General features: G+C 38.5%; 4 protein-coding genes across 15 annotated transcripts; 2 read left to right on the plus strand and 2 right to left on the minus strand.

Moving 5' to 3' along the window:
- Positions 1 to 352,962: 352,962 nt before the first annotated feature.
- Positions 352,963 to 689,231, minus strand: GRXCR1 (glutaredoxin and cysteine rich domain containing 1). 10 transcript variants are annotated; one of them, XR_009008470.1, is made up of 8 exons: positions 688,906 to 689,231; positions 688,002 to 688,072; positions 651,543 to 651,629; positions 608,178 to 608,416; positions 586,052 to 586,206; positions 527,394 to 527,567; positions 522,573 to 522,666; positions 414,603 to 414,729 (listed from the first exon to the last, which is right to left on the minus strand). XR_009008470.1 is itself a non-coding variant. In XM_057547457.1 (4 exons), the coding sequence occupies exons 1-4, from the start codon at positions 480,819 to 480,821 to the stop codon at positions 353,321 to 353,323; spliced, it is 873 nt and encodes a 290-aa protein (XP_057403440.1). In that variant the 5' UTR covers positions 480,822 to 480,830; the 3' UTR covers positions 352,963 to 353,320. The 10 variants fall into 10 exon arrangements, 1 of the variants encoding a protein (XP_057403440.1); XR_009008468.1 differs by lacking the exon at positions 608,178 to 608,416; XR_009008475.1 differs by lacking the exons at positions 608,178 to 608,416; positions 651,543 to 651,629.
- A 336-nt stretch (positions 689,232 to 689,567) lies between these two features.
- Positions 689,568 to 923,346, plus strand: ATP8A1 (ATPase phospholipid transporting 8A1). 3 transcript variants are annotated; one of them, XM_007178756.3, is made up of 37 exons: positions 689,568 to 689,902; positions 725,533 to 725,647; positions 726,931 to 727,030; positions 728,032 to 728,130; positions 734,085 to 734,130; positions 748,875 to 748,915; positions 755,054 to 755,127; positions 760,985 to 761,054; positions 762,640 to 762,767; positions 766,616 to 766,727; positions 768,075 to 768,240; positions 769,824 to 769,951; positions 772,145 to 772,222; positions 773,171 to 773,259; positions 778,002 to 778,046; positions 786,205 to 786,277; positions 788,445 to 788,550; positions 790,151 to 790,233; positions 794,547 to 794,596; positions 798,572 to 798,641; positions 804,220 to 804,304; positions 809,029 to 809,168; positions 823,738 to 823,876; positions 827,204 to 827,268; positions 845,188 to 845,360; positions 871,854 to 872,037; positions 872,131 to 872,241; positions 878,548 to 878,622; positions 878,727 to 878,849; positions 882,521 to 882,599; positions 887,641 to 887,702; positions 889,905 to 889,961; positions 890,910 to 891,017; positions 912,406 to 912,494; positions 913,550 to 913,642; positions 921,640 to 921,731; positions 923,249 to 923,346. In XM_007178756.3, the coding sequence occupies exons 1-37, from the start codon at positions 689,854 to 689,856 to the stop codon at positions 923,344 to 923,346; spliced, it is 3,495 nt and encodes a 1,164-aa protein (XP_007178818.1). In that variant the 5' UTR covers positions 689,568 to 689,853. The 3 variants fall into 3 exon arrangements, with proteins under 3 accessions (XP_007178818.1, XP_007178817.1, XP_007178819.1); XM_007178755.3 differs by lacking the exon at positions 755,054 to 755,127 and adding an exon at positions 758,353 to 758,426; XM_007178757.3 differs by lacking the exon at positions 778,002 to 778,046.
- An 8,608-nt stretch (positions 923,347 to 931,954) lies between these two features.
- Positions 931,955 to 936,830, minus strand: SHISA3 (shisa family member 3). Its single transcript, XM_057547168.1, has 2 exons — positions 935,977 to 936,830; positions 931,955 to 933,428 (listed from the first exon to the last, which is right to left on the minus strand). Exons 1-2 carry the CDS (start codon positions 936,251 to 936,253, stop codon positions 932,989 to 932,991), a joined length of 717 nt encoding a protein of 238 aa, XP_057403151.1. The 5' UTR covers positions 936,254 to 936,830; the 3' UTR covers positions 931,955 to 932,988.
- A 182,995-nt stretch (positions 936,831 to 1,119,825) lies between these two features.
- BEND4 (BEN domain containing 4) lies at positions 1,119,826 to 1,146,633 on the plus strand. Its single transcript, XM_057547187.1, has 5 exons — positions 1,119,826 to 1,120,309; positions 1,127,509 to 1,128,075; positions 1,137,785 to 1,137,876; positions 1,142,416 to 1,142,656; positions 1,146,416 to 1,146,633. Exons 1-5 carry the CDS (start codon positions 1,119,826 to 1,119,828, stop codon positions 1,146,631 to 1,146,633), a joined length of 1,602 nt encoding a protein of 533 aa, XP_057403170.1.
- Positions 1,146,634 to 1,153,433: the final 6,800 nt, after the last annotated feature.

Consider the following 1,153,433-nt stretch of genomic DNA (forward strand, 5'->3'; position numbering starts at 1 on the left):
ACACGGATGAAGTTTGAGGGCATTATGTTAAGTGAAATAAGTCAAACAGAGAAAGGTAAATTATGATCTCACTTATATGTGGAATTAAAAAAGAAAAAACAGGAAACAGATTGGTGGTTATCAGAGGCTGGAGACGGTGGGTGGGGGAAATGAATGAAGGTGGTCAAACGGTACAACTTCCAGTTATAAAATAAATAAGTTCTGGGGATATAATGTGCAGCATGGTGACTATAGTTAACAATATTGTATTTTGTATTTGAAAGTTGCTGAGAGAAGATCTTAAAAGTTTTCAGCGCAAGAAACAAAAAGTGTGACTATGTGAAATGATGGATGTTAACGAAACGTATTTGCGGTAATCATTTCACAACACATACATACAAAACAAGGGGGTTAGGGGCACCGACCTCCCATGCAGTCAAAAATCTGCAGACTGCTCTGTCTCAAAAACAAAAGAATGGATAAACGACTCACCCAAGGACAGGACGCTGAAGCAGTTTGGTTAGAATTGGGATTCAAACCCTAGTAATTTTCATTCCACATATCATGATCTCTAACCAAACATAAACTTCTCCCCACAGTTAGTTCATTTAAAGATCTGTAAAATGAAAATACAGGTACTATATTTATTGAATAAAATTTGCATATAAGTGGACCCATGCAGTTCAAATCCGTGTTGTTCAAGGGTCAACTGTATATCAAATCACTATGCTGTCTACCTTAAACATATATAATGTTATATGTCAATGATATCGCAATAAAACTGAACAAAGTAAAGAATAATACCCTCTCCAATAATCAAGATTTAGTCTTTGTTCATATACAAGCTTTTGAGTTAGTTCATAGCACCTGTAAACCACATATGGGAGGACATTCTGCTTTACCTTAATTGAAGCTTGTAGCCAAAACGAAAAATATATTCTGATTTTTTCAAAGCTGGCAACAGAGATGTGTATAATAAAATACATTTAAAACCTTTTCACCTACAATGCTTTCTACACTGTTATGTTTATCTTTTTTTTATAGACACTGTTAACAGCTATCCCCCTCTATTTTCTAGCTTAAAATATTTCAGATAGCTTGAGAAATGTGTATTTGTCTAAACTGTTTTTTTTCTAAACAAGAATCTCTCTGCTCTTGTTGGTTTGCAAGTTTCTAAGGGATCATTTTATGTGACAGTGGGAAACACTGTTTACTTATTGAAAAAAAAAAGTTGGCCACATTTTTAATGCACTGTACTTGTAAGCCAAGAGACATTAGAGCTCTTTATGGACAAAATGTGTTAACACATAGAGTGAAACCTACTTACAGGGAAAACAGAAAGGCCTTGATCTCCGTCCAGTTTTTAGTATCTAGTGTTGACATGCCTACATCTACTGTTGGCTGAAATTGCCTCTGGTTGGCAATTACCATGCTTGCTCCGAAAGTATAAAAAGATCAAATTAACAATAAAATGAATTTCTGATCCCAAAAGTTACAGTAATAGCTGAAGTGCTGTATAAGATTTTGCTAGTCTAAATAATGAGAGTTACCATTTTATACTTAAATGTACACTACAATATTTACTTGAGTTGGATTTTTTTTCATATAAAAAGGTGGGTTAACATGTTTTTCTCTATTTAAAAAATAGGAATGATTATCCTCTGGTATCATGCAATAAAGTAGACATTACAGGTTTTGCTGATCTTTTTATACCAGTGATCTTTTCATAGTTACCTAAGATTCCATCTCATTTATAATTTTGTTAACTATTTCCCTTCTGACAGACTATTTTTGCTATCACACACAATGCTACTAATTATATTTTCAACTTACATATTTTTCACATTGAAATTTCAGTAAGGCAGAAATCTAGAAGAGGAATTTTAGGGGGACAAAGGCTATGTATATTTCAAAAGAATCATGGTAAACTCTGCCTTTGTGCTCCAAGAATCTACACAAATTTATACTTCCACTAAAAGTCGACGGGAGTGCATATTTCTCCATTCTCTTGCAGAATACATTAATAATTTATCTATTAGTACCTATGAGTTATATGTATTTGTTATTGTTTCAAATTGTATGTCTTTATTATTTAGGATAAACATTCTTCTATATACTTATTGAACTTCTCTATGATTTTTTCTGAGATTCTCATGGCATGTGCTTTGTCTTTGGCTTCTATTAATATGTTTGCTTTAAAAACATTTCAGAAGCTAATTTTGGTGTTATACTTATTAGTAAATTTTAAAGGATAGAAAATAAGTAATATCTTCACTGTCATGTTTAAATAGAAATTTCTATAATCATTCATTGCAATTCTAATTGTTTTTGCTTACTAAATATTCAAGCTATTTTCTTAGGTTGCCACTACCAAATGTAAAACCGATGGCTAGTGGGAAGCAGCCGCATAGCACAGGGAGATCAGCTCTTGCTTTGTGACCACCTAGAGGGGTGGGATAGGGAGGGTGGGAGGGAGGGAGACGCAAGAGGAAAGAGATATGGGGATATATGTATATGTATAGCTGATTCACTTTGTTATAAAGCAGAAACTAACACACAATTGTAAAGCAATTATACTCCAATAAAGATGTTTAAAAAAAAAAGAATGTTTGACCTTCTTGGTGGAATGTAACTTTTACATTAGCTGTAACTAAATTTTAAAATAGAATACTTACCTCTCACCACTCCTTTTCATTTTACTGGAAGTAATAACTAATGCAATTACATAAGACAGTACAAGACAAGAAAAGAAAAGAAGAGAAGAGAAGAGAAGGGAAGGGAAGAGAAGAGAAAAGAAAAGGTATATAGACTGGAAAGGAAAAAATAAAACTGTCTTTGTTTGTAGATGACATGATTATCTAATGTAGAATATCCAAAAGAATTGACAAATAAACTCCCAGAACTAAGAAGCCATATAGCACAGTTGCAGGATACAAAGTCAACATATAAAAGTCAATCACTTTCTTATATACCAACTATAAATAGGTGGAATTTTAAATTAAAAACACAGTACCATTTACATAGCACCCAAAAGTGATATACATAGGTATAAATCTAACAAAATCTGTGTAAGATCTAAATGAAGAAAACAATAAAACTCTGATGAATGAAATCAAAGAAGTAAATAAATGGAGGGATGGTCCAGGTTAATGGATAGGAAGATTATATTGTCAAGATGTCAGTTCTGTCCAACTATATTGATAGATTCAAAGAAATCACAACTGAAATCCCAGAAAGTTATTTTGTGGGCTAGACAAACTGATTCTAAAATGTATATGAAGAAGAAGACCCAGAATAACAAACACAGTATTGAAAAAGAAGAACACTATTGGAGAACTGAACTATCTGACAACTTTACCATATTGAGCAGTAGTTTGGCTTCAGGAAATCCAAGATACATTCAGTGAGCATCTACTATGCATGTAACTAGCACTTCACTTGGCATCGTGGTGGTTATAATGAGGCTAAAAAATAAAATAGCCAATGTTTTCTGTGCATTTCATTTATGCCTGGAATAGCTCTCAGAATTTTATATGTATCATATAAATTATTCCTCCTGACAACACCACTAAAGGGTAAATATTATTATTATGTATATCTTAGAGATGAGAAAATTAAGACTCAGAAAGTTAAATAACTTGTCTAAACTAACAAAGTGAAAATGGAGCTATATTCAATAGGCTCCTATGGTCTAGGTAGGGTCACACAAATTACAAATGTGAAATATTTCTTAAAAGACTATATTTTGAAGAACTATGAAAACTATAAATCCTATAGCAGTTCAGTGGGCACAAAGTCAGTAGAACTGCAATGATTAAGAGAGATTTTATAAATGTTTTAAATTTAGGCCTGGAAGCATAAGTAAATTTAGCAGGTTATAAGAAAAGATGAGGATTTTCTAGTACAGAGGTATATGAGCAAAGTGATGGAAGTGGCAATAATCATAAAGGGTTTTTGCAACTGGTGTGGACTGGCCTGGAAAGGCAAAGTTCATGTACTGTCCGAGAGTAGGCATTTGCTGGGTTTACTTGACCAGCATCCATTTCCTCTTCTACAGATAGGAGCACCTCAGTTTTCATTCAAGTGTCCACACTTACTTTCCCAGTTCATGTATTTCATAATTTGATTCCACTATGGGAGTTAGGTGTAAGAACTGTGATTCAAGCTTAAATCAGTATTGTCCACATTGCTTTATTAGATGCTGGACATCTGACCTCTTTTGGTCCTATCATAATTCTTTCAAACACAGTCATTCATAGATACATGTAAATAAATAAGTCCAGAAGCCATTATGGGTCCATAAGTAGAGTATTCTCCCAAGAATGGAGTCAACAATGCAGAAGGGAAGCTCTGTAATGGAGAATAAGAAATGAGAGCCTGGACATCCTGAGTGTCAATACCAGTACAGCTTAGAGACTATACTTTTGTTACAAAGAATACATTTCTTTATTTTTTAAATCCAGTTTGATTAGAGTTTTTCATTATAACTGAAAGCATAATGATGAATACAGATAATAACATGTGAAGCAGGTGGCAGGAAAAGCATAAATGAAAAACAAACACATTGTGTGTCAAATTATGGTTCCCCCATTCTCTAGATGAGTGACAGTTTCAAGATCTTTAACTACTCCCTGAGTTTCAGTTGACTCATTGCAAAATAGAAATAACCAAGTTATAGATCATTTAGCACAGGCAGAATTAACAGGGTGGGATTAGATGTTGGTAAGAATGAATGTGCACTTGAGAAACTCAGATTTGATTAAGTCTGTTCCAATGGACTTAAAACTGTTGGTTCAAAAGAATGACTTTGCTAGAGGTTGACGACTGTACAGCTAGTATATTTATTTGAACACTATTTTGCTTAAATAACTTCAGGATAAGAAGCTAGAAGCCCTAATAGTAATTAAGTGTGGAGATTAGGGTCTGTGTTAGGGTGTCGAGCACAGAAACAGGAATTAAAAAACTGGCTTGAGAAATATTTCAAAGACCAGAAGAAAATAATTGATTCTCTACTTCAATAGAATGACAAAATATATCGGCTTAGTTCTACTTGAAACTGACATTCTAAATTTTATAATAACAGCAGTCCAGTTCATTGTTCAGCAAAAAATCACTACCTGAGTTATACTTGGTTTTGGAGTTTTGTAAATCTGTGCCTTTCCACCTGGTTTGTAGTTCACAGTTCAGTAAAGATCCTTCTTAAACATATGATGCTTTGCTGTACACCCGAGAGCTACAGAATAGAATATATTAATGGGAAATATTAGACTTGTATTTGATAGAACTGTACAATAGAAATGCAGGGAAGTTGAGATCAGGCTGAGAGTAAAATAAATTAGCATGCATTTGAAAGAAACACTAACCTAAAAACAGTCATAGGTTTTGTCATATTTATTTGCTGGAAAAAAAAGTAATACATCAGATTGTATACATTTTTCTTCAGCTAGGAACTATATGTACAAAGCTAAAACTAAAGAGCTGGAAAATGATTAATATATATCATAGAGTGAAACCATGAGTTTCGGGGAAAAATGAGTAGAGAAAATGACTGTATTATCTAGAGTGATAATTTCTCTATAATACTGAGTTGGTTATTTTCAGTGGATTCTTGTTCAACTTTCCACTCCTCTAAAAATAGCTCAAATTTGGGGTAGAATGTGGATGGAACATTAAGCGCATCCCTGTTTCAAAGAAATACAAATTTCTGTCCCTGATATTCCTGCCATGATTGCAAACTGCTTGGTTTCCATGTTGCTTTATTCCCTCTACAAACAAGGGAAAAAAAGATAACCTGTGACTTACAGATTTGTTTTTTAGCAGCAACTAATAAAACATAGGTTGTAAAGCATTTGCAAGATATAAAAGTTGGGGCTAATGTATAATCATATGAGCCGAAGATACCACGCTACAAAGGACAACTTGAATGTTCCAGGTATTCAAAACTGAAAAAGGATAATGACACCAGAGCAGCTATAATTCATGAAAAAGACAAAGATCTAAGTTCTGCAAAAGCCAGAGAAGAATGCAGTAAACATTGTAGGATTCTATTCATTATTAAAATATGCAAAATTAAATAGCAAGGGCCTCAAGCTAAGAACACTATGGCACTATAAAATGGATTTCAAATTAGTTATTTAGCCTTTGCTAGACTATCAGAAGAATATAGCTATAATTTACGCTAAAGGATTTTTTCATTTTAATTTTTCACTAGGATCTGTGAGAGTTAAATACGTAAACCAAGAAGAAACAAGATAACTGTCAGTCTAAATGTGTTCTACCATTTCTGGTCCTTCTGTTTTTAGCTTTTTACACTTGCTTTATTGATACAACCCCCTCAATGCCTTGTACTGACCTAGTTCCTGAGCCAATTCTGATTAAGCCAAGAAATACAGCAGTGCAACCATCAGGGAGCCTATAAAATCAAGTCAGTTTCTCACTTCACGGTCTTATGTCATTGTCTTGTTTAATATGTCACACAGTCCCTCCCTTGATGGAGACACCACTTTAGAAAATTTATCTTTACTGAGCACTTATTTCATGTTAAACTCTGTCCTATAACCCTTCTAAACTTCAAATATTTTAAAAAATTGATTTAATCATATGACTTAGTTCACGGTACTTAATAATCACTGGTCACTGTAAGACTCCTTGTTAGTTTATTATATTTTTTGCTTCATCCACCATCTCCTTTCTCTACATCATCCCCAACTATTAAAGGGAAAATGGCTACTACTACACAATGCAAGTAGGGAGGAGTATATGAAATGCAGGAGTCTTGCTGAGGCACCTCTTTGTATTGTGATGACGATCAATGGAAAACTACAACTCAAATAGGCAGGACTTTTAATGGTACAGATCCTGAAGGAATAAAGTTTGGGATCACCATACCAGTCAAGAAACCATAGTCATCTGAGGTGCTTTCTGAGGCCAAAGGAAATATGATTGGTAGTGGAAAATGGAATTTATCAATACAAGCTACAACAACATGATCATTTGCAGTAGGGAGGACTAGTAGTTACAGCTATTTCTTTCTTGTTTATATCTGTGTATATATGTATATGAATGAAAGCATTTATATATATGTGTATATGCCAATTGTTATTCTTTTCATTTTTCCACCCCTATTCCTGTGTCATTAAGGAGAAGTTGTATTGATGTATTAATAGTGGTTAACTGTATATTTCAATATTTAACTTCGAGGATATCAAAAGGAAAGTGTGACTCAGAAGAATGAACATCACCTCAAGATGAATAGAGTAAGACTTTGAGTATCTTAGGGGAGTGGGTTAGCATGTTTGGGGGTTTTATGAGGGACCATTGACTGCATCTTGTTAGACTGAAACTTACTGTGTTTATTTGGAAGTTTAATATAGCTAAAACGATGTGTTTGGATAGCAAATTGACAAAGTGTAGATTGTGGTGGACTCTTTTCTGTGACATGGTTATGCTGAAAACTAAATTTTTAAGAACTCCCTTTCCTGTATGATTCCAAATTCAAAATGGCCAAAAGTGAAACTCATGGAAGGTTTGGCATGCATAATAGCAGCAGCAGCCATAAGCCTTTGAAGATATTTGTCAAATCCAGATGTGATGACTAACAGATTCAGAGATATGTCACTGAATCACTATGCTCTCACCTTCATGCCTACCCTTCTTCCTAAATGCTGGCCCTGCTGATCATGACCCTAGGCTCCCCACCACATACTTGGCTGTGAAGCCACAGAGACAGTGTTACACAGAGGCAAAGATTTCTATGTAATTCTCCATGAAGTCCCCACTTGTGGTCTTGCTTCAGCAGCTAGGTGGGTTGGACTTCTCACATTGACTTGTTGATGACATTCCGCCAAGACTTCTCTCCATGAACTCCATATTCTTTTTTATACCCAACTGCATGCTAGAGACTTTTGCTTGACACCTGCTATACATCACAAGCTCAAAATGGACAATGTTCAATAAATGCTCAATGATTGACTGTATCACGTAATACATGCCCTCCCCAAATCTTCACTCTCTCTCTAAGTGGTAACTTCAGTCCATCTAATGTATTGGTGTGATCCTTCATTCCCTCCTCTCACAGTCCTAAGTTAATTCATCACCACATTTTATTGGTTATCCCCTCAAAATATCTATAGAATTAGACCATATCCACTGAACTCCCTGATTTAAACTAACATCATCTTTCACCTAAATTATTACCAACAACTTCCTAACTAGTCTTTTTACTTCTGCCGTGACACCTAGTGTCTATTTTTAACCCTGTATTAAGAGTAAACATTTTCAAACACTTGTCAGCTTATAAGACTACTTTGCTTAAAATCTAATAGCTCCCTGTTTCAGAATAAAAGATAATATCCTTATTTCCTGCAATACGTTACATTAGTGACTTCCAATGAGAAAGATTCCATACCCTAGACAGCATTAAAAAATATTTAAGAATATTTTGTATTTCACAATGATTCGATGGGCAATTATTGGGAAGGATCCAGTGATACTTGATATCTTGAAATTCACTGGACTGTCTCGTGCCATAAAGTATTCCCCATTATCTGTAAAACTTGAATTCCTATTCAACATTACTCTGGGTTTAAAAATCTGTTTATGATTATCCAAAGCTAGAATCCAATTCAGATGCCATCGCAAAGACTTTTGTGTGACTTTAAATATTCCCGTGTTACAGGAATGAAACCACCATGTTAGTCAACAGAAGAGTATATGCAAGTTTTGCAAAAAATACTTACCTTATTCTGAAAATCACATCATCATTGGCAACAGGGCTTGCAATATTTAAATCATATATGCAGCACAGTTGTGTAATATGCTATTATAACACTCCATGGTGATCCATATCAATTCTATTTATAGATCCAAGCATTTAACTTCATCATTACATCTTCATGCATAATTATGTCCAAGCAATTTAATATCAAAATACACATTGTTTTATTATAAATTGTATTTTGATTCTCCTTTATATTAAAATTAGTCGTTTTATTATTTTTAAAATTGTATAATATATTAAGTTCACTACTATTTAATAAAAGTAGTAGTATAAAATTGTCGTTACAAGGGGGTATTGAGCCTAATAGAGTTTCCTGATGTACATTAACTGGATTCTATGAAATATCCCTGTGTCCATTTAGTAAATTCTACCTCCTCAGTCTATCTCAGCTACATTTTTCTTTTTCCTTAAAGTGTCTTGAATTGGCTTCGGTTACTTGCAACCATAAACCACTAACAAAGGATGTTCATTGCATTTAAAATGCTATTGAATTCAAGAATATCTCAATTTAATTCAAGAGAGTATCTAATGAACAAAACAATGCCATTATTGCCTTCATATTCTCTCTTTGACTGATTTATTCATTTCCACATACTTATTTTTCCTACTGTCCTGTGATTCTGGAACTTTTAACTGACCTTCCCCCTCCTTCTCCCATCTCTCTAACTGATAAGAAGATGAGAGAAATAAAATCTGAAACTCAAACCATGTGGTTTTAGACTTGCTAAAAGTGCCAGTAAATGAGAGACAATTACATTTAATGAGAAAAATGAGGCTTAACAAGGCTTCAAGGTAACCTTTTCCTAAGTCTGTGGGGCAAGTAAAGCGCAACTTATTTCTTAGCAACATAATCAAAGCTACACTACAGACAGAATGCACTGGATTTCACATCAAATGACATATCGCCAACTTCTCTTCAGCAAGGTAATTGGCTCTTTGCTATTCATACCCTTTTATTCTACAATGATTTCTGAGTGCCTGCCTTGTGCAGATTTCTCATCATTGGAGATAGAAAAGTGAACAAAATAGACAAAAGTCCTTGTATTAACAGAGCCTATTTCTCATGAATGAAGACAGACAGAAAGTAAACAAGCAAGTAAAATGTGCTGTATCTGAGAAGGTAACAAACTTAAGAAGTTAAAAAAAGCAAGGAAGGGGCATAGAGTATAGTACGGTTTTGTTTTAAATAAATGCCAGAAAATATCTCACTTGACTGGGTCTTGTTCAATGATGTAAGGTGATAAAGAGATTAACCATCCACATATATTGGTAAAGATCTTTCTAGGATGAGGGATAAGCATGTGTGAAGGTTATGAGGGAAAACAAAAGGATGACAATGTTAAGAAACAGGGAGATTATTGTGGTTGGAATAGAGAAAGTAAGAAGAAAGGAAAATTAGTAAGAGATGAGGTAACAGAGGAGGCAGAAGAGAGAAAACTGGTTAAAGACAAAATTTTTAAATGATGGTAAATCATCCCAATGGATTATCACAAAATTGGGGAGAAAAAAAAAGGGAAGAAAATCACTATATACCACAATGAGTGATCTTGTTTATAATACAGCATTAAGTAAATTAATCAGGTTACAAAAAACTATCTATAGAATCGTGCTTTTGTTTTTAAAAAAAAGAAGTACATACATGTGTGTGTATGCATACAATTATATTTCAGAAAATAAAAAACTGTCATATAAATTTAAAAATTATGAAAGAAGGTTCCTGTTGTGAGAGGAAAAAAGAGACAGAAGACAGAGGTGGAAGTTAGTCTCCTCTGAAAGTACCTTGTTTTGTCAATTTCATCTTAAAGTTACGTAAATATTTTATGAAATTATAAAAGATAATTAAATGAAAATATAAAAAGTAATCCCTAAAAATCAAAAGCAACATGAATGTAATGCATTATCTTTTCTTAGTATTCAGTGTTAAAATTATTTAATACATTTCTTTTATCTCAATTTTATAAATCTTGGGGGAATTAGATGGAATAGAAGACAGAAGAGCATTAGTTTCTTTCATGGAAAAAAAATACCTACATAACTTATGCATGGCAGTCATTATCTGGGGATAATGAGATAGACAGTGCCTTTTTGTCAAAAAACCTGCATTTCAATGGCAAAAATGGACACAAACACTACAACATGACATACAAAGTAAAACAGAAAGAAATGATAAATAGTATTTGCCACCTCTCTGCCCCAAAATAGATGTTGCATTTTTCCCTTCTTCCATTAATTTTCTGTGCTTAATTTATTTCTTTTTATCACCGTTCTAATAATTCCCTAGGTGGTTTCCCATCATCTGTATTCTCTACTATATTTTCCAATATCTACTCTGAGGAGGCTAAGGTGAGTAGGGTGGAATAAACTACCTATTTCTGTGCAGAATTTTGGGGTATTTTTGCAAAAGAATCCTTAACATATGCAATCAGAATGTGCTTCAAATGTATTCATCAGAGAAAAGAATGATTCCAACACTAGAAACTTCTATTTAGGTAGGAAAAAGCTCTATTCCAGTCATCTGTTACTCTGTAATAAATCTAAACATCAGCAAGCGCTCTCCTCTGCTGTACAGAACACCAGTTTTAACTCAAACCAGGCAAGAGGATCCATTTCCAAAATGGTTTACCCAGTGGCTGGCAAATTGCTAGAACTCTCCATGGGACTGCTTAAGCTTCTTCATCGCAGAGTGGCTGAATTTCAAGACTGAGTATTCCAAGAGACACAAAGTGAAAGCTGTTAGTTCCTTAAGGACCTGGCCTGGAAACTGACACATCACTTTCACTATATCTTATTGGTCACGCAGACACAGATCTGACCAAATTCAAAGGGAAGGAACAGAAACTTCACCTCTCTATGGAAGAAATATCAAAGTATTTGCAGTTATTTTTAACCACCACAAAATTACCCAGACGTGTGGGAAGATCTTTTACTTGTAAAAATACATAAATAAACAAATACACACACACACACACACAAACACACACACACACCAAAAAAACAGAAACAAATCTCAGTGTATTAGCGCACTAAAGTTTATTTCTTGCACATGTCACAGTACAATGCCATTAGTGAGAGTCAGGGGAAGGGCTTTTCTCCAGAATATCAAACATAAACACAGGTTCCTTCTACCATGTAATTATGACATATTCTTGGGCTTTATCCTCTTCTGCCATCATCCAGTACATGGGGAAAGAGAGAGACTAAGCATGCAGGATAGTGAGAGAAGTTTTAAAATATTCCAGTCTAAAAGTTGACATAAATAACATCTCATTGGCTAAAACTCATGGCTAACTAAAAGGGAGAGTAGGGAGTCTGAACTACCTATATGCTCAAGAAGAAATAAAAATAGGTTCAGTGAGCATCTAGCCAATCCCTGACATACCTTTCAAATTACAATTGCATAATAGATGCCTATATAAACCTGTGAATCTCATGAACCACAAACTCTTTCCTATTAAATAAATACAACAGGAGAGGCAACTTTAAATTCTGCTACTGCAATGGTCTGATTTCTAATTAAGATGTTTCATGAAAAGCCTATGGTTCTAGCCAAATTAAGTGTCTAACTCAATTTCTAAACTGGGCTGACACTCTCTGAGAGTTCTGAACCCCTGTTTTGTTCAACATCCCAAATCCTGGAAAATTTTGCCTTACCTCATATTTAGTCCTGTTCCTTTAGCTGTTCCTTATCTCCTGGCTTCTGAACTTATTGTCTCTCTCTCATCACACACTGAATATAGTGCTGATGCCCCTGTGCTAATATTAGCTCATGCGGAGTTGACCGTCTCTCTTTAACTAGACTTGCAGATCTACAAGTGTGGTCCCCAGATAGGCAGCAACAGCATCACCTGGGAATTTGTTAGAAAGGCAACTGCAGGTATCCCATCCCAGACCTACTAAATGAGAAACTCTGGGGATGGAGCCCAGCAACCTGAACTGTAACAAACCCTCCAGGTGACTGATACCATTAGGTTTTAGAACCACTGAATGAGAGTATGACATCTCCTCTCCTTCTGTGTTCATAACCAGCCCATCTACCTAGTTCCTAACCTCCTGTGTTCCTATTAGCCTATGTTCCTGCTGTTTGTCCAGAAAGCAGTCACTGTATAAGTATTAATCTATTTGCTTAATTAACATTAGTTTTTTCAAGAAATAAATTTGGAATTTGCTGCAGCCTATTTAATACCCAAAATAGCTAGAATAAATTCTGAGATTAGCCCTTGCTTACATCCTTAATTATATTGTCATGATGACAAAAGCTGTCTAGTTGTTTTTCACATTTTTCCCTGTGGGCTTTAATATCTTGTTCTTTATTACTTGACTAAATAACTAATTTCTTCTCCTCTTAGAAACTTTTCTTGGATGGTTATGTAGAGATTTTGCACGCTCTTGATTTGCACGTTTCTTCAATTATATGTTGGTGAGCATAATATGATAATCATTTGTTTATAAAGATATTTAACATTGTTTATGTCTAAAATCACAGGTATAAGAGGTGAAAGTACAAATAAAAATGTTTTGTCTAGCACTAGTGTGTTCTCAAATTGCTCTTGTAATTTGAGTTTTTTCACTTAAAATGTATTTCTTAAAGTAAGTAAATATCGGGATACCAGCAAAATATTTGCCATGTAGTGATTAAACACATTGCTCTAACATTTCTCTCACATTTCTTTTTTCTATATAAATAAATAAATAAATAAATTTATTTATTTATTTTTGGCTGTGTTGGGTCTTCATTGCTGGGCATGGACTTTCTCTAGTTGTGAACAGGGGCTACTCTTCCTTGCGGTGCAAGGGCTTCTCATTGTGGTAGCTTCTCTTGTTGCAGAGCACGGGCTCTAGGTGCACAGGCTCAGTAGTTGTGGCACACGGGCTCTAGAGTGCAGGCTCAGTAGTTGTGGCACGCAGGCTTAGTTGCTCCGCGGCATGTGGGATCTTCCCGGACCAGGGCTCGAACCCGTGTCCCCTGCATTGGCAGGCAGATTCTTAACCACTGCGACACCAGGGAAGTCCCTCTTACATTTCTTAGAGGGAAATTTAGCAGTGTTATGGAAGATGTATAATGTGCTTTTGCTGCTGCACAATGTGGGATCCATTTTAAGCTTGAGACCAAGCAGAAAATGGCTCATTTCATCAAAGAGATTTAAAACACCTTTCCTATCACCCAGTAGCAGAGGCTGCTGATTACAGTAGGAAATGCATACACACACACACACACACACACACACACACACACACACACTCCCCTCAGGTTAGAGAAAACAAGAAATTCAGTATCACACAGCCACTTTCTTTCAAATGTAAAACAAGTAGCTAGTTTTAAGCAGAAGATATATAAACACAGTACTTACAGGACTCAGACAATGATATAGGATTTGCTTACTTAGTAACGAGTTCCTTGAAACAAGAAGTGTATATCCCCACATAGATATCTTAGAATGGAACAATGGCAACAATGGCAAATGATTTAGAAGCGGATCCTGGCTCTACCTGAAGAGATCCAGTCTAGTTGTTTAGGGGTTCTCATTAGTGCCTAAGAAGAAGTGTATCTTTAACAGTTTTATAACAGAAACCTTGGTACGTTCTTTAATTTGTTATATATTGTATATAAAATCAATATCTACGTAATGTTTTATTATCAGAAAATGCGAGTCACTTTTTAGCACATTATTTCGTGGGCTCCTTAACGATCCAAGGTGTATAACCTCACCAGATGTTTTTATATGAATTGGGTGGGCTCTATTTTGCTATTAATGATTTAAAAATTAGCAAGAAGAAACTCTCAGGAATTCTATTTTAGCAAGAATTTTATTTTCATTCAGAAAATACAAAGTAATTGCCTCCTCCCTCCTAGATCAGCTAGATCAGGAGGTAGTCATGTGAACAGAGAGATATAGTTTTGCCCTTATGTATTTTGCACTCTAGTGGGAGAAACACTCAAAAACACTGTAAGGCATATATGTGTGTGTGTATATATAAATTATAGTAATTAAGGAAAACTATGGGTTTGAGATAGATCATTATAAGGTTGGAGGAAGAAGGGTCTAAATTTAAAGGCTAATGTTGGAAAGAATTTTTGTAAAGAAAAAATTGACCTAAAATCTATAATAACTTAAGGATTCAGTTATGTGGAGGTAGAGGAAAGAATTTTTTTTAAAAATAAGATTCTTTTTATAGAGTCATATATTAAGAAATATTATGTTTTAGATGTGAGAAGATTGGAATGATTCTGTAGGAAGACCAGTGTGTCTGATATGTAAGTGAAGATAAAGTGAAAGAGATGACCTTGAGTAGAGAGGTGACCTTGAGTAGAGATGAATTCGATCCTACAGGCCCTTTTGGGTGGGGTAAGAGTTTGGCTTTTAAGTGGAATAAGAACCCAATAAGGAGTTTTAGACAGGGAAGTTACATGACTCTATTTACATTTCAGCAGATAATTTGGATGATATGTTGTTTTGAAAAAGGATGAAACTGGATTATGAATACTGTACCAGTTACAAAGGGTTGGGGCAACAATTCAGACAAGAATAGCTTAAACATCAAGTTGTACACCTTAAATATACAAAATTTTTATATATAAAATTTTTATATATCAAAGATATCTCAATTTCAAAAAAAAAGTCCAAGCATGAACAGTGACAGTGGAAATGAAACTAAGTAGACATTTGAGATTGAACTAACAAGATTTGTTGATGAATTGCATCTGAAGAATGTGTGAAAATGAGAAAACAAAGATGGTTCAAAGACGGGTAACAATGTTAATGACTGTAACAGGGAGAGAGGATAGCTCTAAAATAAGATTGAGTAATAATGAAGACTTACCTTTTTATTTAAGTTGTGACATCTGTGAGACATCTGGTTGAAACTCTCTGTTGGGTAGCTGAAAATTTAAATCTGGTGCAAAGGTGAGAGTCTTTGCTTCTCCCTAATGTGGGCAAAGAGTCCACATTAGGAGGTCACTGCTGTATATTACTTAAAGACAGGCAATAGGTAAATTTGCCTAGTAAGAGAAATGAAGTGGATCCAAAGTGGAATCCTGATGGATATACACCCTCAGTAAGAGATTGAACATGGAAGAGTGTGGAGTAAAGAGGATTAGAAAAGAGTAATTATTAAGGTAGGATAACAATCAGAAGAGAATGGCATCATGAAAACCAACAAAAGAGAAAATGTCATGAAGAGTGATTATTCAACAATATCACCTTCTATAGAGAATTTTAGTAAGATAAGTAAAGCTGCTATACACATCTATGTGCAGGTTTTTGTGTGGATATGTTTTCAACTCCTTTGGGTAAATACCAAGGAATGCCTGGATCAAATGATGAGCATATTTAGTTTTACAAGAAAGTGATAAACTGTCTTCCAAAGTGGTGGAGCCATTTTACATTTCCACGAGCAATGAATGAGAGTTCCTGTTGCTCAACATCCTACCAGCATTTTGTTATTATCAGTGTTCCAGATTTTGGCCAGTCTAATAGGTATTTAGTGGTTTCATTTTTGATTCCAGCTTTAAAATGTCAGAGGGCACAGTAGAAGGGTTTGTGGGGAAGGAGAAAAGTGAATTTTAGAGTAGTTTGGAGATATCCACCTATCCCAGATATCGTGCTACCGTACACATTTTCCCACAATATCTCATGGGTCAGGTTTGTCCCTAAATAGAACCTATTTGATGACAAGTTTAGTAAATTGTTTATGTTATAATCAATACACTAATTAAAATATACATTCTGAAATATGAGGTTCTTATTACTATAAGGAGAGAGGAAGAATGAATTTTGGGGGGGATGAGGGTAGCAACTGGCGATACTTGCTTTAAAGAACATTTACCTGCAAAATCTAGGAAATCAAAATAAAGTCAGCATGTTCATTTTAAAGGGTTTTTGCCTTGTTTGTTTCTAGCTGAGGAAAGTACTTGACCATTCTATCACAGATACAGGAAATAATATTCTTCACACATTCTCATGTAACACATGCCTGTGACAGGTAATAGAACTGTTCTTAATCATTATCACATTGATTTTATACAACAATCTTGTAATGTCCTTCAATAAAAACGAACGGAATAATCCAGTAAAAAAACAATTACTCTGTTAAAAGAATGAAGGGGATAAGGTTTTTAAGTGTTTTCAATGAATGAGTAAATGCAGCATCCCCCCTAATACAAAGGCAGAATTGTCCCTGAGCACACAATAGTGATTATGCTGTTCAGTAATGGCCATGGAAGTTTGCAAGAAATAATCTACATTCTATTAAATCACCTTGAAGTTTAATGGGACAGTAGCTTCCCCTCACTGAGAATTTCTTTAATCTCTTTAAGTTTGTAAGACATGTATGCATTTATTCCTATTATAGTTTTATTATGCTGTATAACTGCTATATATGATTCTTAGAATATTTTCAGTTAATGATAATTACTAAACAGTTAATATTTATTATATCATTTCTTGATAAATAGTAATCTATTTAACAATCATTTTAATGCATATGCTTCTGCTCATCCTCTGACAAACCATCTCTAGTTTAATTTAGGATATAAATTGTCTCATTTATATTTCAATAGCTGGCATATTACATGTGCTCAATAGCTGTTTGTTGATTTTGTAAGCAATTATACAGCACTGTGGTAAAAACTTATGTTATTTGTATTAATTTAGATAATGCTAGTTGGTATAAAAAATATACACCAACTTTCCAGTGGTTTACCAAACTAGAAATGTATTTTTTTTTTAATGTAAGCATCTAACACAGATGTCCTGGGTTGGTTATGAGCATCTTTCATCTATGTGGTGATTCAAGGGCCCACATCATTTCCATGTGTGTCTTCACACCTTTCAGCCTTTCACAACAGGAAAGAGGATTCTCCAGACAACTAAGCCCTAATGTCTTAAAGCATCCATTTTATACAATAAATTGACTTCTCTCCTACCCATCTAACATGGAAATAGTTATGTGACTCCTTGGGAGATCTTTGTTTACTCAATCAAATAAGGAAGCACATATGTGTGTGTGTGTGTGTGTGTGTGTGTGTGTGTTGTGTGTGAGTGTGCAATTATAAAAAATGGAGTAAACCCATGCATATTATTATGGAACTTGCTTATCTCACAAAACAGCATATATTAAACTTTACCATGTCATGACATATATAATTCTATAATACAGGTATATAAAAGTAAATGTAATAATTGTATTATTAATGGGCATTAAGTAGTTTCTATTTTTCTGTTATGGCAGTGTATGAATTTGTATCCAACAATATATTCTTAAATGTTTCCATGCTCTGCATATAATTCTGTATTATGCATATAAGAAAGTTTATGAAATAATTCCCCACTGATGGATAATTAGGTTGTCTCTATTTTTCTATAATGACAATGCTGTAATGAGTATACTTGTAAATATATTTGTGAAATGCACGTGCATTTGTGTTTGATTGGATTTTACAAGTGGATTTTCTGAGTCAAGGTACAAGCACAACTTAAACCTGTAGATTTGGTCACATTACCGTCTGAAAATTACCATATCAATCTCTTTCCACCAACACTTATTCCAGCTCCATGGAATGGAGAGATGCCTCTACTCTGGATATTTTTGATCTTAATTTTAACTAATCTAGTTGGGAAAAAATTATATATTTTTTTAAATTTAAATTTGCATTCATTACATTACTTGTGAGGTTAAATACATATGCATTGGTTATTTAAAATCTATTTTGAAAATTGACTTCATACATTTTGACATTTTTCCATTGGATTGCAGCATACTTATTTTCAGTGTTTGTATAAGTGAATAAATAAATAGTTGCCATTTTCAATATGTTGTTAATATTTTTTGTTATCCACACATTCCTTCACTTACTTTATTTTATAAAATTTAATTTTTATGTGTTCGTATCTGTCAGTATTTTCTTCTCATGTGTTCTGGGTTCTGTTAAGCTTAGGAAAGCTTTCCACGCTTCAAGATTATAAAAAGTGGTGTTCCATATGTCTTCTATTTCATTTTTTGTTTTAATTCTTGTAACTAGTTCTTAATTTATCTAAAAATTAATTTCTGTATAAGATATAATTTCTGCATAGATATATAAAAGATATATCTTTATTTTTATTCAAATGGGCTTTGCTTATCCTAAGTCTATCCCGTCCCTCCTCATTTGAAATGCCATATTCTTAATTATATTTTGTTCATGTATCTATTTGTCTATATCTCTGTCAGGACCATGCTGATATAAAAGGTCTTACATTATGTTGTCATTAGGCAAGATGTATCCAAGATGTAGTATTATTGGCATTCTTTTTTAAAAAATGACTTAGACATATTCATGCATATATTCATCAAGTACATTTTACAATCAATTTGTGAAATTGTAAAGTGGGGTTTTGCTTGTCATTTTTAGACTATCTTGATGAGAAGTATCATGTGACTAACATGATATACATCTTTTATTCAGGCTTATTCAAGTTTTCTTTTGTAGCCTGTAGAAAAGTTACAAAGTTTTATTCATATATGTTTCAAACTTTTCTTATTAAGTAAACATGTTACAATTTTGTACTATATTTCTCATAGAATAATAATGGTACATAAGAAAATAATAAACTTTGGACCATTGATCACATATGTACTTTGTGAATATATGAATTTACATTTACTGAGCTCCTGTTATCTGTCTTATACCATGTCATGTGCTTTGCTTGCATTCTCTTATTTCATTCTTAAAAAGAAACCTGTAACATTATTATTCCTATTTTAGAGAATGGCAAACTGAAGCTGAAGTGATTATTGTCTGACAATGAATAGTGAAGGAAGATACAAATCAAACTCAAGTTTCCATAGTCTTAACTCTTAACACTAGGCTGTTGTCTAAATTCTAGTAATTTTTCATCCGAGGTTCATAATTTGTAAGTAGACAATTATTTCTTTCGCAAATATTCGTGATTTTGATTTATATTTCTAACACTTCTATTTTTTCTCTTTTCTTTCTGCGTAGGCTGGTATTTGTGGGTTTATTTTCTACTAGAAGTTTCAATCAACTTTTTCCAATATTCCAATAGTTCAGAAAGGGTGTATTTGTTTGTGAACACTCTCTGAGTTTGTTACAAATAGGGAAGTACTTAGAAATCATCTCAAAATTTCAAGTGTTATGAGAAAAAAATAAAGTTTATTAATAGCATCAGATTTCAAAGTTTGCAATTTGATTTTGAAACTTTATCTCAAAGAACAAATACACAATCCCCATTAGAATCTTATTTTTTTTGGCTGACTCCACAAACTTTGACCTAATCCACAAAGGAATAACTATCCTCTTAGGAATAATTAAGGTAACAAAGAAAGATTTACCTGCCCTTTAAACTCCCCATTTTTCTTTTTTTTTGGGGGGCCAAAGTCCAATTTGGTATCTTTTAGGCTACTCTTAAAGATCTGTCTTTTTCAGCTTTGCCTACACTGAGAAACCTTTGCTAGGAAGAAACTGGTATTTTTAATGAGTACTCTGTATCAGGAATATTGATATGCACTTTATTTTACCTCAGTTACTCTCATTTAACCCTCACAAAAAGCTGATGAGGTTGGCATTAGGTATTAGTCAATTATCTTTACATTCCTTGGTAATTTAATTCTTCCCTTTTAAACATTAGAGCTGCTACCTGTTTACTTCTTTCTTTGTTTTCAGGCAGCAAATGTGATTTCATGTATAGAAACACAGATTTATTTGTTTGCAAGTATATTCATATAACGTTGCTGAGTGAGCTTAGGTTGCAGGTTAGCCAAATCTTGTTTCACATACTGACGCTAATGCTTACTAAATACATTAGTGTAAATTGCCTAACTTCGCTGTGCCAGTCTCTTCAATGGTAAAAAAGGAAATAATAATATTTATATCATAGCAGTGTTGGAATGATTACATAAGAGAAGCTGTGATAAGTGCCAGGTTACAATATCTGGAAGAGTACATGTAACTAAGATAATATGTTTTCAATACATCTAGTCAAAAAATGAATAGAAATATTTACTGGTGTGTTAGATCTTTTTTTTTTTTTTTGGAAGTATGTCTCTATTTAAAAGCTGAAAACATTTTGAGGAAAACAATATTTTGCTATGACTATTATTTTACCAGTTCCAACTTAAAGCAATAGCCAAAATTATAAAACAAGAAGAAAGAGAATTAAAAATCAAGAGTATTCCAAAATCAGAGTTGTGGAATAAAGCAATGACAAATTATGGGACTTGTGGGGATTTCTCATCAACAATATATTGAAGTTTAATTTTTTACTACCAAGATGTCTAATGCATTTACTATTGCTTAGAAATATCCCAAACCCCAAAACTCTAGCAAATGAAATACACAAGCCATCCTTTTTCTTTCAATGCTTAATGGCTCAGTGTTATTGAATACATATATAGTCCAAATTTCATTTAGTTTTAAATATTTGTCTCAAAAAACCCTCTCTGTCACACCTATTCATTCATTTGTGCATTCTCTCTACACATATTTCGTGTCATCTAACTAGAAAATTGAGATACATTTTTAGTAAGTTATTCAGATATAAATTGCTGTTGCATTTGAAGCATAAAAATATGATTGATCAGATGCTGACAGAATGTTACATGGGGTATAAAAATTAAATAAATAGAATTTGTAATTGGTGAATCTCATAAAAATTAATTGTCTAGGTAAATTAAATATATTAGATTCTAAAACATTACCATCCGAAATCAATGTAATTAAATAATTTATTGTCTTATATGTTTGTCAAACCCACAAAATATTCTAGTCAATATTTTATAAGTGGATTGTATTAAAAAAATCCCTTGATATCTTTTTTTAAAGCTTCAAGATTAATATTTATCAAACTTTCCAATATATGCACTGCATTCTGACATTTGTGTTGGAATAAAGTAGCCATGGAAACATAAATCAGAAAAAAAAAAGTAGAAATGTGAAAGACACAGATATGAGCCACTTGATTCCCTTCAAAAACGAAGACTCGCTGTCTAGCTGCAAAGAATGTGGGTCAGCTGGAAACCTGCAGCTGTCAGTTCTTCAGAGTCCACCTCAGCTTTCAAGGTCACGCTGTTCTTGAGGCAATCCGCAAAGATTGAACATGGTAGTGGTTGAAGAGTCTCGTGGTATCCACACAAGGTGGGGGCTTTTCTACTGAGCAGTCTTTGCTCTATAACTTTGTTGTGCTGAGATCCACTTGCCAGGTTACATCTTGGTCTGATGGCTCCCTCTGCCCAACCGTATCTTTTCTCCTTTTCCATGACAGCGCTGCCCTGTAGATCTTCTGCACTGCTAACTAATTCTTTTTTTTTTTTAATTTTATTTATTTATTTTATTTATGGCTGTGTTGGGTCTTCTTTTCTGTGCGAGGGCTTTCTCTAGTTGCGGCAAGCGGGGGCTACTCTTCATTGCGTTGCGCAGGCCTCTCACTATCGTGGCCTCTCTTTGTTGTGGAGCACAGGCTCCAGACGCGCAGGCTCAGCAATTGTGGCTCACGGGCCCAGTTGCTCCGCGGCATGTGGGATCTTCCCAGACCAGGGCTCGAACCCGTGTCCCCTGCATTGGCAGGCAGATTCTCAACCACTGTGCCACCAGGGAAGCCCCATGCTAACTAATTCTTAGCTTCTACCTCCCAGAGAATGCAATCAGCTTAGGAATTGAACCCAAATGTTTTGCCAGCTACACTATCATATTTGATAAGTGAAGTAATATTTCCTAAAACAATATGCTTACCATAGCACCTAAGCTAAAAACTACTTGAGTACCACTTCAATTTTGTCCCCTCAACACCAGTGGAACTACACCAGCTTTGGTCATTTGCATGCTTAATTTACATCTCCATGTATTATTGATCACCAATCATTTCCCACTACTGATCCTGCATTACTTACAGGCTGAACACAGTAATACAGGGGTCTCCAGAATACACATCTGATCCAACTTGAACAATCAGAGTGACCTGTCAAATTTTCATATTAACATTCCTGTGCAGTGAAAGTCATGGCTTGTTCCTCAGCTGTTCATCACTCTTCTCAACATTCTTTGTGTTTTCTGTTTCTTCAGTTCCCTCAGTAGGGTGTACACTGGAGGAAAGAGAGCCAGTTCCTTTTACTTGATGGCTTTTGGTTCTCCCAGTTTGGAGCGCATCCTCATTCTACAGGTAGCCACCTCCTTTCTTTCTTTGCAAGGGAAGCTTGGTATTTGCACAGGAAAAGCTTGATATTTGCATTCAGAGTAGTTGGAATATAAATCTTGGTAACAGTCACAAAAACAGAAAGGTTTCAGGAACAGAATGTGGTGGTCAGGAGGACATGCATTTCATTGCATATCCCTTGAGATGGAGGGAACCTCTGGCTACCATTTGAGTTAAAGTAAAACTAAATACTCCAGACTAGGTCTGGTTCAGTAATGGTTCCATAATGGTGACATGGTCCTGACAAGGACCTGGGTGGCGTTGGAAATGAAATTGATAAAAACCTGAAAGCATGTCTTCTTTTACTTTTCCTGAATATAGGCATGCATTTATCTATATATAAAGTATTTCTGGATGCTTATTATATGGAGTAGTTATGGTTGACCCCGAACCCTTCTAGAAGGTTTTAAAAATACAACTCAGTGTAAATCAAGTTGGAGTTAGGCAAACGGCCGTACAGTAGTAAAATAAACACAGTTTAAACACAGTTCCTTCCTTCACGGTATGGTGGAGATTTCAAGCAAGTAAAAGGATAAGTACCTATAGTGAGGTCAGTGCTGTTGAACAGAAAGCACAGGATGCTGGGGGAACATATACAACATGTGCCCTAATGCAGCTTGGGGGAATCTGAGCCATGGATGGTTTGTTATAGGAAATAACCATCCAACTGAGAACTGAAGGATATGAATGCAGGAAGGCATAGGTGTATTGTGTAGGGAAAGGAGTAAACCACTCCAAGCAGAGGAAGAGCATATGTGAAAGCCTATTGGTCAGAAAGAATTTGTTCCTCTCCCCTCTCTTTCCTGTATTGGAGATTTCTCTAAAAGTCTTGTGGGATAAAAGGAAAGAAAAGTTATGCACAGTTAGATAGTAAACAATCCATCCCTTTGCTGAACTGGCCCTTATTGTGCGTTGCTCTGTAGAATGATCACGTAGTCTTCTGCATCTCCTTTGCGGGAAAATGCCTCCTCAGCCTTGAAGCTGTGACTCCCGTCACCTCCTCTATGAAGACTTTCCTGAAGTCCCCCCTCGAGTTTAATCATTTCCTCCACTGTATTTGGAAGGATAACATTGTAGCATGAAATGACTAAACAGTTACATCCATGACCTCTTGCTAGAGTGCAGTTCTTAATGCTGATGCATCGCGTTACACAAAGGGTAGATCCAGTGTCATCTCAGGCTCTCAGAAGAAAGTGATTCTTTCATCAAAGGGGGCTTAAAACCAACACTGGAGTGAGTGAAAGACCACTGGTCCCTCAGAACCAGACACACAATGCTCAAGCTGGAGAGGCAGAAGCTGCAGCAGCAGCTAAATGCAATTTACATGAGCCAAATAAAGCAGCTGGCAACATCAAGCAGCACTTACTGAAGGAAAATACATCCATTCTTAAAAGTTATTACGTGAAGATTATTGTTTGCATAAACAAGAACAAAATTTTTCTGTGATTTGTCAAATTGGTTCCAGAAACAGAAGGTAGTATCAATGCATGCATTTTGATATCCATAAACAAAAGCATGCAAAACCTTGGTAATACAAACGAAACATATTTTGGGTGAGGACATTTTTTATCCACACTTGTTAAGGATTCATAACTGTTCAACAAGTGGGCAACTAGTGATTTCCTAGCATGTTATTTATTATTTGTTCTATGTAAAATTGTAAAATAATTTATATATACATATTTTTTTTCTAATTAGAGAGTTTGCATCTAGCACAAGTATTCAGAGCAAATGTTCTCCTTTTCTCTTTCCTCAAAAGTCCTTAGCCAGAGAATACAAATTAGCATTGTTCATGTCATTCTATAGTATCCTTTCAGATCCAAAATTCTGTTCCTTAATTTGGGTAAAATCTAATAAATAGTCCCTGTATAAAATTCTAAGTTAAGTAGGCCTAATTCTGTCTCAGTTTCCTCAGTATATATACATAATATTGTTCTTTGTTCATAGCTTCATCCCAGCATTTTTTGTTATGTGTCTATATACATACACCTATATACACATAAACATTCACACATACATATGTGTATATATGTGTGTGTATATATTGTGTACATACACAGTGAAAATACTATATATATATGTATCTTTTATCCCTCATTGGACTGTGAGATTGTGAGATTCTCAATACAAGGGACTTCATTTTACATGATTTCATAGATCTAGTATAGTGTCTCTTATACTATACTTGTAGGTGAATGAAAAATTGAATGGACGGACTCATGGCCAGAAATTATATAACATAGTAATGCAGTTGGGCTTTAATATACAGTCTTAAAATAGTATCATGAAATTGTATTTGGAGATATTTAAGTTGAATTAAAGGAAGCTAAATTTTCAGAGGTAATCAGTGAGAAATCAAGTTTTGCAGATGAACCCAGGGGAATCTCTGACAGTTATGCAGAATGGCAGCTGACAGAGTGTATCATGTCAGTAGCCCTCTCACATGAGAGTGTATAAAAGGCTGCTTTGCCTTGCCATAATTATACCTGAGGTGTGTGATAGGGTGTTTTTTCGGCAGTAAAAACAGGAAGCAGAGACTAAAGCAGTCCTATAAAGAAGACTTTAGTAAAGGTCCCAGAGTAATTCAAAAATACATTCTTTATCCAATAACTATATCTCTGAAATATCTGTAAATATGTTTTTCAATGGAATATTTTCATAATTGGATAATTTAATAAACTTATTAAGGAACTTGCAAGATGATTAACTTCCTTTTGTGAATTCCTTGGAAAGTGAATAATCAACTCAATTTACTACATGTGTATTGAGTTTTCTTAAGAGAAGAAAATCATGTACATTCAAATGTCTTCCATGGCACATATTACACATATTTACAAAGAGAAAATATATACCAAAATTAAAATATTGGGTGAAAGCCAGTCTCAGATTGTTTGACAGTGAGGAAATAATTCTGCTTGTATTAAAAAAAAATCTTATAAAAGCATGTTAAATGGAGTGGTTATATGCATAAACAACATAAAATGTAGAACAACAAAAATGCAATAATGTGTATAACTTTCCTCTAAAGAGATCAAACTGCTCTCTAGTGCATTATCTCATTTAACCTTAACTTCCTCCCTACTCAGAAAGCAACTGAATTTATTGGCCATAAAATATTATGAATTCCCAGTTCCCTCTATACATCCTGACATAGAAAAGCTTAAATTAGACAAAAACTTTACAAGCTTGCTTAAAAGCTGAATTTAGGCTACAGACGTTATTATCATCACAAGGTCTAAAATCACTTATTTTAAGACAAAAACTCCTACAACCTAAGTGTAGTCTAGTTAGGATTACACACAGTTGAAGGAGACCATGAATATGTTAATTAAGACAGCACAGCTTTTAACCAGGCTACAAGACAGAAGTTAAAACCACTGGTGGTGATTCAACAGGCTACACATTAATGGAGGTTTAAAAGATAATGGATTTTTCGTCACTAATCTCTTAGTGCAACACATTAGTCTTATTCTCCTGAATTATTGCCCTTCCCTCCTAGTGGTCCACCAATTTCTGTTTTGATTTCCACAGCCTCCACCCAGCAGCCAGTCATCCAGGTCCACCAGGGATTGCATTTTGATATTTGTTTTTCCAAATTGCTCCATAAATATTTTTTTCAGTCTTCGACATTCTACTTATTTATATTCCATTAAGGCCTTTTAAAATTTTATCCATACAGAACATCATCATATATGCCAAATAAATGTCTTCCAAAAATATTACGTCTGCTCTGCAATACTTAATTAAATGAGTCGTTTGACAAATACATGATGCTACATTATTTTGCTCAGCTTGTTTGTTGGAGCACATTTATATGCATGTCTTCTAATTTTAAAAAATCTTTATCTACATAAGATTTTAAAAATTTTTCAGATATTGTATTTGCATTTCTAAAATTTGTTTGTGTATTAACCTATTTATTTATTATTTTGTATTTGCATCCATTATTCTTCACTAAGCCTAAAGAAAAGGAGACTTTTCCTGTCCATGTTTTTCTGGTTGTTAGCACACTAGCAAAGGCCTTTCATATACTTCTGTATCTCAGCTAGAAGTGTTAGTGTGCAACTAATTATGCCTGAGAAATCATAATGAGGGCTAACTGCTTTCAGAAAATTCCAAATAAATAAATGAACTAAATAAATTAAATTCAGTAATTTTCTTAATGGTACAGTAAATAGTAAAATAACTGAACTTGAACAAAATCCATATTTTGAAGTAGTTTTCTAAATTTTAGCCTAAGTGTATATAAAGCTTTTCTGACTAGATTTTAAAAACCTCATGAGCAACTTCTTAAATGATTATACATACATATATACTTGATAAATGGTTATTATTTCACTGACCTTCTAATGTCAATTCCATTATTATTCAGAAATATTATCTCAGTGCTTGCCAACATTAAAATTAAACTAGTTTCCATAAAATTTTAAATATATATATTAAGCACATTATTTTAAAATAATGATAAACAAATATAAATGATGTACTTCAAATGACCCTTGTCATTCATAGTACACTCAGTGCTTTTGACCGGGAAACATCGTGTAGTCTCTAACTTGGATCCTGTAGAAAGAAAACCTCCTCTTAGCTGATATGCTAGTATCTGGCTTACAGGGCCCACAGTCCTGTGTTGACCATTCTTCTTATTATAAAAAGTCCTACTCCCCTGGTCACACAAGTGGTAAACGTTCCAAACTAGGCCAGTCAGCTTCCCTTTCACCTCTGATTAATGGGTTGGAGGTATTTGAGCAGAAGGCATTGAGACAGCCCGTTTGTATTAGTAGAGAATGAAGCCAACACAGAGAGAAACAGAAACACACGCAATCCTAATAACATTTAGTTTCTTTTTTTCTTAGTCTTCCCTAAAACCAGCAGCTATATATCTGTCCTGACCAAGATCTGTAAATACGAGCAATAAATGCCCCATTTGATTATACCAGGATAGAGAACTTAAGCTTCTCTGAATAACACAAGAATGAAGTCCAACAGCACCTCCTATTATGACTCTCCAGCCCATTCCTAAGATTGCTCCCCAATTCCCTGACCCCCCCATCTCAGCTCTTTCCTCCTAGTGGACAGAATAACGATTTCAAATCCCTATTGATTCTAAATCAGGTCTCTTTTAGTGATGATTTATAACCATTCACCCATCTCTCTCCTTCAATGACAAATTCCTTTAGGTGCAAGAGATATATAGAAATGTATTTATAGAATTTTGTGTAGTTCAAAAAACCCCAACTTTTTCTTATATTCTCATAAAAAATAAAATCCCTGCAAGGTAAATTTTTGGATATGTGCCAGTGTTAGTCTTCGGTCATTAACAGATAGAACAAGGATCTCTCAGGTTATTCATTTCTTCTTGTTCTTACCTAAAACTTGTCAGACAACAATTTGGATCATTTTTGTTAAGTCGCATAAATCAATAAACACTTTATATCTCTTTGCTAGAGGAAGAGGTCAAAAATTACCACCCTAATTTTTATTAACTGAAAAAGAAAGACCCAACAGAACAACAACAAAAGAGGTCCCTCATAAGAAAGAGTGGAGAAAGAAAGTACTTTTCTGTGCTTTTAAAAGAATGGTTTACTATGCATTAACCTTTTAAGTAAATGGGGTTTTACAAATGATTTGTTTTCATTCACGATCTTAATTTTTGCGTATTCTTAAAGATAATGCTCCTAATAATATATAGGGATAGTTTCTGCCTTTAAAATTGACAAACTATTCAAAACAGCTCACGTGTCCCTCTCTTCCATGGCAGGATTAAAGCCATGAAGCTTTCTCCATAGTGGCATCAAAACCCACTGGTATATTAAGATTAGTTAAAACTAGTTTGTTATACATCAAAACATAAACATTTCACCATAATTAATTTATTTTGAATGAGTTAGAGGAATTTGATATTATCCCCATAATGACTATCTGTCATTTGCATTGCTATTTCTTTATTCCTGTGTGAGTGAAAAGGACGTGGAACAATGGACAGTGTCCTTGGAACTGAACACACTCTGTATCTGTTCAGCCTCAGCCCACACAGAGGAACTCTTTTCAGGACTTGATGGTTGTGCTGAATATAAATTACGGAGGAGCTTTACTTCCTTAAAAAATAATTTTGGTTTCATCAAAATATAAAAGCTTCCAGAGTACTGTCATGCATACAAATGTTATCCATTATGGGTGACTTTTCCTTAAGGAAAAAGGAGGTGGAGAATCAACTGACTAGAATGTCACTTTTGTTTACTCAATAAATCTTTACTGGGTTCCTGATAGGTGAAACTCACTAAAAATCTGTTAACTCTATTTCTGATTTCTTCTAATTAGTAGAAGAAATATTAATCATAAATGATACATTTATTACCAACATCAGAATAGGAATTATTGTTGAGTTTATTTCCTAGTACTTAGATCTATCTCATTACTAGACAAATAGTTTTAAAAGACTGCCAGATCGCTTGCCTCCGAAGATAGGTGTCCAAGCACTTGCATTAAGGAGGAAAATATGATCTTAACAAAAATAGTAATATATGTAAAGCAACTATACTCCAATAAAAATTTTTTAAAAAGAAAAACAAATAGTAATATAATGACTTTTTGAGAGGCGCCACATGATTTGGGAGTATACCATCAATTTGAGCCTGTTAGATTAAACAAGGTTTATTTTAGCTTCATTTATTTAGGCTCCTTAAGCCAGTCAGTTGTAAAATTCAGTCTGATTAATGTTAAGCCCACATATGCCCAAAAGCAAAGAGAAGTGACTGTGGAGCTTCTATTAGGGATTTTTAAAGTACAGTGGCTCAGAAATAATTATATCCCTAATTTCAAAGTCTGTAATATTATTTTGCTTTTAATTACTATACATATATGTATACATGTGCATGTATACATATATGTATATATTCTTTAATATATATATTAATGATATAGATATTATATATATTCTTTAAGAGCAAATTTGCATTTTCTTTATCTCTTCATATGAATTCATTTCAAAGGCAATCTTATAAGAATTTCTGGTTAAAAAATATCAATAGGTTAAAATGATTGTCAGTTTGTTTATCTCATAGGCAAAATCTTTTTGAAAATACATCTCTGATTTTTCATGGTAAAATTTCCCATCTGGGGATGTAGAACAATCTTAAATATCTTTCTTTAAATGAGTTTTTAATATTTTAATGAAAATCTATCCTAATTATTAAAGAGGCCTTCTCAACTACCAAAACTGAATATAGATATTCTTATATACTGGTAAAACAATATACAAATATTGCTAGCATATGAAACGATACAGTAATTTAAAAAGAGACTCTTTTTTCAGAATAAAATAAAACTGTTTGTTTCCCTAGGAACAGAACGACTACAGGAAAGTCAAAAATGTCAAACAGCTACAATTTGTATAATCAACGAAATTCAAAAAGTCATTATATTCTAACACAGGAAGAATCTAAGGTCTCAAATATTGCTTTCAAATGGAAAACTTAGTTGCCAAAATGTGTACTTCAATTAATACAACAAAAAAGTTTAGATACAGCAAAAATTGATCAATCATCTTTTAAAACACCTTGCTACTTTCCCTGATCTAGGACAAAAAAATATTGCTTAACAGAAAAGAAAAGAGGTAGAAAAAAGAAAAAATCTAGAAGTTGGAAATTTTTCTCGATTTTTATGGATAAGTTAAAGCTCTGGAGTGTGTGTGTGGGTGTGGGTGTGTGTGTGTGTGTGTGTGTGTGTATGAAGACTATATACAGAGGTTTATGTAGAAAAATAAAATCAAATTTTCATTAAACATTTCTGAACCACAAAATGTAAGAGAATAATGAAATATGTGTCCTGAATTCCAAACACAAATACTATGGACCTCAAATTTTATGGCAAAATAAGATTTGTTATGAATTAGAAAAAATTAAAAAACAAATTCTCTGATGTTCAATAACTCAGAAAGTATATACAATTCTCAAAAATAGGATGCTCAGAGAATTATTTCAAAATACCAGGCAAGATTACTTGTTTCATTAGTTATTACTAGTTTCACTATTCCAATAAAAGAAAAAAAAATTTTTATTTCCTCAAATTTTTCCTATCATGGTAGAACCTCTTTTCCCTGGAGAAATATCTCAAATGATAAAAAAAGGGAGGGGAAGGGAAGATAATTAAACACACATACACTGCTATAGAAAGCTATTCTACCTAATAGTGCCTGTACAACCTGCCTGTTGCTTTTCTGAACCCAGCAACAAATGAATGGTCCTCTCAAGTGGGGCTCTACCAATGGGAAGAAAAGCAGTCTTTCGAATCCCAGGTCACTAAGGAAAGCCCTCACCCCCGCACCCCACACCTGCCGCAGCACGTCCCAAATCAAGATTCACTCCCTAACATTTCAGTTTGAGGCCTTGGACATGCTTAGTAATGTTACTCACCCCAGCCCTGATTTTTCCCATATTGCTTTTTGCCTCAGAAGGCCTGGCACGACCATGACAGGAATTGTTGAAGACTCCAAAGTGTGAAGCAAGATTTTACCCTTGGAGTAAAAGGAAAGAACAATCTAAAATATATCTTTGAGTATCAAAGGAATTGGAGAAATTAACCATCTTTGTCCCCACTGCCAATGCGCCCATACGGAGCTGGTCAGGCTGCCTAGATCACAGCTAGGGTAGTTGCCTTGGTCCAAAATCTACTGGGGATAATAGAAAACAGAGAGGAAATAGCACCTTGGGGCAAAAAAACACTGGTATTCTTACCATCCAGCTGCATGAGTTCAAAGAGAAGGAGAAAAGGTTAACAGACATGTCCTATATCTTCTTACCACACAACTGCAAGAAGCTCAAAAGAGGGCATGGCATCCCAACTTTAGCATAAAGGACCTTCACCTTGTGTGGCCTACTTAATCCTGGTATGACTCCCTGAATGTCAGGGCCCCAATTGATCCAGATGCCTCAAGTTAAATTTTGTAAGACAATTTTGAAACTAAAACATACTCTCTTCTAAATAAATTTTAATTGAAAAGGAAATAAGAATTTCCTTCACAGACTATTTAAAGAATAAGTGTAAGTAATAAGAACTTTACATTTTTAAAGGGACATAACCAATTTATAGGAAAATTAAAGGGACTGCTTACATTAAACAAAAAAAGAATAAAGTAAATGTGCTATGTCTACAAGATATTTAGCACTGCAGAGACCAACTTTCCAATAAATAATGGTCATTAACATTATTTTAAAGCAGTCATAATGACTTTTAAATAGTAATAATGAGCCTAGGAGAAAGAAATCAGGAAAAAGGAATGTATAAAGACAGGAATAAAAAACAAGAAAAATGTAAAAAAGATATAACATATCAAAGATTTGTTTTCTTTGAAAACCCCGAGAAAATAAATAAAGCTCAGGAAAATCTAACCGAGAAAAAAGGGAAGAAAGCCAAAGCAAATATAAAACTAAAAAAATTTAATGTAACCAGAGATATGAGACTGAGTAAATATTATAAGATGTTGTAAAGTACAACTCTCTACACTATAGCAAAAGATTAATGAAATATAGAGTCTTTAATTGAAATACATCATTGGATATTTTCATTGTGGGTTTCTGCAGCACTCCATAGAGCAAACCAGGATCTATTCTCAGTCTTCCCCCCAGCTCTCCTGTAACAGCTCAGGTACCAGAAGATGAAATTGACCCCAGTGGGTGCACGTGCAATAGCTGGTCCAACCTCCAATTCCCGCTTCACCCTCACATGTACCTCAATACCTGAGCTTCACTTCCTTTCATGTCCTGAATGGTTAGAAGATGACTTTCAATAAATTGAGAAGAAATCAGAATCCTTTTTTTTTTAATGTTACAGACTTTTTTGTTAAAATTATTAGAAAATAATCTGATTCTTCAATTTTATTTTGTATGTATTTTTTTAAGTGAAAATTGCTGTAGTTTAGAATTTTATCACGTTAAGAATTAATCAAACAAAATGTACAGATATTGATATAGTTATATAATATTTACATAGTAATCTATATTCTTCAAACTGTTTTCAAAAGTGTTATCCTTGTGGTAATTGATGGAGGTGTGTTAACTACTGTCACTATTTACATAGCGCTGTGGACACTGAGCTGCCCAAGTTATCCCTTTAAGGAAGGACTTGTTGCTCCAGCTACTAGGTGTGCTGTTGGCAGATGCCTACTAGAGCTCAGCCCCTTCGGGAGTTGCCTCAACTGCAGAGAGCCACTCTCACCAAGGGCAAGCAAGATCTTTTCTCGTTTAGCCCACAGCTAGTTTTGGCCCAATGCCAGACAACTCTGACCGGCCATTTTAGCTCCAAAGCTCTCTGTAGGGTTGGCTAAGACTTGTCAGGCCTGCATCACAGTTCAAGATCTACCTCTGCCCTATCCTGCTTCTTTCCTCTGCTTTCCACAGATGTTGACCTCATAACCTGCTTGTGGAAGAATCTCACCGACAACATCCAGTAAAAGAGAGTAGGATTTAGAGAGATTAAATAAATTTGTCAACATTGCAACACAAGTTCACGTTTGAGCCAGACGTCAAATGAGGTCTTTTGACTAGTTCTCATAGAATGATGTCTGAATAATCTCAGAAAAAAAGAATAAAAAACTTGAGAACTGACTGTGATACAACTCAAAGCTAAATGTAATTTCTCAAGAAAATTAATCCATTTCTAGGAACCGAGTAGCTTGTAGTGAATACTTAAACATTTTAGATTAATAAAAATGAGAAGCAGTGTATTTATGTATGAGACTTTCATTTAAAAAGAGAAAAACAATGACTTTATTTATAAACATGATTTCACTTTTGGTTAATTTGAAATCACTTTATAAAACTTCCAGTTGATCTTAATACATCTGTGTCTTCAGTCCCTGCTACAAGATACAAAGATGCAAGAATCTGCATCCTGTACATCACCATTCCGTAACTACAAAACACACACACACACACACACACACACACACACACACACACAAAATGCAACTTTCAAGAGGAGTTGAGTGACTTTTAAAAAATCTAGTCAGCTAAGGACAAATGCTAAAAGAGAGGAATTATATGATGTTGAAAAAAAACAACAGGATAAGAAGTTTGTTAAGGAAAAGAAAGAACTAGTGACAATTCCATGTCGGAATGGACTAATTATTTTGATTATGTTGCTATTTTAAGTTATATGGCTCTGCGGCTAGATATCAGTTTTAACTCACAAACATTATCCACTCTAGCCAATTTGAGCATAAAATAACTTCCCAGTGGATCACATAGTTAAGCTTGTACATAAAATAGCCAAAACAAAGCCCAATCCTTACCTTCAGGTTGCTCTAGTGAGACCTAACTCCTCTGCCTGGGCACAGACGCTGCAGCTTCCAACACTGAGGCAGGACACATGCCAGAGCCTCACTTCTTCTTCTCCAGAAAGGCAGACACTTCTGTGAGAAAATAGACACCATGTAGTTCTTGCATTTTCAGTTTGGTAGTTGAAGGCTAAATCACATGACGAGGAAGGACTGGGATAGTGAGTTTCTGGCTTCTAAGTTGAGAAGGCAAAGTTCACACTATAGGAAATTCCATGGGCATTGCATGTTTATTCCAAAATTGGCCATCATGGCAAATATCCATACTGACTACCCCAATTTTTCCTTCCGGTTGATGTCTGGGGGAAAAAAAAAAAAAGCCTGCTTAAATAAGATTAAACTATTTGCTTAAACCTACTAGGTCCTTAACATGTACTTAATCATACTGTGTGAAGCGTGTGGGAGGATTGGCTTTTCACACCAGAGGTGGTGTGCTGGGGTTTTGGGACGGTCAGCCATGCTTCACTAAGGAGGTGCAATATGGACTAAGTTGGAAAATAGGTAGGTTTGGGGCAAACTGGAAAAGTAGCATGGTGTGTGTGTGTTCTTATACGTATGACATGAGGTTGTTGAGAAATGGGAACAAAGAGCAGAAAAACAATGTTTGAGAGTAAAAAGTAGTGCTTGGTAATGGGAAGTTAGCGTGTGTGAAAACAGGAAATATGATCCAATCAGATGGAGAAAGCCTGAGCTTCTGATCAAAAGTTAAAGCAGTTATTGTAACGGATTGTTTCTCCAGGGTGTAACTCTTTCCATCTGAGGTTTTCAGGATTAATGAAAATTATACTGACCTTTACACTAACTTGATATACCATAGTAAAAGCTTTGATTTTCCTTTACAGAAAGTCATGACTGACTACTTAGCTTTATAATCACTTTGCCACTTAGCTATGCCCCAATGTCATTTACTCCCAAAGATGGTTATACAGGAGTCTCAGGAAGAGTCTAAAGGCAGCAGAGAATGCCAACTGGTAAGGACGATTCCTCTCTGTTGAGGTAAGTGGTAAGGGAGGGGGGCATGGAAACTTTGAAGAATGAAAAGATTGTGACTGAGAGAGAGCAGTAAATAAGAAACTGTTGTTTGAAGAGAAGGACTAGATAGAAACATTGAGGAAGAGAATGAGGCACAATCATTGGTGAGCAATTTAGACTCTAAATTGAGTGAAACTACTAGGTTAATAACTTCTGCATGCTCTGGATATTTACAGTTAGTTTCAGAGACTTTCAGGAAAATGGATTTCTTTTTCTCCCAGAGTTGGAATAAAAGTCCTTACTTCCGAGAACTAAGACATTGTCCTAAGATTAGACACAAGTTAGTGACCAAAACCATCAAATTCTAGGAGAAATAGTGACAATGGAAAAAATAGTTTAACCTTTAAGAAGAAATGGACCCCTTTGGAAGTGAATATAAAGATACCTTGTAAGAAAGAAGAGCCAGATTAGATATTTGAGGGTCCCACATACAAAATGGGAAAACAGGATAAAATCAGCAGCAAGAAAAAGCAGGGCATAATGAAAGTTATTTCTGTCCAAGTTAAACAGAGCACTCAAGATGACAATATTATAGGAATAGTGCTAATAATATTAAAAAATTAAATATACAAGAAACACTTGAGATTTGAAGATAATAGACCAAGACTCCAAATTCTGTTTATAAGCTTCCAAATGCAAATATACTTCATTCTTGTTATCTAGTATTTAGAATAGAAAGTACTATTATTGAAATTGCACTATAATTTTAGGATCTTTGCCACTTTTTGGCCTTATAGAACCACGTTCTAAAGTGTGTAGTCAGAATGATAATTTTATCTGATCTACATATAACTGTCAATGGTAAAAACCTTAAAAGAAGTTCCAGGACAAACTCTCCTTATATGGAATTTTATATGATGATGAGTCTCAATACTTAACAATATAACTTGTTCTGGGATTTAATCAGTCCCAAACTGTCCTAAGGTGATTATTTTAAGTTTCTATGAGAATAAGTTTAACTTCCTTATTGCCAGATGTTTATATTTTAATTTGAACTAATAATGAAACATCTATTATTTGGTACAATAGTAATTTATAGGGCAGGATAAGGTAGTCTGTGTCATTATCATCTTGTTTACTGATTTATTATTGCCCCAAAGACTTCTGAGTCCACTCCTTAGAGCTACCGTTAGAGCAGCAATCTCACCTTATAGCCCTGCAGGTTCTAACGTTACTCCCCAATGCATAAAGTGACCTGAATATCCTAGGACTCTTCTGCAAAACACGATCTTAATTTATTCATTCTTTCCTTCACTTAGCTATTCAACAGCACCTAGTAAACAGCAGACTGTGAGTTCAACACTAAGGTTAAAGCTGAATGTGGAAGACAGAAAGAAAAACTCTGTTCCCACTTTCCTGAATAGCTGCTAACTTCCCATTAACTCCTTTTTTAGTGTGTAGCTTTACTTACCAAAGGCTATTTTGCTACAGGATGGTCACTCTATCCAAATCAGTTTTCCGCGGTGCTATGACCTCTAAATCAATTATAAGAACTGAGGGCAGCTGCGGGCGCGAGGCGGTCCTCAGGCTGAAGGTGTGGTGTACCTGAGCTTGGTTAACCCGTGGAAGAGAAGCTGGAAGAGACGCTTCTCCCCGACAGCACTGCTCTGGCAACTCGCCCAGTAACACCTACTGACGCAGAAGGACGCTCTGGTAACCCGCGCCTTTTGGGCCTCCCGCCTTTCTCCTCAGGTGACGTCAGACACCCCACCACGCGGCCATTGGCTGAAAGGGCCGCCCGGCTGGCGGCGCTACTTCCGGTTCCGCTCCCAGCCCGCTCTGCCTACCGCCTTTTATCCGCGGCGCTACTTTAGCGCCCCCGTGACTCACCCCTGAGCGCGGCGGCCTCTTCTCTCCCTGTCTCGGCTCCCATTTGCCTGCTTACCGGGCTGCTGGCATTATGTGAGGTGCCCTGACCCAGGTGATACCCTGCTGGAACCCAGGCCTGGGACCAGGTTGGGCTCAGTAAATTTTGAAAACAAACAAATAAATGTACCTAGGCCCTGAAATAAAGTCAATTATAAGAGGTTCCTATAATTAAAAATAAATGTTAAAATGCCAAGTGGTTTTTAGTACTTAATGGAGTAATCACAACCTTTTATTGAAAGCTTACTCTGTCCCAGTTACTTTTTTTCCCTAAAATCTTCATGTATGTTACCTCATTAAAGCTTTATGGTAACTTTGTGAAGTAGATTGTCATCTCTGTTTTATAGATAAAGTTTAGGGAAGTTCATTAATTTGCCCAAGCTTACACAGATGCTAAGTAGCAAAGTTTGATTGAAACTCGTCTGACTCTAAAGCCCAGGGTTGTGATCTGCCTCTCATGGCCTCAATAATATATATGAGTCAAATTCACTTTACCATAATAATTGATTCATGCATCATCTTATATTCTTAATACCCTCATCTAGACTTTCTAATTTTCCCTCACAATAAATCTCTAAAGTATAATAAACAAGATATTCCTTTACAGAAAAAAATTCAGACTCTGGGATTTAGATGAGATGGTGCCAAGTCTTCTAGTTAGCAAGGGGCAGAGCCAAGACACAAGCTTCTGACCCTGAATCTCATTCAAGAATTAAGAGCCTGTAGATGTAAGGCTGTAAGCAGTGGTAAAACATAGTCTACCAGAAATGAGAAGTTGTGTAAGGGTAGTTTTTTGTTTGTTTGTTTTTGTTTTAAAGTAAGCTCCCTAACAGGGGCAGAAATTGAGGCTAAAACATCTACTCTTGGGAAAAAGTAAAAAGCTCAGGTCTAGTACAGAATGAGTCCACCCAGAGCACAAAAGAAAATTATCATCTAAGCTTATGATCAGTCAAATGAGAAGAGAGTTAGCTTTCATCTTCCAGGTTATAAGAGAAACATGCTTAGGTTACCTCAGTCAATCAACGTTTAATGTAATAATCTAGAGAAGAAGAAAAATGTAAGTCTGATTCCTGGTTTTATATCTGTCAAGGATTCCAATAAAGACCAGAATCCTTAATGTAGTTTAGAAACCTTCCAATATATAAGCTATGACTTTATAACCTCATTTCTAGCCATTCCTGCTGTGCATCTAAACTTATTTCAGCTCTTTAAAGGGGCCATGATCTCTTGTCTCTAAGCCCTTAAAACATGTTGCATGTTTTGAATTCAAAGAGAAAGTGGGAGGATCTGATGGTCTAGCTGTCAGCAGCCAGTACTGTGCAGAAGCTCTGCTCATAGACAATAAGAAAGCAGGTGGTCTTTCATCCAGGTGCCCTTCTTTTCACTGTGACCCCAGGTGATCTGGGTTTACAGAAGTACCTGCAGTCAGTCACTTCCTTCAAAATGAGTTCATGGGAGTGGAATGCCCAGCCCAAGATGAAAAATCACAGCAGAAGATCTGGCCAGAATGCAGAATAGACAAGCAAAATCATTAGTTAGTACCTCAAGGATACAGTCACTCTTCATCACGTAATGCCTTAAGACTGGGTCAATGAATTGCTAATTATTTCATATAGGTTAGTAGGTATGAAGATGCTAAACAATGAACTTGGCTTAATGCCCTAAACAAGCAAAGCCATTAGCAAAGTCATTAATTAGGGTTATAATCAACTCTGATTATTTGTTTGAACTAAGATGCTGTCATCACCAGGCAACATGGCAGGCAGTTAAGGACAATATGCTTACATCTCTCAAGTATGGATTGCAGAATTTTGCCAAGCTGAGCTCTAGTCTGACCTACTATTGTAATAACAAGGTTGCTAAGAAAAGGTTTTTTCTTTACAGCAGAGGTGGGAACCTCATTAGCGACTTTGCTAATTAGTCTGGCTTTAATAGATAAACACACTGAAGTAGGAAGACAGACTAATCAGTTTTGCTAAAGGAGCCTGGTTACTTTCCATTTCAAAAACCCTTGGGCTTTTAATGAGATATATTATTTTTAGTGAATAATCTTTGGAAAATGAATAATAATATTACTGCTACATTTTAAATTTTCACATCACTGTAACCACGTTAAAACCTGACCACTGGATTGATGATCACAACAGATATTACTATAGTCTCTTTCAAAATAATCATTAAGTATATTGAAAGTTACATTTGCATATAGTACTATTTTAATTGTCCTAAATACAACTGACAACTATCACTAAACCAGTTTGTGTTATGGCTTGGGACACTCCAAATAGACCATAAAATATTTCACAGTTTGGTGTGAACAAATCAGACTTGTCAATTCAGCAACTAATTAAAATAGTTGTATCCACTTTTAAATTTTTTTACATTGCATAAATTGATATATTTAATAGATTTTACCACTTGTACTATTGTATTATTTTGCTTTCTCATTTCATAAATGCATAAGCCAAGGTACCATCAGGAAACACAAATATTTCAATGAGCAGATGTATAAAGAACTCCACTTACAGAGGAATGAGCAAGGTAAGGAACTAAATAAGGAATGGTGAGACACCAATAGCATCAGTGCAAAGCCATTATCATTCCTAGGGCTGAAAAGACAAGAAGTGCATTATCAGAGCTCACTGAGAAGTAGGGCTTTGGAGGAGTGGTTGGATGGCGTACAGGTACTGCCAGAAACCCCATAAAGAAGAAAGAAAGGAGCATGGAAGAAACACTGTGGTCTTTTACTTCATTCCAGTACAATCTGACAGTGACTCCTGTTGGCTTGACCCAACCAGAAGACAGTCATCAAAGGAAATTTAAAGATGTAGTCCGCAAGGCTTGGTCTCCTAGGGCAGAATATGGCAGAGAAGGGCAGAAAGTGGATTGGAGTGAGGCAAACACAAAACTTACACAATTAGTAATATAAAAGTATATAAATGGCACTGTGTGAAAATAAGTTTTTCTAAGAAGGCTTTTTATTATAAAAATTTTATTTTGTATTATAAAATAATTCAAGTACACATAATAATTCAAGTCTAGAGAATGTTCTACTAAGTACCACTGTGTAACAACCTGGTTTTTTCTAATCTTAAAAATTGGCCGTGGGGCTTCCCTGGTGGCGCAGTGGTTGGGAGTCTGCCTGCTGGTGCAGGGGACACGGGTTCGAGCCCTGGTCTGGGAAGATCCCACATGCCGCGGAGCAACTGGGCCCGTGAGCCACAACTACTGAGCCTGCGCGTCTGGAGCCTGTGCCCCGCAACAAGAGAGGCCGCGATAGTGAGAGGCCCGCGCACCGCGATGAAGAGCGGTCCCCGCACCGCGATGAAGAGTGGCCCCCGCTTGCCGCAACTGGAGAAAGCCCTCGCACGAACCGAAGACCCAACACAGCCAAAAATAAATAAATAAATAAATAAGAAAATCCTTTAAAAAAAAAAAAAAAAAAAAAAAGAAGTGAAAGGGAGATCAGGCATCTAGATAGTTCAAGAGCTAAGGAGGAACTGGTAGGATGTAGGGTTCAAGGATAATTTAAAAAAAAAAAAAAAAAAAAAAAAAAAAATTGGCCGTATTTGCTTCATTTATTAAAATGTGTGTATATATATATATATATATATATATACAAATATATATTATATATATATAATATGTATATAGTTGAAGCCCTCTATATAATTCTAAACCTATTCTCCTGTGTTTATTTCTAGGGAATTTTATAATTGATAATTCTGCAAGTGTATTTTGAATTTTACTTCATGTATATAAATAATATATAAATATATATAATTATATAAAATGTATACATATATAATAAATGTGTACAGTGTTGTTTAATATGCCTTAGTCTTCAAATAAGTTGTGTTAAACAGTATATATTTTTACAGACTCACTTTTCTCATAACTTTTTAATTTAAAGTGTTCAGGTAGATACAAAAAATTCTAGTTCATGCATTTAAGCTTTATCGTATTCCATTGTCTTCAATATGAAAATCTCCTTATATAAGAAGTTGTCGATTTTTAGCAATTGGAAACTATGCCACAATTGACATAATTGTGACACTCTCTTTGTGGCTTCAGGATCTACTCAGCATGGCCAAGTATGTACAATTTCACTTGATGAAAGTGTGCTGCTAGCCTCCTTGACCTATGACTCAGTGGCTCAGGTCACATCATCACCTAGTTTTCCATAATCCAGCATTCAGATTCTATCAGGGTGCTGGCAGTGTGAGAACTATTTCTTAAGAGAAGTATTTTTATTTTCTAAAGAGCATGTGATCTAGAAACAAAATCCAGTCACTCAGTTCTGGCTATTGATAATGGCTGACTAAAAACGAGGAGAATAACAGGAGAGAATATAATGTATATTTATTAGAAGGCATCAGAAAATTGCCAAAGTAGTAAAGAATTATAAGAGAAAGATTTAGAAGAAAATTAAGAGAGGTGAGGCTAGTGTCTATAGTTGCTTTTCATCTTTTGAATTCATCAGAATTCTGGAGAAGACTCAGAGGCTGGGTAACTGGGCAGTGCTTTTCACAGACAGATGGGAAAGACAAAGACTGGAGTTTAAACTCACAAGTAGAGGACGCCTGGCAAATACCCTGAGAATCTTCGAGAGGTCTGAGGCCCAGATTACCATGATCTCAATCCTTTATTTGATTAAATTAATCCAGGTTGGCTAGTGATTTTCGCTAGCCATCAGCCAGTAGCAAATGCACATCTTCTCTGAAGGAATAAAATAGAATAGAAAGCTAGCACTTCAGTTTATCTCTATAGATCTTATGTGCACTGTTTGGTACTCAATCAAAAATAACCAGGCATGCTAGTTGGTAAAAACAGAAGTGATCACAAACCCAAAATAATTAAACAATAAGAAAGCCAGATCATGCAGTGCTTTACTTTATCCATCAAATATTCTTATAGCACTTCATATGTGCTAACCCATACCCTGAAGTGCTAAAAATAATACAAAAAACAAAAAACTAAACTCATTTAATCCTTATATCAACCCTAGGAAGTAAGTATCATTACACCCTCATCTTGCAGACAAGGGGCTGTAGTAGACATAATGCCCCAGAAGATGTTTACATTTTAACACCTGAAATCTGTAATTATATTGCCTCATATGGCAAAAGGGACTTTACAGTTCTGATTAAGTTAAGGATCTTGAGATGGGGAGATTATCCTGGATGATGCAGGTGTGACTGACCACAAGGGTCCTTGAAAGAGGAAGGCAGGAGGGTAAAAGACTCAGAAAAAGAGATGTGATGAACAAAGCAGAGCCTGGAGCGATAAGAAGGGGTTGTATGCAAGAAATGCAGGAGGCTTCTGAAAGCTGGAAACAAGCAAGGAAATGGATTACACCTTAGCCTCCAGAAGGGACACAGCCCTGTCAACACAGTGATTTTAGGACTTCTGACCTCCAGAACTGTACAACAATATATGTGTGCTGTTTTATGCCACTTCATTTGTGATGATTTGTTGCAGCCCCTCTCCCTCCTCTCTCTCTCTCTCTCCAAAGACCCAAATGGTGAAAAACTGAAGCCCCCTGCCGAAAGAATGGTGAATGAGCTTACTGCACAGTCAGTTCTTCAGAGACTGCAGTCCCGGCCAACAGGCCAACAATTTGCAGACTTGTAAGGGGCCCTGAGGGAGACAAACAAGCTAATAATTGTTGCTTTAAGTTGCAATATTTGGAGATAATTTGTGATGTAGTATGTATGATCAGGCCACCCAAGATGGCTATTCTCTTGCACTCTGCACACGCCCTGCTGGACCAGTGCCTGCTTCACCTGCACCCTACCCATCTGACTGACCTTCCTACATAGTTGCCTCCACCGCAGCTAGTGATTGTTCTTATCGAAGGGGTGGTGAGGGGTGTGCCCCTCTGCTGGGTTCCCTCGTAGCCAATGAGCCAACCTGACGTCAATTCCCCCTATAACTGCTAACCTCCCCCTATCTCCAGGAGCAAAGACTGCCGCCATGTCCTGCCCACCATCTGGCACACACGATGGGGTGTCATTCCAAGACTTTGCTTCAGATGTGTAAGCTTCCCCTGTCCATTAAACCATTGATGTCTCTGTTGCTGACTTTGGGCTCTTTCTTGGGTCTTGAAGCTGGGCAAGTACAGGCCTTGTAGGCCTGCAGGGTTCAGCCTAACACAGTAATAAATATCTAATGCAATCTTCTATTGGAATAATGATTTTAGACGTGTGTTATATTTTTTTCAATGTACCCTACATGTCACTTTTCATTTTTTGTATTTTTCATCTCCTCATCTGTTTGGTTAATTTCTTCAGATTTGTTTTCCTGTTTACACTTCAACTTTGTCTACCCACCCATTAAGTCTTTTTTTTATTTCAAAAAGGATGTATTTTTAAATATTAATATTTGATATATTTTCTAATTATTTTTGTCTTTTAAAAATAATTGTATTATCTAAATTTCAGATTTTTTTCATGTCATATACATATATACATACATATTTAATTAATGCCTTGTATTTGATTTTAAAATACATGAAATAAGTGGGCATTGTATCTAGTGGTTATTACTGTTGTCTCTCATACATGTCTATTTATTTCCTTGTGTGTTAGGGATCTTTGTCTGTCATCTCATATTTTCTTTACCATAGTCTCAGGAATTTTAAAGGCCTGAGTTGAGGATTTTTTACTCCAGGAAATATTTTTGCTTGTGATGGAAATCAATGTTAGTGCCTATCTGGGATCAATTTAGCCTCCTTTGAAAACTGTAGACCTAATGCAAGATTTACTTCTGCCAAGTGGCAGATGGTCCTGCTGCCTTTCGAGATGCTGCCATATAGTTTATGTTTAGGTGTGAATGAGGATGGGTGGTTTTTATAGATTTCCCTTACTTCTTGGAAGTCCATAAATCAATGAAAAGGAATGGTTCATTGAAAATCTAGTTGTTTTATAGTGGAAGGACTTCACAGTATACAGCCCACCAAATTGCTGAAAGCAGATGTTTTCGTGTGTACCTATTTCATATTATTCCATCATGTAATTTTGCTTATTTAATTTATAGAACAACACCCCATAGCTCAACACAAGTTGTTTCTTTTCTTTTTCGCTTGTATGTTAACACTGTGATACACATTTTTCTTTTTTGCATAACTTAAAATTGATCTATGATTATTTCTTTGGGATAGAGCTCTACAAAATGTAATTACTGGATCAAAATTTACATAATATTTAAAGGTTTGAAAATATATTGCCAGATATATCTATTCCAGAAAGTAGCTACCAATTTGTACCATCACCAGCGGTGTATAACAGTTCGTGTATTTAATTTCAGTGTGATTAATTTATCCAAATTATTTTCTTTTGGCATGTGAGCACTACTACACATATTAATTAATTAATTACATTGGTGAATATGGCAGAGAGAAGTTAGGAGGTTGTCCTGAACTACTTTATGCTCTTCAAGGATGCCCTTTGATTGACAGCTGGAGAGGATTGTGGAGGACCTGACAAAAAGTTTATAAAAGAATTTGAGGAAATAGGAACCATACCTATTTTGAAGATTTGCTGAGAACTCATCCAGTTTATAGGATAAGAAGTCTTAATAAATTTGGGGCTTCCCTGGTGGCACAGTGGTTGAGAATCTGCCAGCCAATGCAGGGGACACAGGTTCGAGCCCTGGTCTGGGAAGATCCCACATGCCGCGGAGCAACTAGGCCCGTGAGCCACAACTACTGAGCTTGTGCGTCTGGAGCCTGTGCTCCACAACAAGAGAGGCCGCGATAGTGAGAGGTCCGCGCACCGCGATGAAGAGTGGCCCCTGCTTGCCGCAACTAGGGAAAGCCCTCGCACAGAAACGAAGACCCAACACAGCCAAAAATAAATTAATTAGTTAATTAATAAAGTTCCTCTTTAAAAAAAAACAAACAAACAAACAAAAAAAAAGAAGTCTTAATAAATTAAACATCCTCTAGATCACACACACGTTTTTTAAGAAAGTAATTTCCCCAAGGGGGAAAAAAAACCCCTCTGGACAGGAGTTTATTTCTATTAACTAAGGTAAAAGGGAGAAAAAACAGATGTATTAAGAAAACCACTTTTACTTGCATTACTGCTGACAAGGCCAAAATCAGCAAAACAAATATGCTAGATTTCAGCTGGCTAAATGATTAACCTGGCAAAAATAGAAGCTGCTGACACACTAATAAGAAAAGATTTATTTGCAAAAGATCTGTCATTGCCTCTGCAGAAGATTATGTAACTGCATGCTATATTTTTTTTTTCTAAAAAATATCTGTTAACTCTGAAATATCTCCAGAAGATTGGAAACTCTTAAAAAAACTGAGGGTTCTGCAAGGCAAATATGTAAGACAATATTTTTATCTTCTTTCCAATTGCTTTTCTATAAAATACTAAAATGAGATGGTATTCACTTGAAAATGTTTATGAATGTAAAAATGGTGTGCTCTTCATTTCAAATTGGTTTTGACCCATGGGTAGGTGTAAAATGTAGCCTAAACAAATACTCAGTATTCTAGAGTGTGTTTCTTATTCCCCTAACTTGTTCATGTGATGAGAGCCTTCCATATTTTTATGCTTTTACAATCTTTGAATTTCAAAGAACTATACTATCACGAAACAAGTCATAAAGTCATGGGTGCCTAGTCTAGAATTCTGAAGTTTGCTTTATCCTCTTTCTTTACGATTGTATCCTAGGATTAAGTGCCTCTGGAAGCAAAGTAAGGTAGATAAAAGGTTGATCCATACTTGTGACAATGTCACATATTCCTGCTTTGAAGAAGAATTTTGTGTCCTAGAGACTCATATATCCCTAACTGCTTCAGCCACTAAAATTGGTCCTCCTCAATTGGTATTTGAACACATGGCCAAGACACATTTTAATTTTCTCTCCTTTGTAGCATTTATAAAGTACTTTAAAAATATTTTATTATTTTGAAATAGTGAAACTAAGAAAGTTGAGGGATCTTAAGCAACAAAAACAATTCTTATGTTATGAATTACGTGAACTATATATGACATTATATTAAAAATATGAATCTTGGGCTTCCCTGGTGGCGCAGTGGTTGAGAATCTGCCTGCCAATGCAGGGGACACGGGTTCGAGCCCTGGTCTGGGAAGATCCCACATGCCGGGCTTCCCTGGTGGCGCAGTGGTTGAGAATCTGCCTGCCAATGCAGGGGACACGGGTTCGAGCCCTGGTCTGGGAAGATCCCACATGCCGCGGAGCGGCTGGGCCCGTGAGCCACAATTACTGAGCCTGCGCGTCTGGAGCCTGTGCTCCGCAACAAGAGAGGCTGCGATGGTGAGAGGCCCGCGCACCGCGATGAAGAGTGGCCCCCGCTTGCCACAACTGGAGAACGCCCTCGCACAGAAACGAAGACCCAACAAAGCCATAAATAAAATAAATAAATAAATAATTAAAAAAAAAAAATGAATCTTTGTTAATCTGGGATATTAAAGGTGACTAAAGGCATTCTACATTAAAAGAAGAAGAAAAAACACAGTAAAATATAGTTGTAAACCTATGTGCTGACAAATAAAGCACTTGTTCACAATGTTCCTACTACTTATTTATTTTAAAATATGGAAAACTTATTGATTTCCTCTAAAGATTATCCTTTGTCACTAACTGGAGTTTTAAATTAAATCACAGTGTGTTGAAATTAGTTTTAAATTGAAAGCTAGAGTACAAGCCATAATGGAAGGAATCTTATATATATTTTAAACATACAGTGGCTTGAAAGATTTTATTAGTACTGTTTAAAAATATTTGTCCCTCAAATGAAGAAAAGGATCTTTAAAGATAAATTAATTTTGATATTTTAAATAATACACTCATTTTAGAATGGTCTAACCAACAGTTCCTTTAGTTGTATAATTGACTACCAGTGTATGGAAAAATGAGTTTTTATTGTATCTCAGCATGGGATAGATAAAACAACAGAAGCATTTGTGATTAAAACATCACAGAAGTAGTAGTATCTCTTCATTATGTCTCTTGGATATATTCCCAGTCTCTCTTCAGGCTTGAAAATGTAGCTTCATATCTCTACCATGGGTCTTAATTAAAATGCCTCATTTTGTTGTGTTTATTAACCAAGAATCATAAAGAACTGTTTTCCATGAGATTCCATCGTTGACATCATGTCCTAACTTGTGCACTTTTTTTTTCAGTGGATCATCTTGTCCAACTACATTAGAACAAATATCCTGAGAATTTACCCCAACAATGATGGTATATTGCACAGTTTTTAAAAAAATACTTAAACCCTAACAAAGATTTTTTTTAGCTTAAGCACTACTGTATAAATAAATATACAGGGTCTATCAGGGATATGAGTCATTGTTCAATTATTAGATATATGGAAAGAAGAGAAACATTTGGGTTTTTTCTTCACAATTGCTATATTTTCTACCAAGGTCCATCAATTATTGGGAAATAATATAGCTATTGATACACTATAACATTAAATTAGATGTAATTAGTCTAACTTTAGCAGGGGAAAATGTTCATATTTACCATATAGAAAAGAAATTTCTCTTTGAAGTTCTTTAAGTAAGTGTTATTATGTGATTAAAATTTTTCAAGCTTCAAGGAATATCCATTATATCTATTGGATTTGATCTTACAAACAAGTCTACTCTCCACCTTCTATCCTTAATAACAATGTAGATTCTAATCATTTTCTTTCTCTTTACCTTCGAAGATTGATAGGTATCAATCCTTTATATTATGCTCATAATGCAGCCTTCCTGTTTCCAGATTACTTTGATTACTTTAGTTACCCCTATCCATGGTTTCTCAAGCTCCTCAAATCATCCTTTGAATTATGTAAAATTTTCCATTTGTAAACATACAATGATCTTGTGCAAAAATCACTGATGATTACTTTTTTCCCCTGAACTGCACTTTTCTTTTGATAACCCAAATTATTCTTTCTACACAGAAGCACAAAGCATTAACAGCCTAAGAGAGTGGTCAAAAATTCTCTTCCATGTATTTCTTTGAATATTAATCATGTAGATTCCATCATCCTCTAAGTGTATTTTGGATTATTTTCTCCTGAGTATTAATTTTCACTTTTACATATTGAAGCCTTCTGCTGTCTCATGCTCATAAACAAAATGATATATTTCTTACTTTTGTTCATGGTGGCTCACAGACCTAGCCTACCTCTCCTGATACAAGGCACCCCCCCATACACATTCCTAGGTAATTATTGTATTACATGGGGAAAGACAATAAAAATTGTGAAGTTGACCAAGAAAGACTGGAGGACAGGATTTTGCAACATTTCTTTAAGAGCAGCTTTACATGTCACTTTGCATATTTTCCCCATGGTACTTTGACTTCAGAAGATGCAAGTTCCACATTACCAAAAGTCTGACTGTATTAGTCAACTAGAGCTGCCATAGCAAAATATCACAGATTGGGTGGTGTAAACAATGGAAATTTATATTCTCACAGTTCTGGAGGCTGGAAGTCCAAAATCAGGGTGTGGGCAGGTTTGGTTACTCTTGAGGCCTTTCTCTTTGCCTTGAAAATGGCCACCTTCTTGCTGTGTCCTCACATGGCCTCTTCTCTATGTTCATGCATCCAAGTTCTATTAGATTGGTAATATTAGATTATTAATATTAGATTATCTATTAGGTAATCTATTAATTACCTCCTTAAAGGCCTTATCTCCAAATACAGTTGCATTAGGGGTTAGGGCCTCAATGTGTGACTCTGGGAGGTACACTATTCAGTCGATAACAATAGGCTTTATCTTCATTTTGAAAAAGAAAAAGAAAAGAATCCCAAAGGTCACGGTTCTGAAAAATTTTTGACATCAGCAACAAGGGTGAGACTGCCTTATGCTCCGAAGGTATATCATTATGTATACAACAGATTTATTTCTGTTAAATCCTTTTAGAGGACAATTTCCTCATTTTAAATACACCAGAAATTAATGTAGAAAAGAAGGAAACACTTGGTATTAGTCTTCTGGAACAACTTATTTTTGTCTTTACTATTGAATCCTTTATTAGAGCTAGACTGCAGAAGAGGTGTCTGCACATTTACCAGGGCATGCACTACACAATTGCTTTGCTAAGTCACCCATGTTAATGGATACCAAAAAACAGAAACAAACAAACAAAAAGACAATATTATATCCATAAACCCAGGGTTAATGTTTCTCTTTAAATACCTTATATGTTTCCTTCTTAAGAGTCACTCGATATACAGTTTCCATCAGTATCCATGGGGATGGATTCCAGGACCCCCACAGATACCAGAATCTGCTGACGTTCAAGTCCCTTAAATAAAATGGCATAGTGTTTGCACATAACATATACACACCTTTACGTATACTTTAAACCATCTCTGGGTTACTTACAACACCTAATACAGTGTAACTGCTATGTAAATAGTTGTCAGCATGGCAAATTCAAGTTTTGCTTTCTAGAACTTTATGGAATTTAAAAAAAAAAACCAAATATCCACATTTGGTTGACTCTGCAGACGTGGAACCCACAGACTCAGAGGGCTGACTGTGTAAGGAAAAGAAACCCATCCTAAAAGTTATTGCAATTGATATTGGCCTATCTAAGAAAAAGGTCCCAGAATCTCAATTTAAAATACATTTTTAAAAATATTTATATCTGGCTTTGGTGTAGTAAGGCCCTATATCTTCAGGAACAGGCAAAGCAGATGAATCACAGCATAGCTTTATAACATGATTTTCTCAGGTACTTGGCCTCCTATAGCATTTCATATTTCATACACAGTATAACAATCTGCAAAGCTTAACAGGGAAATGCAAGTATATGCAGAAGAAATGTGTCATTCCAAGTTTACTATGTTATCAGGGATATAAAGAGAACAGGCAGATTTTGTGTGTGTATTGTTGACTTATACTGGTTTCAGGTTTTGTTAGTTAATAAACGATTTGGGGAGGAATAAACAAGCCTCTTCTTGTAATATAAACTCATTTTTCCAATCATTCATTGTTTCAGAGCAGCAAAAGCTCTCTTCCAGCCTACCAAATTGTTATCTTCTCATCCTCCTTCTCCTCTTCCTCTTCTCTCTCCTCTTTCATCTGGTCTTGTTTTTATATGTGTGTATATTAGCTGTTAGCAACATAACTAAAATGCTCAGTTGGAGACAAAACAAAGTGAACAAATTTTCACCACGGAAAAGAAGTTTGCTGTGTCAGCAAAGCATAAGGGACATGTCTGCACTATGTGAATTAGAAAAGAGTGAACAGTTCATCTTCAAAATGAAAAAGGAAATAAGAAATGTGGGCTTCCAAATGATTTTCTTAAAGGAAGTTAATTCAAGACCCTAACATATGAGCTTTTAATAATAAGGGGATAAAAATTCTTCTTAATAAAAGTGTTCTCTGTTAGACTATAAATAATCAAGTAATCAATATTTGCTGTGCAGTGGCAAATAATATAGTTGAATCAGGGATAAAAGAAAAAGTATTATGTTCAAAACATATTTTAAATACTTCAAGAGAAAGTTCAAATTCCTTTCAGACATACCTTCAGTAAGGAAGATTTAAAGCTGATGATGAAAGCAAGCAGGGAAAGAAGTGAAACAGGGCTCTGTAACCTCCTTTTAATAGTGACACATTAGTTTTTTTCCTTAGAGTGAAGATGGTCCTTCTGCTGAGTCATGGGAAGAAAACAAAGCAAGAAGCCATTCACCCTTGAGAAAGATGAGATAGAAATAAAGCATCTACATGCCATCACAGAAGCTAAAAGGATTCATGTTTCACTAAGTCTGGGTTCTTGACAGGTATTTAAAATGGGAATAGCTTAGTTAACTCTGTGAAAGGGAAGTGACTAGGAAGAATCCACTGGCTCACTTTGAAAAGACAAGCAACCTCTTGGTTGTCTCAGGGTTTTCTAAGGATTAATGGTTTTCCTGAGTGGATGATAAAAAAAAAGTAGAAGTAAGTTAAAAGAGATGAATTCCAGTCAGTATGAACAAAATATCGCACAGTTTCTGGTGCTGAATTGACTTTAGATCATGCATATAATGGCACATTTATGCCTGTAATTTTCTCATGAAGTAAAAGTAATCCACGTTACATTTTGTTAATTGTCTAATTTTTAAGTACTTATTAAATGGTTGATCACAACCAAAAATATCTGGGAGGAAAACACTCTTTTCATAATTCACCCGATCAAAAATGCTAATGCCTCGGTTGTATATACAGTATGAAGTCATTCTCCATAACATGGCATTCCAGTATTTCTATCACATATCCTTAATCTTGTTCTTAAAATATTATTTCCTGGGATTATATTCTCAGTCCCCGAGTGTTATGGGTTCAATTGTGTCCCCCAAATTGATATGCTGAAGTCTTTAAAGAGGTGATTAAGTTAAAATGGAGTCATTAAGGTGCATCCTAATCCAATATGATTAGTGTCCTTAAAAGAGGAGGAAATTAGGACACAGACAACGTAGACAAAAGGAAGACCATGTGAGGACACAGTGGGAAGTCTGCCATCTGCAAGCAAAGGAGAGAAGCCTCAGAAGAAACCATCCCTGCAGACACCTTGATCTTGGAACTCTAGCCTCCAGAATTGTGAAAAAAAAAAAAAAATTCTGTTGTTTAAGCCACCCGGTCTATGACATTTTTTTAATGGAAGCCCTAGCAAGTAATATACCCAATTTTAGTTAAAGTTGATTAAAAATTTCCCCCCAAAATCTATTCTTTATTGAATATTTATAGAACATTTCCTAAGTGTCAAACATATGTATTATTTTACTTAGAAAAAACCCTGAAAGTGTTTTATATACACACATAAAAACAAAACCAGATAAAAGAGGAGAGAGAGGAGGAAGGGGAGAAGGAGGATGAGAAGGTAACAATTTGTAGCCTGGAAGAGAGATTTTCCTGCTCTGAAACAATGAATGATGGGAAAAATGAATTTATATTAAAGGAAGAAGCTCATTATTAAAGAAGAGGCTCTTTTCTAATATCTCATTTTAAAGATATTATGACTTTGCCCCAAATTATGTTGTTTGTTAACACTAGTTGCACCGTTTGAATTTTGCTCTTACACATCATAATATTCTGTCTTCCCAGTATGAATTCTTTATAACCCTACCCACTTCAGCTTAACTTCTTTTCTTTTCTGGAGCCCTCATTGTTGGACTTCTGATTCAGGATTTTGTTCACTATACCAATAGTCTATATCTGTCATCCCCAATGTTAAAATTGCATTAAATTTAACAGCAAGTTTACTATAGTGGAAAGAGAACAGACTTGGATATGAATCTTGAAACTAACAGTCAATCCTTGTATGATGTGAACCTCCCTAACCTCTGTGGACCTTATACCTTCATCTGAGGAATGGAGTTACATCTAATATAAGGGCTCTTCTGTGGTTTGATGTAAAGTCTGTACACAGTGCCTCGTTTACAACAGATCTTTATACATTAATCATAAATAGCCTTTAACATAAAATTTGTAGCTCTTAGACGTCATATTTGTGTGCTTCTGTCTAACTAGAGCTTCAAGGCTCTTTAAAAAAAAATCTAATATTGTTAAACCTTGACAATTAAAAATTTGTTATTTGCATAATAACATCAACTACAGCAAAACAAATATTCTTTGGATCAGTATTCTCAGCTAAGCATTGCTTTTTCATTAGGTGCTGCTAAACAGATAATCAACTGTGAAATTATTGACAGCAAGAGTAGTTGCTAACTTGAGTTGGCAAGCAACATAAGCCAAACTAAAGAATTATTAAGAAAAAAAATCTACTCTTCATTATTACTTCACTTGTTGATTCATTCACTCAATAAGTAGCTAATGAATGACTAATGCTTGCAAAGCACTGAAATGATACAGAATTTACAAGGATAAATCAAGAAAGACAGTGTTAATAAAAATACATAAATATGATGAATACAGGATAAAATGTGAAAATTTTCATACTATCAATAGAATTGCATAGAAAAATCTCAATAGAGTCTCTAGGTTCAAGAGATTTTTTTGTAAACTGACTTGATTAAGGCCGACAATATAGAAGGCATACTATTTAAACTGTATTGTGAAAGATGAGCAATATTTAGTCCTTAAAAAAACAGGAGTGTGGATGGAGCAAAATATGTTTTTAATGGAGGTGAGGAAGTGCTACACATATATACAATAACTCAGTAGTTCCATTTAGCTATAATGTAGATTTTCTGCTAGAAAATAGTCGAAAATAAGCTTAGAAATCATGAGTGTCTTGAATGCCAAAATTAAGGAGTTTGATTTATTCTGGATAAAATAGAGATTAATTACAGATTTTTGAGCAAGGGGGCATTACTCAATTAAAGCAGTGACATTTCTTTAAGTACCCCTCCCTCTCCAGTCCAGGCCAACGAGGCGCAGGACTAGCCTCATATCTGAGTTACAAATCATATCTCTGATCTTGTACCCAATTTTGGTAAAAGTAGACCCTTTAAAATTCCTCTGGATCAGGAGCTTTAATCTTTTATCTATGAATGGTCATTAGGAATTCCCTGAACAGGGCATAGCCCAGAAAATACATCACATACAATCACACACGCGCACACACACACACACACACACACACCAATTTCTTTGATTTATCTTTCTGTCATGTTGAGAAATGAAGAAAATGTTACATCAATGTTTTTATGTCCTTGCTTTAAATGGCCTAAAATGCCACTGTGTATACATATGTGAGTATAGTCATTACTCACACCATATTTCATTTAGAATAGTTTCTGGTTGATATAAATTAATTAAAACACATCTTTTTGCCATTGTTTATATTGGGTATAACTTAAGTTGGAAACCATCAAAGTAAAGAAGGTTAAATAAAATTGAAATTACTTTTGATTTTCATCTCACTAAAGGACGTGATTGGCCATAAAACCATAGTATTTATAGAGGGACAAACTTTTTTGCCAATGGTCACCTAAAGTGCTTAAGGCTGCAAAAGCTGCTCAGCTGTGTAGAACCTGAGGAAATGTCACAGTATTTGTATTTCTCATGAGAAGATGGCTTCGTTTAAAGAGCCTGGGAATTCAAGCTATCCTAAATCAAAACCTTCCTGCAAAGCATTTTACAATATCGCATACTCTATTTCCAATTGTCAAACAGAGCTGCTCACAGTTGGAGAGAACTTGATACAACCATATTTCCTGGCAATGAGTAAGCTGGTTTGTACCTTATTCAGGAAAAAAAGTGAAGCAGTATCTGTAATAAATGATATCACCCACTCTAGAAACATTTGTTTTCTAATGTTAGAGAAGGTCATGAAGCATTAGGGATGCTGTCTTTTCTCATCAGCATGCAGCTATATGAAACTACTAACATCTCTTTGTGCAGTCAACTCCTAGATTTCAGCTAATATGTACTTGGATGACATCAAAAAAGAATTCCTATTTGGAGAGCTCCATTTAGAATCTTCAAAATCCCCCGAATTTTCTCTGCTATTAAAATCTTTAACTGAAAATAAACGCTTGATCCTCTGTTCAGAAATGGAATATCTGCAATGGTTGGTAATACTGTTTTTGCTGTTTGGGCAAAGAAAAATATGTAAACAAATCATGATTCATAAAAGTCATCAAATTGCAGCCAAAGATTCTGGAAGAAAGCTTGGATTTTTACTGTGAGACATTAACTTCAATGGAGCCACTGATCTCCACTCTTTTAAATGCTTTGGACAAGAATTGAAAGCAGAAGATCGAGATTGAATTTTTTTTTTTTAACATCTTTATTGGAGTATAATTGCTTTACAATGGTGTGTTAGTTTCTGCTTTATAACAAAGTGAATCAGTTATACATATACATATGTTCCCATATCTCTTCCCTCTTGCATCTCCCTCCCTCCCACCCTCCCCATCCCACCCCTCTAGATGGTCACAAAGCACCAAGCTGATCTTCCTGTGCTATGTGGCTGCTTCCCACTAGTTATCTATTTTATGTTTGGTAGTGTATATATGTCCATGCCACTCTCTCTTTGTCACAGCTTACCCTTCCCCCTCCCCATATCCTCAAGTCCATTCTCTAGTAGGTCTGTGCCTTTATTCCCGCCTTGCCCCTAGGTTCTTCATGACCATTTTTTTTTGCTTAGATTCCATATATGTGTGTTAGCATATGGTAATTGTTTTCCTCTTTCTGACTTACTTCACTCTGTATGACAGACTCTAGGTCCATCCACCTCACTACAAATAACTCAATTTCGTTTCTTTTTATGGCTGAGTAATATTCCATTGTATATATGTGCCACATCTTCTTTATCCATTCATCTGTTGATGGACACTTAGGTTGCTTCCATGTCCTGGCTATTGTAAATAGAGCTGCAATGAACATTTTGGTACATGACCCTTTTTGAATTTTGGTATTCTCAGGGTATATGCCCAGTACTGGGATTGCTGGGTCATGTGGTAGTTCTATTTATAGTTTTTAAGGACCCTCCATACTGTTCTCCATAGTGGCTGTATCAATTTACATTCCCACCAACAGTGCAAGAGGGTTCCCTTTTCTCCACACCCTCTCCAGCATTTATTATTTCTAGATTTTTTTGATGATGGCCATTCTGACCGGTGTGAGATGATACCTCATTGTAGTTTTGGTTTTCATTTCTCTAATGATTAGTGACGTTGAGCATCCTTTCATGTGTTCGTTGGCAATCTGTATATCTTCTTTGGCGAAATGTCTATTTAGGTCTTCTGCCCATTTTTGGATTGGGTTGTTTGTTTTTTTGATATTGAGCTGCATGAGCTGCTTGTAAATTTTGGAGATTAATCCTTTATCAGTTGCTTCATTTGCAAATATTTTCTCCCATTCTGAGGGTTGTCTTTTGGTCTTGTTTATGGTTTCCTTTGCTGTGCAAAAGCTTTTAAGTTTCATTAGGTCCCATTTGTTTATTTGTGTTTTTATTTCCATTTCTCCAGGAAGTGGGTCAAAAAGGATCTTGCTGTGATTTATGTCATACAGTGTTCTGCCTATGTTTTCCTCTAAGAGTTTGATAGTGTCTGGCCTTACATTTAGGTCTTTAATCCATTTTGAGTTTATTTTTGTATGGTGTTATGGAGTGTTCTAATTTCATACTTTTACATGTACCTGTCTAGTTTCCCCAGCACCACTTATTGAAGAGGCTGTCTTTTCTCCACTGTATATTCTTGTCTCCTTTATCAAAGATAAGGTGACCATATGTGCGTGGGTTTATCTCTGAGCTTTCTAGCCTGTTCCATTGATCTATATTTCTGCTTTTGTGCCAGTACCATACTGTCTTGATTACTGTAGCTTTGTAGTATACTCTGAAGTCCAGGAGCCTGATTCCTCCAGCTGTTTTTCTTTCTCAAGATTGCTTTGGCTATTCGGGGTCTTTTGTGTTTCCATACAAATTGTGAGATTTTTTGTTCTAGTTCTGTGAAAAATGCCACTGGTAGTTTGATAGGGATTGCATTGAATCTGTAGATTGCTTTGGGTAGTATAGTCATTTTCACAATGTTGACTCATCCAATCCAAGAACATGGTACATCTCTCCATCTATTTGTATCAGCTTTAATTTCTTTCATCAGTGTCTTATAATTTTCTGCATACAGGTCTTTTGTCTCCCTAGGTAGGTTTATTCCTAGATATTTTATTATTTTTGTTGCAATGGTAAATGGGAGTGTTTTCTTAATTTCACTTTCAGATTTGTCATCATTAGTGTATAGGAATGCCAGAGATTTCTGTGCATTAATTTTGTATCCTGCTACTTTACCAAATTGATTGATTAGCTCTAGTAGTTTTCTGGTAGCATCTTTAGGATTCTCTATGTATAGTATCATGTCATCTGCAAACAGTGACAGCTTTACTTCTTCTTTTCCAATTTGGATTCCTTTTATTTCTTTTTCTTCTCTGACTGCTGTGGCTAAAATTTCCAAAACTATGTTGAATAATAGTGGTGAGAGTGGGCAACCTTGTCTTTTTCCTGATCTTAGTGGAAATGGTTTCAGTTTTTCACCATTGAGGACGATGTTGGCTGTGGGTTAGTAATATATGGCCTTTATTATGTTTAGGGAAGTTCCCTCTATGCCTACTTTCTGCAGGGTTTTTATCATAAACGGGTGTTGAATTCTGTCAAAAGCTTTCTCTGCATCGACTGAGATGATCATATGGTTTTTCTCCTTCAATTTGTTAATATGGTGTATCACATTGATTGATTTGCGTATATTGAAGAATCCTTGCATTCCTGGAATAAACCCCACTTGATCATGGTGTATGATGCTTTTAATGTGCTGTTGAATTCTGTTTGTCAGTATTTTGTTCAGAATTTTTTGCATCTTTGTTCATCAGTGATATTGGCCTGTAGTTTTCTTTCTTTGTGACATCTTTGTCTGGTTTTGGTATTAGGGTGATGGTGGCCTCGTAGAATGAGTTTGGGAGTGTTCCTCCCTCTGCTATATTTTGGAAGAGTTTGAGAAGGATAGGTGTTAGCTCTTCTCTAAATGTTTGATAGAATTCGCCTGTGAAGCCATCTGATCCAGGGCTTTTGTTTGTTGGAAGATTTTTAATCACAGTTTCAATGTCAGTGCTTGTGATTGGTCTGTTCATATTTTCTATTTCTTCCTGGTTCAGTCTCGGCAGGTTGTGCATTTCTAAGAATCTGTCCATTTCTTCCAGGTTGTCCATTTAATTGGCATAATTGCTTGTAGTAATCTCTCATGATCCTTTGTATTTCTGCAGTGTCAGTTGTTACGTCTCTTTTTTCATTTCTAATTCTATTGATTGGAGTCTTCTCCCTTTTTTTCTTGATGAGTCTGGCTAATGGTTTATCAATTTTGTTTATCTTCTCAAAGAACCAACTTTTAGTTTTATTGATCTTTGCTATCGTTTCCTTCATTTCTTTTTCATTTATTTCTGATCTGATCTCTATGATTTCTTTCCTTCTGCTAACTTTGGGGTTTTTGTTCTTCTTTCTCTAATTGCTTTAGGTGTAACGTTAGATTGTTTATTTGAGGTGTTTCTTGTTTCTTAAGGTAGGATTGTATTGCTATAAACTTCCCTCTTAGAACTGCTTTGCTGCATCCCACAGGTTTTGGGTCGTCGTGTTTTCATTGTCATTTGTTTCTAGGTATTTTTTGATTTCCCCTTTGATTTCTTCAGTGATCACTTCGTTATTAAGTAGTGTATTGTGTAGCCTCCATGTGTGTGTATTTTTTACAGATCTTTTCCTGTAATTGATGTCTAGTCTCATAGCGTTGTGGTCAGAAAAGATACTTGATACGATTTCAATTTTCTTAAATTTACCAAGGCTTGATTTGTGACCCAAGATATGATCTATCCTGGAGAATGTTCCATGAGCACTTGAGAAGAAAGTGTGTTCTGTTGTTTTTGGATGGAATGTCCTATAAATATCAATTAAGTCCATCTTGTTCAATGTATCATTTGAATCTTGTGTTTCCTTATTTATTTTCACTTTGGGTGATCTGTCCATTGGTGAAAGTGGGGTGTTAAAGTCCCGTACTAGGATTGTGGGGACGATTTCCCCTTTTATGGCTGTTAGTATTTGCCTTATGTATTGAGGTGCTCCTATGTTGGGTGCATAAATATTTACCATTGTTATATCTTCTTCTTGGATTGATCCCTTGATCATTATGTAGTGTCCTTCTTTGTCTCTTGTAATAGTCCTTATTTTAACGTCTATTTTGTCTGATATGAGAATTGCTACCCCAGCTTTCTTTTGATTTCCATTTGCATGGAATATCTTTTTCCATCTCCTCACTTTCAGTCTGTATGTGCCTCTAGGTCTGAAGTGGGTCTCTTGTAGACAGCATATATACATGTCTTGTTTGTGTATCCATTCAGCCAGTCTGTGTGTTTTGGTTAGAGCATTTAATCCATTGACATTTAAGGTAATTATCGATATGTATGTTCCTATTCCCATTTTCTTAATTGTTTTGGGTTTGTTATTGTAGGTCTTTTCCTTCTCTTGTGTTTCCTGCCTAGAGAAGTTCCTTTAGCATTTGTTGTAAAGCTGGTTTGGTGGTGCTGAACTCGCTCAGCTTTTGCTTGTCTGTAAAGGTTTTAATTTCTCCATTAAATCTGAATGAGATCCTTGCTGGTTAGAGTAATCTTGGTTGTAGATTTTTCTTCTTCATCACTTTAAATATGTCCTGCCACTCCCTTCTGGCTTGCAGAGTTTCTGCTGAGAGATCAGCTGTTAACCCTATGGGGATTCCCTTGTATGTTATTTGTTGTTTTTCCCTTGCTGCTTTTAATATGTTTCTTTGTATTTAATTTTTGATAGTTTGATTAATATGTGTCTTGGCGTGTTTCTCCTTGGATTTTTCCTGTATGGGACTCTCTGTTCTTCCTGGACTTGATTAACTATTTCCTTTCCCATATTAGGGAAGTTTTCAACTATAATCTCTTCAAATACTTTCTCAGTTCCTTTCTTTTTCTCTTCTTCTTCTGGGACCCCTATAATTTGAATGTTGGTGCATTTAACGTTGTCCCAGAGGTCTCTGAGACTGTCCTCAGTTCTTTTCATTCTTTTTTCTTTATTCTGCTCTGCAGTAGTTATTTCCACTATTGTATTTTCCAGGTCACTTATCCGTTCTTCTGCCTCACTTATTCTGCTATTGATCCTTTTTAGAGAATTTTTAATTTCATTTATTGTGTTGTTCCTCATTGTTTGTTTGCTCTTTAGTTCTTCTAGGTCCTTGTTAAACGTTTCTTGTATTTTCTCCATTCTATTTCCAAGATTTTGGATCATCTTTACTATCATTATTCTGAATTCTTTTTCAGGTAGCCTGCCTATTTCCTCTTCATTTGTTAGGTCTGGTGTGTTTTTACCTTGCTGCTTCATCTGCTGTGTGTTTTTCTGTCTTCTCATTTTGCTTAACTTACTGTGTTTGGGGTCTCCTTTTCGCAGGCTGCAGGTTCGTAGTTCCCATTGTTTTTGGTGTCTGTCCCCAGGGGCTAAGGTTGGTTCAGTGGGTTGTGTAGGCTTCCTGGTGGAGGGGACTAGTGCCTGTATTCTGGTGGATGAGGCTGGATCTTGTCTTTCTGGTGGGCACGTCCACATCTGGTGGTGTGTTTTGGGGTGTCTGTGGCCTTATTATGATTTTAGGCAGCCTCTCTGCTAATGGATGGGGCTGTGTTCCTGTCTTGCTAGTTGTTTGGCATAGGGTGTCCAGCACTGTAGCTTGCTGGTCGTTGTGTGAAGCTGGGTCTTGGCATTGAGATGGAGATCTCTGGGAGATTTTTGCCATTCAATATTACTTGGAGCTGGGAGGTCTCTTGTGGACCAGTGTCCTGAAGTTGGCTCTCCCACCTCAGAGAGACAGCACTGACTCCTGGCTGGAGCACCAAGAGCCTTTCATCCACATGGCTCAGAATAAAAGGGAGAACAAATAGAAAGAAAGAAAGAAAGAAAGAAAGAGGATAAAATAAAATAAAGTAAAATAAAATATTTAAAGTTATTAAAATAAAAAATAATTATTATGAAAAAAATTTTAAAAAGTAAAAAAAACAAAAAACAGACGGACAGAACCCTAGGACAAATGTTGAAAGCAAAGCTATACAGACAAAATCACACACAGAAGCATACACATACACACTCACAAAAAGAGAAAAAGGGGAAAAAATAATATATCTTTGCTCCCAAAGTCCACCTCCTCAATTTGGGAAGATTCGTCGTCTATTCAGGTATTCCAGAGATGCGGGGTACATCAAGTTGATTGTGGAGATTTAATCCGCTGCTCCTGATGCTGCTGGGAGAAATTTCCCTTTCTCTTCTTTGTTCGCACAGCTCCTGGGATTCAGCTTTGGATTTGGACCCGCCTCTGCATGTAGGTTGCCTGAGGGCGTCTGTTTCCCGCCCAGACAGGACGGGGTTAAAGGAACAGCTGCTTCGGGGGCTCTGGCTCGCTCAGGCCGGGGGGGAGGGAGGGGTACGGAGGAGGCAGGGCGAGCCTGCGGCGTCAGAGGCCGGCGTGACGTTGCAGCAGCCTGAGGCGCACCGTGTGTTCTCCCGGGGAAGTTGTCCCTGGATCACGGGACCCTGGCAGTGGCGGGCTGCACAGGCTCCCTGGAGGGGCGGTGTGGAGAGTGACCTGTGCTCGCACACAGGCTTCTTGGTGGCGGCAGCAGCAGCCTTAGCGTCTCATGCCCGTCGCTGGGGTCCGCGCTGAGAGCCGCAGCTCGCACCCGTCTCTGGAGCTCATTTAGGCAGCGCTCTTAATCCCCTCTCCTCGCGCACCAGGAAAAAAGAGGCAAGTAAAAGTCTCTTGCCTCTTCGGCAGCTCCAGTCTTTTTCCTGGACTCCCTCCCGGCTAGCCGTGGCACACTAGCCCCCTTCAGGCTGTGTTCACACCGCCAACCCCAGTCCTCTCCCTGCGATCCGACCGAAGCCCGAGCCTCAGCTCCCAGCCCCGCCCGCCCCGGCGGCTGAGCAGACAAGCCTCTCCAGCTGGTGAGTGCTGCTCGGTGCCGAGCCTCTGTGTGGGAGTCTCTCCACTTTGCCCTCCGCACCCCTGTGGCTGCGCTCTCCTCCATGGCTCCGAAGCTTCCCCCCTCTGCCACCCGCAGTCTCCGCCTGCGAAGGGGCTTCCTAGTGTGTGGAAACCTTTCCTCCTTCACAGCTCCTTCCCACTGGTGCAGCTCCCGTCCCTATTCTTTTGTCTCTGTTTTTTCTTTTTTCTTTTGCCCTACCCAGGTACGTGGGGAGTTTCTTGCCTTTTGCGAGGTCTGAGGTCTTCTGCCAGCGTTCAGTAGGTGTTCTGCAGGAGCTGTTCCACATGTAGATGTATTTCTGATGTATTTGTGGGGAGGAAGGTGATCTCCGCGGCTTACTCTTCCGCCATCTTGAAGCTCCTCCGAGGTTGCATTCTTGTGGCAGAGAATTTTTCACCTTCCAATAAATAATTCCTAAATGTTTGAATGAACTTCAGGAAGATGTTTAACTATTTTTTGAATGAACAAGAAAATAATTAGACAGGAAGCTAGTTCAAGGATTCCTTTATTTGTTGAACGTTTTTAATATCCAATCTGCTTTATCTGATATGGATATCATATATCCATTCTGCTTTATCTTTATTTGACTGCTTTATCTCAATGTTTGTGAGAGAAGTATGTTAAAATTTCCAGTTACAATTCCTGATTTACATTTACCCTGTGGTTCTGTCAAAAGTTATTAATATATACTTGAAGTAGTTTATACTTCATGTTTTTGATGAATATAACTTCTTCATCTATTGTACCTTTTATAAGATCTCTTTTCTTTGACCCATTTTCTTTTTCACCTTAAATTCTATTTGACAATTATTAAGGTTATTACCTGCATTTTTATGATGATTCCTATTTGCCTGGTACCTTTTTTAACACTTTTATTTTTAATCTTTAGTATACTTTTAAGAAAAAGATCTTGAAAAACATTGCTGGGCCTTTTTTTTAATTCAATCTAAAAGTGTCTTTCTAATTCATAAATTAAGCCAATAGACACTTCTTTGAAAGTACTGTTGTGTTAGAACTCATGTGTGTTTTTCATTAATTATACTTTCTGCTCATTTTCTTCTCCATTTATGAGTCCATTCGGTAGATTGACTTGTCTTCTGGTTGTTTCAAAGTTATGCATGTGTCCCACACTTTTCAGAAACACTGTTTATTGTCCTTCATTCTTTTTTCTTTCTGTTCTTTAGATTAATCTATTCATCTCTTTACCACCTTTGTTGATTTTCCTTTTGAGAGCAGCTAAAATTTACTGTTGAGTGCCTCTAGTGAATCTTTAATTATCAGTTGTTCTTTTCAACTCCAGAATTTCTATTTTTAATGATCTCTGTCCCTTTACTGATATTATTTATTTGATGACACAGTTTCATCATATCTTCCTTAGATTCTTTAAGCTTGATTTCCCAGCCCTAGACTGGGATCTAGTGGGACAAGCAGCCCAGTATTCTTGACTGCACTTGCCCAGAGAAGAGCACTGGGTTAAAGTTTCCATAACAGGGAGCTGTAGGAGAGGATGTAAGGGAACAATTCACAGTTTGAATGTCAAAGACTCATGTTCTTACCAAGATTTAGCAGATGTTCTTGAATTTATGTTTTTCTGTTTCCTGTGTTTCCTATATCTTGTATTTCCATATCATATATCCATTCCGGCCATTAGGACAATTTCCAGAGGCTTTAAATAATTTATTTTTGTAATTTTCACCAGTTAAATTGTTATTTTGCTAGGAAAATGTTCCATCAAGCTTCTTACTCTGCCATTCTGCTTTTGAATGAATATTTGAATTTGCATAGCATGCTCAGGAGACAGGATAATGTTGAGCATTATGCTGTGGCTTGTATGTAGGCGGCACTAGGAGATGAAGCTAAAAGATATGTTAGTGCTACATGGTAGAATCCATACCAGGGATTTGGACTTGGTCTCATGAATAAGAGAAAGTCATCCAAAAAGTTGAAATAAAATAGTGACCTAATCAAATGTGTGTGATGTTGGGGAAATACAATTAAAAACAAAATCCCCAGCCAACCCAAAACCTCTCCAAAAAAGAAAGAAAATATTTTTATTATTGAATAAGCATTAAACCAAAATGTGATGGGTTTCGCAGGCAATCTGCCAAAGGGATTCCAACGACCGAAAAAACAATAACCTCACCCTTTTATATAGCCAAGCAGATACAGCCCGCTAGATTCATATTCTCGAGATAAACAATAACTAGTCTTCAATAAAAGGACTTGACGGCACCGTTTGTCCAAACAGTTCATCCTAACACCTGGTAATTGGGGTGGCCTTCTACGTTAGCTAATTGACTTTATCCAAAGGAAAAATAAATTTCTCATACTTTTTTGACAAGGGGTTTGTATCATGTAGCCAAGCACTAGCTAAATTTAAGCTCCTACCTCCCCACAGAAACTGGGAAATAGGGGGCTACGAGGCTATCTTCCTTGATGATTATATTTCAGAGATGACTCCCAGATCTTTGAGAAAGGTTTTAAAACTGGCAAAAAGTCTTATTTAGCTTTTAAAAATATTTACATACATCTCAAAGAGAAATAAATGACAAGTTTTCTAACGAAAAATGCTCTAAGAAAAGGGAGGGGAAATAAAGATCTCTTTCCCTATTTATACCGTGGGAAATTCTCTTTAAAAATCTTTTCCGTGTGTATTTGCTTTCAGAGTTACAACATCATTTAGTTCAAAATGTAAAGGTTTGTGACATTTGCTTATGATTCATTGATCTTGGAAAAATCAACTATACAAATCTTTCTGCATAAAGAATAACTGAAATAAAATGATACTGCACTTGTCTAACAGCTTGTCGTATTTGCGTTATTGCTGACCTAATCTTACCAAAGGCTCAGCAGGACATATGGGAGAATTGAATATGTGAAGCAAATCTGTTTCTTCCGTATTTTATGGAAGAACAGTCACTATCTCCCACAAAACTGTGTCTTTTATTCATATTGAAGGGGAGCAGAATTTTCCCCCCCAAATATGCCTCTTTGGCATAAGGATTATTTTAAGCTGGTTATTTTTAAGACATTGTAGACACAGGAGAAGCTCTGAAAACCTAGAAAAAGTTACCCTTCTGTAAGAAACATTTACATTTTTAAGGGGGAAATTTGTAAGGGTGCCTTCCTCTCTATACCAGGAAGTGGAGGATGAGAAAAAATCTCTAGAAACTTATCAATGGTGAAGGCAACAATTTAAATCTATATAATTACCATAACTTTGTATACTGTGCTTTTTCCTGGTAACCTTTATACTGACCTTTCCTACCCAACTTTTTTTTTTTTCTTTAGGTGGAGATGGTATTTAAGGTGGTGCCTTGAGCCATTTTGGGGAGTTATTCACTTTTTCTGGGTCTCTTCCTTGTATACAGAAAGAATACATATATTTAAAATTCTGTTTCTTTTTCTCCTAATTAATCTGTCCTTTAATACGAGGTGGAGTGAGGGTCTCAGTCAAGAACTTAAAATGATGATTTAAGAACTCTCATTTATTTTTTTTCTCCATGAGCCAAGATTAACACTTTGTTTTCTCTCTTTTCTTTAGAGCATGCTACCTCACTGAATCTATGGTAGTTATCACTTAACCAAGAATGAAGACATCTCTTCTCTCAACCTGAAGTCACAAGCCTAAGCAATGAGTCTGAACTTGAAAGGTATTTAGAAGACTTAAAAAGTCCCACATGCCCCAAAAGTTTACTCACACAAGGGTGTCATGTCCCTCCTCCCCATTCCTATGTTAATGGAACACTCCCATCCAACCCATATACACACCACCACTTCTCTAAGAGAATGGCTCCTAAATTCAGTGACAGCAGATATTTTTAAAACTTCAATGTTCCCCAGCCATTTTGAACCAATTGTCATTTTGACATTATCACTTTAACCCCACTTTTGGTCTTTGTCCCATCAAAGTTGACTAGAATTAAATAGATTGTGTCAACAATGTAAATAATCACAGAAAAGACCATTCTGAACTGATAAAAAATAGCTTACAGATTAGATAACAAAATAAATCAAAGTCTCTTATCCAGTTACTAATGAATTAATAAACTCAAATTTGAGTGGTCCAGTTTTTCACATGTAGTAGGTATTCAGTAAATCTTAGTTACTTTTCTTCTTAGTGAAGGTCCCACTTAAATTGCTAATGTCAACATTATAAAATTAGGACTTTATTAAAAGAAATAGGCATTCCTGTCAAGGTTGTAAGAGTATCAGACACAGGGTAGAGAAAATCAAAAATTCTCTCCAAAGAGGTAATGGACGATTGAGGAATTGCCCAATAAGACAAGTAAGAAGAAGTTAGATACCAGAGTAAGTCAATTATAGACCAGAGGCTACAAGTAGAAAACATTTAGATCCTAATAAAATATTTTCTCTTATTTATTGCGAAGGTTTTCTTCAATTTTTATATTACAATTTGTGTGGAAACTTAAGAAGAAAATAGAGCCCAAAATTATATTGGAGGCTCCATTCTATCACCTAAATTTATTTAACAAACAAAGAAACTCCATTAGAAAAACTATCATGGAGAGAAAAATTCCACTGGGAGCAAACTTGTTTCAATGAGTTATTATCCTTATCCAAATAAGATTCATCTGAAAGTTAGGGAATCAAGAATGCTGATGAGTTGATGATGAATATATGATATAGAATATCAATAAGATGATAATATGATAGAATCCACCTAATTGACACACCCTGGTAGAAACAAAAATATGCCAGTTTAACAAGCATTCCTATCTTCAGAGGCTCTTAGGAATACCTTGTGCTGCAAAATATGCCCTTTTAATTAATATTGTTTGCAAAAATATCTGGAGATATAATTTTTAAAATGCAAAAGTTAAGATTTCCCAAGCATGTACAGCACATATTATAAAGAAATTGTCTTCTAAGTAACTGATATAAATTCTTTCTAGGAGTATGCCTCAATAACTTTCTTGCAAAGAACATATTTATAAAAATAAATTCATGAGTAAAAACATGTCCTGCAATTTAATGTTGACTGGTGTGTGCAGCTGATACAAGCCAAACTATTCAAAAACCAATCAAAAACCAATCAGTTCATATCAGGATAGTGTATTAATACAACTAGACACTGATTACCTTAAATTCAGCCTGAATTGCACATTATATCACCACCCAACTAACAGGTTAACTACTAAAGAATATGTGACATGGAGTTTTACTCTCTTATCTATCCTATTTCTGTGCCATTTTTGTTGCCAAAATAATTCGATTCAGTGTCCAGCTCTCTCTATCCACTCTGCAATTAGGGTTTCTCAGATGCTGATTAAAATATGATTGAAGACAACTCAAGTAGACACCTCTCAAAGCAGTTGATTGATTCTACAGTATAATTTTCATTCTTTTACATGTATATTCTATAAGATACAGACAGGACTTGATGAAGAACAGATATAAACTTATTTCAGGGCTTAAATAATGCCAGCTTGGGGGAGGAAAATACTTAGTGAATATAGTAAATAGAAAATCTTGTGAATACCAATGATTGGGCTTACCAGTCAATGGATGGTTTTAATAGAGCCATTTAATATCTCAATGGATGAGCTATGTCAGTATACTGTGGAATCTGACTACACCCAACCACATGGTCTTGTATAAAGTTATTAACAGCTCTAAGTTTGAATTTTCTTATCCATAAAATAGAGATAATAATATTTTTAATCTCATATGACAAGTGGGAATTAACAATGAAATCATCTATGTAAAGTGCTTGGCAGGAGTATTATTCAATAATGTTAGTAATTCCTGGCTTTTGATTTATATATATTCTTTTACAAATAATGTGAAGAATGGATATGGTAAGAAGTATGAAGGGATTATTTCCTTCTTCAGCTCCTTTCAGGAGTCAGCTTTGTTTTCTGTCTTGTTACCTCAATTAGAGCAATTGTTATTCTCCCAACACAGTTTACAATTAATGAATACTGGAAAGGAAGACATTCGACCTACTTAACCCAAAATCTTAGTTTAACAAAGGACTTCCAGTGGTAAAAACAGCATCCATAAAATATTTTTCATAAAAAATTTATTTTATTGAGATAGAACTGACATATGACATGGTGTAACTTTCAGGTGTACAATGTATTGATTTAATATATTTATGTAGGCAATAGGATTGCCACCATAGCATTAGGTAACAACTCTATCACATCACATAATTATCATTTCTTTTTTGTGAAGAAATTTCATTTCTTAAGCAGTTTTGAAGTTATAATACTGTGTTGTCTGTAATTACTACGCTGTGCATTAGATCTCCAGAACTTATTTATCTACTAGTTGCAAGTTTGTACCCTTAAACAACATCTTCACAGTTCCCCCCACACCCCAGCCTCTGGTAACCATCATTCTACTCTGTTTTTATGAGTTTGGCTTTTTAAGATCCACATATAAATGATAGCATACAGTGCTTGTCTTTCTCTGTCTGATTTATCTTACTTAGCATAATGCCCTCAAAGTTCATCCATGTTGTCTCGAATTTCCTTCTTTCTCATATATATAATATATGAGAAATAATATATATACCACATCTTCTTTATCCAGTCGTTCATTGACAGACACTTAGGTTAGTTCCATATCTTGGCTATTGTGAATAATGTTGCAGTAAACATGGGAGTGCAGCTATCTTTTCAAGATCCTGTTTTCATATCCTTTGGGTATACATCCAGAAGTGGAATTTCTGGATCATATGGTAGCTCTATTTTTAATTTTTTGAGGAACTTCTATGCTGTTTTCCATAGTGGCTGAACCAATTTATATTCCTAGGAACAGTGTACAAGAGTTCCTTTTTCTCCACGTCAATGTTTCAGTGGAAATATTTTTGTTCCCCAAGGATTTTTTAGAATATTGCCAGGCTTAACAAGAGTTTCCTGGTTATTTCTGGAAGAGTACATTGTAAAATATGAAATAAAATGAGGCACAGAACCACCGACACTTAACATTGAAAGGCACATCCAGAATCCTTTGTCAATGTTTCTAATTCAAATACTAACAGTGGGCAGGCAGGTTATGCAATTGAGTACATCGGGTAACAGGGAAGATGAAAACTAAGGCAAATGAGAAAAATCACAACCATTCTAAAAGAAGCAGCTTTTATCAGCTTCATCCAATTATTGCCATGTGATAAATTAGACCCAGTGTTGTCATAAATTCATATTTTTTCAAGATAAATAGCATGCTTATATATGTATGTATAGTCTCTCATATTTTTAATAATGTCAACTCATATAGAAATTTTTGGAGTATGTCTTTGACTAGTAATATACCACAGACAGCTAGTGTGTGAATTCTGAGCTATGCAGCTAGCCATTCTCTTCACAGATGAGAAAGCTGATACTAAGAATAGTCACTGCATAATAAATTTCAATATGTATACCCAAAAATGTACGTGTAGAGATAAGTTTAATTTAATAGTTGAGAGAGAGGTAAATTTTTTATTCTGTATTAAAATAAGAACATGATTTTCTTATACTCTTCATCTACAAAAATCAACCTTATGTCAAACCTACCTTTGCCAGCCTTCTTTATCCACCTTATCAGACATTGTGATCTACAATGCCCTTTCTCATACTATTCCCTTTCCTTCACCTGGAATCTGCTACTAGTATCTCTGCATTTTACAATACTAGCTGTTCTTCATGGTCACACACAATGTAAGTTTTCTGAGGGCAAAGACCAAAGATCTCTTATTCACCTCTTTAGCCTTGCACTTTTCACAGTGCCTGAGGCATTAAATGTGTTCAATAAATATTTACGGAATGAATGAGTATATGAGTAAATGAATGAATGAGTGAATGATCACCCCAGTAAGAACAGATGGTTCCATTCTCTACGATCCCATAGAATTTCCTACATTTGTAATGGCACTTGTCATAACCCGCCTGGTTACACTCCCTTTTAGTACATTCTGGAAAAGATGCCATGGTTCCAAATGCTGTCAGCTTTAAAGAAAGCAAGTCTCTTTTAAATGTAGGGTACTTAGGGCCACTCTCCTTAGAAGTTTGGGCCTCAGGAGTGAATTGTGCGGCATCAGGAAAAGTCTCATTCCAATATATATATGTGTTTCTTCCTTTGCAAGTGGCCACTATGTTTTACCTTGTCTTCTCAGTCTCACATGTAAGCCAATGACTTCCACATAGTAATCCCTGCATAAAGTGAAGTGAATCAAACTTGAATAAGAAATGTTTTACTTTAAATTCACATTTCCCATGATTTTTCAGTGACATTGTTAATTTTCATCCCATTCTTCATCTATATCCAAAAAATCAAGAGGAAGTAGAGTATGCCTTGCAAAATTTAAAATGTCTAATTTTTAGTTCAATTAAATTTAGATCTGAGTTGTTGTCTGACCTGGCTGCTGAGGGTACAAAGACAAACAAATACATACAAATAAACAAAAGGAAGCACTGCTCAGCAATGCACTCAATAGCAGGAGGATGTTCCAGGGGCAGTGGGAAGGAAGAAAAGTGATTCATCTATCTGACATGATGCAGGAAGTGCTATTTTACTAAAGAGGTTTGCTGTTATGTATCCCTTACACTAAAAATAAAATAATATAATATACAATAAAATAATAAAATATAATACAATAAAATTAAATTAAATTAAAAAGCTAAGTAAAATAATATATAAATTAAAATAAAATCTCTCTTGACCTGTTGAGCATCTTCATTGTCTCCTTACCTGGGACACAGATATAAATAGAGATATGTATGACAAACCTTTTTTTTTTTTTAGAATCTTTATTGGAGTATAATTGCTTTACATTGCTGTGTTAGTTTCTGCTGTATAACAAAGTGAATCAGCTATACATACACATATATCCCCATATCCCCTCCCTCTTGCATTTCCCTCCCACCCTCCCTATCCCAAGCCTCTAGGTGGTCACAAAGCACTAAGGTGATCTCCTTGTGCTATGTGGCTGCTTCCCACTAGCTTTCTACTTTACATTTGGTAGTTTATATATGTCCATGCCACTGTCTCACTTCGTCCCAGCTTACCCTTACCCCTCCCCATGTCTTCAAGTCCATTCTCTATGTCTGCGTCTTTATTCCTGTCCTACCCCTAGCCCTACCCATAGGTTCCTCAGAACCATTTTTTTTTTTTAGATTCCACATATATGTGTTAACATATGGCATTTGTTTTTCTTTTTCTGACTTACTTCACTCTGTATGACAGACTCTAGGTCCAAACCTCACTACAACTAACTCAATTTCGTTTCTTTCTATGGCTGACTAATATTCCATTGTATATATGTGACACATCTTCTTTATCCATTCATCTGTCAATGGACACTTAGGTTGCCTCCATGTCCTGGCTATTGTAAATAGAGCTGCTATGAACATTTTGGTACATGGCTATTTTTGAATTATGGTTTTCTCAGGGTATATGCCCAGTACTGGGATTGCTGGGTCATATGGTAGTTCTAGTTTTAGTTTTTTAAGGAACCTTCATACTGTTCTCCATAGTGGCTGTATCAGTTTACATTCCCACCAACAGTGCAAGAGGGTTCCCTTTTCTCCACACCCTCTCCAGCATTTATTGTTTGTAGATATTTTGATGATGGCCACTCTGACCAGTGTGAGGTGATACCTCATTGTGGTTTTGATTTGTATTTCTCTAATGATTAGTGATGTTGAGCATCCTTTCATGTGTTTGTTGGCAATCTGTATATCTTCTTTGGAGAAATGTCTATTTAGGTCTTCTGCCCATTTTTGGATTGGGTTGTTTGTTTCATTGATATTGAGGTGCATGAGCTGCTTGTAAATTTTGGAGGTTAATCCTTTGTCAGTGGCTTCATTTGCAAATATTTTCTCCCATTCTGAGGGTTGTCTTTTCGTCTTGATTGTGGTTTCCTTTGTTGTGCAAAAAAAAAGCTTTGAAGTTTCATTAGGTCCCATTTGTTTATTTTTGTTTTTATTTCCATTTCTCTAGGAGGTGGGTCAAAAAGGATCTTGCTGTGATTTATGTCATAGAGCGTTCTGCCTATGTTTTCCTCTAAGAGTTTTATAGTGTCTGGCCTTACATTTAGGTCTTTAATCCATTTTGAGTTTATTTTTGTGTATGGTGTTAAGGAGTGTTCTAATTTCATTCTTTAACATGTACCTGTCCAGTTTTCCCAGCACCACTTATTGAAGAGGCTGTCTTTTCTCCATTGTATATTCTTGCCTCCTTTATCAAAAATAAGGTGACCATATATGCGTGGGTTTATCTCTGGCCTCCACCAACTTCATATGAAGACAATTAATTAATGCCATATTGCCATATACAATAACAGCAAACACAATCTTCTCTTAGGGATTAGTATTCAGTGACTTCTATCCTCCCCCCTCCAGAAAACCTCTGCAATAAATGAACAGGTATCTGGTAAACCATCTATAATTCCTACTTTAGTAAACCAGAGTCCTGACTGTGGACAAGGTATATTTGTCACTCTCTCACTTGTATGGACCTGCTTGACTTTATTCATAACAGAAACTCACATTCAGATGGTTCTCTGGAGAGAAAGGAAAGCATGTGACATCCAACTCTTAGTATTCGCATTGTTCTAGAAAAGTTATGATTTGGCTGACCTTGAGCAATGGAGAATCTAAAACAAGAATTCTATTTGAATATGAGTTTAAAAAGTAAGTTTTGATACTTACATCCCACTACGTTATAAAATGCCTCATATTTCTTCCTCTTTTTCTGTGACCTCTCACCCTTTTTTGAAGAGTAAATTCCTTCTTTATGCCTGTCAAATGAGTCAGTTAGTTATGAAAGTAAATTTATTTGAGGAGGTGTGTGTCATGAAAGTAATTTTACATAAAACATAAATTTGGGAAATAAGAAATTAGTGTTTCAAATAAAATAAAAATACCTGAACCCAGATTTCCTGAAAGGATTTGCTTCCCCCCTCTTTTTTGCATATGTCACAAATATATGGACCATATTTTGTCCTGTTTTACATTGATACAGAAAGTTTATTTAAGTTGTACTTAGTGGTTTCCTTATCTGATATCCAGATATATTGTAATTTTTAATGTTACTAAACATACAGTGAATGAATTGCACAAGTAATATGTCCTTGAGAAATATATTCTTGCACCCTCGAATATTTGGAGTATATTCACTTTGTTATAAAGAAGAATGAGAATCAGACAAATTCTTCTAATGATGAAAGGTGTGTGGGTGTGTGGGTGTGTCTGTGACAATATTGGAGAACTGAGGGAATATTCCTGTCAGTAGGCATATCACAAATTCTCCTTATTTATTTATACCACACCCTTAAGAAAATGAAGTTTCCTGAGATAGTAGTATTGCTGGGAAACTAGACATTCAGGTGCTTGTTCCCAGGAGGATCACCCACATGGCATCTGTTAGTAGCTGTATCTGTCCTTAACGAGATCACTGCAACTGGGACTATCACTCCTTGAAACTACAGGAGGCAATTTGGTGATTGGGTAATTGCCACTCTTTCTTTCTTTGTTGATAACATATTTTTAAGCACCTGATATTAAAAAGAAAACCTCAATTTTATCAGTCTACTTGGTTAAGTTAGGGAAGATCGGAGTAAATCATTCCATCCTGTCCTTCATTCTTCTTGTTCTGTGAGCAGACATGCAGAACAATCCCTGTCTAGACAGAGCTGATGCTTTTTACTATCATTCAAGGGTAATCTTTGAGTCATAGCTTCCTGGAGGTGAAAGAGATAAACAAATGTTTTGCTTGAGATCAAAGATGCCTCTTTATTGGTTACCTCAGTGTCACACTTAACAGGGTTAGTTATGCTTCAGATCCGTTTCTGCATAAGAAAAATACATTTGTATTTATTCAATGCTCATAATTAAGTATCAGGCCTCATGATAAAATGGAGAGTAAACAAACAAACTAAAAGATATGGCCTACCAGGTAGCTTAAGTCCAACTGAAGAAAAAGGCACAACAAAATAAACATGGAATAGTATAATTGTGATAAGTCCTGTGATAAATACAGAGCTCTGTGGAAGCATATGGCGGATTCTGACCTTGTCTGGAGGGTCAGGAACAGTTTTGTTTGTTCATTTGTTTTTTTTAATTTAGAAACTCACTTTTGAGCTTAGTAAAGGGCCTAACTTTTTAGTTAAGAGGAAAGCTGATGAGAAAGGGATATGATGAAAGATAGCTAGTAATAGAGGGATTATGTCATAGTCATAAAATGAAAAAGAAATAAAAAGTAAGTGTATAGAGAATGGACTTGAGGATATGGGGAGGGGGAAGGGTAAGCTGTGACAAAGTGAGAGAGTGGCATGGACATATATACACTACCGAATGTAAAATAGATAGCTAGTGGGAAGCAGCTGCATAGCACAGGGAGATCAGCTCGGTGCTTTGTGACCACCTAGAGGGGTGGGATAGGGAGGGTGGAAGGGAGGGAGACACAAGAGGGAAGAGATATGGGAACATATGTATATGTATAACTGATTCACTTTGTTATAAAGCAGAAACTAACACACCATTGTAAAGCAATTATACTCCAATAAAGATGTTAAAAAAAAAAGTGTAGATGAAGCACAGAGAGAGAGGGAGAGGGTAGCATAAGGTGAGAATGGAGATGTGGTTACACACCACATAATTCAGTTCCCTATGAATATAGTGATCATAAAACTATTACAGTTCTGAGATTAAAATGTGGTGCTATTATTTTTCCAGGACACCAGGCACAAATCAGGACTTTCCAAGGCAAATAAAATGTAATATTTCTGCATGTAGGCCATGTTAAGGATTTTGGTCTTTATCATAAGAGCAATGGGAACTAATTGGAAAGTAATAAGCACAGAAGAGACGTCATCATATTGGTTCTTTAGAAAAATCTCTCCCAAGTTGACATAAAAATGGAGGATGAGAGGACTGTTAAAGGGCTATAGAGTTGTTTAAGTAAGAGATACTATTAAATTAGGCAAAGATAGTTGCAGTGAAAATAAAATGATTCAGTCATAGATTAGAAATAAAAGAATTGGGTTGAAGGTAAATTATATAGACTTCTAACATGCTCAAACTAAATAAAAGGCAGTAGCTCAGGTCTGGGGTTGATCATGCTGAGGGCATTTTTTGTTATCATCTATACCTTGTAGCCGTAGATCACCAAGAGCACACCTGTAGTTGAATAAAGTTGGGTTCGTTGACTTATTGCAATGAGGGGGAGAATACGTACCATGGAGAACTATACTCCATCTCAGTAAGAGCATGTGAGAAAGGACCTATTAAAAAATCTGGGCTTGTATTAAGCATTTTGGGGAAGATGAAAGGAAGCAGAGATTGGCTCTGAGTTGGGCGCTGTTCATCAGAAGGAGCAGTTCTATGACGAAAACTGAGGCATTGGGAGGCTGAGAAACATTCCCAAGGTCACAAAGTGACAAAGCTGATGTTTTCACAAAAGCAGCTTGACTCCAGATTTACTCTTAATTGCAACTCCATGGTATGACTTTTATATGTGACATAAATTACATACTTATGATATATATATATGACATTGGTCATTAAAAAAAAGAGCTTCAAGATAAAAAAGAAGTGAGTCCTGTCTCTTACACTTACCAATTACATAAACCTGAAGATATCACCTAACTTATGTGGATTTCATTTATTTCCCCTACAACATAGGACAACATAACTTAAAAGACTGTGGGTATTAAAATGCCGACTGTATGGAAGCATTGTCAATCTAGCATTGTCTAATATCTAATAGTTACACTGTATATGGTAATTAAAGTTAGATTAAAATTTTTTGGCACGTTTTGGTGCAAAATTTGTCCTAAAGCTAAAATTACATCAATTTTTTAAGTTAAAAATGGAATACACAAGGCTAAAACAAATATGCCTGAAAAGAGTTCCATTTTCAATGTCTTATAAAGGCTACATAATCTGTTTGAGACAAAAATGTCAAGGGCTTGAGAACAATACAGGTAAGGAAATATTGGGTCATTATAAAACAATAATCATAGCTATGAAAAGTTAGTAGAACTAACATTTAATCCATCTTCTAAAATAACTCTGAAAAAAGCAAAGACAAATGGGATACTGATATGTACTTATATGACCACAATTTCTACACATCTTCTGAGTTTGTTGGATGAATAAAGTTATCTTTTCAAAATACTGTGAACTGCCAAAACATACAATTCATGTGGTTGTTATGGCATTTTTTTCTTTTGCCTTTTATGGCGAGTACACTTTAAAACGTGATTAAGTTCCCATGTTTCAGGAGATTCATGGTGGCTTGTGATTTGGCATTTATAAAACAAATATCTGCCTGAGCACTTAATAAAATAACATGTTGGGGAGAAATATGTGGGTAGAATAAGATATTTGTTGGATCTTATTTTCTATTTGGAATCTGCTATCAGTCAAGGTAGTGGCTTCAGTGATGTCTTCAGCTAACTGACAGAGAAATAGACAACTTTCAAGAGCTGATAAATGTGTCTTTCATTGGTTGTCAGGACCATTCCCACAAGTATCACCAGCTAAATTGCTTAGAAGGGATTGTCCAGAACCTATCATGCTAATGTTTCAGCAAACTCACTCAACACTCAGAAAATATTATACCTTGAACTATTAAAATATTTAAATCATTGAATTATCAAGATGAAATTGAAAAAGGTAAGGCTGTTTTGTAAAAGACCATATCTTTTATTTAACCCAGACTTGTTTGAAAAACTCAAGGCAATGTCCTATAACCCTACTTGATGTGTGATGGAGTGTGTATCAATTCTTTGCATTCAAGTCATTTTTGATGTCACCTTTTCATTAATATGGAGAAAGCCAAGCACATCTCTGCTCATCTCCAGGAACCATAATGTTGTCAGCCATTTTTCTGAGGTTATTCTTCCTTATGAAAAAAATAAAGAAGCAAAGGATATATCTAAAAGTTGTATAGGAAGATACCAAGTTGACCTAGTTGTTTATATACAAACCACATTATCTCTAATGTTCTAGAAATTACGTTTAAATGTAAAAATCATTATGAAGATAGTTGTTAGAAATTTCCTGTTGGGTTTGAGGTAAATAAGTTCAGATTGCTTGGACAAATTAGCCTGTGATTAACCATGTAGCATTTATAATATCTGATTTATAATATCTCTTGTAATTTTATGTTTTGCAACTTATCCTCAATGTATACTCTAAGTTTTCTGAGCACAAAAAATTGTTCTATACTTGAAAATTTTCCACAGAGGTCCAGAATAGGTTTTTGCAGTATGCTATGTAGGAAAGAATAGAAACACAGTGATAAAAACAGTCCTAGTTTGTAATCCCAGTTTTGCTACTATATGGTCTCGGGTAGGTTGGGTTGGGTTGGGTATGTAGCTCATTTAAACTAACCGAACTTAGTTTTCTCACTTGCAAAGTAGATATCTGCCTTTCAGGGCTGCTGTGAGAATCACCATGGGTACTCAAAAAAGTATAACCACTTCCACAATTTGCTTCATATGTATCAGTTGCTCTTATTGGACACTGGCTTAGAATATAATACCTCTCTAAAGCACCCAGATTTTAGAAAGAGCTTTCTAAGGCAGAAACAGACTCTAACTTTTTTTTTAATGATTGCTTTGATTTTCTGCTTGAATTCCAAGGCTCAGAATATATATCATTCTCATATAGCATTTTTAAAGAAGACTCCACAATTCTAATCTCTTTGTAATGATATTTTTTCTTTTTTTTATATTTTGGGGTAAACAAAAGTCCAACATCAGTATTCAGAAATTGAGTCCTCACTGACAGTAGTAAATGAAAATTCTTCCAAAATACAGGCGAATCCCCTCCTGCCCCCCAAGGATCTGCTGACTCACTTGTGTTTTGTAAAAGGGGAGAATTCAACATGTTTTTACCTGTGTTGGTGAATCAAGTACCGTGACGGATTGTTCCCTGACTTCTGGGTAAAAGCAGCTACTGTGTAAAGCATGCAGCTGGATAAAGTCTTCCAATCAGTGGAAGGTACCATTCAGGTGCCAAGACTGTATCGTTCTCTCATGTAGAGAAACTTTCAAGATGAGCAAACCCACTCTCCAGTGTCACATTCAGTGAAGAGGCCTCTTTTTCAAATTGGCTGAGGTGGAGATATCTTGAAGCTAGTGAAACTTATGCTTTTGTGCTTTGCTTGGAATAAGTCTATTCAAAGACCATGGGAGAGCTCCCAGACATGCATTCACATGGGCAGGTGCTTTATTAATATGCAAAGTAAGACATTTTAACTACAAGCAGTTTAGACTGCTGTCTCTTTCCTCTGCTGTCCCATGAGCTGCATTTCCCCTCATGTCATGTGGCATTGGAATGAATTATCATTTCAGCTGGGGATTCTGGTGAGGAGAAGTTGAATTAGGAGTACAATTGGCTGGATTATATTTATGTGGTTTGCTGTTAGTTTTGAGTATAGTTAAGTTGGTGTTAGCTTCCAGGAGTATCCCTCCTAACTACATGTTACCATGACATGAAGATGCAAAGCCAGAAGTTCTTGAATATAAGAATATGCCCTAGAGGGTCTAGCAAGGAAAGTAGATGAAGAAAAGAAACAGGTTCTGGAGACCAAAGCTGGTCTGCAGAAAACTTGTCCAATCATCATATATAAAATTTTAAGCAGATGATTTGGTTCTTATCAATGCCTAGTCAAAATGGAAATTTTTTCCAATCATAAATATACCTAATAAAACAGCATGTGTAATCATAAATGTGCCATAATTTTTTCCCTTTTTGATGAAATCATGCTAAATGGAATTTATAGGGAACAAATTTGGAGCCAGGGCTACACATACTAATCACTCCTAAGTCACATGTTTAATTCATTCCGGCATATAGGGTCATTTTAGCACATCTAATGTAGCTGGTCCTAATGAAGTGGGACAAATGCAGAGGAAACTATATGCAGCTCACAATAAAAGCAGTAAGGGGATGAGAGGACTATTAAACCTAAGTAATAAATAGTCTCCTAGATTATTTGATAATCCAGTTAATGAAGATGACTGTATCATATGAACACTTGCGGAAAATATCAAAATGGTTGCTGACTTGACAAGAAACACTACAATCAATAAAGAAAATAAAATTAATATGTTCCTATGGCAGGCACAATAAAGGCCCCCAAAGATGTCTACATCCTAATCCCCAGAACCTGTTGATATGTTACCTTACTTGACAAAAAGAACTTTGCAGATGCTATTAAGTTAAAGACCTAGAGATGGTGAGGCTATTCTAGATTATCCTGTATTTTCCCAATTTAATTCCATGTTTCCATAAAAGCAGATAAATTTTCCCAGTCCTCGTCAGAGAGAGATGTGACTAAGGAAGAAGGGTCAGAGAGATGCAACACTGCTGCCTTTGAAGATGGAAGGAAGGAGTCATGAGCCATGGTATGTGGGTGGCTTCTAGAAGCTAATAAAGATGAGGAATTAGATTCTTCTCTAGAGCTTCCAAAAAGGAATGCAGCCTTGCTGACACTCCTTATTTTAGCTCAGTGAGATCTGTGTCAGGCTTGTGACATACAGAACTGCAAGATAATAAATTTGTGGTTTTTGCCACCAACTTTGTGGTAATTTGCTATAGCGGCAATAGAAACTAATGCAGTGCCACTACAATCATATTAATGAGTACGGTGAATTAGAAGAATATTTGATTAGCTAGAAAATTTAGGTCCATAAATTCTAGAAGTCAGATACCAAAGTAATTTAATGTGGCCATATGTCAAAGCTGTTCAAGCTATTCCTGTCTACACCTGTCGTTTCGATTTAATTAGCAGTAATACTCTTTTTATTCTCAAAGGTTTGGTTAATAAACTATATTGTCAGGTTTTCCAAATTTAACAGTTTTCAAATTTACATGAATATTACAAATAAGGAGTTCTGAAGCTAAAAGAAAATTTTCTAAACCAGGAGTCAGCCAACTATATCCATGGATCAAATCTGGCCCACCGCCTTTGTCTGTATTATTGCCCATGAGCTAAGACTGTGTTTTACGTTTTACACAGGTACATTTTAAATGGTTATACAAGCAACTACACAATATTGTCAATTTTTCCTATTGGCACACAAAGGCTAAAATCTCTACTACTTGGCCTTTCAAGAGAAAGTTTGCCTACCACTGTTCTAAACTATCAATAATAAAAACAAATTTTGAGTAGTCATCTTAGAGGAAGAATGGAATTCTTTATTCTCTCTATAGAAAATGATTATACAAGAATTTTGTCCTGTGTGGAGATGATTAAAGAATATACAGCCACCCCCATGATACTAGCAGCATTATTTACAATAGCCAAGACATGGAAACAACCCAAGTGTCCACGGATGGATGAATGGATAAAGAAGTTGTAGTATATATATATATATATATATATATATACACACACACATATACAATGGAATATTATTCAGCCATAAAAAAAAGTGCAAAGAAATCCTACCACTTGTGATAACATGGATGGACCTTACAGGCATTATGTTAAGTGAAATAAGTCAGAGAAAGACAAACACCATGATCTCATTTATATGTGGAATCTAAAAAACCAAAAGCCCAAACCCAAAAAACACTAAACTAATTGAAAAAGAGATCAGATTTGTGGTTATCAGAGGAGGAGGTTAGGGGATGGAGACTAAAGAAAGAAAAAAAGAAAAAGAAAAAATATATACAACCAGAAAATGTAGGGGGAAAGTATTACAAATGTGTAAAGAAATCACTTCATTTTTAAAAAATGCTATTTGTTTCAAATGTCATGATGTTCATGTATCTGTAAGCATTCATAATTCATTGTGTTTTATTTTCTCACTTGAAATAAACATTCACTTTCAAACTTAACTTCAAATCTGTAATTATCTATTCCTTTTCTTATGGAAGACCCTCTTAACGTAGATATGCCTCTGCAAATTCATCAAGATGCTCAAAGCCAATGTCTCTGACATGGTCCTGAGGCACCCCAGGTAGTCAGGTCAGTGTAGGTTCTTATGTGCACTGCCTTCATAGGCAGGGAAACTTCTGGCCTCGGAGAAAACGCCCTCTGGGACTAAACTACTGCATGTGTGCAGCACAGCTCAGGGACCCAGATGCTGCTGAGCTACCCCTGGTGGTAAGCTGAGCCTACAAGGAGGAGCCGACAGCCTGCGAGACCAAGCTGCTCAGAGGTGATATCAGGGAGACTAAGCTGTCTTTGAAGGCAAAGATGCCTTTTTCTGCAGTTCCCCAACTGACCCCAGAGAACCTCTTCCAAATGCATTTATATTGAAAGAGGGAAAACACTCCGGCTTCTGTGGAGCTGAAAGAAGCCAAGCAGGTTGGAGACCCACATCTGCAGGTTCTAGTTCCCAAGCGCAGCACTTCTCAGGGCTGAGATCTTTCAGGAGGGTCGGGTCTGAATCAGAAGTTTATGTGCTCTGAAAGCAACCCCACACTCACCCACTTCTGAACACCGTGTCCCAACAAGCTCAATGCCCTGTTTCACTGTACTCCCACGTAGTATTACTTCAGGGACCCTCACAAAGACCCCTTCGCAGCAAGATGTTCTGCTGTTCTCCCAGCATGCCATGCACTCCCTGCTGCTCTTCCAACATGTCATGTGCTCCCTGCTGCTCTCCCAGCATGGCATGAGCTCCCTGCTCCACATGATACTTGCTTTCTCTCCTTCTCTCCTCCTGAGGCTCCCTTTGCCTTGCCCAAGTGCCACCTCCTCAGAGAGGCTTTTCCTGACAACCCCGTCTAAAAGAGTAGCCACCATCACTCTTTACAACCTTAATCCAGTGCATTATTCTTCACGGCACTTCACACAACCTGGTATTTTCATCAAACATCTAGATGATTTTTTTCTCTTTCTCCCTTGTAAATTATACCATTGTAAGGACTTTGTCTACTGTGACCCCTGTTGTATTCCCAATGCCTGAAACAGTGTCTGGCACATGGAATGGCTCAAAAATTACTTATTAAATGAATGATTGAATGATCTATCCTTTTTTCTGCTGGTTAGGGAGCCAGCATCTAACACATTTATATAATTTGAGATACCCTCCTAAAAATTGCTTCAAGGTGATCTTGAGCCTGTACAAGAGAGCATTTGACAGTTTCTTTCACTGGAGAAGAAAACATCAATAATACAACTGACTTTGACAGGCTACTCAACCAAATTTTATCTTGAATAGAGTTTTTCACTTTATGTGTTTTCCTAAAGAAAGCAGAATATTGGAAGATGTATATTTGGGTATTATATTTGTATGACAACATTAATGATGCTTATTAAAATGAAGAGAAAAATTACTCTATCTTTTGCCTAAAATTGGAATGATAATACCAAAGTAAAAAAAATAAGGTGGCTTTTAGTTTGTTTTCTTGCTTGCTTCTTTTGTGCTTTATTGTGTAGTCCAATGATTAAATTCTCAAGCAATAATGTATTCATGGAAATAAGCAGGGAAAGTACAAAGTTTTGATGGACATGGAAATTTTATGAATACTGCAAAAGAAATGCAGCCCATGATTTATTTTTTCCGTCATTTTTCAGGAGTCTCCAATCTTTTGGCAACTAAAATTGGATAGTGGAATAGAAGTGATGATAAGAGATGGAATTATTTGTCATTTTGACTGTTTCTATGAAGGTACAAAAAGCTGTTACTTTACAGAAACTCAGCTGAGTAACATCTACAACAGAGGCCAGTGGGTCAATATGGTACTTGATAGCACCAGCATTCTTGACAAAATGTAGTAACATTTAACTACCCCTCATCACAAATGCCGTGTGACATCAGGTAAAGGGCAGCTAGATTCACATTCCAGGAAGATACAGGAGTTACCAGTCAAATGCATCGGAAGCTCTACATAGACTCTGAGTTTCTAGGTAAATAAAGTAGACCTAAGAGATCTGGGTACAGCTTCACTATTTTCACTGTTCATAACCTCTCATGTGACCCTCATATACCCTGTTTTGAGAAGCCCTGAGATGTACATTAAAGACAAATGAATCAATCAACAAATATTCTTCAGTACTTATTATTTATAAAGAGTCTGCTGGGCACAATAGGGAAGATGAAGGAGTCTGAGAGAGAGTTCCTACATCTTCATCCCCAAGAAGCTGAAAATTGACTTAGAAGACACAGACAAAAAACATATACACAGCGTGATTTAAGTGACGAATGCATGGTGCTGAAGATTAAAGATATAGATCCCCCGCTATAAGTCAGGGCAATCAGGAAAGATTGGCTTTGAGGAATAGTGAGTCTTTTGATAAAGAGGAAAGAGGAAGAGGAGGTGTTGCTGGCAGGACTAAAGATCACGCACTGAAGAGGAACTCAACCAGTTTGGCAGAAGCAGAGGATGCATGTTGAGAAGTTGTAGAGTGTAAGACAGAAAAGGAAATTTTGGAGGACCTGAGAAGACAAGTAAAATAATTTGTCTCCATTTATTTGAGCAGATTCTCACCAGTGTTAGATACAGAACTCTATTTTTATGGTAAATATTTTGTGATGACAAATTTATTAATATCCTGAAATAAATTAGAAACATTTAAAAAATATAAACACAATGTCTTAACTGTAATATAAAGGAAAATATATATGGAAAGTAATTTATAATGAAATAATATGTATTTTTGGTCTGCAGATGCTTTGACATGACTGCAATAGAACACATAACAAATTTCAATGGCATCTATATTCAGAGTCACCATGAATGAATGTTTTAAGAGAGTAACAAAGTTAGTGTTGATTATTTGTGTCTGAAAAGCCACAAATACAATGGGTGTTAGTGACATAATTTTCAGAAATAATAAGTAACTTTTAATCAAGTTATAAAAATGTCTTCTTTCAATACAAATGATAGTGGCATCTTGGAAAATTCATTTTATATTAAAATGTACAAAATATTTTATATTTTTATAAAAATAGGGTTAGTTTCTAGATTCATTTAATTTTAAGTAGATTTTTGACCACATGATAGAAATCATGCAAGATGCCAGGGAACTTTTTTTGTATGAGGTTACCCCACATTTGCAATCTAGCAAGCCTGGGTCCAGCACCCTCAATTATGCTGTAGGATCCCCTCAGTTACGGTGAAAAAACCAATCCTTGCCTATGAAATTCCAAAACTCTCCCTAGGGTTCAGTATCACCCCCAGTGAAAAACATTGGCATAGAAAATAAAGAATTGTGAAAATGTTAGAAAAGGAAAGAAGCTACTAAACCTGGTGGTGCTGAATTAAAAGCACGTGTTCCTGGTAGTAGGAAAAGAAGCTATCAGTTTATTGCAATAGTCATGTTGAAATAGAGCATAGACTTGAACTATGAAAATGACAGTAGGAACATGAAAGAGAAGACAAAAGTACAAGAAAACATAAAGGGAGAATTAACAGAAATTGATGGTTGATTGGATGTGAAGAATGAAGAAGAGAGAAAGAGAAGTTTTATATATTTTTGTTTCATTTTGTCTCTCTTTTTTATTTTTATTTTTTGGAAGTAGCAAATCACCATTGCCTTATTTTGATGGCTGCCAATTTTAGAGTAACAACTACATTTTTAGGTATTTTTTTCATTTATTATTGGGTTTCTCACCTTTAAATATTGGGCCTTTAATTAAAGTAATGGAGTGAACATAGGAGATGGAGGGGATTAGCTAATGTCATGTTGGGTGATACTTAATAAAAGCTAATGGATACTGACTCCCCACACTCCTGCCACTCTAATAGTCAAACCATGCCATTTTAGTGATGGACAGCCATTGCAGACCATCTGCTACACCTGAGATACCACAGCATGGTATATGAATAAATGTGTCCTAAAGGCATCCCGTGGACCAGAGCAATTTACTGCTTAAGCATGACCACAACCAATTCCTTTCCTTTATGATTAGCATTCAGCATTTGCAGTGGGTATCATGCTGAAGAGTAAGTAATCAAAACACAGCAAAAAATGTCATGTAACTTTTAGGAAATAATCAAATTATTGATTGAAACAGAAAAGTTATAGTAGGATGGGTAACTGGTATTGGGTGTTAAAGGGAGTGATTGATATCATAAATGTTGGTTTTAAGGTGATGATTTATTTTAAAGCAACTTTATGAATAAAAGCATAAACTCTTCTTTCAAAATTTGTGTCTCAGGGAACTGATGAAACCCTATGTACGTAGAAGGGATTTTTTGTTATGTTAACTGAAAAAAATTTTTCTATATTTAGTAAATACATTAGTTTGCGGTATTTCTATAGAAAGGCATGCTGCCCCTGGGAGGGGGGAGCCATATCATATGATACTTTTGTAATTCAATGTAATATATGTAGTTAGTAACTTGGATGGAGTCTGTAGTTATCACTAATACTCTTTGTCCATTATTTTTGGTTCTTATCTCTTCCGAGCATCTAGTAGAATTACATTAGGCTGCCGTCTAATTGACTCAGGACACGTAAACTAGTTCTAGCCAATAAACGGTAAATGAAAGTGGCAGATAGCTCTTCTAGACTGAACCTAAATTGTCAGTGTGAAACATCCCAAAGCTCATATTTCATGACTCACATATCAATCCAGAAATATTTGATATCAAGGCAGCTCCTTCAGCTTGAAATCCTAAATGAAGATAATAAGCAAAACCTCTTTCCAATGCATTGTGGACAAATTGAGTGGATAGGAATACGAGTTGGTTGTTTTAGGTCAATGCAACTAGATGGTGGTTTATTACTACAGTATAATCTGGCCTGGCTTGCCTCATGTAAAGTTGATGGGTGGACATTCAGGAAGTTCTTGGTATTATATGTAAAAATTGTACATGAAATGGTATACCCATCATCTTCAAAGGCTTTGGACATAAGCTATTTTTATTTGTATCCTAACCTCAAAACTTAATAGCTGCATGACCTCAGACAATTCATATAAGATCTCTGTGTTTTCTTTTTCTGTATAATATCTACAAAATAATAGACCCTTTATGTAGTATCATTAATGCTGGTGCTCTCTTCTTCCTGGCAGGTTCGGATTCCACCTCCCACTTGAAGTGGGGAGAGCCCATGTGACATGATCTGGCTGAAGAAAGGTGAGTAGAAGCAACATGTATCATTCTTGGGCAGAAGTTACAAGTGCCACTGCTTGCTTCACCTCTTTCTTTCTATCTACCATGATAATGAGTAATTTTAAATAATTGTCTGCTCCCTTATCCCAGATCTTGGATTGAAAATGAAGTAGTACAGAACCCCCAGTTAACTCTGAATGGACATGTAGTAAAATATTATGCCTGGAGTGCTTACGTCAGCATAGCTAATCATCAGGGTGGGTTCTTTCTGGAGGGTCTGAGGGAGTATCTCTTCCATGCCTGTCCCCCAGCCTTTGGTGGTTGCCAGAAATTCTTGGTATTCTTGCAATTGTATCCGCATCACTTCAATCTCTGTTTCCATCTTCACATGTGCTTCCCCACTGTGTGTGTCTCTGTGTGTTCTCTCCTTTCATAAGGACATCAGTCATTGGACTTAGGGCTCATTCTAATTTCCATATTATCTCATCTTTACTTGATTACATCTGAAAAGACCCTAATTCCAAATAAAGTCACATTCACAGGTACTGGAGGTTAGAACTCAATCATATCTTTTGGGGAAACAAAATCCAACCCACTATATTTCATGTAACGCTAATACTGTTTGATGAAAATTATATGAATGGAAATTAGAACAAAATGATTATCTCAATCATCTAAAAAAGATTTGATTACATTTATTTTTCTTCATTTAAAAATAAGAGAAAAGCAGATTACTGCCTTTAGCACTGCATATCAAAACAGCTAGGTTCTAGTTCCAGTATTGGCTTACTAGGTGAGTTTCAGTAAGTAATTAGGATACTGCAGAAGTAGAAATTATAGAGAATACATATCTCAGACAATATGCAATAGTAACTGAAAATATTTTTAAAATGAGTTTGTGATAAAGCTTACCTTCAGAGGAAAGTAGTCTGGGTATTAGAAATGGAAAATGCAGAACCTCAGTCTCCACTCCAGAGCTGTTGATTCAGAATATGCATTATAATAAGATCTCTAGGTGGCTTGTATGCCATACACCCCTTAAAGCTGAAAAGCACTGATTCAAAATAAAACATCATTATTTAGGGCAATACAGTACCCTGACTGTACTGCAAAAACAGAAGGAAAGCCAGCAGAGCTTTCTATAGGCCTCTCCACATTGATTTAGTAAGATTTTATGCCATCTAAAATTGTAATGTTAATGATTGACTGGTTGATTATAATGTAATAGTTCAGTTATGATTGTATAAGCTTTAATATAAGAAATTGCATTACTCCATTTTAACACTATATTGAGTACCAATTCCTAAAAATCCATCCCTTTGTGGACTTTTCCCTTTGAAATAAAATTTGAAATTAACATCACTGGGTAAGTTTAACTCTCCCTTTAGAAATTTCATATTCCTGTAATTAAATATTAGAAAATAGATTCTTTAAAGCTGAGAAACAGAGTTAGTGAGTTAACCCGTGAAACATTTGGTGAATGAGGATCTAGTCTAGTGTATCATACAATATTTAATTTGTACAAGCTTAGTCTAAGAAGTTTGTTAGAGCAGTGCGTTAATTCTCCTGACTCAGCCCTACAAGATTCTGCAATTTTAAAAAATGAAAAATGACTCCTGATAAAAATAGTTTGAGAACTGTATCAGTTATGTTCTGCTGGGTAACAAACAATATCAAAATCTCAGTGGCTTACAACAAACATATTCTCATGCTCCCAGGCATGCAGTGTGGCTGCAGGGCCATTGATCTAAGCTGGGATTGCTGGGTCAGGCAAGACTTCAGGCTTCTTCTCGGGGCCAGGTCTCCTCTGTCTATCTTCATTCTGGAACCCAGGCTGAAAACAGCTATTGCTGAACGCTCTTCTATTCATGGATCGCAGGAGCACAGGAGTTTATATGGAAGCTCGGGATACTTCCTTCTTAAGACTTCTGAGGGCAATTTACACGCTATCTCCATCCACATCCCATTGACCAAAGCAAGTCATTTCACCCATCCCAAAATCAAAGGAGCAGGAATATATGCCCCACCCATAGTAAAAGGCACTGTGAAGTTACATGGCAAAGAGTGTGGATGCCTAATTCTAACACACAGAAGAAGAGTATTAGCCAATCAATAGTAGAACAATTAGTTTCAAACTTTTATTATTTTTGATATGGCTTATGTGTCCTATGTCTACTCTAAACTTTTGAAATCAAGATCATCGTAAGCATTCAGTTCCAACCTTCTCTAACCCTCTCAAAAAGTAGGGATTAAACCTGTTTTCTTGAATGCATCTGAGAAACAAATTTAAAAGAAAAATAAATGTATTGGTGAATTCTTAAAACAACTAAGAATGGAACATTAGGTTAAAGCTTCCAAGTTTAATCTTCAGGCTAAGTAATTACCTACTGAACAAAGTGGTCCCAGTTTTTTGTTTTTTGTTTTTCGTTTTCTCATTTCAGTGTTCTCCAATAACCTTTTCTGTGCCTGTAAAGTGTTTTTTCCTTAATTATATTGGTTATTATTTTGAGAATGTGTATCAGTTTACCCACTTATATAAAATGGGCAAATTGCAACTACAACCTCTTTACATCCCATAGAGATGCTGGTAGAATTAAACAAGATTATGTAAGTAAAGAATTTGGTAGAGTGCCAGTACATAAGGAGCGCTCAAAAACTGGCAATCTCCCCGCCTTTTCCAAAGTTTACATTTTGTTTTTATTTAACAATAGTTTCCATTTGAACTTAATGTTTTCCAATTGAATTTAACAACATTTTCCACTGGAAACAATATTGCCAATATTTGTTCACTAGAATTCTGGTACCATTGTACCATTTCTGCCTACTTTGTATATTGCCTTTATATTTTCAAACTGGAGGAGACCTACCTAATTTAAATATGTCATTTTACAGATGAAGAAATTTATACCAGAAAATGGCAGGGTATTGTTTAAAATCATTCAGAAGATAAACAGCAGCATTTGAACCAAAACTTCAGCACTCTAACTGCCAGTTCAGTGTTTGCTTGTTTGTTTTACTAGGCTGTGTGGGCAGTAGATACATGTTGCCACCACCTCTCCCCAAGCTCATACCCAAACTGACAAAGGAATGCACCTAATTATCTATTGTTTTCATTTCCTATCCCCCAAATATATACCCAATACAAACATAACCACTTAAGACCCTATAGTTTGGGGGTCCACTCTTTATAGCTCTACTCTAGATTTCTTAGAGGGCAGTGAATGAATCTGAATTTTTACTAAGGTCTGGATGTGCGCTAATGGCCACTTCTTATCAATCCACAAGTACAGGCTAATGAGAGGAATTGTAGAACTGAGCTGTTTCCTCTGTGAATGTGATGTGTCAGGCCCCGGCAGAACACAGACGTACTGGACAGTACAGCGCCTAGCTTATCCTATTTTGCTTAATCATTGAGACAAACTGTGGAAAATTTTACTTGGCAGCACTACAAGGAATTGGAATTTTTTGGTAAATCCCCCTTTATCTTTGTTTAAATAAGTGGAAATAAATAGACTTTAGTACCATCTAGTACATCTGTTTGGCATATCTTCTTGAAGCCATTTCTCTTAAGTATTAATTCAACTTAAGCATTCATTTGTCCCCAAGGGTTTTATAAGTATAAAATATCCATTTATAACTTAATACTTTAAAATTACAGGCACCACCTAATTTTCCTGATGTTCATTTAATTTCTTCTTTTAGCTCATCCATACTACTGAACACTTGTTCATTTCCAAAGAATGACTATTTAGAAATGGAACATTGCATACATGACGGTGATTTAACTCAAAGAAATCTCAGGGTAAAATCCGTTTAATCTTATATTGGTGTTGGTTAATGAAAATAGATTTTTAAATACTTAAAATTTTAAATCCTTAGGAGATTGCCTGTAGTTATTTGCAGGAATCAGTGCATTGAGGCAAATTCAATAACAGAATGCTGTCTTTATATAGAGTTTATAAAATCACAACCTTTTGTACAGCATAAGTTGCAACAATGTGTTTTTTAACATGACAGAAACATTCAAAAGCTCCCCTAACAGACGGTCTAAACTGAAGATGTTCTGTGCTTCACCATCTCACTGCTTTGGCAATGATTGTAATAAAGCAGTTGGTACAGAAAAGTTAGGAAATCTGAGTTTTGCAGTATATATTTTTACTTAATTTTATGAATTATATAGTTTAGGAAGAAGCCTTGCTTTCACCTCTTCTCTGTAAGCTATAGTTAATGCTTAATCAAATCTATTATAAAAGTGGCCCATTGTTTTCTTGTACAGAGATTTTATGGAGCAAGATGATACATTTATCAGCTCTATCTTGATTTTAATTTTAACTTCCTACCTGAGATGAAATGTGACATTCACCACTACTTTGGACTTGCCACATACAAAGAGAATCACTCACTACTGTGTCACCAAGGGCAATGCACTGTACTATTGATGGGACTCAAAGTGGTAGCCCTGCATGCATGTATAACATATCGCCTTGCTATCAAAGAGGGAGTATGCAAAGAGACGGATTAACTAAAGCAGAGAGCAAGATATGAGTGTGTGAGCGTGTGTGCATGTAAGTGTCTGTGCATGTGTGCGTGGGTGTGTGCGTGGTGTGGTGGACAAGAAAATTTTTTTTAACTACCAAAAGAAAAAAGGATAAAAAGCAACAGAGTTATGTAAATGATCTTGCTGGCTAAATTCTTTCTGTGGGAACGAGAAGAAATCAAGAATGAAGAAACAGCTTGATATGCTTGCCTGTACTGACTTAGGCCATCAGAATAAAGCTAAACTTCCTTAACAAGACTCAAAAATACACTTAATTCTCTGGTCCTAACCAGCTCTAATTTCCATGACCCATGGTGCCTCTGACTTCCCTTTTTGGATGTTAGCACATTTTATCTCTGCAGGTAAACTGAATGTTGGGTGTGATAACAACGTAAGTCTGTTTTTGTGGGATTAATCTTTTAATACCATGCAGGCTGCCTTGATTCTGCCCCCAATGCGTCCTGGATCTCAATATACCACCCATTCTCTTTGTCCCACAATAGACCAAATCACACTCAGAAGTTTTGCAAGATTAGCTACAGTGTACACACACACACACACACACACACACACACACACACACACACACACAGGGATTGCATTCCCACACAGCCCTCCACCTATTTTTTGGGCTCCATCTCACATGACCGCTAGTTTCTCTGGCTCAGTGCTATAAGCTCTGTTTTCTCCTAAGCCGTGCACTAGTCACAGGAAAACCTCCGTATTCCTTGGAAAGTCACCTAGTCACCTTTCCAGTTTGCCTTCCCCAGCTAACTTAGAATTTTATGCATAACGTTCTTTTTCTCATATTACACCTTCTCCCAGCATAAAGTTCTGCCCTTCTTTACCCAAGAATCCCATCAGATGTGTGACTTATGAGCCCTAAGCAAGTTGTGTTCTCTCACTTTCCTTTGTTCCAGTCATTTCTTTTGAAGGAAGAAAAGAAGAAATCTCTGGCCTCTCACCTCAAGACACAGACACACACACACAGACACAGACACACACACACACACACAGACACACACACACACACCTGCTGTTCTCCATCAGGCAAAATCCTATTCAAACTACAAAACATGGTACAAATTTTGCCTTCTAATTGAATCATCCACTCCTGTGCTACCCCTGAACATCCCATGAGAATTTTCCTTCTTTCCCTATGTTTTTCCAGTGTTATGTCCCAGCTATTAATATGGTACTTATTAAATACTTATCTATCTCTGTATTTCTAGATACTTTATTATAAATAAAGAATTTGATAAACACTGTTAAAATGATTGATTTGCCTCCTCCATAACCTGTAGTTCAGCAAATTTTGGACTTCATCCCCTATTTCTACATGTAAATAGTTTCTACATTTGTAATGTAGGGCTTTAGACCAAATTTTAAAGTTAAGAAAGCCTGAATTGTGATTCTATAGTCTCATTAATATTAGCTCCTATTACTCTGAGTCTTTCTCTTCTTTAGAACTTCAAAGAAAAAAGTACATGGACTCTTATCTACTTGTTTTCTAATAGTTTTGAAATCCTATCAGCCGTATATGTCTCTCCAGAGTTCCAGGTAAAGTCCTAACGGTAATGACTTACCTTCCCTTACCTAAGTGGCATAACGACTATTTCACTCTTTTTCTCTCTCTTAGCTATCAACAAAAATACTGGGGCAATTGAGGGAAGAGAAAGATAAATAATTTTTAAATTTTCTTTTATGAATTATTATATTTTTAACCCTGGATTTTCCATTATGTGTTGTCATTTTTTTGTCTGCTTGTTTTATTCTGAATTAATCCAGTATGAGCCAGCCCTTTCCTGCAGGAATTTTTGCTCAACTTTTACCACCTTAGATCTAAAACTTTACACTTCAATTATTCTTGATATTCTTTTCTATCCATTGTGCATTCTCCAATTTGGGGACTCATTTTGCTGTTTTGAAATGCATATATGTCCTTACCTATCTATCTGTCTATCATCTATCTATCTATTATACCAGTTACCTGTTTGATATCTTGATATTAATTAACCCTTTTACCATAGTTCAATGTATTCTAAATTGCCTAAGTCTGCTTTGGCTCCATGGGGTATCTTCCTTTGACAGTATTCTTCCATGAGCAATATTCTTATCCAATTCCTAATCTGCCAGTTCATCAGAATAAGTTGCTTCTCTAAGATTTCTTCTGCATGAACAAAACAAAAAATAATAATAAGCAAATTATGCTATAGTGCTACACTCATCAAAGAGTTTTGAACGTCTCCTTTCTCCATTTTCCTTTCATGACACAAATCAAAAGGGGATCACTTTCCAACTGACTCTAATTTTTACCTCACTTTCCTAACTTGAAGCTACTTATCTCCAATTATAAATCCATGAACCCCTGATCTAGAGCACATTACTTCTGCTTTTGCATAAAATATTTATCTTTCAAAATTTTTGTGACCAACAGAAGATATAAATTGGACAGAGCCCTTACAAAGAACTAACTTTGGGACAAAATTCAGCTCAAAATTTAGCGGGTTTTAGCAGAAGGTCACAGATTTTTTAAAATTCCATGTATCTATAACTCCAAACTCTGACTTCTATGTGAAAACATCAACACATTCTGAATGAATTTCAATTGATTTAGGAAGCTATTATGAAGGGCAGTTGTAAAATGAATATAAAGACTTCCTTGGTGGCGCAGTGGTTAAGAATCCGCCTACCAATGCAGGCGACACGGGTTCGAGCCCTGATCCGGGAAGATCCCACATGCCGCGGAGCAACTGAGCCTGTGCGCCACAACTACTGAGCCTACGCTCTAGAGCCCGTGAGCCACAACTACTGAAGCCCGTGTGCCACAACTACTGAAGCCCATGTGCCTAGAGCCCATGCTCCACAACAAGAGAAGCCACCGCAATGAGAAGCCTGCGCACCGCAACGAGGGGTGGCCCCTGCTCGCTGCAACTAGAGGAAGCCCAAGTGCAGCAACGAAGACCCAACATGGCAAAAAATTAAATTAATTAATTAATTAATTAATTTAAAAAATGAATATACAAATCACATCTAAGAAATCCTCTTCTAACAGGAAAGATGACACCAAGCTGACATCATTCCCTGGGGTGCTCTTAGGATGTCAATTACAGCACAGTGGGCCAGGTGTCTGCTGAGATTCTTTTGCCATCCAGTGAAGTACTGCCTCTATGCCACTCCCATGCACAGCTTCCCCAGGGTGCTGTATCTATCAGAAAATGCTTTTCTCTTTTCTTACATGAATTCCTCCTCTGACACTCAAACTCAAACATAATGCAATGTTGCTGCAATGTTGTCTCAGTAACATGAGCATGTTCTGAACTTGACAAGTTTGTTCCTCTGAGATCTGTGACCATTGTGACATTGCAATGTGGCCTGAACGTACTGGTCTAGTTTCCCTGAAGTCTTAGAAATGACATACAACAACAGGAACAATGGGTGGTGAACTAATCTTGTAGGTTTTTTTCTGACACTGGTCCAGATTTTTCCTCTGCCTCATTTACCAGACACACATATTTCTGAGCCTGCAGTTATTAGGGCACCTTGCCGTTTGGAGGACATTTAGTTTCTGTGTTTTAATACCTGAGCAAATGTTCAACGTGAACCAACACTTTTATTTCCCTTAGGGAAGTTCTATCCTTTAAAGTGTTTCCAGTTTCCATTTTAGAATATTAAAACAATTTTCATTATATGATTCTGCTTGAAAATGAACAAGATAATGTATGTATGGTAAAGTTTAAACCTAGATTTATCCTTGAAGTTCCATAAAAGCAATAAATTACATTTCTACTATGACAAAGAAGGAAATAATAATTTCCTTTCACCAGTATAGAGGGAAACTACATACTTATCTTCTGCTGTGTTAGTGTAAAGTGATGTTTTTAGAAATATACCTGTTCTTCTTGGACAAAATTATTCTAGGTCAATTCTGGGAAGAGTATTCTAGAGCCAAGTTTACAATTTATATAAAACCTAACAAAAATTAAAATGGTTCAGATCCACATTAACTTTTATAATTTTGCTTATCTAACCAATGTTAAATACACATTCCAAGAACACAACAGAACACAATTTTGGAAGCAAATAGATAACAGGTTTGATATTTACTCAAATTTGAATTAAGTCAAAGTTCTTTAATGAATTTGTAGAGAAGTTCTCCATTTTTGTTTTATTTAGCTTGCAGACAGATTCAATGAATAATTCTTTTCTTAGAGTCAGTCTGTGATAAGCCAACTTCTTTTCACACTAAAATCTCACCTTGCTAACAAAATGATTTATTAAAGAGGCTTGCATAAGAATACATGGTTTACTATCCTTATTCTAAAATGCACTTCACATATCCTACTTAATTTTGCCTCAGAACAGAGCTTGAGGTTAAAGATAATTTTTTTTGTGTATTGGTAGTATACAATCAATCTATCACCATATTCTAGCCCATCTCATTCAAAAGAGATAAAGAAGCATCATGTGAGTTCTTTTAGAATTAAAGTGTATGAAATAACACACAGTTAAGCTTTTTCATCACTGTTATATGGAGACATAGATCACAAGAGACAAAATGGTGTAATTTTTAAAAACATATGTGAGAGAGTAACGTGGACTTATATATACTACCAAATGTAAAATATATAGCTAGTGGGAAGCAGCCGCATAGCACAGGGAGATCAGCTCTGTGCTTTGTGACCACCTAGAGGGGTGGGATAGGGAGGGTGGGAGGGACAGAGACGCAAGAGGGAGGAGATATGGGGATAAATGTATATGTATAGCTGATTCACTTTGTTATAAAGCAGAAACTAACACACCATTGTAAAGCAATTATACTCCAATAAAGATGTTAAAATTTTTTTAAATAAATTAAAAAAATAAAAATAAAAACATATGTGCATTGGAGCCAGAGTCTCTGAACTATAATAATCCCAGCTCCATAGTTGATAGCTTTGTAATCTTAGCTAAATCACTTAACCATTCTGTATCACCGTTTTCTTATCTGTAAAATGGGAATGTTAATAAGGCTACCTGGCACATAGTAAGTACTCAACAATGTTGCTATCCTTTATTATCATCAGTATCATAATTCAAGCAATTTTTTCACAACCAAAGTAGAAAAAATGCTTTATGAGTCAGAAGAAAAGATGCAAATGTAATTTGAAATGTTTATTGAGGATAAAGCTATGTGAAAAATGTAATTACATGGAAAGTTTGAGAGTATAATTTGGGCAAAATAGGTTATTGTAAAAAATAAAATGATTTATCACCCAGAGAATGTCCTTGAGCTCTCTTAGTAAAATATAATAACTCAAAAGGTAAATAAAGATTAATTAAAGTCTAAGGTAGATTCTATTCTATTGTATTTCATTGAACTGGGACTGGTGGATATTGCCAATCATGTAAGCATCTTCATAAGACAGAGAATACAGATATTTCAATTTTTCAGAGAAAAACTCAGGGCTCTTAGTATGTTTAGTATATCAAATATTACAGTTTTGGGGGGGAAGGTAGGAGACTCTAAGGTGTTTATAAGTCAAGCCAATATGTTTTCTTTATATTACTTTTTAACTAATCACTGAAGCAAAATACTTGGCTTTTAGTACATATTCCCACTACCATTAGCAATGAAATGCTTCAAAATTTGATTGAAATTATGCTAGGAGAGCAGCATTTGGAAAGAATGTTAATTACAAACGATATATGCACTAAGGCACATGCAATGACTGGTTTACAGATATTTAATTTCAGACTGACCTATGGTAACAGTAACCAACATGTTTACTGAAGTTTATTGAATGCACTGTAACTGAATTACTTGATTTAATACCAATACAGTCCTACAGGGTGGATGCTGGGATCTCTGAAAAGGCCCAATAACTTACATCCAGTTTCCCACATTCTGAACATACTGAGACATAAAAAGAAGGAATGAAAGTTGAAAAACTAAAATGTCACCTTGAAAAGAAATCAGCTTGGACTATGTGGATTGAGGCCTGATAAGCAAGTGTGCTTATGGAACATTGACATCAACTGGAAATATCCTCATAGCTCCAAGCAGGGCTGAACTTGGGCAGGACCTTCTCCACATCAGGACCAGTGTTTCCAAGAGGAAGAAGGGAAGAGTGATGTTCACCATGACATTTTATTTTCCCCAACACTTATGAATCTAATAATTCACTTTTGTTCTCACTGGAGACAATGACTATAGGAAAGAAAGCCCATGTGTTTTGCAATAATGAGTTCAAACCACAGAAAGGGAATCTTAAAGGTAAGGAGTAAGCATTCCCCCCAAAAGTAAACAATATATTATTATCCCCATCTAAAAGTGAAGAGATCCTGTCTTAAAGATATTTAGCAGTATGTTTGGGTCATGAAATGGAGAGATAAGACTCAAATCAAGGTTTTTGTTTGTTTGCTTGTTTTTTGTTTTCTGATCCAAGTCAAAACATTGTTAAGTGCTATGCTACATTGCCCTCCTAGACACAATTTTTAAAGGCCATCTATTAGCAATAAAATTTGCTGGATAATGTAAATGCTGTAAGATGCCTCAATTATGGATTTTTGATCCAAAAACTTGCAGCCACATAAAGATTGAAGGACTAGAAAAAGTACATTGGGTTTTTGCAGCTATGAATTTGTAAAGAATAATAGTTAGCTGGTAGAATTGCCTATGCTCCAAACCTCCATTAGATTTCTAACCCTCAGCTTCCTAACTAGGAATCCCAACCTTAGTGTTAACTTCTTTTTGACTCGAATAAGGCTCAGATAATAGGTGTTGGTTTCTGTTTTGTTCTGTTATTTTGTAGAGACATTTTTCATGGTCCTTTAGTTCATTTTGGTATAGTTGGAATAGTGATACATAGCGGGTGGTTTATTCCTGAAATAAGAACAGCGTATATATATTTGATTCAAACACAAAAACAATAACAAAAACAAAAAATGAAAAAAAATATTTTATGAGTATCCACCTGTGCAGGAGTGCTCATCAACTTGGCATTATCACCACCTGTCTCTTCTAAGATCAGGAACTTTGTTTCCCGGCATCTCCTTCTTTGTTTATGTTTGAGGTAGAGTTTGTCACTGCAGAGAACTTTCATGAGAATAGGAAGCTCAGCAAAGCAGAAGCCATTACCATCAAGCTCAGCAAAGCAGGGGCCAAGGTGAACAGACTCAGCAAGCTTCCAGATGCCTCACTAGCTCCCACTCTGCAGCCAAAGTGGTTCACAGAGTTTTACAGCATCATGATGGTACAGGCATTTCTTACAGTCCTCAGCTTTCCCATTCTGCTTCAGAGCGGCTTATGGGCGAGTGTCAGGGGGACTCTTTCTCCAATTGTAGAGGCAGATTTTCAGATATTAACTCCTGTAGCTCTTCCCTTTGGTAAAAATATAGCACTGAAATTCCTATATTAAGCATTATATTCATTGACGACTTGGAGACACCCTATTTTCCTGACCAGAGACTATATACAATCCAAATAAATTAACTGTGGAATGAACAAAATAAATCTTGAGACAAAAAGAAAAAGTCACTAAGACTGCAGCATGGTACTCATCCAATATACCAATTGATAGCATATATTTCAATGTATTTATTTTGTAAGTCTATATGGCTTAATCAGTGTATGTAAATTAATGTGTATTTCATATATTCTCAGCAATAAATTAAATTCACTGTTTTCAACAGTGGAAATGATACATGCGTGATAATAACTTCTTTTGTTAGTATCCATTTTTACATGTATAAATAATTCCCTTTTTATGTAACCATATGAGCAACTTCAATTTAGACACACTAGTAACACTCCTTAAATGATATAGATGTTTTCCAAAGGAAAACAACCATTTACTTCAAGTAAATGCTAACTTAATATGTAAAAAAGCCTATCAATGAAGCAATCAATTTTCTCCCGAATTGATCATGATTTTAAAGCACAAGACTTAGTTTTAAGACACCATTCTTTGCCTGTGGATGTACCCAGTATGCATTAAGTGACTGCACTTTCATGAACAGAGATTATTATACTTTTATTCATGAGTTTATAAAATTAATTATTTTTATTTTCTTTTACAGTTTCATCATACCCTTTCAAACATGAGTACAAATATCCTTTAGACTACTCTACAATATTCATGGTCCAACTCAAAACTCTATCCAACACCTAAACTTCCTCCGGTACAATTAATATACAGTTTCAGTTCTTGCTTAAATCCCAATGTTTACAAGTTATTATTAGGCATCACAACTACATATTTAATGTTTATTTGGAAGCCAAAAGGTACTTACTGATTTTTATGACCACTTATTCTATCATAAATTACTCATAAATGCCACCTGTTAGTAAGTACGTGAACGTTTAAAGTAATCCTGTAACATACCTGCACTTTTAGGAACACAGGTGTTAACAGGTGGGTAATCTGTCTCACTTTATTCTGAAGATCTAAATTGCTAATAAGTCTCTTTACTTTGTTTTACTTAACATTAACGAACAGACGGCGTATCTAACAGTTGATAGGCTTTTTTCTCAAGTGCTCTTTTGGAAGTGATAATTTGAGTAACTGTGATAGAACCCAGCATGCAGAGGTGCACATAAAACAATGAACTAATGGCTTTAATTTATGAAGTTGATGCCTGTTTTGCTTCAGATCAAATGAAGTATCTAAGCAAAAGTATCTTTTGCTTAGATACTTCATTTGATTATCTTTAGCGGTGCCGCCAAAACCATACTGATACATCAAGAAATGTACTCAGAAGCAAACTTTGTTCAGTGAGTCCAAGAAAGCCAAGCCAAAAATCCCTCAAATACATAACTGGCTGTCCACACACTGTCATTTTCGATCAAATTCTATTTAGCATGAAAGCAATTTCAAGCACATCCCGGCAAAGCTCACTTATTAAAATATACCATTTTAAACAACGTCCAGCTTGATCGATTTTTCTTTCTATTACTTCCAATAAAGCTTTGCTCCTCTTTTTCACCCCGATTTGTTTATACTGTGACATGATAAACAGATTGATTCTGACCAAAAAGTCAGGACAGGAAATTGTATTCAGTAGTCTCTCTGAGTTTTCTTAGGACTGACAGCTGTAATTTGAGTAGAGGAGACAGAAAGACGTTTAAATTACATTTATAAATATTATTGAAAATTAAATTGAAGGTTTTCTTTAGAGGCCTAAATAAATATTATATTTCTTAGTTTTCATTTCATTAAAGGTATTTACAAAAATAGTACATTATATAATAACGTGGAATAGGTGTACCTAGCTTTCATCTACTTTCATCTGTAAGCCAATGGACTTAATAGCTCTGAACTTTGATGTGTATAGAACTGTATTTTAAAGCTGTGACTAGAGAAAAAGGTCAGTCTCTCCATTAGGTCTTTCTATTTAATGGGAAGGAGTTAGTAGACATCTTATATACAGTGGGGAAAGATTTTGAAATCAGAATTTAAGCAAATTTATAGTATAAAAAGACAAATTATCACTTTTTGAACAAGACTTTTGATATCATATTCTAAAAATCCTATGTATTTTTGTAGTTTACAAAATGCTTTAACATATTTTGCCTCATGTCAACCTCATAACAACTCTATAACAAAAGTAACAGAGCACTGTTAAGCCACATTCTGTGGATAAGAAAAATGTCTATGAAATTAGCAAGTCACTCAAGATCACTCCTGTCAGTTTGGAAACTGAGTTACCATATTGTTCTGCAAAAGTACAGACAAATCCACATGTACTGATGTATTCTGCTATGCACCTAATTATATAAATTGCAAGGAACAGCAAAAACCTTTTTATAAATAAAGAAATCTTTTTAATTGCACACAAGGAAGTCATTACATGAGTTTAAAGTAAATTTCAATTAGAGCTTTATTATAAAGTGAGAATTTTCATTTGCTTCTTCTCTTGCATATGTAATTACTGGTGTATGGAAATCATGATTTACAATATAAAATGAACTTCTCATCTTGCCTCTATTACCATGAAGCTTTTCTTAAACTGAAGCCTCCACTGGTTCTAAAAAGAGCTCCAAATCTAAAAAAAAGTTACAGATGTACTTATATACAAAACAGAAATAGACCCACCGACATAGAAAACAAATTTATGGTGACCAAAGTGAAAAGGAGGGGTGGGAGGGATAAATTAGGAATTTGGGATTAACATATACACACTACTGTATATAAAATAGATAACCAACAAGGACTTTCTGTATAGCACAGCAAACTATACTCAATATTTTGTAATAACCTATAAGGGAAAAGAATCTGAAAAAGAATGAATATATGTATATGTATAACTGAATGACTTTGCTGTACACTTGAAACTAACACAACATTGTAAATCAACTATACTTCAATAAAAATTTTTTTTACTATAATAGAAAAGAGCGCCAAGTTTGAGGGTTTAAATCAACTTCAGAAGCTTCAGAAATACATGGAGTTCTGGTTCTTCAGATTTAAAAATCCAATACAGAGTTGTTTTAATTCATTTGATTTGGATTTGAATACTCAGGTAATGATCTTTTTTTCTTTTCTTTCTTTTTTTTTTTTTTTTTTTTAACATCACAGCGGTAACAACTAAGATCTACCGGCATTTGTTTTCTCCTGGAATCTGAGTGAGTAAATGTGTTGGACATATGTATATATAAAATGTTTACCAAAAATAAGTTAACTAGCTCAAGAAGTTTATAAATCACCCTAAGTGTGCTTGTACAAACATCAACTAATGCTTTATGTCCAGTCAGTGTCTGCTTTCATAAACAGGAGAGAAACATAAAAAAAAAAACCTCTTCTCTCTTCTTCACCTTGAAAAGCACACAAAAGAAAATGTCAGGATGATGCTTTTTCTGTCAGCATTGACTAATTCAACATGGAAACACAAATTGCAATTCTAACTAACTTTCTAATAAAATCCTCAGACAGAACCTAATTAGCTACATTTTTAAAATGCAAAGGAAACCAGCATTGAGTGAAGAATGTTATTAGTCTATCTGTACATAAAATTACCATGTTAAAACTAGTTGCTCCAATTGGTCCTGGAGGCTTACCAAAGCTGTGATTTTGTTATGTTATCTTCTGCACAATCCCCTTCTTCTGAACTCAAGAAATAAATATATATGCACACATGTGTGCACTTGCACACACACATCATAAATATTTTAGCACATCCTAGAATCTCTTCACCACATAAAGAGCTAAGTTATGTCAGCTTTCTTTTCCTGAGGTCTCTCCAGGTGTCTCTAACAAAGCCATAGCAACCATTATTCATAGCAACCATTACTCGTTACTCATTGGTAATGCTTAGTTATTACCAAAAGCTAAACAAATGACAACAATCCTTTGTTAAGGTGACAACAGATAATCCTGTATCTTCCATGGGAGTATCCTTCCATATGTACCTTCTCAGAGAATGTCTGTGTCCACTTGAACTTTACCTGTGTGGCTTACCTGTCAATTGATCTAGATCATACATGTTGCCTGCATTAGTTCAACTCCTATTACATGTCATACAAAGGGCTTCACAGATTATCTCCAAGTGATTCTACCAGCTTCATCTTCATCTCTGGCTACCAACCAAATATGTTCTTTACATCCATGGAGAACACCTCCTATTTTCCAAACACACCAGACTCTTCTCTTGTCTGTGTTTTTACAGAGTCTGGTCCTTTATTCACAATGCTGAATCTGGGTATTTCTACATCCCACCTCCTGTATAAAACATATTCCAACTCTGAAAGCCTCTGTGCTTGTTTGCTATGCTGCTCCCATAAAGCCTGGAACAAATCTCTGTTATAGGATGAATCACATTGAATTGGAATAAACTGCTAGTTTGTCTCTTTCATTGGACCAAAGGATTTTGAGAGTAAAGACCACTTGTGTTTATATGCCTAGTGTCCAGCATACTGCTTGGCACATAGTAGGCCTTCATTAATGCCTGTAGAACCAAGAAATAAATGGAATGAGAAGGAAACGCCATGTGTTTGTAATTGAAATCTGGAAAGCTTCCTCAACTTCACTGTGCTGACTTGGTTAATGCTAAAATCCTACCTGTTGGTTTCTGGGTGTCTGCCCTGTGCCAGCCAGTACTGTGCACAAGGCCAAGCCAACCTCCATATAAACTTCCCTTTAACTCAAAAGGCATGAATCACACCCTTCCTTCACTGCAGTCAGAAAGTTTGGTTGGAGTTAAAATAGCTTCATCCATTCATTCATGTATTCATTTATTCAACACACACTTCACTTCCTACTAAGCTCATTTAAGACAGGAGCAGCTGTCTCAGTGACACTTTCTATTCCAGTTGCACTTTGTTGCTCCACACACATAGCTTTAGAGAGCCACTGATTGGGCAATTCCAGACAAGCCAGTTTGGCTCTTGATCATTTTTTTCAACAGTTGTTTCTTTGCACATTTAGTAGTGTAGTGTAACAACAACCTAAAAAGAGATTGCATTTTCTCCTATGCACTACATTTACTCAACTATCCCAAGTTCATCACTTAGATCTATTTCTGATAACATCAGAGGAACAAATTACTAAACGGTAGAGTGTTAACTAAATAGGTAACAGCTTGCAAGGTTACGATAAACAAGAGTAAATATTTGCTAATTCTTATTTTAAGATAAAATCATTTAATCAAGTTCCCTTGAGGATTCTGATGGAATTACAGGACTTTCTATTCCAGGGAGCACATCTCCATGCATTTTTAAGTAACCAGGTATGTTGCAGATATGGTGTTTTTCTTTCTAATATGTCACTGGAACTGAATAGAGAAAAATCCAGGTTATAATTCCCTCATTCCAGGGAACTGCAAAAGTTCAAAGGAAATAGTAGAACAAGCCAGACAGGATTCATAACATGAAGAAATTAACAGCCAGAGCCAATTTTCTGGCAGAAACTAGAATTAAAGAAAAAATCAGTGGACATATGGCACGTTGTTCTGACTAGACAACCTAGATAAGGGGAAGAATAATTGTTTCAAGTCTCAGGTGTCAGGACAGCGTCCCTCTAATTTCAATGAAATATACACATATGGGACTAAGAGAACTAAATTATTTACCTTTTTAACTGCTTATGGTGAAAATAATTTTGCATGACAGATTTTGATCAGTCTTTCCTCAAACTCTACTCTTTTCAGAATTTTATACTGAACCTAGCAAACAAAAGAGTAATCTGGACTTCTTCCTTGAGTAACAGACTACAAGCCACCTACTTCTTTGAGGCCCAGGTTCAAGGTCTTCTGATAAGCAGGGGAGATCCATCTTTACAGGTTATTAATCGTTCTGCCTTACCATCTAAAATTATCCAAAAATAATACATTTTGTCAGGTGTAAGGTAGCAATTTTTCCTTTTGATAAGAAATCTCAGAGTATATTCAGACTTGAGTCTAGCTTAGAAATGAATTTCATCACATTCTCATTGTAGAAACTGCTTCCCAAAGATCCACATGTAATAAATAAGGTAAACCAAGCTATCTTCACCATGGGAGCAGGAATTATCACCAAACAAAAATAGTTCTGATCCTCTAATCAGACTCTCCAAACTGTTAGGACTCTTTGTCTTTTTGTATCCAGAAATAATTCAGCCTGATAGAATCACTGAGAAGAAACTCATAATGAGCTTGTTGAGCATAGAAATTTTATCCCAGTCAACCCCTAAAGGAATTGAAATAGAATTTTCTCTCATTGTCGCTCTCCCAAAAAATCACATTGGATACACCCTTGATTTTCTGCCTTCCCTCCTCCAGAATGTCTTCTTCTCACCAACGTCCACCTGGACTTCAAAGCATAAGAATAGTTCCATCCTTGCAGTGAAACTATAACCTTTCTGAGAGATGGTTCTATTTCCAAACACTTAGGGACACTTATTCTCCCTTAAATTATTCGTGGTTTTTACAGACCTCTTCTTTCCCTAAATATATATTAAACTCAATCTTATTCTACTTTATATGCACAGTACTCAGAACAGAGTCCTACACACAGTAGATGATTATGAACAATATTTTTTCAACAATTCCACTTTGAGACAGTGTTGGATGATGGTTAACAGCAGAGCTCTGAAATTCTATTGCTTAATTTTGAAATCTGGCACCACTATTCACTCACTGTATGACTTTGGATAAATTACTTAATTGCCATGCACCTAGATTTCCTCATCTATAAAAGGGATATGATAATCACAGAGTCCTCTGAAGGTTGTTATGGGAATACAATGAGTTGATATATACATGGTGTCTAGCACAAAGTAATGTTATATAAGTGTTAGAAATTACTAAACAAAGTAACAGTTTCTATATGAAGTTCTGATATGTGCCAGACACTGTACTAAGTGTTTTACAAGTGTTACTTGATATAATTTCCAGCAAAGTATGATGACATATAATTACAAATATTCTAAAGATAAAGAAGTTGATAATCAGAAGACACACAAAATAAGGGAGTATGTAGTAGAATTAGGATTGAGTCCAGATGTTTGATCACAAAACAGATCCCTTTGTTTATATACACTGATACCTATGAATGTATATTGGGAACTCAGAACCTTTTACATATATTATTTCATGTGATTTATAATGATCCTTTTGTAGTCAGAGGTATTATTATTCTTGTTTTACTGATGAGAAAATTAATGCTTATAAATACTAGTTTATCTAAGTTCAAAAGTCAAATAACATATATTAGAGACAAAACTGTGAACCACGTCTCTCAACTCCCAAGCCAGTGCTCTTTCTGCCACATGAAGCGTGATGAGGGCTCTTCTGTTTGTACATTATCCATGAATGCTACTCTACTGCTTATTTAGTGAGAGTGGGTGCCTTACATTCCCTTGAGAACCTGAACATATCTTATCTGAAGAGTGCAGTGTTCCCAGTGATGACTGATTTTCTCCCCTTAGATCACATGGAGCCAAACAATCACCACTGCGTTTTGTTTTGCATGTTTCAGAGTTCCTTACTTAACTCCCCTGGCAGGCATACTGTGACTGGCCTCAGCAGTCACCAGTTGAAAATCTTGTCACAGGCTTTCCTGAATCACAGAAGACCTGAAACATTCGTGCAAGAATGATCATCTATTAGTTTGTACTTGCTCACACTGCTGGGTTTGTGTCCAGACCGCCCTGTCAGAAGCTAACTGTATCAAGCATGCTTCTGCCTTATTTATACGAGTTTTAGATAAGAAACAAGCAGAATTAAATCTTAAAAATCTGTAAGCTATAAACAAAAGGCATATGAAGAAATTCTTGTATTATTTAGAAATTTTTAACAGCAGAAAAAGAAAAAAATTTCTATTGATAACTGAAAATTCTTTTAAGTAATAATTAATAATGGTTGTTAGGAATAAAGTAATTTAGAGAAATAATCCTATAATATGACATTCATGCATTTTTCTTCTGACAAAAATGACTCTGAGAAAGTACTATTTGTTTAGCTTATTAACAATATCTCTCTTGTTCTTATTATCTTGACTACTAATAATCTTCATTATACAGGTAGTTATTCATATTTCTACCATATTTTATATGGTAATTCACCCAAACTCATTTTAATCCGCTGACCAGTGGTCAGTAACTCATAGAAATGATTCCAAATATTACCTTATTACCCATAGAGATATCACACAAATATACATATATATATACTTAATATATATAATATAAAAATAATTGCTTGGGTAATGCAAAAAAAAACTATAATTTTCTCTTATTACTATTATAATAGTTATATTTGGTGGCATGGAAAAGAATAACATAAACTGGAAACATGCTATGAATGTTGATCAAGATGTTAATGACTGAATTTTTTTCACTTAAATAACTCTTCATTTTGAAGTCCTTTCAGAAATATTTACCAGCCAGTGTAACAATTCCATTAGCATTTGTTGCATCTATTTCTTTAATTTTTGTGTACTCCCTGTTTATGATTTTTCATTGCTTCTTTTTATACATGTACCCAAACCAAAATAATATATAGTGAACTAACTCAAGTAGGTCTCCAGATACAGTAATAATTCTTCACATTTATATGCAGCTATAACGCCCTTCAAAAATATCCCCATGATACTGCCGGTATTATTTATTAAGAGGTCTTGAACTTTCTAATATTTCTCATCCCAGACCATTGTCACTCAATTTACTTTCTCATCACTCATGAAAGTATGAATACTTTTGAGTTAAAATAATGAAAGAGAATAAATACCAAACTCTGCTTATACAATGTATGTGGCATTTCAAATTGGGCTAAAAACACTTTCTGTAGTCTATACCAGTAGAGTTCGCTAATCAAACACCAAATATTTAAAAATCTATCCACTTGAGACTTGGCCAGGATTCCAGTATCTCTAGTTCTCCTCTTTCACAGCTGGGATCATGGAAACCACACGACTTGCTTGGCACTGCTTTTATGCCTGGGATTATTCTGAACCAAAGGCAGAAAATCTGAAGTAGCTCTAGCCCCATGAGTCTGTTCATTTGGGATCTGTCAATTGTAACTACTGTCAAAGAAAACCAGAACTGGACAGTAATTAAACTGGTAAAAACAGGTTTTATTGAGGAATGATTGCAGTAAAGGAAAAGAGGCCTCAGTATAGAACTGAGCTGAATTCCAAATTGTCCAAAGACAAGTGGGGATTTATAGCCAAGGCTCAAGCTGAGGGGTTGGGAGATGGAAATGTCAGGGGTTGGGGAGATTCTGACTAAATGAACTTAACAAGATTCTTATTGACGGCAGTCCAGGGTGATCAGATTTTGAGGGTAGAGGGTTCTTGCTAAAGTGACTTAGCTGGATTCCCACTTAAACTAGGCCATGTAAAGACAAGCACAGAAGCCCAAAGTTGGAGTTCAGTCAGAGTTCAAAGGAAACTGACTGAAGTTTGTTCAAGGAGAGAGTCTTTGTCGCCACTCCATAAACCCCACAGGGCCTGTTCCTAGTATAAAGTATGGGCCTTATATTAGAGATAAGACAACTTTGCTTTGGTATTTTTAGTTCCCCTTTGAGGGAGTGCTATCCTATCATGAAACCTCAGGGATCATGTTACTTATTAACAAAAATTTGTTACAAATGTCTCCATAGATTGGTTCCCCCAGAGGTAGACCTCAAGATAAGATGTGAGTAAAAGTGGTTTATTGAGCCTGTGATCCTGGAAACACCAGTAGGGCAGTGGGGATGTGAGGGAAGGGAAGAAAGAGAGTGAAGAGTGCTTTATCAAACAGGATGCCACGTGGGTACTGGAGCTCAGTCCTAACGGGGGGACAAGGAGGTTTACCCACTAACTCTGATAAGTCATTGGTTGAGGACTGTTCTAGTGGAATGGTTAGTTCTTCTATGTCCGTGGATATAATGGGCTGCAGTAGTCAAAGAAAACCTTGAGACTAAGACTCACTTCTGCTCTGAGTAGGAAGCCATCAGTTTTAGGAAAATATTGAGTGCCCAGGGTTATATGATGGGGCACTGACAGAGTCTATACTTGTGAAACTTTGCTTTCCTGTTATATACTTCGCCCTGAGATCCACTTGTTTATAGTGGGAACTCAGTATTTCCTCGTGGGCATTTAATGGCAACTGTCAGCCTTGTCTTTAATAGCTTATTTTGGCTTTATATTTGTATTAAGATAAGTTTATCAAGATATATTTTATACACAGAAAAATTCACTTTTATTTTAATACATGCAATTACTACAAATTTTGGCAACCCTAAACAATCATGTAACCACTATGAAATTAGGATTAGAATATTTCCATCATTCCAAAATGCATGATTCTTTATACTCTATTTCCTACTCTCACATCTAGGCCCTAGAAATCATTGATCTGATTTCTGTTTTTTCCAGAATTTAATATAAAAGGGATCATACAGTATGCAGTCTTTTGAGTCTTTCTCCTTGCACATAACATAATGCTTTCAAGATTCACTTGTGTTTTTGCAAGTACCACTAGTCTGATTCTTTTTATTGCTGAAAATTATTCCGTCATTTGATGTACTACAATGTGTTTAGCCATTCAGCAGTTGATGGATATATGGGGTTGTTTACATTTTATAGGAGACTACTATTGCTTCTAATTAATGGAGTATGGAAAGGGAAGAATATTAACTTTAAAGATGCCACTTTAAATGAGTGATCAAAGTTAACATCTTTAATAATGTTATAGTGTTATCACCCCCCCCCCCAATACTATGTGATGGAAAGGGTACTTCACATCTGTGGTCTTCTTCACAAAAGTTCATACCCCTAGGCTAATCATGAGAAAATACCAGGCAAACCCAAATTTAGGGACATTCTACAAAATATCTGACCATTACCCTTCAAAACTTTCAAAGTCATGAAACATAAGGAAAGATTCAAAAGTTGTTACAGACTGAGAAGATTAAGCAAACATGATGACTAAATGTTACGTATTAGATCCTGAAGTAGAAAAAGGACACATTGGGAAAATTGGTGAAATGAAGTTTGTATTTTAGTTAATTGAATTGTACTAATGTTAATTTCTTAGTTTGATTAATGTAGCATGATTATGTAAAATATTAGCATTAAGGCAAGTTGGAAAGGATAGATCAGAGCTCTCTGTACTTTCTTTGCAACACTTTTGTAAATCTAAAATTCTTTTAAAATAAAATGTTTTTGTAATAAAAATAAAATCATATCCTTAATTGTTTTTACTTTTAAAGAAGTCTCTCAAAAAAATTAAAAATAAAAGAGCAATAATTAAAACTAAGACAATCAGAAGAAAGAAGTGAATAAAACAAAAAGCAGAAATGGATGAATTAGGGCTTCCCTGGTGGTGCAGTGGTTGAGAGTCTGCCTGCTAATGCAAGGGACACGGGTTCGAGCCCTGGTCTGGGAGGATCCCACATGCCGCGGAGCAACTGGGCCCGTGGGCCACAACTGCTGAGCCTGCGCGTCTGGAGCCTGTGCTCCGCAAGAAGAGAGGCCACGCTAGTGAGAGGCCCGCGCACCACGATGAAGATTGGCCCCCGCTTGCTGCAACTAGAGAAAGCCCTAGCACAGAAACGAAGACCCAACATAACAATCAATCAATCAATAAATCTTTAAAAAAAAAAAAAAGAAATGAATGAATTAGAAGAGAATGGCATAACTTATCAAGCTAGCTTTATCCCTTTGGAAAAAAATAAAACAAATACACCTCTGGAATATTTAATCCTCTATAAACAGAAACTATTGGTTCTGTTTCTCTGGAGAACCCTTATTAGTACAGATTTTGGTAGTGAGAGTGGTTATAGAGGGACAGAATTTTATATATGTAAAGAGATTTATTATGAGAACTTGGCTTATGTGATTATGGAGGCTGAGAAGTCCCATGATCTGCCATCTGCAAAATGGAGATCTAGAAAAGCCAGTGGTGTAATTCACTTCAAGACTGAAGGCCTGAGAACCAGGAGAATTGACGGTGTAAATCCGAACCCAAGGTCCACAAAAGATAAGATGAAATGTCCCAGTTCAACTATGAGGCAGGAAAAAGGGGACAAGTTCCTCCTTCTGCTTTTTGCTGTCTTCAAGCCCTCAAAGGATTGGATGTCCACCCACATTGGGAAGGGCAATCTACTTTACTGAGTCCATCATTTCAAATGCTAATCTCATCCAGAAACACCCTCACAGACATACTCAGAAATAATGTTTAATCTGGGCACATTGTGATCTGTCAATTTGACACATGGGATTAACCATCACACATCCAAAGATCCCAAATGCATAGAGATCTCCAGAAATTCTCAAGAAAAAAAACTTTGATAAAAACATGTGTAATCTAGGGATTTCACTGCCCCTTCAGAGCAACTTTAAATTGATCCAACCCCTGTTATTTGCCACACAGAAGAAAAAAAATCATCTATCAAAATTTCCCTAACTTCACAGGGAGCCAGAATTTATGATCTTTGATTTATCTTTGTAATGTCTTTGATCCTACCAGATATGGAATTAGTTCCCATTTTTAAAAATTAATTTATATTAGATCAGCCACTTTTAAATTCCATATGTGTATGTGGAAGACTTTGGTATTAAAAGTGATGAAAAGTTGTAGGAATTTACATTGCAATAACTCAGGCAATTACAAATCCTGTGGCAGTGATTCCAGTTACTAAAAGCCCGTATGACATCCTCAATTCAATTCCCTGTGTCAATGAAAAATCAATCAGTTGATCTAAGAAAGAAATGGAAAATTTTATTTGAGCAGAATTTGACGATTTTAATCAAGGAACAGCATTTCAGAAAACTCTGAGAACTCTCCTGCCCATCAAGAAGACAAAGCACGGTTTTATAAGTTTTTTGAGACAGAAGGCTGTACATCAAATGATGTATTATTGACAGTTTACACAATCCAGAATGACCATGTGCCATTTGCCATGTGACCCCTTATGAGGTCAAGAAATAATGTTAGCTTTTAAGGAGTTGTCTTGCTGATGCTAGGAGAATGTTGCTCTTTATGGTGGAGCAGGTATTTCTGCCAATGGGGGAGGTTTAGTGGGTGCATAATGCAGATACACAATGCACAGTAGGGGGAGAGAGGCGGCCAAAGGGCAGAGAAGAATTTTTATGTTTAAATTTTTCTTGTCTTATCATAAGATATGAATTTTATTTCACCCCTGCCTCCTGTCTTGTCTGACAATAGACCATCCTTCTCCTCTCTACCATCCTCTCATTTCTGTTTCCCTCACCCCTACTGGCACCCCAGATTTCCATTCATTCCTGAGGGATGAGCTTAGCCACTTCTCTCATTTTCCCAGGTCCCTGATGACTCCGTGATCCCATGACCTTATCTTCCTTCCCATAGTGGCTACCTTCCTCTTGGCAGATGATCAAAGACAGGTCCCTTGCTAAGGGAAATGATTAATGTCAATAAATACTTTTATTGATAGATGTCAATAAATACTTTCTTCCCCACTAACAATGAGTCTGGAAGCCAAATATCAGTTAATTTTAAAAACGGCATGCATTTTGGAGCATTAAAGACATCAGGAATAAAAGTTGGTGAGGGGTTGGAAGATAAACTGAAATGAACAAAAAAAGTAGGAAAGATTCAATATCAAGTGAAATGGCTAAATTGTTGGTTTTGGTTTGATTGTAAAAGTACAGGAAATTTTAAGCAGAAAGAAAGAAAAAGAAAGAAAGGAAGAAAGAAAGAAGGAAAGAGGGGGAGAGGGAGGGAGGGAGGAAGGAAGGAAGAAAGAAGAGGAGAGAATGTATGGTAAGAATTCATTGTGAGAACAATATTGTTATAAAGAAATAAGGGTACAGCAGACACATAACGTGTGTGTCCATGCTGGGACCCAAGGTCCAGAGATTTCTTAGCTTTCTGTTTGTTACAGAAGCCTAATCTGTTTTACCTTTGTCTTAGAACAACTTGCCTTATGGACAGTCCTTCAGATAGGAACGTCTCAAGTTCCTGGGGCTGGACTAGACTTGCTCCAGTGATTGATGTCGTCTGCACCTGTAACTCACACTGTGTTGTTATGATAGTCACTCCAACTAGTTAAACAGCACCTTAACCAAGAAAAACTACATTGAAATTATTGACATGTAACCTTTGATCACCAAAATAAAAATTTAACACTCTGTCCAATATTCACTGAAGTAACAGGAATTGTAACTCATGATAAAAATTCATTTGAATTAATTTGGATGTCTTTCTTAAACCAGCTTGAAAGTGACATTTTGTTTCACTTGTCTCTGTGAGAATTCTTTTCAGAACTAATAGAAAAAGAAATATTTTGAAATCGCATTTTTTTGTCTTCTAAAAAGTTAAAATATTATGTTAACTTGCAATGTCTATTCCATCTTAAGCCTTCTGTCAACAGCATACACAAGTCTGTCTCATGAAATAACATGTTAAATATTTATTAGATTTTTCCTTGAAGCATGAGATTTACATTTATCTCCAAGAATTTTTTAAATTACTTGGCTCGTTTTGATGAAAAAGTTTCATTCTGTTTCCCCCCGACCCTTTTTTGTTACAATACACCATACACTTGAATTTTCAACACATGCATTTTAGAAAAGTCAATTTATTTCATCTCAGTCAGTTGGACACAACATGTCATCGGTTCTCCTAGAGTGGGATTTTTTTTTGTCACCAGGTTAATCCTTTGAGACCTGAAGTGCCAGGCTGAACATGAGGCTCTCATCTCAACACTATATTCAACCAAAACAGTAAAAGCAAAAGGTTTCAATAGGCAGATATTGAAACTCACCACATCCATAAATGTCCATCTAAAATACAATTTATTGCTGAATGCATAGTCTCCCACCCACTATTTCTTATTCAACACATAGTCTCATTCATGTGCAATCTCAAAAGTCATGTCTTAATATAGATAAAGAAGTGTGCTTATCTATAACATTCCTACTTGTAAACTCATATATATTTTAGCTATCAAGTCATTTGGATGGATTTATAATATCTTTAGAAATCATTCATTATGAATTAAAGTGCCACTCATATTTTAAAGTACATAGTAGGCACACTTTTTGAACATATGAAACATACTTTCATGGTAACACTGCTCATCTTAAAAGACTTTCAACTAAACTGAATGACTTGAGATTGGGTTCAAATTCCTTATTTAACTTTCAACACTTTTTACACTCTGTCTCCAACATAACGTTTCAGGCTTATTTCCTGTAATTCTCATTAATTTACAATTAATTCTATGTAAACTGCTTATGTTCCCCAGAAACACCTTGCAGTTGCCCATCACTTGCTTTTATCCAAGCTCTCCTTCCATCTGAGTAATTTACTTTCCTCCTTTCTGTTTTACACATATTTCAAGACCTAAGTCTATTTCCACATTTTTGGGTTGTCCTTTTTTTATTATCCAGAGTGAGGTTATCTCAACTTTTTCTGAAACCATCTAAATATTATATAAATAAATAAAACATTGTATTTGTTTGTTACTATGTTATTCAAAATAAAATGGAAAGATTGTCACCAAATTTAGGTGTTTTGTCTTTGATGGGCTGCTTGTAATAAGGCTACATATCCTACATAAAGTTTAGAACTTCATGGAAACCTTCCCGAAGAAATAGGCTGTCATCCTCCAGAGCAGCTGAAACTGGAGTATTGATTTGCACCAGTACTGGAGAGTATGTGAAATTTGGTCTAATTTCCAGGCTATGCGATATATGCAAGTTAACTATGGGGAAAAGAAAAAGGTAGGGGTGAAACGGAGCAGCATTCTATGGGTCCTTCCCCCCCATTTCCTCTGCCTGCCTCTTGTCTGTAGAAAAACTTTAGCCAAAGTATAAGTTTAATAAGAGAAGCAAGAAAATGCAGAAACAAAGAAAAGCGCTCAAACAGGACAAAATAATAAGAGTTTGGTCATTAAGCAAAGTCAAGGACCTTTAGTTCCTCCTCAAGGGCTATAGATAATATTCTGAGCCGTATCCTGTGAGCTGGCCTGTAGATACTGAAACTCCCACCAGGTGGAAGAAGTTAACTGCATGATGACCAGACGGTAGCCATGACATAAGCTGCCACAATTCTGAGAACTGGCCTCAAAGAAATGGGAACAAACTGACCCTGGAACTGAAGGTTAATTGTACTTAAAACAATCAAGAAGATGCTGATCAGACCACCGCATGACCAATTTCAAGGTGACTGTCAGAGCTGACTGTGCTGTCTCTGCCTGTAGCCCCTCCCTCTGCCTATAAAAGCTCTTGCCCACGGGCTGTCAGGGGGGAGAGTCAGCCTTTGGATGTGAGCCCCACCACCACTCCCCACCCTGCTCCCCGCCAGTTGCCGGCCTCTGAAATAAAGCAAACTTTTCTTTCCACCAACCTTGCCTCTTTATTGGCTTTAGAGCAGTGAACAGCCAGACCCCACTTTTGGTAACAGGGGTACTTTAAAGATCTATGCAGATATGCAGTCACTCCCCTGGACAGTTGGAATGGAAGTATAAAAAGTTCTTATCTATAGGGATGTCATTGCTGTTAAGATACCGTGAACAGAGAAAATCTATAATGGTTGCAAAAATGGTTGAAAATTTTCAGATCATAAGTCACAAATATAGATGTTCTGAATTACAGGAAGAGAGTAGTAATTGAGCTGTTTCTCACATAGAAAGCACTATCTAGCACTCTCCAGTGTGAAAAACAGAGGGAATTATTTACTTGATTTTGGTTGAAACTGAGGAGGTCAATAGCAATTTATATATTTTCCAATTACACAGGTACTATAGTAAAATATTGCTTCTATTTTATTGAATAACTAATGTATACTCATTGAATTTCTGATGGCTCTCTATTTTGCTTTTCAAATATATTGTACTTTATTGAGGAGTTAAATCTGGTATACCCTCAGAAAGCAGTGATATGAACAAAACAGGTGTGTAGAATCACTGACTAGTTAAAATGTTTCCATTAGGAAAAAACCTAGTTCAAGAAAGAATTAAATATGTATTGGTTTGGGAAGAAAACATTAAAAAATCCATTTATTTATTTATTTATTCATTCATTCCACAAACACATTAAAGGCTTATCATATGCCAGGCACTATTAAGAACTGAGATAAAAATTAGTGTTTAACGGTATATCCCAACTCGGTCTCCTCATTTATAAAATGCAGATGGTTTTTACCTCTCCATTAGTTTTCTATTGTGGCCTTAACAAATTACCACAAATTTAACAGCTTAAAAAACACAAATTTATCTTATAGTTCCACAGGTCAGAAGTTTAACATGGGTCTCTCCACAGACTACAACCAAGGTGTCAGCTAGAATGTATTCCTTTCTGGAGGCTCTGGGGAGAATCTGCTTCCTTGTTCTCTCAGGTTTCCTGGAAGAATTCAGTTCCTTGCAATATAGGACTGAGGTCTCAATTTCCTAGCTGGCTGCCAGCTAAGGGTTATTCCCAGCTTCTAAAAGTAGCTGCATTCCTTGGCTCATGGCCTTCTTCCTCCATCTTCAAAGTCAGCAATGCAGGTTGAGTCTCTCCTGCTTCTTCTCCTATAGTCACATCTCTGTGACCCACTCTTCCACTTCTAAAACCCATCCAGATAATCCAGGCTAATCTGCCTATTATAAGATCCTTATCCCTACCAACATCTGCAAAGTCCCTTCTACCATTTAGTGTGATACTTCACTGGTTGCAGTGATTAAGGGTTGTAGACACCTTTGGGAATCCATTATTTAGCCTTCTTCATCCTCCTATGTTTATCATGAGTGTGATGTGTGATTATTCATATCAAGCACCAAGAGCGCTGTGTGGCAGACATGGAGAGTGCAACAACTCTTAGCTCTCTACTGCAGTTGTTGCTACCATTACTATGGTAACTTCCTCAAGGAGTTCAAATACGGGCATGAAAAAATATATAATGACATAGCAAAAGGAATCAACATCTATGAAAAATAATCCAACTATGTATTTCAGGGCTAGATGTATTTTAAACTAATCTATTCTACAATTACCCACTTAAGATATCCAGCCAAATGTTTTATTAGTGTTTAACCATAATATGTGAACTGGTTTTTCTCTCTGCTCCCCCTTGCTCCCTCCCTGCCAGTCTTAAGGAGGAAACATACCACCAGCAGGAACTGAGAATGGGTATTTCCTGATAAAAATTTATAATCTTACTATTCTTATTAGATTGTTAATGTGAGCAAAAAAAGTAACAGATCAGCAAGCATGATAAAATCCCTCATATAGCCCCTAGACATTCTCAATATCAGACTCTGAATACAAACAAGGAACAAGAATCTGACTTAAGGTTGATAATCACTCTTAGTGTAAAGATGACATGGCTTTCCCAGAAACCAAACGCTATCCATAAAAATGCAGTGGAAGATAAATAAAAATATTTTACCCTTAGTTTTGTGGAAAATATAGGGTCACTCATAAAGTTATAAATTTTAATACACAGATTAGCTTTTATGGAACTTGGGGTATGGTCACAACTACTTTTAGCCCCGTTTTACAGAAAAAAAAACAAATGAATAAAACACTAGAAGTTTCTAAGATTAACACTAAGTCAAGGCTACCACAAAGAATGAGTGGAACAATAGATATTTCTATCTCTTATCAGCTGCCTAACTTGGACAATCTCATCCACTCATCCACTCAGCAAGAGGCCATTAGCCTCTGCCCAAACTTGCCCATATTTATAGATTGACTGAAAAGACAAGGTGGCTATTCAGTCAATAACCTTTGACACAAATTCAGACAAACCGTGTGCTGACAAATTACTCTAGAAAATTAACTGTCGAAAGTGCAGCAATATGATGAAGATGGATTATTTTATTCTTGCAAGTCTGCTTTGAGTTAGAGTAACAGCCTCGTTTGGACACAGATGATACCTACAGGGAAGGACAGAGTGAGTTTCCACCTCAGGTGAAAAGAAGAAGATGAATTTTCACAGCATACAAGGGTGATGATTCTTTTTCCCAGAGGAGGAGCTTACGTTTTGTGAGTGCCTCTTTAAAATTATCTTTTACAGTCTCGGCCAAGAGGAAGATCATATTTTTAAACATTCTGCCACCACTTATGAATAGCTACCTAAAGGCCATTTTAGCCCCTTGCTACAACTTTTCTAAAAAGTGGAGTTTGAGAAACTTTCCTTACACTTTTATATCTCTTACTGATGCAATAATTATATTTTAAAATTACACATAGCATATTCATAAAAGACATAAAAAGGTATATGTTAGATTTTAGATTTTTTCCTTCAGAGATTATAAATAATAGCCTATAGGCCAAATTCTATGAGGAACTTAAATCTCTCCTTGAAATTCAGGTAGGTATATTGGAAGGGGTATTAACCATTTCAAGCAAAGAGATCTGTAAAATTGCTCTTTTAGAGTTTTCACAGTCTATTATTTATTTGATTTCACATCAGTACCTCCCACTGCCAAGTACCTTATAATAAGATATTCTTTTATGGAGGAAATATTTAAAATTATATTGCATCTTCCCAAAAAGTAACTGGAAGCACAATAAAGCATCACAAAATAAAGCAGGTTTAAAGTTTTTCCTCTAAGGGAATAGTTCCCAAAGTGTATTTGCCCCATTATAAGTATATTTGCCCCATTATAAGACCTACAGAAAATAGGAGAATAGGAAAAAAATGGACCCATATTTTCACAGAGATGAGAAGTCTAAAAAAAAGTCTTGTATAATGGGGGGTTGGCTGTGAGGAAGATCTGAAGTTGGGGAAAGGGCAGGGGGACATGGGGAACATGGGTAAACAACAGCTCCAGCATATACCTGCAAGAACAGTGCAGAACCGGATATGATGGGGAAGAGCTGTCAAGAATGTGAGGCAGGATGTGTGCCCCAATTAACAAGAAGCAAACTCTTCAAATAAATAGAACACTGTTTCCCTGTGCATCTTAACTAATTAATCAAAGGAGTCAAGTCTCCTCAATTTCAATCTTCCAAAGAGAAGAAGAAATGAGGCAGTGATCATCAGGATGTATGATCATGTAGTTAAAGTATCTGGATGCCTGACTACCTTTGACGGAGCTGTTTTGGTGAAATGTGGTATTAGCAGATGCTACGGATATTACAGCGTGCAGCTGTCAGAGAACTAATATGATGCCCTTGACTGAAGGATGCATTCTTACCTAAAGTTATATCTGTTTTCCCACAACAGCCTGCATCCAATGACAGGCCAGTGGGGGAGGGTATAAATGCTAAGCCATTTATCCTCAGTCTGCAATAACTCTGAAGAGCCATCTCAGCTCCAGAGCTCCCTTTTGGATCTTCTGAAAACTATGTTGTGTCTTGTAGTTCAACTTTAATTCTGCCCAACTCTCTCACTCCTTCACAAGTGTTCTTGAGATCATCCCTGAATAAATGTCTTGAATACAAATTTCCTTCTTGAGACTATTTCCTGAGGAACCCAACTAAAACAATTCTTATCAGAAGTGGTTGAGGAAGCAGAGTCTAAAAATGAGAGTTTGGAGTTAGATCATCACCAGCTGGCTGGCAATAAGAAGGGCATCATGGGTGGTAATTGGAGTGATGATAGCAACTGGCATATTATAGCAGTGAAATTTTTAAAATGTACGTTGATTGTGAAGTGGGATGGGAGACAATTAAAGAAAATGTAACAGCAGGTGCACTATCTCAGGCACTTGATAGGTTCTGAAGAGGTTGTTATTATAAGGACAATGGGATAGGATAGAAGTTGCTCATGCTATTGATGCATTGATGAAAGAAAATGAGGTTTACATCTGCTGATGCCAGAAGCCAAAAAAGCCAAAATATCAGATCTAGGACTTAATTATAAGCAAAGTAGAGTTCCAAAGAAGGTCGATTTGTCAACTCTAGCAATTGTGCTATGCAAAAATCAGGGCTCAGATGAGGAAGGGGTGGGACCACAAAACTGCTGGAGACACCTGGATGAAGCAGTCAAGAACCTTGAGAGCTGAGTTTACCCAAATCTCTAGGCCTTCAAAAGTGGCCCACTCCTCCCCATTAAAGGCCAGAACACTCCCATTTTTTAAGATGATGCAGAGGCCTTTGCCCTTTAGGACAACACACATGACTCAGAATCTACAATACTGATCCTCCTAGTAAACAGACAAAAAATTAGGGCCGAATCACAATATAATCCAGAGATATGCTGACCCATTAAAAAAGGAAAAGTACTTGAAAAAATTAGCTGTAGAATAGAGCCAACGTATATTAGTAAGACCCACAATAATATGTATGGTTGTAGAATCTGAAGAGCTGGATCAAGGTGGATTAAGTATAACATGGATACAGAGAACTTACTGATATAGGGACACTCTCCTCCTTATGAAAAACTGTGTTAGGAGGAGAAAGGCCAAGCTTGGTTTATAAATGGGTCAGTTCATTACACGTATACAAGCTGAACTATATATTGCTGATACAGAACAGTCCCACTTAGGATGGCCCTGAAAACTGCAGTGAGGGAAATCATTCTAGCGGGAAAAGCTTTTGGCACTGCATCTGCTGTTCCATGTCATTTAGAAAGAGACGTTGTCCAAGGCAAAATATACATGAATTCATGGTACCAATTACTTGATTTCTTGTTCAGAGGCCTGAAAAGAAAAAGATTGGTAGATAAGAGACAAAGTTCTAGGAGAAGCATGTGAGTGGACCTATCTGAGTGGTTGTGAAGTGTAAGGGTCTTTGCATCACATGCCAATGGCTATCAGAGATAACCCACTATGGGAGAGGCACTAAACAACCAAGTAGACAGAATACCTTAGCCAGTTGACGTAAGCCAGCCTCTGTCTTTGGACATTCCTATCTTGTAACAATGGATTCTTGACCAAAGTACTCATGATGGCAGCACTGAAGACTATTCATGAGCCTAATAGCACAAGGTCTCACCCGCCAACACTGATTTACTTACTGCTGAAACAAAGACCAATTCTGAGTCACAGTATGGAAACATCTCTTCAACCATATACTCAGTGGCAAGTTGATTCTTAGGACCTTCCACTCTGAAAGGGGCAGCTATTCATCTCGACTGGAATCAACACATATTCTAGATAAGCATATGCTTTTCTTTCTTTTGGAGCATCAGCCAGCCTCCAGGGAACCTGAACTAGGACACTCATGAAGTTGTTAGATGTGTTCCACAAAACCAAAAATTAAACCAAGAAAGAGAAATTGATAGGGTTGAGTGATCACAGGTTCCAACAAAAGAGATAAAAGAAGTGAATCTCTAGAACTGATAGTTAAGAAAGATCCAAAATGACCATTGTGCAACCATCCTAAAGAGATATCATTCCAGAATCCTCCAGAAGAGACTTCTTACTAAAACATTATGGGAAAAATCTGTTGTGTGTGCGGGGGCGGGGTATGTGTGTGTTACATATACTATAAAAATGAATGGGACCACATCTATTAGGAAAATCTTGGTAAGAAATATATCAAAACAATTCTCTACGTGTTTTTTTCTAATTATTTTGTGAATTTATGCCTTGTATTGTTCTTAAGAGAATTTGGTAAACTCAACTCACTATAAAATCTTTTATATATAATTTCCAATTTTTACTCCAACTCAGCAAGATAGGAATTAATTTTATTTTTGCTTGTTTCAGAGTATAATCAGTATCTCTGGGAGGTTAAATAACTTGTTCAAAGTAACACAAGAGGATAAGCCATACTCCAAACCAGAAAAGTAGTTTGATTTTTTTCTACCTCTATTTTACAAAGTTTCTGAACTATGGTTATGCTGATGTTATAGTGAAAATAAATTTGTAAATAAGAAAAAAATGAACTCAGTAGATGTTCGATACATTTTCACTGAGTTTTCAAGTGAAACGGCAATACAGAACAATTGTCATTCAAGATCCTCTGTTTCCACTTTAAAGAGACTTGGTTAAATTTCATGCCAGGAAATTGTGTTCTCTGCCTAAATTGTCCATACAATTTCAAGCAAGTATGTCACTTTCACTCCTTAATCTAATAACTCTGAATCATTGTGTTTAACAACTTAGCTATCCACATTTTAGAGCTGACTGAAGAGATTTTTATTTAAATAGTATTATAGATTTTATGTAACAGAGTTTTCTATAATAGTTGAAAACAATCTTTTCAAGTAAAACAGGGAGATACTGTCATAATAAAAAATGTCATATTTATCAGTTCCATTGCTAACTTTTGAGTCTTCTCTTTTCACTTTGTATAATGTGCTCTAAGTGTACTTTATATACAAAAAAGGAAGATAAAATGGGTGGTTTTGCAGTCTCTGGATAGAGGGCCTCCTTCATAAAAATAACTCATTATGTTCACTGAGGAGATGAAAAAATACAAGAACTAGGATGAATTTAGAGAATATACTGAGCTGTAAGCCTGAGTAATACTCTGCCTGTCATCGTCTCCCCTTCAAAATTATACATGGATTTTACAAAAAAGAGGTATTTTTCTAAAGAATCTACTATGATCACAATCGGACTACCTTGAGAAGTTAAACTGTACCTGCTTGAAGTTTAATGAAATAACTTTCCTCATTTTAGCCACTCTGGATAAGGACAACAGCTATATACTCAACAATCTAAATTAAACTTGTTTTTGTCACCATAAATTATTTGGGAAATCATTATTTTAGAGAGTGAGTAGGTCAAATATCTCTTAGATAACTTCATGTACAAAGAAGTGTGTTGGGGTGTAAGTGGACCTCATAATTATTACCCTTTTTCTCCAAGTCAAGTTCAGAACTAAGAGAGAGGTGTGGGCTATGCATATGAAAGGGGAAATATAACTTTTATTACTGATAATACCAATACTGGAAAATATGAGTCAGAGTAAGTGCTAATGAAACAAATTAGTGCTTTCTCCATAATTAGAGGAGTGAGTAAGGGGGAAGAGAAAAACTATGTGTTGCTCAAATGGAAGATTGAGTCACATGGAAACATGAAGAAAGGCAAAAATGGTCCCTTTCAAACATATTGTCCTGGGCCCTTATGCATGATCAAAAACCTATAAGATTTAACCACTCTATGAGATCTAGGTAGTGATTCAAGTGAAGAAGATCAAATCATACTCCATTAATTGACTAAAATGCTTGTTTCCTCCCCACACTGAAAATTCTTTCATGGCAGAGATTGACATATACATCCTCAAATTCTAAGCATATTTTAGAAAATAATGAGTAAAATAAAATGAGAAGGCAAGGACAACAAGTGGTTTGGAGAAGTTAGAGGTCACTGCTTGGTGGATGTTAAGGGCCAGTGTCCCAGAGGATGGAGGGCTTAGTCAGAGTTTGAAAAAAGAGTGGTATGTGAAGAGTGAAGAAAGAAGGGTTAAGGTTTTTCATGTAGGGAAAATGGTATGAGTAAAACCACAGGGTGTATTAATAATAATCAGTGTGTTTTCAGAAAATGTGTAGACCTTACAGGCTGGAGGGAAAAGGTCTCATTGGGATGAAAATGTAATAGACCAAATGAAAGTCTAGAACTTGACTATTGAAGAAATTAATGGTTTGGGGTTGGGGGGAGGAGTTAATTTGCTTTATATCATTGTACAGACAGAGAGAGCTATTGAAAGTTTTTAAGGAAAGTTGTAATATAAAAATAGTATTTTAGAAGAAAAAATAAACTGGCAGCAAACTACCAAATGAATCAGAAGAATATCAAACTTGGGATAGAGAGAGAGGAAAGAACAATGGTTCTCTTAGTCTTTCTTCTCTTGTTTTTCCCAGTCTTAGACATCTAGACCCACCATGATAATCAGAGTAAAGGTACATATGTGTGTGTGTGTGTGTGTATACTGCAGTTAAACTATTTTCAGTTTTAAAACTTTACATCAAAAATTATTTTCCTTTATGATGTAAGCTTGTTTTAGTTGACATAGTTATGGTCAGCCTTTAAAATTAACTCTTAAAAAGTACTTACTAGAGAAAGGCCAAAGAAATTCAGATGAAAAGGCCCTTCTTTGACTACTTTGCTTTTTCATTTTGCTTCTCTTCTCATTCAATTTATTTTTTAAAGTTTTTGAAAACTCATTTGTTGGAAAATGTGTAGAAAATTGGATTTCATGTGTGTGACTTGGCCTTGTTCTCTACCATATTGAGAGAGTCCATCTTCTTCCATATTCCCTCATCCACTTAATCAACATCTTTCCCTTCTTATATTCTACACATTTACCTTATGTGTTGTGATCACCCTACAGAAGCGGGCTGGACCCCTACTGCTTGGTTCAGATGTCAAAACTAGTGACTCCACACATATACCAAGAGGGCATGAAAAGTATTATTACTTACGTAATAAAGTTTTCTGGGGATTTAAGGACAGGTTTTTCAAGAAAATGGCTTGAGACAGAAAGGAAAGAAGACTGGTTGGGGTTTTCTATTGCTGTTAGGATCTAAGGTCAGGATGAGGATTCCAGTGTGTGGTCAGGGGCTCGTATGGTATGCATTAGCCACCGGAGCTAAAAAAGACAGTACCAGACTTTCTTATCAGCCTTCCCAAACAGGAGGCATTAGGGAGAAGCAAGGTTTAAAAGCTGTCATCAATCAAACACAAAAACTGGAGTCAAACTCCTTATTCCATTATGAAATACAATCATCATCTCTCATTTACACTGTTGACATAGCCTTCCAAATAGACCCCCTTCCTCTAATCTACACCATCTGCCAATCCATCTTTCACCATCATGCCAACTTTGTACACTTGCAAATCTGGTGATGCCATGATGCTATTCAAAATTCCTTGATGGTTCTGCATCCCTAAGCAGTAATTCTTAAATGTTTTCATTAAGAATTAGGGGATGGAATCCTGGGGACAGAAGAATATTCAAAGTGGTTCACTAGAAGACAAATATTTTTGAAGGCTACTGTTTTATTTTAAATATCATATAGATTTTGTCTTCTACTACAAATAATCAGGTGAGTTTCAATACATAAAAATAATCTCCCACATACCACTTTAAAATAGACTAGAAATTTATAGTACCCTTACAACTTCCTGGAGGAGTCACCATATTGATCCTACACCTTTTAGAGCTAAACCAAGCATACCCTTAGGGCATGTATACTTGAGTTTGAGAAGCATAACCTTACACAGCAGAATATAAAGGCTTCTATTTAATGTAAGAGACCCTTCAGTATCTTGAATCAAATCCACCCTCAGGTCCTGTCATCTCGGTCTGCCTCTCCAAACCATACACAACGATCACTCCATGCTTTTGTGACACATGACCCCTATGTTTCACTCCTCTATGGCTTTGCATGGTGTCTCTGTCTGAAGTGCCCTGCTCCCACCCCTCCCTAGATACAACTGCTCTTGTTGGCCTCGGTATACTTGTTTCTTCAAATTAAGAAGTTTTAAGTCCCTAGTCCCCTAGGTTTTCTCTGAACATTATACATTACAGCAAGGATCATTTTGTTTTGTAATTTTGGCATATCTAACTTCCCCAAATTTTTGTGGACAGGGACAGCATCTTTTCAACTACATGGGCTGGCATGAACCTGCTGCACAGTGGGTACTCAATACACCTTCGCTGAGTGAGTGAAGAAATAGTTTTAAAGTGACATTTATGATAATAACTGTTGCAGCCCTTCCATTTAAATACTGTGAAAGAAACATCTCTAGTAATAATATGGTTGAAATTCTTAATTTACCTCATATGAAGGGTGATTTAAATATAGTTAAAATTATGTTACCTTCATTTTAAAGAGTATTATAAGAATGACCTAAAGAGAAAAAAAGAAAGAAAAAAGGACCAACAACAGCACAGCCAAAAAAGAAGTAAAATAAAGAAGCCCAGAGAAAAAGAAAAGTGTGAGCCTGAAAATAAATAAATAAATAAGTAAATAAGTAAATAAGATAAAACTTCTCTGTGAAAGCTCTCAAGAGTGAAGAGCAAGGGCAAGGAAATTCACACAATCTCTCAAGGCTGAGTGGTGTGAGAGGCAAAAGAGAATGTACACAGATCATGAGGGAATGCACTGGGGCAGGAGAGAGGCAAAAAAATGTAAATGTGAAGCAAGCCCATGAAAATATATTTATATTTGCTGATAAGGGGACAGTGGGCTTCAGGTGGGCAGTGAGATAAGCTGAATGCATTATTACGTGTGTGTGTGATGGGAATATGTAAGTGAAAGATGAACTTTTTACCACTGGTTATAAGTTAGGAGTAGCTAAATTTTTATCCAAGTTGATTTGTGCAATGTGCTTCTATCCTCAGACCATTGGAATTGTGGATCTTGGGATATTTTTTTTCTATAAGTCCTTTCACTCACAGAGTGACAGTAACAAGAACAAAGATAATGAAAATAAAATGCTAATCACAATAATAACATAACACATGTTATAGTCCTCAAACTCATTTGTGTTAAAAATATTTTTTTCTCTGACATAAGGTAATTCCTGTTTTGAGCCCCATAACACTCAGCTGGAAGAAAATAATCTTAGTCCTCTTTAGATCTCCTTTCCAATCCAACTCCCCAGGATCAAGGATCTAATTGGAGTAAAAAGAGAGAAAGAGAAAGATCTAGACCTCAGTAATCAGTTCCCAAGTTGGCTTTGAGATATCTACCACCTTGCACTTAAGGCAGTTCTCCATCTGGCAGCTCTTAGGAACTTCTGCTCTTAGACATACATCTCTTTGCTCTTATCTTTCCTTCCTAGAGCTCACAGTAATTTACTTCTAGATTCAGAGGAAATCCCTCTCACTTCAAATTATAGGTCAAGATATATTGCCTCTACTCCAAATCCTCCCTTCACTCTGGGAAGAAAACAAACAAGAAGCCAAGAGAATTGATGACTTCTGTCAGCCCTTAAGTAAAGAGCATTGTGTTAGATGGGGAGGGATCAATAAACCATAAGGAAGAGAAGATTATCTTCTCATAAACATTATCCTGCCTTGGAGGTTACTATTTATTGCATGCTTACTATATGCCAGGCATTGAGATAATCACCTCATGCTGGTTAGTGTGTTGGGTGGCATTGCTCATAAAAGGAATCTCTTGTATTGAAGAAAAGAAAATTCTCAAAAGTAGTTACTAGAGATAATGAGTTAAATTCATTGAATTCAGAAGCAAGGACACAGAGGTCGGTGACACACTGGGGAGAGACAGAGAGAGCAAGAAAAAAGAGGCAGAAAGTCTGCAGGAGTGTAGTAAGTTAAGGGCATCGATGGAGTTTTACCAAGTAGAGCTGAGGGCTCAGCAAAGATTGAACTAAGAATGAATCGTACTCAGTCAGTAGTCCTTGGCAACAGAGCTCTCTCCTTACACAAATGATGTTATAGTGGGAAAAGTCATGTGTTAATTAAATCAAGAGTAACTAGCAAGAGAGTATGTATTTCACAAAAAGATGCTGTTCAGATAGTTTTAATGTGGGAGAGTGTCTGGGAAGAATTTTTTAAAGAATTTTGTGAATCCATCAAAGAATGATATAAGGAAGGAAAGAATCTGAGTTATATGCAAAGAAATTAAATTGGATCTGTGTACGGGGGGACATCTTCCATTCCAGAGACCTATTTTGCCTGCTGATGGCCCTTTTCATAGGTCACGTAAATAAACTAGATATATCCTAGTTCCATATCTCTTCAGTTGTCCTTTATGATATTATTACTGCATAGAAGAAAGCCCTTAAGGGCAAAGGGAATTAGCTTAACACTTGAAAGGTAGCAGAATATGCCACCCCTAAATATGTCACTTTGGCACAAGGATTATTTTGAACTAAAGTTACTTGAAAAACTGCAGGTGCCGAAATAATCTCTCTGACCATTCCATTTTCTTGCTGAATACACAGATAAAATCCCCATATGGAAGATGCTCTCTCTATACCAGAAGGAAGGTTGCATTCATATCATCAGAGACAGGGAATCTCACACCTGTTAGAATGACTATCATTAAAAAATACGAGATAACAAATGATGGTGAATATATGAAGAAAAAGGAGCCCTTGAACATTGTTGGTATGGAATTCAAATTGGTGTAGCCACCATAGAAAATAATATGGAGATCCCTCAAAAAATTAAAAATAGAAGTACCATATGATCCAGCTATCCCACTGATGGGTATATATCCAAATGAAATGAAAACAGAATCTTGAAAAGATATTTGCACCCTCATGCTCATTTTAACATAATTCATAATAGCCAAAATATGGAAAAAACCTAAGTGTCCATCAATGGATGAATAAAGAAAGAAAACGTGGCATAAATATACAAGGGAATATTATTCAGCCAGTAGAGAGAAGGAAATTCTGCCATTTGCAACAACATGGATGAATCTTGAGGGCATTACATTAAGTGAAATAAGCCAGACAAAGAAGGACAAATACTGTGTGATCTCACTTATATGTGGAATCTTTTTTAAAAAAAAGTAAATCTCATAGAGTTAGAGAGCAGAGTGGTGTTTACCACAGGCTGGGAAGTAAGGGAAATGGAGAGATATTGGTCAAAGTGTATAAAATTCCAGCTGAGTTGTATGATGAATAAGTTCTGGGACACTAATGTACAACATGGTGATTATAATAAATAATACTGTATTTTATACTTGAAAGTTGTTAAGAAAGCAGATCTTAAATGTTCTTATCATGAAAAAAGAAATGGTATATATGTGATAGGGTGGAGGTTTTAACTACTACTATGGTGGTAATCATTTCACAATAAGTATATGAAATCAACCTGTTGTACACCTTAAATTGCACAATGTTATATGTCAATTATATCTAAATAAAGCTGGGGGTAAAAGGAAGCAGAGAAGAAAAAAGCATGGAAGGAAAAAAAAGAAGATTAAGTTAGTTCATAAATGAAAACAAACATGTCAATCAAAATGTGAAGGATATTTTGATAGAAATATCAAAAGGATAGAAAGGATAGAAAAAAAGGATAGAAAACAACTAATAAAAATGTGTTTCTAAAAGAGCATAGTCTATAAGAAAATAGAGTTTTCGAAGTAAGAAAACAAAACAATGAAAAAATAATGTAAACACCAGTGTTGTTTCAATTCGAAAATTTTATATTAGTTACCATAAACATTGTTTCAGAGGGAACCCATATATTTTAGAAGGTCATAGAATGATGGCAATTATTTTTTGAATCCACACATGAAATGTGTAAAGCACGTAAAGTAGAAGTCAATATTGAAGAGCTGCTGTGAAATTTTAAAATCAGATATTTAAAGTTTTAAGATCAGATGTTTACTATATATATATATATAATTTGTATATTATAACATTTTGGCAAAAATCCATTTTATTGAAGTAGTAAATAGTAGTTTGCATTACAGATGCAATAGTTAATCTTAAAATTCTTTATATTTTTAAATAAAAGTTCAGATGAAACACAAAGAACCAGCAGCTAAAAATCTTTATTCGATTTTGTTCTCTCTATCTCCTGACTGGTAGTGGTGAGTGAGGGGTATGAACTGTGTTTGTGGTGAAATGACATTTTAAGATACCAGAAAAGAGTAAACTGCAGGATGCAAAGTGAAAATGAAGCTGAAAAATGTCAAAAAGGCAAAGATACTAAACCTCATTTGCTTCAGCTTGTCAAACTCAATTTCATCCACTACATGTAAAAAATCTTTTGGAAAATAATTAAGTTCAGGAGACTGCAAGGTCTAAAATGATTCCTGAGGTTACTAGAATTCTCAATAAAAATTTCAAGGACTGTAGATGTATCTGGATGTGTCACAAAGCTCATGTTTTATATGTGGATTAAGAAAGAACTCCAGACATAGCCAGAGGGGCCTCTAATAACATCCACTAACAGCACCAAAGGGCTATCAAAACTCTGAATGTTTTTGGGACGGGGAGAGGGCAAGGATTGGTCAGAAGTAAGATTTAAAGCCAACATTTCTCTACTTGTAATTTTACTAAGAAATCAATTCTAAGAAACATGTCTTTCAAGAAAGAAGACTACTTTGTTTTCTTTTTTTTGTTTTAATTTCAGCTTTATTCAGGTATAATTGACATATAAAATAGTAAGATATTTAAAGTGTACATCATAGTGATTTGATATACATATGCATTGTGGAAGATTCCCCTCATTTAGGTAATCAACACATCAATCACCTCAAACATTTATCTTTTCTTTTCTTTCTTTTTTTGGTGTTTTGGTGAGAACATTCAAGTTCTACCCTCTTAGCAAATTTCAATTACACAATACAGTGTTCTTAACTGTAGTCACCATGTTTTACATTTGATCCTCTGAACTTATTCATGTTATAGCTGAAGTTTGTACACTTTCACCAATCTCTCCCTATTTCTCCCACTCCTTAACCCCCAGAAAACATTTATCTACTCTCTGTTTCTATGTTTTTTCATAATCTGCAAAACAACCCAAGTTGATGGTGATTTTGATGAAGTTTTTAGGAACCATTTTTAGAAAACAAAGTTTCTGCCACAAAACACATGGTGATAAAGGAAAAGATTACAGAAAGAAAAAGTCGCTTACATCATCAAAATATCTATGAACAATAAATGCTGAAGAGGGCGTGGAGAAAAGGGAACCCTCTTGCACTGTTGGGGGGAATATAAATTGATACAGCTGCTATGGAGAACAGTATGGAGGTTCCTTAAAAACTAAAAATAGAACTACCATATGACCCAGAAGTCCCACTACTGGGCATATACCTGAGAAAACCATAATTCAAAAAGTCACATGTACCCCATGTTCATTGTAGCACTATTCACAATAGCCAGGACATGGAAACAACCTAAATGTCCATCAACAGATGAATGGATAAAGAAGATGTGGTACATATATATAATGGAATATTACTCAGCCATAAAAAGGGACGAAATTGGGTCATTTGTAAAGATGTGGATGAACCTAGAGTCTGTCATACAGAGTGAAGTAAGTCAGGAAGAAAAAAACAAATATAGTATATTAACGCAGGTATGTGGAATCTAGAAAAATGGTACAGATGAACCTATTTGCAGGGGCAGGAATAGAGATACAGATGTAGAGAATGGACATGTGGACACAGAGGGGGAAGGGGAGGGTGGGATGAACTGGGAAATTAGGTTTGACCTAAATAACACTATCATGTGTCAAATAGCTAGTGGGAACCTGCTGTATAACACAGGGAGCTCAGCTCAGTGCTCTGTGATGACCTAGATGGGTGGGATGGGGGGGAGGTCCAAAAGGGAGGCGATATATGTATACATATAGCTGATCCACTTAATTGTACAGCAGAAACTAACACAATATTGTAAAGAAATTATACTCTAATTAAAAAAAAATAAAAAATTTAAATTAAAAAAAAAGGGAACCTGTAAGGAATGATGAAGTACACTAGGACTGGAAGGAACAAGGAACTCCTACCACACCTAAACCCAGGAGGGTAAATGAGGGAACAGTGTTACCAAAAGCAAGGAAAATCCAGAGCCAACCATCAAACTCAGACTGTGGCTGGCACAGAGGAATCAGGAGAATAAATACCTACAACTGAATTTTCCCAGCTCCTCAATCTTCAATCAGTTCTAAACACAAATGGAAGCCAAAAGGCAAAAAGACAGGTGGTACAGTCCATGGGGGTCATTTTTCAGGGCCCCAGATTTGGGCAGAAAAGAGCAGAGAATGAATTTGTAGGGGAAAACAGAGCAGTGTGCTTATTATTTATTTGTCTATTTGCCCTCGGACCCATTACTTGTCCTTTCCTTGACCTGACATTGGCACAGGGAACTGCATTTCCCAGACTTTCTTACCATCTTGTTTCTACCATATCTGGTCATTGGAAGGTGGTGGGAAGGGATTGGAGGAATGAAAGAAATCAAAAGTCACACTATCTTTCCCCATCTCTCTCTACCTTAGACATTATCTCCAAAGTGTTTGTGTATCCTTTATGGTCCAGCTACCATTGGAGAGCCATTGTCACCATGGTCCCAACTCTTACAGGGTAAGACAAGTCCAGGCTTTTGGACTGAGGTAATACTACCTCCTATGTCCTTTCAGCCTGGGGATGGTTGCCTCTTTGTGTTGCTTCTACTGTTTCATGTTTCTCTGTATAAATTCTCAGGTCTTCCATCACCCATATATATCCAATTACCAGTTTTAAATTTCCTCTATGTGCAATACAAAGAGTCATTTCTGTTTCTGACAGAACTCAGATAAAATCCTGGGTTAATTTGTAATTGAAAGACATTTTCACAGACTTAGACTTTTACTTCCAAAGTTACTTAATAAATTGAAAGTGTGATTTGACATCACAAAAAAGAATATGGCAAATAACAGTACTGTATTACTTTATCTCAAGCTAATGAGGAAAGAATAGAAACAGAATTTAATAAATGAATCAAACATTTATGTCACATACAAATGAAGTCATAGCATATTATATGAAGAAAACTTTAACAGGCTTGTATAGATAAAATGGTGGGGAAATTGAGTCATTCCTTGGCATGAATGATAGTCGAAGAATAAAGTACAGTAAAAGAATCTGTGATTTAGCAGTCAGTTTCATATTCATATTTGAACAGATATATTATTTAGAGCTCACTATTGTCATACAAGATGTCCATTTTTTATTAAAAGTAAGGATAGTGATAAAAAGATCAGTGATGGAAAACTGGGCAGCAAAGAGAACTGATGACCCATTACTAGGTTAATAATGCAGTTTTATTGTCCTTCAGTTTCTCATACTGGTATTTTTAAAAACAAATTTCAATATTGAATTTTACTGATCTCTAAAATGCAGAGAAACTGGAATGGGAGTTAGAAATCTAGATAGAAAGATAAATGGATAGATAGATAGATAGACAGATTGATACTATCCAATATCTATTCATGAAAAGGTCCATTATATTTTAGGGTAGAACTATGCCTATCAAAAATAAATCTACATTCCCAAATACACTTGAAGACAAGGGTGCCTGCTAATATATAAACAGAAATCATTGGATGGGACTTCCAATAAAGCTTTTATGGGGCTTACTCACTTGGCCTTCCCCTCTCCTTCTCATTCCTTCCTGAATTGTCGCGTGACGCTGGCTTTGTAGATAACGATGGCTACGTTTGCAGCCACAATTTTTCAACCATGAGGCAATCTTAAGAGGGAAGGTGCTTCCTAAGACTAGCAATGCAAATGGAAAGTAGAAGCCTGGAACATTGATTATGCCATAAAGCCCAATGGTAGTGCTGGACAACCAAAACCCAGACTTATTTACAAGCAATAAAACAAACCTCTATCTTATTTAAACTAATGATATTCAGGCTCTTTTTACATGTCAAACAAATATAATTACTAACTGATAATAGCCACTTTTATCTGAAGATATTCATCAGAAAAATATGATTTGAAACTATTATGTTTGATATGAAAATTATGTCTGAAACTATTCAGAAAGGCAGAAAATAATTAAATAAATAAGAAAATATGCTATTTTTCTTAATGAAAGTGAACTGATGACTGTAAAACTTTCCATTATTCCCCCAAATAATTTATAAATGTAGCAAAATCTCAGTCAACATAGAAAATATCTTTAACTTGAGAAATTATTTCTAAACTTAATCTAAAACGTTAGTAAAATGAAATAGCTAAAAAAAATTAAGAAGGAAATTTTCCTTCCAGTTTTATTGAGATATGATTTACATACAGAACTGTGTAAGTTTAAGGTGCACAGCATATGACTTGACTTTCATTTATCATGAAATAATTACCACAATAAGTTTAGTGAACATCCATCACCTCATATGGATACAAAATAAAAAAGTTATTTTTTCTTTGTGATGAGAACTCTTAGGATTTAGTCTCTTACCAACTTTCATATATGACATACAGCAGTGTTCATTATCTTTATCATGTTGTACGTTACATCCCTAGTACTTATTTATCTTATAACCGGAAGTTTGTACGTTTTAATTACCTTCATCCAGTTCCCTGTCCCTCTCACCCCCTGCCTCTGGTAACGACAAATCTGATCTCTTTTTCTATGAGTTTGCTTGTTTGTTTTTGTTTTCACAAACATTTTATTTTTTCAAGTTAAAAAAAATTAAAGTCTAGAAGAGTCAAACTCTTGTTGGTATCCACACTGAGAACTCAGAAATCTAAAAAAGAGTGGATATATGTAAATGTATAACTGATTCACTTTGCTATACAGCAGAAACTAACACAACATTTGAAAGCAACCAAAATCAATTAATAATAAATAAATTAAAATATTTGAAAAAATAATAATAACAGGAAAGTGAGACTAGATCAGCCCTAACTCATTGTCTTCATCAGAAAATGTTCTAAAACTCCCACCCAAGTGGGTTGAGTCAAGAGTATTGCATTAGGAGAACACATAATGGACACTAAGTTGATATTGTCTTCAGCATGCCTTGTTTCTCAGGTCTTGGGAAAGAAAAATATTGGCCAGTAAGAGACAGCGTTTTATTTAACAGTATCTTGCTTTTATCATCAGACCCACGGCCTTCAGGGGTAGAACACAGGCTCAAAATCTGAGGTAAATTTAGGTTAAAGTCATAAAATCTCAGTAAGTTCATGTTTGTTTGTTTGTGAGGTATTAATTGACCTACATCACTATGTTAGTTTCCGGCACACAACATAGTGATTCTTTATTTCTATACATTTCAAAATGCTCACCATGATAATTCTAGTTATCATTTGTTACCATATAAATATATGACATTATTATTGGCTACACTGTACATTTCATACCCCTGACTCATTTATTTTGTAACTGAAAGTTTTTAGCTCTTAATCTCCCTCACCTATTTCTCTCATCTCCCCACCCCCCTCCCCTCTGGCAACCACCTGTTCTCTGTATCTATGACTTTGTTTCTGCTTTGTTATGTTTGTTCATTTGTTTTGTTTTTTAGATTCCACATATAAGCGAATTCACAGTATTTGTCTTTCTTTGTCTGACTTATTCACTTAGCATCATATCTGGTAGATCCAACTATGTTGTCACAAATGGCAAGATTTCATTCTTTTTATGGCTGAATAATATTCCAGTGTGTGTGTGTGTGTGTGTGTGCATACGTGCGTGTGTGTGTGTATACACCACATCTTATTTATTGATGGGCACTTAAGTTGCTTCCATATCTTGGCTATTGTAAATAATGCTGCAATGAACATAGGAGTACATCTATCTTTTCGAATTAATGTTTTCGTTTTATTTGGATAAATACCCAGGAGTGGAAGTGCTGGATCATATGGTAGTTCTATTTTTAGCTTTTTGAGGAACCTTCATACTGTTTTGGTTCTTATCCTATTTTAAACTATATAGTAACTGACATGTAATACACAATAATAATAATTCAAACAGGGTAATACTGGTAAATAGACATATCATTGGAAAGGATAGTCTTAAAACAGACTCAAGGATATTGACTTTAATTGATCAAAAGCATCTTGTCCATGGAAATAGAGTAAAAATAAAAATTTTTAAATCTCCTCTTATGACCTTAAAATTTTCCATAACTATTTTCCTGAGTTTGTTTCCCCAAGAGAGACCATTTAAAAGGAAATAGGGATGGTTTGGCTTGGTTGGTCTTGCCAGCACTCATTCTACTCATTCCAAGCAAAATGCCAGTAATCTAGCCTTGGTGCTTCCATATTTTTTAATTAAAAGCATTGACAGAGAAGTTGAAACCAAGTCACAGTCCTAGAGAATAAAGTCTGTCCCTGATGACTTCCTATGGATATGGAACATCTCTTTGAACAAGTACTCCTAGGAAAACTCTTTACTCAGAACTGGGTCAAGGAGACCTGCTTTCATTAGAGGCTGTTTGGAATATCACTCTCCAAGGAGACATAATTTGTTTTTTTGGCCACACCACATGGCATGCGGGATCTTGGTTTCCCAACCAGGGATCGAACCCGAGCCCCTTGCAGTGGAAGGGCGGAGTCTTAACCCCTGGACCACCAGGGAAGTCCCAAGGAGACATAATTTGAAACATCAACCATATTAGGTACTAAACTGCCATGACACAAATCCATTACAAAATCTACAACTTTGAGGCCAATCCATCAGCTGTGGGTTAAGAATGCACTGCATGCACCCAGAAAAGTTCAATGTTAAGGGTCATCCCTTGCCTGAGTAAATTCTCACGATTATCAACAAGAATGAACGTATCAGCCTTGACTTACAGCAGAGTGCTACACTTTGTGAATGAAAAACTTCAGTTAAACTAATTTTGCAGAACCTATAAAGTCCAAATATCAGGGGAAATGTTCAAAACTGCAATCTCACTGTGAAAAAAAGAACAAGGACTGTGAATAGAATTAAACAGAGGCAATTACTGATGATATTATTTGTACAGATTCAAATGCTTCACAAAGGGACACAAAAGACCTCCTAATTGTTTCTCCTCTGCAAAACAAGCATATATAAGCAAAGGTAATTTATTTTATACAATTAATTTTCAGAAATTAGTAATGATCTTTAAAAGTGAATTATTTAGAATTTATACTGCCTTAAAAGAAAAGTCTTGCCTTTATCTCTAGAGCAATTTTTACAAGCTAAAATGCCTGTTACAGGCACACAGATGAGTATCTAAATACCTGAGTGTCGACACTTAATGGATGTCTTTAGAAAACTCCATCGGTCTAGAACTCTCATTATTCTACTATTTTGTCACTATAAGTTTATAGCTATTGGTGCTGATTTGTGGAAACTTTCCTCTTGAGATTTTTGTGGTTATAAACTGAGGAAAATGAATTATACTAGCATGAAATGCACAGGAAGGAAAAGAACACCATTTAAATGTTTACATACAAACTGTATTAGTTTATTAGTACCATAATCAAGTACCATAATAATAAATACCCAAATAATAAAAAACCCAAAACTGGGTGGCTTAAAAAATAGAAATTTATTGTCCCACAGTCTGGAAGCTAGTAGTGAGAAATCAGGTTATCATCAGGGCCATGGTCTCTGATGGCTCTAGAGGAGAATCCCTCATTGACTCTTGCAGTGTCTGGTGTTTGCTGGCAATCTTTGGAATTTGTTGGCTTGTAGGAACATCACTCCAGTCACATGGCCATCTTCTCCCTGTGTTTTCATTTTCCCCTGTGCATGTCTGTCTCTGTGTTCAAATTTTCCCTTTTTATAAAGACACCAGTCAGTTTGGACAACGGTCTTCTCTAATGACCTCATTTTAATTGAATTATCTCTGTAAAGACCCTATTTTCAAGCAAGATAGCATTCTGAGATACTGGGAGTTAGGACTTCAATGTATCTTTTTTGGAGGGACAAAATTCAACACAACACAAATTGCCTACAAAGAGCATGTTTATTTTTAACTGAAAGCAAAAGATAATAAAAGAATGATAAATACTCTGTACACTTGAATGTGCCAAATGGAAATGCTTGATTCTTTTAGCAAATTAATAGGTATGTCTTCAGTGTTAGTATATAGGGTGTTTACCTCACCTCTGTGAGCATTATTCCGAAATTAGCACTTTAAATCTTGGAAAATGAGTTAAAATCAACAAAGTGAATTTAACAGAATTAAGTGAAAATTACACATGCACATTACACATGCATAAAGCAAAAATTAACTACAGAAAGGTGTGAGCTGAGTCACACAACTCAGTAGTAGTTCATTTGAAAAGAACTAAGAATTTAAGAAATAAGTTCAATGTAAGACAAAAAGTCTGCTAAATATAATGTATTTAACTAACCTAATTAATTACCATTGGGGTATTAATGCTGGAGTTGAGTGTTGAGATCTACGTATTACATTTAAAAAATGAGTATCACCTCTATGGCAAAATCTTTGCTATATACTACAGAGAATGCTAAGCAAGGAAAAACTTATATTCCCTCGAAGAAATAATAATCATTGTGGTGGGGTATAGGGAAGTTGAGTGAAGTGTCAAGTACACTAATAGTAAAAATATGAAGTAGATTTAGAAGTGAGAAAAAACAAAATGCCATATTCATTCAAAGGAAAGTGTAGATAAGCCAACTTGATATATATCAACAAATTATATGTAGGAAATATGATACATAGAGAGTCTCTGCTTAGAACTCACTTCTTGTTTGAATAGATAGCAGAAGGAAGGCTAGATAGCAAAACAATATTAGAAAAAGGAAAACAAAAGGGAATGGATAGATTGGAAGAAAACAAATAAAATTACTGAATATTTTGACTCCTGGAATATTAGGAAAACAGAAGGGTCCAATGAGATTTTCCAAAAGAAAAATATATCGGTAGATAAAGTTAAGGGAGGGAATTACACACGCATGCACACGCACACACACACGCACACAATACAGCCAAGGGCATACTCTTAGGTAATGACCACATATAAGGGAAGAAGGAATAGAATAAAAGGAACTCACAGAGGAGAATTTATAGAGATGGGAAGGGAACCAACATAATTGAATTTATAGAGATGGGAAGGGAACCAACATAATTCAGTATTACAAAAGGAGAGCACAAGAAGGTGTTTTTTTTAGGGGTGGAGTTAACTGTGGAAGTTATTTGGGCTTTTCACAAATGTTTGGTTCTCTCCTGGTCACATAAGATTGTTCTTCTTGCCATGCCTCACCCGTCCCCACTTAATTCAGGGATGGCCATGTGACTTACTTGGCCAATAAAATATGAACAGAAGTAAGCTGTGTCACTTCCAGGTGGAACCTTTAAATGACAGAGCACCTATAGTCACCAGCAACATTCCAGAAAGTTCTGCTCTACCACTCAGGGCTCCAGGAGTGAAGATAACACAGATCAGATCTTCTAGCTGACCCTCACTGGACATGTAGTGTGACAATCATCTCTTTGTTTTTGTAAGCAAGTGAGAATTTGTGTTGTTTATTATGCAACATAAGCTAACCTATCCTAGGTGTAAAAAAATGAAAAATGCAAGCAAGGGATCAAGGAGGATAGGAGCAAGAAAAAAGAACCCTAGAATTTGAAATCTATGCCAACATTTTTTAATGGCTTCCCATTAGTTATCAAAATCAGGACAAACTTCTATATCAAGGTCCATATGGTTCTTACCTTTCTTTGGAATTTATAGCCTTCATTGCATTATATTACTTCTTTAAGGTTGTGTAGGCTCAGATTAGATTGTAAACTCCTTAACATATTGTTGTTGCTGCAGTTTATCGTAGATGAAAATGAAATATGTGAAGACACAAGAAAGAACTTTCTCAATTTGTAAACTGCCCTATAAATGGAAGTATATTACAAGAGAATGAGTAGCTCAGTGCTAAATCTGTTCAAGCTGAAGTTTGATGGCCTTTTATGAGGAGAAATACTATCATTTATTGAACACCAATTATGTGCTAGGTAATGTACTGGGTGTTTTATTGGTGCCATTTTATTGATGTTCACTGCAATTTTCATGAGTAGATACAATTAATTCCACTGCTATGAAAGGTTATATAAATTGTCCAATCTCAAATAACTAGTAAGGGGCTAAGCCTGGATTCAAGTCCAATATGGATGACATCAAAACATGTGCTCTCATTTCAGAAAGAGGAAGTTTGGGTTGAATGTCTATTTTAGTCATTAACATCAATATGATTCCCTGTTTCTTTGACCACATTCATGTTACTGTACAAGACCATTCCTTGTTCTTATGGTTAGGTATCCTATATTGCATCTAAAACAAAAGACCAAGACCCCAAATTTCCTACACAAATAAGATTTATTTTGTGTGGTTTGTATTTTAAAGACTTTTCTTAGGGAAAAAAAAAAAGGAAATTAACAAGACTTTTTATATTTGTACAAGGTACAATAATAATTTTCTTTTATAACCTGAATGAAAAACAGGTAACAAAAATTCCACTGCTCCCTGTGAATCTGAGTGATTTGAAATTTCATCACCAGTGTCTCTAGAATGAGATTGACTACTTGCAGATAATAATGAAGGCACTGTTGAAATCATTTAAATGATTGAATGAAGTATATGAGAGAGGAAGTCATTGTGAGGCATATGATTTTCTTTTTCTCTCCTATGGTGCATGGATTTAATTCTTTAAATATATGGAGAGAAACAAGTGTAATTCCTTGAAATATCCCATGTGAAATCTAGTGCCGTTGCAGTGACAAAGTCACTTAGCCTGCGGCAAATATTTTCCTTACATAACATCCTTCTTGTCATGTTATTTTTGTTGAAAAATGGTTTATTAGAAAGTCTCCACATTTGATTATTATAGGTCCTAATATCCAACCTGAATAAATCATGTTGGCTGGATATTAAGGACCTATAATAATCAAATGTAGAGGTAAATTTATTAACGTTTCAGTCTGTGTGAGTCATCATCTGAACTTCAGCTGAACTCACTGGTTCTGCACTAACATCAGCAGCAATTGGGAATTTGCTAGAAAGGCAAAAATCTTGGGCACCCATCCACACCAGCAGAAACTCTTGGGAATAGGGCCCTACAATCTGTGTTTTAACAAGACCTCCAGCAAATGCTGACACTACTCAAGTTTGACAAACACTGGCCTAATCCATGCTTAGTGTTAAATAAATATATATTTTATCCCCAGCCCTTATCTTTAACAGTGGCTCTTAATCTGGCTGAATATTAGAATAATCTGCCAGTCCTTTTAAAGAATACTGATGCTCAGACCTGTGCCAGACATAGTGAGGCAACATCTCCCAGGTGGATCTGATAACCAGTGAGAATTGAGAACCACTCATTAACAGCAGCATAATTTGTGGTGGGAAGAATTTTGAGTAGAATGTCGGCAAATCTGGATGAGAGTCCTGATCTGAATTTTTATTCATGGTATAAAGGCAAATCATAAAAGTTGCAGATTACTCTATCACAAAATTTTACAAGTATCCAATGAGTTGAATTATTATGGTAATGCACTGTAAATTCTAAAGTCTTGCCACACACGAGTCGTCCAAGACAGGCAGCACCGTGTCTTGTTTAGAACTATAAAGGCATCTGCATTTTAATAAAGTGAGCTGTCATTCATATACACATTCATGTTTGAGAAACACTGTTCTAAACCATGAGGCTAACATCAAGCATCATCCTAATGCGTGAAAAAGAAAACGCATTTGTGTACATTTTTTATGTAGAATTTCCCACAACTCAAATTATGCTTAGCTTTAAATGAGTGTGGGGTGAAAAGGGGGAGGAGAAATTGAGAATAAGCATTTCAGCTTCACATTTTCACTGTGAGCTTGTACTTTGAAACTGAAAATGAAGACGTTATGAGTCCGTTTGTCCAGCAAGATATAAATGAATACAGGTCCCCTCAGGGCTTGCTGGGTTACTAAGAATTTAGGAGAAACTGAAGTTTGAACAATAATTCTCTTTTGTGGTTGTTGTTCAAAGGTTGGCAAAGAGCAGGGTAATGTAAGGATAAGCTGATGAGCAACTGGGAATAACAAAAGTCTGCAGGAAAATACTTGTCAATAAATACACATTATTATTATTACTATGGAGTGTCATAAAAAAAAACAAGTTTAAATAACACGTTATAGGAAAATGTCGTCATAATAACATATCAAGAAAAAGTTAAGAGAAAGTACCGGGAAACAGTGCCTCACAGGGTGGTTGAACATATTGAATTTGATTTCGTTCAGCAGGTACACCTTGCTGTTTACACAAGTACAGTTATTAAGAAGCCAGACATGATTTTCCTTGTAATAAAGTTTCTATATTCCTCTGCTCTTTGGAGAAAGTAATAAACTGCTGGGTGAACAGCAAGTCCAATAAATACCCCCATACACTTCAGCTCATCACTTGTGTAAATTTTATCGACTTACCAGGATCATGTTATCTGGATTTATTGTCTGTAAGGATGAAACACTGTAATAAAGGTGGATAAATGGATCCCACTGGCCCATAAATAACCGTTCCACCAGAAGAGCTGTGGAAGAGCAACTTTGTTTTCCACCATCTGGTGCATCAGAGAATATTATCAAAGCAGCAGTAGGTGGTGGTGGGAAAACATCCGTTTCATTTCCATCCTTGAGAAAACAGTAGCATTTGGAAAACACATGCAGCCTCTTTCCTGGGCCAACTACCTAAATACCATCCAGTATAAAAGGATATACGTTTCTAATATTTTTCCGCTTTAGCGAGTCCCATCATGTTACAGATGGAAGAAGTGTTAGAATGTGAGAACTGACACCTAAAATGTCCTATTTTCCTGCATAACAGAAAGAACACCATCATGAATAATGCAGAACTCTAAAGCTAGGGAAAACTGGTAGAAAGTTTCTGAGTAAAACATGAGTAGGAGCCATCAAATTCTCAAAGGATAGAGAGAGGTCACCCCTCAAAGCTTAAACTACATTACCCTCCACATTAGTTAAAACATCTTACATGAAGTCCTAAATATTAAGCATTAATCCACTCTTTTTTTCTTTTATAATCTAGTCACCCCAAACATTTAAATTTAGCACTTCTAAGCCTCAGGCATTTTGAAATCTCATCTTATTTATGATAATTTTTTTCCTTGCCAAATAAATCTGTCTCCTTCATCAGATTCTGTTCTCTACAAGCATTGTCCCTTGTATTTTCACAGGCATATAGAATCAGGTATGCAAAAGGTTGCAATTTAATTTTTTAAGTAGTTCTACTTTATGTACATTTAGACTCCATTCTAATGGGGGTAAAAACTTAATAAAGTCATTTTTAGATCAAAGCCTAAATGGAGGGTCAAGATGGAGAAGAAAAGAATATACTAGTTCATATTCACATTAATATCTTGCCACACTTATATTTAGAAAGTGTCACATTTAATTCTTCCAAATCCTTCTTACATTCCTCTATCAATGCTTATGGTTACCAGCATCTTAGATAACAGAGATTTATTTGAATGAAAAATTGGTCTAAAGACAGAGGTTCTAGTACAAGATCTGGTGTTAACTATGTAATCTTGGGTAAAATTTGTCACTTTGCTAAGTTTCAGTTTCCAACTATACAAAATATTTGATTAGATCTGATAAAACATATATCCTTTTCAAGCTCTAAAGCTCTATGATTATATAATTTCCAAATCTTCTAAAAGTTCATTTGCATGTTCATTAATTAAAATTACCTCTAGGAAAGAGAAGAAAAACATACTGCTGAAACTCTTATATGTGGTTATACTACTAACAACTTACATTAATTGAGAATTTACTAGGAGTCAGGCACTGTTCTGAGCACTTTTTATGTTTTACTTTGCTTTATAATCATAAAACTCTACCTTTATTTTACATATGGGAAAATTGAGGCTCAAAGAAGTTAATTAACTTGTCTATTGTCTCACAGTTGATGAAAGGCGATGCCGGGTTTGAACCCATACAATACAGCTTGCACTATTAATAACATTTTATTATGTTATTAATATGTCATCTAAAAGTTTTTTTACTTCCACATATTTAAGTCTGTGTTACAATATTTTTGATGTATATTTCCATCATTTTTGTTGTGTAATCTAGAGAGCAATGTAAGGGCCTACAAAAAGTATGATTGTTCCAATAGGCTAGTTTATAAAGGAACATTTCAAATACTAGCTAACCTAGAGTCCAACAGTATGTGATATTTTCAGAGAGTAGATTTTCATTTTAGAGAATAATCCATATGATCAGTTAACACAAGTATAGTGATTCAAAATGTAGTCTCCTTGAGGCCCACAATTTATTTTGTGTCCTACATCAGAGCACATTTCAATTCTGTTTGATAAGTGTATAGCTAAGAAATATATACTGGTATGTATTATTTATGTATTATATCTCTTTATGGATATCTACTCTCACTGTTCTGTGGTAATCATCTATTGTCTGAGAAGGGGAGTCAACCAGTTTCCAGTGAAGAATGTGGGATCAATGGCAATCCTCATACATCATTTACTGACAGAATCCAAGCGAGCCTAGAGTACCTCATTTGAAGACTAGAATAAAGTAAAGAGAATATTTTAAAGATGCAAAGGAACAGCAAACTGAAATTTAGTTATTATCCTCATAGGAAAATGACCCTGCAGCAAAAATAACAAAAAGTGCTCTGAGGAGTTCAGTTCCTAAAAAAGAATTGAATAACCTATACTAGAAGAAGCAAAATTAAGTGAACAGATAAATCAAGAAATTAGAGCAAGTATAATGAATAGCTTCAAAGGAGTAAGAGAAACTATTTTTGATATGAAGAAATAAACAGGTTTTTTTTTATAACTTTCAAGTATGATTTTTTTTTATTGAAGTATAGTTTATTAGTTTCAGGTGTACAGCACAGTGATTTGTGTACACTCTTTTTTCAGATTCTTTTCCCTTATAAGTTATTACAAAATACTGAATATCCTTCCCTGTGCTATACAGTAGGTCCTTGTTGGTTATCTATTTTATACATAGTAGTGTGTATATGTTAATCCCAACCTCCTAATTATTCCTTCCCCCCAGCCTTTTCCCCTTTGGTAACCATAAGAGAATAAACAGTTTGAAAGAAGAACTAGGTAGAAATATTAAATGTGCTAAAATATTGTTGTTGAATTAAGAATTCAATGTGTGTGATAAACAGCCAAATAGATTCAGAGAACAAATTAGTGAGCTGAAGATCTCTCCAGAAGGAATCAGAAATGAATATAGAGAGGAAAAACACAGAATAAAGATAAAAGAAGGTGAAGGTCTGAAATAGAAATGTCATCATCCATATATTTGAAATCCAGCTAAAGAGAATATTACAAAGCTGGAAAAGACATTTGGAATTATCAGAGAGAAAAGACATATTACCTTAAAAGGAATAAAATTTAGCCTGACAATGATTTCTCAGTAATAATAATGAAAGCCAGAATTCAATAGAATAATATTATCTAAATAATTAACGAAAACAACTGCTATTTTGGAATTTTATATATGACTGGATTATCATTCAAAAACTAGGTTGAAGCAGATGTGTATGTTAACAAAAGCAATAAAAACTAAGAGAATTTACTACCAACAGACCTCACCAGTAAGATTTTTAAAGGATGAACTTCAGAATGAAAGCAGGAGATCAGGTGTTCTAATGCATATATGCCTCAAAAAATTTTTTTTAATTTAAAATTTAAATTTAAAAACCTTTTTCTATCCATTGATCCTCCCAAGAACTTTACACTTGTCATACTGACACACTACGAAATGCTATTTCATATGTACCAATTTTGCAAATTCCATCTTTTCTCCCTGTTCTCATATATCACATACCTGGTAAACTCCTAGCATATGTTACAGCCTCAGTCAAAGTTTTTCCCCTATTGGCTGAGCTTCCAAACAATCCTGAGAATAAACCTTGTGCGTACCTCTGTTACAGCCTGTGTTGCATCCATTGTTTATTTAATAAATAATTACTAAGCAACTATTATGTTTCTGGCATTCTTTTAGGCACTAAGAATACAATCACAAACATATGGAGTCTCTGCTCTCATTAAGTTTTTGTTAGTAAACAATCATAAATTGTGTTGTTGCAATGGATAGTTACAGAATCTTTTCTATTAGTTGTGTGATCAAAAGATTTGAAAGGTGGGCTAGGGCCAAAGATGAGTAGAGCATGGGGGTGACTGGTTTAAGGTTAGTGACATGACAAAGGGCCTCCTGCAGAGAGCTCTTTTCTGCCAAAAGCCGCTTACAAATCCCCACTTGTCAGAACGTCATTTTGTTTCTATGGGATCACGGGCAAAAGTCCATCTTCTTCATGCTGACATTGGACACTGTATTCGTAGAGTGGAAGATGTCGGCACGGGTCTGTAGCCTCTCTGCTGACAGTTGTAGTTGCCCATTTACATATACAAGCAGAACAAGCTACAATTATTTTGATGCCCACAAAGATATAGATTATTATGGACAATAGTGTTAATCCCATTCTCCTAAGGCCAGATCTTGGAATTGTGCTGGCCACAGATTCAGTACTGCTCAAGATAGAGCAGTTATGTCATGGCTGCAGTCTCGTCTTCACGCAGTCAGACTTTTCCCTCTGGTGGCAGTTACAGCATCTGTAAAACAACTCAGGAATGCGCATCAGACAGTCTGTGACTCTATTGTCCTAATCTTTAGCTGCTTGAGCCTGCTCTTTTGTGACTCAGGGAGACCTGGGAGACTGCAGCTTTTCTACACACAGGAGGCAGGAGACATGGATGAGCCTTTGTTCTTGAGATGGGGGAGGGGGAGGGGTGCAGGGTTCTGCTCAGTTCCATCATGTTTTCCAATTGATACTCAGTCCACCACAATCTGCTACATTCAGATGGACACATGTGGAGTCTGAAGTGCCTAGGAAGAGCCACTTAATTATGTTTATTGGTAGAATAAATTGTGGTCATTATTAGACAAGAATCACTATCTTATATCTAAGGGCAGTAGCTCACCATTTATTTATTTGAGGTATAGCCATTTCTGAGCTACAGCCCACACTTACATTATATGAGTAGAAGAATCGTTCACTAGGTATCTGCTTCCAAGTATCGTATTCTATTTTCAACATGCAAATAAAAGCACTGCATACTAAGACTTTAAGGCAAAAAGAAAAAGTTTGTATTGCTCAGAATTTGTTTATTATTTAGTATTATTTAAGGTTAAGGAAAAATACTGTGTTGTCTGCCATGTGTGTGCTTTGGGGGAATTCACTTAGACTTTGTTCTCATAATTTGTAAAAACTGTTACCAATAATTCCTGCTCAATTATCCTTTATGGAAATTTAAATAGGTGGAAAGAAACAGAGTGGGAAAGCTTTTCAAATCTCAAAAGGACAATGCAAACAAGAGATTCTACTGAAAAGTATGCTCCAAAAAGGCAAAGATTGTTATCTGTTTTGCTCATTTCTAAGTCTACAGTATCAGACCAGACTTGGCACCGAATAAATATTTATGGAATACCTTAATCATATATTACTGGTGTCAATATACCTATGACAGAGGTAAAGTTAAAAAAAAATTAAAACCCAATAATTTCTTCTTCCCAATTGCAGATCTCCAAACTAAATTAACCCTAAAATGTGTGAAGTTTGAAGACTTTCTTAATTTGAAATCTGTAAGAGATTTATTTTGCCAGAATAATCAATGAGTAATTGTACTAGTACATCTATAAAGTCAAAATGAAAGTTTCCCTCTATAATGTTGAAAATAGGTTGCAGTAGAGATTAATTAAGAAAAAAAAGGCAGTGTTTTGATGGTGTCTAATGATTGTGTGGGGGAGGTGGAGAGCTTTGGAGAACATCCCTGTATCTGTTTAATTTAGTAGCTCAAAGTAGGTTCTCTTAAATGTCATCTTAATGCAGTCTATTATATCTAATACAATTATCAGATATTCAAAACAGTGCAGTGCAATCTAGGTCACTACATTCCTTTGGCCTCTGTTCTGTTTCTACAAGTACTCATTTAGTCTACTCCCTCCAAAATGTGTCAGGTCACCCTGTAAGCCTATGCCCTCATTCTAGTGATAGAATCACCTCCCTCTCTGATTTCCTAAAACGACTGTTATCATAAGAAAATCCTGAACTACCATGTCAGTTCTCACTGTGGGTTTCCAGATATTTCTGCCACTATTAAAAATTTTTCATGATATAATGTATTAAGCAAGAAATTCATAATGGAATACTTCTTAAATGACTTAACTGTGGCTATCTATCTAAACTGGGGGAAAAAATAATCTTTACAGAAATAGTCAGCCTGGTTGTGTTGATCCAAGTGTATTAAGAGCAACAATTATTAAGATTTCAGTGAATGGAGTAGTGTCAGTTTCTCATAGAAAAACCCTGAATAATACGATACATCATATGAATTATTTATCATTCACAAGATAATATATGTTAGCATCTATTGCCAAGAATAAGTGGTCAGGTAGAAAATGTTACTCTAGAAATAGCACACTTATTCCTTCAACAACCGTAGCCCGGGAAGTGTCCTTATTACAAGTCAATTATTGAACCAAGGGGGGAGGCTGGAAGCTTGGGTCCCAAAAGTTGAGTATTTTATATTCTAATTTGTTCTCTTCATCTGTCCAGAGAAAGTATTGCTGCTCCCACTGGAACAGACCATGGTCTGAAGTCTGTAAGGATCTGACCATGTAGAATGGATTTGAGGGAATAGCCTGTCTTACTAGTTTAAATAACAACATTCATCGCCCCTACTGCCACCTTCTGGCTGCTAATAGCTTCAGCCAATAACTAAGAAGTACCTTTCCTGGGGATTTGCCTTTACTGAAACTAACTTGTTAGTTATGGTATGCTGGGATACCCTCTACTAGACTGCCTTTAAATACTCATTAACTCTTTGTTTTTTTGTAAACATCTTTATTGGAGTATAATTGCTTTACAATGTTGTGTTAGTTTCTGCCATATAACAAAGTGAATCAGCTATATGTATACATATATCCCCATATCCCCTCCCTCTTGCATCTCCCTCCCACCCTCCCTATCCCACCCCTCTAGGTGGTCACAAAGCAGAGAGCTGATCTCCCTGTACTATGCAGCTGCTTCCAACTAGCTATCTATTTTACATTTGGTAGTGTATATATGTCAATGCTACTCTCTCACTCCATCCCACCTTACCCTTCCCCCTCCCCGTGTCCTCAAGTCCATTCTCTACGTCTGCCATCATCAGAAAATCTTGTTAACTCTTTGTGACCCTTACCAATAAAACCCTCAAACATTCACTGACTTGGTGTATAGATAAGCATCCTTACCTAAGTGAAGAGATTCCCTACAGAAGTCCAATAGTAGTTCATGAAATAAATAACTAGACTTATATAATGAAAACAGGGCAGAAGAAAATAGAACTGGAATTTAACTCTGATATAGTCACTAAGGTACTTGATTTTGGGTAAAGTCACTTCTTTGTGTTTATTTCCTACTTTAGGGAATAAAAAAAGACTGAATAAATAGACAGTTTTGAAAAAAAAAAACTAAAGATCCAACAGCTTGGAGTTATTTGTGGAAGGTATAAGCAACTTCTATACTTTGTTTGCCTCTTAAGCCCTCAGACAGTGCTTAACACCATGTGCACTGGGTGATGTGGGTAAAGATGACCCTGAATAGGTCAGATATGACTAAGTTATATTCAGGATGTACTCAGTGAGAAGTAATGCCTTTAAGAAACAGATCTCCTTAAAATGATTTTCTTTTGTTTGTGTTAATCTGATCCCCTATAGAGTAGATTTCACTTCTCTGCAAAATGCCCTGTTATGGAATTCCTCATGTCCTGATATTCTTGAGGCTGAGAGTTCTTCCAGAGTAGAGCCTGGGACTTAGGCTTCTTTGTATCTCATAGCACCCAGCAAGTTACTGGTAAGCAAAAGATGGGTAGTGTTTGCATGCATGGATTAAAAACCTGGGCTTATAATTAATTGTTATAATTAATCAACTATTATTAGATAACATTATATAAATTATATATAAGTATATATTATATAAAAGTAAATACATTGTATACAAATTTATATCATCCATAATATATAAATACATTATTACAATTATATTATATTATATTATTATTTTTTTTTTTTTAATTACTACTTTATTTATTTTTTTTTTTTTTTTTAATTTTTTTTTGGCTGTGTTGGGTCTTCGGTTCATGCGAGGGCTTTCTCCAGTTGCGGCAAGTGGGGGCCACTCCTCATCGCGGTGCGGGGACCGCTCTTCATCGCGGTGCGCGGGCCTCTCACTATCGCGGCCCCTCCCGTTGCGGGGCACAGGCTTCAGACGCGCAGGCTCAGTAGTTGTGGCTCACGGGCCCAGCCGCTCCGCGGCATGTGGGATCTTCCCAGACCAGGGCCCGAACCCGTGTCCCCTGCATTAGCAGGCAGATTCTCAACCACTGCGCCACCAGGGAAGCCCTATATTATATTATTAATTCTTGGAATGCAAAGTTATGTTATTCTGGACCAATGGAGGGGTGGGGAAAATGACTTCTGTTTTTAGTTTGAACTCACATGGTATAAAGTCTGTATAAGGACAAAGAATTCTATACTACTATCAGGGTAAATGGTCATTAAATGAACCTGCTGCTTTAAAATTAATGTGCTAATGGGTCCAAAACGTAAACTTTTCTATAAATTGTTTAACTGAATAGAAGTAAGCATGGATTAGAAGACATTTGTATAAAATGATTAAATAATAATAATAATAAAGTACAAATATTAATCTGTATTCTTTCTTCAAAGATCTCAACAGACTTTCTTTTTTTCTTGTGAAATTATTTTTTTTCTTTTCTCCCCCATTTCACTATTATCTGTGAATTCAGGGACTGTTTTGCTTTCCTCATCAATAAATCTCAGTGCCTAGCAGGGTAAGTGGATGTTATTTTCTTATGTTTCATTTGTAACCAAAATAAGGAAATAATGATGATATCCTGATAAGAAATACTAAACCTCTAAGTTCTAAGCAATTGCTTTGAATTCCAATAATATTCAGACTTGCACAGTGAAAACACAACATAAAAGAAAAGACAGAATGAGAATTCTTTTCCTAGCTTTGTCACTACCTAGCTTTACGATTTTGGCAAGATGGTCAATGTCTCAGTGCTGATTTCTTCATTCGTAAAATAAGTAAATACTGCCTGACAACATCCATAATGGGGAAAGAAGTAGCAGAATTCAGATGACAGAATCTGGGAAAGACATCCAACCTCTCTAGTTTAAAGCTTTGTCTGTGAGACTAATTATGTTCTTTTAGCTCCCAGCCCTTTAATGAAACTGCTTTCTCAAGGATGCTTGTATAATATTTCCAGAGGAACTAAAACCGTATCAACCTTGCTTTTTGCTGTATCTACAGATGTCCGTCACAAGGTCTGAAACAAAACAGATGCTCAAAAATATTTGTTAATGCATTAGGATAAATAATTGCTGAGTTCAGTGTGCCCTTATTCATCTTCCCCATTCTCTTTGATGTCCTTGTAACCTTGCTGCTTCTCCTGATTCATCCTTCTTGAAGTGTTCCTCGTTAATAGCATCTGTGATACTACACCACATTTGTTTTATTCTCACCTCTTCATCCTTTCCTTCTTGGTGTCCTCTTTTTTCTATGTCCTCACATGTAGGTATTACCCAAGTTCAGCTCATGATTTCCTCCTCTGTATTCTCCAAAGGCTCTTTTAGGCAACTGACACCAATGGTTTCCATTATATGCATTATTCATATAACTTCTGGATGTATGTTTCTGGTGCTGATTTCTCTACCTTCCAATGCCCAGTCTCACATTTCCAATAGATTTCTAGATATTTTCAAATTGAGACCTTCAAGTTCCTTCAAGTCAAATGGCCAGAAGTGAGCTCATCATTTTCCTTTGCTACCAAACCAGTCTTCCTGCTTTCTCTGCATCCTTAACATCATTATTGTTCCCACTACCTTTTCCCTAAACCATCACAGGGAATCCACTATAAAATTCTGTCAAGAGGACTTCCTTAGCAGTCCAAGGGTTAAGACTTCCTGATCCCAATGCAGGAGGGATGAGTTCGATCCCTGGTCGGGGAACTAAGATCCCACATACCACAAGGCGCAGCCAAAAATAAAATAAAATAAAATAAAAAGATGAAAAAAAAAATCCTGTCAAGTCAATTCTGTTTTATCTTTCTTACCTATTGCTTTTCCTGTCTCCATTGTCACATCCTAGTTCAGCCTTAATATTTGTCACTTGATCTACTGTGGTAGCGTCTTCATTGGTGTTCATCTGGAGGTTCTCATTCTGGGTACTATTACCATGGAGGGAAGGGAAAAGGAAACTAGCATAATGTGTATTAGCAATTGTAATAGTTGATGAGAATAGAAATATGAATGTCTGTCTTTAAGAATTTTAGTCTTTAGTAGGAAACACACATATGCAAAAGAATGCAATAAAATGTGGTGAGTCTAAGACCAAATGTGCAAAATGTGCTATGAGGGAATCACCTACAATAAAGACAGACTCCTTTCTCTACATGGATCCAGGCTGTTTTCTCCCCAACTCATACTTTCTGCTACCAGGTAGACAGAAGAGCACTGGGGTGGGTCAGACCAAGGAAATAATTCAGCCACAGTGCTTTTGGCCAGAACAGTCATAAGGAGGGCATTGGTGACCTTTGCTAGAGCTGTTTGGTGGAGTGAGGATTAGGAAAGTCAGAGAGCCGTGGGGTGATTTCTGAACTAGAATGAGAGTAGTGGAGACAGTGATGGTGGTGCATGCCATGATACGAATCCCATCAGAAATAACATCAGAGGTATTGTTCCCCCCAGGTGCTAGGATTCCTGCCAGGAGATGTGGCTTAGCTGTCAGCCCTCTTTCAGCATTGCCTCAGCTGAAGAAAATTATTTTTCCCAAGGTTTTGTTTCCTTCCTGGGGCTGTGCTTATTTAATGATTGATCAATGCAGGGGTAAAAAGGCCTAGTTCCATCACCCCAACATGGGCCTTCACAGCTTGAGAGCTCGGGAGTTTCCCATAAGGTCACCGGAAGCCTCTGTTGGGGATACATCACAACTCAACTTCTCTTTCTGTCTAGTCTTGCTTTCCACCTTTTAGCCCCCAGCTCAGAGAATGCCCCCAAGAACCTAACCTGTGACAGCTGGTAGCAGGGGTGGTCCAAGAAATAAAATGGGATTTGGGAGCTGAGTACCCTATAAATGGTGGTAGATAGAGCATAAAATGCCCTTGGAGCGTGGTAGCAGGACAATTGTTAAAACTTTCTTTGGTGATGAACTGAGAGGATACAACAGTGGAAGATAATACGTTAACTGATACAGTGTATCAGGTAGGTATTTGAGGACTGTTGGGGGAAATAGTAACTCTAAAGAAAATGGAATCCAGGGGCTATCACTACGCTAGATTCATGCTCTGGGGAGAAGATAATTAAAAAGCTGATAGTTATTACTGGGCTATTAATCTAAAGTGTGAGAGTCAACAAGATTCTTATCTCCTGCAGAGGGTTGTCAGAGAATGTTGATGAAATGCAGAAATTAATGGTGAGAGTAGGTAGGCATGCAGTAGAGAAAACTGAAATTCCAACCAAGGCAGGTCTGTTATGTCAAAGTCAAGGTGATAACTGGGAAAGAATGGAACCCTGACACATGGGATAGGGACATCTGGGTTTTTTCAGCGAAAAATGTTGAAACTTTAGATTCCTATGAACCCCCTACGAGCTTACGAAAGCAGCCCACTCCTCTTTATTAAGGGCTACCACATTCCTTCCCTCGCTCTCTCTCTCCCTCCATTGACTGAAGACAATTCAAGACCTCTTCCCTACAAGACAATATGTACCACCCCCCTACTCAGGATCTGCTCCCCTCCACCTCTGCTCTTGGCCACTAAACCAGTCATTTATGTTAAGTCAAAAGATAACCCAGCTGGAGAAGCTGGGCCTGCAAATAAAGGAAAGAGACTACATCCAGAGGGAACTATAGGATTTATCCAACATGTTTCATAAAAGATACAAAAATACACATGGACTGGATTCTCAGGGTGCTGGATCAAGGAATATTGGGAATAAAAGTACACTGATTTGGGAGCACTGTCTCATGATATAAATTAAATACCCTGTAAAGTCTTTTGGAGATGATATAGGCATGCTGAAAGATGGCTCTTGCAAGTGTGGAAAAAGCCCAGGGCCACACCAAGTGAACTAGTCATCTAAATTGTCACTGCTAATAGTGGAATAAAGAAATAAAAGGCTCAGAAATGTGGGATGTTCAAGTGGGTAAGCATCTAAGACCAGAGGACAATACTTAATGGTAGGGCCCAGAGGATATATAATTTGCAAAAGCAGTAAGTGATGTGCTGGTGAGAGGGTCACCGTCTCTAAGTTCAGTGATATCACCCCTGTAGGCTAGGTCTCATGGTAAATGATGCCATTACTCAACCAGACTACTAGGAACAATGGATATAAAAGGACCCCCAAGCAGTACAGGGCAGGTAGCAGTGCTTACTTGTCAGAAGTAAGATGAGCTCAATTATCCAAATGAGTAGCAAGATGGTAAAAATCATCAAGGGGGCTTGACCCACTGAGAATTATGGAGATAGTTCATAGAGCAAAGTTTTCATCAGAGTGAAGTAAATAGGGAGCCATTATTGGAACTGCTGAATCTATGAAAATTATAAGCAATCAAGGAGGGAATATTAGGAGTCAGGGAGCAGTTGCCCCCAAAGAATGTCATAATATTTTCTCTGGTTCCAGACCTGAGCCAGATTTTGGTCCTAATACACAAGTACTGAACTCACCAGGCCCCAGGGAGGAAGGACATTGCAACCACACAGCAAAAGAATATTGTAATAATTTCCCTAGTCTTTTCTTAAAAGATTTGTAACAGTAATTACACATTTGGAAAAGCAGAATAATACCCAGATAATTCAAGGACTTATTGGACATGGGGTCTGAATTGACATCGATACCCATGCAAGTTGTACTACTCTGATGCGTGATCTTAGCTCCAGACATCCAGTGAAATTAGCTGAGACCTTGGTTGTGACATCATTGAGTTCTTCTCTTTCTCCTGCTCAATCTTATTTCCCACTAATCTCACAGATATTGGTCCCAAGAGCCTCCCCAATATACTTCCTGCCTGCATATATCTATCTCGAATCTTTTTCCAAGAGATCCTTATGCATTGCTAACGACTGTCACCCTTCAATTTGGGCTCCAGAACAGACACAAATGGAGTGGAGCTGAATGCAGCCAGCAACCAAAGCAGAGTTGCTCCATGAAGCCCACGCTGGATCAGATGATACACAGTCCATCTACATATTGTGAGCATGAGAACAAATACTTATGATTGTAAGCTACCAGGTTTGGGGTGGTTTGTTACTTAGCATTATTGTGGCAAGGGGTGACTAATACAAGGCATTTTATTCTACATTTTACAGATGAGGAAACCAAGACTGACCCAAAAACACTGAGTAATTAGATCAGTATTGTACAACTGTTAAGTGTTAGAGAAAGGCTTCAAACCAATTCTGATCAGGTTAAACTACAACTTCTCGTCAACTTTCTGTGGTTTTGCATTGCCTACTGAAAAAGACTTAAAATTCTTATGATGGCATCAAAGACCCCTGGAATATGATCTCAACTTATCTATCCAGAATAGTTTTGTAATATACTTTTTCACAGTAGGAACACTTTGGTCAGATTGTACTCAGAGCTTCTTAAATATGTTCTCTGCTTTCAAACCCCTGATAATTGACTCATGCCATCCCCTCTCATGGAGTGTCATTTGCCCAATAGCTTGCAGTCAGAAAAAAAAAAGCCATCTCTTCCATGAAAACCACTGATGATTTAAGAACAAAGAGTGATTATTTGAATCACCTTTAAATTATTGTATCACTTATACCTCTCCTATGACATATTGCCATACTTCCAAGAGTATCAATACCATATGGTAAGCTCCAAGGAACAGAAGGTCTTTTTCTATCCTCTGCACATAGTATAGAGGCTACCAGTAGTAAATTCCAAAAAAAAAAAGTTTTAAATAAATGACTGGTGGGTAATACAGAATTGTGGGAAAATATAAAAAGTATATATCAATGTAAATATTATTTCCTATGTTTTAAATTCTAAAGATTTTATTAAATAAATAAAATGATGAACTCTCAACTGAGACAGACTTGAATTTAAACAATGTTTTATTAGTTTGGCAAGATTTTTAATCCCTCGGAACAATAATTCTGTCATTTATTAATTGAGAAAAATATCTACGATATAGAGTTATCATGAGTCCTGAATAAAATGCACATATAAAACTATTGGTCCAGAAGTTGCTGAAATAAATGCTAAGTGCCTTATTGTATTCTTCCTCTATTTCAATCCTTTAACTTCTTTTTCCCCATAAGAACCATTATAATTGGAAATATTTGTTTGATGATTTTTTATGAATAAAAAAGAAAACTCATACATCACAATCTGGTATACTGACTGGTATACATTTATACACACAAATGATCATGATTAATCCATAACTTTGCTCAAATCATCTAATTTCTTTAACATCTCTTTTTAAGTCTGTGTGGTGAAAAGTCTACACTAGATAATATCTAAGGTCCCTTAATAAATTCTATAATTCAATCACAAAACCAAGGTGGGTAGGATATGTATGTGTGTGTGTGTGTTTGGTTATATGTGGGATTGCAGATCATCACCTATATTTCTGGTATTAACATTTGCATATTGATTCATGAAGAGTCATATCAAAGATATAAGTAGAAATGCACAGAAATGCAAAAAAGAAAAAACATCATATTATCAGCTAAAATAGAATATCTCTAGGCCAGAAATGAGCAAATAACCATAATAATGGCATCAACTTATCCATTTCCCTTTGAACTTATCTGTTCGAGATGAAAACTCCAAATAATCACACTATAAGTGTTCTGCTCTAGCATGCCATGGAGTTCTACACAGCCAATGTTCATATTGCTACCAGACAGGACAAGAAGAAAACAAATTCACTATTCCAGGAGCCAGAGACTCTATCCTTAGAATGTTTCATCTTCCACTGTTATTCCTCCCTTCCTCCCTCCCTCCCTTCCTTCCTTCCTTTTTTTTTCTCTCTCATTCCTCATTAATAACCAACATGATTTCTTTTAAGTGCCTTCATATTTCATTGCTTGGGAATGAACAGCTGAAAAAACTGATGTTATATCTCTCATTAGATAGTTATCACTTTGAGAACCTCTGGATTTGAAGAATGACTACTCGAAGATGAAGTGGCAGAATTAGATACCAGTCCTTAGTGAAATTAATATCAAAAGGCAATAATAAGAAAAAGAAAAATAGTGAATATCCTCCTATCTTAATGGATTGATTAGGCCAGATCCAATAAACATTTAAGAATAGGCATTATAAATGGATCTCCTAAAATAAGAGGAACAAAGACTCTGTCTAGTCATTTGAAATAATTCATTACCTGAACAAAAAGTCACCTTTAAAAATACAATGAGAAATTACACTCTGACGTTTTATGCTTATCCATTAATACTCTAATCTGTGAAAATATGAAAGAGGCAAAACAGGTTTTACCAGAAATGAGGGCTTAATAAAATCAAATATGAATTTTATTTTAAAACTTTTCAGTTCATAAAAACTAAACAGCAGGAAGGAACAAATGCTGAACGAGCAAACTTTAAACTAACGATTCTTCTTGGCAGTGAGTGACAGCCAAACCGGGGAGGAGAAATGGAAAAGTCGAAATTATACATGAAAACGCCATAGAACATTAACAATTTATGTGAAAGCACAACTCTTTCTAAGGAAAATGAACTATTTTGATTCATGTTAGTTCTCCTTAGTACTGTCTTTGAAACTGGGGTTTAAATGGTTTCGTCATGTTTGATAGTTAGGGGAATATAAAGACTATGATGAGTAGTGCCCTGAACGCTTCCCTTCCATCTCATGCCCATTCCCTGCTCCCTCATAAACTGTGGCACAAATTGTAAAATAGTCAGAATGTGGAAAGTGAGCTGGTCATGTGCTCAGACGAGATTAAGGTCTCCATCTGCAAAAGTGAATAAAGGCAGCAAGATTCCCAAAGGCTCTGGTTATACAAAATGCTAGAATACAGTGAAAACACGGCATGGTGTTTCCTTTTTTGGACCTTGGACTCAAGACGAAAAATGGGCAGCAGTTTGTAGTTCAAAATTAACTTTTGGCAAATTGGATCTAATTGTTGCCCTATTTCCAATTCCAATGTTACCATAAAGTTCTCAGTGAATTTATAATGCAGCTAACAAAACAAATACAAATAATACTCACATGAACATAAACATAAAAATGTATATTCTTCAAAATTTACCATTTTGTGTGAGCCTACAACAAAAGTTCAAAGGATTAAACAAGTTAATGTATGAAATATGCATCATGGAGAGAGAGACACATATGAAGTTCACAAATGTTAATCATTCCAAAATATATGGGCCAAACTCATAAAAATAAAAGTGTTTAACCTATCTGGTAATTTAAAAATTAGAATTAAAATAAGTATAGGTCTTATTTCTCAAACTTACAATAGCCAAAAATTAAACCATAATAGTTTTTGAGGAGCGCTTAAAGGCAGGCCCCTTGGAGGGGGGCAGTGGTCAGTAGAAGTAGCTCTAGTGACAGGGAAAAAGCAGGATAAAGGAGCTTGTGCACAAGAGAAGCAAAGATGGCTGCACTCAGAAAACTGCACCAGATGCCAAAAGTGAGATCAAATTGCCAAATAAATGGAAGAGAGAAGAGGCCTTTCAGATGCAGTCCTTTAAAAAATATCAAGTATCCTAACAACTTTTCCTAAATCAATTTGAGATTTTAATCTATAAATCTGTAACAAAATTGAAATCTATAAGGAAGGGAGTGTACTGGAGAAATATGCCATTGCTGAAGACATTCTATGTGACCCAACAGTTTTGTGAGGCACTTCCTTGTGGGGAAGACAGTCGGCTATCATCCGGAACCATTAGAGGCAATAACTATGAAAGAAGGGGGGCGCTTTTGACTCTGAGCAGGCAGCCTGAGGAACATCACACTTTAAACAACATTCTACCTCAATTGCCTCTCCCTGAGAAGGAATAATATGACCTATACCTCTTCTTAGAAGAAAACAAAAACAAAAAACAAAAATAAAAACTGTTGATTTCTAGTGGAAAATACTTAAAATTGAAAGTCTAATATTTAGTCTTGACAAATCACATTACACTTCAGTAACATTCGTGAGAACATGATATGAATCATGGTATTTTCTTGTTACATATGAACTTATGTGTTATATCAATCAGTAACTGAAAGTATATATTATTTAAACATAAATCTTCAAATCTACTTTCTTTGGGAATCCCAAAAGGCTAATCCATATTTTAAGTAACTGAAAATCAGGAATCTTTGGTAATAACATTGACTTTATCATAGTTTGATATTTTCTTTAATACATGTGTTCGCTCATTCATTAGAGATCATCTGTTGAGTGGATTAGTTATCAAGCCATTGTTAAAAGCCAGGGCCATCACTGATGTTCAGTCCATACATATATTTTGAGTAATTCTTATGATGTCATTAGCAACTGTGACTAATTTGGAAATATCCCAGGCTCTGTGGGAGAGATTTGGAATCTTTAAATCTAGTCTTCAATAATCTTCCATTTCCACAGGTAAACACAAAGAGAGAGGGGTCACCATCGATCTCAAACTCTGAGATGATGTCTTTGAAGAGGATCAGGAGCTCTTGGAACTCACGAAGAATAAGAACACTTTGCCTGCCTTTAGCTAAAAGGAAACAGAGTTTAGGGGGTGAGTAAAAAATGTGTCTTAGTGTCACACCAATCATCCTCCCCAGGAATTTGTGAGAATCTAGACACATTTGACAGAGACAGCTGTAGAACTTTATAGCTCACAATTAAGGAGTGCTGAGGCACACTGGTGTGAAACTACAGCATTTAGGATCTGAAGCTGCAAAAGCAGCTGTCCCAATCCCCCAGCTCAGCACTTTCCCTCCCAGCCACTTCCAAGCCATGAGCGTGAGCCCAGGGCAGGAGCTGGCAAGGGTGGGGCAGCGGATCTGGCTTTCGTTCAAAAGACAAAGGCCACCGAAAAATGGCATCAACTCCTTTGGAGAAAGTCTTTGCACATACATGGGGAGACCAGTGACCGTGTTTTCTCAATAGATTATGCATTATTATGTATGAGGACAATAAAAAAACTATCCTTCCAAGTGAGTACTGAAGTTAAAAGAATTTCGAATCACTTAACTTGAATTAAAATTCTGGTCCAGCCACATACTAACTGCATCAGTGTGGGCCACTGACTTTGCCTCTTTCAGAATGTCAGTCATGTAGCATAGGAGTCAGTAAACTTTTTCTCTCAAGAGCTAGTAGTAAATGTTTTAGGGTTTGTGGGCCAAGAGGAAAACCTGAGGATATTATGTAAACAATTATTGTAAAAAAGAGAGAGAGAGAAAAATCACAAGTATTTTATTCATAAAACTCAAACTAATTATGGATACCGAAATCTAAATATTAGTCACAAAATATTATTCTTCTTTAGATTTTTTTTCAGCAATTTGAAAACCATTCTTATCTCATGGGATGTACAAACACAGCTGGCGGGCTGGATTTGGCACCTGTGCTATAGTTGGCCAACTTTTCACTTAGAACATATCCTGACTCATGTAAAATTACCAGCAAATGTTACTAATTATTGTTATTTAATAATTTATTATTTTAACCTGGTTAATAAAAGATTATTATTACACTTGGATATTCTCCTGATCTGTCAAGTCATGGGGAGCAGCACACATATTCATTTGGACACTATCACCAAAAGTCTGAACCAAACATACAAAATGTGTAAGGAATGATGCATTTTAGTATAAGCATTTAAAACAATTTGACACTTATTTCTTCTACAGTCACTCATTAAATCCAAGTATGCGTCAAGCATCATATACTGGGGATAACATTAATAAGTTCATGTTTTTGGTCTTGGAATTGATTACAGACCAGGAGTGGAGTTGATATATAAAGACACAGGATAACTAGATGTGACACTGACAACTGCCCAACTGGAGGTTTAAAAAGGAGCATTGTGGACACGTAAGCCACAAAGAATTTCTTCTCCTAGACAAATATATGAATTTTCAGATCAAAACCTGAAATTAGGACCAATCAAACTCCATTACTAGGATTTTAGGGAATTCCCTGGAGGTTTAGTGGTTAGGACTCTACGCTTTCACTGCCGAGGGCCCAGGTTCAATCCTTGGTCAGAGAACTAAGATCCCACAAGCTGTGCAGCCAAAAAAAAAAAAATAGAATTTTAGATTTGAGACAGATATTTGAAAAGCAGGATTTAAAAAACATTTCTTCTAATTCTCAAACCACATTAGAGCAATAAGAGAGTCCAGGCCGAGGATTAGCCATGGAGATGAGGATGGACAATCTTCCTCACTCACAAAAAAGAAAGAGAGAAGATAGGTAAAGAAAGAGAACACTTTTAAGGCTGCAAATTGGGAAGTCAAGGTTATTGTGGTTGGACCATTCTCAGGAGAGAGAAATAGGTGAGACAAAAATGGTTAGGTTAGACCCCTGTGGTGTATATGCTAGCCAAGAAAGAAACATCTCATCACTGACAGCAATGCATTAGCTAAAGATACACGATTCATTGAAACAATGTTTAGAATTGAGTAACTTTATCCATAGAAGATGATAGAGATGGGGTACTGGGAAGTGAGAAGAGCACCAGAGAACATCAAAGAAAGATGGGGCTCAAGGTCTGAAGGACTGTTGATATCAACATGGCTAATAAGGTTCTCCTATCTGTGTAGGGAGGCAAGTGAAAGCAAGACACACCAATGAACTGGAACAGGGATAAAGACTTGAATGCCTTCTGGGTCGGAGAGATGAAATAAATGAGCAATTAGGAATGAATATGAAACAGAAGCAGACAGGGCCAATGGCAACTAGAGGGAGTAGGCTCTGGCTAAATGAGGAAGGAAAGAAAGAAAGGAGGAAAGAAATAAAGAAAGGAGAGAGGGAGGGAAGGATGGAGGGAGGAAGGAAGGAAGGAAGGGAGGAAGGAAAGGAGGAAGGGGGGAGGAAAGAAATAAAGAAGGGAGAGAGGGAGGGAAGGATGGAGGGAGGAAGGAAGGAAGGAAGGGAGGAAGGAAAGGAGGAAGGGGGGAGGAAAGAAGGGGGGAGGGGGAAGGAATTAAAATAGAGCTTGTCTACTAAACAAAACACCTAGATTTGGTCTGACTTAGAGTTTTTGATCTATGGACTGGAAAAACAGGCAGACATTGAGGGATTGGAAGTTATCCAGAAAGTAAGCAGTATGTTTATTAAAAAGATGTAGACTGAAAGCTTGGAAGGACAAGGTATATTCAGAAAAGTAAATAAACAAACAAATAAATACATATATACATATATTTTATATATACACACATATTTTGTTGTTTATCTGAAATGCAGATTTCACTGGGTGTTCTGTATTTTATCTGGCAACTCTAGTTATATAGCAAAGCTAAAAGGAATTTGCAAATATAATTAAGGTTTCTAATCAGCTGACTTTGAGTTAATCAAAGGGAGATTACCCTGAGTGATCCTCACTTAATCAGGCAGGACCTATAAAGCAGGTGCAGTAGGAGATTCTCCAGGGAGAAGCAAACACCCGTGCTGTCAACTTCGTATGGTAGGGCCAGCCTCTAGTACCTGAGGAGTTCAGTCATACTTTGTCAAGGAACGGATTTCTACCAACAACCACATGAACTTGAAAGAGAACTTAAGCTTCACATGAGACTGTAGGCCTGAATGACATCTTGATTTTAGCCTTGTGAGACCTGAAGCAGAGGAATCAGCTAAGTGGTACCCAGACTCTTACCCCTTGGAAATTGTGAGATATTAAATATATATTGTTTTAAGCCACTAAGCTGGAGTGATTTGTTCTGTGACAATAGAAAACTAACAGAGTGTTAGCTCAGATTTCTTAGTGAATTTAGAAATCAAGAACTTGGGTTTTGAATCTGAGATTGACTCTGCCATTTTCTAGGTTAATAGGGTTAAAAGGACACTCTTATTCTACAGGATTGGGATAGGTCTAACCTCAGTCCAAGTTCTTCTGTTTCTTGAGGATGAGGACCTCGTGCCACAAATCCTAAAGATAGTGTAGAATAAAGCAAATACCACCATTCTTTAGCTGCTCTGATGACTGACTGCACCGGAAATTCCTCCTTGCCCCTGTACCTTCCCGGTTTCCTTTAGAGAAGGAAGATTATCGCTGTCAACAAAACTTGACTACGCAAGAAATAAGAAGCTTACTAAATTCTCAGCAAGTCCTCAGAACAACTCTGCAAGGCTGGGATTATCATCCACATTTTACTAATTAGAAAACAGGACTCGGAGGGATTAAATGATTTGCTTAAGGTCACAAGACAGTAAATCATAGAGTTGGGATGAGAAGCTAGTATGGTCTCTCAACAAAATCTATGTTCTCACTATTGGGAAACAAGCCTTCTCCTTAAAACATAGTCCTCTGCATCTCAAGCCCCCATCTGTGATCCACCCACACACCATTCAGTGATTTATAACTGGACCCAGTATTAACATCAATCCTGTAATCTAGGCTACCAATGAATTTTACCCATGAAATAGATTTTTTGCAAGTAGCCTGTGTATCCACCACAGGTACTTGATACAATAAACATGTGGAAGGCCAGAGAGTGGCAAATTTCTCTACCTAAAAATAGGTTTCTGCTGAGTATCTCAGTGCTCACCTAATTCCATGAAGCTTTAACTTTCCAGATATAAAAAGAAATTGTATGGGCTTTGCAAAAAAAAATTACAAATGGCTTCTGCAGCCAAGGATAACTGCTAACACATGCCCAGGGCTTAATTACCCTCAGCATATAATGATTGTATTCATAATTCTAAAAAAAAGATTCTTTTTTAATATCCTATATTTTCTATTTCTAGATTTATAATTCTCTGGGAATAATGAACAGTGTTTCGCAACATTTGCTCTGGTAGGCAAAGAGCTTACAACAATTTATGAGAAAACAGGATTTGAATGTGTAAATCTTTGAGAAAGATTGCATTACATTTTATCAGATGCCAGAAGCAGGGATGGTATTGATTTTTTCAGCCTTTCACTAAATACATCACAGCTCTTAAATAAATATTAACTAGCAACAGAAACATGTTTAATAGGGTGTAAATATTCTGATAATACTTTTTATTCTACAGGGTGCTTTTTATTATAAAATGTTTTCAAGGGTTTATATAATGATTAAAAGGCTACTGTAGCCTTAAAATAAATAATAAGTATATAGACATACATATATGATAATTAATGTACACACATCTTTACATATACACATTTGTGTGTGTTATGTGCGTATGTGTGTGTGTGGGTGTGTGTGCTGTTAAATTCCCATGATTTCCCCAAATACTGACTGGTGTGACTGTCAAGTGCTCTTTTGCTCATCTAAAGGGCATTTGATGATGGGTAAAAATTTGCCTTGTCTTATTCTCCATCTTGTTCCGATTTAAGACAAAGCAAAAGAATGCAAGCTCCATTGGAAAAAGATTTTTGTCTATTTTATCTAATCAGAAGTGTTGGAGTAATGCCTGGGACACAGTAAACATATGCAGAATAAATGTAATAAATAAATGGCCTAAACTTTGACTGTTTCTCCATATATGCAAACTGAGAATAGGAAGAAAATATGTTAGGTGTTAGCAACACATCTTGCTTTGAAATGAAAAAGCATTTAAATTTGTGAGCTTTTTCCTCCTTCTAGATAAAGGTTTAACCCGCTTATTTTATTTCATCTGGAAAGATTATAAGGTAGGTTGATAGCAGAGTGCATCTTTCTTAATGGTGAAATGGAGTCATTTTCAGTATCATTAGAATCATTTTAATAACAGCAGCTTGAGGATGGATGAGTAATTGACATCCTTCTTCATTTTTCTCATTATGCTTTAAATTTTGTTTTAAAAATCAAGGCTGCCATTCCATATGAGTTTTTCTGCATATAATATATACTTACAGCATCATATAATAAAATCTTACATTTTTAAAATGAGGACAATTACATCCTTGTAAGCGTGTGCAACACTGGTTTCTATCTTAAAGTGGAAACCACATTAGTATAATTAAGCAAGCATAGCAATTAACTAAAAAAGATTGAAAAAATAAGAAGATATTCATCTTCCCTTAAGGGGCACACTTTCTTCTCTCTAACTCCAGAAAAATATTGACAACAATTCCATTATGAATCTTTTATTAATGTATCAAATGTGGTGCTAAAACTTAGCTCATATGTGCTACTGCAGAAACAATAGCATTTAATTATACCTTTAAACTTAAAATCAGAAGTATCACACCAAAAGTTTCCATAATGCCTTACTATTCAGTGTTGCAAATTATTTTGTAGAATTCTTCTCAAATATGTTTGTGGTGAATTCATTAAAGCAGAGTAGTTCATTGGTGAGATCACAAGAGACTCATTTCAAAAATCAGAAATTTCATCTAGCACTAATTGGAAAGTTAACCCCATAAAATTGTTTCAGTGGTCAGTATCCTGCTATTCTGCCTAACTTACCCAAAGGGAACAGTGTGGGGCTGATGAGTCAGAGGAATGAGTCAGACCTGTGAGGCTGTATGTGACAATAGAATCCTGCAAACAATTATTTCATTTCTAGACACCACTTAGATAAATAATGCATAACATTATAACCCAGCATGAGACTCAATATTTTGACTGAGCTTTGTTCTTTCTCGCAGGACAATTAATATCTGGTTAGATGCCACTGTGAATGATGAATTGCTTCTTAAAATGTTGTATGATTTCTTTTCACCTCTTCACTTTTGTGCTTTGTTGCACAGAATTTTTTTATGAGCCCTTGAGTGCCTGGATAACCGTACGAGTGCATTCAAGCATCGTGGAAATGGCCTTGAGACATAAGCTTAAGATCAGACTTTTTCTGCATCACAGAATCAAATCAGATCTCTTGCAAAAAAAAAAAAAAAGGAGAAATCAAAAGAGCCAGCTTTCCGGTTAACACTAAGATTCACAGGAAGGTATTTTATTGAGGACATTCCTTGAATATGGGAAAGTTTTCTTCACCCAGTTTCTACTGACTTTCCTGTAGTTTGTGTGGCGCTTTTACATATGCCCTTACTGTTGCTGAGGCTTCAAATTCATGTGTCTACAGACCCATATGAAAAATGTATTATCTGCCAATGCATGAGCTGGGGGGAAAATGTGCCAGCAGAACTATCTTATGCTATAAAAAGAAACACAGTGGCTTGAGCTCCTGGGCAGTTCCCCGTAAATCATAGACACTTAGCTCAGACCTCCACAAACTTCTTTCTACTGATAAGGCAGGTTGAACTCTCACTCTCTATTGTCACTCCCCAGTTGCTCAGATGAAGACCATACAAACTCCAAGAAGTGGCATTTGCCTTGAGCAGTTCAAAATAAAGGGCCAGCAAAATCCACAGGTCTGACAATCCCAGGATCAGCAGTAAATATCCACAGAATTGGTTAATTAAAGGGAAGAAATTCTAGATTTTTATAAAGAACTCTTTACCAATGGGCTGCTTAAACACATAAATAAACAAAAAGTTATTCAGTATTTAGGCTTCTGAATAACTTGCTGTAAATAACATACATCTCAAATAAACACAAAATCTGATTTCTACTGTTTGGCTTTTTCCAAAAGTGTTAGTTCAGTTATGAACAGTAAAACAAGATAGTTTGATCTCTTTGGGTAACTTCCTTAGCATTGGCCCCAGTGTTGAAATCCTGAAACCAAAATGCAATTCAGGAAAATAAGAAATAAGCTATTTACGGTTGACTGAAAGTGAATCGAAAAGGCATCATGGATCACAGGGCAATGCCACACACTTCACAAGGCAAAGCCTTGGGTGTGGGATTGGGTGCAGCAGTAAAAGGAATCACTTTTTCTTATATTTTCCTTCATTTCCTTTTGTCTTTGTTTGTTCAGGCTGCTATAACGGAATACCATAGACTGGGTGGCTTATAAATAACATTTATTTCTCACACTTTTAGTCTGGGGAAGTCCAAGATCAAAGAGCCAGCAAATTCAATATCTTCTGAGGACCTTTCTTCATGGTTATTGTTGTGTCCTCATAAGGCAGAAGACACAGGGGAGCTCTGTGGGGCCTCTTTCATAAAGGGCACTAATTCCATTCATGAGGACTCCACCTTTATGACCTAATAACCTCTGAGAGCCCCCACCTCCAAATAATATTACATTAAGAGTTAGAATTTCAACATATGAATTGGGGGGAGGGGGGCAGTATTCACATTTAATCCAGTGCACCATTGAAAAACAGAGAGCAACTAGAGACCAAAGGAAGAAAAACCTTAAAAACCTTATCTAAGGAGAAATCAAGAGAAAGAATCCAAGTAGAGTTGTCAGGAAACCGTAAGTTCTTGACTTTTAGTCCATGATTTTTTTCACTGTTTTATTTCAGGTCTAAATATTGTATCAGGAACAAACTACTGTTCAGTCATTCATATGCTCACTTACTCTTCCTCTCTCTCTTTATATTGAATTTGAAGGTCTTTTAAAGATTTGAAAATAATTCTTCAAAATGATTTTATATAAACATGTGTTTTTCCAGAGAGATAAGTAAATGGATAAATACAAAGCACACACACATATATTGCTTATTTTCCTGAAGAAGAACTGGTCTTGTAGTTTCCTGCCCCCAAACAGACAGATATCAATACATACATCTATCCGTTTACTAAAGCACTGGCAGGCACATTAATTCCAGAAAGAATCCTTACTGAAAATGGATGTGCTACTGGAAAGAAAGGGAAGCCATAGCCTATTCCAGAAACACTCTTACTTGAGAAATAATTTATTCTGAAAGTTGCTGAATCTTTCCTGCTGGCATAACTTATTACTGCACTTAATGGCTTTCCTGCAGTTGCTGTTTTATCCTATATGTGAACCTGTAATGAAAAGGTTAATCAGAACTCACCAGGGTCTATTATAGTTGGAGGCTATTATTGGTTTGAATGGAGTACAGGTACTTCAAACCCTCCAGCATAATGAGGAAACCAGTTTTTAAATGGGGTCATGCCCTACATCCTAAGGAGTGCATGACGATTTCCACTCCAAGCAAATCTGGATTTAAAAGAACATGGGAAAGTTAAAGGGCTCTTCTAACACCTCCTTACTGCTCGCTGCATGTATGATCCTGGGCCAATTATTTCACCTCAACATACCTCAGTTCGGTTTCTTTATCCATGAAATGAGGATAATCAAAGTTCTTAATCTTTAGGGTTGTTGTGAGCCTGAACTACGGGAGTCCATGGAAAGGGTTAAGCATGGTGCCTACCATACAGTAAACATTCAGAGAGTGTCAACAATTATTATTATGTTAATATTATCATTATTTCTGTTACTCTCCCAGTAGGATGAAAATACAAGGGAATAACTTAAAAGGAATCTGAAACCAAACAGAACTTTTTAAAAATAATGCCACATGTACAAAACTCCATTTATGAATTTTCTCAGTACTGAAATACACCAAACATCCTCATTCATCTCAAGAATTCTAAAGAAAATGTGCTGCCCCTTGTCTATAAATTTTACACTGCTGGTTCAACTGTCCTCCAGTCTGAATAAGCTTTCTGTCATGCTTATGGTCATTCACTGAGATGTGTACAACCTTTATCATGGTAACTAATGGTGTGCATTTTTCCAAATAGTGACCGTGTACATGATAGGTCGTAATAGTTGAATGGCAAACATAATAGTAAAATGCTCAACAAAACCATGATACTGTAGCTTCCTTATAGTATATGTTTTTGCATGTTTTTATTAGAAAGGAGCCAGTACATTTTGCATGCTAATATCATCATAAAATATTAACTATCATTAGCAAGGCACTTTCAAAGCAAGAGTATTTAACTTTTTGTGGTCTGAATTTTTGTCTTTTCAATTATTCATGAGTACAGTCTTACTGCAAAACTAGACCATACATGTTGTGTAATTTTCTTCAATGCTAGGGAATCCTGTCATTTAATGGTGCTCTCTCCTGTGCTGCTTAGGCCAGCAGCTTAAGATACCAGATGAGGGCATTTGCCACCAGAGAACTGATAGCACCAATTGTCCATAAATAGGCCAATGATAGTTCTTGTCTGGGACATAATATTTGTTTTTCCTCAGTGCAGGTCACTGAGTGAAAACCCCAAATTTATTTTATATGCTTGTGATGGGAACTGCTGTAAACTTTTACTTTACTTATTTGCAGGGGGTGTATTAAACATAGTCAATCCACTAACACTCTTGTAGACAGCACTTTCTAGGGCCACACCTTGATGAACAGATTCCCCCTTCCCTTCTCTCATTTGCAGATTGAAAGCTTATCATCCCCTCCCCTAACCCATCTCAAAACAGTGCTCTCTAAAAGTAAGTCTAGGTGAACATGAATGGTAGACCATTCTACCTGAGGCACAGAAGGAAATGTGAGGCAGTTCCTTGCAGGGACGTGCAGAGGGAAAGGTGATGAGGGAAAGAAGAGGAGACTGCAAAGGGCTAGGGAATTGCTGAAGTGGAGTGGAAAGATGAAAAGCTAGAAGGTGGGACAGACCTGAAGAAAGTTTCAATATGGGGTAGTCTGGGCTGGAATGAACACCTCCCAACCAAGGACGAGCTGAATAGAGAGAGGACAATCCACTAAAATATTATCACTTTCACTCTATCCAATGTATAATTAGGACTCAATCCAAAGTAAAAGATCATTTTGTACATTTTTTGTGTCCCTCCAAAATTTAAATGTTGAAGCCCTAGCCTCCAGTACCTCCAAATGTAACTGTATTTGAAGATAAGTCTTTAAAGGGGTAATTAAGTTAAATGAGGTCTTTAGGGTGGGCCCTAATTCAATGACTGGAGATTTGGACACAGACATGTGCACACAGAGGAAAGGCCATATGAAGACAGAAGGAGAGTATGGAGAGCCATCTACAAGCCAAGGGGAGAGCCTTCAGAAGAAAACTACTCTGCCGACACCTTGATCTTGGACTTCTTGCCTCCAGAACTCTGAGAAAACAAATTTGTTTAAGCCATCCAGATGCTGGTACTTTGTTACGGCCAACCTAGGAAACAAATATATTTGGTCTCTGTGTGTTTTTGTCTAAGTTAATATCATTTATTGACACATGTTACCACCCCATTGTTCAGCTTTTAATTCCTGAGCCTGGAATTTAACAAATATAAAGCAATTCAAAGTTTCAGGCATTGTGACATGTGCAAAGTTTGCAAGGATGAAGGTGACGTTGCCTGTGCTCTCATGCTGTCTACATTCTCACTGGAGAGACATAGATGTAAAACATAAATTTACGTGGAAACTGGTCAGGGCTTTATGAACAGAGTGTGTGGGAGAACCAAAGAGGGATGACTGCCCAGGCTTTGTAGCTGGGAAAAACCATATGACACAGCTTGATAGAGAAACTCTATGGTTAAAGTGTCCTCAAAAGGTAGATTGAAAAGCAGGGATTAAAACATCATTTTTCAGGTGTCATATGTAAAGATTTTATATATAATAAAATTGTTAAAGCCTAGGGATTTTAAAGCTCTAATATTACTCAAGCTGGCTACCCCTTAATGAAGGAATTCTTTAATTTTTAGAATATCAATAACATGCTATTTGCACATCTCTTATGGCAATTATTAACTCTTGTGTATTAAGAAAGATTCTTGTTAGCAAACAGAAGACACACAACTCACACTTTTTTAAGAAATATGAGAACATATTGACTCATGCAGGTTAAAAATCCCAGACACATGCTTACTGCAAACACGGCTGCATCCAGGAACACAACTGATTTCATGAGGACTCTCTCTCTCTCTCATTCTCTTTTCCGTACCTTGGCACTATTTTCTTCTGGTTTACTTCCTTCTCTTTTAAACTCTGTCTCTATCATCGTTCCTGGCACCTCTAGATTTACATCATAATTAAAAGTAGGGATACCTACAGACTTAGAGCTTCTCCAGTAAAATAGATCAGCAACATTTTTAGTGTTTTATCTCATTAGAAATACATTATTTCACATGTTCCTCCTGAATGAAATGCAATGGCTAGTGGAATAGAATATACTTACCAGTCATAACTGGAGAAGTGCTCACCTTCAGAACTGAGGGCATAGATTGGGCAAAAGACTAAACCCTACTTGGGCCACGTGGACTGTGTTAAAATTGAGGTGGTGTTTAGATAAAGGATGATTGGTGAAGCACAGATGCAGAACAGTAGTTATATACATCCTACTTAATACAGAATTATTTCTATTTCACATTTGTACATGTGTTAACTCTCCTACTTTGACTGTTAAATAAACATTTCTTCAATTTGTTCTATATTAAAAAGAGCAAAGATGCATATAGTACATAATGTGTGTCAAGCACTGTTCTTTGCACATATTAACTCATTTAATAAATAAACTAAATGTATAAGGTACCTTTATTATCCCCATTTTACAGCTAAGGAACCTAAGCCATCCAGGGGTTAAGTGACTTTCGCAAGGCCACATAGCAATAAGGGCAGAGCCAGAACTCAAACACAGCTGGGCTCCAGAGTTCAACGTCTTTTCTACTGTGTTATTGCTTTCAGTAGGTGCTGTTCAGTTAGCGTGTACTGAATGATTAAATTTCTACAGGTATGATAGATACAGCTTCAGCATCAGAGCAAGGAACTGAATCCAGAATTCTTGATTACCACTATAAGATTTATTCATAAGATTGTATTGTCTTTGGAGTTATTCACTTTGGTGTTCTTCTGACTTAATTTTTAAAATTTTCTGAATTAGAGTATCTTTTCATTGCTATGTATTCCACCCTTACTTCTGAACAAGAAGAGATTTTCTTTTAACCAGTGTTCTACTTACTTATTTCATCTCATTTAGCTCAAGATACTCTCCAAGAGCATAGGGAGTTGTAAATCAGGATGCTAATCTGTAAGATTCATTTTATCAAATGTTAGCAGTCCTGTCAAAATATTAAAGATGTGATTTAATACCCTGTTAGAAACATGTTTACAAATGGGAAATTTTCACAATACTAAGGTTTCTGTCTACAAGAAAACGGTAAATGTGGGCATGTGTACATTCCGCTTTCTATATAAATATAGTCATGTTTTCTACACTAGTTCAAAAGGACAATTTTCCATTTTGAATCAGCTATGGTTTTATCTACAGAATAATTTATTATAGACTGAAACTGATTAATTTTAGTCTTAGAACTATGCATTAATGGATGTTGATTCTGTAGACACACACACACACACACACACACACACCCTTAACTTCTACCCTATAGCCACCCCCACTGGTGCTGTTGTCACATACCAACTCCTTGCTTAATCGGCTCAGAGGAATCAAAGCTCAGAAGAGATGGCACTTAAAGGTCTTGTGAGTTAAGAACAAAGTCTGGTCCAAAGGCATCAGTCTAGATACTGGATAGAAGTTTGGTTTAAATAGAAGCAATTCAGTCTCCCTTTCAACCAAGAGATTCTCCATGTAGTAAGACCAAGCTTAGAGCTCCCTAAAGCCATGTTTCTGCTCTCCAGAAGCCAAGTGACAGACAGGTTGGTCTTTCCCAATCCACAACAGGATGACAGATGCCCAAGCTCTGTTCAATAATTTAAGCACATGATCAGAGAATTCTTGGCTATGGATTTCTTTATTTCTATTTTTAACAAATTTACTAATTCACCAGAAAACAGCCAATGCATAACTAAAAGATGAATGATAATGGATGCATTTAACAAGTTATCCTGAGTTTTATTTTGTAAGGAAAAGTGGTAAATTTAATTTTAATTTTAATTTAAAAATTTTTTTAATTTGCCTAAAGTCTTTAGGATAGACCCAAACTCAATAAATCTTACTAAATTGCAATAATCATAATAACATCACTATAAATATGGAAAAGAAAACACTGTGATTCTATTTGAAATCACAGAAGAAATATAATCTGTAGGGGGAGCATATACCAAGAATAAAGAAGAAAAACATAAATATAGACTAGTAAAATTTAAAATATAGTCAGACTTTAGTAATATTAAAAATGTTATAGATGTTCAAGTTCAATTAAGCTTTTGAATTAACTTTAAATAAACTTTATATACAAAAAACATATACACAGATACATATTTAATATAAAATATATTATACATAAACTTTATATGTACATATAATATATATGTATCTATAAATGTATTAAATATATATGTATTTTTATATTTCAAAATCATAAGAGCCAGGGCTACCTAAGATTCAAGTCTGGAGGTAAATCATAGAAAATTAACCCCATAGTACAGTGAAAACAGCTCAACAATCTCACAAATTTCAATGTCTGCTTTTTACTTTTAAAAAACCATCAATAAAAGTTTTGTTTGTTTTTTTTTACTTCATATGAATATTCTGCCATAAATATTCTCTTAATGATTCCTGTCAGTTCTGAGCCCATTATACTCCTTTTTCTTTTATAGCCACAAGTTAAGAAGCTATTTATATAGCTTTCTCAGTTGTTAATAGTTGCCTCAGTTGACATCAATGTGTCGAGATGAACATTTAGAATCCAGTGATTAGCTTTCTCATCATTTAGATTGTCAGTTTCATTCACCTTCCCATGAGCAAGTCAGTATGAAATAACACAGATCTATCAAAGAAAAATGAACTTGTGGGGCCCTCTCACTGTTTTCAATTCCATTCAGTGTAATTTTTAGTTCATTTGTGCACAGACTTTTGGTATTCAGAATTTGGAAAAAATTAGGTATGATCATTACCAAGAAAAATATCAACTTTTCAGAGCATATTATCATTTGGAAAATTTGATAGATATCAGTGAGTATTAAGAAATGGTGATAAATTCTAATTTTAGAAGTGGAAAAAATGGGCATTTGCTATCTTCTTTGGGCTCTTGATTGGTTGTATTTGAAAAGACAAAATAAGATTAATATGCATCTTAACATGGTTGGCAAAGTCCCATCAGAAGACACTGAAGAGTCAACACTAGGCAGTCATTGGCATTGAAAATCCTTAACAAAGGCCCCAAATAAAGGACTGAAATAAATTACTACAATGAGTATACTGAAACACAGATAATGAAGTCATGTAATGCACAGTCTTTTTAAATTACATGGTCATCTGTACACTGGCTGAGGGGAAAACAAACATATACAACCTTTGAAAGACAAATAAGGAAAGAAACATGAAGTGCTGTCAATACTAAACTAAAATCCCTGATTAAAATGAACAGGTTTCCAGCTAACTTGCAGTGCAAACTGAAAACATGATTTGTCTTCCCTGGAAGCCGTGGTCGGCATGAGGCCAGGAGTCTGGTCAGGTCACACAAGGCCCATGACATCTAGTGAAAAACAGAAGAGTCAAGCAAAAGCCCCTAAGGAATGTAAATACATCGAGAAAACAGCAACACGGATCAGAAATATCTAGAATCAGGTGCTGCTTGGAATACTATCAAACCACGAATAAATGGCAGAAAAGGTCCAGAGAAAGATATATGAAATCCCAGAAGAAAATCAATAAATTCTTGAAAGAAAAACATTTTTGAGCAGTTTTGATGTGTCAGTTATTGTGCTAAGTGCTTTCACTTGTTATATAATTTTGTCCTAGAAATAATTTATGTGATGCGTTCGGTACAATTTCTGATACATGGTAGGTCTCTACGAGGCAGCAGCAGCCATTACTATTATCTTTATTAGTCATGCTCATTGTTATTAACTTTTCTTTGAGAAGCAATGGTATTAAGTGAAGTGGAAAGGTGTGTGTCTGGGGTGGGACATATTTATTAAGTGCTCACAATGCGTCAGATTTTTCATGATTTGGTATATATCAAAGTAAAATAATTCTGGGAAATTATTCTCCTCAGTTTATAGATGAAAATGCTGAAATTTTCTCTTTCCTCTTAAACTCTTTTTTTTTTTCTTTCTATACTCTCTTCCTTACCTTTGCTCTTTCCTTCCTTCCTTCTTTTCTTCCTCTTTTTATATATTTATCTGCTTTCTCTCAGGGAGCCAGAGAGTAGTTGGTTAGTTTAGTTACAGAAATAGGTATAATTCAAAATAAAATAAATGTGTGTATATATATATATACATAATACATATCTGTGTGTATGCCTTAATGAAGGGAAACTTAATGAAGGAAAATTGATAGTGGAACATACTGAAAGTTAGATTTAGATTAACAGACCAATGCAGGACACATATTCAGCTCCAGGAGAATTGCAAACTGGTCTCTGAGCTTCCTTACACTCAGAAAAGATACAGAAGCAATCCTATAGTGGTCACTGTGCATGGAGAATTAAAAATAATAATAATAATAATAATACTCTTATTTTGTTCTGATACTTAACCAGAGAGAGGACAGAGTAAAACCATTCTGCTCCCTTCCCCTCTCCAAAGCCACCGCACCAAAGAAGAATAAAAGAAATGTAAAATCCGTCTTCAATGAAGCAAGAAGACATGTGTAACCCTAAAACACCATATAACAGAGGAAGAGTAAATGACTTAGGAGAGATAAGGTCAAAGTTAAGCAAAAGGGAGAATTCCACTTTCCTGGCCAAACTCCAGAAAGGCAGAAATTAAAGGCACAAGTTACATTTAAAGGCAAAAATTGGTGAGAGGCTGAAACAGGAGAATTGTTCAAAAATCTGTTTCACAGCGATCAGATCTTCACTCCCACTCACGGAGTCCGGTGACTAGTCTTCCCTGTGCTTGAAAGAGTAGGAACTATAACCTATGAGAAACTGAGACAGAGAGACCCTTGTCTTGAGAACAGAAGAAATGGCTGTGGGAGAAGGAGGAGAAAAGCGTGTCTTCTTGAGTACAGGGGTCTAAGGCAGACTCTCCCTTGCCTGAATTGGCTCGGGACGCCGAAAACTGGACATGTGTTCATTAGGCAGAAGACTGAAGGGTCCCTTTCTGGAAAACTGAACCACTCCAGAAAAGAGCTCCATAGATACTGACAGGGGAAAAAATCCAGTTCAGGACATCACAGTGAAATCACTGATCTACAAGCTACCTCCATGCAATTGAGTTTTTAGTGTCTCACTCATAAATATGATGACTAAACTTCTGAGTATGAAAGATAAAGAATGACAAATACAGACTAAAACATTTAACTCAGAACAGAGACAATATAGGTTAAAATAGGAACATTAACCTTATTTATGTATTTATATAATTTACATATAATATATAACACACATAATATTTGAAAGAGATTTAAAAAGGATATTGCATACTTTTTTTTTTAAAAAGGGCAAAATCACATTAAAGGAAAGAATATTCAAAGAAAAAATAGAGATAAACATGATATCAAAAATAGAAATTTCAATAGAATGGACAAAGGAGGTTGGGAAAAGCTAACAATTTATTTTTTTGATATTTATATATAAGATAGAAGAGAAGAGATAATTCGAGGAGCAATCCATGGGGTTCACCAGCCCAGTTTCAGAAAGAAAAAACAGAAAATATTTGTGGAGAAGAAATAAAGACCATTTCTCCAATCTAGATAGATATGACTCTCCAGAATGCAACCCACCGAATCAAAAAGTTTCATACTGAGGCACATCATTATGAAATCTTAAAACATCAAGGACAAAGAAAACATTACATAAAATTCCAGAGTAGGGCTTCCCTGGTGGCGCAGTGGTTGAGAGTCTGCCTGCCAACGCAGGAGACACGGGTTCGAGCCCTGGTCTGGGAAGATCCCACATGCCGCGGAGCAACTGGGTCCGTGAGCCACAACTACTGAGCATGCGCGTCTGGAGCCTGTGCTCCGCAACAAGAGAGGCCGCGATAGTGAGAGGCCCGCGCACCGCGATGAAGAGTGGCCCCCGCTCGCCGGAACTGGAGAAAGCCCTCGCACAGAAACGAAGACCCAACACAGCCATAAATAAATAAATAAACAAATACTTTAAAAAAAAAAAAAAATTTCAGAGTAAATAAACAGGTCACATACAAGAATGGGATATCAGCACTGGAATAGACTTCTTAAAGGCAACTCTTGAAGCAAGAAAACAAAAAAGAAATTCTTTCAGGAAATAATCTTCCTTCTAAAGTTTTATACAAACATACATCATTAATCAAAGTTCTGGGTAGAATTATGGCATCTTCAAATTTTCAAAGTCTCTTAAAAATGTACTTCCCATATATGTTTTCTTTAGCAGTTGCCAAAGGATATTTTCCAGCCAAAATGAGGTAAGTAAACTAAAATAGGAAAGACTCTTCAAAGCAAAGTGTTAGAGGGAATCCCCTAGCAAAGTATTCTATAGAGTAAAACACTTCAGAATGAATAGGAAGTTGGAGGGTTCCCAGAAAGGTATTTTTTCAGAAATAAGCATAAATTATGTGACATATGTGACCATATGGGAAATTGTAAGGACTGATGTTTTATAGACTCAGTAGGGATCATGGTAAGTCTTAGATGCAAACATCCCAACATTAATCAATCCTAACCTAAACAGTTAATTGACATATTAGTAATTGTCAGTTGCATATTGAAAATCAAGTTCTTCCTCTTCTTTCTTAAATAGGCTCATCAGCATAGAATGTGAGGTGGAAAACATCACTTCTCCCCATTAATTATCATTATGAAAGACAGCTTCTTTCTATGGAAAGCAAAATTTATGAAGTTGTACAATGGGATGAGTGAAAAAGTTCTATTTAAGTATTTTATATAAAGAAGAAAATTTTTTTCTAACTGAACAGCATGTATTCAGACACTTCTTCATTTCAAACTCACATTTGTCACTTTCCATAAATGCTGGCAGAAACCAAACTGCTTAGGGCTCTTTCAGGAAACAGCTTGTGATTTTTTTCAAAGTGTTTTTTAAACCATTTCCATGAGCCTGGTTATCTGGTGGTAAATTTGTTTTGAGCTCTCAGAAGCCTGTTGCTATCTGGGTCACGGCTCTACTCTGGACACCATACCTCTTGACCATATGCTTTGAGAGTACCTCCCACAAGCTCTGCACAGGAGGAAACACTCTTGAGTTGGCTAGTGCTGTTGCACTGATTGCACAGATCAAGAAAATCATACAGGGGCCCCAAGCAATGCATTTTTATTCAAGTTACCCCCTTTAGCAATTGTACAGGAATCTATTCCCATAAAGATATTGGAATGTGGTCTTCATTACAATCCAAAGAAGTTCAAATTCATCTTAGTAATTGCTTTCCAGTGTCTACTTCTATGTTATAACCTACATCGTCATGTTCCTTTAAATAATTAAATACGTCATTGGGGATTTCTTAAATGAGACTGATTTTAAACATCTGGAAATCAAAGATGTGAATTGAAAAGTGAAGATAAGGTGTCGCTGTCTTAAACACTTTTTTTAAAATAGATTTACTTATTTATTTGTATTTGGCTGCATTTGGGTCTTTGTTGCTGCGTGCAGGCTTTCTCTAGTTGTGACGAGCAGGGGCTACTCTTCGTTGGGGAGCGCAGGCCCTAGGCGCACGGGCTTCAGTAGTTGTGGCATGCGGGCTCCATAGTTGTGGCTCGTGGGCTCTAGAGCGCAGGCTCAGTAGTTGTGGCGCACGGGCTTAGTTGCTCCGCAGCATGTGGGATCTTCCTGGACCAGGGCTCGAACCCGTGTGCCCTGCATTGGCAGGCAGAATCTTAACCACTGCACCACCAGGGAAGTCCCTTAAACGCTTTTTGAAGATACCTCCAAATGGATTATTATACCCCCTCCAAGAAGACCTCTGAGGTCCTCTGACTTAATACCAAATGGTCCTCATGCCTAGGATGGATGACATTATTTAAGCCATATTTAAGTCACTTTGTAGGCTGGGCTGAAATTTGACTTCAAAAATGCAAAATTCTTATGGTTCATATTTGGGTCTCGCAAAAATAGTATAAGAAAAAAGTTGAGATTTTAATTCTACTTTAAGAAATGTGTCAAGAAATCTCTGCAGAAAGAAACCAAAGGAAAATTAGAACATGCTACATTTATGCAACTTGGTATTTGTTGAGCATTTCCTGATATTAGACATTTTTCTCTTATGCATATTCCTAGTTTAGGGAGAAGCAGGCTAAAGACAGTATGTAAGAGGAATCACTAGGCAGCCCAACCAGAGCCAGCAGAATCTAATATAAACTATCTGCCATTGGTGAGATGCCCAAGCTTGTAATAAGTATATTCTGGAGCACACTTTGGAGAATTTAGGAAACTCAACAGGTGCACAACTTACCTCATTCAAGCGAAGTCCTGAAACCAAAGTTAACTTTAGGCAGTGTCAGTTAAATGTCTCCATTTATTTCTAAACATGAATGAAAATCTACAATATTTCCCCTGAAGACAGACAAAAGGCTTAATGGTTGTTAACATTTTTTGAACTTCTTTCAGGTACATTTTTAAAACCTCAAGTCTCTTACAATGAACACTTCCATCTCATGGAATAAATTCTTCCACTTCTTTATAATTTTTCCGCCCTAGGCATAAGCTGACATTTAGCAAGTGCCCCTGAAGAAAAATATGATCTCCTTATTATCTTAAGGATCATTCTTCACATCAAAACATGTACTGCTGGGAGTGGGAGGACAGTAAAGCAATCCCTTCATACAAGAAGGTTTGTCATTTTGTGGAAACTTGGAGTTTCCAGTTATATTTCTCATGGCAGATGGGTGAAGCAATATTGTTGGACCCTCGAAATTTATTTTTGTCTACTTTTTGTTCATGTCCACTAAGAGTTAAGGTAACTTTTGAACCCTGGGATTAACCTTAAAATATTTGTCTATTACAAAGGCTTTTCTGCGGACAGACTGCATTACTCACAAAAGGTCTAGTTTGACATATGGTTCTTTGCATGAGTTCAGCTGCTGGCTGACTCCCAATCTGTGAGCTTACTGCCAGCTAGAATCAATATCATTTTGTAATAGGGGCACAGCCATTATTCTTTTTGTAGAAGCAGGCATTTGTCTCCTGCTTCCGAAGTCATCCATGGTCTGTACAACACATTTAGATACTTAATCAAAAAACAGTATCTTATATTCTGTTGCATGTTTGTATATGTGGTCTTGCAAAGGAATTCACTGTCAGGAACTATCTTTTACATATTTTTGAATGTTTCATAGTTTTACAGCAGTATTAGATACATTGGTAAGTGCTTACTAACTGTTGAATTGAGAACTTTATATAGATACTAACTGCTAAATGTGTTTTACATTTGGTTTCTATAATATAATGGGAAAACCCATTATAGAATATGAATATTTATGGATTGCACAACCTTAACCTTCTTCAGGGTATTAAGTCTGTGGGAAGCCTAAGTAGAAAGTAATAACAGCTTATCCATGTCACAAGTTAAAGTGAGTATATCCCAGAGAAAGGTGGATGTAAGATGTTGTCAGTGCTGCCACAGGATGTGGGAGGTAAGAGATGAAAAATATAGAAACTTCCAGGCCATCTCTCTCTCTCTCTCTCTCTCTCTCTTTTATTTAATAGGAGACATGTAAACTGAGGTCCCCTATAAGGAAATTGAATTCAACAGCTAAGAGAGTAGAATGTAAATAACTCACTGCCCTAATGAAGCAGAGAAAACCATGGCAGAATTGATTACCTAAGATGTAGGCTATGCAGTTCTCAGAGCAGAAAAAATAAATAAGTAAATAAATAAATAAGTAGGGCAAGAGAGAAAAGTTATTCTTGACTAAGAATAAATTATGTTTTCACAGTTGTATGCAGTTATGTTTAACTATATTGTAAATAGAAGAGTTCTCATGTAGAAACATAAAATTTGTAATTTTTTGGAGAATTTTTGTAAAATTCCAATGAAAAATTATCCTCTAGATATTTGTCGATAGATCACAGGACTAAGTAGACACTTTTGACCATTGCAGTCAAGGTTCTGTTGCCAGGGTGGGAAAAAGATGGGCCATGCATCGAGAGTGACCACCGGGAATTCTGTTCACCACCAGCCTGGGAATTCCTTTCGTCTCTCCCCTAATCCTATCCCCATCTTAGTTTCCTCCTCTGTTTTACTGGAGACTACACTCTTGTTGCTTCCTGAGAAAAGAAAACATTTCAATGTATTTTTTTCTTTGGGGGAGCTTTTAGAATTTCCTCCTTATCCAATACTCTCTGAAATTTCACAATAATCTTCCTTTTTGTGTGTGTTTGGTCCCCATGGCGCTCAGCAATCAGTGGGTCTTTTCAACCTGAATTTTCATAGCTCCTTTCAACCCTGAGGAATTTTCTTGAATTATTTCTTTGATAGTTTTCTCCCTTTCAGTTTAACTCTTCCTTCTTTCTGGAACTTCTCTTACTTTGCTCTGGGAACTCCTTTCTCTCTTCTTTTCCTTTTCTTTTTTATTTTCCTTCCGGGTGATTTTCTCAACTTAATTTTTGCAGCCCTCTATTAAATTCTCATTTCTGAAATCATAAGGACTTTTAAGCTTCCAAAATCTTTTTCTTGCTTTCTGAGTCTTTATTACAACCTCCTTTTCTGGTTTCACTTCTGTAATATCTTATTTTATTTTTCTAAGGGTATTAATTATGTTTTTTTCCTTCTTCCTTTAGTTTTCTCTGTCTTTCCCCTGCATTGTCTCTACTTCCTCTTATTCACTCTGGTCTTTGTCTTTCATGACAGAGATTTTCTTGGATGATCTGTGAATTTCTGTTCCTATTTGAGAGTAAACCAGGAAATTGCTCACTGGACGTTTTGAGCACATAAAGAGGGGAAATCGGAGAGCTAAATGCTGGGCTTTGTTAAAAATCATACCTCAGTGCTATTATCTGTATGCCAGTCTTTTCTCTTGGCCTGCCCATTTTTCCAGAGGGAAATCTCACAATCTCATCCCAGGACTGATGCCAGAATTCTCTGAACCAAATAGGTAAAGGGGCAGAGCTCTTCCCATTCAGTATTCAGACTTTCACATAATCCTGCTGTCTTCACTATGGCAACTCACCCCTGCTTTCAACTCTTCTCAGTACCTGGAACCCAGAGATGACCAGGATTTACTCTTTAGAGACTAACATTCCCCTCTCCTTCAGGGTGAGGAGGAGAACTCTCTGGGACAGACATGTGGACGTCTCACGGCTCTTGTACAATTGATGTTACACAAGCAAAACCCATGACAGAATCAAAACATTTTGCATTTACTGGTTTCTCTGTTTAGTTACTTCCCTTTTTACTTATTTACTTAGTTATTTGATCTCTCCTGCCACTTTAAATTTTATTCAGTGTTACTTCCCCTGCCCTGAGATGATAATTTCTAGTTGACCTGAATACACACTGGGGTTACTTTCTAGCTTACAGTCCCCTTTTACTCATAAACACAGACTCAGATTGTAATTAGTATGCTTGATCCTAAGCAGTCTTCAAGCCCCATACTTAATTTAGCAGAAAATCTTCTCCTCTCCCCCAACCTGGGATCTTCAGCAAACAGAAACGTCTAGTCCAGGAATAGGTATGCAGTCAGTTTTCCTTTTATCCATGCCTACCTTTTCATTCTCTCTCCAGCTTGCTTAGGTAAGTTTCTATCCTCTCATGTTAAAGATTGAGGAAAAGGCACATTTTCATAAAGGATGTCTTTACTGTCTGAATTGGGGTGCTCTAGATTACAGATGTTTAAGACTCACCCTCTCCGGGACACCTCTGTGGGATTCTGGGAAATTCTCACGTGTTGGGAACTTCCAGCGCAGCTCCTTAATGTGGGAAATGCGTGTTTTCCTTTAAATGGCCTAGGCACTAGCCCTCAAACTCTGGTTTCCCAGAGTTTCTACCCCACAGGGGCATTACTCTTGAGATCCACTTGCCCTTAAGAAGAAGACCCCTTGGGGTAGAATTAAACAGCACCCAGCTAGCTCTCTCACTTTGCCCTTACAAATCCACAAAGTGCCCAGTAATCTATATTCTGCTGCCTTGAGTCATTTTATCTTCCTCAAGCAAGAATCAGACATCAGCCATTTTTGTTCCCCAGATACAGGGAACACACTTGAGTATCTTTAAGTGGTCCAGAAGCCCTCTTCACTAAGCTTGAAGGAAGGAAGAACAATAACGGCATGCAAAAACTCTCTCCAAAGAAACTAGTTGAAAAAACTTTTATTCCCCACTCTCCAAACAATTGTGCGTGCTACAAATAAGTGAGGAGATCAAGGGACAAAGTCCTCCCCATTGCTTTTATAAATAATGTCCTTTGTGATCTTGGACCTAACTATGAAATTTCACATTTACCATATCATTGTGTCTTATTAGAAACTTAGATGTAAAAACTTTGATACACAAACTCTTCACACCCCATCAGCAGAGGTGCTTGACACCTCTACTTCTACTTATCACCTTCTTCTGTTGAGTCTTCTCTTAGTCTGGTGGACAGTTAGACAAAGACTGGAAAAAATTAATAAGTGGATGGATGAAAGGATGGTTGAATGGATTAGAATGGATAATATATGATAAAAGTCACTACTGGAAATCTGTTGACACCTTAAAAATCTAGTCCCTTCACCTAGTCCCCTCATATCACATGAATTGAGCTGGATCTACCCTTTCAGCACCCTAATAAATCCTAGGGACAATCTTCCCTTCTCCACTCAAACTTTATATTTCTCAGCCCTCAACTGGTCAAATAACAGAACAAAATCCCCAGTAATACGCTTACTGATACAATATTTTTAAGGCCATTAAAAACAAAATATTGAATGCTGAAAATTTCAGGCACTGGATCAAATATGGGAAAAGAAAGATATTTGGCCAGAGGCTTTGGGGCACTCCAAGGTCCTCCCCTTTCTTCTTTCTTTCTGGTTCCACTAGAGCCAAGATTAATGAGGAGACCTGATATCTGAGCACTCAAGTTACCTGAGTTTTCCAAGTATCATTCTCAGTTCTGGAAAAAGTATATTTTATAGATCATCTTGAAGGATCATTTATTAAATATTTATCATGTGAGAGACATTGACCTAAACTCTCAGGATACAAAGATGAGAGATACAAAGAAAACATAGGAAATGCCTTAATAATGGCATGGAAAGAGTGAGGTAGGACCACCAGAAACAAACAAACAAATAAATAACTCTCTCTCTCTCCCTAAAAGAAATAGGGCAAAATACGGCAGACTTCATAGAGGAAGTGACATTTTATGTAAAATTTAGAACAGGAATTCGAACAGGGGTTTGGAGAAAGCAAAAAGAAAAAAAAGGAAGAAGAGCATTACAGGCAAGAAAATGACATGAGCACAACCATGGACATGTGAAATAAAAGCTGGGAACTTTTGAAAAATGATACAGCTAAAGAAGAAAGTATATTGGGGATAGCCGTGCTAAATTAGGTTATAAGGTAGTTTGGGGTAAGACTGTGAAAGTTCTTTTATGTTGTTTTAAGGCACTTGCATGTCGTCTGTAAGTGGTCCAGAGACAATAGAAGTTTAAAGGCAGAAAGCAATAAGATCAAAAATGTTATTCTGAAAATTAACTCTGAAAACAATGGGAAGAGTGTACCGAAGATCAGGAGTAACGATGCCTAGAACAATTTATTCAATCATAAAATGCTTATTCGTAAAATGTATTCATAAAATAGTTATTGAGTACCATTACGAGCCAGGCCCCGGGCTAGGTGTTAGAGATAAAGGGAGAAAGGAGACCTCATGAATGCTCCGTGGGGGATAAACAGGGTGATGTAATAAAGATAACTCCAGCAGAGGTGGGTAGAAGGAAGTGCTCCTTTAGATTAGGTAACCAAGGAAGGTGTTTCTCAGGATATGATCCCTGAACCACCGGCGTCAGAATCACCTGGGAACCTCGTTACAATGCAGATTGCTGGACTCCAGGCCCATGCTCAATGAATCAGAATTTCTGGAAATGGAATCTAGGATCCTGCATATTTCAGCAAGTACCTCAAGATTAGTCTTAACTATGCTAAAGTTTGAAAGCACTAGACTCCAGATTAGGAGCCTAGTTAGAGAAATATTGCAGAGGAGAAAGAACATAGGAGCAAAAAGTATGGAAAGATTTAGAGAGATTTTAAAGATACTTAGGGTGTAGGTTCTAGAAGAGGGCAAAATGGTCCAGCTATTGACCCTATGATACATAGTCGATTGCCAAATAATTTAATGTACATAGTGAACTAATTCACACCCAGGTTTTTACAATTTATAGGTCCTTGATATATCACTCTCCTTCATTTGAAAAAAAAAATTACATTCTAACTGAAGATTCCTGAGGAATAAATCTGCAAATGTAAAAGTTTAGGATCCCTGACAGGTGGAGAAAAAGATATTTTAGGTTGGCACAAATGATTGTGATGAGAGTGAAGCATAATGCAGAAGCACCCAGATGACAGAGCAGGCAGACAATTTAATTCTAGGGGAAAAAGATTGCAACTGCCATACTCCAGTCTGAATGCTGCTCTAACAGCATGGGTAATTTTTTATACCAAAAATTTGAGTTCTTCTGGGAATTAATGTAATTGCAAACGTTGAAGAAAAATTTATGACCAACACAGGCCCCTAGCAGAGTCTTCATTAATCCCAACATTCAGTTTTTAAATTCTAAACCGCAGAGGGTCTGAATCTATAGCCTTATGTTGATCGTACACATATTTTTTGCTAGGGTTATGAAAGATGTCTTTGGAAAGACAACCCTGGAAGTGTTTGTTGTTTATGTACCCAGAAAGTGGTACATCAGGATCTGCTAACAAAAATCAGAGTCTTCTCTCTGCCTGGGCAGCTTATGTGCTCAGTCCTCAAGACTATATATGTTGAGATGATGCTTATGTAAAGTAGAGTGTGATGATACTGCATTCTTTTATAACACTTTAAGGTTTATAGAGCTATTTCATACACATGATCTTAATGAATTTTCATAAGTCCATTGAGAGGTTTATTATGCCATGTTACGCATAAGAAGACTGAGGCTCAGAAAGTTTAATAACTAACCCAAGAACACACACCAAGGTAGTAACAGGGCCCAAATACCAAACCACTCATTTTGACAAAATGTATAGTGATCTTTCTTTGAGAAGTCCCTTATTTTAGGTTACCTTAAAGAGATGAGCTTTGCCTTGGGATCCCTTTCCCCTTTGTGTTAACTTATTCTCTCACCTCTCCTGTCCCTCTATCCTCTCCCTCTCTCCCTCCATCTCCTTCCTGGGAAGTACACCTTCCCAGGTGCCCAGTAGGCCAATGCGGCAGGTTATCCTGAATGCTCTCAGTGAGAAACTGTTCAGATTTCCCTTCTTTGGTGATATTCTGGACTCTGAACCTCTTTCTTGGCTTTCAAAGTTTAATTGTTCTGTTGATTCATTCCTGGAAGTCTCAGTTCTCAGCAGGCTGAAGTAGCGCTGGTCAGAGACCTGAACGATTCACCCACCAAGATGCCATTGTCTGATGTTAGCTCAGATTTTTCTAAACTTTAATTTCAGATAAGCCTTCAGAGAGACTCAGCCTTGGCCATGAATTGACCATGAATGTAGCACCCTGCCTGGCATCTTCTCTTGCCCCTACCTTTTCCCTCTCCACTCACTCTCATCTTAATCAGAGATTCCTAATAGGACATCAAGGATGAAATTCTGCATCAGCCTCCACTCCTCCTCCTCCTCCTCCTCCTCCTCCTCCTCCTCCTCCTCCCCTCCTCCCCTCCGTCCCCTCCTCCCTTCCCCTCCCCCTCCCCCTCCCCCTCCCCCTCCTCCTCCTAAGGTGGACCAGATCCATCTTAGTCATTGTTGCATTACAGTGCCTTGCCCATCGCCAAGCATATGATATGTATTAAACAAATATTTGTTGAATTAAGGAGAGAAGGAAGAAATAATGGGGAGGGGAAGCCAAATAATTACTGGTTTCCAGAATGTCTATGAACCAGCCAACATCTTCGAGCTTTTCGCTTTCTATTTCCTACCACTCTGCACATTTAATTTCCTACTCCTTCCCCTCCTCCTGCTTCTCTTCTTCCTCTACCGCCTTCTCTTCCTCGTCCACCTTCTCCTTTTTCTTCTCCTCCTCCTCCTCGACCTCCTCTCCTTGGGGCCATGTGGTCTGCAGTTTGCCATTACTCTCACCCTCCCCATCAACTTGCATTAGGCCAGCTTCATTTATCTATTGACCTTTCGGGCTTCTGAAGGCATTTGAGTTTGCGATTCTGGATCTAGCTCATTAGTATTCACTTCACTTCCTGTAATCATCCCTCTTCCCTTCTTTACCTCACACTGACATTTGTTCTCCCCAGTGCCAGAAACTCCACCTTCCAACCTAATTTGCTCAACCATAACTCTTTGATCGTTAGCTTGTTGTACTTCCTTAGATATAAATCTCTTAGCCAACTTCAACTTTGTGACATATAATTATTTTCATTTTAAAAAGATGTCAAATATGACAACTTATTGATGATTATCAATTCTGGGTAGTGGTAGGTGACATTTATTTTAATATTTTATGTATTTTCTATATCTTGAAACATTTCTGAAATAAACAAAAATTTTAGTAATTCTGACTTCACCAAATCCAATACAGTTTAACCCTTGAATGTAGCCATTCATTGGGAGCACTCTGAGCTATCCTTTCTTCTCTAACCTGTGAATGTGCAGTTTTAGATATAATTTTCTCTTTCCGGTGTGGTAAATTATAGTCTAAGATATTTCTGTCTGAAGACAGTATATTTGAATACTGTTTCAGGGAACAGTGCCTTGATCCAAAGGACTAAAGTTTAGGGGTGGAATTTCAGACACCTACCCTCTAGTTCAGAGTTTCAAAGCAGGTCATGCACAGAAAATCTATATCTGGGTGACCACATCTTTTCAAGATCAAGAATAAGAAGCACAGGTTGTTCTTTGCACTTCTATGGCTATAATTTGCTTTCCCTCCCCTGGATTGTGACATCTGAGAGCTGCCTTTCTGAGCCTCTTGCATGCCCAGAATGTTTCACTCCTTACCTGCTACTCACTTATCTCCTGCTCAGTCATCATGAGTCTGCTTAAAAATCACTTTCTCAGGGCTTCCCTGGTGGCGCAGTGGTTGAGAATCTGCCTGCTAATGCAGGGGACACGGGTTCGAGCCCTGGTCTGGGAAGATCCCACATGCCACGGAGCAGCTGGGCCCGTGAGCCACAACTACTGAGCCTGCGCGTCTGGAGCCTGTGCCCCGCAACGGGAGGGGCCGCGATAGTGAAAGGCCCGCGCACCGCCGATGAAGAGCGGTCCCCGCACCGCGATGAAGAGTGGCCCCCACTTGCCGCAACTAGAGAAAGCCCTCGCACAGAAACGAAGACCCAACACAGCCATAAATAAATAAATAAATAAAGTAGCTATAAAATTTAAAAAAAAAAATTAGTTGTTGACCTCCTACAGTATGGAAAACCCTGAGTAGAAAGCAGAATAAGATACCATTTAAAAAAAAAAAAATCACTTTCTCAGACAGACCTGATGTGAAATCCCAGATCAGGTTGGATTCCTTCAGTTATATGCTCCTTTTGTAACTGTAATTACTTGTTAAGTGTCTGTCTTCCCCAGGAAGAATGCTACATGGAGACAAGGATTAGGCCCACCTTAGTCACTGTTGCATCACATGCCTTGCCCATCGCCAAGCATATGATATGTATGTATTAAACAAGTATTTGTTGAATGAAGGAGGGAAGGAAGCAATAATGGGGTGGGGAAGCAAAATAATTACTATTTTCCAGAGTGTCTATGAACCAGCCAACATCTCTGAGCTTTTGGCTTCCTATTTCCTACCACTCTGCCCATTTAATTTCCTCACCTTTTGCCTGTGTTGAGATTCTAAATGAAAGTGTCAGGGGAAATATTCACAAAGGGATGACTGTGACCTTTGTAATTATTAATAACTGAGGGTTTTTGTGACATAAGTCTCAGTGCCCCTCCTGCAGCTGAAGCCTGAAAAGAAAACACTTAATTCTCAGTAACGTCTGTCTAATAAATCAGGCTTCAACAAAGTTAATTAACTGGAAAGCACATGACTTGGAAAACCCCATTAAACCTCTCCTAGATTAAATGCTGATGAGAGGCCGGACCAATACCCATGTTAACTCTCTGATTTTGCTGTCAGTCTCGTGGAATGGGAAAAATTGGCCACTGGTGGAACAAACTGGTTACAGTGATAAAAAATATGTTAAAGCAACTTCTCAGACAAATGGGTTATGAACACACATCAGAGTTTTATTCCAAACATGCCTTAAGGGAAAAGGCTCTTAGAAAGACTGTCTCAGTGGTTTCTCTTTAGTAGAAATATTTTATAGTAGAGTGGATATAGAAAAGGCTGGAGGAGGTATCTGATTAAAAATAATTAGGAAAGAGATGAAAGTTTGTCTTAGTCAGTTTGGACTGCTATAACAAAGTACTGTTGATGAAAAATTAATTAGTTGGTCTAAAAGAGAAATGGAAAATTTTATTCGAGCCAAATTTGAGGATTATAACCCAGGAAGAGCATATCAGAAAGCTCTGAGAGGGCTTCCCTGGTGGCGCAGTGGTTGAGAATCTGCCTGCCAATGCAGGGGACACGGGTTCGAGCCCTGGTCTGGGAAGATCCCACATGCCGCGGAGCAATTGGGCCCGTGAGCCACAATTGCTGAGCCTGTGCGTCTGGAGCCTGTGCTCCGCAACGAGAGGCCGCGATGGTGAGGGACCCGCACACGGCGATGAAGAGTGGTCCCCGCTTGCCACAACTAGAGAAAGCCCTCGCACAGAAATGAAGACCCAACACAGCCATAAATAAATAAAATAAAACAAATAATAATAATAATAAAAAATTAAAAAAAAAAAAAAGAAAGCTCTGAGAACTGTTCTGCCAGTTAGAAATCAAGGCACAATTACAAAAGTTTTTTTGAGACAGAGGGCTTTACATCAAATGACAGTTTACACAATCCAGATCTAAGCGTCATTCTGGTGGGTCATGTGACCCCTTAGAAGATCAAGAAGGAATACTACCTTTGAAGGAGTTGTCTTTTTGCTGCTAGGAGAATGTTGCTCTTTATGGTTGAGCAGGTATTCCTGCCGATGGGGGAGGTTTGGTGGATGCATAATGCAGATACACCACGCACAGTGTGGGCGAGAGAGGAGGCCAAAGGGCAGAGAAGAATTTTTATGTTTAAATTTTTGTCTTGCCATAAAATACGAATTTTATTTCATAGTACCATAAGACCGGGTAACTTATAAGCAACAGAAATTTATTTCTCACTGTCTGGAGGTTGAGAAGTTGAAGATCAAGTCACCAGCACATTTAATATTTAGTAAAGGCCTGCTTCTGGGTTCAGAAATGTCATCTTCTCCCTGTGCCCTCACACAGATGAGAGAGAAGAGAGAGGAGAGAGAGAGAGAGAGAAAGTTTTCATATCTCTTACTAATTCCATTCATGAGGGCTACACACTCATGACCTAATTACCTCCTGAAGGCCTCACCCTCTAATACTACCATCTTGAGGGTTAAGATGTCAACATATGAATTGAGGAAGACACAAATATTCAGTCTATAATGTTCCACCCCTGGCCCCCCCCAAATCCATGCCTTTATCACTGATAAAACATATCCATTCTATCACAACAACTCCAAAAGCCTTTACTCATTCCATCATCAACTTTAAAGTCTAAAATCCAAAGTCCCATCAAAATATCACCTAAATCAGACACCCTGAGACTTGAGAGACAATTCACCCTGAGGTAAAATTCATCTCCAGCTGTGAACCAGTGAAACCAAACAATTGTATTTTTTCAAAATACAATGGTGTGACAAGCGTAAGATACATATTCTCATTCCAAAAGGAAGAAATAAGAAGGAATGATGGTAGCCCCAAGCAAGTCCAAAATCTAATAAAGCAAACTGTGCGACCTTAAAGATCAAGAATAATTTTTGACCTCATGATCTTCCCTCCAGGCTCACTGAGTCCAGTAGTCCTACCTTCTTCCCCACTGGGGCAGCAGTCCTGCCCCACAGCTCTGCCTGGCAGGGCTCATGCCCCCAGGGCTCTGGGAAGCCTTGATAACTCATCTATGGATAGAGACAATCTGAACTGTTGAAAGCAGTGTGAGGGCCTCCCCACCTTCTGAAACCCCAATAATCCCTGAATCACCTTTAGAGTCATTCTTCCATGCCTTGAAGAATAGCTCCTGGCTTCTGTTGAGATGGCTGATTAAATCTGTGGCTCATATCCATACTAATCTCCTTATCAAATGGTAGCTTGGACATACCCTTTGTGTTCTCTTCCAAACTACACAATTTCTCTCTCTCTCTCTTTCCTTTTTTTTTTTTTTTTTGCAATATGGATAGGCTGAAATTTTTCCAAATCTTTAAGTTCTGATTCCTTGTTGTTTAACAATTCCTTCTTCAATTCATTTCTCTCTTCTCACATTTTGCTATCAGCAGTCAGGAGGAACCGAGCCACTTCTTCAACACTTTGCTTAGAAATCTCCTCAGCTAAGTGTCCATTTCATAGCTTACGAGTTCTACCTTCCGCAGAACACTAGAACATGAACACAATTCAGCCACATTATTTGCCACCTTATAACAAGGATCACCTTCCCTCCAGTTTCCAAATACATGTTTCTTACTTCCATCTGAGACCTCAACATAAAGGCCTTTACTGTCCCTATGTATTTCTATCGACATTGTGTTCATGATTAGGCATACTCTCTAAGAACACAGAGGCTTTCTCTACAGCTCCCCTCTTTCCTTTCTGAATTCTCACCAGAATTGCTTTTAAAAGTTCCTTCACATCAATCTTGGTTTCTAGCGTACACCTCAAAACTCTTCTAGCCTTTACCCATTACCCAGTTCCAAAGCTGCTTCACATTTTTAGGTATTTGTAATAGCAGCACCTCATTTCTCAGCACCAATTTCTAACTTAGTTTGGGTTGCTATAACAAAAGTACATTTTCCTATCTTCTACCCATCTTCCCCCCGCCAGAGAACAGCAGCAATTATTGCCGGGAAAAACCAAGAGGGGCACAGCGTCCTGGATATTTATTGTCCTGTCTCCCTGAGCCTCTCAATGCCTTTCTTTCCTTTCAAGTATGCAAGTATTTTGTAAGATAGATTCTATGGGAAATACAGAGAAACGTGGCACAGACAGATTTAAAATTTTGCCCAGATTTAAAACTTCACCCCTAAATACAAGGCCATTTAAGGGTAAATCCAATTTTGGACCCCAGGTGTTCATTCTTTTCCCACACACTGCAATTTTATTAAACAGGAAAACTATGACAGATGATCCAGGGCATAGAGAATGCAGAGTGCAGGAGAGAATTGGAACAGGAAACAATCAATTTTCTGAAAAGCACAGATGTGTTAATCAATTTCACTGTCACAGTCACTTTATAGAATAAGACCAAAGCTGTATCAAGTATTTAATAGGTGCCAGGCACTGTGCTAAATGCTTCACCTGGATTATTTCTTTCAATTCTCTAACTCCACTGAGAGATAGAAATTATAAATTCCTCCGTTGTATGCATGATGAACAGAAGCTAAACTTGGCTGCACGTTGGAATCACCTGGGGGAAAACGGGTTAAAAATACTGACCTCTGAGTCTTACCCACAGGACTATTTTTTTATTTAACTGATATGGGGTGGGGCTTAGGCAGCAGGAATTTTTTAACCTTCCCAGGTGATTCTAATATTCAACACAGTTTGAGAGCCACTAGGTTCAATTACTAGCCCAAGGCCAATCATGTAGCACCAAATAGGTCAAATACATGAACCCAGGCAGCATGACTAGGGTGTCCACATCTTAACGTTCTACTATTCTGCTTCTACTTGTGTGTATATTATGGCATTTTATACTTACAAAGACCAGTAAAGTAGGCAGATTTATCCCTATTTTACAGATGAAGCACCTGAGGTAGAAAGTTGACTAACTTATCAAGAGACATTGCAAATCAGGAGCAGAGGTTGGATTTGCACCCAAGACTTTCTGGTGTCAAAGCCATGGGCAGTTGTCCTTTGTCACTTATCTGTGAACACCTAGAGTATAATGTCCCCAGACTAGCATCTTCACTGTGCACAGCAGAGAGGTAGAAACAACAGAGAATAACTAACTTGCTCATGCTGAGAAGCTGCTACTTTTATCTCTCTCTATTGCGATACAGGAAGAAATAAGTTCCTGTTGTTGCAATGTATTTTCTCAGACACACATGCAGAGGAGTGAGTAATATTGATATAGAGTTAAAAGAATACTCTCCTTATAAAACTTCAGGAACATAACACTTAATTTAATTTCTGCAGACTGGCCTGATGATCTGGGTATCATTTACAACATTATTTCTCTGGGAAAAGAACAAACCCACAAATGAACTTCTGGGTGACAGCTGCAAAGTTGGGGTTTGTCTGTACTATATAAACACCAGATGTTAATACTATAACTGCTAATTTATGTGTGGAGAGAGAGAGATGTAAAATGTAAATATAAACTGAATTCATCTATTTAGAAATATCAGATGACTCTGTCCATTTTTTATCTCCAGAGGCCGACAGAATGACTTTTAAATCTGCACTATAGCATTAAAAATTGTTTCTTTGAGTTATGTTTCCCTACTGCAAGCAGCTAGCATCTGTCTTGGGAGCCACATAACGTGGCTTGGTTAGTGAAGTGCTAAAGAATTATAGCAGGAAGCAACCACCTGAATCAATTAGTCATCAATCATTTAAAATGCACCAGGTTTTGTTTTGACTGCTAGGGCCTCTGCACTAACTAGATAAACAGCAGATGTTCCCTGTTTAGGCTCACAAAATAAAAATCACCCTTGATCTTTTCTCTCAACTGCATACTCTCTCCCCTTCTTGCAAGACTGCCCAGTCACCTCAGTTTACTCACATCTTCCAGAAGCCATTTTTTTCCTTTTGTGCCTGTAAAGGCCTCCTGCCCTATCCCATATCCTATACGTATCTTTCCTTTCTTTGAGTGGAGGACCAGCTTAAACATCAGGTCTTCCCAGAAGCCTTCCCAAAGGCTGCCATGAGATATTTCACATTCAAGTCCCCCGCGTCCCTTTAACACAGCAGACTATGGCTCTGTCATCCTGCTTACCAGAGGCCACCTTGCAGTCCTTCCATAAATGCAGGAATGCCAGCTCTCTGCTAAGATCTCAGCAGGCACGAGGCATATAGAGGGGTAACCCTAGATGCTCCTGGTCGGGCAAGTGATACAAATACATAAAGAAATTTATTATAATAGAGTTGAATCAGAATTTTTTAAATATTTTATGTATTTAAAAATAGATCATATATTTATATGTTGCAAAAGTTACAAAAATGTAAGACAGTGAAAATTCTGCCTTCTACCTTTCTTCCTAGTTATTCAGCTCCCCTCTCCAGAGGTAAACAATGCTAACAGTTGTTATATACCCTCCCAGGGATATTCCATGAGTATTTAAACAAGTATATATGCATATACATATATATATATATATATATATATAATTTTTAAAATTGTAAAAATAAAACAAGATATTGCAGCTTGTTTTTTCACTTAATTCTGACACTTTGTATATCACTTCATCATAATGAACTTTCTCATTTGCTTTTAAATTTGGATATGTACTATTCTATCATACAGATATATCATAATTTATATATATAAAGCTCAGTTGAAGCATACTTTGGTGGTTCTCAATCATTTGCCATTATAAACAATGTTACAGCAAATAATAACCTTACACATACATCGTGTGTGTGTAATTGTTCTTATCAGAACTGTCTTGGAAAGTATGAGAATGTCTATTTCCTCACACCCTTTCCAACTTGTTACTGAACTTTTGATCTTTTCCAATCTTATATGTGAAAAAATATCCTAGTATCTCAGTTTAATTTGCATTTCTCTGATTATGAGTGAGATGAAGTCTTTTTCATGTTTAACAAACATTTCAATTTTTTTCCCTGAATTTCCTGTATATATTTGTTCCAAATTTTTCTATCAGGTTGTTGTTTCTTATTGATTTGAAGGAAGGAGCGCTATAAGTCAAGGACATTAACCTTACGTGAAGTGAGTTGCATATGTTTTTACCCTCAGTAAATAACTTCTCTTTCGACTTTGTCTTGTAGAAATTGGGGGGGCTTTTAAAACTAAATTTATCAATTTCAGAATGGGTGAGAACTTTCAGATTGTGACACAAAACACAGAAGCCTTAATTAAACTTCTGAAAGTATACCTGGCTTTCCAGTTAGAGGAGAGAAGAGAAATTAAGACTTGTTTTTTGTTTGTTTCATTTCTATAGTCACATGACATATAACACAGGGATATATGCTGAGAGTAATTAGGCTACTTTAAGAAGCAACCAGCTAAGACTTGTTGTTCCAGTTACTAAGGCTGCAAAACAAGTTATCCCAAAACTCAATGCACAAAACAACCATTTATTATGCTCTTGGCTTCCTGAGTCAGGAATTCAGACAGGACATAGCAGGAAGGGATTATCTCTGCTCTAGGATATCTGAGGCCTGCTGCAGTCTCAAAGCTGGATGCTGAAATCGTATTACAAAAGCTCAGTCAAACACATTAGCTGGGGTTGTTGCCTGAGAATCTCTTTATACTGTACACTCATGTTGCTTGGGCTTCTTCACAATGTGAGGTCTGGGTCCCAAGAGTAAGTGTCACAGAAAAGGAGAGCCAGACTAAAGCTGTATCATAAGACATGAAGCGTCACTTCTGTCGTACTCTGTTGGTCAGAGCAGTCATATGCCTGCCCAGGTTCAAAGGGAGAGAAAATAGACTCAACCTCTTGATAGGGTGCAACAAGGTTCTGGAAGAGCATGTGTGACTGAAATATTGCTTTGACCTTTCTGAAAAACACAGTCTGTCATACTTGTTCAGGAATCTGTCCTGCAGATCTTCAGTCCAAAGAAGACATCGGTCTCAGTCTACAGGCTGGACCCACCTGTGGGACCCATTGGATCAGAGGATCGCGTCTGGCTTTCCTGTTGCAACAGCTAAAGAATTATCCCTGCGTGAAGCTCTAGGGCAGGTTCCTACACCACTTCCAGTGAGTGAGTCTGGTTAATGAACTTACCGTCTCCTTCATCAACCACCTCAGGGTAATACTGGTAGAAACAAGAAATGTTCAATTCCTACTTATCTAGGAACATTTCTTTTCTTCCCCCCACCTTCTGCTGGTGAATTTTGTATTTATTATTCTTTTTCTCAAATAATGGGGAAGACAAAATGAAAAAATCCTATCAGCTCACTTGATTATGTACTAGTCATTCTGGCACGGTCGGTGCTCAGTTAAAAAAAAAAAAAAAAAGATGCTTTTTACCAAAGGCAGAGTGTGTGGATTATCTCTGGGTTTCAATTTTAAAAAGAATTTTGTATAAAGACTCAATTATTTCATATGGACTGTGTCCTGCTCAGCTAAGCTAGTTAATAAATGCAACATTTCCTTTGGCTGAAATCTACAGGGATAGTATAATTAGAAAACAAACAAAAACAAAGCTGCTGAGTTACCCCTATGTCTTTTTGCTCAACAGCATTAAGAAGCACATTAAATGTGAAAATAGAAATTGCACATGTCCTAAATTGAGTAGCTATGGTCTATTTGGTATTTGAGTGGACCAAATTGGGATGTGGAGTGAAGACAAAGAACTACCAAGGGCAACTGTCTTGATTCCAAAAAGGGTCATCTAGATAAAGTACCCAAGGGACACCAACAGTCTATTGATTTGTTTTAGAAATTGACAGAACTAGTAAGCTGCTGGGATAGGCAAGCAAGGAATTCAGATCATAGAATTGTGACAGTCATTGTAGATAATATCAGTAATGCAGCAGGCACCAAAATATTAAACCATAAAGTCAAGACCTCACGTCTCAAAGGGTGACCAGCAACATGTCAGCCAGGTGTACATGGGTCTCCGTAAAAAATACTGGGTATATTTTATCATTTAGTAAAGATGGTACATTTGTGTTAGGAGAAGCAACTAGCCTAAAATAGCAAGCACCTAGGAAAAAGTCAGATTCTACTAATTGAGGAAGTGGGCAGTGGAGGTCAGACACTGAATTTATGAAATCCTGGGTCAAACACACAGAGGAGGAGATTCAGGGTAACCCAGTAACCCAGTAACCCAAGAGCAAGTATTGGGCCATAGGCTTCTAGAGCTGAGCATATGATTTAAAGTCCTCATCCATTATTTAGAAAAGATTATTTTTACAGTGATTTACACCTTGCTCCTTTGAAAATTGGCTTAAAAACCTGGAAAGATCTGAATCTGTCCAAATTGGAGAAAGGATTCAAGAGACGCTATGAAAAGACAGATTCCAAGCAAAGGAGGCAGCGGCAGATAGCATGGTTTAAAGAACGTTGTAACACAAAGAATAGTCCTGACATCTAATGCACCCGTTGTCTCTTTCCAATATATCATCACATCAAGTCTTCCCAAAAGATTCAACTCTTCTTGATTTCTTTCAATATTTCAGTGACCACTGGAAGGGTAAGTAAGCTATGACTGACAGGACTGTCACTTTGGACTTTGCAAGCAGCTACCATGTAAAGTTTCACTGCAGTCTCCGAGTAATGGATAAGGATAATTGGATACCATCCTCCGAGCAGCCAGAGCACCATGACATCTGATTTTACATTCTGTGCCCTTTTCATAACAAAAGAGACCATTACAAAATCCCTCATGCTGCCCTGGGCGTGTTTTAAATCTGTTGGAAAACTTAACTTAATTGCAGCTTTTTACACTGATTTTGTGCCCTACATAATCTAAATCAATCCATGTTTCAGTTTTATTTTAAGGTTTATACTTGGCTCTGATCTTCAGAATTATTTCACCTCCCATCTCCAAGTATTTCTTCCCAGTTGCAAAAATATACTGACAATTTCAAATTGTCTTCTTGTATAAATGAACACATAGGGAAAAAATATATATACATTCATATATTATTTGAACAGCATACAGTGCTTTGCTGGGCCCAGTATCGTTCTAGTCTTCATGTTACATTTTATAGAGCTGAGACACATGTAAAATAATAATGATACTGCACAGCTATTGAGGATTTATTACACACCAGTCACTGTTTAAGATTTTTATATGTAATATATTTAAGCATCTCATTTTTATATATATCTCATGTATATGTATAAAATATTACTGATTTATGTGTAATATCGCATTTAAGTCTAATAACAGCCTCACAACACTTAAGTCTCACAGTAAGTACTATTCAAAAAAATCCCCATTTTACAGATGAAGACATGGAGGTTCAAAAAGATAAAGTCACCTGGTCAAGGTCACACAGTTGGCAAATCATGGAGCTTCTCATCCTTACTATTGAGATGAACTACTTACAATGGAGAGAAGGCATGAAGAACTACTCCCCAGGGACAGACTGGACCTGATTGAGGGACTGGTGGTCCGTGCCCGCTGGATCTCAGAATTGCTGTGGATGTGTGTCTGCTGGCCGTGTGTTCCAAGCAGAAGAGTGGAAAGAGCTGCCTCTATTGGGAGGAGTATTTATCACTGACACTGTATCCACACACCTGTGCATGGTGACACTCTGGGATTTAGGCAGTTATATTTTTGTTTTTAAATTCTTACAGACAACCCAATCCCTTATTACCCACACTGGGTAGACGGCCGCATCACCCTACCTGTCTGTGCCCCAGCCCTGCTGCTTCACACCTCTTGCTTCCACCCTCACTCCTACAAGGTGGAGTTTATTGTGCTCATCTGTCCCTCTCCAGTCACTGTATGTCGGGCGAGTGTGAGGAAGATAACTGTCCCATCAATTCCCTAGTGTTCATCTTCAGAAGACCTGGCCTCGAGGAGCCGTGCCTCAGCAAACGTACTCCAGAGGCCTCATCTGTGCTGTGACCTGATTTAGAGACCTGGATATGGGACTTGAAACTGGGTCAGGTGCCATAAATGGATGAGGCCCCTGGGTGGTCTGCAAGGGAGGAGTGTATCTTCAATGAGAGAGAAATGTGGCTTTCTAGTAGCAAAAACATGGCGTATGGTGGTCCACTCCGCTAGTGGCTCTGGTGTTCCCTCTCTTTCTTATTCCTCTCTGCTCACATCTTGGCAGGGCCCTCTCTTCGTTTACTCAAATGTGCTGGAAGCAACACTATGCCAGTTCCATCCCTTTGTTTTAAGAAAGCCAGGAAGATTGTTTTGTGTTCTTGGGATCCCTGAGTTGCCATGTAAGAAATCCAGCTATCATAACAGAGAAGTTAGTTCAGAGGAAGGAGGAAGAGGTCCTAAGATTACAGTGAGTGGGAGAGAGAGAGACAGAGACAGAGAGACAGAGACAGAGAGAAGAGAGAGTCTTTTCAGGAGGGGCCCCATCTCTAGCTGGTCCACCAACTAAGTGCAACACGGGTAAGCCCAGATTACAGATGCGTAAGCAAATAAAATGGTTATTGTTTTAAGACAATAACTTTTGGGTAGTTTTTACACAGCAACTAGATAACCAAAGCGCCAGTAAATATTATATGTTTAATAAATATTGGTTGGTACACCTGACAGAAATGATAATGCCAGGATACTGACCCTCAAGGCACTTCAACTCCAGGATGAGAGACAGACTAATAAACTCACAATTAAACTAGAAGAACAGGAGTGCCACAAAAGAGTTGTTAACACAGCACAACTGAAGTACAAATGGACACCCTAGCCCAAGTCACAGAGTGAGATCAGGAAGACTTCCAGAAGAGATGATAACTGAACAAAATACTGGAAGGGAAGTAGGAGTTTGTCAGAAAAAAAAAAAAAATTAAGAGCCTTTCTCTGTATCCCCGGCACATCTAGACCAGTTCCTTGTTCATAAATGGAGAATGGAGAAATGAATGAATGAAAAAATTGGAAAGTCATCAGCATAAACATAGAATGCAAGTGATTAAGACTGTGAAAAGGAAAGAAGCTAAGAGTACCTCCTCTTTTTTTTTTTTTTTTTTTTATAAATTTATTTATTTATTTATTTATTTTTGGCTGTGTTGGGTCTTCGTTTCTGTGCGAGGGCTTTCTCTAGTTGCGGCGAGCGGGGGCCACTCTTCATCGCGGTGCGCGGGCCTTTCACTGGCGCGGCCTCTCTTGTTGTGGAGCACAAGCTCCAGACGCGCAGGCTCAGTAGTTGTGGCGCACGGGCCTAGTTGCTCCACGGCATGTGGGATCTTCCCAGACCAGGGCTCGAACCCGTGTCCCCTGCATTGGCAGGCAGATTCTCAACCACTGCGCCACCAGGGAAGCCCGGAGTACCTCCTCTTGAACATCTTGGGCTCCAGCCCTCAACTGTATAAGATCTTTAGCCAAATCAATGTTTCCTTTTTTGTAAGCAGAGAAGAATTCCCTCCACTCTAACAGAGTGTAGATTGTAGTCATTCTCTATTCACTAACTGCACTATTGAACACTGCTATGTCCTCTTTTGTGATGTTAGAATCTCTCTAGAAGGAATCATAGACATATCACTGCTGACCTTCAACAGCTTATTATCTGAAAAGATTTTAAAATCAGAATCATGAATCACAGGTACACCCTGGACCTTTGTATTTCATGTTAGTACTGGATCATTAGATAAAATTTTGCCACTCTAAGGCTACATCTGCTCTCATTTTGTATGGCTATTCTTTCACTTGTATATTTTACTTTTATATTTCACCCTAATCCATATCAATATAAATGTACAAATATACTATACTCCACTTAAAAAATGAGAAGAAAAGAGTTAATTGATTTCAAACTATATAAAAAGCACTTGTTGCTTGAACTATGGCAAATTGAATATTATCTGCTATTTTCCAGTTGTATCATGTGTTCATACCTAGAAGTTTGAGGCTTTTTTAAAAAATGTATAGTTAAGGGTGAGATAAAATAAAGAAATCTGTTATCCTGGTAATCAATTCATTCCTTCCTAAGTTTATGGGACAGAATACAGTCATCCTTTGGTATCAGAGGGGGACTGGTTCCAGGGACCCACACCACCACCCCCTAAACCCCGAGGATACCAAAATCCATGGATACGCAAGTCCTTTACATTAAATGGCATAGTATTTGCATATAACCTATGCAAGCACATCCTCTTATATACTTTAAATCAATCATCTCTAGATTACTTATAATACGTAACACAATGTAATGTAATTACACTGTATTAATACAATGTAATGTATTGTAAATACTATGTAAATAGTTTCCTGTGTCCAGCTAATTAAAGTTTTGCTTCTGGGAACTTTCTGGATTTTTCTTAATATTTTTGATCCTTAGTTGGTTGAAGCTGAAAATGTGGAACCATGGATACAGAGAGACAACTTGTACATAGCTTCTGTAAAGTACTGACTATTAGAGGAAGGCCTGTTGAGAAGGTACTCAGTGTTTGTTGAGTGAATAAATGAAACAAGAGAGGTAATTGTATGCAAAGACCAGGAGAGAGAAGGCATTCACTGAGAGGTGGGAATTAGAGAAGATGTGAGTGCTGAGTCAGCCATACTGAGGCCAGGCAGAATGGACAAGGAGATGACTTAAAAGAAGGAAGAAGAAGAGATCAACAGTACGGTCATTGGAATGAGTGGTTGTGAGTGATGGTAGTCTTAACAGCACTAGACCAAAACAGAAAACAAAAACATGAGGGCTTGAGAAGAAGGTAGCAGCAGCCTTCCTGAAGCCTGTTTATAATTTATGGATGATAGAGTCAGAGAAGAAGGAACGCTCCCTGCAAACAACTTGCTCCCAAGAAGAGAAACATATCCCTAACATCTTTAAAAACTCACTGTTGAGGTTAAGTCTTTCCTCCCCTGGGGAGGACTGAATGATGCTTTCCACGTAACCAAAAGTTATTCTAAAGGAGACCTTTTGGGATTTCCCTAGTGGTGCAGTGGTTAAGAATCCACCTGCCCATGCAGGGGACACGAGTTCGAGCCCTGGTCCGGGAAGATCCCACATGCCACAGAGCAACTAAGCCCATGCACCACAACTACTGAGCCTGCGCTCTAGAGCCCACGTGCCACAACTACTGAAGCCCACATGCTTAGAGCCCGTGCTTAGAGCCCGTGCTCCGCAACAAGAGAAGCCACTGCAATGAGAAGCCCACTCACCGCAACTAGAGAAAGCCCATGTGCAGCAACAAAGACCCAATGCAGCCAAAAAGTAAATAAATAAATAATAAAATAAAAATTAAAAAAAAAATAATAGAGACCTTTCCCGTACAGAAGGAAGCAGCAGGCATGGAATAGGTGTTCTCCCGCTAATATTCCCTAGTTTGTTTGCTCCAGCAATGCCTCTGAGTCTTAGATCAAACAGAACATCTACCCTCTTGAGGAAGGAAAACAGTTGTCTATTAGACAGCAGTCTTCTCCCTCACTTTCTAAGGCAGCTCCCCAATACCACGTCTGATCTTTAGAGTCTTCATGTAAGACAGAAGGGATAAAGTCCCCCCAAAAAGTCGAAACTGCGTTAGATCACTGTGAGAATTCAATTCCAAGTTCCTGCTGTACTGGCGGTTTCAAGTTGACTTCCAATTCTAATTACCTTCCCTTTTAGCTTGAGTTCTCCCAGAACAGTGACCAAGCTAAGTATTTGGAAGAAAGTGCTTTACAAAGAGGTTTTCTCCAGAGAAACCAGTCATGAAGTAGGAGAAGCAGGAGAGAAAATGGTGCGATTTCAGGAGTTTAAGCCCCAAAACTGATCCCACAGGGTTGTTCAGCATTTTATGTTCCATAAACATAAAAATGCATGTAAATTTTAACAGTATCAGCTTAAATTTCAACTGGTTGACTAAAGCAGCCTTTCTAAAAGCATAATTATGAATTATGTATGTACTACAGCTAGTACCAAGTACATTTCTGTGCCATGGACTTCTTAAGTAAGAACACTGTTTGTAAAATGATGTTGTACCACACCTTTATATTTATTATATATATTTATTACATATATATTTACACTGCCATTGCAAAGACAAAAAATTTTAATAATTTTTAAACAATTTTAAGCTTACATAGAATTGTAAAACAGTACATTTTTTTCCCTGAATTATTTGAGATTTAGTTGCTAACTTAATGCTCAACACTTCCTAGTACTTTAGTTTGTATTTCTAAAAAAGGATATTCTTCTACATGACCATAACACAATCATCTAAATCAGGACATTAATACTGACACATTCCTACCATCTAGTCCTCAGAGCATTTCAAATATTACCAATTACCCCAATCATGTCCTTTATAGAAAAACACACTTGTTTAGGATCACATGTTACATTTAATTGTCATGTCTCTTTAGTTTCCTTTAGTCTGGGACCACCCTCAGTATTTCCTTGAACTTTATGACTTTGACCCTTTAAACAAGCCTGTTAAATTTTGTAGATAGCCCTCCTTACTGTTTCTTAAACTATGCTCCTCTTCTCCAAATCCATAACCAACAACTTGTTCTTTTTCACCTTACTTACCTGAATACTGCAGAAGTTTTTAACTGGTTTTTGTGGATCCATTCTGACTTTGCCAGTTCTGTAGACCACTGTCTGAACGAATGCTCTAAAATGTCTGTCCTTCCCCAGATTAAAAGCTTTTAATATTCCACCGTCCTCCTAAAAATTCAAGAACAACTTAGAGGAATCAAAAGTTTGAGTTTTGGGCTTCCCTGGTGGCGCAGTGGTTGAGAATCTGCCTGCCAGTGCAGGGGACACGGGTTCGAGCCCTGGTCTGGGAAGATCCCACATGCCACGGAGCAACTGGGCCCGTGAGCCACAATTACTGAGCCTGTGCGTCTGGAGCCTGTGCTCCGCAACAAGAGAGGCCGCGATGGTGAGAGGCCCGCGCACGGCGATGAAGAGTGGTCCCCACTTGCCGCAACTAGAGAAAGCCCTCGCACAGAAACGAAGACTCAACACAGTCATAAATAAATAAATAAATAAAAGAACGTGAATTTCTTTAAAAAAAAAAAAAAAAAAAAAGGCAAACTGGGCTATTCATTTCAGTAACAGTCAAGTGGTCTTAGTTTAAACAAAAAGGTTTGAGTTTTACCAAGTAACCCAAACTTGGAAAATGGTGTGTGACCAGAAATGGATCGAGACACTTTTTTTTTAACATCTGTATTGGAGTATAATTGCTTTACAATGTTGTGTTAGTACCTGCTGTACAACAAAGTGAATCAGCAATACATATACATATATCCCCATTTCTCCTCCCTATTGCGTCTCCCTCCCACACTCCCTATCCCAACCCTCTAGGTGGTCACAAAGCACCGAGCTGATCTCCCTGTGCTATGCAGCTGCTTCCCACTAGCTATCTATTTTACATTTGATAATGTATATATGTCAATGCCACTCTCTCACTTCATCCCAGCTTACACTTCCCCCTCCCTGTGTCCTTAAGTCTATTCTCTACGTCTGCGTCTTTATTCCTGTCCTGCTCCTAGGTTCTTCAGAACCATTTTCTTTTTTTAGATTCCATGTATATGTGTTAGCATACGGTATTTGTTTTTCTCTTTCTGACGTACTTCACTCTGTATGACAGACTCTAGGCCCATCCACTTCACTCCAAATAACTCAATTTCGTTTCTTTTTTTGGCTGAGTAATAGTCCATCGTATACAAGTGACACATTTTCTTTATCCATTCATCTGTCAATGGACACTTAGGTTGCTTCCATGTCCTGTCTAATGTAAATACTACTGCAGTGAACATTGTGGTACATGACTCTTTTTGAATTATGGTTTTCTTGGGTTATATGTCCAGTAGTGGGATTGCTGGGTCATATGGTAGTTCCAATTTTAGTTTTTTAAGGAACCTCCATACTGTTCTCCATAGTGGCTGTATCAATTTATATTCCCACCAACAGTGCAAGAGGGTTCCTTTTCTCCACACCCTCTCCAGCATTTATTGCTTGTATATTTTTTGATGATGGCCATTCTGACCAGTGTGAGGTGATACCTCATTGTAATTTTGATTTGCATTTCTCTAATGATTAGTGATGTTGAGCATCCTTTCCTGTGTTTGTTGGCAATCTGGATATCTTCTTTGGTGAAATGTCTACTTAGGTCTTCCACCCATTTATGGATTGGGTTGTTTGTTTTTTTGATATTGAGCTGCATGAGCTGCTTGTATATTTTGAAGATTAATCCTTTGTCAGTTGCTTCATTTGCAAATATTTTCTTCCATTCTGAGGGTTGTATTTTCATCTTGTTTATGATTTCCTTTGCTGTGCAAAAGCTTTTAAGTTTCATTAGATCACATTTGTTTATTTTTGCTTTTATTTCCATTTCTCTAGGAGGTGGGCCAAAAGATCAATAAAACTAAAAGCTGGTTCTTTGAGAAGATAAACAAAATTTATAAACCATTAGCCAGACTCACCAAGAAAAAAAGGGAGAAGACTCAAATCAACAGAATTAGAAATGAAAAAGGAGAAGTAACAACTGACACTGCAGAAATACAAAGGATCATGAGCGATTACTACAAGCAACTATATGCCAATAAAATGGACAATCTGGAAAACATGGACAAATTCTTAGAAAAGCACAACCTTCCGAGACTGAACCAGGAAGAAATAGAAAATATAAACAGACAAATTACAAGCACTGAAATTGAAACTGTGATTAAAAATCTTCCAACAAACAAAAGCCCAGGATCAGATGGCTTCACAGGCGAATTCTAGCAAACATTTAGAGAAGAGCTAACACCTATCCTTCTCAAACTCTTCCAAAATATAGCAGAGAGAGGAACACTCCCAAACTCATTCTACAAGGCCATCATCACTCTGATACCAAAACCAGACAAAGGTGTCACAAAAAAAGAAAACTACAGGCCAATATCACTGATAAACATAGATGCAAAAATCCTCAACAAAATACCAGGAAACAGAATCCAACAGCACATTAAAAGGATCATACACCATAATCAATTGGGGTTTATCCCAGGAATGCAAGGATTCTTGAATATAGGCAAATCAATCAATGTGATACACCATATTAACAAACTGAAGGATAAAATCCATGTGATAATCTCAATAGATGAAGAAAAAGCTTTGGACAATATTCAACATCCATTTATGATAAAAACCCTCTAGAAAGTAGGCATAGAGGGAACTTCCCTAAACATAATAAAGGCCATATAAGACAAAACCACAGCCAACATCATTCTCAATGGTGAAAAATTGAAACCATTTCTTCTAAGATCAGGAAAAAGACAAGGTTGCCCACTCTTACAACTATTATTCAACATAGTTTTGGAAGTTTTAGCCATGGCAATCAGAGAGGAAAAAGAAATAAAAGAACTCCAAATCGGAAAAGAGGAAGTAAAGCTGTCATTGTTTGCAGATGACATGATACTATACATAGAAAATACTAAAGATGCTACCAGAAAACTACTAAAGCTAATCAATGAATTTGGTAAAGTAGCAGGATACAAAATTAATGCACAGAAATCCCTTGCATTCCTATACACTAATGATTAAAAATCTGAAAGAGAAATTAAGGAAACATTCCCATTTACCAATGCAACAAAAAGAATAAAATACCTAGGAATAAACCTACCTCAGGAGACAAAAGACCTGTATGCAGAAAACTATAAGACACTGATGAAAGAAATTAAAGATGATACAAACAGATGGAGAAATATACCATGTTCTTAGATTGGAAGAATCAACATTGTGAAAATAACTGCACTATCCAAAGCAATCTACAGATTCAATGCAATCCCTATCAAACTACCAGTGACATTTTTCACAGAACTAGAACAAAAAATTTCACAATTTGTGTGGAAACATAAAAGACCCTGAATAGCAAAAGCAATGTTGAGAAAGAAAAACGGAGCTGGAGGAATCAGGCTCCCTGACTTCAGACTATACTACAAAGCTACACTAATCAAGACAGTATGGTACTGGCACAAAAACAGAAATATAGATCAATGGAACAGGATAGAAAGCCCCGAGATAAACCCACGCACATATGGTCACCTTATCTTTGATAAAGGAGGCAAGAATATACAGTGAAGAAAAGACAGCATCTTCAGTAAGTGGTGCTGGGAAAACTGGACAGCTACATGTAAAAGAATGAAATTAGAACACTCCCGAACACCATACACAAAAATAAACTCAAAATGGATTAAAGACCTAAATGTAAGGCCAGACAGTATAAAACTCTTAGAGGAAAACAAAGGCAGAACACTCTATGACATAAATCACAGCAAGATCCTTTTTGATCCAGACACTCTTATACAACAATGTTTAAACATTTTAGGTGAGGATCTCTTACCCTAAACAACTACTATCAGTTCCTTATATTTTTCCAGACCACTCAGTACCTGAACATGAGTATCTCATCCAAAAAAAAAAAAAAAAAAAAAAGACAGTGTAACCTGTATTTAGAATGTTAATCTTATCCATTCTGAGATTCTGGTTTCAAAGCCTGGAATACTATCATAAAACAACACAATAGATCCTAATGTCAGCAATTTTTAACAACCTTCCATTACACAATGTTCACCTGTCACCTAAAAAGAGGAGAATCAATTCTGCCCCAGCCACATGAGTAGAATCAGCAAAACCATCCAAGACGAGTGGCATTATTGATATAAGAAGGTTTTCTGTTGTTTGAAATATACTTTTTGAATGTTTCAACCTGAAATATCTCTTAGGTACAGTTAGTTCTTCTAATGCAGTGGTTTACTGTAGTTACTGTTTGGGTTTGTATTTCTCTTAGTTTTACTAAGAGATTTTAAAGTATCCTGAAAAACCATCCTTCTGTTGATTTTGTTTGGCAAAATTAATGCTTCAATAAAATTGTGCTCTGAGATAAAATAGATATAAGTCTATCCTATGCAGATGAAACTAAAAGTCTAAATACTTATGATTAATTTTAGGAGATTGGCACACCATCATCTATAACTTCATAATGTTTTGAAAGCTAAGTTCAGATGTTCAGTTTTTATTTTACACATCAGAAAATGGAAGTGTCTTGAATCATAATAAGTCATAAATTTTATTCAAAACGTTTTTCAAAATGGTCAAGTATTTAATGGGTCACGTATTTTTGCATACTATAATTTATCATGTAAATTTACTGTATGTCAGTGAATGAAAAAATAAATGATTAAATATAAACTCATTTTTCATTGTGTTTGGCATGAAAGAGCTACAGAACAGAGAGTTTACAATTATGGTATTGTTATAGATTTTAATGATCTATTGATATTTTCTCTTTTTAATAGAATCATCCTGTCTACTTGACTTACTTAATCAGATCATTCTAAAAGTGATCATCATGTAAAAAACCAAATAGGCATATAGACTTACATTTCAAATTTTTTTATAGTTTATGTACTAATTAAATTGAATATAAGAATTATCTCACTCTGATTCATTTCCAATATGGTATTTGCACGTTGAGGGCATATACTTTCTGACAAAATGACTCTTTTTTTGTTTAAAGCCAACCACAAGATGTTTTCTCAAAAATTTTAAGATACCATGAGCCTTACATCAGTTTACAATTCAGGAAAGTTTCCAACAACACTCCATTTTTCAGTTTTTGACATAATGAAATATACAATATATGCAAGCACATCTTTATTCATTCATTCAAGTATTTATTGATGAATTTCTACATGACCGATTAACTATTAGATTTATGCGTCCTTTGTGTTTGTATTTTAAAGGTAAATTATAGAATCAAAATCATTATTCAAAGGTAAAAGAAGGGATGAAATGATTGTGAAATAACAATTTGAAGTGAAAGGATTAGACTAGAAAAATTGATTAAAACAATCCAATAACTCATCTGAGAGTTTTGCTCCACCCATTTAAATACTAATCACAAGTGACCAGAGGGAGACACAGAGAAATGCTGCTCAGTTTCCCCTTTAGTGAAGGAGTCAGTGGACAGTTTCCACCTCTCGGCTCCTTCAAGGTCTACCTCAGCTGCAGAGACCCACCTCGCCGTAAACCATGCCATCCTGGGGCAGCCCCACATTCAGTCACTTCACGAAAGGGGGATCCAAAGCTTGAGCCATTTGGAAAGAGAAAAGGACAACTCTGATGAATACTTCACGTTCCAGATGTTCACAATGAGTTAGCTGAGGCTTCAGACCTCCAGACCTGGGTCACAGTTTGATTTCTTCCTCTTCAATACTGCTTCTTCACCCATTTTCAGAGGCATTGATCTTTACAAAATACCTTGTATCGCAAACACCATCTCAGCATCTGCTTCTAGAGAGCTAGAGCTGTGACATCTCCTTTAATGCATAAGGGGAAAAAAAGCAGGACTTAGTCAAATCTGGTATATCAGAGATGGTATTGTAAAAACATGGCAAAGAGAACACTGGATTGGAAATGGAAATTGAGAAACCTGGGCACAAGAGAGGTCCTTACTGTACTAACTTAGTTTGTGGCCGGCCTCTCACAAATCCTGGGGCACTGGCCTTTTTAATTGTCAAGTTAGCAGGCAGGCTGATAATCTCACTGCCGCTTCCAGAGCCGCCACATATAAGCTAACCCAGTGGTTCCCAAGTGCCTTTCTGTGGGCTCAGGACATCCATTATAGCTTTCAGCAACCTGTGGAAAATGAGAAAGATAGGGTAAAGTAGTGAATTATAAGCTAACCCAGCAGTTCCCAAATGCCTTTCTGTCGGCTCAGGCCATCCATTATAGCTTTCAGTAACGTGTGGAAAAATGAGAAAGATAGGGTAAAGTAGTGAATTTTTCGAAGAGTTAAATGTACTCGATTTGTTTTATTTTTGAATCAGTTCCTTTCTCCTCTTAAATTTTTGGCTTTCAAATATCCTTTTTTTTTTTTTGGAAATCGTGAGTTCATTAGGTAATGGTTCCTTTTTGTTTGTTTTTGTGTTGTTTGTAATGTTTTACAGGCAAATCAAAGTTAGTGGCAGCTACCCAGGCCATCTCTGCACTAGTACTTCAAAATTCCGCTGAATGGCAACACTCATTGTGAACCACTGATCTCAACATTTCACCACAAAATATGCATTTAATTGATACAGATACTGATTGATTTAATTGATACTGATACACAAAAACCAATTAGGAAGAACAGGAGGCATGGATTCATGTTCAATGAGCTATGTTTTATGTAAATCTACATATAGTTCTGGTCAGCTTTTGAATTCAGGAGAAGATGGCACTTCAACATGTATTCCCGTTACTGAATCTCTCCTCTTAGTAACTACCACCATTTTTTTCAAAAGTCTGCATTTATCTACTTTAAGGGAAAAGAAAAAAAAATCTAGCATAAATGGTCCCAAGATTTCCATTTCTCAGCTGTTTGAGTTGACCTCTCCAAAATTACTAAAAGCATGGACAAAGGATCCTTTTTGTAGTCTTCCTTCATTTATCTCAAAAATATCTTGTCAGCAGCAACCGTTCATCTACCCAAATCTAACGCCTTCCTCCTTCTTCATGGGCAATTTAACATAGTGTAACAACAACATCAGTGGATGGGAGTCAAGATTTATGAGAGTGCCAAGTAATATTGTGAATAAGATTGAGAGAAGGCTTTAACAAATCAGCACGTTCATAGTGTAAATCAATCTTCAAATGCTAAGTATTCTCCTACCTCAATGACCAGTATTATCACTACTTCCTTTCCCAGTCAACTGGTGACTTCCTCCTGCCCGTTCTTTTCCTTTTCCATGAAAGCAAGTCTTGCTCCTCGACCGTTCTCTTGGCTTCCTGCAGTTTCCTGAGGTGTGCCTCCTCTGTTCTCCATTTCACAGCTCCCTTCTCTCCTGGGTTCAGCTGTTAGGCTTTGCTCTTCCTCAAGAACAGCATCAGTGCCACTGCTGGTTCTCCACATTCCCCTGCCTTTCAAACTGCCTTCCCCTCAGGTGCGATGTTCCCTGCTTTCACATCCCAAAGTCTTTTAAGTGTATCACTAAATGAATCTTTACTCTCCTTTTCCTGCTGTGTTGCCTCGCCTTGGAAAAGTTTAGCTTGAGGCTTTCACTGATGAACCATTAAGGACCAAACCTATTGTTTCCGGTCCTACGTTCCAACTGCTGCAGAAACTGACAAGATCTTTGGCACTACACTTTCACTCAGGATTTCCCTGAAAAGATGGTAGGCTTTTTTTTCTTTGAAAGCGTCAATGACTTTGTACATCACTGAAAACATCACTCTCTGGAGCTTCAACCTGGTGAATGTTCGTGTAAATTTCTCATCTCCATAAAGACTCTCTCTGGCTATTTTCTTCATCTAAAGCAGATACTGAACAAATAAATTTTTGCATTTATTTAAACAAGGTGCATAAGTAGGTATAGTACTCTGTTTACTTCTGACCTATTTAAGTATGTTTTCTCTACATTGGTGAGATGTCACCATAATGAGACCAATAAATTTACCTCTTACCCCAACCCTATGTCAGAGTTGGGAACCAGAGGCTTATCTAGAGGTTTTGGAGGTTTTGGAACAGTAATACCAAAGCATGCCACGACCCAGCCATTGAGTTCAGGCTTCTTTCCAAACTATATCTTTATAGGTGAGATGACCATATCAATTATAGTCACACATTTTTGTGTGGTGCTATATGTGTTGCAGGAGCTGGGGAGAAAGGCGGGGTATAATATAGTCTTCTTGGCATTTTAGAAGATTCATTTTTCAGTTCCTGAAGAATAATCTAAGACAATACAAAGTGCCCATCTTTTAAACGAAGTACTATATTAGAAGCCTAGATAACCACACAATTGTAAAGACCATAAACGAAGCAAATAAACATATTTTGTAACTTTTAAACACTAAAGACAATAAAAGGTAAAGAAAGGGAAGAGTAGAATTTAATTTGAGTCTAAACTTCAATCTAATAAAAGTGTGCTGCGCTAAAGAGAGTAGTAATTATTCTGGCTTTTTTTTTTTAATTCACAAAATATAAACCAGTAAGATTTCTGATGTCTTCAGTATTTATTAATCACTCATTTTATTAGTGTTTATTTCAAAACTACCTCCAAAAAGATTTAAAGAGCTATTGGTCAAAATGGTGAGAAAAAATTTTTAAATGATTATAAAACCAAAAAAGATTTAAGAGAGTTATTCAATCCTAAAATGAAATCACTACTGTCATGCTTGAAAATTTACTCTGAATATCTTAAAATTTAGGATTGGCATATAAGAGGAAGAGACAGGTGTTGAGGAAATATAAGTGTAAGAAAAACAGTGTTCTGTCTTCCAGGAGCTTAATCCAGTGAGGAAAAAATATACAAAGAAACAGTAAAATTATACCATAAAACTGAGGGCAGAGGTAAGAGCTTGTTTCTGGAAAGGGGCAAGGAGACATCTTTCTGTAAACTCAAGGGAAAGATGATTGGTAAATCTCCAGACACATTTTAAGGGTCAGAGAAGAGAGTGGAGATAGTGCATTTCAGAAGACTTTTACAAATGCTGTAAATAAAGTTATCTGTGGCTTTGGAAGTGGTCTTATTGTTTCAGGGTCCATAGAAAAAGTGTGCAGTTGCCATTGGGGAGAACACAATAGGTAACAGATTTTTCATTATACCTGTCACTAACAGTAGTCTGTCAATAAATAAAAGATACAGACAGCTGATTTTTCTTTCAAACTATCACAGGAACATTCTCCAATGGCCTTCTTTTAGGTCAGAGAATATTTGGTAGACCAAGCAATTTCTATTAGCAATTCTGTATAGACAGTTTTAATTATTAAATATACATTAGAGGAAATGATATTTCTCCCTTTAGAGTCTAGACTTAAAGCACTGTAGACTGATTTCTTTAAATATATGAAAACTAGCTATGTTTATTTTATGACTAAGAAAGTCTTATAACTCTCAAGGCCCGTATCCAATTCATATCTCTAAAATGCTTTTTTTTATAAATTAGAATAAACATATAATCTCTTTTCCGCAAACCATAGGCTATTTATTCAGACCAAACAAAGATAACTGAACATGTTAATTTCAGTGGAGTTTTAAAATACAGGACTGGGCTATGCACATAGAACCTGCCTTGGACACCATACTCCATTTTAACACCTCCAGTTCACTTCCTTTTTTTATATATTTTTGAGGAGTATTATTATGAGCAATCAGACTGAAAATCTATAGATATATCATTTTCCCCTTATAGATCCAAAAGTAAAGAGTCTGGAGGTTATCTGGGGCTTGGAAGGAGGGGCCATGGTTAAAGGACTCAGAACTTCCTTGGATTCGATCTCTGTAGAAAATGAAGTTGTAGTGAACGGAAGAGGTATACACATTCCATGCAGATTACTTTTACTGAGTTATAATTGTTCGGGTAGATCATTTTTCTTAAGTGTACAGAATATTTAATTAAAGACAAAAATTGGAATGAGCCTAAATGTCTGTCATTTTTTTAATAGTTAAATATTATAGAACTGTATATGCATGCAACCAGTAAAAATGTGAAAGGTCTGTATATATTGAAATGGAAATGATCACAAAATATTAAGTTTAAAAAACAAGTTGCAGAACAGGACACAGAATAAAATCTTGTTTTCATAACCCAACAATAGTTGAATATATGCATACATATTTAAAGAGGGGACAAAAATACTTTGGCGTGTACACAGCAAATAAACTCAACAGCGGTTACTTCTGGAAGTAGAATGGGGATATTAAAAAACTCACTTTTTATTAGATAGATATTATATTTATTATATATATTACCATATAAATATTTTATTGCATAGATATCTACATTGTTTGAAGTTTTTGCAGAAATAATTAATTAGATTTGTTATTAAACAAAAGCAATACAAATTTTTAATAAAAAGAAAATTTATTGAATACAAAATAATCTATTTTTATACTTTGGTGATTTCCATATAAAAACAGTAAATATATATTTTGTTATAATTATTGACTAAATTATAATTCTCCTCTCTGTTATTGTCATTTATGTGTCCAATATGCAACATTTATAAGTCCTTGAAGTTGCAACTTCAATGTACTACTTAGAAGGATTTAAGAGTAGACAATCTGGTTGCATCTAGGTCTTGCAGCTAAAGGTTTTGCCCATAAAGAGAAGCAGCAGCAACTGAGAGTTTGATAGAAATGCAAAATCTCATGCCCCACTCCAGATCAACTGAATCAGAATCTGCATTTTAACAAAATTCCCAAAGGATTCACATTCACATTAAAGATTAAAGAGCACTGCTCCAGAGGACTCATCTTTAGCCTATGATTCTGTAACAAGTATTTTATTTTTATTCTGATCATATGTTTATGGAGAGCCTAGAAAGGTGAAGGCAAAGAAGACTTAATAAGGATTAGAAGGGCTTAAACATTTGACTCATCTCTGTATTACCTTTCTAGGGGTCATGGCTTCAATCATTTCCTTTATTTGAAATCACCTCAGAACAGGTAAGATCAAGGGAGATCACAAATCTGAGTATATATCTCTATTCATAGTCAGATAGAAAATAGCATGATACTCTATGGGTTTTGACCCTTGAATTGAAAGTGGCTATTAAAAGATATACCACACATGAAGTATGTCATTTGTATAAACATTTATTTATTCACATTTAAATGAAAGGTCAGGAAGTAAAAGGCAGGGTGAAATGAAATGTGGTCAGAGTGAAATAAGGATTATTGGGCTATGAAATGGAAAAGAAAATCACAACCAAGAGTGCTATTTTCTGAGTGTATTCAAAGTATAGAATACATTGGAATAAAATAAAAAACAAGGTTGCCTTAGCAATAGTGATGGACACTGTCATTTCACTTATTTATTTTTTTCTATTGATTTATGCACCACCATATTTTAAAAATATAAAATAACATTGCCTGTCAAATTGTAGACAGTAAAAGCTTTTGAAATAAATGCAAATGTCTTTTGAGTATGGAAACTTCCATTTCCTGTAATATTACAGATTAGGTATTCTGAAAACCCTTCTCCACAAAGCAAATAGAAATGCTGAGTAAAATATAACATATGTTCTTTTGAATTCAAAGCTGTACTAGCAAATTTTAAATGAAATCCCCAAGATGCTAAAGCAAAGAGGTCATTGAAAACCAGAGTGGTGAGTACAAGAGCTGACACTCAGCAGCCTTGGGGAAATTGTTTGTATTGATAACCTCGAGTGTTGGGTTTTAATGCACCTAGGATAGTGACACCTGTGCAAAATGAAGTTTTGAACTGATATCTCAGCCAAAGTCAGGACATGCAAAAGACTACATTCTCAGTGAAAGGATCAACTTAAAAAATACGCACACCAGCATAAGGAGGAAACGATGAAGTTCATACTTGGGCACCTGGGCTCTGAGTAGAAAAATTAGTCTCCTGTAAGAAGTTACGTCACGTGTTATCAGAGTTCACTTTCAACCACCTATGTTTTCTGAAAGATTAGAAATTAAATACAATGTTCTTAGGATAATGATACCCCTAGAGTTTCTGGCCAAAGCAAACAAATATCCTCTCTCGATAAACTATCCTTCAACACAGGCCATACAAAACTCCCACAAATAAAGCCCTCTGATGACACTAGCGTCAGCAAACACAAAAGCAGAAATACCAGATACAGATGATAAAACAAGTATGTTTAAAATGATGAGAGACAAATAAAAAAGGAAAATATGTCACAATGAAAAAGAATAAGTAGGTAAGAAAAAGAACCAAATAGAGTATCTAAAAATTAAAAATACAGTTTTTGAAATATAAGAGAAGCTTCATTGGATGAGTTTAAATATTAGATTAGTCACAGCCAACGAGAGAATTAATGACCTGGAAGAGAGTATTCAGAATGTACCACCACAATATAAAATGAGAGAAAATAAGAAAGGAATTAAGGAGTCTCACATAAACCTAATAGGTACTTCAAAGGACAAGAACAGAGAGAATGGAGAAAAGACAATATTCTTAGAAATAATGCCTGAAAAATTTCTAGAATTGATGAAAGACATTTTTCTTATTCTAGATTCTCGAAAAGGGAGTAAATAAAAATAAATCCACACCTATACATATTGTAAAATAACTACAGAATTTAAAATTATGGAAAAGATTTTAAAAGCAAGAATTCAGATTATTATAAAAGGGCAATAATAAAACAGCAGATTTTAAAAATGGAACAGTACCTGAAAGAAAAGAGCAACAAACTATTACTCTAAAATATCATCAGGAGTGAGGACAAAATAAATTCACAGGTTCAAACACTGAGTTTACCGCTAACAGCTTCTTGTTTACAAAGGCTGTAAATTTGGGGGAAGATGAAATATTAACCTAGAAGAAGGAAGTAAATTGTGGTACTAAGTTACCAAACAACCAAGCATATAAGATGGAAGATAGTAACCTGTGTTAAGCATTCTAAGGTCTTTGTATCGTTCTACAGCAGAGTAAAGATACTGATCATCTCTAGATTGTTTAAACTGTTTCAATCAAACATGCCCTATTAAAACGTTAGAGTAAATCAGTTAAACAGTATAGGGAGAATTATGCCAGCCAAATCAGCAGAAGGGAAAAATCAGAATAAGGAAAACTTGAGTAATAGAAAAGGCATAAGGAAATAGAGGGGAAAAAATATGCAAACAAAAAGAGAAATTAGAAAAACTCAGCATGATGGGAAAAATAATCCTTAATTCTGGATATATAAGTTGTTTGAGGATATAAATTTTAACAACAATCCACCCCTACCCCCATACACATATCCCAGACAGAATTTGGAGTAGAAGGTGGCACCTTACCTAACATTTCATCCAGTCCTGTCTTAGAGTTGTTTGATTGCAAACAATATTTGCTGCCTCTCAGTAATTTAAAGAAAATCACACTTTATTGGAACAATATGGTGTAACTTACAGATAAAAAATATAAGAGCTAAAATATCTGCTATCAGGAAAGATAGGAACCAGGTTGAGAACAAACAGCCAGTTTCTTTAGGGCCATACAACCAGAATGAATGATTCTCCATCTTCTCTCAGGCTTCAAATGACCAGTCTGATTGTTCAAGGTTGGGGTGGGGTGGGGAGGCAGACCATCTGATGAACAGATGCACTAAGAAAACAAGGAATTGGGCAAAGCAGGAGCAGTGGGTAGGGTTCCCCAAAGGAAAATCAAGGTGCCATGACTAAAGGAAGGAAAAAGAAATCCTAAATTGGAAAAAAAAAAAAAAAAATTGCTAGAGGTAATCTGCTGAATCTTTGTCCAAGTATAGCAACAATTATTATATGATATTTGACTCGAGGTGGTATACATTTCTTGAATAGTTATGAAGTTCTTTCTCTTTCTCCTTAAGCATTCAGGTCAATGATCACAAATCAAAAGACTGCTGGCATCCGACAACTCAAGGAAACTCAAGGAAACAAGTAAAGCAGTAGTGGAATATGGTGATAAATGGCAACTGACTTTTAGTATCAGGATAAAATCAGAAATGGTGAAGGTAAAGGAAAACTGGAGAGCTCCTGACTCAGCTCAAGGAAGCAGTGGTTACTCAGCTCAAGCTGATTGCTGCCATGCAGAAATGCAGGCCAATTGAAGCCAGATCTTCTTCAAGCAAAATCGAGCCAGGAATTTAGGCAAAATAACCAGATTTTTAAATATTGGCAACTGACTCAATTTTTTAAATGCTGTGTGAACCAGCACCAGGCAGATCAATCATACAGAAGCTGAACCAATTCTGCTTATTCGCCATCCATGGATTGTGCCTTGTGGATCGAGACTAGTGGATTGATTGTCCGTGCAAGTTAATGGGAGGGAGTTGGGACAGTCTGTACATCCGCTTCCTTCCTCTCAACTGTTGGGCTGTCATCAGCTATGCATTTTATTTTTATACAGATTAAAAACCTTACATATATTGGACATATATATGCTACTGTGTTTGCTTTAACCAATTACTTAGCTTTTAGAGAACTTAAAAATAAAAAGTATATCTATGTATGTTGATTTTTACTATTTATGGAGCTCCAAATTTCCTTTTATTAACTATATTTTTTAGATCAGTTTTAGGTTCCCAGTAAAATTAAGCAGAAATTATAGAGTTCCCATAAACCCTCCTCCCCACTCAACACACACACCCAGATTTCCCCACTATCAACCTCCTCCACCTGAATGGTACATTTGTTAAAATTGATGAGCCGACATTGACACAACATTATCACCCAAAGTCCATGGTTCACATTAGGGTTTACTCTTGGTGGTACACGTTCTGTGAGTTTGGGCAAACACCTAAAGACACGTACCCACCATTATAGTATCATACAGAATAGTTTCACTACCCTAAAAGTCCTGTGCTCTGCCTGCTCATCTCTCCTTTCCCCCTAACTCCAAGCAACTACTGATATTTTTACTGTCTCCATAGCTTTGCCTTTTCCAGAAAGTCATCTAGTTGAAATCATATAGTATCTAGGCTTTTTAGATTGGCTTCTTTTACTTAGTAATATGTGTCAGTTTTCTCCATGTCTTTTAGCCCATTTCTTTTTAGCTCTGAAAAATATTCCATTTTCTGGATATACCACAGTTTATTTATCCATTCACCTGCTAAAGAACACCTTGGTTGCTTTCAAATTTTGGCAATTATGAATAAAGCTGCTATAAACTTCCACGTACAAGATTTAGTGTAAATAAGACTTTTCAACTCTGGGTAAATACCAAAGAGCAGGGTTGCTGGTTTGAGTTGGTATGAGTATGTTTAGTTTTGTAACAAACTGTCAAACTCTATTCCCAGGTGGCTCTACCATTTTGCATTCCCATCAGCAACGAATAAGAGTTCCTTTTGCAGCACATCTTGAATGTGGTTTGTCCGTGTTTCGGATTTTCGCCATTCTAATAAGAATGTGGTGGTATCTCATTGGTGTTTTAATTTGCAATTCCATAATGACATATGATGTTGAGAATCTTTTCATATGCTTATTTGCCATCTGTATGTCTTCTCTGATAAGATATCTGTTCAGATCTTTTGTCCATTTTTTAATTGGGTTGTTTGTGTTCTTACTGTTGAGTTTTAAGAGTTATTTATTTTGGATAACAGTCCTTTATCAGATATGTATTTTGCAAATATTTTTCTCCCAGTCTGTGGTTTATCTTCTGATTCTCTTGATCTTCACTTCTTTTCGAATATCTATGTTTCTGTCTGTTGATCAATATGGTCAGATATCTAATCATCACCTCAAAATTTGACATTCTGATCTATTTATCAGATATTAAGTAAAGATTGTGGTATTTCCTTATATTGTCAAAATATTTACCACAATTCTTATTACTTAATTGATTACTGTAGAACCATTATAATTTTTTTCAAATAATGATACTAATCTTGGTTATCAGTCTTAGAGATGTTTTAAGCAAATATTAAAATTACTCTTAAAAGTCTTCGAACCATAAGATAAGCAGTTTTCCTGGCCTGAGTTTTAACTTATAATCTACAATGCATGCAAAGCCAATAGCTACCTGAGGAAAATGTATTTAAAAATCAAATAAAATCAAAGGGAAAAAGAGGAAATTAGGGATGTTCCAGCGCCATTATTTTTTTCACTTGACTCAAAAATAAAAACTATGTATGAATAGCATTTAAGTCTAAAAAGAATGAGAACTGATTTTCATACTGTTAAACCAAAAGTTTCAATTGTTGTTTGGAAATTCTGTATAGTGTTTATTCCACTCCAGAGGATCACTGGGAAATTTCAAGCCTCATTATCTTTTGTGAAAGTATAATTATGTGTGTGATGACCCCTGCACTGACCTTGATTTCAGGAATACACTTGATGAAAGTTTGTTTGTTTGTTTTCATCCTTATTATTTTATCTTGTACCATTTATTATGGTTTTGCCTTTCTCACAACATAAACAAAGATTTGCTCACTCCTCTGGGTAGGTTTTTATTCTAGGGCAAGAACCACCCCAAATTTCCTTTTAAATAAGCAGATAGCTGTGGCTCTGACCTAAGCTAAAACTCTACTCAGTACTCTGTAATGACTTATATGGGAAAAGAATCTAAAAAAGAGTGGATGTATGTATATGTATAACTGATTCACTTTGCTGTACACCTGAAACTAACACAACATTGTAAATCAACTACACTCCAATAAGAATTATAAAAAAAAAAGAAAAGAAAAGAAAAAGTGACCCACTGCAGACCTGAGGAAAAGGGAGGTGGATCTGAAAGTCCCAAGGAAAGAAAGGAAGGCAAAGGCAGAGCATGAATTAGCAAGTCCAAAGAAGATGGGCAAAGGGCACTAGGTATGAAGCAAATGAAAATAAACAGCTTGGGATACACAAACAAGAAAAACTCTTTCGGGAGTGATAGACCAGAAAAAGTTATGTTATAGGAATTTGTAGCCTGTTCTTTGGTCAGGGAGAAAGTTACTAGTGAAGAGTTCAGTGAAAGACCTGAAAATACAACCAACAGTCAAGAATTATTTCATCAACTATATGTCTATGTCCTCACTCAAAAGATAGTATTTGAAATTGTTTTTCTCTTCTGCTGACTCTGTAAATTTCTTAAAGGCAAATGGAGGAAGAAAAGAAATACTTAGGACTTAATACAATCCTCACTTAAATTTTTTCACTAGGAAACTGGCCCTAATTATTAACATATCTTGTAGGGAAAAATGTTCTTCAAACATTTAAATAGGTCGTTTTTACAGCTTTCAGCTGTATTTTTATTATTTGTTTCCTCTTGGAAATTGGCCCTCCTTTGGACCTATCTTATTCAGACATGACATAGTGTCATTTTGAAAAATTTTATGCCGTGGTTGAAATTTTAATGAGCCAATGAAATTTCAAGCAAGGGAAAATAATTTAATTCAATTTGTTTGCCTTAAAAGCAAATGGAAATGGAATTACACTTGAAACAAGCAAGAACTATAACACTTACACACAGAAATAGAAACCCATCCTGGAACGGCTGCACAAAAAAATATTAGCATGAGGAGCAACCCAATTTCATACCATGCAATTTAAATGCACTGTAATTAAAATTAATGCAATTGAAACTGTCTCTGCACCACGGTTCAATTAGGTCATTTAAACGCTGCCTTAGAAAAATCTAAAATTATTTTTAAGAAAAACAGAGGAGATAATCACTATATGTCCTCTAATTCAGGTACCATCTAAGATCCTAACAGGGTAAGAGAGAGTCTGTGAGGCACACTGCCCTCTGCTGCAGACTCTTCCTGTTTCAGAACATAGCATAAGCATCACTTCCAGGAGAAGCTTTCCTAACCCCCACCGCATCCCACATGTTTAAGTGCCTTGACACAAGTTTCTTGGGTCGGATGTACATGTGAATAAATGGTTGCAGCTCTTAGCCTTTTTTTGATCAATGAAGCGCTTTGTTATTAATATTTTTCTTTGTATGTAAAGGAGAAACCTTAACTCTATGCAACTGTACAAAAGAAGACTCAGTCAGCATTCCTATAATTTTCACTTTTTTGTCAAAGCAAAAAGTAAATACATTAGGACTATTAAATATATAAGTAAATGGTGAATCAAGTTGAAAAAAATGTGCTTTTAATGTGATCTGTACTGTTCCTTTGTAGTATTTTTATGACCATGAGTAACTATTTGTGTAAGTATTCATGTAATGTTCATCTCACTTATCAGGGCAGGAGTCATTAAGTCATTACTGTCATTTCAGTACCCACTTGGCGTAAGATGAATATTAAGAAAATACTAAAAATAGATTAGTATGGTGACTGGAGTAGGTAGACAGGAGACAAACAAATAGATGGATAGATAGATTCTTCAAATTAAAGAGAAATAAAAGTAATTGTGTTCTTAGCATCAGATTATTATTATAAAATGAAGTGAAATGAAACACAGTTACCAAGCATCTGAGCATATAATGCTTGAAAAGGACCACATACTAGTTTGTGTTCCTGCAGGTGGTCCAAGGAAAAAAAAACATGAGTCCAACAGCATCTGCTGCAGAGTGCTGGCAGGAACATATACAGTGTTGGAAGATCCCTGTAGTTGTAGAAAATGGCAGGGTTAATACTATTTAGTTTCCACAGAAAAGATAGAATAATATGGCTGAACACCAACCTTGACTCATGTGGCTCCTTTGATACCAGAAATTTCAGGCAACTATTTTCCTAAAAGTATTAAAATGTCACTTAAGAGAGGATTCTTTGGAATTAGAGTAGATATTTGCAGGGGCTAATAACATTAATATCTATCTATCTAATTAGAAGATTATAGTGGGAATTCCAACTTGAGCTTCAACTGTGTTTACCCTTGGATTGAGAACTATCTAGAAAAGACTGGAGGGATTGGGTCACCAGGGCTCTATTTGTATAAATAACTCACTCTGCTTCTGGGGCAGCATTCATCCAGGAGAAAGGAGTCAGGATACATAATAATGTTTTGTCCTTAATACAGTCAAACATCTGTCAATCAGATAATCTGCTGGTCCAGCTTTCATAGGTGTTCTTCTGAACCCTAGTCAAAGCAGTGTACAGAAAAGGAGAGGGTAAAACTGAAAAGAACTAATACCCTAAACTCCCAAAAGGACACTGACTGCAGAAAAAGGTAGAAATGTCCAGTTTGGTTCCAGAGGCACTAGTTACTTCAGACAACGGCAACTTTGGCAGTGACAGGAGTCAGCATGGGTGAATTTGCAGTGGATTCACACCTGGATCAGCACACATAACCTTGAGTGTCCATAGCTGCTTTGCTAGAGTCATTAGAAGCATGACCTACCTCACATAAAAATTGCTCCCAGAAATAGGAAAAGCAGAGGAAGACATCAAATCTCACTAGGTAAAATAGAATCATACACAGGCCAAGCCTTTGGAAATTATACAACAGTGTGGAGGTAGATATGAGAACCCTTTTAGTGCGGTTCACGCAATTTGAAGAGAGGGAAAGCAAAATAACTTTTCCTTCAACTGTTCTGTGACCCTCAGTTGGTGTGGCATGGAGAAATCCAGTTTGCGATTAGAATTTACAGGAGACTTTCTGGTATTTGCAGACATTTTAAAGTATGGCAAGATTAGAGTCAGGAATCACTAACCAAGGGTAATCTCACAGGTGCATTGGAAACATAATTCAAATTAATAATTAAAAAAACCAACCAGCCCATAACTTTTTTTAAGAGCCTACCTCAGGTAATGGGAGTTACACATAATGCCATGGGTAATTCTAAGCCACAAACCACACTAGAATCTTTAGAGCCCTTGGAATATAAATTATTTCATGAGCCATACATCTAGAAACAGGTGAGCTTGGTTTTGTTGGCTCTGCTCTCTTCTTTTGTTCCACATTGACTCTGAGCATTTTGTTATACTTTTTATTACTTTTGTATCATTTTGATTATAAATATAATCATGGAAGGAGTTTTGGTGAAGATCTCTATTTAGGATATAATTCCAGCATTCAGAAAGTTTTTAATAAGTAGAATATTCATAATATTAGTCATTAGAAAATACAAAACAAAGTATTCTTGATGGCTATGACAAGGAAAATATCGCTTTGTGTAGTGAAGTTTTCCTTAGAAAATACCAATGTTTTTGGTAGAGGCTATATCAATTCACTTCTTAAGCACAGGAGAGACCATGGAGAGGGTTCAGAGGATCAAAAGATCCTTAAAGAATTGGAAATTAACAACAATTCAGAAAGGCTTAGAAAACTGGAATTTCATTTGGACAAGAGACAAATATAAGGGGAATTACTTTTTCAAAATAAGAAGGGCTGTTAGGAGCAGAATGATTACCAGTTGTTTTCCATCTCCACTTAGAGCAAGATATAAGGAAAAGGCTCAAGGGAGAGCATAGGGAAGTTAGGCTAGCCGTTAGAAAAGATTTACTGTTAACAAGAGATGGTAAGCCTGGAACACATTGCTGACAGACATTGTCCAACATATGCCTGTATGTATTTGATGTAAATAATGGGCAGCAAAATTTAAAATTCAAAAAGTTGTCTAGAGGTTTCTCAAGGTCCTTATGTTTATCTTCCAACAGGGAAAACGAAAATTGGTATTTCTACTTCATCATGCCTTTGGCTAAATAGTATGTCACTATTACCAAGTTGTTATTAACTGGTTCTTTTTCACATGAATTTGTTTTATTGAATTCAACTTTGCCATAATCTTATAGTTTCTCAGTGTGCCTGTTAGATATAGGAAGAAAATGCCTGGTGGATATAGAAAGTGGAAGATAAATAAGGTTAGTGGTTTTTAAAACATTTTGGGCAGCAGGACCTTTGCTTCCAATACAACATTTTGTGATTGGCCAAGATAGATAAGCTCTGGTGACCTGGGAGTGAGAGAAGAGGAAGGCGCAGAGGGTGAGGCAGATTCCTATTGATCCCACCCCCACACCCACCCCGACTGCCTTTCCAACAACCCTCCGGACACCCTGAAGGAACCCCTATGGCTTTTCGAGTATAGTTTAAAAATTACAGATCCAGATAAGAGTGACATATTGCACTTTTGGAGTGCTTTATAGCTCACAAAATGATTTAAAGCATATCATCTGTGCCTTTCCTGCTTCAGCATTCAGTTATATTTAAGAAAATCCTTCAAAAGCATCTAGGAGTGACTTTTTAAGGGTGAGCATAAGTCTAGTTATATTAAATATAACAAGGAAAGAAAAAGTAATTTAGAATAGAATTTTTCTTTACAGAAATTGTGGGAAGCATTTCTAATTCCATCATTCTTAGACAACATGTGAGAGGCAAAGGGTTTATATTGAATAAAAGGACAACAGAAAATACTACTATAATCGAGTTTGATATTGGACTAGGGCTAACTTCTCCACTAGGCAAAAAAGACAGTGGCCAGGCCTCACATTACATTTGGAGGGCCATGAAAATGTTTTATTCTTTTTAAAATCAGAATTTAGAAAATGAACTAGGTCAGAGAAATGGTTTAATATATAATATTAACATGTTGTCTGGATCGTCTTCCTAGTCATCACATCGGTAAGGGAGGGATTCCTGACCTGGGATTACGGCTATGGCCAGATGGAAGGACAGTGTATCAGTCACGTACACTGCAAGCCTAGGTGAGGAGATGCTGCCCTTGCAGGGCCCCTCAGAGGCGGCACTCAGAACAGAGGGAACCCCCAGCAGCTGTGGGAAGCCAATTCCATAGAAATAAAAAGATGAAGTGTCCCCTGGTTCCCACAGGAGGATGTGATTGGCTGGCTTGAATAATTCCACAGACTGGCTGGGAACTGAAATCCACTGTTCGGGGATGAGCAGGAATTGTGCCTGGTCCCTTTGATAAAGAGGATTGTTTGGCTAGCAGACCTTAACTGTGGGAGCAGAGTGGAGAGGAGAACTTATGGTAAGCCATTCAAGGTCCTCTGCGTTCCACAGATGTCAAGGCAACACACAATATTGAACTTCTTAGGTCTTAACAGCATATATATTCACTTTATTATTTCTGAATATTCTCTATAGATTTGCCTGGCATTAGTAGGCACTTAAAAGTTATTAAATAAATGAATGGGTAGGTAAATCAATGAACTTACATATACACCATGCATCCTTGTCTTTACTCACACGGGTTTCCTTATGTAAAATGTCCTCCCCACCTTTCTTCGCTTAGCTAAGTTCTGCCCTTCTATAGAAGACCAACTTTCATTTCATTAAGTGATTTGTTAACAATCTAGTTCTCTTTGATATTTTCTCTGAACTTTTAGAGAATTTATTCTCTAAGGCACTCATTTTGAACTGAACCTACAATACCTTGCTAATTAATTAATCCTTTAGATTATTCCTTAGCTCCCTAGACTGTAGAATGTTAAATGTTACGGGGTAAGTCTTATACTTTATTGTTTTTCAGCCCTGGTATCATTTCCTGCTCACAGTGGGAACTTAGTCAAAGATAAACAGCAGTATTTTCCTTTCCACTCTTGCTTCTCCTGTCTGTTAGTTGATAGCGTTCTCACCCCTCCAGCCATTTAGACTCAAAACTTCAGGATTTCCAAAGATAAATACAAATTCTTGGGGACTCTAGAGTGGGTATCATCTCTATCTGTCTGAAGGTTTGACTGTCAGAGAGTGCAGATTTAGAAGTGGGGAAGGAGAGTACACCTGCCTAGAACTCCAAATCCACCACATCCTCCCTGATGACCCGGGGTTTCACACCCACCTCTGTGTTTCCTCAAACCCTTTCACCCTCCCACACAGTCTCTCAGCCATTTACACTGTTCTGTCTTTGAAATGTTTCCTGTATGTGTCCCACTGGCATATTCTCTTGCACTACTAAATCAGGCTTTCATCAGTTCCCTTCTGAATTATTGAAATAGCCTCCAAATGGGACTCTCTGACTCCGGGTTATATCTCCTTTAATTTATCCTATCTCTTGCTACCTGAATTATCTTCATAAAATAGTTATCTTTTACTCAGAAATATAATCTCTTGATCTAAATATTCAATTGCTTATTCAATATCCAATTGCTGACAGCATGAAGCCCAGGCCCAAATTCTTTTGCCTGGAATTGCAGATCCCCTACAATGTTTCAATAACTATTTTTCCAATCTTAATCATGTATCATATCACATCCCTTAAATATTATGCCAGCTGGATTTACAGCTCTCTGAAAAACAAACAATATTCCCTGTCTCTCTGGCCACATTCAAGCTCTTTTTATTCAAAATGTCTGTCCGTGGATGCCAGTTGTATCTCCATCATTCTAAATCCAGTTCAAATCTCAAATCTGTTAAGTTTTCTTGTAGCCCCTTCCAGGAAGTCTGTATCTCCTGTTCCCTATGCTTTCCAGACTTCTAAACATTTTTCCATTCCTCATTCTTGCATTATCATAATTTATCTTAGAGTAATAAGTGTGTGCGTGTGTGTGTGATTTTCTGCTAGATGGTGAAATTCCGTTTGACAAAAATTAATGTCGGATTCTTTTCCATCCTTAATAGTGCTTAGAACTATGCCTTGCCCAAAGTGAGTAATCAATAAATGCTACTGAATTGAGTGTTTCTTGAACAGAAAGAAGAAAAGTCTTGGGGCTTCCCTGGTGGCGCAGTGGTTGAGAATCTGCCTGCCAATGCAGGGGACGCGGGTTCGGGCCCTGGTCTGGGAAGATCCCACATGCCACGGAGCAACTAGGCCCGTGAGCCACAATTACTGAGCCTGCACGTCTGGAGCCTGTGCTCTGCAACAAGAGAGGCTGCGACAGTGAGAGGCCCGCGCACCGCGATGAAGAGTGGCCCCCGCACCGCGATGAAGAGTGGCCCCCGCTTGCCACAACTAGAGAAAGCCCTCGCACAGAAACGAAGACCCAACAAAGCCATACATACATACATACATACATAAATAAAAAGAATGTAAGCAGACAAGAATAGCATTTTAAAAAAAAAAGCAAAATAATTAAAAAAAAAAAGTCTTTAGGACTTTAGTGTCAGAAAAAAAAAATTCTAATTAGTTATGTCCACCTAAAATGGAACTAAAAGTCAATAAATGTTGTTCTATGCATTACCTCATTAGTCACTTTAATTTCTTCCTTCAAATTTGAGTGTAGACATTGCCTGCCTTCAAACAAGGAATTTTGTGATTATTAGAAGAATCAACAAGTAATAAACTAATTTTTCCTTATAGCAACATTTTTCAAATATATTCTAAGAAGAGATATTTCACAAACAAAGAATTCCATGAATATAGGAGTTTTTGAAATACAAAGTTAAACAAGGCTGAACCAATCTCTTTGCCACAGGATTTCAAAACATTTTTAATGCACTGTGAATATCAAACAGAGAGACACAGTAAATAGAATTCCCTAAGCCTGTTGTTGCACAAAAACCTTTTATCCCAAAGCATATTGCATATTTGATGGTGGTGTTTACTGGAGTATTTTTGGAAACACTATTCATGAGTGTGAATCTATTAACATGAGCATAAATCTACTGTAGAGACTGCATCATTTTCGCAAGAAAAGATAGAAAACTTAATTACTAACAAACCTAAATATGTAAGCCTATCGAAATATCTCTTTGAAACTTAAGGATCCAATCAAAATAGTATTGATATTTACCAATGTAAGCCATGCTAACAATTCTTTATAATATTAATGAAGTTGTATCTATATGGGTCAAAATCATTAAATGTTTGACTAAAATAACACACATACATTTATTCAGTACAAAACAACAACTAAACAATTTTCATAAACTTATGGGTTTTGTGCATGACATTTTGACTTCATGGAACCTAGGGACTTAGGGACTGAGAAAGTTGTTGAACAATGTGAAGTCATTTGATTTTTAAGCATTTAACTTTATCCAGTAAAAATCCTTTGCTTTACATAGACATCAAGTCTATTTTTATACATTTGTGTTGGTGAAGTTTTCATATTTTTATTTTTTATGACTCAGCTATATCCTAAAGTCAGTCACGTGGTAAACATGAGATTCTTGACCAAGGATTAGGGATTAAGAGATGGTTAATCATCACTAATCTAAATATTTATGGGAAAAAACTAATAATTGTTTGATTTGACCATAATAATGATTTAAACATTGTCTTACTATTGTTTTACTACAAACGGATGTGATCTTATGAATATGTAATGCGTAGTGCACACTGGGGAAAAGTTATATTAGTCTGGAATACTTTAAAAAGTTCTGCTAATTGGAGACACTGGAACATTGGCTATGCGTATAATTTACTATTCTCTCAATACTCAAATTAATCTCTAAAAGTATGCACTTATTTGGTTTATTGCTTAGGCATCATAAAGACAACAAAATAATTAATTGAGACTAAAGCCAGCTTATGGAATAAAAATGACATGTAATAAACATTTTTACTGTATCTTCCTAGCCCATGAGCCATCACTAGTAGTATTCAGAGTTGAGTCAAGTTTTTAAGCTGATTCAACCGTAAGATATGCGATCCAAGCTGAGCTAGTCCTATTCTTTTTATATGGGACAGGGACAGAACACTGAAAGATAGCCATTAAGTACCCATTAGTGACTATGTAGCTTGTAAACCCTGGAATCAGCCTGTGTGTATAACTGAAGTGTAACACGTACTCTTAGCAGCTGAAGGAAGCCATACTATTCCAGAGAAAGCTATTCTGCAGGGAAAAGGAAACAGTGAGGTGAGGTAAAATATATACTAAACAAGAAATAGAGAAAAAAAAGAGAGCGAATAAATGTTTCTATGTTTCTGATGACTTTAATACTACGTGAAGTAAGTCAGACAGAGAAAGACAAATATCATATGATATCACTTATGGGTGGAATCTTAAGAAAAAAATGATACAAATGAACTTATTTACAAAACAGACACAGACTCACAGACTTAGAGAAAGAATTTATGGTTACCAAGGGGAAAGGGTGGGAGGAAGGGATAGATTGGGAGTTTGGGATTGACATGTACACACTGCTATACAGGAACCTACTGTATAGCGCAGGGAACGCTGCTCAATATTCTGTAATAACCTAAATGGGAAAAGAATTTCAAAAAAATAGATACATGTATACATAAAACTGAATCACTTTGCTGTACGTCTGAAGCTAACACAACATTGTTAATCAAATATGCTCCAATATAAAATAAATTTTTTTTAAAAAAACTCTCTTTCCAGGTGTTTCTCAAGCCCATCTACATTTCAGTTTTTGTATATTTTGAGCCACTCATGTATTCCAATTTTGAAAAAATTTTTTTCATTTTGTTTAAGCCAGTTCAAGTGAGTTTATGTTACTTGCCATAGCAAAGTTTTAAATGATGACTTTCTAAAATTAGCTTCAACATAATCATCTCTACAGCAAGCTATTGCCAATGCCCTCCAGTCAAAGACTTCTAGGAAGGAATACACCTGTGGTTGAATAAGTTATGTTTAATTGCACAAACAGCAAATGGCAGCAAAGGAGAACACTCACCAGGGAACTATGGGGCAGTAGAGAGTGTTAGAACAGACTCAAGGATTTGGACTTACAATTTGAGGGGAGGCTTTAAGGAAGTTGGGTGGTGCTCTGGATTTGGCTGCTGTCAGAAAGTGTGAGTAATTCCTTGATTGTGTAACATTACACCTTACCTAGAAGGAGAGAAGACTGATTGAGCCTAAAGATGTAATTAATTTGTAGAGAAGCAGCAGTCACTCCTTTCAGCCAGTTTGGGTCACGCCATTGTGGTGTGGACAATGTTCATGTTTTTTACAGGTTCAAACATGGTTATTGAGTGGCCTTGTTTTCACTTTGATCCGTGGTGATCATAGAGTGGCCTCGTCTGATAGTGATATTCTATAACTTATGTTCAACAAGAAAATACCAAGACCCAGCTCATAATGTCAAGTGATGCTTTTCTCTTTCTCATTATAAGAAAAAAAGTGATCTGACCTTATCCTCAATCCCTACTCATTATTGGATTAGTGACACTTTATCTGCTCTAGTTCACCCTGGTTTATCTTGCGTTGTCATCCGGACTCTGTGTGTTTGCAGCTGATGTTCTCTGTAACCCACGCTTACCTTGTCCTACACCATCAGTGCAATGGTGGGCATTTTTCTGTGTCAAAGAATGTAATTCTAGTAACAAAAATGTCAGTCCCTAAACTGTGCTAAAGTTCAAACATCAAGTGCAGCATCTTCTTCCACTATATTTCTAAATCTCTAAAGCTTGTTCTTATTTGCACAGCTCTTTGCAGTGTTGCAATATCCCAGATTTGTTCTACCATAATTGCCAGCTCTAGCCTATCTGTCCACTCATTTCTCTCTCTTTCTCTCTGTGTTCAGTGCAACATCTGACCGAGCTTCTCCATGGTGGGAAAAAATGGGCTTTATATCCCCTAATTTTTTCTAGGAAGAAATGTGCCTTCCAGTTTGAAAACAACTTCCAAGATTCAGAATATACCAGCGATAGCGTCCCTAATGGAATGGCTGTGATTATGATTCCATGATATTTTCTTTGCAACTCTATCAAATATCAACCTTGACTGAAGTAATTTGAGGCTTTCTTGTTTAATCGCTTAAAATTATTTTATTTTATTTTATTTTATTTTACTCTTATGAAGATGCTTTAAGCACAGCTTGAATATCTAAGGGAAAACTAATGAGCAGGGATCACTTATCTGACAGTCAACTAAGCACACCACTCAAGGACCCAAACTAGCACTATTACAGAGAACATATATCTATGGATTCTAGCATCATTGTTACAAACAGGTGTTCTCAAGTTGAGCTAACTGAATTAAAACATCAAGTCTTCCACTTACAAGTTTTGTGACTGGTTGAGCTACTTAATGACTCTCTGCCATAGTTACTTTATCTATAAAATGAAGAGAAGAACAGCATTTTCTCATAGGGTTACTGTAAAGGTTAGAGGAGAAAATGTGCATAAGGAATTTATCAGGGGCATAATAAGAACTCAATAATATGCACACAAAACACAAACACACACACAAACAAAACACACACACACACACACACACACTGTTCTAACATAAAACAAACTGCCTAATAAAGAATTTGATCACTTTTAGTGAAAATATAAAAACTAAAAGAATGAGCTCATCCTATGGAACAAATATGAATAGTCACAAATTTCCCTCAATTTACAAACAGATATTCTCTCATCTGTTCATTTCCTAAACTCGTAATCTGTGTTAGATACTGGAATACAAAGATAAAAGCCCATATCTTTGATATTAGATAGTTATTTTACCAAAGAATAGGTATTCACAGGCTTAGTTTTTCTACGTAGGTTTACACTGCTGCTTAAGCATTTGAAATGGCAGATTCTAAAGAAAAGTAATATCACAGCCAGCCTAGGGTCATTCAAGAAGTAGACATATTTTTTATAAATGCCATATTTTCTGCCCTAGTGTAAAAATGGGTCTTTTGTGATTAAGAATGAATATATACTACTCTAGGTCCCAGGAACAGTGAAAAAGTAGACTTGTCTCAAATAGAGGCTATAATCACTCAATCAGTGTTTTTTCTTCCGAAAGTTGCTTCCACAACATAGGAAAAAACAAGTTGCCAAAATAAATCATCCAGATAAAATATTGAGATACATTAAATTCTAAAAGAGAGCAATAGTAGATATTGCACTTTCCAAAATATATTATCACTTCTATATTTATGTTGGTTTTTTAAAGATTTTTCTTTTATTATTCAAAGTACCATGAGTATTGGTTTGCCTTCAGCAGAAATAATAAACACCAGGCAGATATGTGAAAATAGGGATAAAGATCAAAAAGGAAGGATACTCAATTATGACTATGCATGCGGTTTGAAATAAAAAATTTATAAAAGAAATGCTAGGATTAGTTTGGCTTCTTTTCTTTTAAAAAGTACTCCTCAAAAAGCAAATTATATTACGATGTCTACATGCAAATAGTCAATGGAAAAAAATGCAAAGTCCTGTAGATACTATTACCTAATAGATCAGTTGTTAACATTTTAAATATGGGTACTATTTTTAAAAGTCTCTTTTATCGTTTACATCTGGTGATGCATATTGAAAATGCCTCTTAATTGCATTTAGATGGTAAAATTGAATTATAAGATCTGAATAGTACCCTAATAAATTTTTCAAGAAGCCTCAATATAACTAGTGACGTCTTTTCTGACGAACTTGAGTCTCTTATAGCAAGTATTTATTAAGTACTTGTCATGTGTCAGGTACTGTGCTAAGTGCTTATATACATCATATAATTTTTACTCAAGAAAAAACACTGTGAAATATATGATAGCCACCATTTCACAATTGAGAAAGCAAGTCTCAGAGAGCCAATTGACTCATGCAAGATCACATGACCAGTAGGTGGTAGATCTAATAGCTAAGCTATCTTGCCTCCTGGGCAGCTTTCTGTTGAGTACTCAGCACGTGCTAAGCCCTCCATTATCTTATTTACCTGTACAACTACCATGCAGCGATAGGTATCTACCCATTTTAAAGATGATAAAACAGAGCTCAAGGTCACAATGTTAGTATGTTAAGTGTGTTCATTGCAAAACCAGGATCTAAATTTAGGTTTGTCTAAATCCAGAGCCATGATTGTAATCGGCAGGTCATCCTGTTGAATTGTCATACCTGCCTGAAAAAAAAAAAAATCATTGTTTTATTCTACATATATCCTCATTCAGACTAACATTGCCCTAATAATTGGTAATATATTTTGGAGAGCTGTGGGTATAATTATTACTACCATTGTTATATTTTTTTCCATTCCACCTGAGAAAGAATCTTTTGCAAGTGCTCAGAGAGTTCATTGGAAAAGTGTCAAGGATGTTAAACTATATCTTCAGAAACAGGTTTGAATATTTGAATTCAGACTTAATAAATGCAGTTAGAAAATGAAATGAAATGAATCAAATGAAAATGAAATGGGAAAAGTAAAAGTAGAAGAATTAAGGTTACATATTTCTGACCCCTGTGTGGACACTTTATCACATTCCTAGATCAAGTGAAAAAGTGATGCAGGAAAAATACTACCATCTCTAACAATCTACATTGTCTCTGAATTTAGCTGTTAATAGTGGGAATGCATTAAAAATTCTTTAAAAGAAAAACTGAAAGATTATTAACTTAATGGAATACTAGTATGTTGATTGTTGCTTACACTTTAATTGTGAACTTATAGAATCACAAGCATTCCCACTAAGCTGCCTATGATTTTAGACTTACAGGACAAAAATATCTCTATCCACAAATTGTATTTAACAAGCACAATTTAAGGTAAATTTTGTGACAATAGGAAAACACATGAATTAGGAGAAATGTCACCCCTGCATACCTTTTTCATGTGTCCTTGTCTTACATTCTGTTTTGTTTCCTTGTCCACAGGAGGGGGGAAAAGAAGTATGCAGTTAGATACCAGGAATAGTATGTACCAGCAAGGAAGGGCAAGGTGTTGTGTCCGCCTTATCTCAGGTCAATAAAAATGTAGCATCCAGAATATGAATGATGCTGAAATAAGGAGCATTTAGAAGGAGAGCAACTCTAAAGATATAGACTACTAGGAGGACATAAGAAAGAGGATATGAAAGCCATTTAAGCTCTGAAGCCTTAAGTCTCCAGGGAAGAAAGGTGCAAGGATATTAACTTAATGGAATGCTAACATGTTTATTGTTGCTCTTACTGTATTTGCTTTCCATTTGTATAAATGCTCCCACTAAGCTGTTATTTTAACTTTGCAGAACAAAATACCCCTGCGGAGGATTTAATTTAATAGGCATACTTTATTTGTAAGCTTTTGTCTTTAAATGTTACAAATGTAGCATTGAGGAATAGACTGAATTCTCTCTCCCCCACTCCCAATTCCAGATCACCAAAATGAGACCCTAATTGCCCCAGACTGAAAGTCCAAGTGCTCACCCCTGAACTAATTAGAAGTGGCCATGGGTCTAGGGCGACAGTACAAATTGTCAGCAGCCTTTTCTACACAATTTGAATGGAGAGTTAATTCTCACAGAAAAACATCTCAGAAAATGTAATGGATGTCCTTCACACATGCTCAGAGCAAGGTTTCAAGTCCAACTCTTTTTCCAGGGTACAGTCTGAGAAGTAAGGTGTGTTACACTCCTCTTAAAGGCATCCTCCCAGATTTTATCTTTTCCTCATTTTATGATAGGGAGTAACAAATCTGACTCCATATTAGATCTGCTTCTTTTTATCACTTTAACCTCTGTATTTTATTGCTTTTGCTTCAAGTTAAGAATGTTGCCTATAGCCTGAAATATGCCAGATAGCCCATCCTCAAGACTCTGACCTTTAAGGGTATAACACTTTTCCATTCACATAGAGATAAAAAGTTGCAGAACAGCGTATATCATTTGTCTTGTTGGAGGTTTACAGGAACATCGAGACCTGACCTGGGTGAACAGCTGCAAGATCAAAGGGTTCTGACACAAAGAAGTGTGCAACAACCAATCGTACCCCCTCCCCTTTTAGTGTAAAAGAAGCCTGAATTCTGACCTGGGTAAGATGGTTCTCTAGGACGTTAGTCCGCCAGCTTCTCGGCCTGTGGGCTTTCCCATAAAGTATACATTTATGGAGGGGAAGTTAAGAGTTAGTGAATAAATTCTTGCCCCTTTTACCCTCCCAGTGGACTGTTCTGAGACACCAGTATATGGCTTCTTATTAAATAATCCAACAACACAAACAGGCGCACACAGTGGGAGTCAACTCAATAACACATTCTCAAATTGATTCTCTCTCCAAATCATTTCCACTGCTTACCAATGTCACTTTGGTATGAAGAACTTGACTTTCTAACCACTGGAAAACTACCACAGTTTCCACCATGAAAGACACCTCTATTGCCTTCAGTGACAACAAAAAGAGAATCACCACTCCAAGCCTTGGTGAGCTTATTGAGAATGTGTCAGATTTGTGGGTCTTGGTCATCTATCTGCTTCCTAATGCAAAGGAGCCTGGGAATTTGAGTTATAATGTTTACGTTGGACAGGTGAAACTCATGATGTAGAGATTCCCATAAATGCAGAGAGGCAGCCATAATAGGACAGATGCCATTAGAAGAGTATATGAAGGCTTTGGGGAAGTTATTTCAGCAAGTTACTGCGTAAAGAACTAGAAAAATGTTATACTAGGATCTAGTTAGAGACATAATAGGTCTATGCTAAAGAGATGCTGTATCTGGATCAGAGAGGTTAAAAGTGACACAGGATGATGTTGCCAGCTAGACAGGACCACATCATGCAGGACATCACCACGTGTTGTCCTTTAAACGTCATCACTGTCTAGCTACCCTCTATTCTGACTGTCAGTATGGAGATAATTTGGAGTCTATGTAAACCACAACTTTGAACTTGAAAAGTCATTTTCTCTGCGTTGTAAAGAGTTCAGGGCTTCCCTGGTGGTGCAGTGGTTAAGAATCCATCTGCCAATGCAGGGGTCACAGGTTTGAGCCCAGGTCCTGGAAGATCCCACATACCGTGGAGCAACTAAGCCTGTGCGCCACAACTACTGAGCCTGCGCTCTAGAGCTTGCGAGCCACAACTACTGAAGACCATGTGCCTAGAGCCCATGCTCCGCAACAAGAAGCCACCACAATGAGAAGCACACATGCCGCAATTAGCCCCCACTAGCCGCAACTAGAGAAAGCCCAGGCTCAGCAACGAAGACCAAACACAGCCAAAAATAAATAAATAAAATAAAATTTTAAATAAATAAATAAACTGATAACAAAAAGAAAAAAAGAGTTCAGGCACCCAATAAATACTCATGTGGAATGAATGGATGGTACCAAGGATGAATTTTTATATAAAGGTTTTGGTCTTAAAGTTGAATATTTTAATAAGACACGAACATGTTCATTTGGATGCTAATATTCTGAAAATTGTGAGTATATGACTAATAATCAAGTTTCTCCAGGTATTTATGATATTTTGAAAAACAGAACGACAAAAAATTTTAGTGCATTCTCTTTCTAGGTAAAATGTAATCATATGCATATTTTCCTAAATCACAATATAAATCCACAAATAATTATTTATGGAACTGATAAATCTGTTGCCAAGTTTCTGTATGCATTCATTTTTATATCACTAGGAATTATATTTTAAACACTCCCTTTAGAAACACAACCTTGGGCAATATTTAAGGACAAATAGTATGTCACCTTAACGCTTTGAAGGTATTAATACATATTGTGTGAAAAAGCTTTACTATGTCACGCATAGAGCTATTTCACACAACATGTATTAATACCTCCAGTCTTTTATTCTCTCTGAAATTACACATGGTATAGAAGTATGTAAAGATTTTACATTGGAGAGATCTGTGCTTTTATTTATTTATTTCTGTAACAAAGAATAAACTTAGTTTGAGATATATGGCTACCTACTACACATTTTCTGAGTTTGCAGTCAGAGATTACTTACTATAATAACTAATGGCTACTATTTGCTGAGAAATATCATATACCAGTATGGTCACATGAAGTATCATATTTACTTCTCACCTGAGTAAAGTGGTTATTATTCCCATTTTACAAATAGAGGAATGATGGTTTACTGACCTTCCGAATATTGCCAAACTAATATAACAAAGAATGTCAGACAGCTGCATGGAATACATGAGCTTGGGGATTCCACCCCAGCTCCTTAATCAATGAGTCTGATAGTTTGTTACATATATATGGCTACTTTACATTATAACTAGTCATAGCAATAAGTCTACTCTGAATAGTAGTTTCATCAAATCTAAATGGAGACCTCTTTCACATTTTTCTTCACATCCCATGGGGAAATAGCTACACAGAGGAAAGGAAATGATTCTCACCATGTCCTTTCCTAGGTGAAAAGGACACGATATGCTTTATTATGCTATGAGTTCCAGTATATTTCACAGTGTTTCCTTTCCAGCGTAATGAGAAAAGCACAACCCCAAAAGCATACTCCTCACTACACACAGATTCTTCAAATAGAAGCAAGGAAAATGTTAAAAGACTAGTATTTACTGAGTAATATCATATGCCAGCATGGTCACATGAGACATCACATTTATTCCTCACCTTGGATGATGTGGCAAAGGCTCCTCTTGTGGGGGAAGACACAGGAGGAGAAATGTTCAGAGAAGTTGTGCATAAAGAGAACATCATCATTTGTTGAATGGATATAGTAAGTCCAGCTAACTACAGCTAACAATAATCTGGTTCCAGTGGCTCTCTACATTTCTTTGGAATCTAAACTTCATCTATGTTGGGACTTAGTTCTGGAAGCACCCAGAAGGTATCTCATGTGCATTCACAAATATATTTTTCTGCAGCTGTTAAAATAGCAATGAGTTTTTTTGTAGCTCTTAATGTGCTGAAACCACAAAGGTGTTCTGTGCTAATAAACAGAACTTGAGACAATCTGTTTTTATCATGTAGTAACCTCTTGAGAATTTCTCAAGGATACATTGTAACAATTGAGAAGTAAGCATCTGGATTCACATATGAATTAGGAGGAGCTACATTTTCTCATTGTCTTTTATTTCTAGTTCATTATTGGAACATCCTAGCTTCCTGGTACTTTAAATTTGTATTACCTTTCCTTGAGTGATGTAAAAAAGTACTACCCACACATTTCTTCCAGATGTCACCGAGGGAAGCTATTCCAAGCTGATTCTCTATTTTGCAGATCTGCAAATCTGATTTAGTTAGTTCACTCAGAGGACAGATTCATGCCAACAAAATTTTAGAATACTGATTTCTAAATCAGATGCCAATTTATTAATTTATAGGAAGAATATTTATTAACTAGGAACATAAATATTCATGTTTGTAAGTGGATTATGATTGGAAATTTTCAGTCATTTTGATTTATGATTATGAATTTATCAATATCTCTATTTTCCCAGTAATATGAGTGTCAGAAAAGTTGGCTCTCCCTACTTTATTAGAAAGAAGAGTTATAACACAAAATATGCCTACCAAAGACATTTAAGTCATATATACAATAGATAAGTGCCAATAACTATTTGAAGCTTGGTCTACAGATGCCAACTTTTCAGATGTTTCTATCTCATTGAAATGATGGACAGGGGCTAGAAAAAATTGGGTAGAGTCATAAATAATTTTTCTCAGTTGTGATCTTCTAGCAATTATATTACAGAATCAATTCAGATGCTCAGGCAACTGAACTGCATCTGTCATTCACAAGTCCTCAAATGAGAAGTTGATATAACTTCTACCTAGCTACACAGAGGAAAGGAAATGATTCTCACTCATGTCCTTTACTAGGTGAAAAGGACATGATATGCTTTATTATGCTAAGGGTTCCAGTATATTTCACAGTGTTTCCTTTCCAGAGTAATGAAAAATATAGAAAAATATATTTGTGAGTGCACATGAGATACCTTCTGGGTGCTTCCAGAACTAAGTCCCAACATAGATGAAGTTTAGATTCCAAAGAAATGTATAGAGCTACTGGAACCAGATTATTGTTAGCTGTAGCTAGCTGGACTTACTATATCCATTCAACAATTACAGGAAAAAATCTGTAAAAAATACAAACACGTCGAGACACATAGTAATCAAATTGACAAGAATTAAAGACAAAGAAAAATGACTAAAAGCAACAAGGGGAAAATGACAAATAATATACAAGGGAACTTCCATAAGGTTAACAGCCGATTTCTCAGCAGAAACTCTACAAGCCAGAAGGGAGTGGCACGATATATTTAAAGTGATGAAAAGGAAGAATCTACCACCAAGATTACTCTACCCAGCAAGGATCTCATTCAGATTCAACAGAGAAATCAAAAGCTATACAGACAACAAAAGCTAAGAGAATTCAGCACCACCAAACCAGCTCTACAACAAATGCTAAAGGAACTTCTCTAAATGGGAAACACAAGAGAAGAAAAAGACCTACAAAAACAATCCCAAAACAATTAAGAAAATGGTAATAGGAACATACATATTGATAATTACCTTAAGTGTAAAAAGATTAAATGCTCCAACCAAAAGACATAGATTGGCTAAATGAATACAAAAACAAGAGCCGTATATATGCTGTCTGCAAGAGACCCACTTCAGACTTAGGGACACATACAGACTGAAAGTGAGGGGATGGAAAAAGATATTCCATGCAAATGGATATCAAAAGAAAGCTGGAGTAGCAATTCTCATATCACACAAAATAGACTTTAACACAAAGACTATTACAAGAGACAAAGAAGAACACTACATAATGATCAAGGGATCAGTCCAAGAAAAAGATATAACAATTGTAAATATTTCTGCACCCAACATAGGAGCACCTCAATACATAAGGTAAATACTAACAGCCATAAAAGAGGAAATCGTCCCCACAACCATAGTACGGGACTTTAACACCCCACTTTCACCAATGGACAGATCACCCAAAATGAAAATAAATAAGGAAACACAAGATTCAAATGATACATTGAACAAGATGGACTTAATTGATATTTAGAGGACATTCCACCCAAAAAGAACAGAACACACTTTCTTCTCAAGTGCTCATGGAACATTCTCCAGGATAGATCATATCTTGGGTCACAAATCAAGCCTTGGTAAATTTAAGAAAATTGAAATCATATCAAGTATCTTTTTCTGACCACAACGCTATGAGACTAGATATCAATTACAGGAAAAACTCTGTAAAAAATACAAACACATGGAAGCTAAACAATACACTACTTAATAATCAAGACATCACTGAAGAAATCAAAAAGGAAATCAAAGAATACCTAGAAACAAATGACAATGAAAACACGATGACCCAAACCCTATGGAATGCAGCAAAGCAGTTCAAAGAGGGAAGTTTATAGCAATACAATCCTACCTTAAGAAACAAGAAACATCTCAAATAAACAACCTAACCTTACACCTAAAGCAATTAGAGAAAGAAAAACAAAAAACCCCAAAGTTAGCAGAAGGAAAGAAGTCATAGAGATCAGATAAGAAATAAATGAAAAAGAAATGAAGGAAACGATAGCAAAGATCAATAAAATTAAAAGCTTGTTCTTTGAGAAGATAAACAAAATTAATAAACCATTAGCCAGACTCATCAAGAAAAAAAGGGAGAAGACTCAAATCAACAGAATTAGAAATGAAAAAGGAGAAGTAACAACTGACACTGCAGAAATACAAAGGATCATGAGCGATTACTACAAGCAACTATATACCAATTAAATGGACAACCTGGAAGAAATGGACAAATTCTTAGAAATGCACAACCTTCTGAGACTGAACCAAGAAGAAATAGAAAATATGAACAGACCAATCACAAGCACTCAAATTGAAACTGTGATTAAAAATCTTCCAACAAACAAAAGCCCAGGACCAGATGGCTTCACAGGCGAATTCTATCAAACATTTAGAGAAGAGCTAACACCTATCCTTCTCAAACTCTTCCAAAATGTAGCAGAGGTAGGAACACTCCCAAACTCATTCTACGAGGCCACCATCACCCTGATACCAAAGCCAGACAAAGATGTCACAAAGAAAGAAAACTACAGGACAATATCACTGATGAACATAGATGCAAAAATCCTCAACAAAATACTAGCAAACAGAATCCAAGAGCACATTAAAAGGATCAAACACCATGATCAAGTGGGGTTTATCCCAGGAATGCAAGGATTCTTCAATATATGCAAATCAATCAATGTGATAAACCATATTAACAAATTGAAGGAGAAAAACCATATGATCATCTCAATAGATGTAGAGAAAGCTTTTGAAAAAATTCAACACCCATTTATGATAAAAACCCTCCAGAAAGTAGGCATAGAGGGAACTTCCCTAAACATAATAAAGGCCATATATGACAAACCCACAGCCAACATTTTCCTCAATAGTGAAAAACTGAAACCATTTCTACTAAGATCAGGAAAAAGACAAGATTGCCCACTCTCACCACTATTATTCAACATAGATTTGGAAGTTTTAGCCACAGCAATCAGAGAAGACAAAGAAATAAAAGGAATCCAAATTGGAAAAGAAGAAGTAGAGCTGTCACTGTTTGCAGATGACATAATACTATACATAGAGAATCCTAAATATGCTACCAGAAAACTACTAGAGCTAATCAATGAAATGGGTAAAGTAGCAGGATACAAAATTAAGGCACAGAAATCTCTTGCATTCCTATACACTAATGATGAAAAATCTGAAACTGAAATTAAGAAAACACTCCCATTTACCACTGCAACAAAAAAGAATAAAATACCTAGAAATGAACCTACCTAAGGAGACAAAAGACCTGTAAGCAGAAAATTACAAGACACTGATGAAAGAAATTAAAGATGATACAAACAGATGGAGAGATATACCATGTTCTTGGATTGGGAGAATCAATAATGTGAAAATGACTATACTACCCAAAGCAATCTACAGATTCAATGCAATCCCTATCAAATTATCACTGGCATTTTTCACAGAACTAGAACCAAAAATTTCACAATATGTATGGAAACACAAAAGACCCAGAGTAGCCAAAGCAATCTTGAGAAAGAAAAACGGAGCTGGAAGAATCAGGCTCTCTGACTTCAGACTATATGTTACTGGCAGAAAAACAGAAATATAGACCAGTGGAACAGGATAGAAAGCCCAGAAATAAACCCACACACATATGGTCACCTTATCTTTGATAAAGGAAGCAAGAATATTCAGTGGAGAAAAGACAGCCTCTTCAATAAGTGGTGCTGGGAAAACTGGACAGCTACATGTAAAAGAATGAAATTAGAACACTCCCTAACAAACACCATATGCAAAAATAAACTGAAAATGGATTAAAGACCTAAATGTAAGGCCAGACACTATCAAACTCTTAGAGGAAAGCATAGGCAGAACACTGGATGACATAAATCACAGCAAGATCCTTTTTGACCCACCTCCTAGAAAAATGGAAATAAAAACAAAAATAAACAAATGGAACCTAATGAAACTTAAAAGCTTTTGCACAGCAAAGGAAACCATAAACAAGACGAAAAGACAACCCTCAGAATGGAAGAAAATATTTGCAAATGAAGCAACTGACAAAGGATGAATGTCCAAAATTTACAAGCAGCTCACGCATATCAATATTGAAACAGCTAGCAACCCAATCCAAAAATGGGCAGAAGACCTAAATAGACATTTCTCCAAAGAAGATATACAGTTTGCCAACAAACTCATGAAAGAATGCTCAACATCATTAATCATTAGAGAAATGCAAATCAAAACTACAATGAGATATCATCTCACACCGGTCAGAATGGCCATCATCAAAAAAATCTACACTATGCCAAACAACTAGCTAGACAGGAACACAACCCCATCCATTAGCAGAGAGGCTGCCTAAAATCAAAATAAGGCCACAGACACCCCAAAATACACCACCAGACGTGGACGTGCCCACCAGAAAGACAAGATCTAGCCTCATCCACCAGAACTCAGGCACTAGTCCCCTCCACCAGGAAGCCTACACAACCCACTGAACCAACCTTAGCCGCTGGGGACAGATACCAAAAACAACGGGAACTACGAACCTGCAGCCTGTGAAAAGGAGACCCCAAACACAGTAAGATAGGCAAAATGAGATGACAGAAAAACACACAGCAGATGAAGGAGCAGGCTCAAAACACACTGGACTTAACAAATGAAGAGGAAATAGGTAGTCTACCTGAAAAAGAATTCAGAATAATGATAGTAAGGATGATCCAAAATCTTGGAAATAGAATAGACAAAATGCAAGAAACATTTAACAAGGATGTAGAAGAACTAAAGAGGAACCAAGCAATGATGAAAAACACAATAAATGAAATTAAAAATACTCTAGATGGGATCAATAGTAGAATAACTGAGGCAGAAGAAAGGATAAGTGACCTGGAAGATAAAATGGTGGAAATAACTACTACAGAGCAGGATAAAGAAAAAAGAATGAAAAGAACTGAGGACAGTCTCAGGGACCTCTGGGACAACATTAAACGTGCCAACATTCGAATTATAGGGGTACCAGAAGAAGAAGAGAAAAAGAAAGGGACTGAGAAAATTTTTGAAGAGATTATAGTTGAAAACTTCCCTAATATGGGAAAGGAAATAGTTAATCAAGTCCTGGAAGCACAGAGAGTCCCATACAGGATAAACCCAAGGAGGAACACGCCAAGACACATATTAATCAAACTGTCAAAAATTAAATATAAGGAAAACATATTAAAGGCAGCAAGGGAAAAAAAACAAATAACACACAAGGGAATCCCCATAAGGTTAACATCTGATGTATCAGCAGAAACTCTGCAAGCCAGAAGGGAGTGGCAGGATATACTTAAAGTCATGAAGGAGAAAAACCTACAACCAAGATTACTCTACCCAGCAAGGATCTCATTCAGATTCGATGGAGAAATTAAAACCTTTACAGACAAGCAAAAGCTGAGAGAGTTCAGCACCACCAAACCAGCTTTACAACAAATGCTAAAGGAAATTCTCTAGGCAAGAAACACAAGAGAAGGAAAACACCTACAATAACAAACCCAATACATTTAAGAAAATGGGAATAGGAACATACATATCGATAATTACCTTGAATGTAAATGGATTAAATGCTCCCACCAAAAGACACAGGCTGGCTGAATGGATACAAAAACAAGACCCATACATATGCTGTCTACAAGAGACCCACTTCAGACCTAGAGACACATACAGACTGAAAGTGAGGGGATGGAAAAAGATATTCCATGCAAATGGAAATCAAAAGAAAGCTGGAGTAGCAATTCTCATATCAGACAAAATAGACTTTAAAATAAAGACTATTACAAGAGACAAAGAAGGACACTATATAATGATCAAGGGATCGATCCAAGAGGAAGGTATAACAATTGTAAATATTTATGCACCCAACATAGGAGCACCTCAATACATAAGGCAAATACTAACAGCCATGAAAGGGGAAATTGACAGCAACACAATCATAGTAGGGGACTTTAACACCCCACTTTCACCAATGGACAGATCATCCAAAATGAAAATAAATAAGGAAACACAAGCTTTAAATGATACATTAAACAAGATGGACTTAATTGATATTTATAGGACATTCCACCCAAAAACAACAGAATACACATTTTTCTCAAGTGCTCATGGAACATTCTCCAGGATAGATCATATCTTGGGTCACAAATCAAGCCTTGGTAAATTTAAGAAAATTGAAATCGTATCAAGTATCTTTTCCGACCACAACGCTATGAGACTAGATATCAATTACAGGAAAAGATCTGTAAAAAATACAAACACATGGAGGCTACACAATACATTACTTAATAACGAAGTGATTACTGAAGAAATCAAAGGGGAAATCAAAAAATACCTAGAAACAAATGACAATGGAGACACGACGACCCAAAACCTATGGGACACAGCAAAAGCAGTGCTAAGAGGGAAGTTTATAGCAATACAAGCCTACCTCAAGAAACAGGAAACATCTCGAATAAACAACCTAATCTTGCACCTAAAGCAATTAGAGAAAGAAGAACAAAAAAACCCCAAAGCCAGCAGAAGGAAAGAAATTATAAAGATCAGGTCAGAAATAAATGAAAAAGAAATGAAGGAAACAATAGCAAAAATCAATGAAACTAAAAGCTGGTTCTTTGAGAAGATAAACAAAATTGATAAACCATTAGCCAGACTCATCAAGAGAAAAAGGGAGAAGACTCAGATCAATAGAATTAGAAATGAAAAAGGAGAAGTAACAACTGACACTGCAGAAATACAAAAGATCATGAGAGATTACTACAAGCAACTATATGCCAATAAAATGGACAACCTAGAAGAAATGGACAGATTCTTAGAAATGCACAAACTGCCGAGACTGAACCAGGAAGAAATAGAAAATATGAACAGACCAATCACAAGCACTGAAATTGAAACTGTGATTAAAAACCTTCCAACAAACAAAAGCCCAGGACCAGATGGCTTCACAGGCGAATTCTATCAAACATTTAGAGAAGAGCTAACACCTATCCTTCTCAAACTCTTCCAAAATATTGCAGAGGGAGGAACACTCCCAAACTCATTCTACGAGGCCACCATCACCCTGATACCAAAACCAGACAAAGATGTCACAAAGAAAGAAAACTACAGGCCAATATCACTGATGAACATAGATGCAAAAATCCTCAACAAAATACTAGCAAACAGAATCCAACAGCACATTAAAAGGATCATACACCATGATCAAGTGGGGTTTATCCCAGGAATGCAAGGATTCTTCAATATACGCAAATCAATCAATGTGATACACCATATTAACAAATTGAAGGAGAAAAACCATATGATCATCTCAATAGATGCAGAGAAAGCTTTTGACAAAATTCAACACCCATTTATGATAAAAGCCCTGCAGAAAGTAGGCATAGAGGGAACTTTCCTCAACATAATAAAGGCCATATATGACAAACCCACAGCCAACATTGTCCTCAATGGTGAAAAACTGAAACCATTTCCACTAAGATCAGGAACAAGACAAGGTTGCCCACTCTCACCACTATTATTCAACATAGTTTTGGAAGTGTTAGCCACAGCAATCAGAGAAGACAAAGAAATAAAAGGAATCCAAATCGGAAAAGAAGAAGTAAAGCTGTCACTATTTGCAGATGACATGATACTATACATAGAGAATCCTAAAGATGCTACCAGAAAACTCCTAGAGCTAATCAATGAATTTGGTAAAGTAGCAGGATACAAAATTAATGCACAGAAATCTCTTGCATTTCTATACACTAATGACGAAAAATCTGAAAGTGAAATTAAGAAAACACTCCCATTTACCATTGCAACAAAAAGAATAAAATATCTAGGAATAAACCTACCTAAGGAGACAAAAGACCTGTATGCAGAAAATTATAAGACACTGATGAAAGAAATTAAAGATGATACAAATAGATGGAGAGATATACCATGTTCCTGGATTGGAAGAATCAACATTGTGAAAATGTCTCTACTACCCAAAGCAATCTACAGATTCAATGCAATTCCTATCAAACTACCACTGGCATTTTTCACAGAACTAGAACAAAAAATTTCACAATTTGTATGGAAACACAAAAGACCCCGAATAGCCAAAGCAATCTTGAGAATGAAAAATGGAGCTGGGGGAATCAGGCTCCCTGACTTCAGACTATATTACAAAGCTTCAGTAATCAAGACAGTTTGGTACTGGCACAAAAACAGAAATATAGATCAATGGAACAGGATAGAAAGCCCAGAGATAAACCCACACACATATGGTCAACTTATCTTTGATAAAGGAGGCAAGCATATACAGTGGAGAAAAGACAGCCTCTTCAATAAGTGGTGCTGGGAAAATTGGACAGGAACATGTAAAAGTATGAAATTAGAACACTCCCTGACACCATGCACAAAAATAAACTCAAAATGGATTAAAGACCTAAGTGTAAGGGCAGACACTATCAAACTCTTAGAGGAAAACATAGGCAGAACACTCTATAACATACATCACAGCAAGATTCTTTTTGACCCAGCTCCCAGAGAAATGGAAATAAGAACACAAATAAACAAATGGGACCTAATGAAACTGAAAAGCTTTTGCACAGCAAAGGAAACCATAAACAAGACCAAAAGACAACCCTCAGAATGGGAGAAAATATTTGCAAATGAAGCAACTGACAAAGGATTAATCTCCAAGATTTACAAGCAGCTCATGCAGCTCAATAACAAAAAAACGAACAACCCAATCCAAAAATGGGCAGAAGATCTAAATAGACATTTCTCCAAAGAAGATATACAGATGGCCTACAGACACATGAAAGAATGCTCAACATCATTAATCATTAGAGAAATGCAAATCAAAACTACAATGAGATATCATCTCACACCGGTCAGAATGGCCATCATCAAAAAATCTAGAAACAATAAATGCTGGAGAGGGTGTGGAGGAAAGGGAACACTCTTGCACTGTTGGTGGGAATGTAAATTGATACAGCCACTATGGAGAACAGTATGGAGGTTCCTTAAAAAACTACAAATAGAACTACCATACGACCCAGCAATCCCACTACTGGGCATATACCCTGAGAAAACCATAGGTCAAAAAGAGTCATGTACCAAAATGTTCATTGCAGCTCTATTTACAATAGCCAGGACATGGAAGCAACCTAAATGTCCATCGACAGATGAATGGATAAAGAAGATGTGGCACATATATACAATGGAATATTACTCAGCCATAAAAAGAAATGAAATGGAGGTATTTGTAATGAGGTGGATGGAGTTAGAGTCTGTCATACAGAGTGAAGTAAGTCAGAAAGAGAAAAACAAATACAGTATGCTAACACATATATATGGAATCTAAGGGAAAAAAAAAAAAAGGCCATGAAGAACCTAGTGGCAAGACGGGAATAAAGACACAGACCTACTAGAGAATGGACTTGAGGATATGGGGAGGGGGTGGGGTGAGATGTGACAGGGTAAGAGAGCGTCATGGACATATATACACTACCAAATGTAAAATAGATAGCTAGTGGGAAGCAGCCGCATAGCACAGGGAGATCAGCTCGGTGCTTTGTGACCACCTAGAGGGGTGGGATGGGGAGGGTGGAAGGGAGGGAGATGCAAGAGGGAAGAGAAATGGGAACATATTGTATATGTATAACTGATTCACTTTGTTATAAAGCAGATGCTAACACACTATTGTAAGGCAATTATACTTCAATAAAGATGTTTGAAAAAAAAAAAAAAAGAAGAGTAAAGATGGGCTAGGGACAAGAGAAGGGGACACAATTTAGAAAAAAGCATAAAACTGAGAAGTGAGAAGGAGAATTTTGTAAAAATGAGATAAACATGTGCTTACTTTTCTGAATTCCAAGAAGAGATGGGAGAAAGGAGCATGAAAAAGAATGTCTATGATTTAAAAATGAAAATGTATACTCTAAAAGCGCTAAAGTTATTCCTAGCAATAGGGTAGATTTTCAGAAAATTAAGTACTTGGCCAGAAATAAATTGAAGTGCTCAAAATTTTAATTTCCATTTTATGTTTTCTCTTAACTTTTCTTTAATTCTTGAATTTTTTAAATATTGAGCTCTTTTCTCCAAATAAAATTCTTATGCATGACTATTTTTGGAGGAAAGCAGTCTGAGAATGTATGCAGGAGTTTGATTTCACTGCTTTTTCTCTGTTTTCTTTGATGTGATGTTAAATTTGTTTGATAAATAAATGAAGAAAACAATAAATATTGAGTGCCTACTGTGTGCCAGGAACTATTCCTGGTGGTTTTGTTATCCATTTAACCTCTGCAAGGTAGATAATGTAGAACAGATTTTCCCTCCCTGTTTAATTTTATTTCTGAATATCTCTGCATGAGTCCCTTCATGTAAGCCTCATTGACAGTCTGTTAAACAGCCTTACTTTCTGATACTGTGAGCATGAACCAGAGTGCTCTGTTTTGAAACATTAGCTATTGTTACATTGGTGTACTAATATTTTACAGAAAATGATAGCAAGAATTTTAGACATCTTTATAAAGTTTATTGAGAAATTTTCACTCAGGATATACTGAGTTCTGAATAGTATACATTATATAAATTCTTATTTTGTAATCATAAATCAGGGTTAAGAATAGAATAAAATTCAACAGAGCGTCAGGTAATAAGGCTTCGCTTTTTTGTAGTTGAAAATAATTTTTTCGAATGATCATAACTTCAGTGGAAAATATTGTGTGAATGAGAAAGCACTAAAGCAAAGAGCATTTCTAGTATTTATGGAGAATTATACATACTTTGTAAACAGCTACCATCTGGATGTAGATTACTTTTCCTTCTCAGTTTTTATACACAAACACACACACACATACACACGTGTGTATGTATGTTTATGTACACATACATAAATCAAAGCAATTTCTTAGAGCTCATGTTTATTTTAATCAAAGCTGTAGGTGTGCATGGTTAAAAAATCAAACTGTGTATATAATTAAATATTAGTTCCTGCTTCTGTAGTTAAGTCTCCTTACACAACTTTGTTCAACCCTCTATTTTGGGGGTGTTTCTTCTTTGTTTATATCTACATTTCTAAATAATACCCTTATGATTCTATCTCTTCATTGATTATCTCCTATTATAGTACTTAAACATTTGGCTGCTTTATACCATCACCATCTTTTTTCACCATCTTTTTTATCCTCTCCTAAGTTCCAAAGAGAGTAATAGATCAATATTATAAATTCTAGTTACTTTAATATGCTAATGATATACCAACAACAGGCTGTGATTTTATTGTCCAATTTTTGTCTTTCCATCGTGAATACATTGCATTTTTGTGCTTACTTTTCTGAATCTTTATTTTTTTGCAAAACATTCCACAGATCATGCCAGTCAATAAATCTTCCCAAGTCTTCAGAAAAAAAAAAAAAAAATCTACAAACAATAAATGCTGGACAGGGTATGGAACAAAGGGAACCCTCCTGCGCTGTTGGTGGGAATGTAAATTGATACAATCACTGTGGAGAACAGTATAGAGGTTCCCTAAAAAACTAAAAATAGAACTACCATACATCCCAGCAATCCCACTACTGGGCATATACCCTGAGAAAACCATAATTCAAAGAGTCATGTACCACAGTGTTCACTGCAGCTCTATTTACAATAGCCAGAACATTGAAGCAACCTAAGTGTCCATCAACAGATGAATGGATAAAGAACATGTGGCACATATGTACAATGGAATATTACTCAGCCATAAAATGAAACAAAATTGAGTTATTTGTAGTGAGGTGGATGGACCTGGAGTCTGTCATACAGAGTGAAGTAAGTCAGAAAGAGAAAAACAAATACCATATGCTAACACATATATATGGAATCTAAAAAACAAACAAAAAATGGTCATGAAGAACCTAGGGGGAAGATGGGAATAAAGACACAGACTTACTAGAGACTGGACTTGAGGATACGGGAAGGGGGACGGGTAAGCTGGCACAAAGTGAGAGAGTGGCATGGACATATATACACTACCAAATGTAAAATAGATAGCTAGTGGGAAGCAGCTGCATAGCACAGGGAGATTAACTTGGTGCTTTGTGACCACCTAGAGGGGTGGGATAAGGAGGGTGGGAGGGAGGGATACGCAAGAGGGAAGAGATATGGGGATATATGTGTATGTATAACTGATTCACTTTGTTATAAAGCAGAAACTAACACACCATTGTAAAGCAATTATACTCCAATAAAGATATTTAAAAAACAAAAATCTTCCAGTGAACAGAAGTCCATGACCAGATGGCTTCACATGTGAATTCTATCAAACATTAGAGGAGAGCTAACACCCATCCTTCTCAAACTCTTCCAAAAAATTGCAGAGGAAAGAACACTCCCAAACTCATTCTATGAGTCCACCATCACCCTGATACCAAAACCAGACAGAGATACTACACAAAAAGAAAATTACAGAACAATATCATTGATGAATATAGATGCAAGAATCCTCAACAAAATACTATCAAACAGAATCCAACAACATATTAAAAGGATCATACACCATGATCAAGTGGAATTTATCCCAGGAATGCAAGGATTCTTCAGTATATGCAAATCAATCCCTGTGATACACCATATTAACAAACTGAAGAGTAAAAACTATGTGATAATCTCAGTAGATGCAGAAAAAGCTTTGGACAAAATTCAATACCCATTTATGATAAAATCTCTCCAGAAAGTCGGCATAGAGGGAACCTATCTCAACATAATAAAGGCCATATATGACTAGCCCACAGCAAACATCATTCTCAATGGTGAAAAGTAGAAAGCATTTCTTCTAAGATCAGGATCAAGACAAGGATGTCCACTCTCACCACTATTATTCAACATAATTTAGGAAGTCCTAGCCACGGTAGTCAGAGAAGAAAAAGAAATAAAAGGAATACAAATTGGAAAAGAAGATGTAAAACTGTCACTGTTTGCAGATGAGATGATACTATACATAGAGAATCCTTAAGATGCCACCAGAAAACTACTAAAGCCAATCAATGAATTTGGTGAAGTTGCAGGATACAATATTAATGCACAGAAATCTCTTGCATTCCTAAACACTAACAACAAACAATCAGAAAGAGAAATTAAGGAAACAACACCATTGCAACAAAAAGAATAAATACCTAGGTATAAACCTGCCTAAGGAGGTAAAAAACCTGTACTAAGAAAACTATAAGACACTGATGAAAGAAATCCAAGATGACACAAACAGATGTAGAGATATACCATGTTCTTAGATTGGAAGAATCCACATTGTGAAAATTACTATACTGCCCAAAGCAATCTACAGATTCAGTGCAATCCCTATCAAATTACCAATGGCATTTTTTACAGAACTAGAACAAAAAACCTTAAAATTTGTATGGAGACACAAAAGACCCCAGATAGCCAAAGCAATGTTGAGGGAAAAAAATGGGGCTGGAGGAATCAGACTCCCTGACTTCAGACTATACTACAAAGCTACAGTAATCAAGACAATATGGTACTGGCACAAAAACAGAAATATAGATCAACAGAACAGGATAGAAAGCCCAGAGATAAACCCATGCACCTATGGTCAATTAATCTATGACAAAAGAGGCAAGGATATACAATGGAGAAAAGACAGTCTCTTTAATAAGTGGTGCTGGGAAAACACGACAGCTACAGGTAAAAGAAAGAAATTAGAACACTCCCTAACACCTTACACAAAAATAAACTCAAAATGGATTAAAGACCTAAATGTAAGGCCAGACACTATAATATTCTTAGAGGAAAGCATAGGAAGAACACTCTTTGACATAAATCACAGCAAGAACTTTTTTTGACCCACCTCCTAGGTAATGGAAATAGAAACAAAAATAAACAAATGAGACCTAATGAAACTTAAAAGCTTTTGCACTGCAAAGGCAACTATAAACAAAAAGAAAAGACAACCCTCAGCATGGGAGAAAATATTTATAAATGAATCAATGGACAAAGGATTAATCTCCAAAATATATAAACAGCTCATGCAGCTCAATATTAAAAAACAAATAACCCAATCCAAAAATGGGCAGAAGACCTAAATAGACATTTCTCCAAAGAAGACCTACAGATGGCCAAGAAGCACATGAAAAGCTGCTCAGCATCACTAATTATTAGAGAAATGCAAATCAAAACTACAATGAGGTATCACCTCACACCAGTTAGAATGGGCATCATCAGAAAATCTACAAACTACAAATGCTGGAAAGGGTGTGGAGAAAAGGGAACCCTCTTGCCCTGTCAGAGGGAATGTAAATTGATACAACCACTATGGAGAACAGTATGGAGGTTCCTTAAAAAACTAAAAACAGAACTACCATATGACACAGCAATCCTACTACCAGGCATATACCCAGAGAAAACCATATTTCAAAAAGAGTCATGTACCACAATGTTCATTGCAGCACTATTTACAATAGCCAGGTCATGGAAGCAACTTAAATGCCCACCGACAGACAAATGGATAAGAAGATGTGGTACATATATACAATGGAAGATTACTCAGCCATAAAAAGGAACGAAACTGGGTCATTTGTAGAGATGTGGATGGACTTAGAGACTGTTATACATAATGAGGTAAGTCAGAAAGAGGAAAACAAATATCATATATTAACGCATATATGTGGAATCTAGAAAAATGGTACAGATGAACCAGTTTGCTAGGCAAAAATTGAGACACAGATGTAGAGAACAAACGTATGGACACCAAGGGAGGAAAGCGGGGGGAAGGGGGTTAGCGGTGGTGGTGGGATGAATTGGGAGATTGGGATTGACATGTATACACTAATATGTGTAAAATAGATAACTAATAAGAAGCTGCTGTATAAAAAAATAAATTTAATTTAATTTAAAAATTTTTTTTAAATTAAAGAAAAGAAATATACCTGCTATTGTTGATTTAGTCAAGTGTCTGTAAGATCTGAAGCAGCATATTGAGCACACATAGAATTATAGCTGTGTCTTAAAGTAAGACTGATGTGTCATTAACTGAACAAATTCTGTCATAAATTGCCCCTGAAAACTAAAGGATCAGCTCTTTTGTGTAGGAGACTGGAGACTTCACATTACCAATTTTGCTTAGTCTTCTTAAGTCTCCACACTAGTGTGTCAAGAATAGAAGGTGAGCTTACAGCATCTAAAGAAAACTGATGATAGCTCTGTGCTACCTCACAGCTTTTCTCATTCTTTTATATTCCCTACAAATGAATCACATCTTAAAGCAGGTAAGAAAACCACTTTCTACAGAAAAAAAGAAATCACCAAAATAATCACAAATGCCATCTTTTTATTTTAGAAGATAGCTAGTTGGGGGGCTTCCCTGGTGGCACAGCGGTTGAGAATCTGCCTGCCAATGCAGGGGACACGGGTTCTAGCCCTGGTCTGGGAGGATCCCACATGCCGCAGAGCAGCTGGGCCCGTGAGCCACAATTACTGAGCTTGCGCATCTGGAGCCTGTGCTCCGCAACAGGAGAGGCCGCGATAGTGAGAGGCCCGCGCACCGCGATGAAGAGTGGCCCCCGCTTGCCACAACTAGAGAAAGCCCTCGCACAGAAACGAAGACCCAACACAGCCATAAATAAATAAATAAATAAATAAAAATTAAAAAAAAAAAAAAGAAGATAGCTAGTTGGGTTTAACCATCACTTTCCTTGTTAACTCTCTCCTGACTCACAAGTTTGTTGAAAAATATTTCATATGAACGTTTAGGAATGTTTGTCTATATCTATCTGTATCTGTTATATCCTCAAGCTCCGTGGCCCTGTTTTCCTCCTGCTCTTACAACCACACATTTCAGCAATTTTCTCCAAGTCCACACCTGCCTGAGTGCTTAACTGCATGCCAAGTCCCAGAGAGAAGTTGCAGTGTCACAGGGGTCTTCTACTGCATGCCAAGTCAGATATTGAAATTGTTCAAATGCTGCAAAATCCAGTACAATGCTATGGCCAGCAATCACTCCCTGAACTCCACAACCTTCCACCCTAGCTTCAGAGAGTTGGGTCTTTTATTTTATTTTTTTTGAACTGACTCCTTTCGTTCTCCAACTATGTAATGTTTTGCAACTAATTCCCAGACCTGAAACTCACAGGAGAAGATAGATGCTACAGTCTGAGCAGAGTTTTCCTGGACAGGGTTAATTTATGGGAAAATAGTGTTAAGGAATCTCTCCAGACACTTAGGTATTTGAGTTTGGGGGCTTGAGCTTTAGGAATAAGCTACCCTCACTTGTGTTCTGTCTGGCTCCCCATCTCACCTCTACTGTCTGAATTGAATTGAATTTTAATTAGTCCTTTATCATAGGCACTTATTTTATACATTGGTTGTAAAATTTGTTTGGCCTTCTTAAAAGTTTAGCTTTTCTGTAACTAATCTTGGATGGTCTGCTCATTAAGAATGACTCCTGAGTCTTCCCTGGTGGCGCAGTGGTTGAGAATCTGCCTGCCAATGCAGGGGACACGGGTTCGAGCCCTGGTCTGGGAAGATCCCACGTGCCGCGGGGCAGCTAGGCCTGTGAGTCACACCTGCTGAGCCTGCGCGTCTGGAGCCTGTGCTCCACAACAAGAGAGGCCGCGATAGTGAGAGGCCCGCGCACCGCGATGAAGAGTGGCCCCCGCTTGCCGCAACTAGAGAAAGCCCTCGCACAGAAACGAAGACCCAACACAGCCAAAAATAAATTAATTAATTTTTTTAAAAATGAGTAAAATTGAAAACCCCTTTAAAATAAAAAAATAAAAATAACGCTGCTATGAGCATTCATGTACATGTTAAAAAAAAAAAAAAAAAAGAATGACTCCTTTTCCTCTCCAGCATTTAGCAACCTAAGTGTCCATTGACAGATGAATGGATAAAGAAGATGTGGCACATATACACAATGGAATATTGCTCAGCCATAAAAAGAAATGAAATTGAGTTATTTGTAGTGAGGTGGTTGGAGCTAGAGTCTGTCATACAGAGTGAAGTAAGTCAGAAAGAGAAAGACAAATACCGTAGGCTAACACACATATATGGAATCTAAAAAAAAAAAAGGTTCTGAAGAACCTAGGGGCAGGACAGGAATAAAGACGCAGATGTAGAGAATGGACTTGAGGATGCAAGGAGGGGGAAGGATAAGCTGAGACGAAGTGAGAGAGTGGCATTGACATATATATACTACCAAATGTAAAATAGATAGCTAGGGGGAAGCAGCCGCATAGCACAGGGAGATCAGCTCAGTGCTTTGTGACCACCTAGAGGGGTGAGATAGGGAGGGTGGGAGGGAGATGCAAGAGGGAGGGGACATGGGGATATATGTATACGTATAGCTGATTCACTTTGTTATACAGCAGCAACTAACACAACAATGTAAAGCAATTATACCTCAATAAAGAAGTTAAAAAAAAAAAGAATAACTCCTATGTTTAGGTCAGTATATGACTAGTGTGGGAGTTTAAATTACCTTATAATGAAAGACTCTTCTGAGGATCAATGTATTAGAAATTCTTTGACCCACTGCACAAAACTTGTGACTCTAGGTCAGATAGAGGACATTCTTAAGTCAATTGACCAGATTTGGATAAGATATGCAGACTAGTTAATGGTATTGCATCAGTATTAATTTCCTGGGTTTGATCATTATACTGCCTTTATGTAAGATGAGAACATGTGGAAATCTAGGGGAAGAGTATGTGGGAATTCTCTGGTTTCTTGCAAATCTGAAACTATTTGAAAATGTTAAAAAATGGGAAAATGTTAAAAAAATTATAAAATAAATTTCTGACCCCTAAAATGTTTGTATCTTTCTATTTTTCAGGAGTCCAACCATGAAAGCTGTAGCTTAGGTGACTTCAACTTATGCTAGAATCTCTAGCTACCATTTGCTACCTTTAACTCTTGCTTAGACTACCATAATGGTCTCCTAACAATGGCAATCTCCAGTCCACTCTTTATATTACAGCCAGAATGATCTTTTAAAAACTTAAATATGATCATATCACTTGACTTCAAGTTTCTCTAAGGGTCAAGATGCCAATATGCCCTCGAGTAAGAGCTTCTTCACAAGGAAGCTCCCTTCTACCATGGTGTGTCTCCTCTTCTTTGCCTCATTAATTCTAATTTTTTAAACACCAGCTTAAGCCTTCCCTCATATTCTTGACTTGATCAAACACCTCTATTACAGACATCATAACATATGGTTCTAGCCTTTTTAACATCTGTCAGTTATAATTTTACATGCTTGTGTGGTTATTTGATTAATGTTTGCCATTCCCACTGCACTGTATATTCCATGAGAATTTAATCAACATTGGATCTCCAGCATGTAGCCCAAAGCATAGTATTCAATAAATATCTGTTGGATCAATGAAATAAATAAGCCATATATGAAAGTATCTATAGATGACTCTTCCAAAACACTGAAATATGCTTTTCTAAAATTGATATATAAAATTTTAAAATATCACTCTTAAATATTTCACCAAATAATCATGTAATTTAAAGATATTAACTTCTTTAGCCCTTCTTGCTATAAACACATTTTCTGTATCTGACATAGATTTTTGGAGTTGCCTAAAATAGTTTTTCCTGAAATAATTAAGGCAGACTATTGGCAGTTTAACAGCTTCACTCTCTTCCAAAGGAATTTTTGTAGAATATTTCAAAAATAGATATTCATAAGTAGAAAAATATAAGTAGAAATAGAATGTCAGAAATAAAAGTATAAATGTATCAATAGAAAGATCAACATACTTGCTGTGATTGTGATTCCCTTTTAGTTTAGAGCTTCAAGACAGCAGAGGCAAAGGGGAAAATCCATTCACACAAAGAAGGAATCATACCATTTATTTAGACAGGACTATATTTCCTTATTCCTGGCACTATAGAGTTAGCTTTTATACGAAAAAATGGTAAAGCAACAATGGGTCCAGGTTCTCTTACAAGTCTTCCTCAGCTTGGTGCCCAGCAAAGCTGGATTTTTTTTCATGTTTCTCATTTTTTATGTTTTCAATTTCTATTGGAGTATAGTTGATTTAAAATGTGTTAGTTTCAGGTGTACAGCAAAGTGAATCAGTCATACATATACATATATCCACTCTTTTTTAAGATTCTTTTCCCATATAGGCCATTACAGAGAATTGAGTAGAGTTCCCTGTGCTATACACTAGGTCCTTATTAGTTATCTATTATATATATAGTAGTGTGTATATGTCAATCCCAATCTCTCAATTTATCCCTCCCCCCACCTTGCCCCCTGGTAACCATAAGTTTATTTTCTACATCTGTGACTCTATTTCTGTTTTGTAAATAAGTTCATTTGTACCATATTTTTTAGATTCCAAATATAAGCATTATCATATGGTATTTGACTTTCTCTGTCTGACTTACTTCACTCAGTATGACAATGAGTTCCATCCATGTTGCTGCAGATGGCACTGTTTTGTTCTTTTTTATGGCTAAGTAATATTCCATTGTATATATATACTGCATCTTCTTTATTCATTTCTCTGTCAATGGACATTTAGGTTGCTTCCATGTCCTGGCTATTGTAAATAGTGTTGCAATGAACATTCGGGTACATGTGTCTTTTTGAATTATGGTTTTCTCAAGATATATGCCCAGGAGTGGGATTGCAGGATCATATGGTAGCTCTATTTTTAGTTTTTTAAGAAACCTCCATACCGTTCTCCACAGTGGCTGCAGCAGTTTACATTCCCACAAAGAGAGTAGGAGGGTTCCCTTCTCTCCATACCCTCTCCAGCGTTTATTGTTTATAGATTTTTTGATGATGGCCATTCTGACTGGTATGAGGTGATACCTCACTGTAGTTTTGATTTGCATTTCTCTAATAATTAGTGATGTTTAGCATCTTTTCATGTGCCTTTTGGCTATCTGTATGTCTTCTTTGGAGAAACATCCATTTAGATCTTCTGACCATTTTTTGATTGGGTTGCTTGTTTTTTTTGATATTGAGCTGCATGAGCTGTTTGTATATTTTGGAGATTATCCACCTTCTAGAGTAATGAAAATAAAAACAAAAATAAACAAATGGGACGTAATTAAACATAAAAGCTTTTGCACAGCAAAGGAAACCATAAACAAAACGAAAAGACAACCCACAGAATGGGAGATAATATTTGCAAACGAAGCAAAGCTGGATTTAAATCCTATCTCTGTTAACTTACAAAGTTTATACATTTGAAAAAAAAATCACTTCTGTATGAACCTTAGTTTTCTCAGCTAAGATAGAGTGGCTAAAAGAACTTACTATAGAGGGTTTCGTAAGGATTCAAAGTAATCACATGTGCACACTTAGTACATGGAGGTCCATGTATGTTGTGTATACACCCCACTGCGCCTGTTTCCTTCCCTTAAAAGCTTTATATTTCCAAAAAATCTAATTGAAGAGATATATTTTATGGCAGAGAAAAGTGATTTTTGAAAGTTACTGTGAAAAGTGGAGTTTATATTTAAGATTACCTTCTGCTTCAAGCTTCGCATTCAGGATTTAAACTTCTCTGGCCAGAGGGAGAAGGACCAGGTGATGGCCACACATTCAATTTATTACCCAGTGCTCAGGGCTTCCCTATATTATCAGATAAGATATATTTATTGGGATTCTGACAATTCTGCTTCCTGGGATAGGAAAACTGAAATATGACATATATTAAAAGGTGTAGATGACAGAAAGCTGTGATATCTGGGCCAGGATAAAAGAAGCTCTGGGTCTCCATTCCTAAAGTTTAACCTTTTCTGCTGACAAGAGCAAAGAATATTCAACCTGGGAATTCCCATTGGCCTCAAAGTCTCTACTTAAAAAGAAGATAAAGATAATGAGTTAGAGGGCATAGAAGCCTTACATGAGTGCTGCGGACTAAATAACCACCCCCCCAACCCGCCACCAAATTCATGTGTTGCAGCCTTAACCCTCAATGGGACTATATTTGGAGATAGGGCCTTTAAGAGATAATTAAGGTTAAGTGAGGTTATAAGGGTGGGACCCTGATCCTATGGAACTGGTGTTGTGTTCTTAATAAGAGACACTCTCACTCTCTCACTGCCATGCAAGGACACAGCCAGAAGACGGTGATCTGCAAGCCAAGAAGACCATCCTCACCAGAAACTGACCCTGCCAGACCTTTGTCTAGGACTTCCCACCTCCAGAACTTTGAGAAAATAAGTTTCTGTTGTTTGAGTCATCCGTCTGTGATATTTTGTTATACCAGCCCTAACTAATACGATAGGGAAAGTATTTGACTTGATTTTTATCCAAAAAGTTCAGTGGGAGCAATTGGAGAAAAAAATTCATGAGGGTTAAAACAAATAATAGAGTAATCTATCCTAATGAGATAAGTAACTTAGTGAACACACAGTCTAGAACTCACCAGTCAACAAGTTCATTATCAAAAGGCCTAACCCCTGCACCACTTGTTATGGAATATTCAAAGCACCCTGTTTCTTGGTTTCAGAGAGTCTGCTTTTTCTTTGGCTAGATGTAGGAGAGTGAAAGTAAATTCCCCCTTGTCTAATTAAAGGTATAGTTAACTTATCCCCCTTTTTGCAACACAAATAACAAAGTTCTGATTAATCAGCTCTAGAGCAAAAGTAAACACTCTGCTGAACTTAATTAAAAATTAAATTTCTCTGGAGGGTTGATTACAGCAGGGAGTCAGGTTATGCCTCTACTAAATATGTGTTGCTTTCAGGACAATGTCAGAGACAGACCTTGGGGACTTGTACATCAGTATAAACAAGAATACACTCAGACATTCAATTAGGTATCTCCACATTTTCATTCTCAACAAGGAATGGGTATAAAGAGAGAGGCCAAGGGGACTTTCAAGAATTTTTTTTTTTTGGTGGTGCCTCACGGCATGTGGGATCTTAGTTCCCCTACCAGGGGTCGAACACGAGCCCCCTGCATTGGAAGCATGGAGTCTTAACCACTGGATTGCCAGGGAAGTCCCTCAAGAATTTTAAAATTAAGGCCTAAGTTTCCAGTAAAAGTTATTATCCAGAGAACAACTATTCAGGTAATCCCCACTAAAAGAAAAACCAGCTAAGTTATTATGTACATAAAAATAGCATGGCCATCACGCATATTCCAACTTAAATGATAAGTAAAGGTAGCATCCTGACTTACTAAAAGTATAATAAGCCAGACATTATGACATTATCTTAACATCACTGCATCTCACTACATATAACCATTCCATCAGGAGCAACATTTCATTTTCCAGTCCCATGTCCATGGGACTCTTCACTATTTCTGAAGAAGGGACATGATCTTAGGTTAGGGACCACTGAAGATGTAATCTTGAAGATGGAAATCAAAATCTGTAACTGGGTACAAGGTCCAGGAAGATAATATATAGGAGAAAACAGACTTGATATAAAAAATTGAGGAAGATGGAGACAGATACACAGGAGGACATCAGTCCTCTAGTTGGTGATGGGTGCGGGGATTCGACAGTTTCTCAGTGTTAAGCTATCATCATCACACGTGTGGGAAGGAATGCCTGTCCAGTATAGCCTGACTTTTCAAAGGAAAGTGGCTATCCTCATTTTTAATGTAAAATATTCTGTCTTTTACATGTTTAATGATTGTAAAACTATGTTTAAACAAAGCATTTCTACACATCTTATTCTGCCCGGATATCATCCACTCCCCCCTCTTTGTGATCTCCACTTGAAGGGCTAAAATTGAAAAATTCTTCCCTCCTTTATAAAGGCAGGAAATATATGCTTCCTGATAGATATATTTAGTATATGTATTTAGTATATATCTTATATATATGATATTTTTGACATAGTAGAAGGAACTCTAGAGACCCCAGTTCCTGTGTTGGCACTGCCCCTGATTAGTAAATTACCTGCTAGATCCTAGACATAGGACCATGAATCGTAGGGCCTCTATCTAAACACTTGGTAGATTCAATGACATGTGTTCTAAGCTTCCTTTCAAAAGCTTCAATATTTAAGCAAGATCAGGAAGAAAAGTTAAAAGTCACGTTATTCAACTTCTCACCCAAAATAATTTTTGAAATATGCGCACGGGGCAAGCTTTATGATCATGCAACCTGTGTAGTCACGCAGGGCCCCACTCTGACAAGGCCACCATGCTTGGTTTAATGTTCTGTTGCTATTGATTTGAAATTTGTAATGATTTACCAATAGGCTCCACATATTCACTTTATACTGGGCTCCACATGTTATGTAGTCAGTCCTGATCTCTATTCTATAACATACTCTTTGATCATTATTCTATTCTACTCCTATCTTTATTCTATAAGTGGAGCATTGTTTTACTGGTTCTTTACTTCTATCAACAGTTGTTCTACTTATTCACAGCAAAACATTTACTTTTCCAAACTCTAATATGGATGTAATAATAACATCAAACTAAAAAATTTGTGAGACTCCAATGAGCTATGGAAAATTAAATGCTTAACACATTTCTTGGCACATAGTAGGTATTGAAAAATTTTTCTTCTAGCTCTCTTTCCTTCTCCCAGATTAAGAACTTTTTAATATAACATCAGGAGGCATGATCTTCTGAGTTAAATTATTTGAAATTTGATGGAAATGTTGCTTCTAGTTTTTATTACATTTACCAAAATGGTATAAGTAGCTGAACTTATGAAAAAGTCAAGGAATAAATATCTAACAATTTGAGCTAAGGAGTTTACTTGCTTATATCTAGTTAAGATAAATGAAAGTTTTATATATATATATATATATATATATATATATATATATATTCCCTAAAATAATGAATGAACTTCATGAAAGCATGCATGTAATTGGAACCATAATTTGTCATTTTATTAGAAGTAATTTTTGTCCTGGAAAATTATTAACTATCATGTGTAACATCAAAAGCATCACTGTGTTGCAAGAATATATAAAATCTCTCATTCCTCAGACCCACTATAATGCACTAAAACAGCAATAATCTGAATTCTCATTTATGGAAAATTTACCTTTCAATATTTTTATGCTATGATAGTTTGCTTCCTAACAGAGCATAACCAAGGTCACTGGTTATGAATGAAGCCAATTCCTGTAGATATTATGACATAAGGATTCTTCTTGATAGTCAAAGACATAATGGTCATTCTACTAAACTCTAATACCTTACACTTACAAAGCATTTTTCAGTTTGCAAAGTGATTTCATGAATTAAGTTGGATCCTCAGTACTGTGTTAGGAGATATTTACAGCATTAATTATTATGTTCATAATGCAGATAAAGAAAGATGGGCTCAGAAAGTCTTCGGTACCATCTAGACAGTGCTACTCACTCTCTAGAGAAATCTTCTGCCATGATCAAAATGTTTCATGATCTGAACTATCCAATATGGTAGCCTCTAAGGACATATGGCTGTTGAACATTTGAAATGTGGCTAGAGAGATTGAGGAGCTAATTTTTATATTATTTAATTTTAATTGATTTATATTTAAATTGTCATATGTGATTGGTGGCTCCCCTAGCAGACAGTGAAGATCTAGAAATTATATATTCATTTTTAAATTAATTTTTCTTTTCTTTGTGTATCAGTCTTCTAGCTTTGTCCATACCTTGCTTGAAATACCATCTATATCTCTCCTTTACTTACCATTCTAACTTCTAATAACTGATTCAGATCACTGGACACATGAACACTGCCACAGCCTCCAAGACGATCTCCATCACTCATGTCCATTCCCAACTCATTATAAACTTCTTAAAGAAAGAAATCTTACTCCTAAAATTTAGCTATGGTCACAATAATGCTGCATAAAAATATCATAATATATTCACAGATTTAAAATGTAGGCATTTATCTAGCACACAAGTCTGAAAACCTTCTGAAGATTTGGCTGACCTAAACTGGGTTGAGATGGGTTTTACTGGTCTCAGATGGACTCATGCATGAATTTATGGCCAGCTAGGAGATTGCTGATCTGGGCTTGGCTCAACTGGGGCTGGCTCTGTTCCACTTGTATTTCATCTTCCTCTTGGAACCAGTGAGTTTGCAAAGCATGTTCTTCCAATGGTGATGGCAAAAGTGAAAGAAAACAAATAGAATCGTAAAGATCTTTTGGTGCCTAGGATTAGAACTGGCTCACTATCATGTCCACCTCATTCTATCGGTAAAAAGAAATCACATACCCAAAGACAAAATCAGAAAGCAGAGAAATAAACACGGCCCACAGTGTGAAGGCACTGGGCCAGTCCATAATAAAGGGGGTAGGTTCAAGGTGGCATGAAAAATGAGACTAATAATGCCATCACTACAATAATTTTTATGTCTGTGTTTTCCTTATAGTCCCTATTCTTCATTGTAGAGTTTCAAAATAAAAATAACATCACCTGGAGATATCAAGTCAGTATTCACAGAGTCGTAATAATACCATTTATGTCCATTTTTCATGATTAACATAAGGAGTTATAAAATAAACCTCTAGAGTTCCGAGTTCATTAATCCATCTTCACAGAGCATGGTAACATCTGTGTCATTCTGCCACCTGAAAAACTGGTCCCTTTAGAAAGCTTGCTTTAGTGCAACATAAATCTGTTTTTTAGGAATATGAACTCCCACATTCTTTGAATATAAACAGTGTTCAACTTAATTTTATCCTTGTAGTGAAATTGTTTTTCTCTGTCTCTAAAATATTATTAAACAGCTATATCATATATCATTTAGAGATCAATTTCTTTGGGGGCAATTTTTAAACTCTTGAAAATGTAGATGAGAATAATAAACTATATGAACAGTCAAACAAAGTTAAAATCTGTTTCTATTCCTTTTTCTCTTGGAGTTAGAATTTTCAAGCTGAAGTTCTTCCTTGAATATTTTCTCTGTTCTTATGAGTCTTATTGAACCTTGTGTTATATACTGTCCTTCACATTTTGGCACATTCTCTGAGTGTGAAGGAAAACTTTATGCAACTATATCAACAAGCAGCTCTTAAAATAAATCTGAGGAATGTTTTAAAATTAGTTGCCTACTTAATCATAATTAAACATATTTTGCACATATTAAAAATAATTACCATCCTTAAAAAGGATCTTAAGTTGTATCTTTATGACAGTTTAGTGAAAATTCAAAGGGTACAGAGCTGTCACTACATAGAAATAAGGAAGAAAGATAGATGAGAAAATTCCACAAAGACTTATTCAATAAGAGGCATTTGGAAATGGGGTATTTTATAAAGACCATTTTCTGGTTAATTATGTTTTTAGTAGAAAACTTTGTTTAATCCTTGTTGAAAATGTTGGAAAATGGTATTTGTCTGAGTTCTCTAAATAAGTGTAAAATAATTATTCTCTGGTTTAGTAATCAGGATCCCCTTTGTACATTCATTATTGTTGTAGAATAGAATAAAATAGAAAATAAATTTATGCTGAAACACTACTGACACCAGGACATCTTTGGAAAATGTTTACTTTTAAAATAAACCATTGAAAAAAGACTGCTTTGCTGTCTTCTTCATCAATTTCTCAAAAGGGAAGCAAAAATAATTTATTAACAAACTGGCTTCTTTCCACTGAAATCTTAGGCAGATGTGATTGAACATAAACCAGTTATTTTAACCTGAATGAATAGAAAACAATGACAATATGGGTTTATTTTATAATTTATTTCAGAAGACTCCCATAGAACACAATGATTAGCTTCTAGTTTAAAAGACATGTGAAGTATATCAGAGATTCCAACTTGAGAGTTTATACTGTTTTCCACATGTCATTCAGACAGAATTGAACATATCTGGAAAAACAATGAGAAGGGTATAGCCCAATTCTGTTTTTGTGTATGAGTCTTTAGGGGGAAAAAAATGAAGACTGGATGAAGTGGGTGTAGTAGAACGGATTGAATCATGAATTTTCATGAATTTAACTTGAACTTCCATGGGATTTGGTGCCCATTTGACTTAATAAAAGAGATGTGTTTGCTTTTTTATTCTTTTCTGTTTGATTTTTATAAATGATATTTCTTTTCATTTATATGGTTTAATTAATGAGGAAAGCACAGCAATGTGATAGGAATAAAAAAGCAGAAATTCTTTATTAGCTGTACCAACCCCATCATTATTGTAGAAACATGTTCAGGTTCTTTAAACTTCTTGAAGCTCTGTCTCCTTATCCATAATCTACTTTGAGAGGATTACATGTAACATATTAATTACCTCAGACAATACCTAACTAATAGAAGATGCTAAATAAATACTGATTTCAGTTTTTTATCACATTTTCCAAGCGACAAGTCCATTCTGCATTATTGTTTCTGATATAAGAAATTACTCACATCTTAGCCTCTGAAATGAGGAATCATGGATTTTAACTTCCTGAACATTTAGCCAGGGATATCATTGTATTATATGGCAGAATTGTTGAAGCAGGAAGTGATTCATGATAAAATTGAGCACAAAAGTGTGAGATCTTACACAGTAAGAAGTTGAAAAAGTATCAATAGTATGAAATGATTTAAAATCAGACTAGACAAAACCCTAGGTAGATTTCTACTGTGTCATATAATAAGTAAAGACATTCAAAAATTTATACCCCCTGTATAAAGCCAATATGTGTCTTACAAATGGTACTATGAAATTGACTTTCCTGAGATGCCTTCTTTGAGTGACCATAAATTGCCTTGTTCAAAACTACTATAACAATAAACTCTGTTTAAAACATGCATCCAACCTAGGAGGCAGAGAAAATATACCATATATGACATTTTTAATGAAAGATTTCCAAGTTAAGAATATATATGGTCTAATTATGGAAAATACCCAAAAGAATACTAAAAAATTAAGAGGAAAAAAACAAATATCCAGTCAGGCAAACACAATCACTGAAAAGATTGCAGCTCTTATGAATCTGGTAGACTTTTCTAACCAGTCTCTTATCATATAATTATTAAAATATAATTATTCTATATGTATATTTTCTTTTTTCCTTCTTTTGTTCTTTCCCTTTTGCCTTCCTTACTTCTTTTTCTTCTCCTCCACTTATTCTTCCTTCTCCTCTTTTAATTTCCTTTTCTTCCACTAATTGGCAATAGAGAATTTTTCTAATTAAAATATATTTTTGTACCTATATCTTAAAATCAGAGACCACATCTGTCTCAGACCTGCATGAAATCATGTTATCAAGTCCAAGCTCGTACCATTCTCTGCATACAGGACAATAAATCATGACGAGGCACTGGGGAAAAGAATAGTGACTTTATTAGGAAAGCCAGAAGATCGAGAAAATAGTGGAGTGATGTCCCAGAGAACCATCTTACCCAAGTTAGAATTCAGGCTTCTTTTATACTAAAAGGGGGATGAAGGAGTGGGGTGCGGAGTGGCTGGTTGGTGCAAACATCTTGGTGCCAGCCAGACCCGGGAGGGACCCAGGAGGGATGTGATTACCCTTTGTCCTTGCCGCTGTCCCCATGGGTCTGGTCAGGATGTTACTGCAAACCTCTAGCAAGACAAATGTTATTCTCTGTTCTGCAACTTTTTATCTCTGTGTGAATGAAAACTATTATACCTTTAAAGGTCAGGCCTGGGATGCAGAGCCTTGGGAGTAGGCTGTCATGTATATTTCAGGCTATAGGCAACATTCTTTTACAAAGATGCAGAGCCAGCATGACTAAGCACAGGCAACAGAGCACAAAGTTTAGAGCTAAAGGAACAGAGCCAATGCAGAGTCAAGTTTGTTACAATCACACTTGGAGAAGGTAATTTCAGCCAAATGGTAATCATAAAGGAAATCAAATCTTTCTTTCATGTCTGGAAGAACATTCCAACCAAGTTTCTTGGAAGACCTACCACTCACTAAGTCTGCTCTCTTGGGCCACTCTCACGTTAAACCTACAATTCTGTAAAACTCCAGTCCCCATTGCTTTCTTTTATCCTACAACTTGTCACTTGTCTGTTTCAAATTAGTCACCCCACCTAAATTATCCCTTTTTTCCCTGACTCATATATTATCATATTGTGAAAACTGAATGAAAGAAAGAAAGAAAGAAAGAAAGAAAGAAAGAAAGGAAGGAAGGAAGGAAGGAAGGGAGGAGGGAGGGAGGGAAGGAAGAAAGAAAGAAAGGGGCTTCCCTGGTGGCGCAGTGGTTGAGAGTCTGCCTGCTAATGCAGGGGACACGGGTTCGAGCCCTGGTCTGGGAAGATCCCACATGCCACGGAGCAGCTGGGCCCGTGAGCCACAATTGCTGAGCCTGCGCGTCTGGAGCCTGTGCCCCGCGACGGGAGGGGCCGCGATAGAGAAAGGCCCGCGCACCGTGATGAAGAGCGGTCCCCGCACCGCGATGAAGAGTGGCCCCCGCTTGCCGCAACTGGAGAAAGCCCTCGCACGAACCGAAGACCCAACAAAGCCAAAAATAAAATAAATAAATAAATAAATAAATAAGAAAATCCTTTAAAAAAAAAAAAAAAAAAGAAAGAAAGAAAGAGGAAAAATAAAATCTGAGAACTGGGCTTGCAAACTCTCATCCCAAGAAGGAGTAGTGGAAGGCTAAGGTGGGGTACCCTGTCATGATTATAATATGCATTTTTCTGTTGTATGAAAAATGATTTGTGGGCATATTTTAGTGAACAGGCAATATTAACATAGCATAATTTCCTGAATTTGTTTCTTACTATTGAACATTATGAGTGTTGCCAATGTTTCATTATTATAAATAACAATACAATCATATTTTGGTGCACATCCTCGCCAGCATTTGTAATCTGTAGTCTTTTTGACAATAGCTGTTCTGACAGGTGTGAGGTGATACTTCATTGTGGTTTTTGATTTGCATGGGGGGAGGGGCAAGATAGGAGTAGAGGATTAAGAGGTACAAACTACTATGTGTAAAATAAATAAGATCCAAGGATATATTATACAGTAGAGGGAATATAGACAATATTTTATAATAACATTAAATAAAGTATAACCTACAAAAATATTGAATCACTATGTTGTACATATGAAACATAGGATATTGTAAATCAGCTACACTTTAAGAGAAAAAAGAAAGAAAAATAAAACTATAAGATTCACAATAGCACCAAAACAATAAATACTTAGGAATAAATTTAACCAAGGAAGTGAAAGGTTTGTACAATGAAAACTATAAGACTTTGATCCAAAAAAAGCATGAACTATTTTTACTGTATTAAAGGTAAAACACAAGGGTATTTTAACACTGATTACAGTACATGGCCACTGTCTAATATCTACCTGTGGGTAAAGGAAAGGAAAAAAAAGAAAAGGAAAAAAAAATCAGCATTTGTGTTGTGCCTATCATGTGTCAACATGGAGCTACTTAAAATCTTCGCTCACCTATGCATATTTTGACATATATTTTGCTTACCACCATTAAAATCCATTCTATAAACTGACTTCAAAGCGAATCATTCTAAAACAAAACTGGTCAAGCTACTTCTCTGTTGAAAACAGTCACTGGTTTCCTGTTACCTATAAGATGTACTCCCAACTTAGCAAATAGAAGCATTTATGAGGTAGTATTTGACCATCTCTCTAGTTTCATGACTTCTATATTCCAAGCCCCAAAATACCAATTCTCTTGTGATTACATGTGCCTTTACACTTTCTGCCCATTCTGCTCAAACTTGCATCTGTGTGGGAAACACCCACTAATACAAAATAGATATCACACCTTCTCTGACAGCTGTGCACTTCTATTTAGTACTTCTGTATCAGGTATTATGATATTAACACTCTTTGTGGTCTAGTGATTGTGGTTATTAGTTTATATTTCTGTTCCTTTTACTTACTTCATAAAACAGTAGTACATAGCTCAATGTAGAGCACATAACGATGTTCAAAAAATGTTTTTGAACTGTAGTTCAACAGTGAAATCTCATCAGTTCTTGCAAATATGAAGCAGAAGATGTATATTTATGGTGCTATAAAGTCTGATTGTCCATCAAATCAATGAAAATTGTAATTCAAGTTAATTAAAGGGCATGAAGAATGAAAGCAATCAGTTCATACCGAGTATCTTTAACTATTCAATTGGTTTGTCATGATAAAAACACGATTTCATTTTAGTTGAAAAAAGGTGTGATTTCAGGGGAGAAAATTCACATTCTCTTGATTGTTTGATATTTTCTAGTTATCTTGGTGTAGTTTAAATACCTTGAATGGCGTGGTTTACCCTACTTTCTTTACCATGCAGCAAAGAAACACTGAATAACCGGCATACCTTATCATCTAATGTTTCAAGGTAGTTATTTAAGACCTGTAGCTGTCACTGTAATATTGAACTTCCTCTGTTTACCCAGAAGAAGCACGATGACATTTATCATCATGTTGCAAGGTATTGTTAGCTTGAAATTGTCATGTTTAAACTTTTAAATATGTAAGATTTAATTTACCTTAGTTTGCTTTAGAAACATTTTATACTTAATCCTTTATATTCAACTTAGACAACTAATTGCTTTTGAAAAATTATACTAATCAATTTCACATTGCACTATATGGTAAATGCTGATAAATAACTCTCATTTATCAAAGATATACAGCTATACATGAATTAGTTTTAATACTTTGGGTAACAATTGCCTTTGTTGATGCTCAAAATAGGTATAGAATGTAAAAATGTATAATGAACTAGAGTAAAAGTACAAAAATGGAGAATTCAAAGAGAATAAGAAAATAATATAGCTAACATATCACATAAAATTGCCATTAATCTTTACATGGAAATAAACATTTCACATGTAAATAAAATGAGTGTGACCTTTACTTGAATGGCCAAAATGTACCAGTCCTTTTCTTTAATAGTTACCTAATGATTATATTGATAGTTTACTTCTTTGTAAGCTAATACTCGACTTTCAATGTTTATTATTTTTAAATGCAGTCTAACTCTTTGAACAGATTTTTAACCTGTATGAAAAATGAAAGAGAAATGAGGCTGACCTAAAGAGAACAATTATAAAGAGATTGTTTGGAAGCCTTACCTGATGGTGTGTTAAGTGCAATCTTAAGCCACATACAGCCAGACCACTTTTGTTAAGGCTTAGCTCATCTCATCCCTGGACCATTAATATACACTTCTCTAATTTCTTAACACTAGTCTTCCAAAGCCAGCTCAGAATTGGATATCACTATAGTAGGGATCTAAAAATCAAACTTTATCACATGCTTCTTGTTTAAAAATCCTTGATGACTTTCTATTACCAAGAGAACAAAATTGAAATCCCTTACCATGGATCTAAGGGTCTTCAGATACACCTCCAGTTTACCTTTCAAACCTAACCCCTATTCCATTTTACTCCCTAATAGCTAAGGCTCCTACATATTAAATTTTCTTAGCCTTTTTCAATTATAGTATATTCTTATAAAGGTTATTTATTTAGCCTTCATCTCCTTCTCCTCTTCTTCCCTCAAGACACATCTCAAATAGTGGCTCCTTTGTGAAGCATTTGGTGACATTTCCAGGCAGATCAGTAGCACTTTCCTATGTTCCCACAATTCTTTCGTCAACTATTAGAGCGCTATCTTCTTATGCTTGAATTACTTGTTGTTTTTTTCTTATCTTTAGACTATGTGCTCCTCAAAGGCAGAGATAATACTTCCTTCTGCACTTCTAGCAGCAAACACATGGAAGATACTCAGAAAGCATTTTTTGATTAAATACATGACTGAATGAATGAATGGATGAATGACTGGATTATTCGTATTTGTGTGTGTGTGTGTGTGTGTGTGTGTGTGTGTGTGTGTGTGTGTTTTCCAGGAGGAAATGCAGTTCATGCAAAACACAATAACCCCACAGGAGTTTATTAACAAAGGGACCATTTACCAAGATGCCATTGTGGAACAACCACAGGGCATACTGAAATAATCCTAGACAGCAACCAAGTTCTAACCAACGCTAGACTCAGCAGACAAGGAGTGGGAATAGTTACTGGAAACAAGAAGAACAGAGAGACATGTGGAGTTAAATGCCTTGAGAGGAACAGTGACTTTCAATCAAGGGATATAGACTGTTGGAGACCACATCAAGGAAGTTAATTATGGAATAAAAACCTGGATCTATCCTATTTCTTCCCTCGAATCTCTGTCAGTAGTCTTTATGGGTAGACATCACCTGGAAGCCTAGAGGCCTTGGAGCCTCTTGGCGCAACCACAGATATTAGTGCTCCAATGATGATCCACATGGAGAAGGATGGGGAGTGGGTCTAAGGAGCAAAGGGAGACATCCAACATTACATATGTGTTAACATTATATGTTATGCATAATATTATCTTGAAGGACAGCCCAATAAGTAACTATATGATCCTTCCTCTCTGACCAGGTTATGAGTAAACTGAGAAAGAGAATTTACATTTTAGTAAGAAAATTGGGAAATCAAACTATTGATGTCGAAAGCTTGGCCTCTGTGCACTAGTGCCAAATCGAAATCTCAGAGACAGAGTTTTGGGTGAAGTAGAAAAGAATCGCCTTATTGCTTTGCCAGGCAAAGGGGGGCACAGCAGGCTCCTGCCCTCAAAAACTATGTGTCCCAACCCAGGGGAGTTTGGTGAGGAGTTTTATGACAGCAGTTCAAGGGTGGGGTTGCTGATAAAATTAGGGTGTGTGCAGGGCCTGCAATCCTCTAATCTGGTCTCCTGTAATCTTTTTTTTTTAATAGTAGATTCTTTTTTTTTTTTAATTAATTTGCTTATTTATTTATTTATGGCTGTGTTGGGTCTTCGTTTCTGTGCGAGGGCTTTCTCCAGTTGCAGCGAGTGGGGGCCACTCTTCATCGCGGTGCGCGGGCCTCTCACCGTCGCGGCTTCTCTTGTTGCAGAGCACAGGCTCCAGACGCGCAGGCTCAGTAATTGTGGCTCACGGGCCCAGTTGCTCCGCGGCATGTGGGATCTTCCCAGACCAGGGCTCGAACCCGTGTCCCCTGCATTGGCAGGCAGACTCCCAACCACTGCGCCACCAGGGAAGCCCCGTATAATCTTCTTGATGAGTTTCTCTTGTTCCTTTAATGTAGCCTCAGGTGGTTTCTTGGCTGCTTCTCCCTTGATTAGCAGCTGTTAGAATCTGCCCTTTGGAACTCAGGGAAGGTCACAGAGGCTGGGGTCAGCTCCCTACAAACAAGAAAACGGGGGACAGAAGGGCTTCCATGCCCAGGAGCCCCATAGGGCCCTGCTCGGTTTCACTATCCCTTTTCTTGCTGAGAGAGGCTAGATTGAGGAATGTGACTTTAAGTCTCTGTTCCTAGATGGTTTGCAAATACTGAGTCTTAAAACTGACAGACTTACTCATCTATTCGTGGCAATCTCAACTGGGACAGTCCTGTGTGGTGCACACGCTCCTTCGGGCAAATTGACCTCAAGAGAAAAAAAGACAGCACTGAGCAAGAACGAGTTATTCTTCTCCAATTTACGAATCAGATGTAGTAAGTGTTGCCACCATACACACTCTATAGAAATGTGAATTCATGTGTAACATGTACTGTGATTGTCTTTTCTCCTGATTCCAGACTCCCAATTATCAAGTGGGAATACATAATACTCCTGAACCTCAGAAGGAGAAAGGAGGTCATAGAGGAAGAGGCTTGAGACAAGGCAGTAAAATGGTAGCTAATCCCATCTTAGGAAGCTGGGAGGTGGGTGGTACATCCTCTGCTAACACCATTCATTCTCCTGACCAAATCTGCCTGTGTCAGAGTGCTGAAATCAGCACCAACAAACCAGAAGATTTTTGGAATTGCTGCCTCTGTTTTAATAGTCCCTGCCAATCTTAGGATCCAGAATGATCTTCATCAATATTTAACTTTGATCAATAAAAATCTACAAGGTTGTGTCAAACGTAGTCAAAATTTGGATTAACTTGAAATGTGAAATCAGATCTTCAGAAATCCAGCCAGCCCACCCTGATCGTTCATTAACCTCACAACAACATGACCTCACATTTAACATAACTAAAATTTTAGACCTTGATTCTGGTATTATGGAGATGTAGTAAGTAAAGGAGAAAAGAGAGGCACTTAGAGAAAAGCTCTCTTCATTGAATCAAGAGCAGAAAAAAAATGTATATTGCCTCTAACGATATACTTATCTAGATAATAATAGGGTATTATTTTTTTGTTATATTAAATATTTAGAAGGATATAATCTAATTTATAAACACTGAATAGTTGTATTGCTGATATTTTAAAATTAATTTTTGCTTAACTGTTTTTTGATTCAATTTATGTTGAAAATGTATTATGGGTTTATTTGGGGGATCTGGTTCCAATTCCAATGTGTGGAGAGAGGGGGTTTCCCCAACATCACCAACCAAACAATGCTCCAGACAACAGCAGGGTATCCTACAGTTCAATTCAATTCTGTCACTATCTACCTGGAGATAGCGTCGGATCTCACAGGCTACAGATAAGAAAAGAGTTTATTTGTGGTCTTAAGAATTGCAGTTCTGGAGACACAGATTCGGGTAACCCCGAAAGAGTGTTCTGAGAAAGAGAAAGAGCCCGGGGCTTATAAAGACAAAAAGCCACAAGGTTGTTAAAAGTTGCCTGGTGAGAACTGTGATTGACTCGGATGCAAGTCAGAAAATATTTGTCCTTAAGGACTCACAAGTTGTTTTAGCCTAGTGGTCTGAAAAATAGACTGTCATGAGTTATTTTAGGGTAAGTGTCCTATAAGTATCCTGAGTTACTGGCAGGTGTTCTGGATCACTTCATTGGGTGAAAAGGTCAGATTCCATCCCAGCTGAGATACGCATAAATCATTACTTCCTTAAAGGCCTCCTGGCACCATTCTAGAGAGTTCTCTGAGCAATATCAACTCCATTTTGAGTTTCCTTTCACAAGCCTCAGAATATTACTTTTTCCTGGAAAAACCTTTCCATCGGTCTGTTTAGTTAAACACCAAGCAAAGTCTCTTTCCAGAAATGGAACAACTTGAGACAATTTCATTCCAACACTGTCATGCTCTGTAATGGGTAGCCAGATCTGATTGTCTGTTGATCATTTCCTTTATAGCTTCTTTGTCACATATGGTTTGAGTTCTCTATGCCTGCCTATTAGTGCATGTTCTTGCAGAATTCCATATTGTCTGTTTAAAGTTGCTTGAGGTACATGGAGGCAAGAGATGGGGAAGATGCCATGGGGAAGTGTATATCTTTCCTTCACTTTCACTGCAGGAGAGACTGTGCTGACCATGGACCTGAGCCTGGCACAGCATGACCGTATCTGGACTTCCAATGGCCCTCCCATGCTATATTGAGAGAGAATGCATTACCCAGATGTTAAGAATAATATTATGTTTAGTCTAAAGTTTATGGGAGTGCCAAAGAACAAAACCAGATATCAGCAGATTGAGTGAGGTTTCCCTAGGGAGAAGAGTGTCCTGATGCTTTCTCAGGGTATCAACATACAGTGGTATACGTTGTAAATTTTACATCATTTCTATGATACTGAACGCTTAGTGAGGTCAAGTTAAAAGTTAGTGCTTAGACTTTGCGTTTCTGGGTAGAATTATAATCCATCTCTCCCAGGTTTCTGATTAGTCACCAAAAAGGGAGAGCTGGGTCCCTTTCTTAAGGTTATAATGGTAGTGACAAGAGCAGTCATCAGTGAAGGACCGCTGTGCCCAGAGAGTGGTGATACCACAACAGCCATCATGGGAAGAGCCAGCATCGTGGCAGCATGTCTGGGGGCTGAAGCAGAATAATGTGGAGACTTATTTCTGGGCACCCATGTGACAGCTATCTGTGGAACTCTTCAAAATAGCTAGAGGACATGTTGAGAGATGCTAATTTCTGTCATTCAAGCACATAGGGATGATGCCTTGGAAACTCGTATATTTAGAGTTACTTATGATGATGTGGGATAGTCATAAGTGGTCAAGCCAGAGAACGTTTGGGTTACATAAGCCTCATTTATTATGCAACACAAGCTATATGATCTTTTTTCATTTTTATAACCCAATACAGAGAGATGAAAATTCTATTTTAACAATTTTTTTCCCCCTAAGGGGGTGTCTCTGTTTTGGAAGAGGCTTTTGAAACTGCTATTTAACAAGAAAATCTTTTTTTCTCAAAAAAGTTACTTTGTTCCCTAAATAAATTAGTTTAACATGTATATAGCCAATTCTTGTTTTACAGAGTCTCAGTTGATGGGTGAGTCCGTTCAATAAAGGTAATCAACTCAAGACACAAAATAAAGAAGAAATTTTCAGTCTATTCGGTCAGAAAGTAAATTAATGTTTCTTCTTAAAAATCCATGGGGAATAAGATAGCTGGATTATATCAACAAGGCTACTGCTGATTTTGCAGCAAGAAAATAAGATACCTTGATTCCATGTATTCTGTTATTTCACTGGATGGTGTTGTCACCCAAAGATCACAAAGCTCTTTATTGAGTGGGGGTGAGGGTGGAGTAGGGAGGAGGAATCAGAAGGAAAAGGTAATAAGTTGATGATATATATATTCATCAGAAAGTCTGTGTGATAGAAGGGAAGGTTAAATAAAATCATGGCACTTGCTATAGCAGACACCAAGTCACCAAGATGTCCTGGACGTCATCGTCATGTATGTTTTCCTCTTAGTATTTTTTTCAATAAGCAAAAAAAAAAAAAAAAAAAAAAAAATCAAGGTGGCGTGAATATCCACAATATTCATAAGCTCAAATATGCACCATCTCTTTCTTCAGTATCTGCTCAGAGATGTAGCCTGAGTCAAATTCACCATTAAAAAAAGGAATCAAAGCCACATAGGATTTGAAGCCATGTTCTCGTTTGCCCTGGAGAAAATATGATCATATTTTCAGTAGTGTTAGGAAGAAATAACAAGCCCAAAATGGCAACATTTTCCCCCACAAGAGCAAACCAAGAATTGATTTCAGGTTCAACCCCTCCCAGAAATGTGACCTTTAAAACAGCCAATCCGAAGTTTTCTAATTAACTCCAGTGAGGCAATCTGCATGACAAAGACCCCTCTGTTCTCTTTTCCCAAAAGAAGATAGCCTGGCCTGAATTAATCCTTTCTTTTTTCTTGTTAGTAACTCCCTTGCTCCACCCTCCTTCCTATAAAAACCTTCCATTTTGTACAACTCCTTAGCACCTTTCTAGTTGCTAGATGGGATGCTGCCGAACCATGAATCATTTGATAAAGGCAATTAGATCTTCAGATTGACTTGGTTGAATTTTGTTTTTTAACAGTAGAAAACATTGTTCAACATATGGTTTAAATAGAGATAGAGGAAGGTCTTTAATGTTGTGAAGCACCTCAAAAATGTTCATTAATATACAGTTAGAAATAAATAAAGGAAGAAGGGAGGGAGGGAGGGAAGGAGAGAGGGAGGGAGGGAGGGAGGAGGAAAAGGAGGAAAACAGAGAACAAGGGAGGATGGGAGTTAGAAAATCAAGCTTCACTGGAGCTCCCTTCCCAAGGCTGCACTTACCTCCCCTGTACTGGGGAAGCCTGGGGCCAGATGGTCCCTTGCTTCATATCAACTCAAAACAGCACAGATTTGTTTCAAGGTGAGATTCCAGCTGCTACCCCTGCACACTGACTTAGTTCTACATGGTGCGGAGCTGCACAGCCATTATTATCACCTCATAAATTCCCCCCATTCCCTCCCCAACTGTGTCCTCTGGGATCTCAGCTCCTTTAGAAACTCATGCCCCCCACAGCTTTAGGTCTTTGCAGATACTCCAACCACTTTCTTATCCCCAAAGAAACTTCTTCCTTCCCTAAGACCCCACTTCCTTGAAACTCTCTCCTAAACATGGCGCTTTCTCTCACTCCTTGCAAGACACAGGTTTGGGAGGCACTGTCAGAATGTTCGATTCCCAATTCCACTTCAGAGCCTCAACGTTTCCGACAGAGGAATGGATAAAGAAGATGTGGTACATATACACGATAGAACACTACTCGGCCGTAAAAAAGAAGGAAATAATGCCATTTGCAGCAACATGGGTGGACCTAGAGATTGTCATACTGTGAAGTAAGTCAGACAGAGAAAGACAAACATCATATGATATCACTCATATGTGGAATCTAATTTTTTTTAAATGATACAAAAGAACTTATTTACAAAACAGAAACAGACTCAAAACAGATTTCAAAATAAATTGTGGTTACCAAAGGGAAATGTGGGGGTGGGGCAGATAAACTGGGAGCTTGGGATTGACATTCACACACGACTATATATAAAATAGATAACCAACAAAGACCTACTGTATAGCACAGGGAAGTCTACTCAGTATTCTGTATGTAACCTATATGGGAAAAGAACTGAAAAAGAATGAATATATGTATATGTATAAATGAATCACTCTGCTGTACATCTGAAACTAACACAACATTGTAAATTAACTATACTCCAATAACTTTTTTTTTTAAAAGCCACAACATTTTCATCCTCAGGCAAAATTCCATCTTTTAAGTTTAGATCACTGGCCTCCTCACAGCAAATCCCTTCCATCTTCTACCTTCTCCTCTCCCCTCCAACATTTCTTCACCAATTATCAATGTTTCCTCTCCCACTGGCTCCAGTCTCATACGCTATATACAGGCTCAATCCTCCCCATGCTTGGAAAATTCTCCCTTGACCTTGTTACCCCATTGGCTCTTCTCATTCTCATTTTCTCAACCAAACTTGTCTTAAACAAGTTGAGTATAGTGGCTCTGCTTTTGTTTGCTCCTTATCTACTACTGCCTGATGTCTGCCCCCCACCATGTTGGCAGTGTCTCCACCCACCTACCAGTCGCCAAATGCAAACACCCCCCATAGTGCTTGTGTTACTTAGCTTTTCTGTAGTGTTGGACACTCTTAACTCTGATGCTCTCTACTTCTTGACTTCTGTTACACCTCCTTTCATGCTTTTTCCTCTCTCTCATCACTCCATCTCAGCCTCTTTCACTTGACACTAGGTCTTTATTGTTTTCCAGAGTTAATTATGTATCTCTTTTCCTTTCACCATGCTCAGTCTCTCTAGTCAGGCATATCCACTCTTAAACATTTAAATTTTATCTGTAACTATACCAGAGACATTTTCTTAAGTGTGGAAATCTACCTACTACTTTCATTTATTATGAGGACTAAATAGAAATAGGCACATAAAATGTTTAATACCATGCTTGGCATATAGGAAAGACTCCACAAATTGTGGTCATTATTTCATCTCAGAGAATTTTCAACTCTCTGTATTGGGTTATTTGGTAGTTGCCAAATAAGACTCCATCACAGAACTCCTTGATGAATGTTACCTTAAATATATGACTATGCACTGCATCTCTGTATCTAATGAAGACATCCAAGACATATTCAAAATTAAATTTTCATTCCCTTTCTCACTTTCTTACCTCCTCTTCCCCCCCCACCCCCCCGGCCAAAATGGTCTGTTGCTCTTGCTTGCATATTCCTATTTTTAGTTGAAGGCCACTTGTCTCCCAAATCTGAAACATACGTCATTTGAATTCCTTTCTCTCCCAGATCACACCCACTCTGCACTGGCCCCACTTTTTCCACACCCAACTGCCCACCACACTTGACAGAGTCTACCTACTCAGCATGCACGACCCACTCTCCTCTCTAACTCACCCTATCTAGTTCAGGTTCCCATCATCTAATCCTGAACTGCAACAATAGCCTTCTATTGGCCTTTTAGTCTTCACCGCACGAGTCCAGAGTCTACATTGCCAAAAAAACAAGAAAGTAACATTTAGGCAAAATACAGCATGTCTTTGCCACTACAGGAAATAAATCCTTTATCAGTGTCCAATCACCCTCAGTAAGATGCTTAGCACAGCATATAGGGCTTTTTCATTTCTTGTCCCCTGACTACCTTCACAGACTCACCTTCTGCCAATCAATCTCTTGGACTCAGATGCAGCAAATCCAACCTCCTATTTCAGAAACATGCTATGTCATCTCATGTTCTTGTGAATAGCCTTCTCTTTCTGCTGGATCACACTTACACTTCTTATCCACCTGAAAACCATCTATCTATCTTTTAAATTCCAAACTATTAGTTCTCCCTCCTATGTAGTCTAATTTCCATCATCCCAGAAATATTAACTGCTAGAGTCAGACACTGTGGGAGTCAAACAACATGAAAGGGTAAAATTCAAATCTGGGCTTGGCCTCTTTGTAACTATATGATCTCAAGTAAGTCACTTAGCTTCTCTTTGCCTCATTTTCCCCACCTGTAAAATAGGGACGGTAGTTATATGGCTTAGCAGTTATGACTACCTGAAAAATGATAAATGCTCAATAACCTTTAGTTATATGTACATGTGCAGAATTATGTAGGTCTTATTAAGCAGTAGATTATCATTTTTGTTGTACTAGGCTGTCTTCATTACTGGATTATGAGATCTTTTAGGAAAGCTTTTACACTATGACAAATCTCTGTATCTCCAACACTTAATGCTGTGCCTAACATTTAGTAGCTCTTCAATAAATATTTGTTGAACAAATGTATAAAATGGTGAATATTTGCTATTGTTATAGGGATACTGGTGAGTGGGAAATAATGCGAACTCAGCAGCTCCTTCACAATTGAGAATCCTTTATTAAAGGCCTTTGGATGATTTCCAGTTACAATAACAGCACATTTGTAAGTCAATATTGTTTATTCTTGGATGCCACAAAGTAACTTTCTGAAGATCAGGGAGTGGGAATTAAGGTAGACAAGAATATTTATAAGTCTGCGATCCAATATTCAAAAATAAAGAAGTTTCCAGTTTACACCATCTCCCATTTCTAGTTCTAGTGTTTTTGATTAGACACATCAGCCAGTACTTTTCTCTTTCTTGGTGATTTGGGCACTATCATCTTCCTGTTCCCTGCTTCTATTGCCAATCTAGGACGAGCTACTGCTGAATATATTCTAGTTTCAAGCTTTTACAGATTATTGTTCTCAGTGGCTTCTAATATACACCTGCATTAATGTACTGCTTTTAAGTTTACAGAGCTATTGGCTATTACCTTAGATGAAGAAGAAAATAAGAAATAATAAGAACTAACAAAAATTAGGAACCCATTATGCACCAGTCACTGTGCTGGGCAATTTAGACATTTAATTCTCACAAAACAGGTAATTATTTTATCCCTCATTTACATATGAGGCCACTGATGCCCCTAGAGATTAAATAGCTTGTCACAGAAGTAGTAATTAATAAGATAAATATTAATAAAGGTGATCATTTTGCCTCTTACAGACATTTTCCTTTTTTTAAACTTGAAGTCTAACCATGTACCCAAGGAAGTGTTAAGTTATTATGCATAATTATAATATACATCCTTCAGGTTAGAGTAGAGCTGGGTGATTGGTGAAATTGAACTAATCACTAAGCATAAAGATAGGAAAAATATTTCCCTGTTTCAGTGGAGAGTCCAGTAAAGAATCTAACAGAGCTATATTCAAAGAGTGAGCCCATGAAGTTCTTGTTTTTACATATTTTTATGAAAATACTTGGAGAACACATAAAGGTTTTTTTAGAAGTATATTTTAACCAAGAAGTCATTTGTATCCTTGAGTCGATTTTGCTAAATCCTTCTCCTTATCAGCCCCTCAGCGACCCCTACTCCACCAAGCTTCTCACTTTGACAGTGAGGTGAAAACGAAGACTTGATTCATTCTATGCTAACTTAAAAGAAGAAATGTTTGCCCTTAAACCCGATGACTATCAAGTTTAGAGTTGGCTCCTTGGTAGAATAATTAGAGAGCTGTGTTATTTTACATTATCTACGTGCCTCTAAAATTGAGTAGAATCAAGCTAATGTAATGAGAAACTGCAAATAATACACATTTTTTATGTGCACTGACAAGAGTGGATCATAATTATATTATTATACCCTATAATCATCAATAAATATCCTTTTAGCTCTTGGATTGTTACCTAGTGTGTGAGACATGTACCAGACCCTAAGGACCATTGATTAGACAGAAATGAAACTTATCTTTTTGCTGAGGATAATGAAAATCATCTCTCATTTCTTATAGGGCCCACTGGGTAGATTCTAGAATGTAAATGACCCATGATTACTTACATATGATTGAATCTTTCATATTTCCAGGGAGAAGAATACAAGTCTAGAGTTGTTGTCCTCTGTGGAAATATTTTTGGGAATCATTCTGCTGTTTTTCCTCTAAAACAAAAGTGGTATAAGTAAACCTTGCTATTCTAGGAAACAGAATGTTTGATCCAATTCCAGTGAAACTGCTAATGCAGGAAAATGTTTCTCCACTGATGATAACAGCAACTCTAAAAGGGTGTTCTTCATTGCACAGCCCTTAGAATTGAGTTGATTTTATTACCCACAACCAAGTCAGGAACTAAATTTTTGTATATGTTTAGTAACGTTTTACCATGACATCCTTATATGCTAAATTAAATTATGCAAAAACTAAACAATATTTTTGCATAATTCTACAATCTTTAAGTTAGGGTATGGAATACCCACCAAAATAAGTGGAATTGGACAGCTGGAGGAAAGAGAGATATGAATCTTTTCTTCACAACTTCCCTGCTTTGGCACCACATTTCCTTAAAGTTCCTGCCAAGAGGCCTTCCTCTAAGGTTCCAAGTTTTACAGAGCTCCATGTTACTATTTCTTCCTCTTCTACCTTCATGCATAAAAGCGATAATGGCTTCCTACCATCGCTATCCTCTGAGTGTCTCGACATTCCTTGTTGATTCCATTAACCATGCCCATATCTCTGTAAGGTGCCCCTTTGTTAAAATTTCTTTGCCAGACAAATCTGAGTGGGATTCTGCTTTCTGCTGGGACTCTGACTGCTACAGTGAGGTCATATGCAATACATATTAAGCAAATATGTACTTATTAAATGTTTCCATGTCTAACTCGAAAGTCTAGAAGGGAAAGAAAGAAAGGAAGGAAGGAAGGAAAGAAAGAAAGAAAGAAAGAAAGAAAGAAAGAAAGAAAGAAAGAAAGAAAGAAAGAAGGAAGGAAAGAAAGAAAGAAAGAAAGAAAGAAAGAAAGGAAGGAAGAAAGAAAGAAAAAGAAAGGAAAGAAGGAAGAAAGAAAGAAAGAAGGGGGTGGGGGAGAAAGGAAGATCCATAAAACTTAACCCAGTGATTTCCAACCAGAGAGGTTCCAATTAACAATGAGATACTCAATTTACCATTTTTAAAAACCACTGAAGCTAGTCTTAGATTCAACTCCACAGATTAATCACAACAGCAAGTTTTGTTTTAGTTTAGTTTTGCCTTGGCTAAAGTGATGACAACTCAGTGTGGTCCTACTAGTTATCGAAGGGTAATCAAAAATCTAATTAATGATTTTATGCAAAAATTCACTTTGGTATAGCATTCTTAAATATTGTACTTACTCTTAATGCCTTTTCTTGGGGAGAAGGGCTTCCTTTTCTTGTTTTTAACACACATGTTAAAAACATGTGCTACATATATCTGAGAAAATAGTTACTGAATTTTAAAACCTACTAGGCTATCTGAAAATACAAATTTACAAAAAGACACCAAGTGAAAAAGCCTGGGTCTTGATGGGGGGAGATATAGGTCCAGGTGTGAGACTATCACCTGCCTCAGTGGCCTCAGCCAGTCCTTCCGTCTGTCAGGACCCCGGTTTTCTCATTTGTAAAGCGAGCAGACTGAGTCCTTCTCTGACCACTTTGTCTCCGCCTCCAATTCACCGTCTGTACCAAGAGTCTGCTCCTCCCCTTGACAGCACTGCTCATATTTATAATTTTCCCAACTTGTGATCACTTCATGGAGCAGACGAATACTCCTTCTCAAAGCGGAACTCAACATCCCTGCACAGCATACACCCAGACCTCATAGTCAAGTTCAAAGACTCTTCGTGGTTTTGAAAAAGAGTACTAGATGTTCCGTAATGAGGCCTGGGCTTGAAATCCTTCTCTGCTGCTTATAAACTGTGGGGCTGTGGAAGAAGAACTGAACTAACATTTTAAACCTAATTCCTCATCTGTGGCAATCAGATGACAACATCTATGTACGTGCTTTATAGAACTGCTGTGAGTCTCAAAGAAGATAGCTCCACTAAAGCATATAGCACATATTAAATTCACTAACTGCACTTGAACTTGAACATTTCGATTCACCTTTAGGAGAATTCATCATTAGGAAAATTCAGCTTGTCATGTTCTTTAAGGTCAATGTGAAAAATGCAAAAGATGGTTACTGCTTTTGTAAGAAAAACTACAGAAGTCGTTAGTAATGACCATTATCCAAAATATTAAAAATATTTACAGAATTACCTGAGTGTTAGAGTATTCAATCAGTTAGCATGACTCCATGTTAAGAGAGGATAAAATTCTTGCCAAAGATTAAAACAATACCTACAAGAAAAATATGATTTTTAAAACAAGGCTGAAACAATAAAACTATGTAATAGTTCATTGTTGAAAGTTGAATTCTGGCTATTAATGTGGCCCAGAGTAACAACAACTAAGAATTCAAAAATAAACTAGTATCCATTTCTGCAATCCAGCAATAATAACTGCTAATAACAATAATAGCATTTGCAATAATAGCAGCCAACAGGCACTGATGGCTTACTATGTCAGAACTGTTTCCATGTATCATGTCTCAATGAATTTCCTCTACAATTCTATAAAGCTCGGTTCTGCTAATATTCACATTTTATAGATGAGGAAACTGAGGCTTGGAGAAGTTGAGTAACTTGTCCAAACCCAAGTTACTAACCTTGGGAGCTGGAATAAGACCTTAGGCAATGAGATTCCAAAAATCATCACTAAGAAAAGAGAAAACATTATTTGAATGACTGAACAATTGAAGACAACACTTCTGGATACAATCCTATGGCTGCATCCTGCTTCATTTCACCTGCCAGCCTGAGAAGCCATTTACTGCAACTACTCACTTGCTAAATATCAAGCATTAATTACAAAGGTAACAAATGCCCAATCAAATAAAACTGCTGTTAGTCACGGTCGTACTGCTAAGACACATATGTAGACAAGCAGTATGTGTCAGGGAAATTTTACTCAGGCAAGCAAGGAACCAGGTATCAAACTAGCAGGAAGACTTAAGGAGCAGAGCCTGTGTCGGTCCAGGCTAGCTCCACCTCCCTGACACCATAGGCACCAACTAAGCTGTCTTTACTGATCTCAATATCCCCATTGGGATATTCATGTACTATGATAATCACATAATTAAATGACTAACATGCTTTCTCATTTCTTCTTTGGGCCCCACTTAAAATCATAACTATGTAATGAAATTATTTGGAGCTGTTGTTTCTTCATTCTTTTTTTCAGTGAAGTATTTCACCCAATATTTAGATTTGCTGTCAATGCTTTCATTTTAGATAGCTTTCATTACACTCATTCTGTATTTTAATGATCTCTTTGGGTTAAAAGTCCGTCCAGAAAATGAAAATCGGAATTAAATGAACTTTTCACATTTAGCCATTAAGTTTATCTTCACGTGTCAAGCATTGTCTAATATTTTCAGGTCAGTATGCTCAACTTATTGTCTGAATATATACAAAATATAACTGAATATTTTCTTTAGTAGATGATGCAGGATTTTACAGGATTCTGAGATAGCTGCTATAAACAAACAAACAAACAAACCAGAAGAGATATTACTTTACTTTTCTGTTTGTTTCATCATTAGGGAATCAAAGTAATGAAATGATCTCACCAAGGTCACACATCTAGTTAAGGATTACCAGGGCTAGGCATAGGTCTGATGTGGATGTCTCAATAGCCTTGCTATTCAACGTGTACTGTGAGGACCCCCCCAGCATCAGCAGCACCAGGGAGCTTGCTAGGAATGCAGAATCTCAGGGCCCACCAGATATACTGAATCAAGATCCATATTTTACAAACTTCTTAGGTGGTGTGCATCACATTATAGTTTGAGGAGCTCTGCTCTCCAGCACACTGCCAATTTTCCTACCTACAAAATATTGTGGCCCTTGGCGGATGAATTAGCCTAGAACTTAAAAGAAATTTAGAAAAATTGACATCTGGAAATTTTTTAAAACTTATGTTGAGTAATTTCAAATGCATGTTTTTATTATTAGGCACTTTTTGAAAGAAATAACTCATGATTATGTTTGTAATTACAAATACAAATTGTTATCTGTATATGTATGTGTTTCATATATATATACTAAAGGAGTTATGTATCTCATATTTTTACTGGAATTCACATTTCTTAATCCTTAGACATTCTACACAGGAGAGCAGTACATCTGCCTAGCCCATTAACCCAGCTTTTACACATCAGAGCTTCGCCTATTAGTAGCACACTATCGCCACCTGCTGATACTGCCATAGAAAAGCTAGCAAAGTGTTTAACACTGTTTTCTTCTATCAAGATAATTTCATTATAATTTTACTGTTTAGCATTCATTTTTTTCTTAATCTCTGATTTCTCTCCAACTCTATGATCACTCCAGCCAGCATATTTTCTCTATGAGGCCCTAATAAAGTAGATAACTTCAGCTCACTACAATCACACAAAAAGATTTTAAGTCCAACTTCAGCATATACAGAGAGCAGTTTACCTTACTGTCCTCTTTGCATAGACTCATGATTACCAAGACAAGTGGCCCAATTTATGATTCAAAAAGTAAAATCAGTGTACCAGGTACAGACTAGTGACCAAGCAGAAAGCCTCATACATTAAATGAACAGGTATTTAAGAACCATTAGTTGTGAGAAATTCCTCTCTTCATCCTCCCTTGTTCCTTGTCTGTATATGTTTCTATAAAATGGGTGTTTTCTTTCTCCTATATGTAGTCTAAAGTAAGTTAATATCACCAGACTTGAATATCTTTCTATCTTGTAAAGGTAAATTTTCTTTAACCTCTATTTTATTTCTTTCCTCAGCTTTGATTAATTTATACCCAGAAAAATCTCTGTTCTCCTCCCCACATTATAAACAACCTGACCTTAAAATAAGGTAACTATTTAGACAGTTCTAGAAACATTTTAAAACTAGCTTCAAATGATTAGAAGTAAAACTGTCACTGTTTGCAGGTGACATGATACTATACATAGAGAATCCTAAAGATGCCACCAGAAAACTACTAGAGCTAATTAATGAATATGGTAAAGTTGCAGGATACAAAATTAATGCACAGAAATCTCTTGCATTCCTATGCACTAATGATGCAAAATCTGAAAGAGAAATTAAGGAAACACTCCCATTAACCATTGCAACAAAAAGAATAAAATACCTAGGAATAAACCTACCTAGGGAGACAAAAGACCTGTATGCAGAAAACTATAAGACACTGATGAAAGAAATTAAAGATGATACCAACAGATGGAGAGATATACCATGTTCTTGGATTGGAAGAATCAATATTGTGAAAATGAGTATACTACCCAAAGCAATCTACAGATTCAATGCATTCCCTATCAAATTACCAATGGCATTTTTTACGGAACTAGAACAAAAAATCTTAAAATTTGTATGGAGACACAAAAGACCCTGAATATCCAAAGCAGTCTTGAGGGAAAAAAATGGAGCAGGAGGAATCAGACTCCATGACTTCAGATGATACTACAAAGCTACAGTAATCAAGATAATATGGTACTGGCACAAAAACAGAAACATAGATCAATGGAACAAGATAGAAAGCCCAGAGATAAACCCACGCACCTATGGTCAACTAATCTATGACAAAGGAGGCAAGGATATACAATGGAGAAAAGACAGTCTCTTCAATAAGTGGTGCTGGGAAAACTGGACAGCTACATGTAAAAGAATGAAATTAGAACACTCCATAATACCATACACAAAAATAAACTCAAAATGGATTAGAGACCTAAATGTAAGACCAGACACTATAAAACTCTTAGATGAAAACATAGGAAGAACACTCTTTGACATAAATCACAGCAAGATCTTTTTTGATCCACCTCCTAGAGTAATGTAAATAAAAACAAAAATAAACAAATGGGACCTAATGAAACTTAAAAACTTTTGCACAGCAAAGGAAACCATAAACAAGATGAAAAGACAACCCTCAGAATGGGAGAAAATATTTGCAAATGAATCAACGGACAAAGGATTAATCTCCAAAATATATAAACAGCTCATGCAGCTCAATATTTTTAAAAAAAAAAACCCAATCCAAAAATGGGCAGAAGACCTAAATAGACATTTCTCCAAAGAAGACATACAGATGGCCAAGAGGCACATGAAAAGCTGCTCAACGTGACTAATTATTAGAGAAATGCAAATCAAAACTACAATGAGGTATCACTTCACACCAGTTAGAATGGGCATCATCAGAAAATCTACAAACCACAAATGCTGGAGAGGGTGTTGAGAAAAGGGAACCCTCTTGCACTGTTGGTGGGAATGTAAAATGATACAGCCACTATGGAGAACAATATGGAGGTTCCTTAAAAATCTAAAAATAGAATCACCATATGATCCAGCAATCCCACTACTGGGCAAATACCCAGAGAAAACCATAATTCAAAATGACACATGCACCCCAATGTTCATTGCAGCACTATTTACAATAGCCAGGTCATGGAAGCAACCTAAATGCCCATTGACAGACGAACGGATAAAGAAGATGTGGTACGTATATACAATGGAATATTACTCATCCATAAAAAAGAACGAAATTAGGTCATTTGTTGAGACGTGGATGGATCTAGAGACTGTCATACAGAGTGAAGTAAGTCAGAAAGAGAAAAACAAATATCGTATATGAACGCATATATGTGGAACCTAGAAAAATGGTACAGATGAACTGGTTTGCAGGGCAGAAATTGAGACACAGATGTAGAGAACAAACGTATGGACACCAAGGTGGGAAAGCGGCGGGGTGTGTGGGGTGGGTTGGTGGTGGGATGAATTGGGAGATTGGGATTGACATGTATACAGTGATGTGTATAAATAAAAAAATTTTAAAAAAACAAGAAAAACTAGCTTTAAATGATTAATCAAAATTAATATAATCAGTGGAAAGAACATTGAGAATCTCAAAATTTTCTCCAAGGAACCTCAGAAATTCCACTGGTTAGAGAAGATAATTTTTATCACAGTTGTTTTGTTGTTTTTGATTATGATGATTGATTATGGCATCTTTAAAAGAGATCCCATTAAGGGAACATAATTGCCTACCCCAAATATTTCACCACTGAATAGTGTATGATACTCTATTAAAAGGGAATACAAAATATCCTTTATGTCAGAGTTACATTGAAGAAAATCCCTGCATTTCACTTTTAAACACTTAAGCCTCTATGGCGAGAGAATGTTACTTCATTATTAATAAAATTTGAGGGGATGAATTCAAAGGAGAAGAAAGTTAATTCCTGAAGATGTGTGTACCTTCAAATCTTAAAGTACCAATTCAGTGTGTTAAGAAATGACTAAACATAAAACTCTCAAAAAGAATGAGAGCAAAAGGAAATTGACATTTAGGAGCTTCTCAGATAAGAATTTATATGAAATTACTTCCATTTTCTTCTTTATATTTGGTTTGGTTACAATAATAATAATTTTTAAAAGGTATACAGGCTGGGTTTGGTTTGTTTTGAGAAAACCAGTTCAGATAGTTTGGCATTGTCAAAGAAAGTTTGCATCAGACAGAGTTAAACAAGCAAGGAAGATTTTACCCAAGACTATTGCAATAGGGGAGAGAGATTGAACTCAACTCTACCAGAACACAAGGTTGTAGGGTTTTTAAGTGAGCGGTGAGCTGTGACAAAGTAGTGGAGGACTTCCTGGTGGAGGTTAGTCAGTGGGATCAGGTCATCTGTATTTGCTAATCGGTGCTTATCTAAGTTAGGTTCCTACCCTCCCACAGGGACTGAACGATAGGGGTGCTATCTTTCTTGATAGCTACATTCAAAGGGATGGCTCTCATGTCTTTGAGAAAGACATTCCTGGGTTGTAAAACTGGCAAGAGGCTGAGAAATTTACATGCTAAAAGGCAAAGAAAGAATATACAATTGCAAGTTTTCTAAAGTAAATGTTCTAAGAAAAGGGTGGTCAGGAGCTTATAGTAAGGAAGAAATCTGTCTAAAGTTTAATAAAGCTAAAGGGGTTAAAGTCATCTAGTTCAGCAACCAATTATATCAGAAGTATGCTAATGAGCTTTAAAAAAATAACTGTTTTCTGCATTCAGAAGATGTGAGTATGAGGTAAGTAACCTAGATTTTCTTTACTGATCCATAAACTGGCTCTGAAAGTAATTTGCATAGAGAAATTCTTAACCTATAGCAGAATTATTAAAATTGAATAGTCTAGCAATAAGAAAACTCTGAGGGCCATACTCATTTAAACATGTTAGTTTTTGCAAGTTTGTTTAAAAAGTCTGTTCACCTAATGCTATAGGTAATTCTATCCTTTGTCATTGGGTAATTCTCATTTTTTTATCTTAAATTGCAGAGACTTCATTTTCTTCCTTTATTTAAAAAAATCCTCCTTAAAATTGTGTTAGTTAGCTATTACCCTAAAATCACAGCCATGAAATCATTGCAAACAATGACAATTCAGTGACATACAATAAATATTGATTTCTCATGCTTCTGCAGGTTCAGCTGTTATATGTAGGGCTGGCTGGAGTGATTTAAAGTTTGTCCACATCCTTTTCACAGGATGAGCATGCGAGCCCAGGCATATCCTTCTCGGGAGGATGGTAGAAGCACCAAGCAAGCAGAAACATGCAAGGTCTCTTAAAGACTAGGCATATCATTACTTCTGCTTAACACTGGCCAAAGAAAGTCACATGGGTGAGGCCAGCATCAGAGAGGAAAAGCACTGCCAAGTTACAAGACAAAGGGCACAGACATAGGGACCAGTGAAGAATTAGGGATATTAATGCAATTTATTGGTTTGGCCAAAAAGTTCGTTTGGTTTGCTCGTAACATCTCACAGAAAATCCCGAACGAACTTTTTGGCCAATACAGTACATATGCATGACAGATGTCATCATTAAATATTCATTGAAAACTTGCTGTTTGCACAGAATAATGTTGAAGAAGCCTTCTTTTTTTCTCTCAAAGAAACCTGATAAGATCAAAGGCTAAAAGAAATACAACTAGCATTAAAAACAAACACCATTTAATTGAGTGGAAATGGAGGAAAAGCATTCCCAGAAGAGGAAACATTGTAAACAGAATGCCAGTGAGGAAATACAGAGCATATTCAGAAAAGATCCAGTTGAAAAGAATAATGAGTACATGAAAAGGAATCATTTGAAATGTTGTTGAGAGAAAATGTTGATTCAGTATCCTTCACTAGATCATCACCCCTGTCCCACTCTTCAAATATAAATAGCCCTTAGGAGCTGTCTTTCTTTCTTCCTCTACACTCTCCTTGATTGACCCAATTTCAGCACCTAAATTTAAGCAAATGACTCACAAAGCTGAACTTCCAGTCATCACCATTCTCCTTATATTCAGAGTCTCTATTTCCAACTGTTTTCTAAATATCTGTAACTGAATACCCTAGAAATATTTCAAAGATGATGTTTATAACTGAGTTTCCTCCACTCCAACCCCTTTTGCCTTCTGTATTCCTCATCTCAGTAATCAGCACTAGCCGGTCCCCTTAGCTAAAATCCTAGGTGACTTCCTAACTTCATCCCTCTTCCTAATTTGGCCATGTCTAACCATTCAAGTCACATCAATTCTGCCCCATAAAAATGCCATAAGTCTGGGCTTCCCTGGTGGCGCAGTGGTTGGGAATCCACCTGCCAACGCAGGGGACATGGGTTCGAGCCCTGGTCCAGGGAGATCCCACATGCCACGGAGCAACTAAGCCCATGCACCACAACTACTGAGGCTGCGGTCTAGAGCCCGTGAGCCACAACTACTGAGCCTGCGTGCCACAGCTACTGAAGCCTGCGCACCTAGAGCCCATGCTCCACAACAAGAGAAGCCACCGTAATGAGAAGCCCACGCACTGCAATGAATAGCCCCCACTCACCACAACTAGAGAAAGCCCACGTGCAGCAGCAAAGACCCAACACAGCCAAAAATAAATAAAAATAAAATAAATTTATTTTTTTTAATGCTGTTAATTCTACCTGCTGTTAATTCTACCTGCTTCTTTCCATTTCCGCATTGATGTATCTTACCTGCAATTTTATAGTATTCTCCAAACTTGCCTCACATCTACAATCCTTTCAATGCCAGAATATCCTATCAAAACTGAATTATTTGATTGGAATGATTCCTCTGCTCAAGAAAACACAAAGGCACAGTCCTATAGTCAGGATTCTCTTATCTGATCATTTGTTTATTCCACAAGTAGAGCTGAGGCTGTATTTGGCATCAGGCCCTCTCCAGGCAGTAGAGATACAGCAGTGAACAACACAGGCAAGACCTCTGCTCTCACGGAACTGACATTCTAGTGGGGCAAAAATAATAAAACATGTAGACAAAAAAGGTACATACAAAGTGATATATTTTAAGAGAATGACAGGCACTATGAAGAATGTAATGAAGGATAGTGGGTAATGGACAAAGAGTAACCAGGTGTGAAGTGTCTATTTTGGAGTCCGATTAGGAAAATCATGCTGCTAAGAGATGATGGTGACAGATTTAGGCTGGGAACAGTGAAGAGGTGACGAAAAATGTGTTGAGATCCAAGGTGCATTTTGAAGTTTTGAGGTAGAACTGACAGGTCTGAATTAGGGGTTGGGTGTGAGAGATGAAGGAAAGAAGAATCAGGGATGGCTTCTGTGTGTTTGGACAGAACAACTGGGTGAACACTGGTGTCATTGGCTGAGATGGGGAATCCTGGGGAAATAGCAGTTGACAATGGCAGAGTCATGATTTCTAATTTTACCATGTTTCATTTGAGCTGCTGGTAGTAAACATGAAGTAACTGCTTCATAGTGCAGAAATTAAATGAATGAATTAATTAATGAACTATGAAAATGCAATATACGTTAAATAAATTAAATACATAAATTGTAGTGGAAACTTTAGAAAATATGTATTAATGCGCTTGCCTCTTTTGCATTTCTATACGCATAATCTTCTTGCTATTCAGCAAAAGCACTCCTTCTTAATGATGAGGTAAGATAGTGGTGCAGGTGAGGGGTAAGATGGGGGTCACTGTTAGGATCCATTATTACTGAAATGCCCTTCACCTTTTGACTAATGATGTAGGATTTTTAATTGAAGCACTAGTCTGGAGAACTACTATAATAGTGTTATCTATAATTAAGCGTGAGAATCAGATTCTGCCAAGCACTTCAGCATATAGGTGAAATCATCTTTTCACTGATTCAGTCACTCAACAAATATGTATTCAGTACCTCCTATGGGCCGGCTCTGTTTAGTTTGGTAAAAGCTAGACTATGAGTTTTGCTGCCCAAAGCTCAAAGTAGAAAGGAGGTCACGCAGTGGAAAGAGGAACACTAAGTCCACTTTCTCTATCCCAGAAATTGTGGAAAAGGGGAGATAGAAATGCTTAGACCGCCAGTGCTCTTCTCTTCCCACCCTTCACTCCACATTTCACGCTGTCTCTTGAGGACACCGTTTTAACATCCAGATGTGTATGAGGCTACCAACCAAGAAGATCAGAGCTAGAGCCCTGTTTTCTGGGGTGCAGTGAAAGGAGAAATGTGCAGGCCATTAAAAGAACCCCAGCCTTGGCTCAGTACCGCATCCGATCCGGCATGAGAGTGAATTGGGGAAGTAGCAACAGGAGGCAGATAGAGAAGTGAGTCAGAGCTGGGGGCCAGGCTCTTCACAGCATGCTCTTGGAGTGACTGGCAAGAGAATGCTTGGACCAGGAGAGTCTGGTTTAGAGCAGGGACTGCCTCAACGGAGACTTCAAGCTTGGGGTCAAATGCCAGAATCACAGATTCCAAGCGGTGGGCCCAGTACATCGATGCTCTTCAAACTAAGACTTGTGTAACTTTCCAAGGGTTATGTAGGCATAGATGGTTTTAAGTAAATTATTTTCCAGATCCTCAACTTTCATAATTTCTTTTCTAAAAACTGATCTTACTGGGAATATGTTTGCATTCACAATATCTCTTTTCCAATTCTACAAGAAAAGAACAACCCTTACCCATCACAAATCTTGGTAAGGTATACTGCCCTGCAGGGTAAAATGTCAAACAAATATATAGTTCAAATTATTCATTTTAGAGATCCCTTTTTTTCTTGCTAAATCAAAATGCCGTAAACACAGAGAACTTCTAATTTTTTTCTTATTTATACATATTTCTGTTAAAGTGAGATCACAGTGTTGGTAATGGAGTATTTTGGCTTGAATTGAAAATTTCTGAGTGCAAATACTGTGTATGGGTAGATGAGGTGAGTAATGATATTGTTTTGTTTGACAAACTTGCCTCTTCCATTCCAGACTATTGTCAAAGAAGGCATAGATTTTGAAGCAAAGTCCCATAGAGCAAAGAGAACATTGAAAATAAATATTGAACACTAAAGATGGCTTTTTTCAACAATTTGTTTGATGTATTCTCGATACTCATCTCTAGAATTCATCACTGACTAGTTTAAAACAGATTCTAATGTCTAACAAAATTAATAGAATTACTTTCATTTTATTCTTTAATTCTCATTTCCTTATTTCCAAACCCAAACAACTGAATTAGATATATGTGCATATCTTTTAAAGGAGCCTCATACCTGTTATAAGTTGAATTTTGTCTCCCCCAAAAGATGTTGAAATTCTAACCTCCAGTAACTATGAACATGACCTTAGTTGGAAATAGGGTTTAGCCTATTGATTTAGCCATCAAGTTAAGATGAGGACATTAGGATGGGCCTAATCTGATTATCGTCCTTACAAAAAGGAGGAATTCAGATACAAAGAAACATACAGAGGGAAGATGATATGAAGACACGGTGAGAATGCGTCTACAAGCCACGGGATGCCTGAGGCTACCAGAAGCTAGGAGAGAGACATGGAGTGGATTCTTCCTCAAAGTGCTCAGAAGAATCAACCCCACTGAAACCTTGATTTCAGACCTCTAACCTCCAGAACTGGAGACTTAAATTTCCCCTGTCAAAGCCACCCAGCTTGTGGTACCTTATTATCACCATCCCAGGAAACTAATACAATGCTTTTTATCAAATGACATTTCATAAATAACATAATTTCCAGAATACAGTGCATGGCAGCATTACACATAATAAGATAAAGCATATTGATTGATTTTGAATTACATTATAAAATAGATGAACTAATTATATTTAGGCATTTCAATCTTAATTGGACAGATTTTAATAGTTTACTATGAGTTATATCTAAAAATCTATTTCTCAGGGTTTTTAAATAACTTTCTCTCAAGCACATATTGATAAATTTATTTTAATTGAAAATGAAATCAGACTTCATCTGACAAAACTGTTTTGATACAACTGGTTTGACCCTGAGGATAGCTTTGCCAATTCAGTTTTATGATAAATATTTTTCCATATGTTGGATCAGTTAGTGCTGCAGTTCCAAGAATTTGGTGACACACATTATAAGATAAAAGCATTTTGCCAAAAAATATTGTATTGGAAGATGTGTAATACAGTTAACTATGTATTAATTTTCTCAGCCCTCTCTGACTATATTTGGTCAGAGTTGCCTCTAAGTGAAAGGAGAACAGAGCTAGTTATCATTTTATAATTTGGTAAACATTTTTTATATATTAATCAGAAATTGACAATATGAATGACTAATGACCAAGTAACTAATATTTTTGTAAGTTAGTAAGTTTCTAAATTTATCCTCTTAACTATATTGAAGCGACACTTAATTGAATCAATTATTTTAAATAGTTTTTAAAGAGAGATCACTGTATGGTTTTTGCTCTATTACTCAAAAAGAAGGCAAAGTAATATGTAGTACTGCTATAACAAACTCCTTTCAATCCTGTCATACATTTCAGAACTAAAACAATTTCATTTCTTCCTTGTGCCCGTGCTCCAGCTGTGTAAATCTGAGACTCTCCAATCCTCTGACTCTGGGCTTGGCCATGTGACTTGTTTTGGACAAGGTGGGGTGGGTAGTTAGCAAATGTAACTCCAGCAAACACTTCAAAGTTGCTTGTGCATTGGAGTTTTCTTCCCCACTGCTCTTATAACACCATTGTTAAGTGAATAAGCCCAAACTAGCCTATACTAGAAGATAAAAGACACGTGACCTCCATCACTGTAGCTCATAGTTAGCCAACCACTAGACGTGTTAGTGAGGTCATCTGATACCAGGCAACAGCCAGCTAACCTGACAATTTCTTGGAGATTCATAAGTGAGTCCAGGCCGGTTGATATCAGATAATCCCAGTTCAGAACAGAATGATGGCCCAGCTGAGCCCAGCTCAAATCATTGATCTGAAGAATCATGAGCTATATAACCTTATTTTTCATTTTCATTTTCTTCTGGATGTGGTACATGCATATCCTATTCTTAAAATCAGTTTATACTATCTCTGTACCTGAAATCCTTTCAATGCTAGAATGTAAGTTTCATGTGATCAGAAACACTGCCAGTCTCATTCAGAGCTACATCTAGATCACGTACCCTAGATTCTGGGACATAAATGAGGCTCAATAAATACATTTTGAATGAATAATTCTTTTCCACCTTATTTTAATCTTCTCTCTCCTCGAGTTCCAATGCATACTCCAGCTGTTCCATGAAGACCAGTGCTCTCCCGCCTTTTTTATAGCAGCGATCAGAACTCCTGGCCGGACGGTATAGAATGAGAATTAAGAGCACAGGTTTTGGTGCCAGAACACCTGGGTTCAAGTCCAGCTCTACCACCTACCTGATACAGTCATTTATATTACATGTGACTATGTTTCCTCATATTTAAAAAGGTATAATAATATCCCCTAACTCTAGGCTCGTTTTGAAATTTAAATTCAAATTTATATGTAAAACACAAAAAACATCACCTGGTGTCTTTTAAACACCATGTATGCATTAACAGTTATCTACCAGTAGTGTTATTATCTACAGTACTAATTTGGCATCTATCAATAGATATCTTCATATGCTCCTGGCTCTACTAACTCCTGAGCTCTGCTACCTTTGTGAGAACAAAGACATTTCTTCCCTGTCTCTAAACACCGAAGACCATACTTCACACACTCATATTTCTAAGTTGAAAGTTGTCAGTTTAGGGGCTTCCCTGGTGGTGCAGTGGTTAAGAATCTGCCTACCAATGCAGGGGACACGGGTTCAAGCCCTGGTCCGGGAAGATGTCGCATGCCGCGGAGCAACTAAGCCCATGAGCCACAACTACTGAGCCTGCGCTCTAGAGCCTGTGAGCCACAACTACTGAGCCCGCATGCCACAACTACTGAAGCCTGTGCGCCTAGAGCCCACGCTCCACAATAAGAGAAACCCCCACTCACTGCAACTAGAGAAAGCCCACGCACAACAATGAAGACCCAATGTAGCCATAAATTAATTAATTAATTAATTTTTTAAAAAAGGAAGTTGTCAGTTTATTCAGTAAGACATGTTTAGTATTACATGAAATACTATTATAATTCATTAAATATAATGTATACAATTGATTTTTAACAAGTGAAGTATTTTATTAAATCTGAGCTTAAATTAAGTAATCCTTTCTATAGCAAAATGTCAACAGTGTATTTTTTATATATAATAAAAAATTCAACAATCTATGGCTGTGCAACTGCCACTAATTTTGTAATCCATCTCATTGCTGCAGTAATTCTCCACAAATCCTGTTCAAAATAATTCACTACTAACCTTATTTCATAATAGCCACAGATTTCTGCATCCATCCAACTTCCTTATGCATCCTGGCAAAACTAAAAACTTGCTAAAATATGCAACCAATGAAACATAATTATCAGTGTCTTTCTAGAGGGCTTTCATCCTCACTTGAAAAAAGTTATGGAGACTTTCTTCCACGAGTCATGGTCCAATGATTTATGAATAAATCTGATCACCTGCAATTACAGCATTTCCAGGAAAACTCAATGAGGCATCCTAAGAAATTCTAAGTCATTGACAGCTGCTTCAAGAAACACTAATTCTTCTATGTTGTCTGAGGTTTGGAGGGAAGTGAAGGCAAATAGATTTGTGGTCATGGTTCTTGGGCCAAATGAAGTAAAAGAAGCACTGAGATTCATTGAGATGAAACCAGAATCAAGAGTAGACCATGGAAAAACAAGATTTGAGGGACTCCCACAAATAGCTGACAGAAATATTAATCAGGGACACCAGGAATAAACCTTGCTGCTTTCTCCTCCTGGAAAAGGAGTGGCCTTGCCAGTGCAAACTTTGCTGTAAGAATCTAAAGGGTCTAAAGTTGGCAACTATTTTATTTTTCTAAAAAGCTTTAAATATTAATGTATTTTATATTAATAGTGCATATAGTAGCATAAATAATATAGCATACATAAATAGTATATATAACTGATATATATATCAGTTATTTGGACTGGTTAGGTATGCCTACTGATGGTGTGTTGGTAAATGTTCAACAACCATCTTTCCAACAAAGGAGATGTGTGTGTATGTATGTGTTTGTGTATGTGTGTGTGTACATTTGTCTGTGTATAAATATATATATATTTGTTTTTTATAAATTTTACTGATATAAAAGATATGTAGCACACAATTTACAAAAGATGATAAAATATACATTATTCTTTATTGTAAGTTCTTTATAACCAATAGGCAGTAGATTTTTTTATTAATATTTGTCAAACTCTTATATCTACAGCAAATTTATGGTTGCAACTGATGAACAAGTGCAGTTTTAACATGAATGTTGGTTGATACTTTTGTTTTTGTAGCAAGTAAGATAAAAGTAAACAATGAAGATGAATACTGGAATTTTACTCATCCATCGATAATGTGAGTGACACCTTTCCTAAATCAGACAAAAGTTTTGAATAATGGAAAGATGTCTCCTCAATTTTTTGTGTGTGTATGCCATTCATAATATAAGAGGTAACAGAAATGACACCATTTTAAATTTAATTTACTTTATTGACATTCTCTCCATCACTTCTAAAGACAAGGCAATAATCAAAACAATAAACCAAATCCTGAATTGTGGAGTTTGCCAATTTCTGTGGTATAAAATGTCCCACCATATGTTTTCGTGTTATAATCACAGTAGCACACTATTATATAGTATTTCCACCACACAGATACAATAGATATAATCTTACACATAAAAACTGATGAGTTTTTAGTACAATTTTTCCCTTTCATCTTTTTGAATATATCAAGTGACTCCCTTCTGGCCTGCAAAGTTTCTGCCAAGAAGTCAGCTTATAGTCCAGTGGGAGTTTCCTTGTATGTAACTAGCTGCTTTTCTCTTTCTGCTTTTAAGATTCTCCCTTAATCTTTAATTTTTGCCATTTTAATTATTGTCTTAGTGTAGACCTCTTTGGTTTTATCTTGTCTGGGACTCTCTGTGCTTCCTGGACCTGGATGTCTGTGTCCTTCCCCAGGTTTGAACTTCTTCAAATAAGTTCTCTGCCCCTTTCTCTCTCTTCTTCTTCTGAGACCCCTGTCGTGTGAATGTTAGTACACTTGATGTTGTCCCAGAGGTCTTTTAAACTATCCTCATTTTTTTAAATTCTTTTTTTCTTTTTTCTGTTCAGATTGGGTGATTTTCACCACTCCATCTTCCAGATGTCTGGTCTGTTCCTCTATGTCATCTAATCTGTTGATTCCTTCTAGCATATTTTTATTTCAGTTATTGTATTCTTAAGCTTATTGGTTCTTCTTTATATTTTATAACTCTTTGTTAAATTTCTCACCGGTTTTATTCATTCTTCTCCCAAGTTCAGTAAACATCTTTATGATCATTATCTTGAACTCTTTTGTTTAGTTCTTTTTCTGAGGTTATGTCTTGTCCTTTCATCTGGAACATATTCCTCTGTCTCCTCATTTTGCCCAGTTCTTTGTGTTTATTTCTGTTTGTTAGGTAAGTCAGGTATGTTTCCTGATCTTGGAGAAGTGGCCTTATATAGGAGAGGTTCTAAGGGGTCCAGCAGCACACTTCCCTCTGTTCACCAGAGCTCTGTGCTCTAGGGGTGCCCCTATGGGGGTTGACTGCACCCTTCTGGTATAGTGAAGTTGACTACTGTGGTTGCATTTGTAGGCTAGGCAGACCTCCAGCCCGGTTAGCTGCAAGGCCATGCCTTGTGCAGTGGCTGCTGGTCTGCTGGAGGGCAGGGCCGGTTCCATGCATGGCTGTCTGTGCAGCCCAGGGAGGCTCAGGGCTGGTGCCAGCCCACTGGAGGATGAGACTGGGCCCTGCATGGCTATCTATGTGCCCCTGAAAGTGCTCAGAGTTGGTGCCAACCTGCTGGAGAGCAGGGAACATATGTTTTATTTTATTTTTTTGATACATTGAAATGTCATTTCCAAAAATAAATATACTTACTGTTGAATGCACAAGGAAGCACTGGCTTTCAAAACAGGCATGGTGTATTAGTCTTCTAGGGCTACCATAACAAGATAACACAGACTGGGTGGCTTAAACAACAGAATTTCATTTTCTCAAAGTTCTGGAGCCTAAAAGTCCATGAACAGATGTTGGCAAATTTGATTTCTGTTGAAGGCTCTCTTCCTGGCTTGTAGACAGTCTCCTTCTCACTGTGTCCTCACATGGCCTTTTCTCTGTGCTTGCAAGGATTGAGAGAGAGAAAAAGATCTGATGTCTCTTCCTCTTCTTATAAAGATACCAATCTTATTGGATTAGGGCCCCACCCTTATAACCTCATTTAACCTTAACCTTCCTAAAGGCCCTATCACCAAATACAGTCACAGTGGGAATTACTATTTCAAAATATGAATTTGGGGTGGCACAATTTAGTCCATAGCACGTGACATTTTAAGAACAAAATAAACAACCACAAACACTTAAACAACACATTATATGCCAAAAGCTTACTATTGCAAAAGCTTAATGTTTACCAATATATTTATTCCTCACAACAACTCTTTGGGCTAGATACTATTATTATCACTATTTTACAGATAAATCAGGTAATAGAGCCAGGATTCAAACTTGTACAGCCTCCAGAGACCAGACTGAATGAATCTACTAAAATCACCAGTCATATTAAGGATGGGGCACTGAATTCCCAACAGTCTCTCAGCTTTATGAAGAGAAGGACAATCAGTATAAATCATATCATACTGAGGCTCATTGGCTTTTATGAAGAGGCATATTCATTCACCTGTTTGAACTGTAGGAAGAACATTAAGTCTTTCTGGAGAAAACCATCAGCTACAAGGTGCTTTGCTCATGTACATGCAGTGCAGATATATATGCCCATTTGAACAACTTACAGTTATTCTCACAAGAGAGGCTTCCACCAGCATTTCATGTGCAAGAACTAGTAAGTGGAATAATTGAGAAACTGAGCTATGGAGTACACTGCTTTATTGAGCCAGCTTGGATCTTTGGTGTCTAAATGGCTTGTTAATGAACTCATCTGAATAATTCACTAAATACATTATGACCATTATGCAGAGGCGTTTGAGAAATGTTATAAATGGTCAATATTAATATTTTCCAAACCAGATGACAGTAATTCATGAATGAGGAAAAATTTGCCATTGCACTCATTTATTTTGCAAAACTTGACCTATTCAGAAATTAAACAGATAAGAGTTACTACAGATGACTTCATCAAAAAACTTTATTTTGGAAAGTCATTCCCACCATTTTCTTTGGAAAATTATTTCCAATATTAGATCTTAAAAAGAGAAGACAGTTAAATATTTTCAATTCTTTCCAATTGTCTGTACCATTGGGTTGCAATTTCATCAAAACTAACACGAATCATTTTTTCTTTAAAATTTTATCTTCATCTCAGACTAATCAACCTGAATATCCCTTCATTATAAACCTAACATAAAGAGACCTCACTGAACAATTTTCAAGGGAAAAATTTGGTAAAATTTATCAGACTCAGTATTACTTGTATATCATAGTTACTTTAATTTTTAAAACATTGCTTTTTATTTTATATTTTAACTATATTCTACTTTTTATAACTATAGTTTCCCTCAACAGTAGTGTAATAAAGTTTCTTTTTTAAACAAATATTTTTGAGTAAAAAATAAGTTGATTTTAAAAATTATTATTTAATAAATATTAATAGGGGTACATGCATACAATAGAAACATGGCATTGCTTTTGAATGACTAAGAACTATGAAACAACATGCTACAATAAACTTTAAAAATCTAATATTATTTTTATTATTCAACCAAATCAAAAATTACTTGCAGTATTTGAAAATGAAAACCACACACAGTAAAGCTGAAAACTGTATCAACAGGATTAAAAAGTTAAGCAAGCATACATATTTACCATTTATTGCTATTGGCAGGAAAGGAGATCCAAATCCAGTGTCATATTTTCCATATAATCTTAGACATTTCATTTATCTACCCTTCTTCTGATCACCTGTACAATTTACTGCCTGCACATTAATTTTTATTAATGTGGTTTAATTGTATACTTAATTATCTGTATACTTACTTATCTGTTTTATTGGTTTACTTGTATACTTACTTATCTGTTTCATATCTATTTAACTCTATTAATTGTAAGGTGTTGGAAGCAGGACTTATCTATTGCAGATATTTTGCACCTCGAACTGTGCTATGCATATGGAGTGGTTCAATAGACATTTACCAAATAAATTAGCAGTAGATAATATGGAAAACAACACTCCAGAATGTGAATTTCTTTCAGAGATCCTCAATGCAAGCTAAGGCCATAAATTTTAAATGAAACTCAGAGTACTTCCAGTTTTAAACCTTGTTGCTTCATCCAAGTGCAAGGGAATGATGGGCAAGTGGGAGAGCCTTTTATCTCTTATACCAATTCCATAGACATATTTTCCAGGATTCCTGCAAAGGATATTCACCATTAAGAAGGATCACATTCAGAAAAGCCCAAAATAATGGCATTGCCATCAGGTATTTTAATTTATTTATAATTTCTCCAATTCCAAATGAAATTTACCAATAAAGTGTGTTTATACCATAAGCAATGTTGTCTAGTAACATAGCTGACTTTTCATTTTTATCAGGTTTTCAGAGAAAAAACTAGGAAGTTAACTGAAGTTCAAATTTTCATACAGAAAGAATAAGTGATTTTGTTAACTCTTCACACACAGCCTGTTTATGTTCTAAATTTTTACAATTATCCCTGTCTGCTAAAGAGCAAAGGTCTAAAGATAGTGACTAAAATTGAGGACAGCTCACCTGGGAGTCCATCCCATTTGGTTTGGGAATGGAAAACACTTCTCCTTCTCAGTTAGCAGATTCCACTACTTACACAACTTCTTCTCCATTCCCAGTTGTCCTTCTACCACATTCCTCTTCTTACCCTCACCCCACTTTTCCCCATGGACCCCATTTCATCTACTCTGGACAGGGAACTTCTGATTTTGCAGGCCCACAGCCAAATATTTCTGTCTTACACTCTGAGTCTTAGTTTCTGCTTAAGCGCAGGCCGGATATTCATTTGTTGAACCAACAAGATATCATAGGCTAATGCATACTCCATGCTAGGCACTCTGCAGGGGAGTGGAGAGGCAATAGTGAATAAGACCCACGAAGCCCACGCTGTGAGGGACATATATTCTAGTGTTGTAGACAGATAATAAAAATGCCAAATAAAGAAGCAAGAAAAAATGTCAAATGTGATGATGATACGCAATGAATAAAGACTCGGTGAAATGATGGAGTATCTATATAAGCTAACTAATGCTTCCTTTGTGCATTTTACACCATGGTTCATCCAAGGGTGACAAGGTGCCTGGCCCTTAAACTGTTAAATACCTGTTAAGAATGTGTTCAGTTGCATGTCATAGAAAAATCTGACACACAGTGAACTTAAACAATTTGGACTTTATGTTTTTCACAAATCACAAATTTTAAAATATTTATTTATTTATTTAGCCAAGCTATACAGAACACTGTCCTTATGATTCATTAGGCCTTTCCTCCATGGTCACAAATGCCTTCTATAGCTTCAGGTGTAGCACTTGTAACTTAAGAACAAAGGGGAAGGAGTCACAACATATATTTTTCAAAACTGCCCACGCCTGTCCCCCAAGAGAATTATGCTTGGGTCTTAGTCTCATAAGGGAGTGACATGGCCACCCCAAGCTACAAAGGAAACTGAGAACATTGGGAAAATGATTGTCATTGTTGGTTTACACAAATTGAGACCTGTGACCTAGGGCCTGCTATATTGCTACCTCAAACAAAATCAGAGTACTTTTAGCAAAGTAGTAGGAGATAAACATTTGGTGGGCAACTAACAGTGAGTTCCAGTCATTGATTTTTCATTAGCCGGGACCTACAATCTATAAGAGCAAGAAATATACTGCTTGTTCCTCCATAAATTCTGAGGAAACTATGATCTTGAATATAATTTCAGTCTTTATTCAGAGCCCTCTGCACCAAATACTTGAATAATACTAGACCGCAAGTGGGATAATGTCAGATTTCCCTAATTCATCCACAGGCAAATCAATAAGTATCCACATGCTTTATGTTTGTTTAGAAAAACCTCTGCTCTTCACTTTCTAAAACTAATGATGACATAGGACAGCACTAAAACCCAGTGGTACTGAGAAAAAAACAACAACAATTATTCTGATATAAGACTAGCAGGCCTCAGCATGAGAAGAACACAGTGGAGAAAGATTTAATTTTTCCTCTATGGCCTGAAGGGTATTTCACAATGGAAAAATGATGGGGATATAAAATTGAAATTGGGGAAAAAACCTCAAAAGGATAAGTTGATACATTTCTGGTATTAAAATAAAAATTACCATGGCCTTTTGAAAGTGTGAGATAAGATGGTTAGTCTATTTCCTGATGCACAGGACACTGTTTCATAATTTTGCAGAAAAAATTAAAATGGAAAAGAACTGACAATGAAATTTCACTCCACCAGAAATATCTGGGTGCATCATTAATAGAGAACTGTAGTATACATTTTAGTCCCCCGCCCTACTCCCCTTTTGAGTGTTGGCTGCCGAGTCCATAAATGCACCCTCCCCTAGAGAATTCTCCTCCGCAGGTGGAAGCAACCTGGCTGGAGAGATTGTGCCTCCTTCCTCTCTGCTCCTTCCTGCACCAGTGAAGCAGCCAGCAGCCGATGACACCGGGATGGAAAGGACTGCCCCTTGCTTCAGAGCTGGATCAACTCTGTGATTACACTCCAGAGCTCTCCGTGGGATCAGGCAGGAGCTAGCTTCCTGCTGACACCACATCTTTCCCAGGCCGCGTGTGCTGTCCCTTCCTCGGTCCTTCATTCCTTCCTCAGTAAGATACATACATTTGAATATTGACTCAGTCTCTGTGGCTTGAGAACTCCACGTGCCACAAAAGTGGGGCAACCCTTTTCACCTGTGGAAGTGTTATAACCTTGTAGGCTAGTGAGGACCACAGAGGCCACCTTCTATAGAAAAATGTCCCGTCATGGTTTCCTCATAGTTTCTTGATTGTAGTGCAAGTCGGTAGTAGCAGCTTCTGAGGTCCTAGGTGTGTCCTTTCTCCCTTGGGTCTCACAGGGTCATTGCTATTCCTGTAAACTGTGGACAAGCGAGCATTGTCTCTCCCAACCTCCGCTCCTCAACTACTCTCTGCTTTTAGTCCAAATAGTGCTTCAACTACCCTTAGAGTCTTCTAATGCAGACATTGAGCTCCTTCTGGGAATAACTCTTCAGAGGAGAAGAAGTATGAAGATTTTGAAACTGGGCAGCAAGAAGCATAAGAGGCAGGAAAAACAGTGTTTTTTAACTCACTCCTAGATATTCATCTCTGAGTAAGAGAGTCATGGCACAGATTTCCAAATTGCAACTTGAGCAGCATTTCTTCTCACCTGGTCCTGACACAGGCAACTAAATGTTGGCATAAGCCCTAGATTCTTCTTAATATGGTCCAGCAGCAGCAGTGCAGGTAGCTGGTTTTTCCTCTCAGAGAAGCACACAAACATGTGTGTTTGTGTATGTGTGTGTGTGTATGCATGTGTGGTTTGTATGCATATATACACACACATATAGGTATATATACACACACACACACACACACACACACACACACACATATATATATGCAAATATATATGTTCATTCTATAAGGTTTTTCATATAAATACCAAAGTTCCATTACACTGTTAATTTACTTAAATCCACTCCCAGGTGAAGTAGGATATATTTCTTTTAATTTTATAGGTAGACAACATGTAAAATATAACTTCAATATTTCCTGCATTATTTTAAATGGTTAAAAATAAATAAGAACGAAGCTAGTCCCTTTTATTCTCTTCCTATATCAATAATTTCATTACTTTGTTAACTCTGAAAATCTGCTAGAATTTTATTATTAAATTCAATTCCTTAATGCTACAAAGTAATCCAAGAAAAACACTTTAGGAGAATTACTACAGTTTCTGGTGGTTATAATCACTCAGTTTGTGCTGCCTAGTTCATCCCTAAGGTTTCTTAAGAAGCAAAAATGTTTATTGTGATATAAACAATAGAGCCAAGTTCTATAATGTCTTCCATCACTGCAGAGTCGACTAAAATCTTTCGTTTTCCCACTTGGAGGTTTCAAGGCAATAACTTTGCATAGTAAGGAAAGTTGCTATAATGTCATTCTCAGGAAAGTCAAACACACACACTGATGAAGCTGTTGATAGACATATAAGTGAATTATGGCTTGGCGAAGCATGAAGCCGTTAAAGCAAAAATGTCCTCCAATTCATCCCTAAGGATCAGCAGATTTTATACTTGACAGCTTTTCTTTGCTTAATGGAGTTTCAATGGGAATTATAGTAGCACAGTTTGCATTAGAAGATTCCTTATTTAATGTGTTGAAATATGGCTCCTAGTCAGAGTAAGCTCCAGAGAGAGATGGGGAATAAAGACCATGGAGTCTTGCCTAGAAATGAGAATGAAATATCATTTAAAACCCAACAGTCACGCTTGTCGTAAGCAATATTTTAGGGAGAAATTCTTCCTTAAATGAGTGATAGATTAGATAGTTCAGTGGGTTCCCCCGGTTCTAGGTGTTCTGAGGTTTTTTTTTTTTTTCAACAGTTTTTCAGTAGACTGTGTTAAGTCTATCAACAGAGGTTTAGGGATTCCTAAACCTAATACTGACTTGACTCAATTTGTTGTCATAATTGGGACAAGTTATTTTTTACTTTGTATCCAAGAGACTTACTTGTAGAAACTAGATAATATCACTGGCTTCAAAAGGATGAGAATTTCAAAAGACTAAATTATAAAAGGCAACAAAATAATAACATTTACTGTATACCTTGTTTTGGCCATATGCTATATTAAAGGGTTTATTTCACAATGAATCCTTTCAATAGGTCTAAGTGGCAGCAGGTGTTCTTTCTTCTTGGCACTAGAAACAAACTATCTTTTTAAAAATTAGAATTCCATAAAAGCTGTTATTTTGTGTCCTTGAATGAATATGGTGGGTACTTATTATATTCTTCTAGTTTCATTCAGAAATGCATAATTGAATTTATTTCAACACCTTTCCCTCCAGCAATGTAGTTCAGAAAATCTCTGTCGTCCTGGCTGAATTTATTCAATCAAACAAAGAAGAGAAAATGCTGTTTGGGTAGGACCATTGATTGAGCATACATAAAACTTTTATGTGCGCTGGGTTTAATTATGCATAGTTTCACTTAAGAATGTGCTGATGTGGGGGCTTCCCTGGTGGCGCAGTGGTTGGGAGTCTGCCTGCCAATGCAGGGGACACGGGTTCGAGCCCTGGTCTGGGAGGATCCCGCATGCCACGGAGCAACTAGGCCCGTGAGCCACAATTGCTGAGCCTGCGCATCTGGAGCCTGTGCTCCGCAACAAGAGAGGCCGCGATAGTGCACCGCAATGAAGAGTGGCACCCGCTTGCCACGACTAGAGAAAGCCCTCGCACAGAAACGAAGACCCAACACAGCCATAAATTTTAAAAAAGTAAAAAATAAAAAAAATAAAAAAAATAAAAAAAAAAAACTGACTCAGTAGAGTCTTCGGAAAAAAAAAAAAAAGAATGTGCTGATGTGTTATTTTGGGGTATAAACACCCCATTAAAGGTCAGCTGGTTGATGATTCTGCTATGAGCCCCATGGCCGTTGTGATGCTTTAGGCCCCCAGTGTCATGTACAATATACAGACCAGCTATATAGAGCATCATTGCCTTTCGATAGCTATAAGCTATCAAGGAGTAAACATGGACTCTTGGGTAAAAGATATCAACCAGTTTGGCTAAATTGACATGGATGAAATCCCTACTTGAGATATGAGAAAAAATAAAATCAACATATCTGGAAAATTGAACATTTGAGAGAGTATAGAGAGATTCAATATTGGCATGAAGAGTAAACTGAAATGTGAATTAAGGAATCTGGTTGTTAGAGGATTAGAGTGCCAATTCTGGCTCTCTCACTACCTGGCTTTGTGTCATTGGGCATTCGCTGGATCTCAGTTTTACTTCTAAACTGGGGTTGTTGAAGTAGGTATTTTTTTTATTTAGCATCTTTATTGGAGTATAATTGCTTTACAGTATCGTGTTAGTTTCTGCTGTATAACAAAGTGAATCAGCTATACATATACATATATCCCCAGATCCCCTCCCTCTTGCATCTCCCTCCCACCTTCCCTATCCCACCCCTGTAGGTGGTCACAAAACACCGAGCTGATCTCCCTGTGCGATGTGACTGCTTCCCAGTAGCTATCTATTTTACATTTTGTAGTGCATATATGTCAATGCTTCTCTCACTTCATCCCACCTCACCCACTTCCCCTTCGCCATGTCCTCAAGTCCATCCTCTACGTCTGTGTCTTTATTCCTGTCCTGCCCCTAGGTACATCAGAACTTTTTTTTTTTTTTTAGGTTCCATATACATGTGTTAGCATACGGTATTTGTTTTTCTCTTTCTGACTTACTTCACTCTGTATGACAGACTCTAGGTCCATCTACCTCACTACAAATAATTCAATTTCATTTCTTTTTATGGCTGAGTAATATTCCATTGTATATATGTGCCACATCTTCTTTATCCATTCATCTATCAATGGACATTTACGTTGCTTCCATGTCCTGGCTATTGTAAATAGTGCTTCAGTGAACATTGTGGTACATGACTCTTTTTGAATTATGGTTTTCTCAGGGTATATGCCCAGTAGTGAGATTGCTGTGTCGTATGGTAGTTCTATTTTTAGTTTTTTAAGGAATCTCCATACTGTTCTCCATAGTGGTTGTATCAATTTACATTCCCACCAACATTGCAGTGTAGACTTTTTGATGATGGCCATTCTGACCGGTGTGAGGTGTTACTTCATTGTAGTTTTGATTTGCATTTCTCTAATGATTAGCGATGTTGACCATCCTTTCATGTGTTTGTTGGCAATCTGTATGTCTTCTTTGGAGAAATGTCTGTTTAGGTCTTCTGCTCATTTTTGGATTGGGTTGTTTGTTGTTTTTTTTTTAATATTGAGCTGTATGAGCTGCTTGTATATTTTGGGGATTAATCCTTTGTCAGTTACTTCATTTGCAAATATTTTCTCCCATTCTGAGGGTTGTCTTTTCATCTTGTGTATGGTTTCCTTTGCTGTGCAAAAGCTGTTAAGTTTCATTAGGTCCCATTTGTTTATTTTTGTTTTTATTTCCATTTTTCTAGGAGGTGGGTCAAAAAGGATCTTGCTGTGATTTATGTCAAAGAGTGTTCTTCCTATGGTTTCCTCTGAGAGTTTTATAGTGTCTGGCCTTTCATTTAGGTCTTTAATCCATTTTGAGTTTACTTTTGTGTATGGTGTTAGGAAGTGTTCTAATTTCATTCTTTTACATGTAGCTGTCCAGTTTTCCCAGCACCATTTACTGAAGAGGCTGTCTTTTCTCCATTGTATGTTCTTGCCTCCTTTGTTGTAAATTAGGTGGGCTATATGTGCATGGGTATATCTCTGGGCTTTCTATTCTGTTCCATTGATCTATATTTCTGTTTTTGTGCCAGTACCATATTGTCTTGATTACTGTAGCTTTGTAGTATAGTCTGAAGTCCAGGAGCCTGATTCCTCCAGCTCTGTTTTTCTTTCTCAAGATTGCTTTTGCTTTTCAGGGTCTTTTGTGTTTCCATACAAATTGTGAAATTTTTTGTTCTAGTTCTGTGAAAAATGCCACTGGTAGTTTGATAGGGATTGCATTGAATCTACAGATTGTTTTGGGAAGTATAGTCATTTTCACAATGTTGATTCTTCCAATCCAAGAACATGGTATATCTCTCCATCTGTTTTTATCATCTTTAATTTCTTTCATTGGTGTCTTATAGTTTTCTGCATACAGGTCTTTTGTCTCCTTAGATAGGTTTATTCCTAGGTATTTTATTCTTTTTGTTGCAATTGTATATGGGAGTGTTTCCTTAATTTCTCTTTCAGATTTTTCATCATTAGTGTATAGGAATGCAAGAGATTGAAGTAGCCATTAGGGCCAAGGCCGGACAATCCAGAGGGAAAACTATAATTTATGACATCTCCCTCTTCGGACATGGAATCCAGGAAAGAGACTTTGTTGCATCCTGAAGCCCCAGTGAGGGACAGACTGGGAATGTCTGATTAGCTGGTCTTGGGGCAGCTAGAATCAAGGACACTCATGGCAGTGACGAATTTGGGAACATGAGGGCTTTTTCCTGATGGAAAGGGAAACCATATGCAACTTCCTTTGGATTATATAGGTCCCTTGAGTTCCTAATCATTCCAGAATGGGCACCCCAAGGGTGTGATACTAGGTTTTTGCCAAGCAAACAAGTAAAGACATAGACTTGATTCTAGTTTAATGTGAAAATAAACAGGGCCATAACTAGTACCCTGGCTACTGTGGAATACTGTGTCCCTGTTGATATTAATCAATCTCAATGGCCATTAGTAAGCTTTGTCCAGCTTTCACCAGAACAGTACATTAAAACCTCTTTTCATCTATAATATCACTTGTACTGTCAAATTGCATAGTTATTTGGGAGGGATGGTGAATTTGAATTACCACCCAAGAGACTCTTGCCAAATTACGCTGCTTTCTTCTCTGTGTAAGGTATCTCAGCTCTTCTTCCACTCCATTTATAAAATTCTGCATAACTGTTTCAGGTGTGCGATCAAATTGCCACATCATATTTGTTTTCATTGTGGCTGTACAATTTGCAGTTATGCTTTAATTTGACTCGATTCCTTCCCATCTGATCAGTGTGTGACTGTGTCATCCAGGTGGCCCAGTAGTTCTTCTTGGCGGAACCATAAGAGGTAAAAGCTGAAAGAGTACGTATAAACCATAATTTTTTGTTTTTACTTGTCTGCTGAGTCTTATGTAGATTTTCAGTTTTTAAATTATGTAACCAATGTAGTGAATAAGCAAGATACTTGGAATCCATTCAGAAAACAATGCTACTCTTTATCGCTAATCGTCCATTTAGACTTGGCACGTTCTTCTTCTGAGTCTGGAGGAAATCTCAGTCAGATTCCACTCAATTGTTTTAACAGCTTTATTGAGGAATAGTTGACATACAGTAAACTGAATATATTTAAAATGAACAATTTGATTAGTTGCACTATGGGAAGTGTAAGTATGTTCTTTCAAACCCGTTCTCACAATCAAGTTAGTAAATCACTCCCCAAAGTTTCATCACGTCCCATTTTATTCCTTCCCACTCTCCCTTTCTACCCTTAATTTTCATCTACAAGCAACTACTGATTTGCTTCTGACTTTAAATTAGTTTGAATTTTTTAGGATATTATATAAATGGACTCATACAGCATGTAATCTTTTAAGTCTTGTGTCTTTCACTCAGCATAATTATTTTGAGATTCATCCATGTTGTAACATGTTTCAGTAGTTCATTCTTTTTTATGGCTGAGTAGTATTCCATTGCATGGATAAAATACATTTGCAAATCCAGTCACATGTTGATGAACATTGTTGTTTTTAGTTTTTCACTGTTACACATAAAGCTACTATGAACATACATGTACAAGATTTTTTAATGTACATTTTTTTGTAGTTTTGGGTTAGGCAAAGATTTCTCATATACAAAATTAAACATACAATCCGTAAAAGAATGAATTTTAAACTTTTGCTCTTGAAAATGACTGTTAAGAGAATGTAAAAATACAGCCAAAGATGAAGAGAAAGTATTTGCAAATCATATATATGATGAAGGACTGATATAAAGAATATAATATTTTAAATATCAACACTCAATAATAAGAAAACAAGTAAATTAAAAATTGGGAAAATATTTAGACAGATACTTCACCAAAGATGATATATGGATAGCAAATAAGCACATGAAGAGTTGCTCAACATCATTTGTTGTTAAGGAGGATGGTCTAACCACAAAGAGATGCCACTACACACATACTCAAATGACTAAAATTAAAAAGACTGACCATACCAAGTATTGCAGAGATTGTAGAACAATGGAGACTTTCACACACTGCTGGAAACATTTAACATGGTTATAACAAGTTTGGAAAATTGTTTAGCAGTTTCTTAAAATGTTAAACATATACTTCCCATATAGTACCACAATTCCACTCTTGGTATTCGCTCATGAGCAATGAAAGTATTACCCATAATATCTTTTATCTTTGTAGAATTAACTAGTTGACTCAAATTCAAAAAGAAAATTCATAAGGACCTAAAATAGCTAAAAATAGATTTGAAAAAGAATAGTGTTGGGAAACTAATACTACAGTATTCAAGATATGTAGTATTGGCATAAATACAAACGAATCATTGGAACAGAATAGAGTACAGAAGTATATCTACACATATATGGCCAATTGATATTTAAAAACATGCAAAGGCAATTTAGTGAAGAAAAGGTGGTCTTTTCAACAAGAGATGCTTGAACAATGGTTATCCATATGCAAAAAAAAAAAATTTAACTTTATTTCATAGCTTGAATCATATAAAAATTAACTCAAAATGAATCATAAATGCAAACTTAAAACCTAAAATTATAAAACTTCTAGAAGAAAGTGAAAGAAAATCTTTGGGTCCATGCATCAGGCAAAACTTTCTTAGCTACGAAGCCAAAAGCATAATGTATAAAAGAAACAATAATAAATTGGATTTCATTAAATTCAAAACTTCTGCTCTTTGAAAGACACTGTTAAGATAATAAAATGACAAGTTGAAGAATGGGAGAAAATATTTGCAAATTACATATCTAAAAAAATACTTAAATCCAGAATGTATCAGTATATAGAACTCTAAAAAGTCAATTATAAGAAAACAACCATATTAAAAATTAAACAAATATTTGGTCAGACACTTCACAAATGAAGATATACAGATGCCAAATAAGAACAAGAAAAGATGCTGAACATCATTAGTCTTTAGGAAAATGCAAATTAGAAACACTAGATAACACTATACACCTATTAGATTGGCTAAAACAGACATCTTTTCATTAAAAATTATTTTAAATAACTTTTATTGACTTTACCAAATAATGGCAAAGATGTAGAACAACTGGAACTTTCATACACTATGGGTGCAATGTAAGTGGTGTAATCTCTTTTGAAAACTGGAAGATTCTTAAAAAATTAAATATGCACTTACTCTATGACCCAGCCATTCTACTCCCAGGTGTTTACTCAACAGAACTGAAAGTTTAAGACCACACAAAGAATTGTATATGAGTGTCTATAGCAGTTTTATTTGTAACAGACAGAAACGGAAACAAGCCAAATGCCCATCAAGAAGTAAATGGAACACTGTTGGTGGGAATGTAAATTGGTGCAGCCACTATGGAAAACAGTATGGAAGTTCCTCAAAAAAACAAAAATAGAGTTGCCATATGATCTAGCAAGCCCACTCCTGGGCATATATCCAGACAAAACTGTAATTCAAAAAGATACATGCACCCCTATGTTCATAGAAGCACTATTTACAATAGCCAAGACATGGAAACAACCTAAATGTCCATCAACAGATGAATGGATAAAGATGTGGTCTGTGTATATATATACAATGGAATATTACTCAGCCGTAAAATATAATGAAACAATGCCATTTGCAGCAACATGGATGAACCTAGACGTTATACTAAGCAAAGTAAGTTAGAAAGAGAAAGACAAATACCATATGATATCACTTATATGTGGAATCTAAAATACGACACAAATGAACATATCTATGAAACAGAAACAGACTCACAGACATAGAGAACAGACTTGTGGTTGCCAAGGGGGAGGAGGCCGGGCGGTGGGAGAGGAAAGGACTGGGAATTTGGGATTAGCAGATGCAAACTATTATATACAGGTTGGATAAACAACAAGGTCCTACTGTACAGCACATGGAACTATATTCAATATCCTGTGATAAATCATTATGGAAAAGAATATGAAAAAGAATATATATATGTATAACTGAATCACTTTGCTGTACAGCAGAAATTAACACAACATATAGTTGTGTTAATATACACAAGTACAGTAAATCAACTATACTTTAATAAAATTTTTAAAAAAGAAGTGAATGGATACTGTGATATATCCATACAAAGAATTATAGATACATGCCATAACCTAGATGTATCTCAAAATTATTATGCTGAGTGAAAAAAGGCAAAGGGAAAAATAAGAAGTATATATTATAGGATTTAATTTACAAAAAGTTCTGAAAATTGAAAACTAATCTATAGTGACAGAAAGTGGATCATTGGTTGCCTGGAGGTAGGGGGAGTGGTGTAGGAGGGGAGAATGGAAGAAATTATCAAGGGACAGAAGGACAAAGGGAGTGAAGAACATTTTCCTTATCTTGATTTTGGTGATGGTTTCCTATGTGTCTAAATATGGCAAGAGTTACCAAATTGTATAATTTAAATATTGCAGCTGATTATGTCAATTGTACGTCCATAAAATTGCTAAAAATATTTTTAGGACAAAATTACAGAAAGAATTAAAAACCACCCATTCTAGACTTAGCAACCTGCAGTGTGCATCAGGTGTCAGGGTGGCCCTCTTGACTCGCCATGACTTGATTCAAAGCTCCCAGAGCACGACAAATGCCCTTTTCTGCACTTGCCGCTGAAACCTCCATATACTCCAGTTGTTGATCACAGCAACCTGCCATGAGTAGAAATGTCAGCCAGAGGTGGCTGTTCTGTAGACAGCATGACTTACTTCCCAACCCCTTCTCATCTGGGATGCAGGGTGAGGCAGTGGATCTCTGCTGCTAGACGTGTGTCTGAGTCCTGCTATGACCACTTCCAAAGTGTGTAACGTTGTGCTAAACATGTTTGTTCTCAGAACTTCATCCACCTAATCTGTAGAATGGGGATTATAATACCCCACAAGGATTGTTAGATGAGGAGTCAGTGAGTGAGGTTTGCAGAATCAATTTTTCGTAAAAAGCACTATTCGTCTTTGATTACGGTTGCAGTAAGATGCGACGGTCTGAAGAGGATACCGGTGCTTGTATCGTAATACATCCTTTACATGTCAAAGAGGACAGTCCTGAGAACTAGCGGTGCTCATATCATTTCCATTTCTGACAAAATAATGAAATGAAATACTGTTTAAAGAAAAAAAAGATTAGGTCACTTTTACCTGAGAGTGTACTCTGAGTAGTAAAGCACATTGCAACATGTAAACTTCGGAGCCATTTTAAGTACAACCAGCAAAATGGGAAAGAAAAGAAGGAATGCAGTCACTACACTGCGGGGAAAAAGCGTTCTTGAGCAAAATGTCTACTGCTCTGTCACAGAGATGCAGAGTCTCACTAATTAGAATGAATTAGTATTGGTAGGGCTCCCATGAAATGGATTCAAGACTGGCTGACATGTAATCAACAAAGAGTAATGATAAATGACGGTGTGCTGAGTTGGGCTGATGTGATTAATATAATCTATAGAAGTCCAGGCTGCCTTTTATTTGGCTTAATATTTTACTGAATGGATTCAAGAAGGAGATTTTTTTAAAGCACATCAATTTAAATAAATAGGGAATAGTGGAGGTGACAGATGCTTTAAACCCAAGAGAAGTCAAGGAGAGGATAATATCGCTCCCTTATGCTCTTATAGGGCTCACTGTTTACAAAGGGCTCTCACATTCTTTCATTTAACCCTCTTATTGACATAATGAATTAGGCAAATCTGGCATTAACTCCCATTATAGAGTTGAAGAACCAAAATTCAGAAAGCTTGGGTCATTTGTCCAAGGTCATATAGCTAGTAAATTTCTGAGCTGGGTCTATAGTGAGCATCTGCTGTATTTTCGTCTGCTCAGCGTCTGTTAACTATTCTAAAAATAATACCTTGATTTTGTTTGGGGGAAACCACCACTCTCCCTCTCTCAGATCATGTAGCTTTAAAGTGACTAACACCACTCATATGTGCAGAGTGTGTTTTTTAACTCCTACTAGATTTATCAAGGAAAAGGTGATCTCCTTTTCTTCTGGGTCTGTATAAGATGCTTAGCTGGAAACATAGATCTACCAAAGGTCACCACATGTCATATGGAAAATGTCTGCCTATTAATCCCAATTAAAGGAGAGCAATGCCAAGAAAGAGAGAGAGAGAGAGAGAGAGAAAATAAGAGAGAGAAGAGGAGATATTTGAGATCAGCATTTGAATTCCTGAATGTAGCATCTAACTGTGCCCAAAACCAGACTTACTCTTGAAATTTAAAAGTTTCATAAGCCAGTAAATTCCTTCTTTATTTTGTTTAATCTAGCCTGACTTTTGTATCTGTCACTTTCACATGGCTAATATAGACAAGAATTCAGGTCTTTGGACCCATATTCCAGTGTTCTTCACTACACTAGAATTTCTCCCTTGGTAATAATAAATAACTATAAAATTATGATAGCTCATATTCATTAAGTACCTTGTATATGCCACCACTCTTCCAAGTGCTTGACGTATATTAACTCTTTTAATCCTTATAACAGCCCTGTGAATTGAAATGTGAAATACTCCACATTTTACTGATGAATAATTCAAGATGCAGAGTGATTAAATAACTTCACCTATTATACATAGCTAGTTCATGAAGGGGCTAGGATTTGAACCCACTCAGTCTGTCCACAGAGTCAGTGCTTTTATTGTGAGGTTATAATTTTTTTTTCAACCTGAATTATTCTCTGGGCCATATGAGACCAATGATTGGGTACATGCTAGTTCCTAGTAAGGAGTGAATTAAACACATGGAAGAACAAAGAGCGGCCTCAGTCCACTATCAATCTCTGGGTCAACTTCCATTAGGTCAAAATCGCAGTTTGAATGAAAAGTATGTCATTGTCTGCTTTGCTTTTTCACTGCATATTCTAACTCACCACTGAGAAATGAGACATAGGAGCTTTGAAAAAGCTGGCAATCCAATTGGAGCAGGTACATTATATTGTAAATTTTTAAAACTTCCTGTTTTCTTGATGTCTCAACATCCCCACAAACAGGCTGTGAGCGTCCTGTCTGGGTGGCCAGGTGCACCAGTGTGATAAGGCTGGTCTTTGCCCCCAGTTCCCTTTCATGCGCTCCCTTGACTGTGACTTCGTGCCATTCAAACACACCAATAAAGTTCCCACACGCCTTTTGCTCGCCTACTCTACATGACCCCCAGGGTGCTCGCCCACAGGCCCTCCCTCTCTCTCAGCTCCCCACCTGCTTAGCGAGCCCACCCCCTTGGAGCTTCTCCTGTTATGGTCCCCTACATGGAGTGCTCCCTCTTCTAGGACCTGTGTGTGTAATAAACCTATTCCACTTTCACGTGCCTTGCCATGGTGTTATTCCAAGTCTGCACCAGACTGATCATCAAAAAACCCTTTGCTAAAATAATGTAATTATTCCTTACAACACATGTCTATATCTCAAGGTTTATCTTCTGTGCTCCAACCATTCTTATGTAATCACATCTCCCTCTGACCCTCTTCTTCTACGTCCTTCTTCCAACTATAAGGATCCTCATGATTATGTTGGGTTCAATGGATAAGCCAGGATAATATCTCTATTTTCAGGTCATCTGATCAGCAACTTAATTCCCCTTTTCTGTGTAAGGCAACACATTTACAAGTTCCAAGGATTAGGAAATGGACTTTTCGGGGACCATTATTCTGCCTACAATTATTGTTTTAGGAGAGGTACTGAAATGGAGAGATTGATTTTGGCTGTATATGAATTAAGACTTATAAGGCACTCACCCAAATTACTTTGTGTTCTTGTAAAAGTGGGATGGAAGTGGATGGAGATGGCAGTAAAATGTTAGTATTTGTGAAAGAGAAGGGCTAGAAGAGAGCAGCTGAAATAGCTCTTTTTATGAAAGCCTTTGTAGATCTCCAGGCACAAGGAGTGTTGCTCTGGAACAACTTTGCGGATTTGAAAGACAACTCTCTTTGGGTTCTGGCAATCTCACAGGGCATCAGTAAGGCTCTTTCAGGAAACTTCAAGGGCCAAGTGAGGCAAAATAGGGGGAAAAAAGATGACTGAAGCACTTATGCTCACTACTTTGTCAGCATAAGGGATGTACTTCTTTGGAGAAATAATTGAGGTCAGTATTCTGGGGGATGTTAAATCCATTGTTCAGGTGATAAGAGCTACAGCTAAAATTTGGTCCCAAACAGCTAATTCCACTTAAGAAACTCCTCAGTCAGAAAACTTTAAAGCCTAGATAGATAGATAAATAGATAGATATAGATATATAAAATACAATACTGTTTTAATTCCTGTATGCAACTTAATTTTCTTCTATCACTAATATGATCAAAGCAACTATCAAAGCATTCACTTAACTACTGCTTCTTTTGTTTCCATGTTTCAGGTAGACTTTGGAAGTATTCTTTTGTTCTTGTACATTCTGCTATCTCTTCCTTCATTTAAACCATATTAATTTGTGCTATACGTCTTTGCTTAATGGAGATACTGTAGCAGCACTGAAAGCAAAAGTTACTTGAAAGAATCTCCTTCCTTGCTGCTGTTTCCCAAAACCAAACCCACTAAAGAGATTGAGGTATGTCTCCTAGAGAGAGAGAATAAGTCTGACCTAGAGGAGTCCATCTGTGGAACACATAAAGAGAGGGAAGATAGCCCTCAAAGGCGCCAGACCGCAAGAAGGAGGCAGATCGCAAAAAGCAATTGGTGCACAGCGTGCTTAGGGATTTCAGCCACCACGGGGTCCCCAGCCTCTGCAAAGCCTCTCATGCTTTAGGTATGCTTTAGAAGCGGCAGAACCAGTGGGATTCCTGAATGCCTCAGTAGTGATTGTGCCGCAGTTCACAGATAACAAGGAGGCGTCCTCAGGACCTGGACACAAGTCGTGAAATTCACAGTGCATTGCACTTCTGTGGAGAAAGCAGGACACAGCAATGATGGAGTTGGATCTCCTGCCCCCCAAGAAAAGGCAAAGAGAGCTTGAAAGTAAGCTGATTCAATCCCTCTACTGGGCATATACCCTGAGAAAACCATAACTCAAAAAGAGTCATGTACCACAATGTTCATTGCAGCTCTATTTACAATAGCCAGGACATGGAAGCAACCTAAATGTCCACTGACAGATGAATGGATAAAGAAGATGTGGCACATATATACAATGGAATATTACTCAGCCAGAAAAAGAAAGGAAATTGAGTTATTTGTAGTGAGGTGGATGGACCTAGACACTGTCATACAGAGTGAAGTAAGTCAGAAAGAGAAAAACAAATACCGTATGCTAACACATACATATGGAATCTAAAAAAAAAAAAGGTTCTGAAGAACCTTGGGGCAGGACAGGAATAAAGCCGTAGATGTAGAGAATGGAATTGAGGACACTGGGAGGGGGAAGGGTAAGCTGGGACAAAGTGAGAGAGTGGCACGGACATATATACACTACCAAATGTAAAATAGATAGCTAGTGGGAAGCAGCCCCATAGCACAGGGAGATCAGCTGGGTGCTTTGTGACCACCTAGAGGGGTCGGATAGGGAGGGTGGGAGGGATACGCAAGAGGGAGGAGATATGGGGATATACATATACGTATAGCTGATTCACTTTGTTATAAAGCAGAAACTAACACACCATTGTAAAGCAATTATACTCCAATAAAGATGTTAAAAAATAAATAAATAAAAAGTAAACTGATTCAAACAGGCCAAGAGATGCGCTCTTTCATGTTAGTTTATGAGCACAGAGTCTTACCTGGCTCTAGCCCTTGTCAACTCTTTTTTCCATGACTTCACTGTTAGCAAAATGTTGTCTGCAAACACTCTCTCTTAAGCAGTGTTATATGTACAGCTCTTAACTCTCTACCCACCCTCCATAAAGGAGTAAATTGTAACTTTGTTTTTTTGTATCTAGCTTTCCTGAACCTGCTTTTTTTATAAGATCACTAACGATCTTCCTGGATTGTGGGTTCAACCACAACCTCTACAAGATGATAACTGAGAGCTCTGACAGAAGTAATTCAGAGACTACCTCTCCACCCCCCCGCCTCACCCCCCCGCCCCCCACCAGTGAAAGAATCACAGCGTCTTAGGCACTGAGACCCCAGATTGCAGCAAGGAGGGGTAAAATGAATGAGGAAATGCACTTCTCTCTTATAGGTCTGGAGGTGAGAAGCACTTCCTGCTCCAAGGTGGATGAGTTGTCTATTTATTGTTCTATCATTTATTATTCTATCATTAAAATGTTCATAATGGTAGGATTGGCTGATTTTTAGAAATAATGGCAAGGAAGAGAAAGAAATAGCTAGAGTATTTTTGGACTTGAATTACTCAGATACAAGGGGTCCAGTGATTTTTATTTTGTAATCATTGATGCTGAGCTCTGCTTATGGAGAAGAGAGATTTCAGGTCCCTTATATTTTAGGGTCAATCTTACTTTGTGATTGAGAGTAAACAAAAACTTATTTGCTTTTCAGAGGCTGTTAAGGTTCTTGTAGGTGAATAGGAGGGAAGATTTTGGAAAGAAACATAGAGAGGGTATGTAGCAAAGTAACAATAAAAAAAAATTAATGCTACTATGTGCTAAGTAGTCTTCTAAGTATTTTATACAGATTATCTCATTTAATTTAACAGATAAAATATTAGCGTGAAATTATAAGTTAAAAACAAGAAGATTTTAAACTCATCCTTTCTATTTATAGGTAACATCTGTCTACTGAAAAAAAAAAAAGCACAACTTAAAAGTTAAGAATTATGTTTTATTTGTTGACAAAACAGAGGACTTGAGCCTGGGACACAGCATCTCAGATAACTCTGAAGGACTGCTCCGAAGAGGGAGGAGGGAAGGCAGGATATATAGGAGTTTTTGCAACAAAGACCAGAGAATCAGAATATCAAAAGATTACTGTTAATTAAAGAAAATCAAATATCTCAAGTTAAGGAATTTAGCACTTTACTATGTATGGGAAGATGCAAGAGTCTGGGCTCACTGAAATCATTCCTTTGATATGCTCCTCAGCTATCTGGGGCCAGAATCCTGTGCTTTCTCATCCTGAGTCTCCTTAGGGCTCGCCCTCTGGGGGCGGCTGTAATGTGATGGCTTGATGGCTGCCACATCCTTTGTTTACTGATATGGCAGGCAATGTTTTTCATTCAGACATCAAACTATTGTTATTATGCCAACCTTATTATTTTGTAAATATTTACATTGTAAACCAGTAAATATTTTAATAATACTCCACATCAATGAAATTGGTATGAATTTTATTGCACATAAAGCTGTTAATACCAGAATCTCCTCAAACTTTTATTTAAATATTTAGAAACATTAAATAATATGAACAGAGACATACACAGATAGTGCTCAAAATCCAGAAGAATAAGACCTTTTTTTAAAAAAATTATCCTGGTGGAAAATATTTAAATACAATACTCTTTTCTGGTTAATTATTCTCAGTGACATTTTGAGATCAGAATTAGCATATAATTATTCTTTTTCTAAAACCCCTGAAATTAAATTTAAGCTGACAAAAGAATATTTAAACCCAAGAACTTTTGAAAAATTACCTCTCAGTCAGTAAGAACTAACTTTATTTTATTAAGATTTAAATTTTTTTTAAATCTTGGATTCCTGAAGGTGAATAAGAGGGCTCTGATATTGAAACAAACCTACAAGATAGGACAGAGAAACTCTGTTGCTGAAAAAATGAAAGTAAGGCTTTCTAGAATGTTGAGAATTTTAAAAAACTAAGATCCAGCTCCACTGGCCTTATTCCAGTTCCTTAAACACACAAAGATTTTTGCTATTTGGAGAATTCCCATAAGCTGCTTCCTCTCCCTAGAATGCTTACCCTACCCCAGGTCACCCCCAATTCTTTGCCTAATTCCTACTTATTCTTCAAGTCATTTCCTCAGGAAAGCTTTCCAGACCTCTCAAGCAATCTTATGACTCCCTGGTAAATGCTGATATAATCATACACTTCCACAGTTTATGATTATATCTTTAGTCGTGCAAATTTTTGTTTGTCACCCTTACAAACTTGTAAAATCTATTCCATGAAGGCAAGAGCCGTGTTTCCCTTGTTCCCTGCTGTATTCCCAACACTCACCATGATGTCTGGAATATATTATATATACCATAAGTACTTGATGAAAAAATGATAGCGATAACAGGAACCTTGTGAGAAAAAAATAAAAAAGATTATCATCAATAATGCAATAATGAAAACTATTTTATTTCCCATAATTTTGTATCAATAACTAATATCTAATTCATTCTTTCTGTTACATAACCAAACTTGGTCTGCTCACCCTCACCAAGTAAAGCTAATCTACTGATGCCGAGTTGTGGTGAAAGAAATTGCGGCATTTATTGCAGGGCGTGAAGCAAGGAGTATAGGCAACTAATGTTCAAAAGACCTTAACTCCCCCATGGATTTCAGGGAAGGGTTTTTAAAGACAGGATGAGGGAAAGGGTCGCAGGGTGCCTGATCATCTAGTGGACATTCTTCTGATTGCTTGGTGGTGAGGTAATTAGGAGTCAACATTCTGGTTCCAACTGGTCTGGGGTCTATGTGCCTGCTGTCAGCATGCAGTTAACTTTCAATAACTGGGGTTCAGTATCTGAAAAACAGCTCAAGGATATGGCTCAGAATATCATCTACAGCCCTTGAGGAGGACTTAAGTGTTCTTGACTTTGTTTAGTGGCTAAACTATTATTATTTTGTCTTGCTTGATTGTTTTCCTTTGCTTCTGCATTTTCTCACTTCTCTGATTAAGTTTGTTCTTTGGAAATTAGGGAAAGCCTAGAAGGATAAAGTTTTTCTACAAATAAAAGACAGGCAGAGGATATTGGTGGTGGTGGTGGGGGTGGTTCTGTCCTGGGAAGGCCCCATAAAGTGCTGCTCAGTTATAGTGCCCTATTTTCTTTGATACTCCTCAGTCTTGAGGGGAACAGATGCAGGACAGGAAAGGGAATAAAATTTTGGATAGAGAGATTAATCATAAAGTCAGCAGAGAAACTCAGTTTTGGGGGGCTCTGTTTCAATTCAACAAATATTTATGGAGCACCTGCTCTATGTTAGGGAATGCATTAAATGATGGTGAACCAGACACTATCTCTGCAAGTAAGATAATTGCAAGCCCATGGGAGAAACATACAGTAAGAAACAATTACGAGATGTTATGATAAGCATTATAGTAGGGTAAGGACAGGGTGCTATGGAAGCATGTAGGAGAGGTATTCATCTCAGATATCTATTTCTATGTTACAAATTATCCCAAAACATAGTGGCTAAAACAATTAGTTGTTTTATATCTCATAATTCAAAACATTTTGTTATTTTTATATCTCATAATTCCATGGATCAGCAATTTGAGCAGAGCACAGAGAGGATGGCTCATCCCTACACCATGATGCCTGGGATCTCAGCTAGAATAATTAAAATTGCTGGGGACCGGAACAGCCAGAGGCTACCCAAACACTTCTCTCTGTCTCTGTCTGTCTGTCTCTATCTCTATGTCCACCCTCTGCCTATTGCTAGCTTTGGCTTCCTCACAGCAATAAGACTTCTTATATGGAGGTCCAGTGCTTTAAGAGGGAGTGTTCCAAGACACAAGGAGTGGACACTACCAGTCTCTTAAGACCTACGTCTTGGTCAAAGTAGCACTGAATGAGATGCATATGTTAAATGCCTATCACATATCCTGAAAGGAAGTGGTGTCAAACATTTTGTGGCCATCTACAGTCCAACAGTAGCATCATACTCGGGGGTGCGAGACTATGTGGAGGGCATGAAATCTCTGCTAAAACTTAAAAGAAGTGTGAATTTGGGTGAAGAAGTGGAGGGTTGGAGTAGGGGAGAAATTTCAAATTTCAGAGATCAGTATATGCAAAGTCTCAGGGCGAGACTGCTCACAGTTTGAGCAGTAGGTGGATAGAGAGGGAGTGGGGAGAGAAGGGATAGGGCAGTGGATAGAGAGGGAGTGGGGAGAGAAGGGATAGGGCAGTGGATAGAGATGGATGGGGAGAGAAGGGATAGGGCAGTGGATAGAGATGGAGTGGGGAAAGACAGGATAGGGCAGTGGTACAGACTACAGAAATAGTGATTCATTCCAAAAAGATTCTGTAAGGGATATTTAAAAGTTTGGATTATAACCTGAGAAAAAATAGTAGTCCTTCAAGGAAAGTGATACATTCAGATTTGTAAATGTTTCAGAAAGATCACTCTGGCTACAGAGTGAACACAAGGGAATTTTGCAGAAACCTAAGTAAAGGATGATAGTGGCTGGGACAAAGGTAGGAGTAGTATGTATGGGAAGAGGAGGATGGATTTAGGAGTTCAAGGTCAGAAGGACAAGGTGTCAAATCCAGACGGACACTCTAACTGTACAACCTTGGGCAGTTCCCTTGAACTCCCTGCATCACACTTCCTGCAACTTTAATAAGATGAGTCATTTCTTCTCATAATGGTATATCTCATTAACCATTTTTATAGCTAATATTTATTAAGTATGTGAGGCATTGGTTAAACTCTTTACATGTATCATCGTACCTACCTAAACAGTAGGTAATTTCATCCCATTTTATAGGAGAGGAAATGGGCATAGATAAGAAAATTCTTTTCCTGGGGTTTCCAAAGTTGCAATGGAGCATGAAATCAGGCAGCCTGACCCCAGAAACAATGTCCTTCTTAACCAGTTCTTGATCCTTCCATGAAGATAAAATAAGATGTCCCTTCTAAATGTCTACCTCAGAATCTAGCAACCACTATAGATACTCAGTACATGATAACTATTACCTAGTTCTTAATAGCATGTCTTGAAGATTCTTGGGAACTGTCTAATAGTACAAACCAATCTGTGTTCATAGCAAAACTTATTCCTATGCAAACTCAGAAAGTCACAATCAGCATTGAATGCCAGCTCTGTGCAAGTCTGTTGTCGCTATGATGTGAGATGAATGGATAAAGCAGTTAGAATCTCTGCTCTCAGTTCATTGCAGTATGAATGGGCTATGGCTTCCTCCAGAAGGATGCCCTGAGGCAAGGATTTAAACATAAGCAGTTCATTCGGGAAGCAATCCCAGGAAACACCCACAGGGAGTGGGGAACAAAACAAGGAAGTGAAGGGAGCCAGAAAGTTTCATTATCAAGCAATTTACATTTTGAGAAAGACTTATTCCACTGGCAAGCAGAGAGACAAGAACTTCAGAGGTATTTGTATCAACGGGCAGAGAGGCTAGAGTATCCATTCCTGAACTTCCCGTCCATCATTGGTTGTAGGCTGCTCTGGGGACATTAAGTCTCTAGCACACAGCTCACCTTGCTCTGGAGCCAAAAGCGCTCAGATCAAGAGTCAAAGGTGTTCAGTTAACAACGTGCTGTGTGTGCAAGCCAGATTGGGCTTGAGGGGCTATGGAAGAGGCGCTGGCAGTATCTGCAATGATAGATATGTTAAAAATGAGACTAGTATAAATTAGAAAGTGATATTGCAAGGACAAATAAACACTAAAGATTCCCTGTTGAAAATAAGGGAAAAAATTCCCCTCCCCTTCTTTTTCTTAGAGCATTTATTTTAGAAAACCTGTAACTGTATTTTCCCATCATTACATATTTTCAAGCATTTCATAAGTTTAAATATTTTTATTTGGATTATCTCCTCTGTATCCCTACATGTAATTCTGTACATGGAAAAACTCGACAGCATGTCATATATATACTAAGCCCTGTCTTTTCCATATCCGTGCCACAAGCTTGTGTCATCACATGCCATGGTACATCACAAGCCGCCCTTTGAGACACTGGGAATCTTCAGGGAGCAGGAAAATGTCTGTGGTTTCAGTTAAGGAAAAGTATACTGACAAGCACAACTGTGCTGCATCAGCTCCACGCTGTCAAAGACCTAAACAGACAATTTATAGGTGAAGGATTAAAAGCTGCAAATTTTATTCACACTCAGGAAACTATGAAGGACATTTTACATTGAGAGATATTTTGTGACAAGAAACTACCAAAATCTCAAAAGGACAGCTAGATCAAGTAAGAGAAAATAAGGATGTAAATAGTAAGACAGAAATTATCTTGGTACTGAAATCTCTCAAACATTTTCTATTTTATTGGGAGATAGTAGTGGGAGGGAGGGGGAGTTGGTTTGTAGAAAATATTCTCCAAGTAGAAAATATTCTGGTGCAATCAGCAGTGGAAGCTAATGACTTATTGTTCAACAATTGTTGCTGGTGAGGGATTAAGCACTTCTGATTTGACAGTGATAGGCATAACAGGTTTATGTGTAGGGCTCATAAGCCATGCTAACAGGAAACCAAGTACTTAAATTCAAGTCTCCATAATCTGTTGTCTGTCTTTGGGAAAATCCACCATAAACTTCTGGTTTCAATGACTTCAGCTCTCACATTTGGGTCATTTCTCACCTAGTCCTATTCAAGGGTATCATAATTAATTCAACTTTCATTTGTCTGTGGAACAAATATTTACTGAACTCTTGGTAGGAGCTAAGCCTGACGCTTATCTATGAGGATTCAGTGTTGAAAAGACAGGGATCTACCTTCAGTGAGTCAAATAATCAAAAAGGGTCTTACCGTATAGCACAAGGAACAATATTCAACATCCTGTGATAAACCATAATGGAAAAGAATATAACAAAGAATGTATACATATGTATAACTGGATCACTTTGCTGTACAGCAGGAACTAACACAATATTGTAAATCAACTATACTTCAGTAAAAAAGTTTTTTTAATAAAATAAAATAAGGTACAAGCAAAAAAGAATCATCAAATGAGATATTGTAAAAACAAAGCAAAACATTTTTTACATTGTAAAATATATAAATAAAATCATTCTGGGGGGGGAAGGGTAAGCTGGGACAAAGTGAGAGAGTGGCATGGACATATATACACTATCAAATGTAAAATAGATAGCTAGTGGGAAGCAGCTGCATAGCACAGGGAGATCAGCTCGGTGCTTTGTGACCACTTAGAGGGGTGGGATAGGGAGGGTGGGAGGGAGGGAGACACAAGAAGGAAGAGATATGGGGACATATGTACATGTATAACTGATTCACTTTGTTATAAAGCAGAAACTAACACACCATTGTAAGGCAATTATACTCCAACAAAGATGTTAAAAATAAATAAATAAATAATAAATAAATAAATAAAATCATTATTTCATTTGTTAAAAAAAAAAGTAAACAAGCCATCCCATTGCAGTGCAGTAAGAACGTCAGTGTGGGGTGATCAGCAAACTTTTAGTCAGCACCTTCTTTGTGCCAAGTAATATGTTAGATACTGATAAGGAAACAGAATAAACCAGGTTATAATCTAGTGCCAATACGTGGCCCTGTTCATTCATAATGCGAAGTACGTCCTGGGGTATAGACAGACACCTACAGAGTTAGCTCTTAGATCTGTAGTCACAGGTAACTGCCAACTGCTCTTCAAAAATAAGGGCACCTGGGGCTTCCCTGGTGGCGCAGTGGTTGGGAGTCTGCCTGCCAATGCAGGGGACACGGGTTCGAGCCCTGGTCTGGGAAGATCCCACATGCCACGGAGCAACTGGGCCCGTGAGCCACAATTACTGAGCCTGCGCGTCTGGAGTCTGTGCTCTGCAACAAGAGAGGCCGCGATGGTGAGAGGCCCGCGCACCGCGATGAAGAGTGGTCCCCACTTGCCGCAACTAGAGAAAGCCCTCGCACAGAAACGAAGACCCAACACAGTCATAAATAAATAAATAAATAAATAAAAGAACGCGAATTTCTTAAAAAAAAATAATAATAATAAGGGCACCTAATGAAAGGTGGTGTTTGTGAAGTACATATCGCGAAGTATTTCTCAACAATAATTATTATCAATGCTTTTCTAAGGCTTGTAAAAACTTTCTCACATCATGACTAAACACAAATTCAATTTACTTTACTAACATGGTCATCATTCGAAAGAACTGTTGCCACTTATAGCTTATGACTTTTTACTGACTGAAGGCTGCATAAAGTTTGCTTCCTCTTATTTGTTTGTTTTTTTTCAAAAGAGCCCCCATATTGTTTTACTTCAGAATGTGAAGCGGCAGATAGTCTGACCCCAGCTAGCAAGCTCTATGAAGGAGAAATAAAATACTTTTTCAATGCATTCTCCAAGTAATTCTTCAGGTCGTTTCTTTAGTTCGTCACACCCTCTTAGTTACCTGTGGCATCCATTTCAGGATGTGGAGGTTAAGCAATTTCCCCTAAAAAAAGATTTCTATTATTTTAACTAACTAGCACAACACACGATTCTGAATCCTGATGTGTCTTGGTACATAAAAGTTTATTATTATTAATGGTGATTTGAAGGGATTCACCCTGGGTATTTTCGCATTGAATGGAAACAAATTACCAGTCAAATGGTAAACAAATTACCATCTGCATTGAATGGAAACAAATTATAATCTCTCCTAATGCTTTAAGATCATGTTTTAAGATTTGAAAAAATCAAGTAAATAGCATAAATATGTAATTATATATTCTTCTTCACTTAGAGTAACTTACTGATCTGCTGTTACTATGACCAAAAAGTACCCATGAATTGGTGCTCAGGAACTCCTAGACTAAGATTCTGGCAGCCACATTCTGGGACAGGTGAGCTACAATGACCCATGGGTGACTCCCAACTTCTCAAAGATCCACTACACTTCCAAGATCCAAAAATAAGTCAATGTCTGATCTTCATGTATGGTCAAATTCAGCAAATTTTAACCATTAAAGATGTAACCATTTAAGAAAAAAAAAATGTTTTAATTGAAAGGGAGAATTCGCAAGACTGAATTACACCCAGGAAAGAAGTTATTCAATTAACAGCAATATGCTGGAAACACTGGCTCCAAAACCTGGCATAAGGTGAATTAACAAATAATTCTATTTACTTTTCCTTAACTTATTCTTAATCTAATGTTTTTCTGATGTTAAATATGGAATTTAGAAAGAAATCACACAAATTTACACTTTAAAATTTCTATCTTTCATAATTTTCGTTAGAACAAAATCACCCAGCTTGATAACTATTCAGGAGTTCACAGGACAAAACCTGCTTTGGGACAATGTGTCAAATTTTCACTTAATGAGAAGACAAATATACCTGATTATTCCTAGACAATAAACCATGTACCTACTAAAGTCCCAAAGAGGAGAAACGTGACGTATGAAGTTTAATGTATGAATTTGTCCTTCTCAATGGTCATATTGGAAGAACATGAGAAATTTAGGACTTGACTTTTTTTTCATTTTTGAAATTTCATTCTCTGCTTAGGAAAGGGAAAATTAGAAATATGGTAAGAATCTGGAACTAAGTGACGACAGACACCAAACGGAAGAAGTGAAGAAGTAAGCTGAAAGTACATTCTGGGAATGAAGAAAGATCAGGGTGGGGGGGGGCTGAGAAAAATCTGAAGCCCAGACGCTGGCAGAGGCTTTAGAGAGGCTGGTGAACATGTAGCCTGGTGCTCTGACCCCTTTCTCAATCCCAGGATGCCCATGTTCTTGGTCATGATGTGACCATAAAACCTCAGGCACATTCAAAACTCTCCTGTGTGAGGTACATTGGCCCTTTGTGGCAGTGTAAACGGCAGTTAGCTACAATAGAATCAGAGCTTTACTGGATAATAATTCTTTATGATGACATTTAGTAAAATCCTTTGCTTTTGCCACTAACATCCCTTTAGTTTTCTTCTTATAAAAAATACTCCAAAGTTCCTGTGGAAAGCTACTTTCCACCTACTTTACTGGCATGCCAGGGGATTTGGGAGATTCGGCTTCAGCAGACAGCTCTAATTAGCCACAGTAATTAGTCAAGGGATGGACATATGACATACTGAAAAACAGTGAAACACGATGGAGCTTTTGTTAGGACTCCTGAAGGGAAAGACTCCATCTGTTTCCCCTGCACAGAGCAAGTCTATTGGTGCTATTTTTCCAACAGCATTTTCTCACTTCGTGTCTCTGTGTCACATTTGGTAGTTCTTGCAATATTTCAAACTCTTTCATTATTATTATATATGTTATACTGATCTGTGATCAGTGATCTTTGATGTTACCATTGCAGTTGTTTTGGGGCACCATAAACCGCATTCATATAAGAAAGCAAACTTAATCGATAAATGTTGTGTGTCTTCTGCTTGCTCCATGGACCAGCTATTCCCCATCTCTCCCTCTCCATGGGTCTCCCCAGTCTCTGAGACACAAAGATATTGAAATTAGGCCAATTAGTAATCCTAAAGTGACCTCTAATGTCCAAGTGAAAGGAATAGTCACACATCTCTCACTTTAAATCACAAGCTAGAATAATTAAGCTTAATGAGGAAGGCATGTCAAAAGCCAAGACCGGACAAAAGCTAGGCCTCTTGTACCAAACATCCACATTGTGGATGCAAAGGAAAAGTTCTTGAAGGAAATTAAAAGTACTACTCCAGTGAACACAAAAATGATAAGAAAGCAAAACAGGCTTATTTCTGATATGGAGAAAGTTGTAGTGGTCTGGATAGAAGATCAAACCAGTCATAACATTCCCTTAAGTCAAAGTCTAATCCAGAACAAAGCCCTAACTCTCTTCAATTTTATGAAGGCTGAGAGAGGTAAGGTAGCTGCAGGAAAGAAGTTTAAAGCTAACAGAGGTTGGTTCACTAGGTTTAGGGGAAAAAAGCCATCTTCATAACATAAACTGCAAGGTGAAGCAGCAAGTGCTGATGTGTAGAAGCTTCAGCAAGTTATCCAGAAGATCTAGCTAAGATAATGAATGAAGGTGACTACATTAAACACCAGATTTTCAATGTAGATGAAACAGCTTTACACTGGAAGAAGATGTCATCTAAGACTTTCATAGCTAGAGAGGAGAAATCAAAGCCTGGCTTCAAAGTTTCAAAAGACAGTCTGACTCTCCTGTTAGGGGCTAATGCAGCTGGCAACTTTAAGTTGAAGCCAATGCTCATTTACCATTCTGAAAATATCAGAGCCTTTAAGAATTATGCTAAATCTATGCTACCTGTACTCTATCAATAAAACAACAAAGCTAGGATGACAGCACATCTGTTTACAACATGATTTTCTGATATTTTAAGCTCACTGTTGAGAGCTACTGCTCAAAAAAAAAGAGATTTCTTTCAAAATATTACTGCTCACTGACAATGCCCCTGGTCACCCAAGAGCTCTGATGGAGATGGGCAAGATTACTGCTAACACAACATCCATTCTGCAGCTCATGGATCAAAGCGTAAATTCAACCTTCAAGCTCTATTGTTTAAGAAATACATTTTGTAAGGCTACAGCTGCCATAGATAGTGATTCCTCTGATGAACCTGGGCAAGTAAATTAAAATTTTTCTGGAAAGGATTCACCATTCTAGATGCAATTAAGAAAATTCATGATTCATGAGAAGAGGTCAAAACATCAACATTAACAGGTGTTTGGAAAATTTGATTCCAACCCTCATAGATGACTTTGAGGGATTCAAGACTTCAGTGGAGGCAGTAACTGCAGGTGTGGTAGAAACTGCAAGAAAACTAGAATTTGATGTGGAGCCTGAAGATGTGACTGAATTACTGCAATCCTTGATAAAACTTTAGCGGATGAAGAATTGCTTCTTATGAATGAGCACAGAAAGTGGTTTCGTGAGATGGAACCTACTCCTCATAAAGATGCTGTAAAGATTGTTGAAATGACAACAAGGGATTGAGAATATTACATAAACTTAGTTGTTAAAGCAGCAGCAGAGTTTGAGAGCATTGACTCCAATTTTGAAAGAAGTTCTACTGTAGGCAAAATGCTATCAAACAACATTACAGGTTACAGGGAAATTGTTTATGAAAGGAAGCATCGATCAATACAGCAAACTTCATTGTTGTATTATTTTCAGAAATTGCCACAGTCACCTGAACCTTCAGCAACCACCACTCTTATCAGTCAGCAGCCATCATCAACAATGAGGCAACCACATACGATCCAGCATTCCACTCCTGGGCATATATCCAGACAGAACTATAATTCAAAAAGATAGATGCATCTATACTACAAAGCTACAGTAATCAAGACAGTATGGTACTGGCAGAAAAACAGAAATATAGATCAATGGAACAGGATAGAAAGCCCAGAGATAAACCCACACACATATGGTCACCTTATCTTTGATAAAGGAGGCAAGAATATTCAGTGGAGAAAAGACAGCCTCTTCAAAAAGTGGTGCTGGGAAAACTGGTCAGCTACATGTAAAAGAATGAAATTAGAACACTTCCTAACACCATACACAAAAATAAACTGAAAATGGATTAAAAACCTAAATGTAAGGCCAGACACTATAAAACTCTTAGAGGAAAACATAGGTAGAACACTCTATGACAAAAATCACAGCAAGATCCTTTTTGACCCACCTCTTAGAGTGATGCAAATAAAAACAAAAATAAACAAATGGGACCTAATGACACTTAAGAGATTTTGCACAGCAAAGGAAACCATAAACAAGATGAAAAGACAACCCTCAGAATGGGAGAAAATATTTGCAAACAAAGTGACTGACAAAAGATTAATCCCCAAAATATACAAGCAGCTCATGCAGCTCAATATCAAAATAACAAACAACTCAATCCAAAAATGGGCAGAACACCTAAATAGACATTTCTCCAAAGAAGACATACGGATTGCCAACAAACACATGAAAATATGCTCAACATCACAAATCATTAGAGAAATGCAAATCAAAACCACAATAAGGTATCACCTCACACCAGTCAGAATGGCCATCATCAAGAAGTCTACAAACAATAAATGCTGGAGAGGGTGTGGAGAAAAGGGAACCCTCCTGCACTGTTGGTAGGAATGTAAATTGATACAGCCACTATGGAGAACAGTATGGAGGTTCCTTAAAAAACTGAAAATAGAACTACCATATGACCCAGCATTCCCACTACTGGGCATATACCCTGAGAAAACCATAATTCAAAAAGAGTCATGTACCACAATGTTCATTGCAGCACTATTTACAATAGCCAGGACATGGAAGCAACCTAAGTGTCCATCGACAGATGAATGGATAAAGAAGATGAGGCACATATATACAATGGACTATTACTCAGCCATAAAAAGAAACAAAATTGAGTTATTTGTAGTGAGGTGGGTAGACCTAGAGTCTGTCATACAGAGTGAATTAAGTCAGAAAGAGAAAAACAAATACCATATGCTAGCACATGTATATGAAATCTAAAAAAAAAATAGTTCTGACGAACCTAGGGGCAGGACAGGAATAAAGACACAGATGTAGAGAATGGACTTGAGGCCATGGGGAAGGGGAAGCAGGTGAGCTGGGATGAAGTGAGAGAGTAGCATTGACATATATATACTACAAAATGTAAAATAGCTATAACGGGAAAGGTGAGGTGGGGTGATGCATAAAACAAGGGTTTGAAATTAGCACAGATACCGTTCCATAAACCAAATATGTAATAGACAAGACCTACTCCTTGCTCAGTGAACTGGATTCAACACCCCCTATTCACCGCACAGGAATATATCTGACTAGTAAGAATCTTAAAACCTATGTATTGATATCTCTCTGTAAGTGAATCAAGTGGGTGTAAAGCGGCATAAACACAGCAGTGAAAATCAGCTAAACCCCATTATAAAAATAAATTACAGGAAAAAAAATGTAAAATAGCTAGTGGGAAGCAGCCACATAGCACAGGGAGATTAGCTCAGTGTTTTGTGACCACCTACAGGGGTGGGATAGGGAGGGTGGGAGGGAGATGCAAGGAGGAGATATGGGGATATATGTGTATGTATAGCTGATTCACTTTGTTATACAGCAGAAACTAACACACCATTGTAAAGCAATTATACTTCAATAAAGAAGTTTAAAAAAAAAAAAGAAGATCTGGCACATGTATACAATACTCAGCCATAAAAAGGAACAAAATTGAGTTATTTTTAATGAGGTGGATGGACCTGGAGTCTGTCATACAGGGTGAAGTAAGTTAGAAAGAGAAAAACAAATACCATATGCCAACACACATATATGGAATCTAAAAAAATGGTACTGATGAACCTTGTGGCAGGGCAGGAATAAAGACACAGACGTAGAGAACAGACTTGAGGACACAGAGGGGGAAGGGGAAGCTGGGACAAAGTGAGAGAGTAACACTGACATATATACATTACCAAACGTAAAATAGATAGCTAATGGGAAGCAGCTGCATAGCACAGGGAGATCACTTCGATGCTTTGTGATGACCTAGAGGGGTGGGATAGGGAGGGTGGGAGGGAGACACAAGAGGGAGGTGATATGCGGATATATGTATACATATATCGGTTTCACTTTGTTGTACAGCAGAAACTAACACAACATTGTAAAGCAATTATACTCCAATAAAGATATTAAAAAATAATAATAAAATATGACCCAAATGAATTTATCTATGAAACAGAAACAGACTCAAGGACATAGAGAACATATTTGTGGTTGCCAAGGGGGAGGGGAAGGGAGGGGTGGAGTGGGAGATAGGGATTAGCAGATGCAAGCTATTATATATAGAATGGATAAACAATAAGGTCTTACTGTATAGCACAGGGAACTATATTCAATATCCTATAATAAACCAAAATGGAAAAGAACATGAAAAAGAATATACATGTGTGTATAACTGAATCACTTTGCTGTACAACAGAAATTAACACAACATTGTAAATCAACTATACTTCAATAAAATTAATTTTAATATAATGAGGCAACCAACAGAACGATTACAACCTGCTAAAGGCTCAGAAGATTGTTAGCATTATTTTTAGCAGTATTTTTTCATTAAAGTATGCATACTGTTTTTTTACATAATGCTACTGTATGCTTAACAGACTACAGTATAGTGTAAACATAACTTTTACATGCACTGGGAAAACAAAAATTCGTGTGACTCGCTTTATTGAAATTTTTGCTTTATTGTAGCGGTCTGGAACAGAACCCATAATACCTCTGAATTATGCCTGAATATTAATAAGAAATTACTGTTTTTATTAAGTCCATTTCATTAACGGTAACTGATATGTGGACCTCTGCCCAAAATAAAGAGAGGTTCTCCAGCATAGCAGAAGAGATTTAGAATCATACACATCTGTATTTAAATCCTAATTCTACCACTATGAATGGTTTGACTCTGGGTAAGTGAATTAATCTCTCTGCAATTCAGTTTTTTGAATAATATACAAACAATAAAATACAAATGATCATTAAAAATATCTATGGACAGCTTTTAATACAATATATGCCACATAGTAGGCACTCAGCAAATGGCTGTTATTGCTGGTTTTGCCTATACAATAAAAATAATAAACCACTCTGAAAAGCCCTTACTGGCATTCATGAAAAATTAAACACAAATTTTGGGGGAAAAAAATCAGAGATATGAAAACATTTTTTTCTGTTTTTTTTTTAACTAAACGCAAATGTTCTAATGCCTCCTAATTATAGGACTTTGGGAATGTCATTCCACATTTGTCATCCCATCCCACCTGGTTTGGATGATGAATTCCAATTTTTCTTTTAGTTTTAGTTCTTTTAGTTCTGATACAATAGTTATTAAATTCAATCATTACAAATGAATAATAGGTTAATCAATGTGCTCCTTACATAAAAATTAAAAAGCCACAGTTCATTCTCTCTATCAGGTTAGTTACCCTGAAGTAGCAGATTGGGTAGATAACTCAAAAAATTTTTGTCTGAGATTTTAAACGCTTTAAATATAACTGCTACCTGGTTTCCTTCTTTCCTTTCTTTCTTTCTCCCTGAATAATTCAGCCACTACAAGGAGGCAAGCAAGGTAGGTGTCAGTCCAGGTTGGGAACAGTGATGGCAATTTGGAGTAAGATGAAGAGTGTGGTTGCTCACTGGCAGGTTGTCAACAGAGCCTGAGCAGGGTGGGGACAGCATCTGCATAAAGAGTAAGGGGGTGGTGGCAGAGGCAATGGGAGATTGGAAACATACTGGAAGAATGAATTCACCAAATAGTATATTGAAGATTATGTACTCTGTATTCCTTCAGAGAAGAGAGTTATGCATATGGACAAGGGAAAATGAAAATGAACGCTTTGTTGCTAAACTGGAATTGAAGGTATCAATATGATTAGATAGATAGATAGATAGGTAAATAGATAAACTCCTAACTCTGTCCTCTGAGAAAGTCTGGAGCAGTGACACCCTAATATCGATAAACACACCTAGTGTCCAGATATTGGTTTCTAAATACATATTTCCATTAAAAGGAACTAAGGTTCTTTGATGAAATGGCTAATTTTAAAGATGAGGCAGGGAAAATTTAAAAATTAGCCTGGAAAATCTTGTATTAGAAAGAAGAAAGTGCTCAAAGAATGATGGAGACATGTTAAAAGAACAAAAAACTTAGCTGAAAAAGACTATATGGCCACATTTAGAACAATTTGAATAACAAAATAAATAATGACTGTAGCAGATTAAAAGCCATTTAAAAAATAGGAATCCACGAATCCATACTGATATAAATGAATAAATAAGTGCTGATAAGAGAAAGCATTTTCTTTTGGCATAATTTCAACTAATAAATGTAAAATAAATGATAGAATTAGAAAATCACAATTTGGCATAGTAATATTAATTTACCCAAGAAATATCACTGGGTGCTAACATGAATAGATGAAAGTTTGATGAGCAATGGGAATTTACATAGTCTCAAAGTAATTGTCTACAAAATACTTATTAATCACAAAAGGGCACATGAGTAATTTTACGTGGAGAAACATAGCAGATGCCACCTTAATCAAATGATCAATGTTAACATCACTAATAACCAGATAAATTAAGATTGTGAAACACCTAATCAGACACAATGAAAAGAACACAGCACTCTTTGTCTGATAGTCTTGCCAAAAAAATGCATAACCTGAATCTAATCATGGAAAATCATCAGGTAAAATCCCAACTGAGGAATATTTTACAAGGTAACTGTAAAAAATAATCTTAAAAAATTATTCAGATCAGGAAAGGCAAGGACAGACTGAGGAACTGTTTCTGATTGAAGGGCATTAAAGAGATTGTAACATGCAGTCTTGGTTTAAACTCTTGGGAAAACTGGTGAAATTTAAACAGGGTCTATAGATTCAGTGATGATAATATATCAATGTTAATTTTGATGGTTGCGTTGTGATTATGTAGGAGAATGCCCTTGTTCATAGGAATTATACACCAAAGTATTTGGGGTGATGGAACATCATATCATCAACTACTTCTTAAATGACTAGAGGAAAACTAAATTCTTTGTGTTATTCTAAGTTTGAAATTATTTCAGAATTTAAATTATTTTAAGAAATAATTTAATTTAATGTAATATCACAAAAGCCAAAAGCTAGAGACAACCGAAATGTCCGTCCAAAGATAAATGGATAAACGAGTTGTAATGCATTCATACAACATGATACTGCTAGGTAAGTAAATGCAAAGAATCACTGATGCGTGCAGTAACAGGGATGAATCTCACGGGCACTATGCTAAGTGAAGTAAGGCAGACACACAAAAATAATTACAGTATGATTTTGTGTATAAGATTCTAGAACACACAAAACTGTCCATAATAATAGAATTCAGGTCTGCCTGATTTTGGAGGATGGGATATCAGGAGAGACTGACAGCAAATGGGCACAGAATAACTTTCTGGAAGGATGGAAATGTGCTGTGTTCATTGGGATGGTAGTTAGGCAGGTGTACACTGCTGTCAAAATCTAAATCTGAATTTTATTGTATGCAATTATACCCCATTTTAGTTGATTTTAAAATAAAATAAAATATTGCCAATATAAAAAAATAATAGTGGGCTTTCCTGGTGGCGCAGTGGTTGAGAGTCTGCCTGCCAATGCAGGGGACACGGGTTCAAGCCCCGGTCTGGGAGGATCCCACATGCCGCGGAGCAACTAGGCCAGTGAGCCACAACTACTGAGCCTGCGCGTCTGGAGCCTGTGCTCCGCAACGAGAGAGGCCGCGATAGTGAGAGGCCCGCGCACCGCACCGCGATGAAGAGTGGCCCCCACTCGCTGCAACTAGAGAGAGCCCTCACACAGAAACGAAGACCCAACACAGCCAAAAATAAACAAATAAATTAATTTTAAAAAAAATAGTAACAAAAGAAGAAAAACAATTAAAATATCAATAAAAGCAATAAATTTTAAAAAGCCAGTTGCAACTGTTCTCTTTGGAAACATTTTTAATAAGCAGTCATGAAAAGGTAAATTACCTATTTACTTACATTTAATCAGCTAGCAAATGTAATAAACTTATAAGTATTTAATTTGCTTATCTCTCTTAATTTTAATGTTACATATTTAATAAAATCCCATTATAGAAACAAAATTTCTAAACCATACCACTTCAATATGTAAATTTATTGAAAGTTTTTCTTATCCTAATAACTTAACTTTAATTATGCTTTCTTTTTTTTTTAAAGATTTGATGTTATGCTTTGTTAAAACAATGTTGTCGTGCTTTAACACCAAACAATTCAATTCGCATAACGATGCAAGCAGATAGCTTGATTGGCTTGGTCAGGGAAAGGAACTCTGTGACTTCATTATCCACATCTCCTATAAAGTATTTGAAATGTTTTGTACCAAAACCTTTGTCATGACTCTGGTGTACCTGAACACACCTTATTCTATTCTAAAACTGAAAGTATTTTTAATTGCTACAGGACTAATGTCTTTTAAGAGCAATATACCAAACATTCAAGGGGACTGTGGTCCTTCTTTATAAAAGGAACATATAGTGTGAAATATATAGAAAAGGGAAAATGCTTGTGTAAAGTGAGTCATTCAAGAGAAGCATAGCAAGGCTTTATACTAGCTGGGCCTTAGATTAGGCTATAATCTTCTAGCTCCTTGCAAAACATTCAAAAATGTGCTGATGAGCTGCTGAGAGCTGATATTTTGAAAGTCTATCACAACCCATTCCTTTTAAATATCAAAAATTATGCACCATAATTTTGCCCCTCGATTCATGGGCAGATTATTCAGTGTCTTTAAGTGCCACCCCTAAATTATTTAAAGGAAACTAAGTAATCTAAATTCTTCTGCTGCCTGAATTATTTAGGGCATAAATGTTTCCTGTTGAATGCTTTTGTGGTCACATTTTGTGTCTTGGCCTAAGTGAATAAAATTAGCTTTAATGCAATAATACAAAAGCAATGGTTAGAAATAATACATGAAGTAATTGTCATTGTTTTTTTCTTATGAAAATGATGAAGTAGATACAGGCAATAATATATATTTCTTACTTTTTTTTTCAATAAAGCCTTGTGCCAAAAAGAAATGCTCCCCCCTCCCTTCCCCCCTCTCTCTTTTACCTTATATGAAAGTCAATTGCAATAAATGTTCCTCTGCCAAATTTTTAACTCATTTCTAAATCTGCCATTGCTGATTCAGGTTTCCTATTACCTATCACAATATTTTATATTAGCAATAATATACTTACCAGCATGGCCAATTACCTTGCTGAAGAGAAGTTGGTGATCTGTCATTTGATGTGAAATCCAGTGCATTCTCTTGGGAGTGTAGCTTTGATTATATTGCTAAGAAATAAAGTTGTGCTTTACTTGCCCCACAGGATTAGGAAGAGGTTACCTTGAAGGCTTGTTAGAGCCTCATTTATGTCATTAAGTTTAATTGTCTCTCATTTACTGGTAATTTTAGCAAGTCTAAAACCACGTGGTTTGAGTTTCAGATTTTATTTCTCTTCTCATCTTCTTATCAGTTAGGGAGATGGGAGAAAGGAGGGGGAGGGTCAGTTAAAAGTTCCAGAATCACAGGACGGTAGGAAAAATAAGAATGTGGAAATGAATAAATGAATCAAAAAGGGAATATGAAGGCAATAGTGGCATTATTTTGTTTATTAGAGACGCTCTTAAATTGAGATATTCCTGAATTGAATAGTATTTTAAATACAATGAACATCCTTTTTAGTGGTTTAGGATCACAAGTAATAGAAGCCAACTCAAGATACATTAAGGAAAAACAAAAATATACCTGAGGGCTTCCCTAGTGGTGCAGTGGTTGAGAATCTGCCTGCCAATGCAGGGGACACGGGTTCGAGCCCTGGTCTGGGAAGATCCCACATGCCGCGGAGCAACTAAGCCCGTGCGCCACAACTACTGAGCCTGCGCGTCTGGAGCCTGTGCTCTGCAACAAGAGAGGCTGCGATAGTGAGGGGCCCGCGCACTGCGATGAAGAGTGGCCCCTGCTCGCCGCAACTAGAGAAAGCCCTCGCACAGAAACAAAGACCCAACACAGCCATAAATAAATCAATAAAATTAAAAAATATATATATATAGCTGAGACAGGCTGAAGGGGTAGAATGTACTAGATAGACACAGGGATATTTTGTAGAATCCAAGGGTGGCAACTCCAGGTCTCCAAACGAGACTGCAAGAAGGAACTGGAAAGTTGTACAGCTCTCGCTTCACCCGTCATCTTGCTGCTCTCTGAACTTTCTCTTTGTTTCTCTCTCCATAGTTCAGCTTCCAGTCCACATGGCCTGCAGACCTTGGCTAACCCAGTGTCCCAAGGTTAGATCTGGTATGCTCAGGAAAAGCCCAGACTCACCTAAGATTCCCTGGAGGAAGAATCTTATCAGCCTTGTTGAGCCAAATGCCTTCCCATGGTCAAAGCAACTTGTGAACAAGGATTTCATTATGTGGCCTTGGGGACTAGGGTTGTCATATGTTTCCTTAGCAAAGGAGAGTTTACTGGTTCATAAGCTGCGCAGATACTTACTATATATTCACCATTGTCCTTTTAGGTCATGTTCTTTAAGAACTGGCATTCTTAAAGTAATTTACCAAACAGTAAGAAGTTAGACTTCTGGAATTCTATATTTTGCCTACACAAGTAGAAGATACTTTATAAGTTGAGTGTTTAATTTTCCCCCTCCAGTGTCTATCTACTTCACTGGTATTTTTCAGGTTTTTATATCTGAAGCACAATTTCCTGTACTTCCCTGAAATTACCTTCAAAAACTAGGCTGGAGAGTTCACTGTCAGTTTATCATGACTTCTATTCTCTTCTGAGGTCAATTCCAAGACTTCAGGTAAGGACCATAAAGGTAGAGACTGTATTCTATAATTCCCACCATCCTTCTCCTTTGCATGGTTCTGGGTTAGGACTTGCCAATGAGAAGCATATGCATGAGATTTGTATGAAGCCATTACTTTCCAGAAGCAATTGCCGTCAGATGTGTGGACAAACATGAGACCTAGAGTCTTCCTAGGGAGCCCAAGAACCACCAGCCTCACTACTGAAACCTTAGCATGTTGTTGGGAGCTTCCTGGAGATGCTTAAGAATTGCAGCAGATTCCAGATAAGGACTTGACAACCATCTATTTGAGGTTTCAGGCTGAGATCTTCAACAGTGGCTCCCTGGGCCCCCCACTCTTCCAACAATTGGGTACCTCTTTCATTTATATATTAAATCTTTTATACCTAGAATACATGAGTGGCCTCTGTGTTCTTGATTGCACAGGTCTGATAAAAATGTTATTGAAATCTGCTATCAGCTGTGTTTTTCATAGGCTATAAAATGTACAATCCTCCAGAGTCTATGTTCTCAGTCACTCTAAAATTAAATTCGAGGTCCTCAGTGGCATTGTGTTCATCTTAAATAATACTTCTGCTTATATGATACAGAGTCTAATCACTTTCACACACGGTGACCAAACTTTTCAAAAGTTCTCAAACGCAGAAGTCCCACAAAACATTGCTTGTATTTCTTTTTAGAAGAGTATAATGTCATTACTTTCAAAAATATCATTTCCCCTGAACATATCTGAAGGCCTGGGGGAACAAAACTTGGCAAGAGTCATAAATTAGTCTTAAAGACTGATGGTTCAGTCATCATCAAAAAGTTGCCTTCAAAACTTCTACCTTTCTCTTTCATGTACTACTTTGGATGTGACTGCCAACCCAATTGTGCTCCCTAAAAGCTTTCAGAGGCCAAGTATCTTTATTTCTGAAACACATTTGGAACTCCTTTGGAACCCTCGTTGCTCCCTACTGATAGGATCCCTAGCTATAACACATGATTCATCTTTCCATACTTTTCTGGTATTTGCTTTTATTAAAACTAGTTTTGGCTGCTGGATTTGCCTTGGAGAAAATTTGTATTAAGTTCGCATCAGAGCACTGGGAGAAATAAGCACAGTATACATAAATCAAATCCAATGAATAAAGCATTAGGTGGGCTGTGCAATGGGACAGAAGTATCTGTATGTTTGCAGGAAATTCAATACAAGATGAATGGTTTGGGAAAACATGTGCACAGCTAGAAAAGGGCTCCAAATGAGCAGGCCAAAGGCAATAAGTCTTTCATTCACACTCCAGTGGCCCATCCAGCTCCAATTTGTATGGTCTTTGAAACCCAGCTGGTGAAACCCACCTTTTCACTTTGAAACAAAAGGCACTGGATTCTACTATAAATTTCACTCATTAAAATAAACATGTCTATGGATAGTTGATTATTCTCCTGGGCTAGAATTTGTGAAGGTGAGGAGATGAAGTTTATAGTTAATTGGAAGGCGTTGGTGAAGATAGATTCATAATTATCAAAGTTTTTCTGAAACTCTTTCAGCAGAATTTGACACCCAGCAGTTGGTTGTATTATACAGTTACAGCCCTAGTTCGAGTTTCAAGTGAAAATTTGTTTTTCATATGGCAGTAATTTCCTTAAATTGTTTCCTTATTTCAGAACAATGTCTACATTAAAACAAAACAGACTTCCAGGATGTGGTATGTCAAGCAGTGAAAAGTGGTAGCACATATTTCACCAGCATCTACAACCCTCTTTCAGACCATGAAAATTGTCACTACATTTCACCTAGATCTGCAATTTTGGCAAGAGTTTGAAAAATGTCTGTAAGACTGAAAAACAAAAACTGACCATTTTATTTCAATTACATTTAATTTTCATGTGTTGATTAACTTCACTATGTAGGAAAACAAAGGTACGAACCTAATTACATATTTTGATTTTTAATCAATTTTTCCTATATCTTGGGCAGATGTACCTCAAATTCTATAGCATGTTCACCTAGTGAAAATCTAGATTTTGACTTTTTAGAGACTTTACTTTTCAAACTACTAGGGAAATATTTAGTATATTTTCTATATATCATTAAGCAGCACATTTTTAGCAAAAATTCTAGTTCATCACTTGGCTTTTCTTAAGACAGCAGTTTGAGGAGGAAGAAAACATGAAAGAAAATAAGAGGTTTCTATTCCCACATGCTGAACTAATCTTCAAAGGAGAGGAAAGAGCAGGAAAAGGAGCAATGGAGGAAGATGGCAGGAGGCTGTAATCTGCTCGGAGAAAGTTAAATAAAACTTCCTTTAAAGAAGAGTTAGAGTGTCTCCCCCTCAAGCTGTATACAAGCTCTAAATATAAGAGGCAGCAAATTTTCACAAGAGAGCACATGCCTACATTAGATCTCAGAGGACATTTTACTAAAAATTTACCATCAGCTTCCTTGTCCAAAACATTGAACCATGTGAGTTTTTTTCAGGTCTCAGAATGTCAGATCTTCCATTCTATGTTTGAGCTCATAATCTATACTGCCACCTATACAAGTACACACAAAAAAATCTAGAAATACTAGTAGCCTTTGTGTTAAGACTGCCTGGGCAAGGAAGAATTGATAGAACTTTTTGGAACAATACTGTGAAAATGCAGTCAGGGAAATTGTATGGAAAGTCATATTTATACAGGTCATGAATTTTTGTTCATATTTGTTCATTGGATCATTATTTAAGCCCATAAACATCACTGAATAATTCAATTTAAAACCTCTTTTAAAGTCGTCAGATGGAACGTCAACACTAATACATTCTGCCAAGTAATACGTAAATCCTGTGTTACTTTTTTAAAATAAATACAACTAGATATTACAAGAAGCACAAAGTAATGGCATTCCAGTTCTTTAAGATTTGTGTCTTCTATGTATTTTAGAGGTAAGACCTCTATTGAGCAGCGCCAAAATTTCCAGCACCTGGAGAGAAAAATGGAGGAGCTGGGATATTAGTGAATACGCTTTAGTATAAAGATAGTAACCCAGAGCATCAGAAACTGCTAAACACATAGGTCACAACTGTTCTTCTGGTGCTACTTAAAACATATACACCAAGGGTTTGGAGGTAGTTTGTTTCTCTTGTTTTGTAATCTAACAGTCTCTAATTCTGTCCTAATTTTTCAATAATATTCCAAGATGAGTATTCCAATGAGTTTCAGCCATTTGCTCCCTTTTAGCATCTTTGTGGCATTTAGGATGCACACTTCATTTTTTCCACACAAGATATCTTGTTTGTTGACAAACAAGAGGGAGAATTAACTCTCTCTGAGGAACAAAAACAAGTTTACAGTAGACTGATGCCCATGCACAGGAAATTCTAACTAGTGTCAGAAAAACTTTAATTTATAAGCTGAAATGTGATTGTCCTACCTCTATGTGGAAAAGTAATAATGTTTGCAACCATGAAGGAAAATTTAGGAGTGAATCACCACTTCTACATATATATATATATATATATATAGAGAGAGAGAGAGAGAGAGAGAGAGAGAGAGAGAGAGAAAGTGATGTCAGCAAGATGGCAGAATAGGAGTTTCAAGTGGTCCTCCACTCACAGAAACATCAATTTGAACAACTATCCATGCACAAAAATACCTTCACAGGAGCGAAGGATTTCAGGTGAGATTACAGCCCCTCAATGGAGCATAAACAGGTGTCCATTGATGGATGAATGGATAAGGAAATGTGGTACATATATATATAATGAAATATTATTTAGCCTTAAAAAAGAAGGGAATCCTGTCACTTGTGACAAGCTGAGTGGACCTAGAGGACATTATGCTCAGTGAAATGTCAGGCACAGAAAGACAAATACTGCATGATCTCATTTATATTTAGAATCTAAAAAGTTTACATTTATATTTATATTTAGAATACATATAAAAGCGGAGAGTAAAATGGTGGTTTGCTAGGAGAGGAGGGGTAGAGAAGATGTCGGCCAGAGGGTACAAAGTTTCAGTTACGTGGAATGATCAAAATCTAGAGATCTAACGTACAGGATGCTGACTATAGTTAATAATATTATATTGTATATTTGAAATTTGCTGGGAGGCTGGATCTTAAATGTTTTTGCCATACACACACACAAAGATAACTATGTGAGGTGATTAAAACCAGTTAATTAGCTTGACTGTGGTAATCATTTCACAATGCATACAAGTATCAAAACATCACATTGTAAAACGTAATTATGTCCAATTTTTATTGTCAGTTATACTTCAATAAAGCTGTAAAAAAAGAGGCTGATTGAAATTTACAAAGGTCATACAAATATAGGTGAAAAGTTCTGAAGGAAACAACATCAAAGTGTGTATTGTGCTAGGTTTTTTCCTTTTTTTCCCCTTTATTTTACAAAAAGCTAGAGCAATCATGTATAAATGTAATATTCAGAAGTAAGTTACTGTAGACATCAAAGATCACTCCTACTACTCAGATATTTGAAGAAAATGTGCTGGCATAAACCTACCGTACATTACTTTGACTTTTCCAAAAATTGCCCAGATCAACCTCTTCCTTACTAGCAGGGAGTTAGTAGGAAGTAAATATCTCTCAGGTGAGAGTTTTCTAAGCCCTTGGATTTTCCAAAATTCTGGGGGGACCCTGCTTTCCTGAGCATTAGCTGATCATTTAAGTCTTTAATTCATTTTGCTTATCTGATTATTCCAATAGTGGCATGATTTTCACAGTCACAGGTCATTGTCAAAGACACATCCAACACAGTTTGACGACTGGTGCTTGTCACTTCTTACTGGGATACACTTACTAGTCCAGATTCCCATCCAGGCCACAGTAAAGGAATCAGATCTATACTTGTTTTTAGTTCACACTCTCATTCCCAGGCACTGTTCTCCAAAGCACAATGATAAACTAGCTTAATGTTAAAAAAACAAAAACAAAAACAAACACTATTCTCATCAGCTACATGATATGCTGGAAAAATATCTCCCCCACCGACAAGAACCTATAAGTCTTTGGTTCTAAGCCAGGTTACCCCTACATATCTGACTGAACTGGAGAAAGAATGAAGCTGACCCAAAGATAGAGACAATGACTGACATGGTTGATGAAGTTTTGATATGAATTTAAAGTTAAATATAGACTCACTTATAAAGTTAATTACCAACTCCATACTCTGAAAAATAGTAGGGGAAGGTAAGGGGGGAGAAAGTACAGAGGTTAAGTGATACACGTAAAGAAACACAATGGGGAGAGATAATGGGGAAAGTTATAATATGTGGATCACAACTCCCATCTGTGGTTCTACAGCTGGTCATAAAATATGGTTTGTATTTACAAAGTTCTTCCTCTTCTTATTTCTTGTTAAGTCTCCTTCAGTGAACACCTCAGTGGATTGGGTTCTTTTCCTAGTAGGGTGATCCAAATCTTCTTCTCCAGGTTACCTCCCCTTATGATTGCCCTGCTTTTATTGTGAGACTATTATCTTCCATTAACCTCCGTCACTGGCTGTGGCAGTACTAGGAGATGTCTGAGAAACTGCCTGGTTCTAGATAGCCTCCTGCCTGCTACTTTCCATTGACAAACAGGATAAATCAGCCGAACTGTAACCTTTTTTTTCTGTAGGTCTGGTGTCATCAGAAGCTAAAAATGACCTTATAAATGTCTCGACTTTCATTTCAATAAACTACTGTTTTGGTTCCTGATGGAAGCATTCCTGCTTTGAATACTAAGATATCAATAGCCTAACATCATGGGAATAAGAAACAAAAATATTTTGAGCCAAAATATGAGTAATATTTAGAGGATTCATTCCTCTTGGTTTCCAGATTCATATATTCTGATTATGCAAAAACCAGCCTTATATATGTCATTTGTGAAGAGTGCATACTGCATTCTAAACGCTTAAGTTTTTACTTCCCGAGTCCCTCTCTTCTTTTTTTCTCTCTGAATCAGACTCTAGGGATGAAAGTATGGAATCTCTTTTTTTAATATTTATTGGGGTATAGTTGATTTACAATGTTGTGTTAGTTTCAGGTGTACAGCAAAGTCAATCAGTTATACATATATATAAATGTACCTCATTTCTTTTAATATATAATTACTTCAGGACTTCCCTGGGGCTCCAGTGGTTAGGACTCAGCACTTCCACTGCAGGGTGCACGGGTTCCATCCCTGGTCGGTAAACTAAGATCCCGCATGCTGCTCAGTGCAGCCAAAAATTATATAGATATATATCATTACTTTCTTTTACCAAAACAATCTTTCATGGAATACATAACTTGACTGAAAAGGCATTCATTGCTTACAGGATCAATACAAAGCCCTGTGCTTTCAAAGCTTTTACAATCTAGTCCCAAACTATCTCTCATCTGGTGTGGCAGGTACTGAAGTATAAAGGTACTTTAGTTATTAATTTAATACTCTCAATAACTCTATAAGTTAGGTATTAGTGTTACTCCCATTTTACAAGAAAATTGAGGCACAGAAAGTATAAGAAACTTGCCTAAAGTCACAGAGCTGGCAAACGGCAGAACTGGGATTCAAAACCAAATAATTCAAATCCAGAGCTTGTGCTCCTAATCACAATGACACATTGGAATCATCATCTCTGGGATCATTTGGAACCTGTAATGGATGTTTGCCATTTGCCAGACGTTGCGCTAAGCACCTTGTTTTCCACCTGCCTGAGTTCAGAGCTGGGCATGACTTTCCATCCATATCTTTGCCTATAGAAATTCAAGATATTATTAAAGGCACTGCTTCAAGCTAAGTCCCCAAAGAAGGCTCCTATGTTCATATATTCTGCCCTTTTGAGCATCTTATATTATTCAGCGCCTTTACCAGACATCTGAGAACCAATAATCTACATGACAGAGCTTGTGTTATATTTAACTATAACCTGTCTTATCTCCCCAGTCATGCTAGGGACAAAGTCACATTATATTCATCTTTGTAGCCCTCACAATACCTGGTACATTTCTTAACTGAGAATCCCATGCTTAGTTTTGATTCCAGAAACTCAGGGAATTACTACACACAATTACTTATCACAATAACATTGTTAACAAACATATATTTTATTCAGAGACTTCTACTTTATAAATAGGCTCAAAGATCTTCCCCAATTCCCACTTCTACAAACATGGAAGGAGAAGAAAATGGGAAGAGAACACATCTAGTGGGGGTAACACACTACTCAGCTGTTCACATATTTATAACAGCAAAGGATTCATAGCAGCTACTGAAAAAAATACAGAGTACAATTTTACCTTAGGGAAGAATGTTCTGAAAAACAGATAAATTTCTCTTTCCTAGGATTAAAGCATGCTATAATATTTCCTAGTCAGAAAATAAAAATGTGACAGAAAATATATCGACAATTCTGTTTCCAGGCAAAATCTACAGCAAAGAGGAAACCACTCAAAACAGACCTCCAAAGGTCAAAGCAAATATGTAAACTTCACAGCAATGAGTGGCATCTGGTCTTCCAGGAAACAGCACCTTAGATTTGGTACCCATGCTTCTCCTGGGGGCTTTTCGGGCTTCACAATGCCTTCATCTGTCAAATGCAAAGCAGTATACAAAAATATACAATATGCAAAACATGGACCAAAGCAACTAGCAATTTATAAGAAAAACATTTAAAAGATCACTATTTTCCATTTGTATTAACATTTTTCTTTTACTGTATAAAATAGGCACCACATCTAGCACCATTTTCTAGATGATGCAAATATTTTGCTTTGTAGCTGATCTATCTACCTCTCTTTTGGGTACTCAGATAACATTTATATTGATATTCTTCTAACAAGGGGAGGGAAAGAAAAGGGTTAAGATCACAGAAAACAGAGAGAAAAAAAGTAACTACTTAAGAGCAGAGATTGCTAAATGAGCCATGTACAATGCAGAGAATCAATATGGATTTTCTAGATATGGATTAATATTAAGAGTCGGCTTCAGTTTTGCTACACATAAGCAAAGCTTTTAGGCTATCTTATATTCTTCTATGAAAGTTATATTCCCTTCAAAGTCACCTTGCTACTGAATCATGCATTTTGAGTTTTCCAGTGTGTTCTATGCTAGGTTCAATGAAAAAGTTCAAAAAGTTCCGAATAGGGACAGAACAGATTTTCCATCAGAATGGGTCTTCTTTCTTTTCTTAGAGGAATTATGCTTTGAAACATGGATACTCCCACATAGTTGAAAAAAATTTTTCTCCCATTAAAGAATTTCCAGTGGTTCTCTAAAGAGTAGTGCTTCCTGATAAGAATCCCTGCAATGGCTTCCAGTAAAGCAAAAAAGTGTCAGTATGCTCAGTGAGACTGTCTATTTTTTTAATTTTTAAATTTTATTTTATTTTTAATATAAATTGTATATATTTGAGAGGTAAAACATGATGATTTATATGTATATACATAGTGAAATGATTACTACAGTCAAGTTAATTTACACATCTCCTCACCATTTCCTTTCCTGTGCATGTGTATGCACTTGTCTATGCAAGCGTGTGTGGTGAGAGCACCAGAAATCTACTCAGTTAGCAAATCTCCAGTATTCAATACAGCATTATTAACTCTAGTCATCATGCTGTACATTAGATTTCTAAAACTTATTGATCCAATAGAACTACAACATTGTACCCATTGACTAATATTTCCCTGTTTGCCTGCTCCGCACCCCTTGTAACCACTATTCTACTCTTTGCTACTATGTATTCAACTTTTTAAATTCCATACAGCTGTGGACATTGTGTGAAGTGAAATAAGCCAGACACAGAGAGAAACTGTCTCTTTCTAAGTGAAGCAGGTGTGGAAGTGTTTCACCCTTGCAGAGAACAACATATCTTCCAAAGTAACTGAGTCTCCAGTCAAACACTGCAAGTCAAACACAGGCTGCATTTTGAAATGCTGGTAGCTAAGCAATACCAGCTGCTGATGAACCTGAAAGGCAGAAGGTGAGGATGAATGACCTTGAGCATATTATTAAATGTCCCTGGTTACTGTTACCGTCACATCAGTTAGCTAAAGCTTTCATAGTCAATTTCCACTTTGCAGACTTTCAAGGTTGGCAGACGCTCCCTGTTCCTTCCGATGTCTCCTGCCTGCTGAATGCTTGCAACCAGGAGAAACACTCCTCTCCGCCTGCATATTTCTGCTACCAGCAAACAGAATCTATCAAGCGTCAGTTTTGTTTCTTCCCGAATCGTTGCCTTAAAATTGGGTTTATAATTATGTGTATAATTATATAAGTAAATAACATTAATTTTTATTGAGTATAATAGTTTATTACAACAAAATATTACACAGACTGGCTAAATTCGAGAACAAAGAGAAATATGTTTTATTCTATGGAAACTAAGTTTAATGCCTTAGAAATAACTTCATGAAGTCAAGTAAAAAAACAAAAAAATTACTGTCAAATTATTATAGGTGAGGAAACTACAAAAGATCAGGAGAAACAATACCCGAAATCTAAAAGGATATTATATGCATATTGCTTGCCAAAAAAGTTTAAATTTTTCACTCTGCTTTGAGGAACTACAGACTAGCTTCTCTGCTATGTGTGAGGTTTGTGCATGAAAGACCAGACAAAACTGTAATCAATATACCAATAATTTATCTTTAAAAAAGACCCTGGGACAACAAGAAGATTAAAAAATGACTATATATTAATATTATTAGGTATGCATCATCTCCTGATTTCCTCTTAATCTTTTTAAAAAAATTATTCGCAGCCTGATTGCATTACTCTGTGTCCTTTGCCAACAGCCAGCATTTCCTGGCTTTTGAAATCAATGAATACTTACAGAGAGGAAGTTATAAGAGCACAGAAGCACAGGACAGACATTTCTCTTCATTTCGACTCTACTGTTTATGTAGATGTTTATCTTTGAGCAACTTTGTTGTTTGCTCTCCACTGATTTCCCATTTTATACCAGAGATAAAGGCAGCTCACATGGACATTTAAGATACAACAAATTAGGATAAATTTCAAGACTTTAGAAAAGGGAATTAACATTCCGAATCGCAGTTTCTTCACAGTATTGTGAAGAATAAGTGAGATTCTTTCTAAAAAGCCAAGCATACAGAAGTGTCCAATGAATGTGAGTTCATTTCCTTATCTGGTCAGTAAAAGGATATATTGAAGATGCATAATTTTCATGGTGATTAGGAAATTATTCTATGCCTCTGTATAATGCTTTGTGTTTTTAAAGTACTCTCCTATATATTCTAATTAATCCCACACAACAACGGTGCAGAATAAATATATCAGGTTTAATTACCTCGCACTTACATTCTATAAGACTGAAGCAGATAGATGTGAAGCATCTAAACCAAGTTCTCTCTGAAAGTTAACACAAATTTATGTTTAAATAAGCCTATTATGAGCTTATTTTCTGAGCCTCTTTCTCTCATTAACTTCTGCAATTCTACAAGATGTTTAAGATTTTCTTTTAAATTTCATTACTCTTTCATAATGCTCTTCTTTAGAGGCTCACAGATAACTAGCAGAGAACATAACACTTTAATCCCATGCCAGTACATGAGAAACAGAATACAGATAGAAAGCAAAACAAATTCCTCATGAACACAATTGAAAGTCAGAGAGTTTTTGTTCTCTGAACCCATAGTCCAAGATGGGGCCTGAAAATTAGAACTTCTTGTACTGTTGTATTTCTCCATCCTGAATGTACCCCCAGACAAGAGGACACTGGGACTATGGTTGGACTATTTGCAGAAACATAGCCAAGGCCTGAGTAGTCAGGAACTTTTGGATAGGCCTTACTACTTAATTCTAGAATCTCAGAACCGTATTGGAATTGTGATGAGAAACTGTTCATTGATGCAAGAAACTCTTCATTTTTCCTGACAGAAAGGAAATCTACTCTCAACTAGACATAACTCTACCACTGTCTTAGTTCTGTTCATATTTAATTTCCTCCTCCTGTCCCCTCCCCACTGTGAGGCAGCCATTCTATAGATTAATTTTGCCTATTCTATAGCTTCATATAAATGGAATCACATAGTACATACCCTTTGTATCTGGCTGAGTTTATTCATAAAATGTCTTTGAGATTCATCCATATTATTGCTAGAATCAATAGCTTGTTCCTTTTTACTACTAGGAAGTGTGACCCTGTATTAATATATTACAGTTTGCTTATCATTTCTCCTGTCAGTGGGTATTTGAAATCTTTCTGCTTTTTGGCTATCATGAATAGAGCTTCCATGAAACTCTTATACAGTATGGACATACGTTTTTATTTCTCTTGAATAAATAACTAGGAGTAAGATTGCTGAGCATACAATTAGTGTATGTTTACCTTTATTAGAAACAATCAAATGGTTTTCCTAAGTGGTTGTACCATTTAACATTCTCATTAGCAATGTATGAGAGTTTCAGTTATGCCATATCCACACCGACACTTTATATTTTCAGTCTTTTTAAATTTTAGCCATTCTAAATATTATGCAGTAATATCCCATTGTGGTTTTAATTTGCATTCCCCTGCTGACTAATGACACATATTTTCCTTTTGTTTTTAGCCATCCATGTGTCTTTTTTGTGATGTGTTTACTAACCACCTCTTTATTAGGCTGTCTTTATATATATATATATATATATACATATATGTGTGTGTGTGTGTGTATATATATATATATATATATATATATATATATATATATATATAATCTCCTAGATACAAGTCCTTTTGCAGGTATTTGTGCCTTGAATATTTTCTCATGGTTGTGGCTTCCCTCTTCATTTTTTTAAAACACTGTCTTAATGAGGAGATTTTAATTTTAAGTCTAATTTATAATTTTTTATACTTAGACATCTTGTAACTGGTTAAAAGCATCTTTGCCTACTCCAAGATTGTGAAGATATTCTCCTGGTTTAGCTTTAACATTTAGGTTAGAGTTTCTCAATTTTGACACTATTGACTGGACTAGATAATCCTTTTTTGAGGGGAGGTGTGGTTCTATGTTTTGTGGGATGTTTAGCAGTACCCTGGCCTCTAGCCCCTAGTTGCAGTAGCATTAGTGGTAGGTAGCAGTGGTAGTAGTAGTAGTTTTCAAGGTCATTTTTTCCATATAGGAATCTAGTAGTTCCAGCACTATTTGTTAAAAAGACTTTCCATTCCCCATTGCCTTGAATTGGCAAAAATCAATTGAAATCAATTTGATGTTAATGTGTGTGTCTATTCCTGTATTCTCTATTGTACCTTATTTATCTATTTGTCTATACTTATTTTTACTCTATTTGTTCAAAATTTCTTGGATACTCTAGATTGTTTGCATTTTTATATAAATTTAGAATTATTGGTCAATTCTACAAAAAGTCTGGTGGGATTTTCATTGAGATTGCATTGAAACTATAGAAATCTTTAAAATGCTGTTTTCCAGTCCGTAAACATGGTATATTTCTCCATGTGTTTGGGTCTATAATTTCTCAGCAAATCTATGTTGTAGTTTTAAATGTAGAATTTGTACACATCTTTTTGTAAAATGTATTCCACATACTTGATGTTTTCTGATACTATTATAAATTGTGTTATTTTAATTTTATAATTAATTTATAATCTAATTGTTTTTTGCTGTGTATTGTATTTCTAATTTGTGTCTAAAGACTTCGAATCCAACAATTTTGCTAACTTTACTTTGATATTTACTAGTTTGTAGGTTCCTTTGGATTTTCTACATCACAATCATGTTGTTTACAAATAATGAGATTTTTTTCCCAAATTTTTATGACTTCTTTTTTCTTGCCTTATTTCACTAGCCAGAACCTCCATAACAATGTTGAATAGAAGTGATAAAAGTGAACATTTATGCACTCTTCCTGATCTTAGGGGGAAAGCATTTAATATTTTACCATTAAGTATGCAGTTAGCCTTAGATTTTCACATTCAAAAAGCTCCTTTCTATTCCTTGTTTGAGTGTTGAGTTTTATTCTAGCAGGCAGTCACGTACTGAAAGATACCACAATACCATGGAAGTTTGGCTTTAGGCCTTCCAAGGGCAAGTCTGTTTTGTTTCTTCCCTTAGCTCTACAACATAACCTTTACTCCTTGGTCTTAAGATGACGCCTTTCTGAGATTTCAAGGAAATATTTATTGTTTACCACTTGAACTCCAGATTCTGACTTTGCAATACAGGCAGCTGCTGAAATCTCTGCTCAACTCTTTCACCTCCCAGATACTTCCTTCCTCTGTGTATGCAGGTTAGGAATCAGCCAAGGATTTGGGTGGAACATATGAGCAGACCTGGGGGCTCCCCTCTCTTTGGTCCTCTCATTTCTTAGAATTTTCCATTCAATTCCAGGTACTCTGCAGCTCCAAATTCCAATTTTATTTTTTCAAGCCAGTAAGTTTGTAGTTTCTTTATGAGCTATATTCTGTGCAAACTGGGAAGTATTCTCAGAAGGTAAGCTGGATAAATGTAGGGTTTATTTTGTTTGTTTGCTTTCTTCCAGTGATTGAATTCCTTCCAGTTCCTTTCTGGTTTTAGTTGCTTTCCAATGTCTTCAATAGCTGTTTATTTTTCCTTATTTTGTTCAAAGTAAATGTGTTAATAGCAGGAGGCTTAGTCTGCCAAAAACTGCCCCACTTTTACCAGACTGGAACTACCCATATTGGAGTTCTTACAGTTCCTCAAACAAACAACTTTTATCTGACCTTAGAATCCCCAAATATGCTATTCCTCTACCTGAAGTATTATCCCCCTTGTTCTGTGACTAATTAGTTGACCAATTACCCATGATGTCTCCATTTAAATGTCAGTTGCTCAACAAAGTCTATTCTTACCGTTTTCTAATTCATCTAGGTTGGTCCTCCTGCTACACATTCCCAGAGCACACTGTACCATTTGTGTAGTATTTATAAGACTCATCTTGCTTATGATTATTTGTTTAATACTTCCTTCTTTCTTAGAGTGTGAGCTCCATGAAAGCAGAAACCATGCCTTCTACTATGCCTCGATGATTAGAAAGTACTCAGTAAATATTTATAGCTTTTTGCAAAACCAAGATGTAAAATGTTTTAATTACCTTATCACAGATATAGTGAAGGTGATTTATTAAAACCATTCATAAGGGAATCCATCAGAGTACAGACACATGTACAGGTAGGCATCAGCTAATAATTATAGCAGAAATTCCTTTTGTCCACTTTGCTGATATTGTCTACTATGTTTTCAAACTATGTAATATTTTGTGTCCAGCTCAAGATAACCATAACAGCATCTTTCTGGAGGGTTTTCAGGGACAATAGCACAAAGCAGATGTTTAAAACAATAAATCCAGATAAGTCTTCTGGCAGCTTTTGTATCATCACTAAGAAATCCATCGGATAACATTAATAATTTATCATTAATATCATCAGCTCCAAGACTATTTTACAGCTTAAAAAATAATTTACTCCTTAAGTATAAGTAAGATCATATTCTTTCCCACTGCCCAGAGCTCTCTTCTTCCCTACAGCTGAGGCTCACATAAAATGTATGCATCTGGAGAGCTGAATTAACTCATCCTAAACAGTAGGGTGGCATTGCAATAGACACCATTGGATATATTGTATATTTTCTTTAGAAAATCGAACACATATAAGGAACCAGACTTTGGATATCTTGGAATTTTATCAGGTCCTCCATTAATTCCAATTAGAAACCAGGGTCTAGCACAGGGCTTGGCACATAGTAGTTGTTGAATAAACATTTATTTAATACATCAATGAAAGTGGTCACAGCAAAAGCTCCAAAGGAAATTATAATAAACAAAGTTTATTGATTAATCCAGAAACATAGCCATTTTTAAAAAAAAAGTATAAACCAAATTATTGCTTTCAGTCAATGAAACCAGGCGCCCCATGGGTGGGAGCTCTGTTTAACCAACACAGCTCTTACAGCGCTGAAGACCATTCTCGTTGCAAGCCGTACACTTCAGGGCCTTGAAAGAGTCCGTAAAGCAGTTTCGAAACACTGACATTTTGCTCCCGTGGCAGACGGAGCACGGAAGAAAGCCAAAGCCTCCACAGGAGGGACACTCGTGTGGATGCTGCACTCTCTGGATAAGTGGCAGGGGGACAAGAGAGGACAGAACGTGTGTTAGCATGACAACTCCATCAGCCCCCCTGTCTTTCTGTACTGTGGATGCTCATACAGCAATATCGGCATAATATGGCTGGGGACCTGAAATCACCTACCATTAATATACAATAGACGCAGGGGAAACACTAACTGAAGTTTCCTTCATTATCTCATTGATGGCCATCAATAGCATAACCTTGGTGTGTAAGGGCTGGTACCTTTCAGGTTAAAGGGCACACACTTCCAGAAATCCATCATATGAAAGCACATATATACAAATCAAACAGTTCGGGAAATGGTCATTTGCATTAGAGGAAAATACTGTAACTTTCCCTTTAGTATCACGTCACAGTTTTATATCTTTGTTTATAGAATAGTAGGACTAATAGTGAGTCTGGAAAATCAGAAAACTAAAAGCTGGAGTGGATGAGCCACTGTCAACTGAAGATCCATCATCATACTGCACATGTAAATAATGCTTTGTTTTTTTTGGGTTTTTTTGTTTTTTTAAAAATTTTTATTTATTTATTTATTTATTTATGGCTGTGTTGGGTCTTCGTTTCTGTGCGAGGGCTTTCTCTAGTTGTGGCAAGTGGGGGCCACTCTTCATCGCGGTGCGCGGGCCTCTCACTATCACGGCCTCTCTTGTTGCAGAGCACAGGCTCCAGACACGCAGGCTCAGTAATTGTGGCTCACAGGCCCAGCTGCTCTGCTGCATGTGGGATCTTCCCAGACCAGGGCTTGAACCCGTGTCCCCTGCATTAGCAGGCAGAATGCTTTGTTTTTTTAAAAGCAATTTCAAATGCATTACTATATAGAATCTTCCCTCATCCCACCCTTCACACACACTGACACCGTCTTCTGTAAAGCAGCTAACTCAAGCAACATTATCCTCATTTTATATTTAAAGAAACAGGCATAGAAATCTTAAGACATTTATCCAAGTCTGCAAAATTACCCACAGTAGCTATCAGCCTTTCTACCTCAAGTAAAAATAAAGTACCCATGAAAGTATAACGAAATTAACTAGCAAAGATGTTAAGTTTATTTTGAAAATTATCCATATGTATTTCTATTTGTTTTTTTGAGCATGTGACCTCTACTGGAGTCTACTAGCAGCATCCATTCGCTGGGGGGAGATTAGGATCGATTACAGAATGAATACAAAGAGAACGTGAGTTAATACCAAGCCTCTGACTTGCAAAATTTGCAGCAATGTTTGAAAGCCCACCTTTGTGACAAGAGTAATTGCTAAAATAAGCTTGGGAAATGTAGACACACACACACACGCACACACACACACACAAGCACACTCAAACATACCTTACATACCTAGACATACATACAGATTTTCCCTGGAAGTTCACAATTGTACTTAATAAAGTCTCCAAAAAATCCAACTGAAAAGGTAACCGATTAACTAGAGTTAATCTACCATGTCCCCAGCAAGAAACCTTTTCCCAGAAAACAACTATAATTTTCTCATAATCAGTACCCTGTGGAATGTACTTTGGGAAACAAACATTAAGGATATGATTGCTTTAAAATTTATGTATTCCCAGACCACTTTTCAGAGATGCATATTCTGTATATAGTAAGATTTGTTTACAGTTACCATTTGACTTTGCTATTATATCAAGATGGCAAAATCCATGTAATATCTTATTTTTAGTAACACAGAATTACTTTGAGGGAAAGTAGTGACTGCCAGTCTGAATGACACAAACAAGGAATGTTGTCAAGTTTGTAGAGATCCAAAGCTCTTCTAAAAAGTTAGATTGTATGTAGTAACTTAGTTTCTTTGTAGCTGCGTTTTTGTCATTTCTTTGTGCAAGAGTTGACCAAAAAATGGTGTACCAGATTTACAATTTTGCATGATATAAAAATGTCTTTAGAAAAAAAAACTTTCAGTAAAAACAAAAACAGTGAAGAAAGAGTGTAGTCTAAAAGCAAAACATAAGAGAATTAGTAAGTAATGCTATTCTTATCAAATTTTAGAAAGAATATGATACAGTAGATAGGCCCTTGACATGCATTAAAGCCATGCCAGAGATTATGTTAAAAATATTTAATGACTTGTACGAAAGAACACCAACTAGTCAGAAAGGACTAATAGGGCCCTGAATCCAGGACTTCACCCATTAGTGCTGGATTGTAAATAGGACTGGATTCCAAGTAGAGTGGGGTCATCAGATTTTGCAATTAAAAAATTTGGGATGCCCAGTTAATTTGAATTTCTGACAGACCACAGATAAATTTTTATATAAGTATGTGCCAAATATTTTATGGGACATGCTTAAACTAAAAAAATTATTCATAATTTACTTCAGGTTTAAATGTAAGTGGACATCCTATATTGTACCTGGCAATCCTCACAGGAGAGTTGCTGACAGGGAAGAGGAGAGCTGCTTGGGAGTCTTGGGGTAGCAGCTATTTACCAACCAGTATAAATTATTTCAATACCTTAACAACCAGTATAAACATGTTTCAATATTTTCAAATTCTTGAATAGCCTATGGTTTTCCCATAAAATATATTTGCAATGGCAAGCAAAGAACAACAAAGCTAGAATACATGTGAGCACTAGGAAGCTTCCTAGGTTCATTCACCAGCTATGTCACTCACTCCAAACACCAGGCTCCAAACACAGAGAACCCAAAATGATAATGCAATGCAACACAATGAAAAATTATTGAAACTGAGCAGGACCCTGCAGAACCTTCCTGGGGACAGACACCTCCCCACCCCATCCTCTGCTGTTTGTTTATAGAAAAGCTTTAGCCTCCCAAGCCTTCCCTGAGTTCCAAAGAGCAAATTTAATCAGAGAAGTGAGAAAATGTGGAAACAAATGAAAACAGTTAAGCAAGACAAAATAATAATAGTTTAGCCATAAAACAAAGTCAAGAACCTTTAGTTCCTCCTCAAGGGCTACAGATAATATCCTGAGCCATATCCTGGAGTTGTTTTGCAGATACTAAGACCGTCCCCCCCGCCCCCCACTGCCAACGAGGTGGAAGAAGTTAACTGCATGCTGACCTCCAGTATGTAGACTCCAGACAGGTTGGAACCAGAAGGTTGATGATGTTAACTCCCAAAATACCACCCTGTTACCTCACCACCAACCAATCAGGAGGATGTCCACGAGCTGATCAGGCACTCTGTGACCCTCTCCCTCACTTTGTCTTTAAAAACCCTTCCCTGAAGGCCACTGGGGAGTTTGGATCTTTTGAGCATGAGCTGCCCATACTCCTTGCTTGGCGCCATGTTGGGCACTTTACGATAAACGTTGTACTTTCCTTTACCACACCCCAGTATCAGGAGATTGGCTTTACTGCATGGGTGAGTGGACCCAAGTTTGGTTTGGTAACATTATCTTATATCATGGGCCTGGAACATGATTTACAAAAATTACTTTCAAAAGGGTCAAAATATCAAATGTTAAATATATGATGAGTCTGCTCTTTCTTAAAGTTTCTCCACAATTCAGAAAAAATAAATTTTCTAAAATGAAGTTAATATATAAATACTAAAAGCCACATTGTTCTTTTCAGAGAGAATCACAAATAGACCAAGGTCATTCTAAAATAATATCATCACTTGTATAAAAAGGATTACAATCCTTATGCAAACTGGTGGTCACAGAGTTTCTCCCCAGGAATCTCCAGCCATGTATTTACCAGCAAAATGAACATACCAGAAATTGTCAAGCTCTGTTGTCTCAAACTCAGTTTAAATTTGGCTGTCAATTTGAAATTTAGAGACAGAACTTTTCATTAGATTACTCAGTGCTGTAGTCCATACTTTAAACAAACTGGATCTAGTATATCTTTACCTTCAAGCTTTCCAAAGGGGAAAAGTCCATGGAAGAGTCATTAACCATTACAGATGGTCACTTCAGTTACAATGGTTATTTCTTTGTATTCTAAAACATCTGTTAATTTTATATTTGTAAGGTGGTAAAATCAGTTGATTCAACTGATCAAGAACAGGAATTAATAAAATAAGAAGAAGAAAAAAATAAATAAATAAAATAAAACAATGTTGTCAGAATCTGTGCAATGCCATGATGAGATATGTCTTTTACTTTAAAGATATGTCTTTTACTTTAAAGATATGTCTTTTATTTTAATTAACTCATTAAATTGTTGAGACAATTTAATGAGTTAATTCATGTAAAGTGAATAGAATATTGCCTGGCATATAGTAGCTACTTAACAAGTCATGATTAGCTATTATTTCATTAATAAATCCTTATTTGAAGAGATTTTTATTAACTGCTGCCTCAAGTTAAATTGCTTGTGGTCACATGACGCAACCATTTTCTACCATTCATAGAGTCATTTTATTTAAACACTTCTATACTTAGTCTTCTGGTCTAAGGTGTTACCACTGTAAGAAAGGGAGAGTAAATGTGTTTCAATTCACATGCAAATTCTGATGTCTTAGAGCACAGTATTGGAAAGATTCTGAGGCCACTTCCACTCAGGAAAAATTAGCTGTTTCAGCCATAAACTTGGGAGAGGAAAGGGATAGCTTACATAGGATGTAGTGTCTATACCCGATTCTCACACCAACCTGATGTAATAGAGACTATCTCATTTCACAAATGATGAAACAAAGTCTCTTAATGAGTTAAAAAAATGTTCAGATCACAGGGGAATTTGAAAATTAGAAATTAGAGAACTCTCCTCAAGAACAATATGCGTGCCCTTTCCTCTTTAAGAGTAGTTTTCAACCTTTACTTACATCCATTTTTTCCCAAATAATATATTACATGGGATTCCCCAAACATAAAACAATTAAAAGGATAAATGCTGCAACTGAAGCAGAAGTGGGGTGGGGGTGGGAGTGGGTCTTGAGGGCACCCACTAAGGCTCCCCCAGTGCTCTACTAGCCTCCAGAAATCCTATTCCTGTTACATCACCCAGTATGAGCTATTCCACTTGTTCTTCTAATAATAGTAAATAATTCAGTCATTCCTAGCCATCTCCTTCAAAGAGCGCTTTTGTTATCTTAGAACTCTGGTTCCAACTTAAAAGAGTTCCAACAATGAGAAAGAGCTGGCTTATACTACATGTTCCTGTGTCCTAAGTCCAATACCTCAGTAGACAGCTTTGCCCTCAGTGCAAGATGGAAAAAGAGCTAAAAAATTCCCCAAATTTGAACAGTGTTCCAGGTTAGAGGAAGGAGGAATAACTGAAGTTAACAATAGTCATTATTAGTAGTAACAAAACAGACTTCCACTTTCAATGAAGAGGTTGACAAGAGACACACTGACCTTCAAGCAATTAAGAAATCTAGGGTAGCTCTTCAGTATCCTGGAGCCCAGCAAAGCTGGAAATCAGGCAGACTTGGTTGAGAATAGCACCCAGTAAGAGTACTAAATCTACAGAGTGCCCCTCTTCTGAATAGTGGTTTGGGTAGAGGCATGTCCCTTAGGGGTGGAATTCAAGAAAAAAGGAGTGCAAAATCATCCTCCGTTTTACCTCTTTCTGTTCATATATTCTTGGCAAGGGAATTTTAAAAAATAAAACTCAGTGGTCTCATTCTACAAATAAGTCCACATGTGCAAGGCGTAGGGGATCTAGCAGTGAACCAGAGACCTCCCTGTTCTCTTAGTAGTAGCTCTCAGCTGCAAATAAGGATTTATTAGTGAAATAATGATTAATAATGACTAATCTTATTGAGTGGCTACTATGTACCAGGCAATGTTCTATTCACTTTACATGATTCACTCATTAAATCTTCTCAACAACCCTTTGAGTAAAAGGCAGATCTCATCATAGTGCTGCAGAGATTCTGACGACATTATTTGAGGATGGCCTTGGTCTATTTGTGATTCCATTTAAAAATGACGCTGTGGCTTTTTGTATTTACATATTAATTTTATTTTAGGAAATTTATTTGTGGTCTTCGAATACGTCCACTCCACACTGCAGTCATCTGAATTGAAGCCCCCAAGCATTCCTTAGTCTCTAACAAAGGACCAAGGGGACAAGGGGGGAGTTCATGAATGATTGTCAGATGGGTTTCCTTTGTAGCACAAACTCAAATTTCATAAATATAAAGAGTTTTTGCTGTTATATAACATAGAAACAGGATGCTAAGCTCAAGGGTCTTCAGTGTTTTCTTCAAGATCAGGAAATGTATGCACTTCTTATTTTTGAACTCAGATCATCTAATCTTATTTTAGGAGAGCTAGAAAGTCTCTTAAGTATTTTACCAAAGAGGAAGCAACTTATCTGAGTCTCCGTGACCATAAACCCCATCATCCAGGTTGTCTATGAAGCAGACTCATTCCATGTAACAGATTATCAAATAGTGAACACTTGGCATATAATCATCTCTGGATGACTCACCTTTTTCTATGTATTTTGTTTTAAACTATATTCAATAATTTAATTCAGCAAATTCTTGTTAAGTGCCTAATAAACGACTGTCTGACCTAGCTCTTAATAAACAGAATCGTTCCTGATAATTAGGGTGTCTAGCATTCTCAATTTGCAGAGCTGGGAAAGAAGCCCCTGAACAAAATGCTGACACAGAGGAAATTTGTTGCTTATATTCCTGAATGCATAAGCCAGATGTATGAGTCTGATTCTTGACCCAATGGGATGTACTGCCACAACCCTACTTAAAAAGATGTTCCAATTTCAGAGAGAGGCAGCCAGAGCACTTGGCCTGATTTCCCAGGTGAGTAGGTGGTACTCTGCTGCTGTAGTCTCTGAACATGCTGTGGCCACCGACCCCACGGAGAAGCAACATCACCCAGAATGGTGCTTCTCCAGGGAGGGTCAGGCCAGCCTTTGATAGCTCCAGCGCCTTGTACAGACAGCCTGTGCCATTTCCAGCATCCTCAGTGTATAGCTGGGAATCTTACCTCTGTTCTTCATAAATAACAAATCAGGCTTTACAAGGAAAAATGTACGAAAGTGGACACTATGTTGGCAATCTCACCAGCAATGACAACAAAATGTTTGCTCATATCTTTAGAAAAGCAGCAAGGCAGAAGCTTACTTAGAGCTTCTCTACCATCTGAGATCTTTAATCCAGGACCTGCCATAACAAGGTGATTGCTAATCATCTCAGGGAGGCCCTGACTTCCTCTGTGTGGGCACCATCAGGAGCAGCTATCCATCTTGGTTATCGTTTGGGGGAAATCCTTAGACATCTCTTTGCTTTGGATCTTTAGCCTGTTTATTAATGTAAGTAAATACATAAATATATAAATAAATTTTACCCCCCAAATGGTGTTTTTATTCATCTTTTTCACCCAAGCGTTCTCTTACATAAAATCATTCTTTTCCTCTTCTTTTTCATCGATTAACTGCTTTGCCTTCTCAAAAACAAACAAACAAACCAAAAAACCAAAAACAAAACAGACAAAAAACCCTTGGATGAAAGAGGATTCATTCATCTATTCACTCAACAAATAATTATTGAGTGCCCATTATTTTCCAATTCCTGTTCTAGGCGCTAGAGGTAAAGAACAGAACAAAATAGACAAGAATCTGTGTCCACGTGGAGTTCATATCTTACTGGGAAGATCCCCCGCAAACTGTCCCAGGAGCAGTACCCACAAGGTGCAGGTAGCCTTATTAAATCCAAGTCTCATACCAGCTATTGCCATATTTCACTTGCTTCTGCTGCCTTTGGCCAGCTCCTCATGTTTGAGGCCACTGACAAGTCTTCATCAGCGAATCAGGCCCCCTCAGGTTTCCCAAGCAATTTTCACTTAGATGGAACATATGCTAGAATTCTTGGGCCAGAAAACTTGAAATTTGATTTGCTGACACCGTTTCTGATGACCCAGCTGCAGATGCTAAGCCTCTTTCCTCTTCATAACTGGGGTAACTGCTGAAAACTGGGGCCTGAATTACAAAGACCAGGGTGATTAATTATGCAGCACCCAAGTAACAGCAAATTAGAACTTAGTAGGAGCTGTCTGGTTTCTCTCCGAAGTTATTGCCAATTTTCCCATCTTCCACAATGCCACACTAGCATAAGATCCAAGTGTTAAAATTCAGTCTGTTTCCTGGACCTTGTACTCTGCCTACCTCCCAGTAAACTTCTCATCTGGGCCTTGGATCCTGCCACATTTGATCAGGTTTCCCAGATACCTACATGCCACTTAATTTGAGAGTGATGGCCGCATAGATTCATGGTTAAGATTACGGAGTCAGGCTCATTAAAATCATGAATCAAACACTATCTGTAAGGTCTGGAGCAAGTGATTTAATCCTCTGTGCCTCCATTCTCTTGTAAAATGGGATAATAATATCTGTAAAACAGGGATAATAATAGAACCCACCTTGCAGAGTTATTGTAAGGTTTCAATAACTTAATACATATAATACCAAGAATATTACTTGCTACTTAGTAAGGACTCCAATGTTTCCTACCTCAGGAATATTAAACTCCTGTTTCATTGCCAAAAGCAATGAATGAAGGTTTGGATCTGAATCTTGTCTTTTATCCACTTTTCCTGGTTCTTCCAACTGCTTCTCCAAGGCCAGCCTCTTTGCCTGGGTGAGTTTGCCTTAAACCCCAGGCCCCTCACAGGCAGAGTTCAGGGCTTTCTGGATGGCTGCAAATTCTCTACCAGTTTTGTTATATGGACAAAGCAGCCCGACAGAGTTATAACACCTTACAAATCCTATGAACGGTGGAAGCCAGTACCGTACTATTGCATATATTTCAACATTAAGAATAGCTTTAAATGTTTCTGGCTTATTTATGTCGTCTGTAGAATTGAGACAGACTTAATGAAGAGCATAAAATCCTCTTTCAAAATTCTTTGAGCTGAGAAAAAGAGAGAAGTTATGTTAATATATAGCATGGCAGTGTTAATCAAATTGCAGAATTAAGAAATTATAGACTCAAAAGAATAAAGTCCATGAATAGCTAAGTCAATCGTCAACCTTTAAAAAGAAGAGTAATGAGGGACATTCACTTTATAAGACTCTAAAAGATGCTTTTAAATCACAGAAATAACAACAGTAAGATACTGATACAACAGGAACAAATAGAGCAATGGAACGGATTAGAAAGCTCAGACAAAGACCCAGGTACATATGGGGATTTACTATAATAAAAAATTGGCACAATAAAGCAATAAAAAAATAATAGAATATTTAATAGATGACGTTGGAAAGCTAACTCACCAAAATGGAAATGATTCTACATGAATGAAAGAACTAGATGTGAAAAATTATAAAGTTAATAGAAGAAAATGTTAATAGATGAAAATGTAGTTAATAGAAGAAAATGTAGGATAATATCTTTGTGACCTTAAGACGGGAGGATACTTCATAAGTAAAAGTTCAAAAGCACAAAAATAAGGAAAAATAGCGGGTTTGATTATATCAAAAGATTTCTGTTGGATGAAGGACACCAAGAAAGAAGCTAAAAAGAGGGAAGGAAATATTGACAATGGCTAAAACCAACAAAAAGCTAATATCTAGAATATAGAGGGATCTTCTGAGAATCAACAACAACAACAAAAAAGACAATTCCAAGACTTTTCATGGGCAAGGATAAGAATACACAACTTACAGAAGAAGAAATTTAAAAATTTAACAAGCATACAAGGAAATGCCCAAACTCAATGGTTACCAGAAAAACATTAATTAAAATGATAAGGCAATATCTCTCTATACCTACTACCCTGGCAAAAATTAGAGAACCGAAAATTGGAGAACAATGTAAAACATTGCCAGGAATGTGGGAACATACGAAACCTCTTTCTCCACAGGAGGGAGTGTTGGGTGCTGCAAGCATCATGGAGAGCCACCTGGCACTACCTGCAAAACTGGGGCTATGCATAAGCTATTACCCAGCGATTCCTACTCTCAGAGAAATCCACAAGCAAACATGGTCAAGGTTGCTCCTTGCAGCGCTGTTTGTTTGAGGGAGAAGTTAGAGGACATCGGTGGAAAAAATGAGTAGATAAAAAATACTGGGTGGGCTCCATGCAGCTGCATTGTCCAAAATAGGAGCCATCAGTCAGATATGGTTAATTATTTTATTTATTTTAAAATTTGTATTTAATTTCACTTGATTTGAATTTAAACTTAAATCAAGTAAAGTTAAATAAAATTAAAAATTCAGTTCTTCAGTCACACTGGCTACATTTTAAGCGCTCAATAGCCACATGCAGCCAGTGGCTACTATTTTGGATAGTACAGATATAAAACAGTTCCATCATCAAAGAAAGTTCCATTCAACAGTGCTGTTGTGGGAAAGTACACAGCAGTTAGAAGAAATGGATTAAAGGTTCGCATAGCAATATAGATGGTTCTTAAAAGCACAGTGCCTAAGAAAATCATTTGAAACACAATTAGGTACATTACATGACGTCATTTGTAAGAGTAAAAATGTGCAGAGAAAATAATAATACATATTAACCAAGTTAAATCACTTAAATAAAAGATACATATTAACCCAAATTGATGGTTTCATAGAGTTGGCGTAGAGTACAGGGACAAAAGGAAAGAAATGAACCCACCCATACAGATTTTAGAGCTGAGAGGAATTTTAGATTATGAAGTACACACCCTCATTGTGTTTGTCTTTCTCGGTAAAATTACTATATGAATAAAACATGATTCCTAACACCCAGTAGTATATAGTTCATTTGGGACATGAATTAAATGCCCAAAGACAAGTAATACAAAAATTAAAAGACTTTGATAAGCACCTAAGAAGAAGAGGGATACAGGAATGCAAAGGTGTGAGAGATCAGGAATGATGTGGGGAAGAGGTGATACTGCAGATGGGCCTTGAAGATGGTGGAGGGGAATGAGGAAATGGAACAATAGCAGGCTGGCATGAAGGAATGGTAGTAAAAAACCACGAAGTGGAAGGAATGGTAGAGAATCAGAAATGAGGTCAGCAAAGGAGACTGGACCAAAAAGAGCTGGCGTGGCACAATAGATACCATGTAACCATATTGCATAGTTCACCTGGGGAAGTCTGGGTTCAGGTTCACTGCCCCAGAATAATTACTAACGCACCCTTTTCACTCTCAAGGTGAAAAGTATAGTCCCAGTTTAGACTATAAAATATATGTATATATATATTTTATCCTACATATAGAGAGAAGTAGGCTGATAAAATAGTGGAGCAGAGAGGTACTAAGGGCTTCCTGGTTGCATATTGATTTGATACATTATATATTTGAATAAGTATTTCTCAGATGTTGTCATTATAAATACAGGAACAAAATTAAAAGGTGCACTTTTGGAGAAATACCTTTTTCTGTAATCTTTAGAAATGATGAGCTGGTCTGTAGGAAAAATAAAATAATTTAAATAAAAAGTTTTATATGTGCTTCAGGATAATGGCCTGACATAAAACATCTCTATAACAGAGAATGAGGCTCTAATAAAGCCGACTGGAATTTTCACCTAATACTACAAGGTTGTTAAACACTAACACTAAAGTCACTCTAGCTGGAGCAAACCTCACGGGTAGGTGGTAGCAAATTAAAACCGCCACAGGTATCCTGTTACATATTTGTAAGAACACAGGGGAAAATTCAATTAGGAAAACTCAATTACAATCAGAGTGTGTTGAATGTTTTGATTACTAAAAATAAGTTGCTAAAAGCACAATTACCTCAATTTTGGTTAAGAGGTCTTGCAGTTCTCCTGATTCATTCATTGACAAAATTTTCTCAGCACCCTATTAACAAGAGAGGGTAGGGGAGAAAGAAAATCCATTTTGTTAGTATTTGAGAAAACAAAGTTCTAGCCAGGAAAGTTTAACCCACAAAATACTGAACAGGATTTTTGCCTTCAGATCTAAGTAAACTCAGAACCAGGAGGCCAAAGAGGAGGGGCAATTTCTCTTTCCTTTCACATACTCTCCCATCTAGTAAGGCTAGTTGTGGGCAAAAGGAGGACTGCCAGCAGGTTAGCGCTGGGAAGTCCATGCCTGTCAGATGAAGTCCAGAGATGGAAGGTTCCAGCACACCCTCCAGAGCTGTTCAGGGAGCCTAAGCCAGCCACCTGGGAAAGGAAGTCTCTGAGCAAATCCCCAGCCTGGGCTGCCTCTGGCCTATTCCAGGCAGTCCTGGACATGCGCTCCTCAGAATCCTTAGAATCCAAGTCCTTAAGGACATGCCCTCCTTAATGCTATTAAGATAACAGCAGCTAATAATAACGATAATAATAATAAAATTAATAACCACCCACAGTAGTTAAGCACATATTAGGAGCTAGGCATCCAACATCATCTAATTTGATGTGCTAGGCTCACTTAAGGGTAGAAATTGAGCCGCAGTGAGATTAAGTAACAACTGCAAGGTCACCCAGAGAGAAAGCAGAGAGGGAATTTCAACACAGACAGGGGAATTACTCCAGAGTCAATGGAGTAAAACTCTACTTAAAAATGAGAACTTTACCTAAAAACGCAAGAGGGAGGAGATATGGGGATATATGTATATGTATAGCTGATTCACTTTGTTATACAGCAGAAACTAACACACCATTCTAATGCAATTATACTCCAATAAAGATGTTTAAAAAAAACAAAACAAACTTTACTGTGAAAATGAGGACTGGGATGATGTACGCACTTTACAACAAACTAATCATGTTTCTTTGAACTACCCCATTTTCCTTTCCTTTCCAGCCTCTTCTTACCTTCTCCCACTCTACTTCTCAACTTGCAGCCATAGAGGCCATAGAAGGAAGAAGTTATTCTTTCTTTCTTTTTTTTTTTTTAAAGAAAACAGACATTTATTGTTCACAGTTCTAGAGGCCAGAAGTCCAAGATTAGGGTGCCAGCATGGTCTGGTTCTTCTTTTTTTCTTTAACATCTTTATTGAGGTATAATTGCTTTACAGTGGTATGTAAGTTTCTACCGTATAACAAAGTGAATCAGCTATACATATACATACGTCCCCATATCTCCTCCCTCTTGCGTCTCCCTCCCACCCTCCCAATCTCACCCCCCTAGGTGGTCACAAAGCACCGAGCTGATCTCTCTGTGTTATGCGGCTGCTTCCCACTAGCTACATATTTTTCATTTGGTAGTGTATAGATGTCCATGCCACTCTCTCACTTCATCTCACGTTGCCCTTCCCCCTCCCCATGTGCTCAAGTCAGTTCTCTATGTCTGCATCTTTATTCCTGTCCTGCCCCTAGGTTCTTCAGTAACTTTCTTTTTTTCTTTAGATGCCATAGATATGTGTTAGCATACTGTATTTGTTTTTCTCTTTCTGACTTAATTCACTGTGTATGACAGACTCTAGGTCCATCCACCTCACTACAAATAAATCAATTCCATTTCTTTTTATGGCTGAGTAATATTCCATTGTATATATGTGCCACATCTTCTTTATCCATTCTTCTCTCGATGGACACTTAGGCTGCTTCCATGCTCTGGCTATTGTAAATAGAGCTGCAATGAACATTGTGGTACATGACTCTTTTTGAATTATGGTTTTCTCAGGGTATATGCTCAGTAGTGGGAATGCTGGGTTGTATGGTAGTTCTATTTTCAGTTTTTTAAGGAACCTCCATACTGTTCTCCATAGTGGCTGTATCAATTTACATTCCCACCAAAAGTGCAAGACGGTTCCCTTTTCTCCACACCCTCTCCAGCATTTATTGTTTTGTAGATTTTTTGATGATGGCCATTCTGACTGGTGTGAGGTGATACCTCATTGTAGTTTTGATTTGCATTTCTCTAATTATTAGTGATGTTGAGCATCCTTTCATGTGATTGTTGGCAATCTGTGTATCTTCTTTGGAGAAATGTCTATTTAGGTCTTCTGCCCATTTTTGGATTGGGGTGTTTGTTTCTTTGATATTGAGCTGAATGAGCTGTTTATATATTTTGGAGATTAATCCTTTGTCCGTTGATTCATTTGCAAATATTTTCTCCCATTCTGAGGGTTGTCTTTTTGTCTTGTTTGTGGTTTCCTTTGCTGTGCAAAAGCTTTTAAGTTTCATTAGGTCCCATTTGTTTATTTTTGTTTTTATTTCCATTTCTCTAGGAGGTGGGTCAAAAAGGATCTTGCTGTGATTTATGTCATAGAGTGTTCTTCCTAAGTTTTCCTCTAAGAGTTTTATAGTGTCTGGCCTTACATTTAGGTCTTCAATCCATTTTGAGTTTACTTTTGTGCATGGTGTTAGGGAGTGTTCTAATTTCATTCTTTTACATGTAGCTGTCCAGTTTTCCCAGCACCACTTATTGAAGAGGCTGTCTTTTCTCCATTGTACGTCCTTGCCTCCTTTGTTGTAAATTAGGTGGATTATAGGTGCATGGGTTTATCTCTGGGCTTTCTATCCTGTTCCATTGATCTATATTTCTGTTTTTCTGCCAGTACCATACTGTCTTGATTACTGTAGCTTTGTAGTATAGTCTGAAGTCCAGGAGCCTGATTCCTCCAGCTCTGTTTTTCTTTCTCAAGAATTGCTTTGGCTATTCAGGGTCTTTTATGTTTCCATACAAATTGTGAAATTTTTTGTTCTAGTTCTCTGAAAAATGCCACTGGTAGTTTGATAGGGATTGCATTGAATCTGTAGATTGCTTTGGGTAGTATAGTCATTTTCACAATGTTGATTCTTCCAATCCAAGAACATGGTACATCTCTCCAACTGTTTGTATCATCTTTAATTTCTTTCATCAGTGCCTTATAATTTTCTGCGTACAGGACTTTTGTCTCCTTAGGTAGGTTTATTCCTTGGTATTTTATTCTTTTTGTTGCAATGGTACATGGGAGTGTTTCCTTAACTTCTCTTTCATATTTTTCATCATTAGTGTATAGGAATGCAAGAGATTTCTCTGTATTAATTTTGTATCCTGCTACTTTACCAAATTCAGTGATTAGCTCTAGTAGTTTTCTGGTAGCATCTTTAGGATACTCTATGTATAGTATCATGTCATCTGCAAACAGTGACAGTTTTACTTCTTTTCTGATATGGATTCCCTCTATTTCTTTTTCTTCTCTGATTGCTGTGGCTAAAAGTTCCAAAACTACGTTGAATAATAGTGGTGAGAGTGGACAACCTTGTCTTTTTCCTGATCTTAGTGGAAATGGTTTCAGTTTTTCACCATTGAGAACAATGTTGGCTGTGGGTTTGTCATATATGGCCTTTATTACGTTGAGGTAAGTTCCCTCTATGCCTACTTTCTGGAGGGTTTTTATCATAAATGGGTGTTGAATTTTGTCGAAAGCTTTTTCTGCATCTATTGAGATGATCATATGGTTTTTCTCCTTCAATTTGTTAAGATGATGTATCACATTGATTGATTTGCATATATTGAAGAATCCTTGCATTCCTGGGGTAAACCCCACTTAATCATGGTGTATGATCCTTTTAATGTGCTGTTGGAATCTGTTTGCTAGTATTCTGTTGAGGATTTTTGCATCTATGTTCATCAGTGACATTGGGCTATAGTATTCTTTCTTTCTGACATCTTTGTCTGGTTTTGGTATCAGGGTGATGGTGGCCTCATAGAATGAATTTGGGAGTGTTCCTCCCTCTACTATATTTTGGAAGAGTTTGAGAAGGATAGGTGTTAGATCTTCTTTAAATGTTTGATAGAATTTGCCTGTGAAGCCATCTGGTCCTGGGTTTTTGTTTGTTGGAAGATTTTAAATCACAGTTTCAATTTCAGTGCTTGTGATTGGTCTGTTTATATCTTCTATTTCTTCCTGGTTCAGCCTTGGAAGGTTGTGCTTGTCTAAGAATTTGTCCATTTCTTCCAGATTGTCCATTTTATTAGCATATAGTTGCTTGTACTAATCTCTCATGATCCTTTGTATTTCTGCAGTGTCACTTGGTACTTCTCCTTTTTCATTTCTAATTCTATTGATTTGAGTCTTCTCTTTTATTTTCTTGATGAGTCTGGCTAATGGTTTATCAATTTTTTTTGTCTTCTCAAAGAACCAGGTTTTAGTTTTATGGATCTTTGCTATAGTTTCCTTCATTTCTTTTTCATTTATTTCTGATCTGATCTTTATGATTTCTTTCCTTCTGCTAACTTAGGGTTTTTTAAATTCTTCTTTCTCTAATTGCTTTAGGTTTAAGGTTAGGTGACTTTTTTGAGATTTTTCTTGTTTCTTGATGTAGGATTGTATTGCTATGAACTTCCCTCTTAGAACTGTTTTTGCTGCATCCCATAGGTTTTGGGTCATCGTGTTTTCATTGTCATTTGTTTCCAGGTATTTTTTGATTTCCTCTTTGATTTCTTCAGTGATCTCTTTGTTCTTTAGTAGTGTATTGTTTAGCCTCCATCTGTTTGTATTCTTTACAGATATTTTTCCTGTAATTGATATGTAGTCTTATACTATTGTGGACAGAAAAGATACTTGATACGATTTCAATTTTCTTAAATATACCAAGTCTTGATTTGTGACCCAAGATATGATCTATCCTGGAGAATGTTCCATGAGCACTTGAGAAGAAAGTGTATTCTGTTGTTTTTGGATGGAATGTCCTATAAATATCAATTAAGTTCATCTTGTTTAATGTGCCATTTAAAGCTTGTGTTTCCTTATTTATTTTCATTTTGGATGATTTGTCCATTGGTGAAAGTGGGATGTTAAAGTCCCCTATTATTACTGTGTTACTGTCGATTTCCCCTTTTATGGCTGTTAGCATTTCCCTTATGTATTGAGGTGCTCCTATGTTGGGTGCATAAATATTTACAATTGTTATATCTTCTTCTTGGATTGATCCCTTGATCATTATGTAGTGTCCTTCTTTGTCTCTTGTAATAGTCTTTATTTTAAAGTCCATTTTGTCTGATATGAGAATTGCTACTCCAGCTTACTTTTGAATTCCATTTGCATGGAATATCTTTTTTCATTCCCTTACTTTCAGTCTGTATGTGTCCCTAGGTCTGATGTGGGTCTCTTGTAGACAACATATATACGGGCCTTGTTTTTGTATCCATTCAGCCAGTCTATGTCTTTTGGTTGGAGCATTTAATCCATTTACATTTAAGGTAATTATCGATATGTATGTTCCTATTACCATTTTCTTAATTGTTTTGGGTTTGTTACTGTAGGTCTTTTCCTTCTCTTACGTTTCCTGCCTAGAGAAGTTCCTTTAGCATTTGTTGTAAACCTGGTTTGGTGGTGCTGAATTCTCTTAGCTTTCGCTTGTCTGTAAAGGTTTTAAATTCTCCATCGAATCTCAATGAGATCTTTGCTGGGTAGAGTAATCTTGGCTGTAGGTTTTTGCCTTTCATCACTCTAAATATGTCTTGCCACTCCCTTTAGGCTTGCAGAGTTTCTGCTGAAAGATCAGCTGTTAACCTTATGGGGGTTCCCTTGTATGTTATTTGTTGCTTTTCCCTTGCTGCTTTTAATATTTTCTCTTTGTATTTAATTTTTGATAGTTTGATTAATATGTGTCTTGGCATGTTTCTCCTTGGATTTATCCTGTGTGGGACTCTCTGTACTTCCTGGACTTGATTGACTATTTCCTTTCCCATATTAGGGAAGTCTTCAACTATAATCTCTTCAAATATTTTCTCAGTCCCTTTCTTTTTCTATTTTTCTTCTGGGACCCCTGTAATTTGAATGTTGGTGCGTTTAATGTTGTCCCAGAGGTCTCTGAGACTGTCCTCAATTCTTTTCATTCTTTTTTTTTATTCTGCTCTGAGGTAGTTATTTCCACTATTTTATCTTCCAGGTCACTTATCCTTTCTTCTGCCTCAGTTATTCTGCTATTGATTCCTTCTAGAGAAATTTTAATTTCATTTATTGTGTTGTTCATCATTGTTTGTTTGCTCTTTAGTTTTTCTAGGTCCTTGTTAAACGTTTCTTGTATTTTCTCCATTCTATTTCCAAGATTTTGGATCCACTTTACTATCATTATTCTGAATTCTTTTTCTAGTAGACTGCCTATTTCCTCTTCATTTGTTTGGTCTGGTGCGTTTTTACCTTGCTCCTTCATCTGCTGTATATTTCTCTGTCTTCTCATTTTGCTTACCTTACTGTGTTTGGGGTCTCCTTTTCACAGGCTGCAGGTTTGTAGTTCCCATTGTTTTTGGTATCTGCCCCCAGTGGGTAAGGTTGATTCAGTGGGTTGTGTAGGCTTCCTGGTGAGAGGATGAGTGCCTGTCTTCTGGTGGATGAGGCTGGATCTTGTCTTTCTGGTGGGCAGGACCACGTCCAGTGGTGTGTTTTGGGGTGTCTGTGAACTTAATATGATTTTAGGCAGCCTCTCTGCTAATGGGTGGGGTTGTGTTCCTGTCTTACTAGTTGTTTGGCATAGGGTGTCCAGCACTGTAGCTTGCTGGTCGTTGAGTGGAGCTGGGTCTTAGCATTGAGATGGAGATCTTTGGGAGAGCTTTCGCCATTTGATATTGCATGGGGCTGGGAGGTCTCTGGTGGACCAATGTACTAAACCCGGCTCTCCCACCTCAGAGTCTCAGGCCTGACATCCGGCCGAAGCACCAAGACCCTGTCAGCCACACGGCTTAGGCTTATAAAAATGCATCAAGCATCCACTGCATAGAAGTCTGATTTTCTCCTGTTGTAATTCACTTTCCAGTCCTTGCAGATTGGCTGTATTTGGTCACTCTTCTGACGCTCAGCAAGGCTGCTCACCACTCCAGTCAGCAGCTCATTTCCCCAAAGTTATTATTTCTAATCAAAGGCAGAGACCACCTCTGCATTTTTCACATCATATCCCTGGCAAAGAATAGGTGTGGAATCAATTTTTGATTAATCAACAAGACAAATAGAAATATCATCACGTAAAATATACTTCTTGGATTTCTATTTGTGCTGGGTAGGGTGGAAAACACAAAGACTCATTTAAAAAATAAAAAGGCCCTAGTGTTAGATTACAATATGTTTTTATGTAAACACACAGCCAAGTAACCTACAATGTAGAATGGGAAATAACTGCCAAATGTTAATGATGCAGAAGAGATGAACCAGGAGATCACAGCAGGGAGGAAAAAAGATCTGCTTATGGAGAAGACTTTCTGAGGTTGGTAGCATTTGATCTGAACCTTGAAAATTAAGTGAGGTTTCTAAGACAGGGTAGGCAAGTCTGGCAGAGATGTACAGGAGCCTTTAGTTCTGGGTTTCATTTACTTCAGTTTATTTTACATAACTCAGATCATCTTAATCACCATCAGGAATGTCAACTTGATATATTAACAAAGTACAATGAATGAATACACAGGGTTACAGAGAACACATGTAGCCCTATGAGGCAAGTTATATTCTTTCATTTGTCGGTGGTTTTGCCAGGAATACAGACGTGAGAACAAAGTAAGGAAAGCACCAGAACAAAATATTAAAGCCTAAAGCACAATAACTGGTAATATTTTACTTTTGCTACATTCTATTTCTTTTATGAGTTAGCTAAGTTAAAATAGGAGAAGCCTCAGGGAATTTGATACGTGAACTAAGCAGTAAGGAGAATATGTGACTCATTTTTCTTCAAAGAAAATGTACCCCAGTGACTCCAAAGAATATGAATGTACCAGCAGCTATCATACATCTGCCAGACCTTTTCTTACCTTAGCAGGGTGCCTTAGTCCACTGTTTAGAATACCATGCACAGGCCAGGAAAGGACTATCGCACTACCCCTAGATATATGAAATTTGCTCTCCTCAGCCAAATCATTCCAGCACCATCAGTACTATGGGAGCAGATTCCACGTTTCAGGAGAAGCTCAGGCTCTGCTCACATCAAGCAATGTAACTAAAGTCCTGAGAGTCGATGCTCTTGGAGACACCTGGGTGCTGAGTGCACAGGTGGTGGACCAAGTGCTTAAGATGGGAAAAAAACTCTGCTCTGTAACAAAGAACTGGGAGCTGAGTATCTCCATCCCTCTCACTGTGGCTACTCAATGTGGCCTCCACCCACAGGTCCACGTGGCTGGTCCTCAGCTGGTTTCCTTGGGAGGAGCCCTCTGGTCCCTGTGCTACGTACTGAGCAGATACAATAGCCAAAATCCCTTGCTCCTCCATGGGGTTCCACATCCCCACCCTCCACCTGATCTTGTCCTTGCTGAACCCAAGTGTGAGATCCTACAGGGAGGACAAGGAAATCAGATGGTGTCCTCTCTGCTCTTGGGAAGCAGCAACAGGATGGGGATCTCAGCCTCGTCAGCAAGTTTTAGGGAAAACTTAGATTCCTCCTGTCCTGAGACTTGAGACGCTTACCAAGGTAACTCCTAACCTGACCTGTCTGCACTGCATTTACATATTCCAAAGAGCTTATTCCCTGCAGTTTTCTATCAAAACCTTTCCAATTATTACTTGGCCTATAATGAAACTCTGGTGTCCACAAAAGGGAGTATATTTCCTTAAGTATCGACATTCTTAGGAAATAATATTTTCCTGGCTGGTATTTGGCTAAGAATGTCACATATGAGTTTGTTACTTTTAAAATATAACTCCACATCCAATTCCATGCAAGTGGAAATGAATTAATCATTCTATTACTTGGCACAGTTTACCAAGACTGACAAGATATCTATGGAAATATTTCTAGTATATTTTTCAATTAATTTAGAATCATTTTTTTCTGAAAATTAATACCTTCCTGAAAATAATGATAATAGTGATGTGTTAAGTGGTTTACAGACATTGGCTCTTTTAATCATCAGTGAGAATTAAGTATTATAATTACAATTTTTGAAATGAAAAAACTACATTTCTCCAAAGAAGACATACAGATGGTCAACAAACACATGAAAAGATGCTCAACATCACTAATTATTAAAGAAATGCAAATCAAAACTACAACGAGGTATCACCTCAAACCGGTCAGAATGGCCATCATCAAAAAATCTACAAACAATAAATGCTGGAGAGGGTGTGGAGAAAAGGGAACCCTCATGCACTGCTGGTGGGAATGTAAATTGATACAGCCACTATGGAGATTCCTTAAAAAACTAAAAATAAAACTGCCATATGACCCAGAAATCCCACTATTGGGCATATACCCAGAGAAAACCATAAATCAAAAAGACACATGCACCCCAGTGTTCATTGCAGCACTATTTACAATAGCCAGGTCATGGAAGCAACCCTAAATGTCCATCAAGAGAGGAATAGATAAGAAGATGTGGTGTGTATATATATATATATATATATATATATATATATATATATATATATATATATATGATGTGGAATACATATATTCTATATATACAATGGAATATTACTTGGCTATAAAAAGGAACGAAACTGGGTCACTTGTAGAGACATGGATGGACCTAGAGACTGTCAAACAGAGTGAAGTAAGTCAGAAAGAGAAAAACAAATATCGTATATTAATGCATATATGTGGAATCTGAAAAAAATTGGTACAGAAGATCTTGTTCACAAAGCAGAAATAGAGACACAGATGTAGAGAACAAACATATGGATACCAAGGGGGAAGGTGGGGGGTGGGATGAATTGGGAGACTGGGATTGACATATATACTATTGATACTATTTATAAAATAGATAACAAATGAGAACCTACTGTATAGCACAGGGGACTCTACTCAGTGCTCTGTGGTGACCTAAATGAGAAGGAAATCCAAAAAAGAGGGGATATATGTATATGTATAGCTGATTCCCTTTGCTGGCAGTATAAACTAACACAATATTGTAAAGCAACTATATCCAATAAAAATTAAAAAAAAGAAAAGAAAAGAAAAGAAAAAACTAAAATTTGAAGAGAATAAGGAAGGTACCCCAGGCCTTTCAGTTAATCAATACAAGGCCTGGACAGATCTTGAATTCAGGTCACGCTGACTCCAAAACCCACACTCTTTCCATTGTGCCAGCATGCTGCCTGCTCACTGATACAACATAATTGTATTAGTGGGAAAACGATAACTCCTCGTCTGGGGAACATGACAATCTGTGGGTAGAGCTCTCTGCTGACTAGGTGCCCAAGAAGGTCAAGTGAATGAGAGATTTCACAGCAATGACTCCAAACAGAAAGAGAAGCTACAGCACATCCCAGTTCTTTTTTTTTTTATCTCAGCACCACGCATTATTCAGTTATTTCAGTATGCCAAGAAAGGACCTATTTCATTAACCTTCAATACATGAAATTAGCTCTATTCTCAGTCTCTGCTTCCCACCTTAAAATTCTGAGCAGTGAGCTATGACATGTGAACAAGCCACTTTATTTTACATGTGACAAGCTTCTAGAAGATAAGACTGTTTACATAATCTTTCCTCATATATGTATTACCAAAGAAGAGACTCACACCTTTGGAGGAGACCGGTATTGCACAAAAGATCACACAAATAAATGTAAATTTATCTGTCATAAATACTACAAAAGAGACATTGACACAAGATGCTGTGAAAGCATATAATAAGGTGATTTTAACCTACTCAAGAAGGTTAGGGAAAGTTCTCTCCATAAAGTAATGATTAAGTTGTTGTCTTTAATGGTAGTTAACTGAGCACAGAGATAGAATGGAGGAAGGATATTAATTTCCAGGACAATAAGGTTACCAAACATTATACATACATGTCCCTTTGGGGTCACCATTTTCTCCAGTTCAAGATAAGAAAAGCTATATTCAATGAAACTTTCTATGAGATTCTGTACTGTATTTTGATTTGGTGCCCTGGAGGAAATATAGGTAAGGTATCAGGCCACAGCATAAGCCATATATTTTATTAATAAGCTGAAGAAAACAATCGATTGGTATAAACCAGCTTGGATTTAGCACACTCTTCTAGATCTCTGGAAAGAATTGCTAGGTCAAGAGTTTCCAAACACCATTATCAAAAAACCAAAATAAACAAATACAAACATCTAAGTATTTTTCTCTCAAATACAAAATTATGTAAAATTGCACATACAGATATTAGGTATCTCCATGCTGATATCCCAGCTTTAGAATTTTACATGGAAACCAGTATTTGAAATCAGGGCCTTATTTCTGAGGGACCCGGAAGAACAACAACAACAAAAATGTTCTCATTGACCAAAACGAAGCACAAATGTATATATACGTTATATATATGGGGTGTGTGTGTGTATATACATGTATAGTATCTATATTATTATCTTTTATCTTTATTTACATTTAATCATATACCACTTCACCGTACTGAAAAGTCAGTTTGCAATAAAAGATCCAATTTACAATATAATAAATACTGAATAGGAATTCACGACATAGGAAATGTCCTATGTAAATCTCAAAATGATAGCTATGATTGAGACTTAGGCTTGATTCTGAGCCAGCTTCTCCACTGAAACAAAGTCTTTCTTAGCACAGTAGTCTAAATAATGCAATGCCTTACATATGATTTTAGATGAATTGGCTAATATAATAAATAATCCTTGCCTTTTTATTAACTATAAAAATATGGGGATTATGTATATGTATAGCTGATTCATTTTGTTATAAAGCAGAAACTAACACACCATTGTAAAGCAATTATACTCCAATAAAGATGTTAAAAAAAATTTTGTTTTTATATATATATATATAGTCTTCAGGTAAATGCCATCACAGAAATGGTTCTTGAACCAAACAGTACAGGTTTTCATCTCTCCTGCTGGCTTAAACCAGGTTCCTTTTCCCTCTCACTTAAATGCCTCCCTGCATTTATTTATCTCTCTATATTTTATTATATCTTTGAGTGGCTGGGATGAAACCTAAACTCCTTAGCACAGTCTACAAAGGCCTTCCCTATCTTTCTGGACCAACCTTTCCAGCCCTGTCCTGCAATACCATATGCTGATACTCTGAATTTCTCCCTTTCTCCTGGACACACCAGGTCCTTGCATGAGACAATATGCCTTTGCACATGCTCCATCCTTTTGCCCAAAGCTTCTCCTATCCTCCCACCCTCTCCTGGAAAACTTCTATACATCCTTCCAAACCGAACTGAAATGTTACCTTCTCAATGAAATTTCTTTGATTTTCTAAGACAAAAATCAGTCCTTCCCTCTTCTGTGCTCTTAGACCACACTTTGCCCCACTGCACAGCGAGCCCAGTGGTGATTACAGGTACAACTTCTTCAAGGACCAGCACTTTGTGGGGTGCACTATACACACTCAATAAATATTTGCTGTATATATGTCTTCCACCTTTTTGTAGTAAATGCAGTATTAAATTCCAAATGGCTGTTTCTTATAATTGCCACTTAAAAAGGAAAATAAGCAAGGTCATGAATCAAAATGCACCTTGGTGGAGGTAATCGTGCAAGGGACCAAGATAGAATGCCAGATACCTGGAGGAGTGAGAGCGATGAAGACAGTGTAAATGATTTCCCCTAATCATCACTTCTCTCAGCTGATGGAAAGTAAAGAACAAACCACTGGAGGCTGAACTCTGATGCAGACCAGGAGGCTATGACTGTCTAGTGCTGGCTGCTAAAGGATCCTTCTGCTATGTAATCAGGAGAGCAGATGGCAGGGCTGGTGTTTAAGGAGCCCAACCATTACGTAGCAGGATGCCTGCCAAAGGATATGTTCAATAAACGTGTATTGCTGTGGCTGCCATGCGCCCCAGAATGGAAGGTTACATCAACGCTGGAGATGGGCCACCTGAGCCCAGCTGACAAAGGCAGGATTGACTTCAGGAATTAGCTCTGGATCTTCTCCAGCACATGAACAAACTCCACTGAGACCCTGGAATTCTACACCAAACCCTTAGGCCTGGAAACTGTTCAGAGCAACTGTAGCAATAGCCCACCGGTGTCTTAAAAAACACAATAAAGGCTCCCGTGGATAATCTTATTCTAAAAAGCACAGTTTTCCTCTGTCCCTGGCAGGAAGAATTAAGTGTAAAATTAACTAAACTAGCTGATGTGTTTTGTGCAATTATATAATACAGACTTCTGGTGTTAGAAAATGCCTGGCAAAGACAGTGATTTTAGTTCTATGTAATTAAATTTTTCAGTGTAGTTATAAAGAACAACTTCCCATGGAGGCTAATCTTGATTTTTTTTTTAATAATAAAGCCATATCATCAAAATAGATGACCATGACAATATGTATTATTTTCTTTCCTGTGGCAGAAGGCCATCTCTCCTTTTCCTTTAAAATTAATATCATATCATATAAAAATGATATCAAGTCACCAGGCTAAAAAAAAAAAAAGGTAGTATTGAGGGTAGAGCAGAATAAGCCAGAAGACTATGTTATTTAATAGATTTAAGATTGTTGTCTACTGTGTCACAAAATTTTCTCTGCATAAATTGATTTTTAGAATGCAGTGATTAAGCTTACCAAGGTTATTTTTTTAAACTGAGAAATAATTGACATATAACATTTTACTAGTTTCAGGTGTACAGCATTATGATTTGATATTTGTATATATTATGAAATGATCACTACAAGAAGTCTAGTTAACATTCATCACCACACACAGCTACAATTTTTTTCTTGTGATGAGAACTTTTAAGATCTACTCTCTCAGCAACTTTCAAATATGTAATACAGTACTACTAACGACAGTTACCATGCCATACATTATATCCTGTGACTTATTTATTTTATAACTGGAAATTTGTACCTTTTGACCCCCTTCACCCATTTTACTCCCCCACGCACCACCCCTGCACCTTTGGCAATCATCGATATTCTCTGTATCTATGAGTTTGGGGGATTATTTTTGGTTTTGTTTCATGGGTTGTTTTTTTTTTTTTAGATTGTACATATAAGTGAGATCATATTGTATTTGTCTTTCCCTGTCTGACTTTTCACTTAACATAATGCCATAAAGGACCATCCATGGTCCTTTTTTTTCTTTTATATTGTTGAAAATATATATATACACACATATAGGTATAAACATATCACATTTTCTTCAACCATTCACCCATTGATGGACACTTAGGTTGTTCTATATCTTGGCTATTGTAAATATTGCTGAAATGAACATTGGGGGTGCATATATCTTTTTGGGTGAGTGTTTTTGTTTTCTTCAGATAAACACCCAGGAGTGGAACTGCTGGATCATATGGTAGTTCTATTTTTCAGTTTTTGAGGAACCTCCATACTATTTTCCATAGTGGCTGCAACAACTTACATTCCCACCAACAATGCCCAAGGGTTTCCTTATCTTCACATCCTTGCCAACACTTGTTATTTCTTGTCTTTTTGATGACAGCCATTCTAACAGGTGTGAGGTGATATCTCGTGATTTTGATTTACATTTCCCTGATGATTACTAATGTTGAATACCTTTTCATGTACCTATTGGCCATTTCTAAGTCTTCTTTGGAAAAATGTCCATTCAGATCCTCTGCCCATTTTTAATTGGACTATTTGTTTTTTCACTATTGAATCTGTAAGTTCTTTATATTTTGGATATTAACCCCTTATTAGATGTATGATTTGCAAATACTTCCTCCCATTCTGTAGGTTGACTTTTCATTTTTTTGATGGTTTCCTTTGCTGTGCAGAAGCTTTTTAGTCTGATGTAGTCCCACTTGTCTATTTTTGCAACCAAAGGTTTTTTGAATAAGACTCCAGATTAAATCCTAGTGCCTCCACTTACAAATTAATTTAACTTGGACAAAAACTCTTTTAAGACTCAGTTTCCTTATTTGTAAGTTGGGTATAAAAATGTGTACAGTGTTGTTAGAAAGATGACATGAGATGATATGAGTCTAGAACATTGTATGATACATGATAGGAGTTCAATAAATAGTAGTTGTTTATTTATTTATTATTATTATTATTATTATTATTGAACTCCCTGAGAACATTTATAACTTAGAATCAACTTCAAGCACTCAAAATTTGGTCCACAAACATTTTCTATCTAGAGTCAATAAATAATAAAAGGTAAATGCAAATCAACGAGAGTCTTACATTGTTTTGGGGTAATGTCACCATAAAGTGAAAGAGAATGTAATAAAAGCGGGGGGGGGGGGGGCTCATGTAAAACATTGGGATGAAAGACTGAATTGTGTAACTTATTAAAAAGAAAAGGTGATACAACATTTGAGGACTTTCCAGACCATAAAAGTTCTCAGTTAAGTTGTAGAATGGCTAAAGTATTCTTTATTATGGGGGATATAACTAGCTTTCGACTAGGACTCTAAAGAGTCAAAAAGGAAGGAGAGTTAGTGAAAAACACTGCCGAAGAAAATTGAGTTGATTATATTTCTGGAACAACATGGATATTTAATCACTCAGCAGGAAAAATGTTTGAGGAAGATTCATATGGTGAGAGATATTGAGAAACATAATTAGTTGATCAAAATGTCAATTAAAATTTCATAAATAGGAGGGAGCTCCTACTTGAATGGGACTTAATCCCAGATGGGATCCAAGGTTGTTTAGACACAGATAGGTTACTAAAGACTCATCACTGAAGCTTATACATTCAATACAAATTACTTTATTTTGCATATTACTATCTTAGTAAAATTATCAAAAGATTGAGGCACCACCCCTACCTAGTTGCTACCTAGAAAGACTTCTCTGTAGTGAAGTTCATGTTCAGGAAGTAAAGTAGATATCCCATTTTTTTTTTTTTTTTTTTTAAGGATTTTTCTTTTTTTTTAATTAATTAATTTATTTATTTTTGTCTGTATTGGGTCTTCGGTTCGTGTGAGGGCTTTCTCCAGTTGCGGCAAGCGGGGGCCACTCTTCATCGCGGTGCGGGGACCGCTCTTCATCGCGGTGCGCGGGCCTTTCTCCATCGCGGCCCCTCCCGTTGCGGGGCACAGGCTCCAGACGCGCAGGCTCAGCAATTGTGGCTCACGGGCCCAGCTGCTCCGTGGCATGTGGGATCTTCCCAGACCAGGGCTCGAACCCGTGTCCCCTGCATTAGCAGGCAGATTCTCAACCACTGCGCCACCAGGGAAGCCCCCATTTTTATAAAGTTCTACAATGCAAAAGAGTCATGGGGTTGTCTAATAATTTTGTTTGTTTAATTCATAAGAATAACCCAATGCATCTTTCAGGATCCCAGAAGGAAACTGGGGTGTCCAAAGAGTTTAACTGAAGGGCATTTAATGAAGGGCTCAACTACAGAAGCATGGACAGCATTAAGTAAACCAACAGGTTTGATGAAGCACCCAGGTGCTGGCAAAAACAGGAAGCTGTTACTACACTGGGGTCTAATGTTCATGAGGAAGGTGTTGTATTACAGAACCAACAAAAGATGTATCCTTTCCCAAGAGGAACTTAGGGTCTGCTCAAACTGCACCTCAGAATGAAGGGACCAAAGAAAATAAATACCTCTGTATCCTGCCTCACTCAGATATCCTGCTCTAGCCTCCCTCTGACTGATGTCAGAGGACAAAGGCATTTGAGTGGTGCAGTCTGTAACGTTTGCCCAGAGCAGGCTAGAGAAGGGGAGAGAATGAATCTGGAAAAGAAAACAGAAAGTAATGAACCCATCCAGCAATGAATCAGATGATTCTTTTCATTCTACTGGGGTGATCCCTATTAGAGTCCATTTATTATGTGTCTTCAGAACAAGAGAATAAGGATGATGATAATCTTCCTTTAATTCTAAGGGGAAGGAAATCATATGGGTAACAGAGTATGTTGGGAAGGCTGTAGCTTTGGGGTTAAAATAGTGGGCTCAGCCACTGATTAAAATCTATCTCTGCTACTTATTTGGTGTGTGATCTTGGGCAGTTAACCCCTCCAAACCTCAGCTTTCTCAGTTATAAAATGAAGAGAAAAATACCTCTATCATGTAGGTTGTAAGAAATAAATGAGATAATGCCTGTTACGTGCTTAGCATTGTGCCAGGCCTTGGAAATGAGAATATTTGTTTCTTCTTGTTGTTGTTTTCAGCACATTAGTAGAAGAAATGGATTTTCCATTTAGTTTAATTCCAAAGATGTATTTGGAAAGACTCATTGTCAATTGCTTTCTTTTTTGAAATCAACTGCAGTGACCTTCTCATAGGGGGACAATCCTTCTTCTATATTAATAGTGTAGCTAGAATACTAATTACCTCTGCTCCACTATCACCATCAATGCTCCATTCTCCTTTTTAGTTAGAAAATCCTCTGAGATTTCTTTGGGGAGAGCATATAGTGAAATCCTATTTTTCTCAGCCTCTGTGTGGTTAGGTGCAGCCAAATGACTGAGTCCTTGCCAGTAAGATGTGAGCAGAAGTAATGCATTCATCTTCCAAGCCATACTCCTAAAAGCAGGTAGATCATCCTATACTTACTGTCTTTTTTTTACCTTTTAATAAGCTGGAAAAAAATGTGATGGAATTGAGCTTTTCTGAACCATGAAGTGAGGACTCACCCTGAAGGGAGGTGCAATAAGTTAGAAGAATCACTCTTGGAGAAGAGACAATCTGTACCCCCGCACCACCTCCAACTCAGACTTCTTTGAGAGACAAATAAATATCTACCTTGTTTAAACCAATAACTTATGCATGATTCACATAGAGGATAGAAAAATAGATACACAGACTTACACAGATGTATAGGTATGTATGTATAAATATATATATGTATAGGTATATATGTGCATATATATATATAGAGAGAGAGAGAGAGAGAGAGATTTATGTGGAGATGAGACAGAGGTAGAGATGAAGAGATAGGATGAGGATGACATCAGAGAGAGTGAGTTGGAGGCCAACCCAAACTCTTGGGTACTGCCCAAAATTTAAGATTTTTTTTTAGCTACAAGATTTAGGAAAAAAGTAAAACAGAGTGACAATAATAACCTGGTCCAGAGAGATTTCCTTTAGCTATTTTTGGACTCTTTCCTCCATTTCTCCAGGGACTCTCCTTGACAGAACTATCTCCTGTTCCAGAAAAGCAAATCAAGGCACTAATTTTGTAGGCAGATTCAAGAAGGATGAATAAACTCAGGTCTCTAAATCCGGATTGAGAATAAAGCTTGGTACTCCTTTATCATCTCCTTTTGTCCTGGCATCTGTGGCCTCCAAAGAAAGCGAGCTTGGCATTTTCTCAGAGTACAAGGCTTCTGTGATTCATCTCTTGGCTGTTTCAGTGGGTAGGACAATGCCAGGAGGACAGTTCTTAAGGGTTGTGGAGGAAGGAGTGAGAGCAATGACACAGTAGCAGACCCTAGGAGAAGCCTCTTCTCTAAGGAGAAGCTTAATGAGCACCTACCATTAACCACGTGCTCTGCAAGCAGCACTCTTTTTTTTTTTAATTAATTAATTAATTAATTTAATTTTGGCTGTGTTGGGTCTTCGTTTCTGTGTGAGGGCTTTCTCCAGTTGCGGCAAGCGGGGGCCACTCTTCTTCGCGGTGCGCAGGCCTCTCACTATTGTGGCCTCTCTTGTTGCGGAGCACGGGCTCCAGACGCGCAGGCTCAGTAGTTGTGGCTCACAGGCTCTAGAGCACAGGCTCAGTAGTTGTGGCTCACGGGCCCAGTTGCTCCGCAGCATGTGGGATCTTCCCAGACTAGGGCTCGAACCCACGTCCCCTGCATTGGCAGGCAGATTCCCAACCACTGTGCCACCAGGGAAGCCCAAGCATCACTCTTTTACTCTTCACTGCTTCCCTGCAAGTTGTCTTGTAAAATCCTTAGTTTTAAAAATAGGGAAACTAAGACTCAAAGAAATTGTAAAAGTATTATAAGAGTACTTGTTCAAGATCACCCCACAGCTAACAGCTGGCAAGGTCAAGATTGCAATCTAAGTCTACCTGGCTCTAAAGTCTATGCTTTTCTTCACCGAACTTCACTTTTCGTCACTTATAAATATATATATGTTTTTAAAGTAATATCTACTTTTAAGGGACACTATGAGAATATAGCATGATATTAACACACGTTAAGTCACTGTTTAATATAGAACATAGAAAGTGCTTAATAATAGTACCAGTTAATATTAATGATATACTTACTATTACTATATTATTATACTAAAACACTATGATAGTAATGTACATTTTGTCTAATGTTAAGTGATGGTAGATAATAAAGAACACAGATTTTAGACCTTGTCATTTCTTATGCCTCACAGAGTGTTTCGGCATTTCATTTATGCCCTCAGGGTAGGCAAACTTATGCTGTAAAGTTCTGACTTGTGTATCTCTATTTTCCTTCCTGTGAAGAACAAAAGCAAATAGATGGAAATAGAGGTCGTTTGTTAAAGGACATAGGCAGGTCTGTTTCAGGGACTCCAGAGAATAAATATATAGTCTCTTGTTTGAAGGGTGGGCTAATCCATGAAATGACCATCTATCTTCCGTCCACTTAATAAGGCAAAGTACAGTCACAGATAAAAGGTAATATACTAAATACTAAAAAGATTTTAAAAACTAAGAAATGAAAGCATACCTAAAGCCGTAAAAGGTAAAATATAAAAGTAGATTCCAAGAATTAAGTTTAATACAATCAATGAAAGCTAGATAGAACTAAGCAAATAAAAACTAGGGAAAAAATACTAGTGCAATAAAATATTATAACCAAAGTCACAGCAGACTAAGAAAATTAAGATCAAGAGAGCCCAGGAACATTCTAGAAATAAAACAGAAACGATTTGAAAATATAAAATTAACCAGTTAAGGCATTATAAAGTGTGAAAATAAAAGCCAAGGAATTTTATTAGTATGTATAAATATGGCTGCCGCTAAGACCTAAAGTGTAAACCCTCATATGGAAACTCTCCAGGCTTTTAAGGCCAGTTACTTAGATAGATTATTTCCCTGGCTTTATTCCTGCTCACCGCCAATCTCTACTCCATGCAGAGATCAGAATAATCTTTTACAAAGTCAAAATGGTCACCTCATTTGCCATTCCCCTCATTAAAAACACTGAACACTTTTGCCTTCCATTTATACCAGAAGCCAGACCTCTACTATGATCTATAGGATCCTGTGCAGCATGGACCCATCTAACTCTCTAACCTACTTCACAGCCTCACCTCTGTCTCAAGCTCATGATCTCCCCATTGGGCTTTCTTTCCGTTTTCTTACAGCTCCTAGAATATGCCAGCTCTTTCCTGCCTTAGAGCATCAGCACCTGCTTGAACGTACAGAAGCTCTACAGTCAGAATTCACAGCTCCCAGGGTCCCTTTATGGTGGCCTCATTGTAATGTCCCAAGTCTTAGCTTCAAGTCTCAGATCCTAAAACAGACCTTCTCTGATCACCCATATTAATTCATCTCTTTTCCTAATTACTCTAGATCTCAGATCCTGTTAACTTCATAGCAATTTTCAGTCTGTAATTTAGTATCTGTTTATTTACCTGTTCCTCTCCTCCAATAGGAGGAGCTCCATGAGAGCTCCATGTCTCCTGCTCCATGAGAGCAGAGACAACAGCTATTTAATTCAACACTGTATATAATTGGCACCTAGCATGGAGCCAGACTCATCAGTGTCTCACAAATATTTGCTGAATGAAAGACCATGCTGTGGGCTTCTTTTTCAAAGCTTTGGCCCCCCTAATAGACAAAAATCCTCAAGATCAGAACCGAGGAACAGAAAGCAAAATGATTGGTCTCCATGCCCTTCGCCCATGTCCGGCATCTCACGCCCTATGTGTACGCCTCCTGCAGATATTAGTGTTAGGATAACTCAGTACAGAAAGAGGAGATGCTGTACCCTGGCTCCTTGATGCCTATAATTTGCAATCTGGTCACAGTCTCCCTTCCTGCAGTGGCTCTTTGTTCTTGAACAACATAACGTTGAACAACATGGCCTTGCCATCAGTGCCACTTATTATGGTTCAACATAATAAATACACATCGGTCCACAAAAAAAAGGGAGCATAGAATTAAAGCTAAAGAATGTGCTACAAATAATAAAATGTAGCCAACCAGCCTCTCAAAGGCTGCTGCAACACACAGGTATATTTTTAAACTAAAGATTTTAATTAAATTAAGATTAAATTTTAAAATTTAAGTGAATTAAAGAAAAAAACCTCAGAAACTAAACTCTCACTCAATACAGGTCTCGTCTTTATCAGACCATAAGTATCAGTACCTCCTTTTCCTGTGAGACCAAAATAAACTATCATCTCTTTGCTCCCAGTATTTGCAAGCAGGATAAAAGAGGACAGGAGGCAGGGAAAAGGCACAGTGTTGGTTCCTGTAGCCCAGCATTTAGGGACGAAATCAGCTAAAATATAAGGAAGATATCCAACACAAGCCCAAACAATCACAAGCAAACCATTCGGAAGCTTTCAGTGAGGTACATATACTGCTAAGAACCTACATTTTGAAGAGTACAAATAAATAGATTTCTCCTCCAGAAAAGCTCCACATAAATCCAGATACCTTTCCTTACAGTACAGAATAAATAACTGTCACTGATTCCTGACTTCAGTGTTTTAAATTGGATACCTTCCAAGAGTCAAAAGCTCAATTAAGAGAATAAGCTGGACCCTTCACAAAGTCTAGCATCAAGCCCCATGCCAAACTATCACCCACTAAGTCATGATGGGCCTCAGCCCTTGCTCAAGGTGAATTCAAAAACTAAATAAATAAACAAGACAACTGTATTTGGGAAAAACAAAAGAAACAAAGTAGAGGCTCACTGCAAACACAGTTGATTGATGACCAATGAAGGAAAATTTGACGTTGGCACAAAGGCATCCAATGATCTCTGAGAAAGATGTAAGAGTTGAATTGAAGGAGGAAAAAAACTGCCTACCGCTGTATACATTGTCCCTAGTACATGGCTGAAAAAAATATGAATTGGTTTATAGTCCACTTCCCCTGATATGTTTTGGTAATAACGCAATCAGCATAGGCTGACTTATCACAACAGGTAACAAAATGTACATTAAGTAGAAGTTAATCTCCAGCAACCATCTGATATCAAACCATCTTGGGAATTTAGTGGGCTTGTTGTTTACTAACCGATACCTACAAACTAAGGAGCCAACCATATACTTTGGATGAGTTTAAGAGTTTGTCTACTTCTTAGGAGTTAGTGAATTAAAGCTGTTTTCTTAATTCTGTGTATGATGAGTTTTATACAAGTTTTTAAAAATTTGTAACAGTTGCTCCAAGCAAGATACCTTTTAAGGGTTAAAGCTGTTTTGGGGACAAGTCCTGATTTGGGGGTATCTTGAGGGAAAACGTGGGCCTAAGGGTGGGACAGGGGCAGCAGCTCAGAAAGGGCAAAGGAAAATGGCCTCACTGCTCTCTTCACTTTCAAAGAAAGGAAAGAATCTCTTCACTTTCAAAGAAAGGGGAGAGGGCAGAAGAGAGGGCAAGGAGGGGAGGGTGTGCAGTGATAAGTCGGGGTGATCTAAGGCCCTGTGGTGAAGAAACCTGAAGGGGTCGTGCAGCCAAAAGGACTTTGAAGAAGTTCCTGCTTAATCGGAAGCTGCTTTGTCAAAACAAGTTTGTTCAGTGCAAAGCAAGTTCCTCCTCTCTGCTCAGCACTCCTCTGAGTCTCCAGTAAATTCTGCTCCCACGTGCTCTGTAAGTATCATGTACAGAGAAACCAGAAAAGGCCTGAATTTCACATCAAGGCTGGTGCAGGAAAGAACCTACACAGAGAAGAAATACGTAATGTTTAGAACAAATGATTTCCTGTGGGGAAATGCCATAAATGTGGGATTAAGGTTTGCCTGCTCTCATGCAGAACCTGTTGTATTTGCTTCTTTTTAAGAGCATGAACAGATTCTTCTTGTCCTTATAAAGCCTGGCTACTCTGATGACTTTTTATTCAGTCATTTATATGTTTACAATTTATCATTAACTTGTAGTTCTGTAATATTGTCTTCAGAAATTGTGATTTTCATATTTTCCATTTTTTGAGATATGTTGAAATAGTCCTTGTGCTCTACTTAGTCACATGTACGTGGAGCACATTGATTATGTAAATAAAAGTATGGAGCTCTCTATTGATGAGGTTGAAGTTTCAGTATACATTCCTTTCAAGTTTATTTCTATGTTAAGAAAAGAAAGGGGGGGGGGCTTCCCTGGTGGTGCAGTGGTTGAGAATCTGCCTGCTAATGCAGCGGACACGAGTTCAAACCCTGGTCTGGGAAGATCCCACATGCCGCGGAGCAACTGGACCCGTGAGCCACAACTACTGAGCCTGCGCGTCTGGAGCCTGTGCTCCGCAACAAGAGAGGCCGCGGTAGTGAGAGGCCCGCGCACCGCGATGAAGAGTGGCCCCCGCTTGCCGCAACTAGAGAAAGCCCTCGCACAGAAATGAAGACCCAACACAGCAAAAATAAATAAATAAACTAATTAATTAATTAAAAAAAAAAAAAGAAAAAGAAAGGGGGCTTCCCTGGTGGCGCAGTGGTTAAGAATCCGCCTGCCAGTGCAAGGGACACAGGTTCGAGCCCTAGTCCGGGAGGATCCCACATGCCACGGAGCAACTAAGCCCATGCACCACAACTACTGAAACCTGTGTGCCTAGAGCCCGTGCTCTGCAACAAGAGAAGCCACCGCAATGAGAAGCCCACGCACCACAACGAAGAGTAGCCCCTGCTCACTGCAACTAGAGAAAGCCCATGTGCAGCAATGAAGACCCAACGCAGCCAAAAATAAATAAATAAATTTATTTTTTAAAAAAGGAAAAGAAAGGAATCCATGAATCAATAAAAGTATGATAGAAAGGGAGGGGAGGAACTTGGTAATTTTTTAGACAAAGTACAGTCAAGTGGTAGGAAGCATAATCCGAGGTTGGTAGCTGAGAATACAGATTCTGTATTCAGAAAGCCCTGCTCTAGACTTTGCGCTATCACGTCCATGTGGAACTTTGGGTAGGTTTCTTAATCTCTCACAACCTCAGTCCTTTTATTTTTAAAAGGAGGGTAATAATAGCATCTACCTCATAAAGCTGGCAGGATGTAGTGAGATCCTGCACGTAAAGCATTTACCGCTGTGCCTGTCACAAAGGACTCAATAAATGTAAGATTTTTTTAAAGTATTAAACTCTTTCCTATTTTAAAATATAAGTTTTATATTCAGATATGGTGAGACCAACAGATCAGGAGATGACTGCCCTTGAAAAATAGCTGTTAATAGCTGTTAACACTCACAGTTCCCGCAAAGAAGGGGCACAGCACGCCATGCATGGGCCAAACAGGGAACACAGGCTTTGGCCAAAGAATGTGGGCAAGAGACTGTCTTGTGGTTTCCACAGGAAATGGAAGGCAGGATGAGCAAGTTTAGAACTGGCTAATCTGAATAATTTTAGGGGGCTTTGGGGTAAAGGGACTGTCTCTAGTGGCTGGGTACCCAGCCAGTCCTAGGATGACTAGGAAAGAGGGATAGTGGCCCTGAGTGTGATAGAGAAGATAGATGAGGGTGTGGCTCTGGATCAGCTGGTTTGCATATCAAAGAATCACTCCTGGACAAAGTGTTTGCCATCTCTAGGAATTAGTTATCCCTGGGAAGGGCACTCCCTCCAGTGTCAGCTACACACATTTATGATTCTCTTCTGCCACAAATTTTAGTAGGAGTTTGAACATTTGACAGGATATGGCCTGTGTAAATAGACACACAATGTTTCTGCTCATTAAAATTGCAATTTCCAGATCTACTCTGTGATCAATAATAACCATTATCATAAAAGTATCAAGACAGTATGTTGTACCTCTTAAATTTATACAATGTTATACATCAAATATATTTTAATAATTTTAATTAAAAAATAAATAACCCATATAGCTGATTCACCTTGTTATACAGCAGAAACTAACACAACATTGTAAAGCAATTATACTCCAATAAAGATGTTAAAAATAAATAAATAAATAAATAAATAAATAAATAACCACCAAATATGTGAGGTATCATACCTATGGGTAATAATCTCCTACTAATATAGAATACGTCTACATGTGTCAATTAAAATATCCAGAGACATACAGACAAGTTTGTATGTCATTCATTTGCTCAACAAATTGTCAAAATGGCCACAGACTAAGCATGATAAGAGACTGAACTAACGTAGTGGGAATTAAGAAAAAGAAACAGAAGTAAATAATATTCAGGAAGCAAAACCAAGACTACTTGGTGGCCAAGAGACTGTAACCAGGGGTGACCATCCCATTGCGAGGAAAGAGATAAAGAGGGGAATATACATGCATATTGTAAGATATTTATATTTATTAATATGTCTGTTTTATTAATATAAAATATTAATTTATAAAATTTATAGTATTTATTGGAGTTTATTTTTTATACAGTCAGTATGTTATTTTACCATCTTTTATAATTTCAATTTTGAGGATACATTACAGAGTCATCCTCAAAACACTAATAATTAAAGACGACAGCTCTCCATAGTAAATCTAAATATGTAGGATTTATGGTTTTGCTGTCTAAATTCACAACAAAGAGAATACTTGACAATTTTTAAAGAAAAAAAGCTTGGTCACAGGCAAATCTGTCATTTTACTAGGGTTATAAAAATACATTTTCTAAATACATAGATTATTAGTCAATATTTCTTCATTGTGCAAACCAAAAGGCCCACATATCAAAAAGCACAAGTTGGAAAAACTAAGACAATTTATTCTCCAAGTAACTTTACGTCAAAGTTAAAGATGACTTATTAGGGTTATAAAATAGCACTGGATGTAGTAAATTTATGTCTTTGCTTTGTTCCCTGTCATTTTGTAACCAAAGCTCTTTCTACTCTGCCATAATGTGTATTTTTAATCAGACAGTATTAGCCACAGCAGAGCAAACCACAAGTCACAAGGACAGATGACTATAACTCTTATTTATGTTAGAGATAGAGTTCTGTGACATTGCATATAAAGCAGGATTTATAAATCAAATTAAATTTCTACTTCACTTCCATAATAATTTTGCTTCTAGTGAAATTATTTTGACCCTAAATTTCAAATTTAAAAACATTTAAAAAATACATACATTTTTCTGCAGGTTTCTAACTTAATATCAATAGTCTAAAAAAATAACATATACTCTTTATCGATTAAATGCTGCCTATGATAAAGCAGAATGGTGAAGAAATCTGAAAGCTTCAGGATGTTTATATTTGAGGAGTTCTCTGGTAAGATTAAACAGCAGCAGGTAAAGCCTGGTATTGTCTGACATCTGTCCTGAGCAAGTGTACCATAGTTTTGCTTTAAACAACTTCTAAGCTCTCAGACCAAAGAAGACCTTATCCTGAGCTGAGTGGACCCTCCAATTTTTCAAAGATAAAACTGTTTACTCTGCACATCACCTTAGAAGAGAGCCACTAAAAATTTAAAATAGCATTCCCTAATTTACCAATTCATTTTATTGATCTAAAGTGTGGCATGCATATACTTCATGTTCTTTTTTTTTTTTTTAAAGTCTTTATTGAATTTGTTACAATACTGCTTGTGTTTTATGTTTTTTGGTTTTTTGGCCACGAGGCATGTGGGATCTTAGCTCCCCGACCAGGGATCGAACCCGCACCCCCTGCATTGGAAGGCAAAGTCTCAACCACTGGACCGCCAGGGAAGTCCCAAACTTCATGTCCTTTTTAAGGCAGTAAATGTGCTGGCATTTTTGTAAGATTAGCACCATATGTGGCTTTCCTCAATGCCACTCAATTCAGCTGTGTACATAGGATTGTACGTATACTCTTTACAATGAGGATGTGGTAAACTAGTGACTCCTAGTGGTGGTACAAAACTGTGCAAATATATATTTCCAGCAAAGTCAAAAAGAATGGAAAAAATCAAAAATCAAAAATCTTTCCCTTCCAAAAGAAAAAGATTATTGCCATCAGAAATATTTTTAAGTGGATCATTTCTGCACATGCTAACAAAATACATGTATAGATAAACATTTAAAAAATTCCTTATAATAAAAAGCACATGGCAAAGTATGCAAAGAAGGAAAACTAAAATTTATTGATGGATATTGCTAAACTGTAACAATACTCCCATCTCTGGAATTTTGTCTTAAAAATATATTTCAACAGGAACAAAGGTCTATATCCAACATAATCTATAAAGCAAACCCCCAAACTGGAAACCTTAATTTCCAACAAGAGGTAAATGTTTTAACAAATTCAAATGTGTCACCACTATGACTTATAATAAAAATCATTCTCAAGTTTAATTATAAGTACTAGGGGAAAAAATGAAAAATGTTCTTGATAAAATATTATGCTTAACAAATACTGTAAAAATGGTCCATTTATTGTGAATGCCACCATAGAAGTACATATATGCATGTATATACAAACTGGAAGGCAATATAAAAAAATGAACATGATTGTATTAAGGCAGTAATTTTATACGTTTCTTTTATTAAAGGCAATTTTTCTAGAGCAGTTTTAGTTTCACAACAAAATTGAAAGTACAGAGATTTCCCATATACTCCCTACACCTTCACATGCATAGCCTACCCTGTTATCAACATCCTCCACCAGAGTGGTACGTTTGTTACAATTGATGAACTTACACTGATGCATCATTATCACCCGAAGTCCATAGTTTACACGAGGGTTTACTTTTGGTGTTGTATATTCTATGAGTTTAGATAAATGTATGATATGTATCTATCATAGTATCATACAGAGTATTGTCCCTAAAGATCTTCACTGTTATTAGGTATTTTAATGTTTAAAAATCATTCATCTTCCCAATAAAAAATGTTAAAGATAATGTCTATATTACAAATTTATTTCAGAGTAACATGTAAGGATGAGCTATAATGAACTTTTCAAAACTCAAATCTAATCAGGTCTTTCCAACTTCTACTCATCTCCTCCTCCCTAACCCCCTAGACTGGGTAAAGGTATCTTATTAGGTGTTCTCAAAGACCCTATTCCTTTTCCTCAGAACAAAGCTCTCACTTTGTGATTAACACTCATTAGGGTGATGGCTAGTTTGTGTCTTCCACTAGATTATGAGAGAAAGACTGTATATATAGGACGCATGCAAGAAAATTTATGGAACATATTGAATAGCAGCACATAATAAGATATTTAACTTGCACAACTTCCTGTTCCCACTGCAGTAGGAGGTGGACAAGAGCAAGGCATAGCTGTGGTCCTTCATTCATTTTGGCAATTTTCACCAATCCACATAAGAATTTTGATAATCTTAGAATTACCTAGTACTCTGTGGTTCATAAGAATCTCTGTCTTTTCATTTCCTCTTGTTTATCAACCCCTCAGATTATCTTGAATAAGAGACATTGAAGGAATGAGGATTTTGCCCTTGGGCCTCCTTTGTCCTTGTCTCCTGCAGCTGATTCTGCCCATATTCTCTTGCACAGGACTCCAGCCCCTAACTAGTCCTCTCCATCCTTCTTGATACAATCCAAATTGACCAACACTTGTTGCTAATCTACAAGAACAATGCGCCTCTTTAAAGAACAATCCTTGGCTAGTTATTCCTTGGACCTGGTGAACTTCTACTGACCTACTCTTGCTACAGCCCTGTAAAACACTTTGTCCTCCTTTCCCAAGTAAGAGAGCTCCTTCCAAGCCTTCTCGTGGTGAGCGTTACCAAGTAAAGGCTTATGCTCACAGAGTTCTGGTTGATTTCCTCCTGCACTTGCTTCTTTATGAAAGAGATAGACAAGAGACAACATGTCTGTTCTACTCTTCAGAATATACACAGCATTCATCACAATCACTGATACTTACTTGGATCCTAATAATGTTTCTCAGTTGAAGATAAGCCACTGAAAACTAGAACTTATGGTTCAGAAGTTGACGCAATAGGCTAAGGTAAAAGTCTATACCCTCACTATATTTTCCCACTTTTTCAGCTCAAGCAGAGATGCGCCAAGGAATTAATAACCCAGAGTCCAGGAAAAGCAAGAAGGAGACAGTGAGGAAGATAAAGGGAGTGTTTCTGAGACGTTACGGAAGTGAATTGCTCCTATCTGGCCAGGAGCACGTTTTCAGCTGTTCCTTGAATTTCATGTATGTTTTGCCTGTGAAAGGAAAAACACTCTTTAGTTGGAAGGAAGGAAGGAAGGAAGGAAGGAAGGAAGGAAGGAAGGAAGGGAGGGAGGGACGGAGGGACGGAGGGAGGGAAGGAGGGAGGGGAAATCCCACCGTTGATTAAAGCAGCATTTGCCATTTTTGAAGCTGAAATAAAGTGTAGTATGTGTAATGTTTGCTAAGAAAGGAAAGGATTAAAAAAAACAACTTTTAAGAACAAATACATTTTTCTTATTTTTCTCTCCAAATTGGGAGTATAATGAAGAAATGTAAGACATTTTTTAAACAGATAAACAAAAAGAACTACAAAAATCTTAACATCTTTATAAAAATGTTTTAAAATCTTTTTAAGAAACCCACTTTAGGGGCTTCGCTGGTGGCGCAGTGGTTGAGAATCTGCCTGCCAATGCAGGGAACACGGGTTCAAGCCCTAGTCTGGGAAGATCCCACATGCCACGGAGCGACTGGACCCGTGAGCCACAACTACTGAGCCTGCGCGTCTGGAGCCTGTGCTCCGCAACAGGAGAGACCGCGACAGTGAGAGGCCCGCGCACCGCGATGAAGAGTGGCCCCCGCTTGCTGCAACTAGAGAAAGCCCTCGCACAGAAACGAAGACCCAACACAGCCAAAAATAAATAAATTAATTAATCAATTAAAAAAAAAAGAAACCCACTTTAATTATATTTTATTAATTTAAGTACTTACACTAAAACATGTGAATTTTACCCCCACCCACAATCACCTCACTTCAATATTCTGATTGTACTGATAGCTATAAATGATGCAAAGTCATTTTCTCAGCACGTTATTCGCCTGAATCAAGCTATCAAACATTATGAGCTTCTGAGTTCCAATAGAAAAACAAAAACAAGGGCTTTGAGGTTACTGAAGCAATAGCACGATCCACTACGAATGGACTGAATATAATGTAAACAAATCTGATTTTCAACTCTTTTCCACACTAATAGTGGAATCTAAGCAGGGAAATTGTGACAAGCGAAAAAAAAAAATGAAAATTATGAATCTGGATAAGAAAGTGTTGACAAATTTCAAGGTAGAAAAAATAGCAGTCAGCATAATACAGCTTACATTATAACATGTAAAGCACAAAATCACCTTAAGTTAGTCATCTGTGCTGTAATCAATTTGAAGAGTGACTTGTGGTGTGCAGAGAAATTGACATTCCAATAAAATGATTATCCCAGCCTTGACTGATAGCACTCCCCTTTCTCCTGACTATTAATTATCAATCATAATAAATTATTTAGCTCTTTGAAGAAGGACATTTGTTCAGTTTCATTTTAATACCAAGCTTATGGTGGTATTCCAGAATTTTGTTAGGAAAGAGCGAAATGGATTTCTGGGTAAGCTGGTGACATAAGCCCATCCACGAGTCTAACTCCTCTATCCTCCACTACCAAACTCCCCCTGAAAAGAAGAAGGAATGTAAGAGCTGGGGGGAGGCATTTGGTTTAGTGCTGAAAAACTAGAACAAGGTAACATCCACGTGTCAGGTGCTTAAAGGAAATGCTGCAAAAGGGAGGGCAGACAGGACTGAATGTTCCACGGACTCTGCCATAGAGAGGAATCGTCTGCCTGGGGGGAAAGTGGGAAATAACTTCAAACACGTGACCAACGCTTGCCCATTCACAGGTGAGTGGCCGTCAGGGGAACTCCCTGTACCACATGTATTCTCAGTAAGCACAGTATTGTCTCCAAGTGGGTGAAAATTGATTCTTAAGGGTGAGAAAGAGTAACAAAAACTTACTCTTTTTGTATATAAATCACAGATGTACAGATAGTACTCAAGCAGATAGGGGTCAATAACGAAAAATAAAAAGATTGAGAAACACTGTTGTACAGTATCAGCTACACAGCGAAGGGCTTCTGACACAAACACTGAGCAGGGATGGTGGCATGCACACTTGGCTCACATGCTATAAGTGTGAGCTGCCTCACAATTAAGGCTTGTAGCTGCCTCATTAGAAGAGGCAATGTATTGCTGCAAATAGCTCACATGCAATCTCCCTCTTTGTTTTCCTTAGATTGAAAAGAAAGCACAGTACATTTTTAAAAGATGGAGGTTTTTTAAAAAAACAAAACCAGGGGCTTTCCTGGTGGCGCAGTGGTTGAGAGTCTGCCTGCCAATGCAGGGCACATGGGTTCGAGCCCTGGTCTGGGAAGATCCCACATGCCACGGAGCAACTGGGCCCGTGGGCCACAATTACTGAGCCTGCGCGTCTGGAGCCTGTGCTCCGCAGCAAGAGAGGCCGCGATGCTGAGAGGCCCACGCACCGCTATGAAGAGTGGCCCACACTTGCCACAACTGGAGAAAGCCCTCACACAGAAACGAAGACCCAACACAGCCATAAATAAATAAATTAAAAAAAAAAACGATGTTCAGCCTCATTAAGAATCAGAGAAATGCAAATTAAAACAACAATGAGATATCACTCACTCCTGTTAGACTGATAAAAAAAAAAAAATTAAAAAAAATCCGAAGAGGATTTAAAAAAAAAAAAAAAACAAAACCAAAATATACAAAACATCAAATGATAACACTAAGGAAAACCAAATCTAGTAAGCACAATAAATTTAAGTAGGTTAAATTCTCTTACTGAAACATAAAGATTCACAGATTACATCAAATAAATCCAATTATGTTTTTGTTTACAAAAGAGATACCTAAAGCAAAATTACAAGCAAAGAAATATAGGCAAACTAAAAGAAAATACATAAATGAAACATGGGAGATATGGACTGGGTTGTGTAAATAGTAATATAAAACAAAGAAGAATTCAAGCCAAAAAGCATTAATTTGTCAAAGATGATTATTAGAAAAGTCATGAATATATCTCTATATATTTAAATATATGAATCCAAATTAATAAAAACTAAAATATAATAGTTCACCATAAGTATTTGATGATGAAAGGGGATTGTGAGAAATAATAAATTATTGTTTTAAATCACTAAATATTGGGATGACTTGTTACAAAGAATTTGATAACTGAAACACGGTTGATACCCTAGTTACTCTAAGCTACTCAGAGATGGCTATCCCTGCAAGTTTGCACATTCTACTTTTTGTCTTGCTACTGCCTCTGCCCACTTTATAAACTTCTAATCAAGGAAGATTTCCTCTTCTTGCAACCTACCCTGAGTATCTCATTTCCCCTTCTGTGAAACCTAAGCATTTCCTCTTCTGTGAAACCTACCCTGAGTATCTCAGGCACAGTCACTCTTGAGGTCCTCTTATATCATAATATACTGACTTAGTACATACTTCTTTACTGTGCTTTCATCCCGTGAGACACATATTCATTTCCGTGTCTACCTTCACCCTAACTGTGAGTTCCTTGTGGGCAGAAATTGTGACCGTATCATTTTTATATTTCCATTGTTTAAAAGAATACCTAAAAAACAATCCTGTGAAGAAGATACAATTGTTCCTCTGGAAAGAGTGCTAAATCAATAGGCTCAAGTCCACTTTATAGGAAAGCTGAGTTAGATCTATAGAAAGATGGATTACGAAAGAATGGAATTCTATGAGCACAAGAAGTCTTTCCAGATAACTCCACCTTTCATTAATCTTTTCCTCCTCTGATGTCCTGTAGCATTTATAATCTGAAACAAAAAAAAATAACTATGCTTATGCTCTCTCTCTCTATATATATATATACTCTTGTCTTCACAGTCTTACTACAAGTTTCTGGTGTGCACACATTACAGCTTATATTGCTACTAAATCCCCCAAAAGGTCCAGCACAGCACATAACAAGTTCTCACTCATTTATTAATTGGTCACTTCAAATGTATTCAACTAGTCAATGATGGGAAGTTCAGGAAAATGTATCAAGTCTTTTTCTACAAAATAAAAATATAACTGAACATTCACTTATATTTTCAATCCTAATATTATAATAATTTATTATACTATGAATTGTAATGCATTTTAAATATATGCTTTTGAACCTAGGTAAAAAGTGACATTGAAAGTATATTTATTGTGAATAACCTGAGTTCTGCACTACCCGAAGTGAAAGAGTAGACTGTATTAACAGTCTTCAAGAAAAAAACATACTGTTATTTTTATTGTATCATTTGTCTAAGAAAGGACTACGATTTGGTGTCATTCTGCATAAGTGCTCTCAGTCAATGGCAGACTGGAATTGATTTATTTCTCCTTTTTACTTGTAAAAAATCTGAGAATGTAGATCTTATCCTTTTTACCCCAGGGACAAAACACAATAGACAGAGTGGAGCCAGGATTCTCAGCAAACATCCCCATTGCAGAGACAGCACTCTCCTACACCCATGTCCTTCAAACCACCTTCCCACACCCTTGGCTACATGTTTAAACTCTTTTGACTCACTCAAGGGAAAACTAAAAGACTGAAGCTCAGACGAAGGTCTTTCAAGCTCCAGAGCACAGCACACTCCGAAAAATGTGTGACATCTGAGGACCCCAATAAGAAGAACAAGGAAGAACTCTCCTGCCCTCGGTGGACTCCAATGCCTTTGGGGTTTTCTGTCTGACAACCTCAAAGAAAGACAGATCACAAGGAAACTGGATGCAATCAGTATGGAGCTAAGCTATATGTCAGAGAAGGCTCATAACTTTTTCCTCAGGTACTAACATTTTACAGAGATCTAAGTTGATCTGTTATTTCTTCAAGGAAACCTCAGTGAGCCCCTAGAGTTCTTTTGCCCTGCATTTCATCACCTACATCTTTCCCAGAACTCAGTTGAATCACAACTCATTAGAAGGAATCAAAGATGTTCACAAGTTAGGTATAGCACTAGATTTCTCTCTAGAAATCTGTTATGCTAGGCACACATGTGGCATTGAATTAGGAGCACATTGCCGCCACTTCTTATTGAAATCCTACTCACTTTGCAAAGCACAGAGCAAATGCTGCCTCCTTCTTAAAACCTTCCCTTATTGCCCTGATGGAAATGCGTCTCTCTTCTCCTCCTTCTAAATAACTATTGTTTTACCACTAACTTAGCACTTAGCACAACTAGCTTAGAGTGATACGTGTCCATACTCCCCTTCCCCACAACACATGCCCCTTAAATTTTGAGCCTAGAAGGCAGAGACTCTGTATGTAAAATCTCTGAATCCTAAATGTTGCACCATGCTTTGAACCCAGAGGACGCTCAATGTTTGCTTCATGACTGTTCCACTTGTTCCTTCTAGGCTTTTCAAGGTGATGACTTTCACTATAGCCTAGAGGCTGTGCAAAGAGACATATCCAAACCTGCCCCACCTGATTGTAGATCACCACTTCCACCCTGTATCTTAGCAATATGGCCCCAAGTTCCAGAGAAACTGAAATATTATAAAACTACTGAAAAAAACTTGAGACATTTGTTTCTTTGTTTTCCCAAGTCCTTCAGCTGAACTTTTTGTTTATTCAAATCTTTCCAGGGAAACCGTATGTGGAATACAGTAACATGTGTGCATCTGAGCATTTAGTTTAGCGTTTGGAAGAGAGCTTGAAATCCCGCCCACTCACACCACCCATCAGGTGTCCCCTAAGAAAAGGTCAAAGGAACCTCGAGGGAACCACAGAGAACAATTTGATAACCACTAATTCTGGTTCAGCCTCCTCAGTCCCTCAGACAGGCCACATGAGTCTAAGAGAGGTGCCAAAATTCACAACAAATGGATGAGCACCGGCCCCTGTGGCCATTGAACCTTGCTGGTTTCCTGCAAGGCTGACCTTGATTACAATCCAGAGAGGAAGCCTGTGATGAGCCCCTCACTTCAGTATTTCAGGGCTCATTGCTGGACAAGTGGTTTGCTTCATTTGATTCACTCTATTCATTCTTTGAATCTAATCCAGAGAATAAACACCATCAGAACCAAACATATGGTCAGATCTTTAGCTTAATTTTTGTTTTGGGAGATAGAGGCATCTTGGGCTGAGCTCGACCAAACTGGGAGTCCAAGGAGTGATTAAAAACAAAATAAAACCACAACACAGTGTATCATAATCCTACCTGAGCCTAAGGAAGCCTGCCACTTGGCACAGGAGCTATTTACCTTGTCGAATCCCTTGTGAGATGTTTGCTCAGCTGTAATCATATATGCTATCAAGGTAACAAACTAGATGTTTACAGAAAAATAGGCCCTAAGGGCCAGAAACTCTCAGAGAAAATATATGCACATTCCTTTAATTTTTTCCAGTGAAAACATAAATGAACGGTATAAACGTTTGATTCAGGATTTAGGCCCCCAAATAGTAAAATAGTTATTACGTTTGTTTTAAGTTTTAAAATTGTCAAGTTTAAACTGTTCCTCCTAATTTTCTTCTTTTCCTGACAGGAAATCTGGATTAGAAATATTGTATCTAATCCATATATTTAAGATATTTAACTTTAACTGAACACTAAAAAAAAAAAAGGTATATCAAAAATGACTTCTATTTTCATTTATTTTCCTATATATTTAATATATTTTCTTATATCGTGAGAGCCCTCTGGTGGTTGAGAAGATACTAAGTCTCTAAGTGCATAAGAGTAGAAATAGAGTTCATTATCAACCAAAGTTTTCCTTACTGAGATACTGATTTCAAGTTCTATTAGAAGTGGTTACTTATTACAATTTCTATTAACTTTCAGCTACTCATAGAATAGTACATTAATTTATTTTTATGCATTTTCTAGAATTAAAAAAAAAATCTTAAATGTTTATATTATATCTTTAAATCCAAATAAGAAAACACTGATTATGCACAAATATATTTTCTTTTCAGTCAGATTGAGAATAGTTAGCAATTTATATCTAAATTGAGATGTAGGTAAATTGACTCCTGGAGCCCTTTCGTGGCATGTTCTGTGTCCTCTTTTAACTTGTGGCCAAGTTGAAGATAGACACAACTATTTTGTACTTTTATAGTGCCATGGTCCAAAGGACCAAATTTAAGACTCAGGATCTGACATATGCAAATAATTAAATGATGAATCTACCATACACTTTATAAGTATCCTGCCACACAGAGAATTACAGCAGGAAAAACTAGAAGTGGCAAAGTCTTAGACAAATATGACAATGGATTTAAATTTGTAAAATGATAAAGCTGTAACCGAGCAGGATCCTATGGAGCTTTCACAGGACAGATCCTACCATGTCCTCTGCCTGCCTCTCATTTGTAGAAAAACTTCCTCAATTAGGCCTTCCCTGCGTTCCAAAGGGCAAATTTAATCAGAAAAGTAAGAAAATGAATAAACAAAGGCAAACAGTCAAGCAAGACAAATAATAGTTGTTTAGCCATAATACAAAGTCAAGGATCTTTAGTTCCTCTTCCAGGACTATAGATTTATATTCTGAGCCATATCTTTGAATTGTTTTGCAGATACTGAAACCTGCACTAGGCAGGAAGAAGTCAACTGCCTGTTGGCCACAAGCATGTACACCCCAGATCGGCTGGAACCAGAAGATTGGTGATGTTGACTCTCGAAATACCACCTGGTTCCCTCACCACCAACCAAAAGAAGGATGTCCACAAGCTGATCAGGCATCCTATGACTTTCTCCCTCACTTTGTCTTTAAAAACCTTCCCCTGAAAGCCACCAGGGAGGCCAGGTCTTCTGAGAATTAGCTGCCCATACTCCTTGCTTGGCCTTGCAATAAATGCTGCACTTTCCTTCACCACAACCCAGTGTCAATAGATTGGCTTTACTGCACACAGGTGAGTGGACCCAAGTTTGGTTGAGTATCAAAGCCAGGATACATATTAAGAAAAGACTGTATAGATGAAGCTGTTCCTTGGGCCTATAATTTAGGAATACTTAGTGCCAGTATGCCTCAAAAGTTCCCTCTCTTTAATTGATTCTAAGTGTTGGAGTGAAAGTTGAATTGTGCATAAACATATTTCAAGGTACTTACTACTATATGACTTTTCATGTCATTGAATTAATTTCAGCACCCAAAATATGAGATGAAGAAATTATAATCATAGCACTCCTACATTTCTTCTGTGAGAATAAGTGACAGACAAACAAATCAGTGAGGCAAAAGGCAAAGATATGGTCAATGGACCAAGGATATCACAAGATGTTACTGGTGAGGCTACAGGATTACTAAAGGAACAAGATGATCAAAGTGTGTGACTCTGGAAATTTGCAGGGGATTTGGTATGTTGATTTAGTTCCACACAGCTGTGAGTGAATGCCAAACTGCTCTATAAATATTTCGTGGGCACATGGAGTGCTAAAGCATAATTAACTAGCTTTAGGATATCAAAAGTATGCAATACTCCAACATGAATATATCAGTGAGCACACATGACTTAGGCAAAAAAGCCAGGGTTAGATGATGTTGAAGTTCTGCACTTTGGTAGATTGTTGGGGTAACTGCCACCAGTTTGTTTATGCCTCATTCTATGCACACCCTTTACAATGTGATGTGGGTGGTCCTCCCATCAATAGGTGGAGTCTGTTCTCACAGTCTTAAATCTGAACCTGACCTTGTCACCCGCGCTAGTCAAGAGGACAAAAGCAAACATGATTCAAGCCAAGGCTTGAAATGTGCTTGAGCATTAGGGCTTGCCTTCTTTCATTGCTAGAAACCCCACTGCCACCATTTAACATTCCCCAGCTAGTCTTCCAGAAAAGAGGAAATCTGAGAAGCCAGTTTCCAGATATGTAACAGAAGTCATCCTAGACCACCCAGTTCTAGCCAAGCCACCAGCAGACCACAAAAGACAGCCAAGCCCAGCCAACACTGCAGTCTACAAAACAGTTCTTTAAAGCCACTAAGTTTTGGGTTGGTTTGTTACCTAGCAAAAGCTAACTGATACAACTACTTCCATCATAGTGCCCAAACTTTGGCTATGGTTTGTTCCAGTCCCATGGCCATATTTCTCTGGACATGGAAGCTTGAGATATCTGGTAACTTCTTTGCTTCCTGATCTAAGGAATGGTACTAGCACCAGAATGAGTTGCTTACAGAAAGAGAGTGACAGTCATTAAAAATCATAAGCTATTCCTTAAAAAACTAAAAATAGAATTACCATATGACCCAGCAATCCCACTACTGGGCATATACCCGGAGAAAACCCTAATTCAAAAAGACACATGTGCCCTAATGTTCATTGCAGCACTATTTACAATAGCCAGGTCATGGAAGCAACCTAAATGCCCATCAACAGATGAATGGATAAAGAAGATGTGGTACATATATACAATGGAATATTACTCAGCCATAAAAAGGAATGAAATTGGGTCATTTGTAGAGACGTGGATGGACCTAGAGACTGTCATACAGAGTGAAGTAAGTCAGAAAGAGAAAAACATAGACCGTATATTAACGCATATATGTGGAATCTAGAAAAATGGTACAGATGATTCGGTTTGCAAGGCAGAAATAGAGACACAGATGTAGAGGACAAACGTATGGACACCAAGGGGGGAAAGCAGGGGGAGGGGGCGGCAGTGGTGGTGGGATGGATTTGGAGACTGGGATTGACATATATACACTAATATGTATAAAATAGATAACTAATAGGGAACTGTTGTATAAAAAAATAAAATAAAATAATCATAGGCTATGTTTCACAGAAAAAAAATGTTATTTCTTGTGGTATTAATTATTGCCTAGTAACCACACATCCATGGAAAAGAGGTCTTGGGACCTAGTAAAATGCGTCAAAAAACCAAGGGTATTAGGAGTTTACCTGAGAAACAGTTCACATGAAAGTTACATGAGTCTTTTAACTGGCCTCAGACTCAGTATAATTAATTGTATGATATAGATGCTTAAAGTAAATCTAGGCTCCATTAATAGAGGGATAGAGATCCTATTCGGGGAGATAATCATCTAGAAGATTGCTTTTAGTTTTGGGAGCTGCACTTGAAGACTAGAATATGTCTTAAGGAGAATAATTATGATGTTGAAGCTCAGATAATCATGCAACAAGAGTAAGTTTTAAAGAAACCATGGAGAAAACTTGCCAACATTTTTGTACCTGAAGTTTTAGTTAAGAGGATGAAGGAATAGTTTTCATTTGAATTACTCTAGGTAGAAGAACTAAGACTAATGGGTGAAGGAAGTTAGATGCAGGTTTGTTCTCAACGTGAGAAAGAACTTTCTAATATTTACAGGAGTACTACAATATGATAGGTTGGCTTGAACTCTCATGAGGTTGTTGTCTCTGGGTGTGTTCAAAGATTGTTCATCTTTGCCCAGGGATATGGTAGAAAGAACTTTGCACTGAGAGGAACATTAGACAAGATGACATTTAAGGTTCCCTCCAAATCCAAGATTCTATGCTTCTGTATGAAACTTCTGTGTGCATCTATCTACCACATTTGTCTTTACAAAGCCTAATAATTAAGTAGACCTCTTGCAACTTCATCTTAATAGTTGTCCCACCAGTCTCCCAACTTGGTCTTAATCTGAGAGAATATCAGAGGGGAGGTGCTAACAGAAGAACGTAAAGCATTAACTCTTTCACCCCCTCTACTTCTTAGTTGGGCACACATGCTAAATTTATTAGTTTTGTTCTAGAAATAAACAGCAAATTAGATGTCACCTATTCATGTTTTAATATAATGAGATTCACTGTGAGTTGAATAAAGGTAAAATTAGATTTACTATTAAAAAGAGAGGGGGGAAAATCAAAGTTTCATATTGTAAGGAAAAATTGATGACGGTATAGTGTCTTATGATGACAGTATAGTGTCTTACATGTAAGTCTTCTGTTTCATTTTAAGAGGAAATAAGTATGTTGTTAATAATTTTTAAATCTCATATGTTATAAACTATTATTAGTATATTTTAAATAGCATTGTTAATTACCTGGTATTAAAACTGAAAAAATAACACTATTTCAATAATTATGTTTAATATTCATAGAAAACTATCATGAATGGTGATGAAATATCTCTAATAGCCCATGTAACAGCTCACATGAAACTAGTATCTGAAACATGACCTTGATGCTCGTTTCATATTAAAAACATTACCACTATCCAGAAGTTCAAATGCTGTGCAGCATCCTGCCGCCACGAATCAGACTACTTGGACAATTAAAATGTGAGGGTGGACTCAATAAGACTCTGTACCTTTTCTCCTTTCATGACTTATTGATCCAATCCTATCTTAATTCTCTTTATTCTCTCCATCTCTTTCCACCTCTAGACGTTAAATGTAAGCTTTCTTTAAAGCCCTTGCCATAATAATATTAGCAAAGAATTACTTAGTGTGTGTCATGTTCCAGGCACTGTTTTTATGCTTCATCTCATTTAATTCTCAAAATACCCAGTCATCAGTATTTTATTATTTTCATCTTAGAGAGATTAAGTAACTTAACTAACATCCATACCAGTAAGACAAAGAGCTTACTCTTACATCCAGATGTCTGCTTCTACTTTGCTTTGTCACGACTTTCTAGGAGAAGCTCCCAAAATGTGAAAATTGAGATCCCATAGGATACAATGTAAATCTTGGCAAGTGACTAGATATGAGGAAGAGAAAGATGTGGAGTCAAAGAAAACTGAGATGTGGAGTCTGAATGACTGGGAGAATTGTGGGGTCATTTATCAAAACCAGATAATTGGAATAAGAAATTAATAATGAAGTTTTCTGTGTTTTTTTTAACGTTGAAGTAAAATATCTGTTTAAAAAAATTAACATACCCTACAAGATTGTAGCTATAAATAGACTTGAAGACTGGAAAAAGTGAAAGATAATAACGGATGTGAAAAAGAGGGAACAGGAGATGGCAATGAAACTTCTGTTTGGGGGAAATAAGAAAACATTTAAAGCAGTTGGTTATGTGGACCACAACAGAAAGCCAACAAGATATTACCAGGCGTATTAGATAATGGGCCTAGATAATGCTGATGATACAACTTTGTTGTAGACTTCTTCACTATAATTTTGAGATTTTCTCCAATAATGCCCTTGACGTGCTGGAATAAGAGAAGAAAAACAGAGGGAGTTGCATAGGACTAGGAACTGACAAATGTGGACAGTTAAGAAAGCTGGTCTGCCAAGTGGTAACAGACTGGATATTATTATATTCCTGAATACAGAATGGTAGGGAAACAAGTGAAACCAAAAGTGTGCTTATGAGCTCAGAGAAATGGAAATGGAGAAAGTATAAACAATACCAATGATGACAGAGCAAGTTCAATAGAGAGACAAAGGGAAGAGATTGAAGGACAGAAAATTATGGTCAGAGCAAGACATTTCTAAGTTCAAGATCTTGAATGTAGAGTGTTTTTAAATGATGAAGTAATTCAGGATGTAAATACGCTGCTAAAGAGTGGAGTTGAAAGCTATTGGAGATAAGGGTTAAGGAACTTTATGACTCAAATTTAAAGAGTTTGAGCTCTAGAGTTGGACACTCCTAAATTTGAATCCTGGCTTATGATCTGAAGGTATTTAAAGATTTTCTTAATCTCTCTCAGTTTCTTAATTTCTCTAACAAAATTTGGGGTGAGAGAGATGAGAGGGGTGTTAGTGACATTTTTATTTTAATATATTATTCAAAGAAATAATGCATGTAGAAAGCTTAGCAGAGTGTATCATTCAAGGTAGCTTTTACTATCATTGTCTTTGTTGTTGCTATTAAAAACTCTCCTCAGATAGTCAGGAAAAAAGGACAAGAAAGCAGTCACATGACAGAGTAGTACTGCTTCATTTAAATTCCAAGAACCTGACTTAAAGCTTAGATTTCAAACTTCCCCATCCCATACTTTCTGAAGTAGAGTGAACAGGCCAGAAACAAATATTTCATGATCTTGAATAAGGAGGCTTGAAGACTGAATATGTGTTGTGTCTATTACCAAATAAGATCCAAGAAAAAGGGGTAAATTTGAAAGCTCAGGGGATTTTTCTCTCATCCAGATCTCTGTTGAAATTGTTAAAGATCAAGGAAATGACCAAAAAGATGACTTGCAAAGAAAAAGGAAGAGAAGATAAAGATCTAAAATTCACCTATTCCACAATTAAATGCTAAAAAATCAAAATTAGATATGATGGTAATTACTTGTAGTGAAGTGGGTCGCTTACTAGATAAAATACTCAAAGGCAACCAAGAAGTGGGGTACACTTCAGTAGGCACCATCTCCAAAGTACTCCTTTTAATGAAAAGTTAATTATCTAGCGATACATTCTCAGAAAGTCCTGATATTTAAAGAAGATTGTGTCTATGTACACTGAGAAGGTCTATAACTTTCAACAGGTTTTCAAAGAAGCATATGACTCCAACACTTAAAAACCACTTCTCACAAGTACATGATAAATATTTTCAAGAGGTTTAAGACAGAATAGTTTCAAGACCTAACAAAACACTTAACTTTATGTTGATGGTTTATGACAATAGTTATAATTTCATATAACACATTCCCATAAAGAAACACCAAATTTATCAAAGATTCCCTCCCACTAGTCCTCCCACCATCTCTGCAGCCCTCATTAATAGAGTGAATACTACGGAGTTGTCTGGTGCAAGGAAACAATTAGTGTAAAACACACAGCATGAAGGAGCTTATTCTAGTCAACTACTCAAAAAGAGTTTTGTTCAGCATGGCAGACACTAACTTTCTTATTCTAAAAAAAACCTGGGTTTTTTTCAACATATCAATGTGTCCCTCTGGAAGAGCACAATTCCCAGTCTACTTTGCAACAAAATGTGAACAATAAAATGCAAAGTTGGGTAAGATTTCTGGAAGAACTCTTTACAAGGGCACTCCTTTAGCTAGGATGCCCTTCTCTTTTTTCTTTTCTTTCTCATTCCCATCCTGCCTGGAATGCAGGCATGATGTCAATACTTTCAGCAACTATTAGGACCATAAGGTCCATCAGGAGACCTTCAAGGTAGAAGACATGTGCTAAGAACTATAAAATAGAAAGTGGTCCTAGGTGACATCATGGAACTTTATACCTTCCCAGGAGCATCTTTCTGTACATTTTTTATGTGAGAAAAGATAAAACCCTTAATTTTTAAGGCTTCAGGGTTTGTTGTGGTTTGTTTAGGGACTTTTTTTTATTAGAAACAAATCATTGTTGTTCAGAAAAAAATGTAATTCACAAATGCCATACACACCCAGCCTGAAAAATTTCACTTTACTTTGTTATACCGCCTAAAAGTGGACCACTTGATGATTCACTTTGATAAACAGTAATGATTTTTAATGGATAGTCTGCATGATAGTGAACATTAGACAACAAAGAACTGTGACCTCTGAGAGGCAGGAAGTAAATGAGGTGAGTTCTACAGTTTCCCAGGCTTACTATCATGATAGCTTTTCCAAGCTATATACAGGAAAGGGGAATTTAAAGCAGAACCTGGTAGATTCCCTGAGTTAAGGAAATAGACCTGAGAGCCTAGGAAACTAAGATAGCTAGAGTTCACAGGACAGAAAGTAAAGAGCTTTACAGAGAATTCTGGAGATAGACAGAGGGCCCAGCTTGTGTTCAACAGAGTAATGATCATTACATGCATGTGAGGAAACTACTCAAGGCCAGCAAAAGAACCACCTGAAAGGATGAAAAGGGACAGTGTCTGGGGAACGGTTGGGAATACTGCCTGTTCCCATCAGCCAGACTGGAAAACCTTATAATTCATGGGGCACTGAGTAAAGTTATCAAAAGGTCATGTCCCCATTCTGGGGAATATTTAGCTTTGGACTAAACACTATTCTGGCCCTGCCTAAAAAATCTTAATAACAAACCCAAAATAGCAAATGATTTCCAAGTAACTTGACTGCATCTCAGCAAAAAGCCCAAGAATATTTACATGAATACAAAAATATCCCAATAAAAAATACTTTTATCCAACCAGGTATGTGGAATTCAATCAAAAATTACCAGGAAGGCAAAGAAGTGGAAAATAGTACTCAGAATTTCAATTAATTGAAACCAACCCAGAACTGACACAGATAATGAAAGTGTCAGGCAAGGAGATTAAAAGTTATTATATGATCAAAAAGCTAGAAGAAATATTGAACATATTAAGTAGAGACATGGAAAATACACTTTTTAAAGAAATCAAATGTCTAAAGATAAAAATTACAATATCTGAGATTAAAAAATACAGAGATGAGGGGCTTCCCTGGTGGCGCAGTGGTTGAGAATCTGCCTGCCAATGCAGGGGACACGGGTTCGAGCCCTGGTCTGGGAAGATCCCACATGCCGCGGAGCGGCTGGGCCCGTGAGCCATGATTACTGAGCCTGCGCGTCTGGAGCCTGTGCTCCGCAACAAGAGAGGCCGCGACTGTGAGAGGCCCGCGCACCGCGATGAAGAGTGGTCCCCACTTGCCACAACTAGAGAAAGCCCTCGCACAGAAACGAAGACCCAACACAGCCAAAAATAAATAAATTAATTAAAAAAAAAAAAAAATACAGAGATGGGATTAACAGAAGATTAGATATTATATAAGAAAAGATTAGGGGTCCAGGAGACACAGCAATAGAAACTATCCAAAATGAAATAAAGTGAGCTATGGAACTACTTAAAACAGCCTGATATGCATGTAATTAAAGCCTCTGAAAAGAAGAGAAAGAAAGGAAGATAGAAATAATATTTTAAAAGTAATGGCTGAAAGTTTTTTGAATTTGATAAAAAACTATATACCTACTGAACCAAGAATCTCAATGAACCCTTAGCAAAAGAAACATGAAGAAATGTATGCCAAGGCATATCATAATTGAGGTTCTCAAATCTGGTGCTAAAGAGAAAATCTTAAAAGCAGTGGGGTTGGGGGTGACAGAGAAGACATGTCACAAACAGAGAAACAAAGATAAGGGAGGGGGTCATATTTTTTATCAGAAGTAATGTGAATGAGAAGATAGAGGAGGAACATCTCTAAAGTACTGAGAGAAAAAAAAACCAACTTTCAACCTAGAATTCTATACCCAGCAAAAATATCTTTTAAAAATAAAAATGAAAGAAAAACTTTTCAGACGTTAAAATACTGAAAGAATTCATCCACAGCAGACCCACACTACAATAGTAGTATGTAAGAAGTCCTTCACATAAAAGAAAACTGATGTCAAATGGATATGATGTTCTACACCAAGGATTAAACAGAACCAGACCTTAAAACTGCAGAGGGTAGAGTACTTCCAAACTCACTTGATGAGGTCATCACTACCCTAATACCAAAACCAGACAGACATTAGAAGAATAGAAAACTATATTGACAGAAAGATCAATGTTTGCCAGGGGACTGGGGTTGGATGAAGGGGTTAACTGCTAAATGACATGAGGAATATTTGGGGGCTTATGGAAATGCTCTATATTTGGAATGTATTGTATATACACATCTGTCAAAACTCATCAAATTGTATAATTCAAATGTGTACAGTTTATTATATGTAAATTATACCTCAATAAAGCTGGTTAAAATAAATGAAAACAGCATATCTGGCAGATACTGTTGTTTGTATCACTCAGTAACCTATCCAGTCTCTTTCTAGAATATCTTCCTGTGCTATAGAGTGTACAGAAGTGTATAGAGGCTAGAAACCTAAAAAGCATATTTCCCATTTTCCCTCACTGCTTTCACATGTGACTTATTTAGTAACCACAATCAGATACACTCACTCAAGACTTTATTAGGAAGAGAATTTTGTAGAAAGAAGGGCAGAGAACAAGTCATCCATTTTGCTGGTGTGGACCATGGCAAAGAGAGCAAGTTACTGGAGCTGACCACCTCCAGATTGTGGCAGAGGCTTCCTTGGTGGTCCATTTCTGGGAAAATTGGAAGTAATTGGAAGATTGGAGAAATTTTGGAAGTAGTCCCTAGAAACATGCTTAGAGTCTGTATTTCTAGTGTGTCTACTAGCTATGCTCAATAATAATTCCTTCATTCTTAAATTGAATAAAACAGTACTTTAAATAGATATAGAATTATCAAGCAGTCACAACTCAATATCAGCTAATTTAAGAGACCCCTCTAGATCACCAGCCTTTCCATTCCTCTCTCTCTTACCGGAGTCCCCGCTTGGATTCATTCTACACGTTTTATAGCTCAGTTCCAACGTGGATTTTGTGAACTCTTACTGTAGAGTTTTATGGTTGGTCCATAATCAAGACACTATTTCTAACTCATTTCCTAAGATTATTTACGTCCAAACTGTTGGAACACAATCTTTTTGTGTAAAGCTTTTCTGATGCCAAAACAATAGGGCACTTGCCCCAAGTAAGTTCCAAGCTGAACTTGCTCCTACTCCCATCTCTCCCCCTCCACCACTGAGCATCCCAGGGCAGTGTAGATTTGTTTTCTAAAGTAATTTCTTTCCCTTGACTATTCCATTGTTTCCATCTTGAGTTTTTAGTTTGGCTGGGGAAGACAGTCATCAGGCAAAAAGAGCATCCTTGCCAATTCTTCCATTCTTGCCCGTGGAAGGAGCCCTATTAGCTTCCGTTCAATGAAAATAACTGAATTCCTTTGGCACCACCCACCCTGGGTCTGATGGCAGTGATGGCAGTAAAATTAGGGAGCTGTGAAATGTCCTCATCCTCTCTCCATCCCATCTCACTGTCTCCTGCACTCTGCTTCCATATGCCTATGTTTGTGTCTCTGTCTACTTCGTTCTCTGGCTCTGTCTATTTCTTTCTCTCCATCCTTAAAGACAGTTGTATTTGTGCAGATGATTCACACATCTTGATTTTTCTCATTTATTTAAATTTAAACTAAATCAAATGGTTTCATGTAACTGTTTAAAACATCACAGATGTTAAGGAAACTACCAACATCAGTTTCTTTTCCTCCTTCAAAATTATGCTTCACCACATGCCAAAACCCAGCAGAGGGCATCCTTCCATTTCAGATGTGCAAACACTGTAGGGAAAAGGCTCTACAATTCTGGCAATGTACTCCATTTGCAACTGTGCACTGAAATCTAAATAAAGGGGCCACTGTAGTAGGAGGGAAATTTGTTACATAAGTTGTTCTGGAGTGTTTATCTCCATTTTGAATTATAAATTTAGAAGTAATTCCCCTTTCATAAGAAAAAAAAAAGGAAAAAAATCTCTTGTCTCTGGCCTCTCTCCAGATTTGGGGAATTAGCTTCAAATTTCAGAAGCAGCAGGTAGCACCTCTGTGATCCCTCGGCCTCTAGGCAACTGTGCGTGTAAATAAAGTGATCGCAGAGACAAAGCAATCGAGAAAGAACTCTGTACCCTACCTCCTCTGTTGCACTCTCCCTCTATCCCTGAAACGGAAAGACAAATAGCAAGAGAGGCATTTTGCCTGTTACATTGAAAAGTAGGAAGAAGATGAGCCTGGTCAAGAGCAGAGTAGCAGGTGGGGCCCACCTTGGACCTGTGTAAGTAAGCGGTCGCCCACTAAGATGAATTGTGTAGCTTCGCAGAACTTAAAATTCCACAATGAAAAATATCTTACATTGTCAGAAGAATTTTCCCCAGGTTACAATGCAAATACCCACAACCCTTATCCGTGATTTTCTCCGCAGTGTGGATGAGTTTATCAGATTTTCTTTCCTTGTGGAAGAATGTCTTAGGAGAGAATATGAGGCGACAATATAGCATCATTCCTACATCCGTTCAACATATGTTTTTGAGCACTTTATGCCAAACCCTGTTCTAGGTGCTAAGAACCCACCAGGAAACAAACTAGCAAAGATCACTTTCCTTGAGGTGATGCGCCAGGGTGCAAGGGTTTGGGGAATCGGACAGACCTGACTTTGAGTCCTGGTCCTGCCAATTACCCAGCTATGTCTATATATATACACACACACACACATATATATATACACACACACACACTATATATAGTGTATAATCAGTAAAATCCTCAAACTTAGCCTAAGAAAAGTTCCATTCTCATTCTCATTCTCATTTTACAAATGAGGAAATCAGGCACAGAGTGATTTATAAATTTCCCAGAATCAGAAGTAGCAGAGCAGGAATTTGAAACAATGCTGTCTGACTTCTAAGCTGTCTTGCCTCTTAACCAGTGGGCCAGACAGTTGATTTCTAAGGCCTGAGGACTAGACGAGATGACACATATAAGCTGAGAGTATAGTATACTACTTTTTAAAATTTATTCATTCATTCATTCATTCATTCATTGTCATTATTATCACTGCCATTGTTATGGGTTTCTGGGACCTCAGGGTATATGTTGAAATATAAGATAAGAGGCTCAATACTTGAATCAAAATACTTCTAGTTCAGAATCTATCTGTGTCCAGCTCTGGTTAAAAGTAAGATTGCATAACATCATAGCTACTGAATCATGGCTTCTCTGCATTAATCTTCCCATAAGATGACAGGCGGCCTCTAACAGCCATGGCTCTAGACAGGATATCAGGACACAAGCTCCCTGTAGCAAACAGGAGCATTTCCTGCTCTGGCTTTTTCTAACCTTCCCTGGAAGCTGAAGGTTAAGACCAGATTTGAAATGAAACCAAGATGCAAGGATCCATCTGTGGTCGACAGCCGCTTTTTGTTCTCTAATCAGGGATCTTGTAGTCAGTCCCACCCCCCTCAACTGCTGGCGTCCCTTGGCTCTTTGCTCTCTCTCTTTCCAAACTGCACTCTCAAAAGCCCCCTTTCTTGGGCTTCTTACTGATGACACTTGTTCATAGATCAGTGGGGGTTAAATATGCTAACAGTGCTATTCAAAGAGCAATGAAGCAGTCATGTTTTGTTGCTGCTCTGGGAGTTCTCTGCTCGCCCTGTAAGCCTGCATTTGTATCTCATGTTCTCACATTACCAAAATCAAGAATCATTTTAAACAAGCAGATAAAATTCTGGCTCCGGGCCCCATTTCTTATTGATTTCATTTCACGACTGTCATCTTAGTTTCATTAAGTAGGAAACTGAGTGTTTGATGGTGGGGTATAGGAGAATTCACAAATGCATATCTCATATATTCCATTTTTCTTGCCTGCACTAAAAAAAAAAAAGTTTTTATTCCACACGTCAAGCTTCACAATGCAAAACTCAAGTCAACTAAACATTTAAAAAATGTATTTCTATTCAAAAAGACAATTTCATGCTGATTTCATCTCACCATGACTCTGCAGGGGTGAACACTGTAGCAACACATCATTTAGGATAGAAATAAGTGCTTCAAACCCTTTGGATTGAACTCAAAAAAAGAGCTACTATGCTGGTAGCTATGATGCAAGTTGCCTTGTCATATAGCCTTATAGCTTTCTATCAACACTGGTTGGGTTCAATAAAAAAGAAGATTTTCCTTAGCAGATACTCACCCCAAGATAATGGCCATCGATGAACACGACAGGAAGCGAAGGAGCTTCAGAAACCCGTCGGCATCGTTCATCTAATTCTTTTCCATAGTCACCATTCAGAGCTATGTTTTTCTCTTCAAATTTTACCCGATGGTTTTGGAAGATCTTTCTAACCAGTTCACACCTTTCAAAGGTTGTCCGTACCACACGAAGGCAAGTAGTATAAATCACTACGCGGTCAAATTCCACGTCAGTTGATGGTTGCTGAAGGAAAACATTATAGTATAAATATTTTGGCATTTGCTTTCTTACATCTCTTTATTTTAAGACAATTAACATTTCAGCCAACGTCTTACACATTAAAGGCCTGCAATAAAAGTTGAATAAGCACCATATCTGTCAATTCTAAGACATGTCTTTATACTTTAGAACATCTGTAATTGCAATAAGGATGACAATCAACATAATTTAAATGACATAATTTAATTGACAGTATTTTTTCTGTTCTCAGTGGCATATCAGATAATGGCATATCTTATTTTCTTTTTTAACATCTTTATTGGGGTATAACTGCTTTACATTGTTGTGTTAGTTGCTGCTGTATAACAAAGTGAATCGGCTATACGTATACACATATCCCCATATCCCCTCCCTCTTGCGTCTCCCTCCCACCCTCCCTATCCCACCCCTCTAGGTGGTCACAAAGCACCATGCTGATCTCTCTGTGCTATGCGGCTGCTTCCCACTAGCTATCTATTTTACATTTGGTAGTGTATATATGTCCATGCCACTCTCTCACTTTGTCACAGCTTACCCTTCCCCCTCCCCGTGTCCTTAAGTCTATTCTCTACATCTGCATCTTTATTCCTGTACTGCCCCTAGGTTCTTCAGAACCATTTTCTTTTGTTAGAGTCCATATATATGCGTTAGCATATGGTATTTGTTTTTCTCCTTCTGACTTACTTCACTCTGTATGACAGACTCTAGGTCCATCCACCTCACTACAAATAACTCAATTTCATTTCTTTGTATGGCTAAGTAATATTCCATTGTAATTGGCATATCTTAAAATTGATGATGCCTCACATGGCATGCCATGTGGTGAAATAAGGAATGGTTGAATTATTTTTCTCATGTTTTGTAGACATCATTCAACTACAATAGCTGCCTCTTATACCCAAAGCAAAACATGGAACAGAATAGACAAGGTTAGCATTTAACCATTTGAAAATTCTTCTACTCATCAACTTACCAAATTTTACAGCTTTTTTGAGCCAAAATTTACTGGGAATAACAAGATCTATATCATAGGATTGTTCTGAGGTTTAAAAGGCATAAAATGTGTGCATGAGCTCTGCTGAATGACAGGCTCCCATGTGCAGTGAGAAGGTTCTGCCGTGAGGACCAGAAGATATAGTGGCTCAGAGAGAGTGCATAGAAACCAATATCAAGGTGGGCAGCAGGTCAAAGCCAGGCATAAAAAGGAAACAAGGAAACAGTACACTTCAATGGAGTGTAAGCAATTGGAGGCTTACACTCTCAAAATGGAGGCAAGCAACTCTCAAAACCAAGGTGAAGACTCCTAAAGAGAGAATCTTTTTTTGTCTATGTTTCCTGCTGCATCAGAAATTAGTGACTGCATTCAAATCCTGCCAGCACTGCGAGAGCCTTATCAGCTAGGTCCTGACATCACCAGGGTGACATCACCCTCTTCCTCTTTATTATAGCCTTATTTGAAGGAGACTGAACAGAACCCAACTATATACCATGAGATCAAGGGATACGTGAGTCTCCACAGTGCTACAGTTGTTGAAAGACAACCACACAACGTATAAGCTCCTGTGAAATCAAAACTTTGATGTGAAACCCCTCCAGATGGCTAAATACTAGAACCAGAAGGTAGGATACTAAGCTTCACCACTTTGTACTCAAAGAAATCAGACCACTCTGCCAGATGCAAACACAGATAGTCCTAGAAAGATATGAAGTGATAGAAATGGCTATGCAATGGTCTCCACTTCACCGAGAGACCAGACATTTTTTTTTCCTAATGGTAAAATGTATTAAAGACGTAAGAATCTTTTCTTTCATCAATAGAGTTTAGAAGCTAAGTTGAAAACCAGAGGCCTGGAGGGGCCAAGCAGGTGTCATAAATGCTGGAGCAGACCAGGAGTAAATGAGATATTAGTGAGAAGCAGGGAGAGTGTCATTTGAAAGGGAAAAACATAACTCAGCTTCAAGCAAGTTTCAGGATTTCAGGCATGTCACTCAGTGTTGTCAGATATGATTACTATAAATATAAACTTGAAATCTGGATTTTTATAGGAAATTTTCTGCATTCTAAATAGTGGCACCCCATTAAAAAATGTATTGACACCCCTGGACAATATATCTGAAGGCTGAATTTGGCCTATATACTGCTATTTTATAACATTGGAAAGGAGAGAGCCCCAGGGAGGTATATCAGATATACCTGGACTCTGCCTCTGGCCATCTCTGTCTTTGGGAGGCTAATGAGTTTTTTAGCCTCAGTTTTCTCATCTGTAAAATGTGATAATAGTGGTGGCAGCTACCTAATAGGTTTGCTGAGAAGATTAAGAAAACAACTAGTGTAGGGCTTAAAACATAGTACTGTGCTGAGTTATACACTGTAAAGATATTACACTCCACATTGTGGAATTTTTAAGATTAAAACCACAAGCAAAAATAAATCAATGGAAAACATCAATGTAATTAATGACAAGAAAAGACGATTATTACTAGGCTTTAGATTAAGAAGCATTGATCTTCAAAGAGAGTAACCCAATGCCCAAGAGCCTCTGGTTCCTCTTCATATTCACAATTATGAACAAGCTGGGAATCAAGGAACTCACTGTAAATGTTGCAGCTTTTGGAAGAGCACCAAACTTCTCTTTTTCCTGATATTATCTGAGTAATTATGCATTATTCCTCTGGCTGCAAAAACTGCTATAACTGCATTTGTTTCTACCAAAATGTTCCACTTTTTTCAATAGTACACTTACTTTTGAAATATTTTATAAGAAATACATTTCCCCATGTGAAGAAGTGGGAAAATTTAAGATTGGACCATTCTGTTCTCACACAGGATTCTCTCTGCTCGTACAACATATGCTTGGTACCACTTGTCTGTGTATCTCTAAGAGACAGACATTTAAAAAATAGTAATAACATGAACCTTTATCAAGTGGCCATGTGAGATGCTGTCCAGTGCAAAGGGTAACAAAAAATATCCCTTTGCCTACTGTTGAGGATGAGCTTTGCCTGGAATCAGTGATTCTCCAAGAGTATTGGATATTAGAATAAACTAGGGAGCTTTAAGAATCCCCAAAGCCCAGGCCAAGCACATACCAGTTAAATCAGAATCACCAGGGGGATTTTTTTTGAAAGCTCCTCTGGCAATTCCAATGTGCAACCAAGTTCTAGAGCTAGTTAGATACCAGTTGGAAATGCAGAATCATGAGCTTCACCCCAGATCTACTGAATCAGAATCTGCACTTTAACAAGTTCTCTGGGAAATGTGGGTGCACACTATATTTTTGAGGAGCCCCGGTAAAGTCACATAGGCAGCTTGACTTGTCAGAGAAACTGGGTTTATGTCCCTTTAAAATAACTGCTAGTCATTTATAGTCATTAGAATAATTTGCCAAACATATGCTAGGCACTATATATATAATGGTGAGTAAAAAATATAATTCCTAACGACTTGGAGCTCATAGTTTAAAGTAATAAAAAAACTAAAATGTTACATAAATCAATATAGAATTACAAACTGTTAAGTGATGCAAAGGAAATGCACAAGTTGTTAGAAGAGGCTATGGCAGAAGGGCCTTTTCTGTTTTAGAGGTCGAAAAAGCGTTTTCTGATATTTGAGCTCTGATTTAAAGGATAAGAAAGAGTTACAGACATTAACTAGGCAGAGCTTATGGGGAAAATAGTCACAGGTAAGTGTAAAGATGTTGAGATGGAGGAAAATGGCATGTTTGAGACTCTGAAAGAAAGTATTTGCTGAAACACAAAGGAGAATTATAATAATACTGAATGATTCTGGATACGTATGTAGGATCAATATCATGTTGTATTTTATAGCCAGTCTATGGCCTTTAACCTAAGAGCAATGAGAAATTCCTGAAGGCTTTTAAGGAGGATGGGAGGGGTTTACATATTTTAAAAATAAGTGAAGCAGGGCCAGTGCGGATAGTTGCACAGGATGTGCACTGCACAAACCTAGAGACTGTCATTATTAGCATAGAATAAAGGAATGATGCCCCCAGGGTTGTGTGATTCCACAACTTGAGCAATCGTACTCAGTCTCATTCCCAACTCCCTTGGTCTGAAAACTGAGATTCAATCCAGGGTAAATTCAAGGTAGGAAATACAGTTTATCTAGTAGGATAGGCTATTAAGTAAAATTTTCTAAAAATAATCTACTGAACAATTTTTTGATATGATTTGAAAGTGGATCTTTCTAGATGTAGAAGTGGGTTAAATGATTCCTCAAGGTTGTTCCCAGTTTCATAATATCAGTTTTAAATGATATTGTCTTTGGAAAAAGAAATCCTCTTCTACACTTGCCTCATTTTCTTTCCCTCAACAGATTTGTCAGAGCATTTGGCCAGAAATCTAAAAATAGCCCCTCAGTGGTTAGCTGCCCCTCTTCTCCCTTCCTGAGAGTTACCATGGGAATAGCGTAATGAAGGATGGAGGCATCTGAGACAGCGCTAAGAAGCCACTGGGATTTGCAGCCCACTTGTTCTGAGAGAGCCGACCTAGATGTTAATAAAGGCAAGCCGTTTCTTCCTCTCCATTGATTAAAAAAGATGACTCTTTGGGGTGCCCCGAAGCCTCACAACAACCTGCAGCAAACGTAGATGCGTTGGCAAGGGACGGAAATTGCTGTGAACGAGACTAAGGAGGGAAGAGATATGGGGATATATGGATATGTATAGCTGATTCACTTTGTTATAAAGCAGAAACTGACACACCATTGTAAAGCAATTATACTCCAATAAAGATGTTAAAAAAAAAAAAGACTAAGGGGTTACTTTGTAGCCAACGTATGTCCTCAGCTTGCACCTTGTGCGGCAATAGCCACCGTCAAACAGTAAGTACTGTAAGTCACCTAGGCATCCAGGGACACTTCTGGAGGCCTCACATCCACTGGAACTGCCACTGATTCAGGCCAAGGATTAGTCCCTACGGCTCCCCGGCACAGGATCAGCTCTGCACAGACCCAGCTCCCCAGGCTGGAGCAGATCCAGATCCAGTGGGCTATTTCCACTTGACCCCTTCGACTGTACAGCCTGATGCCGGTTTGACAAGGCCTCCTGAAATCTGGGCCTCCAGACAATTCCAGGCATTCGGGTCTTAAACAAAACTTAAAAATATAATAAAAAGTGACATTTTAAAATGGCGATGGCAGACATAATGCTAATAACTTTACATTCACTTAATCCTCCCAATAACTTACATGCTGTAACTGTCTTTATTTATAGATCTAGAAACCTAGGCTCAGACGGGATAAATGTCCTAGACAAGGTGACAGAGTTAAAATTACAGCAAAGTTAGAAAATTGGAGCCCAGATACACACCCTTCAAAGTCTGTGGGTTTCTACTGAGTCAAGCAGAACCCTTGAACCACACTGTTGTTTTGCTACCGCTGCCCCAGGATCAGGTTGTTGCCAAAACAGACTGCTGTAGAACTAATTCAGTGCCCATGAGATAATGTTGGCGATTTAAAGAGGTTTGCCTCTTTACTAAATTATGCGCCCACATTTAACAGGAAGTAACATCACAGGAGGGACACTGTAAATGTTTTTCTGTCTAAAAGGATACCTTTGAAATGGACAAAGTATAGAGAGCTTTTCTCTGCTGTCTGAAGGCAAAGAGGTGAAGTGATTAGCTCAGAGCCATGCAGCGTATCAGAAGGCAAACCGTGACTAGACCCATTTCTTGATTATCAGGCATTGGGCCAACCCACTGGCTCCAGGGACCATCATTTTAAATAGAAGACACATGCCTTTGGAAGCAGGGCCGTGGGGCTTTGTAAAGGACGGGAATTTTTTCTCTCTCTCTCCCTCTCCATGCTACTCTGTAAACTTCTGTAGCCGTATGCATATTCTGGGATGCTTCTTAATATTAAATTTAAATAAATAAATAACCCTCCGCCCACCCACCCTTGCTCTCAAATCGCCTTTTGAATTCTCATTCTTACGCTTAACTACTGTGATGTGAAAACCCACTTTATCCACACCAGGCTCCTCTCTTAGCTTATTTCCTGGATCTGGTTCCATTCTGGCCACACTCCCTATTCAGTTCTGAGGGTACATGGTGATTTTCTAGGCCAGCGGTCCCCAGCCTTTTTGGCACCAAGGACCGGTTTCGTGGAAGACAATTTTTCCACGGACAGTGGCGGAGGGTGGGGGGCGTGGGGGATGGTTCAGGCGGTGATGTGAGCGATGGGGAGCGATGGGGAGCGGCAGGTGAAGCTTCGCTCTCTGGGCTGCCGCTCACCTCCGGCTGTGCGGCCCGGTTCCTAACAGGCCGCAGGCCGGTACCGGTCGGTGGTCCAGGGGTCGGGGACCCCTGTTCTATGCCGTATTTCCTCCCACACATTGACCACAAAACACCACGGGGAACTTCTCCATGCCCCTCTGTAAGACACAGGTTATAAAAATAATTACAATAACTACCATTTGTTGCATGACTCCTGCATATACGTATGTATTTCCGGGGCTGCAAAGGGGAACCTTATGTGTGCAGTGTTCACTTATCATAAGAGATAAGGATTATTATCCAAATTTTATAGATGAGGAAACTAAAGCTTGAAGATAAACTTCAGGTGTCTAAATACCTCAGAGGAAAAAGGAGCAGAACCAGAATTTTAACCTGGGTCTGCCTCCTAAGTCCTTGCTCGTGCCTTAGGAAGATACTACATAACCCTCTTAAATACAACCAACCGATGGGTCATACCATTCCAGACCTGAGTAGTGAATTGTATACCATAGAGGGACTGTCAAAAGGACTGTCCTAGAAATTCCCATTGCTCATCCCTCCAGTTTATTCTAATATCTCTGGTTACATGTCACCCCTCAGACAGACCTTCCCTCATCACCCCATGTAAAACAGACACTCTATCCTCTGACCCAGTTCTTTTCTTTAGGATACCTAGTACTGCTGGACATTATTGTGTATGTTTATTGGTTTACTGTCTATCTCCAAAAATAAAATATAACCTAAGTAAAGCAGGAATTCGTTTTGTACACAAGAACCCAGAATATTACCTGGTACATAGTAGATGCTCAGGAAATACCTCCTGACCTCTTCCCCATACATTTAATTAAAACTTGGTTTGAATCTGCCTCTTAGTAACAGAGTAATCTTGGACCAGTTACTTAATCTCTTTAAGTTGCAGTTTTCTAATTTGTAAAATAGACATCAATGCCTACTTCATGGGAATTTGTGAGGATTAAATGATTCAATGAATAGAAAAACCCTTAACATGAAGCCTGATGCATAATAAACACTCAACAAATGCCATTTCTTTATTATTAATATCATTAGTACAAAATATTTTGGACACACACCAGCAGCAGCATTATCACCACTATGATTATAACCAACAAGTCCAAATTCACACGTCATCAACCTCAGAAGTCTGAATGGCAAAGTTTAACTTCAGAATTGCACGATGATGAAAAAATAAATCTCTTTAATGACTTAACTTACCACTTACATTTGTTTGGATATGCCATCAATTCTGAGAGTGAAAACAATAGAGTAGACCATACATATAAGATGTAATAAAAATCTCTCTTTGTCTAAGTTCAGCTGCCCTCTGGGTGGCATGAAAAAACACATGAGTAATAATCTCTGCATGCAAAGATTTCTGTAGAGAGTATTCTGTTTTCATAATGCTCCAAGATTATGGATTTCATTTTATATTATTCATTATATTTCATTTCCTTTCATGCTTCAGAAATTATCTATTTGTCCAAATCAATTACTGAGTTGGCCTAGACATTAATTGAAATGTCAATGAACCTAATGAATCCTCCAGACCAAAGAAATATATTTTTCCAGAAAGTTAAACTGAAACAATACTGACTTTACAGCACATCAGACTTAATGGAAATGAAGGTGTTCCCCACCTCATGAAGACCTTAGAAAGGGGTCACAGTTCTGTCAATTCAGCGTTATTCAAGCACAGGGAGGTTTCACTTGAACATCTAAAATTTTGTCTTCTCTTTAAAAAGCAGAAAACTTGACAACATTGGTTTTATTGCATTCCTCTGCAAAAATAATACCTGGAGCTTGACAGCAACAACTCCCTTTAGATGACACATGTCTCCTGTTGCCACATTTAACATCATTCCTTTATATCTAGACAACATCCTTCATTACCATTGTCTGCTGCCCCTTTAGATCTGAGTTAGTGATGTCATATCTAGTCCATATGCACACTTTATATGGGAAGAAATTGAGACTCACAGTTTAATTATTTGAATCAAACTTTTTTAGGAAGCAACATGTTGCAGTGGAAAGAAAATCCATCTGGAGCCATTGCTTTGGCACTTAGGAGCTGCATAAATTTGGAAAAATCCGTTTACTTTTCTGGGACTACTTTTTCTCTTCTCTCTTATGAGTGTAGCTATAATCTAGCCCATAAGGGAGTTGTAGGATCACAGGTAAAATGCACCTGAAGACATTGTAAATTATAAAACTTTACAAACACACCAGCCATCATTATCCCCCAAAGTCACACAGCTGGGAGAAGAGGAACTAGGATCTCATGGAAACCACCTTCCTACCAAACAAAAGCATCTCTCTTCCAATATGAATACTTTGGTTTCTATAGAAATTGTCACAAACATGATTTATTGGCATTTGCAATTCTACTCATCTCTGCAGATAACACTAATATTGAGGTGAACAAGAAAATCATCATTTCAGGAGCATCCAATCCCAAAGTGATGCGCTTACCACAGCGAAAAACCAGGCAGCAAATGAGTCAGAAACATCCTACAAATGGAGGCATTGAAAAAAACATATTTTCCCTCTCATCCTATGAAAGATTCAAGTTGCAAAACCAGAAGAAACTGGACTAAAATGTTGAACAATAGCATCAGAATAATAAGTGCTTAGTTCTGCCTTGATCATTTTCCTAACACCTTTCATCTTTTTACTTTATACAAACCCTTGTGCTTTCTTAAAAGGAAAGGTGCCCTTTTTCTTCCACTCTCCCAAATATATACATATGATGAATAAAAATCAAACAATAAAAGATTAAAATCTTTCTGGATTTTCTACATCAAAGAAAATTCCTGAATAATTAGCTAAATGTAGTCAATATCTTTTAGTGGGTTAGGAAGTGATAAGAGTCTACTTTGGATTTTGAAATACCTGCATCTCATCTCAGCTTGATGCTTTCATAAATTCCAGTGTTATGAAGAGAAGTGATCTCAGTCTCTGTGGAACTCCCAGAGTAGACTGAGAGTCTGTTTCAAAGGCAGAGGACACTCAGAAGTTGAGAAAAGTGGACCCAGCCTCAGGCAAATCCCTCATTCCTGCCTCCTCCTCAGGTTTCCAGGTTTAAGCCTTGATGTCCCTCTGACTCTTCTGAATGTCAGTCTCAACCTCCGCTAAATATGCTCTACTCCAGATTCTAAACACGGTATTTAGGGGAAGAAACTGCCAGACAGCACTGATGGGAAGCTTGGAAGTTGGCACATGAAGCTGATACATGTATTTTATGAGCATCAATTCCTTTAATTCTGCACGGAAATAGGTACTATCATTATCTTAGCTTTTCAGATGAGGAAACAGAGAAGTAGATGACAAGCCTATAGAGAGACAGAGAGATACATAGATAGATAGACAAATAGAGATAGATTAGTTTTAAGGTCATGGATCATAGGTTTAGGAGCTAAAGGACTTCAGGTTACACAATCTTAAAACAGACAAGAAACTTGGAGATCATCTAGCCCAACTTGAACAAATGTATGACAGTGTCAAGAGTACACTCAAACCTCTGGTAATTGGACTATTGTGCTTATTGACTTCCTATAAACACAAAATGAGGGTAAGGCAGGCATGAAACACATTGTTCTTTCAAGACCTTGGTACAGTCACTTGTGAGCAGGACTCTTCTCCAAGTTGCTGCTGAAGAAATGGAAAGAGTATAAAAAGAAGTAAGTGCATTAAAGAAAGATTTGCCTGATCTTTAATCAATCTAGTGTGTCTCATCTCTCTTTTCTACTCTTTCCTACCTCTTACCTTGCAATATGCCTTGCCTCCAAATGTCAAACAAGCCTAAGAAATTGCTCTGAAAACCAGACACTAAGCATGATCAAATGAGGGAAGTATTTTGTGTTACATGAAAAGGAAAACAGAAATGAAAATGTTTGAAATTTCTGCATAAAGCCAGAGGTTGAATTTGTCTGTGTGCTCCACAAAGGAATCTAGCTAAGTCTTTCAGTTCAACTTCAAAGTGCACAAACGAATAACCGTAAGATTTCAAAAGCAAGAAAACGTTGCCTTCCCATCTCTTCTCAGATTTCCCCAGATTAGATTGCTTTAATAAAAGGAACTAAATTGTGAGGCACATGAAACCTACGGAAGCAGATGTGAAGAATAATACTCAAAACCTTAAAAAACATATTTTTTCAAGTACATATTGTACTGTTTGGGATGATCAATGTAATTTTGTAAAGGAAGTTTAACACTTGATATTGATTGCATATTCAAATACGAAATAAATGCAGGTGTTTTTAAACAAGATTGATCACAGTATTATCAGAAGGAAGAAAACAAAAATATTTCTGGAAATGTTCTTCACCAGACACTGCTGGCTTTGACACCAGAACTCCTTACTGGAGCTGTTTACTAGATTTTGGAGATTCAGTCATTAGGAAAGAGATCTGCTTAAATTACTGAAGGAAATAATAAGTCTCATTAGGTGGAAGATTTTATTATCAACAATTTTATTCATAATTCAATCAACATTGGAAGCAGAAAAAATATTCATTGATGATTTTCATGCTACAGGCTTTATAGCAGATGAATGGATTTATTACCACTATCATCCTCACAATATGCAATGCAATAGATATTATTATTCCATTTTCATTGACAAAGTAAATGAGTCACAGGGAGATTGCAAACTTGTTCAAAGCACAAAATCACAAAAATCTTTTCCCATTGGCATATGTAACATCCTTCTCTCCTAGACTTCCTCTTATATGTCTGGTTATCCTTCCTCCATGTTCAGCTAGGGTCTCTCTTTCCCTAAGAATTCTGGTTCTCATGGGCTCTCAGCTTGGTCTACCTCCTTCTCTCTGGATGAGCTCATCCAAAATTTCAATAGTTAATTGAAGGCTGTGAACTCCCAAGGGTATATCCTCAGCTCAGATTGCACTCCAGCCTTCCAGATTGAAGGTCCGGTTATCAATGTAACATCTCCACCCAGAGAAACACACCCTCTATACCTTGCATTGAGGATGCCTGAAGCTAACTTCATCATTGCCACTAAACCTATTCAACCAGCTGCTGAAAATCTGGGGAGGTCCTGATTTCTCCAGCGCTTTCCCTCACCACCCCCTGTGTTCTATAAATCAAGTATCAATTCTTTCTTTTTATGTTTCAAGCCTGTCTCCTTCCCTCTGTCCCCACTCCTACAGTTTTAACTCAGGACGCCACTATTCTTTCCCGGATTACAACAGCCTCTTAACTTGTCTCCATGCCTCTAAAGTAGGCCTTTTCTATCCATTTTCCAGAATGCAGAGAAGAATCTGATCATGTCATTTCTTGACATAAAATAATAATAAACGACTACTTCCCATAGCTTTCAGGATAAGGTCAAAATACTCACCTATACAGCCCTCTGTGGTGTGGCTCTTAGCTTCCCCCTAGCCTTCCTTCCCATGGCACTCCTTGCCCTGTACTGACTATCTGACTAATATTTATAAGTTTCAACTATGTGCCAAATTCTCCAACACACCAAAACACGCCATGTTCTTTAGTACCCCTGACGTTCATTCTCTTATGTAGTCCTTGTGCCTGGAGCACTTTCCTCCATTGTTCCCCCTTCCTTCTCAACCAACACAAGTCAGGTCAAGCTGCATTTCTCTAGGGAGCCTCTCCCACCCCTCCCTCCAACGGGCTGGGTGCTGCCCAACTTCTGCATCCCATCATGCACTCTGCACCACCCCTTCCTCCTTTACCATGAGACTATGAACTTGCTGGGATCAGTGTTTGTGTTATTTTGCATCCTTTACATGTAAAAGAGTGTCAATTAAGAGGTACTAAGCACATGTTTGTTGGATGAAGAACAAACCAAAATTTGAACTTAAGGCTGTCAGATCCTAAAGCTTATGCACTTCCTACTATAATAACACAATACAGCATAATACAGGGGAAAATTAAGGAAAAAAAAAATTGGATGCTTTTCATCTAAAATAGGCAAATCAATAAAACCTCACTAGAATATCATCAAACTGATTGTAACTTAGGGGAACACTTACAGTGTATATTTTTTCTATCTCATTAACAAATTTTTGACATAATAATGACTAATTTGTTCTTAGCAAAATGCCCAAAGTGAAAATGCAGGTTGTTGCTGTTGCTTGGCCATTCAGTAGGTGTAGATAAGTCTGGCTAGAATGATTTAATAATGGTTGTCTCTGATTAAACTGAAACTATGTTGCCAGGCCAAGAGCTGCAAGCTGAGAGTTGCACAGCAGCCAACAGGAGGCATTCAAACAAATCACCAAAGGCCTCTTTCACTTGTCCTCATTTTATTGTTTTTACTGACATATGGAAGAGAGAAAGACCAAAAGACTAGCACTTACAATTAAAAGGAAATAATGTAGTTTTATTCAAGTTAATGATGATTCTGTGAAGTGGTACTCCAAAATATATATTTGTGAAGCAAGAGGTAGGATAAAAACCGATAACCATCTTTAAAATAAAATAGAGAGCATCATTATTCTCCAGTGATGTGGTTAAATGCCTGTGCAGATGTTAGCCATGCCTGAGGAAAGCCTAGCCTGTTGGTCTTTCATCAACATCCACCGTCTACCTGGTAGCACCTACTGAAATGGTAATCTAAGAAACAACCACCCTTTGAAGAGACCAATTTACAGTCCCCAACCTGCATTCCACTGTCACATCCTCAGCCAGACCTGGGAGAGAGAAAGCATCTTTCTCTCTGGTTCCCAAGCTCTAAGAATCTAAGTATAGAAGGTGACAAACATGGTTCCCATCGCCCCCAAATGTAGAGAAGAAAGGAAGAAAGAAGCAGAGATGAAAGAAAGATTCTTGACAGTATTTCCACTTTTCTTTCCATCTCCGTCCCTGAAAAGGCCATGGTTTATTACATGAGTCAATAAATAAATTCCTCTTTCTGAGTTTTTTGTTTGAGTTGGTCATGTTTCTGTTGTGATCAAAGATGCTGTTATAGTACCCCAGATTTCAGCAGATTCCATAAACTTTAGTGATTACATTCTTGCTCTCCAGAAATAAAAGCCTTTCCAGAAACAATCTTTTGTAGAGAAAATCAGTCTTTTTAGCAGTTTCCACACGCGTGGGACATAGCCCATTTCTACACTCATATATCACCTAGGCTTGAACAGAATGAGGGACTGAAGACCTCAGGAATGCTTGGCCGATCTCCTTCCTCTCGACTTCATGGTTTCAAGAATTCCGAATTTGGAGATATAACACCTAAGTTGTGACTCCCATCTGTGCTAGTCTGTAGTAAAATGACCTATAACAGATTGAGTCCCACATTTGTAAAACAGGTAAAACCCTCTTGCATCTATATCACCCAGCTCTTGTGAGGATCAAATAAAATGCACAGCATTACTATACTTTTTACAACTATACATAAGTAACTGCTCTTAATTACTGATATTTCCCAAGGCTAAGTCTTGAACCTTTGATATGTTTTCTATAAACTCCTTCCCTTGAAGGACTAACCTATTTGACTGCCTTCACTACCACCTTCCTGCTCCTGGCTCCCAAGTCAATATTTTTTTTTCCTTTCTTCTCATCTGAGCTAGACTAATGAACATTTCCTTTTTAAAATCCTGACATAACCTCAAGCTCAGTCTAAAATCAGACTTTTCCCCAAATCCATGCTCTCTCTGATCTTCCCTCTCTGGTTTTTGTCTGTCCATCTTCTAATGGGTCCTGAAGTCTCCATCCTTCCTTTCTATTGATCAGACCCAAACATAAACCAGTTTCTGTTGGGGCAGTGTCCTCATAAATCTCCTCTCATATCTGTATTGCTCTCTTCTCACTGCCCTGTGCAACACCAAACCCTCACCACCTTTTGCCTAGGTTGCTATAGCCTAACCAACCTAATTCTATTTTCTACCCCCAACAATATCTCTTCTCTACCAATGTCAGAATAATCTTCTTCTAAACTTCCTCCCTCCTAGTAAATTACTGATTAAATATATATATTTAATATATAGCTATATATTATGCAATATAAATATATATCTATCTATGTATATATATATAATATATATATGGAATGTTTTTCCTTTTTAGAAAGATGTAGAAGCGGAGACTCAGAGATACAAAATGTCTTGCCCTAGATTATACAGTTGTGATGTGGAAAAATCACAACTGTATTGTGACTGAATTGACCCCTAGTAACTCTACCTCCCAAAATGATAATGCAATGTTTTCCACTAATCGGTCACATCTCAGCCCTTCCATCGTGGGCTCTGTGGCTTCCTCTTGCACTCAAGTATCTTCCTATTTGTCCCTTATGCTCCAATCTATGCTTTCTTATGTAATTTATTAGTGGCATTATATCTATCAAGTGGGTCATGAATACCTTGGAGGGAAAGTTCAGATCTTCAAGTCTTCCATTATTGTCTGCTACTAAAATAGTGTTGAGCATACAGAGAGAGTAAAAAAGGAGAGAGAGAGAGAGAGAGAAGGATGAAAGGAGAGAAAAGGGGAGAAAGAAAGGTAGGGAGGAAAGGAAGTAAGGAGAGAACAAGATGAACTCTTTTAAAATTATTATAGGAGACAAGATGCATTATCATCATTTCTCAAAGTATGGTCCATAAATAACTTGCATCAAATCTCCTGGGATGCAGTCCCAGCCCCTCAGCCCCCCCCCCACAGATCCTAGTGCAGTAGCCCTGTCCCTGAAGTAAGAACCCCAGACGATTCTTATGCAGACTACAGATTGCAAATGACTGAAACCTAAAGTCTCTTGATGTACTTGCCATAAGACAGAATTTCTAAACAGCATATTCTATTTGTCCCCATGGAGAGCAAACAAACATTCTATAGGAAATCTGCCTAATTCTTATGACTGTCAACTGATAAGACTTGTCACCTTTTTCGCATTTTCTCATTCTTACTGAAAGAAGAGTTCCTAATTAAAACCTCCCACTGAACTGACAGGGAGTCAGGCTCAGGTAACTACACTGTCTTATTTCCTTTCTTGATTTTGTGATGGAAATGTGACAAAAGATAGAGTGAAATCTTATACAAAAATCCAATTTATTGTCAAAGCACTCATCTCATTTTAAATAAACCTCAACTTCCCTAACTTTTCTATTTGTATATGCTGCACATTGCATCCAACTTACCAGATTTAGAGTGTTCAAAATTAATGATATCATTTTCCTCCTCTTATATTTTGTAGAAGTGATTTCATTGTTGTTACCGTGCTCACGACCAGAAGAGTTTCCTATTATGATGCTCTAGTCCCACACAAATAATTTTAGCTTTACTCCCTCTTTTACAGACAGCATAAGAACAAACTGTGAATTGAAAACCTCATGAGCAGATTTTGAAATGATGTGCTCAAGCTGCTGTTTTAGTTTAGGAGTTATGCCTAGTTAATAGGGGGAAAAAAAGTCTCCTGGTGGTTTCCAAACTTGACCCATCTGTATCATTTTAAAAAGGGAAGAGGGATATTGCCACATACCTTAAGTCTGTTTTGTTTTGTTTTGTTTTTTGTTTTTCAATTGTGAGGGTAACTTTATCCTCAAGAATTTACACATTCTCCCCACGGACATGTATTATAAGATGATAACTCAATTTTAGGCCCTTCAGTGTATTGTCATTCAAGAGAGACCTGATCTAAGTGATTCCAACTAAAGCACACAGCGTGGTGTAATGGGGATAACGTTGGTTTAGGAATCAGAAGTCTTGGATCTTATTTCCAGTTTGGTCGCAACTTGGAGGCCTTTATATATCCTTCTGGAACTCATTTGCTTCTCTATTAAATGAGAGGAATGGACTAGGTCAAGGGCTACATATTCAAATGATTTAGGAGCCAAGCAGGTAAACCAAATGTGGAATGCAAAATGATAATGTACGACAACAGGGAGTAGTAGGGATTATGAAAAACTGGATTTTTATGCTCTCTCAAAAAGTATTTAAATTAAAAATAATTTTAAAACACTGTGTTAACCAAACCTCTGAAAGTTAAATCCAGCCCACAGGCTACTTAAGATCCCTGAACTAGATAGTTTTCTAAGTACCTTCCAGCTCTAATTATATGTGATTCTAAAATAGCAAGTAATGGTAATTGAAACCACCCTATAACCAAGATAATAATAATTGTTAACATTTATCTGGTGCTTACTATATGTGAATCTCTTAGCCAAAGACTTTAGAGTAACTCATTTTAATCCTCATAACTCCACAATGAGGTAGGTATATTATAATCCCTCTTTTCCAGAGGGAAAAATTGAGGCATAGGGAGTTTAAATAACTTGTCCAAGCTAATCCACTAACAGTTCTGTATATAAAAGAATTATAATAGCACCAAACAATACAGCAAACCAGGTTTAATCAATTTCATAATTAATTAAATATTTAAGTTATAAACCTTAATCAAGAGACTCAATGAAGGATAAAAGTAATATTTAAAAGTTAGGAAATATTTCATATGCAACATTATTTAATGTTCTACCCATTAAAAATAATAAAAAATAAAGTTATTTTTAATGTCTTTATATTCATGAAATAGCATTGTATGCTTAGAGGACTGTTATTGATAGCTAGAGAGTAAGAATAGGCATAATTTTTTATAAAAAGTCATTTCTCTAAAATGTTGATAATTTTTAAAATTAAAGAAAAAGTGGTTTGTCAATGTCACTTGAAAGTTAATATAGTCATCAACTCAGAATAATAAAACTAGAAAAGGTTTATAGGAACCAATGATTACTATTCCTTGACCCAATTACTAGACTATATTATAGTTGCAATATGATCATAGGAATTAACAATTAATTTTCATCCAAAATGCCAAATAAGATTGATAATCCTTAAAATTTACTAGTTTTAATTTCTGGTTTCAGCTCCAACATGTAAAGAGTTTGGACGTTGTTTCTTATAACCAGAAAAAGTTGGACAAAACTAAAATCAATGACTTGTCTTGGGTCCATCATAGAACTAAGGTCACAGAGCAAACTACCACCCTGAAACCTGGAGACAGATGTATTCAGAGAGACATAGCTGAACTCGGCTCACCTGGAGCCCAGGTCCTTGGACATTTCCATGGTTATTTTGATAAACTGCTGGAGGTGCAGTGTGGACTAGCATGACACAGATGAGGGACTGCTGTTTTAGAGGCACCCCAACACTTTTATGGGTTTTATTTGCAGGAACTCCAACAGATTCTCATGCTGAAGAACCAAGAAAGAGGCCCCAGGCTCTGGCAGGAGGAAGGGAAGAGTAACCCCTGTGAGATGCACTCAGAGCTAATTCCTTACTCCTTAAGTGTGGGTTGCACATAGGGACCTCCTCCTACAGAGTACAGGATGGAGAGTAGGGGAAAAGAGTAACTGTACAGTGGAGAAACCTGACAAGCACCATCTCAGCCGGGTGATCAAGTTTAGCTTCACCCATGATAAGTCAGGTTGATCACCTATACCCTGAATACGATGTGGTGAAAATAGCACTTTACCTCTGTGATCTTCCTCCCCAAAACACATCACTCCAGTCTAGTCATGAGAAAAACATCAAACAAATTCCAGTTGGGGGTATTCTTCAAAATACCTGGGCAATACACCCCCAAACTATCAAGGTCATCAAAACCAAGGAAAGTCTGAGAAACTAAGTGTAATATGCTATCTTACATGGGTTTGTAGAACAGAAAAAGGACATTATGTAAACATGGAGGAAATCTGAATAAACTATGGACTTTAATCATCAAGTCTACAAATAATGAATGTTGGCGAGGATGAGGAGAAAAGGGAACTCTTGTACACTGTTGGTGGGAATGTAAATTGGTGCAGCCACTGGGGAAACCAGTATGGATGTTCCTTAAAAAACTAAAAATAGAACTACCACATGATCTAGCAATTCCACTCCTGGGTATATATCCAGAAAAAACAAAAACACTAATTCACAAAAACACATGTACCCCAATGTTCACAGCAGCACTATTTACAAGAGCTAAGATATGGAAACAACCCAAGCGCCCATCAACAGATGAATGCATAAAGAAGATGTGGTATATATCATACAATGGGATATTACTCAGCTACAAAAAAGAATGAAATCCTGCCATTTGTGGCAACATGGGTGGACCTAGAGAATATTATGCTTAGTGAAATAAGTCAGACAGAGAAAGACAAATATTGTATGATGTCACTTACATGTGGACTCTGAAAAATAATACAAATGAATGTAATGAAAAACAGAAGCAGACTCACAGACATGGAAAACAAACCTGTGGTTACCAAAGGGGAGAGGAAAGGAGGGAGGGACAAATTAGGGGTATGGGATTAAGAAATACAAACTTCTATGTATAAAATAGATAAGCAACAAGGATATATCGTATAGCACAGGGACTTATTGCCATTATCTTGTAATAACTTTTAATGGAGTATAATCTGTAAAAATCCTGGATCGTTATACTGTACACCTGAAATTAATATAATATTGTAAATCAACTATACCTCAATAAAAAAATAATAATGTATTAACATTGGTTTATTAATTGTGACAAATACACCATACTAATTTAAAGCTGTTAATAATAGGGGAAATTGGGTGTGTGATATTTGGGAACTCTGTATTATCCTCACAATTTTTCTGTAAATCAAAAACTATTCTAAAATAAAACATATAATTTTTAAAAAACAAAGGCTGATAAACGTGAAAAAGTCTAACACTAGTAATGAAAAGCTTACAAATTAATGTAAAAATATTACTGGTTGCTATAACTCAGATAATTATTAATGAAAATTAGAGAACTGGATGCTGTTCCCTCATTAAAGACCAATTTTCAGCTTTGTATGTGGTCTTAAATATCAGCAAATTCTGACCTACTGTAATTTTTATTGAAATGATATTAGAAAATAAAATGACAATCCTATTTTCTAATATTTGTATCATTTGACAAAGAAGCACAGTCATGCCAAAGAAGGACACTTGTCACCCTGTTCCTTCCCCTCATCCAAATTAACACAGGCCAGGACTACAAATCCTGAGAGAAGAGCAGGTAAATACCTGGTGGAACATTTTCCAGACTGAATTTCATAAAATGACAAATTTTTCCTCACAGGGAAAACAAAAGTAGGATAGGAGTTCTCACATAAAATATTACATTCTCCTCTGGAAGAACCACAGTATACTTTAACGTAAGAGACTGGGAAGTCTTAAAGAAACATATTATCCCACTTTATATGACCATTGTATAATTTTCACAAAGCACATATTAACATCTGAAGGAACACTAGACTTCCAAATAATACAGTGCATTCAGATTATTCAGGAAGAAGAAATTTCATTTAGATAATTTTAAATGTCCTCCTTTTTTACTGTGACAATATATTATTTTATTAGAAAATATATTTTGATGAATATGACCATTTCATAAAAGTAAGCAAAAGTAAATTCTATTAGTGTGTTCTCTGACAACCATAATGCATCTATTCACCACGTGAATTTAAAATCACTGTTTAGGAGATCAGGATAACAAAATATAAACTCTTTGCCATCCGCAGAATGATAAAATAGACCCTTACTTTCTTCAAATAAGGCTCTTAAGAGTGGTTAATACCTGGCTCGCAATGGAGCAAACAAACTGCCCCCTGAGATTCTTGAATAGAATGACATAAATGACAGGGAAAATAGCATGGAAGAAAATTCTGTAATAGGTCACATTTGGAAAAGCCACATAAAATGGCTTTCTTAATCATGCCAGATGCTTCTGCCTGGCATTCATGCCCCTCTACCAGAGAGTCTATTTATCCTTCACTGCATGTCCAGCTCATATCTCAGACTCCTTCACCATCAACCTCTGCTCTCACAAAGCTCTTCTCTCTTCATGGAGATTAGTTTCATTTCTGAGACTTGCTTAAATCTGTGCCTATCCCACTATCTGAAATGCCTCCTTCCTTCCTTCCTCCCTTCCCTCCTCTCCAAATTCTACCCATCTTCCAAAGGCTGGCTTAAATCACAGTATTGCACAAAGCCCTCCCTGGTCTTCCCTGACCTTGGCCATTCTTTTCTTCTTTCTTCCTCTAGTTGCTACTCTCTGTGATGCTGATTTTGCCGCTTACTGCACAATGTCCAAGTACTTCACTCAGCACTTCTCCAAATGTGTCCCATGGACCACCCAGTGTTTATTCAGTTTTTTTTCCTGACCATCTCTTAGTACTAGAACTCTATCTACCTCCGTGGAGAAAATACAAACTTTGCCATTGTTTGCGTGTCTCTGAATGCATGTGTGTGTCTTTTTCTCCATGTAATTCTTTGACAGTAGAAAACAAGTCTTTCATTTGACGGTGATCTATCAATTGATGGCCATGTTGAACATATGGAGCATAATAAATACTTGTTGCCTTGACATGTTCCTGAGCAGTCAGGGTTACAGGCATTCCAAACTAATCTGCTTCTTCAAGGAACTTGTTTAAGAAGCTTTCTTCCCTCACCAGAAGACAATAGTATGGAGTCCCCACTGCAATCTCCAACCAGAATCACAATCCCACACTCAGATCCTGGGGAGGAAACATTCGTAACAAAATGTATTATATCCCAAAGAAAAGTGCCATTAACCATAAGAGTAATCTTTGTCCAGGCTCCTGAGCTTTCACTGAGCTCATTCATGGGACCTTCTCAACAATCAGCTCTTATGCAAGTCTCTGTACGTGGATCTGTATGAGGCACTAGTTTTAGCTGTTACATATGTGACTCTTATTCTTGCAAAGTTTATTCACATAGCAGATAAGTGAAAATATTTGGTAAAAAAACAAATAGAAGTCAAGTAAAAAACACTCTACTGAGCGATAGAGCAAGTGACTAGGAAAATGTGTGGTATCTGTTAGCTAAGATGGAGAAAGCATTTGTTCCTTTTTGGGCAATCTCAAAACTTTGCTACAGGAGATTAGCATTCTCAAGAAATTATACGAATTTTATGAAAAGAAGTGCTAATCCATGTGTTCAGACATAAAAAACACACTCTGTGGGTGCATGTGTGTGTGTGTGTGTGGTGTGCAGGGGCAAGGTGTTAAATTGAATTACCATTTGTTTCATTATCAAATTGTCCAATGTATCTCTTCTGCACTTTTTCATTGCATGTTTGTCACTCAAATATCACTTAGGATATGCTAAACTCTGTGGGTAATTTTGTATATCTATGATGTTATATGTATGATGTCATATCATAGATATATAACATACATGTGTAACAGGTATAAAACAGCGTGAAACTGTTTTAGTTTTTCAGTTAACTGCCCCTAACTGTGCTTTCTCAAATCCCACTAAGAAGAGAGGCCTCCTTAAGGATTCCATAACTGATCTGCTCCTTTTTGATTTAGAACTGCCTCGCTTGGATATTTAAAATAATACTATTAACTTTTAAACTTCAGTCTCAAACCTGAAGCAGAGCTCTCCTCTCCTCCTCCCTGTTCGGCTACATCTCTCCTTGCTTCTAGCTCACTTGGGAGAAGGAGGTAGAGCCGCCGTGTGGTCTGCTGTTTACTTCCCTTTTTTCCCCCGTCAGAGCACCGGTTCCTCGTTCTTGGAGGTGAGGCAGGGGCAAACATCTCGCCTCGCTGTGTGAGCACGCTGTCCCCCTCCCGGGACGGGCCCTGGCGGTTCCCCTAGCTCCGTGACCGCGGGCCAATGGGCCCGGCGCTGACTCTGACAAGCTGCGCGGCGCCCCTGGACTTTGGCAGGTCCCTTGGAAGATGTGGCCATCCTTCCAGCGGACCCCAGCTCAAGGATTCAGACAGCAGCCCTCTGATTCACGTGCCTCTTGTTCCCCCATAAAGCACTGGTTCCAGAAAAACTGCAGCCTTCAGTATCACCACTATCAGTAGCCAGGCATATGAGGAGGGTCACTCTTCTGTACCTATTTAAACTGAGAGCTAGACATGGGATATGTCCCAGCTTCCTCTCTGCTTTGGAATTTCTCACCATGTCATCTCTCCCTAATTCTCTTTCCTATGTTTTCCTATGCACTTAGGCAGGTTATAAGGCTCTCTCGTGAAGCACGTGTCCAGTGGTTGAGTAAGTTGGCTGTCTCTCCTCCTTTGAGGCTCCCTAGAATCATAGATGATTCTCGCATCACTGACTCTACTGACCTTCCTTAGCTTAGTAAAGAGGGAACACTAGCCCCCTTTATTCTCTGTGCACCTTAAGGGGTAGGATAGTGGTCAGTAGAGAAGTAAGTTCTCCCAGTAAACCTTCTGGGAGGTAGTATGCCCAACTGCTCCAGCTCCCCAAAACTCAGGAGCACGTAACTACATTTATGTTTAGCTTTGCTCTTAGTTGTAATTCCAGGGCAAAAGGAATTGCAATAAATAAACTGCAAACAACTATGAGGACAGAGATGCTTCACATTTCTTTAAGCCCCTGCACATAGTGCAGTGCCCTGTGCAGCCACTCAAAAAAAAAAAAAAATCATGTATTTATTCTAGAGCCACTTGTGTTGATCCTTAACAATGTGACACAGTCCTTGCATCCTGAGGTTGGTCACCTGGTGTGATGCTTTACAATCCAGAAAGAGACTTTAAGCTATATTTAAATTTGTCTTTATCAATTTGGAGATGTCCTTAACCACATCTGAAGCTTCTGTAGGTGATACTGAATCAGGAAGGAATTGGTCACCAGCTCTTTGGTGCTGACCTTCCGAAACAAGAGTGGAGAATTAAAGGAATGAACTAGACTGCTGTCTGAATATCACAACATAACTGTATCTCTACTTCTCGAAGACTGTTGTCTCAGAGCAGGTACTCTGTAAATTTTAGCTGGTAGGCTGATAGAGTAGCTTGAAGAAACTATGCGTTCAATATGGTAACAGACTTAAAAGTTTTCCTGGCCTGCATGGTCAGGTCACCCAAGATGGCTGCTCTCTTGCTCTCTGCACATCCCCTGCTCAACGAGTATCTGCCTCACCTACACCCTACTCACACGACTGACCTTCCTTCTTAATCATAGAGTCTAACCAGTAAATGCTTACCTACTTGCTCCCAGCCCCAACTAGTGATTGTTTTAATCTTTAGATCAGATCCCCACTATGACAGTTTATCAAAGGGGTGGTGAGGGGCGTGCCTCTCTGCTGGTTCTGATGAGCCAACCTGACATCAATTCCTCCTTTAACTGGTAAACTCACCCTCGCCCTGGTACTGAAGCCTACCGCCACGTCCTGCCCGTTGTCTGCTGCACTTGATGGGGTGTCGCTCCAGGACCCTGCTTTAGACATGTAAGATCCCCCATCCAAAAAAAAAAACCCTGAAGAAGTCACAGGAAGTCCAATGAGGGGATGGGGACAGCAAGGTAGGGAAATAGAGAAGCCCTCCCACCTTAATCCCCACTGCAGACCTAGCAGATGGGAGAGACCCCAACTGGAGAAGGGGAGAAATTAACTTTGAATGACGGTCAAAGTTTTGATTATTGGACTAGATCGGACATTCTACTTACTGGAATGCCCTGTAATTGGCCAGATGACCTTTTACTTTCTAAGAAGGGATACAACTATGCAATCTGCCTGAAAATTTTCCGAAGTTTCAGGAAGAAATAGTCCATAAGTTTGAAAGACATCAGCGAAAAGGAGTATAGATGTTTGGGGCTCATATTATAGCAAATGCCACTCTTTCAATGTACTTGTCACACAAATGAGAAAAGATCTAGAAAGAAGAGATCAGACATCATCTTATTTTAACCTTTGATGAGCTACTATCTGCAAGCCTCAGCTTTGCCTAGAAGTTGCAAAGCAGGACCAATTAACAGACCGAGGCCCTCCTGTTGTCCATTCTGCCTCGAGAGTAGCCCAGGTCACTGTGGACATGTAACCTGAACACGGGGTGCAATTTCCAAGCTACCTGAAACATGTCTGCTCATCAACGATAGTGTTAATTACAGTCTTCAAAAGCACACTGAAATCTCTTCCTTAAAACCTATATTTATACCCTTTTGTCACTTGTATTCCAAAGTCTATTTAATTGATTCTGAAACACCCTCAAGAGTTGGCAATGCTGGGGGAAAACCAGGTCATGAAGTTTCCCAACCTAGAAAACCAACCTCATACAGTCTCCTTTGAGTACTATTTCCTGTTTCGAAAAGGGTCAAGTAAGAGCATTGGGATTCAAGTCCCATTTGTAAAACAAAAAAAACAAAAACCACAAAAAACAAAACAAGGTTTTGTCTATCTTTCAGGAAAGTTGAGTTAAACATGCAACATTATCCTCCTATATATTCCATGTCATCACTCAGATATAACACTCATCACTGCTCCTGCTGGCTGTCTGCTTTAGGGTTTACACCTGACATAAATCACAGCTTAGACTCATACGAAAATTTACTAGCTTGATTACCCTCTAATTAATGTTCTAGCAAAAAAAAAAGAAAGGGTAGAATGGAGGGAAGGAATTAACATTACTGAGTGCTTTTCTATGTGCTAGGCTCTTCTGTGTACATTATCTGATTACTATGTCCATTGTAGCCTGAGGAACCTGAGGCTCAGAGAGGTAATAAATCACATGCCTGTGGACAGCAAATAAACAGAGGAACTAAGATTTTAACCCAGACCTCAATGACTCCACAATACTCCAATCTGAGGAAACCACTACTGTAAAAAAAAATGAATCTGTATTTTGGCCACCAGTCTCAATATTTAATTAGTTAGAGACAATATTAGCACTATGATCTGGATGCCAGATGCTAATGAGCTACATAGAGGGATGAAAGGAGAGGAAAGGCAGAACACACAGAACCAAATGAGAAACGCACATATCCGAAACAAACTTCTAGATATGCAAAGACAGGCCCACTGCTTGGTTTAGAAAAGATATCAGAAGCTAATCTGCTAGAAGGAAGAATCTAAAGAAAGAGGAGAAAAGCCCGACTCAGACAGGGAGATGGTGTAGAAAAATTCCCCGTGATAGAGAATGGCTGATGGATTTTTAGCACAGCGGTGTCTAATAATAAGCCTTATATTGCTCTTCACTTGTGCAGGGCTAGCCTGGAATCCGTTTCCCTCAGTCTCCAAGCCTTCAGTAATAATCTCCTACACACAAATGCCTTATGATGCTAATAGCATTTTGAGGAAATGAAGAAATGAACGAGGGTGATGACAGGTGACAAAGCAGGGCAGATAAACAGAAGTGAGATGTAGAATGGATATACAGTGAACGCAGAGAATCCCCTGAGAACCAAAAATCAGGGCATAGAGGTTAAAGCTCTAGATACTGCTTGAGTTCATATCTCAGTCATGCTGTCTACCACTAGTGTAGTTGACTAAGACAAAAATTCGTACTGAGAAGTGAGGTGCTTAAAATGTAGCACCTAAAAGTGTAGAAGTGGCTTTGGAACTGGGTAATGATAGAGACTGGAAGAGTTTGAGGTACACTCTAGAAAAAGTCTAGATTACCAGGAGTGGAATTATAAAGGTGATTCTGATGAGAGCTCAGAAAGAAAAGAGAAGAACTGTAGAGAAAGGAAGAGAAGAGCTGTAGAGCCATCTTCTCAGAGAATTCCTAAGTGGTCATGAACAGAATGTTGGTAGAAATATGAATGGTAAAGGCCATTCTGAGACGTCTCAGATGGGAAGGAGGGAGATGTTATTGGACAATGGAGAAAAGGCAATCCTTGTTATAAAGTGGAAAGGAACTTGGCTAAATTGTACTTGAGTTGTGGTGCTTTTGTGGAAGGTAGAACTTGTGAACAAATGAAACTGGATACTTAACAGAGGACAGTCTAAGCTAAGTGTTGAAGAAGTGGCTTGGTTCCTCTTGACTGTTGATAGTAAAATGCAAGAAGGGAGAAACGAACCAAAAATACAACTTTTAAGCAACAAGGAAGCAGAACTTAATTGGAAGTGTGCCCACTGAAAGTGCTTGCCTACTGGGGTGGATCCTTCTAAGTCCTTGCCATCCAAGACACAAATGGTGGCTCTTCCTCACAGCGTGGGCATCATTTTCATAGTTGCAAAGTACCTGCATATACATGATAGGTGTCTGTTATTATATAACCTATGGACAATATGGTCAGAGGGTGCTGGCGGCACAGGAAGAAATTATATCCAGAACCCAGATATTAAATCTAGGTGAGCAATTTCTGCAACCAGATAAGGTAGTATCTGGAGTTCCAGAGTATAATTTTGTTTGTTTGTTTGTTGTTTTTTTTTTCTATAAATTATGTTTGGGCATCTTAAAAAAAAAACAAAAAACAAAACCTTCTGGCTAGTGAGAGACTACTCCTTCTGGTGTTAGCCAATGTTTAGAGATGGCAAAGGATTCAGCAAGGAGCAGGTTTTTAATATGCAAGCTAACCAATCCAGAGCCCTACTTCCTCTATCTGGTCCCTGCACCTCAAGAAGCAATATTCTTCTGCCTTAACCATCCCAATGCCTGGTACTAGGCAACAAGGAACCACTCCCATAGTTTACAGCCTGCCAAAATTATTCAAACTAGCCAGGCCTAAACTGTTTAACCTGTCCTGCCTTATCTTTCCTGCAAAAACCCTACTAAAGTTTGTGGCCCAACCTCTCCCCTCATTCCTGTCTTCTGTCCATGTCCCTCCTGGTGGCCCTGCATGGCTCACCGTGCCTCCTGTCTGGAGGACCTGTGAGTATAATAAACTTTTTTTTTTTCCTGAGCCTCTGTCTTCTCTTGTGGCCACACCTGACTGACGATCTCATAAAAGAATCTGAAACACAATAGTGCAGTTACTGGTACAGAAGTTGTAGAAAGCCTCTACCCAACAGGATCTCACTCTAGGGAGGCAGAAGAACATTGCCACTAATATAAACATATCTCTTGAAAGAAAATGGAGAGACATAAGAAACCAAGCCTCCTGAATATCCCCAGACCCAATATCTTCCAAGGCCATTTACCAAGTGTGTACCTTTTCCATTTATTGCAGCAAATTCAACTTCTGATAGACTGAAGTATCAGAATGCTTTTAATGCCCAGCCTGAAAGTCTCTTCAGGACTATTTCTGTTTACAAGCTCCAAGAATAGGAGACCCGCCTATATCCCCACAGTGTTCAGGTCCACGGACCCTACAACACCCACCTGTGACTCTCTAAATGCTAGTTTTCTTTTGGCTGGAAGTTCTAAGGCATTTACCATCACCTGGGTGCAGCTCTCAGCCAGTGATTAATGGGAGTTGGAGGATGAATATCCCAGATTCCCTGCCCCTCTGAAGTGTGTTCAGTATTGTAGGATTGAGCTCTAGTTGTCTATAGCAGTAACTCCTCAATATCACCCTGTATTTTCTTCCTGCCATCTCTGTCTCTCCTACTGGGGCTTCCTGAGATCATTTCCCAAATACATTACATACATTCAAATCCTTGCCTGGGGAACCCAATCTAAAACAAATACCTACCCTTGATGGGAAAATTCCCCTCTCCCCAAACGCATTTTTATTCTATTTTCATCTCCTAGATTTCAAAGCAATGTTATCTTAGGTCTCCAAGCTTTCCAAAGATCTTAGTAAAATCGTTCTTTTTCTGTTTACTTGCAGCCCTTTCTACCTTGAATCCAGGCATTTAAACCATCTTTTGCTATTACTATTGTTTCACCTATATTTATCTGTCACTCCCAAGTAACAGGTAAAGAATTTGAGGGAAGGAATTGAATATTAAGCATCTTCTGTTTCCCCCCAAATGCCTATATATACATAGGGATCAGTTTTGCATGCAGAAATGAGAGCTGTGGTGCTTTGTGACCACCTAGAGGGGTGGGATAGGGAGGGTGGGAGGGAGGGAGATGCAAGAGGGAAGAGATATGGGAACATATGTATATGTATAACTGATTCACTTTGTTATAAAGCAGAAACTAACACACCATTGTAAAGCAATTATACTTCAATAAAGATGTTTAAAAAAAAAAAAAGAAATGAGAGCTGTACTGCAAAACATAGTAGATGCTCAATAAGCATGAGTTGAATTACTTAATGAATGGAGAATAAGTAACTCCAGGAGAAATGGAGAGAAGAAAATCATTGAAAACAAATATGTTATTTGGAGATTGGTTTTTCTGATGGAAAATTTAAAATGTACCTCAAAATAATGAAGATCATATATGACAAATCCACAGCTAACACCACATTCAATGATGAAAAGCTTTCAGCTTAAATCAGGAAAAAGACAAGGATGCCCACTCTCACGACTTCTATTCAAGATAGTACTGGAAGTCCTAGCCAGAGCAATTTGGCCTCCCCTCCCATCCCCCCAAAAAGACAAGGCATTTGAATCCAAAAGGAAATAGCAAAATTGTCTCTGTTTGCAGATGACATGATCTTACATATAGAAAGCCCAAAGACTCCATCAGAATTGTTAGAACTGATAAATAAATTCAGTAAAGCTGCAGGATACAAAATAAACATACAAAAATCAGCTGTGTTTCTATACACTAACAACTATCCACAAAAGAAATGAAGAAAAAAAAATCCCATTTATAATAGCATCAAAAAGAATAAAATAAATAACTTTGACCAAGGAGGGGAACGATCTGTACACTAAAAATTATAAAACATAGATGAAAGAAATTTAAAAAGACACAAATAAATATCCCATGTTCATGGTTTGGAAGAATTAATATTGTTAAAATATCCATACTACCCTTATCTTACACAATGCACAAAAATCAACTCAAAATGGATTAAATATTTAATTGTAAGACTGGAAATCATAAAACTTCTAGAAGAAACCATAAGGGAAAAGCTCCTTAACATTGGTCTTGGCAGTCATTTTTTGGATCTGACACCAAAAGTACAGGCAACAAAAGCAAAAATAAATAAGTAGGACTACATCAAACCAAAAAGAATCTGCAGAGCAAAGGAAACAATCAACAAATCAAAAGGCAACCTATAGAATGGGGGAAAGTATTTGTAAACCATATTCTGATAAGGGGTTAATATCCAAAATACTTAAGGAAATCTTATAACTCAATAACAAAAAACAAATAATCCAACTTTAAAATGGGCAGAGAACCTGAATAGATATTTTTCCTAACATTAGCCAACAAGTATATGAAAAGATGCTCAACGTCACTAATCATCAAGAAATACAAATCAAAACCACAATAAGATATCGCCTCACATCTGTTAGGATATCAATGACCAAAGAGATAAGGGATAACAAGTATTGGCATGCATGTAGAGAAAAAGGAACCCTTGTACAACCTTGCACACTGTTGGTGGGAATGTAATTGGTACAGCCACTATGGAAAACAGTATGGAGGTTCCTCCAAAAAAAAAATATAATACTACCATATGATCCAGCAATCCCACTTCTGGCTATAAATCCAAAAGAAGTGAAATCACTATCTCAAAGAGATATATGAAGTTCCATGTTCATTGCAGCATTATTCAAAATAGCTAAGTTATGGAAACAGTCAAGTGTCATTGACAAACAGATGGATAAAGATAATGCGATTATATATATATATATATATCTCATATATATATATGAGATATATATATATCATATATATATATCTCATATATATATATGAGAGATATATATATCTCATATATATATATATAAAATTCACCCAGTGAAAAAGAAGGAAACTATGCCAATTGTGACAATATGGATGAAAATGAAGGGCATTATGCTAAGTGAAAGTCAGACAGAGAAAGACAAATACTGTATGGTATCACTTATACGTGGAATCTAAAAAAAAAGTCAGACTCATAGAAACAGAAAATCGCATGGTGGTTGACAGGGGCTGGGGGGGTGGAGAAAATGGGGAGATATTTATCAAAAGGTACAAACTTCCATTTATAAGATGAATAAGTTCTGAGGCTCTAATGCAGAGCCTGGTGGCTATAGTTAATAATATTGCATTGTATGCTTGAAATTTGCTAAGAGAGTAGGTCTTAAGCATTCTTAACAACAGCAACAACGACAAAGTAACTACGTGAGGTGATGGGTGTGCTAATTAACTTGATTGTGGTAATGATTTCACAATGTATACAAATATCAAATCATCACATTTTACACTTCAAATACATACAACTTCAATTCTTATAGTTCAGTAAAGCTGGAAAAAAATCTTTAACCACAATTTTAGCTATAATCCCAATTAAAGAACAATTGGCTAGAAGTTTCAGCATCAAAAATGATCCTCAACTAACAAAGCATCAGAAATAATACGCAATTTTACAAAACAATACAAATGAACTATGTCTAACATTGATTTTGAATACTAAAATTGCCCAGCACAATATACTGAAGCATTAAGATGTAACAGAAAAATTTATATTATCTCTTAGTCAAGCGACTGTTCCCCAAAAGTTAAACAAAAACAAAAATAAACAAAGCAGAATCACAAAATCTGGGAATGGTGACTTTCAAAAGCATAAATTGGGTGATACCAGCTCAATTTTCCATTTATTTAGAAGTATTTAAAGTGCATCTGCTATATGCCAAGCACTGTTCTGGGAACTGGTGATGCAGTGGTGAATAAAACAGACCAAAAAATAATTTCTGTCCCCATGGAGGTAACATTCTAGTGGACACTTTGAGCATTTTAACCCATATTTACCCAAAGTTGAGCTCAAAAAAATTCAGAATGAGGGGAACATCAAAATAAGTTTAACTCTCTACTAGAACTAATTGCACTTTTTTTGAACTTATGAAAGCCTAGAATAGAGTGCTGCCATGCTGAATTGCTCTTTCCTCAGGAACAGCAGTATGGCAGCTAGAAGAATTAAAAAAATATCAAGAATGTATCTTCAAGAAGATGTGGTACATATATACAATGGAATACTACTCAGCCATAAAAAGGAACAAAATAATGCCATTTGCAGCAACATGGATGCAACTGGAGATTATCATACTAAGTGAAGTAAGTCCGAAAGAGAAAGACAAATTCCACATGATATTACTTATATGTGGAATCTAAAATATGACACAAATGAACCTATCTATGAAGCAGAAACAGACTCACAGACATAGAGAACAGACTTGTGGTTGCCAAGGGGGAGGGGGTTGGGGGAGGGATGGATTGGGAGTTTGGGATTAGCAGATGCAAACTATTATATAGAGAATGAATGAACAACAAGGTCCTATTGTATAGCATGGGGAACTATATTTAATACCCTGTGATAAACCGTAATGGAAAAGAATATGAAAAATTATATATATACATATATATATATGTATAACTGAATCACTTCGCTGTACAGCAGAAATTAACACAACATTGTAAATCAACTATACTTCAATAAAATAAATAAATTAAATGTTAAAAAAATGTATCTTCAGGTGGAAAGAGAGAAAGTTGGAACCCATTTAAAAGAAACCTTTTCTCTCAAGGAGATTTGAAATGTTAGATGAAAGCAGTTTATCCTATGGCAGTATTGAATGAAGAAATTAATGAGTCAGAGTGAGCTGAACTCCCACCCAGAGGTATTCTATATAGAAGTTCTTGCTTGTTTACTTTCAGAAGTGTCTAACTAACTCAGCTTCAGCGTCTGATCTTTGGAGGTGATGAAAATGAGGGTATCAAATGAATCGGCTGTCTCTCAGTACAACCCCTCCTCCTCCACTTTTTGCCTCTATCAAAGCAAGTGCTTTCTCTTCTCTCCATCTTGCCCTTCTTCTCCACCTCATTAAACCCCCTGCAAAGATGGTGGAAGGGCACAAGTCCAGATGATTCCATTTCATTTATAACTGTGAAGAAGGAAATTGACTGTAAATTTTTTACGTGGATGGATTCAGCATATTTTTTTGCAGACAGTTATATCTGAGAGTGCCATCCTGAGAAGGTTATCAAGGAAATTGCTGAAATAAATTACAATGATAAGCAAATTGCTGGAAAAAAATAATAGGGGATTGAAATTGGTAAAATTTGGTTAATTGGTCTGATGAGATTCTTTTTTTCTTTAACATCTTTATTGGAGTATAATTGCTTTACAATGGTGTGTTAGTTTCTGCTTTATAACAAAGTGAATCAACTATACATATACATATATCCCCATATCTTCTCCCTCTTGCGTCTCCCTCCCACCCTCCCCATCCCACCCCTCTAGGTGGTCACAAAGCACTGAGCTGATCTCCCTGTGCAGCTGCTTCCCACCAGCTATCTACTTTACACTTGGTAGTGTATATATGTCCATGCCACTCTCTCACTTAGTCCCAGCTTACCCTTCCCCCTCCCCATGTCCTCAAGTCCATCCTCTACGTCTGCATCTCTATTCCGGTTCTGCCCCTAGGTTCTTCAGAACCTTTTTTTTTTTTTTAGATTCCATATATACGTGTTACCATACGGTATCTGTTTTTCTCTTTCTGACTCACCTCACTCTGTATGACAGACTCTAGTCCATCCACCTCACTACAAATAACTCAATTTCGTTTCTTTTTATGGCTGAGTAATATTCCATTGTATATATGTGCCACATCTTCTTTATCTATTCATCTGTCGATGGACACTTAGGTTGCTTCCATGTCCTGGCTATTGTAAATAGAGCTGCAGTGAACATTGTGGTACATGACTCTTTTTGAATTATGGTTTTCTCAGGGTATATGCCCAGTAGTGGGATTGCTGGGTCATATGGTAGTTCTATTTTTACTTTTTAAGGAACCTCCATACTGTTCTCATAGTAGCTGTATCAACTTACATTCCCACCAACAGTGCAAGAGGGTTCCCTTTTCTCCACACCCTCTCCAGCATTTATTGTTTGTAGATTTTTTGATGATGGCCATTCTGACTGGTGTGAGGTGATATCTCATTGTAGTTTTGATTTGCATTTCTCTAATGATTAGTGATGCTGAGCATCATTTCATGTGTTTGTTGGCAATCTGTATATCTTCTTTGGAGAAATGTTTATTTAGGTCTTTTGCCCATTTTTGGATTGGGTTGTTTGTTTTTTTCATATTGAGCTGCATGAGCTGCTTGTAAATTTTGGAGATTGATCCTTTGTCAGTTGCTTCATTTGCAAATATTTTCTCCCCTTCTGAGGGTTGTCTTTTCATCTTGTTTATGGTTTCCTTTGCTGTGCAAAAGCTTTTACGTTTCATTAGGTCCCATTTGTTTATTTTTGTTTTTATTTCCATTTCTCTAGGAGGTGGGTCAAAAAGGATCTTGCTGTGATTTATGTCATAGTGTTCTGCCTATGTTTTCCTCTAAGAGTTTTATAGTGTCTGGAGATTTATTCTTAAAATGAACCTCTAATTAGGGTGCTGATGCACTTTGTAAAATGACTTACTTTTTATGTACTTCTAGGATTGAATTATTCCAAGGTTTTTACATTCTTTGAGTAAAACAAAAGTGAGGCTTCATTTATGTATCTATAGTTTTCACATTCTGCTTCCATTAGCAATTTGCCCTTACTAACGCCCTCCCAAATTCCTCACTCACCCTTTCACATCCGTCTAATTTTCTTCCTCCTTCCAAAACTTGTAATATTGATCCTAGTTAAAGGGGCACTCAACCTAAATACAGGATCTGTATCTGCTTGCCATATAAAAACTTAGTGTTTTTAAATATACTCAGACATCTTACCTTGCTTTTAGAAAGAGCTCACAAAGTTTTCTCTTTCATTGGGGATATTCAGAGCAAATGCATCCAATACCACATAACAAACCATAAACTACAAACAAGTTGTAGAAAGCACCAAAGGGTTTCTGCTAACAAATACATATTTTTTACAGGGCCACAGTGGAACTTAGATCCTTCAATAAAACAGGCAGTATCTTGTGAAGCATGTCAATTGTTAGAGTTTCCTGACCTCCATACCTGAAAAAGCACCCTGCCCCTGTTCCCACCTGTTACCCCATCCCTCATTCTCAATCTCCTCACCTTCTGGAGATTTCTTTTTATAGCATTTATCACTACCTGAAGGTGCATTGTGTATTTATATAGTTATTTATTTGCTTGATTATAACCTGCCTTTCCAAGTAGATTGTAAGTTCCAGGAAGGCAGGAATTTGTATTGTCCCTGCTGTATACCCAGCTCCTAGAAACATACCTGGCACATATCTGGTGCTCCATTTATTTCTGTTAAGTAAAAGAAAGAAGTAAAAATCAAAAGGACGGAAGGAAATAGTGGTTAGGAACATTGGTCTTGGAGTCAGAAGGTCCTGAATTGCAACACAGCTTCATTGCTTCTTTTGTTGCTGTTTTTGTTGTATTGGTTGTCTTTTTATACCAGCTTTATTAAGGTATAATTGACGAAAAAAAACTGTAAGATATCGAAGGTGTACAGCATGATGATTTGATCTGTGTATACACTGTGAAAGAATGCCCCTCATTGAGTTAATTAACACATTCCATCACCTCACACATTTACCTTTTTTTTAGTGAGAACATTTAAGATTATGTATCCGTTCATCCATGGATGGACACTTAAGATTGTTTCCATACCATGGCTATTAAGAATAATGCTGCATTGAACATGGGAGTACAGATATCTCTTTGAGATACTGATTTTGTTTCCTTTGGATATGTTCTCAGAACTGGAATTGCTGTATCATATGGTAGTTCTATTTTTAAATTCTTGGGGAAAATATGCTGTTCTCCATAGTGCCTGTACCAGTTCATTGATTCTTACATGTATGAACTTGGGCAGATTATGTAAGTTCTCTGAGCATCTGTTTCCTTATATATAAAATGGAATTGACTTTATCTCTCCCACAGAGTTGTTTTAAGGATTAAATGTGATAATATAGGTAAAATCATCAATCCATCAATTATTATTCCTGGTTCATTACATGTGTGTCTGCACACACACACATACACGCACACATGTTTAATATACAACTCTTACCTTCACATAAATATTTCTAAAAGCATGACAACTATGTAGAAGCACGTCAGTATCTAATGAGTGCTTGATGAATCTGAAAGTGAGTTATAGGACCTGGTCCATGTATCTAGGGCCTTCCATAAATTAGGGTACCTCTCAGGAATCAGATCCTCTCTCTTTGTTATAACATCCTGCTCTCTATTGCTTTTTGTATTTTCAATCATGTAGGGAATTGCTTGTCAACTTTAGTATCACAGTCAGTTGTGCAATTTGTGGCAGGTAATTTATTACTGATAATAGCTGTGTTATTTATAAGTGATTTACCTTTTAATATAGAATAGAGTGAGTTCAAGGTTATCCTCATAATAACTTCATGCTCACATACTAGCATTCTGAAATGTTCTCCTTAGTGAGAGGATGTGTGAGTGTATCAGAGGCTGTACATCACCTTCCCTGTTGCACATGGAACAACGCTTGGTAAGTGAGCAATATCTATTATTTATGTCTCAGAAGAAAAAAAAATGTTGGAGCACCTTTGGAGATTTTGACGAATTGGTATTGGTGGGAATACTGTGTATGTGCATTGCCTAGCCTGGTGACAGGTGGAGGCGTAGAAGCGTGGGGAGAAGCTAGAAAGAGAAGGCATTAAATTGGTAATTTGCATGTTGCCCAAACTCATTTTTAAGCCAAATCACAAGTATGCTATTTGTATAGCTGCGAGTAAAAGAAAATTTCTATACACAAAAAGCAAAGATCAAGGTAAATATTTGGCTAAATAGTCCTCTTTCTTTTTAATTGACAAAGTTACCTACTCCAATAGGAGAGATATTTTGTTTGCATATGTATTAGGATATTGAGAGGATTGAGCCAATTCTTATTGCCTCTGGAATGGGCTACTCAGATTGTAAGCTGAGAACATAGAGCATAAATTACTTAATAATGGGGGATCGACAGTTCTTCGTGGGCTTATTAAGAAACAAATAAATGAACTCTGCTATCCTCCAACTACCTCCCCACCCCACTTTCACCCCCCACCTTATATCAGCAGAAGATAAAAGGGAGCAGAGAATCATTGGAGGGGGTAGCTGTTAGCCTGCTCTCTAGAGGACCCCATTCTCGCCCTCCTACAGCCATGCCCATCTCTGCAAGGTGAGGTGCAAAGGGACCTGCCTGTCTGAAGCCTGAACCCTCTTCTAGATCATGCTCCGAGTAATCTAGAATTCTTTCTCCAAATGGTCCTAAGCCTGTTTTCAGATCTTACACAGACTTCTTTCCTGGGCCCGTTCTCCTGAGGAACAAAACCCCTATGCCCAAGAAGTAGCCATGGGGTGGCTGTTTGCAGCAGGTGACAGGAGGTAAAACAGAGCTTGAATTTGTTGACTGCAGTGATTACACACAGGTGTACAAGGCCACTATCAGTGTGAGATCCAGGAAAGATAAGGAGAGCACGCCTTGGGCCATGGGTGGGGAGGAGGGCAAGGACAGTTCATCCCATGCCACCATGTTAACATACAAAATTACAAGGAGTTCAAGGACTCTAAATTCCAACCTGGCCTTGAAGGTCATTATGAAATATATCTATCAAGATAAGTACATGGAGTAGTATATTTATTCAATACTCTGTTAGCTTGATATATAACTTCTTAATATTTAGACATAGGATGTCTTGGCTTTCATCCATACTCATGCCCCAGGCCCCAAAAATATTAGGGGTACCTGGCAACAGAGCACTACCTGGGGCAGCCAACCAGTGTCAACCACGAGATAAACGAGAAACACTTGTCACCTTCAATCACTTTTCTCCTTCTTGCAAAACAGGCATGGGGACCTAGGAAAGGAAGTGGGGTGAAGGAAAGGAAGGCAGGTGGTATGTTCTACAAGCAGACCATACCTCTCATCTCTCCAAGTCTTTCCAGCCCTAAGTCACAACGGCAATGGGGGAAAGAAAATCCTAGAATGGAGTAAGAGAAAGAATGTTTTAAGAATAGAAAAAATTGGAATCATTATGGGATTTGTCTGAGATGTTGATGAAATAAAAAAGAGATTGGATGAAACATGTTTAAGACAGTGATTTGAAAAAAGCAGAACAATTTATTGTTTGAATCTCATCAAATTCAGACTATTCAATGGACTGTTTGGAGATGACTTAGTGTGTATATGTGTGTGCACCTACAGGATTCTCTGGGCACCACACGCCTTGCACCAAATGCTCAGAAGAAATTTACCCACCACCCTCCATCACAGTGTTTCCTGTGTGGGTCTTCAGTAACCAGAAACATGATGCGGTTCTGAATTTCCAAATTAAAAACATCTTTAGAAAAAAATCTAGAAATGGATAAAAGTAGGGATGTGCGTACAAATCAGCTTTGTGTTGAAAGCATTCATTTTCTGGGATAGAGATTTAAAGGGAAATTATTACAACCCCATAGTGAATGATAAGCCCATAGTGAAGTGAACTAGGAATAATTTATTGGCCTCTGCTTACTAAGGAAGACTCAAGGAGAAAAACCAGAGAGAAAAACTATTAAGGGCACCAAAATAAGCATTTCATCAGGATTAGTGTAACAGCTCAGTGTGGGAAGTGAGAGAAGAGTGAAAAGTATTTGATTTTCTGAAAATGTTTTAAAGAAATTTTTTAAGAAATAAAAAAGGAAAAAAAAAAAAAGAAGAAGAAGGAAGGGAGAGAAGGAAGGAGGGAAGAGGGAAGAAAGGGAGTCTTAAACCCTGCAGGATGTATCCAGTTTGACAGAGGGGAACGCCCTCCCACACACTGCACGGAGCTGGGATCTGAAGCAGAACCTCTGTGCCCTATTAATGCGTGCTCTGCACGTACCATGTCGACACATGCTCTAGGTTTCCAGCTCCTCTCAGTGCGTTTCCCACACATTACACTGTTATTTGCTATTTCCACGTGACACCCTGTCCCAACATATATTTCATAATTTCATAATTGGCTTTGAAAGCCATCGTTCCTGATGTGTGCATTAATTGCAGACGGCAGGGGTAGCAAATTAGTTCAGAAACTAATTTGTCATAAGCTATGAAGTAAAAGCCTTCTTGGCCGAATGCACAAGCATATGATTAGACGTGTTAAAGAGTTCTCTTTAGTTTAGATGTTCAGTGCTTTTGCCCCATCCTCCCCCTTCACCTTTCCAATATTGCTGACTCCACAAAACGCAGCTAGTTCTAGAAGTAGTTTGCCAGTGTGTCCATTGTCCTGCGATAAATTCTCTCTGCCAGTGATGCAGAAGGAGCACACTGTGGAAAAGCTCTGCTACTGGATGGTCAGCAATGCAAACTCCCGGCCTGCTCCTCAGACGCGGTCCAGACTTGTTACTTACCTCTCTGAGGTCTGTGCCACAGACACAGACTGCCAGGTCTGGCACATTCCCTTGTGCCACAAAGACCACAGTGCCTTGCACAGAGCAGGCCCTCTGCAGGCAGGCTGGAGATACACATAATTCTACACATTCCCATGTCTTTTATAGCCAACCACATGGTAGGATGCATCAGACTCCTTGACAGATATAGAAGTCAGCTGATAGATTTCCAAATCAATAATATAAATGGAGAGGAACTCTTATAGAAATTTACATCGGCTGAAATTAAAATTTTAAGCTCCAGATAGAAAACAAAGAATGAGTTCTGGAAATTTTTTTTTTTTTTACCCAGTATGTGACACGTTCTTGGAAATGGCCTTATGCCCACTGCTGCAGTGTATTCTAAAGGGTCCAGTGAAAACAACCAGAAAACATGGCTGAGTTTCTTTATCATCCAAATATATTCTTTTCACATTCTGCTGAGCTCTCAATTCTGAAGGCACTGATCTGAGAGGTCCAAATCTTTCTATGTTTGGAGTCACAGATTTATGTTCTATGTTTGGAATCCAGATTTACCCTGAAAAGGTATGAAAATTTTACAGTGCACCTTTATAAAATGGAAAACAAAAGCAAATAGCACACTTTAGAAATACCATGTTTAAGAAAGTAGACTGGCTTCCCTGGTGGCACAGTGGTTGAGAGTCTGCCTGCTAATGCAGGGGACACGGGTTCGAGCCCTGGTCTGGGGGGATCCCACATGCCGCGGAGCGACTGGGCCCGTGGGCCACAGCTGCTGAGCCTGCGCGTCTGGAGCCTGTGCTCCGCAATGGGAGAGGCCGCGATAGTGAGAGGCCCGCGCACCGCGATGAAGAGTGGCCCCACTTGCCGCAACTAGAGAAAGCCCTAACACAGAAACGAAGACCCAACATAGCAATCAATCAATCAATCAAATAAATAAATCTTTAAAAAAAAAAAAAAAAAGAAAGTAGACTAAGAAGCTGGCTCATGGTCCCAAATCCAAATGCCCACAGGAGATAAGCAGGCAATGTAAACATGAGGGACTTGGGCCAGGCCTGAGGAAACAACAGAGTAGATAAGAGGATAAATACCAAGGACCCCTGGACTTGAAGTTAGGGAGATAATAAAAAGGGTTAAAGACAGCAGCATATTGGAAGATGTAACCCTGTCTGACAGTCCAGCCTCTACACAGCTCTAGCTGATATCACAAGAGGAAATGCAGACCCAGGTTTGTCAAGAGATGCCCCTGATACAGATTTATGCAAAATCTCCTGATTTTAAAATATCAGAAGCTCATATAGGTTCTCTTTAACCCAGAGTATTATTAAATCCTTATGCTAGCTATTATTAAAATGATGGCCGGTGGAGCTCCCAGCTTGAACCTAAGATAGATTCACCCTAGGATTTAGTATGTAGACCAAAGGGGAGAGTCCTCTAGCACTTTATTCACGTGAGTAAACTGAGGCACCTATTGGAAAAGAACTCATGTATCAGAAGAGGGATGGTCAAAGCACAGGAACTTGTTACAAAATCAATGCGAGGCAGCAGAGATGGGAAGAAGCAAGCATCCTTTGGGTTGTCACCCACTCCCTCAAAGCACAGAGCGCATCAGCACAGACCCCATGGGCACCTGCAGGGGCAGAGGCAGGGGGTGTTCAGGAGCCTCAACAACAGTGGGAGGCAGAAAATGGAGCTGGAATGTAGAGGAGAATGGAGGGACACCATAAGGTCAAGGGCGAGGTCTAGTCCTCACCAGCATGGCTTCTCAAACTGTAATTTGCAAAGGAATCACCTGGGCATCTTGTTAAGATGCAATTCCGATTCAGTAGGTCTGGGTTGGGCCCCAAATCCTCTGTTTCTAACAAACTTCCAGGGGATGCCGAAGCTGCTGTTTCTTAGATGGCACGTTGAGAAGCAAGGAGGCTTTTGACTCTTTCTGGGAATTTTCGTGCCCCAGGGGAGAAAAAGAAAACTTTGTTAGAAATAGAGCTGCTCAAGAAATATATGATTGTGCTTCTAGGTTCACCCCTTCATGAAAGTGAGGCTGGTGTGGCAAGGGAGACACCCACCAGAGGAGTTTTGAGACATATTTTATGCATATAAAACTGATTTCAAACCACTGCACACTCGGATATAAGTAAGAGCTGGCTGTGCTGGAGTCTTAAAATGCCTATTCACCTGTTAGGTTCCATATTAGATCTCAGAATATTGACAAACTAAAGATTAAGGTGAATATTTCACGGGTTTCCTTTCTTCCTATCATTATGTCTAATTCTCGTTTTGTTTCTGTATTAGAGGACTATGGTTTATGCTTCATAATCCCAGTTGATCCTGTTCTACCCAGAAATACTAAGGTAGCTTTTCTGCCCAGGACAGCGCCTTTCACTGTGAAATTCATTCACCCTAAGAAGCTCTTATCTAAGAAGCCCTCTGTACCTCCTTCAACCTGACTGGCCACCTGTCTCAGAGACTATTCGATTAAAGCAAGTGTCAGTGACTCCATTTGTCACTCCCTATGTAAGTGAGAGAAATCAGAAAGTCATGAGTCGCTGCCAGTGAAGTCCTCCCTGGTGAGTCCCAGCTGAGCTGCAGACACACAGCATTTTCATTGGCAGTTGTTCCAACCCTTCATCTGGGATTAATTACTCTGCAGGAGCAGTCTGCCTAGGACGACAAAACAATTTTCATTCATCAGCTGTGAGCATGAGATTAATGAAAGCCACAAGCTCATTGGAATGAAACACTAAGCTCTCATTTGTGCTATCAATACTGAAGGAAATAGGATACTTTTTTTTTTTAAATACCTTCCCTTAATCCCAAGTACTCCTCTCTCTCCCTCGTTCTTTTTTTTTTTTTTTTAATTTTATTTATTTATTTATTTATGGCTGTGTTGGGTCTTCGTATCTGTGCGAGGGCTTTCTCTAGTTGTGGCAAGTGGGGGCCACTCTTCATCGCGGTGCGCGGGCCTCTCACTATCGCGGCCTCTCCCGTTGCGGAGCACAGGCTCCAGACACGCAGGCTCAGCAATTGTGGCTCACGGGCCTAGTCGCTCCATGGCATGTGGGATCTTCCCAGACCAGGGCTCGAACCCGTGTCCCCTGCATTGGCAGGCAGATTCTCTACCACTGCGCCACCTGGGAAGCCCTCAATAGGATACTTTTTTTCTTCTCCATATATTTCTGCTTTCAGCAATAAAATCAGATTAGACTTTTATAAATGCCAAGGGTTACAATTTGGGCTATACATATATGTATCTATGATATATATAACATGGCTATATATATTATATGTGATATATATAATATGTAAGAAAAATTGGCAAATGTATCAACAGCTTCTGAAGGCAAGGCATAAAAGCATATTACAAAAGCCATCCTCCTATCAGCGTTCATTTTAAGGGAGTATTCTTGGCTTGGTTTCCTCTCAAGCTGCCTTCTTTGACCCTAAAGCAACCACACACTATTAAAGTGAAAAATTGTAGGGAGATAGAGCAGAAATTTCTATTCTCCCAGTTTTCATCAGCACATACATCAGTTCATTGAAAATCTTTAATTTTAATTACCATGGAGACTGAGAGTGCCCTGGATATGCGAAACACCAGAAGATCTTGGATCTCAAAGTTCTTGTCAGCGCTCAGATAATGGTGGTTTCCTGAATCCAAATCACTCTATACATCCTCCCCACCAAAATAAGATCAACAAAAAGCAAAAATAAAACCACACATGTCCCATGTCTTGAGCATTACTAGGAGGGAGAAAATAGCATGAGCTTAAAATAAATGCAAATTACAACATTTCTCCCTCCCTCTACCACTATCATCAGCTTTGTCCACTGAAAGGACCAACATGCCAGCAGCAGTGAGCAAACCCGCCACCCAGATTTTGGTTTCCTAGTATCATTCTGCACCAAAAGGTACCAAAGCTCTTTGGAGAAATGGTTGATTCCTAGGATGTGCAGGAAAACTATATGATGATCCTGGAACACCTTATGCCACAAAGTAAGGAAATGCTCAAAAAATTGATGGAGACATGTCAAAAGACACCAGCACCAGCTGTAAGGGGCTCCCACTGGCCAAAACTGGAATATTTAAAATATTAAAATAAATAAAAACAGTGATGGATTATAACTCAGTGATAAGAATCCATGAGTCTACATACTGATATAAATAGATGGATAAATAAATTCGTAAACAAAGGAGAAACAAAGAATCTTCCTTACAGGAAAATGTTGACTAATTACTATAGGGAAAAAAAATTATCATTTTGCAAACATAATTCTAAAAATTAATGCAGGAAAATATCATCAATGGGTGCTTAATCTTGGGTGTAGAAGTTTGATGAGGAATAAGATAATCACAGCCTCAAGTATCTCCCAACAAATTATTTATTAATTAAAGTGGGGAAAATGACTAAATAGTGGAGAAATTAGAAAACACCATAATAAAGTGATCAAAATTAATATCACTAATAGGGAGCAAATGAATACCAAGTACCTTCAGATATGATACCCCCAGAATGATACATTATCACAGCCAAAGATGCATAATGGCTCTAATCCTGAGGAAACATCAAAGAAACCCAGATTAAGGGGTATTCTATTAAGTAACTGGCCAATATTTTTCAAAATGTCAGTGGCATGAAAGACCAAAAAAGGAACTATCATATCAAAAGTGACAAATTTTTTGCTACATATTTGTATCACGACTATTTTTCAGCTTCTGTGGTTTTCCCTGGCGTTCATAGTTTACTTTCTTTTCTCTGGATTAATATACCTGTGTATCTCAGGTAGCCCTCTTTAAGCAGGAGGACTTTCCTCTTACTATCATTTACTCTGTTAATCCAATCTGGACCAATTGCTTTCCAGGTCTGCTAAAAAGACTTTTATCCTGGAATCTTCCTTTACTGCTCTCCTAAATTGGATCCAGTGTTTCCTAATTCCAAATCTCTTGGTTTGTACCTTTCTTTTTTTTACAAAAGTGCATGCTTAAGCAATTTTATTCTTCTGAAATGATGCAAGCAAGGTAAACTCTCTTGAAACTTTACACATAAGGAAACATTTTTGTTCTACACTTATACTTGATTAGTTCTACACTTAACACTTGATTTGGCTGGGAGTAGAATTATCTGTTCAAAATCATTTTTTTCCAAGAGCTGTCCAGTCAAGATGGCATTGTAACTTTAGGTTTAGATGTGCCCCAACTCAATGTTCCTAGGAGTATGGGGATTAAAACAAAAAAGAGTAGATTTTTAAAAAATCAAAACAAGATATTCATGTCAAGGAACAGAAATAGAACAGAAACAAAGTAGTAGGCAGGGATGAAGTCATAGACCTCCCACAGCAATAGACTGAAGCCAGACTCACTGCTTGAAATGAGGCTAGGCTAGGGCTCCCATCTTATGACAGGTACATGGAAAATAATAATAATAACCTCTTTGCCTGGAAATACAGCTTATAGGAAACATGGCAAGAAACAAACAAGCCTTGCAAACAATACCTGAGCCAAACTATCCCCTTGGTTTTGAAATTGGATCTAAGATATACCCAGTATCTCCAGAGAACAGGTTGTAAGTCACCATTTAAGAGGTGGTTTTAGACTGAGTGACAGCACAAAAAACTATTAAACAGGGAAGAGGAGAAAATAAAAGAAAAAAATATGCTTCCATTCAAGATGATCCTGCACACCCTAATTCCAAATGTGCGAAAAAAATTAACTCTAAGAAGAATAGTACAGGTGAAATGAAATTGCTAATGCAATCTGAAAAAGACTTTGCCTCAGACACCTCCCACATACCACTTCAGATCCTCGTGGCCTCACATCTCTCATACCCCATTCCCTGCTGGGATACCAGCTTTGCATGAATTCCAACCAACTTCAAGAGGGTGCAATCTAACAGCATTCACCAAAGGCCTGCCCCACACCTCTTACCCCTGCCGAGGGAGTGGACTTAGGTCCACTTAACACTAGATTGAGATGCTTTTATGAGCACAACTAATGGTTTCAAATTTTGCTTTATTAAAGTGATGAGATCTATGTTTCATTATCACTAGTATCAGTACTTTTGTTTCCCAATTTCCCAGTTACATTTATTAGATAATAAGGGCAAAATGCAGAAGAACTCACTGCATGAACACTGCTGTATAATGGTGTCATTGCTGTTCAAACTAAACTATTGACTAATGTATGCAACTCCAAATCTAGCATATGAAAATAGTTCAGGGCTGTTATTTCAAAATGAAGTAAAGGACATCCTAAACACATGTACGTATGTAGTTTATTTGCAATGAGTTTTGACTTTCCCCTATTTTTTTTTGTATTTTATTTTTGTTTTTGTTAAAAAGATTTCAGTTTTACATGCTTCTTTGAACATTTCCAAATACACTGAAAGCTAATCGCAGTGGGCCAATATAAAAAGTGAAGAATGAAGTCTACCAGATTATCTCCAGGTCCCTTTCAGTACTGAGCTTTTATAATTTATGGAAACTAATATGATTTTATATAAACACACCATGGGTGGCTAACAACCTATAAACTGCTTTTCTCCAGTGCATTTTACACATTTATGCCAGATAATCTCCAGAAATCCCCATGATCCTTGCCTAAATATCATTTTGGGGTATCTTTAATCCAAACAAGACACTTTTGAGAGTGAAAGGTGCTCTTATAATTATTTCAAGACAATACTTAAACCACAGTTATCCAGGAGAAACCAAAACATACAATCATTTTATCTTTGTTTGTTCTCATTACTGGCTATAGCTGACTTTTTGGGTCCTCAGTAGGAATTCAAAACAGTTTTCCAGTTTTATCTCCCACCATTTCCCACATAAATACTCTGCTACAAGTAAACTAGTACTTTCTCTGGTTCCCAAATGTATCTTATGTTTCTGCTAAGAACTAACCTCCTCATTTTTTTAAGGTAAATATATCATATGTAACAGAAGAGTTATATGCCAAGCACTGTTCTAATCTCTATATGTGTATTAAGTATTCTTTAATCCTACCAATAACCACATTAATTACTGATTTATAGATGAACCAACAAAATTTGCCCACAGTTACACAGGAATAGGTATATGTGACTTAGGAGTTTGAGTCTAAGAGTTCTTTTCCAGAGTCACTGCTATAAACCACTACACATACCGCCTAATTCAAATCTTATCTGCTGCCTAGAAACCCCCTTGTCTTTCTATCCCCAGAAGATGTCAGAATCCTCTGATATCATAGCAAATATATTTTCTACTAGTCATTTACCCCATTCACCCATAATATCTTATAATATTTCATATCTCAGTGTGTTGGTTTCCCCTTTTTTATTATTATTCATTATGTTCATTATGTGTTTATTATTATTCATTATGTGCTCATGTTTTATCTATCTAATTCCTGAGAGCAGGAGCCATATGTCATTATTATTGATATATTGCTTGATTTCCTTACATTTCATTGTTACTGCTTTGTTGATTAAATATGTATATATATATGTGTATGTATATACACACACACAAATATATATATAATCAGAGACCTATTTGGATACCTAGCACACTTCTTTCAAAATATATTCATGTTTCAATTTCTTTGGAATGGGCTTAGATTAGATTTTCTTTTTTGGTAAAAGCAGGCCATTGCAAAATCAAAATGCACTCATTCTTTTCATTCCCAAGTATTTACAGAACATTTTTTATACAGCCAAGTACTATGCTAGGTACTCAGGATATGGAAATCTAAAATATAGCCCCTTATAAACCTATGTGGAAGATTTGTGTGTTAGAAGTAAACAGATTTGTGTGTTAGAACTAGTATGTGTTGTAATAAGGGCTATAATAAGGATGTTTCAAGAGCTATAGGGGCATTTAACACTAACTAGGGGGAACCATGGAAGCTTCCAGGAAAGAGTCACATCTGAGATTAGTGCAAAAGATTGAGTTAACTGAGAGAAAAAAGTGGCAGCATTTCAAGAAGAGAAATGCTCCTTCCCTCTTCCACATTCCTCCCTCTTTTCCTCGTGCCCTGAGATTACCTCCCCAGTAAGCCACCTGCACACAGATCCTTATTTTACACTCTGATTTTGAGAGAAACTCAGGCTTATATAACAGACTAAGAAGTGTGATTTTATATGTAAATGCTACAGAGAACAACTGGCTTGCTTTTAGCAGGGGAGTAACATGATAAGATTTTCAGTTGTATGAGGAAGGGATCAGCCAAAGGCAAGCCTGGAGGCTGGAAAACGAAATAGGAAGAGTTTTTTCATGTCTACCGCAACATAAGCTCACTAAGCAATCCCCAGAAGCAAATGAGTTTTTTAATGAGAAAATAACAGTAATGACCTTAAAAAAATGGCTAACTAGATGGCACTTTCTGATCGCATTTTAGGAAAAGGAAAATGTGCAGGGACTAGCTCTGGCTCCACGACAAAATATTAATTAGTTAGAGTTTGATTTTTTGGGGTCTCTTGCTCTTCACCTTCTCCTGTTTTGTTATTCTTTTCAAAAACTTTTTAGTAGCCATGATCTGCTGGTAAACTACTTTCAGGGGAGAGAAAAAAGCTCTAATTTGTTGTATTTGTTGACCTCCGTGCTAGGAATACTCCCACCATGGCCAATTTCGAACTGCCAAGATTTGACAACTGACTTGCCGATTTTATGAATACTGAACGATCCTCTCCCCATCACACCACTGCCACTTCCCACAGCAAAAGGTCCCTGGACGCTCAGAGCTCTCGCAACAAATCTCCTTTCTGTCAAAACGGGACTGCTTTTCAAGGCAATGCTTTAGTGAGAGATCCCAGTATCCTGAATTTTGATCCCTTCCCCACTCAGCACCATTCCTCCCCTATCTCTCTCCAGATAACATCACTGTATGTTTCCAGGGTGTAGTGGATGCTGTGGTGTGTGTCCCCACCCCTCCCTTCCCTTCACCAGGTTGGTACATTATCTCCGTTGTCATGGGTGATGGCTGCTAACATTCTCAGCTGCCTCTTCATCCAGTGAGTTACTCCCTTCATCCAGGAGACTGGAGGGAGGAAGGGCAATTATGGACATTACCCAGAACCACATAGTGGTCCACCAGTATTAATAACCCATCTTAGTAAGACCTGATGAGCAAGGAATACTAAATGCCTGCAGGTAAGACATATCTGCTCCAGAGTGTGGGAGAAAAACCCCATAAAGACCCAAGAATTTGCAACTCCTGGTGAATTATTTACGAGTCTGGTGGTCTGGGGCATGCTGGAACTTCCCCTCAGAGGGAAAGGACAAGTTATTCTATTTTGCACCTTCTATCTCTAAGTAAAAAGCACAGTGCTGGATGGACCTCTTCAGGTGTTAGAGGACACACATCCATTTATCAAGTGGCACAGAAGGTTGCCAGTCTTAGAGTAGGGCTCACAAAAAGAAGGGCTTTGCAACAGCTGCAGGCCGAGGTACAAGCAGCCCTGAAGTGTGATTCATGCAACCCAGCAGATCCCATGTTACTAGAATTACCTGTAGTGGAGAAGAGCACTATGTTAAATCTCTGGTCAGCCTCAGTAGGAAAGACATAGCAGCAACTCCTAGGGTTCGGGCTCAAGACCATGCTGTATGCAGGAGAAACTACAATATTTGAAAAGCAGCTTCTGGCATGGCCAGGGCCCCGGTAGAGACTGAGTATTTACCCTTCCAGGCCATCAGAACTACTCTGGATGTATACTTTGTAGATATATACTGTCACATCCACAAAGTCATAAGGTCAAGTATATCTAGCAATAATTCATCATAAAATGAAAGTGGTTTACCTAAGATCAGGCTCAAGTGGCTTCAGAGGGCTCAAGGAAGCTACTTGAATAAGAAGGAGCACTGGCCCTGCCATGTCCCACATCATCCAGAACCTGCCACCCGACACAGCTGTAGAGCAGCAGCTTGAAGGCAGAGATGATGGATCAGTCTGGTGACGGCACCTTGTGGGAAAGGGTGTCATTCTTCAGGATGCCGATTATACCTTTACCCAATAGTCATCATACGGTGCTATACTGCCAATATCTAGAATTCATGGGTCCAGGAACCAATGGGGAGATGCAAGAATGATCCCATTCACCATCATTCCCAGTGACCCACCTGGGGAATTGGGTTTTCCATTCCTGCAATTTTAGATATCATTAATCTAATTCCTGTGTTCCCAGAAGGGAATACTTCCTCTAAGCAACACAGGAAGAGGCCCACTAAAATTAAAGCTATAGTTGACATGTGGTCCCCTTGGGTTCATCATGACAGTGATCCAAGTGGCATAAAAAGGAGCTACCACACTGGCAGGGGTAACTAACACTGATTGTCTCAGGGAGGGAAACTTCCACTATATATTAGGGACAGATAAAAATATGTCTGGTACTCAGGTGCCGTTCTTGGTACTCACTTGGTTTTAACTGTAAATGGGCAAGTATAGCAATAACTGCCTGATAAGCGCATAGTGACCAGAGGCTCAGAATCCACAGGGACTGAGAATATGGGTCACCCAACCATGCAAGACACCTCGACAAGCAGAAGGGTTAGCTAGGAGGAGGAGGTCTACAATGGAAAGTAAGAGAGAGAGAAAACAAAAATCACTTTAAGACCAACTGCAGTGTGTGGGCTATAATTTATCCCACTAACTCTCCCACTAACTGGGGCATGACTGTGCCTGGATGGAATAAACTCTATGGGAGAAGCAAGTAAATCTGAACAGTGCAAGAGGTGGACTGTTGTGGCTGTTGCACACTCCCTCCACAATGTTGGTTCACCCACCCCCCCAGCCACTGTGGATATTGGCTGCTAAAAACTCACAGCTTCCCCCTTCTCTGGATAAATGTCTCAGCAGAATGGATGATGCCTTGTTAAACACAGACATAAACACACACACATAGACTGCCAATGGCCAAAGACAGACGTACACAGGCATGACAAATGCCAGCCCCTTCCTGCAAGATGGGAACAAATCCATGGTACAATTTGTATTCCGAGTATCCAGGCTGAAGCTGGTCTCTAGCCAAGGTCACTTCTTTGCTTAGCTTTCTTGCCATCCTATCCTGTTTCCTCCATTCCTTTTCTTCTGAGAGTACTCCCTCAATAAATCACTTGTCACAAGAATCCAATCTCAGGTTCTCCTTCTAGGGAACTTGACTTAAGACAAAAGAGCTCTTTATCCATTCATTTGTCAATGGACATTTGTTTCTCTGTCTTGGCTGATGTGAATTGTGATACTATGAACATAGGGGTCCATGTTTCTTTTTTTGAAAATTTTTATTGGAGTATAGTTGCTTTACAATGTTGTGTTAGTTTCTGCTGTACAGCAAAGTGAATCAGCTATATGTATACATATATCCCCTCTTTTTTGGATTTCCTTCCCATTTAGGTCACCACAGAGCACTGAGTAGAGTTCCCTGTGCTATATAGTAGGTTCTCATTATTATCCATTTTATACATAGTATCAATAGTGTATACATATCAATCCCAATTCATCCCACCCCTCCCTTTCCCGCTTGGTATCCATACATTTGTTCTCTATGTCTGTGTCTCTGTTAGAGGATGTGGTACATATATACAATGGAATACTACTCAACCATAAAAAAGAATGAAATAATGTCATTTGCAGCAACATGGATGGACCTAGAGATTATCATATTAAATGAAGTAAGTCAGAAAGAGAAAGACAAATATCAATACCATATGATATCACTTATATGTGGAATCTAAAATATGACACAAATGAACCTATCTATGAAACAGAAACAGACTCTGGACATAGAGAACAGACTTGTGGTTGCCAAGGGGAAGGGGGTTGGGGGAGTGAGGGAGTGGGAGGCTGGAGTTAGTAGATGTAAGCTATTCTATATGGAATGGATAAACAACAAGGTCCTACTGTATAGCACAGGGAACTATATTCAGTATCCTATGATAAACCATAATGGAAAAGAATATGAAAAAGAAGAATGTATACATATGTATAACTGAATCACTTTGCTGTACAGCAGAAATTAACACAACATTGTAAATTAACTATACTTCAATAGAAAAAAAAAACAATACCCCTTATAATCACTCCAAAGGACATGAAATACTTATAAATCTAACAAAACATATATAGGACTTGTATTTTGAGAACTACAGTTTGCTGATGAGAGAAATTTTAAGAGATCTAAATAAATGCAGAGACAGGATGTTAAAAAAAAAAAGGACAAAGGAGCTCTCTGGAGTAAGAAAAATAATGGAAAAAAATTTCAGATGGCAGATCAAAATGAAGGTCAAAATCTTTGGGGACAAATGTTTTTTCATTGTTCTTTCATTGAATTGGGATGTTGTCAGTTTATATCATACAAAATAAATTAATATCCGCCTTGCAAATTTGCTGTGAGGATCGAAGAAACAGTATTATAAGAAAGGTACCTAAGTTAATTTCTGTCAGTGTAGGCATTCAAAAAGGGTTGCTCTTATTCCTAATACTAATAGTATTCCTTTAAATAATTTTTTAAACCTTGTTTATGACTAGCAGAATCAGGAAAGCTGGAACAGCGTTGCTAAGAGGCTTGCTGAGAGAGGGTCTGCCCTGCTCTGCTCGCAGAGAGCTGCTTTATCATCGTTCTCCTCAAATGGAAAATGAGTTCCACCTCACCGCCTGCGGAGCCCTGAGGGGACAGCTTCCGAGGCAGGCGTGGAGGAAGAAGCTGTGGGAAGGAGCCCTGTGACTCCGTAGTCACTGTGTTTTGTATTTTATTTGGTTTTTGATTTAATGTAGGCAAGCAGGAGGGAAAAAAATAGAGCAATATGCACTGTTTGGGGGAAGCTCTTTTCTGTTTTAGATGGCTCAGACTAGGTCAAGTGTGGCACGCACCTTTTTAAAATTACACAATGAGACCCTACTCTAGATATAATAGAAAACTAATATACTTACACGTTTACTGCTATTAGTTAATAATAAATTGTTTACCATCCCTCATGTCATTTGAGGTTTCTGAAGTTCTAGTGTTAGAATAATGAAAGTCATCCGGTAAAAAGCTCTAGGCCTGAGAAAACAAGGATGGCATCCAGAAATCCAAAGGCATGAATACTGAAAAAAAAAAAAAATTAGGAAGAAGTAAACCTGGAAAGACAGGAAAAAACAAGGACAGGCCAAAAAAAAAAAATGTACACAGATTATACTATAAGATCACTATTGAAATGCTTTTGTATGGTCCAATGTGAGTCAAATTGCATAAAATAAAAATTAAGTCACATCAATGGATGGATAATGGTGTGGCAGGCACAGTGGCTTGCTTACCCAGCAGTTTTTCCAACCCCAGGCTCCAAGCCCTCCTCTGCCATAGAGGCAATGCCATGACCTCACATTCCCAGCCTTCTATTATAGCAAACAGTGGCCATAAGACCCTATTCTGGCCATTAAATGTCAGAGAATGCTTCTGAGAAGTTTCTGGAATTCTCTTTTCTTTTCTGATAGGAGAGGCAAACCTACAAAGAACGTTCCCTTTTGCCACCCCTCCCTTTCTGTTTTTGGCTCTGGCCTGGCAGCCATCTTGGATCCATGAGGGAACTTCATAAATAAGCCAAGGATGATAGAGCAGAACAACGGGAATTGGGTTGTTTATCACCTTATCAACCAACAAACAACCTCAGCAACAGCCTTTTCTAAACTTCCTCTGAACTGAAAATAATACATGTCTATATTTTAAGCCATGTCTAGTAGTCTTACTCTGTGGCTTATAGCAGAGTGCATCCCATAAAAATACAAATAATTCCCTGGATTCGTGTTGAAAGGCATAACAAGTCAATCCAGGCTACTACTAAGGAAGAGACGGAGTCCACCTCTCCCCGGAAGCAGCAGGCCAAGCTTTCAGGATGACAGGTGTTGTAGAGGAATGCTCAGACGCAAGGCATGTGGGTGGCTGGCTGAGCTCACAGGTACGAAGCCAGGCTGGCAACCATGTGGCCTAGCGGCCAAGGGAGGTTAAAACTAGAGAAGCAAAGACAAAAGGCCCAGGTAGGGGCCAGAGCCAGGACAGGATCTGGAACAGAGGAACTGGCCTCAGGAAAACAGGTTTGAGTAGCAGAGGCTAAGCCAAGTTTAAAGGCAGCAGCTGAGATTTTCTGAAGGGAAGTGAGTGCAGCCAATAAAGCCTGCAGTACCACGATGTCTTTTCAGGAGTGGCCCAGGAAGTCCTATGCATCTTTTAAAAGATATTATATGAGGGAAACAGGATCGCTATGAGACTTAGAGAATTGGGTCAGATGCTCTGCCTCTATCCCTTTGTAAGCTCCTGAGTACTCACCATATTTTACAGTAACTGAGTTTGTCTTCCTCATGAGAAGGAATTTAGTTCCTCTGAGGATAGAAATCATGTTTTATTCATATCTGTGCCGTCATTGCCAAGCAGAGTACTTAACAACAATTGACTCACAGTTTGTGGGATGGATAATAAAAATAATAACAGTTTTATTCAACTCTTACAATGTGCCAGGCATTGTATAAAACGCTTTATACACAATAGTTCATTTATTTCACAAGAACTAATCACTATCATTACCCCCACTTAACTGATGAGGAAACTAGGTTTTACAGAAGTTAAGTAAATTTCCCCAGAATACCCGCCTAGGATATTCAGACTTTGCATCAGAAACCAGGCCATCTCCCTCCATTAATGCTCTTACCCATTAATGGAGGGATCAAACCCCACCCCCTGCATTAGAAGGCGAAGTCTTAACCACTGGACCACCAGGGAAGTCTCAGATTTCCTAATACTTTTTTAACTGAAAAATATGCATAACTGTATGCACTAAACCTACAGGTAAAAGCACCAGGCACTCAGAGAGACAAACTCCAGCCTTCGGGCTCCTACTGCTGCATCTGAATTGTGCTTGAAGCTCCATGACTCTAGAAGCCCAGTACTGCTGAGTATTAATTCAATTGATTCAACATGCAGTGTTGTGCCATGACTACAAGCTATCTCCTTCCCGGAGATCATAGTTACTGCCCTCAGATTATAGGAATTAGGATGCGTGACCTCTTCAGGACAAATGACTTCCCTACTGATAAAAAGTGTCTGGCACTACAAGAGTTATGTACAAGGATCATTTTTAAAGAACGTAATAAGAGGAAACCCATGGAGTCCTCTAACGCCGACATAGTCTATGTCACAACCACTTATACATCATTTGTCTCTCTCTTCTTTTCATATTAGATTAAGACTACTAGTTTAATTTTATTGGTTCCTAATACTTACTAAAATACACTTGCCACTTCGCTAAGGATTCTTAATATTCTTTAAATTTATTTCTTCACTCACTTGATATTACTCCATGCTGATAATTTGCCATGCTCAAAACTGTGTTCTGCTGACTCAGTAAGGTACTGAAGTATGGGGGGGTGGTATAACACCAGAGTCCAAAAGGATTTTAACAGCCTGGACTAACACAATAAAATTATATTCTGTTGAATGTAGAGTCTTGTACATATATACAGAAAGGAAACTAACAAAACAGTATTGCATTAAATGAAAAATACATGTTTTATGGGACCGAAAGTTTAAACTTCATGAATCTTTTCATTGAGAAAAGATGACTAAGTGAGTCAAAAAGATAAGGTCTTCTTGGCAGAAATATTATAGAGAAAATTCAGGCATCTGATTAAAGGCTGGACACTAGTTGCTCAGTGGATAAGAGCTCAATCTCCGGAGTCAAACGTTCTGGTAGTTATATCACTTACCATCCTGTGACTTTGACGAAGGTACTCAATATCCGTGAGCTTGGACCAGTTTGCTTCTGCAGCTTAACAGACCACCCCAAACTGAGCGGAATACAACCATAAGCACTTATTGCTTGCTCATGAGTCTGAGTGGGCACTAACAATCTAGGATCTAGGCTAAGCTCTGCAGGGCTTGGCTTCAAGCTGTTGTTGGGTCCAGGTCTGTTCTTTGTGTCTCTCACTCTTCTAGGACCAGCCAAGCTCCTGTAGCATGTCCTTCTTTTGGTGATGGAAGGAGTGCAAGAGGCAAACCCCAAAATGCAAGCATATTTCAAGCCTCTGCACGTGCTATGTCTGTTACCATCCCATTGTCCAATGGGAGTCATGTGGCCAGACTAAAGTCACTCCTGTCTTCAGGTAGCCATGGAAGAAGTGTGTCAGTGTACTACAGGGAAAGGGAAAAAACAGCCAATAATTTAATCTACCACAAAGCCCTAGTTTTCTCATAGACAAAATAAGCTTACCACATCTATGAGGTGTGGTAGGCAGACTAATAGCCACCCCAAAATGGCCATGCCCTTATCCCCACAATCTGTGAATACATTACCTTAAAGGACAAAAGAGATTTTGCAGAGTGACAATGTTAAGGATCTTAAGATAAAAAGATTAGCCTGGATTACTCAGGAGAGCACAATGTAATCATAAATATCTTTATAAGAGAAAAAGGGAGGTGGAAGAGTTAGAAAAGAAGATGTAACAGTGGAAGCAGACATCACATGAGCCAAGGAATGTGAGCCTCCAGAAGCTGGAAAAGGTAAGGAATGGATTCTCCCCTAAAGCCTCCAGAAGGAACATAGCCCAGTTGAAACATTGATTTTAGTTCCCTAAGACTCATTTCAGACTTCTGACCTCTAGCACTGCAAAGTAATAAACTTGTGTTGCTTTAAGCCACTAAGTTTGTGGCAATTTGTTTCAACAGCAACAGGAAACTAATACACTAGGTAATTATCATTGTTCAGTCCTTCCTAAATATGGATACTGCAGGCTTTATTTTTCACATAACCAGCATGACTAATCTGGATGTCAAAAGCCCTGCTTTTCATTTCAGAGGAAGATTATGAGTCCTGTGTCATTGAAAAGGGGAGTATTTACTTGGGACAGTTTGGAAGAAGTACAGTGGAATCTTGGGACATGAGAGGGCATCACTTCTGCCAGATGCTCCATATGCAATGTGCTGATAGCTGTCAAAGGAAGGTGCTCAGGAGAAGCCATGAGGGGACGTGTGAACCTGGCTCTACACCAAAGGCACCATGCAGGTGAGGAGAGCTGCTCTGCCAGCACGGGCTGCTTCTAGGGCCCCTGTAAGCAGGGTTGCCTGCAGCTTCTCCATGCTGACCCAGTTCTAATCCACAGAGCCCCGTCCCCCAACCTCTAGACCCACTGACTTCCTCTAAGGTCATAGCCCATCCACCTCTTCTCCCCTTCCTAAGATGACCCTCATTTAGTCTCCACTGGTTTGGTACTGGGACTTCTCTCTATTCTCTTTCCACTGACCTGTTAGAGCATAATTCCCCAGCGCCTACTCTTCTAACACAGCCTGTCTCTTGAAAATCAATACCTTGGCTTTCATTCCTCTATCCACCTGTGGACAAGTCAAGCTTTCAGAGTTTTAATATAATAAAGATATTTAATTTCCATATCATTAGTTACATAAAAGATACATAAAGGAGCAACTTAATTTTTTCATGGCCTAATTTTATTGTTTAAGAATCAATAAAATAAGGAATACTTCTCTAATTTGGTCTATTAACTATAGGGGAGAGTTACATGGACAAAAATTACATCTATTTCTTCCCTCCTAATGAAAGGTTCTAAGACATAAATAATTTGTCAGAGGGGACCTTCAAGATGGCAGAGGAGTAAGACGTGGAGATCACCTTCCTCCCCACAAATACATCAAAAATACATCTACATGTGGAACAACTCCTACAGAACACCTACTGAACGCTGGCAGAAGAGCTCAGACTTCCCAAAAGGCAAGAAACTCCCCACATACCTGGGTAGGGCAAAAGACAAAAGAAAAAACAGAGACAAAGAATAGGGACGGGACCTGCACCAGTGGGAGGGAGCTGTGAAGGAGGAAAGGTTTCCACACACTATGAAGCCCCTTCGCGGGCAGAGACTGCAGGTGGCAGAGGTGGGGAGCTTCAGAGCCGTGGAGGAGAGCGTAGCAACAGGGGTGCGGAGGGCAAAGCGGAGAGATTCCTGCACAGAGGCTCGGCGCCGAGCAGCACTCACCAGCCCCAGAGGCTTGTCTGCTCACCCGCCGGGGCGGGCAGGGCTGGGAGCTGAGGCTTGGGCTTCGGTCAGATCCCAGGGAGAGGACTGGGGTTTGCTGCGTGAACACAGCCTGAAGGGGCTAGTGCGCCACGGCTAGCCGGGAGGGAGTCTGGGAAAAAGTCTGGAACTGCCTAAGAGGCAAGAGACCATTGTTTTGGGGTGCGCAAGGAGAGGGGATTCAGAGCACTGCCTAACTGAGCTCCACAGACGGGCGCGAGCCGCGGCTATCAGTGCGAACCCAGAGACGGGCATGAGATGCTAAGTCTGCTGCTGCCGCCACCAAGAAGCCTGTGTGCGAGCACAGGTCACTATCCACACCTCCCCTCCCGGGAGCCTGTGCAGCCCGCCACTGCCAGGCTCCCGTGATCCAGGGACAACTTCCCCGGGAGAACGCACAGTGCGCCTCAGGCTGGTGCAGCATCACGCTGGCCTCTGCCGCCGCAAGCTCGCCCCGCATCCGTACCCCTCCCTCCCCCCGGCCTGAGTGAGCCAGAGCCCCCGAAGCAGCTGCTCCTTTAACCCCGTCCTGTCTGAGCGAAGAACAGACACCCTCAGGAGGCCTACACTTAGAGGGGGTGCCAAATCCAAAGCTGAACCCCGGGAGCTGTGCGAACAAAGAAGAGAAAGGGAAATCTCTCCCAGCAGCCTCAGCAGCAGAGGATTAAATCTCCACAATCAACTTGATGTACCTGCATCTGTGGAATACCTGAATAGACAACGAATCATCCCAAATTGAGGAGGTGGACTTTGGCAGCAAGTGTAGATTTAGGGTTTGCTTTCTGCATCTAATTTGTTTCTGGTTTTATGTTTATCTTAGTTTAGTATTTAGAGCTTATTATCATTGGTAGATTTGTTTATTGATTTGGTTGCTCTCTTCCTTTTTAAATTTTTTATATATATATATTATTTTCTTTCCATTTTCTCTTTTTGTGAGTGTGTATGTGTATGCTTCTTTGTGTGATTTTGTCTGTATAGCTTTGATATTATCATTTGTCCTAGGGTTCTGTCTGTCCGTTTTTTTTCTTTGTTTTGGGGGTTTTTTGGGGTTTTTTTTTGTATAGTTCTTAGTGCTTTTTATCATTGGTGGATTTGTTTTTGGTTTGGTTGCTCTCTTCTTGCTTTTTTTATTACTTTTTAATTTTTTATTTTTAATAAATTTTTTTAATTTTTAATTTTAATAACTTTATTTCATTTTTTTCTTACTTTCTTTCTTTCTTTTTCTCCCTTTTCTTCTGAGCCGTGTGGCTGACAAGGTCTTGGTGCTCTGGCCAGGTGTCAGGCCTGAGCCTCTGAGGTGGGAGAGCTGAGTTCAGGACATTGGTCTACCAGAGACCTCCCAGCCCCACATAATATCAAATGGCGAATCCTCTCCCAGAGATCTCCATCTCAATGCTAAGACCCAGCTCCACTCAACGACCAGCAAGCTACAGTGCTGGACACCCTATGCCAAACAACTAGTAAGACAGGAACACAACCCCACCCATTAGCAGAGATGCTGCCTAAAATCATATTAAGTTCACAGACACCCCAAAACACACCACCAGACATGGACCTGCCCACCAGAAAGACAAGATCCAGCCTCATCCACCAAAAGACAGGCACCAGTCCCCTCCACCAGGAAGCCTACACAACCCACTGAACCAACCTTAGCCACTGGGAGCAGACAACAAAAACACTGGGAACTACGAACCTGCAGCCTGCGAAATGGAGACCCCAAACACAGTAAGTTAAGCAAAATGAGAAGACAGAGAAATACACAGCAGATGAAGGAAGAAGGTAAAAACTCACTAGACCAAACAAATGAAGAGGTAATACGCAGTCTACCTAAAAAAGAATTCAGAGTACTGATAGTAACGATGATCCAAAATCTTGGAAATAGAATGGAGAAAATACAAGAAATGTTTTAAAAGGAACCTTCCTGCACTGTTGGTGGGAATGTAAATTGATACAGCCACTATGGAGAACAGTATGGAGGTTCCTTAAAAAACTAAAAATAGAACTACCATACGACCCAGCAATCCCACTACTGGGCATATACCCAGAGAAAACCATAATTCAAAAAGAGCCATCTACCACAATGTTCACTGCAGCACTATTTACAATAGCCAGGACATGGAAGCCACCTAAGTGTCCATCAACAGATGAATGGATAAAGAAGACGTGGCACATATATACAACGGAATATCACTCAGCCATAAAAAGAAGCGAAATTGAGTTATTTGTAATGAGGTGGATGGACCTAGAGACTGTCATACAGAGTGGAGTAAGTCAGAAAGAGAAAAACAAAGACCGTATACTAACCCATATATGTGGAATCTAAAAAAAAAAAAAAAAAAACAGGTTCTGAAGAATCTAGGGTCAGGACAGGAATAATGATGCAGACATAGAGAATGGACTTGAGGACATGGGGAGGGGGAAGGGTAAGCTGGGACGAAGTGAGAGAGTGGCATGGACATATATACACTACCAAATGTAAAATAGATAGCTGGTGGGAAGCAACTGCATAGCACAGGGAGATCAGCTGGGTGCTTTGTGTCCACCTAGAGGGGTGGGATAGGGAGGGTGGGAGGGAGATGCAAGAGGGAGGAGATATAGGGATATATATGTATACATATAGCTGATTCACTTTGTTATACAGCAGCAACTAACACAACATTTTAAAGCAATTATACTCCCATAAAGATGTTAAAAAAAATTTGTCAGCAGTTAGGTGAGATAATGAATTATTAGAAAAATAAAATTAAGCAAAGAGATCCAAATTCTTAGTTGAATGTATTTGTACACATAAATAAAATTTCCTTAACCAAAAATTTTTGTATGGTATTTTATTCTGTGTATCATTTTGAAAATTCCTTCCAGGCAATAATGATTGAGGGATTGATATATTTATAAAATGTGTCAATTTATAGACTATTAAATGTTTATATTGCTTTATACAATATTCAGAATACTGGATTTAGGAGAATGATCAGAAATCTGCAAGCATGAATAGGCCAGCCAGAGGATATTTGTCTAGTCCTACACTTATACTGTTTTTACAAGGTTTGGAAACACTGGGCGCTAATTCCCTAATTATGTGGTAACCATGGTCTGCCAGTAGAGTTCATTAAGTTGTTTCAAGTCATCTTGTGGAATCTGTGGGTTTGCTCGGCATGTTGTTCTAAAGTCAGAATTAAGATAGATTCATGGGATTTATCTTCAAGCAATTAAAACAAAGCTTCCACAAATTTAAATGTCATGATGATACAAGAATTCTGATAAGTTGACGAAAATGAGAGATATTCCAATTTAGATATTTCTTGCACTAAGGAGAGGAAAATTTTAATGAGATTCACAAGACTTGGATAAGTGAGTGCTAATGGTCAGAGTCACCATTCCGGACTTTAGGGGACTTGTAGGTAATCTTGGGAACAGATTACCCTTCAGTTCTTGGGCCTAGATCAGAAGAACATTATAAAGAAAGCAAGAGAGGCTGAAGAAAGGAATCTAATATAATGATGGTCTAACAAGAGAAAGACTAAAACCGAGAAAAATATAAGCATTGGAGAAGTGAAAAGTGGGTGGCAGAGGCTATGATAGGCCAACAAGAAAACAGAGTGGGGGGGAATCCTCTAGAGATGGGAAACAAAGTCAAGTGTGGTATCTGAATTCTTCCAGGAATCACTTTACACAACCATTCATAATACACTACTGAATATTCCATGAAGGCTGGAATTGGGTTTTATTCCTCATCTTATCTAGCATAGTGCCTGCTCCATAATAGATATGCAGTAAATGGTTATTAAATAAATGACTGAATGAATATTAAAGATAACTCACATCAGAAATAATTGATTGGAGCAAGCTACCAATACTTCACCATGCAAACTCTATTCCTATTCAATATAGGAAATCTCCAAAGACAAAGAGATGGAAAAGAAGGAAATACCACTAAGAGAATGTCACTGAATTCATTAACTCAAAGTAAGAATATTTATTGAGGTCCTAATTAGTATCAATGTCAAATGCTGTGATAAAGAGTATCAAAGTGATGGTATGTGGAAGGTGGTCACAGTACTCTATAGTTTACAACAATTCTTTAATTGTACACAAATAATCTAGCAGTAGTATCAGCTTATTTTTTGGTGCTTTTTTTCTGCTTCTTGGATGACGTCACCTAATTTCTTAATGTAGCTTTCTGCATCGTTTGAAATTGTATCAAAAATCCTAGAATTTCTTGCCTACTAAGCTAAGAAGGCAATATTCCATTAGTAGATGCTTGCTTTGATAGACTATTGCATAAGAATTTCCCTGGATAAATGTGATTTTAAATCCTACAACTTAATGTTACATATACAGAAAAGAGCTCAAGTTGTAATTAATTGATTAATAACGATACTACCTTATAGAGTTGCTATGAGGAATAAACAATGCACATAAATAATGAGAACAGTGCCTGGCATTCATGAGGTACTTAATCAGTGTTTACTATTATTCTTGCTGTTGTTTTTCCAGAGTGGTCCACATAAACCACTGGGACTAAAGAGTCAAGAGTATCACTTCCTTTTTTCTGGAATATTATCTTATTACCGAAGCTAGATTCAGTGAACCAGAGATGGATAAGAAGCATGACCTGAAACTTCTGTTAATACAGATTAATGGCTGCATGCTAAGGTCAGTGAGCAAAGCTGAGCAGCTGTCTTCCTTGAGTGAACCTAGCCATCCCCCCGCAGTCTCAACTCCTCCAATCTCATGACAATTCAATCAAATGATGCTATAGAAATGATGTTTTGATAAATTTTAAAAGTATAATTTAAAACTGGATAGAAGCTATTTAACTGCAGAAAAACCTCCCCTAGGTGAAGATTGAACACTCAATAAATGATAGATTTTAAAAGCTGCTAACCAAACGTTGAAGTTTCAAAAGACCAGATGATATCATAACATGATACATTTAGTCTTGTAAATCTTCACACTTGTTATTATTATAATATTTCAAAAGGTAAAGTTGGGAATTTTATAGAGCATAGAGCATTATACTTTTAAAAACTAACAAAGCCAAAACAGCAAAAGGCAGAATTCTAGCTTTGGGCCAAACAATTAATTTCTCCGATATTCAGTTATTTTATTTTTTTTATTAATTTATTTATTTATTTTTGGCTCTGTTGGGTCTTCGTTTCTGTGCGAGGGCTTTCTCCAGTTGCGGCGAGTGGGGGCCACTCTTCATCGCGGTGCGCGGGCCTCTTACTGTCGCGGCCTCTCCCATTGCGGAGCACAAGCTCCAGACGCGCAGGCTCAGTAGTTGTGGCTCACGGGCTTAGTTGCTCCGTGGCATGTGGGATCTTCCCAGACCAGGGCTCGAACCCGTGTCCCCTGCATTGGCAGGCAGATTCTTAACCACTGCGCCACCAGGGAAGCCCAAACAGACATCATCATAATAATAATATCCTGTTTATTTCACAAAATTTTGGGTACAATTAAGTAAAATAATGTCTGTAAAACCCTTTGCATAATGTAAATTGTTCTGCAAGTGCATTATTATTTTTATTTTATTTTATTTGTCTTGAAATGTTAGAATGCTCATAAATATGAGCACGTTGGCCAGAGGCATGCATGTACATACATAGATGGAGGTTAATGTCTAATTCGAGTTCTTAGAAAGGAGCCACCAAATTATTATAATATGTGCTGAAATTACCTTCCTTCTTTGCATCTATTTTTCTCTAATACAGTAATGTTAAATTTGTAGAAAGAGAGGGAACTAAAATTATGGAAATTATAGTACGTGATTCTAACAGAGTATGCTTACAAAGTTTGAGGATAAGGTCAAGAAAAGATTACCATCTGAAATGTAATCTCATAAGAATAAATTAGAAAAAATTAATGACCTTAATTGTCTGTATCATTGACCCACCCTAAGAGACTTTGGAAATAATGTTGCTGCTAAGAGCAAGGTGTATATCAAATTCAATCATGTGAACTGGGTGAAGAGCTATGAGCTATGCGGTTGTTTTGCAATTAGTCTTGCATGAGATAACAAGGAATAATTTTTTAAATAAAAAATAATCTCTCTAAAATTTTCAAATAATGAGTAAAATTATTATCAGATAGAAACATCCTTACAGCACAATTTCTTAAAGAGAACTAAAAAAGAACACCTATATCAGAGAATAATGGTAAAATTTCTGGGCCTGTTTCTAAACAAACTAGTGATGGATAAATTAGGATACCAATAGGAAACATGTCTATCAGTATACCTGTATTTATCTTTGGCTCAGGAAATACCCTCCTGGTGATCTAACCTGATCAGAATAAAAAATCATAGATCAATACATATCTGCTTCATTTTCCTCATTAAACATTGAAGCCATAAAGAACACTAAGGAATATTTTTTATTAAAATTTCCTTTTACATCTAGGTCAATAATTCTCTTTACTGTATATAAGAACAACCTAAACAGTTTCTAATACATGCCTATTTCCAGGCCATGACTAGATTCTAGGTTTTCAGATTTCCAAATTGGCCTCTCTTAAGCATTACATTCTTGTCATCTCTGAGAGAAATGAAAAAGTCAGGCATCTGAAAACCCATAACTTAGACCAGCTCCAGGCTCTTGAGTGATTCACCAATGAACCACAGTCTATAAGGGCCACCTGATCATCCAGGTGACCTTTTCTCTCCTGGCCCATCACTACCCTTAAAAACCTTGATTAATACTGCACATTCTCAATTACCCAGAATTCTATAGGGTAAATTAATTGACAAACAGAATGAAAATTTGTTCTAATGTCCCTTTTACAGACAACTTTCTAAATAAGTGCTGCTAAGAAGTGTAAATGTTTGGAGCAAATAATTTCAATGACTATTCTCTGCACAGTTGAAATTTTTGCAAAGCACATGCCAATGTTTTATGAGACAGCAATAACATAATGGAAAACTAATAGAGAGGAAGCAAAGTGATTTACAGGGTCTTTGAAAGATATTATTTGTATTTAGGGCCCCCTCTCAAGTTTCATGTTGAGTGCTTTAAGATTTTATAACCTAAAAAGGGAAGAAAACCTTGACTGTTTCTTCAATCACAGTTCCTTTCTTCAATCAGATTGTCTGTGCATTGGAACCTTAATCAAATATCCAAGATATGACTCCTGACTCCTCACTTTTCCTCACTGAGAGAAATTGCTACATTACAGTTACATCTAGTTAAGTTTGCTGCTTACTTTCCAAGGAATTCAGAAAATATACAGAGATCCAGGGAAGAGTCACATCTGGCCCCTATATCACACTTAACGGGAGTAATTGAATGGTAACTTCTGCTTTTACCCCCTGGGGCTTCTCTGCTACTGTACTGTGGGATGCCTGTGGGCGTGACCTACTCAGTCATCCTAAGACATATGCCTAAGATATTTGTCATCCGTTATGACATACACATCTCTTAGCAATCAGCAAGTATCCAAGTCAGCTCTCGACATAACGCTGTGTAGATTGCACTGCACAACTCCAAGCTGTGCTGCTCACACAGTGATGTGAATGGAGCCCCTTAGAATAGTGCAGCTGGCAGCCTGATTCAAGGTAGGAGCTCATTTAACATTTTATCCTGGAGAGATCGGAGAATATTCCCACGATGATGATGGCAATGATAATGATGATGAAACTAATGATGATGGCCAAAATTTGTGAATACCTACAATGTGCTGATTACTGTACAATTATTTAAAAAAAAAGAATGACCAAAAGAAACTGATTAAATATCAGACTTTGAGGGACCTCTGCTAGGAACCATTATTGTTTTCTTAAAGCATGGGGTAAATGGAACGAGGTAAAATTATTAGAAAATGACAGATTTTTTTCTCCAAAAAACGGTGGGATGGAATTATGCATAAAAATATAAGTAAATATTGCAACCTAATCTAGTACTAAATTTTGACTTCGGAAGTTCTTCTATTTCCTCTTTGTGAATTTACAGCAGTATCAGGATAAAGCCATAGGGAGGAAAAGCTCTTCTCTCATAGGTTTTGAAGACTTAAGGTATTTACTCATAAATGATAGGTTTCTTGAGAGATCTGAACAACAAATTCAAATCTAAGTACTAAAATCGGTACAGCAGTTTTGTAAATAATCCTCCAAATCATACAGCAATTGAAATCATGACAAGCTAAATTAATCACAAGAATGCAAACATTTTAAAACAATTTTTACAGAGTCTTGGTCTACACTTTAGCAATAACAATTTCTGCATTGGGTGAAACACAGACGCCACTAAGATGAACTCAACCTAATGACTAGAAATCCACACAGGACTGCGTCCAACCTAGTAAAACGTAGTCATCAGTTTCTGATTTTTGGTTCTCAACCCCCTCCCCTAAGCTGTGAAATCCTTCATGGGTAAATTCTATAAATGAAAAAAACCTTTGCTTTTAACTGCTTTTATCCTTTGATTTCTTTTCTAAATCCTCATGATGTGACTTTTCCAAATACTTCTTTTAAATGAAAAATAAGTGTCTTTGGTTAAAATCCCCACCACTCCCGTGTTGTTATATAATGTCAAGGCATTGAATAATTCATCACAAGAGATCATTTTATTTAAATATTGAGAATAAAAAATGGTATTACAATGAAAAATACTGGCTTGCTACCTTAATGGTAGTGATTATGAACTCCATTCCTGAAAATAATGATGCCTGTTTTTAACAGAAAATCATTTCACCAATGCTTCCAGGCAATTTCAAAAACTTAACATAAGATCATTGCCAAAGGCCCAGGACCTGAATAATACATTCCTACATTACTGGGCAGAATCTATCATATCTTAAGGGCTAATTTTTTACTATAAAATCTGATCTCAATCTGTACATTTATAGAATAACTTTTTCAAGTGCTGCCCTAGAGTTCTTAAGCAAATTAATGGAGAAATGCACCTCAGATGAAATCTGCAACCTCCCCAGGAATGGGAGGAAGCCTTTATATCTACATAACATTCCAGCTGAATCCAACTCCACTGAATGCAGTACTCAGCCTTTTCTGGTTTAAATATCTATACAAGTGATGATAAATGCTAAACTGGTGTCTTAAGGATGATTAACCAGAAATTAACTCCTAAGCTTTGCTCAAATGCTTTGAAGACTACAGTCTGTCTTCTTCCCTTCCTTGGCTAAGAAACAGATACATTGTTTTAGTCATTACGCCCTAGAAGAAGACTACTTACATGTTAGGAATTTGGCTTTGAGAAGTCAATCTAGTTTGCTAAGCATATGACCTTATTTTTAATCAATGGCTGTTGAGACAATATCCTAGATCTAGAAGTGACTCATGAAGTATGTAGGAATCATGAATAAGAGAGGTTTGCTTTAAACTGGAGAACAGAGAGGTGTTGAGATGGTGAATTAGAAACAAAGATCAGGAAGGACAAAGTACAGTGACTTACCTGTAATACTTTGGTTAAATTGTTAAATAGAGCTTGTCCAGCACTGACTTTATATTTAACACCTCTGACTGTGCCATTTTTGCTTAAAATGTTGACTCTTCTTGTACCAAACCCCTTCTCGCTGGCAGCCCTTGCTAACACCAGCAAGTTATCCTGGTCATTCTCCTGCTCGTCCCCTTCCGATCCTATGTGGCCGTTCTGCTGTCCATCAGACTCACTGAGCCCATCTATGCCACAGATACTGGCACATTCAGAATCCAGAGAGCCTGCCGGTCGCCCATCTTCATATACCTCCTTCAGAACTCGCCCACTGTGAGATGACGCGATCCGAAACCGGACTTTCCGTGACCTGTCATTTTCTGGCTTCATCTCCCTTTTTAGCATGGTCCCATCCACATAATAAGCTGTTCACATAATTCTGGTTCCCTGGTTACTGCATTAGTCCACTTTCCATATGACAATACCAGAGCTTAATTCTAGTGACAGCAGCACTCATATGAAACTAACATCAAAACGAAAGAAGATTCCCAAGAACTTAGAGTGCATCTCTGCTATTAATAATGAATGTGTGTGTGTCTGCTATGGTTACCTTTAAACTAAAACCTGCAAAGTGATCCCAGCCTTTAAATATTAAATAGCCATGGTGGACGCTTTAACAAGACAAGTGCAAGAAAGTAGTATGCAATGAAACAGAAAATAAGTACGGGGCAAGGAAATGAAAGACTTGAACTTTGAAGCCAGTGGTGAGTGTTGAAAAGGATCTTAGCAGCAGAAATACCTCTAACAGCTCAGAATGGAGACCAGGGATAAAATATGGAATCAAATGTGTAGGATGGGAGGTGGCATAGTCTTCTCACAGTGCTTATTCCTTCTGTCTTTCACGCTCTTTAAAAAGGGCAGTGAACATATTACATGCCTGCATAGAGCTATCAATATTAGCTCTTATTAAATCATCAGTTAGACTTCATCCATATTGTATATGCTGAATTTTCAATCTACACCTTCATCTTCATGCACAAGTAGTTTTGCTAAAGAATAGCTTTTTAACAGGTTATAACAAGAAATATCTTTTCTTTTGTTGCTTTCCCACTTTTGCTAGCAGAAAACACTCCTCTCTTTGACAAAGGGAAAGGTTTTGGAAAGGAAACATGGAACAGCAAGGGAAGAATGGAAAATCCTCCAAGCCAGCCAGATCAGCCAAAGCAATCCAGGTGATCAGCACTGATAAATATCATATCCAAATCACCCATGCATAGAGAAGGGTCCTCCTTACGCTGTGCTCAGCGGATTTTCTGTCACTTTGGCAAGCACCTGAAGAAGCTCCTAAGATACAAGGACATATTGGAACTTATACCATAGTAAGTGCCCCAACCTGTCTGAACCTCCAGAGGGAGGATACTCAGCTGACTCTCATACTGAGCTTCAAGCTTTTTTAATCTTTATAAGTCTTCACCTGATTATAACCTCAATTTATACTTACTTCAGAAAATACTTAACAGCTTAAAGTTGAAAATAAAAGTCACAACTAATGTCACTAGAGATGTTAGTAACTTTGTGAAATGTCTTCCAGTGTGTACGAAGGAGAGATGCTTTGATGCACACATAACTACATTGTTCAGCCTATTGCATTTAAGGGAGAGGAAGCAAATGCTTAGCTTTTGCCAAGGGGATGTGAGCAAAAGTGACGTGTCATTTGTGGGCCAAGGCAGTTGACAGACAGTGTCTTGTCCATGCTGTTTCTCTTCCCATCTGCTAGCTGGATGGCCCCAGCAATCTTGTCATATGCTGAGCTTGTCAGAGTCACAGAGAAACTCACAGCCACGACCACTGCGTTGGACTACAAGTAAAAGGAAGTATATGCTAGTGTAAGAAGATATGTGTCGTGATGTATAACATGCCCTAGATATTTATAATTCACACACCTGTCTTAAGCTAAAATAAAAAATTAAGCTGTTCTTTTCAGTGGATAAATCTTTGTAATTCATTTTTCATTCAGGCAATGAGTATCCCACAATCATCTACTGAGTGCCACCCAAGAGTAAGACATAGCTGGAGACTATAGCAAATATAAAGATATATAAAATTATGTCCCATACCTTCCATTGGTAACATAATGTTTAGACGAAATAGCTATAGTTCAACACAGTGTATTTTAAGCACATACAGAATCCCTCTTTTTTGAAATAACCAAATTTCTAGTCATTGCCAATAAAACACACCAACGCTATTCTCAACACTCTCCACTCTCATTCTGTTTACAGTTTGTTCCCAGCTGCTCAATGTGAACATAGCACTTTCTAACTACTCCATTTGCCACCTTTTCCCAGTATCAGTTTATTATTCCCTACATTATAATTGCTTTGCCAGTCTAGCATCCCCCCTTGAGCAAGAATTTCCTACTTTTCCTTCAGAGGTACTCTTACCATCATTTATTCATTTAACAATATTTATTGGGCACCTACTAAATGTCAAAAAGTTGCTGGATCTATGCAGGTGAATGTAATAGGCACGATCGCTGCCTTGAGAGTTAACATTCAATAAACAAATAAAGATAATAATAAAAACTGTAACAAGCATGACCAAGTGAAAAAAAGTGGATATAATCAGAAATGATATAAGAAGGGAGCCTACTTTAGAAAAGTCACAGTAAGCCTCTCTGAAGAGAAGACATTAAACTAGGGTCTAGCAAAATTAGAAGAGACTGATTGAGGTGGGCAGGAGTAGTTGGAGATAGTTCCTAAACTTCAGTGGCAAGTGAAAAGGACTTGAGGCAGAAAACCATAGGTTCGTTGAAAGAACTAAAAAAAGACAGAGTGGCCAAAGACAAGTATAACTCCCATTCTACAAAGCTCTTCTCAAAAGAGGGCAAGACTAGCAAGACCTTTCCTTCCTAACCTAACCCTTGATTTATGCAACCCCTCAAAACATGAACAAAAACCCCATTAACATGATAAACCATATTACCAATACAGAAATATTTCAAGTTTGTTACCAATGGGCATCTATTTATTTAAAATAGAAAGTTAGGGCTTCCCTGGTGGCGCAGTGGTTAAGAATCTGCCTGCCAATGCAGGGGACACGGGTTCGAGCCCTGGTCTGGGAAGATCCCACATGCCGCGGAGCAACTAAGCCCGTGAGCCACAACTACTGAGCCTGCGCGTCTGGAGCCTGTGCTCCGCAACGGGAGAGGCCACGACAGTGAGAGGCCCGCGCACCGCAATGAAGAGTGGCCCCCGCTTGCCGCAACTGGAGAAAGCCCTCGCACAGAAACGAAGATGCAACACAGCCAAAAATAAATAAATAAATTTATTAAAAAAAAAAATAGAAAGTTAAAAATTCCAGAAGCTATAGAGGGTCAAATGTTTCATTAAGCAAACTAGAACTACTTTGGAAATTACCATTAATGATGTATTCAAAGAAAAAAATACCCCTTGTTCAATTCCCAGTAGAAACAATAACCTAGCAGCTAGACCTAGGCCTGGATATTTCTTGTTGGCATTAGTTTTTTAATCAGAATATCTAATTATTTCCTTATTTGCAGAGAAAGTATGACATAAAAATATAATTATTCATTTACACATCTTGTCTCCAAATATTGCCCCACATACTATTCTGTGTGTGATTATCACTGCATGGTGAGAAGTAATGTTAACCATATTTCTAGCATTTGGAGCATAAGTTTTTAATCCCTTGGATCACAGTAAATATGTGCAAAATGTCTCCATTTGCTGCTACTTTATAGCTATCATATTCACTACTTTATTTTTTGGTCTTGCAGAAATATTGCCAGTCGTTGGCAAGGTAATGGTCTTTTCTCCAGCAACACTTGTCCCTAGAGAAGCAATAAATCATGACTCACTCCCCAAGTGCTGTTCTCAGAACTTCTGTTTGGATGGAAAGAACCTATCAATTTTTATTTTCTAACTACATTGGTGACTAGAGAGGAAAAAAAAGATTTACTAACCATCAGTAAAATAGGGAAAACAAGCTATCCCTGAAACTTTTCAGCTTATAGAATATTGAACTTTTCTTAACAAACATGAATTTGCAAATCAAAATTCACAGCTCAGTTATTCATTTGAAGGGCAGAGAACTTCTAATCAGAAAAGAAACTGAGTGCATTAAAGAAAATATTCTTTGAAAACAGGACTATTATTTTATTATATAACAAGAAAGATGGATGATTTCTCAGCTTATAGATTAGTGGTTAAGAACGGGGGCTGTGGGTGTACACAATGCTGGGTTTAAACCTTGGATATGCCACCCCTAAGTGACCTTGAGCCTCAGTTTCCTCATCTGTCAAATAGTAGTTTTTATTGCATAGAATGTTTGGCAAGATTGACTAGAATGATATATATGAAGTGCTTCGAATGCTGATCAACGGATGGTAGCTATAAATTCCCAACAGTTACTTAAAATAGCTAAACATACATATAGTCATCCCTAGGTATCCTGGGGGATTGGTTCCGGGACCCCCATGGTTACTAAAATCCATGGATGCTCAAGTCCCTTATTAAAATGGAATGGGGGGAGGAGTCAAGATGGTGGTGTGGGAAGATGCAGAGTTCGCACCTCCCCACAACTAGGGTGCCTGCTGGACACTGGTGGGGGACCCCAATGCCCAAGGAGACGAGAAGAACCCCCAAGCGAACCCGTAGGATGTCGGAGGACTGAGGGGGGAGGAGAAGTGGAGGCTGGACAGGACCGACGCCTGAAGGGAGGCTGAGGGGGAGGAGGGGTTCCCACACCTGGAGGGACCCTCAGGGGCTTGGATCAGGGGGGAGCAGGCCCAGCATTTCCCCTGCCCAATCCGCCAGGGAAGTTGGCTGGCTCTCAGGCCAGGTCCTATGCCCTCAGAGGTCCCCTCCGGGCTGGGTTAGTCCTGGGGGCATAGAAAGGAATCCGGGAGAGAACAGGAGAGGCAGGCAGGAGGGGGCCTCCAGGACCAGAGGAGTGGGAGAGGAGTGGAGGGCGTTTGCTCCACCCACTGGGGCCCTAAGCTCCCAGGTCGATCTCCCACTCTCCAAAGCCCACTCCAGGCTGAGTGGGTCCTGGGGGCATAGGAGGGAGGCCTGGGAGAACAGGAGAGGCAGGTAGTTGGGACACTCCAGGATGGAAGGAGCAGGAGAGGAGTGGGGGGCGTTTGCCCCACCCACTCAGGCCCAGGAAGCCTGCTAAGTTCCCAAGCAGATCCCCACCCTCCGAAGCCCACTACAGGCTGAGTGGGTCCTGGGGACATAGGAGGGAGGCCAGGAGGCTTGCAGGAGGGACTCTCCAGGACAGGAGGAGCAGGAGAGGAGTGGAGGGTGTTTGCCCCGCCCACTCGAGCCCAGGAAGCCTTCTGGGCTCCCAGGTGGGGTTGCCCACCCTCTGAGACCAGAGGCCACTTCTGGTCTGCTGAGCCTAAGCCCCACCCCCCCCACCCCCCACCTTTTCCAGCCCTGTGAGTACTAAGCATAGGCGCTGCCCACCACCCAAACCTCACCCATGCATAGGCCACGCCCTCCACAGCCAAGGCCTTTTCCACCTTTTTTTTTTTTTTTTTTTTTTGCCACCCCGTGTGTTTTGCAGGATCTTGGTTCACAAGCCAGGAGTAGGGCTGAAGCTCCTGCAGTGGGAGCTGCAAGTACGAACCACTGGACTAACAGATAACCTCAGACCCCAGAGAATATTCATCAGAGTGAGGTCTCCTGGAGGTCCTCACTTCAGCACCAAGACACAGCTCTACCCATTAGCCTACAAACTGCAGTGTTGGAAGCCTTAGGCCAAACAACCTAAGACAGGAACACAATGCCACTCAAAAAAAAAGAAAAGGGCTTCCCTGGTGGTGCAGTCGTTAAGAATCTGCCTGCCAATGCAGGGGACACAGGTTCGAGCCCTGGTCTGGGAAGATCCCACATGCCACGGAGCAACTAAGCCCGTGAGCCACAACTACTGAGCCTGTGCATCTGGAGCCTGTGCTCTGCAACAGGAGAGGCCGCGACAGTGAGAGGCCCGCGCACCGTGATGAAGAGTGGCCCCCGCTCGCTACAACTGGAGAAAGCCCTTGCGCAGAAACGAAGACCCAACACAGCCAAAAATAAATAAATAAATAAATTTATAAAAAAGAAAAAAGACAAGACATGGCAAAAAAACATGTCACAGATGAAGGAGCAAGGTAAAAACCTAAAAGACCAAATAAATGAAGAGGAAATAGGCAATCTACCTGAAAAAGAATTCAGAGTAAAGATAGTAAAGATGATCCAGAATCTTAGAAATAGAATGGAGGCACGGATTGAGAAAATACCAGAAATGTTTAACAAAGATCTAGAAGAGCTAAAGAACAAACAGAGATGAACAACACAATAACTGAAATGAAAAATACACTAGAAGGAATCAATAAGTGAATAACTGAGGCAGAAGAACGAATAAGTGAGCTGGAAGGCAAAATGGTGGAAATATCTGCCAAGGAGCAGAATAAAGAAAAAAGAATTGAAGACAATCTCAGAGACCTCTGGGACAACACTAAACGCACCAATATTCAAATTATAGGGGTCCCAGAAGAAGAAGAGAAAAAGAAAGGGTCTGAGAAAATATTTGAAGAGATTATAGTGGAAAACTTCCCTAACATGGGAAAGGAAATAGTCACCCACGTCCAGGAAGTGCAGAGAGTCCCATACAGGATAAACCCTAGGAGAAACACACCAAGACACATATTAATCTAACTAACAAAAATTAAATTCAAAGAAAAAATATTAAAAGCAGCAAGGGAAAAACAAAAAATAACATATAAAGGAATCCCCATAAGGTTATCAGCTGATTTTTCAGCAGAAACTCTGCAGGACAGAAGGGAGTGGCAGGATACACATAAAATAAATAAAGAGAAAAACCTACAACCAAGATTACTCTACCTGGCAAGGATCTCTTTCAGATTTGACGGAGAAATCAAAAGCATTTCAGACCAGCAAGAGCTAAGAGAATTCAGCACCAAACCAGATTTACAACAAACGCTAAAGAAACTTCTCTAGGCGGGAAACACAGTAGAAAAAAAAGACCCACAAAAACAAACCCAAAACAATTAAGAAAATGGTAATAGGAACATACATATTGATAATAACCTTGAATGTAAATGGATTAAATGCCCCAACCAAAAGACACAGACTGGCTGAATGGATACAAACACAAGACCCATATATATGCTGTCTACAAGAGACCCACTTCAGACACAGGGACACATACAGACTGAAAGTGAAGGGATGGAAAAAGGTATTTCATGCAAATGGAAATCAAAAGAAAGCTGGAATAGCAATACTTGTATCAGATAAAACAGACTTTGAAATAAAGACTGTTATAACACATAAGGAAGGACACTACAGAATGATCAAGGGATCAATCCAAGAAGAAGACATAACAATTATAAATGTTTATGCACCCAACATAGGAGTACCTCAATACATAAGGCAAATGCTAACAACCATGAAAGGGGAAATTGACAGTAAGACAACAATAGTAGGGGACTTTACCACCCCACTTACACCAATGGACAGAACATCCAAACAGAAAATAAAAAAGGAAACACAAGCTTTAAATGACACAACAGACCAAATAGATTTAATTGATATTTATAGAATATTACACCTGAAAGTGGCAGAATACACTTTCTTCTCAAGTGCACATGGAACATTCTCCAGGATAGATCACATCTTGCGTCACAAATCAAGCCTCAGTAAAGTTAAGAAAATTTAAATTGTATCAAGGACCTTTCCTGACCACAACACTATGAGATTGGAAATCAATTACAGGAAAAAACTGTAAAAACCACAAATACATGGAGGCTCAACAGTGTGCTACTAAATAACCAAGAGATCACTGAAGAAATCAAAGAAGAAATAAAAAAAATACATAGAAACAAATGACAATGAAAACAAAATGACCCAAAAGCTATTGGACACAGCAAAAGCAGTTCTAAGAGGGGAGTTTATATCAATTCAATCTCACCTCAAGAAACAAGAAAAATCTCAAATAAACAATCTAACCCTACATCTAAAGCAACTAGAGAAAGAAGAACAAAGAAAACCCAAAGTCAGTAGAAGGAAAGAAATCATAAAGATCAGAGCAGAAATAAATGAAATAGAAATGAAGAAAAAAATAGCAAAGATCAATAAAACTAAAAGCTGGTTCTTTGAGAAGATAAACAAAATTGATAAACCCTTAGCCAGACTCATAATGAAAAAAAGGGAGAGGATGCAGATCAATAAAATTAGAAATGAAAATGGAGAAATCACAACTGACACCACAGAAATACAAAGGATTATAAGAGACTACTGCAAACAACTATATGCCAATAAAATGGACAACCAGAAGAAATGGACAAATTCTTGGAAAGGTATATTTTCCAAGACTGAACCAGGAAGAATTAGAAAATATAAACAGACCTATCACAAGTGAAATTGAAACTGTAATTTAAAATCTTCCAATAAACAAAAGTCCAAGGCTTCACAGGTGAATTCTATCAAACATTTAAATAATAGCTAACACCGATCCTTCTCAAACTCTTCCAAAAAATTGCAGAGGGAGAAACACTTCCAAATTCATTCTACGAAGGCACCATCACCCTGATACCAAAACCAGAAAAAGATATCACAAGAAAAGAAAATTATAGACCAATATCACTGATGAATATAGATGCAAAAATCCTGAACAAAATGCTAGGAAACAGAATCCAACAACATATTAAAAGGATCAGACACCCTGATCAAGTGGGATTTATCCCAGGGATGCAAGGATTCTACAATATATGCAAATCAATCAATTGTATACACCATATCAACAAATTAAGGAATAAAAGCCATATGATCATCTCAATAGATGCAGAAAAAGCTTTTGACAAAATTCAACACCTATTTATCATAAAAACTCTCCAGAAAATGGGCACAGAGGGAACCTACTTCAACATAATAAAGGCCATATATGACAAACCCACAGAAAACATCATACTCAATGGTGAAAAACTGAAAGCATTTCCACAAGATCAAGAACAAGACAAGGATGTCCACTCTCACCACTGTTATTCAACATAGTTTTGGAAGTCCTAGCCACAGCAATCAGAGAAGGAAAAGAAATAAAAGGAATACAAACTGGAAAAGAAGAAGTAAAACTGTCACTGTTTGCAGATGACATGATACTATACATAGAAAATCCTAAAGATGCCACCAGAAAAATACTAGAACTAATCAATGAATTTGGTAAGGTTGCAGGATACAAAATTAATGCACAGAAATCTCTGGCATTCCTATACACTAACAACAAAAAATCAGAAAGAGAAATTAAGGAAACAATCTCATTGACCATCACAGCAAAAAGAATAAAATACCTAGGAATAAACCTACCTAAGGAGGTGAAAGACTTGTACTCAGAAAACTATAAAACACTGATGAAAGATATCAAAGATGACATAAACAGATGGAGAAATATACCATGTTCTTGGATTGGAAGAATCAATATTGTGAAAATGACTATACTACCCAAAGCAATCTACAGATTCAATGTAATCCCTATCAAACTACCAATGGCATTCTTCACAGAATTAGAACCAAAAATTTTACAATTCGTATGGAAACACAAAAGACCCCAAATAGCCAAAGCAATCTTGAGAAAGAAAAATGGAGCTAGAGGAATCAGGCTCCCTGACTTCAAACTATACTACAAAGCTACAGTAATCAAGATAGTATGGTACTGGCACAAAAACAGAAATATAGATCAATGGTACAGGATAGAAAGCCCAGAGATAAACCCACGCACATATGGTAACCTAATTTATGACAAAGGAGGCAAGAACATACAATGGAGAAAAGACAGCCTCTTCAATAAGTGGTGCTGGGAAAACTGGACAGCTACATGTAAAAGAATGAAATTAGAACACTCCCTAACAGCATACACAAAAATAAACTCAAAATGGATTAAAGACCTAAATGTAAGATAGACATTATAAAACTCTTAAAGAAAAACATAGGAAAAACACTCTGACATAAACCACAGCAAGATCTTTTTTGACCCACCTCCAAGAGTAATGGAAATAAAAACAAAAATAAACAAATAGGACCTAATTAAACTTCAAAGCTTTTGCACAGCAAAGGAAACCATAAACAGGATGAAAAGATAACCCTCAGAATGGGAGAAAATATTTGCAAATGAAACAATGGACAAAGGATTAATCTCCAAAATATACAAACAGCTCATGGAGCTCAATATCAAAAAAACAAACAATTCAATTAAAAAGTGGGCAGAAGACCTAAATAGACATTTCACCAAAGAAGACATACAGATGGCTAAGAGGCACATGAAAAGATGCTCAACATCACTAATTATTAGAGAAATGCAAATCAAAACTACAAGGTATCACCTCACACCAGTCAGAATGGCCATTATCAAAAAATCTAGAAACAATAAATGCTGAAAAGGGTGTGCTGAAAAAGGAACCTTCCTGCACTGTTGGTGGGAACGTATCCTTCAAGACCCAGCTGCACCCACCACTGGGCAGACAGTAACCCTTCCAAACAGGAAGCCTGCACTAGGCTCTAGACCAGCTTCACCCACCAGGGGGCAGACACTAGAAGCAAGAAAACTATGATCCTGCAGCCTTTGGACTAAGCCCACCAACAGCTGAGGCTGAGGCTCACCCTAGGGACATAGACACTGGTGGCAGAAATATTGTAGACCATTCAAACACATGAACGCTGCTGCTGGCAACTGCCATCTTGGCTCATTAGTGCCAACACCCAACAATCTATAGGCACCAGTGCTGGAATGCCTCAGGTTAATAGTATCAATAAAAAGATTTTGAACTACCTTCATTATTACTTCAGGATATTGGTGTACGGACCTGACATCTCTTAATTATTTAATTAATAAAGAGAAAAATGAATGAACAAAATTAAGCATACATTTATCCTACACATGGGACATATACTTTTCAAAATTCTGCATGGAACCATAACAAAAACAAATCCAACTGCCCCAGGATGGAGAAAAGGTCAGATAGGATGAATGAATATTGCACTCAAGAATAAATATTAATGAATAAAGCATCAAAGATATTGAACAGGGGGAGAGTGGCCAAGACGGCAGAGTAGAAAGACCCTGAGCTCACCTCCTCTCATGAGGACACCAAAATCACAATGACCTGCAGAACAACCATCAACAAAAAAGACTGGAACCTATCAGAAAAGCTCTTCAACAACTAAAGACATAAAGAAGGAACCACAACAAGATGCGTAGGAGGGGCAGACTCACAATATAATCAAATCTCATACCCCATGGGTGGGCAACCCATAAACTGAGGAATAATTATATTGCAGAGGTTCTCCTACAGGAGTGAGAGTTCTAAGCCCCAGGTCAGGCTCCAGCCCAGGGGTCTGGCACCAGGAAGATGAGCCCCCAGAGCATTTGGCTTTAAAGGCCAGCTGAGCTTAATGGCAGGAGCCCCACAGGACTTGGGGGAAGAGAGACTTCACTCTTACACACACAAAATTCCATGTGCACCAGGACCAGCAGTAATTTGATATGATCCTGGGCCAGACCTCTCTCCTGGTCTTGGAGAGTCTCATGGAGAGGTGGGGGAAGGCTGAGGCTCACCCTAGGGGCATAGACACTGGTGGCAGAAATACTGTAGACCATTCAAACACATGAACGCTGATGCTGGCAACTGCCATCTTGGCTCATTAGTGCCAACACCCAACAATCTATGGGCACCAGTGCTGGAATGCCTCAGGCCAAAAAACTAACTGTTCAGGGACCCAGCCCCACCCAACAGCAGACAGGCTGCTGAAAGACTTCCTGAGCCCACAGCCACCTCTAGACATGCCCCCAGACATGGCCCTACCTACCAGAAGGCCAAGACCCAGCTGCACCCACCACTGGGCAGACACTGGCCCTTCCCAACAGGAAGCCTGCACTAGGCTCTAGACAAGTTTCACCCACCAGGGGGAAGACACTAGAAGCAAGAAAACTATGATCCTGAAGCCTTTGGACTAAGCCCACCAACAGCAAGCCAGACCCTACCCTGGGACCAGGTGGGCCTCAGTGCTGCCCACTAGCAGACCACAGTGACCTTCAGGACACACTGGGCCCCACATCCAACTGTGTCAGGAAATTCCCCCTTCCATTAATGATCTGAAATGAGCTCTAGGATCCCTGGGTCCTGCAGTCAGACTCCAGGAACCAGATGCGCCTGACAGTAACTGGCACTAACTCCAGGATCTGGCTTCACCTGCCAGTGTGTGGGCAACATCCCTGGAGTATTTGGGACCATGACTCTACCCACCAGTGAGCCAGCACTAGCCCCAGGGCCCCGGGGCCCAGTGGTTCTGCAACCAGCTGCCTCATGACCAGGCCACACTAAATAGCAGCAAGCAACATCCTCATAAGGCAGAGCCTGGCAGCCAACCAGACCAGGGGCCAAGCAAGTCTACCAGACTGCCCATATAGCCTGCCACAACAGAGGGACCCAAGAAACCCATTTAGGGGGAACCACTAGAGCATATAGCTTGGGTGACAAGAGGGGAGTGCACGGCTAGGATGCATAGGACATCTGCTACAGAGGGCCACTTCTTCAAGGTCGAAAAACATAACTAACCTACCACATACATAAAAATACAAACAGCAACTTAGACAAAACGAGGCAGCAGAGAAATATGTTTCAGATGAAGGAACAAGATAAAACGCCAGAAGAACTAAGTGAAGTGGAGATAGGCAACCTACCCAATTAAACAGTTCAGAGTACTGATCATAAAGATGATCAAAGAATTTGGGAGGGGCTTCCCTGGTGGCACAGTGGTTGAGAATCTGCCTGCTAATGCAGGGGACACGGGTTCGAGCCCTGGTCTGGGAAGATGCCACATGCCGCGGAACAACTAGGCCCGTGAGCCACAACTACTGAGCCTGCGCGTCTGGAGCCTGTGCTCTGCAACAAGAGAGGCCGTGATAGTGAGAGGCCCATGCACCGCAATGAAGAGTGGCCCCCACTTGCCACAACTAGAGAAAGCCCTCGCACAGAAACGAAGACCCAACACAGCCAAAAATAAATAAATAAACAAATGTGGGGTTTAAAAAAAAAAAAAAGAATTTGGGAGAATAGATGCACAGAGTGAGAAGTTAGAAGATTTTAACAAAGAGTTAGAAAATATAAAGAACAACCAAAGAGAGAAAGAATACAATAACTAAAATGAAAAATACACTAGAAGAAATCAATAGTAGACTAAATGATACAGAAGAACGGATCAATGGCTGGAAGACAGAGTAGTGGAAATCACTGCCACAGAACAGAAAAAAGAAAAGAAATGAGGACAGTTTAAGAGACCTCTGGGACAACATCAAGGGCACTAATATTTGCATTATAGGGGTCTCAGAATCCCAGAAGGAGAAGATGGAGGAAAAGGGCCTGAGAAAATATTTGAAGAGAAAATAGCTGAAAAATTCCTTAATCTGGAAAGGAAACAGTCACCCAAGTCCAGGAATCGCAGAGAGTTCCATATAGGATTAACCCAAAAAAGGAACACACCAAGACACATTGTAATAAAAATGACAAAAATTAAAGATAAAGAGAGAATATTAAAAGCAACAAGGGAAAAGCAACAAATAACATACAAAGGAACTCCCATAAAGCTATCAGCTGATTTTTCACACAAAGTTATAGGGAGGTTAAAAGACAAAAGTAGTAAAATCATTTGTATAGAGTTAAGGGATACAGAAAACAATTAGATGTAAAATATAATATCAAAAATAGTAATCATGAGGTGAGGAGAGTACAAATGCAGGGTTTTAAAAATGCATTTGAATTTAAGAGACCAGCAACTTAAAACAATCATGAGTTTATATAGACTGCTATACAAAAATCTCAGTGTGACCACAAACCAAAAATCTGTAATAGATATGCACACAAAAAGAAAAAGGAATCCAAACATAACACTAAAGATAGTCATCAAATCACCAAGAGAAGAGAATAAAAGAAGAAAGGGAAGAAAAAGATCTACAAAAATAAATCCAAAATATTTAACAAAATTGCAATGAGAAAAAACATATGGATAATTACCTTAAATGTAAATGGATTAAATGCTCCAAGCAAAAGATATAGAGTAGCTAAATGGATACAAAACAAGGACCTGTATATATGCTGCCTACAAGAGATTCATTTCTTATCTAGAGACACATTCAGGCTTATGTGAAGGGATGGAAAAAGGTTTTCTGTGCAAATAGAAATCTAAAGAAAGCTGGAGTAGGAATACTCATATCAGACAAAATATACTCTGAAATAAAGACTCTTACAAGAGACAATGAAGGACACTACATAATGATCAAGGGATCAATCCAAGAAGAAAATATAACAATTTTAAATATATATGCACCCAACATAGAAGCACCTCAAAATATAAGGCAAATATTAACAGACATAAAAGGAGAAATCAACAGTAACACAATAATAGTAGGGAACTTTAACTCCCCACTTACATCAATGGACAGATCATCCAGACAGAAAGTCAGTAAGGAAACACAGGCCTTAAATAACACATTGGACCAAATGGACTTAATTGACATACATAGAGCATTCAATCTGAAGGCAGCAGAATACATATCCTTTTCAAGTGCACATGGGACATTCTCCAGGATAGATCACATGCTAGGTCACAAACTAAGCCTCAGTAAATTTAAGAAAACTGAAATCATATCGATCATCTTTTCTGATCACAACACTATGAGATTAGAAATCAACTAAAGAAAAAAACTGCAAAAAACACAAACGTGAAGACTAAACAATATGCTACTAAACAACCAGTGGATCACTGAAGAAATCAAAAAATACATAGAGACAAACGAAAATGAAAACATGACAATCCAAAACCTATGGGACGCAGCAAAAGCAGTTCTAAGAGGGAAGTTTATACCAATACAAGCTTTCCTTAAGAAACAAGAAAAATCTCAAATAAACAACTTAACCTTACACCTAAACGAACTAGAGAAAGAAGAACAAACAAAACCCAAAGTTAGTAGAAGGAAAGAAATAAAAATCAGAACAGAAATAAATGAAATAGAGACTAAAAAAAAATTTAAAAGATAAATGAAACTAAAAGTTGGTTCTTTGAAAAGGTAAACAAAATTGATAAACCTTTAGTCAGACTCATCAAGAAAAAAAAGGTAACAGACACAGATAAAATCAGAAATGAAAAAGAAGTTACAACTGACACCACAGAGATACAAAGGATCATAAGAGTCTACTATGAGCAACTATATGCCAATAAAATGGACAACCTAGAAGAAATGGACAAATCCTTAGAAAGGTACAATCCCAAGACTGAACCAGGACGAAATAGAAAGTATGAACGACCAATTACCAGGACTGAAGTTGAATTAGTAATTTAAAAACTCCCAACAAGCAAAAGTCCAGGATCAGATGGCTTCATAGGTGAATTCTACCAAACATTTAGAGAAGACTTAACATTTATCCTTCTGAAACTATTCCAAAAATTGCAGAGGAAGGGACACTTCCAAACTCATTCTATTAGGCCACCATCACCCTGATACCAAAAGCAGACAAAGATACCACAGAAAAAGAAAATTACAGGTCAATATCACTGATGAACATAGATGCAAAAATCCTAAACAAAATACTAGCAAACTGACACTAACAATACATTAAAAGGATCATAACCATAATCAAGTGGGATTCATCCCAAGGATGCAAGGATTTTTCAATGTCCACAAGTCAATCAATGTGATATACCACATTAACAAATTGAAAAATAAAAACCATATGGGATGCAGAAAAAGGTTTTGACAAAATCAACATCCATTTATGATAATCACTCTCCAGAAAGTTGGCATAGAGGGAACTTACCTCAACATAATAAAGGCCATATATAACAAACCTACAGCTAACTTCATATTCAATGCTGAAAAGCTGAAAGCATTCCCTTTAAGATCAGGAACAAGACAAGGTTGCCTACTCTCACCACTTTTATTCCACATTGTTTTGGAAGTCCTAGCCACAGTAATCAGACAAGTAAAAGAAATCCAAATTGGAAAGGAAGAAGCAAAACCATCATTGTTTGCAGATGGCATGATACTATACACAGAAAATTCTAAAGATGCTACCAGAAAACTATTAAAGAGCTCATCAATGAATTTTGTACATTTGCAGAATATAAAATTAATATACAGAAATCTGTTGCATTTCTATACACTAACAATGAAATATCAGAAAGAGAAATTAAGAAAACAATCCCATTTACCATTGCATCTAAAAGAATAAAATACCTAGGAATAAACCTACCTAAGGAGGCAAAAGCCCTGCACTCTGAAAACTATAAGACACTGATGAAAGAAATTGAAGATGACACAAACAAATGGAAAGATATATCATGTTCTTGGACTGGAAGGCTCAGTATTGTTAAAATGACTATACTGCCCAAGGCAATCTGCAGATTTAATGCAATCCCTATCAAGTTACAAATGGCATTTTTCATAGAACTAGAATAAATAATTTAAAAATTTGTATGAAAACTTTAAAAACCCTAAATAGTCAAAAGATCTTGAGAAAGAAGAACAGAGCTGGAGGAATCAGGCCCCCTGACTTCAGACTATACTACAAAGCTCCGGTCATCAAAACATTATGGTACTGGCACAAAAACAGACACATAAATCAAAGGAATAGGATAGAAAGCCCAGAAATAAACCCACATACTTATGGTCAATTAATCTATGACAAAGGAGGCAAGAATATACAATGGAGAAAAGACAGTCTCTTCCATAAGTGGTGCTGAGAAAACTGGACAGCCACTTGTAAAAGAATGAAAGTAGAACCTTCTCTAACACCATATACAAAAATAAACTCAATATGGATTAAAGACCTAAATGTAAGACCAGATACTATTAAAATTCCTAGAGGAAAACATAGGCAGAACACTCTTTGACCTAAATAGCAGCAATATTTTTCTGGTTCTGTCTCCTAGAGTAATGAAAATAAAAGCAAAAATAAACAAATGGGACCTAATTAAACTTAAAAACTTTTGTGCAGCAAAGGAAACCATAAACAAAACGAAAAGATGACCTATAGAATGGGAGAAAATATTTGCAAATGATGCGACTGACAAGGGATTAATTTCCAAAATATACAAACAGCTCACACAGCTCAATATCAAAAAAGCAAACAATCCAAACAAAAAATGCACAGAAGACCTAAACAGACATTTCTCCAAAGAGGACACACAGATGGCCAACAGGCAAGTGAAAAGATGCTCAACATCACTAACTCTTAGAGAAATGCAAATCAAAACTGCAGTGAGGTACCACCTCACACCAGTCAGAATGGTCATCGTCAAAAAGTCTACAAATAATACATGCTAGAGAGGGTGTGGAGAAAAGGGAACCCTCCTACACTGTTGGTGGGAATGTAAATTGGTGCAGCCACAATGGAGAACAGCATGGAGGTTCCTTAAAAAATTGAAGATAGAGTTATCATATGATCCAGCAATCCCACTCCTGGGCATATATCTGAAAAAGATGAAAACTCTAATTCAAAAAGATACATGCACCCCAATGCTCACAGCAGCACTATTTACAATAACCAAGACACGGAAGCAACCTAAATGCCCATGGACAGATGAATGGGTAGAGAAATTGTGGTATATACATACAATGGAATATTACTCAGCTGTAAAAAAGAATGAAATAATGTTATTTGCAGCAACATGGATGGACCTAGAGATTATCATGCTAAGTGAAGTAAATCAGAGAAAGACAAATATATGATATCACTTATATGTAGAATCTTAAAAAATAATACAAATGAACTTATTTACAAAACAGAAATAGACTCACAGACGTAGAAAACAAACTTACGGCTACCAAAGGGGAAAGGAGGGGAGGAAGGGATAAATTAGGAGTTTTGAGAAGTTTGGGATTAACAGATACGTGCTATTACATATAAAATAGATTAACAACAAGGACCTATTCTATAGCACAGGGAACTATATTCAATATTGTGTAATAACCTCTAATGGAAAAGAATCTGAAAAATATATGTTTTGTTCTGAATCACTTTGCTCTCATCTGAAACTAACACAACATTGTAAATCAACTATATGTCAATAAAAAAAAAATACTGAATCAGACCCAGAAATACTCAAGGTATTCATGATATCATAAAGACCAAGGTTTATGCTTGAGATTTTCCAGAATCAGGATAGAAACAGGAGAACAGGGAAGTAGAGTCACAGTATTAGAAACATCAGCAAAAACTACTTTTCCAAATCAGCAGCATATTTCAACAGAATATCAGTGCTGAATGCGGTAGCTTGGTAGTGTAAATCCCCGGAGTGTCAATTTATTTTTCTATAGTGAGAATGTGCTTGTAGGAAGTATAAAGAGCCTGAAGAATTTTCAAATCTATTCAGATAAAATGGCAACTCTCTCAAAGTCTACCCTGCTGATAAATTTTTCTTGGTCATTATTTTTAAATTGATGAAAAAGTAGAATGCCAAAAGAAACATGCAAAGCTGACTGAAAAAAGTATATAAAAGATATCCTTATCCAGACAGACTTCCTGTCTTATTCTTGTGGTTGAATTGTTTTTAAATCACTGAAAGTTCAACATACGTTATCTTTCATCAATACATGGCATGTAGTTAAAATGCATGGACACCGCCACTTTGAAGTACCACAAATTATATTTCATAATTGTGTTGTCTTTTTCTTCCAAGAGCATGACGCTAGAATGAAGCACTGGGACATTCTAATTCTATTATTCTATCATCGTTGCCAAGGTAACAGGTGCCTGTTGATTCTACTGTCTGAGATGAAGGTTAAAACTGGCAAGGAGAGGAAAAACAGGGAGCCAGCAAGACAGAAAAAAAATCTGTGTTCATATAGAGATCTAGAGATGTTTTTGTGTTTCTGGTGAGACTGTAATTTTGAGTCCAAAAGTAAACTAATAGAAAGTTTTTAAGAGCACTCATTGGTGCCCGGGAAAGACCAAGAAAGTTTCCCTGAAAAGAAGGCATGATGGGATATGGATTGTGAGCTCTGTGGTTGAAAAATCACATCACCCCAGAAAGCACAGAGTTCAGTCAACTCTCCCAAAGTACCAATTACGCAGTGAAGAGACGGCATTTGCAGACATATATTTGCAGCATCTTTTGTAAAATGAGTTAATGCAGTTTTCAAAGCTTTTGAGTTTTGCATATATAAACTTGAAACTCTAAGATAATCTAGCTAACTTGGGCTTTGTTCTGCTTGGTTTGCAAATAGAATCTTTTTCCAGTATGAATATATGTCATATTAGAAACTAAAAAAAAATAATCATTTCTATTTACTGCCCACCAGTAGAAGATATTCACAAAGGAAATTTGAGATAATCCTTGTTCTCAAGGAGTTTATCATCTTCTTGAGAGGAACAAACTACGATTAAAATTAAATTCATTACAAAGAAGGGAATATGTGTGCAAACAGAGTAAAACATCATTCCTACTGGGCTAGAACTAGTGTGATAGAATATGGATCATCATACCTCCTCTGTCTCTTCATTTTGCACACGTGTGCAATGCACAATTGCAAATCACTCCTGATTTGTGGCTAAAAGAAGTATGGGTGGGTGATAATTATTTGCTGTATTTTGTCTTGGCAGGGAAGCCAATAGAGAGTATAGGTGAGGGATATGAGGGAATAATGGAAATGATATCTTGGTATCCGTCTCCCTCTTGGAACCTTGGAATGGTTTGAAGCTCTAATATTGCAAGGATGACAACCAGAAGCTGGGAGTCTCTTGGAAGACTCAATGGACTCTAGGGATAAGCCTTGCTCCTCCGGCACCCAGGGGATAAAATGAGACGAGGAGTTAAGGAGAAGACAATTGTCCCCACTATGCACGAAAACGCCTACATCTCTGACATCTTGGAGATAAAAATCACTGGGAGCATTAGAAGACAACATGCTTGGGCACAGACATTGTGGCTTCACAAAGGGCAGGGCAGCAGCTGACATCTGTCAGGCATATTTAGGCAGCTTCAGGTGTGGTGGGTATGGATCAGCACGAGCCAAAGGGAGAAAACATGCCACATAGGGCTGGGCTCACAGACAGCTGTGTAGTTTTTCATGTGAGACTCACTGAACTCCCTTTTCTGAAATAATTCTGGGGGCTGTGGAGTTGGGGACCTCAAGGTCCAGCCATCCATTCGTTGAACTCTAGAGCCACTGTAACTTAGGAAACATTTGCTCCCTCAGGCTGTGGAAGCTGCAACACATATTCGCCAGCACACTAAATGTGAAAGGCTCAATCTCCAGGTAGTTACAGAGGGATCTGAGGGTCCTAGGACATTTGAGTATTTCATTCACTCTAAGACATGCACTTTTCACATGTGTTAACATCTCTGAAATTGTTGGGCATCTGACCATCGGATCACTCCCTGACAGTCATGACATAGCTGTCATTGCCTGCATATTAAACTTTTAAACTTGCTGACTGGTGTCACCAGCCTGGAAGAAAATCCAAGACAATAGCAAAGCACACTTTTAAGAAACACTGCATCATCAATGCTCTTGATTGCAGGAAGGACGAACTGCCCTGTGTGAAAAAGCACACATATCAACGACTCTGAGTGGAAAGGTGATTCATGAGAATTAAACTCTGCATATGAACGCATTTAGGAACACCCTAATCAATTTATTTTGTATTTATTTGCCTTTATATGTATGCTCAAGAGTGATATATATGAGCGATCTATGTGTAAATACATCTTAAAAAGCTTTTTCCATATGTTTAAACTAAAAATTTCAAGTGACAAAATATTGTGCCATTGTTAAATTAGCAGGTCTTCTTTTTTCCTTTCCCAGTGGCTCATAAAATAAAGATGCATCTTCCAGCTGATATCATCTTAGAGTCAATGAAATATGAGCATATGCCACAATATTCATATACATATAACTATTATTTAACATCCAGAGGAACAGGCAACAAAGAACTTCATTATCAGAAAATATGTATTTTTACTAGAGGTCTGTCAGGAACACACTGGGATCCAGAAAATGGGCCATTCATTTATTTGCTATCTCTATAGGGTCACCTTTCTAACCAATAAAGTCAGCCTCAGAGGAGCATCCGAGACTTCTTTCTCCCCATTCCCATCTCCTCCCTACCCTCTTCCTCCTCTGCCTCTCTCCTCTCCTCCCAGGATCCCAGCTCCACTTGATTGTTGTTCTATGTGGTCAAAGCCACTGACTCTGGCCCCTCTTACTCCTCTATGGGGACAGGCTCGGGTCTTTAAGATACTTCAGAATAGAACATCTCTGAAACCACCAAGATTTCTCTTGCCCATACTGATGGCATCTTATGGCATAAATGCAACTTGTTATTGCTGGCGGGGAAGTTCCTGCCAGCAGGGTGAGGATAGGGAGAAATGAACTGGGTTAAATAGACAGAGAACACTGCCTGTTACCTTATTTAATCTCATAACATTGCTGAGAATAGGGGATTATGAAATACCCATTTTATGGATGGGACTAAATAGTAAGTCAGGCACTAACTCTAACATGGGCCAGTAGATTCTGGAGCTAGAGCAGCCCATTAGTGGTGACTGACACTGGGGGAAAATAATCTTATATTTTACTTAGAAGAGTGATAAGCAGAGTGTGTATGTTAAAATGATCCTTCATATATGTTTACAAATGCTTGTTTATGAAGAAATTTTGAATCCTTACTTAGAGGGGCTCTAACTTGATTTTAAACAAAAGACCAATCATCACTTCAACTTATGTCTACCCAATTCTTATAGAGACTAAAAGAAGCCTACAGAAATGCATACAATATAGCAACATAAAATAAATTTAAAACAACTCCGAAAAGGGAAGCATAGGAAAAACAAAGATAGGAGGAAAATATTAACATATCCACTTTCCAGACTGAAGAAAGTGAGGCACAAGATGAAATTATTCCTAGTTCATTGTTTATCCCACAATTGTGTGTCCTATGTAAATGAAACATGTGAATTGAAGTTGAATGCCAGTAACCTTTCAGAAAGTCAATCCCCATCTTTATATTTTCACTTTTTTCCCTTACAAACCCAATTGCTTTATTTCCCAACTCATCACTTTATTCAGCAAATACTTTTTAGCATGTTTCATGTACCCAGCCTTGGCTTTGGCACTGCACATGCATATATGAACAAGGCTAATCCTTACTCATACAGAAAGTGACTTGCTTTACTTCTTCCTCTTCAAGTTGTCATCCAGTTCAAATACCAACACAGAGCAATTTGAATATGAATACTTTAACCTCCAATAGTTCCCAAGGTACCTGCAATTATTTGTGTTTAAAATGGTAGTATTCTCAAAATAGTGTTCTTCATAGAAAATAATTCTCTTTGCTCCAAGTAAGTAGACAAGAAAAAAAGTGAGACATTTCCTAGTATAAAGTCTGCTCTGAGCTCTCTTATTAAGGATATATTTACCCTTCATAAATAAGTAACTTAAATTATGCTGTCCTGATATAAAGCACAGTGCATAGTAAATACTATCCTATCACCAAAAAAGAACATTTTCATGCAAGGTTATTTCATTTTTTTCAGCAGTTTTCCTCACCCCCTACATAAAAGTCTAACTAAATGTCAGACAGATGCAGAATGCTACATTTTAGAAAAGAATCACAATCAGCACTCATCTTTCTTTTTCTTACACTAGGGATTCTGAAATTCCTTTTACATATATCATGTTGTACACTCTATGCCTAAAAATCCTTAGTCGAAAAGGTTGATGACTCTCTTTCAAAGAAGACTTCTTAATCAAAGGCTGTGGATCTACTTAATTTTTTGTGCTGAAATAAATCCCTTCTATTCTCAGATATCTTGCTCGACATATCAATATTGAATTCTCCAAAACCAGTTTATGGCAAATCATTGATGATCTGAAAGTATCATAGTATCATCCTAACATTCAATACACACTTGAAGATTTGTATCAGAGATGGTAGGTGTCGAGGTGGTGAAGGAATAATCAATATGTACATCAAACACCCAAAATATTGCATCACTGAAGAATGCAACATAAATGTTGGCTTAATATTACTCAACTTCATAAGGAAACTTGCAAGGAAGTTTAGCATATGAAAAGTAAGTATATTGTTAAAACTGGGGGATTTTATTATTTTTAATTACATTCTATCCTAAGGTAATTCCCACCAATGAATTTAGGCACTTCATTTGGTATCCCTCTACATAAGGGATATGGTATACCTCATAGTTGCTTTTTTATTTCCATTAACTAACTGCATGCACAGCAACCTGATTGTCAAGGGTGTATGATGGATAGTATTGCTCTGGAAGTCAGGTTTTCATTTCTTTTCAGTTTATCCTTTTACTTATTGAATTACTTCTCTTAATACCTTTGAAATTATATTAGTTTCCTCTAACCAAAATGTTACATTTATCAACACTCCAAGATGGGTAAGAAGTAGGTCCTTACCCATGTCCAAAGATCAGTGATTCAATTTATTAATTTGATAATAATGTTGCCTCAACTGTAGACTTGTTTATGTTCTATCTTAGAAGCATACTTTTCCTGAATATCACGAAATAGGGTATCAGTTAAACAAATGATGACAGTCCAATAATTAAGGCCTACCTTTGAATATAACATTAGAATATTATTTTAAATCTGAAAAAAAAATGTCCACTGTAGAACACTTTTAAAAGTAAATTATATGACAAGAAAATTTCATTTTTAAAAAATATATTCAGAAAGCTAATTAAATACATAAATGCTGGAGGATGTGTGGAAAAAATAACTAAAATAACTAGTGGATGAATACACTGATACAAACATTCTGGACCCCATGATCCAGCAAACCCACTCACAGGTATATAACCTAGAGACGTGACCTCACAGATCCATGAGGGGACGTGTCTAAGGAGGTTTATTTCAATATTGTGTGGGGTTGTGGGACACTGGAAACAATAGCCCTGTAAATGCTCTGTAGAAATTGGGATCAATGAGCTAAATTTACACATAATCTTGATATATTTTTAATACATAAGTATTGAGTAAAATAATTCAGAAATAGAATGGGTTCTACAGACAATAACATATCATGTAAGTAGAATAAAAACAAATGCATGCACAAACAACACTGCATATTTTATAAGGGTGATATAAATCGAAGTATATTCTGTAAGTGCACACAAGATAGAGGAACGAAATGGGAGGAGGGGATGAAGGGGGAAGGAGAGGCTTTGCATGGGCCAGTGGTGATAGAGGCACCCTGAATGGCAGGATATGATTAATTCACCCCACTGTCACCAGAAGATAGATATGTGATCATCTCATGGTTGAAATATTATGGCTAGTGTTTGTGTGTGTGTGTGTGTGTGTTTGCTTTTCTATATTTTCAGATGAGCATGTGTTATCTTCATACTTAATAAATAAAGCATAGTTATTCCTCAGATTTTTTCAAGTTATATTTATACAGGTTTAATTTACATACAATAAATTTCACCCTTTTAATGCTACAGATTGAGGAATTTTGACAAACATGTACAGGGCTCCTTGTATTTTTAAGTAACTTGATTGAATCAGATCTTCTGACCCAAATCCAGTGCTCTTTCCACTACATTAAAATACTTTAAAAAATTACCCCCAAACTTTAACTCATTTCTGTTTGCACTTTATAATACATCATACCATTTTTTTGCCTTGAAAAATTAATTACTATAATAAACGCCTCCATAGAACTGCATGTGGGAGGACATCATCAGACAGGCCCTTTGTTATGTGAAACAATGGAATTGAGAGAAAATAATTTTGGGTAGTGAGAAAGCAGAGACCAGACAGGAAATCAAGACACCATGAACCTGAAATCTGCTTTAGTGAATGTTAATGACTAACCTTTTTTTTCTGGATAACATTTGACCCATCTTAAAAGTATAGGAAGCCAAAACTTCATACATTTAAAATAATGCCACTTTAGGAGTGATAACTTCCAACTCACTCCTGGTTTCCTTCTGTCCACCTGCCACAGATCATTTTGGGGCTCTAAGGGAGCTCTGGGAGAAATGAGAAGCAGAGACAAGCAGCTAGACAGGCACGCACAATAAGAGCAACATTGAAGCGTAAGAAAAACGAGCTGCTGGCGTCCAGGTGACACAGCATGGTGAGTCTGGACCCAGGAAGATGGATATGGTATGAGATCAGCCACCCAGATGACGGATGATATTCCTATAGCTGTGAGGACATTGTCCCCAGCTAGACGGGCAACAGCTTGTAGTCTGGCTTAGAAATCAGATCTCCCTCAACCCAAATAAATTAATTAATACCCACCCCTCTGAATTAAATAGCCCTGTCTGCCTGCCCAGCTTCTGTCAGCGTTCTTTCTTCCTTAATGCTTGTGTCTTCTCTGAGCTTTCCAACTGCCATCAGAGCTGCCAAGCAGGCAGTTCCTGTTCTTCAATTCAGTTTTATCATGTCAAGAGATTGCAATCAAGCCTTAATAACACTCTGCAGCCTGGGAGACATTAGCCGTCCCTAAAGCCCAGCTAACTTTTTGTTACAGGCATCTGCTTAAGATAGATCAAAGTCTGCCCAGGCTCAGCCAGCACTGCACACACACTCCAAAGGAGTATCAATTAGGGGGCACAGAAAATGGACTAGCATTTCTATGTTTATTCCTTCCTCAGGTTTCTTATTCCTATCAGAAATATGCAAAGATCATCAAGTGATGATCTATAATCTAAAAGATGACCAAGGACACCTTGAGAAGCATTTCTACTAAGCTGTCCAGGTGGCACTCAACCCATCAGAAATCTATGAGAATAAGATTTTGCATTCGTTTAGTGCTTTAGTTTCCAATGGCTCTCACATGCTGTGTCTTACACATCAGATCAAAGAAATAGCATCTGAAGAAGCTGATTTTGCAAAATGATCACCCAAATAGCTTCTTAGTGAGAGAAAATTTTAATGTTGGCAGCCAAAGAGGTCAGCTACTCCATCAGTAGTTATTTGCAAACTCAGACATCTATTACCGGAAGCACAGCAAGTTCTATATGCATAGTACAGCAAACTCGAGCTTTAAAAATACACAAGTTTAAAATGGAACGCCTAAAAGGTATATTTGTGTTGCAGGAAAATGTATAAATACATCAGTTTCTCTTTTGTTGTCACTGCTTTGGGAAACTGTAAGCAAAGCCCACCTCTCCATTTTCCAATCACCAAATGAGTCCTCACAATTCTTATATAATTCAAGAGGGGCATACCCCAAAACAATAGTCCAATTGAAGTTTTGTCTACCCAAAACTGGGGGTTCTGAGCAATAGATTTTATGATTTAGAAACTTTCTAGTCAACGTATCATCCTCAAAGCATTAGTATCACATGGCTTGAGAACTTGTTAGAAATGCAGTCCCTCAGACCCCACCCAGAGCTACTGACTCAGAATCTGCCTTTTAACGAGATCCCCAGGGGATTCCAAAGCACGTCCAAGTTTGAGAAGTGCTGCTTTGGAACAAGTAAAACAGAATATTTTTTATATTTATATAGAATATTTCTTACACCCATACCATATGGAATAAATCCACATCTGTCAAATTTGGATGCTTCATGAACCTTAGCTCAAAGAAATACACAATTTTTCAGCTAGTATAGATAAACAGTGTGGATTAACCCAATCACTTTATGAGGAGGAAAAGGAAAACAGGCTTCTTCACCCTTGATAACTACTCTAGAAAGGGAAAGAAGGCATTCATTGGACTTCTAGGGTGGCAAATAGTCCCAGTGTGCCCGGAAGAAAGAGGGGTTCCCTGGGGCCAGGGACTTTCAGCACTAAAACAGGGACAGTCCTAGACTAAAAGGGATGGCTGACTTGACGATATCTCTCCAAATGTTTGTTTTCCTACAAATCTTAAGGGATTATTCTTTAAATTTACATGCCCATACCTTAAAAAAAATTTACAGATTATAACCACTCCTTCTCACATTACCTAAGATCAGAACAGATCTTATACTAGAACCAATACCCCCATGTGTTGGACTTATTTTTCTTCTGGAAATTTTCAAAGGAACTCCAGGGGAGCATGGAAACAGGCCAACACAGCCTCCTATGGCATGGAAGCTTGGGACGAGGGAAGGCAGACTACAATATTGGGGTAAGCTGTGAAGATTCGGGAGTGAGCACAGACACACCAGAAGAGAAAAAAAAAAGCATAAAAACAAACTTCTAGCTAGCTTCTCAATTTGGCTTAATACCAGCTATAACAAGCCTGTCAATTTGCCTATTGTACCAGGTCCCCTCCTTAGAGAGTGTGCATTGAACCTACCCCTGGCCTCAGAGGACCTCTAACCCAAGCCTGATAGATAGGCGTATCTCTCTAGGGAACTTCTAACTAGCAGGCAGCGCTTTTCACTAGTGTTTGTGGCCACTGGAATTTAGGGGCATTCTTGGGGTGGTCATTTTTCACCATATGCATGAAGAAACTGAGACTTCATATGGATAAACTTAACAGTATTATACCTGTCTCACAGTTGAGTAAAGATCTGAGTTTTGGGGGGGGTTTTCTTTTTTGGCTGTGTTGGGTCTTCGTTGCTGCATGCGGGCTTTCTCTAGTTGTGGCGAGCAGGGGCTACTCTTCGTTGCAATGCGCGGACTTATTGCGGTGGCTTCTCTTATTGCAGAGCACGGGCTCTAGGTGCACGGCCTTCAGCAGTTGTGGTGCTTGGGCTCAGTAGTTGTGGCTCACAGGCTCTAGAGCGCAGGCTCAGCAGTTGTGGCGCACGGGCTTAGTTGCTCCGTGGCATGTGGGATCTTCCCGGACCAGGGCTCGAACCCGTGTCCCCTGCATTAGCAGGCGGATTCTTAACCACTGCACCACCAGGGAAGTCCCAAGATTTGAATTTTTAAAACAGTGTTTTTAAGTATCTGGCCTCAATGAGTAACAGCTATTAATCTCAATGTGCTGTCGCTGCTGTTATCCAGCACAGTATCTTTGTTTCCATAGGTACTTTATGATGAGGAGAAGGAGGAGGAGCTAATACAGCATAAGCGGTCCAACCTCCCCAAGCTGCTAGGCTCCCTGGCTTACTAACCCCAGAGTGTAGTTTTTTGACAGAATATGACCTTACTGAGCTGAGCAGGGCGCATGGAGAACAGGTGGCAGTAAGAAGACAGCTGCAGGGTGCTCAAGGAACTGAACTGTGACAGCCCACAGAAGCAGGGTGAGCGCCCAAGCTCTATGAGGACACCTGGAAGCAGAGGCCCCTGTGTGAGGCAAAGGGCGCACCCAGAAAAGAGAGGCAGCGGTTTATCCTACAGCAGCCATCTGGCTTTGGTTGCACCAAGTCTCCGGACAGAAAGGACTTCTCAAAATAGAGCCACAAATTGAGTCCAGCCTTCTACAAAGCAACCTCACCATAACGCCATCTTCCTGAGACCCTAGTGTGGAAAGGGCTCCCGACTCACAAGCAATGCTTCTGCTCCAACACTGACAGTCACCTGTATCAGGGGTCAGGCTCCGACAGGACAGGTCAGCCGGTCCTGACACTGCTGGTCTTTGAGGTGTCATTCCTAGAGTAGGCAATGCCATGGTGCACTCCTCTCCTAGTTTTAAAAATTCTAAAATTATACAGGCCCATGACCCAAGTCTTCGGAATGGTCAAGCATTCCCTCTTCCTGAACCACCCTCCACATACTCAGTGAAGGGCGTGGCCAATGGTATTTAGCAGGCATATTTTCAAATTGTTTGCCGTGGCCATGCCCCTATACAGAGTGTCTGTTCCAGCAGCTCTACCAAGTGGGCAGAAGGTCATACGACCCTGTTCGTTGGCTGGCGCAGTCACATTACCTGGAATTAGAACACAACAGTTCTAGGAGCTTCCAGCAGAGAAGGTGGAGAAAGCAGCCCCCTGGATTCCTGGGGATTTCCAGCTCTTGCCTCCTCAAGAGGCCTGGCATAATGTCCTGCCATGTATACCTTTAGTTAAGCCACCTGTTTACTTTATGTTGCTTATAACCAACAACCCCGAGTCTCTGGGGGAATTCACCAAAATTGTCTCTTCTCATTACTACAAAATACCATCCAGGCCAAAACTCCCAGGTGCTCACTTCCCTGGAACCCAAAATTCCAAAAATCTTTAACTCTCTGGAGCTGATTTGTATATAGTTGGGCTTTAGGAAAATGGAGCATTTGAATGAAAATATATTGATGGTTCAAAGCCACTTGATGACTTTTCTTTATTTCCAAATGCCCACTAGGCATTTTCAATAAAATGTGATTCTGTTACTTAAGTGTAAAATATCTAAAATAGAACTTCATCACTCCTATCCTCCTCTTGCTAATCATCTCCACTTCTGCCGATAGCGCTCCTCTTTTTAAAAGATTTCTACTCTTCTCAACCCTTTCCCCTTCCTTTGTCTCTCTCTACATAGTCTCCAAATCCATAAGTACTGCTTGTGCTCCCTTCGAAACATACCTCAGGTCTGTCCTTTCTCCTCATTCTCAAGAGTCTTCACTTAAGCCCAAGTTCTAGTGTGAAAAGAAAACTGCACTCAGAATCGGCAGGTCTTGGTTTCTTCCAAACTTCTCTACTAACTGCCTTTGGATCCTGTGTTTTTAAATGTAAAAAATATAAGCCAAAGAATTTGAATGGATGAGCCCAAGCACCCACCCCAACTAAAACAATTAGGTGGATGAATGATCATTTCTTATCCAATAAATTCACTCTGTTTAATAAAATTCTATGTGCACTTTACCCCATCAACGTGTTTCCATACAGCTATTTTTTCTTTCCTTTCTACCTTTTTGTTTACTTTCTTTTCATGTACCTCTTTCCCTATTCTCATTTCCTACTTTCCTATTTTTAAAATATCTTGTTTCAGCTTTCTCCACTTTTGATTTTTATGCGCTGGCACCTGGTGAGCACATGAATAAGTTCCAATTTTAGAAGGCACAGCTGTGCTTTTATGGGAAATGAAAAAGGACAAAACCCCTTCTTAACAACCTGGAGAGCGCATCTGGCTTTTTTGACTGTTGCTTTATGTTTCATTTTTCACAGGAGTACATAACATTCTCATATCAACAAAGCACCAGTGGTCCTGAGTGCAATCCCTTGTTGCAAAAGCAGGTAAAGATAAATAACCTGGCTTGCACATTTCAATATTTTATGAATGGACTCTAGCCTCAGGGAACTATTTCAGAACCAAATCTAGGCCATAACTCAGTCAGTGATTCACTGCATATGGTTATTTAGAAGTCTGAGTTTCTTCAGCTCCATCAATGATCCCTAACTGCATCACACCCCAAATCTCCTTTTGCAGCAAATATTTTAATACCCCTTTTACTGTCCTGGAATAAAATACATAGTCACTATAATCCATCTATACAGAAATAATGCATTCATTCTACAGTTTCTTCTCCATAATTCTAAAGACCAACAAGCTCTGAAATCTGAAAACTTTTACCAAATTTTGGCACCTAACCTCATATGCCTGCATCCTCTGACCTGAACTAATGAGAGTAAATTTCTATTTATCCCACCTATTATGAATATTTCCTAGAGCAAAATCAATGTGTTTGGTTACAGGGGCTCTCCCATATCCACCAAGAGTGTTATATGCTATCAGGTGTATGTACTTCATTGGCTTCCTAAAATCTGAAAAAGACTGAAAACACTCCTGGCTAAGAGATTCAGAAAATGACTTCTGGAACTATATGTAACCTACCTTCACACAAAAACTCAATATAACACTCTAACTCTAGCATGAAGAAGAAATAAAAGGATGTTAACTGATAAGAAACCACACATACTTCATTATGTAAGCCCTTAGACCTGACATAGTAGAAGATGTGTTGAAGTGGTCTGGTGCCTGCACCAGGACATGGAAGCATCCATCACTGGTATGACACACACACATGCAAACTGGCAGGGCGTCCTGTCAACCACTCAAATGCACAACCAACACAGTTTCATAATTTTCTGAAACGATGAATAATTTTTGAGAAATTTCCAAACAAAGCAAAATACCCTACTCTTCTCAATTTACACATCAGTTGCATTTCCTGGAAAATAAACTGCATATTAAAACTGCATAAAAAACCCCTGTGTTCACATGTCAGCTGGAGTTCATTTCCAGGCTAAGATAATTTGAAATGTGCACAGGATATGTATACATTTGTTTGGCAGGGCTCTCCCACACATGGTAAGGCAACTAGAATCCCTGGATCCATCTTTATTAAATGACAGTAGAGAGCCATCCCCAAATGTTTAACAACCCCAAAACACTCCCTCACAATTTCCAGAATGCCTCCCAGCGGGGAGTACTTCCTTTCCTAAGAACCACTGAACTAATTTATCTTCAGTTTCTCCCAAACCACACTAGTATTATGGGGATTTGGAAAATAGATGGAATAGGGACTGAATCCTAACCCAGGCCCTTCTAATACTCTAGAATTCTCAGATACCTCCCTTCCCAGCTAGTCCCATCTAAATAGGAATCCTGATCTCATGGATGTTAATTCTGTCTGTGGGCCTGCATATTACCCCACTCCTTCCCCAAGACACTTGTACCGTTAATTTTTCAACTGTTCATTCAACCCATGTGATTGAGCAAATGTCATGTCAAACAGCAGGGATTCAAAGTTTCTTAACTCCTGCCCTCAAAGAATTTCCAGTATAGTCTGACAAGCAGTACAACAGAGATAAATGAAGTACAGAGGAATACGGACAGAAAGGATGCTTGGTCTCCAATGTAGAAGGTCAGAGAGAGGTTCTGCAAAAAAATTAGTAATAGTTACTGCTGTTACAATTCCCAAGAATGTTGAAGAAAAGCCTTTACACAATAAAGTCAAATAGAAATAATTGCTTGCACATTTAAAGAAAAAAAATTTACTCCTAGTTTCATCCTCAGTGGAAATAAAACTAGATAGCAGTCCACTCATTTAAAAACATGGTTTTTAGAACACCTGTAAATACAGGTTTATTGAATAACTATAAAATATCATATAATTCTAAAGTCATTATTTTTATTATTTTTTTCCCAAACTAGGCTTTAGATTAGAAAATCTACCCAAATATTTCCTTTTCAAGAGTTCTTAACAATCCACAGATGCTTCCTGGGTTTTCCTCACTTTCTTTATAAAAAGGATATATATATATATATATATATATATATATATATATATATATATATGTATATATATATATATATATATATATATATGTATAATAGCTACAGTTCAGAGCATGGGTATCCAAAAGCACTACCTGGGTGCTTCCCTGGTGGCACAGTGGTTAAGAATCCTCCTGCCAATGCAGGGGACACGGGTTCAAGCCCTGGTCCGGGAAGATCCCACAGGCCGCGGAGCAACTAAGCCCGTGCGCCACAACTACTAAGCCTGCGCTCTAGAGCCCGCAAGCCACAACTACTGAGCCCGAGTGCCACAACTACTGAGCCCGAGTGCCACAACTACTGAAGCCCACGTGCCTAGAGCCCGTGCTCTGCAATAAGAGAAGCCACTGCAATGAGAAGCCCGTGCACCGCAACGAAGAGTAGTCCCCGCTTGTTGCAACCAGAGAAAAGCCTGCGGGCAGCAACGAAGACCCAACGCAGCCAAAAATAAATAAATAAAATAATATAAATTTATTAAAAAAAATTTTTTCAGAAACACTATTTATCTGAAGGCATGATTTCACCACTTCTTTTGACTGTCTACTCAGTTTTAAAACAAAGTGAGAGGGCAAACAAAAAGCTCAGTGGTGGTAACTTGCTGTTCAAAAAAATAGAATTAATTCTTTAAATAGAAATGTTTCTGCAAATTCTTTTGCTATTTTGCAAATAATATCATAACTGTAACATGAAACTGAGAAGTTGCTTTTCGTACTTGGAAAGTACAAAAGCATATTCCATTGTCACGGTCTATCTAGTTGGTTTAGATTGTTTACTGCCTTGAATGCCAAAATATTCTTGCTTTTTCATCTGTGAACTACATTTTTCTTAATTTCTCAGAAACCAAATTTTGTCATTTTACATTGTGAGGTCTAACTGAAAATAAGAATTCAGATACTTAGAAAGTGTAATTTGAAGTGAGAAACTCATTTTAGCTTATATTGGTGTACTTCCTACTGAATAGTCTCCATTTTGGATGCTTCATAAATAATAGATAACAATGATAAAAGTAACATTTACTAAGTATTTCCTATGTGCCAAAAAATGCTCCATACGTTACCTCTTCTAGTCTTTAAAATAAGCGTATGAAATATGTAACATTGTTCCCATTTTACTGAGAAAACTGAGGTTTGGAGACACTAAATGCCTTACTCATTAAGGCAGAGCTGGGATTCAAATGCAAATCTGGTTGAACCTTGCATTCCATATTATAGACATCACGGTATCAGAACGGAAAGACCAACTCATTGATGTTCCTTTCATTCACTCTTCTGGCTGAAATTGGGTTCCTGCTTCCATGTCCAGAAAATGCAAAAGCCTTCTTATCCTTAAAGTTTCATCATTCTATGACTGTACTCCCCACACGCTCTGCACAGTAGAAAGGTTTCACTCAAATATCTCTTAAGAACCTTTTAGAAGCAACAAGTGGGAGGAAAAAAAAAAAAGGTCCCCAGAGGGTAGTATAAACTCACATAACCAGTGATAGATCTTTCACGAGCTGGATGTCGAAATGTTATAAAACCAAAAATTAAATACTGCACAACAGTGACTCATGTTTTACAATTGATGTAGCTGGTTTCATATGCCATCATCTCCCAACAACTATAATTTTTCTTCTGTTTCTGGGACATGTGTAACTATTTAAAGAACCTGAAAACAGCATTTGGCTGAACCCATAATGTATAGACTCAATTGTGAGAATGGGCCGTGGGCCATGCTCACAGAATGTCAGAACTAAGAAAGAAACTTGGAGATAACGTTTCGTTTCATCAGTTTCACCAGTTCTCAAAGGAGAGAATCAGGGTGGACACATGGATAGCTAGGGATTTCACCCAAACGAAGACTGGCTTCCAGCGGAGACAATGTTCCATTACCACTGTTCCATGCTACCAAGTCTCAATAATGCCTAAGAGATCAGATTCACACTCTTGGGTTGAGTTTTTTTTTTTTTTTTTGGGGGGGGGGGGTTGAGTTTTAAGTTCACTTTCTCTACTGTTATGCTCTGTACATTGTTAAACATACTGCCACCTGAGGCTATAAGTATTGTTTTGGATCCTCTTTCCTATGCGTTTCTCCTGATAAGTGCTGATCACCTGCTTCTCCATTATTTTCCCTGCTATTCCACACCTGTTGGGCTCCAAGCCCCTGGCTTTACAAATTTACTTCAGCATTTATCTTCTTCCCCTCTCAAATTTCAACGCGAAGCCTTTTATGTGCTTTTATTTGGAATGACAAGAATGAAAGTGAAGCCGGATAGAGGCCAGGGGAAAGGTTAAGACCAAAGAACAGTGTCAGAATTCAGGCAGGCTCAAACAAGGGACAAGGAAACAGACCAAGAGGAGTAATCCATAACCAGAAGAGTGTGGCAAACTCATCTTCCATTCAGATGAGTGCCTGAATTCATTGGGTGGTAGGGAAGTTGGGGCATGGCAGCAGCAGAGTCCAGACAGGGGTCACCTTCAGTGCAAAGCTAAGGTGAGGTGGGTGAGGGGACTGGGTCAGGGTTGTGAGTTATCATTCTCTGGGAACAGACGCCATCACCTCCCCAAGTAAACGTGAGACAGTTTTCAGCCATGGATGGTAAAGAGAGAGCTAGCAAAAGAGCTAGGTCAGAACTGGGCAGATTGTCAGAGACCCATCAGAGTATGTAAGGGTTCAGGACTAAGGGCCAGTGCCAGCAGGACCTGATGCAATGAGACAGACAGGTAGAAACCCAGCCATTTGGAGGGGACCAACAATGCAGATACTAAGGAAAGGCTGCAGCTCAGTGCCTCGTGGGGCTAGCATTGGTTTCGTGGCTTTTGGCAGCACAACTTGTCTTCTCTTCTACTGCTTGACAGATTGGAGTCTCCTACTTTAGTCTCTACTGTGTCAGAAAATGAGTGAGACCTCAGTTCCCAAAGCTGAGCTAGAGAAAACTGAAGCTGACCCAGGCCATGTGTAGCATGCAGAATGACGTCAGAGGAGACAAAGAAATTGATGGTAAAGGGAAACATGAGAGCAGAACTAATATTGCAGTAATAACTACGGAAGCAGACTTGCTGTCCGTTAAAAAACATCTTTGAAACTGCGGCAAAGCCTGCTCTGGGAAGTTTCCTTCTCCATGAAACAGGCACCGAAGGCTAGCTTCCTGGACCCTGACCAGCTCAGGACCCACACACTCCAAGGCTGTAAAATGTAACTCCCTGTGATTCACTTTGGAATTACTCCCTGGAGTATCCAGCAGAGCCTGACACCCTGAGAGGAATATTCCCATGAAGTTTTGGAGTTACCGCCTCCATCTACATAAAGCTAAGTCCCTAGTCTTTATTTTTTTTTTTAACATCTTTATTGGAGTATAATTGCTTTACAATGGTGTGTTAGTTTCTGCTTTATAACAAAGTGAATCAGTTATACATATACATATGTTCCCATATCTTTTCCCTCTTGCATCTCCCTCCCTCCCACCGTCCCTATCCCACTCCTCTAGGTGGTCACAAAGCACTGAGCTGATCTCCCTGTGCTATGCAGCTGCTTCCCACTAGCTATCTATTTTACATTTGGTAGTGTATATATGTCCATGCCACTCTCTCACTTTGTCACATCTTACCCTTCCCCCTCCCCGTATCCTCAAGTCCATTCTCTAGTAGGTCTGTGTCTTTATTCCTGTTTTGCCACTAGGTTCTTCATGACCTTTTTTTTTTTTCCCCTTGGATTCCATATATATGCGTTAGCATACTGTATTTGTTTTTCTCTTTCTGACTTACTTCACTCTGTATGACAGACTCTAACTCCATCCACCTCACTACAGATAACTCCATTTCGTTTCTTTTTATGGCTGAGTAATATTCCATTGTATATACGTGCCACATCTTCTTTATCCATTCAGCTGATGATGGACACTTAGGTTGCTTCCATGTCCTGGCTATTGTAAACAGTCCCTAGTCTTAAGCACCCTACAATGCATGACGGCTTGGGGAGCAGCAGGCTTCTTACTACATGTGCTGCAGTTCACAAGCAAAGCCAGCTTTTAAGTAGTGAAACCCATTTTATGCCAGGATCATCTTCACTATACTTCCTCATATTACAAAGAAAGATTATAACTTTCCTAAGGAAAAGACATTATAATAAAAATAAAATTAAAGGTGTGTTTTTAAAGCTCTCTCCCTTTTTGTTGGTAGACACAAAAATAAAAGGCAGTTTGCTGTAGTGAAGGAAAAAGATACCACTAAGAATCACATTTTTTTTTTTAGAACTTTAACAAATTCTGAAATTCTTATCTTGTACTTATTCAAATATAGGGCAGGTTTCTACACATGCTCAAAAGGTTACATTTATAGTTTCTGAGAGAACAGAAACATTTTAGGATGCTGGTTTTACAAACCAGTTGATAATAAACATCGTAAGCCATGTAACTAAAAAAGATCCACATGTGATCTGGATCTTTTTTTTTTTTCAATCATCTTTCCTGGCTGTTTTGTGCAGGCCCTGCCTGGGAGGGATATCAGTAAGGTTCTAGTGAGGAGAACAGAAACAATTCTAGGTTTTTCAAAGAGAGGAAATTTAATTGAGGGGATTGGATACACAGACGGTAGATGAGGTAAGAGAGAAAACCAGGGGTGATGAGGTAACTCAGAAATGAGTAACTGAGTATTCCATTTCTCTGTTTTTGCATATCAAAGTACCTCAAACTTCAGTAGCTCAAAGCAATCATTTTTTTTTTTAATCATTATCTTTCACAGTTCTAGGATCTGGGGGCGGGGGGTCCTCAGTTAGGTGGCTCTCACTTGGATACCTTCATGCAGTTATAGTCAGATGGTGACGGAGCTTAGAGTCATCTTGAAATCTTACTTGCTCACACGTGTGATAGTTGATGCTGGCTGTTGGCTGGGACGTCAGCAAGGGCTGTTGGCTAGAACACCCACACAGAGCTTCTCCATGTGGCCTGGCCTTCCTTAACAACATAACAGTCTCAGACTTCTTATTGATGGCTCAGACTTCAATGGCAAGTAATCCAAGAGAAAGGTTAGAAAATCCATCCCCTTACGACTGACACTCAAACATCACTTAGTGTCACTTCTGCCATATCCTGTTGGTTGATTAGTCAGTAAGTTTGGTCTAGGTATAAGCGAAGAAGACATAGGCCCCATCTCTTAGTGGGAGGAATGTCAGAGAATTTGTGAACATGTTTAAAAACCACCAGACAGCGGAAGGAGTTACCATCCCTCTGTCGGGGAGAACAGAAAGAGTTAATATTACAAGGATCAAGGACTGTGGAGTCAGAGCCATAAAGACCAGTGCTGGAGGTATGTGCTGGAATCACAAAAAGAGATGGAAGGGGAATCTAAGTCTTGCCATTCCAGGCCCAGTGATCCCACAGAAACAGTCCTAATTATTCCATCATACATATTGGTTCTTGTTGCCTGCATCTTATATAACTATGGCTGATTTGACAAAGTACTGACTGGTACACTAGTAAATTGATGAGTAGATTACTGATTTTTGTTATGACAGTATTTTTCCATGAACAGCTCTATGAAAACAGGCTATCTGCTTTGTAGAAAATAAATCTTTAGGAGTTTGATATATGGCAGCCTCTTTGATAAGTCAGGATCATTAGAAAAAGCAATTGTGCCAAATTAAAATAAACTAAGAGACATAATAACCAAATGCAATGTGTGGTCTTGACTTAGATAAATCAATTGTAAAGGACATTTTTTTAGCCAATTGTGGAAATCTGAATATGATCTGGGTATTAGATGAGATAAAAATTTACTGAACAGGAAAGATGAGGATCATTGACTAAGAAAAGCAGCTTATGAAACAGGATGTACAATATTAATATGTACTAAGGTATTAATGGTGATGATCCCTAAGGGAGTGGGAATGTAATGTTTGTTTTTATTTTATTTTGCTCGTTTTGTGTTCTAATTTTCTATAATACATGTGCATTATTTCTGTAACTATAAAAAAGTTATTCTACTAAAAACCTTTAAAAAAATTATGACATACTGGTGGGCTCACAATCACATAGAAACTGTCTCTCAGATTTACAATTTCAGAAATGCAATGTCAGACTGAGAAACAAAATTTATTTTCATGGACCCTGAATCCAGACAGAAGCCAGAGATAGAGATATAACCCCTTATGGGAATCAACATACTTTCTCTTGGATTTAAAAAGATATTAGTGATTCTGAACAAAGCACTAAGGAAAAGGAAATTAAAGAGTCTCCTTCTAAATTAATTTCCTTTCTCTTGTCTCAGCACATGAAAATATCCAAGTCCCTCCATCTTAAACTAAACATGACACTCCCCATGGTTCTATCCTTGATATTCTTCTTTTTATTTTTATTTTATATATTTCTACAAAGCAGACCATCATCTATAGTGATGACTCCCAGATACATATCTTCATTCCTGCTTGCTCCCCTAAGAATAGATAAATGTTTCCATTGGAATTCCCATGGGACCCTAGAATTCAACATATCTAGCATTAAATTTAATCATTTTTCTTCTTGCAAAACATATTATTAATTCTACATTTCTAATCCTTATTAATGATAGTGATATCAAACATGATGGTCATCCCAAATTTCCTCCATAATCCTAGCACCCATACACATGACTAGTCATTCACAGATGCCCTGATAATCTATCTATGCAGAAAATCTATGTAGCTACTAAGACTAATAAGTGAGTTTTCAAGGTTTCAGGATAAAAGATCAATGTTTGAAAATCAGCTGTATTTCTATTAGCAACCATTGGAAATTGCAATTAAAATATATTTTTATAATAGGGTAAAAATATGAACTACTTAAGGATAAATCTGTCAAAATATGGACACTGAAAACTACAAAATATTGAAAAGAGAAATTAAGAAGATCTAACTAGATGGGGAAATACGTCATGTCTGTGGATCAGAAGACTTAATTAAGATGGCATTATTCTAAAATGGATGTATAGATTCAAATAATTGCAATCAAAATCCCAGAAGTTTTTTTGTAGAAGTTGACAATTATAAAATTCACTTGGAAATGCAAAGGAACTAAAATAGCCAAAATAACTTTGAAAAAGAACAAATTTCTTCTGCCTTACTTAAAAATTTAGCATAAAACTATGGTAACCTAGATACAAGTATTGGCTCCAAAACAGGTAGATTGATCTATGGAATAGAATAGATAGTACAGAAATATACCAATACATATACAGTTAATTGATTTTCCACAAAGCTTCAAACACAATTCAGTGGACAGTCTTTTTAACAGATATTCATATATATAATACATATACATATATATATACTTCAATTGAATTTTGCACCATATACAAATATTAACTCAGAAATGGATTACAGATATAAATGTAAAATATAACGCTATAAAATTTATAAAGCAAAGCATAAGAAAAAATTTCTGCGCTTTATGTTAGGTCAAGATTTCTTAGATAAGATATCAAAAGCGCAATCCATAAAATAAAATATTAATAATTTGGGCTTCATCAAAATGAAGAACTTCTGTTCTCCAAAAGACACCATAAAAAGAAAATAAAGACCAAACCACAGACTGGGAGAAAATATTTGAAAATTTCATATCTGATAAAGGACTTTTATCCAAATACAAAGACAACTATTAGAACATAACAGGTAAAAAACAATTAAAAAGAGTAAATGATTTGAACATTTTGTCAAAAAAGGTTTACTAATGGCAGATAAGCACATGAATGATGCTCAGCATTATCCATCATTAAGGAAATGCAAACAAAAACCATAATGTGATCCTACTACACACCCATTAGAATGTCTAAAATAGAAAGACTGGTCATACCAAGTCATACCAAGTACTGGGGGGCTATGAGAATACATGCTGCTGATGGGAATGTAAACTGACACTACTCTGAAAAACCATTTGATAGTTTCTTAAGTTAAACATACACTTACTAGATAACCCAGCCATTCCAATTCTGGGTATTTACCCAAAAGAAATAGAAGTATATATACCCAAAAATACTTATAGATGGATGTTTACAGCAGCTTTATTTGTAATAGCCAAAAACTGGAAATAATCCAAATGTCCATCGCTGGGTCCGTGGATATAAAAACTGTGGTTCATCTATCTAGACAATGGAAGACCACTCAGCAGTAGCAAAAGAATGAACTACCGAGACATCAACAACTTGGAATGAATTTCAAAATGATTATGCTGCCACCTCTTTTTTTTAGTAAACATGTATATAAACCTAATGGAATAAATAACGATTTAATGTTCTTATAATCTGCACACATTTATGCATTGTGATTATCTACTTGTCATCTTGTTGGAGGAGGTCATCAAGAGAACATGACTGTCAGGTGACCCATGAGCTAGACCTAGGCAACTAGAGGCTCCTCACCCCCTCCCCTGCTGGAGTCATTTCAAATGCAGCCTTGAGACAGTAATACGTTGTTGAGACCATCTGGATGGTATACGTGACTGAACCCAGTTAAAACCTCTATATAAATTTTTAAGATTCTGGTGGGTGGGTATGGAGATCTACTCAACTTGGGGCTGCCCAAGATAAGTTTCATATGTAAGTTCCCTTGCTTATTAAAACTGCCACCTGCCTTGGAGAAATGTCTATGTAGGTCTTCTGCCCATTTTTTGATTAGGTTTTTGGGTTTTTTGATATTAAGCTATATGAGCTGCTTGTATATTTTGGAAATTAATCCCTTGTCTGTAGCATTGTTTGCAAATATTTTCTCCCAGTCCGTAGGTTGTCTTTTCACTTTGTTTATGGTTTTCTTTGCTGTGCAGAAGCTTTTAAGTTTAATTAGGTCCCATTTGTTTATTTTTGCTTTTATTTCCGTTGCTCTAGGAAACGTATCCAAAAATATATTGCTGTGATTTATGTCAGAGAATGTTCTGTCTATGTTTTCCTCTAGGAGGTTTATTATAGCTGGTCTTACATTTAGGTCTTTAATCCATTTTGAGTTTATTTTTGTATATGGTGTTAGAGAATGTTCTAATTTCATTCTTTTGCATGTAGCTGTTCAGTTTTCCCAGCACCACTCATTAAAGAGACTGCCTTTCTCCACTGTATATTCTTGCCTCCTTTGTTGTAGATTAATTGCCCGTAGGTATGTAGGCTTACTTCTGGGCTTCCTATTTTGTTCCATTGATCTATGTGTCTGTTTTTGTGCCAGTGCCATATTGGTTTTTTTTTTAAAGCAAAATGATATATCATTTTATTCTCATTAGATTGGCAAAAATTAAGAAGTCCATATTGTTTTGATTACTGTAGCTTTGTAGTATAGTCTGAAGTCAGGGAGCCTGATTCCTCCAGCTCCGCTTTTATTTCTCAAGACTGTTTCGGCTATTCAGGGTCTTTTGTGTTCCCATACAAATTAAAAAAATTTTTTTCTAGGTATGGAAGCATCGACAGATGAATGAATAAAGAAGACGTGGTATATATACACAATGGAATATTGCTCAGCCATTAAAAAAAACCTAAATAATGCCATTAGCAGCAACATGGATGGACCTAGATAGATGGATCATACTAAGTGAAGTAAGTCACACAGAGAAAGACAAATACCATATGATATCACTTATATGTGGAATCCAAAAAAAAATGATACCAATGAACTTATTTACAAAATAGAAATAGACCCATAGACATAGAAAACAAAATTTTTGTTACCAAAGGGGATAGCAAGGGCAGGGAGAGAGATAAATTAGGAGTTTGGGACTAACATATACACACTACTATATATAAAATAGGTAAATAACAAGGACCTACTGTATAGCACAGGGAACTATACTCAATATCTTATAATAACCTATAATGGAAAAGAATCTGAAAAAGAATGTGTGTGTGTGTGTGTGTGTGTGTGTGTGTGTGTAACTGAATCACTTTGTTATACACTTGAAACCAACACAACACTGTAAATTAACTGAACTTCAATTTAAAAAATAAATATATATGTTAATTAAAAACAAAAGCAAAAACTTGCCACCTGCCAGTCTGGAGTAGCCTGCCCCTTTCTTCAGTCTCTCCTTGCCCTTCGGGGCTGGGGGTGGAGGCAGTTTCACATTTCACCAGGGAAGCTCCTGCGGTTTTAAAACAATGCATCTAAATTTAAGTCCTAAATTAAACTGAACTGAGGACCCCACCTGCCCCAATTTCAGTAATAACTAAACTAAACGTTTTTACATTCCAAAGCAGAACACTGCAATTCTCATTGTTTGCCATTATGAATTAATTTTAATAGATAAAACCCTTTTAGGGTTTCTTAATAATAGCATTTATTGGTGAGTTAGGACATTCAAATATGTGAGCACAGCCTGTGAGATGTGTTTTGATGAACAGCAGACTCTAGCCCTGGGTTTGAGCTTCACCCAGCTCAGCAACTTTCAAGTTTCCAAAGTTTTTCACATACAAAATTTTGGTCCTCACAAAAATCCTGTATGTATGATAGGTGAATGAGGCATTAATACAGTGCTTGGCACATGGTAAACATTCCACAAATAATAGCTACTAGTAGCTATTTTCATACAAATATTTAACTTTTCAAAAGATTTTTGAGTCCTAGTTCAAATTTACACCAAGAGTTCTTGGTTTCTTTCTTGGCCTTATAGCAAAATCATCCTCATATTGTCCTGTAGATAATAATTTCCTACTTAGACATAAGCCTTTATTGACTGCGCTGAAGTGGTCATTTTCAGCAGTATGTAAACTCTCCCAAGGGGTTGAGATATAATCTTGACTTTCCTGTGTGATAGGGAAAGTTAAAATGCCTTCTCATTTCTGAAATTGCCAGATTCTTACTAAGTATGAACATGAGTAGAAAAAATACACACAGAAAATATTCAGAAATGTGTGGACTCCAGAAGGACAAAATTTTTAAAAAAACCAAAAAACCTTTTTAGTTATAACTGTTAGAGGTTTACACATTAATAAAAATGCCTATTCCCCTGTATTTAGACTTGCTACAAAACACTATAGACTTTGGGTATAAGACTTGGTTATGGATAGAAAGAGAGAAGACTGAACGTGTGTTCCTCTGGAGGAGGAACTAGTAATGTGGCCTCTTTATACCTTCTCTAGGGCAGACACCACTGAAGTATATGCATCAGTAGATCTATTTACAAGCCTATTTTTTATATCAACTTGGAAGCAGGCCCCATTTCACATGAAAATCTAAATGTCAGAAGTCTAGGTAATTTTCATTCTCGACACTCCTCTAAAGTTTATTATCTTTTTTATTATGATACCACAGAGGATACTTTAGGTCAGAAATGAAGCAATATACCCACATACAGTTTATGAAATGACACTAACCTTCTATTTCTGATTCATCTTCCTTTACTGCCTCATGTTGTTTTAGTAAAGAATGCTTCAAAAGGTTCCATTTCTAATCAAAATTTTTCATATCACTACTAAGAGGCTAAATATCTTTTTTTAATTCATTGATTGATAACAGCATAGAATTTTCTTATAGCTGGTTCAGTCATGCTGAGATTTGTGGCCAAACTTTCCACCATCTGGAAAGGTGTTGATTGGCCCCTGAGTGTACGCAACAGTTTACATAACGTCATTATGTTCATTTTTCTTAATTTTTTACTTTATCAATTCAATATTCTTTATATGTTTTTTAAAATTCTTATAATTTGTATTTGTTTGCTAAACCTGCCATAACAACCAAAGTACTACAACCTGGGTGGCACAAACAACAGATAGTTTTTGTAGGCTTTTTTGTTGTTGTTTTTGGCCAAGCCACGTGGCTTGTGGGATCTTAATTCCCTGACTAGGGATCGAACCCGTGCCCCCTGCAGTGGAAGCACGGAGTCCTAACCACTGGACCACCAGGGAATTCCCATAACAGATAGTTTCTGTCTCATAGTTCTAGAGGCTAGAAGTCTGAGATCAAGGTGTCAGCAGAGTTTACTCTTTCTAGGGGCTGTCAAGGAGCATCTGTTCCATGCCTCTCCTCTAGCTTCTGGTGGTTTGCAGTAATTTTTGGCATTCCTTGACTCGTATAAGCACCACCCCAATCTTTGCCTTCATTGTCACATGATGTTCTCCCTGTGTGGGTATCTGTGCCCATACTTCCCCTTTTTATAAGGATACCAGTCACATTAGATTAGGGCCCACCCTAATGACTTCATCTTATCTAATTACATCTGCAATGACCTATTTCCAAATAAGGTCACATTCTCAGCTACTGGGGTCAGGACATATGAATTTTGGGGAGACACAATTCAACCCCTAGCAGACATATATATATATATATATACCTTGCTACATACGAAAGTTTTTAGCATTTCATTAGTATACTTACATTTGCTTTCTTCATGTCTGTTTTCATAAGATGAAAACAAGTTTCTTAAGACCATCAACAATATGGAGCAATATAATAGTTAGATAGAAATACTAAGGTTAAATCACTTCAACCAATGGTTCAATTGCAGACCCTCTAGTTTATGCTCAGCCACCCTTACCCAGCATCTTTTGGGTTTTGGTTGCTGTTTTCTAACAGTAGACATACATAGATAGACACTGCCTCCTGATAAATTTTATAAATATGAAATAACATGTACGGCCTCTAGCTCTGTGTGCAGCTCACTGGTTTTGGTGATCAAGTTTTAAACAGTAACAGCTCTGTGATATGCAGCAAGTGGGACTACTTAAGCTTGTTTCACAAGTATTGACAAGCAGGGTAGAAAATAGGTTTCATTTCTCTCTTAGTGCCAACTCTAGTCAATTGGTAAATTGAATTACTAACCAGCTTAATTGAAGATTCTAATGCCCAGGAAATAGCAGGTTATGGTAGATTCTTAATGTTTGCTATTAGCTGGGATATAAGAGGTAGTTTAGTCATCACATGACCCATCACCCTGGCTCTAAGTCACCATAAAGCACCCAAGATAATCCAAGTCCCCCAAAGACAATTGTAACCTAGATTGAGGTGTTACGATTATTCTGTCCCTCAGATCCTGCTTCCCCCTGATTTCTTGTTTATGAATTATCTTCCTGCCCCCATACTATCTAATGTCCTACTAATACTAACAATCTCTGTCCCCACTTCGTTGGCTCTTGAAAATCAGCCTTGTGCTTCATTCTTTGGTTTGCCTCTCTCAACTTTTGCACCAACTATCTTCCAGGTGCTATAGTCTGGAAGCAAATTAGGTTCTGTGAGTCAAAGCCCTTTTCATAAGATTCCAAAGGCAGAAATACAGTGAGCTCCATATTCCTGAGACTCTCAGCTGTGGCCGCTGTCAAGAAAGTCGTGGAAATACAAGATCGTTCTTCCTACACCAGCATTCCAGTGTCCATTCTCTGGTTCCATGAATTGAGAGGCAGGTTTGGTGAGAGCAGGGGCTTCTTGCAGCAAGGCTGCATTAGAGGCCTCAGACTCAGTGGCTTGCCTAGTGGAACAGTGATGCAGTCTTCCTAAAGATGTTTCTGGAAACCCAACCTAGCTCGCTTCCTTAAGCCTAATTATATTTAAAGCACCAATTTTGGGGAAGTAAACTTCTTTCTGCCTCAGACACATAAACTATTCATAATTACAGTAGATTTAAATGAATATGAGGGATGGGCAGAGTCATGAAAAGTTTATGGCAATTTCAAACTGAGCATTAGGCATTAGACTTTGGACATATTTATTATTTTCTTTGGATTAATTCCTTGTGGGATTTTTCATTGGATACTTTACACCACATAAAATCCCAGCCACACGCAATCTCACCCCTCCTTTCTAGATTGCTTCTGACTTTCCAAATTCTCCCTAAATGCAGAGAAATTCACTCTCCTCATTTCCCAACCCAAACCTAGTTCTCAGGCTCATTTTGTATATCCAAACCGACCAGCATGCATAGCAACTCAAAATAATTTCCGTAACAGGAACCACTCTCTTATATGGCAGTGGTGCTTATACACAACTTTTTCATTCATTAGATAACAGTAGTTGATATGGAAGCCAATGGAACAAGAGCTGATATGTCACATGAGAAGTTTAAGGTGTGACCATATGGTGTTATCAGAGAATATCAAGGTTCCTCCATCACATGACATGACAACAGCATTATGTTCTTCCCAAAGCGGTACCACTGGGAGCAGAATGAAAAGCCAAGTCAGTATCCAACAGCCTGTTTGCTCTCTCTCCCTCTCATCTCCAACCCTCAGCTATGGAAATCGATCCTGCCTGGGCACTTCCAATATGAATATACAAGTCTGTTTTTCAATCCAATGTTGTTTTTCCCAGTGGTTATTTCAACTGTTATGTTTCTTTCTATCTGTTCCTTTTTCGCCATTTTAGAATCTCTATTCTCCATATTTCAGAACTCCTGATGCTGCCTCCAAATCTGGCAGCTTCTTCCCCATGATTTCATTCTCTTTGTATTTTTGCTGTTTTACAATGTGTCTTCTACTTGACCCTCCAGGATGATCTCTATAGTGACTAATCTCTCCTCAATTCATACACTCAGTTTTTAAATTTAAAAATTATCAGATTTTTAAGTTTCAGTCTTAAGTTTCAGTTTTAAGTCTTATAAAGCTATAATAGAATCTCTTCGAGCTTTCTTTTAAAACATTTTGTTGTGGTTATTCTAATAGTCATCTGTCTCCTCTAACAGTTTTATTACTATACTAGAAGCTTTCCTATTCTTTTTATTCATTGTCTCTCTCTTTCTCTCTCTCTCTCTCTCTCTCTCTCTCTCTCTGTCTCTCTCTCTCCTTGTTCTATCTCAAAAACACTGCTGCTGGGTCCGCTTAGATTGTGATGATTTCCTTAGCATACCCATGAGTTTATTTACATAACAAGCTACTAGGGTACCTGGGAGTGATGGAAACCCACAAGTGGTAGGAAGTACTGCTCTTCACAGACAGGGACATGAAACTGGAAACTCTTCAGTTCTTTCTGCAAACACAGGAAGAAGCTTGATTGCTGATCTCTGACATAAGGAGGATCACAAGGCCCCTCCAAAGATTTGACAATCAGCAGGTCTTCCTAGAACGACAATGAATGGAATGACAGGGCTTTTCCTCCGAGGGATCCACAGAACTCAGAAGTACAAATTTTCTTCAGGAACAAAAGAATTCAGATTTTCCTCCCAGGTCAACTGCCAGGCCCAGAATCAAGAACCATCCTAAACATCCAGCCCCTGAAAAGGTCAGAGTGTTCGCACACACCCTGCAGTCTAAGCACCTGTTTCTCTACAGAGACGGAGTTGATAGTTGGATTAGAGTTGAGAGTGGATGTGTCAGGCCACCATCTCATCAGAATTCTGATCACTTTGAGGCAGATGGAAGAGATGAAAACAAAGGAGACAGGTAAGATAGATGGAAACAGCCAATATTATTTGATTTATGTCTTATCACTTTCCACAAAAGATTTAATATGACTTAATGGCAGAGTATGTGCAGTAAAACAGTAAAATGTAAATAGAGATTAAAAATAAGAACCAAGCAAAACATAACTTAGAAGAGGAGATCTAGACAAGGAAAAACAAAATAAGTAACTTTTACCTTGAGCTGGATTAATGGAAGTTCGTACCTTTTGACTGCTTACACCCAATTCCCCTTCCTCCAACCCCTCACCTCTGGTAAGCACAAATATGATCTCTTTACTACTTTATCTTTTGAATATTTTCCCCCTACCCATATATAATTTTAGTGAGTTAGATGTCAGCAAAGTGAGCTGAGGTTCTAAAAACAACTAAAGCCAGACATAGGTCTGCTTATGAGGGTGAGTAGTTCAGTTTATTAAATTTAAAAACTGTACTTCTAAGAAGTTGTCTCAGAACTCTATAGCATCTACAAGTTAAAAATATTATAACAGAAAAATGAAAAGATAAGAACTAGATAAATAGAAAATAGTTTGACAAATATTTTGGATAGTATTAATGCCTACCTCCTATATTGTGCTTTGAAGATACTGCATTTTTTACAAATTGAAGGTTTGTGGCAACTCTGCACCGTCACAGATGATGGTTAGCATCTTTTAGCGTTAAAGTATTTTTTAATTAAGGTATGTAATTGTTTTTTTTAGTCACAATGCTACTGTACACTTAGGAGGCTACCGTATAGTGTAAACATAACTTTTATATACCTGGAAACAACAAAACTCATCTGACTGGCTTTATTGCAATATTCACTTCATTGCAGTGGTCTGGAACTGAACCTGCAGTATTTCCATGGGATGTCTGTATATGATTCTGTCTGTCATAACTTCTTAGAAAAAAGTTTCTCCTCACCTCTACTGTATAAAAGTTTAAAATATATTTTTAAAATTTCTGTTTGAAAAAGATCAAGTTTTTTACCTGCCTATCAAATTCTACATCTCAGTGTGGCCTTACATGTAGCCCATTCACTAATAAACCTTTTTAAAGCAGTTCTTCTAACCCAGTTTTACCTTTTTCCAGAAAAGAGAATCTTGACTACAATAATAATGTATGATCTACCTCATTCAAGTACCTATCTATAAAAATACCTAGAACTATTTTTAAATTCATATCATTTGAAGGAAAAAATGGCTTAATTGAGAACTACTAATCATATACATGGAAATGAAGAAATTATACTTATCAATATACAGTTAACTTGAACTTTCTAAATAATTCTACAATTTTACCCTGAATTGACATATACAACTTTCTCTAAATAATTCTACAATTTGATCCTGATATTAACCAAAAGTTCCTTCTCAATAAGAAATTAATCTCCCTTCCCCAGCCTGGCCAAGAGAATAGACTCTGTGTTGGTCTCGTCTGGATTTATCATCTTCCAAATTCTCCTAGTAACCTTGTAATTTAAGCCTGTAATACATTTAACATATTAATCTGAGACTCTGCAAAAGCACAAGGTTCACTGAAATGAACAAAACTTTAATAACTGCTTTTGGTGGATGACGACTTTCTCTAATATGCCTTGTATTAAAGGTCATTTCTTTCTGCAAACTTAGCTCTAAGGTCTTTGTTTCTTTTTACCACCAGGATTATCCTTCTATGCTCCTGTTCTCTGCCCTGGGTGGAGCCAAGAGCTCCTATGGTAAAAAGAGACATATCTCTATTGGGGTCCAAGCAGAAAACAACTAACCCAGTGGGCACAGAAAACCTGCAGTGTCACTACTTTTGAAACACATTTGAGAGCTCCATTTGCTGCAATATCTCAAAGCTGTTATTGTTAAATAATTTAATATCCCAAACCACATGGGTTGCATACAAAGCTGCACACCACAAGCACTGTTTCATGTTTATAGAATAATATTTAAAGTCCTTTCTCACAGCCTCCCTCATTTGATGGCTGACACAACCCTGGGAAACAGGTAAATAAGACATAATTATCACCATTTTATAGCTGAGGAATATGAGAGTCTTAAATCTGTAAGTGATGGCAAAAATCATAGCCCCTAAAGTCAGATTCTAATTCCAGTGCATTCACTTGGTGTGAGTTCTTCATCCATTCATCTTAGTTTCCTCCAATCTCTTAAACCAGTTGTGAGGATTAAATGGATCAGGGATGAAAAGCACTGGTATGCTAATCGCATTTTACTACTGGATGTCCAATAAATAGCATGAATCTCCCTTTTTCCCTCCCTCAGATATCTGGGTCTGACCACTCAGCCAATAAATGGCAAAATTCAGAAGCGAATCCAACTTTCTGACTCCTGAGCAAGTAGAAAAATAGCAGCTCAAGGCCCACAAGTCCCTTGGACAATTATGCTTTATGACTTGTCGATAATGTGAAAATTTCTCCCCAGATCCAAGTTTTGTGCAGCCTGACACTTAATTTGGAAGATCTTTAAGAATACAAAACTGAGAATATCAGATTAGGGTATAAAAGTGCTATTTATTTCGAAGGAGAAAAGAAGTCACAACAAATTGTAAGTTTTAAAAAGCCTTAATTTCTCTTTCTGATTTTTGTTGTCAGTGTATAGGAATGCCAGAGATTTCTGTGCATTAATTTTGTATCCTGCAACCTTACCAAATTCATTGATTAGTTCTAGTAGTTTTCTGGTCTTTAGGATGTTCTATGTATAGTATCATGTCATCTGCAAACAGTGACAGTTTTACTTCTTCTTTTCCAATTTTTTATTTCTTTTTCTTCTCTGATTGCCGTGGCTAGGACTTCCAAAACTATGTCGCATACAAGTGGTGAGAAAGGACATCCTTGTCTTGTTACTGATCTTAGTGGAAATGCTTTCAGTTTTCACCACTAAGTATGATGTTTGCTGTGGGTTTGTCATATATGGCCTTTATTATGTTGAGGTAGGTTCCCTCTATGCCCATTTTCTGCATCTGTTGAGATGATCATATGGTTTTTATTCCTTAATTTGTTAATATGGTATATCACATTGATTGATTTGCATATATTGAAGAACCCTTGCATTCCTGGGATAAATCCCCCAATCCCATTTACCATTGCAACAAAAAGAAGAAAATATCTAGGAATAAACCTACCTAAGAAGGCAAAAGACTTGTATTCAGAAAACTATAAAACACTGATAAAAGAAATCAAAGATTACATAAACAGATGGAGAAATATAACATGTTCCTGGATTGGAAGAATCAATATTGTGAAAATGACTATACTACCCAAAGCAATCTACAGATTCAATGTAATCCCTATCAAACTACCAATGGCATTTTTCACAGAATTAGAACCAAAATTTTACAATTCATATGGAAACACAAAAGACCCCAAATAGCCAAAGCAATCTTGAGAAAAAAAAAAAACGGAGCTGGAGGAATCAGGCTCCCCAACTTCAAACTATACTGCAAAGCTACAGTAATCAAGACAGTATGGTACTGGCACAATAGCAGAAATATAGATCAACAGTACAGGATAGAAAGCCCAGAGATAAACCCACACACATATGGTCACCTAATTTACGACAAAGGAGGCAAGAACATACAATGGAGAAAAGACAGCCTCTTCAATAAGTGGTGCTGGGAAAACTGGACAGCTACATGTAAAAGAATGAAATTAGAACACTCCCTAACACCATACACAAAAATAAACTCCAAACGGATTAAAGACCTAAATGTAAGACCAGACACTATCAAACTCTTAGAGGAAAACAGGAAAAACACTCTTTGACATAAACCACAGCAAGATCTTTTTTGACCCACCTCCTAGAGTAATGGAAATAAAAACAAAAATAAACAAATGGGACCTAATTAAACTTCAAAACTTTTGCACAGCAAAGGAAGGAAACCATAAACAAGACGAAAAGACAACCTTCAGAATGGGAGAAAATATTTGCAAATGAAACAATGGACAAAGGATTAATCTCCAAAATATACAAACAGCTCATGGAGCTCAATATCAAAAAAACAAACAATTCAATTAAAAAATGGGCAGAAGACCTAAATAGACATTTCACCAAAGAAGACATACAGATGGCCAAGAGGCACATGAAAAGATGCTCAACATTGCTATTGTTAGAGAAATGCAAATCAAAACTACAGTGAGGTATCACCTCACACTGGTCAGAATGGCCATTATCAAAAAATCTAGAAACAATAAATGCTGGAAAGGGTGTGCTGAAAAAGGAACCCTCCTGTGCTGTTGGTGGGAATGTAAATTGATACAACCAACATGAAGAACAGTATAGAGTTTACTTAAAAAACTAAAAATAGAACTACCATATGACCCAGCAATCCCACTACTGGGCATATACCCTGAGAAAACCATAATTCAAAAAGAGACATGTACCACAATGTTCATTGCAGCACTATTTCCAATAGCCAGGACATGGAACCAACCTAAATGTCCATCGACAGGTGAATGGATAAAGAAGATGTGGCACATATATACAATGGAATATTACTCAGCCATAAAAAGAAACGAAACTGAGTTATTTGTAGTGAAGTGGATGGACCTAGAGTCTGTCATACAGAGTGAAGTAAGTCAGAAAGAGAAAAACAAATACCACATGCTAACACATATATATGGAATCTAAAAAAAAGAAAAAAATGGTACTGATAAACCTAGTGGTAGGGCAGGAATAAAGATATAGACATAGAGAATGGACTTGAGGACACAGCTGGGGAAGGGGAAGCTGGGGCGAAGTGAGAGTAGCATCGACATATATACACTACTGAATGTAGAATAGTTAGCTAGTGGGAAGAAGCAGCATAGCACAGGGAGATCAGCTCGGTGCTTTGTGACCACCTAGAGGGGTGGGATAGGGAGGGTGGGAGGGAGGCTCAAGAGGTAGGGTATATGGGAATATATGTATGCTTATGGCTGATTCACTTTGTTGTACAGCAGAAACTAACAGTATTGTGAAGCAATTATACTCCAATAAAGATCTATTAAAAAAAAAAGCCTACTAAAAATGAAAACATTACAAAACCAAAAAGATAACATATTTATCAACTATCAAAAACACCCCTATAATACCTTTTTCCTCCATTTTTTGCATACTCTTTGACCACTTCTTCATATAATCATTTTGACACATTTTCCAATACAGAGACTAGCAGAATAAGTCATTGTTTTCTTCTAGCACAGTTGATTGCTTCACTTTATTGCGGACAATTTTACCTGCAGTTTGGTCTGAAACTGCCGACTTCATTAAGGCAAGAGATATCAGATATTCTAAGGTGCCATCTGATGTGCTGGAGTACATAAAATATGCAACTTCGCCAGTTGGTCCTACTGCTATAGATTTGTGTCCTATAAACACAGGAGTTCCGATCAATTCTATTTCATGTATATCCCACACACACACACAAAAGATGGAGTGTCACTGACTAGAAAGAACTTCTGCTTTAATTAGGTATCAATACGAACTGAATCCTCCATTTACAATTTTACATGTCTGATCGTTGAGAGAATTTTCCATGGACTAGTTTCTGGCTCCATACATCCCAAGCTTTGTTTCACCCCTTTTCCTACCGACGCACTTCTGGAGCTAGTTTATATCATGATACTGTAGCTTTAGGTGAGGATGCCAGAGGAGCATATAGATAGGGAGCAGAGGAGTGTCCCTATAAACTATGTGAACACTAGAACACCTAGCAATAACAGGTATATACTAAAGTGACTGCAAACTACACAACTTATCTCATAAATCCCTTAGCCAGATCCCCAAAATGCATACACTCCCTCCAAGGCCACATACCATGAGAGAAAGCATGTCAGAGGAAAATTTGGAGTGGAGAAAATAGTCTTAACTGATTGCTATTAAAATATTATATATGTTTTCAAATTTATGAAACATATGACCATTAGAACCCACTGCTAGGGCCCCTCCTTGCAGGGCCTGAGATGGGGCTAGTGCAAGTGAGGGGCCCTGGGGCTTCAGCTTCAAAGGAAATCCAACTCTGCAGAGATCCATCCCCCAAGCAATGCCAGGGAGCCAACTTAATCAGATGCCTCCATTTTTGTTTACAAGAGGCAAAATACTTCTAGGATCCTCAAGCAATTTAAAAAGATAAATTAACTCCTTACAAAGACTACCTTTATGCCCCTTTTAATTTATTTATTCTCTTGGACCAGTCTTGTTGCTTTGAAAAACCTGAGGAACATCTAGGCAAAGAAAAGCAAAGGATTTATAGCCGGAAAATAAACATGTCTGTGTATTGGTTGTTCATCCTATGACATTTTGACACCTGAGAACATTTTAGAACATTTCAGCTCTAAACCTAACTTTGATTTGCCCATGTTGTATTACCAATTCAGATTCACTTTAACCCTGAAAACGCCAAGTTGAAAAGATTCTGTAGCACCTAGCCACAGATTGTTTCTATTCTGACTTGTTTTCATTTCACCATGGATCTCTGAGCAGTCACTGAGCTAATCCAATTTTCAGGCCCATTAATCTGGAATTTCAACTCAAAGGAGAGACGATGCAGCTCCCTGATGGGTTGGCAGGGCAGAAGCAACTGTGAGAGCAACATCTTAAAACTCCTCCTGCTGCCTACAGATCAGTGTGCGTGTCATTTCCCCTGACCTACTTGTGGAGGGCTCCTTAAACGCCCCGGGTGGGGGGAAGGCAGGGGAGGCTACAGCTTGTCTTTTCCCCATTGTTTGTCCTAGCAAGCCTAACCTTCAAGCATTGTGAAATGGACAATGCAGGTTTTTGGAATCCCAAGGTCTTCCACTCCAGTCTCTCCAGTTTGACCATCAATTTCCTTTAGAATCCACAGTTTTCTTTACTGTCCTTCTCCCTTCTAGTAACCTGTTTTTGAGGAAGATATGATTGAAAAGAAAACAAGAACAAAATGCCCACACTCAGGTGCAAACGAGTACATTTTAGTGTTTCACTAATGGTGTTTATGGACACTGGCTGCATATTAAAATTACCAGGGACTTTTAAAAACAATGCCAATACCTGGGCCCTAATCCAGACTAATAAAAGCAGGCACTCTGGGGGTCAGGTCCAAGCGTGGGGAATTGTCTAGTATCTCCCCAGGTGAATCTATTTTGTCGTTTTATTTTCATGGAGAAAGGAAACAGAAGGGAAAATCTGGAGCACCATTTGCAGAATTTCAGGCAACAGAAAGCAAGGGAGATATATTAGGGAGAGATGGCAGAGGGCTTTTTCAGCAGCCTTAAAATCCCTGAAGTAGTCGATTTACTTCTCCCACTCATAGACAGAGCCTGCTCTAAAACTGCTTTCACCTATAGCAACCACATTAGAATTAAACAGACCAATCGAAGTGCCATGATCTTGTAACAATTCAGTACCAGGACATCTGTAAAAAGCTGCTTTCATATTTCGATCATGGATTTCATCCACTGTATTCTGGGCATGTCACAAATAGTGACAGCAGATGTCATTATAGGACAGAAGTTTTTCATTTCTCTGTTAATGTTGTTTATTAACAAGCACTGTGTGAGCACCCATTGTGGCGACCTGTCCTCGGAGCCATTAGGAAATTAGGAAATAATGGCAGAGATAATCCCTCCTTAGCTATAAAATCCTATGATTCTGAGGCAAATCTCTTCTATGAATGCTGAACACTTTAGAAAGACCTCTCAGGAGACGAAATCTTGGAGGCATCAAAGAGCAAATTATCCCGCCAAACTGTTTCCTTTCTGATCTGCCTGAAATTGCTATTTCTTCTAGACGCATCAATGTAAGTTTCACAAACTTAATTTCGAAAAGGTGATGTTACACTGTAGCACCTACTACCCCCTTGGCATATATTGGTCACCAGATCACCTAGAACAAATTCCTCAAGGTTTAGAGCCCTGAGCAGCAAAAGCCTATACGAGAAAAAGGGACCAGAACAGTACAAGCCGCTATGAGGTGGCGTGAACACTGCCGGCCGGGAAAGGACACGGATGCCCAGAAGAAGAGCTTCAAGAGGATGGTCCCAGAAAGGGCAGGAGACAGGGTCAGATGAACATGGATATCACTAACTCTGCCTACTTCCCAAGTGTTGCCTTGGAACGTTCAGGCTTTGTGTTTTCAGGACAACCTGTTGCTGGTTTGAACCTTTTTGGCTCTATGGCCTTCATGTTACTTGACCATTCTCCCCCTGCTGCCTGCTCCTAGTTTCTAACTCTACCTTTCACTAGCTGCCGCCACCACTGCCTGGCCCCAAATATAGGGTAGGATGATGCCCCTTTAAAATAAAGTTGAAGAGTGAACCGTGGGTCATTGGGAAGCAGAAGAGAAGTAAGATATTACGTGGTGGTAATAGTAATGGCAATTGTATTACTAAGACAATGCATGTTTATTAGTGAATAGGTGTGTCAGCAGTGATCAGGGAATGCTCGCATTTCTAGGAATGTGTTCCTCCCTTTCTGCCTTCCTCTCCATGGGGGTATTCTTATACTATTCTCTGTCTAGAAAGAGTGTTCAGAGCACATGTGAAAAACTCACATAAACCCCAGTCTGAATGGAAAGATCTGGGTATGAGTTTCCTGCTAAATAGTGAGTGAGACCTGAGTCTAAATGAACACTATCGTATTTTTATGTGGAAATTCTAAGGTTAACATAACCTGTAGAATTACGGGATATACACATATCTAAGGTATTTTTATGATGTTGCTTTTACATGCTACCTCCATTAAGAAAACTTAGCATTTGTTAGACCAACTGTCTTGATATCTTAAGACATCATTATAATCACACATTAAGAAAACATATTTATGTTCTGAAATATTCTCTACCCCAAAAGCATTAAATCATACTTGCTTTTCATTCACTACATGTAACCTGTATAAAATAAAGTTACTTGGAATGCATTGCAAAGTAGGCCAGGATTAGTGAAACAAGTCAAATTCAGAAGTTCCCAATCAATGGTAAATGATGTTGAGAGAGTTATTTTAAATGAAAAATTGAACAATATGCCCCAGATAGTATGAAGGCTTTGTCAATGAAAAAAACTTAGTCAACAGTCAATCTAAGAAAGAAATAGAGAATTTTATTCAGGCTAACCTGAGGATTATAAAACAGGACACGGTCTTTCAGGAACTACCGAGGACTATTTCCCCATTAGAAGTCAAAGCACAGTTATGTAAGTTTTTGAGACAAAGGGTTACACATCAAAAGGTTATACATCAAAGTAACATAATGACAGTTTGCATAGTCCAACAAGGTGAGTAGTAGGTCATCATGACCCCTTACAGGATTGAGGAGGAATGTTACCTCCTAAGGAGTTACCTTGCTGGCACCAGGAGTTAATTGCTTTTTTTGGTGAGCAGGCATTCCTGTGTTTTCTAAGGGGATCTAGTTAAGGTACAATGCAGATGCACAATGCACACTAAAGAGGAGCAGATAGTGGCTCAAACAGCAGAGAAAATTTTATGTTAAATATTTCTTGTCCTGCCTTAAATATAATTTCATTTTGTCAGCTTAAATAAATATATCTCAAATCAGTCGGACTCAAAGTACTGGCTCTAATGTTCAAATTTAATTAAAATACAAATGATTTTGTGACAATCCAATTGAGAGTATAAGGTTGCTGTAGCTTTAAAAAAAGTTACACTATAAAAAAATCTTAGCTTTGTTTGCAGCAATACCTTGCTAAAATACAACAATAGCAATTAAACTAAAAAGAGTAACCTTTCAAGGGGAAGAATGGTATGAACTTTCTTTTTCAATGGTTATTTGAATTAGCCATGGACGGCATTGAAACAATAAGAATTTATAAGCAGACAGAAAAGATCATTTGAATTGAAAAATAATTCCTAGCATGTCATCCAAGTAAATATAGAACAGCAAAACCAAGTCCTGGATGTTTTAGTGGGTAGTCTACTTACATGGACTTACCCTAAGTACATTTAGATCATTAAGGCCAATAAAGAGTCCCTATTGTGCCCCGTACAATGGGATTTGGCAAAAGAAATTTTTTTAAATAAACAGGATTAAGATGAGTTAGTGAAAGTGGCTTTTAATCAGGCATCAGATTTAGTTAAGAAGCAAGATTTGAAGAAACAGCAACAACAGCGATGGGCCTATTTCATTCATTTATTTATTCAGTGAATGTTTTTTGAGTACTTATTATGGATCCAGCACTATGATAAGTTCTGAGGATTTAGTGGTGTCCAAGATAGCTCTTACAGAGCTTACCCTCTAGAGAGCAGTCTTCGGCCTAGTGTATCATAGCCCTGAGAATGGAGGATCATTTTTCAATGGGTACCTGGGCATGGGTGGTTTTAAGAATATTAATTTCTAAATGTGGTATATACATATGGTATTTGAGAATGTTCTAATTTCATTCTTTTACATGTAGCTGTCTAATTTTCCTATCACCACTTATTGAAGAGACTGTCTTTTTTCCATTGTATATTCTTGTCTCCTCTGTCATAGATTAATTAACCATAAGTGCAGGGGTTTATTATTGGGCTCTCTATTCTGTTCTGTTGATCTATGTGCCTGTTTTTCTACCAGTACCATACTTTTTGATGACTATAGCTGTGTAGTATAGTCTGAAGTCAGGAAGCATAACTCTTCCAGCTTTGTTCCTCCTCAGGATTGTTTTGGCTATTCGAGGTCTTTTAAGTTTCTATACAAATTTTAAAATTATTTGTTCTAGTTCAGTGAAAAATGTCATTGGTATTTTGATAGGGATTGCACTGAATCTGTAGATTGCCTTGGGTAGTATGGTCATTTTAACAATGTTAATTCTTCCAATCCAAGAACATAGTATATCTTTCCATCTGTATGTGTCATCTTCGATTTCTTTCATCAGCATCTTGTAGTTTTTGGAGTACAGGTGTTTTACTTCTTAGGTAGGTTTTTTCCTAGGTACTTTATTCTTTTTGAGGTGATGGTAAATGGGATTGTTTCCATTCTGATATTTTGTTGTTCGTGTATAGAAATGCAACAGAATTCTATACATTCATTTTGTATCCTGCAACTTTACCAAATTCATTGATGAGCTCTAGTAGTTTTTTGGTGGCATCTTTAGGATTTTACATGTATAGTATCATGTCATCTGCAAATAGTGACAGTTTTACCTCTTCCTTTCCAATCTGGATTCCTTTTATTTCTTTTTCTTGTCTGATTGCTGTGGTTAGGACTTCCAAAACTATGTTGAATAAAAGTGGTGAGAGTGAGCATCCTTGTCTTGTTCCTGATCTTAGAGGAAATGCTTTCAGCTTTTCACCACTGCGTATGAAGTTAGCTGTGGGTTTGTCATATACAACCTTTATTATGTTGAGGTAGGGTCCCTCTATGCTCAATTTCTGGAGAGTGTTTACCATAAATGGATGTTGAATTTTGTCAAAAGCTTTTTCTGCATCTTTTAAGATGATCATATGATTTTTATTCCTCAATTTGTTAATGTGATGTATCACACTGTTTGATTTGTGGATATTGAAAAATCCTTGCATCCCTGGGATAAATCCCACTTGATTATGGTGTATAATCTTTTTAATGTATTGTTGGATTCTGTTTGCTAATATTTTGTTGGGGATTTTTGCATCTAGGTTCATCAGTGATATTGACCTGTAATTTTCTTTTTTGGGGATATGTTTGTCTGGTTTTAGTATCAGGGTGATGCTGGCATCATACAACATTCTCTAACACCATACACAAAAAAAGGAAACTCAAAATGGATTAAAGACCTAAATGTAAGACCAGAACCTATAAAACCCTAGAGGAAAACATAGGCAGAACACTCTGACATAAATTATAGCAATATTTTTTTGGATCTGTCTCCTAAAGCAAAGGAAATAAAAGCAAAAAAAAACTAATGGGAACTAATTAAACTTAAAAGCTTTTGCACAGCAAAGGAAACCATTGATAAAACAAAAAGACAGCCTACTGAATGGGATAAAATATTTGCAAATGATCTGACCAAAGGGGTTAATATTCAAAATATATAGACAGCTCATACAACTCAACATCAAAAAACCTAATAGCCCAATTAAAAAATGGGCAGAAGATCTGAATAGATATTTTTCTAGAGAGGAAATGCAGACGGCCAACAGGCAAATGAAAACATACTCAACATCGCTAATCATCAGGGAAATGCAAATCAAAACCACAATGATATATCACCTCACACCTGTCAGAATGGCTATCATCAAAAGGACTGCAAATAACAAATGTTGGCAAGGATGTGAAGAAAAGGGGACCTTTGCACACTGTTGGTAGGAATGTACCTTGGTGCAGCCACTGTGAAAAACAATATGGAGAGTTCTCAAAAAACTAAAAATAGAACTACCTAGGACCAGCAATTCCATTCCTGGGTATATATCCAGAAAAAACAAAAACACTAACTCAAAAAGATACATGCACCCCAATGTTCATAGCAGCATTATTTACAATTGCCAAGATATGGAAGCAACCTAAGTGTCCATCGACAGATAAATGGATAAAAAAAGTGGTATATATATACAATGGAATACTACTTAGCCATAAAAAAGAAGGAAATTTTGCCATTTGCAACAATATGGATAGACTTGGAGGGTATTATGTTAAGTGAATAAGTCAGATAAAGAAAGACAAATACTTATGACATCATTTACGTGTGGAATCTAAAAAATACAACAAACTAGTGAATATAACAAAAAAGAAACAGACTCACAGATATAGAGAACAAACTAGTGGTTACTAGGTGGGTGAGGGAAGGGGGGAGGGGCAAGATGGAGCAGGGGCAAGATGGAGTAGGCGATTAAAAGGTACAAACTATTATGTATAAAATAAGGTAAAAGATATGTTGTACAACACAGAGGATATAGCCAATATTTTATTATAACTATAAATGGAGTATAACCTTTGAAAATTGTGAATTGCTATATTGTACACCTGTAATCATATAATTGTGCATAAATATAACTCAATAAAAAATTATATTAAAAAGTTAAAAATTAATAAATGTGGTATATACATACAATGAAATACTATCCAGCCTTTAAAAAAGAAGAAAATTCTGCAATATGCAACACGTCAAATGATTAAATAAGATAATATAGGTAATACAAACAAATTTTATTTAACACTTCTTGAAGCAGGCAGGCTCCACAATCAAGAGTTCCGAGAACAGCAAAGTAAGGGAAAAGGGCTGCAAGCTTTCGTAGAAAAAGGCAAGCAGGAAACAAGAAGCATTGGGCTTAAGTTGATTGGCTGTAGTTGCACATCTGACCTTGTTTAGAATGATCAAGGAACAAGGAAGTAAGTATAGAACCCAGAGTTGGCTTGGTGTTTGGGGACTGGCTGACAGGATATACTATGCTTCCGGTCAAGTGGAACATTTACAGGTACACAGACATTATCTAAGTTTTGGTTTGCTAACATGGCACCCTGAACAGGAGTGCCTCCATCTTGGGCCTAGAAATTTATTTTAACATTCAACATGGATGAACCTTGAGGACATCATGCTAAGTGAAATAAAGCCAGGCACAGAAATACACACATTATATAATTCCTCTAAGAGGTACCTAAAATAGTCAAATTCATAAAATCTAAGACTAGACTGGTAGTTACCAGTGACTGCAGAGAAGGTGGAAATGTGGAGTTATTAATCATCAGATATAAAGTTTCAGTTAAGTAAGATGAATAAACTCTAGAGATCTGTTGTACAACATTGCACCTACAATCAACAATAATGTATACAAAATTTATTGGGAGGACAGATTTCATGTTGTTTTCTTACCACTATAAAACGTTTAAACAACAATACAAAATATCAATTTCTAGACTCTCCATTTCCATATACATTCTACCAAAATTGTGCTGGGAACATGACTGTGGTCCAGTTATCATGATGGATCTTTTCCCACTTCCTATTTCATAATCATCTTTCCCCCACCATACAAAAAAAGGCATAACTTCCTCCCATCTCAAATTTTACTGTGTGCCTATGTAGGAGGATTGCTGAGAGTATTGTGGGATAAATGTGATTGTGTACAAATTCATTCACATCTTTATTTTTTCCAGGAAACATTTAGGAAGTGCTTCTTATGTTGCAGGCCCAGTGGTGGGTTTTTCTTTTTCATTTAAGTTTTTTTCTTTTGATGCAGACCATTTTTAAAGTCTTTATTGAATTTGTTACAATGTTGCTTCTGCTTTATGTGTTGGTTTTTTTGGCCAAGAGGCCTGCGGGGGGCTTCCCTGATGGCGCAGTGGTTGAGAATCTGCCTGCCAATGCAGGGGACACGGGTTCGAGCCCTGGTCTGGGAAGATCCCACATGCCGTGGAGCAACTAGGCCCGTGAGCCACAATTACAGAGCCTGTGCATCTGGAGCCTGTGCTCTGCAACAAGAGAGGCCGCGATAGTGAGAGGCCTGCGCACTGCAATGAAGAGTGGCCCCCACTTGCCACAACTGGAGAAAACCCTTGCACAGAAACGAAGACCCAACACAGCCAAAAATAAATAAATAAATAAATAATTAAAAAAAAAAAAGAGGCATGTGGGATCTTAACTCCCTGACCAGGGATTGAACCTGCACCCCGTGCACTGGAAGGTGAAGTCTTAACCCCTGGACCGCCAGGGAAGTCCCAAAGGCACTGTGTTAAGGACTAGGAAAATACAAAGAAATAGTCTCTATTCACTCCCCTTGAAGAAAAGGCAATTTGTTAAGAGAGATCGCTGTGTTAAAGTTGTTAAAATAAAATAAATGTAGCAAAAACAAGGGTAGAAATATTACTCAAATTAACTCATAAAAAAAGGTATGGAAATAACTGTTAATTGCTTATTTTATTTTCAGATACTAAATTACAGCAGAAATTGCAATGCTTATGTATCTTTGCTAGTGGATTTCAGGGTTTTTTTCCTGAATATTTATTTTTTATTTTTTAATTTTCTTTTTATTTTTTTAACATCTTTATTGGAGTATGATCGCTTTACAATGTTGTGTTAGTTTCTGCTTTATAAAAAAGTGAATCAGCTACACATATACATATATCCCCATATCTCCTGCCTCTTGCATCTCCCTCCCACCCTCCCTATCCCACCCCTCTAGGTGGTCACAAAGCACCAAGCTGATCACCCTGTGCTATGCGGCTACTTCCCAATAGCTATCTATTTTACATTTGGTAGTGTATATATGTCCATGCCACTCTCTCACTTTGTCCCAGCTTACCTTCCCCCTCCCCATGTCCTCAAGTCCATTCTCTACGTCTGCGTCTTTATTCCTGTCCTGCCCCTAGGTTCCTCAGAACAAATTTTTTTTTTTTTTTAGATTCCATATATATGCATTAGCATACACTATTTGTTTTTCTCTTTCTGACTTAACTTCACCCTGTATGACAGACTCTAGGTCCATCCACATCACTACAAATAATTTCGTTTCGTTTCACGGCTGAGTAATATTCTATTGTATATATGTGACACATCTTCTTTATCCATTCATCTGTCGATGGACACTTAGGTTGCTTCCATGTCCTGGCTATTGTAAATAGAGCTGCAATGAACATTGTGGTACATGACTCTTTTTGAATTATGGTTTTCTCAGGGTATATGCCCAGTAGTGGGAATGCTGGGTCGTATGGTAGTTCTGTTTTTACTTTTTAAGGAACCTGCATACTGTTCTCATAGTAGCTGTATCAATTTACATTTCCACCAACAGTGCAAGAGGGTTCCCTTTTCTCCACACCCTCTCCAGCATTTATTGTTTGTAGATTTTTTGATGATGGCCATTCTGACTGGTGTGAAGTGATGCCTCACTGTAGTTTTGATTTGCATTTCTCTAATGATTAGTGATGTTGAGCATCATTTCATGTGTTTGTTGGCAATCTGCATATCTTCTTTGGAGAAATGTCTATTTAGGTATTCTGCCCATTTTTGGATTGGGTTGTTTCTTTTTTTGGTATTGAGCTGCATGAGCTGCTTGTAAATTTTGGAGATTAATCCTTTGTCAGTTGCTTCATTTGCAAATATTTTCTCCCATTCTGAGGGTTGTCTTTTCGTCTTATTTATGGTTTCTTTTGATGTGCAAAAGCTTTGAAGTTTCATTAGGTCCCATTTGTTTATTTTTGTTTTTATTTCCATCTCTCTAGGAGGTGGGTCAAAAAGGATCTTGCTGTGATTTATCTCATAGAGTGTTCTGCCTATGTTCTCCTCTAAGAGTTTGATAGTGTCTGGCCTTACATTTAGGTCTTTAATCCATTTTGAGTTTATTTTTGTGTATGGTGTTAGGGAGTGTTCTAATTTCATTCTTTTATATGTAGCTGTCCAGTTTTCCCTGCACAACTTATTGAAGAGGCTGTCTTTTCTCCACTGTATATTCTTGCCTCCTTTATCAAAGATAAGGTGACCATATGTGCGTGGGTTTATCTCTGGGCTTTCTATCCTGTTCCATTGATCTATATTCTGTTTCTGTGCCAGTACCATACTGTCTTGAGTACTGTAGCTTTGTAGTATAGTCTGAAGTCAGGGAGCCTGATTCCACCAGCTCCGTTTTTCTTTCTCAAGATTGCTTTGGCTATTTGGGGTCTTTTGTGTTTCCATACAAATTGTGAAAATTTTTTTACTAGTTCTGTGAAAAATGACACTGGTAGTTTGATAGGGATTGCATTGAATCTGTAGATTGCTTTGGGTAGTATAGTCATTTTAACAATGTTGATTCTTCCAATCCAAGAACATGGTATATCTCTCCATCTGTTTGTATAATATTTAATTTCTTTCATCAGTGTTTTACAGTTTTCTGCAAACAGGTCTTTTGTATCCTTAGGTAGGTTTATTCCTAGGTATTTTATTCTTTTTGTTGCAATGGTAAATGGGAGTGTTTCCTTAATATCTCTTTCAGATTTTTCATCATTAGTGTACAGCAATGCAAGAGATTTCTGTGCATTAATTTTGTATCCTGCTACTTTACCAAATTCATTGATTAGCTCTAGTAGTTTTCTAGTAGCATTTTTAGGATTTTCTATGTATAGTATCATGTCATCTGCAAACAGTGACAGCTTTATTTCTTCTTTTCTGATTTGGATTCCTTTTATTTCTTTTTCTTCTCCGATTGCTGTGGCTAAAACTTCCAAAACTATGTTGAATAATAGTGTTTGGAGTGGACAACCTTCTCTTGTTCCTGATCTTGGAGGAAATGGTTTCAGTTTTTCACCATTGAGAACGATGTTGGCTGTGGGTTCGTCATATATGTTCTTTATTATGTTGAGGTAAGTTCCCTCTATGCCTTCTTTCTGGAGGGTTTTTATCATAAATAGGTGTTGAATTTTGTCAAAAGCTTTAACTGCATCTATTGAGATGATCATATGGTTTTTCTCCTTCAATTTGTTAATATGGTTTATCACATTGATTGTGGTTTATCACATTTGCATATAATTGAAGAATCCTTGCACTCCTGGGATAAACCTCAGTTGATCATGGTGTATGATCCTTTTAATGTGCTGCTGAATTCTGTTTGGTAGTATTTTGTTGAGGATTTTTGCATCTATGTTCATCAGTGATATTGTCCTGTAGTTTTCTTTCTTTGTGACATCTTTGTCTGGTTTTGCTATCAGGGTGATGGTGGCCTCATAGAATGAGCTGGGGAGTGTTACTCCCTCTGCTATATTTTGGAAGAGTTTGAGAAGGATAGGTATTAGATCTTCTCTAAATGTTTGATAGAATTTGCCTGTGAAGCCATCTGGTCCTGGGCTTTTGTTTGTTCAAGATTTTTAATCACAGTTTCAATTTCAGTGCCTGTGATTGGTCTGTTCATATTTTCTATTTCTTCCTGGTTCAGTCACAGAAGGATGTGCTTTTCTAAGAATGTGTCCATTTCTTCCAGGTTGTCCATTTTATTGGCATAAAGTTGCTTGTAGTAATCTCTCATGATTCTTTGTATTTCTGCAGTGTCAGTTGTTACTTCTCCTTTTTCATTTCTAATTCTATTGATTTGAGTCTTCTCCCTTTTTTTATTGATGAGTCTGGCTAATGGATAATCAATTTTGTTTATCCTCTCAAAGAACCAGCTTTTAGTTTTATTGATCTTTGCTATCCTTTCCTACCTTTCTTTTTCATTTATTTCTGATTTGATCTCTATGATTTCTTTCCTTCGGCTAACTTTGGGGTTTTTTTGTTCTTCTTTCTCTAATTGCTTTAGGTGTAAGGTTAGTTTGTTTATTTCAGATGCTTCTTGTTTCTTGAGGTACGCTTGTATTGCTATGAACTTCCCTCTTAGAACTGCTTTCGCTGCATCCCGTAGGTTTCACGTTGTCGTGTTTTCATTGGCATTTGTTTCTAGGTATTTTTTGATTTCCTCTTTGATTTCCTCAGTGATCTCTTGGTTATTAAGTAGTGTATTGTTTAGCCTCCATGTTTTGTATTTTTTAAAGATTTTTTTCCTATAATTGATATCTAGTCTTATAGTGTTGTGGTCGGAAAACATACTTGGTATGATTTCAATTTTCTTAAATATACCAAGGCTTGATTTGTGACCCAAGATATGAGCTATCCTGGAGAATGTTCCATGAGCATGTGAGAAGAAAGTGTATTCTGCTGTTTTGGGATGGAATGTCCTATAAATATCAATTAAGTCCATCTTGTTTAATGTATCATTTAAAGCTTGTGTTGCCTTATTTATTTTCATTTTGGATGATCTGTCCATTGGTGAAAGTGGGGTGTTAAAGTCCCCTACTATGATTGTGTTACTGTTGATTTCCCCTTTTATGGCTCTTAGCATTTGCCTTATGTATTGAGGTGCTCCTATGTTGGGTGCATAAATATTTACAACTGTTATATCTTCTTCTTGGAACGATCCCTTGATCATTATGTAGTGTACCTGTTTGTCTCTTGTAATAGTCTTTATTTTAAAGTCTACTTTATCTGATAGGAATATTTCTACTCCAGCTTTCTTTTGATTTCCATTTGCATGGAATATCTTTTTCCATCCCCTCACTTTCAGTCTGTATGTGTCCCTAGGTCTGAAGTGGGTCTCTTGTAGACAGCATATATACAGGTCTTGCTTTTGTATCCATTCAGCCAGTCTATGTCTTTTGGTTGGAGCATTTAATCCATACATTTAAGGTAGTTATAGATATGTATGTTCCTATTAGCATTTTCTTAATTGTTTTGGGTTTGTTACTGTAGGTCTTTTCTTTCTCTTGTGTTTCCTGCCTAGAGAAGTTCTTTTTGCATTTGTTGTAAAGCTGGTTTGGTGATGTTGAATTTTCTTAGCTTTTACTTGTCTGTAAAGGTTTTAAATTCTCCATCGAATCTCAATGAGATCCTTGCTGGGTAGAGTAATCTTGGTTGTAGGTTTTCCCCTTTCATCACTTTAAATGTGTCCTGCCACTCCCTTCTGGCCTGCAGTTTCTGCTGAAAGATCAGCTCTTAACCTTATGGGCATTCCCTTGTATGTTATTTGTTGTTTTTCCCTTGCTGCTTTTAATATTTCTTCTTTGTATTTCATTTTTGTTAGTTTGGTTAATATGTGTCTTGGCGTGTTTCTCCTTGGATTTATCCTGTATGGGACTCTCTGTGCTTCCTGGACTTGATTGACTATTTCCTTTCCCATATTAGGGAAGTTTTCAACTATAATCTCTTCAAATATTTTCTCAGTACCTTTCTTTTTCTCTTCTTCTTCTGGGACCCCTATAATTCAAATGTTGGTGTGTTTAATGTTGTCCCAGAGGTCTCTGAGACTGTCCTCAATTCTTTTCATTCTTTTTTCTTTATTCTGCTCTGCGGTAGTTATTTCCACTATTTTATCTTCCAGGTCACTTATCTGTTCTTCTGCCTCAGTTATTCTGCTATTGATTCCTTCTAGAGAATTTTTTATTTCATTTATTGTGTTGTTCATCATTGTTTGTTTGCTCTTTAGTTCTTCTAGGTCCTTGTTAAATGTTTCTTGTATTTTTTCCAGTCTATTTCCAAGATTTTGGATCATCTTTACTATCATTACTCTGAATTCTTTTTCAGGTAGACTGCCTATTTCCTCTTCATTTGTTTGGTCTGGTGGGTTTTCACCTTGCTCCTTCATCTGCTGTGTGTTTCTCTGTGTTCTCATTTTGCTTAACTTACTGTGTTTGGGGTCTCCTTTTCACAGGCTGCAGGTTCGTAGTTCCCGTTGTTTTTGGTGTCTGCCCCCAGTGGCTAAGGTTGGTTCAGTGGGCTGTGTAGGCTTCCTCGTGGAGGGGACTGGTGCCTGTGTTCTGCTGGATGAGACTGGATATCGTCTTTTTGATGGGCAGGACCGCATCCGGTGGTGTGTTTTGGGGTGTCTGTGACTTTATTATGATTTTAGGCAACGTCTCTGCTAATGGATGGGGTTGTGTTCCTGTCTTGCTAGTTGTTTGGCATAGGGTGTCCAGCACTGTAGCTAGCTGGTCATTGAGTGGAGCTGGGTGTTAGCATTGAGATGGAGATCTCTGGGAGAGCTTTCACTTTTTTTTTTTTTTTAAACATCTTTATTGGAGTATAATTGCTTTACAATGGTTTGTTAGTTTCTGCTTTAAAACAAAGTGAATCAGCTATACATATACATATATCCCCATTTGCCGTTTTATATTAAGTGGAGCCGGGAGGTCTCTGATGGACCAATGTCCTGAACTCGGCTCTCCCACCTCAGAGGCTCAGGCCTGACACCCGGCTGAGCACAAAGACCCTGTCAGGCACACGGCTCAGAAGAAAAGGGAGAAAAAAAGAAAGAAAGAAAAAATGAATAAATAAAATAAAAGTTACTAAAATAAAAATTTTTTTAAATTATTAAAAATAAAAATAATTTTAAAGTAATTTTAGAAAAAAGGAAGGAAGAAAGAAGAGAGCAACCAAACCAAAAAACAAATCCACCAATGATAACAAGTGCTAAAAACTATACCAAAAAAAACAAACCAAAAGAAAATGGACAGTCAGAACCCTAGGACAAATGGTAAAAGCAAAGCTATACAGACAAAATCACACAAAGAAGCATACACATACACACTCACAAAAAGAGAAAAAGGAAAAAAAATATACCTATATTTAAAAAAAAAGGAAGAGAGCAACCAAATCAATAACAAAACTACCAATGATAATAAACTCTAAATACTAAACTAAGATAAACATAAAACCAGAAACAAATTTGATTCAGAAAGCAAACCCCAAGTCTACAGTTGCTCCCAAAGTCCACTGCCTCAATTTTGGGATGATTTGTTGTCTATTCAGGTATTCCAGAGATGCAGGGTACATCAAGTAGACTGTGGAGATTTAATCTGCTGCTCCTGAGGCTGCTGGGAGAGATTTCCCTTTCTCTTCTTTGTTCGCACAGCTCCTGGGATTCAGCTTTGGATTGGCCCCGCCTCTGCGTGTAGGTCGCCTGAGGGCGTCTGTTCTTTGCTCAGACAGGATGGGGTTAAAGGAGGAGCTGATTAGGGGGCTCTGGCTCCCTCAGGTCAGGGGGAGGGAGGGGTACAGAACGCAGGGCAAGACTGCAGCAGCAGAGGTCAGTGTTACGTTGCACCGGCCTGAGGTGCACCGTGCATTCTCCCAGGGAAGTTGTCCCTGGATCACAGTGCCCTGGCAGTGGCAGGCTGCACAGGCTCCCGGGAGGGGCGGTGTGGAGAGTGACCTGTGCTTGCACACAGGCTTCTTGGTGGCTGCAGCAGCAGTGTTAGTGTCTCATGCCTGTCTCTGGTGTCTGCGCTGATGGCTGCGGCTCGCACCCGTTTCTGGAGCTCGTTTAGGCGGTTCTCTGAATCCCCTCTCCTCACGCACCCCGAAACAATGGTCTCTTGCCTGTTAGGCAGCTCCAGACTTTTTCCCAGACTCCCTCCCAGCTAGCTGTGGTGCACTAGCCCCTTCAGGCTGTGTTCACGCAGCAAACCCCAGTCCTCTTCCTGCGATCCGACCGAAGCCCGAGCCTCAGCTCCCAGCCCCCACCCGCCCCAGCGGGTGAGCAGACAAGCCTCTCGGGCTGGTGAGTGCTGGTCGGCACCGAGCCTCTGTGCGGAAGTCTCTCCGCTTTGCCCTCCGCACCCCTGTGGCTGCACTCTCCTCCGCGGCTCCGAAGCTTCCCCTCTGCCACCCTCAGTCTCCATCCGTGAAGGGGCTTCCTAGGGTGTGGGAACTTTTCCTCCTTCACAGCTCCTTCCCACTGGTGCAGGTCCCATCCCTATTCTTTTGTCTCTGTTTTTCTGTTTTCTTTTGCCCTACCCATGTACGTGGGGAGTTTCTTGCCTTTTGGGAAGTCTGAGATCTTCTGCCAGCGTTCAGTAGGTGTTCTGTAGGAGTTGTTCCACAAGTAGATGTATTTCTGATGTATTTGTCGGGAGGTAGGTGATCTCCACGTCTTACTCCTCCGCCACTTTGAAGGTCACTCGGATTTCAGTTTTAAGAAAGTAATCAAGACATTTGGGCAGAGGCATCTTCATTGCTTTCTGTCATTTCACTTACACAATTGGATTCTCTACCTAAGTTGAAGGTATCCTCAAATCAGATAATGTCTATAATGAATGTTTCCTCCTTTTTATATGTCATTTCTTGGATTGACATATAAGAAGACTTCATTCAGTAACTAATAAACATCAGAGCCCTCTTTAGAGTTTCCTGTTGAATGCTGGGTCTACTCAGACTGAATTTGGGAGACACTGTAAACAGAATAAAAGATAAAGAAGAGAAGGGGAGAATGTATCTATTGTCCTTAATACAGCCATCTTTATGGCTGCCTAGATGCCTGAAGTCCTTAAGAGGTGACCCTTTATTCACTCAGTCATTGAACAAATATACATTAAATGCTTACTATGTGTCAGGCACTATTCTTGGCACTGAAGATACAAGATGTAAGAAAAAAACACCAGTCAGCCTGGCTGTGTGCTTTTCTCCAGCAGGATCCAGGTATCCTGGTAAAGACACAGTGGAGGCAGAGTTGGATTTAACCAGGGCTGCAGTTTAGCCAGTGAACACAAGGAAGCTGAAACAAGAGAGACAAGGAACTGGGAGTGGGTACAAGAGAGTGATTTTAATAATTACCTAGAATTAGGCTTGATATGGAGAGACTAAGGACATGAGGTGGGGTGAGAAACAGCGAAAAGTGCTCATGTAGATGGCAAGCTTGACCATGACTCTGCTGCCCTATAGCGACTACAGTGACCATCTCCAAAGCCAGGAACCTTAGGCCCCTGAGCATTTTTAAATTTTATTTTGTTTTGGAATAATTATCCCAGGAAGTTGCAAAAACACCCCTGCGTACACTTTACCTCACTTCTGCCAATGGTGACATCTTTTATAACTGTAATAAAATACTCATGAACATTCTTAGGGTATTGGGTGCCTCGCGATTAGACTAAATTCAGTGAAATAGAGGAGGATGACATAGAAAGAGGCAGCACACACTCAGTGGTATTCATAAACTTGTCCACTCCTTCATTTGCATCCAGTGCACAGACTTTGAGCTCATGAAGGACTTTGGGCCAGACACACTCAGATTCAAAACCAAGCTCCACTTTTCATTGGCTTTGCCATCTTGAGCAGATTATAATGTAGTTTAAGGCCAAAAATGAAGGCTCAGTATCATGTGCTGCTTTTTTATGTATGTATCTGATAAAACCAGGAGGGCCTCCAATGGCCCGACAGCAAGTCTCCCTTTCCAGGCTATTTCTGTGAGTAAGGTTGCCTACCCAGACAATGCGCTTTATCAAAGGGACCAGGCAGAGGATACCTATCCCTGAGTATCGAGTTTCAGTTCCAAGTCCTAAGAAATATTCAAGCCAAGTCACATCCTCTCCTGGAAACCAGGGGTCACTCCACCCTCCTGATTCTATAAAGCCTGCCCCCCACAGCCCCTGGCTGTTCATTCTGTTCCTGAGCACAAACCTGCGTGGCCCTGCATAGCCGCATACAATGTCCTCCTCCCCTCACTGTAAATATATGCAACTATTGAACTGCTATCAATCTCATCTGTCCACTGTCCAGTGACTTGTATTCAGCCATCCCCATCCCCATAACCCTAGTGCAGGAATCCCTCCCTCACCAACAGGGTGAATAGGAGGTGACCAAAACATAGGCATCACCTCTCTTGTCTTTTAATCTATGCAACGTGAATTAAAATCAGATCAATTATCTTGCACAGTCTCTGGAACAAATATTCCCTTACTCTTCCTGAAGATGGGGGCCTCAGATTTCAAGAACCACTTTCTTCACAGTGACTTACCTGTCCTTTCTTTAAACACTTACAGCAATTATAGCATTTATTACTCTAACAATATGTACATTATCTTTTCATGTGTATTCATCCTTACTGCCACTCCCAAAATTGTAAGAGAAAAAAGTATATCTTACACTTCTTTCCTATGCCTCAAAACACTTTATGTGTGTTTGTGACCATAGTAGATGCTCAAGAAATAAAAATAGTATTCACTGAGTGCTTACCAGAGGTCAGGCCCTAAGCTAAGAGTCTTGCTACATCCTTCACAATGAATGAGATAGTGTTTTATTTACCTATTGCTGCATAGCAAACTACCCCAAACATAGTGGGTTAAAGCAACGACAATTTTATTATGTTTCATGATTTTGGGTGTAAGAAATTTAGTCACGACTTGGAGAGGTGAAATTTCTACATCATGTCGATGACAGTTACTTGGTGTTATCTGGCTGCCAGATGGACTGATCTAGAGGACCCAAGATGACCTTGCTTTCATGTCTAGTGCCTCAGTGGAGATGGCTAGAAGGCTGGGCTCATCTGAGACTGTCAGCTGCAGTGCTTGGTGCACTCTGGGTAATAAGACTACGGCATGGAGGCATAAGGTTCCAAGAGCAAGTGTTCCCTGAGCAAGATGGCAGCTGCAGGACCTTTATGACCTAGGCTTGGAAGTCATATGGCATCACCTCAGTGTACTCTGTTGGTCAAGCAGTCACAAGCCCACCCATTTCAAGGAGAGGGGACACAGACCCAACCTGTTGATGGGAGGTATGTCATAGAATTTTGGGCCAGTTTTAAAGCCACTACAGATATTATCCCAACTCTACAAAGAAGTAAACTTAGACTAACAGAGGGATTGAAAACTTGCCATACAGCAAGCAGCAGGGCAACTGTAGTGACACCTGGACAGGGTATCCGTCAATCACAGTCCAAGGTAGGGGCCCTGAAGGCACCTGTATTACTTATTTAATTAAGATACTCTATGTTGAAATCTTTTAATGTCCTTCCAAGAACTTCCAGTATATAAAGAGAGAGCTGCTTCCAAAAGGCCATGTATTCCTTAGACAGATACTCCCACAAGTCAGAGCAGATAGTTTACAGTAGATGGGAGATTTACCACTTTGCCAGAGCTAGGATATGGTTATGACACATTTATAGGAGTGATTGAAATGATTTGGGGTGATGTGTCTAAGCCGTGTCACATTACCAAAGATTATGAAGCATCCTAAAAGAAGACTGATTTAGAGGCAATATGGCAAATGCGGCTGCTGCTGAAACTTGCTTTGAATTTGCACTACGTGTGCCTTGAAAAGCAAAAAGCTACTATAATCTGACTTTTCCAGAAAATGTTTAATTATCATGTTGAATATTAGTTCATTTAATATATGCCCCTATGGCTAAAGTGTGTGTGTGTGTGTGCATGTGCATGCGTGTTTCTCATGGGAGGTGAGACTATTAGAGACAGTATTAGCACATTACTTTGAACACATTACTTTGTACAGAAATGATCCTATCTGTGGGAGATTCTGACAAGGGAAGTGACTTAGAGGGAAAGTGACAAGATGGTAGCGGCAAAAAATGCAAAAGATGGTGGCACAGGGACTTATGTTCCTGATGAGAAATTCGTTGAAGAGTCAAGAGGCATAGTAATGAGGCAGGGTGATGTCGTGAGGAGGTGACAGAACACCCTGCAGGCCAAGGCTGGAATCCCAGACCAGACCCTTCACAGCAGACTGAAATCTGAACCAACTGCCAAATGTATCTGAGCCCCTTTCCTTATATGTAAAGTGGAGGTGATAACACCAAAGTAAAGTACTGCTGCAAAAATGACAGAGACTGCACTTTCTAGGTACTTAATAAATGCTGTTTGATGAGGATGATTAGTAATTCTGTTTCCTCCGATCAACTGTAAGTTCCATGAATGGAAGAAACAGGCATTGATTTCCCTGCTGTATCGAGAGCATCTAGCACAGGGCAGGGTGCATATTAAAAATCTCATTGCTATTTGATATATAATGCATGAATGAACGAAAAATTGGGACAGAAGTAGACAACAGCAAAAACTAATGGGGTTAGGGAAGAGATACTGTGGCAGCATCTCCAGGTGAATAAGGACATGGGCTCTGGAAAGAGACCTGGCTTTGAATATCAGCGATGCGTCTTAACAGCTACAGGCTTTTGTGAGGATCATAATCCCTCCCTAATGGGTTGTGGTGATGAAATGAAGAGCTGTATGCGAAGGGCCCTGCACTGGGCACGCACAGAGCATACACTTCAACACTGACTGTTGCTGTTAATGTCGTTAATAATCTGGGTTAGAGCACCCTTTCCCATTCCTTGGCTTTCCTGCTCACTGTGAGTCCAGTGGACTTGTGCATACACCCAACTAGAACAAGAATTTGGTGAGCCTGCTAGTTTTCATGAGCATTCTGCAGACCTACAGATCTGTGCTTTTTTTTTTTTCTGCTTTAAATGTTCTGGCTCTAGGTTCACGCTAATTCTGTTGATTGCTTTAATGTCACAACTAATGTTACTTAACTTAGTGGCGATGCTTAGCACCGCAGGAGAATGGATATAAAGCCCCACACTACAATTACCAAAGCATGCTATTTTAATCCAAAATACAGTGACTCACACTTTATTCCACCTCCCCCCAGCAGTTGACACGTATGCTTATTTGATTTAATTTTATTTTTTTGTTCTCTGTAATGGCTTGTCTCCATTAATTATACACTAAGCCCATTTCTCCCCAAACTAGCTGCAACATTTCAGTGTTCTCATCACAAAATGTCAAACTCAAAATGTATTCTGTAATTCAAAGATATGAATTATTGCATAGTCCTCTGAGCTCTGTAATGAAATGTGTTTGTTGTGTTTCTTATTACACCGAAACTTGGCTTTTTCCATTATCTTTCTTTTTACTGATAAATTACAAAAGCAATACATGCTCTGGTCTACACATCGATTGCTGAAGCCAAAGAAGGTGTTCTCTCCCAGTACTGTTTTTCTTAAATGCACTCTATAGATTTTAAGAGTTTCATTCAAATGTTAAGGTCTGATTCAATCAATACTCTGTCTCTTTTCCTTCCTTAATAAAGACAAAATACTGCAATACTATCTTAAAGGAATATTGTAGGGAATCTTTTTTCTATGAACTTTCTGAAAATAAGTACATGAATAGGATATTTGCAAAAGAAAAACACAAATGGCCAAGAAACACAAGAAACAACGTTCACCTTTACTGCGGTAGGGGAGGAAGGATTCCTTTTCCTACCAGCCTCCTAGGTTCTCCAGCTGGGGCTCTGTAACTGGCCGGACAAAGACAGATTAATAGGAGAAAAGCATAAAAGTTTATTTAATATAAATTTTACCTGACATGGGAGCCTTCATAAGGAAATGAAAACCCAAAGAAATGGTTAAACCTGAGCGTTTTAATACGAGGTCTGATGAAGGAAGTCATGGAAAGATATGATAGGACCAAGGGTTATGAGCTAAGGTAATAAACTGGGAGAAACTTAGCAAGGTTGTGTGTTCACATATATGGGTATTCGTTTCCTCCAGTATAGGGAGGGCACCACTCACAAGAGGGTTTTATGACCTGCTCAGGGGAGAAGGGGATGGTCAGAGAGTCCTTCCAGGACCTGCAGTTTTCTTACATTCTTTCAGGTTAAAATATTAAGTATGCCATATTTTGGGGCAGTATGTTCTGAACCCCATCACTACCAAATAAATACTAATATAACCAGCATCTATCTATTGCTTCCTGTATACAAGGTCTGTTCTAGGAGCCTTGCATGTATTGATTCTTTTAATTCTCACAACCGTCCTATAAAGAGATACCCCTGGGATTCAAGCACAGATAAACTGGAGCCCATGCTACTATGCACAAAGACATGCAAATAAAGCAACATGAAATATTAAATTTCACCTATCAGATTGACCAAAGATTTTTGCTCATATTTCTCAATGTTGATAAAAACGTAGTAAAACAAGCTTCCCCATAAAGCGATGTGAAAATACAGATCCTTTGTATAAACTAATTATGAGCCTGAATAAGTTCATACCCTTTAGTCCACTCATTATACTTCTAGAAGTCTACCCTTAAGAAAATATTAAGAAATGAGATGAAAATCTCATGGTGATTATGGAGATCTTGGTGTCAGACTGCTTGGACTGGATGTGATCCCTACCAGTTGCCAGTGGGTGGTCTTGGAAACTAGCTTCCCTATGTCTCAGTTTCCTCAACTATAAAATGAATGTCATAATAGTACCCATCTCTAAGGCCTGTTGGGAGGATTCATATCCTTAGTACATATAAAGTGGTTAGAAAGGTACCTGGCACTCAGTTGGTGCTATACAAATGCCAGATTATGAACCAAGGTATACATTGCAGTACTATTTATAACAGAAAAAAAATTGTGAACACCTAAATGCCTTAAAATTTATAAATAGTTAAATACATTGGCTATTTCAAAATATTTCCGAATATCTATTAATAAAATAAGAAAATGTTTATAAAGTAGCATTACATGCAGGGAAAAGAAAACAAAATTTTATGGAGAGTAAATTCCTCAATTACATACATAGATATATTTGTGTGCTTATATGAATAAAATTTTTTTGAAAGAAAATGTACCAAAAATTTTAAGTACTGAAGATTTTGTTGTTGGTGTAACATAGATATATGCCTATTTCTTTTGTCTTCTACAGGTTCAGCAATACTTCTGACACTGTAAAACTAGTGCAGATAATCAAGAGTTCATTTCTCTACCTTCAAGTTGTAAAGTCAACTTACATTAAGTGTTTGAGCTGAACTCTGAGACATTCCCCTACACACAGCATCATACTACTGTCTTTGTAGGATAATGTGCAGGCATTTCCCTTCTTCCCTGAGGGGACGAAGAACGAGGTCATCACCTTTGAGTGAGGCAGGCCAATCAGGCACTTTCGACAGAGCTAACTTTTCAAGCTCTCTGTTAACCATTTCACCCTGAAAATGATTTAGGCCTAAAATCTGGGAGAGGAAGAGAAAGGATAGCACTCTTCCTCATGTGATTCAGAAAGCCACTGTGGTCTGTACTACAAACTGAAAGATGGGGGAAGAAAGCAGTGCAATGACCAAAATTGGCAATGTATTGACAAAGGAAAATAGGCGATGCGTTACTGGAGTTTGAATTTAAGTGTAAAATAATTTATGCGCTTAAGGATTTAACACAACAGAGTAAATCTGAAGGATAGATGACAGTGAAGGACAGTGTCATTCATTAAATATCCACTTTATAACTCAAATTTCAGGACATATCATGAAATTTTAATGTCTTCTTATAACACCATCACTTGAATTTGACAGTATTTCAGTTCTTATCACAAGAACGGTTGTCATTTCCTGGCTGAAATACTTATTAAGTTATAAAATTTTCTCCTCAATCTTTGGCAGAGTTATTTCAATTCTAACCTGGCCACCTGTATTTTACAATATTACTAATGGCATTCTGTAAATATCGCTCAAAGTTTTATATGAAGGTGGCAGAATGCAAATTCTAAAAAGCATATAAACCTGCAAAATATAACTAAGCCGTCAGGAAAAAAAAATGTTGGCAACATATACAGGAAACTCATTTTGCAATCAACCTGGGTCTTATCAAGGTTCTGTTTGGTCTACATATATTGATGAAGGAGGAATCTAAGAGGTGATAGGGGTTATTTACTAAGTAATCACCCACTGTCCTGTGGTTGAGTACGTGGCTTTAGCTAGAGTTAATAGAAAAGGAACCCCAGCGACTCAATAAGTAAGCCTCTTTTATCTACAGATGATGCGAAAAGAAAATACTGCTTTCACTTATCTAAAGTACCAATCAATCCAACACAAAATAAATACTTGGGCAATTGGTTTCTGTTTGTCTTTAGAACATGAAAACTCTGATTATTCAGTCTTGCCCAGAGAGATGGAAAGAAGACATCTGTGGTTTACAGAAAGAAGCCTGAAAGAGTTTGGTGAACAAAAAGAGGACTGATGTCTCCTCCCTTAGTGCTACAGTGAAAGTTAGAATGAAAGACAAAAAGAAAGGGACAACTGCCCAATTGGCCCGGTGGTTGGTAGCAAAGTGGTCCTACATTACCCTGGTAAATCCATCTCTGTCCAGCATCTGGTGACCAGATCTGTAAACTAAAAATCCTGACTTTTTAAAAACAGCACATACAAGTTTTTCTTTTAACAACAGTGATCTATCAAAGAGAATAAAAATTAACTGTAATTCCCAACAGCAAGAAAAACTATTGCTGATCTGATCCACTTCCTCCCAGGCTTTTTCTATGCACAAACCCTTTTAGAGACAACATGCTACCCTGGTGTACTAGGTAGCCTGCACATTTATGCCACAATTTTAGTTAAAATTTAATGTATTCATTGGATTGTTAAGAGCATGGCTTTTGGAATGAGACAAACCTGGATTAAAATCCAGTAGTTTGGAACAACATACGTTAAAACTCTCCACGGTTTACCTTCCTCAATCATAAAAATGCAGAAAATCATATTTTCTTGAAGCTCAAGATTCAGTGAAGATTTGGTGAAACAATGTACTTAGAGCACTGAATATAAGATACATCATATATTAAGCCCTAAATTAATAATAGTTTTTTGAAATTTTATATGTGTTTTAAAATTAGCAATGTAAACAACTCGGCTGTTAATTTTCACCCAGTTACTCTTTGGAAACTTGGATTCTGGTACCTCTAGTCAAGAACATTGTCACCCAATGTATACATAGACCAAAGATTGCCGATACACATTTCCTCAGCATTTCCAGGCCCATTAGTTGACAAAAGGAGAAACTCAGTCTCAAACCAATTGCCACTATTAGAAAATGAATTTAAAAACAACCCATCATTTTAAAAACAGATACCAAATAAATACATCTCTATTTACAGATGCCCTACTTACTTACTGTGACCTACAGAGATACGGCATTCACACGGTAGGTAGGGAACTTAGCTTTGAATCTCCCAGGCCAATCACTTAACTTCATTTGATCTCAATTTACTCATCTGTAAAATATTAAGTAAAGCTTAGACCGTCTGGCACTAGGTAATTTATAAGTAAAATCAGCATCATACAGAGCTTTGTGGGATTCATATCCTGAGAAGCACTGATTTAAAGAGTGTCTCAGTACCCCCACGAGACTGAGCACTAGGTTCACAAAGATGGCCTTCCCTATCTCCACGCTGCCATCCACAGCCTGTCTCTCTCAGTTGCTATGCAGATGGCTGCAACAATTCCAGATATCCCCAACAGACGTAATTCAGTGAAGAAGAGCGGCATTTCTTCCCATGAATATCCTTTTTATTAGCAAAGAACACCTTTTTCGGGCTTCCCTGATGGCGCAGTGGTTGAGAATCTGCCTGCTAATGCAGGGGACATGGGTTCGAGCCATGGTCTGGGAAGATCCCACATGCCGCGGAGCAACTGGGCCCGTGAGCCACAACTACTGAGCCTGCGCGTCTGGAGCCTGTGCTCCGCAACAAGAGAGGCCGCGCTAGTGAGAGGCCCGCGCACCGCGATGAAGAGTGGCCCCCGCTTGCCGCAACTAGAGAAAGCCCTCACACAGAAACGAAGACCCAACACAGCCAAAAATAAATAAATAAATAAATATTAAACAAAACAAAACAAAACAAAACAAAAAAACACCTTTTCCAGAAGCCCTCACCAGACTTCTCTCAGATCCCACTGGCCGGGATTGAGTTGCATTCCTGTGCCGAAACTGGTCACTGACAAGAGGAAAGAGACCACCAAGAGTGACCCAGACTAATAATGGCTCATCCCTAGGCATATGGGAGAGTGGAAAACTTGAACAAACTGAGGTGGGGGGTGTCTGCCAGAAAAATGAAGTAGGGGATGGGAGAAGGAGGCAAGGAGAAAGGCTGCTATAGGCAACCCACAAAATCTGCCACCAAATTATAATTTCTCAGTAATACCTACCATATGTTAAGCACACACTGTGTACCAGACACTTGCTTTGTGTTGATTATAATTCTCCTAACAATCCACGCCAGTCTGGCTTTTGTCCCTATCACTCCAATGCAAGTGCCCTTGTTTTGAGTCACTGTGAACAAACCTAAAGGCCACGTCTCTATCCTCATTTACCTCTTAGCAGCAATAGATACAAATAACCCCTTCCTAGACATATAACATTGTCTTGTGTTTTTCCGTCTGCAAGCTACTCCTTTTCAAACTCTTCAGCTGATTCTTTCTTTTGAATATGACATCTAAATGTTGGAGTGCCCCAGGTCTCCTCATCTCTGTTCATTCTCTCTCCCTGAGTCATCTCTTCTGGGCCTATGGCTTTAAATATCAACAAAGCTAATGATTCCTAAATTTATATCTCCAGCCCAGAGCTTTGCCCTGAGCTCTAGTTTGCATATTGTACTTCTTATTCTTAGATATCTCTTTGATACCCCTACTTGGAGCCTAAAATACAGCTTAAACTTAACATATGCAAAACGGAACTCTCAGTTTCTTTGCCCAAACCAGTTTCTTCCCAAGTCTTACACCATTTGATTGGTTCTTCCCATCAAACCAAAAACCTAAGATTTATCCCAGACTTCTCTCTTAAACCCCTCAAATTCAATCCATCAGCAAGTTTTGACATTTCTTCCTCTACAATACATCCCCAATCCATCATTTCCATTTCCACTGTTACTTCACTAGTCCTGGCCTCCATCATCTCGCACCTAGAATAGCTTCCTAACTGTTCTTCCTGTTACCATTCTTAACATCTATCCCATAGTCCTTTTTTTTTTTTTTTTTTTTGGCTGCGCCGCTTGTGGGATCTTAGTTCCCCAACCAGGGATCGAAACTAGGCCCTCGGCAGTGAAAGCGCCAAGTACTAACCACTGGACCGCCAGGGAATTCCCCCATAGTCCATTTTCTACACAGCAGTCAACTTTTTGAAATACAAATCAAACCATGTCATTACATTTCTTAAAAGTTTCCAATGACTTACAATGCCCTTAGAGACTATCCAAATCCTTACTATGGTTGAAATGTATTACGTCGTGATCCGGCCCCTGCCTTCCTCTAGACCCATCTTCTGTCTGTACTTAAAACACTCCACGTTCTGACCTACTTTAAGTCCTTTGTACTTCTACTCCCTGTCCATAGAATGCACTTGCCCTGACCCCTCACAAGGCTAGTGCCCTTTTGTCATTCAGGTCATCCTCAATCTCACGTCCTCAGAGGCACCTTCCCCGATCACCTGGTGTGATGCTGGGCTGCCCCATCAGCCAAGGCATTCTTACCACATTACCCTGATGTATATCCTACATAACACTTAAGACTATCAGAGCTGTTTAATTACATACTGTTTGTCTTCCCCAGCTAGAAGGCAAGCTTCATGAGGACAGGGACCTTGGGTATCTTATTCAACATTGTATCCCAACATTTAGAATAGTGCCTAGCACAGAGTAGCTGCTCAGCAAATTTCTGGAGTGAATAAATGATGCACTAGAAGGTTAATATTTTTATCCCCAACACACAGATGTTGAAATTGAGAATCAAAGAGGTTTAAAAAAATTTGTCAAAGGTCCTCTAGCTTGTTGCAGGAAAATCCACATTTTAACACTCAATGTCATCAAACTTAGCCAGTGTTCCTTCCACTACTTCACTGAGAATTTAAATAACTTGTTTAGAACCAACATTAACATACTTTTCTGACTACGCTATCATTTTCTTAACGTGATAAAAGTTTGAATGTTGCTAAATTGGTAGTAGCAACAACTGATTATAGGAACTGTTAAGAGTTAGGACCTGGAACACTGAGTTTAATAAACCTGTTGAGACAAGAATTCCAGGACTTCAGTCAAATGTTATCACCGAGCAAATAGACGTCAAATGGAATGGTATTATATGCTGAGGATCATGTGAAATTTTACAAAAACACTATCAAGGCACTATGAAATTTAAGACTTTTTAAACTGGAAGTCCCAACTTGAGCCCAAATTATTGGAATGTTTTTCTTGTTTATAAATCGTATTTTGATTTTATAAAGCATATTCTTTATCTCCTTATGTCTATAAAGCTTCCTTTTATTCCTTCCAAAACAGGGGGGAGGGGAGGGTGGCTGGGTACAAAAGTCTAGTCCATCAAAGCACGTATTTACTGACCACATTTGCCACAGCTGAGGGCCATGACTGCTCTGAGACCAAAAAGCCTGTTGTAACTTATGATCCTTTCAAATCTTAAAAAGAAATATCAGTTGAATTCAGTGCAAATCTGAGAGTCCAGAAGCACATCCATTGTTGCCTTCAAGATCAGAAAGAACTTTGGGGAAAACTAAAATTCACTGCCAATGCTGACATATCAGAAGGAAGCTAATGATGTCGGGATGCCCTGCTAGTCAACAGTCCTCCGGGTTTCCTTAAGTTGTTCCAAAACATATTACTGTCCGTCACTCAGCTGGGCATTAGAGAGCCACATGATCGAACTGGCTCTGCTCCCAGTGACTGATTCAAACGTGGATTTCATGGATAGCAAAATGCTCAGCATGGTGCGAGGCTCTGGTTCCCAATGAAAGGAAGGTCGGCATCGGATTCGCCGCAATGCTTCACTCTTCGCCTCCCTGGGTGTCTCCAAACATTTGATGTGGCAGCGCTGAGTTTTCCAAACATTCAGCTTTATAAACATCGTGCATCTCCTTTTGTGTGTCATCAGGTTTTAATACTAAACGAGAAATGCTTTCTCCTGGGACTCGGAGCCGTCATGCTCTGAATGGCTGGGGTGCAGTATGCAGGGTTGTGGCTGCAGTACTCAGAAACTGCCACGTGGGGGACAAGCGGCTCTGTCACCTGGGCCCTGTGACAGCTTCTGAAAGCAAAGCCCTCTGATCAGATCAATCCCCTTCAGTATTAAAAAACAGATCTGTAAATGGAACTGCAGAGTCTCAGGGGTGTGTGTATCTAGACATATACACATATATACGTATAAATATAAATATGCATTTATACACAGAAGCCTTTTAGCTAACAAGACTTGAGAAACTCCCAATTCCACCTACCCCATAACCTCCAAATACTTCTCTCACTTTGATTGTTCTCTCTTCTGATCTAGTAATTGGAGTTTCTCACAGGGAGCTCAAAACAAAGGAAAGGTCTCACCTCTGCAAGCCCACAGCTGCACAGAGTCTGGGATATCTCAAAAGTTCAGATCCTTCAGGAGATTAGGTCAGAAAAGGTATTAGTGAAAAGTACTTCTGTGTACTTAACATTTGAGCCACACAATTGTTGTTTTTTCATGTTCAAGTTGAAGCAATGTTTTTTTCTTTTTCTTAGTCTTTCTTTTTTGTTGCTGTTAACGTGAAAAGGGAAGTGCCAAGCACGTCCAGATAAATTGCACAGTTCGCTCCCATCTCTCCACTCTCTCTGGGTCCCTGCCTACCTCTTTACTCACCTTGACCTGAGAATCTTTACTCTTGCTGAAAGAGGCAGCTGAGGTAGAAATGCTAATTTATCTGTGCGTCATCACTCTGAAAACTAAAAAAGGAACCAAATTATCCAGAACGTTATAACATAAAAAGGAACCACTATAAATTTACTTGTCCAGATAAAACTTTGCACTACTATTTTTCACTCTTTACCTCTTTTCACCCATCTTCAAAAAATGGCCAAGGGTTACAGTTTGTGATAACAGGTCTTGGACGTCAGGCAGGCACCCTTAAACTATGATCACAACCATATATATTTACACACACACAGGTCATTCATTCAAATCTTAAGAAGAAAACCAGATAAGCAATGAGGATTTATTGTATAACACAGGGAACAATATTCAATATCTCGTAATAACCTATAATGGAAAATAATCTGAATATATATGTATATATATGTATATGTATAAGTGAATCACTTTGCTGTACACCTGAAACTAACACGGTATTGTAAATCAATTATACTTCAATAATAAAAAAGAAGAAGAAAACCAAAAGTCAAGATAAATCAGGCCCTGATTGGTACCATGTTCAAATATCAGTGTCGTGGGCTTGTTAGGACAGAATCATCAAAACAAAAAGAGTGGGGTCAAGCAAGCCAATGGCATTTTCTTCTATACCAACCAATCATAGGGATGCTGTGAACAGTCTCTGTATGGCTGTAAGGAGCGTTCACAGCTGGTCTGGCAAGCACAGCCTAGAGCCCAGAGCAGGAAACACATTTGCTCTTGGTCCAAAAAAGGATGCTTGAAGAAACAAGCCAGTTCAAGAACTTGGTAGCTCTTTCCACTCCAAGGTCAGTCTTTCCTGTCTGAGCCAAGACCAGCGCCCCTATTAGTCTATGAGATTTCCTTTAAAATATATAAATAAATTTAATAAATAAATAAAAATAAAAGACAAGACAAAAACACCGCTTCAGGATAGGGTCAAGTGTAGGGAACCATGGAGTATTTCATTATGAGAGGTAATCTTCATTCAAGTCAAGCTGGGCCTGAAACTTTATGGTAATAGCCAAGATCTCACTGATTTAAATAATTCTTTGGTAGGTTAATTGGTTTGATTCCTTTTTCTGCTTCTGTTAGGGGCTTAGGCTCAGGAGTAAGTGGTTTAACATGAGTTCTAGAGTGAGTTCTCTTACATTCTAAGCTCTACCACTTGAACATATTACTTAACCTGTCTAATCCTGTTTTCTCATCTCTCAAGTGGGAATACTAACAGGATTTACTCCACATATTTGCTGGGAGAATTCATAAAATAATCCATGTGAGAAGTCTGGCACACAACAAGCCCTCGATAAATGTCAGCCATCATCCTTCATCATCATCATCATCATCAATAATATTCTCATTCTCTCTGTTACAATGAGGAAACTAACTTTCTCCCTGGTAAAGGCCAATAGTGGCCTGCATACCAGAGGACTTTGGTGAATCTGTCAGTATCGATACCTTTCTCTCCTTTACCTTCCACCTCTCTCCTTCTTTAATGGATTTTCCAGCAGCATTTAATCATGTTTACTATTATGCCTTCTTTTACAAAGGCCCACCTGATTTCACATCTTCTAGTTAACTGCTTTTCCCTCCGTGCTTGAAAAAAATCGTGAAAGTCATCTGCACGTGTGGTCCAACTTCCAACTTCCATTCTCATTGCAACCCACTCGATTATGGCTTCAGCCCCTACAAGTATCTTCAGTTTTGACAACACCAATGGCCACTTTTCAAACCTCATACAACTAGAACTATTAACCTCACATAATTAGAACTATTCAATATAGTTTACTAACCACTTCTCGAAACATGCTGAGGTTTTTTCCCCTTTCTGTAACACGGTCCCCTATTCTTTGTAAGCATTAGATTTCCTCTCTGTTCAGAACCCAGCCTCTTTGGTTCTCATTTGTATTCTCCCCATCAGTGATTACATCCAACCCCATTGCTCTTCATATCTCCAGCCAAAATCTCCCCTTGATTTCTCTTGAAGTCTTCCAAGCACCTAGATTTACCATGCCTAAAATGAACTGCTGATGTTTATATACACACCCCAAATATTCTCCTCCTCAAGTCATTGCAGTTCCATAAGCTACACATCCATCTACTTGCTTGTTCAAAAGAATGTCATTCATGAACTTCTCATCCCTTATCTAATCCATTATCCTTTCCTATGAATTGTCCCTCTAAAATACTGGTTCTCAAGCAGGGAGATTTTGCCCTCCAAGGGATATTTGGCAAAGGGATACCTGCTTTGTCTGTAGACATTTTTGGTTTTCACAATGGGGGCGGAGGGAGGGTGGGGATCGGAGAGTGCTACTGGCAGATGAATAGGCCAGGGATACTGCTAAATATCCTACAATGAACAAGAAGCTCCAACAAAGAATCACGTAGCTCAAAGTGTCAATAGGGTTAAGGTTTAAAACTCTGCCCTTAATTATGTCATGAATGTGTCCAACTCTCTCAGTCTCTATTGCCAGTACCTTGGTCCAATGCATGACCCTCTCTGGCTTTCTTCCTTCCGTGATCTCCTAAGTAGTTTCTCACCTCCTTCACTCTGGTCCCCTACCCCCTCAATCTTTTCTCGGAAAAGATTACTTTTCAGACTAATCTTTATAAAATATAAATCTGAACCTGTCAGAACCCTACCACCACCATAACACCCTTCAATGGTTTCTCCGCTGCACCTAGAATAACAGCCCAACTTCTAATCAAGTCCTGGGTCCTTGCCCACCTTTCCAACTTCACCAAGCACATCACTCTCCCATCACTCAATCTGCCTAAAGCAAACCATGCTTCTTTCTCTTCCTTAACACACCAGGCCCTCTGCTTCCTCAGGACGTTTGCCTACACTTTTCTTCCTCTCACTCTTTGCCTGTCCAAGCCCTACTCAATGTTCTCATGCTCATATAAACATCACTTCACATTAAGCCTCTCCTCTAAAGCTCCATGATTCTCTGATGGCACTCCTTCTTTCCATTCATGATGCTTGGAACAACTTATATTTTTTTGCATTTTTTTAAAACTTTTTATCTTATATTGGAGTATAGCCGATTAACAATATTATGATAGTTTCAGGTGCACAGCAATGTGACTCAGCCATATACATGTATCCATTCTCCCCCAAACTCCCCTCCTATCCAGGCTGCTATAATTATATTTTTGTGTGTTTATTATTTAGTGTCTGTCTTCCTGTATAGACTATAAGTGCTTTAAGGTCAAGGAACAAAAGAATAAGAGGAACTGTAAAAACTCTGGGATCCTGGGACATGTGGTCTGAGCAGTTTAGACCCAAGGATAGAGGGATTAAAGCAATCTTCATTTTTTTCCTTCACACTTCTGTTTAGGTCTCATGCTATTTTCAGTGAGTTCGTAAGCTTTATCATGGGAGAACAGCACATCTCCCAGTGACTTCTGACAGTGGAGGTTCATATGGAATATATCTAACCTCACCCACATCTTTCCATCTCTAATTGAAGTATCCTCAACTCTTCTCTCCTACCACAGTGATGGGCATCTTTAAAGCAGTAGCGTGATGGCTTGTACAAACACTCAAAAACTATTTCTCCCCCTCCTCATTCTCAGCTTGTCCCATGTTTCATTGAGAATGAAATTCCATTCGTTTTCCAACAAATCTACCTGCTACCTACATCTCTACCTACCCTGCCTTCTCTATTGTTAGTGAACAAACTCTTCCTGCCAATGCCAAGGCCAGCTCTTCTGAATCCCATTCCTGATTGCCTTCTCAAAGACCCTGGTAACCATGACCTCTTTCTGCTCAATCATTCTCAAACATGCTCTGCTATTCCCTTCCTTTAAAAGGAAAACACACGGGCATGCGCGTGCAAGCACACACAAAAAACCCTCACCTAAATGTATGTTCCATTTGCAGCAAACTCATGAGATTTCTCCACAGTTGCTAACACCTCTTTCTCACCTTTCATTCTCTCCTCCACTTACTATTATCAAAGTCAATAACATTCTCCATCTTACCAAACCCAATGGACTTCTGGGTCATCACTTGTATGAATTCTCAGGAGTATTTGGCATAGTTGCCTATTCTCTTATTCTTAAAGCACTTTCCTCTCTTAGGGCCTGGATCATAACATTCTTCTTGTTCTCTTTTACCTCACTGGATGCTCCTTCTCAGTTTATTCTGCAAGATCCTCTTTTTCTACTCAACTTTTAAATATTGGAGTTCCCAAGGGAGGGTTTGGTACCCAGGCTGTCCTCTCCAGCCTATCTGCAGTCTCTCCATAGGTTATATCATTTATTCTGATGGCTTTAAATACCACATATATTCTCTCAACTCAGTGGAGTCCAGACTTATATATCCAACTGCTTTCTTGACAACACCATCAGAATGTTTACTTTATATCTCAGAACAAAACTCTTTTACAGATGTAGAAAATAAACATACAGTTACGGGGGGGGGGGCAGATAAACTGGAAGATTGGGACTGACATATACACACTACTACATATAAAATAGATAACTAATAAGGACCTACTGTATAGCACAAGGAACTCTACTCAATACTCTGTAATGACTTATATGGGAAAAGTATCTGAAAAAGAGTGGATATATGTATATGTATAACTGATTCACTTTGCTGTACACCCAAAACTAACACAACATTGTAAATCAACTACACCCCAATAAAAATTTTTAAAAAACCCCAAAACTCTGGCTCTCTCTACCCCAAAGGTGTTCTTCCTCCAATCTTCCCACCTCAGTAAATGGTTCCACCATTCACCTAACCGCTCATTCCAAAACCTAGAAGCTATCTTTTATTCCTTTCTTTCACTCATGTCCCATATCCAATCCAACAGCAGCCCTGTCAAACTACCCCTTCAAAATATACCCCAAATGTGTCCATTTTTTACCATCTTCATTGCTGCCACCTTAGTCCAAGCCAATATTATCTCCCATCTGGACCATAAAATAATTTCCTCTCCACAATCCATTCTGTACCATTCTGTACACAGCAGAGTTCTGTTTGTTTTTTCACTTGGATTTGATCCTGCCATTTTCCTGATTAAAATAAGTGAAAGTGTTGGTGTAATGGTGAGCAGTGGTCATATTCTGAACACATTTTAAAGGCATAGATGGCAGGACTGCTACTGGATGGGAAGTGCTTCCCATTACCCTTAGAATAATATCCAAGCTCTTGGTCAGGGTTCGAAATCCCTGAATGAACTGGCTTCTATCCACCTCTTCAATCTTATTCCATACTGCTCTCTCCCTCCATCTCCCAGTTCAATCCACACTGACCCTAGTTCTCTTCATGAAAATGCAAGCCTCTGAGCCTCTGTACTTGCTCCTCTTTCTGCCTAGGAAGCTCTGTCTCCAAATCTTTGCGTATCACTCTGGCATTGGCTCAGATGTCATTTTGCATAAGCCTTTCCTTTACCACCCAAGCAGAAGTAGGTCCCCAGTCAGTGACATCTCACACTGTTAGTATGTCTATAGAACTTATTTTTGCTGCATACTTTGTTAATTTTTGTCTCCTTGTTAATAATGGGGGAAGAATTTGACTTAACTTGTTCCCTGCAGTATCTTCCTTGAGTGTAGAAAAGTGCCTGACACCTAGAAGATGCTCAATAAACATGTGTTGTGCTATTAAGTTAGTAAGCTTGAGAGAATATTTTAATGTCACCTTTGTTGAGGATCCAGGTTAGCTGTTCTTCTTGTCATCTGCTGAGGGTATTCACTGGTGAGAATAAGTCATTTAATGACTGAATTTCACATTTAGCAATTGCAGGCAGAAGTGATGTCCATTTGTAGCTGAGACTTTGCTAAACTTAATCTCAACTGCCTCAGATGGACAGATTCCCCTGTGCAGTGATGAACAGAACCATAAAGCACCCAAAATAGGAAATGGAGTCCTTGATGTCAAAAGTAATGGTGATTATATGAGAGATAAAACTCTAATATCTATACCTGAAAGAGATTAGGCCAATGTGAAATGCAACCGCATTATACTACTTGCTTTACACTTCCATACATACCCCAACCAAGGTCTAAGACCCTCTGTGAAATAATGTATTGGCTTCATCTGATAACTGCCAGTGGCTACGATGACCAATATTTTACGTATACCCACCACGTCTAAACCAAATAGAACAGAATGAAAGAAACTCAGAAGGATGTTTTAATTTAATTTAGTGACTGATTAGAGTCTACTTATATAAGTAATATAATTAATGGTAGCTTTGTGGTTACATTTCAGCTGAGTGAAGAATTTAGTAAGCTCTTCTCTAGGATTGGCAATAAATTTAAAATGTCAGCTTTTCTTTGGCTGAAATGCGTTGAGGGAGCCATGAACAATCCAAAGTACTTTGTGTTCTCCGTCAAGTGAAAGGACAAGTATGTACTGCTTCCTGTAGTACAATTTCTCAAATGCCAATGTGAAAAATATCTTTTTAAAAATTTCATTTGAAGTTAGTTAATAACAAGGCTCCCAGTCAAAGTCCAGCAGAGCAATCTCCTGAGACTGTGTCCTTTGTCACAGCGTTGAGAATGTGCCAAAGATGGAAAGTTCTTCTCTGAGTCTAAATGCTCCCAGGGCATGTCAGGACTACTAAGTCAAATCAGCACATTACCAAAGTGAAAGTACAATCATGGTGTCCTAGTCCAGAACAGATGGCAAAGAGCATGGGCTATTGGGTTCCTCTACACAGTCTGACAGCAATATAGAAGTATAGGTTACAGGAACTAAGGCACACACAAAATGCGTAGGCTCATGAAACCCTGGGGACAAAATGCGTTTTCTTACTGGGTGGGTGTGAGAGGTAGAAAACTGCAGCCTGGGGCCAATGAGAGCCAAAACCAGTCGTAAGAGAAGAAACCCTTCCAGGCCAGTTCTCGCATCTCTCCACATTAGTCTGGGATGATCAAAGCCTGGCCTTCCACTATAGAAATCAGCAACATGAGTTCCAGTCGTCCTGGTGAAAGCATTGCAAAATCTCTGCTGGGTGAAGAGTAGATGAAAATATGTGAGCTACCTGGACGAACTGGAAAACCTACTCCTCCAACCCCTCTTCCCTCAAACTCCTAAACTGCTAGCTTCCAACCTAAAAAGATACCATGTTTTTTCAAAGCTAGTTCTTCTCTTTGTTGTTTTTTAATAATTTTTATTGTATTTATTTTATTTTTTTAGATGTAATATTTTTATTGAAATATATTTGACATACAACATTGTGTAAGTTTAAGGTGTACAGCACAATAATTTGAGACATTTATATATTGTAATGTGATTGCCATTGTAGCAATAATTATCTATACTATAACATGACATAATTATTATTTCCTTTTAGTGGCTGGAATAATTAAGATCTAGTCTCTTAGTAAGTTTGATGATTATAATACAACACTGTTGGTTATATTCACTGTACTGTGCATTAGATCTCTAGATTTACTACTCATAGGTCTGTACTCTGTTTAAGGGTTGTTTATGTTGTTTAAACATCTGTCCTATCCCCCCATCCCCATCTCCTGGTAACCACCATTTTACTTATCTCATTTAGCATAATGTCTCTATTAATTTAAAGGTGAAACTCTGAGTTGCTTGGTGAAGTGATAGCAAATAGGAGTGATAACAGCAGTAGTTTTTCATACCTGGAGATCACATCCTCCCCTCTCCTTAAACTCACCAAGATGATCATGGATCAGGGCCTAGTCTTTGACCTTTTCCCATACACACTACAAAACCCAAAGTTAGTAGAAGGAAAGAAATCATAAAGATCAGAGCAGAAATAAATGAAATAGAGACTAAGAAAACAATAGGAAAGATCAATGAAATTAAAGGCTGGTTCTCTGAAAAGATAAAATGGATAAATCTTTAGCTAGACTCATCAAGAAAAAAGGGAGAGGGCCCAAACCAATAAAATCAGAAATGAAAAAGGAGAAGTTACAACTGACACCACAGAAATACAAGGAACATAAGAGACTACTACGAGCAACTATATGTCAATAAAACGGATAACCTAGAAGAAATGGACAAATTCTTAGAAAGGGTCAATCTCCCAAGACTGAACCAGGAAGAAATAGAAAATATGAACATACCAATTACCAGGACTGAAATTGATTCAGTAATTTAAAAACTCTCAACCAGCAAAAGGCCAGGATCAGATGACTTCACAGGTGAATTCTACCAAACATTTAGAGAAGGGTTAACACCTAGCCCTCTGAAACTCTTCCAAAAAATTGCAGAGGAAGGGACACTTCCAAACTCATTCTATGAGGCCACCATCACCCTGATACCAAAACCAGACAAACATATCACACAAAAAAAGAAAATTACAGGCCAATATCACTGATGAACATAGATGCAAAAATCCTCAACAAAATGCTAACAAACTGACTCCAACAATACATTAAAGGATCATACACCATGATCAAGTAGGATTTATCCCAGGGATGCAAGGATTTTTCAATATACGCAAATCAATCAGTGTAATATACCACATTAACAAACTGAAGAATAAAAACCATAATTATCATCTCAATAGATGCAGAAAAAGCTTTTGATAAAATTCAACATCCATTTATGGTAAAAACTCTTCAGAAAGTAGGCACAGAGTAAACACACCTCAACATAATAAAGGCCATATATGACAAACCCACAGCTAACATCATATTCAATAGTTATTATTGTCTTTTTGAAAAAGAGGGGCGAAAAACCCTCTCAAACCAGGATGGTAATTAAGCACTCTATTTAAATATGCTTGCTTTGGATACCAAGGGGGGAAAAGGGGGGTGGGATGAATTGGGAGATCGGGATTAACATATATACACTACTATGTATAAAGCAGATAATTAATGAGAACCTACTGTATAGCACAGGGAACTTTACTCAATGCTCTGTAGTGACCTAAATGGGAAGAAAATCCAAAAAAGAGGGGATATGTGTATATATATAGCTGATTCACTTTGCTATACAGCAGAAACTAACACAACATTGTAAAGCAACTATACTCCCATAAAAATTAATTAAAAAAAAAAAGAAAAAGTCCAAAGGTGCCCAACTCATTTGGGAGTTAGTATCATTTTGCTTTCAAAATCAGATAGGACAGAAGAAAAGAAAATTAGAAGCTCATTTAACTGATCGCAAAAATAATCTATATTATAAGCATTTACATAGGTTTTATTATGTCAGGAACTTGCCTAAGCCCTGAACATATGTAATTCAAAGACAACTCTTTGACTATTATCTCCATGTTACTGATAAGGAATTTAGGCATAGAAGGGTCACATGGCTTCCCCAAGGTCATACCGCCAGCTAACTGAATCCAACAGTTCATTTGAAAAAAAAACCCCCAAAATTGACATCATGCTCAAATGAGGTTAATCCCAGAAGCACAAAATTAGTTACATTCCATGAAGCTCATCAATGCCATTTATCTTATTAGTAGAGCGGAAAAAAATTATATCATTATTTAAATGATGCAAAGAGATTTTAATAAAGTTCAGGACCTATTTATCTTTCTCAAAAATGTTAGCAAACTAAGACTAGAAGAGAACTCCCTCTCACTGGTAAACCTTATATACCAAAATCTTATAGCAAACACTACAGTTAGTGGAAAAACAGATAGCATACCCTCCATACCCATAGATGACATACCCATAGAACCATACCCAATAAATGACAACTGATTGATACAGTACTAGAAGTCCTACCAATACTAAAAGGAAAGAAAAATAATTAAGAAAAAGAGAAAAATGATCACTATTTGCACTAGATGTTACCATCTCCTAATAAAACCACAGAATTATCACCAAATGAAGCAATTAGAAATAAGAAAGTTCAGAAATTTACCTGAATATAACAACTTAAAAAATCAATAGCACTAACTTACCCCAGCAATAACCAACTAGAAAACATAACAATAGCAAAAAAAAGAAAAGGAAAAAAGCTATAAAATATCTAGTAATGAATTTAACCAAGAACACACAACATGAACACATAAGAACACATGGTATGGAGAAAACATAAAAACCCTAATAAAGGGCATACTAGTTGATTTACAGAATTAAATAGACATTTTATTCTCTTAGATAAGATGACTTAACATTACAAAGATATTCACTATTCCTAATTATTCTATAAATTCAATGTAATACCAATCACATTTCCAGTTGGATTTTTAAAGAATTAAACAAATTAATTTTATTATTTAATAGGAAGCCAAACTTTAAAAAGATGAAAAAAAGAAGGGCAAGCTGCCAGATATAAATACATACTTTTAACTCATAATAATATAAAAAAGATATTGTCATAAGAACAATCATATGGACCAAAAAACACAATAGAAAGCTCAGGGATAAACCATGTAGAGGGGACACTTTTATATAAGATAAGGATAGCATCACAAATTCATGGGGAAACAATGAATTATTTAGTAAAATGGTTTGTAAAAAGTGAATCCCAGCTTAACCCTACACACCAAAGGAAACTACGAAGGAGTAAATATGTAAAGGTGAAGAATAAAACTAGAAAGCTGATAGAATAAAATGTGGAATAGCTATAGATCTGAGGCAAAGGAAGGATTGTTTAAACAAAACTGAAAGCACAAACAAACAAAAAAAAGGAGTAATTAAGTTGTCTACATCAAAGTGAAGAATTTCTGGTCAATAAAAGATACTATGGATAAAGTTAATATATAGCTGACAGAATGGAAGAAGATATTTGCAAAGTGTAAAACCAACCAGGGATTAATGTTTACAATATACAAGAAACACCTACAAATGTACAGTGAAAGACAACAACCCAAATAGAAAAATGAGTAGGAAATATGAATATCCAATATAGAAGAAACTCAAGATGCTGACTAACAGATGACAAATCAAAACAACTGGCAAGGGCTTCCCTGATGGCGCAGTGGTTGAGAATCTGCCTGCTAATGCAGGGGACACGGGTTAGAGCCCTGGTCTGGGAAGATCCCACATGCCGTGGAGCAGCTAGGACCGTGAGCCACAACTACTGAGCCTGCACGTCTGGAGTCTGTGCTCCGCAACAGGAGAGGCCACGATGGTGAGAGGCCCGCGCACCGCAATGAAGAGTGGCCCCCGCTTGCTGCAACTAGAGAAAGCCCTAGCACAGAAGTGAAGACCCAACATAGCAATCAATCAATCAATAAATAAATAAATCTAAAAAAACAAAAAAAACAAAAAAAAACCTGGCAATTACAGAAATACAAGTTAAGTTATTGTAGGCTGGCAAAAATTGGAAAGCTGAATAATGCTAACTATTGGCAGAGATGTTGTTAAATATGAACCTTTGTCCACTGCTGGTGAAAATACAGACCAGTGCAAACTTCCTGGAGAGCAACTGGGCACTAGTCAAAATAAATGCATGTCCCATATGACCCAGAAATACTGTACCTGGGTGTATGTCCAAAAGACATTCTCACCAAGTCCCTGAAGACACGGACAGAGTTGTTCATGACAACCCTAGAAATGATGCCAGAGTTTCCCACAGGCCGTGTGACCAACAGAGAAGGCAGCTGGGCTTGAGCTATCTTGGCAGGATCCCACTCAAGAGCTCAGTTCACCTGTGACAGAATCCCACCAATAAGAGGCTAAAAGATGGCTTCTTTTGGCCAGAGTCAAGGGGGAAAGGAAGGAGAAGGGCCAGACTGGAGCTTACAGTGCAGGGAAATGTGCAGTGTCATCCTCCAAAGCCTCCCCCCAAACCTATATGTGTGTCCCATGAGGAGTCAGTGTTTGGTCACCCACCATGGAAAGGGCATTGATTGTAAATTACTGTTAGTCAGAAAAGCAGCAAAAGAAAGACATCACTGCTGACCAATTAAGGTAACTACCTCCTCTCCATCTTCCTCCTCCTCCTCTAATGAAATGGAGAAACTGAACTTTAAGGAGAGTTTGGAGAGGCGGTATCTCAGAGCTACAACATACCCACCATCCTTGAAGCAACCAGAGCCAAGATCAATTCCCCCTTAGGGAGGGGAGAAAATGAGGCAGTTGAAAGAAAGTCTTTATAATGCTTTTCAGCTTTACAGTGTCCTTTCTCTACAGACCCTATGGTCTGAACATTGTTTCTCACCGCCCACCAAAAATTAATATGTTGAAATCCGAACACCACAGGCAATGGTATTAAGAGGTGGGATCTTTGGGAGGTGATTAGGTCATGAGGGCAGAGCCCTCATAAATACGTCAAGAGGGAAGAGCCCTCATAAATAGGTTTAGTGCCTTTAGAAAAGAGTCCTCAGAGAGCTTGCTTGTCCCTTCCATCACGTGAGGTTACAAGAAGTCTGGCCTTCACCCAACCATGTGGGCACCCTGATCCCAGACTTCCAGCCTCCAGAATTATCAGGAAAAAATTTCTGTTGTTTATAAGCTACCAACTAATCTGTAGTGTTTTGTTATAGCAGCCCAAACAGACTAAGACAGACCCCAAAGGAAAAGGGAAGTCAGGGCCAAAATATAGCTGAAGCTGCCTCAACAAGATGCTAGAAATAGAAATTAGTTTAATTTTTCTTTATTTATATCCTACATAATTACAAAAATCATTTAAGCAGAACCGAAACTATTTAATGTTGTTCTGCTGCCCAACATTTCAAATGACACTCCCCATCCTGCAACCAGAAAATCAGCATCATTGTATAGAGGGTACACTCAGGCCAACAACCTGAGTTGGCCCGTCCAATAATGTGTTCAATCATAGTGGCTCCCAAAAGATGGGAATGAAAGCGTTTTATCAGACCACAGCACACAAGTTTGCCTCCTGTCACGGCTGGACCTCGGCTCTCTAAAAGGACTAGGATGAAGAGGAGAATGACAAGCAAGACCGTAAGTTCCTCAAATGTCTTCCACTTGCAGGTCCTAGAGGACACAATTATTGATCTCAGAGCTTCAAATGGAAATGGATGGTTTTTAAATGCTAGAGAAAATAAGGGAGTGAAAATAAGGAAAAAAATCTTATAAAAAGTATAAGCCATTAAATAATGGAAAATGTTCATTTTCATCATCTATACCTGTGTGCTCAAAGACAAGATGAGTTGCAACCAAAAAGAGTCAGTCTTATTTCTTCAGAATAGGCTTCACGTTTCACAAAAGCCATGAGTTACTGTTTTCAAGTCTCAAAAAATCCCTTTGACAGCTAGACTGCAACAAAATTGAGCATGTGTTTTTGAACCCTAATTAGTTCTTGGTTATATATACCCAGCTATGGGTTGTCAAACCGCTTGATTTGCGACCTGATATCAAAATATCACTTCCTATTACCTTGATTGTGCGTCAGATGTTCCAGCTTTAGATGCCCTTGGGAGGTGGTTATTAATGGGGTTGTTATTACTGAATGCAAAAGAATACCCTAATATCTTTAAATATTAAGTTTTGCCCTGAAATAAGATAAGCATATGCAAATATGATGATTTGGGGCTGAGAAATTAAACAAAGTAATAGAGAAGTAAAGGAAAGATGTCCCTGATACAGTTAATTGTTAATGAACCCATGGATGGCATAGTTGCTTCTCCTATGAACAAGTAAGATTTCACAACATAACAATAAATATCACATCAGTTCACTGCTTTTGCTTTCATTAGAATCCCCACATGAAGGAAAATTTTCTTGTTAATGCTAAAGTTCTCAAAAGCAGGACTGGGTATAAAATCTCTTCCACTTCTTAGTATTACTAACGAAGTTGGTTGTCATTTTATTTATTATACTCGCTCAGTTTTATATTAGAAAAGAGAAAATGACATTTAAGAGATTAATTGAGTTCAGGGCAAAAGATATCTTACATCTGATGTTTTTGAAGGTCTAAATAGAAATAAAAATGTCTGTCAAACCATGTTTCTGAATTTTTATAAGACTATAATTATACACATATTTAATAACCCCATTAGGCAGGATGCATCAGAAAACATTGAAGACTTGGATTATTATGATTAGCATAATAATTAGGTCGTTCATCAGGAAAAACTATGAATAATTCATTTTAATTAAGTAACTGATATAACAGCAAATCAACCATCAGTGCCAGAGCCTAGTAAGTCACCAGTAAAAACTAACTTCTGGGTACAAGATAATAAATTAAAAATTTGTTCCATTACTAAAAAAATCACCAAAAATTTTTCTTTGGACTTTGCATGTTTGTCAGTTAGTAGGTATTCCCCAGGTATGTAAAACACTTTGCTGCTGCATAATTTGAAAACTAGAAAGAAGTATTAGATATTAAAGATATGAGAGGAAAACGTGCCTCTCTTCCAGATAATAAATGTTACCATTGTGTTGCTTTCCTTCTGGCTATGCCAGGTGACTAACCTTTGGAATTAAGTGTAGAAATATATATTATACAGGGAAGAAACAGTCCACGGAGAAAACAGGTGGCTGAAACCAACTATTCCAGTCCATAAATGCTGGAATAAATTATTCTGAAAAAGAACAAAAGATTCTGTCTCCACATCCAGTTTATAAAGCCTGTTAAGAACCTGGGATTCAGAACAATCTATTATTAAATATTCTGCTTCTTCTTCTGGTTTACCCAGAAGGAAAACAGCCCAAGAGTTATAATCATTTTTCGGACGAAAGATAAAGATCAATTTAAAGATTTTAATAAATGATCAATATTAAGATGCAGGGATACATAACACATGAAGGCCTATCTAACTTATGAAAGTATTAATTTTAATTTTAGGATGAAATACCCTTTAAATCAAAGTGTGTTTCAATTTTTTTTCTTATAATCTATAAGATTATAGATCGTCAAGTAGACTCTAGAATTTGGAAAGACCAAATAAAGCCTTATTTTAGTGTAAGAGTAACTAAAAGCCTTAGGGAATATGATGAAGTTCATTGGAACATGGGAACTTGGGGACCGTTTTCTGTGCTGAGCAGAGGACAGGTCAGATGAATAAGCATTTTGCTCCAATACAAACTGCCTGACCCATCCCCTAATTAACCCTCTGGCCATAGCCCTGACCTCAGAAATGCCACTGCTGTAATACTGAATGGGGTTTAGAGTGGCAATGACCACTGACAAGTAATCCAGTAGTTTGCACATCAGCCAAGAAACACTGCAGTTGGACATCTGCATCCCACCAATCGTCAAGACCGTCAGGCCACAAACCTGGGAGCCATCTTTGACTCCTTCCTCTCAACTTCCTGTCCAGCTGGCCTGCCTGTACTATGTATTCAATCTACAAACATCTTTCCATGCTCTCCACAGTCACGGCTGTCATCGGCACTACTTTCATTCATGCACTAATCATCTCTTAGTTGTTGTAATAAAATAGTCTCCTGTTGGCTTTTGTGCCCTCCTATGTGCCCCACTCCAACACAAGTCTGATCACAGCAATCTATTACTTAAAGTATTTCAAGTATTCCTAATTTCTTTGCTTACATTTGGTGACTACTAACTTTTCCAGCACCTGCCTATAGTTGACTCAATTCTTGCAGAGCTTAGAACATGTCATGTTCTCATCTCTGAATCTATACGCATATATCCTGGGTTCAGCCAAATTGAATATTTCTCCCCTGTAGCTACTACTTCAAGGCTAGATAGCATTTGATTGTAACTCATACTTAAACAGAAGTCCCAAGATACCATGGTACCAGGGCTGGTCTTGTTTACCCCATCTCCTAATTTCCTGTTATCTACAGTGCTAGCTATTCACAACAATGAATTTTGTTCCTCTGAATAAAGGTAAGGGAGATTCATCCACCCGGATCAGCCAAGAACCCAAGCTAGTATAAGATGAGATGACTTAGCACTAAGAGCAGACCAGATAGGGATTTTCTGAAATCAGCAGCTAGGCCTCCCTAAAAATAACTGGACCATTGTCCTAAAGGAAATGCCCAATACTTCCTATTACTTCACTCAGGAACAAAATTAAGATCCCATAGTGACTTTCATTTCTTACATTTTTATAACTCCTTGGGGCAATTAGGGACAGATTTTTTCCCTAGCCTATTACTCATAAATACCCATAAAAGAGGAAGCTAGCATAATTTTCCCCAAGAAAAGGAATTTTTAACAAATGACCTCAAATACTGAATAACTCACTTTCTGCACTAGAGTGACTTAAGTGATCAATTTCCCAGAAGGAACCCACTGGCCTAGCTTGTGCAAAAGGAAGCATCAATATTAAGAACTCATGTTAATTTGTGTGTGTGTGATAAAAGTATTATATTATTAATCAGAAAGAGTTTTTATGCATTAAAGATAACTACAGTGTTTAAAGATGAAATTATATATGCCTGGGGTTTGCTTTAAAATAATGCAATGCGGGAGGGGGTAAACATAAACAAAATAAGATTGGCCATGAGCTTGATTATTTTTAAGCTAAGTGATTAATACATGACAGTTAATTATACTAGTCTCTCTTCTTCTGCATAAGTTTTAAAAAATTATAACAAAAATCTTTTTAAAAAAAGAATTTTTATAGCCAGTTGATCCTACTCGTTCCTATAAAAGGAGAAAACGATTACAAGAGTGCCAAGAGTGGTTCAGGACTCCTTTGGGAGATTTTTCTGAGGGTTTCCTCTAACATGACTCCACTCTCTCTACTTGAAATCATCACCTCTCCCCCCCTGCCCCACCCACCTTCCCTAACTCCTTTTTATTCCTCAAGGCTTAGTTTAGGCATGGCCCTCTTGGAAAGCCTGATCTTATGTTTTCCTCCTTCCCAAGTCAGGGTAAAGTGTCCCTAATACATGCTTTCATAGCATCCCATGTTTCTTTTATCGGGGCTCTTATTACACTAAATTGTACCTATTTGCTTACTTGTCTGTCTCCTCCACCAGAATCTACAACAGAATCCAAACTTTTTGAAGGTAGGAAACATCTAATTTATCTTAGGAAAGGATCTTAAAACACACACTATTTGCTTTATTTTTGTACTATTTTTCTCCCACTGTTCTCTGGAATTAATCGCTTGCCTGATGATGATCTTTCTTACTTTGAGAATCTCTCATCATGTGGAGAGGCCAGGAATGAAAAATTTTATTTCGAATCCAGCAAGTCCTTAATCTTTTATGTTTCCTCTAAATTATGCTTGAAAAATGAACTGTTTCTTTTTTTAAATCATCTCCCTCTATTTGTATTTTATGAAGGGCAGTGAGATGAAGGAAGTTGGCATTGTCAAAGTTCTGCCTGGAAATCTTAGCTAGCTTATGGGGTTCATCAGTTACATTTGCTATTTTCCATATTACTGCAGGGTACAGTGCTGATAAACTTTCTTCTATTATATGACAAGTGTCTCTTTTCTTACAACTTCCAATAACATTTTCTCTCTCCTCGAATCTCTCACCAACAGGCTATTTGAGGCCCTTTTAGCTACTGCTAACGTGGTCCTCATGGCTCTTAAGATTTTATTAACATCGCCCCAAGTTTACCCACCATCAAGTCCACATGTTTCACTGTTTTTTATGGCAGTGTCCCATTTCCAAATACCCAAATGTGTTCTTATCTATCATTTCGTAACAACTCACCCTAAAACAGTGGACCTTCTTTGATGACAGCTGATGAAAGTTAAATCACATCCTCAGTTCACAGCATATCATCATCATTTGTCCTAGTGAGGCTTTCTCTTATTTATATTATTTACTCATTTATTTACTTATTTATTTTTATCCCCCTCTTAGTACTCTACCTGTGCTCCCAGGCAACTATTACAATGTGCTTATACTAACACAATGAGCTGAATCATCAGTCAGGCTCACAAAACCCATGTCTTAACCAAGCACCAAGCTTTACTAATGTTTAGTCAAGTTTACCCAAAAGGAGCCATATCAGGACATATCTTCCTAAATCCCTTTTTCACGTTAGGAGGCATTTTGGGTTCAGAGCAAGAAGCACAACGGGCAATACGAAATGGCACAAGGAAGCCCTTTACTTCTGTGCTTCTCTCAACCTTTATACGTTCTGGTTATGTGGTAAGAAGGTCTATGTGATTAACTTCCATTATCCAGCCCAGCTATGGCTCATAAAGCCATAAACTGAAGACTAATTTATAATAAATAATCCAGACAGACCAGGTACCTCCTGCTATAAAAATTCCTTAGATAAGAAGTCAGAACATGGCATCTCCCGGAAGATTCTCAGTTACCTTCCAATTAGTAAATTCCATCAACTTGCTAACAAAGGGGTCTGGCTAAGGTCGGAACTGCCTCAGGCAGGGAGAGAGGAACCAAGTTTTAGACCTGTTTATTAATCCTTTACTGGTGTTTACAGTTTACCTCTTATTCTGATGCATTTTTGCAGCATGTGTATTGTTTTGTGAGCGTGTATGTATACACTTTTGTATTCAATATTTATTTGTGTTGCGTATTTACATCAAAATTCTGTTTCTTACTGGTTTCTTTTAGTCCTGTGTCTTAGGATCCATCCACATTGCTATGTGAACACCTAATCCATTGCTTCTAACTGCTGCATACTATTCCATTATTGTTTATCCCCTCTCCTAATGATGGACAGCCAGCTTGTCTCACTTCCTTAGTGGCAGAAATAATGCTGCAGTCAATATTTTTAGATATGAGAACTTCATTAGGATATTTAATCCAGAGCATTACTCTTGGGTCATATGGAACAAATATACTTAGTTTATTAAATGCCACCACCTCCAAAATAAATACACTCAGACTATACTCCCACCAGGGCATGAAGATCCCTATATCCCCACATTCCTGCCAACATATGCCATTATCCAACTGACTGAGGGTAATAATTACAACAGAGATGACGCATTTTGTTTGGGATCCTCTAATTACCAGTTATGATGAGTATTTTGACATACACTGTTACCTTGACCATACTTGTTACCTTCTGGAATTTCCTCTTCTCTAAATTGTGTATTCATACCCTTTATGCATCTTCCGAATTGTAGATAACATGGCACATTCCCAACTCATTTCCTCTCAACTGGATTCAAACTGTCCACGGACACTCGAATACGACACAAAAGGGAAGTGTAATGAAGGGGTAGTCAGAGTGGCAAGAGCTAGTGGTCCTCACTAATTGCAATAAAAATAACTTACTCTTGCAAATTTCACTAAAACATATAGCAATGTGAATATCTTGGGAGGGCCCCTCCCAAAGCAAGTAAGGAGCCATGAAGCCTAAGCTTTGTTTGCTTCACAATAAATCCACCTGGGGTCCCATGTACACATGGGTCCAATCTGAGCCCTCTTTTTGGTTCTACTGATTTACTGGTCTGTTCTTGCACCACACTAGGGCAACACTAGGTTTATAACTATGTCTTTGTTTGCTTGAATTTTATCAATAAGCATGTATTAATTTATTTTATGATTTTTAAAATATCACTGAAAATTTCTTAGAATCTCAGATAACATTTCCATATTTTATTTTTTATTCAAATTTTATCTACCCCCATCACCCACCACCTACCCCCTCACTGCCTAACAGAATCCTCTGACCAACAGGAGTTCCCACCTTTAGAATATGTCACTCATCTCCATGGTCCTAGGGTTATTATTCCCTATAGTTTTCATTATTTTTTATCAGTGGTAGTATCTAGCTAATAAGACACTGCTCAGAAAAACTCAGTCTATCCCCTTTCAGATTAATGAATTAACTCATGCATCCATTTATTCAGTAAATAGTTCTTAAGTGCCTGCAATATGTTTAAATGTTATGAATTCAACAGCAACAAAAAGCATACGTTAACCCTCATGGAGTTTAATTCTTACCATAAATCATTTCCTTTACCAAGAAGAAAATAGAGAGTATATGGGGGATACCTAAGTACTTTCTTCCTTCCTCTTACAATGTATTCAATAAAGTTATTAATAATAATATGCCTCTTTCTGATATCCACGAATGTAAATTTCTAGACACTGCAATGCATTAGCGGTGGTTTCTGCAAAAACAAAGACTTTGTTCCCTTTTCCATAGGTCAGCTCACCACTCTATACCACTACAGCCGTGTATATCAAAGTCATGCAAAATGTTGAGTGTTCTTTTTAATGCCCCCAATAAATGCAGTGCTGACTTAGATACTATCTTATTGGACTACAGTTCTTTCCCGCTGTTCATGCCTGCTTCCCTCACGACACTGGGAAGAGACATAATTTCATAAGCCATTCTCCTACTGAGGAAGATACCCTAAGGAATACCCTAAGGAAAAAGAGCATACTTTCACAATAAGGTTGAAAATGAGTGCATTTTTCTTTTGAACCAGTGGTGGTGGCGGTGGGAGTGGTTGTTTTCCTAATGTAGAATTCATGACATCACTTATTTACAGATAAATTCAAGCATGTCAAGTTTGGCAGATTCTTTCCAGAGACTAGCTTATCTCTCTAGCCTCATTGTCTGCCTCTCCTGCACTGTAATTTGCACTTGGCAAAGTTCCCAAAATAGAACATGCTGTTTCATACATCAGTATTTTTAGTTTCACTGTGACTTCTATCTGGAATGTGTTTCCAGCAATTATTTCTTCACCTGCCTCCACCCCTCACGCAAAACACAGTCCCAGGAGAAGTGTCTCTTCTCCAATCACATAATGCTCCTCTCTCCTGAGACCCGCATACCCTGAGTATCCCAGTATCATAACACTTAAATTAGTCTTTCGAAATGATCTATTTACATGCCTGTCCAGCCTACCAGCCTACAAGTTTCTCGAGAGCACACGACTGTGTCATTCTCCCCTTTATAGACCCAGCTACTACCCCAGTCCTTGCCATACAGCATGCAGTCAACAAATACTGAACAGAGCCCAACTCAACTAAAATATCAATAACTTTTTGGAACAGCTTTTTGAGCTTATGCAAGCATAATTACCCCCAGAATGAATCCTGTGGGTAAACAAAATAGCCAGCTTCCAACATAAGAAACTTGAAGAGCAGGGAAGGCAAATAATCACTGGTGAACTTGGTTAAATTCCCTCCTTATCTTTTAATTAAAAAATTTTAAATGCCAATTAGTATACTGAGCATGGAGCACATTCGTAACTATTAACCCACTCCTTGATAATACAATATTATAATGCATGGCTTAGCAAAGTGGTTTTTAACTTGGCTTTTTGAGTTGGGGTGGGGATCATTTTGTGCTTATTTTTTGGTGCATATTTTAAGTTGTGATTTTTTTTTTCCTCCAAATAAAGCATGAGCATAAAAATCGATAAATGAAACAGATAAAAGTGAGTGAGCTAGCTGAGGATGGATGGAGTGATGAGGGAAACTGAGACAGAGCCTTAGGATCCCTACTGCTCCTTGGAGCTCATGGTGACAACCATGTGTAGGCAGCAAGCAGTCTTTGAGTGAAGCACAAAAGAACTAAGCTTGCTGTGCACTGCCTTTCTTCCTTCATCCCTCCTCACTGCATGATCACTTATTTTAATTCTTTTTTTTTTTTTTTTTTTGAGTTGGGCAAGTAGATTCTGAAACTACCAACTTCATCTGTATTCAGAAGGATCAAGTTTCCATCGCTTCTAGGATTCTGGGGTGACTCGAGAATGTTAAAGAGGTGGAAAGCAAAAAAATGGCAGTGGAGGGTGTTCTATCAGTGATATATAATTACCTGCCTCACATGCTTTATTATGCTTCATTATCTTTATTATTATTTAACATATATTGTACGAAAAGTGCTACAGAGCAGCATTGCTCAATTTTTAATGTGCATAGGAAGCACCTGGGATCTTGTTAAAACAAAGGTTCCGACTCAGTAAGTCAGGAGCAAAATAGGAGAGTCTAACAAGCTCCCAGGCGATGCCAATTCTGCTGGTCCACAGATTGCACTTTGAGAGGCACTAAAGGATGCAAAATATGGATGAGAAATAGTCTCTAATTCTCACGGAGTTCACAGTCTCGTAGGAGGTACAGCCCGTAACTGTAAGAACTCAAATAAGCAGCAGCAAAGGGTGAGTCCTGAAAAGGATGCTGAACACCAGGCAGCCTTGAGGTTTTAGCAGAACACATGCAACATGGGCTGTTCTCAGGATCTCATGTCAAGCGCTTTAAGAAAGTAACGTAAAAGAAATGAGGACCCAGTCGGTAGGTCCCAAAAGAAATTAAATATGTTCTCCCTTTTCTGATCCCTTTCTTGCTAGTTTTCTTAGTGAAGTGGGAGAATGCTGACTTTGTTTACTACCAACATACTTCTGCTTTCTTGTTGCAGAGAGAGCAGTAAAGGAAGATGGACCCCAGACAATGCTAGCTTCCTCATGGTTTCCAAAACACAGCCTCCTAGACTAAGTAAGCATTTATCCCAGCAGAGCTGTCACCTTGCAGAGACAAAAACTGAGCCTGTTATCAAACACACTAGCCCACTCCTAAGTGAAGGTGCCCAGGTGTCAAGCTGAAAGGAAGACAAATGCAGCTTTGCCCCCCACATGCAGCTAAGAACTGCTTTGGAAAATTCTGTGGTGCGTGACACGTTGCTTTTCTGTACTGTCACATTTTAACAGGTTAACAGTATCAAAGCTAAACTTTCAAAACTCAGTTTTACAGGCTTGGGTATCTTTGCAATGAAATCACAAGATCACAGGGTTGAACTGCAATGTGGATCCCATCCTGTGAGTATGTTATCAGGGTTTCACTCTCAGAACATCGACTTCTAGGAAACACACGGTAGCCCGACCAACCTGCAGCCAAGCAGCGAACAAACAATCCTCTTGCTAAGGAGTCTGCTCCGAATTTCATCGAGATCCGACTATTTCTCAGAAAGAACATTCTGTCTCAGTGTTTTCACTCTCGTCTTTTGTCCCAAACCGATGATAGTGTGGTAACGGGATGCGCTCTGTAGAACGAAACACACGCGGTTTGGAAGAACATCAGGCTTTAGGCTTTAGTCAATGTCCCTAAGTTCAGGGTTCTTATCCATAAAACAAGGATTATAAAATCTACTAGTTACCTAACAGCATATTGTGAGAATTTAAGGAAGCAAATGTATGTGAGAGAACTGTAGAAAATACAAAATAATAATGTAATAGCATCATAGCTCATAAGCAATTGTCTTAATAAGTAGTAAAATAGTTGATTTCCATTATAAAAGTTGAAGGCCCAGATCCTTCTTTCCACTAGACTGGAACTGGAAGGGGGATAAAATTTAGCCAAACACTCTTTCCTGGGACTTCTACCCTTGAAGAATCAGTGCAAGGCTTTAAAAAATGGTGAGGTCCCATTAATTTAGAAGCAGTATTCTGATCTGATTGTTCCTGTCTTGAGAAATTTCCTTTAGTTCTTGTTTCCTTGCTCCACCCAAAACCATTGACTTCTTCCTATTTCAAGATGTCGTTCTCCAATCTTTCAGTTTGCCAATAAATTTCCTTTTTTGCCTAAGCTGACCAACGTTTGTTTCTTTGCAATCAAAAAAAACCTTAGCTAACTGATATACCAAGCCAGGATCTCAACCCAGGGCAGCCCAAAATCCAAAGCACACACACTAAACCAATAAATTATACTGTCTCTTAAAGAGTCACATTAAGTATTAAAATGTACAGTGCTTCTCTTATCCAACCTGCAGCTGTATTAATCTATGATCCACCCATTAGTTCATATGGTAATTTCTGCCTTCTAAAAACAAATGTGAAAATTATTTCTTATGTGATAATTCAGAAATTATCTTAAGTGCCATGGATTTAAGGGGAATCATTGAGTCATTTGAGAAATTGAACTGTAGAGCTGATAAGAACCTATGAGATCATTTTCACCTAACTTTGTATAAATAGAAGTATCATAATAATTTAATGAAAACAGCATCTGGCAGACTTAAACATTCTTCTTTCAATTGGTATAGAAGCCAACTACCTCACTGCTTAGATGCAATGTATTACAGACGAGTCTCACCACGTACAAACTGTAAACACAGACTACAAAGACAAAATTTATCTTTCTCAGCTTTGTTTCAAATTTAAGAAATATCCAGGCTCTGCTAAGTAAGCAAGCTTATTATTCCAGTGGCCCCTTGCGTAGCCTAAGCAATCATCCTGGACATCAAACAGCAGGAAGCTTTTGGAAAGAAAAGAGGAAAAAGGTTCAGCCACAGTTTAATTTCCTCTCTAATTCCAAAGGAATATATTCACTGAGCTCCTTGGGAAAGGAACTTTCTTCCACTCTGTCAACACTTTTTTGTTTGTACTAGATGAAAAAGAGACACAACAAATTGACATGGGCCCTTAGATTCACAATTTTCTGAAGAAGGGCTTGCAGGAATGGGTATGTGTTGCATGTCAGAGGAGTGGAGGGAACCAGAGGAGTGGAGGGAACCAGAGCAATGGGTTCCTGCATGTGTCTGGACCTGTTACCACTCACCCCAACGTATGGCCAGTTTTCCATGAAAGAGAAAAAATGCACGTCGACTGAAAAAAATGCACAACCCGCAAGTTGAGAATCATGTTTTATTCGGTGGACTTGCTGAGGACATGAGCCTGGAAAACAGCCTCTCAGCTGCTCTGAGGGACTGCTCCTAAGAAGTATGAGAGGAGCCAGGATATATACAGGAGTTTCTGCAACAAAAACCAGGTAGTCGGAACATCAGAAGATTACTGTTAAAGAAAACCAGACATCTCAAGTTAATGAATTTAGCGCTTTTCTATATATAGGAAGATGCAAGAGTCTGGCCTCACTGAAATCAATCCTTTGATATGATATATCTGGCCTTGATATCAAAGGCAAGTATCCTGTTTTTCTCCATCCTGAATCCCCTCAAGGTGCACAGTCGTGGGTGGCTACAGTGGCTGATGGCTTGATGACTGCAATATCCTTTGTTTACTGATATGGCAGGTGACATTTCCACATGCAAAACAAATAAATCACATTGGATTGTGTATTTAGGATAAATGATATTTTCAAAATTCCATGCAACATGCAAAAAGCACTCACATTAATTAAAAATCATTCTCCCCACTCCAGGGTTGAAAGATTCTTTCATTTGGCAGGTACTTTTTTTTAGCACTTTGAGGAACTATGTTCAGCAGGTATTGAGCTCAAATCAATACCTCACTTACTGTGAAGTTCCAAGCTGGAGGATCATCATATAAAACACAGTAAGGTCCTTCTAGTAATGCTGATAACCCAATCTTGTTGAATGTGCACAAGTGGAAACCACAGAACACTGAATTTCATCAAATGTAAGATGCTATCAGCATGCAGGTTTTATAAATTTAAGTTTTAGCAAAGTAAATAAAGACAAATTGGTCACATAATTAATGTGATGACTATTTTTGTTGAATATGTGACTGTTTGGAATCATATAAATATTATAAATGACATGGTCTAATGTAATAAATTCCATCCAATTAGAAGTTTTAAAAAACCGTATCCTAAAAAATTAGAAGAATGAAAAATACTGGCATAGAATCTCCTCAGAAATCTCAAATGGAATTATCTGATGGATCTGGAACACCATTAGAGAAATTTCTATTCACTTCTTTGAAGATCTTTAGAGAGAAGTTTAGATGTCTTGGTATAATGGAACAGGAGCCTTCTATGAAAACATTGAAAGAAGAAATATCAATAACGACATGGCCCAAGAATATCACCTTTACCCTAAGAGTTGCTACTTTTAATATTTTCATTTACAATTTATTTCAAAAGTTGGTCTAATATTTGTTACTGCATGAACAAACTTTCATCAAAATGGCCTTTCTACAGAATACATTTCTCTTCAGTTTGCAAAGATGATATTCTATTCTTAAGCAAGCAATTCTGGTTTTATATTTGTAGCACCATTAAATAGAACTGGAGAGGTAACTTTTTTTGTACGTTTTTGTTGTAAATTTTGCTACTTCAAACTTTTTTTGTGGCTGCCAAAGGGAAAAAAATAAGAAACAAAATCAATGTTTGTATTCAAACTTGGAAATATGATGAGAAGATACAGTGTGTGTATGTGTGCGTGTGTGTTGTTCTTTTGTTTGGCCTACTTTCTAGAATGTAAGCTTATGATACATATACTTACAGATAGCTCCTTCTCCTCCTATTACAGAGATTAACAATCCCTTTCTCTCAATAAACACAGAAGCTATCATTTATTGAGTAGTTATTATGTGCTCAGTGCCATACTAAGCTCTTTAGACTCATACAAGAACTCTATGGCAAAGTCATATTAAAACGGTGAAAACCTTTACAATATTCATTTAAGAAGTATTTATTGAGCAACTACTGTGAGACATTATTCTGGGCTTTGATGATATGAGAGTAAACAAAAAAACACAAAGCCACTGTTCTCATAAAAATAACAAAAATAGAGAGAAAAAGCATCCACAGATGAAAGAGTATCTTTAAAGTACGACAATTTGATTGAAAACAAATCAGCAGTTACAATGGAAGACAGAAAATTCTGAGAAAATGTATTCAAAAAATACATTCGAAAATCAATCTAGAATTGTATGTCCAACAAAATTATCATCCGATAATGAGGGCAAAACATGTAAATCATTAGATGAAAACAAACTGTTTCTTCTATTTAATAGATTCTAAATAAAAGCACTTAAAATATACTTCTAGAAGAGGACAAATTAGCCATAAAGGGAGGTCAGAAAAGCATACAAGAAGAGTGAACAAAGCAGATTCCACAAAATACCAATAACAATGGTGGTGGCCATATTATTATTTGTGTACAGATATGACCTAACCCACCTTAAAAATAATATCTACAAACATACATCAATATTTTATTATTATTATGTTATATATTATATATATATTATGTATATATTATTATGAGGAAATTTTCCTCTCAAAAATTAACCTGAATGTAGAACCATTTATATGAAGAGAAAATAAAGTCCCATTTTCTTTTAAGCATAATTATGAATAATGGCTTCTTCTAGGCTCTGCTGTTTTAATCAATTGCGATTTTTATTACCTTTTTTTAATGCTCAAATTGTCACAAATTAGCCAGTGAGAACTCTTTTAAAGCTAGCTTCTGAGTCCTGTCAACACCATATCAGAACATTTCAAAGCACACTTGCCTGCTGGCAACAAAAATTTCTAGCCTAATCTTGAAAACTCTCTTCCCCAAGGCATAGAATTAGCTCCTCCTAGAAGCATTGATATTTTTAGTTGAGTTTTACCATTTCTCTATGATATCCCTACTTGAAATTTTAACTCCTCACAAAACTGTAATTAAACCTCCTTACTTTTATAATGTGATGAACTAAATAATCTTTACCATTTTTATTAAAATTTATATAATCACTTGATTTTTTTAAACTCTGTCAATAAAAACTGTCTAAAAGACAGTGCTAACATTTTGAGTGATTTGCAATATTTTTATTCTGCTATGAGTTTATGTACTCAAACGCCATTTCAGCCCAATATTTCTAATTATTTCCAGGAAGTTTCATAATTTTTCTAATTTTTATAGAGCAGTGTATTTCTAAAGCTGTCATTGTCTTTAGTAAGTTGTAATTACTTTTCTTTTAATTATGAGACAAAAATTTTAAATCAACTACTTAACAAATGCCAAGATATATACTTTATCCACCCATACATGAGACAAAAAAACGAAAATCTTTAGTTGTTCATTATTTTAATTAAAATAAGAAAAGCACTATATCTGTAAACAATAAGGCAAATTAAAATTGGAAAAAATTTCAGTTTTCACATGGAGAGAAACAGATTCTGATGCATGCTGAAAGACATAATTCATCATGGAAGTTCAATATCTAAGACCTCACAGAAAAAGCATCTTCAGATCTCTTTGATGATACTTATGTGGGCAAATGGTACCCTCTTGTGCAAGACTGATTGAAACTGACACTTTCAACTTCATGCTCAAATTGGAAAAAGGTCCCGTAAGGATAGAGAAGCAATACTCAATTAAAGATGTCTGATTGTTAGAGAAAATGATACTGATTATCTTGCCTCTGAACCTCAAATTAATTATGCAAGATAATTCTCTACAATTTAAGACTGCCTCTATTATATGATTTATTAGAACTACCTTGAACCTCCTGGCCACTTAACATATGGCTTTTCAAAAGTAATTGAGAATATTCTATTGTATCTAGACGGGTGGGATGGGGGAAGGTGGGAGGGAGGTCCAAGAGGGAGGGGATATAGGTATACATATAGCTGATTCACTTCATTGTACAGCAGAAACCAACACAACATTGTAAAGCAATTTTACTCCAATAAAAAAAAAAAAGGTAATTGAGAAATGTGTTTCTTTTTCTAGCTGGAATTTATTTAAAAGTGTTGGACAATAACTTGAGATATATCATCTAGACACATTAATATTTATAATCTAGGTTTAGCTTTGCCAAAGCAAAGCTGCAATTAGAATCCAAGTTTTCACCAAATCATTCAGATTTTTACAGTTTAAAAACCAAAAGTAATTTTTGCTGAATCTGAAATGATAAATAATTTGTCCCAAACCATTGCCTTAAGGTCCTATAGTAATTACAATGGGAGAGCAAAGCGAAGAGATTGAATCTATATTAAAAGGTAGGCTTTCCTAAGGTTGTTTCTATGCTAGTATCATCAGTCAATACATAATTAAATGTTTTGATAGAGTACAAAATGTGATTTTTTTTTTCCTGAGACAAAACAGAAATACCAAATAGGTTGTGTTGCATGCACCAATTCCAATTATCTGATACTGAGTAACTCCAGGACCGTGTTGAGGATTCTGAGAAAGAATCTGTGGCTCAGAGTCCAATATTAGCCGGGAGTGGAGGACTGGATACATATTTTTGGCCATCTTGACTCCAAAAGAACTGAAAAGAATTCCTTAGGACATTACCTCTACCTTTCAAAATATTAACGAATATTCTTTTCTACTTTGAATTAAGACATCTAACACATTTTGATTTCTATAAATACCTTTGAAACTAAATTTTTATTATATCCAACTACATGTAATTTAATTTAATAGGAAAAAAAATTTCACTGAGTGCCTACCAAAAGCCCTTATGCCTGGAACTGGGAATAAAACAGTGGACAAAATAGACAAAATTTTGCCCTCTCTGGGCTCTCAAATTAGCAGGAAGGTAATAATTTTGATAATAATTGTCTAAATAGGCAAAAATCCTCAACAAAATATTAGCAAACCAAATCCAACAATATATAAAGAGGATCATACACCATGATCAAGTTGGATTCATTCCAGGGTCATAAGGATGATTTAACATACACAAATCAATCAGTGTGATACAACACATCAACACAAGGAAAGATAAAAACCACATAATCATCTCAGTAGATGCAGAAAAAGCATTTGACAAAATTCAACATCCATTCATTCTGTATACAAAACAGAAAAAAGACTCACAGACAGAAAACAAACTTATGATTACCAAAGGTGAAAGGGAAGGCGGAGAGACAAATTAGAGTACAGGATTAACAGATAAAAACTACTATACTTAAAATAGAGAAGCAACAATTCCCTATAGCACAGGGAATTATACCCAATATTTTGTAATTATCTAAAATAGACGATAATCTTCAAAAAACCCCCACGAATCACTGTGCTGTATACCTGAAACTAACACAATATTGTAATGCAACTATACTTCAATAAAAAATAAAAATAAAAAAATAACAATCTAAATGAATGGTTGTATCATGCTTTGCAATGTATTTTTAAACATTAACCTTCCTTGAATTCTTTGGAAAAGCCAATTCATTCATGATGTACTTTTTCAACACATTGTGAGATTTGGTTTGCTAATATTTTGTTCAGGAATTTTGCATCTATTTTCACAAGGAAGAATGACTTTTAATCATCCATTATCAATAAAATCCTTATTTGATTTTGGCATCATGATAATTTAGCCTCATTAAATTATTTGTAAGATGTCACTTGTTTTATTTTGTTCCATTTTCTGGAAGGATTATATGGTTTTGGAATTAATTGTTTCTTGATGATGTGTCATAAGTTGCCTTTTAATTGATCTAGATCTGTTGTTTGTTCAGTTTGGGTTTTCATTTTGGCTTTTTATATAGAAGGGGGATAGATTTTTAAACACTGATCTAGTTTCTTTAGAGGTTACAGGTCTACTATGATTTTCTTTTATTTCTACTTGATTCAGTATTGCTAAGTAATTTTCTGTGTGAAATTGTCCATTACATGTAAATTTTTTACATAAGATTGTACATTGTTCATGTATGTGCAATTTTATTTTGTATGTTAGATGTTTTTCTCTCCCTGTCCTTTTATAAATTTCACCAGGGTATATCAATTAACACTGAATTACCTTTTTTTTTAACAATTAAAATCAATTTGGCCAATTATTTTGGCTTCATACCAAAAGGCATAAAATTGCCAAGAAATGGTAAGCCTTTTCTTGGTAATCCATTCTTTTAATATTAAGCTTCTCAGTTATTAAAGTATATTTGTAATTATTCTATGTTCAGCACCCATGAAAAGCAGCCATTCTTTCATTTTGATGAAATAAATTTTCATCTCTTTTTCATTGCCAATAATAGATGATGTTTCCTTTCTAGAGCCTTTCTTCTTAAATCTTTATTCACAAGTCCTATATTTCTCTTTGATTCATTCCTTTGAACTCTTTCTAGGGTTTCTCTGTATCTTTTAAATTTTGAAACAGAGAACTTAATATTAAACTCTAGAACTACCTGACCAATGGTGTATAAAATTAAAAAATGATCTTAGGAACCCAAACACTCAATATGTTGTCTTCGTTAATACCGCTTTAGAAGCCTTGAATAAGGAGATTATGCAAAGTGGTAGAGCGGAGGCAAAGGCCTCCTGCACAGAGGAAATCTTGACCACAGACACACTTCCTCATCACCTCTTTTCTTAAGACCTCAGAGACTGTGCCCTCTGTTCTCTTGTGTGCTACCACGTACTTCTTCCAAATAGAGTTTTCCATGATCCTAAACAACTCAGAGCTTTCTCACAGTTTTTGCAGATTTCCTAGGGGTTTGCATTGCAAAAACAAGGAAACTGACTAAGATAACCTTAACTAATCATAAGGATTTTATATTTTCAATAAGTCACTGAGCAAAATGACACCAACACCTCTAAGACCTGGGAAGAAAACTATGCCTCTAACCCTTTGGCTCTCTCTCTTCATTCTCTCTTTGGTTCTGGAGAGAACATGAGATAAATATATTTTATCTCAGCAGGCATGAGATAAATATATTTTGTTTCTAGGACTGGTGATCCTGATATGGATGATAAAAGTTAATTATATCTTAATTACCCACTTATCTCTTTGCGGGGGCGGGGGCAATAGAGGAGACCACAGTTCTTTGCACACAGCAGTCTCTCAATAAACATCTGTTGAATGAATGAACTAATGACAAACAAGTTAAAGATGGCATTGGATCCTTGTAATCACAAGGTCCAGGTAAGTTTCCTCTACATTTTAAGAAATAGACTTTTATCCGTTTCTGTTTTTGCTTCTGCTTCATGAAAGTAAATTATAATGATCTTAGTCATCATTCTCAGAAAAGGGATGACAATTTACTTTTCTTTCAAGAATAATTAACTCAAAAAAATTAAAGTTCACAGAGGCAACCTAAGATATTAGGAAAGTAGCTGTTTTTTTTTTTTTTTAAGAAATTTACAAAACCATGGCAATACAAATCCTTTTTGGAATAAGGCAACATTATAAATCTATAAATTTAAATATTTTACTCATCCATTTTTAATTATAATAGGAAACAGAAAAAATATATTCAGTTAATAAAAGTATAATCTTTGTCTAGGTTAGGAGTACAATGAAAGGGTTATAGGTGGAAATAGAGATGAAAGCAACAGAGATCAAGAAGGTGGAGGCAGAGGGAAAATGGAGGAAAAAGAAAGATAGAAACATAGATAGAAAGCAGCAAGAATTGAAAGAGAGAAGTGTTCCCTCTTAAAAGCTTTTTAAACAATTACTGCTATAGGCTGTTAAAGTTGGGCTATGGTGTTCCCCCAATAGGATTAAACAGTGATGTCAAATTTTGAATTTTCCTAAAGAGTCAAAGGACAATAAGCTATGAGCTGGAAGTTTCCCATAATTTAAAGACTGCAATAAAAATTTAATATTCATTTGGGGAGAGAAATACATATTTCCTACTCTATCAGTTATAAACAAGTTTAGCTGCAAGTAAAGAAACCACGATTAAGAGTAGCTTAAACAGTTTCTTTTTTTCCTCACAGAACAAGAAGTTCAGGGCAAGGCAGTAGCTGGTGTTCACTGACTGCTCAATGACGTTATTGAGGATTCAGGAACTTTTTTCTCTTTGTTCCAGGGCCCTGGCCACAATAAAAGACCTTCCTCTCACCATTGTGGCCTCCAGGTCTCTAGATAGCTCCTGAACCAGCAGGCCTGATGTCAAGGAAAGAAGAGTGCGACTGGAGAAAAATAATAAAGAACAAGACCAAAGGGGCCTTCCCGCGTGCCTGTCCCTCCTTATCAGAGAAGCCATGGCAGCTGGGACACCTCGCTCAGCCCGCTTGTGCTTACATCTCATAGGCCAGTACCACGTTCCCTAGGGAGAAGGGCTTGTGTATGGGGATGGCGTGGTAAACCACCATGTTCACCACAGTCACATTTTTAAGAGTTCTATTTATTTTGCCTGGGGTCACACTTTAATGAAGAGGACAACAGCTATTTTTCCCTTGGCAGTCATATTCCAGTGATCTGGCAGCAAGCAGAAGAAAGATTTTCCTATACATGAAATTTTGTTCAGGGGTAAATATATTTAGTCTTGCTATTATACTCATTCATTCAAAGATACATTCCAATTTACATGAGGTGGATATCATAATCGAATGCAGAGCAGGCCCTTGAAATTCCAAAATGCAAGCACAACACATGAAAATTTTCCAATTCTGCCAGGTCCTTACAGTTTAAAATGTAAAACACTAAGCTGTTTGCTGCAAGCAAACTTGACTCTTCATAAATTTAATTTGTCATCTAAGTCTCACAACAGAAATATTTGCCCCTGTGTATACTCAGTGAATACAACTTAAGATGAATATCCTCATTTTCTCTTACGAAGACTCAGGAAAACACAGGTTTGTTAGGCAAATTATGCACTCTTTCCAGGCTCTCTGGACAATAAATATAATTCAAATTTAGAATCCCTGATGATTAGCATATATATACACACACACACATATATATATATATTTTTATATATATAAACTATATATATTAGCATATATATAAACTAGTATACATATGATGATTAGTATATATATTTGTATATATAAACTATATAAATAAGTATATATATACTAATACATATATGATGATTAGTATATATAAACTAGTCTTTATATATATAAACTAATATATTACTATATATAAAAATATATAATATATAATAAATATTAGTTTATATACAGTAAACTATATAAACTGATATATCTGATGATTTATATATATATATAAATAAATGAGTATACTAGTTTATAAGCTACATAAATAAGTATATATAGATATAAACTAGTATATATAAACTAGTATATATATTAGTATATATAGTTATATATATAAACTATCATAGATAAAGGCTTCTGGGAGATAAAGTTTCATAAATTCATAGCACAGTATAAACAGCATTTATCATGTATTTTAATAATTACATATAGAGAGTATATATATATATATATATAGCATTCATGTATTCTCAGGGGGTGTAAAATATTAGACTATAAGGATATCTACCAAATTTACCAAGCTATTAACAGTAGTGCTCTTTTCTGGGTGGTGGAATAAAGGTATTTTGTGTTTGGGGCACGTGCACGCATGCACACTGGCACTTTACTATGGCTATATGATTATTATTAACAAAATTCTTATTACGTTATATTAGAAATGTTTGCATGTCAGTCTCTCCCATTAGCTGTAATCTCTATAAGGATTCAAGGATCTTGTCACTTATTTCTATATCCATACTTTCCAGAATAGTACCTGGAAATTAGTAGGTGCTTGCTGTTCTCAGAATAAATTAATGGAAGAATGAGTTTGATTTGGGACTTTCTCATTCAGGTCAGTGTCCGTCCATTCGTTCAAGTACTCTAACCAGGATTGGATGATCCACGTTCCTGTGCTTGTGCTAATATGTTAGAGGTGCTTCCAACTAAAAACTGTCACTCGCCATCTGGTTCTACAAGCATGAAGTCACTAGCCACTGTAGTCGCTGACCTTCAACATACCCTGAAAGGAGTTCAACGTGAAGATCAGGAATGAGGCTCTCCGTGCTCTGGGAAAAACTGGCAGAACAGGCCATCAGATAGATGTTTTCAGGAGAAGATTTTATGAGCCCAATTTCTTGCATCTTCTCATACCTAGAAAAGCACTAAAATCATTAATGGAGACATCTGGCTCCTCATGACTAGCAGCAACCTTCTGCCAAAATGTGTGCTTGACTGCATGTATCCACCTTCACTAAAATCACGTATATACTGACCTTCCCCCCACCTCTTCGGAGCAGTTCCTCGGAGCTATCTGAATGGCTGTCTCTGGGCTATAGTCCTCATTTGACCCCAAAGAAAACTTAACTCACAACTCTCATGTTGTGCTTTTTTTTTTTTTTAAGTGCTAACATTTTTAAAAGAAAACAAATAATGAATCACTTAATATCCTTCAGATGCCCCTGAGAATAACATGACTTCACATTCCTAACATTGCCTTAGGTCCCATGATCATATAGAAGTTGATACCAAATGCTGACCTATCACTATTGAGAATCCCATCTAAAACTGCCTTCAAGTACTGCTGCCAGATGCCAATATTGACCTGGACCATTCATTATTTTATTTTCTTATTCAGAAAAAAAGCAGCATTTTTATCAACATTTCTTAAAATTACTTGGAAGTAAAAGAACTACTTTAAAACATAAAACGGTCAGGTCTAAGATTTGATTTGATTTACAAACTAATAAATTAGTCCGTTGTTCTTTCCTGGATGCTGGTAGAAGAGACAAAACTCCTGAGTCAGAGAAAACGGGTTTTGTTCCTCATGGCACAGCAAACAGCTGGAGCATCAGTATATTTACAATGGTTCTTCTTGCCCCCAGATCTCACAAGGAGATGGGGAGGGGGCCAGATGGATGCCATACATGCAGAGTATGCGCATCCCACCTGAGAAACGCTGAGATTGGGGAATCCACCACTTTTATAGAAAGGAGTGAACTAGCTTACTCTTTGTGTGGGTGTAGAAGGAGATATCACCTCATTTCTCAAGATTACCAACTGCATAAACAGCCCTGAAAAATGGCCCCAGTAAACAGCAGTTAGGGCCTTACAATCTTAGCACACTCAGCAAGACATAAAGGACAGCAAGTGGCCTACAAAAGACTATCTCTCCCACAAAACTATTATTATATAAGCACAAATAAATCATCGACCAAAATTTGCAAATTTTTATTTATTCTGCAGAGAACACAGAGCAAGCCTATTTCGATGTACTTCAATGCTTGGGTTCTGCTTGGCTTTTATCCCCACCTACTATGACTAGAGCAAAGAGTTGGTGAATGGAATACAAGAAATGAGGCTACAGCAGAAGTCAGGGTCAGAGGATGAAGGGTTTTATATACCATGATAAACACACTGGACTTATCCAAAGAAAACAGGAGCTATTTGAGGGTTCAAAGTGAGAGATTCGATTTGCATTTTATATAAATGGCATGGAACAGGCAAATATAGAGGCAGGAAGGCTAATTTGGAGGCAGTTGAATGATTGCGGCCTGACCCAAAAAGTAGGAGTTAGGATACAGATAAGAATAGACTTGAGAAATGTTTAAAAGGTAGAATTGTCTCAATTTAGAGTTTAATTGTATACAAGAGGTGAGGAAGAAGAATTTAAGAAAATTGTCTGTTTCTGCCTTGAGCAACCATGTCACGGTGGCACTCCTCCCTAATGTAGAAAGCACAGAGCATGCAGCAAATGAGGGAGTGAAAGCATTTTGTTCTTTTGATACTATAGGGAGTCTGAGATGTACTGGGACATCTGAGATGTTCGACAGAAGCTGGATATGCAGATCTGGTGCTTGGGAGATAAAGCTAGGCTTGTGCCATGGAACTAAATGGTAATTGAAGTCATGAAAGAGAACAAGATTATGTCGGAGTATATGAAGAACAAGAAGAAAAACAAAAAAAGGTTCAGCTGAGAACCCTTGAAGCACAACCACTCAAAGACAGTCAAAAGATTTAGAATTACAACCAGAAAGAAGAAAATCAAGAATGCAGGATACCATGGGAGCTAAAAGAATATTTCAAGAAAAGAGACATCATTGTCAAGTGCTATGGTGAACTCGAATAACTTCAGAACTTAAAGTGTTTATTCGACTGAATAAGGAGGTCTTGATTTACATTGATATGAGCAGTTTCATTAGAATCGGAGGAAGAAATCCTGTCAATAGAAAGAGAAGTTGAAGTGAGTTGAAAAAATGACAAATATGTGTGTACATAGGCAACTGTTTCAAGAAGTGTAAAGTATAAATGCAAACAGAGGAAACTTCCAGGGTTTGTTTTGTTTTTTAATGAAAGGAGAGATTTGAATATGCTTTAAATGAACATAGGAAAAAACCAATAGGTAAGGGCAGATTGAAGATGTGGGGATAATACAGGAGAGATAGTCCAAAGAGATGCTAAAGTAGAATTTTCAAAAAGATAAAATCAGGACTCTCATGCAAATATAAAATGAACATGTATCAAAGATGGCCTTCAACTCACTAAACAAAGAGGTAACTCATAAGATATTAAGACCAGCTTAAAGTGATTTGAATAGCTGATTTATTTATAAGTAATTTAATATGGAAATGTAAGGATAAGATTGCTCAGTAAGTGCAAAATGATTAATATCCTGCAAAGCAAAAAACTGAAGCCTTTGGAGTTATCTTTTTACAGAAGAGAAAATGTGGACAGACCTTATTTACATCACTATAGGGCAAAATGCATAAGTTAACTATGCATGTAACTTCACTAAGTCATAATAAATTGTGAGGTGAACAAAGTACATTCCCTTAGATAATCCTTGCATGGATCTGTAAAACAATGACCCCATTGATAATAAAAGGACATTCTGTTCACCTTTTGGTGTTATTTACAAGTTCTGAACAATTTTTCTCAAGAGAGAGTAGTTGCTAAGGAAGTAGGAAAGGAAGTTTATCTTTAAGGTCTTGGCAAGTACCAGAAACACTCAAAAAAAAAAAAAAGTGAGTTAATGAACAATCCATTTATGAAATTATGGACAGAATCAAGAAAGAGAAAGCAAAAATGGTGAAGGGACCCTGGGATCAGCAACAGTAGCTCCACTAGGTCTGATAACGGAGCAAATGGTTACCATGACCCTTTGAGACCTAAAGCTGTAGACACCAACTGTGGACTTTGATGGAGGAACACATCCAGTGGCAATCCCTCAGCCTGAGGAAGATAATAAAGGAAAGAATATCCCTCATCATTTTCCTGCTCTCCGATCTCTGGTGACTTCCATTGGCGAAATCCAACCTGATACCAGAGGGCAAAGGAGCCTTTATGTAGGTCCTATAGCTCACTCTCCTGGGACATAAAGCAATGACTGATTAATTGGTACTATACCAAAAGGATCCTCTTGATAGTTTCTAATATTCATGGATGTAGTGTCTCATCACATTCTGATTACAAATTAATACATTCTTTTATTGCTTCTCAGGAAAGGAAACAGATGGCAAATGGTTATGATTGGAATGAATCCATTTGTAAGCTATGATGTCCAAGATTATTTCAGGTCAATGTGAAATCAATAAACTTTGTATTCATATCTATATAATTTTTTCATAAATTAACCAAATTAGCAAAACTTTCTCAGTGTATCAAATGTTGTCATTAGTTCTGAGAAAAGGAAATATGGTAACTAGCAACATTCCATGACAGTAACATGGTCTGTTAATTAACAAATATTTGAAGAACTCTCATCTATTTATCAACTGAAAGGGGGAAGTAGTATATGCTATTGCTAATTGTTTTACTAGGAATATCAGCTGCATCTATGTTGCATCTATGTTGTATTCTTCAATACCTATGTCATAAATCAATTAGAAACCTAAAATGAAGAGTTCCTCAAATGTGGAAACATAAAGCATAAACTCTTAGTTTTGCTTTACAGATAAGGTCATAGAAAGATTAAGTGGTTTACAAAAGCTTTTATATAAATGCTAATAGCAGCATTATCCACAATAGCTAAAAAGAGGGAAAAGCTCAAATATCTACCAACTGCTAAATGGATGAATAAAATGTGGTATATCCACATAATGGAATATTATTTGGCAATAAAAAGGAATGAAGTACTGATACATGCTCTACCAGGGATGAACCTTGAAAACATTACATTAAGTGAAATTTATATGAAATGTCCAGAATAGGCAAATCTATAGAGACAGAAAGCAGCTTAGTGGTTGCCAGGTTTGGGGGCAGAGTGAATAAACAGTGACTGCTAATGGGTATTAGGTTTCTTTGGGGATAATGAAATGTTCTCAAGTTAGACTGTGACAATTGTATAATTCTGTGAATATACTATAAAGCACTGAATTGTATACTTTAAATGAGTGAATGGTATGAAATGTAAATGATGTTTTAATAAAGCTATTTTTAAAAAGTAAAAATTAAGTGTCTTGTTCAAAATTGCAGGAATAATTAGTGAAGTCAGAACTGTAATCCACACTTTCCCAACCAATACAATTCTTTTTTCTCACCTTGCTGTTGTCTTGTGCGTAACACAGTTACTTTTTACTCCCTTATTTTCTGAAAATCTTCACTGCTTTTTTGCCACTTTTGTATTTTTATTTAGTTCTCTTTCTTTCCTCCCATTTCTTAACTTCCTCAAAGAGCTCTCACACTATCCTTCCCAGCTGTTAAATGACCTACATTTTAATGATCACAACTCAGTTTTATTTCTTATGGCTGCACATCAGGGTGACTTCTGATAATATTAATCTAATTCTTCCACAAAAGAGACATTTGGGACTAAGCATATGAAACTTGATGGGCAAGACTTTCGAGAAGAAGATGACTTTAGCAGGATGTGAGCAGCAGGTGGGAAACCACTGAACAAAAGAATGATTCTGTTGCTGGAATCTTATTACATTCATAGAAATGAGAGACTTGCAAAGGTTGTTTAACTTGATACTATTACCCGGGAGATTGACTTACAGCTGGTGTGTGAGAAATGCCATTTTCCAGATGACTTCCTCTCCTGTTACGAAGTCTGGCTATGGCCCCTGCAAAGTGCTGGATCTGCTCCATGTTTGGGTGTTTGAGACACTTGTCTTTCCCCTCTGTGCTGACTTTTTCCACTCATCTTTTTTTAATTTTAAGTGTTCTACTGTAGGAAGATTAATTCTTCTCCACTGAGTTCCAGGTCTTTTTGAATATATGTGCAGCCATTGTGATAATTCCAACTGGGTCAGAGAGAAGGCATAAGGTAAATGGTAGTACACACTATTAAAGAAAGCCACAAGGTAATATATTGTCTTTCTCTGCAGTACATGACTGGATAGAGTCCTCAAATTTAAGAAATAAAAATGGACATTTCCTCGTCCATTATTGTCAATCTCTAGAAATGTCATTAAATGTGATTAACAGGTGATTTTTTCTTTTTTTCCAAATGAAAATGTCCAGTGTGAATCTTTCACTGGCTTAAATTGTGAATTACATTTTTCCCCCATTTTTAAAAACATTCTCTGGTGGCTTTAAGCAGCTTTTATTCACTTACTGTCCATGGTTATTCATTTTCCATTAATCCCAAATTATTTGGGGGAATCGCTCAACTTTCATGGGAAAAATATGTTAATATTGGTAAGTTCGTGTCTTTTAACCTAACACATAGCAGTAAATATATAGTACAACTTGTTATAAGTTGTGGAGGGAAGAGGAAAGAAAGGAGAAGACAGAAGATTGCTCTGGTTACAGACATAGTAGAAATAACACCCCAAAGTGAAGCCTTTGTGACACTGTCATATTTCACAAAGTTAAAAGGGAAGAAGTAGGAAGCAAACAATGTTAGTTGCCTACCCATCTTCTCCCTTCTTTCTTGCTAACAGAAGCCCACTGTGTTTGGGTTGACAGTGTGCCCAGCCCCAAGGACTGAATCATGGGTTAGTCTTGCCAATAATGACTTTAATGTCTCCTTTTGATTCCTTCTTATTTGGGATAATGGTATGCCATAATGATGCTTAGAACTTCAGCAGCCATCTTGCCACCATGATGCAATAAAGGAGGACAAAAATTAAATGTACTTAATAACAGAAAGGGTCAAAGAAATTGGGTCTTTGATGACATCACTGTACTGATGAACTAGATGTCCTGCCTCCTCCAGACTCTTTGTAATATGAGAAGAAAGATGTCTCAAATGATCGTTGGGTGTTTATTAATTGCAGACCTACGCATCCTAACTGAAACAGTATCAGAGCATTTTCATACCATCAAGAACATATATGATGCTCAAGATTATAAGAAAAGTTAAGCTTTTGATCAGGCTTAAATAATAGAAGCATTTCATCAAGCTCAACTGCCCTCTCCGAGTGGGTGAGGCAGTTTATTTTCTCAGATATGCCCTGCTGTTTGATGAGATGATCTTACTTTATAATCTTTTTTTTAATTTATACTTCTGGTTATCACTACACACAGCATAGAAGACATACCTAAGTACCTAAAAGGAGAGGGCACATTTCATATTTACAAACAAATCCTGGTTGCAGAGCAGAGCTGGAGCCTAGGAATGTGTAGCCATGCTAAATAATATGCATCCTATTCCCTTTGCCCATCTCCCACTCATACCTCATCCACACACTTTAATTCAATAATGAAAATAAATAGTATAAAAAAAGTGCCAACACATTAAACACAGTTTTTATACATCTGTCTTGATTTCCTGAGTAGGGAGTTTATAATAGAAATACAATGACTATGGCCTTCTATCATTTTTCTCTTAACACTTTGATCTGCAGAGTTCTTAGGAACAGAAAGATGGTCTATCAGAATCATTAACTGGATGATGTTAAGCTTATAGTCATGCAGCTAGTAGTTGCTGAGCACCTATAACGTATCAGGGTTTCTATTAAGTACTGAGGTGGAAGGCGTGATTACCACCATCAGTTTCTCACAGATGGGAATAAAACCTAGTTATGTACCCCCCAAATTGCATCCCATTGTGGTAGAGTGCTATAACAAAGATTTGGGGACAGAGAAAAGAGATGCAAGACTCAGATGGGGGTGGTTGGGAAGGCTTAGGATGGTAGAAACTCGCACTGAATCTTGAAGGACTAAGTGGAACTTTCTAGATGAGGAGAGAAGGATATTCACCAGCAGTTGGAACTGGATGTGCAAAGATAGCAAGGCAACAGAGAAGCAAGCAGCTAATTATGGCAGGCTCAGTGAGGGATCCATGTGAGGGAGAAGGAGCAGATGGGAAGGGAGGGAATTTTTGTCTATATGAAAGTTTAACACCAAAGGAGATAGGAAGACCTTGGGGGATTTTAGGCAAGGAAGTAAAAGATCATTCTGGCGGCTTAGGATAGAATGAATTAAAATGAAGACAGTCCGGAGGTAGAAAGAAAATAATTCCAACAAAAAATTACAACAGTGGCATTGGGTATAAATCAAGAAATTTCAAGAGAGAGTCTAAAGGATTTGGTTATCAATTGAATGTAAGGGTAACAGCTCCACGGAGGGTTTGAGGATAACTCACATATTCTGACAACCGACTGGGATGGACAGGTATGACATACTTTATGATATATAATAAAAATGAGTTTTGTGTTTAGGGGAAGAAGGAAGCAACAAATATACTTTTCACAGTGTTGAGTCTGAGGAGCTTATGGTTTATTCAAGTAAAACTGTCCAACAGATCAGAGGTTCCTAAGCTTCCAGATTTCACATACCAGCAAAATGTCCAAATAAACATGAGGGACCAATTTAAGACTGCCAATTTTTCATTTTGCTAAGTCAGGATACGTTTTTTAAAAAATCTATCCACTGACATCAATATTTCATTTTTATAAAAGGATATTTCAACACCAAAAACTGAGTGAATCTTAATATAAAAGGCAATTTATTAAATTACGTAAACTTGACTTCATTTTAAAACTGCGCTGAAAAGTCCTTCTTTTAAATTTATTTATTTGGCTGAGACAGGTCTTAGCTGCAGCACGCGGGATCTTCGTTGTGGCACACGGGCTTCTCTAGTTGCGGTGCACAGGCTTCTCTGGTTGCAGCGCACAGGCTTCTCTCTAGTTGTGGCACACAGGCTCCAGAGTGCGCAGGCTCAGTAGTTGTGGCGCGCGGGCTTAGTTGCCTTGTGGCATGTGGGATCTTAGTTTCCTGACCAGGGATAGAACCGCATCCCCTGCACTGATGGAAGGTGGATTCTTAACCACTGGACCACCAGGGAAGTCCCAAAATGTCCTTATTTTTTTTCAGTTCCTCTTTTACCAACATAATCCTCATCACTGACTTACAAGAGACCACAAATTGGCACTAAAACCACTGAAATAGTTTGTACATATAGAGATTTGGGGTCCAATAGAGCAGCGTTAGTTGAAGATCTAGAATCATAAGCATATTATTTGAAATTGACAAAATAGATAATCATAAGTACTATTTATTCATCATCTTCTATGAGTCAAGCACTAACGTAAGGGCTTTACATAATTTCTCATTTCAAAATCTCAACAATTCTGAAAGGTAAGAGAGGGTAGTTCATTTTTACAGATGAAGAAATTGAGACTGAAGATATTAAGTTGCCCAAGATGACAAAGCAGAAAGTGGCAGAGCTAATAGCCAAGATTTCTCTAACTTGAAGTTCTCTATTTTTAAGTGTGATGTCAAATTGCTACCCTGGAAAGAATATATAGAATGAGACAGGGCATCAAGGATGGAATTCTAAGGAATACTGACACTTAAGATGATGCTCCAAAAGAAAAGAGCCTAGAAAAGGAAAATAAATAGGGTCATGTGAAACAAAGGAGAGGAGAATTTACAAAAGAAATGTGTTGTCAAAAATTCCAAATATCATGGAGAAGGTAAATATAAATTAAATATGCATAAAAATCTATATTTATACAAATTGAAGTGAAAAAATTATACACTGCATTTTCTTTTAATAAAGTCTGTTAGTAATACTCATCAGTCCTGCTGACCCTTTCACGTGCTCAGCAGTCACTCAGTTACTAGAATTAGGAACTTACTCTACAACCATGTATCTAACCCCTTTTGCAAGTCGGAAACCAACCTGGACATCTTTTTGGTACTGGTCCATTGTAAGGGTCTTAATCTGGATTACCTGAGCAGTTGGATTAGCTAACATTTGAACTCCTGACCCTGGTACTTAAATAAATCTTTCAGGATCAAATCAAACCACATTCAAATTTATATAATGTCTCTTATGCAGGATAAGTTCCTCTAACTAGAAAGTTTTTTAAAGTGTAATTTGTAATTTAGGAACTATGGATGTAGAGTAATGTTTGCTACAATCTTATAGCCTGTTCTAAAATTTCGATTATAAAAGCTGCTTCTAACAGGCACAAAGATTTGAAATGCAATTACAATATGCTATCACCAGGAGGCACTGATACATTGGTACCAGGGTTTGAACAATTAAGCCAATACATTGTATAAGTTTAAGACAATCACTTTTATCAGGTCCTAACAGAGATTTCCAATCATGAATCCTTTACCCCTTATATGCCTGTCATAAATTATTGCCTCTCAGGTCCAAATTCTTTCTATTTCCCTGCTCTGTGAAAATGGGCCCTTTAAATATTTTCCACTGTCAAATGTACCATGTCACACTTTGTCAGTAGAGATTGCTGGAGGGACATTACGGGGTAAAGGGTGTTGCCTCCTGCTTCTCATGTGCTCACTTCTGCACAGACTTCTGCAGCACATGCCTAGTGCCCAGGTCCTACAGCTCAGGCAGCTTCCAGCACCAGGTTCCTACGGTATGCCCAGCTTCTCCAGAGCCACGTTCCTGCAGAGTGGTCAGGAGAAGAGTGACACCACCTTTGGGCAGTTTTGTAGCATTGCTTCAGGTGAGATACTTCCTCACGAACAACTTTCCCTGGAGCGCTAGAGAAAGGCAGCTTCCTGAGAGCAGATTTCCAGCAAACTCCCCCAGGGTAGCATCACAGTGACTTTTCTGACATCCAGTGAGGACTGTGCCTTCTGCAGTAGGTTCCAGATCTCAATCCTGGAGTGTGGAGGGGGGGGGGGGGGGGATGAGCGGGAGCTCTTCCTTGGGTGATCTTCTCAGCCCTATGGATAAGGACTGCTCCTTATACCCGTTATACTGTATTCTTTAGAGTTCTCTTTACTTCTCACCAGTGAAAGAAGCATTGCTCCAATCTCTTATTAGAGTTAGTGATTCTTTATATTAAATTTTCCCTGTTCAAGTTACTTCATGATTTTTCTCTCCTGATAAGATGCATACTGATAAAATCCAGTTACACTTACCTTTATTAAAATAACCAAAGAAATTAAAATAATAGTAACTCTATAAATTTCAAAGATGATAATTTAACATCACAACTTTTAAAGAAATAAATAATTCAAATAGTACCTTTCCCATGAAATATTAACTTTGCCAGTTCACCATGTTTCCCAAGAGGAAGTCAAACATCTCTTCTGGTGGGCTTTCCTTAACCTTAAATTTCCTCAATATTAAAGGAGGAAAGAGGAAGACAACTGAAAGAATCTTATTGAGAACCTATCACAGCCTAGAGGTCTATACATCTCATCTGTCTCAATCCCACAATGACCCAAAGAGTAAGTGTTATTATTTCAATTTTAGTCAAGGAACTAAGACCAAGAGAGGTTAAATAACTCACCAAAGATCATGCACCTAGTAAATGGCAGAGAGGATTCAAAGGCAGATGTGGCTGATTCCAAACTCCTTACTCTTCCCCACATATGATTTTTTGTGTAACTGGCTCTCTTCTCTCTGACTCAGATACAGAAGGTGGCTCACTGGGACTGAACTGTTAATTTATGTTTTAATCCTCCTTGCTCTCAGAACAGATGCTTCTTCTCTCTGCATGCTTCATAAGAAAAAGAAAGAAGCAACTACCTAGAAAGCAGGCAGAAAAAAAAAAAAAAAAAAAGAAAAGCTTTCATGTGCATTTTCCCTCAGTCAAAAAGAAATATTTCTAATAATATAACAGGAGTGAAATTATACCCTCCTTTTTCTTATTCCAATCAAAAGAGGCTATTTAGGTGGCAATCATATAATTAAACTTTAGCAACTTTAGCCCTAGAAATATTGGTTTATATTATATTAAATTTAGCATATTTTTCAAGTGCTGAAAGAAAAAAACCTATCAGCCCTAAATTCTATACTTCACAAAAATATCCCTCAGGTATGAAGAGAAAAAAAAAGACGTTCTCAGATGAAGGAAAACTAAGAGAATCTGTTCCCAGTAGACTTACCTTTAAAGAATGCCTTAAAGAAATCCTTCAAACAGAAAGAAAATGACTTCAGAAAGGTAGAAATAACAATGCAGTAGGTTAAAAAAAAAAAAAAAAAGCAGGGAGGGGGTAAATATAATAGACTATCCTTCTTCTCATGGGTTTTTAATCATGTCTGGTGGTTGAAGCAGCAACTATAACACCACCCCAGGGGGTGCTTGATGTGTGTAAAGGAAATAAATTTTTAAATGGGGAGAGTTAAGGGACTTAAATGGAAATAAGGTTCCTATACTCCACTTGAAGTAGTAAAGTATTTTTTCAGGAGATTGTTATTGCAGTTACACATGTTCATTGTAATACCTAAAGCAACCACTAAGAAAACAGTACATCTAAAAAACTGTTCAAGGAAGACAAAGGAAGACCTTTGTATCACGTGTTAATGTCTGCTAGGAGAACAGACTTCAGAAGAGGCAACCAGCACTCAAGTGGACAGCATGACTGTCCACTTATTTATTTATATAAAGAAGCTTATATATTTAGCTTCTCTGGCAATTGAATAGTATAGCTATGAACTAGAATGGCCATGGTGGAAGAAATGGACCTTCACATGGGCCTGGAATCCTTCTCACCAATGCTAGTCTAGCTACTGCCACTGCTGAACGTCTAACTTGCCAGCAGCAGAGAACTACAGTGTGCCCCCAATATGGAACCATCTTTCAGTGAGACAGACCAGACTCTTACACTCTGGAAAGGGCAAATGTTCCATGCTACCCATGCTTGACCCTGTGTTCCAGACAGGGCTTTGCCTGTCCTTTCCTGGCCACACTTCCCATCCAGCATCACCAAGGACTCACTCTGGATAGCCACGTGACTTTCGTTCCCAGTCGTTACTGTAAATGGGAAAGTATAGCAAGCATGACCTGATAAAGACAGAGTGACCAAGAGGCTCACAACTCACAAATTAAGGATGGGGCCTGGGTCACCCCCACCAGGCAAACCACACGTTGGCAGAAATGCTCATCAATGGGCAGAGGAATTTAGAATTGGTAGTGGAGGCAGGAGGTAATGAATATTACACATGGCCTCAGGACAAACTGCAGCAGCAGCAGCAGCTGGATTTTATCCCAGTAACCCTCTTGTAAGGTTTTCCAATCAGAATTCTCAAGAGGCTGTGCCTGAATGTAAGTGTATCTGAGTTTGAAGGGTAAACGGTAAAGGATGTTGTTGGTACCCACCCACGTCATGTAAACAGGGGCGTCCCCCTTTTCCCCAGCTACTGTGAGCATTGGTTGATAAAGCTCACAGCTACTCCCATTTCTAGTGACTTGCCCTCACACAAACAGGAGGAGCCTCACCTGGGAGGCTATGACCCCCACCCCTCCCAAGGGAAGACCACTGCCCTGACTGACTCCCATCAGGACGAAATGACTTGGTTGTACAATTTGTCCTCCACGGTTTCCTGTGGAATCAGATCCATATTCTGGCTCAGTTTTTGTTTTTTGTTTTTCCTGTCCTATCCTATTTTCCTCAATCTCCTTCACCTGAAAGTGCTTTCCTAAAAAAACAAACAAACAAAAGCCACTGCAACAAGAATTCCTATCCCATACTCTCCTTGTAGAAACTCCAGCTAAGACACTTGTGAATCTTATAAAACTGTGCTCTGCTAGACATGCCTTGTAAAACTTGATAGATTCCATCGAATCTGAAACTTGAAACCAAATGATTAAATTTAAATCTGTAGATAACACAAACTCTGTATGCATTTCATATTACTTGAGTTAGGAAACTAGAGTTTATGATAAATATAATAAAATATTGTTAATTCAAAAGAGGCAACAAGCTTTCTATTTCTGCTTTGATGATGTCTTTCCAAAATCTTCATTACTCTAAAGGCAGGAAGCATGCAATCACAGAGAGCCTATCTTTCACATTAGTTGTTTTGTATGGTCCAAGAAAACTGAAACAGAGGCCACCTACAACAAGAAGAAATGACTTTTGAAATAATTTTCACTCTGCCATAAAAAAGAAAACTGAAACAGAGGCCACCTACAACAAGAAGAAATGACTTTTGAAATAGTTTTCACTCTGCCATAAAATTTATTCTGCTTATAATTAATTATCATTCAGGTGATTTTCCACAAAGTCTAATTTAAAAAAACATATTGCAAAACAAAGTCACAAATCAGCATTGTACTGTAGAGGGAAATATTTCTAGAAATAATATACAATATTATGGATTCAAAAAACATTAAATTGAGGAAAAAATAAAATAAAAAACACCACAGAGAATTTAAATCTTAATTGTAATCATAATACTATGAAGCTTGGTGGGTTCAATCCTGCTCTAGAGGACACAAAACAAGTGTATTCTTATAACTCTGGTTCTCCTAGGTCTTCAAGACTAGAAATTTATAACCTAGGTTATAAAATTAAATTATTTTAAAAAGAGCTCCTATCACCATTAAGAAAAGAATATGTCATCAAAATCCATTGTTCAACTTCCACAGATCTAATGTTTTCAAAACTCATCTTCCACCAAAGGGAGCTTCCAATATTTTGACAAACCATGGTGACTAGTACTTAACACTAAATCTTTTTTTTTATATATATAAATTTATTTATTTATTTTTGGCTGCATTGGGTCTTATTTGCTGCACGCGGCTTTCTCTAGTTTTGATGAGCAGGGGCTACTCTTCAATGCGGTGCACGTGCTTCTCATTGTGGTGGCTTCTCTTGTTGTGGAGCATGGGCTCTAGGTACGTGGGCTTCAGTAGTTGTGGCACACAGGCTCAGTAGTTGTGGCTTGTGGGATCTAGAGCACAGGCTCAGTAATTGTGGCGCATGGGCTTAGTGGCTCCGCAACATGAGGGATCTTCCCAGAACAGGGCTCGAACTGGTGTCCCCTGCATTGGCAGGCGGATTCTTAACCACTGCGCCACCAGGGGAGTCCAAATTAGCACTAAATCTTATCACAAATTTTGGTACAGAACATTATGGTGCCCTACATATTGAAATAATGATTTCCTTTAAAGTTCCTTAGCCTATTTTCCAAGGCCCTCCAAGCTTTGACCCTAACCTGCCTTTCTAAGTTTATCTCTGACTATCCCTACATGGCCCTAGAGACCAACAAAACTGGGCAGTTACTCTTCCCTGACAAATCCCTTATTTTTCACATTTATTTCTTTACAGAATAACTTTATCATTAGGCTCTGGAAGAAACTGCTTGGGTTCAAGTTTCTCAGCATTATTTTGAAGCAAACCTCAAACATCAGTATCAATTTATACATAATTACTTCATTGTATACCTTTAAATATAAGGGCCGTTTTTTTTTTTCAAACACAGCCATGGTGTCACTCACTATCACATCTAAAATATGAACCATAATTCCTTAATAATCGTCAAATAAGCAGTCGGTATTCAAATGTCCATGACTGTCTTGTACATTTTAAAGTGTTTAGTTTAAATCAGGACTCAAATAAGAATCACACATTGCATTTGACCATGTTTCTTAAATTCCTTAAGATTTTTCCATGCCCACATTTCTTCCTTTGAAATTTATTTATTTAAAAAAAATAAGATCACTTATCCAATAAACCTTTCCACACTCTGGATTTTAATGACTGCTTCCCCATGGTGACTTATAACATGTTTGTCTGTCCCCTGTAATTCCTGTAAGCTGCTAGTTAAATCTAGAGGCTTGATCTGTTTCAAGGAAAAATTCTGGCAAGAATACTTTAGAGATGGTGGTATATACTTCTATCAAGAAGCATATAATGTTTAGTAGTTTCTTTTTTTGTGGGGGTAACAGCTATAAATGATCATTTCCTAGATCAACTATATCACTGAGGGTTCACAAAAAGGTGATATATGCATCCTATTATTCCTTCTTTGTTTATTGGCTATGATAATTTTATAGAGAGAAACACCCTCATGAACTGTTTGACTGCCCTGAGGTATAGTTCATATAGGAGAAGATGATTAAATGCTTGATTCTTTCAATGGGAAGAAAATTCTTGAAGATGATTTCTCAGGTAACAACTCTGTTAATAAACTGCCCCTAATGGAGAGGTGTGCTGTGCTCATTCTCACCTGAAAGCTAGTTAGAGGACCTTCACGGGTACTACTGAAAGAGCTTAGTATGTATGCAGTATGGGAAACCCAGTAGACTGGAATCTGACTCCCACCTGACAAATATAAAGAGCTAAAGGTAAGATGATTAGCTGTTGATGAATGAACCCAAGGACTGTGGGGTCTACCTCCACTGTACAGCTTATCAAGTCCAAGGGTACACCAAGGATTCCAGTGCATGATACGGGTCATGACAAAAGAGAGACCTTGTGGAGGTTTATATTATGTCCTATCCAACAGAACCCACTTGCATATATGGTCTGCTAGATTGCTAGCAACTGAGGAGAGAGTAAGAGGAGAGTGCATCACTTAGCACAACAGAACTACAAGGAAGAAGCTCCTAAACATGTGATGGGGGGCTCTGAAAACCTCATGAGAGTAAAATTCTTCTTTAAACACCTGCTGAACTCAGAAAGTTCAAAGCCATATTAAGTCATGTTAAGTCTTTGGTTAACAAAACAGACTGGTAGTCCATTAGAGTTATGGATTATTTTTTTCCTCTTCCACGGTATATATACTTGGCCGTAGACCAAAGTGTTAACTGTGATTGTGGCTGAGAAGTCAGACCTTTTTCCTACTGAAATAGTATTATCTTTTCCCCAGAAGTTCCACTATTTTTGTAAGAGCGAAAGTTAAGTTATAGGGATTTACTGTTTAGGGAATGAATGAGTAAACTTGTCCAGGCAACTAATGGTCTATGTCTTGGCTTATAAACATTTTCGTATTGATTTTCCTAGTTCTCATCCCACTCTGCCCTAGGCTATTTGAAAAGCTGCAGCTAAAACTCATCCTCTGCTTTGACTATTTTCTGCCCAGTCATTTTATGCTTCAGCAAAATTCTTGCTGTCCTCCTTAATGGCCTTCTGGGGATGGAAGAGCAACTTCAATAAAAGTACAGTGAATTAAGCGATGGGACCAAGCCATTAACAAAACTCTAAGCTTGTCCTAGATCCTAGAACATATAGTTCTAGTATAGCCCCTCTAGCTTTTAACATATTTCTATGCATATTATTTAATTTATCTAACAAATAGGTGTTCACATTTATCAAATAATTTTTCTGCATCAATTTAAAAAGTCGTATTATTTTCTTTTTCTTTATTGTCTGTTAATATGGTAAATTCTCTGATTGTATTTTCTTATGTTGAGATCTGGGATTACTGGGATAAACCTGATCTGAATAATGAATTATTGTTTAATAACCAAATGTTCAATTGGCTAATATTTAATTTATAATATTGAAACATGCATTAACAAGTGAAATTGGCTTATAATTTTCTTTTATTGCCATTATCTGATATTGGAATCAAGATTGCACTAATCTCATCAAATAAGCTGATAGTGCTTCTTTTCTGGAATACAATTTGTAAGAGTTTTTCCTTGAAAATTTAGTAGAAATTCCCTTGAAACAGACGGGGGCTACAAAGTTTCGGTGGGAGGGAGGTCTTTTGCCACCATTTTAACATCTCTACTGCTTATTGACCTATTCAATTCTTCTAATTTGGACACTTTATATTTTTCCAAATAGTTAATGACTTCTTATAAGTTATCAAGGAAATTCTTATATAGTTGTTCATAACATTGCTTTTGATATAAAATGTTATATCTGTAGTTACTATTCTTTTTCATTGCATGTTTCTGTTTTCACTTTGTTTTTTCGTTTCCTTGCTTAGACTTTTAGTTTTGTTGACATTTTTATTGTTTTTAATTCTTTATTTTATTAATTTCTCTTTTATTGTTATTAATTTCTCCTTCCTTGTTTCTTTCTGTTTATTTTTTTGGATTTTCTGTTACATTTTCAACTTCCTGAATTGAATGTTTAGCTTAATCATTTTCAAACTCTCTGTGTCCTGCTAAATTTACTTGAAACTATACATTTCTGTCAAAGGACTGTGTTAGCCATACCTTAGCAAATATGACATATGAGGCTTTACTGTTGTTTGAGTTGTAAAACTTCATAATTCCCTTCATGATCTCCTTTTTAGCCCCATGATTGTTTATTAATATAAAACCTGACATTTAAGATTATGTAAACTACACTTATTTCCTTTGTTAAAATTTCTAACGTCAATCAATTATGGTCAGTGAATGTAGCCCACATGATATTGATTCCTTGGAATTTACTGACGCTTCCTTTATGGTCTAGTAAATTTTCCATGAGAGAACATTTTGTAAATAATCTGTGTGATCATTTGTATTCTCAGTTGCTTCAGTGTTGAGTTGTGTTTTGCGCTTATGTGTGTCTGTGTATGTGTGTATCTTTTGGGAGACACAATTCAACCCAGTACACATGGCAAAAGGGGTTTTGCAGATGTGATTAACTTAAAAATCTTGACATGGGGATATTGTCCTGGATTATCCAGGTGCCCAGTATAATCACACAGACACACAGAGACACAAACACACACATAAATACATACATACATACATCTACGTATATAAAATAGTTCAAGCTTTTTTATTACATTACTCAGTTCTTCTATGTCTCTAGCTTGTGTTTGTCTGATTTATTTGTCAATTTATGAGGGGAGCATGTTAAAATCTCTTGCAACATATGTTGATATATCTATTTATCCCCACCATTATGCCATTGTTACTTTGTATATTTTGAGGCTATATTGTTAAAGCATCTATATAAATGCTGACTATACCTCCTTGCTGTATTATTTTCTTTAACATGCTCCCCTCATAAATTGACCCTAAGCGGCATCTGATCAGGGAGGGGGCAGCCATTACTGGCGATGGCAGAGGTAGCACATCAGAGGCGGTCTGGGTCTCTAACGGCAGCCAGACCAACACAGTTCACATGCTGACCTTCACCAAACACCCAGCCAGCCCCTCTTGCTCCAGCACTGCTCCCCTCTGTGGCAAGGGTGCTGATGCTGGGAGGGGAAAGAGCACACACTTAAAGGGAACTGAGCCAGCTGAGGCCAACCCTCAGGGCTTCTGCTCCGGCAACATGGGACCTGCCCCTGTCTCTATAGAGTGGTGACAGCCACTAACCAAGGGGAAGACCCACCTCACACCTGGATCCGGCCCTAGCCACTCCTTCTCCAGCCCCACCTCCTACCAAGGTGATAGCTGCCAGCACATCCTGAGGAAAGATGTGACTTGTGTTCACACCAAATCCAGCTCTCCCACCAAAGACCCTGAGCACACACACACACACTGTATAAGGATGTTCCCACCTAAGGACACCCCTTTAAGACCGCCATAGGTAACTGTTCACCTAATTTCATTGAGAGAGAGAAAGTTAAGCAAAATGAGAAGATGGAGGAATTTGCCTCAATTGAAAGAGCAAGAGAAAACCCGTGAAAAAAAACAACTAATGAAACAGAAGTAAACAATTTACCAGGTAAAGAATTCAAATCATTAGTAATAAGAATGCTAACTAAATTAGGGAAAAGAACAGATGAACACAGTGAAAAATTTAACTAAGAACTAGAAAATAAAAAAGAACCAGTCAGAACTGAAGAATACAAAAACTGAAATGAAAAACACACTACAGAAAAATAAACAGTAGACTAGGTGATACAGAAGAGCACATAAGAGATTTGGAAGATAGAGTAATGGAAATCACCCCATCAGAACAGCAAAAAGAAAAACAAATTTAAAAAATGAGAATAGCTTAAGGGATATTTAGGCTAACATCAAGCGAACCAACGTTCACATTATAGGGGTCCCAAGAGGAGAAGAGAGAGAAAAGGAGATTGAAAATGTAATTAATGAAATTAAGCTACATGTAGCACTTGTTACTTAAAAACACCTTTTCTTTTGACTCTCTTGTTTGTATTCTGTGAGTACTACTGTATCCAAATCACTTTAGGGATTCAACCTACCCATAAGGAGGAGTAAAAATGAAAAATTCCTCATAAAAGAAGAGTTCTGAGAGGAAAAGCAATTTGAATTGATGTCTACCAAGCTTTTCTTCAGACAGTTTAACCTAGTGAATGCTTCTTATACAATTAAAGAGGAATTGTAAGGAATCTTTTTTTCTTTAAACAAATTACTTACAGTTTGGTAGAGTATTTATTACTCCAGCTCCACAAAATTTAAAAGCATAATTACACACACACTCATTCAGAAGCCTAAATAATGAGACCCCCAAGAATTACTAAAGAAAGACAATGAGCCAAACGATACATACGCATGAATTAGAACTACTGGAACCACTGGGTCCCGAATATAAAAGAAAAAGAAAAAAAAGAAAAAAAAAAAAAAGAAAAATAATATCCTCAAAGAGATAAAGCAGGAAGTTTGGGATTGACAAAAACAAAAACAAAAACTGTAAATCACTATATTGTACACCTGTAACTTATTATATGATATTCTACATCCACTATACGTCAATAAAAAGAAAGTGAAAAAAGGAGAAAAATATATTTTATATACATATATAAATTATCTAAGATTTCCTTCATGTCCTCCTTCCTTTACTTCTCACCACCAAACATAATTCGTGCTATAAGTATTTGTAGTACACATGCTGGCTCAATATACTTTTTCTTTTCTTTTTTTTTTTTAATAAATTTATTTATTTTTATTTTTTATTTATTTTTGGCTGTGTTGGGTCTTCGTTTCTGTGCGAGGGCTTTCTCTAGTTGCGGCGAGCAGGGGCCACTCTTCATCACGGTGCGCGGGCCTCTCACTGTCACGGCCTCCTCTTGTTGCGGAGCACAGGCTCCAGACGCGCAGGCTCAGTAGTTGTGGCACACGGGCTTAGTTGCTCCGTGGCATGTGGGATCTTCCCAGACCAGGGCTCGAACCCGTGTCCCCTGCATTGGCAGGCAGATTCTCAACCACTGCGCCACCAGGGAAGCCCTCAATATACTTTTTCTAAACCACTTTATTGAAATATTATGGCATATTACAAAAAGCTATATATATTTAATGTATATAATTCTAGGTATTTAGAAATATACGTACATCCATGAAACCATCACCATAATCAATGCCATAAGCATATCCATCACCTCCATAAGTTTCCTCCCACCTTATTCATTTATCTATCTACTATCTATCTATCAAGATCCTAACATAAGATCTACCCTCTTAGAAAAATTTTAAGTATACCATACATCATTTTTTTTACAATAATCAAAATAGTATGGTACTGGCATCAAACAGACATAGACCAAAGGAACAGAATAGAGAGCCCAGAAGTAAACCCATACATATAAAGCAAATCGATCTTTAACAAAAGTGCTAAGAATACTCAATGGGGAAAGGATAGTCTCTTCAGTAAATAGTGCTGAGAAAACTGGATATCCACATGCAACAGAATAAAATTGGACCCTTTTCTTACACTGTACACAAAAAACAACCCAAAATGGATTAAAGACTTAAATGTAAGACCTGAATGCACAAAATTCCTCGGAGAAAACATTGGGAATAAACCTATTGACATTGACTTTGGCAATGATTTCTTGGACCTGACAACAAAAGGACAGGAAACAAAAACAAAAATAGGCAAGTGGGATTACATCAAACTATAAAGCTTCTGCACGGGAAAGGAAACAACAAAGTCAAAAAGGCAACCTGTGGAATGAGAGAAAATATCTGCAAACCATATATCTGATGAAAGGTTAATATCCAAAATACATTTTAAAACTCCTTCCTATAATTCAATACTAGCAAAAACAAACAAACAAACAAAAAACAACAACCTCATTTAAAAATGGGCAAAATACCTTAACAGAAATTTCTCCAAAGAAGACATACAAATGGCCAACATGTATATGAAAAGGTACTCAACATCACTAATTGGGGAAATATAAATCAAAACTACAATGAGAGATCAGCTTAATATTCTTAATAACGCATTTTAGAGCAGAGCCATAGTTTTATTACCTGTGCATATGATAGATAACCAGATCCAATTCTCTCCTGATAGCCAAGCTCATAAAAGAAAAGGATGTTATTCCCTAACAGGAGGGCAGCAGAAAGGAAGGCAGCTAGGGACTCTGGGATCAGCCTGTCTTGTATTCTTTAGGCTTTCTCAAGATACACATTCTATCTTTTTGTGTGCTGAATGATGAACAAAGTTGAGTACACTCTGCACACTCTGAGCATTTTTTAACCATGGAATTATTTCTTCCTTTCCAAATGGAACTTCATGGTCTCTGTGCCTCACGAGTGAGCCAGCTTTGAATGAGCATGGACTAGGAACCAGGAGACCAGGTTCCAAATATTCCAGCTCTGCCACGGAACTTTAGACAAGTGATTTAACTTCTCTGTAAAATGAGGATAGGGATACATCACCACAAACACTTCTCAGGATTATTTTAAGGATCAACTGAGATCACATAAACACTCAAAAAGCCTAAGGTCTATCAAGGAACCTTGTGTAGTTCTAGAAATATAACACTTGGTATAAAATGGAAAGTGTAATATTCCAGCTGTTAAATGATGAAGAAATGTTAGTCATAATTTTTTTCAAACCCCTAAATAATGAGTCTAGGCAATGCTCATCAATGATTACTAAGATCACACACACAAAAAGAGAAACAAACAGACATTATTCATGTATTCCTGAAAAAAAGACCTAAATCAGATCAAACCATCAAGCCAAACTTCTAGATCAAATTGCCTGTATTCAGGATATACAGGCGGCAAAAATACATGTTAAATGACCTCACAAAGAAGCAATCATCAAAATCCAAAATTCAAGAAACTCTACGAGAAACTGCTTTGTTTTTTCAACAATTTGCTAAGGGAAAAAAGATTGGGGGAGTTTATAGATTAAAAGAAACTTAAGAGAAAACTTAAGAGACATGTGAGAACCAAGTGAATGTGTGAAGATTGTTTGGAAATTGATTCAAACAAACCAAGATTAAAAAACCATTTTGGAGACAATCAGGGAAATCTGAACACTGGATATGTGTTGATATTAAGGAATTGTTGTCAGTTCTTTAGATGTGATAATGGTATTGTGGTTATGTTTTTAAGCAATTCGTTATCTTTTAAAGAGACAAACAAATATTCATGGATGAAATGATGTAGTATCTGGGAGTCTCCTCAAATAACCAGAAGGTGCGGGGTATGGGGGCTGCAAATAGAAGTGGGTGGGGACAGACATGAACCTCCTAGTGAACATACCCAGACAACGAATTAAAATAAGGAAATTATAAGTATAGTATATAAGGTATACAGTAAAAATCTGTTTTCAGGAAATCTTGAACATGCCATGTTCCCCGGGGAGTAAATTAATACTCACCTATCACAGTCATAATTTACAATATCACAAGTTCTAACAAGTACTTAGGAGTTGAAAACCATAAAACATGGAAACATTATTATTTTTAACACTAAATTTTGAGGTTTTAAATATGCATCAGTGAGAGGAGTGTCTATCTCCACTGCAGACTAAACAGTTTCAGGGATACCAATTTGTACTTTCTTCCATTTTTTTCAAAATATAATTGGAAAGGTGGGCTTTATCTTTTCAATAGTGAAGGGTGAAGGAAATCTTGGGAGTTCTTGTGAGATTTATGCTCACTAGCCATAACCCTCAAAAAACAAAGTGTTCTCAGGATTTTAGGATATTTTTAAAAAACTGGTTTGTGGTGTTCTATTTGTTCCTCAGGTTCCCAGCCCCTTGACCATGCATGATATGGACATATTTCAGCTGCAAATTATTTGCACTGTTAAACTTTAGAGTCCATAAAAATATTCATGCTGCTAAAAAATTTGAAATGCTAGATTTCCAGGAAGAAAAAATGAAGGCAAATTACCGGCCAATATTTCTATTTTTAGCAGATTAAATAATCATAATATAATTACTAAGACTTCAAAGCATCCAGCCTTTATACACATTTCCTAAAAATATATATATAATACTAGAAATTTTTGGAACAACCTTTTACATGGAAAATAAACACTCAGCTTCTGAAGTCCTCAATAACACATAGTCCTCCTAAGTAAACAAACACCTTTGGCTTCAATTCTTAAAGCCCACAGCAGTTTAAAAGTAATTCTGTAATTAGATGATGTCCCAGACAAAATGATAAGAAAATCCCAGAGTCATTCCATCTCAGCCACATGACTCTAGCCTCCTTTCATTAAAGGATGGGAATCATGTTAGTTTGCTAGAGCTGCAGAAACCAAGTACCATTAACTCAGTGACCTAAACAAAAGAAATGTGTTGTCACACAGTTCTGGAGGCTCAATGCCCAACATCACGGTGTCGACAGGGTTGTTTCTGTCTTTTGGCTGGGAAGAAGAAACTGTCCCATGCCTCACCCCCAGCTTCTGGTGGTTTGCTAGCAATCTATAGCATTCATTGGCTTGTAGAAGCATCACCTTGATCTCTGCTTTCGTCTTCACATGGCATTCTCCTTGTGTACATGGCTGTGTCCAAATTTCCCCTTTTTATAAGGACACCAGTCATACTGGTTCAGGACCCTCCCTACTTCAATATGACCTTCTTTTAACTAATTACATCTGCAACAGCCCTATTCTAAATAAGGTCACATTCCGTGGTGTGAGAGGTTAGGACTTCAGCACATGAATTTTAGGGATAAACAACTCAACGTATAACAGGAATTAAGGTAATTTATTTGCTCAGATGGTATACAAACTCAATTATACAGGACATACAAAAAGCAGAAAAAAAAACATTCAAATTAGAGAGGACCTCTAAATATCAAAGTTGTACAGATCTATTCCTTTTTTTTTTGACTGGTAACGATTTATTTTCCAAAGTCATTCCAGCACCTCTTACCTCTTTCTATAAATGTGTATACCAATAGCACAAGGGCCACTGCAGCTTGGCAAAGAAGATTCACCTTGGTATGCCCAGTGTTCATTATTGAAGCTCAGGCTTCCCTGTATCTTTTCAGGTTTTATGTAAGAAAGGGTCACTACTTCCAAGGGCCTCAAAAGGTCACCAGAAAGGCTAGATATATTAGGTATCAAGGAGAGGTAGCCAAATAAGCGTGAGAGAGTGGGCAGTAAAAATGGATAAATATTCCCACCAACGATCCAGATGTACAAACTCTTCCATCATTTACATCCACAGCCCACCACAGACTATTTATTTATTTATTTATGGCTGCACTGGGTCTTCGTTGCTGCGCATGGGCTTTCTCTAGTTGTGGTGACTGGGGGGCTACTCTTTGTTGCGGTGTGCGGGCTTCTCATGGCCAGATCTATTTCAATAATTCATTTATGCACACATTCAAGAAAACTTGTTGAATAATACCAATGATGTAAAGACACAATCAGGGATAAAGGAGCTCACATGCTATTAGGGAAAACCTGACACAGGTACCCTGCACAGACAAATAATATTTTAAATGTTTATTCAATACTTATTTGGTGGCAGTGGAAAGAAACATATCCTATTAATAAAATTATATATTTTCTTTATTCCAAAATCATTCATTAAAACTATAATTAACATTTGCTTTTGGGACTTCCCTGGTGGTCCAGTGGTAAAGAATCCTCCTTCCAATGCAGGGGACATGGGTTCGATCCCTGATCAGGGAACTAAGATCCCACATGCCGCGGGGCAACTAAGCCTGCGCACTACAGCTATTGAGCTCATGCGCCTCAACTAGAGAGCCCACGTGCCGCAAACTACAGAGCCCATGCACTCTGGAGCCCACACGCCACAACTAGAGAGAAGTCTACACGCCACAACAAAAGATCCCACATACCACAACGAAGATCCCATGTGCTGCAACTAAGACCCAACGCAGCCAAAAAAAAAAAAATTTGCTTTTATTTGGAAAATTCTTCCTGTTCACAGTTTTCCATCATTCATAATTAAATACTGTTAATAAGTCATACTCATTAAGGATCAAGGTAGATTACAAGACTCTAGTTACAGCTAATTGTTCAACAAATATTTATTTGAAAGGTCTTTTTCCTCTGGCTATCATGTTGGCAAAACAGTTCCTCCTTTCTTATAGTTCTTGATCTCTTTTCAGTTTTCTTTTGCAAGTTTCAAATTAGATGAAGTCTTGGGAGGCATACTTAAAGATTCAAACTTTAGATAACACAATAAAGCACTTATTCTCATCAAATAGCACTGCCCAATTCCAGAATTTTAGATGTCTATGTGTGCCAACTTCAGGGAACTCTCACTGGCTGGTTTCAGAGTGGGCGGCACAACCCAATGTTCCTGTGTATCCCAAAGACATTACATGGAGATAAAGAGCACCGGGGAGGAACTTCTTTAAAATTTCCAGTTGTTAGTCCCGTGTAGTTACAGGTAGAGAGCAGGAAGAATATGCATTTTTCTGGTTGTGTAAGAAATTATTTATGGAACTGTTACATGATGAACACCATATTTCCCATTCATTCCGGTGAGATTTTAGTATTTCCTTTTGAATTGGAGCCCCAGGAAGTTTTTGATGTGCACCTTAATTAGTTTTGCAAACTAGTAGAGGACATGACCACATAAATCAGGGAATCTCAAGACTGGACACACCTTGCAGGTAGAGGAAAAATCCAGAACATCCCTGGGGTCTGTCTTTCCCCAGGTTTATGCAGTAGGAAAATCAACTGTCGAGTGGTGCACAGACTCTGGAATCGACGTCTGAGCACAAATCCCAATTCTGGCATTAACTATGTGACCTCGGTCAAATCATTTGACCTTTCTGTATCTCTTTTGCCTCTTGTACAAAATGGTAATAACATCAGTGCCTGCTTTGTGGAGTCTTGTACAGATCAAATATATTAACACCTGTAGACTGTTTAGAACAATGCCTGGCACATACCAAGCACAAATGCTAGCTATTATTAGAAGTTTGTAATTGAACAGTGAACTATTTTGTTGTGATGTTACATGTTGATTTGAACTTCAAACAAGCGTATTTCTTAGCGGGCATGGAGTGGGCAGTGAAGCAGCTGGGCATACATTCTACTCAATAAGCTTCCTAAAAGGGAAACACTGCTCTCTCTCTCCAGGGTAGCTCCACCCACCAGGAAGATGCTCTCTGACCATGCTGATCCTGTCCAACAGGTTTCAAAAAGCACTTTGCTAAACAGAAGAGAACCACCCAGCATCCTAAAGCACACTCAGCTTACTGAGCCAGGCTCTTACTTTTTCTCAGTTATTCTACCAGACATCTATTAGGGATCTTCCCTCTATCCCCTACTGATGGAGGGAAGATAAGGATCAGTTTCATCGTTGTGTTGTTGCTGTTTAACCTGAAAGCATGTGTGTATGGGTTTCTTGACATTAGACACAACCAAAAGTTACAAGAACCTGAGACACATTTGTAACCATGTCTGAAACCTCAGAGCCCTCAGCCACCCTAAGATAGACCTGGTCTGATCACTCAACAAATGCTTATATCAGGAGCTGTAAAACAGGAAAATAACTTTGGAAAACCATAATAAAGAGTCACAAGTTATAAATTCCATAAAATGAACCAAAGTTCATGCGAGGGTAGAAGAGGGAAATTACCATGTAATTACTAGAGGAAGTAAACAAGGGAGAGGAAAGGGACTAAGGTTAGAAAGATTCTACAGAGGAAGCATTTGACCTGGGTCTCGAAGAATGTGTGACAATGATTTGCAGCTTCTTATCTGCCCTAAGAGAGGTGAGGAATAGACCCATTTCCAACATTAAAAATAGCTCACTGTAACAGTGACTACAATAGAACCAGGTTTACTAGGAAGAGAGTGGCATTAATGGCTTGAAAACAAATTCATCCACTTACTCACTCACTAATCCCTACACACTCATCATATACAGAATCACTAATGCAAGGAAAACAGACTATCAAAAAGGCACAGATACACGATTATCTGATTGGACATGAGCACAGAATTACAAGCTGCGTGGTTAGGAATAAAAGATGAAAATTTATATTGTGAAAATATTCAAATGTAGGATAGCCTAAGCTTTCAAAACAAAGTCTTGTTCATTTTTCTCAGGTGCAGGAAATGTCTAGTCCTGTAGAATTCCTGAACTAGGTGGGTCTTGCAGAAAAGGTAGGGGGACGGAGCAGGAAGGAAACCTTTTTTTTCTCTTCTCATTTTCAAGTTCCTTACAGCATATGTCATAGGAACTACTCTCTCAAGACAGGATCCAGCCACACATGTAATGCCATCCCAAGGCAAATGTACACGGCTTTCAGTTTATTTGATATTTGGTATTGTCTGTGTTCCCTTCCATGAGACCAGGGAAGTCTCCCTAAAATGAAACCAAATGAAAGCAAACAAAATTCTCCATATTCTTAGAAGGTATCAACAACTCTTTCTTGACTACAGGAAGAGTCCCAAATTCCTGAGCTTGGCTTTTAAACCCATCCAATAATCTGATCAGACCCTTATCTTTATCTCCTAATTTGTAGAGACAACTCTCCTGACCGTTCCTCAATTGTATTCTCTCCTCTCCATCCGCATATTTATTTTTTTCTTTTTCACCTAAATAATACCCATTCTTTAAGTTCCAACCCATGCCCCTCCTCCTGTGATGAGGTCAGCTATTGTTCTGAATCTTATGTAGAAAGAGAGGGTCCAGCCTAGGGAGGGTTGGTTCCCGGAAGAGTGAAATGCTTCTTTTTTTTTTTTTTTTCACACACACACACACTGTATTTTATTTTTACAAGAGATAAATAGACTGACACCAAGCATTGTACATGGATGACCACAACAAAAGCAACAATGATTGCAATTACCAAACATGAAACACACTCATACTATGTCATAATATTGACATTCAGTCCAGTAATCCTCCACTGTAACAGCTCCTTTACTTTGCAGTGAAAATTGATTTGTATATTCTTTGCCTCTGAGTCCTTGTGGGATTTTTTTTTTTTTAATTCAAACAGAAAGTCACAAAAATTATACTCATCCTCATCAGTTCACTCAGTCCCATGTAATTAATTTTTTTGTTCATCTTGATCTTTTGTTAGCACTTTTATGAGTTCATCAGTGTTTCATTAGAGTTCTGAAAATGCTTATTCATTCAGTTCAACAGTACAGTCAGTTACCAGAAACCTGTACTTGTCAGAGTCTTTTCCATGAATTCCTTGAAGATGAAACCCTTTTATAGGAACATTTTTGCGATAGCATCAGAGTACACCCAGAACTGTCTGTAAATGACAAAAGACTTAAAAATGACCACGGTTAAAGATTTGATTAAAGTTCATAATAATGCAGTTGACAAGAAAATTAGTTATGAAATGCTTCTTGAGAAGAGCTTTCACTTCATGAACAGCAGAGGCCTGGGCCCTCTTCCCATGTCTCACCAGTGTCCCAGGTTATGGCAGGGCCTCTCAGAGGTGGGCGTGCATAGGTACCTTGAACACTGAGCAAAAGGCCTGATGGAATAGAGCAAGAAAAGACTTCGGGACTGTGGGTAATGGATCCCCTGACCTTCAAGGGGCCACAGAGCAGGTCAGCGATGACCATGAAAAACTAAGACCAGAAGTAGTCTTCAGAGTTCCTGCGTTTCTTCAAATAGAGAGGATTCCTTAAAATGACTGAAGATGGTTTTCCCCACAAATTCTGTTGGGTGGGGGCTAAACCTATTAAAGCTGATTTAAAAAATTTAAGAAATATGCGATTTGTCACACCTGAGGGCAACAGACCACATTCATAACTTTGTTCTATTTGGTTTCTCTTATTCTTTTAAAGTAGATTCCCTCTCTTCATCTTGAATACAAAATGTTTCCCATTTCTATGGTACAGTCTGTGATATGTAAATCGCCACACAGCCAAATTAGATAGCAAGGCAAAGATTACTGGGTATGTCATTATGCTGAGGATGCCATTACTCAAAGATAAATGAGGAGCACTGGTAGACTCAGTAGAAGGAAAGTGGCAGAAATGAAACTGGTATGAATCTCTCAGTTCCTTCCTCTGATGTCATCCTGTACATCTTTATGGTTCGTGAGTCCCCCGAATGACTGTCCTCAGTCAATTCTGCTGTACAGAAATGGCCAAGTTCTTTAGCATATATCAGAAGATTTTGATAGTAAGTGGCAGGTGGGAGATACCTTAATTACTACAACTTAATTATAAAGTGGCATGCGACTATGAAAGCAAGACTTAACCCAACTCTCTTGAATGTTTAAACAGTTAGTTAGCAAACACCAAAACACTTTTTGTAACTCCAAGGAGAGTGCCACTCTCTGCCCCCAGCCACACTGACTCACACCTTGCATGAAAACGTCAGTGTACCCCAAACGCATTCTGAAAGCAGAATTGATCAGCCTTGAAGTTAGGTGGACTTACTCCTCCAGGAATGAGGGATGCAGAGTGGGTGAGGGGCCGGAACCTAGCCTCCGCTACTGAAGGTGTTGTATCAGACAGCTGAGTTAGTGCAAGAGTAATGGGGCCTGTGCAAACTTGTAACCAGCTGTGTATGTTGAATGCTGCTCATTCATCAAGGGAAAATTATTTCAACCATCCTTATGCCACTGACAAACTCTCTGCTATAAATATTTTCCCAGATTTATTGAGGAATAACTGACAAATAAAATTGTATATATTAAAAGTATACAACATGGTGATTTGATATACTCTGTGAAACGATTATCACAATCAAGTTATTTAATATAACCACTTCACATGGTTAAGTCGTGTGTGTGTGTGTGTGTGTGTGTGTGTGTGTGTGTGTGTGATGGAAATGCTTAGGATCTAAGCTCAGCAAATTTCAAGTATATACTAGTCACCATGCTGTACATTAGCTCCTCAGAACTTGTAACTGAAAGTTTGTACCCTTTGACCTATATTGCCTCATTTCTCCTACCCCCTAGACCCTGGCAATCACCATTCTACTCTCTGTTTCTGTGAGATTGATGCTTTTTTCTTTATTTTTTTTTTTTAGATTCCACATATACATGATACCATACAGTATTTGTCTTTCTCTAACTGGCTCATTTCCCTTAGCATAATGACCTCCAGGTTCATCTATGTTGTCACAAATGTCAGTATTTCCTTCTTTTTCGGGGCTTCATAATATTCCATTGTGTGTGTGTGTGTGTGTGTGTGTGTGTGTGTGTGTGTGTATACATATATATACACACACACACTAGATTTTCTTTATCCATTCATCTGTCAAAAGACATAGGTTGTTTCCGTATCTTGGCTATTGTGAATAATGCTGCCATGAACATGGAAATGAAGATATCCTGTTTTCATTTCTTTTGGATATATACCCAGAAATGGGATTGCTGGATCATATGGTAGTTCTATTTTTAATTTTTTGAGGAACCATTACACTGTTTTCCATAATGACTGTATCATTCTGAGATTTTGAGAATTATATTTAAGCTAAGTGCTATAGACTAAATGATTGTGTGTCCCTCCCACCCCAAATTATGTGTGGAAGCCTTAATCCCCAATGTGATGGTATTTGGAGGTGGGGGCCTTTGGGAGGTAATTAGGTTTAGATGAGGTTATAGAGTCTCCACGATGGGATTAATGCCCTTATAAAAAGAGGAAGAGACCAGAGCCCTCCTTCCCTTTGCTACGTGACGACACATCAAGAAAGCAAGCCTCTGCAAACAAGGGCTCTCACCAGACAGCAAATCTGCTGGCACCTTGATCTTAAACTTTACAGCCTCCAGAGCTTTGAGAAATAACTGTTTGTTGTTTAAATCACCCAGGCTATGCATTTTACTATAACAGCCCAAAGTGAATAAGATACTAGGTAACTCCCTCTGGATGGCTGTTGATTCTTCCTAGGGTCTTTCAGATGCCATCCCTAAGGTACAGAGGTTACTTATACATGCACTCAGATAACACTGTTTATACTGAAATAATTTTAAATTACAGACTATAAAATATTAGGGTGTTGTTTTCTGTGTATTCTTTGCCAGTAATTGTTCATATACACAAAGTTGATAAGTTATAACTAGGATAAATATCTATTTTAAAGATGAGAAAACTGAAGCACAGAAATCTATTTACTAATTTTGTGACAATTCTAAGCCTTAGATTTTTCATTTGTATAATATGCTCATTGTGATAAATACAAATGATAATAGATGCAAACTTCTTTTCTCAGTGCCAGGCATTCAGGAAGCATTCAATGAATTATAATTTCAACATTCTAAATGAAATATAAATGAATTTTTGAGCCTTCACTTTAATATCTGAGAGTATTGCCTCTAGGCAGTAATAGAATTTTACTCTTATACAAAAGTTTAGAAATAATTTAAGACCAATTCCTCCAAGAAAGAAGCTTAAAGAAGTTTTTTACTTTCCTGAGATAGCATAGAAAATCTTACTATAGCTAAAGCCTGACAAGGGTCTAATATTGGCTGATAAAACAGGACTAGCACATTTATGAATTAAATCCTCTTTATGTTTTATTTAGCATAACTATACTCAATGTATGACATCCCAAGAATGTTCTATCCCCCATACCTGTGTTTCTTAGAAGCCATCCCAAGCATCTTATTAGAGCAGCTTGTTCATTTCTCTCTGGCTATTTTCATTATCCTCCTTTTGGTGTTATGTCAGGAGATACATGACATCATTCTAGAGGGTTGCCTTGTGGCTCTATCTCTGACTTTAGTCCACCACTTTCAGTCCTGGCCCAATGCCAGTTTACTTCTATACTGATTCACCAGCTGGCAGGAAACCAAAGTGTTTCTAGCCCTGGGGACTACAAGAGACAAAATGAAATGGAGATGGCAGTATAGAAACCCGAAGTCAAAGGCTCCCTTCCAACTCTTAGCCCAAGGTTCAATTTAGAAGGAATATGTGTAATCATGCCAGTAGACACTGGGAATCTTACAGAGTATGCTGAGTAATTTCTGGCCTTTCCATAATTTCTGGCATGAACAATGCATTAAAAGAATACTAAATCATCAATGACTTTTTTCCCATTTCTAAAACTGTAAAATCCAAACTATTTTTCCTTAAAGTCTTAGATTTGAAATGGATATTAGAGGTTTTAATACAGTCTCCCAAACAACATCAACTTTTTATAACACTCCCCTCAGGTGGCAGCCAGCTACATTGTTTGACAGACCCAGTTATTAGAAAGTCCTTAGTTTCATTCAATAAAATCTGCCTTTCTGTAACTTTCAGGTGCTGGTCAGAAAACCAATCCTAAGACCACAGCATTTCAAAGTCGGCAAGAGGGAATTACCTGGCAGTCCAGAGGTTAGGGCTCAGCGCTTTCACTGCTGTGGGCCCAGTTTCAATACCTCGTCAGGGAACTAAGATTCTGCAAGCTGCGCAGTGGGGCCAAAATTTCAAAAAAAAAAGAAAAAAAAAACACGTTGGCAAGAATCTCAAGACTGTTCTGCTCTCTAGAATGTCCACAATCAAATTAAATCTCCTTATCACATTACAACCCATATTAGTTAGCTTTTGCTGGATAACCAATCATCTCCAACATCCTAAACAACAAATATTTATTGTCTCTCATCTGAGTAATTCTTCCACTGGCTGGCTCAGATGTGGCTGGATGGTCTAGAGTGGCCTGATTCACATGTCTGGCAGTTGTCAGGCTGTTGGTTCTAGAGGTGACCTCAGCTGGGACAGTTTGTCTTTGCTCCACATGGTATTTCACCCTCGAGTAGCCACTCTGGGCTTCTTCACATCATTATCTCAGGGTTCCAAAGAGCAATACTTTTTCAGCCTGTGATGCACGATGTTTGCTAATATCCTTTTGGCCAAAGCAAATCACATGAGTGCACTGGGCTAGAGAGCTAAGTTCATGTCCTTCCCAGAACCTCATAACGTGAACTTGTTTGGAAACAGGGTTACTGCAGTTGTAATTAAGTTAAAGTGAGGTCATACTGGAGTCGGGTGGGGCTTTGACCAACAGGACTTGTATCTTTATAAGAAGAAAAGAAGAAACATAGAAACACACAGGGAGAATGCTGTGTGATGACCGAAGGGGACCAAGGATTACCATCAACATCAGAAGCTAAGAGAAAGGCATGGAGCAGATTCTCCCCTGGAGCCTTCAGAGAGAGCATGGCCCTGCCAACACCTTGATTTCAGACTTCTAGCCTCCAAAACTATGAGAGAAAAAGTTTCTGTTATTTTGAGCCACCCAGTTTGTGGTAGTTTGTTATGGCAGCCCTAGGAAACCAATACACATGGCCAAGCAGAGATTCAAGGGACAGAGAAAAAACCATCACCACTACTTCTACTAAAAAGAAGAAGAGAAATGCCACTTTGCAAGGTGACGTGCACAGGGATGGGAAGAATCTGCAGCCACATTTTCAATTTACCAGAAAGCCCTTCGAGCATACGACACTTATATCCCCTTCTTTGTCATCCTTTCCAGGATACTTCCACCCAGTTCCTACAACAAGGTCTCAAAACTCCTTCCATGTAGGCTGCTTTCTTGTTGTACTACAAATTTGTCCATATCCCTCTTAAAAGGTAGGGCAGTGATTTTACTGTACACTCTGGATGTTTCCTCTTGAGCAGCACTATTGAGTTCCATATTAGTTAGGCTGTGTCTGGCTGCAAGTCATAGAAAAATCTGACTAACAGGGGCTTGAAATATAATACTCCTTACTGTTTGGCTTAACAAGAAGTCTGGAGACAGCTGGTGCCAAGTTTGGTAAATCCAGAACATCAGGGGTTATGTCAAAATCTCTGAAGTTCTCTTAATCTCCCCTGAATGGCTGCAAGCGGTCCGCCTCAGCTCTGAATATCATATTTCCATGTGGCCATGTCCCAAGTGGGGCAAAGGAGTGGACGGAGGAATGAGAGAGAAGTTTCCTGACTTGCCTTTGTCATGTCGTCAGGAATGAAATTTTTCTCAGAAGTCTCTCAGAAAATTTTCCCAGTCTCTCTGGCTAGAACTGAGCCATATAGCTAGTCCTTGCTCCATGGAGGCTTTGAGAGCAAGTTCCTGCTTTGTCAGCTCTACTGGGGGCACCAGTAAGGGAGAAAGCCATTGGGAATGGCTGTTGGGTATAGTTCTTGGGCAGCCAACCAAAAGTGTCAGACACACCTCCTCAGAAACACATGACATTTTGAAGCAGGCATATGAATGTGGTCACTTTTACGTAAGGGATTTTTAGAGATCACAAAGATTTTCGCCAACTCTTTAAATTAGCAAATAATGTACTCATCATATAGGATAGGGAATAGAGAATAGGAATTAAGCATGAGGGCTCTGAAGTCAGACTATCTGGGCTCAAACCTCAGCTTTTAATTTACCAGATAAGTGACCATGGGTAAATGACTTAACTTCTCTATGTCTTAGGTTCTGCATCTCAAAAAGAAAAATAATAATAGAACCTACTCTTAGGGTTGCAAGGATTAAATGTATTACACTTGTTACAATGTCTGGCACATAGTAAATATTCAACAAATATCAGTCATTACTATTATCCCTATGTCCACTCCAACTGTAGGATAAGGTAAGGACCAGATATGAAACAAGGAACAATGATGTTAGTGTACATATATTTACATTAAAAACCTACAAGAACACAAAAGAAACTACTAAAAGTGATTACCTCTGGTAGGGAGACAGAGACTTTTTAGTGAATACTTTTATATATTCCAATTATGAGAATATATATTATCTACGCAAAAAATATTTCAAGTCCCCATTATGTATTTAAATCAATTAGGTCATGATTTCATGAAATCATAAGACGAAACATTTTCCCAGATGTTAACAGTAGTTACCTTTGGTGATGTGAGTTAAGGATTTTATTTACATATTTTTACCTTTCTGGAACTCTTCTGTAGAAGGCAGCATAATGACCCCTCCCCCACAACTGAAAGATGTCTGAAATGCTGGAATCCATGAATATGTTAGGTTACATGACAAAAAAAGAATTAAGGTTGCAGACGGAATTAAGGTGGCTAGTATTTGACATTAAATAGGGAGATTCTCCTGAATTATCAGTGGACTCAATAACACAAGACTCCTTAAATGTGGAAGGGGGAAGCTGAAGACTCAGAGTCAGTGTGATGCTGATAGAGACAGAGTAAAGGGACCAAGTAGGTGATTAAATAGCTAATCCCACTGAGGGATCATAAGTAAAGAAAAAAGTATGGGAGACCCCTGTAAGTTAATGATCACTCAAGAAAGCAGGCTTGCCTACCAACAAAACCATGCAACAGAAGCATGAAACATGCCCAAAAATAATAAAACAGTGGTGAAATGAGACCCGCATCCTGACCAGTGAGGTCAGTAAGCTAATGATCCCTAGGACATGCTCTTCTGTGCACACTAAAAATAAAAATATAAGGAAAAGGTGACATTACACTGAAACCTGAGATGATTTACCATTTTTAGCGTATGTTACCGCCTTTTTGCTCATTTCCATTGTGCTATGACAGTCCCAGTTTGACCATGTAGGGACAAGAAAACTCCCCTTCCCAACATGGAGGAGGAACTGATGATGGAAGCTTGACATCTGCTCAAGAATAAGGAAGAAGGTGATCTTCTCCCCCTCCCCACTTTTCCTTTGATTATAAAACTGTAGCTCACCAAGTTCACAGGGCAGCACCCTCTTGCCCACCCACCTGTAAATCTCACAAGCATCCTATTCTAATAAATCACTTCTTGTCTATCACTTTGCCTCTCACTGAATTCTTTCTGCACTTAGACATAAAGAACCAGGGCTCCTTGGAGCCCCCTGAGACACATTTCTGTGGTTCCAATGCCATGTGAGAAAGACTCAACTGGCCATTGCTGGTGGGGAAAGAGGCAGGGGACAATGAACAAAGGAGTACAGGCAGCCTACAGAAACCAGGAAAGACAAGAAAAGGGATTCTGCCCAAGAACCTCCAGAAAGGAATGTAGCCCTTCCATTTCCTGGATTTTAGCCCAGTGAGCCCCATTTTGGACCTCAAATCTCCAGAATTTAAGGTAGTAAGTTTGTACTAAGTCACTAAGTTTACGGTAATTTGTTACAGCAGCAATAGGAAACTAGTATATATGTCCCCAGTGTTTAAATGAGAATGTATCATTTTAAAAATCAGAAATAAATAAAATTTAAAGATTTTATATATACATACAAACTGGAAAGGGGACCAGAGTACTAAATAACATTTCCTTAATGTATACATGGGATGACACACACCATTAGCTTGTAATTGCTCAGAGACATGGCCCTAAGGCACCCAGGCAATCCTCAAAAGGCACAAAGAGGCCAAGAGTGTGCTCTCACGTGCCCGGTATTGATAGCTTTCATTCTACCCATTCCCTACTCCTTCATCGACTAATCCACAGCCAGCAGGCATGCTGTATCTACCTAGTCTTCAACAGAAGTGCAGATTTTACAAAAAATAGGAAAATCAAACTGTAAAAAGGAAAGACATGTTGAAAAGACTGCTGATACAACATCATTGTTTGAACAATAGGAAATGTTCTAAGACACCAGATAGAAATCTGTTTTTAATGTGATATACTTAGTTTCCCAGAGAACAGAAAATTGCCCGTTATAAATGCACTGTCATGATGACAATTGGAAAAAGAACAAAACTGCACCAAATTCCTTTGTTTTTCATTGTACCTTTCAAACCTAGAGACCTAAGAAAGCTTTACACTGAAGTAGCTTGATGTTTTCTTTTTTCTTTTTTTTAAATTTATTTTATTGAAGCATAGTTGATTTATAACGTTATGTTAATTTCTGCTGAACAGCAAAGTGATTCAGTTACACGTATCATACATTCCTCTTCATATTCTTTTCCATTATGGTTTATCACAGGATATTGAATGTAGTTCTCTGTGCTATACAGTATGATTTTTTTAAAGGTGAAAAGTAAAAGCAGTTGGAAAATCTTCTTTAAAGAACAGAGTGAAGCAGTTATTATATGAGAAGTGTTAAACTTTTTCTTAAACTGTTTATTTCCTTCCTGATTATGAAAGTAATATATACGTATGGTAGAAAATTTATAGGATACAGAAAAATACATAGGAGAAAATACTAATCATTCATATTCAAAGGAAATCATTGCTAAAATCTTTGTCATATTTTCTCCAATTTTATAGGATTTTTCATAGTAAAGCTATAATAATATATACACAATAGCATACACAATTTTGATTTTGATTTTTTGTTAACATTATAACAATAGACTTTAATACTGAATAAAAATTGTAGTACCACCATGATTTTTATATTGCATAATTTTCATATTTGCAGATGTACCAAAATATATTTACACCTCCCCTAAAGTTGAATAATTAGGTTGATTATAACTGTACATATTGACAAATAATGCTGTAACCAACAGCTTTATATGTAGATTTTTCTACATTAAGAATTGTTTCTTTAGGATCAACAGAAGTGGAATAAAATAGCTTAGGATTGGAATAGCTAAGTTGAAATGTAAGAATATTTTTGAAAATTTAATACGCATTGCTAAAATTCTTCCTGAAGATGTATATGTTGATCTTCAAGCAGTACTTGAGACAGTCTGTATCACCAACTCTCACCAGCTGAGTATTATTACTTTTAAATCTTTGTAAATTTGATAAACAGAAAATAATATTTCCCTATATTTATTTTAATTTATTTTTTAGTTAGGTTAAACACTTTCCTCACTTTTTATTTGTATGTCTTCTTTTGTAAATTTTCTAGTCACATCATTCGTCAATTTGTTTTTTAGGGTTAATGTATTTAGAAGAGTTTACAGCAGTGGGCCAGAGATACAGAGCAAATGACAAAATCAAATAGTTTATTACGGGGTTAGTTTCAGATCAGATACACCCAGGGAGCATCCTCTCTGACAGCAAGAAATGGCAACCACATAAATGCTGTCACGACCCAGCTCTCTGCCTCCAGGGATGCTCTTCCAAACATCACCCCGACACTGGATGTTTGTACTCACAAAAAATGCCTAGTGAATGGCAAGCCATAAATTACCTGTCTGCACTTTCCTAAAAATTCTTACTTTCAGGAGCAAGTTGGTGGTTCCAAGAAGTCCAGACATACCTTATCTAGGAGATCTCTAATAGAAGGAAATGGAGGTAGGCAGAGCAGGGCCAAGAACACCCTATAGGAATGAGAAGGTTCCCCAGTCTATTGCATGGCCACGGGGATGACTCCCTTTAAAAAAGAGGGGGGGGGTCCCCTAAGAGCTACCACCGTGGGATGAAGAGTGAATCAATGAGTTTCATCAGTTGTTTGTTCTCAAGAATATGAATCACAAGTGGATTTGCCCTAATGATATTTTTAGAGTGGCTTCACGTAATTTTCATGAATACTTTGTATATTGACTCTTCACCCTGTTAATAGCTTCGTTTGGTTTAAGAACAATGTAACAAGCACCTGGGTTTGAGGGAGTTTTGGTTTGTTTATTTTGGGGTTTTTTTTTTTGTTTGGTTGTTGTGGCTTTGGTTTTGGTTTTTTTTTTTTTGCTTGGGAATAGCTAAATAAACTAAAATAGATGGTTTCATAAAAATAAAACTCAACATGGAATTACAGCTTCAGGGAGGCAGGGATGGGGGAGGGGTGTGGAGGGTTCTGGGTGGATTTTCAGGTCAAAATCTCATCCACTTGAGAATTAAAAGAAAAAAAAAATGTATATCATGAAAAAAGAGAGAGGGTCCCTTATTGAGCAAGATACCCTATTGGTAGTTTTACATGGTATCTACTCCCTGAGACCTCCACTTGGCAACTTAGAATGATATATGTGCAGCGAAACACTACTTTTTTTTAGAACCCTTTAAAAATGTAAAAATTTGTGTCAGAGACCATGTATATTATTTTAGGTTACTCTGGTTTCATCTAAAACAGAACCCCACTAAAAATGGCTTAAACAATAAGGGTATTCTTATCTCAAATAAAGAGAAGTAGAAAATTAGGTTGGTCCAGGGTGATTAATTCAGTGGGTCAACAATGACTGGACTCCAGTTGGAATTTCTGTGATTTTTGGAGCTGTCTTCTTAGGGTTTTCAGATAACTTCCATGACCCCAAATATCATGTCTTCAAACAAAAATGTCCAATAAGACATTTGACCAGGGAAGGAAATACTTCCCAGAAGCCTGCAGCGGAATTTACCTTAAAATGGATTGGTCAGAATTGGTCACAAACCCCAACCTCAACCATTAGCAAAGGGGAACAGGATTACTAAAGTTGTCTTAAACCAATCATGATTTGCCCCGGACTGGATTTATAATCCCCAACACCTAGACAAAATCTGGGCTCTGTAGGCAAGGAAGTGGTGGCAGGATGGTTCACGTGTTAGCAACCAAGAGTCTGCCACAGCACATCTTATTCAATCTATGTTTCCCCAGAATCTAGTGAAATAACAAAGCAAATATTTGTAGCTAAGTTAATAAATGCAAGTAAATTGGAATACCTTTAGAAAATATCACAAGAACATTACCTGTACCAAGATGATTCAAGAATTATGGAATATCCTGTTTTAGTAGAATACTAAAAGGTAACACTCAACAAAATTAATGTATAGTTATTTCTTTGAATGAAGAAATACCTTAAATTTGACAACATCAGAATCCTTTGAAATTAAAATGAATAAATAAACACTAGTAAATTGTACTGGTTTGACAAATTGGAGGAGATTAAGTTGGAGGAAACCTTTATAAAGAAATACTCAAAACTGTGCCGCACAATCTTTACCGATTACCTTTAAAAGGGCGCCAGTAATGGATGCCGCTTTTCTATTTTCACATAATTAAGCTACCTAAATAGCATCTAGTTAAAGAAGAAAAGATGACTAGGTTCACTAACTATTCAGTTGATTCCCATCTCTATGCTCCCACGATCATAATTGTTTCACATTACACCATAATTTATCCTATAACTCAGCCTCCTTCCCTCCTTTCTGAGGGCAGAAGACAGGTCCTATTCAGTTCTGTACTCCCAGGAGCATGGAGTAGACACTCTGTAAAGTATTTGCCCAAGACCCAGTCACCAATATCTACTAAGATATTGTAAATATAGATTTCACAATATATCTGTCCCAGTTATGAAGTAACTCTCTCTGGGCTCCAAACCTTGCCGTCCTTACACCCTGCTTTGCCACCTGGACTGGGCCCCGCCAGGAGGGAAGCCAGAGGGAGGCAGCAAGGCTGGCGGAGGAAGAAGAGCCTCGCTCTTTCCTACCTGCTTCCTATTCCTGTGAGCATCACCCCCGTGTTTCTCCACCCTGAGGGCAGCTCTTTCTTGAAGTAGCAGCTGAACCCAGGTGGCATTTTTTTCCAACACTTGAAGGGCCAGCTTGATCAAATCCCACCCCGTCCCGAGACTCTCACCCCATCCCTGAGACTCTTCAGCCAGGCAGCACCCCCTCCTCAGGCCCCCCTCCAAGCTCAGAAATATCAGAACCAGCTTAGCAGCAAGGCTTCCTCAGAGGTCTGAGTTTCAGCTCTCCAGGTTGTGTCTTCAAAGACTCTGAATTTTAGTAACTCCAGCCTCTGTCCTTTGTCCCCTCAGCCTTAGCTGCTTCCTGCAATTGTTACCTCCCGAACACCTCAGAACTCTCTTGTGGCCCTTTCTGTCACCTAGTTAACAACTTTTATACCTTGTTAGCAATTCTTTATATGGACCCCGTTCAAAGCCCTTGGTCCTTGACTGATTTACACGTTCCCCCACTGAAATAATCCATGGCGTTACACACATACACCAAATGAGCTAATACATCGGTGCCCCATTCTGGGAAACTATTGTTTGATATTATTTTTTGAGGAATTCTGGAGCTTAGTGGCGCTGGGGGAGGAGAGGAGAAAGACCATCTAGGGGCGCTCTCAGTCTTTTCACCGTTGCTCTAAACTGGTCCAAAGTTGCGTCAGCAAAGTGAAATCCCTGCAGTTACCTGGGCCTCTTCCTGAGAAGGTGACTTAGCAGCTACCTATCATTATGTAAACATGCCCCTTGGGGTTTTCCCACTCTTCTAACTCAAGTGCCTTATTCAGGCACCCCTTCCATTAAAACGCCATAGCCCCACTAAAGGAATTCCAGTCTTCACGTTTCTCTCTCTCTCCCTCTTGCTACAACTACAGTGGATGTTTTACCATCCCTTAGAGTTTGATGCCCTAGGCAGCTGCTCAGTTTCTCTGCTCCCTGATGCAGTTCTGCAGTTAAGCATATGAGCTATATTGTTCTCCAGAAAGTAGGAACTCAACCTTTTATATTTCTGAGAATTTTACCTAAAAACGAACTTCAAAAAACAACAGGCATACTGAATTATAATAACTAACACTGAGCCCTAGGCAGTGAGGCAAGTAATAAGCATGGGTAATCTCATAGAATACAATAATGAGGAAGGTACTGGTTTTAGCCCCACTTTCCACGTAAGAAATCAAGGCATATAGTGGTCCTGTCATTTGCTCATCTTTTTTACATCAGGATCTCATCCCGGGCCTTCTGGCTCTTGATCTCTCTACTATAGACTGATTCCTATACCAGACCTTGACAGTGGACACCTCTGTTCCAGAGTCCTCACAATTCTCTGGAGAGTAAATGCAATCCAAGGCTTCCATGACTTTCATTGTTTCGGTTCAAAATCTTCAGAAATGGTCTATGAGTACTAAATAGTCTGAAAATGAACTGCTTTCAAGAAAACTTTGTTCAGCAACAGCATAATGACGGACTTTTACACTAGATGCACACAATTTGGCTTTAAGCAGCTAGCTCCATGGGGAGTCCATGACAGACTTTTATGACAAGCCAATTCTTAAGGAGAATGACACAGAGGTTAAGACAAATAAACACATAACTGCACAAGGCAAATACGGAAAACAAGTGGAATAGGTTCAGCGACGCCTCTCCATGAGGGCCACAGTGCGTGAAGACTTCATGGAGGCGGCAAGGCTGGACGGTGCCCACTAGCTGACGCAGAGGAGGTGAAGAGGTGGAGCGCGGGCGTTGTTCCACTTGTATCAAGTCGGACTCCGAGTACAGTACAGAATATTATCTGAGCCTATCTTTAAAAGGACCACAAACAATAAAGAATTTAGGCAATGATCTGACATTATTAGGGAGTAGTCTGGAAGTTCATCATCTAGGAATACTGCAGAGGATGTTCACCAGAATTTTGAGAATTTAGGGCCAAATTGCATATTGATTTTCAGCTTTCTTCAATTGACTTCCATAGACAGTGTTTTTAAGTAATATCAAAAAAATCATGTCTTCTGAATGAGCATTTTGATCTACACAGTCCAAAGAGTCTAAAAGCAAAGTAGCACGGAATAGAAGGGGTGTGCGTGTGCGTGTGCGTGTGTGTGTGTGTGTGTCTGTGTGTGTGTGTGTGCGCATGCGTGCACATGCCAGTCCCCGTGTGCCCCCGGATCTATTCCGTCCCTTCCCCTCTCTGCTCTATACAGCAGTGGGGCTCACCGCTGCGGGCTGTGTTTCCCAGGTGCTGGAGACGGATGGGAGGCTGGGGAAGAAGAGACCAGGGTATGTCCCCCACTGTCTCTCCACCTCAGGCAGTACCTCTGTGGCCCCAGCTCCTCCTGGACAGACCCACCAGGGTTCCCGTTTCTTTGGGGGTAACTCCAGCCCCTGGTCTCTGCCAACAGCACCTCCTCCCTTTGGTGAAGGTAGGCAATGTCTTCCTGCTGCTACAAATTCCTGAGTTATCTCATCATCCCCAACTGAGTCTCTCAACCCCTTCGTGGCCTGAATAACCAAATTAAATGTGCTCTATTAAAAACACCAGAAGTATAAAAAATAAAAAATAAAAAAAACACCAGAAGTACTTTCTGTGTTACTGGTTGAACACTGATACAGAGGGGAAGGAGCTCCAGTTATGGAATAATCCTGGCTTCTCTCTGCCATGTGACCACGGAGCCACTGACAAAGGAGTAAAATCATTTGACTGATGAGTGTAGAAGTAGAAGTCAGGCACACAGAGCCCAGTCTTTTCCCTTCCCCTTTCCTCTGGAAGTCAGCATACCCTCAGGCAGTGTGTGCTCTGCTCTGCCCTCAGCCACATGGTGAAAGGGTCTGGCCCCAAAGAGGATGCTTGCAGAGTTCTAGGGCTGCCAATGGCTGGGCAAGTCTGCCTAATTTTAAATTTCTGGATTAGGAAGCCCACTCTTTTACAGATGCAAGTACAGTGTGCTTTATCAGCATTATCAGTAATAAGGGTAATTCCATGGATTCCTCCATGTTTATCACTTTTGTTTCCTATACCTCATTTAGTTCAGAACTCAAACAGGGAAGAGGGTCCTAATTGGGACCCCTCAGAAACCCAGCATACATAATATTCATATATATTACATTCTAATTAATCATATTCCTAAGTCCCTAGACCAATTATAAATAATAGCTAATCCTATAATTTACAGTGTGCCAGGAATTATTCTAAGTGCTTTATGTATAACTCATTTAATTCTCAAACCAATACAATATCTATTATTAAAATTCCTGTTTTAGAGCCAAGAAAACCAAAACACAGAGGTATTGTATAACTTGCCCAAAGTCACACAGATAATAAGCGGTAGAATCTATAATCAAACTCCAAAAGTTAGGCTATAAAATCTGTACTCTGAAGCACCATGCTATGCTGCTTACATTTTAGATTTTAACAAATGATTCTGTACTTCAGCTAATGTGATTTAATTTTCAGTCTTAGATACATTATTTTCAAGTATCTCTTGTAACCCAGAAAGCAGTCTCAGTTTTGCCCCACTTCAACTTTGATATAGAACTCTGTATTATTTCCCTCTCCAAGAAGAATCCATTCCCACGAAAGACATTACTAAGCAATGTAGATTTTACCAAATATTTCATATAAGAAATGGAAAAAGGGATTTGCATCAAATACCCCATGGCAAACTACAGTGTGTTCTGCAATGGACACATTCCTGAAGACTTCAATCATTCTACTCTGGCAACTTAAAAGATAATTATCCCACAGAAATAAATGTAAAACCTTTCCTCTGATCCCCCATAATTCTAGCACCTACCCACGCCATACACAAAAGCTTCCATCCTTCATGACACTCTGCAATTTACTTCTGCTTCTTCCTCCAGACCTGTTTACCTAACCCTCCACCACGAAGTTCAACAAAGATCTCCCAGCCACAGGGGTCTACCCTTCTTAGAAAAAGGAAGACGTGGATAGAAATAGATTAATACAGTATTGTGTTGGAGCCACTTTATACCAGCTTGCAAGAGCCAGTTGCTATATTTTCAGGAATTCTGCAAGCAGTTCTTAAACAGAGCCTTGTGAAAAACTAAATTACATGAACTTACAGTAAACAAATGGCATTTAAAATGAAGATAATCTAACACAACACTGTAAATCAACTATACTCCCATAAAAATTTTAAAAAATAAAACACAAAAAAATGAATAAAATATATTATCAAAATTCGTAAATCTGAAAAAAACAAATATAATAAATACTCAAAACTGACCACTTCCTACTTCTTTTACTATATTTTGCATTTATCTATGCTCTTGAAGTTATTTACATTTATTGTAACTGTATGGTAAAAATGCTATACAAAGGTTTCTGTGTATCACCTCCCAGCTCTGTATTCAACGATGTCATATTGATAGCTTAAAATGAGCCATGGTGGGAGTATTTATGCCATGGAAATGTGCAAATGTTACAAACTAGAGCTTTCTTTTTCCCTGAAGAGTCTATTTACCAGCCTATTTACTCACACACCAGTAGATAGTTAACAGATGATTGATAGATAGATAGATGTATATGTGCATGTATACTTGCTTACATATATATATAGATAATGTAGATAGATCAACACTACTTCCCTCACAAAATACCTCTGTATTTTCTTTAACAAAACTTCTTGTAAATTTCAGCTACAGGTCCACACCCTATGTGTGTTTCCCATTAGAATATAGAGCACATGGTTTCATACAGGGCATGAAAATTAAAACTCAAGCAATTCACTGAACCTCCTTTCACATAAACAGACAACAGTCATAGGGAAAGGGAACTAACAATAGAAACCATGTGGATCTGGTACAAAAGTCTCTTTGAAGAGTTGAGGGGAAAGGCTGAGCCAGCACAAGTCCCTGGGAGCACAGTTATATACTCTAAATTGTAGAAGGTCAGCATAAACATTCTCCAGTAGTAGGGTGCACTTAGAAACCTCTTCTCTAAACAAGAAAAATGATATTTTCAATTGCGATGGAGGGTAACCAATTTCTATACAAGAGAGCAAGACCAAGCAAATTTGCAAAACTTGTCAACTAGAGAACTGTGAACCGCTTTTGTGGGGCAATCTTCTCCAGTGCCAATCTAGGTAGACAAAATAGTTTTTTTTTTAATGTAATGATACTCTATCTCTCGGGGTTTTATATTCATGCTAATGACATTATGCTGCAGTAGTTAACTGAATTTACTACAGTAGTAACTGCAGCTTGAGATCCCAAAGAGCACAGGCAGCACTCCCAGGCAGCCCATATCTTCTACAGGAATATTTACAAATGCAAAATATTTTTGATAAAAAACTTTAAAACGTTACTCGTTTTATGACCGTTGTTATAAACATTAAAATAAACATAGGGCAGAAGCAATTCAATTCAAATATTTACAATGTTCAAATCACGGTTCTCATGAGCAGGGAGATATAAAGATTATTCCACAAGGGCCCCACTTTGCAGATTTGTACAGTGTGGTTGAGGAGACACAACCAAGTGTAACCTGGATAACCTGCCTAACCAGCTTGCAGTGCAAATATGGTCACACTTTTAATAATCCAGTTGCCCCATGCCTGAATTATCTAAGCTCTTTCTCCAGCAGAAATCTGGGGGCAGAGGTGCTTATTCAGTTCAAAGAGGACCATTTGAAATCCACAAGACAAAATTAGAGAGTTTGATCAGGTCACTGTGAGCCTCAGTTTACAATTTTCATCACTTCTGTTGCTACCATCTGGTGTCACTATCGAAGATGGGTCCTTGCCTTTGGCTGCTAAGTCATCCTTGTTGGGTCAGATCTCTGCAGAGGCTGCAGTGATACTTTGTGCTTTGGCTTTCAAAATTTTATCTCCTTTAGTTTGCATTCACAAGCCCATCACGCCAAACTAAGAAAATCTGCTACATATTCCGTGTCTACAAAGACAGATGGCCACTTTGGTCCCCTTAAAATGTACAGAGTCTCACCAGATATACTGCACCTTAAACGATTTAGAAAATAATCTGGGCTATGATAAATGTGTACACAAATTCAATGGGAACACAGAGTACAGGGCAATTAAGTTTGACGGAATAAAGAGAGCTTTCCAGAGCCAATGATATTTGATCTGAGACTCAGAGTGTGGATTGTGAAAACAAAGTGAGAAAGGCAGTTATGGGCAAAACAGCCCAAGGGGAAAGAATGTTGAAATATTTGAAAGTAAAGGTGACAGAAACACAGGGTTCATGGGTGGCCAGGAATGAAGGGAGTTGAAAAAGGAAAGTAAGACGAAGATCCACCTTTTGTTAGGCTTTGAACATCATGTTAATGAGTTTGAAGTCCAGTCTCAAGACAGTGTGAAGCCACTCAAGGATTAAGAGCAGAAGAAGTAATGTGCTTGGATCTGTAACTTAGAGAGATAACTGGTACCTATGCTGAAGGTGGACAGTCTGGAGGCGAGAACCTGAAGCTGTTCTCCATGTCCAGCAGAGATGGCACAGCCCTGAGAGCAGAGGCAGTGATAACCACAGGCAAAGAACTGATTCCAGTAGTATTTCAGGACAGAGTTAGAAAATACTAGGGAATAGCTTATATGTAGGGTGAAATGCAGAGGGAAAAGTCAGAAATGATGCTGAGGTTTGTGGCTAGGGAGACTGGACGAAAGCTATGCCATTAACCGCACTAGGAAACATTAGAAGAGGAGAGTTGTAATGGGGCCACAAATAATGGCATTCTTTTGGACATAGTGAGTTTCATGTGCCCACAGGACATTCATGTGGAAAAGCACTTTCTAAATTCACATGATTAAAAAAAAAAAAAAAAGGAAATGCTTTTATTTGTCTCTAGGCTCAAAATGGTAATAACTGTGCTGTAAGGACATAAAAAAACACTCCCTACAACAAAATTTCTCCTCACATACCAATATTCTGCTACAAAAACGTTTCTGGCACCAATAAGACAGAGTAGACAGGTTGGAAATACATATTATTTTTTGTTGGTGTATTTATAGAATGATACACTACAAATTGACGCAAATGAAAAAGATTACCTAATAAATAGCAGGGATTCACAGTTGGCTATTTGGAAAAAAATATATGGATTAGAGACTTACCTCATATCATAAACCAAGTTAAACTACAGAAAAAATAAAATAGAAGACAGTGAAGGTGCATATTTCTGCAATCTCTGGATCTCAGGAGGAGAAATATCTTGTATACTTAAAAACAATGGAAAAAGTCACATCATTTATACTTAATAAATTTGATTATGTGAGCACTTTATATTTCTCTCCTTCAATGAGAAACATTAGCTAAATTAAAAGGACATAATATATGGAAACTTATAAGTAACAAATGTAACAGAAGAAAAATTAGTATTATTTATATATAAATATCTAATAAGATTCCTTAATAAGAAGAGGAAAAAAGTTACAGATAGACAATAAATATTCACCTCTCTTAGAATGAAGAAACTTTATATATTTTTAAAAACTGTATGAGAAAACCAAACACTAGTAAGTTTGCAATAAACAGACCCTCTCAAATATAGCTGATGAGGGGCTTCCCCGGCGGTCCAGTGGTTAGGACGCCGTGCTCCCACTGCAGGGGGCGCGGGTTCAATCCCTGGTCGGGGAGCTAGGATCCCACATGCCGTGTGGCACGGCCAAAAAAAATTTTTTTTTAATTAAAAAAAAAATATATATATATAGCTGATGAGAGTGTTGTTTTAATTTTTTAAAAAGAAAACTGGCAATATTTATCAAACTTATGCTTGTCCCAATTCTGATACCATTCAAAATGCAGACAATAATTTATATTGTTAAACATTTAAGTAGTTATCTTTAAATACATTTAAAGATTTACATATTTCAAAATGTATATACTGATGTTTATAATCATGAAAAAATAGCAACTAGTGTAAAAGGCTAAGGCACTGATTTAGATATAATCATCTTAGATGTAATCAGTATAAAAGTGTGAGTGTAAGAGATGGCTCAATAAAAAGAAAAAAGATCCACACGCATAATGTGTGCAGGTTCTAGACACTGCCCGGAAAGGGAAGGAGTGTGTCCCTCTCTTCCTCTCCTCCCATTCCTACTTGCTGGAATTTGGGAGTAATGGTGGAAGATGGAAGCCCTATGTTGATGATAGCCAATCCACAGATAGAGCCTGGATCCCCAGCAAAGACCCCCTCATAACGCCCTTGACTCATCTAATGCAGGTATACCTGCCATATACATGCTGTATACATTCAATGTTCTAAGTGACAACACTGTATAACTATATGCACAATCAGCTACAGAAAATAATGTTTTGCTCACTGATCAAAATTGGGCAACACACCTGTGAAGGTTTGGGTACATCTGTGTGTCGGAGCAGATGGATGAGAAATAGCACATAGATCCACGTGCCCCCTGCCATTCTCCTTTACCATTTAGGAGAGATCAGAGTCTCCTTTTCTTATGCTTTAAAATAATGTCATTGAACTACTGAAAAATGCATTGAACTATTCCAGAAAACAGATAAAGTTCTCAAGGAGAATTTGTCAACTGTTAAAAAAGTGGACAAGTTGACAATTGCCCCTGGAAAAGACTGACAAATAAATAAAGCCCAAATTATTACAAGGTTATGGCAGAGATTGCTAATTTGCCCCAGTATGCATCTTCCCCTACTTCTTTAGTAACATAACCACCAATTTTTAGCTCGGAATAGGGTTGCCCAGAATAAAATTTACATTTCACAGTCTCTCTTATAGCTAGACATGGCCATGTGACTAGATTCTGGCCAATAAGATATAAGCAGAAGAGGAGTGTGCAAACTCCAGGGAGCATTCTTCTTTAAAGGGAGGGGTGCATCCTTCCTCTTTCACGCTGGTTGAGAGCAGATATGAGGTTGTTATCTGGAGCACCCATATTGGACCTTCCACTGGAAGCTATGTGTTAGGATAGCAGAGGGACAACATTTCTAACTATAAGAGAAATGCAAATCAAAAGTACAATGAGGTATCACCTAACACCAGTCAGGCCAACATCAAAAAGTTTACAAATAATAAATGCTGGTGAGGGTGTGGAGAAAAAGGAACACTTCTACACTGTTGGTGGAAACTAATGCAACATTGTACATCAACCATATTTCAATAAAAAATTTTTTTAAAATAGGAATACCCGCACACACAAAAAAGAAAAAGATAGCAGAGGGACCTGATAGAAGAAACCTGAGTCCCTCATGACTGTGGAGTCTCCTTATTAGATTGCCTACTACTTTTTCCTGTTTATGAGAAAGAGAAATAGATCCCTACCTTCTTTAAGCCACTCTTACTTTGGGCCTCCTGTCAAGCTTAAATGTTACAAAGATCAAAACCATAACATTGTTCTATGTTCCCAAAAGTATCAGAAGGGAATGACTATGTTCAATGAATCATCACCATCATTTCTCAGATTCCTCCGTAAGTGATATAAAGACAATTAACTTCAGTGCAATATTAGTTAAATTGCTAAACATATCAACAATACTCAAGCAGAACAATAATCGCAATATAAAGTTATATTAAAATTGCTTAATTATTAAGACATTAAAGTCTGAAAGCAAAAGAGACTAGTTTACTGGTGTCTTGCCTTGCTTCCTTCCAAAGGGAACAGTTTTCAAAAACTCTCAGGAAAAAATTATGAAGTAACAGTGAGAATCAGACACATTAAGAAGAGTTAACAATAGAATGAGAAAAAAATAGCAATAAATGCCTCTTTTAAGGTCTATGAAAGAGAAACAGACTCACAAACATAGAGAACAGACTTGTGGTTGCCAAGGGGGAGGAGGGTGGGGGAGGAATGAAGTGGGAGATTGTGGTTAGCATATGCAAACTATTATATACAGAATGGATGAACAACAAGGTCCTACTGTATACCACAGGGAACTATATTCAATATCCTGTGATAAACCAAAACAGAAAAGAATTTTTAAAAAAGAATGTATATATGTACAACTGAATCACTGCTATACAGCAGAAATTAACACACTGTAAATCAACTATACTTCAATAAAAAAAATTCAGTTTAAAAATCCAGAAAGTTCTAAAAAGATAAAAAAATTAAATAAAATAAAACCTGATGGCTCATTATCAGAGAAAATACAAAGAAAAATGAAAATATATGTGTGTATATGTAAAATGAAAATATATGTGTATATATGTAAAATGAAAATATATGTGTGTATATGTAAAATATATAAAAAATAAAATATAAATAAAAATGAAATATATGTGTATACATGTAAAGCATATTAATATAACATGTCATATTCACATGTATATAAAATACTTCTAGAAGACTATTGAACTCACAGAGATGTAAAAATCCACCATAGATCAAGTCTACGACCCAAATTCAAAGCAGATTTCTCTTAAAAGTAGAGTATAATTACAGGAATTTGAAAAAAAAATCAAATCTAAAAGATTCTTTCTGGCCATCCATCCTCCATTCTGCCCAAAATAGATCAAATAAGTCCTAATGAGTAATAAAAACTAGAATAGTAAAGGGCTGAACCCTCCCATTTGATACACAAGTTATCTAATCTTTTTTTCTATTTTTTTCTATCTAGGTATAAGTCCAGTGACGATATAGTTAGCATCATTCATCAAAAATTATGATGGGGGCTTCCCTGGTGGCGCAGTGGTTGAGAGTCTGCCTGCCGGTGCAGGGGACAAGGGTTCGAGCCCGGGTCTGGGAGGATCCCACATGCCGCGGAGCAACTGGGCCCGTGAGCCACAATTGCTGAGCCTGCACGTCTGGAGTCTGTGCTCCGCAACGGGAGAGGCCACGATGGTGAGAGGCCCACGCACCGCGATGAAGAGTGGTCCCCACTTGCCACAGCTAGAGAAAGCCCTCGCACAGAAACGAAGACCCAACACAGCCATAAAAATAAATAAAAAAATAAATTAAAAAAAAAAATTATGATGGGGCTTCCCTGGTGGCGCAGTGGTTGAGAATCTGCCTGCCAATGCAGGGGACACGGGTTCGAGCCCTGGTCTGGGAGGATCCCAAGTGCCGCGGAGCAGTTGGGCCCGTGAGCCACAATTACTGAGCCTGCGCGTCTGGAGCCTGTGCTCCGCAACAGGAGAGGCCGCGACAGTGAGAGGCCTGCGCACCGCGATGAAGAGTGGCCCCCACTTGCCACAACTAGAGAAAGCCCTCGCACAGAAACGAAGACCCAATACAGCCATAAATAAATAAATAAATACTTTTAAAAAATTATGAGGTATTTCTCTTCAAAAGATAATAGATTTATTAACCTGAAACATGAAATTAAATGACATTATTAAGAAAATGTAATCAAAGTAAATAGTGATAACACATACATACATACATACATACGTAATACCTAGTACATAAAAAAATAAGAGAGGAAAAGGGGAAAATGGTGGAGGACGGGGTTCTTCCTTCTAGAAAAATGCCAGAAAATAAATGTAGAAGTAATAGAATTCAAAAAATCACCATTTTGCAACCCCCTGTGTGATATTTGATTCAGACAAGGATCCAAAGGGATGCTAATACCATTCAGAGAAAAGTTGTTAAAAAGCAGGATAATCCATCCTATGATCTCAAAGTATCATCCCACATACCACTTTTGATTTACAAGAGGAAGGGGTACCTCTATGTTGCAGAGCTATAGCAGATATCACCTAACTAAATAACCAAGCTGTTCATCAAGAATGGCACAAACAGACATCATGTGCTACCTAATGGGATGCAACAGGAAGTACACAAGTGGGAAGTGGGATGTTTTTCTAAACAACTAGCCCACACTCCAGAAATGTCAATGGCATGAAAGCAAACAAAAAGACAGAGGGATGGCTCTAGAAAAGCAAGATGAAAAAGACGTGGGATTGGGATTGACATATATACACTAAAATGTATAAAATGGATAACTAATAAGAACCTGCTGTATAAAAAAATAAATAAAATAAAATTCAAAAAATAAATAAATGAATACTTGAATAAAAATATCTCAGATGTTATGCAAACATCTAGATTGATAGTTGCAGGAAGCCCTTAATTTTAATGTAAATTCTTTTGCAATAAAATACAATTTATTTTTTCACTTCAGAAAATAAAGTAAAAATAAATAAATAAATAAAAGACATGACAGCAAAATGCACTGCATGATTTATGTTGCATTTTGAATTTAAAAAAACATATGTGATTTTTCTTTAATAATTGGAGAAATCTGAATATGGACCAAATAGTTGATTATATTACTGAACAAATGTTAAACTTATTTGGTGTCTAGTGGTATTGTAGTTATATAAGAGAAAGTTCCTGTCCTTGGAGATACACGTTAAATTATTTAAAGGTGAACTGTTATAACATCTGCAACTTATTTCTAATAATTCAGGAAAACGTATGTGTGCTTGATACACATGATTATATACACACAGAAAGAGAAAGAGAAAGCATACGTGACGAGATGTTAACTGGTAATTCTAAATAAAGAAGATAGTGTTGCTTATTGGACTATTCTCAACTTTCATAGCATTGAAATTCAAAATAAATTGTGGAAGAAAAAGAGCTAAAGGGAAAAGGAGGGAAAGGTGGTTAATATGGAAGCTCTTCAAGATAATTCCATGTAGAAGGTGGCTCCTATTATACCATTTAAATGTTATGTTAGAGGCAAAATAAATATATAGTATGATATAATATGATGTAAGATTATATATGATATATGGCATGATATATGACATGTCATGATATGACATATGATACACATGATATGGTAATCACCTCTGAAGAAAATATCCAAACACATTAACTAAAAGATTAAATTCAGTTAAGTTAAAAATATCTGGGGCTTCCCTGGTGGCGCAGTGGTTGGGAGTCTGCCTGCCAATGCAGGGGACACGGGTTCGAGCCCTGGTCTGGGAGGATCCCACATGCCGTGGAGCAACTGGGCCCGTGAGCCACAATTGCTGAGCCTGCGCGTCTGGAGCCTGTGCTCCGCAACAAGAGAGGCCGCGATAGTGAGAGGCCCGCGCACCGCGATGAAGAGTGCCCCCTCTTGCCACAACTAGAGAAAGCCCTCGCACAGAAACGAGGACCCAACACAGCCATAAATAAATAAATAAACAAATACTTTGGGAAGATGGAGTTATGAAGTTGCCTGAAAAATGGCAGAAGGTAGTGGAACGAAACAGTGAATACATTGTTCAATAAAGTTCTTGGTGAAAATGAAAAAAAAAAAAAATCTGGAAGCATACATAACTATAGCCATATAACAGTGAAGTTTAATCTCAGTTTTACTATCTACTAGTTGTGTAATCTTGGGCATGATACTTAACATTAACTTGACATTTCTTGGATTTCCCTTCTGCAAAACAAAGATGATAATACACAACTCATATGGTTGCTTTGATAAATAAATGCTGTAATGCTGCAGGTGAGTGGGTCTCAGACTTCAGTTGCATCCCAGTCACCTAGAAGGTTTGTCGCCACCCCCAGAGTGTCTAATTAATTAGGTTTGGGGTGGAGCCTGAGAGTGTGCATTTCCAATAAGTTCCCATGTGATTCTGGTGCTGTTGGTCTGGGGACCACACTTTGAGAATTACCGCTATAGATATTCAAATTGAAAAATGTGCACCCCTTACCAGCAGCAATAGAGAGAGAAATCTGTCCCTCTACCTCCCAGGGTGACATCTATTACCTTGAGTAGGCTCCTTCACCATCCCATGGTCACTTGCATTTTTTTCTTTAGCTGGATATCCTCACCATTCCCATCTGTGTCTTGAGCCTGAACACACATAAGGGTCTCATTAGCCAAGAACTGAGCATAACACGTAAGCTGCACTTAGTTCCACTACAGTTTCTTTTTTTGGAAACAGGTGTCATATGTAAAAAATACACATATTCCTTCTGGAATTAGTCTGCTACATCAATGCCTGTGTGTAGGGTGTTCAGAGTGAACTGTGTCCCCATGGTACCTTCATGAACATCTGGCGTAAATCTCAGAGCTATTCTACCCAGCTGGATGTCTGCCCTGATTCCTAATTTTCATCTATGTTTCCTGCTAGAAAAACAGTACAGCTGTGACCTTCAGCCTGATCATGTTGGATCCTTCTCACACCCCCACTCCCAGCATGACCTCAAGGATAGACAGAGAAATCAAATTTCTAGTACTGGACTGTGTGAACTAGAAAGCTCACTGCCGTAGACCTCATGTGCCCCAGCTCAGACCTCCTTTTCATGCCACTGTCCATATCAAGTTCAAGATTACTCTGCAATCTGACTTGGGTTTTTGAACCTCAACCCCTCACGGATGCTTATAAGAGGAATAGTGTAATAGACTGTAAAGAGCATGGGTTCTGGAGACCCAAAGACTTAAGTTAGAATCCTAGCTGGATTACCAGCTAGGAAGTCCTTGACCAAATTACTTAAGGTCACTTGAGCCTCGGTTTGCTAATTTGTACATGGGAATAACAATTTGATTCATAAGATTAAATGAGATAATGCATATGAAAACACTGAATTCAGTGTCTGACTATAGTGAGTATGAGATACGTTAGATTTTTTTAAAAAATCATAGTGATGATGAAGAGGATGATGACAACTGACAGAGGGAGGACAAGAAAGAAAAACACTCCTATTGGTGAAGTTAAATCTTTGGCTATTTTCTGGCCAGCTTCTGCCCCACATTTATCCCTCCACCTTAAACTCCCACCATGCCTTATATCTCATAGGACTTTAAAAATAAATTTAAAAATCTTTCCAATGGCTGTCCTAAATCCTAAGATCCATGAATGGTCATTCTGTTCTTCCCATGATAAACAGGACTTAAAGAGTTAATAGGGACAATTACTCTGCTTCGTGGAATTTCTTAACGGTGGAGAGGTTCCCAGGAGGCCTCTTTTTTTTTTTTTTAATTATTTATTTATTTATTTATGGCTGTGTTGGGTCTTCGTTTCTGTGCGAGGGCTTTCTCTAGTTGCGGCAAGCGGGGGCCACTCTTCATCGCGGTGCGCGGGCCTCTCACTATCGCGGCCTCTCTTGTTGCGGAGCACAGGCTCCAGACGCGCAGGCTCAGTAATTGTGGCTCACGGGCCTAGTCGCTCCTCGGCATGTGGGATCTTCCCAGACCAGGGCTGGAACCCGTGTCCCCTGCATTGGCAGGCAGGCTCTCAACCACTGCGCCACCAGGGAAGCCCCCAGGAGCCCTCTCTTTATGTAGGGCTATGAGTCTGGAGGTTGGAAACGTTGCCCCTAAGAAAGCCAGACCACACAGTGCTCTATTCTGCAATCTCATGAAATGGGCTCCTTAGTGAGACACATGCAATAGATGAAAAAGCAATGGACTAGAAGTTAGAACAGCTGGATTTCAGTTGCAATCTCTCACCAATAACTAGTTGTATGGCCCTGGACACTGTTTCGGAATATTTCTCTCTTTCCTTGTGTGTAACATATATACTCACTCTGTAGGATCTCTTCTACCTTTCAAAAATTATGGTTATCTCTGTTTCAATTTTGGCCCTGGATTAGTCTTCCAACCTGGAAGAATCATAATTGACATATGGGTTTGTCAATTTCACAGTTCATTTCAGGAAAGTCCTAACAGCCACCCAGTAACTAGCATCAAGAACTACATCATAGGAACTTCCCTGGTGGTCCAGTGGTTACGACTTCGCCTTCCAATGCATGGGGTGTGGGTTCTAAGATCCCACATGCCTCGCGGCCAAAAAACCAAAACATAAAAAACAGAAGCAATATTGTAACAAATTCAATAAAGACTTTAAAAAATGGTCCACATCAAAAAAAAAAAAATCTTTAGAAAAAAAAAAAAGAACTACATCATAATTGTGATGCACCACCTTGAATAAAAAACAGAAGAAAATAACGCTGCATTCAAGTGAGATTTATGGAAAGGTAGTCCAAAATCTCATGGATATACACTTATTGTATCGACATTTCTGTAGCTCCATTTATGCCCTGAAGTACAAAAATAAATGCCTTTAACCTTTAAAAAAGCTATAATCAGGTAATAAAACAGGTTCCACAACATGATTTGATTTTTAAAGTACATACATAGAGTTATGCACACCAAGGTAATGGTGGTGTTTATCACTCAACGATAGTTACAGATTTTGTAAAATTTTTTTTTCTTTGATTATCAGTATTTTCTAATCTTCTACCATGTGCATGTATTTCTTTTTTAATAAAAACCAAAATGCAGGGGCTTCCCTGGTGGCGCAGTGGTTGAGAATCTGCCTGCCAATGCAGGGGACATGGGTTCGAGCCCTGGTCTGGGAAGATCCCACATGCCGCAGAGCAACTAGGGCCGTGAGCCACAACTACTGAGCCTGCGCGTCTGGAGCCTGTGCTCCGCAACAAGAGAGGCTGCGATAGTGAGAGGCCCACGTACCGCGATGAAGAGTGGCCCCCGCTTGCCGCAACTGGAGAAAGCCCTCGCACAGAAAAACGAAGACCCAATACAGCCAAAAATAAATAAATAAATAAATAAATAATTTTTAAAAAAAAAAACAAAAAAAACAAAATGCAATATTCTGAATCCTGCTTCTCTATTTCACAGTGTTTTATAGTTTCTCTGCCTGAAAAGTAATTCAGAGTACTACACTTCTAATCTTTTTATGGATGAAAAGGAGAAAAAACCATTCATAGTTCCCTAGCATGTTTTCCAAGCAGAACATTTTTTTCCATTAAACTCTATCCCATCTTTAAGAACTCTCTTATTGAGGTATTTCCTTAAGCTATTGCCCTTAATTATGACTGTTTCTCATAAAGAAGCAAAAAGTGCTCAGCCTGACACACACACACACACACACACACACACAAAAAGGGTTGCAGGTTTCAGAGCTCAGATTCACCTGCTCTTCCCAAAACCAGTTATAGAGGTTTTCACACTGGGACACCTTAACAAACTGAAGGAGGCACAAAAGCAGAGTTGCCTACCTAGATCTGAATCCTACTCTAGGTTGAGTCATGACTCTGCTATTCTCAAGTTGTGTGACCTTGAGCCCTTTACTTCCCCTCTCACAGCCTCAGTTTTCTCATCGGCAAAATGAGTACAAACGTTGTCAGGACTGCGTGAGATCCTACTTGTAAAAAGGTACAGTCCAGTGCATGGAAAATAGTAATTACTTATTGGAGCATCTAATGGCTCAATAAATTTAACTATAATTAATTCTAAAATAAAACTTAAACCTCCTCCCAAATAACTTCAGAAACTTAGCTTTTTTGGTCCAGTACAAAATCCCACCCCATCCTCATCAGTTTTCTCCTATTTGAGAGGAAAAAATATAAATATACTTAAAGTATATTTTAGGTAATTTTTCTGCTTCGATTTTATTATATCAAAACTCTACCTACACAATTTCTCAATTTTAAAATCTTTTAATGCTCAAATGAGCAATTTCTATTTCTTAATAAAAAGATTATTATTTCTCAGAAGTAGAATTAATATCTAATCAATCTAACTACACAAACAGAATTTTTTGAGGTGGAAGGAAATTCAGAAGTAGCAATATCTTTTCTATTCAGACAGATGCCCATTAATATAAACTTATGTTTATATAAATTTTAAAAATATTTTGAATATTCACATATTCATACTCACTAGCTTTTAAGTTCCTAGCACTAAAACAAAAAGAAACTCTGTTAAATGTTAAATTCAAAAGAGATGGTACAGTGTCTGTTAGTACATTAGCTTAATCTTTCTTAAATTAATTATCAAACTATTTTGGTAGCAACTCAGTGGGGCAGTCTACTATAAAATGAGAGCAGAGGGATGTTGAAAGGACCATCCCCATTACCTTTAATGTTTCACTGATTTACTTATTAATCTGTTGCTCTTGTAAAGGCCTCTAATGGTTAATCTTGCTATTGCAATGTACTAGCTCTGCCATGTGAGTAGGGAAAGTACTTGGCCCATCTTTAAGTGTAGTTTATAATAATATCTACTTCATAGAGACATTGTGAGGATTAGATGAGACAAATGTATAAATCATCAGCAGAATCTGAATATAAGTGCTTATTAAATTTTATGCAATATTATTATCATTATTTTTTATTACTGAGAAAATATGAGCATTGGAGAAGTTAACTTCCCAAGGTTTCTTTAAAGAAGACTATTTGAAAGAGATTAAGTTCCCATGAGAATAGCAATATGTCCTGGTCTATTTTCAAAGTTCATTCCCTGATAAATTAATTCCTCTTGCTACTCCCTTGGGCCAGCTTAGGAGAAAACCTCTTCAATTCTCTACTTCATGGGGTGATTTTACCCCCCATGAAATTGACATTCACCTGGCTGAACTCAGCCCTTCACAACCAGTAATTAGGATTTTTTTTTCCTTAACTATAAAACCATTTAAAAATATGAGTACAAAATACAATGTGACAGATACCTGTGAGTGTAACAATGCTAAAATACCAAGATTAAGCATACACTAATATTTTGCTTTCTTTACTTCAGTTCTCTCACTTTCTTTTCTAAAAAATGAAATGTTACACCTGCATCTCTATCCTCAATCTGCCATCTTTCTCAATCTGCCACCTTCCTCCCCAGCAGTAACCACTATCCTAATGTTGATGTGTATTATATTCATGATGTTCTTCTACTTCATTACATATGTAGCATACATAAATAGTACTATTTTTAAATTCTACATAAATGAATTATACTTAAAGTATAATTTGCAACTTTTTTTTATTCAGCATTGCATTTTTGAAATAAACCATACTTACTCTTATAGATCTGGAACATTCATTACAAATCTTTGCATAGTAATTGTTTGAATAAACAATGGTTTATACATTTATTCACTGTTAAACGGATTATATCCCTTGTTACAAACCTGCTCAAAGACTCATCCTGTGCACAAATGCCTGGTGTTTTCTAGGGTAAAGAAGCAATAAAATAGAAGGATGGACACCAGGTGCAAATTCACCTCTACAACGTACTCACAAATTGCTCTCCAAAGTCAGCAAACCAATTTACACTCCAACCAACATGTATGTGGTTTCATCTTCCCCCACATCCTCATGAATGCTTGGTACTGTTATATGTATTGAATTTTTCTGATTTCTCATTGATATTATTTTCACATCTGCCTGAATTATTTGCCAATCCAATCATTTGCCAGGAATCTTGTAATGTCATTTTCTGAAAAAAGTCTTTGTAATATCAGGAGACAGAGCAAATGGATGCATGAGTCTAACAATTCAATCATTCATGAAGGATCTTTTCTTAAATAAAAAGACAAAATCAGTGAAGGGGATGAGTCAACATCTGAAAATATAAATATGAATCAAAAATCATGTTCTTCTTATAAGGCAGCTGGAGGTAAGCCAACAAAAGAAATCCTAAAGTTCAACTCCTGCTCCGAAGTTTAGGGTCATTTAGATTGTATTCATTCCTTAAGAAACCACAAAAGCTGCAATTTCCTCTTTCTATCTTTCAGAAGCAGGGTAGAAATAAAGTCCTCATACAAATTAATAAATATTGCTGTGAGATCTCATATTCCACTTAGCTGGCAGATCAAGATTGGTTCAATAATTTATGTATCAGTTGAGGATAAACTAATGAGCTCTGTGTAGGAGGTTGTGTTTACGTAAACGGAATTGAATCCAACTCTTTCATGTTACAAATGTGCTTGCTATTGGGTCTTCATAAAAATAAAAACCACAGTGGTCCTATGAACATGCATGCCAATATTTTTATACAAAGTAATATTAAACACAATAATAATCTACTACACATTCCTACCTACCAATATTGTACCCATTTCCAGATAAAATTATGAAGAATAATCCTCGCCTTGATAAATGTAATTTTTAAGATTTAAAAAAAATTTTAGTTGTTGCTTCTGTCATTTTTGTTTGCTTTTGTTATTCTATTCTCATTTATACTGTCTACCATTGAAAAATGATAATACTCAGCTATGTAAACTGTCTTTCATTATGGTCTAATCATTGGGATGTATTCTAGGTAATCTTACATAAAAAAAACATTCAAACACCTAGAAATAATATCTATACAGATCCAAATGAAAATAAAGCTGATGCTTGGTACTGGCACATTACATTCTAAGGCAGCCATAAAGGTGCTTTGATCTGGATCTCAACAAGACTGTAAAATATTTAAAATAATTTCCTAGTGTTAATGTTAATTTCATATTAGATAAAAATATATTGTATGTCCTTTCATTTTCATAACTTATTTCTAAGAGGGAGTAGGAGAAAGACTGCTTTGATTTAAAGACCTTTTGAAATTGACAATGCTTGATCACTGGATATTCAATAGAGGCAATGATTCAACTAAATTTATATTTGTAAGTATAATCATTTACTAAGAAATGATTTTTAACAAGCCAAAATATGCATATTATTAATAAAACAATGCAGCAATTTTAGATATTTTAGATATTCATTTTAAAAACAATTTTGGCTATTGTAAATAGTGCTGCAATGAACACTGGGGTGCATGTATCTTTTGGAATTATGGTTTTCTCCGGCAGAGACATGGATGGACCTAGAGACTGTCATAGAGAGTGAACTAAGTCAGAAAGAGAAAAACAAATATCGTGTATTAACACATATATGTGGAATCTAGAAAAATGGTACAGATGAACCTACTTGCAAAGCAGAAATAGAGACACAGACGTACAGAACAAACGTATGGACACCAAGGAGGGAAAGGGCGGGTAGGATGAACTGGGGGATTGGGATTGACATATATACACTACTATGTATAAAATAGATAACTAGTGAGAACCTACTGTATAGCACAGGGAACTCTACTCAGTGCTCTGTGGTGACCTAGATGTGAAGGAAATCCGGGAGGGAGGGGATATATGTATACGTATAGCTGATTCACTCTGCTGTACAGAAGGAACTGACACAACATTGTAAAGCAACTATATTCCAATAAAAAATAAATAAATAAAAACGATTTTGTAGTTATAGTTTTCTTGAAATGCTATTTATGAAAATACACAAAAACAAAATTGCTATAACTTTGTTGTAAAGGAAATTGTATAACAAGTAAAAGATAATAGAATCAACAGCATAGATTATATTCCTGGGTGTGTGCAGCTCACATAATAACTAAACAGCATGGAGCACTTCATAGCACTATTGAGCATATTCTGTGTTTAAAGAAAGAAAATAAGTAAATACAAAAATTTTCCATAGTTTTATATTTTATTCTATGCTCAAATCTTTTTAAAAAACAAAACCATTCAATGGACTTCTAAATTCCTTCTTGCATCCCTGGGATAAACTCCATTTGGTTGTGGAATGTAATTCTTTTCATATATTGAAGAATTCTATTTATCAATATTTTGTTAATGATTTTGATTTCTGCGTCTATATTCATGAGAAACATTGTCTATGGTTTTCTTTTTTTTTTGTACTGTCTTTGTCTGGTTTTGGTATCAGGGTAAAACGAGCTTCATGAAATAAATTGAGAAGGGTTCCCTCTCTTCTTTTTTCTAGAAGAGATGTTGTAGAATTGGTATTAATTCTTTAAGTGGTTAGTAGGATTCTCTAGTGAAACAATCTGGACTTGGAGACTTCTTTTGAGGGAGTCTATTTTTTTTATTACAAATTCAATTTATTTAGTATTCATGGGGCTATTCAAATTATTTATTTCACATTGGGTGAGATGCAATAGTTTGTGTTTTTTGAGGAATTTGTTCATTTCATTTAAATTGTCAAATTTCTGTGTGTAGAACTGTTTACAGTATTCCCTTATCATCATTTTGATGTCTGCATTGTTTTTAGAGATATCCCCTTTTCTTCCTGATATTGGTGATTCATGCCCTTTCTCTTTTTGCCTCACACAGTCTTCCTAGAGAGTTGTCAATTTTATGGATGTTTTTCATAGTTCCAGCTCTTTGTTTCATTGATTTTCTTTATTCTCTATTTTCAATTTCTTTGATTTCTGCTTTTATCTTTATTATTTTCTTCCTTCTGTTTGGTTTGGGTTTATTTTACTCTTCCTTTTTCTAGGTTCTTGAGGTGAGAGCTTTAGACTATTGATTTGAGAATTTTCCTCTTTTCGAATATATGTGTTTAGTGCTATAAACTTCCTTTTAAGTGCTTTAGTAATGTCCCACAAACTTTAATATGGTACATTTTCATTCAGTTCAATGCATTTTTTTCATTTCCTTTGAGACTTCCTCTATGAATATTTAGAATATTGTGTTTATTTATAGTGTGCTGTTTAGTTTCCAAGTGTTTTGATATTTTCTTGTGCAAATTTCCTCTTCTTTTAAGGATACCAATCATACTGAATTTAGGGCCCATTCTAAAATAGTATAATCTTGTCTTAATTTAATTACATCCACAAAGACCCTATTTCCAAATAAGGTTATATTCGCAGGTTCCAGGGATTAGGACCTGGATACCTTCGGGAGCCATTATTCAACCTACTACACAGACTTTAACTCTGGAACAAAGTTTTGAGCAAAGAATCATCCCCTTTTTTTAATGAATCACAAACTAAGAAAACATATAACGCCTTTTACTCACAATTCTACACAGGATTATGATGTGTGGAACTAGAGATGAGAGGCAATAAATTGGTAACTGGCAAAGAACTGATTCTAACTATTGAATATAAAGTGTTTTCTTCAGTAAATTTGAGGATAAATTCCAGATAACACACAATTATCATTAGTTTTCTTTTATAGCAAGATCAAATTTTGTAGTGATATATTTACCTGAGTAATTTATTTTGAAGTACGTCCTTCTCACTACAGATTAACCTTGAGCGCAGGGATCTTGTCCTGCACTGCTGAATCCTCAGTAGTTAGCTTTGCGCCTAACACAGATTAGATATTCAATAAATATGTGTTCGATAGATTGAATACATGAAAGCATACAATGTGATGACAGTATTTGCATGAATTCTTTTTATAAGACCAATGATGAAATTCTCAGCCAAGAATGACTATGGCAATGCTTTCATCTTGGTCCTAGTCCACGTCTTCTGCTCTTTTTATCTAACTGTCCACTTCTGTGGTGGACGCTCAAATCCATGATGGGCTAGCCTTTTCTGATATAAATGCTGATACGTGCAGGGTACTTCAAATCTTTTTGTATGAAAGACCCCAAGAATTCAGTCCCAAAAATAGGAAAAATTTCTTCATCAATTACAGAGTTGTTATGTTCTGTATTTTTTATTTTCTGTATTTTTCATTTTGAGAAATTTTGAAAACACAAAAATAGAGTGACTGAGATAGCAAATATCGCTGTTCCAGCTATTCATAACTGATTCCAGTCTTGTAAAAAAGAAATAAATCTAGATATAACTGAAGTCTAACTCTCTACCCTACTCTGTGTCCTCATCATCATCATCTTGGGCTGGGTACTTTCAATTCTTTCTAAATATATGTTTACATTTAGACCTTCCATGCATTTTTATTCTTTCTTATACAGTTTGAGTATAGAAGTAGTTTAATTTTTAAATGTGGATAGCCAATTGTCCCTACAGTGTTTATCCTTCACTCATTAATTTGCAACCTTACTTTTTTTAAAATAAAAATTTCCATTTATGTCGGTGTCTCTTGAATTCTCTTTTCTATTCCACCTTCCTTCTAGTTTACCTCTAGTTCATAGCACACTGTTTTAATTACTACAGTTTTATAATGAGAATTGATACCTGGTAAGGCAATTCTCCAATCTTGTTTTTTGTCTTGGTTATTCTTGGATCTTGATTCTTCCATATAAATTTTGGATCGACATCAAATTTCATGGCAAAAAGAAAACTAATTGGTATTTTGCCTGGAAATGAATTTATTTATAATTTGATTTAATATAATTTTATGTACATCATTATGTTACGGGATTCCTTGAATCTATGAACATGGCACCTCTCCACTTTCAGGCCTTATATTTAACATATATAAAATAATTAATATAAAATATTTTTTAATGTTTTATAATTTTCTCCATAAAGATTTTTAACAGACCCCACCCATCTCTTGCAAGGATTGAAAATTGTTTTTATTTTTCTAAATAACAATTGGAATAATATTAGCTAATGCTTATTGCATGCTTATTAGACCAGACACTGTTCTAAATGACTTTACCTATTTTAACTAATTCAATCCTCATAACAACTTTGAGATAAATAATATTATTCGCTCCCGTTTTATAGGTGGGGAAACTGAGGCACAGAGAGACTAAGTATCTTGCCCCAAGTTACAAATTTAGTCATCTAGTAAGTGGCAGACCTGGAATTTGAGCCCAGGATTCATATATAGATTATAGGCATCATAATGTCTGGCATCAGGGTTGCCAGGAAGCATAATGTCTGGTAGAAGGTCTTAAGGAGAACTGAATATTTAGAGTAACTATGGCTCTAGTAGGGGCAAGTAAGAGATCCATTTCCTGTCCAAATACTCTGACAAAACCAAATTTGATCTGTGTTTTCAGTGTTATTGGTTAAAATTTCAAGCTCATATTAAAATTTTTATAAATAAAATTATAAAATATGAAGCAATAAACAGGTAAATACCCCCTTTAAGAGTTGTGTTGGTCTAGAATATAAAATCATTTTGTAGCTACCTGGCCAAATAACAAGAACTGAAGAATAAGAAAATGATTTTTGAAAAGGAGAACCATTCTTAAGTTCCATAGCTATATACTAATGGGAAAGGGTACAACTTACACTAACCATGCCAATGCAGATCTTTAAGGAAATTATACAGGCTGCTACCAAGAACCACTAACAATGGGGGAAAAAAGATATTCTTTTTATGAGTCAAAAATTAATTATTGTTAATTCTACCTTGAGTGATAGCTGGACTCAAAAACATCCATCTTTTCAAGTGGATGTCTCCAAAAAAACACATACAATTTATTATCATCTGTTTTGTAATCTTGCTTAGATAGGCCTACCTGATTTATTCATGATATATTTACCTAGTTCTACTCACTTGTAAATATTTTTTTAAAAATTATCTTCTAATCATAAAACTCAGGCGTCCTTCTTTGTGTTCTTCTGAACCCAGATGTCATGGTTCTGAGGTTGCCAGACTCTTCAGTCATCCCTACAAACCACTAAAGCTCATGAGCTCCTGCTGGGAACAAATCTCAGGTGCTGAGATCAAATTTCTCAGCAAGGCTCTGCAAAACTTAATGAAGAATAACCTCAAGTCTTGGGCTTCCCTGGTGGCGAAGTGGTTGAGAATCTGCCTGCCAATGCAAGGGACATGGGTTCGAGCCCTGGTCTGGGAAGATCCGACATGCTGCGGAGCAACTAGGCCCGTGAGCCACAACTACTAAGCCTGCGTGTCTGGAGCTTGTGCTCCGCAACAAGAGAGGCCGCGACAGTGAGAGGCCCGCACACCACGATTAAGAGTGGCCCCTGCTCGCCGCAACTAGAGAAAGCCCTCGCACAGAAACGAAGACCCAACACAGCCAAATTAATTAATTAATTAATTAATTAATTAATTTAAAAAAAAAAGAATCACCTCAAGTCTTCACCTAAAAAATAAACCACTGCAAGGAAGTCACACCATCTCACTCTCTTCTCATTCCTTGCAGCCTCTCATTTTTCATATATTTGTATTAATGTACCTTCCTTAGAAAAGAATTATTCTCCAAGAAGCTTAAGTTATTCAAAAAGTAAAGTGAAAATAAATCTTCTGTACAGGCAATTTTGTAGCATATCTTTAATAATGACTTCTAAAACAAAATACCTCCTCTAACTGTAGCTTTATCTCTCTTAGATGGGAGTTCATCATCCTGCACTATTCTATAGATTATATGATAACATTTATTTCCCAATTAAATTAACTTGTTCAAACAAAAGCGAGTTTTTGTTCCCTCATGTCAGGTTACCAGAATATTCCATATCTCTCTAAGGAACACTCCTCAGTGGTTCACGAATCCATGAAAATGACTCAGGCCAAAGAGGCCAGCCATATTTTGGTGACGGTCAGTTGCTACCCCAGCAACTGCACTTCTTCCTCCTAACAGAACTTGATTTTATTACATGTCCTCCACGTAGCCACTTTTTAAAAGGGAATACGGAATCCATCGCCCTCCCCAGCATGGGTGTTTTACCCCTCTAGGCAAAGGTTTGGTTTGGTGTGGGCATATGACCCAATTCTATCCAATGAGACATGAGGAGAAGTCTGCTGAGACTTTGGAGAAATATTTTCCTTCTCTTAAAAAGAGACACAATAGCCTCATCCACCAGAGGGCAGACAGCAGAAGCAAGAAGAACTACATTCCTGCAGCCTGTGGAACAAAAACCACATTCACAGAAAGACAGACAAGATGAAAATACAAAGGGCTATGTACCAGATGAAGGAACAAGATAAAACCCCAGAAAAACAACTAAATGAAGTGGAGATAGGCAACCTTCCAGAAAAAGAATTCAGAATAATGATAGTGAAGATGATCCAGGACCTAGTAAAAAGAATGGAGGCAAAGACTGAGAAGATTCAAGACATGTTTAACAAAGACCTACAAGAATTAAAGAACAAACAAACAGAGATGAACAATACAATAACCGAAATGAAAAATACACTAGAAGGAATCAATAGCAGAATAACTGAGGCAGAAGAACAGATCAGTGACTTGGAAGACAGAATAGTGGAACTCACTGCTGCAGAACAGAATAAAGAAAACAGAATGAAAAGAAATGAAGACAGCCTAAGAGACCTCTGGGACAACATTAAACGTAACAACATTCGCATTATAGGGGTCCCAGAAGGAGAAGAGAGAGAGAGAAAGGACCCGAGAAAATATGTGAAGAGATTATAGTAGAAAACTTCCCTGACATGGGAAAGGAAATAGCCACTCAAGTCCAGGAAGCAAGAGAGAGTCCCATACAGGACTAACCCAAGGAGAAACATGCCAAGACACATAGTAATCAAATTGGCAAAAATTAAAGACAAAGAAAAATTATTGAAAGCAGCAAGGGAAAAACAACAAATAACATACAAGGGAACTCCCATAAGGTTAACAGCTGATTTCTCAGCAGAAACTCTACAAGCCAGAAGGGAGTGGCATGACATATTTAAAGTAATGAAAAGGAAGAATCTAAAACCAAGATTACTCTACCCAGCAAGGATCTCATTCAGATTCGATGGAGAAATCAAAAGCTTTACAGACAGACAAAAGCTAACAGAATTCAGCACCACCAAACCAGGTTTACAACAAATGCTAAAGGAACTTCTCTAAGTGGGAAACACAAGAGAAGAAAAAGACCTACAAAAACAAACCCAAAACAATTAAGAAAATGGTAACAGGAACACACACATCAATAATTACCTCAGACGTGAATGGATTAAATGCTCCAACCAAAAGACACAGGCTCGCTGAATGGATACAAAAACAAGACCCATATATATGCTGTCTACAAGAGACCCACTTCAGACCTAGGGACACATACAGACTGAAAGTGAAGGGATGGAAAAAGATATTCCATGCAAATGGAAATCAAAAGAAAGCTGGAGTAGCAAAATACTCATATCAGATAAAATAGACCTTAAAATAAAGGTTACAAGAGACAAGGAAGGACACTACATAATGATCAAGGGATCAATCCAAGAAGAAGATATAACAATTATCAATATATATGCACCCAACATAGGAGCACCTCAATACATAAGGCAACTGCTAACAGCTATAAAAGAGGAAATCGACAGTAACACAATAATAGTGGGGGACTTTAACACCTCATTTACACCAATGGACAGATCATCCAAAACGAAAATAAATAAGAAAACAGAAGCTTTAAATGAAACAATAGACCAGATAGATTTACTTGATATTTATAGGACATTCCATCCAAAAACAGCAGATTACACTTTCTTCTCAAGTGCGCAAGGAACATTCTCCAGGATAGATCACATCTTGGGTCACAAATCAAGCCTCAGTAAATTTAAGAAAATTGAAATCATATCAAGCATCTTTTCTGACCACAATGCTATGAGATTAGAAATGAATTACAGGGGAAAAAACGTAAAAAACACAAACACTTGGAGGCTAAACAATACATTACTAAATAACCAAGAGATCGTTGAAGAAATCAAAGAGGAAATCAAAGGATACCTAGAGACAAATGACAATGAAAACATGACAATCTAAAACCTATGAGATGCAGCAAAAGCATTTCTAAGAGGGAAGTTTACAGCAATAAAATCCTACCTCAAGAAACAACATCTCAAATAAACAACCTAATGTTACACCTAAAAGAACTAGAGAAAGAAGAACGAACAAAACCCATAGTAGAAGGAAAGAAATCATAAAGATCAGAGCAGAAATAAATGAAATAGAAACAAAGAAAACAACAGCAAAGATCAATAAAACTAAAAGATGGTTCTTTGAGAAGATAAACAAATTGATAAACCATTAGCCAGACTCATCAAGAAAAAGAGGGAGAGGACTCAAATCATTAAAGTTAGAAATGAAAAAGGAGAAGTTACAACAGACACAGCAGAAATTCAAAGCATCCTAAGAGGCTACTACAAGCAACTCTATGCCAATAAAATGGACAACCAGGAAGAAATGGAAAACTCTTAGAAAGGTATAACCTTCGAAGCCTGAACCAGGAAGAAATAGAAAATATGAACAGATCAATCACAAGTAATGAAATTGAAACTGTGATTAAAAATCTTCCAAAAAAACAAAAGTCCAGGACCAGATGGCTTCACAGGTGAATTCTATCAAACATTTAGAGAAGAGCTAACACCCATCCTTCTCAAACTCTTCCAAAAAATTGCAGAAGAAGGAACACTCCCAACCTCATTCTATGAGGCCACCATCACCCTGATACCAAAACCAGACAAAGATACTACAAAAAAAAGAAAATTACAGACCAATGTCACTCACGAATATAGATGCAAAAATCCTCAACAAAATACTAGCAAACAGAATCCAACAACACATTAAAAGGATCATACACCATGATCAAGTGAGGTTTATCCCAGGAATGCAAGGATTCTTCAATATATGCAAATCAATCAATGTGATACACCATATTAAAAAATTGAAGAAGAAAAACCATATGATCATCTCAATAGATGCAGAAAAATCTTTTGACAAAATTCAACACCCATTTATGATAAAAACTCTCCAGAAAGTGGGCATAGAGGGAACCTACCTCAACATTATAAAGGTCATATATGACAAACCCACAGCAAACATCATTCTCAATGGTGAAAAACTGAAAGCATTCCTCTAAGATCAGGAACAAGACAAGGATGTCCACTCTCACCACTATTATTCAACATAGTTTTGGAAGTCCTAGCCACGGTAATCAGAGAAGAAAAAGAAATAAAAGGAATACAAATTGGAAAAGAAGAAGTAAAACTGTCACTGTCTGTAGATGACATGATACTATACATAGAGAATCCTAAAGATGCCACCAGAAAACTACTAGAGCTAATCAATGAATTTGGTAAAGCTGCAGGATACAAAATTAATGCACAGAAATCTCTTGCATTCCTACACACCACTAATGATGAAAAATCTGAAAGAGAAATTAAGGAAACACTCCCATTTGCCACTACAACAAAACGAATAAAATACCTAGGAATAAACCTACCTAGGGAAACAAAAGACCTGTATGCAGAAAACTATAAGACACTGATGAAAGAAATTAAAGATGATAACAACAGATGGAGAGATATACCATGTTCCTGGATTGGAAGAATCAATATTGTGAAAATGACTATACTACCCAAAGCAATCTACAGATTCAATGCAATCCCTATCAAATTACCAATGGCATTTTTTACAGAACTAGAACAAAAAATCCTAAAATTTGTATGGAGACACAAAAGACCCCAAATAGCCAAAGCAGTCTTAAGGGAAAAAAATGGAGCTGGAGGAATCAGACTCCCTGACTTCAGGCTATACTACAAAGCTACAGTAATCAAGACAATATGGTACTGGCACAAAAACAGAGATATAGATCAATGGAACAGGATAGAAAGCCCACAGATAAACCCACGCACCTATGGTCAACTAATCTATGACAAAGGAGGCAAGGATATACAATGGAGAAAAGACAGTCTCTTCAATAAGTGGTGCTGGGAAAACCGGGCAGCTACATGTAAAAGAATGAAATTAGAACACCCCCTAACACCATACACAAAAATAAACTCAAAATGGATTAGAGACCTAAATATAAGACCGGACACTATAAAACTCTTAGAGGAAAACATAGGAAGAACACTCTTTTTTTTTTAAATTTTTTTTTTTTAAAGCAGATATTCATTTTTATTTATTTATTTATTTATTTATTTTTTGGCTGTGTTGGGTCTTCGTTTCTGTGCGAGGGCTTTCTCCAGTTGCGGCGAGCGGGGGCCACTCTTCATCGCGGTGCGCGGGCCTCTCACCATTGCGGCCTCTCCCGTTGCGGAGCACAGGCTCCAGACGCGCAGGCTCAGTAGTTGTGGCTCACGGGCCTAGTTGCTCCGCGGCATGTGGGATCCTCCCAGACCAGGGCTGGAACCCGCGTCCCCTTCATCAGCAGGCAGACTCTCAACCACTGCGCCACCAGGGAAGCCCCGGAAGAACACTCTTTGACATAAATCACAGCAAGATCTTTTCTGACCCACCTCCTACAGTAATGGAAATGAAAACAAAAATAAGCAAATGGGACCTAATGAAACTTCGAAGCTTTTACAAAGCAAAGGAAACTACAAACAAGATGAAAAGACAACCCTCAGAATGGGAGAAAATATTTGGAAACGAATCAACGGACAAAGGATTAATCTCCAAAATATATAAACAGCTCATGCAGCTCAATATTAAAGAAACAAACAACCCAATCCAAAAATGGGCAGAAGACATAAATAGACATTTCTCCAAAGAAGACATACAGATGGCCAAGAAGCAGATGAAAAGCTGCTCAACAACACTAATTATTAGAGAAATGCAAATCAAAACTACAATGAGGTATCATCTCACACCAGTTAGAATGGGTATCATCAGAAAATCTATACAAACAACAAATTCTGGAGAGGGTGTGGAGAAAAGGGAACCCTCTTGCACTGTTGGTGGGAATGTAAATTGATACAGCCACGATGGAGAACAATATGGAGGTTCCTTAAAAAACTAAAGCTAGAACTACCATATGACCCAGCAATCCCACTACTGGGCATATACCCAGAGAAAACCGTAATTCAAAAAGACACATGCACCTGAATGTTCATTGCAGCACTATTTACAATAGCCAGGTCATGGAAGCAACCTAAATGCCCATCAACAGACGAATGGATAAAGAAGTTGTGGTACATATATACAATGGAATATTACTCAGCCATAAAAAGGAACGAAATTGAGTCATTTGTAGAGACGTGGATGGATCTAGAGACTGTCATACAGAGTGAAGTAAGTCAGAAAGAGAAAAACAAATATCGTATATTAATGCATGTATGTGGAACCTAGAAAAATGGTACAGATGAGCCGGTTTGCAGGGCAGAAGTTGAGACACAGATGTAGAGAACAAACATATGGACACCAAGGGGGGAAAACTGCAGTGGGGTGGGGATGGTGGTGTGCTGAATTGGGTGACTGGGATTGACATGTATACACTGTTGTGTATAAAATTGATGACTAATAAGAACCTGCAGTATAAAAAAACAAACAAAACAACTAATGCTAAACTTTCATTGGGTTATTTGTATGGAAATATGTTAATATAAATGTTTCAGACATTACATGAAATTTCTAAAAATCTTATATGTTCTGGTATAATGTTATAAGTCATAATCCTAGTTATTACTTTAAAATGTATATCTCAGAAATAACTGATTTTCTTGTCAACTGCATTATTATGAACTTTCATCAAATCTTTAACCATGGTCATTTTTAAGTCTTTTGTCATTTACAGACAGTTCTGGGTGTACTCTGATGCTTTTGCAAATATGTTCCTATAAAAGGGTTTCATCTTCAAGAAATTCATGGAAAAGACTCTGACAAGTACAGGTTTCTGGTAACTGACTGTACTGCTGAACTGAATGAATAAGCATTTTCAGAACTCTAATGAAAAACTGATGAACTCATAAAAGTGCTAACAAAAGATCAAGATGAACAAAAAAATTAATTACATGGGACTGAGTGAACTGATGAGGATGAGTATAATTTTTGTGACTTTCTGTTTGAATTAAAAAACAAAAAAAATCCCAGAAGGACACAGAGGCAAAGAATATAGAAATCAATTTTCACTGCAAAGTAAAGGAGCTGTTACAGTGGAGGATTACTGGAATGAATGTCAATATTATGACATAGTATGAGTGTGTTTCATGTTTGGTAATTGCAATCATTGTTGCTTTTGTTGTGGTCATCCATGTACAATGCTTGGTGTCAGTCTATTTATCTCTTGTAAAAATAAAATACAGTGTGTGTGTGTGTGAAAAAAAAAAAAGAAAGACACAGCATGGAAAAAAAAAATGTGATCTAAGGACCAGCAGCATTGGAATCATGTGGAATCGTGTTAGAAATGAAGACTCTCAGACCCATCCCATACTTATTAAATCCACATCTGCATTTAAAAAAAAAAAAAAGAAAATCTACAAACAACAAATGCTGGAGAGGGTGTGGAGAAAAGGGAACCCTCTTGCACTGTTGGTGGGAATGTAAATTGATACAGCCACGATGGAGAACAATATGGAGGTTCCTTAAAAAACTAAAAATAGAATTACCATATGATCCAGCAATCCCACTACTGGGCATATACCCAGAGAAAACCGTAATTCAAAAAGACACATGCACCTGAATGTTCATTGCAGCACTATTTACAATAGCCAGGTCATGGAAGCAACCTAAATGCCCATCAACAGACGAATGAATAAAGAAGATGTGGTACATATATACAATGGAATATTACTCAGCCATAAAAAGGAACGAAATTGGGTCATTTGTAGAGACATGGATGAATTTAGAGACTGTCATACAGAGTGAAGTAAGTCAGAAAGAGAAAAATAAATATCGTATATTAACGCATATATGTGGCACCTGAAAAATGGTACAGATGAACAGGTTTGCAGGGCAGAAATTGAGACACTGATGCAGAGAACAAACGTATGGACACTATGGGGGGAAAGCGGCAGGGGGTGGTGGTGGTGGTGTGATGAATTGGGAGATTGGGATTGACATGTATACACTGATGTGTATAAAATGGATGACTAATAAGAACCTGCTGTATAAAAAAATAAATAAAATTCAAAAAAAAAAAAAAGAGAGACCCAAGGGACTTCCCTGGTGGCGAAGTGGTTAAGAATCCGCCTGCCAATGCAGGGGACACGGGTTCGAGCCCTGGTCCAGGAAGATCCCACATGCCATGGAGCAACTGAGCCCGCACGCCACAACTACTGAGCTTGCGCTCTAGAGCCCGTCAGCCACAATGACTGAGCCCGTGTGCTGCAACTACTGAAGCCTGCGCACCTAGAGCCCGTGCTCTGCAACAAGAGAAGCCACTGCAATGAGAAGCCCGTGCACTACAATGAAGAGTAGACCCCGCTCGCCACAACTAGAGAAAGCCCACGTACAGCAACGAAGACCCAACACAGCCAAAAAAAAAAAAAAGAGAGAGAGAGAGACCCATGATAGACATTAATATGAGCGTATGTGATGTCTGGCACTGTTGCAGTCATCAAGCAACCATGAGGTAATCTGCTGTAGCGCAGGGAATGGCAAAATAGAAAGAGGGCAAGAATCGCAGTTTCTGATGACTTTGTTGAGCCACTAAAATAACTAATCCTAGAATAGTCCTACCTTACAGAATTCTGATAATATAAGAGGATCAGCTAAGGAATGTATTCAGTTAAAAGTAATAGAAACCCCAATACAGGGGTTTAAACTAATAAATTTTTATTTTTCTCTTTCAACATTAAGTCCAGAGGTAGGTACAGAGTAGGGATTGAAGATGAGTGACATACAGTAATACACAAAAGATGTATGTTTAAAGTATTGAGCAATACAGAAATAAAAGTATGGGTTTATAATAGGAAACCGGGAGGGAATATGAATTAGCCAGACCACAAAGTTTGGTCTAGAATGATGACTTGAGCTATGTTTAAGGTTATGTTTACTTCAATTTACCACGAACTGCCAAAACAGCAATGCAAAAGATAAATATGAGATCAAGGGAACAAGTGAGCCAACACAGCTCCTCATGACCTGGTTTCTCATAGAAGTACGCCCAAAGTTATCTATGCTTTAATAGAGTGAGGAATCACATTGGAGGAAGCCACATTGTGAGCTTTCTGTCTCTTATACTGTTAAGCTATAGAGGAACAGCTCAGGAATCAAGAATCTAGATATTCTGTTATTGTAAGAGGAAAAAAACCACAAACAAACAGTTTTACCAAGAAAAAAATCTTGCTAGACCTAATTCTGTGATGATTCCATGGCTGACACAGGATTTTAGAACTATATTGATAAAAGACGGGACTAGATATGGAGAAATAGATGCAAAACACCAGATCCTTGGAATGAGATTCCTGTGTTAAGGAGTCTAAAAAGCCAAGCCAGGGTGTGTTAGATTTTGCTATGCTCTATTATAGAATAATCTCTGATGCTGTGAAGCCCTTGACATCGAAAAGCAGAGCAAGTGGCATGTGATGGAGATTTTAAATCCATTAAGCTTAGTCACTCAAAACGTTTCCTACATTAAAACATAAAGAAGCAACATGCAAGGAAGTAAGTCAAGCTCCTAGCAGAGTTAAAGAACCAAATGCACCAGGGAACTGAGCAGCAACTGAAAGAAACTTCCAAAGGGCAGCTGCTGCCCCTAAAATCCACAAATTCAATACCATAAGATGTGAGTCACAGAGGGTTTTAAAAAGAGCTGAATGTGTGTGTAACAGAATTTGAAAGCAAAAGAACACACTGATAGCTTCAAGGGGCAACTGATGGTAAAAAGACAGTTTTTTAAAGAATGGTATTGAAAATAGCCTGGCGTCATTCAGTGTAGGCTAGCAGTTCTCAAAGTGCGATTGATCTCTGGACCAGCAGCATCAACGTCACCTAGCAACTTAATACACCAATTCTCAGCCTCTGAGGTGGAAGCCAGCAGTCTAGCCAGTGTCAGGGTGATTCTAACACACACCCAAGTTTAATAAACACTGGTGTGAGGACAAGAAGCCCGAGCCGCCAGTCGGTCTGGTGAGGTGACCAAGAGCACCAGCTCTGGGGTCACACAGCCCTGAGTCTGCATCTCAAATCGTCTGCTTCTAGATGCATGAAGTTCGGCAAGTACTTAAATCCTCCAAACCTATTTACAAATATACCTGTCTTAGAGGTTCATTGTAGGAATTACCAGTAACATTCATGAAACCTGCTCAGTAAACAATATTAACTATTATTTCATCATCAACATCTTCACAGCACTGTCTGAAGGCATGACTATACTACTTCTCTGTGTGCAAACGCACTGAGATACTCGATGTGCAATATATTCTGTAAAACAAACTGTAAGTGAGTACCATTTTGTAGCAATATTTGTATACAAATAGTTGAATTAATAATAATAGTAACAACTCTTCTATGATTTAACTTATTTGGCATTGTTCTAAGGGCTTTACATACATTAACCCGCTTAATCCTGTTTAATCCTCACAAAAACTCTGTAAGATAGAGCTTATTATTACCCCCACTTTACAGATAAGGAAACTGAGGTAAGAGGGGTTAAGTGCAGTGCCCAAAGTTACAAAGCTAGGAAGTGGCAGAGTCAGCATTTAAATACAGACAATCTGTCTCAGAGTCTTAGAGTCTGTGTGCTTAACCACTACGCTATACCACTTCCCTAAGTTAAAAACAAATTTTGATGTTTAGGGCAGAAGTTTCAGATGTCTAGAAAAATACACTTACATGAAATATCTCGTTCTCCAAGGGATCGGAAAAATGAAACTTCCTATTCTTATTTCTGCTACTCTGTAAGCATCTCTTCTGTACGCATTAAATGCACTCAACCGATTCCACAGACAAGCTGATGGCTTAAAAAGTGGGATGGCTGTTCCCTCTAAAATGGTAGGAAGAAATAAGAGGCAGGAAAAGCTAGTGAGAAATGCACTTAGTGGGAAAATTCATTGAGTTCCCCAGCCTCTAATGTTCTCAGTGCAAGGGCATTCCAGGAAAACAGAACAAACTATTACCCTCTGGCAGCAACAGTATCTCCGCTATGTCTGAGTCAGATGCTCAGATGGTTGAATGTACCCCGAGGAAATAAGAGAACAGAGCTCAAGGGGAACAGGCTGCTTTGCTCTGCGTTGCTCTCTGTACGCCTGAGCAAGCTGCCTGGATACCTGTGTGTGTGTGGAAGGAAGCAGTTTCCTTGACCTTGCTTGACAGAGTTTTATGGATATATGTCAGGGCTTTCAAAACTTCTCAGTGTTCTAAACAAGAGAATTCAGACTCCAAAGCTGCAATAAAAGGAGGCAGTCCTTTGGACAGAAAGCTGCAAGACAGGTCAATTTTACCCTTAACTCGTTCAATCTCTGGCTTTTGAATGCCTGCCAAATTCTTTAGGCTTCTTCAAGGTGACCAATCCAAATAATTCACTCACTGTTTCAACATTTTCAGTTGTCAGTTGTTCCGAGTCTTACTGCACTGTGATAAGAAAAAAACAGAAACAAAAGCAAAACTCCCTATTTCGTTCCCACTGCCAGAAAACAAACTGCAATGAAATCGAGAGAATGTGAGATGAGCTTTTCCCCTTAATATTTAGGGTGAAACATGCATTGGACCAGGTTTTTGGCAGAATGGAAATTTCAGTAAGTGTGCTACTCCTCCTGTTCTCTCTTGCTGAAAGTGGTATCTTATTGCCAACACACACATTCCCTAAACGTGTTATGGAAACAGACATTGAAAAAGAAATACCTATGGTTTACTCTATAAATTTTTCCACTATCTAATCTACAAAGAAATACTAAAAGCAACAAGATTTCTTATATGTTGAGTAAAATGTTTCCTTCCACTATGACTGTTCATTTGTTCTACCAGCGAGAGTTTTTCTATAATGAGAATATCTCCCCTAATCTTCCATTCAACTTATCTGCAAAGAATTGCTAAAAGTTAAAGAACTTTCAGCTTTTGCTAGATGTGTAATAATATTAAGAAATTAATATTAATTTATAGGTGTGATAATAGTATTTTTTTAAGTTTAGTGACTTTGATCTCCTTCAGGAACTAAGCTTCCCACATAACAGTAGGGAAGGACTCTGTAAGGTCTATGGAACAAACTGCCTCAATGTCTTTCGTAAGAAAGGCATTAGGTCAATTACTTAGCATAAAAGTCTTTCCTAAGTGCCATAAATTTAAATAAACATCCTCTTATTTTCCATTTTATATAATCCCTTTCAGTAACCCCAAAACTCTCAACAAAGTACTTTTCACGTAGTTTTGACAGCTGTGTTCTGGGGATTGAAGAGATGGGGGAGTAATGGGATTGAGGGCTCCACCTTATCTCTGGGGTCTTTATTCAGTGTTTCCTTTTCTAAGAATCCATCACCAACCCTAACATCTACTCTCTATGCTCCCTTCAGGACAACTCTCCATTCTCCATTTGTTTGTTTCTATTCAATTCACCATCATCATTCAGGGTACCTAGACCTTAAAACTAAAAGTAACCAATTAGAAAAAGCCTTGGAAAATAAACAAAATCCAATCCAATGTCATTAAAAGAACTGTACACATTAATGTTAACAGATAGGAAAAAATATGAAGAGAATGTAAAATAGAATAACACAGTAATGGATTAGTTGAAATGAATCAAATGGACCAAATATGGACTTCTGTACATGGAAAGAAGTATTAGGTAACGGATTACTTGAATCTAGAGGATGAGTCCTGTTGACAGACATAGATGCTAGAAAAATTTCAAGGGTATCTGTAGTTCTAGAGCTCAGATGTCCTAAATGACATCTCTGGTTAATATTCAACCTCAGCCAATTGAGAGTGTAATCTCCAAAAGTGCTTGGAACGCTAACCCTAAAATTGTGTGGATGACATAATTGTTTTCAAGAGAATTATTAGCTTTAAACCTGGAGAATGACGTAGTCATATGGTTAAGTAAATCAAACTTATAGTACTAATATTTTTTAGTAAAGTTTAGAAATAATCAATGTATTTAAGAGAATTTTACCTATTACAAAAATATTTCATCCTTGTGATTCCAAACTAAATTGACAGGACTGAATAATTGAAAGAAATTATGTTGAGATCCACCAGTATTAGAAAATTTAAGAAAGCCTAAGACTTATTTTTATAAGTTAAATTTATCCTATTTTAATGGTTACATAAGTACTTGGAAGGCTCTTTCAGGTGAGTAAAGGACTTAAAAAGAAAACAAAATGTACCGACTTAATAAGTGTAGTTTAAAATATTTAAAGGAGTTTTTGTTTATGAAAAGAATCAAACATTAACACCTCCTTAAAGTAATTCTTAAAATTTGCTACATTTTTAAGTAGAAAAAAATGATTAAGTTGAATTTCAAAGCTTAAGAAAGAACTATGTTTTTAATACATAAATTTAATACATTTAATATTAAATTTAAAAAATAAAGTTTGCTTTGGATAACCTTTTCGGGATCCAAAAGCCGTCCTCAAGAACACGGAAAACTAACATCGACAAGATGGCCAGGGCAGCTTCATAATATGGTATGCCACTCTTCCCTCACAGTGCAGTCTGTACACAACTCAAAGACTGATGCTTCCATAATGCTATTAAGTACCATCTCTCTTCAGAGACCTCTAATTCTTTAATTTTTCCCCTTTCTGATTTTAAACAGACAAAATTGAAATAGAAGACCTTTCTATGTGTTTATTTCATCCATTGCTTTTGTGAGTCTTGTTTTCACTCCTAAGATTCTGTTTTTCTTTTTTAATTTTTATTAAATTTGTTTAAATTAAAAAAAAAAGTTTACCCATTTTTCCCACCCAACAACCCTTGTCTCTTGCAGCCACCAATCTGATCTCTGTATCTATAAGCTTGTGTTTTCATTTTTTGTTCATTGTTTATTTTTAGATTCCACATATAAGAGAGATCATATGATATTTGTCTTTCTCTGACTTATTTCACTTAGCATAATGCCCTGGAAGTCCATTTGTGTTGTCACACATGGCAAGATTTCATTATTTTTATGGCTAAATAATATTCCATTATGTCTATATAGATAGATAGATAGATATATGTATATGCAATTTCTTTATGCATTCATCCATTGATGGACACTTAGATTGTTTCCATATCTTAGCTATTGCTAATAATGTTACAATGACCATTGAGTGCATATATATCTTCAAATTAGTGTTTTTATTTTCTTCAGATAAATACCCAGAAGCAGAATTGCTGGATCACATGGCAGTTCTATTTTTAATTTTTTGAGGAACCTCCATATTGTTTCCCATAGTGGTTGCACCAATTTACATTCTCACCAACAATGTACGAGGGTTCCCCTTTCTCCACATCCTCACAAAACTTATTTCTTGTCTTTTTTATAATAGCCATTCTAACAGCTGTGAGGTCGTTATCTCATTGTGGTTTTTGACTTGCATTTCCCTGATGATTAATGATGTTGAGCATCTTTTCATGTACCTGTTGTATTTTTTTGGAAAAAAGTCTATTCAGATCCTCTGCCCATTTTTAACTGGGTGGTTTGTTTTCTTGCTATTGAGTTGTATAATTCTTTTATATTTTGGATATCAGCCCCTTATCAAGTACATGATTTGCAATTATTTTCTCCCATTCAATAGGTTGCCTTTTCATTTTGTTGATGGTTTCCTTTGCTGTGCAGAAGTTTTTTAGTTTGATATAGTCTTACTTGTTTATTTTTGCTTTTATTTCTTTTGCTTTTGGTGTCAGATTCAAAAAATCAGCACCAAGACCTATGTCAAGGAGCTTACTGCCTATGTTTTCTTCTACGAGTTTTATGGTTTCAGGTCTTATGCTCAAATCTTTAATTCATCTTGAGTTAATTTTTGTGTATGATGTAAGATAGATAGTGATTTGGTTTCATTCTTTCTCAAGTGGCTATCCAATTTTCCCAACATCATTTATTGAAGACACTGTCCTTTCCCCATTGTATATTCTTGGCTCATTTGTCATAAAGTAATTGACCATATATGTGTGGGTTTATTTCTGGATTCTCTATCCTGTTCTATTGATCTACGTGTCTGTTTTTATGCCAGTACCATACTGTTTTAATTACTATAGTTTAGTTTGAAATCAGGGAATGTGATGCCTCCAGCTTTGCTCTTCTCTCTCAAGATTGCTTTGGCTATGAAGGCTCTTTTGCGGTCCCATACAATTGTTAGGATCATTTGTTCTATTTCTGTGAAAAATGCAATTGGAATTTTGATAGAGACTGCATTGAATCCGTATTTTACTTTGGGTAGTATGGACAATTTAACAATATTAATTCTTCCAATCCATGAGCATGCAATGTTTTTCCATTTATTTGTGTCTTCTTCAATTTCTTTCATTAACATCCTGTAGTTTTCAATACACAGGTCATTCACCTCCTTGGTGAAATTTATTCCTAGGTATTTTATTCTCTTTGGTGCAATTGTAAATGGAATTATTTTCTTAATTTCTCTTCCTAATACATTATTATTAGTGTAAAGAAATGCAATCGGTTTTTGTGTATTTATTTTGTATCCCACAGCTTTATTGAATTCATTTATTAGTTCTAACATTTTTTGATGGAGTCTTCATGGTTTTCTATATATAATAACATGTCACCTGCAAATGTTACTTCAGTTTTACTTCTTCCTTTCAATTTGGATGCCTTTTATTTCTTTTTCTTGTCTAATTGTTCTGGCTAAGACTTCTCATACTATCTTGAATAAAAGTGGTAAGAATGGACAGCATTGTCTTGTTCCAGATCTTAGGGGAAAAGGTTTCAGTTTTTCACTGTTGAGTATGATGTTAGCTGTGGGACTGTCATATATGGTCTTTATTATGTTGAGGTATGTTCCCTCTATACCCAGTTTGTTGAAAGTTTTTATCATAAATGGATGTTAAATTCTGTCAAATGTTTTTTCTGCACCTATGAGATGATCATATGATTTTTATCCTTCATTTTGTTAATATGGTGTATCACATTGATTGATTTGCAGATGCTGAACCATTTAAATGAATGGAATAAATCCCATTTGATCATGATGTATGATCCTTTTAATGTATCGTTGAATTCCGTGTGCTAATATTTTGTTGAGGATTTCTGCATCTATGTTCATCAAGGATATTGGCTTATTATTTTCTTTTTTGTGGCATCCTTGTCTGGTTTTGGTATCAGGGTAAATTTGGCCTCATAAAATGTGTGTGGAAGAGTTCCCCATCTTCTATTTTTTGGAAGAGTTTGAGAAGAATTAGTAACAATTCTTCATTGAATGTTCGGTAGAACTTACCATGAAGCTGTTTGGTCCTGGACTTTTGTTGGTTGAGAGGTTTTTGATTACTGATTCAATCTCCTTGCTAGTAATCTGTCTGTTCAGATTTTCTATTTCATCATGATTCAGTCTTAGTAAGTTGTATGTTTCTAGGAATTTATCCATTTCTTCTAGGTTGTCCAATTTGTTGGTGTATAAATGTTTAAATTTTATTTGTCTTTAAAACAGGAAGTCACCTTAATAACTAATAACTTATCAACAATTTATCCCTCTATTTTCTACTGTACTCAATTCAATATTATATTCAATTAGCATTTAATAAATTCTTTGCTAAACTCCATCAATTTAAAACCTACTTCATCAAGACTGTTTCTAAAATAAAGCAAACTCTTTTCCTTTATTCTTATAAATATTTTAAAACACAATTTGAACAAAACATAGTTTCATTATTCCATTATGTCCATGAAGAACTCCAGGATTTTAATAATGCAACCTTGAGAATGATTTCTGAGATTTATGAGGAAGCCAGAGAATGCTGGCTGCCTACCCTCAAAGGCATCCTCTCCTTCCTCATTGGTATCAGAACCTCAAATTTTATCTAGGTACACTGCCAGCTGAATAAGAAACTAAATTTACCAGCCTCCCTTTCAGCTAGGTGTGGCCATGTGACTAAGTTCTGGCTAATAACATTTAAGCATAATTTCTTTGGAGACTTCAGGAATGGATGCTTAAAGAGATCTCTCTAAGCATGCTGGGATCTCTTTTTATCTTTATTCCTTTTCCCATCTTCCAATGAGGATGTTATAGCTGGCACACCAGAAGACAGCTAGGACCATGAGGTGACCTTGAGGATGGAAGCCATAGGTTAGCATGCAGAGCAGAAAGGGAAGACCCTGATTCTTTGATGCTAGTGTGGAGTCTATCTTCAGACTTCTTTTATATGACAGAGAAATAAACTCCCGCTTCATATAGATCACTGTTATTTTGGGTTTTCTATTATATACAGTTGAATCTTACTCTAAATGACATAAGAAGACATATTTGTTTTAACATTTTAATAAATATTACTAATCAGCATTCTTGCAGCAAGTCTCTTGAAACCAATAAATAGAATCCTGCATTAAAATTACATATTCAACATTCCTGCCATCTGTCATACAAATGATAGATTAAGTAAACTTATGTTATTTGACTATACAAAGAAAGGCAATATTAAGGGAAATGCCTCTAATACCTAAAATCATTTAATTTTACGTCACTCAGAGTATAAAAACAGGTTGGATGCACCAGATGATAATAGCTAAAATTTGTATAGTACATTATAATAAATTATCTCATGTACTTCTCACATTCTGATAAAATAGGTATTATAATTAGTTCCCATTTACGGATGAAGAAACTGAGGCACAGAGAAGTTAGGTAACTTGGCCAGAGTCATACTACTGGTAAGTGGTAGAACCTGTATATGAATCTAGCTGTTTGATTATAAAGCCTGCATGTTAACCCACTAGCCAATCTGAGGTTCTGAAAGGTTTTTTAATGATATTCTCAAAATCCAACCACTAGAAAGAACCAGAACTGAGGTGCAAACCAGGTCTTCTGATTCCAGTTCTTTTCATTAAGTCAGGATTGATACCAATGAGGTTTTTAGATTAATCATACATTTTTTTCAGACTACTGAAAGCTATAGTAACATTAAAAGATAAACACGTCTGTTAATTAAGCATATGCTCAAATATAACATATACTTAGCACCTTTCAAAGAAAGTAACGAAGGTAATCTCCCCTCCTTGAATGTCAGAATTTCTGGTTCAATAAAAAATCGACCCAACATCTAAAAAGTTCAAACATAATCATATCTATATCTATACTTATATCTGTAACTACACAGAGAAGATTATCTTTTTTTTTCAGATAAACAGACTACTGTCCTTTACTCTCCGTAGTCCTATATGTATTATGAAAAATGCCTCATGTTACATTCAAGCTTAATTTTTTAAAAATCATCATTTCCTCTGTTAACTGAACAGATCTTTGACGTCTCCATCGTGATCTCTTTACTTCTACCGTAATTCATGCTCCGTATTGTTACCACCACAAAAATCTTTTTAAAACACAATTTTATCCTCTGTTACCTAGGGCCTACTGTAACTCCCTTTCACCTTGTGCATTCATTCTAACACCTCTGCTGATTTGCATGGTCCTCCATAATTTGGTTCCCATGTACTTATTCAAATCTTCTCAGTATTTCTCAACCTACAGGTCTCCCTTTTCCTCCTTCACTGTCATTTTAGATCAAGAGCAAGTCAGGAGACTCATGGACACAGAGAACAGACTAGTGGTTGCCAAGGGGGAGGGCGCTGGGGGAGGGATGGAGTGGGAGGTTGGGGTTAGCAGATGTAAGCTATTATGTAAAGAATGGATGGACAACAAGGTCCTACTGGATAGCACAGGGAACTATATTCAATATCCTGTGATAAACCATAATGGAAAAGAATATTAAAAAAAAGCATATATATATATATATATATATATATGTATGTGAATCACTTTGCTGTACAATAGAAATTAACACATACACACACACACACACACACACAAAAGAGGAAGTCAGAAGAAGCCAATGGGGGCCAAAACTAGGCACAGGATCAAACCAAGGGGCACTGGAAACCTTGAGGGGCTATGCAGGCAACAGATTGCAGCCACTTCAATTAGAGGCTATATGGCTGCTGAAAGCCTGGGAGGCAAGCTGGAATCAGAATAGCATGGATTCAGGAACAGAAGGAAAGAGGTTCCAATTTAACAGGCAAAGGTCAGCTTTTAAGAGGTTAGACTAAATGAAAAACAGACAAGAGAACACAGGCAGGGAAGAGGAGCTGACATTTCAGGCCTAGATCCAGCAAGCAGATCTATCCAAGAGGTCCAAGCCTCTGCTCCCGTCCTTGGCACTAGCTCACTTCACTCTTGCCTCCGGAATGTCCAGCTTCCACAAGCCCTGAATCTATAGCTGGTTTACCTTCTTTACGCCTTTTCTTTATAGTGTTTTCCCCCTGGCTTCTTTCTTTAGAGTGAATACTAAAATGTAATCCTGAGTTAAGTATTGATTCTCTTTCTCCATTTGGTAGATTTCCTCAGAGTTCAAAGTTGGAAAGAATCTACAGTGATAAATGATTCCTCTTTCCAGCAAATGTTGTTTCTGAGAATTTCTGGGGTCAGAGGGAAAAAAACAACAACAACATTGTGATTTTCCAATATATCTGCTAAACACTGCAGTGAGTTATGAAACTGAGCAGAGGATATATCATCCAAGAGGCCCAAATGCGATCGGCAAATATTTAACATTTGATAGCTATGCCTTATTTCAATTCATCAGGAAACCATCTTGTTTAAGTCTGGCTTTCTTTCCAAATTAAGTGATGGAACTACAAAATTGTATTTCATAATCATATTTATGTCATTTACTGCTATATTCAATTTTTAATAAACATTCCTCTCTTTCAATACTTTACCTCATTATTATCACCTTTCCTCCTTTGAAATAACACCTAATACGACATGGCAAGAAAAAGAAGTGAAATTTTCTTAGGAGTTTTTTCATTTCCAATATTGGCTTTCTGGTAAACATCAAAGAAATAAATTATAATAAAATTTCTTGTCTTCACTGGCTATCCTTTTCATGTAAGAAACATGACACCATTTTCAAGATAAATGCCATAACATCCAGTAGAAATAAAATGTTAATGTCTATTTTCAGACATATTATAAAGGTACATATACACATTTTTGAAGAGTTCCAGATATAAGTGTGAAAGCCCAGAAATACTTTGAAGTACAATCAATATATACAGGTGTAGACTACCTTTCCATTAGAATGTGATATACAGTTATGATTTTATATTTATTTACTTACATAATTATTTGATCATAATTTTTTATTGGTCCAGAACCTATTGGTTTAGCTGACCATTCAAACTCAAATATTCAGCTCAGTATCTAGAACGTGGTGGGCACTCAATAAATTGCACTGAATGCATGAAGAAAAAGCATCTCTAGTTATACATAACAACCATACCAAGGGGAAAGAGGAAATTTCTGGAAATGATGGATATGTTTATTATCTTGAATGTGGTGATGGCTTCGTAGGTGTTTATATGTATGTCCAAACTTACCAAATTCTACACTTTAAACATATTAAGTTTATTGTGTCAATTATACCTCGATAAAGCTGCTTTTTAAAATATCAGAATTCATAAAAATACTACAGTAAATGTATTATCCATGAAGAATATTTTACAATAATATTTTACAGAGACTCAGCATTACTGGAATGTTGTTTTGTTAAGTTTTGGAAAAGAAACAGCACTTCTAAATTAAGAATTAATTTTCACTTCCTGGCTCTGGTAGGATGGAAATTTTTCAAGTAAAAATCATGCCATTTAATTACTCTCTTATCAGTTTGAAATGACAAGTCTGAATTCAAGATCTCAATACCAGGATTATTTTGCCTTGAACGTTCATTTACTTTTTGAGTAAAAAATTCAGTAAATGTTTTTTCTGAAAATTTGTGTGTGAATCAAACACTATTTGAAATGTACTGGAGTATATTTAAAATATTTTTTCTATTAAGAGTCTTTTCATATAAAACAAATCAACATTTTAAATCTCATTTCATTTAAACAGGAGCAAAATATTTTTAATTATAGTGAAGAAAAAAATCATTGTACTATTTTTTGTTGGAAATTCCCACTATATGAAGAAGATAATAAAGTTTAAAGACATGATAACTTTGACTTAAAACTTTGCTAACGTGTTTGGAAAGAGAATGGTAAACTCATGAGAAATGAATCACAGGCATGAGAGAAAAGTATGGTTGAAATCAGTTTGTCTTTTGTTTTGTTTTGTTTTTTCATCTGGCATTTCTTATTCTGATTAAATTCTCTTGAATATTCTGATGGTTTCTGAGTGCACTTTTAAAAACATGAGTGCTTTAAAGACATGACACTTATTAATACAAAAAAAAAAAGCAAAATCCAAATAACCCCTATTGACACTTTAAAAAAAAAATCTTATAGTTAGAAAATGCAAACAATGCAGAAAAGTATCAAATAGGAAAAATAGGAGCCTCCCAAAGGTAAATGACTGTTTTATGCTTTTCTATAAAATAATATATATATAATTCATTTATTTACCAAAATGAATCATATTATGCACCCTGTTTTATTACAGGCATTTTTTACTTAATATATTTTGATATTCTTTCAATATCAGCACACGGTGATGGCTACATTCTTTTTGCTCCTACACAATGCTTCAGTGAATATCTTTGCACACACATCTTTGTGTTATATGGGTTTTGTTACAGTGAGTCCAGCAAGAACAAGCTGCTCCAATCAGTCTATTGTTTTAAAAATTCGATCACTTGATTTTAACAAAAGCCAATATGGTATTCAGAAGCTTCTTCTGGTATCAAGTACTTCATAGCAAATATGTTCTAAATTATTTCATGACAAAGTAATATATTCCAGTATACATGCTTATGAAGGGTATAACTTATTATCTATTCAAATAAAATACTATTCTTTGACTTATTTCCAGTCTCCAATCTTAAGGAACTAGATCATTCACAGTACACTCATTTTTCAGTTCATTCATTCATTCAACAAATATTTATTGATCCAGTGCCATTTGACACACACTGTTCTTAAAGTTAGACAAATTGTAATAAGTAAGACAATAGAGCAAGACCTATTTATCATAAACAAGTAAACCAACAAACAAGAAAACTTCAGAGATAAGTGCTATGAGAAAAACAGACTAAGGCAATGTGGTGGTGGCTGGCATTGGGGAAGTGGGGCAATATCAGCTGGGGTGAGCTGGGATAATCTGAGCCCAATGACCAAATAAGGGGTAAAAGGAGATGAGCCCGAGAGGCAGGCAAGGGCAAGATCAGAAAGGGTTTGGGCTTCAATCCAGGTGCCGCCGGAAGCCACTGAAGTCCTAAGAAATGACATAAACTCATTTGTGTTTTAAAGAAATTAAAATTCATTTGTTTTTAAAAATAATAATAATGACATTGACTCATCCTAAAATAATAAACTCATTTGTGTTTTTAAATAATAATAACTATGAATGGGCAACAAAAGTAAAAGCAGGGAGATCAGTTAGGAGGCTACCACAGGTGAACAATGATGGGGGCCTGTACAAGGTAGAGGTGGAGATGAAATGTGGATGGAAGTAAGACATATTTTTAAAACTGAGCCTAAAGAACTTGCTGGTGCACCAGAGCGGTATGCATGTAAATGATGGTGACAGAAAAAGAGCAATCAAGATGGGAAGACTTGGGGAAAGTGCCTTACAAGCCCAATAGCATAATAATATCTTAATCATACCATAATGATGTCATAGTAATCTCTTAACCATAACAGTATCTTCACCATCCATTGAATCAATATACCAACTACACACCAAAGGTAATAAGCATCTTTTCTTACAATAACCAGGTAGCTTTGCGACTAGATAGAATTTTATGTTATATCTTAACCTCAATTTTAAACTAAAAGATATAATTATCTAAACTTTAAGGTTAATTTACCCCATTATTTTGTGCTTTTGCAAAAGAATTTAGAATGTAGTTGCCAGCATTATCCAGCATCTGTATTCTATAGTCGTATAGTATTCAACTTTGCATTCCTCCTTCTCAATCAGAAGCAGGGTTCTCAAGTACATCTCCAACTACCTTCAGGATGTAAGTTCCCAAAGCACTTCTGGGTATATCATAAATTAGTAAATTAGGGAGCATGCCTCTGTCACCTACTTAACTATGAGTTCCTCCCAAGAAGGACCAATTCTTAATTCTCGGTGTCCCCAACAACAACAACTCAAGGCAATATCACGTAATTAGTAAGTGAAAACCCACCAAGATAGGAATATGCTCAACATCTCTTTGACTTTCTGGACTTGATAATTTTTGTGGCTCACACCTCTAGAGACAATTTTTTAAACAGCTTTATTAAGATATAATTCACATAACATACAATTCCCACATTTTAAGTGTACAGATGAACATATCTACAAAACGGACTCACAGATATAGAGAACAGACAGAGGTGTGGTTGCCAAGGGGGAGGGGGTCTGGGGGAGGGATGGATTGGGAGTTTGGGGTTAGCAGATGTAAGCTATTATATATAGAATGGATAAACAACAAGGTCCTACTGTATAGCACAGGGAACTATATTCAATATCCTGTGATAAACCATAATGGAAAAGAATATGAAAAAGAATATATATATGCATAACTGAGTCACTTTGCTGTACAGCAGAAATTAACACAACATTGTAAATCAAATATACTTCAATAAAATTAGAAAAAATAAAAATAAAGTGTACAGATTCTCAGTGAGATCCCTGTAGTCCAACTGGTCTCTTGGTTCTCCCCAACCATATACGGTCTTCTATCATTCCATTTCCTTAACCATTCATTAAAAAATCATAATTGAGCACTTACCTATTAACTATATGCCAAGCATTCCTACCTGGAATGATGTTTCCTTTTCACTTCTACAGACTTAACCCCTACTTCAAAACCTAGCTCAAGTATGTTGATCACCCAGCTCTTGGAATCTCCCCTTCTCTCAGTGCTTCTAGTGTTGCTGCTGGTCTATTTGGCATTAAGTGCCAGCCATCCTGTTACACTGCTGTTTACTTTAACAAATGCATTAAGCGTCTTTGTAACTTAGCATTCTGGCTGGGGACTTCACACATGTTATGCATTCAATGGATACTTTGTGGAGGATAAAACCTGGCCCTTGGAAAAGTTATTCTTGAATAACCCGCTTCCTTCTAAGTCCATCAACAGTGCAGTCGCAGGACCTGAATGTTTTTAAACGATCTTGCTGACATCTGAGTTGTATTACAGGTTCTGTGACAAGGTCATGTTGCTGGCACCAGAGTTCCCTGCCAGGGGCTAGCGCACTGTGCAATGGAAGATGAGGAGATCTGAGAGGACTTTGAAATCAAGCACATGCAGATTAGTACAACATTCAACTTCAATCAGGGTTCTGCACCAATAAAAACATGTGTGCTTTCTAACAATCAGAAATGAATGGTTTTTCAGAAATGAGTTGGGGGGGGTGGGATAGGGAGGGTGGGAGGGAGATGCAAGAGGGAGGGATTATGGGGATATATGTATATGTATAGCTGATTCACTTTGTTATACAGCAGAAACTAACACAACATTGTAAAGCAATTATACTTCAATAAAGATGTTTAAAAAAAAGCTGGGGAAAACAAAACGAAACAAACAAAAAAGAAATGAGTTAGGTAGGATACTCTTGCCATTATGGATAAAGTGATAGCATAACTTGGGAAAGGACACACAGTGAGCTACGGACTATATCAGGCAATGTTCTCTGTATGAAAGACTCTTGTCATTTTCTGTATGAATGATGTATGTTGTCAACTTTGCTGATGGGTTGTTAATGGCAGACACACAGACATATATAAAATAGATTGGTCTATAGAAAACAGAGGTAATCTCTGGAACTCCAGCTAACTACTATCTGTAAATAAGCAGATTTGAACTTCATTTCAGGGTCCATAGGAATTACAAAGGCGATTGCTCATAAATCAAATACTGGTATGCTGCTGTGCACTGATTTTGAATAAAAACTGGTTCTGGCTTTATATAAAATTCTATCTAAAACGTTAATCGCAAAAGCACTGCATTTTTCTCTGGTTTCTGTTCACTAACTTTTAGAGCTGATTTTTAAAAACTATTTCCTTGTTGTACTTACCTTTTTAATTTTTTTCAGACGTACGTTCATCAAGCCAGAGGGAGTTTGCTTTATACAAGGAGATCCTGGACCTGGAAGGAAAAAGAAGGGTCAGTGATGACTGTCCTAAAAAGGCTGGGTGCTCATTTCTTACTTTTAGAAGACCATACCTGTAAATCAAGACCATCACTGAAATAAACACCTTTGAGTCCTGCTCTACCCTGCAATGTTTCATGAACACTGGAAATACATTTTCTTTGTTCTAATCCCAGCCTCTGAATCAGAGCCAAGTAGAGTGGGTTCTTCATAAATATGCACTGAACGCCTGACTCAATTAACGTAGGGCAGGGCTCTGATTAGCAAACGCTACCTGCAGGAGACAGAGAAAACACCACAAATGCAAATAAGATGCTATCAGCAGGTTTTATTTTTTCTTGAGGCTTGGGAATAATCACTTATCTCTCTGTTCAAACCTTTCCAGATCGCTCCCTTCAGGACCTGAAAGAAGTTCACAATAAACGCCTCCACGTAAAGCCCTCTTCCACCGGGTGCTGGAGGAAGAGCACAAGATGAGAGAAGCAGCAAATTGTTTCCAACTCAATTTACTCCTTTCTCGCCATTTCAGCGGCTCACCACGATCTATTCAATGTATAAAACCTTACAGCCTAACTTAAAGACGAAATCAACAATAAATAAAAAATACCGTACTTGTTCTGATAACTTGTTAGCATAGATCTCCGTATACAAAATAAAAGGTAACGAAGTTACACTTATTTGTAGGATATGGGGCAAACTAAAATTTAATGTATTTAAGGACTTTATACTAGGCTCCCTCTCCCCTTTTCAGGTAAAACTACTGCTGCCAACTCCCTGCACGTTTGACTAAAAGCAAAAACCCAAACAAAAAAAGTCCTTTTTGAAGCACCTGGCCCAACAGTTGACTTTACTGCAAGTCCAGAGCTTTGTCAGGCTGCAGAACACGCACTAGCTGGATGTACCGGACCACTCGCAGGCCGGCCCCAGACGCACACGAGCACCGTGGGCAGGAGGAGCCACCAGCGCCAGAGGACCCCGGCCTCAGAACCTGTTGCTCGTGGACCAGGCGAGTGAGCAGGTGCGACTCAGGTCGCGAGGGCTGGTGGCGGTGCAGCGAGGCTAGAATTGCACCCGGGGGGGCCAACACGCAATGCCTTTCCGCAGCTCCTAGCCCTTAACGCCCCAGGCCTTTCGCCGCTCTCCAGCCCGCTCAGACCCAACACCACTTCCGCACCACGGGCGACTCCATTGTTATTAAAACTAGAGGGTGGCGGGAGAGGATTTGCAAGGATGCAGGAGCCACAGTACCCCTTCCGCTCCGGCCAAGACTTGGAAGAATCAGAAGAGCGTTGAGAAAAGACAGGAAGAGCCGAAGCCATGGGGCGGGACGAGGGGGCCTGTGGTGGAGGAGGCCGGCATCTGCCCCTCCCCCCTCGGGGATGGTACGGTCCAAAGCAGGGCGGGGCGCAGGAGGCCCTCCGGAGTCTCTCCCCGCCCCTCTCTCGCCTTTCCCGCAGCGCTGCAGTTGTGCGAGTGAGAGGGCGCGCTGAGGATCCCTCCCCGGGTGCCGACGTCCCAGCTCCGCCCCTCGCCGCGCCGCTCCCTCCGCGTCGGCAGGCAGAGCTCGCTCAGCTCTGCGGACGCCGCCGCCTTCATTACCTCCTCCTTCTCTCGCTGGTGTGCGAGGGTCTCGCCCGGCAGCGGCACTGCCCTGGGTGGGCGGCTGGGCCCGCGCGGCTGCTGAGCGCTCGGCGCGGGGAAGCCAGATCCTCTGCCCGCGCGGCGCCGTGACAGGTGCAGAGTCTGGCCTGAAGACCCACCTGCGGTGGCCGCCGCGATGCCCACCATGCGGAGGACCGTGTCGGAGATCCGCTCCCGCGCGGAGGGTGAGTAGCTGCTGCAGCGCGAAGCTGGGTGCGGAGCGCGCGCGGGGGCGGCTCGGGGCCAGCCGAGGGTCAGGCGGTGTGAGTGTGTGTGTGTGTGTCGGGTAAGAGATGCCCCGTCCCACCTCTTCCCGCAGCAATGTCCGGCTGTCGCGCCTGGTCCTTGGCGAACCCTTCTCCCTGCGCCGCCTTCAGTGCCCTCGCAGACCCCTTCCCAGCTGCAGAGCCCCGAAATTGGTGTCCTCGGAGGGATCCCCAAGGCTCGCTTTACACGGCAGCGTGACTGTTGGGTCTCTGCGCTCTCGCCCTGCCCACCTCCCTGCCCACTAGCTCACAGACCACTCTGTCTCCACTCTGCTTCTCCATTCTAGGGAGCATAGCCCCAACCAGCCGCCCACCTTTTTTGCAGCCCCCATATCACGGCTCCCCGGGAATTGAATCTGTCTTTCCCAGGTTGCAGGATCCTTTATCCACAGCCCCTCGCCTCTCCGAGCGGGAGGAGCCTTAATTGGGCTTGGGCGCTCCGCCGGTGCTGTGTATTACAGTCTCTGCAGTTCCGCCTCCTGCAGCGGAGTCTCACCCAGCTCCCGTCTGAGGTTTTGTTTTTCCCTTTACCTGATACCTGCATTTTGGCCAGCTGAGCGGACTTTTTAGCAAGGTGGAAGCTGTTTTCTTTGCTCCACCCAGGGCCAGATGTTGAATGGCTACACCTGTCAGCAATGAGCAACAGCTGACCGAGGGTAAAGGCCAGTAAGCTTTTGGAGGGCCGAGGCTGTCTTCATCCTCTGATGAGCCCTCAGCATCCTGCCTAGCATGTGGCAGTCAGTTGGTAAATATTTTTTCATTTTGTTCATGGCGAAGCCAAAACAGTGCATATCTGGAGCTTAGTTTTATTTTTCTGTCACATAAACCCATACTTGAATCCTATAAAGGGTGGCTCATGTTCTCACAACATCGCTGATGTCCATCCTTCACCCCCGCCCCCTCCCCCCTTTAATGTTTGGCAAGTGGTAAAGTGATTTTAGGAAAAAAGATACAGATTTTAGGAGAATTGGATTATAGGGGTTTGAGACAGGCCATTTTATTATTTTTCTTCCTCAGAGTCCCCATGTTAAAAATGGGGGCTCTGAGCTCTAGTAGCTATGATTTTCTGATTACAGCACTTAGGAAATACTCAGTGAAACTGCTCTGGGGAGAAGGCCACACAAGAGTCAAAACTAACCTGTGTCCTCCTTAGGGATTTAGTACATTCTTATTGTCATTTGTAATATAATGAAAAAATATACAGGGCACCTTATAGATGCACATTGAATAAGTGATAGTGCTGTCTTTAAATGTACGCACTAAAAATGTGTACATTCTTTTTTTACACTTCTGAGTGAAGTAAATTTTCTTTTTTTTTCTTATTTATTTCTTCCAGTTTTATGGAGCTATATTTGACGTATAGCACTGTATAAGTTTAAGGTGTACAGCATAATGATTTGACTTACATACATCATGAAATGAGTACCACAATGAATTTAGTGAACATTCATCAACTCATATAGATACAAAATTAAAGAAATAAAAAAAAAATTTCCTTGTGATGAGAACTCTTGGGATTTACTCTCTTAACAAATTTCATATATAACATACAACTTTCATGTATAAACAATTATATTTATCATGTTGTACATTACATCCCTAGTACTTTTTTATCTTATAACTGGAAGTTTGTACCCTTTGACCGCCTTCGTCTTATTTCCCCTCCCCCCATACCCCACCTCTGATAACCCCCAATCTGATCTCTTTTTCTATGAGTTGGTTTGTTTGTTTGTTTTTGAAGTATAATTGACCTACAATAGTATGTTAATTTCTGTTACACAACATAGTGTTTCGATATTTCTATGCATTTCAACATGATCACCACAATGTCTAGTTACCATCTGTCACCATGCAAAGATATTGCATAATTATTGACTATATTCCCCACACTGTACATTTCATACCCATGAGTCATATATTTTGCACCTGAAAGTTTGTACCTTTTAATCTTCCTCACCTACGTCTCTACCCCCCACTCCAATTCCCACTGGCAACCACCTGTTTGTTCTGTGTATTTATGACACTGTTTCTGTTGTTTGTTCACTTGTTTTATAGATTCCACATATAGATGAAATCATTCAGCATGTGTCTTTTTTTGACTTATTTCACTTAGCATAATACCCTCTAGGTCCATCCATGTTGTCGCAACTGGCAAGATTTCATTCTTTTTTATGGCTGAGTAATATTCCATTATATGTATACATACACACACACTGCGTCTTCTTTATTCATTCATCTACTGATGGCACTTAGGTTGCTTCCATATCTTGGCTATTATAAATAATGCTGCAATGAACATAGTGATACATGTATTTTTCTAATTAGTGTTTTTGTTTTCTTTGGATAAATACCCAGGAGTGAAATTGCTGGATCATATGATAGCTCTATTTTTAATTTTTTGAGGAACCTCCACACTGTTTACCACAGTGGCTGCACCAATTTACATTTCCACCAACAATTCATGAGGGTTCCCTTTTCTCTGCATCCTCACTAGCACTTGTTGTTTGTTGTCTTTTTTGACAATAGTGAATGAATTTTCTTAATCATCATTTGAGTGAGCCATTCAGGTAATGAAAATATAGTGGTAATACTGGGATTGTTCTTTCAAATAATAGCAGTTGATGGATTCTATATCATGGGAAATGGGAAAAGAGAAAGGACCAGAAAATAATGTAAAACCTATGCCATATGAGAGGATTTCATTAAGTACTGAGAGGCTACAGTATTGTTTTTGATTGGCATGTATATTTTTCAAAGCATTTTTACAAAGATTACCTTATAGGACCTTACAGTGCTCCTGGAGGTTGGTGAAGATGGTCCCATCTGATAGTTGAGGAAACTGTGGCCCAAGTGGTTGAGGTACATGTCAAAGGTCAAGTAGCTAGTTCAGTGACACATTTGAGTTAACAGCTGTGGGAAAACAATGACTGGTTCGTATTTAATCTTTGTATTCCCTGTGCATCCAGCACAGTGTCAGGGGCATAGTGGTACTTGGTGAATGACCCTTACCCCCCCGTGTTGGTTGGTTCAGTTTATTGTGTGCTCAGCATGTTGCTCTGGACTGTGGTGAGGACAACATCAATAATGACCCTGTGGGCTGGCGATGTGGCTCATTGCCTGCCCTGCCCACACTTTTCTCTCCTAAGGAACAGTCTGTTTTGGCAGCTCCTGCTGTCTAAAGGCCTTGTTCTGAACGGCAGCGTCCTTGGCTTCAGTTGGTTGGACCACGGCAGGCTCCTGACCCAAGAGCAGAGAATCCATAGGTGGCTCAAACACTTGAAACCTTGTGTTTTGGCTCAGAAAGATGCTTTGTGGTGATCATCTCTCCCATGGGAAGAGTTAAGCTTAGAGGCTTAGAGTGAAGGCTGAAGCAGAAAGGGACAGAGGAGAATAGGCTGGTAGAGGAGAGAATGGCTGGCTGTAATAGGTTGTGCAAATGCTGCTAGTATGAGGAAACAGAAACTGCGTGAAGAGAGGAAGATAGGAGAGAAAATGAACCGGAAGGAGAGAATGAGGCAGAGAGACACAGATGCTGAGAGAGGGTGGCCAGTCCCTGGAGCACCTCCCTCCTGACTCCTTTAGTCCCAGTTCCCAAGTAGCCTTAGAACAGGCTCTTTTTTTCCTTCAAGTGACTTGAATGGGTTTCTGTTCCCTGCATTCAGATTGGCCAGATGCATGGCTGTTCTGTGTGCAAGCTATTTACAACCAAATTGAGGGGAAAGAACTTCCATGAAATAAGAAATAAACAGTCTGGGGCTGCCCTGGTAGCGCAGTGGTTAAGAATCCGCCTTCCAATGCAGGGGACACGGGTTTGAGCCCTGGTCCGGGAAGATCCCACATGCCGTGGAGCAACTAAGCCTGTGCGCCACAACTACTGAGCCCGTGAGCCACAACTACTGAGCCTGCGCTGTAGAGCCCGTGCTCCGCAACAAGAGAAACCACTACAGTGAGAAGCCCGCACACCACAATGAAGAGTACCCCCGCTCACCACAACTAGAGAAAGCCCGTGCACAGCAACGAAGACCCAATGCAGCCAAAAATAAATAAATAAATAAATTTATTTTTTTTTTAAAAGAAATAGCCTAAGAGGGGATGTTATTAATTAAAACAGCGCGCCTGCTATGGGTAACAAAGAGCTGTGGCAGATCAGACATAAGAACATGAGGTCTGCCGAGCAAACATTCCATTGAGAAAGGATTTGAAATGAGTGCTCACGCAGTGCTTTGCAAACTTTAAGATGCCCACAAATCACCTGGGGATCTTGTTAGATGCAGCTTCTAAATGCGTAGGGCTGGAGTTGCATTTCTGACAAGCTCACGGGTAACACTGAGTGATGCTGGCCTGCAGGTCACAGTCTGAGTACCAAGCTTCCAAGATAATGCCATCTATTTCAGTAGTCAGGAGGGCATTGAGGGTAGAGAGTAACCAATTGAAAAAGCAGTGAACATGACTGTGGCTTATTTGAGAGTTCTTAAAGAAACTGGCCAGGAACAAAGGGAAACTTGGAAGGAATAGGATGTAAATTTGGATAAGTAAATACTTCTAGATTACAGAGCATTTTAAATGCCAAGATGAGTCATTTGGATTTTGAATCAAATATTTGAAAAGGATCTTAGAGTTCATCTAATTCAATTCTCATGCAAGCATGAGGCCAATGTATAATACTTCTAACAGGGCCAGTTAGGAGCCAAATCATTATAGGGGAGTGACATCCCCAAACAGTGTCTTAGAAAGATAAGCCTGGAAGTATGTTGGATGGTTTGGAGGAAATGACACTGTAAATACACTCTGTTGTTTTTTAAAAAAGTCTAAAAATGACAAAGGCCAGGATTAGTGTTGAAGTGGAGCAGTGAGACTGGGAAGGGAGGAATTAAGAGATATTTCTCAGTAAATCGTTAACGTGTTCAACAGAGATCTGTTGAACTCTTACAAGTACTGTTCCAGGTACTTGAGATACATCAGTGAACAAACAGAATAGAAAAAGCCCTGCCCTGGAAGTGCTATCATTCTAGTGAGGCAAGAGACAAAGCAAACACAACAAATTAGCAAATTATAGACTTTGTTATGTGGTAAGTGCTGTGGGAAAAATAAAGAAAAGGTAAGATACATAAGGTTGGTGGATGAATTGCAAGGTTAAATAGGTTGGTTAGGCTATCCTTCATTGAAAAGTTGAGGTGGAGGAGGTGAAAGAAGCCTGGTGGGAATCTGGGGAAAGAATGTTCCAGACAGGCCCCAAGGCAGGAGAGAGGAGTGTTAAAGGAAAAGGGAGGGGGAGAAGAGTAGGAAATGAGGTGACAAAGGTCACGTCATAGGACATAGTGATATAGTGAATATACCGCAGGAGATTCTGAAGCAGTAATTTCAAATTTTAATGTTTACAAGATCCCAGGTATCCCATTAAAACTGCGGTTTCTTGGGCTGCCTCACGACGATTCTGTTGAGTAGATCTGCCATGGGACTGCATTCTTAATGAGCTGCCCAGAATATTCTGGTGCAGGTGAAACATTTTAAGGAACTCTGCTTTATAGTCTTGAACCTGATTGATTGGGAAGATCTATTAAAAGATAAGGAAATTGAGAAGGAGGGTCAGTACAGTAAGAGAAGATATACATTCAAATTTTGAAGTGATTGGGGGACATCCAAATGGACATGTTTTGAGGATACTTTGAAATTTGGAGGTTAGATATGGGTAAAATCAAATGGGAATCTCAAGTTCAGAGATAATAGTTGAAACCCTGATAGTAGATAAATTTGCCAGAACACAAGACTAGATAAAGCAGAAGGATAAGAATTACAGGTCTCTTCACTTTCTACTCCAGCTAAATAAATAAGTCTCTGAATTCAGCATTAGGAATCCTAGAAACAGGGACTGAAATAACAGTTTACACAAAATAGAATTTTTCTCAGTCTTGTAAAACTAACATGAAGGCAGTCCAGGTCAGCTATGTCTACTACATAAAATCGTAAGGGAAATGGGCTCCTTACATCTTTCTGCCTCATCATCCTTAGTATATAACTTCCGTAAAGTCATAACCTGGTTGCCAGGTTCCAGCCATTGTGTAGGAGTCCCAGGTAGGAAGAAAAAGGAAGGGTGTGAGACCAAAGGGTTTTCTTTGAAGTACCGCACAAAGACTAATGCTTATTTTGCATTGACTCCCTTCTGCAAGGGAAGCTGGGAAATGGAGTTTTCTATCTGACACATTACTCAGTGTTTTATTCCTAAAAGAAAAAGGGAAAATGGTTATTGGGTTGGCAACTGACAGGCACAGTCACCGTCAGATTGTCAAAGGCTCTTGCTTGAATAAAAGAGGTGTTCTAGAGCTCATAATTTACAAAATAAGGACCATTATTCGAAACTAAGGAAATGCACACAAAAAAACCACATACCTATCCAATGGTTTGCATTTTCTTCTGTTGAATATTATGCTAAAATGTAAGACATTCATTTGATTATGTAAAACACGTGCTAAGTGATAAATCTAGGAATCGTCCTAGGGACTGTTTTCCTAGACTGGTCTGTGTAAATGGCACCTTTAAAATGTTTGTAATGATAAAGAATACTACATTTCCTTTACTTAAAAGATAACAAAAGGAGCATGGAGATAATTTCTGCAAGAATTGTTAAAAGGAAACTTTTAGAAGGCTCTTTCATTTGTCCAAGTAAAAGATGACTAAGATCCTTTGTTCCTTTAGCAAGCATGTATTATGCATCTGCTGCAAGCCAGCTAATTGAATGGTGGGATAAAAAGGTGTAGTGAATGAAGGATACCCCCAAAGTAACCATAGAAATGAGTTAAAAGATTTACAACTGTCATGACACTCTTTCACAGAGAGGGTGTGTGAGCATAGTGATGCTTCATGTGATCAATATTTGAGAATTCCCAATACATGTCATTTTGCTTAGTGTCATCTGGAGATATTAAGTGTGGCAGAACTAAATTATTTTAGGTTTTCTAGTCTATAGTGCATCATTCTTTTTTTATTTTTTCATTATATCATTTCAAAAACAATGAGAACTGAATCATTTGCCTACCTTACAGCCATAGGAAAGTTTGCAGAGATCAGAGTGTACTTTTGAAGTTAGTGAAATATTAGCTGCCTGGGTCTCTACTCACATAGTTTCATTAGAATGTGAGTAAAGGCAACAGTTTCATTCTTTACTCCTCACTGGAACCCACATCTTTCAGTGCTCTCATCCTCTGGGTAGTAAGCTCCCTAAAGGCAGAGATTTTTGTCTGTTTTGTTTACTAGATATACTGAGGACATTGCCTGGGGCATAGTAGGAGCTCAGATATTGGTTGACTTAAATGAATTTTATGAGCTAGAGATGAGATGACCTACAGATGTGTTATAATCAGACCTACTTGATATCTTCCTACTGGAACCTGAGCACCACAAAGGGAGCGATTTTTTTGTGATCTGTTCACTGCTGTATTCTCTGCACTTAAAGCTTTGCCTGCCATATAGTCGCCCTCCATGTTTGTCAGATGAACAGGTAACTGTTTTTAATAGAAGAGCTTAAATTTGTTCTCTTGACTGTAGAAGTAACACCTGCTCATTGAAGAAAACTCATGTGGCAAAAAGGTGTCAAAGAGGACAGTAAAAATCACCCCAAACGATGCCATCCAAATATAATCATTTAATATATATGTTAACATTTAATCCATTCCAGCTATTTTCCAGGAGAGGAGAAGTATATTTATTTGTTAAGAAAAATCAGATCAGACTCCACATTACTTTTAATCTTTTTTTCCCACTTAGTATTTCATGGACATCCTTGCCTATCAAATATAGTTTATGTAAACTCCACAAAGGATGGGATTTTTAATTTTATCTTTTCTAGTTTTATTGAGATATATTTGATACATAATCATATTAGTTTAAGGTGTACAACATGATTTGATATTTGTATATACAATATTTCAAAATGATTACCACAATAAGATTAGTTAATATTCGTCACCTCACATAGTTACAGCTGTCTTTCCTAGTGATGAGAACTTTTAAAATCTACTCTCTTACCAACTTCAAATATACAATACAGTCTTGTTAACTGTAGTCACCATGCTGTGCATTACATCTTCAGAACTTATTTATCTTATAACTGGAAGTTTGTATTGTACTTTTGACCACCTTCTCCCATGGGAAGGAATTTTTTTGTCTACCGTCACTACTCATATCCTCAGTTCCTAGAGCACTGCCTGGCACTTGGTAGGGCCTCAGTAGTTATTTATTGAATGCATAGATCATGAATTTTATGGCAGCTTAGCATTATACGTGTTATTGTATAATAATTTACTAAGGAATCCTCTGTGGGTGGGTATTTAGGTCATTTAAAGTTGTTTAAAAAAAAAAACCACTCTTGAATAAGCACCTTTATACATCGTTGTACACTTTTCTGATTCTTTGTGAAAATCTTTGAGAAAAGGGATTTCTGGGGCAAAAGTATGTACCTTTTTTTTTATAATGAGGGCAAAAAAAATGCAAGAAAGATTATTGAAGTTTACAGCCTCACTGAAAATGAACAAGAGTGCCTATTCCTTTACCCCTTCTCCAGCACCAGATAGTCTTCTTTATCCTTGTGAATATACGATGCAAAAAAAAAAGAAAAAAAAAACTCTTTACGTTTACATTGCTGTACTTATAAGGTTGAATGCATTTTGATTAGTTTAATAATTATTTCTATTTTTTTCTGAATTGTTTATTCATTGTAAGTTCCTTTATGAAGATTGTCTTGTATTGAGTTTTAAGAGCTTATCATATGTTAAAGACATTAACTGTTTTCTCTGTTCATAGTTTATCTTTTAACTTTTTTTTGGTATTTTCTCATGTACATAGTTACTTTTTATAAAGTATAGTCTTTCAGTTTCTTTCTTAAAATTTCTGGTTTAATATCATATTTCTCGTGTCAAGATAGTGATAATTTTTCACTTATATTTTCTTCTTCTAGTACTTTTAGGTTTCACTTTAAACAGTTACATGTGTAATTCCTGTGGGATTTATCTTGTTATGGATGTGAGGTAGGGGTCTAATTTTATTTTTTCTCAATTATCTAACTGACATGATAACCATATATTTTATAATCTATTCGTCCCTCACTGGTTTGAGGTGTTTCTTTTATGTGCTAAATTTACATATATAGTTGAGTCAGTCTCTGGCCTGGAGTCAGTATCTCCCTCCCCTTCTCTCTCCCTTTCCTCTCTATTTTGGTTTGTTTTGGCCCCTAGTATCAAATTCCTTTATTGCAATTAATAAAAATTGTCCTCATAACTGTCCTATCACTGCTCTTTCCTCTAATTTTAGGGGCTATTTTCATGCTTATTTTTCCATTTAAACCAGTGAGTGCATCATTGAATAAAGTAAATGTGTTGGGATATTTCTTGGTATCACATTAATTTTATAAATTTATATTGAGAGAATTGACATCTTTCGTATACTGACTTGTTTAAGCTTAGTTTGTTTCTCCATTTATTGGTTTTTCTTTTATGTGCTGGGGAGAGTTTTCTTAAATAAATCCTGTGCATTTTAATGATTTATTCCTAGATGATTTATATTTTATGAAGATATTGTGTATAGGGTCCTTTCTAAAATTATATGTTCTTACTTGCGACTGTTAGCACATGTAAGGTGGAAGCTGTTGATTTTGAAACTGACCATCAGTCTGAATTCTTTTATTTTAAATAGTTTTTCAGTTAATTTTCATCTCTGTAGGTTTTAAAATTATATATCAGAAAGCAAAGTATTTTTAAACAAGGTTTTCAATTAATTAGACTTGACCAGGTATATTTTGGTTACACTACTTTTTTCAGCAAGGTTTGTTCATTTTTATGTGCTGAAGTTTTGTGGACTCGGGTTCCAACTTACTAAGGTTTCACGTAGCCCTTACGTAATAGCCAAGATATTGCTCTTTTTTATCCTTTTTGCTAGGGTTAGGGGTCAGAATTTAGACCAGCTGGGATTTAATGAATTGTTCTGTAAAATCTACTCATTATCAACTTGGCATTCATGCCTTAGATCAGCACTGAGAGAAATAAAATGTGAGCCATAAGCACTAGACACATATGTACTTTTAAATATTCTCTAGCTACATTGTAAAAATAAATAAATAGGTGAAATTAATTTTAATAATACATTTTCTTTAACTTAATATATCCAGAATACAATTTCATCATGTCACTGATATAAAAATTAAGAATGAAATAGTTTGCATTCTTCTTTTTTTTGTACTATTTCCTAAATCTGCTGTATATTTTATATTTACAATACATCTCAATTCACACTAGTCCCATTTCACATGCTCAGTTGACACATGTGGCTAGCGGCTGCTTACTGGACAGCACAGCTGTAGATTATACCTCTAGCTTGGGCTTACATGTAAGGATTTACTAGAGTTTTTTAGAATATAACATTTTATAACGGAAATGAGGCTCAAAGTAATCTTATTAAAAGTACATGTGTAGATATACTTCTCTCTTAAGTAGAGATTTAGGCCTTTAACTTACTTCTTTCCAACACAAGACCTTTTCCAGTGTTCTCATAAAACCTCACAAAATGTGTTAGTGCTTAGATAATACTGCTTTTGACACAGCCCTCGTGGCAATTTAGAGGTTTTACGTAAGTTCATTGTGGCATCTTTTGAAGCCTGTTGTTTTGATCCCATTAAAAACAATTCTTTTTAAATAGATTTGATAAAACCATTCTGCCCTACCTTCCTATTAGTTTTCATTTAAATGTTAACATGAAATGTGTGTACATAGGATAGTAACTTCGGGTACTATGCTTTTATATACATCATTGCCATCAATTTTGTTAATCTAAGAGGACTAAAGAACTTGGCTTCATGGGTCATTTACACATTGAATTAACTGGGCAAAGGGAAGTGGTTGTTTTGAATTGAGCCTCTTTGTTGTTTTGCCTAAGCCATCTTTGAAGATGACTTATCTTGATCCATTTGGGGTTGTACTTCATGGGACTGGGTTAGTCAGGTGACAGTTTAGCGGGAGACTGTTGCTAAGAAGGCCAAAGGCAATCTAGGCTCTGGACCAGGAAACCAGTTCAGTGGGCCAGACCTAATTAGAATACAAATTGGCCTTCATGAGTGAAGCAAGCAAACTGGTTTGCAGGGGTGAATCAGAAAGATGGTTTGTTCTGACACCAGTTTAGAATAGTTGAGCTTCTGTAATTGGTTTAGGTCACTGGCTAACTCTGGTCTTAAAGTAAAGCCAACTTGGTTTAGAAGAAATCTCCTTCTAGCATCTGCAGCCCATCTTTTCCCCTTTTCCCTCCCTCACCCCCATATAGAGTTAGCCCTGCCCCAGCCCTGAAATTCTTAGCAGTAGGAGACTTTTAAGGAGCTATGACTTAGCAGTTTAAGGATTGTGGCTTGAACCACCCTGTCACCATTTCCTTGACTCTGAGTGCTTGTTACAGCAACTTAGAGCTCCGGAACTGGGGGCCCTGCCTTGCTCTGAGAGAAGAGACTCTGGTCCCTGACTCCAGGGTTCTGCACTTGTGAGGAGTTTCAGTGCCAAACCAGGCTGCCAAGGGCTCTGAATATCATTTGCTTTCACTTTCCCCATTGTTGCCCTTGGCCAGCTCCTCTGGACACGCTCGTTGCCCCATGTCGGAGTTCTTTGGTTCTGAGTGCACCATTTTGGTTCTGAGTCCATGACCATTCTTCCTGGATCCCTTGCTCTGCTGCCATATTGTCATCCTGATGGCTGTGACTAGTTGACCCTTTCCAGCCTCTTCTCGTCTGTCTCACTCTACTTTTAAAATCAGACCATGTCCTATCCCTGACCAAAGAAATGAAACAGATCTCTCTCTACAGATTTTACCCAAATTTGATGTGTCGTTTTATACCTTAAGCTTAAGTTGGATTCAGTCCACCATTAATGCCAGAATGGTTGTGATGAATGTTCTCAGGTGGACTCACTCGACTTTCATAACTTTTTTTCCCCCACATTTGTGAGTCAGGGTTAGAGAAACGACATGAGAAAGAATGACTCTGCCATCTTTAATGCAGAGTGTGTCCACTGTGGTCAGGGCAGTGGAAGGATTGTGTGATGTGGTTAGTTTTATAGTCATGTGTACATCAGTGGTGTTCAACCCTGGCTACACAGTGAATCAAATGGGAATTGTCTAAACAGTACTGATGCCTGGACCCATCCCAGACCAATGGAATCAGTCAGTCTGGTCCATTGGGCATATGGACCAAGCATTGATATTGTATCTTCCAGGTAATTCTGATGTGCAGTAGTGTGGAAAAACACTGGTGTAGATCCTTGAATTTCCTTGTTTGCAGAGAGGAGGAGGAATAGATTGTATAAAGTCATGTAGATTGCCAGCCAAGAAACTAAGAGCGTATGGATATTTTTTTGGTAGATTTTTTGTCTATTGCCCAGTTACTTAATGGGTCTAATTACACTTCTCTAAATTTCCCCTCAGAAATGATAAAGTTCATACGATGATACTCAGTTATTCGGTTTTGAAGACTTTAAAATTCTGAATTAAACATTTAATTCAGTACAACCAAATGAAGAGTAAACACATTCAGTTTATTTTTAGCTGGTGCTATATCTACTCTGGGAGTTTGATGAATATGAGCCTCTCTGCAGTGTCATTTCTAGTTTTTGCTAACCTACTTACTTTTGTAATTAATCTCTTTACACATCCTGTATTTGTAGCCTACATATGTATAGTTATTTGCACCTGGAAGAAATACCTTAACTTGGTAAAAGTCTCTGAAACTTCTGTGGCTGCGTTTATTTTCAATGGGGTTATTTTCTTTAGTTTACAATTATTAATTTATCTCATCATGATGTTGATAGGTCTTTTACAGGTTAATGTACAGAAAACAAAAACTTACCACGAGCCCCAAATTAGCCAGTGTGATTTCTCTGTGGCCTCATGGTTAGGTGCTGGGGTCTGCTTCAGGATGTGATGATTATTTCAAACTTTGAGGAGTAGAAAACAAGCTCCACGGTGCTTTAGATCAAGTGTATTGTGTCCAACCTTTGTGGGATTGTTTTTTTATTTTATATTCTTTTCTATCTTTATCGTTTCTGCATTTAGACTTTACTTTTTTAGGTGATAATGTTACTTGTACTCTACAGATGGAAATCTTTTGTAGAAAGCCAGGATTTGATTGGGGGAGGGGAGTGGAGTTCTGAATCACTGGCTTAGTTTAACCCCAGATGGCGGCTTATTCGTGTGTTTTTGTTTAAAGTTCAATGAAAGAATCATTACATGACTTGGCCTTTTGTTGACTTCCAAGTGAATATAATTAGCAAAGAAGGAGGAAGGCCCTCTTAATTTCCCCAGGTATCCAGCTAAATCCCCCTTGATCTTATTAAGTGACTTTTTCTGTGGAATTTATCCTTATGGTTGGTGAGTGAACTACTTTTCTATGGTTTAATTTTAACTAAGTCTGAATATGTACCAAGGTCTTCAGTCTGAATTAATAGTTTTCTTTATAAGATTTCAGACATTCTTCCATATATTCAGCTGGAATTGTCTTTATTTTTTAATTCTATTGACACAAGCTAATAGAATCACCATCTTTACTGTTTATACTTCATGTGTCTTTAGTCTATTTGGTACCAGACTATTTGATATAGTAGCCACTTAAAGAGTAGAGTACATTTGTTGTGTGACACAGTAACAAAACTTGAGACTATAACTCACTTAATGCTGTCCCACTTTCCTCAGTATCTTAAGCTACTGCCCTGTAAATAATTGACCGGAGAGAAAATGAAATAAGGCACTTGAGACTCCCAACAGGCCTGGAGTGATATCTGACTTTTGGGTCTTCTGAGCTGTGTGGCCTTCGGCAAGTCACATCACCTCTCTAAGACTCCTGTTTTCCTTTCCCAAAACAGTAATAATATCTACCCATTAATCATCTGCCTGTTGACTAGAGAGTAGACCAAGCCTGGCTGCATATTGGAATCTTCTGAGGAGCTTTAAACTAGCTGATCCTTGGGTTCCGCCCCTAGAGATTCTGATTTCATCTTGGGGGTAGAAGTTGAAACAAAGAAAGATGATAGTGACTTGGACTTCTGGGTATCAATGGAGGTGATTAGATGTGGTCAGATTCAGGATATATCAATAGTTTGAAGGTAGATCTAATAGCTTTACTGATGGATAGGATGTGGAGTGTTAAAGATGTGGAGAATGACTAAAGTTTTGGGCCCTGAGCCCAGAACGATGGCATCATTTACTAAGATAGGAAACACTGGGGCAAAGGACTGAAAACCTCCTTGCATCTTAGAAAAGAGTGAGAAGATCCATATGTGCCAAAATATGTATGTTTACGTACATTTTTTTTATTCTTTTGGAAAGAGTATTGCATTTATCCTAAATTCCATCTACTTCTTCCATCTTCCTTTTCTCTTAGTATTCTTTAGAAATTCAGTAAACATAACTATTAGTGTCTTAACCTGTTCCTCATTTCTATGGATTTTAGACATCTAAGAACTGTATGGAATAATGTTTGGGATTGATCATTCTATTGCTGGGACTTTTCACTCCATAATCAGAGTTGATGATAACAGTCTTTATGTCATCATTGTGTTCTTTTGACTCTTGAGGTGCTCCACACTGCAGGGACATCTTTCAGAGGGGAAAATTAAAGCACTTGCTATAAAGTAGATGCCAAGCAAATGTTACTTGAATTTGCATCTGGTGTGTGACTGGGAATAAGATCAAGCTGTTCAGATTTTGGAAGCTGAGCTTTTAACATGCTGGCGTGGTCTTGAAATCTCCGGAGTTTTCTTATTATCATGTCCAGGCCCATTGCATGTTGCTCAGCAGTGGCCACAGATACCCCAGCAGATCTAAGGGGCTGATATCATGTTTGTGGTTAGCGGTGGTAGCATGTGGTGGCACAAGCATTGCATTACGAGGCTCTTTCTATGCTGGGTGGTTTTTATTTATGGTGTCAGAAGGTTCTTGAAGCAACTGTGCAATCCGTCCTCTCATCGTTCTTGTTCTACCTGTGAATTGGGTAGGGCTGATGACAGTTGCACGCATGTGTAGGTGTCATTGCTTTAATGTCAACCAGCGCTGTGCTGGGTCTTTGAAGTCTTTGCAGCCCACCCGCTGTCATTCACACGTCCTGGTGTAATCTGCTGAGTGGAGGCTTCCGTCTCCTTTTTGAGCCACATCCTGACAAACTGAAGGTAGCTGTGCCTTCCTTGCTTTTGTGCCGGTGACTCCTGTTTCTCTGAGCCTGACTTGCCTAACCAGTCTTGGTGGGTTCTTTAATACTGCCCCACGGTGCTTATGACACACGAGCCATCCCAGAGCCACGCCTGCTCTCAGGGTCATGTTGGGGCGTGGTGGACTTCTCCAGTGCTCCTTTAGGGATGTCTTATTTTTCTAGCCAGGTTCCTGGACTTGTTGGATACTTCACATGCCAGATTGTGACACTGCTTGTCATCAATAGGCAGAGGAAAGTGTCACCTCTTTCCTGATCCTGGGTAGTGTCTGGTTCTATAGAATAAAAAGCTGTTCTTGCTCGTGAGTGAGTGATTCATGTTGCTGTGTGTGCCGCGCTGACTTCTCCAAAACCACAGATTAGCAGGTAGGCTTTAGTTTCTTCAGAGTGTTTTTGACACTTGAGACAATGTTTTTAAAAAGGTGAATTTTTTTTTCTCTCTTGCACAATCACAATGGAGATAAGCAGGTGCCCATCAAATTCCACTGACTCATTCTGAGAACAATACAGCAGCAAAATGATGTTATTTGGATGCTTCTGCTTCTTTTGATAAAAGGAGGACTAGTCTTGGAACCAGTCATTTTTATGTTATAAAATGCATCAATAGCGCTAAAAATAAAAGTTGTAATAATTCAGGTAACCTCACAGTTGTTTATTATTATTTTTTCCAGTATGTTTCAAGAGCTGGCTTATTCAGAACTATAATTCATTTATATCTTCCTATGAATGCGTTGCTAGTGAAGTTAGTGGAGTTACCTACCCTGCAAGCATTTTTATCCACTAATTCAATAATTCTTTTTTTCCATATACAAAGTGACTAAAGCTTGCTTGTGCCTTGGCACTATATTAGTGGTTCTCTGATGACCTCATAACTGTCTTTAAAAAAAAATCTTTTTAGGAAGATTGCATCATGGAACTCTAGACTTGGAGGGAACTGTGTACGCCGTCCCTGGTACAGCCCTCTCCAATTGGTTATCCAACTCCTGATCGAGCTCTGTGACGGGAATCACGCCCCCTTGTAAAACAGCCCTTTCCATTCTCACACGGTTCTAATTCTTAGCAAGTTCTTTCTTGCTAAGAAAGCAATAAAGGTGATAAAACCATTTGTTTTCTACACGTCTTGCTGGGCCAAATGCCCCCATATTATATTTGCACAGTTGATTTTTATAGGCCTTAGTATAGGATCTTCAATTTATTCAACCTCTCAAAACCTTCCTGAATTGATTCGTTCATGTCATCTGCACATTTATTAATCGTGCCATGTATGTCCTTATCTTACTCTATCATTGGGACCCAGGCAGTCTGGCTCCAGATCACTCCGGAAGTTATGCATCTACTTTAACTATCCAGGGATCCCTTGCATCATAACAGAGCCTCATGAGACTCAGTATTTGGGCTCTCTCACTCTGCCCGGTATTACCCTGGTTTGTTCTCTGTATATCTACTCCATTCTCTTCACACCTTCACCATACATGTGGCTTCATTGCGGGGTGCCGCGACCTGCCTCCAGCCTAACTCTCCAGGCTCAGCCTGGTCCCTGCTCAGTGCTGAGTCTGCCTGCTTGCGTCTCTGGACCACAAGTCCACTTTCTCAGAAAGAAGTCCAGTTGGCCCTGCTGGTCAGGTGCGCCTGTTGATCATGACTCCCAGGGCCAGGGAACTAGGCCAGGAGAGGGGAGGAGGGGCAGGAGCCAAGGGTGACCCAGACTAGACTGCTTCAGAAGGGCTTGTAGGAAGGGGGGAACCAAAGGAAAGCTCCAGTATGAGTCCCCTTGTGGATGTTTGTCAACCAGTTGTGAATCCACATTGTTACCTAATCATGGGATCCAGTGTCTCAGTTTTTTAAGAACAGGGTGAGTCTAATCTGTTGAAGTTCAAAATGCTAAGGGTTTGGCCAATAACATTATCGTTCAAGTTTAAGTTAATATAAAGGACCTTTTTTATAGGGGAAAAATTCCTTTTACTCTCTTGGGTATGAGAAACACCACTTTAAAAACAACAAACCTCTACTCAATGTTAACTGAATTCTCAATACAAAAGGGAAATGTTCCTTTTAACTTTTGAATTATTTTCAGAAATTAACCTTAAATCCTTTAGAAGCTGTAGATCTCATTATATAAATATGTGAATTCTGAAAGCATGTCTCTAGACTGCCCTTTTCATGATCAGTAGTTTATAATGTACAGGATCCATCTACTTTCCTTTTTAGAACATTAGGACCTTTCTCATTCACCATGGTTCTTCTGCGGTTAGTGACAGTTCACTTAATTCTTCGGCAAGTTCTCATGGTTCTATAGATTTTAAAATGCTATATATGTATGTATACACACATACACACACACGCTACAAGATATGAATCTATTTAGAACAGCTAGGTGCTACCTTGTCTTTTTTCTTTTTAAAATAATTCCCTACCTTCTCTTTTGCTTTAGTTCCTCCAGCTATTTGTTCCAACCTTCCTAGTTTTAGGATGATTATCCTTGATGGAGAATGAAGTGAAGCCGGAGAAGTAGGAGTTGAGGAGTTCTGCTTTTTATTGTCCGTTAACATTACACCATCTATTGCAGGCAGCAGACCTATCCCATCAATTCCTTGTATTCCAAATGGAAGGAAGAAAACACTTTTGTAATCTCTAACATTTTTAAAAACACCTTTCCTCCATTTTCAGATGTCTGTACATCTGTTATTATTCGCTATTAAACATGTAAGCCTATTTCCAACCTTTCCCATGATCTTTTTATCTGCTTTTCCTTGTTCAAGGACTTCTTGTGCTGCAACAATAGTCTCTTTGACCACACTTCCCTTTTCCCCCTAGACAGGACCTTTCATAATTAGTCAGCATGTTACTTCAGACAGCCTTCCGGACTTCTTTCTGCCCCTTTTGGGTCTTGATGCTAACTTGAAATACATCCTCTTGAAATCTAGAACACATGTCTTGCTTAGCCTGGTATTTCGCTCTTTGACTGCCAAAAGCTCTTTGGTACAGTTATGTTTTCTACTAGCTTTATCACTTCTGCGTTGATTAGAATCCAGTCCATAGTTAGCAATTCCTCAGCTTGTTTCCTGTACCTTCTCAAGAGATGAATTTGCTGCCAAGACAAGTCAATGATGCTTTTAGCTAATTGAGCCTTCTAGGAGATGCCTGATGGATGTCTGGTGGTCGAAACCCCTCATTGCTAGTGCAGTCTGTTTCTATGCCAATGTTTTATCTATATTGGGAACATACCACTTACTTCTGCTGACTGACCAAAGAATCTATGGGATATCCCCAAGGGGATATCATTATATTCCTTTTATCTTTCATTGTTCTTCTTCCTTTTCCTGTTAAGCATGATTTGGCATTCATAAGTGTTTTCATTATTATTTGCAGTAACTCAGCATGCCCGAGATGATTATTTTTCTAGGTTAGTATCCAAAGCTGGCAGCAGAAGAAATTGAGTGCTTACTGTGTGTGAGGCCCAACACTAGGCATGCATAGGTTTTCATGTAATACCACTTAAGGCTAGCCTTTCCTCTGAATGTCAGTAATACTTTTTTCAGTGTCTGCCACTTAGAATTTGTAGTGCTACTTTTGGAGCTTGTTGCAGTTCAGCATGAGTGCAGGAAGTATTAAGCCATTATTTGTTTTCCTCTTTTAGACAAGGAATAATGTTGATATGTTTTTACACTTGTTTATTTTTAGATCAGTTCCCACAAAGACACGGAAAAATATCACTTACCATGTATGGTAATGACAGGTACTGATAGGAAGATATATTAGTGGGTATCAGGATAGGGACAAGTTTATAAAGTTCTGGGAGTTTTTGGATACCTTATATTAAAATAGAAAATTTAGTAAACATTTATTGCATTCAAGGGACTTCCTTGAAGTGTTATTTATGTTACTTCTCCATATTAGAGTAGTACCTGATAGATACACACATTGCCCTTATGCCTGTCCTGTTCTCAGTGCATAAGTCAGTTGCTATATACCTAAGAATATAGGTCAAAAGATTAATATTGGAGTGTTCAAAAGACCACTGTATATTCAAAACTTTTGTAGGTGACACCTCAAGAAAGAATGGTCAGGGAGACTGCTTAGATATGTAATAGCATCTACAGTGCCATGAAGTAGGGGAACGTCGTGGCTGGAAAAACTGTGTTGAGGTAAAATAGGGCCAGTAGAGAACAAATGGGGTCAGAGGGAGAGGCCAGGTCAAGCTTAGCTGTTGAATGAGTAAATGCATCCAGTAGTGTTAAAGTGTTAGAACTGAGTTGGACTTTATCGATTTCCAAATATTATCCTGGCTCTGGTACTCACTGGCCCTTTGACCATCAGCAGTTCTCCACATGAGAAGGAAGTTTCCTCATCTTCATCATTTTGAGAAGAATTCCTGGGAGTGGGTGGAGTGAACTCTTTTGTAAAATGAAGAACAATTTTTTTGAAGCAGATAACCATGTTTTACATCATCAGGGTAAGTGGATATTTTTTCTTATAACTTAAATGGGCTTGAGGGTAATGAGCTAGCATCACAGTTGCATGAACAAGAAGGTAAAGGAGAGAAAGCTGGGAATGTGGGAAGCTTTTTGGCTGTTGTACAAGTTCCTTAGGATGGAAACCCCTAGATATCCCAGAACATGCTGGACTCAGGGCTTGGATAAGGCAGCTGTTAACATCAGAGATCTTAGCAAGTAGGGCCTGTTGGGGAGGGTTCCAGGCAGCCTCATGATATTTTGGGGAGGCAGGGTAATTGCATTCCAGGTGGTTCCAGGTCATTGTTCCATGCAGAGCAGAAAAGCCAGCTAGTGACTGGGGGACAGAGAACAGGATTCGACTCCTTGAAGAAGAAGAAAGGCCAGGTCCGGGTCCAGTGTCAATGCCTACCTACATTAATTAGATGTGCGGTGGGACAGGACTTGGCTTCCAGCAGAGGACTGAAATGCCTCTGCTTAAATTCCACACTATGGAAGCTGAGCATAATCTTTTTAAGTATGTAGAGTAGTTCCCAGAATCAAATGAAAAGCTTTTACAGGAAGGTCAAGGAGCATGCAAGGCAGCTGGACTAATGGACAGTTACTTTCGGATGCCACAGAATCTGTCTTATCTATGCTTATTAGCCTTTTCGTATGTCTAGACTGTAAGTTGCCTGTGATTAGCTTAGCGTGGCTCATGTGCCCACCTTTAAGTCAAAAAGGGGAATGGTATTTTGATGGACCAGTCCCTCAAGACTGCCTACAGTTGGGGGAGGGGAGTTCTCCAAGGAAAACCAAAGACTCTTTTCAGGAGAAGCAGACGCTGAGCTGGAATGAACAACAGATGTTCACTGCGTAGAGCCTGAATCAGTATTCGGTACAGAGAAGGTGTATTGATGCAATTGAAAATTTCATTTCCCCTCTGGCTATTGCAGTCATGGTCTAGAAATTTGAGATGCATTGCTGAATAGTTTCTATTTAATTTCCATGCTTTTATGGGTGTTTATTTCTTCAGTGCCTATTTGAAACTGTAATATGTAAGTCTTAACCTTTAAAGGACCGAGTTCATTGTTTCCAGAGTGGTGGTTCCTTCCTTTTGTTCCCTCTCTGTCTGAACAGCTGCTGTCAGGCTCACAACTGAAGGTTTGAACTGACCGTTCTGCTCCAACAATGCAGAACATGGGATTTCAAATCTCTTTTGTAGCTCTAGTAACTGCTTCTGTATTTCTAAGTAAATAAACAATCTATATGGTAACCACTAAAAGCAAAATAAATAAAATACAAATGTCTAAATTATTCAGCCAAAGATTGTTTTGCTCCAGAAACTTGAACCAAAAAAAAAATTATAAGTTGAGGACTTTTAATTTATTATTATTTTTCGCAGGGAACAAAATTAAAACATATTAAACCTTGGAAAGGATCATGGGTAATGCTCATAATTTCCTACTAACTAGCACCTAACATTAATCACATCTAAGTTCTGCAGTTGTGCCCCTGAAGTCTCTGGCTAGTTTTCCAGTTAATATTCTTTTATTAGACTGTTGTCTAAAGAATTCATTCTAGCTCAAGAAATGCGAGCAATTAACATGGTCTCTTTAGTGTCTAATATTAGAAGCCATTGAGTAAAAGGATATATAGTTGGATTCTCCTGAATATGTTTAGGATATAATGTAGATATTATGATTCCAATTACGGCCTTACTTATAATCGTGATAAAAGTCGAGTCTGCAAAAGCATAATGGTTCAAAACCATATTACCATGCAACAGAATGATTTTGTGTCTTGTTCTCTTCTCCCTCCTACCTACCCACCCCTGCTTCTGTTACATAACCCCATACAGATGACAATTTTAGGAAAACATGTACTTGCTAAATATTAATTTATAAAATTGTAGGGTAAAATTTATTTTACTGTCTAGATTTATTCACTGGTCACAACTTTAAATATTATGCAAAAAAAATTTTTAATGTTAGTAACTACCTCAGTATGTCCCTAAGACTTTTGTTTTACCCACCTCAAGTGTTTTGAAGGAGAGATTAACTTTATAATCTCTGGATAGAGGATACGGTGACAGGAACCGTTTGAGTGACAGTATTGTGCTACATTGCTAACATAATCATTTAATCCTCCTATGAACCCTATTTTATGTGAGGCAGATGAGGCTCAGACATAAAATAATTTGCCCAGTGTTATGTAGAAGTGTCATAATCTGAATTTGAACACAGATCTGACTACAAAACCTGTTCCTTCTCCCCACAGTCTACCTTTTTGATTTCAGCAATAAAAATAGTAGCTAGAATGTTTGTGTGTGCATGAAGAGCCAGGCAGGGTCCTGAGTGCTTTCTACACATGCACTATCTCATTTAGTCTGCACACAATCCTGTGAAAGAAGGTAGGCAGCCAGAGTTAAGTAATCTGTCTAAGGTAACCATACCTCACAACTAAGGGACCTAAACTGTCTGTCTCTCACTCCATGGTCTGTACGACCAGTCACGATTCTGTAATGCCTTCCTTGATTAGACCCTGTGTTTTCAATATTATTGATTACCATGTTATAATGAGAAAAAGCTGTGTGATATCTAAGGCTAGGGTTGTTTGGTTGTAAAGAGAATTCTGTGAAGTCATTAATCATTTGTTATATGGAAAGTCCTAGATTTCTTTCAAGTCTTGGGCTTTGGTTGGAGTAGCATCAGACAGTGGGTATATGTGGCATCATACAGGATGAAATGATGAGAGACATGGAGAGGCTACGAGGGTCAGACCAGCTCCACCTCCAAAAACATATCCTGTATCATCTACTTCATCTCTGTCACCACTCTCTCACCCAGGCCCCGTTGTCTTTTACCTGAATTGTCACAGTAGCCTCAGAATGATCTTCCTGCCTAAAACTTTTCCGTGGATTCCTACCACATGAAGGATATGAATTCAGGTTCCTTATTGTTTCTCCCAGTCTGGCCGTGCCACTTCTTGTTTGATGGCTCCCCCTGTTCCCTGTCACTGGTCTTCATGTTCCTGGAAATGCCAAGCTCATTCCTGCCACCTTGGCTTTGCTCGTGCTCTTCCGCGGTTGGGTTTACACTGTCCTTTATCTTTTCGCATTGAGGACTCAGCTCAGCTTCCCAGTACCTCTCTTACCACTCAATAGAAAGCTGCAATAGCAGTAATGATAACAGCAACAACAATGAGAACAGCTAACGTTTACTGAGCTCTTACTGAATGCCAGGCATTGCTCTCTACATGTATTAACTACCAGGTCCTTCACAACCCCCCTCTGAGTTAGGTATTATTATCAACTCCATTATATAGATGCTGAAACTGAGGCGCAGAGAATTCTGCCAGTCATTTTATCAATCACCTGTTTTACTTCATCATACTTACCATGATCTGTAATTATCTTGCTTTCTTCTGGAAAATAAGTTCCTGAGAGAAGGGAACCTTATCTTATTTTAAGCTGTTTCTGCAGCTTTAAAAAAAAAAAATGCCTGGCACATAGTAGGCACTTAAATACGTTGAATGAATGAATGAGCAAATGAATGAGCTTATGAACAACAGGCCTTACTGATTGGGTCGTGATAAATTATGACAAGAAATGGAAAATTTCAGAGATGATGCTTCTGCTATAATTGTAGGAGAGGGCGCAAAGCCTTTCACCTTATCTATTGAGCATTTTTCTTCTCTGCTGCATTATACTGTGTGCATTTAAGCACGTGACTGTGAATCTGGACAGAGGAAGAAAGGAACGCTAAGTGTCAACATACTCGGTAACCCAGTAGACACTGGTCGGTGGGTGGGTGCCAGGTGGTTGCTGGCAACGGATTATAGTCACTACTTATCTTTTCAAATATGGAGATTCAGCCATGAGCACAAAGCACCATTTGACTTCGTGCCTGTGTTCTGGCTGCTGATTATGTGAAGCAGCTGTTACTCTGAAACATCTGGCTCAAGTAAGGAAATTTTTTTTTTTTTAATTTCCCTGTTCTTCTGAACAAATAAGGTATTGACTGTTTTCTTCCAGGTGCCCAGCGGATACTAATTTCGCAGGATGTTAAAGCCGAAAGAGAATTTCAGATTACGTATTCACCTACCTTTCCCATTTTACAAGGGAAGGGAATAACTCCCAGGGATTATGTGCACAGGATCACATAAGTAATTAGTGGAAGAACCAGAGCTTGCCTCACAACCACTCAGTGGGTTTAATAATCAGATGCTGTTCGGGGAGGATGAACCAAGTGTTCACTTCAGGGCCATGATTGAGGTGCTGTCCCATCAGCATCTTATGCTTTCTTGATAGTGAAAATTATTGTTGGAAGTTGAAATGGACAGCAGGAGGATGTTGCTTCTATATCCTTATTTAGTAATACAAAGTAATATCTCGTAGTACATTCAGTAGCTAAAAGCGATGTGTGACTCTTTATTTCCCTATACTGAAATTACTGATCCTTCAGAAGTCTAGAAGTAGCATTTGGTCATTTTATAACTAAGAATGCAGAATTTGGTCTGGTAAAATCCCCAGGTTGGTGTGTGCTTAGGAAATACTAAGTAATTTCATCATTAACTGAAATAAACCACAATTCAGAAAACAACTGCTTTTCTGCTGGGGGAAATAATAATCAAGTGGGATATTACAAACACAAAATATGGAATTTTCAGTATACCTGGAATTCTGAATTACAGAATCATTGTCTATACTATTTAGCCTTTCCTTATTTATTTCAATAAAAGCTAGTCCAGAGTAGTTCATTTTGGGAGACTGGTTTGATTCTGGCTGGCCTTAAATGGGAAAAGAATTTGAAAAAGAATAGGTACATGTATATGTATAACTGAATCATTTTGCTGTACACCTGAAACTAACACAACATTCTTAATCAACTATGCTCCAACATAAAATAAAAATTTTTTTAAATGGTAAAAGGAAACAGGTAAAACTAAAAAAAAAAAAAAAAAAAAAGACCTTATAGGGACTTCCCTGGTGGCGCAGTGGTTGAGAGTCCGCCTGCCAATTCAGGGGACATAGGTTCGATTCCTGGTCTGGGAAGATCCCACATGCCGCGGAGCAACTAAGCCCGTGTGCCACAACTACCGAGCCTGCGCTCTAGAGCCTGCAAGCCACAACTACTGAAGCCCACGTGCCACAACTACTGAAGCCTGTGCTCCGCAAAGAGAAGCCACCGCAATGAGAAGCCCGCACACCTCAACGAAGAGTAGCCCCTGCTCACTGCAACTAGAGAAAGCCCGTGTGCAGCAACAAAGACCCAACTCAGCCAAAAATAAATAAATTAAATAAATAAATTTATTTTAAAAAAAGACATTATAGAACTTGGAGAGTATAACATCAAAAGAAGCTGAGGTATTTCAGAAGGCACTGTTGAGCCCTTGCTCATTTCTAATCCTTAAAGGAATGGGTGTGTGAAGGTGGCTGCAGAGGTTTGCTCTGTAGAACTGTTAGTATCAGAAGAGTAATGATTCTTCAGTGGATGTCAAATGCCTGCCTGAGTGCTGAGGACACTGGGGTGAATGCCTGAGTGATTCTCCTGGAGAATCCAAAGCATGGGGAAGGACTGTGTATCTGGTAGCATGATCATCATGAGCTTGTGTGTCTGTACTTGGGGGCAATGTTGAGATGCCCCCAAGAACTTGGAAAGGGGGAAAATGAGTTTGCCTTCTTACTTCTGTGTAAGATCAGCACATGATAGGAGCAGAGCCACCTGCATGAGGGGCAAATTTGTTCCTAGGCCTGCAGGTTTTCATTGTAATCCCATTGGCAGATAAAATGTCAGTTTGAATTTCGAGATGGAAATGTTCTGGAAAAGGGTGAGTCCGGGAGGTAAACGTTGGCAGCACTCTTCTCAGCTCTGTGGAGGGAAAGAGAAGTGTTGGTGGACAGATTTGGTATCATGGCCCCATTGCCAGGGTATTCCAACAGACTTTGGAGTTTTTGGTCTGACAGTGCCCCGACCCCTGTTGTGGAATTGGGTGCATCAGGCTGTGCTGGCCCGATGCCATTAGACTCATATCACCTAACTACCAGTGGGTTGCCTCAGTGCTCACCAGACACCATCACTTGGTCTCTGGACTTTCTACATAGGCCACCAGGGGAGAATTCAATTAATTATGGGAACTCAGTTACTCTAGTTCCTGTGGCAATTATTTCTCTAGTAATAAACTTACTAATTGTCATTTTGGATTTATGCATCAGTCTTACAGGCTTGGATAACCTGTGTCTACTTCTAAGAGAAGGATCTGTTCTTGATATATTGTTAAGTATGTTTTTGCTCATTTCTTAATTCATTAGACACTGAGTGCTTACTGTGAGCCAGAGGTGTACTATTCAGATAACTCTCAGGGTAACAGGGGAAGCAGATGAATTAACAATTACAAGATAAGGAATGACCACTCTGGACATTACTTTGGAGGCAGTGTGCCAGCCTCCCATTTCTATAAGCTTCCACATACGAATTTATCATTATTTACTTCTATTAACTATTTAGGTATAATAGGTTGTTGTGTACCTAACAAATATTAGTCATTTTGTTAAGTACTTAGCGTAAATTCTTCCATTTAATAGCAACTATTCCGTATAAAATTTCTATAAGATTTTATAGACTGGGAAACTGAAGCCTAATGAGAGTAAGTAACTACTTAAAGTCACGTTTTATTCTTGGCTTTGCTGTTTGCCAGCTGCTGTCCGTTTGACTATACTTGATAAGGGGTTTGAACGTGTTCCAAGGTGGGCATCAGAGTTCACTCTGGACCATCTCAGTACTAACCCAGGGAGCATGGGTCACTGAGGGAATCCCAGAAGCAGTCACCCAGACCCCCTGAAGTCCATTTCCATTAAATGTGGGAGTATCCTGTGCCTTCTTTGTGCAACTCTTGTGCTAAGAAAAGCTGCGAGAGATGGTCAAGAGCCTGATTAAGATCTGTTTCTTTCTGTTGGCACTCTTTACCTTTTGCATGACTTCAGGACAAAGAAGGCTCACCTGACCTTCGGGGAATACTCCGTGAGAACTGTTAATGGATACATGGCCTCACTCTCCTCCACTGTGTTCTGTGAGGGGATGACACACGAGCTGTCTCCGTTCTCAGTAGTCCTTAGAAGGCAGGACAAGTGGATTAAAAGCTACTAGTGAATTTTAATGACTTACGTGACCAAGCCCTCTAAATTACTAAACAAATCCCAAGGGACACAGCCTCCCTCCTTAAAACAAAGGCAGACCACGTATGGGAAGGAATAGCAAGGGTACAGTCTAAGTTTTACCTCCACTGGGGCAGAGTCAGTGGGGGGGATTCTCCCTTTGGTTGCCTTCGCCACCACTGTACATCAATCCCTCACTGAAGGCATTGCCCAGGTGTGAACACAGAGGTCTTCATCTGGTCATCATAACTGTCGAAGGGGGCAGTTTGCAGAGAACATTTTTTTTTTAATTGTATTTATTTATTTATTTTTGAATTTTATTTTATTTTTTTATACAGCAGGTTCTTATTATTTATCCATTTTATACATATTGGTGTATATATGTCAATCCCAATCTCCCAATTCATCACACCACCACCCCTCCCCCTGCCACTTTCCCCCCTTGGTGTCCATACATTTGTTCTCTACATCTGTGTCTCAATTTCTGCCCTGCAAACCAGTTCATCTGTACCATTTTTCTAGGTTCCACATATATGTGTTAATATACGATATTTGTTTTTCTCTTTCTGACTTACTTCACTCTGTATGACAGTCTCTAGATCCATCCACGTCTCTACAAATGACCCAATTTCGTTCCTGTTTATGGCTGAGTAATATTCCATTGTATATATGTACCACATCTTCTTTATTCATTCGTCTGTCGATGGGCATTTGGGTTGCTTCCATGACCTGGCTATTGTAAATAGTGCTGCAATGAACATTGGGGTGCATGTGTCTTTTTGAATTCTGGTTTTCTCTGAGTGTATGCCCAGTAGTGGGATTGCTGGGTCATATGGTAATTCTATTCTTAGTTTTTTAAGGAACCTCCATACTGTTCTTCATAGTGGCTGTATCAATTTATATTCCCACCAACAGTGCAAGAGGGTTCCCTTTTCTCCACACCCTCTCCAGCATTTATTATTTGTAGATTTTCTGATGATGCCCATTCTAACTGATGTGAGGTGATATCTCATTGTAGTTTTGATTTGCATTTCTCTAATAATTAGTGATGTTTAGCAGATTTCATGTGCTTCTTGGCCATCTGTATGTCTTCTTTGGAGAAATGTCTATTTAGGTCTTCTGCCCATTTTTGGATTGGGTTGTTTGTTTTTTTAATATTGAGCTGCATGAGCTGTTTATATATTTTGGAGATTAATCCTTTGTCCGTTGATTCGTTTGCAAATATTTTCTCCCATTCTGAGGGTTGTCTTTTCGTCTTGTTTGTAGTTTTCTTTGCTTTGTAAAAGCTTTTAAGTTTCATTAGGTCCCATTCGCTTATTTTTGTTTTCATTTCCATTACTCTAGGAGGTGGGTCAAAAAAGATCTTGCTGTGATTTATGTCAAAGAGTGTTCTTCCTATGTTTTCCTCTAAGAGTTTTATGGTGTCCAGTCTTATATTTAGGTCTCTAATACATTTTGAGTTTATTTTTGTGTATGGTGTTAGGGAGTGTTCTAATTTCATTCTTTTACATGTAGCTGTCCAGTTCTCCCAGCACCACTTACTGAATAGACTGTCTTTTCTCCATTGTATGTCCTTGACTCCTTTGTCATAGATTAGTTGACCATAGGTGCGTGGGTTTATTTCTGGGCTTTCTATCCTGTTCCATTGACATATATCTCTGTTTTTGTGCCAGTACCATATTGTCTTGATTACTGTAGCTCTGTAGTATAGCCTGAAGTCAGGGAGCCCGATTCCTCCAGCTCCATTTTTTTTCCTCAAGACTGCTTTGGCTATTCAGGGTGTTTTGTGTCTCCGTACAAATTTTAAGATTTTTTTTGTTCTAGATCCGTAAAAAATACCATTGGTAATTTGTTAGGGATTGCATTGAATCTGTAGATTGCCTTGGGTAGTATAGTCATTTTCACAATATTGATTCTTCCAATCCAAGAACATGGTACATCTCTCCATCTATTTGTATCATCTTTAATTTCTTTCATCAGTGTCTTATAGTTTTCTGAGTACAGGTCTTTTGTCTCCCTAGGTAGGTTTATTCCTAGGTATTTTATTCTTTTTGTTGCAATGGTAAATGGGAGTGTTTCCTTAATTTCACTTTCAGATTTTTCATCATTAATATATAGGAATGCAAGAGGTTTCTGTGCATTAATTTTGTATCCTGCAACTTTACCAAATTCATTGATTAGCTCTAGTAGTTTTCTGGTGGCATCTTTAGGATTCTCTAGGTGTAGTATCACATCATCTGCAAACAGTGACAGTTTTACTTCTTTTCCAATTTGTATTCCTTTTATTTCTTTTTGTTCTCTGATTGCCATGGCTAGGACTTCCAAAACTATGTTGAATAATAGTGGTGAGAGTGGACATCCTTGTCTTGTTCCTGATCTTAGAGAAAATGCTTTCAGTTTTTCATCATTCAGAATGATGTTTGCTGTGGGTTTGTCATATATGGCCTTTATTACTTAGAGGTCGGTTCCCTCTATGCCCACTTTCTGGAGAGTTTTTGTCAGAAATGGGTGTTGAATTTGGTCAAAAGCTTTTTCTGCATCTACTGAGATGATCATATGGTTTTTATTCTTCAGTTTGTTAATATGGTGTATCACATTGATTTGCGTATATTGAAGAATCCTTGCATCCCTGGGATAAATCCCACTTGATCATGGTGTATGATCCTTTTAATGTGTTGTTGGATTCTGTTTGCTAGTATTTTGTTGAGGATTTTTGCATTTATGTTCATGAGTGATATTGGTCTGTAATTTTCTTTTTTTGTAGTATCTTTGTCTGGTTTTGGTATCAGGGTGATGGTGGCCTCATAGAATGAGTTTGGGAGTGTTCCTTCCTCTGCATTTTGGAACAGTTTGAGAAGGATGGGTTTTAGCTCGTCTCTAAATGTTTGATAGAATTCACCTGTGAAGCCATCTGGTCCTGGACTTTTGTTTGTTGGAAGATTTTTAATCACAGTTTCAATTTCAGTGCTTGTGATTGGTCTGTTCATATTTTCTGTTTCTTCCTGGTTCAGTCTTGGAAGGTTATACCTTTCTAAGAATTTGTCCATTTCTTCCAGGTTGTCCATTTTATTGCCATAGAGTTGCTTGTAGTAGTCTCTTAGGATGCTTTGTATTGCTGCGGTGTCTGTTTTAACTTCCCCGTTTTCATTTCTAATTTTAATGATTTGAGTCCTCTCCCTCTTTTTCCTGATGAGTCTGGCTAATGGTTTATCAATTTTGTTTATCTTCTCAAAGAACCAGCTTTTGGTTTCATTGATCTTTGCTATTGTTTTCTTTGTTTCTATTTCATTTAGTTCTGCTCTGATCTTTATGATTTCTTTCCTTCTCCTAAATTTGGGTTTTGTTTGTTCTTCTTTCTCTAGTTCTTTTAGGTGTAAGATTAGGTTGTTTATTTGAGCTGTTGTTTCTTGAGGTAGGATTGTATTCCTATAAACTTCCCTCTTAGAACTGCTTTTGCTGCCTCCCATAGGTTTTGGATCATCGTGTTTTCATTGTTATTTGTCTCTAGGTATTTTTTGATTTCCTCTTTGATTTCTTCAACAATCTCTTGGTTATTTGGTAACGTATTCTTTAGCCTCCATGTGTTTGTGTTTTTACTTTTTTTTCCCTGTAACTGATTTCTAATCTCATAGCATTGTGGTCAGAAAAGATGCTTGATATGATTTCAATTTTCTTAAATTTACTGAGGCTTCATTTGTGACCCCAGATGTGATCTATCCTGGAGAATGTTCCGTGCACACTAGAGAAGAAAGTGTAATCTGCTGTTTTTGGATGGAATGTCCTATAAATATCAATTAAATCTATCTGGTGTGTTGTTTCATTTAAAGCTTCTGTTTCCTTATTTATTTTCATTTTGGGTGATCTGTCCATTGGTGTAAGTGAGGTGTTAAAGTCCCCCAGTATTATTGTGTTACTGTCGATTTCCTCTTTTATAGCTGTTAGCAGTTGCCTTATGTATTGAGGTGCTCCTATGTTGGGTGCATATATATTGATAATTGTTATATCTTCTTCTTGGATTGATCCCTTGATCATTATGTAGTGTCCTTCCTTGTCTCTTGTAACCTTCTTTATTTTAAAGTCTATTTTATCTGATATGAGTATTGCTACTCCAGCTTTCTTTTGATTTCCATTTGCATGGAATATCTTTTTTCATCCCCTCACTTTCAGTCTGTATGTGTCCCTAGGTCTGAAGTGGGTCTTTTGTAGACAGCATATATATGGGTCTTGTTTTTATCCATTCAGCGAGCCTGTGTCTTTTGGTTGGAGCATTTAATCCATTCACGTCTAAGGTAATTATCGACATGTATGTTCCTATTACCATTTTCTTGACTGTTTTAGGTTGGTTTTTGTAGGTCCTTTACTTCTCTTGTGTTTCCCACTTAGAGAAGTTCCTTTAGCATTTGTTGTAGAGCTGGTTTGGTGGTGCTGAATTCTCTTAGCTTTTGCTTGTCTGTAAACCTTTTCATTTCTCCATGGAATCTGAATGAGATCCTTGCCAGGTAGAGTAATCTTGGTTGTAGGTTCTTCCCTTTCATCACTTTAAATATGTCATGCCACTCCTTTCTGGCTTGTAGAGTTTCTGCTGAGAAATCAGCTGTTAAGCTTATGGGAGTTCCCTTGTATGTTATTTGTCTTTTTTCCCTTGTTGCTTTCAATAATTTTTCTTTGTCTTTATTTTTTGCCAATTTGATTACTATGTGTCTCGGCATGTTTCTCCTTGGGTTAATCCTGTGTGGGACTCTCGGCGCTTCCTGGACTTGGGTGGCTGTTTCCTTTCCCATGTTAGGGAAGTTTTCGACTATAATCTCTTCAAATATTTTCTCTGGTCCTTTCTCTCTCTCTTCTCCTTCTGGGACCCCTATAATGCGAATGTTGTTGCATTTATTGTTGTCCCAGAGGTCTCTTAGGCTGTCTTCATTTCTTTTCATTCTTTTTTGTTTAGTCTGTTCCACAGCAGTGAATTCCACCATTCTGTCTTCCAGGTCACTTATCCGTTCTTCTGCCTCAGTTATTCTGCTACTGATTCTCTCTAGTGTATTTTTCATTTCAGCTATTGCATTGTTCATCTCTGTTTGTTTGTTCTTTAATTTTTCTAGGTCTCTGTTAAACATTTCTTGCATCTTCTCGATCTTTGCCTCCATTCTTTTTCCGAGGTCCTGGATCATCCTCACTATCGTTATTCTGATTTCCTTTTCTGGAAGGTTGCCTATCTCCACTTCATTTAGTTGTTTTTCTGGGGTTTTATCTTATTCCTTCATCTGGTACATAGCCCTCTGCCTTTTCGTCTTGAGTGTCTTTCTGTGAATGTGGTTTTTGTTCCACCGGCTGCAAGAGTGTAGTTCTCCTTGCTTCTGCTATCTGCCCTCTGGTGGATTAGGCTATCTAAGAGGCTTGTGCAGGTTTCCTGATGGGAGGTACTGGTGGTGGGTAGAGCTGGCTGTTGCTCTGGTGGGCAGAGTTCAGTAGAACTTTAATCCGCTTGTCTGCTGATGGGTGGGGCTGGGTTCCCTCCCTGTTGGTTATTTGGCCTGAGGCGACCCAACACTGGAGCCTACCCAGGCTCTTTGGTGGGGCTCATGGCAGACTCTGGGAGGTCTCACGCCAAGGAGTACTTCCCAGAACTTCTGCTGCCCGTGTTCTTGTCCCCAAGGTGAGCCACAACCACCCCCCGCCTCTGCAGGAGACCCTTCAACACTAGCAGGTAGGTCTGGTTCAGTCTCCTATGGGGTCACTGCTCCTTACCCTCGGTCCCCATGCGCACACTACTTTGTGTGTGCCCTTCAGGAGTGGAGTCTCTGTTTCCCCCAGTCCTGTCGAAGTCCTGTAATCAAATCCCACTAGCCTTCAAAGTCTGATTCTCTAGGAATTCCCCTTCCCATTGCCGGACCCCCAGGTTAGGAAGCCTGACGTGGGGCTCAGAACCTTCGCTCCAGTGGGTGGACTTGTGTGGTATAAGTGTTCTCCAGTTTGTGAGTCACCCACCCAGCAGTCACGCGATTTGATTTTATTGTGATTGCACCCCTCCTACCATCTCATTGTGGCTTCTCCTTTGTCTTTGGATGTGGGGTATCTTTTTTGGTGAGTTCCAGCATCTTCCTGTCAATGATTGTTCAGCAGTTAGTTGTGATTCTGGTGCTCTTGCAAGGGGGAGTGAGAGCACGTCCTTCTACTCCGCCACCTTGAACCAATCTCCTGCAGAGAACATTTTTAAAAGAAAAAAAAAAGAAGCATAAAAACAGAGTTGTCTGGTGCATATTGATCGGTTATAGGGGATGTGTTCACCTCTAACCCAGAAGTATGAAACCAAAATTTAAGGAAAGAGGCGATTCCAATCCCTTTTTCCTAGGAGGGTCCTTTGCCCCATAGAAATTCTTGAATACAGATTCATATGTGATGGGGAGAGGTGATGTCCAAGTTTACCTGGCAGCATTTGAAACCCCAGTATAAATGGATGTGTCAGGTCCTCAGCTGAGAACATCCAGTTATGTAAAGTAAGTACAACTTGAGGAAATCAGTTCAAAGCAGAGTGGAGAGCTGGTTTTCTTGAGGCACCTTGTCCAGTTGAGGTACTGTAAACAGTACACTACGGTCATTGTGCTGTCATCAAGGAAAATCTAATAAAAGATTTCTAAGAATTTTAATATTGCTGTGCCTCTGTTTGATAACCCATGGCTTAGTCTGTTCAGGCTGCTTTAATAAAATACTATAGACTGCCTGGTTTATGAATAACAAATTTACTTCTCATAATTCTGGAGCCTGGGAAGTCCAAGATCAAGGCACTGGCAGATTAGGTGTGTGGTGAGGGGCCGCCTTCTGGTTCGTAGAGGACCATCTTCTTGCTGTGTCCTCACATGTGTGTGTGTGGGGGGGGTGAGGGATCTCTCTGGGGCCTCTTTTAAAAGGGGCACTAATCCCTCTTATGAGGATTCCACCATCATGACCTAATCACCTCGAAGAAATTTCTCCTCCTAATACCATCACATCCAGGGTTAGGATTTCAACAGATGGATTTTGGAGGAGACATAAACATTCAGTCTTTAGCAATCCCTATGTGGAATTTTGATTGTATACACTAGGGAGGAAAGTTTGTGTTGCGTCTAAAGCATGGTGTAGTGACAGATAATTATTAACCATGTGACCATGGGCAAAGCTGCTAATGTGTCTAAAACTGCAAAATGAGTGTGACAGTGCCTAATTTGGATCCATGTGACCTCCGAAGTGATGAGTATAAAATGTGGCTCTCATCCTGTACCTCTCTCCTTGGCAAGCTTTCAGTGGCTCACTACCAACGAGAGGATGTGATCCAGACTTCTTCACAAGCATGAGAGGTCCTTTTAAACCTGGCCTGGGTGCTTTTTCAGCACTGTATCTCACCTGTCTTTACCTGGCCTTTTGTGTATTCTTCAGCGGTGTTGTCCTGTTTGCACTGCCCTGCACACAACTACACTGTTTCTCACCTTCCCGGTCTCTATGCTCATGTTCCCCACCTTTGTAGGAAGCTCCTATGATTTTCTGGTTTCATAGGGTAACGGAACCCCACAGGCAAGCTTTTATTGTACAAGTTGTTACCAGCACGTGGCTGTCATCGGTTTCTTTATCAGTGGGTGGAGAATCATTTGCTTGCTCTCAAAGAAATGGGCACATAACCAGTCCTTTGTCATTTAGTTTTTATTTATTTGGCAAACATTTATTGAGTACCTGCTCTTTGTTAGTACTGGTACTGGAAGGTAAGTAGCACGTCAGCTATGGCCCCAGAGAGTTCCATTCTGGTAGGGGACAGATTCACGGGACAGGGGAGGTACAGAGGCCTGTGGGAACATAGTGAAGGTGCACTGACTTTAGCACCAGAGAATACTTCAGAAGAGACCCCTGTTGGCAGGTCTTTTGGGAGGAGTTGACACTGAGTAGGCAGAAAAGAGAAGAAAAGTGGGTATTTGAGATAAAGTACTGTTGGTGACTCGAGGAAAGGGGTAAGGGACTGATTTAATTCAGTCTCATTTAATTCTCACTAGAAAGTAAAATAAGCAGTTTAAAATTTTTTCTGTTCTTCTAGAAGCTGTGTGTATTTTTAAAAGTGTTGTCAACATTGCAGCAAGGTGTTACCCAGTTGAAATTGCCTGTATCTATTTACTATTTACGTTGTTTCAGTGATGGTGAGGTGACTTGATCTTAAGAGACTTAACATCATTCATAAACATAAATTCTAATTACTGGAAAGATTAAGATGATCATAGTGAGTTAGATCATTGTGGTGGTTGCCTATTTAAACCTTAATGTTTATCTTTTTCTCTGTTTTTATTCACAAAGAAAAAGCAAAACCAGAAAAGCATTAAATGTGTATGCTTAAATTTTCAGAATGTATTGTCATTACCTCTGTCTTGTTAGTCTTATCTACAAGTGTAAACCGTTTTAGAATTTTGTGTTACTTTTGGACATATTTTTATGTAATGGAAGGAAATAAGTTGAACATTTCTGGGGAAAAGATGGGTACAAATTAAAAATTGATGTTACTGTTTTTGAAATGGGTCAGCTTTTACATGACTGTTGAGTGCTGCCTTTTAAATTTAGTAGAAATGTTAAATGTGGGGATTTTTCCTTTTATTAGAACAGAAGCAACACCAATAACAGGGAAGCAGATAGCTTTTAACAGATTTTAGGCTCTAGGATAGTTATGAAATGTGTTTTTGGTCTGGATAATAAAATGAAACATTTCTTATCAAATAAGACTCTCTCTCTCTTTAAGGTTATGAGAAGACTGATGATGTTTCAGAGAAGACTTCACTGGCTGACCAGGAGGAAGTAAGGACTATATTCATCAACCAGCCCCAGCTGACAAAATTCTGCAATAACCATGTCAGGTAAGAACTACCAAAGAATGCTTGGGACTAGCTATTACAGCAGAACTTGGGAGGACATCTCCCCTGCCAGACCAAAATGAAAATGCTTGCAAGGAGCTTTCAGTTAAATCAGTTTAATATTTAAGAGCTTACTGGAGGCAGTGTGAATCAGCTGTTTCTCCATGTTCTAGCCAAGAAGGAGATGTTAATAAGAATCTAGAAGCAGCAAGGAGAAGAAAGGCTAAGCAGCCATATGTATGCTACCAATTCTAGTTTCAGTATCTGAATAATGAAAACTGTTCATGGGTATATGCCTTTGTCTTAAACCTGTTAATAGACCCATGAACTGTTGTTTTTGATTAACAAGTTTTCACCTTTTAAAAGAAGTCTTTGCAATTCTTCACTTAGAACTCCTTTTTGTTAAATAGTCTTTAAATATTGGCTTTCGATACTTGCAAAATTCCGTACAGTGTCGAGGAATGGAAGGTGTGAGAATTACTTCACTGTTCTATTTTCATTCCAACAATAATGTAAAACTATTGCTGTTATAAGCACTATTCACTAAGTGGCCTCCGGAACCAAGTGAACACCAGCCCCCTTCCCGCCACACGTCAGCCCAGTAGTTCTCTGGTGACAAAACTCCTAGATTTGTGAAATGACCGGTTAAAATTAATATTTACACCTTCAAATTCTACAGTAACTTTTCTGAGCTGAAGGAGTGTGGCATGTGTCCCTTTAATCCCCTTTCTATTTAATTAACAAGAGGAAGATTGGATATTTCTGAGACCTAAATGATGATATCTTCCTGATTGTGGACATATCTGATGTGTTTGGTGTGGAGTCCTAGCCAAGTTTCTAGAGGAGCCATGAAGAAAATTCAGACAGAACCCCACAAAACTCCCCATTTCTCTGACGTTATCCAGGGAAGTCCCTCTGTTTGATGTTTCTGGTCTTGCTCAAATTGCTGATTTTTTTTTTGCAAGATTTTATTTTCTATTAACATATTATACACTATCTTAACGAAAGGTGCTCTTCTTTGTAAGCTGTTGCTAGTAATGATAACAGGACGATTGGCCAAAGAGAACAAAAGATATTGTGCAGAAAATTAAACTCTTACTATTTAGACAGTTCCTTTCACTCCTTTTCTTTGAGGTTAATGACCATTTGCAGTATTCTCCCGATTTAAAACAGAGGGCATTTGTTCATCATTTAATTTTTTATATGGCGATAATGGAATTTTGTAAACATGGGTGTTAATTGTGGAGTAATTAACTTTTATGCTACTTTTCATTTTTGTTTTCTAGCACTGCAAAATATAACGTAATCACATTCCTTCCGAGATTTCTCTACTCTCAGTTCAGAAGAGCCGCTAATTCATTTTTTCTCTTTATTGCACTGCTTCAGGTAAAGTCATGTTGTAAAACCTTAGCTCAAAATCATGTGTTCAGATACTAATAAATGTTTTTCTTAAGCCCATGACCAATTTTTTGAAGCTTATCTAAGCACAGAGAGATAAGCTGGTTTGGTGGGCATTTCCAGCTCCTGCTGCAAGCTGAGTTAGAATACTGCTGCTACCTTGTCAAGCCTTTTGATTCATTTTTTTTTTTGATTCATTTTTATCAACTTATTTTAAACATTCTGTAAATTTAATGTGGCGGGGACTGTTCATTTTGGGTTGTAAAGGGGGACGGGACATTTTCTTAAACTAGTAAGTTATTTTAGTAACAGTAACATTGTCAATTCTGAACCTTAGAATGTAAGTTACCATTTTAAAATTTTTTCATTTTGTATTTGGGTTAGTTGTAATTAGGAAAAAAAGTTTCATTTTATTAAAAAGTAGTCTATGTTCATGCAAAAAGCATAAGAAAACACAACAAAGAAAAAATTTTATAACTTATTATTCCACCACCACCAAGAGGCAATTACTGTCTTAAAATTTGGGTGTTTATCCTTCTGGTCTTTTTTTTTTTTTTTTTTTTTTTCATCCCAAGCATTGTTAATTGACTTACTTTGCAAAAAGAGGATCTTAGAGTATATATGTCTTATCATCTGCTTTATCCATATAATAATGTGTGGATATTTTCCCGTGTGATTCACTGTGTTTCTAAAATAACATCCTTAATGGTTGTGTGAAATTTTAGTATATGGACATGCTGTAATTTAGTTAACCAGTCCCCCTTTGTAGGTGTTAGTCCTACACACAACTGCTTTCCATGAAGCTAATTAACCCTCTCTCCCAGCTACATACTAGATACAAGCAAATTACCTCACGCAGTGTTAGTCTACCAAGATGGTAAAATCAATGAAGCATATTTTAAGAAGCTCCAAGCCTTTGTTGTTTTTAAATGTATTATAAACCTTCTAGTTCTTACTGAATTTCTCGTCCTTTTTTTCTCTTCCGATAGCAAATACCTGATGTATCACCAACAGGTCGCTACACAACACTGGTTCCTCTCTTATTTATTTTATCTGTGGCAGCTGTCAAAGAGATAATAGAAGATATTGTAAGTATTTGTTTTTTTCATAAATAAATGTAACTCTGTTATTTTTATATACGTATTTTAAAAAATTAGTTTCTTCCTAAGTTGTTTAATTCTTGACACAGACTGTTTAAAATACCCATTCAACTTAAAAGTATTTAAAATATGCTCCCATCCCTAGAGTTAATTCCTCTTGACTGCTATAGGATTAATATTACAGAATGCTTATTACATGACCTCTTAGGTTTGTACCTTTGTAATGAAATAAATTAATTTGAATGTAGTAATTGGCTTGGAGAGAAAACTATATTTGCACACTGTTTTCAAGTATGCTCAATTTTCAATGTGAACATTATTTCAGGTTAAACATGGTAACCTCCAAATTCCCTAAATGTAGAGTTTTTTGTATTTTTTTATTTTTTCATTTATATGCCACAGTTTTCACCTTATTAAATACCTTTGATTCCTTTTCATCTTATTTTAGTAGTTCTGTTTCCTTTTTTTAAAAGAAAATAACAGCAAATTTGCTATTTTTATTATTCTGTAGTAGTAGAGAAAAGGGGGAATCAGTTTCCCCTTTATAAAATAAGTTGCCCAAAATAAAATCAGACTTTTCTTTTTCCTGTTTCACCGTTATTTTAACCACTTTAGTTGAGGAAGCTAATTTTTTTTTTTCTGTGCCCTTTAAATACATTGCCTGTCTGAAATGATCATCTGTCAAGCCTTAGGCAAGTCAGATGGTAAGACAAGGAAAGGCTGAGACATTCTTTAGAAAGCTCCAATTTAAAGTTGTACAAACATTGATATTATTTTTGTAAAGAATCAAATTGGGATCTCATGAAGAACACATGAGCTGTAACATCACTAGGCATATTAGAAATGGGTCAACTGACCATTTAGATCATCAACCTCAAAAACATCCAAGTGTCTAGGGGTACAAACAGAGGGTGTGTGTGTGTGTGTGTGTGTAAAACATCATAGTCCTCTAGCTGGAAATGACATACTTGCCAGGGACCACTAGCTGAAAATTTAAGGGACTCTCTTCTCACCTGTATCACTCCACACAGACTTACCATCCTTTAAATTGTACTTGCACTTGGCAGTCCTTAAGGATTGGTCTTTACTACAGTTTTGTCTCTTTCTTTGCCTTATGTATATTCCCCTTTCTTTCTTTGTTTAACCTAATTTTCATTGAACATCTCTTATTTGCTAGGCATTGTGCTGTCATTTTTACAAATTTTTAAAAATTTAATTCATTCAGTAACTTTGCAAGTTAGATTTTTAGCCTCATTTTAAAGGTAAGAAAGCTGAGGCTTAGAGAGTTTGTGTAACTTGTGCAAGAAATCAATGGAATCAGAATTCCACCCCATCCAGTGTTCTTCCTCTGTATTATTGTAGCAAGTCACCAACAATAATATTAATAACATTTATTGAGCTTCTGGGTTCCATGTACTTGCTCTGTGTCCTTTTAACTTATTAAATCTTATAACAACTTTAAAGATTATTGGTATTATCCCCATTTTAAAGATGAGGGAGAGGAGGCACAGAGGGGTAAATTAACTTGCCCAAGGTCACAGAGCTAATAAGGCTGTTTGGTTCCAGAGCCCCTGCCTTATAATCACTGCTCTAAACTGCCTTTCCTTTTTTTTCCCTTTTCCCTAGCAAAACTATAAACTCTCTAGCTATGGTTTCTAGTATCTCTCTCTATGAAAATACATGGTAAATAAAATAGTATCCAAGAAGTTTGTTTGCTTGTTTAAAACAGAACTCTTAATGGCATATGTAATAACTGGATACTATTGGAAAGCAGCTAATCAGGCAGTTCCTGAAGGATGTAATAATAGTATTGTGGGTAATAGGATATCATGTGAAGTAGTTTTCCAATTAAAATAAACAAGTGTTAAGAAATTGACTAAAAATGTTCTGTAAGAATGGTTTAATAAGAAGTTTATGTCAACGTGTAAGGTGATAGAAAGTTTGAAATGTTACTCCCTAGAAAAGGAAAATCAGATAAGTGTTCAGATAGTTGGACAAAGAGTATCTTTATCAGTAATTATAATTAATACGTATAATTTTTCATTCATTCAGCAAAGATATGTGAAGCAGTACTTAGGTGCCCAGCATTCATTAAGGTATGTTTTAGGATGTGTTAAACTTTTGCTGCAGTAATAATCAAGTCCCAAATGTCAGGGGCTTAAACATAAGTTGATTTTTCATGTACTCAAAGACACTGCAGGTTTTCGTCCAGGAGGAAGGGAAGGCAGGAGGCACCATTGGTCATGTAGTCACTCAGGGATGCAGCTGAATCAGGGCTCTGCTGTGTGGGATATCAGTGGTCACCAGAACAGAGGAAGGGAGAGAATGGAGGTACATAGAAATGGTGCATATCACATCTGCTTACAGCACAATATTAGAACTAGTGACATGACAAAAGGGAGCTATAATCTCGGTGTCCATAGCAATAGAGGAGAATTAGATATTGGTGAATATAGTAATGTCTACCACTCTTACATCAGTGAATGAAACAAAGCTTACATTCTAGTAAGCCTTCCTTTATGTTCTGTTAAACAACCTTTTTTTACAAAATTTTACAATAAAACAGTAAGAATTACCTAAGACTCAACCACCCCAGTGCATTTTAACTCTTAATGCTTTGGACACCTTAACATAATATGATTTCCTATTTTTGTGTGTAAGTAACAGATTACATATACACTTACTTGAAAAGATAGAATCATTGGAGAACTCTTAGTTTAAAAAAAAGCTGCATAATGTCAAATGTTAGTTCTTATGGTAAGAGTCAAGGTTGTTTGTTAAATTGATAATATTCACCTTTAAAAACATGCCTTCTTTGCTATACACTTGTTCACTTAAACACTGATAAACTTTATTCATTATAAAACAAATACTTATTTAAAGTCTACAGTGTTCAAAGACCAAATCCTGGGAATATGCCAGTGAGTAAAAGTAGTTATGATCGAGCTTGCAGTCTAGTACAGGGGACAGATGTTACTCGGGTAACCACACCAGCTATTATGAGAATTAAATGATGCACTAAAGTCCTTAGAGCGGTGCTTAGTATATAATTAGTGCCGAATAAATGTTAACTGTATGGTCATCATTCAAAGATCTTTTTGACTAAAATATAAAAAATGGATTGCAAGGAAAGAAGAGAGGATTTTGGTAATAGTTGGTATGAAAACATAAAGATGTCTTAAACTAAGTGGTATTGTAAAGATAAAGAAATATGGAAAAATGAATTCAATATATATTTAGGAGTAAAATTGACAAGACTTATCACCATCTGAAATGCTGTATATCCTACTCATTTTATTAATGTTTTATCTCCAGCAACTAGAATGTAAGTTCCACGAGAGCAAGAGTTTTTGTCTCTTGTTCATTGCTGTATCAGCAATAGTAACAGGGCCTGACACAGTATTTTGTTAACATTTATTGAATGAAGAAATACATTGGATGAGAGTGAAAGGGAAAGAAGGTACTTACGACTCTCAAGTTGCTGGTTTGTGCAAGTGGATGGTATATGGTTCCATTCTGAGACAAGTACCTAGTCTTGGGGGTTAAAGTCAGAGACTGCCTTTTGGACATAGTGTGAGATGCCTTTGAGACTGCCAGAGGGAGCTGTCAGGGAGGCAACCGGATATAATAGTCTGGAGCTCAGATGAGAGTCTTGGCTGGTATATATTTAGATAACAGTTATCATTGAAATTGCAGTTATAAATGAACTAAGAGAGTGGAGAGTGAGAAGTGGAGAGGGCAGGGAGTAAGCCTTGAGGAAATCCATCTCAGAGAAATAAAGAAGGGGCCATGGTGCAGGTAGAACACCTGGGTAATGATGTCTTAAGATATGTCTAGGGAGGGAAGGGTTTCCAGTAGGAAGGGGTGGTCAGTACCACATGCTTAAGAACCATAAAGTTCATGGCACTCTTTATACAGTAGAGTTTATTGGACCACTGTCAATCAAATATTGATAATATTAAATAATTCACTAGCTCTCAGTGATATTAAATGAACTCTGATTACAGGACAGTAGAAGTATTTGAACTCAGAGAATAGCTATATTAATTTCTTCTGAACTATTAGTTTTAGAAGAAATAGGATCTCTTTCGGATACAATGTAATGATAAGATTAGAATGTACCTATCTGGGTTGGATCCTTATGTATATTCAAAACAATTGTTTCTTGACAAGTAACCTAATTTATTCTGTGGTGGGAAGGTTGAGGAAGGAGAGGCTCCTATATAAGAATTCTCTGCAGAGGAAAGAAATGTTCAGGATCTCCTTAAGTTTCACTAAGATTAAATTTCCAGTTTAAGTGGAGGGTTTCATTAATTAGCTTTTATTTGTCTCCTTCAGTTGGAAGTGTAACCATTGTCTGTCATAGATGTGCGTTGTTCTGGAAATATTTGCACTGCCTTCAGATATCTAAATTTGCCTTGGACCAAATTTATTTTGGACCAAAATTTATTTTGGGTTACTTCCTAATTTTCTTAAGATCTTTATTAACAGCAAAAAAAGAGTAAGTATTTTAGAGTTTTATCAATCATAAAATATTCTTCACTGATGCTACAAATTTAACAGAACTTTAAAAATTTATTTAAGAACCTTTGCTGGCAAATCATGTGCTTACTTTTGGAAGCAATAATTTGACTATTAAAAGTCTGCATTGTTACACTTTTATTAGTGAGTGTTTTATTGAGAAGGAATTGTGGTGTGTTCCTGCATATGGATGTGGCAGGAATCATTTTCAACAAGCCTTCCGCAGAGGCGTTCTGAATGCCTTATTTGCATTTTGTGCAGTTCAGTGGCTGATTGTTCGGATGAACTGAGCTCACAGTGCCAGCTATCATGCCACTCCTCGTCAGCGCTGCTGTGTCTTGGAGTGCTTATCTACAAGCCCAGGCTTTTCTCTGGAAAAGTGTTTTCATTTATGCCTGTGATTCTAAAAACCATGTTTCTTCTCAAACGGGGAACTTAGGAACTCATTTTATTACACTCATGCCAACCCACCTTGTGGTCAGGTATGCGCAGCTAAACCTAACCCTGGGCTTTATATGATAGAATCTTTGAGCTCAGAGTCAGTTACACCCAACACGTTTCTTCAGCGTCAGCGGAGGCTGATGTGTTATGCTCGATGCTGTAAGTTTAGACAGAAGCCATGGAAAACCTCTAGTTGAACCGTAGAGAAGATAGCCTCCCCTGGCCACTCAAATTCTCACCTTTCCTCTGACCTTCCCATTCTCTTTCTTACTGCTATAAAATCTTGGCTTCTGTAGCTTTTCAAACTCACCCACGTAGACTTAGACTAACTCATTTGTTTACCGTTTAATTTTTTCTTGCTTTGGGAGGAGGGAAAATGAGACTCAGTGACTTGCGATAGTGTGAGAGGGGGCTGTAGGGGAACAGTGGGGAGAAGCAGCTTTGTGCAAACGGTAGACATATTTGGTTCCCATCATTGACAGACATCGGCACGTCATTAAATTAAAGAGGACGTACTCAGCTAATTAGATAATGAATTTCATAAGAAACTGAAAATATTTCAGTACCATTATTAAATGGTAGTTATTATAGGTAATTCTCATGAGCAATCTTTTTTATCTAAGTTATTTAAACAAAAGTCTAAATCAGCCTTTCAGCTACATCTTTTCTAGTACATTAAAATTTTAATCGTACCTGTATGATAATGTAAGATCCTTCCGAGGACCACACCCCTGTACTCCCAAAACAGGAGTAGCATATAAAGATGCTGTGGATTGCACTTTCAATTTTAAAATTCCTGAGTACCCTGATTATTCCCATCACCACACCCTGGGCGTACTTATAAAATTGATATCGGTGTGAAAGGATAAAAGTTTTGAGAAATGTAAGTTTTAAAAATCTCTCTCTTGTAGTAGGTGCTATCTTGTTTTGTTAATCTCATCCACTTTTTCACAGTTTCTGTTTTTGCTTTTAAATTTTAGAAACGACATAAAGCTGATAATGCAGTGAACAAGAAACAGACCCAAGGTAAGAATTTTACATTTTGTTTCTCGTATCTGTCAAATACACTCATAGTAATATATACAAATCACTTCAATTAAATATAATTCAACTGAGAACACTGTGTATCTCTTAAGTTTTTGTTCCAAGATAGATGCTTCCTTTGTAGCATTTATTAGCATGACACTTAAATTCACATTAGAGTGATTTACAGGGGTAATATTGATAGTTTTGAAAAGTAACATTTTTAATACATTTTAAATGCCTCATAGCAATGTACTCACAAGTACTGTCCATAAAATCTGCAGTTGTTTTGACAGTGTTAAGTGCTACAAAAGGTCTTTGTGTGTGTGTGTGTGTGTGTGTGATCTATAGATGTACTCTAGGTATGATTTATAGAAAATAATCAGATGTGATGTTACTTGAGTAAAAGGCATATGGGAAGCACTTTGAATTATCCTGTACTTGCAGAAGATATATACTCCAGAAATAAATAAAACAGTTAAAACCAGGCCAGCTTCTGGGAAGCACATGGCATGTTGATGTGGCTCTTTTGTTGTGGGTCTCATTTTGATGGAGTTGAAACCCAAATGACCTTCAACACAAGCAAATAGACTGTTGTGCTCTCAATTAAAAAAAAAAAAAATACCCAGGAACTTGTGAAACAGACATCTTACCCCATCCCTGAGCTTTCCCACTCTGAGAATCTCATCTCTCTCTCAAGTTCCCTGATGTGATGAGGATCAGCCATGTCTGCCAAAATTAGCTGGTAATTAAAAACAGTATTTTTATACGGCTCTGACTTTTATGGGACTCTGTCAAAATGCCCTGCTTCTCTTCTTACCACCTTCTACCAAAGGGATTATCTGCTGATCTTTGATGCATTTGAAGAAGGTACATTTATTAAAGTATCACCTAGTAAATTAAATATTTACTGAGCTTATACTTATTATGGGACATATGAAAAAGTATAAGATGGGAACTCTATAAAGGTGAAAAATGATCTTGTGTGGAAAATGAAGGATTTGGATTACGTGATCTCAGTGTCTCTAGATTTTTGTGGCAAATGCTGGTTCCTGTGTCAAATGCTCTACGAATTCAAAAGCAGGAGAGAGAATTGTGGGGTAACTTGAGCTAGATCTTGAATTTCGGGAAAAGTTTGGATGAGCAGAGGCACCTGGGCAAGACATTGCCTGTGTGCCGAGTGAGGAAGGATGAAGAGAGCTTTTCCTGAGCAGAGGTGAAGACGGCTGTTGGATTGCTTTGTGGAACCACTAGAGTGCCAGATGGGGAAAGGAGATTCCTGGCAAAGGGAAGCAAAGACACGATCAGAAAGGTAGGCCGGGGTCAAATTTTACAGGGCCTTGAATGCCAAGCCAGGAGATTCCAACTTTTCTTACGTATGCTGAGTAGCTGTTGAAGGTTTACAAGCCGAAAAGAGATAAGATAAATATGCAGATTAAAGTCGGAGAGCAGAATGACACGGAATAGGGAGCTCTTAGAAGCCTGAGGACTAAGCTACTCTAGGGGTTTAGGTGGGAAGGGACAGCCATAGGTATTGAAAGGGGGAAAAAAAAAAGCAAAAATGTTTCAGGTACTGGTATTTTTGGCAGCTGGTTCAGTTTTCGCATATGTTGCCATGTTGCTCAGAATGTTCAGTAACAGCTTTTGAACCAGAAATATGTAACTGTTTTTTCCAATACGTAATGTGTCTTGTGGCAGAGGGCTCCTATCCTCAGGGACTAGCAGTTACTTATTTTCAAGCCTTGGCACAAGAAGTCAGCATTGTACAGTTGAAGAGTAGCCGTCAGAGCCGTGCTGATGTTAAGCTACCACACCCGGTATGGATGGGTTCTCTGATTTTCCAGGTACTTGCGTACTTCCAGAAATACTCCCTTTCAGAGAAATACTCCCACTATTCAGAGAAAAGATTCTTTCTTGGTTATCATTCTTGGTTCACCACTTCATTCTGGATTAACAGGATTAGCTCTGTGGTTAAAAAGTGAGAGGAAAGTCTTCTATAGTATAGAAAACTCATGTCAAAAATAAAATATTAAGGCTTACATATAAAAATCATTTTAAGTCAGAATAGTTGGAAAGCCCATGTTCAAGAAATTATGGTCTTTAGTTTGCTACTTGATTGTTTTCTTACAGAATCAAATCGTTCTTTTTTTTTTTCTTTGCCTAGTTTGAGTATTTGGTCGTCTTTTTGATTTTGCAGTTGATAGGTGATAACAAATGTTTGAGTAGGATACTATTTGCTGTCAGATAACTCAAATTACTGATACTTTATATGAAAGCCATCTGTCGGTAGGCCAGACGGAAATTCAATTTGCTTTCCTGAGTTGAGGCAGGAAGTGGTGTAGGAGTGGGAAGGGGGTTATTTTTGACAGGCAATTAATCTATGACAGATATTTTTAGTATTTTACTTAAATTTCATTTTCTAAATGTTTATCAAGACCATGTAATATATGAGGATGTCTTTCCCTCAGATTCAAATATTAATCCTTCTATATTCTTAGAAAAATGAATATTTTCTCTCCTTATTTTGCATTGAGGCACTAAAGAGTGACTTTTTTCTCTGTCACTCCCTAGTGACTTCAGAAATACAAATTCATGATTTCACTTACAACATTTTCAGTGGACTGGTACCTGTCTGATGCCTCATTTTCACCAATTAATGAACTTGATCAGGGGTTAAATTCTGGATTCTGCAGAGGGCAGGTCTTCCTAATCTTTGGGCAGCTCTAGCCCAGGGGCCTGTCCTTAGCAGGTGCTCTATGTGAGTGACCGAACCACTCTCTGTATAGATACTTCAGCACAGATAGGAAGCAGGAAGAGACTAGAAATGGAAGGAGCCTCCTTGAAAGTTCATTATCTAGGGTGTGAGCAAGAGAAAAGCAGTATTTCCAAAACACTGTGTCCCAGACTGTTTCGAAGGCGCTGATAAAGATTAAAAAAAAAAAAAATTAACATGGTAGAAGTTCTTGCCTCCTCTTTACTGTCTCTGTTGAAGTCATCATATCATCATTTTACTCTGCTCTGCGTCCTATGAACACAGCACTGTGTCCACTTATCACTTCCACTGCCCAAAAGCCCAGAGCACTGCTGTATTCAGGACCCCCAGGTTTTCCTGGCATCTAAATTTACCTTATTTTCTCTGATTTCTTCCTCAATATTTGAGCTCACAATATTTGACATACCCTCCCTCCACGTGTCTACATACACACGGGAGGCAGTCTCTCACTCTGTGTCCTAAATTGGGTTTTCTTGGCCAAACTTAGCTCTGCAGAAACTTGTTAATTATGCATTTGTAATTATCATTATAATATGTATATTGAAGCCAATCCCCATATGAATTTGTTGTAGTGATTGAGCCAGTTCTCTTTTTAAATTGTAAACTTATGCTTTTATTTTTTGTGGAAAACTGCTATGGCTAGTATTTCAAGTGGAATGACAGTTTCACATAAAGTCACAATATGGAGGCCTGGGAAAGGATGGGGTTCAGGTGCAGACTAAAGAAAAATATTTGGGATCTAAAAAATTAAAATTAAAGATGCCTCTTAATGAAGTAGATTTGCTGTTTTAAAATCCCAGGTTTGGATATATTCCCTGAAGGATGGTGTACATACATTCTGTAGCTGAGAATGTCTGGGAGACACCTGTGACATCTGGCAGCCCATCAGTCACCTGACTGGCTGCTGCCGTTGAATGAGGGCCACATTAGTACCGTTAGATTGTTGCATACCTTGTTTTGTTAGTAGGTATTAGATTAGAATAAGTCTTTAATAAAGCAGTTTTGCTCTGTTTTAATTTAATTTAGAAAAACGATAACATGAAATTCTTTTTAACTAGGCACATAGCTAAAAATAATAGATCTCATCTCCACCTGATTCGTCTTTTCCCAAAGCTACATCAGCCTCTTCAGAAGTGGAGTTGAGTTGGTGGCCGCTGATAACCCCTAACAAGGCTACTTCCCTGCAGGGCACATAGTTGCTTATCTCTGACTGCAAGCTATTTCACCTTTAAAGTCCTTTATGAAAAAGATGTTGAGTTGGTGTGGGTTGAATTTGTTTTAGGTTGTTAAGCCTGAAATGACCTACTAACAAGGCTGAATCCATCTGGTTGAGTTCATTTCACGCTAAGGGACTTAAAATAGCACCACTTTCCTGGCTTACTGAAAAAGCCAGTGTGCAGCTTTTTTGTTTCCCTGGAGGTATCTGCACATCTGATCCATCCATAAGCCTGGACCTGTACTCTGCCACGTGTACATCAGTTATCTATAAATAGTTCTTAGAAAGTATTGTTTCCATGAGCATAAAAATTGGACTTAAAAATTGAGCACATATGTGCTAAAGAGTGTTTTCAGACACCTCTAAGATTGTTAATATCTTCAAATTAAAATTTTAAAATCGTACAATTTTATGAACTGAACTGGTTAAATATTTTTAGCAACAGCTCTGGATGAAGAGGAGGTATTTATTTGTGGGGAAATACAACCGCAGATTATCTTTCATTTGTCCCATAAATAAAAGCACACCAAGAAACAAAATCCACTGAGGAAATTGAGGGCCATAGATAAAGTGAAAGGAGAAAAACAGGTGTGACTCCAAGTTAGAACGTTTATTGTTTCACTTCAGTAAGTCTTGCTGAACATCTACCTTGTGTAAGACCCAATGCAGAAAATGCAGAAAGAAACCAGGCTTCATGCTTGCCCTATAGGAAATTAGAATCTGGTAGGGAAGATAAGATGCTCACTGATACTATGATACAAGATAGAAAAACTAATAAAGGCCAAATGAGAGAGGTGGGGATTCAGAAATGTCACAAGCAAGGATCACAAAGACGAGTGGACCTTGAGTAAGCGGAGCTGTGGGCATGGGTGCAGGGATGATCCAGGAGGAAATGGGAAGGCGTGAGTTATATTCTGGGAAGAGCAAATACAGACGTCACTTGGTATCCATGGGGGATTGGTTCCAGGACCCCCGCCGATACCAAAATCTGATTCCTTTATACAAAATGGCATATGAGTGGTGGATGCAGGACCCGTGGATACGGAGGGCTGAATGCAGTCCGTTTTGGCTACAGCATAGGATACGTGGCAGAGAGCAGTGGGGACAGGGACGGGAAGGCAAGTTAGGGTCATAATTTGGAGGCTTTGAAAACCAAGGTGAAGAACTTGGAGAGAATTACTGAAGGGTGTGGCTAGGTTCCCAGTCATACTTTTTAACAAAGAATGTGACAGGTGTATGGGGAGGGGTGGGGTGACGCACAAAGGGAGACTGACTTTTGATTACTTAGGGAAGGGGAATAGGGTGGTGGCAATGAGGAGGCAAAGGAAAATACACAGTGAACAGATCCAACTGGACTTGGCAAAGGAGGGGAAGCCCCATCAAACACCAAATGCTGAATTAATAGAGGACCGGGGCTGTGATACCCACTAAATCCAGCATGTAAGAAGTCATAAAATAGATAAGCAACAAGAATTTAGCGTATAGCACAGGGAATTATAGTCAGTATCTTGTAATAATCTGTAATGGAATAAAATCTACAAAAAATCTGAATCACTATGCTGTACACCTGAAACTAATGCAATATTGTAAATCACATCTCCTTCAATTTAAAAAAAAAAAAAAAGTCACAGTTCTTAACTGGAGTTCCAGTTCTAAACTGGAGAGCAGACGTGGGGCTGGGAGAACTGAAGCCTAGCTGCAGGGAAGGGTGGAATGACTGGTGAGGCGATGCAAGGAGATTTTTCTTTCAAGGAATTTCTCAGTTACATAAAGGAAAAAGCAAATGATTCATGACTCTGAGCAGCATTGGGGGGAAAAAAAAAACATTCTGAGCGAAGGAGGTTGCTGCCCCTTGTGCTCTGATCACATCATCTCACCCATATTTTTTTTTTTTAAATAAGTCACTGGTTCTCAAACAGCTTGGTTGAAACTCACCCCTAGAGCTTCTGTAGACCTCGCAGGGGACCCCAGAGTTTCATTCTAAAGATATTCTCAGTGATGCTGATGCTGCTGGTGAGGACCCTTGTTGAAAGTTTTAAAGTGAGCTGGAAGAAGTGGTGTCGATTCACTGAGAAATCTCTGTAGAGAATACGGTCGGGAGTGGAACTCAGGAGGTTCCCTTTCTCTTTTGTGTCAGAGGATCCCAAGCAGATTGTTGCTTAATTTGACCTTTATAGGCAGGTTCACGAAGGAGACTTTTGTGCAGTGTCAGTTTGTGCCACGAGAGGTTTTTTGCCTTCAAGTTGTCTTTGTGAGGGTCTACGTGGTGAATGAATTGATGCTTAAATATGGGTATGCTGGTTTTCCTTCTCTGCCCAGTTCAAAACCGTAGTCTCAGCGGTTCTCTTAGCCTTCTCACTGCACTAAAGCTCCTCTTCAGTGCTTCCTGCCACTTAGGGATTGCAGCATGCTGCCTTTGCTGTGGTTTCTCTATCTCCTGTGACAGGGGTAGTGCCCATTATCCTTTCGGATAATTTGCCTTTTGTTAACCTATTTCAAGAAGTGGCTTGATTGCCCAGGAACGACACCCCACACTCTCCAGTGACTCTTTCTGTAACGTCCTTAATGGTAGACCGGTTAGATCGCCGTGGTGATGGCTTCTCTCAGAGAAGCCAGTGTGAGACCCTCAGCCAGCACCTCTACGTGTGCGACATTTGATTGAGTCCTGAGAGACTGACAGTTTCTCCAGAGCCTTCGATTAGGGAATTCCCAAGGGACTCTAACAGACTGTTTATTTCAACAGAAAATCCATTACAACAAAGCTGTTAAGTAGCATCCTGCTCAGTAAGAACAGGTGACATTTGAGGTATTTGTTTATAATCTGAGCTCTCCCATGCATACTGTCAGACTAATTAGCCAGTGTGGAAATTATAGCAGGTGTGTTTGGGGAACTGCTGGGAGGTGGAGGACATTTGCATTTAAAAGAAAGAGCTGTTAAAGCATCATAAGACAGGCCATTGACATAATTCTTTCCTAGCTTGTTCTCAGTCCCCTTCACCAGGCATCACTGATCATCTCCTCTATGGCTCACCTTCTCTAGAGTTGTGAAGTAAGTGTACTTGGGCCCAAGAAAGCTAAAAGCTCAGCAAAGGACCCAGCATCATTTCTTGTTTCCTCTAAACCTGGTTAGAGCTGGGTTAGAGGAGGTCAGTGATTAAAAATAACTAGGTTTCTATTTCAGTCACCAGCATAATACATGTGATATGGTTTATTTTAATTGTTCTATGGTTGGATGTTTAGGAACCCGTTCACAAGTAAAGACAACAATGAATTGTGACTGACTTTTATCCAAGCCTTGATTTGTACAGAAACCTTTTTTTTTTTTTTTTTTTAATTTTATTTTTGGCTGCATTGGGTCTTCATTGCTGCGCGCAGGCTTTCTCTTGTTGCAACGAGCGGGGGCTACTCTTCATTGCGGTGCACGGGCTTGTCATTGCAGTGGCTTCTCTTGTTGTGGCGCACGGGCTCTAGGCACGTGGGCCTCAATAGTTGTGGCACGTGGGCTTCAGTAGTTGTGGCTCACGGGCTCTAGAGTGCAGGCTCAGTCATTGTGGCTCACAGGCTTAGTTGCTCCGCAGCATGTGGGATCTTCCCGGACCAGGGATCGAACCCGTGTCCCCTGCAATGGCAGATGGATTCTTAACCACCGTGCCACAAGGGAAGTCCCCAGAAACCTTTTATATATTGTGAGCTGATTTTTAACTTCACCAGAATTCTGTATTGTTCTCTATATCCTAAGATAGGTCTAGCCTCAAGTTTGAAGAAGCTATGCACTTCTAGCTTTTATTTCTGTGTTACGGTTTTGTAGATCAAACACAAATGAAATTGGGGGTGGAAGGTAGAAGGGATAGAAACATCCTCAGTTCTAAGAAGCCTCCAGGTGATGCTGATGCAGGTCTCTGGACCACCTGTTGAGTGGCAAGGTTCTGTACTACATCCAAAAGTATGTTACTCTTAGTTAGAATTCTAATTCAGTATAGGACATAAAGGTAATTTACACTTGGATTAATCTAGGCCACTGTAGCTTTCAGAATAAGTACCAAGTACCCATCAGATTGACAAAGTTCAAGCGACTGATAACAGTTTGTGCTTGTCTAAGTTTATAGTCAGTGGAACTTTATATATTGCTAGTGACAGTGTAGCTTGCCGTATGGAAGTAATCTGGTAGTATCTGATAAAAGTACAAGCACAAATACCCTAGAGCCAGCAATGCTCCTTTGGGACTCCTCTCCTATAGAGTACAATTACATAAATACATTTCAGTGTTATTTGAGGTGGTAGAAAAAATTAGAAGTCACAATTTCCATTGAGAGGAGGATAGGTGAATACATTATGATATAACTGTTGTGTAAATCAGAGTTGTTTCACAGCTGGACTGGACTACCTCTGTGCTGATCTCAGAGACACCTGGAACTGTGATGCTGAACCTTGGCCAAGAGAAGGACGAGATGGACTGCTGTTGAATTAATGCTCTCTGCAGGGTTTGAAACTCCCCTGAAACACCCAAAATTAGCTCCTCTGCTTAGTTTAAGGATGTATGTAGATTGATGGCTTACCTGGTTTAATTTGTAACATAATCTGGTTTGTCTAATTGACTGGGGGGTATAAAAGATCCCCTGGAAACATTTTCCCAGGCTTTTCCTGAAATTAAGATTTATCATACGTATCATGGAGGTTCAAAATCCGTGTCCGAGGTGAACGAGAAGGGACCCTGGAGGGCTGTGCCTAGGAGTTTCTCAGGCCTCTGATGCTTGCCTGGGCTTTTATTTTCCCACTGTACCATATCCTCTAGTTTGATTAAAACTTTTCTTGAATACACCCTGTGGAGTCTTGTGAGTCTGTTCAGTTATCTGACCCATTTGTAATGGACACATCCATACAAGGGATTATTTCTCAAAAAATGGGTTGTCTCTGTGCTTTGTCCTGGAAGTACATGTTAAGTGGAAAACCAAGTTGCAGAGAAATAAATTTTTAAAAAGAAAGAAAACGAACATGCATATGTGCATGCCTGTCTAGAGAAAAGTATGTGAGGATGCATCAGCATTCCTTACCTTGAGAAAGTGGCAGGAGAGGAGGAAAGAATCTCAGCTTTTCTTTATCTAACTCCAGTTGACTTGGACAATAATACATTGATTCTGCAGTATGATAGAAAACATTGTTAACTGAAAATGTATTTAAAAGTTTCTTAGACATATCAGTTTTTGCAGTAAGCCATAGTTTCCAGTGTATGTCTTCAGTGATGAATGGAGGAAACCTTTGGCTGGAGCGTAGGGGAGGAGAGAGTAGGAGGATGTACTGTTTGGGTGGAGGCAGGCATCCCCTAAGAGATGGTAGGAGGACAGGCTAGTTTACAGAGGGAGGGTGGTGCAGAAGGGGCAGGTAGGGGAGGGATGTAGGTAGGTTCGAATGTGCATGGAGAAACCATCCGAGCGAGGTTGAGGGGAATGAGCAGGTGGGGAGGATGGACAAGTGAAGCAGATTCAGATGGTTTTCCAGGTTTCAGTGAAAGTGGCCAGGCTTCCAACCTCCCTGGTGGAGCAGACCCCCTGGTGTGGTCTGGTCAGCTGAGTTTGGGAAGCCTGCTCTGACGCTTCCATCCTGTAAGGGGAACCCAGGAGAGTGGTTCAGGGCTATTTTCAGATGTGAACTGACCAGTCTCTTCCAAGTGGCAGCATTTCAAGGAGGGCTAGTTTAGATTACAGAGCTGGAAGGAGTGGCCCAGAGCTGACATCAGAGGACATTCATGTCCCAAACACACAAGAACATTAGTGCATCTAATGGTTGTGTAACCATTTCCAGCTGCTCACATTGGAAACATTTTAGGAACTTATGAAACTGAGAAGGCTATTTTAAGCAAATGTTTAAATAGTTCATTGGCATCATTTTATGTAGCTGGTTTTTTTTTTGGAGTTATAATTCACATACCATAAAATTCATTATTTTCAAGTATACAGTTCAGTGTTTTTTAGGACATTCACAGTGTTATGCACCCAACACCACTATCTGATTCTAGAATCCTTTCATCACCCCCACAAGAAACCCCAGACGTATAAGCAGTCAATCCCCATTGCCCTCTTTCATGAGCCCCTGACAACCACTAATCTACATTCTATCTCTATGGATTTGTCTGTTCTGGGCATTTTATATAAAGGAGATCATACAACATGTAGCCTTTTGTGACTGGCTTATCTTCAGGAGTCATCCATGTTGTCACATGTATCAGCATTTCATTCCTTTTTTATGACTGAGTAATATTTCATTGTATGGCTTTACCCCTATGTAACCATTCATTGGTGGATGGACATTTGGGTTGTTTCCACTTTCTGCCTATTATGAACAATGATACAGTGAACATTTGTGCACAAGTTTTTGTGTGAACATTATGTTTTCAGTTCTCTTGGATATATACTTAGGTATGGAATTTCTGTATCGTGATAGCTCTGTGCTTAACTTTTTGAGGAAATGCCAGAGTTTTTCTGTATAGCTATTTTTTAAACATTGTGTATATACTGTTTTTAACATGAGATCTATTAGCGAACAGGGTTGTATCTTTAGTAAATCTATGTAACTACTACTATGGCTTCATATGGCCCCAAACACATAGGAACATCAGTGTATCCACTTTCCATCCAGCAAGTATCAACTGAGCACCTTTGTGTTGCTGCATGGAAACACTGGGAATACAGCGGAGAACAGAATAGAGAATATTCCTGTGGTCAAAGATTTTGGAGTCTGGGGAAGGAGAAAGCCTTACATAAATCCTCTCTCAACTAAATATATAGTAAAACTGTCATAAGTGCTCTGAAGGAGAAGTGCAGGAAGCTCATTTAAACTTGAGGGTAGTGGTAAAGGTGTAGGTGTCAAAAAAAAATATCCCCTGAGAAAGTGGTGTTAAAGCTGAGATCTAGGTGAGGATGGAGGGAAAGTGTGTTGCAGTCGTGGAAACATGTGCAAAGGGTTTGAGGCAGGAAAGAGCGTGTTGCTTTCAGCACGGTGCGCCTGGAGAAGGGGCAGAGGGGGTGGTCAGAAGTGGTGATGGAGATTAGGCAGGTGCTGCTTCATCAGAGGGCTTCGGGGTGTTTGGACTTATGAGCCAAGGGAAGCCAGTCGAAGAGTTTTAAGCAAGAAGTCACTTAACGTTGTATATGTATGTATGTGTATAAGGATATATGAATTGATACATAATAATCCATAATTGTAATGTATGTAAAATCATTGTACTTTGTCATTATAGCTATACTGTAGAAACTAAATTTGAAAGAGATCAAGAGTGAATGTAGGAAGCTAGTGGTGAGGCTAATTCAGACCTCCAGTTGGGAGATGACGGTTGCTTGAAGTAGGGATGCCGGTGTTGGTCGTGGTGGAGGAGATAAAACAAGGTGTAATTTGATATGCTTAGAGCACAAAATCAACAGGATATTTTTAGTAGTAAAAATTATTCATGATTTCCAAAGATTTTTTTTTTTTTTTGCAGAAGAGCTTAAAAATAGAGAGATGAACAGTGAGGCATATGAGCATAATAAAACTGCCAAAAACCATAATACAGCATTGTTAACAAGCCAAAATTGTTTCTTAGAAAGTATTGCTACCCCCCCCCCCCAAAAAAACCCTACTGGAACTAATAAGTGAATTTTACAAAATTACATGGTGACAAGGTCAGTGTACGAAAGTTTAACGCATTTCTATATACTACCGGTGACTAACTGGAAAATGGAGTAAAAAATACAACTTATAAGAAAAAAGTCATCAAATGTCAAGAAATAAATCTAATGAAAGACCCATACACTGTAAACTCTAAAACCTATTGGAGAAAATTTATGAAGACATGAATAAATGGAAAGGTGTAGCTTGCCCATAAATTGAAACACTTGAGCCCCAAATCAAAGTCCCAGGAGAGTTTGGAGGTTTTTTTAGAATTGACAATTCAATTCCAAAATTTATATGGAAATGCAAAGAATTCAAAATAGCCCAAACAGTACTGAAAGAGAACAATGTGGGAAGACTACCTAATTTCAAGACTTACCATAAAGTTAAAATGATCAAGGTGGTATGTATTGGTGTGAAAATGTGTAAATTGATCAGTGGAATAAATACAGAATCCAGAAATCGATCCACCATAGTACCAAGTCAGTTTAACGGGGGAAAGAAAGATTTTTTTTAAACAGAATCTCAGATATGTTGATTGAAACCTTAATACAAAAATACTATATGATTCAGGGCATATGACATGCAAAACTAACTTACGGTGAATAATTTATATTTGTCTCTGGGGATAGGATAATGGACCATAAAGTGGTATGAGGAGTCTTTTTGGAGTTCTGCATCTTGTCCTGAGTGGTGAATTCACAGGTGTTTACAGTTTTTAAAAAACTCATTGAACGGAATACGTAAGGTCTATACACTTTGTTGTAAGTTATACTTCAATTAACGAAGGAAAAGCTCATGAGTGTGAGCCAGGCAGGTGTCCTAAATACAGGACAGGGAAGTAGGCTGCCTGTAAAGCAGCAGGAAACCACAAACAAGCGTGGTGATGGAGTGGTGAGCCCCATCGAAAGAGGTGGCCACTGCTGTCCAAGCCACACGTCATAGTGCGGTAATTGACTGAGCTCCCCTGATAAGCCTGAAGTCTTCATTTTCATGTCAAACCTCTTGGTTTTAGAAATATTGGAAACTGATTTTTAAAAACCCAAGTATTGCAATGTGGGAATGTTTACTCGTATGAGGTGGGATTAGAAGAAAATAAACGGCAATAAAGAGCTCCAGATACTATTGAACAGGATTTTTTTTTCTAATTTAAATTTATGCAAATTTTAGCCCCATCAGTCAGTTATGCAGATTTGAACAGCACTTTGCCAGCACTCCTTGCTGAGTACTTAATATTGTAGTCACTGGGTTAAGTGATTAAAGGGCGAAATGCTCTCATTTGTTCTTTTTTTTTTTTTAATTTTTTTATTTTTGGCCGAGTTGGGTCTTCGTTGCTGCATGTGGGCTTTCTCTAGTTGCGGCGAGCGGGGGCTACTCTTCATTGCGCTGCGCGGGCTTCTCATTGCGGTGGCTTCTCTTGTGGAGCATGGGCTCTAGGCACACGGGCTTCAGTAGTTGTGGCACGCGGGCTCAGTAGTTGTGGTGCATGGGCTTAGTTGCCCTGGGCCATGTGGGATCTTCCCGGACCAGGGCTCAAACCCATGTTCCCACCATCGGCAGGCGGATTCTTAACCATTGCGCCACCAGGGAAGTCACTTCCCCAAGGGCTTTTTTACTCTTAAGTGTCACGCTCTGAACCCCTTGTACTCCGGGAGCAACATCCAGGAGCAGTTTTACTCCTGGCATCAGTTTGGATGAACTCTACAGGCATTAGAGTTTTGTGTATTAGAATATAGGGATCAGTTTTAGATGCCTGGTGCTCAGATCCTTCACCCCTAGCTGTATGAATGCTGTCAAAATTGGAATTTTAACTTAGTCATATAGTTACTGGAAATACTTTAGTGTTAGCTCCTCATCTTGGAATTATTATTTAAATTAATGAGGTTGATTCACCAAAATTCACTGCAAGATATTCCTTGTTGCATTTATTCATCTGTTTAACTAGCGCTGGAGTGTCTTGTGGGCCAGGAGTGCTGTGAAGTGCTAAAGATAAAGAAATGAATAAGACACAGCCCCTGGCTTCAGGGAATTTTGGAACACAAAGAGATTATATTTAGATTAAAATAATTTATATTGTAACACTGGTTTCCAGACCTGTTGGTATGTAATTAGTGTTAGATTTGCTATTGCACATTTTGGGGATTATCATCATCGTGATTTACTTAAGAGGGTTCAGCCTTCATCTCTTCTAACATCAAAAGGAACTGAATCTAATGTTTTTGTGCCTGTAAATTATTCATCTTGCAAATATTACCCAGTAGCTACTTTGTGCCAGGTACTGTACTGTTTCCAGAGAATATTGTGTTAAACAAAGTAAATATTAGCTTGCCCTCATGGAATTTACTGTGAGGATAATTTGTTGACTGACCTTGACTTAATCCTTTTAAGTACTGCATGCTGTGCTATCTACTTCACATTATTCTTTTTTGTTTTGTTTTATCTGCTACTGTCTACTGACATATTCAGTATTATGCCACTGACACACTGCAGGAGTAAAAGAAAGGTATACTGAGTAACTTTACTGTTGCAAAGCAGTAATAAAACACTGAGAAATATCAACCCCTCAATCATAATTTAATTGTAGCCTCTTCTTTTATTTCTTCTCAGTAAACCAAATATAGAAACATTTGCTATTTTGCATTATTTTAAAGCTAAAGGTACAGATTTTTTTAATCTACTGGTTTATGTGTTAAATTTTTACTACCGAGTTTGAAATCCATTCCTGCTGTGCTTGTAAATCTTTTTTTTTTTTTCTTTTTTAACATTGCTACTGTTATGGCTTCTGAAATTTTTTTAAGCTTGTTACTCCCTTTGTCAAGCATTTTTGTGGCTTTCTTCTCCAGCCAACCCCTGTAATTCCTCTGTGTGCTGATGAAAGCCCTTGGCAACGCCAGTGAGATAAAATAGTATTTTATTTTGAGATCTGAAATGTTCATTGGTTGTTTCTATGTGTAATTTTATATATCTTTGCTGTCATAATTGGTTTTTAAACCTATAAAAATTACCACCAGTTAATTTATTGAAGCTATTCATTTAAAATGATCATTTCATCAGAGGTATGCTTTTGATAAGTAGTAAAAATATTCTTAAAACTGTCACCTTTTCTCTTTCCAGTTTTGAGAAGTGGTGCTTGGGAAATTGTGCACTGGGAAAAGGTATGCATTGATTTTTATTTTGTTACAGGAGAAGAAATGCATAGAGGTAACTCTAGTAGATGTAATTTTTATATATAATATAAGCAAATGTCAAAGATTCCACTGATATGAAAGCTATTTAGTAATTAATGTTGTAAACATACATGGAATCTTCAGTTAGTCACTTCCATTTAATAATTTGCAATATATTAGAAAGACTATTACCTTAAAGTAGTATTTAGAACTTTTTGTTCCTTTCATAGTATATTTTGAGTACTGTTTTCATAGATTTCACTTAACCATGGACTGTTTTGTGTTGTAATTTTTTGCTTTAATCATCTACTGTCCAAGTAAAACAAAAATTAGATTCTGATAGTTCACATTTGTATACTTTACTTATCATGACTAATCGCATTTACACACTGCTAATTTTTTTTTTAATGTCTTACTAATTAAATATCATCTTCTAATGAGCTGGAAATCAGTTCCATCAAGAAGTTAATTTGCTCATAGGAGCTCTAACATGGCAGTTAGTGAGTTGAGTCATAATTTAGCAAGTGTTATCCAAGGGTTCATATGCTTTTCAGACCTCAATTTCAAAAGGTAAGCAATGATTGTTAGTTCTTCCTTAGTTCTGGAAGACCATTTAATCGCCAGTCATCCACAAGAGAATAACCTTCGTAACTTGGTGAGAGAGTTTCGGAGGCGAGGCCATTCTACCCAGGGGACTTTGTTTTCTGAGATTGCTAGTACAACGGAGGTGTAACCCACACTCAGTTTATTTGCACTCCAGTATTTCCCAGTTAAAGGCCATGCCCTGATTCTACCTTGAGATATTCATAGTCAGCTTGTATTCCCACAGGGAACAGGATTCATCCTGAATTAATTACATCTTTGTTTATTTTAAATCAGTACCCAGAAGAGAGATTGACATCTCCTTTTCTGGATATTTGAAAACTCACTACCCTCTCTCTCTGGTCTTTGACATGAAAGTAACATAGAGGAAAATACTTTGTGCTTTCCTTATTTCTGTGATAGTCACCTCTTTTTCAGAGCAAGATAAAAAAAACAAAAAAGCTCAATTTACTGTTTCAAAAGAAGTTTCTTTTATGCTCTTGTATAGTACTTGTGGATTTAAACACTTTAGAGCCAAGACAAGTAGGGTATAATCAAGTATGATAAATTGAATTTTATTATAAATGTGTTTCATTTACTAGGTTTGTCAGGGTAATTAACATACATGCATATCCTAATAAATTGATATCAGTTTCTTCTTACCTAGAGTGCTTGCTTAGAAAATAAACAGTTGTAAAGTCAGGAGATAACCATCTACTAGTTCACCCTAAAATTAACCTGTTAAAATGTTTTATTTTCCAAATAGTCGACCGTCATTATTCCAAGATTGATTGGATTATTTTAACTTACTTTTTCAATTTTTCACGGAGAAAAAAATTAAATTACCAGCCCATGATTTTCCATAGAGAGAGCATTCTCAGTTGTCTTGGAGACGAGTGCCACATTTTCCCTGAACATCCCACTTCGAGATACAGAGGGGTGGAATTTAAGGTGTTGCCGAAAATCATCCAGCCAAAATGAGCTGATGTTACTTAATAACTAGAAGTAGATACTTAATTAATTAGAATTAATAAAAGTTGGTTCAGTGATGAATTCAAGATAAATATTCTGAAATTGACATCACTCTTTTCAGCAATAGCAATGTAGAAAAATACAGTGAAAAAGAGATCTCATTCCTGGTGGCATGTGGGATGCTTACAGATAAACCTGAAATATATATCTGACCATTGTAAAGAAAACATAAAAACTTTAGGTGTTAAGGTTTCACAAAAATAGACAAATATGTAATATTCCTAGAAAAACAGCACCACTTGTTCAAAAGTAATGATGTAGTATAATCAGGGAAATTATCTTTTTTTTTTCCTCAAGAGTTGACTAAATTATTCATTGTAATTTCAAAAATAAACAGTTGAGAAAATAGAATATTTTGGAAAATGAACAGTGTGCAAGGATTAAATATAAGTAAAATGGTAAGCAAAAGTTATTAAAACAGCAGGAATCTGTTGCAAAAATATACATCGATGAAAAGCATAAAATAGAATAGGATGCCCTGAAATAAAGCCTATTTAATATTTGATAAAGGAGGCAAAAATCATGGACAAAAGGATTATTTAGTAAATCATGTTGGGACCACAGATTAGCAGTTTCAGGAATAATACAGTTTATATCTAAGACACAGCCTGTGCTAAAATAAATTTCAACTGGCTAGAAGAAAATGTTGAAACATTGTTTTTGAAAAACATACAAATAGAATAAAGACCTTAATAAATATTTGGAGGGGAACAAGATCAAAATCTCAAGGATCTATGGAATTTGATTATATAAAATTTAAAACTAGTACACATCACACAAATAAGCAGAGAGAATATAGAAATATTTGCACCAAGTATGACGAAAGATTGAAATCGTTATCTAGATAGGAAATATAAGTTGGCAAAAAGTAAGAAAAAATATAATAAGCAACCAGACTCAGTATAATATTCAACCTAATAATAAAAGTTGCAAATTTAAACGGTATTGAGGCCTCGTTTGCTATCTAGTCAAGGAAAAAAACTTGTATTTCAGAATTTTTATGAAGTATTTTATTCACATACTATTGTGGATTAGCAATTTAGGTCTTCATATTGACAACCACAAAAAAAAAAAAAAAGGGTTCTGGGAATTTATCCCAAGAAAATAATCATAAAGTAGGGAGATACCTGTACGTGTATAATAATTATCAATTAACATTATTTGTAACAGTGAAAAGTTAGAATATGAGTATATCCAACAATAGAAAGAGCATTTATAAATAAATTATGACATTCTACGCTCTAGTATATTTTGTGACAAGTAAAAGCTGTCATTTCAAATACTGTAGCAACACAGAAAAATTTTATACCATCATTCAACAAATACTTATTGGGTGTATGTGCCAAGCAGTGAGCTCACAATAGCAAGCAGGACATATGAGGATTCCTGTGTCATAGAATAATCGGAGGTGAAAAGAATGGGATGGTGTACACTAAGATGCTGGCTATGTAGAAATGGTTTATTGAACACTAAGTGGACAGGTGTGAAAGCAGGCTGGCTTGTTGTGTTAGCCAGATTGTAAGGCAAGTCTTTTCTTTAGCTTATGTAATATTTTGTGCATTTAAAAATAAAATCAATAAACCAAAACCAACAGTCTGATTCACATGCCAAAGTAATATGATACACCTTAGTGCAAATGGGCTTTAGTTCATGGTTCTCTCTTTCTTGGTCTTTCTGAGTGTGTGGCTACTGAGGCTGCTTTTTAATGTTTCTCAAAGGACCTAAAAATTTGCAGGGTCCATCCAGCCATTCACAGATGGGCAGACTTCATTCAGCTCCCAGACACTAACCATTCATCCCTCCAGTTACTGATCTGTTGCACGAGATTAAGTTGCCAGTATCTGGTTTTCTGAGAAAGTGTTACAATTACAAAGCCCTATATATAAAATAGATAACTAAGAAGGACCTACTGTATATGTATAGCACAGGAAACTCTACTCAGTACTCTGTAATGGCCTATATGGGAAAAGAATCTAGGAAAGAGTGGATATATGTATATGGGTAACTGACTCACTTTGCTGTACACCTGAAACTAACACAACATTGTAAATCAACTATACTCCAATAAAAATGAAAAAAAAAAGGCCCTATACAAGGCATTGCGTCCCCACTCTTGAAAGTAAACAGCTGTCTTCATTACCACAAAGATCAGTTCTTAAGATTGAGATGCAGCTGAGACTGTTCATATGTTTTTGAGATAGTTGCTTAGGATAGAATTTAGGTGAAGAATCTTAGAATCGACACATTTTTCTGGTTTTGTAGAAAAACATGGAGTGGTAGGGCTGCCTGCATGTGTAAGAGTCACTCTATAGAGCTGCTTTAATGCATGAAGTTTCTACCATGAAATAAATTTCTCTGGATTAAGAATTCACATCTACAAAAATTCCTCAGTAAAAATATAAATAAATATGCTGGGGCCTGCAATTGGACAAATCAGATTTTCAGTCAGTCTGTTGCAGCTTAATAAGCTTACCCTTTTTCATAATCCTCAATTGTAATTACTAATGTCAATGACTTCAGAAGCCTCGAGGTAGTGAGCTGAAGCCCTAAATATTTTTTTAACTTCAGTATTTTGGGGACTAAAACTGCTTTGTCATAATGTTCCTCCAACTAGAACACGTGGTCAAAGAATTTTTGCCGTCTTGACTTTCTCTTGTCTGTTCCCATGCACACACCAGGCTGGAAACGGGAATGAATGCCACGTTAGGAGCTCAGAACCCAAAAAGAAAGAGGTGTTTGAGAAAGTAAGCTAAAACATAGGCATCAGAAGGAGGGGGTAAGTTCCCTGCTCTCCTCACAGTGCTGTGAGAACTACTTTAGCATTCAGTGAGCCCTTGGTTTTCCGAAGCCACTGCGGGAACCCGTTAGACCATATAAGAGGCTAATATTTTCTTTTAGTCTTCAGTTTAATAACCGTAAGGCTTTCTTTTGTCTTCCAATGAATAAAATGTTGGAAAACTGTACAATTAGACTCTAACAGACTTATGAAAATCCCTAACGATGTAATACAGACAAATATGATCCTGATTTTATAAAGCATACAGTCTGATTGGAGAGCAAACCTTAATACACAGGAGGTGATCAAGGAGCAATTAAATGGTAACCTGGGTAGCATTCTCTCTAAGTGCTCTGGCTGCAGAGAACTTTGTTCTTTTTATCTTGCTTTCAGTGGGTGCTATCAGAATACTACCACAACACATTATTGTAAGGGCTAGTTTATACCTACACTCGCTGTTTTTTTATTTTCCCAGTTTGCCCTTTTTTGAGGAAGGGGGTGTTCAATTCCAAGATCCCTGACAATTTGTCAATTTCAGATAATCCAGATTTCATCTGAAATAAATCTCTTTCAAATCAAGGCATTCAGAGTTTCCCTACCTGGATAAGCAGCATACATACCACAGATGAGAAGGTCCCCTCCAACCTTGCCTAACCTGTTCCTCCCCCAGTATATAAGTAAACCACAGTGGGCTGTCTCATACTGTGATTCCCACTGAAGACATCATTCTCTCCCCCCCCTCAAGTAAAGTGTTATTTTGGGGTTCAAGGAAAATTAGGGAGGGGAGAGAACGAAAAGGCTTTAAGCTCCCCCCCCCAAAAAAGGGCTTTTCTTTTCCTGATTAATTATTAAAACGTGCTTTTAGGTTCATTTGGCTACTAAAAGTGAGGGCAACTTTCATAATATAATGGGAGCGTGGCCATCAGTGTAACTTGCTGAACTTGGTCAGCAAGCCAACTTGTTAACTAGTTTGCCAAAAGCTCTGTGACAAACCTATCCCTTAAATTACTTCTAAGTTTCTGGACATAGTTTATCTTTAATTTGTCTTCAGACCATGCTCACAAAAATGCTAACAGTAAAATGAGAAAGAGACTAAGCTGGTTTTTTTTTTTTTTTAATTTAAAATACAATGATCATTTCATTATATTTGCTTATGCAAAATCAGGCTTTTCAGACAGTCAGATGTGGATTTGAGTCTAAGCTCTTCCTCTGTGATCTTGGGAAATAACTTAGAATCTAAGACTCATTTTCTTCCTCTCTAAATTATGAATTATAACTAAGGTCATCTGAGGAGTAGTATCATATATATATATATATATATATATATATATATATATATATATATATATATATATATATGATAGTATTTCCAGTAGTTTTGAGATTTCCTTAAACAGGGTGAAGATTTCATTTGGTAAATTCCTCCTTTTTATTTTTATGTCATAGGGAGAGAATAATGAGAAGATGAGATGCCAATTAAGTGGACAGAATGGATAAAATTTATTTTTATTAAGCTAAGTTATATAGCTGGTACAATAAAGATACAATGTTTGTTTTTTGAAGGATTGCCCCATCCTTGGCCTCACTCCTAAATAATTTTATGCCATTTTGTGAAGATAAGTGGTTCTTGTTTACCAATAACCATTTTTACTGTATTCTATGCTTAAATACAATGGGTTGTATATTTGTAACTATTTTCAATGCAGATAATTAACCGATTCCCAGTTTTCTTTCAGGTAAATGTTGGAGATATAGTTATAATAAAAGGCAAAGAGTATATACCTGCTGACACTGTACTTCTCTCATCAAGGTAGAGATACCTACTGATGCTCAAACAGTGTAGAGGATGGTTTCTCTACCCTGCATTGACCTTGTGATTTATCCAAGGAAATAAGGAATAAACGAAGAATTTTAAACCTCTCTAATGATTTTGAATTAAATGTTAAAAATTGATTGGATTTAAAGGACTCTTTCATGTTTGCCATATAGAATAAGTGATAGGTACTATACTTTATAATTCAGAAATTATAATTACAGTTAAGAGTCTACTCTCCCTGTGGATGTATCCATATCTGTTTGTGTAGACTACTAACTCTTGTAAGATTTCCTATCATTTATTTTATATAATACATGGATTGGGTTCTGTTGATTTTATCTTGCAATCGTTGTTCACGATAAATTCCTTTATGATGCATTCGTGTATCCCTCCACGTTTCTCAGTCTTTATGGTGCATTGGTAAAAGAAAATGGATAAATGATTTCTTTTTTATCATCATATCTTTTGAAATATTGTACTCTTCCAACAAAAAAATTAAAGCACTTCGCTCTTTCTTTTAAGATCTTTCCATTACTGAATTTAGATAATTTTTGTTTTGCTCATATTTAAGATAGTCATGAATTAGTATTCAGAACATATGGCACTGTTATACTTTAAAGAATGTGAATTTCAAATGGTTTTAGGTTTAAAAACTGTAAAACTAGTCCTAATATAAATTAAGAAAAATGTTTTTACTATTTTAGAGGTTGTTTATCACCATTTCCTTGGACAGTTTTATTTGTAAAATCCACATATAAATATGAACGTGTCCTTTTTTTCAAAATCTGCTTGATCAGGTCATTATTTAAACTGATTGAATTTATGACAAGTTAGTGAAACTTAATTGAGCAATTAAGAGTTCGCCAGATATTTATAGAAGTAAGTCTACAGGTAGTTGAAGTAACTACAGGTAGTTATATTTTCATATTTTATAGTTGGGAGCTTTTGGTGCTACTTACCTATAGGGTTTTTTCCCCAGAAAGATTAAAGTTAATAGGTTGGTTTTTAAACCAACCTTTCTGCTATTAGTTCCCTTTGCTTCTAGCTTTATCAGGGCAAGTTTCTAAAACTGAAGGGTGAAGGTAACGGTCCCTGTGAGAATGAGTCAACAGTGAACTTACTGTCATTGTTTCAGGTCCCAGCAAGCTTTGCTTAAGAGGCAAACGCCAGGGTTCTTATTCTGGCGTAGTGATTTTGAACGAAATACTTAATCTCTCAGACCTTTGAGTTCACATCTTTTAAAGTGAGGAAGATGGATTAAATGATCAAACTCTGATATTCCCTGATTCTCCTTTCTGTTTAAATTGATAATCTTTCATTTTAGTTTTAAGAATGGCTAACCAACAGAATGATGTACACTTGGTGATACTAAGTAAAAGTTTGATAAATTTAATGGATGATGGACCATCTGAATGTCATATAACAAAATTCAAAAGGATAGTTAAGCGTTCCAGCAATTTAAGAAACTATTGATATTTTTCTGATTAAACTTTTCATAGAGACATAACTTACCATAAAGACCATCATATGCTGAAACATTAATTATAATTTTCATTTTTTATGCTCAAAAATATGAAGGTAATTGACTATACTGCCTTGACTTTATATTTAATTCTAAGTTGAAAGTTTTCGAAATTTTTTTTATCTGCCTCTGTCCAATCCGGACTCCCAATAAGCTCTGTGCTTGTATTTCTTAAACTCTAGAACATTTTTACAGGATTTATTTTCTCAGCATTAAAAACATTTACTGGTGACTATCAGTAATGGTAGATGAGAATAGTTTCTGTATCTTAATGTAGCCTCCACCATGATTAACTTCTTCAAAGATGATTAAAATAATCATTTAAAAATTAAAGATACCTGATTCATTGCTTTTCGTTATAATAGAATCAAAGTAAAGTATAAAGCTTGTGCTGTTAAATATTTCTATCCAAGTGGCAAAACTACCACCTTTCAGGGGGTTTTCTGTTGGTTTTTAAAATTTTTTTTTTCTCGAAAGGTTTTTGCATTACTTGGCTCTTTTGAACTTACATTAGCCTTAAGAAGTAGGTAGAAGCTTCTGCCATCATTTAACAGAAAGAGGAATTTTGACTTTAAGTCTTATTTTTAGTCATTTCACTTTAGCCAGTGACTAGGTCAGGGTCGGAATACCTAACTTCTAATCTAGTATCTTCAATATACTACACTGTCCACTATCAAAATAAGGACATGGTGATTTTCACCTGTAAGTGAGCACCATGCTAAATGCACAAAGCATAAACAACAGTTTATGATATTTTAATTTCTGATTTTTAAAAAATTATTAATTGCTAATATTGCATGTTCTTTGAAGTAGTTTGAAATTAAAGCATGAACATGGTTGAAAGTTACTGTGTTTCATTGATTTTCATTTTGAAATGAAGAAACTGAAATTTTACCATATAACAAAAAATACATGTATGGGTTTAGAAAGTATAAAATACAGTAAAAGAACTCAAGCTACTAATTCAATTCCAAACAGGTTCCTGGCATGTCTGTTTCATACCTTCTCTGAAAATTTTCTCCTGGATTCAAAGGCTTACCCTCCCAAAACAATTCATTACCAAGACTTTATTTATTATTAAGTAATTCAAAAGGCTGCAGTTATGACTTCTAACTTCCCAAGATCCATGCCTTTGCAGCTTTACATTAAATTTATTAAGATATTTATGCAATTAACTTTGAAAATGTTTTGGAATCAGGAAACTTTAACAAAGTTTTTTTTTTAGAGTGGGTGTAGGGGGAGAAATAATATAGTATACTTTGTTTCTCAAAAGCCTAAGAATAGTTTCCACCATTATTTCTTTTCTTCTTGGGTAGGAGTGGACATGTAAGAGATGGCAAGAGAGTGAGGAATTGGAGAAAGGAAAATCTATAAGATAAAGTAGCTCTCTATAGAAAAATATGTTTTTATTTAATTTGCTAAGATACGCTTGTGAGTAAAATTTTAGAACTCAAAAGCTTCTGCATTAAAAATTGAAAATTGGGCTTAAAAGCAAATAAATGATCCTTAAATATTCTGTTTTCTTGTGCCTTTAGACCTGATCAAAATGAGTTTTGAAAAAATTGGCATTAGACATTATTATTAACATGTATTATTTTCTATAATAATTTCAAACTTTCTGTCTCTTTTGTCCATTTGTTTGTTTGTTTTTCTCTGTTATTCATTTTTTTCCGTTTTAATTATTTTGCCACCTGTAGGTGGCAGTAGGGGAAATAGTGAAAGTGACCAATGGGGAACATCTCCCAGCAGATCTCATCAGCTTGTCCTCAAGGTTAGAACCACTGAGCTGTACAGGATGTGTGTATGTGGATCCTCACCCTACACCAGAACACAGTTTGCACCCAGAGGTGGTTGAGCTCTGTATCTCTTCCGTTAAAACACAATCATTTTATACTTCTTGGTGATGGATGTTTCAAAGGCCTTTTTTGAATACATTGTTGATTGACGTTCCTCCCTCAAGTGGGCAAATTCAGCTCCTGTTGTTATCAATAGGAGTCGGAGTCCTTGAGCCATGCCAGTAAAGGTAGATTGTAATTGCCTATGCATCATTACGATATATTCATATTTAACAACTTGCCTAAATGCTAAGGCTTAATTTATTACCTCTCCAGGATATTGTTTTGCACAATGTTAAGATTTACGTGAAAGACAGTTATCGAGAAATTTTTACAATTTTAAACGTCTTAAATTTGAAATTTTCTGTAAGTTCAATAGAATCCCTTCAGCAGTTATGCTATAATTTGGGCTTGTATAGGGTTTACAGAGGACCCCCTGCACAAAGCTGGATGTTGTACATTTGGTACCGCATGCTTTGGGATCAGTTTTTATCCCACTTGCAACTAGTGACAAAATGCACGTTACTCGGATATATTTCAGCTGTCTACTAGTGTCCGTATTGTGATATGCATCTTCTTTCATTTTTCCACTTACTAATCAAAAAGCCTGCTTTGCCCTTCTCTAGTTTGTGTTTTGAATGTCATCATAATTTGCTGAAATAATTATTATCTAGCATGATTCCTTGTCTGAGACTTCTTGCTGCCTTTTCATAGCATTGTCAAGAACTGCTTCAGTAACAGTTGTCTTAAGAGATTAAGAAAGTTCTGAATTTGGATGTATATTTTATTTGCACCACTTCAAATAGAAGCCAGCTATTTAACTTTCTAACTTCCTAGCCATTTAAGGTCCTAGAAAAGGACCTTATTTTGTGGGAGAAGAAAAGATAGAATTAGAACGTTAGTCTTATTTTGATATGAGAATGGCCTTGGTTATATTGAGCAGTAGAAATTTAATGCATTTCACTGTCAAAATATGGAATTGGCATTGTTCATTTAACATTTGTTTGTCATCATGCTTCTGTATTATCAGATGTGTTTTATAATGGTTTTATAAACCATTTTTATTTCAAATGTATACATAAGTAAATTACAAATTGGGAGCAATTGCCAAAACCAAATTACTATCAGGACAGTAATAAAAAATTAAAACTTATTTAATTGATAGAGTGAAAATATAAATATTGAAAAACTTGTTTTCCCAAAACTTGGTTGGGGAAAAGTATCAGGCTTTATGGAAGAAAAAAAAGCCCATAGAGAAAAATTAAAGAACTTGCAAAGTTACTTTAAAATGAATCTGTAAAATATTTCATTAATGATCATGTGTTTCAGTACTTTTCACAAATCTTCAAGCCATAAAACTAAGCTGTGTGCTCATTTCTGAAACTCAGAATCGTTTGCTTTACACATGTACAAATTGGAAGTTGATTAGAAAATTCCAGGTGTTTGTGACTTAGAAATTTCTAACTGTGAGTACCCATGCTTATGAGAAATTACATTCATAATTATTTATAGGATGTTAATTGGGCTTTTTATATAAGCAAGTGCTAATAAGGTTAATTTAACTTCAAAATGCTTTTCCTTATAGCTGAGAATCAATTATACAGTTGGGCTGCAAACTCACCTGTCTATAACTGCTGAGCAAGCAAAGTCAGCATGTGAAGGGTCAGGTTATACGACAGTCACGGGTGTGTACCTGTGATAAAACTGGAGAGCATGGGCCCCTTATACCAGTCATTGTGTACCAAACTTGACTAAAACACTCTGGTGGGGACCCATGGAATGTATCTCCTAGGTTCAGGTCAAGGGGCAACATAGCCAAGTTGGCTAATTTTAGTTTTAGCTTTTGCTGCCATGCAAATCTCTGAAGCAACTTTAAGAAATAAAACAAAAAATAGGAGGAAGAAAGTGTATATCCACTTTCATTGTAAAATCTGTTCATACAGGTTTTTTAAAGTAGCCTTAAAATTTAAATATTATGGTTCATACGATCCTATTCATCTTTTCTAAAAATGCAATACAATACAATCTGAACATGTAAATGCAAGTTTATAGAAGCAATAATCTGGAATTTTCTAATCCACCACTTAATCAATTTACATGTGGGCTATGAGCATGAAATCTCACTTGATATTTTTGAGCTAAAGATACATATGGACACAAAACTGCTTTACGTTTCAGATACAGTCTGTGTTGTGTCTATATGATGAACAATTTAAGTAAAATGTGACAAATCTATTTACATTATCTTAAAGATCAGTAATAATTGTCAGGAAGTTGCTTTGGGGTCCTTCTGGCTTCACATCTGACCCATGAGTTGTCATGCATGGGGTCTGCCTCACAGCATTTTGTGGTTAGAATGAAAGACATCAAGAAACTAGGCGACTAAACCTTTGTTTAGAATGAAAGGCTTCAGTGAGTCTGAACATTTAAATAAGTTATTAGTATGCTCTCTTTCCCCCACTAAATCTTTGTGCTTTTCAATTTTAAAAAACAGTGAGCCCCAGGCCATGTGCTACATTGAAACATCCAACTTAGATGGTGAAACAAACTTGAAAATTAGACAGGTAAGATCTAATATAGGTGTATATAATTATTGCTGTTCTCTTACATGGAATTGAGAGCTTTGCTGGGGAGGAAGAAAACTTCCCTCTACCCTTCTACATTCTTCTGGCTGGTCTAAGAATTAAATTGACATGAGACATATTAACAGGAGAAAATCAAATTTAATTTCATACATACAGGAACCCCACATACATGAGAGGCTCAGAAACAGAAAGGTAGAATGAGGTATACATGGCATTCTGAGGAAGGAATGGGATAAGGGTCCTGGGGCTTCCAAGGACAGGAGGGTCATTCATAGGATGATAAGAAGAGCAGATGTTTGGTAATTAGATGTTTGCCCTGCCAGATGGATGGGTCCACTTAAATAAAATTTATCTCTGGTAATAACTTTTCTCTGGGAAAAATCCCCAATTTAAATTCTTCTAGGTAGTTAAGGGAAGGACAGTAGTTTCTCTTGAACCCTCAGGATCTCCATTGCCTTTAGCTCAAAATAATCCTCATGCAAAAGTGACATGTTTTGAGGAGGCTCATTCTGAACCCCTATAGCTTTATTTCTTAGTATTATTGTCTTGAGTTGAGGCAGTTCTGTCTACTTGGAAATATTTTCTCATTGAGCCACAATGAAGTGGTTTTATAAACTGAAATAGTTAAATATTATGGAAAATTCAGTTTTACTTGCCTAATTAAATGTGGTCCATCATATAGATACTATTTTGTAATATTTTTAACATTTTCTGTTATAGCCAACACTCTGATGATAGCATTAGTAGCTCTAAGTGCTTTCACGTGTGTTAGCTTATTTATTTTTCTGTTCTCCTGGTCCATATTATTTGGCTTTGCCATATGGAAAAGACACAGTTTCCATTGCTGTTCTAAAATTCTCACTAATCTCAGGGAATTGGTTAGATTTCTATATTTATGTCTCATACCACTCCTAATAGAAAGTCACTGTAAGGTTTTTAAAGTTTTAAAAGGGACATTAAAAAAATGTATTCTCTTGGGTTCTAGACAAATGGTGAAAATGACACGTGGGAAGGTTGGGTTGTGGTAGGAGCAGGTTGTCCTCACAGCACCTGAACTCAACCTGCCACAGGAAGTGAGGGCTGCTCAGTTCCAGCCAGTTGTAGGTGGCCAGAGGGAGGAACTGTTTTGGAGTTTTCCTTCTCAGTGAACTAAAAGAACAAAAACATAACTACTGTCTTTGGGTATAGATTCTGTTATTTTGCATTCCCTTTTTGAGATTCAGCAGACAGATTTAGACTGTATAATGCTAAATATTAGTTTTATTTTTGGAAGCAAACAGTTCTTTGAGGACTTATTTCAAAATATCTTTGCAGGCTAGTTTATAATCTCTTTAAGATATTTTAGAGTTTTCACAAAAGCTGCCCTGTTCTGCTAAAAACATATATGTTCAAGTAGAGAGGAAGGTATCCCCTAATTTCGATTTGACAACGGGGGGGGGATAATTGCTTATAAAACCGTGGGATCTCTTAGATCTTAAGGCGTGGATGAATTCAGAATTCCCTGCTCCCCCCCACATACAACTTATTTAATATTTTCTTTGCTTATTTCAAAATTTCTAAACAGGGCTTACCAGTAACATCAGATATAAAAGACATTGACAGTTTGATGAGAATTTCTGGCAGAATTGAGTGTGAAAGTCCAAACCGACATCTCTACGATTTTGTTGGAAACATAAGGCTTGATGGACACAGGTATGTAAAATCAGTTTTCATAAAAACACGGAAGTCACTGTGTTGCAGGGTATTTCTGACCTAGGTACATATTTTCTTGTACTCTAAGTTTGATAACCCAAACCCTTTTTCTTAAGCATTCCTGTATTCTACCCAGAGTTCTTTTGTGAAAATGCTCTTAACCCTGTACACATGGTATAGCTGAAGACTTCCCCAGGGTTCCTGCCAGCCTAGGAGTTGGATATTTTCACAGATATGTCAAGCTTCTGGCGCATTGTTTAGTGGTTTCTTCTTTGGCCAGAATACTTATCTTATAGGCTTAACTGTCGGTCTCCATGGCGCGGGTGCTTTCTTGTAATCTCTAGATGCCTCAAGGAGTTCAAACTCTACCACAGGGGTTAATTTGCTGGATAATTTCTTGTCTTCTCTGTGTAATTGCATATGCTCTTTTCTAGGCCATGTTATCTATAGTCATCTTTTATACCTGCTTCCTACCTCTCTCCCTCCCCTCCCCTCCCCTCCCCTCCCCTCCTGTTTCCTGCCTCTTCCATCATATCCATTCAACCTGTACCCAGCAGGCCAGGCCAGTTGCAGATGTTAAGGAGACAGCAATGGACAAAGACAAATCTGCCTGACCTTGAGACTAACTTTCTTGCAGTAAGGGAAGGGCAAACAGACAAACAATAAAATGACAAATAAAAAATGTTATACCATGTTAGAAAGTGATAAATGCTTTGGAAAAAATGGCCCAGGATAAAAGAGATTGGGAGTTCTTGGGAGGGAATCACTTTTAGTTAGTGAGGTTGCAGAAGGTAAACGTTGCTTCATTGAGAAGGTAATATTTGAGCAAAGGTGAGTAGGAGATGAGGAAGTCAGCCATTTGAATATCTGGAGGGAGAAGATTCTAGACAGAAGGAATAGACAGTGCAAATTATTAGCTGTATGGTTACCTCATCTGAAAGTGGGAAAGTGCCTGGAGTAATTATGGAACAGCAGAGATGCCAGTGTGTTTGGAGTGGAATGACCAAGGAAGAGGGTAGTAGAAGAAGGGCTAAGAGAGAATAGTGGGCCAGACCACGCAAGGCTTTGTAGGCCATTGTAAGGGTGTTATTCCGAGTGAAATGGGGATCCACTGGAGTGTTTCAAGGGGCAATGTCAGCAGTTCAGTTTGCGACTTAATAAGTTTGTGATGTCCAAACAGGGACGTCAGGAGGCAGTTAAACATATAAGCCTGGAATTTGTGATAGAGGTCCAGGTTCATCAGATAAATTTGGAAGTAGTTGGTATAGATATTTAAAGCCATCACCAAGGGTGAAAGGGTATAGTTAGAAAAGTGGAGAGGGCTGTCCTAAGACTCGCCAGCGTTAAGGTTGGAAAGAGAGGAGTTACCAGCAAAACAGACTGAGATCAAGTTGGTAGCATGGAAACCGAGAGAGTGAAGAAACCGTACCAAGGCAGAGGGAGTGACTAAAGTGGATCACATGTTGCTTATGGTCAAGTACCATGAAGTCAAATACAGTGAGTCTGAGAATTAACAGTTGGATCTAGCAAGTGGATATCCTTGAACTCTATTAGGACAGGCAGAGCCTCATGAGAGTGGGTTTGAGATAACAGAAGAAGAGTTGAAAAATAGACAACTTTTTCAAGGAGTTCTGTTACAGAGGGGAGCAAAGAAATGGGGCAGAACTTGGCAGGAAGGGTGGGGTCTCCTCTGCTTCCCTTCTCCTTTCCTACTAGGCATTTGTAGTGGCCAACTAAATGCAGCTAAGCGCACTAGCTCATGCCGCCAGCTTGAGAGATTATTAGTGCTTTCAGTATTTTGTAATTCCATTATTACAGTATTTGAATTCTAAAGGACACTTGAGTACCCTGAACTGTCATCCTCATTCAGATCCACCAAAAGTTTTCCTGTAATTTTTGAAGTAATTATATATTGTTCTAAATTTTTCACAGAGTGGTCTTTCCATGAACATAGACTAATGATAGATTTGGACATTTATACAAGTAATGTGTTTCTGTAGCCTGACGTTCCTAACTGGCCAGCTTCCATTTCTTATCAGTTCCCCAGCAAATCGATGCCAAGCACATCCACACAGTGAAGGAGAAACTTTGTATGTGCCAAGATTTGGGGTACAGATAGCATTTATATAATATGCTTCAATTTACATGAAAGGTGGAAACAGATTTTCAATATCTTTGTGCCTGTAGCACATTTGACTTTTACAGCGAATACCCAGCGCTCTTAGAGCCCCTTAGTTTAGAGTGAATGTAGTTTGATGCCATTAAGGATGAGGGTCATTGTCTAATGCCAGAGACTTTGGAATTCCAGCTCTGATGAAAAACTAATAACTGATTCTTGTTGAGTCCTTGTAATTGAAAAGCATTTTTTTCTTTTGAAGAGTTTGTAGCTAATTCCGATCAATGCACAGCACAAATGCTGAGGTGCCAGTTGCCATGTTATACCCGTTGGATATGTGAGAAACAGTTGGCACATATGTGCCCCAGAGCATAATCCAGCAGCTTCCCAAGAACTTCTTGGAAGCCTGCTTTAGGCCTGAGGACTCCTCCCACCCCTGAAGTGCACCCCAGATCTTAAGATGGGTCTGAAAAGCATGTTGTTGTACATGAAGAATGAGAGGTATCGTTGCTGTGTTCTTTGACTAAATTGAAATACACTAATTCCTAAGAATTTACTTACTTAAGTAGAAGGCTTCAGGTGCTGTCATTACCCATCTATCTAGATTGATTTCATCTGAGCCAGTGACATTTGTGTAGTTCCTAAAAGAAGGTCCCAGGCCCAAGCTACTACTAGCCTTAGACACCTACTGGATTATAAAAATCCACCAGAAATGAAAGCTTCAGTCTCTATTTGTGTCCTCTGACAAATAAATTCTGTGTTTCTGGAAACTTTTCTTGGGGGAATTGCCTCTTCCTTTTTCTGGCATTTTTATTTTATGAATTTTTATTTATATTTGACTTTTTTTTTTTGCTTTTTTTAATCAGTAAAATGAAGCAGTAGTGATTGAATTTTACTACTGAGCCATTAAATTTTATGTAGTACGTTTCCATTAAGAATCCTACTATATTTGCGATAGCTTGTAGCCTTCTGATAGCTCTATGAGAGGTTGTTTCAACCCACAGCCTACCATAGTGGGTAGTCTTGCAAAAAACCCACGAAAGACCCCGCTTGACCCTTATTCATGAAAGATGTAGTTTAAATCATATGCAATGGAGAGCCTCAATTTGCTGTCATTTCAGAGGAGTGTTTAAGACTTTTAGATGCTTACGATTTTATTCACAGTTCTTGGAAGACTGATCTTCAAATACAATAAATGAATGTCCTAGAGATTTTAATACAGAGACTTAATCTCTGGAGGGCAGGGATGGCAGTGCAAGTATATGATGAGATCTGTGTATTTATCTTACCTTGTGTATTTTTTTGAACCTTTATTGTGCACAAAGCTATTTTTAATTTAAAGGAAGGTGGAGGAGGGGGAACAGATCCCCTAATCTCACTACTTTCAAATATCTCAGAAACCTAAGTGGACTTGCTAAATCAGGAAAAGTCTTCAACAGGTTTGCGAATGAGCCTCTGAATTCCATACTGTTGCCTACTGTCTTGGATAATGAAGTTGTAGGAAATGGCTGCTTTGGTGGTAAGAAGAAGCAACTGAAATGTTTCCCTCCAGCTGTCCTTGTGTAAGAAGATTATTCTTATTGGTAGGAAAATTACTTCTTTTCTAGAAAAAAAGTAAAATGTAAGAAGGGTTATTTTCATAACAGGACCTTTCTTGGAACTATATAGTGGCTGTAGAATTCTTAAGCATTTTGGAAAATGTCGTTTCTAATGTCAACATAATCTGTCATAGCACTGTTCCCCTGGGAGCAGATCAGATTCTTCTTCGAGGCGCTCAATTGAGAAATACACAGTGGGTTCATGGAATAGTTGTCTACACTGGACATGACACCAAGCTGATGCAGGTGGGATTTTTATCTATGAAAACCTTTTGGACCCAAGTCTTTTGAAGATACGCTATTTGTAGGTCTCGGTGCTGTAGTCCTAAACCTAGCAGATCATCTGTCATAGATACCTGAGCCCCACACTCTATATCCAGATCTCATTCTTCAGTGAGTGGGGCTATGAAATGGCTCACTCCATGGAAGAACACTAGAACGTTCCACCAGAGATCACCAATGTGTGAACACCCAATGATTTTGCATACCAGTCCATTGGCAGCATTTACTGACTATTGCAGTGATTGACAAAAGTTGTCTGTGTAATGATGAGTGCTCTGCATTATTTATCTTATAATTTCATTTTATTTCAATGATCACATTTTAGAACTTATTTTTATTTTTTATAAAATTGAAAGAAAAACTTGTAACTGTTTGTTAATAGTCAACTATTATGTTGACTGTTTTTCACAGCATTTTTATGTTAAGCCATTTTCAATCAGCTTTAATCCTAGCACTTGTAACATTTACACATGCCTGTGGATGCTCCTTCTCTACATTATAATACCATGAGTGTTCAGTGGTTAGGTAGGTGTGGAAAACTCAGTTTTAAGGTACTAAATGAAAATCTGCTTTGAGGGCTGATAACTTTGTACATTGTAAAGGCACAAAGATGTTATCAACAGGCAAGCAGGACTGCTGTTCATGATTCCACCCCTAACTATTCTATAAATTCTATAAATCATCATTTTATGTTGATTTTTGACATTTAAGTTTCTGTCATGTGGATGCCGTGGTTAGCACAGATCATTTTTTATCATTAAATACAGCTCAGGAAACTTGCCTCTGTTATTCTTGATAGCCAGCACTACTTAGATTGCTGCTGTGTTTAGTAAAACAATTACTAAATGCCACCAAAAAATCTGGAAACCAGAGATCCTTTAAATGTTGTCTTCATAGTCTGGAATTTCCAGGTCTCTGGCTGTGGGTACATAGGTCACCTTCTCTGCCTCTCTTCAGGAGCTGAGATGCTAGATGCCGTAGTCTACCCTGTTTGCTTAGGTAGTCAGGTAATGCATTGTTCATCTTACCTGCCACAATGGAAAAGCCATGTCTACAAAAGGAATGTTATTTCCTTCTTTCTTACTGCTTTACGTCGTAGAAAAAGGATTGGGTGATACAGTGAAGGAAAAGAGGTGGTTAACCTTTGACAGCTTATTACATCTGATTGTTTTCCATATAATTCTCATGTGTTGAACCATGTGTAGATTTTGAATTGTGACTGACTTTGTCATCCTCACCAAAATACTAGATACACATTACTAGATCATTTGTACACATTTCTTATTACTCATCTTTTGTTTCTTTTTACAGAATTCAACAAGTCCACCACTTAAACTCTCAAATGTAGAACGGATTACAAATGTACAAATTTTGATTTTATTTTGTATCTTGATTGCCATGTCTCTTGTCTGTTCTGTGGGCTCAGCCATTTGGAATCGAAGGCATTCTGGAAAGGACTGGTATCTCAATCTAAACTGTGAGCATTAAAGTGCTTATTGTACTTATTTTTTCTTTCATTAAAACATGTATTTGTTTCACAACTGATCTTGGAATTTCCTATTTCTAAAAAGACAACGTTGTTGTCAAGATAACTGGGCATTTAATCTTTATTTTTCAATGCAATTTCCAGTAAAAGTAAGTAAAATGTTACAATCTCTAAAATTTCAGAATCCTTAAAAATATAGTGAGTACTCTAAAGTAGTATAAAATGTTATTTTATTAATATTATTTTAATTTTATTAATTTATTCTTTTAAATATTTTAACACAAGTGGTTACATAGCTATCTGGTAAAGAAAGCAGACTGAGTTTTCTTTTTTTTTTTCTTTAACCCTGATAGCTTCCCATGGTTCACTTTTTTTTTTAATTAATTAATTAATTAATTTATGGCTGTGTTGGGTCTTTGTTTCTGTGCGAGGGCTTATCTCCAGTTGCGGAGAGCGGGGGCCACTCACTGTCGCGGCCTCTCCCGTTGCGGAGCACAGGCTCCAGACGTGCAGGCTCAGTAGTTGTGGCTTACGGGCTTAGTTGCTCCGCGGCATGTGGGATCTTCCCAGACCAGGGCTCGAACCCGTGTCCCCTGCATTGGCAGGCGGATTCTTAACCACTGCGCCACCAGGGAAGCCCCAGACTGAGTATATTTAAAGCACCAAAAAGTATTTTACATGTTTTTTAAGTGTCTAAATTGAATGTACTTTCATTTGAACTCATGACTGCAGTGAATTCTGTTTTAATAGTCAACTTTTCTTAGGGAAAGTACTATTAAGTAGTTTCCTTTTTGGATTATTTATCTTTTTACTGAGTATTTCTGGGAAGTAAGTTTACATTTCCTTTTGATGAGCATTTAACCAATAAATACTTAATTTCCAAGTGTGTGAAAACAAGTTCTAGTAAAATTTTATATCACAACTGATTTTCTCAGTTGTTTCTTATTATATTGATTTAGCTTTTTAGCTATTCCAAGCTTCTTGTTTTTTAAGTCGTTGGTTTGCTATTTCAACATTAGAATTAAGACTACCATCATTTTGTTTCTTCATATACTTTACAGTTTATCTGGGATAACTGTTCTACTTACATTATTGAAGAGGAAGAATATAATTTACCTAGAGCTGAATTTACCTAGGGTTCAGCCCTACATTGTTTTAGCTACCTGGGTTGGTTTTGCTGCTGTTGTTTGTTTGCTTTTAAGACATCCTTCAAACTGGAAATGCTTTTTAAAAATTTATGTGAAAGTGATTCTACCTGGTTGAGATTCTACCTCAGTCCTATCCCTAATATCTCTAAACTTCATGTTTGGAATGGGTTTGAAATATGTGGTAGTATTTTCTCTTCTTAGTACCATTATGCAGTTCTTAAAAGGGTTCACAACATCTTGAACACAAATAATGCCATTCTATCTTGAAGACTGTGTTTGAGAATAAGAACATGTTATCAGCACAGCGTTCCTCCCACACTTTTAGATATACTATATAATACAGAAAATTCTTGTTACGCTAAAGTTCTGGTTAATGCAAATAAAATATAAAACTGTAAATGACTTTCTTCCTACCTCCCCCAACAGATGGTGGTGCTAATAATTTTGGACTGAATTTCTTGACCTTCATCATCCTTTTCAATAATCTCATTCCTATCAGCTTGTTGGTTACATTAGAAGTGGTGAAATTTACCCAGGCATACTTCATAAATTGGGTAAATATGAATCATTATTGTTTTTTATTACATGAAACATACATTTTGGCCTTTTTCCTGATAGGGTCTTTTGATCTTTCAGGAAAAAAGTCTTAATTATACCTTACTTTTTATTGACTACAAGACAACATTTCAAAATATTTTTGAGCCTAATATAATAATAATAAATTCATTTGACATGTGAAAATCGTAACAAAGTCTCTCATCTCAGAATCACACAAGTTTACAGACCAGACATGCTGGGGAAAATAGGTCTGTAGTTGAGGAAACATATTTTTGGTTACATAGCGGCCTTGGGGAAAACAAGAATCATAGGGTTTAGAGTTAAAATAATGGATTTTAGTTCTAATTCTATAATTTACTAGCTGTGTGAACTTTGCCAAGCCACTTGACTTTTTTGAGACTTACTTTCTTGGCCAATCACATGGGAATAAATAAAACATGCTTTACCTGCATCTCACAGTGGTTATATAGATCAAAGGACACTTGCGACATATCAAACAACTTCATGGACAGTTGAGCACTATAGAAATAATACCGTATTCACTACTTGTAGCGACCAGGCTTTCTATCATGTTTTATACATCTTTGTAGTTTATTTTTCCACACTGTAAACAATTTCAGCTGGGCTTGAATTTTTAATTTTTATTCTCAATTTTTTTTAATCTTAGAAAAGTGTACTGGACATCTGTTTCCTAAATGTTTTTTTTATAAAATTTTACTCTTCTTCAATTAAATTTCAGTAATTTTTACCAAAGTTAAAATTAATGAATTTATGTAAATTAAGTCTTTAAACCTAATCTGCCAGAAAGTTTAATTTTCTCTTTTATTTTGATTTTTTTATTATCTTTTGATTTTTTAAAATCACTTGAAAGTCTTTCAATATGAACAATATTAGGATTTTTTAAAATATGCTACTTTCGCAACTGTTCATTATCTTTCCATAGTAAGTGATCCACTTCAACCCTTAATCTCTAAATTCATTGGTGAAAGATCAGTATAATTTAGAAATCTGAAATGAATTGCAGGCATAGCTAATTTCATGCAGGAGATTTGTTGCTAAAAAAATGGTGTAATAAAATTTGTATAAGTACAATTAAAACTTATTGAAGGTTTTCCACTTACAGAAATAATAAGGTAGCTCATTATGAAAATCAAATAACTAGTCAATCACTTTATTTTTTATTTGGATTTTCAAAAGTAATATTTGCTTCAAATAATTATGTAATTTTAGTATTGGATGAACCCAGCAGGCTTATGCTTTTCAACTGCCTTTCTAATATGCAGAGATTTTCTAACGTTCCTGACAGGTCTTCCCTTACCAGGCAGTTTCTTCCTTGTGTGGAAATGAGATTAGTAACTGCCTTCCTTTTCTTCTAGTTCTTCCCAATAGATCTTTTATGAACATGTCTAATCTTGTTTCCAAATGACAGCCTTGCAAAATATTTGAACTTGGCTATCATGCCTATTCTTCTATCATCCCCGCCCCCTAAGTATCCTCCATCTCCTTCCATTCTTCATTTGACATGATTTCCAGCTTAATCCCTATTGCAGTTACTACTGTCTAAACATTGCCCATTTGTTTACTATCCCTCTTAAAACAAGGTACCTGTTCCAGAACTGATGTTGATCAGTCTGAAATACAGATGTAGGAGAGATCAGATCTGGCCTTTTCATTTGACATGTGAAAATCAGTAAACCCTGGCTTGTCAATAAAATGTTCTTTACTTTCAAGTATATACAGTGTAAGAAACTTGGCCAAAAAGTACAAGATGGAATCCCTTAAGTAATTTTTCCAGGGGTTTAAAGTCTAAATTATTCAAGCAATGTTTCGTTGCTGTTATTTTGGCTCACGTAAAGCATTGTGCCAGACACAGTAGGAAGCACTTCACATGCATTATCTTATTTAATCCTTATATTGTAGTAGGTCACATATCTAGGAAATGGTGGAATGATAGTAAACCAGGATTGCCTGATTCCAGAGACATGCTCTACCTACCATACTGTTCTGTCCTTACTGTGAAATATGGCATTCTGTATTGAGTATTTTTTAGGAAATCAACTGAAATGGTTAGTGATGACAAGAGCTGAGTGTTACATACATAGCTCACCAGTTAAATAAAATTGTACTAAATCTCTTATTATGAGTTGTATTCAAGGATTTCTTTTTTTTTTTTTTTTTTTTTTTTAAAGGATCTTGACATGCACTATGAACCCACAGACACTGCTGCTATGGCTCGAACATCTAATCTGAATGAGGAACTTGGCCAGGTAAACTAAATTTCTTATTGATATGTTGAATTGGAAGTCAGATTTGGTGTAATTTCTGCCATATGTGGCAACTTCAGATGAATTGACAGCTCCTAATTTTCCATTTTTTGAATGATTGGCATAAATACATGTTAGTACCTAACTATCAATTTTCATTTTTAATGAATGAACATTATTTAATGCATATTCTGTTCTCAGGATAAGATATTGCACAGAAAGATGTCCTCCAGTATATAATCTGACTAGTATGTAAAGTATTGGCTGCTTTTGAGTTATAAACTCCCAATATTAAAATTGTTTATAGCTTTTGACCAGAAAGGAAGGAAAAGTTAGTTTATCAATGAAGTTGTATAAGTCAAGCAGGAATTTGAGATTTATAATTCATACTATATTCACATATATGTGTCTATTTGTAATTCATTTATACGTATTAGTTAAGAAAGGATTCTTCTTTTTTTGTACCATTGCCATTTGTTAACTCTTACTCTTCAAATACCATTTAAGCCAGAATTATCCTTTTTCTTACCAATTCAGATATTGTATGAAGTTCATTTTAATTGCAACCCATCGCCAATCCCATAATTGTTTGTTATGTTGAGAAATGCTGATGTTTTAGTGCTCTATACATGTTAAGTAGCTATAGAGGCACTTACTAGTGGAAATTCAGACCATATTAAGCATATTAAGACAGATTTCTATATGACTGTAGTTTTTCTGCTTGCTTGAGAGACTAGCTTTCATATAAGATTCATTGCTAAAATAAGAAAAGAAATAGTTGAAAATATTCCTTAATGATGTGCAGAAAGTAGTCAGTTAATAGCATTCATTGTGCCCCTACAATGTAACAAAATTGATAGAAAGAATAATGTAAGTTGTTTTCCCTTCATTAAAAACTGGCTTAAAAAGACCTCTGAAATTTTAATGAGAATTTTTAAACCTTTTTTTTAGGTAAAATACATATTTTCTGACAAAACTGGTACTTTGACATGCAATGTAATGCAGTTTAAGAAGTGCACCATAGCTGGAGTTGCTTATGGGTGAGTTTTTTCCCTTTAATTAGAGTATGATATACAGATTTAATTAATGCTAACAGTTTGGTATAATTTGGGGAGTTCTTATTAGGGGAGTTTTTTTAATCTAGAAGGCAGCTATTTTAATTTTAGCATACATGTACGTTTTGTGTTTTATAGTTTGGTATTGTTTTTCATTTGGAATTACCTATGAGGCAGGGGCTCTGCCCAGTAATATTTCAGTGTTTAGAACTGCCGAAGATCTCTATCTGGCTCTGGTAATAAGGTACAAATACACTTCCCTCTCCATTGTCGTGAAGTCAGAGTACAGCCTGCATGTGTTAAAACATGCAGTCTGTCCTTGGGTAGTTTTCAAGTTAAAATATTGTTGTTTCTCTAATAGTTAGCCCTTTGATTTCTTTTTATCATCTCTCCTCTTTGCAGTCACAGAGCAATCTAAATTTCTGATGACGGGAAGGAGGTAGGGACACAAAACTCTTAAATCCAGGAGATAATAAATATCAAATACTCTTATCAGGCTCTTAATATCCTTTAGAATGTGCTTGTTGAGCACCCATATTTTTCTTACTTCCAGGTATTCTTGCCTAAACTGCTCAAAAGCCTTCTTTTTGAAACACTTTATAGGGTAATGTGAGAAAATTAATTTCTACATTTCCTAAAAAAAGGCATGCTCAAAAGATGAAATATCCTCCTGGCTGACTGACCTTGGCCTACTATCAAATTTTCCAACTATCTCTATCTACAAGTCAGACTGGTAAATGTTGGTATCTTAACCATGCAAGCAAGGGCACTTGCTTTTGGGTTTTCTGGCTTGTACCCACCCATTCCCCACTCACACTCTGTCTCTAAGCAGTAAGCCAGTATAAAAATAGGGTATTGAATTATGAAAATGCCTTTATTTAAAACTAAATAAATAACCACTTGGTAAAAAATTCTAAAAGCATGTGATTACTCCCATATGCAGGGTCTACAAAGAGAAATAGATGGAGGCAGATGTTCTTTGGGTTAGTAGAGAGTATGACTAAAATTGACTTCAAACTATGTGGGTAAATGAAGCTAAAAAAGCATTTGACGTAATGGCTTTTTTACACTGTAAGGGCAGGCTGCTAACTTAAGAAGCCTATTTACTATTTCCAGGGCTGAATGCCATTTTGCATCTTCCCTTTTTTATCTGAAGATCTCCCAGTTCCCTTAGACAAAAGAGGCCTTCTTCTCTCCTCCCCCCAGTTGCTACAGGCCTCTTCGTTTTGCTGCTGGGGCAGGAGAGGTACAGCCATAATCTTTGACATTTTGCACTTATATGTTCGACCCACAGTTATCCCAGATGAGAGAAGGAAAGGCCTACTGTGATTCTACAGTTTGTTGTATTATACTTGCTGACAGATTTATGGTGATGTTTGTTTTTACACAAATTCTGCATTCATTCATAAATATTACTTTTAGAGGGTTCTGTTTGGTAATTGACATCCTTTTTTAATTTGTCCAATGTCCAATTGAATAAGCAAATTCTCCAAATTAGTAATTATTGATTGTATACTTATCAGAACAGAAAACTAGAATGATATCTAGGTGCTCTTTTCTTTTGCATTTTATAAGATTTCTTCTTACTCTTGGAACAAGTCCTTAAACACTTTCAAGCAGTAGTTGTAAAGAATAACTACCGTAAAAGAATATTGTTCTTCCTGTATCTATTGGTGATATGGTCATTAACAATTATGTATTATGTATTATGATAGAGTGGGTTTGAGACTGGCAAATGTTAAAGTAGTATTCAGAGTTGAATATTGTAATCATTTAGATTAAGTTTACAACGAAACAAATTTCCTCCTGGGAAAATCACATCTCTTAACACTGATGTGCAGTTGTAAAACATGACTGTAGTCCTAGCTTTGTCATTAATTCACCATGTGACCCTAGACAATTCCTTTCAAATACTCCAAACACTTTAAAATGAGGGTGGTGAGACCAGATGATCTCCAAGATTCTTTTTCAAGTATAAAATTCTAACATGTTTAGATATTTAAAAATAGGAATTCCTTTATTTGCAATTTTTAACTGTGAAAACAGAAATACGTTTCTTCTTTGGATAATTTGTCATGTTTTCAAGAATACCAAGAGCTTTGTTGAGTGAAGCTAGTCGTTAAACTACTTCCAGTTGTGTATGTGCTCTTAGGATCCTTAACCCCGACTGAGTTTTTATCAACATCCCCTCCCCTAAACATTCCTGATGGACAACTGGAATGTCAGCATTGTAGAGAGTTGTTGATATATGAAGGCTTTGGAGAAACGGTGAGACGTCAGACTACTCAGGTGGTTACAGTAGGAGAGACATGTGGCTGTTACTTAATTCCGCCAAACTCCACAGGAAAAAGTAATTACTGAAAACTTACCTTTCTGTTGACATTTCCTCTGGGCACTCTTTGGTTATAGGAACCAAAACATGGTTATACTGTCCAGCCTGCCCTGTAGGAGTGTTTAACACTTGTTTAACATGGGGAGATATGACATGCATACACTTCCAGCTCCAGCAGAAGAAAGTATGGTGGTTATCTCCTCAGAGTACAGCAAAACAAAGGAAAATAACAGAAACTTTCATGTATTAACAAATGCCTTCGGGGTAATGATTTCAGAGCTGATGCTTCTTAAGCATTTTTTAAGAAAATAAAGCCTCCTTTTACCCTAGATAGAGTCAAAAATGAGTTCTGTTGGCTTTTATCAGTTTGAAGGACAAGACTTGAAGTCTCTTGACAGTACAATCTTTGCCTAGTTCAGTGTATTCCGTAGGCTTGTAGGAAGAAAATATTTAACACGTAAAACAATGCTCCAAAAAATTTAGTCTTAGTAAGTTTTTTCTCATTTCATATAACCTTGGCCCTAAATTGGATTCATGATGGGCAATAACATAAGATTTGTACATATCTAGCAATGATGATTATTTTGTAGAGATCAACTTTGTCAGAAATGCCACCATGCTTAAACTTATTAGAATGTTTCATTAGATTTTTTTAGTTAAATGTAAATAAATTGTGATGTCATATTTGTAAATTTAGCTTATTACAAACTAGAAATTCTGCTGTTAAACATTTATTAAGGCATCATTTCAGCAAATTGCTTCCTATAGGGAATAATTCAGTTTTATCACAGTTACTTGAATGTCAGAAAAGGTAAGGAGGCTTTTATGTTTAGTGGCTAGAATTCTCAATACAGTGACTGTTCTAGGCTATAATCCTAAGTACTATCTTTGTTGATGATTTAGATCTTACTATTAGAATAAGCTGATGAACTGAGTACAATCTCTAAGGTTAAAAAAAAGATTCTGTGAAGCAAACGAAACAATATTTTTTGTATGGGCAAGTCATTTTAATCAGTATTAAAAACATTTCATTGACATTTTCCCTTTAAGTAAAAACCATATGTTCCTAAAAGCAATCTTTATTTATATATGAAAACAGTATGTGAGTCGTTTCATTTCACAAAATTTGTTTAGCAATGTTTACTGAAAGCATCAGCAACTTCTTTAACACTGAGAAGAGATTCACCATGAGAAACCTCACAATTATCAAAATAGTTAGTCCCAAGGTCTATATTATAACCAATAAATGTATCTTACTGCTCACCATGACTGGTGGGTAAAGTTGGGTAAACACCATTTGTTCATACACATGCCTCAACAAAGTGCTTTAGATGTATGTAGCACTTTGTTAGCTGATGGAGATTTAATGATCAGCAAAAGTTCACATGGCTTCTGCCCTCCTAAAGTTTATAGCCTAATTGGAGGTTAATGGATATAGTTAAGTCATCATACAGACAAATATAAAATCATAACACAGTACAAAGGTCTATGTAAGCCTGTGATTGGGAGTGAGGGAGGAGGGTGATCTAATCAGGGAGATCAGGGACTGCGATGCTTAAGGCTGAGATCAAGAATGAGTTGGATTAAGTGAAGAACTTACCAAGCAGACATAACAGCACTGACCCACAAAGGCAGATAACCAGACAGAACGTACACACCAGAGCCGCTGCTCACCTCATCACATTCCGAATAGCGCTCAGCATCTGCCAGGGCTGGACCACACCCAAGGAGAGCGACCCTAAGCCTTGAGCTCTGAGGCTTTTCAAAAGCTGCCTGAATTGAGAAGTACAAGCCCCTCTCCAGGTATGAGATCCAGGGCTGCTGTACAACAGCAGTACAACTTGGCAGAACCTTGACACACTGTTTTTGCTTGCTCCCCTTTAGTTATAGCAATGCAATTGATTTTTACTTTAATATAACTCTTTAAAGAACCATCCCCTCATGGTAGTCAGATTTACTTCTGAAATGTTTTCAATACTTGGCAGATTTTATCAGTGTGATAGTTTGTTCTTAGGTATTAACATGTTTGTTTCATTAAACCATTTATTCTGATTACGCAATATGTGATTAATTTTCCATTGGCTTTAGCATATATTTAAACTATTAAGTTCAGTATTTCCTACTGAATACTGAATTCTCTGCATAAAATCAAGAAATTTCATGGTGAAGAAGCAAGTTGACTATCCAGTTAAAGAACAACTTTGTAAATCTGCTTAGTTACCATAAATCATACTTACTGTACTAACTGCCATTCTTTCAGAATCAACTAAAAGTTTATTTTCTTAACTTATTCAAGATCTGTCTCTCAGTACTTCCCTTATTCACGCTTTTATGTTTCCAGCCTTTCTGTGATTATTTTGTCCTTTCTTTCTGTCCCTCCTCTTGCTTTCTGAAGCCATGTCCCTGAACCTGAGGATTATGGCTGCTCTCCTGATGAATGGTAAGCTGCATGGACCTTTTTGTCTCATAGATCCCCTTAAAAGGTTTGCATTTTATTGTTTTGTTAGACACATTTCACTACTTTTGAAAAAATTACTGACCAGGTAGGGTGACAACGCTGTAAAGTATTTCTTAAAATCTGTTGACTGTCCCTGATTTCCTATCAAAAAACCTTTAGTCATTTTATAAACATTTCTTTCAAAGTTTAGGCTTGCTAGAGTTTTATAGAGCTATGTATCTGTAATAAAATATGTAATGATCAACTCAGAGTCCCTGGGCTGTGGACTACCTAAGATTCAGCTACAGCTCCAGAAATTTTCTTTTTCTTTTTAGCTCAGCACTGCCACCTTCTGCCACTCTTTACATGCTCTACAGAGCTACAAAAAGATGCTACTGAAACACACCCACAGAGTGGAAATTTCCTTTACATTTATTTTTGTTAATTTACTAAATCTGTTTAGAGGCTAGAAAATAAACATTTTTTTAAATTAAATGTCTGGAACAAATGTTGGAAAACCATGCTACCAAGGACTAGAGTTAATCGGAATAGAATTCATTTTAGCATTGTTAAATATGGCATTTTGTAGGGTCAATTTCAGTATGTATTGGGTTTTTTTGTCTTACCTTAAAATCCCCCCATGGATTTACATTTTTATTTAGAATGGTATAAGTTTATTTTGGTAATTCATCATGATTTGGTGGCAAGTGAAATTTCAGAAAACAGGTTCCTTTAATGCTGGTCTAGAAAACATGGCTTTATGTGCGGTTACATTTCTATTTTCAGATTACACACGTATTTTATGATTAAGCCATATTTTTCAACTTGGATTTTATTTCAGTAAAGTGGAAATTTAGTAACAATTTGCAGTAAACCTCATACTACCTAGGGTTAGTGACAGAGGCAGCTGTTTGGTTCATGTGATAACTGATGGGTTTATATTTAAGCTCATTGCTTGGAATATCATACATTTTGACACCTACCCACCACCAAATAATTTTTAGTATTTTTTAAATGTGCCAAAGCATCTTACTGTTGGTGGGTAATTCAACTTTAATGATGTAGATATTCCCTTTTATTTAATTTTTTGAGAACATAGTGAAAATTTTGACTATATCTTGTTACTTGTTGCCTTTCTGTAGAATTAACATAATTCTATTAATTGTAAACACTGTTCTTGAGTGTAGGATTAATATATATTTTTCTAAGGTAACTCACTTATTAAGAGAAGGAAATTACCTTCATCATATTTTTCTTAAGATTGGATGGAAATGTTAAAAATTGTTGTTTATTCAGGTCATTTAAAATATCCTACTTTCAATAGAGGTTGTTTCATGATTTTATCACTATTGGAAAGAGAAGATGTTATTTTATCTGTTTAATAAGTTCTTTTTGTGAAACACCCTTTTGGGAAATTTGATATTCTAAACTAACTCCAAATTTAAAAATGCCAGCTTTTTCATAAAGTTTTGTACCATTCCACTTACAGTTACATATAAACTTAGATATTAATGATATTTTTTAAAATAAAAGGGAAGGCTTTTGGCAACTTTTTAATAAAGTAAGCTTTATTTTAAATATATACTTGGATTCCCGATCTATCCAGTAGTTACCTGTAGGCAGCAAAGATGAAGGAACAGATACTACTTGAACTTTAGTTGTGTCCTTGGTCCTATACAGTTTTCAAGGATACAGACTTTGGATTCTGACCACCGAAGTTCACATCCTGATCCTACTGGTGCCCTTGAACCAATTACCAAACCTCTATGCCTGTGATTCCTCATCTGGTAGAATGTAGACATCATAGGGAGGTTGTGAAGATTAAGTGAATTATGTTTTTAAAGTGCTTAGAATAGTGTCTGGACATAGTAAGCTCATAGAAAGTGTTAGCTCTGGTGTCCCTCGCTCAATCCTCAAGACATATTTGAGGAGTTATAATTGACATGACCATTCTAAAGTTGGTGAAATTTAGGCAAAGAAGCTAATAAGTAACTTGCCCCAAAGTATACAACCAGTAAACATGGGAGAAAGAGTTAAAACCTCTCTCAGGGCTTCCCTGGTGGCGCAGTGGTTGAGAATCTGCCTGCTAATGCAGGGGACACGGGTTCGAGCCCTGGTCTGGGAAGATCCCACATGCCACGGAGCAGCTGGGCCCGTGAGCCACAATTGCTGAGCCTGCGCGTCTGGAGCCTGTGCCCCGCGACGGGAGGGGCCGCGATAGAGAAAGGCCCGCGCACCGCGATGAAGAGCGGTCCCCGCACCGCGATGAAGAGTGGCCCCCGCTTGCCGCAACTGGAGAAAGCCCTCGCACGAACTGAAGACCCAACACAGCCAAAAATAAATAAATAAATAAATAAATAAATAAATAAGAAAATTCTTTAAAAAAAAAAAAAAAAAAAAAAAAAAAACCTCTCTCAGCCTGGTTATGAAGTAGGTGCTGGTTATATTACATCTGACAGGCTTCAAAAATATCTGCTTTTAGAGCAAAAGATATCCTTACTATTTGTTATTTTATTTTTTCTTTCTTTCTTGTTTTGTTAAGGTAGCAAGAACAAGTAAAGTTTAACTGACTGACTTGAGAAAAGTTAGCATGGGGGGGACACAACTTCGCACAATCCTAAATCTGGCATCTGCCTAATCTGATACACTTGGTTTCATGTTGCCAGTGAAACCAAGATTGAAAGTGTGATCCTGGTTGAATCCTACGCTCCAGGTACCTGGCCATATCTTCATGCTGCTCGTCTTCAGGGGTAAACTGGAGAGTGTAGCTGACTATATTAATCCAAAATCTGAAAGTTTATTCTTGTCTGACTGTCAGCAGCTTCCCCTTTCAATGTGAAGTTCATTGATTCCACGTATAAAACCTGCAGCCTATACTATATATTTTACTACCCTACTTGAACCATATTTGCCACAAAAATACCAAGTTAGAAAACACATAACAGTTAACCCTTAAGTGTATGTAGATTATTTAACATATTTACATTTAGTCAAATTTGAAGGCAAACCTATACTGTTTCAAAAACACTTTCTTGACATTAAAAATAATTGGATGATGGCTGTAGCTCTCCTCGCTTAAATCTATTAGTATAAATAGTTTGCAGAGATGAAATCATTTCCCAGCCAGTAGCCACTTACTCCAGAATTGGTATGGGTTTCTTATTATTGCCAAGTACCATCAGCTAACACGTGACCTTACAGATTAGTTCATTTCTATTAAAAAACTACCATTCTCTAGACAGATAGTATCAATATTTAGAGGAATGCACAAAAACATCTGCTTATTATCAATATCCATGTAGCCCTAAGATGTGCTTATTTTCCAAAACTATATATTTCATTACATTTTTTTTCTTTTTCTAATTTTTTGGTGGAAAATATCAAGCATAAACAGAAGGAGACAGATGTACTCATTCACTCGCTTCAGTAATACGTACTCAAATTCAATTTCAATTCGTCCATATTTCCCCCCACTATTACTTTGAGGCAAATCCCAGATAACATATTATTTCACTTTCTCTTAACTATTTGGTATGGCTTCTCATTATTCTTTCTGATAGTTGTTGTTTTTCCTTAAGTAAGTGCTAGCGAGGGTGATTCTCCAGGAGGATTACCTTAGAGTGTTCTGTGCTTAGTCATTTCACTGTCGTTTTTAGTATTATCACAGTATCAATGGATAGTACCATTTTCTGGTCTTATTTTCTCATTTCATTTTGGTCTGTAATTATGTATGGAATGAGTGGTATTTATTTATTCTGCTGCAATCGTTAGGCTCACTAAAACATTCTTCCAGGTGTGACTGTATAATAATGAGATCTAACACATCCAAATTAGTGTTGGTCTTCAAAGTAGTCACTTTGACAGGTAATTTATTTATTCCAATGAAGCAACCATTTCACAGAATGTTTCTGGAACTCCTCTTTTATAATTACCCTCAGAAATACTTTGAACCACACAGAAAAGCAGATCTCATTACTTCGGTCAAAACCAGTGTCTAACAAAAACATTATAGTTGAATTCAATCGCTTGTTCATATTCTTGGACTTGACTGGACCTGACACTGAATAACAAATTCATTTCTGAAAATCTCCCTTTAAGGAATTTTGATTTGGAACAGTAGCACCATTCAAAAGCAGAAGGTGTAGATCCTTTCAAAAAACAGTGCTTTGCAGTCAGACTGCCTTTGTCTTCCCATGTGTGCATGTGTGTAGCATGTATATGTATAGAAGGTATACATTTAGTTTGTATGTAGGATGTGTATATATTTCAGCTGACAGGATTGGATTTTGTTCTGACATGGATTTTGTTGTGGTTTTTTATTTTTAATTTAAATTTGATTTATTTTTTAAGTTCATAATGCATTAACATGTTACAAGTTCAAAGGATGTAAAGAGGGAAAGGTTTCCCTCCCTCCCCTGTCTTCTACCCTCCATTTCCCCTCCTGAAGGCAGCCACTGTAACCAACTTCAGGTGTATCCTTCCACATCTACTCTACTCATATACATGCATGTATGTTTTTCTCTCATATTTTTATAGAAAGTGAAGCATACTATGCATACTGTTCTGTACCAGCTTTTCATTTGATAGTGCATCTTTGAGATTTGTCCATAGTCCATGCAGAGCCTCCCATTTTTTGTATAGCGTTCTGTCACGTGGATGTACCACAGTCTTTTTAAGCAACAACCCTAATAAACTTTGGGTTAGTTCTAATCTTTTGCTATTAAAAATGTGCTGCAAAGAATGAATTTGGTCGTACAACGTTTTGCACCAGGTAGTGTAAATTCTTAGAACTGGAATTTCTGGATCAAAGGATTACATGCATTTTAAATTTTGATAGAAATTGCCAATATCCCTTTTTAGAAATTGCACCAATTTTCATTCTCACCAGTGATAGATGGTTTAACTATTTTCCCATGATCATATCAGCAGAGCTGTCAAACTTTATTTCTGCCAAATTGATAAATTTAAATTTCATTTCTCTCATTATGAGGTAAAATTGAATGTACATTTAAAGCCACTTGTATTTCCTTCTTTGTGAACTGTGTGTTTATATCCTCTGCTCATTGTTCTACTGCACTGTTGATTGTTTTATTATTGGTTTCTATGAGTCCTTTTTATTTTAAGTGAAATAACCTTCATTATATGTGTTGGAAATATTTTTTTTCCCAGTTTGTCATTTGACTTTTGACTTTGCTTGCAATAGTTTTTGCTATGCAGAAATGTTTTAGCTTTATACAGTCAGATTTTTTTATTTGTTTTGTTTTCTGAATTATGTATAATACTTAGGCCTTTTCTACTCCTAAGTTATTTTTTAACTTGGTTAAAAATATTTATCACTTTAGTACTTTTATTAAGTCATTCACCCATTGGTTTAAGGTAAAAAGTGTGGCTTGAACTTTTTTCCTTTTTTTCTGATGACTCTCTTGTTGACATGATTTCATAGTCCACACTGTCATGTATGAAATTAACTAATACTGGACTCCCCTGGCTGTCCAGTGGTTAAGACTCCGCACTTCCAATGCAGTGGGCATGGGTTCCATCCCTGGTCAGACAACTAAGATCCCACATGCCCCTCAGCATGGCCAAGGGAAAAAAAAGAAAAAGAAAAAAATTAACTAATACTGATTAGGCCATATTTATTGTAATTTATATTTATTCATAAAATTCTGAATCTTCTCAATTTTTATTGCTATAAAAAATAGATTCTTCGTATTAGGATGATCAGGAAATAATGATTTACAATGTATCACAGCTTTTAAATCAGCCTACAAGAAGCTGCAAATTATATGACATTGTGGGTTAACTGCTCGGTTTTCTCTTTACCTTAATGTTACACCCCCTGCCTTATTACTTTTTGCAAAACACCATAATTTCTTTGTCTCCTTATGAGGCAAAGTGTCACTTGAAAACTTCTATGGAAAATTTTAACAAAATGTAGATGTTGGCTTGCACTTTTATGTGTGAGCAGTTTCCAGATTCATATAGCTTTGTCAACTAACAGTTAAAACTATTTTACATTTAATGCAGTTGGTCCTTATTTTGCAATGACTCGAGCTTCCTAATTTTATCTGTTTACTTTTACTAAAAGTGAACATTTTGTGAGATTTTGGAGAGGGGTGGTGAGAGCTCCTTGCCTGAGTTACCCAACCCAGGCTATGTGATCAGCAGATGAATTGCTGGTGGTTTTTATGATCCTGGAAAGGAAGCTGCTTCCTGGGAGAAGAGATATTTAGCATCATCCTTGTCAGAAGGCTTCACTGGTGAATAGAGGGCAGGATGTGTCCATGTATTAATAAATATTTCAATTGCATATCTAGTGTTATTTGTTATAAATACACTTGAAAGCTTTATCAATTGTGTTCACTGTGATTTATGAAATGAAAGAATTACTGGTGAGATTAATAAGACATATCTTCAGATTTATAAAGGCTTTAGCCTGGAATTCTTTAGAGGGAAAATAGACCTCCACATGAAAGATGTTACTATGAATATTCCTTGACATTTCAATTTATCTAATAATAAGTGGGGAAGTATAACTAAGAACTATTAATAATACATTTTATAAATAATAGGGAAATTTTATAGAGACTTGAATAATTAACTATTTTTAAGAAATGATAATTATTTGGAGGAGAAATGTATGTTAATTTTTTTCTGTCCATCCATTGATAAGTTGTTTAAAAGTTCTTGGATTTTTTTCCTTTCATCTTTAAAACTAGAGGAGGAGGAGGAGAAATAATAGTAGTAGTAGTAATAATAAAATATAATGTGTTTATTCTGCCTCCCACTGATGTTTTTGAAAATTCTGATCTACTACATGCTAATAAAGATGAATTATATTACAATTTTGAGAATTAATAGACCAGGCTATTACATGTAAATAAAGACATATTTTGCTATAAACACTCTAACTTCCTTCTTTGGTTTATGGGTAAAATACATATATTGACAATATGGTTTATGTTCAATTATTTCACATTCTTTTTTTTTTTTTAATGATTTCTCCTTCCTTTCAAGCAGCTGGCTTTAAAATATGAAACTCTTGATATTTGGGACACTGACACTGATAATACTCTTTGTAACCTGTAAAAACTGTGATTAAAAGCTTTCTGGATTACGATTATTTAGTATTGAACACGTTATTTTTTCCTCAGCGATTTCTGAAATTTCCATCTGTGCACAAAAGCTTTAGATCTATATATTTTCACTGAACATTGAAAAGTATACCCTTGGGGTTTGACAGTTCCACGTAAATGTTTCTTGTCATTCCTTTGAATCTCAGCATTTTGATATTAAATCACACGGCCATGAGACTAGTAATAGCCAGGTTGTAGAGGCAGTTCTGATTTGATTTGTTTCATATGGAGTTCATGTTTGCTGATCTGAAGACAACCACAACACAAAACCCCATACACTTTTATGGTCTGTTCTCCTTATATATGGAGTAAATGTGATATGTACATAAATATATCAGGTATTTGTTAGTGATAGATAGATGTTGATGAAATATGTAAACAGTTTATTCATATTTTAGTTTCATATGATAATCATGTAGTATTAGTCACTTCAAATAATTTCTCATGGCTAAAGTAAAAGCATATTATTTTTTAAAATACCTCCATTAATCCTCAAAATTTTTTAAACTTGGAAAAATTTTGGAAGTAGACAAATTCAATTCCAGGTATTTCAGCAGTTTTGTTACTTTTTTAAAATTTCATGTGACTACAACATAATTTTACCCCAGGAAAATGAACTGTAAAAGACTTTCATTACACTGCAAAAGACTTTAACATTTTAGAATGGTTGAAAATATTTTATGATTCAGTCATGAAATCTGTGATGTCTTATTTAGAAATGCAGACTAAATTACATTTAATCTATTAAGAGTTTGCAGGCATAATGGTTTATTTTAAAAGTAACTTACATGGACACCAAACGGGGAAAGCAGCGGTGGGGGTGGGGGGGTGGTGGTGTGCTGAATTGGGCGATTGGGATTGACATGTATACACTGATGTGTATGAAACGGATGACTAATAAGAACCTGCTGTATAAAAAAATAAATAAAATAAAATTAAAAAATTAAAAAAAAAACGTAACTTACAAACAGATCAGTGGGCTTGTATAAATGAACCAAGTTTGCTCCATTTTTTTTCCGCTTTAGGCAGAGCTCACAGTTTGGAGATGAAAAAACATTTAGTGATTCATCATTGCTGGAAAACCTCCAAAATAATCATGTAAGCAATATAATACTATTATCTTTTCATTAATAAATGAAAACTAATGAGTGTTTCTCTGAATTATCTTCCATGTTTAAATATTCCTTTTTTTAGTTTCATGATCATTTCTAATAATTAGCAAAATCTGTTATCTCTAAATTCTTTTTACTTGGCCAACATGAATTCATGGTTGTTAGAAATTTAGTTTTACCAATTGTCATTAATCAACATTCTGTTTTTTAAAAATATTATATATTCTAGAACTCTATTTGTATGAAACGACTCATTGTTAACAATTTCAAAACATCTATAGAAATGAATTTCCTGCTCAGAATTATAGGCCGGTGCTAAAGCTATACAATAAGAACTTCGGACATCTGCCACCCAATGTGAACGTTCCACTTATGAAGTTAATGATACTTAACGAAAATTCCATCCGATCAAATGATATGGTCTCCTAAGTTTAAACCTCCAATTTTTTCTCACAATCGCTTTAAGCTCAATGTGTCAGAACTTGAACTCATGCTCATCACCCCAAAACCTAGTCCATTCCTAGCACTGATGCACTTACCACCTCTGCCCCTGGGCAGGGCCCTAGCAATGTGTTCATGTGGTTATTTTTGCCTTCAACAAAGCATGAACTTCCAGATGCACAAAATCTAGACCTAGGCCCACCTCTTCCCTCTTGTGTTCTCAGGTTCAGTAAATTGCACCATCAACTAACTGTCTTATTACTCATTCTAGGAACTTAGGGTTGCTTTTGATACCTCCTTCCCCTCCATCTTCAGATCTGTAATGAGTCACTAAGCCCTTGTCAATATGACTTTCTGTAATATATCCTAAATGTCTTCTTCACTTCATTCTCACTTTCTCTACCCCAGTCCAGACTACTGGTATCCTCCAGGTGAATTACAGCAGCCTCCTAACCATTCTCCTTGTTTCCGTTTTTACCCCCCTCCAGTTCTTGTTGCACATGGCAGCTGGAATGATGCAAATGTAAATCAAGTCCCATCACTCTCCTGTTTAAAACCATGCCAGAGGGTTTCCCTCTCAACTTACAAAGTTACATGGTCCAGCCCTTGCCTAAGTCATCAGCCTCGCTTGGAGCTACCCTTCCTTTCTTTCTCCTCAGGCTACACTGGCTTTCTTGTATTTTCTCAAACACACTTCATTCTTTCTTCCTTTAGGACCTTTTCAGTCATGTGTGATTCCTGCTTGATGGAAAACTGTGCTCAGTTCTTCATGAGGCTAAAACTTCAGCAGCTTAAAGATCACATTGTCATGAGAACAACCACAGACTGGCCTATATCATATTATATGATATTTGCACATTCTATCCTTTGTAGCCCTTTTCACACTATAAATAAATAATACTTGTGTACTATTTATCTATGTTCTGTTTTCCCCACTAGTCAAAGCTTCACATATCAGGGACCTTGTCTGTTTTGTCTGCTCTTCGAGGCTTAACACAGTTTTTTTTTTCCAAATAATGTTCTGATTTACCTTTCCAGTCATTTCACTTTTTTGGTCCAAGACCATAGAGGAATATTTTTCCTTTATTAATTCGAATGACATTTTTCTTCATCAGGAACCAGACAAGAAGATGTTTAATTTTAAAAATCTGACTGCTTTCTTGCAGAAAGGATCTTGTCTTCCTCAGGCCATGACAGTCCATTGTACAAAGGACTTCTCAATCAATCCTTTTTTATTTAGTAAAACGTGTATCAGGTTAAGGTTGCCATTTTTGCAAAAGGAGAGGACAAACCTTACAGAGGAATCCCCTGCCATCGTCACCCCAACCCAAAGCAGTGGAACCCCACAGTAAGAGTAGATGCCTAAAATTTAGATCTGATCAGGAATTAGAACCCGGTAAATAAACATTTTAGAATTTCTCTCCTGTCCTTAATAACAAGATTCAACCATATCTGCCTTTTTCGCTGTACTGTTTCTATTTAACAAGACAAGGTGGTCTTATATAAATGTTTAGAAAAGGAATGAGAGGGTGCAAGAATGAATGATTTTAGTTAAAAATATTTTTTCTTCATAATAGTTGTTGGCTTCTTGACTTCCACACCTTCAATATTTAACAGCTGCACTCTTAGTAAATATGCATGAAGTAGTATTACTATCATTAGTGTCAAATGTTTAAACGAAAATGGCTAAATTATGTGTTTATTTCTTACAGCCAACTGCACCTATAATATGTGAATTTCTTACAATGATGGCAGTTTGTCACACAGCAGTACCAGAGTGGGAAGGTGATAAGATTATTTACCAGGCAGCATCTCCAGGTACAAATGAAGCAATTGTGATGTATTTCTTGGTGGAAAATTGTTCTGAAATTTGAGATTGTTCAGAAAAATTTAATTTGAAGAAGTAAAATAAACAAGTTATGTTTTTCAGATTACAAATTTTATTTACTAATTTGATAAACCTTGGCTTTCAAAATTAAATATATATATATTTAAAAATATATAACTTTGTGTAACATTTGTTATATGACATAAATTACATGGAAATTTGAATAACAAAATTCACACAAGTAAAAAAAATGGTACTTTATATATACACATAGTAAATTCTCCCTTCTTTATAAATAACTAAGAATAAACTGTTAGTCATAAACTGTTTTTGCACATAAGCAGACAGGAAAAGGAAGATCTGTTTGCTTAAATAGTGCGCATTTTAGAATACCAATTTTGCTTTCTTCTCTTGGAAATAATAATCAGGGAGTTCGTTGTGTATTTATTTGGATGAGAAAAGTTTTACACATTTGAAGGGATTCCATAAAATATGTATTAGCACAGTTATCATTATTTAATACTTAGGCTTATTTTCAATGAAAAATTGGGTAAATAGTCAATTTGATGATTGTAAGATTTCAGGAAAGAATGAACACACTTTGGGGAACTTTTTTAATAAGTGTTTTAAACTGTATTATAAACCAGCACCTGTGACCTTGTAGAATGTACCAAATTCCTAAAAACCATAAGATACATCTCATATCATTAAGATAGAGACTATGTGAATGTTTTATCCCACACCCTTCCCTCAGAAACAAGAAGGTCTGATGTAGCAGGGTGATGTAAGTAAATAATATATAATACAACAAAGCATCAGTTCATTTATATCCATTTAAATTGACCCCTCAACATTAATAGTATTAGTTTTTCTACATTAAACATTTTAGGAGGAAAAGGATAAAACTTAAGAAGACAATTCCGTGCCATTCATTTTTTCCAGTTTTATTAAGAAATAATTGACATATATCACTGTATCCCTAGTACTTATTTATCTTATAACTGGAAATTTGTACCTTTCGATCACCTTTCTCCAGTTCCCCCTTCTCCCACCCTCCACCTCTGATAACCACATCTGATCTCTTTTTCTATGAGTTTGGGGTTTGCTTTCTTTTTTTTTCCCTTTAGATCTCACATATAAGTGAGATCATACAGTATTTTTCTCTCTCTGTCTGGCTTGCTTCACTTAGCATAATGCCTTCATGTCTATCCCATGTTGTTGGCAAATGTAGGATTTCCTCTTTTTTTTAATGCGTCATTCATTTTGAGAAAAGTTTTCTAGAGAATATGCTGGACCAAGGGGTATATTTAATTATCCTTCTTAGGTATGTTTGGCTAACAGTGAGACTTAGTCTTCAGAAATGTGACTCTGGGGTCTATACGTGTCTCAGATCCTTAAGATCATTCTACTCATTGCTTTGGCATTGTCATATAATTTTAAAAGAAGTGGATTTCAGTAAAAGGAGCCAGAATAAAAAGAATTTTAATTCTTTTTTAAATTAAGCAGAAAATTGGATTGCAGTAATGCCTTTCGTATATGGGGTAATTTTTTTTCACTGTATATTTGCTTTGTCCTGTTTTCCTAAAACAGATGAAGGAGCCTTGGTCAGAGCAGCCAAGCAACTGAATTTTGTTTTCACTGGAAGAACACCTGACTCAGTGATTATAGATTCAGTAAGTTATTTATTTTTAAGTCTGTTTTTTATCAAAGTAATACATATGCATAGCTTCAAAGATAAAATAATACCATAAAAGCTCAAAATAGAATAGAGGTTCCCAACTCTAGTTCTCCTCTCCAGAAGCAAAAACTTTCTATTCTTTTAGCTATTTCTTTGGACATTTACACATCTTATATATATTTTTTAATGTTTGGTGAATGATATATGTTTTGATTCTTCAATTTTAGACATATCTACTGACTTTCTATTCAATTATATTAAATGAGGAGTTATTTCTCTTGACTCACCATCCCTTCCCAATAGTATTATAATTATATTACAATATTTGGTTAAACAAGTATTTGGACCCAGATTTTTAAATGGGCAAAAGACTTGAACAAACATTTCACGGAAGAAGATATACAGATGGCCAGTGAGCACGTGAAAATACATCATCAGTCATCAGGGAAATGCAAATTAAAGTCTCAATGAGATACTACTGCATACCCACCAAAAAAGGTAAAATTAAAAACATTGGCAGCACCGAATGTGAACGAAAATGCAGAGCAAGTAGATCACCTGTTTTTGCTAGTAGACATGTAAGACAGTACAGTCCCTTTGGAAATCCTTTTAGAGTTTTCCGACACAGGTAAACATGTTCCCAGCCCAGCAGTTGCACTCATACTTAACCAGGAGAAGTGAAAGCATATGTCCTCAGAGAGATGTGTCATGGAATGTTCATAGCAGCTGTATTCAGAGTAGCCAAAAACTAGAAACAAATCAAATATCCATTACTAGGCGAATGGATGAACAAATTGTAATATACAATGGAATAGCTAAACAATAGAAAAGAGTAAAATATCGATTCATCAACAGCTTTAATAAATCTCAGAAACATTATACTGGAAAAAAAAAAAGTCAGACACAGAGGAATGCATACTCTTTTTTTTTTTTTAATTTTTGGCTGCATTGGGTCTTCGTTGCTGCGTACAGGCTTTCTCTAGTTGTGGTGGGTGGGGACTACTCTTCGTTGTGATGCACGGGCTTCTCATTGTGGTGGCTTCTCTTGTGGAGCACGGGCTCTAGGCGCCTGGGCTTCAGTAGTTGTGGCCAGTGGGCTTCAGTAGTTGTGGCACATGGGCTCAGTAGTTGTGGCTCACAGGCTCTAGAGTGCAGGCTCAGTAGTTGTGGTGCACGGGCTTAGTTGCTCCGCGACATGTGGGATCTTCCTGAACCAGGGCTGGAACCCGTGTCCCCTGCATTGGCAGGTGGATTCTTAACCACTGCACCACCAGAGAAGTCCCTATTTTCTTTTTTTTAATATTGTCTTTCCAGATACAAAATTATCTCCTGAAAATAAATTTTTTTCTTTATTTTCTAAAGATGAATCTCTTGTCTTTTTTCCAATTGCTTGATTTTCTACCTACTACTAATTGTTCCATACCTTCTTAGTGCACTTTTATTGGTACAATTACACCAGATAATCTGCCAGTGGGTAGTTGTTTCCCTGAGACATCCCTCCAGAAGTCCTCCATTCTCCTTGGTCTGGGCTAGTTTTGCCTGCTTCTCTGGCACTTGGAATTCCTTTTGATTGTCTCCTGTTTTGGACTTTCTATTTCCTGTAAGTCAAAACTTCTTTCTTAGTAAACTCGCTGGTGTTGATAGAACACATTTTCTGTCAATTTCATCCTATTGAAAAGGTGTTATTAGAGAAGCAGAAGTCACAGTAGTGACAGCCTTCAGTAAACCTAGCTCCTGACTCAGGGCTCCAAGCTGCCCTGGTGGACAGTTCAGTCTTACTCGTGGTTGTCAGGAGGAATCGCTTTCCTGTCTCCCTGGGGACTTTCTTTACCTCTCCTCTGTGTTAGATTTTCTGTTTCCTGAATCCCATATTTTCTTTGTTCTTGGCTTACTCTTGTTATCGTGGAACACATTCTTTATTGGCTCCTTGAGAAAAGGTGCATGGAAAGTTATTTGTTTTTTTGTTTTGTTTTCTTTAGTCCTTTCAAGTCTCAACATTTTTTATCCTATCTTTCTACTTAATTGGTAGTCTGGCTGAATGTAGAACTCCAGGGTGGAAATCAGTTTCCTGAAGAATTTTGACTGTTCCTTTGTCTCCTGGCTTCCAGTACACCTAATTGAGAAGTCAGAAGCCACTGTGACTCCAGTCTTTGTGACTTGCCCACCCCTCTCTCTCTGGAAGGTTGTGGGATGTTCTTTGTCCCAAGAGTTCTGAAATTTCATGACAGTGTCCTTAGTGGGAATATTTTAACCCATTGTACTGAGCACTGAGTGGACACTTTTCCATTTGGAAATCAATATCCTTCCATTCTGGAAAATTTTCTTGAATGAGTCTATTCATTTTCCTTCCCTCTTTTTCCTCTGCTCTCTCTTTTTAGAATTCTTGAACGCATCTTTTAACTTTTCTGTCCTGCTCTTCATGTCTTTGACTTTTTGTTCTACTTTTTGGAAGTTTTCCTCCATTTTATCTTCTCAGGCTTCTGTTGATTTTCTTTTCATTTCTGCTATCATGTTTTTAGTTTCTAGAAGCTTTTATTGTTTTTTCAATATTTCTTTATTTTAATAGTACCCTGTTCTTGTTTCACAGGTGTTGTACTTACGTTTCTTCTCTGGGAGGAATAATGATAGTTTTTTGACGTTTTCTTTTTTAAACAATTACAAGCATTTAACAATTTAAATAAGCATATGGTTTTTACTGGAATATAAAATGGTCTTAAGCTGTCATTATGGTTGTTTTGATTATTGCAATGGGAAAATGATACTTCACCAAAAATTAAATATCAACTTTCAATGTTCTTTTCCAGAGTTTCCCATTCTCCACTTAGGAGAAAAGAACAGCATTTAATTACTGCAATACTTGCATATGGGATGTATAATAGACTATGCCAGATCTTTGACAAGAGCTTCAAAATGCAGAATAGTAAGGCCAGTCTCCTCCTATGCCACCAAAGAGCAGTACACAGGACATAAATAATAATCACAAAAACTTAACAATTGTACAAGCCATCTTTTTGTTTCAAACATTTTCTTCATTTGCTTCACGAATGCCATTAAAAAGCATATACTGGAGAGTACAGCAATATTTCCAAAGGTATAAAACACAGCAAAAAGTTTGATGCCACCAGGAAGCCACAGTAATCCAGTTCCAATGAGACAACAGAAAATGCCCATAGAAAGCATATGACAGACCAGTTCATTCTGGTGTTGGAATGGAGGGAAGAGGCGTCCAGGACCTGTCCACCAGCCCCTCATGTCCATCAAGAAACCCAGAGCCTGACACTCCACAGGCCGACATGGATGTTTTCTCTTTGAATTCTCTTTCCTCCAAATTGCTCTTATCTGTTTGTTTTGGGTATCTATGATCCATGTTAATAGCTGTCCTTGACTATCTGTTAATCTTTGGTTTTCTCATGGTTAAGAGTGAAGAACTTGAAAGCTGGTTTGGCAGTTCTGAGCATGAGGGTATTTGTCAACATTGGGCTTCACTGTGGGGTGGTCTGGTGGGATTCCTTTGGGAAGTCGTGGTTGTCTGTACCTTTAGGGCTTCTCTTGGGCTTGTGAATTCCCCAGAGATTCATTTTCTGATTTCCACCTGGAAAGGTCTGGCTGCCAGAAGGTAGGGGGCCGAGTGGGTTGGGGGCATTGGGGCCTAGCCTCTAGTACAGATGTGATAACAGTGCTGTATCTTCAAGTGTGCCAGTCGACTTCTAGATGAAAGGGCCTCTGTTTTACCCTCTATGGAGCAAAACCTCGGTCTTCTGCCAGTATGCAGGAAGAGCCAGTGCCCAGAGCTGCTTTTCTAGTAGCTCTTTCCCAGTCCTCCCATTTTAGGCCCCTCTCTTCCCTCCCAGTTCTAGAGCTACCTGCTATTCCACTTCCTTGAGCCTCTTAGGGATTATGTGGTACAAATCGTGTTGGTTCTCAGCTTTTCCCATGGCTACTGCAGGCTTTGAAACTTCTTGTATCTGCTAAGGATGTGTTTCTCACTGATCTGTTTTCTGGTTTCCACATTTTTCGTGCTATTTTCTCTTCTCTTATTTTCCTGCCATTGCAAGTTTCTTTCTTAAGTGTTTTTTTTTTTTTTTTGTACTTTTGATGGGGCTTTGGGAAGGATGAAAATTAAATGTGTATGTTCAATCTTCCATCTTAACTTGAAAAGTTAGTAAGTTCAATTAAAGATGATGTATTTCAGAAGGGACAATTTGTTTGTGTTGACATTTTTTTACATTAAAATTTCATGACTAGGGTTTATTTCCAAGAAGCCAAAGATGCCAACTCTATGTAATCAAGTTTTCCTTTTCTTCATAGCTGGGGCAGGAAGAAAGATACGAATTGCTCAATGTCTTGGAGTTCACCAGGTAAAACATCTGCTCTGTGGTTTGTATGTATGACATAAATTTCCTTCCATTTTTATTTAACTAAATTTATTTATACCAAATATTAAATTAAAGTCTTCAGTGCAATTTTTAATTGTCATATCTGTAAGTAAATCATAAACAGCACTCTTCAGAGTCTTGTAAGGCATGACTCCTAGAGGCAATATAAAAATATTTTTGAACATAACTGTCTGCATCACAACTGTAGGGTATAGGACCAAGACAGTGATCTGGAAACATCGTTATACTTAGAGGTGCCAAGATTTATGTAGCATGAAAATGAATCAGTGTCAGGAACCCACCATTCTAATTATGTGTTCATTATAACATCTAATTGTCTTGGGGATTTCAGAAACCATACCCATCTCTCTGTTAGGTATAAAACCAGTTCCCATGTAGTAGGCAAGGGCAGAAAGCAAAAAGATTATTTTACGTACTTTATTTCTTAAGGTCAAATAAGAGAGGCCTTCCATTATGATCAGTGATATCTCTATGAGTTTTTGGCTCTTTATTCCCACATGACTATGTAGTTTCCCAACTAACCTACATTCTTGGGGCAAAATGGCCTCAGCTACAGACAAGAGGGTCTTTAAAGATTGTGTCATCATTCAGAGGACACTTAAAAATATCTTCAAGGCCATAACCAGGACGTAATGCTGCTGTTCAAGGAAATAAGTGTCCACTTCTTTTCTTGAACTTTTTCCTACATAAGGCAAGTCTGTACACTAACTAAAAGAGGCATTTTCTTTTCTGTGCCAACATTTGTTGCTGTCTTGGTTAGGAGTGACCACATGCCAGTGGTTAATATCAAAAGTAATGGGATCTAATTTATTATTTAAACACTGTGGTTTTTTTCACTTGTATGCACTGAAAGGCTCAAAGGAAAATGCACAAGAAGAAGTTGGATGATTAACTGTCATAGAATATTCTCAAAGTGTATCCCCCATCTTTTCTTTTTCCCACATCAAAGGGACTGTTTTTCCTAAGCCTACTTCTATTACGTCTGTAATATATTATAAATAGTGTATCAATTAGCATTTGGATATGTTTGTTTATGAACACACACTTAGAAACACTATGTAAGTGGTAAGTGTGTGAAGAAAAATAAAGCAAAGTTAGCAGCTCTTTCAGGATGCTGTGATGGGGGAGGCTTAAGGACAAAAGTGAGAGAAGTGAGTGTGTGGGTAATAAAATAATCTCTGAAAGACATGAGTGGTTTAGACTAGGATGATGGTAGAGAAAATAAAGTGAAGTTGATAGAATGCAGATACCCTTTGCAAGGATGTCAGGGGGCCATTGGTATGAATTGGATGCGGCAGGAGAAAAGAGGGGGAGGGGCTAGGGTTCCTGGCATGAGTGAATGGGTAGATGGAGGTACTGTTTACACAAATGGTGGATACAGGATTGATGCTGAGGATGAGATGTTTGAATCGTTAAGTTTTAGATGCCAGTGAGATATATATACATAGATATGTCAGGTAGGCAACTGGTTATAGAGGCCCAACACATAGAAGCCTCTGGCTGAAATGTAAATTTGGTAGTCATTGGCCTGTAAATGGTATTTAAAACCATGAACGTGAGTTGGATCTCCTGGATATAAAATAATATAGTAAGGGAAACAAAAAAGGCTGAAGATTACGAGTAACTCTAAGGGTTGATTAGCAAAGAGGAATTAGCAAAAGAGACTGCTCTGTGATTAGAGAAAGAGAGTGTAAGAGCATAAAGCCAGGGGAAGAGGATAATTTCCAGGAGGGAGTGGTCATCTATGTCAGAGACTGCTGCAAGGTTAGGTAAGACAAAGCTGAAAGTAGTCATTGGATTTAGAGATTCAACAACTGGTGAAGAGAGAAGCAAGATGGGAGTGACTGGGGAGTGCAGGGGAGGTGAGTGGGAACTGTGGATGGCAATTGTTTTGAGAAGTTGAGCTGTGAAGGGGAGTAGAGCGTTGAAAAGGGATGCATGTGGCTCAGCGGGGAGGGTGGTTTGGGGTGAGTTTCTCAGGAGAGAGACTAGAACTGTTTCAGTACTGATGAGAAGGATCCATTCCAGGAGGAGAAGACGCAAGTTCAGGGGAGAGCAGCACAACTTTAGGAGTGAGATGACCAGGAACGCAGGGTGAGAGAAGATTCACAGCACATATGAAAGGAAGGTCTCTGATACGAAAGGAAGTGTTCCTTCCATGGTATCAAGAAACGAGACAGAGGGTGGTCCACAGTGGATAAATGTGCAGGTTTTAATGGCAGAAAGAATAGGGATTTCTTGTTGGAGGCTTCCGTCAAGGTGACTGCAAAAATTCTGAGGGTCTGGAATGACAAGGGCACATTGGAGACTTGAGGGATGGAGAGGTGCTTATAGTCCTGTGGGGAAACAGAGAGCAAGCTTATTAGAGAAACGTAGATGACAAGGCAGCATGGAGCACCCAGTGACATAGGGACCATGTGTTTACGAATCTCTGGCTGGGTGACTTTTCTCCAGCAGTGTCCACTTACCCTGATGGACCACAGAAAGGGTTCCTATTCACCCAAGATTTGGGAGTTTTGCCAGCAGAAGAAAAGAGCAAGAAAGTTGATGAGTTTGGGACCATGCCATCAAAGCTGCATTAAGAGAATCATGAATCATGAAGGGCTGAGATAGAATACCTGGATGTGATTACAAAAGGGGCCCAATTAAATGTAGTCCTAAAGCACAGGAATGAAGATCAGAGATATTAATACAGTGGGGATTAGAGATGGAGAAAGAGAGAACTAAATATTCCTAGACACTTCTGAAGGAAACTCCAGCTGTATGCTATGACACCAGATCTAACTGCTATATTGGACTCATCTCAGTTTTTTAGCCACAGAACGTTATAAGGTAACACAAATAGACGCAGACACTTGAGAAGTTTTTTTTACCCCTGGTTTCTGGAGAGAATGCTTATACACACTTGGTTCCAAGTGAGGCTTATCCTGTGCAATGCCATACCTGTTTACTCTGTTCATTGTTACTTGCAGTCTCTTTGCTAATGCATTAAAAGATGTATGTTTGACTAACAATTTTTATCTGTCTGTACTGCCAACATAATGTTAAATTGTTTGTGCTCATTAACTAGAGTTTGCAATATAAATTAGGTTTTTTACATGATGCCAGTGGTTTGCTAGTAATCATTGAAAAATGATAGTCGTGAAGGCTTAAGTGGATTTTTAAAGTTCTAGTGTTTGCCTTTATGTGTGATTGGATGTGTACTTAAAATTGACTTTCTGTTTGAATAAAAACAAAAAAAATTCCACAAGGACTCAGAGGCGAAAAATATACAAATCAATTATCACTGCAAAGTAAAGGAGCTGTTACAGTGGAGGATTACTGGACTGAATGTCAATATTATGACATAGTATGAGTGTGTTTCGTGTTTGGTAATTGCAATCATTGTTGCTTTTGTTGTGGTCATCCATTTACAATGCTTGGTGTCAGTTTATTTATCTCTTGTAAAAATGAAATACAGTGTGTGTGTGTGAAAACAAAAGTTATAAAAGTTCATATAGACAAAAAAAAAATAATTTCTTTGAAGTACAATAAATCAGCCATGTTTGAATATCAAAAAAAATTGATTATCATTTCTCTTTTTAATAATTCATTGAAAAAGATACTGGCTTAAATATTTTTTAAATCTGAAAACATTGAACTAGAACTCTCCTTTATCCTGGTGGATACTAACTCTTGCAGGTTTCTAGGGAGCTATTTTGTAAATTATTCCTCTAGGGAAGCAGATGGTACCCTGGTGTCTTAAAAAACGTAATGTAACTTTCAAAGGACTCAACTATACACCCAGGGGATGGTTTGTGTATGTGGAGGGATCGGCCTCATAATTTGGTCAAATTTATTTTTTCACTGTGAGTATTAAAATATGTGAGACATGACAAACAAATAGGTGTATCTTCTCACTACGATGACACATTGTGGAAAACCTCTTTCTTTCAGCGCTAGAAAAAGAATGTCAGTGATTGTTCGCACTCCATCCGGGAAGTTACGACTTTACTGCAAAGGAGCCGTAAGTTTTTATTTTTGTCTTTTACAGTTTTGATTTACGATGGTTTATAATGGATACGTTAAGCATTCTGCTACGGAAATGTAACACAGATGTTTAGCCTGAAGCTGCTGACGTCCACTTTGGGTAGCGTTTTATAGTAATAGTGTTCAGCCTCTTCTGGTGAAATATGGAATTCCTTCTGGGTAAATTTGGTGCTTTGAAAAAGTTTGGCCTAGGTTATTTATATAATTCAATGTTTGGTACATAATATTTGAGGTTTGTTGTTTAGAAATATGTTAGAAGCCAGTTAAATACAGAAAATATTTTAAAATTGAATTAGAAATGTAGTGACCTATACCAGTTTGAATCTAATTTTTTAAAGGCCGTAGAAATGGGGGGAAAAATGGATCACAGTTACTGCTATAATTTCTTCATGTCGTGATTGCTATTTGTATTGTATTTGCATTGTTTTAATTATAACAGAATTTCTAACTATTGGTTGGCTGTGGTATATTGGCAGGTTTTATTGACAAAATAGTCATTCTAACTGAATTTTTCTAGTTAAAATATGTTTACACTCATGGAAATATAAGAAATCTACTGCCCAGGGCCTTTTTTTTTCTAATTCTTAAAATTAGTTAATATTTCCTTTCTGAATTATCCTTTCCAGGTACCTAGTATAGTTGGAGTAGTCAGGTAACTTACCAACTTGGAACTTTCCAATTTCAACTATAATCACCAATCTTGCTTTATTACATGGAACTTGGAAACTGAACTTACCAAGAAACCCAAGTTTATGATTTGAATTCCTGTTGAGAATGTTTTTCAGTGCCTTGGTTTTAAAGCATTGAAATGTAATTTTTGAATGCCTTGGTTTTAAAGAATTTTGGTAGAATTACTTCATGATGTCTCGTGAATGTAGTTTTAGAATTCCTTTGGTTGTTGATTCAAACATCTAACATTTGTTTGCTGTGTGCATTTTATCTACTAGACTTCCAACTGGATTTGGGGGTTAGGAAGATAAGACTCAAAACTTGTCAGGAGCTTAAGACTACTCAGGGAAATATATATAAAGAGAAGATTAGGATACAATATTAAAATATATTGTAAAGATCTTCCACCTCCCAGTGGTAACATTAAGTGATAAAGTAATAAAGAGAGCCCTTAAGACCTCCCACTTTAAACGGTTTGTATGTGTCCAGTTTAACTACAGTCCACATCCTCTTTTCTTAGTTTTGAGTAATCCAGCTAGAAACTTTGTTTGAGGCATTAAAGCAGTGAATAAAAAATAAAAACATTGGACTTCTTTTTTGAATAATCATGGAGATAGTTTGCATACATTAACTTGCTTATTGCCACTCCCAAATTAGCTATGATATGTGGTTGAATACTAAAAAGGCATAAACATGTAAAACAGCAAGGTGCATTTGAGAACTACATGCAGTTTGGCAGGGAATAGCAGAATGTGAGGTTAGAAAGGTGAGCATGGGTTAAGTCATGGGTTTTTCATGCTCGAGAACTTGTTCTTTCTTTCTGGATCATTCTGATGCCATTTAGAAGGTGATTTAAAGCAGAAAAGAGGTGTATAGAGAGTTAGCAGTTGAAGCTGTTGACTACAGTCCAAGAAAAAGTTGATAAGGATCAAAACCTTACAACAGGCAATTGCAGAGAGGATTAAGAGGACAGAGATTTAGGACTTAGTAATTGATTACATGTGGGTGATGAGGGAAAAGATGATCTAGGATTATTATCAGATTTCTGTTTAGCTAACTAAATAGACTAAGTGATACCACTTACTAAGATAAAGGGTTGGGAGCTACATCTGGGCCATAAGGGCAAAGGCACCTGCATTTCACAGGGGAAGATATATGGGGTGCTGATATAGGAGTTAAAAGTGTAGCTGGAAACTAAAAGCAGGGGATTGATGAGATCTCATATGGAGAAAATAATGCATGAAAAGAGAGGAGGGCTAAATGTGAAAAGTAGAGGATCCAGGAAGGACATTGAAATTTGGAGGAAAGCCTGAGGAATCCGTTGATTCCTCGGCAGAGTGAATAATCAACAGTGACAAGTGCAACAGAATACCTTAGTAATGAAAGGCAATTAAGAAGTCTTCAAGAATATTTTCTAGTCAACATGGTATTGTCTGTTCATAGTTTGATGTATCTCCTTTATTCCAAAATCATGGCAGTGATGGATATAGTATAAAGAGAAAACTGAGGTAGACCAAAATAGGAATAGAAAGTCAAGGTGGTACACTGAACTGAAGTCTTTAGCTGAGACGGGTAGGAGTTCCAGGCCCTGGGTTTGGAATCAGGGAGCAATGTCTGGAGTTTGGTTTCTGTGGGACAATGGGCACAAATAGTGCTTTCTATAAAATGCAGATAGGAGCCAGCCTCCCCTCTTTAAAACCTAAGATAGTGGTAAACTTCCTAACCAGGAGAAGAGCTGAGGAAAGCTCGTGCAAGCCCCTACTGGATAGTACAGAAAACCACTAGATTGAAATGCACGTGAAGAAGGAAAGAGCAAGAGCAAAACTTGGAGACACATGAGGAAATCTCATGTCGAAGAGAGAACGAACATGTAAACAACTGGAGCATGAACTCACCCCAGATGAAATCATTTGTGTAAACTGTTCTGTCAGAGGATATTTAGAGCTCAACATGATAAAGAAACTACAGTTATTTTTAATCAAAAAGAAATTTTGGGGGGAGGGGAGAATAGGTTACATATAAGATAAATTAGAAATCATAAATAAATTTAAGAAAAAACATCAACAAATGAAATAAGCTCTAGATAGAGTTGGAGGGGTGAGGGTGGAGTTAGTGAATTGGAAGATAGTATTGAAGAGTTCATTTAAAATATCACACAAAGAAATGGGTGTGTGTGTGTGTGTGTGTGTGTGTGTGTGTGTGTGTGTGTGTATGGATGACTTATTTTTCTTGCTTTTTTCCAGATTTTCAGTAATTGGGTTGTCTTGCTTTGTTAATTTTTAAGTGAAAAAGAAGGAAAGGTACACAATACACAAGTTATGTCTGCAGTAGTAGCCAACTTAGGGAAAGTTACATTTACACAAATAAAACTTTAATTTATTCAAGAAAATAATCCTACTCCAATATTTATATTCAAGAGAGAAATTAGAAACTTGAGTAATACACTTAATGCTTTAGGGACCTTAAAGTGACTGATAATTTTCAAATTAAATGAAATTTAATGAAATTCTAAATGAAATTCTGTGCCATATGCAAAAAAGACCACATCTGAAATTAGTTATTTCTAGCCGTTCACCACCACGGCAGAGGCAAAGTGCAGATAATTCTGAATGGCACACATAAACACAGTACATGTTTGTCTATATTTAAATATAGATGTGTATAGTGTCTTCAGCAAATATTCCAACCCCAGCTTCATGCAGCAGATCAACCTCAACTTGGTGTTTAGCTGGACAACAAGGGCAGATTCCGTGATGATTAGTAACTGGCTAATTTATAGCAAGATTATCTGCATGACATCAGTATAAATTACAGTGCTTAGCTAAGTAATTATATAAGACCTTTTTTTTTTCCTACTTGATACTTTATTATTATTGATTCTTGAATTTCATTGTGTAGCTCTTCTTTATTTGGCTTTACTGTATAATGTGGTATTCCATATAAGTGAAATTTGGGGATAACTGAGAATTACATCAGTGCTTTATTCATTTCACACATATTTTTTGAATACTTGCCATGTGCAAGGCACTGTAGGTGAGGGGCAGAGCAGCATTGGAACTTCAGACTAAAAGATAAACAGGAAAACAATGCTTTGTATGAAAATTTACCGAAGATAAATTCTTAGTCATGAAGCCTAGGCTCTTCACATACGTGACTGTAATCTGACAGTGCATGCCACTCCAGCAGCATCACCCCACCATGATTTTCCACTTTTACCTTGCCAAGGGCTAAGACACCAGATACGTAAATCCATTTAGGATTTTATGTAAAGGTAGACTCAGTAGGTTCAAGGTCTGATCCTAGGAGATGCACATGCTTTAGTTCTTGTGAAGAAACCTTTTTTGGTTCCTAACAGTGTATCAAATACTTGATGTGGCCCTCTGAATAAATGAAAGTTACTTTGGGTGAAAAGGTATCTGTATGTATTTATTTTTCACACATAAGCATGGCCAGTTGTGATTGTCATTTAAAACATACTATGCAATTCATGCAGAAGGCCACATTCTGTCCCCTGCTTTCCTTGATACTATAAAGAGGGCAGAAAATTCTCCCAGTCTGATCATCAGTTTCTTCCACTAGAATGCTTAACAACATTGCAGAATTTAATCTCCCTAGCTTTATTACTTATCACTTTTGTTTTCATGACTTTAATTTTTTTTAAGATTTTCTTAATTTTAAAATGGCCTATTTTAATTTCATGGAAAATTTCATTAGCCTCTCAAAAAAATAGTTTGTAAGTTATACCTTTCGTTCTCAGAAAGGAGCCATGAGGGGAAATTATCATTTCCTTTTGCTTTGCCCCTCTTCCCATTCCACCACTGAAAAATGAAGAGAAATTCATAATTGGAGCCTGGAATATTCCATCTGTTCTGAGGTCACTAAGTTCTGTTTCTCTCAAGGGTTCTAAATCATACTCTATTAGTCTGCTTCCAAATCTCAGCCCTGAGACTGGAGACCCCAAAATGAGTAATGCCACTGAGAAAGTAATTGCAGGTAAATGATTTATTTTTTCCTGGTCTAATAAAACCATGAAGGCCAAATACTAAAATTCCTAAAACATTAAACCCAAGCTGAAGAACGACTAAAGGAACAATAGGCAATTTACAAAGGGGCAAAAATTAGAGAAGCGTACTGATGCTTGAAGTTAAAGCTGAAAGGGACTTTAAAGATAATCCGGTAATTTAATTTTACAGACTAAATAAATTGAGTTGTAAAGCTAAGGCGACACAATCAGAAATATTCATCTGTAAGGCAATGCTAGGTTTGTCCAAGATCCTCCCTGATCTACCCACCAGCCCACTCCATGAATTTAGACCTGTGTTTCTCAGAGTTTGTTCTTTTGTGAGCACCAATCCCATGAAGATGCCCTAACCCCTAAAAGGTTCAGTTGTAAGTTTGGGGCATGTACCATACCGCCCCCTTGGAACCACCATGCGCATTAGTGTTTTAAAGGCTCTGAGAAGTATTGCAGGAGGGCAAGCTCTTTAGCTTTGTTTCGCCCAGCGTTTCCCAAACTCTTTGAGTCCTGGACCGTTCTTCCTTATAGCACCTATGAATACTGCATTGTTCTGCAAAATCTTCAGGGGTTGGGGGAGATATTGCAGCACATCACAGGTAGGCGAAGTATTGATAGAATATGAGGTTTTGAACATTGCAGTAACTATGGCTTTATTCAGAAAGGAGAAAGATGAAAATATGGGACTAGAACCTTATTTCTTAGTGTCATAAGGGAAACAGTGTTATTAGGGAAAAATTTTGTGCTTCAACACTAATGCTAAAAGTGATTTTTTTAATACTCATTTGCTGCTAATAATGTTGCCAACATCAACTTTATTAAACTCAGAATTCTTAGTTTAAGTGTGTTATACCTTCTGTTTGTTTTCCAGGACACTGTAATTTATGACCGACTGGCAGAGACTTCAAAATACAAAGAAATTACCCTAAAACATTTAGAGCAGTTTGCTACAGAAGGTGAGTGTAGTATGGCAATAAAGCATGATTAAAATAAAATGAAATCATATGCTACTAATATCTTACAGGATCATTCTTATTATTTTACTTAGAGATTCCTAAAGTAAGATAAAAATAAATGTTGATAATTTAGATTATACTCTATGCTGTTCCCACCCATTATTTTTATTTCGCTCTCCTGTATTTATTAAAATTTTGAGAGACTTTGTCCCCACGTTTTAGGGGATGTAGGGCCTCTAAATCTGTTTGCTTTTTAGGATAGATACTGCTTACAGTTGGGTTTTTTTTTTTTTCCAGCATTTCAGACTTTCTTCTTTTTTTTTTTTATTTTTAATTTATTTATTTATTTATTTACGGCTGTGTTGGGTCTTCATTTCTGTGCGAGGGCTTTCTCTAGTTGTGGCAAGTGGGGGCCACTCTTCATCGCGGTGCGCGGGCCTCTCACTGTCGCGGCCTCTCTTGTTGCGGAGCGCAGGCTCCAGACGCGCAGGCTCAGTAGTTGTGGCTCACGGGCTTAGTTGCTCCACGGCATGTGGGATCTTCCCAGACCAGGGCTCGAACCCGTGTCCCCTGCATTAGCAGGCAGACTCTCAACCACTGCGCCACCAGGGAAGCCCCCAGACTTTCTTCAACACACAAATGGTAACAAAGGGCACCCACAAGTGACAGGCATGGTCCCTAAGGCCTGGCTCAAAGGCCATGCTGGAGGGTGTGAGGGACTTCTCAGCCCTGCTTCCTCAGCAGCTCTGTCCCTTCCTACTCTGCACCTCACGGGCACCTCTGAGATCAGTGGAAAGTACGCAGAAACTAAGTTACTGTAGAGGAAGTTGGGCCCTGCCTCGCTGCCAAGAAAGAGGGGCAGGTTCTGAGGACAAGATGGAGGCGGGCTGCTGGGTCGCCACTCAGGAGATGCCAGGCTGCTCCCTGGTGTGGCCTGCGCCACCCACAGCCTTGGACCTGGGCAGAGAAGGAAGCAAGGAGACACTCCCCGCATGGCAGCCCTGGGCAGCTGGAGAGTGTGGGTCACTGGGCATGTGATACCCCCCCAGCCGATGGCCAGACCTCTCTCTGTTCACAGTTTAAATGCTTTATAGCTCAAGCAATGCAGAAGGAAAGAACCAAGAGTCGAAGAACTGGGTATTCTAATCTAAGAAAGAGGAGAAGAAATAAATAAAGCTCTGTAACTATTAAAATAGTTATTCAACTTAGTGTCAACTCAGAACTTTTTATTAAGCCCCTACCACCTGCCAGGCTCTGTGTGAGACCTGAGAATCCGTGGCAAACATGCTTAGTTCTGTCTCTGTTCTACTGAAATGTAGTCTAGGGAGATGATCTAGATGAGTTGAAAGGAAGTGAGAGTTGTTACGCATTAGGGTCAGTTCCTACAGGAATTTATAGAATCTTATCTCTAAACTTAACAAAAGGGGCCAGCACCGTATCTGAATCTCCCATCCAAGTTTTCACTCTTGTCTGCTTCTGCTGGAACTGTTGCCAGTGGCACCAAGCCTGACCTCTGATCCAATCCTTTTCCTCTTAATCCGAGCTGCAGAAAGATAGGAATGTTTTTAAAAGCACTAGGCTTTGAAAAGCAGGAACATGAAGAAGCTTCTCCCATTTCTCCTCCAAAAATGGAAAAGCATGAAGACCCACACGTCTGTAGAGTTCAGATTCCATGAGGTGCAACTTCAGAGGGGCTTGGCAGGTACAACCTACCCAGCACACAGCACAGGTTCCTTTTTTGAGGAGGGTTAGGGGAGCATCTTTCTCCTCTCTGGTTGTGACGTTAAAGATATTCCAGCTCCTAGACACATTCCAATTGGCTTGGCCTCCACCTCCACCCCTTTCTCTCTGGCCCTAGGTGAGAAGCATTTGTGCACCATGGCTACCCCAGGGCAAGTTCCCAGCCAGGTTTCCAGAAGAGAAAAACATGTCCTAATATGGCCCAAAGATTTCAGTTCTACTCTAAGTGATCTGGCAGGGAACAACCCTACTCCTTTCTTGGAAGATGGAGTCCTCTGGCCACTTTATGTCCTATCTTCTTTGCTGCTTTTTTTTTTTTTTTTTTTTTTTTTTGGCTGTGTTGGGTCTTCGCTGCTATGCACGGCCCTTTCTAGTTGCGGTGAGCGGGGGCCACTCTTCACTGCGGTGTGCAGGCTTCTCATTGCGGTGGCTTCTCTTGTTGCAGAGCACGGGCTCTAGGCACGCGGGCTTCAGTAGTTGTGGCACACAGGCTCTAGAGCACAGGCTCAGTAGTTTTGACGCACGGGCCTAGTTGCTCCGCAGCATGTGGGATCCTCCCAGACCAGGGCTCGAACCCGTGTCCCCTGCATTGGCAGGCGGATTTTTTTTTTTTCTAACATCTTTATTGGAGTATAATTGCTTTACAATGGTGTGTTAGTTTCTGTTTTATAACAAAGTGAATCAGCTATACATATACATATATCCCCATATCGCCTCCCTCTTGCGTCTCCCTCCCACCCTCCCTATCCCACCCCTCTAGGTGGTCACAAAGCACCGAGCCAATCTCCCTGTGCTATGCAGCTGCTTCCCACTAGCTATCTATTTTACATTTGGTATATATGTCCATGCCACTCTCTCACTTCGTCCCAGCTTACCCTTCCCCCTCCCCATGTCCTCAAGTCCATTCTCTACATCTGTGTCTTTACTCCTGTCCTGCCCCGAGGTTCTTCAGAACCTTTTTTTTTTTTTAGATTCCATATGTATGTGTTAGCATACGGTATTTGTTTTTCTCTTTCTGACTTACTTCACTCTGTGTGACAGACTCTAACTCCATCCACCTCACTACAAATACCTCCATTTCGTTTCTTTTTATGACTGAGTAATATTCCATTGTATATATGTACCACATCTTCTTTATCCATTCATCTGTTGATGGACACTTAGGTTGCTTCCATGTCCTGGCTATTGTAAATAGAGCTGCAATGAACATTGTGGTACATGACTCTTTTTGATGGCAGGCGGATTCTTAACCACTGCGCCACCAGGGAAGCCCCTCTTCTTTGCTTCTTTTTCTGACATGGTCCCGGCCATATTTTATTTGACTTGAGATCGCTAGCACCTAATTGTTCTGAGAGCTAAATGACCTTGAGCGAGGACATTGTCTTCTTGGGAACCTAGTTAACTGCATTTATCATGGCTGGCAAATGCTTCTGCCTCTTCCTTGTTCCAGCTCATCAACTTTTTTCTGGCTGAGGGTAGCCTCCAAGTGAATTATAAAATTGACAGGCATTGAGCACTAGAAGTAGGTCACTTCAAACATCAGCTGTGATTGTTTTCCCAGGGTGTTTCTGTTGGGTATTCTTTTTTTTTGTCACTTCCCTCAGTTTTTTAGACTCTTTATGCTACAGATTCACAGTGGTAAAAGAGCAGTAATAAATACAACCATATATCCCAGTTAGAGGAAGGTGGCTCTCCCAGTAGACCCCATTGGGGTCCCTCTCTTCCTTACTTCATAAGCGTCTGTGAAGCCACTGTGTTCAGCACTGGAGTTACAGGTATGAAGAACTCCGGGACCTTGCCCTTCAGGAGCTTCAAGCTAGTGTAGGAGATCACAAGAAAAGCAATATGAAACATTGTCATTCGTACCACAGGAGTGTTGGGGATTTCTGCCTTTGGGGTCTGGGTGAGAGGAAGATGCTTCAAAGAGACGGTTTTAAGAACTGAGTCTTAAAGTAGATGCAAGGCAGGCAGCGGAGGGAGATTGGGAGAGGGTGGAATGGAGAAAAGAATGACCAGTTTGTGCAAAGACCCTACCATGGGAAGTGAATGGCAGAGAATGAGGTGGAACGCAATTGATATGTGGTGACTGAGCCAGACTCTGAGGTTTGGACTTCATCCTGGGGAACGATTAAAAGACTTCAAGCAAAGGAATAACCTGATAAGATTCGTTCAGATTTTAGAAAAGTTACTCGAGGCATGGAGGGTGGATTGAAAGAGCTGGGGAATTGGACACTAAGGTTCCATCGAACTTGAATCAGATTTCAACATGTTGTTTGAACTGAATCAGTGTTTTCGAAATGAGACTTCGTTAAATAAAAATGGAAGTGTCAATCCAAATTTAAACCACTTCTTTTATCCCAAAATGAAACTTCATGCTGTTTGCAGGCACCCCTTACCCACACTCCAACCCCCCAGGAAAATTAACCTACTATTTGTCGCTATAAATTTACCTTTTCTGGACTTTTCTTTTAATGAAATTCTACAATATGTGATCTTCTGTGTCTGGCTTCTTCCACTTAACATAATGGTTTTGGAGGTCATCTATGCTGCAGTATGCATCACTACTCCATTCTTTTTCATTGTTCAAGAGTATTCTGTTGTATGGATACACCAGTTTTTGTTTATCTGTTCACCAGTTGATGGACATTTGGACTGTTTCCTTTTGGGGTCTGGTGTGAATGGTGCTGCTAATGAACATTTACCTACAAGTCTTTGTGTGGATATATGATTTCATTTCTCTTAGGTAGATGGCTGGGAGTGAAATTGCTGGGTCATATATTTATGTTTAACATTTCTAGAAATTACCAAACTGCTTTCAGAGTGGCTGCAGCATCATTCTACCTAACTGTAAATATCCTGAGCACCAGATAAATATCACTGTCTTCTGGGGGGGGAAAAAAAAAAAATGGAAGTGTCAGACTTCTGAGCAGAATCTTATTTGATGTTGTGGTGGGGTGGGGGGGGTGTATGCTTCCTTTTTTCAGGGTTAAGAACTTTGTGTTTTGCCGTGGCTGAGATTTCAGAGAGCGACTTTCAGGAGTGGCGAGCAGTCTATCAGCGGGCATCCACGTCCGTGCAGAACAGGCTGCTGAAACTGGAAGAGAGCTACGAGTTAATTGAAAAGGTACGTGGAAGACTGTTTTGCCCGTAAGGAAAGTTTGGTTTCCAGAAAACTTGTCTTAATTCAAGGGGCCAATAAAATTAAAATCAAAATATCTTGACACACCGCTAAATTGTTGGGTCTCCTCCGGTCTACGTACTGACAGCTCTTAAAGTTTTTGCTGAAAAGTCTCTGGAATTGCTTTATATAGATCTGGGCTCTTTTCACAATTTTGGATCAAATTTAGTCTCATCTAGCAATACCCTTGCCAAAGGTGTGCATGCCTCCTGCCCACACACAGACATGCACACAAGCTGCACACACATGCGTGTATATAGTTAATGAAGGCGTATAATGTGTAATGCAAAGTAATATAATAAATATACAGCTTGTGTGACTCCATAGCCAATCCTATAGAATGTATAAGTGAACAACCCAGTGCTTATACCTGGCCTGTCATTGTTCACTTAGATACATCCATCATTTCTGCCACAATTATAAACATCCTCATTTTACCGACAAAGAAACCAAGGCTATTCAGCCAAAAAAAAAACGATGGATACACTATGATTGATGCTGCATAAATAGCAAGAAATCTTGCTTCCTAAATTAAAAATAGCAAACATTTTTACGTTGTACTTACTGTGTGCCACGTGCTGTTTTTAGCACGTGAATCTCATCTATTAACCCAGCGGTCCCCAACCTTTTTGGCACCAGGGACCAGTTTCATGGAAGACAATTTTTCCACAGACCAGGGAGGGGGGATGGTTTCGGCATGATTCAAGCACATTACATTTACTGTACACTTTATTTCTATTATTATTACATTGTAATATATAATGAAATAATTATACGACTCACCATAATGCTGACAGGAGGCGGAGCTCAGGCAGTAATGCGATTGATGGGGAGCGGCTGTAAATACAGATGAAGCTTCGCTGGCTCTCCTGCCGCTCACCTCTTGCTGTGGGCCAGGTTCCTAACAGGCCACGGACCCATAGCGGTCCATGGCCGGGGGGTTGGGGACCCCTGTATTAAATTATTTAATATTCATAGCATCCCTTTGAGGTAGGTAGTGTTAATTATCCCAACTGTACAGATGAAGAAATCAGGGTACCAGAGAGGTTAAGTAATTTGACAGAGATTACTCGGCTCGTAGAGGGTGAACCAGAATTCCCACTCTGGCTCCAGAGTTCATACTCTTAGCCACTCGAGTATCTTCATTCAAACCTTTAACTTTCCATTAAATAACTTGCTAATTACATAATTCCTTCAACTATACTCATGTTTATAAGGCATAGACTCAAGCTTGCTTCAAGTTGATCTTGCCTTCAGATGAGTGACGACTGACATGTTTTTTCTTCTTCGTCTCTCTCAATGTACTTCCTGTCTTGGATGGTAGCCAGCACCATGGATGTCTCCCTGGACCCTTCCCTCCTTCCTCTCCCCGCATGCCCCCCACTCTGTGTAATACCGGCAGTGGCATGTTACAGCTGGAGGTGGTTTTCTCTGGTATGCAGTTGCCACTTGTGACTCTAGATACTGTTGCCCTGTCTTCTCAGTGGATTGAGATCACTTTAGAAGCTAGTTTGTGTCTCATCCCTCCCTTATATTTGAACCTATTTTGTATCCTCCTTATTTCTCAGAAGACTTCTGATAGCATGTATGGAACCCTCCAACTCAATAAATCCCACCACCGCCACCAATTTTAGATGTGCACACACAGCAGGAGACTTGTTATTAATCAACTTATTGAATTTCTCTCTCCCTTTCTTTTCTAATATCCTTATATATGATTATGTCTTTGAAATATTAGTGAAATAAAGTATTTTTTTATTTATGAGACCATGACCATAATCTCTTTCAATATCTCCAACCAAAGTCCCATATTGTCTTAAAGTACTAATGGTATTGATTCTTAATCTTTGGCTTTTCTTACTCTTTTGAGAAGTTAAAAAAAAAAAAAAAACTGTTTGGAAATGATTCTTTTTCTCCTGTCTCCTTTCCTACACAGCCTGAATATAATGTAGCCTTTTCCCCTGTGGCAGTGGTAGAATTAATATATAATAACTGACAATAAAAATATTTTAAGTGGATTCTAACCATTAAATTTTGTTTCTACTTGAAGTGCACTGTAGCAGATTCTGGAGTTCAATGTTTAATGTGCCTAACATTTTTACTGTGAATGTCCTAGAGTTTATAGATTCGATTTTATAGGTTTAACAGTTGTGTGTGTGTGTGTGTGTGTTTAATATCTGTCATTAAATTTTGACTTCGCTCTTTTAACTAAAACAGATGTTCAACCTTTCTTCCAGCAGATGGCGATCGCGAGTCACATTGAAATTTAAGTTGCCTGGGGAACTCTATTACATGTATTTATATATTTTTAGTTTACAGATACAGAAGCCTCCCTTATGACTGTCTCTTACCTAAAATAAATGAAAAAGAGAATGTATAGCTAATTCCTCTTTACTTCATGATAAGCCATGCTCTCTTTTATTGAAAAATCAGAAAGGTGAAGAGATTGGTTCCTGTGGTCAGCCAGCTTGTTCCATATAAGGACTGATTTTCTATATCCCCTGAAACCATCGTTTCTTTCAGTAATTAACTTAAGTAACTTTCATTAAGCGGTTAATAGATGCTAGGTATCAGGGATGCACAACCAAATAAGGAACACTCAGTGTGGCCCTCTGAGTGTCATGGTCTGAACCAGTTCCACCAGGAAATCCAGAGGAGTGACCCACAAACTTGGACCATAGCAAGCTTTCAGAGAGGTGGTAACTTTTGAAATGAGCCTCAAAAGATTAGTTTACCAGTTAAAGGAGAGCAGAGGTCTTTTCAGAAGAAAAAGAATAGGCACAATGACACAGAGGGGTCCCTGCAACTAAAAGCTGCTTTTCTGAAAAATGATTTTCCCCCCTGATCATTTGGGGACTGTGGGGTGATAGCAGGTCTCCCTTGGTCTGAGCTTCCATTCTTTGTTAAAATCAGCTGGGATTGGTATTCAGGGGGAGTTGTGGGGGACTGTTATCACACATCGTCGTGAGGCGGGTTTCAGTGTGTCAGCACAGGTTCTGCCGGTGTGTCACTCTAACTTAAATTTAGCTGTCATAGTCCTAGGCACACCCATTTTGGCTTCTTCCTTGGCTACTTTAAATGAGACTCATTTATTGTAATCTGTTTTTCATATGGTTGGGATCTATTTTTTATATAGACCATAATATTGGACTTGTAAGATAATGACTTTTAAACCGTGAGAGTGGTTTTCAAATCTCTCTTTTTTTCTAAGAGCAGAACCCATTTTCCAAACTAAATATTGCCTGAATATATTTATATATTTTCAGTGTATATGTAATATACAAAAGCAGAGCTGCTCTGGTTAACAAGTGGAGAGGTGGGGAGAAGCCCCTAACTGGCCCTCCCTTCAGACCCTACCTTGCCCTCATCATGGTCCACGAGTGGCTTTTCAGGACTCTGGGGCTCCACGGAGCACAGTTTGGAAACCAGATAATACTCCGTCTGTGTGTGAAATTTTTAGGAAATGTGCTTCTCAAAATTTCTATAGCTATTTTCCCTCACTTTTCAACAAAAGATCAGAACTTCCTTGTGGTCATACACAAGATGTTTCTGGCCATATTTGAATTAATGATGCAAAATGCCATTGACACATTAACGGTAGCATTACATTAAAGGCATTTAAAATGTGGAAGATTTGTGAGCTTTTCCTGAAGTCAAGAATGTATTTTTAATATGTTACAAAATAAGTAGAAATGTTATAATATGATTAAGGTTGTACTTTTAAGCCCTGCTGTCTGTCTTATCCCTCCAGTGTTTGTTCAAACAAGTAATTCAGTTTTCAAAATTTAGTTAAAAGCCTTATTCCCTTGGGGGCTATAACTCCTAGCATAATTCCAAAAAAAATGTATCCAAATAAGCCAAGAACATCCAAGAAGATAATGCCATGTGTCCCTTGGTGCAATGCTTTGTTACTTTTCTACCCAGCTCATCTGAGCACCAGAATGACCCCCTTCACCTCCAGGGCACAGTAAAGGAGAGAGGATGTGAAAGGTTTGAAAAAGTTCTCTGGATAGGGTTTTCCCTAGTGACAGTCATTTTTAGAGGATTTAGGACTTTTACATCCATCTATAAAATATCAACATCTCTGCTACACAGTTGTACAGTTTGGGCTCCAACACTTGCATTCAGATGGTAGACTTTTCAGGATTAAAAAGAAATCGTTTCTCTAATGCTATGAGTTGTTTCAGGATGTTCCTGAAACACCTTTTTTTCTTTTACTAAATAAAGGTCAGGAAGGTGACATTTATTACTAGGAAACCCAAGACACTCAGGAACAAGAAGGCTCACATAGTTAAAACGCCAAAGGGATTATGAGAATCACATCAGATACTTGAGGTGTCTTGACCCAGTTTGAGGAGAATTGTAGCATCACTTGGGTTTTGTGGACAGAAAACACCTTTTCGTCTCTGTTCATCACCACTTGAAAGAATTTACAGTTGTCTCATTCTTTCAGACAACACACTTGACCTGTTTTACCTTCTTTAGCCTATTTCTTTTGAAAGACAATGTATTTGGACTTGTAATTTAGATTATGAAACCACTTATAGTATTGGTCTATGTTTTTAAATATTAGATTATTTTTTAAATTCAGAATTTGTTATTTGGTCGGGAAAAAATTGCAAATAAATAACAGAATAATTATCAAGTCTTATTCTTCATTAGCAGTGGCTTCTCTGTAATTTCTCACCTTCCTCTTTGATCTGCTACTTTATATTTATTTCTAGACACAAATTTATTTGCCTCATAGTATGCTGCTGGATTCCTTTGAAAATTAGTGGTACAGAGGGCTTTGATCTTACTTATTGGGGAATATTTTATAATTAAACCATTGGTTGAAATATGAAGGTATTCCTTCATGGTAAATAGAGTTTTTGGAAAATTTTTATATTTATTTGCTTCAGTAGGGAAATGCAATTGCATAAATTACCTTCTAAGCACTTCTGATGTTTAGGAAAGCAAATTATTTATCTTGAGCATTACAGACAACAGTGAGATATAATACTTGTCTAGTATTTCCCTGGTGATAAAATTGTTCTTCTTCTCTTATTATGAGGCATAAATTACAAAATATGCTTTTTGAAAAATCAAAACTCACCCCATACTTTTATCTGTTAACGTTTTTTAGATTAATTATGGGTCAGAGAGGATCACTTTTGAGCTTAAGAGTAATCAAAAAGCTACAATTTTGGCAGCATTTAGCGCCCCTTTGAATCAGAGAGCTGTGTTGTGTCTTATATGCACAAATTTTAAAATTCACAGTTAATATATATCTTCCACTAGATTGAAGCTTCATGAGAGCAGGGATCGTTTTTATCGAATTCATCTCTGTGTCTCCAAGAACTGCCTGTCTGGCCTGTATTAATCACTGAATAAGTATTTTATGAATAAATGAATGAGTCAATTAAATAATTAATTCAAAAGCTAAATTTACTTAGTAAGTGCTTGCTTAACGAAAGCCTGCCTTCTGTTACCCACATAGTTCATGCTTGCTGCACATTGAGGGTGTTGGTTTCAAATGCGTTCTCACTAAGGATTACCTTAGGGATGTGTTAGAAAAGGTAGCTAAGGATTTTAAAGAATGCATTCATTAGAAATTTAGACTCAGTCATTTTTTATAGCTACTTTATTTATTTATTTATTTTTTTTTTTTTTTTGGCTGTGTTGGGTCTTCAGTTCGTGCGAGGGCTTTCTCTGGTTACGGCAAGTGGGGGCCACTCTTCATCGCGGTGCGCGGGCCTTTCATTATCGCGGCCCCTCCCGTTGTGGGGCACAGGCTCCAGACGCGCAGGCTCAGTAGTTGTGGCTCACGGGCCCAGCTGCTCTGCGGCATGTGGGATCTTCCCAGACCAGGGCTCGAACCCGTGTCCCCTGCATTAGCAGGCAGATTCTCAACCACTGCGCCACCAGGGAAGCCCTCAGTCATTTTTTTTAAACCCTGTCTTCCTAGTTATTTAACATATGAATGTGGGACACACTTGGTCGCAGAGATTCAACAACAAATGCCTCAGCACTTGTCAGGCTCTGTTGTGGGCTCTGGGGGCACAGGAGGGGGAAAGGATGGAAAAATCCCTGTCTTCATTTCAGTGCAGGGAGATAGGCAGTAAACTTGAACACTGGAAAATGTCATTGCAGACAGGGCTTAGCACCCTGGGCTCCGCGATAGGCACCGAGATAGGACAGTGAGGTAGTTAGTGATCTTTTTTTTTAACATTATTTCCTTGGTTCCTCCCCAAAATGTGGTTGACATTTCTGGGATTTTTTAAAAGACTGCCTTGATGTGGCATAATACAGATCGACCATTACACTCGGGGTAACTAACAGCAGTCCAGCACCCTTCCCAACATATGGTGGGGAGTGGTGTAGAGGATTCCTAGAGAAATAGAAAACTTAATGAAAAGCAGAACTTTTCCTGAACATTTATGACTGCCAAATTCACAGTAATTTCTGTATTCGAACTGAATACTTTTTCAGATAAAACTACCCGTTTCTATTCTTAGTAGCTGCCCATATCACTTTCATTTGTACTAAAAACTGAAACATACTAGATGAAAATTTACATGATGTACTGGTGATTTTGTGGTTTCAAATTCCAGTAGTTTCCTGTTTTACTGTTTGCTTAAGAACATTTGCAGTCTGTCAGCTTATCTACTAAGAAGACCTGCCAGTTTTTGAGCCTTTACTAAGCTTCAAGTCCTATGCTTCTTAATTTGATTATTTAGTTCCAGGGGCCTCTAACATGGGGTACACAAAATGAACCACTGGGGTAAGTAAGAAAATGTTATAACTTCTGTTTCTGTTTATGTTTTACTCATCTTTTTTTTACAATTTGTTGTTGCATTTTGCAATGTATATAATTTATTAACATTAACAAAGCAAATCAGTTATACAAAAGATATAGACATACCTAGGTCTTAGGTAAGTGCTCAACATCTTTTCCTACCTGTACTCAAAAAAAAAAAAAAAAAGGTTAAGGTAAACAATCTATTTTCATCTTCAAAACAACTCTAGTACAGCCATATTATTAGCCTTATCTTGCTGATGTAGAAATTCTTAAGTTACTTGCTGAAGGACACATATCCAGTAGTTGGCAGAGCAGGGATTCAAATCCCAGTTCTGTCTTAATTCCAAATCTCATGTTCCTAATCCGTATGTTATTCTGCCAGAATGGTTTAAAAGAAAGCAAGAATGTATGTAAAATGTTGGTGACTTGAAAAGTAAAATGTAACCACGTGTGTAGTTGAGTCATCATGAGATCAGCCCCCGGGGTTGGGAGGCATGGTATTCAGGACCCGTCTGCGTAGGAAATGAGGCAGGCTGTGTGCACTCTGTGTAATGTAATGTACTGTATCCTCCTTAAAAATGAAGGTGGGAATATGTTTTTCATGATTTTCCCTCAACTCATCTTTAGAGTCTTCTTAGTGAAAGTACTTAATGTTCCCTTAGATCTCTAATCTCACGCTTCTCCTTTCTGGCTGATCGATCCCTTATTATGAACGCTTTGAGGTAGACTTGCCACACTGGGTTTTGCTGTCTTCTCACTCAGATAAGATGGATGTGTTGTTTTTGCAGGCTACACCCAATCGCCTCTCAAATCCTGATTCTTTTCAGCTGGGTGTGTGAATTCTGACCTTATTTGGCAAGCCCTTGGCTCTGTGAGAATTCAAATATGATTTCTGTGGTTCAAAAAACACCAAGTTAAAACCTCCTTCTTGGCCTTGGTTGCCTGATTTCTCCAGAAGCAGGCTAATGAGCCATGCCAATGATTTAACGCTGTTAGTCTTAGTGTACTCTAGCTCAGCTTCAACTGAAAGGACAGAGGTATGAGAGTCTCTTCTGTTAATAAATAAAACCCCTTTGTTGTGTGCAAAGAGATGTTGAGAAGAGAAGCACAAGAGTGAATGATGCCCAGTGGAATGCAGACCGGAGAGAAGCCGGTGATCTTTGAGAGCCAGCGTTGTAGAATGGTTCTGAGAATCCCATGGCCACCAGGGCCTCTGTATTCCAGAGCTACCATACCTTAAAGCTAAAGAGCATGATGACTGCCACAGTCTCCCAACTGGTCTGGCAGCCTCCATTCTTCCCCATCCATCCCCAGTTGGCCACCGGTGAACTCTCTGAGGGTAAATCTGATCCTGTCCCTCCCCTTCTACAATTCTTCCCCAGATGCCCTTTGCCTTTGGAATCCCAAACATAAAAAAAAGCCCCTTTGATTTCCATTCCCTGCCGGTTTTTCCAGGCTTATCGTGTTCCTAACTTACTACTCAGAGTTTGAGATGACTGATCCAATTTCATCCTCAGAACAACCCTATTAAATTAGCATTACTTAAATCACCACACACCTCGCTTCATTTACCGATTCCATATTGACTAAATGGCAGCTTCTCCAACACAATGTGCATTTGCATACCTCTGTCTTTGCAACATGTGATTTCTTCTGTTTGGGATTTCTTCCCGCATCCTTCCCCACCTCTCCCAAGTGCTTGGCTAATTCTTAATTCTTCGTTTAGGATATTAGGTCAAATGTTAACTCGTGTTGGATGGTTTTTTTGAGCCACCCAAACTATGAAAATACTTATTTGCTGTTTTTATCTTTTGTACTCACAGAAAATTTTGTGTTTACTTCTAAGATAGTATATAGCATATAGTAATGTGATTATTTAGGGAAAGTACTGTTTTTCTCTGATGGTAATCGTGTATTACAGTTGAGAGGCTCTGTCTATAGTTTGGGATTGCAAGGAGAGGAGAGAGAACTGGGACCAGAGGACCTAAGGCCAGGCTAAGAAAGAAGGGTCAGAGCTGATCCAGAAAGTATCAAGAGCAATCAGTCAGGATGGAGGCCGGTGCAGAGATGCGCTGCTCACCAGTATTATGCATCAAGGGTCTGCAAACTCCAGCACAAGAACCACATTCACCCACTGCCTATTTTTGTAAATAAAGTTTTATTGGAACACAGCTCCAGCCATTTGTTTACAAATTGTCTTTGGCCATTTTCACACTACAGTGACAGCACTGAGTCGTTGCAGCACAGAATGTACAACCCTCAAACCCTAAAATATTTACCATCTGTCTCTTTACAGAAAAAGTTTGTCAACCTTGCTGGAGACAAGCAATTAGGTCCTCAAACCAGCAGCATTGTCACCAATGCACATTTCCAGGCCTCATCTCAGACCTACTCAGTGAGAAATTCTGGGGGTAGGACCCACTGATCTGTGTGTAATAAGCCCCTCAGGTAAATCTGAAGACCGCTGCTCTCCATTTCTGCTCCTGTGGCTAATTACTTGGGGCTTGATGACAGACAGGCTGCAGAGTCTAGGAGAAACAGATACCAACGCAAGTCAAGGGGGTACAGTCAGAAAACAAGGAAGGGAGGATCCAAAGAATGGATTCTGGAGTCCAAATTCGAGGAAGGAAGGGACTATGGTTGTGTCCCACCATCTTGCCCAGAACTACCTGCTCGGTGTATGTGTGAGGGAATGAATGCAGGCACACGTGTGTGTGTGGAAGGGAACCAGTCCCAAAATGTGAGTCTGGGGCCTGCAGGTGGAAACAGGAAACAGGTACCCCTGGCAGGAACGCCTCAGGACTGAGGCTGAAACCCATTCACAGAAACAGAGTATTACCAAAAACTGAACAAGAGAGACAAATGTTTAAAAACCTGATGATTTACATAAAATTCTAACTTTCATTTAATCTCAGTTTTACTTCCCATTCACTGCCTTGGGAAGTGTATTGATTCTTGGTGTCTTGTTTCTACCATCCTAGCTCAGCTGTACCCCAGTTTGACCTTACATAATTTATTCAACCTCCTCGAAGCTATGAACCAAATGAATCAGTGTAAAGTACGTAGCAGTATCTGGTATTTCTGTGCTAAGGAAATGTTTCTTCATCTGCCTAGTCACAATCTTATTTTATGTTGTAACAAAGGTTCCCAAATGTTACTACTATTTATTCATATTTACTCCAGTGATAAAACATTATTTACCAGTATTATTCCTTTCATTTGTCTTCAAAGAAACTTCTGCCTGATAGTCCATGTTATCGTCTGAAGCCCAAGTTGACATGAGTTTGATAACTATGCTTTTTCTCATTTAGGAACATATCATAAACTTTTAAAAAATACGAAATAATCTAAGCCCTGGCACAATATTTGCTTATATGGAAATAGGTCATTTTAAGGTTCCGTTATTTCCCAATACATGTAATATAAATGTATTGGGGAAAAAACACAATTTCCAGATCTGTCATAATACATTTTACCATAGTTTTTAAATACTCTACATGACGTTTGTATCTTCACTAGGGTAGAAATTTTATACTTATATCCCTTTTTAAAAGCATTACATTATGAACATCTAAAAGAGAAATTAAGATTATTGATGACTTCTAGGTAAATAAATATTATTTCATGATTTCTCAGTGATAACTAAATCTATATTATATCAAAGAGGCGTCAACTGAAACCTTTATAACTTTTGGCGCAGTGACATTTTGAAAGTAAAATTAGTCTTTGGAGGTTTTTTTTTTTTTAATTCCATAAATGCCATGGGAATTTTATCACGTTTCAACACTTGCTGAATATGTAATTCCCATAGTGACCATTAGTGGCCATCTGTGTAAGGTAATACATGTTTGGGATGAAATTGATTATGGCCTAAACACTCTTGTGTTATGATCAGGAAAAGCACGCAAAGTTCAAATCTTTTTTCCCAATGATCATTGTGTAGCTGAAGATATTCATTTCCAGAGGCTGGACAGCCTATCACTCAAGATCTAATCTCACAATAAATGACACCAGGGCCAAAGGAAAGGAGCCTGCAGAGCCTTCCACTAAAATTAGTAAGTGCTCTACCTGAGGATCTCTTAGGATAAAGGGAAAATTAACAGGCTTTCAAATGTAGTTTTTCTTTCATAGGCATCAAAGCAGACCCACTGCAGTTTTGCTAAATATTCAGAAATGTTTCATTAGAAATTCCTGTTATAGCCACCAACACTCTCCAAGTTAACCTACTTGTAACATTTCTCAGCGTATTCATTGCTGGCCCTACCTTTTTGGTACTTTATATTATCTTTGCCTGGTTTGGAAAATGTTTCCTTTTTACCTGTGCAAAACCAGCTGCTTTCCTTCTTTCAAATATGCTTTCAGTGCCATCTCCCCTGTGCAGTCATTTTATTTTTATTAGGTTTGTGCAGAGTAGTGTATACCCACGTACTTCCTGAGCTCATATATCCCCTTAAAGTAGAACTAGAAAATAGGCAAATAAACTTGTTTATATATTTCTAATTAGTGTATTCACATCTTGGCTCTCACATTATCTAGTTACCCCAGGGTTTTGTGAAACATACTACAAAAAAAATACTTTTTTGGTTTAAAATTTTTGAGAACTTATATTACTGAACTATCTTCATGATCTTTTAAAATCTTATCATGCTTTCTGTGGAATATCTAACATTTGAACACAACTATATCCTGATCTTCCCTGGCATGTGGGCCAGAATGATTTAGCTACTGATTTCCTAAAAGTAGCTGAAAGAACTGATGGAATCATTGTCTCAGTGTTGAAATACAGCAGTTGTGGTGCTGGCATAGTTGATGCTGGCATAGTTGATGCTGAACTGGTCTTCCTTTTCATTCTTGAACTTCTTGATGATGATTATTCATCAGGTTTTGATAGATTTCAAATCTGCTTCCCATTAAATATAATAAAATAATGCTATCTTTTTAAAGAAGGAAATTTGCCTTCCTGTCTTATATATTATATACTAGGAAGTCATGCATCAAGTGAATCTAATAGCTGCATGAGTTATTTGGAATATATTGAAGAGAAAATAGTCTAGATTGCAACAATACTTTAGAACATTTGGATTGGGGTTTGTTTTTGTTTTTGTTTTTTCTTTGTTTTGTCATTCACTCGCTCTGCAAATATACCAAATGCTGACTATCAGTGTTCTGGTGATACAGTATAAAGGTGAACAGAACCTGGTCCCTACTTTTCCTTTTTCAACTTAAAATTGCACTTCTTATAGGTAGCCAGGGACCAAGGACTCCCCAGAGCTCTTCTTCAGCATCTCCTCGGAATCTGATGTGGTATGTCTGGGCTCACAGGGTCTTCTTTGAGTCAGCACTTAGTGCTCAGGCCAGCATTCTTATGAGGAATATGCCCAAGTTAAGGGCCCTTCACTCCCCCATGCCAAGGACATCAGCCTACAACCAGAGCAGGAGCTGCATTTGTTCCTCTACCTGATATTACTTAAGTAGAAGAGAACTTAAAGAAGTCAACACTAGCCCCTCACAGACTGATGCCTACTTAATTTACTTCAGCCAGCATTTCTGGGGCAGAGACTGGGAATTGACCACTGTCTTGGGCACCATCGTAGACACAAAGGGACAAGAACACGACGGGCAATACAGAGGATCTTGGTTCAAGCCCTGCCCTTCCGTAATCTATCAAGTTATGTCACTGTGACAAATCATTGCCCCCCTCTGGGCTCCTGTCTCCTCATTTGTGCAGAAACAAGGAGCTGGGAGGCATGATCCCTAATTTTGAACAAAACTACCAGAGTCATACGTTTAAACAGGTAATCTTAATATGATAAATTAAGTATGTAAAGATGAGCAAAGTTCTATCAGAGCACAGCAGAGGGGAAAACTTGTTTTAAGAAGTAAAGGAAAACTTCTTTCGGACTTCCAGGATGAGCCACGTTTCACCAGGCAGGGCCGTGGTGGATGTGTGTGTGTCTGTACACATACCTATACCCGTAAACACATGCATGCGTGTATATACTAACACTGATGCATAGGCTCGCCCATCTATATTTAAGCCCTGTGGCAGAGACTGCAGGCCGGCTAATTTAACACCTATTCCTACTGCCCTTCTGCCTTGCCCCTCCACTGAGGCTGGAAAAGCTAAATACTAACAGTTCAGCATGGCCATGTAGCACCATCAGACCCGTTGCTGTATTTGGAAATATGTTGAGGACTTTTAGAAACCCTTTTGCTTTTCAAATAAGAGGTGGATACGGTTGGTTTTACCACCTTTTTCTTGTCTTCAGTGTGGCTGTTATAATTATAGCTGCGACAGCCACCTTGAGACATTGAGAGAAATCTGGAGAATGCGTGGAAATATGGTCAAGCCAACAATCTTATACCCACAGCTACACACTTCAGTACTAAAGATGTTAGAAATAGGAGTCTTTATTTAAGCCACTTTCAGTCAGATTTTTTTCTATTATTTATAGCCAAAAACATTCCTAAGCAATATACTCATAAACTACACACACTCACTCTTATGTGTTTGTATACATATTTAACTTTATTTTCCATGCCTACCAAGACTTGGGGCTATTTTTAGACTTGAACTGTGATGAAAAGTAAATAGGACTTAAAGGAAAAAATAGAAAGTGGAATGCTTTCTTTGTTATTATCAACCCAGACACTCTCCTTTGCAGTAATTTCCCTTATATCTAGTCTGTCCTTGTCTGATATTGTAAATAAAAAAATGAAGGCAAGGAGGGAGAACATAGTTGAGAAGAAAGATAAATGCTTAAGTAGTTCATTCTGGAGGTTAGGTTATGCGGAAAATGGGTAAGACTGAGAATCAGTTGGTTATGGCTTGCAGAACACCTTTGGGAAGGGTACCCGACTAGTGACAATGCCTGGTCACATGATGGAAAGAAAGATTTAAATCTTAGTCCGTCGTTGCCCATTCCTATGTATTTAGGACCGAGAACACCATTATCTGCTTCCATTTGGCAGGCCAGGTTTCCCTAACAGCCAGGAGATTGTTCTCACTTTTCCCTTCATTTAGGAAGAGAGAGAAGAAACCATTCTTTTTCTTTGTCAGAGATGAGAACAGCTTTCCACAGAGTGTTTTGGTTGTGTTCAGTCTTGTATGAAAGATACCATCTAAGGAGCAAGAGATCTTTACTGGACTCTGACCTTCCACTATGCAAACATGGAACCATGTGAAAAACACTCAGCCTGTTCTTTCTTTCAGAGACTAATGCTATCACTTTGTTTATTGCTCCTTTCTTCATCCTTTCTCATTATATTTTGTGTCTACATTTCCTGACGCTGCATCAAATTACAATTTAATAGTGTCAGCCTGTAACCTTACTCTTTTTCAAACAGGTCAGTTAGATTACTTCTTCACTGTGGTGATCTTCCATAGTTTTTGTTTTTATTTTTTCTTAATAGCTGCCTGCTCCTTTTTAACTGTTTTTGATTCCCCCCTTCTACATTTGTGTGTGTGTTTTTAGAATCAGTTCCTTACCTTAGGGAGGAGTAAGGTAAGACAGGTAGCTTCAGGAAGCCTAAGTCTCCTGCCAAAAGTACTGGATGAAAGTTAGGGATCCTTGACAGAGAAAACTCAATGGGATATTTAGAATTTACAACAAATTCATGAATTATCATTTAGTCTCTGATTTTGAAACATATATACACTTCAATTTTTCATTCTTAATCTAAACTGTTTGTTTTTTTTTTAATCTTAAAAATGTTGCCACTCTCTTTCTCCAGAATCTTCAGCTACTTGGAGCCACAGCCATCGAGGATAAATTACAAGATCAAGTGCCTGAAACCATAGAAACTCTAATGAAAGCAGACATCAAAATCTGGATCCTTACAGGAGACAAGCAGGAAACTGCCATTAACATTGGTAATTCACCTAGTTTAAACTTCAAGTCATGGTGCTTTTTAACATGTTTTGAGATATTTTAGAAGATAGATTTGAGATATTTCAAGATTTGAAAGATTTGGTATTTTGAGATTTCCATATTTGTTAATATCATTGGGCTTGTCTATTTACTTATGGCCGCAGTGCCCCTTTAAATGTGCAACGATTGTATATACAGCCAAACTTCAGCTCTTGCAACTATGTAACGCCCTCTCTCACCTTTGTATCCCTGCCTAGCCCCACCTCCCATCCATAATTTACACATGTAGGTAACCGTTCTGCAGTTGTCTGCCAAAGTCTGGAGGCGGGGATTATGGCAGGCTTGTATATCGACACTTGTTTCTGTGACCAAAGGTTATTTCTGAGATAGGAAGTAAGGTTCTTGCCAGTTTTCATTCATCCTACAGTTAGTTCCAATTTTGCAGAAGGAGGCTGTATTAGGCAGCTCAGGCTACCATAATAGAATACCACAGGTTAGATGACTTAAGCAACAGAAGGTTATCTCCTCACAGTCCTGGAGGCTGGAAGTCCAAATCAAGATGTCAGCAGGTCGGTTTCTCCTGAGACCTCTCCTCCTGGCTTGCAGATGGCCGCCTTCTCTCTGTGTCCTCACCTGGCCTTTCCTCTGTGGATTCTCACAGAGCGTCTGGTGTTTCTTCCTCTTCTTATAAGGACACTAGTCCTGTTGGATTAGGGATCACCCTTATGACCTTAGTTAACTATAAGTAGCTCCTTAAAGACCCTATCTCCAAATGCATTCACAGTGGCAGTTAGGGCTTCAACATATGAATGGGGAGGTGGGGACACAATTCAGTCTGTAACAGAGGAGAAAGCTAATATTCGCTGTTAGAGGCCTATAGTACCAATAATATGCAAGAAAAATATTGCTTTTTTCCCCAAATTCAGTAATAGTTTGTTGCCTGAGCACTGTGAACCGTGACAGTAACCTCTGGATGATATTGATGATATGAATTACTTGCAAAACTCTCCCAAAACTAAAGAAGGCATTTCAGCGGTATTCACAAGATGAAACCACATTTTTAGAAAGTCATCAAGTATCATGTATCTAAAAACATATAACTAATACTCCTTTTAGAAGTGTGAGTAATGACAGTATTCTGTGATAAATACTGTATTTATAAATATAGTATTTATGTTAAATAGTATAAATACTATAAATTTATAGTAAATTGATGTTGTTAATAGAGGAAAATTAATTTTTAAAAGAAACCTAGCCAGTAGAAGTTTAAACCTACAGGCCAAACAAGTTAATTTTGATTATAAAAATTATCACTGGTGTTAGAGACAAAATGGAAAAAAGATGTATGAGAATACAGAATTCTTTAGAATCAGGAGACCTGGAACACACAGATATGATAAAGCAACATGACTACAGATAGAGGAAAAATGCATGGTGGTAAAGAGTAATATGTGGGCAAAATAAGCAATCCTCAAGATGGTTCCAGATATGTAGCCATTATGAAAGTTCCTCTGGAAAGGAGAGGATGGTGGTGGTTTCTGGCAACATTTAACTTTTAGAATCTTAGGCCATAATTGTTCCTAGAAAAGGGAAGGTAAGATTGATTCATTCAGCAAATGAAGATGGTGCCTATGGTGTCAGGCATCAGTTAAGAACAGGGAACAAAACGTATCAGAGTCTCTGCCCTCAGAGCTCAAATCCTAGTCAGGGAAACAGACAATAAAGTAAATGAGAAAGACACATAGTATATTGGATGGCAATAATTGCTCTAAAGAAAAATAAAACGAGGAAGGTAGAATAGGGCATTGCACAGAGGGATTCAGTTTTAAATCAGGAAGTCAAGAAGAACTATTGAGAAGGCGACATCTCAGGAACGACCTAAGAGAGGAAAAGATGTCCCTTGGATGATTCGGGAGAGCTGTCTTCTGTTCTAGAGAAAGAACAGAAATGCAAAGTGTGAAAGGAGGAGAAGAGGTCAGCAGTGTAGCAGAGCCCAGGTTGGATGGGCCTCCCAGACCGTTGTCCAGACTTGGCTTTTACACTGTGTGAGATGGGAAACCATTGGATGGTACAGAACTGAGCAGAGGAAACGCTTGATCTGACTTTCCTGTTAAAAAAACAAAAAAAAACTATATATATATATATATATATATATATATATATATCCGTCTGGTTGCTAGACAGAGTAGACTCAAAGGAAAGCAAGTATTGAAGCAGGAAGGCCAGAGGCTATTGAATTAATCCAGATGAGATATGATGGTGGCTTGGACCCAGGTGATAACAGTAGAGGTGGTGAGAAATGGTTGGGTTCTGGATGGATTTTGAAGGTAGAGCCAACAGGATTGATTGATAGATTAGATGTAAGGTATGGAAGAAAGAAAGGAATCAGGGGTAACTTCAAGGTCTTTTAGCCTTAGCAACTGAAGGATGGAGTTGCCATTAATCAAATGAGGAAGACTAAAGGAGAAACGGGTTTTCTGGGGGGAGGTTAAGAGCCTGGTTTTTGGATATGTTCAGTGTGAGATGCCTATTTTACACCTAAATGTCTGCTATTAAGTAGGCACTGACACGTGAGAGTCTAGAGTTCAGGAAAGAGGTCTGAATGGGATTTATGAGTTCTAGAATGGTCAACATTTAGATGGTATTTAAAACCTTGGGAAGGAATGATATCACAAAGGGAGTGAGTGTAGATGGTATTGTGTTAAATTTGAGGCCCGCCGACAAGGTTGCCTGTTTTTCTCCAGCCACGTTCAGCTGTAGGCAGACAGGTGCAGAGTGGGCCGAGTTGGTTTAATCAGCAGGTAATTTTGCCCTGTGGCAAGTATAGCAAAGCAAGAGAGGGCAGGAGAGTAGAGGATGTGATGCAATCCAAGGGCAGGAAGATTGTGATGGGATCAGTGGTCCAAGAGAGAGCCAGACAACCCTCCTGAACCCTTCTCCCAAAACAACCACTGGCCCATCTTCTGCTCTTTGTGTTGGTCATCGTGAAGGATATTCCATACACATTTATCAGTTTTCAGGACACTGAGAATCCTTAGTATAATCTCTTTCCATATTTGTTTACCAAGACAGCCTTAACACTCCAGGTAATGTCCTTGTATCTTATCCCTCTTACAGCGAGCAAGAGCATTTCTTTTTTAAACTTCCTGCAAACCTAGAAAACAGCTGACTGCCATCACTTCTATTAAAATAGATAAAATTTTAATTTTATCAAATAAAATAGATAAAAAATAAAATTTAGACTTTTGTAGTATTATCATTTTAACGTCTTCACCTCTTCTCTCTAGAGAAATTAATTATATCAATCAATTTACTCTGTTTGGACATAGGACACTCCTGCAAACTTTTGAGGAAGAACATGGGAATGATTGTTATAAATGAAGGCTCTCTTGATGTAAGTAAGATTATCTTTTTTTAAAAAAAAAAAACCTTTAATAACTTAATTGTCTTGTAGCATTTTATTTTGTATTCAGCTAGCTGTGGAAATATTTTATTTTCCTGAGGTTAAAAGATACCTTACTACTATTGTTCTGCTAGAACAAACGTACACTGTTTTGAATTGCTAAATGATTTGCTTAATGTTGTGAGACAAGAAAGCTGCTTTACAAAAGCATTATGTCAGGAGGTTGCTGAGTGACTGCACCTTATTTGTATCTGCCTGGGTATTTTGTATATTAAGCATTTAATGTCTGCTTTAGCTTCCAGTGTTGATATTTTGCTTCTTTTAAAAAAATGTGAAAGCTATTGAACAACACCAAATAACCAATAGTCAAGTTGTTTTTTGTTTTTTATCATGTATCTTTTTGGCTGCATTGGGTCTTCGTTGCTGCACGAGGGCTTTCTCCAGTTGCGGCGAGCGGGGGCTACTCTTCATTGCGGTGCGCGGGCTTCTCATTGCGGTGGCTTCTCTTGTTGCAGAGCACGGGCTCTAGGCACGCGGGTTTCAGTAGTTGTGGCACTCAGGCTCAGTAGTTGTGACTCGCGGGCTCTAGAGCGCAGGCTCAGTAGTTGTGGCGCACAGGCTTAGTTGCTCCGTGGCATGTGGGATCTTCCCTGACCACGGCTGGAACCAATGTCCCCTGCATTGGCAGACGGATTCTTAACCACTGCGCCACCAGGGAAGCCCTCAAGTTTTTTTTTTTTTAATGTCCTAACTTCTGGGCTGAAATATGAATTCCTAGGATGTATTTTTTCATGACTGTGATCACATGAAGTTATATTTGGAAAAGAGGGAAAGATTTTTTAGAATATAGTGTAAAATAAAAGTTAACAAAAAAAAAAGAAAGTAGGTCAAATGACCCGTAAATACTTTAAAGGAAAGGTGAGTATTTGCAATTTAAGGTGGAAGACAGAACAGGAGAGATGATTATACAACTGCTTGAAATAGTCATTGAGACGCAAAGAGCAGAGCAGAGCAAACCTGTTAATTAGGGATGTTGGAGAAGCCAAGACCAGCTCTGTAGAAGGGATGATGAAGAGGCAGATGTTTTGAAGTTGGATATAAAACAAATTACATGTAAGAAGTATTTAGCTTCTGATTTTTAAACTGGAATGATGATCTCTTTATTATTTGTCCTTAAAACAGTCCTTGTGATACTCTTTCCTTTCTTGTGAAATCTTTAAGCACCTTGTAGCCTGAAGAATAATATATGATTTTGCAATTGTGAGAGTTGTTTATGCCTTTAATTATTGGAGAAGTGCTTTTTGTGAACGAAGCTTTAATCCTAAACACACACACACACACACACACACACACACACACACACACAAAGCCAGCCCTCCAGAAGCTTATAAATAATAAGGGAAGTAAAGTGCATGTAAGTAACAGATATGTAAATAAGGTAGATAGCTTGCTGTGAAAATATCATGATGTTTAAGGAACTATTTACAAAGTAAGTGGCATTTAGTTACATAGAAGTGAGTACCTGAGTAAGGGGGACAAAAGCAGAAAAAGCAGAAAAGTTACTGCAAGTAAGTTCAAGGCATATTTGGGGCATGAAAGAGGAACATTAAACTTGAGCACAAGGTTATAATTTTTTAAGTATGTTTTGTTTGAATAAATGTAGGCACAGAATGTAAAATTTAAAAGTTACAGAAAGGGAAAGTATAGGTGGCAAAAAATGAATCTCCCACCTTTACACCCTGCCTACTCGTTTACCTCCCTAGGGACGGTCACCAGTTCCAGTCTTGTGTGTTTGTCCAGAGATGTTCTGACTTACCTAAGGGATATATGTGCATGTCTGTGGACGCATCCTTTGTTGTTAAACACAAATTGCAGCATGCTGTCCACACTGCTTGATACTGCACTTTGCTTTTCTCGCTTAATATATCTGAACAACTGTTTTATAATGGTCTGTGTGAAGCTACCTAATTCATTTTAATGGTGGCACAGTATTTATAAGGCAGCCATAAAGAAATGACAGAGGGGGGTTAAAACTGGAGAGCTAGTCTCAGGTCAGCTGTGGAAAGCTGGGCCAGGTTTGAGAATTTGCCTTCATAGGCAAGGGAAGCAATTACATCAGTCTCTTAAAAGAGGTGTGATGTGTAGAAGCAGTTCTACACAGGCAAATTGGAAGGGTGGGAGGCATGGGGTGCAGGTAAGGGACCAGGATAAGAGTTAGGTAGGAGGAAATGGGGGTACCAATGCCAGCAATGTGGTGTGAAATTCAGGGAAACTTATCCCATGGGGTCCCTGAGAAGGAGCCGTCGAAGGTGGTTCCAGAACTGGGTTGCAGTTGTTCACAACATTACAAGACCCTCAGTGTAAACATCCCCATAATCCCTGTAGACCATTAGGCCTTTGTCAGCATCATGGGTTACATGTAGTACCCAGGTTTTCTGACACTTGAAGGAAGTCAGAAGTGGGACCTGTGAGGTCAAAGCAAAAGCATGACCATGCTTGATTTGACATCCTTTTTGTCTGGATTTAGGTTTTCACTTTATGTAGAGTGTGCTAGCATTGCTTCTTTTGTTTTCATCTGTTTCATCATTTTTCTCCAACTCTTAGACAAACACAGTCTTGAAGTGTTTTAAGTATCAAGTGATGTAAATAGCAATCTCAAGAAAAAAAGAGAAAACTGACATACCAGAAATATTCAATGTACTGAATCATGTATTGTTAAGACAGTGGCATTTATTTCCATTTTGAAGTTTCCAAGATGGCAACTCAAAAGTAATAAACACCTCAATGGGACTTCCCTGGTGGTCCAGTGGCTAAGAATCCGCCTTCCAATGCAGGAGACGCGGGTTCAATACCTGGTCAGGGAACTAAGATCCCACGTGCCATGGGGCAACTAAGCCCACGCGCCACAACTACTGACCCTGCACACTCTGGAGCCCATGCGCCACAACGAGAGAGTCTGAGTGCCGCAGCTACTGAGACCGCGTGCCTCAACGAAGGAAGACCTGACGTGGCCAAATAAATAAATAATTTTTTTTTTAAAGTAATAAACACCTCAGAGGTACTTGCACTACCTATTGCTGCAGGAGCAAATGTAGAGCCTCAGGGGACTACTCAGTTTCAATGAGAGCAGGGACACCCGTCTGTCTGTTTTGGTTTGCCATTCTCTCTCACTCCCCAGCAAGTTGCCTAGCACATAGTTCATACTCCATAAATATTTGAGAAGTGAGTCACTGAATAAGGTTTAATTAAGGGCTTCCTTTAAAAACGAAAAAAGGTTGTGTATCAGTTTTAAGTTTGGTAGTAATCGATCATATCTGATACTTAAAGAGCAAAGTGTTTAGAAATGTCCTTAGCAATTCAAGTGCCAGTTAGGTGTGGAAGATCACAGGCAAACACTACGGCTGAATGAATTGACACTGACTCATCCAGCTCCAGACTACCTTGGGTTCTCGCACTGCTGTCTGGAGAAGGTTTTTCTCCCAGGGAGTTAAGTGGTGACTTTACAAATCTGGCTGTCTCGGGTCAGACCTGCTGTGGCAAACTCATTTGCTTCTCAGCAGGAAAGGAAACAGCACTTTGCATCATAGCTCCTTCAGATCTTGTGTCATACAACCCATGGCTGAGATTTCAGGCAGATCATTAGAATGAGTCTAGGTAAATCATTATTTATTTTTCATTGCCATGGAAAAGAAAAGCATCCTATGTGTTCAAATTGTACTGATAATAATAAGAGATAGGGTTACCACTCCATCAGCACAAAGAATAATTAACATTTAGGTGATAAACTTAGGAACATGCCATCTTAGGAAATAATATTACTATAATAGGAAATAAATTGTGGGTGTTCAGAGTTTTGTCAAGTGACGATTTTAATGTACTCAAATCATTCTGTGCAGTAGCACAGTGGTTAAGGTACAGTTCTGCCCCACCTGAGTGGGGCACCCTGGGCAAAGTGAAATTAGATAACTTCTCTGAGCCACTTGTGCTGCCTTTCAGGTGAGGATGATGTTACCCTTGGATTGGTATGGTTAGCACAAGGCATGGCACGTATAAAAAGGATACGTTACAAAATTGTGCAGAAAAATAGTCTACGTTGAAGGCTTGCTCTACAGTCCTAATATGGAAATCTGATGGGCTCTTCTGCCTCTGCACATTCCCGGTTCCTTTCACAGCAAAAGCAGCACGCCCTGCTAGTGTGACGCCTGAGAGCAAAGCTAGGTGTTCTCATCCAGTTACCTGACAGTATCAGCGAAAGAGTTTCTTAAAAAGCTTGATCATATTTGTTTTAATTTAGAAAGTAAGAATTTCATGGAGGAGCATCTTTAATAATCTAAAGTAGATCAAAATCTATTAGATATTTGTTAGGTAACAGAATTTTCTATCATGTGACTTTGAACCACTTTGTTAGGGGTTCTGATTATGATCTTGGTATGAGACATTTTCTTAAGGGTCTGCAAAAGCACGAATTTTAAATTACTGGCTTGAAGGATATTTTGTACTTCTTCCCTAACTCTACAGAAATGCCCAGGAAGTATCCCATTAAATTCACAGAAACCCCTTCCACTTAATGACCTAGATCCTGTCTGTTAAAACTGGAAACATCTGAAAATGTGAGCTAAGAACTAGGGAACCTCCTATGTGACCTATCTTTAACTCCCAGTGTCTGATTACAGCATCTTTCAAAATGTAGTAAAACAATTCTGGAAGGACTGAGTTGATGTTATATTAAGGAGTGTGATTATTATAGTATTCATATCCCCCATGGCATACCAACTCTGTGAATCTCTGGAAATACTTTCAGGTGACCCAGAATATTTTTTTTGATGGATATGACCTAACTTTTTCTAAAATGTAGAAAGAAATTGAAGACTGTTTCATTGAGATAGCTCAGGATTTCACTGCCCTCATTTGTCAAGTCTGGGTAGGTGGGAGGAACCATAATTTCTTAAGCCATTAACTCTGTAGGTACCCAAATCATCTTTCTTGAGTCTCACATGATATACCTGTAACCTTGGCCTCTCCTCCTTTTAGCACCTTTTTTATATGGAGAGTTGTGGGATCTGTCCTAAGAGGTAGGGCTGGATCTTAAATTTGTTCTTGTTGTTTTTTCTCCTCTTTTCTACTGTCTGGCTTCCCTAGGAAACAAAAAGCGGCAGAGAGGAAAATTACTTACTATATATTTATTGAATCAACAGAAATGATGATTAAATATGTATGTGAGGAACTTGGAGAAATAAATTTCTTCCACTCAGAGTCAAAAGGCTTCCAGTGTTCCCAAGTTTAATTCCTGAGAAGCCCTGCCCACCTCTCCTTCTGATCATCTGGGCACAGTTTTTTCAGTTTCTGCTTCTGTTGACATTTACATTTAGCCTGATGAGGCGTCAGCACCCAATATAAGGAAGCAGAGTATGGATCCCAAAGGAAAATGCAGCTTTTTGACTGTGTGAAAAGGGAGCTCTGCTTACCCCTGCAGGTTTCCATGCATGGCTATTATAGTCATAAGAAAACCACTAGCTTATGTTTATAAGTGCTTATTTTTTGTACTAAGTACTGGACTAAGGATTTTACAGGGACAATCACATTTACACCTGAAAACATTAGTAGGCAGATACTATTATGTCCAGTCTTGAAAGGTTAACTTGACCTCTAGTGCTAAGCAGCCCTGGAGGATGTATCTAAATCACTGGATTCCAGAGTCTAAGAAAATAGAGTTTTCTTAGCATCAGCTACCAGTGACTCTTCTAAAATAAGAATAATAATAATATCCATCTCTAGGATGTTGTCGTGAGGATTAAACAAAATAGTACCTTTTAAGTACAATGTCTGGCATTTAGTAAGCACTTAAGAAGTATGGACCATTATCATGATCATTATAATTTCTTTTAGCATCATTATTCCTGGGGGTAGGGGGAGTTTCGTTTTGCCAGCTGCTGTAAGAGGTGATTTTAAACAGCTGCCCTCCTCGCTACTTAAATTTCTCTACTTAATTTGCAAATATGAACTTAAGCCAGCCTAGGTTTGATTATGGATACCAGTGTTTTCCCTCACTCATATATTTTACAGAAAATGAATTGTCAACCACATTTCATATTAACAAGGATAAGAATATATATTTTTCAACACCATGGTAAAAGAAAGCCCTTTATGGGATTACACATTTTTTTTCCTAGCTGAATTTGATTTTCTAACACCATGTAAGCTTCAAATGTAACTTACAGGCATTCATGACATAAATGGTGAAGTTGTCATCTGCACCCTTTTAAGCTCGACTTATATGTATTATGCAGACAAACCTTACTGCTTGGGGAACCAGTCACTGTTGAACGGCTTCTGAAAGAAATCCAGAATAAGCAAGTTATTGACTTGACTCCGGAAAAGGAGGGGAAAAAAGAGAATTGAGGCTACTTCAGGTTTTGTCTTGATATGTCCCATGAGTCTAATACAATACATTTTGTATTGCTTTGAAAAATAGTTCAGGCAGGTTTTAAACCACACTGAGTTTTCCTCCACTGCCAGCTCTGGAACTTTAGTATTGTGAATTCTCTTTTGCCATTAGCAAAGCTGTTTCAGCTTTTTTGGCCTGAAAGTGTTTAAGATTTCAGTTTAACTTTTAAGGTGTTAATGTATCCCTATCAAAAGCAAAGATATGTTTTTATAATGTCCCATTGCAGGATGATTGTTCAAATACTGTCTGGCACACGGCTTACTTCAAGTAGCTCTCAGTGAAGAAAGCCAACTTTGTTACATTTCAGAGAAACGGGTTAGTAAAAAATATATATAAACATTACCAAAAAAGAAAATAACATAAGAACAAATAATCTGTTCTCTGTTCCTCTGATTTAAGATGGTGTCTGCCACAAGCCAAAGACTGTAGTTGAAAAAGTTCCATCAAACCCATTGTTTGGTCTCATAAAAACAAAATGTGTCCCCTTTGCTCAAACAAAATTCTGTAATCTTGGGTTGTGTTCAGAACCCTAAGTGAAGTTGTTCACAGATTCATAGTGTTGCTGTTCTGAGAAATTCTTCCTCCCCCTAAGCCTGAATATTCTTTATCTTTTTTTTTGGCTAAACATCTGAGCTCTTCTAAGACTCTCTGAGACCTAGAATTATGGATAAATGCCTTCTAACCAGTCTGCCCTCTTGCCATCTCCCCACAGCTTGATGGCATTTTTGAGGTGAGCAGACCATGCCTTGTGACTTTTTTTGCATCTCTTTTTTTGTATCTTTTGATGAATCAGCATAGCCATAAAATTGACAGTTTACAGGAAACCTATGTGCCAGGTAAATCTGCATGCATTAGCCTCTGCTCCTATACGGATGATGGTGTCTGTCTCAAATACGGATAGAGACTTTGAGTTCACAAAGCTAACGACTGTGGGATCCTGAATTTTGACCTAGATTGCTCTAAGTCCAAAACTTTTTTTCTTTTTGTTCTTAAATAACCCTTCCTTCTCCAGAGGTAAAGGGGACTCAGTCTCAGAAAAAAGCATTCTGGAAGGCATGCCCCACATTTGCCAGCTTGTCACTACCTCCTCTCCCACTCACCACCAGGACTGCAGAGCAGCTGAAAGAGGAATGCTCTTCTGGGAGATGGTGGTGTTTGGGCATCTTGTATTTATGAAATTCAGGAACGACCCTATATTTCGTTTTACTGTGGCAGTTGTACATAGATTTATTTGAGTGGATGTAGGAAATAATGGAAATGGTGTGCATTTGGAATTTGCAGTGAGAAAACACAGCAGATAATGATTCCTCTGTATTCCTACATTAATTAATTCAAATCATTAGGAAAATGGGCCCAACGTTAGCTTTCTTTGTGGTTCTGGGTAAGAATTTCTCACAGACCCCCAGTTGTTACTTTCTCCAAACCATTGATTTGGTAATTTTCTTATTTTCAAAAAACCGGTTGTATATTCTGTGCAGCCTCTTCTGGCTGAATTGAAGGCCATACGAGAGACTGGACGTCTGCCCATCCAGTTCCTCCAGGACACTTCCTCCTGCCCTTGAGTCACCGCCGCCGCTGGAGAATATTTAATGACAAGTTCAAAATAAGTGTTTAGGAGACTTTCAGTGGTGGTTTCAAATAATTACTATGAGGGCTTTGGTAAAAGCCTTTATCCACAAAACTATTTAAATTATATAATTATATCCCCTACCTCACTCTTCCTTCCTTTCCCGGGGTTTGTCTGTCTTTGCTCTGTGCCCCCATCCCAATACTGAAAGATAGACTTGGGCCCAGATTGGACACTTTCTGCCTTTCTCTCTAGGGTACCCTAAGCAAGAATAGATGCCTCACAACGAATTATTTGCCTGATGGAATCTATCATAACCCCAAATCCCAAACCTCTTCCCAGGGGCCAAGAGCAATTTACCCAGCGCTGCAACTTCCTTTTCTTAGCTTCTTCCATTCTTTGACCTGTTTCAGATGGCATGACCCTACTAGGAGATTGGACCATTTCCTCAATTACAGTATTTTATATCTACGCCTGCCCTGGAAAGCTCATATCTGTGTATCAGCAAAGCATGAAAAAAATTTTTTTCTCTGTTTCCCTCTTCATTATATTTAGCAATATGTATTGATTAAATGCATTTGCTTGGCTGCCTTCCACTAAGCTGTTTTAGAAGACCTCTTTGGCCATATGTTTTTAATGATTTCACCTTCTGTCTGCCTTTACCCATTTTGGAAAAATGACTTTATGTTGGTTTGGTTCTATACAAGTATGTTTTTAAAAGTTATGTTCTAATATACCCTAGGAGTTTAGAAACACCGGTTTTTCTGGTCAGAAACTGTCCAAGAGAGATAGTGATCCTGACGGGGATGAATACTAAATGAACCAATTGTATATAAATGTAATTTCTCTTTACTCTCAAGTATATGTTCTTTACCACTTAGTACCGCCTGCAGTAGCTAAAGAAGTAGTTGATATATGTGTTGCATAGGGTTATATGGAATGGCCAGTGTTCCACTGAATCAATAATACAGTGTCAAAAGATAATACCCAGTGGTTTACCGACGTTGCTGTCATGGAAATCATAACTCACTCTTTAAGAACGTGCTAACATTGTCCATACTTGATGTGGTCAGAATGTATTATTAAGAATGTCGTTGGAATGTTCCATTGATTTGTAATTTTAGGGTATGAACATTTGGAGAGTGCAAAAATAGAGGAAGAATGAAACATTATTTGGCCATAAATTTGTAAATACCTCATGTCTTAAATGATGATGAGGTGGGGCCACAAACCACCAAAACAGCTAATAAAATAGGTGTTAGTTTAAGATTTTTATATATATTCTCTTATTTGACATTTTAAGTTAACTGATAGTAGGTTTTAAAACCAAGTAGGTAAACTAAGGTTTTTTCACACACACATACCCCCCCCCCGTAAGTATTTATTTATCTGCTTTTAAAAATCATCAATACCTAAGAAGTTAAGTTGATGGTGTTAGAGCTGAAGAACATGCCAGCGAAATAAGTCCTCTGTGTTTTGTTTATCATTAGTTATTTTCAACCTACTATTTGTGAAGCTCTCATTTGCATATAATGCTATTTTATGTAACTCTGCATATATATACGTATCGATATATCTTTATGGGAGCTTAAAGTCTAACATATATTGATGTGGTCATCTGCAAAAAACATAGATAGTATGAGAGAAATGCCAAATCACTTTGTAACTTTCAAGTTATTTTCTGCTCAAGAGTTGTATCAGGGCCTCCCTGGTGGCACAGTGGTTAAGAATCCTCCTGCCAATGCAGGGGACACGGGTTCGAGCCCTGGTCCAGGAAGATCCCACATGCCGCGGAGCAACTAAGCCCGTGCACCACAACTGCTGAGCCTGCACTCTAGAGCCCGCGAGCCACAACTACTGAGCCCACATGCCACAACTACTGAAGCCTGCACACCTAGAGCCCGTGCTCCGCAACAAGAGGAGCCACCGCAATGAGAAGCCCGCGCACCGCAACGAAGAGTAGCCCCCACTCGCCGCAACTAGAGCAGCAACGAAGACCCAGTGCAGCCAAAAATAAATAAATAAATAAATTTATTTTTTAAAAAAAAGAGTTGTATCAGGTTAGAGACAGAAACTAAGAGATAAAGAAAAACAGTCTAGGTTAACTTTATAAATATTTGTCCTCCTACCATCTGGCAAGAGCTACATGCCATATGAGAAGAGATAATGCCATCTTTTCTGTAATTGAGGGAAGACAGGTTTCCAGATAGTTTTTATGTAGAAGAAGTAGTAACTAGTAGAGTTGAGTGTTAGCAGTGAAAAAGTAGATTGAAATAAAATTGCCATTAGGAGATTTCAAAAGGAAACTGAAAATCATCTCAGTAATATACCACTTGGATTGCACTGATGTTGTGAAGTGATTGACAGGTTGCAGAGCATTCATTCTTCATCGAGTGTTGACATCTCTCTTAGACCTGATGTCAGAGGAAGGAAAAGAATTAGTCTTTCCTGGAAATCACCTCTGAGCCAAGCACTGGACAGGGCACCTGAGTTAGCACATCTTGTCACCACAATAACCCTACAAAAGAGATATTAACCCAATCTTATGAATGAGAAAAATTTGATTGAGAGAAATTAAGTAACCTGCCTGAAGAAAGACAGCCATTAAGTGGGAGAACAACGATTCAAACCAAGTCATTCTGATTCCATATTACTGCCTTCTAGAGTTAGTCAAGTGGAAAAATAAATAAGGACGAGGTAGGTTGGAATACATATGTACTCCTGGTGAAGAAGTTTATCGATAGGCCATGAAATAAACTTACCAGTGACACCTTTTCATATAATGTGGGATATAATCCTTTGTAGAACACTGAGCCTAGGTAGCCACCTGATCCAAAAGTATTTTGGAGTTCTTGGTGTCTTTACTTAAGTTAGTGGTTGAAGCTATTCCTTATTTCTCATTTAGTTTTTTCATAAGAAATTTTTTTTCAAAATAAAACACCTAATATTTCCTTTCCAAGAGAGGTGAAAAATGCTTGATTAGCTTGTTTTCACCTTATATTCTACAACCACCTAAAGGTGAGGAAAGCCTTGAGTTCTGAGTCATGGGGTATGTTTCAGCTTCTGGAACTTAAGTCCTTTACAATGTGGCTTCATCGTTTTGCTTCAAATGTTATTGGTGCCCAGAAGCATCATGTGAACCCTCATGGCCATCCTTGGCTTTCTAACTAAAAAAGCCCCACTTTTTTATGGTTACGTATTTGTTATATGTTGATGGCTGCCTTCTCTACACTGATTGGTAACTTGTGCACGTCAGCTGATGAGTTCTGAAGAGTTATTTTACAGTGACCCAACCTCCAGCAAGTTGTCTTATTTCATCAGAGTCGCCGTCTTTGTTCCACAAGATGTTCTCCTGTAACGTTATGTTGCATTTTGTCCTTTTGGTGGAAAGTAAGAGAAAACAGAAACCCACGGTGCTGCTACTAAAATGAGAAGCACAGGCTTCATAAACTTGAGTCCATTCTGACAAGGGTGAAAGTTGTGTGTCTTCCAAAAGTGATTCAGCATTAGCCAAAATTCTATGCTTATTTCACTTAACTGGTGGTGAACTCATGATAAACTTATGATAAACATAAATTTATCATTTGACCTGCACACACTTAACAGATTCCCAGGAATAAATACAGGTGCTGAAGGCTTATTTGTGTTCTGACCCAAATACCAACATATAGTTTGAACTAAATAAGTATGTATATGTATACTTTTTTCCTTTAACTTTTGCTCTTTGGCTTAGCCTTGCTGATGACTCCTTCTGGGATAAGATGAGTGATCACACATTTTCTTCTGTCACTATAAGTAACTGTGGCCCTGGAGCAGGGTATGGGTGTTACGACACCCATACGACACCCACACCACGACATTTAGGTGTTACATTTTACACTATCTGTAATCTTCACATCATTTCTGCTGGTTAGACTGGAATAGACTAGTCTTCTAGTCAAAGGCAAGAGGCTTTTATTTACCTCTCCTTAGGGATATTTCCACATTCTCTACTGGGGTGTTTCCTGGATATGTTCCTAAGTAAGACTATCTGTCCTGTAAACCCCTGAAAGGAATCAGGAAGAAAAACCAAAGGCCAGAGGCTGAAAAGGGCCGTTTTTATGCAAGTGCTTTCTGCAACATTACATTTGGGGCCATCAAAATCATAGTTCTTAGGTGGCCTAACATGTTCTTTGCACATCTGGCCTCTGGGTTCTTTAGAGTTCCAAGCAGAGTTTTTGCCAAAATGCAAACGACATCTTGTACGCTATGATACTTTCCAAACAAGTCAGGGCTTTCAATTTATTTCACTATAAAATTGTGTTCATTGTCTAGGGTGCCCTCTGTGATTTTTATCAAAGATTTCCTTGGCAAAGGTCATGTAAAAGTAATTTTAAAAGATTATCATAAAGCTGCCAGTCTTTGATTTCTTAAAAATTGTTGTTATTTTATTTTATTGGAGGGTATGTTGGGGGTCAGGGCAGGCCACCCTAAAATATGCCAGACTGGCATATTGAATATTTTGAATTAAAGTTACTTAAGAAACAGCCAATCCAAGAAGAACATTCCAACCCTCCTTTATCTTTAGAAAGCAAGAAATAAATCTCCCATTTGAAAAGTACCTGCCCTGCACCAGGAGGTAGATAGACATCCTTATCACTAGAGATAGGAAATTCCGGGCCAAGAAGGCTGTTTAAACAAAACTTCTTACTTCCTCACTGATTTACTACCCCAAGCTTAAATGTCTCTGTCTTGTCAATTCTTTACAAATTTGTTGTTTCTTTGTCTAAAAAGTATAAAAACTGCCTGCTTTGGTCACTTCTTAGGTCCCATTTCTATGAGACCTCCATGTGTACTGATTAAATTGGGGTTTTTTTCCCTCCTGTTAATCTGTCTTGTGCCAATTTAATTATTAGGCCAGCAAAAAAACTCAAGAAGCAGAGGGTGGGAAATTTCCCCCTCCCCGACAGGTACTGTATGAACATGTTATCTGTTTTGCCAGGTAATACCCTAAAGATTCAAATAGAACTTTATTAAGGCCCTTTGGTCCGAGTTATCTTTGTGAGGAATTGTGCTTGACCTAATTATCTGCCAAGCATCTTTCTTTCTTTTTTCTTTTCCAATCATGTTTCTTATAAACCAAATACACATTGTTTTCTTCTCATTAATCCACTATTATATAATCTACTTGATCACTAAGTAACTAGTCTAGGTGTTGATTCCATTATATTCATTAGACAATTTCCGTTATATGAGATAGAAGGAGATGTTAGATCATAACCACCACTTTGTTCTCCATTTCCTCTGCAATAAAATAAGCACACTAACATTTTATTTATTGCTCTAATTAAAAGTATCCAAGATTACACAGGAGTTTTACAGGCAGCAAAAAACGATCCTCAAAATGGTCACACAACAAAATCATTGTAACTTCCCACAAGGTATTCTCCAATCATTAATAATTTGGTTATTCTCCTATTACCAAGCTTGTATTGATTTTATTTCATCTCTTTATCAAGGGCCTCAGTCCTGCAGGGAAGTAGAGATATAAACAGATAAGCAATTATACATCACTCTACATTGTGTAAGTATAAACACATATTTGGAGAATCCAAAAGGTGGAGGTATTCATGTCACCTTGAGGACTCAGGAAAACTAGAGTCAGGGGGATGTTTCTTGGCTTATTTATTTGTTCATTGCTTTCCATATGTAGTCTTAAAGGAAAAAAAGAGTGACAGTGGGGGAGAATAAAGATGCAGGGGAGAAGGGGGAGGAACAGAGGTGAGAAAAGAAGGCAGGTCTTCCCCCCAGCTCAGGAATTAGGGAGGATTAGGGAAAGGGAAGTTTTGAGGTTAAGAAAGGAAAGTTGAGAGAATTATTTTTGGTACCAATGTTCTCAGTAAAGCAGGTAGATGTTTGCTGCACTAACAGAAGCCAAATTTGGAGTCTGAAGAAGGGAAGAAAAGGTCTGGAGTAACCTCTGGGAACAGTGGAATTGGCTAGGCCTGGGTGAAAGTATAGATCAGCAGTAATGATCACCCATGTAAGAGAGGAGAGCTGGAGTAGAGCCTGTCCTCAGGGGGAGGTGATTTTATTCTCTTCTTAGTCCCTGTGGTGTCAGGACTAAGAACAGAGAAGTGTTGGCTGTGGACTGAATTGTGACTTGGCAAAGCAGGAGAGCTTGGAGGAGCTCATAAGGGCCCCTGATGAGCGCTTGGCTAGGTGCAGCCCCTGGGCAGGGAGAGGAGAGCTGAATGCTCAACTATCGTGTCCACATGGGATGCAGGCTGCGAGAGGTGCAGGCAAATCCCGCTTTCCCTGCAGCTCCTTCCCATACCTGGGTCCCCGCCTGGTGAGACGCCTGAATGCCTGTCTGTCTCCCCAAACTGCCTTTACTTCTGACTCTCCCTGATTGTAGCAACAAATGCTCCTTTTCTTTCAGCCCACAAATAAGACTTTGTAGCATAAGGAGATACAGAGCTTTTATGTTGTTGTACTCTGTGGTCTTTTATCCTTTTTCTGAGTTAGCTTCTCATTTATATATTTACACTTTCACATGTCACTAAGTTTAAATGTTTAAACATTTCCCCCTTCAGTAGCCAAAAAGAAAACAAAGCAACAGCTAATGTAGTAATAAATTTATTTCTAGCTACAGGAGATAAGCTTCAATGCAATATGGCCATAAAGTATGGCTCCCAGGCTTAGGGAGAAGCAATAAACTTTCATAAATAAAAGAATTTTAACATACTCCTGGCAGTATAAATAAGGGTGAAATATAACATGTAACTGGCAGCACACAGCCAACAACAGAGCTACTTACAAAATAAAACTGTAAACTAAAATAAGAAAGTGTTTGCAGCTTTTCTGTTGTTACCTTGAGCCCTAGGTAGGCTGACTGGAGAATTCACTGTGCGAAGATTTTGATTCACCTTCTGAAATGTGATCTCTGTTACATCTCCTGACACCTTTTGATTTGCTGAAGATCTGTGATAATCAGCCAGGAAACCCAGGGGTGCTGACGCCACAAATAAGTTCTCAATACATTTTAAGGTGTTAGAGAACACCCTCAGAAGAAGGGAGAATGGGACGCACAGGACTATGTCAAACAGGCTGGTTCATGAGGGGGCTTTCACAGCTAGGGGTTTACTTGACTTTGAGTCTTGCTTTGCAGCTGATCTATGAAGAAATTTGAAGTCCTCCTGAGATACATCTCAGGTTTCATTTGGGTTTTCAGATCAGGAGTGACTTGGGCAAAACTAAAAAACAGAGTAGCGGATGGATGGATGGATGGTGGGTGGATGGATGGATGGATGGATAGGTAAGTAGATAGGTAGATAGGCAGGCAAGCAAATAAATACACAGGTACACAGACATGCATTTTAGTGGACAATGCCTTGGTTTGAAAGACTGTTAAAGTAATAATCCCCATTATTCTCTAGAAAATTAAAGAGCACGAAGGAGAAGACTGACTGCCTGTCTGTCTCTCTCTCTCTCTCTGAAATCAGAAGTGATAATAGAGGGGAAATGGAGTGCTTCCAGTAGGGTGAAATCAAAATTTATCAGTGCTCTCATTCCATAAATATGTCTTTCCCGAGCATCTGTAATTACAGGCACTGTTTGTGGCTGGGAACCAGATTAAACGTTGTCTCTCCCCTCAAGGAACTGAGGGTCTTGCTAGCATAGAGTGAATTACACATGATAGCATGGAGTGAGTCTGGGAGGGCTTGGGAGGACAGCTTGGTTTCAAAGATAGTGGAATATCTCAGGAGGAAAGGGTGGTCCAGAGAGAGGGAATAAAGGAGTCAAGATTGTGAAGAGAAAAGCAAACGAAAGTTAGCTGGACTTGGATTTTAGACTTTATCATGTAAGCAGTAGGAAGCCGTTGAAAAATTTTAGAGCAAGAAGAGACCTGATTTGTGTTTCAAGTTTGTTTTGTAAAGAGAGGGCTCTGTTGGTGGTAAAGACAAGATGAGAAACATGATGAGGGCTCTAGGGAAACAACAGGGGAAATGGTATGGGGATTCCACTTATGATTTGCTATGCCTGGTACTGTTGGTTTTGTTTTTGCTGGATAATGTAGAGAAAGACTAGCTAGTACAGAAATTTAATTCTGAGTTTGGTTTCACTACTTAGTAGCCATGTGTTTTGGGGCAAGGAAATTAAACTCTAAGTCTCATGCTTATCATCTGCAGAATGGGGACAATAGTTGTGCCTCCTGCACAGGGTTGTAGTAAGTGTTAACTGAAGTATTGTATCTGTGTGTGTAGCCCTTAGAACCATGACTGGTGTGTGGTACGTGCTAAATATTGTTTTATTTTATTTTCATTTTTTATCCGTGCATTAATCTGCTTGTTTGTTCATTTCGTCTATGGGAATTTGCTTTTAAGACAATCCAGGGTAATCTGCTACGGATAGTCATTGATAAATTTTGCTTGCAGAATCTTGCTGACACTTTTTACCTCCTTTTCTTAAAATTCTCTTGGGCCAAAAATTTCTAGTAGGAAATAGGAGAGTGAGGCCTGCAAATTAAAACAGCTCTTTCCCCCCGATGTAAAGTGTGAACAGAAAATTTTGCAAAGAATGCTACTATATGGTGGTCCTTCATGTCACTGTGTGTAACAAGGAACAGGGGAAGTTTTAAATGAAGTTCCAGTGTTCGGAGGGTTGGGCAGTCTTACTTTATGGTACAACACAGTTCTGTTATTTCAATAAACAGATCCTGAAATTCCAGAACATAGTGTGAACCACATTTGAAATATGAATGTAGAAACACCTTCAAAAATCCCCAATATAAAATTTTAATTACCTCTGTCTTTGCTTCCCTCTTTGCGAAGATAACTCAAATAACTGTACCACAGTCTTAAATTGGAACAATAATTATATCTCCTTTTAATATAACAAAAATTATTATGTATTATTTTTTAATATAGGTGTATTTTATTATATAAACATAGCTTTGTTAAATTTATTATATAAATAACTGCGGGCTCAGATACTAGCACTCAGAACAAAACTCTAATCGGAAGGTAATTGTTCCTTACATTTCCTTGTGCAGAGCCCGTGTTCTGTTTCATCATAATGTTAGGGCTCCGTTGAAATAAGAAGCTGTCCCTATCAGGTTCTAGGAAGAGTCTACAGGATCTAGGGAGAAAAATTAAGTATCTTGAAATTTTTTCCCTTTGAAGAGCTGGGAAAGCAATAGTTCTTAACAGAGGGAGACAAATACAGCCTCTCTATATAGCTGAGGTGAACAAAGCCTTCCTTGACACTAAAGGTTTTTATTGTGCCTGAAAGTGAACTCTTCATTGATGGAAGGGGTTCTTTTATTCAATCCATCAAGATTACTTACTAGGCCACATGTCACCATCCCCAGCTGAAATACAGCATCATGAAATCACGATTAAAGTTATAGACACCAATTCATGAAGTGGCAAGAGATTACAGATACTACATTTCCTCCTCTTGAGAATTAAGTTTCAGTCGCATTGACAACTTCTGAAAGAATACCCATAAATTATTTAAATTATATTCCCCAACTTTTCCCCTTGATTCATAGCTAAGCAATTTTGACTAGTTCAATGTTGTTATGCTTTAACAAGATAATGTACTGAAAATATTTTAAGAAGATTGTGACCGTGTGGTTGGAATAATGAGCAAAGATGGCAGGGGAATGGGTGACGTGTAGTCGAGTCCCAACCCTGCTAGGAACAGGGTATGGCTTTAAGGGAGTCACTCACTTTTTCTGATAATGTTTGTCCAGTCTTCTCTGAGGGGCTTTCGTGAGAATCAGATGAGTGGAGGTATGTGAAAGCAATTTGAAACATGAAAAGCACTAAAAATAACTAAAAGAAGTTGCTGAACAACCTTGGTAGAACAAATGGGAGTAAATGTTGAGGGCATCTTTCGTTTAATTTTACAGGGAACAAGGGAAACTCTCAGTCGTCACTGCACTACCCTTGGTGATGCTCTTCGGAAAGAGAATGACTTTGCTCTTATAATTGATGGGAAAACCCTCAAGTATGCCTTAACTTTTGGAGTACGGCAGTATTTTCTGGACTTAGCTTTGTCGTGCAAAGCTGTTATTTGCTGCAGGTAAGTTCTCCATGGTATTGTCAGATTTTTTTTTTTTAACTGATTATTTTTTTAATTTATTTATTTATTTATTTTTGGCTGTGTTGGGTCTTCGTTTCTGTGCGAGGGCTTTCTCTAGTTGTGGCAAGCGGGGGCCACTCTTCATCGCGGTGCGCGGGCCTCTCACTATCGCGGCCTCTCTTGTTGCGGAGCACAGGCTCCAGACGCACAGGCTCAGTAGTTGTGGCTCACGGGCCTAGTTGCTCCACGGCATATGGGATCTTCCCAGACCAGGGCTCGAACCCATGTCCCCTGCATTGGCAGGCAGATTCTCAACCACTGCGCCACCAGGGAAGCCCGGTATTGTCAGATTTCAGTAATGAGCAACTGGATCCTAAGTTCTTGATTTTTAAAGTTCCTTGAAGTTATTTTATCCAGAATCCATAAATGTCGGGTTATTTATTTATTAATTCATTCACTCAGGGTTCACAAACTGGGATAGCATTTATTAGCAGAGTTTTGAAAGTGAGTCCTGACAATCATTAATGATTATTGTTCATAATTTGAATTGGCAGGTTTCTTGCCATTCTGTGTTTATTTACCTGCATTTCCATCCAGGGTTGTTTCTCTAAAGGTTCTGTTTTCTACACTTAAATCTTTGATTCTGTTGCTTGGACTTATTTGGGGGAATGCATGATGGGAGACACTAACTGAATCATTTTCCAAATAGCTGAGCATTTTTCTGAAGGCTGTTTATTGACCATGTAATCTTCTGCCCTCTAATTTATAATATTGCCTATATCCTAAATTAAAATCTGTTTTGAGGTATCAAGACCTACTCCATAGAATTGTATTTTTGTGAACTATTTAGCTCCAATCCTTCCTGAACTTCTTGTCAAAGAATCTTCCTCATGTCTTTGACTAAATTGTTTTAACAATGTCTTCCTAAAACTTAAAGTATATTTATGACTATGCCCAGTCTCTTCCCCTCTGGTCACCATGAAATGCAAGGATTTTCCTCTTTGCCACCCACTTACTGAATCTTACCAGCTGGTCAGACTAGGCGTTGGGTAGCAGTTTCTCAAATTGCTTTCTCTTCATGCGAGATGAAATACTAGCAGGGCTTCCGGAGAATTTCTCAGAATCTGTGCTTTTAACATTATCTTTAAAACTGTACTATTGACCTTTATTTTTTCTTTTAAAATATATTTATGAATAAAAGAATCTTCTGCTTTTTTTTTTTAATGAATAGCCCAGTTTGCTTTTTTTTTTTTTTTTTTAAAGAAATTCACGTTCTTTTATTTATTTATTTATGACTGTGTTGAGTCTTCGTTTCTGTGCAAGGGCTTTCTCTAGTTGCGGCAAGTGGGGACCACTCTTCATCGCGGTGCGTGGGCCTCTCACCATCGCGGCCCCTCTTGTTGCGGAGCACAGGCTCCAGACGCGCAGGCTCAGCAATTGTGGCTCACGAGCCCAGTTGCTCCGCGGCACGCGGGATCTTCCCAGACCAGGGCCCGAACCCATGTCCCCTGCATTGGCAGGCAGATTCTCAACCACTGCGCCACCAGGGAAGCCCGCCGAATCTTCTGCTTTTTAAAACTTTTTTTGGTCCAGGCTTTATTTACTTAAATATCCTGTATATGATATTGTCTCCAAACTTATAAGCCATGCCTTATAGGTATTTCCTAAATTTCAGTGGGGTTTTTTTGTGAAATATAGTTTAAACCATACTTAATAAATATCCTTGATAAGTGTCATTTCAGCCTATAAAATTATATTATATTCAGAGCATTAAGAGAGTTGCTTATTATTCCTAGGAATCTAATTATTTCATTTAATTTTTCTTCTCTGTGGCATGTATTAATAAATACTATTACTATAAAGCTTTTAGGCAATACAGTTTACAGATATTTAGTAGTAGTAATAATCAGACTCTGCTTAACCATGAAGAAAAAATTGGAAATTATTTTCTTGACTGTCTTATTTAAAAAGCATGAGAAGAGGGAGGGGATATGGGGATATACGTACGCATATAGCTGATTCACTTTGTTATACAGCAGAAACTAACACAACATTGTAAAGCAATTATACTCCAACAAAGATGTTAAAAGTAAATAAATAAAAATTAAAAGCATGAGGATACTCATGATTTTTTAATATCTGCTTCTCCAGTGACATTTCTTGGTTCCTTTGTAAATCTCTTGACCAGGTCTTAGTAATGTTCAACTCTGATGCTCTCCCATCAGGATAATTTTGTGCCAGACTTGGTTGTTTAGTCACTTTCATTAACGGAGGCACAAGGATCAACAAAAGATTGCTCAAAAGCACATTAAGTGATATGGCTGTTGGCTCCTATTCAGAAACAGAACGGACCACAGAGCTGTTTAGATAAAATGACCGGTCCCCTTGAGCCGGCATCCGTTCTGTGCCGACTGTGTGCTGGGGAGAGATGCTGCCCATACCAGGATGAACAGGACGTCCTGCCTGCTCTCCTTCGTACTTGTGTCTGCCTTGTGTTTTAAGCAGACTCACAGCTGGTTTGAAAGACGTGGGAGGCCGATTTCATCGCAGCTGAGCCTCATTCCTAGAGCATTGCTTAACACGGTACCTCCCACCATTCTTCAAAAAGTCGAACCACAAAATTAAACAATAGCAGAGGGAGAGAAAAGCTAGAAAGCAGAGTCCAGGGAGAAAAAAATATGTTCTGTGCTTGCGAAATTCCCTCCTGAGATCCTCGTTCTGGATGCTCACGAGTCACGTGGACCTCGGCGCCCTTCCAGGTCCCAGGCCCCTGGGAGGGACACACACTGCCGCGCACGTGCAGCTCTGCTCTGACACTGAGCTTATAAAGATGTGGGTGGCCCTTCCCTCCCTCCATCCTGTTTTATGCATGTTTGAGGACCATGCAGGTCCCTCTGCAGACACTGAGTTTTATTTAGAGTTTTAGGGGTTTTTTTAAAAAGTAAAAAACTTTCCTCTGCTTTTTTCCTCTAATTACCTTCATATTCTCTCTTTTCCCCTAAGGACTGTGGTTCATTCGTCTAAGCCCATAATTACATCAGTGCCACTGCCCGATTTATATCTGTGCACCTTCTTGGCCCGGTGCCGCTTGACATTTAAACTATTGGCACAGACCATCTTCTTGTCATTTAGCTTACTGACCTTGAAGCATAATTTCCATGATGATTCCTCACTGTGAGGAATAGGTGGGCAGTTCTGCATATCCTTCTTTACAGTTAAATGCACGCATTCTTACTCCTGGTTTCTCAGATGATTGTAATCTCCTAGCCTCAGGAAATTCTCTATTTTACTCCATTATAAGAAACCCTCCAGATAAATACTGAATATTATTTCAAAATACAGTAGGGCACTGTTTCTCAAATTAGTTTATGTTCATGCTGGCTTTCTAGGTTTTTCCCTCAAACGACTTTACAGTTTCTTTCTTGTCAGTCCACACATGAAGATAATTCAGCATCTGCTCTTCCTCGGCCGTCTTCTCTTTGCTAGAGTGGAAGTAGGGGGAAAGCCTCCCTTAATGGATAATGAGGCTCTGGACATTAGCTCCATCTTCAGGATTACATCAGCCACTTTTCTTCCCTGACATTATCAGCATGAAGGGCAGGAGGCAGTTTTTAGTGTTTGCCTAATTGACAGAGTTATAAAGATGAGCGTTTTCCCTGAAGAGTCTACAGTTGAATTGAAAGAAACAGTTGTTCTCTGTCAGTTGTCATGACATCTCTTACTCACCATCATTTTCTAAAGGGAATACTTAGAGACAGAAATAATCCCCTGGCCCCCAAATTATTCAGGGCTTTGGAGTGCTGGTTTTGGTTTACAGAGTGAAGGTTGCATGTTATACATCAAATAATTTTTTCAGTTATGTAAAATCCAAGAAGTAAAATAAAATCTGTTTTTTATCAGTCTACCAAGTACTGTATTTTCATAGGTACTGTGCAGTTTTTGTTTTTACCAATGTGCGAATTTACCTGTATAACCTGAGTAGTTTAATAGTAAACATGCATGTTATGTTATAGGAGTTTCTGGTAAGTTTTCCTAGTCCCTTCTTCAGGTACACTGATTTTTACCATTTGGTGTGATCACAGATACTTTTTTTTTTTAATTTTTATTTATTTATTTATTTATTTTTGGCTGTGTTGGGTCTTCGTTTCTGTGCCAGGGCTTTCTCTAGTTGCGGCAAGCGGGGGCCACTCTTCATCGCGGTGCGCGGGCCTCTCACTATCGCGGCCTCTCTTGTTGCGGAGCACAGGCTCCAGACGCGCAGACTCAGTAGCTGTGGCTCACGGGCCCAGCTGCTCTGCGGCATGTGGGATCTTCCCAGACCAGGGCTCGAACCCCTGTCCCCTGCACCGGCAGGCAGACTCCCAACCACTGCACCACCAGGGAAGCCCCACAGATACTTTTGAAGAACAAATGAAAGCTATGGATTTCATACAAACATGTAAAATTGAATGTACCGCTTAAGGGATTTCACAGACTCCCTGGAACTCCTTGGACAAGCAGAGGGGGAAAAGGCTTGCTCCAAGACTCATGGAGATTTGTGTACACAGCTAAGATCAAGGGCTATTCTACAAACTAACTGTACCAGATAAATACTTTCTCATCTCAGCTGCCAATATTTTATGCCCTAAGATCTTACAGGTTGTATAATTGATAGAAGGGCACCTAAGCTGGGGATTTATGAAATGCTTGTGCTCGCTTCACTGCTCTGGCACTTTGGATACCTAATGGAATCACTCTGGCCTTGGTTTTGTGACCTGTAAAATGAAGAGCTTAGCATATAGCAGTGATTCAAATACTCCAGGGAGAATGAATGTCTACAGCAGTTAAGATTGGAGCTTCTCTGGCATAGAAAGGTGGGAAACCTGTGCACACAGGCACCCTTCCTGGGTTAGCTTCTTCCAGCTTGAGAGCTACTAGGCCAGGGGACCTCTCCTAGCCCTTTCAGTTTTTGGATGAACCCTACTTCTTTTGGCCACTCTGTGCTGGGAAGAGTCTGTCTACTGCTTGGATCTGCTTAATTCAGGGAAGCATCTGTTCTACCTCTTTTAATATTCCCTCCAGAAGAGAGTGGGAACGTTGCAGTGGAGCATCTCTGTGTGTTAAATAGCATGTGGTTTCAGAGATCCTCGTCAGTTCACATAAGCCAGCCTTTCAAAGAATCTTACATTTTTTCTGTAGTTGTCAGTTTAGCTTAAACATATTTTGAAACTTATGTTCTGTGACAGTTGGTTTAAAATTGGCCTAGAGCCTCCAAGCTTTTAGACTGTCTAGTAATCACCGTTCTCCTACATAATTTATGTACTCATGTCTTCTGAAAAGCAGAAGTGAAATTGAAGTAAGCATTTTTCCCTACTTGCAACATCTCTAATCAAAGTTTAACCCCCTTTTAGGCCCTTTTCCCCATAGTGCATAAGAAAACACTTGACTTCAGTGAGTGTCCTCACTCGGGAGTGGCATTCCAGGCAAAACCTTTCACCTGAGTCCAATCGAGGGGCCTTCCAAGAAGGCGTCTAAAGGGACACCTTGAATACTTTCTGTCATAGCCTGAGAATGTTAAGTAAAGGGTCAAGACAGATCCGCTTCTTGAATCTTTTGGGATTGTCTTAAACTTTAAGGATTTGTCTAAATAAATGTTCTACTTAAAGGGTAGTCATAAAGCACAAATGAAGCTAATAAATGCTCAACAGACATTCCTTTAAAGAAAGAAGTTTGTGAACATGTTGGATGCCAAGCAGATGTTTGGCTTTGAGAAGACTTACAAACGCTTAATGAATGTCAACCATATATTTGCTTCCAAGAAAATATGAATAAATGTTGGCAATGTTGAGAGAATATTTCTTTCATACATGTATGGCTAAAAGAGGACACACTGAATAAATTTTATAACTTCATAAAATGCCCATATTTTGTGTTAATATAATAATAAGTTGCTCAGCCCTGTTCGTCTCATTTGCTTTTCTACCTCTACTGAGTAATGTTAAAGGAAATAAATGGCCATATTATAGCCTGGTAGCCAATTATGATGATGTACATCATCAGGGAAGTCCATATTGGACAGTAAAATATCTAAAAACTTATGAGAAATCTAAATGCTATAGAATCCCACTGTAATTCATTATATAGTTTTAGATGTGACTCAGTTTACATAAACCACCATCACTAACACACATACACAAACACACACTAATTAGAACCACAGATTGTATAATTCTGATAAAACAGAGTTAGACTGTACTGGAAAGTACATCAAGCATAAGTGTAAAGCTCAGTGAATTTTTACAAAGTGAACACGCTCCCGTGTCAATCACCCAAACATGACCAGCACCCCAGATGCCCCCTCATGCTTCCTGTATTTTATTATCTTCCCAAGGATAACTGCTAACTTGATTTCCATCACCATCTTTCTTAAGTTATATCTTGTTCATTTCGGTCTTTTTCTGTTTTGTATCTTGCTCATTTGGAGTACACATACGTGTCTTCCGTAGCTACATTCCAATTCTTTATGATTCTTTTCTGTTCAGCAGTTTTAAGTACAGAGCTCTGCAGCCTCACACTAAAGGCCTCCCTAAAGCTTTACATCAATCAGTAAATCGGTACTACTCTAGTATGTTCTTCAGTCAAATACAGATCCACCTAAGAGATAATTTACACTTCTCCTTCAGTTCTACAGTGATAGAATGAAAGGACTTCATTTTCCAATATGCTAAGGACATGGTATATAGAATCTACGGCATTATCTGATCTGTCAAACTAGTGATCGCACCATGTGGGAAAGGGAAGCAGAGTTAGTTTGGTGTAACTGGTTCTCCTTGAACCCTTTATGGTTTCTAGTGATTACCTTCTTGTTAATAAACCTATCTGAGCGATCCCCACTTAGGGCAAATTAAAGGTTTAGTGTCTTGATCCAGACTAGAGTTCCAGGAGTTGAGATCATATAGAATAGTAAGTCATGGCTGTCTAGAAGCTGTGCGACATGGAGTGAAGAGAAAAGAGAGACAGCATCCTAGCAGAAAGATGATCCTCGGAAAACAAAAGGCATATTGCCAAGAGAGCAGTGAGAGAAACAACAAATGCATGTAATATGATGGGCTTTATTTTTTTTTAATGTAACTTTTTTTAACATCTTTATTAGAGTATAATTGCTTTACAATGGTGTGTCAGTTTCTGCTTTATAACAAAGTGAATCAGTTATACATATGTCCCCATATCTCTTCCCTCTTGCATCTCCCTCCCTCCCACCCTCCCTATCCCACCCCTCTAGGTGGTCACAAAGCACCAAGCTGATCTCCCTGTGCTATGCGGCTGCTTCCCACTAGCTATCTATTTTATGTTTGGTAGTGTATATATGTCCATGCCACTCTCTCACTTTGTCCCAGCTTACCCTTCCCCCTCCCCGTATCCTCAAGTCCATTCTCTAGTAGGTCTGCATCTTTATTCCCGTCTTGCCCCTAGGTTCTTCTGACCGTTTTCTTTTCTTTTTTAGATTCCATATATATGTGTTAGCATATGGTATTTCTTTTTCTCTTTCTGACTTACTTCACTGTATGACAGTCTCTAGGTCCATCCACCTCATTACAAATACCTCCATTTCATTTCTTTTTATGGCTGAGTAATATTCCATTGTATATATGTGACACATCTTCTTTATCCATTCATCTGTCGATGGACACTTAGGTTGCTTCCATGTCCTGGCTATTGTAAATAGAGCTGCAATGAACATTTTGGTACATGACTCTTTTTGAATTATGGTTTTCTCAGGGTATATGCCCAGTAGTGGGATTGCTGGCTCGTATGGTAGTTCTATTTTTAGTTTTTTAAGGAACCTCCATACTGTTCTCCATAATGGCTGTATCAATTTACATTCCCACCAACAGTGCAAGAGAGTTCCCTTTTCTCCACACCCTCTCCAGCATTTATTGTTTGTAGATTTTTTGATGATGGCCATTCTGACCAGTGTGAGATGGTATCTCATTGTAGTTTTGATTTGAATTTCTCTAATGATTAATGATGTTGAGCATTCTTTCATGTGTTTGTTGGCAATCTGTATATCTTCTTTGGAGAAATGTCTGTTTAGGTCTTCTGCCCATTTTTGGATTGGGTTGTTTGTTTTTTTGATATTGAGCTGCATGAGTTGCTTGTATGTTTTGGAGATTAATCCTTTGTCAGTTGCTTTGTTTGCAAATATTTTCTCCCATTCTGAGGGTTGTCTTTTCGTCTTGTTTATGGTTTCCTTTGCTGTGCAAAAGCTGTTAAGTTTCATTAGGTCCCATTTGTTTATTTTTGTTTTATTTCCATTTGTCTAGGAGGTGGGTCAAAAAGGATATTGCTGTGATTTATGTCATAGAGTGTTCTGCCTATGTTTTCCTCTAAGAGTTTGATGGTGTCCAGCCTTACATTTAGGTCTTTAATCCATTTTGAGTTTATTTTTGTGTAAGGTGTTAGGGAGTGTTCTAATTTCATTCTTTTACATGTAGCTGTCCAGTTTTCCCAGCACCACTTATTGAAGAGGCTGTGTTTTCTCCACTGTATATTCTTGCCTCCTTTATCAAAGATAAGGTGACCATATGTGCATGGGTTTATCTCTGGGCTTTCTATCCTGTTCCATTGATCTATATTTCTGTTTTTGTGCCAGTACCATACTGTCTTGATTACTGCAGCTCTGTAGTATAGTCTGAAGTCAGGGAGCCTGATTCCTCCAGCTCCGTTTTTCTTTCTCAAGATTGCTTTGGCTATTCGGGGTCTTTTGTGTTTCCATACACATTGTGAAATTTTTTGTTCTAGTTCTGTGAAAAATGCCAGTGGTAGTTTGATAGGGATTGCATTGAATCTGTAGATTGCTTTGGGTAGTAGAGTCATTTTCACAATGTTGACTCTTGCAATCCAAGAACATGGTATATCTCTCCATCTATTTGTATCATCTTTAATTTCTTTCATCAGTGTCCTATAATTTTCTGCATACAGGTCTTTTGTCTCCTTAGGTAGGCTTATTCCTAGATATTTTATTCTTTTTGTTGCAATAGTAAACGGGAGTGTTTTCTTAATTTCACTTTCAAATTTTTCATCATTAGTGTATAGGAATGCAAGAGATTTCTGTGCATTAATTTTGTATCCTGCTACTTTACCAAATTCATTGATTAGCTCTAGTAGTTTTCTGGTAGCATCTTTAGGATTCTCTATGTATAGTATCATGTCATCTGCAAACAGTGACAGCTTTACTTCTTCTTTTCCGATTTGGATTCCTTTTATTTCTTTTTCTTCTCTGATTGCTGTGGCTAAAACTTCCAAAACTATGTTGAATAATAGTGGTGAGAGTGGGCAACCTTGTCTTGTTCCTGATCTTAGTGGAAAAGGTTTCAGTTTTTCACCATTCAGGCGATGTTGGCTGTGGGTTTGTCATATATGGCCTTTATTATGTTTAGGGAAGTTCCCTCTATGCCTACTTTCTGCAGGGTTTTTATCATAAATGGGTGTTGAATTTTGTCGAAAGCTTTCTCTGCATCTATTGAGATGATCATATGGTTTTTCTCCTTCAGTTTGTTAATATGGTTTATCACATTGATTGATTTGCGTATATTGAAGAATCCTTGCATTCCTGGGATAAACCCCACTTGATCATGGTGTATGATCCTTTTAATGTGCTGTTGGATTCTGTTTGCCAGTATTTTGTTGAGGATTTTTGCATCTCTGTTCATCAGTGATATTGGCCTGTAGTTTTCTTTGTTTGTGACATCTTTGTCTGGTTTTGGTATCAGAGTGATGGTGGCCTCGTAGAATGAGTTTGGGAGTGTTCCTCCCTCTACTATATTTTGGAAGAGTTTGAAAAGGATAAGTGTTAGCTCTTCTCTAAATGTTTGATAGAATTCACCTGTGAAGCCATCTGGTCCTGGGCTTTTGTTTGTTGGAAGATTTTTAATCACAGTTTCAATTTCATTGCTTGTGATTAGTCTGTTCATATTTTTATTTCTTCCTGGTTCAGTCTCGGAAGGTTGTGCATTTCTAAGAATTTGTCCATTTCTTCCAGGTTGTCCATTTAATTGGCATATAGTTGCTTGTAGTAATCTCTCATGATCCTTTGTATTTCTGCAGTGTCAGTTGTTACTTCTCCTTTTTCATTTCTAATTCTATTGATTTGAGTCTTCTCCCTTTTTTTCTTGATAAGTCTGGCTAATGGTTTATCAACTTTCTTTATCTTCTCAGAACCAGCTTTTAGTTTTATTGATCTTTGCTATCATTTCCTTCATTTCTTTTTCATTTATTTCTGATCTGATCTCTATGATTTCTTTCCTTCTGCTAACTTTGGGGTGTTTTTGTTCTTCTTTCTCTAATTGCTTTAGGTGTCAGGTTAGGTTGTTTGAGATGTTTCTTGTTTCTTGAGGTAGACTTGTATAGCTATGAACTTCCCTCTTAGAACTGCTTTTGCTGCATACCATAGGTTTTGGGTTGTTGTGTTTTCATTGTCATTTGTTTCTAGGTGTTTTTTGATTTCCTCTTTGATTTCTTCAGAGATCTCTTGGTTATTAAGTAGTGTGTTGTTTAACCTCCATGTGTTTGTATTTCTTACAGATTTTTTCCTATAATTGCTATCTAGTCTCATAGCGTTATGGTCGGAAAAGATACTGGATACAATTTCAATTTTCTTAAATTTACCAAGGCTTGATTTGTGACCCAAGATATGATCTATCCTGGAGAATGTTCCATGAGCACTTGAGAAGAAAGTGTATTCTGTTGTTTTTGGATGGAATGTCCTATAAATATCAATTAAGTCCATCTTGTTTAATGTATCATTTAAAGCTTGTCTTTCCTTATTTATTTTCATTTTGGATGATCTGTCCATTGGTGAAAGTGGGGTGTTAAATCCCCTACTATGATTGTGTTACTGTCTATTTCCCCTTTTATGGCTGTTAGCATTTGCCTTATGTATTGAGGTGCTCCTATGTTGGGTGCATAAATATTTACAGTTGTTATATCTTCTTCTTGGATTGATCCCTTGATCATTATGTAGTGTCCTTCTTTGTCTCTTGTAATAGTCTTTGTTTTAAAGTCTATTTTGTCTGTTATGAAAATTGTTACTCCATCTTTCTTTTGATTTCCATTTTCATGGAATATCTTTTTCCATCCCCTCACTTTCAGTCTGTATGTGTCCCTAGGTCTGAAGTGGGTCTCTTGTAGACAGCATATATACGGGTCTTGTTTTTGTATCCATTCAGCCAGTCTGTGTCTTTTGGTTGGAGCATTTAATCCATTTACTTTTAAGGTAATTATCGATATGTTGTTCCTACTACCATTTTCTTAACTGTTTTGGGTTTATTATTGTAGGTCTTTTCATTCTCTTGTGTTTCCTTCCTAGAGAAGTTCCTTTAGCATTTGTTGTAGAGCTGGCTTGGTGGTGCTGAATTCTGTTAGCTTTTGCTTGTCTGTAAAGCTTTTAATTTCTCCATCAAATCTGAATGAGATCCTTGCTGGGTAGAGTAATCTTGGGTGTAGGTTTTTCTCTTTCATTGCTTTAAATATGTCCTGCCACTCCCTTCTGGCTTGCAGAGTTTCTGCTGAAAGATCAGCTGTTAACCTTATGGGGATTCCCTTATGTGTTACTTGTTGTTTTTCCCTTGCTGCTTTTAATATTTGTTCTTTGTATTTAATTTTTGATAGTTTGGTTAATATGTGTCTTGGCATGTTTCTCCTTGTATTTATCCTGTATGGGACTCTCTGTGCTTCCTGGACTTGATTAACTATTTCCTTTCCCATATTAGGGAAGTTTTGAACTATAATCTCTTCAAATATTTTCTCAGTCCCTTTCTCTTTCTCTTCTTCTGGGACGCCTATAATTCGAATTTTGGTGTGTTTAATGTTGTCCCAGAGGTCTCTGAGACTGTCCTCAATTCTTTTCATTCTTTTTTCTTTATTCTGCTCTGCAGTAGTTATTTCCACTATTTTATCTTCCAGGTCACTTATCCGTTCTTCTGCCTCAGTTATTCTGCTATTGATCCCTTCTAGAGAATTTTTAATTTCATTTATTGTGTTGTTCATTATTTATTGTTTGCTCTTTAGTTCTTCTAGGTCCTTGTTAAACGTTTCTTTTATTTTCTCCATTCTATTTCCAAGATTTTGGATCATCTTTACTATCGTTATTCTGAATTCTTTTTCAGGTAGACTGCCTATTTCCTCTTCATTTGTTAGGTCTGGTGGGTTTTTGCCTTGCTCCTTCATCTGCTGTGTGTTTCTCTGTCTTCTCATTTTGCTTAACTTACTGTGTTTGGGGTCCCCTTTTCACAGGCTGCAGGTTCGTAGTTTCCATTGTTTTTGGCGTCTGTCCCCAGTGGCTAAGGTTGGTTCAGTGGTTTGTGTAGGCTTCCTGGTGGAGGGGACTAGTGCCTGGGTTCTGGTGGATGAGGCTGGATCTTGTCTTTCTGGTGGGCAGGTCCATGTCTGATGGTGTGTTTTGGGGTGTCTGTGGCCTTATTATGATTTTAGGCAGCCTCTGTGCTAATGGATGGGGTTGTGTTCTTGTCTTGCTAGCTGTTTGGCATAGGGTGTCCTGCCCTGTAGCTTGCTGGTCGTTGAGTGGAGCTGGGTCTTGGTGATGAGATGGAGATCTCTGGGAGATTTTTACTGTTTGATATTACGTGGAGCTGGGAGGTCTCTTGTGGACCAGTGTCCTGAACTTGGCTCTCCCACCTCAGTGGCACAGCTGTGATGCCTGTCTGGAGCACCAAGAGCCTGTCCTCCACATGGCTTAGAATAAAAGGGAGAAAAAAAGAAAGAAAGAAAGAAGAAGATAAAATAAAATAAAGTAAAATAAAATAAAGTTATTAAAATAAAAAATAAGTATTAAGAAAAAAAAATTTTTTTAAGTAATAAAAGAAAAAAAAAACAGACAGAACTCTAGGACAAATGGTAAAAAGCAAAGCTATACAGACAAAATCGCACACAGAAGAATCATACACATACATACTCACAAGAAGCAAAAAAGGGAAAAATATATATATATTGTTTCTCCCTAAGTCCACCACCTCAATTTGGGATGATTCATTGTCTATTCAAGTGTTCCACAGATGCAGGGTACATCAAGTTGATTGTGGAGATTTAATCCGCTGCTCCTGAGGCTGCTGGGAGAAATTTCCCTTTCTCTTCTTTGTTCGCACAGCTCCCGGGGTTCAGCTTTGGATTTGGACCCGCCTCTGCATGTAGGTCGCCTGAGGGTGTCTGTTCCCCGCCCAGACAGAACGGGGTTAAAGGAGCAGCTGATTAGGGGGCTCTGGCTCACTCAGGCTGGGGGGAGGGAGGGGTATGGATGCGGGGCGAGCCTGCGGCGGCAGAGGCTGGCGTGACATTGCACCAGCCTGAGGTGCGCCGTGCGTTCTCCCGGGGAAGTTGTCGCTGGATCACGGGACCCTGGCAGTGGCGGGCTGCACAGACTCCCGGGAGGGGCGGTGTGGATAGTCACCTGTGCTCGCACACAGGCTTCTTGGTGGCGGCAGCAGCAGCCTTAGCATCTCATGCCCGTCTCTGGGGTCCGCGCTGATAGCTGTGGCTCGCGCCCATCTCTGGAGCTCGTTTAGGCGGCGCTCTGAATCCCCTCTCCTCGCGCACCAGGAAACAAAGAGGCAAGAAAAAGTCTCTTGCCTGTTCGGCAGCTCCAGACCTTTTCCTGGACTCCCTCCCGGCTAGCCGTGGCGCACTAGCCCCCTTCAGGCTGTGTTCACGCCGCCAACCCCAGTCCTCTCCCTGCGATCCGACCAAAGCCCGAGCCTCAGCTCCCAGCCCCCGCCCGCCCCGGCAGGTGAGCAGACAAGCCTCTCGGGCTGCTGAGTGCTGGTCGGCACCGATCCTCTGTGCAGGAATCTCTCCACTTTGCCCTCCGCACCCCTGTAGCTGTGCTCTCCTCCGTGGCTTCGAATCTTCCCCCCTCCACCACCCCCCATCTCCACCAGTGAAGGGGCTTCCTAGTGTGTGGAAACCTTTCCTCCTTCACCGCTCCCTCCCACTGCTGCAGGTGCCGTCCCTATTCTTTGTCTCTGTTTTTTCTTTTTTCTTTTGCCCTACCCAGGTACGTGGGGAGTTTCTTGCCTTTGGGAGGTCTGAGGTCTTCTGCCAGCGTTCCGTAGGTGTTCTGTAAGAGTTGTTCCACATGTAGATGCATTTCTGATGTATTTGTGGGGAGGAAAGTGATCTCCGCGTCTTACTCTTCCACCATCTTGAAGCTCCTCCTGGTGGGCTTTATATTGAGGCACGAAAGAAGAGATGATTCCAGGTAGCATTTTCCAAGAGGGAACATTAAAATGGAGCAAGGGTGGGCAAACTTTTTCTGTAAAGAGCCAGATAGTATTTCAGGCTTTGCAGGCCATACAGTCTCTGTCACAACTAGTTAACTCTGACAGTGTAGTTTGAAAGCAGCTCTAGACAATATGTAAGTGAATGGGTGTGGCTATGATCTCATAAGACTTTATGTAAAAATAGGATGCTGCCTGGATTTGACCCTGGGGCCATAGTTAGCCAACCCATTATGGAGTGTCGATTGCTCATGAATGAACAGTAAAGGGAGTTGATTTTGACACATCTTTTCCGTAATATTGATGGAGATCACCCCAGACTCCCTAGTCTGTAATTTATAGGCTCTTTCTTTTATTTTCTTGAAAACTGAGATATTTGCCCCTCTCTCGTCACCTGGCATGTTTCCCTTCCTCCATGATTCCTCAAAAATGACTAACGTTCTTTCTGTGGTGACAGCTGCACAGTCTGGCATCTCCATTCAATCTTTCTGTGCCCTTGGATTCAAGAAAATCCCTTAAAATGTGGATATTTCCTGAAGTCAGTTTGTTTTAAAATGAAGTGTCGGGCTTCCCTGGTGGTGCAGCGGTTGAGAATCTGCCTGCCAATGCAGAGGACACGGGTTCGAGCCCTGGTCCGGGAGGATCCCACATGCCACAGAGCAACTAGGCCCGTGAGCCACAATTGCTGAGCCTGCGCGTCTGGAGCCTGTGCTCCGCAACAAGAGAGGCCGTGATAGTGAGAGGCCCGCGCACCACGATGAAGAGTGGCCCCCGCTTGCCGCAACTGGAGAAAGCCCTCGCACAGAAACGAAGACCCAACACAGCCATAGTAAATAAATAAATAAATAAATAAAAATTAAAAAAAAAAAAAATGAAGTGTCAATAGCAAGAGATATATGAGGAACCCAGGACCACAAACCTGGATCCTGCTCTGTCACCCCAGTGCCTTCCCTCTAGGGGGAGGTGCCAGCAAGGTGCTAGAAGACAAGGGCAGCCAAGGAATCAAGGTGGAAGATATGCCAGCTCGCCTTTTCCCTAAGCTGGAAGCATCGTGGAGTCTTGAACTAAAGGAAATTCTTCTTGGATTTTTATATATTATTTTAGTGTTTGCCCTTCATCACCAGTCACTTTTCACTCCTCTTAGACAAACAGTCTCAAGTATTTAATATGTTCCCATCCATCTGCAATACTATATTTGTATATCTGTATAGCTATGAAAAATATATAATATTGTTATATGTGATTCGATTTGAGGAATAAACACATATTTATAATGACATTCCAGCATAAATTTTTTGCCTTTTTTATTTTTCTACATGTTTCTGAGACCTTTTCATGTTACCATTTGTAGGACAAGTTCATTTCTTCTCACCACTGCTTACTATTTTCCTGATGAATATACACCATTTTATTTATCTCTTCTATAGTGATAGCCACATGGGTTGCCCCTAAATCTTTACTACCACAGAAAGTGCTGAAATGAATATCCAATGTATGTACCCACACAAGTGTTCTTCTAGGATATATACTTAGGAATGGTAATGCTTGGCTGTGGGAGATATATGTATATATATATTTCAGTTCAATCAGAATTGTCTCATTACTCCAAAACAGTTGCACTAGTGTGTACTCCCATATCCATGTAGGAAGGTTGCTGTTTCCCTAAACACCAGCACTTGGCATTCCTTATTTTATAACTTTGCCAGTTTGATGTTTGAAAAGTAGCACCTTGTTTTGATTTTTGTTTCTGTGAGTACTAGGGAGATTGAGTAGTTCTTTATTTACCGATTTACCTCTCTGGATTTCTGCTTTTGAAGTTCTTTCTTCCTCTTTCTTTCTTTCTTTCTTTCCTTCCTTCCTTCCTTCCTTCCTTCCTTCCTTCCTTCCTCCCTTCCTCCCTTCCTCCCTCCCTCCCTCCCTTCCTTCCTTCCTTCCAATGTTTTTCAAGAACCCATTATGTGCCAGGCACCTTTATATGTGCTATAAATAGAGCAGTGAACAATAGAAAAAAAAATACTCCCTGCCTTCACATTGTAGCTATTATTCAATAAAATAAATACACATATGCATATTCAAAAGGCAGTAAGTGCTGTATGTCTGTGGATAGTAACAATTTATTATATATCAGACAGACATATAAAGTCAGTGGTAACACTTGCTATGAAGAAAAGTAGCACATTGAAAAAGGATAGGGATACAGAGCTTTCTGTTGTGTTTCCTGTATTTCTTTCTGCCTGTGTACTAGAATTCTTTGTGTGTTTTGCATATCAATTCTTTGTTGAGTATAGACATGGCAGATATCTTCTCATCTGGTTCCCTTCTTAATTCTGCCTGTGGTATTCTTCCTTGAACAGAAGTCATTGACCTTGAGATAGTCAAATTCCATTAATTTTTCCCTTTATGGTTTGTGCTTTGGAGATAGTAAGAACTTCTCACTCACAAAGATATTCTCCTACATTTCCTTCTGTTAACTTTACGGCTTTTTGTTTTTTGGATAGGTCTTTAAGCTTATTTTTTTATATCTGTGTTGTGAATGAGAAAGGATCCAGTGTTATTCGTTTTTACATAGTGAGCAAATTCTCCCAATACTGCTTATTAAACAGTCCACCCTTTTCTTCTGTTTGTAATGCCATATGATCCAGAACTCAAGCTCCAGAGCCAGACTTTCCAGAGTCTAAGTCCAGGCTCCACCTCTTATTAGCTGAGTAACACATTGCTTAACTTCTCCAGCTTCAGTTTCTTCATCTTTGAAATAGAGATAAAAATAATTGTTTTCCTGGAATTATGAGGAATAAATGGATTAATATATGTACTCAGTGCATTATTAAAATTATGCTTCTCTTAGAAATGCTATCAAATTTTCTTTTATATAGCTAATTGAACATTTCTGATGAGAAGAATACTATAAAGATTTCTTTTTGACCACTGTGGCCTTTTCTGTGTCCTAAATTCTGTTTTGTCTGGTATTAAAATTGCTAACCTGGCTTTCCTTTGTTTCGTATGGGCCTTGTCTTTTTCTTCCCCCACTAAACCCTTATGTTCAATCCTTCTGCATAACGTAGCCTCTAAGAATGCTGTCCTGTCTCTAAATCCACACTGCTTAGTGTTGAATTCTGTCTTCACCACTTACTTGCTGTTTTACCTTAAGTTATGTAATCTTTCTGTGCCTCAGTGTCCTCATTTGTAAAATGGCAATACTAGTAATCTATCTCATATAGGGCTCTTCTGAGAATTGAACAAATTAAAACAAGTAAAGTGCTCAGAACATAGTGAACAAATAAGTGTTATATTAGCTGTTATTGTGAAGTGTGTCTCTTTTAGACACCATATTGCTGGATCTTTTTGTTTTAATAATGCGAGAATCTGTATCTTTTAATCAATGAATTTAACCCATTTATATTTATTATAATTATTTCCATGTTTGGCCTCATGTCTTCAATCTTATTTTGTGTTTTCCATTTATTATGCTTTTTTGTTTCTTTTTTCTCCCCCTCCTTCCATTGTCTGAATCAGATTTTCTTCAGCTGGTTTGAAAGCTTTACAATCTGTAACTATGCTATGTCTGATTATTTCTAATTTTTGATAACCGTATTTGTGCTTATTGTCTATATGTATTAGTATGTCTTCCCTTTCCTCCCCCTCTCCCATAAAGAGACAGGTACTGAAAGTATTAAAGTAATTTTGTGCATGCATCCAGGAGCAGTCAGGTTACTTTCTTTGTAAGTGATCTAATTTTTCTCTCTAGAAGCTTTCAGAAATGTTTCTTAATCTTAGTTTAACCATAATGTTTCTAGTGGTAGATACCTCTTTCTTACATTTCTTTTTGGTGCTGTATTAATACAGCCCTTTCAATCTAAGGATATATTTCTTTAATTCTGGAAAATTATTAACTATTCTTTTTCATTTTATTCTTTTTTATTCTCTTCTTGGATTCCCATTATATATGTGTAGTCACCTTTATTCCTTCATTTCATTTTTCTCATAATCTGTCCTTTAATTTCCTGATTTCTCTTGGGAAAATTTTTTGTTTGCACTATCAAGTGCTATCATTTTTACTACTCAGTTTACTATTGGCTTCTTTATTTTAGCAGTTATATTTTTATATAACTTATTTTTGATTGGTTCTTCATTATAACTGCTTGTTCCGGTTTCATGTTTCCAGTATCTTTCCATATCTTTCCAGGGTTTTTTTCCCCATACTTCTTTTAAATTCTTGTTATATCTGGTTTTACAAGTTCTTCTTTCTTATAAGTTACTGTATTTCTTTTGTGCTCATGATCTTCTGTCTTATAAATATTCCCTGTGAGACTATTTTTCCCCATTTGCTCTAGTGGGCAGTAATGTTCCTTTTGGGGGAAGGGTGAAAGCTGGGTCCTAACTTGAGGCAAATTTGGAGACAGGGTTCGGTCTGAGCTTAGTGAATCCCTGTTTTCCCCCAGTTCCTTTACCCAAGAACTGCTCTTGCTAGAGGCAGCCACATTGTGATGGAATTGCCTGAGTGAGGTAATATTCAAGGGTTCTCACACACCCATATTATTGGCACCTGTCCCTGCCTGGCTTCATGCCCTGAGGTGTACCGGAAAGCTCTGACTTTCCTCTTCCAAGGCATGAGGTGAGAATTTTCCTGAGGTTTTAAGCTTTAGAACATTGAGGATAATCCTGGAATTGGTGTGTTTTGTTTTTCAAGCACATTATTTTGTGGACTTTGAGTTTCAACAGGTTCCAAGCCTAAGCCAAAGTTCACAGTTGCAATGAGAGAGGAGCCCCTTAGCTCCATCCAGCCTGGTCTCAACCCCCTCACACTGGTCAGCCTGGGCTTGCACAGGGTACCATGGAGAGCGAAAAGTACAGCTGGAAAGCTTCTCCCACCTGATTGTTCATCTATGGGCTCTGGCACACCACTCTTTCCATGCCATTTACCTTCTAATAGTCATCCATCATTTCCTGTTTCCCCAAAGGTTTATCACAGATTTTGTGTTAACTGATAAATGTGACCCTGAAATCTAGTGAACTCCTTTTTTAACTCATGGCATCTTCAGGGTTTTATTCCAATTTCTGTCAATAGTCTGTGCTGCCACTTTTTCCATCTTCTACTAGGTATTTCTGAGAGAAGGTTCCTTGGAGAAACCTATCCACGTAGGAGAGAATTCAAAAATAATGCAAGTGGGGGATGGAGGACGGAAGGAAAGAAGGGCAAGTTGATTTTATTTAAGCCTAAAGAAGCTCCAGCCTTTCATTACCTACCCAGAGTCATGGGAAAGGGGAAGAAAATCAGTGCCCATGTGGTCCCTGAACAGATATGGTGAATGGGAAGAGATGGTGGCCATAGGTCTTACCACTCTGAGAGCCAGGTCACCATAGGGCAGAGCTTAAAGGGAGAAGCACTCAGCCTTCTTGAGTGGATGTGCTTCCTAGTTGGAAGCCCACCAGTCCAATCAAGTGAGGCTCCCTAGACAAAAAGAGGTGGCTGGGCCTTGTCCCATGTTGGAGAAACTTCTGTCTCTCTCTACCACTCCTGTCTCCTTAAAGCGAGAGTCCATAGAGAAACCCCTGTTATATAGGCTCTTAATATTTAACTTCTGGGACAGTAGCTCAATAAAAGTCCTTAAATAATAACTCTTAGGGGCAGAAGGAGGATTCTGAGATCTTCTACTCTCTTTTCCTTTCTTCTCCTTATATTCTTCCATAGAAATTTCATCACATAGTAAAGGAATTGAATAGATGGAAATTTTGCAAGAAAGAGAAATTCATCTCATTATCCATGATGCTAAGATTACAACTCTTATTCATGTTTGACAGTTCACTGTTAGGAGGCAGTCTGCTGTGTATCTACAGTATAGAGGAACTATGTAAAGGATTATTGGATTCTTCAGGCTTTCTCAAATTGAAGGTTTGTGACAACCCTGTGTTGTCAAATGATGGTTAGCATTTTTTAGCAATAAAGTATTTTTAATTAAGATATGTATATATGTATATATCTTTTGAGCAGTCCAAATTAATATTTTTAAGGCACTGCTACTATATTCTTTTTTAGTTCCTATTGCTTAGAGTAGTCTGCTATGTGTTGAGTACAGTGCTAGGTCCCAGGTAATTAGATGGATGGATAGATGGGTAGATTGATTTTTTTTTTTAATGAACAGTACCACTGTGGTAAACTGTTCTATGGTGTGAATACTATAATAAAGATTTCTTCTAGGAGGAGTTTTCTTTTTAGTGCCTTAAAGGCACTAAAGGTCTGTTTGCCAATTAATAGTTCAGGATGCCTATGCACACACACATACATGCATATTCAAACATACACTGTCAATGTGATCAGTCATTATTTAAAATATTATCTAAACCATTGAAACGGAAGTTTACCTGTAACAACAAAATTCCACAAAAGAGAAGTTTTGCATCTAAAATGCATTGCAAAAGGAAATCTTGTTTAAAGATACTTTCCTTTTTTTGCCCTGTGGCCAGGCTATGTGTATTTTGTTTCTGTAGACTCAATTTCCCCCTATTATAAATTCCCCTTGATGCCTCTGACTTCACAGTATGTCAACAGATGTTGCTTTTGGAGACTAGGAAAGCACTCACTCATCAGTCATTTGAATAACACAACTCTCTTACCTAGAAGTGGGTGAATGTTTCATTATGTACCCTATGCTAAGAATCATTTTTAGGATTTGCTATTTAAGTGGCTGTTTTCATTCCAGTAGTAAATTGATGGTGAGTTTCTGGAAGTGTTACAATATTTACGTAAATTTTGGTGCATGTAACACAGATTTTTTGCCATATTTAACTCCTCCTCAATTCAAAACTTTATAAATGAGCCTTCAAATTTTAGTTCAAAGAAGAGTTAAGTAAGATCTCATAAATTTTTCTCTTAGGTTTTTCTCTCTTTTTGTAATTTCTTTATTAGTCAGCAGAATATGACTCAATGGGGAATAGACTGATATTCACAAAGAGAAAACTTGGGAAGTTTGTTGCAAAGGAAAGTAAAGCAGATGCCCCACTAATGATCCTGACCTCTAAATAGTTAGCAGGAGCAGCCCTCAAGCTTCGTAAATACAGGGGCTCTATAAATACAGGGTCATTATACAAAGCACTTCAGGATAATTAAGAAATACTGTGTTCTTCCATGTTCTTAATTTTTTTTCTAGATTTACTTTCCAAAAGCAACTTTATAGAAACTTTTAAGTTTGCAATATGTTTTTAAGTTAACATATTATCAGCCTAATTTTTAATGTATGTGTGAGATTTTTCTAGGTTATTAACCTGAAAACACAATACAGTAAGATAAATTATTGTACTTCTTTTAGCTACCTATAAGAAGTCCCTTAAAATATTCTTTATTATGTGACTGTGTATATACATGCACATATAATCCTTATCCATATTCCATTCAAAAAGGTGATTCACTTAGCTAATCCCATTAAAAGGGTGCAAAATGAGGCTCATATAAGATGGGCCACCCTATATACTTTCCAGCTTAAATGGTAAAAATTTCCAGTACTCCAACCTAATGTTCACAGGGCAGTGAGAGTTACTACATAGCAAATAAGAAAAATAATGAATAACACGTGCAGAAACTGCAGCCAAGATGATATCTGAAAAGCGTATTGCACTCAGCGTACTGCTAAGGTTGTATCGCGAAGGACCAGCCTCTGTTTGTGGAGCCACAGGGAAGAAAACGACTTTATAGCACATGCTGGATGTGTAGTCCTTTTCCACGGAGGCTCTGAGTTCTTCCAAAGAAGAAAGAGCAACAGTGGAAGAGAAGAGAACCGTGAATAATTTGTCCTGATGCAGACCCATGGGTGGTGAAAAAAAAAAAAAAAATCTAGGGTAGAAAACAGAGCGCTTTTATGATGTCCCTGAGTTATGCATTGGATCACTATTGATATTTGTAAAAATTTAGGTTTTAGATACTCTCAACCGTGGATGTGTGGTTCTTGATAGACATTTGAAAGAATTAACTTGTGTGGTAAGGTTATTCTAGACTATTCTGGAAATTATACAAATATAGAAGCAAGTTTACAAAAGTCAAGAAAGTAAACTCTAATGAGCGAAGGAGATGACATTTTATGAGGTGGAAACACAACAATAAAAAGAAATATATTCTGGGGCTTCCCTGGTGGCGCAGTGGTTGAGAATCTGCCTGCTAATGCAGGGGACACGGGTTCGAGCCCTGGTCTGGGAAGATCCCACATGCCACGGAGCAGCTGGGCCCGTGCGCCACAACTACTGAGCCTGCGCGTCTGGAGCCTGTGCCCCGCAACGGGAGGGGCCGCGATAGTGAGAGGCCCGCGCACCGCGATGAAGAGCGGTCCCTGCACCGCGATGAAGAGTGGCCCCCACTTGCCGTAACTAGAGAAAGCCCTCGCACGAACTGAAGACCCAACACAGCCAAAAATAAAGAAATAAATAAAAATAAATAAAGTAGCTATAAAATTAAAAAAAAAAAACAAAACAAAAAAAAAAAAGAAATATATTCTGGAGAATTTAACATGAAGTTAAAGAAATTTAATATATGCTGTTTCTTTTTTTTTAATATTTATTTATTGATTGATTGATTGATTGCTATGTTGGGTCTTCGTTTCTGTGCTAGGGCTTTCTGTAGTTGTGGCAAGTGGGGGCCACTCTTCATCGCGGTGCGCGGGCCTCTCACTATCATGGCCTCTCTTGTTGCGGAGCACAGGCTCCAGACGCGCAGTAGTTGTGGCTCACGGGCCTAGTTGCTCCGCGGCATGTGGGATCTTCCCACACCAGGGCGCGAACCCGCGTCCCCTGCATTAGCAGGCAGATTCTCAACCACTGCGCCACCAGGGAAGCCCCTATGCTGTTTCTTTTATCTGACATGAGCTCTCCTCTCCTGGTGACATTCTAACTCATCAAGGAAGGCTCTTGCAGCCCATGCTCATTTCTGCATCCTCTGTAATTATTAAGTACAGGCAAGTATATCAAAAAGCTTTGTGCAACACTCATTTTTAATGTCTTATAATTTGGTTCTGCTATCTTGTAACCCTCTTGTAGCAAGAAACAATTTTTTAAATGGATGCTGTAAAAATAGTAGAAGATCTGTTTAACTGATTTCAGCTTGACTAACCTGGGTCCTGTTAAACCACATTCCCTCCCTAAAATACGGTGATGGACGCCCACAACACATCACGCCCAGGGCTGGAAGGACATTCTTTAATGCATGCCTGCACTTTTGCTTCCATTAGTCGACTTGGTGCTTACTGGGAATCTGGGGGTGTTTGTTCCTTAATCTGTTTATTCCTGTTGTACTTCTTAAAGTAGTCATCACTGAATTAAATGTTTCATAAGCCACCAAAAAATAATCTAACCAAAATTGTTGCTAGGAAAACCAGATATAATGTTCTAGAAAGACTTCTTGAGTTGCTGAAAAAAATTGCTGTTGAATCTAGGGATAAGATAACAGTAAACTGGGTGGAGGGCATCATTATATTGTAGTTCCCACTAAATGAAACAAACCATGGATTGTGCCTCATGAGTGAGGTTTCTGTAAGAAAAATATGCAGAATTTCAAACACAAACCCCTTTGCAATGTATGGTTCTTTGCCCTACATCACCAGCTTATACATTTATATTTTGAGTTAAATGTTTTAAGTACGTATATTTTATGAATTCTCACTTAAATCTGACATCTTTGTTTAGCAACCAACTACTATTTCAAACCCATCAGATACCAGGGCTTCTACTGTTTCTTGCATCTTCTTCCAACCCAGTTGTCTACTTGTATCTTGATAATGGAAGCAGATATCCTTGCTCGTGGCAGTTGCAATGTAATTTTGGGAAGTTTCTCACTACATCATTGTCTTTTTAAAAAAAAAAAACAAGCATTGTTCTTGCCTAGGGAATTCATCCTCTGCTTTTAACACCTGAGTTAGCCACATCCGTAGAGTTGGTAAGAGTCCTCAGCCAATTTTAATTTGGGGGCATTGAAAATTGCAATGTCAAGCAGAGAAAGCAGTAGTTGGTTGTAATAGCCATGAAAAAAGAAAACCAAGTTTAATCCTGCTTTTTTCTGATGCTTCTTTAAATCATTAATATTAGCTCACCATGCAGAGATTTTATCCTTTATTACACATTCAGCTTATGAAAAAAAAACCAAAATAAATACCAGTGTTTCCCATGATCCCATGGTTTGACTTCACAGTGTACTTACATTGTGAGCCTGTTAAGTTGTAAAGGGAATTTGATACATGTTTTCAAATGCTTCTCTCTTTTCATGCCCATTTCCCCTTTGCTTTTTAGACCATTTCTTAGTGAGAATTCTTTTTTGACATTTACTAAATGTCAGCTATAGTCCGTGTTTAAAACATTGGCCTAGAGCCAGTGGGCTAACCAATTTATATTAGCCTTTCTTATTAGTTAAGAAAAATTAAATAAAATGTGAAAATGAAATGAAAATTGCTTTGAAGAAAAATGAAGGCTAACAGTGAAAAAGCCCATTAATGGCTCATCCATTCCTTTGCTGTATTCACAGTTGTGTCATTTTGTGCTGTTGTCATTTTGTGCTGCTGCTGTTCTTCCAAGGGAAGAATTAAAAATGATTCGTTCATGTAGCAGCCATTTATTGAGTACCTACTCTGGGTCAGCACTAGGAATACAAAGATGAGGAGACTGGTTCAGTGTGCAAGAAACTCAGTCTAACACAATGACTCTCAGACTCAGACCAGATCTGTTCTTGGCTGAAGGCTTTGAGAAGGGCAGCTGGGCCTCCTGAAGGCACATATTTGTGCAGAACATCCACTGCTAGGAATTTTCCCTAAGGAAATAATCAGGGAAATGTGCAAAGATGTATTGAGTCTTTCAGAGTCATGATCTTCATTTCTAAGTTGAATAATAAATGACTTACCAGATGTTCCAGCGGATACTTACTATACTTAACCTTGATAAAGAATTTAGCTCTAGGTTATTTCTCTTGTCCACTAACATTGTGCATATTAGTTGTTTCTCAGTAGTTCATTACTATCTTAATAGTTTACTGAGCCAGATCACTGTTCAGTTTTTCTTTCTTTCTCTCTAATCGCCAAGATAGCACGGATACTAGATTAAGTTAATCACGCCGATGCATATTCTGTCACTGAGCTCTTCTGTGAGTGTCATGGTGATTATTTCTCAAATTGCGTTTCAAAGTTTGTGATAAGTTGCTCCAAAGTTAATACCAAATATGATTTTGGTATGGATGCTGGTGTTCTCTGTTCCTGGTCCACCTTTGTATAAAAGGTTACTTGATTCTACTTGGCCATTGTCAGTAGCTTCGGAAGAAAATTGAGGCACATGAGCTATGTAATCAAGCGCTTGGTATTTACTTTGGTTGATTCACCAGGTTGGCTGAGAGCAGGTTGAGAAGTTAGCTAATTCCCTACTGTTAATTTAAGTTGTTTTAAATGTATAGTACATCATCTAAGATCAGCTTATGGAGGCTCAAAACTTTTATTTTCAAGGTATAGGAGAACAGTTAGTGTTTGGACTACCAGTCAACAGCCTTTCTGGCTTTCTTTTTCTTCAAAAGTGAAGAATTAGAAGTTCTGATATTATTTGTTAGGAAGTAATGGAATATCTGAACTCAAATGTCATTTTTTTTAATTATTTATTTATTTATTTATTTATTTATTTATTTATTTTTGACTGTGCTGGGTCTTCGGTTCGTGCGAGGGCTTTCTCTAGTTGCGGCAAGTGGGGGCCACTCTCCATCGCGGTGCGGGGACCGCTCCTCATCGCGGTGCGCGGGCCTTTCACTATCGCGGCCCCTCCCGCTGCGGGGCACAGGCTCCAGACGCGCAGGCTCAGCAGCTGTGGCTCACGGGCCCAGCCGCTCCGCGGCATGCGGGATCTTCCCAGACCAGGGCTCGAACCCGTGTCTCCTGCATTAGCAGGCAGATTCTCAACCACTGCGCCACCAGGGAAGCCCTCAAATGTCATTTTTTAAAACAAATTTATGCACACATTCTGGTAAACTAGTACTTAACAAGGCATTGTAGCTTCTGTCTGTCACCTAGAGGTTTGCTTCCAAGCCTTTATTTTTCCCTTAAAGTGGCAAACCAGGCTAACAGAGAACTAAACATTTGTAAACCTAAGACTTTACCGTGATGATTCTTTAGAGACCTAGTCATTTGTCTCTTCTGCTGCTTTTATGCTTCAAGACAATGACATCTTAAAATTACTTTTTTCAAAAAACAAATTAATTAATAATTTGTTCTAATTTAAGGGTTTCTCCTCTTCAAAAATCTGAAGTTGTTGAGATGGTTAAGAAACAAGTTAAAGTCATAACACTTGCCATTGGCGATGGAGCAAATGACGTCAGCATGATACAGACGGCACATGTTGGAGTGGGAATAAGTGGCAATGAAGGCCTTCAGGCAGCTAATTCTTCTGACTACTCCATAGCTCAGGTAAAGCATCATTTCTGTAAAACACACTGTTTGTCTCTGTCAACTGACACTATGAAGAGGAAAATACTAATTGTTTTTCCATTCTTATTTTAGTTCAAATATTTGAAGAATTTGTTGATGGTTCATGGTGCCTGGAACTATAACAGAGTCTCCAAGTGCATTTTGTACTGCTTCTACAAGAATATAGTCCTCTATATTATTGAGGTAATCCCAAATTCAGTTTAAAAATCCTTGTCATTTGCATATATATTTGAAACTTTTTTTTGTGAAGACATTTCCTTATCCCTTTAATTAATCCTTCATTTGCCCACTTTTTATAACTTCTAAATATGTTAAAGCAAAAAGTTCGTCAGCCATGGAGAATAATGTTGAAATTGTGGCTAAAAACATTATATTGCTTTGGTAAGAAATGATGAATTACAATTGCTAATGAAGTAATGTGTTTGGCTTTTAAAAGACTACAAACTATGTAGCCTTTTTTTTAATAAAGTTCAAAAACATACGAGAGAAGACAGTACACTGTTTAGGGATGTACACAAGCAAAACTGTGTTTAAAAAGAAAAGGAAGGGAATAGTGGACATAAAACTGAGGCTATCAGTTCTACTAAGGGGTCTAATCAGGAAAAATACACAGGTAGTTTTGCTAATATTCGTCATCTTGTAGTTCTTATTATGTTTCAGACTTACATAATTATATACAAGTATTCTTGCTGTTCGGGTCTGTTTTGGTTTCTGAGTTTGGTAGGTAAAAAGAGTCTAGATAATGAGGAATTTGTCTAAAGATTATCAGAATAATTCAGCTCCTGTGTCAAAGGAATTTCTATATTCCTTTTCATGTAGCAAATATAACATCATTTTTTAACACGAAAAGTTAACCTGGGTCAGGAATATCACTTTTAAAAGGATGCATTTTGTTCTGCAAATATTTTTGCAGTACCTGCTGGATGCCAGGCACCAGGCTTAGTTCAACCAAGTACAAAGTAAATCAAGCAAGGTTCCTAGCCTTCAGAAGCTTGCCAACAGAAATCTAAAACAAGCCACATGTGTAATTTTACATTTTCTGGGAACCACATTAACAAGTCAAAATTAAAGCCCAAATTAATTTTAAATTATATTTCATTTAACTCGGTATACTCAATAGTATTATTTCAACATGGAATCACTATAAAAAATTATTAATGCAATATTTCACATTCTCTTCTTCATACTAAGTGTTCACAATCTGGTGTGTATTTTACACATGCAGTATATCTCAGTTTGGACTAATCACATTTCCAGTGTTCACGAGCCACATGGCCAGTGGCTACCCCCCTGGAGAGCGCAGCACCAGTAGATGAATAAGTAAACTGAACACTCAGGATGTGATAAATAAGTTATTTATCTTTTTTTTTTTTTAACATATGACCATTTTATCATCAGAAGCTATATTTGTAATACTTAAACTCTAGGTGTTACCAGTTTCTTGCTCCTCTTGCAGCTTCACAAAGCATGACAATGAGGTCTCCATAGCTTGTTAAGAAAACCCTCCATCTTCCAGTGTCAGAGGACCTGCCTACACCCTCATAAATCTGCCCTGAGGTCCCTTACAGATGTTTGTTTATGCCACCTTGCCCTCTACTCTGTTGACTGTTTCTACACATCTATCAGAAGAGACACCACCTAACCATATGCCATGTGGAAATAATATCCCATACTTCACACCCCAGAAGTAACACCATAAACAAAACAATCAGTAGACTCCACATTTCCCCTATTGATACATTAGTTGCGAACTGCTGTATATTTGCTTCAGCTGTTCTTTATGCCTCTGTCTGAATGTTTATCTCCTTAGCAAAATGTTGATTGAGCATAGTTCTTATTATGAGTCAGACTAATAAAAATAAAACTTAGTTTTGAAGTGTGCAGGCAGTTTTATTTATTGGTCACTAAAAATTTATAATTAGGTTGCAACCCATTAGATAAAATAAACACTTTAAATACTTGGAAACATAAATAAGATAATCTATGAATTTACTTATTGTTCATTACTGCTGAATTTGGTCTGGAATAGTGTGTGTTTTGAAGCAAAATGCACTTCCAAAATAGCTTATGAGATCATACAAAATATTCTTTTTGTTTATATAAATTTGTGATTATTTTCTAATATAATTATTTGTAATTCCCAGTCTCCCCTATAGTCCTAACTTTTCTAGTTATATTTTCTTCTCATCCCAAAACATTGACATTCAAAAGAATATCAATTTATACAGTTCATTTACATATACTCTTGAAGGTACAAGGAGTTTAAAGCCACTGGCAGCAATAAATCTGCTTACAAAATATTAATCTTGTAAAAAGAAATGAGTACTCAACTTGCCACTTCTTAAATCTATTTGACAATCAACAATGAAGTGGTCAAAATTATGTCTAATGGGAGAAATAAAATATATTAAACTCAAATGAAAAACTAAATCTGCATGCTCTGTTTCAAATCCAGAGTTATGTGATTTGTGGTTGATTAGCCCTAAATTTTACTAGGCTTTGAATTTAAAGCCTCTTCGAGAGATATTTAACACTGATCAGATTCTTTACATGTTGAAAGGGAAGTAAGTTCTAAACTTTACTGGAAATCTCATTCTTAAGTTATTTTTCTTTTAACAGTTTATGGAAATGTATTTTGAATATAATTCAACTATTTTGGAAATGAATTGACCTCTTAAATCAATTCCCAGATACCCAACTTTTGCCAGCTAAAACAAGTTCTGCAGATGTTAATGGCTCATGTCAATACTGTGAATGAATAGACAGAAAACACATCACTGAATGTCTCTAGTGAGGACAACTGCCAGTCTCGAATCTCCCCTTTCAGTTTTTTGTGCTGTTCAGGCGTGGGAGCAGAATACTCACTGACTATTTGTAAGCTGCTGTTTAATATGCAGAAATGCTCCATCGGGGAAATGTCTGTGAAGTTTTAACTGCCACGCCTCTACTAGGACATGGAAATTAGAAAATAATACCAGGACAGGCAGGTCTGAAATTTCCTTGCTAATAAAGGAATGGTATGGAATGCTATGGGTTTTATAGATTATCTGCAAGAACTGCTTTTGCCATCGCCATACTGCCAGGAATGTCACTATCTAGCTACTCCATTGCCATAAATTACAGTCAAACAAATAAATACAGATTTGGCAGGTGGCAGTATAAAGCACTTGCTTATGGTGGCCGCCCAGCAGCAACCCTAGGTGTTCACTGAAATTACTGACATTTTCTAAAGAGATTTTGTTTTCAATTTCTCTGAAACATCTGACTCCTTCCTAGCAAAATAAGACCTTTTCTTCCAAATAATCAGTCACATCCAGGTTTTCCAGGAAGATCCCAAAGCAATGTAGCATTTCTAATTTCCAGAAGCTTTGATTAAAGTCAATGAGGTGATACTTTCCCAGCAAGTTGTGCTGGGATATGGATTTCCTGTGACTTTAAATAATTTAGATACCTCCCCAGAGGGGCTGATGTTTTCTTTCTGCATCCATGGTTTTGTTGAGTCAAAGGAGGGACTTTTATGTGTTTATAGTAATTTAGGTGTTGTTTTATTAAGTATGGGATGCATTTCTAATATATCTTTTAACTACAAATCTCAGACTAACTTGAAATCAGCCTTCTGGTAGACTTCTTCACTGTTAAAAAAACCTCTTTTCCTTTAAAATATGTAAACTTCAATGCCAAAATGTTTGTATGAAGATGTGTACTATATTGGAAGGATCAACTCCTATCTAGTCATTTCTCCTTTTTTAAAAAAAGAAATTAGAATATTAACTTTCTAAAGTGCAGGAAGAGTCTTTCTAGAAACATGCTCACATACCTTTCAGTAGGAAAAATGAAACGGTAAAAATGTGTTGATAACTTTCCACTTAAAAATGTCTGCATTTCTCTCATAAAGCCTTCAAGTGGTGCATTTTAAAATAAACTTGGACCGCGAGCATGCTGGTTTATTTGCAAGTTATTTTGAACTGGAAACGTTATGTAAATATCCATTGATTTGAGGGAGATTCCTAAATTTCAAGCTCATAGTGGTGTTTTAATCAGCACGGAAAGTTACGTACAAAGAGGCTAGGAGGCCATTCACATTTACAAATGTTTATTAACACACACATTTATTAACATAAATTTCTCCTATTATGCAGTATTGATGATTACAAATGCATTTATAACTATAAGCTTTGAGCCAAATCATGTCCATTAGAGGAATTTGGTATGCATGCAGCTTTGGCTTTCTTCAGACCAATGAAGATTAGACTGTATCTTCTTAGACTACTAAGGCCATAACTGAAAGTTTGTGTTTAAAAATTCTTTATATTACCATCATACCCTAAGAAATCTGAATACCACAATAGATCACAGTCGCCTTCAGGGAGAACATTACCATCACCCAGAGCATCACAAATATGTATTTACATAATCCACATCTCAAAAAGGCCAAGTGTGAAAACACAATAGATAGCGTTGAAGTCTGTCTTGTCAATTTGTGTCTACTTAATGCTTTAAAAAAAAAAAAAAAAGTTTAAAGTCAGCAGCACCCCAAGGAGTAAATGTAACTTCATGTGAAGATGCTGAGTTCTTTTAAAGTTTGCATGTAGCAGTGAATGATCTGGCTCCTAGCAGCGGGCACATGTTCAAATTTTTTCTGTAAATACATGTAGCAAAGCAAGTTAAGAATTTCAGATTTGCCTCTGATTTCTATGCTTCTGTTCTTTTTGTTGTTAATGTGTGTTACAAGCCTAACACAATTTGGACTTATTTTTCATGTGCTATTGCTACTTTGTTCTCTTTTCCATCTCATGAAGCCAACACTGGTTTTTATATACACTCAGTCATTCCTTTCCGCTATAAAAAGGAAAAAGATCAATGTGGGTACAGAAACTGTTCATAGGGAGGCCAGCCTGGGTACATACTGATAAATGGTGAATTTGTAGCAGTTCATGCTTCCATAATGAGGTTAAATGAAACGTGAAGTGTGGCAAAGTCCCTGCAACTCCAATTCAAAAATTCACTTGACCGGCATGTCCAGACTGCTGTCCCCTAACTGGTTTTCGGTTGTTGTTGTTATGTTTTGGCTTTGTGTTTGTGTTTATGTAATCTCATTGTTGGACCAGACATTTTACTCTTCCAGATGAATGTGATTTTTAATTACATTTTATGTCTGCTTTTTAAAAAAATAATTCAGGGATTTTTGATTTACTGATATTCACTTTAATTTTCCATTTGTCTTAAACATGCTGGAGAAAGTTTCCCTATACTGCCCCTTAATTTTGTAGCCAAAGTTAAGCTTTCTGTTTTTAAGAGAACTGCAAAATGTATAAGAACGTGTTGCTCTATTAAAGATTTGTTTTTAATCAAAGCATAAATTTAAGCTACAAAATATTTTTATATAAAGAAGCACATTTATTATATTAAAAAATATATTTTTAATATATAAATTCAAATTTTGCATTCTGATGGCTATAATTATCTAGAACCATAAAAAAAAAAAAAGTTATGTTCTTTGACCCATTAATTCTACTTCTAAGAATTCATCCTAAAAGGAAAAAGAAAAAAGGACATGAGGAAATTTTGGAGGTGATAGATATGTCTGTTACCTTGATTAGGTGATGGTTTCATGCATGCATGCATGCATATGTCCAAACTCACCAAATTGTATACATTAAATGTGTGTCATTTTTGTATGTCAGTTATACCTCAATAAAGCTATTTTTATTAAAAAATAATTCATCCTAAGAAAGAGATGTTTAGGATTTCTGTACAAGAATATTCAGTTCAGAATTATGTATAATAGCAAAAACCAGAAGCAAGCTAAATATCCAGAAGCAAGCTAAAATAGTTATAGCCACACTGTAGGGGATATATGTCCATTAACATCATTTTAAAGGACATGTAACAACTTAAGAAAAATGTGTATTATATAATGTTAAGGAGAGGAGCAGGACATGACACTACATATAGCTTTCCAGTAAGATAAATCTATGAATATATATAAATGAACTACTACATGAATACAACCAAAGTGGAAGAAAATAAATGGTGATGGTATTGTTATAGGAAACTATTTTATTTTCTAAATAAACAAATTTTTAATTATAATGAAAACAACAATAATCTTTAAATAGCTATCAGAAGGTAGATATTTTAAAAGGGAATTAAAGCTCTAAAATTTTAATTGCATAAAATATACTCTCTAAAGTGCCTTTTAGGAAACAAGGTTATATCTAATTTTTTTTAAAGTCTGTGATTGCCCATTGATATAGTTCTTTTTTGATTCAACAAGTGGAACCAATTCTGACTTAAATAGCAAAGACCTTACGAAAGAATCCCTTCAAATTGAAAAGGAAACCAAAAAAATGCCATTTTCAAGAGAGTCGTGAAAATACTATGTCAGTGAGGCTTTTATGCAGTGGTTGAGTATACAGCAGATTCTAAGCAACGAATTTATGGTTTTTGTGTTCTGATTTGGGGGGTTTGGGATTGTTTTCTTCCTAGATCTGGTTTGCCTTCGTTAATGGCTTTTCTGGACAGATCCTCTTTGAGAGATGGTGCATAGGTCTTTATAACGTGGTAAGTTTAGGACTTTTTATTATTCCTGTTCTATTGAATACTTTGAGATAGACGTTCACCCTGCATTTGGCTGCCTGGTATAATGACGAGTTTGTGCACTTTAGATGTTTACAGCAATGCCACCCTTAACTCTGGGAATATTTGAGAGATCATGCAGAAAAGAGAATATGTTGAAGTATCCTGAATTATACAAAACATCTCAGAATGCCCTGGACTTCAACACCAAGGTAGGAACCAGTGCCCTGGTGGGACTTGCTTTACTGCTCCAATTGCTTGGGGCCTTGGATCTTCTAAAGCCAAGGAAACAACTCCAGGGTCCTGACCATGGCAGGTCAGATTTGCTTAGGGTTCTGATATGGACTGAGAAGTTGCTTTGTTTTGTTTTGTTTTGTTTTGCTATAAATTTAAACTACAGCCACAATTCACTGGGGTTTGCCAGGCAGCAGTAAACTGGGTCTAGCAGGCAGAAGAGGTGCCCCTTTGGCCCTCTGACTTTCTGTCTTTGCAGTGTTCTGGGGCAATGGTCACTCCTCACAGGGGTCGGTACTGCAGGACTGACAAGGACTGTCCTTACACATATAAAGTGGTGAGAGGTAATATATCATTCTTTTCTAATTTTCTGTTTTGTGGAATAACCTTGTCCTTATTGGAATATTAGGTTGTTTGTATTGGGCATTGAAAATATAGTCTCTGGTAGATAACTCAGCCCTAATACTCAGTATTTCCAAGACATAAAATTTAATACAAGATTAAATATCCAACACTTTATCTAAAATCATATTCCGGGTTTATGTCCTAACATAACAAGCCATGGGCTCCTGTCATCTTTGTGGTCCATGGTATTTCTTCATCTCAGCAACAAAAATATCTAATTTCCTGAAGAGTTTACTTTCCTGCAATTATTTATTCTAAAATGTTTCCACTAGTATGTTAGTAATTCGTGTTTCTATCCAGTGTGAGGGAGGAAAAAAATTTTTTTAATTTTATAACAGTCAAGGTGGATGCTGTTTTGAAACGATAATAAAAGTATCAAATACACCTTCACAGAATTTTTTCCCAGTCAATATAGTGCATGTTTATTATGTTATGCATGCTATGTTACTAATAATTACATGTAACCTAAATTCAGTGTTTTGAATTTAGAAAATTAATGTAGGATATTTTAAATATTTATTATTTCATAAAATTCTCAAATGACATTTGTTCTCAGTATATCAAGGGAATAGAGTGAAACAGGTGTGTCAGCGCCTCTAACCTCCTACAGTAAATGATGATGTTAAGTTTATCACCAGGATGTTATTCATCTTCTGAGATGGGGTCTTCAGGAATGCACTGTGCACGGTGTGTCCAGGTGTGCAGATGCATACAACTTGAGGGCATGGTTTTAAACAACTGAATTTGGTTAAATTAAAAAAAAAAAACTAAAGCGTTCTTTGACTTACACCATTGGTTCTAAAAAGTATTTTTAGTGGTCTCTTAAAACCATTGCTATTTATAATATGCAATGTCTATGCTCTTATTTTTAAATGTTTTATTTTTTGATTCTTCAAAATTTAATTTTGATGTCCAGTTTGTATTAAATTCCACTGCCTTGCTGTAATGTTTTTCATTACCTATGGTGAGTATTTTCAAGTGACGGAAAGCCATATCAGGGCAGATACAATGGACCATGAGCTCTTGTTTCCTTGAAAATGTAATCTGAGAGCTGGGAAGGTTCCAGGCCTACTGGCATGCTAACAGTAATCCTCACCGACCCAGGCAGTTACATCAACCTCAGTCACACTTCCCCATCTCCCGTAGCTCAGGCTCCACGGTGCTCTCTCGAGAGTTAACTTCCCAGCCACTACCTTGGCCATGGTACTGTTGCTTATAAACATAAACTGATCCTCACAGGATTACCCAAAACCACCCCTAGAGGGACTTCCCTGGTGGCACAGTGATTAAGAATCCACCTGCCAATGCAGGGGACACGGGTTCGAGCCCTGGTCTGGGAAGATCCCACATGCCACGGAGCAACTAAGCCCTGTGCACCACAACTACGGAGCCTGCGCTCTAGAGCCTGTGAGCCACAACTACTGAGTCCACGTGCTGCAACTGCTTAAGCCCGTGTGGCTAGAGCCCGTGCTCTGCAACAAGAGAAGCCACCACAATGAGAAGCCCGCGCACCGCAATGGAGAGTAGCCCCTGCTCACCACAACTAGAGAAAGCCCACATGCAGCAATGAAGACCCAATGCAGCCAAAAATAAATAAATAAATAAATAAATAAATAAATTTATTTATTTAAAAAAAAAACTCTTCTAGAAAGTCACATCCTTTCATGCCCTTTGCATATGGCGACTTGGAAACAGCTTTGTGGCTAGTGAAAAGGTGTAGCAGGTCATATATAGTTTAATGTGTGAGCATCCTTCCTTGTACTTTTTGCTATTCTTCTGTTGTATACAAAGTATTTCACTGTCTGCAAAGCCCATGCATTTAGAAAAGTCACCAGATCAACCCGAATAGATTCTACAACTCCAGTATTCATTTAAATATGTATAGATACACAAGATGCCAACAATTTTTATAGGGTTTATGGTTTTTTCTAATGATTTCAGTGAAAATTATTTGAATAAATCCCATATGAACATTTTAAAATTCAGGGACACATGGTTACAAAATGCATATTTGTATACACAGCAATTGCTGCGGGTCCCCAGTGTAGAAGCATTGTTGCCCTGAATGATGATGATTACGTTTGTTATGGTAAAAAGGGTCGGAGGTTCTGAGGTCATGACGGGGGTTAAAGGATTAACATGTGACAATAAGTATCAGTCAGGAAAATGGAAAAGTAGAACTAATTTTTCTTGCACCCACCTGTGCTTTCTGTCAAATAAAAACTTGCAGTAATGACATAGTGAGGAGAAGAGACAAAGGTTAATGAGTAACACAAGTTCAAATGTGTAATGTATTGGAGCGTAAATTGGATCATACAACCCGGTGTGGCTGGGTGAACTAACAAAGGAGGTTGAGATCACAGTGGAAAATTTTGGGAGGCAGGCAACTTAATTTCTGTTGTTTGAACAGCTTAAAACTGTTAATACATGCCTATTTTATTTAGCATAGGTTTTGTTTGCAAGAAGCAATTTTGAATGACAAAACTGCAACCATTCAAAGGGCCATAAGAGTTCTAAACAGTTTTTCTATAACTTAATCTTTCACATCCATGTTACAAAGAAAAGATCAGTGATACTTGCTATCTTGTTCTTAAAATACAATAGATGAGAAAGCAATAACAATTAAATGATGTTATAATTGTATGAAGTTTGATGTTGACAGGTGTTTAAAAATTATGAAAATCTTTTATTACTTCGGTCCTAGTGAAAATGCTTTGCTTTAAGGAATTATACAATTTAAGTGTTTACTTGCTATTTTTTTTGTGTGTGTGTATGTGTGTGGAGGGAGAGAGAGAGAGAGAATGCACTATATCCTTACCATTAAAAAGTTTACACTTTTATTGCACATGGAAAAGAGAAAGTAGGGATTTCACTAAATTACAATCTTTTCAAAAGTCTATTCTTCTGGAATTATGAAAATAGTCCCACTTAAAGAATTTCACGGTCTGCAGTTATTTGAAATTTTATTTTCTTTTTCAGGCAGAAATTTAAACTTTTAATACTTGGTTTTTAAGAAGTAGAAAAAATTTCAGTGAAGCTGAAAAAACATTTTGAGAAACATAAAAATAAATAAATGACCCATGAAGGTCTAAGAGGCAGAAAGTGTCTGTCAGTTCTATTAATTCACAGTGGTGGCCCGAGAGAAACACGTTTTGTGAATCTAGCTCACAGATAAAAAGAAAGGTCAGGGTTCACAGAGCTAGTTTATCGCAAATGGTTCTCATGGATTTTTGTTTTCCCTCAGGTTTTCTGGGTTCATTGTTTAAATGGCCTCTTCCACTCAGTTATTCTGTTTTGGTTTCCACTAAAAGCCCTTCAGTATGGTAAGTAGAAAGGATATGCATGCTAAGAGATGACTTTTTACTTGTTTAGAAAAATAATTCATTGTCAATATACGTTAAAAATTATAGCGGTGTTTCGTGTTATGGTATTTTTCCTTAACCTAAAATACATGCATCTAAACGTTGTACACACTTTAAAGATTTTTACTGTTCCTTTGGGAGCAAAGTGATTTAATATATGCAAAGCCTTTCTTCTCTACTTCTCATGTTTTCCAAACTTGCAGAGAGTTAAATTTTAGGGCTCTTTTTTTTCCTCTGTTGATGTACAGTTTGAAGACAATAGTGCTAATATTTTATGTGATCTATTTATTATACCTGTGAGACTTGTATCAACTCTTTATACTGAACCTAATAAGACATGCTAGTACTTTCAAGTAGTTGAGCCAGAGCTTTAAATGAGATTTTTAATATGTTTTTAAGTTCATCTTGGAGTGTACACTTTTCTCTGCTTGCTTTGAGGGGGTGATGTTATTCTGTCAGTTTTGAGAGATAGGCTTATGGTGAATTTCCTCTACACATAAAAATGATTAAGTAGCCACTTTAGAAAAGAGGTCCCTGGGACGCTTAAGCTGGTACTACTGTGTCCGGAGCAGAACCTGCCCTGAGATCCTGAGGAAGATGGCTGACCATTCAGCTCTCAAACTACAGTACTTCAAACATGACACGTCCACCCAAGGATCTTTGCGTCCTTTAGAGGTACTGTGTGTCCTTTAGAGGTACTGGCTGTCCTCTCAGCCTGTGAGTTAACGCTGGCCCATGAAATGCAGTGCCAGATGTTCTATCCCACCTACAGAGGGATCCTTGTAAAACATAAATCAGACCAGGTGCCTCCCTCCGCAAAACCCCACAGGCTCTATCACATTTAGAAAGAAATCCACAGCCCCAGCCTTGGCTAACCACACCCGGCTCTCCTTCTTCCCCAGCCAGCTTTCCCCCTCACCGCGCTCCAGCCCGCAGGCCGTTGTGCTCTTCCTCATCTTCACCAGATGTTCCAGCTGCTCTCTCCCTTCCGCCCCCCTCTCCCCGTCCTCCTGTATCCTCTTCATGGTGCTTGCCTATCGGGTGTGATATATTTGCTTTTTTTTTTTTTTTATAACTATCATTCTCCTCTGTTAGAATCAAAGCTCCAGAAGGGCAGGGAACTGTCCATTTAGTTCACTGTTGTTTTCGTAGTGCCTAGAGCAGTGCCTGGCTCACCGTCAGCACCCAGTCCATTGTGGAGAAGTTCATGAGAGCATGAGTGGGAGGGTGTGAGTGTCACAGAGAAGGCAGTACTTTCATGTCCTAGTCGGAGATTTTCATTTCATTCCTTTATTAACTACTCTGACAGTCCAACAGTGAATACTTCTCATTTTCTGGGCCATAGAAATAAGTGTGGTGAGAAAATCTAATTAAATATAAAATATTGACCCAGTGGGCCAGGAGAGTCACAGTGGCATTTTTTTTTAGATAAAATTTACATACCATAAAATTCACCCTTTTAAATTGTACAATTCAGTGGTTTCTAGTATATTCACAGAATTGTGCCAATGTCCCCACTTTCTGATGCCAGAACATTTTCATCACCCCATTCCCATGAGCAGTCACTCCTCATTTCCCCTGCCCCTCCCCCAGCCCCTGGCAACCACTGATTTTTGTCTCTGTGGGTTTGCCTATTCTGGACATTGCATATAAATGGGATCATAATATGTGACCTTAGTTCATACTTGTTGCGGCATGAATCAGTACTTGATTCCTTTTTATGGGTGAATAATATTTCATTTTGTGTATAGACCACATTTTGTTTATCCATTCATCAGTTGATGGACATTTGGATTGCCTTCACTTAGGGGAGCCATAGGGTGTTGAAATCTAGGGTACGATACAGAACTTTAGACAAGTTCTCCAGGTAGTTTATTTTCATAACGCAAAATCAATGTAGGTATGAAAAACTAGGAATGTCCCTCTATGAAACTGCTATTTTAGTGTTCTAAATCAGGAAAAAAAGAAACTTAATATCAAAAGTAGCTCAAACCAAGCGGCCTCCAAATCACCTTTTACCAATCCAAAACACTTCAGCAATGACAGGGTTTGAAAGGAATTCCTAAGTAATTCCAGCCCCAGAAGAGCAGATCCCGAGTCTCCCTTTGCATTTGCCTGGGGAACTGCCAAAGCCAGCCAGCCTCAGCAGAACCGGTTCACAAGGGGTGCTGTCTGAGGAACCCAAATCCAGCCAAATCCAGAGAACATGTGCTTTCTCTTCTTAAGAGATAATAACATATAGCATAAATTGTGTTTTAGCATTCTGCTTTTTTTGTCTTGTTTTTATTTTTACGTAAGGAGTTTTTGTTTTCTTTAGCTTTTGAAAGGATGAGGTACAGAAGAAATGGAAATAACTATGTAATGTATGGCTAAATATTCATTCATTCACTTGCTTCAGCGTTTCTCAAAACATGGTCACCTGAGAATACTCAAGACCTTTTCAGGTCCATGAATGAGGTCAAAATTTAATAGTTTCAAACTTTTTATATTATCAAGACATTATTTGTCTTTTTCATTGCTGATGCAAGAGGAATAGTGGGTAAAATTGCTGGTACCTTGACACAAACAGGGGTACAATTGTATTAGTAGTCATTCTTTACTGCCATGCACCCACGTTAAAAAAACAACCCCAAAAAGCTATTTCACTTAAGAATGCCCTTGAAGAAGCTGTAAACCTAATACTTTTATTAAATCCTGAAACTCGATACACATCTTATGAATATTCTGTGTGACAAAATGGGAAGTATGCGTAAAGCACTTCGGCTGCATACCAACATGCAGCAGCTTTATCAAGGTAGAGTGTCTTGGGGCTTGTTTGAGTTGTGAGCTGAGCCAGCTACTTCCATGAGGTTATAGAATCGTGCATAAGTAAAAGATCCATTCAAAATGCAAAATGGACCAATGGATTTTTTTTAAGGTTAGGTGTATTTTTTTTTATTGTAACATGGGTTTATAGCATTATGTAAGTTTTGTGTGTACAACAGTATATCTCTACTTCTATATGCACGACAGCATGCTTCCCACCAAAACAGTTTCAGATTCTACACTGCTACTAACCTTTAGGAAACTATCTCCACCACTGTAAGAAACTTCTTGAGTTTTAAAGTAGTATCAAGGAATAACCACAATTATTAGAAAAGATTACTGAAATACTTCTCTCCTTTATAACTCCATCTCTCTGTGAATTTGGATTTCCCTCATATATGTCAACCAAAACAATATGAGAATCCAGCTCTATTAACCCAGACATTAAAGAGATTGTAAAAATGTAAAACAGTGCCAATTTTCACACTAATTTTTTTGTTTGGGAGAATAGTTATGTTTCATAAAATCTGTTTTTATGTTACATATATAGGGTATATTACTGTTAGGTAAATCAATACAAATTTTTCAAATTTCTGTCTTAATTTCTAATTTGGTAAATATTGGTAGATATAAACCACATAAACAAAAGCTTTGAGGGATTCTTAATAATTTTTAAGAGTGTAAAGGGGTCCAGAGACCGGAAAGTGTTAGCACGAATAATTTACCTAAATCATCCAAATGCCAAATGCCTGATAAACGCAACAACAGGCTTTTAACTTTTTTCCTCGATTCGATTTTGAAATGAATCTCCAGCTTATGACAAACCAGTGATGACTAGAAGGTTTAGCTGGAGCCAACTACGATTATTTTTGATAACTTGCTTATATTGATTAAGGGACCTAACCAATGTGCCACATGGCAGAAGCATGGAAGTCCAGAAGTAATCACAAGATGCTTTCAGTTATTTTGTAGATTTGAGTTGGTTAATTTGGTTCTATGAAAGTTCACAGATTAATTGCAGACATTTATGTCTGTCCACAACATACCCACAAGACATGTTAGCACGTCAGATCCTGTGTCCTTCATCATGGGATACTCCATAGAGAAAGGTAGTCTCCTAGGTTTCTGGGCTGCCCCTTAAGCAGCCCTTCCTAGCTACTTTTATCTGAAAACCTTAGAGGGGAGGCAGGGCCACACTGTGGAGCATGGCTGGGTGCTTTATACATTTACCTTATTGTAACCTCAAAGCTCCTCCAAAGTAGGGAGTTTCACTCAATCTTTTAAGTGAAGAAACTGAATTCAATGGAGATTGATTATAAATAAACCAAGATGACACAACTTGTAACAGAACCTCGCCTGGTCTGTATGTCCAAAGCTCACCTGGCTCTCCTTGTTTCTTCATACCAGCACCATGCTCCATGTCTCCTCTCAGTTTACTCTAACATATTTTGTACTTCCGTATTAGGCTTTGAATAAATATTGTCAAATATGTGCATAAGTAAAATACTGTATGACACATACCATGGGTTTTTAATGTTTCAATGGTACCAATGATTAAATATGATTGTTATTTTTTAATTTTTTATTTGATTTTTTTAATCAGTAATAGTGATTTTGGTTTGTCAGTACCACTCCCTTCATCTAAAGCCATGTTTGTTAGTCATTGCTAGAAAAACAAAATACCTTTAGATGTACTCCTGAATTCAGCCAGATCCTCAAAGAGGCATGTGCCTGGAATTATATTGGTGCTCCCCAGCCCTCTGTAAGTTGCTTTTTTGGTCCAGTGCCAACAACTTTGAGAGATAGTAAGAAGACTCCCTAAAGCCCTCATCTATACTGTTAAAAAGTTCTGTATTAAGGGTTCAGAATGCCTTCTTTCTTACTGCCATAGCATTAAGCTCCACTTGAGCGATTTTTTTTTTTTTTTAATCTCACGAACCCTGAGAATTGGTTAACCAGTCCAGTTTCCTTCTTCATGTTGACTGTTGAAATTTGATTTTCATTTGTGACCCATGTTAAGCAACTTTATGAGACTTCATACAGTGTTTTGTTAAATTAGCCTCGTTTCTGGCTCCATTGTATGGCTCTTGGTTCCCCTTCTTTTGTTCAGCACTCCTAAATTGACTTGTGTTTGAAAGGATTCTGAAAGGACCTCAGTTATTTTCAGTTCTAGCAAGTCCCTCTTTTTTTCATGCAGGTACTGTATTTGGAAGTGGGAAAACCTCTGATTACCTGCTGTTGGGAAACTTCGTTTACACTGTGAGTGTGGAACATTTGCCTCGTTTGCATATAAAATTGAATTTTCATATGAGCTCGTTTTCAGATTTAAATGTGTGTATTTCTGGATTTAAGGGTTGTTTACACTTCCTCTTAAAAATGAAATGAGATGTTTTGACTGGTAAGAGATTATTTTATATTAGGGTATAAAAATGTCATTTAGGTTCACTGACTTTATAGGCCTTTGGTTGCTCTTATTTTCAATATTCCTTCTTTACGCGTATTGCCTCACTTACCCTTTTTCTCTTCCTTGTCCCTTCTTCCTCAGTTTTATTTTACTGCCCTTGTTCATATTTTTTTGCTTTCCTAAATTTATGGCAAATAGTACCATTCTACTTGGGTGTTTAACCAATAATTATTCTAGAACTTAATGAAAATAAAGTTGGGAGAGAAATCTCCACTCTTTTGGGACGTTTAACCCACGCAAGGCATGGACCTCGCTGTGTTAAGTCACTATGTCGAACACTTACGGAAGATGCACAGTTGAGTGTGAGCCGCACCCTGCCATTAAAGAGCCAAAAAAGGTTTTAAAACCATTTTTCCCTCTAAGGTCAAAAGCTCCACTTGGATGCAAATGCTCAAGGTCACACAGTTAGTCTCTAATAAAAGCTTACTCCAACCTTGAACTCTGAATTCTCCAGCCAGTGTCCTTTCCTCTCCATGGCCCCCAAGTGGGGGCAGTGTGCTGTCCTAAATACTAAGTGGCCATTGGTACGGCTGACTCGGTGGAAAAACTATAATACGATGTTTAAATAACTGAATAATAGGAAGTTAAAACCATTAAGTAACAGAGGGATTAAGGTTTTGGCAAATCGAGGATCTCCTTTCCATTGACCTCAATGAAGTAGTTAAAAAAAAAAAAAAAAAAAGGAAAAACACATTTCGGGGGCTAGTGGTTTGTTCTTGTACAACATGAGTGCAAAACAGAAATAATACTTGATGGACTAAGTTTAGAAATAAAGTAGATGGCATAGATGTCTACGAAGGACTTTAAAGTATCCAAGGCTTAAGAGAGAGTGTTTCTTTAACTTTGTGTCAAAAATCTCTCTTGTTTTAGAATTTTTTATATAGCTTAAATACTTAAATTTTAACGAGTTTTATTTCTACAGATATTTATCCTAAATTGCTATTAGATATCCCGCTGAGAAAGCTCAAATGCTTCACTTTGTCCTGCCTTTCTGATGCCACTGGAAAGCATCTAATACTGTGTACAAACCCTTGCAGTGCCCAAAAGTAGGACTGCGCCCTTGAAGCTCTCACCACTGATTACCAGTGCTAGGCAAGCGTCACACTTCCATCCCAGCAAACTACTGAAAGTGCCCCAAATTCCTTTGACTACTAACAGTATTTAATATTTTTGATTATAAATAGATAATAATAGATAATGCTGCAGTGCTAAGCACTGTTCTTGGTGTTTTACCTATAGAGTAGGTAAGCTTTATCAGTCCCAGTTTACAGATGAAGGAGCTGAGACACAGAGAGGTCAAGTAATTTGCCTTGTGCCTTATCAGAACAGTTAATAAACGTTGGAGTCTTGAGCACAAATAGTCTGACTCCAGGGCAATATAGTCTGACTCCATTTAGCCATTATGCTATCCTGTGGAAAACACAGGGCAGTTCTTTAAACCCGGGTCCCCCTACTTTAGAATTAGTAGCATGGGCACCAGTGACAATGGGTGTGTACAGCATGGAGATGGAACAGGCTCTTACATTCTACTCTGCAGGGCTTCAGGTAAGTAAAGTTACAGAGTAAGTGTTCAGATTTCTAAATATCCAGTTACATTACTTTTACAGTTTATCTTTAAAATTTAGAAAATGGAGGCTTTAAGTAGTACAGTTGATAAAAAAAAATAAAATTAAAGCAGGCTTGGAAACCCAAGATTACTACAGATGATCCTCCATCATTATTCATGAATTGCGCAAGAAGTAGGCAGGCCCGTGCTCAGAAGCTCATGGCTGGACTGTCAGCCACTGCAGGAGAGGAGAAGGCAGGGAAGGGAGTCGGGCATGTGATGCTGTAAATGGCACTCCCGACCGGTCGTGAGCATGACGTTCGGCCACCCAGCTAACTCACTTGTTTTCTTTGCTTGTTGGACGTACAAGTCAAGCTGTGAATCATCCACCAGTCCAATTTGATGAACCATCGTATTTATGAAATAAAATAACATTTCCCTTCTGTTTTAGTTTGTGGTCATAACTGTGTGTTTGAAAGCTGGATTGGAGACATCATATTGGACCTGGGTAAGAGAATCTTTAGTCACAACCGAGGAATATCACATTTACTTATGTGTTATCACTAATTTTTGTTGTTGTTTTTCGTTCTAACTACCTGTGTCCCTTTACCCTAGTTCCACAGGTTGTTAATTATAGTTGGGGGCGGGGGGGGGGGGGCGGGGAAGCAGTCAGAAATAGACTTGGGGGGAACTAGAGACTCTAGTGCGGAAACACGGAGTAAAACTTAAATAAGTTTATTTACCACAAGACTTCTCAAGAGCCCTTAATATATTGTTGGACATTGTAAATATCCCTGGAAGGGAGGAAGCCTTCAAACTCATTGACTAGGAATCTTTTCTTAGTAGAGTGTGTCGCAAGACTGGCAGAAAACTCATTGGAAAATGATTCTGAAGGCCAAAAATATCGGAGAAAGATTTGTCCTCAGACGTTTGTAGATATCCAGTCTGAATAAAACAAGTTCCATTTTAGATACGTTAGTATTGAAGTATATTCACATCCAGGTAGAGAGACCCACCCAATAAATAAAAAGAAAGTTAGATGCTCAAGGGAAAGATGGGCACAAGAAACTTGGATTTGACAGTTATCAACACAGAGATGAATAGTCACACAAGTGTCTTAGCATCTTTCAGTGAGAGCATGTGGAGCAAAAACTAAGGAGGCTTAAAGATGGTAGCGGATAAAAAAGATAAGAGTGACAGGTGAGACCCGCCAAAGCGGGTAGAGAAGGAACGGTTCTAAATGCCAGTGCCACCAGCATTTTAACCGGTGTGGAAGAGATGAGTGTTTAATGAAAGATCCAATTAAAACATGCAATTATTTAGTTAATAATTGCCATAGATAATATTTTATGGATGTAGTAAAGAAAATTAATAAGGAAATGTGTGAAAGCTTCGTCAGTGCGGGAGTCCTCCATCTACCTGAAAGTCCTTTGACTCAGATTCCCTTCCTTCACAGTTCAGCCACATAGCGATCTGGGGCAGCATCGCACTCTGGGTGGTGTTTTTTGGAATCTACTCAGCTCTGTGGCCTGCTGTCCCCATGGCCCCTGATATGTCAGGAGAGGTAATGTATCCTAATAACTCATGATCTAACAAACCCTAAAAATTGGTATTCATTAATGAGCCATAATTACTTGGCTTGGGTTTATATTAAAATCGTATTCGTCAATTTTAAAAACTATTTTTAAACTCCACAGCTGTGAGTATAAAAATGGAGAGAATATTTTAAACTTGGACGTTTTACTTAAATCTGACTTACCCTTTCGTAAGCATAGCTGGGTTAATAAAATGTGGTTGTCAGGAGCTTGAATCATGTTAAGAATATCCATATAGAGGATGCCATTTTAAAATTAGACCATCAATCCACACATACTTTTTGAACAAGAGATTTGGGAAAATGGTGAGCTTATGTCTTGGGACAGTCTGTCTTTTTTTTTTTTTTGTTATCTCTTATTCTAAAGAAAAGGCTACTGTCACTAGATTAAATGCACTTTTAGAGTTGTCTTAGTGACATCAGTTTGGTTTTCATTTTGAAAGAGTTAGGATATCTGACATTTCAGCCTTATCATGGTCCGCTTTCAATTCTGTCTGTCACTTTCTTGTTACACTGGTAGGAACTGAGTTATTAGGTGTTCGTGGGGGAGTGTCACAAGATCTCCTTTCGTTCAGAAGAGATTCCAGCAGTAGGAGGGTGTATGATTTCAATTGCAGGAAATTTGACATAAAATGTATAAAAGAAAATGTGGAAAACATTTCAGGATTTCCTGTGACCTCACAGTAACTTGCAAATCAAGGTAATGTGAGCTCCGTTACAGTACATTGTTTTCCTGCAGTCACAGGAAACCTTTCCAGGGGTTTCCATTATTTGTTTCCCTAAGTACTGCCTGAGTACCTTTCACTTTTGACAGTCTGGTTTATAGATCATGTTCATGAAATTTTATCTGACAGCATCCTGCTTTTTATAAATTAGCAGAATGCAGGCACATTAAAAAAAAATTTTTGTGGTTAAATTTATTAGAGAGAGGCATTACATACTATTACAGCAAAACCAGACATATCAAGGAGCATGTACTTCCTTCCACCCAAAGGGAAGGCTTCTTCTGAAACATGTACTGTGAACTTGAGAAAATTTACAGCATGTATCTTGAGGAGAACAGAGAGAAAGCTGTGAGTGAATCTTCTCCTTCCCTTGGTTTGAGTTCTTTTTTAGTGAAGAAATAAAATCAAAGACTGTGTATGTCTGCTGATGCCACTTGGAAACTCCAATTCTATTCTTTGTTTTTATTTGACGTGAGCTGTCCGATTCGACCTGCTTTTCCCCCAAGGTCAATTCTAACTTAATATCTTTTTCATTAGACCTCATTTTACCTCATGTCCGAATATTTTATTTTCAAAATGAGTGACACAAAAGATTTTGAAATCGAGATAGTTTGAGCAGCTGTAGCCAATCGCTTTGAAGACAAGAACAGAGTTTTTGACCACCTACTTCTAGGACAAGTGTGAAGTTTGACTGGCTTTTAGCCAACCAAATATAATTCTACCCTTGCCTGTAGAATTCCTGGTATTACCCAAACACAAAACTTAATATCATCTCTTGAGATTTGCGGTGATGCTGTGTTTAATTCAAAGTGAAATGGATGTCAGTACCCCATCACATTTCTGTTCACTTCATGTGCAGTGCAAAGTGCTAACAGGGCTTCTTTTTCTTGTTGTTTTATTGCTACTGATACTTTGAATATAATGTTTAAATAGCTGGTGCGCCATCAAAAATAGGAAGAATGGATTAATTCAGCTGTAGGCTTGGCTAGCTTGTCCAAAATGTAAATCTGTTTAATGTATTTAAAGAAAAGAATAATACTTTACATTTATGTAGTACTTACTGTTTGCAAAGCATCTTGGTATGCACGTGTGTGTAAATGAGCCTCACAACAACTGCAAAAAAGGAAGATAACAAGAACGCCACTCACATTCCCAAGGAGAGATAGTCTACGTTTACTGTTTCCTAGGCATTAGGGTTTTAGGACCCAAAAATGTTGTGGCAGTACTCAATTTTTGAACATTTTTATTGTGCATAGTCACTAGTTCTATTACAATCCAGTTAATTTCAGAAAGAAGTAACTACCCTTAGATTTACACTTTTTAATCTTAAAATTCTATTTTTCAGTCAAGAATATAGCCAAATACATATATGTGAAACATTAATTTATGTGCCAATAGTTATATCTGTATGTGTGTGTATATATATATATATATGTATATATATAATTGGCCAACCATCCTGAATAAAACTTACCTGTTCATCTGTTAACTTTCATAGCAATATACTATTATATTTTACATATATATTATTATATATTACATGTAGTAATATAGTGTTGTAAATAACACCAGGATAAGTACAAATATAAGCATTCCTGGACCTGACATGTTTTACGTAATCCGTGTAATGAAACACAGCACAAGGCATCCCCCAGAACATAACGCTATTCCAAAGCATTCCTGGTGTGGTGAAGGCAACTTTCTGTCACCACCACCAGGGTCATGAGTGTCTAATCCAAGGACCATACCCCTAGGACTCCAGTTTTTTCCTGTATTGGTTTGGCAGCAGTTCCTTCCAAAACTAAATAATTAAATATGTCTGTATGTTTGGGTTGTCTAAAGGCGTAATAAGGGCGCCCAGCTTAGTACAGCATTAATAGAGATGGGTAGGCAAGACCGAAAATAGCAGCCCCATTCCCCCCATCCTGGTTCAGGTGATATTTTGGAGGATGAGGTACTGTGTGGTTTTAAAAGGCATTGACACAATAGAGAAGTTCTTCAAAAAGACAACCAAGATCTGGGAAAAATAACACCCAGAATACCTGAGGTATATTGAACACTTTAAATACTTTATGTGCATTCATTCAATCGATTTAACAATTATTTGTTGAGATTCTTCTGTGGATCAGGCACTGTGGATTCATTAGTGAATAAATACACAAAAATCCATGAACTTCTCAACTTTCTACTGGAAGGAGACAGGCAAATAAAATAATTAAGTGAAATATATAGACCGATGTAAGTGCTGTAGAGAACACAGCAGGCAAGAGAAACCGAGAACCATGATTTCCATTGTTTCCCATAGCGCCTTGTGGCTTTTACTCCTGGTCAAATAAAGAGCTCTTGGAGGGGCTTGAGAGAGGGGTGTCATGATCTGACTTATGTTTTCACAGCAGCACTATGACTGCTGTGTTATGAACCACTTAGGAGATTATTGCAGTAACCCAGGCCAGAGGTAAGGGTGGCTTGGGCCAGGAGGGCGGCAGTGGTGAAAGTGGTCAGAGTCTGAATCTAGACTGAAGGTAGCATTAATAGGATTTGCTGATGGATTGGACGTGAGGAGTGAGAGGAAAAGAAGTCAAGGTGGATGCCATCGTGTTGGCCGTGACCTTCAGGACGTGCTCATCCTCAGCGCACTGGATCCTCCCAGCAAACTTGTTACCATACCTGTTTTACAGGTGAAAAAACAGAGGCATAGAGAAGTTAAGTACCTCATCTGGTACCCCACTGGTACTAAGTGATGGAGGTACGCTTTGACTTAGCTGTGTGGTCCCAGGGTCAGCTACCTTATACACTGCCCGGTGCTCCTCTGATCATAGTTGTTCAAAGGACTCTGCGGTGTATCATCTGGAAATGAGAAGTCTGAAGGGACTGCCCCTCGTTGCAGGTATTTCAAGGATTTGTGTGGACGAGGGAATCTCTGTTTTCTTTTTCCTGACAGCACTGGTTCCCCCACGTCCCTTCCCCCTGTGGACGTGTCGGTGGTCCTGGTCTCCCTCCCTCCTTCCTCCTCTGCACCCTAGCCGCTGTGCCAGAATGCTCACCCTCCTCCTCACGTGTCCACTGCCCCTTCGTGTCTTTACTGGTTGCTCTGACATAATGGTGTCAGGCTCCCAGTGCCCCATAAATGTTAAGTAAAGGATCGTGAAGTAAGTTTGTTTTCCTTGCTTGTTGTTGTTGTTGTTGTTTTTAACATCTTTATTGGAGTATAATTGCTTTACAATGGTGTGTTAGTTGCTGCTGTATAACAAAGTGAATCAGGTATACGTATACATATATCCCCATATCCCCTCCCTCTTGCGTCTCCCTCCCTCCCTATCCCACCCCTCTAGGTGGTCACAAAGCACCAAGCTGATCTCCCTGTGCTATGGGGCTGCTTCCCACTAGCTATCGATTTTACATGTGGTAGCGTATATGTGTCCATGCCACTCTTTCACTTCATCCCAGCTTACCCTTCCCCCTCCCCGTGTCCTCAAGTCCATTCTCTACGTCTGCGGCTTGTTTTGCACAAACACATGAGAAATGATAGAGTAGAGGTGACATAGAGGCAGAGTTCAGCTCAGATAAGAACATCTTGCTAACATCCAGAGATTTCCACAACGTGGCGCTTTCCAGCAGCAGAACAGAATGCTGGTCTCATGTAACCAGCCCCAGTATCTGGCAGTAGTGCTACTCAGCAGAGCCTTGCTCATCTGCACCTGTGAAGTTGCTTCCAACTCCTAGGATTCAGATTTTCTGTGGACTTCTCTTCACTGTGTTCTCTCCAGAGGAGTATCTTAAATGTTGAAGGGCACAGACTATTCTGCTCTAGTTAATGTTAACTGGAACTCAGGGTGCAAATTATACACAAGTTAGGCAACTTACAGGTACGGATCTCATGCTTCTATATTCAGCTCGGACACATATTCATACATAGATCAGGATTTTACAGTCATTTCCAATTTATGTCCTTGATTTGTCTTTGTAGCCCCCATCTGAAGACAGAGCCATTTCTCTCAATATGTTGAAAGAAAATCCTTGCTCACCACGAGGGGGAGGGAAGGGAATATTTATTGTGCACCAGGCATTCTTTGTTTCATTTAAACCCATATCACAAACCTTTGTGATAAGCAGAGCAATAGCAGGTGACCCAGAGAATTCATCCCAGGTTTTCTTCTCAAATCCCATTGGTTGCTCTCACATCTTGAGTAACTAAATACCTTCTCTTCAGGGCCCATTCCTGTTCCTTTCTCTCAGATGGGAATGCTTTCTTTTCTCCTTGCAGCCATTTTCCTTGCATTCCATTTATTTCCCTGATTTATCTGCTATTTCCCAGGATACTCAGGGCCGTGATCAATTTCCCTCAGTTAGCCAGATATAAAAGCATTCCCGTCTCTTCTTAATAGTGCCAAGATTTTTAATTCTGTCTTCTCAACACCCACCTAACTCCCTCAACACACTTATAGAAATTCTGCCTCACTTTGTTGTATCCTGGCCTCTCATGTCCTCTTAATAGCAATATCAGTATATGTAATACCCAGCTCATTTTTTTTAAAAATGTGTATATATATATATATATATATATATATATATATATATATATATATATATATATATATATATATATATATATATATATCTCTGGAAACCCGGAAGGCACAAGCCGAGTGGCTGGTTGTAAGATCCCGGCTTAAACGGGAGTACCTGCTTCAGTACAATGACCCCAACTGTCATGGGGTCATTGAAGATCCTGCCTTGAGCCGTTGGACCTATGCAAGATCAGCAAATATCTATCCCAGTTTCAGACCCACTCCCGAGAGCTCCTCACTTTTAGGAGCTCTGTTTGGAATTGGGCCCCTCTTCTTCTGGTATTATGTTTTCAAAACCGACAGAGATAGGAAAGAAAAACTTATCCGGAAAGGAAAATTGGATCAAACAATTAACATCTCATATTAAGTCTGGCAATGATGACTATGAAATTGAAAACCCCATCATCCCACATCATCAGAGAATGTACAGTTGCCACTCAGATGATAGCAGGGCCTCATTTACTGAGGGTCAGTCACTGTCATAAGTACTTTTCATGTCTTCAGTCATTTAACACTGAGCATTTAACACAACACTGTGAAGTAGTTCCTATTACGCATTTCACTGACACAGAGTGGTTAAATAATTTTCCCAAGGTCACACAGCTTGTAAGTATCTGAGCTGCTGTTGGAACCCAGCCAGTCTTTTCCCTTAACCACCATACACACTGTTCTCTGTCGTTTTTTTTTTTTTTTTTTTTTTTTTTTTTTTTTTTTAAGAGGCTGTGAAGGTAGACTAGAGTCAGCAAGTTTGGATTTTTTTTTTTTTTTAAAGGATTTTCTTATTTATTTATTTATTTATTTATTTATTTTTGGCTGTGTTGGGTCTTCGGTTCGTGCGAGGGCTTTCTCCAGTTGCGGCAAGCGGGGGCCACTCTTCATCGCGGTGCGGGGACCGCTCTTCATCGCGGTGCGCGGGCCTTTCTCTATCGCGGCCCCTCCCGTCGCGGGGCACAGGCTCCAGACGCGCAGGCTCAGCAATTGTGGCTCACGGGCCCAGCTGCTCCGTGGCATGCGGGATCCTCCCAGACCAGGGCTCGAACCCGTGTCCCCTGCATTAGCAGGCAGACTCTCAACCACTGCGCCACCAGGGAAGCCCCTCTCTGTCGTTTTTACATTTCTTCTCTCACCTTTTCATTCCTCTGCATTTTTCTCTCAGCCTTATCAACTTTGAAGGTATGAATTCCTTTTAGTGTCAGTGCCCCAATCTAAGTACTTATTTCCATCTGGTTGGTAAACTAAGCCATCCGTTATCTGCATGTAATATTTCCATCTTCAGCTGTGCTCAGCTGCCTGTATCACTGATCAGGCATCGTTTCTTTCCCCCTTCCTTCAGCACATTCTGCATGCCTGAAGTTACCAGAAATCCATCCCCCAGATATCTGAGCGTTTAGGGCAGACTGCAGTCTCTCCAGACGCAGCCAGGGAGGGCTGTTCTCAGTTGGTGGGCAGGGTGTTGCCATTTGGGAAACATTCCTTCCTGTAGTTTTGTTTCCACTACAGTAATTCTACATCTCTGCCCCTAATAATGATTCAAATGATAATGATTAACAAGTATCCCAGTACCACAAATGACTGAACTATTTAACAATTAAAAAAGAATTATGACATCAGGGTAGGGGGAGAGTGGATTCTACAAAGGTGGAAAATGCGACAATAAGAAATTATTTAGGAAAGGCAAATAAAAAGAAAAGAGCGTGACAAGCTTGACTGCAACTTTAAATTTGTCTCTGTCTTCCTTTCCTCTCACAAATATGGTTGTGATTTAAGAGAAGGCCTTTTTTTTTTTTTCAGACCTGACTTGTATTTTTTCACACCAGTACCACAATTTATGGGGCAAGGTAGGCCCTGGGGAGAAGTGCTATGTTATATAAACATGTGCTGGCCTGCTTTTTCGACTTGTCTAGATGATGTTACTGGGTATTTTTTGACTTTCCAGAAGAAAATATTTTAGGCACTATGATTAGTATACCAGATTACAAAGTGAAAAACAAGCTACATCAAGGATCATTTCATATCACGATTAATACCAGAAGCTTAGTATCGGCAGAACTTTTCAATGTATCGCGGCGTTGCAGACACACACTGTAAAGTCTTCCCAAGCGCATCTGGTTCTGCTCTCCCTGGCCTGAGGGATCTATAAAACTACTGAAGGAAATTGAAGTTAAGGAACGAGCATGTGTTTTACAGAATTTCAGATCTCTTGATTGAGGTTAGTAAAGTCTCTCTGAAAAACAATAAAAATCTTTGTTGAACCCTTTAGTGTCACCCCTGTAGGAAAGGTATTAATAAACCACATTAGTGATATGATTTTCCTAAGTTGTGCTGTTGCCCATTTTACCAGCATAATGAATTACTTTGCATATGAGGAATTTCCTGGTTTAAAATAGTCCTTATTCATCTCTCAGCTTTTAATTACCTAGATAGCATGTAATAATTTATTGGTCACAAGACCAGGCCTTGTGGGTAGGGTGGAGCAGTGTTATGATATGAAGGAGTTTCATGCAAGATTACTGGCTTTAGCCAAGTAGCCTGGAGGGAACAAGAACCCTAAACTCTGTCAGATGCTCTTCAATGAGCCAACAGTTGGGATCCCATCCAGTAAAACATGCCATTGGTCCAGGCCCTGACAGTGAATGAGACAGGCAGACCATCACGGGTCTTAAAGAAGCTGGCTGCATAGCCACTTCCAAGCCCATTTTGTAAAGAGAAGCCTTGTAGAAACGCTGAGAAGCAAAGAGAGACGTGGATGTGACAAATGTAATGGCAAATCAGGACACTGGCACACATTTTAAAGTTAGAGCTCTCTTTAGAGTCACTGTGAGAGCTGGCATCGCTTTTTGTAGACACAGCACCCTTTCCTACAATACAGAGCAAATAATATGAGTCTCTAGTGTACGTGTGTTACAGGCTCTCTGTTAGGCAGTGGAGGATGCAGAGGTGAACAGAACTGGTCATTTCCCTTAAGGATCTCATTTTTTTATTGATGGGCTGTTGACGTCATAAATGTGGGGGATGACGTGGTGCACCCCAAGTGCCATGACAGTGAGCAGGGCATGGAAAGCGGAGCAAAGCTGCTCTAAGTACGGCAGAACCTTGGCTGTTCTCTGGAGTCAGTGCATTCTCGCGTTCATTCATTCCGTAATTATTTATTGAGTGCTTAATCGGTTCTAGGCACTGTGTCAAGGTAATGGGTTAATTAGACAAGATACCCATTAGCGTTCAGGTTGAGAGGAGCAAGGAGGGAGAGGGAGAAACAGTCACTAAGTTGGTTAACAAATGACTAGATGTTGAACGACTAAAGATAATTTCGCAAAGTGATAGGAAGAAAACAGGATGATATAGTAAGGGACAGGACTATAATGGCCGCTCCAGGAAGGTGTTTTTGGAGAACAGATGATTAATCGGAAGCTCAAATGATGTGGAGATACCTTCATGTGAAGAAGAACATTTTAGGGCTGAAGGAACAGCCCGTGCCCAAGCTCTGAGGCAGGAATGAGCCTGGTAGATTCAAAGACTAAAATGTCAGTGTAGCTGGAGCAGAGAGAGTGGGAAAGAGCCCTATGAGATGGAGCCAGTGAGATATGCAGAAAGCATATCACCCCTCTAAGCTCAGCACTCTGGCTCATAAGACCAGTACAGCTTGTTTTTGAGTTGCATGCCAGGGAGCAATCAAAAATGCTCATAAAAGAAACCATGAATGTCACTGTGCCATCTACTTCAATAAAGCTCATAATTGGACACAATTCTTGCATTCCATGATATAGTAAGGAAAAGAGATCGTCAGTGAGGTCAAAAGCCGCTTGGTTCCAAGTTATCACTAAGGCTCCCTAGCATGTATCATACAAAGCAAGTTATTTTATGGCATATTTTTTTTATGTTAAAAAAAGAAGTAACTGTGGATTAGACAAGATAGAAACATTTCTCTCTCATATGAAAAAAAGTCCAATGGTGTCAGGTAGTTCCGGACTGGTATGGCAGCTGCACAGTCATCCAGGACCAGATTTCTTCTGTCTTGCTGCACTGTCAACTTTCATGTCCTTCTTCATAGTCCAGAATGGCTGCTTAAGCTCTAGCCATTTTATCAACATTCCAGCCAACAAGAACAGAAAGAAGGATTAACCCTTTCTCTTTGAAGTTCTTTCCTAGACATTGCCCACCACATTTCCTCTTAGCTCTCATTAGCCAAAAGCTAGTCACATGGCCATACCTAGCTGCAATAAGAGAGCCAGAGGAACATAGTCTGAGCTAGAGGAGAAGGTGTTCAGCCAAGATTCAAGTTGGTTGCATCTAAGAAGGGGAGAGGAGACATATTGGGAGGAAACTAGAAGTCTCTGCCATGAAAGTCAATAAATTTTCTACATAAGCCGTATGTTAGTTTTTTTTTTAACATCTTTATTGGAGTATAATTCCTTTACAATGTTGTGTTAGTTTCTGCCATACAATGAAGTGAATCAGCTATATGTGGCACATATATACAATGGAATATTACTCAGCCATATATTAGCTTTTATATGTCTTTCCATAGGTAAATGGTTTTTGAAGTTTTGAGTTTTTAAAATATAATTTCCTAAAACAGAGGGTAATTAGATGATGGAATGGAGGTGTTAGTTAATATTACGGTGGTAATCATTTTGCAATATATAAATATATCAAATCAACACATTGCACACCTTAAACTTATGTAATGTTATACATCAATTATATCTCAGTAAAGCAGGAAAGTAAATTTTTTAAAGGAAAAAACTTCCTACAATCTGAAATATAGGTCATTATGTTTCACAGATTGAATTACTAGTAATCAAAGAATTGATGCTTTATGAGATGGTTTTTAAGAAGATAAAATACAGAGCCATCACAGAATTATAAAAACTTGTAAGAATGATATAACAAGTAAACATATTGAGCATTGAGATAAGGTGCCCTATCTTATACAACTTCTCTAGTAACATCAGAACATTTTAAAATTATAATTCTCATAATAAAAAGAATAGTTTGTTACTAATTTTGTCCTCATTTTTCTGGTACTTTTAAGTTTTTTAAATAGCACAATAAAGATTAAAATAAAGCAAAGCAAAACAAATTCTGTTCTTAATTACTTTTACTATTCTGGGAACTATATCCCTAGAAAATAAAGTTTCAGAGCCATACATTTTCTAGTGCTCTTGATTCCTTTTTAGAAGGACTATTTTGCATGTTCAATTCTCAGTATATATTGATACACAGTCAAATTTTACTTTAAGAAAAAAAGTTAGCTTCTGATTGATCTAGGTCCCAACTAGCTCTTCCTCCTTTTCCTCTGAACATCTTTTTTAATCATTTATTTCCAGAGGGTGGAGATGCAAAGGTTGTTCTTTGCATCATTCAACTAGATTGAATATTGGTTCTTAGTCCCACAGGGTGATCACGTCTCCTTCATCTCCTCACCACCACCCAGGAATATCCAAGGGGGAAAAAAGTACATAAACGCTGTGAACTGGCATCTGATTTGCATATTTTCTAAGATTTTCTTTGTTTGGAACAATTTGCATATTTTCTAAGACTTTTGTTTGTTTGTTTGGGATAATCCAAGCCAAGGGTTTTCTTTGTCTCTGAGTAATCAAGAGCTTCTGGTATAATTGCAAACATATTGGGGTTTATCCGAAACACCCTTCTCCTTAGTTATTTTCTGCGTGTTCTGCTCTATCTATTTTTATGGAGAAAGTAATAATTCATCCCATATAAGAGTCCAATTTAGCTCAATTCAACTGAGATTTATGGAGTGCCTTGTGTCAGGACCTATACTGGGTGTCAGTGGATCAAAAGTTGAAAAAAGAGAGTCCTTCTGAGGAGCTTGAGTCGTGAGTAAACCAACAGATCAACAGATCATTAGAATGTAAGAGCTAGTTATTATGGTCAGGACTCGCAGGGGCTAGCAGAGGAGAGGGCACTCGACCCCCAGGCTACAGTTCGGAGAGTTTAGAAAGGTTTCTTGGTACTGCTGTTCCCCACACTGTGCAGGAAGTCAAGAGAAAGAAGGGCCTTCCAGCTAGAGAGCAGCCCAAGCAAAGAGGGAAGTTGGGGTTCCTGAGGGAGCTGGAACTGAAAAGGGTAGCAAAGACCAGGTCACAGAAAGTTACCCGAATGTATTTACATCATTACATTGAGCCGTGGCAGATTGCAATTCCTTATGAAATACATAGTATTCCAGAAGGTACCTGAGGCCATAGAATACTAGAATACAGATTCAGGTCAGAGGACATGATATATAAATGGTAGTAATAAGCTCGTGAGTGATGAAGAACATTTTTTATATTTTGGCATGAATATGTATCACATAATATAATTGAAAATTTGCAAGAATTCTGTTGAGCTAAAATAAGACATCAAAGACCTTTCTCAGTGATAAACTCCAGACCATAGAACTTGGCATGGGTATTCCTCTGTCTTTGGGTTTTATCCAAGGGACGTTTTGAGCCTCACTACCCAAGATGTGCAGCCACTGAAGACTTTCAGTGGAAGTTCACCTCTTCAAGCCAAAGTTCACATGAGCTTGAAATTTGTCTCTGGTTAAAGTGCAGAGTGCAAAGTTCACCACTTAGTGTTGACCCAGTGATGCTTCTGTACCTCTGAGTTCAACTCCATGCCCAGGAACCATAACGAATTCAGACAGAAAGGGTTAAGTTTCTGAGAAAGGCTCCCACAACTTGGAAATCTCTGTCACACCATGGTGTTTCCCAGGCTTTGGTCACAAAGACACTTTAAGAAACCTTTGCAAGTTTACATTCAAATAACACAGTAATATATTATCTGAAAGCAGAGTTGATTTTGATCAGCTGATGTCGTTTCCATACATCAGTGGCAGTGTTGCCAGGAGAAGCCACAATTTCGATGCAGTTACAAGCATTCTGTGTATATAACATTGATATTTTGCCATTAAAATATAGATGTTAACCTTGTGGATTTCAGCTTTCAGGGTACTAAAGAGTATCATTGTATCTCAGGCTCAGTGAGTCAGCTCCCCCAGTCCCCTGAGAAAGGGAGCTGGAGGAGAAGATACCATATGGGTAACTGTGGTTGGATGAGATGGGACTGAAAGTGAAATACAGCAAGAGAGTCTACCTTTTCCAAAGAAACATTCAGCTGATATAGCAGAGATGAAGCATTGAGGAGCACTAGGGAGGGAAGAGCCACAACTTGGTGGGAAAGATCCAGAAAGTTTGTATGAAAAGAAACAATACCTGCATACCTGAAGTTGAGCACTGATTTTTTTTTTCTTTTGATGAAAATGATTTCATGAAGAAGATGCTTCCAGAGGAGACCAAAAGGGTTAACTGAAACAGGAGGAAGCAAGAGAAGTTAAATGATCTCATAACTTGGTAGATGGCTCTGAAACAAAAGAAAAGTGGGAGTTGTGGGTTCTGAGGGTCACAAAACTACATCACAGTACAGATCATCTCTGAAGAGTTGCCCTACCAGGATGTTTCAAAGAAGCCAGAGCCAGAAAGAACAATTAAACTCGAATTTAGTTAAACTCTTGGACACCACACCCAACCAAATCCTAAGAAGCACATAATAGGATATACAAGCTATATGTAATATAAGCTTTTGGAGTTTTCTCCAAAACTTGCTAACTCCCTTGGAAAAGCCCTAAATCTCAAAGATAAATAGCCCTCCTACCCAAAAAATTTGAAAGGTCTCATTCACAACAACAAGGAGAGATTTTAGCCAGATGTGTGTATGGTTAATGGGAAAAAAAACTGGAAAATTTGACAAAAATGAGAGAATATTTTTTAAACGAGTTGAATAAATAAACATACCATGTCTCTGAATAAGAGGATCACTATTAAATCATCACTTCTTTCCATTAGAGAACTGTTTGGGGGAAAAGAAAAAAAAATACATCTTCTCCTTGTGATTGTGATCTAACCTAGGAAAATAATTCTAAGTGCAGAAAAAGGTTAGAGTTTGACTGAAACGGGCAGCTTTATTATAACTGTTTAGTTGTACTGTCCAATGTCCATGGTGACAAACATGTGTCCACACACAGTATTTCCCTAAATTCTTATTCTTCACTTTCTGATTCAGCTGGTGAACCGGGAGTAGGAAATGGGTCATAGACAATGCACCCTCCCTCGTCTGGCTAGCTGTAGCCTTGGCCTCTTCCTCTGAATACCTCCCACATCAGTAAAAATTGATGTTTTTGCTTTTTAAATAAAATTCATAATAAAAAGTTTTCAATTATATGATTAACTTACAGTCATTAAATAAACTTCTGCAAAAAGAGGGAAAAAAACAACAGCTTCACTACCCAAAAGTAATCCCTGTAAACATATGAGTCCAGTCTTTTTCTACCCTTAATTTGTGTGCTTATCTTTGATTAGATAATTTATTCTTTTGACAAATATATATCAAAGGACTAGTCTAGGTTCTGGAGATACAGCAGTGAACAAAAGAGAAAAGGCCTGCCCTCGGGAGCGTATATTCTTGAGAAGAAAGAAAAACAAAAGTGTATTCTAGAGCGTGCGGATGGTAAGTGCTGTGGAGAACTGTAGTGCAGGAGAAAGGCTAGAAAGTACTGCAGTGGCGGTGTGGTGCTGCTTTAGGTGCAGTGGCCGTGGGAGATCACTGCAAAGATGACCTTCGAGCAGAGACCGGAAGTGGGGTGAGCAGGCCCTGAGGCTGCCTGCAGGAAGAGAATTGCAGGCAGGAGAGATGGCCAAGTGCTGAGACACTGAGGAGGTCAGAGTGTGGAAGCAGAACGAGGGCGGGAGGGAGTGAGTAGTAAAAAAGCTAGAGGGATGGGGCAGAGCCTCACGGGCCAAGAGACAATTGTAAAGACGCGCTTAGACTCCCGAGTCCCTGGAGGGTTGAGCACAGTCACAGTCTGGCTTTTTAAATGATTGCTCTGGGTGCTGTGTTGAGGATAGATTGCTCTGGGAACAGGAGGAAAGGCACACATGATAAGGCTGTGGGGGGGAATCCAGACGAGAGAGAGAGGGCGGAGCATGAGCCATGGGGGCGGGGCTGTGAAGTGGGTAGACTCTGGATTTAAGGAGAAGGGGGTTTTGCCCTTAGAATCTCTTTAATTTTTAAATTTACTTGATAAAATGTATATAACTTACTATTTATCATTTTAACCGTTTTTAAGTGTACTGTTCAGTGGTGTTAAGCGCATTCACTGTGTTGGGCAGCTGTCACCACCATCCACGTCCAGAACTTTTTCATCTTCCCCACCTGATACTCTAGACCCATCAAACAATAACTCTCCATTACTGCTTCCCCCCAACCCCTGGCAGCCACTATTCTACTTTCTGTCTCTGAACTTGATTACTCTAGGTACCCCTTGTAAGTGGAATCATATAATATTTGTCCTTTAGTATCTGGCTTATTTCACTTAGCGTAATGTCTTCAGGGTTCATCTATTTGTAGCATGCGCCAGAATCTCATTCCTTTTTAAGGCTGAATGATAGCACATGATATGTATAAGCCACATTTTGTTTATCCATTCATCTGTTGATGTTTCCACCTTTTGGTTTTTGTGAATAATACTGCTATAAACATTGATATGTGGATTTTTTTTTAAATAGAGCAGATCAGATTTACCAATGGATTGGAAGTGTGGTCTGAGAGAAAAGGAGGAAAAGCAAGTTTTTTGGCCAGAGCAGCTGGAAGAATAAAGTTTATATTTGCTGAGACAGGGAAGACTGGGGTTTTATATTCTTTTTATTTAACGTAGCAAAATAGTCACATTGTGTAGTTAACTAAAGTCTTCATTAATGCCGGTATGAGACCTTCCTTCTCTTCCTGCCCATTCTACATCCCTTCCTTCCCCCACCACAAAAAAAATTGTTACTTTTAGTTATCATACTTTCCCTGGATTCCCCAAAATATTTCTGTTGATTCAGAAGGGGGATGGGGAAGGTAATTTAACACACTTAGCTTTTAATGCATGTCACTCAGCTTTTGTAACAGATAAAATGACCTCTATTGGAAACGCATGGTTAAGGAGCTGGATCAAGCTCTTCTCCCCTCTCCCCAAATCACATAAATATCTAGTTATAACTGCTCCCAGAATAACTCCATGCCAGAACACACGAAAACCAAACAACATCTCAGGAATATAATCCCAAGGCTCTGGTGTTTTTTGACTTTTCATCTCTCTAAACACTAGGTTGTAAGAACTTATTTATTCAACAATTATTTATTGAACACCTGGTTGGTGGTTAAGCACTTGGGTTGTAGGAATTCATCAAGACATATTTCTTCCTCTTACAGGGATTATAGTCTGTAACTAGAAAATGGGTAATAGTTACCACCAAAGTGGAAGCACAAAGTAGGGTCAGCTAACCCAAGTCTAAGGAAAGAAGTGACATCTGATGTGAAAACTGAAGAGCAAACAGGAGTCACAGATACAGGGTCCAAGGACGAGAGCAAGCTTGGGCAGATTCCAAAATCTGAAACACTTTGTGAAGCTAGAGATGGGGGCTGGCTTGAGAGATGATGTAGGGGACGTAATCAGAAGTCAGGTAGGAGAGGTCATGAAATCATATTAAGGATTTTTGTACTCCATCCTGAGGGTGGTATAAAGCCATTAAAAGGGTTTAATCCAAGACCTGCTCAAAGCTAATTTGCACTGTGGCTCTGGCTGCAGTGGGGGAACTGGCTAGAAGCAGAGCAGAACGGGAGTCAGCAAGTCCACGCATGAGGCTATTAGGAGGACAGGCAAGTTTTGGACTGGAATAATGGCAGCAGGGTGAGCGAGAAGTAGATAGGTCTGAAGATACTAAAGCACAACAGAACGTGGTGATAAAGCAGATATAGTATCAAGAGGCAGTTCAAGAATAGAGCCCAGCTTCTGTCTCAGGCAGGTGGCGATGAAGCCATTCCCTGAAGAGATTGCACAAAGAAAGAGCAGGTCTGGGAGGAAGACAGTGTGTGTTCAGTTGGGGAATGTATTAAGTTTGAAGTGCCTCTTTGACATTCAAGTTCAGAGCTGGCTGGTCTGTGTTTGAAGCACAGGCAAGAGATCTAAGCCACAGGGAGAGACCGTGACTGATCCCCATGTAGATAATAGAAACCTCCAACCTTCCCAGGGAGTGTGTGTATATGATAACAGAAGGCTCCTGAGAGAATGCCAGGATAGTCTACCTTTCCCTTTATTCAGGACTTGTCCAAACAATCAACTTCCTAATAATTACACTCTTTGAACAGCATCTTTAATAGCTTGGACAATATTATCTCATATAGACGTACATTTACTTAACCAGCCACGTAGTTTTTCCCGTTAGTTTTCACTGATGTTTTACTATTTTTAAAAAACGCACAATGAATATTTGCATTCTGCAAAATAGTTCCTTGGGATGTTAGAAAGCAGTATATAGGAAAAAGTGTTCCATGGTCGATAAATGTATTTTGGAAACCTTGGTTTAAAAAACTATTCAGTAGGTTCTTTACTGTGATTTCGCAAAGCCTTAAATAAGCTACTCTGCCCTGTGACTCTCCAGGAGGGGTGTGCTGTGGTTTGTTTATACCTTTACTAAGCCTTGGGCCATGACAGGCTTTTGGAGGGAGTACTTTCAGGGCTAGTGACCACAGAACAGTTTCATAGGATATTAACCTATATGTAAAAGCTGTACCAAATTTCAACACATAGTCCCAGAAGTTGAATTATCAAATTAACAGGAATAAATGTTTGTGTTCTTGATTCACGTGTCAATTACCTTTCCCAAAGGCGAGTACATTGCTGATGGGAATGTAAATTACTACACATACCTGTTTCACCATACCTCCCCACTCCCCCAAGTGTGATCATGAATTGTTTAAATCTGATCTAATTTGGTAATGTTTCTGTGACTACAGAGAGGCTCAGCATTTTTCCATGTTATTGATTACTTGCTGCTGCTTTTGTGAATACTTTCTCAGGTCTTTTGCCTATCTATTGGAATCTTAGCTATTCTTGTGAAGATAAGTGGTCTCTTTTTATAATCAGGTTTTAGTGCAGAATTTCATATACTTATGGCAGCCATTTTCCCAAGTTCTTATGTATCATTTATTTTTTTTTAAACATGTGACTTTTTTTTTTTTAATAATTATTTATTTATTTATTTATTTATTTTTGGTTGTGTTGGGTTTTCGTTTCTGTGCGAGGGCTTTCTCTAGTTGTGGCAAGCGGGGGCCACTCTTCATCGCGGTGCGCGGGCCTCTCACTGTCGCGGCCTCTCTTGTTGCGGAGCACAGGCTCCAGACGCGCAGGCTCAGTAGTTGTGGCTCACGGGGCCAATTGCTCCGCGGCATGTGGGATCTTCCCAGACCAGGGCTCGAACCCGTGTCCCCTGCATTGGCAGGCAGATTCTCAACCACTGCGCCACCAGGGAAGCCCGTATCATTTATTTTTTAGTTCTTTTTGAACACGCGGAACTTCTCCATTTTCATGGATCACTTCTTTAAAGCATTTCTTTTTATAGTTTTTTTCCCACTATTTTTAAGCTTAGAAAGTCCTTTTATAAAGTTTTATCTAGACACTTAATAATCACTTCTTGTTTTTTTGTTGTTGTTATTAACATTAACTCGTAACTCCTCTGGTATTTATATTATTTATATTAATTTATCTTGCTGCCCTCCCCCCGCAACAGAAAAAACTAACCAAGTTTTACAGCACTGTTTTCTGAATTTTCCCTTCCAAATTAATACATTGTGCCCATACAATCTTTAATAATTTTTATGAAAAAAATTTTATCTCCATTTCCTACATTAGCAAGTTGAGATGAATGGCAATTTATTAGGATTCAGTTACTCGGCCAGTTTCAGTCTTGAGATGAGTATATACTGTGATGTTAATGTGATGAAAACCATGACATTTATAAACGTACACTTAATTTGATGTTGTGATAAAAATTTCCTTCCTTGAAGCTCATGGGAGAGATTACTGAAAAGAACACGAGACTAGAGTGTTTAAAGGAATTTGAAAATTAAAATGAAGAAAGGAACGTTTGTTACTAATCAGTGGTAGTAATAAAAACAGCCACTTTATAAACATTATTGGTTTAATTCTTACAATCCACTTTACAGCTGAGGAATTAGAGACCCCGAAGTTACTCCCTCCATCTCTGAGAGCTGGGACAGGCAGAGCCGCCACCACTTCCAGGGCTGTTTATCACCAGCCCTGCTCTAGTTGGGGTCCGTGGATATAGTTTTAGGACTCCCCAAGGAGCCTTCTTATTTAGATAGTGTCTGTACTTAAGCGAAGAATCAGCGTCCTAGTCCCCCACTTGGACATTTATAGGGTAAAAGGAGGGACAGACTTAAGAAGTGCATTGCTGAAAGTTTGTAGGCAGGTAGCACATCGAAATTCTCTCCTCCAAGACTGAACATGGGGGACACCGCAGGTGAAAAAGTAAGTGTTCCTCTCTGTGTGGGAACGTGGGTACCAAGGGGTCACCTCACTGTGGGTCAGAAGGTAAGCCCTCTTATCTGCTCAAGCCCCTCGGCTTTAGCTAACTGCACGTGAGCTAGGATTTTCTCAAACGTTCTTTCTCTGCAAGTTCACAGGGAAATTTCAAAACAGTTCCTCATTCCTCTGCCGCAGCTTGCGTTTTCAGGCAGCAATGGTTCATTTTTTAAGCCCGCGTGGCCCGATGCTGAGACAGCATCGCTCTGCAGACAAGCAATTGTTTGTTCCCGGAGCAGGACCTGTGCCCTCGAGTGTACTGGCTTTGCAGTTCCCTGGGCTGATCCTTTCTCAAGTCCCCCGGGAGGCACTTTTGTGGCAGATTCCATTTGGTTTCAAAGGGCCTCGAGGAGGGGCGGCGGGGCTGCTTGGCGTGGCCCCCCAGTCTCCCATGTTAGGAGCGACTTGCGTGCCAGCCGCCCTCGGAGGGAGCGCGAGCCCAGCCCCGAACAGGCTGCTCCTGTTTCCCCCCATTGTCTGCGGGATCGGGCGTCTTTTCCCAGCTGACCTGCCTGCGAGTGGAGAGATGTGAAAAGTTAGAGACAAAAATGGTCTCTACAGAGTGAGGGGGAGCTTTCTTGTACAGAAAGGAAGGAAATACCTCTGTGGGATTTTATTTTCCCCCCCTCTTCATCCAAAAAAATACAAAGAGGCTCTCTGTCTTTAATGCGAATGTCGGCTTTAAATCTTTTAGGTTTGGATTAACTCTGCAAAAGAAAAAAAAATCTGACAGGCTTTCAGATATGACGCAGAAAAACTTCTTTCCCTTCAATTCATGGCGTTCATTTGCAAAGCCAAAGGCTGGTGGACTGAATAGTGGGCGCCAGTCCCCCCCCCCCCCGTCATAGTTACCATCACAATGGTCAGAATTAGCGGCCTCCATCCCCACCAGTGGACATTTAATACAGGGTGGCAAAGGCAAGAATAAATCTTTCTTCCCTTGCCCCCAAATTAAAAGAGATTATAAAATTAAGCCAAGTAAAAGAGGTTATTTCCAGCTACATGACTTAGAATCTCATCTTACCTTTTTCCCGTAGAAGGAAAAAGAAATGTACCATTTTGCAGGCATTACCTAACGCAAAGGCTTCCTTCCAACTAAACAAAACCCACTGACTTGATGGACATTTCCTGTTACACAGTTACTGTTGGTTTTCACTATTGAGGATGTCAGCAAGCATGTCGAAGATCATGTTTTGCTTATAAAATAAAATGACTTTTATGTGAATATCTTTCGTCTTGGTGGTATCTAGAATGTGGGTGCTCTTGCACTGAATCCACGTGGCAACATTTACTTTCTGAAATTTTGGGTAATAGCGTGTTCTTATTTTCACGTGTTCAGAGCTGTGTCAGCCTAGATAGAGGGAAACCTGAGTATCCTTGAACCAAGAGTCCGTATCAGTAAGCTTGTGTTAATGAAGAAAAAATTTTAAACAGCAGCTCCTGGTCTCCAGATGAGAGTCAAAATGAATAGGTAATCTGAAACACAACTTAAAATTAGTAATCTTTATATTTGATAAGGATTGATTGATTAGGACTGTTTATGTGTAATTGTGAACCTGCCTATACGAATTAAACTCTAAATCATTTTTAATTCCTGACCTGGTTTAAAAAAAAAATTTCTTGCGTGATTTTTTAGTGGGATGTAAATGTGCGTGCGTTAGTTGGCTACTTCGGAATGGAGTTATAACAATACGTTTATGGATTTAAATAGGTACTGCAAATTTATTCTTGATAAACAAATAGACTCGAAGTGAAGCAAAATGTTCCTTTTGGTTTTATTATATGACACTATCCCTTTTAAGCTCTAGTAATCTAATTACATTATAAAGGGATTTTTTTATTATAATCGCAAATAACTAATAGAATTTGTTGATTTTTATTATAGAATCATTTTCTTTGCAAACCCAAAGGCTCTGATATAGCAATTTGGGATTTAATACAAAGGAATGCTTAAAGTTATTTTAATACACTTTTATTTGTGTTTTACATACTAAACATTTGGCTTGACTTTAGCAATAACAGGATGCACCGAAACATGTTATGTAAATCTTTGAACAAAAATTAATATTATTCCTATCTAATATCAAATTGTTATTTTTCAAAGATTCCTTAATTAATTTGTTTATACTGTATTCGTGATTTATCTGGATGATCTTTTAGTATAGTGTAATATTTTAGAAAAGTAAATTTTTATGTGCCAGAAATGGTAAATGTAGCTTTTAATTAGGATTGATTTTACATGTTGTATTATAAGAGAATTAAATCCAGTGTATGTTTGAAGTTTGCTCAAAAAGATAAATTTGTATATTCTAAGTTATAAAAGAAGGTCAAAGTTTATTACTCCATTATTTTGATCACAGTAATAAAAATTTCACATAAAAATATGAAAAGATTTGGCACATGATAAAACTTTGTTGTATTAGCTACTTGAGGGAAAAAAAGAAATGTAGTAAATGCATGTTCTAATAAATTTGGCTTTTAATTCCAAATATTTCACAAGTTTGAATTCAGAGTTATTGTATACCCTCTTGCAGAATGAGATTCTTAAAATTATTTTACTTGAAATCATATAAAAACTAAACATGAATGATGTATGTCTTCGTTTTTAAAGTAATACTGTTTCTGATGCTTTTACTCAGGCAGCCATGTTGTTCAGTTCCGGAGTCTTTTGGACAGGCCTGTTATTTATCCCTGTGGCATCTTTGCTTCTTGACGTGGTGTACAAAGTGTAAGTATAATGCTCAGTTATGTCATAACAACACAGATGCATATTAATCCTCAGATTTCTCTAGTTGTAACGTCAACTCTAGTGTAGAGCTTACAGAATAGGAATTAGTAATATTAATTCTACATAAATAAAGAAGAAAGGAGTGATTGAGGAACTAGAAAACTAAATTAGTTTGAAAGAGCGAACAGAAGTAAAGCAGGTAGCTTCAATTAACATTTTTATTAATCAGCCTGAAAAACCCATTCAAGGTAGAAGAAAAAATTCTTTTATCTCCAAATACATATATATATAAATTTTTAGTGGACAATAGTTGTGAAAGGGAATTTTTGCTTGCCTGATTCTAAACATGTGTAAAACAGAGAATAGAAGAAACTACAACTTTACTAATCTTTCTCAAGGATTGTAGGTTTTAAAGTGTCCTCTCTTCCCCCAAAAAAAGATATCATTAAAGTTAGTTAATATGATGCTTATTTAATAACTGAGTTTTAATATTATAAACGTAAACCATTTATTTTATGACTATTGTTTCTATAATTATATTAATGCCCAGAATTACTGTAGTCTTTTTTTTTTTTTTTTTTTTTTAATTTATTTTTGGCTCTGTTGGGTCTTTGTTGCTGTGTGCGGGCTTTCTCTAGTTGCGGTGAGCGGGGGCTACTCTTCATTGCATTGCGCGGGCTTCTCATTGCGGTGGCTTCTCTTATTGTGGAGCACAGTCTTTAGGTTCACGGGCTTCAGTAGTTGAGGCACATGGGCTCAGTAGTTGTGGCTCATGAGCTCTAGTGTACATGCTCAGCAGTTGTGGCACACGGGCTTAGTTGCTCCGCGGCATGTGGGATCTTCCCAGACCAGGGCTCGAACCTGTGTCCCCTGCATTGGCAGGAAGATTCTTAACCACTGCGCCACCAGGGAAGTCCCTACTGTAGCTTTTTAGATTCTATGGAAAAATTGCTTATACACTGATTACTGTTGTACTTAGCAGCAGCATGATAAAAACTAGTTTCATAAAGTCTTAAATCTTCACACGAATACTTCTACCCTTTTTTTTTTTGCAGGATCAAGAGGACTGCGTTTAAAACATTAGTGGATGAAGTTCAGGAGCTGGAGGCAAAATCTCAAGACCCAGGAGCCGTTGTGCTTGGAAAAAGGTAAAATATGCCCTGAATATGTTCTTTTCCAAGTGAACTTTAAATATGTCTTTTGCTAGTGGTTGGAAATAAGCAGTTAAACTTGTATTTATCTGTTAACATGGAGCTAGCAGTGTCACTGACAAATTTTGCAGTCAGAGAGATGCAGATTCAGATCAAATCTTTCTTCGCTAAGCTGCATGTGACCTTAGCCAAGTTTCTTAGAGCTGCTGAGCCTCAATTTCCTCATCTATACAATAGGAGTGATAATACCTCCCTCATGGCCGGTTGTGAGAATTGGATAAAATACTGTGGATAAAGCAGGTGGCTTGCCATCTGGTGCTTAATGAGCACTGAATAAATGGTAGGTACAAATAGTGTTTATTATTAAACTGAAAAAGAAAAAAAAATAACACTGTAGAATATAGTCAAAATCAGAGCTTGACATAAAGTCAGCTCTCCCACAATTACCTTTGTGGTTCAGTACATTGTTAGGAACTGACCTGGGCATATGTCTGTCATATATGAAGTCAGTTATGTCTTCCAAGTCCTCCTCCTCACCGCCATCCACCACCGCCCCCCCAAGAAAGCAAGGTTAGAAAGCTAATTGAATTTACTAAATTTCACAAAACATTATAGAAAAGAATTTAAACGTATATGAAAGCACTCTGTGATACACCACAATTATGAAGAAAATACCAGGCATTTATTCTTTCTGTCTTTCCTCACACTAAAGTGAGCTAAAGTTTTGTCTCAACCATAGGACACGTTTTGCCCTGGTCTGTGTCACCTTCATCATGGTTCACTGTCGTTACTCAGTTTGACACAGTGGAGTGTCAGACTGGGAACTCAGGCTGAGACCTTGGCTCCAGCCCTCTCGTGCTCTCATTAGGCCGAAGGGGCACGTCACACACCAGTCTGTGCCTCTCTTAAAAATAACAGCACTGGCCTCTGCGGGGCGTGCACCACGTGCTGGGTGCTGCACTCCTCACTTCACAGGTGCTATTGCATTGCACTCCTGCGACGACCCTGGACAAATCCATCATCCCCAGTTTTTCCAGATGAGGAAACCGGGGCTTAGAAAGACCAGGTTCTCAAGGTCAGAAGTGACCACGCTGGGCCTTGAGCCCATGTCACTTGATTCTAGAAACCCTGTTGCTAACCACGCACCATTCTGCCTCCTGCTGCTGCTTTTCAAGAACGTAGGATGGCAGCAAGAATAGCCTGCCACTAACATGACAGTTCGTAGCCTCTCCAAGTCGGTGTCCCTGTGTACCTGATGGGCTGCTACCTTTGGGGTTACAGGTGTAACTCCTCCTCCCTCCACCTTCTCCTCATCTCTTCCCTTCACCTCCAAGTCAACATCTATTCTGTTGCCTTTCATAAATAGTTCCTCAGTAAATGTTCTTTCCCTCTTTCACTCTAGCTGTAAAAAGGATATGGTAAGAGTTCTAGCTCACAAAATTGTGAACAAAAATATTTATTCACAATTATTAGGGAAAGTCTACTGATAGCACTGTTACTACCCTTAGTAAATTTCTCCTATTTGTGTGTTAATAAAACCTACATTAAGCCCCTCCATGAGATACTGGTTTTCCATCATTTATAGTATATTGGTGACTTCAACAATTCATAAGTCAGGCTGAGGGTTCCATGTGATGACCTCTGACCTCTCGGTCCTAAAGACCTGAGTCTGTGATGTGTGTAGTCCCTTACATTAAATAAGTCAGAGAACCTAGCAGGAAAGAAGTGAATTCCGTCATAAATGACAACCAGCTTCTCCAAGAAAATGCATCTGATAAATTTCCTGCTGCTGCTCAGCTCATTTGCCTAAAATAGCTGTTCAGCTTTTCTTAAGGACTCAGGACTAAGTTAGATGTTAGCTAAATACCCCAGACAAAAACCCCTAGTACAGTAGGGACCCTGTGTTGCCATTGCTGCCAATCGGTGAAGAGAAGGATGGCGATGGTCAGTGCGGCATGGTGTCTCCCTGCTAAATGGTAGCTAGAGGAAGGGGGAGAAAAAGATCTGTGAAAGGGGAAAAGTAGCAACTGGTTGGAAAAGTCTTCACACCAAACTACATTCTAAGGCAGTTTAGAAATTGTGAGATTGATTTTATTCATAGAACTCTTTCAGAAACCTTGGAGAATTAGACTCATGTCAAATTTCAAAACACTAGCTAATTTCATCTGCATTTTTCAAAGAGGAAGAAATAGTGATTTCTGTGTATTCTAGTGATACCAGGCTTCCCTGAGTGCCAAAACACCACATTATTTTACGCCTCCTGGTCTCCGCACATGCTGTTCCTTGTCTAGAGCTGGTACCCTCTTACAGACTGGGTAATCCAACTCCTAGCTTTCAAAACCCAGTCCAAATGCAATTCCCTCAGCTTTTCACAGATAAAATCAATTCTTATTCTGCTATCTCTGTATCTTGTTTGTTCTTCTGTTTTTACGTTTACTGCATTACGATACAGTGTATTTGTTCGCCCTGTGCTTGTTCGTCTCCCCTACTAGACGGAGCTCCTTGTAGGAGAGGCCTCTGTCCTAGTCTTAACTGCAACCCAGAACCGGCCACAGAGCCAGGAGCATAGTAGCACTCAGCCAATATTTGTTGAGTGGATGAATGTATGGCCAAGAGAGTTAACTAAGGAATGAATGAATGAATGAATGAAAGGGTGGGTGAAAGGATAGTTGAGTAGTGGGGTTGACCTGTGGGTAATTAAATTAAAATGTGATAACAAGAACATAGAAGTATATAGGTTACACTTCTCAAACTAGTGACACAGCGTAATGACTGTTTACTTTTTTTGTCATAGAATGATGCAATTCTTAAGAAGGATCTTGCAGGTTGATCATCCCAATTTTTTTAATCTTCGCTAGGCACTACTATGAAGTCAAGCTAGATGTAAAATGAAACAGTGTCAGAGAAACTATAACTTACTTGTAAGCCCTGTATACAGATTAGTATTTATAAGAATTTATTTCTCATCTCTACTCACTTTCAAAAATTGAAACACCTTGGTTAAAAGAATTAGTCCTTGGGCTTCCCTGGTGGCGCAGTGGTTGAGAATCTGCCTGCCAATGCAGGGGACACGGGTTCGAGCCCTGGTCTGGGAAGATCCCACATGCCGCGGAGCGACTGGGCCCGTGAGCCACAATTACTGAGCCTGCGCGTCTGGAGCCTGTGCTCCGCAACAAGAGAGGCCGCGATAGTGAGAGGCCCGCGCACCGCGATGAAGAATGGCCCCCACTTGCCGCAACTGGAGAAAGCCCTCACACAGAAACGAAGACCCAACACAGCCATACATAAAAAAAAAAAAAAAAAAAAAAAAGAATTAGTCCTTTTTATAGAAATAGTATGCCACTTATCATATTATCCAACAAATTAGATATATTTTAATCTTACATCGAAATTTTGAGGAAAAAGGTATGTTTCATCATTTAAGTATATTGCTTTCGAGCCATGGGTTATGGTAGAAATCAGTTTAAGTCTAAAAAATTGGGAGAATAAAGCCAAACCTTATTCCTAATACTGTGTAGCCATGACTTATTTTTTTGTGTTAAGAAAATGACTTTAAGCTGTGAAATCCTGTTCTTTGCTGTTACTTTATGTGGGCATGCTCCAACACTAGGGAGCCGAAGCATCTACATTCCCAAAGTCCAAAAAGCTTTGAAATTCAATTTTTTCCATAGGCTTATAGCAAAATTTGCTGGAAAAACCAAAACAATTTGTACTATAAATATAAGGACATTGATCGTGTTTATTTTTCTACAATGTAATATTCCTGTATTTTATAGCAGAAATATTAATTTTTGGAATATGGGCCTCTAAGATCCCACTTGGGAGTATTACATCTACACATTGTGTGTAACATATTACTTTTTCTAAAACAAAACAAAACAAAATGTGAATTCAAAATCCCAAAGATTTAAAATAAGGGGTTGTGGACACTGGGCTCATTAGAGACAGGGCAGTTATTACTGGATATCTTTCACGTGTGTGTGAAGCAATGCATCTGATAGTAAGGCAGTATGAATAATGAGTCTCATAATTTTTTGTATCTAACTGTAGACATTAGCCAGCATATCATCATCAGCCGTTACTAAATAGAATTTTAGCCCAGGATCTTCAGGTCAGGCCTTATTAATTTGTCCATCACCACTGTTTGGCCCACAGCCTTAGCTTTAAAAAAGACAGTAGGGAAGTATGGATGTCAGATCATTTGGTCATGGGGATGGTGATGGTGTTCTCTCCCAGCTTTTCTCTGTATTGTTTATCTTAATGAAAAGCAATTTTTTTTTAATTTTTATTTATTTATTTTTGGCTGTGTTGGGTCTTCGTTTCTGTGCTAGGGCTTTCTCTAGTTGCAGCAAGCGGGGGCCACTCTTCATCACGGTGCGCGGGCCTCTCACTATCGCAGCCTCTCTTGTTGCGGAGCACAGGCTCCAGACGCGCAGGCTCAGTAGTTGTGGGTCACAGGCCTAGTTGCTCCGCAGCATGTGGGATCTTCCCAGACCAGGGCTCGAACCCGTGTCCCCCGCACTGGCAAGCAGACTCTCAACCACTGCGCCACCAGGGAAGCCCCTGAAAAGCAATTTTAACATTGCCCCAGAACTAATAGAAAAGAAACGATATTTTTCAATTTTCACCTGGGTTTTATATCAGGATTACATAAATTTCTTTGAGGCTGTGGCAGAGGCGCAGGGGGGCGGGGTGGGGAGGTGATTAGGATAGGACATATCAAATGTTTTCCCCCAGCCTACTCTCATCCCTGTGATAAGGGTTCCATCCAACATTTGTAAAGAAAAGTGACAGAACGATGAAATACCTCCTCCAGAGCAGAGATTAGTTAGGCTTCTTATATTCATCGTTCATCTCCCCACCACCACTGCCTAGTGGACAGCTGTCGTATGCTATGCACTAAAACATTTCATGAATGAATGAAAATAGCTTGGCAACCCAATAAAAAAACAAATGCAAATTGATCACTCTTCAAAGATAACTGAAAATACCTTAAGACAACATGTTCCAGGACAGTAAATGAGTTTTTACCTTTTTTTTTTTTTTTTTTTTTTTTTTTTAGTATTTCTAAATGAAATTTTATTTTAAAACGTGGTATATTTCCACCTCACCTCACCAAATATCTAAGTTGCAGCATTTTAACAGGCTTGGAAATAACGTAAGTGGTAGTTGTGTGATTGCATTAAATAAATCGAAAATTTACATAGCTTGGTATGTACATGAAAGACCCTACAAATTGAGTAAAACTACTGAACAAGAGTTGTGAATAAGATGTGGTTTTAGTTAGAAGGCATCCTAGAGTCTTCTTTTCTTCTCACACTGTGTTAAACTGTTCAACAAAAACTAAACTTTTAACATGTCTATTAATGTTAACATGTTACCAGTATATTTTATAATGTGGCTTGATAGTGATATCAGTACCCATAAACATTGATGGCACAGAAACTGCATAACTTTGAAATGAGGAGTAGTTCTCCAAAAGTGGGATAGGACTAGAGAAATACAAATCATCATCAGTTATTATTTATTAAGCACCCTCCCATGAACGGCATTTATATTCTGAGGAGCGAGTTTTTGCTCCATCAAGAGGTCCGACGTAGCTAAGGCAAAAAGCAAAACAAGAAACAAAAACCTAGTAGTTTTCCTAAGGAAGTGGAGTGAGGGGCATTATAAGTTAAAACTCATGTTCAGCAATAGACTTCTCCTGTTGAGGTAATGTTGAATATAAACCAAGGCATCAGAAATGATCCTCACAGAGTATCTTTTGTTTCGTGATGATCTCTGTTCTAGTTGGGTTTTTTTAAATAATAAATTCCTTGGGATCTGGGGGATGGTCAGGGTGGGAAGAACTAGTGCTTCTACGTCTTGAGTGGTTCCTGAGTACCAGTAACTGTGGTTGAAGCTATACAACTCCCTGAATCCTCCGTCAGCCTGAGGTTAGGAATTGTCCTCCTGTTCTCCATGAGATGTCCAAGAAAGGTTGCCTAAGGTGACCCAGCTAATAAGTAACAGTCTCAGAATTAAACCAAAGTAAGACTGCAAAGCCCAGGCTCTTTTCCATAGTAGTGTGCTTCTTTCCCCAGAAAGAGACTTTCTTACTGCTTTTTCTTTTTTTTTAACACTAGACATTAACTTGATGTAACAGCTGAGTGATAAAATAGCCTTATATGAACCATTACAAAACAAAATTACATTATCTCATATATTTAGGTTGCCATAATATGAAAGGGGCAATTCTCACATCTGCCTTCTTATCACTTCCATAATTGTAATATTAAAGTATCATGTTGTAGTATTAAAGTATCATGCATTCAGGAAGGCCAGCCTGAAACCTGGAAAATGTATTTTGGGAAGAAGAAGCTCTGTCATGATACATTGCCGTCCTCTAGTCTTCTGTAGTCATTTCAGTTTTAAACACCAGAGACTTGCCAAGCACCCCATCCACGATGCTCTGCTAACAACATCAGACCACCTGCTGCTAAAGCTGCCGACTTCCTCAAAGCGGTTACATATTTTAGTGTCCCTATGAGTCCCCGGGTCTGTAACGGTAGATCATTTTAAGAGCAGAGTAAGAAAAGTCACTCTGTAAAAATGGCTCTTTCTCATTCCCCATATCTGTTTATTTCACTAGCAAAAACAAGTTTTACAAGTTTTTGCAAAACCACTAGAGTTTTAAGATTAATTAGCTTTCTTGCCTTAATTCCCAATGACAATAAAATATGTCTAATAAATAGCAGTTAACACCCCTAGACTTTTAAAAATGTGTGTAAGACTACTACAAATGTCAACATTTCTAAACATTTTATTTCAGCAAAAGCCTAAATGTTTTTGTAATTACAGTGAGTTCATTTTGCAGATGATCCTTTTTTTTGCATATGATAAATATTGTTCCCTTTCAGGGTCTAAAAAAATTGGCAAAATACAGAACTAACATAACTTACAGCAGTTTAACTAAAGCTTAAAAGTGGGGAAACTAAAAGATGGAAATTTGTCCACTGAGTCAATTCCAGTGATTAAAACAAAATTGCATAAACATTTGCTGCCACACATGTGGATTATTTATTAGCTCTTCATGCTTGTTATGTGTTTGATATCAAAGCAAAGTTTTGTAGATCAACAAATGGAGAAATGGCATGATTGGGAGGATTGGTGATGTTTAAAAGTGCACTTTGGAATTATTACTCAAATTCATTTATCTGACAAGTATTTGACTCCCTACTGTGTGAAACACTTCTGTGTGCAGGGGAGAAAAACAGATGCATTATTTCTTGGATTCTGCTTTTAAATGTTACATAATTACATGGGTTTGTTTCTGCAGAGAAGATTCTTCTAAACGTTTATTGAAAAAACATGTTTTTTCTTGTCACTTTACCTAGTAAATTATTTTCTGAAAACAGTTTTTTTATTTTAAAATGAAATTAAGGAACATATTTCATACCATATTAGAGTGGTAATGGAATTTTTCTAATTAAAAAGTCTGTGAAATTTCTTCTTTGCATAATTTTTCAGATTTTTCTGTATAACTTAAAAAAATTATTTTACACCAGAATATGTGCAAAGTAGGAAAAGGTATACTAATGGTTAATTTTTTGAATTCTAAAATGCCATGCTTGCTATATTTAGTAAGTCTAAATTCCAAGACTTTAGAAACCACTAACACTACTGGTAGAATTTGTATTTTTTATTAATTATATTGTGCAGGTTCTGTGTCTGTATTTGACTTAAATATAACTGGGGCGGGGGGAAATCTTTTGACTGGACTACTGGGGACAAAACTCTCCTTAGCTGTCAGGGGGGAAAAAAATGGCCTCAGAAATATGCAATACTTGAAACCTCCTTTGCTGTCTGAGAAAATGGGGTTGAAATAATCACTAGACTCCGGATTTCTCAAGCAATCTTTTGTGTCAGTCTGACTCTCTCTGGTGGTCCTGTGGGCACTCTGGGTTCTCCGCCAAGTTGATAATTCATTTCACACATTTGCACCTGTTCTGCAGCCTCACGGAGAGGGCGCAACTGCTCAAGAATGTCTTTAAGAAGAACCACGTGAACTTGTACCCATCAGAATCATTGCAACAAAACCTGCTCCGTAAGTATTTGAGTTCTGTTTTTTAAATACATCCTCTGCCATTACCTCATAGGATCTGAGAGCAGTATTTTGACTTTAGAGATATTTAACTATTTACAGTTAACACCTAAAACAAGTTTTGCACATTTGCAACATGTTATGTAAATAACAAATGTTTAAAGAATCCTTTGACCACAGCCATCTCACTTTCAGCAAAAGAGATAGAGCATTTGAAAATCTTGCTGCTTTCACTTCAAGAAAAATATTCCCGCATGCCCCTTGTTTCCTTAAGTCTTAAAAAGAACCAGTGAAATAAATCTTAACTCTTAAAAGCTCACTCTGTATTGTTATCTTTCCTACTTGAATAACTTTGCAAGAGCCTTTTCAGCTTTCATACACAATGACAGGTATGTGAAACATCGCACAATGAAACATGTATTTTCCCCTTCAAAAATATTTATGAATATTTAGAGTTGTAAGAAATTATTAGGTATCACGCCCTCTTAACATTTCAAGGATCTAAAAAAGAATATAATATATAAAGCCCTGTGGTAAATGTATGTGTGTTAGTAATATATCATTTGTTTCATGTTATTTCCACATGTAATTTATTTTCATTTATATATACTCATGTTTAATGCTTTTGCTCTTTATACTTCAAGAGGCCTTTTCTAAAGGTGTGATTCCCTTGGAGGTCATTTCTTATCCCCAAGCCCCCTTGGACCAGGCTGGGGCATGAGTGAGTTTATTTGTAGATGCTGAGAGCCCAGAATAATGTCTTCTGAGGGAAGGAGAGCGCGTTTCCACTATTCCAAGTTGTGTGTGTTTATCTCCTCCTCTTCTTTGCTTTTATTCTTCCTTCCTTCTCATCCGCCTGATCTATATGGAATACACGCACCCACTTGACTGCACTCCCCACCCCTCTGCTAGTCAGGAAGCAGACATTAGAGGGGCTGGACTTGAGATGCTGAAGGGAGAATTGAGGGGGGCCGAGAGCGTCTGTTCATCTAGGGAGCACAGCTCCTAGAATCTAAGCTACCATCATCTCACTCTTCATTTTGTAGTTGAGTCTGTACCTTTTACAGACATTAAAAACTAGTGTCTTGGGCTTCCCTGGTGGCGCAGTGGTTGAGAATCCGCCTGCCAATGCAGGGGACACGGGTTCGAGCCCTGGTCTGGGAGGATCCCACATGCCACGGAGCAACTAGGCCCATGAGCCACAATTACTGAGCCTGCGCATCTGGAGCCTGTGCTCCGCAACAAGAGAGGCCACGATAGTGAGAGGCCCGCGCACCGCGATGAAGAGTGGCCCCCGCTTGCCACAACTAGAGAAAGCCCTCGCACAGAAACGAAGACCCAACACAGCCATAAATAAATAAATAAATAAATAAATAAATAAAAACTAGTGTCTTCATGCTTTTAAAGGTGGGAGGGATGCATTAGTTCCCCAAATTAGGAAACGAGCACTCAACACTCAGAATAACAGAGATTTCCAGCGACTTCAAGATGACCATTTCTATTTTATCTTTAACTTACAGACGGGTATGCTTTCTCTCAAGATGAAAATGGAATCGTCTCACAGTCTGAAGTGATTAGAGCGTATGATACCACAAAGCAGAGACCCGAAGAGTGGTGACGGGGGGGGGGGGGTGGGGGGAAGGGGTGAGAGGCCAGTTCTGCCACGTCTCTAAGGGGAGCTCCCAGGTCTTCACCAGAATCTGCTGACCAATTCCAGTCTGGTCCAAGGAGGGGAAATGGATCTGAACTCATCTCATTGACTGACATTCAGATTCATGTATATTATAGACATAAGCACTGTGCAACTATACTGTAACACCATCTCTTTCAGATTTTCTAAAGTATTTACTAAGTCTTTGTAAACAGAAATGGAAAATGACCTTGTATCTTGCCAGAGTGTTTTCTTAAACTGAGAATAGGTCAGTATTCTTACGCTGTTACTCTGGGGCTGCAACTAACTATCAGTGTGTTGGATATACCACAAGGCAACCGACCTTTACAAATCTCTAAAATGGTAGTAAGTTAAAGGGACTCCTTGATATCCATTTTAGATTTCAGAATATGCAGTATTTGCTTACTGAGCAAAATTTCTAAACAAGACATTAATAATAATAAGTGTTTGTGTCAAAAATTGTCTTGATAAATGTTTGCCAAAGAAGTTTAATAAATGTATTTGTCATTCAGTAGTCATTTGCCCAGAAATTTAAGAGAAGGTTTACCTCTAGTTCTGCTGTAAGATCTGCATGCCTGACTTTACAAATCTAAGAGTGATTTGCAAAAACAAGTATTTCAAGGCATTTGCTACTAAAATCTGTGATGTTGCACCTTTAGCCTTACAAATGCTTCTTTCTCGTTCGTCTTGTCTATTTGTTCAAGTTGCAGTGCACACGTGGTATGTGACTGTCTTTATGATACTGATTTTTAAAACTGTATTTATGTCTTCATCCTTTCTAATGAGGTTTCATCATCATTTAGATTTTTCTAACAACCTGGCTTCTGCTGTAGACTGAGTGATGTCATTTTGTCTTCGAGTTTTCTCTTTTAAGAAAAATATGCTTCCATATTTATGTGAGGTTTCCAATGCTTCTGTCAAGGTGTTTGGAATACCATGTTGGATAAATGCATGGGCCTTTGTAATGTCCGTAGACTCAGCTTTTGTCCTGTGTTTTGGTTTTCCCTGTTAGTGCCCACTCGAGATGCCTGCTGTCTTCAATGGCACGCCCAGTGTTATGGTGACTGCCCTGTACTTAAGACTGAGCATGACTTCACAGTTCACTAGTCAAGCAGCTCCCAAAATTAGTCACACACTGCTAATTGGGACAAATACGTAGTACCTTTTACCCATTTTAAAAACACCTATTTTACTCAAGCCTATAACTTTACAAAGAAAAGTTCATCATGAGTAGATTTTTGTTAATATGCTTTAAAATGTGTGTTGAGTTTAATTATTTTCAGCATTTCCAAGACATCTGAAAATGCTTGTTTTGCCACCAACAATAAATGGTGAAGGGGCTGTTTAAAAACCACAACCAGTTTTCTACACTATTTTTAACATAATGCTTTCATGTGGAAATAAAAAGAATTCTAGCTTTCAGATACACCTCAGAGATTGAAGCAAACTTTTTGCCTTGTATTCAAAAGCCTGTTTGCCTTTAAGTGGACTTACCAGCAAAATAGGTACAACTTCCTCTTAAAAAAAAATAAGTCAACTACAATTGAGAAGAGAGATTTTCAAATCACTCCTTGAGTTTAATAATTCACATCTTTTTTGTCCTTTTTCTCAATCTAGATTTAAAATTCAGCTATATATTATTTCCTTCTCTGTATTTTTAGCTATTTAGTTACCTGTATGCCTCCCACATTTTCTACACATAAGAGAGGATATAACATACATAATTTGAACTTAAGGGGGCAAGGAGTTGACATACTTCACTCCCTAGACCCTTCCCATTTGGAGATCAGATTAAGAAAATCATAAATTCAAACATCTAACAAGACCACAGGCGTAAGGGTCTAAGATCATGTTCGAAATTCAGATTTCACAGTCTTTGTCTACTGAATGGCTATTCGGAGCAGCTTTTCTGGGCCTCCATGATGAGAGTTGAGGTCAAACCACAAAAAATGAAAAACAAAAATCAAGTACAACGAATAAGGATTTTTAAAAAAGAAGAAGAATAAACTACATCCCCCTAAAGGAACACTTCATAGCAGTTCCAGAAAAGGGCTGCTTCCATTTCCCCTCACCTCATAGGTGACATCTTTCTCTAAAATTTTAATATCAAAATGTGATGAGTGTAATGGAATTGAATTTCCTGGCTTAAACGAAATGCTTTATTTTTATCCTGAAACATGAATCGTTTCTGTGGAGCCCTTCAACATGAGTGGAAGACTCATGGTTAATCATGTGGAAGATCATGATCTGAAACATGACTAATTTATGCCTTTTGGTCCCATGGATCTATTTTTGAATTATCAACATTAAGTCAGTCTCTTAGCTTCTTGGGTGGGAGTTGGGAGTAGGCAGCAAGGAGTGACCACCTTGGTAAAACTTAAAAGATAACATTGCAATTGCAGTGACTTTGTAGTGTTAATTAGAGAAAAACCCTCTGATTCTTTAACCTTGGGTGGTGGGGGAAAGTAACAGAGTTTTACCAAGATTAAAATAAACAGTTGAGGTGACTTTTAACGTGTATTTTCTGAAATAAGGGACACTCTTCGATTAAAAAGTCCCTTGTAGGAACTCCGGCAAATGCTAACACCGTTGCTTTACAATGTTTACAATTCGGAAAATACTACTTACTGCAGAAAATCCTCATTCATTTCACCCTGAAAAGCTGGAGGTTGCTTCTTTAATGTTAACTAGTACACAGTGATATTGAGCATGAACTTTCTGAATGTTTTACATACTCAAATAAAAATATATTGGTGTCTCCCACCCAGAAAGATGCTATATAGTAGAAATTATTAGCAGGAAAATGGTGTTTCTCAGGAATGTAGTAAATTTTAAATGACATATGTGCTGCCTACCCTCCCACACGCCACTCTGTCTGATGTGAGCCTGCTTCAGCAACGTGGCAAAGTTAATGGAAAGCTTTTTCTAATGAAGTCAGGTGAACGTGTATTCTATTCGGTATTAGCCATTTACATGAATTGTATGGTCATTGAATGGACTCAGCGATTCCTCTTAATTTCCAGAGGAAAAAATGAATTCAAGAAATCAACATTTATTCTGGTCATAACATTTTATATTTTAATTTTGCAATTCTGCATTCTAAATATCCAGTATGAAAGTCACGTGATAGTTTGTTCTGTATTGTGTGCAAGGTACATCACTTGTAATTTGTCATTTAAATATTCTTTCAGGAAACGAATGCCATTCTGAAAGTACTAGATTGCATATTCACAATTTTTTATTTATAACAATGTCATCGTTATTACAAAGCTAAGTAATCATTGGTGTTTATTTTTGTGCAGTTTGCCCTTTGATGTTTCCTGGTTCTAAAACTTACATTACCAAATAAATCTGTAATTATGTACAAAATTCATTGAGAAAATTCCCACCCTATTCACATCATATGAACCAGGCCTATGGAATTCTTTTTTGTAAATTATTTAATGTAACACCATGCAGTTCGGTGCCTAATAAATGCTTTTTAATGATCAACATTTCTATAATGCCTCTTAAAGAGACCATAGTCTGATTTTTCTCACGTTAAAATAACTGAAGTCACTTGTGAAACTGTTATACTTTGCTGCATTTTAATTAGCCTTCAACAGCTATTAAAATGGAATGTAAGTTAAATTTTGAAGGAAAGGAAATAAATGTTTTCCATTTTTCGTCTTGATTTATTTTCTATATGAGAGCAGCTGTGTTTTTGATAGGTTTATGGTTTGCATGAATTAATATGTAAAGTGGCCTAGGCTAGTGCATGGCTATTGCTGTAAATCTTGATGTTTATTTCTGCCTTATAAAAGTCTCTCATGGCCTACCTGGAATTTCATATTCAGTGTACAAATTAATTGGTCCTCCACACTTTTCTTTAGTAAGTAAATTATTTTACAAACAAATATGAACTAATTTAATTGAAACTTTTGTTTAGCTTGCCTCTAAGAACTTTTCTTAATAAAGCTCACAAAACTTCTCAGCAAATAAATCTCCCTTAAGTAGGAAAAAAAAAAAGCTAGATTTCATACTTGCTTACTTTGAATTAACAGCAGCTTTCCATAGGTAAATCTGCTCTTGCAAAGATGTGAGCAGAATATTTAAAAGTATATATTTTTATGTTTCATGGTTCTAGACTAGAAGCCATAAATGCAGTAAATACTGTTTGTTGTTTGTTTTACTACTTCAAGCTTCATTTTTCACATTTTCAAGTTTATTAGGTTAAAAAAAGCAGCCTTGGAAGGCAGCTACTATGGAAAATTGCAGTTTGCATTAAAGATAAAATAGTATTTTCAGCTCCATGAAAAACCATTCCTGCTGAAACTGCTGTAGAAATTGTGAAGCTGCATGAGTGGAGAGTATTGAATCTGTGATTATAGTAGTTTTCTCAGGTGTGTTTATCTCGATGTTCAATGCACTGTGTTTTATAAATAGTTATTAAAGTCGAGTAATATTCAGTTCTATGCAGTGTTATGTGTCATTGGCCTTTTGTGAATGTGCATGTTTTAAACGGCAAATTTTAAACATTTTGTCCTCTGATTGTTGTTAAAAATGAAATAAACTTTACCATTACATAAAGAAAATTGTTCAAGATTTAATTGCTAGTTTTAGAAACTATATTGCTTTATAAAACCCTCAAATCTCTTAGTCTGAGAAGGTGTATCTGTTTAATAACAATATTAACATTTTGTTTACAACCCCAGTGATATACAAAATATCCCTGCATTGTAATCCCATTCAGCCCAACATAAAGTGGGGTATATTAACTCTAGTTTTGTATGAGCTGGTAGTTTTGATAATTAAGTATCAAAAAAACAATTTTTAAAATAAAATTACCATATTTTGATTCTTCAGTCAGAAAAGCCTCCCAGGATTGTCCTCATTACAGATTTAAATCGGCCTCTAAGTCAACAGCTAATTCACGGCTCCTTCCTTTCACATGGCATGAATGTCTTAAGTTTTCTAAACCCACCGAAATTTTTTAAGTATATGAGAAAGTGGCCACATTTAGCCAATAAAATTTGAAGGAAGTAACCAGAAGATACTAAAATTGCCACGTGAGACAAAAATACAGGAAACATTGGAAACGTGGACAAGAGCTTAATCAAAAGTAACCATTGTTTGGTAAAAGGAACTGAAAATGCAATTTGGAAAACTGCTAGAACAGGATTAGTTCACAAGCAAGCGCTGGGGAAGCAATGTGAGCAGCCTCTGGTTTCATAAGAGCGAGGGGCAGTGTGTGCTTTGCTGTCTGGGGCCCGACTTCCTTTCCTTCCCACTGCCTTTCCAAGGGCAACGATTGAGTGTGGGTCCCCCCCCATGCAAAACCACAGCAAAACAATGTTCAGAAAAGTTACCTGTGAATTATGTCAAATATTTTCACATTCAACTCCATCTCCCTTAAAATAAGCACTGTCATCTAATACCACCATAAGGAAACAGCAAACTTGAAATACATTCCCATAAATTCAATGCGTCATCCCCATTTAAAGTTTGTTTTTATGGGCTTATGGCATCTCAGACCTAAACCTTCCATTTCAGTAATACAGAGCCACTCATTTTAGTGAAGAAAGATCTTCCTAACCTGGATCATTTCACTAAAAAGCTAATAAAAATTGTTGGAAAATGAAATATTTTTTACCATTCAGTCTTTATTTCAAGTACAAACTATATAACCAGCAATTCAAATAAAAAATTCTCTGTCAGAATAAATTCATTAATAACTGTTTAATTGCAATTTTGAAAGTGTTATACATATAAAAATATGTGACAGTTTGTTCCCTTAGTTAAGTAAGTAAATCCTTATTTTTCCTGAACATATACTAAATAAGCTTTTTAGGTTATGCACAGGTAAACTGATCTGGACCCAGTGAAATGTATCATACTCCTAATTGTGATTGTATATATTTTCAGGAACCTTTTTGGTTATCTGGTTTTAGAGAGAAAATTTCCTATAGATTTAAGTCAATCTGGCAAATTCTCCACCATGAGGAATAGCTAAGAATAACATCAATGAAAAATAAACAGGTGGGAAAATAAGAGGGAACACCTATGCATTTGGACAATTAAAAATACAATGTGTTGGCTTTGGAGTGAATAACCATTTTAAAGCAAATTTATTGAATACATTTTTCTAAAGCAGATGATAAAATAAATCCACAGGCCATGAGTGCAGGGTGGGAGGGTGTTCTGTCGCAGTTAATAAGGAGAAGTTGGCCAGGTATCAAAGGAGGCCGTGGATTACCAGGGACTAACTGTATCAAACCGTCGGGCCATTTTCTCTGTCCCCTGCACTCCAATCAGCGTTGGATCTGCCCTCCCACAGAACTCAGTCCTGCATTTATATGCTGGGATATTTCATCTGCTTTCTATTGTGTATCGCGGACTTACTACACAGCTCGCTCCCCTCTAGAATACAAGTGATTTGAGAGTGCTTCTGACTTCTGATGCGTCAAGACAACCCTCAGCAATAGGGTACCATCAACATCTTCCTTTTACAAATGAGAAAACTGAGACACAGTGACGTAAAGTAAGTTGCCCAAAGTCACTCAGCTTATGGGTAACAGACCCAGGAAACTAACCCAGACACTCTGACTCCAAAATCCATCTAAATCACCCTCTGCTCTCTCAGGTGTCTCAGGTATAAAGGGAGAAATGTTTGTCCTCTAGTGTTTCTACTTTTGCTCTGTATTAGTCTATGTTCTCATAATGTAGCACCAATCCTATTGATGGTTACAAACCCCTCTATCTGCAGGGTATGTACAGTATTACAGTCCATCACTCCTCCCCAAATAGATTTTCTGAAAAGTAGGTTGGATATTTTTTTCCTGAGAAAATTAGGCCTTCTAGGTACATGCCATAAAGTTAATGTAGAGTTTCAAAGCAGACTGCCTGGGTTCAAATCCTGGCTCTATTATTGTTGACCTTGGGCACAGTGTTCAACCTTTCTGCTTTGCTTTCTTTAGCTGCAAAACAGGTGTGATAATAGTCCCGACTTATGGTTTGTGAAGATTAAGTGATACATGTCATACAGCACACACATGGTGCTTAATAAATGTTACCCATTATTTGCATAACTACCTTTCAAAATACGGAACTTCTGTTTTTCAGAGATCCTACAATGCATGGGACAGTCCACCCAACAAAGACTTGACGTCCAGGGGCATGACTTTGAAATGTCCCTCCATTCCCTTCGGTGGAAAAACCTAATCCCATCGTACTGAAAAAGTGTTTTCCCCACTGCCTTAATATACACTGAATTTTCCAGATATGAAACTACTGTGCAAATCAAAAGAAGATCAAACTGCTTCATTTGGAAAAAACATCACATTAACAGCAGGGCGCCTCTGGGGTGTGAGTTGCCAGTGTAGCAAACCTGTTCCCTTGCTGTTTGAATATGGTTATGCATACAGCTCCAGGACTGACTAGCTATGGGACCCTGGGCTAGTTACTACACTCCTGCATGCCTCGGTTTCCAAATCTATAAAATAGGAATTATAATACCTCCCTGTCGCATTGTTTACAGATAAAATGAGTTAGTACATGTAAATATTTAGAATAGTGTTTGGGTCATAAAAGCCCAGTAAAGATTAACTTTAAAATATCAAAGGAGCAGAATGTAACAAACATAAATAAAGCCAGCCTAGTAACATAGGAGTGAGTTCCAGAACTTCTCACAAATGTTTATCCTTTTACATTCAGCCTTTTCTCCCTCCCTCCCTCCCTCCCTCCTTCCCTCCCACCCTCCTTTCCTGCCTTCCTTCCCTCCTTCCCTCTCTCCCTTCCTCTCCCCTCCCCTCCTTCCCTCCTTCCTCCCTCCCTCCTTCCCTCTCTCCCTTCCTGCCTTCCCTTTATTCCTGAATTATTGGGGCTAACCTGGGATACCTGGAAGTCAGGCCACTGTTAGTTGAAAGCAGGAGACTAGAAGTCAGAGCTCCTCTGCCATCAGAGTGGGCAAAGGCACAGTATCTTCCAACTTGTTTCCTCAACTAGAAAGCAAAGGGCAAGGCCAGATGACCTTCCTTAGGTCAGAATTCCACCTCTAAATAGCTGTATTTGACAAGAGCTGTTGAGGATGTCATATGATGATAGTATGAATTCATATAAACCTGGGTTTTCAAAGGACATCCGTAGGGGACAGGAGGCAACAAAACTGAAGGAGATGAGCCAGGTCGGGGAGACCGGGCAGGAGGCTGGCGAAAGGCAACTCTCCTCTCTGAAGAGGACCTCCTGACCCCCTGGCAGAGCAGGACCCTCAGTGCCACATCCTTTTCCTTCCACGAGAAGCCAAAAATCAGATTCTTATGAGAAATGTCCCAATTTTTTAATCTATGCAAATAACACATCCGAGGGCTGAAGCCCACAGGCTGGTATCTCCATAAAAACTCACTTCCTTGGCTGCTTTCAGGAGTCCCACTGCAGAAAATAGCTTTCTAACGTAATTCAGAATCAGTGTAGGATTTTTTTCATTTCAATTTATGAAGTGTTAAGCAAAGACATTTCCTTTTCTTGAATAGCAAAGAGTATCATTAAGACGATAAAATGAAGCACTTTGATCTAAACTTTCAAAGAGATTTCACGAAAACATAAAGCATTTTATTTATTCTAATCCAGCAGGATATATGCCCAAATATTTAGTCATCAGACATGGAATCCAGTGGCACTTAAGATACATACTATTAGATGATTACAGCCAAAGCTGGACTTTGAACTCCACACTTATTATTAACATAAAAAATTACAGTGCGACTACTAATCAGTACCGTCAATGTGGTAAATACATTAAATTACAAACCTTTACATTTGTACATAAGTCATTTTACAAATAAATGTTTTAAGAACCAACTGTCCAACTTTCATTTAAACACTAAATGTTGCTGAACAAAAAGTCTGCAATAAATACTCCCTCGGGTGGGTGGGGAAAATGCTTTTACATAAGATCTCTGTTACAATGAATATCTAAGTAAATATTTAAAATGTTAAACTTCTCATGTGGTTATTGAAATCTTGTATTCTCAAGACGCTCTTATATTTTAAACAAAATTTAGCTGTTAATTTAAAAAGTAACTGTTCTCATGATGCTAATATTATTCACGGTTAAGTTGCTCCCCAAATTATAAATAGGTTGTTCACTGTCCCCTCAGTTTACTTAGCAATTAATTTTTAAGTGAACCTTCAATAATTACAATCAGGTATATTTCTTTATTTATATATATATTTGTATTATCACTCACTAAACAACTTATAATGAAAAAAGAACACGTAGGCCTTTTCTAAGCAGGATAGCTGAGTTGTCCAATAAAACATCTTCAGCCAATTTGTAACTTTAAAGTCGGACTACTGCCTATTTTGAATAAAAGTAACATAAATTGAAATGTAATAGTCACCATGTTTTCAAAGCCAGAAAGCAATTCTCTAACAGCCATTCTGCAACTGGAGCCAGGAACCTCAAGATTAGAAGGTGCTGTATTTTCCTTGCACTTTCCTCCATGACATTGCTGGGTTCAAGGGAAATTTCCTCAGAAATCCTGGTGGCCGTGGCAGCAGCGTCCGTGGGTCTGCCATTGCACTACACGGTGGATCTGTAGCCATGGCCTGTCAACTGGAACTGAAGTCTGGACAGCTCTTCCCAGGCAGTGGTGGCTCCTGCTGGAGTGGGTAAGCAAAGTACTGGGGTGACACCAGGAAACCGGACGGCTGGGTCAGGTGGATTGGGTGGCCTGTGGTGTAAGGCGGGGGTGGTGAGGGCACCAGGCAGCCTGGCTCTGCCCTGGCAAAGGAGAACCTTCGGATGGAGCCCCCTGTGGAGCTGGAGCTGGTGGCCGTGCTGGACTGCCTGGAAGGAGCCCTGAGGTTCGTGGAGGTCAGGATCATGGGCAGGGTCTCCGTCTGATAGCTGCGGAGCGAGAATCGGATTGGCTGCTGCGAGGGCTCCTTGGGTCTCAAGCAGGTGCAGCAATAAACAGCCACTAAAGAGCCCAGAATGATGAAGGCAATGAAGATGGAGCCAACGATCAGGAAGGGAACGTAGACGGGCTCTAAAAGGCAAAAACAGACAGGCACAGATGCTGGGACTAGAGTCTCCCAAACTCTGGGCTGCTTAGGGGTGGGAGGTGGGAGGTCCACATTACTACCCTTGTCAGCCCAGCTTCTCAGAGCTTGTTACTGGTAACCTCTGAAGTGCAAACTGTGATGATGGAATATTCTTGCTCCTAGCAGGGAGGAAGCAAACTGATACTGTAGACTCTGTTAGCAATTAGCCATCATACTGCACATCTGGAACTCGGAACAGAATCTATCCTCACGTTCACGCACTGGAGAGAGGGAAAGGATGAGTTTGGGGGGTTACTATAACACTGGTTTTCAATCTGGGTTTTAGTAGTTTTATCACGGTGGGGCGCTTAAGGGCTCTAAGGCTGAAAATCCATCTCCTATCCAAGAATCTCCAATCTAAGCAAAGAGAGCCGGGCCTTTTAAATGAAACCCCCAGGAATTTACAAGACTACAGAAAGAACAGGATAAAGAAATCCATAGTGGGCCCCAATTAACTGTGTCTCCTACTGCATCACAAATTGTCACCTTTGGATACTTCTTTCCAGAAACAATTTGGGATGCCTCCTCCAGCTGCCATGTTTCTGCCTCCCGATTCCCACCCAAATTCTGGGAAGGTCAGGCTGAACCTTAGGTAGATCGTGATGCAGTTCTTGGTGTTAGTGGCCCAGACTTTCTGGGAGAGCACCCCTCAGAGTTAACCCCAGTTTCCTTCTCTCTCTACAAGGCAGACATAAAATTTCCTACCCCAGAGGCACCCCCAGGGCAATCCTCCAGGTGTGTCCCCTGCCTGATAGAGCCACACTTGGATGCAAACCTCTGGCTTAGAGGTAGATGAAAGCAAGCCTGCATTGACAGGCCCTACCGTGTGCCTGGCTCTTTCGTATTTATTGTCGGATTCATGGAGACCCGGTGAGGTGGGCGTGATACACTCTATTTTCCAGGTGTGGAAGCACATTGGAGAGTTGTTGACTTTCCCAAAGTCACCCAGGCCGTGAGCGACAGGTAACTATCCACCCCAAGATCTGTGGGGCTCCTGGGTGTAAGCTCACCCATTCTGCCCCATTTACCAGCGCCTTGTGGAAGGCAAGTCTTAAGTGATGAACTACTTACTCAGCACCTTGCTAAGCATTCTTGCACCCCTTTAATTCACAACCTAACTCCTCTGAGAGCCATACGCCCATTGTAGAGTTGAGAAGAGGCCCAGAGAAGTTAAGTAACTTGCCCAAGGTTACATACAAGCTGGTGAGCGAGAGAGCCACGGGTCCTGAGACTCCCTCAGATCCCACCCAGCCTTGGTGAGAGTGGAGACTGCCTCATCTGCTGCAGAGCTCGGAAAGAGTTTGTACTTTCCTAACAGGCCAGGCCAGCCTAGAGTTCTCTCCTTTCCATTGAACATCTTTTCCCCAGAAACCTCTTCCCCAGTCCTGCAGATTGGTATTTTGCCCTCCAAAGTTAAATTCCTTGGAAGTCTAATGGAGTTCTAAGGAAGGGCAGGCCCCCCTTTCCTCTGGGTTGTCAGTCTCAGGGGGACGGGGGCTCCAGCGCCATCAATGATCTCTCCAGCCTCTCCCCGCCTTGCCCGGGGACCGTCTTTTGCCGGCCTCAGACCTCCGCTCCGGAGTTCTGGGGTGTCGCGGCCCTTAGCTCCGCCCGCTCCTCCGGTTTCCCGGCCATAAAACCATCGCCTGGAGCTCTAAAGGGTTGCCCTGAAGTTCCGTTTCAGGTGGAAAGCTTTTTTCTTTTTTTTTTTTTTTTTTTCTTTTTTAAGGTGTAAAATCTCTCTGCTGGGGTCGTGATTTATTCCGCTCTGAAGTGAGTGGAAATTTGACCCGCGTTTTCCGATGTGAGAATAGGGGGCGGGGAAGCCCCTGCGACCCCGGTTTCTAAATCTCCAGCCAGAGGACCTGGGCATTTCTGAAAAGCGTGACAATAGGGGGTGGGCCGGAGAGGGTAATTCGATGCAGAGAAATGAAAGGAAGTCGGGAGAATAGGGCAGCGTCTTAGAAACGCTACCAAAAGGCCACCAAAAAAAAAAAAAAGGTGTCTGAAGTTCCTTACGCCCGTGGGGCTACAGATAAGCGCGCCCCAAGAGTTGCGTTCCCTGCGCCACGGGCACTTCTCAAAGCTCCCGGAGCGCCCAAGGCGCGCGCTGGGGCACCCTCACCGTCCTTTAAAACCCAAGTCCAGCCTTGCGCTGCCCCTACAGCCCTTCTCTGCAATGTCGCGAGCGCCCGAGGCTCCCGCTCTCTTCCCCGGGGTCACCGGATGCAAGCCCCGCGCTCCTCACTGTCCCTCGAAAATTTTCTCTTGGGCAGACCCGCGGAAACCGCTTGTGGCGGGAATCGGGACTGCAAAGGAATAGGGCCCGACCTGAAACGCGACCACCCACTCCTCCCTTGATCCTCCCACCTCCAGCCTCCCCTTTCCGCAGACCCGGGAAAGCCTGGCGCGCCTGTCCGCGCGCACACCGGCCGGCACACGCGGCAGCCCGGGCGGCCGGGCGGGGTCTGCCCCCCGTGGGCCCGCACTCACGCGCCGTGATGCCGGGGTGCTCCAGCTCGCCGCGGTCATTGGTGCAGCCGCCCTGCTCCAGCCTGGCGTCGGCCGCGGCGCAGCAGTAGCGCAGCGCGCAGGAGCCGCAGCAGATGGTGGCGTCCAGCGTGTCGAAGTCCTCCGGGCACTGGAAGCCCTCGTGGTAGTTGCCCTGCACGTCCACCCAGCCGTGGCAGTACTCTCCGGACTGCTGGGCGTCCGCCGGACCCCCGCGCAGCCAGCCCAAGAGAAGGCAGAGCGCCAGCAGCGCCCCCATCGCCGCGGACGCGCTGAGCGGCCGGGAGGGGCACGCGGCTGGAGAGCGAAGGGCTGAGCCGGGACTCCGGGCGCCCCGCGGTTCCGCCTCCCCCCGGGGCGCGGCCTGGGCGGCTGCCCCGGCGGCCAAGACCACTCCCGCGAGGCTTAGCGGGGGCCAGAGAGGAAGAAGGGGCTGCGCGGCGGACTCCACAGGGCGGGGGTCGGCATGGTGCGCGGGGGCGGGCGGGCAAGGGCCGGCGGAAGGCGCCGGCCGAGGCTGAGGCTGGAGCTGCTGCAGCGGCCCTTTGCCCGGCTCATAACGCTCCCGGCGCGAGGGGCGCGCCCAGCCCTCGGCCACCTCCCGCCCCACTCCTCACGGGAGCCATCGCGCCCGGGTCTGGCAACTCCCGGGGCGTGCAGCACCCCGACTTGCGTCCGCTGCCGGGTCCAGAGCGGAGCCCGAAGGCAGGAGAATGGGAGATGCCCTCGTGCGGAGCCCCGGGACAGGCGGCCCCCCTGCCCCCGCCCCTGTCTGTCACGGGAACTGGAGTCCGCCTGGCCGCGGCCAAGTACAAACGGCCTCCGGGTTGCTGACAGCTCTGCCTCCACGGCGTCCTTTAAAAAGGAAGAGGGAGGGGGAGACAGCGAGGGTTAAGAGAGAGTCCGCCTCCGGGGCGCGCCGCCGGAGCTAATCACAGCGGGCGCGGCGCGACCGCCGGCCCTGTGCGCCCTCTGGTTCGCGCGCCCCTCTCCGCCTTTCCGGGCCACCCCCGCCCAGCGCGCTCCCCCAGGACTCTACCCTAAACCTGGGGCATCAGGCCCTCTCCACGCACACCTTCCGGCTCTCGCACAGCCCAGCAAACTCCGCAGAGGGCCAGGGCCGCCGGGTCTCTGCATCTATCCACGCGCGTAAGCGCGCGGGTGGAGACCAGGGCTTTGCTTTTTAGGGATGTAATCAAAAACGAACTCGGTAACTGGGGTTTGTAGAATCTTCTGTCGTCTGTTGCACAGATCTGGCCTCGTTCCTGGGACACCTGTTCTGAGGGTTCTGGGCGGATAGCATGCTTTCTAGGGCCCGCCCACATTTGCGCTGAGTTTTCCACCTAAGTTTCCACTTTTTCCAGAAGGGACGGCACATCTTCACAAATGTACACACACTCGCACTCTCCCCCGCCCCCCTAACCCGAACGCCACCGGGCGAAGAATCGCCGGTCACCTCCGCCTGCCGAGGGCAGCTCGCAAAACCTCAAAGAGCACGACTTCTCCATTCGCTCCCGCAAAGGAAATAAAAGAACAAAATTAATGATAATTGAGCAGATCTGAACTTCTGTTCGGGCAAAGAAACACATTTATTTAAATGATGTGTCCCCCGTGTGCTATTTTCAGGGGCACTGCTCCTTTGGCGGCGTAAGTGCCTTATGAAACTGGCGTTATGTGAAACCTGGGCTCAACTCAAGAATTTATTTTTACGGCACCCTGAACTTCCTGTCATCGTTTATTGGTACGTGTGAATATGTCCCGCGTATCTCCACCTATTTGTCAAACACGCTGAATGCCCGTGTCACTGATTTAGCTGTTGGCAAGTTGAGTGAAACGACGAAGTTTGCTGCGCACCGGCCATAAAATGTGCGGTCAAAAGCGTTCACCAAGCCCGCGGCTTCCCGAGGGTCCGAATTCGTTCACAGAAGGTTTTGTTTTTTTTTTTTAACTCTGAATGAAACAGTTTCTGTTTTAAAATGTATGCTCAAGGTAATCCAAGTAAATAATCACTTCTGATTTCTGATTTTAAATATTGGGATTAGCATTTATTTATGAGAATGTAAAAATAATGCCCAGCATTTCAGATGTTAAATAGGACTGTGTAAATATTTTATTGCTTTCTTAGATATTTCTTGGGACAATAATATGTTATTAAGTAAAACCAAATTAAGTTCAGACTTTTATCCACAAACAATGAGACAGTTTTTCTTGACTTAAAGAACTTAAGCATATGGGAAATTGTTTTTGCAGAAATTTCTTAGGTACTCTGTTTTTACGTACAAAAAAAAAAAAATCCTTGCCAGCCCTAAAGGGTTGTGTTTTTTTTTTAACATCTTTATTGGAGTATCATTGCTTTACAATGGTGTGTTAGTTTCTGCTTTATAACAAAGTGAATCAGCTATACATATACATATATCCCCACATCTCCTCCCTCTTGTTTCTCCCTCCCAGGCTCCCTATCCCACCCCTCTAGGTGGTCACAAAACACCGTAAAGGGGGGTTTTTTAAGTGTTTTTTTTTTTAAAGGAGTGTTGTTTGGATTGTATAAACCCTGAGCAATTAAGGAGGAAAGTCATGTAGAACCACAGAAACAGTGAGATATAGTGATCGTAATAAGATGATAAAACTACAAAGACATGTTTACTGCTAATAACTTTCCCAGAACCACACCTCTTAATATTATTTTTGTTAAATTTAGAGGAATTCCATGACATCACAACTACCTAAAGTTCTACAGCAACCTCTGCTAGTCCCCCAAGGGTCAAGTTTCTCTCATTATCCAGCTGTTCTTTGATAGCATTAATATTTTAGGGAATGATTTGTTGGCACTTACCTCCCATTAATTACATTCTCTATGCCACAGTGGGATTCTTTTCCTTAGGACACCAGCTATAATTAATTCCCTCATTCAAACTCCTGTCTATCTGACTTATTTAGAAGACATTTTACTCAAATTTAGTTGGATATTTACTAATGGAAAATAACCAAACCTCCAAATTACTTGATACTCCTTAGATCTGATGTGTGTGAACATTAAAGCAACTGTACACCATGCTTTCTTATCTAGGTCCTGATCTGAAGCAACTTTATACCATCACAACAATCAGCTCTGGGGGCTTGCACGGGGTTGGGGGGGGAATGTGTTTGGTTCCTTGTCATAGAAGATCTCCTCAAGTTCTGCACTGACAAATTTATACTGCAAAAGTGATGCTCTCAGAATGCTGTTTGCAAACAGGAAGAGAACATACCCTTCTTTTTAAAGGTTTATAAACATCCAAGGTTGCTGTTATTGTATTACTACTTTCATGGTAAAGGAAGATTAAAAAGTTCTTATAGACCCCCCTCAAAGACTCTAGGGAGAGGACATGGAGATGGAAAATAAAATCTGCACCATCTGGGGTATTTTGTCGAGGTTTTAAGAAATTCTATATCTTCCCTTATCTCAGTAACACAAATTCCATACTTTGGAGAAGAACGCAATCATAAGAGATCATTTCCTCAGCTTACATTCTCTTGTGGCCCTCCCGGCCTCCGGGAAATGCTATAGGAAATGAGTTAAATGATATGATGTCTGGGATTTGCTTTAATAAACACCAGAAAAAGAGAGAGAGTGGAGGGAGGGGACGGGGGAGAGAAAGAAGGAGGGGGAAGGAGGAGGATATGGAGAAGAAAAGAGTAGAGAGAAGGAGAGTGGAGGGAGGAAGAAAGAGCGAGGGAAGGAGGGGAGAAATAAAAGGGAGGGGAGAAATGGAGATGTGAAGATAGGATAGAGAAGCTGAAGCACAATTGGCAATATGTTGATAATTGTAACTGGGTGAAGGGTATTGGCAAAATCGAAATGCAATTCTTTCTATTTTTATACATGAATAAAAATTACATTTTTAAAAAAAGTTTTTAGTAGCTAGGAATGGGTAGCAGGATGAAACTGGCACCAGACCATATTTCTCAACCTTGTCCCATTCACTTCTCTTTGTTTTATGTTCTTTGGAGCAGAGTGAAAGATTTAAGAAAAGCAAATGCAGAGAAGTGAAGAAAAACAGGACAAAATGGATGCATCAGAAAGGGTGGGGAACTAAAATGTCCTAAGGAAAGGGGGAGAAAAGGCCAATGGGATGCAGAAGGGAAAAAATAAGTAAAAAAGGACAGTTAACTTTGTCTATGGAAATCCCCTCCAGCTTATGTGCACTGGATCCAGAAATAAAATAGAAAACAAAAAGTTTCTCAGCCCTCCCTCCAGTTTCTTCCTGGAGTGATGTATTATCACTAACCTTCCTTTAATTACTTTGCCTGTGACTTGATGGAATTCTCTTGCTTGGATCACTCACTATAAATCTCTTAATCCAGGAACCCGTCAATCGGAGTTACTGAAACAGTATTTTTTCTCAAATTTGCTTTGGCATTTATTCACCACTAGAGAATACAAGGTGCCCAGATGTGTACTCTCAGACCCCGGCAGCCCAGCCCCGAGCTGTGCCCTCCCTCTGCCCTGTTCCTTAGCCTCAGACTGTTTGTGAAGAGGGGATTAGACATAGGGCCCTTAGAGCAGTGTTTCTCAAACCACAAGTGCACAAGAATCACCTGGGGTGTTAAGATGCAGATTTTGATTCCCAGAGTCTGAGGAGGGGCCTGAGATTCTGCATTTCCAACATGTTCCCAGGTGATGCAGAGGCTGCTGGTCTGAGGCCCATCCTCTGTACCCCTCTGGGCCTTCTCTGCCCTTGCCCATACCCACAGGGGAATGAATGAATACAGCCAACGGGACTGGCCCACCCAAAGCCTGTTTCCTCCCTTTCTTTACCACTCTCTGGGCCTTAAGACCCCAGCACTCCCTACCCAAACAGACCCAAGCTGGCTTCTAGGGTTCGCAAAAGCTTGTTCCAGGTCATAAGTGGTTCTAGCGGGAGATGGTTAAAAACTTGTAAAGGCAGGCTAGGATGTCCAAACATGGACATGAGAGGCCCCTGCAGTGCAAGATGGAGTCTGGGATGGGATGAAGGAGGGGGTGGGCAGATTCAGGCTGGTGGCCTCCACCAGAGCCCTGGCTCACCCATGATAGAGTGGACCTGTTGCCTGGCACATTCCAGGGACTCAGAAGATAAATAGTCATAAAGGGAATAGTGAATGATTGCATAAATGATGAAATGAACAATTTCCTTCAATAATTCTAAGCACTTACCATACCTCATGGTAATTCTGTGATAGGGCATCTATCCTCTTCTCCATTGGTTTCTCCTTCTCCTTTTTCATTATTGTGTCCTGGGACCTAGCAGAACACCTGGTACATGGTGAGTGCTCAGTAAATGTTGAGTGTAACTGACTGTAAACAATAGACAACTGGCTGAGGACTTGTGACAATTGAGACACCCGCCTCACCACCATATAAAGCTGCAGCAAGTTGAATATCTCCGAGCTGGGTCAGTGGCGATCAGGGTGAATTTCCAGGGCAGGGGATATTTGTAGAGTGAACTCCTGGTGATTTAACTGTAAAAGTAGCTCATCAAGAACGGTCCAGAGTATCAGCACTGCCTAGAATAGGGCAGTCAACAGCCAGTCCCTCATGGAGACAGTGGTGACACTTGTCCAAGAGACTAGAACTGTGATGTAGAGAAAATCAGCCAGCACAGTAGAAAGAACATTCCAGTTTTGAGTCAGACAAGTCTGGGCTTGCGTGTGTCTCTTTCTGATCACGTGACCTTCAGCAAGGTCATTTCCACTACTGAAACCTCAGCTTCCCTGTCTCTAAAATGAGGGGAGTGGGAGGGATTAACCCCTACCTTGCAGGATTGTTGTAAGGATTCAAAATAAAACACAGAGCAAGTCTGGCTCAGAGTAAGGGCTTCAGAACCAGTAGGTATTACCTACTACCAGCTGGTTTGAATCTATAGTGAAATAATCATGGCACGTTTCCTGCTAACGAGTATAGGCCTATGCCCTGATTAATTTGAGTGGGTTATTTACAGTTCTCCATCATCCATTCCCTTATTCATTCAATGTACCCATTCATAACCACTGGCAATTGAATATTGATTATTCATTTTTGGAGTCGTTCTCCTGAGACGTGCACTAAAGCTAGGAGCAGAGGGAAGAAGGGTGGTGTCAGATGATCACAGGGTAGGGACAGGCCCTGCTGGACAGACCTTATTGCAGCTGGATTTCTACAAGGTGTAGCCCCAAGCCCAGGTGGGCATTTAATAAGTCTCCCATTAGTCTGTGATTCCATATTATGTCAGTAGAGATGTAATTTATTAACCTGGGCTCCTGGCATCCTTTCAGTGCATGTATAATAGAATGATATTTTTCATGCAGAAATATAAATTAAATTAATTGGCATCCGTATTTAATTGAAACTTCCTTGACAGTAGATGGATTCCTCCCCCCACCAACGTGACCCCTTTCTCAGCAAGGGGCATTTCCTTCTGAGTGCTTGCAGACTGAAGAGAGGCTAGCCCCAATTCCTGGGGCTCCCCAAGGAGCTGGCTTTCAGCAGGGTTTAGAGCAGCACGGAAAGTGAACTGATCCTGGAAAAAATGGTTAAGTTGCTGCTTGGCGGCCATGTGTTCTTTTGGTGGGGGGAAGATTTACAGGGGAGAAAGAAAACACAGAGGGTGCTTGTCTTATTTTCTTACTCCCCTTCTCATCCTTACCAGCCACACAGAATGTTTTGAAAAATTTTGTCGCCCTTAAAGTTTGTAAATCATATGGAATTCTTTTGAAAGCTGCTATACAATGGCTGTCAAAGGTATCTTTTAAGTTTTCTCCTTTATTTAAATAGCCTGTATTTTGTTAGCTCTGTGGGTAACATAAGGGTCAGTGAGGCAAAGGTCCTAATTTCCACCCCTGTGGGTCAACTAAGTTTCCACTGTCTCAGGAATACAGAATGCACACTTGACCTTGGCTTGCAAACACCTGCTGGGAGTTGTTTGAGGGCACCAGCCAGAGAAACTGGATGTAACAGACACAATCAATATGCAGCATGGAAGATGAACTCCGTGGTACACACTCCTACAGCAAGTGGGTCAACAGTGTCATCTTCGTAATGTGCCCTTCATCTTATCCTCGGAACTGTGCTTCGGAATTCCTTCTGCTTTGTCTGTTCCACCATCTGCTTTTAAATTATTTTTATTTATTTATTTATGGCTGTGTTGGGTCTTCGTTTCTGTGCGAGGGCTTTCTCCAGTTGTGGCAAGTGGGGGCCACTCCTCATCGCGGTGCGCGGGCCTCTCACCATCGTGGCCTCTCTTGCTGCGGAGCACAGGCTCCAGACGCGCAGGCTCGGTAATTGTGGCTCATGGGCCTAGCTGCTCCGCGGCATGTGGGATCTTCCCAGACCAGGGCTCGAACCCGTGTCCCCTGCATTGGCAGGCAGACTCTCAACCACTGCGCCACCAGGGAAGGACCCTCCATCTGCTCTTATGCAACCATTCATTCTGTACAATCACTCCACTTTATATTTCTTTAACATATTTTTTGTAACCAAGGACAAGAAGAAAACTCATCCTTGGCATCTTTTTTTGGCTTCTCCACATGAACTGGGCTTGAAGTAGAGATGACATTTGTAGCAGTCTGCGTGGTTATTCCAGTTTAGTATTTAAAAAACTAAGATTCAGTAATTCTTTAGTTTATGTGCCATTTTGCGTCTTCCATCTAGAACTTAGCTATTTGGCAACCTCAGCCCTCTTGAAGACAGGGGAAATCCAGGAAATAATCTTCACTGCCCCCACCCTGTCACACAGCACTCTTGTCTTCCTAAGAAGACATAAAAATTTACAAAGTCTGGTACTAAATTTAGCTTATTTTATTGATAAGAGAGTGGCTTACACCCTCACACAGGGCCTATCTTCCTATATGTACTCTATCCATCCTCTTGATTTTTCATTTTGCCTGAGCAGAATTCCTCCCCCTAGTCTAATAACATACCCCATTTCCCCCCATTCCATGTGAGCCTGGAAGAACTGTCAATCATGGCACTCCACTCCTGGCCAAGCGTTGGGCATGAGACCTTAGTGAAGCAATAAGAATTCCTGTCTTCCTGGACTTTGTGATTGGTTCAGGGGTGTGCACTTGACTCAAGCATGGCCAATCAGAGTCTTTCCATGAGATTTGCAGAAGGCTTCCCTTCTTTGTAGATTGTGAACAGTGGAGATGTTTGCTTGGGGCAGTCGAAGACATGATCCTTATCTTGTAGAGAAGGCCTAACTGAGAATAAGGCCAACTCACACAGGCAAGAAAAGAATCAAAGGGAGAGACCTAAAATGTTTGAGTCCCGGATCTGGCTGTGCTTGAAGCTTGCCATATCCTGATCTTCTCTGTTACAGGAGACAATACATTCACTTTTGGCTTAAGCCAGTTTGGGTTGGGTTTTGATCACATATAATTGAAAGCATCTTGACTACTACAATAAATATTATGGGGACAGCTTTAATAAATGACTGCTGCCTGCAATTAGAGGGGCAGTAAAATTATCAAAATAGAACGATATGAAAGCACAGCATCTGTGGCTATATCATGAAGGGACAAATATTTTATTTACCTCATTAGGCCTTTAGGACTGTACATTCCAAGCTGTCGGTCACAATGTTGGGTGGATCATGAAATCAATTTACAGGGACATAAATGGCATTTGTTAAAAGATAGAATAGAATACAAAATAGAAAGTATGTCACCATAGTAAAGGTAAGTTTGATTTCCCACCATTTTATTTCAGGTATCTGTGTAAGTATATATGTTCTAGACAGGGATATAAATTTTTTTTTTACTGAGGGTTACGATCAAAACATTTGAAAGTCACCACTTAGAACAAAACTGCATCACAACGCTGAATAAAACAGAAGAATCAAAATATTTAGCACATTACTATTCCTGTGTTCTAAGTAAAGGTGGCTGCCCATTTTCCATAACTGCTCCTTCAGTCCTGACCTTGCTAGGTATGCATGCGGGGGGAGGATGGGTAGGAGTCGTGCATGGACTTAAAGCAGTTAAATAAAGGTATCAGGCTCTTCTAGTTTAAGACTGCTTCCTCTGAGTTATTTATTCAGTTGCAGTTCATCTCTTTCTCAGGGTTGTTTTGGCCCCTGGTCCTATCCCTTACTGTAAGGGGTGGAGGAGAGAAGTAGCTTGCCTCAGCTCTCCAGGGCAGGAGAGAGAATCTGGAAGGCACATGCAGTTCTCCAGATCTTCGCTGTTACCTTTCGCCAGGGCGCTGGTCCACTGAAGACGTCTGTAGTTGGCAAGCACATGAGGTATTCTCCCTTTCCTGGCCCTGCCTTGGCTCTCACTGGAGCTATGAATATCTCCACCCTGCCCCCGCCCCTGCCACCCCCTGCCTCAGGTCTAGCTCGTCTTGGGCCGTGGTGGATCCCTGGCCCTTGGCTACGGGGTAAATCACCCTCAACACGGAAAGCCTGCCAGCCAGCATCATCAGCCGTTTTCCAGGTTTCTCCATTCAGTATGAGGGACCTTTTAGATCCCTCCACAATACACAGGCACCCAAGAGAGTTTCCAGGATGCTAGCTCAATCTCTCTCTTTGCCTGTTCACCCTCACTGACATTTTAACTGGCTTCCTCACATCGGAGCAAGACCACACATCATGGCTGTCTCTCCCAAGAGTCCCAAATAGAAAAAGAGGCAAACCCTACTCTGCTCTTGACTTTACTCTGAATTTTCTGACACCTTTTCCCATCTCTCTGTTTTCTCTGGGACTTGGGTTTGGAAAGGAGCAACCAGAACACACCTGTCTCACCAGCTGCTTCTTAAATGTGTACCCTGCTGTTACCCATACTCCACTGGGGCCCGATGGGGGATGCTTTCCCTTTTTCCCATGGGTCAAGGTCTTTCCTTACATGATTTACTGAGTTATTTCTACCAATGACTTACCATAAGCCTGAAGTCACACAGACATAGCTCTTAATGAGTAAAGGAGAGCTTAAGGAATTTAAAAAATCCTCAAGATTCTCAAGACCATTGTCTCTCTATGAACTTTTAAAAAGAAAAATGCCATATTGGTAGTCTAAACCAGGACATTGACCTTTTCTTTCTCTTTTTTTCCTGTTTTAACAAATTATGAACACCCTGAGGAAAATGGATGCCCTTGGCTGGCTAGGGGAAAGGCTACAAAAATTGAGATATGTTGTTTAAATTACTGACATAACTTAATAAATATTATCCTTTTACAAGAACAATTTATGTTCATAATTATCATCACATGTGGTGGTCAGCTTGAAATACACTTAGGTATTTTAAATACTTAAGTGCTCCACATGCTGTGGAGCAACTAGAGCCTAGTTTCTGTACACATAAACACACATATACATTCTTGGTATTTCCACCCTGAGATTTTGGGATAATTCTTCATCATTATTTATAAGAGTGGGTGGGCTTTTATGAGTATGGAAATAGCCCTACTTCTCTGTCCAATAAAAGAAATTTCTAAGCAGAAGACAAAGAAAATTTATTCTTCTAGACCAGTGGTTAGCAAACTTTTTCTGTAAAAAATGCCTGATAGTAAATATTTTAGGCTTTGCGGGCCATATGGTCTCTGTCGTAATGATTCAACTCTGATGTTGTAGCACAAAAACAGCCATAGATGAACATAAATGAGTGGACATCGCTGTGTTCCAATAAAACTTTATTTGTGGACACTGGAATTTGAATTTCATGCAATTTTCAATTGTTATAAAATATTCTTCTTTTTATTTTTTTTCAACCATGAAAAACATAAAAATCATTCTTTAATTGTGGGTTATATGCAACAGGTAGCAGGCTGGATTTGGCCTCCAAGCCATAGTTTGCCAGCCCCTGCCTTAGATCCCCTTTTTAAATTTAGATTTTTTCATTTCCTCTCTCCTCCCATTTAGGATGCAAGTTAATGCAGCAATGGCAGCAACCAAGGCCAGTTTTACTAACTTTACCACCCCCTCCTTACCTTTTGGCATGTAGAGGAGAAATGCTGTCACACACCTGCACTAACAATGAGTTTGTGACCTGGACATTTTGAGGGACATCCTTCTGACCTGGACATTTTGAGGGACATTTTGAGGGACATCCTTCTGGATTTGCAAACTACAGTCAACTGACCCACAGAAACTGCTAAAGACAAGGGCCATGGTTCTCAACACCTCCTCACCGGTCCCCTGAGTTCCTTTCCTGGTGGCACACTGAATGACAGAGGCCAGATCACGGAGGACTCTGCAAAAAATGCAAGAGGCAAAGGTGGTGCAAGATTAGTCTGCTGAGACCTTTGTCTTTGCTGATCTGGAGAGTATCCCTGCCAAAACAATGTCCTGTGGCTGGTCATTGGAATTTTTATTTATTTATGTATGTATTTATTTATTTTTGGCTGTGTTGGGCCTTCGTTACTGCATGGGCTTTTCTCTAGTTGCGGGGAGCGGGGGCTACTCTCTGTTGCAGTGGGCAGGCTTCTCATCGCAGTGGCTTCTCTTGCTGTGGAGCACGGGCTCTAGGCACGCGGGCTTCAGTAGTTGTGGCACACAGGCTCAGTAGTTGTGGCATGCGGGCTCTAGAGCACAGGCTCAGTAGTTGTGACGCATGGGCTTAGTTGCTCCACAGCATGTGGGATCTTCCCAGACCCGGGCTTGAACTCGCGTCCCCTGTCTTAGCAGGCAGTTCTTGACCACTGCGCCACTAGGGAAGTCCCTGGAATTATTATATCTTGTGCTTTTGGCCAATTCATAAGAAGAAAAGTGAATCCAGGAGTAACATGGAAGGAATCATTCAAATACCAAGATCTGGATCTGATTCCTTAACATCCACGTCACAATGTGTCATGAAGAAAAGTTTGCACCATAATCCTTATGCAACCTGTTTAAGAAAAAAAATAAGTGTATGACACAATTAGAAAATGTTCAAATCCAAATAGTTGAAATGTTCACATCCAAATAGTTGAAATGTTCACTGTTTTGTTATTTTAAATCAGCTGTCTGGAATATTCAGCTGTCCAAAAGAAGTCATTCTGTGCAGGTCTGGGATAGCCCCACTTTACTGTAAAATTGCCTTCTGGGAGACTTGTCACTGTCTCTCAGAGTGTAGGATTTGCCAGAGTCATTTATGGCAGTGTGTGTGAGGTTAGAGACAACTAATTTTTATATAACACTATTTTTATTACCCAAAGAAAATTCTAACTAAATAAACCAATGCGTGAAACATAATTCCTCACCAGAATTACACTGGCCATCAGCCTCCTGACCATCATTCATTTTCACCTTACATAATTTAATTGAATGAAAATATTCTAACATCTTGATGGCATAGCTAGACCTCAGAGGCTTCATTATAAGACGGAAAAATAAGAAAAGGAATAAGAAAAGAAATAAGGAAAAATATTCACACAAGAAACACTCTGTTTAGGAGAATATTATATAAAGTTAATGATAACTAGTGAATTTGGGGTTTTTGATTCACTCAAGGTAACTTTGTGATCACCTTTTTGTCAATGAAACATTAACTTATTTGCATTAAGCTTTTGCTGTAGATTTTTAAAAATTCCCTTGAATATAAAGGTCACAACGTGACAGTTAATTTTATAATACACTCTTCGGTGTGGAGGGTCTTTCTGAATAATGCTTAAGTTCCTATTTTGTGTTAGGTACTGTGGCACCTGTTTGCCATGTGTTACCTTGTTTAACGGTCACATCAACCCTATGAGAAGATTCAGAATTTAAGTAAGTTGCCCAATGTGCCATGTTCTCACCTACTCCAGAGTCTAAATTCATCCTCTGGGTGGTCTACTCACTATGAGTCTGCTGCACAATGAGAATAGGGAATAATTTAGTTATTCAATTGGCTGTTCTATTTATGGGATGCAAAAATTCAAGTTGATTCCTTTCTTCCAATAAATAGAATATCTTTTTTGTTTTTACTCAATTCACCCAACATAGTTTGAGAGTTAATATATTGATTAGCTTTTACTTGGGGAGCCCAGGCCTCCACACAGTTCTTAAGTCACAGGGCAAATTTGCAGAAAGCTAAGAAATTAGACTTGTCAAACAGCCCCTTCACACTGAACATTATGCATACCTTAGCCTGGCTGACAGTCTAAAACGTATTGGTGTTGGAGGAGGTGTCTTTCCATAGTTTCATTTTTTAATTAAAAAGCTCAGATTTCAAGGATCAGAACTGAATTAAGTTTTCATCCTTGGATATTTCTTTCTGCAATTAAAAACAACTTTTTTTCAGTAATAGATTGGTTATATAGTATATTAAAGTTGACTTTGGGGATTTCTTCTTTCATTCACACTTGTGTAATACTCAACTCTCACTAAATGTCGTGGGTTGAAAAATGATTGGCCTCTAGAGGAGAGTTGTTATGTAGGAAGAAGAAGAAATAGACTTCCAAATAAAAGGATCTGATAGCTTATGTCTAGCTAGAGGTCATTTTTCCCTGAAAGAGGGCAGAGAACATTCTGTGGAAAGGCCATGAGCTTGGTCATGGAGGAGCAAGGGGTAAAGGGGCACCTGAGAAGCTGGAGAGAGAGATGGAGACAGGTGTACAAGGCTAAGGAATTTTCATTTTATTCAGAACATGCTGGGAAGCCATTAAATGATGTTTATCAGGGAAAAGGCGTCTATGAGATTCACATTTTTAACAGGTCACTCTAGGCACTAAATCTAGTGATTCTGTAGGGGATACAGTAGAAGGTATGGAGTTGGAGAAACAGAGACTGGGTGGGAGGTTCTGAGTAATCCAAGAGAAATTACTCTGGCCAGACCTGGAAAAACTGAGGGAGATATGTTTGAAAGTATATTTAGGGTAATAGCCAGGTCTAATTTAGTGGCATTTCCACTAAAAAGCAAATACAAGTTCATGTCTAGATGCTCTGCCAGGTCCTCCACTATAAACCAAGAAGATCATGCATAAAACATAATTTTCAATGCATTACTGGGATCTCAAGATGAGGGAAAATTTTTGAGAGAAAAAAAGAAAGAAAACTGTAGCAGTAACAAATGCAAAACTTGCCATCAAGTCCTATCTTGGTGAGTCCAAGCCTTGGACTAGTTGCAAGGATAGAGAGCTGAACTGCAAGCCCTCACATTAGGTTGGGAAAAACTAGAAGGAGGCTAAAATTGCCACAGGTATTTTAGATCCCCTGGCAAATGAATATCCTCTCAGAAAAAAAAGTATCTTCAAGCAAATATGACCTCACCATAAAGACAAACAAACACACTTAGGAGGGAAAATGCCATAAGTGAGAGTCAGCAGATACAACAAAATATAGATTTAGACCCCCTAATATTTCAGAACTTGGAATTATCTGATACAGAATATTTTTTAAATGTATATGTTGGATTTTAAAAAAGAAAGGTGGAATTAAAAATAAGCAGTCAAGAAGAGACAAGCATATTAAAATTAACAGGTAAACTTAAATAACCAAATATAACTTTTTCAAAGTAAAAATTATTATAATATAAAACATAATAGATGGGTGGAACAATAGATTAGACACAGGTAAAGAGAGAGAGAACTGGTAAACTGGAAGATATATTTTAAAACATTTTCCAGAATGCAGCAGAAGAGGGATATGAAATGATAATATGAACAAAGGATTAAGAGATATTAAAAATAGAACAAGAGGTCTCACATGCACCTATTTTGAGTTCTGGAATTAAAAAAAAAAAACCTAGAAATAATGAAGGAGAGGCAATATTTAAAGATATAAAGGCTGAGAATTTTCCAGAAAGGTGATGAAAGACAGAAGTCCACATATATAGAAAGCACAACCTGTACCAAGCAGAATAATAAAAAGAAATTCACACCTACTCACATAGTAATAGTGCTGCAGAACACCAAAGAAAAAGAGAAGAGCTTAAAAGCAGGCAGTGAGAAAAGACAAATTACCTACAAAGAAATGACAATTAGACTTATAGCCAACATCTCATAGCAATAATGGAAGCCAAAAGACAGTAAAATAAAATCTCAAAGACACTGAGAGAAATGACTATCAGTCTAAAGTTGCATAGCCAACAAACTATATTTCAAGAACTGAGGAAAAAAACATCTCCAGAAAAAGAAAAATTGAGTGACTGAAATTAAAATGTTCTAAAGTAATTTTTTGTTCAGGAGACAGGGCCAAGACATGAACTTACTTACTTATTCATACTTTTAAAATATGAATAATGATGTTTCAAATGTACTGATGGAAGAATAGGAATAGCATCCATACATTCAATCCAGTAGGTGGAAGAAAGGAAATAAGAAACAATGATAAACACAAACACAATCAACTTTTAAAAGAAAAGGAGAAAAAAATTAATGATAAAAACGAGTTCATATATGTCAGTAATCACCATAAATGTAAATTAACTAAAACAACTGAAGACTTTTTTGACTGGAAGAAAAGACAACTAATTATAGTCTCTTTACAAGAGACACACTTAAACATAAGGACTTACAAATGTTGAAAGTAAAAAGATTTTTTTTAAAGGTGAGGCACATATTAACTTTATAAAGCTGGTAAAGTTATATTAATAGCAGACAAAGTAAACTTAGAGATGAAGGCATTAATAGGGAATGGGATGGTCACTATATTTTGATAAATTCACCAAGGATACGGAATAATTCTAAACTTGTATGCACTCAATAATGAAACCTTCATGTACCTAGAAAAAAATCAATAGGACCACAGAAGAATATTGACATATAACATATTGGGAGATTTCAACACATCTATCTCAGTTATTCAGAAGTCAAGAATATAATAAATCTGTGTGAAAATTTAGAAAGTGAAAACTTGAAAAATACACAGTTTGATTTACTAGGCAGTTAAAAAAAAACCCTATCTTTAACAGTTAAAGAAAACACAATATTAAAAAAAAAATTACACCATCTTCCTCAATACATATAAAATATTTCAAAACTCGACCACATACCAATTCAAAACTCATCTCCAAACATTACATATTTCAAAGACTGAATATTATATAGACTATAGTCTATAAAAATTTTTTCATGAAATTCAATGAGTGTTACTGGGACAACTGATTATCCATATAGGAAAAAAATTACATTGGATTTTTTTACCTCACACCATACGTATTAATCAAAGACACCAGGAAATAAATGGTTATGCAGCAGGTCTGTAATTCATTCTCTCCAGTTGGGGAATGAGGAGAAATGACTCCAGGAAAAAAAGAACAGGGTCTAAATCTCCTTGTAAACATACTCATGACAGACACCTTGGCAAATGAATTAATGGAATTTGTGAATGGAAAGGTCCTTATCCTGCTTTTTAGCAGGATATATCTGTTGTCTAGAATTGATCATGGTAAACAAACTTGAGATCTGTGGATTGGTGGAGCATAGATGGAGACATTTTATTTTCAAAATGACCTCCTCCTGTATAAGTGACATGAATCTCACACACTGCTTAGAGACTTCTTATATTAATCTGGGCCCAGGGTGCATCCAATGTGGTAAGAAAGGATGTGAAGAACGATATTAATGGTCTCAGACCTCCCGTTGCTTCACCTATGCTTCAAAGTTACCTGTATCCTTTAAATTATCAGTAGAGCTTAACAGTGGATGAGATTTCGGATTCATATGAGTCTGATTTGAGAATCTGATGCTTTGTGTTATCTCAGACACCATACAGAAGTGAGAGAGAGAGAGATTTGAAGATGTTACCCTGCTGGCTTTGAAAATGCAAGAAGGGGCACTGAGCCGAGGAATGCAGGCAGCCTCTGGAAGCTGGAAAAGGCAAGGGAGCAGCTTTTCCCCTAGAGCCCCCAGAAGGAATGCAGCCCTGCTGATCATTTTTACACCTCTGATCTTCACAACCGCAAGACTTTTTTTAGGTTGTTTTGAGCTACTAAATTTGTGGTAATTTGTTACAGCAGCAATAGGAAGTGAATACACTATAAGAAGGAGTCAAGAAGTTGGGACTGTGAAGTCCTACACAGATGCAACAATATTGGTTAATGTGTTAATTCCTGAGTTAAGCTTCATGAATATGTATTTTATAATTATGCTTCATAACTTACATAACTCATGTTCTTTTTTATTTTTTTTATTTTCTTTAAATTTTTATTTATTTATTTATTTATTTATTTTTGGCTGCGTTGGGTCTTTGTTGCTGTGCGCAGGCTTTCTCTAGTTGTGGCGAGCGGGGGCTACTCTTCGTTCCGGTGTGCAGGCTTCTCATTGCGGTGGCTTCACTTGTTACGAAGCACGGGTTCTAGGCAGGCGGGCTTCAGTAGCTGTGGCACACAGGCTCAGTAGTTGTGGCTCGCGGGCTCTAAAGCGCAGGCTCAGCAGCCATGGCGCATGGGCCTAGTCGCTCGGCGGCGGCATGTGGGATCTTCCCGGACCAGGGCTCAAACCCGTGTCCCCTGCATTTGCAGGCGGATTCCTAACCACTGTGCCACCAGGGAAGCCCTCATGTTCTTTTTTAAAGTATCAAGTATTATACTGAAAAACTGAGACATACACACACAAAGGTGAATGCAGAAGGGCAGTAGGTTTAGGAAGAAAATAATGAGGTATTTTTGTTTCCCTACATGTTGTCTTTGAGATACGGATTGGACGTTCAAGAAGAGAGGTTCAGCAGGTGGAGAGAGGAATCAGGAGCTTGGGAGAGATCTGGAATCCTCATCCTCTGGGTGGTAATTGAGTCAGTGAGTGAGTTACAAAGCCCTGGGATGAGCTTCCATTTAAGGACGGAAGAAACCCACAAAGGCAACCGAGGCGCATGCTCAGATGGAAGAAAACACAGGGAGAATAACTGATGTGTCATTTAAATATTAGTAATTTATGTGCATATATTTTTAAGTTCATAGTGGTGCTATTATCGAGAAACACAGTGATAAACCTCCTGGCAAAGTATTGGCCATTTAGACATACCAGAACCTGGGTGGATCTTACTGATCTTCCAGGGAAGCCCAGACTTGGCCCTTCCTGAAACCTCAGCCAGCAGGCTCCCGGGGGAGAGGGGGCTGGCGGTGCTGGGCATTGCGGGCATCTGCTGTCCTGCTCCACTTACAGCAGAACCCAGTCGCTTTGAAAGTACCCACTTTCTTACCTTTGACCCGTTGCATTTATCTGCAAGGATGTATCCACAGCTGAGATAGAGATTTCTTGACGAGAAAGTAATTGTGGAAGTAGTCACTCTTCTCAAATTTTAGGCGAGTGACTTAACACTGTGAGATCATCCATGCTGTGCTGCTGTCCCATCTGTCTTGTGTGTGAGCAGGATTCCAAGCTTCCAGGCTTGGCTTTTCACAACACTATTGTCTTAGGACACATCCATTCACTTCTCAGACCTGCAGGCGAAGTCATAGGCACAGGGAATTATGAAAATTACAAGCAGTTCTCCAGAAAATCAAAATAATTGTGGGTCATGGTGGGAGCGCTGTTTACATATGGCACTCAAATGAATATTTTACACTTTGGATGTGCAGACCGTATGGGGTTAGGAGTTGTTTCATTTTGTTTTGTTTTTAAAGCACACTGTGTGTTTAGTCCTTGTCACTTTCAGTCTGAACACCCTGGGACTGCAAAATGCAACATCTGCTCTCTAAAGCATCATGTCAGTGCTCCAAAAGTCTACAAAACATCCTGGGTTTCACTGCCATTGAAGGATATTCATCTCTGAGGGGGAATAAATTAGCAGCTTGACTTCTTAGCATTCACAAACGTTTTAACAGTGATAACCTGTGGATATTTTCTTTCTCTTATCTACAAATCAATCTTATTCCCTTTTCTTTCAAGGTCTGACCTAAGGAAAGTGTCTAAGTTAGAGTAGGAACATAGACATTTGTAATAAATAAATACATATGAACATGTTTTAATAATTCAATTATAAAATCTGAAAGAGCAAAATACATTCCCCAGGGACTTCATTTACCGCCCCCCCCCCCCTTAACCAGCACTTGAAATTAAGAATTGAATGCCGTATTAACACTGTCTCTACATAAACTCATATAGGAAACAGCATAGTGCCATCTGTTGGTGAATTCTTGGGTATTGCTAGTCCCTTTCATATTTCAGGATATTGAGATTATCTTTACTCATTCATTCAGTTATACTAACACTTACTATGCGCCAGAACCTACACTAAGTACTATGGAAATTAAGATAAGACATGATGACCAAAATTTAATACGAGTTTGGCATTTGTGTTCTATTCCAAAGTTAGAGAATTCCACACACTTCTACTGCAACACAGATGATGTCACAGTATTATATTTTAGGGAACTGTGTACAGTCCATTATGTTAGTCATTTTAGTAACCCTAAACACAGATTTGGTAATCCCTAGACCTTTTTGTTCACAATGATTCTGTGGGCCGAGCAAAACACGGGTACCCATTTAAAATTTTTAGCATTCCTCAACTCTGATTAAATAAAATTAGAATTATCCTGCTAGCTAATAGATATTTACAAGATGATTTATTTAGGTCAAAAGCTCAATAGAGAATTAAAAACAAGTAGCTGTTATAAAAATATATTTCCCATTAAATTTAAAAAATCCTTCCTTGAGCCCCCATTCCCCAACAGCTCAATTATTTTGCTTCTCTGCAAATCAAAATTTCTTGAAGGAGTAGTCTATAGTTGATTTTTTAATAATCTACGCCAGTCAGCCTTTTGTGCCTCCTACACACACACACACGCACACACACACACAAACACACACACAGAAACCATCAAGTTCACTAACAGTCTCCATGTTGTTAAATCCAACTGCCAATTCTCAGTCTACATTGTACCTAACAACCTCTCAGCAGCCTCTCAAACAGTCGCTTGCTCCCTCTTTCCTAACACATTTTTTTTCACTTGGTTTTTAGAACACTTCACTCTCCTGGTTGGTCTCCCTTTGAGGCTACTTCTTTTTAAGGCTTCTTCAAAGGATTATCCCTCTCTCCAAAACCTCTAAGTCATAAACTATTTCCAAGGGTTCAATCCCCAGACATTTCTTTTTTATTACACTCTCTCCTATTCAATAGAAAGCAAATGCAAGGCACATATGTAATTTTTAATTTTCTAGTAGCCACATTGTTAAAAAAGCAAAAACTAATAGGTGAAATTAATTTTCATGACATTTATTATGTCAGTATATCAAAGTATTATCATTTCAGCATGTAATCGATATTACAACTGTTCAGTTATTTTACATTTTTGTACCAAGTCTTTGAAATATGGTATGTATTTTACATTTATAGTACATCTTAATTCAGATGCTACACTTTCATAAAAAATGTCTGGTCTCCATTTCATAGGAAATGCCCGATTTTATAAAATTTACAGTTAAAAATTATTGCTAAGTTTTTCTGAACATACTTAAAAGTTTTCCAATAACTGAATCAAGCGTTTATTTTTACATTTAAGTTTAAATTAATTAATACTAAATAAAATTCAGTTCCTTGGTTCCCTAGCTACATTCTAAGTGCTCAATTGCCACGTGGGGCTACTAGTAGCTAGCATATTGGAAAGCGCAGCTCTAGATATGATGCTTGTTTTATGGATTTAAATCACATCTACATGCCCCAAATTAGATCTCCAGCATGGAACTCTCCCCTGTCCAAATGCTTATTCAACATTTTACTTAGATATGTAATAGGCAAACCAAATTTAATATTTGATTTTGTTTTGGCATCCCTCCCCACTTGTACCTACCCCTGACAGGGGAAATCTTTAATTTCTCTTTTTCTCTCACACAGCCGCAGCCAGTTCATCAATTCTACTTTTAAATTATATTCAGAATCTGACCATTTTTCACTCCTTCCAGTGGGCCCCAGTCAAGCCATGTCATCTCTCTCCTAGACCAGTGCAGTGGTTCCTAATGTCTCCCAGCTTCTACCGCCCTCGTCCTCCTACAAGCCATCCTCCACGTGGCACTATGATGAAGGTATAAAATGAAAACAAAATCGTATCTCTTCCTGATTCAAAATCCATCACTGTCTCCCTGTCACTCTTTTAACAATAGGTTCAGGTCCTGCGTGATCTAGCTCCTGAATCCCTCTCCAATCTCACCTCTGGCCACTCTGCCCCTAGCCCATCACTTTCCAGTCCCACTGGCTTTCTTGATCACGTCAAGCTCATGAGGTTCCAAAAGCCTGGAACTCTCTGCCTCTGCTGTTTGTGTGGCTTACTCCGTCATTCCAGGCTCTGCTCACCTGTCCCCTGGCCATCTTACCCAAATAGCCACCCTCCTCCATCCCTCACCCCCAACCCACTTGGTCCTCTTCCTGCCACTTTATTTTTCTTCCCAATAGCCATCACTACCTGAGAGCCTAGCCTAGGTTTGGTTATTATCTGGCTTCTTATATAGGCTTCCCTCAAGCTCCTTGAGGGCAGAACCTGAAATGTGTCCTTCGCTGTTCTGGAGATTTCTGGTTCCACATGTAAGGAGCTTAGAAGTTGCCATTCTGTCATAACAACAAGTAAAAAGCTGAACAGACTAAAAATCAACAACTCCTCTTGGACCCATAAGAGAGGGGAGCACCCAGGGTAAAACACTGTCCCCAAGACTGGAAAGACCAACAGGTGAATGCAGGGAGTCACAGCTCAGTGGAGCGGAGACTCAGGAGTGGAAACCACCAGGGAAACCAGGGCCAAGGCAGGAAAACTGGGACTGCGATTGATGAATTGCTGGCAGCTCTATGCAGACAACTCTGGAAGCTACCAACTCGGTGAGGGGGAGTAAGAGGCAGTCCCTGGGGAGGAGGGGCACAACAGACTGGATGGGCAACGTCAAAATGCTTATAGCAATTATTTCTTGTTGATACTTAAACTCTTTTTTAAGTATTTTTAAAAATTGGCATGGCATACATGACTTCTAAATCAGGGAGAAATATGATCAATAAATATATTATTCTTTTTAAAAGGGATATCCTATTACAATGGCTCTCAACTGGGACAATATTGTTCCCTCACCCCACCCTAGGACTCTGGGAAATGTGGGTGGGGATTGTCACATTGACTGGGATCCATGTTGGCATTAGGGCCAGGATATTAAAGTCCTTCAGAACAAAGAATTATCCCACCCAAAATGCAAAGGCATTCCTATTGACAGAATTGCATCTAACTCATCTATTTTTACAATCCAGCATGTTGAGGCCCAAAGAAGTGAATTGCCCAAGGTAACACAGCAAGTTAGTCCTAAGTCAAAATTAGAGTCTAGCTCTTCTGGTTCCCAGTTCAGAGCTTTTTCCACTTTCTTACTTAATGGAAAAGGTGGGATTTGAGATGGGTTAGAAGAATGGGTAGTGCAGCAGGCAGGATAATGGCCACCCAAAGATATCAGGTCCTAATCCCTGGAACCTGTAAACGTTATAAGCGTGAAACTGAGTAAAGGAAACCTCATTTAAAATGGAGTTGGGAGGCCAGAAGGGGGAGCTCTCACAGACTACCTCTCAATGTCAGTTACAGACCCCAACAGGAAGAGAGGTACCTGTCATTCCCAGCAGGAAGGTTCCTACTTTACTACCAGAGCAGGAGGAAGGAAGATGCTTTGCTCACCCAGCAACAGCCCAGCCAATGAGAAACTGTCACAACTCAGCCAATGGAAAGCCACTATGCTTTGAGCTCCCAGTTTTTTCCAATGGACTTTGTTTATAACAGCCCCTCCCAATGGTTGCTCTCCTTTATTCCTCCGGACTTGCCTATAGTCTTTGCTATAGCGTGCTTGTCCGGAACTGCAATTCTCTGCTAGTCCCAAATAAACCCATTTTGCTGGTCAAATAACTGGTAATAAAACTGGCTATTTTATTTTTAAGGTCAACCTGAGGAAAAAGGGTCTTTGCAGATGTGATTAAATTACAGATCTTACCATGGGGAAGTTGTCCCGGATTATCTGGCTGGGCCCGAATCCATTCACAAGCGTTCTTATAAGAGAGAGGCAGAAGGAGATGAAACACACAGAAGAGAGGTAACATGACCATGGGGCAGAGGTGGGACTGACATGGCCACAAGTCAAGAATGACCAGCAGGGGAGAGATAAATTGGGAGATTGGGATTGACATATACATATAACTATAGATAACTAATAAGGACCTACTGTGTAGCACAGGGAACTCTTCTCAGTACTCTGTAATGACCTATATGGGAAAACAATCTAAAAAAGAGTGGCTATGTGTGTATGTATAACTGATTCGTTTTGCTGTACAGCAGGAATTAACACAACATTGTAAATCAACTATACTCCAATAAAAGGTTTTTTAAAAAAGCGACCAGCAGCTCCCAGAAGCTGAAAAAGCAAGGAATGAATTCTCCCCTAGAGTCTCCCAAGGGAGCACAGCCGTGCTGACATCTTGATTCAGCCTAAAGAAACTGATTTCAGATTTCTGGCCTCCAGAACTTCGAGAGAATAAATTTTTGTCGTTTTGAGCCACCATGTTTCTAGTAATTTGTCACAGCAGCTTCAGGACACTAATATAGGTTAGATTTGACAAGACCCCAGGAAGCACATGGTGAGATGGAAATAGGATCTGAAGAGATATCATGAGCAAAGAAATAATGGTTGGAATGACTGCTGTCAGGGAACAATGAAAAGACCAGTTAACAGCTGAAACTGCTGTCCATGGAGTACAGTGAAGACACAGTCTTCCTATAGTGTCTCATAATTCCCCGGCATTTGTAAAGGTTAACAAATGCAGGGCACTAAAACTACCAGAAAGCTTGATGCAATATGCTGGTTTCTATTGCTTTCTTATATTTGCTTTCTGTGAAACATAAACTGCACACACTAAATATGTAAAACATAACAAGTTGAAATCTTATGTATACATTTCTTCTCCACTGAAAGGCAATTTACATAAAATGCAAACATAAACATCTGTGTATATCTCCAGTAATATATTAAGTGACATTGATGTTCTCTTTAACCAAAAATGTACTTACGTATTCAAAATTACCATTTACATAGAATTTGGGGCAAAATACACATGTTTCCCATGGAAATTACCCTAATATGTCTTAAAATGTGTAAACATAACCTAGATATATCAGAGTGATATTTGTGAAATATCACACATGTTCAGTGCTTACCCAAGTAATTATGTTTTACAGCTTTTAAAATGGCATATATCTCTGAACGAACACACACACACCACACACACACACACCCAGGTCAGAGTTCAGATTTGAATATAATGTTTTTCTGGTTCCTTCTTTGGATAATTAAGACACTGAGGATTTTAATCCACTTTTCCAAGCATAAAACTTGCATCTTTTGGTGGTAGAAAAGCGGTACAGGTTTTATCGCACATCATTTGAATCCCAGGGACTAACTAGCTTCCTCATTCGGGTTCCTGGGACCCTTCTACAAGGAGATGGAAGCAGCGTGCTGAGTCAGCAGAGCTGCCATTCACAAAGCCACCTTCACGGAATAAAACCCCTCAGTTATAGATGGTATCAACACTTGAAGGTGAGTATTTTCCTTACCTTTACTTTCTCCTCTTACTTAAAATTAATTTTCTCCATTCTCTTCCATCTCCTCCTCTCCTACCGAGTCCTGTGAATCACCAACACTATGAATGGTCCAAAGGCTGTCTTGGTAGAGTCAGGGTGATGTAATGGTTAAGCGCGTGGGCTCTGAGGTCACATGGACCTATGCTTAGTTACTGACCTCCACACTTATTAGCAGTGTGACCTTTGGCAGATTATTCACCGTGTTTGAGCCTCAGTTTCCTCATCTATGAAATGCGGAGGATACTCTAGTGCCAAATTTACTGCGTTGTTATGAGGCATGAATGAGCCCTGAGCACATAGTGTGAGGGAAGGATCCAAGTGTAGCCCGTCACCTCCCCCGTGTTTCCAAGAAGAACCTGTGCTCCGTACAGGACGACCTGGCAAGCTCACAAATCTCACTGCATGCAAAGATCTCAGGGCACAGTTGCAGCAGCCCTGTTCTCTCTATATTAGACTCAGGCAAACTTTTCTCTGGACTGCTTAGCTCTGCGTGCATCCCTGGCCCTCAGATATGCCCGCAGCTTTCTGTATTTCAGACCTCACAGGACAAGGGTTGGGGTTCTCTTTTGCAGCACCAAATGGTGCATGTATAGCCATATCACCCATCTGAACTACGTCATATCTAAATGGCATCAATTGTAAGAAATGCCACCGTTTTGGTACCAGTAAGAAAGTAAAAACACCTCCAATTAAATCGTGACATGTCATGATTGTAAGATACACACTGACTTCAGAGATATTAAATGTAAAAATAATGTGCAGCCTAGAATCCATGAAATACGAAATTATTATAAGGAAAAGGAATGTGTGCATAAGAAGGTCCTTGTGCCTTCTCTGATTAGATAGAGGAATGCTTTTTTATAGATGCCAAAATGAACTTAAATGTCAGTATACATGAGCTTATAAATGACATCCAATTCTTAAATCCCCTCTAAATTACCCCTACAAAGTCACTTCCCACCGTCACATTCTGTCATTTTTACGTATTTCCATTTGGTATCTGACTTTTGGTGCCATCAGCGTTTAATTTCCTTTTGGACACTTTTTACTTAAATAACCATTATTGCTCCCTTGCTCTCCTACCTGTACCTTCCTCCTATTTCAATGGTATTCAAAGACCAGAATCTCATTTTTTAAAAAACACCCTTGCAGTAAAGATGAGTTATCAGATGCTCAGTTTGCCTTTTAATGCTGGAATTCGTTATACATGATTATTAATTCCAGGGCTTCAGCCTTAGTTTGAGCCCCTAAGCAGAGTGGACGAGATCCCCTATCTTTTCTTCCCTTTCCTTAGAGGGGGGTCCCTGCCAGCTTCTCTTGGGGCTGCTTCTTCTCAAAGGCGGCCCTTCATTAATAGGGGCTTTTCTGGACAGTGGATTTGCCTGTGATTAATCATCATGAACCAAGTGGGACCTTTGGCTTTCTGGCTCTTAGCTGAGTAGCCAAGACATTTCTGTAGACTGAGATAGTTGGCTTCAGTTCTAATTAATGATCAGTTGTTATCAGCTTAGTTTAGACTTTTTGCTCTCTGACTTTTTGGCTGGGTAGCCTAAACACTTCCCAGATCCAAAGAGCTGGCTGAAATTTATGTTCCTTTTTTTTTTTGGCACTGTCTTGATCATTCTGATGCTTTCCCGGATCTGGAAAGAGATTTTAATTGTTTACAGTCTTGATTAATGGGTTTGCTGTTGCTGAGATAGTCCATCATTTATAACGATAAGAAACCAAAAAACAAATGGGCATGTTATATTGCTCTTCTGGGATATTTTGGTCAATCCTTTTTAAGGAGTTACTGTTTTCTTTCCTTCTCTATTACTATTAACTTACTAATAATTTCATTATAATTGATCTTTAAACTATCATTATTTCTAACTCCTTTCTCCCTAAGGTATTTATTAGGCTGTAGAATTTCTTACTGTTGTTTCAACAGAGTATTTTTTCAGAGCCTCCTGGCAGTCTATCTGAAGTTAACTGCTCACAAGAAAGTTTGGTATCAGTTTGCCTGCAAGCACTGGACATCCTTATGCTTCTTTAGCATCTATCACAAAGCTCAGTGAAATTGGCTTCTTACTCTCTACCCAATAAATGGATCCCTTAGACCCCATAATCACTCTTTGGTTAATTACTACATTTAACCAAGTAATCCCCATTTAAAGTGGAACCCCAAGTTCATTTTCACTAACGAGCTTCACACTGCACTTTCAGCTTTTCATCTCAGCTCTAGTTCATGGCAGGGGCCTGTTGACATCCAGTTATTATTTATGAAGCCTGTTGCTGTCGTGAATTAATACATTGTTAACAGAGCCTAGCTGTCCTCTGCTTTCCAAATACTTGGCTTAGATGAAAATATATGTTTTCTCTGCAGGAATTCTCTGTAGCTGCTTTCTTTGTTTCCAAGGGAAAAAGAATGAAAAAAGAAAAAATACAGTGTATTTGAGGGAGGTGACGGTGTCTGATTTTCTATTTTTAAAATGATTTTTGTGCATCTAGTTTCATATGACATTTTCTTGATAATGACCCTAGAAGCCAAAGTTGTTCTCAGTTATGTTTGGTGCCTTAAATCAATAGACCTCTGCCTTTACAGTTTATTCATATCTATATGATTTCAGCTATCTTTATATCTTTTCTGTTGGACGTTAATAGAAATTTCACACATGATAGAAAGCATCTCTCTCTAAGTTGACCAATGACTGCCTTGGTCAGTCATTGGTCAGAGAAATTCTGTTTCTTCCCCAGTCTCATTCTTTTTGACCTCTCTCTTGGGATTGATATTATTGACCCTTGAAACCCTTCCCTCCTTTGGTGTGAGTGACCCCACAAGGCCCTCACCCTCCTCCTCCCTCTTTAATCATTCTTTCTCTGTCTTCATCACAGACCCCCACTAAGTCCCCCCATCCTCTAATACTAGACCCCCCAGGAGCCTGTCATTATCTGTTTGCTTCTCTGTCCCTACACTTCTTCCTCGGGATTGCACAGCCTCCTACAGCTTAATTATCACCTCTACACTAATTGATTCGTTATATTAAATTCAGTCCTCTCAGCTGAGTTCTGATTCACGTTTCTGTTTCGAGAATTTCCTCTTGGATATCCTGTTATCATCCCACTTTTCACTTATTCATCTGTTTAACCAGTATTTGTCATGTGTCGGTGATGTGCTGAGTACGATGCTGGGCCCTGAAGCACAGTGACGCTCAAAATACCACTTCTGTTCTCCGCGACCTGATCGTTCAGCAGAACTTCAGGTACGGACACTATCAATTACTTATAAATCAAATCAAAACACAACGAGGGGCTTCCCTGGTGGCGCAGTGGTTGAGAGTCTGCCTGCCAATGCAGGGGACACGGGTTCGAGCCCTGGTCTGGGAAGATCCCACATGCCGCGGAGCAACTAGGCCCGTGAGCCCCAACTACTGAGCCTGCGCGTCTGGAACCTGTGCTCCGCAACAAGAGAGGCCGCGATAGCGAGAGGCCCGCGCACCGCGATGAAGAGTGGCCCCCGCTTGCCGCAACTAGAGAAAGCCCTCGCACAGAAACGAAGACCCAACACAGCCATAAATAAATAAATAAATAAATAAATAAATAAATAAATAAATAAAATTAAAAAAAACAAAAAAACACAACGAAACACAACAAAAATCATGCTGCTCTTCTTGTCACCCAGATCTGCTCTGTTTCTCTTTTGCAAGTCTCTATTTACAATCAGCCCCTCATTCTCCCAGTCATTCGAGCTGTAATTCTCTGCCCTACCCTTTGAACATTAGTCAGATCTCTTCTGTAATAATCTATGTAAGAAACATCCTCAAATTTCAGCAGCTTACAAGCATTTATTTCATAATTAGAGGTCTGCCAATGAGTTGCAGCTCAGCCGATCTCCTCTGGGCTTAGCTGGAGTGGGCTGGACTTTGGGTTGAGGTCTGCTCTTCACTCTTTGACGGGACTAAAGTAGTAACGGCTACCTGGGGCATGCTCTACTTGTGGCAGGGGATGGACGTTTCAGAACGGTGGGTGGAAACTTGCCAAACCTCTTTCCCCCCCACCTATATTGAGTTATAACTGACATAAACTGTGTAAGTTTTAGGTGTACAACATGTTGATTTGGTACAATTATATATTGTGAAATGATCACCACCACAGTGTTAGCTAGCACCTCCATCCCCTCACATAATTCCCATTTCTTTTTTGGGGTGAGAACATTTAAGATCTACTCTCTTAGCAACTTTGAAGTATGTAATACAGTCTTGTTAACTATAATTACCATGCTGTACCATGCTGTTGTCCTCACTGGTCAGTGAACTTTGGTAGCTATTGTTGCTGGATTACCCAAAGAATGCCAAACAGAATGCTTTCCTGGGACTGTAAAATGGATATTAAAAGAGTAACGTTTCCTCCCACTGGAGTTGCTGACCTAAAGGACCAAATGAAGGAGGAGAGGAGAAGGCCAACCCACAGAAGGAAGCGATGAATTGGCCTGACAACAGACCACTCGCCCGGCTCTGGGGGTTGGCATGTGACCTGGTGTCACGCTAATGGCTGTAAGGCTGGGAAGATCTAGTCCATTAGCAGACAGAAAATCTTACTGGGAGATACTCAGGCTAAACACAAAATCCAGAAGATGGTGGAAGAGTTCTCAACTCTTTCCCTTGAGTCTAACCTTGTGTCTCCTCTCTGGTTTCCCTCTGTCCTCCCTTCTCCATAGTCCCTTGGGTTTTTTTGGCTCTCCTCCTGCATCCCTGGCCTTGCTGTTATGGCTGCTGCTTCAGTTCTTACTTTGGCTTCCATTCTGGTTTCCCTGAGAGAGCTGGAGCAGGGATCTACGTAGCCTGTGCTCCTGAGGAAATACTGGAGGGAAAAGCCCTCTCCTGGTCAGGCTTCAGAGTGAACCATCTACAGACAAATCTACAGACAGAAATAAATTTCACTCAGCAGCACATTACTTTAATAAATCAAATTAAATCTGACTCCCACACCACATGCTCTAAGGTGGTGAGAAATTTCATTAGAACACTTTAATTAAAACAGTGGAGGACAATAAAGTCTAAGTTGGCAGCTTCTTGAGAATTTGGCTTGATTCAAGGGCCTTTGGAAATTGTCAAGGTGGTCTTCAAATGTACTGGGTGACTGGACTCTGATGGCAAGCCAGACTCCAGTTTGTTGCTGGTGGAAAAGGTACATAAAACAGGACTTGGGGAAGCCCTGGTTCTCACCCTGATCGCACTGCTCCTTCCTGAGCCCCACCATCTAATGTCTGCAACCGCAGTGGAAACTGATTGTGGGAAGGGACAACTGGCAATTTCTTTCCTATATATGCATCTGGTTGATGAATAGCTGGTAGAGGATTAGACTGGAGAAGAAAGCCGTATTCTCCTTTCCTCCTGACCATTGGTGAAATCCTCCCCTGCCCTGCTCAGGCCTCCCATCTGCTCTGGCAATCTGAGCTTACCTCATTACAATCTCCAATGAAGACCCTCCTGTTTGTTTACAGAGTCGACATACCACATGATAGACATCTTGCCCGGGTCAGAGTAAAGAGATACCCTTTTCCTGATAGCTTTTCTTTTCTTCTACCGTTGTATTTCATTTGAAAACTCCTCTCTACACTTATGCCCATGTGACTAATCGGATTGCCCCATACATGATCTTCTCAGGACTCTGTCTGAGGGGACATTATATGAAAAGACCCCCTCCCAGCCTCCCTTCCATGGAAAACAGTTTTGTTGCTGGGATTTCAATGGAAGTTGACATGAAACGTAATTCTACATTTGGAGGGAGGAAAAACAAGACAAAACAAAAAAATAGATTAAGAGCTCATGACTGTGATTTACTTTGGATTTTTAATAGGAATATTTTAATTGCTTAATTTTCTTAGTTTTAAGAAAATAAAATAATAAAATAAAGATTTGTAACTTTGCGTCTCCTTCAAAGGGCTGTGCTTTGTGATTTCTTCTAAGAAGCTATATTCCTGTTTCCAACTATTCTTTCCCGCCTTCTCTTCTCACCTCCAATTTTCTGTTCATCCTTTATCTTCCTCTTTTTAAATTAAAAATCATTAAAAGGGGGCTTCCCTGGTGGCGCAGTGGTTGGGAATCTGCCTGCCAATGCAGGGGACACGGGTTCGAGCCCTGGTCTGGGAAGATCCCACATGCCGCGGAGCAACTGGCCCCGTGAGCCACAACTACTGAGCCTGCGCGTCTGGAGCCTGTGCTCCGCAACACGAGAGGCCGCGATAGTGAGAGGCCCGCGCACCGCGATGAAGAGTGGCCCCCGCTTGCCACAACTAGAGAAAGCCCTCACACAGAAACGAAGACCCAACACAGCCAAAAATTAAAAATAAATAAATAAATAAATTTATTTTTAAAAAAATCATTAAAGGACTCCAAATTGCATTTCTCTCCTTATCCCTTATCTCTCCTTATCCCATCTCTGCTGGAGAAGTTTCTGGCAGTTTATTTGTTTTCAGGCAACAGCTGACATATATAAAGTCCAGAGGATGGTGAGAAATAATCCTTTTACTCATGAAATCAAATTCCAGTCCATGAAGAGCCCCTGTTGGGTGGGCATCTGAGAATGACCGTTTCTCTGGTCTTACCTTCCTTTACTCCCCCACTGTCCTTTCATCTTTTCTCCTCCTCATCCCTTCCTTCAGGTCCATGCCTCACCCTAGAGAATAACATCTCATATTCATCATGTGTTGTTGGAGAAGGCTTTTAGCTCTTAATATTTTTCGGAGTAGTACTACCAAAGCAATTCAAAATACAGCTGATCCTTGAACACAGGTTTGAATTGCATGAGTCCGCTTACATGTGGATGTCTTTCAATAAATAGGTATTACAGTACTACATGGTCTGAGGTTGTTTGAATGTGTGGATGAGGAACCCAGAGAAGGAGGGCCAACTGTAAAATTAAATGCGGATTTTTTTATTACTGAGTGTCAGTACCCCTAAACCTCTGCATTGTTCAAAGGTCAACTGTAATACAAAATGTATCAGGATTGGATTCAACTGCATACAGCAGAAAACCACATGGCTTAAACAAGACAGAGATTTCTCTCTCTCTCTTCTAAAGAATTTGAAGGAAGGCAGTTCAGGCTGATATGGTAGCATCTCGTTATCAGGGGCCAGCGCTCCTTCAATCTCTCTTCTCCACTTTCCTTAGTTTGTCACTTCCATCTTCAAAGTCACCTTATGGTCCAAGACAGCTGCTGGACTTCTAGTTCCGGGCAGAAAGTAGAAGGAAGGGAGCAAAAACAGCAAGGCTATTTCTGCCCTTGGAGGCAGCCCCCTTTCATGAGGTTTCCAAGAAGCCTCATCTAAGGACTTCTGTTTACATTACATGGAGCGACCCTATCGGCAAGGATGATAAGGAATGTTACCTTTTAGCTGAACACATTGCTGCCCTGATTGTTCTATTATTATGGGGGAAAAAAGAAGAGAATGGATATTGTCTAACCCAGTGGCTCAGAGCAAGTGCCGGAAGCATCTTGATGGCTTATTAAAATACAGACCATTGTATCCCGGGAGTTTCTGATTTAGAAGGCCTGAGGAGGATCCTGAGAATTTGCATTTCTAACAAGCTCCCAGGTGATGCTAAAGCCGCTGGTTTGGGGAACACACTTGGAGAACTTGAAGAACTACTAACATTTTCTTCTAAGCAAGACAAACGTTTTTTTCCTCCAAATATTGAGCATCTATTTATTTTAACCTCAAGACATTATTTTACTAACAATGCCCCAGACTCTTTACCAAAGAGAGCCTTCCCATCAGAGATAGGTAAGGGGAAAAGAAAGTCAAGTCTTGCCACAAGGATCATGGCTGGAAATCTGCCCTTTCCCACCATTTGCAAACCAGAACATCTAAACTGTTGTGTGGAGCTGAGAAAAAACTGAAAGGGATGGGATTTTAATGGCATCAATTATGAATGCTCAGCCAATGAAACAAGAACTATAAATAGAAGCTAAAAAACAATTTGGTGCGAGGTCCCTGAGGCCTAGGGAACTTCCTAAAGGTCATATAACTGGTCTTACTTTGCTCTTGATGGTTCAGGTTTATTAAGTGGATTCATTTTAAGCAGGGAGACGGCATTGTAGAACAGCGGCTGACGGGAGTAGGGAGAAAAGGATCATGGGTCTATCGCCTTGCCAGCAGTGCCTGCCAGTTTGGGGTAGGGATTTAATCCCCCTGGGATCAGAGACCCATACACTTCATCCTCAGCCCAGTGGTACTTCCTTCCTCTGCCCTCCCTTCTCTCTCTTGATTTCTCTTAGCTGATTGTTTTTATAATTTGCTGAGTGAAGGAAGGAAAAAAGAATTTATGTCTGTGCCTCTGCCGAAAGAAATAAAGATCTACAAATCCTTGGAGACTGGTAGGAAGAGTGGAGGAAAAAGTTAAAGAAACCCAAGGGAGAAGTGAAAAGTTGGGCCAAGAAAGTCAGAGGCCACTTCTACAGAAGTACAACAGCCCATTCTGGGGCTGTTTACCACACAGCCTCTTTTTTCTTATCATTTGGGGAATTTTGTGTTTTGTTTTATTTTATGGTGTAATTCCCACACAAACCATTCTCCTGGTGGGGTCTGATTTGAACATGATGCTCTATGGTTCCAAGCTGGTTGTGTGTGTGTGCATTTCTTTAAAATTGGTCATTGTCAAAAGGATGGTGATGTAGGTTCCTATGCCTTCATCTCCTCTTAGGGATTTAGGCCCCCAGAAGGCAATGACTAGCACTTCTAAATTCTACGAATTTGGAAAAGCTCTCCATGGAAAACAGAAACTCAAAATTCATGTTAAGTTCATTTCAATTGAGTTGCAGTGTAATTTAGACCTTGAACTTCCTCAGCCAGCCACATAACTAAGGAGGCACTTCAAAAAGAGGAATCCTGCAGAACTCACCAAGAGCTTTAGGAAGGTAAAATGCTCACCACTGAGCAGACCTTTGCTAGATCAACACTTTCGGGGATAAAGAAGCTGAGGTTTGAAGCAGGGAAGTGAGTTGGCTGAAGGTCACCAGCAGTGACTTTCCAACATATGCACTTAGCTATTCCCAAATTTGTAGCCATCCTTTTTCTACTCATACTTCACTAACCAGTGTTTTATGAGTCTTCACAAAGTTCTGAAACTTCATAAATATTTTGGTAGCTGGAGTTGTCAGTTTTAATTAATTAAAATAGTTCTGACTTTGTGTCAGACATTGAGCCAGAGGTTAGGTTAGAGGGATAATAAATACAAACACCACTTTCCCTGTCCACAGGGAGCTCTTAGTCTAGCATGAGAGATAAAAACATACCCACTAGCCAGCATACAGTGTAGATAGAGCCTGCGCCATAGGAGATGCAGAGAGAACTAGATGGGGGATTTAGAGAATTGCTTCCTAGTGGGAGGAAGTGTTCATGGAGGAGGTGGCTTTTGGGCTGCCATGGGGAGTGACTGGAGATGTGACCGTGAACTGGAGTGATGCAGGGAAGAGCCCACCACGTGGAGGAACAGAAGAGAGACCTGCTGTGACAGGGTACATGAAGGGCAACAGAGAATACAACGTGTGAAGGCAATTAATATGACAGAAACACTCTTCCAGTGTCATTGAAAAGCAAATTTCTTAAAATATAGACCCATGTATTCATGTGTTGCTGCCATAACAAAATACTGCAGACTGGGTGGCTTAAACAACAGAAATTCCTTTTCTCACAATTCTGGAGGCTGGAAGTCCAAGATCAAGGTGTGGGCAGATTTGGTTTCTCCTGAGGCTTCTCTCTTTGCCTTGCAGATGGCCACCTTCTCGCTGTGTCCTCATGTAGTCTTTTCTCTGTGTGCGGGCACCCCTGGTGTCTCTTCCTCTTCTTATAAGGACGCCAATCATATTGGATTAGGGCCACACTCTTATGACCTCATTAAACATTAATCACCTCTTTAAAGGCCCTATATCCATATACAGTCACATTCTGAAGTATTGGGGGTTAGGACTTCAACACATGTATTTTGGGAAGACACAATTCAGTCCATAAAAACCACTATTCTGTATAATTACATTACTTCAGGACAAATTACCAGGTATTAAGAAAGCTTATTAAAACAAGTTACACATTTACTCTCCCACACATTTTCTATGAATCTTTTATTCAAATATAAAGGTTAAAAGTAGAGATTCAAATATAAAATATAAAAACTTAAGAAAACAACCCTGCATTTCTACTCCCAGGAATTTACCCAAAAGAAATAAAAAATATATGTCTACATAGAGACTTGTACATGAATGCTCATAGCAACATTGCTCATAATAGCTAAAATGTGGAAACAACCCAAATATCCATCAACAGATGAACAGATAAACAAAATGTGGTAAACCCATACAATGGAATATTATTTGGCCATAAAAAGGAATGAAGTACTGATACACAATGCAATGTAGATGAACCTGGAAAACATTATGATACGTTAAACAAGCCATATGGAAAATACTACATACTATATGATTCTATTTATAGGAAATGTCCAGAAAAAGCAGATTTATAGAGACAGAAAGAAGTGGTTGCTTGGGGCTGGAGAGGAGAGTGGAGACTGAAACAAGTGGGCACAAAGGAATTTTTTTAAGGTGAAGGAGAAGTTCTAAACCTGGATTGTGATGGTTGCAGAACTCTATAAATTTACTAAAAAGCAATGAATTATACACTTGCAATGGGTGAATTTTATGGTATGCAAAGTAAACTTCAGTAAAGCTGGAAAATATTAACAGAAAAAGACATAGGAGAAATAGAAAAAATTACAAAAAAATAAAATAAACTCTAAAAACTTCCTGTAATTAGGCAGGAAATCCATCTGTAGTCTGCAGAAGGAAAAAGTCTCCCCCCTATCCCAAGTGAGTCCTAGGTTCTACACTGTGTGGGGTAGAAGGAGGAGGAGAATTTTGCACCTCAGGGGGCTTGTATACTGTTTCTCATCCACTGACTAATTCCTGGTGAAGTCCAGCAAGTGATAAAATCCTGGAACATTCACCCTGGGAGGGCCCTCAAGGACCATCTTGTGCAAACCTCTCTTAATTGAAGCTGGAGTGGAGGCTCAGAGACCTTTACATAACTGACTTGCTCAAGACACCGCATGTGGTAAATGGCCAGATGGGAATCTATCCCAGGTGCCCTAATTCCTTATCCAGAGTCCTCCTCCACTGGCTCTCCCCACATCTCTTAGCTTTCCTCAGCCCCAGTTATCTCACCTGCAGATGAGGACAGTAATATCTGCCCCCTGCCTGTTTCGCAGGGCTGTGTGGAGAGCAAATGAGGTCAATGATGTGAAATACATGCTTTCAAAAAGCAGAAAGCAAAGTGCTGCTGTAGTGGTATTAGCACGTCAATTGTGGGTCAATCTAGCTCAAAATCCAGACCCATGATCTCCAAGAATACACTTCTAGGAAAGGCATTCGTCTGTCCTGATGTGAACATGAATTTCTGGTTAAGGCTGCTCCCCAGTATCACGAGGGGGTGGAGGTGGGGCAGTTTGGGTATCATTCCTTTAATTTTCCAGAACATTCTCACATTCCAAAGCATCATTATCTTTTTCTTGTCCATTCATGACACTTTAATGTATTAGATGACAATGAGATTTAGTCTGTGCGCATTCAGCTATGATTCCTCAAGTAACAAAGATGAAAATGAAGACCGGGTTTAGATATCCATAACCTAAAGCTTATTTATTTTACCCTCCTCCTTTGAAAATGAATCCATTCCTGTTGGGATACCATAAACGACTCTCAGTGTCTATAACACCTGGAAATCCCCAAGACGGTAAACTAAGTGTATTTTGGGATGTATTCATCTCTGATAAAGAATACCCTCAATCCACTCCCTTCCCTGAGCCTCTTCCCACCCACACAGGGGCAGATCTCACTAGGAACCCCTCAGCGAAATGAGAGCCCAGCAAACCAGTCATCGCTGCTGGCCCAGGGAAAACACCAGGTGCAGAGCCCAGCACAGAATGTGATCTGGGAAAACACTTATAAATCAAAGAGGTCCCAGGGAGTGAAAGTACAAGTTAGCAAAAAAATAACAACAAAGTGGACATGAAATGTTAAATCAGACCAACCCAGTAGCAAGCTAAGTACTGTGGCCTCTGTAGAAAACCCAGGGTGAAGACGGAAGGATAAGCCAGGGAAAAGCCTGAGAAGCATCCTCACCTCCCACATCCGTCACTTTTTATGTTTTAGGAGGATTGGCTCCTTCACTGTGATATATGTTTCAAATGTTTTCTCCCAGTTGTCTTAGGACTTTGTCATGATTTTTTTATTTCCCATGCAAATGTATTTTATTTTTAAGGAGTTCAAATTATCAGTCTTTTTTGTTGTTACATCTGGATTTTGAGTTGTATTTACAAAGCATCTCCTCACACCTACGTTATAGAGAAAGTTACCCACATTTTCCCCTAACACTGGTGGTATTAATTCTTGATCCATCTGGAGTTTATTGTTGTATATGGCTATCCAGTGGCCCTCCCAACATTTATTAAAACGTTCAAGGTACCATCTTTATAATGTACTAAATTTCCACATATATTTGGGTCTATTTCTTGACTTTCTATCCTACTCCATTGGTATGACTGTCTATCCAAGTGCCAATATCACACGTGTTTTAATCATAGAGGCTTTGTAGTATATGATTATATCTGGTAGATAGCCCTTCCCCCCCAGTGTTTTTTGCAATTATTCCTGCATATCTTGTTTTGTTTTTCTTTATGGACTTTAGTATCAACTTGCCTAGTTCCAGAAAAAAAGCTTATTGGTATTTTTGTTGGGAATCACATTAACTTAAGAAGAGCTTATATCTCTGTGGTACTTGTGATACTGAACCATCCTATCCAAGAACAGGGATTTCTTCCCATTCATCCAAGTCTACTTTTATGTCTTTCAAGAGTGCTTTAAAGGTTTTTTCCATATAAAATCTGCACATTTATTTTTAGTTTATTCCTAAGTGTTGTATCTTTTTTGTTGCTACATCCCATTACTTTTTGAAGCCAAGCTGATCCAGTCACTTGATCTTGGGTTCTAAATAAGGATAATATATTCTTTTCCACCCCCATTTTGTTTTCCCTTTCCCTAGTCTCATGACTTGAGGGTCTCTCTATCGACCATGTTGGGAGAATAAGAAACAATAGTAGGTCTAAGGTTTAAGACAAGATGACATAAGACAGTGGTGAATAAGGTCTTCAGGTCTTAGCAAGAAAGAATTCACATCTGTCTGGGGGCAAAGATAAGAAGTTTCAGGACTCTCACATATTTAAAAATCTTAAATTGGATTTAACTGGTCTGCTTTACTCAGTCAAGTAAACTCTATCAATCTTTGTGACGTCTTAGACAGTCTTCTAAATCCTCTTCCCTATTCTCGGTCTGATATAATACAGTATACTTATGAGTAATAGTATTGAGTTGATAAATCCCTACTATAAATTCTCCTTTCTTAATATTTCCCTAATACTTTCATAATCCAAACTCCATGTGGCCAGAGGAATCTCTGATAGATCGTTGTCTCCAAGGCTATCTGTAAAAGCAGGTCAGAGCCAGGCCCCATGAATCGTGGTACGCATCTCAGACTGGACGTTTTTGTCAGATTTCAGACTCAGGGGTCTCTCTAGCTGTTTTCTCAGGTAGTTGGTACATGCTCCTGCTGAGACTGAGATCAGTGGTTGGATTTTACAATTTTACTCTTGGCCAGCCAGCTCTCCTCTCTCCCAGTGCCTCTCTTCCAAAGGTACTTTAATCCCTTAGACCCAAAGAGGGCTAAGTGGGAAATCTAGACAGGTCACAGGAAGTGCAATGTTGAAAAAGCAACTGGAGAATCTAAGCCTTGGCAGGAATGAGAAGAAAGATCCCGCTGGCCCCTTTGCGGTAACACCTCTTTCTCCATCAGTTTAAATGTTGAACTCCTAAACACCTTTCAAGGTCAAGCTTAACCATCACCTTTGGTACATAATTTTTCATGACACCCCTCCACCTCTCAAAGATGCAATTGCTCCCTCATCTGTTTCCCCAATAAATTTTAAACATGCTTCTATTATCATTTTAATCATATTTTACTACAATTCTTTCATTATTTATTTATACTTCTGTCTACCAACTAGGCTTTAGATTCCTGGAGGACAGAACTGAGTTTCATTCATCTCAGTATCCCCAAGATCTAACAATTGAATTGAATTAAATTGACCAGAGGAAGAGATTTTAACTGATTTTTTCTGTCCACTGTTTGAGATCTATTAGTTACAGTCTCAGAAGGAAACAGTGCTATGAGTATTACCCAGCTCTCATTTGTACCATGAGACCCAGGAGAGAGCTCTTTGATGAATATATGCAATGTGCTCCAAAGCCTGACTCCCTTTCAGCCTACTGGTGAATTCTTAGTTGGTAAAATGTGAGTTGTTATGAGGATTAGGTAAGATAATAGATCTAAGATACTTATTAGTGAAATATTCATTAAAATATTAGTAATTTTTATACTGCAGACTGATGAGAAAAATCAGAGGACAAAGAATAGAGCTGCTAAGTCAAAGGAATTCCCATAATAAATGGCTATGTGACCCAAGAATAGTCCGCCTCCCCTTTTTTCCTACCACTACACATAAGCTGAGTGATATCACATGTGGGACATATTCCCAGGGTCATTCCTATGGACTGGCATGCAGTTAAGGATACATGCAGATTACAGGCCATTTCAGATACATTTGCTGGAACTCTCTATCTCCTTTTCCTATGCCTTGAAAAGGCATACTGGAATGTCTATGAATAAAATTGCACAATGATGAAAATAACGCATCCACTCATTAAGTTTTAATGCACAGAACTCAGTTATTCATTATTATTAACACGTTACTCCAGGATACATCTCTTTTGACACACCAGAATTTTGTGAAACCCAGTTGCTAAGGTCCATTATTACAGGCCCTGAGGGCTTAAGGCTGACCACTGTCACAGTGTGAGATGTTTGCAAACTCTTCCACAAATCATAGTAATTAGGAAAAGTGGGCTCTGTCCAGTGTGCCATCAGAATATTCTCATGTATAGTCATGACACGGAATGAAGTTGCACTGTCCCCTAAGACGTTCTAAAGCTCAGGGTCCTGGCAGGAAAGAGATGGCAAATTCAAAAAGGGAGATTTAAAAGAGTTTGATGAAGGCACTGTTTAAAAGGCTTGGGCAGGTTTAAGGGAAACCAACAAAGATGGTAACACACCCAGGGGCTAGCACCAGCAGGAAGTTGATACTACCTACTTCTTGAAGGAGTGAGCAAGGAATCAGCCACTGGAACCCAGAGAGAGCTGTAGCTGTTGGAATAAGCTGTCCCAGGGGTAGGGAAGGGGAAGGTGGGGGGGGGGGGGGCGGGTGCAGCTGCTGTCCCAGGGGAGCAAGTTCTTTAAGACCTTTGCCCTTCTCTTGCCTCTGACTCCCATTGGTCAAACCTAGGTGGAATTCAGAGGGTGCGGACCATAGATGCAGTCCTTAATGGTAGTCCTCTCAGACAGAGAGTGTGCTGAGAGATGCAAAGAATCTCTGGAGGGACAAGTGGAAAACATCCAGCACAGAAGCCAGCTAGCTTTTTTCTTCTTGATTGTGCATTGTGATTTGGAGCCTATTTTTCAGAGGTACTAAACAAGTTTGAGTCATCTTCCTCTTGGTCTAAAGGAGAAAGCCTCTTTTTTAAATCCACAAAACTAGAAACAACTAGACTCACAAGTGTGCCACTATACCCTAGAAACACACAACCTCATCTCAAACCTAAATGAAATCTCAGTCATACCTTTCTCAGGCCACTTTAATTAACCTTGTCAGGAAAATTCTAAACGTCTCAGTTCCTTTATTTCCATTTTCAGATGGTCAGTTGAGCAGAATGTAACAATAAAACTTCACAGAATTTATACTGAAGGGAAAGGAAAAAACCTGGAAAATAACAGAAATATTACAAGGGAATTTTTTTCACCCTCTTCCTCTGTAATTCTTATCTACTTACTCAATAGGATTTTGATGGCTGACAGAACCAAAAGGCCTGTGAGTTCCCTTTGATGACTCATCTCCTGCTCCTGGAATCCTTCTCAGGAAGAGCAGAGGTCAGGCTGACCCTCCTTGCTGGGCAGGTGGAGGCTCCACTGGCAGCTCAAGCTGTCTCAGCTGAAAGTTTTGAGAGGATACCAAATATTAACTCTTTTTAATACTACATTTTTATTTATTGTTAAAATATTAATATATATTACTTATATTTTGGAAAGTACAAAAATATTTTTAAAAGAAAATAGAAGCCTTGTATATCCTTACCTAACAGGGGTAACTATTGTTAACATTTTCTTATATTGTCTTTCACTTTTTTTCTATACATAGATTTCCCAGATAGGCATTACACACTGTGTGCAGTTTTGCATCCTCCTTTATTATAATTAACATTATAGAACAATATTCCCCACATCATGAAGCAAATTTCAAAATAATAAAATTTAAAGACTGCATAACACGTTATATATGGATGGTGTTTTAGTTCATTTGGGCTGCTATAATAGAATACCATAGACTGAATGACTGAAACAACAAACTTATTTCTCACAGTTCTGGAGGCTGGAAGTCCAAGATCAGGATATAGATTCCCCCTCTGTCAGAAAGTAGACCATTCCTATGAAAACTTTTCATAAGCCAAAATGGCATAAAGCGAAGAAGCAATCACCTTTCTTCATATTTTTCATAGAAGTGAAAAGCCTGTTAGGATTTCTTTTGGTTAGCAAAAAACAGGTACTAATGTAGGTCTTTTGTAAAAGTGAAGTGGCGTAAAGTGAACTTTTGAAAAGCAGAGGATACCTATACCGGTATGGTTGGTTTCTGGTGAAGTCCTTCCTGGTTCACAGATTGCTGTCTTCTCCTGTATCCTCACATGGTGGAAAGACAAGAGCTAACCATCTTCCTCTCCTTGTAAGGGCACTAATATCATGGAGGCTCCACCCTCATGACCTAATTACCTCCCAAAGACCCCACCTCCCAATACCATCCTACTGGGGGTTAGGGTTTCAACACAGGAATGGAGAGTCACGAACATGCAGGTCATAGCAGATGTCTATACCCCAGCATACGTTACTGTTCTCCTATTATTGAACATTCAGGTTTTTCCAGTTTTCCTCATTAGGAATAAGATCGCAGTGAACACCTTTATTCATAATTTTTAAGAAATCTATGATAAATTCCTTAGAACAAAATTCTTGAAGCAGAATTGTGAAGTTAAAGTTTCACTTTAGATCTTGCCAAATTATAATCCAAAGAGATTGTACTAATTTACATTCCCAACCATAGGGTACAAGAGTGCCCGTTTTTTATAGAACCTGGCTGACACTGGGTACTGGAAATTCTGTTTATCTCTGTCAATGGCATTTTTGTTGCTTTAACTGACATTTCTTCAGTGAGATTGAACATTTTTTTCACACGCCGTAGGCCATTTAACTCCCTTATTTGTGAATTGTCTGTTCCTGAAGTTTGGCAGCTAAACTTACTTCCAAATTTTTGTTCCTCTCTGGAGGATCACAAAACTTTGTACAACTTTATTCCAATTCATTGAGTGTTTTCAGATGGTTGGTTGCTTTTAACAGAGTGAGTTGATTCCAGATATGTCATTTCAGTTTGGTTTTTGACAGAGAAAGGCTGTATGTTCCATTGAATGCTGCCCGGACTGTTTTCCAAAATCATAACTAAAGTTATCTTAATTGTCTCTCTGAATATATTAAAATACACAGTAGCTTACAGTTTTCAGTTCATAAATCCAAAGCTCTTGGAAACACGTTTCTTTTGTGGGCCTCTCTAGGCCTAATTAGGACTATATGGTCCTTTTTAGGTACGGGAAAAGAGTGAGAAAAAACAATTTTGTCAAGCATAGGTCTTTGACGTGAGTTCTCACCTTGATAGGAAGCCCAGAAAAGTTACTACAAATGTGTTCTTGAGAGCCTGGGTGCTTCCCTACCATTTCTACGGTAGGTGATGATGAGATTATGTCTATGCTTGGGCACACCTGTCAGTGGCTACTAGAAGATAGTGATCCTAAAGGAGGGACCGAGAAAGCCCGTGGGAGTTAAGTGCATAGAATCATATTCCTTTGCAAGTTGACCAGGAGTAGCAGGTAGTATTTGCTCACTGCTTTCTGTTTTACACGGCACTTTCTCATACACAATCTCATTTGATACTCACAACCACCACACGGGGTGTTTGATACCATCATCCTCATTTTGCAAGGATAAATAACTTGCTCAAAGTCACACAGCTAACAAGCGGTAGTCTGTGCTCAAACTCCTAGCTTCTGCCTGTGGACGTGATTCCAACTATAATCTCCTCCTGCTACTTTGTTTCCTGAGAATTCTATAGAAATGGAACAGGATCATGGAACAAGAAAAGGAAAATGAACAGCAACAAAAAACCACTCACACACGAGATACAGCTGTGGTCACCATCTTTTTCAATGGTCTGGAGAGAAGAAATAAGAGAGTTGTGTAATTTTTTCAATGAGCAGTTGCATTCTTGGTCTTTGCATATGCCTCTCGTTACATGATTATCATGAGAGTAATCATCTACCCTGTGTCCTGTTGAAGACTCTGACATTTCTTCCTTTGCTCTGTCAATCCAGCTTGAGCTTTTACAATGTTACGGTCATTATTAACTCTAAAAAATGCTGTAGGATTTGCTTAGGCCAGAGCATGTGGGTACACAGCTAGATGAGAAAACTGGAGTAACCACATTGCAGTGAAATGTGCCATTTCTCCTGAAAGAGCCTAATTCCCCTCCTCATCAGCGTCACACTTGCCAAATGTGAAGAATCTCTGAGGCAGAAAACAAATGTAAGAGGATAGTTTTGCTGGACTTTAGGCCAATGGTGGCCCCAATGGTGGATTTGGGAATTACCTCTCACAACTTTACCCTTTTCGCTGGGAACTTGGATGCTTGATGGTGAAGGAGGATGAGTGACATTCTTTTTTAATGTATATGTACATGCCTACACAGATCTCCTAAGCATGGTTGAACTTCCTGGAGAAAAGGAATTTTAACTCTGAATCCCTGTCCTCATTACCAGGAAGATGCAAAGCAATAGACTGGTCTCAGCCCTACCGAGACCAGACTATTGGAAGATACCATGTGGTTTCTATTCAGAAAGCCTTTCTCAGAATGTCAGAGTTCCCACCAAAGCCTAGGTGAGTGCAGGCCTCTGAATAGCCTATACTGAAATCCACAACAGCCACCCAGGCATGGGCATTTGCCCTGGAGTGATTATCCATGGGTGTGTAATTTTTGAAGGACTGGTCAGACTTTCAACAATGGCAGCTTTCCTCTGGTTACCCATTGGCTGAGCATAATTTAGGAGTGAGAGAGTCTTGTTACTGCTACTCTTAACAGGACTGCTGAACCACCTCAGTGCTGTGATGATCAAGGAAGCACAAGTAGAGATGAGATGGAACTTTGGGCAGCTCTGTTGTGGATGTGGAATTGCATGATTCCCTCTTGCTCCTCCTCCTATGCTTTCTGCCCTGGTGAATGGCATCACCATCCTTCTAGAAAAACCTCCAAGGTGATGGAAGAATGGAGATTAGAACCAAGACTGTTGTGTTTCCTGGCTCCCATTCCTGCACTTCTTCCATGTCATCCCACTGTCTCCCACTAACTAGTAAAGTTTTTATCAACCCTGAGCAAAATAGTTGCAAAATGGAGTCTTTAGAATGTGGCTTTTTTAAGTTCCATGATTCTAAAAAAAGAAAATATCTTTACATGAGAAAGGCATTTCTTCCCCCCTCACACAGCAAGATCTACCTATTAACTCATGCCTCCCCATCTTTCAATCTATAGCATGGAAGTTAGGTCTTGCCCCAGCATGTAGGAACATGCGTATAAAACTCATATCACATTAATGGGACATTAAAGGTAAGACAGAGAAGAGGCATTCTCCTAAAAGCTGGCCATTTTCAGGCACATGATGAAGGTCAAGTACTATCTGGGGATATACTGGATATTTTATTTGGAAGTGCTAGAGTTATTCAGTTAACTTGATACCCATTTTCCATTCTTCCTAAGATTTAAAGATAAACTAACACTTACCATCAAATTTAAATTTTTTCAAAATTAAAAATGCCTCCCTAGGCATTCAAAAGCAACCAACATATTTATGGTAATAAAAAAATTACATGAAATTGACAGTCTATCTTTAAGCTGCCATTCTTCCACTGACATTGGGTGGTTTCAAACTCTTAAAATCCAAAGATAATGTACAGAGAACTATGAAATTTAGATTTACATTCACACCACATTTTTATTAGCAGCAGGTGAGACTGGTTATTTAGGAGGTTCATACATCTGTCTTTACTAAGTAACAGAGATTACACTAGAATTTTCAATTAGGTGACTTGATTAATCCCACGTCCTTCTTCCCCATGCACATTTTTTTAAGTTAGTTTGACTTAAACTTCTTAGACTTGCATACCATTAAGATCTGATTAATACAGTATCTCCCAAAATGTGTTGACCAAGAAAATTAGAAAATCATTTCTTAACTATCAGGTATCTTTTATAACTAATCAATGTATATACCAACTTTATGATTAAATTTTTCTTAGGTAATTCTAATTATGGGGTTTCTTAAGTTTTTAGAAAAAACTTATTCTGTACATTAATTAATGATGATTATACTCCTTATTCTGTATAAAATGTTTATGGAGAGAAAAGGGAGTGAAGAGGGCCATCTTCACCAATCCAAAAAGTGTGGTTATTTGATTTCGTGGGAACAGTCTCTCTTGCCACTCCTATTTTTAATTTGTAAATGTCAGTGTTGTATGAATTAAAACCTTGCACCCTTCAATTTAGTTCCCATCCTGCTAATTTGTAATCAAATAATCCCATTATCACTTTGCTTCATCCAGTAGGGAGAAAAAATATATTTTAAATCTTCTGCCATTATTTAGCAAAAAAATAGAGCATACGTTTGCATATTTTTCAAAATTCTGAATAATTGTTACAGGTAATGCAACATTTCAACTTAGTGACTCAGGCAACCTATAAAAAAACCACAATGAACTAATGAACATGTTTTAAAGATTCATTAGTTATATGAAACTCAGAATATACTTTCCCAAACATCTGACCTTATTTTTGGTGGATAGATTCTTGGGCCAACCCCCTAAGACTCCTTTACCATACGGAATATGACAAAGAGCTCTCAATCCTTCAGAGGTCCAGAAGCCAAGGTCCTGGCCCCCTTAGTATAGTAGTTAAAACTCAAGTCCCATCACTAATCAGATGGGTGATCTCAGTTTACTATCTTGCAAAATGGATATATTGTTATCTACCTTTTCAGAAATAAATGAAATACTAGAAGTAAAGCACTCAATACAGAGCTTGGCACAGAGTAAATAGTGATAATGACTATGGTGACAGTAATGACAACTTTTGAGTTCTAGGACCCTCTGAACCTAAGGTAAAGGCAGGTCTAAGAAGTTTCTTGTCCCAAGTATGTGTTTACATTATATTTATTGAGAAAATGCTTGGTAAGTGTGTTACTTTCCTAGGACTGCCGTAACACAGTACTGGGTGGCTTAAACAACAGCAATTTATTGTTTCAGAGTTCTGGAGGCTGCAAGTCCAAAGTTAAGGTGTCAGCAGGGTTGATTCTTCTGAGGGTTGTGAGGGAGAATCTGTTTCATGCCTCTTTCCTAGCTTCTGGTAGCCTCAGGTGTTCCTTGGCTTGTAGATGGCTTGGCTTGTAGACTCCCCGTAACTTCACATTGTCGTCCCTCTATGCATGGCTGTCCCTCTGCCCAAATTTCCCCTTTTTATAAAGACATTGGATTAGGGCCTAACCTAATGACGTCATCTTAACTTGATCATTTGCAAAGATCCAATTTCCAAATAAGGTCACGTTCACAGGTAATGGGGCTTAGAAATTCAATATCATTTTTAAAGGGCACAATTCAACCCACAACAGTGAGTAAGTGAAAAAATTCACTGAGCCTCTCCCAGGAAATCTTGTGATTGGCTTCACGAAGGAGTGGGAGAAGTCTCCGCATCTCTAGGTCCATGGAAGGGGAAATGGGGGCCCCAGTGCCACCACTGTCTTCAGCAGTGAGCAGCAGCTCTGGGAATTATCCACGTGTAGTGTTGATAAACCCAGGAACTGTCTGTACTTCTCAAAGGTAAGGCAAATCACCCACCGTTTTACCCAAATTTTTTTTTTAATTTATTTATTTATTTTTATATTCAGTTTTGGCTGTGTTGGGTCTTCGTTTCTGTGCGAGGGCTTTCTCTAGTTGCAGCAAGCGGGGGCCACTCTTCATCGCGGTGTGTGGGCCTCTCACTATCATGGCCTCTCTTGTTGCGGAGCACAGGCTCCAGACGCGCAGGCTCAGTAGTTGTGGCTCACGGGTCTAGTTGCTCTGCGGCATGTGGGATCTTCCCGGACCAGGGCTCGAACCCGTGCCCCCTGCATTGGCAGGCAGATTCTCAACCACTGCGCCACCAGGGAAGCCCCTACCCAAATATTTTATCCAAATGTAAGCCTCAGATTTCTTTTTTCTTCAGTTTCCCTTATTTCAGATAATTAGATTGCCTCCCTTCCTGAGATACATAAGTATCTTAGGAAACTAGTTATTCTTTCTGGCTGTTAAGGCCCCGAATGAATCATTGCATTATTCAGTTCTTAGAAATGGTTTTGCAACCATTGGGGTTTCATCCGTTTCTCAAAAATCCTCAAAGTGAAGTGAATTTTATATCCGGTTAAATCTTTAAAACAAGCACAAGCGTCACAGCACTTTCAGAGCATGAGGTAACCAGGAACTCTAACAAGTGATATTAGGACGTCCCAGTTCTCCGCAAGTTGGGAATCTCGGTACTAAACAGCAAGCCTGACCTCTGGAAGGAAAACCATCTCCCCCTGGTGACTAGTTTACAACCAGGAAGTAATCTCTCCACTGGGAGCCTGTGGGTCAACAAAGTTCGCTCTTGGTGTCCTCCCTGGGCTGCCGTGAACTAGGCAGGGGGTGACCCAGGTGCACCCTTCCTGCGGGCAGAGCACCCCCAGGCTCCAGCAGGGGGTCTGCAGAAGGGGATTCTTCTCTAAAACTGCTCAGTTACTCAGGATAATGCTTTGAATCTCCAAACATCACAACTAGCTAGTTTCAAGCAATATTTTAAGCGAGACAAAAATTCAGGTTTCCGGGGCTTCCCTGGTGGCGCAGTGGTTGAGAATCTGCCTGCCAATGCAGGGGACACGGGTTCGAGCCCTGGTCTGGGAAGATCCCACACGCCGTGGAGCAACTGGGCCCGTGAGCCACAATTGCTGAGCCTGCGCGTCTGGAGCCTGTGCTCCGCAACAAGAGAGGCCGCGACAGTGAGAGGCCCGCGCACCGCGATGAAGAGTGGCCCCCACTTGCCGCAACTGGAGAAAGCCCTCGCACAGAAATGAAGACCTAACATAGCAATCAATCAATGAATGAATCAATAAATAAATCTTTAAAAAAAAAAAATTCAGGTTTCCAATAATCCGGTGGACAAAGAAGCCATAAATGATCACTATCTAGGAATACTAAGATGAGAAAAGGGTCCTTTGCTGGCTGATTTCTCCCCTCTGGCTCAACTGGCCCCTTCTCATCCTTCAGGGTCAGCTGAGATGTCTTGTGACAGAGACACTTTCCTTGACATTCCCCATCTTCATTATTCCTTATTACATCACCCTAGTTGGTTCCTCCATAGTTCTACTATCTATCCAGAATTGTTTGGTTTACTTGGTCCATCCTCTCCATACAAATACAAGCCCAAGAGCCTGCCCACCCTTGTCTCTGCCTTAGCACAGTGTCTGATGCTGTGCCTGGCACAGAGTAGATGTTCAATAAATACGTGGTGAATGACTAATGTTCTAAAAGACAGGCAGACAAACCTATACCCTCAGAGCCCCTGTTGACTGGTGTTCAAGGTGTAGTACAGATTGTAGGCTGGCTCGAACAATAAAATATTGACCTGCAGAATATTACTTCCCTGAATATTCACTCTGGCCTAAATAAACAGAAGGAGGCCTGAGGAATTATCCTGCAAGGCTGATTTAGTAGCGTCATTGGCGCTCGTGTAAAATTTTGGAGAATAATGTCCTAAGCACAGACGCTATTTTTAAGAATTTAACACCAGGAAAAACCTTCTGGGGCTAACTCTGTGGGAATGAGGCCCTTTTTATGTCATGGGTGATGTATGAACTGATGGCTCATGAAAGGTGAAGCTCCGACTAAGTTATCGGACTTTTTCCTTCTGAGTTATAGCTCAGCAAGCAGACTTGACCGATTACAGTCACTGACAAAAGCTGAGCAGTCTGTGGGCTTGTTTACATTACCAAAGAAAAGTGACAATATGGCCCAATGTAGTGCCTACAACCCAGCATAACAAAACAACTTCTCTTTCCAGTCCAAGTTGAGGTTCACCTAAGCTGGGCTGGATTTATGGGAAACAAATGCCAAAGAGAGCCAATCAGTCTGCAGTGCTTGTTTGGGGCCCAACTGCTTTAAAAAGCCACAAATTAGGACCCTTTGGAAGCTGAATAAGAAGAAATCTCTTTAAATGACGCAACTAGATTTCTGGCATCTGGAGCTCATGCGTGTTGGGCAAGGCTGTTTGCGGTAGTACGGGAAGTTCACAGGGTCACCCAGAGCTACCTAACCAGTAACCGTCTCACAGAGGCAGAAGGATTCAATAACTCAGAGACCAGGAGGGCTTCTGCTCGGCTGTGGACTTTTAATGACAACATTCATCACCGAGTTAAGGGTTACAAGGACAAAGATCTCCTAGAAAAGGCAAGTTTACCTGGCCTGTGGGCAGGTCCTGAGATGGGGGTACTCTGGGCCAGAGACACAGGACTTCCTCCCCTGAGGGCAAAAATAAATACTAGTGGGGAAAGACACTGCACAAAAGATTTAGATCTTTCTTACTGCTACAACTTCTGTGTGAAAGAGAGTGGGAAACGTTCCAATGAAATCTGCCTCCATCCTTTTGCAGAAATAAATTGTGTTTAGGTCCCAAATAGGGTAGCATTTCTGCATCCATCTTCCTTCAGAACAGTGTTTTTATACTTTGTCAGGGAAGGGGTGTCACGGAGCCTCACGAACGCTGTAGATCCTCTAACTAGAGAAATGTAAACCAGTTTCAGGGGTCCATGCACCTCGTTTCAAACCCATTCATGGACCCACTAGAGATTCTTGTATTATTGGAACAGAAGTGCCCCACTTTGGGGTCAAAACTAGAAGATGTTGTCAAGAAGTGATTTTATAGAGGAAAAGATAGGAGAGAAGGAAAGAGAGACATGCTTGGCTCTGTCCTCCCCAAAACCTGGGTCTCCAAGTCCTTATACAAAGGTTAAGCGTATGCCATCGACACATAGGAATGACTTTGACAAGAGGGAAACTGGAAAAATTCCCCCAGTGTTTGGTTGCTAGAGTGGCCCCCGATGAGATCCAGTCATTGCGTGTGATCCCCCTCCCTCCTTCTGCAATTATAAGTGGTTCAACAAGGTTTATGGCTAAAAATAATAGCCACGATAGGTACAATGAACACTGCGATAGGTGCTTTTCTGCTCTAAACATTCAGAGATGATATTATTACTGTTATTTTACATGAAGCTATAGACTATAGGGTCTGAGAAAATTAGCATTTTTAACACCCTCTACGTTCATTATTTCATAAAAGTTGACAGCCCTGAGAGGTGTGTATTAACATGCCAATTTTATTAGTGAGAAAACTGAATTTAGAAAGTTTAGATATTTTTCCAAGGTCACACAGTTAGCAACTGGCAGAGAGCTAGGAGTTGAACCCAGAAGTGGCTGGCTCCCAAGTCCCTCCTCTCTCATTCAACTGCACCACCCAGCCAGCGAACTCAGCTTCTGCTCTTATGGGAATGTTCCCGTCCCAGAGCGCACCTCCAGATTCCCAGTCTTCTTATGGTACGTCCTCTGGGAACATCACCTCTCCCAGTTGGCTGTCGGACCATCAGATCAGCCATATATTACCTCGTTCAATCTGTTCAGACACACCTGTTGACTCCACTCTGTGACAAGAAAACTAGGCTTACCGAGATAGGGTGACTTACCCAAGGTCACACAGCTGGGCCTCTATCTCCAAACTTTGTTCTTCTTATCACATCATTCGGCTCCTGCAAGAAACTGAGGTCTCCCTTTAGCAGTCAGTCTCTCTAATGAGCATTAATCAGGTATTTGCCACCTGGGGGTTGGGTGTCAGGCTTGTGCTAGCCTCCGCACCATTCAACCCCACAGTGCAGTCCTCCAGCCCTGAGATGCTGAGCTGTTTGCTCCACCAAAGGCCGACCAAAGCAGAATGTGCTGGCTCCTTTTTTCTGAGAAGGAGGACTTAGAGTGTGTTGAGCCTCAGAAAAGTAAGCCTTCAGCGCTGAAGCTGTGGCTGCTTTTGTAAAGCCCAGTGGACGTGTCAGAGGGAACCAAATGTTGCAGCTCTTAAAGACAGAGCCACAGACGGACTTCTGCCGGACTTTCCAAGTCTTCCTTCCCCCGTGTTATAGCTGGTTGTCCAAAGGGAAGGGCAGTAGAGCATGGTGGCTAGGAGAATAAATTTGACATCAGGTTTACCTGGCAACACTTCTTACAAGCTGGGTCACCTTCAACAAGTTACTTAACCTCTCTGTGCCTCAGCTTCCTCATCTGTACAATGGGACAGATCCCTCATAAGGTTGTTAGGAGGATTATAAAAGTTAACATTCATAAAGCACTTGGGGAGTGCTAGGGAAGTGCTGGTTAAATAAAATATGCATGAATCCGGGGCAAGCCGCTACAGCAGTGTGAGTATCTTTTCTTCCCAGAGTCTGTCAATCTATTGTCAAGAACTCTCCTCGGTCCTAGAGAGTCCTAAAGGGCAAGTCTAGAACTTGGCGCCCACAGAAGCAGAGGCTGTAGGCCAACTTTCTCAGGCCTCCTGAAATGCAGCCCAGGTGAAGCCCACCTTCGCTGTGGACCAAGCAGGTGATGCAAATCTCAGCCCTGCTGGTATCTTCCAAGGGGTCAGTTCACCCCAAGCACCCGCTCATGCTAAGCCCCACAAAGCCCATCTTATCTTGAGAGAAAATTGAGGAGGCTCAAAGCCCGGCAGCCTTTGAAGCCCTGGTTTCAGGGCCCACCTGAGAGATGTGGTAGGTTCTGGGCCCCCGCGTGCAGCCCTGAGGAAGGCTGAGTGAGGGTACAACCTTCTCCAGGAGCCTGGCCTCCTTCCTCAGCACATCTGCTGTTTTCTCGCCGACAGGCCTTCTCCAGAGCAGGGTCCTGACGACCTGGGGGAGAGCTCTGCTTCCACGTTTGGGTGGAAAATGAGCGTTTCCACACTCGCGCAGGGAAAGGTCACTGCCTCGGATTAACAGCTTCTCATCCCCCTCCCACCCCAGCCTTCTTGACTCCACTGCGGAACCTGGCACCTGCAGGTCCTGTACTGGTTCCAAGTGCACTGAGATCTGGACGAAAGAGAGAACCATTCCTGCTCGTGGATGAGCCTAGGCCCTGAGGCCGAGTGTGACACCAAGCCCACCAACCACAAGGCCGCTAACTGAATCTTCTCAGGTGTGACTCCAGGCTCATCCCTGCCCTCTGAGCAGCCCTCTGAGCACAGGGAAAGAGGAGGGCAGACTAACCCGTAACCCCTAGGTCTAAAGGGACATCTTCCAGCGCTCTCCTTTTCTTTCTGGCTGTTGTTAAATGTGGCAAAATACACACAGCACATAATTTAGCATTGTACCATTTTTATGCGGACCGCTCTGTGGCATCAAGTACCTTCACATTGTCGTACAGCCACCACTCCCAGCTCCAGAACTCTCTTCATCTTCTGCAGCTGAAATTCTGGGCATTAAATAATAACCCTCCATTTCCCCTCCTCCCAGCCCCTGGCAACCTCTAGCCTGCTTCTAGTCTCCACGAGTTTGACTGCTCTAAGTACCTCCTACAAGTGGAATCATACGATGTTTGTCTCTTTCTCACTGGCTTATTTCACTTAGCGTAATATCCTCAGGGTTCATCCGTGTTGTAGCATGTGTCAGAATTTCTTTTTTTTTTTAGGCTGAATGATATTCCATTGTATGTACATAACATATTATGTTTACCCACTCAGTCGCTGATAGATATGTGGGTTGTTTCCGCCTTTTGGCTGTTGTGAATAATGTTGCTATGAACATGAGTGTACAAATATCCGTTAGAGTCCCTGCTTTCCATTCTTTTGGGTGTATAGCCAGAAGTGGAATTGCTGGATCATACAGCAATTCTTTTTTTTTTTAACGTAGATTTTTATATTGCAGCTCTCTATTTTTATTTATTTATTTATTTACTTACTTACTTAGTTAATTTATTTTTTTTGGCCACGCCCCAGGGCATGTGGGATCTTAGTTCCCAGAACAGGGATTGAACCTGCGCCCCCTGCATTGGAATCGCGGAGTCTTAACCACTGGACCGCCGGGGAAGTCCCCATATGGCAATTCTACGTTTAATTTTGGAGGAACCATTGTACTGGCCTGCACAGTGCTTGCACAATTTCACATCCCCACCAACAGCACACTCAAGGGCTTCTTTTTATTTTTTATTAATTTATTAATTAATTTATTTTTGGCTGCGTTGGGTCTTCGTTGCTGTGCACAGGCTTTCTCTAGTTGCGGTGAGAGGGGCTACTCTTCGTTGCAGTGCGCGGGCTTCTCATTGCAGTGGCTTCTCTTGTTGCAGAGCATGGGCTCTAGGCACTCAGGCTTCAGTAGTTGCAGCCCGTGGGCTTCAGTAGTTGTGGCTCATGGGCTCAGTAGTTGTGGCACACGGGCTTAGTTGCTCCGCAGCATGTGGGATCTTCCCGGACCAGGGCTCAAACCCGTGTTGCCTGCATTGGCAGGTGGATTCTTAACCACTGCACCACCAGGGAAGTCCCCGAAGATGGCAAATTCTGCCTGAGAAGTTTGAGGGAGGAGAAGGCAGAGCCCTTGAACGAGTCCCTTTTTTAAAAAGTTGCTCACTGAGCACGTTCTATGCTAAATATTATGTGATATCTAACGCCCACAACAATCCTCTGCTTTTCTCATTCACAAGTGAAAAGAATGGAGCTCAGAAAGGTTAAATAACTCCCCTCAAGTAACACAGCTGGTAAACAGCAGAGCTGGCATCTGAATCCATGCCAGGATCATCCCTTCACCTGTGCTCTGTATGATGTTTCCCCACGTGAAGGCTGGATGGGGTGAGTTCTGTTGAACCTCGGAGGAAAGGCCAGGTACAGCAGGAACAAAATCGTGACACTTAACCAAAGGAAAGGGCTTGTATTGAAAAGCAGAGAAGGCTTAGACTGTCTAGCTAGAGGGAGTCATCTGATTTGCATGGATCTTAGAGTCAAGTGGAATTTAAGTATTTCTCTCTCCTTTCAGCCCCAAGCACTGCAATATGTTTGTAACAATAAAATTCTGAAAGAGCAGAACAGACAAGAGCGGGTTACGAAGGGGAGAAATATTGCCGCTGTTATTGGCGGTGACAGCCAAGCTGTGAGCGCAGAGGGAAGGGTGGTGTGGACAGGTTTGGCAGACATCACACTGTCCCACGTGGCCCACCCGACGCTGTTACACAGCTTGCCAACAAGATTTCACAGGGAGGTTTTACTACACCACCATCCCCCTCCCCGATGTATTCTTGGCTCAGATTACAAAACACAGGCAGTGACAGGTTGGGCACCCCTGGGACAGCTACTTAGAGCTCCCTCACTCATCCTTTTTGAAAGAAAAAGTTTGAGAAAAAGGGAGAAAGTAGCATGAAAACCCACACAGGTATTTCATCAGCTCGTCCCTTTCAACAATTTCTCTTTGGTCCATTTTTTTTTTCTTTTATTACTCTTTTTCAGTTTATGGTGTCTTCCAAATGCTAAGCATCACTTTGCTCCTATGAAGTTCAAATGCAAAGGTAAGCTTTTATTTTCCTAAGAGGACATACCAATGAAAATCTTGAAGGTTCAAATTAACTGTCTAGACAATGTTCCAAATCAGGACTTAATTCCTAGTCTCTATAGCTCTAACTTGGCAAGCTGCCCTTTAAGAAAGCACTCATTCCTGTATCTAGCCATTTGCTTGGCCCATAAATATTTATTGAGCATCTACTGTGTGCTGGCACTGTCTGGGCTCTGGAGGCACAATGGTGACGTGACCCTGCTCTTCTGAAATTCAGTCTAATTGGTGAGAGAAAGAAACAAAAAACAATGACAGGGCTTCCCTGGTGGCGCAGCGGTTGAGAATCTGCCTGCCAATGCAGGGGACACGGGTTCGAGCCCTGGTCTGGGAAGATCCCACATGCCGCGGAGCAACTAGGCCCGTGAGCCACAATTGCTGAGCCTGCGCGTCTGGAGCCTGTGCTCCGCAACAAGAGAGGCCGCGATAGTGAGAGGCCTGCGCACCGCAATGAAGAGTGGCCCCCGCTCTCCGCAACTGGAGAGAGCCCTCGCACAGAAACGAGGACCCAACACAGCCAAAACTAAATAAATAAATAAATTATTTAAAAAAAAAAATGACAAATGCTCTGGGAGGAAAATTTTAAGAGTTTTGCCAGCACATAGGAGAGATTCCTATTTTTATGCTGTAAGCGATGCCAGATGGAAGTATTGTCCTTAATTCTTTACCCCTCCCTGTATCCAGACTCTTGTCATGGTTTCATCATGGGTGTCCCTTGGCTTCAGGCTTGACCATGTGACTTGCTTTGGTCAGCAGCAGGTGGGCAGAAGTGATGGTGTGCTAGTTCTGAGCCTAGGACTTAAGAAGTGTCACATATTCCCACTTGCCTTCTTGCACATTTACCATTTTGATGAAAAGAATGGGGACCAGGGGCTCACTGGTCCAAGGAAGATGTGAGACACGTGGAGCCGAGCCTATCAGCTGAAGCCCAGTCAACCCACGGACATGTGAGCAATAATAAATATTATTGTTTTAGCACTAAGTTTGGAGTGGTTTGGTATGCAGTAATATCAAACCCTTGCAGACATTGGTGCCTCAATAAAATCCTAAAATACTTGGTATTAGCTTTGGGCTTAGAAGACAGATGGAGGCTGAAAAAAATAGCAAGGAAACAGTTATAAAGGCTAGGAAAGTGTCACCTATATTATGCAATGACAAAACATCTGGTAAAACTGTCAACTAAGTTAACTTAGAAAATGTATCTAATGAACTTGAGACTTGGGCAAGGAGACTGCCAGGCAGAAGATTACAACCAGTAGTTGGTTGCTTTCAGCTCTATATGACACGGTACTGCTCAGAGAAGAACTGGTGAGATTGCAAGCAGAATTTAGAGGGCTTGTAGAGAGCTCAGAATTACCTGGGTGGAAAATAAAACTGTTTTTCATTGCCAGACTTTCCAGCCAGTTAAAGATTCTCAAGTGCCATACAGCCTGGAAACAAAGATCAAGTCAAGGATATGGTCATCAACACAGATGTAGAGAACAAACGTATGGACACTAAGAGGGGAAAGTGGCGGGGGTGGTGGTGGTGGTGTGATGAATTGGGAGATTGGGATTGACATGTATACAGTGATGTGTATAAAATGGATGACTAATAAGAACCTGTTGTATAAAAAAATAAATAAAATTAAATTTAAAAAAAAATAAAAAGGATATGGTCATCAAGATACATCTTGGAAACAAAGACCAATCCTGGGCACTGCCAGTTAAGCCACGTCCTCAGGGTAATGACCAAACTCTAAAAGAAAGAAGTTGGCATCCTTATATGGTATAGTGCTCACAAACTTCAGCATGCTCCAGAGTCACCTAGAAGGCCTGTTAACATGGACACCTGGGCACCACCCCTGGAGATTCTGAGTCAGTAGATCTGGGGAGGAGCTTAAGAACTTGTATTTTGGACAGGCTCCAGATGACGTTGATGCTGCATCTTTGAGTAGCCTTGGTCTAGGATGAGATCCTTTTGGCTGGACAATCAGGTTCCTAAAAAACTTAAGGGCACGGTCCCACACGCAGCCTGATATGCCCAAATTAACAGCAACTATGGAGAGAGACAGACAGATACAGAGAAGATGTCCCAAATGAATTTTGACACAGGGGTGGACTAGAATAAAATACATTTTAAAAAATTCATAAAGTTTTTTCTCAATTTTATTCATTTTATTTTCTTCTTTGTTTATAACAGATATATGTGCTGAGAAATGGTGCCCTTAAATGTACATTAATGTGAATGGAAGGAATTTGGTTAGAGCCATGTCATTCAATTCTTTGAACTTCTTCTGAAGTAAATGCTAAGATCACAGAGTAAGCCATTATCAAAGCTAAATTTAAAAGTTCTATCAATTGAAAACCCAATTAAACTCTATTATAATTTTCTTAAATGCAAAGAATTAGAAACCATCAGATTTGCATAAAGATTGTACCCAAACATTAGTCATTCACTTTCTCAGTGGTTATGACATACTCTAAAAAGACTTTCTTAGGACTTACATGTTAACCACTAATTATACAAATTATACTAAACATACAAATGCTTTCAATGAAGGACACCTTGTTTAATCTGACATACTTAGAAAGATTTGGGGAAATTAACATATCCATTTCAATACACTGCCACCAAGATATTTGCTATAAATTGTTTTATTAAATATATATTTTGGTCCAAACCTTGAATTGCTTAAATCCCTAAAACTATACATGGGGAAATATGTATGGAATAAAATCTTAGTTGGTCTTCTTGACCATATCTTCAACAGTCTTCTTTTATTTAGTCAATCAAGAAAATTCATTCCTTTATCTCATCTCTCTATGACAAAAATGTGCTTCCCTCCCACTTCTTTGTTTTCTGTTTGTTTGTGTTTATCTGTAAAACTCAGAAAAAAATTCTGAGAGAATCACTGGCAAAAGCATTTCTAGCCTTGACTTTGTGCTCAGGGAGGCTGACCCTGAAAACTGCATCTCAGGGGCTCCCTCAGCACAGGGTTTCAGTTGGGTTTGGCCAGTAGGAGGTGCCAAGAGGAGACAGGAGAAGAGGAAGAGAAGAGGGTGGGAGTATTTACCGCCTCCCCGGCTCTGGTGTCGCATCACCTCAGCTAACCCACTCCTCGACCCTCGGGGCTCTCACCGGGCTTTGGGGACACAGCGTCCTCTTAGGCCCCTTGGCCTAAGAGTGGTAATGGCATCCAACATTCCTGCTCCCTGGGTACCTCTCTCCCTCGTTTGTGTCCTTAGTCCTGACCACACACCCAGAGATGGTCTCCCCATTAAAGTCTTTATTCAGACCATATGAGGTGAGCTTATTTTCCTATCAAACCCCATTGACACTGTTGCCTTAACTTAGGTAGTAGTGGTAGGAATAGACTAAAGGAAATCCCTGGAGAGATGCTTAGGGGATGAACTTGACAAGAGAGCTTGGACACAGCAGGGACAGGGAGGGAAGTGCAGGTAGGAGAAAGTTGTGGGCAATGGCTAGATTTTTAGCCTAGACCCCTGGGTGGATGGTGATGCCATTTTCTATCATTATCTTTGTGCTGCTTCTTGATGCTGTTGGATTTAGGACAAACCACAGTCAGAGTGACCATAACTTGAACAATTAGTAAAAATTGCTTTTTGCTGGCATGTTACAGTTTTAAAACATACAGTTCAATGATTCACTTCGCTTAGGAGTCGGTAACTCTCCAGGCCTATTTAAAAGGCTTCTGAAAACATCTGTCCTCGATTAAATAACAGATACCACTTACAGACCATGTCTGTTTTCAAGGGTTTCAGAGCAGTAATTAATCAGGCAAATGAAAAAGTGCAGACCTCATTTTTCTATCCAATTAGAGAAACTTCTGTAAGTCTAGGGCACCAAACTGTTTAGTTTCGTTGAAATGCATTGTGATGAGTGACTGGTTTTATATCTTAGAAAATATCAATATTTACTTTAAACTTACAGCTAAATTAAAGAAAAACAGAATTTATTAGGTAACTGTCACAGGATATATGGAGACTGCCGTTGGGTGGCTACCAGGGCACCATGAATGAGAAGATGGACCCCCAAGCCCTTGGGCTTCCCTCCAGCCAGGGACATTTCAGGCTTCCTCCCTGGGGTTTTGCCTTTCTGTCTCCCATCCATCATCCACACGTGATGGGCTTGCTGCCACCGCTACACTTTTACCCACAAGTCCTAGGCTGTCCTCCCTCGTCCATATCCATCCATGTCCCTCACGACCTTAAAAATATCACTTCAAATACCAATTCCAGGAAACCCTGCCAGAGGGCCACCACTGGAGTTTACTTCCTTTACTCAGCAGTAAGAAGAGCTACTCTCATACTTAATTTGAACCACCAAATTCCCGGGTAATTAAATCCCTATAATCTAACAAAGTCAGCTGTAGGCTAATGGTTGCCCTATTTCCCCACTGACTCCCATAAAGCACCAAAGAGTCACTGAAGCTTAGTCCTGGAAGGGGTAGTAGACTACTTGTACACAAGGAGGCTGAGGCCCTCCATGTTTGGTGGCATCAGAACTTGAACTCACCCTTGAGATTCCCAGTCCAAAGCTCTTTCCATTCAACTCTCAGATGAGAAGCTGGCTGGGTCTGTACTTTTGGTCATTAATCTACCTCCGTTCCAGCTGGACAAATCTGCCATGGAGGAATTCTCCCAGGAGTAAAATGAGGTACAAACAAAAACATCATACCTACTCGAAATAAAAGTTGTCAGTACCATACTGAAGGAGACAACTGATCTCAAAATTTAAAAATTAAAAATTTTAAAAAACACCCACACATACAAACCAATTCCTCTTCCTTTCATATTACAAGAGCAAAACATGCTTACTGAGAATAGAAAAGAAAATTAAAATAACCCATAATCGCATCACCCACAGACTTGTTAGCACTTTACTATTATTTCCTCCAAGTTTTTTTTTTAATCCATGCATGACAAAAAAAATTTTAACATCATATATAAAGGAGAAATGTCATTTTACTTTTGATAATCCCAAACATATTAAAAATAATACTGTATATACTCAGAAAGTTATAAAATAGAGTAACGGAAAAGAGAGAGAGCATCTCAGTGTCAGGGACATGGGTTAAATGGTTTTCTGTGAAGGAAGGAATAGAAGGTACTTGCTAATTTGTGGTTATTCATATGGGATTCTGTAAAACTGTCCTTTAAGGCTCAGGATGGTGGTTCTGGGGCTCCACGCACATGGGCAGTATCTGGTCATTGCTTTACATGTTCCCAGGGCCTTGGGATCTTCTGGAAGGCAGCCAGAGACCCCAGCTGATAGGCAGTCAACAGCCTTCTCTGATGGCCTGATGCCAGGGGACAATTACCCACGCGCTGGTCTCCTTCCGGTGCCTTGTGGAGCTCAAACCAGGTCACAGGAGAGGACAGGCTCAATGAGAGGCCACAGAGGGCACTGGTTTAGTTAAGAGGGTTTCCATGTTCTCACCAATCATCCATAACACTGAAAAGAGACCCTTCTCTTGAGTTGTAAGTGTGAGCCAGGTCCCAGGCAAATGTACAGTAAATCCCAACACACAGAGGGTCCCTAGGCTGAGGGAAGAGATGGGGTCACATTAACACGGATGCCCAGATTTCAGCGATTTTCCTGATCACCGGCTCATGCAGGAATTTAGCTCCTCCCCACTCCAGGGCTCCCCAAGGATAGGGGTGGGACCCTCACCCGTGCTCAGGAACTGAGCCAGTTTCCCTGATGAGGAGGCAATTTGGGGTAAGGGCTAAGAGCAGTGGCTCTGGCATCTGATGGCCTGGATTCAGATACAGGTTTCCCCTGCTCTCCGAAAGCAGAGCATTCCTATGAATTCTTTCTTAAGCTGAAATGGTGTAAAGCGAAGAAGCAATTACCTTAGGACACGTCTTGCTAATGGATGCACAAAATCAATCAAGATAAAGCACAGTTGCTCACAGACACAGTCCAAAGCTGTGGTGGTTAGATGCTGAGATGCTGAGCGTAGTTCCCCGGAGAAGGGGGCTGGCGGTGCTGGCGGTGCTGGGGGTGCTGGGGGTGCATGCTGTCTCTGTAACTGCTCAGTGCAAAGTAAGCGCTGAATGCTATTTTCACTGTTTGCCTTTTTTCTTATAAATGAAAATCCTCTTCAGATTTCTTTCAGTTAGTGAAAACTAACTAATGTACTAATGTAGGTTTTTGGCGAAAGCAAAGTGGTGTAGAGCAGCGCTCCCCAACGTGTCTGGCACCAGGGGCCGGTTTTGTGGAAGACAATTTTTCCACGGACCAGGGAGGGGGGTGGGGGGGCGGGGAGGATGGGTCAGGCGGTGATGCGAGCCATGGGGAGCGGTGGGGAGCGGTGGGGGGCGGTGGGGGGCGGTGGGGAGCGGTGGGGAGCGGTGGGGAGCGGTGGGGAGAGGTGGGGAGCGGTGGGGAGCGGTGGGGAGCGGTGGGGAGAGGTGGGGAGCGGTGGGGAGAGGTGGGGAGAGGTGGGGAGCGGTGGGGAGCAGTGGCGAGAGGTGGGGAGCGGTGGGGAGCGGTGGGGAGCGGTGGGGAGCGGTGGGGAGGGATGGAGAGCGATGGGGAGCAGCAGATGCACCTTTGCTCACTCGCCCCGTCGCTCGCCTCCTGCTGTGCTGCCCCATTCCTAACAGGCTGCAGCCCACCAACGGTCTGTGGCCTGGGGCTTGGGGACCCCTGGCTTAAAGCACACTTTCAAAAAGCAGGAGAGTTCTGTACTGGCCCTGCCAGTTACTTTCTATGGCACTGGAGAAAGTTGTTTCATCCCTCTTTGCCTCTCTTTCCCACCTGCAAAACACAGATGATAAAAGTGCCAGTGGTCCCATAGGGTAAAACACACAGATCTTAACAGTATAGCTTGATGAGTTCTGACAAATGTGTACACCCATGTAACCATCACCAGGTTAAGGTACAGAATATTAACACCACTCCAGAAAGTTCTGTCATGACCCTGTCCAGTCAACATCCTCCTTCCACTGCAGAAGCAACCATTATTCTGGTTTATTTCACCATATCTTTGTTTTGCAGTTTAAAAGAGTTTCAGGGCTTCCCTGGTGGCGCCGTGGTTGAGAATCTGCCTGCTAATGCAGGAGACACGGGTTCGAGCCCTGGTCTGGGAGGATCCCACATGCCGCGGAGCAACTGGGCCCGTGAGCCACAGCTACTGAGCCTGCGCGTCTGGAGCCTGTGCTCCGCAACAAGAGAGGCCGCGATAGTGAGAGGCCCGCGCACCGCGATGAAGAGTGGCCCCCGCTCGCCGCAACTAGAGAAAGCCCTCGCACAGAAACGAAGACCCAACACAGCCATAAATAATAAATAAATAAATAAAATAAAATAAAAGACAAAAAAAAAAAACTGTAAAAGAGTTTCATAGAAACGAAATCCTCCAGCATGTATGCTTTTGTGTTTGGCTTTTTTTCCCTCTACATAAATAAAGTTTTTGAGATTCAAAAAAAAAAAAAAAAGTGCCAGTGGTTGTCGTCACAGGCTTGCTGTGACCACTAAACGTGAGCATGTGTGTAAAGTGTTGGCAGAGTGAGGGAGCCTGTGATGTGCAGCTGTTACAGTAGCTGAACGCACGGCCTCCACCCCACACACTCACTCACTCCATGCCCCGCCCCCAACACACATCCCCCCCACCAGGTCTCGGAACTTCCTGAGAATGCTGATCTCCAGGCACAGCCCTCTTCCATCAGGGACCCCGGGAGCCAGGGCAGAATGCCACAGCGGAAGGGGGGTAGGATGGGGGCCTTAAAACAGCCCCCCTTGTGCCTAGAGTTGCACGATCTTTCACTTACTCATGTCCTTCAGCCATTTGCTTTCTCTTTCTACTGGATTTCAAGCCGGTGAGCACAAGGCCCTCTCTCATACGGCTCCCCTGAGCAGCTGTCAGGGCCCCTCTGTGTGAATTAGACAAGACACCCTCCCCAAAACTGCCACAGCCCTGTGTCGGGGCATGGATTTCCACCTTACCTGCCCCTTTAGCCAGGCCCGCTTTACAGAGAACACCTGTACCTTGTGGCCCGAATGGGAAGATGGTGTCCATGCCACCAACCTCTTCATTCTTCTCCTTTCCCTTCTTCCCCTCACCAGCACCCTACCCTAAACGACCCCTCCTCTCTCTCTGAGCCCCCTCATTGAGCAACATGAACAACAAAAGCTTCAGTGCATACCAGCTCACACCAATAGATACTTGGATGGAAGTAGGGAATATCACTTACACACTGGAATTATCTAGAATGTCAGGGCCCAGCCAGTTTACCCTATTAATATATATTTTCTTATTTAATCCACTTATGAGTAAATTTTATTATTATCTCCACTTCACAGATGAGGCCAGAGAGGTTAAGTGACTTACCAAATGTCACACAGTGGTAAGTAGCAGGGAATATCACACCCAGGCATCTTTTACTGCAAAATCTATGCTCATAACCACTAGTCAGATATATCATAGCTAATATGAGCTAACGTCCCAATGGTTAAAACAAGAGCTACTCAAAGCAATCAAATATTAAGATGTAATCAGATATTATCAAAGCAGGGTTATACAAAGAATTCTGTGAAGTAAATAAAATATGAATCAATATATTTATCAAAAGTGATCAAAGTGTAATTAGGATGCGTAATCAAATCAATCACATATTAATATGCATTAGTATTTTCAACATCTAATCATAGAGCACATAATCAAAATATAACGGCAACAGGAGTAATAAATCACTCTTCAAAGTTTTTCACCTAAAAATCCAACATTCTTATCCAACTAGAGCCAGATCCAAACTCTAATAAATCCAATAGGTACTGCTTGGGATCCTGCCCTGATCCTATAAAGATCCCTCTAATTAGGGCGCCCTATAATTTATACTTTAAGTTTGAGAGTGAAAGACGACTTTATTAATATTTACAAGATATCAATAGGTTCCAGGCAAACATGAATATATGGACACCCTCCCTATAATCAGCACTGGTCCATTCTATTTAATTCAACTCGTCCTAAATTTTAAAAATAATTATTAAGTCCATATTTTTGCAGAATGATGCTAGATATTAGAAATATAATAGCAAAGTGGCATGGACATATATACACTACCAAATGTAAAATAGCTAGCTAGTGGGAAGCAGCCGCATAGCACCGGGAGATCAGCTTGGTGCTTTGTGACCACCTAGAGGGGTGGGATAGGGAGGGTGGGAGGGAGACGCAAGAGGGAGGACATATGGGGATATATGTGTATGTACAGCTGATTCACTTTGTTATAAAGCAGAAACTAACACACATTGTAAAGGAATTATACTCCAATAAAGATGTTAAAATAAGTAAATAAAATTTATAGTTTAAAAAAAAAGAAATATAATAGCAAAACATTTCTGGCCTCATATTTTCTACTAGGAAAGACAGACAGGTATCTACTAGGAAATTAAGCTACAGTACGGTAAGCTCTACAGCGGGGACAAGACAGAAGGCTGTGGAAGCATAGAGAGAGAGAATTGTTGCAGTTATCTACTGCTACATAACAAACCACCCCAAAACATAGTGCATTAAAACAACCACTGTTTTATTATAGCTCATGGTTTTGTGGTCACAAATGCACTCAGTTGCGTGATTCTGTTAATCATGGCATCAATGGAGGCCACTCACTGGTATACATTTGGTGGGTGGGCTGTTCTGGAGGGTATACAAGACAGTCCAGTCACATGCCTGGCACCTTGGCAAAGATGGCCAGAAGGCTGGGTCCAGCTGAAACTGTCCACTGAAGCACTCACATGTTACCTCTCCAGCATGGTGGTCTTGGATACTTGGATTTCTCACATGGCAGCTCAGGGCTCCAAAAGTGAGTGTTTCCAGCAAATAAGGTGGAAGTTACATCACCTTTTATGACCTAGCTTTAGAAGTCACTTGCTCTATTGGCTGAATCAGTCATCAGCGCACCCAGACTCAAGGGGAGGTGACATTGTCTCATCCCTTCTATAGAGCAAGTATCAAAGAATTTGTAGCCTTCTTTTAAAATTGCTTCAAGAACCAAAGCCAGTCTTTGAGGACAGAGGCAGGACTCTTTCCCTCAAAGAGAGAGGAGAGAAGGATGAGTGAAGTTTGGCAAAGACCCCTAAGAAGAAAGACTGTGGATTGTTCAAGGAAGTAAAAGTAGTGAAGAAGGAAGAGTAAGAAGAGAATGGAGACGGAATTTGCACCGAAAGAGATGAGCACCTGAGGGTGATAGTGAGTTCAGAATCTGGCACATAAAAGGTGTTTAATAAATGGGAATGAATTAACAAGTGAATAAAATAAAAAACAAACTTATCACAGAGTGGGAAGAGTGGTAGGATGGTCCAGTGCAGTGTTTTCAGACTTCTTCAAACAGACACCTCAGGAAGAAACATATGTAATAGCACAACCTAGTACACATAAGCATATAAGGGGGTGTGTGTGTGTGTGTGTGTGTGTGTGTGTGTGTGTACACAGCTGAAATGAGTTTCAAGAAACAATATCTACCCCTATTGCAGGTAATAAACTCTGAAATCTTCTAATCTATTCTCTTCCATCCTATTTCATGATTTTTCCAGTGCTGGTCATAACCCACTGAATGGGTTTAAGGCTCACCAATGCCTTGAGACCCACAGCTTGAAAGACACTCGCCCAAAGCAAAGAGAAGAGTTTAGAGACAGAAGGTCAAATCAAGGCCTGATTCTAGTACATAAGATTTGAGCAAGAAATACTTATCAACTTCTGTAATATGTACTTTACAAAGTTGTTGTGAGATAAACAAAAGGTGCAAAAAAATCACTGAGCTCTGTAAGGCAGAAAATATAAACGTGTCCTCTATTTCCTTTCTTCCTTCCCCCCCTCCCACCCCCCAATCCTGCAAATCTGACTTTCTGCAGAGCATCATGATTTCCAAGCTGTGGGTGGCGCTGGGAGTCTCTAAGAACCAGTCAGGCCGGGGGATGCCAGCTATTCTCTCTGCCATCAGATCCGTTCCCCACCCCACTCTTCCCCTCACCATCTCTGGGCCCCGGGAGGTTGACCTGTATGGAAGTGTCACCCAGCCTCCCCGGTCTCTGGCTTCCAGTTGGGTTTGCCCAAAGGATGGGAAGAAAAAGCAATAGAATTATCTAGCCCTCTGCTTCCTCCCTGCCCAGCCAGAGTTTTGGCAGTGGCTGCATTCCATTATGGCCACAGTTCCTGTATCATGGGCTCAGTAACACCATCCCACCCCAGCTTCTTCAAGCCTGGGGACGGTAATGGGTCCCACCGGTGCCAGTTCTGGGGAGTGTCACCATCCATGTGGGTTCCCTTAAGGAGCCTCAGTAAGTAGCCCCTTCACTAAACCCTCCTTAACTAGACCTTCTGAGTGCGCCATGTGTCCCCTGTTGATCCTGACTGGTACAAGAGGTTTGTGAAAATGGGTTTAGGAGCCCCTCCATTTGTGGACACGGAAACCAAGGGAGAGGATCGGAGGGCTGGCGTGACACCGTAGCTGGGCATCCTAGACCTACCAAAGCGCATTTACCCCGTCGTCATCTTACATGGACTATAATTTCAAAGCCAAGGGTGAGGCCCGCTCCTGAAACCCACACTCTCTCCCACCTCTGAGCTATTACCCGAAGTTACTTTCACCAAAGAGAGCGTGTTCGATTAGGTGATCAGACATTAAAAACTTAAAAATAGAGGAAACCTGTTGAAATGATCATAATTTGGTTTCGGGTGGGGTCAGACTCGGAGGGTCAGCTCCTTTACACCCTGAGACGTTGGGAAGGAGGGGGTGTGTGTCAGGGGGCGGTTTGGGGAGGAGGGGGAACAGCATCGCCTCTGAGGGTGGAAGAGACAGCAAAGCAGAGCTGCACGAGGGGAAGACAAGCACAGTTCTGGCCCCTGCCCTGGGTAACCTTCTCACCCGTGAGGAATGAAACGCCACCTCTTCCTGGCCACCTGGGGCCCCCTGAACCCCCAGGACTCTGAGCCCCTCTCACTAGCCCTGAGCCTAGCAGTGGGACCCAAAGCTCCTCCAGGCCATGAGGCCCACCGCTAGCCCTCGTTCTCTCCCATCCTGTTCCTCCTTCTCTCTTTCCCCCTCTCCTTCCTTCTTTCCAAGTTCTTATACTGACTGTTACCTTTCAGGCGCACATATCCTGAATATGCAGTACTAAACTAACATCAAGTCAATTTTCCAACAGCTGTTTGGCAGGTACAACGCTGAGCTGGATCTCAAATATCATTTGCACACCACTTTTACAATTTTTCCTATGTCTGAGTCATCAGTATTTTTTTTTCTTTAAATCAACTAATTCTTTTTTTTTTTTTAATAGCTACTTTATTTATTTATTTATTTATTTTTGGCTGTGTTGGGTCTTCGTTTCTGTGCGAGGGCTTTCTCTAGTTGCGGCGAGCGGGGGCCACTCTTCATCGCGGTGCGCGGGGTTTCACTATTGCGGCCCCTCCCGTTGCGGGGCACAGGCTCCAGACGCGCAGGCTCAGTAGTTGTGGCTCACGGGCCCAGTTGCTCCGCGGCATGTGGGATCTTCCCAGACCAGGGCTCGAACCCATGTCCCCCGCACTAGCAGGCAGACTGCCAACCACTGCACCACCATGGAAGCCCTCAACTAATTCTTTAACTTCAACTTTGTTTCAGCCTCATTCTAAATAGACACATCAGTGAAATCACGGATTTGGAGTGCCTGTGGTATTTTTTTCTTATTAGACATTAAAATAAAAATATTTGTAAAACATTATACCATAAAACAAATATATTAAGAGAAAAATATTTGTTAGCGTCCTCCTTAAACTCGCTGCACTTACCACCGATGGGACATATAGCGTACTTGGAGACATTCTGCTAAAAGAGAGGTTTCTTTAGGAGTACAAGGCACAGCCCTCACAGTCACAAAGCTTTCCATCTGGTGAGAGATAAAAGGAGAGGAAGATTTCACAGGAAGCGGATAGATGGTGAACAAGGCAGACTGTAATTAAATTCCAAAGCATGTGGCCAAGGCAGGGAAGAAATGGAGAGGTCAGAGAAACAGAGAAGCCGGTGGGAGAGAGGGGCTGCCTGGAGAGGAAGCATTAAGCCACACTGAATATATTGATTTGGGGGTGATATTTAAAATCCTCCAAAGGCCCCCAAAGCTGCAGGACAAATGCCAAACTCCTCAGCACACCCACCCCCTCGTGAGCGGCCTCTGTCCATCCTGTGGTCTAGCATCCCAGAATTCTCCCAACTGTTTGTTGTTCCTCCAATACACTGTCTTCTCTCCATCCCCACTACATCTGCACTCACTGCTCCCTCTGCCTGGAAAAGTCTTCTGCACTTCTGTCTTTTGGCCAATTTCTATCCAATCTTTTTTTTTCAAGGTAAATTTTCTTTATTGGAATATAGTTGATTTACAATGTTGTGTTAGTTTCAGGTGTACAGCAAAGTGAAACAGTTATACATATATCTACTCTTTTTCAGATTCTTTTCCCATATAGGTCATTACAGAATATTGAGTAGAGCTCCCTGTGCTATACAGTAGGTCCTTATTAGTTATCTATTTTATATATAGTAGTGTGTATATGTCAATCCCAATCTCCCACTTTATCCCTCCCCCGCCCCTTCCCCCTTGGTAACCATAAGTTTGTTTTCTACATCTGTGACTCTATTCAATCTTTTAAACTCAGTTCAAACGTCCTTTCTTCTCACAGAATTGCGTGGAAATCATGATTGTGCAAATTAGAAAGGAGTTACTTCCTCTGGGTGTACACAGCACCTTGTTTGCATAAAAATACAACCTTTAGCTGGGTGTATGCAGCCCCGTACCAGGGTCCTCAGACTGAATTTCTGTCCCCCTGGCTTGGCACACTTGTGCAGTGCACATCCTGTACAACATAAATGGCAGACCTGTCTTCTCCCCACCACACAACTCAGGCAGAGGTAGCTGCATTCCCATTTCCATGTTTATTGATTTATTCATGTCCCCAAATAGACAGTCAAAAACTGAAGGTGGAAAGGGCCTCATCTACCTCTGTATCTCTGGCAACTGAGCACCTATAAAGTGGAGCAGAACAAATATTTGCTGGGTAAATAATGATCAATCAACAAATACATGTTGGAATGATTCAGAAAGCATGAATTCCAACAAAGTCGTGTGGGAATGAATTTTAAACTGGAGTTTTAACTCTGCCTTCCCACATTGCCCAATATATAAATTGTACTAATATAGTGTGGTCAGAAAATACCTCCAAGTGGCCACAGTGTGCAAAGAACAATGACAAATCTTCACCCAGATGGAAGAATGACCTGCCCCGCCCTCTATTCCAAACCAGTTACTCAGGGAAAGGACTATCCCTGTGCCAACTAAAGAATGTCACTCGCCATCTGGTTCTACAAGCATGAAGTCGTTAGCCACTGCAGCCACCGATCTTAAATGCACCCTGAAAGGAGTTCAAGGGGAAGATCAGGAATGAGGCCCTCTGTGCTCTGGGGAAAAACTGGCAGAACAGGCCTTCAGATAGTTAGATATTTTCAGGAGAAAATTTTATGAGCCCAAATTCTTGCATATTCTTATACCTAGAAAAGCGTTAAAATCATTAACAGAGACATCTGTTCCTTGTGACTAGCAGTAGCCTTCTGAAATTGCAGAACGCGTCTCAGGACTTAGTAAAGCACAGGTTCTTCTGTCTCGGTGCAGCAAGAATTCAGAGAGAGGCAGAGTGACAGGTAAGGAAAGAGTTTACTAGTATAGGATGCTTGCGAGAGATACAAATAGGTGGGCAAGGGAGTGCCACCCCAAGAACTTAGTGGGCTATAGTTTTATAATCAAAGGAAAAGTGGGGAGGGAGAGAAGACCACCTTCTTCCTTGTTCTTGAGTAGACATCAAGCTTCCATTATCAGTTCCTCCTTTTCCCATATAGGTCATTACAGAATATTGAGTAGAGCTCCCTGTGCTATACAGTAGGTCCTTATTAGTTATCTATTTTATATATAGTAGTGTGTATATGTCGACGCCTCCGTCGTCAGGCAGGGGAGTTTTCTTGTCCCTATAGGGTCAAACTAGGACTGTCATGGCTATTCAAATCAGCAGAAGGGTGGTAATATACACTAAAATATGGTAAATCATCTCAGGTTTCAGTATAATGTCATCTTTTCTCTATGTTTTTGTTTATAGTGTGCACAGAAGAGCATGTCCTAGGAATTATTAACTTACTGACCTCACTGGGCAGGATGTGGGTCTCATTCCACCATTGTTTTATTGTTTTGGGGGCATGTCTCATGCTTCTGTTGCTTGGTTTTGTTGTTAAGCAAGCCTGCTTTCTTGAGTAATCATTAATTTACAGGAGTCTCCCATACTTTTTCTCTACTTACAATCCCCTAGTGGGGTTAACTATTTAATCACCTACTTTGTCCCTTTACTCCGTCCCTATCACTTCTACTGAGATGGTTGCATGTACCCCCTTCACCAAAATCACATATATACTGACCTACCCGCCCCCCCCCCCGCCATCTCTTTGGAGCATTTCCTCAGAGCTATCTGAGAGGCTGTCTCCTGGGCTATGGTCAGTGAGCCCCAAATAAAACTGAACTCACAGCTCTCACATTGTACTTTTTTTTTTCAGTTGACACCTGTCTCATTCCATGCTATGCTCCTACAGGCAGCACATAGAACTTGTTCAACAGATCGATTGAAAAAATAAGTCAGAGTACACACTCCTTGCCTATCCCATTATATATATTTAAATAATGATGGGTAGAAGGATTTGGGTTTAGTAGACCCAACACTCTAATAAAAGCAAAGTTTACAGGATGACTCAGTGAAAAAAATAAGCTGTTTTGTCTCTTTTACTGTTCATATCGTGATCTTGAGCCCCTTTCCTATTGATTGTAGAAAAGAAACTTGCAAATTAAAAATAACTCAATCCCTTCACATTTAAAACAGACCCTCTCAACCTAACTCGTTCTCCTCTATTCCTCTAGCTTAGTCCTCCCCTGAATGTTCACTTGGTTCAAAGACTGAATTTTCCCTCAGGGCTATATCCTTTCTCCAAAGGTCCACCCTGAGCGCCAGGGGAAGCTCACATATCCCCATGATGGTCCCACAGTCCTTCTTGGCCCCTGCTGTGGTGTGGCTGGTCTACTCGGACCTTGTGGGTCTTCACTGAGGCCAACGGGTTCCATCTGGTTCTCTTGAGTATCATGTGGTGTGACCCCCAACTGCTGCGGGCCCATTCTGATCCTAGAATCTGATCCTCTTTCTTCTTCATCACTCTCCCCCAGCATCCCAGGACTTAGAGACAGCTTGCACGTATTCCCTGGCTTCTCACCTTGATACCGCCCTCAACCATTTTTTTTTTAAAATTATTTATTTATTTATTTATGGCTGTGTTGGGTCTTCGTTTCTGTGCGAGGGCTTTCTCTAGTTGCGGCGAGCGGGGGCCACTCCTCATCGCGGTGCGCGGGCCTCCCACTATCGCGGCCTCTCTTGTTGCGGAGCACGGTCTCCAGTCGCGCAGGCTCAGTAGTTGTGGCTCACGGGCCTAGTTGCTCCGCGGCATGTGGGATCTTCCCAGACCAGGGCTCGAACCCGTGTCCCCTGCATCGGCAGGCAGATTCTCAACCACTGCGCCGCCAGGGAAGCCCCCCCTCAACCATTTTTTAACTGCACCCTGAGTGACTCCGGGAGGCTCCAGCTCCATGCTAAACACAGAGCTCCTCTAAGGGGCTGACAATTTCCCATGTTATCCCTGAGAAACAAGGAACACGAGCTGCTACACTAGGAGCTCACTCCCCTCTGGACTGTATTTTATTACCCCTCGCTCCTCCCCCACGCAGGGGAGCCAGGACCCTCGCGTGGACTTTCAAGCTCTTCCCTTCCCCTCTCACGCAGCCCTCTTCTGCCCTCCGGCCCCCAAGGCTGGTAGGACTTTGCTTGTGGCACATCCTGAGTTGTCTGGTCTTTGGTTTAAGATAAAACTCTCTGTTCAGATCAGCAGTTCGAATGCATCCCCTGTTCTACACTTGATATGTAAAAGGAGCTTTTGTAATTGACAAATCCCTTTTTTCTCTCAACAAAGCCTGCCTTTCAAGACTATTGTTTGCTTATGGAATTCAAGACCTTGTTTGAAAGTCAAGCTGAGGGCTTCCCTGGTGGCGCAGTGGTTGAGAGTCTGCCTGCCAATGCAGGGGACACGGGTTCGAGCCCTGGCCTGGGAAGATCCCACATGCCGCGGAGCAACTAGGCCCGTGAGCCACAACTACTGAGCCTGCGCGACTGGAGACCGTGCTCCGCAACAAGAGAGGCCGCGATAGTGAGAGGCCCGCGCACCGCGATGAAGAGTGGCCCCCGCTTGCCACGACTAGAGAAAGCCCTTGCACAGAAACGAAGACCCAACACAGCCATAAATAAATAAATAAATAAATAAAGTCAAGCTGAACACTGGTTCCTTCTTTATATTTAGATTCCTGCTAGGGTGCTTCTGGCCCAATACGGGGGAGGCCCGTTCAAGGGGGTGAAGAGGAAACAAGACATTCATATATTCTAACAAGTAGAATCCCTGTTACATCAGCAAATTTGACTATTCAAGTCATAAAACCTTCACACTCTGCTGTCTTCTGCAACCATTGCTGGGAGGGTAAAAGGTCAGGTGACCCTAAACCACTGAAAGATATGGTTGGACCAAATCCCTTTCCAGCCAGCTTCTACTGGCTGGTCACTGACTAATCAGAGGTTCTCATGAATATGAACCAAAGACATGGAGATGAGAGCCAGACCACAGTAGATACTGGTCCCCAGACGTCAGGTAGAGTCAGGCCCAATGTCAGCATCCTAGCAAGATACAACTTCAGGCACTTGCCCCAGAACCACAAGGAAGTGGAGAAGGAATGGAACACATGCCCCAAGAAAAGCAAAGCCCAAAGACCACGTGGTCCTGGTGGGTGACACATGGCCGGCATGGCTCTTTCATAAGTTTCCAGGTCCATTAAGGCTGGCTGTCCTTGGTTTGCAAGAGGTTCCCCTAGCCCATACTTTCAATAAAGCTGTGTGGATGAATTCTTGCCCCTTACTAAGATCTCTAACTGGAACATTTAAAAAATTACAGGTATAGTAAGCTAGTGAATAAGTAGAGAACAAGATTCTGAAGGTGACAGAGACCATGCACCCTTGGCTTTACCAGATTATTATTTCCTGAGCCATCCTTTGGGAGTTCTAGGTTCAGAACTCAAATACCCAAATCCAGCCAAACTGCTTTTCAGAAGCTCAATAGGGCTTGTTATCCTTTCTCAAGGGGTAAGCGCCCAACCCTCCCGATTACAGAGGTTTGCCAAAAGCTAGCTCCCCAGACATTACTAACACAACCTGTCAATAAGACAAAGCTGAGTTTGTCACCTCCACACGAAGGGAGAATGTCATCTTGCAACCGTTTGGCAGTATTTCTGAGGGAGGAAGGCACGGTAATCATTTATTGAGAATTAGAACTTTGAGGCGGGTCTCCCAAAGCAGGGAGCTTGTTAGGATTGGGTAAGGATCATGACACAACAGTCAAGAATTGGTGGAAATAGCAAGGCAAGAATTTTGAGGCAAGAGATTCAAAGACTCTCAGGGCACTACCTGTGTGTTGATGTTTTCCACTGAAGAGTTGGAAGACCTTTTGGGGAAGTTCCTGTGGTGAACAATCAATATATTTGCCTGGACAGGAGACTCCTGGAAAAATAAAGTCATGCTAAGAAAGGCAGAGGAGTAGTACAAAGTCGTGTTCATGGAGACAGGAAAGAGTGGTCCAGTTCTCCGAGTCAAGGCTGAGTGCAGGGGTAGAGAGCTTTGGTTCTGAGGTAGCTAAGAAGACTGTCTGAACTTTGCTCTAGATAGGTTTGAATATTCAGAGAGCACTACGAGGCATCCTCAGCTTCTGAAGGCAAACCCTATGTCCACGGGGTTAAGGATAGAACAGAACGCAAAGGTAACAAAGGAAGGGGTATCCAACCCAGTCTTTGAGAGTCAGTAATGTTAGGGAACGGTTGACCGAAACTGCCCGCCTTGGCCAGACACAATGATAACCACTTGCATGAGTTGTCTCACGACAGGAGGTCCCGATAAGGAACATGGTGCTGCTACTGAAAACTAACCGGGAGAATTCGGAAGGGACCAGAAGGAGAAAGGACATGCCAGCCCATAATATGTCCTGCCAACTTCCCAGAATGCTTCATGCTGGAATCCGTTTTGGCTGAGAGATGTGCGTGCCACCAGGAAGGACCCTGAGTCACACCAAATACGGGCCAAGCAAGATGACTGGCCAGAGACAATCCGGAAACTAACCCCATTACCATAAAACCTGAGACTTCGAGCCTCGTGGCAGAGCAGTTCTCCTGGGTTCCCTTACCCTACTGCTCTCTGCCCAGGTACCCCTTCCCAATAAAGTCTCTTGCTTTGTCAGTATGTGTGTCTCCTTGGACAATTCGTTTCTGAGTGTTAGATAAGAGCCCACTCTTGGACCCTGGAAGGGGTCCCCCTTCCTGCAACAGTAAGGCTTCTTAGAGGAAGAAGCACCCAAGCTGAGACCTAAAGCATGAAAAACATGGAGAATGGTTTTGGGAGGGGCATGACTAGAGGCAAGGAAAATAGTCATACCATTTATAATGTTGAAGTCACACTGACGCATTTTTATGTTCACTTCAGAGTCTGCAAATTCATGGAGTCATAGACCTTAAGGGTTGAAAAGAACCCTTAAAAACCATCCAGACCAAAACTTCCCTTGCAAATTATACTGCAGACCCACAGTGACTCACCCCTCTCCCTGACCCTGAAGGGCAGGGGGCAGAGGGGATGGAGGGGCTGAGCAGGCACCCTGTCCCTGGGGAAGCTGAGAGGCAGAGCAGGTCTCGGGAAACAACATTCTTGTCCATCCACCCGCCCAGGCACTGACTGACTCCCCTCGACACTAATCTGATCCAAGGAAAACACACGCCTTTCAAAACACGGAGAAATGCGCACGCAGAATGTGCTTCAACAACTCAAAAGCCAATTACGGTCCATCTAATCTAACCAAAGCTGATTTTCTCAGGTGGCCAAGTGAGAGGTCAAAGGGCCATTCCTGAGGATTTCCACAGAGCTCCGCCAGAACTTGAAGTTCCCCGCGTGTCCCCAGGGCTGACAGCTCAGCTGCTGAAGAGTTAAGCAGTTGACTCTTTCAATTCCCCTCCCTCTCCTGATAATTATAAATATGACACAGCAGTGAACTACAGCAAACTCCCTTGGAGGTGAGGATTCGGTATTCTTTCACAAAGGAAACCAAAAGAAATTGTCCGTATTTTACATTCCCACACGTGCATGATTTTCACCGATGCCGATCTGAAAAAGACAAAGAGGTATTATTTGCTAATCAAAAAAAAAAAAAAAAAATCTGCACAACCACAGTCATCTGTTTATATTAATCTCGTTTTGCAGTCTGTGCCCGTGCTGTAAAACTGCGATTTCGAGAGCTTTCGATTCATGGAGAAGCTGTGAGTGCCCTCTAGAGGAATTTTGTCTCCTTTGCAGCTACACGCAGGAGAATTGGGTACATTAGAGCCGCTCTTGTCCGGGCTAAATTCTGGAGAACATCAATTTCTCAGGATATGTGTGCAAAGTTTAGGTCCATTTTCTGCTTCTTTTTTTTTTGTAATTCAAAGCTGAAGCCAGTACTGCTGATCATAGTAAGACCTGGGCTGTATGAAGTTTAATGAGCATTAATAACCATTGTGAAGATGCTTCTCTCTCCTGGGACGACCCCAGAGCAGAGGACAGCTCGGCCCCTGCGGAGGAATTCAACCAGGAAAAAGCTTTGCAAACCCACGGTGTGGCTGGTCCTCATTTCCGTGTTGGTAAGAACCATTATTGCCCAAAAGGTGAATCTCTGTAACCCCTACAAGACCACCTCACTCCCCTTACTCCGAGGTTGCACAAACCATGGCAGAGGACCAATCAATGCCATTTAAGATCAATGCCACCAGCAATCCGCAGGACCCTGGGCAAGTCAGGTAACTTTTTAAAATGAAGGCTGAGGATATCCTGGAAATGTTGCACCAGCAGCTTGGGGGTTAGGGGGGCATAAGCCAATAAAATCCTGTTATGAATGCCTTTTGAACTCTTCCTTGTGCTTGAATATTATGCTGAATTTTGAGAACAATTGAATGACACTAAAGTGTGAAAATTCACTTCAAATAGATGAATCATTCTTATGTGAGAAGCCTTGATGTATGGTGTGATTGGAAACTATGTGTTATCTTGAAGTTATTCACGTCTTCATGGAAAAAAAATTATTTTTTACTCATAGAGAGTACCTCTTTTTGTATAACACACCAAAAATATTTTAAGAGAGATTCCTGGTGATTTGCCTCTATAAAATACTGAGTAAAATCTCATTAAGTTGAATGGAAATGTGGACTTCCCTGGCGGTCCAGTGGTTAAGACTCTGAGCTTCCATTGCCAGACACGTGGGTTCAATCCCTGGTCAGGGAAATAAAATCCCACATGCCCCACGCTGCGGCCAAAAATTAATAAATAAATAAAAATTAAGTTGAATGGAAATGATGTGGGGAAAATGAGCCTTGGATTGACTTAGTTTGAACCGTGGAATATTTTAAAAATAATATTAGGCATCTAGATAATTCAGAGATAGCAGTTGATTCTGATTATGTCAAACCCTGGATCTGTCAATGCTGCTTCCTGCTTGAAATGACCCGTTCTCGGAGCCAGAAAACCCTGGGTTCGATGCTGCTTGAGGGTACAGATACCAGACCACAAACAGGAAACGAACTTTTTAGTTGCTCTAATTTAGCTTAATTTCTGTAATGAGCTCCTGTTCCACCAGCGGGCAGAAACGTGGTCTGAGTAAATTACAGCTCCTCCACGTTGGCACCTGATGGGGACGGAAAGGGGATTGTGTGGTGTCACAGCATGGCAAGCTGGTGGCTGGTCTTGATCGTTATCTCTGCCCTCTGGCACCTCCACTGAGCCTTCCCCTTCCCGTCCGGTGTTCAGCTGCGTCACTACACAGTCACTGCTGAACATCCTACATGTTCTCGGAGACTCCTTGCGGTCCGGTCCTCCCCTGCAGGACCCGTGCCTCTCCTGAGCCCGGGAGGTCACTCTGCTGCCGAGGAATCCAGCGAGGCTGCCCCAGGCCCAGATGCCAAGGCACACCACAGCCATGCTCCTGGGGGGTCTCACGCCTATCTGGAAAGAGGATCACAGATCGCTCTGCACTTGGACCCCGCCCCCCCCCAAAACTAGAGGGGCTCTTGTCTCCCCCTGATCCTCACCCCCAGCCCACCTGGAGGATGAGGCTTAAGGTCCTTCCTTTCTCAGGCACCCACCGCGACTCCTCACTTTCCGGTCTTCTCCAGTTCTCCCCACCCCAGCTGTGACGGTTGATTTTATATGTCAACTTGATTAGGCTAGGGGATGCCCAGAAAGCTAGCGAAGCATTATTTCTGGGTGTGTCTGCGAGTGTCTCCTAAAGAGACTAGCATTTGAATCAGTAGACTGAGTAAAGAAGATCAGCCTCACCAGGATGGGTGGGCACCACCCAATCCCTATCTATCTATCTATCTATCTATCTATCTATCTATCTATCTATCATCTATCTATCCTCTATCTATCTATCCTGTTTCTCTGGACAACCTTGACTAATATACCCAGAGAATCTCTACCTAGCCTGAGAGGACTGGCGCAAGGGTTTCACCTTGCCCTGAGTCATCAAGTTTTTCTATGCTCTGAGACCCTGTCCAATTCCTGTAAAACCCTTTCCTGAGATCGTGAATGTTCATGATGCCAGGGAATCTAGGTGCTGCAGGAATTGGTGTAAGGATCAAGAAACATGGAGAGGAAAAATACACGTTACAGCTTCAAAACTTACTGTGGACCATAGGCAAGCTCCTTATTCTCTCCGAGCCTCAGTTTCATCAGTCAAAAGGGAAAGTGGGATCTATCACATAGGGTTGTGAGAAGGGTGGGCATGAATCTCCTAGCTCAGCACCAGACAGACTAACTCCCCCATCCTCTGCTCATTCTATTAGCACTTTTGGACAGCAAAGAGAATAGAGGTCAGAGTGTCCAGAGCAACTGCTCTCCAATAAAGAGAAAAGGCTGGAGGGAAACTGCATAGATATGCCCAGGGGACCACATGGCTGGCAGAGGAATCTTGGGAAATGCAACAGAGGGAAAACGAGGAGCGTGGCTCACATTTGGGAAAAGGCAAGAACAAAGGTGCAGGATGACCAGGTCCAATAAGAGCTGTTTCAGCCTGACACATGACATTCATTATCTTAGGAAGATGGCTCCAGAGGCTTGCTCAGCCAGACCCCACCGTCTGGATAATGCATCTGCAGCCACAGGGACAAGGTTCAGAAGACAGATCCTGGCCCAGCAGCACACATACCTGGTCCTGAAGTCTCACTTCTGCCACCTGCTCGGCAAAGTCCTAAGATGGGGATTCTCTGATATTCTACTCTGGTCCAATTGACCACCTTCATGAAACTCTGCCATACATTTCACAGCTTCCCTGCCCAAGCTTGTTTCATTTTTAAATGAGAGCTCTTTGATTTCATGTACCTTTAGCAACATTATCTCATCCAGCCAATTAGATGGTAATTAAAGAATTTCCCAAAACTCCGGTTCCTTGATGTCAGAAAGCCATTTGTTTTTCTCTGATGCCTCTATTAGCCTATTATTTCCATTTAGCTTATTTGTACACAGTATTCTACTTCTCCGGACTCTCAAATTACTGATTTTTATGTTTTTTCCTTAGCACTTAATGCAGTTCATAAATTTTACTCTTAAAGTTTAGGCATAAATCATGCTAAAAGCCCAAGTTGCTGAAGAAAAGTAGCAGCAAATCAAGCTTAGAATATCAAACCACCAGCATCAGTTATCAATTCTATATTCACACACCTCAAATTAAAGGTTTTTTTCCCTGTTGTTTAAATATAATTTAAAGTTTTCTTAAAACTTTCCCTGACTTTATATCAAGCCCCAAACTTTAAAAAAAAAAAAAAAAGGAAACTCAAAATATTCACTTGTTTTTTTGTTGTTGTTCTGTTGTTCTTTTTGCTGTTATTCAATACTGGACTTTCTGAGGTATATGCATAAAAATCACCTCAAAATAGAAACAAATGAAAAAAGATGCTCCTGAATTAGAACACTGGTTCTCAACCAGTGTACTGTAGTAACCTAGGGAGGTTCAAAAAATATTGATGCCTGAGTCCCACCTCAGAGATTCTTATCTAATTGGTTTTGGGTTTGGTGAGAATTTAAAGAATAAGCAACCAAGATGAGAACTGCATTAGAAGTTAAGTATAGTAGAAGTATATAACCTTGAAGTGCTAATTAATTTAGTGGTTCATAGAAATAATGTTATCATCTTTGAGAGGTAAAAAATTTTAAAACTCAAGTTTGCAATTTCTGTTTTCACCATCTCAATATTTGTAAATAGTCACCTCTACATCTAACTAAATTACTACATGATAGCTCTTAAACATAAATAAAAATAAAATGTAATAAAATTTTTAAAAAGAAAAGAAAAATGATGTCCCTGAGAAACCACTATTCACTCCTGGCCAAGGTGAAAGGTTGTAAGTTCAAAGTGTTCTGGAAGGGAGAAAAATTATATATACATCTCTGAGACCCTGTATATGATTTAGGTTGATGTCAGTAGCATTTGAGGTGACAGGTAGCTGACAAAAGGCAAAGCATCAGTGCCTCTGGATAAGATGGCAAACCCCTTGCTGACAACAGCTTAGACGTTGATCTTAACCATGTCGCCCCAATTGCATTCCACAATGGCAATTTGGTCACGTCTTGTGAAAACAGATGAACAAGCTTCAGGGAACTATTCTAGGTGGAGATATTTTTCTCTATTGATAAATAAATATTCCACATGTGAGATGCAGAGCATTCAAATGAAACGTCAGTGACCATTCTGCGGATCCCTTTAAAAGGCAGAGAATTTCTCTTAGACAACATAATAATAATAATCGGCACTTTTCATCCTCAAAGCAATTTCTGCACATTAACTAATCAGTCTGTCCAACATTTGTTTGAGGTGGATGAATAAGGATCATTATTTCCATCAGGAAGAGAGAAATGAGGAAAAGAGTTGAGTGGGAGAGGACCACCTGAGGTCAGGAAAATCCTGGGCTGAAAATCAGGGGACCCCACTTCAAGACCAGTCTGGCTTTGGGAGTGTAAGGGAATAGAGTCTGTAGGATCAATTCGGAGGATGTTGCAATATTCCACTGAGACTTCCGCTCTCCCATGTGATGGGGATGGTGGTAGAAATTTTAAAAAGAAGCCAGAATGCTATGGGAGACCATCAGACCTTACCAAGAAAGCAGACTTTCACTTATTAACTCACTCACTGATTCATTATTTGACTCATCCTCTCAGTACCTCGCTGAGGATGTGTTGGTTAAACAATGGAATTTATCCATTTACCATGTATTGGGTATCTGCCAGGAACTGTGTTAGGTTTGGGATACTTAATGTAAAAGACACAGCCCCCTGATCTTAATTTCTTAATCTATGACGCTGAGATAAAAAGAGCTGTCCTCTCCATCACAGAGATCACTAATTCCTATCAACCCCCCTCTCCGGCCCCCTCAGCGGTCCACCCCATCCTCTTTATCATCGTCTCTGCAATGACCCTTGCTCAGATCCTTGTCATCTCTAGCTACAGGTCTCGGTCCTCAGATTCTGTTTCTGTTTTGTTTCTAGAGTATTTTTCTAAACTTCAAAAATGATGCCAACACTCTCTTGCTTAAAGGCCTTCAGTTATGGTCCGTGTCTTCCAGAATAAAGTCCAAACAAAGCCCTTTCCATTCAGATTGATGCCACTTTTTCCAGTCTCATTTTCCTTTTTCCTTACCCTTCAGCAATATGGAAATATTTTCAATTCCCTGAACACAATATGATGGGTTTGGGGTCTGGTTTTTTTTTTTTTTTAACCTTTCTGACTTTGTTCATGTCTTTCTCTCTGCCTAAAATGCCCTCCACTGGACCTCTCCACCTGGCCTATGTGCTGAACTGCCATCCTGCAGCTCTTCCTTGGCCCTGCTTCCCTTTGGAGCAGCCCTCCCTGACCCTCCCAGGCAGAGCCCATCACTCTCCTCTATGTGACCATGTTACCTTATACTCACCCGTCTTGAAATTACAGGTATCCCTTGTTATCTGAGACTCATTATATGAACATTTGCTGTAATGACTTGCAAAAATGTTCACCCATCGGTCTCTATCCAAATCAGAAACCCATCACAATAAATCTGCATATTTAGCTTGCATGGAAATGCAGGCAACAGGGAACAGAGTGCCCTGCGGTCATATGTCAACTGTTCTCCCAAAACAACCTTATCACGACCTTCCATTGTTCTGTACTATGCATTGTTGCTCTCAGGTATCCCCCAATCTTAAGTGAAAATGTCACCAAAGACATATCAGAGAGAGTAGATAAATGTAAGATGCCTGGAAAAGTCCATACGTTAGAAGTGACAAAGAACATTGAGAGAGGTAAACACACAAAGGACCCAGGTTTGGCCGTGCATACATCCCCATCTACTATGCATACTATTTTTTCTATGCAAGAAAAATACAGAAAAAAAATTTTCCCTTTTTTTTTTTAATTGAAGTATACTTGATATGCAATGATACCATACAAAGATATTACAATATTACTGACTATATTCCCTATGCTGTACATTATATCCCCGTGGTGACTTATTTATTCTATAGCTGGAATTTTGTACATCTTCATCCCGTCACCTATTTCATCCAATCCCCCCACCCCTCTCCGCTCTGGCAACCACCTGCTTGTATGTATTTATGAGTCTGTTTCTGTTTTGTTTGCTTGGATTTTGTTTGTTTGTTTGTCTTTAGTTTGTTTGTTTGCTTGGGGTTTTTTTGTTTTTAGATTCCACATATGACTGAAACCATATAGTATTTGTGTTTTTCTCTGACTTATTTCACTTAGCATAATACCCTCTTGGTCCATCTATGTTGTTGCAAATGGCAAGATTTCTTTTTTTATGGCTGAGTAAGATTCCATTGTCTACATATACCACATCTTCTTTATCCATTTATCTATAGATGAAAATGTAGATTGCTTCCATGTTTTGGCTATTGTAAGTAATGTTGTGGTGAACATAGCGGTGCATATATCTTTTCCAATTAGTGTTTTCATTTTCTTCAGACACATACCCAGAGGTGGAATTGCTGGATCTTATGGTAATTCTATTTTTTTTGGAACCTCTATACTATTTTCTATAGTAACTGCACTAATTTACATTTTCATCAACAGTGCACAAGTGTTCCCTTTTTTCCACATCCTCACCAACACTTGTTATTTGTTGTCTTTTTGACAATAGCCATTGGGACAGGTGTGAGGTGATATCTCATTGTGGTTTTGATTTGCATTTCCCTGATGATGAGTAATGTTGAGCATCTTTTCATGTGTCTGTTGGCCATCTGTATGTCTTCTTTGGAAAAATGTCTATTCATGTCCTCTGCCCATTTTTTAATCAGATTCTTTTTATATTGACTTGTGTGAGTTCTTTTTTTGTTGTTGTTGTTAGTTCTTTATATATTTTGGATATTAACCCCTTATTGCATATATTATTTGCAAATATCTTCTCCCATTTGGTAGGTGGCCTTTTCATTTTGTTGATGGTTTCCTTCACTGTGCCAAAGCTTTTATCTTTATGTTGTCCCATTTGTTTATTTTTGGTTTTGTTTCCCTGGCCTGAGGAGACAGATCCTGCCAAAATATTCCTAAGACCAATGTCAAAGAGCATACTGCCTATGTTTTCTTCTAGAAGTTTTATAGTTTCAGGTCTTACATTTAAGTCTTTAATCTATTTTGAGTTTTTTTTTTGTATATGGTGTAAGAAAGTGGTCCAGTTTCATTCTTTTGCATGTAGTTGTCCAGTTTCCCAACACAATTTATTGAAGAGACTGTCTTTTTTCCACTGTATACTTTTGGCTCCTTTGTCATAAATTAATTGACCATATAAGCATGGGTTTATTTCTGTGCTCTCTATTCTGTTCCTCTGATCTATGTGTCTGTAGTTGTGCCAGCACCATACAGTTTTGATTACAATAGCTTTGTAGTATAGTTTAAAATAAGTGTGCATGATACCTCCAGCTTTGTTCCTCTTTCTTAAGATTTGCTTAAGCTTTGGCTATATGGGGTCTTTTATGGTTCCGTACAAATTTTAAGATTATTTGTTCCAGTTCTGTGAAAAGTGCCATTGTTATTTTGATAAGGATTGCACTGAATCTGTAGATTACTTTGGGTAGTATGGACATTTAAACAATATTAATTCTTCCAATCCATGGTCACAGCCTATCTTTCCATTTATTTGTGTAGTCTTCAATTTCTTTCATCAATATCTTATAGTTTTCAGAGTATAGGTCTTTTACTTACTTGGTTAAATTTATTCCTAGTTATTTTATTCTTGTTGATGCAACTGTAAATGAGATTGTTTTCTTAACTTCTCTTTCTGGTAGTTTGTTATTAGCGTACAGAAATGCCAAAGATTTCTGTATATTGATTTTGTATCCTGTAACTTTACTGAATTCATTTATTAGTTCTAATAGTTTTTTGGTGGAGTCTTTAGGGGTATCATGATCCTACAGCCTCTATGCCCTTATAGTCCCAAAGCCAGACTGGTCTTGAAGTGGGGTCCCCTCATTTTCAGCCCAGGATTTTCCTGACCTCAGCTGGTCCTCTACCTTTACTATATATTTGCTTTTACAAAGTGAGAATGTTTTCTTTCATAATTTTCTTGTTTCTAGTGATGGCTTCTTCTTTTCCATTTAAAGAAGTCCCTTTGGGCTTCCCTGGTGGCGCAGTGGTTGAGAATCTGCCTGCTAATGCAGGGGACACGGGTTCGAGCCCTGGTCTGGGAAGATCCCACATGCCGCAGAGCGGCTGGGCCCGTGAGCCACAATTACTGAGCCTGCGCGTCTGGAGCCTGTTCTCCGCAACAAGAGAGGCCGTGACAGTGAGAGGCCCGCGCACCGTGATGAAGAGTGGCCCCCGCTTGCCACAACTGGAGAAAGCCCTAGCACAGAAACGAAGACCCAACATAGCAATCAATCAATCAATTAATCAATAAAAACAAAATAAATCTTTAAAAAAAAAAAAAAAAAAAAAAGAAGTCCCTTTAACATTTCTTGTAAGGCCAGTTTAGTGATGATGAACTCCTTTAACTTTTGCTCATCTATTAAACTCTTTCTCTCTCCTTCAATTCTGAATGTTAACCTTGCCTGGTAGAATATTCTTGGCTGTAAGTTCTTCTCTTTCAGCAGTTTGAATATATCATGCCAGTCCCTTCCAGTCTGTAAAGTTTCTGCTGAAAAATCAGCTGATAGTCTTATGGGGATTCCCTTGTCATAAATAGTTGTTTTTCTCTTACTGCTTTTAAGGTTTTCTCTTTAACGTTTGACACTTTAATTACAATGTGTGTTGATGTGGGTCTCTTTGGGCTCATCGTGTTTGGGACTCTCTGTGCTTCCTGGACTTGAATATCTGTTTCCTTGGTCAAAGTTAGGGAAGTTTTCAGCCATTATTTCTTCAAATAGGTTTTCCGTCCCTTTCTCTTTCTCTTCTCCTTCTGGGACCCCTATAACATGAATGTTAGAGCACTTGATGTTGTCTCAGAGGTCCCTTAAGCTATCTTCATTTTTAAAAATTCTTCTTTCTTTTTGCTGTTCCAGTTAGGTGATTTCTACTACCCTGACTTCCAGATCACTGATCCATTCTTCTGCATCCTCTAATCTGCTGTTGATTCCCTCTAGTGTATTTTTCATTTCAGTTATTGTTTCTTCACTTCTGGTTGGTTCTTTTGTATGTTTCCTGTCTTTGTGTTGAAGTTCTCACTGAGTTCATCCATTCTTCTCCCAAGTTCAGTTAGCATCTTTATGACTATTACTTTGAACTCTTTATCTGGTAAATTACTTATCTCTATTTCATTTAGTTTTTTTCCTGAGGTTTTGTCTGGTTCTTTTGTTTGGAAAGTATTCCTTTGTCTCCTCATTTTGCCTCTCTGTGTTTGTTTCTATGTATTAGGTATATCAGTGACGTCTTTGGTTTGAAAAAATGGTCTTATGTAGAGGCATCATGTGGGGCTCAAGGGTACAATCCCCCTGGTCACCAGAGCCAGGTGCCCTGGGGGTATCCCCTGTGTGGGCTATGTGTACCCTCCTGTTGTGGTTGGGCTGCAATTGCTGCAGGTGTGTGGATGTGCAGGACTGGCCCTCAACATGACTAATTACAAGGCCCAGCTGCAACTGTTGTGGGTGTGCTCATATGTGGGGCTAGGCCCCCAGAGTGCCCACTTTGGAGGGGCACCATTGTCAGCCAGGGCAGCCCACCATGTGGAGTAGGGCAGGAGTGTTTGTAGGGACCAGCTAGGGTGGGCAGGTTGGACAGGGTGAGTCCTCAGGGAAACACTGGGATGGGGCACACAGTGTTATCTAGGTTGATGGAGTGTTAGAAATGGCATTCACCAGCACCAGGCCAACTAGGTGGAAGGAGAGTAAAAAGAAAATGGTGACTGCCAGCACTTCTATCCCTGGAGAAAGTTCCACCAGATCCCTGCCCCTCCAGCACATGCACTAAAATTAACCAATGAATTTCCTTTTTGTACGACCCAGGTACTTTTCAAGCTGCTGCCTCTGTGATGGGACTTGGAGTGAGTGAGTTTGTGCATGAGTCCTTCAAGAGCGGAATCTCAGTTTCCCACAGCCCTCGGCTCTCCCAGATATAAGCCCTACTGGTTTTATAAAGCCAGACATAATGGGGGTTCATCTTCCCAGTGCAGGTCCCCCAGGATGGGGACCCCAACGTGGGGCTCAGACAACTCATGCCTCAGGGGGCACCTCCAAGGTTGTGATATCCCTCCTGCTTACGGGCCACTGCACTAGGAAAGTGGGTTCTGATGAGACTGAGTCTCAGCCCCTCCTACCCATCTCAGTGTGGCCTTCTCTTTATATCCTTAGTTGTAGAAGATCTGTTCTGCTAGTCTTCAGGTTGTTCTCACAGATAGTTGTTCTATACATACTTGTAGTTTTGGTGTGTCCATGGGAAGAAGGGAACTCAGAATCTTTCTACTCCACCATCATAATCCCGACCAATGCAGAAAAACTTTGCAAGTGTTGTTGTTTCTGGAATGCTTCACTGGACATGGCAAGATTCTTTTAAATCTAGAGAAAGACCACATGCAATGGACTGATGGCCACAATCTGAATGGGATGCACTGAGGATTTGTCCTTTGCAATAGAAGTAAAACATGATTCATATCCAGTGCTCTTCCATATCACTGTATACTACACAAAACCATAAGGAGTTCATTAAGTACTAAAAAATTAGATGATTGGTGTTTAGATGTTTTACATTAAATCAGAAATCTTTAGTGGATAGTTGTATAGGTGTTTGCAAGTGTTTTAAGAGATTTTTGGTGAAATTAATTGGGGTTTTTGAATGGGATGGGGACACATCATTTTTCCAATTTAAAACAATAGAGTATATTGAAATATACCTTATCTGAAAATATGCAATCCAACACTTTAAAAAATTAAATTTGGATAAGGAGGATGTCTACATTTGCTTGCACAGTTGTCTTCCCTTCTTCCCTACGAGAGTGTGAGCTCCCAAGCCAGGGATTTGTGTTTTGTTTATCTATGTATCTCCAGATATAAACACAATGTCTGGTAAATGTATAATGGATGCATAGATGGATGAATGGATGGATGGACGGACAGATAAATGGATGTTCCAACTGCAATAGTACTAAGTGTCCATTTCCTTGGAATCCACCGATGGACTCTCAGCCTCATTCTGCTCTCTTACATAGCCAAGAATATGATTTTTCTGTCTGCCTCATGGCATGATGGTGATGGAAAAAAAGAAGGAAGATCTTGGAAGGCTATTTTGAGAGTGCCAGACATTAAATAAATGCAAGTGACTTAACAATTGTGTGTGATTGAGTAGAAAGAGAAGCAGAATCCCAGACATATCACATTCACTCTTGATCCTGGTTTTTGCACTTGATCCAGTTTAGAGTGAGGTAAATTCTTCCAGGAAGAATCCCCCTCCTTCAGGAAGAAAAAAATCAACAGGGTTCCTTTCCAATAGGCACTCCCATTAGGAGAATTCCTTTTCGCATTATCAGTTTCCCAAAAGGGAATCATGTTTGCTCTCTGCTCAGGATTGCCTCTGTAGCCACCTATCGGTTTTGAGGCTCTGTTAATTAGGCCTGTAAATCAATAACCACAAAGTCATAGGCCACGCTGCATTCTCCATCAATTGAGTATTTATAAACAAAAATAAAAAGATCCCCCAAGGGTTTATTGGGTTTAGAAAAAAGTATTCTGTAGCCTTAATTATAAGTAACCCTTCCCACCTATTATATGAGCTAAGAATCCAGGCACCAGCTACCAGGAATCAGTAAGTACTCAAATTGGTCCATCAATATGCACGATCATTTATTCTCTTCAAGGTTATCTCGGCTCCTTCAGGGCAGATGCTCATTTTCTCCATTATAGCCATGCCTTTTAGGTTAGGTGACACAAGTGGAAGGAGGAAGCCTCTCGTACAAGGACATCAGCTTGTGTACTTGCAGCCCTGGGAATCAGGCCGATTTCACCTGTAAGAGTAGTGGGAGCACGTGGCCAGTATCTCCAGTTGCTTTTTTTGTTTCTCCAGGGAATTGTCTTCCTAAACACAGCCTTTCTAGGACCTCCCCAGATAGACATCAAGGTCACCAACCACACAGGTAAGGTAAGAGCATAGCCATCTTAACCTATTTTGTATCAGAGCTTGGCACTTATGCACATAATAAATGTTCATTGCGTGAAAAAAGCATGCTATGCGGAGAGACAGTCTGGGTTCAAAATGAACCTGTGCTGCTTACTAAATTCATGTTATTTAATTTCCTGCAGAAGTTTCTGTTTGTGGGTTCCTGCTCTGGTAAGTTGTGATTCTCTGCATCTGCCTATCTCTCCAGTTTTGGGGACTGTGGCTTGCCCTGTGACCTCACTTCTCTGACAGACCTAAGAAGAATTGTTAATTTCCAGTATGTTTAGTTTTTTACTTGTTAGGATGGAGTGGTTACCTCTAAGCTCCTCCATGCCAAACAGGAAACTGGAAGTTGGAGGCATAATTTTTACTTCATAAATTTGGACAGGCAAGAAACATCCCCAAAATATATAACCATATATTTAATGCTTACTACATGCAGGACACTGTTTTAAGTGCCTTATAATCATAAACTCATTTTCTTTTCAAAAAGAACCCCAAACGACCTTCAGAGGCAGGTTTTTTATTCATCCTCATTTTATAGGTGGAGAAACTGAGGTTGAAAAAATTAACCAAGAGGACACAGGATTCTGGCTCCAGACACTATGCAGGCAGCCCTTTTTAACTCAATCTAATTTGATCTAAGCCCTCATCCTCCTAAGCTGGAGGTTCCTGTTCCTCCTGCTTGAGTTGTAGGGAGTCATGTTCTGAGCAGACGTGGGAAGGGGGTGAGTGTAGGGAGGGCACCAGCACTGTCCCTGAAGACGAGCTTCCTGTCTAACTCCCTGGGGACGAGCATCTCTGCTCACGTGTGTCCCTGCGTGGCCCACGTGTTTGTTAAGGACTCTTCGTAGTGGGATAAACATGAATCCATTTCATTTCTTCCCATCATTACTCCAGCTGTGCTATGTCAAATCACCTTCCTTGTTCCTCAGTGATGTCCTGGGTAGATTTTTGTAACTTGCAATCCTTTTTGATTATAAAAGCCCAGCTCAGTTTCGGGCTTATCTGAAAGGTGCTTTAAATCCCACTTCTTGCCCTTTCTTCCAGCGCTGGCAGGGGGAGAGCATCAGGGTGCTGGCCTGGTGTCATTCTGAGACATTTCCAGCCTCCTCCCCATCAAAGCTGTCTTCTCTGGTGGGAGAGTGGTACCACTGTAGGGTGGCTCTCAGACCTCTTTCTGATTTGGTTTGATTTTATATGGTAGTTTCCTTATAGACAACGGAAGTAGATTTCTTGGGGTGCTGCTCAGTTTCGCCCCAGCTCCTCTGTCCCCAGGACTATCTCAAAGAGGCAGTCATGACCTGGCCCAACCAGGAATCCACGCCTCCAGCCAGTTCTCTGAGTAAAGAGCACCGGGGCCCCTGCTCTACTTCCCGCCCCTTCCTGGGGGCCATGGGCAGCAGTGTGGTCCTGTTCCATCTCCTCCATACCCTATAGAGGCCTCTGGGAACGCGAGTGGGCTTGCCTTCATCCTTTCCCTCCCAGGTTTACTCACGACTCTTCCTACTTCATGAAGAGAGTGGCACTGATTTCCATGTTTGAATACAACCCTCACCTTCAGGGTCCCCTGAGGACTCCTTCAAACACCCCATTCTGCCCCAGTAGTAGCTCCAGGGCAAGCAATGACAGCTCAGCTGGGCAGCGAGATGCCTTCCTTCCTGTGGTGCAGACACCCCCAATCTGAACAAGAGTTTCTCAAAGCCCCCTGCCCTCCAATTAGGCTTAGGGGTGGGCGAAGGCCCCCCTTCCTTCTTCCACAGAGAAGAGAGGAAATCTTCTTGTCGCCAACACCACTCTCTATAGACTGAAGAATCTGGCCACTCTTTCTCTCACTCCCAACCCGTGCTGTCTTCGGCTGACTGTGTCGGGGCTGGTGCTGGTGTCACCTGTAACCCTGGGGAAGGCGTGGCAGGCACCTGGATTGTTGGGAACTTGATTTAGCACAGGCTGTACTTAGTTTGTCTAGAAACCAGAAGAAGAAAGAGAACAGGAATTGAGAGTTTTCTACCACCACTTTTACCTGCTTTTCCACGTTTACTCTTCCCAATAATTCTATGCACACTAGATACAAGTGAAGCAACTGAAGCCAGTAACTTGCCCCTGTTTTCAAACACCAGCTTACGTCTGAAACCCCTGTCTCTCTAGCACAGCCTGGCTTGCTGTGAGGGTGAACCCCGAAAGCCAGGGAGAGCCAGGAGGGATGGGACTTAATCGTAGGATGTTTGTTATGTTATCAGTTCCTGTTGCTATTAAACTTAAGTGTTGATGTTAAACATGTTACATCTGTGTATTTTATCTCCCAAGCTAAACTGTAATTTTTCTGAAATCAGGAACATATTCATCTCCCCTGTCCCTACCACCATGGCATTTACAGCAGTGCCTGATGAACTCATGTGAAGGTGTGACAATGTTTGTGGAATTAAGAAATGAAGGATTCGAAAACAAAAAATATTGTATACAAATATCCAGACTCCGTGACCTTATCGCAGTAATGGCGCAGTGTGAGTAGCAAGTATTCAATACACTTTGTGGAACTGAATAAGTTGCATAGAGTCTTCTGTGTGCAGCAGGTTTATGTCAATGACGAGAGTCTCCAAGGACAAGGGTGTAGATTTCACTGAACAACAGAATTTGAAAGTTAGGATATAGGAATAAACCGGGTAAAGTTATGATAGAAATGAAATTAAATCCTATTTGCAAATCTTTGCCAGCCTGATTCTTCCCAACAATTTTAATTGAAACTATTAAGTTTTATACTAAGCAAAGTTATGATTCTTGAAGCATGTGTTCAAATCTGAGTGCAACTCAATCATTTCAAATTTTCTTAGTCACTTACAAAGGATGATTATAAAATAATGAGACTGATATTTATGTGTGGCTTGTAGAATCAGTTTTGTTGTTTTACAGCTACATATCATATTTTCAAAAGACCTTTCCTTAAAATATGAAGCAATGGCAAGGGATCGATATTCAATCAGTTTCTGCAGAATGTGATGGATTTGAGATCACTAGGGTCTGGAATGGTTTGATGCCCCCAAAAGTCAATAAATCTCATTCATTCATTCAACAAACACCTACTGCATATTTACTGGACACTAGGCATCGAAATATAAAGATAAAAGATGTAATCGCTCTTTTCAAGATGTCATAGTTATTGGGAACTCAGGTGGGTGGGCAGTCAGCCTAGAAAGGCAGTGGGTTGAGCGTCACGGCAGAGGCAGGCAGGGCTGCCACAGGAGCATGTAGGCTGGGACCAAATCCAGACTTCAGGGGTGTCAGAAGAGGCTTTCTTGAAGAGGTGATAGACGAGGAATGTTTTGAAGGATGAAGAATTAGCTAGATGAAGAAGGGGACAAAGTGTACCCCAGGCAGAGGAGAAAGACACAGGAGAGAAAGCTAGTATGCAGTTTGAGGACACGCTTTTCCCCCTGGAATCCAGGCAGAGTGACAGGGAAAGTCTCAAGTGAGTGGCGCCTGTAGCTTACTGTCAGGAAAAGAAGCAAGGATCCGAAAGAATCACACTGCTTCTCGGCACTTTTTTTTAAAACAGTGTGTAACTATAATAGGTATATTAAAAAGTCCGGTTTTGAACTATAAGACAGGTGCACACACCACGTGTAATCACAGGAACCACGGAAACAGGAGTGCTGGATATCGCCAGAGTTTTTTGTTTCTGTCCCTCCTACCTGAACCACTTGGGGACCAGGAAAGTGCCATCACCACCATCACGGCTCACCAGCTCCCAGGGGGCATCGCCCATGGCTCTGGGCCCATCCTCAGCCCTCGGCACCCTGGGCAGGTGCCTCCTCCCCGGCCTCGGTCCTCCGGTGCCCGCACACGGGCCTGTTCTTCTCCACGTAGACCTCAGGAAGGCAAAGCCTGGGTCTAGGGGGTCTTGTGTCATCTTTCTGAGTGTGCAGCCCCCCGGGCTGTGTGTGAGGAGGGCAGTTAGGGAATCCGCCAGGAAGCCCATGACAACCCACTCAATCTTGACACCAGGGATTCCGCAACCTCAACAGTGCCCGGTGAGGAAGAGAAGGGCAGTGCCCGAGCTTGGAGGCAAGCTCAGTTGTAGGTCTGCTTTCTATAGGGAGGCAAAAGGTGCCACTTGATCTTAGTGTCCAAGGGTGCAGAGATCTGGGGCTCCATCTGTTCTGGAAGGATCTGGAGGTTAGGGCGAGCTCAAAGAGTTGCTGCACAAGAGGGTGATCGTTTTCTAAAGTCCAGGCTGTGCATTCAGGATGGAACAGGGCCCCAGTCAGGGACTGGAAAATGGGTAGTAGGATCCGGCCCTGACAGGGAGAGAATTGGCAGGTCTGGGCCTAAGGGTTCAGAGCATAACAGTAGTACCAGGGGTGGGAGGTGATTTGGCATGAGAGCCCTCCTGACAGCTTCCGTCTCTTGCATGAGTCTGCATCAAGGTCCCGGGTACAATCCCTGTTGACAGGCTGTCTCCATCTCCAAGTTGCCACCAGCTCTGATTCCCCTTTATTGATAAGCTACAAAGAAAAAGGACTTGAAGGATGCCTTTTATTGCACCATTGTGCAAATCGTTGTCAACGTTAGGTGCCAACCCATTGGTAAAGTTCTCTTGGCCAGTGAGCAGGTCTGGGGAAGGGAGCTAGTCTTAACAGCAGTTGGTACCATTCACAAGCAGCCAGCCAAATGCTATGAAACCCAAACATTTGTACTTGGCCCCAAGTCTGGAAACAAATGAATAAACAGGTCTACCTAAAATTAGAAGGCCACTTGACCCTTTTCCAACTCCACCTGCACTGTGCTGGCTCACTTAGTGTCGGACGCAAAGTCCAGGTTCAGGGGTAGAATATTAAGAGAAACCTGTCCGGGACTTCCCTGGTGGCGCAGTGGTTAAGACTCCGCGCTCCCAATGCAGGGGGCCCAGGTTCATCCCTGGTCAGGGAACTAGGTCCCACGTGCATGCCACAATGAAGAGTTCGCATGCCACAGCTAAGGAGCCTGTGAGCCACAACTAAGGAGCCCGCCTGTGGCAACTAAGATCCAGCACAGCCAAATAAATAAATAAATATGAAAAAAAGAGAGAGAGAGAAAGAAACCTGTCCTAGAGCATCCAGACCTGGTAGATTGTGGCTTGTGCAGGAAAAACAAGATTTAAAATATAGCTAGTCTGTGGAAAAGCTTTCTAATTGTCAGACATGTCTAATTTAAGCGGGGGATTCACTTCTCAACAGTGCCTAGTCAAAATGGGAGTTCCATTCTGTTAGACATATGCTCAATAATGCAGTATATGCAATTATAAACACAACATACATAGTTCTATCTTTTGATGGGATCTCATTAAACAGAACTTAATAGAATTCCCGTGTTCGTAGGGTACAAGCTTATAGTGGTACGATAAGCAGTGAGTACACCTGTGCATGAAGTCACATGTTGTACGTACCCCAGTGTCTACCGGATCAGACCTTACCACATCTGATACATCTTGTCCCCATGAGGTCTGGCAGCTCCATATGAAGTGGCGCACAAATCTGCCTCTAGCACAGCAAAATGGCAGAACAAGTGTTCCAGTGACAAAATTCTTAAATTACTACATGTAATAGGAATAATTTGGTTACACAATTATGTAGCTCAAAACAACACAGCAGCCTTCTAAAAAATGCATTTGTGTTCCGGTTTTGTGTGCCTTCATTTCAGATTCATTTTTTATATTTTGTAGATTATTGATAAATATGATGAAATGAAACATTCTGGTGGGGGCCAAAAACATATTTTAGAAATTCATTGGAATTGTCTATCATTTTAAATATTATAATTTGTAGTAATTTATTTTCTTATTCTAAATAGCTTTTTTTTTTTTTTTTTTTTAATTGAGGATCTTGAATCAGATGCGTATGTTTGATTGATTGATTGATTGATTGATTTTGGCTGTGTTGGGTCTTCGTTTCTGTGCGAGGGCTTTCTCCAGTTGTGGCAAGCGGGGGCCACTCTTCATCGCGATGCGCGGGCCTCTCACCGTCGCGGCCTCTCTCGTTGCGGAGCACAGGCTCCAGACGCGCAGGCTCAGCAGTTGTGGCTCACGGGCCCAGCCGCTCTGCGGCATGTGGGATCTTCCCAGGCCAGGGCTCGAACCCGTGTCCCCTGCATTAGCAGGCAGATTCTCAACCACTGCGCCACCTGGGAAGCCCCTATTTTCTTATTCTAAATAGATATTCACTCTCATGGCTAATTTTATATGTATGATTTTGTATTCTTTCTTTTAAAGAGGGACCCCCTAATTGGATAAGGTTCAGATTCCATAAAGCTGGATCTGACCCTACTACTTAATTATTGTGATGCTAACTTGTCATACCCAATTTGCTTGCTCTTGTCTATAAGTATTAAATGAGTTCTTATTATGTGCCAAGCACTGTGTGAAATACTTGGAAATTTTTATTTGCTTTTCAGGACTAGTCTATAGAAAACTGTCAGAATATTTTCCTGGTACACGTGAAAAATAATGCAAACATCTTAAATTTAGTACATTAGAAATATTTTTCAAATGTGTGGATTCCTTGGAAACACTTTTAACTATAGGAAAGTATAAAGTGGAGCTGTATGGAGTTTGTGTTTTCTTCAAAGTTGGAATTTTCCTAGGTCATATATGCTAAATCTGCTTTTTTGCAGATCAGTTTTAATTTGGTTGATCATGTATAACAGCCTACAATTCTCTTGAAAAACTAGATGAACAGAATTCTGGGATTGTGCAATAGTTAAATATTACATTTTTTAAAAGAAGCACATGCAATTCTGTGGCATAACCTGTATTAGTCAAATATAACTTCCATGCAAAAGAAATTTTAATTAGAAGTTTGACTGTATTTACATGACATCCAGTAGTACTTAATAGTGGCAATACATAGGGTAAATAAAGTCTGTGTTGCTTTTTTACAAAGTCAATCCAGCTTTCACACAGCAATATTTTTATCTCACTCTCTGTGGCTTTGCTGGACCCTTAGCCCTATGATTCATCTTTTTCACTAGTGTATTTCTCACGCCTGGAATGGTGCCTGGCACATACGCACACTCAATAAATATTTGTTGAACAAATGAATGAACCATTTCATAACTTTCTATTCAGGAAATAGGAGTGTTTTCCACCGCCCCAGCCAGAAACCTTTGATTGTTCCAAAACACTAACTACCAGATCTTTTAGACTATTTGCTTCTTTTCTTCATGCCTAATGTCAGATTTATAAGCGTTATCCCAACACGGGGTGCCTAGATAATGTATGTACATTATGATGATTTTTTACTCTCTGTCGATATTCAATTCAGAAATGACAGCCTTACAGTTTTGTAAGCATCCAGACAATTGGTCCCTCCGAATTTGTGAATTTCAGCAGGCCTCAGAATGCAGTACGATACGTTCTGATTGTGAAGTTCCAGCCATACAAACAATGATGGAAGTGATCAATTGCTCTAACAATGCCTAATAGCTCTTTCCTAGTGCTCAGTAGTTTCTAGCTGAAGTACTTAGAGTTTGATTATAGTAAGTGATTATTACCTTATCAAGAATCGTCTTATGTCTGCAATGTTTTTCTTCTGGACAGAAAAAAAGGCCCCATTAATCTTCAAATCACCCACACTTCATTTTTCTTTCATTTCTATTCACTGTGACTCCTTCTTGGCTTCATTCTTTCTGGTCCAGAACACTCATATGGTGACCATATTTACAACAAGCCCCAAGTTTGAATTCATGTTCTGACAAATCATGCTTTTTATTTGTGAATTTATTTTTAGAAAGTCTCAAAAATTAGAAAAATTAAATTTTGTAAGTTATACATTTAACCAATCCCCTTTTACTGACAAGAGTAAATGTACATGAGAATGAATACAAAATTCTGCCAAAAATTACAGTTGGGTTAATACAATTTTTGTCATTTTCATCATCCCTGTTGAAGCTGATTGACAGAGTTTTCCATTTTTACGCTCATTTGTAGAATTCAACTTGTGAAGTTAGAACTTATTCTTTATCTTTTCAAACATCTCTTGGAAAGTCTGAGTAATTCACTTGGATTATCAAGAGAGATTTTATATCAATTACTTTAGTAATTCCCAAAAGTTGTTAGCAAAAATTATCTGATGAACTGGAGTCATACCAGGTAGTGTGAAATCTTGAAGTATTAATATGTTTTTCCATGAAAATATTTCTGAGGAATTTTGTTTTCTTCTGCTTCTACTCAGCAAACAAGTATTCAAGCAATAATTTAAGATAAGGATCTTATTTTGAAAAGTCTTCATAATAATAGAAAATAAAATATTCTAGAAACTATTCCATGCTTTCTTCAGATCATTCTTTTTAACAAGTTTTTGTTGTTTTCTCCAAATAATACAAAATTGTTAAAGGCTTTTCAATATATCTCCTCTAAAGGTAGGTAATTTAATTCCTATTCCCTTATCAGTCTCACTAAATCCACACCACGATGAATATTTAACATTACTGGTAATTTTCTTAAAAAATTCTTTTATTTTTAGAATTAAACCATTCACCTTTTATCTTTCTCTTCAGTTCTGATTAAAATGCAAAAATTCACATGGAGAAATATTCTGCCCCTTCATTTTGAAAAAAAGTGTCACGGAAAATTGCAATGGCATTGTTTTGATTTAGGGCCTTTGGAAAATGTCTTGACAATGGAACTCTTTCAACTGATAAAAACTAAGCCTCTGATAGTCGAAACATTATTAGTATTCTTCTGAGAACAGGCATCTCTATCAGAAATCTTATGTTTGAATAGAACCAAATTTGTCTTTGATAAAATCACATGGTTATTTCAGTATCTTCACTCGTATTATAGAAATGTAGCAAATTTTGAATAATTTCACAATAAAAACTTCTACATCGATTGAAAAAATCTGATGAATTATTAATACAATTGTTGCAAATGCATGCCATGCAACTGATCCTTACTGAGGCTCTGATATTGGCATTATTGGAAAAGAATCTCAAAGCTGGCGTTAGAAATATTGGATGACATGCTGACGAGCTAATCAACAAGCCTGCCGAGGCTTAGACTAGAGGGAAGATGGTCATTTAATTGGCCACTTCAGTCACCTGGCAGGATGTCACCTTCAAGAACTTTCACACTAATTTCAGTATTTTCATTAAAATATCTTATTAATTATTTGTACACCATGAATTACATCAGCATATTCCAGAAACATTTTAAAATTATTATTATATGCTGGAGAAGTAGCATAGGATAGTAGTTGAGAGAACGGACTCTGGGATGAAACTGCTGGGGTTCAAATCCCAGGGCAGCCACTTACTAAGCAGGAGATATTGGTCAAGTTACTACTTAACTGTGCTCTGTGCCTCTGTTTCCTTATCAAGGGTAATGACAATAATAATACTGTCTTCAAAGGGTTAGTATGAGGGTTAAATAAAGTAATATTTGTACCATGCTTAGAACAGTGCCTGGCACACAGTAAGCACCATATAAACATTTGAGAAGTACATTTGTGGATACACCAGGATATCATGATTCTAAGATGTAATGTTTCACACAGTACTATTATAGTTTTCTTGAGCTTCTGCAGCAAGAATGTTTTTCACATCCTTAATCTTTTGGTTTGTGCAGATGAAAATTTGGATTTGAACAATATGAAGATTAGCCTAGATGTACAACCCAACTATCTGAAACTATAATTGTGCCTTGTGATGTGAAAAGCAAATGATTGTTTCCTATGCCATAAATTCCATTTCAGCAGAATTACATTTTCAGTAACACTAAAAAGCATGCTGCTCTTTGATTGACTGTGTGAAGCTGTAGTAGCCCCATAGAGGATTCGATCGGGCACTTGAACAGAAAAATGCAAAGAAATTTGCATGGATAAGCACAAAGAAGACACCTTCATAAAGCAACTGGGAGATATGGGGCTTCGGGGTGTTTGGTAGCCCAGCTTCTCAGGCTTCCCCATGTCCTCATATGGGATGTGCACTTAGGCAGTGGCTCTGGTCTTCGGTCTGTTCAGGCGTAGATCTTTCCAAGTCACAGGAAGAACAACCTCTGAGAGAAGGGATCTAGCATTTTATAACCCAGCAGGTCACCCTTAAACCCCAGCATTGCTCCCACACATTGCAAAGCCATACCCTCTAGATCCAGCATCTGGTTCTGGAAACCATTTCTTAACCAAGCTACCAGGGCTATCTTACTTCATTTTACGGATTAATATCAGAGGATGGCAAACTATAGCCCACAGGCCAAATCCAGCCAGCTGCCTGTTTCTTGGTTTTTAATTTTTCCAGCCCACAAAAATGGTTTTTACTGTTTTTAAGGGTTGAAAAAAATAATCAAAAAATATTATTTTTGTGACAGAATATCAGAAATATTATTTTCTGATATTCACATTTCAGTGTCCATTGGCTGTTTTATTTGACCACAGATGTGGTGACAGAATTCTAGGATGGCCCCCAATATTCCCAACCCCCTGTCATATACATGCCTTGTGAAATCTCTCCTCCCCTCAAGTGTGGGTGGGACCTGTGGATACGATGAGGTATCATTCCTATGATTATGTTACTTTCGATAGCAAAGGTAAAGGGATTTTGCAGATGTAACTAAGGTCTTTAATCAGTTGATTTCAAGGTAACCAAGGAAAGACCACCCTGGGTGGGCCTGTCCTAATCAGGTGAGCACTTAAAAGATGGCATAGGCCTTTCCTAAGCCTCCTGCTGCGATGAGTTAGATGAGATAGATAGCTTGTCCATCATTAGTAAGCTGCCATGAATTAGACAGCTGCAAGTAAATGGATTCTGCCAACAAACACTTGAACTTGGAAGAGGATCCCAAGCCTCACATGAGACTGCAGTCCTTACCAACACCTTGACTGTAACCTTGTGAGACCCTGAGCACAGGACCCAGCTAAGCTGAATCCTGACCTATGGAAACTGTAAGATAATAAATGCCTGCCGCTTTAAGCCACTAAGTTTGTCGTAATTTATTACACAGCAATAAAAGCACTACAACAGCCATGCTCATTTTTTAAGTATTGTCCATGGTTGCTTTGGGGCTACAGCAGTGGAGTTGAGTAGTTATGACAGAGACTGTATAGCCCACAAAACATTAAGCATTTATAAATAAAATTTGCAAATCCCTGGGTTATATAATAATGACCCAGCATCACACATCCCAACCACCCTGCAAAAAAAAATTAGATTCCACATATGAGTGATATATGACATTTGTCTTTCTCTGTCTGACTTACTTCACTTAGTATGATAATCTCTAGGTCCATCCATGTTGCTGCAAATGACATTAGTTCATTCTCTTTTATGGCTGAGTAATATTCCATTGTATATATGTACCACATCTTCTTTCTCCATTCGTCTTGCTTGGGATTAACATACACACGCTACTATATACAAAATAGGTAACCAACAAGAACCTACATATAGCACAGGGAACTCTACTCAGTATTCTGTAATAACCTATATGGGAAAAGAATCTGAAAAAGAATGAATATATGTATATGTACAACTGAATCACTATGCTATACATCTGAAACTAACATAACGTTGTAAATCAACTATATTCCCATAAAATATTTTTTAAAGTGAAAGACGCGAATATAAGTACAGTGCTATAGGAACATACATCCAGGATCCTAACTTAGTGGGTGTCCTGGAAGTCTTCTCTAAAAAGTGCTGTCTAAGCCGTGACCTAAGAATCTACAAGAACTATAAGCAAGCCTGTTCCTAATCCAGTGACAACCTCGGCCGCCTTGGTCGTGCATTAGAATCATCTGGGAGAAGGTGTTTAAAATCCCGATGCCTGGCCTGCACCGCAGGCCAATTAAAACAGAACCTCAGGGTTAGGACAGGGCAACAGTATATATTTTTGAGCTTCTTAGGTGACCCCAGTGAACACCCAAAGTAGACAACCAGTCTGTACCCGTCTTTCCTGAAGTACTGTTCCCTCTGCCGAGCGAAAGCAAAGCCTTCCTAACTGTTCTTCAATATTCCATCCCTTCCCACTTTCTCAGGAAATCTACTGATGACCTCTTGTCTCTTCTTTATTCAACTTAACCCTCACTATTGGCTCCTTCCAGCTTAGCATTTAATCATGTTCAGTCTCACCTTTACTTTTTTAATTCTCCTGAGCCCTCCCACCCCCTTCAGCTACCAAAGTCTCTTCCTCTTTGCAGCCAAACTTCCTCAAAAACTGGTCCACACTGTTCCTCTATTGCCACTGACTCTTCAGTGAACGCAGACTTGGTGTCAGCCTCCAGGTCTTGCTAAGAGTATCAATCACCTCCTTGTCACTAAACGCAACGAATCTTTTCAGTCCGCATCCCTCACAATCTCTCAGCAGTGTTTTCCATAAATGGATGCCCCCCGCCTCGCTCCTCACTTTCTCAAAACAGTCTCTACCCTTGGAATTTCCTGGGGTTTTAGGCTGGATCTTTTTCTCTTCTTCTCACCCTACCTTCTTCTGAAGATTCTTTCTCAAGGTGATCTCATCTCCCCGAGTGGCAGCTAGTACCATCTCTATGCTGCTGAATTTTTAAAGGTCTAGACTAGTGTTTATCAAATTATGGTCTCTGCAGGGCCTTTAAAGTTCATATTCCATAGTCTAACTCCAGACCTACCAAAGCAGAACCTCTGAGAGCAGGACCCAGGAATCTGAATTTTTGACAGTCTTTTTCAGATGACCCTTATGCATAGTCAAGTCTGCTACTCACAGTTCCAGACCCATGTATTCAACTGCCTATAGGATATTTCTACTTGAACATTTCAGGGGTACCTTAAATGCATCAACTGTGTGATGGACGTTCTTAATGTATGTGAACGTTTAGTTGTCCTCCTTCCTGGGCACATAGAAGACAACACCTTACAGCCCTCTTTGCAATTAGGGAAAGTCACGTGACTATCTCTGCCCAATGGGCTGTGAACACACGTGAATGTTACTTCCGGGCTGAGGCAGTGAATGCCTGCTCTCTCTTCCACTGCAATCTAGAAATCACCTGGAAATCTGGAAGTCATGGGGAGACCACAGAGCGGCTTTCTTGCAGTGCTTGGAGGGGAGTTGCTCTAGCAAGCTGCCAAATGCACAGCAGACATGGTGTGAGCACGAACTAAAACTTCGCTGAGGTGAGCCGCTGAGAATTTTGTGACTAATTTATTATCGGAGAATAACTTAGCTCATCCAGAATGGAAGTCATCTGATCTCTCTTCCTCCTCCCGTTCCCAACCTGCTCCTTTTTCTAGTGTTCTCTCTCCACTCAACTGATAAGGCTGGAAACTCAGTGTTAGCAATGAGTAGATATGCTCATCTACTTTTCATGTTTTCTTAGAGAGGAGGAGTCATGCACTGTACACTCCAGGAGGGAGCAGTGCTGGAGAACTCTTCGACTCAGTTTCTCCACCATCTCCTAGAAGGTGAGTGGGATGAATGAGTTACCTACCTTATTCGTGAGATTCACTGAACCACCATTACTGTCACTTATTTTACATGTCCTGACACTGTACTTTAATCCTAATCTAGTTCTCAGGTCTGGGCTCAGTTGACATAGGACTGAGAGGGAAGGAAGAAAGAACTGATGGCATCCCTGAATCTATAATACAGAGACCACAGCTGCCTTGTTTTCCTCTGTATTCTCAGCACATAGAATATGGAAGACAAATAGTTGTTGATTCATCGACCAACTTCATTTAATTGCTATTTGCTGAGATAGTAGAATTTCCATGATACTTCAACTATTTGCAAGAAAATAGTACAGGACCATCACATAAAAGCTGGCTCCCAGGCCTCCTTTACCACCAATGCTTCTCTATGCTCAACTCATACTTAATTGTTCAGGCACATGAGAAGTCAACGTGGCTCACAATATTCCTTCCTGTTCCCCATCTCCTTTTTTCACTTTTTTAGGCTGGTTTTCCATGCTTGGGGTGGTTAAGGGCACAATCTATGCTTGTCTTTGTCTTATGTCAGTCTAAACGTTGTTATTTCCATATTTGTGAAGTTTTCTGAATCTTACTACATGGGGAGTTATTCTAGTCTAGAATTCCTCTGCTCTTATCCTTTAAGAATTTAGTGGAGAAAAGGGAACCCTCTTGCACTGTTGGTGGGAATGTAAATTGTTACAGCCACTATGGAGAACAGTATGGAGGTTCCTTAAAAAAATAAAAATAGAATTACCATACGACCCAGCAGTACCACTCCTGGGCATATACCCTGAGAAAACCATAATTCAAAAAGAGTCATGTACCACAATGTTTATTGCAGCACTATTTACAATAGCCAGGACATGGAAGCAACCTAAGTGTCCATCAACAGATGAATGGATAAAGAAGATGTGGCACATATATACAATGGAATATTACTCAGCCATAAAAAGAAACGAAACTGAGTTATTTGTAGTGAGGTGGATGGACCTAGAGACTGTCCTACAGAGTGAAGTAAGTCAGAAAGAGAAAAACAAATACCATATGCTAACTCATATATAAGGAATCTAAAAAAAAAAAAAGGTCATGAAGAACCTAGGGGCAGGATGAGAATAAAGACACAGATCTACTAGAGAATGGACTTGAGGACACGGGGAGGGGGAAGGGTAAGCTGGGACAAAGTGAAAGAGTGGCATGGACATATATACACTACCACATGTAAAATAGATAGCTAGTGGGAAGCAGCTGCATAGCACAGGGAGATCAGCTTGGTGCTTTGTGACCACCTACAGGGGTGGGATAGGGAGGGTGGGAGGGAGACGCAAGAGGGAGGAGATACGGGGATATATGTATATGTATAGCTGATTCACTTTGTTATACAGCAGAAACTAACACACCATTGTAAAGCAATTATACTACAATAAAGACGTTAAAAAAAAAAAGAATTTAAATTAAACTAAAAGCTGGCCTTGCGGCACTTTCTTCCTGGTTTTAAACTCCCTTCATTCTGATTTTTTAGGGTCTCGTAGAGCAATAACTGCATATTTACTTACTTCTGTTATTTATTAAAAAATATTTCATGACGGTCAGCAAGGTGCCAGGCATTGGGCTAGGTATAGGGGACAAAATGGTGAACAAAAACAAATGTAGTGTCTGCCCTGAAAGAATTTACAGTCTAGTTGGGGCAGCAGACAGGTTAATTAATTTATTGCACTATGAAAGCAAAATTACAGAGATAAGAGCTTTGGGAAAAAAACAACAACAACATGATTCTATGACAGCATTTTAACAAACTCATCTGACAGAGACTGGAAGCCACCAGAAAAGGCTTCCTGAGGAAGATATAAAGGAGGGAGGAAGTAAAACAGGGATGCCAGAGGAAGTACGAATGGGGGTTCCGGAGGGAAGGGCTTCATGTCCAAGGGCTCAGCAAGTAACCGGACAGTCCAAGGAACGGAACAAAGGTTAGTGGCTGAAGCACAGAGAGGCAGGACTATGGTACAGGGAAGACTCAGGGGTAATGGAGCGAGGAAATGATCAGATACATATTTTGAAAGGATTTCTTGGTCTTCAGTATGAAGAATAGACTGCCGAGGGCTGTGGCTAGTGAATACGGGGAGGCCAAGTTAGGAAGCTAATCCATCTTTTTTGGAAAAGATGATGATAAGTCAGTCTAAGGCCTAAGAGTGGAGAAGGAGAGAAGTGATTGACTTGAAAAATATTTGGAAGGTAAAATAATCAATAACATTTGAAAAGCACTTACTATGTGCCTGGCACTGTTCTAAGTGCTCTGCAGCTGCACTGCCCCTTCCGGGAGCCACTGGTCACACATGGGCATTAAGCACGTGGAATGAGGCTGGTCCAAACTGAACGTGCTATAGGTGTAAAATATACACCAGATTCCAAAGACTCTGAACAAAAAATAACAAATGTAAAATATCTCATTAATAATTTTATTTTAATTACACATTGAAATGATAACGTTTGGGACCTATCGGGTTAAGTAAAATATATTATTCCAATTAACTTCACCTGTTCCTTCTCCCCCCTTTTTAATGAGGCTACTAAAAAATTAAAATTAAATTTAAACCTTTTAAATAACCTTTTAGGCTAAATACCACTTACTGGAAACTGAGACACAGGGACCCCAGCTGTAAATGGCCACCCAGCTAGTAAAAAGGACAGCCAAGATTTGAACTTATATAATCTGGTTCTAGAATCTGTGTGCTTACCCACTACACTTGTGCTGCCTCTTGGGAGGATATGATGTTAAACACCTTAAAATTTCTAGATTTTGCGACAGTGGCCTAAAAACTGTTTTTGTAATTGGCACACATAGAATGCTAATTACAAAAATCAGCTCAGTATCTTTTTTTAAGTTAATTAATTTAGTTATTTGGTTGCACCAGGTCTTAGTTGCGGCCCACGGGCTCGTTAGCTGTGGCTCGCCAACTCCTTAGTTGTGGCATGCGAACTCTTAGTTGCGGCATGCATGTGGGATCTAGTTCCGTGACCAGGGATCAAACCTGGGCCCCCTGCATTGGGAGCGCAGAGTCTTAACCATTGCACCACCAGGGAAGTCCCCAGCTCAATATCTTTTTAATACACTTGCTGCTGGTGCACTCACTTGTGTCCAAGTACAGATCATCTCTCCATGCCTCCATTTTCTTATCTATAAAATGCTAATAATAAAAGAACTTATAGCATTGTTGCAAGGGTTAAATGAGATGATACATGTCAATTTAGAACAGTGCTTGACACATAGTAAGCCATTATTATTATTATTATTAAAAGAAGTTATATTTGTACTAAACATTTTGCTTTATACTTTGAATTTGTTTCATTTTATTCTTTATTTACCTTTTGCCTCTTATTTTAGTTCTTAGCTTGTGCTCTTTGTTAAGTTTAAAGGTAAGTGTAGTTTGGCTGTAAATAAAGAGTTAGAATGCTCATCTGAAGCCTATGCAAAAATACCCTAGAACTTTTCTTGGGCTTCCCTGGTGGCGCAGTGGTTAAGGATCTGCCTGCCAATGCAGGGGACATGGGCTCAAGCCCTGGTCCGGGAAGATCCCACATGCCGCAGAGCAACTAAGCCCGTGCGCCACAACTACTGAGCCTGCGCTCTAGAGCCCGTGAGCCACAACTACTGAGACCATGTGCCACAACTACGGAAGCCCGTGCACCTAGAGCCCGTGCTCCACAACAAGAGAAGCCACCGCAATGAGAAGCCCGTGCACCATAACAAAGAGTAGCCCCCGCTCGCCACAACTAGAGAAAAGCCCAGCGCACAGCAACAAAAACCCAACACAGCCAAAGATTAATTAATTAATTAATTTTAAAAAATACACTAGAACTTTTCTTAACTGTCCTAGAACTGGAGCTAAGGCCCAATACACCACATTGTCCATATGCCGTTATTTAGGGATGGTCTCCTCTCTTCAGGGCTTACAAGAATCTCCAGGAAGTAGCTTTGGACTGGCTCCGCCCCCGACTTCCTCCCTTCACATCACCCTAGTCCATATAAAGGGGGGATTTTAAGAGTGAGGAGGTGGCGTTAGGGAGAGGGAAGTATTTGTCACTGTTCCCCCCATTCATCCTAACAGGGGCCTCAAGAGACTCACTGGCCGAGAAAAGGGCTCCTGAAGGAAGCGGAGACCAAGCTTTCATTTCCTAGTTAGATGACTGCTTAGCTAGGGGACTTGTGATTTGACCCCAGTGCTTGTGACCATGAGAAGGAGAATTATGCAAATGCGACATGGCAGGGCGTGAGAGGCAGGCATGAGACTGCCAGGAGAGAGGAAGCCAGGACCACCCCCTTGGGACCCTGGAGGAGGCAGGTACGGAGGGTAGAACTTGCTCTGCTAAAGAGCTAGCTCTGGTAGCAGGGACTGGGGACGGTCACAGCGTGAAGGACAATGAGGTGCATGCATCAGGGAAATGCAATGGAATGCCACGAGCCAGGGGTCTGCTGTAAGATGCAGCTGTGTCTTGAAAGGATTTGCTAATTCTTAGGGAACGGCTTGGGAGTGAGCCCGTGGTCAGCAGAGGATGAAACTTGCCCAGGATGGCAGGAAGGTGTTTGGCCTTTTCCTTGCCTTGCCCCCAGCACCTTGGAGAAGTGAGTTCTTGGATAAAGAGATGTCCAAGAGCAAGACCAACTCCCCTCCATTAATACACACACACACACACACACACAAAACACGCTTATCACATCCATACACACTCACACCTTTACACACTCACACACTTATACAAACTTACACAAGTTTACACAGTCGTGCACACGTACACCCTTACCTATACTCCAAGTCACTAGCCAGAGCTCTAGGCTATGCTGGAGAGAGGGGAGGGCATCAGATCTGAATCACATGCAAGCCTGACTTTTTTAAATGAAGAGCCCTGAGTCTTGAATAATACAATAGGAACTATTCTAGTAACCAAACGTGGCTCATAAGTTATGGAATCAGGCCAAGAAGTCCTATGGGAGACACTACTGAACAGGAAAAGGAGGTTCCAAATACACAGTTGAGAGCATCCAATGAGCCAGGTTTAGAGTGAACTGTTATCACTGATTCCATGGGCACCACAGCTGTGTGAGAACAGTGACGCCCATCCTTTGGTGACATTAGGAGCCAACAGTTCAATCATCCAACAGATATTTATGAAGCACCTACTACTGTAGTACTCGATTCGCTGTAGATGCAGAAAAGATTAGGACCTGGTTCCTGTCTTCCAGGAGCCCAAACGAGACTGTTAAAGCTCTTGGCAGGGACTTCTTAAGTGACTCCCCGGACCTCACCTGAAGTGAATGGTCCAGCGTGAACCCTCACTCTCCAACTGTCTAATCACTTGAATCTTTCTAGAATTCTAAGATCACTTCCTGCTCTAAATTATTTGATGCCACACAGAGTTCAGTAACGAGAGTTAAGTCAAAGAGGCTTTCCAACTACATTCTGTGCATTGTGAGTTACAGCTTCTTTGCAGCCCCGCAAGGTTTTTAAGAACGAACTGGCTCCCGTTCTTTTCCTCCGTCTTTGTTTCTCTTCCTGCTATCTGTCCGGTAGAGACAAACAGGGCAGGCATCAGGATGGGAGAAAATAAGAGAAGAATGTATCTAGACATACATTCTAAGTTCCACTTAAAAAAAATACTGGATTGAGATCTCCACATTACCTGCTGGTGGTTTGAAATTATTCATGTAAACATGCTAATGATTTTCTAGTGGAATTGGCTCAAGGGAACCTGAGAGAATCCAAGAAAAGGCCAATTTTCAGTAAGCCAATGACCTTTCATGCTATCAAATTTCAACCATTTTGGGACTTCCCTGGTGGCACAGTGGTTAAGAATCTGCCTGCCAATGCAGGGGACACGGGTTTGATCCCTGGACTGGGAAGATGCCACATGCCGCGGGGCAACTAAGCCCGTGTGCCACAACTACTGAAGCCTGCACGCCTAGAGCCTGTGCTCTGCAACAAGAGAAGCCACTGCAATGAGAAGCCTGCGCACCACAACGAAGAGTAGCCCCTGCTCGCCGCAACTAGAGAAAGCCTGCGCGCAGCAACGAAGACCCAATGCAGCCAAAAATAAATAAAATTAAAGAAAAAAAATTTCAACCATTTTAACCTTGCACAGTCAAAAGGCATCCATAACCCACCTATGAAATCACTTAAGGCAATTCCATGATCCTCACTAGAATCTGGATAAATTAGCAACTCTATTCTGAGATTTGGCTCCTCTGTGACTAGTGATTTTTAATGATATGTCCCATAGTCAGTGCATGTCAGTATACGCATAACAGTTTTGCCTTGAGGAGAATGCATAGTAAAACTATAAAGGGACTCAGTGCTTTTTCTAGCTATAAAACCCCAAAACCCAGAGTCTGCTCACTGAAGCAACAAAGTTGCTTGACAAGAATCTAAGATGCTAATAAGAAAGGATATGGAACTACATGCTGGTTTAAATGGCAATATGTCACCTAAAGAAGGAAGAGAATTAACATCTATATTGCTTCTATGTATTAATTTAAATAAAAGAGATGCCTGGCATCAAGTAAAAGTTTATTGATGATAGATGTTACCAATTTTTTTTTGTCTTGTTATGATTTTTTCTAAACCAAATAATGGAAAACAGAGGGAAATGTTATCCACTATTTTAAACCAAAGCCCTTTGGGATGAGCTGTAAATGTGACATTTTCAGTAGTCACATTATCCAAAGGTTACATGTAAGACTGAAGTTTTCAAAGGAGGAGAACAGACCACTAAAATATTTTATTTTAATTCTCTATGGAGAATGTTTAATAACCACCGGTGGTGGGTCGAAGGAGGTAGCCTTATCTGCTGCAACAGGATTCAGCACACAGGAGGGGTGTACTGCAGTGAGTGACAGTTCACTTGACCTGAGTTCAAAACCAGCCATAACTCCCTGCTTATGCAGCTTGAGAAAGTCCAAGCCTCAGTGCTCCTGTCTGTAAAATGGACAGTCCAGCCGTTGAGAGGATTAAGTGAGGTAATAAAAACAAATATTTAGAAAAATGATGCTTCATGCACAGTTAGGTGCTCAATAAATGTTAACTGTTACTATTATTATAAAGGTTATTGAGCAAATGGTCCCCAAAGGCCACCTGCTCCCCTGCTCCTTTCTCTACTGATGAAACATTGTTGCAGCCCTCCATTTTTCTAAATCAAATGGAAATCAGAGAATTCTAATCTTCTATAAACAAAGTTGTTTGCACTATAAACCCCTTCATGATGAATAATAAGTCCTCAAGAAGCAGCCTGTCATCCAAAGGAGGCTCGCAGATCTCCCAGAGGCTACTCTGGAAGCCACTCTGTGACACAGACACTCTGTGGTGCACAGTGCGGGGGGACCACAGTCAGGCCTGCCCCCCACAGGTAGTGGACGTAAGTGGAAAATGCCCAGACCCTGCAGCCAAGGCCCCAGAACCCAGACACCAGGCCTGGGAGACGAGCTTGCTGACTGGCAGAATTACAGCCTTAGGAGGTAGCATAAGCTGTTTCTGGGCATAAAAGACAACGGGTTATTCTGAGTGACCTGGGGTTGTCTTCCTCCACATGGCTGCCAAGGCCACCAAACTGAAGTAGTGCTCTATGAGAAAGACACGGGTGGCAGAGAGAAGCCATTTCCTCCCACTTATACCCTGACCAAGAGTAAAGCCTTTAGACTGCTTTTTAACACCTTTGGTTAAAAGTCAGAATAAAAGCAACCTTGAACTACATCCAAGCTGTCCTTTTTAGCCATCCTCACACCTGGTCATGCCTGGCCCACATGTGTGCCACCCCTCCTCCTCCCTCTCCAGGGGCAGACATTGCTAATGGATCACAGCACGCTTTCCAGCCATGCACCCCCATCATTCTTCTCAACACTGTACTTCAGGCAGCTACTGCCATCCAACCAGAGCTAGCAAGTAAGTTGGACCCAACTCGCCAACTCTGACCAAGACCGCATTTTATTCAGAAGACAGGAATTCTGGGCTTCCCTGGTGGCGCAGTGGTTGAGAATCTGCCTGCTAATGCAGGAGACACGGGTTCGAGCCCTGGTCTGGGAAGATCCCACATGCCACGGAGCAGCTGGGCCCGTGAGCCACAGCTGCTGAGCCTGCGCGTCTGGAGCCTGTGCCCCGCAACGGGAGGGGCCGCGATAGTGAAAGGCCCGCGCACCGCGATGAAGAGCGGTCCCCGCACCGCGATGAAGAGTGGCCCCCACTTGCCGCAACTAGAGAAAGCCCTCACACGAACCGAAGACCCAACACAGCCAAAAATAAATAAATAAATAAATAAATAAATGAAATAAATTAAATACAACAGCTTAAAAAAAAAAAAAAAAAAAAAAAAAAAGAGATACAGGGTTAACTAAAATAAAAAAAAAAAAAAAAAAAAAAAAAAAAAAAAAAGAAGACAGGAATTCTAAATAACTCCAAGTTAAAGAAATTAGGAAACCAAAATCAGTTTGTGCTGCCACTATTTTTCAAACCAGAGAGGCCATACAATAAAGAATATTGCTATGAATAGGCAATCTTGCTTTAGATTTTTATTGCTTTCATGGCTTTCCAATCTCCCACCTATTTTAAAGTTTCCTCTCCGTTTCCAAGGTATTTCTGACTCATTCCGTTCTCATCTCTTCTTAAATGTGGTAGCCATTCAGTGGCTAGGTCTGGTCTCTCCATCTAAGAAGCACTTCTCCATTTTAGACCTTTCAACACTTAATACCCTCTCAGTGTCACTATCAATAGAGCTATGAGTGAGCTCAACCTTTCCCTGGAAGTGGTGATTTAATGTGTGAATTACATGGTTATTAGGATGGGTGTCAGGGAAACAGTGTAATATATGTAATGTGGAGGCTGATGGGGCTGGAGGAGCTGAAACAGTCTGGATGATTTCTGGCTCTTCTTCTAATGCTATGTCAATTATTCTTATGACCAATCATTCAAAGCCGTCTATTACCTTCTAATAATAATAATAATATTTTTCACTTAACGTTGCACCTTTCACCAGAGGATTTCAAAGAGCTTTGCAAACATTCATTAGCACTTTATGAAGTGGGCAGGTAATATATAAATACCAAGTCACATGTCCCTGAAGAGCAGTCATTAATAGTTCCCTTGACACCACATTCAGGTTAGAGCAGAAACAAAAAGAGAAAATGAATGAAAATCATTTATATATGAAAAGCCAGGTGTCATCATTATCAGCATTTTCTGGGCATCCATAGAATCGTACCAGAGATGAGCCTCATTTCCTTGTCCCTCAGTGTGGCAGGAAAGGTGGTCTGTTTCCCTGCTCTTGCCATCTCTCCTCACACTCACAAACACTTCTTCCTGAGACACAGTACAGACCAACGTGCAGACTATCCAGATACTGGATTCTTTCAGCCTCAGAACTCTTAGAATCCCTGCTAAGAGGCGACATCCTGATGGGAAAATTCTGACTGTCCTAAAGATGATCCTGGGCTTGCCTGGTGGTGGTTAAGAATCCACCTGCCAATGCAGGGGACACGGGTTCGAGCCCTGGTCCATGAAGATCCCACATGCCGTGGAGCAACTAAGTCCCTGCACCACAACTACTGAGCCTGCGCTCTAGACCCGTGAGCCACAACTACTGAGCCCACGAGCCACAACTACTGAGCCCGCATGCCACAACTCCTGAAGCCTGTGCACCTAGAGCCCATGCTCAACAAGAGAAGCCACCGCAATGAGAAGCCCATGCACCACAACGAAGAGTAGCCCCCGCTCTCCACAACTAGAGAAAGCCCGTGCGAAGCAACAAAGACCCAACGCAGCCAAAAATAAATAATAAATAAATAAATAAATTTATTTTTTTAAAAAAAGATGATCCTTACACAAGAATCCTAAGTACCTTCTGTCTTATCCTCAGGACAAAATGGAATGACTGAAATGCACACCAGAGGCGAGAAGGAGAAGCTGCCAGACCTTGGGTGAGGGGAGTTAGAACAAAGAGTTTGGGTGCAAGCAATGATAACCTGAGAAGTAAGCACAGGAGGTGGCCCTAAGAGCTGAGGTTACAGGTACCCCAGCTGAGTAGTGGATGGCAAAAGGCAGAGGAGAGGATTCACACCTGAAACCCCATCATCTGGGCAATTTGTCTGAATTAGAAGATATAATTAGACACAGAACCAATGGTGTATTTTATTCTTGACTTCTGTGTGTGTGTATGTTAGTCAGGATAGGCTAGGTTAGGCTGTGGTAACAAGCATCACCCTAAATCTCCAGGCATTAACACAACAAAAGTTTACTTTTGGTTCACACTAAATCCACTGCAGACCCAGGTGCCTCTTCAGCACATTTGTCCTCCACATAGTGGCTCACCATTTCAGGCTGCAATCTTGGGCACCTCCATCTCCACATGATGCTTCCTGGTTCACCATGCTAGGAGAAGGAAGATGGAAAATAACACACCAGGGTTTAATGCTTTTCCCAGAAGGGACAAACGTCATTTTTATTCCTAGCCTATTGGCTAGAACTAGTCACACTGTTCCACCCAACCTATGGAGGGGCAGGAAAACATAGTCTTCCCTATGTCCAAGGAGGGGAGGAAACTGGAAATATCAGTAGGCATTAGTGAAGTCTACTAGTAAGTATAGTGCTGTTTTAGTTTGTTACCAGGGCGGTGGAATCTTCTCTAAACCTCAAAGACCTCAAAATGTGATTGAGCATGGGACAAGAGTGTTATTATACACGGGCTAGCTTGTCTTGCCCCATGTCCTGTCAGTCTGAAGGTTAAACATCTTAAGCATGATATGGTCCAGATAGAGCTAGGGGTGGCTTCGTGTTTCTTCCTGAACAAACTTTTCTGTCAACAATTATTCCTCTCACGCTCTTTCTTATTTGTACCCAGTAATAAAGAAAGATCTTGGGTTAGCATAGTCCTCTCCTTCCCCAACCCCAAATTTCCTTTACACAGAGGGCATTCTCTGACTGCAAAAACAGCATGCAGTAGGGAGAACCCTTTGAGCCAATATTCCCATGTTTTCTAAGAAAGTACTCTCTCCTTGAAATTCAAGAAATGATGATCAGGGCTTCCCTGGTGGCACAGCGGTTAAGAATCTGCCTGCCAACGCAGGGGACACGGGTTCGAGCCCTGGTCCGGGAAGATCCCACATGCCACAGAGCAACTAAGCCCGTGAGCCACAACTACTGAGCCTGAACTCTAGAGCCCACAAGCCACAACTACTGAGCCCACGTGCCACAGCTACTGAAGCCCGCAAGCCTAGAGCCCGTGTTCCACAACAAAAGCCACTGCAATGAAAAGCCTGCACACCGCCACAAAGAGTAGCCCCCGCTCGCTGCAACTAGAGAAAGCCTGAGTGCAGCAACGAAGACCCAACGCAGCCAACAATAAATAAATAAAAATAAATAAATTTATTTTTTAAAAAAAGAAATGATGATTATTACACTGACTTGTGCAATATTCACTCTTGATTACCCACCAGTGCATTATCCATATTGCTTTCTAATCATTGTTGACATTATTAGGTTAGGAAGATATTTTTCACACAAACTCACTCTCTCTTATTTCCTAAGGAAGATTTTTTTCTTAAACCAAAACAGATTTTGTTGTCACCATATTAGAGTGTGAAACACAAATGAACCAACTCCTTTCCTCCCACCCCTTTTGGGCTCAGTGGCCCCATCAATCCTTCGTTCTCACCCGGTAGCTCATTCAGAACAGAGTCTACTGTGTCAGAGAAATGCCAAGAGAAATAGGAAGAAAAGGAGAACTCCTCCATGTCACAAGTGAGTTCCCAGCAACCTTCCATTCTAATTCTCTCTAGCGGTGGAAAGAACGGACTTGGGAGGTACAAGACTAAAGGCAGGGGACTGTTTCCACAACTGCCCAGCTATGTGACTGTGGAGATTTACTTATTCTCTTGGTTAATTTGTTTATCTCTCTATAGAAAAGAAACAATCATACTGCTGACATCATAAGATTGTCATTAGGAATAAATAAGATCATATATGTGAAATGTCACAAAGAAGACATTAAAATGTATCTCTCCTTCTTAAAAAGGCTGTTCCAAAACAGAGGGAATAGAGGCGATATTATATAACAACTCTAACCCTTAAAAATTATGAGTCACTATATTGTACACCTGTAACTTACATAATATTGTACATCAACTAAACTCCAATAAAAAAATAGGCTGTTGGGGCTTCCCTGGTGGTGCAGTGGTTGAGAATCTGCCTGCCAATGCAGAGGACACGGGTTCGAGCCCTGGTCTGGGAAGATCCCACATGCCACGGAGCAACTGGGCCCGTGAGCCACAATTACTGAGCCTGTGCGTCTGGAGCCTGTGCTCCGCAACAAGAGAGGCCACGATAGTGAAAGGCCCGCGCACAGCGATGAAGAGTGGCCCCCGCTTGCCGCAACTAGAGAAAGCCCTCGCACAGAAACGAAGACCCAACACAACCTAAAAATAAATAAATAAATAAAAAAATAAAGGAATTCCTTAAAAAAAAAAAATAGGCTGTTACATCTACCACTGCCTCTCCTTTTCCCAATCTCCCCCTCTCTCTCTCTCTCTCCCCCACCTCTCCCTTTCTCCCTCCCTCTCCCTCTCTCTCTCCCCCTATCTCTCTCCTTGTCCCTCCCTCTCTCTCTCCCTTTCTCCCTCTCCCTCTCTCTCTTTCTCCCTCTCCCTCTCTTTCTCCCCCTCTCTCTCTCCCTTTCTCCCTCTCTCCCTTTCTCCCCCTCTCTCTCTCCCTTTCTCCCTCTCTCCCTTTCTCCCCCTCTCTCTCTCCCTTTCTCCCTCTCTCCCTTTCTCCCCCTCTCTCTCTCCCTTTCTCCCTCTCTCCCTTTCTCCCCCTCTCTCTCTCTCCCTTTCTCCCTCTCTCTCTCTTTTTCCCCCTCTCTCTCTCTCCCTTTCTCCCTCTCCCTCTCTCTCTCCCTTTATCCCTCTCTCTCTCTTTCTCCCTCTCCCTCTGTCTCTCTCTCTCTTCCTCTCACCCTCCAGCCTCTCCTGATACAAAAACTGAGAGGCCCACAGGGGCCCACAGGGAACCTTTCTTTCCCCAAGGCCTAATCCCATTAGGCTTCTGCCCATGACAAAGCTTGGCCAGGTAAAATCCCATTAGATCTTAAACGAAGGAATAAGTCTCTCACTAACGATATTAAGAGGCATCAAGAGAGGAGAATTCCTAATAACAAATCCACGTATGTCATTTATTCTTCCTTAATACAAGCGCGTAAGCTGTGATCCTTGGCATCTCTTCTTAAGAAAAAGAGTTTTAATGTTGATACTCTCTCTTCTGACTTGAAGCAAGAAGGGTTGCACAAAAGGCAGCTAAGGGGTTTCAGGTGCCACCTCCAGAGGATAATATGACGGGTTAAGTCCTTCCCGGGAACTGCACCTTCAGGTTTGCACATTCCTATTAAAGTACCCATCTTCCTGGAGACCCGAGCCTCTCCTCTCAGAGACTGGCCTCAGTCCCAAATCAATCCCCTCCCACACCCGATCGAGGGGTATCTCTCCAAGTCGAGGAGGTAAGTGCACGGCAGCACCTTGACCGGGGCTTCAGCAGGAGGGTTGGAAGAGGCAGGCTCCCGGCTGCCCAGCGCTGCCCAGCATCCAGAGGGCACAGACCTGCCAGAGTGAGTCCAGTCACGACCTCCTGCCCCATCAGTGTGAACTGAGGCACATCTCATCATTCTCTCCTCTGTTACTGACGCCTCAGAACGCTCATGGGCCACACTATCCAGGAGCCGGGGCCATTCCCGGGAGTGGGGCTAGCTTTGGCCTACCCTTCTCACTTGCACTCGGCCTCTCAGACCTGCACGTGCTCAGCAAGATGGATAGCTCAGACCTGCACGTGCTCAGCAAGATGGATAGCTCCTCCCTCTCCCAACTAGTCGGCGGACAAATTGAGCCTAGCCAGGTCTCAACCTTTCCAATATGAGCTGAGCATGAATAGGTCGGGGCTGGGATAGTATCGAAGATTCTGCTTTGGAGAGGGAGGTACAGAGGCTATGCCACATCCTCCAGCTTTACTAGTAAAAGAGCTGATCAGCGTTTTGCTCCTTGTGTTAAGGACCTGTAGGAGGGGGAGGGTGTTTAACTAGCACCCTCAGACTTCCAACACAATGAAATTCTCCTGATAACAAGGCATCTTGGCGAAGTCCCTAAGATATTTAAGCATTCAAACGCATCAGCATTATTTCTAGTGATAAAGACCAGAAGGATGAATCTACAACCATTTTTCCAAGAAACGGTGGCAAGTCTTATGGCTCTAATGTTTCATGTATTAAGATTTTCAAGGAGATTTTTCCAACTAAGAAATACTCCGGAGTCTTCATTTGAACGAATAAGAAGTAAAACGATTAAAAATATTTTTTAATGCCAATGAAAATTTTCAGACTGACACTGCATATCCCCTGTGATGAGGCACTGACAAGGACACAGCCTCCCTTCAGGGGTATTACTGACAAAAATGAAACAGATCATACAGAAACCATCAGACGGGGACTTCCCTGGTGGTCCAGTGGTTAAGGCTCTGTGCTCCCTATGCAGGGGGCCCGGCTTCGATCCCTGGTCAGGGAACTAGATCCCACATGCATGCCACAACTAAGAGTTCGCATGCCACAACTAAGGAGCCGGTGAGCCGCAATGAAGGAGCCCACGAGCCGCAACTAAGGAGTCCGCCTGCCGCAACTAAGACCCGGTGCAACCAAATAAATAAATATTTTTTTAAAAAAGAAACAAAAAAAATAAAATAAAATAAATAAATAAATAAAAAAGAAACAATCAGACAAACCCACATTGGGGGACATTTTACAAAATGATGAGCCAGTACACTTCAAAAAATGTCCATGTCAGGAAATAAAAAAGAAAGTCCAAGGAAAGTTGCACATTAACAGAGGCTAAAAAAACATGATGCCTAAATGCAATGTGTGACCCTGGAGCGGAAAAACAGTTGCTAGAAAGGACACTTTTAGGACAAGTAGAAAAATGTGAATATGGACAGTGTAGTAGATAATAGCCTTGGATCAATGTGAAATCCCCTAGATGATGGGTTCATGATACTGATGCACTTAATGTTCTTAGGAAACATTCGCTGCCACCATCATGACCTCTGCAAATTACTCTCGAAGGGTTCAGCAAGAAACAAATATATAAAATAAATTACATACCATATACCATATAGATATGCATAGACAGAGCAAATGTGGGGCAATAATAACAACAGGTTGACCCAGGTGAAGACATGTGGCAGTTCACTGCATCACTCTTGAACTTTGCAGTAGATGAAACTTTGCAAATTAAAAGGTGAAATTTTTTTTTACAAAGATATTCCCAACAAGATATCATAACTCCTATGTATTCTTCAAACTTTGAGAGGGGATTAAGTAAATCTTGAGGATTCCATAAGAGATAGAAGACAATTTTGTAACAAATCCCCTGTGTCTCAGTGTACGGAAGCTCTAATTCAGATCACCTCACAAGGGGATCTAACCACCGGAGCCACTGTTCTCCAATCTGCATGTCAAAAACAGACCCATCCGACTGCAGGGTAGAAAGGGGTGCCCCATAAATATTGAGGCTTGCCCTGACTGGTTCCATTTGGGGGCCATTTGTCAGCCCTCCTCACCTTTCGTCCCTCCCTGGGCTTGCTCCACTCCATCTTCTCCATCCCCATTTCAGTCTTTCACTATATCAAAAACACAGCTGCACCTTGATAAGGGCTTTGAAAAAAATCACAAAATTATGCAACACTCAGATTCAGCTATATCACAGATTGTGTTTTTAAAATATATTCACACTGCCCTCAGGCCTTTGCCACGGAAATAGACATGCATAAATCCACTGCATGACAGGCCTTTTTGTTATACCAGTTTTAAAAAATTTCCTTAAAAAGGGTCCAAGACAGACATGCCTTATGCCAAACAGTGTTAAGGTGAGGTTTCAGTGTATAATTATGACCATTTCGTATAATTCATTTCTGTCATAAATACCAGGTAATTTGCAAGTTCTAGTTTGGTTACACAGCCACAATACCTTCATCTCCTCTCCATGAGCACATCTGCAAGGCAGTGCAGTATTTACAGACCCTCACTATGTGTCAGGCACTATGCTCTACAAACATTACCTTATTGGATAATCTCATTATTAGGAATATGGTATTATCTCTATTTCACAGGCAAGAAAATTGAGGCTCAAATAGTCATTTGCCCAAGAACACACAGCTTGTTAATAGCAGAGCCAGCACCAGATCTACCTGACTGCAAGGTCCAGATCTTAGCACTACTACAAACCCATCTCCCATGGTCTGCAAAGCACCATCTTGGCTTACCCCAGACCGACATGAGCCCATGCGGAGACTCCAGAATATTGAGAAAACTCAAGGAGACACCAAATAGGAAAACAAGGACATCACCTACCACAGGAAGAATGAAAGACTTCTATTAACTCTCGCTTTTTTTTGCCTGAATCTAAACTTCACACTCATAGGGGGAAAAAAAAGCCAATATATTTTATTGCCATTTGTTCCCTTCCTGAGATTTTCCTGGACAATTTAGGATGGTCTTTTGAACCTGAATCAAGTTCTTCTGCCACCCATCCACAACTTCAAAATGCCTATTTTGTACAGGCTGCACCAAAAGCTCAGGATATAACTCATAGTATGGTACATTTCATATACAATACTGAATATGAAAATCTGAAATACACACTGCATAAGTAATGGCAGTAAAAACCCAATGATAATTTAAAGATATTTTAAAGATTTAGTATTTATCATTGTAACACAACTTTTATGTTTGATGTTATACGAAGCTATGAGCTCACTTCTGAATCAATGCTATTTTATTGCTTGCTGTCATATTTATGGAATGTTACTGTGAACAAAGCAGAGCAGGCCAAGTCTATTCCCAACATAACCTATAAATAATGTAAGTAAATAAACTAAGCAAATCTTCATGAAGCAATGCATTATTTACTATTCCTTCTTGCTGAAATATGAGTTTAAATTTTGGTTACATATTAATGTAAGATCTTAGCCATTTCTAGGTCTCCCTAGGGAGTCAAATCCTGAAGTTAACTCAGAATTCACCTTGCATGCCTTCCCAACTCGGTAACTAAAAGCCATACTCTTCTCCAAAGTCAGAAGCAACCTCTCCACCATAGGCCAATAATCTACAATTTATCCCAAGAAATTCTACATCAGCATCATAGTGTAACTAACCCAAGTGAGTGTTCTACAGTCTTTGGCCAGTTGGATATTGCAAGACAAAATCACTAAGACTATCTCACTGATCGAGGCTATTTAAATTTTTATAGGTTATACTCAGAGTGAGCGTAACTCAAACTTTCTTCATGTTTTAGACTGTTTTTAGTGATTCATCTATTCATTCAAAAATATTAGTTAAGTCCTACCTGTTCTCATTAGAATATCACAGTGAACTAGAAAGGTAAGTATCTCTTTACAGAGATCACAGTCATGGGGAAATAGAGAATTAGACAGCAAACAAGTAAACAAATGAACAAGATAATTTCTGTAGTAACAAAGAAAACAGAAGAGAGTAATATGATAGAAAATGATGGAGTCACTTTAGAAAGGGAGGTTAGAGAATGTTTCAATAAGAAAGTAACATTTGAACTAAAGCACCCTCAAGACAGACTAGCATCCTTTATCAGTTTCTCCTTCTTCTCACCCCCTCCTCCTTCTCTTTTTTGTCTGTTTAGTGCCAGCTAAGGGTCATTGATAGATGAGGAAGGGACAGTACGAGCCCCGGTGAAGAAACATTCCACGGTAAGCTGGGGTGGAATCCTCTTGGAGAAAAGAAGTGAGCATAACGTTAGGCAAGCGCTAAGTGGATGGCCATCCCTCACAGACAGGAGCCGCTCAAAATGATGCCTGGGACATAATTCAGTGGTGAGAGATGGATTCGTGCAGAGTGAGTACCAGGAGATCTCAACAGAAGTAGGGGTTAAATAAGATTTGCAAACAAGCCAAAGGTGAGTGTGGCTATGGCAGCTTGGGTGGACTCAGGAGGAAAGGGCTCGGGTAGGCGCTGAAGCGACGCTATGAGCTGAAGGCAAGATGTCCTGACCTAGCAGCCAACCAGATTTCATCGCCGCCTTCATTCACTCCTATGTGATTCCTGCCTGGGACCACCCACAGCAGAAGCGGTCCACTCACGGCCCTGGGATGCTGGAGGTCTTACTTTTATGAGAGGGTTATCCTCATCTCCTAACGTTGCTTGAAAGATTCTGCAGCTTTACCATTCATGTTTATTGCCCCTGATAGACTAATTATCTGAAAGAAAAAGCGGAAAAGATCTTCAGAGGGTTCCCAGTCAATGCCGTGCCTCTACAGAGAATAAATGAACAAACTACCCAGAACAAAGATTAAGAGCTTCGTTAGGTGACCAGACCCTAGGCAAATTTGTGAACAGGATGAAAGCTGCCTTTCTATCTACGATTCCAGCACCCTTCACTGTGTGAGGCTAATGGGTCTTATTTTCCTCATGCCTAACATTTATTTCAAGCTGTCTGCACCTGTTCTCTCTATTATTAGGCTGCCCCCTCAGTAAAATATAAGGTGGAAAAGATTGTAATAAATGAACTCATTCTAAGTAGTCAACGACTCAAAACAGTTTATAAGTCATCCCTCGGTATCCACAGGGGATTGTTTCCAGGACTCCTACGGATACCAGAAGCCAAGGATGCTCAAGTCCCAGTACATAAAATGGTGTAGAATTTGCATAGAACCTGTGCACATCCCGAACACTTTATTTTTTTAATTAATTAATTAATAATTTTATTTTTTGGCTGCGTTGGGTCTTCATTGTTGCATGCAGGCTTTGTCTAGTTGCAGTGAGCAGAGGCTACTCTTCCTTGCAGTGCACGGTCTTCTCATTGAAGTGGTTTCTCTTGTTGCGGAGCACAGGCTCTAGGTGAGCGGGCTTCAGTAGTTGTGGCGCACGGGCTTAGCTGCTCCGCGGCATGTGGGATCTTTCCAGACCAGGGATGGAACCCGTGTCCCCTGCATTGGCAGGTGGATTCTTAACCACTGCGCCACCAGGGAAGTGCCCCCGAACCCCGAATACTTTAAATCATCTCTAGATTACTTATAATACTTAATGCAATGTAAATGCTATGTAAATAGCTGATTATGTAAATACTATGTAAATAGTTGCTGGTGTGGGGCAAATTCAAGTTTTGCTTTTTGGAACTTTCTGGAATTTTTTTCCCAAATGTATTTACTCCGACATTGGTTGACTCCTCGGATGCAGAGGATACAGAGGGCCGACTGGAATACTAGTCAATCGTAGCCCTTATTAAAGATTTACCCATAGGATGGGAGTGTCATGGGGAAAGAAGAACAGTTGCCATCTACCAAGGACACTAAGTAGGCCAACTGAAGGAAGGGCAGGTAAGAAAGGCACATGAAGTTGATTTTTCTTTTTACTCTTTATTGACATACATATAAGAAAAATATACTCATCAGAAGTATACAGGTCAATGAAATGTTCAGAAACTGAACACACTCATATCGAGAAACTGGGACCAGCAAGCCCCTCACGCCCCTTCCTGTCATTCCTGCCCCCAGGGACAGTCACATTCCTGACTTCCAACACCACTGATGAGTTATGCCTGTTTTTGAATTTTATTTAAATGGAATCATAGAGTGTACTCGTTTGTGTCTGGCTTCTCGTGGCTGACATTATGTTTATGCGATTTGTTCATAATATTGCATGTAGCTGGGGCGAGGGCAGGGGGCTCCTGGAACCAATCCCCCGTGGATACGGAGGGATGACTGTACTTAGAGTTATTCATTCCCAATGTTGTATAATACAAGAAGTCATCTTGTAAATGCCAATATTTGACCCTCAGGACTGAATTCCAAGCCTGCTTAAAGAGGAAAAACAGAAACTCATCCCCAGAATAAAATTAACTCCCTTGGCCAAGGGAGTTTTTCTATTTTGTTCATTGAGCACTGAGCTCATAAGGCATTCTCTCAGACTTTCTTATTTAATTTGAAATTTACATCTGAGCTACTCTTAACATCAGGATACAGGCAGATGAGTTTGAGTCACAACCCTTTCCCACCACTAAAGGAACGAAGCCAAGCTGTTCTCTTGATCCAATTTTATTTCTTTTCTCACAAGTAACTATGCTTGAAGGTACACCAAGAACAGCTGCCAGCGGCCCATCCTCTGGGACACTCATCCAGCTCAGCCAGTCAGTCAATTGTTGGCATCTGTACACAGGTTGCAGACGTCAGGAAGTGCTTGTGATCATTATCGAGGCAATTCTAAGCCTTGCAAACACACACACACACAAAAGCCTGGGCTGCCGTGCTCTCTAATTCCCGGGCGTGTGTTTCGTCCATTCCACCAGCTTGCCTCTCCTAGCTAACTTGGCCCACGTCAGAAACCTAGGGAATTGTGGTGTTGGACCAAGAGGCTCCCAGTTCTCAGCAGGTTGCAAACCATCTCTAACTTTCCCTGGGTCGGAAGTAAAATGAACAAGACAGGCAGAAGTTGGCATCGATTTGACTGTAGCTGTCATGCCAGGTCTGGAAGGAAATGGTCAGGGCCAGCCTGTGAAAATTTCTGTTTACTCAGTGTCTCAAAAACCAAAGAGTTCAAAAAAGCCGACCATTCTCAGAGCTGTGTGATACTTATGGTTCAAAGGTCTTCTAAAATTGGTGGGAGATAAAAACATTTCCATTTGGAATGGGTTTGGTGCCCTTTGTGCAGACTGAGAGGCAGCGTGGAGCTGGGGAAAGAACACCATATTCTAAGTCAGGCGTGAGGGGGGCCAGCATTACGGCCTGGGACACCAGCGTCCCTTCAGAACTTCGCAAGCCCTAGGACTCATCCCTTTGGAGACTGACCCTGCATCATTTTCCAACCAAAGGGCTTTTAAACCTTTTATAAATTGTTCTTATTGTCCAGTGTACTTTTTTTTAACATTAGTAATTTGAGTCTGAAGGGAAGTAATCGGGATTTGAGGATCTGAGATTTTAGGACTCTTTGGGAAGTCTTACTTCATAGAGTGTGTTTGGAAAAATATTACCTAATGAGAGGAGAATTGGCCCATTCTCCATAGGTTGATTTTCTATTCTTGGGGGAAAAAAATTAGGCAGAGGCAAGAAATAATGCCAGTCAGGCAGGGCACTTCGCATCCACTATCTCATTTGGTCATTTAAATACTTTAAATCATTTTTTTAAATTTTGAAATGAACATGTGCTCATTGCAACAAATGATACAATCTAACAATGTTTAAAGAAAAAATTATGCATCTCGCTTTACATTCTCCTCCATTCTCACTCTCTTCCTAGAGAAAACCAATAGTAACAGCCAGCTTTCCACTTTTAAACCTTTTTGTATGTATATAATATATAGATACAAAAATTGAATCATACCCTTCACATAATTTTGCAGTTTGCTTTTCTCCTTTAATTACATTGTAGACATCCCTCCAAGCCAACAGTTAGAAGTGGAACTCATTCTTTTAAATGACTGCGTAAAAATCCAATGTATGGATTTTCTTATTCAATAGTTCTGTTGATGGAAAGTGAGGTTGTTTCCAGTTTTTTGTTTGTTTGCCAATAAAACCACTGCTGTAATAAATATTAGTACACATGTCCTTACATACTGGTGCTTTAATTCTATTGGCTAGAATCCCACTCACTCTGCAAGGTCAGAGCTTAGGTACATTACTCATTTTAATAGATATTGACGTATTACTTTCTTTAATCTATCTGGATTTTACCTTTTGTATGAGGAGGTAGGGATTACAAATTCTGCTTTCTGCCACATGTTTAGCCAATTTTGCCAGCATCATTTATTAAATAAACCACCCTTTTCATAGGTTGCAATGCCACTTTTGACATATGGGAAGTTCTCATAAACACCTGGATCTTTTTCTGGAATTTCTACTCTGTTTCACTAATCTATACCTCTGATTTGATGCCAATAACAAGCCATTTTGATTACAACGGCTCTAAAGTTAGTTTGAATATCTAGTGAGGTAAGTATGCCTTATTATTGTTTTGCATTTTGTACTTTAAGATACCTACTCTTCCATTTGAAGTTAAATTATTCTATTCAAAAAAACCCATTAAAGTTGTGAATGAAATTGCAAATATGTGTTTATTGAATTTGAAAGAACAGAAAATTGTACAGCGTTAAGTATTCCATATAGATGATTGTACATCTCTCCATTTATTTAAATAGTTGTTTTAGGTTTTTTTATTGGGGGGGGGTCCAAATCTTATAAAATTACTCCTATGTATTTTAAATTTTGTTGCTCTTATAAATGGCGTTTTTTTCAAAGTCTGTTTCTAGCTGACTGACACTAGTAAAAAGAAAAATTACAGATTTTGTATATTTATCAAATATCCAAACACCTTATCAAAAGCTCTTATCAAATCTAGTATTTTTTTAGTCTCCTGGGTTTGTTAACCAATCATATCACCCCCAAATACAACAATTTTATCTCTCCTAATATTTATATCCATTATTTACTTTTCTCATCTTATTACATTAGCTAGTACCTCCAAATCGATGTAAATAATTGTGTTCATAGAGGGGAGCCCTATTTTGTTCCTGATTTGAAATAAAATAACTGCAACATTGGACTGCTTATTATATTCGCTAAAATGATTTGATAGTGTTTTCATGTTTAAGTAAATATCCTTATATTCCTATTTTGCTTATAGCTTTGTCAAGAAAAATTATTTAATTTTATAAAATTATATTATAGTATCTAATGATTTAATCCTATGATTTTTTTCCTCTTTTAGTTTGTTGATTTAAAGAACTTTCATGTAGACTTTCTAATACTAAAACACCTTTACATTACAGAAATAAACCCTACTTAGCCATGGTGTGTTATTCATTTTATACAGGGCTAGATTTGGTAAACCAATGTTTTAGTTAGACTTTTTGCATCCATATTTATAAGTGAAATCAATATATAATTATCAGATTACATTAGTTTATAAAATGAACTCAGGAACTGCCCATTTTTTTTCCTATGGGTTGAAATTATTTAAATACCATAGGAATTTTCATTTTACTTCTTAATTTTACTTTATAAACTAAGAAAGGTATTGTTAGATATTATGATAGAGGGTATTTTTTGTTTGTTTGCTTTTTGGAGGGAGGGTATTATTGTTATACAACTTTTAAACATGGCAAGGAGTAGATGTTCAGAAAAGTATACAGGTTGACTAAAGTCAGGTAACTATTATGGTACGAAGCTGGGACTGGAACACCAGTATTCTGATTCCAGGCCTGGACCTTGGTCTACCATGTACCACATCATCTCTCGAGGGATGAGCCTGAAATACTGACCTAAACAAAAGAGAGCAGTGGGCTTCCTGGTGGCGCAGTGGTTGAGAATCTGCCTGCCAATGCAGCGGACGCGGGTTCGAGCCCTGGTCTGGGAAGATCCCACATGCCGCGGTGCAGCTGGGCCCCGTGAGCCACAATTACTGAGCCTGCGCGTCTGGAGCCTGTGCTCCGCAACAAGAGAAGCCGCAATGGTGAGAGGCCCGCGCACCGCGATGAAGAGTGGTCCCCACTTGCCGCAACTAGAGAAAGCCCTCGCACAGAAACGAAGACTCAACACAGTCATAAATAAATAAATAAATAAATAAAAGAACGTGAATTTCTAAAAAAATAAAATAAAATAAAAGCAGATACTATAAAAATTCTAAAAAAAAAAAAAAAAGAGAGAGAGCAGAAATCTTACAGCAGGACCAACAAAAGAAAGTGACCCTTCGTAGAACACCCAATGGAACAGTCACAAGCCTTACAAAGAAGAGCTATGAATTGCTGGGAAGCCACAACCACAGAATGATCTCCTTGGTGTTTGGTCCTTTGAAATGGGATCATCCAGATGGAGCAAATGGACCACGCGAACAGTGATTCAAGATGGCAGATCCATGAGGGGTAACTGTGTAGGGTTGTATATAACTATGTAAAGTAATGATAATTCATGTACACATCTTCTTTAATAATTTACAAAGAGTAAGTTTAAAGAGGTTAATCATTTGTCAAAGATTATACTCTATATCTTAAAGGTGATGGAACACCCCATACTCCTTAAATCGTGCTCTTTGTATGTTTCCTTCATAGCATTTATCACTCTTATTGCAATTATTTTATTTATTTGTGCTACTAGTTCTTTCCCTACCCACTGCCTTCCCCAGTTACAATGGAGGTAACATAAGAGAAGAGGCCATATTGCATTATTGCTTTATCCACAGGCCTGAACACAGTGAAAAGACATTCAAAATATGTTTGTTATGTGATTGAAAAAATAAATTTCATACACCATTTATACCCAGAGTGATCCCTGCTTGGATCCTACATAGAAAGAACAGCTTTCCCTCCAGAAATGGTGGTCCCACTGCACACACAGTTAGGAAGAATACTGTTTGCTGCTGCCTTTCTAAATATAAAATGTGCTATACATCCAAGTCAGAGCTCTCCATATCAATCTTATACAATCACCTTATTTGACAGTGACATTCTTTTTAAAGGCAAATCAGTGTGAACTCTCAATATCCCAAATTAGATCAAGCACCCAGGTTCAAATGAGTTGGCCATTAATTACTCTCCACCACTGGCCTAAGTTTGAGACCACCAGATCTCATTTTTCATTGGGCTGACATCCTGAAAGGCACCATTTGTCAGGAGACCTCCCTTGTATTTTTTTCTTTTCCTTCCATTGTTTCACTGAATTAACCAAAGCAATATTAAATAAGTTGCTAAATACAGATATTAGCTCATTTGTAGCTAATATTATAGGTAAATGGTGCAGTAAATGAAGCACCCTTCACCCTCCCCTGGCCTTTCTTTTCTTTTTTTTTTTTTTGAAGCTTTTGTGATGTTCTCCAGGTAAATCCCATGCATAATGTAAGAGTGGCAATGTTGTTTGCATAATAAGCTATTTTCTACCACAGAAGCAGAAACATTTTATCGCTATAGAGAAAGCTCAAATTATGAATACATTTTCATATAAGTTGATTTATGTGAAAATTACAAATAAATGCAGAGCCGAGCTGCAAGTGAATTGTTTGTTCCCAGTTCAAGGAGTGGTGTTATTTGAAATTAAAAAAGAAAACAACCCACCACATCCTGCTAAGAGAAATATTTTTAATGTTATTCAGACTGAAGCACATATCATATGACCCAAGAAGAAAAGCATCACCTGGTCCGGCAGTAGGACCTGAGGTTGCAAAAGCTAAGATACATTTGTCTGCTGATTTCTGAAGCCATCTTATCATGGATAACATAAATGCAATATATATATATATATATATATATATATATATATATATATATATATATATATATTATTCATGATATATGTATTTTTACTTGCACTTGGGCTGCAAAGATTCTCAGCAAACTCTATAACTACTTCTTTCAATAGTCAAAGGAAGTTGAAAGAATAAATGGAAGCCCATTATCACTTCTGCACAAGTAAGAGCTAAATGTGTGTGTTAAAGACATGAAGATGGTTTTGTGTAAGACCCAAAGCTTCTCAGACAACTGCAGGGCTCTCAAAGTGGGATGCACATTTATAATTCCAGGCAGAATCATGGCAGGTAGAGAACCTATCTTGCTAGAACAGCCTTCCCCCATTAAACTAGTACACTGTTTGGCGTCCGGGTGGGTGATCCATAACAGGGGTGTGGGGCTGGCCACAAAACTGTGGCTAAGGTTTCAGATGTGGAGGAGGCAGGTTTCAGGGAAAGGACACGGTGACGTGACACCTTGGACAACAATAAAATAAATAACAAGTGAAATAAACACAACCTGTTTAGCCATTTGGGCACTATATGCCTGTACTTTTCCTAGCCCTTTACGCTGGCCTGGATTACCCTCATCATGGGCCATGGTCCCAGGAATCACCCCACCCTCGATGTTGCCCCAGACCTCAGCTCACTTGTGCTTTAACTGTTGCTTATAAACCCTCACCTTTCAAGTTCTTGGTTCCGACAATGATCTCTGACCCCCTTCGCATTTTGCAACCCTTCAGACCTCCTAAACCTGCTTACTGGACTTTGGTGTCTTATTCAGCTCTTTGTTGCATGTGTCCCCCAGCATCTCATGATGTTCAAAGCCGCAGAGGAGACTCCTGTTTCCTGCCCCAGCCCATGGAGCACTGAGACCACCAACCACTCCCTCTCCCCCTCCTCCTCCCAGTACCACAGAAAGGGCAATTTGAGTAATACGGACAGCTAACCTAAACATGGGTCTCAATTCACTGTCCTGTCAAGAGATGTTGCATGTGTAGATCTGACCTTTGGCAAACCCTTTCTGCCATCTCCAAACCGTCCAGAGTTTTTCAGTAAGTATATTCCAGTCAAAGCATAAACTGGAATCGTGTAACTTGCCCGGCCTTGTTCGAGCAAAGAGACTAGAGCCCGTACCTTCATTGTCCCCCAGATTCAGGTATTAAACAACCGCCCAAGGATCTCTGCCAGATTCATTCTGTCTTTATTTCTTATTTGCGTTTCTTAGGCTGACTCTGTGCTCTCCCTCCAATACTATGCTGGACGTCTGAGTAAGATGTGAAAATAAGCAGTGTAGGGGAAACACTTGTTTTAATTACACTGCCTTGGATTTTCACATTCAGTAGGTTGACATTCAGGGAGGAAATACTTGGTCTATTCCTGCACCACTCGAATTTTAGTCCAGCAACAAACCTTATGCCTGAGGTTTAAAAGGCAGGAGCCTGAAGAAGACTCTTCCTCTCTATTATTCTCTGACTCTAGCAATATAAGCAGGCCAAGAATAAGCATATTTCTCTTTAAATTAGATGGAAAAAGACTCACTCCCACAAACACGACCACGTAGTTTGTGTCCCTTTTGCTAATTCAGGATGATAAAAGTAAAAAGGTCTTCAAAGGACAAATACTGGAGGAGTCCACTTGTATGAGGTACCCAGAGTACCTTGTATTCCTCGAGGCAAAAAGTACAATGGTGGATGCCAGGAGCCGGGAGGAGGAGAAAATGAGGAGTTACTGTTTAACAGGTACAGAGATTCAGTTTTGCAAGATAGGAGTTCTGTGGATGGATGTTGTGTGGTAGGACAAGATCGTGAATGTACTTAATGCCACTGATCTGTACGCTTAAAATGGTTAAGATGGTATATTTTATGTTATGTGTATTTTACCACAAAAAAAAATAAAAGATATTTATTGAGCCACATTTTTTAAAGTAAAAAGAACTTTTAAAAATAGCATATTTCCAAATTCTAATAGAACAACTATTGAGTCATTGATTTAACACCTACTCTATGCCTTGTACTCTGCTAGGCCCTGGGGATACAGTGTTTACTGTGAGAGACACATGCTCCGTGCCCATGGAGCTGAGAGCTAGTGGGGAGAGATGAATATTTTTAAAAATTACAATTTGATGAGGACTTTAAAGGAAAACTGAAAGCTGTGCAGCACTATTTGGCGGACACCATCCCCCTGACCTAGACTGCAGGAACAGAGAAGCCTTTCCTGACTGAGGAAGAGACGTTTAGTGAAACTTGAGGAATGAAGGAGAGTTCATAGGAGAAAAACATCTGAGGGATGCTTTATCCCACATTTCTCAGTGTACCATCTCCCCACTAAGGACCCTTGGGCTCTGGATTTCTGTAATACTTGTCACCCAGAATTTTTCTGGAGACCAGATTCACACCGAAAACAAGTATCTCTCTCTTAGTTCAGTGTCAAATACCAAAAGAGAGTGGGACCTAGACACTAGGCCAAGGTCAGTGATAACAGAGATGGCATTTTAATCTCCTCTTTCACCTTTCCTTTCCAAAGCTCTCATCGACATACACTGAATAACAGAATTCTCTAAGGGCCCAATAAGGTTCTTTACAAGGTTGGAATAAATTCTAAAAAGGCAAAATGTTTGGCTAAAAGTTTATCATTAGGGCTTCCCTGGTGGCGCAGTGGTTGAGAATCTGCCTGCCAATGCAGGGGACACGGGTTTGAGCCCTGGTCTGGGAGGATCCCACATGCCGCGGAGCAACTGGGCCCGTGAGCCACAATTACTGAGCCTGCGCGTCTGGAGCCTGTGCTCTGCAACAAGAGAGGCCGCGATAGTGAGAGGCCCGCGCACCGCGATGAAGAGTGGCCCCCACTTGCCACAACTAGAGAGAAAGCCCTCGCACAGAAACGAAGACCCAACGCAGCCAAAAATAAATAAATAAATAAATTTTAAAAAATAAAAAAATAAAAATAAAAGTTTATCATTAATAGCTCAATAGTATGTTACATATCTTAATATATGTTTCCATACTCTCATGTCTTCCAATCATCCAGTTTACCTTAGATTTAGAGCAATTTTCCAACATCTTTGATATCTGCATTATCCCAACAAGTGGTACAAGTTTGTAAGCAATGTCCCCATACTCTCCCCACTTCAAAACACACACACACACACACACACACACACACACACACTTTCCCATCCCTGCTATAAACCTCACAAAGGCAGGTCTCAGGTCTATTTTATTCCCTAATGAATAGTCTCTGTAGTTCCTAAAACGTCATAGGTGCTCAATAAAAATTTCTTAACTGAATCCCCTTCTTGGTCCCAGCTTCTGAAATTCCTTTCACATATTGTATTAGAGCCCTCGTCACATCTAGATATGAAATAGCTCGGGGAGTCACAGAGAACCTAGGTTTAAATCCCGGCTCTGGGGCTTCCCTGGTGGTGCAGTGGTTGAGAGTCTGCCTGCCAATGCAGGGGACACGGGTTCGAGCCCTGGTCTGGGAAGATCCCACATGCTGCGGAGCAACTAGGCCCGTGAGCCACAGCTACTGAGTCTGCCCGTCTGGAGCCTGTGCTCCGCAACAAGAGAGGCCGCGATAGTGAGAGGCTTGCGCACCGCGATGAAGAGTGGCCCCCGCTCTCCACAACTGGAGAAAGCCCTCACACAGAAATGAAGACCCAACACAGCCAAAAATAAATAAATTAATAAATTAATAAATTAAATCCCGGCTCTGCCACTTACTAAAACTATGAATTTAGGCCAACTACATTAACATTCCAAACATGAATGTCCCCATCTATGAAATGGGAATAATAATATATTTCTCAGATGAGAAGCATGTGTGGCACATATGAGGAGGGAGCGGTTGTCAGTCCCTCTTTACAGAGGAAGACAGGGTGGCCCACTGAGCTGAAATAACTTCCCTGAGGGTGCAACTTCATCAGCTTCATATGCTTGCTCTTAAGGAAATTAAAAGGGGCAAATAGTGGAATTACTGAGACTGGGGCTTAATCCTGGTTAAGGGGACAACCTAATGTCTTGTACCTCTGAGAAGGGTCTAAAAGTCAAGTCATAGATGTAGTATAATATGAAATAAACCCAGAAGTGCTTCTCAAACCTTAACGTGCACACGAATCACGTGGGGATTTTGTTAAAATGCAGGTTCAGATTCACTGGGGTGGAGACTGAGATTCTACATTTCTCACAAGCTCCCAGATGCACCCCAGGCTCCTGCTGTCTGCACACCACACTTTGAGTAGCAAGGTCTTGAAGCACTACGCAAAATATTGGGTATTATCACTCCAAGGGCCATACCATTATAATGATGACATAGAACCATCTCATTTCTGTGCTTCACGCAACGATTTCCCCGAAGTATTGTGATTTTCTCTTGTTGTCTTTTAAATGCCACAAAATCATACTTTGACCCTGACATTGATCATGATAAACACATCTGCATAAAGGCCCCCAAGCTCCTGCTAGGCAATATCTTTAAGCTTAGTGCCATATTGCTTGTAGTTGCCTTAGCTCTTCTCCTCTTTAATTTGCCATCAAGTCAGAGAACCAGACTCACATCAAAGTCAGTTTGAATTCATTTTGTACAATTTCAACAGATACTATTTCAAAGGGCTCTGCTAACTTCAAAAATAATATTCATTACCTGGTCGTTGAAGGAAACTGCTCTCAGGATATTGTACACTGCCATCCCCTAATTTGGCAATTCCATCAGGAAAAGCAATTAAGTTTGTCTGACATGACTTGTTTTTATAAATCCATGATGTTTACTGCTCTTAATTTAATTCTCCTCTTACCACTTATAATTTCATTCTCATCTGACAGTTCATATTTTCTCTTTGAGTGATTTCCCCCCCCCCCTTTATATTACTAATCACAGAAAACTCAGGGAATAACATCACCTTTTGGGTAGGAAAGAGACTGGAAAATGATGGGCCGTGTGCAGGCTCCCCTCAGGGAGGGCAGGAATTTTGTTCCTTATGATTACCGCAGCCCCTAGAGCAGTGCTTGGCATACAGATGGTGCTCAATAAATACCTGCTATCAGGTGCCATGCCAGGCACTGCAAAGGCAAAGAAGACTCTGACCCAGGCCTTTCCCCATATTTCACATTAGTCAGGAGGCAGACATTTAAAAAGATAATTATAAAGCAATCTGGAAAAAAAATGGTACTGTGACAGAATTGCCAGTAAGGACTGGACCTTACAATTTTATGTTATTTTCAATGCTGGAAAAACGTCCATCTAAAATGCTGTCAGCAGTTACTGTCTTATTGATTGGAGACCTGAACTGCCTGTGATAATGTGCAAGTTACAGTAGCACAAATGAGGGGATGATCAACCATTCTGGAAAACCTGAGGTCAGGGAAGGCAATGGGTAGAAGTCACCTGGTGAGTCTCAAAGGATGAACTGTGGTCATAGGACAAGGGGTAAGAACACGTTTTATATATAGGGAGGGGTGTGTGCAAAGCCACAGACTCATGCACCTGGGTGGTATGTTCGGAGGACCAAAGGCATTTGCTCTGGAACATGGGGCTCAGTGAGGAAGCAGCCAGAGATGGATTCAACTGAGCCAGGAGCCAGATCCTGGAGGACCTTGTGTGCTGAGCTTAGAAACGTAATCAATGGGCAATAGGGAGCCACTAAGGTGTTTTGGGCAGAGGAGTGAGATGATAAGACTGTGCTGTGAGAAAAAGCCATACTGATTGAAAGTATTTAAGGAATGGATTTGATGGGAACCAGACTGGATGCAAGAGAACAGGAGATGATTGCCACAATCCACGTAAATGGTAACAAGGGTTTGAAGCAACTCCTACCAACAGGAATAGCTACCGTGTATGACAGGCTACAGTGTGCCAGGAGTGGAGTCAACACACTGCAAGTCTTATCTTACTGAATTCAGAGACAGAGGGCAAGACCAGAGGGGAGAACTGAAGGATATACAGGAGACAGGATCAACAGTGACTTACCAGATGTGGGGAGGTGAGGGATAGAGAGAAGGCAGGATGATACCCCTGTTTTGTGACTTTAGATGACAGTGTCTTTCATCAATTTAGGGAAGACTTGAGAAGAAATATTTTTGGGGGAAATATCATGGGTTCAATTTAAGACATGTTGAGTTTGAAGTGCTTAGGGAACCTCCAAGTAGAAATGGACAATGGGATAAGTGAACCTGGAGCTCAGAGTTTTAGACAGGAGACAGGTTTCAGAATTCTCCATATATAAATGGAGGTTAAAATGGTGGGTATGGGAGAAAGATGATGCAGATGAAAAGAGCACCAAAGCAGAAATGGAAAACACCATTTGTAATGGATGGACAAAGGATGAGGAAAGAATGAGACTCAGAAAGAATGTTGGAGAGGTAGCATGAGAACCAGGGAGAATGGTGTCAGGACAGCCAAAGGAGAAGAAAGGTTCAAAAAAGACAAAGTGGTCAGGACTTCCCTGGTGGTCCAGTGGTTAAGAATCCACCTTCCAATGCAGGGGATTCGATCTCTGGTCAGGGAACTAAGATCCCATGTGCCGCGCGGCAACTAAACCCGCGTGCTCTAGAGCCCTCACGCCACAACTAGAGAGAAGTCCACGCACCGCAACTAAGATCCCACGTGCCGCAACTAAGATCTTGTGTGCTGCAACTGAGACCCTATGCAGCCAAATAAATATTTTAAAAAAAAAGAACAAAGTGGTCAACATTGTCAAGGGCTGCTCGAGGTATACTCATTAAATTTCTTTTGAGAAGGCATCATGAGTTCATTCAACACGTGGGGTCTACTTTCACACTGTAATCCCTACCAAAAGCTTTCTTGCTCATCAGACTATGGCAACACGATGGAAGAAAAAGCAGCCTCTGAAACTGAAGGTAGAAACGATCAACATCTAGTATTTGAGATTGGACATCTATCACAAGTAACTCACAGGTAGCAAGTCCAGAAATGTGCTGATTAGGAAGATATGGACGTATCATGAAAATATAAAGGAAATTACTGGTATATTATATTGTGACTTGCCTAGTATGAATTTATGAAATGTTAGAGTTGAGTGGGAGCATGTGCTTTTCATAAATAATAAAAAAATGGGTATTGGAGAACAAATGGCTAAAAAGCATATGAAATGATGCTCAATGTCACCAACAATTAGGGAAACTGAAATCAAAACCACAGTGAGATACCACTTCACACCCATTAGGATGACTGTTATTTAAAAACAATCACAAAAACAACAACAACAACAACACAAAAAAAAAACCCAGAAACTAAAAAGTGTTGACAACGGTGTGGAGAAATTGGTAATCCTTGTGCATTATTGGTGGGAATATAAAAGGGTGTGGCCACTGTGAAAAACAGTATGTGGTTTCTCAAAAAAATTAAACACAGGATTAACATATGATTCAAGAATTCCACTTCTGGGTATATACCAAAATAATTGAAAGCAGGGACTCGAACAGATATTTTTACACTCATGTTCTTAGCGAGCATTATTCACAACAACTAAAAGGTGGGAGCAACCCATTGATGGATGAATGGGTACACACAACGTAGTATATACGTACAATGGAATATTATTCAACCCTAAAAAGGAAGAAAATTCTGACACATGCTACCACATGAACAGATTTTGAAAGCATTATGCTAATAAGTCAGTCACAAAAGGACAAATATTGTATGATTTCAATTATATAAGATACCTACAGTAGTCAAATTCATAACAACAGAAAGCAAAATGGTGGTTGCCAGGAACCAGGAGCAAAGAGGACTGGGGAGTTATTGTCTAATAGGTACAGAGCTTCTGTTTGGGAAGATGAAAAATGTTCTGGAGATGGATGGTGGTGATAGTTCCATAACAATGTGAATGTATATAATGCCAATGAACTGTAGACTTTAAAATGATTAAAATGGTAAATTTTATGTTTTGTATATTTTGCTGTAATAAAAACAAGTAAATATTGGAGAAAAAGGAGTCTGTTTTCTCTCAAGACTGCCCAAAAGAGAAAAAGTTCTGATTGTAGAGGGCTAGAGATGAACGGTTTTTCAAAAAAGAAATATATCTAAAAAGAGAAGATACTTCATAGTGCCACAGTTAATATTACCACTAGTAGTACTACTACTATTACTACCAGTTATTGAGTATTTATTATTTTTCCATGCTAAGTATTTTATATACGTTTTTTAACATCTTTATTGGAGTATAATTGTTTTACAATGGTGTGTTAGTTTCTGCTTTGTAACAAAGTGAATCAGCTATACATATACGTATATCCCCATATCTCCTCCCTCTTGCGTATCCCTCCCATCCTCCCTATCCCACCCCTCTACGTGGTCACAAAGCACCAAGCTGATCTCCCTGTGCTCTACATGTTTTCACTTTCAAAATATTGTAAAAGTAAAAATGACTATCCCTAATTTACAGATAAGGAAACCAGGGCTCAGAGATGTTATGTAACTTGTTAAAGTTGCAAGGAATAAGATGCAGAGCAAGGCTTCAAATCCATGGCCTCTGTCTCCAGAACCCATGCTCTCAACCTCTCCACCGTGGGTTAGGATTCTGCACCCAACTACTATGCAAGGCTTCCTTTAGGAATATGTGTGGACTTACCCAGAGAACTATTTACATAGGAAATTTTCCTTAACAGGACACAAGGTGGGAATAATCCCCACTGAAAATAGCCAACAGGTATTTCTTTCCTATGAATCTCTCAGCAGAAACAGTGTAAAGCAATGGTTATAATACAAGCTCTGCAACCAGGCTGCCTGGGTTCCCATCCTGGTTTTGCCCTTCTAGTTGGTTAACTTTAGGTAAGTTACTTAACCTGCTGGAGACTTAATTTCCTCACCTGAAAATGGAAACGATAACACCTTACAAGATTGTTATTAGGATTAGATGAATTACTAAATGTAAACACATAGAATTGCCTGGCCAATAAAAAAATTAAATTAGCATTAGCTATGTGGTTTTTGTTAGTTTAACTCATTTTGTGCTCTGGATACTAATACTATCCTTCAACTGGATCGTCAACACTGAGCGACCAATTTGGAATATCTGGAGTTGCTCTAAAAGTTTTAATATATTGTCAGGGCCAATCACATATTGTATGATTCCATTTATAAAATCTAGAAGAGGCAAAACTAATCTATGCATTAGAAGTCAGGAGAGTGGTTTACCTCTGGACAGGGAGAAGGAGGAAGTGATTGGGAAAGGGAAGTAAGAAGTCTTCTAGGTTCCTGGTAATGGTCTATTTATTGACTTGTGTGTTCATTTTGTAATAATTCATTGAGGTGTACATTTATTATTGGTGCACTTTTATTTATACATACTTCAAATATAAATGGTTCATTGAGAAAGAAGAGAATTTGCAAGAAAGAATCCTAACCCAAAGCGAAATAGAAGTGCACAACTGGATTGCGTTGTTTGCCTTCTCAAACACTTGTAATGGTTCCCATTGCCCATAGGATCAAGTTTAAGCTCCTTAGCATGGAATATCAGAAGGTCCTTTAAGCTCTCAAGGAGTAACATGCCTTCTCTTCACCTAACTAGCATTTGTACTCACTGTCCTCCATCAAGGTAGGGAGACAGATGCCACCATCCATGTGGCAGAATTTTGTCACCTCAGAGACAGCTGCTCTCCCTGTATTCAACCATGGTTTCTGCCTTTGACTCACAATAATCACTGGCCCTGTCGTTTGTAGCCAGGGGAGCAGGCTTTGTTTGAAACAAGTTAAGCCACTTAAAGGCTAAAATAAGCTTAGGTTTCATTTAAAGGCTACAAGAAGCTTCACAGGAGTCAATGGCATGATGAAGACACCAGATGTGTTCTCTTAATAGTATCTCTGTCTAGAGAGGTGAAGGTCCCTGGGGGTCTCCTTTGTGGATTAGACTGCACCTGGAGTTCAGGTCTGGGCATCATGCTGTGAAAAGGACGGAAATCAGCCTGACATAACCATCAGAGAGAGGCCATGATGACGAAAGAACTTGAATCTGCATCATGGAATCAATGGCTGAAAGCCTATCTTCCCAATCCGTGTGCTCCGAATCGTTTAAAGCTGTACCTGGACATGAATCACTCAGCCCTTGAGCAGGACTTGGGACAGCTAAAAACCCCATGCCAGCCAGCTGTGGCCAAGACAGCCCTGGTAGGGGTTCTGCATTGTTCAAGCACAGTGGGCCTGAGGATGCCTTTCACGGTCCCCCAGGGGAAAGCACAAAAAGTGACTCTTGGCACTGGCTCTCAGCCTGGATATACTGAGCATAGACAAGAAGGTGCTGTACCACCTGAGACATCTACCTTGGCAGACAGAGGCAGAGCACATTATTGCCCATCCTCAAAGAGGGACCGAGGACCTCCTGCTGAAGTAGTTCATATTCCAGATGCCCAAAGAGCACAGTGTGTGACCCTAGGTGCTGCCAGCTGGAGGTGAGGGAGGGAGGCTGGCAGGTGCCCTGTGGATGTGGTTCTGGTGCTGTTCAGAGCCTTTCTTCACGTACAACAACTTCTTCCCTCCCTGGGTAGCTTAAGTACCCCTGCAGGAGACATCTGTACCACTGGGTGGGCGCTCTACCAATGCACCTGCATTCTGCAAAGCAGAGCTTCCGCATATTTTGAAATACTTAAAAAGTTCAATTAGATTAGAAGTCCTTTCTCACTAACATGAGAAACTTCAACATTATATTTGTCAATGAAAGTAAAGGAAAAGCTATGAGAGTCTTTAACTGTAACTTCAACTATTACACATTTTTGAAGGTTGTAAAAATGGTATTAAATTTTAAATCACAGCTTCTTGGCCATCACGACTACCAAAAATTTGAAGAAACCGTCATTAACAAGTCTTGATCAGGAATTACATGTAGCCATTTTAAACGTAAAACATGATATTGAAGGTTACATTCATGGAATTAAGCTAAGTTTTGCTGTCAACCCTTCAAAAAGATTTTATTTGGAAGCTATGTACAAATTCAATATTTAACATCCTCCCTAATATTTTATATTTTATTTTCTTATCATAATTATGTACTGCTATAAAGAAAATGTAATGAATTTTTCATTAATCCCCAGACAGACATCCCTAATTCGCTTCGGGTTCACCCCAGGGTGTCATGCAAATATCATTTTCGACATCTGCCTTGGAATTCAAAAGCCTAGGAAACATTGGTAGAAAAAAGTCGCTCATATAGGAGACACATCACGGATACACCAGATCAGAAGAGCAGCCCTGGGGACCAAAATTCAGTTGTTCTGAGTGTCCCTAGGGGGGTAGACTTGTACCTCAAGTGAAGGCTCCAGGCAGATGAATTTCAGTCAGATCTTAAGAGTCAGCTGTGCCCAAAGAGAGAGGCCATGAATGCTCCAACAGAATCTAGCTCACCAGCTGGCAGAAAGTCATAGATGGAGATTCAAACTTCATAGCATGACTGGCCTGAGGAACATGTAAAGCCTCTTCTGACCTTTAGATTCTATGATTCTGTACCAGTCAGTTCAGGAAGCCTTCCAGCCTCTGCTTCCTTGACATTTCTTAAGTTCTCTGTATGGAAAGACAAGCAGTCATCAAGGAACATAAATAAAAATCCATCGGCATGCCATACCTGGCAGAAAGATGTTGAAATAAGATTGATATGATGCACACAGAAGCATCTCTACGTCTACTGTCTTTACCCTTGAGAAAGACATGTGGGGAGACAGACATTGATCATGGCTCAGGGTTCTAGACTTTACTAAACCACCCCCTAACTACTAGATACTGGGAAAGTCAACTCCCTTTTAATTTAATTTTCTTATCAATACAAAGAGTGGAGATGAGATTGGGAGGCTTAGTTCATTTCTAAGGGTTTTCCCAGCTGTAAATTTTTATCTAAGATTGTTGTTATAACGTCTCTTGGTTTAATTGTTCCTCATATGTACAATGAATATGGAAGGGCCTCTCTCTCACAGGGTAGTAGTTCCATTCATTTCAGCATTTACTAAATAAACATATATTGTATGTCAGGCCCTGTGCTGGGCACAAATACATCAAACTTTAGTAGAAAGGACAGGCTACAAAAAGCAGGTTAAAGGATGGTGTAAGACCCTTGAAGGACTTACAGGCACTGAAATAACTCTCAAGCTATATGGGAAAATGATGTGGAAGGACACAGCCAAGATGGTGACCATCAGGGAAATAAATAAATTCTCCCACCCAATCCTGTCTCCCATAGCAACACAGCAACCACTATGTGTTCCTCGAACAAAAAGCATGCTGGACAGGCAATAGCTACTTCATGACTCAGGGCTTCCCTAGAGGGACAGGATATAAAACACTGGATGATGGGCAACAAATAGGCAGGGGTAGCACCAACAGGAGAGGTCCCATCTGGTTCACCTGAGACAAAACTGAGAAGAATTCCTGAAAACTTACTGATGGAGTTCTAGGACACCAGGAGGTTGAATAAAGATGCACACATGTTCACCAAGACCTTGTTAGCGTACTTGAGAAAGGGAATACAGTGACAGTTGCTGTGGATGAGTTTTGCAGACTGAGGTCATCCAAGAATTCCGTGTGCAAATTCAATCCACCCGTGTTAATGTGACATGGTATTTTCTGCTCATTTATCAACTTAATTTAATCATACGACATAATTTTGTCATAACAGTATTTGTTCTATATGCCAGATAATCCCAAAAATTCTGGGAAAGAGAGATTTTCCACCTGGCAATGTTCTTTGAAACAAATTACCTATACGTGAAAAATTAAACGCAAAGAGGAGGATTTTCATAAAATGAATAAGACCCAGTTCCTGCAGTCGTGGAATTCAAACGCTAACTGGGTGCACAGACATGTATTCAACTATCAATGTGAAAATATAGTGAGCATTAAACAGGATGACAAATATCAAGGGTGCACTAAACACTAAATCACAATACATATCACATATAAGGTGTATAGGTAGTAGTAGTAGCAATAGTGGTATTATCACAGAGACGTTCCTGTTTAGACGAACTTCTCTACAAGGGAGGGGCATAATCTTTCTCCCTGATCATTTGAGTAGCACCTAAACAGTGTCTGTTTCTAAAAATCATTATTCTAGGCAAGGCTATGTTTGTCATTCAGCTGTGCTCTGTTCTTTTAACCAAGATTTCTAACACCACTTCAGTCCGTTACATAATCCCCAGTTTTCCCCCATTTTGAATGTCTCTTTGTTGTTGATTGCTCTGCTTTCACACAAGACTTGTCTGAAAGGTCTGGGTGCTTTCACTTGGGCCCTATCAGAGATCATGGTTAGTGGAACTCTCGGTATTTTATAGCTTTCATCTCATTAATGCCAGCACTAATTTGTGGTCCAATCCAATACCACCCCCATAAGATCTGCATGAATACACACTGGATTTCAATCTGCCATTCAACAAGCATGAAGTCCTTTATGTTCATTATTAGCCAATCAAACAGCCCCAGTTTCTTTTCTCTGCATTTTTCCATAGTGAAATCATTTTGTTATTATCCCAAAGCAGTGGCTTGGTGGGAAATATTAGAAAAAACAATCACAAGAACAGCCCTGCTTCCTTTTCCTTTTCTCCAGCAAATGCAACTGTTTTAACCTGGAAACTCCAGTTCAGACTGAGTCGCCAGTTTGTTGGTGAAAATGCTCCTTCCCTAAGATAGCTCTTATCCTGAGGTATCTTGCAGTATATTATAAAATGGGCCTATGTTTTACCCTCAAAGGAGCAGAGGAACTGTTGAGATAAAAAACTAACTCATGCTCTGGCAGAGAATAAACCAGGTTGCCAAACGCACATGGACTAATGGATCCAAAATGCCACATGTGCCAGGGTGACCTTACTCTGATGCCTACCATTTTCTTTTCCTGAAAACTGAGGCCTGGAATCATTACCATGGAATTCTCCTTTGTTCGATTTCCATGGTTAAATGATTTCCCTTTCACATCATTTCAACCCCGTGCATCATTACCAAAAGTACTCCAGTCTGCTATTATGTTCTGTGTTTCCTGTTCCAACTAATGCCTTGTCCTTTAAGTTCCTCTTGTAATTCTCCGTTCTGCAAAAATTTCAGTGGTGAAATGGGTTCAAGCAGGCTTGGCTATTTGTATTTTGAGTTAAACTAAAACTAGAGTGAATGTTCATAAATAAAAAGAGACAACAAACGGCAGTGTCTAGTTCAACCAAAAGACCTGGTAATTTTCAAGAGAGGTCATTTTTTTTTTTTTTCTTTCGCTTTTAATGAACAAAGACAGGAAATCTCAGAAGTGGGTATTTTCTCATACAATAAGGACCTTTCACAGCAAGGTTTCAGCCAACCCCACAGGAAGTCTAGAGCAGGAATGGCCCTTCAGAGCTGTCCCCAGTCAGGGGAAGGGGACGGGGCTTTTATATCAGCATCACGGGATGAAGGCTGCTCCCAAAGGGGGAGTGGGGCTCTCTCCCCACCTGATGGCAATTCCCAGAGAGAGACACTAGCCAACAACCTTCCCAGTAGCTAAGGGACTAAGCCCTTCCGTCCTGAAGAGGGGATCTGGGTGGTGCAGCACACCATGCAAAGCACAAGGTAACCCCATATAACATGAAATATCTGATCATCCACCTTAAGCTGAAACAGGTTCCATGAGACGTTTTGCCAAAGCTCTTCGAATCCTATTTTGACTGTGGGCACCAACAGCTGCCAAGCATTTTACTCTTTATGGGTTCAAAAATATATATTCACCCCTATTTTCACAAAGTGCAAGAAGAAAGTAAAGAACCGGGTTTTATGTCTCAGGTCAGCTACATCTGTGCCTTAAAGTGACACAAACATTCTAAGACTCTGCTTCTTCACCAATAAAACAAGGATAACCCCATTGACTATATCTTCCTTATCAGATTATTAAAAGAGGCAATGAATGTGAAAGCGCTTGATAAATAATAAAATGCTATATAGACAGAGCTTTTAATATTTGGCACAGAGCAAGTGCTCAAAAATATATATGTTGAATGGGTAAAGGAGTATGATTCTAATTCTCCCACATCCCACCAAGAGCCTGGCTTCCTCCCAGCACATGGCAGGTCTGGTCTCTCAGTCTAGCAGCTTGTGTAAGGAACAGGGAGGACTTGGTGTGAAGTGGAAGGACACCCTCCACCCTGTGACAAAGAGCACAGCATGGAGACAAGCATCCTCTCTACCCTGAGGGCACAGCTTTCATCTGGCAAACCAGGAGCAGTCTCCAGAAGCAACTCATATCAGTGCTGAGTCCTAAAAAATAGCTCTTTACCAATTATGCCTAAACAAAAATTATTTTTATAATAGACATGCTCCAGTGTTCAAGTGGAAAATATTAAACAAGCTCACCCAGCAAGCCAACTTGTTTTGGGGGATCTTGAAAACATTATCGTATGATGTGGGTCTGCAATTCCTTAGCCACAATTCCAAAATCTAAAGAGCTCTGGAAACCAAGTTTTTCCTGAACTCATTTGGTGGCAAAAACTGACCTGAACTAATAGGAGGTTGTGGTCTTTATTTACTCCTCTTAGTGGATTTCACTGCAGACATATGAGTGTATTTGATTATGAGGGGCCACCCAGCCCCTGCTGGTGGTGTTACGGAACACACAGTATACATTCTGTAGGCTTCAGATATGGGACTACAGTGGACCTGTAATAATTGCTAAAACTTATTAAGAAGTTGCTACGTATTAGAATCTTATAAATGCTTTGCATCTATTATCTCAGCTAAACCTCACAGAACCTTACAAGGTACATCCAAACATCTGTCCTATTTTACAAATGAGAAAATTGAGGCACAGGGAGAGTGAAGGAGCTGTCAAGTCACACAGCAAGTAAGTGGTGGGTCTGGGGATTGAAACCTGCCTGAAGCGGTCTGACTCCAGAGCCTGCCTGTTCCCTTTGCAGCAAACTCATCTTGGCAAATCCTACAGGAGTCAGCAACAGGCAAAATTAGTTGCCCCTTAGGAGATACAGTGAAAATCTGTGGTGACTGAGGTGTTCTCAGTAATTGCTACTTGAATTAGGGGGTGCGTGTGTGTGTGTGTGTGTGTGTGTGTGTGTGTACACATATTTATGGGGAATTTTAAGAAATTGGCTTAAGCAATTGTGGGGACTGGCAAACCCAAAATTGTGAAATCTGTAGGACAGGACAGCAGGCTGGAGACGTAGGGGATGGTTGATGTTGCAGCTTGAGTCTGAAGACTGTCTGGAGGCAGAGTTCCCTCTTTCCCATGGGACCTCAGTCTTTTTTCTCTTAAGGCCTTCAACTGATTAGATAAGGCCCACCCACATCAAGGAGGAGGATTTGCTTTACTCAAAGCCTACTGATTTAAATGTTAATCACATTTCTAAAGTACCTTCAAAGAGACATCAAGACTGATACTTCACCAAATATTTGGGTATCATGGCCTAAGCAAGTTGACACATAAAATTAACAGTCAAGTTACTCTTAAAATGATCCAGTCTAAACTGGGTCTGTTAATGCTTAACGTTATCGTTTTATGTGATTGCAGACTGAGTATTTAAGCAAACAACCCAGTGTTGCCCCTGAAGAAAGAGAAGCTTCTGGTCACAGGCTCCCTGTGACCCACCTCTGAGCAGAGAAGGGTAGAGAGTTGGTAAGATACAAGTTGGGTCTCTCATTGTTGACCAGAAGGCTGCCTCCTATGGCACTGCATGTGTTAGTAGAGTTTGGCTCACAAGTGACAGAAATCCAACTTGAACCAGATTAAGCAAATAGGGGGTATATTATCAGGGTGCTGGAACCAATGAAGATAGACAGACTTTCCCCCTTCAATCCTTAAAGTCAAACAATTAGCAGAAATGTCACCAATATCAACCAAACAAGGGGAGGGCAGCTAATGAATGAAGCAGAAGTTTCTGACCTAGCATAGCTCCCAAATATGACCTTTGGCCCTCAACCCCTCCAGCCATACCATCATCCACCCCTGGCCCACCAGATGCAGTAACAGGGAATCAAAAAAAATCGTAAACTGCAGCTCCTCTATTCTCAATCAGGAGAGAAGTGAATTGAGGGTACACCTTCATATTTTCCCTCTTCTTGTCAGGAGGGAATAGAAATGTCTCCCAATAGAAATGGGAGAGAATAGAAAATAGATGGATGAATGAAATAGGAAAAGACACCCAGGGCCCATTTTCTCTGCCAGAAATGAAGGCTTTAGGACCACTCAGTGGATCTAGGACCTGTGCGGGTGGAATAATCTGGAGCTCAGGGACCCCAGCACATGAGAATGTGATCTACCCCAACTAACTGGGGTGAATTCTCATAAAGTACACTTGACAAAATTAGAGTACAAAACAAAGCATGGGTTTTCTGGTGGAGATTTCCCACATCTTCAGCCCCGTCTGCCCTCTTTTTTTTTTTGTCCACTCCCAAGGCTTAAAAAAAAAGGTGGAAAGAAAACAAAATACCCAGCCTTCAAACAACACAGAATGGGAAATGATGAGATTTCAGACACAGTAGAAGGAAAGGGTCCAGGGGAATTCATCCACACGACATGAGAGCAGATACCGGTTGGAAAAGCTTCTCAGATTAAGCATAAGTAAAATGAAAAGAGATGATAAGAAAGCTTCGACACACGCTACAGCAAAGGAGGAGGGAGAAATGCGAGGGACGAAGGGAGAAAAGGAGGAAGGAAGAGGGAAGAAGGAAGGCAAGGGAGGGATGGTCCAGTGACGGAGGGGGTTCTGCGGTGCATCCTAACCCGATGCTCACATGGCAGGACCTCAGCTGAGTTTGCTCATTGCTCCGTCTCCCTTAGTTCCTGCCCAACTCTGAGCAGGATTCCCCAGCCTTCCCACCTGTGAGTCACCCAACATCCTTCTGATCAATTCCTTTTCAGCTTAAATGAACAAAAGTTGGTCTTTGTTGTTTGAAACCAAAAATGTAAATTGATACAGATGGTGAGCAATTAATCCATTTAAATAGAAAGCTAAGATGAAGTAACTGAGGGAATTCGAGATACAAAGCAGGTGTAAATGTTACAAACTTTGCCAATATATAATAAAATAATATAACTAACAAAAACAGGAGGTGGGTGAGGAAAGTGGAAAGAAGTGGGAGTGCTAATTTCCTCGCCTTTCCTAGCAGGGAATTAATAGGTACTAATTAAAATGGAAACATGTCGTTTTAAAAACATAATGACTCATAAAGTTTCTCATAATCATTTTATAAATCTTAGGGTGATACTTTAGGGAATGCAGGTGAAGAAGCTTAAGTTCAGAACTGATAACTGACTTAACCAAAATCTAACAGCTGATTCATTCAAAAATTCAACAAATGTGTCTCCTAGGTGCTAAGCATTATGCTAAGTGTTGGGCTCACTATGGAGGACGACCCAACACGGTTCCTGCCTTCACAGGGCTGACAGTCTAGTGGGAGAGCCAGACATAAACAAGAACAAAGACATAAATATTAAATTACCATCGTGATCAATGCTGTGAAGGCAAAGAACAGCACGCTGTGAGAGAGAGTAAGAGAGGTGGAGGCATGCTTGACAAAGAGTGGGCAAGACCTTCTTGTCCAACAGAAGGTGGACATTTACAAAGAGACTTCGAAGTTGGGAAGGAATCAGCCTAACAAAGATTGAAGGGAAGATCATTCCAGATGGAGGAACAGCATGTATCAAAACCCCAAGGAAGGTGTCTTAGTCCGTTCCGCCTGTTATAACAGAATACCATATCTGGGTAGCTTATAAACAACAGAAATTTATTTCTCACAGTTCTGGAGGCCGAAGTCCAAGAACAAGGTGCTGACAGATTTGGTGTCTAGTGAGAGCCTGCTTCCTGGCTCACAGATGACTGTCTTCTCCCTGTGTCCTCACATGGCAGACAGGGTGAGGGAGCTCTCGAGGGTCCGTTTTAATCTCATGACCTAATCACCTCCCAAAGGCCCCGTCTCCTAATACCATCACAGTGGGGGGTTAGAGCTTCAACATATGAATTTGGAGGGACACAAATATTCAGGCTATAGCAGTTCACCTCTGGCCCCCCAAAATTCAGGTTCTTCTCACATGAAAATACATTCATTACATCTCAACAGCCCCAAAAGTCTTAACTCATTCCAGCATCACCTCTAAAATCTAAAGTTCAAAGTCTCATCTAAATATCATCTAAGTCAGATATGGGTGAGATCTGAGGTATGACTCATCCTGAGGCAAATTACTCTTCATGTGCTAACCTGTGAAACCAAACAAGTTGTGTGCTTCCACCATATAATGGTAGGACAGGCATGGGATAGACATTTTCATTCCAAAAGGGTGAAATAGGAAAGAAGAAAGGGTGAATGAGTCCCAAATAAGTCCAAACTACAAGGCAAACTCCATGAGATCTTAAAGCTCAAGAATAATCCTCTTTAGCTCAATTCTCTGTGCTCCAGGCCCACTGGCACAGAAGTCCCGCCTTTCAAACCCACTGGGGCAGGAGTCCCACCTTCTGGACCCACTGGAGTAGTGATCCTGCCACTGAAACTTTGTCAGGCAGGGGCTGGGCCTCCCAGGTTCAGGATGGCCCTGCCCCCATAGCTTTGGGAAGAGGTCACCTGGCCTGTTGAAAGCAAGGCGATGGTTCCCCCTTTTGAAACCAAGGAAGCAGTCCTAATGATCTCTGAGTCGCCTTTGGGGTCATTTCCCCCTCGTCTTGAAGAATAACACCTGGCTTCTACCAAGAAGGCTGATTAGGTCTGTGGTTCAACACTTACTAATCCAGTGGTCACTTGGCCACACGGTGTTCTTTCCTGAACACGCTTTCTCACTTTTTTGTGATATGGATATGCTGAGAATTTTCCAAATCTGTAAGTCTAGTTCATTTTTGCTTAACAATTCCACCTTCCACTCATTTCTCTCTTCTGTCATTTACTATCAGCAGTCAGGAGGGGTCGAGCCACACCTTCAACACGTTGCTTAGAAACTGCTTCAGCTAAATATCCAATTTCATCACTTTCAAGTTCAGCCTTCCACAAAACACTAGAACAGGAACACAATTCTGCCAAGTTCTTTGCCACTTTACAACAAGGATTGCCTTTCCTCCAGTTTCCAATAACATGTTCCTCATTTCCATCTGAGGCCTCATCAAAAAGGCCTTTATTGTCCATATTCCTATCAACATTCCGTTCATGACTACTTAGGTATTCTCTAGGAGGATGGATGCTTTCTCTACGGCTCTCCTCTTTTCTTTCTGAATCCTCATCAGAATCAGATGTATTTCTAGCGTGCATCTCCAAATTCGTCCAGCCTCTTTCCATTACCCACTTCCAAAGCTTCTTCCACACTTTTAGGTCTCTATTACAACAGCAACCTCTCTCTCAGCACCAATTTCTGTCTTAGTCTGTTTGGGTTGCTATAACGGAATGCCATCATGGTTTATAAACAACAGAAACATATAAACACAGCGGCTTATAAACAACAGAAATTTCTCTCTCACAGTTCTGGAGGCTGGGGAGTCTAAGATCAAGGTACTGGCAGATTCAGTGTCTGCAGGTGAGAGCCTGCTTCCCGGTTCAGAAAGAAAGGACGCATGTTGAAGAAAAGTGAAAGGGGATGTGAGTAAGTGAGTGAGGGGAAAGGGGGCATGAAGTGAGGGTGATAAATATGGCAGGAGCTAAACCATGCAGGGCGGGCTTGTGTGGACATGGAATGGCATTCAGCTTTTATTCCAAAAGCAACAGAAAGTCTCTCAATAGTCTTCATCAGAGAAATGGAAGGATGAAATTCACATTGTATAACATCCACCGTGGCTGCTGGGTGGGAAGTGGTTTGGAGAGCTGCAAGAATATAATTGGGAAGATAGGTTAAGAGCAGTGGTCCAGGTGCAGCCAAGTGGCTGCACTTAGCTGATGGCAGTAGAAATGGAGAGATGTTGACTAACTGGAAAGATACTTTGGAGATAAAGCCCAAAATCTTAGTGATGGATTAGATATGGAAGGTAAGGGAGACAGAAAAATCAAGAATGACTCCCAGGTTTCTGGGCTGGTAGCTGCAATGGAATGGAGATGAAAGTCACTGGCTCAGGTGTTGGATGGATCGACTCTTAGAAGTGGAAGTCATCAGTGATGACAAGCATAGGGGTGACTAGAAAGACCATTGGACAAAAGTCTTCAAGGAGTGAGTAGGAATGGTAGAGCTAAGCTGAAAGGGCAGACTCTTTAGCACCTGTTCAGCATCAGTTCCTCTTCACCAACTGCTTCCTTGTTTAGCTACTGCCCCCTAGAGCTCACCTGCTTTTTCCTGCTAAGGGGCTCCTTTTTGATTTCCTCAAGTTTCATGCTCACAGATTGGCTTGAGGAGATGAGGAGGCAGTGGGATAAAGAGAAACATAGGGTAGAAATATCAACCCTGACTCTGGGTATGTGTGGAGGCAGGAAAACTCAAGTGACATTTGCTCCCAACGGAGACTCCTCGTTAGGGGGTCGTGCAACCCCATTCAGGATGACGACTTCTCAGGTAAGGCTGCAAGATCTGCAGATGCCTGGGAGGAAGAAAGGAAGACCGAGACAGGAGACAGAGGGAAGAAGAGGAAATATGCGTTAAATCAGCACCTACGTGCCAGCCTTGTGGGAGGCTCCCCAAGTTGCACTCTGCACAAAGGCACCACATTCAAAGTGTAGATACCACAGATTTGCATATTTATTCTGACAATTTTCTGCTAGACCATAGTGTTATGGCATGAACTGGGTCCCCTGCAAATGCATATATTGAGGACCTAACCCCCCCCAATGTAACCGTATTTGGAGATAGGGCCTTTAGCAAGGTCATTAAAGTTAAATAAAGTCATAAGGATGGAACCCTAATCCAATAGGACCAGTGTCCTTATAAGAGGAGGAAGAGACAGCAATGATGTGAGCACACAGAGAGGCCATGTGAGGACAGAGTGAGAAGGCGGCAGTCTGCAAGCCAAGGAGAGAGGTCTCAGGAGAAACCAGCCCTGTCGGCACCTTGATCGTGACCTTCCAGGCTCCAGAACTGTGAGAAATAAACCTCTGTTGTTTAAGTCACCCAGCTTGTGGTATTCTGCTACGGCTCTAGAAAATTACTGTAAGCAATAAAGTGTTTTGTTCTAATTATCAGTATATTAGGAAAACTTTCTAATAGGCAGAAGTCAAGTCATTTGGGGAAGGGGTTGATTTTTGCAGTTCACATAAAGATGTCATACAGGCCAGCAGTGACCCTGAGATTCACTATGCCACATGCTTTCTTTTATGCTGTCTCATTTAATCAATACACAACTTTACAAAATAAGAGTGGTAAGATGAAGAAAAAGAGACTCAGAGAAGTTCGGTAACTTGATAACAGTCAACCACACACTAGTAAGAAGCTTAGCTAAAATTTGTATCTAGACCAGCCTATTCCAAAACTCACCTGTTTCCCACTCTACCACACTGTCTCCCGTTACAGATCCTGGTATAAAAGAGATGCTACTAACATCAACTGCACTTTTATTCTGCCTCAGACACTCTAGATGTTTCCCATACAATAGTGAAGCAGGTCTGATTAACTCCGTGTTAGAGATAAGGAAACTGAGGCCCAGAGAAGTGAAGTGACTTGCCCAAGGCCACAAAGCTTAGCAAGTTGTACCCTGTCTGTTTACTGCTCCTTTCTCCCCCTCCTCAACTCATACTCCAGCATGGAACATGTCCTCTTCTCAGACGCAGCTTTTCCTAGGCAATCCATAAACATGAAACAGCCTTTCTCCTGCTCAACATAGTATTCATATCCTTTTAGCACAAACAACATTATCAAAAGTCATTTACAAAGTAAATAAGGTAGCAAATGTCTGATAATGCATTTGTTCCCCAAAAGGAAATCAATGAAGATCAAGTTAGAGTTGAGAAACAGCTGCATTTCACTGAATAAATTTCTAGCTCTTTTTCTTGATGTATGTAGTTTTTCTTTGGTTGAATTATGAATCTTACCCTAAAGATTAATTTGGCCCTCTGTAAAGAGCATAAGAATTAATATTCAGCCAAGATATGAATCTTCTTTTGATTTTAGTGGAAATCAATTTGCTAAAATTTGAGTGCAATTTGTTACTTATTCACTCCCACTTTTCTGCTCAAGTTGAGGTTTTTGGAAATATCTACATAAACACTTTCTGTCAATACTACCAAGATTTATGCTCCCAAGTTCCTGTAACTATTATCTCTAAGAGCACTATGAATTATGCTATGTGATGTTAGATTTTATTGAACTTATATAATAGAGAAATGATCAATTAGAAAAAAAACTCACAAGGATTTCTGTCTCCAGCGGCAGTGTGTAGAAATGACTTCTAGGTCACTTGACTGAAGAGATACAACCAACACACCGGATGTAACCCTCTTCATGTCGCTTAGCTGGTTCGGAGGCATTTCCATGTATTCTTTGACATATTTCCTATGGTGGTCCCTCAGCAGAATGCTGCTCTGACAATACCACCTAGCCAGAGCATTTGAGTTAGGATTTATTTAGGTCTCCTCTCCCCCTCCCTCCCCTCTCCTCCTCTTTTCTCTCTCTGTTTCCCAGGGCTCCCAAAACAAAGTACCATGAACAGATTAGTTGAAACAACAGAAATGTATGGTCTCACAGATTTGGAGGCTAGAAGTCGGAAATCAAATTGTTGCCAGGGCCATGGTCCCACTGAAAGTGCTAGAGAAAGACCTGTTCCAGGCCTCTCCCCTCACTTCTGGTGGTCTGCCGACAATCACTGGTGGTCCTCGGCCTGTGGACGCATCACCCCAATCTCTGCCTTCGTGTTCACATGGAGTTCTCCCTGTTTGCAGACCTGTGTCTGAGTTTTCCTTTCATGTAAGGACACCAATCATATTGGATTAGGGGCCCATCCTACACCAGTATAACCTCATATGAACTAATTACATCTTCAAAGACCCTATACCCAAATAAGTCACATTCTAAGGTGCTAGAGGTTAGGACTTCAACATATGAATTTCAGGCAAAACAACTCAACCCATAACGTTCTCCTACTCCCTCAGTATATAAGCATGCTCTACTATCTCCTTTCTTATAAATAAAGCTTAAGAATAATGATAACCCTACTATGACCTGAATTCTTTCTTCCCTTTCACAGCCAGCTTCTCGAAAGAGTCATCTTTCTATTTCTCCACCCGTATATTCCTAAGCCCACTTTAATCGGGCCTGGCACCAAATATTTTGAGCGAGGTCGCCAACAACTGCCTAACCTTTAAACGTCTTATTTTTTAATCCTTATCTTGCTAAACCCCTTTGTGGCTCTTAAACCTGTGAATCACATCCTCCTTTGGGAACTGTATCCTTTCTCAGTGTCCACATCACTAGCCTGAGCTTTTCCTCTTTCCTGCCCCCAGGTGCCCTCCACCGAATCCTCTGGAAGCATTCCGGGAACTCTGTTCTTATGTCACCTCTCTTCTCACTGCCCTCCCAGTCACTCACCCATGCTCGTGTCATCATCCAACCCCTGTCCCTTGGTGTCTCAAGCCCATGAATCTAGCACACCTCTGAGTTCTAGGACATCCCAACGACTTTACTTTCCACCTCTTTCTTGTGTCCCAAGTCACCTAAAATTCAACATATCCCAATAGAAATCTTCCTCCTTCATGACCTCTACATTGAAGAGTGGTACCACCACGGAGCCAGGTGTCCTGGTCCGAAGTCTGGGAGTCGCCCTGCCTTTTGTGAACCACTCTCACCCCCAGTCGGAAATTCACATAGAAGTCTAGCATGCCTTCCCATTAAAGGCCTTGAAAATGGCATGCACAATTCACTACAGGGCTTAGAGAGCATTCCCTGGGAGCCTGAAATTTGGATTCTTCTCACAGAGACAAAAAAATAAATTGGAAATGCTCAAGGCCACTCAGCGGAGTAGAATGTGCCTTTTAGAATCCTCCGTGCGCCCCTCCCCACCCCCGGCTCCTGCACCCCTGAGCCTCACACCGGGGCCCAGGGCCGACTCTTCTATTAAAGCCCAGCTAGCACAGTACTTAGGGCCATGATGCTTTCAGGAGCCCACAAAATTGTTTTAATTTCTTTTAAAATCAGAAGAAACAAATGAATATAATCTACCCTGGATTATATTCCTCTACATATCAACCCAATTCTAAAATACAATTTTTGATTTTTTTTTTATGGAAGAAGGGGTCCATAAAAGCAAAAGCACTTAGGGGATAAAGCAGCCTGCCTAAGTCTGCCTCCCCTCTCTGACTACTTTGTCAAGGACCCTTCTCTTAGCTACAAAGGAAAAGATACATGAATTAATTCACACTGCAACACGAAAGACTGATAATTTAACTGGTAGCCATCCAAGGAGGATTTGCTCGAAATCTGTCTGAAGCCAAAGAGAAGGAACATTTTTTTTTAACATTTAATCTTTTCTCCTTTAAGTGTGGAGAAAATACATGAGTATTGTGGACATTTCAGAGAACTCACAAAAGTTTAAAGATAGAAACAAAAATCACCTAAAATGCCGGAGATAATCACTATTAACAATTTGATATATTTTCTTCCAGTATCCCCGTGGAGAAAATTAATCAAATTGAGATCATCTTTTTTACATATAATTTTTTTTTTTAATTTTTTTTTTTTATAGCTACTTTATTTTATTTATTTATTTATTTATTTTTGGCTGTGTTGGGTCTTCGGTTCGTGCGAGGGCTTTCTCTAGTTGCGGCAAGCGGGGGCCACTCTTCATCGCGGTGCGGGGACCACTCTTCATCGCGGTGCGCGGGCCTTTCACTATCGCGGCCCCTCCCGTTGCGGGGCACAGGCTCCAGACGCGCAGGCTCAGTAGCTGTGGCTCACGGGCCCAGCTGCTCCGTGGCATGTGGGATCTTCCCAGACCAGGGCTCGAACCCGTGTCCCCTGCATTAGCAGGCAGATTCTCAACCACTGCGCCACCAGGGAAGCCCTACATATAATTTTGTCATGAGCAATTTCTTATAGTATTCAATATTTATGATCTTTAATGCCATAATAAATACTTTGTACAAATTTTTGTCCACATTTCTAATTATTTCCTTAGCATAAATACTTTGAGTGAAATTAGTGGGTTGAAAGCTATAAACATTTTAAAAGTTTTTGATGCACACTGCCAAATTTTTCACCAGAAATATTATATAATGCTCTTATCCATGGTGTCAATTTTCCTATACCCCAGAAAAGACTAAATATTATGCTTTGTAATCTCTGAGAGTCTGATAAGCAAAAAAAAAAAAAAATCTTCATTTCAACATGCATCTATTTGATTACTTGTGACATTAAAAGTATTTTCTTAAGCACTTACTAAACAGTTGTTTTTTCAGCGTAATTTCTGTTCATTATGTTCATCATTCTGTTAAACTATGATATTGGGGTAATGACCTTTTCTACTTATAAGGCCTCCCTATAAAGTAAAGGTACTAACTTTTATACAATTGCATATTTTGGTCCAAGTTTACCTGTCTTTCAATTGGGTATTATATTTTTAATCATATACAAGTTCTTAATTAAAATTTAATAAAATCGATCAACCTGTTCCTGTTTCTACTTCAGAGTTATGCTTTAAAAGCCCTTTACCATCCTAAGATATTTATTTTCTTTCTAATATTTTACAGAGTTTTGTTTTTACATTAAAATCTCCTCCAAATGGAATTTATTTTGATGTAAGCAATGAGAAAATACTTTGTCATTTTCTTTCCTAAGGAATTAGAAAATGATAGAAAAAATTATTTTTTGAAAAATCCATCCAGTCACTTCCTGATTGATTCTGATTTCCTTTACCCACATGGAAGTAAATCTGATTCTTTTTTTTTTTGACACCTTATAAGTTTTAATATGTGACAGATATGAAATTCAATTGCTTTTGCCCCAATATTCTTACTAGAAGTGAGGCATACGCATGATACAATTTTCCTTATACACATTTACATTAACTGGCACATGGAAAGGACATTGAAACACATTTCATTGTTTCAAAATCATTCTTACAGAAGTCTTTGTTGTTTTACTGTTTCTGTCTTCTCTTTCAGAAGATACGTGAAAATGGGTTGATGTTTATGTGATGTAGTGGTTGGAAAACAGGTCTGTTTATATCAATAAAATGGAAAAGAGGGGTTTCTGTCCAATTGCCTACATATTCTGTGCTAGTGGTCTTGTTTCTATAGATGCTCACTTGTTATACTCATTCTTTCCAAATAACTTCTGTTCATCGTCCATAAGTAAAAGCAAGCATAGTCAATCTGATTCTTGACCTTCTAGTTTGATGTGTTATCTGCTGCCTAATTCCTGGCCAAGCACTGTTTTATTATTTGTAACCTTACAATATGTTTTCAAATTACTGGGCTAAGTCCCCACTTTTTATCCTACTTCTTGTAATTTTCTTGGTTACCCTAGTACTTTTTTTCTTTAAGATGAAGGGAAAGCCACAGAGAGAGAGAGAAAGAGACAGAGAGAGAGAGACAGCAGAGACAGAGAAGGCAGAGAGAGGACACTGAAGACAGCTGACCCTGGAGCTAGGTTAGTCCCTTCTCAGACTGATTCCTCCATCTGAAGAACTTCAGCTTCCATCAACATTTAATGAACACACTGTGACCTAAGTGCATTCACACAATTATGTCTGTTCCTTCCCCCTTAGTGTTAATATCTAACTTTTAATCCATTTCCATTTTTCTTACACATTAAAATCCAGACTATAGACTAGGCATTTATGTTTGCAGGACCATGGAATAACTTTATTAGAGCAATGAACCTCTTAAGGACTGATATTCCTACATGTCTTGATTCCTTGAGGAGAAAGATTTTGACAAACGCATCTCAATATCAGGGATTCACATCCAGCGACACACTTTGCTGGCAAGAACCATTAGCATTATTTTATGGATATCAAAGTTCTGAGGCTTTATTATGTACTTTTTAAAAATCTATTTCAAATTTCATTTTCCATCCCCAAAAGAACCCCAGAATGCTGATACGTTAAGGTTCCATAACCCAGAGCATTAGAAACAGCATTTATGTGGTCACTGGACAATGGGCTCAAGTAAAGATACATTTTCGCAAAGGCACGGAGGATGTGAAATTTCTGCCACCTAGACCCCATCTAGAGTATTCCAGACAAACCACCCTTCCCTTCTCGGGAGAATGGTTCCCTGCAGCAGCAGAAGGGCCGGCCGTGAGGCTGACAGATCCACCTCCCAAGCTCAGCTCTACCACCCCTTTGCTTCATGACTCGGGGTCAATCGCTTTACTTTCTGTGATTCAGTTTCCTTATCTGTGGAGTGGGTAAAATAATGCCCGGTTCTGGGTGGTTATCGGGATTAAAACATTTAATGCGCGCAAAATGTTCAACACAGAGGCTAGCAGAGAGCAGGACTCCTTTAAATAATGACCTACTTTTACTGAGGTTTTGAGTTTTAAAGAATTTATGTCTTTTTAAATCAATCGCATTAAAAACACAGACCCTATCATATTGTTTGTCACTCAATAAATGTCAGGCAACAACTTAATAACACCTCTCTGAGATAATGAATTTTAAAATTCATGAAAATGTTTTAAAATATCAATTTTTAAAAATTCAAACATTAGATTTTTTCCATTCATCAGTGTAATACAAAGGGAGAGAAGCAAAAATGACAAGTTCTATTTAAAATGTTGTGAATATACAGCATATGTTTTTAAACCTCAGTTTTGCACTGCACAGAGAATTCCTGTCTTGACTACACATGTGTTCTTAAAGATGGATGTGAAGAAGCCACTCATTTTGAACAGACTTCTATTCCCACCCTACTAAAAAGTATTATAAATACCCTATATAATCCTCACTTTTAATTTTGCTCTCTTCCTTTGTAGTTAACACAAAGGAACAATTCAACTGCTTTAAATGTAGATGGTCCAGCTGAGGTTCAGATTGACCACCCCTGTCTTCCTAGTAGGTTCTATCTTTGTCTTCCCAATAGAGTAAAATTTATGAGATACTCATTTCCTACTACTTTAATTTTTCCACTTGCCACCCATTTTTATAAATATCACCAGCAATATAAAACAATAATTTTTGGAAGTTTTTGAAACAATGAGAACCTTTCTTTAAAAAAAAAAAAAAAATCTACCCAGAAGCCAAATATGTGAAATAGATCAAAGTGAGGTTGCCCTTGTTAGAGAGAGGTGGGAGACCTGGAGCCCTTCTAGGAACAACCACTCCCAGCCTGACAACAAAAGTCTCTGCCACCCCCAGGATCCCTTGAATAGAACCTAAGTGGGATCATGTCAGACCTTGCTCAAGATCCTCCAACGGCTGCCCATCACACAGAGGTTAAAACCTGAAGCCCATACCTCACCCTACTTGTTCTGGCCTCTGACTACCTCTAAGACTTTTATGTACTAACACATCTTCCCTCCCACCCACCACCGCCTTGGTGCCCCACTCCACTCCCACTACTGTGCTTACTATTCCTTGAACAAGTGAAACATACTCGTTCCTCAGCTCCTTTGCATTTGCTGTTCCCTCTGTGCAAAATGCTCTTCCCCCACAAAACCACATGGTTTCTTCCCTTATTTCTTTCAGGCCTCTGCTAAAATGTTATCGTCTCAGAGAGATCTTCTTGGCTGCCCTGTACCAAGCAGTACACCTCCGCCCCCGTCACTCTCTATCCCCTATCATTTTTTCTTCTTAGCACTTATATTATTGACATATTTCTCTATTTATGTATATATTTATTCAATGACTGCACCTCTCAATTAAATGTGAGCTCATTAGGATAAAAAATTTGTTTTGTTCACCACCAGCTCATAAAACAGCACCTGACACATAGGAGGTGCTCAATAAACATGTGCTGATTAAATGAATGAATGAGACACCTATGCATAGTTCATGAGGTAGTTTTAAACTAGGATGTGTAAGTCAATACTATTCTATAGACAAATATGGGAACTTTGTCAAAACTGGCATAAAAAAGCGACACTGAAGGTATCACTTACATAACACCCAAGAGTACAAGTTGCTTGGACATCCAAATTTTGTGTCTTAGGCTTAGATTCAGAAGAAACAGAGATGGGTTTGTGAATGGTGGAAATGAATCTCATGAATGCAGATTATTTTTTTTTACTCACAAGCCTCAGGAACTATCAAAAAGCAAAGGCTGGGACTCCCCTGGTGACACAGTGGTTAAGAATCTGCCTGCCAATGCAGGGGACACGGGTTCGAGCCCTGGTCCAGGAAGATCCCACATGCCGCGGACCAACTAAGCCCGTGCGCCACTACTACTGAGCCTGCGCTCTAGAGCCCATGTGCCACAACTACTGAAGCCCGCGCACCTAGAGCCCGTGCTCTGCAACAAGAGAAGCCAGCGCAATGAGAAGCCCACGCACCACAACGAAGAGTAGCCCTCACTCGCCGCAACTAGAGAAAGCTGTGCGCAGCAGCGAAGACCCAATGCAGCCAAAAATAAAATAAAATAAAATAAAGCAAAATAAATTTTAAAAAGCAAAGTCTACTGCTGAATGTTTCTTCCTGGCATCCACCAAGGTTGTGGTCCATGATTCATGAAAGACCCACCAGGTCCAAAGGCTCCACACAAAGGGGGATCCCTGGCTTCTTGCTTCTACCTCACCCTCTTCCAAAAAGGCCATGTCAGTTCCCAGAAACAGTTTATACCCGTGCACAGAGCATTAAATGTGCTTATCATCAAGCCGCATCACCGCGGTCTGATATCCAAGGTCTCCATACTGAAATTCTTGCTGCACCTTCCTTATGCAACATCTTTTTTTTCTTCATTTGTGTGTCAGATCTGGAGATTCCCTTATATGTACATTTAGGGACTTTCCATGGGCTGATCCAGCCAACCAAAGCACAAAGTCCATGACCACTTTAAGAAACATACCACAAAATTCCATGGCTTAAGCAAAGGACCAGATTCTGGAAATGATTTTCTCTGGGGGGTTGGGGAATGCGTGCAGCACAGCCTGTGGGATTTTAGTTCCCCGACCAGGGATTGAACTCGGGCCCTCGGCAGTGAGAGTCCTAACCACTGGACTGCCCGGAATTCCCCGGAAATGATTTAAATAAACAAAACTAGACCAAAAAATTGCTCAACCAAAGAGTCCTGGAATTCTCATTAATATTTACTTAACACAGGTTTTGCCAGAGCAGGAAGCAGGTGCAAAGAAAATGTATCCCGAGTCACTGGGAATAAGATGGGTTATTTTGGACATTACTACAACCCATGTTTAAACTGAAGTTAATAGCATATTAAGTGGCAGTCAGCCACTTAGCTAGTGATGATTTAATGTTTTACATATTTTATAGATTCCTGAAAACTTGATCTTAAGAAATTTTTTGTTTGCTTTTTTTTTTCTCAGCCTGGAAAAGTGTTCTCCTCTTTACTCCTATGTAACTCTGACCCATGTTTCAGGTCTCGGATTCCCTCTCTGTCAGTCCTCGGGGGGCTGTCCCAGAACCCCTTTCCCACAACCCAGGAGGCTGTCCCACTAACCCCTCCCCATACAATCTCAGTTAACCTTGGCTTTTCCTTTAATGGTCTTAACTCATCTGTAATCAATGTGCATTTACCTGTGTACTATGTATCTGCCTCCCTTACTGGACCACAGGTGAGCTCCAGGTGGGCAGGAGCCATGTTTGTATCACTCACTGTTGTCTCCCCAACGTCTAGCATGGAGTAAGTGCTCAGTGGGTCTGGTGAACAAAGGAATGAACGGAACACAATGTGAACTATGTGCTGACACTACCATGGATATTTGCAACAGTCAGCTTCATTGGGGTAACATGTTCTCCTACACAAGAAAAGAGCAGCAATCCTTAGAGCACGATGGGCATCATTTTCTCGAGGCTCTCATTCCCAAAACCTCCCCAATGGGATCATTCAAATCCTTGCAAGCACCTACAGCATCAAGAAGCTTGTGGAATCTTGGGCTTGAGTTCTGATTAAAAGTTGACCTTAAGGGGCTTCCCTGGTGGCGCAGTGGTTGAGAATCTGCCTGCTAATGCAGGGGACACGGGTTCGAGCCCCGGTCTGGGAGGATCCCACATGCCGCGGAGCGACTAGGCCCATGAGCCACAACTACTGAGCCTGCGCGTCTGGAGCCTGTGCTCCGCAACAAGAGAGGCCGCGATAGTGAGAGGCCCGCGCACCGCGATGAAGAGTGGCCCCCACTTGCCACAACTAGAGAAAGCCCTCGCACAGAAACGAAGACCCAACACAGCCAAAAATAAATAGATAAATTTAAAAAAAAGAAAAAGTTGACCTTAAGATTTTTGAAACATTGGTAGGAATGGTAGAAGTCAAGTCAACCATCACTCCAAAGCTTCAAGCAGATAATAAACAAACAGCAACCAAAAGGGAAAACCCGAGCAGTGCTTTTCAATGCCCAGAGGACCAAATGCAGCAATACCCTTGGCACCGGCTCGTTCCTCCACTTCTCAGTGGTGAGAACTCTAGAGGGACTGGCAGCCTTGGGAGCATCAGGAGGCAGCAGCCCCCAGTGGACACCACCTGCACTGACGATAATGCAGAGAGTCCTCCAAGGGATGTCTTTGGCGTTGCACATCAACTAAGAAGAGCCAAAGCCAGAGAAAAAGAATATGGTGGACACCAAGTGGTGTCTAATAGCTGACATTCAAGTTGTGGGGCTCACCTTTGAGGACTCCAAGAAATATCCGTTAGGTGAGGTGGTTTCAGTGCAAGAGACTCTGCAGTGCAAGTGAGGGTAAGAACAGGGATTCCAAACTGATGCTATTGGTCATTTGTAACTGTAAGATGGTATGCCTGGTAACCTTGGACAATACCGTTATACATTAGGCTTTAGGAGAAGGCAACGAAAGGAAAGCTCAGAACATTGTATGACATGGAGTGAGGAGAGCCTAGCATTTAAAAAAAAAAAAAAACCTCCTTGGAGAGAGAGAGGCAGCATTAATTAGAATTGCCACTATGGGCTGCAAGTGGAAGGAACGGATTGGTGAATGCCAAGGCAGCAAGTAAACACAGCATGACAATGATGCCCAGAATGTCATAGGTTTGGAAGCTTTCCTAATCCTTGTTTAATCTCCAGGGAGATTTTTTTTCATAGAAATGCATCTTTAATTTCATAACGAAAATCAAGAGGCAACAGATTTAATTTTATAGCCAACTTACAAAAAATTTTCTATTCCATTAATGAGTGGACAACTGTATTTATTTTTTAAAGTGGGGGAAGGGTTTCTAGGGGATGATCATTTAGCCTCTGAGGAAACTGCCTTCAATTCATTCATTCAAACAAGTATTTATCGAGCCAGGCAGTGTTCTAGGTGCTGGAGACACCGCAATGAACAACACTCTCTGTCTCCATAGAGTTTCCTTTCTAGTGAGGGGAGGTACACCTCAAACGAAGGTAGCAAGCAGAAAAAAGTAGTTATAAAGTCTGGAGAGGAAGCAGGCAGAAGGTCAGTGAGCGCGCGGGCAGTGTGGGGATGGTCTCAGCGAGAAGTGAGGTTTTGCTCTCACTCAGGGCCCGCTTACTCACATGGAGAATCTGACCAAAGACTTTAAAAAGCTGAAGAAGCAAGCTGTGTGGATGTGCGGGGAAGAGAATTCTGGCAGAGGGAACAGCCAGTGCTGAACTGGGGCAGCTCCTCAAGTGCCCCGGAAACAGCAAGGCGGGTGTGGATGGAGTGGGGTGAGCGCAGGAGGGTGGGGGCAGAGAGGGGGAACAAGAGGGGTAGATAATAAGGGCCTTGGCAGGCATGGTGTGGGCTTTGGCCTGAGTGAGAGGGGTAACTGCTCTGGATCTGAGCAGAGCGGTGACATGACCCGACTTCCCTTTAAAAAACATCCCTCTGGCGGCAGCAGTACAGGCACTGGGTATATTTGACCTGAAGTTCCCAAAAAAGATGAAGATAAACTTCCAGAGTTCCGACCTGTCCATCAATTCAACTTCAATATTCCCACTGAGATATTCGAAACTGGGTTGAGAAGTCATTTCGCAAAGATGCAGAAAACAGCCATTCTGTCATTTTAAACATACCACAGAGAAGCACAGGGTAGTACGGGAAGGAGTATAGAGTTGCCTCTCCACAGGAAGTCAGGTTCTACATGTGTCCGAGTCTACAGCCTCTGGCCCATACTCATAACTCAGTTTTGGTCCAGGCAAGTGTTTGCGGGTACAGTGGCCAAGGGGAACCTGAGGGGAGAAGAAAGGAAAAAACAAAAAGACTGCACCTGACCCAAATCCTAAAATTCAGTCTTGATGAAAGAACCAGGGATTACTGCCCCAGACTGAAGTACGCCCTATCTACCAGGACCTAAGCACTTACTCTGATATTTGAGCATTACCTTTGGTCCTAGAAATTCCAGGACAGTCATGGTTCCACATATTGTATCCCACTGGCTCCACAAATCATTAAAATGTTTCTAAAGAGCTTCCCACAAAGCTGCAAACAGAAAGCATCAAGGGTCTCTGTCACAGAGAGAAGAAAGAGAAGGGAAGGCTGGACGAAGAGAGATTCTTCCAAGGGGAACTAACTCTCAGGAGTGATGAGGAAAGGGACAGAGAGAGGTCCAGGCAGGGCACAGTGGGTGAGTCCTGGGCTGGGACCACTATTCATTCCTATGGTCCTGGGTTCACAGTCCTGATTAAATGAGATAATGTGCATATACCCAGGCACTTAAAAAAACCAATTCTCTTCCCTCTCTCCTGAGTCATCCTATCACCTTTTAGCAAAGCAGGAGGAGAAAAGCAGGCTTTAGACAAGTTGTCTGACATGATTCCATTTTTGCTGAGCATACACACAAACACAAAGCACATACTAACAAAGACCATCTGGAAGAATGTAAGTCAAGTGTTTACAGTCGCTCTCTGGATAGTGGTATTACAGGTGATATTTTTGCTGTTCATCTGTATTTTTTCCTTTTTCACAATGAATACAGATTGCTCGTATTTTTTTAAGAGGCAGAGAAGTATGTTTTATATTGTAGAAAGGTTCCAATGCAAATGGCTCACATGAAAAAGAAAGTCCCTGAAAAGCTAATGTTGTGTCATCTAAATCCTGAATCACAGGCCAGGAAGCTCGGTTCGGGTTTTGGAATATACGACCAGCCCATCACCCAACCCATAAACAGCCCGGTTTGAGCATGGCATGGACGTTGGGGATCAGAGTACGTTTTCGGCATCTCCCTAAGCTAACGTACCAAACCCATCCTATTGTCTGACTATAAGCTTGCCAGTAAAACCACTTCAATCCAAGTGACTGGATCTTTGGAGAGGCTTCGCTGCTAGGGAAAGGACTGCTTGCTGTCCTTGTCAATCTAGCAGGATATGGAAAAGGCTAAGGACCAGTGATTGCTGCATTTTGCTCTCCATTTTCCCCTTTTTTCTAACCAGGAGTTTTAACTGCATTTATCTTCTTTTACCTCCATTGTTATCTGCTGGCTATTTGGAGACGGTTAGTCACAGGCTGCCAGACCATAAAGAGCCACGCTTGAACTTGACCTAGAGGAAGAGGCATTGCCCAGAAATGCTACCCTTGGAGGTAGATGTAATAACTGGATGTGACAATAGGTTGTTTCTCTCAGGGGAGTATGTGAGTGTGCTTTGGTTGAACACGGGTACAGTTATGATAAATGAATACATTCTCGTGATTGTAAGATATGCATGTCAGGCATCCAAGGAATGGACTGTCCTGACCTCCAACGACAACTACTGCATCCCTCTTCTCCTGGGAACTCACTCTCTGCCCTGGCTGCAGTAGTAAGCATCAGACCCAGGTCAACCAATCATAATATCCATCCACAGAGACTGGCTGGTCTAGGGGTGGGCCTATGTCCCAAAGTGGAGGGAATCTGCTTCCTTGCCTGGGATTTACATACAAGCACTGGATGAAAGGAGCTCCCTTTGCCTGGGTACTAAGCTGAGGCTGAGGGTGGCTGTGTGCTCTGACATGTGGACAGGATAGATCTTCAATAGGAGAGAGTAAGGGCGACTCACAAAGAAGCCAAGACAAGCAGGGATGAGGAGGGAGGAGTTCTGCCAGCACCGACACTTTGGTGCCAGTGACTACAGCCTTGACCGCTGCATTGAATCTGTTACCCCCGTAACCTTACCAACTATGTCAGTTGATACAGCCCTTCGCTCCTTCAGCTGGCCTGAGTTGAATTTATTGATGACACTTCAACCCAAGGACTCAGCTACAGTAACTATTATCAAAGAGGCACTGGATCCAAACCCACGTTTCTTTGTCATGAAAGAAACCTAACTAGTTTATTTTTCATTCAAATCCATGCTGATGTTCCATAGTTTCCTGTTCTTAGGCTACCTTCAATTGGTATTAAAAGGCCTCAGGGGGCTTCCCTGGTGGCGCAGTGGTTGAGAATCTGCCTGCCAATGCAGGGGACACGGGTTCGAGCCCTGGTCTGGGAAGATCCCACATGCCACGGAGCAATTGGGCCCGTGAGCCACAATTACTGAGCCTGCGCGTCTGGAGCCTGTGCTCCGCAACAAGAGAGGCCGCGATGGTGAGAGGCCCGCGCACCGCGATGAAGAGTGGTCCCCACTTGCCGCAACTAGAGAAAGCCCTCGCACAGAAACGAAGACTCAACACAGTCATAAATAAATAAATAAATAAATAAATAAATAAAAGAACGTGAATTTCTTTAAAAAAAAAAAAAAAGCAAACTGGGCTATTCATTTCAGTAACAGTCAAGTGGTCTTAGTTTGCATTCAATTTCCAATCAGTTTCTCAATCTATTTCAAAAAAAAAAAAAAGCCTCAGGATTACAATGAGATATCAAATAAAGAACATAAACATTTTGTCTTCCAGACACCCATTTCAACATTTCTCACAGCAACAATGTGGTTAAGATAGACTTATGTTTCCTCTGCGGAATTCCCTGGCAACTGAGCATAAATAAAGAAATCAGCCATGGGAAGGGGGCCCTGGATCACGGGGTAACCAGGGTGGGGAGGGATAGAATTCAAGGCTCAGATAAGAACAGTGTTTCCTGCACTACCTCAAAGACCCATCACCTTGCAGGAGTGCAACCTTGACAAATATGCAGAGAGTAGTCTCTCACCATAGGAATTACCAAAGAAGCTAAAAACAGAAACATGCACTGCATAATCTCTAACCTCAGGGGACAACAAAAACAGAGAATTGCTGTGTCAATCTCATTTCCTTGTTAGGCATATTATCATAAGTGCGGGCCTTTAGTTCTGAACACCACACTTCACTAACATTTACCCGGCTCCGGCTTGTGAAATATTGAATTCCATAGTAATTTTATTTTTTGCTTTTGATCTTTACTGTTTTGGCTCATTTATCCATAAACATGAGCTACTGAACTGACTTGAAATTAAATAACTGAGGTTAAAACCTGAGGCCATCCAGATAGGACCAAACGAGTAGCCCAAGAAGGACCTCACCGTTGAAGCGAATAATGATAATAAATCTAAAGTGTCTATCTTTGGATACCTCCACTAAGATTACTTGATGATGACCCATGTCTTGATTTCTCGTGATGCTCTGGTTAGGGAAGGGAAGAGATTTCTACGACACGAAGTCTCCCGGGTGTGGATGGTAAGAGGTGTGCTCATAAAGTGAATTTTGTAAATCCTCCCCTTTTGTCAAAACACTCTCTTATAGGATGGTTCTGTGAAGGGAAATTGCTAGAACCACTCTGCAAAGCAATACTTCGTATCACTTGACTAATTTTAAAAGTAGCTCATTCAACCAATTTTGGCAACTGAACTATTTTCTGAAATCCGGAATAGCAAAATCTTGAGAGCAAGACGGAGACAAAACGGGAGACTGTTAAACACAAGTCACAGTGCATTGTAGGTGCCTTCCGTTTACTGAAACATTACCAGTGGGGAGAAGAGGAGAGAACGGAGTGCGTCTGAGCCGCTGGCCACTCACCACTGCTGACCTCTGGCCTGGGGCAGCTGGCAAACACCATCTCCCCGACCTGCCCACCCAGCAGAGCAGTGAGTGTAGTGCGACCATCCTGGTTTCACCACCCAGGACAATGGGACTCACAGGCATGCCAAATCTGCCTGCAGTCACACAACTTGCCCATGTCTCAGAGCCAGTAAGTGGTGGAGCCTAAATTTGGGTTCGGGGCTGCTGGTTCCAAGGTCTGTGCTCTTCACGGGGCTTGGGGAGAGGCCATCAGAGGAGCGTAAGCTTCACAGCTCCCTCCCCGGGGCAGTTGTTCCTTTGGGATTAAGCTACACCCAAAAGACTTCACTTGACTATATCCAGTGTTGATACAGACAATGATAAGAGCTAATCTTTACCGAGTGATTTCTGTGTACCAGGCTCTGTTTATGTGCCACGTATTAATTCCCTTCATCCTCAGAACAATGCTGCCAAGCGGGCACTATTATTATCACCATTTTATAGATGGACAAACCAAGGCACTGAGGGTTAAGTAACTGGTGCAAGAAATCACAACTGGTAAGTGGAAGAGCCAACGTAAAACCCAAGGCACTGGCTCCAGAGCTCATCATACCCCTAACTTCTATTCTATGCTCTCTACTTCTCAGACACACAGATAATAGATGGTTAGCACAGCCCACAACTTTGAAATTCTGCATTGTACCACCCAGACTTTTATTCAGAACAACACTCATGCTACCCTTCTACTAGCAAAAATGAGACACCTGGGGCATGGAGAATCTTACAAGTTCCTAGAAAAAAAATAGGATCTCTTTCAATTTTACTCCATAGAAAAACAAATCTATATACTTGAAACCATATCGGTGTTCTTGGAAATCTGAAACACCTATGATAGTTTCAACAGGCTGAAAACACATGCCCCCCAGGTTCAAGATGGAGATGGGGGTCACACCCATGGGTCTGTTTCTTATCTTCCAAATTCATGGATGACCTTTCTTGGGAAGCCTGGAGTCCCACTGGGAGAGAAAAGCAAAACAAAACCACTAGGTTCTTTCTTTAAAGAGAAAGTAACCTAAGTAACAGCTGTTGTCATGCATGTTACAGAAAATGCATTACCTGCTTTACAGATCAGAGTGTGCCAACAGCAAGTCAAGTCATTGTTTGCACAGGTGTATCTGTCCGTGAACAAACAAGTCCAGATCAATCCTCCTAAATTTCACTAACTAGAAAAGAGAGACAGCTAGGCATAAAACCATTTGACTCTCACTTTTGACATTCATGATTATCTTCCCTTGTCATTTCATTTTTTCCTTGAATTTCCAAAGTAGGCTTTTTCCTTGATTTAGGGAGCATTCTTATCCCACAGAAATGGCTTTTATGGAAGGTTGAAAGAGGAGCTATTAATTCACTCTCAAAGATGCAGTAGAGAGCAGTTGCTTTTGTCTACCTGCATCCCTTCCTCAGGGGACCACTTCCCCACGTGCAGTACCCAGGCCTAGCCCATTCTGGAACCCTCTCTCCCAAACAATGAAGACTGGTCCAAGGATGGCATGTGCCAGCTGACTTTCTGTTGTGGATTTTAAGCTGAGAAGATGACACTTTGTGTCTGCTGGAGGCCACCTATCATGCAACATGGAGAGATAAAAGAGTTAGATGGAGAGAGAGAAAATTCGAGAATCAGTGAGCCCCTTTTTCTAATCTCAAGGACTCTAATTCCTGCAGTCCTTTCACCTTTCCTGTAAAATATTTTAGCGTGCTTCTGAGTTGAATGAGCCAGCAAACTTCCCTTTGTGCTTAATCTGGTTTGAGTTGGATTTCTGTCTCTTGCAACCAAAAGAGTCATAATATAAAAGACTAAAAGTTTAAATCGCTGCCTTGACCTCTCACAGAAGGTGCCTGTCTGAGCTGAGTGTATTTTCCCCCTCTTACAAAGGACTGAGTTTCTTTCATACCCAATAAACCTGTTGTCTTGCTACTCTCAATCCTCTTCTGCATTCAATCCATTTCTTCCCTTTTTTTTTTTTTTTTTTTAAATTTATTTTATTTACTTTTGGCTGCATTGGGTCCCCGCCGCTGCGCGGGCCCTCTCCAGTCGCAGCGAGCGGGGGCCACGCTTCGCCGCCGTGCACAGGCCTCTCACCGCGGTGGCCTCCCCCGCTGCGGAGCACGGGCTCCAGGCGCGCGGGCCCCAGCAGCTGTGGCACATGGGCTCGGCAGTGGTGGCTCGCGGGCTCTAGAGCGCAGGCTCAGTAGTTGTGGCGCACGGGCTCAGCCGCTCCGCGGCACGTGGGATCCTCCCGGACCAGGGTTCAAACCCGCGTCCCCTGCACTGGCAGGCGGACTCCCAACCACCGAGCCACCAGGGAAGCCCCTCTTCCCTTTTTTAATCCCTGCTTAGCCCGAACTCCAGGCCAATGTGATTGCTCTCTAACTGTAGCCACTTATCTATGCTGGGGGAGACAGGGAGATACCCTGTTTTCTCATTAACAGCAAAATGCTCAAGCATCCCAATGTATACTGGTCTTCCACATGGTTACCTTGATACCATGATGTGTTTATTCTAGGGACACTGCCATTGCTTCAGTCAGTGGGTCTCAAGATAGCTGTATATTCAAAGCATTCAAAGAGACTCTTAAACCACCAAGGCCAAGGTCCCACACCAGAGATTCTGTTTTATTTGGTCTGGGGAAGGATCTGGGCAACAGTATCTCTGAAAATTCTCCCAGCAAAGTTAAGTCAGCCCACATTAAGACTGGCTGACTAAAAATACATTTATACATGCTTTTAATAATTTTTATGTTTAATTAAACTTGTTTTCTGACCATGCTTTTGGGGGTTGGGTTGGAGAAGGCATGGAGGCATTAGCCCTGTGTAACTCTCCTTCAGCATTTCTGGGGATGTGCTTGAATTCATTAAATTCAAAGAGCATGATAGGAATGATCAAAGGTCCCTGCTCTTAACGTCACTTACACATTGGCCCTGTGATCTGTAACCTCATGGGAAGCCACTGTTTGTGCCCAAGTGCGCATATCTATTGTGTGCAAATAAGTCTTCTATCAATGTATATTAAATCATACAAGTTCTGGTAGACTTGTTTTTAAAAAATCAAACATTTGACCTTTCTGCTATAATTCATTTTTGTTACTAGAGACTATCATATAATCTACCTATATGGTATATGTATTAGTTTGCTAGGGCTGAGGTAAGAAAGTACCACAAACAGAAATTTGAACACACAGACAGGCACACAGGGAGAATGCCATGGGAAGATGAAGGCAGAGATGGAGGTGATGTTTCTACAAGCCAAGGAACACCAGAGATTGCCAGCAAGCCAACCACCAGAAGTTAGGTGAGAGTATGGACCAGATTCTTCCTCACTGCCCTCAGAAGGAAACCAATCTGGCTTGATCTCAGACTTCCAACCTCCAAAATTGTGAGACAATGAATTTCTGTGGTTAAAGCCACTTAATTTGTGCTACTTTGTTACGACAGCCCTAGGAAACTAATATAGTCCCTTACAGGAAAGCAAAGTCTATGATTCTGTAATCATTCACCTTTGAAGTTGTTGGGGAGAGGGGGTACCTAGAAGTCTGACTAACCTGAAAACAATAAGTTAAAGGGTTATTGTTGATCTTCATACAACACATAATGTTTATTACCAGCTGCTTTTTGAAGACAAAATAAGAGGGGGGGAAAAATAAAACTTTCCTGTTTCCTAGCCTAGAAAACAGATACAAAAAGCCCAGGTGCCTGCACATTACAGAAGTCAGCTAGAAAATTATCACAATTTCTGCAGCAAAAACATATTTCTACTGGTTTTCAAAAATGAGTGCTTAAATAAGCTTTGCTAAGGGCTTAATTTCCAAAATATACAAACAGCTCATACAACTCAATAAGAGAAAAAAACAACTCAATCAAAAAATGGGCAGAAGACCTAAGTACGCATTTCTCCAAAGAAGACATACAGATGACAAATAGGCACATGAAAAGATGCTCAATGTTGCTAATTATTAGAGAAATGCAAATCAAAACTACAATGAGGTACCACCTCACAATGGTCAGAATGGCCATCATCAAAAAGTCTACAAACAACAAATGCTGGAGAGGGTATGGAGAAAAGGGAACTCTCCTACACTGTTGGTAGGAATGTGAATTGGTGCAGCCACTATGAAAAACAGTATGGAGATTCCTCAAAAAAACTAAAAATAGAATTACCATATGATCCAGCAATCTCACTCCTGGGCATATATCCAGACAAAACTCTAATTCAAAAAAGATGCAGGCACCCCTATGTTCATAGCAGCACTATTTACAATAGCCAAGACATGGAAGTAACCTAAATTATCCATCAACACATGAATGGATAAAGAAGATGTGGTACATATCTACAATGGAGTACTACTCAGCCATAAAAAAGAATGAAATAATGCCACTTGCAGCAACATGGATGGACCTAGAGATTATCATATTAAGTGAAATGAGTCAGAAAGAGAAAGACAAATATCCTATGATATCACTTATGTGTGGAATCTAAAATATGACACAAATGAACTTATCTACAAAACAGAAACAGACTCACAGACATAGAGAACAGACCTGTGGTTGCCAAGGGAGAGGAGGGTGAGGGAGGGATGGATTAGGAGTTTGGGATTAGCAAATGCAAACTCTTATATATGTACAACTGAATCACTTTGTTGTACACCAGAAACTAACACAACTTTGTAAATCAGCTGTACTTCAATAAAATTTTAAAAATAAAGAAGCTCTGTTAGCAAATCATGAAATACTCCAAGCAACCAAGACAACAGACAAATCCATTTGCTCTCTTGGTTGGGGACATATGGTATGGATTAATTTGTAAAAATTCCAATAAAGCGTATAATGTGTGATGTTACAAAACCTCAACATTTAACTTCCAATTCTTAAGATTGTATTTCACTGGCTCATTTCAGAACCTTCTCCGTGGAAGTTGGTCCTCCTGTGGTACTATGGAATAAAATTCTGGCTTAAATACTAATTAACATCAGGAACTGATCGTGTCCTGTTGCAATACAATACTCATATAAAGAAATTAGGGAGATTAACCAAGATGGCGGAGTAGAAGGACGTGCACTCACTCCCTCTTGCGAGAGCTCCAGAGTCACAACTGGCTGCTGGACAATCATTGACAGGAAGACCCTGGACTTCGCCAAGGAGGATACCCCATGTCCAAGGACAGAGGAGAAGCCACAGTGAGACGGTAGGAGCGGCGCAATCAGAGTAAAATCAAATCCCATAACTGCTGGGTGGGTGACTCACAGACTGGCGAACACTTATACCACAGAAGTCCACCCACTGGAGTGAAGGTTCTGAGCCCCACGTCAGGCTTCCCAACCTGGGGGTCCGGCAGCGGGAGGAGGAGTTCCTAGAGAATCAGACTTTGAAGTCTAGTGGGAATTGATTGCAGGACTGTGACAGGACTGGGGGAGGCAGAGACCCCACTCTTGGAGGGCACACACAAAGTAATGTGTGCATCGGGACCCAGGGGAAGGAGCAGTGACCCTGGGGGAGACTGAACCAGACGTACCTGCTGGTGTTGGGGGGTCTCCTGCAGAGGCAAGTGGTGGCTCTGTTTCACCGTGGGGATAAGGACACTGGCAGCAGAGGTCCTGGGAAGTTCTCCTTGGCGTGAGCCCTCCCAGAGTCTGCCATTAACCCCACCAAAGAGCACGGGTAGGCTCCAGTGTTGGGTTGCCTCAGGCAAAACAACCAACAGGGAGGGAACCCAGCCCCACCCATCAACAGTCAAGTGGATTAAGGTTTTACTGAGCTCTGACCGCCACAGCAACAGGGAGGGAACCCAGCCCCACCCATCAACAGTCAAGTGGATTAAGGTTTTACTGAGCTCTGACCGCCACAGCAACAGTCAGCTCTACCCACCACCAGAGCCTCCCATCAAGCCTCTTAGATAGCCTCAACCACCAGAGGGCAGACAACAGAAGCAAGAAAAACTACAATCCTGCAGCCTGTGGTCCAAAAACCACAGTTACAGAAAGACAGAGAAGATGAAAAGGCAGAGGGCTATGTACCAGATGAAGGAACAAGAAAAAACCCCAGAAAAACAACTAAATGAAGTGGAGATAGGCAACCTTCCAGAAAAAGAATTCAGAATAATGATAGTGAAGATGATCCAGGACCTCGGAATAAGAATGGAGGCAAAGATTGAGAAGATGCAAGAAATGATTAACAAAGACCTAGAAGAATTAAAGAACAAACAAACAGAGATGACCAATACAATAACTGAAATGAAAACTACACTAGAAGGAATCAATAGCAGAATAACTGAGGCAGAAGAACGGATAAGTGACCTGGAAGACAGAATGGTGGAATTCACTGCTGCAGAACAGACTAAAGAAAAAAGAATGAAAAGAAATGAAGACAGCCTAAGAGACCTCTGGGACAACATTAAACGCAACAACATTCGCATTATAGGGGTCCCAGAAGGAGAAGAGAGAGAGAAAGGACCAGAGAAAATATTTGAAGAGATTATAGTCGAAAACTTCCCTAACATGGGAAAGGAAATAGCCACCCAAGTCCAGGAAGCGCAGAGAGTCCCATACAGAATAAACCCAAGGAGAAACACGCCGAGACACATAGTAATCAAAGTGGCAAAAATTAAAGACAAAGAAAAATTACTGAAAGCAGCAATGGAAAAACGACAAATAACATACAAGGGAACTCCCATAAGGTTAACAGCTGATTTCTCAGCAGAAACTCTGCAAGCCAGAAGGGAGTGGCATGATATACTTAAAGTGATGAAAGGGAAGAACCTACAACCAAGATTACTCTACCCGGCAAGGATCTCATTCAGATTCGATGGAGAAATCAAAAGCTTTACAGACAAGCAAAAGCTAAGAGAATTCAGCACCACCAAACCAGCTCTACAACAAATGCTAAAGGAACTTCTCTAAGTGGGAAACACAAGAGAAGAAAAGGACCTACAAAAACAAACCCAAAACAATTAAGAAAATGGTCATAGGAACATACATATCGATAATTACCTTAAACGTGAATGGATTAAATGCCCCAACCAAAAGACATAGACTGGCTGAATGGATACAAAAACAAGACCCATATATATGCTGTCTACAAGAGACCCACTTCAGACCTAGGGACACATACAGACTGAAAGTGAGGGGATGGAAAAAGATATTCCATGCAAATGGAAATCAAAAGAAAGCTGGAGTAGCTATACTCATATCAGATCAAATAGACTTTAAAATAAAGAATGTTACAAGAGACAAGGAAGGACACTACATAATGATCCAGGGATCAATCCAAGAAGAAGATATAACAATTATAAATATATATGCACCCAACATAGGAGCACGTCAATACATAAGGCAACTGCTAACAGCTATAAAAGAGGAAATCGACAGTAACACAATAATAGTGGGGGACTTTAACACCTCACTTACACCAATGAACAGATCATCCAAAATGAAAATAAATAAGGAAACACAAGCTTTAAATGACACAATAGACCAGATAGATTTAATTGATATATATAGGACATTCCATCCAAAAACGGCAGATTACACGTTCTTCTCAAGTGCGCACGGAACATTCTCCAGGATAGATCACATCTTGGGCCACAAATCAAGCCTCAGTAAATTTAAGAAAATTGAAATCATATCAAGCATCTTTTCTGACCACAACGCTATGAGATTAGAAATGAATTACAGGGAAAAAAACGTAAAAAAGACAAACACATGGAGGCTAAACAATACGTTACTAAATAACCAAGAGATCACTGAAGAAATCAAACAGGAAATAAAAAAAATACCTAGAGACAAATGACAATGAAAACACGACGACCCAAAACCTATGGGATGCAGCAAAAGCGGTTCTAAGAGGGAAGTTTATAGCTATACAAGCCTACCTAAAGAAACAAGAAAAATCTCAAGTAAACAATCTAACCTTACACCTAAAGAAACTAGAGAAAGAAGAACAAACAAAACCCAAAGTTAGCAGAAGGAAAGAAATCATAAAGATCAGAGCAGAAATAAATGAAATAGAAACAAAGAAAACAATAGCAAAGATCAATAAAACTAAAAGTTGGTTCTTTGAGAAGATAAACAAAATTGATAAGCCATTAGCCAGACTCATCAAGAAAAAGAGGGAGAGGACTCAAATCAATAAAATCAGAAACGAAAAAGGAGAAGTTACAACAGACACCGCAGAAATACAAAACATCCTAAGAGACTACTACAAGCAACTTTATGCCAATAAAATGGACAACCTGGAAGAAATGGACAAATTCTTAGAAAGGTATAACCTTCCAAGACTGAATCAGGAAGAAACAGAAAATATCAACAGACCAATCACAAGTAATGAAATTGAAACTGTGATTAAAAATCTTCCAACAAACAAAAGTCCAGGACCAGATGGCTTCACAGGTGAATTCTATCAAACATTTAGAGAAGAGCTAACACCCATCCTTCTCAAACTCTTCCAAAAAATTGCAGAAGAAGGAACACTCCCAAACTCATTCTATGAGGCCACCATCACCCTGATACCAAAACCAGACAAAGACACTACAAAAAAAGAAAATTACAGACCAATATCACTGATGAATATAGATGCAAAAATCCTCAACAAAATACTAGCAAACAGAATCCAACAACACATTAAAAGGATCATACACCACGATCAAGTGGGATTTATCCCAGGGATGCAAGGATTCTTCAATATACGCAAATCAATCAATGTGATACACCATATTAACAAATTGAAGAATAAAAACCATATGATCATCTCAATAGATGCAGAAAAAGCTTTTGACAAAATTCAACACCCATTTCTGATAAAAACTCTCCAGAAAGTGGGCATAGAGGGAACCTACCTCAACATAATAAAGGCCATATATGACAAACCCACAGCAAACATCATTCTCAATGGTGAAAAACTGAAAGCATTTCCTCTAAGATCAGGAACGAGACAAGGATGTCCACTCTCACCACTATTATTCAACATAGTTCTGGAAGTCCTAGCCACGGCAATCAGAGAAGAAAAAGAAATAAAAGGAATACAAATTGGAAAAGAAGAAGTAAAACTGTCACTGTTTGCGGATGACATGATACTATACATAGAGAATCCTAAAACTGCCACCAGAAAACTGCTAGAGCTAATTAATGAATATGGTAAAGTTGCAGGTTACAAAATTAATGCACAGAAATCTCTTGCATTCCTATACACTAATGATGAAAAATCTGAAAGAGAAATTATGGAAACACTCCCATTTACCATTGCAACAAAAAGAATAAAATACCTAGGAATAAACCTACCTAGGGAGACAAAAGACCTGTATGCAGAAAACTATAAGACACTGATGAAAGAAATTAAAGATGATACCAACAGATGGAGAGATATACCATGTTCTTGGATTGGAAGAATCAACATTGTGAAAATGAGTATACTACCCAAAGCAATCTACAGATTCAATGCAATCCCTATCAAATTACCAATGGCATTTTTTACGGAGCTAGAACAAATCATCTTAAAATTTGTATGGAGACACAAAAGACCCCGAATAGCCAAAGCAGTCTTGAGGCAAAAAAATGGAGCTGGAGGAATCAGACTCCCTGACTTCAGACTATACTACAAAGCTACAGTAATCAAGACAATATGGTACTGGCACAAAAACAGAAACATAGATCAATGGAACAAGATAGAAAGCCCAGAGATTAACCCACGCACCTATGGTCAACTAATCTATGACAAAGGAGGCAAAGATATACAATGGAGAAAAGACAGTCTCTTCAATAAGTGGTGCTGGGAAAACTGGACAGGTACATGTAAAAGTATGAAATTAGAATACTCCCTAACACCATACACAAAAATAAACTCAAAATGGATTAGAGACCTAAATATAAGACTGGACACTATAAAACTCTTAGAGGAAAACATAGGAAGAACACTCTTTGACATAAATCACAGCAAGATCTTTTTCGATCCACCTCCTAGAGTAATGGAAATAAAAACAAAAATAAACAAGTGGGACCTAATGAAACTTCAAAGCTTTTGCACAGCAAAGGAAACCATAAACAAGACGAAAAGACAACCCTCAGAATGGGAGAAAATATTTGCAAATGAATCAACGGACAAAGGATTAATCTCCAAAATATATAAACAGCTCATTCAGCTCAATATCAAAGAAACAAACACCCCAATCCAAAAATGGGCAGAAGACCTAAATAGACATTTCTCCAAAGAAGACATACAGACGGCCACGAAGCACATGAAAAGATGCTCAACATCACTAATTATTAGAGAAATGCAAATCAAAACTACAATGAGGTATCACCTCACTCCTGTTAGAATGGGCATCATCAGAAAATCTACAAACAACAAATGCTGGAGAGGGTGTGGAGAAAAGGGAACCCTCTTGCACTGTTGGTGGGAATGTAAATTGATACAGCCACTATGGAGAACAATATGGAGGTTCCTTAAAAAACTAAAAATAGAATTACCATATGACCCAGCAATCCCACTACTGGGCATATACCCAGAGAAAACCGTAATTCAAAAAGACACGTGCACCCGAATGTTCATTGCAGCACTATTTACAATAGCCAGGTCATGGAAGCAACCTAAATGCCCATCAACAGACGAATGGATAAAGAAGTTGTGGTACATATATACGATGGAATATTATTCAGCCATAAAAAGGAACGAAATTGAGTCATTTGTTGAGAAGTGGATGGATCTAGAGACTGTCATACAGAGTGAAGTAAGTCAGAAAGAGAAAAACAAATATCGTATGTTAATGCATGTATGTGGAACGTAGAAAAATGGTACAGATGAGCCAGTTTGCAGGGCAGAAGTTGAGACACAGATGTAGAGAATGGACATATGGACACCAAGGGGGGAAAACTGCGATGAGGTGGGGATGGTGATGTGCTGAATTGGGCGATTGGGATTGACATGTATACACTGATGTGTATAAAACTGATGCCTAATAAGAACCTGCAGTATAAAAAAACAAACAAAACAACTAATACTAAACTTTCATTGGGTTATTTGTATGGAAATATGTTAATATAAATGTTTCAGACATTACATGAAATTTCTAAAAATCTTATATTTGTATTTGTATGGAAATATGTATGGAAATATGTTAATATAAATGTTTCAGACAGTACATGAAATTTCTAAAAATCTTATATTTGTATTTGTATGGAAATATGTTAATATAAATGTTTCAGACATTACATGAAATTTCTAAAAATCTTATATTTGTATTTGTATGGAAATATGTATGGAAATATGTTAATATAAATGTTTCAGACATTACATGAAATTTCTAAAAATCTTATATTTGTATTTGTATGGAAATATGTATGGAAATATGTTAATATAAATGTTTCAGACATTACATGAAATTTCTAAAAATCTTATATTTGTATTTGTATGGAAATATGTATGGAAATATGTTAATATAAATGTTTCAGACATTACAGGAAACGTCTAAAAATCTTATATGTTCTGGTATAATGTTATAAGTAATAATCCTAGTTATTACTTTAAAATGTATATCTCAGAAATAACTAATTTTCTTGTCAACTGCATTATTATGAACTTTCATCAAATCTTTAACCATGGTCATTTTTAAGTCTTTTGTCATTTACAGACAGTTCTGGGTGTACTCTGATGATTTTGCAAATATGTTCCTATAAAAGAGTTTCATCTTCAAGAAATTCATGGAAAAGACTCTGACAAGTACAGGTTTCTGGTAACTGACTGTACTGCTGAACTGAATGAATAAGCATTTTCAGAACTCTAATGAAAAACTGATGAACTCATAAAAGTGCTAACAAAAGATCAAGATGAAAAAAAAGAAATTAATTACATGGGACTGAGTGAACTGATGAGGATGAGTATAATTTTTGTGACTTTCTGTCTGAATTAAAAAAAAAAAAATCCCACAAGGACTCAGAGGAAAAGAATATACAAATCAATTTTCACTGCAAAGTAAAGGAGCTGTTACAGTGGAGGATTACTGGACTGAATGTCAATGTTATGACATAGTATAAGTGGGTTTCATGTTTGGTAATTGCAATCATTGTTGCTTTTGTTGTGGTCATCCATGTACAATGCTTGGTGTCAGTCTATCTATCTCTTGTAAAAATAAAATACAGTGTGTGTGTGTGGGAAAAAAAAAAAAAAAAAGAAATTAAGAGAGGGTAGAAAGGAAATTGATGTTGCTGGTGGAGACTGCAAACTCATTTCAGAAACTGAGTCACCCACAGTTCAACTTGTTGTTACTACATCTCCTCAGCTTTCTCTTAATGACTTGCTCCTCCTTTTTCCCTCCCACCTTTATTATCCAGCTTGATTCTCCTATATTTCTCAAGCTCATACTTCTGCCCAGGGTGATTTTAGCTCTTTCGGAGGAATGTCCTTTCAGAAATTGGAGGGAAGTGAGGAATAGAGAATAAAAGATTAAATTTACTAAGCTTGATAAGTTATATGTGCTACTTTGATTAAACAGAAGAATCTTGACTTGAGTTAAATTCTTCAATGACTTGCTTTGTGACTTTGGGGAAATTCCTTCAATTCCTTGTTCTCTAGTTCTCTTCACCTTAAGAGAAATAGCCTCAACATCACAATATTGGAAGGGTCAACAAACAAACAAACGGATCCATTATCAAGACACAATTAGACAATGATAGTTAATTCTGGTATTTTCCTGGTGCTGATGGGAAAGAGGTGCTCTCTTTTCACACAAGTGACAACTGCGGGTGGCCAGATGAACACCACAAAGGAAGAACCTGCCAGAAAATGGATCAACAGAAGGAAAACTGCAGGCAAGAAATGGAGGGAGGTAGATTCCTAATAGTCCATGCCTGCTCTACACCAGTCCTACCTCTAGTCTTCAGGGATATGTCAGCTATAAGCTCTTTATGCTTAATCCATTTGTGCTGGGTTTCTGTCACTCTCTACTGAAAGAGTCCTAATGAATACCAGAGTCTTATTAGTGGGAAAAACAGTAATTAGAGCAAAGATGACTGTCCTATTCTGCTGTTTAAAAGGATGGAGCCATTTCAAAAAGGTCCTAGAAACCGTCATAGGAAGGAAAGAAAAAATGTTGTAGATTTCACTCTAAAGCCAGGTTAAGGAGAGGATTAACTTCTTCTGAATAGCCCCAAGGGCCAACAGTTGGAAGAAGCAAAGAAGCAAATTTGGGCTTGACATAAGGATAAACTTTCTGCTGTTCGAAGCTCTATAAAGTGGAGCAGACTGCCTCTTGAATATATTCTGCATTTATCTACTTCCTTCCATTGGAACTACCACTGCACTGGTCCAAGCAGTCTTAGCTCTGATTTGGACTACTGCCAGAGCCTCCTAAAGTCACCCATCCATCCACCAAATGTTTCCTGAGCCTCTACTCTGTGCTAGGTGCTATTCTAGAAGCTGCAGACTCAAGGAACAGAACAAAAAATCCCTGCCCTCAAGTAGTTTGCATTCTACTCCCCAGAAGCAAACAGTAAATAAGTGAGTCATTTCTCAGTATTGGTTCCAGGACGCCCTACAGAGACCAAGCTCCTCGGATGCTCAAGTCCCTTATGTAAAATGGTTGCTCAAGTCCCTACATAAAATGGCTGCGCAAGTCCCTATATAAAATGGCTGCTCAAGTCCCTACACAAAATGGCTGCTCAAGTCCCCTACACAAAATGGCTTCTCAACACCCTATATAAAATGGCTGCTCGGGCTTCCCTGGTGGCACAGTGGTTGAGAATCTGCCTGCTAATGCAGGGGACACGGGTTCGAGCCCTGGTCTGGGAGGATCCCACATGCCGCGGAGCAGCTGGGCCCATGAGCCACAATTGCTGAGCCTGCGCGTCTGGAGCCTGTGCCCCGCGATGGGAGGGGCCGCGATAGAGAAAGGCCCGCGCACCGCGATGAAGAGCGGTCCCCGCACCGCGATGAAGAGTGGCCCCCGCTTGCCGCAACTGGAGAAAGCCCTCGCACGAACCGAAGACCCAACACAGCCAAAAATAAATAAATAAATAAATAAATAAGAAAATCCTTTAAAAAAAAAAAAAAAAAAATGGCTGCTCAAGTCCCTACACAAAATGGCTGCTCAAGTCCTCACATAAAATGGCTGCTAAAGACCCTATGTAAAATGTCTGCTCAAGTCCCTACACAAAATGGCTGCTCAAGACCCTACATAAAATGGCTACTCAAGTCCTCACATAAAATGGCTGCTCAAGTCCCCTACATAAAATGGCAGTGGTACAGTCAGCCCTAGGTATCAGCAGGTCGAATTTTGGAATTCAATCCATGGTTGGTTGAAACCACAGATGCACAACCCAAGGATATGCAGGGCTGACTGTACAATGTACATGACATTGTATAGCATGTAGTCTGTATAGCATGACAGACGGTGATAGGTGCTGGATAGGGAGATGGGGAGTATGGGGGAGGGGAAGCTGGGTTGCAATTGTGAATACGGTGATTAGTGAAGGGCTCACTAAGAAAGATACTAGAGCAAAGACTGGAAGGAGATAAGGTAGGAAGTTACACAGACATCTGGGGAAAGAACATTTTAAGCAGAAGGAACATTAAGAGTAAGAATCCTAACACAGGACATTTGGAGCCTGTTCAAGACCATCGAGGCTGGAATGGAGTGAGGGAGGGAGGCGACCGAAGGAATGGGGCCCGAGAGGCAAGGGATGGTTGTAGATCCTGAGGGGCCTTAAGTAGGCAACTGCATGTCTTTGGATTTTACTCTACAGAGGAGGAAGATAGTGGAGGGCGGTGGAGAAACATGATTATATTTTGAAAAGTTTACTCAGTCACTGTTTAGAAAATAAATAGTTACCCTGCTGCCAGTCTGATCCTCTACAGTCCATTGTCCACAAAGCAGAATGAACCTTTTAAAATATTGTAGAAAGACCAGCAATCCACTCCTGGACATTTACTCCCAGAGAAATAAAACTTACATCCACACAAAAACCTGTACCTGACTATTCAGAGCAGCTTTATTTGCAATAGTCCCAAACTGAAAGCAACCAAAATATCCTACAACAGGTGAATGGCTAAACAAAGTGTGGGATAACCACTGTAGAATACCACTCAGCAATGAAAAGGTTCAAGCTATTGATACAACAACGTGGATGGATCTCAAGGGCACTAAAGTAGGTGGAAACTCTCAAAAGATCGTGCATTGCATGATTCCACTTACATAACTAAAGGTACATAAAATGTACCCATTGGGGGAAATGGATGAAGGGTACCTGGCACCTCTCTGCACTATCTTTGCAACTTCCTGTGAGTCTGTAATTATTTCAAAATAATAAGTTTAGAATCTGTAATTATGTCAAAATTAAAAGGTTTTATTTTTTAAAGCGCTGTAGTAAAGAAATTGTGTTTCATCGGAAAACTGCATTGTCTACATACAGCACACCGTCCCCAGTTACCTGATTCTACTCTTTCATTGTCTTTGAACTACTTTTACAACTTCGAATGTTTAGATAACTGAGAGATGTACAAACCGTCCTGCCTGGTAGAAGCAGCCCTCACCCACATCCCTCATGGGAAAACCAGCTTACACACGAAAAAACCATTTACACATTCAATTCAACCTTCCTTTATTCCACATCAAATTGTCTTGAATACTCTGAGGGCATTGAGCAAGTTAAATAAAATCTTTAACATCTGTTCATTTTTATGTATGGGAGTCGTGATTTTACCTTTTCTGAAAACTATCTCTCACGAACATAAATCCGGTCATGTCACTCCCCAGCTTAACCGCTTCCTGGCTTCCCACTGCATTTAGAATGAATCCCGAACGTTTCCCCAGATGGACAAGGCCTTGCCCAGCCAGGACCCAGCCTGCCTCTCAGGGCTCATCTCCTCACTCTGCCCCTTGCCAGGACACTCCGACTACTGGCCCTTCTTTCAGCTCCCTGAGAACACCAAGTCTGTTCCCACCTTATGGCTCGTACACCCGTTGTCCCTCGGCCTGGACCGCTCTTCTCATGGACGGCTCTTTTTAAGAGTAAACTGTCAGCTCTGTTCCACCTTCGGAGAGATCTTCTCAAGCACTCTCTCAAAAGTAACATCTCCATCCTATTTTTTTCATCATAATTATTGCTATCTGATATAATAATAACAGTGTTATTATGTATTACATATTATTTAACATATTTTAAATACTCTAACATACATAAGCATAATATATTTATTATATATTTTATAAATTTTTTTTATTTTTAATGTTCATGGGAGTATAGTTCATTTACAATGTTGTGTTAGTTTCAGGTGTACAGCAAAGTGAATCAGTTATACATATACATATATCCACTCTTTTTTTAGATTCTTTCCCCATATAGGCCATTACAGAGGATTGAGTAGAATTCCCTGTGCTATACAGTAGGTCCTTATTAGTTACCTATTTTATATATAGTAGTGTGTATATGTCAATCCCAATCTCCCAATATATTTATTATATAAATATATTAATACTGTTCAGTTAGCTACTAGTTTATTTATCTGCCCACCCCAATTCTATAATAGTAGGATCTTGAAATTCGGCTCTGCTATATCCTCAGTGCTTAGAAAGGTCCCTAGCAAACATAGTAGGCACTCAATATTTGTTGAAGAAATCCCTGGGTGAATGATGCTTGCAGAAGTAGTGAAGTTCCCACCACTAGAGGTATTTAAGCATGGTTTGTACAACCACTTGACAGGGTCATAGAAAAGCCATGGTCAGCACAAAAGCATATGCTCAGTCACAAGAATAAAAGACCATTCTGGCCCTTTCTAGGACTATGAGCTTATGATTCCGTGGCCACCATGCTCTTTCTGCTATGCAAATGGGAAAAGCAAAGGAGTATTCCTCAGTCATTTTCCACCGAATGATAGTATGCACACCCTTGTTCCTGCTGCAATATCATCTCAGCATTAAAATGTTGAAGCTAATCAGACATTTAATTTCAAAGTGGAAGGTCATTATCTTGTCACAAAATTTTATTCCAATTACTTTTTTTTTTCTATTATACGAAATGAATTAAAAGTAGCACAAAACATTGGGAGATCAAACAGTCAATCAGAAGCTCATTAAATATCATTGAAATTGGTGCAATAAAAAGCATTTCCCATGGCTGACTTATTATTTAAAAGCTATATTCTGGATGGCTTCAAGGAATTGACATGCTGCCAATCAAAAAATCACCCTGTCCATAAATAGCCACTTGGCTTTTAAAAGTTCACTATCTTTTTTTTTTTTTTTTTGGAAATAAGAGTAATATACCTAAAAAGATTTAAAGCATGGGTGTAATTACGATCCTGTCAGCCCCTATGAGACCCTAAAGAGAAGATATCATCTGATAATTTGGAATATAATTTACAGCAAGATGCTTACAAAGTGCTGCCAATGATTTTATAAACACTTCAGTACATTACATTTATATACAATACTCAACTAAGTACAACCCCAGCCAGGGTATAGTGGTCAGTTACAATTTTAAAATTGAGTTCAATTCCACACTTGGAGTAAATGTCCATTTTATATTCTAAAGAGTGAATATTAAGCACTTCATTTTGCTATGGACCCAGACATAGGTGACTGCTAGCGTGAGGATCTAAAAGCTGGTCATTTAAAAAATTCTAATATTTTTCCTCCAGGACCTCTCTTTATTTTTTTAGCCAAATCACTAATTTTACCATTCTGTTTTATAGAAACATCCATTTTTGACATACAGGATGGCCAGGTCCTTTTCATTGGTAAAATATAACAACAGAATAATGTTCCCAGTCTCTTAAGGTGCTTAAGTGGTGAGGATGATACAAATTAAAAATACATAAGCAGAAAAGAAAGCTCCCAGGTATAGGAAATTACTTCTTCAGTAGAAGGACTGAAGAATTTCTCCCCTCTAACCTCTTCCCCCTCACCACACACACACACTGCCACCACCCAATTTCTTTTCAAAAGCCAGGACTTATTGACAAATTATCTGGGAGTAAAGTGGGAGGGAAACATTTCAATGCAAAATTCAGAACTGCTTTATAGAAAGAAAAGTGTGGGGAGGTTTGTTATCATTTATTTCCTCCAGTATATCATTCAATTTCAGCTGTCTCATGTCTCAGAAGAAGCTTCCCCATTTCTCACTCATGTGCCTAAGAAACATCTCCCTGGCATCTCATTCTCTCTCCCTGTCTCTCACCAGCATTTCATTATTTCGTAACTGTCCCTCTCATGCTTGTCTCCCTTTTTCTTAGTGATCCACGTGTCCTCATTTAGCAGTTTTCAGAAGCCAGGGAGAAACGTTGCAAATAATGTTAAATATGATTAATATCTTGAATTCCTTGAAATATGACATGCATGAGTTACAATGAAACCTCTTTTATTTCCCCATGAAATGCTTTTGCATAATGAGAAAGAAAATGTCCTCTATGCCCTAATCAGCCCTGACAGTTCCTGGACTCCCAAATACTTTTATTTATGGCATTATTTATTTCATCTCTAATAAATGGAGGGGGAAACCACAGCACGATCTGAGGAGGCTGCAGAGAGGGAGACTATCTAGGGTGGAGAAACACAGAAGCTGATCTTGCAAAGAGAGAGAAGGCTTCCAAAGGAAGGGAGATCTGGCAAATGAGAGGCCAAGGTCCTGAACCCTCAGAAGAAAATAGGTCACCTTCCCAAGTCTAAAAGGAAAGCTCTGAAAAGGAACCTAACTTCAGAGTGGAGAGATGACGGTCACACATCCAGGAGGAGATGTACCCAGAATTCTAACCTGGAGAGTGAAGATTGAAGGCTGGAAAGCAAACCAGGGAAGGGAGTATGCTGGTATTGCAGCTGACCTAGGGGAGGGGTGATTTGCTCCCAAAAATGCCTGGGAGAAGCCACGACAGTCCTCTAGATCTGAAGACATCTCTAGCTCATGGGATCCTCCTCCAAACCACAGAGGCTCTTCCCTCATTCAAACAACTACGGAAATTGTGTGTCCTCCAGAAACCCTGGCCGTGTGACCCCAGGTGCAGTGAGGAGCTGCCTGGGCAACGCAGGGAGGAAGAGCTTTCGGCTCATCTTGGTGCTGCAAGCACTTACAAATATATATATACCAAATGACATTGTTGAGAGTATCTAATCACCGTCCCAAAAGGAGGTATCAGATCATATTTTTTTCCCTCAATTGCACAGAGTCTACGTGCTACGAGAAGTGTGAATTTGAATATCTGAGTACATCTGTGCAACTCAGCCACACACTCTTGAGTGTCTGACTTTGGGTAATTTCCTCCAAGAGCCTCGGTTTTCTCATCTGTAGAATGGGGACACTGATTCTGTTACGCCCTCTAGGGGCCCTGTAGGGAACTAACTGAAATAACGTGAAAGCCCGATGCTTTGTGTGCTCTGAGGACAGCATAAGCTCGAAGGCCAGGAGCTGGGTATAGGCAGAAACCCCCGGGCCCGCAAACAACTCGCAGCGACCTAGGTCAAGACTTTCTGAAGATGTTCCTTTCAGAAGGTTGGGGGAGCAATTCCCCATCGGCAGAAGAACGGGTTGTAATATCTTCCCAAGGCGCACACGCACTCTAGCTACCGCCCCGCCCCTACTACTACCAGCCCCTCAGGGCAACCCCGAGAGTTCGGGGTCAAGCAGGCGGCGCCAAGAGCTCTTTCCTAAAACTGAACCCCGCCCACAGCAGCAGGAGCCTCAAGTGCACATCTGGGGCTCCTTAGTCTCTTCCCGGCCGGAACCTCGCGCTGTTACCAGGGGGCCCTCCGGGTCCCGGCTCATTCCATCCCTTCCCCCGTCGGAGGCGCACACCCGGCTGGGCAACCACGCGGGCGGCAGCGGCGGCGCCAGGCCCCGCCCCCGGCCCCATTATCATTAGCAGATATAACCCTAAACACTTGCTCTTTACCTCCTTTCTCCCTCCAGGCATTGGTGAGGCAGTCTGTCAATCAGCGCTCGGGCGGCAGCCCCCCGCGCAGGGGCTCGGCGATGCCAGCCTTCGCGACAGGCGGCAGTGGCGGCGGCGACGGCGGCCACGGCACAGACAGCCACCCTCCCACACGCGCGCACTCGGGCAGAGCCGGCGGGCGGGCGGCAGAGGCACCCTCGGAGCCCGGCGCCGGGCGCGGAGGGGGCGTGCGACCCGGGACCTGCCCAGAGGCGCAGAATGGAGGAGGAGATGCAGCCGGCGGAAGAGGGGCCCAGCGTCCCCAAAATCTACAAGCAGCGCGGCCCCTACAGCGTCCTCAAGACATTCCCCAGCAAGAGACCGGCGCTGGCCAAGCGCTACGAGCGACCCACCCTGGTGGAGCTGCCGCACGTGCGGCCGCCCCCGCCGGCCTTCGCGCCGCAAGCCGCGGTCTCCATCAGCAGCAGCGAGCCGCCGCCGCCACCGCAGCAGTTCCAGGCGCAGAGCTCTTACCCACCCGGGCCCGGCCGGGCCGCCGCCGCCGCCTCGTCGTCATCTCCGTCCTGCACGCCCGCCGCGTCCCAGGGCCACCTGAGGATCCCAGCGCCGCCGCCCGCGGCCCCCGCCGCGTCGTCGTCCTCATCTTTCGCCGCCGTCGTCAGGTACGGCTCGGGCCCGGCGGCAGCCGCCGCGGGCAGCAGCAGCGCGGGCGGCAACGGCGCCAGCCTGGAGCTCAGCGCAGGTACCAACTCTCGGGAGCAACTTTCCGTCCCGCCACGGGCGGGGGGAGGGGTGGGACCCGGGAAGGAGGAACCGGGGACCGAGGACAGCCTCCCGCGCACCGAGCCCGGCGGGGGGGGGGGGGGGGCGGGAGGTGGGAGGGGAGAGCGGGAGGTGCGCAGAGCCGGCTGAGGGAGCATCGGGGCGTCCGAGCGCACCCCCGAGGCCTCTACGCGCCGGCAGCAACTTCTGGAGGTTCACCGCCGCCGCGTCCGGGGCTTCCGATGGAGCGCGCGCCTCTTAACAGGTGGCTCCGCCGCTCGCGTCCCGCTCGGCGCCCGGGGAGCGCGGCAGGGGCGATCTGCGGGGCGGGGGCGGCGCGCGGGCGGGGAGTGGGGGCGGGACACCGTGGGGTGACAGCGGCGGCGGCGCGGGGAGAAGCTGGCGCTACTCTGGCGGTTCTCGGGGACGCCCTCCCTTTCCCCTCCGCTGCTTCACTTTCTCCTTCTGCTTCTTCCCTTTATCTGCCTCTCTCCTCCATTTGTTCTTCCTTCTCTTTTTCCCTTCTCATTTGCCCTCTGGTCCTCTTTTTCTCGCTCACTCTGTCGCGGTCACGCGGCTGGCCCTAGGGCTGCTTTCCTGCTTTTTTCCGGGCGCGCGCTGTCTCTGCCTCTCCCTGCCCCTCTTTCCCCGGCCACCTCAGAGTCCCCGCCGGTGTGTGTAGGACGCGGGGCTCCTCTGCAGCAGCCACGCGGGTGGAACTGGCGCTCGCCCCGGCGGCCGCGACTTCAGGGACGGAGACCTCCCGCCCCTCCCCCCAGCCCCGGGAACCCCGGGCGCTCTGGGCCCCGCCGGGTGGGCGCTGCTGCACCGCGGGGTCCCGGGCCCCGCAGAAATGACTGCCTTTCGGGGAGCGCCCACCCCAGGGTACGCGACTCCCGAGAAAAGCCGGCTCTCCAGCCCGGCGGCGGGGAGGGAGACGGGCTGGTGGAGAGGTCATAGCCTGGGGCCTGCGCCCGAGTGTGCTCTCTGCTCCCGAGGACGCGCAGCCCCGTGTATCCCGCCGCTCCGAACGAAAAGTTCCTGCTCAGGCCTTTTACGGCACTTTGGAGCCCCCCAAATTCTGCATATCAGTGAATCCACGGCTTCCTTTTTTCCTAATGAAAACAGGAGCATTGCCTTGAAATGAGTTATAGATGCCTAAGCTCATGTTCTGTTTGTCAATATTTTGACACAAGAAGGATTGGTTTTGAGAAAGAAAATCTAATTACAGGTTATAGTGAAGACTTGCTCTGTCACATCCCTCACTGGCTGGGAGATGTTGGCGAGGTTTTTATGTGGATGTCCTTATTGTTTGTGAGGTGTGGTTTTTTTCCTGTATTTTTATTCCGCTGTGCTTTTATGTTCATTGTGAGGCTAGCCTACTTTCACTTTCCTCATTTTTCTTGTTTCCCCCCTTCTTAGTGAGGTTTGTGTGCTTTCTGGGCTTGGGGTCTGGTTTTCTTATATACTACTTCTTGTTCACTCCTTTTAATTTCCCGGCTCTGCTTTATCTTCCTTTATCTTTACATTGTTCAGAAGTTTGGGTCCTTTTTCCACATTCTATATTTTGCTTACTCCTTTGCACAGCCTCAGTGCCACCATGTTCATTGGGGTTTTTCCCCTCTTTATCCGCCCAGTTCAGTCTTTAATCTCATCCTGCTTTCTCCTTTCAGTCTTTGCTGACTGTCGTTCTTTCTGTCTTTTACTTTTTTTAATACAGTATAAATCTGCCCCCTCTCATTTCCATTTTCATCCATAGTTTTAACCTTGCTTTTCCCTGCTATTTTTCCTGTATTTCTTTTTTCTGCACCAGTCACTTGCTATCCTTTCCATGGTCCCTTCTACTCTGGCAGTTTCCCCACTCTTTTATCCATAAGGAGTTTTTGTTGTTGTTTCCTTCTTAGCTTGTTCTGAATGTCCTCTTTCAGTGTTTCTTCTAATGTCCTGTTTAGTTTGTCTCTATCCCCAGGTGGAATCATATCACTGAATCTAAAGGAGTGGAAAGGGGCTTTTTGATGCCCCTCCAACTCCCTACATTTCTTATTTCCTTTTATTTTCAGTGCTGCTGCTTTTTTTTTTTTTTTTTTAAGAGAGGTCCTAGAGAGGTAGGCTTGATAGCCCCAAGAACAGGATGCCATATGCTTGTTGGAAAGATGGGAATTGAATGGTAGGTTTCTGCCATGCAGTGAGGAAAATGGTCAGGGGCAAAAAAAAAAAAAAAAAAAGACCATAGTACTAGACATCATGAATTGTGGTCATACTATTAATCATTGGGGGACAAAGCCATCTCTTAACAGGCACAGTGATGTGAGTGGCCATCAGTGGGACAGTCACCTGAAGAGCTGATTGGCTCTTTGAGGAACTAGTGGTTCCACTTTGAACCAATAAGCATGTGTGTACAGACAGCCATCCTAGCACACTGGGTGGGGTAGGGGTAAGGGTGGTGATTTGCTTCTTGCACCCTCACAACAGTGGTATTGCAGGGTCTCAGGCCACCTCGTAAACTGAAAATAGTCAAAACGTCGATGAGATGAAATGAGTCAAGGATGGAAGAGAGATAACTGAGTGTCCAGAGAAAAAGCAGTGAAAAGATGAAAGGGTTGACGTGAACCTTATTTGCCATTAGGGGCCATAAACCATTGAGAGGAGAAATACATGATTAAAATAGATTTTTCAACATTCTTATAAAATCTCCTGAAGAGTATAATTTTCCTTAAACGCGGTAATATGCCATGGTTCTAAAAGCATATTTTTCCTCTGTGGGAGGCTTAGAGTTAAAACCCACGTAGATCTTGATATGCAACCTAAATTTGGCATCAGGAAATGGGAAATTGCATCTTTAAGCAGAGTACAATCAAAAATGAATTACAATAAATCCTATATAATTGCATAGGTCATTCTCTTTAATGAGATTTTATTAACCTGACTGTCAAGCTTTTGAGTCAGGCAGATATTTTATCTTCTTCAACTGATAAAAGTGTCAGCTATAAACCACCATATAAATATTCATAAATCTACACATCTGTGGCAGCCTATCAGCATCATTCTTTTGGACATTAAAAGCATTCTAATTACTTTCTGTCTAGCAGAGCTGAAATGCTGCCTGTTATAGTATGTGCTTGGCAGGCATGATTGCTTTTGTTTGCCATCACAAATAGCAGCATCCTATTTTATATACCGATGGTCCAGAAAATATTCAGGGATTGACTGAGCAGGATGAATATTAGGAAGCACCATCTGGTTTTGATAGCACCAAGTATATTAACTCATCTGTTAATTTTTGACACATCATTGATTTATTTATTTAGAAAAATTGCATCCTGTTTTGCTGTGTTGATATTTGCCATTAGGAAAAAAAAATTGGATGGCATTTTTTTCAAAGACATACAGTAGTTCATTGATTTAAGACAGGGGTGATGCTTCCAAAGATGCTTTCATTTTCTAACTTCTATTTTCTATGCCATGAAGTCCTGTCATAAAAAGAAGTTATATTAATGTTTTAAGGAAATTATCTATTTTGAACTAGTTGCAAATCCTTTGATAGATGTAATATATGGATACATGGTAGTATAGGTCACAAAAATTTTTTTTCTGCTTCTGCATTTTTAATATTAATATATTTCACCCTTTGTGGGCTAAAATCAAAAGATTACCACTAATCTTGACTACTGTGATCTCCTTCATAGAAACAGAATACTCTTGGGGATCTGCTGTGATGGGCAAATTCCATTCAAGGCTTTACTTAACAAAGAAGGATGTTAAAGTAGGGAGCCTGTGTTTCATTGCTGAGTTCCCATCCCTCTTCCTCACTTATCAGATTTAGGATGGATTAAACCACTTAAATTCTGAAGAATTTCTAGAAATGAATTTTTTAATTACAAAAATAACATGGGTTCGGATTCTGGAATCAGACTAGGCACAATTTGCAACATGATATTAGATCCCAACAGATTGCACAATAAAGCAAAATAAATTAGAGAGATGTGGTCATTTTAGAGTGCTTTGTGATTGTGATTTATTAACATTTTACGGTGTTTAATTTTAAAGAAGTTAGGGATAAACTAGCTTGTTTTAAAGCCTCTCTATAAACTGTTGACTTTGTACTTCCTTGCCATCACTTGACTGGAACATTCTGTGCCGGGGGGGGAAAGGAGTTTAAAAATTTCAAAATACATGTTCACACTTTGCTCAGTTAAGAATCGTGGATCAGTGGCCATTCAATCGTGTTCATATGAAAACAGAACTTTTCTCCATTTCTTAGCAATAATGGGCATCGCACAGTACTTGTGTTCTAAATATATTCTGTATGGAAAGCTGAAGCATTGCTGGCTGCAATGTGTGTTAAGTGTAAAGATTTGCCATTTTCCACCAAGTATAATAGTAATATTTTTCATCATACTCTTCAATGTATTGACATAAAATACTATTCAAATATAAGGTAGTGAAAAGAAGAGAATTCAGCTTTAGGGCTACAGTTGGCATTTTTACATATATCAGTTCTGAGAACAAATTCAGAATGAAGCATTTGAAAAAACCGCAGGCATAAACAGTTTTATGATTGTAACTATTCTCTGATATTCTGAGTGCACTTTAATACATTATCTTCATAATGTAGTATATTACATAATGATTTTTTTCTCAGCATATTACGAGTTTATCCTTCAGTTAAGAAAACAAATCATGCTTGTCTCTACATCAGATTTTTTTTCCCTTAAAATCTATACCCTAACGTGATTTATCAATATGATTAAAACAACTGAGCTCCTTAGGACGTTGGACAAATACACTCGAGCAGTTCTTTCTAGGCAATTCTGTTTTAGCCTTTCCTTTCATATTTTGTTCCTTTCATCAAGGTTATGTTATAGGTGTATAGGCTGTAAATCAATTGGGACTATTCTGATTAAAATGCAAACAGTAAATACAACTTTAGATCTAGAATGGGATTATAGGATTAAATGAATGAAAACTGCTAGTGTGCTAGAATTGAGAATCCCCAATCAATATCATCCTTTGATTTTACTAATAAAAGAACAAAAAGCCAGGAGTAAAGAAATGAGAATGCAGCATCTTAAACCTCCCCACTTGTATGGTTCAACTGTTTACTTTCTTGTTTATTCGGTTTTGGTCATTGTAAGATATAATACCCAACTATTTGAAGTCTTTCTCCATTAAGTTTTGGTTCAAATCATGAGCTCAGTTCTTCCTTTCCACCTGGCTGGGGGCGGAGTCATCATCACTTCCGGTGTTCGGTGTGCGAAATACCCTTCCCATATCCACATCCCTTTTTCTCCAAGGCAGCAAGCCGACTTTATCTTGGCTGCTACTTCAGCCAAGTTCCCAGCCCATCAATCAGCTCTAGCCTAAAACTATACCTGGCATCTAGTTCTTCCTTTAGTACTCAAAATAATCGTGTAAAAAATAGGCCCGTGCCTAATATTTGTGGGATTCAGGGTAAGGGTACAAATGCTGTAAACTAAGATACTCTATTTATTTATAAGAGTCCCCACATGTATTCAGTAAATATTTCTTGAGATTCTGTGCTGGCCCTCAAACCCCAGTCCACTCATGGAATATACAGTCTATAAATCTCTCCTGAACTGAAAAGAACTGGCCTCTGTGTTCTGACTTGTCGTTTTTCCTGAGAGATTTAGGAATGGGAGCATTTTATAGATCTGGGAGATATGAGAGGTGCTTCCTATATGCTCTGGGCTTTATGTATATTCTTATTAAAAAAGTGAAATAGGAGACTTGTACCCCCTTCCCCTGATATCTTAGTTACTTCAGGAAGAACAGTAAGAAAAAACAAAGTAGAAGATGAAGTACCACCTGGAGGTTTCTGAAGGTTGGTTTCGTTGGTCATCATCCTGGGTTTTCTAGAGAAATCAGTTTCTTAATCACAACTATTCTAGTTTGTTGTCCCCATAGAAGCCCTCAAGCATCTCACCACTTTTCACTTTTAAAGGTTTTTTTTTTTCCCCTCAGAAAAAAACACAGCTAGTCAACATTTCCAGAGACAGCAAGTGACTAGTTACATTTCTGTCATAAACAACGGATATCGGCATCTAGAATCTACAATATTTTGTTTGTTGCCATTATTCCGCGTAGGGTGGGAGAGGAAATGAGAGGTACCCTGATAGCTCTATATAAGCCCTAAAAAAGTTCTCTCTCTCTCTGTGGGTATTTATTGATATAAATAGCGCGTTCTGGGTGGGGGTCCAGAAAGAAGACAATGTTCTTGTGACGTTTACATTTAGGGTGAATTTTCAAGCCCCTTAGACTGACAACATTAAACCACATTTTCACGACATTGGGTTTTTTCTTTCTTTCTTTTTGAAGTGAACCGATTGTTTTCTGTTTGCTTTTTGCTTTCCACTGATTGACAGTTAATATGCTTTAGAATACATCTGTGGAAACTAACTGGCACTCTCGGCACATACCATGTAAGAGATTTGGTGGGAGAAGCCCTGAGAAGAGGCACTATTGCTTTTCAGATGACGCTGCTATAGATCAAGCTAAACATTGGCCTTGACAAGAAATCTATGTTAGCAGATAAAGTAAAAGAATGGTGAACACAGATGTTGGATGACACAGTCTTGCTTCGGGGCTCCTCGTCGTTTGCCTTGTAGGCCCACTCTTTGTTTTACCTTAGACGTTTAGTGAGCTCCTCAAAAAGGCTTATCGTTCTTCTCCGTTTTGCATCTGGGAGCAACGTACTCTCAGCAGGGATTGTATCAGCTGATTAATAGCAAGGGCATGAGGGCACTCCAGAAATAGACGTAATGATTGCTGTAAGCCCTCCTGTCAATGAGGAGTTGAGTCTGCAGGGCTGGCTCGATTCATTAGAGCGAGGATATTAATGAAGCCAAAGGTGTTAGTTCAGACCTGTGCAGGCCAGTTAATGCCACGGAGAGGGAGTCTCTATCCGGTGCCCCAGTCTCGCATTCCAGCCATTTCCCAGAGTCAAGTTAGGGGTATAGCTCATCAGGCGCCCCACCAGTCACAGAGCAGCAGGAAGCTATGCGTCCTCTTAGAAGTGGATTCACCATGTCACCTGTGTGTGTAGCAGAGAGTAGAAGTCCATGTTTTTGACATTTTTTTAATGCTAAACTCTAGATCGAGGACCTTACTTGTCCCTTGTCTTGGTTGTCAGTCTCTGACGTGTCTTCTCTTGTATTTCAGAGAGTCGTATGATCTTGGACGCCTTTGCTCAACAATGCAGCCGAGTCCTTAGCCTCTTGAATTGTGGAGGAAAGCTTCTGGACTCCAGCCATTCTCAATCCATGATTTCTTGCGTAAAGCAGGAAGGCTCAAGTTACGCTGAAAGACAGGAGCAGTGCCCTGTTGGCAAAGGGGTCCACAGTCAGACCTCAGACAATGTAGACATAGAGATGCAATATATGCAAAGGAAACAACAGACTTCTGCCTTCTTGAGGGTTTTCACTGACTCCCTGCAAAATTACCTGCTCTCCGGGAGCTTTCCGACTGCAAACACCTCCTCGGTCAGTGAGTATGGCCACCTGGCGGATGTGGATCCTCTAGCAACGTCCCCCGTGCACACACTAGGTGGCTGGACCTCCCCAGCGACATCCGAATCCCACGGTCACCCATCCTCTTCTACGCTGCCTGAGGAAGAAGAAGAGGAGGAAGAGGAGGGCTACTGTCCTCGATGCCAAGAGCTGGAGCAGGAGGTGATTTCACTGCAACAAGAAAATGAAGAGCTCAGAAGAAAGTTAGAGAGCATCCCAGGTACCCTGCCCTGTTACTTGCAAGCCACCTGCAACTCATTCCTTTCCCGTGTCCCATCTGCATGTATGTATGTATGCGTGCATGTACGTGTGGCTTTTTGTTGTTGTTTGGGCCGGCGATGTAGAAAAGTTGGAAAAACAGGCATGCACAGTTTTAGCCTACCAGTGCCAAACAGAAATTTCAAGATGAGCCACTAGCCTTGTCCAACGTTTAAGCCACAGTCTTCTGGGGTGTAGGCCTGAAAACTGTGGTCCTATTAAAAGATGTCTCCACTGATACAAAAGTGATTCCTAGATGTAGTGCAATGAGATTGAAATAGGCCAGGTGCTGTGAGCTTGAATTTTCTTCAGAAAGTGACCTTGTTCCTTTAAAATGGCTTTTGTATTTTTAAAGACTTTGATATATGTGTTTTATTAGTCCATGATAGAAATTAAAATGAAATGATATCTACAGAGGCAGGGCTCAGAGAACAAATGGTCTCTTCTCTTCCACTAATTTCTCCCCTTTCTTGTTAAGTTTCAACAGGCATGGTCTCTTTTTAGCATGCAAACTCCCCCTTAAAGTTAATATGCAACTGTAAACTAAAAGGAGTAGCTCAAAGACAGACCAGTTATTAGGCTGGTCACAAACTAGCTGTGCTCCTGGCTAAACATGAGGCATTTTACCGCCTCGCACAGACACTAGATCTGCAGAGTAGTGAAGTCATCTTTATGGCAAGGTCTTCTCTGGGTTGCAAAGCCATTTTTTCCCCTATTTGGAAAGCTCTTGATTTTGCCTATATCTTTGAGGTCATTCCTGCATGTCTGTGGCTTATAAAAGACATTAAGACCTTTTTAATCATGCAGCCCATTGATAAAAATTTTTGAGCGTGTATCTACCAATGTACACATTCATTGGTTATTTACATACATATACTTGCATACTAATATGTTCAAAATAAAGCATACATAATATATTTAAAATTTTTAAGGCTGATCCATAAATAGAAATAGAAATTATGTTCTTTTCCTAACTCGATGTCTTTGCACCACCCAAGTTGGCAGCTGATGTAAAAAGAAGGAAGTGTTGAAGAGAGTTACCCATTTGCTTATTAGAATTGCCAAATCAGAAATTTATTTTCCTTCTGTCCTTTCATTTTAAGAGAATTGCCCAAATAGAGCTGAGGTTTTGGCTCAGAATGTTTTGGAATTAGATTGAGTGCAGTTGTGGGAGAGAAGCAAGAGGTGAAGTAAATCCATTCTCTGTGGTTACGTTTGAGCCCTGGGGTTAGATGCAGTGTCTTGGCGTTTTCCCTGCCAGGCAGGATCTGACTGCAGCAGAGAGACGGGCAGGACCCAGAAGAATGCAGTGGAACCAGAGCGCTACTGGTTTCTCCAAGTCAAAGAGATACGGGTGCAGCTAACACACTGGGATTTTACAGCTTTCACAGTTTCATAAATTATGTTAACGATTGGTTTTACCCCCAAAAGGGTATGTTGCATCTTACTCCCCACTCGTCCTCTTTCATTAGGGGAGAACATAGTGTCCTGGAGATCAGCCAACTGCAGATCATTACATCAGCCGTTCAGAACTGTGGGGAAGAGTTTCAGAGTGCAAGGACAGGTGACACAAATGTCCAGAGTATTATTGCCTAATCCCTAATCGTAAATATTTGGTGAGCCGTCTGTCCTTGGTAAACTTACCAAGCAAATTTGGGGTTCAGTCCACCTCTTGTTTCCTGGATCTGTACAGATGAAATGTCTGTGTCAGGGATAACTCATTGCTGGCCTGCACTAATCATTGTCCTTCTCTGCTTCCCAGAAAGACGAAAATGCGGCAATTTCTTGAGTCCTCTTGATGGTCAGACATTGAATGACAGTTGTTGAAATTAGGCTAATGATCACCACTGTTACTGTAAACATTCCACCACTGTTACTGTAAAGAGTCCCCTCCATGAACTTGAACCAATTCTACGTGGAGAGCCATGATTGCTTTAAATAATCCATACTGAAATTCAACTATATAGATGAAAATCAGTTTGTCAATTATGAATAGAAAAAAAAATAGTGTGAAATGCAGGAAAGATTAGCTATTTGTGATTACTTAACTCATGGATTCATTACCTAGGGATACCTTAGTATTGGGCGTCAGGTTGAAAGTGCCCCTCGAGATGAAAGACTTGAATCAAAGAGAGACATCACTGCCCTCTTGCCCTCCTCACCTCCCAACCTCCATCTTCAGCTACACAACAAACCAGACTGTGGGTGGTCACCCAAGAATCCACTTTGGCATTCTACGAGCTATGCCTTTGGTGTGGGCGGGGCCGGGGGGAATCTGTTACTTTTATCCATATGAAGAAAAATACAGCAATAATACTCTGGTTTTGCACGTAACAAGAATATTTTGCAAGCAGTAACTTTCCTGTGAGATTTGGGATCGATTTTCCCTAAGCAGTATCGGTGCTTCCCAATGATCCCAGTGGGCCTCTGTTATCCTAGAGGCCGTACATTTCCATGGAAGGACCTGGGGCTTTCTTCCTGTAGAATCTGCCCGTATGTTGTAGGATCCCTCTTCTTACAGCCAAGCAGGATGGCTGAGTACAAAGGCGAGAGGAGCGTGCAGCAGTTAGCAGAGGAAATAAGGTGAACAAGATGATGGGGGCACCTGCAGTGGGTCAGTTCCGGGGCAGTGTTCCTCAGGCACTTCCCTCTCTCTCCAGAGTCAGGCTGTTGAGCAACTCTGAGATTCCAGTTTCTTTCTTTCTTTTTTTTTTTTTCCCCCCCTGAAATAAAGCGTTTATACCTGGGAGCAGTTCTTTTTTTTTTTTTTTTTAAATAAATTTATTTATTTATTTATTTATTTTTGGCTGCGTTGGGTCTTCGTTTCTGTGCAAGGGCTTTCTCCAGTTGCGGCGAGCGGGGGCCACTCCTCATCGCGGTGCGCGGGCCTCTCACTGTCGCGGCCTCTCTTGTTGCGGAGCACAGGCTCCAGACGCGCAGGCTCAGTAGTTGTGGCTCACGGGCCCAGCCGCCCCGCGGCATGTGGGATCTTCCCGGACCGGGGCACGAACCCGTGTCCCCTGCATCGGCAGGCGGACTCCTAACCACTGCGCCACCAGGGAAGCCCTGGGAGCAGTTCTTGAACCGAGAGTTCAAAAGAAATGAGCCTATTAGTCTACAGGAAAAAATGCTTTCACTTGGGCAGCTGTAAAAGGGGGAAAGGAAGGTGACAGCCCTCACCGAAAGGAAAGAGACTGGGGAGGGGTATTCTTTCTGGTATTCTTTCCACCCGAGAGGGCCTTTGTTTATTGTATTATTTGTGAAACATTCAACAAAGTCTTATTGATTATCAACTACATGCAAACAAGGGGCTTCTAGAAAGTGCTGTCTAACTTACTTTCCAGAGTTAGCTGCAGATATAGGCAATTAAAAATTTTATCCCAGGAAACAGCATTAGCACATTTTCTTTTGCATTAGATTATCATACTAGAAAATAGAAAGTCTGTTTAAAAGTTTAAATGTTTTAAAAGAAAGTGAAAATAGGTTAAAAGAAAAAGAAGTCACAAAAGGAAGACATTTGGATCAGGAATACAAAGAGCTGAGAGGTTATGAAAAGAAGAATGGTGATGGGCAAACTTCTCTATGGAGAAGACGTCAGGTTAGAGTAGTCACATTTATTTAGAAAGCTTGCAGTCAGCACTGGGTGAAGAGAACTCATAAGGGAGGGTGGATATAAAATACCATATTTCATCTAATTTAAGCCCCCATTGAATGTAAGACACACCAACACTTTATGTTCCACTAAGAAAGAAGAAAGAACACTGCAAATCGTAATTGCACATTATAATTATCTTTGAACACCAAGTTCAGAGATTTAAAAATATGATAAAATGTGGGTGTTAGAAATATAAAATACTGTATGGTAATTAAAAAATCACTTCCACACTACTATATATAAAATAGATAATCAGCGAGGACCTACTGTATAGCACAGGGAACTGTACTCAATATTTTGTAAAAAGCTATAAGGGAAAAGAATCTGAAAAAATATATATTATATATATATATATATATATATATATATATATATATATATATATAAACTGAATCACTGTGCTGTGCACCTGAAACTAAGACAACATTGTAAATCAACTATACTTCAGTAAAATTTAAAAAATAATAACTTCCAAAGTAAAATAATTATGACACATTAAAAATACCTTGAAGTTTTCTAAGTGCCAAATATAGAGAAGATATACTTATTGTTGATAGTAGTAAAGAACTTCCTACTTTCTAAAAAGTACGTTTATGATCATCTCAATTTATCTTCATAACTCCAAACAAAAATTAATATTCCCATTTTACAGACAAAGAGGTTGCAACCTTGGACAGGTAAAGTCTGTGGCAGACCTCAGATTAGAATCGAAGCCTCTTGACTCCAGAGCTAGTTTATTACCCTCTGCCACCCTCAAAATGTAGTCGATTCTCATTATTCGCAGTCGTTCTATTCTGTAAAGTCACCGTGAGCACTGAATCCGCAAAGCATTACTCTGAGGGGAAATACAGACCTCGGTTCCCGAGAGCCTCTGGTCGCAACATTTTCGTCAGCCAATCACAAAACCTCGTTTTAAGTATGTTTTTGTTTAACGAGCCCTTATTTAGTATATAGTATTAGTTGGTTAACATTGAATTCACAGCCAGCAACGCTGTGACTCAAACCTGAACAAAGCTTATCTAACATGCATTTTCCCCTTGAAGCACATCCCAGCCTTGCACTCAGGAACACTAGACACCACTTCAACTCTCCGTTTGGGGCTCCTTTTAAACAGCGAAATCACCAAGCAGAAAAAGCACAAAAATGCAGAAACCGTGGTACTAAACAGAACATGAAAAGAACCCTTGTTATCGTATGAGGGCTGAAACGAGCAGGCCAAGTGTTAACCTTGTTCAACCTCAGCCGGGAGTGTGTGATTCCGGAAATGCAGATTTCTCAGTGACCAGCCAAAGTCTGCAGTGACCGCAAGAGCACCCCAAATACAGATTTGACCATTGCAAATACATTTTAGCGAGTAGGCAAGTTTGCAGATCCAGAACCTGCAAATAATGAGGATCAACTCAGGAGGCTACAAACTAGAGAATTCACCTTGGATTACGTACGAAGTGCTGATCCTAAGTAAGGATAGTCTATGTATGAAGATTTTAAAGAGGTAAATCAGTGTCCGTTTCTGGATAAGTAGTTTTGTAAGAACAAAAAGCCCTTGGAGTAAGTGCAGTGTCACAGTGCTAGTGCTGTCCCGTGCTCGTGCCACCCTCCAGCCCACGTGCCCAGGAGTGCCCCTGGGAGAAGGCTCAGGTCGACTTCCGGTCCCGAGAAACATATCGATCATACTTAATGTGCACGTTCTAAGGAGAATGAACGTTCTGAGTAAGAAACTAGAGCAAGTGATAGGAACAGAGAGCAATAAAGGATTGAGTTCTTTTACTCAGAATTTGGTAAAAGTCAGCACAACTGTTGGCGGCAGTTGTGAGACTGAGGGACACGGAACAGCGTGGGCTGAAGAAAATGGCCCTGGAGTCAAACCTGGGTTTGGATTTCTGCTCCTGCCGCTTGCTATCGGTGGTTTTAGGCAGCTTACTTAACCATTCTGAGCCTCGGTTTCCCCTTTCTGTAAGGTGAGGTTAATAATACTGGAAGGCTGGAAGTACTAAGTTCATTAAGTAGCAACTGAGTGCCTGCTAGGTGTTCCAGGAAGCACTCAACAAAGAGCACCCTTAAGAAACAGAGAGGGACATGGTCCTGTGCCTGATCGTACAGAAATCTTAAGTGGTTTTCTCAGATTGTTGGCGGTAGTCTTACCTTGTAAAGAGGTCAGCATTCAGTTAGTTACCCAGGTTGGGAACCTCAGTTCCATCCGTAACCATCTCTCTCCCTCCTTGATGTCAGCCTCCTCTCCTCTGGATTCCACCTCATATACACCCGCCGGTGTGGGGTCCTCTTCCCTCTCCCCACTGCTTTCATCCAGGCCTGTCTCACCACATGGACTCTTGCGATAGCCACTCAACTGCCCCAGATGCCAGGCTCTGCCAACTGAAAAGGCCCACGTCACCCACTGCTGAAAAGCCTCTATTGGCCCATGGAGTAAATTCCAGCCCCCTCAGTGTGGCATGTGACATCCTTCACTGCCTGAGTCTTCCTGTTCATTTTTGGAGACCCGCCCCTCAGTTCCCACCATACACCGAGTGTTCCAACCCCTCTGGACAATTTGTGATTCCTGAGCCGCCGTGCACTTGCTTCTGGTCTTCCCTTAACTCCTGCTGTCCTTCCAACATACCCTCCTTTTCCCCACTCGAGAAATTCCTACTCATCCATCAGTACCCAGGTCAGGTGACACCCCTCCATAACAAACCCCTCCCCCAGTTCCCAGGCAGAATTAACCACTTGCTGTAGTACATCATGCTTGCTTCTGTTGAAGTCTGTACCAGGGCCAGTTTTTACTCCTTGTGTGTCTGTCTCTCCTGGGGTCTTGATACGAGGAGAGGCAGGCTGTGTAAGGTCCTTGAGGACAGAGACTTAAGTCACAGTCATCCTCATAACCCCGATTCCCAGCCCAGTGTCAGGCACGTTCTGTTGTAGCAGCTACACACGTCAATTAAATTAAACAGAGACAGGACATTGTGATAATCAAGAGAATTACCATGCGTCTGTAGGCTGAGTAACACTTAAAGCTCATTGTTTATTTCTAGACATTTACAGTTGAGGAACTTACACTTTACGGAGACGATATGAATAGGACACTTGATGATATAAGCACACAGATGGCATGGTCGTCAGAGGACAGTAAATAATTTCAATCTCCCTATAAAATTGTATGTGGTATACTTTGAGGTAAATGTTTTGAGTCTTTAAAAAACAATTATATAGCAAAGTAGATTAAATAATGCTTGAGGAACAAGAAGAGAAACTGATCAAGATGTTACTGCAATGATCTGCCAGGAAAATTAGGTACTCGAGACCCAGGCACCCTTAATATGGGCAAAAAACAGAATCAGAGCAGTTCTCCTTGGAAGGCCCTTACTTAAGAGTCTCTCAGACAATACAGCCGCCAACTGTGCAGAGTCAATTCAGTAGCTAAATGTGAGCCTTGTCTTCGGTCTTCCTGGCCTTCAGCCTTGTGTCCAGATACCACCCACAGGACCCACTTGCCTTCAGGAGAGCCTTACAGCCAGTAAAGGCACATGAAATTCCACTTTCTTCCAGCGCGTGTGCATCAGCCGGCCTCACTCAGGGCTTAGCACTGCCGCCTAAATACTGGGGGCGTAGAGATGGGAGAGTCGTCCTCCAAGCCCTTCCAGGGCTATACAGGCAACACTGAAGGTCATATATAGCAAAGGAAGGGGAGATAACAGTCATGGAGACATTCTTCAAACAACTTTTAAGTAGTTGTAATCTATGACCACTGTAGAAATTTTTTTAAACTGGTTTTTACAAGGATGATAAAGGACAAAGGTAATAATAACTGCCCTAATTCTGTTACCAAAATATAATCATTTTTAATTATTAACACTTTGGTTTATTTCTTTCCAATCTCTTCTCTGTGCACATAATTATTTTTAACATGGTTGAGGTCACACTGAATATTCAGTTTTGTAAGCATTTTTGTGCTTCACTTAAACATTTTTTCCCTAAACATGTGTAAAATATGGATAAAGTATCAGAAGAAGTTTCATTCAAATCTTAATCAGTCAGTGAGTATTTACAAATTTTACTAAAACTTCCAAACTAAATTCAGAGTAACACCTCTCACATGTCACTTGGAAAAGCAGTGACATATACACAGTTGCATTGCTGCTACCGAGATCCTTCTTTTCAGCAATGTGTAGAAGGGACTCACACACAGAAGTTAAATGGAGTCCCAAAGGCCACCCAGGTAATGAAAAGCCAGAACTCAACAGCAAACTTGTTTCCTGTCTCCGTTAGCTTCTCAGGTCGTCTGCTTTTTTCCTGTAATCCGTGTCCATTGCCAGAATATTCATTCTCACTCACTGTGGCATCAGTAAAGTGGGTTAGACTGTTTGTTTGTGGAACTCTAGTAATGTGGGAAATTATTGTTTGTCATTCAGTTAACTTGCTCAAACTTTTTGGTGAACATTGCATACCCTAGCAGAAATGGTGTGGTTTAGAAAGTGGATTTTCTAGCTCTCAGTGACTCAGAGTCTCTACTCAGCCATACCCAGGGTGAAAGTGTCTGTCGGAACATAGAACTGTTGGCCAGTAGGTGTGCCCCTTAAAAGGAACTTGGGCAAGGTCTGGCAGAATTATAAATAAAACACAGGATTTAGTTACATCAGGGTGGGCTCTAAAGTGGGTTAGTCTTTTAATAGGATGATGAAATTAGAGGTACTTGACAGGTTTTATTAAACCTTGGTTTAATAAAAGTCCTACTTCAAACTGATACACACGTGCCTTCTTTTTGTTGAAGGCACAATCTTGTGGTTGTCCCGAAAATGCTTCTTTAATTTGAAGAATATATTCAAATGACTATACAAGAGTGACCTATGACACAGGTCTGTAAGACACAAATCTATAAAGATGTTATTTAAGAAAATATTTTTTGGCAAGAAGAAAAATTTCCTAACCTACTACTACTTCTTATCATTCAAATTCTTCCAAAGGATGTTGATGTAGTTTTTTATTTATGTTGCAATGTGATGTCACCTGAAAAACCCAGAGCTATTAGCAGGGGATAAAGATAATTTCAGTTTGCTCTCTTAAAAAAAAAGTGCTGAGAAAAACAAAGTGAAGAAAGTTCAGTGATGATACTTTAAAATTAGGGTTTAGGTTAAATATTTATTATTTTCTTCAATGTGACAAAAACATCTTAAGAAAACACACAGCCAAGACAGATAATGGCAATAATTCGTATCAGTTAGGTTATTTACTAAGTTACCAAGACCTTTAAAAGCCATTAGTTAATACTCTGGAAAGGGCTCTAATATAAATCTTAAAATATAAGAATTATTTATGCAATGGTATAAAAAAATGTCAGACTCTATGTTGGGTTAACATCTGTTCAGTTTTATTGTGATTATTCAGTGATTCTGTAAGACTGTGCCTCACAAAATAATAGTGCAACAGCTAATGAAATACATAATAACCGAATCTGAATTGGACCAGATCAGGTGAGTTTCTGGAGAGGGGAGAAGTGAGACACTTACCGGAAAAACTACATGGTCAGGTGTGTCTGTGTCAGGAAGCAGGTCTAAAGTGCATGACTTACTGCTTTACTGAAGAACTAGGAATGAATGGCACTACAAATGAGCATTATATCATTGATCTAAAACCAGTGAAACATAAGTTTTCAGCACTTTAATTTTAAAAAGTACCATCGGGTGCTAATGTTACAACTTGAGTCAAAGAAGACATGTCTCCTCTGTGAGTTGTTCAGTGTGGTATCATTATTATTAACCCAAATTCATCTTAGAGTAGGTTTGACTTGAAAGTTTTCAGTGAGCTGTGCTGAGCCTAAAAATTCTCCCCGAACTGTAGCATCTGTTCTGTATTTACAAACTGAAATAACTACGGATGTCAAATGAGAGAAGATTCTATTTCCTTTAGAAAATGAGTCTTTTTTTTTAGAAGTTTGCATCAAAAATCTTTTTAAACCTTAAAGCTTTTTATTTTCCCGGCACAAAATAGCTAATGTGCAATTGTTGCAATTTCTTCTACCCAGTGCCCTGCCAGACCGTTTTAGACTACCTGAAGACGGTGCTTCAACACCACAACCAGCTCATGATCCCACAGCCAGCCGACCAGCCGGCCGAGGTAGGTCTCATTCCATTTGGAATTTCCTTAAGGTGAAGCATCTTGGTAGTTTACCCATGTATATGTATACCAGAACAGATTGGCTAGCAAAATACATGTTTGACTCTGAGGTTTATGGGTGAGTATACATCCTGCGGAGAAAGATCATGCATCATGAAGATTCAACTCTGTACTCTGAGGGGGAGAAAAAGAAATAGTTTAAATCCTGTGAGCAAGTCTCCCCCCGTTCTTTTGGCACAGAGAACCCATGTGCCGTTCCCTCAGGCAGAGCCAGTGTTTGTTCCAAGTCTTCCCACCCCGAAAATCAGCCCTCCTTTGATTCTCCCTCCGTCCCTCAATGATTATCTTTTCTTTCTCCTTCCATCACCCGAAGCATCCTATCGGCACCTTCATCCTACACCACGACACATCCCGCTGCTTGAAGGATGGGCCCAGGTCTTGTCCCCATTGGCATACCCAGTGCGCATCATCGAAGGCATTTGGTGAATGGGGACCTTATTCTTTCCGTGATTAAACACTTGAAAGACTGGTGTATATTCATTGCTCCACTCTCAGTTCTCATTTGCTCTCCCCTGCCTCCGTAATCCGGCTCCACCTCCACTACTCAGCGAATGGTCTGCAAGAGCCCCCCACCCTGCTACTCTCCCAGTTGTCCCGTCCAGCGGCCCATTTTCCAGCCCTCGTCATCCACAGGGCCTCACCCCTCCTCCAGGTGCTCCCTTTCTCTGGGCCTTTGTGTCAGGACTCTCTTGTGGTTCCCCGTCCCTTTCTTATTAAGCTTTAAGGAGTTTTCCAACCACTGTCCTCTGGACTTTGATCTTTCATCTCTCCACTGCCTTTCTCTGCTCAGTTACGTTCTCTCTGAACATCAACCATGTGTGGGTTAGCGAGTCCCAAATCTAGATCTAGACCCCAGTCCCCAGGACTCGACTCCAGACCATTGTGTCCTACTGCCTGACCCGTGGAACTCACGATGCCTCCTCTGAATACCCACCCTCACTCCTGTTTCCTCTTCAATAAAAGCAGCACCAACCCTGGGCAGAAACTTTCGAGGCATCACAGACTCTTCCTCTTCCTCATTCCTGACAGTCACGTTGAATAGTCTCTTCTCTCTAGTTCACTCTCAATCACATTTCACCTGGGCTGTTGCAGTAGATTCTTTCTTCTCCGTGCTCCACACTGGAAAACTTTTTCTAAAATACAGATCCAAAGTAAATGTCACATGCTTAAAATCCTTTGCTCCCTAAAATAGGGTCCACATTTTTTTTTTAACCGACCCCTCTTTTAAACCCAAAGTCTTTCCAATCAGTTTCTTTTCTTTTCTTTTTTTTTTTTTTAATTTATTTATTTTATTTGGTCGCACCGGGTCTTAGCTGTGGCAGGCGGGCTCCTTAGTTGTAGCTCGTGGGCTCCTTAGTTGCAGCATGGGAACTCTTAGTTGCACCATGCATGTGGGATCTAGTTCCCTGACCAGGGATCGAACCCAGGTCCCCTGCACTGGGAGCTCGGCGTCCTACCCACTGTGCCACCAGGGAAGTCCCGGGTCCACATTTTTTAGCTTGACATTTCTACTATACAAAAAGCACATCTGAAAAGCCCACTTCTTCCAGAAGCTCTTCCTGATTGCCACACCCCTCTGTGCTCACAGAGCACATTGTTCATGAGACTAAATCAGAACTTACTTAAAAGTTAATATACACCTCCGTCTTCCATCTGGATATGACTCTATGAAGACATTAAATAAGTGCTGTTCAAATTGGTTTGTTCAAAGTGACTTGACAATAGGTCAGAGTTGGTATAGGTCACCAGTACCCTTTTGGTGGCTAATATGAAGAGAATTCTATAAAAATATAAAAATAAGGGAAATATCTACATTTCCTCCAGATAGGACTATTTAAACCTTTATTACTCATCATCATCGTTATTACTATATTATTTTTATCGTCATTTCAGGCAAATGAGCATCTTCTCAGTCGTATTATTCAATCACATTTGATTTCTATTAGCTGTGCTGAAACAGCATGGGTAACCTCACCCACAACACAGAGAGCAGTCTGAGTTGTTTGGGGCTATAAATGACTTTCTCTCTTACTCCTTCCTTCCTTCTTTCCTTCCTTCCTTCCCTCCCTCCCTTCCTCCCTCCCTTCCTCCCTTCCTTCCTTCCTCTCTCCCTCCTTCCCTTTCTTTCTTTCTTGAAAATGACCTCCAAATGGTATTTCTACATTTTGGAAGAGCTTTTGAGCTCTTCTGTAGGAGTGGATGCTTTCAAGCTTGGAGAGGACACCTTCCCTGGATTGCCAGCTCTCTCATCTCAAGTACCTCCCATCTGGAAATAGCCTCAGCTCTTGTTTTAGGGGCAGCTCTGAATTTGGGGACAGGGTCCCCAGCTGTGCCTTTTGACTTGTGAGACTTTGGGAGAGGATTTAACCTTCTTGGCCAAGCAGCCACGGGCATCCTGGCTTGCCAGATGAGCTCACACACCCGAGGGAAAGCTGTTTTTGAAACATACAGCGTTCGATAAATAAAAGGTTTGAAAACTAGCTGCACGGTCTCCTTTTGTAAGGCTGACAAGCATACTTACAGAGACAATGACCAAGAGGATGATTTCAAATTAAGGATGGTGGAAGGCCTCTGTCCTTAGTAGCCCTTTTTAATGGCCTCTTGTCTTCGGTGCTCTCCTTAAAGTTCTTTAACTTTGCCAATTTATACACAGTAGAAGCTCTTCAATGTCCCAGTACCACAGAAGTTTAAAGAAAAGTAAGAAAAGTAAGAGCTGTTCATTGTAGCCACCGGCATTGAGTGTCTGCTCCGTGCCAGCCGCGGTAGTATTTACCGCATCAGTCACCCGATGGTTGTTCATTGCACCTAGTATATGTCAGGCACTGTTCTTCCTTTGCTATCTGCCTCCTCCTCCCCCCAGCCGTAACCTTCTGTTCCTTATCTTTGTGGAGGACACCCCCGTTTCACCTGGGAATCATCTTCACTCCTCAGTCCCCCATACCCCGGCTCAGTGGATTGGTTGCCTGACCACCTCGGTTTTACATCTCTCATCCTCACTTCTCCATCGGCACTGCCCGTCACTCCAGTCGTCCCTCCATCTCTCCCCTCCTGCCGTGAAACAGCAGCCTGGGCTGAAGGACCCTTCGGAACCTCTGGGCTCCTGCCCATCTTTTGATCATACATAGTACACAGAGCCAAGGGTTGGTTTATGCTCCCGAGTACTCGTATTTTAAACCCATGATAATTTAGTTCTTCCCATGTTATAGATGGGGAAACTTTGGTCCAACAAGTTAAAGTAATTTGCTCAAGAAACAACAAATAAAACCCGGAACCAAGATTTAGTTCAAACCCAGGCTGACTGTAAATTCAAACCACAAACCACCTCCCTCAGCTGCTTCCCTTAAAAAGGACACAAAGTCACACTCCTGCTATTTCAAGGGAGTATGAATGCTGTGGTGATGAGTTTCCATGGGTATAATTCAGTCACAGTTTCATAGCCATACCTGCTGCCTCTTTCTTTCCTGTTGGCTCCTATACCGTTTGCCCTTCTCAGAGCTTAACTGAACAGAGCACTTTTTAAAATTAAAACCTATCGGTTCCAAATACTGCCAAATTTATAACCTGTAGTAAATTTGCAGAGTTGTAAAACTGAGTGAGTTTCCCTTCTTTATTTTGTACACCTTAATTACTGGGGAAGAAGTACATTAAAACTGAGATCATGTGTTAATTAATTTGTCCTGGACTGTAGAATTTTATGGACAACCAGAACTAAAATAATGGTTGTGTAGGTGCAATTGACTAAACATGGCTTATAAATGTTACAGAAATTCCTATAATTAGTCCCACTGCAACTATTTAGCCTGGGAATTTTATAGCAGACATAAATTATGAAGGTGAAAAGTAAGAAAAATTTTGAGTTGACATAGTGGCATTTGCAGAAGCTATAATTTGAGGAAACTTGTTTTGCATTATTATTAGTGATTATTTTTTTCTGTTTCCACGATTCCCCCTCTTTAAAATTCACTTTTTAATGTTGTTTCCACTGAAATACAATGTCTGTCAGATACTAGGTGCATGAAACGCAAAAAAATACCTTATGGAAGTAGCCCACCAGCATCATTTCTAAAAGTACTTAACCGCCAACCAAAGGATGAAGAGACCTGTTTGATCACACTCTTCAAAGTCATTTTTGCATATTTTAATAGATTGAAAAGGAAAGTTACAGGTTATATTTAAATAGTGTTCCCTGTCATTGGATCTTGACACATTTTAACCTACCTGTTAAAATGCAAGTTATAAATAGCTCCTCTTTCAAAGGTGTTCATTATACCTCATTGGCTCTTGTTATAGAAAATGCAAATGTAATTTGAAAAGTGCCCGTTCTGAGTGTGAGCAATTACTTGTGCTCTTCCGTACCTGGTTCATTGTCTGTATAGCCACTTGGTTAAAAAGCACGTTCGCCTTTGAAATGGAGATCGCCTGGGCTGCTGGCTGGCCGGCCGGCTCAGTAGGTAATGAGAAAATATTTCGCTTTTCCAGGGAAGCAAGCAGCTGTTGAACAACTATCCTGTCTACATAACGAGCAAACAGTGGGACGAGGCTGTAAATTCTTCAAAGAAAGACGGGAGGCGGCTCCTTCGATACCTCATCAGATTTGTTTTCACGACCGATGAGCTTAAGTACTCATGCGGCCTTGGGAAAAGGAAAAGGTCAGTGCAGTCAGGAGAGACAGGTCCTGAAAGACGCCCTCTGGATCCAGTTAAAGTAACATGCCTCCGAGGTACTGCATCCTTCCACTCAGTGTCCATCTGTGATCTCATTTCACCGCATTGGCTGTAGCTGCCCCGTGCGAGTGTCCAGCCTTTACTGTATTTGGGGTTTTTTTCCGCTGAGACGTTATAGGCTTCATGTGGCCCATCTCCTTGGTATCAAGAAGTTCTTTAAAAATTCTTCGTTTGCTTTAGCACTTAATGGCACATAAGCACTGCATAGCACCTCATGTTTCACGCTTTAAGTTCAGATTTTCTTTGCTGCCCGGGAAAGGCAACCTCCAGCAGAACTGGAGCACTGGGGAAAAGCACAGAGGAAAAGAAGCCGAGGAACCTCAACCATTATCCCAATTTCATTTGCAGCCTATGACGCCCTCCCCCAATCTAGCTACCTTCTCGAGAATACTTGCCCCGACTCCTTAAATGTATTTAGAGTTAATTTTCCTTAGGCCTAAAGTATTTCTCGCCCACTCAGATTTTATCCTGTTCGGTTTTTTTAAAGTTTCTGTATTAACAAGTACTACTCAGATAATACCACTTCCTCAGCATTAACAGCTGATTACTTTGTAGCTGATCCACACTGTGGATAGGCCAGGCAGAGGGTAAGGAGGTGGATACGGTTGATTCAGTGGGTGCAAATAAATAAACACAGACAAGTGGAAACATTATAGTGCCAACAAAAGCGCATTCACACCTGAAAAATCCATATCAGATAGCTCAAATGTTAACCTGTACAGTTCAAGAGTGATTTTATTGGTTGGAAAGACAATAATGATTTACTCTGGACAGGGATCGAAATATTTCCTGGTGAAGAAATCACAGTGAAAAAACCTTATCACTGATAAGGCCTTAGTCATCAGAAGGGACACTCACTCCTACACCCCTCTGGGCATGCCCACAGTGACCGTCAGCGTGCCTAAGGTGCCTGTGTAGTATTTGTTAGTAGCGGAGATCCCCAGACCCACCCTGAACTTCTGATTCAGCGGGTCTGGGGTGAAGACAGGTGAGGCATGCATCACTGCACCTCACGACCACCCCAGGTGATTGATGCTGGTGGCCTAGACTTGAGAAAACCACCTAGAATGAAAACACCGGTATTAACTCAGCACAGGTGTGCTGGAGCACCCCCTGCTGGCCAGTCTGAAAATTCTACTTACTTAGAGTGACTGGGCGATGGAAATTTCCAGGGGCTGTCTTAGCAAACTAGCCACAGTTTCCTTTATTCCCCAGCGTCATCAGAGCAGATGGAGGCAGCAGAGGCCGTGGTGAGCTTGGGGGCTGTCCTGAGAGCCCGCTCCGCGAGTACTCTGGAAGTTGCCCTGAGGCTTACAAGGGAATCAGGATAAGGGGCCTCACCAAGGTATCCCTTTCCAGAAATCCTTGTTAAACAATTGATATTTTAACAAGCAAGTCAGTGAAACTGAGGGATTAATATACATCTCAAAGCACTAGTGTCAATGCTGCGGGACCCCCTGTGACACCGATGCAGCCCAGGTTGCCTGACCAGAATGTGTACTCTCCAGCAGGGAGAGCTGGGCAGGACCCACAGGCTTCCACCCGCCCATGGGTGGAGAATGCATAGGCAAGAACTGCTAATTGTGTCAGGGGCAGCTGGTTAGAGCATTTATGTCTGTCCCAAAGGCTGAAATCCTGGGGCCTTCCTGTGACCTAAATGGGATGCCCTTTCTGCAGGTTTATGCTCGCTGACTCCCAGGGTGGACATCCTTGTGGTCAGCAAGATTAGAATAGCCAAGGAAGCCTCAGACAGTTGGACACTTGAGGGATGGAAAGCAGGGTGCTTCGGGGAATGAAATCAAATTCTAGGCTGGCCTGTCCCCAGGGTGGTTTGACCCCGGAAGGAAGGAGGAGTCAATGATGTGAGGATGCTTCATATCCGTGTAACAGAATGAGCTCTACTCTTAGCTTGTGGTAGTCGGGCACAATGTTAGGGAAAGTCCTGTTGCAGCAGTGGGCACTGAGGAGGGGGAGGAGGTGGGAGGTGTCACAGAGCAGCACATTCTTAGAGTGGCCGGGCTGCAGCACCCTCAGCAATTAGCCTTGATTTCCTCTCGTGGATACTTGGAGTCTTTCATTTCTTTGTGTTCATATGAGAGTGGGGAATCTGGATAGAGATAAGCTACTTAAACAGTTATTGAATACTTACTGAACACATGAGGTAGGGAGCTTGAGGAAGACAGAGAGGAATAGAAAACAGAATGCCTGAATTCTGGAGTTGACAGCCTGGCTGGAGATGATTTGCGGACATAATGAATAGACGTGAATGCAAGGAAAATAATAGGGAGAGGAAACAGTTATTGAATACTTACTGAACACATGAGGTAGGGAGCTTGAGGAAGACAGAGAGGAATAGAAAACAGAATGCCTGAATTCTGGAGTTGGTAGCCTGGCTGGAGATGATTTGCTTACATAATGAATAGATGTGAATGCAAGGAAAATAATAGGGAGAGGACTCGATATTTGAGCACTCGTGGTCCCAGAATACCTCCTTTGTCTCTGCTCAGCATTATAATGACCATGACCTAGGTCTGAAAAGCATCCTTCGGTGTTTCCTAGGCCTGTACCCCAGCATAAGCCATCTGGTTCCTGACAGTTTTCCAGGGCGAGGAGCTGAATAAACACAGTTGTCTCCCCAAGGAAGGCCACTAGGGCTGGGACTTAGGCGAGGTGAATGAGTCTTTCCCCTCAGGCATGGAGTTGAAGGGGTTGCCCCTGCGTCTCTGCTAAGATGGGCACAGCTCAGTTCATGGGATTTTTCTGGTCCAAGTACTTAAAAGCATCAGCTTCTATGGGCAGATAGGGTCGGGATTTCACAAATAAATTTCAGGCAAATCCAGTCCTACAACCAGAACCATTGTCTTGTAGAGGGAGCAGTGCTGGCGAAGAAACGCTGTATAAATGGCAGTCACCTTGAACTTTCAGTCAGCTGTGAAAAAAAAGACAGTTTGACTTAGAACTTTTTCCAGAATGCTCATTTCAGTTTACAGATGTCCATATTAAAATAGCTGTGTAGGAACTATACATGTTCCCTGACTCCCTGAGAAGATAGAGGAAGGGTTAATATGAGCTCAACCCAAGGGAGGCCGAGTTTGTTTCATTGGAGTCTGAGCTACTTTTTGTATATTCTTTCTTCCAGGCACGCTAATTGCTTTCTGGTGATATTAAATATTTGGAGGAAAAGTCATCTAAAAAATATTTGTCCGTACACTTATAGATATCACAATTAGAGAAATAAAGTATAGCCTATAGTAACATTTTAAGAATGTGAAAACCTCTTCTGAACCAAAACTTAGGCAATTTCTTACTCATTGAGATTTTATTTTTTTGCACTTAATCTACAAATCATTAGCTGGTTGAAGAATACCATCTAATGATATTTGCTGTGCTTCTGAGGATAGTTAACATTCTAAAAATGTGAGCACGTTAACAACAGGGTTTTGAAATGTACTCTTAACTTTTTTTTACCAAGCATGGTGCATACCACGCCTCACAAATCAAATTTACCTTTCATAGCAATCGTGCCTTAGAGGGGTCACTCTCACTTATGTAACTTTTACTTCTGCACCTGAGTAGAAAATGTGTATGGCGTAAGTTGGGTCTGATAAGTGACATCATCATGGCATTACATTGGATGTCCCATAAAGCTTTTCTTACAGAGCTTCTGTTAAAGTTTAAGCAGCCTTCCTATCATTCGCTGCCAAAACCAGCTGTTTTTCTCTCTCTTTTTTTTACTGTTGTGTGTGTTCCCACAGAATTCATTAGGATGCACTGCACCTCCAACCCCGACTGGTGGATGCCCTCAGAGGAACAGATAAACAAAGTGTTCAGTGACGCCGTGGGTCACGCCCGGCAGGGGCGGGCAGTGGGGACTTTCCTGCACAACGGAGGCTCATTTTATGAAGGGATCGATCACCAGGCTTCCCAGGATGAAGTCTTCAGTAAAAATTCCCAGGATGGGTCTGGTGATTAGTGGACAGAATCTTTCCACACTAGCAGCCGGTCCTCTCAAGAGTTCCAGTTGTGAATGTTCTGTTACCATCACTTTAGAATCCAAAGCATGTCACTCTGTCACATCCTAACAGAGTTAAGGTTTACACATCCTAAACCTTAACTCTTGACCTACTGCCACAGTTCCTAGTACAAACCCATTTTAGGGTTGTTTGGGAAGTCTATGGAGCCTACAGAGATTTTCAGAATATTACATTATACAAAGAAAAAATGACAATTGATTTTAAATGATGACTAGTTAGACGGTGAGGGTGAGGAAAGAGAGGTGAGCTCCTGGTCACCTGTCTGAAATCTTCAAGTCAGCTCTGTTTCCTGAGCAGAGCTGGTCCCCACAGAGATTGGGTTAGTGTTCCTGCCCATGGGAGAAGGTAGAGACATGGCGTTATCTTAAGGGACAGGGAATAAGCATTCTCTTAACTTAATTCAAATAAGTTGTCTTTATGTTTTCCAAAGACTTGAATTTATACTTCTCAGCAAAGACATAGGATAGGTGACATTGCATGCTGTGTCTACGTTGACAGAGCCTGTTATTAAAAAGAAACCAGAGATCAGAAGCCACCTGTAGACAATGATTAATTGGGAGTCAGCTGTTATTTTTACCACAAAAAAAAATTTCTACTCTGTTGATCGGGAAGGCACTATATGATCTCTGAAGTTAACAAACAGTAATAGTTTTCACTGTATCAGTCAAGAAACATCCAAAGATTCAAAACCATTTTCAAATGCTCGATTTTGTAAGTTCACAGATCCGCAGTTTCCATAGCCTTAAATCGGGCTTTGTTGACACAATGCCAAAGTGATGGGATGAACAATGAGAATTTCAGTCAGCTAGTTGTTTGGTGCACTGAGGACCAAACAAGTGATGTGACTGATGGTATTCACTGAATTGACCAGATGTTCTGGAATTGTATACACACAGCTTCAAGGCCGTTCTGACAACTATGCAATGGGCTTGTCTGTAATTTCTCAGAAATTTGAGGGTCTTTTTGTGCTGAGTTGATCTTTAGAATTTGCATAAATCTTGTTTCTTGTTGTCACCGATGGAAATGTTTCATCCCAACTGCTGTGTGCCTCCTTCCCGCCAGTATTCCCCTGAACTACTGGCTCTGGCTGAGTTAGCAGTGACCACTCCCACCCACTTTCCCTGGTTTAATTTGTTGAGCTTCATCTGTGAAGTTAGTAGTAATGTCTTTGGAACCATTTCTTATCAGCAGATGCTCTAGAGATGCTAGAATCTATTTCTGAGTGCTTCAGGTTTGGGTGGGAGGGGAGGCTTCCTTTATCACCCTAATCCAGATGTCTGCATTCTTTGTAGAGTTGAGGGCTAAATGGACAGCTGTTAGTGAAGGCTGCTAATGTCATCTACAAACATGACTAAGGGTTTTGAAAATGGGTTGGAAATTCATTTGAAGTTTATGAGCATCCATGCATAAAGAGGGTTTTTTGCCACTTTTTGACAAAGTAAAATAATAAATTACCCTTTATCTTCTATAATTAGCATCAACTCTGTGCATGACCCTAGCAATAGGTCCTTCTTTAGCTTTTGTTATGATTATTAGTTTCGCCCACTGAAAAGTTTGTTTATAGAGATGGTCATTTGTCAGATCTGTTCAATGGTATGGTGAGAACTAATATTTCAATCCTGTTTTAGAGCAACTTAGCTAAAATTTTCAGGTAAAGGAAAAGATAAGGGCAAATGCAGTGCTTCTGGGAACAATGAGACTAGTATCTTTGGCTATCCGAGGAAGAAAGATACTCCCTGAGGAGTTTTCAAGGTCTAGGAAGTCAATATCTTATAAGAATCTTTGGTGACATGAAATCTTGGCCAGGAGAAAAATACCACCGTAATCTCACCTGTCTTTCCATCTTACTTTTCCTTTCTTTGCATTGGACTTTAGTTATCCTTACTGCTGAGTTCACTGTCCTTTTTTTTTTTCTGTAGCAGCAATATTTGACCACTGCCTTAAAAAAAAAAAAAACAAAAGAACTTCCAATTCTTATCTTTTCCCTGAAAGCTTGCGAATTCCACACATCTTCACATCTACGCGTCATCACGGAGCCGTGTGTTGTGCTGATCTTCACTGAAGGTGGTGATGGAGCATTTCTGCGTTCACTCTCCATAGCTGTACAGGTTGGCATGCTTGCGACAAGTGCTTGCTCCACTCCTCTTATCCTCCCCTGAGAAGGCTCCTGGGGTCAGGAGGCTCTGCCCTTCAAGGCCCGTGGTTGCACCAGCCTTTGCTCAAAGGTACACCTGGTCTCTTCCTCCCACCCCTGTTTTCAGGTGAATTATCTATCAGCTGTTTTCCAATACTTCACAAATTCTAAAATGTTAAGAGCTGCACACTGGCCATCTCTTACGCACATGAGCAGTCAAGGCCCAGAAAGATGACTGACTTAGCATCACACAGCCAGTTCTAACGCCTCTCCTGGGTCTAGGACCTACGATCCCCTGTCCCCAGTCAGACATTCCGTTACACTCTTCACCGTTGATGTAGTTGCTGTGTTCCTTTAGCCGAGCCCACCGCCTGACCCGGGCACTAATGGCCCCTGGGCTGTGACACAGTGCCTGCTTGGCTGTTCTGCTCTGTCCTCTCCTTAGTCCATGTCACACGCTGCTATTTGCACTTCCCCTTTAAGGCTGGTATGTCACCTGGCTCGTGGTGGTTGCCTGCACACTCACCTGATTTTCAAATCAGGGTTTGCGAGGATCGCTCACTTATTTTTCGGTAAGGCCATTGCAGCCTCTGTAGCAAGGTTAAAAGCTCACCAGTGAGAAGATTGGATGCTGTCACTGCTCTGTCGGCCTTTCCGTTGATCTCTTTGGAGACCTGGAGACCTGTATATTTTCTTGATTTGATCTTCTACATCTTTGTCTGGCAGTTGGACAGATTGCTCTCTTGAAGAGACACTCATACTCATGTCAGCTTGTAGCAGCTTCCTTGAGTCATTTTAGCACTGGAATAACATAGATCGAATTAAAACAGCCCAGGATGCAGCTGTGCTCCACCACATTGGTGAGAGAAAAGGTCATAGGTCTGGCCTGACACCACAGACCAAATTTGGTATTTTTGTCAGTGACTGGGCATGGTTCCTAATCCCATCTATCAAGGGGACCATACCTACTCTCAGTGACAGTGTCTTGATGCATCCTGAGTTTCCCCAAATTAAAATCACATCACAAAGAGCATGCCTGCTTTCCCAGTGAATGGAACCCCAAGCGCAGTTCCGCTTGGCCCAGCATAACCCTTCAGTGATCCGTTTGGAGGATGTAGGCCAGGAACCGGGAGATGGGGTGGGGGGACGCGTCATATTCTGCGAGCAGTTACTAAGCTCCCATTTCTCACGGTCTCTTTTGAAGGTCCACCATTCACAATCTCGTGGTTTAACCTCAGTATTAAATGCTTTGGAGAAAAACTGTTAACTGAAAATATTCAGCCCTGAACCCAGGCACCACTCTCTTGGCTGAGAATTTCCACCACAGCACTGAGGCTACTGTCACCATTTATGTTTCATAAGGCTTCACTAGGAATGGAGAGGGTAGTATTAGAGCATTTGCTGGAAACAGTCATCATCTCCTTTGGTAGGGGAATTGGGAGATAAGTTATACATGTGGCTACTTCATAGCTGTAGAGCAAGTGGGTCATTTTATATTCTGGATCTTTCTTAGCCCTTCATCAGTCATAAATACACTGACCTGAGAGATTTGTTCACCAGGATTATAAGGCGATATAAATTACTCAATATCTTATTTGATCCAGCTCCTCCGTGTGTCAGATATCGATAGAATGGTTAAGTCCAGTATATTCTTGTAATATCAGATGTTTTCCAAAACCCTAGACAATAATACAAACTTGGGAATCTACAAGTTCGTGATGTCTACGTTTTCCTGCCACCTTTAATGGCTTGACCTCCTGTTGCCATCAGAAAATGGATGGAGCATCAAGTAGGATGAAGCATGCACTGTTTTCAGGAAAGCAAACGTACGTTGCCCTCATTTGAATTTTGTCATTCAGCGTGTACTCTAGAACCTAAACCTAATACCCACTGACTACCTCCTTAGTTTTTCTTAGATTTCTATCATTTTAAAAAGTCTCATTCTTGGATAACTTCGTTTTAAAAAAGATTTAGGGCTTCCCTGGTGGCGCAGTGGTTGAGAGTCTGCCTGCTAATGCAGGGGACACGGGTTCGAGCCCTGGTCTGGGAAGATCCCACATGCCACGGAGCAGCTGGGCCCGTGAGCCACAACTACTGAGCCTGTGCGTCTGGAGCCTGTGCCCCGCAACGGGAGGGGCTGCGATAGTGAGAGGCCCGCGCACCGCGATGAAGAGCGGTCCCTGCACCGTGATGAGGAGTGGCCCCCACTTGCCGTAACTGGAGAAAGCCCTCGCACGAACCGAAGACCCAATACAGCCAAAAATAAATAAATAAATAAATAAAGTAGCTATAAAAAAAATTAAAAAAAAAAAAAAAAGATTTAAACTTTTCTCATTTCACAGTACAGATGTTTGTAATTTTTGACAGCTCTTATATACCAGTTTTTAGAAATGTAATAGTGATTTTGCACATATGGTGCAAGTCTTGCTGGTGCGTGTTTAATGTGGTGACACTTGCCAAAACTGCTTGGCAAAACATGTCAAATAGGATGCTTGAGTCAGAACTCTAGTGTAAATGTGTCTAAACAGCAGTATGTATCATTATGATATATTTTTGTAAACATAGTGATGGCTTCTTTCAGTCGTGTAAGTACTGGATAAAAATAACCACTTCACTTGAATAATGTAGAAAAATGTCACCCAGTTGATGGCCCTCCGCAGTTACTTACATTATCAGCCAGTGACATCAGTTCTTCTATTTGTGTTATTATTTAGAAGAGAGTGAAGAATTGATACCAGACAACATGGAGTGCAAAAATAATAACTCACCAATACTTGCCTCCTAATTAAAATTCAAAACTATAATGGATATGTTTACACGTTAGAGACCACTTTTACCCTCCACAGTATATTCAATTGCAAGAAACATTGAGAGGTCTGGACTTCACTCATCTAATGACCAGCTCGGCAAGCTTGGCTCTTGAAAACACTAAATCACCAAATCTTTGTGGTAAAAGTAACCAGGTTAAATTTCCTCGTGACCATCCATAGCTGGCTAATATACAGGCTAGGTTTTCACTGAATCACAGTTCCCCAAATTACAGTGAAAATTCATCTGGTAAGATGACTTATTCAAAAGCCTGTTCATTCTCAGAATAATTGCCCCACTACAAGTAGCCTGATGGGTCTTGTGCACATTGGAAAACTGTTTAGGCCCATTCAAAACCACTAACAAGAACAATAGCTATAGTTTATATACATTGAGCCCTTGTGCGCCAGGTACTTTGGTAAGCACTTTAATGCATCCCCTCATTTTAATCCTCACAGCCACCCTCTAGGGTGTTATTGTTACCACCCCATTTTATTGATAAGGACACTGCCCAAGGTACTCAGCTAATAAGAGGAAATCTTTGGGTTTAGTAAGCAGAATGACTAGTTCAGTTTTCCCTAGTAGTTAAGGTTCTCAAACCCCTTAAACACTTCGGAATGGATTTGTTGTTTAATTGAAGTAGTGAATAAATTAAAATTTGTTCACATTTCTGTCATAGGTTCCCAGTACAGAAACGCAGGGATATAAAAGCAAAACTTTGAACTCAGTGAAGTGATTGTCTTTGGAAACGGCTAGATGGTAGAAATGGCACTGGACATCAGTTAGCCAGTGTCCATTCACTTTTCACATTTGTTGTATTCATAGCCTTAGAATTGATGAGTCTGGTTTGGAAGAGAGGGTTTCAATCTATGATGTCACTGTGGGAACTGTCGTGAAGTTTTTGTAGGAAAATACAGTAATCTGTTCTTCCCTGTAGTTGTGGCTTTAACATCTCTGGCTGTGTTTAAGTTCAAGAGCTTGCCATGGCCATCAGGGCCTGGCTTTGTTTCTAAGGAATAGGGCATGCCAGTCCATGAGAGGGGTCCTGAAACCTTCAAGGTCACTGGTCTAGTCCGACCCTGCCCCGTTTAAGCATTGCCTTTGTGTGTCTCTCCTCTCTGGAGCTTCATGTAGCAGCCTAACACTAACACTGGGGCCAACTTGCCTTTACTCTATTTTCTATGATGAACACTTGTGGAGAAACTGTGACAAATCCATTGATCCTAATATTTTTATTGTTGAAGTCTTGTTGATTCTCTATGAATAATTTCTATTTGATTGTACTGTGTAGAGTTAAAACCCACCAGAGGTATGTTAATAAAACTATAAATGCGTAGTGTAATATAGAATAGCAAGATTTTTTGTGAACAATTTATATAGAAGAGTAAGTTGTTTTTTAAGTGTTAGGCACTTTTCTTTTAGGAACTTAAAATGTTATAAGAGTTTTTTAAACATTCAATATTTTTAATTATAAGAAACATTTGTTACTAGAGTCAATTATTTCAGGTGTTCTAACTGGAGTATTGATTTTATTACCTCATATACCTCTAGAATGCCACATGTTCTGTTGCAGATAAAATTGCACAATAAATGTCAAGTCTCTGTTAAGTGTTTTGACTTGCTTTTTGCATCTTTCTCCAATTCAAGACGATCTTCTGGTTTGTTGGTTTGTTTGTTTGTTTGTTTAAACAGAAAAGACAGTTATGTCAGGGAACTGACCAGAACTCATCCAAAAATTCGCTTGATCTAGTGAATGAAAGGGACAACCAATGATGATCCAGGAGTGTAATCCAAGAT

Source organism: Balaenoptera acutorostrata, chromosome 5 (genome assembly GCF_949987535.1).
Source record: "Balaenoptera acutorostrata chromosome 5, mBalAcu1.1, whole genome shotgun sequence".
Lineage (NCBI taxonomy): Eukaryota > Metazoa > Chordata > Mammalia > Artiodactyla > Balaenopteridae > Balaenoptera > Balaenoptera acutorostrata.

What these genes read in the sequence shown, in the direction of transcription:
- GRXCR1 (XM_057547457.1), bottom strand. Translation starts at nt 480,821, where the DNA reads ATGCTAAAAAGGGAGATGAAGCCAGAAAATGACAGGTCACGGAAAGTC. An exon ending in ATTTAACCAAAGTATTACAG is followed by an intron (nt 414,730 to 480,437) that starts GTAAGTCACTGT and finishes GTTTTCCTTCAG; the next exon opens with CAACCATCAACTGACGTGGA. An exon ending in TCGATGGCCATTATCTTGGG is followed by an intron (nt 365,209 to 414,486) that starts GTGAGTATCTGC and finishes TCTTGTTAATAG; the next exon opens with GGTGCTGAGAAAATTTTGTC.
- BEND4 (XM_057547187.1), top strand. Translation starts at nt 1,119,826, where the DNA reads ATGGAGGAGGAGATGCAGCCGGCGGAAGAGGGGCCCAGCGTCCCCAAA. An exon ending in AAAGTTAGAGAGCATCCCAG is followed by an intron (nt 1,128,076 to 1,137,784) that starts GTACCCTGCCCT and finishes TCTTCTACCCAG; the next exon opens with TGCCCTGCCAGACCGTTTTA. An exon ending in TAAAGTAACATGCCTCCGAG is followed by an intron (nt 1,142,657 to 1,146,415) that starts GTACTGCATCCT and finishes GTGTTCCCACAG; the next exon opens with AATTCATTAGGATGCACTGC.
- ATP8A1 (XM_007178756.3), top strand. Translation starts at nt 689,854, where the DNA reads ATGCCCACCATGCGGAGGACCGTGTCGGAGATCCGCTCCCGCGCGGAG. An exon ending in TCTTTATTGCACTGCTTCAG is followed by an intron (nt 727,031 to 728,031) that starts GTAAAGTCATGT and finishes CTCTTCCGATAG; the next exon opens with CAAATACCTGATGTATCACC. An exon ending in CCCTGGACTTCAACACCAAG is followed by an intron (nt 878,850 to 882,520) that starts GTAGGAACCAGT and finishes GTTTTCCCTCAG; the next exon opens with GTTTTCTGGGTTCATTGTTT.
- SHISA3 (XM_057547168.1), bottom strand. Translation starts at nt 936,253, where the DNA reads ATGGGGGCGCTGCTGGCGCTCTGCCTTCTCTTGGGCTGGCTGCGCGGG. An exon ending in GCACCCCGGCATCACGGCGC is followed by an intron (nt 933,429 to 935,976) that starts GTGAGTGCGGGC and finishes TTTGCCTTTTAG; the next exon opens with AGCCCGTCTACGTTCCCTTC.